General features: G+C 46.1%; 22 protein-coding genes, 5 long non-coding RNA genes and 36 other non-coding genes across 93 annotated transcripts in view; 14 read left to right on the plus strand and 49 right to left on the minus strand.

Annotated features, from left to right (window-relative positions):
- The first annotated feature begins 18,216 nt into the window (after positions 1–18,216).
- On the plus strand, positions 18,217–61,188 carry LOC139059541 (sperm-specific sodium:proton exchanger-like). Its single transcript, XM_070537963.1, has 24 exons — positions 18,217–18,358; positions 18,459–18,588; positions 19,813–20,058; positions 25,899–26,039; positions 26,771–26,866; positions 27,361–27,634; positions 29,446–29,589; positions 31,097–31,268; positions 31,411–31,492; positions 32,274–32,467; positions 33,797–33,880; positions 34,762–34,856; positions 35,460–35,520; positions 35,608–35,883; positions 38,364–38,567; positions 40,011–40,223; positions 43,397–43,534; positions 45,636–45,761; positions 50,832–50,936; positions 51,512–51,691; positions 54,273–54,410; positions 55,098–55,295; positions 60,882–61,013; positions 61,126–61,188. The coding sequence occupies exons 2-24, from the start codon at positions 18,504–18,506 to the stop codon at positions 61,186–61,188; spliced, it is 3,447 nt and encodes a 1,148-aa protein (XP_070394064.1). The 5' UTR covers positions 18,217–18,358; positions 18,459–18,503.
- Positions 61,189–66,605: 5,417 nt separating this feature from the next.
- LOC139059662 (receptor-type tyrosine-protein phosphatase F-like) lies at positions 66,606–159,491 on the minus strand. Its single transcript, XM_070538088.1, has 9 exons — positions 159,372–159,491; positions 155,504–155,864; positions 152,617–152,877; positions 78,565–78,855; positions 77,650–77,916; positions 76,856–77,073; positions 76,178–76,256; positions 71,188–71,448; positions 66,606–67,200 (listed from the first exon to the last, which is right to left on the minus strand). Exons 1-9 carry the CDS (start codon positions 159,420–159,422, stop codon positions 66,806–66,808), a joined length of 2,184 nt encoding a protein of 727 aa, XP_070394189.1. The 5' UTR covers positions 159,423–159,491; the 3' UTR covers positions 66,606–66,805.
- Positions 84,363–84,434, minus strand: TRNAT-UGU (transfer RNA threonine (anticodon UGU)). Its single transcript has one exon. It is a non-coding gene; the product is annotated as a tRNA-Thr (tRNA).
- On the minus strand, positions 84,543–84,614 carry TRNAK-CUU (transfer RNA lysine (anticodon CUU)). Its single transcript has one exon. It is a non-coding gene; the product is annotated as a tRNA-Lys (tRNA).
- On the minus strand, positions 89,665–89,736 carry TRNAT-CGU (transfer RNA threonine (anticodon CGU)). Its single transcript has one exon. It is a non-coding gene; the product is annotated as a tRNA-Thr (tRNA).
- TRNAT-UGU (transfer RNA threonine (anticodon UGU)) lies at positions 89,845–89,916 on the minus strand. The gene has a single exon. It is a non-coding gene; the product is annotated as a tRNA-Thr (tRNA).
- TRNAT-UGU (transfer RNA threonine (anticodon UGU)) lies at positions 90,025–90,096 on the minus strand. The gene has a single exon. It is a non-coding gene; the product is annotated as a tRNA-Thr (tRNA).
- TRNAT-CGU (transfer RNA threonine (anticodon CGU)) lies at positions 90,205–90,276 on the minus strand. The gene has a single exon. It is a non-coding gene; the product is annotated as a tRNA-Thr (tRNA).
- On the minus strand, positions 95,496–95,567 carry TRNAT-UGU (transfer RNA threonine (anticodon UGU)). Its single transcript has one exon. It is a non-coding gene; the product is annotated as a tRNA-Thr (tRNA).
- Positions 95,676–95,747, minus strand: TRNAT-CGU (transfer RNA threonine (anticodon CGU)). Its single transcript has one exon. It is a non-coding gene; the product is annotated as a tRNA-Thr (tRNA).
- Positions 95,856–95,927, minus strand: TRNAT-CGU (transfer RNA threonine (anticodon CGU)). The gene has a single exon. It is a non-coding gene; the product is annotated as a tRNA-Thr (tRNA).
- On the minus strand, positions 101,018–101,085 carry TRNAT-UGU (transfer RNA threonine (anticodon UGU)). Its single transcript has one exon. It is a non-coding gene; the product is annotated as a tRNA-Thr (tRNA).
- TRNAT-UGU (transfer RNA threonine (anticodon UGU)) lies at positions 106,235–106,306 on the minus strand. The gene has a single exon. It is a non-coding gene; the product is annotated as a tRNA-Thr (tRNA).
- TRNAT-UGU (transfer RNA threonine (anticodon UGU)) lies at positions 106,415–106,486 on the minus strand. Its single transcript has one exon. It is a non-coding gene; the product is annotated as a tRNA-Thr (tRNA).
- On the minus strand, positions 111,471–111,542 carry TRNAT-UGU (transfer RNA threonine (anticodon UGU)). Its single transcript has one exon. It is a non-coding gene; the product is annotated as a tRNA-Thr (tRNA).
- Positions 116,659–116,730, minus strand: TRNAT-CGU (transfer RNA threonine (anticodon CGU)). Its single transcript has one exon. It is a non-coding gene; the product is annotated as a tRNA-Thr (tRNA).
- TRNAT-CGU (transfer RNA threonine (anticodon CGU)) lies at positions 122,004–122,075 on the minus strand. The gene has a single exon. It is a non-coding gene; the product is annotated as a tRNA-Thr (tRNA).
- On the minus strand, positions 122,183–122,254 carry TRNAT-UGU (transfer RNA threonine (anticodon UGU)). The gene has a single exon. It is a non-coding gene; the product is annotated as a tRNA-Thr (tRNA).
- On the minus strand, positions 122,363–122,434 carry TRNAT-UGU (transfer RNA threonine (anticodon UGU)). The gene has a single exon. It is a non-coding gene; the product is annotated as a tRNA-Thr (tRNA).
- On the minus strand, positions 122,543–122,614 carry TRNAT-UGU (transfer RNA threonine (anticodon UGU)). The gene has a single exon. It is a non-coding gene; the product is annotated as a tRNA-Thr (tRNA).
- Positions 122,723–122,794, minus strand: TRNAT-UGU (transfer RNA threonine (anticodon UGU)). Its single transcript has one exon. It is a non-coding gene; the product is annotated as a tRNA-Thr (tRNA).
- Positions 130,209–130,280, minus strand: TRNAT-UGU (transfer RNA threonine (anticodon UGU)). The gene has a single exon. It is a non-coding gene; the product is annotated as a tRNA-Thr (tRNA).
- TRNAT-CGU (transfer RNA threonine (anticodon CGU)) lies at positions 130,389–130,460 on the minus strand. Its single transcript has one exon. It is a non-coding gene; the product is annotated as a tRNA-Thr (tRNA).
- On the minus strand, positions 135,909–135,980 carry TRNAT-UGU (transfer RNA threonine (anticodon UGU)). Its single transcript has one exon. It is a non-coding gene; the product is annotated as a tRNA-Thr (tRNA).
- On the minus strand, positions 136,089–136,160 carry TRNAT-CGU (transfer RNA threonine (anticodon CGU)). Its single transcript has one exon. It is a non-coding gene; the product is annotated as a tRNA-Thr (tRNA).
- On the minus strand, positions 136,269–136,340 carry TRNAT-UGU (transfer RNA threonine (anticodon UGU)). The gene has a single exon. It is a non-coding gene; the product is annotated as a tRNA-Thr (tRNA).
- On the minus strand, positions 136,449–136,520 carry TRNAT-CGU (transfer RNA threonine (anticodon CGU)). The gene has a single exon. It is a non-coding gene; the product is annotated as a tRNA-Thr (tRNA).
- On the minus strand, positions 136,629–136,700 carry TRNAT-CGU (transfer RNA threonine (anticodon CGU)). The gene has a single exon. It is a non-coding gene; the product is annotated as a tRNA-Thr (tRNA).
- On the minus strand, positions 141,923–141,994 carry TRNAT-CGU (transfer RNA threonine (anticodon CGU)). The gene has a single exon. It is a non-coding gene; the product is annotated as a tRNA-Thr (tRNA).
- Positions 142,103–142,174, minus strand: TRNAT-CGU (transfer RNA threonine (anticodon CGU)). The gene has a single exon. It is a non-coding gene; the product is annotated as a tRNA-Thr (tRNA).
- TRNAT-CGU (transfer RNA threonine (anticodon CGU)) lies at positions 142,287–142,358 on the minus strand. Its single transcript has one exon. It is a non-coding gene; the product is annotated as a tRNA-Thr (tRNA).
- Positions 148,167–148,238, minus strand: TRNAT-CGU (transfer RNA threonine (anticodon CGU)). The gene has a single exon. It is a non-coding gene; the product is annotated as a tRNA-Thr (tRNA).
- TRNAT-CGU (transfer RNA threonine (anticodon CGU)) lies at positions 150,555–150,626 on the minus strand. The gene has a single exon. It is a non-coding gene; the product is annotated as a tRNA-Thr (tRNA).
- TRNAT-CGU (transfer RNA threonine (anticodon CGU)) lies at positions 150,735–150,806 on the minus strand. Its single transcript has one exon. It is a non-coding gene; the product is annotated as a tRNA-Thr (tRNA).
- TRNAT-CGU (transfer RNA threonine (anticodon CGU)) lies at positions 150,915–150,986 on the minus strand. Its single transcript has one exon. It is a non-coding gene; the product is annotated as a tRNA-Thr (tRNA).
- TRNAT-CGU (transfer RNA threonine (anticodon CGU)) lies at positions 151,092–151,163 on the minus strand. The gene has a single exon. It is a non-coding gene; the product is annotated as a tRNA-Thr (tRNA).
- On the minus strand, positions 151,272–151,343 carry TRNAT-CGU (transfer RNA threonine (anticodon CGU)). Its single transcript has one exon. It is a non-coding gene; the product is annotated as a tRNA-Thr (tRNA).
- Positions 159,492–165,027: 5,536 nt separating the features above from the next.
- Positions 165,028–166,266, plus strand: LOC139059168 (methylmalonyl-CoA epimerase, mitochondrial-like). Its single transcript, XM_070537175.1, has 3 exons — positions 165,028–165,344; positions 165,422–165,602; positions 165,905–166,266. Exons 2-3 carry the CDS (start codon positions 165,426–165,428, stop codon positions 166,217–166,219), a joined length of 492 nt encoding a protein of 163 aa, XP_070393276.1. The 5' UTR covers positions 165,028–165,344; positions 165,422–165,425; the 3' UTR covers positions 166,220–166,266.
- A 2,986-nt stretch (positions 166,267–169,252) lies between these two features.
- Positions 169,253–225,621, minus strand: LOC139059167 (uncharacterized). Its single transcript, XM_070537174.1, has 11 exons — positions 225,463–225,621; positions 224,672–224,818; positions 215,011–216,149; positions 208,403–208,493; positions 189,900–190,121; positions 188,948–189,048; positions 188,286–188,419; positions 186,820–187,654; positions 185,305–185,472; positions 176,106–176,243; positions 169,253–172,153 (listed from the first exon to the last, which is right to left on the minus strand). Exons 1-11 carry the CDS (start codon positions 225,474–225,476, stop codon positions 171,648–171,650), a joined length of 3,495 nt encoding a protein of 1,164 aa, XP_070393275.1. The 5' UTR covers positions 225,477–225,621; the 3' UTR covers positions 169,253–171,647.
- Positions 225,622–229,743: 4,122 nt separating this feature from the next.
- On the minus strand, positions 229,744–258,050 carry Mccc2 (methylcrotonyl-CoA carboxylase subunit 2). Its single transcript, XM_070537192.1, has 17 exons — positions 257,831–258,050; positions 257,603–257,669; positions 257,080–257,164; positions 256,880–256,981; positions 254,124–254,251; positions 251,474–251,586; positions 247,320–247,433; positions 244,592–244,656; positions 242,173–242,272; positions 241,678–241,773; positions 239,900–239,972; positions 239,731–239,807; positions 238,327–238,393; positions 236,420–236,576; positions 235,001–235,115; positions 232,485–232,570; positions 229,744–229,963 (listed from the first exon to the last, which is right to left on the minus strand). The coding sequence occupies exons 1-17, from the start codon at positions 257,960–257,962 to the stop codon at positions 229,846–229,848; spliced, it is 1,695 nt and encodes a 564-aa protein (XP_070393293.1). The 5' UTR covers positions 257,963–258,050; the 3' UTR covers positions 229,744–229,845.
- Positions 258,051–258,208: 158 nt separating this feature from the next.
- On the plus strand, positions 258,209–276,780 carry AspRS (aspartyl-tRNA synthetase). Its single transcript, XM_070537193.1, has 15 exons — positions 258,209–258,368; positions 258,655–258,751; positions 258,938–259,118; positions 261,352–261,454; positions 263,541–263,643; positions 265,018–265,092; positions 266,084–266,264; positions 267,580–267,714; positions 269,252–269,399; positions 270,770–270,838; positions 272,844–272,964; positions 274,182–274,262; positions 275,432–275,543; positions 276,282–276,353; positions 276,636–276,780. The coding sequence occupies exons 1-15, from the start codon at positions 258,337–258,339 to the stop codon at positions 276,725–276,727; spliced, it is 1,602 nt and encodes a 533-aa protein (XP_070393294.1). The 5' UTR covers positions 258,209–258,336; the 3' UTR covers positions 276,728–276,780.
- An 83-nt stretch (positions 276,781–276,863) lies between these two features.
- On the minus strand, positions 276,864–335,532 carry LOC139059172 (protein prune homolog 2-like). 4 transcript variants are annotated; one of them, XM_070537189.1, is made up of 22 exons: positions 335,313–335,532; positions 334,808–334,912; positions 334,523–334,669; positions 333,444–333,571; positions 331,184–331,293; positions 330,546–330,701; positions 327,430–327,524; positions 325,550–325,711; positions 323,818–323,971; positions 310,525–310,612; positions 304,929–305,018; positions 302,744–302,894; positions 299,578–299,659; positions 297,966–299,120; positions 294,213–294,425; positions 292,821–292,976; positions 291,365–291,467; positions 290,173–290,304; positions 286,608–286,694; positions 284,206–284,304; positions 282,987–283,042; positions 276,864–278,983 (listed from the first exon to the last, which is right to left on the minus strand). In XM_070537189.1, exons 1-21 carry the CDS (start codon positions 335,346–335,348, stop codon positions 283,012–283,014), a joined length of 3,480 nt encoding a protein of 1,159 aa, XP_070393290.1. In that variant the 5' UTR covers positions 335,349–335,532; the 3' UTR covers positions 276,864–278,983; positions 282,987–283,011. The 4 variants fall into 4 exon arrangements, with proteins under 4 accessions (XP_070393290.1, XP_070393287.1, XP_070393288.1 ...); XM_070537186.1 differs by lacking the exon at positions 282,987–283,042; XM_070537187.1 differs by lacking the exon at positions 282,987–283,042 and having other exon boundaries at positions 302,744–302,882; positions 335,313–335,530.
- A 650-nt stretch (positions 335,533–336,182) lies between these two features.
- Positions 336,183–340,745, minus strand: SNRPG (small nuclear ribonucleoprotein G). The gene is made up of 4 exons (XM_070537196.1): positions 340,590–340,745; positions 340,379–340,401; positions 336,407–336,531; positions 336,183–336,335 (listed from the first exon to the last, which is right to left on the minus strand). Exons 1-4 carry the CDS (start codon positions 340,619–340,621, stop codon positions 336,282–336,284), a joined length of 234 nt encoding a protein of 77 aa, XP_070393297.1. The 5' UTR covers positions 340,622–340,745; the 3' UTR covers positions 336,183–336,281.
- A 170-nt stretch (positions 340,746–340,915) lies between these two features.
- mr (anaphase promoting complex subunit morula) lies at positions 340,916–359,859 on the plus strand. Of its 2 annotated transcripts, none has more exons than XM_070537190.1 (14): positions 340,916–341,147; positions 341,224–341,409; positions 341,502–341,760; positions 343,924–344,032; positions 344,142–344,274; positions 344,885–344,974; positions 345,061–345,253; positions 346,528–346,645; positions 348,113–348,288; positions 350,508–350,602; positions 351,042–351,236; positions 351,920–352,178; positions 357,281–357,531; positions 359,603–359,859. In XM_070537190.1, the coding sequence occupies exons 1-14, from the start codon at positions 341,082–341,084 to the stop codon at positions 359,816–359,818; spliced, it is 2,346 nt and encodes a 781-aa protein (XP_070393291.1). In that variant the 5' UTR covers positions 340,916–341,081; the 3' UTR covers positions 359,819–359,859. The 2 variants fall into 2 exon arrangements, with proteins under 2 accessions (XP_070393291.1, XP_070393292.1); XM_070537191.1 differs by having other exon boundaries at positions 350,511–350,602.
- A 3,964-nt stretch (positions 359,860–363,823) lies between these two features.
- Positions 363,824–717,147, plus strand: fra (neogenin protein frazzled). Of its 8 annotated transcripts, none has more exons than XM_070537181.1 (27): positions 363,824–363,837; positions 412,657–412,786; positions 678,485–678,653; positions 679,264–679,409; positions 681,206–681,490; positions 682,878–683,031; positions 683,367–683,509; positions 684,615–684,890; positions 685,959–686,175; positions 686,902–687,056; positions 688,135–688,428; positions 689,799–689,848; positions 690,493–690,637; positions 691,411–691,521; positions 692,585–692,779; positions 693,029–693,124; positions 694,006–694,317; positions 697,848–697,955; positions 698,674–698,868; positions 700,953–700,985; positions 702,113–702,248; positions 703,220–703,452; positions 705,892–706,014; positions 707,700–707,840; positions 709,300–709,647; positions 711,961–712,169; positions 713,113–717,147. In XM_070537181.1, the coding sequence occupies exons 2-27, from the start codon at positions 412,693–412,695 to the stop codon at positions 713,209–713,211; spliced, it is 4,467 nt and encodes a 1,488-aa protein (XP_070393282.1). In that variant the 5' UTR covers positions 363,824–363,837; positions 412,657–412,692; the 3' UTR covers positions 713,212–717,147. The 8 variants fall into 8 exon arrangements, with proteins under 8 accessions (XP_070393282.1, XP_070393283.1, XP_070393285.1 ...); XM_070537180.1 differs by lacking the exon at positions 363,824–363,837 and adding an exon at positions 382,159–382,375 and having other exon boundaries at positions 686,016–686,175; XM_070537178.1 differs by lacking the exon at positions 363,824–363,837 and adding an exon at positions 382,160–382,375 and having other exon boundaries at positions 698,674–698,862.
- LOC139059178 (E3 SUMO-protein ligase PIAS1-like) lies at positions 376,122–378,115 on the plus strand. Its single transcript, XM_070537195.1, has one exon. The coding sequence runs from the start codon at positions 376,437–376,439 to the stop codon at positions 377,592–377,594; it is 1,158 nt and encodes a 385-aa protein (XP_070393296.1). The 5' UTR covers positions 376,122–376,436; the 3' UTR covers positions 377,595–378,115.
- Positions 382,805–385,118, plus strand: LOC139059177 (E3 SUMO-protein ligase PIAS1-like). The gene has a single exon (XM_070537194.1). The coding sequence runs from the start codon at positions 383,240–383,242 to the stop codon at positions 384,563–384,565; it is 1,326 nt and encodes a 441-aa protein (XP_070393295.1). The 5' UTR covers positions 382,805–383,239; the 3' UTR covers positions 384,566–385,118.
- On the plus strand, positions 388,121–390,235 carry LOC139059169 (E3 SUMO-protein ligase PIAS3-like). The gene has a single exon (XM_070537176.1). The coding sequence runs from the start codon at positions 388,425–388,427 to the stop codon at positions 389,604–389,606; it is 1,182 nt and encodes a 393-aa protein (XP_070393277.1). The 5' UTR covers positions 388,121–388,424; the 3' UTR covers positions 389,607–390,235.
- On the minus strand, positions 408,167–408,239 carry TRNAK-UUU (transfer RNA lysine (anticodon UUU)). The gene has a single exon. It is a non-coding gene; the product is annotated as a tRNA-Lys (tRNA).
- On the minus strand, positions 491,319–499,465 carry LOC139059663 (uncharacterized). The gene is made up of 3 exons (XR_011514285.1): positions 499,221–499,465; positions 497,587–497,723; positions 491,319–492,535 (listed from the first exon to the last, which is right to left on the minus strand). It is a non-coding gene; the product is annotated as an uncharacterized lncRNA (long non-coding RNA).
- Positions 688,190–707,091, minus strand: LOC139059180 (uncharacterized). The gene is made up of 3 exons (XR_011513975.1): positions 706,800–707,091; positions 689,529–689,609; positions 688,190–688,328 (listed from the first exon to the last, which is right to left on the minus strand). It is a non-coding gene; the product is annotated as an uncharacterized lncRNA (long non-coding RNA).
- Positions 717,148–719,810: 2,663 nt separating the features above from the next.
- Positions 719,811–726,704, plus strand: Mesh1 (Metazoan SpoT homolog-1). 5 transcript variants are annotated; one of them, XM_070537208.1, is made up of 6 exons: positions 719,811–719,991; positions 720,040–720,186; positions 720,272–720,327; positions 721,599–721,949; positions 722,784–722,901; positions 726,197–726,335. In XM_070537208.1, exons 2-5 carry the CDS (start codon positions 720,072–720,074, stop codon positions 722,895–722,897), a joined length of 636 nt encoding a protein of 211 aa, XP_070393309.1. In that variant the 5' UTR covers positions 719,811–719,991; positions 720,040–720,071; the 3' UTR covers positions 722,898–722,901; positions 726,197–726,335. The 5 variants fall into 5 exon arrangements, with proteins under 5 accessions (XP_070393309.1, XP_070393308.1, XP_070393306.1 ...); XM_070537207.1 differs by having other exon boundaries at positions 719,812–719,991; positions 720,059–720,186; positions 726,197–726,334; XM_070537205.1 differs by having other exon boundaries at positions 719,813–719,991; positions 720,064–720,186; positions 726,197–726,333.
- LOC139059184 (phosphoserine aminotransferase) lies at positions 724,888–746,218 on the minus strand. 2 transcript variants are annotated; one of them, XM_070537204.1, is made up of 10 exons: positions 745,466–746,218; positions 745,322–745,382; positions 744,874–744,943; positions 742,241–742,446; positions 737,711–737,788; positions 733,680–733,774; positions 732,265–732,434; positions 731,001–731,129; positions 729,889–730,026; positions 724,888–725,190 (listed from the first exon to the last, which is right to left on the minus strand). In XM_070537204.1, the coding sequence occupies exons 2-10, from the start codon at positions 745,356–745,358 to the stop codon at positions 725,085–725,087; spliced, it is 1,029 nt and encodes a 342-aa protein (XP_070393305.1). In that variant the 5' UTR covers positions 745,359–745,382; positions 745,466–746,218; the 3' UTR covers positions 724,888–725,084. The 2 variants fall into 2 exon arrangements, with proteins under 2 accessions (XP_070393305.1, XP_070393304.1); XM_070537203.1 differs by having other exon boundaries at positions 745,497–746,217.
- A 262-nt stretch (positions 746,219–746,480) lies between these two features.
- On the plus strand, positions 746,481–797,976 carry LOC139059181 (pyruvate kinase PKM-like). 4 transcript variants are annotated; one of them, XM_070537199.1, is made up of 13 exons: positions 746,495–746,641; positions 766,258–766,472; positions 766,602–766,757; positions 772,828–772,919; positions 777,023–777,157; positions 782,128–782,314; positions 784,032–784,174; positions 786,677–786,804; positions 786,896–787,046; positions 789,542–789,861; positions 793,318–793,436; positions 795,725–795,881; positions 797,843–797,976. In XM_070537199.1, the coding sequence occupies exons 3-13, from the start codon at positions 766,622–766,624 to the stop codon at positions 797,895–797,897; spliced, it is 1,623 nt and encodes a 540-aa protein (XP_070393300.1). In that variant the 5' UTR covers positions 746,495–746,641; positions 766,258–766,472; positions 766,602–766,621; the 3' UTR covers positions 797,898–797,976. The 4 variants fall into 4 exon arrangements, with proteins under 4 accessions (XP_070393301.1, XP_070393300.1, XP_070393298.1 ...); XM_070537200.1 differs by lacking the exon at positions 766,258–766,472 and having other exon boundaries at positions 746,481–746,641; XM_070537197.1 differs by lacking the exons at positions 746,495–746,641; positions 766,258–766,472 and adding an exon at positions 746,799–746,976.
- LOC139059182 (fumarylacetoacetase-like) lies at positions 797,944–817,865 on the minus strand. Its single transcript, XM_070537201.1, has 12 exons — positions 817,632–817,865; positions 814,150–814,260; positions 813,959–814,080; positions 813,092–813,141; positions 812,928–813,018; positions 812,727–812,824; positions 811,776–811,928; positions 809,247–809,453; positions 806,790–806,836; positions 801,482–801,583; positions 800,372–800,489; positions 797,944–798,112 (listed from the first exon to the last, which is right to left on the minus strand). Exons 1-12 carry the CDS (start codon positions 817,710–817,712, stop codon positions 798,036–798,038), a joined length of 1,257 nt encoding a protein of 418 aa, XP_070393302.1. The 5' UTR covers positions 817,713–817,865; the 3' UTR covers positions 797,944–798,035.
- Positions 817,866–825,913: 8,048 nt separating this feature from the next.
- Positions 825,914–848,079, minus strand: LOC139059183 (fumarylacetoacetase-like). Its single transcript, XM_070537202.1, has 12 exons — positions 847,939–848,079; positions 844,865–844,975; positions 844,674–844,795; positions 843,825–843,874; positions 843,661–843,751; positions 843,460–843,557; positions 842,490–842,642; positions 840,483–840,689; positions 835,909–835,955; positions 829,478–829,579; positions 828,340–828,457; positions 825,914–826,074 (listed from the first exon to the last, which is right to left on the minus strand). Exons 1-12 carry the CDS (start codon positions 848,017–848,019, stop codon positions 825,998–826,000), a joined length of 1,257 nt encoding a protein of 418 aa, XP_070393303.1. The 5' UTR covers positions 848,020–848,079; the 3' UTR covers positions 825,914–825,997.
- Positions 848,080–872,813: 24,734 nt separating this feature from the next.
- Positions 872,814–877,413, plus strand: LOC135912799 (uncharacterized). Of its 4 annotated transcripts, none has more exons than XR_011514286.1 (4): positions 872,814–873,110; positions 873,573–873,762; positions 875,972–876,156; positions 877,070–877,413. XR_011514286.1 is itself a non-coding variant. In XM_070538089.1 (3 exons), exons 1-3 carry the CDS (start codon positions 872,919–872,921, stop codon positions 877,179–877,181), a joined length of 489 nt encoding a protein of 162 aa, XP_070394190.1. In that variant the 5' UTR covers positions 872,814–872,918; the 3' UTR covers positions 877,182–877,413. The 4 variants fall into 4 exon arrangements, 1 of the variants encoding a protein (XP_070394190.1); XR_011514288.1 differs by having other exon boundaries at positions 873,579–873,762; XR_011514287.1 differs by lacking the exon at positions 875,972–876,156.
- A 23,281-nt stretch (positions 877,414–900,694) lies between these two features.
- LOC135901199 (leucine-rich repeat-containing protein 24-like) lies at positions 900,695–935,833 on the minus strand. The gene is made up of 5 exons (XM_065430883.2): positions 935,492–935,833; positions 919,034–919,288; positions 909,381–909,554; positions 902,941–903,217; positions 900,695–901,383 (listed from the first exon to the last, which is right to left on the minus strand). The coding sequence occupies exons 1-5, from the start codon at positions 935,498–935,500 to the stop codon at positions 901,151–901,153; spliced, it is 948 nt and encodes a 315-aa protein (XP_065286955.1). The 5' UTR covers positions 935,501–935,833; the 3' UTR covers positions 900,695–901,150.
- An 11,230-nt stretch (positions 935,834–947,063) lies between these two features.
- On the plus strand, positions 947,064–951,414 carry LOC135901182 (uncharacterized). The gene is made up of 4 exons (XM_065430870.2): positions 947,064–947,343; positions 947,598–947,777; positions 948,099–948,294; positions 948,603–951,414. Exons 1-4 carry the CDS (start codon positions 947,150–947,152, stop codon positions 949,662–949,664), a joined length of 1,632 nt encoding a protein of 543 aa, XP_065286942.1. The 5' UTR covers positions 947,064–947,149; the 3' UTR covers positions 949,665–951,414.
- Positions 951,415–959,127: 7,713 nt separating this feature from the next.
- LOC135901177 (phosphatidylinositol 4-phosphate 5-kinase type-1 alpha-like) lies at positions 959,128–1,052,162 on the minus strand. 9 transcript variants are annotated; one of them, XR_011513976.1, is made up of 19 exons: positions 1,051,322–1,051,471; positions 1,050,541–1,050,581; positions 1,041,416–1,041,574; positions 1,037,495–1,037,625; positions 1,034,848–1,034,965; positions 1,032,671–1,032,823; positions 1,027,399–1,027,698; positions 1,023,230–1,023,310; positions 1,019,305–1,019,386; positions 1,017,343–1,017,457; positions 1,016,913–1,017,045; positions 1,015,702–1,015,789; positions 1,002,808–1,002,870; positions 994,539–994,661; positions 988,437–988,641; positions 983,414–983,544; positions 982,510–982,598; positions 975,369–975,500; positions 960,847–963,067 (listed from the first exon to the last, which is right to left on the minus strand). XR_011513976.1 is itself a non-coding variant. In XM_070537213.1 (19 exons), exons 1-18 carry the CDS (start codon positions 1,051,464–1,051,466, stop codon positions 975,459–975,461), a joined length of 2,199 nt encoding a protein of 732 aa, XP_070393314.1. In that variant the 5' UTR covers positions 1,051,467–1,051,471; the 3' UTR covers positions 960,847–963,067; positions 975,446–975,458. The 9 variants fall into 9 exon arrangements, 8 of the variants coding, with proteins under 8 accessions (XP_070393315.1, XP_070393314.1, XP_065286931.1 ...); XM_070537213.1 differs by having other exon boundaries at positions 975,446–975,500; XM_070537214.1 differs by lacking the exons at positions 960,847–963,067; positions 975,369–975,500 and adding an exon at positions 959,128–959,499 and having other exon boundaries at positions 1,051,322–1,051,463.
- LOC135901181 (uncharacterized) lies at positions 1,019,370–1,024,548 on the plus strand. Its single transcript, XR_010564032.1, has 3 exons — positions 1,019,370–1,019,409; positions 1,023,001–1,023,044; positions 1,024,489–1,024,548. It is a non-coding gene; the product is annotated as an uncharacterized lncRNA (long non-coding RNA).
- Positions 1,052,163–1,096,439: 44,277 nt separating the features above from the next.
- Positions 1,096,440–1,102,524, plus strand: LOC135901179 (uncharacterized). Its single transcript, XR_010564030.1, has 3 exons — positions 1,096,440–1,096,608; positions 1,096,688–1,096,822; positions 1,102,386–1,102,524. It is a non-coding gene; the product is annotated as an uncharacterized lncRNA (long non-coding RNA).
- Positions 1,102,525–1,102,780: 256 nt separating this feature from the next.
- The window catches only part of LOC135901180 (uncharacterized), a 472,757-nt gene continuing 422,104 nt past the window's right edge, over positions 1,102,781–1,153,433 (minus strand). The window contains exon 4 of the long non-coding RNA XR_010564031.1: positions 1,102,781–1,102,916. This is a non-coding gene — a long non-coding RNA (uncharacterized lncRNA). The remainder of the gene's footprint in view (positions 1,102,917–1,153,433) is intronic.

Consider the following 1,153,433-nt stretch of genomic DNA (forward strand, 5'->3'; position numbering starts at 1 on the left):
TGGGGCAAAATCGATATTTTCATGCCCTTACCGTTTTTTCGATTTTCCGAGAAAATAATTCTTTGCCTCTTCGCATATTTATCGCGTTGATCGAGGTGAGGGCGTGCGCGAGGAGTAATATATGCGAAGATCCGGCGCTTTCGTGAGAAATTATTTTATGGGGCAAAATTGATATTTTCATGGGCTATAGCCTTACCGTTTTTTCGATTTTCCGAGAAAATATTTCTTTGACTCTTCCCATATTTATCGCGTTGATCGAGGTGAGGGCGTGCGCGAGGAGTAATTTATGCGAAGATCGGGCGCTTTCGTGAGAAATTATTTTATGGGGCAAAATCTATATTTTCATGGGCTATAGCCTTACCGTTTTTTCGATTTTCCGCGAAAATAATTCTATGCCTCTTCGCATATTTATCGCGTTGATCGAGGTGAGGGCGTGCGCGAGGAGTAATATATGCGAAGTTCCGGTGCTTTCGTGAGAAATTATTTTATGGGGCAAAATTGATATTTTCATGGGCTATAGCCTTACCATTTTTTCGATTTTCCGAGAAAATATTTCTTTGCCTCTTCGCATATTTATCGCGTTGATCGAGGTGAGGGCGTGCGCGAGGAGTAATATATGCGAAGATCGGGCGCTTTCGTGAGAAATTATTTTATGGGGCAAAATCGATATTTTCATGGGCTATAGCCTTACCGTTTTTTCGATTTTCCGCGAAAATAATTCTATGCCTCTTCGCATATTTATCGCGTTGATCGAGGTGAGGGCGTGCGCGAGGCGTAATATATGCGAAGTTCCGGTGCTTTCGTGAGAAATTATTTTATGGGGCAAAATTGATATTTTCATGGGCAATAACCTTACCATTTTTTCGATTTTCCGAGAAAATATTTCTTTGCCTCTTCGCATATTTATCGCGTTGATCGAGGTGAGGGCGTGCGCGAGGAGTAATATATGCGAAGATCGGGCGCTTTCTTGAGAAATTATGTTATGGGCCAAAATTGATATTTTCGTAGCCTTCCCGTTTTTTCGATTTTCCGAGAAAATAATTCTTTGCCTCTTCGCATATTTATCGCGTTCATCGAGGTGAGGGCGTGCGCGAGGAGCAATATATGCAAAGTTCCGGCGCTTTCGTGAGAAATTATTTTATGGGGCAAAATTGATATTTTCATGGCCTATAGCTTTACCGTTTTTTTCGATTTTCCGAGAAAATAATTCTTTGCCTCTTCGCATATTTATCGCGTTGATCGAGGTGAGGGCGTGCGCGAGGAGTAATATATGCGAAGATCGGGCGCTTTCGTGAGAAATTATTTTATGGGGCAAAATCGATATTTTCATGGGCTATAGCCTTACCGTTTTTTCGATTTTCCGCGAAAATAATTCTTTGCCTCTTCGCATATTTATCGCGTTGATCGAGGTGAGGGCGTGCGTGAGGAGTAATATATGCGAAGTTCCGGCGCTTTCGTGAGAAATTATTTTATGGGGCAAAATTGATATTTTCATGGGCTATAGCCTTCCCGTTTTTTCGATTTTCCGAGAAAATAATTCTTTGCCTCTTCGCATATTTATCGCGTTGATCGAGGTGAGGGCGTGCGCGAGGAGTAATATATGCGAAGATCGGGCGCTTTCGTGAGAAATTCTTTTATGGGGCAAAATTGATATTTTCATGGGCTATAGCCTTATCGTTTTTTCGTCTTTCCGCGAAAATAATTCTTTGCCTCTTCGCATATTTATCGCGTTGATCGAGGTGAGGGCGTGCGCGAGGAGTAATATATGCGAAGATCGGGCGCTTTCGTGAGAAATTATTTTATGGGGCAAAATTTATATTTTCATAGCCTTAGCGTTTTTTCGATTTTCCGAGTAAATAATTCTTTGCCTCTTCGCATATTTATCGCGTTGATCGAGGTGAGGGCGTGCGCGAGGAGTAATATATGCGAAGATCGGGCGCTTTCGTGAGAAATTATTTTATGGGGCAAAATCGATATTTTCATGGGCTATAGCCTTCCCGTTTTTTCGATTTTCCGAGAAAATAATTCTTTACCTCTTCGCATATTTATCGCGTTGATCGAGGTGAGGGCGTGCGCGAGGAGTAATATATGCGAAGTTCCGGTGCTTTCGTGAGAAATTATTTTATGGGGCAAAATTGATATTTTCATGGGCTATAGCCTTACCATTTTTTCGATTTTCCGAGAAAATATTTCTTTGCCTCTTCGCATATTTATCGCGTTGATCGAGGTGAGGGCGTGCGCGAGGAGTAATATATGCGAAGATCGGGCGCTTTCGTGAAAAATTATTTTATGGGGCAAAATCGATATTTTCATGGGCCTTACCATTTTTTCGATTTTCCGAGAAAATATTTTTTGCCTCTTCGCATATTTATCGCGTTGATCGAGGTGAGGGCGTGCGCGAGGAGTAATATATGCGAAGATCGGGCGCTTTCTTGAGAAATTATTTTATGGGGAAAATTGATATTTTCATGGGCTATAGCCTTACCGTTTTTTCGATTATCCGTGAAAATAATTCTTTGCCTCTTCGCATATTTATCGCGTTGATCGAGGTGAGGGCGTGCGTGAGGAGTAATATATGCGAAGATCGGGCGCTTTCGTGAGAAATTATTTTATGGGGCAAAATTGATATTTTCATGGGCTATAGCCTAACGGTTTTTTCGATTTTCCGAGAAAATAATTCTTTGCCTCTTCGCATATTTATCGCGTTGATCGAGGTGAGGGCGTGCGCGAGGAGTAATATATGCGAAGATCGGGCGCTTTCGTGAGAAATTATTTTATGGGGCAAAATCGATATTTTCATGGGCTATAGCCTTACCATTTTTTCGATTTTCCGAGAAAATATTTCTTTGCCTCTTCGCATATTTATCGCGTTGATCGAGGTGAGGGCGTGCGCGAGGAGTAATATATGCGAAGATCGGGCGCTTTCGTAAGAAATTATTTTATGGGGCAAAATCGATATTTTCATGGGCTATAGCCTTACCGTTTTTTCGATTTTGCGCGAAAATAATTCTATGCCTCTTCGCATATTTATCGCGTTGATCGAGGTGAGGGCATGCGCGAGGAGTAATATATGCGAAGTTCCGGTGATTTCGTGAGAAATTATTTTATGGGGCAAAATTGATATTTTCATGGGCTATAGCCTTACCATTTTTTCGATTTTCCGAGAAAATATTTCTTTGCCTCTTCGCATATTTATCGCGTTGATCGAGGTGAGGGCGTGCGCGAGGAGTAATATATGCGAAGATCGGGCGCTTTCGTGAGAAATTATTTTATGGGGCAAAATCGATATTTTCATGCCCTTACCGTTTTTTCGATTTTCCGAGAAAATAATTCTTTGCCTCTTCGCATATTTATCGCGTTGATCGAGGTGAGGGCGTGCGCGAGGAGTAATATATGCGAAGATCCGGCGCTTTCGTGAGAAATTATTTTATGGGGCAAAATTGATATTTTCATGGGCTATAGCCTTACCGTTTTTTCGATTTTCCGAGAAAATATTTCTTTGTCTCTTCCCATATTTATCGCGTTGATCGAGGTGAGGGCGTGCGCGAGGAGTAATTTATGCGAAGATCGGGCGCTTTCGTGAGAAATTATTTTATGGGGCAAAATCGATATTTTCATGGGCTATAGCCTTACCGTTTTTTCGATTTTCCGCGATAATAATTCTATGCCTCTTCGCATATTTATCGCGTTGATCGAGGTGAGGGCGTGCGCGAGGAGTAATATATGCGAAGTTCCGGTGCTTTCGTGAGAAATTATTTTATGGGGCAAAATCGATATTTTCATGGGCTATAGCCTTACCGTTTTTTCGATTTTCCGAGAAAATATTTCTTTCACTCTTCCCATATTTATCGCGTTGATCGAGGTGAGGGCGTGCGCGAGGAGTAATTTATGCGAAGATCGGGCGCTTTCGTGAGAAATTATTTTATGGGGCAAAATCGATATTTTCATGGGCTATAGCCTTACCGTTTTTTCGATTTTGCGCGAAAATAATTCTATGCCTCTTCGCATATTTATCGCGTTGATCGAGGTGAGGGCGTGCGCGAGGAGTAATATATGCGAAGTTCCGGCGCTTTCGTGAGAAATTATTTTATGGGGCAAAATTGATATTTTCATGGGCTATAGCCTAACCGTTTTTTCGATTTTCCGAGAAAATAATTCTTTGCCTCTTCGCATATTTATCGCGTTGATCGAGGTGAGGGCGTGCGCGAGGAGTAATATATGCGAAGATCGGGCGCTTTCGTGAGAAATTATTTTATGGGGCAAAATCGATATTTTCATGGGCTATAGCCTTACCGTTTTTTCGATTTTCCGCGAAAATAATTCTTTGCCTCTTCGCATATTTATCGCGTTGATCGAGGTGAGGGCGTGCGTGAGGAGTAATATATGCGAAGTTCCGGCGCTTTCGTGAGAAATTATTTTATGGGGCAAAATTGATATTTTCATGGGCTATAGCCTTCCCGTTTTTTCGATTTTCCGAGAAAATAATTCTTTGCCTCTTCGCATATTTATCGCGTTGATCGAGGTGAGGGCGTGCGCGAGGAGTAATATATGCGAAGATCGGGCGCTTTCGTGAGAAATTATTTTATGGGGCAAAATTTATATTTTCATAGCCTTAGCGTTTTTTCGATTTTCCGAGTAAATAATTCTTTGCCTCTTCGCATATTTATCGCGTTGATCGAGGTGAGGGCGTGCGCCAGGAGTAATATATGCGAAGATCGGGCGCTTTCGTGAGAAATTATTTTATGGGGCAAAATTGATATTTTCATGGGCTATAGCCTTATCGTTTTTTCGTCTTTCCGCGAAAATAATTCTTTGCCTCTTCGCATATTTATCGCGTTGATCGAGGTGAGGGCGTGCGCGAGGAGTAATATATGCGAAGATCGGGCGCTTTCGTGAGAAATTATTTTATGGGGCAAAATTTATATTTTCATAGCCTTAGCGTTTTTTCGATTTTCCGAGTAAATAATTCTTTGCCTCTTCGCATATTTATCGCGTTGATCGAGGTGAGGGCGTGCGCCAGGAGTAATATATGCGAAGATCGGGCGCTTTCGTGAGAAATTATTTTATGGGGCAAAATCGATATTTTCATGGGCTATAGCCTTCCCGTTTTTTCGATTTTCCGAGAAAATAATTCTTTACCTCTTCGCATATTTATCGCGTTGATCGAGGTGAGGGCGTGCGCGAGGAGTAATATAAGAGAAGATCGGGCGCTTTCGTGAGAAATTATTTTATGGGGCAAAATCGATATTTTCATGGGCTATAGCCTTACCGTTTTTTCGATTTTCCGCGAAAATAATTCTTTGCCTCTTCGCATATTTATCGCGTTGATCGAGGTGAGGGCGTGCGTGAGGAGTAATATATGCGAAGTTCCGGCGCTTTCGTGAGAAATTATTTTATGGGGCAAAATTGATATTTTCATGGGCTATAGCCTTCCCGTTTTTTCGATTTTCCGAGAAAATAATTCTTTGCCTCTTCGCATATTTATCGCGTTGATCGAGGTGAGGGCGTGCGCGAGGAGTAATATATGCGAAGATCGGGCGCTTTCGTGAGAAATTATTTTATGGGGCAAAATTGATATTTTCATGGGCTATAGCCTTATCGTTTTTTCGTCTTTCCGCGAAAATAATTCTTTGCCTCTTCGCATATTTATCGCGTTGATCGAGGTGAGGGCGTGCGCGAGGAGTAATATATGCGAAGATCGGGCGCTTTCGTGAGAAATTATTTTATGGGGCAAAATTTATATTTTCATAGCCTTAGCGTTTTTTCGATTTTCCGAGTAAATAATTCTTTGCCTCTTCGCATATTTATCGCGTTGATCGAGGTGAGGGCGTGCGCCAGGAGTAATATATGCGAAGATCGGGCGCTTTCGTGAGAAATTATTTTATGGGGCAAAATTGATATTTTCATGGGCTATAGCCTTACCATTTTTTTCGATTTTCCGAGAAAATATTTCTTTGCCTCTTCGCATATTTATCGCGTTGATCGAGGTGAGGGCGTGCGCGAGGAGTAATATATGCGAAGATCGGGCGCTTTCGTGAAAAATTATTTTATGGGGCAAAATCGATATTTTCATGGGCCTTACCATTTTTTCGATTTTCCGAGAAAATATTTTTTGCCTCTTCGCATATTTATCGCGTTGATCGAGGTGAGGGCGTGCGCGAGGAGTAATATATGCGAAGATCGGGCGCTTTCTTGAGAAATTATTTTATGGGGAAAATTGATATTTTCATGGGCTATAGCCTTACCGTTTTTTCGATTATCCGTGAAAATAATTCTTTGCCTCTTCGCATATTTATCGCGTTGATCGAGGTGAGGGCGTGCGTGAGGAGTAATATATGCGAAGATCGGGCGCTTTCGTGAGAAATTATTTTATGGGGCAAAATTGATATTTTCATGGGCTATAGCCTAACGGTTTTTTCGATTTTCCGAAAAAATAATTCTTTGCCTCTTCGCATATTTATCGCGTTGATCGAGGTGAGGGCGTGCGCGAGGAGTAATATATGCGAAGATCGGGCGCTTTCGTGAGAAATTATTTTATGGGGCAAAATCGATATTTTCATGGGCTATAGCCTTACCATTTTTTCGATTTTCCGAGAAAATATTTCTTTGCCTCTTCGCATATTTATCGCGTTGATCGAGGTGAGGGCGTGCGCGAGGAGTAATATATGCGAAGATCCGGCACTTTCGTGAGAAATTATTTTATGGGGCAAAATCGATATTTTCATGGGCTATAGCCTTACCATTTTTTCGATTTTCCGAGAAAATATTTCTTTGCCTCTTCGCATATTTATCGCGTTGATCGAGGTGAGGGCGTGCGCGAGGAGTAATATATGCGAAGATCGGGCGCTTTCGTGAGAAATTATTTTATGGGGCAAAATCGATATTTTCATGCCCTTACCGTTTTTTCGATTTTCCGTGAAAATAATTCTTTGCCTCTTCCCATATTTATCGCGTTGATCGAGGTGAGGGCGTGCGCGAGGAGTAATTTATGCGAAGATCGGGCGCTTTCGTGAGAAATTATTTTATGGGGCAAAATTGATATTTTCATGGGCTATAGCCTAACGGTTTTTTCGATTTTCCGAAAAAATAATTCTTTGCCTCTTCGCATATTTATCGCGTTGATCGAGGTGAGGGCGTGCGTGAGGAGTAATATATGCGAAGATCGGGCGCTTTCGTGAGAAATTATTTTATGGGGCAAAATTGATATTTTCATGGGTATAGCCTTACCGTTTTTTCGATTTTCCGAGAAAATAATTCTTTGCCTCTTCGCATATTTATCGCGTTGATCGAGGTGAGGGCGTGCGCGAGGAGTAATATATGCGAAGATCCGGCACTTTCGTGAGAAATTATTTTATGGGGCAAAATTGATATTTTCATGGGTATAGCCTTACCGTTTTTTCGATTTTCCGAGAAAATATTTCTTTGACTCTTCCCATATTTATCGCGTTGATCGAGGTGAGGGCGTGCGCGAGGAGTAATTTATGCGAAGATCGGGCGCTTTCGTGAGAAATTATTTTATGGGGCAAAATCGATATTTTCATGGGCTATAGCCTTACCGTTTTTTCGATTTTCCGCGAAAATAATTCTATGCCTCTTCGCATATTTATCGCGTTGATCGAGGTGAGGGCGTGCGCGAGGAGTAATATATGCGAAGTTCCGGTGCTTTCGTGAGAAATTATTTTATGGGGCAAAATTGATATTTTCATGGGCTATAGCCTTACCATTTTTTCGATTTTCCGAGAAAATATTTCTTTGCCTCTTCGCATATTTATCGCGTTGATCGAGGTGAGGGCGTGCGCGAGGAGTAATATATGCGAAGATCGGGCGCTTTCGTGAGAAATTATTTTATGGGGCAAAATCGATATTTTCATGGGCTATAGCCTTACCGTTTTTTCGATTTTCCGCGAAAATAATTCTATGCCTCTTCGCATATTTATCGCGTTGATCGAGGTGAGGGCGTGCGCGAGGCGTAATATATGCGAAGTTCCGGTGCTTTCGTGAGAAATTATTTTATGGGGCAAAATTGATATTTTCATGGGCTATAGCCTTACCATTTTTTCGATTTTCCGAGAAAATATTTCTTTGCCTCTTCGCATATTTATCGCGTTGATCGAGGTGAGGGCGTGCGCGAGGAGTAATATATGCGAAGATCGGGCGCTTTCTTGAGAAATTATGTTATGGGCCAAAATTGATATTTTCATGGGCTATAGCCTTACCGTTTTTTCGATTATCCGTGAAAATAATTCTTTGCCTCTTCGCATATTTATCGCGTTGATCGAGGTGAGGGCGTGCGTGAGGAGTAATATATGCGAAGATCGGGCGCTTTCGTGAGAAATTATTTTATGGGGCAAAATTGATATTTTCATGGGCTATAGCCTAACCGTTTTTTCGATTTTCCGAGAAAATAATTCTTTGCCTCTTCGCGTATTTATCGCGTTGATCGAGGTGAGGGCGTGCGCGAGGAGTAATATATGCGAAGATCGGGCGCTTTCGTGAGAAATTATTTTATGGGGCAAAATCGATATTTTCATGGGCTATAGCCTTACCATTTTTTCGATTTTCCGAGAAAATATTTCTTTGCCTCTTCGCATATTTATCGCGTTGATCGAGGTGAGGGCGTGCGCGAGGAGTAATATATGCGAAGATCGGGCGCTTTCGTAAGAAATTATTTTATGGGGCAAAATCGATATTTTCATGGGCTATAGCCTTACCATTTTTTCGATTTTCCGAGAAAATATTTCTTTGCCTCTTCGCATATTTATCGCGTTGATCGAGGTGAGGGCGTGCGCGAGGAGTAATATATGCGAAGATCGGGCGCTTTCGTGAGAAATTATTTTATGGGGCAAAATCGATATTTTCATGGGCTATAGCCTTACCATTTTTTCGATTTTCCGAGAAAATATTTCTTTGCCTCTTCGCATATTTATCGCGTTGATCGAGGTGAGGGCGTGCGCGAGGAGTAATATATGCGAAGATCGGGCGCTTTCGTAAGAAATTATTTTATGGGGCAAAATCGATATTTTCATGGGCTATAGCCTTACCGTTTTTTCGATTTTCCGAGAATATATTTCTTTCACTCTTCCCATATTTATCGCGTTGATCGAGGTGAGGGCGTGCGCGAGGAGTAATTTATGCGAAGATCGGGCGCTTTCGTGAGAAATTATTTTATGGGGCAACATCGATATTTTCATGGGCTATAGCCTTACCGTTTTTTCGATTTTGCGCGAAAATAAGTCTATGCCTCTTCGCATATTTATCGCGTTGATCGAGGTGAGGGCATGCGCGAGGAGTAATATATGCGAAGTTCCGGTGATTTCGTGAGAAATTATTTTATGGGGCAAAATTGATATTTTCATGGGCTATAGCCTTACCATTTTTTCGATTTTCCGAGAAAATATTTCTTTGCCTCTTCGCATATTTATCGCGTTGATCGAGGTGAGGGCGTGCGCGAGGAGTAATATATGCGAAGATCGGGCGCTTTCGTGAGAAATTATTTTATGGGCCAAAATTGATATTTTCATGGGCTATAGCCGTACCGTTTTTTCGATTTTCCGAGAAAATAATTCTTTGCCTCTTCCCATATTTATCGCGTTGATCGAGGTGAGGGCGTGCGCGAGGAGTAATTTATGCGAAGATCGGGCGCTTTCGTGAGAAATTATTTTATGGGGCAAAATCGATATTTTCATGCGCTATAGCCTTACCATTTTTTCGATTTTCCGAGAAAATATTTCTTTGCCTCTTCGCATATTTATCGCGTTGATCGAGGTGAGGGCGTGCGCGAGGAGTAATATATGCGAAGATCGGGCGCTTTCGTGAGAAATTATTTTATGGGCCAAAATTGATATTTTCATGGGCTATAGCCTTACCATTTTTTCGATTTTCCGAGAAAATATTTCTTTGCCTCTTCGCATATTTATCGCGTTGATCGATGTGAGGGCGTGCGCGAGGAGTAATATATGCGAAGATCGGGCGCTTTCGTGAGAAATTATTTTATGGGGCAAAATTGATATTTTCATGGGCTATAGCCTTACCATTTTTTCGATTTTCCGAGAAAATATTTCTTTGCCTCTTCGCATATTTATCGCGTTGATCGAGGTGAGGGCGTGCGCGAGGAGTAATATATGCGAAGATCGGGCGCTTTCGTGAGAAATTATTTTATGGGGCAAAATCGATATTTTCATGCCCTTACCGTTTTTTCGATTTTCCGAGAAAATAATTCTTTGCCTCTTCGCATATTTATCGCGTTGATCGAGGTGAGGGCGTGCGCGAGGAGTAATATATGCGAAGATCCGGCGCTTTCGTGAGAAATTATTTTATGGGGCAAAATTGATATTTTCATGGGCTATAGCCTTACCATTTTTTCGATTTTCCGAGAAAATATTTCTTTGCCTCTTCGCATATTTATCGCGTTGATCGATGTGAGGGCGTGCGCGAGGAGTAATATATGCGAAGATCGGGCGCTTTCGTGAGAAATTATTTTATGGGGCAAAATCGATATTTTCATGGGCTATAGCCTTACCGTTTTTTCGATTTTCCGCGAAAATAATTCTATGCCTCTTCGCATATTTATCGCGTTGATCGAGGTGAGGGCGTGCGCGAGGCGTAATATATGCGAAGTTCCGGTGCTTTCGTGAGAAATTATTTTATGGGGCAAAATTGATATTTTCATGGGCTATAGCCTTACCATTTTTTCGATTTTCCGAGAAAATATTTCTTTGCCTCTTCGCATATTTATCGCGTTGATCGAGGTGAGGGCGTGCGCGAGGAGTAATATATGCGAAGATCGGGCGCTTTCTTGAGAAATTATGTTATGGGCCAAAATTGATATTTTCATGGGCTATAGCCTTACCGTTTTTTCGATTATCCGTGAAAATAATTCTTTGCCTCTTCGCATATTTATCGCGTTGATCGAGGTGAGGGCGTGCGTGAGGAGTAATATATGCGAAGATCGGGCGCTTTCGTGAGAAATTATTTTATGGGGCAAAATTGATATTTTCATGGGCTATAGCCTAACCGTTTTTTCGATTTTCCGAGAAAATAATTCTTTGCCTCTTCGCATATTTATCGCGTTGATCGAGGTGAGGGCGTGCGCGAGGAGTAATATATGCGAAGATCGGGCGCTTTCGTGAGAAATTATTTTATGGGGCAAAATCGATATTTTCATGGGCTATAGCCTTACCATTTTTTCGATTTTCCGAGAAAATATTTCTTTGCCTCTTCGCATATTTATCGCGTTGATCGAGGTGAGGGCGTGCGCGAGGAGTAATATATGCGAAGATCGGGCGCTTTCGTAAGAAATTATTTTATGGGGCAAAATCGATATTTTCATGGGCTATAGCCTTACCGTTTTTTCGATTTTCCGAGAAAATATTTCTTTCACTCTTCCCATATTTATCGCGTTGATCGAGGTGAGGGCGTGCGCGAGGAGTAATTTATGCGAAGATCGGGCGCTTTCGTGAGAAATTATTTTATGGGGCAAAATCGATATTTTCATGGGCTATAGCCTTACCGTTTTTTCGATTTTGCGCGAAAATAATTCTATGCCTCTTCGCATATTTATCGCGTTGATCGAGGTGAGGGCGTGCGCGAGGAGTAATATATGCGAAGTTCCGGTGATTTCGTGAGAAATTATTTTATGGGGCAAAATTGATATTTTCATGGGCTATAGCCCTACCATTTTTTCGATTTTCCGAGAAAATATTTCTTTGCCTCTTCGCATATTTATCGCGTTGATCGAGGTGAGGGCGTGCGCGAGGAGTAATATATGCGAAGATCGGGCGCTTTCGTGAGAAATTATTTTATGGGCCAAAATTGATATTTTCATGGGCTATAGCCGTACCGTTTTTTCGATTTTCCGAGAAAATAATTCTTTGCCTCTTCGCATATTTATCGCGTTGATCGAGGTGAGGGCGTGCGCGAGGAGTAATATATGCGAAGATCGGGCGCTTTCGTGAGAAATTATTTTATGGGGCAAAATCGATATTTTCATGCCCTTACCGTTTTTTCGATTTTCCGAGAAAATAATTCTTTGCCTCTTCGCATATTTATCGCGTTGATCGAGGTGAGGGCGTGCGCGAGGAGTAATATATGCGAAGATCCGGCGCTTTCGTGAGAAATTATTTTATGGGGCAAAATTGATATTTTCATGGGCTATATATAGCCTTACCGTTTTTTTCGATTTTCCGAGAAAATATTTCTTTGCCTCTTCGCATATTTATCGCGTTGATCGAGGTGAGGGCGTGCGCGAGGAGTAATATATGCGAAGATCGGGCGCTTTCGTGAGAAATTATTTTATGGGGCAAAATTGATATTTTCATGGGCTATAGCCTTACCATTTTTTCGATTTTCCGAGAAAATATTTCTTTGCCTCTTCGCATATTTATCGCGTTGATCGAGGTGAGGGCGTGCGCGAGGAGTAATATATGAGAAGATCGGGCGCTTTCGTAAGAAATTATTTTATGGGGCAAAATCGATATTTTCATGGGCTATAGCCTTACCGTTTTTTCGATTTTCCGAGAAAATAATTCTTTGCCTCTTCGCATATTTCTCGCGTTGATCGAGGTGAGGGCGTGCGCGAGGAGTAATATATGCGAAGATCGGGCGCTTTCGTGAGAAATTATTTTATGGGGCAAAATCGATATTTTCATGCGCTATAGCCTTACCATTTTTTCGATTTTCCGAGAAAATATTTCTTTGCCTCTTCGCATATTTATCGCGTTGATCGAGGTGAGGGCGTGCGCGAGGAGTAATATATGCGAAGATCGGGCGCTTTCGTAAGAAATTATTTTGTGGGGCAAAATCGATATTTTCATGGGCTATAGCCTTACCGTTTTTTCGATTTTCCGAGAAAATATTTCTTTGACTCTTCCCATATTTATCGCGTTGATCGAGGTGAGGGCGTGCGCGAGGAGTAATTTATGCGAAGATCGGGCGCTTTCGTGAGAAATTATTTTATGGGGCAAAATCGATATTTTCATGGGCTATAGCCTTACCGTTTGTTCGATTTTCCGCGAAAATAATTCTATGCCTCTTCGCATATTTATCGCGTTGATCGAGGTGAGGGCGTGCTCGAGGAGTAATATATGCGAAGTTCCGGTGCTTTCGTGAGAAATTATTTTATGGGGCAAAATTGATATTTTCATGGGCTATAGCCTTACCATTTTTTCGATTTTCCGAGAAAATATTTCTTTGCCTCTTCGCATATTTATCGCGTTGATCGAGGTGAGGGCGTGCGCGAGGAGTAATATATGCGAAGATCGGGCGCTTTCGTGAGAAATTATTTTATGGGGCAAAATCGATATTTTCATGGGCTATAGCCTTACCGTGTTTTCGATTTTCCGCGAAAATAATTCTATGCCTCTTCGCATATTTATCGCGTTGATCGAGGTGAGGGCGTGCGCGAGGCGTAATATATGCGAAGTTCCGGTGCTTTCGTGAGAAATTATTTTATGGGGCAAAATTGATATTTTCATGGGCTATAGCCTTACCATTTTTTCGATTTTCCGAGGAAATATTTCTTTGCCTCTTCGCATATTTATCGCGTTGATCGAGGTGAGGGCGTGCGCGAGGAGTAATATATGCGAAGATCGGGCGCTTTCGTGAGAAATTCTTTTATGGGCCAAAATTGATATTTTCATGGGCTATAGCCGTACCGTTTTTTCGATTTTCCGAGAAAATAATTCTTTGCCTCTTCGCATATTTATCGCGTTGATCGAGGTGAGGGCGTGCGCGAGGAGTAATATATGCGAAGATCGGGCGCTTTCGTGAGAAATTATTTTATGGGGCAAAATCGATATTTTCATGCCCTTACCGTTTTTTCGATTTTCCGAGAAAATAATTCTTTGCCTCTTCGCATATTTATCGCGTTGATCGAGGTGAGGGCGTGCGCGAGGAGTAATATATGCGAAGATCCGGCGCTTTCGTGAGAAATTATTTTATGGGGCAAAATTGATATTTTCATGGGCTATATATAGCCTTACCGTTTTTTCCGATTTTCCGAGAAAATATTTCTTTGGCTCTTCGCATATTTATCGCGTTGATCGAGGTGAGGGCGTGCGCGAGGAGTAATATATGCGAAGATCGGGCGCTTTCGTGAGAAATTATTTTATGGGGCAAAATCGATATTTTCATGGCCTTACCGTTTTTTCGATTTTCCGAGAAAATAATTCTTTGCCTCTTCGCATATTTATCGCGTTGATCGAGGTGAGGGCGTGCGCGAGGATTAATATATGCGAAGATCGGGCGCTTTCGTGAGAAATTATTTTATGGGGCAAAATCGATATTTTCATGGGCTATAGCCTTACCGTTTTTTCGATTTTCCGAGAAAATATTTCTTTGCCTCTTCGCATATTTATCGCGTTGATCGAGGCGAGGGCGTGCGCGAGGAGTAATATATGCGAAGATCGGGCGCTTTCGTGAGAAATTATCTTATGGGGCAAAATCGATATTTTCATGGGCCTTACCGTTTTTTCGATTTTCCGAGAAAATATTTCTTTGCCTCTTCGCATATTTATCTCGTTGATCGAGGTGAGGGCGCGCGCGTGGAGTAATAATAGCGAAGATCGGGCGCTTTCGTGAGAAATTATCTTGTGGGGCAAAATTGATATTTTCATGGGCTATAGGCTTACCGTTTTTTCGATTTTCCGAGAAAATATTTCTTTGCCTCTTCGCATATTTATCGCGTTGATCGAGGCGAGGGCGTGCGCGAGCAGTAATACATGCGAAGATCGGGCGCTTTCGTGAGAAATTATCTTGTGGGGCAAAATCGATATTTTCATGGGCCTTACCATTTTTTCGATTTTCCGAGAAAATATTTCTTTGCCTCTTCGCATATTTATCGCGTTGATCGAGGCGAGGGCGTGCGCGAGGAGTAATATATGCGAAGATCGGGCGCTTTCGTGAGAAATTATCTTATGGGGCAAAATCGATATTTTCATGGGCCTTACCGTTTTTTCGATTTTCCGAGAAAATATTTCTTTGCCTCTTCGCATATTTATCGCGTTGATCGAGGCGAGGGCGCGCGCGAGGAGTAATATATGCGAAGATGGGGCGCTTTCGTGGGAACTCATTTTACGGGGCCAGTCAGTCAAGAACTTTGTTGAGGTCCTGAGGAGGTTTAAGCCCTTGGAGCTTGCTCGCGGGGAGCTCCTTGGGCCGAAACCGTAGGCGATGCCCATGTCGCGACGGGAACGTGGTGACGCTCCGCCAGCTCTTGGGCCCTCTGGACGGCCTTGAGTTGGAGTTTGAGGTCCGGGATTTTGAGGGCTTCTTCCCATTCACGCTCAGTGGAGAGAGGGCCCTCTGGTAACGCGGTACATTGCCAAAGCATGTGCGAGAGTGAGCAATAGAATTCTGGGCAGTCTGGGCAATTTGCCGGGATTTCTGTGTTGTGGTGGCTTAGTGGGCCTCGTGACGGATACGAGTCCGTTTGCAGCATTTGAAACGCGGCCGCCTGCGAGCGTTCGAGTTTGGCGTGCGGGAGCGGGTATATCATTCTGCCTTTTCGATTGTGTGAGGTGATTTCTTGGTAAGTGAGTAGCGGGTCATTAAACTGAATGTCCCGCCCTTTGGAGGCCGTGGGACCGTCGCGGCGGGCAAGTTCTCGCGCGCGGTCGTGCGCCGTTTCATTGAGGTTGGGTTTTTGCGGGTGAATGTCTTTCCCTATGTGAGTGGGGAACCAGGAGAGGCATCGTTTGCACTCTTTTGTGCTCGCTAGTAGTATATGCGCTACCTCTTTCGATACGTTGCCGCTTTCGTAAGCACGAATTACAGCACGCGAATCCGTGAGGACATGGGTAAATGTCGTGTCTGCCATGGCGATGGCTACGGCTATCTGTTCTGCTTTAGCGCTGGTGGTCGATTTAACCGATGCGGATGATCGTACCGTTCCGTTGCCGTTGTGTGGTTCTCCTCCTGTGCTCTTGGGACAAAGGAACGACAACACAACAGTGCAAGCAATCACAAAGGCATTTATTGCACCTTTCATAGACCAATGCCAGCTAGCCGAGTTGCTATCCACAAAACATGCCGATGGGCGCGCGACAACTATAGAAGTCCGACTCACCGCGACCAGATAGCGAGCGAATATGTTCGCCCCATGCTGGATCTCAACGCCTTGTCGTTCGCGTGTACGGTCACGCGAAGGTGATGCGTTCAAAGGCGGCCACGCGAGACGGCCTCGCAGAAGCATGGATTGGCGCACGCGCGGCACGGCACGTCCGCACTGCTTGCTGTCCCGAACCTAAAAGGGAGCGCCTTGTCTTCCCGCACCCAAGTAACCCCGCAGCAGCACGACACTTGCGCCTTCTTTCGCACTACGCTTGTACCACTCCGACCACCGCGGGCGTCAGGCCACGCGGCGAGGCCGCACTGCTGGAACTATGCGGGAAAACAAGATATCAGGGGACGCGCGAGAGTCGCGCATCCCGACACCGTCCACAACTGCTATAGCGAAAGTTGATGTATTGCCGTACTGAGCCGCGTCCAAAAATGCGGTGGCTTCACGATCCGCGTCGGTGCGGTCGAGAATCGCGCGGGCGCGGGCCCGGCGCCTACCGACGTTGTATAGTGGGTGGACGTTTCTGAGAAACGGTGAGACTCTGTAGTTGTCCCTAATTTTACGGGGCAAAATCGATATTTTCTTGGGCTTACCATTTTTTCGATTTTCCGAGAAAATTATTCTTTGCTCTTCGCGTATTTATCGCGTTGATCGACGTCAGGGCATGCTATGATAACTTTGATTACTTTGTACAGCTGTCTACTAATGTGCTGTCGCACTAGGTGCTTCGCCTTTCGGGAAGAACTGCAATTTTTTGTGTCTGCTCTGGCTTATAAAGACTTGTCTCGGTAACAGCTGCCGTTTTGCTATTGCAGAGGCATAACTCACAAGCACAGTTATACCTAACGTTGTTCTTTTTGTGCATAGTCAAACACAAGTTTTACGGACCACGGGGTCTCAAAAAACGTTCAATTTCCGAGCAGCCTGTAACAGTAGTCAGTAAAATCGAACTCCACAATGTTATTCAGATATAGTGGTAGAGGCTTTAAACGCGATAACTAGGCTGCGTTGTCGGGCTGCGTAGATATTCAGCTTTTTCTCAGATTCCGTAAAATTTTGTGGTCGAGTGTACCTTTGACATCACCTCCGAAAGATCGCGTTGCCCCAGCGGAGCACCTATTTTTTCTATTTTGCTTGTTTTTAGTTATCTTTGTGCCGGAGCCTGAATAGAGCTGCAGAAAACCACGAAACTAGAGCCGTCAAAAATCTAGCGTTTATTGTAAATGGATTGAAGATATGTGCGCCGTGATAAAATATAGGTAACGCTGGTAACCGCAAGAGAAAAGGTCACAATAAATACCTTCGAAAAAATAACGCAATACAAAGGTTCTGAAGTTATCCGAAGGTATAACTTATTCTGTTACGGTAACCTATAGGGCTGACTCACACGTCTCCTAACGTTATCCAATGTAGTACGCTACTGTGCTTCAATCCTCCAGTGTGCTTATCCCCATAAATACTTTCCAAGTCATCGTATATTCGTAATCGTTTTCACTTTTCTGGCCCTCAATTACTCATTTTAACAGATAAAGGGTGTAGTGCAATGACATTACAGTCTCCTCTTAGTGCCCAGCCGGCAAGATCAGGCATACATTGCTTATCTCACATGATGTTGCCCAGGAATTCGGGCAAATAGATTGCTCTGCAATATTCGTACACAGGCGCAAAGTCATAACATAGAGGCCCTATGGCATACGGGCGAGGGCAAATCTGTGCCCGCAATAGGTTTCGGCTTCACCCAGGCCGGGGGGCTTTGAAACGACCAGTTAATAATATGCTATTAGTTTCATGGTCGGCATGCACTATGGTTTCAGTGCCTAGTTTGACACCCTGTTGCGTGCGCCGAGATGATCGAATTGCGACAAAGAATCTGGGAAACAGAGAATATACGTAGCACTACACTACAATCAAACGCGTGCATAAAATCGAACCACTACTGCGCCTCGCCACTGAAGGGGCGAAGATTCCATTGTGACGCCGTGCTTTGTAACCAAAGGTAAGCTAACCTCTAGCGCTCGATACAATGGTCACGCGGTCATCACGCCAACGTCGCAAGAAGACTAGTGTGCGCGCGCCTATCCCCCATAGTGGGTGCGAGCCATGACAGAGGTTTATCATCATCATCACAACCATCGTCGTCGTCGTTACCATCACCAAGAGGCTCGCGCTGCGGTCTTTGCCGTCTCGTTCAGATTCGTATAGGTTACGTGTCAGCTCTCCTCCGTTTGGTCCTGCTCAACTGCACGTCTTAGGCTTGCCCCGTCGCTCTGGGTCGGCCCCATATCTCACTCATCGGTATAAGTGCGTATAAATTCTTGGCACATGTTGTTCTCGTACGTTTTCACCTGAATCGCTGCCTTAATCGCTTGTCTTTTTCTTTTTTTGCAATTTTGCTTTCCAGAACCAGCGACGCCACGCCACCCGTTTCCGACACCACTAAGCAGCGATGAACATGACAACAGAGGCCGATAACCGGACAGATGACAACCACAGAATCTACCTGGCCCTCTTCGCCTTCCTCACCATCTCGAGTAAGTCAGCGTACCGAAACCGTACCGGAATAGACAGCAGCTGAAAGAAACGCCTCAGTGAGCAATAAAAGAAAACTGACTCGATTCTGCTCTAAAGTTTTGCAAAAAGCACATCTTAGCTGGTATCCCTTCACACATTACCAGTGTGCCTTGACTCGTTGCCTTTGCCTCTATTCGTAAGTGACACCAATAAAACCGCGATGACGACGGTTGGCTTGAGCGTAATTTCTGTAGCGCCTCTTTATGAGGTAATGCGATTTTATCTACCGAGTGTTGTGCCGCTCGTAAGCTGGGGTAGCGGCTTCCGAGATATAAGGGGGCCACGCTAGGCTAATGGGCATCTCGAAAACTTTGACGTGAAGCCGACATGAAGCCAACGTGACAGGTCTTAAAATTTTTTTCAGAAGATTGGTGAATTGATGTGACATTGTTGTATTGTGCTCGTATCATTACAATAGCCCTACAAATCATATCCTAAAAAGGTACGATTCGATTGACTGTTTTAATTACATCGTAAGTGTTAGAAGTTCTGTGGGCGTCAACTGACATGATTACGGTCATCCTCGAAATTCAAGCGCACGCCAGGACCATCGGTTGTCTGTCGGGCCTTAATTCGGACTTCTGTTCAGACGAACCACTGTTTTCTTTCTTCAATTGTAGGCCACTGACCAAGAGTTTCTTACCAGGAGTTCAGTCGTCCTTCTCATATACTTCCCTGCAGACAACGGAAGAAAATTTTGGCCTTTCTTTTAAGATACGTGCTCCCTTTTCTCAAGTTTTTTGTGCAAGCCGTTATTCGCCTTTTTCGTGAGACAAACTGCACAGCCGAATTCCATTCTCTATAATTGCGGACAGAAGACAAGCATTAGTGTCCGTTGAGCCAACATTATATCAACGATTTTCGCCTACCTTACCACTAATTTTCGCCTACCTTATCACGTGGCCCAAACTTGTACACGGAGGATCAGACGAGGGAAACCCACACCACACATGCCTGTTCCCTGTTCCCTCCGTCTCCTTCTCGAACTCCCGGTTCGGTGTTGTAACTCTCGCGTTACAAATACGCCACGATGTGCGACGCCTCGTGCCAGCATGCGTGTACTTACGAATTGAAGTAAACGTGAGTCGCAGCTAATGTCTTATTATCTTAGGGAAAGAACTAGTTCGAGCGCGAGAAATAATTTACAGCCCGAAAATTCCTTCGGCGGCCGTGTCGCGTTGCAGCGATGTTGAAGACCATCCAGCGACACATCCGCGTCCCGTACACGCTGGTGGTGTTCCTGGTGGCGGCCGGCTGCACCACGCTGTACGCGATGACCAGCAAGACAGACTTCTTCTACGGGTCCATCGGCGTGCAAGCCATAACGGTCTTCATGCCGGCGTTCGCTGTGCGCACAACCCAGGGCATCAACAACTACATCTTTCGCCGCTGCCGAATCGAGATCGTCATCTTCTCCCTGGGAACATTCGGTACGCCACCTGTCTCTATGTCCACCGTGTCTCGGCCTTTTGGCTCAAGTCGAAGTGAATGCTCGGTGTCCGAAAAGTAAGGGGGACGTGCTCTTCGGATTAGGCATGCACTCGGAGGATTACTCTAGCGCCTTTATACCTTCAGCATTGTCGACTGAAACAATACAAAACGCCGGTGCTATTTTACTCTCAAAGTTTAAGTGAGCACATTCTATATACGTGCCGTTCAGCAAAGGCAGCTGAGTTATGTTTGGTTCGACTGTCTCCCTTTTGTTCACGTGGCTCTGCCTAGATAGGACAGACTGAAAAAAACATTATGGGGTTTCACGTGCCAAAACCACTTTCTGATTATGAGGCACGCCGTAGTGGGGGACTCCGGAAATTTCGACTACCTGGGTTTCTTTAACGTGCACCTAAATCTAAGTACACGGGTGCTTTCGGATTTCGCCCCCATCGAAATGCGGCCGCCGTGGCCGGGATTCGATCCCGCCACCTCGTGCTTAGCAGCCCAGCACCATAGCCACTAAGTAACCACGGCGGGTATAGGACAGACTGGACAGTGCGTGAATGTAAGATTAAGGAGCACGAGTCACGTGCGCGGTGGCAATGGTCAGTCACATATTACCTTATGCTGTGGGGAGTGCGGCTGCGCACCTGAGTTCAGCCAGGCTCATCTTGTCGCCAGGCTTTATAGTGGAGTTGAGAATCGGCGCTTGTGTTCGTAAGGTCATTCCGCGTTCGTGTTTTTTTTTTTTTTTTTTGTGGCACCGTTTCAAAGAAATTAACCCTTACCAAGTCGCCCGTTTTACATCCAAACAAAAAGTGTTTTTTGTTTGTGCCGAACAAGTGAGCAAGACAGAATTGTAAAGGAACGAACGACAGAGGGGCCAACCATATTTGAGCCTAGGGCGAAGGTATGGGACGCGTAGAAGAGTCTGTTGCTGGGCCTGTTGGCACATACTTTTATAAACGATGGAACCCAGCCTTTAAAACGCAGATAGCAGGAGAGAAGTAGACATACACTTAGTAAATATCTGCAGTCTTCCTCATCATGTCAAAAATGGTAATATTTTGCTACATAACATGCATAAGTTCCTCCCATCACGACCAAATACAAGCTCGTTGTAACAGAGTCCTATCGGCACACCGGGAAACATAGTGTAAGATAGCCGCATAAGAATTTTGATCACTTGACAAATAAATTATTTACAAAGACTATATTTACTCCCCACGTGTCTATCTTGGCTTACTTATTTGCCTTAGCCTTGACAACATTTTTATAAGTTTTATTTCGGTGGCATTTGTAGTTCTAGCAGGGTAGTTTGCTAAATTTTGCTCCTGCAGAGAGCACTGGAGGGCTTGAACTCGTAATATGTTGCCAGGTATATATACTTTGTCTTATGGGTTTGTCAGGCCTTAGTAGCCTTTTGCTCTTTCTTCCCTGGTTTCTGTCACAGAAACGAAAATAAACTTCGAGTCCGCGGTTGACCGAAACACTTTACGTACACATAACCCACAATGTGTCCTTTGTTTTAGCTCAATATATAAAAGTTGTACAGAAAAAGAAAGATGTATAAACAATGCATTCTATTGGTGCTTACATCTGGGGCAGAAACTTGGAGGCTGTCAAGGAAGCTCGAGGACAAGTTGAGAACTGCAAAAAGCGATGAAACGTAAAATGTCGGGTGTAACGCTGAGACAGGAAGAGAGTGGTGTGGGATCAGAGAGCAAACGGGTATAGCCGATATCCTAATTGGCATTATGAGAAAAAATGGAGCTGGGCAGGTCATGTAGTGCTTAGGATGGATAAGCGGCGGACCATTAGATTTATAGAACGGGTGCCAAGAGAAGGGAAGCGCAGTGCAGGACGGCAGAAAACTAGGTGGGCTGATGAAATGATGTAATTCGCAGGCACAAGTTGGAATCCGCTGGCGCAGGACAAGGTTAATTGGAAATCGCAGGGAGAGGCCTTCGTCTTGCAGTAGACATAAAAGATGCTGATGACGATGATGATGATTGAATGTACCTTGTTTTTAGTTCTCCGTCGACACGGGGAAACCATCTACGAATCGCGTTCACAATTTAAGGAGGAGGAGAAGGAAAAGACTTGATTGAAAATGAGCAGACGAAAGGTTTTTTGGTCATCCACAGGTCCTGGATGGCTTCCTCAGTCCAGGCTGCCATAGTCCCTCTCCAAAAATCTGTTCCCGTCCACCAGTCGGGCCTGGTCCTCAGGACTTGAGCTGATCAGCTGGTTCTTCCACTGCTATACCGCATAAAACTAGAAAGAAAAAATGAGGGTTCAGTAATTATTTGCAAAGTTTTAATTTGGACAGAACACGTAATTTGCGCCACCTATTCCCAACACTTCCGCTTAATTTGAGTCTGGTGTTTTGCACAGTTGTATTAGGACTCTGCAAAACATTGCGCATAAAAGCAGTATAACACTCTGGAATGCTTGAATAAGTTATTTTACACAATGATTCTAATCAACCTACGCAGAATAAATATTTATCTTTCGTCAATCACAAAATGCTTCCTACGTCAACGAAATATAAACAACGTTGCACCGAGGAGGCAAGGGAAACCAACGGCACACCTCGTGTAATTCAGGGAAATTGGAAGTAAACATGTGGGTGACAATTACCTTTGAAACGTATAAATAAACCTACGCACTTAGAACTTCGTTCTAACACTTCACGCATAACACTTCACGCATAAAGTGGCCCTCATTTCTTTAAACACAGAATTTCCTCCCTCTGTGGTCCTTCCAGAGATAGAGTGCATAAGCGCGACTGTACGAGGACGTAGGGAGAAATAGATACCCAGACACAGTGCTTCACTTTCAACTATAGATTTTATTTTCGTACGCATCGATAAATATATACCGTACGAGCGGAAACAAACGTAAGAGCAAAAAAAGAACATTCAGTGGTGAATTTCGATTCACCCCTGAATGTGACCAGTGTTGTGACCAGGTTCTTGATGAACGTCTGAAAAATGACACCGATCTCGTGAAAGTGTTCAGATGCGTTGACGATTTTCTAATCATATTGAATAACGAAAAGACAATTTTTACTCACTGGTTTCAAAAACCGTAACCTCGTTCACTGAAGTGTTGTCCCCTTTGTCGTTGACAGATGAAGTCCCCATAGGCAATTTCATAAGATTTTTAGACTTGGGATTGTACCTTTCTCCACAAATGACCTGCTGGAGCTATCAGCCAGGAGGCAATAAGCCAGTGCTACCATTTCATTCCGCTCATTCAAAATTGTAAAACGCGCAGTAGTAACATCGCGTTTCAATAATTCTCTGACGAAGTCATGTGACCACGAAATGGAAGCCAGTTTCAGAGATCAGGCCAAGCACCTGGCAGATTCTGGTTACCCGATGCGTATGCTCACCTCTGTCGCAGAGGGCTTAAGCAGGAAGTGCAAAAGCGAGTCGAATGGAAACAGTGCCAATGCTATAGAGCAAAGAAATCTGCGGTGGCGCGATACATTCATTCCATTTCACATAATCTCAGAAGAATAGCGGCAAAATCGGGGGTGGACGTGGTTTTCTCTGCACCTGAGCGTCTACAGAAGCTATGCAAACAGGTTAACACAGAGAGTAACAAAAGGAACGAATGTTCTACTCAACATCGCAAACAATTTGTAACAATTTGTAAACGTTGTCTATGCCATTCCACTTTCATACGGAAGAACGTATGTTAGTCAAACCGGCAGATGCATCAATGAGAGATTAAAAGAGCATCGATATAACGTCACTAGAGTAATCTCGGGTCATTTGGGTATTCACTGCCGAGATTGTTCCTGCAAGCCCATGTTTGAAAGTACTTCCATTCTGTATAGGGCTCATAAAGGGTGACGAGAGAGATTGTGGAGGCCTACGAAATCGCACAATTAGAGGAAAAGTGCTAAGCAGGTCTTCGGTATCGCTATCTAAACAGGAGATACGATTCCTCTTTTTATCTTTGTGACCACTGCAGTACATGTCTTCCCCGTGCCTTGCACACGTGTAAGGTTTATCGAAATTTACCACTTAATGTTCCCTTTTTTTTTTTGCTGTTACGTTTGTTTTCGCTCGTACGGTATATATTTATCGATGCGTAAGAAAATAAAATCTACGGTTGAAAGTGAAGAGCTGTGTCTGCGTAATTGTTTCTTCCTACGTCCTCGTACAGTCGCGCTTATACACTCTACCATGTAGTCTAACCAACTAGCCCGCCAACGTGTTCTAACGTTCCAGAGAAGCGAAGAAACTTTGCACGCGTTCCATATAATGCGTTTCAACAGGCCGAAAACGAGTGTTCAGTTCTTTTCATTTTCAATTGACCTACACGCGTACAAATTTTCTTGCACATTACCTTCAACATTTCCCATGTTTCTGCGAAAAAAAAATAATTTTGGTGAGCATTTCTTTTTATTCGCAATATTCTGAAACCGATATGTAATGTTTTTGAGGGATTAATCAAAATTAAATAAATTATGGCGTTTTACGTGCCAGGACCACGATCTGATTGGGAGGCATGGCGTACCGGGGGACACCGGGTTAATTTTGACCACCTGGGTTTCTTTAACGGGCACTCAATGCACGGTACACGGGTGTTTTGGCTTTTTTTCCCCATCAAAATGCGGCCACTGCGGCCGTGATTAGATCTCGCGATCTCTTGCTTAGTAGCTCAACACCATAGCCGCTACGCCACCACGGCGGGATTTTTGATGGTTTTTAGTCACCCTGAAAATGTTCCATAAGGCAAAGCTCAATGAGGAGGCAACTTGTTACATATTAACATGAGTTTGAATTCATAGATCAGAATAAATCTTAGTTTGCAAACAAACTCCGTATTCTCTCTCGTATTGCTCACGACTTCGCACGAAAAATTGCGGCTGAAGTGCATCCGCCCCTACCGTCTTGATAGGTCACACTTCAAAAACTAGCATTTATTTTTTAAGAAAGATGGCTCATATTAGTGCAGACAACAAAAACTGCCCCTGCAGAACGCTAAATATTTGTCGTGGCATTGTATTGAGCAGTGCAAGTAAGTTTATAAATGATACGGCACGTTTTCTTTTGTCCCATTTCCTTTAATTTGCCTGCAATATAATTATATGCCGTGCATGACGTACGGGTAATTTTCGCTGTGTTTTCTGTCTTCTTAGGGTGTTATTCTGAAAACTGTCCAATTCTACCAGATAGTGTGTTCTGATTGGCCCGCGGACCTGCTACGGCCACTCTGATTGGCTCAAAACGCCGACACAGCGGAATTCAGCACTGCTTGTGGAATATTTCAGTGTCCTCGATAATACCACCCTCGGTTGGTTCGACCCTGGAAAGTGCGGTACATAACGCACCTCTCTACTTGTGGTCCGAAAGTCGCAGAGCTACACTGAGCTCTGCGACTTTCTTTATAATAATTCTTAATAATAATTATTAATAATAATTCTCGTTTATTTTCTTTATAATAATTGGCAGCTCCCGTCCGAAGGCATCAATGTGCTCCAGCACGTAGTTAAAAGCAGCACTGCAAGCAATCTTTGACCCACACGCTTTAGTAACATTCCTCTCGCACGCATATTAGGAACATACAAGCACACTCAAACAGCGCCGTAAACGGTTGTAATATATAGACTCTCGGTGGTCACAGTGTCATCAATAACATTGTTTCGTCCCACCCCACGTCGTTTTCCAACGAATTGTCTTTCGTTGATATTCGTAAAAACTTAACTTTTGTCTGTCATGAGCTATTCGAATCGGGACATTCTGAGCAAAGACTTCGCGGAATAAAAAAATAATGGAAATGTGCAGCGAATGCCACAAGACACCACTTTGTGCAGGCATCACGCTGGCCTTGGCCACCTTGTTTGTGATGCACAGGATCGCGGACAGCATGTGGTCATTCCACGAGTGCCTGCTCTTCGGCGTCTACATGTCCTGCATCGAGCGCCAGCCCATGAGTGACGCGCTCTTCGAAGAAGGTATCATGCGTTTCCTCTGTCTGCAAGTGCTTCGAACTGATTGTTCACGCTTGCTTTTATAACCGGTTTAATGGCACAGATATGGCACATTGGTGGTTTGGCTCCCTACGTTGTGTCATGTCACTGTTACGTTGGCATAAAAAGAGACCTGATTTAATTAATTCTGTTGTGTCACCAGTCTTTCGACGCATAAACTTGAGGTGGTACTTAAGGCAAACCAGTATCTATAATCGCTAAATAGACAGGTTCAAAAGGCAAGACATGCCAACTGATGAAAAAGGCGGACTTTACGAGTATAATTCACCCCAGGTTTTCATTCATAAGGTTTTCATTCGAGCTCCCCCGACATAGATTAGCCATTATGGTCTGTCATTGTTCTGCTTTTTTTTCTTTCTTTCTTTTCTTGATACGCATTGGAGCAAACAGGGATTGCCGATATTCTAACTGACATAAAGAGAAAAAGATGAAACTGGGCAGGCTATGTAATGCTCAGCATTGATTGCCGGTAGGCCATTAGACTTACAGAAGAGGTGCCCAGACAAAGGAATCGTAGTCGAGCGCTGCAGAGAACTAGGTGGGGTGATGAAATTAGGAAATTCGCAGGCACAAGTTGGAATCAGTTGGCGCAGGACAGGGTAATTGGAGATCGCAGAGAGAGGTTTTTGTGCTGCAGTGGACATAAAATAAGCTGATGATGATGATGATGTCATTATTGCCTGTAATATTCGCAGGTCGGTACCCTGTAATTACCACAATGGTGCAGTCTGAGGCACTCTTTAACGCTGTCATGACGTGGTGCATCTTCAGCTACTACCGCTTTCACGAAGGTGAGCTGCTTTCTTTTCAATATTGTCCATTTTACGCAACGTTGGCAGGTCATCCTAACTTCGTCGCGTCAATTGCTATTACAGCATACGGCGGGTTCCTTCCAGCCGCATCCGGGAACGTTAGGGAACTTGAGGGATATACATACACTCATTTCAAGATGGTTGACAAAGCCATTTTTTTCTGCTTCTGAGGGGCTCGAATCGAATGACGAAGGGAGGAAGGCAATTACGACCTCAGTGTCTGCCATGACAAATGATGCAGTTAAGGTCGCTCCCTCAGCTTGCTGGAGTTCGACGAAGAAGGCCTCTCATACGAGATTCCCTTGCCCGCCGTTTACAGGGCATGCAGGCTTTACCAAGACTATCAGCAAGGTTCCCTCTGCTTTGAACCATCAAGCGTGGGGGGGGTTCCTTCTCGCGAAACTCTCTGCGGGCAACGTTATGTTAGTGGGCCTCTCAGAGTTCCCGGTAACAACGTCACGCTTGTGCCACAGGTGGCGGCTTCGACCCGATGTTCCCGCTGCAAAACCAGGCCACGGCGATGTTAGTGGGATTCCTGATGGGCACGGCCACCGTCAGCCTGCTCGACGCCACCTCGGAGTTCAGCGGAGACTCGGCCATCATCGTGATCGTGTGCGGCACCTACTTCACCTACTTCTTCCTCGAGAACGTGCGCAGCTCCGGCGTCACCGGCGTCGTCGTTTACGCCATGGCCGTCAACTCGCACCGATTCGTCGCCTGCACCGACCTGAGCCGCGCCCTCGAAGAGTGAGGAACCCGCGCTTTTTTTTTTTTATTATTGAATAGTCATAGCCATATGTTACGGATCACGAACGAGGCATCGCGCTATTCCGTCCGTACATAAAAAAAAACTGCACGTGTCTGCTGCACATTCGTTTTAAACTCCAGGCGTTTCGAGTGTAAGCCGAATGTCCCAACTACTGCAACCAGGGCATTTCCTCTGAAGTGGAGAAATATTAAGGGCATGTAGTGCAGCTCGACGCATGCGCGGCGAGGCTATGAGACGCGCCACTTTCAGCATATTTCACGTGGAACTAATTTAGCGGTGCAGCACTGGAACGCTATGCGCGACAGGGAAAAGGCAGATTTATTTGCGTGCAATCAGATTCCTTGTCTGATAAGAAATAAACTTGCAACACTTCAGCGAAAGAATCAATCATCTCGCGGTCTCGGTATATCATGATATATCGCGCTAGCGCATTCTAGCTGACATAAAAGCATTGCGCAACGCTTGCATATAAGTATTTTTCAGAGGAATTGTTAGTTTCCCTTAACTATCGATTACATATCGTTCTTCTAGACTGCTTTTTTTGTTTTTTGCAGTGCAAGTGTTGGAATATTTGTGCTTGCATTCTATCATTTTACCCAAGTGAGTTCCAATGATATCATATTGGCGATAACTCTCTCTCTCTCTCTCTCTCTCTCTCTCTCTCTCTCTCTCTCTCTCTCTCTGTCTCTCTCTCTCTCTCTCTGTCTCTCTCTCTCTCTCTCTGTCGAATCCACTAACGCACCTCGACCAGACTTCTCTCTGACTTCACCGGGAAAAAAATCCTCTGCGCGTCCATAGCAAAACGGCATCGCTACTCGCGTCGTGAAGATTAGCGTTTTTACCTTTCTTCTGCTTGCTTTCTCTGCCCTTAAGAACGCGGTTACAAACTCCTTAAAGTGGGCGACAGCGTCACCGCCTCGTCTTAAGTATTCACTTCGGTTCAGATGGGGTTGTTTTACTGTTGCTTCAATGATAATCAGCTTGCGGAGTCCCCTTCAAGGCCGGTTGTCTCCGAGTAGTCGATGAGAGTGTTCAATTACGAAATTCTTATGTAGGAATCGTTTAGAGCCATTACTAGAGTCCAGTGTCGGCTACTGCCGAGGGGCGGCGCTGTCGACTATTTAGCTGTTACGGGAATTCATCGCGTTTTTTTTTTCTTTCTTTTCTTTTTTAACCTAGGTAGGACATTAGGGAATCCGCAAGCAAGAGCTTGGTGACGCAACCCACCACCTCATTCCAAAGGGGACGTTCATAACATCTATCCACCCATTCTGTAAAGCCCCTTGATCTTGGAAAGGGCTTTATTTTAGCAGGAGCAAGTAATGTCATGTTGTTTCGACTTTTTGAGTGCGACGGTTGCTATTAAGCGTCTGTCCGACACGCGCTCCTGCAAGCGTCAGGCGGAACCACCGACGACCACAGCGCATCGTAACTAAACCTGCTTGCGTCGGGCTACTGTTAACGAACGACAAATGGGCTGTAGGAGAACCTAAAAAATAAAAGATTTGAATTTGAGTAAAGTACTTCAGGTTATAAACAGTGCACCCTTCCCCACGCGCTGTTCTTTTCTTTTTTTTTTTAGCAATACACATGACACCTTGCGTAGGCCTACTAAAGTTCGCCTATATAATTCAAAAGACACTAGAAGGCATCGGCTCTTCTAATAAGTATGTGTAGCCAAATACCTCAACAAGCAGTACACCTGCCCCCCATGTACTTCACTATGCGGGCGTCAGTGCTACAGTTCTGGCCAACCTGTGATTATGGTTTTCGTCTCTTGGTTTGGCAGGTATTGGCATATACTGTACGATGTCACAGGCACGCTGGCTTCCTGCGTGTCAGCTTCGTACACCGCTGTGCTCCTGATCCAGTACGCATCCACGCTTGACTGGGAAGCCTTATGGACCTGTTACATTGTCAAGACAGCCATGAGGTAATCGCGTTCGCTGTGGATCATTGTTACTTAGTAGTTGCCAATCATTTACACTTACCGCACTTGTCCTCCGGCGCTATGATTCTCTTAACAGTTCAACGCCTAGCAACTGTTTCATGCCCTCGATCCCAATAAAGTCAGGCGTATTAAGTTTCCCTGGAATTATTAAACGCATATGAAACGTAAGTCTTTGGGAGGGCGACTAGGATGGTTAAAGAGGATAAGAACTAGGGCTAGTTAGTTTGACATAAGGAGAAGTTGAACAGCGCGAAATACAGACAAAAAAGACGGCCTACACACACACATACACTGATATGGGAATTTATTTTATCTACTTAATGTGCGCACGTGTACGCATATATACAATACCGCAAGCAAACTGAAGAAAGAAAAAGCCAATACTGACAGAATATTAACTTACCTCTTTTAGGCTGGAACCGAAAACTAAAATTATCTCGCTCTCTTAAAAAACCGTCTATTAAGCTTCGGAGGGAGCAAACTTATGTAGTCATCTTTGTAGTAGCCCTTATGACCTCAATTAGTGAGTTTCTTAGATTACCCTTTCACAGCTCTTATTATCCTGATCCAAGCATCATACCCGTTTGTCACCCGACGGGGTACAGTCATAGCTTCTGCGCCAAAAAAGAAAAAAGATACCGGTAGCCGCAACCCCAGTTAAGTGCGAAGTGATGCGAAGTACTGTTGTTTCGTTAGAAGGAGGACTCTCATTAATCTCGTTAGTTTCCTGAAGCAGAACTTCAGTTTTAGCGTCTGCGCGAATTGGCGGTACGGGCAGCAGGAATGACACAGTGCTTGTTAGAGGTGAAGTGTTTTATTACATTGAAGTGTTAGAGATGATTGTGCGCAGTACGTTCAATTATGGAATAATGAGCAATTTACTTTGAGAATAAATTCAATGTCCATTGGCTCACTGATTCTATTGATTTGTAGCGGTCACATTCGGCAATTCGTTTTCGGTCCAGCACGCCAGCACAAGCCTCTGACGTCCGAGCCACTTAGCGGCGACGAGTGGTCTCGGCGCACTTGCGCTAACGTTCCTTAAATTTGGCTGATGAGAAAAGCTACTTGGGGCGAGACATTATGGCGGGAGGCGCTCATGTAGAACAAAGCGGACACTCTACGCAGCTTCCACGGCGCACTGTATAGAGAGGGACGGAGCGAGCCTCTATTTGTAAATTAGTACTGCCATCCCTTACGAGTGCCTAGGGCTAACGTCAATGTCACCAATTGCCACTTCTTCGAAAAAGCCCGGCCCGCTTTTCCGAGAAGCCGAAAGCGAGTGCGTCGTGCCATATGTGATTGCACACAGTTTCACCGGCACTTCGGGCAATATCTTTGGGATCGACCCCCGTTATTATACTGCACTAACTTTGATATCGGCTCACAAAAACGGTTAGACAGGTGGCAGGAAAGGCCACGCTACACTCAACAAGAACGATTGGCAGTAAAAACGCCAACTCCTGTATATCCTCGGCTTTTCCGACAGGTGCCTGGCGGTGGTGCTGTTGTACCCCGTGATCGGGCACTTCGGCTACCAGGTGACCGTTCGCCAGGCCATGGTGCTCGCCTGGATGAGCGTCAAGGGAACGTTCCTGGGCTCGATCGCCACGGTGCAGCATCTGCGGCGCGAGAACGTCTACACGGAGAGCCTCGCCAAGGTATACGTGTTGCGCAGAGAACGGTCATAGATGGATCCACCCTTCACGTATTTCAAGCGGTATCGACTTCGTAGGGCTTTCTGTTCCTCCAACCTAGTCTACACCGATAGACTGACATTGGTTCTCTTTATTCCTATTGCAGTCTTACCTGTACGCTATTGGTGACATGGCGCTCTCGCAGCTCATCAATGTCACCTTCCTCCCGGTGGTTCTCAGCGCATTGGGTGCGTATGCAAGAAGAAATACCTTCGGCACGGTGCACGTGTGAGTCTGTAAGCTGGTGGCATATCATGAAGTTGCGCGAACATGGGACGTCACCTAACGAGCACAGAACGCAGCGTTGGAGCATTCAACAAAATGGTCGCAAAGGAAGTGAATCACAGTAGCGGACTTCATGGAATACCAGGCGTTGTGAGAACATTTAGGAAACCTGCAAGCATAGGGTGGAAACAGCTAATGCAACGATCTAATGTACAGCGCAAGAACACACGGATGAAAACGAAGACGACCTAACCTAACCCTACCTAACCTCGCCTAAGCTATAACAGCGGCCGTCCTGACGTCTTCGTTTCTGTCCGTGTGTTCTTGAGCTGTACACAGTGCCGTAGCTAGGTCGTCTGGCACCCGGGGCCGATAGCTCTTCTGTCACCCCCCCACCCCTGGTTGTAGTCGAGGAAGGCGAGGATATCGACCATTTTCCGATGTCTGTCTTCAAACATATATGACACCACCCCCCCCCTCTACTGGCCCCGTGCACCCGGGGCCCACGGCCCCCCGCCCCCCATTGCTACGCCACTGGCTGTACATACGACGAAGCTTAACCAACTTGCCCAAATGTCAGTTCTCTGAATCTGATGCAATACACGGAAATTTGAGTTCACTGGGAGAGCGCTTTGTTCTGTTTAATTTGACCTAACCATGAGGATGCTGTTGATCTTTGCGAAGACGATCCTCGGTGTTCGTTCCGAAGAACGCTCGTGGCGGCTTGTGCGTGCTCGCACGCAGGCGTGCTGGAGGTGTCGGACGTCGAGCTGCGCACCATGCGCGACGCGGTGCTGTACCTGAAGGAGGCGACCGACACAGCGCGCACGCTGTACATGAAGGACGACTCGTTCCTGCTGGCCGACTGGCACTGGGTGACGCGCAGCACGCTCGTGCGGAACCCGCTCGAGGCCACGTTCCGCTTCCAGTCTGCCATGGTGAGCCGCAGCCCTCTGTCTGCTCGTCGTCTCGCAGCAGCGACAATGCGCAAAAACTGCTTGGTTAGTCGGTTATACATTTCCAAACCACAACAAGTTGCGTATTACCCCCGATCTATAACCGGAGGTTCGGAGCTAAATTCGACCACCTGGATTTCTTAAGCCTGCAGCCAAGACCTCGTACAAAGTCGCATTTGCGAACCATCCGCATCAGAATGTGATTGCAGCCACCGAGAGCCAAACCCTGGACTTCGTACTTAGCAGCAGGGTGCTAGCCAGTAGGCATCACTAGTCACTTGGCATTCACTAGGGCGCTAGGCGTCTTCGGGTGGTCGTTTCGGAGCTCTACAAAGAGACAATATTCTATACGGTTGGTCGAAAAAGAGCGCTCCGGCGAAATCCGGTTGGTTCTTTCAGATTGCCTAAATCCAACTTGGAGCGCCCCGAAATGCTCCCACCGCCGCCGTCGGAGCAACTGCCAGATCCAGCCGGTTTTTGGTCACGTGAGCGCTACGTTGCTTCTGTCAGCGCGCAGTGTGCAAACTCGCCTCGGTCGTTTAGGCGGGTTCGTAACTGTGCTCTAACTTCGCGCTGTCATGCTTAGTGCGCTTCACGTCGATGATGGCGAAGGGAGAACGTTTGCATTGGTTAGTGGCACACTTTCAGTTATCTTTCGAGGTGAGAGGCAAGCAGCGATAGCAGCTTCATCATAGTGCTGAGAACTTTCTGTACTGGCGTTGGACTGTCTTACACCACCATTTCTTTGCCTGACTCGCGCGCCGTGATGCTATGTGACGCGGCTGCGTCCAATTGTCTGTCACCGGAAGCTCTTCTCTAACCTGGCTTCCTTCCCTCTCATTGCTCCGGAAAGTGCGCCAGGCAATCCGGTTCGTATAGGACCGGATCGACCACCTGAATTTATCATGGACACTGTGACAGGCAGCAGCCACAGATGCCGCGTTTGTACAGTAAGCCTATTGAATCTTCAAGTTGTCAAGTGCGCTCCTCGTTGGCTTCGCTTAGGCCCATCGTCCTTTCTCGAAATTAAATTCTACTTTAAAATTTTGTCATATAATGTAACTGTCCTATTTTAACCTGTCCATTTCAAGAATTGCACCGTGATTCTTCACATTCGAGAAGCTCGACCATTGTCTTTACTGGCACCAACGAAGCACCGAAACTACTGTTGCCACACTCCATTTCTTGGGTATATACGAAACGCAGCATTTGTACGGCTTCGCGGACACGTCGTAACATTGTTTCTTTTGTTTGCATGGCGCTGTGCCAGCGTACAGCAAAGCCGTGGTTAATGAAACATTTATAATGCAGAGCACTGGCTGCGTCGTGCGCCTTCGAAAGGTTCCCAGGCACATCGACACCTTGGTTGTAGAAAACGTCCTCAGGATCGAGCAGGTGAGCGAGCGATTCCCCGCTTTCCAGGTGCGTAGACTACACCGGCGATTACCGTACCCAGTTGATCAGCATGATGAAGCAGCTTCAGTACTGTACATTTTTGTCCGGCTGGCTGCAGAAAGACAAAACAATGTTATTCTCAAGTAACAACTCCCCCCCCCCCCAGCCCACTAGAATGTCACGTATGGATTGCGTAGGAGCTCACCTTGCTCAAGACAATTGCTCCACAGAATCCACACGAGCTTTCAAAGGTGCAGTCGAACGCCTTCATAGCGAAGTGCTTGGAGCCTCCGAAATCGTTTGCTATACAGGTCACTTCGCTGTAAAGGTAGCGCACCACACAGCTCACAATCGAACTGGGACAGAATTGTTCCTCCTTTATACATGTTATTACGTTGTAGAGCACTCAAGTGGTAACCAGCGCTTGCGTTTGTTCTTCATACCGCTAACGTCACGTTTGTGTTTCCGCCCTAAGGTGGCTTGCGCTGCAATCACGCATCTGAACGAACCCAAAACAAACTAACACAAATATCTATTCTAATTCGCTTTAAGAACGCAAACAATTTATTTTGACACTCCAACACTTTATTTCCTGCAATTTCTGCGCACGCACTTGGGCGCAATAATTGTTTCGTCAATAGCGCAAGTTGTTGCCATCACTTCTTGCGCGAAAGCTCCACATCTCTACGGCTGCTTGTAGCTACAGTCGATTACCCACCATCGTAATTGTGCACATTTCTGGGGTTAGTGAGAAATCCGTCCAGTTCGCGCTCTGAGCTTCAATGCCTACATAAAGGTAGCATACTTTACTGCTTCATCAATGATGCGTTGGGGTGACGGTAGATTGCAGTCAACGTTACAATGCTTCCTACTCTCTGCAGGTCAGCTACGCTCGGCAGTACCGCCAGGGGATCATTCAGCGGAGGACTAAGCTGACCTTAATCGCTGCCCTTCAGTACCCATTCGACAAGAAAGTGTAAGTGTCGGATCGGCGAACATGGTTCTTTTGGACGTAGTGCATTTCACTGTTGTAAAGCAAAGCTCGGCTCTGTATGTTGTGCACCGTGGTCAAGGCTTCTAGTTAATGTCAATCCCATTTGTCGCTGCGAGGCGCATGTCTACTATGTTCTTAGGCAAAAGCGCCAGCCTTATCGATTCATTCAATGAATTATTCATGACATACCTGACAGGCCAAAATCATCATTGCATAAGGGAGGAGATACAAATATTTAGTCAGTACAAAACACAAAAATATACAAAACTAGTGAGGAAGCAAGCAGACGAAGAAAGGAATTTTGTGACTAAAGCAGCATCACTGAAAAAAAAAATGGCAATCAAAATAAATGAAGCATAAACAGGTCTGTAACATATTCATGCAAGAATTGTGTCAGATGTTATAAAAACTAGAACCAGGTTAAAAAGCGTCGCATGTATCACCAGAAATAGGAAATATTAAGCAACTGTATTCTATATAGAAGGGGCAGAAGCAACATTTGACGCTGTAAAATGAACGCGATAATACATGGTGTAAATTCTAGTCTTCTATACCATACTGAAACTCTTTCACCTACGGTTCCAGGTACTTGGACATGGACATCATCGGGTCGATTCTGGCGATTCCAAGATGGGTCCTCTGGCTGGTAATCCATTAATCCCTGTATTAGTTCTTCGCCGCGCAACGAAACGGGCAATTTAAGGAGACGGAGCGCCGCCAACGCATCGCGCAGAAAGAGAACGTGGGCACGGCACGCGAGAAGGGGCTCATCCGGGACACGTCCAGCGGCTCCGAGGTCGTGCGACGGCCGTTGCGCGAGCGCGTGGTCGAGCTGTTCGAGCACGCGTACTACGAGGCGGTCATCACCAGCTCGACGCTGGCGGCCGTCTTCGTGCTGTGCGGCCTCGTTCGCATCGTGATGCTGGCACCCCGGAGCAACGCCTTCATCGGCGCCATCACCATCGAGGCCCTGTACCTCACCATGTTCACCGCCGAGGTCACCATCATGGTCAGTCGCGCCGGCTCGGCCAACCAGCTACTCGCGTGTATAATTTACTTATGTTGTTGAAGGAGCGGGGATTAAACAAGGATGTCAGTGTAGGGTGGTGGCCGAAGTTGGATAGCACGAGATGCAATAGAAACGTAAAATGTGAGATGAAAAATTTAATGCATATGAAGTATTGCTCACTGGGATTTTGTTAGACGAGCATCCCGTAATGCGGAGACCTTTTCTTCGTATAAGCACGTTCTCTGTGCAGTAATATTCCACTTGGTAGGCAGCGTTTATTAAGTTTAACTTTCGCATCTCTCTCTTTCTACCCTACCTCTCTCAGGTGTTTCCCGTCCTGGCATTGCATTTTATCCGCAGGGATTAACATAGATTTAATGTTAACACAAGCGACAATTAGGAGGAATGAGAACTCTGGTGGGAAATTCGGTCAAAGCTTCTTTCCAGCAACTGTGCGAAATGGTGGAGACATAAAGCGTTGCGAGCCTAGGTCGCGTTGTTTAGTATTTTTTTTTTCGTAAACGATAATCCTTCCTCGTTTTCGAGCAGAACCTAGATATGAACTTATCAAAAGGCTGTCCGTGTCCAAAGGGGACAGCGTGAGAACGTTTACTTCCAATAAACACGTAAATACACCGTTCTCAACAGCCATATATTTTTGTGAGTACAACAATCTGCCACCAAACTAACAATTTCGAGAATTCAAGTCATAGTTTAACCTCAGAGGTGGGTTCCCTCTTGTATAGGTTTTTCTCGGACACGTCCCACGCCTGAAACACTGTATGGTAAAAGTCCGCTTGCTCGGACGAAATTTACCTATCGCGATCGTTTTAGCTCTAGCCACATGTGGTGATATAGTGTAGAGTCAGTCTCAGCCATCCGTAGTACATAATGTCGGATCATCACATTACCCAATCAACTCGCAACGTAAGCGTATAGAAGAATTCGGTGAATGGTTCCAGCCAGCTTCGAAAGCCACGATCACGGTATTTGCGGGCTCCATAAAATCGCGTCGAAGTTAGGCTATCGCTGTGATCTCGGCCCTCAGGCGACAAGAACTCGACCCGTTTTCGACGTGTTCATGTAACTTAAAGCATGTACCGCTGAGCACGGCCACGTTTCCATGAGTGCTGGCTCTTTTGGTGGCGCAAGTCACAAGCTGCGGATAAGGTCACATATTTCTTTGGTTTCTGTGCGAGTAGAAATGACGGAGCCGTATCCGCAATTTTCTTTTAGCTAAGTTTGTAGCCCGCATATTAATTTTTGTTTACGATACTGCCGCTCTCGGTTGAGAACGTAACAGGAGATTAGAAGCCGGCGTCGTGTGGTCACCAACGTCGCGGTGATCGTCAGGTTATCAGGGCGATCACTAACATGGGTGAAGGGCATCCGAACGAAAGTCAATGAAGAAACATTTTACAGCGAAGTTGTTAGCCTCTAGTTGGTCAGGATTTTTCATGTCCATCAACAACAAAAAATTTAACCCAAAAAAAGTACATATCTCCTTTGTAATCAGGCATACAACACTCAGCGCATGTATTCATTTCAATAAAGAAAAGCACAAAACAAGCATAAAAACCACAATATGGATGATAAGGCACCTGTGAACAATGCTAGGGACGTACCTTCTCCTCGCGTGTTGTGTTTCCCGGTAAAGTTTACGGTTGCATAAACGACTCCGGTGAGAAAGGGGCAACAGCAGCATACGAATCAGGTGACGTCACCAAGTTTCAGATATAAAAGGGAAACCTACCTATCGTTCCGTTCATTGCAACACCACTACGGGTAGACCACGCAAAGAGTCCGAAGAGCAGCGTGAATACGATGAGCGTCGAAGAGTGCAAATTCTTAACGCTCAACAACGGTGTCTTGCTAAGTCTAGGCAGAACAATAAAACATTTCATATCCCGATCGGCGCCATTTGAGTGGTTTTCTAACAATTTCACTGGCCAGCCACTTTCGCAGGGTCAGAGTGACGAGTCAATTTTTTTTTCTTTCATAAATTTTGTGAACACTGGCTTAGTACTTCTGTTAAAATACTGAAATCTAAACAGGGACAATACAACGTAACGAATTTTGTTCGATGATATTCGTTTTCTCGATTCCATTATCCCGAGCGGCGCTCGGTCCACGTGTTATTGCCAGGATCGGCTGGCCATAAACGGTGGATAATAAAAATTAAAGTAAGCGAGGAAAAGAAAGCTTACATTAATAGCGGCCCTGATGCTACAAACGCAATGCCATTCACCTATCCAACTTTAACGCTGACTTGACTTTCGCCAGACGTGCACAGTGTACAGTGTAACATGCCAACGAGATGCGGAAAGGAGGAGACAAGCAACGTGTCCCTCCTGACGAGGCTCACACCCCGGTCATGAACCGTACCAGTGGATTGGCAAGAACAACAGAAATATTGAATCTTCGTACCACAAATCCGCAGCGATCGCTTAAGCATCGCTACGCTTGCGCCGGACGCGCAGATATCGTCGTACGGGCAGCGCATCATGAACATGGACAACTACAACCGGCTGGACCTGGTGCTGGTCGCCGTGTGCATGTTCATCTTCACGCTCCAGTGCGGCCTCTTCCTCGCCAACCAGAACGAGCCGCCTAACAGCGGGCTCATCATCTGCTTCACCATGGCCATCTCGCTGCGCTTCTTCCATGCCATCAAGTACACGGAGGTGAGCACACGAAGCCGGCAGCATATCATTGCAGCGCGCCGTGCACGCCACGTGATCAGCAAAGTTGCGTGCGTAGGATGGAGTGGACGGACGCGAAACACTCACAAATATAGATCACCGGGAGAGGCTTTAGCCCTTCAGTGGACACGAGATAGGACGACCATGACGTATATGATGATGACGCGCGGAGGCCAGCCGGGCTAATCTTGACATGTTGCAGCACTTCAGAGCTACGATTGAACGATTAATTGATTGAACGATTGATTGATTGACTGAACGATTGATTGACTGAACGATTGATTGACTGAACGATTGATTGATTGAACGATTGATTGATTGAACGATTGATTGATTGAACGATTGATTGACTGATTGAACGATTGAGTGACTGATTGAACGATTGAACGATTGAGTGACTGATTGAACGATTGAACGATTGAACGATTGAACGATTGAACGATTGAACGATTGAACGATTGATTGATTGATTGATTGATTGATTGATTGATTGATTGATTGATTGATTGATTGATTGATTGATTGATTGATTGATTGATTGATTGATTGATTGATTGATTGTGCTTAGCGTAGAAAAGCAACGCAGAGGCATGGAGACACCGTCCTTGATGTTCCAAGGGCGCGGGATTAATTTGCTCGGGATGATTTTGCTTAACATGTACTTGAACCTGCATGCGTACAAGTGTTTTACATTTTGCCGTTGTAACAGGGAAGCAAATCCACTGCCTCGTTTTCGACGACAGAATGGCTTAGACACTGTCCCACCGTGACTAGAAATTTATAGCATGACTCGCGGATCCTCAACTTGCCTAAGTTTCAACACTTCTTAGAGTGCTGTAAACACGAGTTTCTACTATAACGCTTTCTACTGTAGCCCGACTTCGTCGTGAGTCTTTCCTGTCGAATTTTTGGGCACAATCTGAACTTCGCAAGAATTGACAAGTTCGGATGACAAAAAGATGTAGGCGGGTCACAGTTCGCAAAGCTGTCCAAGCGCAAGCTTGTCAAGCTTCTACAAAACAATATATCACTAGCATCACAAACGAGCCTATAGCTACAACGTGTAAACGTCCGTTGAATGACTCTTGAGATGATTCTATTAACCAAAGTTGGTTCTAAAACACCGTCAAAACCATTTATTGGCACACGACCCAAGCGCGCGAGTTAACGCATCCCTGCATGCGCAACATCCTAGAATGGTACCATCTTTGGTAGCGTACTTGTACGCCATATATGATGTCTCGCTTTTCAGCATAAGCAATGCACAATGTATTGATCCGTGTATGTAGACCGTTTTAGTTTCTAAAACATGTTTCTTCTCTTACGTTGGGCCGAAGGTCTGTGCCACAACACACCCGCCTCTTACTGCTTGCATAACTTGTCGGCCGAGTTGCAGTTTCTTTCGCTCTCATTTCTTGCGCGCAGCTTTTGTTGGAGCACATGGCCGAAATCGCGCACCGCTACCTCGACGCCAGGATCTACGATGCGTACGAGATCGGCCACGCCATCGTCACCGGCGAAGAAGAAGTGCAGCATAGCGTCTGGAAGTTCGTCAACAACGAGAACATCACGATCGAGATCCGCGAACGCGCAACGCTGAACCGCCTGCTCGTGCTGCGAAGGCTTGTCGAGATTCAGGTGAGATTCAAAGGCGTGGCGCTAACGTCACGCCTTTGAGCATCGCGCTTGGCATTCCAAGGCATCGTGGACTTCAATAACGTAGCGCGAATTTCTACTTCTTGCTAGAAGAGACAGGTTTGCAGGAACAAAGAGGACTGTACAGTTGCTACTTTGCGGCATGTCACGCTCCTCCAGAAAGAAAAAAAGATTTTGTCTAGTTTCTGAACCAAACTAGGTGAGCGCGGAAACTGAGGCCTATCAGTGCTGCAGGAAATATGGAAGTAACAGCAAAGTGGTGTGAAAGTGTGTCACGTGGTTGACGACAGTTCAATTCTGCGCGGCTACCATGGTCGCGGAGTTTCCCGATTGCTTCGAAGGCACTTCGCCTGCAATTCGACAGGCGGTGTTATTTTGTTAACGCCTCTAATCACTCTAAACTGGTAAAGAGAGCGATTGCTTCGTCCGCCATTAGAGCCGCGTTAACAAAATCTTGTTCACACATGACGGAGAACAGCGTTAAAGTAAAGCTAGACAGGCAGCTTTCAGCGGGATTCCCGAGGTTTATCATTTCGTCAGTTTGCGAAAAATTTATGCAAAAAGTAAAAACAATAAGCCGGACCATGAAATGCCAGAAGGGCAAAGAAAAAAAGAATCGAGCGGCAGTTATCCCGTATGCGCACAAAGTTTCTCGTGGGCTAAAAAGAATAGGATGGCGATATGGTGTCGAGATATTCTTATCAGCCCCATGGACGACTGGGCGTATTTGCAGGGAAACGGACTAACGCCTTAGCAGGACATCAAATAAATACAGATGGCCACGCGCGCTAAAACATGAAAAGAAAAACAAATTTGTGAACTGCTCTGCTGGGGACGTCTATCGAATACCCTTGTCGTGCGGCCGCAATTATATTGGGCAAATGGGGCATTACGTGAACCAAAGACTAGGGGAACACAAAAAATGAGCTAGACAAAGGAAGAATTTCTAACCTAGGGTTGCGCTGCAATGGCTGCTGACGTAAGTCTCAGTTTAAAGATGGATGTGTGCTGGATCGCAATCACGAGAAGGGAACGCGAGAAATATCAGAGGACTATTTTATTAAGAAATTTGGAGACGGATGCATCAGTCAGCCATCAGTGGCTTTACGCGATAAGGAGTTCGCGCTTTTGAGCCTATGCCAACACTAATCTTGCTTGGTTTTACTGCTTGCAAACGTTCCGATGTGGCTAGTGTCTCTGACATTGTGTCTGATAACTATATCATTTTGTCTATATATATATATATATATATATATATATATATATATATATATATATATATATATATATATATATATATATATATATATATATATATATATATATATATATATATATATAGTTGGTAATCAGCGCTCGTGTTGTCCTCTTGCAATCCTTCTTCCTTCGTCCGCTTTTATCCTTTTTCCGCACTTCAGTGTGTCGCGCTGCAGAAATATTACACCGTAGTTTAGATCAACCTTACTAAACTCACCGGTTTCGATTTTGTCGTCGGTGGTGGCCTCTGTGTGTCGTTTCTCCTGGGCTATCTTCGTGCCTTCTGGTTCATGTTCTCGAAATTTATTCTTCCAGTGGTAACACACTTCTAATGGGATACAGTTGCAAACTTATTTACGACTTCTTTCACTGTTCCATGGGACAAGGCGGCCAAAGCTGCTACAGTAATCTATACAACTCGTTTCAGAAATGAAGTTGTTCTTTTTATGCGTCAGCATTAGGAGTGCCAAAGTGGGAAAATGTGCGTGTGTAATATAGAGAGAGAGATGAGTGATATATTGTTACTCTACGCACCTGCTACAACCACCTCGTTACGTTTGCATCGTTTTTTTTTTCGTTTGTGCGTCCTCAACCTACAAGTGCCTGTTGAATATCCTGTTGAAGCCTGTTGCAGCAGGCTTCTTGTGTGTGTGTGCGTGTGTGCGTGTGTATTTGCAACTGACGGCGGTCTGGTAGTCACTCAGGACTACCGTCAGTTCCACTGCGCTCGTCGAAGAGGCAGGATGTGTGTCAAGTGAGCTCCTGAACAACGCCTGGCAATGTGGATGGATTACGGACCTCAGATACTTGTGACGCACTCCTAATGAACTTCTTTCGCGTGTACCACCGCTGAATCTTTAAAGTGGTGAAGCCTAAAGCATGTGTTATGATAAGAATAAAGAAATAATAAAAGGAGTCCAAACTCCGATATTACGCAACCATTTCTTGATATCTATTAGTAGCAATACTTTGCACCGCATTTTTAGACGTATATTTACTTGTACTCAGACATGTTAGCTTAAATTATATGAAGAAATCTTGCATAACATTGTCATTATACCTTCACGCCTCTGTTACCCGTAATGCTTGTTAGATATGAAGGCGAAATCAGCAGGCTACCCAAAGCCAGCACGGAGGCTTTTCAAGGTGACGCATGTTGGCAAGGCCTACATACATTCAGCATTTTCTTTTTTCACTTTTCATGCGGCTCCAATGACATTGCGCCGGCACTTTCCGTTGCCCGAACTAACGATGGTTGTCTCAATATAATTGAATGGCTAAATGCTCTGTAGGATGACCACGAGGATCACGTGATGAATCACCACGAAAATCAAACAAAGCGTGAATAAAAGCCTGCCGGGTCGTGCCGTGCCGGCATGCCCGGCTATTCGCTTACATGCACAACTCTGTTAACACTGAACAAACGATGTTACGAATATTGTCCACACAAAAGCCGAGCTTTACGTTCGCATTGTCGCCCGTTGCCCAGTTGCACAATGTCTGCAACGACCCTGTGTGTTTAACAAAAGTTCACAAAATAGTATTAAACGGGACAAGGCGAGACACACAGTACAAACGCCGGGCTACGTAGGCCATAAAGGCACGTGGTAGACGACCGTTTGAGGAAGTAACGTACTGCAGGCGTGCATCTAGCTGGTCAATGCAAGTGGCGTCTGTGTTCCACAGCATTCACTGAGATTTCTGAGTTTGAATTGTTTTGTCCAGGTACACTAAAGTAGCATCCGCATCTTAATAGCTGAGCACCTTCTATACGACAGCCATCGGTGACCGATAACCAACTTTAGTGCCTGCTTGAATTATGCGATTCGTACCAATTCTTCTCAAATACTTGTGTCAATTGCTCACCTTCCGTTCCTGTTGTATATGCTGTATTCCAGTCTCGCTTCCCGGGCATCATGGTGGCCTTTCGCAGTCGCCAGGCGAGCACCACCATCTTGGACGACGTCACCAGGAACGTAGAGGGGCATCAGGCTGAAGGGCTGCTGGACAGTGACTCTGCCTACGAACTGCGCGCGGTTAGCCTATACTACTATTCGAATGGGGCGCATACGGCAAGCATTATCAATTCATGACCGCAGCTTACCACTACACTTGAAAGAAAAAGACCGCGTAGGCTCTATCAAGGACGCAGCCGCAGAGAGTCGTGTGAAACGTCTTGTGCACGCTGCAGACGGTGCGTGGATACTGGGGCACAGAAATGGCGTTATCAAATTCACAACTTACATTTATTCGCACATTAGAAAGCTTTCACATGTCTAACTTATGTTACAGCTCGTAGGCGTCGTGGGGTCTAATTTTAGAATCGTGCTCGCTCCCTATTCGTAATGGATCGGTTTGTTTTGCAGAGGGTGTTTTAGCACTACAGGGTAAAGATATGAACCCCTTACTGGGGGTGCCCGGGAGTGCCCTGCGCCTCTCGAGCCTGCCGCAGTCGTAGACGGTTGGGGCTCCTGCGCCTGCCTCAATCTTTCTCCGATTGCACTTCCTAGGGAGATGGACACGCTACCCGGTGGCCCGACGGGGTTGGGTATTCCTCCGTATTGCAGCCCGAGCCTCTTCACGCCATTTCTGTGCCATACGTGTCGAAAGCAAGGGCGCGATAGGCGATCAAGCGTGAAGTTTCTGCAACAAATCGGCACACTTGTAGGCGGTATAACTCCTCATGAGCGCGGGTTTGAGTTTGATAGGGTATACTTACTATTGCAGAGCGATCCTCTCAAACGCGACCACTCCTGCTACGATCGACAAAAGTATTGGCGAGCCATGTGCCTCTGAACGCTGCGTGCGAGACTAAATTTAATCCCAGTTACGTTATGCACGGCGCAACAGTTGCGCCATCTGCACATGCGTCACGTGCATGATCGAGTAATCGCTTCTTTTCCTCTACGCAACGATACCAAAGCAAGGCGCGTAAGTAGTATCGCTGCAATGATATGTGTGATAATAGGGCTACATATTTTCATTAGATGCGGTTTGAACAAGCGACCCTATGCTGAACCGAAATGAAAGACGTTTCACGTCAAAAAACAGCGCGTACAATAATTGTCTCCTACCTGTACTAACATACGGCGCAGAAACTCGGGGGGTTAACAAAGAAGCTCGGGATGCGAAGCAGTGCGCATCGACCGATTGAACGAATAATGGCGGAACGTTACTCCCTCCCCTCGAAGCCTTGCACGCGACGGAAGGCGGCGCGCTTCCTTCCCGCTTTCCTCCGTTGCGTGCGCGAGATTGAGCCGCGATCACCAACTCACCCTCCCACGCTTTCATTCGCACATACAACACACGGCTCGCGACGACGATGTTATCGCCCTTAGACTTTATACGGGACCTCACGGCGAAGCCGACGCCGACGACAGTACTGCGCCCGGAGTGTCCTTACAGTTTCTATCGCAATGAAACTGAACTCGAAAATGAAACAATTTTTGATAACTCAAAGGGAAGCTCTTTTCGAAGCGAGATCAGGATGCCTTAGTACGCGTACTTATAACGCGAGCTACACCAAGGAAGAAGCATGTGCATGCTGCGGTAAGGCACCATAAGCGAATTGTGCACGTCTCTGTGTATGCGTCAGTTGCGCAATAGTTTAGCGCAGCTCCGCGCTGCAACGCGAGTAGCAATCTATGCGTAATTCACTAGTTAATAAATGTTCACTTATCAGCATATAAACGAATCACCTTAGGACACGTTTTGAAATTTACGAACTGCTGTCGGTGACTTCGCAAGGCACCTAGGGGTCTGAGGCTGACACCAGTTTCTAGATTAGCTCCCACAAACTGCGCGACGAAATACGTTCACCTTCTAGATAAACTGGTTCTTCGCTGTTGGTCATCAAAACATTTTGCCACAGTTTTGACCGTGCTTATCTCGAAACTGGGTTAGTTTCGAAACTTCACTGCAAGTGCACATGCCTCGAGAAATCGCCGGCTTTGATTCAACAATTGCTGGTTCTCCTAATGGGATTTGTTAAGAGACGCATTATTAAATTTTGCAAGCTGCCTAACTATTTACCCTTAGCATGCACCCTTGCGACTAACGTTCCCCTCTTCGAGTACAGGCTGCTCCGGACAGTTAGTTTAGGCAGTCTGCCACACCGTCGAATCCCCATTCTCACAGATGCTGAAGGCACGACGCATGCACGTCATCGCCGGGCCCTGCAGCCTGCCGACCAGCTACAAGCCCATCGCCATGCTGCGCGTGATTCCCTGGATCGACTCGGACAGCGTGCGGCAGTTCCTCGCGGTGCGTGGTGTGGCGCTACGCACTGAGTCTTGCTCGCTCTCACTCGTTTCCGGCAGAGTCGGCCTTTGCAACAAGTCCGAACTCTTCTGGTTTCTGCCCGTATAGGAAACATTTTCTTGCGGGTGGGAGAACGTCTGCTCACGAGGGATTTACTATTTATGATCATAAACTCCACGCTAACACGTTGCCCAACCTGCCCATATTAAAACACGTGCGCCACCCTGTTAACTATTTTGATAAGCTGAAAGCCACATTGTTTGAATCTGGATATCGTTCAAATTACGATAGAGGAGCCCGTGAATCGTTTCTTATCTATTAGTTTGATACTGTCGCGTCTGGTTTCAATGAATGTGCAGTAAAATTGAGTTGCCTGTCTTCATAGCCCGTCACGTCTTCCCTCGTTTTCCTTCTTTTTATAGCAAATAGTAAAACGGGCTGAAGTGTCTCGCTCAAGACTTTCAGCCACACGTGTCATGGCCAGATTGAATAGCATAGGTCCGAGGATGGAGCCCTGGGGCACTCCCCTATATGGACGGAAGCGGCGGATTATTCCGACAAACAAAGCATGCAAACTGAGCTGCAAGCAGCGATCCTGAGCCTTAGCAACACTTTAGATAACCTCGGACTGCAACTCTCGCCAGAAAAGACAGAATTGATCAGCGTAGACGGAAAGAAAGCAACCAATGTAAACAAGCAGATCACTTTACACATCGGCCAAAGCGATATTACGTCGGCCAATGGACAAATTAGGATTCTTGGAGCACAGATTGCTAGCTGCAACAGCCCCCAGCTATGGATTCGCACACTAAAGCAAAAATGGAGACCGCTGTTGCACATGGTTAGACGAATATCGAGCAAGTATGGCGGAGCGCGTCAGAAAGCGTGCCAAACGCTTGCAAAAGCGGTCGCGGTTGGAAGGATTCTTTACGGGGCACCCTTGTACGAATTCTCTGAACGAGACCTCGGCGACATCGAAAAGTTACACAGGGCCACCCTCCGTACGATCACTGGGCTACCAAAGCACACGAGGAACGAGGACCTGCTCAAGCTCGTAGCGATTCCACCCATACGGGACATAATCAGTGAAGCACGAATTCGAATGCGATCCCGGTTGGAAAACACGACCCAAGGAAAACAGATCATGGCATGGGATAAACAAGTCCATGCGAAGCCAGAGCCCGCGGAAGCGACCATAACGCCACCATGGGAAACACCACTGGGCATACGGAGGCAACAACGCCCTATCGCCAGACGAAACGCGGAAGCTAGAAAAATATTTGAAAAGAGATTGGGATTAAGCACGCCGCAGCACACCACTGACATCTACACGGATGCTGCAATCACAAACGACATAGCAAGCATGGCCTGGGTTAGCACATCTGCACCCCAACACAATGGCTATCACACATGTCAGCTTCCTGGGGGTGCAACCTTGCACGCTGAGCTCTTAGCTATATGGGGAGCGGTCAACACCATTCCCATTGACATGGGAGACATTGCAGAGCAGAGTGTGCGAAAAAATTATCGGATCCTTACTGATTCGTACGAAGCAGTGGCCGAATTAACGGGGCCTACGACAGATGATGCGGTGGCCAACGACACCAGAAAAAAGCTAAAGAGAATACAGGACATTGGGACAAATGTTGAAATCCTATGGACACCGGGGCACACCGGCGCGGATGGGGGAAACGCAGCCGCTCACGCAGCTGCCGCGCAAGCGGGTGGGCTTGATTACTCGTACAGCTCCCCACACTCCATTTCCTCGCCAAACCCCGCGGACCAAAATCCATACCTAAAGATATTGGCTGCAGGCTCTCCTAGCAGAGCACTCATGCATTACATTCGTACTAAAATAAAAGCAGACAGTAAACGGAGACTATTAGAAGCTACACCAGTACATGTGTTTGACGACAAGGGCGGGCTTACCCGCACGGAAGAGGTTTTCTTGAATAAGGTTATGGCCAACGCTGCATACACACCACACATACTTGAGAAATGGCACCAACCCAGACAAGCCACGATTGCGAAGACTTACAGCCGATGTACACATTGCCAGGAGTCATGCAGAGCAGACTTGCAACACCTCATTTGGAGCTGTGCAGCTTTTTCACAAGGGAGATCCAACATTCAGCATCTACTACACGGAGACATTAGAACACTAGGAATTGCAATACAAACTAACCGTGAAACACAGAAAGCCATTGCGACATATGGCAGACAAAGTGGCCTGTTTCGAGTAGTGTAGAAGGGGTCGATCAGCCCATGTGAGAGCGGCGGAACTGAACATGCACCTGAGCCTGCATAAAGCGGAAGATCCCAGACTGAGATGAAGAAGTGTTTCAGCCAACAGTCTGGGTACCCATATTCCCTTCCCTCCTAATCCCCATCAGCGGCCTAGAGCCGTCCCCTTCCTTAAAATAAAGGCTTTATTCATTCATTCATTTTATAGCACGTCACTATTTTTCTTTTTCTTTTTTACTATCACGCCAGTATTTTTTCGTTTTCGTTTTTATTTTTATTTCAGAATTTTTCCTTTGCTTGGTAGCATAGCACTTATTTAGCGACGTGTTCTGTTAATACCTGACAATTAATTGCCTTTCGAACTTCACTTCTTGTGCGTATCATCGCTTTGTATCTTCAAATGATGTTTGCAAACGCCATCTGTTTATACATGTATCAGCTATTCTTTACAACGATTGACACCCATTTGGTTCACCCATATTCTTCGTTTTTCATGTAAACATATCTTCATCCTGTTGACATGCAGGTGTAGATGAACTGCACTTATGCCATACATTGTATCCTGATGGAGGCCGGACCCCGGCCGAAACGTCACTAAATCACTTCATACACGCGTCTACGTTACTGTGTATATTTGCCACTAACCAGAAACGCTTTTTCTGGCGTCTATATATATATATATATATATATATATATATATATATATATATATATATATATATATATATATATATATATATATATATATATATATATATATATATATATATATATATATATATATATATATGTATAGAGAGAGAGAGAGAGATAACATTTGAAGTATTCGTGTCAATTTAGGGATAAACAAAAAGTTCTGAAATCCTTTTCCGTGAAGAAAAAAAATGGCAAACGGCAGAGATTACATATTTACAGGAGATATGAGTTACTTTATGGGTGACGTGTAGCGAAAGCTTGACGTTTGTGCATTAATTATGGGTTTCCATAATGATAAGTCAATACGCGTCATGCAACTTTTATGCTTTATGCGAGGAATGCAGTTCCTGTTCCTCTGTCTCCTCCATTAAATATGCGAGGCGCAGTGTTTATAATTCGTCAAATGGGAAGCATGTTGTAAGTGACGAACGATGGATGTTTGATCTGTGTAGATAAATAAGTAACTTTCTACAAAGGTTTGTAGAAAGTTACTTATTGAAGCACTCCAGAGTGTCGAACCACCATTAACCGCAATGTCAAACACCAACTTCAACCTCGATGAAAATAAGGGAAATGTTAGTTTTATTTTTATGCTTTACACACGGTTCGTAATACGTTTCCCCGATGTCCTATGAGAACTGAAAAAGGCACCTTGTTTATATTTGCTCAGAATGAGAGGCAGGTTACGGGTAATGTGCATTCGAAGTTCGAAGTACGGCCTAAGTACAAAATTAGGTATGCGAGCAGAGTAAAGACACCAGTAGTTATGGAGGCATTGCGTAATCAAGGAGTTCAGAAAGCATATGTGAATAACTTAGAAAAAATTTACGGAGATTGCACAGCTACTTTACTCTTGCGCAAGAGAAATAGAAAATCGCCTGTCAAAAAGGGGTTAGGCAAGCAGACGAAATCTCTCCAATGCTATTCACTGCATGCTTAGTCGTATTCAAGAAATTAGACTAAGACGGCTTAGTAGTGAGGATCAACGGTGAATATCTCAGCAACCTTCGGTTTGCAGATGGCATTATCCTCTTCAGCAGCACTAGGAATAAAGTGCAACAAATGACAGAGGACCTTAACAAAGTGTAAGAGTGGGGTTGCAGATTAATATGCAGAAGACAAAGGTAAGGTTCGACAGCCTGATAAAGAAACAAGAATTCATGATCGCCAGTCAGCCTCTAGAGTATGTGCAGGAGTACGTTTATCTAGGTCAGTAACTCAAGGAGACCCTGATCACGAAACGGACATTTAAAGCAGAATAAAAATGGGTTGAATTGCATACAGCAGGCATTACCAAATCCTGATTGGGAGCTTACCACTGTCTTTGAAAAGAAAAGTCTACAACCATTGCATTTTACCAGTGCAAACATATGAGGCAGAAATTTGCAGGTTGACAAAGAAACTCGAGAACAAATTAAGGGCGGCGCAAAGAGCGATGGAACGAAGAATGTATAGGCGTAACGTTAGGAGACAGGAAGACAGCGGTTTAGATCAGTGAGTCAACTGGCACAGTCGATATTCTATATGACATTAGGAGAAGAAAATTAGGTAGAGTGATGTAATTAGGGTATTTGCAGGCACAAGTTATAATCGGCGGTCGCAAGACAGGCGTGATTGGAGGTCACAGGGAGAAGTTTTCGTCCTGCAGTGGGCGTAAAAGCTAGGCTACTGATGATGACGTATGCGAGAAATAGGGAGCGTTATAAGTATGTTTTACGATCAACTCAGAATTTACTTTCTTACCCTGGATAAACTACCAAAGCCGCCAAGATCGTATCCACTGAAAATTGGAGGAATATATTGGCCAATGTTCTGGTGAAGTAAAATGTGTGTTGATAAATTACTGCCTTTATGAAAATGTCTTTACAAGTGTTCGATAGCGTTATGTGCGGGCAACTTCTCAAACGCACCTGTCATAGAGGGACAACATTTTAATGGATGCGATTTGATTACAGGTGACTGAAGTTCTTATTGCAACTGCTCAAAATAAACAGCTTCGCTTGAAATAGGCTTGCAATTCTGCAACGTGTCACAAGTCTAGCATCTTTCTTTGTATATATATTAACAGCGGTCAGTAAACGTTGTTTTATTAAAATCGCCAATTTCTTATACGAGGCCCTGCCCTTCCTGCAGATCCAAATTCGCCCGGTCTCCTACCCGCCCGAAGCGGTCATCGTGGAGCGAGGGGACGATCTTGCTCACTTACTCTGGAATCCTCAAGGTACGCTCGTCGTTGCCGTATACACTGAGGCCCCATTTGCGCCTCAATAGCAACGAGGTTTAAAGAGACGCTTCAGGTAAAAATAACTTCAGCGGCTGTAGTAAACGCCTTTCTAAAATACCAGAGCAGACGCTCTTACGGTGATGGGAGGCCTTTAAGCCAGCACACAGACAATAACAAGACGAGTTGCGACGCTGCCCTGAAGCCGTACCACTCCACCGTGACGCCATCAATTTGATGTCGTCAGCTCGGACCCAGTTAATTTTTTTATCGGAAATGACCAGATAGTGTATTGAAGGAGCCAAAACCTAAAATCAGAGTTCTTCGCCACAACACCCAAGAACGAGAAAATACATTGACATCCGTGACGTGGTGCTGACGTAACGGCGCTGGAATTTCGGCGCAAAATTAGAACAACATTAGATAGATCCGTCCTTTATTTTCCCTTCCAGTAAGCGACTTCTAAGCGCCAAAGTAACAAAAGTTTACCTCTGAAGGAATACTCTGCCCGTCTAGACTAATAAAGTACTTAGTGTCCCTCAAATGCAGCGCGAAGGAGCACTGCTCTTAGGTGCTTCACCCGTGCACGCAGATCGAAGGCGAGTTCAGGAACCCCCGGGACGGCTCGCTCCCGAACTCGGTGTCGCAGCTGTTCTTCTACAACGAGGGCTACTTCCTGGACTACGTGAGCGCGCCCGCCTGTCTCGGTGTGCTGGGGCTGGTCACCGACGAGCCCTCCATCACGCGCGTGGTCGCCGAGACGCAGATCAACGTGAGCAACAACGCGGACGGCGTTTTTTTTTTTTTAAGCTATGACTGCAAGAGCGCAGCCTCGCACTGTAGTTTTGTTCAGTTACCAAGTACATGCGCTCCGGAATGTGTTTGTGCCGTCTACCGGGCTTGGAAGAAAGAGCTTGGTTTAGTTCGCGCGCATGCGGAGGACCGTTAGTCACTGATTTGGCAGAGTGCCAGCCGAATGCCTTCGATTGATTGATTGATTGATTGATTGATTGATTGATTGATTGATTGATTGAGTGAGTGAGTGAGTGAGTGAGTGAGTGAGTGAGTGAGTGAGTGAGTGAGTGAGTGAGTGAGTGAGTGAGTGAGTGAGTGAGTGAGTGAGTGAGTGAGTGAGTGAGTGAGTGAGTGAGTGAGTGAGTGAGTGAGTGAGTGAGTGAGTGAGTGAGTGAGTGAGTGAGTGAGTGAGTGAGTGAGTGAGTGAGTGAGTGAGTGAGTGAGTGAGTGAGTGAGTGAGTGAGTGAGTGAGTGAGTGAGTGAGTGAGTGAGTGAGTGAGTGAGTGAGTGAGTGAGTGAGTGAGTGAGTGAGTGAGTGAGTGAGTGAGTGAGTGAGTGAGTGAGTGAGTGAGTGAGTGAGTGAGTGAGTGAGTGAGTGAGTGAGTGAGTGAGTGAGTGAGTGAGTGAGTGAGTGAGTGAGTGAGTGAGTGAGTGAGTGAGTGAGTGAGTGAGTGAGCGAGTTCAATCACGGTACGCTTAAAGGGCAGAAGGGTCAGGGCAAAGATGGGGGAAAGGGAGAATAGTAAGAAATAGAACTCATACAATAACATTCATGCGCTTGATAATAGTGCTTGCCTGAGCTCGTGTCGTGCGCCATGTTTCCCCTTCCATTCTGTGCATCATTATTCTTTATGGAAACCTTTTCTTGTGACATTGATACATCCTTAGTGCTCAGTACGAATACGTAAACAAAATGCAGCACATGAGTAGTACAAAATAAGAAGCACTCTTTAATGTAACGCGCATTATAAGGTTTAAGAACGCTTACCATATAAACTACTTTATCTCATCATGGCTTCATAGATACGCCGTTAACCTCTACCCATATATTAAACTCCAGAAACAAGCAGTTCGCGTTATTAAATTCGCTCCACAGTTTTCACCTTCATTCCAACTTTTGTTGCTTTTAATATTTTGCCTTTGTCTAGCCTTTATTTCTATAATATAGGCATTATAATGTTTTTAACGTTGACTTCACTTTAGACACTTTCCCACAACATGCGCTCTCTAATCCCAATTCTACTCGCTTCGCTACCCATTGTAACTTGATCTTGCCTAGTGTCCGTACTAATTATGGCAGATCCACTTTGCTTTCTTCTTCAATAATATTTTGGAATAGTTTACACACTCGTATGACATCTGTATCATCCTTGCATATGTTTAAGAAAAACCTGAAATAATTTCGGTTTTTGAACCATAAATAATCTATAACTAATGAACGTTATTCATGCATTTATATATATATTTTTCTTTTCGACCAATATATGCTCTCTTTCGTTTGCTTTGCTTTCTTTTACTGTATAGGTTTACTCGTTTTACTTGAACAAGAGGTCCCGCCAATGGTTATTAAACCTTCAGACCTCCTTCGCTATATGCGCAACTATGCATAATTCCTAATGTACGTAATAAACTTCAATTGAATTGAACTGAATTAAGCAAGCTGTATATAAGGAATAGTAATATCTGCAAGTGGTCTCACAAGTTGAAAGCCAATTCATCACACTAAATAAAGGTGTTTTGCGGCAAACAACAGAAATATATATATATATATATATATATATATATATATATATATATATATATATATATATATATATATATATATATATATATATATATATATATATATATATATATATATATATATATATATATACATGAGCACGTATTCGTAGATATGCAGTTTATAGCACTACCATTGCGAAGCTGACATATACACATTTAGAATATATATATATATATATATATATATATATATATATATATATATATATATATATATATTCTAAATGTGTATATGTCAGCTTCGCAATGGTAGTGCTATAAACTGCATATCTACGAACAATACGTGCTCATGTATAAAAAATAGCACGCAGTTCACGTAGAGGAAATTATTGGCATCTTCCTGAGGCATATAGTCTCTAGTAACAAAGAATAGCAAGTTCTACACAAGCGACATGAACGGTTAACGCTTACTTTATTAACCATCTAATTGAGTATCCCTGTATCAATGGCTGAGGTCGTGACTCCTACTCACGAACTATTGCGTACGAACTGCCATGTGTGTAAATCCAAAGATATTCCTCGTATATACCTGGATGCAATGATCTCCTGAGCCTGCTAATGGGCCTTCTATACCAGAATCTTCCAAATACGTTACATTGAATCTTTAACAGTCATCACCGTGAAGTTCAGGCCTACAGAAGAAAACACCGCGTGTGCATGTCTCAGAACGCCGCGTTCAACAGTCGCAGATGTCGTACTGTTCCGGCATCACGAGGACTGCTTTGCGCTGTCGGAACAGGTGAATGTACTCTTCGTCGCCCTCATTCATGCAGGCGTACGAGGTGCCAAGGGAGCGCGTCATCGAGGCAATAGAGATCTTCACCAGGCCTCCGAGCTTCCTTTATCAGATTTGGTCTTACATCGCCAGGATCATTGCCTTCATGGTACTACAGAAGCAGCCAAAATACCAGGTCAGTGACAAAGTGCGGCTCACATTCGTTGGCAAAAGCAGCTTTTCTAGATGTCATCGAGAGGGCATAGTTAAAACCGCTTTAGTCGCACGATCTGCTGTCTACCACAGCCGCAATAAAAAGTCGCAGAATAAAGCGTACACATAGCGTCTCTGCGGGGGTGTATATATATATACATATATATATATACATATATATATATATATATATATATATATATATATATATATATATATATATATATATATATATATATATATATATATATATATATATATATATATATATATATATATATAAGTGCGCTCAGCCTTCCCCTGCGAGGAGCATATCCAAGACGCAATTACAGAAAACAATGCGCCATCACCGGGGCACTTTTGAAATCGTGCTCTTGACTGCGAAGTCATCAGTATGTCATCAGCAGCAACGAGTCTATAGCATATCTTCGGTATGCTTCAGCATACAATCGTTAATGTTGACACGCTTTCTACAGTGTTGCCGCCGTTGCTGCAGCTTGCGCAAGCAAGAACCGCGAGAGCATTGTTGTTTACGGCAGGACCGGTGACAGTGTAATGGTACGTCTGTAGCGGTGTGCTCAAACGTACAGGAACAAACGAAGTAACAAGCACGTCGCCCGCTCTAGTGATCACTCTTTCGCCTCACCTCTCTCTCTTCCTCCCGACCCAGACGTGGCCCCTGGACAAAATCAGCCGGCGGCTGGAATCCTTCCTTCTGCCCGACCTGGAACGCTGCTCGAAATTCAGCCTGACCGCCGAAATAGAGGACGCCATTCTGATACAGGGCACCGCCTTCGATCCCGAAACGCAAGATAGTTTCGTCGCCCCAATGTACCTGCCATCGCATTCTATGAAGATCACCTTCCCGGTAAACGTCGTTGCACCTACCACGTTCACATTTTTATTGAAAAACGACAATTAGCCGTGATGGTATCACCCAACCTGGAAAGCAGCGGAAGCGATTTCTAGTGCAGTATGAGGACTTCTGGGGCACTGTGACGTAAATCTATTCCAAATGTTTCTATGCCATTTCTGCAATCAGCCCTCCACGATTCGTCAGAAACTATTTCGAGCCACCCCCACTTCACCTGTCTCTCACGCGACGTCACGAAAACCGCGAGAATGCCCCGTCTGGCCGAATAAATGTAAAGTAGTTAGTTCCGATTCTGCCCTTCTTTCGCCATTCCTCCGCTAAACGTTTTGGGGCTGAGTCTACTTCGTCTGTCTGTCACACGACGTCATAAAACCGCGAAAGTTCACCACTTACAAGTGGCGTGTACGCATAAAGATGCATTATTATGCCGAAAAAAAAACTTTCTTTTTTTTTTTGGAATAGCCGAAGACTGCCCCGTTCCGAAAGGAATAGAGGATCGCCGCTCTTCAATAACTCTCGCACTGGCTGCTTGGAGTTGCCGCAGAGAAGGGATTTATTTGCGTATAATAATTTTTTCCATGACAGTACAGCGCTGCCGAGCCCTTTCGACACGTAGGCGACATCTCTCTGCCAACATTCCTTCGCTGAGAACCCATTTTAGGCGGCAAATCTTATCCTTTCTTTGCATTCCGCACCGCGATTTTCGACAAGTTACCGCAAGCTAACTAAGAGGAAGATGTGAAACATAGTTCCAGCGCACATTTGAACAAGGACGAGGCGAGAAAGACAACACAAACGCTGGCGTTTGTGTTGTCTTTCTCGCCTCGTCCTTGTTCAAATGTGCGCTGGCACTATGTTTCACAATGCTAATCATAACCAACTAGCCCAGCTGTCCATACTAAGAGGAAGATGGTCAGTCGCAGACGCCGGCGCCAACCTCCTCATACTGTTATCTACTTTCCCTGCGGTATTTCGGTCCAACCAACATCCTCTCCCCTTCTTGGTGTTCTGCGCCATTTGTCGTTCAATTAGGTAATAAGAAACTATCAAGAAAGGCAATGCTCTTCGCTTTGAAAGCGAATAGTGGCTTCCGATGAAAGAGCAGAGCGTTTGATAGGGCGATTCAAACAACGCTGGTGGTCACTGCCTGATGCTTGTGTCGGTGGTTACCTAAACTTGACGTCAGGAGATTTGAATAAAAATAGATTGGAATAGTTTTGCGTTATAACACCCGTGGTTGTTGTGCGATTGATTGATTCATTCATTCATTTATTCAGTCATTCGTTGATTGATTGATTGATTGATTGATTGATTGATTGATTGATTGATTGATTGATTGATTGATTGATTGATTGATTGATTGATTTTGACATCCCAAAGCAACACAGTGGCTCTGAAAAACGCCGTAAGTGACGGCCTTCAGGTTCACTGTAACGACTTCGGGTTGTATAACACGCATTCAAAACTCGGTGCACGAGCATTATTTTGTTCTTTTTCCGCATTGCGCCCTCTGGAAATTTCGCTTCAAATCGGTTAGCACATCAAAAGCCACAACAATGGTTGAAGTCAGGATTATGAAGTTTAGACAGATTCGTGTAACGTGCGTCATTCTCATGCCAGCCTAACCGCCGTGTCAGGAATCGTATCTCCATGCAGTAACATATCTGGGGCAGCATTCCGATGGTTGTCGCGTAAGGCAGAAAGAAAACGTTATGACCCAGACTAGGTAGCCTTAACCTAAATAATGATGCCTGATTATCGCTGTTGGACCTAACTTACTTTCGACATAAGCTTCAGTGGTGCCTTACGAAATTATGGAGTCCTCGAAGCGCTCTGTAACGGCCATTCAAAGGCACTGGTAGTATGAAGCAGCATAGGCTCTGCCCGTGATATCGATACGGTGCGGTCAATAACAGCGGAACGAAATCAAAGGGAAACACTAGCATTTCGCCGGAAGTGGCTCCGGCCACGCTACTGCGCCATCTCAGCCACCGCGTTACAGTGCCGGAATTACTATCATCTCACGATCTGAGAGCCACGAAATTTCGCGTGCCATGAACCACCTGCGAGCAAAATTAAAGAGCCCGTTCAACGACTGAATAAGCGGCCGCGGCGCCCTTGCTTCACGTATAATGACCCGCCACCTGACCCCCCGCAAGAACGGTTGGGCGGCCGCGTTGCCAGGGGTTCAGGAAACGCTGTCGCGTGCACCCCGCAAGAAAAAAACGAAGCCTAACGGTCTTTTTCCTCAGAGCCACCAATAATACTCGAGCCCAACCGCAACCTGGGAGCCCATTTCCTGGGCGTGTATGCCACCAGTGGATGTCGGACACGCATGTGAGATGTGCCACCGCTTAGGAGAGAAATCGATGCACTTGTTGCCGCTCCTTGCGGCCCGAACAGCATGCAGGAATGGCAGAGAATAACGGTGTCTCGATAATATATTCCAGACAACTTTGCAAGGGTGCTTTGTCAGTGACAAAGGTGCTTACGCACCTCACACACAGTATGTCTAGCATGGATGGATTTGATATGAATGTTTCCATATGGTTTAATGTGCTTAAGAGGAAGCTTTGGCTCGGGCCCAACTCCGACGCGGCCTATTCAAATACATGTAAAACGCAAAAACGTTTTTCTGAAATAACCCCTGGAACGATTTTAATCAAATTTGTTGCACTTGAGAGAGAAAGTTAAATTCTAGTGACTGTTGGAAGCAGAATTTCGATTTAGGTCCTGGATTTTGTTAAAAGAATTTTAAAAAATTATGATGTTCGAAAAACACAGAAGAACAAAGTTTACAAATTCATAACTCTGCATCGCAGTTCTGTAAACGGCATCCATTAGACCATTGAAAACGGGCAAATTTGATTTGTTATTTTATATCTTACGTGAATTTTTTACGTTGTTTACAAAGCTTCTGCAAAAACTGTATTTACATATTACCAAATTTTTTGAGATTCGTGTATAGAATACCAATTTTGTCCGCTTTTGATGTACTATTATTACGCACTTTATTTCTTCATTTTCATTATTTATACTTATTGTGTTGCAATGATTTCTTGTATGTATAATTGTATCATTCGTATATATAAGTATGTATATGCGTGTATTATGTGTATATATGTATATATTTTTTGCACTGTTGTCTGCTGTGCTCGTGGCGCCAGGGGCCTAGTCAGGCGTGTATAGTCTCGCCTTTTGCTCCGGCGCCATGACAATCTTGTATTGTCAAAATTGTAATAAACTTCAAACTTCAAACTTCAATTCACAGAATTGTATTATCGTTTTTCGTTTCTATGTTACATAGTTGTAAACTTGATAGTTCCTTTTTTTTTAATTTGCGATTTTTGCCAATTTTTTATAAAAAATTAAAGACCCAACTCAAAAATTGGAAACCGACAGTCACTAGATTTTAAGTTTTTCTTTTAAAGGCAACAAACCTCGTCCAATTTGGTGCTGTGCTTGCTGAGAAAAACGAATTCTCCTTCTACGTGTATTTAGATAGGAGCACCCGAGCTAAAGCTTCCTCTTAATATAGATATAACGGTTAATTCTAACATGGCTTATATACGGTTCATAGTAATAGTGATACAATGGATATGCGGTTTAATATGGATATTCAATATACATAGTGGCCGAGGACACGGGAAGCTCAGAAAACTCCATTTGGTGGGTCTACCTGCTTCTATTTTATTACAGCCCATTCTGTAGACTTTTTATTTTACTCTGGCATGTCCCTCCACTAGACACTCACCTCTGCTCAAAAAAGTGGTTTAAGAAGACTTGTTGCAGGGGAGGGGAGGGGGGTCAAGTTGGTTTGTGATATGCAGTAAAATTAAAAGAATGCACAAAAGACAGCACAAATGGAACAGCACAAGCGTGCGTACTGTGCAGTCTTGTCCGTGTCATTTTTGCACTTCATATAAAAAAAACTGGATGGCAGGGCCACCCGTCGACTGAAGTGCTCACTGCGCTTTTGACCCTGACACTCCACGGCGATGCTTGGGCGAAAATTTTGTGTCCAGGCGCTCACGGGGCTTGCACGAATGTACCCGACTGAGGACGCCTTTCTTCAGCAACTCCTCCTCCTGATAATTACCCGAGAAGCACTCGTGAACGGCCTCGGAGATCCTACGGCAATAGCGCGCGATATATTATAGCCAATGGTTTTTCAAGCCCAGTGTATCCCTCTGCCGAGTGGCGGCAGTGTCTCGCTCATTCCATATATGGGTATCTTAATATTTAAACGCACAAGAAAGTTATAAAGGACAAGCCTGTTGACATGTACCCACGCCCACTTTCATAGGAAACGCTCATATCACGTTATATCAAGGTTGAGTCAAGGAATAGCTTGGAGTCGAGGCTTTCTTGACAGTACAGAGGTAACACTCCTAATTCTGTCATTTACCGTCCGAAAACTGCGCAATCGGTTACGAGGGAGCCATAGTAAGGGACTCCGCGTTAATTTCGGCCATCTAGGATTCTATAACGGGCACCTACATCTATGTACATGAGCATTTTTTACATTTCGCCCCCAATAGAAGTGCAGTCGCCGTAGCGAGAATTTGAATCCACGATCACTCAGCAAAAACTGTCATCAGCAAAACTCCATAGCCACTGAGCATCCACATTGTGCAAAATGTTGTTCATAATTATCAAATTTTAATCAGTTGGGAGCAAATCCAATCTCTAGATGAAGCTGATGAAAGACGATGTCTTCCTTGGCGAGTCAGGAGTGATGATAGTGCGTGTGAGTCGTATAATTTATTGTTACAGCCGCGCTGAAGTGACAACGGTGCATCGACGTACACTAGAGGATGAATCGCCTTCCAACAGCTCGTTATTTATCATCATCATCATAATCGTCATTGGCCTCACCACCATCACGTCGTTATCGCAATCATCATCATCATTGTCATGTTATCCACATTATCATAATGATCATTATCAAAATGATCGACGTCTAACCTCCCTGTCTTTCCGTGTATTTCTCCTCCTTCTCCTCCACCATCGACATAGTCATCATCAGCACGCCTCTCGCAATATTTATTATCATTATCTATCATTATCGTCATTATAATCAGTAATTATCATCATTATTGTCACATTTTTAGACTGTGGTATGTTCGGGATAGGCCCACAAAAGAGGCTAGAAACAGACATGCCCGATACAGAAAAGTGGCAGTAACTCGCCAAGGCCGATAAGGTCTTCGAAATATTCCTTCATTATTAAAATCTGCTGCGCGGTTATGGACGCGTTGCAAACTGCTGTGGCCACAGGACTTTACTAGTGTATGCGATGCGTGCTTGTATAATTGAGGAATAGCGAACAATCCGCGAATTAACGCACACACCAGGGATTACATTATTGCATTTTTAAAATATTTTATTACCTACAATTCACCACTTGCGCTTCAGTTACTGGTGCTTCAGCCGCTTCAGTGGAGCTAGGCCGGCTGAACTGATTTCGCCAACTTTCGCAATAGGCTTCGCCAGTAGGACACGCCTGTTTACGTACACGCACAAGACGCACAGGCGTTAATTGCGCAACCTAACAAGGAATTCCATTTCCTCCACCAGTTTTACCAAGATCGGCTGCGCCCGGTGATGTTGATAATCGCCAGCAAGGGCTACAAGCTTCCGCCGGAATTCGACTGGCTCCAGACCAAAGCAGACGACGAGAGACAGAACGAATACGAGGAAAACTTCAAGGTTGGCGACGCTATAGTGGTAAGGCGGCGCACGCGCTCTTTCCGGTGGTTCCAACGTGACAGTGCCCCGTTTTCTCCAACTATCACCGTGTCTTTTCCTTTCCTGCTTTCAGGAACGAGGCGACGATCTAATGGAGCAGGTCACGTCGCACCGTCAAAGTATGGATTTATATTGACAGAAGGCGCCAGAACCTGCGAAATGACGACGACTTTGATTAGCTGTAATGTAAAACGTCCTTCGTTGATGAGTGCCGAAGGGCGGCTTTTTGATATTTTGCAACGAGTTAGTGTATATGCGTGGCCGAAGGACAAAAAAATAAGAATACTACGTCTGATAAACGCTGCTCTCGGCCTCCGTTTCTATGAGCGCGCTAATACCGCACAAATGTTGTAAATGTGTTCCCGGGAAGAAGCGTCGTGTGCCGTCCCCAGCAGCGACGTGAATCCAATTGGATGTCGGCCATTAGTACCGCCGAACCAAGGTTCGAACAAATAACGGGAATATTTTCGAGTGTCTATAGGCTCCCGCTTTTATTAATGGACCTCTCACCAGGTGTCGGCATTGCAAACAAGCTCGGCGCGTCGATCGTGCGGTGGCAATCGCGTCTGCGAAGTACGAAACGGCGGCGTGGAGCGAAAACTCAAGCAGAAGGCCGCGCGGCCTTCGTCTCCAGGTAGCCGTGCTTCTAGAGAGAGAGTCGAGGTCACATATGCCGCTACGCAAAATCCACAGGCTGAAACGATAGCCGCTATGGCACGTGACTTTGGTTACTCGTCCAAGGCGTCCTGGTTACTCGTCCAAGGCGGAACGTGGAATGCTGCCGCTGGAAATGCACCGCACTTAAAAGGAAAAAAAATTGGAGGGCGCCTAAGCTTCGTCTTTAAGAGTGGAATGCAATAGCAATCATACCGCAGCTTTCTTTCGGGTGCGCGGAGGCGAGCGCCATCTGGATGATGGTGTCACAAGGAACCAAGCGGGTCGTGCCGCTCTATGAATGGCAGAAACGCTGGAAAAGAGGTTTCTGTTTGAGTTAATTTCCACGTAACAGCATTATGTTTCTTTTCTTGTACACTCAAATCGCAATCCGACGTTATCATGTCTGTACGTTGTGTTTAGTTCGTACTTTAACGATTTTTCTGATCCATTTTACTTTGAGGAATTCAATTATTTCAATAACGCCTCTGCGCCATGCGGAGGGTCTGCGTGTTTGTGGTTCAGAATGATTTTGCGCGAAAGGACGTCCGACGCTGACACCGGATTTATTTTTTTTTTGCGACATCGGTCCCTTAACGCTATCGCGTTAAAACAATATGGGGCAGGTCACGTCGACAGCGCGACTCCGTCCAGGTAGGAAAGAAACTCAGCTTGCAGACGCTAGTCGGTGCACAAGGGGAGAGATTCCTGGCGAAGGGGTAACCGGATAGTTAAATTTCGTGTCTTCTTCAATAATGAACCGATTTTAAATAATTTCGATAATACGCTCCCTACGTACATGATAATTTTCATTGTTACAACTCGTCAGCAGTCGAACTAGGAGATTAAGAGTATTGCAGGAAAAAAAGGAAGTAATTATAGCAAGGCAATGATTACAGGCGTAGCTAATCGTAGAATATAGTGACATAGGTTTTAAAAACAAAAGTTAAGATCGAGATCAAATAAGCAAAAGGCTGCATGACGATAAATGTAAAACCTGAATAAATCAAACGGGCTAGGTGGACGCTTGTTTGCGCTCCGTTTTATAGGGCATGCCAATAGGCATCATCATCACCATGTAAAACCAAAATTTGCAATGGGGCCTCGTGAGGAACCCTTTAAAGGATGCATTCAATTGTTTGTACATAACAGTTTAGCTAACGTGTATGAAAAGTGTTCAACCAAGCTACATACGTAGTAGTATTGTCCATGTGTAAATACAAGAGCATAAAACGCACGCTTCTGAAAATGCTTCGAAACGTAGCGCACTAAAGATGCCGCGCAAACTTCTCAAACATCTAAGCGGGAGTCGCATCCAGGATGTATTAATGTGAAAGCATTATATGCCCCATTACGCGAAAATCGTGCCGCAGAGGCGGCCGCGTGACCTAGCGATAGTACCAAAAATGGCCGACGGCGCAAAGAGTAAAAAAATGTCAAAAGTGCTCAGGCTGACGTCAAATTTGTGAGGGAGGTTGCTGTAAACAAAGGTAAATAATGGTATTGTAAAGAAAATTTGGTTTACTTCAGCCTAGGTGGGAATGGGAATCAAACCCGGGCCTCTGGGATGAAAGGCGAGCATGTGCACGCTTCCCGGACGCTACGCCGGTTCCACGGTTCAGGCATTAAAAAAAATAAGCACTAATGTTTTGGGGTTAGAGAAAGAGAAATACGTTTGATGAGGCGAAAGGAAAAAAATTTGGCCACAAGAGAGAGAGAGAGAGATGCATTTATTTTCAAAGAAAAAATGAGAGGTGGTCCTCATTCACAGTTCTGAAGCAGCATTGGGCAAGAAAAATGGGGCATGAAAAGAGAAAGAAAATTTTCATGACGGGATAGGAAATGGCAGTAAATGAACGTGAATAGCGAGCACTAAAATTCTCAAACCCAGACAACTCCGGCGCAAGAATTTGACGATTCCCTTTAGTATGTCGTCCACAGGAGCCACTAGCCAGTAATGGCGACAGGAGCGTTGACGTGACCTACTCATGGCAAATAAGCCACATCGAACTGAAATATAAGATGAAGGAAGGTCCCTTTTCTGCTTCCTCCACCTTATGTAGACACAACATAACTTGTATCTAAATCTTCCGTCGTCTTCGTTTCCAGCGCTCTGTTGTTCATTTGATATGAATCAATACCAACACGCCTACTTTTCCATCCTCTTCCCTATATCTCATCTACTACTCCATTTCCCGCGACAGAAAGTATGTCGACCGAAATCAAACTCGCCGCAAGCGAACAATTAATTAAATATAGAAAAGGGCTGGCAAAATTCAGCCTGTTCTTGTAATTTTCTAACGTTAGTGGCATGGTGGTCGCTGCCTATGATGGGAAACTGGTTGAAGTGAGTGAGTGAAAGAACTTGATTTCGGTCCATAGAAGACGCAGGGGAGACTCCACGTAGGGACCACCAAGCCGAGCTTGACAGCCCGATCGCGGGAACTCTGGACGGCCAGGGTTCTATCGTCTACACAGATCAATCCGGATTTTCTTGCTTTATTTCTTGTTTCCGTTGGGGCTCACATTAAAACCGATTATTTTTTCTTGTATGCACGAAAGGATTTTCATATCGACGAAGAAATTGGTCTCGTTGCTCTGATATAAATGTTCCTTTCTATCACGCAAATATAACAACCTGATTCCGTGCTAAAGAAGATGAAGACAAGAACGCACTGATTCTTTTAACCTTTCTATTTAATTTTAATCCTTCTATATCATATTTCCGCGATTTAGTTCTTCATCAATATATAATAAAATTCAAATACCGTAAATAGGAATAAAACAAACGAATTCAAGATCTGCGAGATACATTTTACCTCAATCCTGTGTTGTGCTAAAGAAAATGAAGACAAGAACGCACTGATTATTTTAACGCTTCCATTTAATTTTAATCCTTCTCTGTCATATTTCCACGATTTATTTCTTCATCAATAAATTATAAAATTGAAATACCGTAAATACGAATAAAACAAAGGAATGCAATATCTGCGAGATACATTTTACCTCAATCCCCTGTTTTACCTTAGTTACTACTGTTAAGTTTTATTTTATTATTTCTACAAAGTTGGCTGTACGCAGTGCGCATTATTTTATTTCACTTATGATCGGTCCCTTTCGTATATTCAATAATATTTTGTCCTAATACCATTTCGCTTTTAGCCTATCCCCCGCAGTGGTTTTGTGCCATATTATAAGGAATCATCATCAACAGCACCAGTATAGCCACCTCCCGAAATCCAGGTTTTTAAACGTTTTTGCGCTCAAATAAACAAATTTTTGTTAATCATATGTAACAGACTATTGAGCTTTCCGTCTTCTGATGATTTGCGACAGCTGCAGCTCCCATGGAATTCACGCCTTTCGCGACGATGTCACGTGAATTCGTTAAGGTTTCGCTGCAGCGTCAGGGCACCTCTAAGTATTTGCCTTTTTCAATATGGCTTCACAGTTATCAACGTGTTTTTTGTTTTTTGTTTTTTGTAGCTGGCACATTCGGTAATTTGCTGTTTTCCTGTCACCACAGTTTTTATTTATCTGTAGAATGGTCTTGGATCTTTCAATAATGCATTATTTGCTTTTATCAAGTCAAATATACAGAAGTACTGTGCTTCGTAGCTACGCTTGCTTAGGTTATATTAGGTAAGACTAAGGCAGGTTATGTTGGACCAAGTTGACGCATCCGCAAGATTGCGATTCTAGGGGTACGGGGTACCGTCAGTTCCACACTTTTCCTCATCTTCTTTTTTTTTTGTTATTTCAGGAGCATGAATCAAACTCTCTTAAATTTGGTTGAAATTATTTTTCTATTAGGCTTCTAACTTATTCTGTGCGGCGATTCTCCGTAGTGAGCATGCGCCGTATGTGAACAGCGGCCATCAGCGCGCTGCGGGCCTTGTTTCTTCCCTATTACTACATGAGGCTCTATCTAAACCTCAAAATGCGGTACCTCCCGACTCAATGTTCTCAGTGCATGTACTGAGGAAAGTTAAACGCAGCACTTTAAGAACTGACGAGAGTCCCCCCCCCCCCATTCTTCCGTTCTCCTTTTTTTTTAAAATACTTTTCGCACCTTCTCATCTTCAAATGCAAATTTACAGTCGTCCGGGACAATGTTTAAAGTATTATTAATTCAATATGCGACAACAAATTAGGCAAAGAATCCCGCGAAAGCATTACAGTAAAACGTAACTTATTTCATTCTAACAAAAAGCTGCAATTCATTTGCCAGGGCACGTTTTAGATGAGCATCTGGAGGATACATAATTAGGAAAATGTCAAACAATAAACAGGCGATCTCCCTATTCAATAGCGTAAATAAATACAAACTTGACTGCTGCATACCGTTTTATGATGTGCGGTGCCCGCGCATAGTATGCGCATGATATTGTACAATTATCGCTCCTACGAAGATCAGCTATCCATAAGGAAACTAGTAATGATCAAGAGGCTACATGTTCCACGGCAGACGTCAAGACATCTATACTGATCAACCTTTCAGAAGTTCTTCGGATTGGCTTCACATATGTCTTCATGCTTCTCCGCCCCCCTCATCAAAACAAGTGAATTCTTTGAACTCGATGTCACAATAAAGTCGGGGCAGAAACGTGAATAATCCATTTCCCTGCACCGAGCTTCAATCACGTGCGTACTGCAATTTGTTCTTTGTGGAAGAGCACAAATCAGGGAAAAGGCAGCGCACTAATATTTAACTAAGCACATCGATACACCTTCGAACATAATGACCTGTGCAGAACCACAACAGTATCCTCACCATAACCGCATCGGCAATGTTTCACCAGTCACGTTGCATTTTCTTTTCCCTTGTTACTTGGAGATTTTCAGTTACCTTCGCGAAGGAAGCTTTCTCCTAGAATGATGGACGACAGAGACACCATGATAGTCTAAAAAACATGCAGTTCTTACAGAAACACCTCGGGAAAAACAACATCAAACGCACGCGATAAACGGCGGTGCCTCCTCGAGAAACACGAGAGGCATTCTTATTTCCGCAGCCCGCAACACCGCGCCGTGATTCGGGGTCATACCGTCCCACGTACGGCGGTCGCGGTTGCGAACGCGAGCGACGCGAGAACGTTTTACTGAGTAGCGTTCGCAGCCACCGCCATCGAGGACGTCGCGGGCGGTGTCTCTATACGGAGCGTCCACACGGGCGGCGCATCGGCGGCGCCGCACGCAGTCCGAGCACGCACCTCCACCGCGTACGCGGTGGAAGGCGTCAGGTGCCGCAGCGTCATCCGGGTGTCCGCAGTGGTCTCCTCCCGGACGCTGTCGGCAGCGGCGGAAGAGCCCTGTTCGAGCACCGGCGCCCACGACACCAGGTAGCCCTCGCCGCTGCCACTGACGTTGCCGGTGGGAGCAGAGTCAGGGGTGCACGTGGGACCCGGGTTCCACGACACCAGCGCCGAGCCATCGTCCAGGAACGTGAAGGTCGCGTTAGGTGGCGCTGCGGACGGGACCGCCTCCTCTGCGGCTGAGACGGCCACAGCCGAGATGCATCGTATGCGATCACGGTAGTTCTCAGCTTTGAACGTATCACGCGGAGATGCGGGTTGCGAAAGGTTCTTTGGCATGCAACTCATACTTAGTGCGTTAGCTCTCACGCGCACATTCGAAGCAGTCTGGTGTTGATGCTGGGTGCCGTCATCCCGTTGTCGTTACTCGATAGGCTCGACTACGAAACTAGGCGGCTGACGTCACCACAAGTATTATCTGGGCAGAGCTTTCTACATCAGAAGTGTTGAAGCGTTGTGAATTGTCAAGAACAAGTGGTGCTCAGAGCCTTCTGGTGATGTTGAGCGCGGCAACGTCACCAAAGTGTGTCAGTAAACGTGGTAGCAACTGGCCTGGTGCCATGGTTAACACAGTGATTTAAAGACGGTCGTTATTAAACATTCATGTGTATCAACGTGCATTCGTTACGGTATTGGTAATACGTTTTTTTATGTTTAGAGAAATGAGCCACACTATACCGACTACATTGTGTGTGGCAAGAGCTGATGTGACTCAGTGCTCACCAAAATAAGTGAGAAATTAGTTTTCTAACAAGTCTAAGTTTTGTATCATATTGCGACAGGCATGGTTCTTCAAGTGGTTTGACTGGTTGAAATGGCCAGTGAATTCGCAACAAAAACTAACCGGTACTTTCTTGAGCGGGAATTGTCCAAGATTTGCGTAGCATTACGCGTATATGGCTGTCGGCATGCTGCGACTTGTGTTATGCATGGTAAGGATGTGTGATGTGGGGTGTTTTTCTGATGTAATATTAATTATCAATGCGAAAGCATTAAATGGCTCATGACGCTGAACACCTGGCGTTGGTGGTGTGACTAAACGATAGTCCAAAAAGGCTACGAATCCTCGACCTTTGGGTGCAGTCGAACTCTTGACGTTTGGTGTTAATTAAGACGAAATAGGGCAGTCAATGAAGATAAAGTTAATTATGACAATCGAACCCACGATTAAGGCAAAGTTAATTAGGACACAGTTAATTAAGATAACGTTAACTGAGTCACTAGAACCCATGACCGTTGGTGGGAGTCGTACGCACGACCTTTGGTGTTATGGCGAAGTTAATTAGGGTACAGCTAATTAATATAAGGTTTATTAGGGCACTCTAACAGAGGACCTCTGGTGGGAGTCGAACTTGCGACCTTTGATGTTAATTAATGCGAAGTTAATTAGGTACAGTGAATTAAGGTACACTTCATTACCGCACTCGGACCTACGACCTTTGTTGGGAGTAGAGCCCTCGACCTTTGGTGGGAGTCGAGCCCACGAGCCTGCGGTGTGGCATAATGTCTAAGCATCGCGCGGTTCTCGCAGTGCTTTCGAATTCATCCACCTATAGACAACTAAGTGCACCTTTATCTGCATTTCTTTTTATGCGTAAGGTTAACGAGCAGAGAGATGCAGATATTTAGATTGCCAAACATCTCCATTCCGCACCACACTGACCGACTTATAATGGTACGCATAACTTCGACAGTTCCAGTTCAGGGAAGTTCCGCTTAATTTATTACGCGATGCCTGGCGCGGCATACCAATGCGTTAAGGCCATCATAGTTAGTAAAAAGCGGACGTCTGCTCGTGCATGCGTAATTAATGTACGAACGGTGCATCCTCTCATTTTGGCTCCCCTTTAGTCACCGTCCATCCTCACTGGTCGGGTGCTTTGCCTTGGCATCCCATATTGCTTGCTATCGACCTTTTTGTATAGTTTTAGGCATTTCTGTCCTAGGATTAACGCCTCCTTTCTGCCTATAACGTGTGGGGAACGTCCGAAGCAGACGGCTTCGAATTATGTTTTATGCCGGTGTGCCTGTTGTTATCGTGGGCTATGAGTCATTCCTCACTGTACTCAGGATACAGCTATCAACCACGCGCACAATGGGCTTAAACTGCGCATTCTCACCCTGTATTGCGAAAGGCGTTTTCTGGCTTCACAAGACATTTTTCGGCCGACTAACCATATGATACTATACGCATCGAAATAAAGCAGACTTCAGCGACTTCTCTGGCGTTGAAATTGTTTACTGCGAAAGCAGTAAACTCTCACAGCTGATACCACCATCTCCTGGTGAAAAACGTCTTTGCGATTAACGAAACTTCGCCCTTGCCTCCTACAATATTACTTGGTGTTGCCTCCAAAATACATGCACAGAAGCCACCAACCTCAAAGTATGTTTTAGTGATACATAAAATGCAGACTCAACCTTATATGAGTTTTTGATAAGTTTACTTTCGTGGGTGATATATAACCTATTTGTGACCCAAATGACTCACGGGGTTCATTCGCAAAGGTCATGTCTTGCTTATATTTGAAAGTTGCAGTTGTGATGCATCTCGCTAGAAAGTGAAGCTCCGCATCTTACTTCTCCAAGGGCCCAACAAGATATGTTGCGTATGAATGTTTAGTCTGGTACACTGCGCGAAGTGACTACGTCAATTTTCTCAGTAACATATGTTGTCGAGATCTATCACCTCTTTCACGCGCTAATCAGTTCTGTCTTCTCAAGATTACGTTTTACCACGATCCTTGCATATTTAGCGTTATCGTGAACCAGCATTAAAACCAACAGAATTTGTTTTTAAATTCTCGGTGGGTTTAATTTTGTTCACCAAATGTCAAACACACCCCTAATCTCCGAAACCTATTGCAGTCGCAGAAACAAGATCGACTATATATATGTATGTCACGTACTGTGCACTTAACAACCACCAGTCATTCAAGAAGTTCCGTGACACAAACCGTTATTTCTGAATAACAGCGAAACAAGAAATCCCGCTACATATTCACATATTGGCGCCACCGGCGGAAAACCAAACGCCTATTTTCGGGGCTTCTTTTTTTTTCTAACACATTTGGCGCATGAGAACCAGCTTTGCCAATCTGTTCTGTGTTAGTAAATTTGTCTTGCGGAAATTCACAATGCGAAGCAAGTCTCATGAAAGGTGAAATTGGCATTCACGCATGCAAAAGTAACACCAAGCTGCACAGAAAAACAACACAATTTTTTTATTAGTTTTCCACTTGAATAAAAAATCACCCCTATGTGAACCCAAAGCCCAGCGCTCTCTAGGGTGGCCGCCCTACTATTCGAGCTAGCCGGCAGGCTAGTAGGTTGAACACCGGGGTCCAATTAATCGACACCTCGAAGCGCTAGGACACCGAATCTCGCAAATCAGTTCTGCGAATATTATTAAAGCGAAGGAAGTTTTATGAGAGAGAAAATAGGGTTTTGTATTGTTTTTCTGTGCTATCTACAGCTGGGTGACAATTTGCGTATCCTCCGGAGTGTGTCTTTTCCCTACAAGCGCTGGAAATGTTACGAATGTGTAGCTTCCAACTAGCTACTCTCTCAGCACTAGATACGGCACTTTGGGTAAGTCGGACCCTTCCTTTCATTGCTCCCCCCCGCCCCCCAGCCTCATACCAGCGTAATAATCCTGTCGTTCGTTCATTCTGTCCTCAATTGTTTCTTCTTTCCACTCAATATAACGCGTATGATGAATACTTGGGCAATGAACGAATGGCATGAGTGATTTTGTGTACTACCTTTACTTTTGTGCTGTACTTATTTTGACGCACTCAAGTAGTTCATTCAACTCTCCTGAACTAGAGCAACGTGACACGTCTAATAGTGTGCATTATACTGAGCACCTTTCTGACATTTTGTTTTTGTTTTTTTATTCCCTGAGAAAAGTGAATCTTTCTTGTTATGTTGTATTGCACTATTGACGCAATCTTTTTTTTTTGCGTCTCCATGCTCAAGTAATCGTTTTTACAACCCACTTCCTGTATGGGCCAGTACGAAAATTTCCCAGTATTCACAAATAAAATAAAATAAAATAAAATAAAATATATACATAATGTCTACTTTCCAACTAGCCCAGCGTTCAGCTTTAACTTTAGCGTGTACAACCGCATAGACTCGGTGTCGCAAAAGCCAGTCCTCACCGGTATTCCCGGTCCTGAAGCGCTTCCTGAGCACCAGCGCCATGCCCTCGTAGCGGAAGAATCGCAGGTCGTACGCGCGCCACGGTTCGAGTCCCTGCAGCCGGTGTTTGCGCGCACTGCTGTTGAGCAGCACCTCGTGGGGGCACGTGTCCAGCTGCTCGGGCTCGCAGCAGGTGAGCAACACCTCCTCGACCACGTCGTGACGCAGCGTCCACGTCAGCACGGCCCACGTCAGGCCGCTGCTCACGTTGACGTTCATGCCTGCGTCACGGGCGATTCGCTCAACGCGGTTCACACACATCGGCAGCCGCAATCTCTGCTGCGCAATAGGGATTCTCGTCTGGCAGAGACGCCCCGAGAGCGTATTTCCTGCACTCTGCGAATTTCAACTCCACGGGAACGATGACGAACAGGAGGTGAAACCAATAACTTTATTCAAATAACAATAGAGAATTCGGGATGAAATTATAACTTTTGCTGGCCGAGATTCGCAGTTGTGGCGGATATCAGAAATTGCGAGATATTGGGTAAAATGTACCAATAAATATTTTACTTAAATATCGCATGGAACACGTTGAAAATGCGGAATTGAAAAGTAGCGCTAAGTTTCATTAGAACAAGATTTTAAGTGCCTGTCCGACAGCTCACATAGAAATTCACGGGCGTCACGCTTAGTTTCGAGACATATCTACTGTACACCAATATGCCTTGCGACCGATTTCGACGACAACTATCTCGAAAATGATGATAGTATCATATTTACTGCCAAGTTTGCACGCTTTGAGCTTCTGACAGCCTTCAATTACCCAATTTCAGCTGTGTGCCAACTTTAATAATTGAGAAGTTAAATAAGGAAATTTGGTCGATTAACAAGCTTAATTACGGCGCCTTAGGAGCCCATTCGATTGCAATCGAGCCCAATTTTCTCGATCCAGATCCGGACTATTGCAATCCGTGCATTGTGATCAAGCTTCTCGATTGCGATCGTAGGCTTACATCTACATAACTATTTTTGCCGCACATTAAGCAAATTATCGTGTCTGGGCCCACATAGCCCCACCTTGAGCTCTAGAGCTCACCGAATTAGATCCGGACTGTCAGGCTGTCCAGCAGCGATCATTACCGATAACGATAAAAAAGTTCGATCCTGATCAGGCTCGATCGCAATCTAAAGTGCTCGCGTGACACCGGTATTACGTCGAATTCCACATTCGTCCATGAAACATTCAGTATATGCATACTTTAGTGGGTTACTGGAACATCGGATTATTACGATGTTATGTTTATTGGACTATTACGACAAGTCTGTTCTACTGTGAGCATGCCCTTCAGTCATGTTTTCTCAATTTTTAGACGGGATTATTACGTCTCGCTTTCTGCTAGTCGTCCGCATGGTATCGTTCACCATTTCGTTGCAACATTTCCAACCTGCAACACTCCAAACAGGGCACGTCGATCTTATATGACTTTCACAAATGAGTGTCAAGACGTGATATCTGAATTACCGTCGATCGTTTATCTTTATCTCCTACGCCATTTGTCCGCCATAAATGTTACGGAACTTCAACTCGCAGGGCACACAATAAAGTTCTTTCCTCCTCCTCCTCCGAAAGCGCGCGTCGCTTCGCAAGGGGCGCTTTCTTGCACTAATGAAAAGCGCGAGGCGAAGCATGCTTTACAAAAATCTTTAGTAAAGAGCAGAAAGGCTCTACAACGGATCTTTTTTCTAAACTGCTGAGGCAGCTTTGTCACAAAACAGCCTGTGAACTTGCTGGTAGCTAGCGCAGATAATTAACGAAGCCGTTGGATGCACGTTTAAATTTATTGCTGGGTTTTGCCAACTAGAGGGCGGAAGAATTGCGGTATTGCCAAAAAGATGTGAGGTGTTTTTTTGCAATAATGCCAAGTGCGAGGTGAAGCACGCCTTACAAACCCGATTCGTAGAAAAGAGCATGGCAACTCCTGAGAACGGACCCTCTAGATATAAATGGAGGACTTCGCCGTTACAGGTGAGTGCCTCAACTGTACTCTGCAGCCTGTAATCAGAAAAACTGGTGGCAACCGCATCCGCGACAGAATCCATCATAGCGGCGAAGGTGTGGTCGCCTTACTATGTCTCGTAAGATTTTAAAGGGTTCAATGAAGCGTCCAAAAAGAAAAGAGGGAGGGAAGGCACGCACAATATTTATCTGACAAAATGTTTCTCATCGTAGTCGAAAATAACGACGTGAAACAACTACAAATATTTTATTGAGGTTTTTCTGGGTAAACGTGTGTGCGAATTTTCCTCCTGTCCGCGTGCTTTTTTACTCTATGAGCGCGCTAGCTGGCAAGCAGAAAAGAGTGCAAGATTATTATATCCGCTAGAAAACAAAAAATTATTGCTTCGAACGAGCGCTGCCTAACTCTGCCCTCTCGTCCACCTAAGCCGGACCAGCGGATGTTCTTAATGAGCAGGATTCGTTGGCAAGGTGCCCGGGGTCACTTTCTGCGCCGTTCCGTTGGTCCTTCCGTTTTGTTTCCTAGAATACATGTACCACCATCTATGCTTGAACAGGTGAATTTCTGTGAATACACAAACCTCTGTGCGCTTAACGCCAACTACTTGTTGGTGCACGATGCTCCCGATGCGATGTTTTATAAGCCACCGTGAGAGTGATGGTTAATACATATAACTGCCTAAACTTAGTCAATCTCGCTTCGAACAGCTTGGTAACTTTGTAAATGTATCATTTCAAACAAAAGTACTGTTCTATAAATAATTAGGTAAAAACCATTAAAATCGTCCGAAGGCAGGATTCTAACACTAGATTTCTAGTACAGAAGCCATATATTGAAACCATCACTCCACGGACCCTTTTTTTAAATAATTACGCCACGGACGCATGAATCGACAAGCGGTATAGAACACACTTATGAATCCCTCACGCGCAAGTGAGTGCGTTGAGACGTTCGGCGCGTTTCTATTTGGCCTTACTGAGTGCAGTTAGAACGCAGGCGACAGCTTGCGCGGATAGTGAACTAGCAGATAACACGAGCAACCAGAGAAATGCATCTGCAACAACATGGAGAAGCTTCTGAATAGGACGCGTTGGAACAAAGGTGAGTGCTTCGGGAGGCAAACTATGGGAGAAGAATAACACTACAGCCACATTTCTTTCTTTTGCCAAACACAAGATCAGTAGTAAAATTCAATTTGCTGGGTACATCGTCAGAGTGTGGGTGGTGTTATTTGCAGTTGCTTATCTCTTAAAATACGGCAGTCTTGGTTTCAAGGGTACAGTATATAGGCTTAACCAGTAATGATTACAAAGAATGCTACGCACTATATGACGATTCCCGGGTAGGGAGCTTGTACCCTAATTTTTTTCCCCGCTTTCTTCCGCACGCAGCCGTTGCGACAAAGTGCCGCCGGTTTTTACTTCTGGTCACACAAAAAATGAGATACAGCCAAATGCTAACAAACTTTTAACGGGTTTGTGCTTACTTTTTCTTTATTTCTATGCTCCCTGTCTTCCCGCATATTGAGCAGTTACTTTACTTCTCTTCATCACTGGTGACAGCTCGAAAGCCTCAACGAACGCTTTGTCAACGTGCTTCTTGATAGATTTTTCCAAGGACACTTACATGCCGCAATCCTTTTGCCCCTGACATATCCCCACACTTAAAAGCGTATGTGCATTAGTAAGTCGTGGCTCCCAATAACGACACAAATTTTCTGTGCCACCATATGTCTCGTTTCTGAATGCACTTCAAGGTGTGAGCTTCCAAGACGTCTTGTTGTGTCACATGTGTATCCCAACTACACCACTTCGGTTTTGCCTCCGTCACATTCGTTCCCTGACGCGACTTAGCATTCGGAGAGCTGTTTGTATTTTCACGCGCATGTCGCCCTATCTTTCTTGTTCCGGTGAACGTTATCTGATGATTTATCGATTTATCGCTCGGTGCGAAACCCACCGCTGTGTTAGAACGTTCCTTAATGTTGTCTCCTATTCTGTTGCGAAAAGGTCTTGCGAATCAGACTGCTCGCGCGACCCGAATAGAGATGTACATTTTCGAACGTACGAGAGTTTAATTGATTACTCTAGAATGTACTGCGCACACTTTGTTACGAACTTTACCCACGAGTCAGATTTCGGTGACCGACAATCATTGCTCTTTGAATGTTGCCTGTTTCCAAAGGCACACGTTCACCCAACAAATAGTAAAATGGTTAACTCAAGCTTCTGGCAGTGTTTTATTGTTCACCGTCGCTGCAACACAACAGTATTCGAGAACAGTTTGCAATGTCAGGAACAGGCCGAGTGTTGAGTCAACCAAACGACCGCAAGGAGGCGTCTTGTACAATGGCGCATGTTTCTTACAAAATAAAAATTCTGGGAATGCAGTTTCTTGTTTCGACCCAGCTGTACATTGACCACTCGCTTCATTTGTTCAAGAAGCAGCACATATATTTCTTTCTTCTTAAATAAAGCATCGCTCACATAATACGCGTCTCGAACCCTTTCTTTATACGGCAGCACGTACCAAAATCCGCATTTGCAATTTGCAATAAGTCTCTGTTATCGCTGCACATCTCCTTTCACCAAAGAGAGTGCTCGAAAATTTAAAAAATATATATATTTTCTGATTCCCGGACATGCGTATATCGTCAGCACGCGACGGGAAAAAATAATAATAAGCAGTGCAAAGGACGTAGCTGCTCACGGAATAGCTTTTTCGACGTTTATTTATATGCTATAAGAAATGAAGTTGTCTTTCTATTATTTTGTCTTATACATGTCTAAACGTGCGTAGGTTAGCCCAGTTTCGTGAACGATAGCACTTCGGATCCTACGAATTTTCAATGCTACCAAAGTCAGTGTGGTATCATACTTCCTTAGAGTCATTGCGAATCGTCTTCCTTAATGTCATTTACAAAGCATTAGAGAAAATTGTGTTCAAACAAGATTTAAGAGGAAAGGAATATGATGGTGTGCAAACTCACCGGAGGAGTAGGAGATCCCGTAGGCGACAGCCTCCTCTCCGGCCAGGAAACTGCCGGACCACAGGTTGTACGCGGCGACCTGTTTTGTATCACGATGCACTTAAACAAAATGCAGCGCGATATTTACTATGAAGATTGAGCTGAGAAGATGTGAGATGTGACGTTTACGAATGCGCCACATTGCGCTCGTTGCGAAAACGTGAGTGGTGGCGCTGGCAAACACTCCCAGGGTTCTACTAGTACACATAAATACCCAAGAAAGTGGATGGAGAAACAGCGCCGTGGTAGGTTAATTGGTAGAGCATCGCACGCGAAATGCGAAGGTTGTGGTTTCGGTTCCCACCTGCGGCAAGTTCTTTTTTCATTCACTTTAATTTCCATTAATTTATTGTTTCTTTGTTTCATTTGTTAAGCACAAGTAATTTCCCCTGTGTTGTCCTTGGTGTCAGTGTTTGTGGGCTTCTCATCATATGTTTGTCAGACAAATGTGCATACGTATAGAGCCACGTTTCCTTCGGTGTCAGTCCGTTAGTGTCACATGAAAGCGTTGAGACATTTATGCAGCTTCTATAAGTCCCTTTCTCCGACGCGCAGTATGTCCCCTTTAACCTCCTGCAATTTATTGCTTTGACTCGGAGGTGGTTACAATAGTGACGCTCTGCTCGCGTGCATGCGTACCTGCACGGTGTACGTGTTGAGCTCCTCGACGTCGGCGATGACAAGCGAGCGCAGGTCCCTGGAGCCGAGGCGCAGCGACTCGCCGTCGCCGTAGAAGGTGTGCCACTTCACCAGGTACCCGTCCACGGGACCCCGGCCCAGCTCGGGTGGGGACCAGCGCAGCTCCAGAGCCGACGAGTTCAGCGGAGACACCTGCACCTCCAGCGGAGCACTGGGACCTGTGGTGGCCGCACCGGTTAGACACGGTTCCACGCGAGCTACTGCTCGTGACGTTATGAACAAACATCTTTCTGCGCAAACAAGAGATACAAGGAGTCATTCACGCTACTCGATATGCGTCGTTTAGTTGCCTGTGCACTATACGAATAATGGATAGCCACAGAACTCCCCTCTCTCACTCTGTCTACCTTAAGAGAAAGATCACGTCAAAATAAGAGTAGGATGCCGACCAATAAAGCCTAGAGATTGCTTCAAGCCTAAATGTAATCCGTACACTGCCTAATATTGAAACGTTGTGTCCGCAACTCGGTAGAACTTTCTATCCTTTGGCGGCTAAATCCATCGCCGTGTCCGAACGCGCTCTTGAGCTACATCCTCTTTTGAACTACAATGAAATCTACATAGTAAACTAAACTAAACGCCAGGCGTCATTAGAAACCTTTTATTGCGTTACAACTAGAATATCGTGCGCCTGCCATAATAGTTAAATAACGCACATGTGAACAGCCCATTAAGGAGGAAGTACAACATTCCATCGCCATATTTTCCACTCAACGCGATACATGCAAACTTACGTCCGGGCGGCGACCGGTAGACGGTGTAGAAAAGGAGCGCGTCGGACGGGTCGGTCACTTCGACGCTGGCCAGGGTCCACGGCTGACCGTTGGCGATCTCCTTGCGACCGTCATGCACGAAGAACTTCTCGCAGCTGCCGGCCAGTACTCCATCCGCCTGGCAGTGCTTGACCGTGCACACGCCGACCGCGGTACCATCCTGCGCGGTGCTGGTCCAAGACAGCAACACCGCAGTCCACATGGACACCACCAGCTGGAAGATGAGCCCTGCGATTGAGGAAGCCAGAGACGCAAACAAGAGATTGTGCAGAGCAGTGTTATCATATTCATCACTTAATTGCTGCTAAAGAGTCGTTGCGGAGTATTACTGCAGGGCGAAGCAAAACCATCAATACGGGTTGCCATCACATCAAAAGAACGCAAAGTAGTAGTTAACTGTACAGTGCATATAATGCGTAATATGACAGATTTATATAAGAGGTTTCGCGGTAGGAAGCACGTGTGATGGCGTGGTGATTTCGATAAAAGGTTAATGTATTAAATATCGGCTTTTCTTTTTCTGACTCACGTTCCTGAACCACTTGATCTAGCAACACATTCCGCAGTTCTAAAGCAGCAGTAAAAGAAAATTTCTTAAGCTCAGCGCCATGTAATTGGTTAAAGCAAGGACCGCTTACAAGGTGAAGGGAAAAAGTTTGGTGTAATAAAAATTGTATCGCAACGTGCAAGAAAAAGTGTCGAACAGCTTATGAAGCAACATATGGGTTGACAGATTTTCTGACGTAATGAAAGCTCCTGAGTCTGCGCAGTATTTTTCGTGTTTTCTAATATATCTTACTATATTTGTCAACTTTCTTTGGCCAAATACTCAAATTAGGCTTAAGGAGTCGTCGGTCTCGCATCATCGCTCTTTACCCTTGGGAGGCGTGAATACGGTGGCCTCCGCGTGCGGTCCTTCGAGCGGCGTGTCCTCGAGCACGTTCTTGGCGCGCACGCGGAACGTGTAGTTTGTCGAGGGCCGCACGTCGTGCAGGAGCACGTGTCGCGTCTTTGCGGGTGTCTCGAGGGACTCGCACGACGAGGCCGTGCACCAGGACACGTCGTACGCCTGCAGCGGCCCTCGAGGCGCCTCGGGAGCCGTCCAGGAAAGGAGCGCTTTGCCTCCGCCCACTCGGTCCACGTGCAGGAGCATCGGTTCACTGGGCGCTGCGTCGTCAGGATGAGCTGTAAACCGTGGCTTAACCGCAGAGGAGACGCCGAAACAACGCAGCGCTTCTGTTATTCGACGCTAAAACGTTACATTATTAGCGGCACGTATCAGAGAACAGCAGAAAAGAAACTCGAACGACGGTTACAATTGTACAACGCGAATGTTTGAGCTTCAGCTGTGGTGCGGGTTAGACGTTCTTGCTTCCGATCTGAAGCTCGTCGAAAGACTCGGGGGCCTGAAGCTAGGTCCTGCTTCCCCCACGCCAGTTAAATGTAAAGTATGTTTTCTAGCGTTCTCGTTTAAACTACTACGCTCTTCTCCGGTGCACGAGTTCTTACCGGCTTTCTAAGCATAAACTGACTCAGCCGGGCGCTCCAGCAGCGCCCGGAACTCAGCACCTACGATGGCACTCCTGTACGCCATCGCTTTTACCCGAAGCGACGGCAAACGGTCGCACCGCCACTGACTCGCGAAAGGAAAAACGAGGCGTAACTTCAACGGGGCAAAACTTCCACGCTACTGCGGGCGCAATCGGTGTGTTCCGCTACTCGTGATGTGTAGAGTTCCTGCGCGAAGTACGAGGGGCAACAACATCTGGTGGGGTAGCAGAGAACCGAGCTTTGCGTCACGTGACTGAACTGTACTCTCTTTACATACGGCTCGTCTATACCCTGATTCCGTAATGCCTCCATGACTGCTGAGGTTTCGACTGAGTCAAACGCTTTCTCGTAATCAATCAAAGCTATTTATAAGGGTTGGTTATATTCCGCACATTTCTCTATCACCTGATTGATAGTGTAAATATGGTCTATTGTTGAGTAGATATTACGGAATCCTGCCTGGTCCTTTGGTTGACAGAAGTCTAAGGTGTTCCTGATTCTATTTGCGATTACCTTAGTAAATACTCTGTAGGTAACGGACAGCAAGCTCACCGTTCTATAATTCCTCTTGTCATTGGCGTCCCCTTTTTATGGATTACGATTATGTTAACGTTCTTCCAAGATTCCCATACGCTCGAGGTCATGAGGCATTGCGTATATAGGGTGGCCAGTTTTTCCAGAACAATCTGCCGACCATCCTTCAACAAATATGATGTTACCTGGTCCTCCCCAGCTGCCTTACGCCATTGCATGGCTCCCAAGGCTTTCTTTACTTCTTTGGGCATTACTTGTGGGATTTTAAATTCCTCTAGACTATTCTCTCTTCCATTGTCGTCGTGGGTGCTACTGGTACTGTATAAATCTCTATAGAGCTCCTCAGCCACTTGAACTATCCCATCCATATTGGTAATGATATTGCCGGCTTTGTCTCTTAACGCATGCATCTGATTCTTGCCTATTCCTAGGTTCTTCTTCACTGCTTTTAGCCTTCCTCCGTTCCTGAGAGCATGTTTAATTCTATCCATATTATACATCCTTATGTCAGCTGTCTTATGCTTGCTGAGTAACTTGGAAAGTTCTGCCAGTTCTATTCTAGCTGTAGGGTTAGAGGCTTTCATACATTGGCGTTTCTTGATCAGATCTTTTGCCTCCTGCGATAGCTTGCTGGTATCCTGTCTAATGGTGTTACCACCGACTTCTATTGCACGCTCCTTTAAGGTGCCCATAAGATTGTCGTTCATTGCTTCCGCACTAAGCTTCTCTTCCTGAGTTAAAGCCGAATACTTGTTTCGTAGCTTGACCCGGAATTCCTCTATTTTCTCTCTTACCGCTAACTCATTGATCGGCTTCTTATGTTCAAGTTTCTTCCGTTCCCTCCTCAAGTCTAGGCTAATTCGAGTTCTCACCATCCTATGGTCACTGCAGCGCACCTTGCCGAGCACTTCCACATCATGTATGATGCCAGGGTTAGCGCAGAATATAGACTATTTCATTTCTAGTCTCGCCATTCGGGCTCCTCCACGTCCACTTTCGGCTATACCGCTTGTGGAAGAAGGTATTTGAGAAGAAGATAAGAAGATACCTCCTATATGAATACAAATTTCATTCGCTTGCGTATTAACAATAATGTTGGCCGTACAACCAGAATATACCATTTGGATATCTTTCAAGAACAGGCGGCTGACATTGACGTCTTCGAGGACAGAAAACAGAATATGGTGGTTGACGTGGTCAAAGGCCTTTTCCATGTCAAGTTGCAACATGGCTACACGTTTATCAAGTGCATCGCAGCATTCTAATATGCTCCGTGCTATGTGAATATTTGTCGTTACCGTATGTCCTTTAATTCGCATGTTTGATGCTGGCCTACGATAGATTTTACTACATTCTGCAGCCTTCTACCCAGAACCTTCATGAATATCTTATAGTCCGCATTCGTGAGACTTATGGGCCGATACCCTCTGACCGACAATATCTTAACCGCGTCATTACTCTTCGGAACCAGGATGATTCGAGTTCTTCGAAAGGATGGAGACATCATCTGCTTTTGGTAAGTTTCTTAAATCCCATTGTGTAGAGAATGTGCCATGTCACACATGAACGCTTTGTAAAACGCTGCGCCCAGCCCTTCTCGTCCAGGTGATTTGCCGGAGCTTAACTTGTTGATTGAGCTCTCTACTTCCGCTGCACTAATCAGTGCCTCGAGCCCAAGCTTGACTTCATCATCTAAGATAGACATCAGTTCCAAAACCTCCGACGTGAGGCCTTCTTCTACACAAGCCTCGTGACCCAGTATTCTTTCGTAATAATTCAGAAACGCACGTTGAATACTGTTGGAATCATTAGCCATGTCGCCCTTGTACTCTATCTGTTTCATCTCGTTCTTGACTGCATATCACTTTCGTCGCACAGGGACCGTTTTGTCGGCGTCTCGCCCAACCACAACCATTCTTCACGTGCGCATATGACCGCACGTTTATATTTCTCTTTGTCCATCCGTTCTCAACTATTTTTGTTTGTTTTATTTCTTTTGCATACTGGCCCGGCTGCGCAGTTTCCGAACTCAGCAGCTAATTTAAGCGGCTCTTAAATTCTTTTTCGTCTGCCTTGCCCCTTTGGCGTAGCGCACTCGGTCTTTCTATAGCGGTCATTTTTATTTCTGCTTTAAAATGTTCTGTTTCCAACAATGTCCCCCTGATCACCCGTTTGCAAACAGTCCATTTTTTTTTCTTTTACTGTAAGCACAATACGGTCATCCTCAAGAAGCTTTACATTAAATTTCCATAGTTCCCAGTTGAACTTCAACCTTCTGGTCTTCGTTCCTATTGGAAATATTACCCCGCAATGATCGATGAACGCAACGTTTTTAACCAAGTAGTCACTGCACATTGAGACCACGCCTGCAGGCACATCAACTCTGTCAAGTCTTGCATGGCTCGCTTGTTGGAAATGTGTGTACTCCCGACGGGCTCCTTCTGACGACAGACCATTCCCGATGTCTTTCTAATTGTGTTTCAGGACAATTGCATTCAAAAGTAACGAGCTTTAGTCTCGAATGGCCGTGTTATTAAGCCTGTCTTCGGGCATGCGCACACAGTTGAGGTCACCCATAAGGATAATATGTCTAGGAGACTTCAGATAGGGCTGGACCATTTCGAAGAAATCTTTGCGCTCATTTTCCTTATTTGGGGCATACGCACACATTACGCGCCACTGTAAATCAAGATACAAAAAATCACACATCACAAAACGCCCGGTGTTGAAAACTGTAACATATTCTTCAATAACACCTAAAGAATTCGGAATTAAAATGGCGCAACCTCCCGACGTACCAACAGAATGACACATGCATACATTGTAATGGCTTCTAAATGGCTCAACCATGCGGTTCGTCTGAGCTTCACTTTTCACCTTGGTCTCTTGCACTGCCACTACGTCCACTTCGTTCTCAAGCAGGAGGCGACTTAATTGATACTGACGCCGCCTCGCTGCCAGCTTCCTTACATTAAACGTGGCAAATTTAGGTGCTGCTTCTGTTCTGCCTGCCATGTGCGCAACCAATTAAATAGGCCGAACGGCTTCGTGCTCACCTTCAACCTTAATACCCCAAGAAGTGAAGCTCAGCAATTTTCTCTTCTCAAGAGTTCTCGAGCACACCCAAGAGGCTTGCTCGCTTTCTGCAGCAGGCTGGCGCAGCTTCAGCGCGCCGGTCGTCGTAGTCCCGTTGTGTGTCGCCTCTCGTCCCTTGTCAAGCCAGAAGGGAGCCATGGTTGCTACATCGGTGTATTCTTCGCCGGCTTTTTGTCCGGCGGGATGTTGGGCTTCGGGCGAAACGTCGGCCGGCGCTGCCCTCCCGATTTTGGGGGTGGTTCGTCGATACTCGCCGAAGGATGCTGAACCTCTTCGACACGGGCCTTGTCGTGTGTCCTCTTTCCTGAAGCACTACGCATGCTTGGTTGGACGACGTCCATGCCTTCTCCCTCCTCTTGAGGTTCTCCATGCACTGCATCCGTAGCAGTACTTGTGCTTAGTCCCGCTGAATCAATCTTCAGGGCTACAATAGCCTGCTTCGACGCAGTCGTCTCGTCTTCAGTCTGTGTCGCTGCCACGCCCCCCTTGACGGCGTTAGGCACTGCCTGCGGCGTATTCTTTTCTGCTGTTCTCGCTGCCTCCTCGGATTCGTCCGCATCCAAGAGAAGTTCAGAGTCGTCTTCACCTCTCATGTGCCCTGTGACATTTGCGTACGTTTTGACGCACTCCGATTGGACATGGCCGAAACGACGGCACTGACTGCAACGGGAAACTTAGCATTCACGTCGGACGTGTCCTGAGGTATGGCACCTTAGACAAAGCGGTACTCTTCCAGGAACCACAACGAGGGCCTGTTCTCCAGCAATGCGTAGCTGGTGAGGCAGGTCATCAATTGTAACTCCAGGCTTCAGCTTCAAGAACACACAACGCGTTGACGAACCTTTGTCCATGACTCCTTGAACGCACCAGCGTTCTTTGGCGGCTTACGTCACCGTTCCGTAAGGTGCAAAGGCTGTTCGCATCTCTTCGTCTTGCACGTCGTACAAAATCAAGTGGATCTTCATCCTCACGTCCTGGTCATCCGGATCAATGACAATGCACCGTCGTTATTTCACAGTCACTTCACAGGCTGAAAGCAGCTTCTTCATTCCTTCAACACTCTTGAACGCGATAGCCCAGATGTGATTCATTTGGTACGCCCCGAAGGCGACAACCTCGGGGACCAGTGCCAAACGAACCAGTGCGCCGCGAAAATCCTCGATCTTGTAGGGCCTTGCTCTGACGTCGGCGCGCAAAAACAGCGTATTTAAAACAATTCGACCTGTTGGTACCCGAAGCAAAATAACTTCATAATCCTGGTCACTCGAGCCAGCAAACATGTTTCCACGGCCAAGCCGGGCCGCTGATACCGCACCATTGGAGCACATGGTGCACACGTCCGTCAAGCTCGGTGGCCGGAAGTGGAATCCCTCAGCCATAGCGGCCCACGGAAGCGTCGAGCAAGAAGTTGCACCAATGGAGCACTTTCATTGTTTTGGGCGAACATTGTGCATTATCCACTGCACGTGCCTTAAACAGTAAAAGAAATTCAGTGCTGCCAGTGAGGTTTGAACTCACGAGCCCTGGTTTACAAGACCAGTGCTCTACCACTGAGCTATAGCGGCCGACAAAGGCGTCGAGCCAAAAGTTGCACCAATGCAGCACTTTCATTGTTTGGGGCAAAAATTGTACATTATCCACTGCACGTGCCTTAAACAGTAAAATAAATTCAGTGCCGCCCGTGAGGTTTGAACTCACGACTCCTGGTTTAAGAGACCAGTGCTCTACCACTGAGCTATAGCGGCTTTTTTTTTTCGCTGATTGGTACATCACGTGTAAAGAACAACAGAACAAAACGCATTTACAGAAAAAATGACACTGAAAAATGTTTAAAAATGTCAAACACGCTTTGTTTGACGTGGGGATGATTATAATGACATGAGGTCATTCAGAATGGGTAGTCATTCCGGCTGTTCTTCGCCTGCGCAATATACATCCCTGGTGTGAGCTATACTTTCGATAATGTATTCTCTGGCTGGGCGTGCGTTTACATCCGCATGCCTCACCGCCATACGCGTCTTCCAAATTGCTTGCATACTCAACAACATAAACATATCATACGGTATGCCACTTTCACACTGAACCGGCAGAAAACGAATACCGTATGGTGTTATAGGGAGGTCTTTCTTTAAAGTTCGCTGAAGGATCTCCCAGTGAAATACGGCATCCGAACACCCCAAAAAAATGTGATCAATACTTTCCGGCTTACGGCACAAGAGGCAATTAGTACTCCACGGAACAAATAGGCCTTTTTCCTCTAGCCATGGTTTCACGGGCAACGTACCAGTATGTAGCTGAAAAAAAAAAGGTCTTGGCTGATGGCAGTACTACCATTCTTTTGATTCTTTTAAAGACATCTTTTCCGGGCCCGATTGCATACAAGGTGCGATACAAGGGTTCTGGCATCATTACGTCGATAAGATCTTTATACAGCCGTTTTTTCTTAACTTCGCACAAGTACTGCAGAGAAAAACGAACCTTTAATATACTGAACGCCGATACTACTTCGCGCAGATAACCACGTATACCCATTCGCCCCGCACAAGAAGTCGATAAAATGAATTCAGGTAAATAACAGCATAGTCTAACTTGTAACATGGTGCGCAAGAATGGATGACTGATCTCGTAGAAAAGTAAACCTGGACACCATGTGTCTTACAAACAAATGGGCCAATCCCAGCCCACCAGCTCTCACTGATCGAAAAAGATTTGTACGACTCGTGCGTTCCCATTGGGATCCCTAAACAAAAGTGGCAAAGATTCTGTGTATCTTCTGAATGTTTAGCCTATTCATGTACAGCACCTGAAGCACGTACCAAACTTTCGCTGCTAAAAAGATATTGCAGACTGTTGACCGGGCGAATATCGAGAAGTTTTTCCCTCCCCACTTATTTACTTTCTCTCTCAGCATTTCTGTTTCGTCCTTCCAATATTCATCTGGATCTTTATATCCCTCTAGTGGCACCCCGAGATACTTTGTGGGTGCGTCCCCCCATTTCACATTTTCGAAAAAATCTGGCATTGCCTCCCAGGTACCATGCCACAGACCTACACATTTATCCCAGTTTATTGCACTACCAGACCACTTGCAGTACTTGTCGACCACTCTCACAGCTTCGCTAATACTTTCTCTGTTTTCACAGAAAACGGCAATGTCATCAGCATAAGCCAATATTTGACCTCGCCCATCGTAAGCTTAAAACCACGTAATTTGTTATTGTGAATTATGCTCAAACAAAAGTGCTCTAAGTAAATAGCAAACAATAAAGGAGAAATTGGACACCCCTGGCGAACGCTCCTGGCAATATAAATACTTTCAGTGACTTCTTTGTTAATGACAATGTTAGCCTCACAATTTTCGTATGACATTTTCACACCTTATAAGATAACATTCCCGACATTTACATGTTCCAATACTTTAAAAAGTACGTCATGCACTACGCGATCGAAAGCCTTTTCGAGGTCTAATTGTAACATCGCGATTTTCCTGTCCCATGCATCACAGCTTTCCAGGATGCTCCTCGCTGTGTGAATGTTCGTTCGTATTGTTCTGCCCTTTATGCCGCACGTTTGGTGAGGTCCTACGATTAGTTGTATTACAGTCTGCAGTCTTTTGGCTAGCACCTTCATGAACACCTTATAATCTACATTGGTGAGGCTTATAGGACGATAACCACTCACCGATAAAACCTTCACTGGATCATCACTTTTGGGTATCAGTACAATATGCGACCTTCTAAAGGATGGTGGTGCATCTTTTATTTCGTACGCCTCTGCGAAGAGCCGCCAGAGAGCCTTCGAGAGGTCATGCTTAAACGCCTTATAAAAAGCAGCACCAAGTCCATCTGGACCCGGTGTTTTCCCTTCACTTAGATCGTCTATTGCTCTTTCTATTTCGGTTAAGCCAATTGGCATTTCAAGGCCTACTTTGGTTTCGTTATCTAATGTAGGCATTGGTGTCAAAAATTCACCGTGTAAAGAGGCCTCACTTTCACCGCTGCATCCCAGCAATCCTTTGTAGTATTCGACAAACGCTTGTTGGATCATCAATTTGTCCCTTGTAATCTCTTCACCGTACGTTATCTGTGTTATTTCTTTACGTGAAGCGTACCGCTTCTCCTCGCTCAAGGATCGTTTCATCGGTGTTTCGCCGAGCCAGAGGTGTTCTGCGCGTGTGCGTATAACTGCGCCTCTGTATTTTTCTATATCCATTATTTCAAGCTGATTCTTTATTTTTCTTATTTCTTCATCGAAAGTGCCTGGCTGCGCGCTCTCGACTGTCTACAAGAATTCCAGCTGACACTGTAGTTCCCTTTCTTTTATTTTTTCATTCTGGTGTAAAATGGAAGATCTCTCGATAGCGCTAATTTTTACTTCTTCCTTAAACCGCTCCCATGCGTCAACAAATCTCCCCGACTCAAACAAGTGCAATTTTTCTATAAGTACTTTCACATTGTCTACAAAAACTTTATCGTTAAGTAATTTATAATTGAGTTTCCACAACTTCCACGAAAAACCTGACCTACTTTCTTTTACGCCTATTGAAAACAACACGAGACTGTGGTCAGTAAACGCTACCGGCTTAACCTCATAACTCTTGCAAAGTGGTAAAAGCACGTCTGCCACGTACGCTCTGTCTAAACGTGAGTGGCAATCACGTTGGAAATTTGTATAGACAGTGCCACTTCCTTTTTGCAGTACATTTCCAACATCATCTAGTCCACACTCCTGCATAATCGTAGATAAAAACAAAGCACTTTGATCCCGAACTGGCAATCCCTTGCTCCTATCTTCCTTCAGGCATACACAGTTAAAATCACCGAGCAGAATCACTTTTCTTTCACATTTTAAATATGGTTCAACAGTTGCAAAAAACCTGAGACGATCTTTAACGCTATTTGGTGCATATACACAAATGACGCGCCATTTCTGAAACAAGAACAGAAAATCACAAAATGCAATTCGGCCGTCTTCACTAGAATAAACATATTCTTCCACAAGACCTAAAGAACTACGCAAAAAATGGCACAGCCTCCAGAGGTGCCAAGGGAGTGACATACGCAAACGTTGTACAAATAACTAAAAGGTTCGACCATGCGATCCGTTTGCTCCTGACTTTCAACCTTGGTCTCCTGACCAGCTATCAAGTCAAGGTCATACTCACGGAAGAGACGTCTGACCTGACATTGCCTTCGTCTAGACCGTAGTCCACGAACGTTCAATGTGGCAACCCGTAACGCGGTTCTAGATTGCGAAGTCCGCGTGCCAGTAGGAACGGATCGCATGGTTCCTACCTCACACGTGGGCCCGGCGTCGCCGGTGCAAAACCTTGAAGTCGACTTGCGGGTATACACGCACACGGCGTGCACCCGCCACACACGTTACATGATGCTGAAGCCATTCTAGCCATGTCCTTTTCCGTCTATGGTTTTAAGGCCCTCGATTGAAGCAAAACCCTCGTTGCTACGGAGGTGGCTTCCGCGGCGGTGCCCGCTCCGATGTTAGGTATGGGCTTAGTGCTGGGTCGCCTGCCCGTGGCCACCTTCGTCGCCGGCTCACTTCCTGCCCCCTTGCCTAGTCGGCCACCGTCAGGAGCGACCTCTTCAATCGGTCGCTTTGGAGTTGCGACACACTCACGACGTCCATGTCTTCTGGCTGCCTGTTTGACGCGGTGATATCCTTTCCTTCGTCTTGGTTGTTTTCGTCCACTGGAGCATCGTTGACCGCTTTGGTTGGCTCGATAGAATGCCCGACCTCCTCCGCGCGTTCCACACTCTTTTCTTTCTCCGTTGACAATCTAGAAAGGGGCGTGTACACAGTCTCCCCCATTCTGCTGCTGGCTGCTTCCTCTGCGTCAACTTGGTCCATGATGTGCTCCGAGACACAGTCGGCTGTAACAGTACCTGCCACCTTAGCATATGTCTGAGTGCATTCGTTGTCTTCATGACCATAACGCCAGCACTGACCGCATCGCGGTATTCAACAGTCACGTCTAATATGCCCCGTTCGGCGACACCATAGGCACAGTGGCGCTCGGCCTGGCACAACCAGAAGTGCTCTCATGCCACCCACTCGAAGTTGATGTGGTAGGTACTCGATAGTAACTCTGGTTTTCAGTTCCAGTGCTACGGTACGAGTCGAAGTTCCTTTGTCCGTGATACAATGGACGCGCCATCGCTCCTTCGATACTTGTGTCACCTTCCCGTAGGCCGCAAACGCGGTGCGTACATCTTCATCCGGTACATAATGCAAAAGCCAATGTACCTTTAACCAAACGTCTTGCTTATTTGGGTCGATAACGAGGCATCGCCTCTCCTTTATCTTGACGTCACAAACCGCGAGCATCTTCATTCCTTCTGCTGTGCTGAAGGTCACCGCCCATACGTGGCTCATTTGGAAAGCCCCCAAAGCAAGCACCTCGGGCAGCATTCCCAGTCGAACCATCGCGTCGCGGACATCTTCCACACGATAAGGTCTTGCCCTGATATCCCCGTGCAGAAAAACAGTATTTGTAACACACGCACCTTTAGGTAACTGTGGCAGAACGAGTTCATATCCATGGTTTTCTTCGGCAAAAAACCTGTTTCCACGACCCATATGGGCCGCTGTATCCGCTCCATCGGAGCTCATGGCGACACAACCTTTCGCTAGCGCGTCCGGAAGTGGAATCCAGTGAGCTACAGTGGCCCACAGAAGCGTCGAGCCAAAAGTTGCACCAATGCAGCACTTTCATTGTTTGGGCCAAACATTGTACATTATTCACTGCACGTGCCTTAAACAGTAAAAGAAATTCAGTGCCACCAGTGAGGTTTGAACTCACGACCCCTGGTGTACGAGACCAGTGCTCTACCACTGAGCTATAGCGGCCGACGGAATCGTCGAGCCAAAAGTTGCACCAATGCAGCACTTTCATTGTTTGGGGCTAAAAATGTACGTTATCCATGGCATGTGCCTTAAACAGTAAAAGAAATTCAGTGCCGCAAGTGAGGTTTGAACTCACGACCCCTGGTTTACAAGACCAGTGCTCTACCACTGAGCTATAGCGGCCCACGGAAACGTCGAGCCAAAAGTTGCACCAATGCAGCACTTTCATTGTTTGGGGCTAAAAATGTACGTTATCCATGGCATGTGCCTTAAACAGTAAAAGAAATTCAGTGCCGCCAGTGAGGTTTGAACTCACGACCCCTGGTTTACAAGACCAGTGCTCTACCACTGAGCTATAGCGGCCGACGAAAGCGTCGAGCCAAAAGTTGCACCAATGCAGCACTTTCATTGTTTGGGCCAAAAATTGTACATCATCCACTGCACGTGCCTTAAACAGTAAAAGAAATTCAGTGCCGCCAGTGAGGTTTGAACTCACGACCCCTGGTTTACGAGACCAGTGCTCTACCACTGAGCTATAGCGGCTTTTTTTTTCTTTATTGCCTGTTTTATAACAAATACACGATTCACAGCTATTCTCCGCTGCGATTACAAAACAAAGAAGACAGTTCAATGTGTGGGTGTACCTTGTCATTTAATTTTGGTTTAAAAAGGCTGAATGTTTGCAAGCTGTTCAAATGCTCTTAACCACTCAGGTGGTTCGCTGAGCGCTTTAAACGCTTCGCGAATGTACAATACATTTTCAGCAAAATATTCTTTGGCCGGTTTTGCGTCAACATCCTCATTACGCACCGCCATTCGTGTTGTCCACACGCTGTGCATGCAGAGTAACATCACCATATCACATGGCACGCCTTCTGTCTCTTCAAACGGTAAAAAACGGATTCCAAAAGGTGTTAAAGGAAATTCTTTTTTTAGTGTCCTTTGTAGAATGTCCCAAAGGAAGACTGAGTCCCTGCACTCCAGAAAAATATGCTCCATTGTCTCCGGTTTCTGACATATCTGGCAATTCACACTCCAGGGTACAAAGATCCCCTTCTCCTGCAGCCATGGCTTGACAGGAAGCGTGCCAGTGTGTAGCATGAAAAAAAAAGTTTTTGTTGTTGCTCTTACAGGCATTTTCTTAACTCTTTTTAAGACATTCTGCTCACGCCCCAGTGCATATACTGCACGGTATATTGGTACTGGACACATGATATTAACTAAATCTCGGTATAATCGCTTTCTTGCGACTGTGTTCAGGTATTCCAAAGAAAAGTGCACTTTTAGAAAACGGAAAGAGCTTATCACTTCAAACAAAAAACCTCGGACAACCACTTGACGTATGCCATACGACGTCACAGCATATTCTGGCAGTGCGTCACCTAATCGCGTCTGGATAACGCACCGCAAGAAACAATCGCTTTCGTCGCGCAAGAACATGAAGCGCGACACAACTTGTTTCAAAAATAAATGCGACAAACCCAACCCTCCTTTCTGCACAGCGTGAAACAGATTCAGACGACTCGTGCGCTCCCATCCTGATCCCCACACGAACATAGCAAAAACCCTGTGCAACTTTTGTACACACACTCGGGATATACATAAAACTTGCAACATATAAAACACTTTAGCGACAAGAAATAAATTGCAGAAAGCGGCTCTCGTGAATATTGACAGATTCTTGCCTCCCCACTTCGTTGTTTGTGCTTTAGCCCGCTCAGTTTGTTCAGTCCATTGCGTCGTGGTATCGCGATAGTATTCCAAAGAAACACCAAGATAACTGGTTGGCGTATCTGTGAACGGTACTGTTTCTAACACTGCAGGCCGGCTGTCCCATTCACCTTGCCAGAAGCCTAAGCTTTTTGGCCAGCTTATGGCACTCCCCGTTAGACTGCAAAACTTTCTTGCATCCTTGACTGCCTCGCGAATGCTCTCTTGGTCAATGCAAAAAAGTGCGATGTCATCTGCGTAAGCTAGTATTTTTACTTCCCGAGTTAAAAGACGGTAGCCGCGAATGTTTTCGTTTTCTCGTACCTTCAAACAGAAAGGTTCAAGAAAAATCGCAAAGTAAGGGCGACAAAGGGCACCCCTGGCGCACACTGGATAATACTGGTATATTTTCGCTGAGTCTTTTATTGATTATTAGATGAGCGGAACAGTTCTCATAAGCCATGGCTACTCCGTCCTGAATCACTTCGCCTACATTAATGTTTTAGCAGGGCAAGAAGTATGCTATGAGCAACCCTGTCAAAAGCTTTTTCTAGGTCTAACTGAACCATTGCTACACATTCGAGGTTCGCATCACAGCATTCCAATATACTCCTAGCGATGTGAATATTCGACAATATTGTTCTATTCCTGATACCGCATGTTTGGTGTGGGCCTACTATGGATTTAATAACTGACTGCATCCTTTTTCCGAGCACCTTCATGTAGATTTTATAATCCGAATTCGTAAGACTTATGGGCCTGTATCCAGCGACAGATTTCAGCTTTACCGTATCGGTGGTTTTCGGTATAAGCACAACATGACTTTTTCTGAATGATGGCGGCAAGTGCTTAGTTTCATGAGCTTCTGATATTACACAGTGCAGTATCTCGCTTATTTCGGCCTTGAAAGTTTTATAGAAAGCTGCTCCTAGGCCATCTGGTCCAGGCGCCTTTCCTTTACCCAAGTCTTCTATGGCTTCTGTAATTTCTTTCGCGGAGATCGGTCTCTCGAGTCCCTCTTTTATTTCGTCTTGTAATTTTGGCAGAAGTGTTAGAAAGGTGTTCACAAACTCTTCTGTTACGGGTACCTGCCTACCGAGCAACGCTCGGTAGTGTTCAACGAAAGCTTTTTCAATTACTTCTGGGTCTTTTGACATTGTGTTGTTAAAACAAATTTTTTTATTATGTTTTTGGATGCGTAACCCTTTTCGTCACTGAGCGTGCGCTTAGATGGCGCCTCTCCCAGCCACAGCCTCTCGGATCGTGCTCTTATCGCGGCTCCTTGGTAAATTTGAGCGTCCACCCTTTCAAGTTCGCGTTTAATTTCTCTAATCTGTTTCGAAAACAATCCCGGTATTGTGCACTCCACGTTTAGAAAATAATCGAGCATGCTTTGCAGTTCTTTCTCTCTTTGTTTAGCTTTATGACGCATCACACAAGCCCTCTCGATCGCACTCATTTTCACTTCAATTTTAAACTGCTCCCACAGCTCTGCCCAATTTGTTGTAGCCTCTATTTGCATTACGTCAATTTTTCCTTTTACCGTTTTGACAAACCATTCATCACTTAAGATCGTTTCGTTCATTTTCCACAGTTCCCAGTTAAAGTGAGACCCTCTATGTTTCGTGCCCAATGTACGCATTACTAGGCTGTGATCACTGAAGCTCACGTGCTTTACCTCGTAGCTAGTGACCGTTCGCGCAAGGTTTGCTGATACGTACAAACGATCTAGTCGAGCGTGACTCTGCCCTTGGAAATGAGTAAAAACAACACTGTTACCGCTTAATATACTTCCAACGTCTACTAAATCATAGTCTGCCACGATTGCGCAGAGTTGATGCGCACTTGTATCCCGTATTATTTTACTGGGCACCCTATCTTCGGACATGCAAACACAATTGAAGTCACCAAGAAGAACAACATTTCTTTCACACGTCAGGTGTGACTCAACAAAGTTAAAAAAAAAATTTCCTATCACTAATTTTGTTTGGAGCGTACACACAGACAATTCGCCAATCAATATTATTGAAAGAGAAATCACATAGGACCAATCGCCCATCTTGGGCCGACATTACACTCTGCGCAACAATACCTATTGAATTACGCAGAAATAAAAGACAGCCACCGGCCTTACCTACTCCATGACAAACACAAGTGTTGTAACGGGATTTAAAAACCTGAACCATTTTGTCCGTTTGCTCTTCGCTTTCAATTTTAGTTTCTTGAACAGCAAGAATATCTATGTCGTTTTCCAGCATCAGGCGACTTAATTGTGCTTGTCGCCGTCTAGCCGTTAACCCTCGTACGTTAAGCGTGCCAATACGTATTGCTATTCCATGATTATTTGCCATTGAAAGAGAAGAGCAAGCACAAACTACAATACATTTCGGAAATCAAAGACCGCCAAACTTACAAAAACAAAACCCTGCTCCATCATAAGCTCCGTCTCATACGGCGAAGGCATAACGTTACCAAATGCGCTACTCATCATTCACTTAAAGGTTCCGCAGCATCTACTCCTTACTGAGCCTTCTACCGAACAGCACCCCGCTACCGCGGGGGAACTGTCGGCGTTCTCCGCTTATCTGGTGGGACAGTCGGCGTCTGTCGCCCGTCTGGTGGGACGGTCGGCGTCTGCCGACCACCTGGCGGATTGGTCGGCGTCTGGCGCCCCTCAGGTGGATGTTCTCGCGTCGGCCTCCTCTCGAGCGGAACGTTCGGCTTGAGCTTGAGTGTAGACCGCCGGAAAGAGGAAGCCTTCGTGGGTGGCCCTTCGCTGCTGACACCGTCGTCTTGCTCAAGCCTGACATCTTGATCGGGTATTTCGCGAGGTCTCTTTGAGACGGCGCTGGCCTGGTCCATTTTCTCGCCGGATTCTTCGATGAAGGCAGCGCCAGAGTTGCGCTGTCGCAGAACGCCCTCGGCAGCCTCCGCGTCCCCCTCGCTTTCACGCACCGTAGAATTTTCTGCAGACGGTTCCCTTTGCACTTCATTCTTGGCCACTGCCTCCCTACTGCCCTTTCTGGGTTGGCACTTGACGCTTGCCATGACCACTGGCTTCTCTTCCGTGCCTCGTGGGTCTCCGCCCACTCCAGCAGTCTCTTCCGCGTCCGCTTGATCCATCAAGTGCTCGTCTAACGCGTCGCTCCGACCAGACCCGGTCACGTTAGCGTAGCTTCTCACGCACTGGGTCTCGTCGTGGCCGAAACGACGACAGAGTCCACAGCGTGGCACACGGCACTCGCGCCGTATATGGCCGGTGCCGCGGCATCGGAGGCAGAGCGGAGCTCTGCCTGAAACGATCACGAGCGCATGGTCCTCTGATACTCGTAGCTGATGCGGGATGTCTTCCATGTTCATACCAGCCTTCAGCCGTAACGATACCAGACGCGTGTGAGAACCTTTGTCACCGCACCCTGGTACTCGCCACCGCTCCCTGGAAATTTCGGTCACCGTTCCGAACGACGCCAAGGCTGCTCTGACGTCCTCGTCGGGAGTCGTGTGAAGCAGCCAGAACAGCTTCATTCTAATATCCTGGTTGCAAGGGTCAATGGCGACGCAGCGGTGTTCTTTGACACTAAAGGCCTTCGCTGACAGCAGCTTCTTTTTTCCGACTTCGTCCTTGAATGTTATAGCCCAGACATGGTTCATCTGGTAGGCCTCGAGGGCCACCACCTCCGGCAACAGCTTATGACGGTCAAGCGCATCGCGAAAATGTTCGACTCGATAGGGCCTGGCCTTCAAATCACCGTGCAAAAACACGGTATTACACACGGTCATACCTGATGGCAGATGCGGCAAAACAAGCTGGTAATCCTGTGAAAACGTTTCCGTAAGCCTGATACCGCGGCCCGGCTGGGCCGCATGAACCGCCCCTACGGAGCACAACATTTCGTGACCGTCCGCTGTGGTGGCCGGAAATGGAATGACTGAGCTATAGCGGCCGACGGAATCGTCGAGCCAAAAGTTGCACCAATGCAGCACTTTCATTTTTTGGGGCTAAAATTGTACATTATCCATGGCATGTGCTTTGAACAGTAAAAGAAATTCAGTGCCGCCAGTGATGTTTGAACTCACGACCCCTGGTTTACAAGACCAGTGCTCTACCACTGAGCTATAGCGGCCCACAAAAACGTCGAGCCAAAAGTTGCACCAATGCAGCCCTTTCATTGTTTGGGGCAAAAATTGTACATTATCCATGGCACGTGCCTTAAACAGTAAAAGAAATTCAGTGCCGCCAGTGAGGTTTGAACTCACGACCTCTGGGTTACGAGACCAGTGCTCTACCACTGAGCTATAGCGGCCAACGGAATCGTCGAGCCAAAAGTTGCACCAATGCAGCACTTTCTTTGTTTGGGGCAAAAATTGTACATTATCCATGGCACGTTCCTTAAACAGTAAAATAAATTCAGTGCCGCCAGTGAGGTTTGAACTCACGACCCCTGGTTTACGAGACCAGTGCTCTACCACTGAGCTATAGCGGCTTTTTTTTTTATTATTGCCGACTTCGACGTTCTAAATCATGGTTTACAAAGGATAAAACGTGTGAGCCACACTTTGGTCAACACGGTACTAAAATCTTTTCAACATCGCTAATTCATCAAATACAGAGATCCACTGCGGTGGATCAGGCAGCGCTTTGAAACCATCTCTCACACACACGACACTCTCAATGACATTTTCCCGAGCCGGTCGAACAACAATGTCTCCGTTTTGGAATTGCAGTCTAGTTTTCCACATTGCGTGGAGGCTCAGGACCATAATAAGGTCATACGGGACATCCTCGGTGTTATCAATCGGTAAGAAGCGTATTCCATATTGGTCTAGGGGTAAGTGTTTTTTTCAATGTTCTCTGCAGAACATCCCAGTGAAAGATGGCGTCCCAGCAGTCTAGGAATGCATATTCTATTGTTTCCGGTTTTTTGCATAATAAGCAGTCGGTGGTCCAGGGGATGAATATACCCTTTTCATGAAGCCAGGTCTTAACGGGAAGTGTGTTTGTGTGTAATTTGAAGAAGAAAGATTTAGCTGACGGCCGTATTGGCATTTTTTTTCACTCTCTTTAGGACATCTTGTCCTGGGCCTCCACGGTGTGGAAGACGGTACAAAGGTGCAGGGAACATCGTGTCCACGAGATCTCTGTATAGTTTTTTCTTTGTAACGGTTGACAGGTATTGCTGTGAAAAACGTACATTCAACATCCTATATGACCATACCACTTCACGCAGGTAACCAGTCACAGCTCCTGGCATGTTGTGAACAGTCGAGACAATGAATCCTGGAATTTGTCTACACAGCCGTACCTGTATCACCGTTCGGAGAAACGGATCGTTTTGATCCCGTAAAAACACAAAACGTGACAAGACTTGTCGCAGAAACAAATGAGCTAGACCAAGCCCACCTTTCTTGACAGGGAGGAACAAGTTCGTTCGACTCATCCTCTCCCAGATAGACGCCCAAATAAATGTAGCGAAAACTCGGTGATTTTTTTGTACGCTTACCCTCGCAGCACACAACACATTCATAACGTACCATATCTTACATACTAAAAAGAGGTTGCAGACAGTGGCTCTAGAAAACATTGACAATTGCTTTCCTCTCCACCCGTCAGCCTTTTCCTTTGCTTTCGAAGCGTGATCGAGCCAGTACGATTCAGGTTCACGGTAACTTCCGAGAGGCACACCCAAGTACTGCGTTGGTAACGACGACCACTTCAATCGATAAAGGGCCTCCGGCGTGTCTTTCCAACTACCATGCCAGAAGCCGTAACTCTTATCCCAGTTTATCTGGGCTCCAGTTTAATCGCAGAACTTTTCAACGACAGTCGTGGCCTCCTTAATGCTCGCTTTGTTTGTGCAGAAAATCGCGATATCGTCGGCATATGCCAAGATTTTTACGTGTGCTGCCTGCAGCCGATAGCCTGCTATGCGCTCGTTATTTCTGATCGCCAAGCAGAGTGGTTCGAGATAAGCAGCAAATAGAAGGGGCGACAGCGGGCATCCTTGCCGCACAGACGAGCGCACGCGAAAGCTATCGGCGAGCTCCCCATTAACAATAATGCGCGTTGAGCATTCTCTGTACGCCATCATGACGCCTTCCGTTATGACGTTGCCAACATTCGCATGTTCCAGTGTGCAGAACAAAGCCTTGTGCGAGACGAGGTCGAAAGCCTTTGCCAAATCGATCTGCATCATCGCGACGTGGTCGCCAATCGCGTCGCAACACTCAAGCACACTTCGAGCCACGTGTACATTTGTTGTGATACTGCGACCTTTAATGCCACAAGTCTGGTGCGGCCCTACCAATGTTTTAATTACACTTTGCAGTCGTTTGGACAAAGCTTTCGTGAATATTTTATAGTCGATGTTGGCTAGAGTTATCGGGCGATATGACCCTGGCAACAAAAGTTTTTCCTCATCATCACTCTTCGGAATTAGCACGATATATGAGGTTGTGAAAGACAAGGGCAATCTTTTTCGCTCAAACGCTTCACTTATAACTTCGTGAAGAACGCGGGCCAATGCAGACTTGAAGGTTTTATAGAAAGTGGCTCCCAAGCCATCGGGCCCAGGTGCTTTACCGATGAACAACTCATCTATTGCGCACTCTATCTCACTCAGGCTTATTGGTAGTTCCAGACGTGTCCTAACTTCTTCATCGAGCTTTGGTATCAATTAGAGAAATTCTTTTTTCGTAGCTATCTTTAAGGTCTCGCAGGTGACCTAATATTGCTTTAAGGTGATCGGCGATCCCTTGTTTGATGTCATTTTTGTCGCGCGTAACGTGATTGCCTTTAGCTAGCTGGCGGATTTCCTTCCGACATGCGTACCTTTTTTCCTCTGATAAGTCTCGTTTCGTTGGAATTTCTCCCGCCCACAACTTCTCAGACCTTGATCTCACAAGTGCTGCTTTATATTTTTCTGTATCTATCCTTTCTAGTTCAGTTTTCACTTCCTTTAATTCGTCAACATACACACCAGGCTCGAGACTTTCCATGCTGATAAAAAATTGCAGTTGCTGGGGAAGATTTGTTTCTGCTTGTGTCTAATGACACTGCTTCTTTGAATGGCCAACATTTTGACTCTCTGTTTCAATTCTTCCCATTGAATGGCAAAGCTTACTGGCTTGGCTGAAGTCAGGTTTTCTAGTTCCTTCACTACAGCATCGACAAAAACATCGTCATGTAACAACTGCGCATTCATTTTCCAAAGATCCCAGTTAAAGGTGTGTTTGCTTTGTCTTTTCCCGAACGTGGCAGTTACCAAACAGTGATCGCTGTATGCTACAGCTTGCACATCATATTCACAACATAAGGGCACTAATTCGGCTGACACGTGTAATCTATCTAATCGAGCGTGGCTATCACGTTGGAAGTGGGTAAATCGCGGGCGAGTACCGCTGGCGAAAACACTACCCACATCTTCCAGGTCATAATCATGCACCACTGCGTTTAGAAATTGGGCACTCTTATCACGAACGCCTGAACATTTTGCTCGGTCTTCAGTATAGCAAACACAGTTAAAATCTCCCAGCAGTATTACGACCTTGGAACAGTTTACGTGCGCTTCAAGACGCTCAAAAAAAGATCGACGATCCGTTTCAACATTCGGCGCATAGATACAAATAGCACGATAATCCACATCACGAAAAATAAAATCAGCCACTAAGAGACGCCCAGTTTCACACGAAAACACTGATTGCACAGAAATGCCAAAATTATTTCGTTGGAATATAGCGCAGCCGCCTGATCCACCAACAGCGTGACAAACGCATACGTCAAAGTGAGCACGAAAATTGGACACCATTATGTCTGTTACCTCTTGGCTCTCAATTTTCGTTTCTTGGATTCCCACTATATGTAAGTCATTATCCAAGAGGAGACGACTTAGCTGACATTGCCGCCTTCTTGCACTGAGCCCTCTTACATTTAACGTGGCTACACGTAGCGTTCCTTCAATATTAACCGCCATGGCTACACGGTATAATGGTACCCATCACAGTTACACAAGGATGAGTGCTCATAAAGGTGCGCCGGTAACCAAGTCTAATGCCTCTAAAGGAGACGCAACTCGACCTTCCGGAAAGGGCACTCAAGTGCAACTTGGGCCCCCCTTCCTGGCAAGGTTCTAAAAAACTAGCGCTCAGGATGACGGCCATTGCACTCACCAACCCCCCTACCCCGCTCGAACTTGACAGCACGGAATTACGGAGGCGGTTTACCCGCCTGCCGTGGATCTACTGTAATGTTCGGCCGCAGTTTCAAGGTCAACCTCCTTATACCTGGCGCTTTGGGCGGTGGCTCGTCTCCGCCGCTGCCATCCTGTTTCGCCGTCCGGTTAACGGTCTGGTTGTGGGGCCGTTTCCCCGTCGTTTGGCTACTTGGGCCGGTGAGGGTGTCCATGCCTTCAGGTTCGACGAGGCAGGAGGTCACCTCCGTCTCAGGTGGGGTCTTCTCTTCAGCATTCGGCATGGCCGCGGTGCCCTCTGCAGTCGCTTGTTGGTGTCCTGTGGCAATAGCCTGAGCGACTTGTTTCTCCTCCTGTTCAAGACGTACCGCCGGCTTTGCCACGACGTCAGCTGCTTCACCCGGCGCGGACGACGTTTCTTCCATGCCCGCCTCGTCCATGAGTAGGGCAGAGTTGTCCTCGTTGCCCACAGGTCCGGTCACGCTAGCGTACGTGCGCTCGCACTGACTGTCTTCATGACCGAAACGTCGGCAGGCACCACACCGTGGAATACGGCACTCGCAACGAATGTGGCCCGTGCCGCGGCAGCAGAGGCAGAGAGGAGCCCTGCCCGGCACAACCACAAGAGCTAGTTCCCCGGCGACGCTCACCTGATGCGGAAGGTCGTCGAGCTTTACGCCCGGCTTCAACTTCAGCGTAACCAGCCTTGTTGAGTTCTTATCAGCCACGCCATGAACCCACCAGCGCTCGCGGACGACGTCGGTGACCTTTCCCAACGGCGCGAAGGCAAGACGTACGTCCTCGTCAGGAACGCTGGGCAGCAGCCAATGCACTTTCAGGCGTGCGTCCTGGTTGGCGGGGTCGATGATGAGACACCGGCACTTTTTGACCTGCAGTTCTCCAACGCTGACGATCTTTTTCACCGCGTCGCTGTCCTTGAAGGTCACGGCCCATACATGGCTCATACGGTAGGCCCCGAAAGCAGCCACTTCCGGCAGGAGCGATAACTGAGCGAGCGCATCGCGAAAATCTTCCACCCGGTATGGGCGGGCCCTGATATCACAGTGTAGAAAAACCGTATTCAAAACAAAACGCCCTGTTGGCAGACTAGGCAAAACAACTTGATACTTGTTGTCCGAGGCAGAAATCCTGCTACCGCGGCCCGTCTGGGCCGCTGAAGCCACTCCTACGGAGCCCATGCTCTGGTCACATGTATCGTGACTATATACACGTCCGTCACGCTCGGTGGCCGGAAGTGGAATCCACTGAGCTATAGCGGCCCACGGAAGCGTCGAGCCAAAAGTTGCACCAATGGAGCACTTTCATTGTTTGGGGCTAAAATTGTGCATTATCCACTGCACGTGCCTTAAACAGTAAAAGAAATTCAGTGCCGCCAGTGAGGTTTGAACTCACGACCCCTGGTTTACAAGACCAGTGCTCTACCACTGAGCTATTTTTTTTATTTATTACCGGTTTTTCGCAGAACGTGCAGTTTTCACACATTACAGTATCACGATTGCAATACAAAAAAAAGGAAGAAAATAGGCACACCGTACAACAAAGCCGTCTGTCCCTATTGGACAGGCGTTGTCAACTTAAAATTCCTTCATGGCTGTCAGAGGTTCTAGCCTCCACAGCCATTCCGGAACACATTGTTGCATTTTCTGAATTTCTATAAATCTTGACATACACTCTCTGAAATAAACGCGAACGGGCCTAGCATCAGGATCACAATAGTACCCTGCCATACGAGCCCGCCATATACAGTGGAGAGCGTTCAACATAAAATCATGGAACCCCGTCATCATCCTTAATTGACAGATACCTTATCCCTTGGGGGTCCACCGGTAACTCTTTTTTCAGGGTTCGCTTTAAGACGTCCCAGAAAAAAAAGCCCTCCCAACATTCCAAGAAAACGTGATCAATGGTTTCCTGCTTTTTACAGATCAAGCAATGCGTTCCCCATGGTACGGTACAACCTCGCTCTTCCATGAAAGTCTTCACGGAGAGCGTTCCGGTGTGAAGCTTAAAAAAAAAGGTTTTAACCCCTGGTGGCACCTCCATGCGTTTTACCCGTTTAAGTACATCAAGTCCTGGCCCTCCACTGTAAATGGCTCTGTATAACGGCACTGGAAAAACAATGTCACACACATCTTTATACAATCTTTTCCTTTTCACTTCGCAAAGGTAATCCATGGAAAACCGAACAGAAAGAAATCTTACGCTGTCGACCACTTCCTTAAAGTAGCCACGAAGTGATCCGGTAACGCTTGCCGTACTAACAACATGTGCCGGCAAAGCGCCGCTCAACCTGAGCTGGCATACGGTGCGCAGAAAAGGTTGGCGCACATCGCGAAAAAACAAGAATCGGTTTACAAGTTGTCTAACAAAAAGGTGAACCAAACCCACACCCCCGTCCTTCACTCTTCTAAACAAATTTGTTCGGCTGCACCTTTCCCATGTTGACCCCCAGATGAAAACAGCAAACACTCTGTGCAGTCTTTGCACATTTGCTCTCGAACAATACAACGCTTGCATGACATAATATAACTTTGTGACAAAAAACATATTACATACTGTCGCCCTTGCAAAAATAGACAGCTTCGCACCCTTCCATCTGTCCGCCTTTTCTTTCATTTCATCGGCTTGGCTCCTCCAATATTCATCGCTACTATTGTAGCTATTGAGAGGAACACCCAGATACCTCGTCGGCGTTTTGACCCAGGTGAGGTTCGCGAAGTTGTCCGGTGCAGACACCCATTTCCCGTACCACAGGCCTAGGGATTTGCCCCAATTTATTCTACTACCCATGACATCACAGAAATGTTTCACTACCGATACTGTTTCCGTTACACTTTGTTTGTCTGCGCAACACACTGCAATGTTATCTGCGTATGCGAGCAACTTCACCTCTGTCGCTGCTAATCTGAAGCCACGTATTTTTTCATTTCCGTTTATTACTACGCACATTGCTTCTATGTAGATGGCAAATAAAAGCGGACTGAGGGGACAGCCTTGGCGTACTGAACGTATGATGCTAATGGGGGCCCCCAGAGACTTATTGACAATTAATCTTGTTGTGCAATTCTGGTACGCCAAGGCCACGCCCTCACTGATGATGGAACCGACATTGACGTGATCTAAGATGGCTAACAAAATAACGTGAGCGACACAATCGAACGCTTTCTCCAAATCGAGCTGAAGTACTGCAACGCCACCATCGGTGACGTCACAGCACTCCAGCACGCACCGCATCTGATGGATGTTCGAAAAAATGGACCGCCCCTTGATGCCGCAAGTTTGGTGGTCTCCGACAATTTCTTTGATGACGCCATGAAGTCTCACAGCTAAAATCTTCATAAAGATCTTGTAATCAATGTTTGTTAGTGATATAGGTCTATAGGATGACACAAATCTGAGTTTGTCTGTTTGATCACTCTTAGGGATTAGTATTGTGTGCGCTTTTCCAAAAGATGGGGGCAATAATTTCTTCTCGTACGCGTCATTAAATACGTCTGCTAACAATGGGGCCAGTTCTCTTTTGAAAGCCTTATATAACCCCGCACACAGTCCATCAGGCCCAGGCGACTTGCCGGAGTTCAAATCGTCGATTGCCTTTTCAACTTCGTGCTCGGTAATGTTGCCTTCCAATCGTTCTTTAGCGTCATCTCCCAGTCTCGGCATCCGCTGAAGAAAATCGGCCTTGAAACTCTCTACATTCGCTGCCTGAAATGCAAAGAGCGACTGGTAGTACTGCAAGAAGGCGCGTCCTATGCTTTCGTTGTCGTCGACAACAACCCCATTCATTAAAATCTTATCGACATGGTTTCGCCGTCCGTGCGCCTTCTCGAGTCCAAGCGCCCTTTTTGTGGGCGTCTCCCCCGCCGCTAATACATCTGCTCGTGCTCGCACGATGGCACCTTGATAACGTTCTTTATCGAACTGTTCAAGCTTTTCCTTGACGCTTCGCACATCGTCTTTGTACAGACCAGGCTCTCTGCACTCAAGAGTTATCAGCTGCTGAAGTAGTGTTCGCAAACCCTTTTCTTTATATTCCCTCTCAAATTTGAGGCAGCTTGACCTTTCTATGGCTTTCATTTTAACTTCTTGTTTAAAACATTCCCACTTTTCAGCTATTGTTTCAGCTGCATCTTCTCGTATTCCATTAATGGCATCCCGTACTGCCTTTACAAAAGATTCATCATTTAATAACAAGGCATTCATTTTCCACATCTCCCAATTAAACCCATGTTTGCGTTTCCCTATACCGACATTACATATTACGAGACAATGATCTGAGAACGATACGGGCACTACAGAAAAACCGTGGCAGCTTGGAATTGTATCCAGCGAAATGTAGATTCGGTCCAACCGCGCATGGCTACTTCCCTGAAAACGTGTAAAAGTCACGTCACGCCCCCCTTCCAGACACTCAAAAACGTCATCGAGTTCATTTTCACTGATTAGTTTTGACAAGACTTCACTGCTTCTGTCACGCACACCGGCATTATTGGCTCTGTCTCTAGCGCTCATTACACAATTGAAGTCTTCTAACAGCATAACGCGCTTATCGCATAGAACATGCTGCGAAAGGCTCGAAAAGAAACGGGCACGCTCTTCCACTGAATTGGGTGCATATACGCATATGATGCGGAACTGAAATTCGCACAAAACAATATCGCAAAAAACAATCCTTCCAGACTGACAAGAAAAGGTACTTTGAATTTCCAGTCCAGGCAGTTTCTTCACGAAAAGAATGCACCCCCCAGCCGTGCCTACCGCATGGCTTACCACCGCAAAATACCTAGTCGTGAAACGGCGCACCATGCTCCCGGTCTCCTCCTCCCCGTCAACCTTAGTTTCCTGGACGGCTAGTACGTCGACATCGTGGTCAGTGACCAACCGTAGGACCTGACTTTGCCTACGACTAGCCGCCAACCCTCTCACGTTTAAAGTGGCAATATTAAGGGATGGTATCTGAGCCATGTTGAGCTAAAGAGAAAAGTAGGCCCGGAGCATGGTGTTTACCGTTCACGACTAGCCCTCGGCTAGCCGCCTCCGGGACCTCCCGATTTCCCGGCGTTGTTTGTGGCCGGCGCTTTGTCCGCAGGCTTTCGCTCAGGTGGGACATTCGGCTTCGGTTTCAAGCTCGACCGCCTCCCAAGTGGTGTCTTTGTCGGCGGCCCTTCGCTGGTGCTGGTCCCACTGTCGTTGCGGTCCTTAGTCAGGTCATGGGGGCGCTTGACTGGGGCACCAGGAGTCGAAGTCCGGTCGCCGTCAAGGACGGCCCCGTCCTGCTTCATCGCCGTCGTGCCGTTGTCGAACGGGTCTTCACTCCTGCTCCGCGTAGACGGGCCCATAGCGGTCGCGACCTGTGCCGTCCCACTCGGCTTCAGGGTAGGCTCAGCCACCTTGCTCTCTACGGCCGAACTCGTCGTCCCACTGGCTGTCGCTGTAGAGACCGCGTCTAGCGTTCCTTTAGCAGCGTCCTCCGCCTCGGCCACGTCCATGACGTGCTCTGCCGCAACGTCGCAAGTTACTGGGCCTGTTATGGTGGCATAAGATCTTACGCAGTCAGCGTCGACGTGGCCGAAACGTCTGCATAAGGTACAGCGGGGGACTCTGCACTCACGGCGGACGTGTCCCGTGCCGTGGCAGCGCAGGCACTGCATCGGTCGACCGGGTACGACGACCAAGGCCAACTCGCCGCCGACGCGTATCTGATGTGGCAGGTCCTCCACTTTCATGCCGCTTTTCAATTTGAGAATGACGGTCCTGGTGGTTGAGGTCTTCGTTGCCATGCCTTCGACGCGCCATCGCTCCCAGCTCACCTCCTCCACCTTGCCGAAAGCCGCGAATGCCGTCCGAACGTCCTCGTCGGCAACGCCGTACAGCAGCCAATGAAGTCTTAGCTTCACCTGCTGATCCTGCGGGTCAACGATGACGCACCGTCGTCCCTTAACTTGAAGTTCCTTAAGGTCCAGAAGCCTCTTTGTGGCAGTCGCATCGCTGAGGGTTACTGCCCAGACGTGGTTGATCTGGTACGCCCCTATGCATACCACATCAGGCAGCAGGCCCGTCGGCAGAAGGGCGTCTCGGAAATCTTCCACTTTATAAGGTCTGGCGCGAACATCACCGTGCAAAAAGACGGTGTTAATAACCACTTGTCCTTTAGGCAGTTGCGGCAAAATAAAGGCATAATCCTTATCGTCGTTTAGCCTGGATTCACGGCCAGAAGTGGCCGCTGTCGCTGCTCCACTGGAGCCCATGATTCTGCTGACCGCTCAGCTCGGCTGCCGGAAGCAGAATCACTGAGCTATAGCGGCCCACGGAAGCGTCGAGCCAAAAGTTGCACCAATGGAGCACTTTCATTGTTTGGGGTAAAAATTGCGCATTATCTACTGCACGTGCCTTAAACAGCAAAAGAAATTCAGTGCGGTTTGAACTCACGACCCCTGGTTTACAAGACCAGTGCTCTACCACTGAGCTATAGCGGCCGACGAAAGCGCCGAACCAAAAGTTGCACCGATGCAGCACTTTCATTGTTTGGGGCAAAAACCGCACATTATCCACTGCACGTGCCTTAAACAGTAAAAGAAATTCAGTGCCGCCAGTGAGGTTTGAACTCACGACCCCTGGTTTACAAGACCAGTGCTCTACCACTGAGCTATAGCGGCAGACGAAAGCGTCGAACCAAAAGTTGCACCGATGCAGCACTTTCATTGTTTGGGGCAAAAACTGTACATTATCCACTGCACGTGCCTTAAACAGTAAAAGAAATTCAGTGCCGCCAGTGAGGTTTGAACTCACGACCCCTGGTTTACAAGACCAGTGCTCTACCACTGAGCTATAGCGGCCCACAGAAGCGTCGAGCCAAAAGTTGCACCAATGGAGCACTTTCATTGTTTGGGGCAAAAATTGCGCATTATCTACTGCACGTGCCTTAAACAGTAAAAGAAATTCATTCATTCTGCATCCGGCAGCCGAGCTGTTCGGATCGTAGGGTCATGGCCTCTTCCGGGGCAGCGACAGCGGCCACTTTTGGTCGCGGAAACAGGATCTCGGACGACGATAAGGATTATCCGTTTATTTTGCCTCAGCTGCCGAAAGGACGAGTTGCATTTAACACCGTGTTTTTACACGGTGATGTACGCGCCAGACCTTACAAGGTCGAAGATTTTAGAGACGCCCTACTGCCGACGGGACTGCTGGAAGACGTGGTATGCATAGGGGCGTACCAGATAAACCACGTCTGGGCGGTGACCCTGTCTGACGCCACTGCGACGAAGCGCCTTATGGCCCTTAAAGAACTGCAATTGAAGGGAAGACGGTGTGTGATCGTGGACCCGCAAGACCAGCTTCACTGGCTGCTCTATGGCGTTGCAGACGAGGACATACGGACGGCGTTCATGGCTTTCGGCAAGGTGGAGGAGGTAAGCCGGGAAAGGTGGCGCGTCCATGGCCTGGGCGACAAGACGTCGACAACAAGGACTGTGCTTCTAAAGCTGAAAAGCGGCGTGAAAATGGAAGACCTTCCTCATCAGGTCCGCGTCGGCGGAGAGCTGGCCTTGGTGGTCGTCCCTGGTCGATACATGCAGTGCCTGCGCTGCCAAGGCACGGGGCACGTCCGCCGGGAGTGTAAAGTTCCGCGCTGTTCTCGCTGCAGGCGGTTCGGTCATGTTGACGCCGATTGCGTCAAATCCTACGCCGCCGTGACAGGCCCAGCAGTGAACGACGTGGTCGCGGAGCACGTCATGGACGTGGTCGAGACGGAGGACGCCGCTACAGGCATCGGAGACTTGGTACCGACAGCGGCAGTCAGCGAGACGTCGACCGTCGACGCAGAAAGCACAGTTGCTCAAGGTACTGAGAAGCGGAGTGGGAAGGCGCAGGGTGCGACTGCTCTGAGCCCCGCGACGGGAACCATTAGTGAAGACCCGCCCGACAACGGCATGACGACAATGCAGCAGGACGAGGCCGTGAAAGACGGCGACCGGACTGAGACTCTTGGCGGCCTGGTCAAACGCCCCCACGACCAGACCAAGGACCAGGGCGAGGGTGCGACCAGCACCACCGAGGGACCACCGACAAAGACGCCCCAGGGAAGGCGGATGCGCTTCAAACCAAAGCCGAATGTGCCGCCTTAAAGAAAGCCGGTGGTCAAAGTGGCGACGACAAACAATGCCGGGAAGCCGGATGGCCCCGGAGGCGGCTAGCCAAGGGCTGGTCGTGAAGGGTAAGCACCATGCTCCGGGCCTACTTTTCTCGCTAGATGAAGATGGCTGAAATACCGTCTCTTAGTATTGCCACACTAAACGTGCGAGGGTTGGCGGCTAGTCGTAGGCAATGTCAGGTCCTACGGTTGATAACGGACCATGACATAGACGTACTAGCCGTCCAGGAAACCAAGGTTGACGGAGAGGAGGAGACCGGGAGCATGGTGCGACGATTCACGACTAGGTATTTTGTGGTGTTCAGTCATGCGGTAGGCGCTTCCGGGGGGTGCATTCTTTTGGTGAAGAAGCTGCCGGGTTTACATATTCAAAGTGTGTGGTCCTGTCTGGCTGGAAGGATTGTTTTATGTGACTTTACGATCTCTGACTTTGAGTTTCACGTCATAGGCGTTTACGCGCCGAATTCTGTAGACGAGCGTGTCCTCTTTTTTTCGAACCTCTCGCAGTATGTTTGCTGTAATAAGCGCGTTGTGTTACTAGGGGACTTCAATTGTGTGTTGAGTGCTAGAGACCGAGCCAACAATGCCGGCGTGCGTGATAGAAGTAGTGACGTTTTGTCAAAATTAGTTAATGAAAATGAACTTGATGATGTTTTTCAATGTCTGGAAGGGGGGCGTCAAGTGACATTTACGCGTTTTCAAGGCAGTAGTCATGCGCGACTGGATCGCTTGTACATTTCGTTGGACACGATTCCAAGATGCCACGGTTATTGTGCTGTGCCCGTGTCATTTTCGGATCACTGCCTGGTAAAATGTAACAAAGGTATAAGGAAAAGGAAACATGCTTTTAATTGGCATCTATGGAAACTCAATGACTTGTTAATAAATGATGCATCTTTTGTAATGGCAGTACGGGATGCGGTTAATGAAATACGCGAAGATGCAGCTGATACAATAGCAGAAAAGTGGGAATGTTTCAAACAAAAAGTTAAAATGAAAGCCTTAGAAAGGTCAAGCTGCCTCAAATTTGAGAGGGAATCTAAAGAAAAGGGTTTGGAAACACTACTTCAGCAGCTGATAACGCTTGAGTGCAGAGAGCCTGGTCTGTACAAAGACGATGTGCGGAGCGTCAAGGAAAAGCTTGAACAGTTCGACAAAGAACGTTACCAAGGTGCCATCGTGCGAGCAAGAGCAGATGCACTAGCGACAGGGGAGACGCCCACTAAAAGGGCGCTCGGGTTAGAGAAGGTTCACGGACGACAAAATCATGTCGATAACCTTTTAATCAATGGAGCCGTTGTTGACGATAACGAGAGCATAGCCCACGCCTTCTTCCAGTACTACCAGTCGCTCTTTGCATTTCAGGAAGCGAATTTAGAGCGTTTCAAAGCAGACTTTCTGCACCGCATGCCGCGTTTGAGTGATGAAGCTAAGGAGCGATTAGAAAGGAAAATAATGGACAGGGAAGTCGAAAAGGCAATCGACGACTTGAACTTGGGCAAGTCACCGGGACCAGATGGACTCAGTGTTGCGTTATATAAGACATTTAAAAGAGAACTGGCCCCTATATTAGTACAAGTATTTAATGAAGCGTACGTGCAGAAATCGTTGCCACCTTCTTTTGGGAAAGCGCACACCATTCTAATTCCGAAGAACGATAAATTAGATAAACTGAGATTCGTATCATCCTACAGGCCCATATCACTAACAAACATTGATTATAAGATATTTATGAAGATTTTAGCGACCAGACTTCAAAGCGTCATAAAGGAAATCGTCGCAGACCATCAAACTTGTGGAATCAAAGGGCGAACAATTTTTTCTAACATCCATAAGATGCGGTGTGTGCTCGAGTGCTGTGACGTCACCGGTGGCAGCGTTGCAGTGCTTCAGCTTGATCTTGACAAAGCGTTCGATTGTGTCGCTCACGTTATTTTGTTCTCCATATTGGATCATGTTAATGTCGGCACCATCATCACTGAGGGTGTGGCCTTGGCGTACCAGAACTGCACTACAAGGTTAATTGTTAATAAGTCTCTGGGGCCCCCCATTAACATCATGCGGTCAGTGCGCCAAGGCTGTCCCCTCAGTCCTCTGTTATTTGCTATATACATAGAAGCAATGTGTGTGGCCATTACCGCAAATAACAACATACGTGGTTTTAGATTATCAGAATCCGAAGTGAAGCTGCCAGCATATGCTGATGACGTTGCAGTGTGTTGCACTGACGAACCAAATGTGACTGAAACAGTTGCTGTAGTAAAACATTTCTGTGACGTCACGGGCAGCAGAGTCAATTGGGGCAAATCCTTCGGGCTGTGGCACGGGGAGTGGCTTTCGGCACCGGAATACTTCGCCAATGTCAACTGGGTAAAAACTCCGACGAAGTATTTGGGTGTTCCCCTCGACAGGTACAAGAGCAGCGATGAGTACTGGAGGAACCGTACTAATGAAACGAAAGAAAAAGTGGACAGATGGACAAGCACTAACCAGTCTATTTTCTCAAGGGCAACAATTTGTAATATGTTTTTTATAGCGAAGTTATATTATGTTATGCAAGTGCTGCATTGTTCTAGAGCAAATGTGCAAAGGCTGCACAGAGTGTTTGCGGTCTTCATCTGGGGTTCAGCATGGGAGAGATGTAGTCGAACAAATTTGTTCAGAAGGGTGAAGGACGGGGGTGTGGGCTTGGTGCATCTTTTTGTTCGACAACTTGTCAACCGCTTTTTGTTTTTTCGCGATGTACGCGATCCGTTTCTGCGCACCGTATGTCAGATCAGGTTGAGCGACGCATTGCCGACACATGTTGTTAGTACGGCAAGCATGACCGGAAAACTTCGCGGTTAACTTAAGGAAGTGGTCGACAGCGTGCGTTTCCTGTCAGTTCGTTTTTCAAATGATTATCTGTTTGAAGTTAAAAGGAAAAAACTGTATAATGATGTGTGCGACATTGTGTTCCCAGTGCCGTTATACAGAACCATATACAGTGGAGGGCCAGGACAAGACGTCCTTAAACGGGTGAAACGAATGCAGGTGCCACCAGGGGTTAAAACCTTCTTTTTTAAGCTCCACACAGGAACGCTCTCTGTGAAAACGTTCGTGGAAGAACGAGGCTGTCTTGTGCCGTGGGGATCCCACTGCTTGATCTGTCAGAAGCCTGAGACCATTGATCACGTTTTCTTGCATTGCTGGGCGGCTGTTTTCCTTTGGGACGTGTTAAAGCGAACGCTGAAAAAGGAGTTACCGGTGGACCCCCAAGGGATCAGGTATCTGCCAATTAAGGATGAGGACGGAGTACCGTATGATCTTATTATGCTGAATGCCCTCCACTCTATATGGCGAGCTCGCATGGCTGGGTACCATTGCGACGCCGACGCTCGGCCAGCGCGTATATATTTCAGAGAGTCTGTCCTTATTTATTGAAATGCAGAAAATGCAAGAGTGTGTTCCGGATTGGCTGTCGAGGCTCGAAGCTCTGACAGTCATGAAGGAATTTTAATTTGACAACGTCAGTCCTATGCGGATAGACGGCTTTGTAGCGCTTTTTTTGTTTCTTGCCTTCTTCTCCTCTTGCAAAAGGCTTGCATTTGCGTCATGAGTGTGAAATTCATGTGTACGATGTTATGTTGAAAATCAGTCATAAATAAAAAAAAGTAAAAGAAATTCAGTGCCGCCAGTGAGCTTTGAACTCACGACCCCTGGTTTACAAGACCAGTGCTCTACCACTGAGCTATAGCGGCTTTTTTTTTATTTATTTATTGCCTGTTAGCAATACAATACGAAAAAACATGGAATGACTCAATTCACAATTTTGAATTCAAAGGAAAAGCACATTCACAATGAAATGAGGCGATAAAAACATCGGCTGTATTACACATTATACAGCTCGGTTAAAGGTATTTTGTTGTCGTGAGATGGTCAAAGATCCATAGCCATTCTGGGGGCTCGTATAAAGACTTATATGCGTCACGTACATATACAATATTTTCAACAAAATACTCTTTTGCTGGTCGTGAAACTTGGTCTGCATTTCTGACCGCCATTCGCGTCCTCCAGAGACTGTGCATGCACAACAACATTATTAGGTCATACGGCACCATCTCTGTTTGCTCAACAGGCAGAAACCTTATCCCGAAAGGCGTTAATGGGAAATCTTTTTTTAGAGTTCTCTGTAGGATGTCCCATAAGAATATGGAATCCCAGCAATTCAAGAAAATATGCTCTATTGTCTCTGGCTTTTTACAAATGATGCAGTTGACGCTCCCAGGCACAAAGATACCTTTTTCCTGGAGCCAAGGTTTGACTGGTAGTGTGCCGCAGTGTAACATAAAGCAGAAAGTTTTTGTAGAAGCCTTCACAGGGAAACCTTTTACACGCTTCAGCACATTCCGCTCTTGTCCTAAATGATATGCTGAACGATAAATCGGTGTAGGGCACATGACATAAATAAGGTCCTTGTAATTAAAGCTTCTTTCTGGAAACATCTGACAGATAATCTACTGAAAAATGCGCTCTCAGAAAACAGACACTATCCACAACTTCACGCATAAATCCTTTCACAGTTACATTACGAAGCGTGTGTGACGTAACAATAAAATCAGGCAATGCATCACACAATCGCACTTGAATAACAGTGCGCAAGAACGCGTCACTTTGGTCGCGAAAAAATACAAATCTCGACACGACCTGTTTCAAGAACAAATGAGATAAACCTACACCTCCACTCCCCACCGCATGAAATAAGTTTACACGACTCATCCTTTCCCAACCAGATGCCCACAAAAAAACAGCAAATATTCTGTGCAATTTCTGCACAAAAATCTTCGACATACACATCATTTGTAACATATAAAACACTTTCGCTACCAAAAACAAGTTACACACCGTCGCACGGGTGAAAATAGACATACTTCGTCCGCCCCACTTTGATGTCTGCGCTTTCATTTTTTGAGTTGGCTCTGCCCACTGGCTCGTTGCATCTCTATAATATTGAAGCGGAACACCAAGGTAGCTGGATGGCACAGTTGTGAACGTTATGCTTTCATAGCATTCTGGCTTATCTTCCCATTCTCCGTGCCAGAAACCTAAACACTTCTGCCAGTTTACGGCACTGCCAGTAAAGCTACAAAATTCTTTGGCATCTTTTACTGCTTCTTTAATGCTTGTTTTGTCTCCACAAAAAATTGCAATGCCATCTGCGTAAGACAAGATTTTAATTTCATGTGTGAAGAAACGGAAACCTCGTATATTCTGGTTGTTTTGCACTTTAAGACAAAAAGGTTCCACGAACATTGCAAATAATAATGCTGAAATCGGATCTCCCTGTTTCACACCAGTTACAACTGATATTCGATCACTTAATGTCTTATTAATTATTAGATTGGTAGTACAATCAGTGTAAGACATTTTTTACCCCATCTAGGACCACCTTGCCAGTATATTCCAGTAATCTAAAGATCGCCTCGTGCGCTACCCTATCAAAGGCTTTCTCAAGGTCCAGCTGTACCATCGCCACGTGCCCGCATACCATATCACAGCACTCCAGTACACTTCGAGCTGTATGAACATTCGTAAAAGTTGTCCTCCCCTTTATGCCACAAGTTTGGTGTTTACCAACTACCAATGTTATTACACTTTGCAGTCTTTTAGCTAACACATTCATGAATATCCTGTAATCCACATTTGCAAGACTTATCGGCCGATATGCTTCCACTGAAAGAAATATCGAGGGGTCATCTGTTTTAGGTATTAGTACTATATGGCTTGTTTTAAAAGATGGAGGCATTCCACGGCTGTCATACGCTTCAATAATTACATATGGTAGAGTATTTCAGCCAATTCCTGTTTAAAAGCTTTGTACAATGACGCGCCAAGGCAATCAGGCCCAGGCGACTTTCCTACACTTAAATCTTTTATTGCTGTTTCGATTTCATTAACACTAATGGGAGCTTCCAGTGTATTTTTCGCATCGTCGTCCAACCTCAGCATTAGTGGCATAAATTCTGTAAAAAAGCCTTCGTGTACAGGTGTCTTACACCCCAGCAAAGTCGTGTATCTTTCAACAAATGCTTTCTGGATCACATTTTGATCAGTCGTGACTTCATCACGGTAGCAAATTCTTTTGATTTCGTTCTTTGCGCCGTAGCATCTTTCGTCTCCCAGTGCACGCTTGGTTGGGGTTTCCCCCAGCCAGAGCCGTTCAACCCGCGCTCTTATCACGGTCCCTCCATATTTTTCAGCTTCCATGGCTTCCATGTTTCTTTTAACTTCTTTAATCTCTTTTGATAACAGCCCAGGTATTGTGGTTTCAGCATTTAAAAGATAGTCCAGAGTATTTCGCAGTTCTTTTTCTTCGTCTTTAGATTTGTGCCGCAGTGCGCATGCTTTATCAATCGCAGTAATTTTAACATCGATTTTAAATTGTTCCCACAACGCACCAATCCTGTCAGACTTATCAGAGTTAACAGCTTCAATTCCTTCTGTCACTGCCCGCATAAAAGTTTCGTCATGTAGCAACTTTTCATTAAGCTTCCAAAGATTCCAATTATACTGTGAAGTTTTACGTTTCGTGCCTATTTCAAACATGACCAGGCTATGGTCGCTGAAGCTTACATGCTTTACCATGTATTTGAAGCATAATGGCATAAGGCTTGCTGAAATGTATGCGCGATCTAACCTGGCATGACTCGCACCTTGGAAATACGTATACTGCACACAATTACCACGGAGTACATCCCCCACATCAAACATATATTTTTCTTGTGTAATTGTGTTCAATAGATCAGCGCTCAAATCTCTAATAGGTACATTTTTGACTGTGTCCTCAGGCAAGCATACACAGTTAAAATCACCAAGAAGCACAACTTTCCTTTCACAAGACAAAAACGGTTCAACATACTTGAAGAAACCCTTGCGCTCCCTCTCTCTATTCGGGGCGTAGATGCACAAAAGGCGCCACTCAGCTTCATTAAAAAAAAATTGCACAGGACTAGCCAACCATTTTCACTGGTCAGGACTGCTTCCTCTAATATTCCGATACACTTGCGCAAAAAAAGGGCACATCCTCCGGACTTGCCAGCAGCATGACACACACAAGCGTTATATTTTGCTTTAAAGGTCTCGACCATCCGGTCTGTTGCTTCCTGACTCTCAATTTTTGTCTCCTGAATAGCCAAAATATCTATGTCATTATCGAGCATTAGGCGACTAACTTGCACTTGCCGTCGTCTTGCTGTCAATCCCCGTACATTCAACGTTGCAATACGAAGTGCAGAAAGATTTGGGTCCATTGTGTTATTTTTTTTCACAATACCTAATACGCTACGCAAAAACAGGCGAGGGAGACTTACATCACCGGTCAGTGTGCACAGCAGGCGGATTCGTTCGCACAGGTAATTAGCCCAGCTTCTAACTTGAAAACACTAAACTCAACCAAAGTCTCAACATGATTGTCCTCGTACATACAGTTGAACAAGAAGGCAAAAAAGTACCCCCGCTAACGCGGAGGCACTCGCGGCCCTTGCAACCGGTCTGGTGGGACCGTCGGCTTGGGCTTGCAGCTGCTCCTACGAGTGGTCGCTGACTTCAGCGGCGGTGGTCCCACAGCGCTCGTTGGGTCGGAGCAATCCTCGTCGCTAGCCACCTTCTCATGAGGTCTCTTAGCAACGGCTGTTGCAGGTTGACTTCCTTTTTCACTTTTCGGGAGTGCCTCGCTCTCCGAGTCATTCGGTGAAGCCGATGCGCCACCTCCGAGATTTGTTTCCATCTCGGGAGTACTTTCGGGTGTGCTTGGGTGGGCTGGTTGTCGTTTTTCGTCCTCCGTTCTTACTTCTTTGTCCTATTCAGAAGACGCTACAGGCTGGTTCTCTTGCCTGCTCGCCTGATGCCCACTTCCCACAGAAGCTTCTTCGGCGTCGGCCTGGTCCATAAGGTGCTCTTGCTTAACGTCGCTTCCACCTGTTCCGGTTACATTGGCATAGCTGCGTACACACTGGCTCTCCTCATGGCCATAGCGACGGCAGGCACCACAGCGCGGCACCCGGCACTCGCGCCGTATGTGACCAGTGCCATGGCACCGGAGGCAGAGCGGCGGTCTACCAGATACGAATACAAGTGCGTTGTCTTCACCTATGCGCAACTGGAGCGGCAGGTCTTCGACCGTCAAACCGGACTTCAGGCGCAAGGACACCAAACGTGTGTGCGAGCCCTTCTCGTAACAGCCTGAGACACGCCACTTCTCTTTGGAAATTTCAATAACTTTGTCAAAAGGTGCCAAAGCCGTTCGAACTTTGTCGTCGGGGGTGGTGTGCAGGAGCCAGTGAAGCTTCATCCACACATCCTGTTTGCACGGGTCAATATCGACGCACCGGTGCTCCTTGACGCTGAACGCCTCGAGTGAAAGTATCTTTTTCTTTGCGTCTTCATCCTTGAAGGTTATCGCCCACACATGATTCATTTGATAGGCCCCAAGGGCCATCACTTCCGGCATAAGCTGTACTCTGACAAGCGCATCGCGAAAATGTTCTAGGCGATACGGTCTTGCTTTTAAGTCTCCTTCCAAAAACACTGTCTTAGAAACCGTCATACCTGAAGGCAGATGAGGCAAAACAAGCTGGTATTCCTGTGTAGTCGACTCCGTAAACCTGATTCCACGGCCCTGCTGGGCCGCTTCAACCGCCCCAACGAAGCAAGACATTCTGCGACCGTACCGTACGGTAGCCGGAAGTAGAATCCCTTAGCTATAGCGGCCGACGAAAGCGTCGAGCCAAAAGTTGCACCAATGCAGCACTTTCATTGTTTGGGGCAAAAATTGTACATCATCCACTGCACGTGCCTTAAACAGTAAAATAAATTCAGTGCCGCCAGTGAGGTTTGAACTCACGACCCCTGGTTTACGAGACCAGTGCTCTACCACTGAGCTATAGCGGCCGACGAAAGCGTCGGGCCAAAAGTTGCACCAATGCAGCACTATCATTGTTTGGGGCAAAAATTGTACATCATCCACTGCACGTGCCTTAAACAATAAAAGAAATTCAGTGCCGCCAGTGAGGTTTGAACTCATGACCCCTGGTTTACAAGAGCAGTGCTCTAGCAGTGAGCTATAGCGGCTTTTTTTTTCTTTATTACCTTCTTGGTACATGACAATGAAAGACATACAAAACACCAATATCGCTTTACAAGTAAAAGATGCGAGTGGTGCACTGGCCAGCTCACATCAAAGGATTAAAAGCGTTTCAGTTTGGCGAGGTCATCCATTAATGGGAGCCATTCCGGCTGTTCTTTTTTAGCCTTAAACACATCTCTTACATAAGACACATTTTCAATGAAATACTCTCGTACAGGGAGGATAGTTTCATCTGCATGCCTAAACGTCATTCGATTTTTTCATATACTGTGTAAGCTGATACGCATAAAAATGTCTCACAGCACTTCGTCACCGCTATCTACCGATAGAAATATTATGCCGTAAGGTGATATTGGAAGCTGCTTTCTTAAAGTTCGTTGCAAGACGTCCCAGTGAAATACAGCGTCTGTGCAGTGAAGGAACATGTGATCTATAGTCTCCGGTTTTCTACAGATTAGACAGTTTATGGACCATGGGACATATATTCCTTTCTCTTGTAGGCATGGTTGCACGGGCAGTGTGCCAGTGTGCAGCTGAAAGAAGAATGATTTCATTGAGGGCCGCACCGACATCTTTTTCACTCTCTTAAGTACATTCCCTTCAGAGCCAACACAGTATATGGAACGGTACAAAGGTATAGGCAACATAGTATCAATAAGGTCTTTATAAAGTTGTTTCCTTCTAACATCAGCAAGATACTGTGCAGAAAAGCGAACTTTCAAACACTGATAAGCGCGCACAACCTCCCAAAGAAAGCCCCGCACCCGTACGCTTTTCACAGGGCTGGATGATACAACATATTCAGGCAGTGCCTCTTTCAACCAAATTTGCATTACCGTACGCAGGAAAGCATCTTTTTGGTCTCGGAGGAACATAAATCTTGACACAAGTTGCCTAAGAAACAAATGAGCCAAACCTAGGCCACCCTTTCCAACGGACAGAAATAGATTTGTGCGACTTGTCCTCTCCCAACGCGACCCCCAAATGAACACTGCGAAAGCTCGGTGCAATCTCTGGACGCTGGTCCGTGACATACACAGTGCCTGCAGCACATACCATACCTTGGCCACCAAAAAGAGGTTACATACTGTGGCCCGAGCAAAAGTTGAAAGATCGCGGCCACCCCATTTGTGCGTACATTCGCGTGTGCGCTCATTTTCCGCTCCCCAATATTTTGCAGGTTCTTGATATTGGTCTAGTGGCACTCCCAAGTATTTGACAGGTGACGTTGCCCACTGAACGCTCTCAAACATTTCAGGCGCATAATCCCATTTTCCGTGCCACAAACCAAAACACTTTTCCCAGTTTATCACACTTCCGGAGGCTTTGCAAAACCTAGCCGCATCCTTCACCACTTCAGTTGGACTTTCCCTATCTTCGCAAAATATGGCGATATCATCCGCATACGCAAGTACTTTAACTTCAGTGGACAACATCGTGAAGCCACGCACTTTTTCGTTTGACATAATTTTCAGGCAAAAAGGTTCGAGATACAGTGCAAACAACAATGGAGACAATGGGCACCCTTGCCTCACGGAAGAACGAACTGTGATACTTTCACTCAGCTGCTTATTAACAATAAGGTTTGCCGTACAACCAGCATATGCCATCTTGACACCTTCCAAGAGCACTCGGCCGACATTCACGTGTTCGAGGATACAAAACAGAACATGGTGGTTGACGCGGTCAAAGGCCTTTTCCATGTCCAGCTGCAACATGGCTACACGTTTATCAAAAGCATCGCAGCATTCTAATATGCTCCGTGCTACGTGAATATTTGTCGTTATCGTACGTCCTTTAATCCCGCACGTTTGGTGCTGGCCTACGATAGCTTTTATGACATTCTGCAACCTTCTGCCCAGAACCTTCATGAATATTTTATAGTCCACATTCGTGAGACTTATGGGCCGATATCCTCTGACTGACAATCTCTTAACCGGGTCTTCACTCTTCGGTACTAGGACGATGTGACTTCTTCGGAAGGACGGAGCCATCAACTGCTTTTCGTATGTTTTTTGAATTACGCTGTGTAGAATATGCGCCATGTCAGACTTAAACGCTTTGTAAAAAGCTGCGCCCAGCCCGTCGGGACCAGGTGATTTTCCGGAGCTTAACTCGTCGATTGCGCGCTCTACTTCCGCTGCACTAATCGATGCCTCGAGCCCCAGCTTGACTTCATCCTCTAAGATAGGCATCAGTGCCAAGAATTCCGCCGCGAGGCCTTCTTCAACACGTTACTCGTGACCCAGTAGTCCTTCGTAATAATCAACGAACGCACGTTGAATAGTATTAGAGTCCCGAGCCATTTCACCCTTGTACTCTATCGCTTTTATATCGTTCTTTACTGCATATCGTTTTTCGTCGCACAGGGACCGCTTTGTCGGCGTCTCGCCAAACCACAACCGTTCTGCACGTGCGCGTATGACCCCTCCTTTATATTTCTCTTTATCCATCAGTTCTAACTTATTTTTTGTTTCTTTTATTTCTTTTCCGTACTGGCCCGGCTGAGCACTTTCCAACCTCAGCAGCAAATCTAAGCGGCTCTGAAATTCTTTTTCGTCTGCCTTGTTGCTTTGACGCAGCGCACTCACTCTTTCTATAGCGATCATTTTTATTTCTTCTTTAAAATGTTCCCATTTTCCAATAAAATCCCTCTGATCACCTGTTTGCAAACAGTCAATTTTTTCTTTTACTGTAAACACAAAACGTTCATCCTCAAGAAGCCTTATATTAAATTTCCATAGTTCCCAGTTGAACTTCGACCTTTTGGTCTTCGTTCCTATTGTAACCATTACCATGCAATGATCGCTGAACGCAACGTTTTTAATCAAGTAGTCACTGCACATTGGGACCAGGCCAGCAGACGCATAAACCCTGTCAAGTCTTGCTTGACTTGCTTGTTGGAAATGTGTGAACTGCAGACGGGCACCTTCTGACAGAGCACTCCCGACGTCTTCTAAATTGTGCTCCAGGACAATTGCATTCAAAAGTAACGAACTCTGGTTTCGAATGGTCGCGTTAGTAACACTGTCTTCGGGCATGCATACGCAGTTGAAGTCACCCATCAGAATAATGTATCTAGGAGACTTCAGATAGGGCTGAACCGTTTCGAAGAAAGCTTTGCGCTCACTTTCCTTATTTGGGGCATACACACAGATTACGCGCCACTGTAAATCAAGATACGAAAAATCACACATCACAAAACGCCCGGTGTTGAAAACTGTAACAGATTCTTCAATAACACCTAAAGAATTTCGTATTAAAATGGCACACCCTCCTGACGTACCAACAGAATGACTGACGCATATATTGTAACGGCTTCTAAAAGGCTCAACCATGCGGTTCGTCTGAGCTTCACTTTCCACCTTGGTCTCTTGCACTGCCACTACGTCCACATCGTTCTCAAGCAGGAGGCGGCTTAATTGATACTGACGCCGCCTCGCTGCCAGTCCCCTTACATTAAAGGTGGCAAATTTAAGTCCTGCATCTGTTCTGCCTGCCATTTGTGCGACAAATTAAATAGGCCGAACGGCTTCGTGCTCACCTTCAGCCTTAATACACCGAGAAGTGAAGCTCAGCAATTTTCCCTTCTCAAGAGTTCTCGAGCCCACCCAAGAGACGTGCTCGCGTTCTGCAGCAGGCTGGCGCAGCCTCAGCGCGCTGGCCGTCGTAGTCCCGTTGTGATTCGCCTCTCGTCCCTTGTCAAGCCAGAAAGGAGCCATGGTTGCTACGTCTGTGTAGTCCTCGCCGGCTTTTTGTGCGGCGGGATGTTGGGCTTCGGGCGAAACGTTGGCCGGCGCTGCCCTCCCGATTTGGGGGGTGGTTCCTCGATACTCGCAGAAGGATGCTGAATCTCTTCGACACAGGCCTTGTCGTGTGTCCTCTTTGCTGGAGCACTACTTATGCTTGTTTGGACGACGTCCATGCCTTCTCCCTCCTCTTGAGGTTTTCCATGTACTGCTTCCGTAGCAGTACTTGTGCTTAGCTCCGCTGCGTCAATCTTCGGGGCTACGACAGACTGCTTCGACGCAGTGGTCTGGTCTTCAGTCTGTATCGCTGCCACGCCCCCCTTTACGGCGTTAGGCGCTGCCTGGGGCGTATTCTTTTCTGCTGTTCTCGCTGCCTCCTCGGATTCGTCCGCATCCATGAGAAGTTCGGAATCGTCTTCTCCTCTCATGTGCCCTGTGACATTTGCGTACGTTTTGACGCACTGCGTTTGGTCATGGCCGAAGCGACGGCACTGACTGCAACGGGGAACTTTGCATTCCCGTCGGACGTGTCCTGAAGTATGGCACCTTAGGCAAAGCGGGGTTCTTCCAGGAACCACAACGAGGGCCTGCTCTCCAGCAATGCGTAGATGGTGAGGCAGGTCATCAATTGTGACTCCAGGCTTCATCTTCAAAGACACACAACGCGTTGACGAACCTTTGTCCATGACTCCCTGAACGCGCCAGCGTTCCTTGGCGACTTCCGTCACCGTTCCGTAAGGTGCAAAGGCTGTTCGCACATCTTCGTCTTGCACGTTGTACAAAATCCAGTGGATCTTCATCCTCACGTCCTAGTCGTCGGGATCAATGACAATGCACCGTCGTTCTTTAACAGTCACTTCACGGACTGAAAGCAGCTTCTTCATTCCGTCAACACTCTTGAACGTGATAGCCCAGATGTGATTCATCTGGTACGCCCCCAAGGCGACAATCTCGGGGAGCAGTGCCAAAGGAACCAGTGCGTCGCGAAAATCCTCGACCTTGTAAGGCCTTGCTCTGACGTCGGCGTGCAAAAACAGCGTATTTGCAACAATTCGACCTGTTGGTAGCCGCGGCAAAATAACTTCATACTCCTGGTCACTCGAGCCAGCAAACCTGTTTCCACGGCCAAGCTGGGCCGCTGATACCGCTCCGTTGGAGCACATGATGCGCACGTCCGTCACGCTCGGTGGCCGGAAGTGGAATGACTGAGCTATAGCGGCCGACGAAAGCGTCGAGCCGGAAGTTGCACCAATGCAGCACTTTCATTGTTTGGGGCAAAAATTGTACATCATCCACTGCACGTGCCTTAAACAGTAAAATAAATTCAGTGCCGCCAGTGAGGTTTGAACTCACGGCCCCTGGTTTACGAGACCAGTGCTCTACCACTGAGCTATAGCGGCCGACGAAAGCGTCGAGCCAAAAGTTGCACCAATGAAGCACTTTCATTGTTTGGGGCAAAATTGTACATTATCCACTGCACGTGCCATAAACAGTAAAAGAAATTCAGTGCCGCCAGTGAGGTTTGAACTCACGACCCCTGGTTTACAAGACCAGTGCTCTACCACTGAGCTATAGTGGCCGACGAAAGCGTCGAGCCAAAAGTTGCACCAATGCAGCACTTTCATTGTTTCGGGCAAAAATTGTACATCATCCACTGCACGTGCCTTAAACAATAAAAGAAATTCAGTGCCGCCAGTGAGGTTTGAACTCACGACCCCTGGTTTACAAGACCAGTGCTCTACCACTGAGCTATAGCGGCCGACGAAAGCGTCGAGCCAAAAGTTGCACCAATGCAGCAATTTCATTGTTTGGGGCAAAAATTGTACATTATCCACTGCACGTGCCTTAAACAGTAAAAGAAATTCAGTGCCGCCAGTGAGGTTTGAACTCACGACCCCTGGTTTACAAGACCAGTGCTCTACCACTGAGCTATAGCGGCCGACGAAAGCGTCGAGCCGGAAGTTGCACCAATGCAGCACTTTGATTGTTTTCGGCAAAAATTGTACATCATCCACTGCACGTGCCTTAAACAGTAAAATAAATTCAGTGCCGCCAGTGTGGTTTGAACACACGACCCCTGGTTTACAAGACCAGTGCTCTACCACTGAGCTATAGCGGCTGTTTTTTTTATTACCTTTCTCAGGAATGAAACAAAGCGATACAATCACAAATCCACACTACATAGGGTAATTAAAAAGGCTTGCCCGCTTTGGGTAAGCGTGGGTATTTAAAAGCGCTTCAGGTTTACAAGAGCACCTATTACAGGTATCCATGCTGGTGGATCAATCTGTGCTTTATACATCTCACGAATAAACGCAATACTTTCTTTGAAGTACTCTCTGGCTGGCTGTGCATTCATATCTGCATGATACACTGCCATTCTCGTTTTCCAGATGCTGTGAAGACATAAAGCCATAAACACGTCATGCGGCACTCCTTCGTCATTATCGGTTGGGAGGAAGCGGATGCCATATGGGGTAATCGGTAACTCATTTTTTAAAGTACGTTGCAGTATGTCCCATAAGAACGTGGCATCTATGCAATCAAGAAAAATATGGTCGATAGTTTCTGGTTGCTTGCACAATAAGCAGTTTATCGTCCAAGGCACGAAGATACCCTTCTGCTCTAACCATGGTTTAACGGGCAGGGTTCCGGTGTGCAAGTAAAAGAAGAACGTTTTCACCGTGGACCGTCCTGGCATCCGCTTCACCCTTTTCAGTACGTCTTTGCCTGCTCCTGTTGACAACATGGTGCGATACAGTGGTTCTGGCATACATACATCAACAACATCTTTGTACAGTTTCTTTCGTGTGACATTGCTTAGATACTGTAATGAGAACCGTGCTGCGAGGAACTCGTAAGACCAGACGACTTCTCGCAGGAAGCCTCGTACTTTCGGCCCATCAACCCGATCAGACGTAATAAACGCTGGCATAACGTCACACAATCGCATTTGAATCACAGTACGCAGGAAAGCATTGCTTTGCTCTCGCATAAAGAGAAATCTGGACACTACCTGTTTTAGAAACAAATGCGCCAAGCCCAGTCCGCCACTTTTCACTGACCGGAATAAATTTGTGCGGCTTGTACGTTCCCAAGTTGATCCCCATATATACACTGCTAGCACTCTGTGGAGTCTTTGAACGCTTGCTCTAGTCGCACACAGTACTTGCAGAACGTACCAAATCTTGGCTACAAGAAAAAGGTTACACACTGTTGACTTTGCAAATATAGATAAGTCTCTCCCTCCAAATTTGGTCGATTTTTCTTTTATTTGTTCCGCTTCATTTCTCCAATAATCACTAGTGTCTTTGTAGTGATTTAAAGGAACCCCGAGGTATTTCGTTGGCGAAACCGTCCACTGCATGCTTTCAAAGACGTCCGGGGTATCGTCCCAATCCCCATGCCAAAAGCCCAAAGATTTGCTCCAGTTGATAACGCTTCCGGTCACTTTACAAAAACTCTTCGCCACACTGATGGCATTCCTGACACTGTCTTGGTCAGAACAGAAAACTGCAATATCGTCAGCGTACGTAAGTAGCTTAACCTCGCTTGTGCTCAACCTAAAACCTTTTATTGCACTCGATGACATGATTTTCAAACAGAAAGGCTCCAGGTACAGCGCGAACAGTAAAGAAGACAAAGGGCATCCTTGCCTAACAGAGGACTTTATCTGGAAACTGGCAGTTAATGATTTATTAATTTTAATCCTGCTAGAAATGTCTGTGTAACACATTTCTATACCTTCTGATAGGACCTTCCCGACATTGATGTGTTCTAAAATATTGAAAAGGACTTTATGCACAACTCTGTCGAATGCCTTCTCTAAATCCAGTTGTACCATGGCGACCTTCCCGCAGTACGCATCACAGCACTCCAGGACGGTCCTAGCCACGTGTATGTTTGTTACAATGGACCTTCCTTTTATGCCGCAAGTCTGATGCGGCCCCACAAGCCTGGTTATAACACTTTGCAGTCTCCTACCCAAAACTTTAGCGAATATCTTGTAGTCCGTGTTCGTTAAGGTTATCGGTCGATACGCTCGTACAGAGAGCAAGGCAGCTGGATCCTCTGTTTTTGGAAAAAGTACAACATGGCTCTGCCTGAAAGAAGGAGGCAACTTCTTTGTTCTGTATGCCTCCTTTATTACGTTATGCAGGACAACTGCTATCTCCATTTTAAAAGCCTTGTAGAATTCTGAGCCAAACCCATCAGGGCCTGGCGATTTCCCTGTACTCAATTCATCGATTGCTCCCTCAAGTTCTGCAATGCTGATTGGTGCTTCGAGATTCGTTTTAACTTCTGCTTCAAGTTTTGGCATGTGTCTCAAGAAATCGCTTTGAAAACCTTCCGCAATCTGTGGTTCGTGGCCTACTAAATCACGATAATAATCAACAAATGCGCGACGTATCAGTTCCTCGTCTTGCACAACTTCATCTCTGTACATTCTCGCTATTATTTCGTTGCGCGACGCATAGCTTTTTTCATCTGATAGAGCGCGTTTGGTCGGGTTTTCACCCATATACATTTTTTCCGCACGCGCTCGTATAACTGCGCCCCTGTACTTTTCTGTATCAATAATTTCTAGTTTGTTTTTAAATTCTTTTATTTCTCTGGCAAAGTTACCCGGAGCTGTAGCTTCTGCATTTAAATAAAAATCAAGCTGGCTTTGGAGCTCAGTTTCTTCTTTATTTTGCTTCCTCCGCAATGCCCCGGCTCTTTCGATGGCTGAGATTTTTGCGTTTTCCTTAAAATGTTCCCATGCCTCCGCATAACACTCCGGTTCATTTGCTAGTAGGTCTCCAATTTTTCCTTTTGTTTCCTTCATATATACCTCATCATTGAGGAGTTTAACATTGCATTTCCACAGCTGCCAGTTAAATTTCGCCGGTTTCCTCGGACCTAGCGCACACACAACCAAACTATGGTCGCTAAAGAAAACGTTTTTAATGTCATACTTATTGCAGACGGGTGCCAAATCTGCCGAAACATAAATACGATCTAATCTAGCGTGGCTGTCCCCCTGGTAGTGGGTAAACCGAGGCAATGTGCCATTTGACAGGAAGCACCCTACATCTTCTAACAGGCGACCTTCAGTCAGCGCATGTAGTACCGACACACTCGCATCTCGTATCGGTGCATCTCTTGTCCTGTCTTCTACTCTGGTTACGCAATTAAAGTCCCCCATCATTATGATTGCCCTGTCACAATTCAGATAATGTTCAACACTTTCGAAAAACAATCGGCGCTCACTTGATACATTTGGGGCATGTAAACAAACTATTCGGAACTTCTGGCGCACCGGGCCCAGACTCGATCACAAATGCAATGATTCGAAACACGGATTCGGTAGCCCTATAGCGAAAATCACAAAGATATTTAATAGCGAGTGCTGGGCCAAGGGAGACTTGCCCCAAGAGTGGAAATTGGCTAAAATAATCATGATCCCCAAACCAAAAAAGAATCCCTCGATTGATACACTACGGCCGGTGTCGCTCACGTCCTGCCTAGGTAAGCTCTATGAAAGGGTTATCCATAGCAGATTGCAGCGATACCTGGAAGAGCGGAGCTGGTTCCCGGACTCCATGATAGGATTTCGCGCGGGTTTATCTTGCCAGGACGCATTCCTCCTACTTAGAGACGAAATTCTAACTAATATACCGTACGGCGACGAGAGACTAATGCTAGCACTAGACCTTAAAGGAGCCTTCGACAACGTCTCCCACGCCGCAATATTGGAGGAACTCGAACTCGCAGGTTGTGGTGAGCGCACATACAATTACTTAAGAGCATTTCTTTCCAACCGCGAGGCGAGCATCAGTATTGGCCAAATCACTTCGGATTTATTTAAAATGCTTGACAAAGGAACACCTCAAGGAGCTATATTATCTCCTCTTCTCTTCAACACTGCGATGTGTCGCCTCGCGCGCGATCTGGATCGGATACCCGACCTAGGTTACACGCTCTACGCAGACGACATCGCGCTGTGGACGAGCAGAGGTTCACTAGGGGATAAGGAATATACGCTCCAAAGTGCAGTATTAGCGGTGGAGAAATTTTCTAGATGGAGTGGCCTGAAGTGCGCACCCGAAAAATCTGAGGTTATCTGGATACACGCGAAAGGCTACAAATCCAGAGGGTCGATTAACATCGTGGTTGAGGGCCAATCAGTCCGAGAGGCACCCACGATGCGAGTCCTGGGTTTGTGGCTTCAGAGCGACGGGAGAGCACTACAGACACTCAAGACCCTCAAATCCACAGCCAACAACACAGCCCAAATGATGCGTCGCGTGACGTATCGAAAAGCGGGAATGCGAGAAGACGATACCCTAAGGCTCGTACAGGCCTTAGTGGTTAGTCGAATAACTTATGGCTTACCGTACCAAATCCTGAACAGGGAGGAGGAAAAGCAGGCTGACACAATAATCCGAACCGCTTTCAAAGCTGCTCTGGGCCTGCCTAAATGTACTTCAACGGAGCGCATGTTAGCTTTGGGAGTGCACAATACTTTCGACGAACTGAGGCAAGCCACCCTGATGCGACAGAGGGAGCGCCTCAGCTTCACAAAAACTGGTAGGGCAATATTGGCTAGACTCAATATCCCAGCATACCCCATTTATCTCACAGAGCAGGCCGTACCTCTCCCTCCTTCGATGAGATCCAAAATTACAGTAGCCCCAATTCCAAAAAATATGCATCCAGAGTACAACAAAGAAAGGCGCAAAGCACGTGCACAACACATTCAATCAGCCTACTCTAATAACCATAGGTACAACACGTACTACATGGACGCAGCTCTGTATGCAGAGGCGACCGGGCAGCGCTACCAAAGGAGGTACGCCCTGGCAGTCGTGAACGCTGTCAGCCAACAGCAAATTACCGCGTCGGCCACGGCGGGATCCCCAACCTCGGCTGAAATATTAGCAGTGGCGATCGCACTCGCTCACGCGGAGCGTTCGCAAAGGGACTCGGTCGTGGTCACGGACTCCCAGGAGACATGTCGCATGTTTCTCAAGGGGCACGTGACTGCGGCTAGCCTCGCGATAATCCCGAAATCCTTCAACCACCATCATCGCCTACTCTGGTGCCCGGGCCACGCGGGGGTACAGGGGAACGAAAAGGCTAACGCGTTAGCTCGAGGGTTCACTAACCGAGCGACGGCGTCCTCTTCTAACCCCAACCACCCGCACTACCCCTCACAAAATTCCACCAATTTAAATGCCAAAGACATCCTTGCTTATCAGCGTGGAGTCCGAAGAAAATACCCGCCGCCTCACCCACAGCTTAACGGGGAAGAGGCCGCCGATTGGCGTAAAATACAGACCGGGGTGTTCCCCCATTTAAAATTGCTAAACGCCATGTATCCCACTCGTTATAGGGCCAACTGTCCTTGGTGCGGTGGCATACCTACCCTAATGCACATAACCTGGGAGTGCACTAAGCACCCTCATAGGCCAAACACCAGTAGGACAATGGAGCAGTGGGAGGCACAGCTCGCCCGCTCCGACCTGGCAGGACAAAAGTCCTTAATTAGCCAGGTCAGGCAGGCGGCAGAGGCCAGTGGGGCCCTGGACTGAGAGGCTCCGACCACCCCTCCTTCAAATCGTTACAGTTACAATAAAGTTTCTCTCTCTCTCTCTCTCTCTGGGCTTGCAACGTTATGTCACATACAATAAGTCGTCCAGTGTCACACGCGTACACACTATCAACAGATATGCCTGTGGTGTGCTTCAGGAACAGCGCACAACCACCGGCTGTACCTACTGCATGCGCCACGCATACATTGTAGTACGCCCTAAAAGGTTCAACCATGCGGTTTGTTCCTTCCTGACTTTCGATCTTCGTTTCCTGTATGGCAATTACGTCCAATTCATTTTCCATAAAAAGTCGACTCAGCTGGTATTGTTTTCTCCGTGTCGACAGGCCCCGCACGTTAAGAGTGCCTACATAAAGAGGCGTTTGGAGAGTAACAGCCATATTTTTTTTTATAAACACAAACCGCATAGTATCCCTTGCTTATCACAAGACGGCAAAACACTCACATTTTTATAGAAAATCCCAGTCGTTCCAGCCATTTCGATTAGAATTTAGACCTTGCCGTGACGACGTCAACGCACTGTCTTTCCGGTCCCTTCTGCTGATAGTGTCCGGTGGGAAAAAAAGAAGGCTCGACACCTTGTCACGTCGCCGGCGGGGCCGGCGGTTTCCGCTCGGGCCGTGGCTCGAGCGGTATTTTCGGTGCGGGTTTAAATGTAGTCCTTCGATGGGGTGTCGTTTTCACAGGCGGCTCATCCGTTGCGTTCTGGTCGGTCTTGTGCCCTTCCTTGCCATCCTCATGGAGTCGTTTTGGTGCAGGGCTGCTGGTACTTGCCATAATGACGTCCGTAGTCTCAGGGCTTTGCTCGACACTCGCGTCAGGTGCAATGTGTTGGCTCGTTGGAGCGCCCATCGCCAGTGTCTCTACAGCCTCTGTTGCAGCGATGGCTGTGTCTTCCGCAATAATGACTGCAGCCTTTTGCTTCACATGTGACACGTTTGCTGCACCAATAGTTCGCGAGCTGTCTGCCTCGGGGGTAGTTTCGGCCGCGTCTGCCTCGTCCATTAGATGTTCCGTCGACAGTTCATCGCTTGCTTTGACTTCGGCCACGTTTGCGTAGGTACGCACGCAGACGCTTTCATCGTGGCCATATCGCCGACATTTGGCACAACGCGGTACCCGGCAGTCGAGCCTGATATGGCCTGTGGCATGGCACCTCAAGCATAGCGGTGGGCATCACGGCGCAACGAGTAGAGCCATGATTCCTGCAACCCGCAACTGATGGGGTAAATCTTCTAGAGTTACACCAGGCTTGAGCTTTAGACCAACCGTGCGCGTAGACGAGCCTTTGTCAGCTATTCCGTGCACTCGCCAACGCTCCTTGTAGATATCGCTTGTTTTCCCGTACGGTGCTAGAGCAGAGCGCACTTCGTCCGGAACATTATGTAGCACCCAGTAAAGCTTGATGCGCACTTCTTGATTTTCGGGGTCAACCACAAGGCACCGTTTCTCCTTGACCAGAACTTCCCCAATTCCTACCATCTTCTTCGTAGCTTCTGCACTTTTAAAAGTGACGGCCCAAACATGGTTCATCTGGAACGCCCCCAAAGCTATCACTTCAGGAAGCACTCTGAGATGAACCAACGTGTCGCGAAAGTCTTCTACACGGTAAGGCCTGGCTTTCAAATCCCTGTGAAGAAAAACAGTATTCGCTACAGACGCACCTGTTGGCAGCGACGGCAGAATAACTTGATAGTCCAGGGCTTCATCAGCAAAAAACCTGTTTCCGCGGCACGACTGGGCCGCTGATACCGCTCCGGCGGAGCACATTCCACACACGTCCGTTTGCTATCACGGCCAGAAGTAGAATCCACTGAGCTATAGCGGCCGACGAAAGCGTCGAGCCAAAAGTTGCACCAATGCAGCACTTTCATTGTTTGGGGCAAAAATTGTACATTATCCACTACACGTGCCTTAAACAGTAAAAGAAATTCAGTGCCACCAGTGAGGTTTGAACTCACGACCCCTGGTTTACAAGACCAGTGCTCTACCACTGAGCTATAGCGGCCGACGAAAGCGTCGAGCCTGAAGTTGCACCAATGAAGCACTTTCATTCTTTTCGGCAAAAACTGTACATCATCCACTGCACGTGCCTTAAACAGTAAAATAAATTCAGCGCCGCCAGTGAGGTTTGAACTCACGACTCCTGGTTTACGAGACCAGTGCTCTACCACTGAGCTATAGCGGCTTTTTTTTTCTTTATTACCGTTTTCAAGGTACATACAAAATATACACACTTTACTAATGGTAAAAGTGCCACCAGTCTTTGGTGTGCACGTGGCTTCAAAAACGCCCAAGTTTAGCAAGCTCGTTCAATAATCTAATCCATTCCGGTTTTTCATTTTGAGCATCGTATACTTCTTTTATGTAACAGACACTTTCAATAAAATATTCACGAGTACTTCGAGCATGTACATCCGCATGTCTAATGGCCATGCGCGTGCGCCACAGGCTGTGCAACCCTAATAACATAAACATGTAAGGCACTCCTCCTTCGTTTTCCGTTGGGAGGAAACGGATGCCATAGGGTGTTATCGGCAAGTTTTTCTCTATAGTTCGCTGCAGGACATCCCAGTGAAACAAGGCGTCCCAGCAGTCTATGAATATGTGTTCAACTGTTTCTTGCTGATGGCATAGTAAACAGTCTAGAGACCAGGGAATAAAAATACCTCTTTCCTGAAGCCACGGTTTTACTGGTAGTGTATTGGAATGTAGTTGAAAAAAGAAAGACTTTGCCGATGGCCTGACAGGCATACGTTTTACCCTTTTCAGCACATTTCTTTCAGTACCTAAACTGAACATCGATCTGTACAGCGGTACTGGCAGTACTACATCAATTAAATCTTTATACAGACGTTTTTTAGGAACTTGATTGAGGTATTCCATTGAAAAGCGTACCTTCAGAAACCGAAATGCCCATATCACTTCTTTCAGAAATCCGCTCATAGGGCCCCTGTTTACTACACAACTAGATATAATGAATTCAGGAAGAGCCGTACCTAGTCTCAGTTGCATCACAATAATGAGGAATGGGTCTTTTTGGTCTCTAAGAAACGCAAAACGAAACACTATTTGTTTCAAGAACAGATGTGCCAGTCCAAGCCCTCCTGTTTTCACGGATCGAAATAAATTTGTTCGACTGGTTCGCTCCCACTTTGACCCCCATACATACACTGCCAGTACCCTATGCAAACGCTGCACGTGCAATCTAGTCATAGACAATGCTTGCAATATATAGCACACTTTTGCAACGGCAAATAAATTACATACCGTCGCGCGGGCAAACATTGAAAGACTACGGCCACCCCATTTAACTGTATTTCTTGCACTTTCTTTGTTTCGTCTTCCCAGAATCCCGCAGTCGCCTTGTAGTGCTCAAGCGGCACCCCAAGATACTTTGTCATAGCAACGGTCCACTTCACATTCACAAAACTAGGTGGGGTGTTTTCCCATGTTCCATGCCATATTCCTAGGCACTTATCAAAGTTTATGACGCTACCCGTCATTTTACAAAACGATAAAACGTCCGCTACCGCAGTCACGACACTTATCGCTACAGAACAAAGCAATATGATCCGCATATGTTAGCAGTTTTACTTCCGCTGACTGCAAACGAAAACCTGTAATACTGTTGTTATAAATAATTTTTCTGCAGAATGGCTCAAGGTATAACGCAAATAATAAAGGACTTAAAGGGCACCCCTGGCACACACTTGAGCGTACGTGAAAGCTCTCACTTACATCCTTATTTATTATAAGATTAGCGGTACAGTTAGCATAACACATTCTAACTCCATCTAAAAGCACCAAACCAACATTTACATAATCAAGAACTGCGAAAAGGATATTGTGGGATACACGATCAAACGCTTTTTGTAGGTCAAGGTGCAGCATTGCTACATGCTCGCCCCACGCATCGCAACATTCTAGAATGGTTCGTGCAACATGAATATTTGTGTAGATTGATCTACCTTTGATTCCGCATGTCTGATGTGGTCCTACAATTCGTGTTATAACTCGCTGTAACCTCTTTGCCAAGATTTTAGTAAATATTTCATAATCAACGTTAGTCAATGCTATTGGGCGGTAAGACCCTACTGACAGCAATTTCCCTGGGTCTTCCGTTTTGGGAATGAGCACTATATGCGACCGGCCAAAGGACGGGGGTGCACATCTTCGTTTATATGCTTCAACAATTACCTGATGCAAGATTACGCTCACATATTTTTTGAAGGCCTTATAGAAGGCCGCTCCTAACCCATCAGGTCCAGGAGACTTCCCTAGAGCTAAATCGTCAATGGCCTCTTCAACTTCTTTCTGGCTGATCGGTTCTTCCAGGCATTCGCGGTCAACATCATCTAGTTTTGTCATGCTGGTAAGGAACTCTCGTTCGAACTCTTCCGGGACATCGCAACTTCTTCGAAATAGTTCGCTATAGTGCTCTAAAAACGCTCTCTCTATTTTTGCTTGTTCGTCAGTGACTTCATTCTTATAACTTATTTTCCGTATTACGTTTTGCCTAGCGTAAGCCTTTTCATCTGCAAAGGATCGCTTTGTGGGCGTTTCGCCGAGCCATAGCTTTTCAGCTCTTGCTCGGATAACCGCTCCTCTGTACTTATCTTCGTCGATAAGCTCCAGTGGGCTTTTAAGTTCATTGATCTGCTTTGTGAATGTACCAGGCCTGTCGGCTTCCACTCTGTACATAAAATCCAATTCTCATTGTATTTCTTTCTGCCTTTTCCTTTCTTCGTATTTCATTACACTCGCGCTTTTTCTATTGCACAAATCTTTATTTCTTCTTTAAAAAGCTCCCACCGTTCTATCACGTCATCATGTCTCGCCAATAGCTGTTCGAACTTTTCCTTTACGCACTCTACAAATGATTCATTATGCAGCAGCTTGTCATTAAATAGCCACATTTTCCAATTAAAGCGCGAGGCCTCTTTATGCGTCCCAATTGTGACTGACACCAAACAATGGTCGCTGAATGAGACATGTTTAACGGCATAACTATGGCACGCCACTACTAAATGCAATGAAACGTATACCCTGTCCAGTCTCGCGTGGCTCGCACGCTGGTAGTATGTAAAGAGTGGCTGCGTCCCATTAGTTAATATATTTCCTATATCTTCTAGATTATGATCTTGCACCATTGCAATCAAGCGTGAGGCACTCTTATCCCTTAGTGGGACATTTTTTACTCGATCAGCTGCTAAGCAAACACAGTTAAAAGCTTCAAGCATAATTATTTGTCTTTCACATATCACGTACTGCTCCAGCCGTTCAAAATACGCGTCTCGTTCATTTTCGGCGTTCGGCGCATATAGGCAGATTATTCGCCAGCAAGACTCGGACAAAAGAAAATCCACTAAAACAAATCTACCACTTTGGCACACAAGCACGGTCTTAACAACTATTCCTAAATTGTTTCTAATGAAAATGGCACATCCACCTGACGTGCCGAAAGCATGAGAAACACAAACATCGTACCTTGCTCGGAAAGGCAGCACCATGCGGTCAGTTTGTTCCTCGCTATCTATTTTCGTCTTTTGTACAGCTACTACGTCCAAGTCGTTCTCCGAGAAAAGGCGACTTAGCTGATACTGTTTCTTTCTAGCATTTAAGCCTCGAACATTGATAGTCGCAATATTTAGTGCTGTGCTGAGATTTCTCGCATTTAATAAAATTACATATACGCCATGGTGCATACCTCGTGAGCGCAGGCACACCAGAAAACCCGCAGCTTATTTCCAAGAACCAAACCTATTGCCGATGCCAGCAATCCTCGAGCATCGGCTTCGGTTGCACGACAGAAGGCTCCAATCATTGCCCTTATTGGATAGTTGATGTGCGTCGACGTAGTCCCTAAGGAACCGCAGAGCGTCAAAGCTCACGTCTACGTTGACGGTTTCAACACCGCTTTTCTGTCTGGTGGAACTTTGGGCTTGGGCTTCAATGACGCGCGTCGAGTCACCACCGTTTTCGTTGGTGGTTCCACAGACCCAACGACGTCTTGTCTGTCCGCCTCGTCCGTTGTAGCTTCGCGTCCTCGTTTGCCGACTGCGCCTCCGGTGGGTTGTACCGTGACGTCCATGCTTTCCGTGTGTTGGCTCGCTGGATCCTTTGAAGGTTCACCGTATTCTGCGCCCACACTTGTCTTTTCAGGCACTTCCCTCACGTCGGGCTTTTCTACAAGGCTATGGTCTCCTTGCTGTTCATTTTCTTGCGGATACGAGGGCGTGTCTGCTGGTCGCATCTCCTTTTGAGTCACTTGACTCGACGTTCCTGCAGCTTCTTCCGCGTCGGCTTCGTCCATGACGAGCTCTGCTGCGTCAGTTTTTCCAACCGGTCCTGTTACACTTGCTTACAGTGTCGATCACACTTGTCTAGAGTGGCCCGAAGGCTGCTCCGCACTGCGCCTGCGACGCCTAGCGACAAGCCCTGGGTTCGAGATGTGTTGGCCGATAGCGCCACGCGCGTGGACGCTGCGGCATTCGCGGGCGGCCAAGATACAGGCCGCAGCATTCTAGCCGTGTCACGCTCGCAGCTCAGCTGGCAGTGCTGGTCTAGTGATAAAAAGCCGGTGCTCGCGACCAGCAAATCACGCAGGCCTGTATCTTGGCCGCCCGCGAATGCCGCAGCGTCCACGCGCGTGGCGCTATCGGCCAACACATCTCGAACCCGGTGCTTGTCGCTAGGCGTCGCAGGCGCAGTGCGGAGCAGCCGTCGGGCCACTGTAGACAAGTGTGATCGACACTGTACGTCTTTACACACGAACTCTCGTCATGCCCAAAACGATGGCACCGAGCACATCGAGGGACACGGCAGTCGCGTCGTATATGTCCCGCGGTGTGACAGCGCAAACACACTGGTGCTCTTCCTGGTGCAATTAGCAACGCCAGTTCCCCACCAACACGAAGCTGATGTGGGAGGTGGTCAACCTTGAAGCCTGGATCGAGCTGAATGCTCACCGTCTGCGTCGTCGTACTTTTCTCGTGGATGCCATTCACACGCCACTTTTCTTTCACGACATCTGTTACCTTCCCGAACATGGCTAGTGCAGCACGTACATCTTCATCGGGAACATTGAAAAGCAGCCAGTGCAACTTCAGGCGCAGGGCTTGGTTCGCCGGGTCAACTACAACACAGCGGCGACCCTTCACTTTCATTTCACCGATGGTCAGAGCCTTCTTCACGCCTTCCGCGTTCTTGAAGGTGACGGCCCATACGTGACTCATTTGGTACGCCCCCAAGGCTAGCACCTCAGGGAGCAATGCCAGACGGTCCAACGTATCCCTGAAGTCTTCAACTCGATAAGGCCTGGCCCGAATATCGGCATGTAAAAATATGTTATTCAAAACTGTACGACCTGTAGGCAAGATAACCTCGTAATCTTCACATTCAGCAGGCGCCGCATTCCTGTTACCGAGGCTATTCATTGCCGCAAACACCGCCCCATCGGAGCACATGATAACCACGTCCGCTCTCTTCGACAGACGGAAGTGGAATCCGGCTGAGCTATAGCGGCCGACGAAAGCGTTGAGCCAAAAGTTGCACCAATGCAGCACTTTCATTGTTTGGGGCAAAAATTGTACATTATCCACTGCGCGTGCCTTAAATAGTAAAAGAAATTCAGTGCCGCCAGTGAGTTTTGAACTCACGACCCCTGGTTTACAAGACCAGTGCTCTACCCCTGAGCTATAGCGGCCGGCGAAAGCGTCGAGCAAAACGTTGCACCAATGCAGCACTTTCATTGTTTGGGGCAAAAATTCTACATTATCCACTGCACGTGCCTTAAATAGTAAAAGAAATTCAGTGCCACCAGTGAGGTTTGAACTCACGACCCCTGGTTTACGAGACCAGTGCTCTACCACTGAGCTATAGCGGCCGACGAAAGCGTTGAGCCAAAAGTTGCACCAATGCAGCACTTTCATTGTTTGGGGCAAAAATTGTACATTATCCACTGCGCGTGCCTTAAATAGTAAAAGAAATTCAGTGCCGCCAGTGAGTTTTGAACTCACGACCCCTGGTTTACAAGACCAGTGCTCTACCCCTGAGCTATAGCGGCCGGCGAAAGCGTCGAGCAAAACGTTGCACCAATGCAGCACTTTCATTGTTTGGGGCAAAAATTCTACATTATCCACTGCACGTGCCTTAAATAGTAAAAGAAATTCAGTGCCACCAGTGAGGTTTGAACTCACGACCCCTGGTTTACGAGACCAGTGCTCTACCACTGAGCTATAGCGGCCGACGAAAGCGTCGAGCCAAAAGTTGCACCAATGCAGCACTTTCATTGTTTGGGGCAAAAATTGTACATTATCCACTGCACGTGCCTTAAATAGTAAAAGAAATTCAGTGCCGCCAGTGAGGTTTGAACTCACGACCCCTGGTGTACGAGACCAGTGCTCTACCACTGAGCTATAGGGGCTTTTTTTTTCTTTATTGCCTGTTTTATAACAAATACACGATTCACAGCTATTCTCCGCTGCGATTACAAAACAAAAAAGACAGTTCAATGTGCGGGTGTACCTTGTCGTTTAATTTTGGTTTAAGAAGGCTGAATGTTTGCAAGCTGTTCAAATGCTGTTAACCACTCAGCTGGTTCGCTGAGCGCTTTAAACGCTTCGCGAATGTACAATACATTTTCAGCAAAATATTCTTTGGCCGGTTTTGCGTCAACATCCTCATTACGCACCGCCATTCGTGTTTTCCACACGCTGTGCATGCAGAGTAACATCACCATATCACATGGCACGCCTTCTGTCTCTTCAAACGGTAAAAAACGGATTCCAAAAGGTGTTAAAGGAAATTCTTTTTTAGTGTCCTTTGTAGAATGTCCCAAAGGAAGACTGAGTCCCTGCACTCCAGAAAAATATGCTCCATTGTCTCCGGTTTCTGACATATCTGGCAATTCACACTCCAGGGTACAAAGATCCCCTTCTCCTGCAGCCATGGCTTGACAGGAAGCGTGCCAGTGTGTAGCATGAAAAAAAAAGTTTTTGTTGTTGCTCTTACAGGCATTTTCTTAACTCTTTTTAAGACATTCTGCTCACGCCCCAGTGCATATACTGCACGGTATATTGGTACTGGACACATGATATTAACTAAATCTCGGTATAATCGCTTTCTTGCGACTGTGTTCAGGTATTCCAAAGAAAAGTGCACTTTTAGAAAACGGAAAGAGCTTATCACTTCAAACAAAAAACCTCGGACAACCACTTGACGTATGCCATACGACGTCACAACATATTCTGGCAGTGCGTCACCTAATCGCGTCTGGATAACGCAGCGCAAAAAACAATCGCTTTCGTCGCGCAAGAACATGAAGCGCGACACAACTTGTTTCAACAATAAATGCGACAAACCCAACCCTCCTTTCTGCACAGCGTGAAACAGATCCAGACGATTCGTGCGCTCCCATCCTGATCCCCACACGAACATAGCAAAAACCCTGTGCAACTTTTGTACACACACTCGGGATATACATAAAACTTGCAACATATAAAACACTTTAGCGACAAGAAATAAATTACAGACAGTGGCTCTCGTGAATATTGACAGATTCTTGCCTCCCCACTTCATTGTTTGTGCTTTAGCCCGCTCAGTTTGTTCAGTCCATTGCGTCGTGGTATCGCGATAGTATTCCAAAGGAACACCAAGATAACTGGTTGGCGTATCTGTGAACGGTACTGTTTCTAACACTGCAGGCCGGCTGTCCCATTCACCGTGCCAGAAGCCTAAGCTTTTCGGCCAGCTTATGGCACTCCCCGTTAGACTGCAAAACTTTCTTGCATCCTTGACAGCCTCCCGAATGCTCTCTTGGTCAATGCAAAAAAGTGCGATGTCATCTGCGTAAGCTAGTATTTTTACTTCCTGAGTTAAAAGACGGTAGCCGCGAATGTTTTCGTTTTCTCGTACCTTCAAACAGAAAGGTTCAAGAAAAATCGCAAAAAGTAAGGGCGACAAAGGGCACCCCTGGCACACACTGGATAATACTGGTATATTTTCGCTGAGTCTTTTATTGATTATTAGGTGAGCGGAACAGTTCTCATAAGCCATGACTACTCCGTCCTGAATCACTTCGCCTACATTAATGTGTTTTAGCAGGGCAAGAAGTATGCTATGAGTAACCCTGTCAAAAAGCTTTTTCTAGGTCTAACTGAACCATTGCTACACATTCGAGGTTCGCATCACAGCATTCCAATATACTCCTAGCGATGTGAATATTCGACAATATTGTTCTATTCCTGATACCGCATGTTTGGTGTGGGCCTACTATGGATTTAATAACTGACTGCATCCTTTTTCCGAGCACCTTCATGTAGATTTTATAATCCGAATTCGTAAGACTTATGGGCCTGTATCCAGCGACAGATTTCAGCTTTACCGTATCGGTGGTTTTCGGTATAAGCACGACATGACTTTTTCTGAATGATGGCGGCAAGTGCTTAGTTTCATGAGCTTCTGATATTACACAGTGCAGTATCTCGCTTATTTCGGCCTTGAAAGTTTTATAGAAAGCTGCTCCCAGGCCGTCTGGTCCAGGCGCCTTTCCTTTACCCAAGTCTTCTATGGCTTCTGTAATTTCTTTCGCAGAGATCGGTCTCTCGAGTCCCTCTTTTATTCCGTCTTGTAATTTTGGCAGAAGTGTTAGAAAGGTGTTCACAAACTCTTCTGTTACGGGCACCTGCCTACCGAGCAACGCTCGGTAGTGTGCAACGAAAGCTTTTTCAATTACTTCTGGGTCTTTTGACATTGTGTTGTTAAAACAAATTTCTTTTATTATGTTTTTGGATGCGTAACCCTTTTCGTCACTGAGCGCGCGCTTAGTTGGCGCCTCTCCCAGCCACAGCTTCTCGGATCGTGCTCTTATCGCGGCTCCTTGGTAAATTTGAGCGTCCACCCTTTCAAGTTCGCGTTTAATTTCTCTAATCTGTTTCGAAAACAATCCCGGTACTGTGCACTCCGCGTTTAGAAAATAATCGAGCATGCTTTGCAGTTCTTTCTCTCTTTGTTTAGCTTTATGACGCATCACACAAGCCCTCTCGATCGCACTCATTTTCACTTCAATTTTAAACTGCTCCCACAGCTCAGCCCAATTTGTTGTAGCATCTATTTGCATTACGTCAATTTTTCCTTTTACCGTTTTGACAAACCATTCATCACTTAAGATCGTTTCGTTCATTTTCCACAGTTCCCAGTTAAAGTGAGACCCTCTGTTTCGTGCCCAATGTACACATTACTAGGCTGTGATCACTGAAGCTCACGTGCTTTACTGCGTAGCTAGTGACCGTTCGCGCAAGGTTTGCTGATACGTACAAACGATCTATTCGAGCGTGACTCTGCCCTTGGAAATGAGTAAAAACAACACTGTTACCGCTTAATATGCTTCCAACGTCTACTAAATCATAGTCTGCCACGATTGCGCAGAGTTGATGCGCACTTGTATCCCGTATTATTTTACTGGGCACCCTATCTTCGGACATGCAAACACAATTGAAGTCACCAAGAAGAACAACATTTCTTTCACACCTCAGGTGTGACTCAACAAAGTTAAAAAAAATTTCCTATCACTAATTATGTTTGGAGCGTACACACAGACAATTCGCCAATCAATATTATTGAAAGAGAAATCACATAGGACCAATCGCCCATCTTGGGCCGACATTACACTCTGCGCAACAATACCTATTGAATTACGCAAAAATAAAAGACAGCCACCGGCCTTTCCTACTCCATGACAAACACAAGTGTTGTAACGGGATTTAAAAACCTGAACCATTTTGTCCGTTTGCTCTTCGCTTTCAATTTTAGTTTCTTGAACAGCAAGAATATCTATGTCGTTTTCCAGCATCAGGCGACTTAATTGTGCTTGTCGCCGTCTAGCCGTTAACCCTCGTACGTTAAGCGTGCCAATACGTATTGCTATTCCATGATTATTTGCCATTGAAAAAGAAGAGCAAGCACAAACTACAATACATTTCGGAAATCAAAGACCGCCAAACTTACAAAAAACAAAACCCTGCTCCATCATAAGCTCCGTCTCATACGGCGAAGGCATGACGTTACCAAATGCGCTACTCATCATTCACTTAAAGGTTCCGCAGCACCTAGTCCTTACTGAGCCTTCTACCGAACAGCACCCCGCTACCGCGGGGGAACTGTCGGCGTTGTCCGCTTATCTGGTGGGACAGTCGGCGTCTGTCGCCCGTCTGGTGGGACGGTCGGCGTCTGCCGACCACCTGACGGATTGGTCGGCGTCTGGCGCCCCTCAGGTGGATGTTCTCGCGTCGGCCTCCTCTCGAGCGGAACGTTCGGCTTGGGCTTGAGTGTAGACCGCCGGAAAGAGGAAGCCTTCGTGGGTGGCCCTTCGCTGCTGACACCGTCGTCTTGCTCAAGCCTGATATCTTGATCGGGTATTTCGCGAGGTCTCTTTGAAACGGCGCTGGCCTGGTCCATTTTCTCGCCGGATTCTTCGATGAAGGCAGCGCCAGAGTTGCCCTGTCGCAGAACGGCCTCGGCAGCCTCCGCGTCCCCCTCACTTTCACGCACCGTAGAATTTTCTACAGACGGTTCCCTTTGCACTTCATTCTTGGTCACTGCCTCGCTACTGCCCTTTCTGGGTTGGCACTTGACGCTTGCCATGACCACTGGATTCTCTTCCGTGCCTCGTGGGTCTCCGCCCGCTCCAGCAGTCTCTTCCGCGTCCGCTTGATCCATCAAGTGCTCGTCTAACGCGTCGCTCCGACCAGACCCGGTCACGTTAGCGTAGCTTCTCACGCACTGGGTCTCGTCGTGGCCGAAACGACGACAGAGTCCACAGCGTGGCACACGGCACTCGCGCCGTATATGGCCGGTGCCGCGGCATCGGAGGCAGAGCGGAGCTCTGCCTGAAACGATCACGAGCGCATGGTCCTCTGATACTCGTAGCTGATGCGGGATGTCTTCCACGGTCATACCAGCCTTCAGCCGTAACGATACCAGACGCGTGTGAGAACCTTTGTCGCCGCACCCTGGTACTCGCCACCGCTCCCTGGAAATTTCGGTCACCGTTCCGAACGGCGCCAAGGCTGCTCTGACGTCCTCGTCGGGAGTCGTGTGAAGCAGCCAGAACAGCTTCATTCTAATATCCTGGTTGCAAGGGTCAATGGCGACGCAGCGGTGTTCTTTGACACTAAAGGCCTTCGCTGACAGCAGCTTCTTTTTTCCGACTTCGTCCTTGAATGTTATAGCCCAGACATGGTTCATATGGTAGGCCCCGAGGGCCACCACCTCCGGCAACAGCTTATGACGGTCAAGCGCATCGCGAAAATGTTCGACTCGATAGGGCCTGGCCTTCAAATCACCGTGCAAAAACACGGTATTACCCACGGTCATACCTGATGGCAGATGCGGCAAAACAAGCTGGAAATCCTGTGAAGACGTTTCCGTAAGCCTGATACCGCGGCCCGGCTGGGCCGCATGAACCACCCCTACGGAGCACAACATTCCGTGACCGTCCGCTGTGGTGGCCGGAAATGGAATCCACTGAGCTATAGCGGCCGACGAAAGCGTCGAGCCAAAAGTTGCACCAATGCAGCACTTTCATTGTTTGGGGCAAAAATTGTACATCATCCACTGCACGTGCCTTAAACAGTAAAAGAAATTCAGTGCCGCCAGTGAGGTTTGAACTCACGACCCCTGGTTTACGAGACCAGTGCTCTACCACTGAGCTATAGCGGCCGACGAAAGCGTCGAGCCAAAAGTTGCACCAATGCAGCACTTTGATTGTTTGGGGCAAAAATTCTACATTATCCACTGCACGTGCCTTAAATAGTAAAAGAAATTCAGTGCCGCCAGTGAGGTTTGAACTCACGACCCCTGGTTTACGAGACCAGTGCTCTACCACTGAGCTATAGCGGCCGACGAAAGCGTCGAGCCAGAAGTTGCACCAATGCAGCACTTTCATTGTTTGGGGCAAAAATTGTACATCACCCACTGCACGTGCGTGCCTTAAACAGTAAAATAAATTCAGTGCCGCCAGTGAGGTTTGAACTCACGACCCCTGGTTTACGAGACCAGTGCTCTACCACTGAGCTATAGCGGCCGACGAAAGCGCCGAGCCAAAAGTTGCACCAATGCAGCACTTTCATTGTTTGGGGCAAAAATCCTACATTATCCACTGCACGTGCCTTAAACAGTACAAGAAATTCAGTGCCGCCAGTGAGGTTTGAACTCACGACCCCTGGTTTACGAGACCAGTGCTCTACCACTGAGCTATAGCTTTTTTTTTCTTTATTGCCGGATAATCACAGATACAGGACATTGATCATACTAAGGTAAGAACAAAACAAAGTGTTACATAGTCATTACATATACTTCTCGAAATGCCCGTGTCAAAAACGCTTTAGGGTCACCAGTGTATCCAGTACAGGTAACCACTCTGGTGGTTCAGGCTGAGATTTATACACGTCTCTTATTTGTGAAACACTTTCAATAAAATATTGTCTGGCTGGTTTGGCGTCCACATCAGCATTTCGTACGGCCACTCGTGTTTTTCATATGCTGTGTAGGCTCAGCGTCATGATTATGTCATAGGGCACGTCGTTTTCTTTTTCAACTGGGAGAAAGCGGATACCGTAGGGTGATATGGGGAGCTCTTTTTTCAGCGTTCTCTGTAAGAAATCCCAGTGGAATATTGCATCCCTGCAGTCTAAGAAAATGTGTTCGATTGTCTCAGGCTTTGAACAAATGAGACAATTAACTGACCACGGCACGAACAGTCCTCTCTCTTGCAACCACGGTTTAACAGGCAAGGTATTGGTATGGAGCTGAAAGAAGAACTTCTTAACTGAGGAGCGGACTGCCATTCTTTTAACACGTTTCAACACGTCTCCTTCCGAGCCTACACAATACATGGCACGATATATGGGTCCTGGCAACATAATATCAATCAGATCCCTGTATAAACGCGTTTTAGTACATTACTTAGGTACTCCATTGAGAATCTCTTTTAGCATTCGAAAAGACATAACGACCTCACGAATAAAGCCGCGAACATTCCCTTTTTTTGTGACATTTGAATTGAATTGAATTGAATTTTATTCTCCTTGAAACAAATACACAAGGAAGGAGCAGCCACAGAAAGCTACTGAGATTAGTACCTTGACGAGGTGGCTGCCCCTTTACACAGCAGCAGCAGCAGTAGTTATGAAACAATTTTCGTACAAATGACTGCTTTCATACGTATGCACGGACAATGATTGCACAATGGAACATAACAATGGAACATAAGCATTTTGCAAAATACAAAAGAAAACTTCACATTAATGAGCAAAATATACGAAAACAAATAAATGCATCATAGTTCACAGGAACTGATCTCGCATTGTTTTTTTTGACAACTGTGACACATCTACAGATTTGTTGGCAAAATTATTGAGCAGAGCTGGGAGAGTAAAAGCGATCGATTGTTTCGCATAGTTGTTTTGAGGTGTAGGTATGTGCCAAATATTATGGTGACGCGTAGGGTATACGGCAATATTTTCTCTTAATTCTGAAATCTCGCTGTAAAAAGAGTTGTTCTTTTTTGTGGCCGAACAGTATGTCTGGAGTAAACGATAATTATAAAAATCATTTGATACAACATATTCAGGAATTACATCACTCATTCGTAATTGTAATATTGTTCGCAGAAATCCGTTATTTTGGTCGCGCAAAAAAATAAATCTTGACACAACTTGTTTAAGAAATAAATGACAAACTGAGTCCGCCGCTACGGTCTGATCGAAATAAATTAGTTCTGCTGCATCTTTCCCATGTTGAACGCCACACGAACACTGCAAAGACTCTGTGCAACTTCTGCACGTTGGTACGAGACATACAAAGCACTTGAAGAACATACCACACTTTCGCTACCAAAAACACGTTGCAAACTGTAGCACGCGCGAAAACGGAGAAATCCCGCCCACCCCATTTATCTGTTTGCTCCCTAACACGTTTGGTTTCCTCGTTCCAGTATTGCGTGGTATCGTGATAATGTTCTAAGGGCACTCCGAGATATTTGACAGGTGTCACAGTCCATTTCATGTTAGCAAAATAATCTAATGTGTTTTCCCACGGCCCATGCCAGAAGCCTAAACATTTGTTCCAATTTATCATACTTCCCGTGAGCGAGCAAAAAAGTTCTGCTTCTTTAACGATCTCCTTAACGCTTTCCTTATCTCCACAGAAGACTGCTATGTCGTCAGCATAACACAGTATTTTAACTTCACTTGCGAGTAATTTGAAACCATGTATTGTGTCATTATTAAGAATTTTTAAGCAGAAAGGTTCGAGAAAAATTGCGAACAATAATGGTGATAATGGACACCCTTGCCGAATACTACACTGAACTTTGAAACTTTCGCTGACACTTTTGTTTACGATTATGCTAGCTGAACTGTGAGTGTAACACATTTTCACACCAGTCGCAATCACAAACCCAACATTTATATTCCAAAAGACTAAAAAGAATTTGATGTGATACACGATCGAGAGCTTTTTCTAGATCAAGCTGTAACATTGCTACCCGTTCGGAAAAGTCATCGCAGTATTCAAGTACACTTCTGGTAACATGAATGTTAGTAAATATCGAGCGTCCCCTGATCCCATATGTCTGGTGGGGTCCTACCAAAACTGTGATCACGGTTTGCAATCTTTTTGCCAGTACTTTCATATACATTTTGTAATCTACATTGCTTAAGCTTATCGGTCGATAGGACGAGACCGATAGAAGTTTGGCTGTGTCATCAGTCTTGGGTATTAATACAACGTGAGAACAGTTCAAAGATAGGGGCACTGCATTTTCATTATATGCTTCGGTTATTACATGATGCAGGGCTTTTGCCAGATCTACTTTAAAAGCTTTGTAAAAACAACTGCTTAAACCATCCGGGCCTGGAGATTTGCCTACGGATAACTCATCAATTGCGTCTTCAATTTCGCGTACGGTAATATCTGCTTCAAGGCGGGTCTTCACGTCATCATCAAACCTTGGCATTAGGTGAAGGTACTCATTTTCAAAGTCAGTTGCAATATCAATGCTACGACCTAACAGATTTTTAAAGTACTCTACAAAAGCAAGTTCAATTATCTGTTTTTCTTTTGTAATAACGCCCTCGTACTGTATTTCTTTTATTTCATTTTTGACGGCATAACTTTTCTCATCCGCTAGCGAGCGCTTAGTAGGCGTTTCTCCCAACCAGTCTTTCGCCACGAGCGCGAACAATGGCTCCCTTATATCTTTCGACATCTATTGCTTCCAGTTTGTTTTTGACATCTGTAATTTCATTATTTAATGCCCCTGGTTGTGTGCTTTCTGCGTTCAGCAAATAGTCTAATTGACTACGGAGCACATTTTCTTCGTTTCTTTCACTGCGGCGTAGTGCGCATGCCCTCTCGATCGCAATGATCTTAATCTCTTGTTTGAACAGCTCCCATTCAGCGATGAAACTATCCGTTTTAGACAGTAGTCTTTCTATGCATTCTTTTCCTTTGCTCACAAAGTGATCATTTTCCAGAAGCTTATCATTAAACTTCCAAAGTGTCCAACTGAATGACGACCCTTTGTGCTTTGCTCCTAAGGAAACCATAACCAAACTGTGATCACTGAATGAAACATGTTTTACGTTATAATCTTGGCACAGCGGCACTATATTTGCAGATACGTATAATCTGTCCAACCGTTCATGGCTTGTGCGTTGGAAATGAGTGAACTGTGGCGGTTTTCCGCCAGCTGCAATATAACCAATATCTTCTAGGCAGTGACCCTGAACTATTGCGCTTAATTTCATGGCACTATTATCGCGTACCGGTTCGTTCTTTATTCTATCAGCAGAAGCACACACACAGTTAAAATCGCCAAGCATTCGAATCATTCTTTCAGAATTTAAAAAGGATCCAAGGCTTTCAAAAAAAGCTGAGCGCTCGGTTTCTCTGTTAGGCGCGTACAAACATATTGCCCGCCACTTCAAAGTAGAGAAAAGAAAATCACACACAACTAACCGCCCAGTTTTACACACAGTCACGGTCTCTACTACAATTCCCAGGGAGCTGCGTAGCAACAAGGCACACCCTCTGGACGAGCCTACTGCGTGACATACACATACATAGTAGCGTCCAGTAAAAGGTTTTACCATGCGATCTGTTTGATCTTGGCTTTCGACTTTAGTTTCTTGAATTGCTACGATGTCAAGGTCATTTTCCAGTAAAAAGCGGCTTACTTGGTACTGTCGACGCCTTGCAGAAAGGCCCCGCACGTTTAACGTGCCTATGCTAAGCGGTGCGTCAAGTTTTACTGCCATTTATGAGAATAATCAAACAGGTCGCATGGCGCTCACCTTGTTCTGTGCGAGGCTGAAAATTTTGACTGGAGGCTTTTCTATCTTCAGTTGTCACGTGCAAACACACCATGAGTGCCTCAGAAAGAAGGAACAGGGGTACCAGCCCCTTAGCTTGTCCTCGCCCACATTTAGCATGTGTAGCGTCGGAACCAGGAGGCTGACCCGGGCTTCACTGAACCAGGGGGCTACGTGCCCCCCGGAAAATGATGGTCCAGCGGTACGTTGGGCTTTGGCTTGAAGCTCGTGCGGCGTCCTTGGGCCGCTTTAGTGGGTGGCTCGCTGGCAGTGGGCTCGTTTGAGGCCACGTTCGTTGCTGCTGTTTCCTCGCGTGTTCTCTTCCCTGCACCGGTCCTCGAATCCTTCATGTTGACATCTTCGGATTTCTCTAGAGGCATTGACTGACTCTTGATGGGTTTTTTCCCTGAACTGTTGGACGCACTAGTATTCGTCGCGGGAGGAAGCGCAGGTTGTACAACTTGCTCACCGTTATCCTCTTCCTCTTTGTTCACGTTGGGTGAATGCGACGAAGGGGTCGTTTCCTCTTGTTCGGGTTCTCTGCTCTTGCTGGTAGAAACATCCTCAGCTTCCGATTCATCCATTTGTAGCTCTGCGTTGTCGTCCCACACAGATCGACCTGTGACCTTCGCATAAGTCTTCACGCACTATTCCACAGCGTGGCCGAAACGTCTGCACAACGCGCACCGAGGAACACGACATTCGCGTCGTATGTGGCCAGTCCCTTTACACTGTAGGCAGAGTGGAGCTCTTCCAGCCGCCACGACCAATGTCAGGTCACCTGCCACTCGTAGTTGATGTGGGATGTCTTCCTTCGTGTAGCCTGCCTTGAGCTGAAGACTGATAATACGCGTAGTAGAGCCTTTGTCCGATAACCCTTCCGTTCGCCATCGCTCTCTTGCGACTTCGGTGACTTTTCCGTAGGGTGCAGACGCGGTCCGTATGTCTTCGTCGTCCACATAATGAAGGACCCAATGCAGCTTTAGTCGAACATCTTGGTTGTTTGGATCTACGACGAGACAACAGCGCTTCTTCACGATCACTTCAGTTGCAGAAAGCAACCTATTCTTAGCCTCCGTAGTATTCAGCGTGACCGCACTCACATGGTTCATTTGGTATGCCCCTAACGCTTCAACGTCAGGGAGCATTGCCAAAGCACCCAGTGCATCACGAATATCTTCGACACGGTAGGGCCTTCCACGAACATCCGCATGAAAAAATACAGTATGTAAAATAATACGACCGGTTGGTAGAGCAGGTAAAATAATTTCTTAATCCTGGTTGGCACTGGCTGAATTCCGGTTTCCACGGCTAGACATAGCCGCTGACACCGCCCCAGAGGAGCGAAACATTCCTCGACCGTTCACGGCGGTGGCCGGAAGTGGAATCCACCACTGAGCTATAGCGGCCGACGAAAGCGTCGAGCCAAAAGTTGCACCAATGCAGCACTTTCATTGTTTGGGGCAAAATTTGTACATCATCCACTGCACGTGCCTTAAACAGTAAAAGAAATTCAGTGCCGCCAGTGAGGTTTGAACTCACGACCCCTGGTTTACGAGACCAGTGCTCTACCACTGAGCTATAGCGGCCGACGAAAGCGTCGAGCCAAACGTTGCACCAATGTAGCACTTGGCTTGTCTTTCAGTAATAAAAGTACATATGGCTCGTCTTTCAGTAATAAGGCATTCATTTTCCATAGGTCCCAATTAAAGTCTTCTTTCTTCTCCGTGCCTATATGACATTTCACCAAGCAGTGATCTGTAAACGATACTGGTGTCACAGAATAACTATGGAACTTTGGAATCATGCCTTGCGATACGTATATGCGGTCTAACCGCGCATGACTACTACCTTGAAATCGCGTGTACATGACTTCCCGCTCCCCCTCCAGGCACTCACAGACATCGTCCAGTTCATTATCCCTAATTAGCTTTGTCAACACACAACTGCTTTTATCGCGAATACCAGCATTAATGACTCTATCCCGAGCCCTCAAAACACAATTGAAATCCCCCAACAAAACCATGCACTTATCAGTGCTAACATACTGGAAAAGGTTCGCAAAAAATTAGGCGCGCTCTTCCACAGCATTCGGCGCATATATGCACATGACTCTGAATTCAAGGTCACGAAAACAAAAATCACAAAAAACAATCCTTCCGGATTGACATGAGAATACATTTTTAACAACAAGGCCAGGCAACTTCTTAACAAACAGAACACAACCGGCGGACGTCCCTACTGCGTGGCTCACGACCGCATAATATCTAGTCGTGAAACGCCGCACCATGCTCCCGGTCTCGTCCTCTCCGTCAACCTTTGTTTCCTGGACAGCTAGAACGTCTAGGTCGTGGTCAGTGGCCAGCCGTAGGACTTGACTTTGCCTACGCCTAGCCGCCAACCCTCTTACGTTTAGTGTGGCAATAGCGAGTGACGGATTAGAAGCCATGCTGAACGAAAGTGTAAGGTAGGCCCGGAGCATGGTGCTTACCCTTCACGACCAGCCCTCGGCTAGCCGCCTCCGGGACCGCCGGTCTTCCCGGTGGTGTTCGTCTGCTGCACTTTGTCACCAGGCCTTCTCTCGAGCGGAACATTTGGCATAGGCTTGAAGACCGACCGCCTCCCTTGAGGCGCCTTCGCCGGCGGCCCGTCACTAGTGCTGGATGCTGCGTTGTTCTTGTCTCCGGACTCGTCACTGGGGCGCTTGGATGTGGCACCGAGACCACGGGCCGGTCCCCTTCGTCAGCGTACTCGCCCTGTTGCATCGCTGACTCGTCGTCGTCCCGTTCAGCTTCACTAGCTCCTGCCTTCGCAGGATCTTTGTCCTTGTCGACCCTTGCAGGCCCAGTAACCTGCTCAGCGACTTGGACGACCTTGGCGTCAGCGACCTCCGGCACCGTCTTGGTACTTGTCTTCGCTGGGGGCACTTGTTCTCCGGCTCCCTTGGCAGCGTCTTCGGTCTCAACTGCATCCATGACGTGTGCTGCCGCCTCTTCACTCGCGACTGGGCTAGTCGCAGTAGCGTAAGTCTTGACGCAGTAGGCGTCGACGTGCCCGAAGCGTCTGCAACGCGAGCAGCGCGGCACCTTACAGTCCCGCCTGACGTGTCCCGTGCCTTGGCACCGTAGGCATTGCATCGGACGACCGGGTACCACCACCAAGGCCAACTCCCCGGCAACGCGTATCTGGTGAGGAATATCTTCCACTTTCAGTCCGCCCTTGAGCTTGAGAAGAACGGTCCTCGTGGTCGAACGTTTCTCCGCAACGCCTTGAACACGCCACATCTCCCGGCTCACCTCAACCATCTTGCCGAAGGCCTCCAATGCAGTCCGCACATCTTCGTCTTCCACGCCGTGCAGCAGCCAGTGAAGCCGGAGCTTCACCTGCTGGTCCTGAGGGTCGACGATAACACATCGCCGCCCCTTAACCTGTATCTCTTTCAAGGCCAACAGTCGCTTTGTTGCAGCAGCATCACCGAGGGTCACTGCCCAGACATGATTCACTTGGTACGCCCCAAGGCACACAACTTCCGGTAGCAGGCCCGTGGGCGTTAGAGCATCCCTAAATTCCTCGACCTTATACGGCCTCGCTCGTACGTCACCATGTAGAAACACGGTGTTATTAACAATTCGTCCTTTTGGCAGCTGAGGCAAAATAAACTGGTAGTCGGTTTCTTCGTCGTTGCTAAACCTGTTTCCACGGCCAAAAGAGGCCGCTGTCACTGCTCCACTGGAGCCCATGATTCCGCTGACCGCTCAGCTCGGCTGCCGGAAGCAGAATCACTGAGCTATAGCGGCCGACGAAAGCGTCGAGCCAAAAGTTGCACCAATGCAGCACTTTCATTGTTTGGGGCAAAAATTGTACATCATCCACTGCACGTGCCTTAAACAGTAAAAGAAATTCAGTGCCGCCAGTGAGGTTTGAACTCACGACCCCTGGTTTACGAGACCAGCGCTCTACCACTGAGCTATAGCGGCCGACGAAAGCGTCGAGCCAAAAGTTGCACCAATGTAGCACTTTCATTGTTTGGGGCAAAAATAGTACGTTATCCACTGCACGTGCCTTAAACAGTAAAAGAAATTCAGTGCCGCCAGTGAGGTTTGAACTCACGACCCCTGGTTTACGAGACCAGTGCTCTACCACAGAGCTATAGCGGCTGACGAAAGCGTCGAGCCAAAAGTTGCACCAATGTAGCACTTTCATTGTTTGGGGCAAAAATTGTACGCTATCTACTGCACGTGCCTTAAACAGTAAAAGAAATTCAGTGCCGCCAGTGAGGTTTGAACTCACGACCCCTGGTTTACGAGACCAGTGCTCTACCACTGAGCTATAGCGGCCGACGAAAGCGTCGAGCCAAAAGTTGCACCAATGCAGCACTTTCATTGTTTGGGGCAAAAATTCATTATCCACTGCACGTGCCTTAAACAGTAAAAGAAATTCAGTGCCGCCAGTGAGGTTTGAACTCACGACCCCTGGTTTACGAGACCAGTGCTCTACCACTGAGCTATAGTGGCCGACGAAAGCGTCGAGCCAAAAGTTGCACCAATGTAGCACTTTCATTGTTTGGGGCAAAAATTGTACGTTATCTACTGCACGTGCCTTAAACAGTAAAAGAAATTCAGTGCCGCCAGTGAGGTTTGAACTCACGACCCCTGGTTTACGAGACCAGTGCTCTACCACTGAGCTATAGCGGCCGACGAAAGCGTCGAGCCAAAAGTTGCACCAATGCAGCACTTTCATTGTTTGGGGCAAAAATTCTACATTATCCACTGCACGTGCCTTAAACAGTAAAAGAAATTCAGTGCCGCCAGTGAGGTTTAAACTCACGACCCCTGGTTTACGAGACGAGTGCTCTACCACTGAGGTATAATGGTTCTTTTTTTTTCCTTTATGGCCACATTAAACAGCAGAAGCACCGAATAAAAACATTCGGGAAGCGTGTCTCTAAGAATTGGCCTTATTTTGTGAACCCGTTCATATTCGTGCATGTTTAAAACTGCTTCACCGCTAAGTTTGAAAATGATACACAGCTGTAATTCTGCTGATGCTTTCCTTGAAGTATCGTATCAGTATCGGCTTCGCGTCTATCTCAGCGTTCAGAAATGTCATCCTAGATCACCAAATGCTATGGAGGCTCAAAAGCATGATGAGGTCGAATGGAATACCATCGTCTTTTTTAAATAGCAATAATCTTATGCCGAAAGCGTCCACAGGTAGGTAGATCACAGAAGAAAAAAGTTTCACAACAATCCAGAAATACATGATCGAAAGTTTCTGGTTTCCGACGAATCAAACAGTGAGTCCCTCATGGTACAAAAATTATCTTTTTATCCAGATAAGTCTTCACATCTAACGTGTTTGTGTGCAATCTGAAGAAAAAGGTTTAAGCTCCTCCTGGTACATTTATACTTTTAACTCGCTTAAGAACATTTACCCATGGTCCGGTACAAAAGTGTGATCTATACAGAGGGACGGGCGAGACCATATCACATAGATCATTATCGCACGGTAGCCGAAAGTAGAATCTCTGAGCTATGGCGGCCGACGTGAGCGGCGGGCCAGAAGTTGCACCAATGCAGCACTTTCATTATTCGGGGGGGAAATGCTACATTATCCTCTGCGCGTGTTAGAGTACATCATTAAAAAAATTGAGTGCCGCCAGTGAGGTTTGACATCACTACTCCTGGTTTACGAGACGAGCGCTCTATACCACAACGCGTTGGCGAACAGTACCCCCTTTGTCCCTTGTTAGGTAACAAGCTGAAGCTTCGTCATACTTCGTCAATCACAATTTTAGCGCTGCATTGTGCCTTGTAAACATATAAGTGGTCACGGCATGTGCTTAACTGCTTGACTTTGCTTACAACGCTGCACTCGATAAAGAGCCGGGTTGAAAACACTTCGAAGCCGCATTTTGAACCGCGAATATCCGATCATAATATGCAAATTGATTTGGCCGGCGCTCACTGTCCGGCCTGGTCCTGAAGCGAGCCTTGAAGAGCAGCGCCGAGCGCGTCCCGACGGCTACGTCGTAGGTGAGCCAAGCGCCCAGGTGCGTGATGACGACGCCGTCGGTGCCCGAGCTCTTGTTCTGACAGGCGCTCAGGCCGCCAACCCAGCAGCACCACGTGACCTCGTAGTGCTGCGGTTCATCTTCGCCGCGATCCTGAAGCGTCCACAGCACCAGCGCCCTCCTAGGCTCCATAAGGTCCACCGTGAACTTCCATCCTGCCAACACAGAAATTCGAGGTTACACGAAACAAAGTGAATCCGCAGTTTTTTTTTTTTTTTACTCTAATAGCTGTACAACCTTATTCTCTTGTTAAGACCATTTTCTAGCAGAATAATTGATGCAATGCGTGCTTTTGGTCTGGCAATATCACCAAACCAAAGTCGTTACAAAGTTTCTTGTTACCTTTCTACGAGAACAAATTCTGCGATGTAGCGTTTCTCTTTGCTCATGTCCAGGAATTAGGGATACCGATTACGAGCGTCATCTGTCAGTGTCGGATTCTGTGCAGTCCCGTCTGCCAATGGGAAACGAATTTCAGATATGACTACAGAGCAAGGCTTCCTTATACCCCCACATCTGTTCACTTAAATAATATCTATGTCATGCTCTCACTGAGTGCAAAGTTTGGCTTTAGTGAAGTAAGGTTTCTGACTTCAATGGAGACCGTTTTACAGCAAAGCTGTATACTACAGCGAAGCTATATACCTCTACCGTCCAAGCAAATGCTCGTGTCATTGGCGTGGTAAGCAAAAAATACCCCATAGGTGTGCCGACCACGGAGATGGTGTAATGCGGCGCGAGCCGCGGCGGAGGTGAAGCAGGCGTTAAGCTCTCTCCATACGTGGGCCGACCCCGAAGATAGTGCAATGCCGGGCCCACCCCCGGCGGAGGTGAAGCAGGCGTTAAGCACTCCCCCTACGTGTGCCGATCCCGAAGATTGTGCAACGCCGGCTACATATAGTGCAACAGCCGCCTACGTCTGGGTGCTCTGGCGGTCGTTTCGTTAACACGGTAGGTAACACAATTGGCATAGTATGACAAGAGTATATATGACGCATAAATGACCAATCATGACATGAATATCATGGCATGTGTGTCACGTAGGTCATGAAACATCCGCCTATGTCATGGTGTTTTCATGGTAGTTTCGTTAACTTAGTATGCACCAAAATTGGCATAGTATGGGAAGAGTGTATGACGAACATAAGTGATAGGTCATGACATGCGTGTCATGTAGGTCATAAAACGGTCACCTACGTCTTGGTATGTGCCAAAATTGGCATAGTATGACAAGAGTGTAGGCGAACATAAATGATAAGTCATGACATGCGTGTCATGTAAGTCATAAAACAGCCGCCTACGTCTTGGTGGTCTCATGGTCGCTTTGTTAAATTGGTAGGCTCCCCGCACACTGCTTTGCATAACATCGATACCCAGCTGGAGTGGGATCTGCCGGATATATATATATATATATATATATATATATATATATATATATATATATATATATATATATATATATATATATCTGGCATATTCCCTTATATATTTAGGTATATGTATATGCCACGCCTTGCTATATGACGTGCAGCATGTGCGGGTTATATTTGCTAAGCATTCTATCACTAAAGTTGCTCCTACCTTGTCTTAGATTCTTGACAAAATTTTGACGAATATTGAGAATGACAGCCCACAAACAACTGTCATGAAACAAAACAGCGACAGCGCATGCCTTTTGTATTAAATCTTCTGAGATTAGAATATTAAAAGTGTGAAATGAATAACACAAACCTGAAAATGGTGTAGTTTCTTTTTCTTTTTTTTTGCGCTGCTGAGCACTACCTCCGGGATTGGCCCACACAAGAGCCCGCGTTTCTACCAGAAAGCTCGCCTTCGTGCACAGCGTTCGCCACCAACGTTTCCCGGTAAACATTACGGTTGCATTAGCTGCTGTTGCCGGGAAGCGTGAGAAGCAGTCAGGGATCTTTGAATGTTATCGCATTCAGCACTTACATGCGAAGCTTAAGCGTCTTCCAATTTTCTTGACTTCAGTGCACAAGAATGGGCTTTGTTAAATACGGTAAGTGGGGAAAGCGCATTTCTACCACAAGTTTGACGGTGCATATAAATGCGTATAATCGTGAGAATTTGTTCTAAGTGAACATGTGCATTTCCTACTCACCGGCTGTGATAAATAAGTTAAAATTTCAATTTATAAAATCTAGGTAATACACAGTTATGCATTTTTATTTATTGCGCAAGTAATGTCCGCATTTTCAATCAGTCCAGCTCGGGGATTAGAATTGTGCTGTCTGCTACAGAGGCATCCTTTCTTCTTTTTAATTCTTGCAGTCTTATGAAAAAAGAAACATCTGGTATTTATATTTCCCGAGGCCATTGAACAGCTTAATGTCACTGCACTGAAGTATCGGTAAGCATATCAAGAGGGGAACACGTGTACCAATCAATAGACAGGAGATGACTTTTGTAATTGCTAGCAGGGAACGCGCGCACCAGTCAACAGAGCGGCGAATACCTCCGAGAAACTTACGAGAGGAAGGCGACGAAGTTGTCCGCGATTATCTTCTTTTCCCTTCCGTCATCTTTTCTTATACATTCACCTGTCGTTGCATTTTTTTGCTGCGCCAGCCCTCAACAAAACTCTCAATTGGTAGTCGGCAACTGTGCGCTGTCTCGTTATTTCCTGCGTTTAGCGTGCGCCGAAACACTGCTGCCACCAAGGAGGAGGCATCGCGCTGGACATTTCGTCCGCGAAAGTGATGGACCGAAAGTGAAACACGGGGTCGGACGCTGCGCTCACTGTCGAGCTCGCACGCGTACCTTCTCGCTGCGCCGACAGCACCCTGGCGCACTCGGCGTCCCTGCTGTAGCCGCCGCCCGCGCAGCGTCGGCGCGCGCAGAACACGTACTCGGCGGCCGGCTCGAGCTCGGCGGCGCTGATGGCGGCGGGCGAGGCGCCGCTCTCGCGGCAACTCCAGCGCGCGCCGCCGTCGCATCCCTCGAAGTCGGCCGTGAAGCCGGCGCGCGACACGCTGCCGCTGCAGAGGCAGTAGACGGACGCCCGGTGCGCCTTCTTCCACAGCAGCTCGATCTGCGAGTGGCTCACGTTGATCAGGTACGGGCTGATGGTGTTGCCGCACGGCTCCTCGTCGTCGTCGTCGCCGAGCGCGCCGGCGGCGGCCTGCGAATTTCCCAAGTCGCGAAAAAACGCAGGCGAGGGGGCCTCACGACATAGATTGGGCGCCGGTCCCCCCGAAGACAATCGGGGATCGTGTGTAGGGCAGATAACTCTGCAGCCAACTAGCCGTGGAAGCGCAGTGAGATATGGCGTTCTGCTGTTTTGCCTACGGTTAATTATGGTTAATTATGAGTTAATATTGAGGATAGACAGTCAACGACACCAACCATGAATAAGTTTGAAAAGGAAGATTAGGTTCTCTGTCTTGCGTGCCTGCGTACTGTTATGGTCGTCTGGCTAGTCAGTGCCAGCTTGTTTGGAGCATGTCGCTCGACAAAATCATTAAAGAGCCACGCTGTGTCTAGAAGTACATTTCTTAACATCTTGATATCACCAGCGCAAAGCAAGAGCGAATAATAATTAATCAATCACTCAAACAATTAAATGTTTATTATCGTGCCCAGGGTCAGCTACGGAGCCTCCGAACTAGTGCACTTAAACAGTAATAATCAATCAACCAATCAATCAACCAATGATTTATTTACCATGCCCAGCAAAATCATAAGGTCTGAGTGCTGGCGCGTGCATACACTAAAAAAAGAAGAAAGAAATGACAACCATTCCACTTTGCGAAGAAGGAATGGGAATGAAAGCCCACAACAGTCAAAGCTCTCAAACGAAAAGCAAAGTGCTTTTGCTGCCATTCCATCTTCACAGAGTGGAACGGTTGTCATTTGTTTATTCAACATCGCGGGAACGTTCTTCGTCGGCAGTCGTTTCGCGCCGGCGCCTTTTACATTCTCGTTGCTGTTCCCTCCTGCGCTCCTCGTACGCATGTTGTTCGTCGGGTGTACGAACCATATACGTGTCTGCCCCGTCGATAACGCGGCTTCTTTCAGCGTCGATACCTCTCCTGCTTATGTACTGCAATAACCTTGACATCACGCTATTTTTTCACTGCGAGCGTTCTAATGTGCTCCGCATTTTCACATCTGCGCCGCCGCACTGCACCAGTACGGGATCACACACACAAAACAAACAATGAGACCCATTGTGTGCGGGTCTGCTGGAAATCGCTAAGTCCGTTTCTGTTTCCGGACGCAGAAAAAGCTACGGAAAGTTAGTCATATACAGCTTTCGCTGTAACAGAACAAGAACAATAAAAACACAAAAAACTGCGGGGAAATATAAGTAAAAAATCAATGAAAAGAACATTTTGAAGAGAAGAGCGCATACAACAATGCGCAAGCTGAATATCAAAGAAAAAGGAGAAGAAAGTCAGTTGAACAATGTGTGAAACTATGACAGAACAAAGCAAAGCTAGGAAAAGAATGTAACACCCTTATGTAACAGCCCTGATAAAGGGGCCTTTAAGGAAATAAACTGACCTGACCTAACCTGATGCATGCCTCTCAAGCATTGTATAAGAAAGGACAGCTGTATGTCATTTATTTTTACCTCATTAAGGTGTTTGGTGTCGCATACCCCAAAATACTCCTTCAAAAGTTGACACAACTTGATCTGCATCACTCTGTCACAGTGTTGATAAGAAGCTACCTACGCGACCGGTACTGCTACGTTAGCGTAAATGGTCAGTCGTCAGAACTTTATGCGGTTACAAGTGGAGTTCCTCAAGAGTCTGTCCTGGGCCCTCTTCTTTTCTCACTGTGAACGACGTTTCGACAGTCATTCGAAACTCCTTAATTTTTTTATATGCTGAGGACGCGAAACTTTTCAAAGCGGTATAAAATGTTAATGATTGCACCGCTCTTCAGAAGGACATTGCAAATTTTGCGTCATGGTGCGCTTAAAACAAGCTTGTCATAAATGCATCGAAAACGAGAGTTGTAAGCTTTACGCGGAAGACTATTGCCCTATAGCGTTAAAGATTTTGCTCCTGCCAAGAGCTCAGGGGACGAAGGACCTTGTAGTGTACTTCGACAGCTCTTTGATTTTCTCGTATTAACTCCTTGAATAAAATGCTTCTACCACCACCACCCGCTCCACGCTCAACAGATGAGATAGCGTGCACTTCGAACGCTCGGCACAGTATGTCGGGTGACGACAGACGTCAAACAACCTGGGCCACTTGTAACTTTATATAAGAGCGTATGCCTTCCAGTTCTTCAGTACGTTTCCGTGGTTTGGGGCGGCACTTGTAGGTCAAATTGTGAACTTGTCGAAAACGTGCAAAACAAGTTCATATCTACAGTTAAGTATCGATTCTGTCAAAAGCCTTCCGTCTCCATAGAGCTGACACAGACACTCACGTTACCTACTCTCACCTAATAAAATGTATGTTCTTTTTCTTCACAATACATGGAAAAATCTCCTGCTCGCACTTGCTTTCTAATATGCACTTTTACATTCCGCAGAAAAGCACAAGGAAAGAGCGCGCCTTTCAGCCTTCAGATTTTTGTGACCAGAGTGCAGGCGACATATAACGCCCATTCAGAGTGTCTGGATATCTTCATGCCTAATTTTAATATTATCCGGAAAGGTGTTGCAGAAGTATTTCAATAACTGAACAAAAACTCTCATATCTGTTGTGTGTCCCGTCACTCTGTAATCCTTTCTTTTGTTTCTCCACTTTTGCTTTGCATTCTCTTCGTGTACACATCTTATGCTCTGTTACAAATCTGCATTTACGAAATTAATATTCTTTTTTTATGCGCGCGCGCGTGTGTATGTGCGTGTGTGAGCTTGCATTGTTCTTCCTGTGCATTGTTTTGCCGAGTTCGCCAGCACCAAGACCCTCGAGGTTGTTCCTGGGCACTTTAATAAACACCTTCGAATTGATTGATTGATTGATTGATTGATTGATTGATTGATTGATTGATTGATTGATTGATTGATTGATTGATTGATTGATTGATTGATTGATTGATTGATTGATTGATTGATTGATTGATTGAGTAGGCTTTTGGTGGAACAGCAGTCCTTTGCATTCGCGTGTCAGAATGCACACTTTTTCGGCTGTTGCAAGCAGGTGTGGAATGCCAGTGTCGTAGCTTTGCTATAGCGCTCTCGAGCAGGTGTTCACATGCGATTGCATAACTCCGATGCATGTTATGGCGCCGCCCAGATGTTCCTAGCCAGGTGAAAAGACGCACTGGTACAATACAGTTTATAGAAAGGCGTGTATACGAAAGGTGTTTCGGTTACCCCTCCTTCATCGAGCGGTTACCGATTACATGTTTCTCGTTCAAGTAGAGAATAAATCGCGTTGGTTCGTCTATACCTTCTCAGATCGAAACCTCGTCGCAAGTCTTGGCTACATCGCTTGACAAAGTGAGGCAAGCTTACGCTCACACGCACTGCTGTGTGTATCCACTGTAGGTGCATTACGTGTACAGACGAAGGGAGCTCCTGCGACTTTTTGCGGAACACTGGCTTTTACGACATCATTGGCTAGTCGAAAGACGCACGTCTCTTCTTTGTCGAATTATTCCCCCTTTTTCTTATATTTGGCGGCGATTGCGGATAGAAGTAAGTTTTGCAGTCACTCACCCAGAACACGTTACATGCTGACAACGAGATGATCACTGTTGCTATAAACATTTTGTTAGTCTTCTGAGCCTTAGCAACTTTGCTGTGTCTCGACAGTCTAAAGAAACATCTTCTTCTTCGTCACCCATAAGACAGACTGCTACTGTGGTGCTCGAGGTACATTTTATTGCGTTTCGTGGCTCATACCTGCAGTGTGAGGTCAACAATCAAGTGCATGGACAATAAATTACACCTGCAAATTTGCGAGAAAGGATTAATCACGCATAGCATAGATTGAAAGATGCGGAATAATAATAATAATAATAATATATTCACTCAATCAATATATAAATTATTTACCGCGCCCAGGAATAACCCTAAGGCGCGAATGCTGGCGCACGCATACGTCAGAAACCAAAAACCAAACCAAAAAAAAGCTCCAGGGGAATATAAATTAAAAAAAAACACAATGAATAAAAAGGAGAAACTGTGAAAAGAGAGTGCACATACAACTATGCGCGAGGCAAATATAAAAGAAAAAGGAGGAGAAAAGCAGTTGAACAATGCCTGTAACTATCACACAACAAGGACCAATTTTACTTATTTCATTTCAGCTTAATTTCCAAAAAAAATGCTAACAGTTCCTTCAACGCCCGATCCATGGCCGATCCCCCAGAGTGGATTACGCCATTTCACTAGGGAACAAGAACAACAAGGCAAAGCTCGGAAAATAACGATGACAGCGAGTTATGAAAAATATCAAGATCACGAAAATAAGCGTTATAATGATTCAGTATTCTGTGGACGGTTGAGTGTTGGTGATGACAGACAGGAACATGGAAAGGTCTCACCTTTCACCTTGTTGATTACCATCACCTTGTTCACAAAACGCACGCTTGAGAGCACCACGATATTACTGCGTAATCGCTCCGTCACGTGGTTTTTTTTTTTCTTTTTTTCATATTTCGCGGATTTTCTTTGCAAGCCGGAAAAAGAGACTACGTGAGGCGTATCGTAAAGGAAACAACTCGATCGGTGGTTTCTGAAGGTGCTCTACAAATCTGCGTATCATACTTGGGATCCTCAGGCAATAATGAAAAAAGTTGGGTAATTAAACTTAATTAATTAGTTAGTTATGAGGAAACCTAAACATTGTCTGAGTCACTATAAGCAATTGCGAATAGTATGTGTTCGGTTCAAATCGCCTCCGACGCGCCTTTCATTTTTAAATTCTTGCCTCCCTGCCTTTCCTGTCCTTGCTTTCTCTCTCTCCCTCTCTCTTGGCTCAAGTTATGTGGGACACCCTGTATATGCGGCCTTCCTCTTGTTGCCATTTGCAGATCCCAAGGCAAGGATCATGTTTATCTTCTGCTCACTAGGGAAACACATGGCTGGACTGGGACGAAAAAAAAACGCGCCTTTAAAGCTTTGCACTGACGTTGCCAATTCGCTTTAGTGGTGATAGGTTTTGTGGCAAAAAAAAAAAAACACCCATGCACTTTATCCACGCTCAGACAACAGCTATCACAGCTTGTTTCCAATAAACACCAAACGCGACTTGTTACTTTGGTCGGGGCGCGACAGATAAGGCACCAGCTCGATCGCGATGTTTCTCTTTATTTCCTTTATTCCGTTCTGGATAACTCAGATGGAGTCTGTTCGAGGGCGCTGCTTTATGATCCGAGTGGGAGCGCAGTCACGTGGTATTGTCTATATTTCGCTAGGTTTACTTATCAGCCGGGGAAAAAAAATTAGTACACAATTAGTACGTCTCTGAAAATACCACAATTAGATGTCCCTTCGCTCTGCCTTCAAATACCCCATTGACACTTTGATAATTAGGATAGTACGTCTCGAGTTAGATAATTAATTACAATTACCTAATTAAATTTCAGTAACGAAAAAATTACTGGCAGCTACTTCACTGTACTGGAAACAATGTGCACTAGGTTTTCTTCGAGTACCGCATTGCTCCGTTTTTAAATCTTGATGCATAATAGTTAATTGGGACACCCTGTATTGGGACACCCTGTATAATAGGGACACCCTGTATGACCTTTGCATGCAACTATGTTTCCATCCCTAATAAATGTAAATTATTCAAATTTTTTTCATGAGCCGTTAGCGTTGCTTACTGGAAAGAGAAAAAATACTGAGACACAACATTATGACACATGCCATTGATAAAAGACTCTACTGAAGGGGTCACTGAAGTCTATAGGTTTGTTTCTTTTCATGGTCAAAAAAGCACGCAAAGCAATTTGAAGCGTGGTGAACATACAGCAACATATTCATTCTCTAGGCATAGGCTATCTATACCTTTAGAAATAATTTTTCATTGGCTAGCTCCATCTCTTTCAAAAATATAATAGATTTTGTCATGTGCGTTCATTTAGATATTTGTGTATGTGCATGGTATTTACAGTGGAAATTTAAAACAATATTTAGGTGAGAGAATACGGATGAGGCAGTAGCCGCTAGTGATTCTAATGCGCGTGCCCCCCTATTGTCAGGATTTGCAGAAATAAAGCGAAAGTATGATTTAAAAGCCGTGCACGTCCGCGCCAACGGTGATGCAGAAAGCTATTAGCCCCAGTAAAATTTTAAGTGGAAAGGTGGGGGAAGTCAAAAGAAACATCAAATGATGTGGGTGACAAAACTCTGGTAATGGCACTTAAGTGTGTTTGTGTGCGTTGGGGGGGGGGGGGGGGGGGGGCTCAGCGCCCTCACCCGGACAACATTGGAGGGAGCTCGGGCCCCAAAGCCCCCCATTAGTCGGTGCCTATAAGCGCGATCACGTCGGCAGCGAAGTAATGGCAATGACAATAATCCAACAGTGCTAGAACAAAGTCCAGTGTGCGTGTTAGCAAAACGGTGATCATATATGCTTAGAAAATTTTTGTGGACCCGGTCTACAGGGTGTCCCAGCTCATTGTAGCCAAAGATTAAAAAATATGCGAATGCCACGTAGCTGGACAGAACTAAGATAATGTTATTTGACGTCGCTTGGAGATACTCAAATTATTTTGTCATTCCGCCTAATTAGATAATTAATCTTAATTAATCAACTTCTCAGGTGTTATAATTAGAAGAAAAGTGCCAATCAGAAAATTGTAGAGCGACATGAAAAGCTCCCGATGCACCTTTCTGTTGCTCAATACGTACTACAAGAAAAATTTTCAGGCGTGAAAGAAGCCCACAAATGCACGCAAAATCGCCGCGCGACTGGCCGCTCAAGGCCTTGTGAGTGAATAACCTACCCGAATAACTGCCGGTTTGGAAGCAATAGAATTATTTGCCACCTAAAAATTATGTAATTCATGCTTAAGGTCACGGAGCCGACTGTCAATACACATCATCACGCGTTCAACACTATATCAGAATCTTTAGCAATGTTCGAGAGTGACCAACTCAGCGCCTTTGACAGTGTGCGAGCTGCATCCAACTTTCAAGCTCATATGAGTTTGCCATTTTGATCAGCGCAGTCTGAAATCAGTCTGTTTAGAGCACAGGATCGTTCTCACATTAGGAAAAATTACAGCGCGAATACGTTAAACTATCATATTTTCCCCCAAAGTTTAAGTTAAAGCAAATATGGCCTGATATTGTCTAACACTTAACTGACCTCGGCTGATTGGCGGGGGCCCCTGTCTCCTTCTGACGCGTAACCCAGCGCAGCCAATCACAGCTTCAGCAGCAGACGAAATGGACATGTCCACTAGTTGGACACTTACAGAATACCCTCTTGATCTCACCATGACTGTCGATGGTAATGCGTTTAGCATTGAACCAATATAGCAATATATATGCTGCACGGCCACCGTCGAAACGCGTTATGTAAGAGGCGTGTACTGCAGCGGGACTCGCCTTTCACGCTTCCTGAAGAACACTGGGCGCCATCTAGCGGTGCCGCCGCGAAGCCTGGGCAAGGTCTCCGAAATGCACGGCACGCCGGTGCGTGCGAACGCTCAGAAACGCGCCATGCGACAGCTGGGCTCCCCTCTCGCGCTTCTTTCTGGACCCGTTGCGCCATCTAGAGACACTGCCGAGAAGTCTGCGCGTGGAATCCGAGACGAGAAGCGTAGCGCGCCGGTGCGTGCGAAAGTTGAGAATTGTTCCTTCGCTTGCCCTAACACTCAGTGGCATGCATACATAGTGAACCAAGTTGGCGAAAGGTTCACTGAAGAGCGGCACACTGCATTCATGGTGCAGCTCACTGAAGCGTTGGCTAAAAACAGGCAAGCTGGTCATTTCGGCAAATGACTGGAGGCATAAACTCAAGCTGATGAAGGAACTTTAGCGTAGACGTACGTGAGCAGCCTGATCGGTCTGCACGGTCCAGACACTTGTTGGCGCAGCGCTTAACCAGTCAAACGAAGCGCTAATATTGCTCTAACCAAGTGTAAAACATTTTAAACATGTATAAGAACAACGTGTTGATGATTACACTCCTGCGAAAAATACACACCAGCAGCAAAGAAGAATGCACTTCATTGCTGCTACTGTGTATGGTTGAGCTCTGTGCCACCAGGTGGCTGCACTGTGCAGACCATTCACATTTACCCTTCTGCTCATCTCATGGCTCATCCCGGCACAGTCAAGCGGCCAGACCCTGTCCCCTTGCGCTTGGGTTTGCCCTAATACCGGACTTACGAAACGCTATTGCGTTAGTAATATTCCGCTGTAAAGTGACGGCCACAAACGCGCAAATCCTGGCGCCTATCGGATAGCGGCAGTCCGATGCGCAGCAGCCAGTTCGCTCGTATGCTGCCTTGCAGAGGGACACGATGTCGCAGCTTAACATATTGTCAGTCGCTAGGTTCGCAGTCCACAAGGCAACAAAGTCGAATATAGTGCTCGCGAAAAGACTGAGACCGACTCTGACCGCGGAGCTCTCGTCAAAATGGAGTACATGTAACACAAGCAGACGACACTTGCTGTATGCCGGAAGTACTTATAAGTGTACTGAAAAATTGTTCTTGTGCATTCTCTTTATGTTACTTTCTTTTTATAAAAACAAATGAACTAACATTCCAACTATTACAAACATCATTTGTTTACCATAAAGCTGGAAAAATTATCGATCACGCGCCCTGGTCAGCCAATCGGATAGCTCGCCCCACTGACGTCATATGGGTGATTGCCGTCATACGTGCCGTCATATGGGTAGGGGCATAGAGTTTCTCAGTAGTGAGAAACTCTATGGGTAGGGGCGGCTTAAAATTCCGCCGAGCAGCGTGCTGCGATCGGCAGCGATGTGCATTTTTAAAACCTTATAATAAATTACACCCTATACACGGAGCACTTATATGTGTCAATTAATGATCAGAAGGACCTACTCTAATGACTCCGTACGTTTGTAGAAAATCATCAAAATCGTTTCAGGGTCCCTTTAAGCGAGGAGTGTTGGGCTATCACTTATGAACTCGGCAACAGAAGACGACTGTGAAGTTGAGTGAAAAAAGTGGAACTATAAAGCATGCATTGAACGAGAAGCGTTGAGCAGCATGTAAGTGAAAAAGGAGACGCAACGACTAGCATGCGTGCTTGGAATCGCCATAACAAGTAGGATATTTCACATAAGCACTAAGTTACATAAATTTTGTTTAATAATTTATGAAGTTTAGTCATGATTAGCGCGTAGCGAAATATTGCGGTGGACTGTGGCGCGTGGCACCCAATCCAAGCCAAGCCGTTAGCTGGTCGGCAATATATCGGCCAGGCAAGCTTGCGGTTGTGTTAATCCGTTTAATGCTGTAACAAGCGAAAATTATGAAAAAGCAAAAGACGAATAACCTCAGCAAAAAATTTTACAAGGGAGCAGTTTCTGGTCTGATCGGATTTACCGCGCTGACTGGCGCGTATTTCGCTTATTTAACGTTCAGTTTCCTGAAGAACACCAGACTCCAAAGGAGACAGCGGGAGCTGGCCGTGCAGGACCAGCTTCTCGTGGACGGAGCGAAGGAATTAAGCAACTGAAAAGTAGTTCTTCAGGTAAGTCTGCCTACAGCGTGCACTAAGTGTCGCCCATATAATGACGCACGTCTGAAACAAACGAGTTCCTTTCGCAGCACAATGCAGTCGCTGCTTCGCGCGTTTGTCCAAGCTGCGAGCAGGCCTACCGTGCGGTCGCTACAAACGTCGTCGATTACTTGCCAGAAATGGAAAATCCTCAGACTAAACCACGTTGCTGTTGCAACACTCCAACTGGAGAAGCTCGCCAGTTTCTATCGAGACACCCTAGGGCTCAAGGTATGTATGTTGCTTATTACCCCGTGTTCACGTCGCTGATACTAAACCGCATAATCGCGATTGATGAACTTTCGCTTAATTTCTTGCCATGACATATTGCGAATCTGTGTGCGAGCGTGAAACTAGCGCATATTACATGGCCTTCGAGATGAATGACCTTTTTTTTTCTTTTTCGAAGGACTTCTTAAAGGTGGTTGAAACCTCGTAAAGCTGCAGATTGCACCTTTTATTTCTCTATATCTGTAATGGAGAAATGAAAGTTTCTTTGATTGATTGAATTGCCAACTTGACCACTGCCGCAGGTCAGCGAACCGGTACCCCAGAACGAGCACGGCGTCACTACGGTGTTCGTCGACGTCGGCAACACGAAGTTCGAACTCCTGTTGCCCTTGGGTGAGAAGAGCCCCATCGGCAACTTTCTGGAGAAGAACAAGGGGGGTGGTGCCCACCACGTTTGCTTGGAAGTCGACGACATCGAGGCAGCCGTGGCCGACCTGAAGCAGAAGGGCATCCGCACACTGGCCGAAAAGACGCGCATCGGAGCACACGGGAAGCCGGTCATGTTCTTGCACCCAAAGGATTGCGGGGGCGTCCTCGTAGAGCTGGAGCAGGCATAGATACCCTCCTTAGCTGGTTTGCACTTATTAAAGCTTTTCGTCTGAAAGTAGCCTTGCAGATACGATTTGCGATTACAGTATTTTAATAAGTGCCACTCTCGCATGTGCTGCTCTTGAGGTAACTAAATGCTAGTTATGGCTACAAAATGTTGAAAGTGCCTTAACTGTGGCCGACTAGGCGCGTTTGGTGCCGCAGCTACCGTTCACGTATGCAATACGAGTCATATACAACTGTACTATCTTGGTGCTAAGATAGCATGTGCCGTATGTTTTGCATTTTAGCACAAAGATTTGCTGCTGTTGCACAAGCTCGCCCACTGGATGCGCCGAATGCCATTCACGTGTACGCCGAATGCCCAAGAGTGCATCATGACAGAACTGTTTAACGATAAGCAGAGAATACTGTCGGTGTGTATGCAGCAGCTTTACATGCTGCTATGCATAGGGAAAAATCTCGGAAAGAAAAGCCCTAGGAGAGGAGTGGAAGAGGAAAGAAATGTTTAGGGGAAGAACAATTTGATCATTGTGCTGTACAGGGAAAATAACGCAGATGGATACTCTAGGGCCTGTCTTACACGGAAGAATGACAGAAGGTTTACACTACTTTTCATCAACCTTGTGAACTGTAGAATTTTTGTGAGCAGCTTCAGGTAGTAAAGCAACACATTACATCCTTTCTCATGAACACTGCAGTGCAAGTGAATCTGTGCAAGGCTTTGCTTGCATTAGAAGAACAGACCAAATGGGAGGCTTCATACCATAGAGTTTCTCACTACAACACCTAGAGCAACATCTGCCACTCTCTATAGGAGTTTATTAAAGGGTGCCGTGCTGTCATGCAAATGACTGTATACGTGTCGGCGAGGCTTGTGTTGGCTGGTGTTGTAAGAGGCTTCCCCTAAAACATAGATATGACTTAACAAATAACATGTTCTGAAACTAAAACCTTCGTAGAAGGTTTTCATTCACCCATATATTCAGCGACGTTTACTCACAATGCATAACCAAGCGAAGAAAAGCAATAACAGATGACAAATTGTTCCAAAGCAAGCATAAATCTTGTCATCTGTCCTCAAGCTTTAGCAGCCCGCTGATGCTTTATACGTTTCATAAAATTGTACGTGCAATAGCAAGTTCTCATAATTTAACATGTTTTTGTGTAATAACGCTAAAACAGCTTTTTACATGCTGTTTTAATAGAAAATGAATCGTGACAGACTGAATGCCGCTTGCCAGGCGCGTCTTCAAGGTGTCCTGGCTTGAACGATGCCAATCCGAAGTCACAATATACCGGCATTCCCATGCATACCACAGTGTAGCAGTGCCAGATTTCCCTCTGGGTAATATAGTGAGAAACTCTATGCTTAATACATTTGAGCTGGCAGCTGTAGTAGAAGCAATGTCGTTTTCTACTGCCCATCTGTTCCAGCAGTACGATACACTGACGAGAGCTGTGATCATAGGGTGCCATAAGCAGTAAGAAAAGTCCTGTGAATATCCACTGGAAAGGAATCCATGGGGCATTTGTTATCATGGGTGAATAGCAGCAGGTTCTACCAAGCTCATTAATTCATGCTTCTCTGCTGCATTTTATGTAACGGCTGCAACGAGAATGATGCATTCCCTTTATCACACCCGCATTTCGAATTACTTTCAGCCATCTCTTCTAAAGCCTTGATCGAACATCTTTTCGCCCCACCTTCCAATGAAAGATAGCCATTCACCCTCCAGTAGAGACTTTATAGTATCGTAGGATGTTAAGTGAATAGCCAATGAAAAAATAGTGTAGTTGTGAACAGTGTAGAGAGACCAAGACAGGGAGAATATCATCAGACTTCATGTATGCAGCGCTTCGACTGGCGAATTGTGTGTGCAAGCTGGTATTTATCTGACACCTAAGTAGCCTTTCTAAAAACACACCTCATATTGCAGTAGCATAACTGTACACATTCCTGTTTCATCTGTTAACAGGACTGCAAACCGGGCTAGTTGTATGTGGCTCATGGTTGTAAGCTTAACTCTGCACTAAGACAAGACCACTCTTGTCATCCCTTTCTTTAATCTCTTGCATTAGCGCCGAAATTTTTCATCATCATCATCATCAGCCTGGTTACGCCCACTGCAGGGCAAAGGCCTCTCCCATATTTCTCCAACTACCCCGGTCATGTACTAATTGTCGCCATGTTGTCCCTGCAAACTTCTTAATCTCATCCGCCCACCAAACTTTCTACTGCCCCTGCTACGCTTCCCTTCCCTTGGAATCCAGTTCGTAACCCTTAATGACCATCGGTTATCTTACCTCCTCATTACATGTCCTGCCCATGCCCATTTCTTTTTCTTGATTTCAACTAAGATGTCATTAACTCGCGTTGGTTCCCTAACCCAATCTGCTCTCTCTTTATCCATTAACGTTACACCTACCATTCTTCTTTCCATAGCTCGTTGCGTCGTCCTCAATTTAAGTAGAACCCTTTTCGTAAGCCTCCAGGTTTCTGCCCCGTACGCGAGTACTGGTAAGGCACAGCTGTTATACACTTTTCTCTTGGGGGATAGTGGCAACCTGCTGTTCATGATCTGAGAATGCCTGCCAAACGCACCCCAGCCAATTTTTATTCGGATTATTTCAGAAATTTTTTTTTAGTCATGTTATTTTGGTCAGGTGTATGAAAATGACCAGCTAACGGCCGTTTAAACAGAGGTCAGCAGCATGCCACTCTTTCTGGTACTTGCCTGTTTGCACTGTCTCTCTTCTGGTCACACACAATAATCCTGCCTGGGATTAAGCAGTTGCCCAAAAAATTTCGCAATTACAATTTTGTGTGTAGAATAAGATATTCTTTCAAGCTAGCAATCAAGTAGCTGTAATCAAGTTAATGATAGCAAGAATTATGCAGCTGTCCAGTATCTTTGCTCATCCTTTTTTGCAGAACCATTTGCATTCATAAATACCAAAAAATCTATAGCAATGGTACACACAATCAGCAATGTGATATGCACAAGAAGTTTACAGAAATGAGCACAAGGCAACGAGGGTACAACATAAGTTGCAGGAGTATTTATTCCGCAGTTGATGGCTTATGGATACAAATCCAAATTTAGACTCTGAAGCTGCTACCAGCCCACTTGGATTCACCTTACCCCAATGAAGTGAAAGGTTGTTTCAGAAAAATGCTTAAAACTGCTGGCAAGGTGCTCAGAATAACTGCTGGAAGCCAACTCAATTAAAATGTGCTTACCAATGAGCAGAAAAGGAAAAATGAATGCATCAGGTGAGGACATTCAGTCTGCCCGTATGAACGCATTGCACAGGACTGCCAAAAGAAAGAAAAACAATGTATACCCGTTCAAGAACACAATGCGTTTAGGGAGGCACCTTAAAGCAGTGAATTAAAGCAAGTTAGCATACTATTAAGAGCCATTCAATATTCCTTTCCCGGATTGCTTTTTTTTTTTTTTTAACCCGCTTGCACATTGATATGAAGTAACAGTCACACTCAGGGTTACGAGAGTTTGTCTAAACCATTTCGAAACTGTATAGTGGTCAACTAACCCCGAAACCGGCTACTTAAAAGCTACCCCTGAAATGAAGACAGCATGCCCCCTTTCCAGGACTCAGCTACTCGCACAACACCATAACACCCAGTGGCACAGGCCTGCTGTAAAGGCAACAGGGCTCGTGCTTCCCGGCTGTCCACATGCATTCACCACCTCTTCTGTCCTTGGCCAGAGCTTCTAACTCCTGTGTGTGCCGTCATTTAATTCCATTAAGCGCCAGAGCAAATTAACCAATAGCAGTGCCAGGCTAGGCAGTGAGGACGTGCCCGACCTAAATGCATATTGCGAGCAGTTCCGTTCCCTCATGTTGCTTACAGGCTTCAATAGTGCCACGCGTTTCAATGTAATCTTTTTTTTTTATCTTTTATGAAATATATATAAATAACGGAGGTACCACAATGATGTAACGAATATGATAAAAAGAGTGACAGGCAGTGCGTGGCCTTTTACACTCCAGGATGACCTAAACTGATGATACGCCATGTTTCATTCCTAGCAATGTCATGAATCAACAACACATGCCAGAGGCACACTAAAAAACAAAAGCTGTACAAGAACAGTGTTTGTGTTTGTTCGTACCCAGGAACCGAGGAGGGTAAAAAATGGTAATCATTTCTTTCCTGCCACAAGGAAAATGCTTCACACTAACACTACAAAACTCCTGCCAGTATATGAAAGGAAAAAAAAAATACTCTAACTTTTTCTTGTGTAGCAGACAACACCGATAACGCCATTTCTGAAACAGCAAAGTTATCTTATCTCTAAGAATAATCATTACTCATATACACATGTATACATATTTATACATATATATATATAACATACTGGCAACCTTTATGTCCACAAGCCATATGGTCCACATCACAAGGTGAAACAAATTTTAAAAAAGTGTTCAACAATGATCAATTTGCCTGCGCAACGAAAGTCACTGCAGAAAGCAACAAAAAGCTTGCACTTCTGCATTTTAAACATCATTAAATACCTGTACACAGGATGATGCATGCCAAACAAACACCGTGAGGACTGATACCAAAAAATATGTTATCACCACAGCAAGTGTGAAACAATGAGAAAGCAGCATCAGCAGCGGGTACCTATGATACACAAGAGTTATAATACAACCACGCTACCTAACACTTGGAGAGGACAATGAGAAAGAGAGACTCCGTTACAAACAAAAAGCTGTACATGGCCAAGAAGGAATAAACACAAGAAAACAAATGCAGAAGCATGCTCAATCAGAGCACTGCTTCTGTTCGCTAACTAGCAATTTCTTCTCAAAAAGTCTTAGCGAAGTGTCACATCACGAAATAATCTTTTAAAAAAGGAAAAAGTAGAGACCACACATGCACGAGAAATTGAGCACAACAGCACACGGAGGGAGAGGCTGACAGTAGCCATAGCTGCCAGCCTCTGGACGGGACTCCCAGACGACAGCGACATTGCCCCGCTAGGGAGAGCCGCCACGAGAACACGACAAGCACCCCCACCCCCCACCCCACCCTTTGGAACAGGTACGTGTGCGAGACCGCCCGAGGAGAACGCTTCTGCCCCAAACCAACCAGCGACGGCCTCGGCCCTGATCACATCTCGGAGAACCACCACTGTAGGCGGTGGCTCCCAGTGTCCTATGCAGCAGCGACGGCGGCTCTCGACTGCCACTGGATGCAAGTAAAAGAGGGAAAACCCAACTGGCAGGGGCTTTTGTACTGCAGCTTCCACTGGCGCCATAGGGGGATGGCCAGAGAAGGTGGGAAAGAAGAAAACTTGTGTCCCAATCCAGGCTGCTGCACTTGCTGGACCACCGTGGAGGAAAGAACACTTCAAGCAAACCCTCAGGCCCAGGCAAGCGACGGAGAGTCCCAGTTCACCGCTAGGACACAGACTCCTGCGCTAGCACCGAACGTTTGGGCAACACTGCTGCAGCTGCAGACCCCTGGGTGGGCACTTCGGGGGTGGTGGCAGGTGAGGAGGTGGCAAAGTCTGACGATGTCCCCAGGAGCCAGCCACCAGATGACGCTGAAATGGCCGCAGCATCTGCAGTCACAGCAGCAGCAGCCTGTTGCTGGGGTGTGAATGTAGGCTGTTCAAGCAGCGTAAAACCCTGCTCAGCAGAGGAGAGTAGTGCCACAGTTCTCAGTGCTTCGCCACCCATGAGTGCCTGAGTGAGCGAGTTGATGTCGCTTGTGCTCAGTGGCAAATCTGGGAAGGCATCCACAAGGTCGGGCAAGTCGGGAACCTCTCCCTGTGCACCACCTGCTGCCGAAAGCTTGGCCAGGGATTCCCGTGCCATGTGCACATCCTTGGAGACAGCTGCCAGGGCCCTCTCCAACTCCTCCGTTTCCTCCTTGCTCGGCACATACTCGCCATTTTTCGCTTCTGCAATAAGAACACACTCATCTGAGGACTGCGCACACAGTGTTTGATGGCAGTACTAGTACACAGTTGAACCAGAAAGAAGTTGTGCAGATCCAACTCGCACTTTGGAATTTATGTGAAGCAGTTAATGAAATGCTACAAAGTTGCCCATTTAATTCCTGTGTCTTTGGCGCAAAAGGATGTGGTACACGCAATCCCTGACAACGTAACGATAACTTGGGGCACTTGCTGCCAGGTGAGGAGCCACCTTGCCCGACGCATTATTAAGGAACACTTTTGTGGTGGATGTGCTGCGTCGGTAACATGCTGACATTGAAAACGTGTGAACTGTAGCAGGTCTACACAATCGCACATTGAGAACACCATTCTTGACTATGCCTAGGAAGATCTTATGGCCCAGACAAAAATTACTGCCTACAAGGCATAGCCTTATTTTAAGTATACAGTTTCCTTCGTTGCTTCTTTTCTCCACTGGAGGTAACAAATCTATATAGTAACGAAATCATCACAAAATTTTCAGTTTGTTACATGCAAGTTTTCGGTACATTGAATAAACCTGATACACCAAGCTATTTGTAGTGTGCAAGCCTATTCATTATAACAAAGTTTGACTGTACAGCAAATGATAAACTTGCGAATGAATGTCCAGGTTCAACTTGAGACACGTGACAACTAAGGAAGCTGTTGGCGGAGATGATGGGCCACCAGTCTGCACAAGTAAAGAGTTCAAACATTTCTACACCTTTAGCTACAAGTACTATATGACAGGCCTTACGTGCAACTTTTAGGTTCACATTGTGTCTCATGCTCAGTCTCTGGTTTCTTGGAATGCACAAGCCCAGCTCAGCACCTAACATTCACTTGCAGCCGGCACAGTTTCTTACAACAGTTTAAACCATGAGCAAGCTGGCTAGTTTACAGAACTGTTGATAAGACGCTGGCAGTATTCTCTTCCACTTGTACAAATGACAGGCCTTACGTGCAACTTTTAGGTTCACATTGTGTCTCATGCTCAGTCTCTGGTTTCTTGGAATGCACAAGCCCAGCTCAGCACCTAACATTCACTTGCAGCCGGCACAGTTTCTTACAACAGTTTAAACCATGAGCAAGCTGGCTAGTTTACGGAACTGTTGATAAGACGCTGGCAGTATTCTCTTCCACTTGTACAACCTATTGTGGTTATTCGACTACATACATAAACCACGTAGCCCATTAGTTATTAAAGAAAGTTGTAAGTGTACCATTGTGAATGATGCCAAGAAACAAAGTCCATGCCTGTTACAATAGATGCACATACAACGTGCTTTCGGATATAATGTTGAATTCCAATGGCGGAGTCGGAGCAAGTTTTTCTGCTTGTTTCGGAGCAAGTTTGTTCCAATGACAGATTGAGGGCGGGAGTAAGGTGTTCCAATGAGAGTCAGAGGGGATTCAGAGCGGGAGTCACTCCGTGGAGCAGAAAAAAGATGCTCCGCCAAAATCGGCGGAGTGGACCGGAACTCTGCGTGACGTACTTCCTTTACCACGTTTGTCTGCTGGGAGGCGCCACCGGTCACGACTCGCGAGGAAGCAAAAGCTGCTGCACGCTTGGCGAGATATCCATTCCGCACTTCTAAAAAACAACAGGTGAACGGCGCTGAAGAGACAAGTGACCGCTGCGGCGGTGCTGGGAGCAAACAGCGGAAGGAAATGACAACACGCAAGGCATCCTGGGTAACTCGGAGATAGAAGTTCCGCTTTCGCCTTGCTCCGGTGGCGCAGGTTGTCTTCCGCTCGCGGATTCGGAAGCGTTGCTCTACGCTAGAGTCGAGTGCTTGCTCACGGAGTCCGTTGGCTGCTCCGACTCCGCCATTGGAATTCAACATCAGACCATTTATCTCACTTTGTTTCATCTTCCTACATTATCAATCTAACCAATTCTGCATTTTATAGAGCTGGCTATAACGAACGGACCTGGGTATAACGGACATTGGCTGCAACAAACAAATATTTGGGCGAATTTTGCCTAGATGGTGTAACTACAACGTACTGTGCATAAATACTACAACGCACCTTGCTGTGGCAACGCATGTGCGCAACAGTGCTCTGCATGCAACTATTTTTGGCCGTTTGAGGCCTCGCAACAGCTTCCCTTCCCGCAGGCAACATACCGCGCAATGCCCTGCCAACTGAGTTTTTGTGTAGACCACGCAAGTGGACTGCTGTCGGCTGAGTGCTAAGGAAGCGCCAAGGGTGCCGCTAGGCCTAACCGACTTCAAAGTGAAGCTGTAGCATATGACGCTTTAAATATCAACCCCTGACAATTGTAAAATGCCTAGAGAATGCTTCATTTTTCATCACATCAAATCACACAAACAAATATGCTGCTATGATGTGTATGAGGTGTCTTGCATGCAGTGCTGCAATGGCCAGACATGGGCTCCCGAGTTGAGCTGGCCTCCTACCAACGGCCCTCATTCATGCCAGATTAATTGACAGTGGGTGTCGCTTGTAGCGAAAGATAAAATTAAAACCTGTTTGTACAACTGGCCACAGTTTTGTGTGAGGAGCAAACCACAGCCGTTGCTTGTGTTATTGGTGGCGGTGACGCACTAAGGCTGGACAGCTGGCATGACAACGTGGGCCAGCCTGCTCCTTGACATTGTGCTGGCTGCTAATCTTGCCACTGTGCAGGTATACATATGCTCTAGTATGGGGAAGCTGCCATTTGTCAGCAACAGGCATTACAATTGTTGCAAGTACAATTGTTGCATGAACCCATTTATCTACGTTATTTCAATTTCAACGTTTCTTTAGTTTTTCGTTAGCTTACAAGTTAGACTACGGTATGTGCAAAGTTTCACCGTTTAACCCATTAATGACAAGACATATATAAGTGCCCCCCAAAAAGTTTTGTTTTCAATCTAAATATGCAAAACACATCAGGAATAAGCATAATCAACAAAAAGAAAAAATATTTTGCAGAAATTTTTTGCAGAAATAGGGGGAAAACCCCCGACAGAAAACTCGAAAAGGGCTTCACCCCAAGTCACCTAAGGCTTCGTTTTGAATATAATATGACAGCTCTCATTATATGTGAACCATAAGTGTACATTTCATTTGCTTTACATCACATGTATGATACCACTGCAGCTGGATATCTTGCATTGGCCGGACTCCTCTGACCATGCTTTCACAAGACAGTGAGTCACGTGCAAAATGTCTTCCTCGTTCAGTGTTCCTGCTCTAAGACAACAAATGATGCTTGCTGCCTGACATTCAGTGTTGGCCAAAGAAATTTAGCCAGAAACTTCGTACTCAATACTGAAACTCTGCAAGAAAATAATTCTTTTTTCGGTATGTTGCCTGTAGGCAACACTCGTCAAGAGAGCGTTAACAACTGCGACCCAAATTTTTAACAGAACAGTCTTCGGACATAATGGACCTTTTTCACTATATCATCGCAGTGCATTGTAATGAATGTCCACTGTATATGGTCAAGGCAACGTAACATCAATCAAGCTATGCAGTCGTGTAACACAAGAGCACTTCTTTGAATTCTATATAAGCTTACTGCCACAAGATGTATCATCTACACTTCCAGCATTGCAGCAGTACACAGTAACTCTCAAGTGGGTCTGGCTAAATCTTCATGAGCAACTCTGAATGGCTACTGGCAATAAGTGACTATTTGCTTCAAAATGAAACTATACCTAAATCAAGAGTTATTTAAGCGTTTAATAGCACAGTAAAACAACCATGTTACTCTTACAATCCCCATTACCCACAGCTTGGATGTCCCAGCCAAGCCACGCTGACTGGCTAGATGCGTGTGCGAGGAATGCAGAATTTACTCGCTCATGCAAAACTGGCAGGAATGGTAGCGGCAACACAAATACTGTTTCTTAAACAGTGCATAAGGGTTAAAGACCATAAATGAGAGGTAAGGCGTTAGACAGCATACAAAGCATACCTGCAAAGAAGTCGCTGAAAGCATCATCAGAGATTTTGTTCAACACCTCCGTGAAGTCATGCTCCTCAAGAAGCTTCGTTGCCTGGTTGGCCAGTTCCGCTGCATCAAGTGGCAGCTCCAAAGACTTTTCTATTGTGTCTGCAATGGAGTTTCAAACTGTCACACACAGTATAAAGGCAAACACAAAACTTATGCAATGCAAATTTGTAAATGGCAATGAGAAAGTTCACAATAAACCCCCACAAAACTGGTAACGAAGCAATTTGTCAGTAATAATGCAGCCAGACACTATGTTATACGAAAAATGATGACAGTTAAAGTAAATTGCCGGTAACTGCATCACCTCCAATAGGCACCAACGCTGTTGAAACATCTAGCACAATGAAAGCAGCGATACAAGGCAAGTTCAACTTTGAGGCAGTGCCCGGCTACCATCAGTACACTGCGAAGTAGCTCACTCATACCTGCTTTTCAAAGTCAAGAAAACGAATGCCAGCCTACCTTAGTGAGAAATGATGTCAGGTGAAGCAGTGACAGAACTATGCACATGACAATTACTAGCAATTACTTTTGCAGCCTATGTGTCGAAGTGCAGTACGCTATTGCAGGAAGCTTACCGGCAGCAATGTGACATCCACTGTCATTTGAATTTCTAATGCATTTCAATGCATGACACTCGTGCCTAAGAGCGAAACACCAATCAAGCTTTGGAGTCGTGTATAACACAAAGAGTGCTTCATGCAGGAAAATCGGCAAAACCTTCTGCCGAGTTTTTATGTCTCTATAACAGTGTGTGTATCCTATCAACTACATAGCTCCGTTTTGTACAGGCCAACACAACTGGAAGCAGCAGCAAAGCCATACATTGTAAGCATATTATGATGTGACACCTAATGTTTTCCCCACATGACATTTGGCTTTCCCACATAGCACACACGCAGCAGAGCAAACCACAGTAATCCAGTAGCACAAGAGAAGGTGCAAGTGTACCGATGCTATCACCACCTGATGGAGTGGATACTTGGGTGCAAGAGAAAGTAGCTTCCTTCTCATCAGTTTGGGGGACAGTGTCGCGCTCACACTTATGGCATACTCATTGGTGCACTCTACGCAGTTATGGCATACTCATTGGTGCACTCTACGCAGTTCTGCCAATCTCCGAAGACAGTTATTGTCAAACTCGGTTAAAAAAATTCCATAGATTTTCCTAGACGTTTGTAACGTTCCCTTTACCAATATGGTTTCTGTAAGGATAAATTTTTGTTGTGTAAATAAACTGCAACTTTTGTAGGTTAAGTTTATCTCTATGTTTATTTTAAAACATTTGAATAATGAAGTCACTGTACTCAAGCTGAAATGATCTCACACTGCAAGTTGTGCTAACAACACAGCCTCCTGCTTGAAGCCATATTCACAGACAACATTGGCACATTTATAATTTGCACTGCATGCAAAACAAGATTGGACAAGAACAAACTGTCAGTATTGACACAGAAACGTATTTGTATTCTAAAGAAGATGGGCACCAGACCACCCTTGCAGAATGTAGCTGTATCACAACAGTGTGCCATTTCATGACACCAATGCAAAATCAATAAATTTTTGCGGTTGTCATTATGTACTGACGTAGCACTGCCACGCTTGTGTGCTTACACGTCCCTAGCAGCGCAGCACAAAGATGTGTGGCCAAGTTTTTTTTCTTTTCACCATGCCAAAACTGGGCGGTTCCGGGTAGATGTGCATGCATTATCGGCTGTGCAGTGCCACGACCACCTTATTGTGCTCAGCGCTAGCTACATGTGTGCACTTAAGCCAAGGGTTTGCCTGTGCTGCTACATTTAGTGTTGCAGCATATGTTTGTTTCCCCGATTGCAAATATTTCACTAAAGGGGCACATAAATCAACAGCACAGGTAAAGGTACAAACGGCAATAGTGCCACAGTAGCTGTGCTCCACTGACCAGCTCACGACAGCCAAACATGAACTGCTCCTGCAAGCAACTATGGCGTTACAGTGAACATTACTCGTTCAATATCCTTCCACGGTGAGTTGAACCTCGATTCTTTAGCATGTTCAATTCCTTGTATTTCAGCTAGCTGACATTGTATAAAAGGTACAACCAATGGCCTTTCTTTGTCTGCACAACTGTGCAGTGCATCCTTTGTTCCACAGAGCACTTAGACCCCACAGCATACTCACACATGCCTTCAAAACCCTTTCTATAGTTCCAATGAAACCATATAATTTGGCACTTTCTTTGCACTTCTGCAGTCGTATGGAAAACCATGGAAAGGGGGCTTTGCCACCTGGTATTAGCACACATTGGCAACCTTAAGCACACGTCATGTCCGAGAAATCAAGCGAGATCTGGTATGTTGTTCGAAATCTCTGTAGCTGTTAGGTATTTTTTCTAGTATTGGTTCTATAAGCAAAAAAGTTAGTTTCACCCAAAAGTCAAAACAATTATAATTCTAGCAAGGAATTAAGCAACTAATGAAGGTTGTAGCTTTATCTTCACTATAAATTGCATTAAACATTTGCTTACTAATTAAATTAGCAAGCATAGCGGCACATGTGCAATGGCAAACATGAACAGATCTCGCTCGATGACTGCGAACACTCGTTACCACAACACTGGTATAATAAAGAGCACAGGCAGAATGGAGCAAACGCTTTAAGTCCTCTACCCCTCGCATAAACGCGTCTCCAAAATTTAGGTTTACACAACCTCCAGCACTAAATGTGTGGAAGAACAGAGCATTATTTCCAAGATTGGACACCTTACTGCGCCTTACACAGTGATGGCGGAATTACAGGAGAGGAGATGCACACAAAGCTGTATCACATTACTGCACGCTCGCTCACCCTCGCTTTCGCAAGCGGGGAGACAGCGCACATCAAGCCATCATATTTCTCGGCTCACCTACGCATGTTTTCCCTCGCACTCACAGCACATGCCGCACAAGGTGTGACAGGATCTCAACGCACTTGGACTTTACACGAAAAATGACAGTGAGGAGGTCTTGCGTTTAGTACTCATGTTTACGAGACACTGCTCCGCTTCGATGGCTGCTCTCTTCCATGCAGCATGTGATTAGAGAGCTGCATTTGCAAGCAACTGAATGTAAGTAAAGTGTCATATTTATTCAAATATAGTTCAACACTTTCTTTTTCTTTCAGAAATGCTAACCAAAATTAGCTATCGACCTACATTCGTGACCAGAGAATCTCGACCTAAATTCGTGATCAAAACTAGCAAAAGTACCGAGCTAATGGAGTCCCAATGTGAACAGAGCCACCGCCACTGCAGTTGCGAGGGCCAAGGCCACAAACTAAAACGCCCTGCCATGCATGTCAATACCATACCTGCCAATAACACAAATGCCGTATTTACTTTATTCTAATCTGCACCCATACAGTACAGGAATAACTAAATTAACAAGCATGGTGTCACACACAAACAAGCAAACATGAGCACATTTTACTCGATGACCGCGGAAACTCGCTGTCAAAAATCTGGAGTGAGGAAGTACGGCAGTAGCTGCCTCTCACTTCAACACGAACTATAAGCAGCGCCCATGATGTCCATGATGTCCGAACGCCCATGATGCCGCCCGATTTCCGTCCATCTTCGCACGCATGATCACCTTCCTTTTAAATGCAGCATCATGAACTCGGCACTTCGTGCTGATAGAGCAAACGCAGAAAACAGAAAGACAGACGGTAGACTAATGCCCAAAAACACATACTACAGCAATTATTTTATTTCTCAGAGAGCAATTTATATAGGAGTTGACCTATATTCGTGCTCTACGTGTTTCCGAGTAAATATGGTATTTGACCATCTGCACCTGCGGCCGTATCCATTTACGTGTAGACCACTTATAACACAAGTCGCGAGAGTTGCAAAAATCCACGCTATAACCAAAGCATGCTTTTTTTCGGCTTTTGCCCACGCCAGATGGACCACCCAACTTTCAAACACAATTTATTACATATTTCACTCACACACATGCAACACAATCGCAACACAGCACAGAAACCAAGTTCTCCTGACAAGTGTGGCACCAGCGGAAGAACGCCGTTATTTTCGTCTGGAGATTTTTGTCAATAGTTGTTCGAACTATTTCGTCCTCTGCAAGGCTTTAAGCACTGAAGCGCTTTCTCACTCAACTGTTCTTCATGCAGTACATCTTCACTTTGCTGAGGCATTCCGAAGCGTCTTTGCACGGGACATCTGAGTCTGGCGTCAGGTTGACATCATCGTCCAACTCATCTTCGGTTGCAAGCTCCGCGCTACCGCACACCGCTGCGACAGTCGCATCATCCATGCTCACTTCCTCACAGACAGGAAGCTCCAACTCACCGGCACCAACATATTCTTGGAAGGTGTCTGTGGCGGAAACAAACTGCTTTCAACGAGGCCGGACCACACGTCGTCAGTGCCAACCGTCTCATCAGCAACATTGTTGCTCGACTCATCAGCGTCACCATGGCATTGCGAAAGAAGCCTGCTTTGTTGAAGCACTTGCTTATTGCAGTGGATTTTACCTGCCACCACGAAGCGGCAACCATATCAGTCACGCCTCTTAAATTCATTTTAAGAGGCTGCTGCTGCTGCATGCTCAGCAAAACTGTTCCACAGATGTGTTTTTTGTAAAGTGCCTTTACGGTTGCGATGACAACCTGGTCGAGCGGCTGACATTTTGCAGTCGTGTTGGCAGGCAGAAACTTTAACTTGACTGCAGTCAACTTTGCCTTGATGTTGTGGGCTGTACAACTGTCGAGAATGAGCATGACCTGTTGCTTCTGTGCCACCTTGTCTTCATCAAGCTTGCAAAGCCAGCTTGTAAACATGTCTTACATCATCCACGCCTTTTTGTTGGATTTGTATGTCACTGGCAGGCACTCTCGCTTTTTAAAGCAACATGGCCTTGCTGATTTTTCAATGACAAACAGGCGGCGCTTGTCGCTTCCATCCATGCGAGCGCAACACAGTTACGCGCTCTTTTGAGGCCTTATGGCCAGAGCAGGCTTCGCCTCTCAGCGCAAGAGTGCGGTTGGGCAGAAGGTTATAAAATACGCCAGCTTTGTCAGCATTGTATACGTCTGTCTCCGTATATGTGGACAGCATGGTTTCCAAATTTAAGCTGAGCTAGACTGCGATGGACTCATCATTGACATCACCACTTTCACCGCACACCACTTCACAGCTGATGCAGTGGCGATTCTCGGATCACTGGATCCATCCATTAAGTGGGTTGAAGTCGTCGTGGCCTAAAAGCACCAAGAAACTTGGCTTTTTGTTGGAGCATGAGGCCACTCACTGTTATGCTCTGAGCCCTAACTGCACGGAACCATCTGAAGAGCGCTGCGTTCACGTCTTCGTATTTCGACATACGTATTCACTTCCTTGACAGGGAAGACGAATCTTACTGCCGTTGCTGCCACAATTTGTCTTTGTTCTTGTATATGGGTGACACAGTCGTGTCGGAAATGCCATATTTGGCAGCCACCGACGCCTTCTTCAGCCCACTTTCTATGTCCCTTATAACGCATTCCTTCGTCTCCAGCAATAAGGCATGCCTCTTTCTCATGCCTCTTCTCGCTTGAAGACGCCACCGACGCCATGGTGACAAACGCTCGACAACACACGTGCATAGAGGACAGACAACTACGACACGACGAGATCACGACATGCACACACCAAATGCAACAGAGACTGATACAAAAAAAAGGAGGGCGCTGGCGCCACTATCGCTTCTACCCCGCACTCCACACACCCCGATTGGATGCTGCTATAGCGACGAAAACACTCGCCCTCCTTCCTCTAAAGTCTCCCGCCCTTCTCCTCCTTTTTGTTTCGCTTTTCGGTGCTGGTCTCCATGCGTGTGCCCACGCTCTCTCTTCTCCGAATTTGCGCACCCAGCAACTGCGTGGGCCATGCTCAACGTATCCGAGAAAAGGCCATGCTTCGTGCGTCGATTTCATGGTCACGCGCTTAAAGGAACTGCACTATAACCGGTTTCTGCTTCGCACGCCTGCGCAATAAACAATCCACCTATACAATGAGTTCTATGGGAGATATATAGGAGGTCAGAAAAACCCATGTTATAACCGGTCCCGCGCTAATAGCGGTTACGTTGTAAGTGGTCTGCACTGTATTGCTTCGGGATTCCTTCGTGGCGGCAGTGAAATTTCTTTATGTAGTCGAGCCCACTTATAACAATACTAGTTTTAGCAACATATTAGATGTAACAATGAGCAGGCAATGCACCATCAACTTTTTTATGTGTTCTATGGTAAAATAAACCGCTTACTAGAATGCTCCCATCTAACGTTTTAGGTTATAACAATTAAATCTGGTTGCTGGATGTGTGCATCAAATGGAAAAAGAGTGCAAAATCCTCAAGGGAAATAAAAAAATGCAGACCACTCGCCACAGCTGCTTTTTAGAAAAGTGGAGACCCAAGATATTTCAAATTTTTTCTCGAAAAAAAGAATCCCTTTCCATCCCATGCTATTATCGAGCAATGAATACCGTGTGCCATATGAAGATACCTTCAATTATTTAAAGGCCACAAAAACCCTACAGGAACTGTAGCACATTTCATGCTCTTTATTTTTACTTGGCCATTTACACCATTTTACCACATTTGAATAAATAGGCTAGTTCAAAAAACATGTGCTGGGACATTATAGCCTACACGGCTGCTGCGCCATTAAAATCACAAATTGCCACCACCACACCTGCTTTCGTGCCAGCACCCCACATACATGGCATGCCTTCATCGCATTGCCTCAACATAAAAAAAAAGATATTAAAGAATAATGTGAGCCACTTCACCGCACTTGCCTTTTTGCCATATACCCTGCAGGGCACGCCTTCGTCACATAACATCACCGCAGGCCTTGGGCGCCCATCGCCCTTCTACATTATCGTTAACATCGGAAGGATGGCAGACAGAAGGGCGACGAAGTTGTGCCATGCGGGGTGTGCAGCACAAAGGCAGGTGTGAAGCTGTTGGCATTTCTTTTTAAGGCGAAAGCCTTGTATGACCCATGAAATGGAAAATCCGCCAAGCGTCCGGCTTAACATTGGATGCTGTTACGATCAGCCAGAGGGGGCTCTAGCCTTCTAGCCTCTCCTGCCTCACTGCGACGAATCTCTTTGTGAAGCTAACAACGTGTCCCCCTCTGACAGAGTTCCAGCGCCAGCAAGGCGAGACGTTTGGCAAATCGAGTGTTGTTTGTTGGTTCGCTGTTGCCTACAGGGACCAATGGGAGAAAGAAACTCCTGGAAAACGGTGTCCTACAGCATTTCCTCACGGACTCCAGCAACTGCCACGGTCATTCAACAGACATTCTAGCTAAGAGACAGACATTCCTGGGTCATCCCAGGAACCAGTATGTGCCAACTTGAGTCAAGCGTGACAAGCCCTGTCTACAAAACTCCCCTCCTTTCTGTGCGTTGTGGGGATGCGCGACTCTCGCGCCTCCCCTGATGTTTTTCCCGCATAGCGCGTTTCCTGTACTCCCGCTTCACCGCGTGGCCTGCGTGACGCCCGCGCAGTCGATGTGGTTGAAGCGCAGTGCGAGAGATGGCGCGAGTGTTGCGCTGCTAATGCCACCGACAGGCGAGGTTACCTGGGCGCCGAAAGGAAGGCGCTTGCTCTTGGGTTCGAGACAGCAAGCAGCACGGACGTGCCGTGCCGCGCAGGCAGCGACCCTCTTTCCCGGCGGGTCGGCGAACAGCGCGGACATTCCGCGCGCGCGGCGACCGATGCTTCTGCGAGACCGCCTCGCGTGGCCGCCTTCGAACGCGCCACGATTCGCGTGACTATACACGCGAATGACCAGGCGTTGGGATCCAGCATGGGACACATATTCGCTCGCTTCCGGTCGCGGTGAGTCGGACTTCTAGATTTGTCGCGCGCCATCGGCATGTTTTGTGGATAGCAACTCGGCTAGCAGGCATTGATCTAAGAAAGGTGCAATAAATGCCCTTGTGATTGTTTGCACTACTGTGTTGTCGTTCCTTTGTCCCAAGAGTACCGGAGGAGAACCCCACAGCGTTCAGTAAACAAAGGTGTTTGCATTGGGAGAGTGAAGCCACATTGACATCAACATCATTTCGGTGCCGAGCCAGACAGCATTGTGGCTGGAGAGCGGTGGCCTGTGTGGTGGCAACATGCAAGCTAGGACTTGCGTCATGCCGAAGCTCGGACAAACACCTGGTGCTCAGCATAAAAGAAAAATTGGACATTGTTTGTGCTATCAAACGTGGCACAAAGTCGAAGCTGGCACATGAAAGGGATCTACTGTTGACTACAGTGTGTGGCATTTGGAATGCGAAAGATGCTCGGTAGTGCTGCTGGGATCGCGAAAAGACGTCGGCTACGAGGTTCAACTTTCTAGGTTTGAGTTTTTGCCATCGTTGCCTCTGTTATTGCCTAAGTGTCACCTAACAACAGTGATGAGGATGACACGTAAAGCAACGGCATGGCCAATTCACACCTGACAGTGGCAGAAGCTGCGTGTTACGTCAGCCTCATACAGGTACTACACTGTACTGCACATCTAGAAAAAATTCAGCCAAAATGAAATTTCGCTGCTGTTGGCCTTTAATGATACGTTTCTGGGCAGATGTCATCATTTACAGTGTACTGTTTAATTCTGGAGACCAGAATCTAAAAAAATTTGCTCCATTTCAACTTTTCCAAATGCTCCACCTTCCCTTTGAGAAAGTGTCAACACAGTGTGTAACTTTGATGGCGATAAAAGTTGCAGCAATAAAAACTTCATATTACTGAGGGTCAAAGTACATGACACAACTGTAATTGCACACAGATGCCATAGCGCGACTCACCTCTATAATTTTATTGCATTAAAACAAATTATAGAACATTCAGTAAAGCAATGACCGAAGCTAGTTGGTGGACATGCATGGCACAAACGTATGTCCACATTTTGTTCTTTTACGTTTGTTCTATGCCCTTCCGTCAGCGCAATACTAGGCGAAACACAATCATGAAGTTATAGAAAATTCAGCAACTGACACCTGCCCAAGTTAAAGGAAATGCAAAGAAATTATGCATTTTATTAATATACTGCCAAATGTCCAAATACTGGCACAAAAGTCCAAAATTAACAGTGCCCATCAAAAGAACTCTACCAAGCAAGACTGCTCAAAACGCACCTGGTGAGAACTGGTTCTCGAGATCTGTTGCCAGGTCAGGCTCTATTCTCTCCACAAGTTCCTTTGCCACAGTCTCAGTGTTCATGCTGCTGGCAGCCACCACAGGCACATAGCCATAGCTTTCAGCCATTGAGGGGGCAGCACCCAGAGCTCCCACAACTGCAGCAGCTAGAATGAGCAACAAAGGACATAAGCAATTGCCACTTGCTAAAGGCTCAATATATGTCCACTTCAGCCATATTTTACATAGAATGCACTTCAATTAATCAGAAGTGCTTAAGAAAAAATAACAACAATAATAATATAAAAGTCAGCTGTCATTGGAACCTAAGGTGTCTGAATGGGCAGAAACTAATGCATACTACAGATATGCCAATCCTGATGTTCATATTATTCATTCAATAGAAAACACGCTGCACATTAGTTTCAACGTTGTGATCTTATTCCCACTCGCAAGAATTTTAAAAATTGTTTCTGAAACAGGCGACTCCTATTCCTAGAACCCACCCCCCCCCTCCACTAAAGGAGAAAGAACATTCCTGCTCTTAAGCGGATCAATGTACCAAGGCAGCCAGCCCAAGAAATGCAACTTGGAGCCTTATTTTATGTAAAAAAAATTCCATTTCTCTGAATAGAGTTCACCTTAGAATGCTTTCAACATGTGGTCATGCAGAAAATGGAGTACATGTAGGATCGAAATTTGAGGCACAATCAGTGTTGTACCTTGGGATTTGTGGTCTAGAAGTTTCACGAGAGCAAGCAGGTGATTTGTCATCGTGCCAAGCTGTCAAATCAACGACCAGATGTGGTCCGTGGGCGACATAGATTTGGGACCTTATAGGCCCAATGTTCACCACTGACACAAACTTACCGAAAGGGCATACAAGCGAGCACTAAAATGTATAACTAAAATCTGCTACTTGCCAACAAACTACAACTTACGTATTCACTTACGTGACAGTATGGTTTTTCGTCATGGCTACTGCATATAAAGAGTGCCAGTTCAAGTTATGTTTAGCTGCTTCACATAGTATGTGAATGTAGAAGAATTATAAACATGCATATATATGTTTATAATCTTCCTACTGCCAAGTTTCAAGAGAGAGAGAGATTACGCCACAGCTAACCACACCCGCCCACACTCCAGATGTCACACCTGAAACTGTCTTGGCTTTGAGTCCAAAAGTGCTTTTCTGGATGTCGTTGAATTGCGCCATGATATGAACTTCTCCAATAGCAGTATTTCGAGCCAATCTGAGACCGTAGACACTCTCTGGGCCTACCAGTGCTGCAATATGGCAGTATTCAATGATATCCAGAATAGTACAAACACAAGGCTATGGCTGTGTGGTTGCAAAGGAATGTGCACATTTAATTACTTCATTCAAGACTCGCATTTTGGAGCACGCTGGCGCAGCTCGAAGGTTTGGCACAGCACTTCCATCCCTGCACAGTACTGTCTGGTACTAAAATTTGTATAGCACATATAGTGAGAAAAACGAAAGCTGCACTTACCAGGTGCCTCCAATGCCATGGTTGAGGAATGCGGTACAGTCACAGTGGTTTGCGCCACCATGTGTGAGTGATTCACCATGGCTGGCCGTACAACTGTTGGTGCACTGGCTACCAGGTGTGCTGCAGATGATTGGTGTGTCACAGCGGGAAGCATACTTGCTGCCGAAGCAGTCGCCAGATGGCTTGCCGTGGTGGGGGTAGTGGCAGCCACTGTCAGTGGCGGATGGTGGACAGCCATCGCTCGGGTTGTCGCCAAGATGTGAGGAGCCGCCGCTGCTGCCATAGAAAGGTGGGCTGCCGTCACTGTTGACCTTGGCATGGGGTGGCTCGTCAAGATGGGCATTGTGTGGGCGGTAGAACCGGAAGAGGAGGAGGGTAGCGAGTGGTGCAGCATGACTGGAGACTTGGGCTCCGTCTTGATGCGCACAGTGGAGCACCCGGCGGCCACCATCTGCAGTAGGGGTTGCTGGGCACCCACCCCACTGGGCGGTGTTGTCAGTGCAGATGCTTGAGCAGACGGTCCCGTTGGGGTCACCAAACTGCCTAGCAGAGCTGGTGAGGAGTCACTGCCACCAAGGAATGGGGGTGATTGCGAAGAGCATGGAGAGGAGGAAGACGAGGAGGATACAGGTGACTGGATGAGCACTTCGAGTGGCACACATGATGAAAATGACGATGATGATGGAGAGTGTGCCATCGGAGGTGGTGTTGTCATGCCTGGAGCTGCAGCTTTCTTCTTCTTGCCCCTCTTGGGTGGCCGTGTCAGCGCAGGAGGTTTAGATTTCTTGCGGGGCTTTTTGGGTTTGGGCTCAGCCGCCATTTTGTTATAGTTGTCCTGAAATAAAGGGGAAGAGCAGGGGAACCCAAGCACTGTGAGAAAGCTTAAATGGCAAAATTACAGGTGTCTTAAGAAAGAATGAGCACAGAACTATTGGAATACACACAAGGCAACATCATAGAAAGCCACGCAAAGAGCCCAGAAAGAGCGATGTCTATGGCTATGCAAAGTTCGAAGGTGAACAAGAGCTTTGGCTTCCGGGACTGAAATGCAGACGCTCTAAAATTAGCTCATAAGTGGCAAACATATTATTTCAGACCTGCTTTCTGTGAAAGGGAAAGATCTAAAATTACTGTGGTCATTATGACAATTCTAAAGAAGCTTTAAAAATCGGGAATTTTACAATAACATTGTCAAAGTTAGCAGGCATTTGGTTGCCATTATACAATGGTTTTATAGAAAATGAGGCAGCACTGTTGAAAAGTAAAAAAAAAAATCCATCCACAAGTCTACTTATAAACTGTACCACAAATGAAAGAAAAAGAAGAATGGTGAATATGATGCCAGAAGAGAAGGTGCTTTTAGTATCCATCAGCTATGAACAACACGGTGAACAACGTCCCCTGCCGGAGCACAATGACACCGAGTAAAGTGGCAGCTTCCATGAAATGATGAGGTGTACACTCACTCTCTTTTTGGCATGTTCCGGACAGAGGGGCAGCTCGTGGCACATGTCAAACACTGGAACACAGCACTGCGTGTTGTCCGCAAATTTCGCAGTGCAGTGTTCAAACAGGAGCTGGTCCACATTGTACATTATGTCTAATGTAATGATGGTTAAGGAGGTTCTTTTTCTTTCACTTCGCTGTCATGTGTACTACATTACCTTACATGCCTTACATACATTACGATAGTGTCTATAATACTATAGCTTAATGAACTTGTGTAACGGACACGAAGCTACCAGAGGATTAGATTGCAGAAACTTTCAATTCCAATGATGATAGCTTGCCACCATTGTAGCTTCTGTTTCACAGCAATTTTTTCTGGCAAGAAATGCACATCATTAGAATCAAGTAAATATGGTACATTCTGGTGTCAGCGCACCCATTCAGAAGGTGGCTGCCACAGACCTCCTGGTGCTTCAGGCACACTCACATGCGGCTGCAAAAGTATAGCAATGATTATGTCACTGCCCATAGAGCTCCTGTTTGTGCAACATTGTGGCAAACATTCACAGGTTCACATAAAACAAGAATAAAGACCCACATTTGCCTGCCCCACTGTTTATGGGACACACTAGAAAGCAGCAACAGCAACATGTTGGCATTACTTCTGCATCAAGGATACGCTTTGTACAGTGCCTTGTGTAAGGAAGAGCGGGCATGGCGCAGACCACATTTTCATGCTTATAGCAGCAGGTACGCTTTTCAAGAGGCATAGGCTTGGGCCTGAAAAGAAGCAGAAAAGAAAGACAAATCAAACAAATGCTAGCATGATCTTTTGGACATCCTTCATCAAGAGCCTATTTTAGGTAAACTGCAGGATGACAGCCCCTCCCAGCAATCTTGCTGGGCGAGGTTGCTCTATCAGCTGACTCCATCTTATACCTGTGATTTCCCCGATTCCATAACACCACTTAGTTCAACATTTTAAACTGTGCTTCCCTTCCCCCTTAGCACCCACTCTACAACTAATATATCACCTGTTATCTGCTTTAAACCTCGCATTACTCAAATTATTTTGCCCAAATTTATTTCTTCCTGTTAATTCCATCTAGGCTATTGGCTATCCCTTTCTGCTAATACAAACTGCTGTCTTCCTGTCTCTCAAATGGCAACACGAGTCTTAGGAGGAAAAAATAACGAAAATAAAACCAAACTTTGTAAGACTGCCATTTTCGAAACCTGTAACTCATTTTACACTAATCTTAAAATTGCCTCGCTTCATGGATCAACATTCTCACCGAAAACTCAATTTACAATAAAACCTTGTTAAATCGGATTTCACGGGACTGAAAGAAATGTCCAAATTAAATGAATGCATATCATCAAGGTTATCAAGAAAACAAACAAATGCTTCCTACGTGCACGCTTTTATTTACTGAATGAATGAGCAAATACAGCTTCCATTGTGCTCAAAAGCAGTGTGGGGACTGTGAATTCTAGTCATCTCGTGACGTGACGTGATAATTTCGCACCTTACTTTAGTACTGGTAGAATGGAACCATTGTACAGATATCCTCAACTGACATCCTAAAAATATCTCGAGAGAGAGAGAGTTTTAATGCCAACGTGCTCACCTCGTTATGCTGTTCGTGGTGCCATCACTCATGAGGAGCTGGGCAGCCGCATCAGGGCAGAGTTCTGCCGCACGCGCCATGTGCCGCACAAGGGCATCCTGCTTCTCCAAAGCAGGCCGTGCTGCCGCTTGCCGCTTGCACAGAACCTCATAGCGCTTGCGCAGCTCTGCTCGCAGCCGGCTAATGCGAAGTGAGCGCACGCTCCGCACCGTGGAAGCATCGCTGCACATGTGAACACCCACTGTCAATCCTGCCACAACTAAAGGTGACGAAGGGGACACTGCATAGCACTGTCACCTTTTGCATGAAGCCAAATACGCATACCTTTCTTGCTATTTTGCGCCGTGCTCTACACACTTTGTTTTGTTAGCTTAAACCTTTAAACTCCAAATTATATCCGGAAAAACATAGCATAATTCCAAAACTTTCTTTTCATGTAGTCATAACTTTTTCTGTCATTCCAATTTTGAAAATATATTACATGATTGGTTTCTGGTTAGAATGAACCAAAAATAGGAAATTAGAAGCTGCTCTTGAGGGCAGGTTTCCCCATGCTGGCCATAATTCGTCTCGGGCAATGAGAGCAGCGTGTCGGGCTTAACAAGTGTGACCCTTCATTGGTGATACTGGTAAAATCACCCATGACAAGTACAGCTTGGGACAAGGAGTTGGAAGGTTAAGCAAAGCCTTTACCCCACACAAGCTATGCTGACTTTCTCCAGCACATATTGTATGCTAAGCGAAATATCAGGTTTGAAATGCTGAGGTTTGAGGACGCCCTTGAAACAGGCCACCAAGAAGTGAACAAAATGATAGAAACATCGAACCTGAAAATTTCCCCTTTAGACGTGCCTTGAAACACTTCTTTAACATAGTAAGAAAACACCGCCGATCTGTCATAGAGGTTGCTGCGAATATGTGAGCCAAATATTACTGCACTGCATGCAGCAGGGAATTTACAATCTCGTGTCAAACACGGCAAACAATCGCCTGCTCTCACTCCTGCAATGTCATCATGCAGCATCATCCACAAGCAGCTGGACCCACCAACACTATTGGCTGATTATATCATCTTGAGGACATTCTCAGTAATAAATAACTGCTAAATTTAAGTAAATTAAACACATATATGTCTGCGATCTCAAAAAGACAGAAAAATAATTTCATCTTTGTACACCCAATTGGGTGTAGCTGCGCCTGCTGTGCACGGCTTCCTAGATGACAGCAGTGTGCTGCATAGCATTGTCTACTGTGGCCGCCACAGGGTGGCCGCAATGAGCCCTTTTGCCGCCAAGACATCCAAATGTGAAACAGGGCTTTGCCCACTGTGTAGCTTCCAGCGCACTAGTGGAGCCAAAAAGAGAAGGAAAGACACCTATTGGTGCCAAACTCCACTAACTTTTGGCCAATGGGAGACAAAATCCTTTAATAGCAAGAGAATGATTTGTTAAAAAAGTGTTTCAAAGCTCCTTTAAGGAGTTGCATACTTCATCTCAATAAATCCTTGTCTACATTTCTGGCTATTAAGTTAATTTTTCCGTGTGATTCTTTCAGCGTTCTCTCCTTGCTGTGTGTACACCAAGAATGTGGCATGCGTACTTATCCGTTGCTCTAAAAGACTACTGCATTTATACGATTGTAAGTCAACCTATCTTTTTTAATTTGAAAATCTGAAGTGTGTGTGTGTGTGTGGAGGGGTCGACTTACAATCGAAACCAAAACATGGCACCGCCAAAAAAGCAAGACCAACGAGATATCAGGGGAGCTACAACGTAGCAACAATTTTATTTTTGCTCCATGGCCCTACCCGTAGCTCTTCGCTACCCTGCGCATTTGTTCGCCTTTCGGAAGGGCTTTCCGACATTTTTGAAATTTTCACAGTGCACACAACACTCGGGGGGGGGGGGGGGGGGTCGATAGTTGATGGGAGTGCCGCTGTTCCATTCGCGGCAGCACCCTCAGAACAGCGGCACTTGCAGGGAGTATCGATAGTTCATGGAAGAGCAGACACCGCTCACGTGTTTCTCTTTCCCTGTAGCTCTTAGTTTGACACATTCGACTTGACTGCCAGCTACGTGCTACTTCCATGCTTCCTCAGTCGTCATGAGTGCTCCAGGCCCACTAATCATTCGGCACTCGTTCACAGCAGCGTTCAAGACGGCTGCCATCCTTTACGCTGAAGAAACAAATCACTGCGCAACAAGCCGCAAGTTCAATGTTTCTGAATGGGTGGTGCGAGAGTAGCGACTGTAGCGAACCAAATTTTCACCTGTGGCGGCAAGTGAAGAATTTCCCATGGGCCGAAGTCTGGACGCTTTCCGGAGCTGTAGGCTAAGCTTGCAGCGTATGTCGCTGAAATACGTGATCAGTCCCTACCAGTGATGTGCGACATGGTTATGAAACAAGCCCGGATCTTCACCTTTTAAGGATCTGTTTCGCCTTCAGTACGATATGAATGGCTGGCGGTAGAAGATCGCAAACTTACGCCAACCGCCGTCAAAAGAGCCTCCGTGACCGCTGCATGTGGTTGGGTGCATTCAGTGTGGGCTGCTGTTCCACAAGATGTCGTGGTGTGATCGTTTGCCAAATGTGGAATTTCACTGGACGACAACGCACTGTGGGACCGTAGCGGCGATGACGATGGCACAAGTGAAGACGAGTAGTCCAGTGAACCATGACAGCTACCAATAAATTTTCGTTATCGAATGCACCCTCGGGTATGCTTTCTTCTTATTTTTTTTCCTGTCACGAATATGGGATGGCGACATGGGAGGGTCGACTTACAATCATGTAACTATGTTAAGTACATTTGTACAATGCTGTGTTTCTGCTGCATTGTGTGCATTCTGTACTTGCAACCGTGTTGAAAGTGCCAACGCAGGGTTCCACATTCTTGGCAAGCTGTTGAGCTGCTAGACAATTGCATCATTGCTGCTAGACACCAGCATCACATACACTCTACAATGAGGCGAATGAATTATGATTAAAGGTATGGTCTAAGTTCGTAACGCCTAAGGGCAGTCAAATTAACCAGCAGGACTGAATGAACAATGAGTCCAACATCATCATCATGTCTTATTTAGGTCCAATTCAGAATGAAAGCCTCTCGATGAGATCTCAATTTACCAATAGTACAGTAAAAGCTCATTAATTAAAATTTTATGGGGACGCTCGTTTAATTCGAATTAAATGAAATTCAAAGTAACGGAAGTGATAAACAAGGCTCTATTCGATGATGGAAAAAGTGGGAGCCCCTCTGGAAGCATCACCTTTTATTTATGAAAGGAATCTGTGGTCGTTTTCTGCTTCTTCTTCTTTTCTTTTTCTGGAAGTGACCACTGTAAGCTTATTTTCAAGAGCTCAACTTTGTCAGGAAGCAACTTCCTCATCCTCTTCAAAATTAAAGAGCAGCGCAATTCGCAGTCCTTCCATCACTTGCGATAAAGGTCACAATGGTGCTTCCCGTTCCCCATTTGCATCACCTTCCTGCGCGGTCATTGCTGACTACTTGGACGATGAGGTCATCATCTATGATGACACTGCAGACCATAGCGCAGATGTAGACACTTGCACAGTCTGTGAAGTCAATGTCGTTCAACACTTCATGTGCAGATGTTAGATCTGTTAGAACGTGGCTGGAGATCCCATTCATGCCTTCCACTGGCATTCCGTGCATGCTTCTGATCAGGATGTGTAAGTGTGCTGATAACTGCACAAATCGTATCTCCAGCCTTGTGTTCGTGTTTTGTTATCTGGAGCCTGTACCTGAACAGGAATGTGATCGTCTACCTCAGGTCCACTAGTCCCCGGTATTTGCCACACAATGAAGACTTGGCGGCATGCGCACAGTGTAGGTCTGGTCGCCACAACAGAAGCATTCCCAACGCAACCAACAGGGCATTGACACGAGGACGATAAAAAATGGCACAGCTCGTCTCGCCTGCTATACCTTTGCGAGTTGTTAGTTCCCCCGACCAGTCAGACACGCCTCATTGGCCACATGCTCCATGGTTGATGTCTATGCAACTAACCACTTGCAAAAATAAACGTCAGGCCATGGCGGCTCCTTTATTCTTTTTTGGGGGGCATCAGTCCGAGGGAGATCCCGGGGAGCTGTCGCAGGGACACGGATCAATGACGATGGTGAAAAGCATGTCATGCCACCTGTCACTTAGCTGGGAAAGTGACCACCAGTGGCAGCCAGTAGCCAGCCACAAGAGCACACAGCTTGAATTATCCGTGGCAGACCCGATCCACGGGCTAATTAATTTGCTTTATGAGGAGTTCTACGGAGCTCGGCCAGTGTGTTTCAGTTAGCTTTAATTATGCAAAGTTCTGAATTAATGAGCTTTTACTGTATTTCAGCCAACAACATTGTATCACTGCGAATTTCCCAGCCTAATCACCTAATCCACTAGTTCCCTTAAAAAAGAAGCTGAAGCACTTTTCAAAAAAAGTGTGCTGGTAACCACAGAGGCTCAGTGCTGGCCGAATGCACCGGTTGCATACTTCTCCTTTCCAGATATTGGCATGCTGTCAGTCATGACTTGAGAATATCCAGAACGTGCATTTCAGCTAATTCTCATGATATGCCAAGACTCCAGCCAAGACTCACCATACGAGTCTTCTGTGAGCACATGGCTAGATAAACTTAATCATGCACTATTTCAAGATCTAATCATGATCTTTTGTTCTTCTACTAGGCTGTTGTTCATTACATTTAATTTTCACAACTCTAAATTAACAACAGCTGTATTAAGCATTTGTGTCTTTCCAAAGATGTATAAAAGTCACACTACCAGTAGTATTGAAAGAGGCCTGCTTCCCTTTTTGAACATAGGAAATATACACCTGTCGAGACATTAGCCAGTGCTCTCTTGAACAGCTGACCTGAATATTGTTCTCACATGAAACAATGAGAAGCATACTATTTAACTCATACTGCCTGTCCTTTCCTACAGCTAAGCACAGAAAAGTTGCAATTTAGTGCACAAATGAAAAATGAGGTTACGCCCTGGTGATATTTTAGCAGCTTGGACAAGAAAATGCACAACAATTTTTGTTTAAACGAAAAATTATTGTTCTTTTCCGACTTTTATCAATGTATTGTCTGTAAACACAAACATGCAAGCTAGTTTTATGGAATTATATGACAATGCTTACTTGTCATTCTGTTTGGAAACAAAGAACTGAAAATGTACTCTGAAAAGCAGCATATACAACCAATAAAAGCAGGGCAGTGGCACGCAATGCTACATTTGATAACAATAAGATGGTTCATACACGGTGATGCTGCGATACATGGTGATACACTAAGAGTTCCCTTCAAAGCCTGACCTAGCAGGAACACATGCTTGAAAATGTACCAGGACGCTACCTTACACACTCCTTGTCTACTTTTAAAAATTTGGTGGAAGCAGTCACTCTAGCACTCTCACAAATCATGTTAATGCAACCCACTACACTCTTTCACAATGTGGTACTTGAGTGGTAGCTAAAGCTGGCAACAACAGTACTGCGAAAAGCCACAATCATGTATCCCCACTGCACAGTGTGTCGATCTACACTTGCTCAAACTTGTGGGGATCGCACGCGCATCCCGATATCTCCGGAGCGGCCACGCGGTTATCACGCGATAATCACGTGCTCGCTCGCGGAGGGTAGCTGGGAGAGGGCACCTTCGCCGCTCCCGCTGCTCTTCGTGCCTGGCCGCGACGCTGCAGCCAAGGCACCCCGTGCCCTCCTTCCCCTTTCTTGGAACCGGGGAGACCCCTCTCCGCCGCTCGGGAGAAGCGCTATTCCCCCGACGGATCTTTGTCTCACGGTGGAAGAGCTAGCGAAAGGCCGCATCTCAAATCAGCCGCTGAGACCGCCGCACGCCGTCCCCCTGTGGCGCCCGGACCTTGGTGTGCGACTCACCGCCCCAGGGCCCGAGCGCGGATCCACTTTTGGGTGAGCTGAACTCTTATCAGCCTCTTTTGTGGTTCCCACATTGTGCGGTTTGTTTCGCCCCAGACGTGCGGAATGCTCCGCCGCTGAGGTTTTGTGTTGTGTTGTATTTGTGTGTGTTGTGGCTGTTGTTGTCTGTTGGAATCATTGTACACCAAGGTGAATAAACACCTTAGGTCGAGACTCACCCTGTCCCCACTGGCCTGAACCCGCCGTGGTCGCAACTCACTGCGAACCGCGGGTTAGGGGTCACAGCTCTGACTGCTAGGGCTGCTGCGAAAGTGCTAGGGAGCGACTGCCGCTCCGCCGGCGCTGTGCGATCCAGAGAAGGGTCAGGTGCGCACGCGCGAGCCTGAGTAATACCCCTATATTTGGCGCCCAACGTGGGGCCAGAGGTGTGACAGGTTGAGTCTGTTTGTGTGAGTGTCTGCCACTGCACGAACGAACCATGGCAGCATACGGGGCTGATTTACAGCCGTTGTATACGCTGTCGCAGGTTGCTACCAACAGGCAACAATTCGAAGCGGCGGTAACTGCTACCGCTCAGTCATGCCCTGCGGCGAACACTAGCCCTGGGAATTTGATAAGCTTCGAAGAGGGTAGCGCGACACATGAGGCGCTCTCTCCGGCAGGATGTACCCTTGAAGGCGTGAGGCACATTACGCCGAACCCTTCGCCAGTGTTTGCGGAGAGCATGGAGCCACTGCGGCATACTTGCTCGACGCGTTCTGCTCCTGTGCCAGGCATTACTGGCCAGAGCGAGCCTCAACAGGCGCTGTTGCAGGATGCGATGCGCTTGATTGAGAGGTTGACAGGTGCCGTGCAGAACACTCTGCTGACATCTGCCGCCGCTGCTAGACCGAGAGTGAGGGTGGACTTACCCACCTACAGCGGGTATCATGATTCAGTTAGCGTCAACGAATACCTCGATCGCGTGCTGACTTACCAGCGCGCAACTGGGCTGTCCGATGACGAGATGCTGGAACGCGTCGTACCAGTGTCGTTAACTGATCACGCTGCCCGCTGGTTCCGGCTTACTGGCTACCGGTCTAGCACGCTGGCTGAGTTCCGAGCGGGATTACGCGAGGAATTCCTGCCCGCAGATTACGAGCGTCGTCTGCGGCGCGAGTTGGAGCTACGTACTCAGCATCCGGACGAATCCTTGCTCGAGTACGTCAGGGCGATGGACGAACTTTATCGTACCGCTGACCCTACTGCTCCGAACTGCGATAAGGTGGAGAGAGTCACGCGACAAGCTCATCCCACCTTCGCAGCGTACCTAAGAGGCAGCAAGTTCAGGGATTTGGATGAGCTGGCCTCGGAGGCAAAGCGCATACAGGCGGACATACTCGCCTTGCGCTCATACCGACCTCCACCCCCAGCGTCGTGGGCACTTGAGCCGCGATGCGCCTGGAACGGGGACACTTTTCGCACTCGTTCCGGTGGAGGTGGTGCGGTTGCTTTCAGTGACGGACAACTGAGAAACGGTTGGGGCTTATCTGACCGGGCTCTCGATCCGTACACTTATGCCATGCGTGCAGCATGCGCTGCCGATGGCCGAGGTATGCAGAATCGTGGTCGATATGCCGGCTCGATGATGCGAGAGCAGAGCGTGCCTGCAAGGGAGCAGTCGATAGAGAGGAATAACGGTCAAACGGCGCGAGGCACTGGACGCCAAGCCCGTCAAAGGCCAGCTCTCCTCTGTTATCGGTGCAACCAGCCGGGGCACTTCGCCCGGGATTGCAGACAGCCTGCGAACCGAGAGCACGCGCTTTCGGGAAACGAGCGGGGCCGCCGCTGAGCAGTGCTGCATGGCCGGCGGCGGTTACAGCGGTGCGAAGTGAGACACACGAACTCCTTGCCCCGTTGGCTTGTCGTTTTGGATTGCCCAGCGACACGCCAGTGCCGCTCATAGAGGTTACAGTCGCCCGGCGCAGGTTTTTTGCGCTGTTAGACACAGGAGCAAGCGCTTCACTATTTGGCGACGAGGTGTGTGAACATCTCCGTCGGAGCACTATCCGACTGAGAGAGAGTAATGTGACCTTCCGACTGGCCAGCGGCACGGCACACGCGAGCTGTGCTGCTAGGCTTGTGGTGCGGTGGGAGAAACGAGTGAGGCGACAGCGCCTAGCTCACCTTCCCGGCCTGTCGGTTCCTATAATTCTTGGTAGAGATTTCCTCGCCAAGACGGGCATTGTTATTGACGTCTGCAACGGAGGATATAGGGAGCGAGCATGTGGCACCCTGAAACCTTTCGTTTCATTTCAAAAAGCGTCAGAGACAACTTCGTTCGATGATGCTTCGCGCGCAGACCGAACAAACGATTGCCCGAAAAGGTCCCTCAGAACGGTTGCGGCCGGGTCGAAATGCCGTCCGGCCAACCGCGCTGAGAAAAGAGGCGCGGAGGGGAAGTGCTCCCCTCCCGCACAGCCCATAACCCCCGCTGCGGTGGCAGACTGTGCCGCAGTGAGGGGCGAACGATACCACCCGCTGCTGGACGACTCAAGCAGTTTGTCGGGGGAAGAAAAGGCTCGCCTCTCAGCGCTTCTGACTGAATATGATGCCGTATTCACAGAGCGGCCTGGTTGCACTACGCTATACAGGCACAAAATTGAGACTGGCGACGCCTCTCCGTGGAAGTGCAATCCTCGGCCGGTGAGTTTGGCTAAGAGGAAAGCACTAGACAGCGCTCTGGACGAACTGCTCGATACAGGCGTTGTTGAAAGATCGGACAGCCCATGGGGTTTTCCTGTGGTGTTGGTTCCTAAAAAGGATGGGACGCCCCGCCTTTGTGTTGACTATCGCCGCCTGAACGAGGTGACACGCAAGGACGCATATCCGCTTCCTAGCATTCCCTCGATCGTATCCAACGTTGGCGGAGCGAAGTACTTCACTACGCTCGATGCAAGCAGAGGATACTTTCAGGTGGAGGTAGATCCCAGTGACCGAGAGAAGACTGCCTTCACGTGTCACAGGGGACTTTTCCAGTTTACCCGTATGCCATTCGGACTTGTCGGTGCGCCTGCAACTTATCAGCGCCTGATGGACCGTGTCTTGGGTGACGCAAGGTGGCACCACGCTCTTGCTTACCTGGACGATGTTGTGGTATACTCGCGTACCTTTGATGGGCACTTACGCCATCTCAGGGACGTGTTGGAGCGTCTGAGGTCTGCGGGGATAACGCTAAACCCGACCAAGACCCAGATCGCAGCAACCCGAGTAACGCTACTGGGGTTTAAACTGGATAACGGACGCCTTCTACCGTGTGATGATAAGGTTCAGGCATTATTGAACTACCCGTCACCGGAAGACATAGGCGGACTGAGACGCTTTTTGGGGCTGGCGAATTTCTATCGACAGTTCATCCCAAACTGCGCTGCACTGCAAGCCCCCTTGACAATGCTGTTGAGGAAAGGTGAGCAGTGGAGGTGGGGTCCCGAGCAAGAGGAGGCACTGCGCAACCTCGTAAACGCGCTCGTGGAAACCACCGAGTTAAGGCTACCTGATTTGAACAAAGAATTTGTCATTCATACGGACGCCAGCGACCTTGGCCTAGGAGCGGTTTTGCTCCAACAGCACGAAGGTAGCTTGCGCCCGGTAGCTTTTGCCAGCCGCTCTTTGACTCCCGCAGAGAAAAATTACTCCGTGACAGAAAAGGAATGTCTGGCGATCATTTTCGCTCTCAAAAAGTTTGACTACTATATTGATGGAGTCCCATTCATAATTGAGACCGATCATATGGCACTAACTTGGCTTAGGCGCTTAGGAGAGCCGAGCGGCCGGCTCGCGCGATGGGCACTTCTCCTGCAGCGATACGATTTTACCGTGCGCTACAGGAGAGGAAAGAACAACGTTGTGGCGGACGCACTTTCGCGCGCGCCCGTTGACTGTGAGAAGAGTGATATTACTACTCAACTCACCTCGCCCGAAACTGAGCTTGAGAGCGGACTAACCGCTGCGACGATTGAGGTTGTCAGGAGGGGTAATATTAATACCCATCGTGACCCCTCAGTGACTCAGCCTAAGAGCAGAGTAACTGCTACAATGCTCGACGGCGCTGGTCCCGAAGGAAGGGCGGATGAACCCCCTTCTCAGGACGAAAGCGTGAACCACTTGGACTGCGTCAGTTCAGTGGGGAGCGTGTTCGGCAGAAAGGAGCTGTTAGAGGCACAGCGGGAGGATCCGTTTTGTAAGAAAGTGTTTGAGGGGCTCCGGGAGCCCGGCGGCGCGGCCGCGGCGCACATGGACGCAGCTGGTATTGCTGTGGGTGCGCGGCGCTCCGAAACAGCTGGTAATGCTGTGAGCGCGTTGGATTCCTACCTGCTAGACTCTGACGGCGTCCTGCTGAGATACATTCCCGCGGAGAAGGATACACACGAGTCCTTCAAAGCGGTGATTCCACGCACGCTGAGAGGAGCACTTTTACGCTACTTTCACGATACGTGCTTGGCCGGGCATGCAAGTGGCCCTAAGACTTATCTAAAGTTGTGCCGCTTTGCTACCTGGCCTGGAATGAAGCGGGAGGTGATGCGCTACGCCCGCTCTTGTAACGTGTGCCAACGCGTGAAGCCGCGTGGTGGACGCCCACCCGGGCTCATGCAGCCGATCAATAGCCGAACACCGTGGCAAATTGCGGCATGTGACGTCATGGGGCCTTACCCCAGGACACCGAGCGGGAACCGATTCCTTCTCGTAGTCACAGACCATTTCAGCAAGTGGGTGGAACTGTTCCCACTACGGAAGCTGACGGCACGCGTTATCATGGGAAAGCTGATCGAGGTGTTTACACGATTCGGCTATCCTGAGCAGCTGATAACGGACAATGCGTCCTACTTCACTGCCAAACTCTTCGTGGACTCTTGTGCAGCTCTCGGCATTAAGCACAGGAGAACAACCACGTACCATGCCCAGGCGAATCCCACTGAGCGTGTGAACCGCAACATCAAGCACATGCTAGTTGCATTTGCGGGGACGCACAATGAGTGGGACGCTTGTCTTCCTGAAATTGGATTTGCTATCAGGTCGACAGTGAATAGATCGACTGGGTATACACCCGCCACCCTCAACCTTGGGAGGGAGCTGTTGAATCCGGTAGAACTTACTCTACAGGAACGAAGCAGCACGGAACTGGTTGTTTCGTCGGCACGCGCCGATTATGCGACTGGGCTGCGCGCGAAGGTAACAGAGGCTTTACGAAAAGCGCGACGGAACCTGAGCACTGCACGTGCCGAGCAGAAAGCGCAGTATGACCGCTCTCATCGGGAAGTTCAGTACAAAGTGGGCGACCTGGTGTTGAGACGGAATCACGTCCTGAGCGACGCCAGTAAGAAATTCTCAGCTTCTCTGGCGCCGAAATGGACAGGACCGTACCGGGTGCGAGAGACTGTCTCTTCGCTCGTGTACAGGCTGGCGGACTTGAAGCTAAGACCGATCAGCCGACCGGTGCATGTCTGCGATCTCAAACCCTACTATGACAGAGGAAACGAGTGGCCCGAGGAGAATGCTCTCCCGCGCCCGCAGGCAGCGGCATCGGGTGGCACGGCTCGACGTTCGAGCCCGGTGCGGCATTATAACTTGCGATCTCGGCAGAACTAACTCTGTCCGGTTCGCGGAGGCTATTTTATTGTGCACGATATCGGACGGAATGCTCCTCCGATGTCTAGCATGCAGGCTTCCAGAGCGAGCACGCGCTTTCTCTTTGGAAGAAGTGAGAGGGGCTAACAGAATTGTCGCAGCAGCAGACCGCCCGTCGGGAGCCGTGAAACAACCATCAAGCAAAAAGGAAAGACCATCTCCACTGCCGGTGGGGACGAGCAGGCCGCAAGCAGTCAGCAGCGCAGTGCAGGCAACAGGCGGCGAGAAAACATCCTCCTGCGGCTAACAGCGAGGTGAGAGGTGCAGCGGACGACTTCCGGTCCGGAATGGTCGCAGCGGCGCAGAATTCGCCGAACCGCACCGCACAGCTCCGCGACCGAGTTGCAAGCCCCGCAACCAAGCATCCAGCCTCAAGGCCGAGCGTACACTTCTCCCGCAAGGACAGAGTGGACCCCTGCTGCGCAGCGAGGTGCAAGCCATCGTCGGGGCGGGTCGGCGCGCCTTTGCCTATCTTGCGTGCCGACACCCGCGAGGGGGCGAGCTGTGTCGGAGCGAACCGGAAGAAAAGCGTTCGACCATACCAGAGGGCATCGACCTCCGAGAACATCAAAAGAGCTGTCCTGCGCCATCTCGAGGCTGGCTGGTAATCGAGGCAGCCAAGAAACATCCAGGGACCCTTTCGCCACCACGGACCCGGCACGTCCGACTGGGCAGGTGACGCCGCCGAGACGCAAGGTGACCCGGACCCAGCAGCCTTCTTGCCTCCTGCTGCGTCCCGTTACTGCCAAGCTGCTCCGTTGCATCGTTCAACGTTCCGGCCTGGCTCGCGACCACCTACACGGCGACAACGACGGTCTGCAGCTAGAGCTGCTCCCTCACCAACATGGACTCAAACCGTGTTGCTGTCGGAGTAGCATGTCCCTCTCGCAGGAAAGCCTCAGGTGACGGCGGCCTCTTAGCGGCTAAAGGGTTATTTTAAGGAGGGGGGGATGTGGGGATCGCACGCGCATCCCGATATCTCCGGAGCGGCCACGCGGTTATCACGCGATAATCACGTGCTCGCTCGCGGAGGGTAGCTGGGAGAGGGCACCTTCGCCGCTCCCGCTGCTCTTCGTGCCTGGCCGCGACGCTGCAGCCAAGGCACCCCGTGCCCTCCTTCCCCTTTCTTGGAACCGGGGAGACCCCTCTCCGCCGCTCGGGAGAAGCGCTATTCCCCCGACGGATCTTTGTCTCACGGTGGAAGAGCTAGCGAAAGGCCGCATCTCAAATCAGCCGCTGAGACCGCCGCACGCCGTCCCCCTGTGGCGCCCGGACCTTGGTGTGCGACTCACCGCCCCAGGGCCCGAGCGCGGATCCACTTTTGGGTGAGCTGAACTCTTATCAGCCTCTTTTGTGGTTCCCACATTGTGCGGTTTGTTTCGCCCCAGACGTGCGGAATGCTCCGCCGCTGAGGTTTTGTGTTGTGTTGTATTTGTGTGTGTTGTGGCTGTTGTTGTCTGTTGGAATCATTGTACACCAAGGTGAATAAACACCTTAGGTCGAGACTCACCCTGTCCCCACTGGCCTGAACCCGCCGTGGTCGCAACTCACTGCGAACCGCGGGTTAGGGGTCACAGCTCTGACTGCTAGGGCTGCTGCGAAAGTGCTAGGGAGCGACTGCCGCTCCGCCGGCGCTGTGCGATCCAGAGAAGGGTCAGGTGCGCACGCGCGAGCCTGAGTAATACCCCTATAAACTATTAGCCTGGTGATGAGTATATTACCTTCAGCCGCTACGTGTACCAGTGTGTAAGTCAAAACAGCATAACTGCAAACTGCATATGTCGTAGAAACAAGGCCCAACCTTGGAAAAAATTGTGCTGTGAGGTATAACTTCCCGGAACTTCAGAAAAAGCCATGAGGGACACCACAATGGACAAAGGGCTCCAGATTAAGTGTGACTACATGGGTTTCTTCAACACTCATCCAAACAACAGTACACAGGCGTTTTTGCATTACATGGGTTTCTTCAACATGCACCCAAACAGTACACAGGCGTTTGTGCATTCCATTCCGATTGAAACATGGCTACCAGAGCCAGGAACCAAATCTGCAACTTTATACCAGCCACAGGGATGTCATAGCCACTGAGTCACCACCGTGATGAGTGACTTCAAAGTGAAACGTACATTGCACCCTACTAGAACCCTACCCCTCGTTATAATGGAATTGCTTACTCTGAATATTGCTTTATTTGAAATTTGTTCCGGTCTTGACCCAAATGCATGCATTTTTAAGCTGCATCATTCGAAGCACACGAAGAGCTTGACCCGCTTGGACCGAAGTGGCGAGCGGAGGCATCGGCGGCAGCGACCCTTTTGCGCATGCATTGTCAAATAAATACTGCTGATGAATTAGTCTCATGAAGGCACAGAACAGGCCCCAAAAGTATCAAACGCATGACCAATGACCACCTTGTAACGGGTACCAAGCAGGTGCCGAGTGCTCCCAGCTGTTTACTGCGGAGCGAACGGAATCCATCAAATTCCATAAAGCAGGGCACCCGAACAATTAAAGGGGCTGGGACACCAAATCTTGAGGCTATAAAAAGCCTGTTGTAGGCTGCTTCTGTATGCGAGGACACCCACAACGAGGTATTGGACACAGCAAACATTAGAAAATAATTTTAATTCAGCTCCAAAAAGTCATTAAAAGCTGCTCCTCGTGGTTGAGACCTATCGCTAGCGTGGCTGTTATGACATGACAGCGGAGGAATGAAAATATTGACGCCATAGCACACTAGCACAAAAACGTGATGTATGATGAGTAGCGATGAAATGCCAATTACGAAGCCTGCTGAACCGAGCGCCTGAGCGTAGCCTCCACTATGACCGATCTGTAGGCATATAGAAATCATTTCTTAATACAAAGAATGGGTAACGAGTGCGGGCACGGACACAAGAGGAGAGAAGTGGACAACACGAACACCGTATGGCGGCCTGTGAGCGGCACGTGACGTTCGGCGAGTTGTCGTGCCGGTAACGTGAACGGGCCCTTACACGTTGAGTGAAACACTAGCCGGCCGGCTCAGAAAGGGACCAGGATATGCGGCATTCGTGTTGACCACTTCTCTCCTCTTGTGTCGATGTCTGCACGCCTCCCCCCTTCTTTGCATTATGTATCCTTACCAACTAGCTTAGCTTTCTGTCGTTCTAAAAATCCTTTTTCTATGCTACAGGCTTCTAGAACACTGTAACCAAGCTAGCCCTGGCCCCTGGCTAACCAAGACATGCACAGCACTGTAGCGCAGAGCAGTTGATGTAGCATCAGCGAGTCACATAGTTCGGCAGCTCGGAGCAGTCTTTCGTTCGCTTGGCGTTTCTCAATGTGTAAAGGCCCGTTCACATTACTGGTACTGCAACTCGCCGCATTCAGTTTGCTGTTCGCAGGCCACTGTGCGACGGCGATTTTGCTCATGAAAGGCAATATTTCCTTGGCGTAAAGAGGATGGGATTGGGACCCATTTGTGCGCCAGCCGTACGGTGATGCAGCCAATCAGCGATCAAGGAATGGTCACTCCGGCACCGACGGCAGCCTCCCCACCGCTGATCGTTCAGCGGCACCGGTATCGTCGCTAGGCCTTTTCCGGTTCACTTCAAAGCTAAAGCTGACAACAGTTTGGAATGAATCAGCGACTCTCACAAGCTGCAATATTTTCTTACCGTTGTTGTCACTCTTTAATAATCGCGATATGCACTTCGAGTTGCCAGTTGTTTACTTCTGCTGGCAGAGCACACGTATGCTCGAGCAGACGACGCAGCATAGTTCTACGTGACTATTTCTTGTGTCCCACGTGACCAAGCATGTTGCATTTCCTCTCCTATGACGTGACAGCATCACCCAGAGCCAAGAAACCGAAACCGAAATCGCTCAGTATAATAATGCTACTATTAAATCATTAATCGGGTATATATGAATCCCGCAGTGTGTATCGTGCTTCCTGAAGCAGTATGAACGCTTGAATCAAAGAACGGATGAACGAAACCTCCATGTCTCCACCCCTTTAATCTCGGTCGCAATCGTATCACTGGTGGCTCTGTGATAGAATCCACACGAAAATAAAGTTTTCATGACACTTTGTGATGCCAAAAGACCACGGGCAGACTTGCGCCGAAGCATTCCATGGGGTGCACTCAATGAGCAAAGTTTTACCGCTCTAAAGAGCACTTCTGGTGCTGAAACGTGCCAAATGCACAAGTATGTCTCCAATATAAGTCCCATATTTCATGCAAGGAGCTACGTTAGCAAATCGGGAAGACGACTTTGGGGAAGCCGGTCTAGAAATTTACTCACCACAATCGGCCTGCATCACAATAAAACAGCACTCCTAGCTTTGCACATTTTGACAGTGCAAATTGACCAATAACTTGATGAAAACGCAAAAAATCCGAGCATCGCCAGCGGCAAGTCAGGCTGTCAACATGGCCGGCCAACGCAAGCTGGTGTTTCCCCGGCGATTTTCTTGAGCCGGTGATGCTCAATTCACGCCATCCTACTTTAGACAAACGGTCTAAATACATGTAGGGTCACTGAATTTTGTTCCCAGACATTTGTCGATGGCGCGGACGTGACAGTGCGCGAACACTGACACTCTCTAACCATAGAATTAGCACAGTGTCGTCGACAATCGTGCACCGAAAACTCGTTTTGCAAGCTTCACGGCTGCACACCCCTGGAAAAAATTGCCGTGATCATGAAAAGCCCCTACTGCAAAACCATTCAGTTTTCATGATCACGCTGCGTACCCACAGTCAGCGGCTAATCGTTCTTTGAGCACAACAAACACAACCTCAGACTCGAGCCACGGCATTTGCAATGCTTTTCAGCACGATGCTTTCGTTGTCTTCCGTAACCTCCACAACCCCCCTATAAAAGCGGCCACTGCCTTCCTCTCTTCATTCGCTCTCGTCTGCAAGCCGTTTGGATGCCAGTCACTCCTCTCACTCGCCTTCATGTCAATTCCTCACCTCCTCACTGCTAGTTTCGACATCGCTGCTCCATCAAAGCTGCCCTCTTCTGGCCTGCTCTCCCGAACACAATCTTCCACCAACGAGTGCCCTTTCAAGGTTCCTGCTTTTTGGTTTCCACAACTCTGAGTGCCTTTCTTCCGCTACATGTGAAACCAATGCCAAGCCTGCCATTACAAACGCCACCATCGCCAGCGTGCACTGACAAGGAAAGCGAGATGGACTGATGAGATTCTGAAGCTTCTGCCTTTTGCGCCGCCTGCCGCGTTCAGTCACTTTGGCACCGACGGCGCATACGTTTGGATCTGTGTTGCAAGCCATGGGATTATGTGTTATTCTGAGTGCTTCGTTAGGCATGCCTCACATGTGCTTTTGTGGTCTACAGCGATAAATGGCTCCGTCAGTCTTCGGACAAAAGTGTCTGACTTGGAGCAGAAAGTTCTGCTGATAAAAGAAGTGGGAAAAGGTGGCCGGCTTAAAACTAACACCGCGAAAGAATTCAGCGTACCACCGTCTAGTTTATCAACTATATTGAAAAACAAGGAAGCTGTGCCAGATAGCTTTGAAGAGAGCTTCTCGACGAAGAGAAAGAGGAATCAGGATTCGAAATACGCCAAAGTGGAAGGTGCACGTCTACAGTGCCCAAAGAACACCAGGAGTGCAAATCTCCCCATACATGGACCTGCGTGTACTGCAAAATCCAAAGCTCTCGCACTCCAAATGGGTCATAAAGATTTCAAGTGCAGGAATGGCTGGCTTGAGCGGTTAAGAAACGATGTTGCATGACCTTTTCGTGGAAAGAATTTGGACTTTCAAAGGTCATGTACTGCTTTGCGCACGCTGGCTTTTCCTGCGCCGTCATCAGTGACCCTGACAATAGCCAGCCCGACGATGACTGGACTTGCAGCAATCTGTACAAGGCTGTTCATAAAATTACTGGCCGAGAGGTAGAAGGCAACTTCGCATTGGTTGACACTGCTGCTCCCGTGGTCGTTGCAGCAATGGATGCGGAGGTACTAATTGACACTGTTGGTGCCCACGACGAGGCCGAAGAGCCAGCGGACGAAGAGCCACGTGAAGTGCCAACTATGGTGCAGAAGCAAGAATACCTATGCCTGCTGCGAAATAAGGTTGAATGCATGGACAGCAGCTACAGCCTCGTGTAATGCTTAGTCAAATTAGAGCAGGGTTTGCTCACACCCGGTAAGACCTTGAAACAGCCGAAGCTCACTGCCTTTTTTGCACCTGAATAAAGTTTTGCTTCACTGAATACATTGTATTTTGACTTCCTCGCAGTTGTGGCACCATTAAAGCTTGACTGCTTTAGCTTTTCTCGAGCGGTAACTTACATCGAAAACCGCTTACAACGAATTTTTTTGCCGTCCCGCTGACTTCATTATAACGAGGTATCACTGTATTTATCAGGTGCTTTCAAAAACGAGCAGCCCGTCATGTCGGAACGAAACATTAAAATTGAATAGAAAGGATACGTTTTGCAGATTTTCAATGCAGGAACATCATAAGAATGAAAAAGCGAATGTCCTGTTTCCATGGTGCTGCTCACCACAGCTTCTGGCAACTTCTTGGTGCAGCTAGTACATTTCTTACATACTGTTTGTAGATTATTTTCAAATAAAATATTCACGAATGACATTTATGTCAGTCGCTACCATTAATTAGAATACGATATTGTCAGATTTAATGGTACCTTACAATGTGCCAAGCTAAAGTTACCCTTCCCATCTCTGTATGAGGCAGCGTACTTTCCCCTCTCTGTGGTCAATGGGAGAGGGCCAAGGCTACTTACTTCAATGTGTGCTTCACTGAAAAGGGGAAAAACAATAGGAAAGAAGCCAACCAGTGCACTCATGGGACACACCCAAACACTCACAACGGGCAAGTTTCTTAGCCCAAAAAATTATAAGAACAGTCTGCACACAAGCTCTCGCTGCTTACCTGCAATCAAGATCCCAGTTCCATAAAGAAGGTGCTCGTTCACCAGCACCGTCTTCATCCTCACTCGAATCACTATCTGAGCTGCCCAGATCTGCAAAACAGCAGGCATGCATTTCTGCAGTCACTGCCTCACTTGCCCTTCCAATGCATCCCCAGGTGTTCAACCAGACCAAGTCCACACGCAATGCCGGATCTCTCTCTATAAATCTTTCTCGCAAAATTAAAAAGCTCATGCACACCATTTTTCAATGATAGACAGGTTGTTGCACACAATACCAGGGTTGTTGCCCTGATTAGGTGCAGCTATATCGCTTATTTCAGAGTGTCATGGCGTTGGAAGGTGAGAATAAGGGCGTACATTGTTATTTGAAAAGCAAGTCACTATACATCCTCTAAAGGTCACATAATTTATTCTGCCTAGCCAATTCTGATGCAACTTACCTTTGAAAGTGAAATTAGTTGTAGTATCCTCTCACCTGCAGTCACATTCCCTACTGCTATTTCGTATTGAGAACAAGCGCCAGTGCAAATTAACTCTTAATATTGAAGGAAAAATAAGTTCACAGTGTTACTAAAAATCTTAATTTGTGAGTACATAAAGCACACTTTTCTAAAGGCACACTGTTTACTTATTTAAGCAAACCCATAACAAGAAATGGGCAGTTATGAGAGTTATATACAGTAAGAACTCGTTAATTCACAACTCATTGATTCGAAGCAGCAGCCACGGTCCATTCAACAATGTATTGAAAGCAATATGGAATGCATCCTGCTAATTCACACAGAAATCTGCACCGCCACCGGTAGTTTCAATTCCGCGCCATCATGGATGGGAAGAGCACTAGTGCGCTAGAGTATTTTGGCGGCACTGGCATCGCCGCGCGGGCCACAGCTTTGCTCTTTGCAGGCACAGCTTAACCTCTTTCCATTTGTGGCCCTTTGTTTAGGCCCGAGTGGACAGAGATGCGTTTGCACCAGGCCAGGCATGGGCAACGCCTCTGTTGCAGGTCGGTTCTCTCCATCTCTCAAGACTAAGATAAAGATGCAAACGCGAAACTGCATTTTTTTCTTCTTTTTTTAGATCTTGGAGGCTATGCTCTTTCTCTACAAGGTGTTCCGCTGAATAACGGAACCAGGTAATGTCTAAAAAATGGCAGCCGTGACGTGTATCAGCACTTGCAGTGCCAAAAAAGCATAACCTTTGAAATTCATGGCTATTATTCAAAGGAAAGCGTCGCTTCGATATGTGTTTGGGTGCCACCTTTACGTATAGTGGGACTCGGCAGCATGCACCCGGCGCAGCTATGAAAGTACAATGGAGACCAACATTGCAGCAGGTTGTGCTGCATTTCACGAGTGCAATTTAAAGCACAGCTGTTGTTCCTGCAGTGAGCGTCGGCGCCACAAAGCTGCATTTATAGTTGTTTCCGGCACCGGTCGCTGGTGGCAAGTCACGCTACGCCACTTGCACTAGGCAGCGCTAGCCAAAATGCCATCCCTTTTGGACAAGCATGCCGTACCTGAGCACTTCTCTTCGAAGCATGCACAGAACGATCCCCAACCCGCGCGCCACTTAGAACGGCTGCCTGCGATCGTCAACAAAGCGACGTGGGCACCTTTTTTTTCTCCGAGCCATGCATGGTGGGTCGGCGCGATGAACGCGCGGCCATATGTAGCAAGAGCCATCTCAACGTCGGGTGCGTCAGACTGCATTGGCCACGTCCGGTTACGTTGGCTGCACCAGTGCTTCGAACAATAGACGTTATTGTTCTCACCATGACGTAGCGTGTGCGCACGCCCGAGCTACATCGGACTATATATGCGCTTTAACCGAGTGATTTTTTTTTCCAACTTTCGGTATTTTGAATTTTGTATAATTAAAATTTTTGTAGCATCCCTGCACAATTCTAATTAACGAGCTTTTACTGTAACAAGAAATTGGCTGCCAAAATTAATTTGAGGAAGAAACCCACCTGAACATATATACATTGCAACATTTTGAACTAGGCACAATGAAATTTCCAAGGTACGTACAAATTAAGAGCAACATTCCTAGGAAGAATCCAAGTGACTTGATCACAAGAGAAATGTGATAGCAGTTTTGTTACGCCCCTCAAGCCCATACAGCACTTTTGCCTTGGGTCAGCTAGTACTTGACGCCTGGAAACGCACATAGTAAACTGCCACCTCTATTTTGTTGGCATTTGTCAACCATCACAGTGTTGTATATTTAATATTTTTTTTATTGCAACTCCAGGTGCCTTGTCGAAGGAAAGCAGGGCTTTTGACACTTCAGTCACGCACCTTTACTTGCATTGCCCTCGTGAACTAAATTGTAAAGATGCCCTATGTGGCCTGGTGCCTGGTACAGCAGTCGCAAACAATGTTTTCTCTATATCATTCATAAGGAGGCCACTCATGTGACCAAGATTTCAGGTAATATAGGTTTTCCTGACCCTATACAGCAAGATACAATCAAATACTATGAAGCGTTTGCCAACTCTTCTGTGGGCAGAACAATAGTTACAGGCGCACACACACACATGCACATGCAAAAAGAAAAAAAAATTCACTTATGACCTAAGGGGAAAAAAGTTAAATACCGTATTTACATGATTGTAAGTCAACCACTTTTTTTTTTTAATTTGAAAATCTGAAGTGTGTGTGGGGGGGGGGGGTGGGGGGTCAATTTATAATCGAAACCAAAACACGGTGTAGGGGTTGGGGGACGGACTTCGGGATGAAAACCAAACTTGGGAGTATTCATTCTACATTATTTACAAGGAGGTGAGCGTCAATTAACAGTTGTACAGTCACTACGGGCCGGCAGCAACTCGGACGCTGCGGCCCGCGGCAAGAAGTTCGAGAGAGGTGAATCAGGGAATCAGGGAATTGTCCTGGTCTCTCTGGAAGGCTTCTTATAAACCCTTCGAGCACTGTAAGTCACGTCATGTTTGACCAATGGGAGAGTCCGCTCAGATGACGCCACTTTCAGCCAATGGTAGGCGCCCATGCGATGGTGTCATACACGGCGAAGAGAGTCGCCGTCTGGGCCCCTTTGCTTGATCACCTGATCCCCCTGCGGCCTTGCCTCGCAGAGTGGCAATCCACTTCTTCTGAGTTGGAGAAGGAAAGGGGCGCTCATGCTCCATTGTACAAGGGCCCACCTGCTCCCGGTGGCTCGGCTCCTCAGCGTTAGCAATTGTCTTCTTCAAAGGCGATGAAGAGGTACGCTTGGGCCTTCCCGGCACGTCTGGCAGTCACGGCGCATTACCGCCGTCTTGGTTTGGCACCCACTTCACTTCCAACAATGCCGTGCTATCCCCTCGCTTTCTGGAAGAGTCAAGCAGAGAATAGCTACCGCGGCTTACAAACTTGTTGGCTCGTCCGCTCCTCTGGAATGTGCTTTCCTGCTTCTGCATTCCTCAATTAGCTGTGCTGCGTTTCGAAGTGGTTTGGGGAACTCGAAGTAATCACAGGAAACAGCTCCATATCTAAAAACGGTGGCGCCAAAAAAGCGAGACCAACGGGAGCTACAACGTAGTTGCAACTTGTGGGGATCGCATGCGCATCCCGATATCTCCGGAGCGGCCACGCGGTTATCACGCGATAATCACGTGCTCGCTCGCGGAGGGTAGCTGGGAGAGGGCACCTTCGCCGCTCCTGCTGCTCTTCGCGCCTGGCCACGACGCTGCAGCCACGGCACCCCGTTCCCTCCTTTCCCTTTCTTGGAACCAGGGAGACTCCCTCTCCGCCTCTCGGGGAGAAGCGCTATTCCCCCGATGCATCTTCGTCTCTCGGCGGACGAGCTTGCGACTGGCCGCATCTCAAATCAGCCGCTGAGACCGCCGCACGCCGTACCCCTGTTGCGCCCGGCCTTCGTGTGCGACTCACCGCCCCAGGGCCCGAGCGCGGATCCACCCTGGTGAGCTGAACTCTTATCAGCCTCTTTTGTGGTTCCCACATTGTGCGGTCTATTTCACCCCAGACGTGCGGAATGCTCCACCACTGTGGTTTTGTTTTGTGTTGTATTTGTATGTGTTGTGGCTGTTGTCTGTTGGAATATTTGTATTCTAAGGTGAATAAACACCTTAAGTCGAGACTCACCCTGTCCCCCCTGGCCTGAACCCGCCGTGGTCGCAACTCACTGCGAACCGCGGGTTAGGGGTCACAGCTCTGATTGCTAGGGCTGCTGCAAAAGTGCTAGCGAGTGACTGCCGCTCCATTGGCGCTGTGCGATCCAGAGAAGGGTCAGGTGCGCACGCGCGAGCCTGAGTAATACCCCTATAAACTTTATATTTGCTCTATGGCCCTACCCATAGCTTTTCGCTATCCCGCATGTTTGTTCGCTTTTCGGAAGGGTTTTTCAACATTTTTGAGAGTTTTACAGTGCACACAACACACACGGGGGGGTTTCGATAGTTGATGGAAGCACCGCTGTTCCATTCGTGGCGGCACCCTCAGAACAGCGGCGCTTGCGGCAAGTATCAGTAGTTCATGGAAGAGCAGACACCGCTCGCCGGTTCCTTTTTCCCTGTTGTGCTTAGCCTGGCTTAGCTTTCTCTATAGTTTGACGAAAGGCATTGGTTTGACGCGTTTCACTTGACTGCCGGCTATGTGCTACTTCTATGCTTCCTCAGTCATCACGAGTGCTCTAGGCCCACTAATCATTCGGCACTCGTTCACAGCAGAGTTCAAGATGGCTGCCATCCTTTACGCCGAAGAAACAAATCACTGCACAGCGGTTGGCAAGTGCGATGTTTCTGAACAGGTGATGCGAGAATGGCGACTACAGCGAAGCTAAATTTTCACCTGTGATGGCAAGTGAGGAATTTCCCACGTGCTGAAGTCTGGACAATTTCCGGAGCTGTAGGCTAAGCTTGCATTCTACGTCGCTGAAATGCGTCATCGGTCCCTGCCACTGGAGTGCGTCATGGTCATGAAACAAGCCCGGATCTTTGCCTTTTAAGGACCTGCTCTGCCGTGAGTGCAATGAGTGCCTGGCGGCAGAAGACTGCAAAATTACGCCAACCAGACCTGTCAAAAGAGCCTCCCTGACGGCTGCGTGTAGATGGGTGCATTCGACGTGGGCTGCTGTTCCACAATATGTCATGGTGCAGTCGTTTGCCAAATGTGAAATTTCGCTGGACAACAACGCGCTGTGGGACCGTACCAGCGATGACGATGGCAGCCCTAGTGAAGACGAGTAGTCCAGTGAGCATGTCAGCTACTAATAAATTTTCGTTATCGAATGCACCCTCGGGTATGCTCTCCTTTATTTTTTTCTTTGTCACGCGATATGGGGGGACCAACTTACATTCGAGTCAACTTACATCGTGTAAATATGGTACTTGCTCAAAATAATAACCATCAAAACGCAACCAGAAACCTCAACATCTCTTTGGCAAGGCATGAAATAATTTAACAGTAACAATATTTAGAGATGAAATTCCACACCAATCTTCGTAGGCTAAGGAAGTTAGACACGAGATACTACACAGACCTTTTACGCTGCACACTTTTATGCATAAAATGCATAATAAAACATTATGAAACATTGTTGCCTAATGACATCGTTAATTTTGCACAGATGAGTGATGACCTAATATTAAAATGTTAGAAGGTTTTATGCTAGCTCCTTTCAAACGTGCTCATGTACAGGTTCAGTATTCACCATGTTCAACCTCCATTCGTTCCAACTTCAAGCACCATAGCTTTTGTTTTCCTTACTTTATGGTGCCTATTGTGAGGTACTTAAAAGCACTCAAGCACAGTAGTGCTCCAGTCATTTTCAGTGAGCTAAGAGACAATGAGATGCTCATACATAAAAAGGAAGCTGTATATATCTACCTAGTCAATGACATGCCAAGTGTGCGAAGTATTTGAGGACAATAATAACTTCAGCAATAGCATCAATATTTCAGACAAGGTCCAGTACAGTTGTTTCAAATAATTTTGCATTTGTTTTGCTGCTGTTTTTTTAGAAGACAAATAAAACCATCTTCAGCCTCACTTATTGATTGAATTGAATGCTAGGCAGGGGGCCTCAGCAAGCATAACAGGTGCCTTTAGCAAGTTTTCATCATTGTGTCAGTTTTTCTAACATTGACGCAAGCCATACATACCAGTGTACAGGTATAGATATTTGGAACTAGGACACCGTATTGAGGGTGACGCGGTCGCTGAAGTTCGCAACCAGACGTTCCTGGGTGGCACAGGCAATGTGTGCGCAAGCAAATCCATATCTTTGGAGCGACACCTAACTAAATCATGCACAGGAAGCCTAATTTTTTAATTCTGCCACCTGATTTGACAAACTCTTGTCTCACTCAGAAAAATCATTTCACAACATTTAAAAAGGTGGTGATCTCAAAGTCGCTGTGGTCAGCATGCAAGGCGACTAGGAGAATGTACTGCTTCATCTCCAGGGTAAGACTGAAAGTTGATAGTCTGAAATAAATGTACTAGGTAGGTGACAGAAGAATTGGCGAGGACAAAGCATCTAGACACACAGAAGAAGAATGTTAATGTCCACGGCGATTCAAAGCCATGTCCTCAAATAACTCACATGCCCGGTATACTGGGAAGAACAGTGGCACACTTCTCACCTGTGCCTCCTTGGGAGCCCACACCAGGGAGCTGGTGGATGCCACAGCCACTGACACCACCACCACCACTTCCACCAGCAGCAGCAGCAGCTGCAGCTTGTGCCTCCTCAGTCCCAGAATTTCTCTCCGCATTCAAGAAGCGCCGCAGATTGTGCAAAGCCGCAGCCGGAGTGGTGGCCAATGAAGTGGTCGCAGCTGTAGGGGCCACAGCCACAGGCACCACCTTGATGCGCCTGTCCCGCCCGGGCCTCTCTCGTGGCCGCACCAACACACCCGACTTGGCAATTTCGTGCCTGTCATGCCCAAAGGCTGCTCCGGAGAGCAGTGATGATGATGCTGACGATGCAGAGGACGACACCATTACCCGGTGATTGTGATTGTGACTAGAAGGGCTTGACACATGGCCGCCAGTGTCTTGCTGTGCTCGCTTGAGCTTGTCCAGCACTCGGTTTTGCGCTATTTTGGCCTGCAGCCGGTTCATAGTCTTAGAAAGCTTGGCCGTGCCTCCAGAAGGGACACTGGTCCCAGTGCCACCACTGCACACAGCTGCCGTGCCACCACTGCTGGCAGCAACAACCTTTGGCTTGACTTCCGCCAAGCCAAACACGGTGGTTCCCTTGGCAAAGGAGACAGATGACAATGGCTGGGAGACGACGGGCACCCGCTGGAGCTGCTGTGTTTGGTGGACGGGGACCTCCTTGGGCATGAGCTTTGCCTGGGGCTGGATGCTCCTGTGGTTGTGTGACAGCTCATTTCCTTGCCGCCCGAGGCTGCCATTTTCAACTGTCCGCTGCGCTTCCGACACGGTGGGCAAGGGCGTGCCAGTGACAAGTGGGGCAGAGACGGGAATTTTCTGCGGCAATGTGGCAGCCGCTGCCGCCACACACGCAGAGGATGGGGCCTCAGAGAAGTCATAAGGGTCGTGGGGAGCACCCCCGGGTTGGGGCGACTGGTGATTCTCGCGCTTGAGCAGGGCCCGCAGCCGGTCGGCAAAGCGCAGCTTTCCTTCAGAAGGAAGCGACAGGGCGGCCCGACGTTGCCGCCGTTGCTCCTTGCGGCCTCCGACGTGTGACCCGTCCACCAGAGTTGCCGGGCTAGTGTACAGGCGGGCTGGCACGGGGGCTCCTAGTTTCCCATTCCTACAGAGAAGATAATTCACAATTAGGGCTACAAAATGGCACATTTGGCTTGGTGGGACACATGTGTGCAGCAGCACAGCAAATGCAATAAAACCTAATGTAACCTCAAAAATCAAAGACCATAATGCATCTCAGTTCATACACCCATAAACGCTCTACACTACACCAGTACCAAATCTTGAATATAGAGAGACAGAGAAGGAATACTAATAGCAAATCTCAATAGGAAACTTGCCTGATGACACTACTTTGATACAACCAACTTAGCACTACATTATCCACGACACCAGGCCACCATATTACGTTTCATCATAGCTCTCCAGTTACATCACAATTCAGTAACTGAAGCACACACATCTACCACTGTACCGTTAGTAGAACACAGTGCTTCGTAACATTAACACATGAAAATGCACTTCACATGCCAGTGAACTGGAGATATAAAAATTGTTCTCCCTGCAGATTCCCTGGTCTACTGCAAGAAGACAAGTACAGTCATGGCATGTAGAGAGTGAAACTGGCTTGAAACAACACAGCCTCGCAGCCAGTATATCATAAAAGGCCACCACTAATGAAAAATTAATGCATCTGTAACGCAGCAGATGCACCTCTATCTGTGTTGTCCGAGGCACGTTGAGGAAGAAGGTCTGCGCCATGATTGCCGAGAGCTCATGTTCCTGGCTTGCACTACTGGGTATTCTAGCATGCGTCATTTTCGAGAATACATCTCTATTATACATTCATTCATTAATATTTGAATATGGCAAAATTTTAAGCCATTTCACAGATACACACCGTGGCATAAATTTAGTGAAACTTAACAACAAAAGAAAAGATGTGACGCTGACACCGTTGACTGTAGCATGGCCACAACATGACCTATGATGTCCAATGGCATTTTTGTAAGGCCAGCTTGTCCTTGCACTCAGGAAATGTGGTTGCTCACTTTCTGGTGCCAAATGAGACATGTCTTGAGGATTTCTCATTTCCTGGTATATAATTTTTCATTCCAGCCATCATAAGTGGCTTATCATAGAGGCCAGACAAAACACACTGCTTGCTTGCTGTTTCAGAGATTATGCACCAGTTAACAAGTAGAAAACGTACAAGCACACAAATATTTTTCCATTTTCACACTTGTTAAATGCAGCTAAAGACAATGTTCAAGGCTTATGTAAATAAAATGAAAGAACAAAGGTTTTATTCAGTTGAATAACCAACATATACAGCGGAGCTGAATACTTCATCCGAAATGGCAGATCCCTTAGCATGCTTTACTGCAACACAGTGGCGAATCTGTGGGCTTTTGTCCAAGATCATTCACTGCACCAGCATCATTCTTAAAGCAAACAAATCATACTGACAAAAACATCTGCCAAATTTGCTTTGTATGAAAGCGTAAAGCAGCCTGCCACTTGCACAGTGGCCCGCTTAAACAAAAATCATTTATTCCACTTAAATGTCACAAGTAATTTTAGCCTACAGAGATTGCCCTCTGAGTAGTGCAACATTGCGTTAACTTGTTGTGAACTTCACAGAAGCAGGTAAATGTGTCTGTGACAAAGAGCAAAGCGGCCACTGATAAGCAGCTTTCATAAGCACCACAAGTGCCGCTTCCAATACCAAAATGACCAAGGTTAAAGGAAAAATTTGAACTTTTCTAGCACGTGGGATATGATGGCATCAGCACAAAAAAATAATGATGGATACAACAGTTTCTAAATTTTATGCAGTGCAGGGCAATCTTATTGTACTGCACTGCAGTGGTCACACCCATGTTAATAATATGTATGCTCATTTAATGACATCTCTCTCCTTTTTTCCAAATTCTGTGGAGAGGCCAGACACAGCTGCTACTGCAAAAATAAAAATCTGCACTCTCCTTATTTTAAAGATATTTTAAAGGCTGGCATTTTGTTATGACAACAGGAATCCCACAAAGGATAATTCAACCTAGAGCACAATAACACAAGACTGACCAGAGCAGACACACGCAGCACTTAATATAGATCATAGGATGACAGGTGAAAAACCGACCACGGCTTGACACAGCTAAGCTGGGTTTGTTGTCCTTTTCTTTCCCCACGCAAAAAATATGTTATCCAATTAAATAAACAGTGCGCATTGCATACCCGTAAAACCTAAAAATGTGCATGTGGAATGTGGTGTACAAAGCTAAGCTGCAGTTCTTTGAGAATATCTCCATGTTAAGCTTCTGACATGTTCACTCCTTTAGCATCACTGCAGCCCTGTTCCTGTCACGCTAACAAAATATAATTATCAGCTGCAAATTTCCGTCCATACCACCTCATTAAATATGCATAACAGGGCTGCTAAGAATTTTACACCATACGTCAAAGAAGTAAAGGCCAGCCTGCTGGTCTTAATGTCGCAATAATGCTATACAAAGTGGAAAACTTAAGGACTAAGAACCACACACAAACACCAGAAGCACACCTTTTCTCTGTGACATCCTACACATAAAAATAAAGAGGATCACAGGAAGATTGAGTCTTGAAGTGATAAGTGTTCAAACAATGGGATATTGCTGAAAGCAGCATTTTGACAAGTGAATTTGCCTTCGCCTGCACCACGGCAGGAGAGTTAGTTTTTCCGTACACTGCATACTGTTTATGGATTACCGGAGCCGTAGATGGCAGTAGCAATGCTGGTAGTAACATCTTGTGACATTTTGACCAACTACAATGTGCAAATTTTATGCGAAGCATATTACGAGAGCTCAACCCAGCTCCTCAGGCGCGGCGGTGTCGCCTTCAATACCACGTGACACCGTGACGTCACGACAGAGGAGAAACGGGGCTCCAACTCGCGCCGTCGCTCGCGGCGTCGCGGCGGTATATAAGCAGCTGCGCTTGCCTCTGCTAGACACTCACGACTATGCTCACGAGGTGAGTTGCCTCCTGGAGACAGAGCTGCTCGTTGGAATGAGAAGCGAAGGTTGCGGCATGCTACAGAGACTGATTTTCTAGGTGGCTTTGGCTCAACTCTTGCAAGATGGACTGGGTGGGAATCGAACCAGGGTCTCCGGAGTGTGAGACGGAGACGCTACCACTGAGCCACGAGTACGATGCTTCAAAGCGGTACAAAAGCGACTCTAGTGAATGCGGTGTTGCCTTAGAAACGAGCTGTTTCTAAGGCTCAGGCGTGCGTCGCTTGCTCAGGTGCACATTTCGTTGCCGCGCCGAACGCTGCGTTGCTCGACGCTCACCGCGTCCAATGCGGGGCGCGTTGTCGCTGCGCCGTAGCCCATTGTCTTACACCCCTTGGTGGGTCGACGGGAATGCTGTCGCATTCCACTCTTGAAGGCGAAGCAGAGTAATGCATGAGTTGTTTCTTCGTCTAGCCGAACCAAATATAGCCAAGCAACAGCAGTTCACCAGGCTAAACAGTGGTTCAACAACTAAAATAAAGGCTAATATGCTTCGCATCCTGGGCTTAACCTTAGCTAAGCCACAGCCATTTTTTTGTTTGTTGTGTCAGTGTTACCGTGACAAAAATAGAAGTACTGCATGTTAACAATAATGTCACTACCAATGCTTTACACCAGCAGCATAGTAGAATATTTAAGTTGCTGCAGTATTAGTTTTGTGTGCTCTCTGGTTAGACACTGCATTACCAGATATGACCAAACTCAAGCAGGCTAGGTGACCATTTCTCACAGCCCTGTTTCAAAGGGTATCCCAATAAATCATCGTTATCTGCTGTGGACCTGTACAGGAACCCTGTAAAACAACATTACATTTACAGACACGCTAAAGCTCTCTGAAAACAAGCTTACTTGACAAAATGCTGGATCCAGAGACATCCCTTGTTTGACCACTCTTCATCACCCTAATACAGTGGGGTCATAACTACACCTGACCAGCTACCATAACTTTCTGCTATAGCAAAGCTGGCTTTTACTCTTTTTTTTTTTTTGTATGGTGGATGCATATAATCCAATTGGCATTTTGCCTGCTGACTTGAAATACAAATTGAAAGTTTTATCTTATATGTTATGGAGAGAAACAAAATACTAATAATAAGGGCATCAAACTGTTTGCCTACACCTGTAAGCAAAACATTTTGCCTAACAGCATCAAAACATTTAACACAAAGGTACAGTAAAATTCCAAGACGAATTCCAGAAGTTGGCCTTTTCTGCAGTGTTCTGCTGTAGATACTCTTCGCCCTCCCAATGTTTTGCCCGAGATGGTTTACTGAGGGGAAAGCCCACTGGCTTTTTTAGAGGATGTTTTGCTTCATACTGGGTACTACCTTTTGCAAGTGCAAAAATTGGGTGTTTTAGTCACTGTGACCCTCTGCACACATCCCTTGAAACAAGATGCTCCCCATAACAATTAAATTAAAAACTAAATTAAGGGGTTTTACATGCCAAAATCTCAATCTGATTATGAGGCATGCTGGAGTGGGGGACTCCAGAATAATTTGGACCGCCTGGGGTTCCTTAATGTGGACCTAAATTTAAGTAAACGGGCGTTTTTGCCTCTCGTCTTCATCGAAATGCAGCCAAAGTGGCCTGGGTTCGATGCCGCAACCTCTTGTTTGGCAGCCCAACACCATAGCCACAAAGCAACCATGGCGGGTTCCCCACAACAATTAAGCTGTTTCCAATATTGTTTAGTGGGTGTTTCGAGTTTAGAGCATTGATAATTGTAAGCAGCACACAGAAGCCATGTGATTGCCCACTTTAACTGCATATACAAAGGCAACTGTAGGCCTGTGAACAAGAGCGCCTGGTTAGAGTTTAGCCTTACAGGGCAGCCACTTACAAAATTTTGTAAACCATTAATTGCATAACTATCAATGTTACAGTTTCTTAATTAATGTCGATAATTTTTCATGAGAACTTCAGCTCCATGCCCTGACCATTTGTGCCATATTACGCAGAGTTTTGTTTCTCCACGAGCAAACTTTAGTTACCTACCATGTCTGTGCTGGGGGTCCCTGCATTAAAACAAATTTCGTGATGGTGTTTTACAAATCAAAACCACGATTATGAGGCATGCAGTTGTGGAGAACTCTGGATTAATTTTGACCCCTTGGTTTCTCTGATCTAAGTGCGTTAGCACTTTTGCCTTTTACCCTTATGGAAATGTGGCCACTGCAGCCACGATCAAACCTGCAACCTCGAGCTCTTAGTGGCACAATGCCACAGCGATTAAGCTACCGTGGCGGGTGTGGGTCTCTGCATCACGAATGCCTCTCATTCCCTCCCAATCAACGAATCAATACTTGCAGACACCTGGAGCTCCAAAAAGTTCAGGCATTTTCACAAAGGACCATACACACTTGCAAATGCTAATACAGGCATGAAAGATTTGCCAGCAATGTTTGCTACACCTTCACTATATACCCTAGAATGGCAGCCCTCAAAGTGATTTCAGTTCGCAATATTATGTTAACACTTCGTTTCAGTAACTTGTGCAATGAAAGGAAACAAGACAGCTGTTGCCTGACTGTGTTCTAAAGAGACCTCAGCACCGCCCTGTCACACAACGCTACTAGATACTTTTCAGTTGTAAAACTCCGCCTGGGAGCGGCGCGAGAAGGTGACCCTCTGCCGTCTCCTCTCGCGAGGTGGCGCTGCCGCCATGGTTGGCCCGGTTGGCTGCGGAAGCTTCCCAAAGCAGCAGCGCGCCGCCGACTCAATGCCACAATTTTTTTTTTTTGCTGCACTTCGTGGCGCTAAATATTCAAAGAATAGCCTTTTTACATTGTGCACTCTGTAAAAAGCAGCTAATAGGCGAATGAATAGGAGAGGGAGGATTTTCGTTAGTGGAATGTTTTATGTACACATCAAAAAAAGAATAGGAACAGTACAACGCCGGATTGATGAATCTAAGCATTATGCATCGATATTCACAAAAGACGCGCTTTCTTGGTTGCTACAGCTACCTTATGACTGCTTTCTAGTCGAAAGTTTGCATCCCTGAAGTAAAACTGCATCCGCATAACAATGAAGAAATTCAGTACTTCGCACGTGAACGCGAACATATGCGCTGCACAACCAAGAAGAGGGAGGCAGCACCCCTCTAGATAATCTAAAACCTTCCAAAATATCTCTCCGCAAAGGCCTGCCTCATCCAGGGAAGCCGACACACTTTTGTTAGCAGTCTTCATAGAGCCCAGTATCTTTGGCATCGGGTGCTTTAAGGAACCTTGCTTGAGACTTCTGCCCTCAAGTAACTGTCACAGCCAACTGCTGGGGTTTCAAAGCTTATGTCCGTTATGCATAGATCCCATGGGGCACCCTTTGTGACTTTACGAATAACATATCCACACAGATAATAAACAACATTGTCCCCCATGTTCATTGCTCATTGCTATGCTCATTGCAAGCACATTCTGGTGAGCTGCTTCGCTCCAGGCAACTTATCAACGTCGCCTCAATGGCATTGCGAAGACTACTTTTTTTACTTGCAGGCTTCTCTCGTCTGCTTGAATGTGTCATTGATGCTGACGAGCACAGGTCCTGGCACACCGTCCACACTACCACGTAGCGCTGTTTTAACAGGTGTATACAGGTTTAGAAGGCGGAATATCTGCGTGAAGTTGGTTATAGTAGGATGGGACTCATCTCAACCGAAGGAACGCACTAGTCTAATGGATTGCTGAAAGAAACGTGAGAGGGAATTTCCTAGCAAACAGTGCAATCTGAATGTAGTCACAACAAATGTGAACAGTGTGTCTTACCTCCAGTGGATCTTGATGTAACTTGGCTGTCGAAACATAGAGCACACCTGGACGCGGCAGATCATCGACAATGTCTAAAGTCTACATCAGAGTTACTCGCAGTGACTTTGTCGTTTGTTGTGGTGCAAAAACCTTCAGGTTCTTTTGAATTGCATTCTGTTCTGTCAAGTTCAGCAGTTCCAAAAAATCTTTGATGACCTGACATGATTAGTGTAACAATTTTATATCCCTTAGGAAATGGGCACGAAGTTCAAAGGCGGTAGTCTGATAAACTATGTTGACGTAGAATGCTCGCCGACATTTAATACAAAAAAAACAGGAGTGAGAACAGACAAAGTGATAGGAAGAGCGCTGCGCCCTCCCTAGCTATCACTTTGTCTCGTTCTCGTGTTTTTTCTTGTTTCATTGCCGTTTCATTGTTCCATTGCAGGTATGTTTGCTCACAAGGCGTGCAGCATTTTCCTGGCACACAAATAAGAAACACGAGCAAAACGTGGCACGCTTCTGCACGCATCAGCGTCTCTGTCCACCCGCACAAACGTTGTTCGCATCACCCGCCTTCGGGCTGACAGTGTCGCGCGCGCCACCCCGCGGGCGCGACAGAAAGGGGCCAGGTGCCGCGGCGGAGTTTGACAACTGAAAGTAATCTAGTAACGTTGCTGTCACATGTGCAAAAAAAAGAAGCCCACTGATAATACAAACTAGAAATGTGCAGCATATGAACAACAAACGAAGGCGCCCAATACACAAACCGAAACCTGTTACCCCTACAAAAGAGAAACTTGTCACTGTGCAGCCTTTTCGTAATCGACATGTGTGAAACAACGTTATCTGCTGCAGGATGGGACGGTGATTGCAGCCCAAGTCTTCCTGGTCAACAAACATATCTTAAATCTTATCAGGGCAGCACAGACACTGCATATCTTTCAGATATTATGTAAAAGAAAAAAAGAAAAAAAAAGGTGGAAAGCGCAAAATTATAGCGAAATTATATGAAAATTTGTGATTCGCGCTACATAAAAAAAAAACACCACCTTTAGTGTGATACTACGACAGAACAACTCACCTTGATAAACACTGTTTCTGCGGCGCACACATTTTTTTGGGCACACACCCAAATAAAAGTTAACAGTTGCAAGAACATGATGACAGACGTAACACAGAGTAAAGAAACAACCCAGTTGCATGCATTACCTGTTCTCAAACAAGAGTTGGGACTCGGCGCAAGATAAATTACCAAGTACAAAGCACACGCAGAACGATCACGACCAACACACGACATTGCTCACGTTATTTTAACAGTGTCAGCCGCACCAACACTGATGCAAACAAACAAACACGGCCAACAACGTCGTTTTCAAACTTCTATTTGTTGAATTAACAACGCACCGCGGTGTAGGACCGATACCAAAAACAGACGAAACGCTGGTTTCGAATACTCTACTCTTCTTTTAATTATTATTAACGGGAAAACATCTGCACAGTACGAGTGTCGAAACACCACTCTCTAATGAGATGTCTCGGTCCGCTCAAAGGCGGTGCTTCCGTGCGTCACCTACGTCAATGAAGCCTACTACGCTCGCGGAAATTACAGCAACCGCCACGCAAAGGAAAAAAAACACCTCATGGTGACGAAAATGTCAGTCACGCTACAACACAGCCGCATTAAAGAGCGCACAGCAACAACTGTGCACAGCGATCCCAATCGCGCGACTTTCCCCGACACCTGTCAAACGGGCGCAGCACACGGGCGCGCGTCGCACCAGCACAGCAAAACGATCGTAAACATGATTTAATCGACTTACTGCTCTTCTGTGGCGAAGCCGTGACACTTGTTGTTGAGCTTCGTGGCGTTACCGCTGCCGTGGGAGTATCCAAGTGTGTTTTCCTCGAAGATTTGCCGAATGCAGTACGTGTATCCATTCAACTGTCCCTGTTTGTATAATTTCGTACTGCGAACGAAAACGAAGCAACAATCACTGAATCACGCCGGACAGAACACAGCCGCGCATCACGAAGGCTAAATAACCTGAGCAAAAGATGCGGAATACCGCATTAATCACTCGTGATTACACAGAATTGACACCAGTGTTTACATAGACCGACGAAGTGAGTGTTGGACTGCGGACAGAACACGGGATTGTTTTTAATGGTTCTCGCACCAAACACCAGCTATAACGAAAGCGAAAGCCCAGCACACAAGCCTTCGCAACAAAACATGGCAAAACACTAGCGCTGAGAACAAAACGCTACAAAACCAGCCCGATTTACTGAACAGCAGTCGGCCAAATAGGACTAGGCCTAATCATTGCACATTCGCGTCCCTTCGGGAGCAGAATTAGGCTTATGCAAAAAAGTGTTTTATCTCGGTTAAGCGGTACAAGTTCACGCTACCGCTAGAAACAAAAATTTTCTCCAACTTGAGGGCTCAAAGATTCCGAATTTTTTCGTCGTCTCTTTTAAGCGTAAGTGCAAATGATCACTAAAAAGAGTCACATTTGAAGGTCACTTTCTTAGGGCTAGCTTCACAAAGCATAAACATTGTCAAATGTATATCGGTTCGGGGAGCCGTAAAAATGCTGGAAGAAGTATTTACCCATTTTTGTTCATTATCAAGCTTCTCGCTATGACGTACGCTTCCTAATCGGAGCCAATTCTGAGAATATATCCAACATCCGTGTGTAAAATCATGGTATGAAGGGAAACCACAACAAATAATATGGCTGCCGTTGCGCTGATACAAGTTGATTCATCAGCTTCTCTGTCACCACCAAATTAGTAGTCAATGTGATTGTACAAACACCTCGAGTTGTGTTTGCACTAAACTCTCGACTTTACTTAAAATAATATTTTATACATACAATATATTTTATTAGATTTAGCTCGTCATAAAAACCTTTTTTATGGCTTCTTGTGGATTTGTTCGACTAGTGCCTGTACTTGTGCTGCTGTGTATCCATCCCATGTGCAACTGTGTGCGCATTTACTGCTTCGTTGGTTGTGTTTACCGCATTTCATTAATACATTTATTAATAACCCGGCTAAAGTTGAGGTAAGAAGCCCCACATTGATACTTGGAGCTATCTGTTTGTTGATGCGATTGAGTAAATACTGTTGTTTAGACGCGCGGAGGGGTGACATGGACTAGGAACGTCTGCTACGGCGTTGCACTTGAGCGTTCACCTTCACGATATTCTTTCAGTTAAAATGTCGGGAGACAACGTTATGCCCAAGATCGACGTTCAAAAGGAGCTGAGTGGGTCTGCGCAGCTCAACTATATGAAGATTATAGAAAAGGAGAACATGGAACGGGTGCGGAGGTTGAAACGTATTCGCCACAGGAACCTGCTGACGGGATTTCTCCTCGCCGGCGGAGTATGCGGAATATGTATCCTTTGCTTGAGTGTTTATTCAATACGCTCATTGCTTTCAGTTTCAATTGTGCCCATTCCCAACATAAGCGTCAATATACTGCCCTGCAATAAGTACCCAACTACATGGGCCTATGCTGCGTCAGTTCCGCAGCAAAAAACTAAATTGCTACAAGTTGCATCACCGCCGTTAAGGTTACGCTTTCTTCTGGCAGTGGGCAAAAGAGAACAACCACCAACATGGTCGACTGTTTGCGTTATGTTTGTTGGCGTTGATAGGGAATTAGTACATTAGTGAAAATATGCACGCACGCACAAACGCTTGTGTTCGACTCAACCTACGTGCGCACCCTTTTATTTTAGCGCTGATTTCCCTTGAACCGTTATGCAAGACTAGCCAGGCCAACAGTAGGTCCTTCTTACGTTTGTAGGCTTTCAAATTTTTGAGCAACGTTCGTGTTATGCAAGACTAACCAGGTCAACAGTTAGTCCTTACGCTTGTAGGCGTTCAAATTTTCGAGCAACATCCGTGTTTGGTGTCTTTTGTGTGTGTGTGTGTGTGTGTGTGTGTGTGTGTGTGTGTGTGTGTGTGTGTGTGCGAACTTCAGTCAGGCTGTACGTGACGCACCTTGACATATCGTGCAGTTGCATATTCGGTGCTCGCTGTCAAGCAGGAAAGCTTTCTAGACAACTTTGAAGAACCCGCTCCGAAGTAGACAAGATGGTGCCAAGTGTTTATCCATGTACAAAGTTTCCTTGTTTCTTCATGCTTGGGATGTGTGGACCCTGTTAGTTTGATGCTGTAATAAAGTACATTTAGTTCAGACAACTGTAGGCTCAGGCTCGTTGGGCGAAATAGAAAACTACTGAGCACATCAGGGCTCATACCTGCTAAAGTTCTCTTCTGCTAGCGGATTTTGTAGTTGTGACTGCAGTCGTCATTTCATTAGCTCATTGACCATTATTGCAAGTGAAGAGTACCAGTCACTTGGGAAATACTGGGAATGCCCAGCATTCATTCCCAAGGTCAGCTAAATGCACCGACAGCAATTGAAGAAAAATATGGTGCAGGCACTAGGTTTTAGCCACAGGGATGTGTTTGACACTATGAGTTAATTCAAGTATAACCCCCACGCAAGCGATCTTGCACGCGACAGCGACAAGCGACACGGTGTAGGTGGCTGTCGTGTTTGCTCATCGCCTTCAGCCATACCCCATGCGAGCGACAACATTGAGCGACGTCTCTCCGATGTTGCCGGTATGAGGGCAGCAAATTGTCACCAAAAGTGGCGTGATGCATGTTTTATTAATTTAAGTTGATGTGTTTTACTGTAAGGAGCAGCATAAAATATTTCTGAAAGTCTTGCAGCAGGTTCTTATCCTTGCATATATCAAAATAGTCGTTTGCTTGTTCTGTGTGACAACTGGTAGTACTTGACTGATGTATTATTGGGGACAGAACTGCCTAGGACGCGGCTCCAACAGCCAGAGCAGGGGAAAACTGCATTGCTGCGCTATCTAATGATGGTTCACCTGGTTCACGATCAAGAATGAACGCATGCATGTCCTAGCTGGCCAGCAAGCATGTACTGGCTGGCACCTTCACATGAGTTGCTCTTTACCCACGAACCTTGCACGAGATGCCGTTATGATGGCATCGGTTCAAAGCGTCTGCTGCGCGTGCTCCAGCGCTGGTGACAAGGCACCTGACATGGAAAGCAAGTCACGCTCCCAGCTGATGCCCACATAGCGGCATCTCGCGGAAGGTTTCTGAGCGAAGAGCAACTAGCCTCAAGGAGCCAGCAAGCACACACACACAAGCTAGGATGCAAGCTTCATCTCGAACCAGGCGAACCATCACTAAACGGTGCAGCGATGCAGTTTTCTCCTGCTCCGGCCGTTGGAGCCGCGTCCTGGGCAGTTCTGTCCCCAATAGTACATCCAGTTCTGGCTTCGTGCCATTGGCTAGTCGCTCATAGCACTTCCTAGTGACGAGCGGTGAATTCTACATTTCCAGAACTAAGCCATCAAGCGACAAGAATGAGCGTTCTGTTCATGCCACAGAACTTTTTAAATTTTTCTACATCCTTATACAGTCATGCACCTCTAGAACGAATGCCTCTACAACAAAATGACCTGTATTTATTTATTTAAAATACCTTGCAGGCCCATTTAAGGGCATTGGGTAAGGGGGGACACAAAGTGTTTCAACAGGAGTAAACAATATAAATATCAATACAGGCAGTCACAAGATAAGTAAAGCAAAGTTCAAAAAAAAAATTTTGTCTAGGCTAAGCATTAGACAGCGTAAACACAGTAATATACTCATACGCACAAAAAATACAAAAATACAAAAATGCAAGTGTGAAAAACAGGGAAGGAAAGCAGGTCAATAACATCCTTATACAATGTTTCTACAGGAAGCTTTGCAATTCTTCGTGGAAGGCGTCACGATTTGTTAAGCACGCAATGTTATCAAGAAGACTGTTCCATATGGTTATCGCACGTGGCAGTGCTGATGCGTTAAATGACAGTGTATTGCCCAATATGCGCTTGAAACTATGGCTATTGTTAAGGCCACATGACGTGCACGCTGGTACTTCAAGCGGCAACACATTAGGTCGATTACCATGAACGTATCTAAGGAAAAGGTAAAGAAGACTTATCGTGTGACGAGTTTCAAGCGGCTGTAGCGAAATATCTGCTTTAATCTTAGTTGCGCTGCAAGTTCTGTCATAGTTCCTTGTGATGAAGCACGATGCACTGTTTCAAATTGATTCTAACATATCAACTAAATAATTTTGATGTGGTGACCATACTGATGACGCAAATTCTAACTGTGGGCGAACATAAGTCTGATATGCTAATTTACGAACTGTAGCAGGGGATTTACGCAAGTTCCGTCTAAGATAACCCACAGTTTTTGAAGCTCTATCGCAGATAGCTGTTATGTGTGTACTTCAGGAAAGATGAGTTGCAAGTTCAATGCCAAGGTACTTGTAGGACGATGTCAGAGGTACGGCTATTTAGGACGTAAGAAAAGCGAGAGTTTGAATGTTTTCGCAAGAAAGACCTAACTTTACATTGGAATGATTATAATGGAATGATTTTGTCCCGGTTCTATTGTGAGCTGTGCGGTGCGCGACATTTACAATGAAGCAACCTTATAACAAATGATTTCGGAGCCCTCAAGCACTTTGTTATAAAGCTGTTCAACTGTAAATTATTTAATGAACCTTCTATATATATAATATGGCATTCATGTGGTCAGAATTCTCAGTTACACACTGTTTGTTGTTTCCCAGTTCTACCTCTCCCAGTTTTGCATCCATTCTTTCAATTACTATGTTCCATGTTGTGGAGGCTCATCATCAACATGCACTGTTATTGTTCCATAAAGATGAGTACCAACCAGCCTGATTTGCTGCGTTGCCAAGGCCAAGAAGCAGGAAAGTATTGATGCCTTACATAATAGTATTCTGCAAAGTGAAGGAAGCAACACAAACTAAATTTCATCTTACATTTATTTTCACACAGCCCACGCGAACTATATACACATAAAAGCTGTGTTGTGTTCTGGTACGTAGAAAAGAGACAGCACTAACATTTCACATTCTAAACACTCCAAAGTGGGTGGCTGGAATCACAGCATTCAGAGAAGCACTTAGCGAGAGCCCCAGCACTTTTCTTGTGTCCACAGGGTCTATAACACCATCATCCCAGATCCTGCATCATGTGAGAAAAAGCTGTTACACACAGGGCACTGAAGCAAAACTGCCACAAAGAGAAACATTATTTTTGAGCAAACCAGAATGTTACGATTTGTTATTTTGTTTTTTCACTCTGAAATGAAACCAGAAAGAAAAGGTTGTGGTTCAGATTGGCCACCTTCTCTGGAGCTTTTAACCCTTTGAGTGTCAGGCGTTTTCAGAGCTGACACACCCCCAGCGTTTGACATATTTTTTTTCCCTTGGATATCATAAAGCAATAGAAACTATTTTTGGTTGTGCAAAAATGAAAAAATGATGCGGATGATGGCAAATGCATTCTTGGGGTAGTCCTCACATTCCTATCTGACAAAAGATATGTCAAAAGGGTCTTGACGGGACAGAAACATACCGGTAAGTCAGTTGCGCTGAAAGAGTTAATCTATGCATTGCCTGCACTTGTGGTTCCACCACATTGCTTCATTTATAAATTCTGTACGGCTCGCTGTTATTTTAGGAGTGGCAGCACGTTTGGTGCAGTTTGCAACAGGCATGCTAATAATACACTTGTGAGCGCATAAAACGGGCGACTGTTAAATAGTTCTGTCGTGGTAGGAGAGACCCACATAAAATTGCTGATATGAGGAAATGCTTCCTAGCTGAGCAGTTGCTTTTGATTGCACTGGTGGGTAAACTGAAGCAGGTGTGATAGAGATGATGTACAGCTTCTGAGGAGTGCTTCCATAATGTGATTTTTTTCAACTACTTGCAACCTGAAAAACTTTTATGCAGCTTGGGGGCATTGTCATGTTCTTGTAAAAATAAATGTATGCTGCTTCCCTGTAATTATTGTTTTATGTAAAAAAACACAAACCAGTTATAAATTTAATTTCTATGGCTCTGGAGCTGAACCGGAATGAAAAAAACTTTCGCTCTGACACTCTGGTTATGCAGCAGTTGACAAGCAGCAATGTTAAAGTGAACATCTCTCCCTCAGGCACAGCAGAAACAAGTATTCAGAGCTGCAATGTTAAGCAATCAGTTTTAATGGCTCTACAGGCCATGTTAGCACCATTGTCTCACTCAATAAGGCATGGAAATTTGCTAAACTACAAGCACAGCTTCAAGAAGAAAGAAGGTTAAACTGAGGTGCCCGATTTTTCATTAATCATATCATGAGAAGCCAACAAACAAGGAAAACATAGGGAACATTACTTGCACATATTAATTGAAATAAAGAAATGATAAATTATTGGCAATTAAAGTGGATGAAAAAACAACTTGTCGCAGGCGGGGAACGATCCCACGTCTTTTTTACATCCACTTTCATTGCCATTAATTTATCATTTCTTTAATTCAATTAGTCAGTGCAAGTAATGTCTCCTGTTTTCCTTGGTGTCTGTGTTTGTTGGCTTCTCACGATATGATTAATAAAAAATTGGGCCCCTCGGTATGACCCCCTTTCTTCTCGTTCTTACAGAACGAGGGTCTCGAATTTGGCAACATTGATGCCTTCAGGTAGCATGTGCGGGTTTATTGACCAGTTGCCTTCACGCAGAAAAATCACGTACTCGTGACGCCTGCGGCAGAAAGGATATTCCACATCCACCGCCAAGGTTTGTGAGTGGTGGCGCTGGCTAACACTCCCAAAGTTAGTTCTAGTAGCAACACAGAAATACCCAAGAAAGTGGATGGGGAAACTGCGCTGCGGTGACTCAATTCGTTAGAGCTTTGCACGCGTAATGCAAAGACATGGGATCGTTCCCCATCTGCGGCAAGTTATTTTTTCATCCACTTTCATTGCCATTAATTTATCATTTCTTTAATTCAATTAGTAAGTGCAAGTAATGTCCCCAATGTTTTCCTTGGTGTCATTTGTTGGCTTCTCATGATATGAAGCACAGCTTCTACATTTCGTTTATGACAGCACTGCTATTGCCTCCAACACAATGCAGCTGCCATTGTAGCAGATATATATATATATGCATATATACATACATATATATGTCTATCTCCTATGTATATGTATATACGCAGGAGATACCTGACAAGTAAGCTATTACTCGAAAGATCAACCATGGTTTCAAACACATACTGTCAGGTTGGATGGTGTTAATACAGATTGCAGGTGTGTGCAGAAAACTAGAACAAAGGTGTGCACAGGACAAAAGTGCACATTAGTTTCTACAGCCATATATTGTTTGCACCAACAAAACATATGCACAACAGTAGATCATGCATTGCACAATAAATAAGGTGATTTTTCATTTGAAGTCTTTATATTTGCTGCTTGACGTTATCTGTAGTGTGTCTACTCACATTTCCCCCGTTATGCCCAGGAATGAGAACTTTATATAGTCAATGTCCGATTTTTCTGACTCCTAAGGGACCGCAAAAATAGACGGAAAATTGGATGTTGACTGTATACTTATTTGATGAAATTTTCACCTTTGGGATTTTTAAACAGTTTCATCGAAGCCACTACATTGCACGCATGAAAGCACAGCACAATTGAATCATCAACGACATGCGAAACCTACCTGGCACTTGCATAGTATGGGTTCCCTTCAGTTTCATACTTCTGAATTATGGGATCCTTGATGGCTTTCTCCTCTTCTTCCGTCCACTGAAAAGTGATGACAGTGCTATTAGCCTCATTCACTGTAGAAATAGAATATGGACAAACGTTTCACGAAGGTTATGCATACATACAATGAATACATCACTGTAACTTTATGTCTCTCGGATTTAATTTTTTTAAATGCTCCAAGATCAGTTCAGTGATGAGAGCAAAGTCTTGCATGCACCAATAGCACGACTGTGCAATATTTTTCATTAAAGTCAACAAATCATGCATCTTAAAAAGCATAAAGTCTTTTTGACTAGAGTTAAAGGCTAACTGCAACTAAATTTTGGATGGTGTAAAGAGGCTAGTTTCAGATAGTGTAAATATAGAGCAGCCTTTGTGAAAAATTTCACACTTGAAAAGCTAGTGAATGCATCTTGAAAAGCTTGAAAAAATACTTATTTTTGAGAAAGAAAACTTATAAAATGGCACCATTTCCACTCGCCAGAAATAATGCCAAACCCAAAACAATGACAACCAGCACAGCTTTCCAGCCTAACCTCAAAGGTTATATGAGATTATGCTGTGCCCGTGGCGCACCCAAAGTCTCAGAGGCAACGTGCTGCAATTTGCATCACATCCGCAAAACACCAGGTGCATGCTTTGTCTGCTTAGGTAATATTTACAGGCTGCTAATAAGATGTTTAGACAATTACATTTAACCAATAAACAAATATTCATTATTCAATCACATGACATACAATTTACAAAACAATTACGTTGGTGTTCAAAAAGAATGAGTCCAATTTCTATTTGCTTTTTATTCCTGGTGTTCCTCTAAGCGGCAGTTATAGTTATGCAGTTGCAATATCACGTCAGAAATATTCGTTCAAGGTAAACTCAAGCATCGTCTCCCTCAGCTAAACCAAGTTGCCATGTCTTTGAGAAATATTTCTCATTAATTTATTCATTCATAAAAGATGTACACACTACCTGCCAAGTTTTGCTTTTCCTTATGAAAAATATTGTGCTTCAATGCTTGCGCATATTGCACATAATGTGGATGCTTGTTCCCGTTAATCTACAAGCCATGTTATGGAGGAGAACCAGGATCAGAAATACATAATTATTCCATTCTAATTACTTTGGCATTTCATCAGCGGTTTGAGCAGCGCCCCTGCCTATGTTTCTGCCAGGACCAACTTGTTTAAACATTGTTACAATGCTCTGCACAACTCTGAGGAAGATTACAGCTTGGGACTGAAGATGACGACGATGCAGCGACTGGCTCACTGTGTACTTGTCTGTGAATTGTGTACATCCTGTAAATAGATGTCCCATTTTGCTTCTTCCTTCTGCAACATTTCTGATGGAGATGCTGGATACTGCTTGTGCATGACAGAGTTCCCAAGCGGACGTAGCCTGGCCATCAAAAGCATGCCAACCAACAGAGCCAATGCAGGGACAGACATCATGCCAACAGAAGCAACCGCTATCACAACGCCGGCAGCCATCTTGTCCCAGGCCCGCGAACCAGGGATGTTTTCCGGGACCGACAATCTTAACATCAACGACTGGCTCCAAATGTACAAGCACGTCAGCACACATAACAGGCGAGCCAGACCTGTATGCTGGAAAACAATTTTCTACCTGAAAGGCACAGCATAGGTCTGGTTTTAGAACTGCGAGAAAGAATTAACACGCTGAGAGCAATGCAAGCAAAAGCATGTTGGCCATCAGTGGGCCAGGAAAAATGAACATGGATCCTGCCTCCAGACGTCGACTAAATTGTGTGATGTATATCCAGTACGTTCTCACTACTGCCACAGGGTCGACAAACAGACAAGGTGAACCACGTACTGAAGGGCATGGCGAAAATGATGCGTTTAACTTTTCCATCCTTGCCAACATAATTAATGAATGCTGACACTTCGAAGAAGCAAAAGAACCATTGTGCATCGGCCGTTGAAGTCCAGGAGCCTCGGGCGCATCATCCACTGAGAGATCGAAGCCACGTTGTCAGTAGGTTCCTAGACCTATTGTAATGATAGCCTGTCTGATTGATTCTGTCTTTCACGAAGAGTTGGCAAACCTTGAAATTCAGCCCGTCTGTTCCATCAACCAATCCTACGCCTGTGCCTTTACTACAACCCCTACTTTGCTATGCCAGTAGGTCATTTCGGCCTTCTCGCAACCTAGCGATCGGCCAACTTGTTTAAACTGCCAACACATTGGCTACATTTCCTGTCATTTACTGCAGTACCTGGACGTTGTCCCAATATCAATCTGTGTTTCAACCTTACCGTCGCTACTGTTGTTCACCAGGCAGTCACTCAACATCGGAAGATTCTACGGAGCCATACAACTTTACTGAAGAGTCACCTTTTCAGCCCTCAAGCTCATACCCTTCTGCCTCAATGTTGTGCAGAGTATTGCAACGTAATGGTATGCAAATGCTTTAGTACTATATGGTACTAGGCTTGTCCTTACAGGCTTCTTCTCTCTGGCTCTCTGATCCTTGGCAATGGTTGTCAACACACCGGCTGCCTGCTCACCACCCATCACAGAGATACGAGCATTCGGCCACATGTACAGGAATCGCGGCCTGGAACACAAGACACAAAGTTGTGTGTACATATACGGCTAGGAACCATACTTGATATCATACTTTTGCAAAAGCACTAGAGAAAGAAAGATAAATAAATAGTACTTAAAAATGCACCTTTGAAACAGTACCTGAAGAATTTCCCAACTGCATTATTACAAAGTTAATGCACATACTGCTGTGAAATTCACCTGCCAATAAAAATACATACAGTGGACTTCCATTAATTTGACTCTGGTTAATTTGTTTTTTCGGTTTATTCAATGCTGAGCAAAAGTTCCCGCCGGTGCCCATGCATTTCTATGGGCCCAAACTTTCATTACTTCAATCCTAAAATTGGCCGTCGTTGATTAATTCGGATTTGACCAGTGAGCATGCACATGCATGACCCCTATGGTGACTCCAATATTGCCTCCTTTAGTGGTAGCACGTCTCAGCAGACAGTGAATTCATTAAAACACGTGATCTATTGTTGAAAATGCCTATTTTCAGCCTGACCTAGGAAGATTTTCAAGCAATAACATTAGCTCACAATGTCTGATCATGGTATTTACCAGATTCTAACATGTGCCTTTTTTTATTCCAAGAAAATTTGGTTGAATATTGCCTGGGTGGGCCCCATTCGGATATGAAACCGAAACAGCATTCACGATGTTCGTGTGCTTCCCACATAACACGGCTGTTTAGCACCGAGGTTGACTTTAGGAAACCAGTTAACATTGTGCAACACGTATTAGATCGGCACCCACTTTTCTTGCTAAAAAGATAAGGTACATGTTAGATTTATACTTTGTATAGGAGCTTTAATGTCATTTCTATGTTACGTTTTTTACTTTGGGCACACAGAAAGAGGGCGCACTTGATTCAGGGATGTGTTGAAATCAGGCGAATAGTGCCAAGTAAATCAGCAGTGTGTTTTGGTGTTTTTTGGCATCTTGTTTAATTTGACCCACCGGATAATCCGATCAATCTCATTGGTCTCGTCAGAGTCAAACTACCTAATGGAAATTGACTGACTGTACTCAGTGTTAAGACCTAAGATCTCGGGACTTGAAAAATTTCAGGTATAGTATCCCACGCAATGGGATACTGTACCTATCTATCTAGCTAAGTACTATGTACTATCTATCTACCTATCTATAGACAGTACTCTGTACTATCTATCTATCTATGTACTAGCTATGTACCTATCTATCTAGCTAAAGCTATCAGCCAGCTTCACAGTGCTTGTAAAGTTTTTCTATCCACTTGGTAGCTAGGCAAAAATGAGAATTGCTTTTTTCACTGCGGCAAACTGGACTCACGAATAGGAGCGGCCACACATTCCGTAGTTTCCAGCACCATAGGAACCGCCAATGAGCACTGTGAATTTAGGGACCGTTGCACAGGCTACCGCGGTAACCATTTTAGCACCATGCTTGGCGATGCCTCCAGCTTCAGCTTCCCGTCCAACCATGAAGCCTGCAACATGGTAGGTACAACAGCATGCGCAGTACTGAGTGCTAACGTTACGCATAGCAAGGTTATCAGCCATCCTGACTCTGAGACAGCCAGATGCAAATTGCTTATAACGACACTTGGCATGATTATTAAAGCATCACAGGCACTGCAAAATGAAGATTTGTGCCCTGAAACATGGCAGCAATAGCAGGATACTGGCTCATCAACTTTGACATGTGTTGGCAAATCATGGCAGGTGCCAGAATACAGCGAAATTCACTTCTACAGCATCAGTAACTGTCTCGGAAATACAACTGCAAAGCATAGTGTGTCAATGCGTAGGCATCGTAAAATTCTGCAATCCGTTATTTTCGACCGTTGTTGACAATCTTCAGCTTGGGAATGAGAAAGTCGGCATCCGTCTGAAAGTACCACGATGCTATAACTGAGTTTCCTGAAAGAAAACTAATTGAAGAAAAATTTTCACTGTTCCAGAGATGTTCACACTCTCATTTGACCAAAGAACCAATGATGTCTCACTGGAACAAGACACATTCACTGACACCGCATTGCTTTTGCAGCTTATCCTGTCAGTGAACTTTTAGAATTAATTATTTTCTTCTTTTTCACACTGTTTACTCCGGGGTATGCTTGGTCCCCTGAAAGTTCTACAAGGCACCATTGGGTACTAGTCAACAGCACATATCACAAGAACCACTAGTATCAATAGCAGAACAAGTTACTAACCAGTGTAAAAAAAATATAACGACATTTTGGGATCTGTGCAGATCTGTTGTTCGAAAGGAGCCAGTCATCAAAAATCCGCTTTTGTCACATCTGGTTTGTTATATCACCCTCACAAGAACCAGCTTCAGGAAACTTCATAGCTACACGCTCCTCATAAAGAAAAAGTGTAGTACAAATCAGACTCTATTTGATTAATTATGGTTTACTCTATTTGTGAAACCTATGCACAGCAAAAACAATGCTGACAGGAAACGTGCGCAACCACAAGTTTGTTTTGTCATGTCAATTTTCAGTAGTCTAATTGACGTAGTAGTTCTGCGGAAACCCGCAAGGTGGAGAGAAGTAATGAATAAAGGAAAAATGAGACATCCACCCGTTCGTAGCAATTGCTACAAAGGAACCCGTATGGGTTTCCTTTGTAGCAATTGCTACGAACGGATGGATGTCTCATTTTTCCTTTATTCATTACTTCTCTCCACCTTGCGGGTTTCCGCAGAACTACTACGTCAAACTATTGCATTTGCTTCGTGTTGTCGACAAATTCGACTTCGCCCTGCCATCTGCTAGCCGCCTGGTTAGCTCAGATGGTAGAGCGGCTGCCCCGGAAAGGCGGTGGTCCCGGGTTCGAGTCCAGGACCAGGACGAATTTTTCTTCAACTTTGAGGCTTTCTTTCGAGGAACCCGTATGGGTTTCCTTTGTAGCAATTGCTACGAACGGGTGGATGTCTCATTTTTCCTTTATTCAGTAGTCTAATTGGTGCATACTGAAAGTGACGTGCTTAAAAATTGTTGTCAAATAACACAGCACCTAGTCATCATCGGCAAAAGAAAGCATTTAGTCACCACTTTAACAAAGAAAAGTTTAAAATGTGGTTGCAGTATTTTCTGTACAAATTCTAAGATGTGTGGCAGAAACAGACAGAAATGGCCTAATAATGCAAGGTTTCTTGTGTGCAAAAGCTAACAATAAATCTCTCCTTTTCTACTGAGCAGCACCGAACAAACAAAAAAAGCCTTTGCTTACCTGTGATGTTCTGCAGGAAAATCAGGGGGATGTTTCGTTGGCAGCAAAGCTCTATAAAATGGGCAGCCTACAAAGTGAAAATTTTACATAATCACAGTGAGCATATTTCCTTCAGCACCCACTTTGTATAACATCAACATTATACAGTTATTGTCTTTTTTTAGTTCTTTAATTATGGTCTTTACCATGTGATCACGCAAGATGTGATCACCTTTCATGTTTTTATATGAAAGCAAGCTGCACACTTGCCCAGAATTTCAGTTGTGAACCAGATTACATTTATTCAATGTCAGTGTCAATGAATTAAAGAATACAAGAGCCCGCTGCAAATTTTCTGACAGGTGAACAACTTTTCATCAGCAATAAACAAACTCATACATTGAATCTATGAATAAGATTGCTAGCCAAATTTGCTATTGTACCTCATGTGTAATGCTACAGAAATATTTTAACATTACTCCACATGGTGCATCTAATTCAATCGAAACTCTCTCTCTCTCTCTCCATATATATATATATATATATATATATAATTTTTTTAGTTTGTTTTTCTACAGCTAGGCACTATGCTCGATAATGCATCAGGAAAAAGTTAAAAGTACCAATGAAAATGGATGGTGTGGTGCATGGTAGTATGAAGAGAACAGATTAGCAAGCAACAATTCTTGTTTTAGAATCTCACTTACATATATTGGACCTACAATTAAAGCTTATACCTGAGAGTTTTATTAGCCATCAAGCATATACATGCAAAATCTTTTTAACTAAATGTGGCCAGCTCATTCAGCTGACTTTTCTTCTTTATCAGAAAAATTGTTTTAGAAATTGCTTTTTTTCTTGTTCATGTTCTATTGTTGTTGTTGTTTTTTTCAGTCTATGTAATGTAGCTGAACAATAAATGGTTTAGTGTAGCCAACAATATTTCAATGTGTACTTTCTTGCCTTCCATATTTTATACACCAGTTTTCTAACATAAAGCCATACCAACAAGCTCAAATTCATATGTATAGCATTTCAGAAGCTCCATTTTCAGAAAGAAAGCTCACTTGCTACAGATACTTGCACAATATTTTTATCTCTGCTTTCAGTGATAATGTGGTGCTTCAAAGTTTTGGCAAATCACTTATCATGTACCCAACATTGCAAGACAGCGCTAATAACTGGAGGCAAAATGAGTTTAATGTAGTCTTCAAAAACCTTGCACAGGTTGGAACAATCTGAAGATATTATATCTTGTTTTAAAATAAAGTGTTATTGTGCATAAACAATTCCTGTCGGCAAGCATTTGTGTAAATTTTAGGTCCCCTTCAAGCATGATTGCAAACTATTTCAATTACCATTACAGCTTATTAGGAAGAACCAACAAGAATATTAGTTACAATGGCTCAAGCTTTTGTGACTTACTTTTTGGGCTGATTCTGAAAACAGAACCCCGTTGTTTGCAATGATACCAACGGGAAATCCATATAGTCTTCCAAAGCCTACGAAATGAGACCATAAGTTCAGCAAGCAGAAAGGTGAACTCTACAGCAAAAAACTTGCAAAAGAAGAAAATCAGGTTCTACTTAGTCACCTGTAACAAGTGTCTCTCCATACAAAGCTTTGAATTCATCGAATTTGCTTCCGTCAACTATTCTTGCAATAACCTGTGAAATAATGGGTACAAGACAAAGTTGTTGCAAATAAAAAAAAAAATAACAAGGAGTGAGCACAAGAGACCTTTCAAAGCCAGGCAAGACAAAATATCCACGCTACTCTTCTTCTAAGCCTAAACTTGATGGTTCACCAAAAAACAACACGCAGGTTAACTAAGATATGCACACCTACTCTGTAAACATGTGCAGCAATTTTTTCTTGAGGAAAAGGAAGACCCCAAGTGAAACCTCCAGCATTATGGCTCATGAACCTGATGTGATAGTAACGCAATCACATAAAGTAAGCAGTTTACGGGTGGTACTCAAATGAAAACCTCAAGCAACATTTATCATGAAGCTAATGTACACAAAAAACGTAAAGTTGCCTTGTTATTTTGCACCGTCACTCGCATTGAACACAAATGCTCCGGTGCTTTGTTAATGCTTGAGTTTTCTTTTTTTCTTTATCTCCTTCTTCTTTCCTTTTTTTTTTCCTCTCCTCTTCAAGCGGGTGGTCATGGTGTCGGTTTCACAAGACAATTGCTAGCGCGCTTCTCTTTCTATCTTTCTATCTTTGTGTTTTTATATGTTTACATGATTAATGAGAATAATATTGAGCAACATACACACATTATATAGTAATTGGAAAGTGCACGCAAATGGAGACATGGCTGCGGGCAAGATGAAACACTCAAAATGCCAATAAAAGGCCAATGGAGGTCACTGATTGATTCATCCATAAGGTTTAACTCTTTCCCTACCATGGAGAAAATAGGTGTTTTTCGTAGGGTTCCCGAGAGCTTTTCTTTTCTTTTTTCTGAAGGAACTAATGCACTCAATATTTTACTTAATACATAAACGAAAATCAAAATGAATGCACTTTTCACAAATAAAAGTTTTATTAACGAGACACATGTCATAAAAAAGTTATAAATTGCCAGAGTCAAGATTGTAGGATAAAAGTAAACGAAATTGTAAAGATGCGCTTGTACCTACCAAGAAAGAAATCTAATAAAAATTATATATACAAAATGTATTCCTGTTTAATAGGATCTATCTCCAAAAAAAATCGAAATTTTTCATTGAACAGATATTACACTACAAAAATTTAAGTGCAAGCACTACAGTTTGGCGTGCCGGGCTGTGGCACCCTATGTGGCACCCTATGCTCGAAAGCAGCATTTCAAACAGTTGCTAGTGGGCTAACGATGCCCAATGGGCACAGTACGGAAAGTGTTAATGTACCAAAGCAACACTAGAGCTATGTAAAATGACGTAGTGGGGTGCTGCAAATAAATTTTGACCACCTGTGGTTTTTAAATGTGCATCTAAATCTAACTAGTACGCAAGTGATTTTGCATTCTGCCCGCACCAGTACCTGGCTGCCATGGCAGGTACTGGTGCGGGCATTTGCATGCACAGGATGGGTTTCATTGACTTAGGACAGGTGTATCTTTGTCTTGCAGTGGACATAATTAAGCTGATGTTTATTATGATTAACCACTGCTCAGACTCAAACACAGGGCCAGTAACACTAGCCAATGTACCCGTGTCAGCCAAATGGTAAAAAGCTGAGCTTTTTTGAAAGAAAGAACCATAAATGCTGTTTTTTTTTTTTTTTTCGTTACCTGCATCGGAGACAAACAACTTCCAACCGCTTTTACATAAACATGGGGTCATCGCAGCATAGCACAGGAAACACGTGTAGGAATAGTACCTCTCGCACATCATATGGTTTTTTTAGATTGTCGCCCACAATGCCATATATGTCATCCAGATCTAAAGCTGGCTCCTCAACCTCTGCAGTCACCATCTGCAAACAAAGGACAAGGAAAAAAACAGTGATTTACAATGACTCTGCCATGTTTGAACATTCTTTCAGCTAGTGATCGGCTACTATTAATTGGCAAAAAGGTTATCAATCAATCTAGCTTAGCTCGCCGCAGTCATTTCGCCACACGGAGGAAAATGTACATTTCTGGTTTATAGAGCAACGTACAGAGTCAACCAATATGCGGAATGCACTTCATGAACGTCATTGTAATGCAACACTAAAGCAAGGTTCAGTATTCATACACACAGTATTTACTTCAGAAAAATGGTGCCGAAGGAGCAACACGAGGCAACACAAGGTGCTTAACATTCACAAGTTTTCCCAAGGGCCCCACTGTACCTTAATTCTAAGTTATGTATTTTTTCGTAGAACGGTCACCTGAACTGGCTTTCTCCTGTTCAAGTTGCTGACAATCCGCCGTGTTATATGCAGGGCATGAAGCTCATCGTTGGCGTAGTGGTCTGCTACACCTGACAGCCTGAAAGCACATTGTGAAAATTAACAGAAGCAGTACATGGGGAGGAATTAGCGTTCATTTTTTTTCAGAGCCTCAAACATTAAAAAAAGAAAACAAGGTTTACAAAACAATAGCATATACTTTTTTTTTTAAATTGTCTTTTAACTTCTCACATAACTTGGAAGCCAGGGGTCATATTATGTAATGATTCTTTTTGCCTTTCTTCATTGGCTAGCATGACACTTAGCCCTCATTACTTACAATATTGGCCACTCAATGTAAAGAGTGGCATGGCATCATTAGAATCGAAGGAAACAAAATCCTTACATAAATGCCTCGGCAATCTTTCACATTATTTCAACATTAGATTACATAAAGGACCACATGACTGAAGCCACACACAGGCATCAACAACACAAGAAAGTGAGACCATTCAAATAATTTTAATTGAGAAATATTAAGAAAAAAGACACAACAACATAACAGGCAATAGTATAGCCACAGCACTCTGAACTATGCTTTGTTAGAAGAAAAACTGCTTGTTCGAAGGAAAAATCTTTGAGCAAACAGAATACAAACTTCTTAATGTGTAATTACTAGAATGAGAAAGCACTTCACATTGCTCCGAAAAGATGAGATCGCCAACTTCACGCTTGGATATTAGGACAGCTCACCCATCAGGTGATCAAGGCTCACGGGAAAGCCAACCTTTCCGTTTCCCAAAGCGTGCGTCAATGGGCATTCGTGGTAAGACGTGCCGGTTAGCATGGAAGCGAGCAAGCAATGAAGGAAAATAGGGCAGACAGTGCAGAGCTGTATCTAACTAAAATCCTCTTTCCAAGAAGGTTTATCTAGTGACTTTATGTCCTGTGGTCCCAGCACTACCTCAAAGCAAGTATGCATTTCCATATTTGTGCAAGCAAAGCTGCCATGGCACGTGCGTGTGCTTGCTTGCCACAGACAGTGAATTGCAGTCTCGTTCACAGGTTGCTACTTGGGCCTGTTGGTGTGGCATTAGAATGTGCAATGTTGCACGTAAAAGACGCCAACAGAAGTGCTGTGTGTGTATCTTCATTCCTTGCTTCTGTCTGTCTTTTACGCGCAACATTACATGTTATTGCTTGAACACATTATTGGTTATCGTATACTGTACCTTAAGTTCATGTAATCAGTACAGTGGTTCCTAAATAAGCATATTTGTTAACTTTGAATGAACAAAGATAGCAAAGTCACAGTTGGTTCCAAGCACAAGCTTCCTCTTAATGCTAGTAAATATGAATTCTGAGCACTATGTCTTCAGCTTGTGTACATAGCAGCTGCTAGATGTACCTATGAGGGAGCTTTGGATTTTGCACATGCAAAGTAAGAGGACACAATCCGTTGGGCTTACAAAAGAATGCAATGATGTACACAAAAGAACCCCAAAGTTGTACAAAATAATGCAAGCCAGGCATGGCGCTCTTTGGGTCTCTTTGGTCTCTTTGGGTACCCAAACTTTTTTGCATATGTACCCAAACCATTTGCATATGTAAAATTTAAAACTGCCTATTATCTTGACTGTTTTCTACCATTACCTTGCCTGTTTTTCAACTTTAGCAGCACAAACATGAATGCATCTCCTTTGTTGGTATGCAATTAATTTTTCAACTAAGGTTGAGATTCAATAATTCAGCACTGCTTTATTTGACCTGCCTTCTAATTTGACTGCATTCAAAAGTGTGGGAATGGGCTAGTTGGCATTCAGAAGTCCTATAAAGTACTTATGAACTTAAAGTACTATTTTTATTCAAATGTTGCACAATTTGAACTAGTGTTGCTTGTCCCATTGGACTGAACTGAAGTTAGTTTATTGTTGTTGTTTGGCACCTCTGCTGCTCACACAGGGGAGGCCCACACTCCAGCTTTGTCTTAGCATTTTTACCTCTAGGTCCACTTGAACTAGTGACCACAGACAAGATACGGAACCCGGTAGTGGCTTCATGGATGAGATTTCTGAATGTTTATCATCAGAATGTTGAACTTGCTTTCACCATTGTGCATCCCCTCTTTCTATGCCATCTTCATCCCTCATCACAACTTTAATTCCCCGTCCCCCCTCGCCCTGTGCAGAGTAACAGGCAAGAGCGCGATAGCTCAGGCTGCCCTCTCCGTCTTCTTTCAAATATAAATTCTCTTTCTCTCTAGTTTATTGCACAATCTTTTTGAATCAATGTTAGCTACGAATTGGTGAACTATTTTTCAATGGTCATACCCAAAAGTGAGCACTTCAATTTGTGTACAGAAAGCCCATGTTTGTAAAGTACTTTCAGCATCCAAAATTATGAGAACATCTGTAGTCACCGGCAATGGACATCAGCACCACCCAGGTCTTCTGCACTAATCTCTTCCCCAGTTGCGGCTTTCACCTGAAACAAACAAGGTGTCCCTGTAAGATGCTGAAACCAAGCTCAACTGCTAGCGCTACCTAAATGGTGAAAATGTTTTTCTAAAGAGAAAAAATGCACATAAAGGACTTAGCCCAGTATTCAGAAATTCATCTTAACTTGAAACCCATGCTTGTCTTGATCTAGATAACACCTGTCGTGAGCGTGCCCAAGACACTCATTGCATTTCCTTCGGCATGTTCACGACAGGTGTCATTTAGATCAAGTCAAGCATCGGCTTCAAGTTAAGATAGATTTCTAAATATGGGGATTAAAATTGTGGTATCAGGAACAGGACAAGCAATGAAGCTTCTTAGAAAATAATATCCTTCTTTCAGCACAAAATCAGTTGGCAAAGTCATCAACATAAAAGTAGTGGTTGCGCGACAGTTTACCTCGAAATGCATACAGTCAGCTACAGCTACAACACAGCTTCAGAGGCTGATGAAATGTTCTATAAGGAACTTCTACAGCCCCATGCTCCACACCAGCACCAATGTGCTACAGGAGACAGAAAATGCAGCTGACGGCACTTTCCCGCCTAAAGTCGGAAGCATTCAGCAGCTAACAAGAACATGCAGAGCGATGGCTGTGCACGTCCTTTTTACGAACTGCTTTGTGCACATGATAAACTACCACTGTTTAAAGGTTGTGGGAGTTCCTTCGGTCCACTGGGCACAGTCGTTGCTGTGCCTCCAACTTAAGTCTCATTCACCAATGAAAGGCAACCCCTGAATGCATGGGCATTCATTTCTTGGTGTCTATCAACGCTCTGGCCTTCAGACATTCACGTGCTTTGACAGCTTGCATCAGTGCGGCTTGCTGAGTTGCTCTGCGTTTCGCCCTTGCAGTGGTCGCAGGCGCTGACAGTTGTTGACCAGAATCGGTGGTAGAAAGCACTAGGTAGTGTCTGTGAACACATCTCAGCCTGCACCTACGAACCACTGTTCAACGCTGAGTATGCTCGGCGAGTTTAGGTGCAGCGCTGTATTTTATGGCATAGTGTTCTAGGCAATAAATCATTAACTGTCCTGGGCATCGCGTGTTCGTGGAAGAGAGAGAGCACCATACACAGGGAAAAAGCCGACTAGGCCTTTCGGCTCGGTGCTCAAACCTGCAATTAGTCTATTGCTGCACTCTGCCATGTTGTATAGTGAAGCCCCCTTTTGGGGCGATTTACCAATTCCACATAGAGAGCTGTAGAATGAGCCCACAAGTGACACTAAATAGTAAGATTAAGTTAAGCGACATTTGTGAACTAGATTTATGGAAATCAAAATTATTCCAGACTAACCATCACCAAAGTCGAACCAGAAAATATACAAAAGCGAAGAACACACTTGAGGTTATTGCGCTAACATTTCATGGTGTCGCACCATCTGGACAGACTCTGCTCAGGGCTAGTTGATGATTTATTGATAAAGAAGTATTCCCATCACATTCTAAGAGAAACTTAATACTCAATCTGGCGAGTTTTGAGCACTTTTTCTGAACAAGAATGGATCAAAAATTAGATATACTTAAAATCTGCGAGATTATACTGACACACCACCACTGAAGTTCAGGTGCAAAAATTTTAAGAAGGAAAACCTTGCCGTTCAGTTTCACTGCTATTAACCAACGTTTCTTGCCAAATAAATGCAAATGGAGTGTTGAAAAAATGCTTTACCAGACTAAACTAACTTCATACTGTTATTTAGTGTCCCTTTAACATTTTGCATCTTTAGCTGTTGCGAGTTGCTGATGCAGGACGACATCAAGCTATGAGATGCCTCTGTGTGGGCCCTCAATGACCAGGTGAATAGTGGAACCATCCCCCAGGAAGCCATCACAGAAGTAGTAACTTGCAGAAGAGGTGACAAAGAATTTTCAGCCAAAGCAGAACCCCCAAGTACAGATTTGTTTCTAAGCCATCCAGTTCCCACAAATACATAAATACAGAATACAGTAAAACCTTGACATAAAGTATCTGAAAAGAGTGCCAAAAATACAGACGAATCTCACCATAATGAAACCACGTCGAACAGGAAAATACCTTTGTTAGATCTTATATTTATTTAAGCAATACAGGCTTATATCTCAAAGTGGCATCTTAACGTTACTTAATTATCACCAATAAGTTGTTGCATCTTTGTTTGTTATATCGAGGTTCGATTGTATTTTGTTATAGCCATTACGTTGTCATAAATATTATCCGCCCTTACAGCCAACATTGCCCAGTAGCGATTTGACAAGGGCAACACAGTTATCACCAGGTAAGCCAACACTGACGCTATAGCCTGTTATGGACGACGAAAGAAAAATAACTGGTTGGTAAATGTTCATTCCGAACTAAGCATGGTTTGTTACATCAATTTTTAGGAAATTTTGGTTTGTCAAAACAAGATTTTAAATGCACGTGTTTATAGGGAAATTTCACGGAGGGTTATGACTACTTAATCACATCCATTAGTTTGTTATAACCCACTTCCTTATAATAGGATTCAACTGTAATTACAATCACAAAGGCCACACTGATTATAAGCGGCATGCACTCATGCACGTCAAAAGCTTCACTTGTACATTGCCCATTGCCACATGCCTACTCTGTGACAGATGTTGTGTACGAAGCTATGAGAAATATCACTGTAAAACATGAGGTATACCAATGGAGGTCCTGCTAGGAAGATGGTCCCTTGCTTTCGCACAATCACTGCTTCATCTGACATGGCAGGCACATATGCGCCTCCAGCAGTGCAGCTCCCCATCACAACAGCAATCTATGTGGTAGAAGAAAATATATATAGCATATATATACATATATATATAGCAAGCATTCAATACACTCGGCAACCAATGCTGCCAACCAACACGTATTTTCTCCATTAAACAGTGATTAAAGAAGAGCAAAATTCAATGTTCAAAAATAGACAGTGATGTTCCAAAGAAGACAGCGCACATCAGGGGCTCTGGAAGTGTATTTTGAGTGTGGGCAGAGGATTCCAGGCTACAGTGTGTCCCTTCTGCAATGAACCCTTTAATGGTGCTCTTGTCCCCAGTGCTCCTCCTGTTTTGGAGCCTCTGGAGCACATGAACCTTGCGTCATTACCCAGGTTCAGTAAAGGCGGAAGCAAAAAAAAAAGAAGGCATCACAGCCGAAGGTTCTTGTGCCAGGTGTTGCAGAAAATTGCAACATGGCATTTATTTAATTCTGCCTACTGGAGGGATATATTATCTCCAGATAATAGTAGCAACAAACTTTAATTTGGCAGGTCCTCACCTAAACTCTAGCTGGTGTGGGCATTTCTTAGGCACTTCTTTATCGTCTGCGCACGATCATCATCACATCAGGTTCTTTGTCTTCATCGCTTGTGGGGACTAATCTCGAGATTGATCTGTGCCTTGATTATGATCGATCAGCCAGGTTTTCGGGGCATATTAAACGTTGTGTTAACTAGTTAGCTGCTCCGTCACATTGGACTTAAATCTGAAATATAATGTAAAACTGGGACCATTTGATGAAATTTGATAATAAAGTCAATCAAACTCAGATTGAAAGGGCGTCAATACACGCAGAAGCAAAAGCTAGAGATGCAGATGCATTTACAGTAGAACCTTGTTCATACGTGGTGAAAAAAACCATGAGAAAAGACATATTAACCAGGAAAATGTACAATCCGGAGTAACAAAGAATCAACAGATTCAACTATTGTTGACATCTACGTAATGTGAAGCGTCGCGCAGATCGTTGCAGCTCGAGACATGTTTTGTTGTTTTTCTATTGCATAGCGTTTTAAGTGAGCGCCGGGAAACCGAAACAAAATCGAGCTGGTGGGCGATGCCGGATGCCACCGAAGTGAAACGTGATGCCCACATCATACTGCCTGCAGCACGGAACGGCAGTGCGTTAGGATTATCACCTGCCAAAAGCGTACAGTACGCTACCAATGGCACTACGTACCACGCGCTGTAAAACGGATAGGTGAAGATGCTTATCTCAATAGGTTTGGTGGCGATAGGTGTGAATGCAGTGTGTAGTGACCCCGGTGGAGATTTGCTGGTCCACAAATAAGAAATTGTGCGCGCCGTCATTTTCACGTGAAACGGGCAGCTATATACTGTTCTCAATCACGCGCCTCGTGCCTTTTCTTGTCCACATGAGATCTCGCGGCCGGGAAACATATTCATTAGGGAACAGTGGCGAATGTCGGTTATTGCCTATTAAAATCGTGCACCACGCTTCCGACGGCACCACACACTATGAAACAGATAAGCGAAGATGCTTATCACAATAGGATTTGCGGTGATAGGCGTGAATGCCGCGTGCGACAACCTCGGAGAAGATTTGCTGGTACCGAAATGAGAAACTGAGTGTGCACCGGCGTTTTTACGTGAGACTGGCAGGCGAGTATTGCGTTGAAGCAGCTGCGGCAGGCAGCTATGTACTATTCTCGATTGTGCGTGCATCGCGCATTTTTTTATTTACATGGGATCTAGCGACCGGAAAATGTATCATACAATCACAGTTTGGCAACATACGTTCATGAACGTTGGCGCCGAAAATAGTGTTTTCCATGAACATGTGAACCAGTAAACAATGAGCGTAACTCTATTTCGTCATTTTTTGTTCTAGATTACGAATGTTGGCACCAGGAAAACGCACGTAACGGGAATGTATCAATGAGGTTCTACTGTATATGTTAAGCCTCATATTGTGTGTTGCGCTTTTGCCATCACATCATGACATCACCTAGCTATTATAAAATCAAAAATAATGAATGCACAGAGGACTGAATCTAGGATCACATATTCCAAAGGGAAAGGTCAATGTTTGCATTTCATGGCTCGTTAGAAGTGTTCTCACATACCTTTAATATGACGGTTGCGTTTGACATAATAGTTCTGTGGAAATCCACAAGGTGGCGAGAAGTACTTAAGTTAAAATGAGACATCCACCCAATCGTAGCAATTGCTACGATTGAGTGGATGTCTCATTTTCCCTTAATTATTGATGGCTGCATTTGCATTCATGAACTAGCAAGTGCCAGGAGGCACACTACTCAGCATCAGCACAGCCACCAAATTGAGATGCATTAAGGTAATTTTTCTATCATGGTTATATAGGCCCTACCCTTGCTCAATGTGATGCTGATGTGATAAGGCAATCGCCATAATCGGAACAGGCCCTCCGGGTACATGCCAACTCGCTGAGAATGTACGGTAATATTGTAAAATGTAAAGAAAAGATTGAATGTAACCAAAATTGGCCACTCATTATTATGCACAAGTGCAGCACTGTCGCTAGGTTTAGGCAAGCTAGACACAACATAATCATAAAGTCATCACATGTTTACCACAAGATGCATAATGTATGACATGCTGCCACAGCTATCATAGAGCTCTACTGCAGATCGACACAAAACTGCAGAGGTTTCTTGCTGTATTCTCAGTGCTATACCTCTGATATATCAAACTTTCCCTGTGCCTATAACAAAGGAATGTGCAGTACTAATGCTGTTTGTATAGATGACAAAGGAGGCAAGCAACCATTTCATTTGCTCTTCCATCATGCCAGTCTTTTCACGCCGTAGATTTTCTTGGCAACATGGGAACAATCCCTGTGGCACCTAAGAGTGTGGGACCGCCTCCAACACAGTGTTTGACTAAGGTGTTTCCCACATGAAGTAGTCTATGGGTCAAACAAGATGTGTAAGCAAAATTATATTTGCTGTCACTTTCAAGGCTATTGCTAATAGCAATAAGAGCCGGCAAGTTAGTCACTCAGCAACTTACAAATCCCAATACATTTTGCTCTGTCTAGTTTCATAATTTAGATGTGTGAACACAGATTTTAAATAATGGCTATAGTACTAAGACGTAAAGTGCAGGTCACACAGTCTTGAGAGCTGAAAAGACACACTATTTAGGTTATAATGCTGATGACATACTAGCACTCTGCAAGATCCCCACCATTTTCTCCTAGTAACTATGTGACACAACATCATGGGGGGCAGTACTGGTGATACTTGCCATCATCACTTATTTTACAAAGCAACAGGCAAGTATTTGTTTCAGTAATTTACAGATAAAATTTACATGCAATAATTTAACCCCTACTTTGCTTTTGTCTCCTATTGAAAGAAAGTGTGATCAGCTGAGTTTCTGGCAATATGAAAGCACTACCATATTAAATTATGGCTTTGGCAGAATACATCACAGTGGCATAATTCTGCCACATTTGCACGAACAATTTTTTCACAGGACAATAAATTTCTCATCACTTCACTTTTCATCAACAGTAAGCACTGAGAGCAATTGTGCATGACACAACTTACCAAATTTGATATTTATAAAACTGAAAAGTAGCAAGTTGAGCAGCCTGGCAATATTGCACGTCGACAAACAGTGAACAGAACAAAGACAGAATAGGATGAAAGGAAGAAAATGAACAAGGCGAACATTTATTGTCAACAAAACAAAGGGCCACGAAAGATTCCAAAGGCTTCACTTGAGATTTAACTTCAAAACATAGATATCCACAAGCCCTAACCTTGTGGATATCGATGCTTCTCTACTACACATGCTTGTGTGCTATGTCACACTCATGACATAAAAACCAACAATGAATGTATCTCATCACTAAATTATTATTAACAATGTTTTAGTCAGTGTAAGTGTTCCAGGGGGCTGTAGATGCTAGCATATTGGACTTCTGAAGCAAGGAAACATAGCTTTCTTGAAATCGAAGTTTTAGGCTAAGAGTGCAACTTTGTTATGTAAACATTCTAACTGTGTTCCAGCAAAAGCTTTCCGAGCGTACCTGAGGGATACCTTCTGCAGACATGTTGGCCTGGTTGTAGAAGGAGCGACCAAAGTGCATTACGTCTGGGAACACTTCAGCCTGTTTTGGCAGAAAGGCTCCACCAGAGTCGACTGCCCAGAAGCAGGAGAGAAGAACGAAACATCAGCTAGTTTGCAACAGAAGCAAGCCTAAAGCTCATGCTTTTTGCTTGAATCCCCTAAGGTAAAACATACACAGTTAACCTTCAATATAATGAAGTGCTAAAATCAGCAATTTGTTATAAACAAATTTTGTTTTGCTTTGTCTGCCTCTCACTTCAACACAGCTCCAAAATTTAAGATTACGCAACTTCCAGCACTAAACGCACAATGCCACGCCATCTCTATTCACCTAGTCTTTGCAGACACGGCAGATTACCTCTAAAACAGGGCTCATGGGCTGCTTACGTATTCAGCTGCGTTGACAGCCAAGTGCAGCCAGGATCGCACTAGAGAGAAGAGATGTGCTAACCTGCCTCTCCCCATCCTCACTTGACCATGTTACTGCGAGCTCGCTCGTCTCCCCACCTTTACCCTTGCTTGTGCAGGAAGACGACGTCCATCAATCCATCATACTTGTCGGCTCACGGAATTTGACAGGTGCATTCACACACAGCCGTGTGTAATTAAATAATTTTATCATCCGCATCCTTGGAAGTTTTCATTTATTGTCTCGCTACTCCTTCATGGCAAAAACGAAAGTTGTTTACATGGAAATCGTGTGTGAACACACTTTGTTATATTGACCTTCAAAATATATGGTGTTCGATGAACAAGAAGTTACAAAAGTCAAACATTTTGTTATATAGAGAATTTCGTAATGTAGAGATCTAACCATAATATGGTTGAGAAAGACTGTTAGGTTGGCTAACTGTTGGGCTGGTTGGCTTTTCACAACTATAAATGCAAATTAGTGCCACAATATCACATGCACAGGGAAGCAGATGAAAACATGCAAAACATCTACTTACAAGAAAAGAGCCTAGAAAAAGTTTTTTTTTTTAAGGAACCAAAACAATGATGAATACAACAATTATTGGAATCGTTCTAGCAGAACATTTTGCAAATTACAGAGATAAATAAGTTTAATTGTAAAATTGACAAAAACTTTAAAATCAGGATGAGAAATATTTAAAAATTAAATTATGGGGTTTTACGTGCCAAAACCACTTTCTGATTATGAGGCATGCCATAGTGGAGGACTCCAGAAATTTTGACCAGCTGGGGTTCTTTAACATGCACCTAAATCTAAGTACATGGGTGCTTTTGCATTTCGCCCCCATCAAAATGCGGCCGCCGTGGCCGGGATTCGATCCCATGACTCAGCAGCCCAACACCAAAGCCAATGAGCAACCATGGCTGGTTGAGAAATACTGTAGGCAAGCAATATATCTGAGCAAGCATGCGCATGCTTTTAAAGACTACTTTACTGCTGTAATCCTTGATGCACTGAATGCAGCATGGTTCTGCCTGAGATCTAGCAACCTACAAATGTACCACTAAAGAAAAAAAAATGTGGACTATGTATTGGCATCATAGTGGCTTGCCAAACCTCTATTAAAGGGGCCCTGAAACATTTGCTGAATGTAGTAAGAAAACACTGTGTATCTTTTAACGAGGGTCCCTATGAACATGGGAGCCAAATATTATTGCACTGCATGCAGAAAGGAATTTACAATTTTGTGTCAAAATCAGTGAAAAATCGGTTGCTCTCCCCTTTGCAATGTCACTATGCAGCGCCATCGCAAGCAGCAAAGCCCGCAACACCTGTTGGCCAATTTTATGATCGCAAGAACAATCTCAGTAATATGATTATTGCTCATATTAGCTAAATAAATGAAAAATATATATGTGTGCGATCTCAAAAATACAGAAAGGTAATGTCATCTTTGCACTGCCGGTATAAGTAGGACAGTCACGCTTGGTGCCTCTGCTATGTGTGGCCTCTGGGACAAAAGGCGTAGTGTACCTACTGTGGCCACCATAAGCCATTTCGTGTTCGACATTTCGGCAAGACCAGCGGGGCTTTACACCCTTGTGCTCCCTTGCACTCTCCTCTGTGTAGTTTCCAGCAGGCTAGTGGGAATGAACGAAGACAGAAAGCCGCTGATTGGTCCGATAAATACATATAACTTTGCTTGTGCTTGAAGGACTTGAAAAACTTTTGCGGCAGAAGATTCGTGAGGTGACATAATTTAATAGTGCTGTCATTTTTCTATTAGTTAGGCAAATGTTCCAGGGCCCCTTTAAAAAAAACCGTCTAACTTCACTTTCATGTCATCTACACAAAAGTTTAAATCATAAGAGCAAACCAGAGATTAGGTACATTTAAAATACATCCTGCATCAGGTTTACTTTTTATTCCCATTGACTATATCCATAGCTATTTTTAAACATACCACATTACTAACCAGAACGATGGTCCACATTCCATGCTGTTCAGTCTAACTGTAATCATGGGGGTCAAGTTCATGCTTCTATCGTGCATCACAAAAAAGTAAATAGTGAGCTTTAATATATACAATGCCAACAAAGCTGTAGCACTAAAATTCAGCCATAATGGCATTTAAAAGCACAAGCTTTCTTGCTTGTATTATTCTCATATTACCCATCATCAGATGCTAGCTTACCAAGATATATACAAGGGAGGTTGTTTTGCTGAGCAATTTCCTGTGCCCGGAGCTGTTTCTTGACTGTCAGTGGGTAGTAGGTACCACCTTTCACAGTAGCATCGTTGCCAACAATCATGCACTCTGTGCTGTTTTGCAAAAAGAAATAACATTTCCATCACTGAGATGCTAGCTGGTCACTTGCACAGTGGTGCAAATAGCTTGCAATAATTGGATACAGAATGCTTCATGTACAGCACTGTATCAGGTCTGCCTCACCGAACTACCCCACTTGAACTAATATATTAGGTTAATCAAGATTGATGGATGAAACTTCTGGAATTGTAAACACACTGGTCTTAATATGAGCAGAGGCTTAAATGGCAAGTCAGATAGGATGCAAGAATGAAAGATGCCTTCAAATTACTGCATTAGCTTCCTTTGATGTTATAACTTCAGGAAACACCTGCTCAGTATTACTTAACTGTTTACGAATAGCAAGTTATTACACACTGGATTCAAAAGCACACAAAGACACAGCCTAGCAACTTTTGGGAAGTTTCACTGCATAAAAATGGCCCAAATTCAGGAAAGTCGTAAATCTACTGCATCAGCTTGATGGTATTATCAATTCCATAATATGGGAATGAAGCTTGAAAAGGAAAAGCTTGGTCCAAATTTTCTCTATTATAACCAACCCTTTTCTACCAAAGAAATTTAGAGTTTTTAACCATTAATTGACCAGCAAACTAAGCTGATTCTGCCAGGGGCCAGTCCAAAATAGCATCTAGCTGGGGAAGGGGTTTATAAAGCATAAGGAAAATGGGGGAAGGGGAGCAGGGGCTCTGACACTATCCCTCAGGATTAGTCAGTAGACTTGGCATTTGTATTTAGTTTTGTTCTTAGCCATTTTCATGATTCAGCATTTGTCTGTAGTGTAGCCCCTATTAAGAGGCCCTGCAACACATTTTTAACACTAGGGTCACCAGATAACATTTTCGTGAACACCTCAACGAAATGTTACTCCTTCGCACGCAGCTGGGAGCACACAAATTAACTCAACTGAATATCTGCCCTTTTCTTCTGCATTTTGATGCTTCAACAACTTTGTTTTTCTGACTCTTACACAGCTGTAAACATGATGTCCACTAAGTACCTTACTTTAAACATCATGATTAAGCAATGCCTCTGGAAGAAACAAATGCAGAGAAATCTAATTATTAGGAGGTCTTCCTGACAGTTTTCCTGTGGGACCGCCTCCCATAACACTTATATATTAAACGGTTCTTTGCCTTTATGCTATATTAGTAAACTTCAGTTAATATGGCAGTGCTGCCATCTAGCGGTGGGAAATGACTCCAAAACACTAACACCAAGACCCACAAGACCAGGCAGCATGCAACAGAGGAAAGTGTGGCATGATTGTGACGTTAGCCGATGTCAAAGCTTTGCATCATGATGGGCAGGTGCCATCATCATGTTGGTACCTGCATTGTGGGTATCGTCTCTGTTGACAAGGCAGCAGCAATTTCAAGCACTGTTTAAATAGCGAAAAGGAGGGACAGACCATGAAGGCATGGCAGTAGCAGCATTTGATTGCTAATAACTACACTCATACAAGGCTCACTAAAAAGTTATATTGTTGGACGAGATTAGTTAGGAGATGCTCGTTAATGCCAAACATACTGCACACCCTCCGAGAAAGGTCCCGAGCCCCTTTACACGTCACTCCATTTCGAACAAACCAACTTTGTTGCCTGTATAGCTTTCAAAGCTGTTCAATGTGAGCAAGTTTACAAAGTGGATTAGGATAACCCCTTCCATCCTGACATACACATTTTTGTACTCTGGTGACCTTATTCTTGTTGAAGAAGTATTTGTTGCACAAACCTGAACTTCACTTCTGTTTATTGCTTACAGGGTGCCACTCATGACATGCTATGAATAATAATTGCACACTCTTGGGAAAAATATGGCATTATTCTATATGGAAAATAGCACGTCCAGTTAATGGCCTTGTGAAAATACTCTCCCTCTCACTGTATTCTTTCATGCTAGAGCCATATACAGCTGGTAAGCACTGAAAACAAATATTTTTAATGTCAAAAGTGGATTATTTAACAACTACACCCCTGCATGCGTCATGCACATAGTACATGGGCAATATAAAAGGAGACGCTTTTATTTGTCTTTTCTTAAAGCAACCATTACTTGTGAACTTGGCATGTGTAGGTATTATAAGCAACTTGCCTGCATAAGATTTAGCCTTGCAGCACACTTTTGTTATGTCTGGCACAGTTATTGAGCAGCTGCAACGTTTTTAATGCAAATTTCGGTTTCCCATATCTTATACCTCAAGTAGACAATTACAATTTTGCATTAAAGTAACAAACGAATACTCCATCTGATATCTTGAAACGTCCCCAATAACTTCAATAGGACTGTCTTCACTTGGTTAAAAAAAATGCGATTCCAGTTTTGTACAACAGATGGAGAAAGCAAATAACTCTCTAGCAATGTGTATTTTAATTTATTTGTATTGAATAAGTGAATGGCTAGTTCAACGTCTTGCACATAAATTTTCTCTCTTCCTGAATAAAGTATATAAATACATTTTAGCATATGTGTAATTGACATACTTAATGCTGTATTATGAGCAAATAACATGTCAGCTTAATTTAGCAAAGTTGGGTTCAGTACATTGTTTAATGATAATGATACATTTTGCTGCGCATGCAAGAAAATGCACTATCATAAAGCAGAAAGCCAGTGCTTACCCACAGACCCTGCCAATGCCTGTGACAATACCTGCAGCAGGAACATTGTCCTTCCCATAAACGTTGAAAGCTGCAAGCTGAGAAAGCTCCAAAAATGGGCTCCTGTAGTGAACGATGAGACAAGAGAGGACATACTTTAAAGGTTGGTAGCCAGTTTTTGTTCAAACTGTTCAAACTGGCTTCAAATGAAAGCTACTCACCCAGGGTCAAGTAATGTATCTATTCGGTCTCGAACCATAAGTTTTCCTTTTGACGTGTGCCGCTGAACAGATTTTTCATCACCACCTTAAAAAAAAGGGGGGGGGGGGGGCAGGGGGAAGAAATGGCAGCAACAATTAGCACAGATCTATTTTTCTCTAAGGAACCTCTGAACAGCACTATACTTCAGACGAAATTTTTAACAAAATTTGCAGACTTTCTTTACATTTTTGTCGCACGCCGGTATATACCGTTGGCCATAATTGCTTTCATTCAGCGAGTGAGACGTTGCTGACATTTCATATTAAACAAGTGTAAGAAATAGGAAGAAGAGGAGCAAGAATAATAGAGAGAAATACAGGAAACGTTGTGGGTATAAATGCGATAACATACTGAGGAACTTTCTTTTCTTTTTTTCTTTTACGCATACGCCGTCACTTATAATAGTTCAACTTAGATGAGTTAAATATCTTAGTTCAGTATCTGTACGTTCACAAAGCAGACCAGGGAAAAAAGCAGCCATACCTTTCGCAATCTCCTCCACGGTGCCCTTTAATTTGTCAACCAGTGCTTTCATACGTCCATAATTTTCCTTTTAGAAAAAAGTAAGTTTGTATCTTCATTACCAAGCGAATACACACAACAGCGGAAAGAAAAAAAGTCCGTAATAAGAAACACGAGCGACAGTGGCAAGAGTGGTGTGAGATCCGGCGTGACCATACGTCAACACGCGATGTTGGCATGCTCGCTTACTTGAAATTCGGCCGAATTCTTATCTTGAGCGGTCCCGATCGTGCTGACAGCATCAAGGTGGTAGATTCTTCGTTCCATTGGAATGCGCTTTACGTGCGTTAAGACGCACCGGGCGCAGCGGTTTAAATACATATTGATACCGGTAAATTGAACGGATTACTTGAGATCCCTCCGAGCCCCGAAGCGAAAGCAGCCGAGAAAAATTGATGTCGATGCCGGTGCGCCGACACGACGACAAGCGCAACTGTTCTTTTTTTATATGAATTTTTGCGTGATCAGTTTCTGCAATTGCCTGTTTACTTTAAAATATAAGTGGCACGTCACTAGAAGTCACGTATAAATCTACTTAGTTTGATAACGTATTGAGTATATCAAGTTTCCGTTTGCGGCTTTTTTTATTACTGTGGTTTGCTCAGTTTGCTTTTCGTTAACTGGTGCGGCGTGGGCTTTGGGCTGTTGCGGGTTTGTGTAGCGTGTGCTTTGCGTGTCGTGTACGAAGGATAAAAATGACGAAAGGCGAAGAAAATGTACCTCTCGGGTATGTAATTTTCATCGTCTTTCTATTTTGCGGTGAAATAGTAGTAATCTTTCGTGTGATTGCTTAGAGTTTGCGCGTGAACTTACACGCGTGAGCTGTGCTCGCCGGTGCTCTCTCTGTGTTGTAAGAAAAGCGACAATTTTAATTGATTTAACTGAGAATGCGCTCGTTGAGTCACTGTTTTATTATCTCTTGTCCTGCCGTATTTTGTGGTAAGTAACACGACGTATTCTTGACGTCCATTAAACCGGGTTATCGGTGCTGACGAAACATTCTCAACTTTCAGTCCTGATGGCCAGCCGCTATCGAAGAAGGCGCTGAAAAAGCAAGCCAAAGAGCAGGAAAAAGCTGCAAAGAAGTCGGCGAAGCAATCGTCAGAAAACGTGAGTGTGTTGCATCAGACTTAATGCGCGTGATCATCTCAAGAAGTGAAACAACTCGTCATTCAAGTGTTGTTCTTATTGACTTGCTCTGTTATGAGGTCTCTAAAGCATCTGTCTCTAGGTATGAAATTTCGGTGTTATCATTTTGTACTTTTGGTGCATACTGAAACCCTTCCTATACCGCAGGCAAATAAGCAGTCCGGAGACGCGGAAGATGACTACTCGGAGGGTTGTTACGGCAAGCTGCCAATGCTGCAGTCCGCGGAGAAGACGTCACGTCAGTTGTCACGAGTTAAAGACCTTGCGCCTCCTTTGTCTGGCCAGTACGTGTGGGTACGGGGACGGCTTCATACGAGCAGATCTAAAGGTGAGTCTGCAGGAACGCCGTGTACGCACAAACACATGGGAAAACACTTTGCCTTTGAGCACATGCGCATTGTAAAAGTAAAATCTGCAGTTGTGAAACAAATGTTAACACTTGGTAACTTTACATGTTCATAGTGGATGTTGTATGCAGACGCTAGAGCTCTTATTCATAGCGTCTAATACATTACAGCCGTCTTTTTCATTGGGATGATGTCGAGGCCACCAGTCTATCAACACCACATGAATCTTGGTAGAATTCGAAAGTTTTGCATTCGTTTTGCAAGTTTTGCATAGTAGTTGGTACGAGAAGCCTCAAAAGATGGCGCCACCATCCTGCACATGCCCCTTCTGAAACCTTTGCTCCCACCGTGGCATCACGACAGCCTTCCTCCTCTATGAACTCTGAGCAGATGACATATCATACCAAGTTGCGTCTGGCCCTCTCGCTCCTCTCCTGCTGGTCGGCACCGCCCCGTCTCAAAACACTCTACTCACTCTACCTCCATGTAACCACACCCATTCCTGTGTACTCCATTCTTAATAAACCCAGTTAACCTCCGTTAACAAAAGTCCGCAGTGTTCTATCCTCCACCATACGAGACATAACGAAACAGTAGTAGTACAGCATGTGCTGCGAACCCGTGTTTTGCACATCCTGGTGTAACAAATTTTCATGAGTACAGGACAAAGTGAACCTGGTGAACAACAAAAAGTAAGCATGTCCTTACCAAATTTTTCAACGGCTCCCAAGGTTACTTAAATGGGTAATGACGTTGCAGCTGAAAACAAACAGCCTAATGCACATAAACATGGCTGGTGTTCACGAAATTACAACTTTGTATGTGAAGGAAAATGTGTATATTTAAAGCTCCTTACAGATCCGTGAGGAGAAAGTTAGCCCTTTGCTGCTCAAACATTTCGTAAAGAACCATGTATCTGGCACTGTGGTAGATTTGGTGTATTTTTATTGAGCAATATCTTATAGTCAGTATGTAAGAATAGAGAAATACTGCTTCTCTAGACAGCATTTTAGAATTTTGTTCTATTATTTTTATTTAGTCAATTCTATTTATTAAGGGAACAGGGTATTTTTGTTGGTGTATACAACAATAAATGCTTTCATCTCTTACCAGACTCAGTATACTTCATTAGTAAAAAACAATAAAAGGTTATTCCAGGGAAGCATTTTTTTCCCAAACTGAGCGAGCCAGGAGGCTAGCAGGTAGTAGGGTAAGCTTATTTCATACAGCAAGTGCCCGAGAAACACAGCAGTGCCATGTTTAATCCACAAACCAGGATGGACTTCTTTTTTCAGCAGAAAAGCTTTGTTTTTAAAAAATCCATATGGCTTCCATAATAAACTTTCAGCAGGATCACAGAACATGTGGCAAAATGGAAAGACGACACACCACTATCAATTGACTATCACAGACCAACTGGCTCAGACTTAGATGCCGTTTTTTGCTATATGTGTGCGTGTGTGTGTAAAAGTTCTTGACCGCGGACTCAGCTACCTAACTGTGCACTGGTTAGAAAAAATAGCTCTGGTTGACAGCGGCTTGCGAATGTGCCACTGTGGACCAGAAACGCGCAACGCAAAGTAAGGCACATACGTACATTCATCCCAAGCAGCTCCCACGCAAAAAGGGTGCCTCGCAAACTTGGGGGAGCAAACATACACACAACCTTTCTCCTTGAAACGCAATTTTACTCTCTCAGTGACACAGGCCAGCGTACACCAACAGGGTCGTCAAACGCGGGGCTCAAGGCGGAGGGAGATTCCTGTGGTCAGCAAAGGGGATCAAACCTCAGTGTTTTCGAGGCACCTCAGTTTCTGAGAAAAACGGGGCCTGGTGGTGATGGCACCGTGTTCGTTGCTTACACGCACATATATACCGTATATGCGTGTGTGTGTTCGTTATGTTTTCCTTGTAGCCCTTTTGGATGCAGGCTCTCTCTTTCATGAGCTTCCTTCATCTTGTGGGTTTTCACGGCAGTCACTTGATTATTTAGTGAGATTTTTCCCTGCTTTGAACACCGTGTCACAATATGTCAGCACCAATGCTGGTGTTTCCAGTAGTATGTCTTCATTATCACAGCAGTGTGGTAACTGTATGACGAATATGTCATACTGACCGGCTCAGATATTTGTAGTTATGACCATGTAGAACTTTCCATATGGTACTTTGGTGGTCATGTCAAACTGTTTCTGTGCTTTTTGCTGTCTTTGACAGGGAAGCAGTGCTTTTTCGTGCTGCGGCAGCAACAGTACACTGTCCAATGCCTTGTGGCTGTGTCAGAAAAAGTGAGCAAAGCCATGGTCAAGTTCTGTGCTGTGTAAGTAAAGACTAATTGCATTAATTAGTGTAAATTCCTGCATGTACTATGATGGCTTGTTCTGAATATCGGCACAACAGAGTTGTTTCTCATGGTATGTATAGGTGCTAAATTTTTCATGGGATTTGTACATTGTTCTCTTCTCTTTTTTTTTATGCGAAGCATATTACGAGAGCTCAACCCAGCTCCTCAGGCGCGGCGGTGTCGCCTTGAATACCACGTGACACCTTGACGTCACGACAGAGGAGAAGTGGCTTTGGCTCAACTCTTGCAAGATGGGCTGGGTGGGAATCGAACCAGGGTCTCCGGAGTGTGAGACGGAGACGCTACCACTGAGCCACGAGTACGATGCTTCAAAGCGGTACAAAAGCGCCTCTAGTGAATGCGGTGTTGCCTTAGAAACGAGCTGTTGCTAAGGCTCAGGCGTGCGTCGCTTGCTCAGGCGCACATTTCGTTGCCGCGCCGAACGCTGCGTTGCTCGACGCTCACCGCGTCCAATGCGGGGCGTCCAAGGCGAAGCAGAGTAACGCATGAGTTGTTTCTTCGTCTAGCCGAACCAAATATAGCCAAGCAACAGCAGTTCACCAGGCTAAACAGTGGTTCAACAACTAAAATAAAGGCTAGTATGCTTCGCATCCTGGGCTTAACCTTACCTAAGCCACAGCCATTTTTTGTAATATATGGCCAAACTCAAACACTCTTGCAGTCGTGTTCTATTCATGGCAATTGCCCTTTTTTTTTCGTTTCATCATACCATAGTTGTTTATCTTATTATATTTGGGTACACATTTGTTTTTGTTTGTATAGTTATCATTGCTTAGTTTTGTTGTTACTTAGGCCATACAGGGTGTTCCAACTATCGTACATTGAGTTTTAACTCCCTTTCAGGCAGCAACTAATTCTGTTCATTGAAAAGTTAGTATCACCACATTTCTTGCATCTTTAGAATCATGAAAAGTGTACTGCTTCAGAATAAGTCAAGAATTTCCAATACTTCACTGAGTTTTGTCAAGTTTGCAGAATGTGGACTCCATGCAAAAATTGTCTCCAGGAACATCAGATATGAGAATATCTCTTACTTAATGTCTAGCATACTTTAAAAGCACCAATGCAACCATTTGAAACATATGCTGGATGTAAAGCATTGTGAAAAACAATTAAAGAAGTGAACGAACTACATGAAGGCACACTGGTACCGAGAGCAAACACCCAACAGCTTGCGTTCTCGCTGACACTATTTGATGGCACTGCTATTCCGTGCATGCAGGTATGTAGTTGCATGGTATGTTTCATCTTTCCCAGGCTTTCTCTATTTGCCGGAAAAACATGTGATGTGCACCCTACTGAAAATACCTCAATTTGACTTGTCTTACAATTTTCTACAACCGCCAAATTGACAGAACAGCGTTGAAATGTTAAGCAAGTTTTTTAATTAAATAATTGAATGTCAAGGACTATAAAATTACTGGTGATTGCTTAACAAGACATTACACAATATGCATTTAATCTGATTCATATAGAATAATGCATTTCTTTAAAAACTCGCTGCATGGTAGTTGGGACATGCTGTATATGCTAATAAGTTAATAACTGTTCTGACTGCATATTTACCATGTGTTTTTGAATATTGTACCCACTACGTGTCTGTAATATATGTGCCCACCTGCTTTAATCCTATTTGTTATTGGCAGTACCATCTATAAATAAACTAATTATGATTATGCAAGATTTTCACTACTGTCAACTATGCAGTGCTTCTGCTTGTACCGTGTGCCACAGTTCTAGTACTAAAGGCATTGGTTGCATGCAGCCTAAGGATTCCATAAATAACTTGGACAGAAAAAGAATCGAAATCTAAATGTTCTTTGTAGGATACTAACTTTGTTGTGGTTAACTGAGCAGGGCACCATTGAAATCATACAAAAGGAGGATGACGGCAGGATGGTTTACCCTTTATCCGTGCGGTAAAGGGTTTTTCACTTAAATGGTCAACGTGACTACCATATGCATTACTTAGTGCAGCTGTCTGTTCTGTACAGTCCTAAGTTTGCTATATTTCACAGTCATGCTTGCTTTTCCCTCATAGAGTCAACAAAGAGTCAATAGTGGATGTACACGGGCGTGTGCAAACATCTCCGCAGAAAGTTGAAGGCTGCACACAACAGGACGTTGAGCTCCATGTTGAAGAGGTGAGGCTAGGAATTTCAGGTAGCGAGCGATCTTGAACAGTGTGAGAAGCAAACATTAACATTGTATGACACACATCAGGCAAATGTTACATTAATGTGGAAACATTACCTTTTATGTATGAATTGTATGTTACTAGAAGAAAATGTGGTGGTCATGTTTGCTAATGTTACATTCAAGTATTTGAAAATACTAGCTATAGCCTCCTTTCGAATACAGATAGTTAAATGTGTAATATTGGATTTGTATTGGAAACTTTGAATATTTGCTCACCCCTAATATTTCTACAAATTGTGAGCATATGCGCATCTTACATACAAAAAGCGCTGGCACAAATTCATGTAACAAGGGCATAATGTGATGTGGTGTCCCCCACAATTTTATCTGTTTTCTTCATGCCAATTATATACCATGGTATCTAAGACCAACCCGCTCTACAAGAAGCATTTGCAGTATTTAAAGGGACACTTAAGGCAGATACTAAGTCGACTTGAACTGTTTAAATACCACCCAGAAACCTCGCAATGCTGGTTTTGTGGCAAAAAAAATTCAGTTTACAAGAAAATTGCATCTGAAGGGTCTGAATACCGTTTTTGAAATTCAAATCTCTCAACACCCAACCGTGGGAGTGGTGACGTTGCATACACCGTTTGATGCTGTCGGTGAGTAAAACGGCGCCCGACAGACGGTGGTAATGAGTCAAGACAGAGCAACAGAGCGGTGGATTCGCCACTGCAGCTGCTTTTTGGTCAAGTGGCATAGACCGTTCAGGCAACCTGCAACATCACATGGAAGTTGAATTCTCTGCTACTTGCAGTTTGTGCGTGTTTTGCGATCCAGCAATACCAGCGCAGCACTATGCGACAAGGAAACTACTGAAATGCAAAAGCGTGGGCAGTGCAGAGTCGAGCAAAAACAAAACTTTTCGACCACCCGTGTCCTTGTCAAGGGTAATTTCAACGAGTTCTTTTTCTAAAAGCGAAATAGAACTGGACAAGTAGCATTTTATTTCATATTATAATACAATACAAGGATGTTTTTTACGAGTGATTGAGTACTAGGGACAAGAGTGAGTGAGTGATTGAGTACTAGTGACAGGAGTGCTTTCGTTGTCGGGCAAGTGCTTGAAAGCCCTGGAGGAGTCTAATCATGTGCTGCATTTACCTCAATTTATCAAGTATTAAGGCTCTGTTCGCAATAATATTGACGCCTTACAGATTCTCAAACACTAATCTATCACTTCAGCTTGACCTAATATTTGTCTTTAGTGTCCCTTTAACCTATTTTTCTCTTCTGTTCAAATCTTCGAGAAGTGAATATGTTGCATTGCTGCCATGCATTAAATGATGTCCTGTACATTCTTTTTCATGTTTCAGTTTTTTGTTGTCAGTTCTGCTGAGCCACGCCTCCCCCTTCAAGTAGAGGATGCTGCAAGGCCTGATACTGAGGAGGCAAGCAAAAAACATTTTTGTTTTCAGTTTCTCAATGGAGCACAGTCCACGTGTAATAACAATACTGCTTACACCAATGAACATTTGCTACAATATTCTGTTAGATCATATTTTATGATGTACAAAATAGCCCAGATACAATACAAATATTGCCTTGGAGCAGTACAATTCAGGAAAAAGAGTCCTGCCTGCAAAGCTGATGACAATATGAGCTCTCACAAGTTCAGGAAAAGCCTGCGAATATGTAGCCGTATATCAGCATCCCTTTGTACAAAATATGGCTATGAAAATAGTTTTTTCAGGTTTTGTGACTATCATTGCAGAAATTGCATGGTAAAGCTCGGTTCTAAACCCTTAGTCTCGTATATGCAGAGGGCCCTTGTTCCAGAGTGCAGTATTTTCGTGGTCTGCGTCCTTTTAATTTTGACAGAATAAGGAATAAAGGATGGTATTCCCTACTCCATAGGATAGTCCTCATTGTTATTTCTTAGAATAGTTATTCAGTAGTTCCACTATTATGTGTGTAGCTGAACAAGAGCAAAGTCGTAAGCAGTAATGTCTAGCTCGAAAACTTATGCAGACATGATTTTCCTTTGCCAAGTGACAGCCAACAGCATTGCTTTACTTTGTCTGAGACTTTCTACTGCTTTATTGTATTAGATTGTGCTGCAGCATAAATGTAATTGTATTAGGCGTTTAGCAATGCAATATATTTTTCTGTGGGAAAGCACAAAAAATCTGCATACAGACCATTGTGTGCTGAAGTTTGAAAGCAAGGGCTCTTTTGAACTGCTAAACTTAAAAATTTACTTTTTATTATTATTATTATTATTATTATTATTATTATTATTATTATTATTATTATTATTATTATTATTATTATTATTATTATTATTATTATTATTATTATTATTATTATTATTATTTAGGTTTTGCACTCCATAGGCTACATGCACCAGTACACTGTATTGAGCTCTGTCTCACTTTCCAGGACCCAGAAGGCCTAAACATCAGAGTGAATCAGGACACTCGGCTGGACAATCGCGTCCTTGACCTGAGAACCCCAGCAAACCAGGCAATATACAGGCTGCAGGCAGGTGTCTGTGCCCTCTTCAGAGAGTCCCTGATCAGCCGTGGCTTTGTGGAGATACACACGCCTAAGATTATTTCAGGTAGGCTGGATGGTTTCGCTGTCCATCGTGTGGTCCATTGGAGAATGTGAACAAAAAGCTAGCAGTACAGATACTTAAGCGATAAGTGTGCAAAAAGTGCTCTGCCCTTGCATCCACAGCAGATGCTTGCCAGCTGCTGTAACTGTGTCCAAGGACAAAGGCCACCAGTGAAAGAAAGTGTTTGAAGGTGCCAGTTACGGTGACAAAAGGTGCCAAATTATGGGCAATAAGTGCCACAGCCCACTTATGCATCTTCTTCATGAAAAAGGACTGCATGGCAATGCATGTGTTTATATTTAACAATAGCATGCCATATGACAAACCATGCAATAAAAAAAAAGTATAGTTAAATAACATTAACCCTGTTGTTAGAAGGTGTACATATCTGGCAGGAAAGTGCCGGAGCTGAAGGTGGCAGAAAAGCCTAGCATCTCTGTGACTGTGCAAATCCATTCGATCTCCAAACTCAAGCTCTAGTGATATGTCAGACTGCCCAAAGCATCATCTTTACAGAGAATGGGGCTTTCATGACCAAGATGAAGTAAACATATAGCTGGATTTGCGCTGCTGTCACTGCAGAAATATGATGCCACTCCCAGTTTGTCGTATGCCTCGTTTAAGATTGGTGAACAGTAGTCAACCTAACAATAAAAGATAATGTATAGAATATAGCACATCAGTAAGAAAGAAAATGCAGTTTGGCCAATTTTATTGGATTTTTCTGCAAGGCTTGGCGATTTCCCTTGGTCTTCAAATTTTTCTGTGGGCACTGTTAATGGGACTGCAGCACACTATCTGCTATATGTAGGAAATATATTAGTACCCAGTAGGACACAACCTCCGAGATCCTGGCACAGCACTGCAGTCCTACACCACTGCAGGACCTCGGAGGTTATGTTGTTTGCTAGATGCTACATGATTGCTTTGTGGGTACGGATATCCTCTCTGTGTGTAATCTAGGCAAGTCAAAATATTCGGTATTAAAAAAGTAGTTGGAAAATGGTGGCAAGCCATGTTTGCCACGTTAATGTGTAATTGGCATATCTGGCCAGCAACCATTTTGCCTGCGCAGTAACTGCCACACCTCTTGGCAAAACATTTGCCAAGACTAAAGATGCTGCTTTCTGTATGGACTAAATAGTGAACACCACACATGCCATGCCCCCTTTTTTGTGTGTAACACACAAGTACAAGTTAGGCTCCTTCTCTGTCACTGGTAAAAGTTTGAGAGAGCTGCAGTTTTTTTTTTTTCTTTTTTTTGAATAAAGGAAGGGTTATCTGATAAACATCTCATTGGCTCAACTGTTTGTTGCAGCTGCAAGCGAAGGAGGTGCCAACGTCTTTGAGGTCTCCTACTTCAAGGGGAGTGCTTACTTAGCACAGTCGCCACAGCTGTACAAGCAAATGGCAATTGCAGCCGATTTTGATAAAGTCTACACTGTTGGAGCGGGTGAGTTGAAACTGTCGTGACTGAACAATGTCAGTACTAATTGACTAGGGCACCTGCACGAGCTTAGGCTTACAAGCCCAGCATAACCAACTTTTTCACTGTACACTTTTTTTTTTTTCCAGCAGGCAACTGCTGCTGATTTTTTTAATCAGTCTAGATCTTTTCGAACTGCTGCTCACTTGGAAGGTGTGAAATCCTTTGTGTGTTGTTTTCTTTCATTATTTGCTGTTTACGTTATATGGCACAAGTCAGGAGCTGTGACAGCCCTGTAAAATAATACCACAGTCAGGCGGGCAAATTTAGCGACACTTTGAGCTAATAGCACTTTACCTCGCTGAGTGTCACTTTGGCAGCAGGATGCTAGATGACAAAACTAAGTGTCATTTGGGGTTGATGACAATTACAATCTGTGGAGCCATAGGGCTTGATATGAGTCTCAGCATTTTGTGTTTTAGAAGCAGTTCATATTTTATTGCGAAAACAAAAAAAAGCTTTGCATAAACAATAGAAACAACAACGCTATCACTTTTATTTGTTTTGAGCCAATACAAGCAAGGAACATATCCAAAATCCAGTCAGTCAAAATGACCAACTCCAAGGATGATTTGACAGGTACCGAAGGTGAACATTTCAAGCTTGTTTTAGCTTCACTGATGTCTCAAAGATGCTCATAACATTCTAAATCACAACTGACTCTGCAATGAACATTTTTTTTTTTCGTTTATTCTACAAGCACTGCTATCAAGGCTAAACTACACATTTCACCACAGCGAAATTAGTCCATCGAACACACACGCTGACAAGTGCAGTCCGCAGCAAGTGTCGCTCAACCTTTCCATCTTACTGGGGTATGAGCCATAGTGCACTCCAGTAAAGTTATTTTATGTGCTATCCTAAGAAAAGCAAGTTGTACAGGTCAGCCTAAAATGGAAAGAAATGCCTAATTGCTATTCAGGTAAAGATAACTGTAGAAGTGTCCTGTTAGACTTTAACAGACTTGGATGGGCTAGTTGGTTGCTGGCTTGACGGAACATGGTTATAACGGTGCATTTTGAGGGCAGGACCCAGGAAGAATGCACACAGGACAGTGTCCTGTCCTCAAAAGCACCATTATGACCATGTTCCATTAGGTCCTGTTAGACCTCACATGATGTAGTTCTCCTGCTGTAAAAATTTGTCCAGCTTCATTTTCTCATTTACAATGCTGAAGCAAGGGCATTTAATAATTCAAGCCACGTGTTCTTTTATGCTTGGACCTGTTTGTAAATAATCACTTTAGCTACATCCTAATGTGGGACATTATACTGTCCCACTGAGGTCACGTAGAAGCCTAGCATTCTTTTATAATTCCCCAAAATGGCTGGTAAGAATAATTAGTAGTAGCGCAGAAGCCCCATCACAGAGCCCAGAAACACCTTTGGTTTTGTACACAATAGTTCTCTGTAAGCTTTGACGAAGTCTGTACACTTGGGGCATCAAGGTTGTCTTACCGACTTTACTGGTTTTGTTCCGTCTCTTCTCCTATGCCTGATTTCAGTGTTTAGGGCAGAAGACTCGAACACTCACCGCCACCTCTGTGAATTCGTGGGTTTGGATTTGGAAATGGCCTTCAACTATCACTACCACGAAGTGCTGGACGTCATAGGGCAAATGTTTGTCGACATCTTTAAGGGCCTTCGCGATAGGTGTGTGCTCTCATCCCCTGTTGCTGTCACGTAATCTTAAGTCCTGAAGCAGCCCTGTAGACTGGTAAGAACCAGCCATGGATTGGGCTGCAAACAATCTTGCACTGTGTGCTGTTGCACGAGATGGAATGTACAGTACTGTCCATTAATGAAGAAAACGCCTAACTACTATCAATAAAGTCAATATAACAGGGACATTTCTTTTCCTTTTTAATCAGAAAGAAGTGGCTGATGGGATCCATCGAATGTACATTCATGTATAAAAAAGTTTGTCTGTGGGCCCTTATGCCATTTCGCAGCGATAACCAATGACAGAATGAAAACTGTGTGTTCCCTTTAACAGTGAACATTACTGTACACTGGAGCTACAGGTACCTTTCAGATAAAGTATCAATTTCAAAATGCACACACTGCAGCTTGTACTCAGACATCCGTAACACTGAAATCTGTGCCCTACACCCTACATACGTTCATTTTAATGCATTGGTATCTTGCATTTATGTTACGTTATCGAAGTTCACTGCGTGTCACTCACCATAAAAGTGGGGTGCAGGCTGAAGGGACACCTAAAGAGCATCACTAGATCAGTTTCGACTGGTAAAGTATACTTTCAAAATATTTCTTCTTTTTTTTGGGCAGAAAAACAATTATTAATAAAGGAAGTGAAGGCCAAATAACCCTTCTGTGAATTCAGCTAATGGTTGTATAGCTGAAATCCTCGTTGCGATGAAAAGAGAGAGGAGTTGGGCAGGTCATGTGACACATAGACCTGGTAACCATTGGTGAATGAGTTAACACAATCAGTGCCAAAGGGAAGGGAAACGCAGCCAAGGATTTCAAGAGAGCTAAGTGGTGTGTTGACATTGGGAAACTTGCAAGTGTAGGATAGAGCTTGGTGAAAGGCAAGGGTATTTGGAAACCACTGAGAGAGGCCTGCATCCTGTGGTGTACATAAAATAGACTGTTGAAAACAAAACTGTCATTCTAGACACTGATCAATGACATGAGTGGCAATGGGTTTGCAGCCGGCGCTCTGTCCTCATATTGGAGCTGATTTACCAGTTTCATATGAACTATATTGAAAGAAAAAACAATTGCCTTCAATTTAAATAAATATAATAATGTGTCCTTCAATTATTTGACTCCTTGCTTGGCATGCCTAATGCAAGATGTGCTGCTGGTGAGAGTGCCAAAACAGTAGATTGTATGTAGTACCTTAAACTTAGTCATACCAAGGCTCAAGCAGAAAGATGACACTATGCCAAACTTACAGTCAAGTTCTAGCTTTGTAGATGTCTGCTGCTGTTCTGCCATATTCAATGCCAGTAAGTAAGTGCGCACCAAGAAAATTACATGCTTTCTAATACCAGGTTTGCAGACGAGATCGCTGCAGTCAACCGGCAGTTTCCAGCTCCTCCATTCAAGTTTCTGGAGCCTAGGCAAGTCTTTTTACTTTGCTTTGATTTGTAAAAGGAAGGCTCAAGATGCAAATTGCAGTGTTCGTGCTATTTCAGATGTTGCTGTGAATAGTTTCCACAGTACCATGAATACATCACTTTTCTTAAATATAAATACGAGTCTTAAAAACAGGTTGCATTATATTTGAGACCATGTCCCAAATGCAATGTAAGATATCTTTCTTCTCCAATTTTGCATCTCGAAATTTACCAGGCTTTCATTGTCCCCATGTCAGTACAGATGTGCATGCAGTTGAAAAAGAAACAGATATGGGTTTCTGAAGAAGTGAGAGTGTAAAGAAGAGCAAACAAGACGGCAGTGCAAAATTTGGAGGACGATTAAGCTTCACCTTTAGGAGTGGAACGCAATAACATTCAAAGATCCCCGACTGCTTCTCACGCTTCCCGGCAACTGGAGCGTATGTAACCATAATACCGTGCTGTAACCGTAACCGTGCTTTACTGGGAAACGCTGGCCACAAATGCTATGCACGAAGGTGGGCTTTGTGGTAGAAATGCGGCCTCTTGCCACATTGGCACTCGCCTCCGATGCTACAAAGGCGAGCACTGGCTGGAGGTATTGCAAAGAACCGGGCGTGCCGTTCCGTGGCCCCCAAGACACTCGCACACCAGCGTGCGCGCAAATGGCAGACGCCCCGGCTGGTCTGTGAATGGTAGAAATGCTGGAAAAGAGGTTTCTTTGAGTTTTCCCATAACAGAATTATGTTTACTCTTATTGTCAAATTACAATCCGAGAGCCATCATGTCTGTAGGTTGTATGCAAGTCATAGTTTACAATTATTTCAGTAAATTTCTTGCGTCACATGGAGGGCCTGGATATGGGTGGTTCAAAAATGTTTTTGCCGAAACAACGCGGGATGCCAATGTGGGATGCCGCCGCCAATTTTTCTGCCGCACGGGCTCCTTAACGCTATCGCGTTAAAATTTTGAACTGTTCAGTCCGGTACATACCACAGTGCTTGCACGCGTGACCTCATCACCTGCATAAGTGCAGCTGCCCCTGCATGTACGCATTTGGGCCCTTGGCATGAGCACCACAGTCGTGTTGTAATATTTTAGCATCGCATGATGGGTGATGTCGCTAATGCCTGTCCAGCAGGAAGGCCCAATTCCATGGGCAGGTGCTCACAAGAATCTTCCACCAAGCACAGCTCATGTTTAGTGTTTTACTTGAAGCCCACTGCTGCAGTTGCATTATGCATTGTTGGATCACATTACGGTCTTTTTCTTTTTTTTTGTTCCCCCAAGTCATCAAAAGTTTCACCTTGCGTTACATTCCTGGTCACGTGTATTCATCCAGATATTGTGATTCTTGCTACTCTTCGTGGTATATGAAACATTGATTTTCGTAAGTGCCTCACATAACCACTGGTAAATCCAGAGGTGATGGCAACCTTCCCCTGCCCACAACCCTCGACATGCTCACACTTCTTTTGACAAATGATTCGGTCTTTGTATATACGAGTATGTTGCACTGACAAAATTGAGTATGAACTGAGGTGTACCCTCGTGAATGAGCACAGCTGCCCACCTTAAACCACAACGTTTCTCCTTTCAATCAATCAATCAGTCAAATGACACATGTACCCCATATTTTTAATCTATAGATGATTACTCCCCGCTATTTTGATGTAAGCGGCTGTAAATAAAAGTAAATGCTTCTTGCAGCTGAGCGAAACATGTGGCATGACAACGAAAATAAATGTGACACCTGTCACAACAGCTTTGAGTGCAGTATGAGTGCTGTGAAATTAATACCTTCATGTGTCATGTTTGTCATTCTGCTTGTTGCAACCTTGGTACTTAACAGAGCTGATTCTATAGATTTAAAAAAAAGAGACAACTCATTTCATCACACTCATTGGCATTGGGCTTCCTCCTACCACCCTTTTGGGGCTAAGAATCCATTGTGTTACCCAACGTCTTTATTCGAAATGCATTTTCATTCATTTCCCTAACCCTGAAGCCTGCGGCTGGAATTTCCTGAGGCTGTTGCGATGCTTCGTGAAGCTGGAGTTGAAATGGATGATGAAGATGATTTGAGCACTCCAAATGAGAAGCTTCTGGGACGGCTGGTCAAGGCGAAGGTAGGTTCTGCTTAGTGTTGTTTTGTAAGTGTGCATTTCATTATAACTCATCCCTTAAAACAAGCCATAGTAATTTCGTTTCTGCTGCTAAGCTTGAGGCTGTGGTTTCATTTACTGTCTAAGGGGAGCAAGCGTCACAAAACAGGACAGGCCATACGCCAATTCCTGTCCTAGTCATTTTGTTCTGCTTGTCCCCCTTCGGCATGGATGACCAACTAGCTCAAAACAAGATTTTGCTTGTTGAATTATTGGCTACAGTGGTTGCATTTCAATGTAAGTGGAATGCACAAACATTCATGTACTTGCATTTAGGCACACATTTAAAAACTTGGCTGGCCGGGATTAATCCAGAACCACCCCTACTACAACATCTCTTATAAGCCCATATGCTTCTTCGGTACATTGAACCCCACAATTTGTTTAGTTAGTTTCTCAGAAGACTGTGCTTGTGTGTCAAAAGCCTCATTTACAGAGGATGAGTCAGCATTTACAATGCTTTTGTTGATCTGGGAGTGAGCCCTCACCATCTTGAATCCAAGACCAGCATTTAATTCAGTAGAGCCGCAAAGATGGTATGCTTGAGCACTGGGATGATGACACGGCACCTAGTACTATAGTGCTGTGCTGCAATGTGTGTGTAAGTGTTACTGGCTGTTGTTTTGATTGAGCAGCCACTGTTGCTGAAGAAGTTCCCCCATAAATAAAGAAATGCTGAAAATTAGCTCATCTCAGCACGCTACAGCATAGCAAGTGGGGTACACTGATGAACATTGAGGAACTAAGTTACTCGGTGCACGTGATACAGTCACACACAAATGCACTGGAAAACATTGTCATTTGCATTCCTCCCAAACACCATGGCTCAATATACTTCCATTCTTGCCTAGAATGTTGCTGAAATTTGTGTCGACTTGAGGAGAGAATACAAACATGTTTTATATGTTTACACAACCCATACCCAGGCCTGTGCGAATCGAGGTTTTCTCAGGTTCGTAGTGGCATGAGCGACCGTGCTTTGAAACCCACTGTCATTTTTTTGCACGGTGAACTATGCTGGCTCAACAGAGTGCATCATCATAATAACTTTCACATATGCACATTAGAGACCTACTAGAAGTAAATGACCAAGAATTTTGAAATTTGCTTTTGCAAGTTTTGCTGCTTCATTTTTAGCAGTGAAGTATGACATATTTACAAACTGTCTGATGTATTTGCAGTATGACACTGATTTCTACATCCTGGACAAATACCCGCTCAAAGTGAGGCCATTCTACACCATGCCTGACCCTCATGAGCCGGTATGTTCTGTTGCTGCCACACCTGTTGCCTGTACAGCTATTTAAAAATTTTTGTAGACAAGATTTGCTGCATGCAGTGTGGTGAATGTAGTGTACATACATGTTTTGGTGGAAATCCAATCTGAATTTGTATATTGCATGATTGGTAGCAGCATTGGGGAGTGGGCCCAGTTGTATATTTATTTATTTACTTAAATATACCTTACAGGCCCCTAGAGGCATTTTTTAAGGGGGGAGAGTACACTCAAAGATTATACAATAATTAGAATACATATGTGAATACATATGCAAAAAATACAGTGTCAGAAATGCGCTAACATGCAGTAATGTGGTGTTAAAAATTGTAAAAGAGACAAACCGAATGCTTTTGAACGCGAGAGGTCAGTGAACAAGAAATTTTCACAAAGTAAAATATAACCAATAGAATTACAGAGCGAGCGGGACAATATTTGGCAATAATATAACAGTATTTAGGGGGTAGTAGCACAATAATAACAGGAAACTCAAGAAAAAATAACACGTTAGGTTATGTAAAGTTTGAAAAATTCGTTGTTAGAAGATGCCGGAATTTTTCCTGGTCACTTCCATAAGCGATGGTGTTAGGAAGATTGTTCCAAAGGCGAAGGGCTCTTGGAAGAGCAGAGTAGTTAAATGAATTAGTGTTTACATAGATGCGCATGAAATTGAACTGATTGTACAGCCGGTGTGACCTGTAATGAGCAGCTTCAAGAGGCAGGACTGATGGTGCTGTATTATGGACATATTTATGAAATGATAGCAGGGCTATATCACTACGATCATGCAAGGGCTGTAGTGAGAAGTCAAGTTTAATTTGTGTTATGCTTTTGTTATAGTCATAACAACATGAAATAGAGCGCACAGCCCTATTCTGAATAGATATCTAGAATATATTAACATACTACTTCATACAATGTGCTACCCAATAACTTATGCATAGTATTATTAAATTGTGGGCACAGTGGACTTTTTTATTTTTTTATTTACTATGTATTATTAAGGAATCTCTAAGCTGACGCTGTCCTGATCACACCACAAGTTTTCACACGTGGAAGCACTTCCACCTGTTGACTCTTATTATTTAAAATAGTTAGACTTGGTTAGAGTCGTTGCTGGCATGCCTATCCTGACAAGTCTCGCTCTGATTCCAGAAAGTGTCTAACTCCTATGACATGTTCATGCGTGGGGAAGAGATTCTGTCTGGAGCCCAGCGAATTCACGATCCAGATTTCCTAACGGAAAGAGCCAAAGAACATGGAGTCGGTCGGTAGCCTCTTTCGCATGTTCTCTTGTTTTGCATATGTTTGAGTATGTGAGGACTTGCTATGCAGTAGTGGCAAAGCGACATTTAACAGTAGCTGTCAGCCTTGCTGGTTTATCCTCTTCATATGCTGTGTGCACAGTTGTGCACGACAATAGGCTGCATCAAAGCCAATAGCACTGATGAGAATAATGATGCGTTACAAACATCTTGATGAAACTCTTCCGATTGGACATTTGCACTAAGCTGTTTTAATTAATCAGGTTGGAAGGCGCTCAGTAGCAGTTCAGCAGATTCAGTTTCATTGTTTTTCGCTATGGTTTGTGACCACCATATATTTTAAATGGCTGGATAGGTGCTTTCCAAGTATGCTGGACATGAAATAGTTGTTCCCGTAGAAAGTTCTTGCATGGAGTGTCACGTTCTGTAGACTCTACAAATCTACCAGAAGAATTAAAAATTCCTAGTCTGGTCTGAAGGAGAGCACTTTGTATGATTTAGAAGGTGCAAGAAATGTGATTAAACTAAATTTTCAGTGGACAGAAATTGAGCCTGAAGAGGTTACGGCAGGCTATTTAAATAGTCAATAATGTTGCAGTAGTTGCTAAATTCTCACATGTGTTTGGCACTGCATGCTCAGACTCCTCTGCTTCAAGAGGCCCTCATCTCTGTAGTACTCTGTAGTGAATCGGTCATTCTAAGAACGAAGTGCCAACATTTATAATATCCTACTGTTGCAGATATTAGCAAAATCAAGGCCTACATAGACTCCTTTCGGTACGGCGCACCCCCACATGCAGGTGGTGGAATAGGTGAGCAACTATTTGTTCATTGAGCAAATCGTTTTTTTTGCTATTATTGAAGATTAAACTCAACAGTGGTTAGCAAATGATTTCTATCCCTCTAAAAGTTGCGTGAAAAGAATTTTAAATTTGCATTTCATTGTTCTTGGTTGCTTCAGCTGCAGTGTTGGAAGTTATAGTCTACATTTTTGGTAACAGTGCAAGTGCATATCATTAACCTTTAATTGGAGCTGCACCTTCTTCCATCTGCATCACACACTCAAGTATAAGATTCACTGTCATGCTTTGCAGGCCTGGAACGAGTTACAATGCTGTACTTGGGTCTGGACAACATCAGGAAAACATCAATGTTTCCGCGCGACCCTAAGAGGCTGACCCCATGAAAGTGGAAGCGTTGCTCAAAAGGGCTTTGATTAAAGCCCACCTCACAGTTTCATGTCACTTTGTGTGTGTCATGTTTACAGAAGTAACAATCAGAGTTATGTTACACTACAAAAGCAGATTAAAACCACAGTCACGTGCACTCCAACATCTTTTCTTTATTGGGCTGTCTATTGGTTACAGTTTTCTGAGTACAGGAAATGGTCAACAACTAGCCTATAGTTTGATCAGGCCCTCACTGGCTTTTTAAGTACTGAGCTAACAACACTTTAAAAATAACTGAAACGCAGCAATCAACAGTGCATTATTGTACTGTAAGCAGAGCTCTCGCTGTTCATGCCGCCGAGCTCAAATGGGGCATGTGAAAGCCCCAACACTCGAGCATTTCGCAAAAAGGAGTGCGATGGATCTTTTGACTTGTTAACCCGCAGTATGGGCAACCAATGTGCAAGCAGTTTAGCATACAAGAGCCACGAAGATTATCACACAACAGCATCTCGTTTCAAGCCAATTTCGGGCAGTTACAAACTGCTAACTATGCGGGCTGCAGTTATTGACACACAGCACACTAAATTTCACAGGCAGGCTTCTGCACATAGTTGAAACGTAGCCAATATTGTGCTGTCATGCATGCTCAAAGCAATTACAAGAGGGTTTGCATACATGCTACTCGTAGCAAGCTAATAGCAAGCCTCGACTGGCACAAGCTGCGGCAAAGTACTCATGGCTTCCCAGTCATGTGGGGAAACCTACTAGCAGCAGCACTTTGCGTCTAGCTCAATGAGCAATTCCATTTGCTTAATTGAACAAACATTCTTCCTGGATGCTTGGCCACAAGTTTCCAACATTATCGCAGAGTGCTGCCTAAAAGTATTCTGAACACATTGATCATCACATAAACACCAATACTCTTGGATTCTGGTCAATGATAGTACATGCCCTAATGGGTGCTGTTCCAACATGTAAGTGCACATACAAAATATATGTCTGTCTTGACTATTATCATAACTACAGCAAACACAACAGAGTGTAGTGGGCTATGAAGATTGAAACAGGCTATATATGTGCACAATACTTGAGGGCCTATGTTCACTGCCGTGCCCAGCGCAATGGGCTTCAATGCTTATTACATTGCAGCACAATGAAGCCAGGGACATTGACAACACATTGCGCTGGCATGGCTACAATGGCTAAGAGCAAACAAACATGCACATGGAGGCATGTTGGCAAGTCGGTGCTTTGAAATACTGGGTGCAAACGGCTCTAGGTGTAACAGTCAACTACTCTATAGACTCTGCAACTAGAAACAAGCTCTTGTAACAGCAACATTGATTTTCCAAATACAACACCAGCGCCAAGACCTTTCAATTATGATGTACAACAGCCACCGCTCATACAGTAGAAATAGAACTACTATGCAAGTCGACTGACATCACTAATGCTCGCTCCTACCGTCTACGCCACTCTGGCTGATCAGAAGCTTAGTTGGCTAGCTACAAAAGCCACAACAAATTGTCGAAATCTCATAAGGTGCTCTCTGAATGACAAATGTATTTGGTGCTGCACTTCTACAAAATGGATGTACAGGAAACCATGATATGTTTAGGAAGCGCAGCAGAGCAACACTGCTCAAAATCTGTCTGCACCCCTTGTATACCCTATCATTTTTTGACAACCCATTCATCACAAAATTGCGCATGTGACCTTCTCTCACAAAAGTTAGTAACTGCACAATTTTGTGCACTTAAAATAAAAAAGATAAGATCCGATGTCAATGAAGCATTCTTGCAAGCCGGCACATATTTGAAGGTGCAGCTTTCTGCAGAAGTTACGAAAGAAAGGCACGTAAAACAACATCCAAGAAAGACACTTCTTTCCACACACAGAATATAAATACAAGCATTCCCAGGTCTTGACATCACCTGCTCACAACCTACAGCTTCTCTTCAACTAAGATACCATTCTTGGCTCTTTCTCGAACTATATATATGAGCCAATAAACACATTAGCTGTACAAATACGTCAACTGAATGCGAATGCCAAGGGTCTCTACTCTCTGTACATTGCTGAGATGCTAAAAGTCGCAACAACACTCATAAACGACAACAGTTTTGATGAAGCACCTGTATCATCAGTCCAGGTGCTGCGAGTAACAGAGTCGCTAGGAAGCGTCATCCTTGACCTGCCTTGGTCCTGGAAGAACCTTTCTGCTTCCCAGTTTTTTTTTCTTCTCCTTGATCATGTTCTCAAACTCCAACCTGAAACATGTGGGGTCACATTCACTACTAAGCAAAAACAAAATGTAATTGTTTCCAGTCTTCACGTGCAGAAGTTGAGTCATAAAGGAGTACTTTCAAAGTTGCAGAAACTGTACATGTTTAGCATGTGTTAAATGATGAGACTTGGCAAACACTGATAAGATATTTCATTTGACAGGACAGTTAGTGTTGAAATGCTGGACCTGACGTCACTGGCATCATCATGATGTCATGACACAGAAACATTTGCTGGCATTGTATAGCAATAATGTTACACATGATTAACGGTGGTCATTAAAAAAAGATAGTCACGATTGCCTCACATGTGCTCTCTGGCTGCCCTTGCAGCAATGACAGTTACAGAGCAAACCAATGCATCGTGATGTCGCAACACTTCCACCTCCTGTGCACTGAAACTGAAAGTGGGTCGTAGAAATAAGTATTCTATTAGAACAGGTAGAGTGCTTTGGCACCTGCCAGTATTTTTCTAGGATTTGGAAAGTTTTACATTTTCATTTAATGCAAAAGAAATGTCAACTTGTATGTAACTGTCATGTTGATACCCCTTTAAAAAAAGGTCCATCACCAACACACTTTAGCAGTCATTCCTAGGCACTTTATCCACTCTATAGTGGCCTATGTAAACCCGACAAGTCAAATTTCAGTGTAATTTTTTTATTTGAATTTTTTTAAGTCCATGGTATCTTTAAGAATGCACTGTCTAATTGAAGCTATATATCTCTACCTAAGAAATGCCTAAATGTACATTCTACAGTTCCTGAAAACAGCACTTCTTTTACTGTGAGCTTCTAGCAAATGGGGCTGATCCTGTTTGCTTGTTCATCACTTTTGGCCCAGGCAACCGCATAATAATGTCCACGCAGGCATATCTGGGATCAAGCCATTTACACTGCGCCTTTCAAGTGGAGCACTGTAGTCACTCCAGCATGGCTGCCTTGCACGAGCAAGCATATAACATACTTGCACCAGGTGTTGTCAAATGCCGACAGTTTTCTGAAATGCTCATTTTTATCTGCCGTACTACAGCTCTGTTCATGATGTGATGCCTGCAATGTTTCTTGATCCATGTTGCCAGCACAAACTAAAGTAGGACACAAAAAGAAGATACAGATACCACGTACATTTGTGCCAAGTAAAACGGGGCACAAATAGGGATGACAGTGCACTGCATATGCTACCACCCCCGCGTTAGTGGTGCGCATGTCTCGTCTTTGCGTCCTATTTTATTTTGCACTGGTAAAACAAATCAGGAATCCAACAACCACCTATCCCGTCCAACAGCATTATACTTCCAATTGCCCGCAATGTTAGCGCAGATCACTGCAGCACATCGTTCCTTCGGTCCACTGGCATTTGCTTTGCAATGCAGGTGTTGCCCGCAAGCTTCACGAATACATGAAGCAAATTTGCAAAATTGCACACAAGGGTTAAAGGCCACCTCACAGAGGGTGCCGTAACCAGGTGTGTTCTTGCATGTCCTCCTTAAGCGGAAGCTTTATCTCAGGGCCCACTCTGATGTTGCCTAATCAAACATATAAAACATAGAAATGCTTTTGTGAGACAACCCTTAGACAGATTTGAATTAAATTTATTGTACTTGAGAGGGAAAGTTAGGTTTTAATGATTATAGGAAGCAGAATTTTGATTTAGAGTCTGGAATCTTTTACAAAGCACACAGTTTACAAATGCCTAACTGTGCACCAAAAACAGACGCCAGATTTCCGTAAACTACAACCATTAGAGCGTTTAAAGTGGACACATTCGTTATATGAATTTCCAACTTATATAAATTTGAGACAATGTTCAAGAGGGTGTTGCAGACGTCCTACTCGAACATTAGTAGTATATTTTAGAGCGGTGCATAATACATCAATATTGTCTGCTTTAGATGTTTAGTTTATGCAATTGTGATATCGTTTTTTAGTGACAAGTTAGAGTTCTAAAATTGATAGTTTGTATTTTGACATTTCTCACATTTCAACGGGTTTTTTTTTTTCGTTTTTTTAATCGACGGCCCGAATAAAAAAAATCTGCTTCCTACATTCACTAGATTTGAACTCTTTATTGGAAATGTAACAAACCTCATTAACCTCAGTGCAGTGGTCACAGAGAAAAAAAAATTTACACTCCCATGTATTTAGATAGGGGCTCCTGAGCTAAAGCTTCCTCCTTACTATCTATGATGCTGCAGACTCAGCATTCATGTCAATTTATTTATTCAAGCTGTATGCTTCAGAGTTCAGTGGAGCCTATTAGCATAATCCAGGATTTTCCGGTTTCCAGGTGGCACTGAAATTCTTAATAAGCTTTCCATAAGCATCAGGGGGCTTCTCTCAAAACCACGAGCCAGTCTCGCGAATGTATTGAGACATTGGGGGCTTATGATTACACTGACTGAGTTCAGGAAATTATATTCACAAGTAAGTTGTGTTTTTTTTTACTCCAGAGTAAGAGAGATTTGATTTCCACAGATCGAAAGAGATTTACATTTTTCACTCATTGATTTGGATCAACTTAGTCTACAACCAATCCCTCTTGCCTGCTCCATTACTGAAGCACAAATTCAAGCCGTAAGCACATCCAGACTACAGTAGAACTTTGTTCACATGTTTTGCACAAAAAAAATATATATATATTTTAATCGGGAAAACGTACAATCAAAAGTAACTAAAACATTTGGCATACTCGACTGTAGTTGGCACTTATGTAAGGTGAATCGTAATGAACTGTTGGTTTTGCGACTGTGGCAAGCTTTCATTTGCACTTCTCGAATTCGGCCTGGGTCAGCAGCTTCTTCTGGTGAGGCTCTTTAGCAAGAAGTTTTCACATGCTCACTTGGCGCAAATCGTTACGGCATGAGATATTGACTCACGTAAAGCTGGTGAGGCCCTAGCAGCCTGTGACCTGCGCAACTGTTGTTCTATTGCGTAGTAGTGTTTTAAAACTGTGACGGGAAACCAAAACAAAATCGAGCTTGTTGACAACGCCAGAATATGATGATGCCAGAGCGAAACATGACACTCGCTTTGCGCCGCCTGCAGTGCGGAATGGCAGTGGGTTTGCGTTATCGCCTATTAAACGCCTGCAATACGCTTCCAATGGCAATACGCTGCATGCTCTGTGACAGAGATAGGATGAAGATGCTTATCACAATACGATTCGCGGCGACAGGTGTGAATGCGGCCCATGACTGCCCATGAGGAGATTTCCTGGTACCGGAATACAAAGCTAAGTGTGCACCGGCATTTTCACAAGACATGCGTGGGTGAGTACGGCAGAAAAGCTGCTGCTGCTGCAGTGCATGGCTCGTGCCTGCAAGCTGCCCACCGTTTGCGTGGGATCTACATGGATACATGCTTTACATGGAATCTAGTGGCCAGAAAACATATACAATCGCAGTTTGGCGATGTACTGAATGTAAGTGCTGAAAGATTTTGTTTTCAGGGAACATATCAACCGTAAAAGAAAGGACAACTGTATTGGGGCACTTTATTGTGCTCTCGATCGCGAATGCTGGCGTCGGGAGACTGCAAGAATGGGATCATATTGACAAGGTTCTACTTTATGTGCTGGCTGTACACAACAGCCACCACTTGGGTGCGGCACAAAGCATTATGTCATTCTCTGGGAGATTTAAATTTGCAAACTCCTAGCACAACCTGAGTGTCCTTTTGACGATTCAGGTAGCTCCTCCAGAATGACTAGTGAAGTTCACCATGAAAGAGTGCTAAAGCTAGACTGATTATGCGTGCTGATCCTGGTTTTCCAACTAAAGCTGGCGGCAACGTTCACCTCCCTTTAGTAGGGTGTTACATTCAGTAGCCATTTTTTGAACAACCACTATGTTATGCAAGTGAATCAAACTGAAAAGAAAAGCTGGCGACACAAGAGGGACACTGACATAGACCAACAAGATACGTCAAATCATGCACAATGAACACAAAAGCATGTTAGGTTAGGCTAGTAGAAGCAAAAGCATTACCTCCATGAAGAGGAGTGAAGCTCTCCTATCCTTCAAGGACGCGCTCAGCGTCGAATCTTTTGAGTGTTAGGGACAAAAACAATGCAGTTAGTTTCAGCAATAAACAGGAAGCACTGGTCAAGCAAGAGGTATTACTTCGCAAAGGTCACTTCGCATATTTGTCACCTTTATACAAGACCCCTTTGCAATTTGGTTGCTTCGCCTAATGCAAAGCTTGGCTATTGATTGCTGAATGCAAGGGTTAGGCCTCAAGATGAACACAGGCAGCACTACACGAGTCAATAAATGTGCTTTACTGTGTGCAGGCAATGACACACACTGCTAATGACTACAAAGAGTTAGCACAAACAAGTTTTAGCACAATCATAACAAGCACAGAACATCGTTAATTCCGTGCCCACAACATGAACAGAACATTTCAAAGACAAGACTGGAACATTTGTGATGACAAGACATTAACTAGCACTCTGATACAGGGTTGCCACCATATTGGTTTCCAACTAGCATTGTTGGATTTTTGTGGGTAGTGCTGGTCGCAAATTCAACTTCCTGAACCCCTCGGCTGGCTTTCCGGTTTTCAGAAAGGAAGAGATTTAGCACTTATGTCGAAAATACACCTGTCATATAAAAACATTATCAAATAATATACATCTGTTATATAGAAACAAAATTAGGTAACCTAAATTGACCTAATTAAACTTCTGAGATTTTGAGAATAATTCTGTTAAATGCCTAGCAGTGACTCCATAATTTGTAGTGCCATGCCATGCACACGGCACATTTCAGATGTCCTTTCATGTATTTGTTGGTTCCAAGTTTACTGTGCTGTTAAATAAAAATATTTTCATAAAAGTCTGGGTTCCGCTGATACAGCTTACCCCAACTTAATCTTTCTTTTTCTTTTATCCAAATCTTTAGTATCTTCTGATAATGGCTGGTTCAGCATATTGACAGCTGCTTACAACACCTATCTGACACCCTGCCAAGTCTTCTTTCTTTGGGACAAAGGTAGCAACCCTATCTCCATTAGAACAGGCTGAGCTCTGTGTTGCAGAAGCTTTCTACACTAAATGAGCACTACCTATGCATGGGCAAGTTGAGAGACTGGCAAGCTGCGATCAAGTGCGAAGTCTCAATGTGACTACAGTATATGAGGTTGTCATGCAGTTAATACAAATATGGCATGCATGGGCCAGCCAAGTGATGCAATCTCACTTACTGCTTCACTTTGTCTGGTATGCACACGTGGTCAAGTGGCACCACCCAAGACAACTCTTCGAGGCTATATACAAAACGTAGCTTCCTGCTAAACTTTGAGCTGAAAGAAAGTATTCGAAAAATGAGGTGCCACAGTACTCTAGGCAAGTCAGCGTTAGCACTCTAAAACACACTCTTTCTATTTAATGGTACTCAAGTCACACTAATTAATCTCCTATCTGTGCCTTTCTTACTCATTTTGTTATTCCGCTGAATCATGACATGCGCTCCAATCCCTTCCCTGAAAGAATCTTACTAGCGATTATCTTGCAGTCAACCAAAAGCACACCTAAAAAAATATAAACACTGAAGATGGATAGTTTGACTATCACATTCTGGAATTCACTGCCTGATATTGCATCTTGCAACGACTACTCCAAATTTCGCAACGTGCTCACAAGCCATCTTACTAATGCAGAAATGACTTGTGTGGAAAAGACATGGTCACCTCATTACTCTTTTCCTTTCTTTTTAATGCTTTTATGTATTCCTCTATCAATTGTTGCTCAATTCCAATCTGTGATACATTCAGCTATTATGTTCTCTTATCAATGTTACAGCAATTTTTTTTATTTATCTTAATGTATCTGCCTATTTAGTACCTTATGTCGATCAGCCACTAGTACTGCTGTATGCCTCTTATGTACTGCTTTTGTGTGTGTGTGCATGCACGCATGCATAATGTGTCTTTTTTTTTTCTTTCTTTCTTTTAGCAGATAACCAATTTTATTCCTTGAACTGGATTGCTGAAAGAGGCAGACATCATTTGCATGAGAAATCAAAATGCAGGTTTCACAAATTAAGTTTTTGAAGTATTGCTTTACAGCACAGACTAGTATTGATATTTACAATTGAACCAGTGAGATTTCAAGGCATGTCCTTTAGGAACAAATTCTGAGGATGACACTAGTTTTGAGATAGCTGCATTAAACTCGGGCTAAAAATGCACTGATGTTACACTTACTTTTGTAACACGCTACTTTATGCTTTTATACATTGAAGCCCAAGAAATACAGCTCGGACCACCTAAAATGTAACTCCTTATAGTGCAGGACAGGATCTGATCAGGTCTTTCCCATCTCCCATCCTACCCTTCCATAGAACTCAATGTATACATGCATACTGCTTATAGTGTAGCCGCACGAGACAAAATACTGGTTCTAATGCGGCTGTCGGAAAACCTTGTAGAGAAGCGAGTGACGCAGTGGATAGGCTTCTCGACAGGGTGCACCAGCAGCGGAGGGGAGAGTGATGAGGGCAATGCAGAGGGGGAAGATGCACGGTGCGAATGAACAAGCAGCAGAAGGAAAAAAACATGCGCCTGCCTCCACAGCAGTGTGCTGCAAAAGCATGATGCAAGCTGCGCACACGTGGGGATTGCCTAGGTGACAGAGCACCTTGCCACTGCTACTAATGGCCTCCAAGGTCGAACCACACATGCCGCCTCATCTCAGAGGCATGCTCTGCTCCGACCGCTTGTCAGCGGCATGAGCTCCACCCTAAACTCCATGTCAAACATGTTGTCACTCTTCCGACTTCTCAGTTTGTGCGAGTTTGTGTGCGGTGAGTGAATACTTTCCTCTTTCGCATATTGTTATTTTGTCTGCTTCGTGTGAAGACTGAGGCCAGTACTCAAGCGTGTAAAATTTCAACATTCGCAAATTTAAAAGGCTGCAAACAACCCGGTCACAATGTTTCAATTGTTAGACATGCAGGGCTGCTTGGTCTACATGTCATGCACATGCGCGGGCTCTGTAAAACTGTTGCTTTCGCAGTAGGGTGGTACCGCTTATAGTGTGGATACTATTTGCAACTTTGGCAACTTATAAGCGATCTACACTGTAACTGGAATGCCGCATATTTCATTACGCTCTTCCTTTGGGAATGAATGACTGGAAACTGGGGGGGGGGGGGGGGGGTATTCTGTAAGACTCCACCTTGTGGACTGTCCATTTCGGCCGCTGCTGATTGGCTAGGGCTGCTCGTCTCCTCCTCTCTCGTAGAGCAGCATACAACCAGCAGCAGCAGCCGAAATGAACAGTCCACTATGTGGACTCTTACAGAATACTCCCCCTGGTATCATCCTAAGAATTCATTCCAAATAGATATGCCTTGTGAATTCACCAGCAACAGTTTGCACATTGCAATATGTGACTTAGGATAATAAGAACTTAATTACCAAGAAATCTTAATTAGTCAATTACCCAATTCAATTTCTCATGCAAGTAATGTCCACCTCTTCGAATAGTCCGGCTCACATCCAGCCTAAATAAATACCCAGTATTTATAACATGCTTGCAAATAGTATGACACGTGAGCCAGGTCAGTGGAAACAATTGAGAAAAAATGAGTGCCTGGACTGACCTGATGAAAGGCCTGGTCATAATGACAATAGTCTTGAGCCAGAACGTGGGGTGCACTAGATAAAGCCCTTTCAGATTTTTCCGCAACCTGCAAGAAATGAATATTCACAATTCATTGTCAACACAGTGCTTCAGAGTTTTTGACAAGCATGGAATAAAAGGCTTTTTTATTATTTAAATGCACTAAGCTTGATAGAACATCAATGTTGCAGGATTAAGAACTCCCAGAGGAAGCCCCTGGCAGAAAGCAAGTGCTAGCATTGCATTACAAGATGCTGCAGTTTGTCTCAACTACATAATACACCCTATCACTAGAAATGGACAAAATGCAAACAATAGAACATTGTAGCATAGATACTTTAAAAAAAAAATGTGCATTTCATGACATAAGGTAATGCGCAAGATGAGAACAAAATAAGAGCGGAAGCCAATGTTTCGGCAAGTGGACTTGTCTTTTTCAAGGCGATTTGTGCTTTCCTCAGCACAGTATATATAGGTAGGGTTCTTCTACTTGAAACCCTACCTATATATACTGTGCCAAGGAAAGCATATGTCACCTTGAAAAAGCCAAGTCCACTTGTCAAAACATTGGTTCCTGCTTTTACCTTGTTCTCGTTTTGCTCATTGTCTTTAATTTCCATCTCCCGCCTTCCCTGTGTTTTCCCCATGACAAAGTATGCATTTCCACCACAGACTGGCATAGCATAACATGAATTTTGTTGTCTTGTAAAAGTTGTCTTGTAAACCACTGAAAGTACAAGAATTTACCTTGTAGCAGCAGCCTACAAGGCAATCTCTTAGCAAACATTCTCCAGCAAAAAACATGTACAAGCTTTGGATATGTTTCGTAAGTGTGAGCACTGTCTCTTATGTTAAAGCTTCTGTTGACTTTGGTAGTTCATCAGTGCTATAGTATACGCTACAGAGGACTGGAGTTTGTATTTCATGATTCAGCTACAAAGATAATTCATGCAGGATTATAAGGGAGAAAGTAGTTTAGATGCCATTCACAATGGTCAAGACCAGAGTTGAGGAGTGGCAACTCCAGAATTGCAATGTTTCTGGAATCATTCCACATTTTAAAGTACCGGGAATGGCGATTCTGGAATGGAGCCGGAATGGAATGGGCACATAGTCACGGAGCGTTAAATGTTCATCTTGTGTGCGACCACAAAATCGGTAAAACAAGACTTGCCCAACTTATTACGTTTCTATAATTTTACTCAATGCAGCTTTTTCAGTATTTACCTATTGGTGACTACCACTGCTGCTGTAATTATAAACAACATGGTATCCTATACATTCTACATTTCTGGCGATTCTGAAACTTTCCTACATTACAATGATGAAATTCACTTAAAGACAACAACTTTTAGTTAGAGTTAACTCTTTAGTTTTAGGAAACATTTAGTTAAGGAGTTGTCAAGAATTATTCGATTTAGCAAGAGCATGCTTCAACTATGACAAAGGAATGCAACGCTAAAAATGTCCATGTCCACAGTGATTTGGAAAGGGTGCTGCATTTTTTTGCATACTGTGGAGTAACTAGAAAGGGTCATTACAGGCGGTCAGATAGGTGTGCTAGAAAATCGTGTCTGTTTAATGCCACTAAATGTGAAACAAGAAAAGGCAGCAGACTTCAATTCTTTTGGCTGTGAACTCATTTAGTGCGAAAGCACCTTTCTCCATAAATACCGCCATTTTTGTTTTGCTTGCCTGCTTTTTCCTGAAACAATAGCACACGCCCACCACAGGGGATACGGTGCAGGATTATTTTCTACTTTTCTTTACTCAAATGAGTACAATTTGAGAGATTACAGGCTACATTGCCCTGAAGAGATAAGAGGCCACAAAGCGTGTTTGTTCTTATGTGAAAAAATAATATGTAACATTATCTATTACATTAAGTGTCCACAAAAAATTAGTTTGTTGCTAGGCGCTCAAGCGCAGTAGACTTCCGTTAATTGATCTCCAGTTAATTCGATTTTTCAGTTAATTCAATCCCGACTGAACATCCCAACTGGCACCCATGCATTTCTATGGGCACAACCTTGGTGTTATTTTGATTGTAAAATTGGTCTTCGCCAGATATTTCGAACTTGACCAGTGAGCACGCACTCGCCTGACACCTATGGTGAAAAAAGCAACCCTTTTAATGACAGCGTCTGTCTTGGTGAAGCTTAGGGACAGTGAATGCGTTGAACACATGGTGGGATCGTCTATCGAAAACACCTATTTTCGGCCAGAATTTTCAAGCAATAACTGTAGCCCACAATGTCTGATTACAATATTTACCCAATTCTGACCTGAGCCCTCCTACCCCCCCCCTTCTTTTTGCAGGAAAGTTGGGCAAGAAAATGGCTGCGCAGTGCAATGAACGAAACCAAAACTGCCTTTGCAGCACTATATTGTATATATGTAAATAGTTCTCCTTTACTCAATCCTCTTTCCCTATCCTTTTGCTCCCCCCAACCCCTGTCTACTCCTCCACTGCTGACTACAGTTCAGGTGTCAGCAGACTGCACTAGACAGTTACTGCAGTCAATAGCAATTTTACTTCCCTTTCAAAGCGACAGCTTTACTGGCCGCAAACTTGCGATTTCGCCATGGCCGTGCTCCGAGGAGCACGGCCATGGCGCGTTCCTCATCATTGCGTCACAATGCAGTCATTGGTCATTGCGGTCACACCGCGTTCCTCATCATTGCGTTCGCCTCCGCTCGCTTCGCCAGCCGCGTCGCATGCCCGATAACATATCGGAGGATTGAAAAGGGTGAGCTCACGTGCACCGCAACCAAATATGGACGGCGACAATTCTGATAAACAGGAAGAGGCCTGGAATTGACATCAGAACGAGATGAAGAGGAAACGTATCGCCCAGGAAACAGATGAACAGCACGCCGAACGACTGGCTAAATGCCGCAACATAGCTAGACAACCAGACTAACCTGGACTTGCAATCAAGATTAACCAAGGCTAACGATGCTGTGCCTTAGCTTTCGCTACGTATATCCTGGCATAGCCGAGCTAAGCCAATGCCAATTTTTCTTTTCATTTATCTATATTTATCCTGTTTGACTTGGGGCGTGTTCGTATAGGGTAAATACTGCCAAATGAATCGGTGGTGTGTTTGGTGTTTTTCAACATTTTGTTTAATTTGACCTGCCAGATAATTCAACCAATTTTGTCATTTCTGCGAGGGTTGAATTAACAGAAGTCGACTGTAGTAAACAATTGCATATAAAGCGTTCCATTTACTGGAGTTGTAGAAATGGAATGAACCAGCTCAGCCATTCCAGGAGTGGGAATGGTCCAACAATCGCCATTCTGAGTTCAAACGAGTGGAATTATGAGGATCTCCACTCTCTTCAATGGAGTGAGAATGAAAGAGAGGGCTCCACTCTGCAACTCTGGTCAGCAAATTCCTTTGACTTTACAGTCAGACCAGTGTAATTAAAGCATCTCTGCACTCATTCACTTTCTATGTTCCATCTATGTCCACAGTGTTCGAGTAAATTACAAATTTAAACTGAAAGTAGCAAACAAAGAAGAGAAAGCAGGTGCTTGCCTTCTGTCAATCATCTGGTAGCAGCGCTTAAGCCACCCAAAGCTGGGCATCTTGCTGCGCTCAGTGGCCCCATGAAGGTAAATCAAGACGTAGCTCTCAACCACCAGTTGGTCTAACGTTGACAAAACATATCTAGAACAGAGTGGTCACAACCAGTGATCTAACAATGCCATTCAGGACTAATGACATGCAGGCACACTGACACAAGGAAAAATTTACAGGTTTGGCAAAAGACAGGGCAGCTCAGTTTCACTCTAGAAAATACTGCATCACCTCAACCACAACAGCTTGCATACTATAGCACTGTCTGTCTTCTTCTTGGTATTTTCAATAGAGCTTGGTAATTTCAAGGATAAAGCTGCAACATGAGTATTGTGTGCAAATTTAATAGCAACTAACAAAGACAGCCCAAAATATAATGTGTCATTCCAACCACTCCTAGTGTGTTTTTTTAGTGATATACAACAAAAGCACTTCGAATAACTAAATTCTATAGCTGCAACAGCTTATGTTTATAAAACATATCAGCTCGCATAACTTGAATGCACCGTCTTCATGCTCATGTTTCGCATCCGTTAGTTGAAAGGGAAAGCCTGCCATCCAACTGAACTAGAACACAAAGTCACAATTGAATCCCATAAGAGTTTCTCAGAAAGAAAGCATCGCAGTTTAAAGAATTCGCACTGCTCCAGAGTTTCAACTAGGGATGAACACCTTTCCAGGGCACTCACTCTTATCATCTGAGCTAACCAGGAGGCTAGCAGATCGCAGAGTGAGGCCGGATTAATCAACAACTTGAAGCACAGAAACACTGAATGTGGCAAATAAGTTCTGCCGGAAGCTTGAAAGGTGAAGGAATGTTCGTGAACAGCAAAGACAATTTTTCGTAGCTTCGTGCTAGCTTCAATCTTTACTTTTCATGAAATTGCCTCCACCTTGTATATTTCCACACAACCAATTTGTCATATCCAATGGTTTTATTTCAGAAGCGGAGTGCTAAGAAGGAATATTGGGCAAGCAACTAATTCTCATATTACAATTGCATTTGTACTCAAGAGAAATAAAGAAAACAACATCGAATTAGCAGTCCTTATTTCAGTGGATGTTCCAGATCTCTTAGAAACCATGACCGCATGCAGTAATAGTGAAAAGTTGTCCATGACTGATCAAGAAAACCTTGATGAGCACTTACAAAAACAGATTATCCATGACATAGTCATAGTCTCTTCGGCACCGATCAGGCAGGTGGCATGCGCTGAACACAATGATGGCTTGACGATCCTCTGCAAAGTAGCCTGACAAAAACAATGAAACACAATGCTTGTACTATAAGTGGGCAGTGGATGAGACACAACTGCGTAACATACATCAGCAAGTTCAACGGGCGCTGCCATGTTGGAGACTGGATTGTGGCACGCACCTACTATAGCAGGCAAAAGAAGTTTAATGCAACAGCTGCATGAGATTTCAACACACAGCTGGCGTAGCGCAAAAGGTGAATGTATATGGTGCAACAATTATATAGGGGTGTATAGAGTTACAAGCCCACCTTTATTTTTGCACTTTTGTCTAACGCTCACTTCAGGCCTCCAATTCAGCAAATGGGGCAGTTGTCTTTATTGAAAAAGTAGGTGAAATCCGTCAGCCATAAGAAAAACTTCACAGACGATTACGATACTCCCTAATGCGACATTTGAGCACAGGTCTATACGTGTTTCCATTTCCCGATACATTGGCTGGCATGGACAATCTGTCTCATGCAGCACATTGCAAACAGAGCGAAGTGTGGTGCAACTGCATCACTAATTGGGAGATCGCGAGATACAGCACGTTGGTGACGCGTGGGCGCGATTCACAGCATCCACTGCAAACAGACCTCCACTAATACAGTGCTTTGTTTTCATATACAGTATCATTCAACATGCTCGCCACATGCCATTGGTGAACAAACAATGCATGCTATTCTGATACCATCTCATAGCCATTGTCACCGCAGAGCTGCACTGCACTTCTCACACTTTCGCCATACCCTGCTCTTTCACTTTCAACCTCATGCTTTCACCGCAGCCTCCTCCTCTGCTTTCCTTCTCACGCTCTCCTTGCTTTTTCATTCCCCACTACGCTCCACATTCGCTCTTTCATCGTTCGCTCTGCTTGTTTGCTCAGTTATGCCGATGCCGAGGCATGCCAATGCTCAACGCAGGAATGGGCGCTGATGAGCTTCGCGCTAAAAAGTACTTTCCCTACAACCAATGCATGCACAGAAAGCCACAAACAATGCCTGTACACATGGTACATGACCGGCACTGTGAAGCCTCTAATTTAAAGCTTAGCTAGTGAACTATGGGGAAATCTTACTTTTTCAGGGCTTCTACATTATGAAAAGCCCTGCAGTCAGGTGTACAGCCCTTGTGACATGAGTCTGCAATTCATAAAAGGTGCTGTCCAGGGTAAAAAGATGATTATGAACAGAACGCCTAGCCATCTTAGCATCTGCTGCTATGCAGAAAGTGGTTTGCTCACTTTCAGGAAGAAATTGTTTCTGCGCTCCAGAAGCACACAGCTGGCTCTAATGTTAATTGTGGCAGCGACGCACACCACATCTAAAGCATTGGTGCTGCAGTGCTTCACACAAGATGCATCCATACCTCCATGCGACAGCACCTTCTTGTAGGGCTCGATCACCCTCATGTCAATCTTGCGCTCAACACCCCCCACGTTGCAAGTCTTCCAGCTTCTCTCTTCTGCGTACTCTTCTCGAGCAGACATCTCAGGAATTGAGTCACTCAGGGTTGAGTCATCTCCTATTCAGGGCAGAAACCGTCAGTGTATGAAACACTGGATGCATCAAAGGATGCTCAACAAAACAAAGCAACACCATGAGAATAGACAGAAGCCAACCTATGGAAATAGTAGAAGCTTTCAAAATAGAACAATGTAAGAAGGAGTGTCATCAACCCTTTGGTACGTCTCGCAATAACGAATCAGATATTTTTGCATAGCACTGTAATGGGTGACAAGAAAACTTGCCATTTCGTTACAAAATAAAAAAGCCCATCCTCAAATAAAGCATCTAGTTGCCAGTTAAAGCCCCATGTACACGTATGTCCCCTCTTCTGTTTCTATGCACTGCAAGTTCATAATTGAAAGAAAAAAAACAATGCTACAGAAATCCTGAGAATTGTTTTCTTATTCTATATTTTTAATTCTAATATATTCTAATTGATTTCCAATTTTCATACTCAGCAGCCCCACAGCAGGCTTCTTTGCACACTCATCCATAATGTGGGTAAGTAAGCTTTCAAGGTGGCCTGACGAGAACAGTTCTTTATATGATCAATTTTTATTTTTGTTTGGTTTCAATTGTTCCTTATCGCTTATAAACCTACCAATAATCTACATTTACACTACTGTAAGGATTAAATGTCAACTTTGCAAATTACGCGTTTTTGTGCAGATACCAAGGCATTATACTTTTCGCATGACCGACAGATTATAGCAAGGCATTATACTTTTCACATGACCGACAGATTTTGTCGGTGTACTCTCGAAAGAATGCTGCGTATGCATTAATATCTTCACTCCGTGGAACAAGTTTTGACCATAAACAAAAGGAAATATATTTTGTTTTTTCTTACCAGTTCTTCTACACACATTCTGAACTGCACACACACAGACACACACACACGCAAAAAACTGATTTGCATTCTGATCTGGCTGATCTACATGCATACTGATCTCTAAGCTTTGACTGCAGTACTTACAGCCTCCTTTAATAAATTTACCTTCACTCTGACCTATTTGCGGGGTCCAACGTTCTAGAGCAATACTGGGAGTACAAGAGACGTCATGGGGGGGGGGGGGGGCAGCGAGTGGAGGCAGCAAATTTTTTCCGACTACTTAAGATTTTTTCATCTGCACTTGAATCGAAGCACAAGGGCAATTGCGGATTGCCCATTGAATGCGGCAGTCATGGTTGGGAGCCGAACCTGTGACCTCGTTGCTAAGCTAGCGTACACTAACACACTAACTGCACTCACTTTCAAGTACAGAGTCACCCAGTTCATCAGGAGTCTCGATATCTGGCGTTGCCAGGTCGTCCGCAGGTGAGAAGACATCTCCATCGCTCTTGTTGCTCATTGATGAAAGGCTTTTCTGATCATCGTCAAGACCAATCTGGGCACGAAGAATGTCTGGGTTCACTTTAATCTTGCGCCTGCTCCTGTTAGCACCACTCAGGCTTGAGGGTCTCTCTGAAAGAAGGAACAGTGTACCCCTTGTGAAATGTTGCACCAGTGCAGTGAAGGTGGACTGTCAGATACAGTAAGACAGGAAAGGCAAAGGCCAAGAAATTAAAAGCAGGCAAAACAGTGACTGCTAGCAAGTCCGTACAATAACTGACTTTTTTTTTTCTAAAATTTTTAAACTGATGTCCTGTGCTTAGATGATTTTTTTGTTGCTGTTCTGTTTCTTTCTCTTTTAATTTCACAGCAAGATCACATTTTCTTGGTTTACATCATTCAATGAAAGGCTCAGCATCTCAGCTTGCCTGATTTCTCCAGACAAGAAATGAAAAACCACCATAGTAAGCATACTTCACCAATGAAGGAGTGAGCTGCTGCAGATATATGGACTAGTTTCACCAGCTTTCAGAACTTAAGTGTCAGAACAAACCGAGTAAACGACAACCAAGCATTTTATTGAATGGTGCAAACAAACAAATGCAATCGTGCTGAAAGAAAATATCTGAGCGGGAACAAAGCATGGTCAACACAAAATCTTATTTCAAGTCATTAGAATAAGATGCAGGTCACTGTAGAGCTAATATCAGAAACACTATTTCACTGATCACCCACTGTTGCAGCTTGAATTGTCTTTATGAGAAGACATCCATGATTAATTTATTATCTACACTAAAAGACATAATTATAGACGGTAAAAGAAAGAAAGTGGCCTTTATACCTGCGACTGCCTTGCAGTAATGTTGGCACCTGAACTACCTCGCAGTCAAGAGGAAAATCAAAGGAAGTGTTATAAAGAGAGTGTTATAAAAAGGGACATGAATTCAAAGAGAAACTTGCGGGGTGTCTACCAAGTTGACATTTTCAAATTCCCCGAGTTTTTCAGGTTTTCCTTGAGTGGCTTTGCAAAATTTCCTGAGTCACACAGAACTTTGTTTTTATGTCAAGGTGGGTTGACACCATGTTGCCCTATGGTGTCACTTTCTAGTAATCATGTTAAAAAATAAAAAATGGCTTAATCCAGTTTGAGTAATAAGGAGCATAGTTTATCTTATTCAAAAAGAAAAAAGAAGGGAAGGGTTCATAAAATACACAGCAAAAAAAAAAAAAAATACATTCAAAAAAGGTAAAACCGATTGTCAAGCATTCCCAAATACGAATAAAAAGGAGATACATCATCATTATCATCATCAGCCTGTTTTATGTCCACTGCAGGATGAAGGCCTCTCCCTGCAATCTCCAATTACCCCTGTTCTGCACCAACCGATTCCAACTAGCGCCCATGAATTTCCTAATTTCATCGCTCCACCGAGTCTTCCGTCATCCTTGATTGCATTTCCCTTCTCTTGGTAGCCATTCTGTAATCCTAATGGTCTAACGGTTATCTAACTGGCGCATTACATGACCTGCCCAGCTCCATTTCTTTCTCTCGATGACAATTAGAATATAGTCTATACTCGTTTACTCTCTGATCCAAACTGCTCTCTTTCTGTCTCTTAACGTTATGCCTAGCAATCTTCGTTCCATTGCTCTTTGCGCGATCCTTAACTTGTTCTCAAGCTTCTTTGTCAGTCTCCAAGTCTCTGCTCCATATTATTCTGCCTCATATATACATATAGAAGCAAATATTTTCGAACATGAGTTATTTCTATCAACTGATAGCAAGCTCATTGGTGTGAGACCCGAACTTTGTCACAAGTGGGATTCTCTCTAACAGCTGGTAACCACAACTGTCCTGCCATACTCCCAGCCCGCGCACAACACCTCAGTGTTGCATTTCACTGCTTTAAACAGTTTATTTTGCTTTGTATTTGGGACACCTGCATCTCGGCATCAGCCAACACTTTGTTTTTTGAGCTCAAGCTCCTTCAAAGAAACGGCAGCACACTTCCTTTCCCGTTCATTCCTCAATGTGCTGGTCCTTTCTGTTCTCGTCCTCTTTCCACCGCGCATTCGCCCCGCAGACCATTTGAAGCATGCTCATCAGTTGCACAGTCAACGTCCGATTTTTCGGCCTCCCTAGGGGCTGCGAAAAAGTCCGAAAAATCAGGCTGTCAGAAAAAATGAATTCATGTCTTTTATTGCCTTAAAGGGCTAAACGCCGCAGGCACATCAGAAAAAGCTCTGAAGGCCTGCCAGTACAATTATTAGGCATATCGGTGCTCGCACTGTGACAGGACATGGCAGGTGCACGCGTGGAATAGTGAAGGGATACATACTGTTTACCGCAACAATTGCCTCTTCCCACGCTTGTTATGCTTCACCGCAATACTTTTGCGTATGCTTCACCGCTTAGCATTACTGTATTGAGGCGAAGCTGAGTCTCGGAAACCGGCATTATGCAACGCGCCGGGCTTTCCGAGCTTCGAAGCCAATCGAGAGGACCATAAAGGTGAATTCGGAGCCATTGCTGACAGCGGCAAATTCTTTCAATGAAAAACACGCCACAGAACGGCAAGAAGCTTAATAGTGAACGTAGAAGCAGCAAGGCCAAGCGTCGCTGCAGTGGTGGCTACGGCTGCCAGCGGATTTGCATGCGAGAGCGCCGGTCCCAGGCGGTAAGGTAATCAAACTGACAGTGGTGGTGGTTTTGATTAATTCCATTTAGGACCTGCGGTTACGGCAAAAAAGTCCGGAAAATCGGACGGCAAAAGATTCTTGCACAAAATTTCAGACGTTCTTATATATAGGCTCTATGGGGTATGTGCTGGTGCCGCGAAGCCGTCCGAATTATCGGGCGTCCGGAAAGTCGGTCGTTGACTGTACACTGGCAAATCCTCAAGCCGATGACACGGCGTCAAAGACGATTCGTTACGATTCCTCTCTGTTACTTAAGCGAGCAACGACTTTTGTTCCCTTTCAATAAAATTACAGCTAATTTTCCCTGATAGAAGCACAAATTCAGAGTTTTCCCTGAGTATTCCCAGACTATTAAACATGCCTAAGAATTCCCGGTTTTCCCGGCTGGTAGACACCCTGGCAAGGACCTGCCTACACGACCAGAGGCATGTATGTACGCAGAAGCTGGTTCCTAACCTGTAGACCGATGGCAACACTGTCATTTATAATTTCATCATTTTCGCACTTACCACAGCTTTCACTTCGTGCAAATGATCTTTTCACACATATGAGAAGAATAATGTGCCAGTATAAGCCAGGCTTGTTGTTTGCCTTTACTGTGTGCAAAAGGGCATTCTTTGCGTGACGTCAACTAGTGCAAAGGTTGCTTTTCAACACGTTACACAAGAGCATAGCATTTAGTTACCCAGATACTGCAAACTAAATCCAACACACATAGAGCGAGAAATTAACTCGAGGGTATGCAAAAGCAAAAGCCTTGACAAAGGTATATCCATAGGAACCATGCACAACACCACAAGGCTGCAGATAAGCGGTAGTCGAACACCAGCCCTAGTTACAAGACGACCAGAAACTGCAAACTGGACTGTTGCACACAAACTAGTGCAGGCGGAGAAAAAGTAAAAGTGTTAGTAGCTGCGCAGCAAAGAAAGCGTGTTAGTGATGGCCGATGTAAAGCGGTGTCCCACAAACCTGCAGGGGTACTGGAGTCATTTTCCTGTAGCCTTTCTTCCGAAACAAGCTCGGGTGGAGCATCAGCAGCAGCAGCAGCGGAAACACTGCTGTTCAAGGGTCGTTCTGCAAGGGCCATTACAGGCAGTTCTGGATCTGAACGGGCAGTGTTCATCTTAACCTCTTGCTCCGGTTGGGAGAGGTCGGCTGGCAGCGATGACAAACTACGAGATGAGTCAGCCATAAATCTGCTTGCAATTCCAGTACCAGGAAGCATATGCAGTTTCTTTAGGACTGACTCCTCGACATCTATTCTTTTCAAAGAGTGAAAGGTCTCAGTCTCCAGAACGCCATGGCCGTCACCATCGCCGCAGTGAGGTGCACTCTTCTTTTCAAGGCTTGCCGTCTTGTTCCCATTGCTGCAAAGGCTAGAGCTAATGTCGTCCTCCTCATAAGCAACCACTACGATGTCACTTGAGTCATCTGTGAATGGCTCCAAGTTGGGTACAATCACTTTCTTCTCCCGACTTTGATGACTGTTGCTATTCTTCAGGCTCTGGCTCCCTCCTGCCAATTCTACGACAGCCTCTAGGATGTTGTCGTCAATAAAGCTGGAGTACGAGACATAGTTGTTGACAATTTCATCGACTTCCTTCGGGGTTAACAGGTCCTGAAGCCGCCCGGTCAGAACATAGCCATCCTTAATTTTCGTCTCGTCGAAGCACCTTCTAATCTTCACAACAAGTTCTTCATCTGGTAGTTCTCCAGAGGCCTTCTCTTCAAAAAGAAAAGAGTTGCCATTGTCCAAGGAAGGAGGCAAGTTGTGCAGATTAATGCGAGCCACATCATCAGAATACAGTTCAATTGCAGGGTCTAACGAAGTCTTGCTCGCATTGGGTGTCGAGTGTTTGACTTGAGCATAGGAGTCATCATTCTGTGAGGAAAAACCAAAGCTGGGCAGTGATGTCGGTTCAGCCTCTTCATTCTCAGACTCAAACTCGGGGCTGGAGGATGAAATTGTGAGTGGAGCTGACAAAGATGATTTTTCCAAATTGGGAACAGCCAGTCTGCCGCTTAGGAGACTGTCCTCGTAGTATTCTTCCAGCTCCGAAGCCAGGCTCAAAGGCTGGCTCAACTGAAGGTTGCTGACTTGAGCCAGTAATGGGGAAGACGAAGCTGTATCATCACAAAACAATGAACAGCATTACTCTCAGTGCTGGTACAAAAATAAATGCTTTGTGTTGTCATAACCTTCATCACTCAAAACACAATTCTGTCAATCATTATTAAAATAATATTTCATATCTCATGGGAATACAAGCAAAGACACATGTCATAGGTAAACAAATAATGCTCAAACATGTTAAACCCAGATGCTCCAATTAAGTACTGACACTCTGCATATTGCTTTTTTTTTACTTTTTCTTTTTAACATTTAACTCTCTAAAGATATGTAACATCATAAGATAAGCTGTTGAAATGACCCAAATTGTGAGATGTGAAGGCAAATGTCATTTCCACAAAACATGTTGGGAAATTCTAGACCCAATGGATAGAGAGGCATGTGACAGCAGCTATGACAACTTGGTATGAGCGTCAACAGCAAAATATGAAATAAAGAAATGGGCAGTACCTCTTCGAGTTTCAGAAACTGACATGTGGTCTCCCCGAGACAAAACTTCATCATCTGTTTCATCTTCACCACAGGTTGAACCCTACAATGCAAGAAAGACATTTCATTAGCAACAGTACAGCAAAATAATAGATGATGCCAGGTTTTCGCTATGAAAACGTATATCTTGCAAAGCAAATGTAAAAAATTTGTAGCTGAAAAATTCATACTGGCAACACGATCTTGTGACTATCTAGTTGATCAGAATTATACGTCATTTTTATTGCAAGATATGAAAGATTGAAGATTTTTATTGCATCAATATTTTCAGCTGCCAAGTATGTACCATGAATGAATTTATCTATTTCTTTTACCCTCAGGGGCTTTCGGCACTAGAGAGGGGAGTGAATTACAAAAGAAAGTGTGAGATTATTTGCTAATTATACAAAGTTGGCTGAGGGTCTGCATGCTTATCTTTAGCCCCATTATGATGTTATGCCACGTGGCAAACCAAGCGAAAAAAAAAAGAACAGAGAGAAAATAAGTAGCATAAAAACAACTAACATTACTTCACGCTAATGCTTTCTATTATACAATATTAGCTGATGCTTTCATAAAGTTCTCGTTATTATTAATAGATACCATCTACACGAAAGTTATAATTACATCAATAATTACTGATTAGCAGGATAAACATCCTAATTAATGCTGTGGTCTATGGAGGACACTACAGCAGAGGGCTATGGTTTAATTTTGGTCAGTCTGGAAATTAATACGTACTTAAATTCAAGTACGCAAGCATCGTGGCACACCACCCTCAACAAACTATGGCTGCCGCAGCAGAGGTCGGTCATTATGACCTCAGTGTTCTATATCGAAAGCTTTAAATGCCACTCTACAACCAATGAAGCGCGTAATGCTACACGTCAGATGCAAGGATGATTATTCAAATGAGGACATATTAAGTTGCGACCACAACAACTGCTCACCAGCATCCTTGTCTCCGGCTTTCAATTCTGCCTAGGTCAACGTGGAGAGCACAGCTTCAAAACAAATTGTCAGAACTGCATTAGCAGACACCCTTTTGCCCACTTTACAGACAAACATCAAATTCATATTACTACAATGGTCTTCACAAACTGCCCTGTTCGCACACAAGGTGGCCCAGGTATCCTGCTGCAGACCATACTTTGAGACTCATGTGGAATTTTACAGTGGAGCTGTTAGAAGCTTGCTGACTTTCTCTTGACGTTCACAGCTAGCTGGGGGAGGGAGAGCTGAGAGAGAGTGAAAGCAGAGTATAAGATAGCATCGCGCAGCGTAGCGATGCAGCGAGAGTGGGTGGAACCTAGCGGGGAGAGGAGGAGCGGTGCCCACGTGGGCGAGAATCATGGCCTGATACATGCCCTCTCCTGTGACACACAAGGCGGGGGATCAGGCAAGGGAGGAGGGGCCTTCCGTTCTTCTCCGGCAGCCGCTAGGGTGCCTCGATGTCCTCCTCACCCACTGCTCCATACAGAGTGGAGACAACCGCGGCGTCTACTATGGCATTGGCCACGCAAATCGCGGACGCTGTAGTATACGCCTTTGGCGGACGCTGTAGGGACACGTTGCCGGTGCTTGTGTGTCTTGTGTGCGGTTTGGCACTACTTTACTGGCTTTCCCCCGGCTCCACTGGTGTCTAGTGTTTGCGATAGCACAGCTACGCATAAATGTTTGACTAAGTGTGCCACAAAATTTTTATTACGCATGTTAAACCAGATAACTCTTGAGGCTAAGCTTCCAAAACGAACTGAATGCTTTCTGAAATGTCACCAATTCATTTCCACTATGCACAACATCGAGACAAAGTTCTGCATATTCTAAGGTACCACAGAGGTCAGACTTCGACCCTATTCTCTACGTAATCTATATTGGTGATGTGCCGTATCTTGCACATATGATTTAACTATTGCTCACTCTGACCTTAACACTTTTATCTTTAGCATTTCAAAGCACAGCTAATGAAATAAAACAATGCAGAATTATGTTTCCACCATCCAACACTTCAGCTTATCAGCTGTTTTTATTACAACGATCTGTAATTGCTGATTGTCTTCACAATGTATGCTGCCATCAACATCACATTATCAAAATTAACCTTCAGTACAGAGTGACGTTAGTGTAAAACTCAGGCCATGCAAACCTGTCTCACTTATTTCAAATGGTCCAAAGCAGATCTCCCAGCTTCTTCGTTAGCTTGGATGGTAGACAGCAGTGAAAAGGTAGTGTTCCAAAGTACAATCGACAAACCAGGATGAATTTTCTCTAACTGCGACATTTATTTTTCAAATATACCAAAATCAGCACTTCTGTAGGTGCCACTATATCTTATGCTATAAAATAGGTACCACTAAGCATAAATAGGCACCACACAAGTATACTATTATAAAATAAATCCCACCAGATCCAGGTGTACAGCGATTTTGTCTTCAAGGAAGCGCCTTCTGTCTAGCAGAATTTTTTTTCGACAACGTATTTGAATAGCCTCTTTGCAAGTCAACCCCCCTCCAAAAGAAGAAAAAGAATTGTGACCGTTTGGCTTCCGTTATTATATTCATGCAGAAAAATAGCACACCTCACCTTATTTTATGAGATTTATTACCATAACCCTTGTCTTAAGCAAGAGTTGCTTTTCAATCCTTCATTCATATCTCGTTAACCTTTGTTATAAGGTGTTTCTTCCTCATTGTCATAGTAACCACCACTTTCATTCTTCATTCCTCAAACTTGTAATGGTTGGAACCACTTGCCCACCTCCACTGTATCTGTGGTGACAAGTGACCATGTAGACCAGTACAATTTCGGGCTCTCACGGGAGAGGAAAAACCGACACTCAATCTCTCAGCGTAGCACTTTTTTAATCCCTTCCGGAACGCTAGCCCATGCCGGAGCGTGCTGGAGCGTGCCAGCCGCTCGTGCCTCGTGTGGACACAAGTGTCTACGTAATTCTCATGCGACGCCAATGCCGCTGCCGCTACATATCTATTACGGATCCCAGTAATTTAAAAAATGTACTTGAAGAACATGTTACCTGACATCTGTAAATGCTTATTCTTTAATTTTCCCACTCTCTTCTGTAACGCCCTATGGGCCTTGAAGGTATTCAAATAAATAAATAAATAAATAAGGTGGGGAGTGTGCTCACAGTTTTCCTCTGTGCAGACCTCAGGTGTGGGCTGTCAGGAAAGTCCACCGTCTGGGCTCGGTAGAGGAAGGCAGCTTGACTAGGTGCATCAGCATCGACTGCTGAATCGAAGCTTTCGTCATTCACCTTTTCTGTGCCTCTGCAAGAAACCCTGCTGATTGTCAGCTACTAAACCAAGACTGCTAAACCATGCAAGTGACAGTGCATTGCAACATGTGGGAAATTCAAGTGGAAAACCAACACTCTTAGTCCTTAACCCATTTTGACTATCACCTTTTCCATAACATTTATTTTCAGCCCAACTTGGTACTGACCCAATTAAAGCATGTTCTACACTTACAGATGCACCAAATGAAAACACCAGATCCTGTTAAATCTAGTACATAAGCTTTTGCAACATCATCTTCTACAGGTTGTTCAGAATTAAGCTTTATGGTTTTCCTAAAGTTAGGCACTGGGAGGCACGCGAAGACCACCTTTGCAAATAAGTTATGTGGCCAGGGGGACACAAAGTGAGATGATAATTATTGCTGTAAGCAGCCCAATTAACTAAAATTGAATAATTAATTTTTATTGACTGCAGTAAGTGTGTATGTTGGTGTGGAAAAGTTAGAGGCAGTCTTGTTTCTACACAGTTTCACTTGGAAGAATTCTTCTAGTGCGTTTCGTGCTCCGAGATATCAGACTCCAAATTTTAATTGTTGTTTGCATGGTTATGCATGCAAGAGAGTGAGGATTGGCGCAAAGCGCCTCCCTGATGTAACACCGCTGTTACATGCAGCGTTTAGTCTGGCAACAGGGCGGGGGCATTGGCAAATATGATAACTGTCCCCCTTCCCCTCTCGGCTGGCAAAATATTATATTCAAGAACCTGGAACCACTGTTGTAACAGGCAACCACGCAGCCTGTAATGATTGTGGCAGCTGCCATGCCGAGATAATGGCGTGAGCCGAGAAGCCGGAGGGACATGCGCATGCATAATGGTGACTAAGGACCATGCATAATGGCATGGTCTTTGCCTGGGCTACGCAAATAACGTGACTGCTGATTTCCAAGTACTGCAAGTTTTATTGAAATCAAGAGCGATAACTGCACGGCACACCACACTGTCATATCTTGATTTTGCCAGCCGAGAGGGAAAGAGGCACAGTTATCATCTTTGCCTATGCCTCCGCCCCGTTGTCAGACTAAACACCGCATGCAACAGCAGTGTCACATCAGGGAGGAGCTTTGCGCCAATCCTCACTCTCTTGCATGCGTAGCCATGCAAACAACAATTAAAATTTGGAGTCTGGTATCTCGGAGCACAGATGAGCTAGAAGAATTCTTCCAAGTAAAACTGTGTAGAAACATGACTGCCTCTAACTTTCTTGCACCAACATACGCACTTACTGCAGTCAATAAAAATTAATGAGTCAATTTTAGTTAATTGGGCTGCTGACAGCGATAATTATCCCCTCACCTCGTGTCCCCCTGGCCGCATAACCTATCTGCACAGGTGGTCCTCATGTGCCTCCCAATGCCTAATTTTAAGAAAACCATAAAACTTAATTTTGAACACCCAGTATATTATAGTTCAATGAAAAGCTTGCTATTTGAAATATTACATACCAAACTTCTTTCCTTATTAAGAGAATATTGCACTGTAACTGGCATCCAGACTACTGCCAATTTTGATGTAAAATATTGCATGATATTTTTGCATAATAATGTATTACTGTTGTAATTGTTTCCAGATTAGGAATTTATGCATTAAATTAACTAACCTCAACCATGTGCTTCCGTAATCTGTAACATCACGGTGAGCAGGTACATACAAGAATTATGAAGAGATGTCATAGCCTAAATATAGGACTTGAAGCTCCCATAAGCCAACTTTGTGAATACCAATTTCATATAGAACTGAATGTCGCATCAAAGGACTGCACCTTCAGCAAACAGCAAGCAATCTTTGCAAGCAGTCACCAATGAGTGAAAGTAATATGGTCTAACATTAGGCTCAATGTATTAGTAGCAAAGATTCCAATTACTGGGCAAAACAACAATCACTACAGTGCATTGAACAAGCAGTAATACTTCCCACTTCGGTTGTAGCGATGATGGCAGAAATACAAAGAGATAGCATGTAAGGAAACACTGGCATAGCAAACTGACAAGAGATAACATACAGGAATGACATTATTACCCATCTTTTGCAGTTTCAGACATGCTATTTGAAGAATCCGAAGGTGAGAAAGGGGGGTCCCGCAAGGCTGTGTCCTCAGGACTGCTTGCACTGAAATGGCATTAAGGAACACCAAATGAACAAGTCCACTACAATTGACTGGTGCCCTGTACAAATGAGAGAGCACTAGGGCCAGTGCAGTTATTTGCTCTCTGAGACACGAATGGCGATTCCCAGATATAACCACCATACCCTAACTTTTTCTCTGAGATCCACCATAGTTTTTCCTCCTCGCCATCAATTGGCACTACAGTAAAATGTCAATCGTACAAATTTCTGAGGATCTTGGAAAATATCTAAAAGTTGTATGACCCATAAACAAATCCCAATCGGAGCACCAAAGTGAAGCTAAGAGATTAATGATTACGGTGCTGACTTTCAATTGAAGAAGTCAGATGTTCTTAGACCCATTTGGAATGCATAAAACTTGGCACTCCTTTCTTCACCTATGTTTTCGCTATCTTTTGTCCACTCTCACATTACTTGTGGCATAATATGTCGGGGAAACATATAATACTCATATTGCGTCTCTCCAGACAGTTCAGAACCGAGCCATTGGAATAATTACTTACAGCCCACGCTTTTCTAATGCCACTTCCCTACTACACGAGAATAACATCCTCACCATTTCTGGACTTACTAAATACAACCTAGGTATTTTTTTCTACAGATTTGCAAATAATGAGCTACCATCGATCCCATTTTCACCATCTAACCAAATGATTCATAGTACCACCAGATTTGCGTTGAATAACAATTTTCTTCTACCAAGAATCCGCACTAACTATGGTACACAGACTGTAGAATTCACTTCCATATCAATTTGAAACACTCTTCCTCTCATAATGAAAAACGCAAGGTCTTTATTACAATTTAAAAGAGAACTAAAAATGCATTTTTTATTTCCAGATTAACGACAAGGATTACTGTAGTTGGTCGTTGTTCCCCCTTTTTTTGTTGTTGTTGTAAATAAACTGGCGATATTTTGTTCCCGCACAATTTTTCCTGCTACCATGAGATATGCTAAACCATGTTATTATTTGTAATCAATTCTGTATTTTGTTCTGTAACCGTTCTTTTCTTATTGCTTGTATACTTCCTTACTATATGCTACTGTTGCTTTGAGATGTTAACTATAATAACTGTTTTTGTACAGGAGGTCCCGATACAGTCTTTGACTATGGGACCTCCTTATGTATAATAAGTACTTGTAATGTGACCCAACTTCTAATAAATATAAATAATAAAATTCTGATTCTGATTCACTGCATGTCGCAGGATGTTGAAGGCTTTTATCATCTTGGCTGCTGATGGTTTCTTGTCTTCGTGCATATCTGTACTTTCACTGTCACAGGGATGGAAGCGGCCAAGGTAGTTTTGGAGCAGCTCTAGGAGCAGCAAATTTGGCACATTGGAGCAGGTTTGGAGCAGGAATTGTTTGTTTTGGAGCAGAAGATAACATGTTTTGTAGTATGCTAGGTAAGGCTCGACATGAGTGAAATACAGACAAATCAAGAAAAGGTGTTATTTATTTGACTTTGCAGAACACTATTAGGTCATGGAGAATCAGTTTTGCAGAAACCCACAAGGTGGAGGAATTAATGAAGGGAAAATGGCCCAATCGTAGCAATTGCTGCAAAGGAAACCCATACAAAGAAAAACCTTGCAGTTGAAGGAAAATTTTGTCCTGGTCTGGGACTCGAACCCAGGACCAATGCCTTTCCGGGACAGCCGCTCTACCATCTGAGCTAATCAGGTGGCTAGCATATGGCAGGGCGAAGTCAAATTTATCGACAACTCGAAGCAAAGGCAAGAGTTTGACATAATTTTTCTGCGGAAACCCGCAAGGTGGACGGAAGTAATTAATGAAGGGAAAATGAGGCATCCACCCAATCGTAGCAATCGCTACGAAGGAAACCCATTTGAGGAACCTGTTTGGGGTTTCCTTTGTAGCAGGTGGTGGTCCTGGTTTCGAGTCCCAGACCAGGATGAATTTTTCTTCAACTGCGAGGCTTTTCTTTCGAGGAACCCATATGGGTTTCCTTTGTAGCAATTGCAACGATTGGGTGGATGTCTAATTTTCCTTTTACTAATTACTGCCCTCCACCTTGCGGGTTTCCACAGAACTATTAAGTCAAGGTGGAAGAAAGTTCACTAAAGGAAAAAAAATTTCATACACCCGACAAAGGAAACCCCTTTGCATCCCTCTGAAATCACTATTAGGTTACATACCGGACGTGCAAACTAAACGTGGCCAAGAAAAGAAAAACCAAGATACGTACATAAACAGCACCCATAGCATGTTAATAGGCTTTTGTTAATGCTAGTCAAGAATTTTTTTTTTTTTCGCTGTGCATAAGCAACTAATATTTCAGCTTAATTAGCTAACATTAATTACCTCGCTTATTAGATAAGGGTATTGGATATAGCAAATTCTAGGTCGCTTTAAATTCAGTTGCCGCTCATGCTTCAACATCCTGCACAATTTTTTCATTGACATGTCGTTGGCAAGGTAAGTTTATAAAGTTAGCTAATTAGATGCATTCATGCACAATGAACCAGAAATACTGACTGAGACAACCATGACCAACACCCATTAAGATACAGTTACCGCCTTTCGAGTAATGCCATCAGTTATTTTTAAAATTCTTTGTGGCATTCAGTCGGCTAGCAGAGTACCACAGAATAAATGCAAAGTTACATTCTTGGTCATAGCATGCTTGCCAGTATTCCACATAACTTGGCAGGAAGAAAGAAAAAAGAACCGACATTTATGAAAAAAAATAAAGGGAAAAAAGTCTTCAGTGGCTTTGCGATCAGCGTCGCTGACCAATATATTGCACAAGCTCAATTATTAGGGCTGCCCTATAAAGTCAATGTAAAATGGCAACCAATATTTTGAACACTAAACAATGGTTTCCTAGAATTTTCAGACTCAACCTGCACAAGACGTGTCATGTACATCTTTGTCGCAAATGCAATTTCCGTCATTCACATATTCTCTGACCCCTTTACAACAGCCATTCGGGTGCCATGGCAGACTATAACCAAAACTTTACGTACTCGATCTGCATTTTGCGGCTGCAAAAGTCTGATTTTGTATGATGTGGTTGTGCAGAATATAGAGTACCCAGAGTGCAAATATGAGTGATGATTATGGCTGCCATTGCAGATTTACCAATAGGGCATACAAGCAAGCCTTAAAATGTATAACAACACACCATACAACTTATTCATTCAGCTGAGAATGCAGCTTTCTTTCCCAACTGTGCCATAAAAAGAGTGCCAGTTCAAATGATCTTTAGCTAGTTCGCAGAGTATGCAAACACATCACACTTATATAAAACATTTGCACCGCATTGTACAGCAAAATTGTTTTCGTTTTCCTTCGGCTAAGTTACAATGTGCCACCAAACACAGCCTCACTCCAAAGACGTTGACGTTGAAACAGATTGCTTTAGATTGGCCTCTAGGACTAAACGCTCGCCGACACATGGCTGTGCGATTGCCATTGAACATCAACATCCCACAAAATTTAAGAGACTTCATTTGAAGTTAGTATTTTGGCGCAAGTTGCCACAGCTCGGTGGTTTGGCACACAATGATGCAATTGGCGCAGCATTTCCATCCCTGTTGTCATTATCAGGTTCCCACCCCAGAAATTCTTATCGGCAGTAACAGGGGGAGTATTTGAATCATCGCAAAATGGATTGCATTGTACGTAACATGTTCTAGTCAAAACTTCCTTCACAATTCATATCGCTTCAAAATTCTGAACAAATGCGATCTTGTCAAGATCCAAATGTATTCCTGGGCCTCACTGCACTCTTTAGTCTAGACAGAAGTAATTCTAAACTTCTTCCCTGACAGCTGCACTGTGAACATTATTTGATATTTCGACAACAGCCTGAAACCTTCAAGCATTTTAATGATGTGGAAAATGCTGAAAAAAAATAAAGAATGATTATCAAAAGAAGTGTGGGCACGAAAAAGTTACACAAAAGCTTCCTCCTCCAAGAAGCATAAATTAAGTGAATCTTATTGTTTATTCAATAGCATTTCTTTAGTTCCCCCTTTCTTTTCTGTGACACTCAGCCTCCTAAATGAAAGAGCTAAGTGAATTCCTGCCGCCCCTCATACTGTAAACAGTCCTAGATAGTTCTCGGAGATCAACTGTTTGTGACGTGTTGACAGCTCGTGCTGCATCAACATCAAGCACAACACAGCACAAAGTTCCAGCATATGTTCCACAATGCATTTATTCGATTACTTGTCACGCACATAAGTGATGTGGCACCAGGCCATGCTTACTTCTTTGCAGTATGCACACCTGCACTGGAATAAAAAATGAAATTCACTCTACATCTACATTTGAAAACCTCGCTGAAGCATATGTCCCATACACAATTTATCGATAACTATCATAATGCACCAACAAGATCATCATCGAGCTGCCACTGCCTGCTGTCAGCAACAAGTAAAACAAAATGGGAGCTACAAGACCAACTGACAATAAAAGCTAGTCAAAAATACTAGCAGCTATGTGCACTGCTTGAGGCCAACAGACTCCAACACCAGCTGTGCTGCAATGCACTTCTAGCAGTGTCCACTTACTGACCTCTCCCTTCCTTTGACTACTATATGGAAGGTGCTACTGCCCGATATTGAAATAATCACTGCACTTCAATAAAGGTCCTGGGTGATCCACAAGATGCAATTTTGCAGCATCTATCGAAAGTCGCATTAGCGAAGGGGTGCATCTCAGACAACTATAGAAGATAGATTTTCAGGGGTTGCCAAGAAGCGACACTGAAGCTAAAAGACTACTTCAATCAATCAGGCAGCAGTGTCCACACACCCTACTCGATGCAGAAGAAATGTTCCGAGTGGACTCGTGGTGAATCTGTATGTTTGTGAACAATAGAGTCAACCCTAAACACCATAGCTAGGCACTAATGCAACCATGACACAATGTATGCTTCCATCAGCAATATGATTGGAAACACCTCAAATTTGCGTTGAAGAGGCCACAGGCTTGGCAACTAGGCTCAATGTCAAGCTACTTTGTACATATTTATACGTCGGCTTCAAATAAATGTCACAAGTAGTATATACACTGCTTGAAAACAAATTCAGTGTTATTTCTGACTCTTCACAGGTACATATTTACATTTAGCAGTGCCAATGTGTCATGCAATTCCTAGTAATGTCTGAATGCGAAACCACGCATTGCCATGTAACACCAACTCAAAAACCACATAATGTACAGTGCTCACAGAACGAAATGCGACAGGGAGCGTTTAGTGGAACCCTGCATATGTGCAAAGTACACAAGAGTGCCATGTCATGTCGCTAGGATGCTGGTCACCAAAGGTGACATGGACTCCGATCTAAGTGTATGCACCAAAATTACACCGATGTGACACGAACTACAGTCGGTGAAAACAAAAGTATGAGCATTAGTTAGCTCTAAATTGAAGAGTTTAATTCTGTGAGCACTGTACATCGTTGATGTAGCCAACACATTGTGAAGCAGCAGTTGTATCACTTCACTTACGTTGTTGGTGCACAAGGTTGATTGTTTACGCTGAGAGATCCATTTGTCTGGGGGCAATGCTCATTCATCTTGGGCATGATGTTATCATCTGTGTAAAGGCAATAAGATAACAAGGATGTAATGTAGTAGCCAATTTTAAAAAATGGCTTGCTGATTTGAGAACAGAGCAGATTTGCACTTTGCGCTCCATACTGGCACATTGTCCCTGCTATAATGTTGCTGAAAGCATGGTCCTGTGATTGTAATGGTAACCCAAGTAATTGTTCTTGAAGTTGCCACGTTTTCTTGTGCCCACATGAAAGAAACACACTAAATGTGTTCTGCTGCCCAATGGGAACATAAAGGGACAAAAACGAATGAAAACAAAACGAGTCACAATGTACAACTTCACTGCCATATTTATTTGCGCAGCATCGAATTTTAAATTTAGCCATACTTGCTAAATAAAAAGCAGCTTCAATATTAAATCAGTATGAACAACAGGACATTAGGTAATACAGTGAATGCAAGAAAGTTATGGCTTGAAAAGTGAAAATCGGCAGCAAAAAAAGCTAGAACAGAAGTAGGCGAAATTATTATTTTTACAGCTTATTTTTTACTTGATGGTGATCTTCTCTAAGTCAAAAGTGAAGTCTATGGCTGCAATACAGTTAACCATCATTACTTCCTTAGTTAGGCCCTCACATTACAATAGCCAGTAATTATGCTGAAATTGAAAGAGATATTCCAACCAGTTATATTGCTCTGAAAGGAAACTAAAGAAACACTACATGTTTAGACTCACAAAGCACTGTTTTAAAGCTCTGTTTTCATTAATTTCTTGGTAAAAGGTTGATTACTTGAAGAAAAAAAGTAAAGTGAAAGTTCCATTTCTTGAATTCCGTACTTAAACTCCAGTAGTGGTATGTCAATGCGATGTCGTAGATTTCAAGGTATCTTCAATTTGGGTGAATGTGGTAGTTCTCAAATTTTGGCCAGTTTAGTATTTATCACCTTTAGAACGTGATGTAGTCCATCTTGGGCAATATAAAACTGAGTAGACCTAAGCGTGTGCCATCAAAATTCACGACGTCATGGCAGGCTGGCCCACGGGAACATCAAGGTGGCATCGCCACCAATCTTTCATTTTTGCATCTTTTCTGGCTACCCATGCCATCTCTGATGGTAAAAGTGTTCTTGGTATTGTAGAGATATTGATTACTAATACAGCTCAACCTTGTTTACTCTTTCGTGTCCCTTTTGAGGTTAACTTGCTGACATACATTTACATCAGGTTGCAGCATGCTTTGGGATGAGAACATACTTTTTTATATTATTTACATAATTTTAAAAAATAAGTTTTTTTGAAAAGTTGAAAGGTGTTGCCGATGGAAATGACGCAACCACCATGTAAGAAAGCCAGGAAAGCATATATGTTGACAGGGCAAAAGAGAAGCAGAAAGCATTGCATCTCTACTACACTGTGCTATGGGCATCTTGGAAATCAACATTCCCTGCGGGACGAATTGTCACTAGGTGGACTGGATGGAAGTAGAGTTATTCACAGCCCCGATTGTGCTTTAACAGTGCTCCAAAATCAATAAGCTGAAAGCTGTACGATCAGGCAGAGGAACCAGCACCTTACTCCTGAAGAGAGTTCTCTGTTAGACAGGCAAGCATTTTCTTGCAACCTATACTCTTGACCATTCCATCAACATTGAGGAGGTGGTGATGACACCATTAGCATAACACTGATGCCCCACATTTGACAGAATGCTCTAATCCCAAGCTTGTGATGTCTTCAAACACTTTGATTTGCAGTGGCCTGATATAATTTTTTTTTAATGCATGCAAAAAAAAGATCAGCTGAAATGGTTCCATAATTTGGCATAAGATGTGCAACACATGCACTAAAATCAATTGCGGCAACAGTTCAAATGATAAGACAAATCGTTAACAATAGTTATTTGTTGTTGGCAGCAACAGGCGCTTCGAACTCTCAAGTGCTTTAGGATAGGAAACTGAGTGAGTTGGTATGCATTCACAATGTAGTTTGTGCAGCGCTCAGACAAGTGGACAAAGGACGAAGAAGGTGCACACAGGACATGCGCTGACTCTCATCTGATTTTTATTTTGGAAAACATGAAGAAAGAAAGCAACCTGTATATATCATGTGAAGAACCCTCCGATGCGTTGCTGTCTTCTGGGCACGCTATCAAATTTGAAGTGCGTAAGCGGCACCTATCTTACATTGCTGCACGCGCTGATCAAATTTTGCATTAACGAGAGGCTGAGTGAGCACAAACGATCGCTGGCCGATACCAAGCCATCTCACCTAGCAGTTCACTGGCAAGAATACGGTTGTACACCACATTTCAGCGACACCGTGGTCTTATCGAGGTACCGAGCATAGTCTGCACGAGAAGTAATTGAAGCCTTTCACATTAGAAGAAAAAGAGAAGGCTCTGTCAGTTGATCATCAATTCGGCTATTGGTCAAAGAATTTGAATATTTGATCAGCACGTGTGGCAGCGTAAGATATGTGCCGCTGACATACTTCACCTTTGATAATGTGCCCGGAAGACAGCAACACACCGGAATGGGGGAGGGGGGGTCTTCACACGTTATAAGATATACGGATTGATTTCCTTCTTCGTGTTTCCCAAAATAAAAAGTCAGTTCAGAATCGGCCCATGTCCTGCATGCGCCTTCCTCTCCCTTCGTCCAATTTTGAGCGCTGCACAAACTACATCATGATCTTAAGTGCTGCAAGACAAGAAATATTACCTTTGGTAGCCACCAATGATAGAGTGTAAAAAAAAATGGAGATGAAAAATATTAGTTCTTCACATGGCCGGTGAAAGGAGGTACTGGTGCCACTGTTTGGTCCCAGGCCTATTTATTCAAACGCTGCACTTCTGCTTGGTTATGTGTCAACACCTTGACAACCATTTGAAACATGCAAGGACCTGACATCGCCCATTGCCAACAGTTATGTGCACACACTACGCTCCAAGTCGTTTTTTATGCATCTAATTGATTGTGAGGCACTAATTGTTGCCACTTTGCTTTGACCAACATGTTCTTTGCACACTCTACCATGACGGATCTCCACGGACTCTTGGCGCTCTTTGGTCATATTTGGCCCTTGCGCCACAAAACACTATACTCATACTCATACTCCACCGACTCTGAGCAGCTACACATTCTGGGTGTGTTGCTCTGCACGTCCCACTGGCCTTACCGTGACATGACATGACATAACAGCTTGCTACAGCATGCCTGCATTTTCCCTCCCATCCCTTCCTGCTCCAGATATAGCACTCATCGGACCACCCCTATGGGTATGCTAAAGGAGTTACTCTGGGAGGTAAAGGCCAGAGGGTGGGCCAGATATCAAAACCAGTTCACTGATTTGCACTGCAGACAAGAAGCTTTTCCACTTGTGCTGATGTCTCTGCAGTCACATTTTATAATATCTGTCACATGTACCCGTTAGTTATCAAAATGCAATCACACAAGCTGACTGTCATGTTGTACATACTAACAGATAAATGATGTCTATGGAAAAGTTGAGCCGTCATTGTCAAAACCAACACTCGTTTGTTTCCTCCTCCTCCTCCGCCTCATCAACATCATCATCATCAGCCTGGTTACGCCGACTGCAGGGCAAAGGCCTCTCGCATATTTCCCCAACAACCCCGGTCATGTACTAATTGTGGCTATGCCGTCTCTGCAAACTTCTTAATCTCATCCGCCCACTTTCTGCCGCCCCCTGCTACGCTTCCCTTCCCTTGGAATCCAATCCGTGACCCTTAATGACCATCGGTTATCCTCCCTCCTCATTACATGTCCTGCCCATGCCCCATTTCTCTTTCTTGATTTCAACTAAGATGTCATTAACTCGCGTTTGTTCCCTCACCCAATCTGCTCTTTTCTTATCCTTTAACGTTACACCTATCATTCTTCTTTCCATAGCTCGTTGTGTCGTCCTTAATTTGAGTAGAACCCTTTTCGTAAGCCTCCAGGTTTCTGCCCCATAGGTGAGTACTGGTAAGACACAGCAATTATACACTTTTCTCTTGAGGGATAATGGCAACCTGCTGTTCATGATCTGAGAATGCCTGCCAAACGCACCCCAACCCATTCTTATTCTTCTGATTATTTCCGTCTCATGATCTGGATCCACGGTCACTATCTGCCCTAAGTAGATGTATTTCTTTTACCACTTCCAGTACTTCGTTACCTATCGTAAACTGCTGTTCTCTTCCGAGACTGTTAAAAATTACTTTAGTTTTCTGCAAATTAATTTTTAGACCAACCCTTCTGCTTTGACTCTTTAGGTCGGTGAGCATGCATTGCAACTGGTCTCCTGAGTTACTAAGCAAGGCAATATCATCAGCGAATCACAAGTTACCAAGGTCATCATCATCATCATCATCATCAGCCTGGTTACGCCCACTGCAGGGCATAGGCCTCTCCCATACTTCTCCTACTACCCCGGTCATGTACTAATTGTGGCCATGCCGTCCCCGCAAACGTCTTAATCTCATCCGTCCACCTAACTTTCTACCGCCCCCTGCTACGCTTCCCTTCCCTTGGAATCCAGTCCGTAACCCTTAATGACCATCGGTTATCTTCCCTCCTCATTACATGTCCTGCCCATGCCCATTTCTTTTTCTTGATTTCCACTAAGATGTCATTAACTCGCGTTTGTTCCCTCACCCAATCTGCTCTTTTCTTATCCCTTAACGTTACACCTATCATTCTTCTTTCCATAGCTCGTTGTGTCGTCCTTAATTTGAGTAGAACCCTTTTCGTAAGCCTCCAGGTTTCTGCCCCATAGGTGAGTACTGGTAAGACACAGCAATTATACACTTTTCTCTTGAGGGATAATGGCAACCTGCTGTTCATGATCTGATAATGCCTACCAAACGCACCCCAGCCTATTCTTATCCTTCTGATTATTTCTGTCTCATGATCCGGATCCGCCGTCACTACCTGCCCTAAGTAGATGTATTCCCTTACCACTTCCAGTGCCTCGCTACCTATTGTGAATTGCTGTTCTCTTCCAAGACTGTTAAACATTACTTTAGTTTTCTGCAGGTTAATTTTTAGACCCACTCTTCTGCTTTGCCTCTCCAGGTCAGTGAGCATGCATTGCAATTGGTCTCCTGAGTTACTAAGCAAGGCAATATCATCAGCGAATCGCAAGTTACTAAGGTATTCTCCATTAACTTTTATCCCTAATTCTTCCCAATCGAGGTTTCTGAATACCTCCTGTAAACAGGCTGTGAATAGCATTGGAGAGATCGTATCTCCCTGCCTGACGCCTTTCTTTATTGGGATTTTGTTGCTTTCTTTATGGAGGACTACGGTGGCTATGGAGCCGCTATAGATATCTTTCAGTATTTTTACATACGGCTCGTCTACACCGATTCCGTAATGCCTCCATGACTGCTGAGGTTTCGACAGTATCAAATGCTTTCTCATAATCAATGAAAGCTGTATATAAGGGTTGGTTATATTCCGCACATTTCTCTATCACCTGATTGATGATAGTATTATCCATTAACTCTTATCTCTTGTTTACAATTGACTAAAACATTTTTTACCATCAGACAATTTTTTAACTCACCCTCAAGTATACATGCAGCACAGTAATTATCATAATTACTTGATCCTATAAAACTTGTTGCTGCACTAGCTGGTTGATAACACTTAGGAAAAAGACACTCCACAAAAAAGATGAACACGAGAAGATAGTGACATGGACTCTCAAGCTTCCCGTGCTCGCCTGTTTCGTGGAGTATCTTGTTGCAAAGTTTTACGCTATCCTAACACGTACTTTTCTTTTTCTTAAAAAAATGTACTCAGAAACAATGCACGCTCTAGATTCGAGTATGATGCCAAAACTGCAATAGTGACAGGCTATTGCCATTGGCAATAAAATTTCTATAATTTACATATTGCTGCTGCTGTAGGAGCTGTGGTAGCTTTGTGCCCGCTCCTTAAGCAATGTGTTCAAGAAATGCAATACCTCAAATGCCAAAGACAGATCTGAAGATTGGATGCTATGGATTGTTGACAGTGATAAGCAGGCCTCCGACAGCAACAATGAGGCTTGCCTGGTCCATTGTAGCATGGATGCAATAAATGTTCTTTTTTTTACTAAGTAAGAACAGATCACCATCGCACCTTCGGATACGCGAAATTATCAGTTTTCATAATTCACACAGCATTACAATCAAGGGATACATTAGAACAGAGTAACTATAGACGTGAGCAAATATTCCAAGTTTCAACTACAAATAAAATATTATGCAAAAACTATTCATATTCATATTTGGAAATTAACTATTTGGCATTCTTGAATATTGATATCTGCTGAACAAACTACTGCACATTATTAGAAGTGAAACAACAGAAGTTTTTGAAGCAACGCAGAAACAAAATGATTAATGCCAACTTTGGTATAGGTGTTGCAGAGAAAGTCTGTGCGATAACCTGCGATATTCACTTGTAGTCATTTAGTATCTTTGTGAGCTTAATCATGTAGCAGTTTTATCTTTTATGCTACAACCTTTTTCTTCTATTTTTTTTTTTTTGAGGGGCTCTTTACCATGTACACGGCACACAAGCCCTTGACCTGATTTTTTTTTCTTTTTTCAGAACTTCTGATCTTTCTTGCGGCAATTATCTATTTAGCATTTCTGAAAACTAGTCTACAGCAGCCATTCAGGCTTGGAAAACTTGTTTGAAAAGAAACGATGAAGATGTTGAGAGGCTATTCGTGTTGTGTTTTTAACATTTAGTGATCTTATGTTTAAGACTGGTCTGAATTGTCCCTGATAGTTACCTGTCTTTTCTTCAATAGTCAGTACAAGTGTGGTCCCTAATTAAACCAAAAAAAGGTATTACTGCTGTAAATATATTTTTCTGCATACAAATAACAATATTCAAGTGCCAAGAAAATCCTAGTTATAACCAATAATTGTTATAACAAGATTGCATGCGAAAAGCAGAGGGCAGAAACATCTAAACATTGTAATCAAACAAAAATAAATACAGCTAAACCCACTTATAGCATTATTGGTTTTAACAATACTCAGATGTAGCAATGAGCAGTTGATGCACTGTTAACTTTTGCTGTGTGTTCTACGGTAAAATAAATCACTTAGTACAATGTTCTAATGCCACATTATTGGCTATAACAATTCAGTCTGGCTACTGAGTGGCTGTGCCAAAGATAAAAGGAATTTGTGATCCAGGCAAAGCAGAAAGAAATTCAGTGGCGATTTAGTGGTAAATTCAAGAGAAATGCCATTAGCATTACGTCGCATCTTGTTTAGTTCCTGGATCCACGATTGAAACCGTGTTCACCAAATTACAAAGTATTTTAGGGGGCTCACTCAACACACGTCCTGCCTCTCCAAGAAGTGAAATAGAACTGCATGTGTGTGTGCGTACACATGTACACACATGCACACACATACCTATAACATGTGACCAGCTTCCCAACTTCACACACATACACTTTTTTCTACTTTGGCACTACTAATGCTAAGACATTAAAGAAATGCGAGCCACCGTACTCGCTTGCACACCGCACACCTCTTAACACCCGCCCTTGTGCTGCACGAAATGCATGGCATGCCTTCGTCGCAACTCCCTGTGCATATCTCCAGCCTCTGCAAGCCCCTCTTCCATCTTTTCACCCCTCCGATACACGAGTCAACTGCGCCGATGTCGCAGGAGTGAAAGGGACACTGGAGAGAAGCCAAATCAGCAACCAAATGTGCTGCTTGCGCTTTTTCCATTTTATATTACAGTTCACATTACTTACTTCATGTGTTGATGAAAAGTAGCACTTAAACATATACTATTAGTATGCACTGAAGCAAGCAAATGAGGCTGTACAAAGCAAATAAAAACATGACATGCAAGAGGTTCACTTATGCTTTATTTTGCATGATATGTGTACTTCAATGCTTTGGTATGGTTTTCTGAAACATAAGGAACACAATGCTCATTCCAGTAGTGTTGTTTCTGCGTTTTATCAATGCCTCACAGAGCTAGCATTACTATACGAAAGTGCTATCTATGGCTGCAATATATTTCTCAGTCATTTTGTTTTTGAAACTGCACCAGGTTTTCATTTCATTATCCTATCCATGCTGTGCAAACTACAGCATGATGCTTACGCCTTAGCTCTACCACAGATAATTAGAACTTCCCCTGTGCCTGTTATCAGTCTTGCAGTGAGCAGAAGTGTGTAAAAAGGTACACATTTTGTAGATGATAAAACATGATATGGTTATGCTCAATGGAGCAAACTTTCCTCTAAACCTAAAGCTAGTCCCTGCATAATGTAATGTTTGTGAATAGCATCGCAGAAGCATAGGGTGGCTGATAACTACTGCAGGCAAAACGTTCAAGGTTGTTTGTCTGCCTCGTCGAACAATACATAATGAACTGAATGGACGACGTGATGGGAGCCAAATGGTGAAGAGCCTTGATAGTAATGGTCTCGGTGATAGTGGAGATGGCACTGTGGAACAGAGCAAGAAATTTGTTTTTCCTTGTTTGACACTGGAAAACACAGGGGGCTGACTGTCATATGCTTGAGAACAGCAAGTGGTGCATTTGTTAGAACAAGAAAAAAAAAATCAACTAGCGATGCAATGAAGTACACCTCACACATTCAGTGCCGCTGGTTTCTTATCAGCATGTTGCATTTATTGACTCAAGGCACTGTCATGAGCCATGGATGACACACAGGTAGGCAGGAGAAACACTACAGACATCAGAAACGGGAACTCTCGATTGGGCAAATTTGTGCCCATTAAGCAAGGAGATAACACAGCTGCGTGTGATACTGAAACTATAGCCGGCTTAGCTAGGTGGAATGATGCAGCTTAAGGCCTGCCCCTTTCTATAGGACATCACTGCACACTGTAAACAGACTGGCAGTGGCTACGATGATTTAAGAACAGACTACATGCTTCATGCGCATTCTAATAAGAAAATGTGTTTCTATGGTGCAGAAATCATGCAAAAAGAAACATACTGTGAATGTTCCTCATGCAGCAGGTACAAACATGACAGCATGCCAAATGCAAAAAACGAAGTGAAGCACATCATAAAGAATGAATGCATGTGAAATATACATCTACCACACAGCCACAGCTTCTTGCGTTGTTGGTGTAGAGCATTTCCCTGTTCATAACACTATGAAGCAAGTTAGGTGATCTATTTAGCTTATGGGAATCATATGGATCTACAGCAGACTTCTTAACTAAGAGATGTTGCAGTGTATCCAAGCAAATGAGCTTGTTGCAGTTGCCATCACCAAAAAAATAAAGCTACCCCCAGTTTCACCTTATTGACTGGTGGAATTAATTGCGTACCTGCACAAATGCAAATGTGCACTTAGCTACACAACCTAACCACACCTTTTGAAAGATGTTGGGATGCTACATCATAAAGCATCAGAGCAAAGCCCCATCACCACGGCATAGAAGAAATTATTTGTCACTAGATAGTTGTCAATACTGGCAACTTATGCTGCTGACAAGAAAGCCTGCCTGATGATAAGATAAGCTGGACACGACCATCCCGTCCCAGGATCCGATCACTTCATGCTGGGCAATGGTGGCCACCTGCGCCACAACACACCCAAGTTCATGCAAGTCCACATGACAGCAGCCTAATGCGCTTCCACAGTTCTATGTGTTTTTTTTTTTTCCAAGCCGTAAAACAAAATATACAGAAAAAACTTAGCGGCAATGTTGTGGTAACTTGGAAAGAAATTAGTTAACATTCAGCAGAACTGATAGTTGGGCGAGTTGGTACGGATTCATAGTAAACTATTTTTGCGCGCACAATTGACAAGGACACAGTGAAGGGGGACACACGAGCGCCTCTTTGAGGTCCCAGATCCGTGATTTAAACAACATTCACCATGTTGCAAATTCTTGTTCAGGAGCTCACTCGACTCGCGTTTTGCCTCTTCGCGTTTTGCCTCTGACACTGGTCTGGAGCAAGCCACCTTCAGTAATAGCATTATATATATACATATATAGGGAGCCCCAAGCTGTTCAACAAAAAAGAAGAAAACACAGCACAAAATAAAATTTTGAGACCTAGTCATTGGTCGTCAGACCTATGACAACTGAACACTAGGGCTTACAATTGTATCTGGCATCATGTTCCTTGTTTTCTATCTACTTTTTCATTGAACAGCTTGGCTAAGGTTAGCTGGGACACACAACATATTTATATACACACACACATACATGCACGCATGCACACTCTTCTAAGCTCTCCCATCCCTTCTCTACCTCTACCACATGACTGGCTTCCCACACTTCACACGCATATGCTATATTCCACTTTGATACTCCTAACGCTAACATGTTAAAACAAATACTTTCACTTCAAGTGTAGAGTACGATTACAACACTAGTGCCTGCAGAATTCCCACAATAAGCTCTTTAACATCCAGTCGCTCTTGACATCGCATCTACAAAACACATTCTCTCTCTAAATCTTACCTGTCTGCACTATATTTTCTTTTCTTAGCAATAGATTATGGATAGAGACCTGCACGATTTTTGTATGCAGTTTCAAAGCGTCGCGAGCTTGAGAGTTTGCCACTGCCATCATCATTCTCCCTCAGGATTATTTCCAACGCATTTTGCTCAACTGAGGTGCAATGCGCACTGATATTCACCGATGTGCATGCATGGCATCGGGGCACCAAACGCAATTGCTTCTCCAATGGAAATTTTTTCTGCAAGTTGGGGGTGCCGCCCTTACATGTTTGCGACCCTTGCATGAGCGCATATGGTAGATGCACCAGATAATTACATTCACTCATTTATGTGATAGGCATCCTTCGGGAACTGTTTTTCGAAATGCAGAGACAGAAGGCACAGGCGCAGTGAGCTTTTGCGAGCTAAGGTTGTGTTGAATTCCTAGGTTGTCACCAAACGCAGCACATCTGGTTGGGTGTTTGCAAATTTAACATGCCATTTATTAAAACAAACAGCACACAGCAATGGGGCAGAAGATGCAAAGGCCTAACAGCACCAGCTAGCACACCAGTGTGCACAGTATAAAGGTGTTTCACACAGCATCACTTGTATAAGACACGGAAGTGACATTCAAACTATTTGTCCATTTAACACTCCTTCTGAAGTCAGTCTTTATATGTTTGGAAAACCATGGCCTTTTGCCTCTTCCGCTTTGTATCCTGTACTGCAACTCCTTAACCTTCAGCTTTTTGGCACATGTGTTGCATTCAAACTTTCTGACTTCTCTTGTTTATCCTCAGCGTTAAAGTACAACTGCCTCATCCACCATAGTATGCCCCACAATGGGTGCCATGAAAGCCACTGCAGTTCTCAATGCTTACATTTCGTCAATTTTGTGGCAGCGCAGTTGGTCAGAGCATCAGATCTTCAGGGAAAGGTATCAGGTTCAAAACTGACTGCGGTGCTTCCTTTCCTTAAAACTTTTGCAGACGTACGAGTGGCAGTCAAATAGTTCCCAGAAAGGTGGCTCAGCATGCTAATGTTACTACCTATGGGAACGCTTACCTAATCACGTTCGAAGTAGGACCTTTGCACGCACACACACTATTGCTCCTGCCGTTGTTGGAAGCAGCAGTAGAAGGAATCTGTCGGAGCTTAGCCGTTGCATTCGCTCTGAAGTCCTCCGTGGTTGCAAAACATATCCCCTTGAGGCTAATTTTCAGAGTAGGGTCCACCAAAGTCACTTGGAGCGAGATCCGGAGAGTACGATGGTTGAGAGATGACCGGAATGTTATTCTCGGCAAGAAATTGCTGCACAAGTGATGCATGGCTTGGCACATTATCATGATGCAGACACCACTTGCCTTGCCACTTGCCTTGGCACTTGTCTCGTCGTGTCCTTCAAACCGCATCGAGCACCCTCTGCAAAACTTGCACGTAGAAATGGCCAGTAGCAGATTGTCCAGGCAGTATGAACTCATGGTGCACTAAACCGTCAATGTCAAAGAATGAAATGAGCGTCACTTTGACTTTGGATCTGATGATACATGATCTTTTTTGGTGTGGGAGATGCTGGTGTGTGCCACTCCGATGACTGCTGTTTCGTCACTGGGTCGTAGGCTAACACCCAAGACTCATCATTATTGACGATCTGTTGGAGAAAGGTCAGGTCCTGCATCCTTGCTTCAAACAGCTCACCAGCGATTGTCATGCGACATTCCATCTAATACATGTTCAGCTGCCTCAGAAAAAACATTGCACCAATGCATCTCATCTTCAAATCATTGTGTAAAATGGCATAAATTGATCCGCATGAGGTACCCACTTCTTGCTTTAACTCCTCAATTATCATTCTTCAATCACAGCAAACCAATTGTTCCACTTTGGCAATCATTAAGTCGTTTCGGGATGTCAACGGTCTCCGGCTGTGCTCGTCGTCCTCTAACGTCTCCTGGACTTTCTTAAACCGTGCAAACCAGTCATAAACTTCATTTTCTTTTTTAGTGCATTATCAACGTACACTTGGTTCAGGGCCAATAGCGTCCCTAAAGTTGATTTTCCCAATTTGCGTATGAACTTTATGTTCGCACGCTGTTCAAACTGCAACATTGCACCGACCGGGCATGTCACACATTGCAGTGACATGGCTGCGCACTGAACCTGTCCAGACCTGCTCTGCCCACACACAAACATACCCAGCCCCCTACCCAAGCATGTGCAAGCTATCTCGTCGCTCATTCAGTGTCGGCAAAGCAATTCCGGGAACTTTTTGACTGCTCCTCGTATTTTATTCTAGCCACTGCAACATAATGATTACCACAATGGCCATAATTTTGTAGCAACGGCTTTTTTGATGGTACTCTTTTTTGCGCTTCGCGAATGGCCAGAGCGATGCTCCGTCCCCATTATCAATGAGATCAGCTGGCCATGGCAAGAGTGGCACAGAATAAGACGGAAGGCATCGCTACAGAATTGTGGCCCAGGGAGCTACCATGGTGATGGCAACATCATGAAGCGGAGCCACAAATGCAGGTGAAGTGCCCAACAGCAGCTATCATTGCAAAACCTTTGCCTCAGGAAAACAACACATAGAATTAAGGCAGAATAAGTCAGGAACAGCCCAACTTCATCCCAGTTTCTGTAGATGTCATTGAAACAAGAGGGACATACATCAACTCAGCCACTCTACATGTTACACATGCAACTTAGGAGCCTTCCCTTATGAATTAAGGTTTTCCACACGTCCTGGAACAAGAAGTGCTGAGCTGCGACTCACCGAGAGTGCTTAGGAACTTTTTGACAACTGGAAGGATGACTTTTCTGGAGGCTTGAGTGTTGCCTTGGACAAATGTGATGAGGTGGTCTGTAGACATGTGTGAAACCTGGAGATCCAGTGAAGGGTCTCCCACTGCCAAAAGCGTTGACGTCAGCTGTGGCATGCAAGAAACAAGTATGAAATTAACTTGAACAAGCACCCTTCACACAAAATGCAGCTGAGGTCAGTGGAACAAGGAACAGTGAAGTATGAATGAATAATGAAGTATGGAATCAGCTATGAGCATAAGAATAAATTGGGCACACCACAAAACACAGCTTATTTTCATTAATATAACCACACATTCACTCTAAACCGCGGTCGTCTACCCACACTCCCCTACAGAAAGGATGACATAGCATCAAGAAGAAAAAGTATGCAATCTTATAAACACTCCTCCTGTTATAAAGCCTCCTCTTGTAGGGTTTTGCCACTGAAACCAAAGTTGTGGCCAAATCTCAAATATTGCAGTGTCATAACCCAGTTTAACTGAGTAAAATAACCATCTGTTATGGCATACGAACAGCAACAGCAGCAGTAGGAGCAGCTCAAAAAACTGCTTGGAGAACTATATACACCGAGTAAGAGCACAGGTGAGCAACAAATTAAAGGAATGTGATGATAGCAGCAACTTTCTTTTTCTCGATCATTCATAATGACTATGCACTATGTAATATGCAGGTTTTCTATAAGCAAGCTTTAACTGTTGCTCTCACTTTGTGATATGTGCAGTCAAATGTCCCTAAAGCGAAATGACATGTATACGAGGAATTGCACATGTCCCAGCCTACCTAATTCCTATCTTTCATATGTATTGTGAATGCCTCTACAGCAAAGGCCATTAAAACAAATTTGCCTGTGCGATGAAGGAATTCAAAAGTCCATGATGGCTATTTGTTGCATTACAAAGAATGTGTGCATGTAACAGCACCACTACTGACCCGCAGTGCTCATGGGAGCAACAGTCATGGCCACATTAAAGCCCAAACATATTCACAAGTGGTAATAACAACCTCCTAGCAAAAAAAAAAAAGTCGAAAAAGGTGGGAGGAGGGGGTAGGGGCTGATCTAAATCCACTTTTAGTACTGCCAAATTTTCAGCATTTGCCATCCACTTTATGTTTAAAAAGAGACTGTGAGTATACTTCATTAGTTGCTTCAAGTCTCAAAGCATCATTCAGCTCTCATGAAAGCCACAGTCATAATAGCAGCTACCTATTTTACATGATGAGACATAATGAGGAGCCCATTATGGCATCTTTTTAAAGTGCTGTGGACATATGAGTAATATACTGGCGTTTATGATGCAAGGCAAATGAACTGTAATATTAAATAAAGGCCGTGAAATGACCCTTTAGCAATTGAATAATAGAACAATTAAATAAGCTTACACCAAATATAGAAAACAATTCAGTTAATTCTCACCTTCTTTCTTTGTATTCATGACAAAGCAAAAACTAATAGTACAATGTGACAAGCTTGGACGTAAGTTTCGTGTGAAGCATTAACAGCTGTAGATGCGAGTCCTTGATAATTAAAAAACAGACAAATGGCAAATGAGCACTACACATGCAAGGCATGTCTTGTAAGAAGACCGACAGTCAAAATGCATGCTCGTATGCACGGACCTTCAGTAAAGAGCAATGTCTGCTACAAAATGTTACTCGGGTGACCAAGACGAGAGGCAGGTTACCTGCTGCTTGAGCATAATGTCTGAAGAGAAGACTGCCAGCTGCCTCTGAACCGAATTGCTTTTCTCTTCTACAGCTATGGTGAGGATGATGAGGGCACTGTAGCCATGCGTCTTGCAGAACTTGCCCAGTTCAGCCTCCATTGTGTTCTCCTGGCAGATGCTCTGGAGGGAGAGAGGTGAAAGGAAAGGATAAACAAGAAGGTTAACCGGAGGATATCTACAGTTGGCTATGCTGTACTAAGGAAGGGGAGAAGGGGTGAAAAGATCAAAGCAAAAGAAAAGGGGGGGGGGGGGAGACAAGAAGGAACTATCTAAAGCTAGAGAGAGAGAATAAACATTTATTTGGCAAAACAAGTAGGAAATTTTCCTAGATGAGTGGGGCCCTCAGTCCAGGGCTCCATTACCATGCGCAAGTTAGCGAGCCCGCTGGATCAGCCGTTGCTGTTCCTGCCAGCTTGTGCTGAGCAGCACAGACTCCCAAGAGGAAAGGTTAGTGCGTGCGTGCATGTGTGTGCACGTGCGTGCATGCACAAAGTCTACCAAATCACCACACTATCACACACAGTGTCAGTGTCACATACAGAGACATACAAGATCACAAGCTGTAGGAACAAGGGAATCAGATGATACAAAATTAAGATATGTGCCTCTGCTGCTCATAAATGGAAAAATGTGTGTGAAAGAGAGCGAGAGATGGTACCACAGAAGGTATGCTATTTTATAAATAAAGGTGTTTGGGCCATGCCAAGGCAAGTATGTTCAAAACGAAAAAATATATGCTCACAGGCTAGTGTAGGAGGTAAGCACAAAGTACATTCGACACTGCAACACACTGGCATCTTGACAAAATAGATTTCTTGATAGTGAAAAACAAGCACTACAAACCAGCACAGTTCAACGTACTACATAGTCTTACCTGTCTCCCTCACAGAAATTTACAACACACCTAATAGTACACAAAAGGTGCACACATAAAAAACCATAAAGAACACAAGAAACTCATCAAATCAAATCAAAACAAATTAAACAAATCAAACAAATCAAATCAAAACAAATGAAACAAGTGGACAGCACACATTGTCTGTCTGTTGCCAAATCAGCATTGTAATAACATCTCTCAACTTACCCAGACTAGGGATCAGATTGTCTGTGAACCCCCATCAATCCTTTACATCAACAGTTTTCATTAGGCTTAATGCCTTATACTTAAGCTGTTAGCTCACAGCAACAAGTCCTCATACATCAATTTATTGGTTACAGTGAAGTGAATGCAAAGCTTGACTTGTCACTTTTTATTTAGGTGGGTGAGCTACAGCTACCAAGAAACAACAAAGAATGCAAGATCAGATTTGTGAGTCAGAGCAAACAATTTTTGGTTTGCTTGATATTCAGATGCAGTGTTCTGAATATTTGAACTGCTGAGCATTAAATAGTGCAGCATTGTGTGTTTTTGCACCATATCTAACTAATCTGACCTATGCAAGGTCTCTAATATAAATGCCCTGCACAGTGATCCAGGGGCTGTGACCATCTGCTTGGCTTGGGGTGGTTTCGTTCACGCGGCATCACTGATAATGATGACTCACTGTACCAGGCCGCACAAAGAAACCTAAAAAAGACAACCTCTACACACATACAAGGCTATGCTTCCATGCTATTTTGTTATAATATGGTTCAGCTGTTAAGAGAATGGTTCCAGCATTAGCCGTCAGGGCAAAGATAACATGGCACACATTCATTGGCAGCTAAGCACAGGAGCTACTGCGGCTTAGGTAGACAGCAAATGAGTGAATTTGCTACAAGCTGTAAATTGAGACTATGCTTTCCCCACATGGCTTATAACAAGGCTTCACTAGTTTCACAATATGCACATCACATACCTTTAATTCTCCAGGTACCGACGATATCGCTATGCGCTTTGCCGATGAGCAGACAGCCTTGAGGTCCTTGCGAAGGAGCTCATCCAAACACAAGCCTGCAAACATTTTAAGCCACGCACTTTGTAACATTGAGGCTTTCACAGAGTAGCTAAGCACAGTGGCAAATGCCCTAAGTGACTATGCAAGATTAATTTAGGACATTGCTTGGCATATTTCGAAACATGCTTCACTGTATTTTGCAGTTCCAACAGTTTCGGGTGCAACGAAATTTTTCTGTGTTGTTTATTTCACAGAAAAACCAAAAAATATGTGTATATTATTACAGCACATTGAAATGCACCATTCCAAAAAGCTGGAATGCTTTTCTTTCAAACTGACATTGGCGTCAATGACTGTCTTGTGCTGTCATACTGTCTTGTGTTGTGCTTGAAATGGATGTCAAATTAATTTGAAAAAGAACATGTCCCCAGACATTTGGCCACCTGAAGCCTCCATTCGATATACTAGCATCTGCTATCAATTCTCTCACTCACAGTTCTGCACCACTGTCAGGCAACAATATAGCCTAGCAACATCAACTTTTTGTGAAACGCTCTCTAGCAGCTTCTCTCAATTGTGCCTCCCTAGAAGCCACAAAGGTCACATGACAACAGTCCAGCACTTCCCCTCACTATTCTCTCTCTCACCCATGGCTTTGCATCAATATTTTATTTTCACTCCACTTTCTTAAGCCACGACCAGGCCATCAGTATATCACTAAATGGTTTTCACCAGTAGCAACTGTAGCAAGATAGTATATATAGAGGGGCATGGAGGTCAAGCAGAGGTAGCTCTAGCTGGTTCACAAAATGCCCATACAATCCAGAATTTGCACACATGCAAGGACTTATACAGTCAAACCTCGATATAATGAAGCCGTACTTGCAGCGAAAAACATTAACTTACAAGTTTGGTTAGGTTGAGGTTTGAAAATTTCAGCATTAGAAGTTATTTCAAAGGTTCTCAGAACACTTCCAGTGGATAGTATCCTGTCAGTAAGCGCTATAACAAATTATCGAAAGAAGGTTTGGCCATAATTGTGCAATTATGAGTGCGTGTGTTACAGATTGCACCGAGAGCAATGCATTGGCATGACTCACAACATCTAAGATTTGAATGTGACTCGTCTTGTGGTGCCAGAAACCTTGGGATGTCATGGTCGACCGCGCTTAGCGCCCCCAGCCATTATCAGGTGGTGCATACAAATTATTTAAAAAAGGTGTAAAAAGCATACGGAGATTCGTTCTCCCCAAGAAAAATAAGGTTGCAGTTTTGCCGGAAAGGCGAAGCATTGATAGCGATAGTGAAAAGCAGTGAAGAGACTACACAAAGTACAGCTTGTAGTTTTACTGGCCATACAAACGGCACTAAACATTCGCTTACTTTAATTAAATTTACAAGCGTTGTTTCATGTGCACACAGGCAAACATGAACACATCTCACTCGATGACATGAAGCTGTCGCAATGCTGTCATGATAGGTAAGCAACAGGAAGCAAACGCTTCGTGCTGCCTCTTACTTCACCACATCTCAGAAACTTGAGATTGCATGGCCTCTAATACTAGGCGCACAGAAACACAGTGTGCATCAAGGCACCAGCCATCTCAGCTTGCCCACAATCTTTGCACCGGCCGCAAATTATCTCCAAGATCCAGTGCGTGGCCTACATAAGCGACAGCGACTAGCGGCCATGGCCAGAGTAGAGGAGGAGCCACACACTCACCTGCCCCCTCCCACTTATGATGCCCTAGCACACACTTCACTCCAAACTGCCCCATGGCATCTGCAAATTCTTTACCGACACAACAGATGGCGCAGTGCTGTTTCCTGCGATCCGCACTCCTATGTGTGCATGCTTTCAAGAGCCCAATTGTACCATCTGCACGACGGCGTTTTTGCCACTCAAGCTTTTCACATGAACGTGCAAATAATTACTTGTGCCTCGGCTCACATTTTCACAGTATTTTTGCTACAGTGACTAACTATAGAGGCGCCAAGTACTACATGCTTGAAATGGCTGATAACTTCGTTAAATTGAAACAGTGTCATAAAATTGCTTTGTTAAATGTTAAGTTGCAAAAAACAAGAACATGGTTTTCAATAAAACTAAGATTGGCAAATGAAAACAGTTCATCACATAGCAATTTCATTACATCAAAGTTTGACTCTATAATACAACCTATCAGTCCATCATAGCACATAAAAAGAGAGCATACGATAAGGGGGACGCAAGAATTGGAGCCCCCTAGCGTTTGAGGCCCCAACACTTGCATCTTCCTAATCTAAAACTCTAACGTCTATCATACAGGCTTCGTAGACCTCTGAAGCGACACAGGTGTAGCCTTCTGCACCGACTACCTTTGAGAGTACTGACCCAGAACATTTTTTTCAGACAGTGTGTTAATCTGTCAAACATCTAGCGCAGCCCTTGCCTCTCGAAAAAGCAACCTTGTGCAAAACTTCATGACACGTCTAAATTCCATAAAAGAAGATAGTCAAGCTTGTGCTCAAAGTACTGTCAACATGTAGAGGTGAGTGCATTAGTGAGAATGGAAATGTGGCACCCGACTGCACCACCGCACTCCATTTCCACTCGTAGTAGAAGGCCTTCCTTTTTTTAAACACCTCAAGACTAAGCTAAGCTTGAAGGACACAACAGCACAAAAGCTAAAACAGGATAGTTCATTTAATTCATTGTTTCAAACTGACACAAGTTAAGAATGCAAACTACTACGCTAATTTTGTCTGCAGGAAGAAATTCACGGAAATGCAAAGCACACTGCAGAGAAGCTACACAAAAAGTCAAGCTTTGCATTGTAGTGAAGCCACTACTAAACACCAAGAATTCAAGATTTCTTCAGCATCAAGCAATGTTAGGAACTCGCTTTTGTACCTTGCGCTACTGTTGCATAACCGCTGCACGTGGTAATCGAACCTGCAACCAAACGTTCAGCAGGGCAACGTCCCCACCTCTGAGCAGCCATGGTAAGTTGACGTACAAATCCGGTTGTCTTGATAGTGTGCAGAGATACCCACTGGCAGAAAAGAGTAAGGGCCACATATACCCAGCAACTCACCATCAACATTTGACCTTGCCCTGCACAGCGGCTTGAAGACTTCCTCTTTGCTCAGCTCGGGAAGCAACGCCTGCAATTTGGACACCATTTCCAAGTCCTTGGCTGTTGTTTTCCGTGCAGACTCTGAGAGGCACACTGTGTCCAGAAGGATTGTGCCTAAAAAACAACCCAAGCCCCTTTAATGCAAAGCCACATAGACAGCCTTCGGTACTAGGTAAATGTGCAACCACTGAGCAGATGGCATAGTTTTAGTATTATTTAGGCATTCCTGCTCAGGTGAAAATGTCTCGCAAGTTAAATGTTTTAACATGCAATTCACGACTTGAACAGTAAGGTATTTGTGTCTTTTCTCGTTTCTGATTGTCTTATATGGTATTTTATATTCTGCAGAAAGCAGCACTGGCATGTACTATCAAGCTCAATATGAGTATTTTTCTTGTAAATGGGGTGCTACCAGCAATTAAAATGGCATTTAGTTCCACAATTTTCTTTGTCAACATTGACATACTGTCTCGGAGCTTCTTAGGCAATGAGATCCCATTTTGCAACTCACATTGAGAGCGATGGCACATCTTAAAGCAAAAACGTACAAAAGGCAACACTGCTGCTAAAGTGGCCAAGTACAGCGTAATGCTTACCATAAAGCAAGAGAGCAACTTGAGGGCTGAGGAGATCTGGCTTAGAGTGCAAAACTTTCTCAGCTACCAGAGTGCAGCATGATCCGACCATTTCAACAGTCTTGTCGCACCTGTGAGTCAATGTGGATGAATATACAAATTTTCGAATTTAACAAACAGAAACAGAAATACATGGCACACACCCTTCTGTAGTGCTAAACAAGTAAGCATGGTCACATTCACTGGGGCAGTATACACTTCCTTCAAAAAGGTTTGAAGGACCTCTCTGACATCTTCAGTCTTTCACTGGTCCCTTTAGGTTATCATCTGTTTTCTTCAACACATGCTAGACAATCTTGTTTTCCAATAGCGGCAGAAAAGGTGGTGCTCCTCAGATCAAACGATTAAGCATCAGCATGAATTCCAATGCCGCAACAAACACCTAGAATTTTGAACACCAAGTACAGAATAAGATGAATAAAAAGCCAGCAGAAACACATGAGAGACCGGATAGAGAAGACGACAGGACCAGCTGGGCAATCCCATACCTCTGCTGTGGCCACACATTGCTGTTCGCATGGCTGAGTGCATACGTAGTTTGCGCAAGCATCATGTGGCCTGCTGGCAGGTATATTTCGTTATTCAAGATTCCAGCTAGTCCCATCATCTTCATCGGATTTCTTGCGTGTTTCTACTGGACAGAATCTTTAAAACCTCATGTGGCAGATATCACAATTCTAGTCCTCAAGCTAGATTACTCAAAGAGGTGTACATTATTTGCATGATAAGTTGAAATGCATAACCAACGAAATAACAAAATTCCACTAATTGAGTTTGAACTAATTACTTTTTAGCACATGTTGCAATTTAAAAATTGTAGCCACCAAGTTCGCAAGGCACATCCACTTGGGTTGAATTCTCAGGATGGCACCAGTCTTCAAGATATTCATTCATTTCAGTTATTTTTGCATTTCAATGTGTAAAACAGTATTCTGTAGAAAAAGTAAGTGGAACAGCGCATTTTTACTGCAAGTTTGACAGCAAATATCTCAAAAGCAGTGACATCATCAGAATTCATTCCAAATAAATATGACTTGTAATGTTACTGGCTACAACTCATAAATTGCTATATATGCCATAAAGGACTGAGCTAACACTAATTTGTAACATTTATTAATTAGTCAATTATGTATTACAATTTATGCTGCAAGTAATGTCTGCATCTTCAAGCAATCCAGTTTAATTATTAGAATTGTGCTATATACCACAGGCAATTTTTAAAATGCTTGTATAGTCAAAAAAAAAAAGAGCACATGGCATAATCAGAAACACTCAAACATCAGACACACCAGAATTGCCTGGTCATAAACAGTGCGTGATAAATGAATAGAATTAAGTCAAAGGAACTGTATTGTTATACTGGCCAATGTGACCTGCAATGTCCATTTGTATGCTGTAAATGGCAACTAACACAGTGAAGAGCTCGTTAGTACATGGGCCTTGATTTCTATACCACATGTTAAATGTCATTGATAAACACTTCTGCATAATTAACACATCCATCTTGGAAACTATGCTGTGTGATAGGAAAGGTGAAAGCAATGTTTAGATCAAATGATGTAACTATAAACACAGTGATAATTTTGCCCTACCCTTTAAAGCTGTCACACTTATTCTATCATTAGAATTAAGCACAAATTACTAATGCCAACAAAGTCTGGCTCTCAGCTACAGATAAATAATATACTTTTTAACGTGCTAAGCAGTCTTACGTAACAAAAGCTTTCAGGTGTGTTCACACCTATATTCTTCCAAAGCACCATTTTAATTCATTTCCCAGGAAAGGTCAATTATTAATCAAGAAAATGAAGGCTAAACTTCCCTATCTTTAATTGCACACAGAAACCTCAGTGCTCATATGTTGATGTATCATGGATTTTGAAGTATTTTCTCACAATTGGGCCACTCTGGCAAATGAGAAGTTGCTGAAACATTCTAGGTTGAGCCTTTGGTTCTTTTAAATTCCAAATGTGATCCTTAATTATAGACAGGCCCACACAGACACTGTAAAAATCAATGACATCAAGGGGTGCTGATGTGGGAACTCCAGGAAGACATCATTACCTGTCTTTCACTCTAGCATCTTTACTGGCTTAAGAATCCTTCTCTGAGGCAAAGAGTGGCAATTTTTCCACTGCAGAAGCGTAGTTTAGTAATACAGTTCATATTTCACCTTAGTGACTGACCTTTCAAAGAAATGAGTAAAATGACAGATACAAACCTGTGAGATGTTTCCAATCTGTGGTGGTCAATGACCTCCTGGACTGCGGCCTGCAAGTCGGCATCTTCTTTGGGCAAAAGATTGTGATCCACTAGGGTCAGTGACAACTTTGACTGAGAGTGAAGTTTCTGTGAACAAAAAAGAAAGGAAAGGGGGATAGCATAAGACTACATTAAATAATACTCTTTCCCCAGCAAGTCTTCATTCAACAGATTTTTCACAAACTGTGTTTGCTTGAACACTTCACAAGTGTAGCTTTTCAGAAATTATTAAGATGCAGTGCAAAGGACCACCTCCTCTTTTGCTAGGCTGTGAAAGTACAAGATGGAATTCCAAGCAAAATAGATACTTCAAGGTATTCATGCTGAAGATTGAGTGCAGGGCATTTATGTAGCGCTGTCACTGTGTTTTAATTGTTAGCTGGAGCAGATGTTTAGAAGGGCACGTATGAGTAGAAAAGAAGTTTATTGCTTCTCAGAATAAAAATCTTTACTTCATACTGAAATTTCTTCGTATCAAAAGTAAACTATATAATTTATAAGGAGTGCTAAAAAATGATTAAAGAAAAGAAAAGTGCAAGAAACATACTGCACAATTGAAAACGGATTATGTGCTCGTTGCATATCCATCACAAGGAATGCAAGATCGTGGACTTATATATCTAATCTAAAGAATTATCGTCTTTTCACCGTTATTCTTTCCCATTTCTTTCTTTTTTTTTGGGGGGGGGGGGGGGTCATTTTCCTCTGCTTCTTTACTGCCATTTCTACCCCTAAACTATGTTCCTGCGTGGAACTCAACTTATACTAACCAACACATTTAAAGCCACTATCACTTTCACTTGAGTTCGCTTTCTCGATTCAATGCGTGGGACCTGTATACCTGTTGAACTACATTTAACTAGCTAGGAGCCGCAAAGCACCACTGAAAAGATTTAGCTCAGTTGTTTGCGACACTTGGCAGAAAGCCAGCCACGCGGAATGCGCGCAGATATCATTTTATGGCGTGAATATGGCACAACGGGAACAGGCGAACGCGAACGACATCCGCCTCACAGTGGGCGTGACGACCGGCATTACCTTTAAGTCGATTTCGTCCCGGCAGACCAGGGTGTCGAGAGAAATGTCCACTTGTTCGAAGAAATACGTGATCTCCGTCCGTAGCGTGACGTCCTTCCTTGCAATGTTAAGCACGGGTACGACGAGTAACGTCGCGACCGGCTGAAGCTGAAAGTAAAACAGGTTTCGTTATGCAGTACACGATATGCGCTACGCTAAACACACCGGAAGAACCACGCGCCGCACACGGCGGGCCGTGTTCTAATCGAGTCATTTGCAGAGTATTTAAAAGAAAACACTTCTTACTTCATGTAGCAGGTACGCAGTGACGATAGCAGACACGGCGGAATCCAAATCGCAGGCTTCGTTTCCGAGGACGACATGCACTTTAGTGAAAGTGTCGAGCTTTTCCTGGAAAGATTACGAAAGTGAATGTTAGTTCGTGACCCATGAAACACGCATAGACGTTTCGCCGCTAGAGCTTGGCGCAATACTAAAATTTAGCCCGACTAGCGACAGCAGGTTTTTAATGCAAAAACAGCGAAGAGGCCGTGGGTAGAACATGCCTGCCGATCAAACTGGGGCATTGCACGAGAAGCGGACAGCCGGAGAACGAACTGCGCACATTGAATTGACAAAATATTGGCCCAGTCCGCGCTCAGCTACACACGTCAAACAGAATATTTGGGCCAACATGCCTAGAGAGCGGGACAAATAATACGTGGACGGCATGAAGTTAAATGTGCAAATCAGCCGCGAAACGTAAATACAGCTGATCAAGGAAACGCCACATGCAATCAGGCTAACTTACCAAGTTACGCTTGCTCTCCAAGAGATACCGATCCATACTGTGGGTCGTAAATGTCAAACTGTATCTAACCAAAGGGGAAAAAAAGCAAAAGAGAGCCTTAACATGAGCCTAACATCCGCATCATCATTGCGAAAAGGTGAAGAGTCAACTCGCGGCCATTTCCGAATGGAGCAATGCAGCGCGAAACAACGGCCGCGCTAAATACAACCGCTAGTTGTAACGCTGCGCCGCAGCCCGTTGGTAACATAACCACGAACTGATATTCATAATTTAAGCCAAACAGGCATAAAATGTTAGTTTTCTAAATCGTGATGAACTTTGCGCTCATTAAGTAATGAAGTTTTTTAAAGGTGCAGAAGGTTGGGAACTATTTCTTTACGCCACAGCACAGGGTATCGGTAGTCGCTTTGAATAGAAGCGCGGCAACCAGCTGCACCGTTGAAGCGCGGGCTGGGCCGCTGCCGAAGAGCTCAAATTTGACGCAAAAGTCCGCTGTTTCTAAGACGCACCTTTCAATTCTCAGGAATAAAAAAGTCGGTCATGATCCATATAAATCGTGGTCAGTCGGGCAACGTTTTCTAGTAACACGGTTCTGGTCTACCATACGTTACACGCATTATCATGTTCTAGTGCACTCGTACAACGGCTTCTTTTTTAAAACCATTTTAGTGATTACCTTTGAAAGATAGCTTAACAATTAACAAAGGAATCGCATGCCACGTTCCAAGTACGACATTTGTTATGTCCACGTTTTTACAGACCATACATTATCACTTATGCCTTCGCACTACTGCTTTAACGTTTAACTGCTTCAGGCCACCTTATTATAGGCTGTGTGCAGACCGAATGGAAAGGAAGGTCACACAAATGTCAGTTTTACGGCACGTTTATTGACAAGGTAATGCAACAATGTGAATGACAAGAATACAATGGGAATGCATGGCTGCAAGAAGTCCCAGGTCCATGGTGTCAGCCTATTCTGTCTTGACTTTCAAGGAGGACGATGCTGTTTCCCCTGACAACCTGCAAAAATTGCACAATGCAGGCCACTTGTTAGAATCAAAGCCAAAACTCTGTGCAATAGGAATACTTACCACCATACCAATGTTGTGCTTCTCTCCTCCCTTTGTTTCCTCAACAGTCTCATCGAGGACGAGGTTCATGAATGGATCAAAACCACGCAGGATTCCGGTGACGACACGGCTGCCATTGAGCCTCACTAGAGGTGAAAAATGAACAATGTCTTTGACACCAAATTCATTTACTTGATAAAAATACTATGCTAGTTCACGAATTTATTATAGACAATTTCTGAAGAACATAATGTCTGTCTGTTCTTTAAAACACAACAAACAGCAGCAGAATGGGACTAAGACAGGACAAACAGATGACAGGGGCACTGACTTCGTAAATGAGTAACCCCACCAATCCCACATGGCCAGGATCCCCCCCTTAGGAATGCAAGCATTTCTTCACGTGGGTGCTTTTTACTTCTTCGAAGATTTTTTGCCTATATCTTTCACCAACACACAATAAACTTTAGGTGGAGGTCAGCACCTACGTCGTCCGCTTGTCTTGCTCTCGTTCTTCGACAGTTTACCATATCATGTCGTCATATCAACAAGTCTGGTTAACAACCATTCTGAAAACATTAGTTTAGCAAAGTAAAAGGCCAGAGGGACTTCCACACCTAGTCGTAGGCTGCAATGGCACAAAGCAAAATAAAGGAAAAATCATTTAATCAAAGGGCTCAAAGTCCTAAATGATCAATCTGGTTATAAGAGCCAGCCGAATAAATTTTACCGCGCTGGAGTTCTCCCACGTGCACTCACAAAATTGAACAAGAGTATTTTTGCATTCTGCCAGACTCGAATGTGGCTGCTGCAGCTTACATCAGCAAAGAGTTGCGACCTAATTGTATTAAACACTGACACAGCACAGCTCTTAAAGGTATCAAGACTCTAATAAATATAAAGATAAAAATTCTGGTAGAACCTATTTCATGATGAATGTAGACGCTAATATGATTAGCATTGAAGAAATGCAGTGACACACCATATTGCCAACGCCGAAACATGTCATGCATGAGGCATATATGCCACCGAGCTCCTCTCGCGCACTTTCCACTAGACATGCTAGGCAAGGTCTGAATGTGGCGTGTACGAATGCAGACAAGATTGTCCAAATATATACGACACAGGTTTAATTCCATCCAGCACTGGATAAATTTCAAAGGACTTTTTTGTCACTGAACAGCAGCACATGCCCAGTCATCCACATTGGTTCAAATCCATTCCCTCAGCACAGCAGCCCAACGCTCTACCCACTAGACCATGGACCACCATGGACTACCCAGTGACAAAAGTTATCAGGAAACCGGTTAGAGACACCGATACATAGATAGCTACCTGAACATGCATGAAGCATTCTAAGAATGGTAATCGCACTAACAGAAAACAACTGAAGTTTGGAACCTGTAGTTCCATTGTAGGTGAGAAATAGAGGTCTTGAGGCCAATTTGAACTGTGGCTTACACATCCCAAATGCATGTTTTATTCATAGTTACCACATGGCTCATGTACAAATCATAACAGTTTTCACTTGTCGACACACATACTACCCTTTACGGAATACTGTGTTACAGGAGGAAAATGTGAGCAACCAGGTTGGTGACGTAGACTTTCACCAGAGAAGACACAGAGCTATTATTGCAGTAACTTACTTGGCTGCTCAGCTAAAGCATAGGCAGCCACGTGATCTCGACGTTCAATTCCTATCCTCCACTGATGAGAACACCCATGCGCACAAGCAAATTTCTAATGCATTATAACTTGTTGGACAAAGCGTCACGAGCTGTCGCTACCAGTGTTGTTACTACTAATGTTCCTCCAATCTCCAGCTACTGCTTCGGACCATGTATGCTGAACGCTACAGGGCATTTCATCAATGCTGACGTGAACTTCAACGCTGCCAAGGCAGACTGCTCCAACTACTGAGACCTAGGACATTGCAATCTTACCTGCACTCCAGAGTACTCCTACTCAAATGACGACCCTGTTCGACCTACAAGCATGCTTTGTGGAATTCCACCGCCACCTTTTTTCCAGGCGCCGGGTCCGCCCCCCCAATACCATGGGCAAAGTGGCGTCGCATTTTCCAAGTCTATGTGGAACTGGCCGGAGACGCTACTTTTGATTTCAAAAAGAGGATTCTTCCATCCGCCCTGGGGGTTGAAGGCCTGCATACATATTTCGAGCTTAAAAAGGCCCAGATGCAGGCGTGGAAGAGTAAAAATTAATCGATCGTGGAGTCCGCAGACGTGTACAAGGAGATGCTAAAGATGCTGGAGCAACACTTCGTAATGATATTCAGTGAGTCATCAGCAAGGAAGGAGGAGCAGAGTGGTCAGAACTTGGGGCAATTTACAACCATGCAGGTGAATTCAATTGGATACCGCTGCCAAGTAGAACAAGATAACGGTCGATGGCACGAGCGGCATCCCTGGCTGGAACCCGGTAGGAGCCAATATAGTAGGAGCCAATGTAGCAAGTGCCCGGCCCAACCATCAATCACCTGCTACAGCTGCAGGTTCAGGTATCACCTCGCAAGTTCCCCAACCTGTCCAGCTCGAGATGCAGTTTGTTTTAACTGTGGAAAATGGCGGCACAGAATCCATGTGCCGCTCCACTGCACTGGCATCAAGAAACAACATCGTCGGAACGCAAGACACCAATGCTCGAGAGACGCCTACAGTCCTCAGCGTCTCGTGTACAGGGGCCCCTACGAGTGCCGAGCATCCTGAGGAAAGGCATTCGGGTGCCCACGACCACGCCTAGTCCTCCAACCTATGACCACGCCTAGCCTTGCTCCTATGAGGCCTACTCCTATGCCTACATCCATGAAACATACTGTTTTGATGCCTACTTCTCCGAAGAATACTTCTATCTATACGCCTCCATTACTTGCTTCGAGGCACATTCCCCAACCATGCTCTCTCGAGAGGGGAGAAGAGGCGACGCAGTTCACTTCGCTGCTGGACTTGCCGGGCAACAGGTCAACCGTGCCAGATGTGGCTTCTGTGGACTTGCTCTGTGCCGGACGTCTATGGATGCCATGCGGTTGCATACGATGCAGCCTTCTGAGACAACGGGCTCATGCGCTCATATCCCATGCTACCGCCAATGGACACCGGTCCACAGTGTCCACATTATTACGTGAATCACAGGACGCTGCTACTACTTGTTCACCACTTCGAGCGTCAGCTAGAACTCAACGAACCGGTGGGGCCTGGGGTTTTCGACTTGTGAATGCGTGAACACTTGCAGTTTGTGCAGAGGACTTGGATGGATGGGCAAAAAGATGCCGGAAGGCTTGGAATCTGTTTGGACACCACGTTACTTGATCATACTGTGTACTTTGTTTGTGTGTGGTGTGTACTTTTTTTGTAGTGTATACATGGTTGCCGTGTTGTGTGCAGCTACCATTTACACTTATGTTATGTTCTTTTCAAGAGGGGGATAATGTGATGTCGTCCATATATCCACCGACAGGGACGCCCCAAGCGGCAGTGAACAAGCTCTGTTGGCGTCACCTGGTGGCATGCCTATTTATACAGGTGCCACCATGATTAAACGGTAGATGGTACAAGTTCTTCAACTGTTCATTTGTCTTTCCTTCCACGCTGTCGGCCGACAGCCTGCGGCGCGATCCCCCTTTTTCTACGGCGGCACCTCCGCCGCCGCCCGGGCCACCGTCGAGGACATAACGCTTTAATATAGAATAAAGCTGCGCAGTAAGAATTACTCAACCCAAACACATCATCATCATCTTAAAAAACGTGGAAAATTAGTAATTAAAAAACCCCATTCGATTTTGAAATCAATAATGCAATTTGTTCTCACCGACTGGAGCCTTGTAGCAAACAACGTTAATTTATGCATTAATGCAAGGCAACAAATGAGGTTACGGTGGGGCAAACCATTCGCACAGTGGGATGTCACAAGACGTATGCCTGTGTCGTGACAGAACGCACGCTTTACAAGACACGACGAAGTTAATGAACTTACATGACAGCTTCTTGTCCATGTACCTGAAATGAAAAAGAAAGTTAGCATAAAAAATCTAATCAAAACTCACGCATAAACTAGAGAATATATGAATAGCCTAGGTCAAATTAGCAGAACAATAAGCGCGTATCGCTGAACGCGATCTGTTGCTGCGGCGTTCCACGGACACATTTAGCTGCCGGTGCAGTTATAAATGACAGATGTAACTTACTTCTTCAGCTCTGGAGGATGCGCCTTGCTCATTTTGGTTTACTGTGTCTGGAATGACTACACGAAAACGTTTGCAGCCGGCGAACCACGCAGCTTTTTAATCACGTTGACAACGCAAGGCGAGCGTTGACCCACGGTGACTAGCATAAAACCACGGTGTCGCCGTGTTTATCCGACTATAATTTATCTAATTCATCTTGATTAATTTTTATCCACAATTTACGAAGGCTTTCTAATTTTGAAGTACACTTCACTTATATCATAAAATTTTTATCTGTCAACTTTTTTCTCTGACTTGACTTTGATATCTACATGTAAGCCTTATTCAGCCAATCCGAATCTTCATGCGATGTGTCGCATTGTTTTGGGTTTTCGTTTTTCGGTTGTTTGGCGGCTGGTACGGTTTTCTCTGCGGTTGCGGATGATGTCCATACCTGGCGACGTCGATCGTTAAGGTTATGTAAACGCATTGTTTTCGGACAAAACTGACGCAATGGACACTCAAGAAATCACAAAAGATGTTTGGTCAATCGTTGAGCAGCACATAATGTTTCATGAGGTATGTTTGGCATTGCCTAGGGAATTAGCGTCCTTGTCGCTCGTACTCGGTACTAATTAAAATGAAATTATTACAGGCCGGTGAATCCATAAACCGAGAGAAGTTTGATGCTATTGTCAACTTGCTGCAACAAAAACAACTAGCTTCTGTCCTGACACCTTGGTTCTTATACGAGTACGAGAAGCAACTACGACGAGACGTCATCCCGAGGTTCTGGTCCAGCTTCAAATCCGCGGCCAAGTCGAACCTAAAGGACACCAGAGTCAGTGTACACTCTACATTGTATGCAGCACTCAAGTTTCGCTGGTAATTCTATCTCTGTTCTGACATGGATACGACTGCTCATTCTTCTAGGTCGCTTTTAGAAGAGCCGTCACCGAATTGCATACAACGATAGAAAAGTGCCAGTCAAGTGCCCGGTTCATCGCCTCCACGCAAGTGAGGCAAGGCGGCAGTGACGCGACAGAAGCCAACATAGTTCCTCGAAACTCTATCTTAGACTTGGTGTACGACAGCCTGCAAGCAGCGTTGAAGATGTCCGTGCCATCCGAATTCAACCAAGTCTTGCTGAAGTTTTACTCCGCTGCATTCCGGGCATTTCATCGTGTAGCAGGTAAGGGTTGTACAAACGTAGCATTGTTCTGTCTTGTGTTAATTTTCGTTGGGCTTGTAAAGGTGAAGTTCCTGTACAATGGTGCAGTTGCCTCACTAGCGATTTTGTTAGATCACCAAGTGATCCAAATTCCCTAAAGGTTTCATGCCACGAAGAGATTGATGGTCCAGTATTGCTTATATGCTCATCTTTGTATTTCAATGAGTACCTTATTTTGAATAGGCTAGCGATCAAAAGAAGGCAGTGAGTAGCCAGTAGGTGCAAGAAAGTCTATGCCATGGTCTCTTACCCTGCCTTTGCTTTCCAGAATGTTCTAAACGGGTTTGTCGAAACTGGCTTAGTGTGCATCTTCTTTGAACATTTCCCATGTAAAGTTGGTAGAGATTTGTGAATATATACTCGAAATTTTAAATATAAATCAAATAGTCTTTCCTACTTTATAAGAGAATTCATTGTTTGGAATTGCGAAATATTAATTTCTTTTTGAATATGAAAGATAACACTTATCAAAGTCTTTGCACAGAAGTACCGATGCAATGGAGACAGTTTCGAATGAGTGTGCTGCAGGGAGCCGTAGTTGTTGAGCAGAGGCTCCACTCTCTGGGAGTGAACGCACAGTATAGATAACTACTGCTCAATAACTTTAAGTCATTCTATGAAAATGCCTCTCTTATAGATGGCCGATAGATCGCTTATTTCGACTTAAACAAAGCAATTTATTATTTAGCCAGTCTCGGCATGCCTGCGTTCCATAATATGGTTAAAATAATATGCAGCAATATAGTTACACTTATCTCCATCAACGAACACAATACTTTGTGGGGATCTAGTGATGTGCTACGATGTCAGAGCTGTCATTGCCTCAGTGAACCAGATGTCTAGTTGTGAACATTGTTACATGCTCATAATAAATAATGTAAATAAATCTTTTTTACCTAGCTGACCCTACATAGACTTGTATTTCACCTTGTTTCGAAATTAGAAAATGCTCGATTTAGTTAGAAAACTTAACTATTTGCGCACTGCTAGAAGCAATATTGCACTTGGTAATGGTTGTCACTGCCACATGTCATTTAACTGCACACAAAGTAATCCTGTAAAGTTTTGCACATTTAGATGTATAAAGCTTCTGTTCATGGCTGATTCATGGTTCAAAGCACAATTCATCGCTGATGCCTGTCTAGACCGCTTTTTGACAGAGCACGTACAACATTTGCACATATTAAAGCAAAACTCTGACAAACTCCAGCTCACTTTTTTGTTTACAGATAAGACCTAAAAACATTTGGGAGTACTTCTTAACCCCTTAACGGGTAACTGCAGCATTTCGTTAACCATATTAGGGTATTGTCATTTTAAAATGGGCAATCCTGTCGCGAGTAGAGTGGTTCAATTTGCTAAGAAATTTAGCAATAATCTTAAATAACCAATAAGCGAGATACCAAAACCGAAACTGGTAGCTGCTTTGTGTGACGTCACAATCAGTTGGTGACGTCAGACCCTACACTACCATAAAGTAAACACGTAGAATGCATGTTAAACACGGAATAAACAAGGCGCTAACACCAAGGCAGCGAAGCTGATGATGTCTCCTGATGACACAGGGACCTTTTACAGATGTTTCCATCTAGACAGCCGCAATTTCAGCGACTATTTCAACAGTGGGAGTGTAGTATCTGGCATCGCAAACACGGAGTGGCCAGTAGAAAGTCACAAGTCGGGAACACGCGGCCAATCTTCAAAATTAATTTTCAGGAAAACTAAATGACTTTCAGCCATATTGTTTGGTACAGGTAATCGGAGTTTAAAAGAGAATGTATATTCAAAATTTTAATAAAATCAGTGGACATAGAAACATCGCCGGAGTTGCCCTTAAGGCCTTTTTATTCTTTAATTTACCGTAATGGCTTTTCTTTTTTCACATGATATACTAATATACAGAAACGTGTCTTACAATAGTGTGGAAAATAAATTCAATAAAAGGATGATGATAGAATGTTCACCGCCATCTACATTATGAAGTGGGCTTGTTGCAAGCCAAGAAGTGGCAATCACTCATGAATAGCTAAGGTCATCAAGATTCCACAAGGGGCTAAAATAAAAATTGATCATAGCTACCACACTTTTACAAATAAAACATTTGAATACCACTTTTCTTCACAGGGGAAGATGATGGAAATGATCAATTTGAATGCACCGGATGCGAGCTGGACACTGAAAACTGTGAATGCTCACTGCTTCTTGATGACTTTGAGAACATTAACAGGAAATTGTGAGTAAATTCATAAATGCAGGCTCCTAAAGCCTCACACATTGGTGCTTAGCATTGGGCTATGCTATTGCGTTAAGCTCCCGCCTGCATATCTCTGTTTTCGTTCTAGGCATGATCTTCGCTTGCTAGATGCTGTCGTTCGAGATGCTGTTTCGACGGTTGCATACAAGTACATTGAAAAGCACATACAAAGCACCTGCAGGGGGAACTTCGAGAGCCGATTCTTGGATAACCTGGAGAAGGTACTGAAGGCATTCACAAATAGAGTGCGTTTTCGCGTTCCATTAAAATGATTCAGGCATGTGCTGTTATTGTGGTATTGCTTTCCTACTTCTACGGGCATTTTCATAAGTCACACGTGCTTTCATGATGATCAGCATGCATGAAAACTAATAAAAGATCATAAAAACATACGGCAGCTGCTGTCTAACAGCTGAGCATTTATTGCAAAGGCACTGACGACAAGAGATGGACACACATCTATATTTGCATTAAACAGTAAAGCAATGGTAGCAGTAAAGAAGAGAGAGAGAGAGTCATAATTGAAAGCACCCAAACCCTAAAAAGCCATGATCCACAAGATCAACTGTTATACAAAAGTGTTATTCCTTCGCCAGTGCAACCAATGGCTGACTCGCACATGTCTTCATATTTTGCATTTGATATGCTTGTGCCAGTTCCTGGGTGCACTGTTGCTTTTTGTTCTCTAAGAACTGCTCAGTTGCCTACCTGTATCAATGAAAATTCTGCAATAGGCAGTTTTCCTGTTGTATGTTTTTGAGCTTCATGGATTTTTTTTTCTTTAGCATGCAGATTTTTTTTGCCATTGCAATGTATAATTTTTTGCTTTAGTGGCTCACCACAACCGTCATGGAGTGGTTCCGATTGCTTTACAAATACGAAACTGGGCCAGAGACAGATGCAGCGCTTAGGTCTTTAGAGGTATGCTCCCCTTTCTCTTTCATGCTTTGTGCAGCGACATATTTTGCTGTACGAGTGATGCAGTCTAACCAACCTTTTTCGTACAGGACCACTTGCGGTATTTCCTGTATGACACTTATGTCATGGCACGTGTAGACCAGCTCTTCAATATTATCATAGAGTTTCCTGAATCACAAGCTGCCCTGGAAGACCTCAAGGACTGCCTTGAAAGAACAAACCTAAAGTCGAAGGTCATTCACTCTTTAAAGAGCTCCATGGAAAAGCGACTCTTGCATCCAGGTATGTCTTTGTGCAAAGCAGCTCTTGTGGCTGCTTTCAAATCTTAAGTGCTGTAAGTGCATATATAGAATAGTAAATCGAGCTGTGAATCTCTGCCTTGGCTTTCCATAAGGACATCACAGCCGTAGTTAGGCAAGAGTACTGATTGTTAATTCTGGAACGATTTTATATACCATATACATTCATATGCATATGTACATATGAATGGTCTGGAACTGTGGTGGAGAAAATTGTGGTTCCCAATGGTAAAAAAAGCAGCCAAGTGTAAATCCTTGTTTCATATTCACCTGCAGCGTGAACTATGAAGCACCCATTCACGTATGAACAAATAGTTACATATTTATGTCTTTCACCTTAAAGTGGCATGTTTTTCACCGATGCATGGTAGAAGCTGGTGTCTAGCACATTCAGAGCGCAGGTTCTAACCAGATTTCGGCGGGCTTGCTAGAAGGTTTGTTCATTCAGTGCACATGAACTTTTAGGACTCAGCAGCATGAAACCCAGTTATAAGGATGGCATGCCTTTTAAGTATAAGATAGGAACTAATTCCTTGTGGACCAACAGATTTAGTAGGATATTTGTGATATCAGTAGGTGTGCATATGACTGCATAATATTTATGCACATGTTGGATTTACTTCTGAATAGATATACATGTGGAGGATATTCTATTATTTGGCGAGAGTACTTGAAGCTGCTAGGTTGTGTGCAAACGGCTGGTAGAGCAGTGAGCATTGTTGCTTTACATGAGCATATGTTCATTTATACCAATTCTCTTCTCCATGCTCAAAAACAAATGTTGGAAACATAACAGTGAGGATGATTTCATTATCTTCGCTTTGAGGTGATCTTGCATCATGCATTGCAGTTCTGTATGTGTAGTCTTTTCTCCAGCATTTAGGGACAAAATTTATGATTTCATACCAGTCTTACAAACATAAAAAAAGATGTTCTTATAAAGACATCTTGAGTAAGCGAGATGCCACCATTCCTCTGGTTAGCTTAGTAGACACTATGCTGCTGCCAACAACACACATTGCAGCACAGTTTGCTCTGTATGAAAGATTGAATGACACTCCTTCTTGTGCTGTATAAACCTCCTACGAAAGATCAACCTGCCTTCCATTCTAAACATCCAGAAACATATAATTTATTCATGTTGTAATACCATGGAATTTTTTCATTTATTTGAACACAACTGCCTTGCTGTGCATGGTGTACTTGGTGCATAATGTCCAGCACATTCATCTTGACAGTCTCAAAACATGTTTTCAGGAGTGGAAACAACTCAAATATTGACTGCATATATATCAGCAATCAAGGCATTGCGGGTTCTTGACCCAACAGGATACATTTTGCAACTTGTCTGTGAGCCCGTGTGCAAATACTTGAGGTGAGGTGCCCTGCCTAGACCTCTTTTCTTAATTGCTGTTTGCATCTTCCTACAATAAGAACTGAGCTTATTGGCCTGGATATCTTTTATAAAGTGGCAGAACTAGTACTGTTAGTTCTGGTACACCCTGAATTACAAAAATGAATTATAGCCTTGTGGTTAAATGTATGAAAGGTGTTGCAAGTAGTACACATTTTCTTAGAAAAAAATTGTACTATTCTTGCAAAGAGCATTTCTTTAAAAAAAATGTTAAAAAAAATGTTTCTATTAAGTAACCTTTGTAGGGTGCCTTGTTCACAATGTGAAATATTGCAACGTGACTTTGTAGTTTAGTGCTAAAAGAAAGAAAAACTGGCTGTCTTTTCTCTTCTGTGGATTACTCCTAAACAACATTCTCTGTAACCTCTAATGTTTGTCCCTCTTAATTATCAGTTACACCAAACTGTACTTAAATAGACTTCCGGTGTGACACTCACTAAGAAGTAGGTAACCTTTCTCTTATTGGTTCCCTTCCTCTTTTTTTTTTTCTTTCTTGTGCTTGTTGTAGTGCACAAGAGATTCAAGACCTCTCATTTTCTGATTATTTAGGATTGTGATGTCTAAAGGAATACTAGCATAAAAATTGCCCTTGTCTTTTTTGGGGGGAGGGGGGCAGGGAGAGGAGGGGAATAAGTAAAACTCCCTTTAAACCACAGAAAAAAACTGGCAAGTGTCAGAACATTCTAAATGAATTATTATAATAGCACTTGTTTTTACAAACCAGTTTTGGTACCCACGAAGTGGATGCATCATGAGTGACATCGCAGTACAGTGGCCCACTTTGTTCTTGCAATTGCTGCAGCTGCCTTGCACAAGTGCAGCTAGAAGGAATGCCTGTGGGAGTCTCTCTCTCTCTCTCTCTCTCTCTCTCTCTCTCTCTCTCTCTCTCTCTCTCTCTCTCTCTCTCTCTCTCTCTCTCGTCATCCTTCTTCTTATTCTTTCTTTTCTCTCTCTCTTTTTTTTTAAGCACCGACGAGCATATCTAACCGTATCATACACAAGAGCAGAAAATTGTTGTCCGTCTCATGACGTCACAATGTAATGTGAACAATGCCAAGTCAACTGTTTCAAGACGTACCTTTGTATCGAAATAAAATATCTTACTGGTGCTTCCCAACCATTGTACTTGCTAGGTGAAACCTTTTAACATGCAAGGACTGTGTGGTAGAGTCTACTACTACTTGAAAAATGTGTGTCATTACTTCTTTAAGTTATATGATTCAAAATGTAACAGTGTGACCTCTTGAATGAGGACAACACCAAAGAATGCAGACAAGGTCGAGCACTGATTCACAGCACCTGTCCTTGTCTGTGTTTTTTGGTTTTGTCGTTGTTCAAGAAGTCGCACTGTTACACTTTGAGTCATGCAAAACGAACTAGTAGTCCAATGGTCTTGCTTATAAGACAACCACTTTTCCTTCTGGGCAGGACACGCGAAGACACGGTGAGGTCTATAGTCTCGAACTTGACAGATGACAGCTGTGCAGAACTTGAAGGGGAGCTTGTCAAGTTCACACCGATTGCTGTTGAAGACAGCTTCATGAGCGATGATGATGACGAAGACTGGCAGAACTGGCGGCCAGCTCCACTTGGCAATGAGCAGGGTATGGATTATTTCAATGTTTTCGGCTTTAAAAAGAACATAGGTTACACACAGAACATCTAAGCACATATTAAAATGAAGTGGCTGCTCTATATATGTGGAGAGTATACAGCATACATATAGGATAGTAGTACACGACAACAATATAAATGTAGGTTTAGTTTGACAGGGTAGAAAGGAACCTCGTTAAGTTGAAGTATGTGAGTGATTTCTACTTTAGGTCGCTGTTCAATATAAACACCGTAGTAATGTTGGCGCTTAATGCAGGCTAACATTGTGCACACGTGTACTGCTTCCCAGATTTTTAATAGTATCTTGCAAGCATCAACCGTACTGCATGTCAGGGCCTTATAACAGAGTGAATTGGCAAGATTGGTGATAGTATGCACGTGCACACAAAACATACTCCAGTGCAAACGTCTTTAGCCATGCTCTTCACTTCAAGAGGACACTCGCCCTGCCATAGTTATCTGTGCAGCCTTGTTTACAAAAGATCAGTGTGAAACGGGAAATGTATGCAAGATGCATCATCCACAATGTGTTTTTCAATTTTTTTTATTACTGGAATCGTGTGTGCCTTCACATTAATATGGAAAAAAATATAGCAAAGGGATTTTATCAGCACATATGCAATATTGTTTGGTGAAAGATGGAGTCTTACGGATAACAAAAGCAGGGTGTATGTGCTCCCGAAGTGAACAGCACCACAGACGGTACTCACACTGGTGTGTGCGTTGTGACTTGCACATACTGTTGTCACTCTTGCCACTTCTCGCCATTATAAGGTGCTCACATTCTGTGAGGTCTCTAGTGAATTGTAAACACTCTCATGGTGCTCTCACTACTTATGCACTTGCATGCTTCTCACCGTTATATAAGGTGCGGACATTCTGTGTGGTCAATGCTCGTGCGAAAAAGCCAGAAGCTGTACAGAGCTTTATATATATACAGGTCCCAAAATGCACACCTATGCACCGAGTTGCTGGATATAATATAGCCACTTGTTTTCTAAAAGCAAATATTACTGAACATTGTCATCTGAACAAGCTGAGATAAAACGTTAATGCAAAGCCTTTTAGTCCTCATAAGTAGTGAGGGCACTACAAGAGTTTTCACAATTCACTAGAGAAACTTAGATGCACTGTGGTAAAAGTCTATGCACTTGAGATTTCAGGATTCACTTCCTAGCGTTACTGTATGTGATGATCTCAGTAAACTCTTAAGAAATGCCCTCTGGAACAGGGCTGTACAATTTATTTCCTTCACTGCATGATGTGTGTTAAATATCAGTAATGTTCTTGCTAAGAAGAGTGGCTCTTGGAAGGTTAATCGCATCCATCAAATGTATTTAGTATTCTTTCATATCAATCAGATGTTACCGGTAAAACTTCTTCTTGGGCGAGTTGTTTTATGTGCATTGTTATATGTATCAATGTTAGGTATAAATGTTACCAGTGTGAGATATGCAACTCCAAGCATTCGTGTTGCTATATTTACACACTCTGTGTGTGCGTGTGTGTGCGTGCGCGCGTGCATGCGTGCGCGTGTGCATCCGTGCATCCGTGTTTCTGCAGTAGAAGCTTGAATTAAGCAATATCATTCTCCATGGCGTGATTTGCAATGCAAAGCACCAAAGTGTGGAAAGAAAACAACTAAGGGACATTGAAAGAAGGACAAACACAGGCACTGCAATCATGCCATGAAATCAGGCCAACTGACCCAAATCGCTATTCTTACCCAATATCTTTGTGCAGACAAGGTTGTAGCCGTGTAGTATAAAAGTGTGCATAAAATTTTTTAATGTACCTTGTCATAGTGTCAGCCTACCGTGCACGTATACAGGTAGTGCTGGAACATAGCCTTACATCTTCATTTAATTATATCCTACTGTTCCTGAATGTCAAGCTGCGCCCTGTCCCTGTGCACATACCAGGAACAGAGGCACATTGCTCATGTGATCAGTTGCAGAGTCTATATTGTTCAGGTGCACATATTGTTCATGGCATGGACTCACGAAGAGGTGCTTTAACTAATGCCACAAGCCTGTGGTAAACTAGGTGGAGGTTGAACAATCTTTTTGAACGCTTTCTCCAGCTGCTCTATTATTTGCACTTTCTCACTCTAGCTACCAAACTTGGAAACTTTTTTTTCTATCTCCTTTTGTTGCTACCTGCGAGACACATAAGAATTGCCCTTTGTACTCTTCTGCTGTTTTCACAGCAGTGCAGGTGTCAAAAGGTGCACGCACCTCCGATATAGTCAGTATGTTGGTGAACATCTACGGAAGCAAGAAGCTGTTTGCATCGGAATATCAGGTCAGTTTGCTGAATTTGTACACTGCAAAGAAACAATATTATGTAACAAGTGGCGTGCTTAGAGATTAAATGCACAAGTATTTGTCAAACTTTCTCATCCTCAATTTTTTTTAACTTTAGGTGTCGATACACTGCCTAATTTTCCCTGATTGTTAGAAATTCTGACATTCTGTTCTCCCCTTTCCTAGTTTCAGATGTTTTCATAGTCAATTTGACGTTCACGTGAGACACAGGCAAGAAACGAACAAGCTGGTTTCTTGATTAGTTAACAAAAAATAAATCCACGCAGTAATTCTTACCTTGCCATTTGAATGAATCAAGATGGCGCGTCGTAAAAACTGCATAGCATTGCAAATCGAAATCTGGACATTTTCAGGTTTTGCTCCATATGTAGTTATCTTTCTTCCTTTTTCTTTTGTCGTCTTGTTTTGTTCCACAGGTGCTGCTAGCCAACCGCCTGCTGTCCGGCACCTGCGCCGACACGGAGCGTGAGGTGCGTTACCTGGAGTGCCTCAAGCTACGCTTTGGCGAGGCCCAGCTGCATGCCTGTGAAGTGATGCTGAGGGACTTGGCCGACTCTCGCCGCCTCAACGCCCACCTAGCTTCTGGTGATATCCCCGACTATACCGAAGGGGTGTGTACTTGGTCTGCCTTGATAGGTGGCTGCCAACAGCCACAGTGGCTTGTGCTTAGTCGCTCTGTACTGTTAGCATCGTTTCATTTCGGTTGCTTGCCTTTTATGGTGTTCATGGATTTAGCTACACAGATCAAACATCTTACAGGATGTTTGATCCTTTTAAGTACTTGCATATGATGGAGGTAAACGTCTTGAGTGCACATCAAATTGTCAAACACACTGTGCACTAGGCTAGTCTTGATCTGGAATTGGCTAACTTTCTTGTTGCTTCACTTTTAATATTGCCTAGGAAATGTGCCCCAGAATACCTTGTGCAGTGTGATAACTAGCAGACAAACCAAAACACATTAGTAAGAAAATAAGTGGGCATGCTCAAGAGAATGCTACTGTCGCAGGCTATTGATAGGGTTTCTTCAGTTTCTTTGGCAGGCACCTGAGTCCAAATGCACATATGCATTTGAGGAGTGCCATTGATGCTAGTTTCAGTGACTGTCTTTCATTGTCTGTAGTAACCAGCCATTGGTTATAAATGCGATTGTCATAAAGCAGCATGACTTTGCTTTGAGATTTTTACTGTCACCTAGGTCATGTCAGTGCAGCAACATTTCACCACACTTTACACACATTTCGTTATTTGACAACTGTGCAGATCTAATGCATCTTCCCTGTCCCTGCTACAGGAGGTCGACGTGTCCGCCATCGTGGTCTCAGCCCAATTCTGGCCAACTTTCAAGGATGAGAAGCTGGTGCTGCCACCACCTGTGCAGGCATCACTTGACCGCTACACTCGTGCCTTTGAGACAATCAAGGGCAACCGTACCTTGCAGTGGCGCCCAAACCTGGGTCAGGTCGTCCTCGAAATCGACACTGGCACTCGCACCCTGCAGCTCACTGTGTCGCCCATGCATGCCACACTCATCTACCACTTCCAGGAGAAGCGTGAGAATTGCTTTCAAATCTTTAGCCCCTCAAAGCATCTTTGCATTGTCCAAACATGCAACAATAATGAAATTAGTATCTGGGATTTCTGGGGTGGGCTGCAGGCCTTGCGGTCTCAGAAATCTTCTCTTCATCATTCTGCTACATAAAATGCATTGCAGACACTTGCACGTGATTGTCCTATGTGCATCAGTCAGCACCTTGGAACAATCATCAGTGACATTTCGGGCCACTGATTCAGAACTTCACAAATTTACTTCCAACAATTTGTTGGGAGTCTCTCAGACATTTCAACTGATGGCTTGAAACAGCTTGAGGGCAAACTGCATGGAAGTGCCTGAAGCCACGTTCATGACAGCAAAGCAGTCAGTGGATAGGAATGAAAATAGGGATTGACACCTGTACTTTCTTTTATTATGTCTTTTATTATCTTTTATTATGTAGTTTGCATTTTAAGTACTGCAAAGTGGGACACCCTGTATAGCCAGGGTGTCCCGATATAAAAAGCATGTTGCGCAAGGACAGATGGTGGCACATCAGAAGCATATCGCTAACAATGTATGTGTAGACCCACCACTGCATCTGCATTTGGAGTGCGGCGCGTTCCCGCAGTACCACCCAACAACGCCTCCAGAGAGCGCTAGCAAATATATCGGCCTACCTAAATCCAAGGGGTCTGAAATTGTCCCCCGACAAAAGCGTTGCCATGGCTTTCACGCGGAGGCGTATGGAAAAATACCCACTAGTGTTGGGTGGTCGCGCCCTTCCATACGTCAAGACGCAAAGGTTTCTCGGAGTGACGATCGATAGGAACCTCACATGGTCGCCCCAAGTGAAAAAACTGAGTGAGAAGATTTCCTCGGCGTCGCACGTATTCCGATTTTTAGCCGGATCACAGTGGGGCAGCAACTGTCGATCAATGGTGCTCCTCCATAAGGCCTACGTCGACGGAACACTACGATATTACCTCCCGATCCTGCACAAAGTGTCTCCCACAAGCAAGAGAAAACTCGAGGCAGCACGAAACAACTGCCTTCGCGTATGTCTTGGCCTTCCGAAGGGGTCGTCCCGCTCAGGGACTGTAGCAGAAGCCGGATGCCTGCCTCTGGAAGTGCTATGTTCGCAGGAGACACTTCGGATACACCTCCGCCACATCATTCATACGAAGAATCACTTTTTAAAGGATATTTCCAGAACCCGTGCTACATCCAGCTTTGGGCAGGCCGTCGGAAGCATATCTATTTCGATTCCTGCTCAGGCCTCACGAATTATGCCGCGAAACATTCCACCATGGACACTGTCCCCACTGGAAATCGTACCGTACATACCTGGAATCAGTTCGAAAAAGAAAATGCCGCAAGCAGCGACTTATCAGATAGCTTTAGAATATATGCACAAAGAATACGCAGCCGCAACGCACATTTTCACAGATGGCTCTACAACTCCACATCGTTCATCATGCGGACTTTTTGTTCCCTCTACAGGACAACGATTCTCGTTTCGTCTTGAGCGAGCGACATCATCTACTTCAGCGGAGCTCTATGGCATTAAGGAGGCCCTTGTGTATATACTTCGACAGCAGCCGACAAAGACATGGGTGATATTCACAGACTCAAAAGCAGCCCTACAAAGTATATGGAACAGGCACAAGCGTTGCAATAATCAACCAGCAGCATTTGACATTGCTTATCTTCACCACAGGGCTAAGATTGCTGGGCATTGCATAAAGTTCCAGTGGATACCTGGCCATGCCGGCATTTCGGGAAATGAAAGAGCGGACGAAGCTGCCAGAAATGGACTCCAATACCGCAAATTCAGAAGAACATATTTTACAAAAGCCGACGCTTCAACCATGGCAAAAAAATATGCCTATCAAGAAAAAGACCGCATCTTGAATCTGCCGCTTCACCAAGACAACTTCCTACGTTACATTGACCCAGAAATGAGACCGAAAATTCCACGACCACTTCCTCGACACTTAGAGACATTGTACCATCGTCTTCGACTGAACGTGGCATACACGAACAATTATCTGTACCGCATAGGACTTACCACTAGCCCATACTGTCATAACTGTCGCAACTTAGAGACAATTGAGCACGTATTACTAGAATGCCCCGCATACCACGACGAGAGACAATTTTTTGAGCACCAAATGGACATGATTTGCCCCGAACCGTTAACGTTACCGACCATCTTAGGTCCAATGCCCGGCCCTTCGAAACAGCGACGGGTTTTGGATTTATTGTTCAAATACCTGACAGAAATTGGTCAAATAGGAAAGCTTTAAGAATTGCATCCTTCCTATACAAAAGCCTAAATTTACCCGCCATGTCACCTGTAAAATTAGTATCAGGTCCAATCGGACATTTCATATTTATTTTTATCCTTTTTTTTCTCCCACTCTTATCTGAAATCTTTTAATCCCATTCCCCATCCCTATACAGAGTAGCATGCCAGCGGTTATATACGCGCCGGCAAAATTCTCTGTTTTTCTAATAAAGAGCCCTCTCTCTCTCTCTCCCACCACTGATATTGAATCCTGTGGCAAGAACATAAAGAAGCCTTTTGGCAAATTATTGTCACCAGTGCTGTCCTCCTCCTCTTGTCATGTTTGTGGTACAGATTGAGCATTATCAATTTACATGCAATTGGTTTTGCTGCTCATAGGTTTTCTACAATGCAGCTATGTTTGTACTAAGGTTTCTTTCCTTCTTTTCCTTTTCTTAATAACAAAAGATATGAAGATTGAACTAACTGGTAGTAGCAATGCTTGTACTGATGCATCTGTGATGTTTCACTCCCTCCCACCTCAGCATGTTTGACAGCTTTTCACTGCCCCTCAAAGAGCAAGCAGCTATAGGCACTGCTGTCCTATATACTGTTTGCTTCCAAGTAAGCATGTACCGTATTTTTGCACATGTAACCCGCACTAAATATGTTTTAAATTTAACAGAAATGTTGGGGCATGCAAATTCTGCGAGGAGGTGTGGCTTCACGGCAGTGCGCGCCATGCTACCGTGAAGCCACACCTCAAGGCAAGGCTTTTTGCCATTCAAAGTCGTTGATCTCCTAGGGAACCCCACCGTCTCCGTCTTCCTGTGTATTGCAGCTCCCTTCTCCCCTGTTATGATCGGCCTCTCAAGTGTGGGAAACATTCCAGCGTACTTTTCCATGTTAAGATTATTTCCCTCATCCCCGAAAAGGCTGTTATGCTTGGCCTGGACTTCGACCTCTCGAGTGTAGGAAACATTCCAGCATGCTTTCCTATGTTGAGATAATTGCTCTCTATTCCAAAAAGGTGTCACCCCTCTACGCCCTGAGCAGACACGAAGGGGAGGACCCAAAGAAGACACAAAGGGGAAGAGGTGGTTGACTTCACAACCTGACAAGGGCAACTTGTGGAAGTGTCAATGCCTAAGTTTCCCGTTGAGACATCGACTAACACAAGACCACGAGGGATCATTCAAGGCCGCCCTGGCCCCCCTGTTTGGCAGAACTGCTCGAGACTCGGATAAAGTCACAACCATGTGCCAATGAAGTGAATACATTCTTGTCTTTTTTTTTTTTTTTCATTGTCACGATGCCCGCCTTCGTAGCTGTCTCTTGATTCTTGCGGTGAAGGCCCATCTCACCCGGTCTACATTGTATGACCCCTCCTCCACAGTTGCCCATTCACCTCCTCTTTACCAGTTGCCATATTTTGTTTAGTAGCTAGCGAATAGTGCACGGCGGCACCAGCAAACTGGAACTTGGATCACAATTATGTGCGCACAACAACCATTTTTTAAGCTGGGCTCACACAACGGACATGATCGCGGACAAATCAGTCACGTGACGTGTGATGTAAATCGGACCACTTCGCACCTCGCATTCACAAGACGAAAGGTGAAAGCGCGGACGGACTAGCCTTTGCATGGGTGATGGAAATGGAGCAAACGTGATGGAGCTGACAATTTTAATGGTGACTTGGCTCCTCACTGTATCACAAAGCACTTTGCATGGACAAAGGGAATGCCGTGGGAACAGGTGACGTATGGTCATGTGATATGCAATCTGCAAGCTGAAATCACAATTTGCTCACCCGTGTGAATACATCTTTACAGTGCAGCAGAAGCTGAAGATTATCAGTATCACCGTAGAGTGAGGAAACAGCCATTGGCCAAAGATACAACACGGATGAGTCATGCATATGCGAATGTTGACTGTTTTTGCAAGGATTTGAGCAGTGTTGTGTATGGCTATTTCTGTGGGTTCTACACACATATGTTTTTCTTTCTTTCTTTCTTTCTTTCTTTCTTTCTTTCTTTCTTTCTTTCTTTCTTTCTTTCTTTCTTTCTTTCTTTCTGTGATGTTGTAATTGGGGATTTGGGTTATATGTGGAGAAATACGGTAATACTACGTTCTGTTGCCAAATGCAAGTGTCTTCTTTGAAGATTTGTCATGTATGACATGTTTATTTGAAACAAATTTATCACTTTTCCGGTCTCTTTTTCTTTTTGCACTCTCTTTTGGTATGCTTGACTCGTCAGTTTCGAGTGCAGTAATGTTCCCTCATGACATGCTTGATATCCTATTGCTCAGTACTGGGCACTCAGAACACATTCGTTTGGTTCACTTAGAGCACTGGTTTAACTCAGAGTGGTCAGAAGTGCTTTTACCTTCATCCTGGGAGTGTGAGCGACATCAGCTGGAGTTTGACGTAATAGTTCTGTGGAAACCCGCAAGGTGGAGAGAAGTAATTAATTAATTGGATAGATGTCTCATTTTCCCTTTGTTAATCAGCTGGAGTCCCGGTCACATGTCTGCTGCAGCTTTCATCATTGGCACAGCACCTGCTGCAGACCACAACGAGCACTGTAGGGCCATGCAAATGCCATGGTTGTCTACCATGTTTGTTTAGAACAGAAGGAGCACTGACATGTTCCCAATTCCGGCCTCTTAGTGGCTGAATGTTTAGCTTGAGCATGCTTTCTTTTGTGCAGGCTCTGTGTTGTTGGAGTCAGAGTCGGGGTGCGGCAGGACTTGTTAAACATACAATTAGATAGCGTTGCTTTCCTGCGGCAGCTCCATCCTTGTGAAATGCATTGCTTGGCTTGCAGCACGGTGGACGTTGGACGAGCTGAGCGCTGTGACTCAGGCATCATCAACACTCGTGCGCCGCAAACTGGCCCTGTGGCAGGGGCAGGGAATCCTGTGGGAGGAGTCGCCTGGCATGTTCACTCTGGGAAGCCATGGAGGCTCGACGGGGAGTGGCAGCATCCCACCCCAGCCGTTGGAGTTGGATGAGGATGAAGAGGAGACTCCTTCAGCCATGGCATCCACTCAAGACCAGAAGGAGAGCGACCTCCAGGTAGGGTCACTCCTTCACTGCATGATAATACCAATGGTATGGGAAAAGCAGTGCAGACATAGTGTGGTAATGTGTCGTAGTTGCCCCTGCCTGAAAAAAAAAAAAAGCTGCAAACAAAACTTGTTTTTCCTCTTCTTCTTCTTCTTTCTTTCCCCCCCTTTTTTAATGCGCGCTTGGCGAGGGACATGAGCCCATGCTTGCAAAAGTTGTTCATAAATACTGTCCATGATTAGCTGTCGCCACAGTGATCATTTTGTTATCACACCTGTCATGTTTGTGAGTGGCAGACGCCTGGACACTGGCCAATAGAGAAATTCTGTTTCATAAGAGACATTTTGTGAACAGGTACTCCTGAATACAGTATGAGGAACCCAAATTACTCCAAATTCTGAGCATGTACTATGAAAAGTTGTTTAATTTCATTTCTTTCAGTCATTTTAGCAGCATCTGTGAGTTCCTAGCGAGACGGCAAGCCTTCTGGGTCTTAACCAATTATGTGCTTACACTGATAGTTATGTGATAGTTGTGTGAATTATGCCTTAATTAAGGCATAATTCACAGAATCACACACATATACAATAACTTAGTAATTTTGCAGGCCCACGTTGCTGCAGGCTCTGAAAAATTGTTCATGTTTTAAAGGCATTGCAGAAATTTGATTTTATGCTGTGGTAGGCTACGTGTGCAAAGCATCTTTTATTTTATTTTTTTTATTTTCACATGAAAAAAATGTTTGTATAATTTTGCTAAACCGGCTCATACTGATATTCACGTAGGGCTCAATATAAAAATCAGTTCAGTTCAGACCAGTTAGACGCTTTGTGGTGGCTGGCTTGGCAAGCCTTTATGAATTTCTTTTTTTCATTTGTATGCATTTAAAAAAAGTTTGCTTGTTGATAACATTATTTTGTTTTCAACCTGTCAAAAATAATGTTGGATTAGTCCTTAAAAGGCCCCTTACCAGGTTTGGCCATTTTTAACAGACAAGTGCAGTGTATACAATGCAGGCTCACGATCATGTCTGCAAAGTATTACACGGCTGAGCACTGTGAAAGCAGCTGAAATTTCAAACCGAACACCTTGGGCGCTTCTTGAGGGATCCCCGCACTCAGCCGGAGAGTCGAGGTCAGACGCACAATTGTGCCTATGCAGTTTGCTTTGCTGAAACGTCACTCACCTTTACACGTGACTTTGAGAATCATTCAAGGCTATAGCGGTTGGGTTGTTTGATCTGTTACTTCACTATACGACTAAAGTTTAGAGAAATAATAAATCCTACAAACTGAATGTCTGCGAGTCTTTGTCCTACTCTGTGCTGTAGCAAAGACATAGTTCTGTTTTCTCTGCTGGTTCCCATGACGTGCGGTTGCACATGCATAGAATGAAATCATCTCCAAATGCGCGCTCACTGAGGGATCCACTTTAGTGTAGTGCTGACGCAGCCAGGCGTCAACGCAGGTATTCTCATTCACAGTGCACAAAATCGTGCACAGGGCGAAACAAGCCAAGTGCAACTGCTCGTGCGCAAGACCATCACAGAAGTGTGCCGTGCAGCAAGAACACAGTAGCAAAAAAAGAAGAACGAGAAGAAGACGGCAAGGCCCATGACATATACATGACTTGATCCTCCGGCTCCGATGTAGGTGAATACAGGGAAGGAATTTTGCTTGCAGAGGCTAGACTGGGCAAGCAGAGAGTGTGTATATCTTGCAGTGAAGCTCGCCTCCTGAAATGAAGGGTTTGCAACACTTCAAATATTTGTATGTCTGCTTTTGATGCACCAGTTAGAAAAATCATTGCGGTATAATTGCTGAGGGACCCTTTAAAAGTGCTTTGGCAAGGCCTTGAAAGTTGTTCCCTCATTTCCTGTTGAAAACCTTGCTTCTTGTGCTCAAGTGGGAGTTCAACAGAATATCATCTGATTAGGTAAAATCATTGTTACTAATGAAGAAGGTCACTGACCATTGCAAAAAAAAATTGTCTTGAGATTCATATGGATCCTATGTTACGATCCATGCTGTTGGGTTCTGCGTCACGAGAGACCATTAATTCACTATTTATGTTTCTACAGATCTACTGGTCCTACATAGTAGGCATGCTGACAAACCTGGAAGCACTGACGTTGGAACGCATTCACACAATGCTCAAGATGTTTGCCATGCAGACTCCCTCAACAGCGGAGCTGACTGCACAAGAGCTGCGACATTTTCTTGATGGCCAAGTCTCCAAACAGAAGCTGCTCTATTCCGGTGGGCACTATAGGCTGCCAAAATCGGACAGCCAATAAAAAATAAAGTACGAAATAAAGTGTCTAGTTCTCTGTTGTTATTCGTTATGTCAATAGGGCATATTGTTGTGTTCCCATCTTGACTTTTAGAGATAAAGCTTTTCACACCGGTAGCCTCAGTTATTATTGAAGGCTGTCTGCCTTGAATTTATTGGTTGCGATCAAAGCACGAAACATAAACAAGTATAGGCACTGTGCACGTTCAAGATGGCACAGTGAACAGTGCCACCAGAGATGCAAATTTAGTCTGTCACACGTGAAGCAGGTGACATTCCAACAATGAGATGCTGGATGCATAGTTCATGAGTACCATCTGCCATGGTCTTAAAAACTTTACATTTTCTAAGGGATTGATTTTTAGACTCTGATAATGCTGCAATGTTGCATACTTATAAAATTAAGGTTAGCGAAAGAAACATGGAAAACAGTGTCCGTGGGAGATTCAAAGTGTAGTCTAGGGTGCAAAGTACGGTGAACAAAATTTTCATGTCTCAGAATTGTGGCATCCTTTTCTAGCACCTCCAGTGATGGCAACATGTGACTGTCTTGCTGCTTTCAGCAGGTCTTGCAGGCTTGCCACCATTTTTGTCATTTTATTATTATTTTGGCTGTGATTCTTGACATATGATGCTTTATGCTATCTTTTAATGATTTTTAACTTATGATTGTATTGCGCTCAGTGTTACATTGACGAAACTAATGGACGAACATAAGGAACAAAACATGGACGTACATGATGTACGTCCACGTTTTGTTCCTTACGTTCATCCATTAGTTCCGTCGCTGTAACACTAAGCGCAATACAATCGTGAACGTCCACCTACTAGCCCCATTCATTGCTTTACTAAATTTTATTTTATGTTGTTATCAGCCATTGCACCGAGTGGCCAACTTCTGTTATAATAGTGGCACTGCTTGGTGGCAATGCTAATCATGAAAACTTAAATGAATGGAAAGCCGAATCACTGATTCGAGTCCCTGGAGCACATTTATCATGTCATGGAATGCATGGGCATGGGCGCCTATGTATACTGGATGGGGAGGCAACACGCACTGTCCAGAATTCCATTCGGTGCGACCAACCCCCATCAGGGAAGTTGCGAACTCGAACACCGAAAGTCATGGATAATTGTTTCTATCTGGCAAAGATGCATCATTACATTTTGTGAGGCCTCAAATGCTATTGGTGACAAAGGACAAAACACCATATTGCAAACACAAAAAAGGCATTTCTTCCTTTTATAGAAGAATGCATGGAGGAAGGAAAAAGTTAGGAGAGAGCATTACCCACCCTTTGCCAGACCAGACCCTTTGCTCAGTGGTGGCCCAACACGTGCGTTGAGATCACGGAGCAAGAATCAAGATTTGCCGAGACGTTTGGTTCCCACTAGCTGTGCCAGTAGTTTTTATTCGGTGCACGCCTTGTTCTGTGTATACCGTGGTTCTGCCGGCAAAGTGGGAACACTAAAACCAAAAGCGCACTTTGATGTGCTATCACGGGTTGGGCCGACGGGTTTCGCTTCAATCGCATTGTGCAATGCTCCTTCCTCCGGGCAAGAATGCCAGCCGGCTGATTTATGTAATGTACAGGGAAGTAGTTCTTTAAAGAAACACTAAAGAATCAAGGAAGTTCAACTCGCCAGGCGAGGATAGCGAGCGAATGTTCGCCCATAGCTTCTGCTGTGCTCCAAAGCCAAAAAGGAAGCGTTTCCTTAAAGCGTCCCGCTAAGAAAATCGACGAGAGCACCGGTGTCCCGCAACCAAACAAAAGAAAGCAAGGTAATTGTTGCACCCGTGCTTCCACGCCGTCAGGTGGCGCTTGCACTTGAACGCTGGCGCCATCTCTCGTAATAGCTGCGTAACCATAGAATAAGGAACTAACTTGCGTAACTACGACACTATTGGCGGCGAGGAGTTACGGAGTCGCCATCTATCGGAAGCGCCTCGCTGGCGTAGTACGAGGGATCACGCGGCGCGCTCCTCATAGGTTTTGCTGTCAGCGCTCACTGAAAACGCCACACGCGAGCTCTCCCGGATATTTCTGTAAGTACTTTCGAAACGAGAGAAGTTTTTTACTGTCTAAATAATAATCTTGGGCAAACTGAAAGCACAGAATCATTTACAGACGCTATCTCTTTACCGAATACGTACAGTGAACGCCACTGCGCGCGGTCGCCGAGATGTCTCCCGAACCGGCATCTTGCGTGAAAGGTAGTTAAACGCTGAGAGCAAACTATGTGAAATATGCTGTTATAGTTTTTGTATAACTAAATGGAGCGTAATAGAATGAAGCCTCAATGCAGCGATCGCACAGATTCGCAGCGACCGACTGCGCGTCTGCATATGCTTGTCCGCGCACTGTTTCGCTTTCGCAGCGTGCGCGTTTTCGCATCGTGTCATGAGCTTTAAGCCGCAGAATATGAGCATTTGAGAGTATACAAACAACCATTGTTGCGTGGGCGCTATCAGAGCTGTTAAAAAATAATTTCATTGTAAGGACTTCGACGCCTACGGGGAGTGTGATGTGCCGTCGCGACGATTCAATCTTTTTTTTTTTCTAAATTCTTGGACGTTTCAATATTATTTCCCAAGTTGCGTCGCACTGTATGCTTATCGGTATTCTCAGTGTGCGAATTCCAATTCCCGCTGCTTCTTTTTTGTAATCCAGTGTATTAATTCATAACACAAACATGACCATATGCTATGCTTTCTTTTTAATGTGCTTCTTACCGCTCCCTTTCCACTCCAGTAAACTTGCCAGTATCTATAGCATCGACAAGTTCATAGACCAAACCGTCATGACATCAGTCGGGCAGCGGACTCGGGCGAGCGTCTCAGTGCGCGTTTTCCGATGTTAGATTCGGGACCGTTTCCTGAGCCTACTTCGAGTTCACCAGACCACATCGAATCGCACCACATCTAATTAAGGAGCGCAGAAGCACGGATAGCACATTCCTGAGGCGCGGCACGTGCAAACAAGTTGGCGGCCCCCACTTCATTCGTGTGCCGCAGGTGCAGCTATTCACTGCTTGACTCTTTTCGAAAGTGAAGCGAGAGCCTGGCACTGTTGCGGGTAAAGTGGGTCCCGAAGCAAGACGCTGTAATGCACCGTGAAAACCTGGCAGCGTCGCCCCCATCCGCCTATTGTGACGGCGCATTGCAAGTCAGCAAGGCAAGACCGCCGGGAGAAGTAAGCCCTCGGACAATTGGGGACCAAGCAGCGACCCTCTCCGCCGGGTGGGACACCATCGCACGGGCGCCTACCATTGGCCGAAAATGACGACACCCGAGCGGGCTCTCCCATTGGCCGAACGTGACGTGTCTTCGAGACACCGAAGGGCTTAAAAGACGGAGACCGGGAGCAGCAGTAGAGCATTCCTAGAGCATTCCTTGATTCATCTCTTTCGAGCTTCTTGCCACGGGCCGCAGCGTCCGAGTTGCTGCCGGCCCGTAATGACTTTAAGACTGTTGATTGACTCTCACTGTACATAATGTAAATAAACCTCCCAAGTTTTTCATCCCGACGTCCTCCTCAACTCCTATACCGAACATCGCAGACCCGGCGCCGTAGCAGGAATATTCCTTGCGCATGTGCTTGCTGCATACCCGAGTTGTAGCCGATGACTGTTTGTCGGTTTTATGTTTCGCGAGCCAAGCTTGACGCAGCTTCTTGTCCTGCCGCTACGTGTGAATAAGGCTGACACCGGGCTCCGATGCCTACGTCCGGCACTGCGGCACCGAGCAGTAGCCTACCATGTTGCGCGCCTTCAAAAGCAACCACTACCTATTGTAGTGCTTTCAAGCGTTGTAGAGGAAACACTCGAAGCGGGAAAATCTCGCCACTAAATGAGGACCGCAGCGTACGAGGGAATTTCAACTCTCGTTTTCAGCTCGCTTCGGCGCTCCCGAAGCAGCCGACGTGGCCGCTATGTCCACGTGATCCGTAATAGCACGCCACCATAGACGTCACGCCGACGGTGGCGCCAGCTTTTCCAGTGGTGGAGCTCGAGGCCAATACCGTACGTATCGGGCATGTGTCAATCGGGGAAGACGAGCATGAGTCGAGCGTCCCGTAAATTTTTACAGCTGTATCTTAGTTATGTCCTCTGAATATATTGCTACGAACCAGTATTTACGATACGAAGAAGCCAGTGGTGTGAAAACGTTGACGATTAGAGGCTATGTGCGGACTGTTGCCTTCTGGCCAATTGTGCAGCGTATTCATTTTTTAAAAATATACTTGTATATAGCTTCTAGTCTGCATCATGGCACGTAACATATTTGGTGGAGGTGCTGAACACATCCACAGCTTCTTTATACATCGGACGTTCTCGTCCGCTGAGCTACAGTGGCAGTGGCCATGGCATTATAGTTTCGATTTCGCCGCACGCTTCTTGTAATGTTCTCTGTAAGCTCACCCAGTATAGCCGATTGCGTGGATTATTTCAGTAGGATTTGCCTTCTTCTTTTCGGCATTAACTTGAAGTAATGTTATTGCATTTTGGTATGCATGCGTATTCTTCACGCAGGCCTCTAATTTAGTCTTTATGGAGAAATGGACAACTTATCTCACTATAAACCCGGTAGAGTAGTTGCGCCGCGAAAAGCAAACAGCCGCACATGATCGAAAGCATTACCATTAACCTGCAGTCATAGAGCAGTGATCGTAAATGGCGCTTTAGGCGCGCATACGCAGGCAAAAGTTGTCATCTTTTTTCGTTTTTGGATAGGCACATTATTCACACGGGTCATACAAGTGTTTACGATTTAAGAAAGTTCTCGATTTAGCAGAATAATGACTCCGTTAAATCAAGGTTTACCCTTATATCTCCGTGCTAACGCTGAACCTACGATAGCGGAACTCTCGGCATTCGTTCGGTGGCAAAGAGTGTTCCTAGCATATGTGTCTTGGTAAAAGCAACCTACCTGCTATTTGATAACGTCAATCGTATGGTAGCTTAATATTCTAGTTTAGGTCCCTCACAAGCAGCATGCTCTTTCAACGTGATTTTCATTGTGAATTTCAATCAGAACACGTACAGCCATGTGGCTCATATGTGAATGTTATACATGTGACGCTGAATGAATTATCACCTGATCGGTGTTATGAAACCAACAAATGCGATCAGCTGCCATTTAGCTTCCGTAGAATGTAGTACGGCTAAATTCGAAAATTACCGAAAGCATGCGTGCAAATGGAGGTAAGAATCTCATGTGCAGTGCAGGTCAACGCGAACTTCGAAATCGAAACAGGAACTGGCATACCGAAACCGAAAGCCATGTTTAGTTTTGAATAAGGACGCTAGCGGCGCGACATGTACGGCCTCTTTTTCCTATTGGTCCGCAAGAGCGAAGGCGTCCCCAACTCGGTTGCCATAACAGCGCTGTAAAAATTCAACATGGACCCACCATATTCGGCCGGAGAGAGTGCTCGGGAGAGTTGTTTGGGTCTGTGGTGTACGGCTTGTCAAACGCACGCCTCGCCTAGCGACGATGTGATGCCGCCGAAGAGGATCGCCGTCGTCTGACAGTGCGCGGCAGCAAGGTTCGCTTCGCAGACTCCGTGGCTTCGAGGAGAGCTGGGCATCTCCTATGAGTGTTTTCTCGGATCTGATCCTGTGCGGGGCATAACGCGATGGCTGGGCAGCATCGGAAGCAACGTGGTTTACGATGGTTCGCGCTCGCCGTGTCCTACGTGCTCATCGGCGTCTTCAGCACCGTCAAAGGTCAGTTCTTGGAGGTTGCAAAAAATGCCCCCCTCCACTGTCGTCTGCTTTTTAAACGAGCACGTGAAAAAACTGTCGTGGACAGTGTAAACAAACGGGTGCGGGACTTCGCTTCGATAGGCGAGCGGCACTCTACTGCTCGTCCGTGCTCTTAAAATAGGCTTAGTTACCGTCATCTGTCGGCTGATTTCATTGCGGTTAGCATCTCCACGCCCATAATTCTCGATCCATCAGCATACGTACAGTTGTTTACGTTAAAGAGACCACTTTGTGTACCGCCGTTAGAGGGATAGCGGTATCTGTACCGCTTCTCCTCGACTGACTCATCCGGAGGAGCATCCTTTCAGTCCGGAGGAGAGAATGAGGAAACGTGCGTTGTTACGCGCCGGTGGTCGCGTACGTTGCTTTGCGCACCTCAGCGTTGCGTTAGCGCTTTAATTACGCAATAAAATGATACGTTACTCGATTATTTTGGTCAGTGTGCGCTGTCTCTTGTTTCATTGTTTGAATGGGAGCGGCTCTCACTGCCGCTAGATCGATCCCGCGGCAGTACGTGCTTGCCGAATGCTTGACAGGTGAAGCTGTAAACTGTACCGTGCTTCTGTAGCGTTAGCTACACCACACTACAAGACGATTATGCGCAATCTAAGACACTCTATTTGAAAAGAGTTTCTTATTTTCGCCTTACATGTACGCATTTACATTTACGTTCCCGTAAAAACAAGGTGCGCGCGCTTATTCGTTGTGTTTGCGGAGAACACCGTTCATAGTTCATGTGCCGTGCTTGTCATGTCAATCGCTCGGACGCGCTGTGCCGAACAGAATTATAGCTGTCACTAAACAGCAGATTTTAGGCGCGGACACCGGTGCGGTGAACAGGTAAACAGGTAATTCTATCACATTTCGCGCTCATTCTCATATAATAGTTGGTTTGAAAATCGAACGACTGACTCCATGATTCATCTGACTGCGTTGTCTTCGCAATATGTGCCTAAACCACTACGCATTAATGTTCGAACGCGCAGAAACATAAAAAAATAAGAAAACAGTGACTGAAGTCAAGTTTACTCCTTACGGATCAAAGTAGAAAAGAAATAGATGACAAAAAAAATGAAACAAATTAATGAACCTGCATGCCGTGTAGTTTCGGCTTGTTTCTTTCTTTGCCAAAGTTTCAGTTCATTGTGCGAGTACGTCATTTGAACAAAAATATAAAAGGCAATAATGATTGATCGGTTAGGGTCTTGCGTCCCAAAAACAACACTGGGGCTCCGAGGCACACCGTAGTGGAATATTATTTTGCCCACCTGAGGTTCTTCACGGCGTGCCTAAATGTCGGCACACGAGCTTCTTTGCATTCCGCCCCCTTCGAAATGCCGCCTCCGCGCCTGGGAGTCGAACCAACGACCTCAGCAGTGGAACGTCCAAGCCACTGAGCGAACGCTGTGGCCGTGGAGAAATAACAACATGCATCAGCATAACATCACGCATAAAAAAAAAATCCACTGTCATTAAATTTCCATTGTTATTTCTTTTCTTTTTTTCTCTCATTGAACTCAATTGACATAGAATGTTTTTTCTTTGTTGCTTCTCGGAAGTGTTACAGCTCTCGCTTGCCTGCGCGTCCACATAGGTCCAGGCAGCCTTTTCGCGGAAGCAGGAAAAAAGAAAAGGAAACGGAAAAAAGGAAGGGATATCTCTCCTTGCTTCCGAAGGACTTCACAGGTCCCCCTATCTATTACTGCCAGCGCGACTTCCGAGGGCCGTACATGTGCCCTTCATCTCGACGTCTCTGTCTACCCGCTTTTCTTTTTCCTTTTCTTCTTCTTACTCCCGTACCGGGTTTCTTTCTTTTACTTTCCCCTTCGTCGCTCGCGGTGCATTTACCTCGTGATCGATCATCCCGAGGCGGCGGTTCGCGACAGCGCTCGGACGCCGAGGCTAGGAATGGCAGGGGGGAACCCGGGGCCCGCGCGTCTGTGTACAGCGCTGAAGCCAGCGCCTGCTGTATACTACATACATGGCTGTCGCGCAGTTCGGGAGTCAGCCGGCGGAACCAGACGCTTGCGATAAGCGTCCGGGAGCACAATGGAAGCCCACTGCGCGCCACACGGGCCCGTTGCCTCCTCGTCGTTATTTTCTCCCTGTCCGATGTTGCTTTGCCGCGCAAGGGCGTGCTCGCGCGATCGCCAGTATATCCAGCGTCGTTAATTAGCCTCCTCTCAATCTCTCGGTCGCGTATCTATAGCAGCAGCGCCCGCTTATGTCAGCGCGGACTCGCCTCGTGGTTGACCTTGTTTCTGGATCAGTTTATCGAGAGAAAGAGAGAGGATTTGCTTGAAGGAAGTCGGAGAGATTGGCCTGAACTGCTATTCTGCACAGGATGGAGGGGTAGCGGGACCGTATAGGTGTGACGAGGGCTATGATGATGGTATGAACTGGAGAGCATGGCGTGCACGATGGGGGCAAAAAGTTGAGCATATAGTGCTCATTATCCAATGAATCCAGAGATGCCATTCAGAAAAGTCATCCAAGGAGCCGCGCGGTTCGAGATCTTGGCTGGGGTCACTGATTCAAATGAAACTTCATACAAGGGCGTCAAAGAGAGACTGGAGTGTGAGCTTCTGGTTATCAAATGAAGGAAAAGACGAAGCTATGGAGGGACACTAAAGATACATGTTGAGTTAAACTTTATTAGTATATTACGGGCCTCTGCAGTAGACCTCTCTTAACGCGATAGGAGGCTTGGTAGGCAAGAAAAGACGCAATAACGTAAGACCGGTGGCGACATTGCTTTGAAGTTCTCGCGTCGGCTCGTCGTGACGTCATTGATTTTGTCAGTGGCTACTCGGGTATAGTTGATAGTCTAACGGTAAATAAAGAGCACGTTCAGTTCTAAAGGAGTCAGTATTCTTTGAAATCCGTGACAATGACGTACGGCGCTGATGTTTCGGCGAGAATTTTCAAGAACGAACGATCTTTCGCTTTTGTTTTGTCCACTAATAATCAACCGTTTGCCCCTAATTTGGCTATAGAAAAATAATTTTGAATAAATATTTCACCAGTCTTGCAATATCGGATGGATTAAATTTGCCGTGAGCGGAGGCATCGTATGCCAGCGGACAACGTAAAAGCGAAGACTGGTTGCGACGATATACTTACGATATCTGACACTATTGTAGCTCTCCACGACTTCAGCGGCAGCGTCTGGTAGAGATCGTATGCATTGATTATTCAAAAGCTACATTTCATTCGAAAATGAACGAAAACTGATGCTGGCAGCTTTCGTGGACTTTCCATGCATAAGAAGGACCGAATACCTCGAAAATATATCGGGGAGTTTGGCGACATCATGCTGGCGACGTCGGTGTCACGGCCTAAGTGCGCAATTGAGTAATTTCGCTCCGATGCAAACAGCAGCCTGCTGGCATAAGCGATGCCGCAGTTCGCTCCATGCTGACGGTGGGCCAAGACAGCGCCTCTCCCGTAACCACTCGAATCAGCGCGGACTTCGGTACGAGCTGATGAGTACAGAAGTGGGCCGAAATGGGAAGTGTCGTGAGGAGTGTGTTTAACTTGGAGAAAGCCGCGGCTTGTGCAGGACCCCATGGGAAAAGGGGCGTCTTGTAACCGGTGAAAATATACCAGCAGAGCCCCGCAAAGCTGCGAACGTCTTTGGCAGGCTTGGGCACTGGGAAGTCTTTCACAGCTCAAATTTTTTCTGAGTCAAGTTGTACGCCGGCAGCGTCCACAATAGGGTCAAGGATGGTATAATTCGGCGACGGCCAAAACGGCACTGCGATGAATTCTACTGAAGTGCGGCGCGGCGGAACACGCCCAAGTACCGCTGAGAGGCGTTTGTCATACGCCGGTAAACCGCCTTTCTACCTTGAGCAAGAAGGGGACGGGTGGGGCACATTGCAAACGTTTTTATTGAAGTCAAAATAAATAAAGAAACATAGCGTTCGGGTTAGGTTCATGGTATACAGCAGTTCTGACTTGAATGGGCTCCTCTTCCGTTGTGGTTGTGTCAGATGTGGGCTTCGAGCCCTGCTACATTTAACATAATTCAGCACAGATTTTCAACGCTTTCTTTTTTCCTATACTCCGCCGGCCCCTCCAAGTCGACCACTGGTCTAGCGAGGTTGGTGTCAGGCAACGTGAAACCTCGTTGCGTTCTGTGGCAGTTTTAGGGCAGTCCCTGAGCAACGAATGCCGATAAAGCTCCGTATGTGGCATGTCCACAAGTCTGGCCAAGTTTTTGGCATTTGAGTTCATTGCCCGCTTTGACCGAAGCAGCTTGTTCTATAGGCGAGGCCTGTGCACCCGCCTTCGTCAAAGAACGCACATTTTCGAGGTTTCTGTCACTTCGGTCGTTGATTACCGGCACATGGACTTCACAGCCATGCCACGTTGCTACCTTGGCGCAGGGATCATGCGTCGTTACAGACAAAAAATTTCCCAGTTGACGCAAATGCATATACAAATCACAGCATTACGAGAAGTATGGGGTGTGTCGCTCAAGCGAATATAGGGGCACTAATACGTGTTGTACACAAAGTAGTACATGTATATCCTATGTTTGATCTTCTCGTTGAGTGCGGGAATTGGCCGACGTTGAGGGGGATTTAAAGAAATGAAGGTTTATTAACATATGTACAGAATTAGAAACAGATAAAATAGCAGTGAAAGTTCATCGACGGCCGGCAGCAAATCGTACGCTGCAGCCAGTGGCAAGAAGAGCGCCTCCCTTTCCTATGGTTATATGGCTGGAAATGACGTTGCCCCGACGGACTGAAGGGGTTATAAGCAGATGATGATGATGATGGAAGCGTTTTATCGACAGGAAAAGGGGAGGGGAGTTAGGAGAAGGGTGGTCGGAATTATGGAATAAGAATCCGACCACACTTCTCCTAACTCCCCTCCCCTTTTCCTGCCAATTTCATCATCATCATCATCATCATCATCATCATCATCATCACCACCACCACCTGCTTATAAGCCGTTCAATCTGTCAGGGTCTAGCCAATCGTAGGGTCCGTGCAAAAGGCGTCATGTTCGGCCTATGGGGACATTCCCTGTGCTGTATACATATATATTCTACGATCATCCATCCGACGTTGCCTCCTCGCCTGGTCGGCTTTGAACGACCTTCCAGTGCTGTAAAGGAGCTTTCCTCGGGACTAAGGTCAACTACCTCGAACCGTGCCGGCCTCCAGGTACACTTTCGGAAAGCGTCACACGGGTGGTGGGGGTGGGCGGGGACAAAAGCTCCACGCGCGACACACGAGGGCGGGACAGCCAGCCTAGCCTGTCTGGCGGGCTCGGTAGCATGGTCGTCGCGCATTGGAATGCGACGGCGAGTGGTTGCGCTTGGAGAACATGACCGACGCTAATAAATGGTCCGTATCTAACAAGGTACAGGCACCGAAAATAATGGCAGTTTTAAACTCGACTCGGGCTTCGGTGAGCCACGAGTGCTGTATACAGGAGTCGCGCCTAAAGCTACATTGCCGGCCGTGCACGATGTGCGCCCCTTTAGACTCTGCGTACGGCAGCAGTACTCCCAGGAAGACTTACCAGACATTGCACGACTACTGCGCCCCAATCGCGCTTGTATTAGCATTCCCGTGCGGCTTCGTATACTGGCAACGGAACCTGGCATCCGTCACTCTCGGGATGCCCGACTTGTCGCCGCTGTATAAATAAGCAGGCTCTTCCTCGGCGTATGTATGTATATTCAGAGGCTCCCAGAAAGAAATAGGAGAAGGAGGGGGGCGTACACGCATTCGCCAAGCCCGAGCAGGCTACACTGATACTATATGTAAGTTCACGCTCGTGCACGCATGCGGTGCCCCGTACTTGTACGTAACGATGTGTAGGCGGAGGGCCGGATACGACCTGCTCGGCGCGTCCCCTCGACCCGCGACCGCCTCTGCTCGCGGCCCGAGTGCATTACGCTCCGCGACGTGTTCCAGCCGTTCCGATGAAAGCGGAGAGCGTCATTAAACGCGCGGAAATGAAGGAGCGCGAGACCGTGGGAATGAATGTCTGGCCTGCGTCACCCGTGGTTCTGGCGTTTCCTGCGCGCCCGGGATCGAGGCCGACGTCCTGAAAAACCGCCCTGCGGTCCCGACTGCAGTGCCGAAGGAAGTGTTCCTCTGCCAGCTACAGCTACTTTCGAAGGTTCAAGGTTAGGTGGGTGACGCGGTCAAAAAGGAAAAAAATAATAATAATACAAGTGAAAATCCGGAGCAGAAGACTGGCGCGAGCGAAATTGCTGCGCGACAAACGTGTACGCCTGAACTGCCTGATGTAAGAGCTTTCGTACGCATCTCCCAAGCGAGAAGCACGAGCGGCTGTGAAGCGGGGTCTTTTCGAAGAGCAATATCCGGGCGTCTGCGTGAGGACATTAAAAAAAAAAAAATGTACTGCAGTGGGTGTCGTGTTCTTAAAGCAGCGAAGTCCTTCGGATTACTATACGAGAAAACTTTAGCTCCGGGGCCAACTACAATTTTTGTCGTTGCACCCGTGATTGGAGCAGGTCAGCGCACCTGTGCGGGAGTCGTATATCGAGAGATTGATCATGATGGGTATACTCATGATGTAATGCGTTTAGAGTTACAGGATGCCTATATCAAGGAAACGAAAAAAAAATTATGGGGTTTTACGTGACAAAACCACTTCCTGATTGTGAGGCACGCCGTGGCCGGGATTCGATCCCGCGACCTCGAGCTCAGCAGCCTAATACCATAGCCACTGAGCAACCGCGGCGGGTGAAACGAAAACACTGTCGACCGCGATGAGTAGATTACGAGACCTTCATGCGTTTAAACACTTTCAGAAATAATAAGAACGTGTCGTGTTATATAGAATTGCGTTTCAACAAACCGTCTAACTGAAAGCAACAGGTAGCCATAAGGAGCGCAAAATATTGTCGTGCTGAAACTTGTAAATATCAAATACATTTTCATTTATCTTCATCTCTACCCGTAACAATACAATATATAACGTCTTGGATAAGGCGGGCTATATAGGTGCGCGCGGCACAGCGCTATAGTATGAGATTGCTCGACAGATTTTCGTCCTTTAACGTACGGAGGGATTCGGTTCGTGATATAGCAATGACGACGACGACTGCCCCCGCGGATAAGGAAGTTCAGTGGCGGGGGCAAGTGACCGCTCCCCTCTCGACTCTGCCTCCACGTCGCCGCCACGCTCTTTCGACGCCTCTGGGCGCAACGCACTCTTCGGGCACCCCGGACCTCGCGCGCAGGATTCCCGCGCACGCCGCACGTGTCCTTACTCGCTCGTCTCTCACTCTTCGTCTCCCACAGCAGGAACTCTCGGAAGTGTAGCCAGTGCCTCCTCTAGGCGCTGGTGTAGCCTATCCTCGCCTTCGCCCAGCACGTAGCATATACTGCGCCCGCGCCCATGATTTATGTCGAACGGCTGCCGCGGCGAGCCCCGAGCACATCAGTCTGGCGGGGCGCGAATCAGCATGCAAAGCCGAAGCACCGCAGGCCGTCGTCGGCGGCTCCACCCGCGCGCAAGCAAGCGAGCTCGCGACGTCCGAACGCTGCAGCCGAGAGCTGCGCGGCGCGCTACGAACAGCACGCGCTCCGGATTCCGGTTTTCTTTCAACGCGGCCGCGCGCGCGCATACCGCACGCGGCGCTTCGTTTTCGACGTTGTTGCGCGGCCGCCGTGACCCGCTCGGCGCGATTAGTATGCGGTACGCACGGGTCGAGACTTCGCCGTGCGTTAGTGCAGATAAAAGCAGGGGGTGGGCAAGGCCGGGACAGCCCGTGTAGTGCGCCTAATAGCCGTCTCTCGTGTAGCAGCAGCAGCGGCGGCAAGTAAACGCGATCCATTTCGGGCCCGTTTTGCCGGCTCGTATGGCTTTCCAAAGTGGCCACGAGGACGAGGTACCGAGATTGAAGAAAAGAAAAAGAAGCGACGCTGTTGTGTGTATGCTCTGGAGATCAACGATGCGGTGAACCCTAATTCCTGCGTGTCGCCGAAGAGGATAGCAAGCCTGTTTCTTTTCGCAACTCTATACCCCGGCGATACCGCACGCAGTTCCTAGTGTATAGGTTTGTTCCCGTAGGTTCGCGTAAGTGGGTAGAAGAGGCGCGTGGCCGAATTTTGGTTGATAGCCGGTCCCTATCGCAGCCGGCTCTCTCGGGCTCTCTTTTAGCTGTGTCTCTGGAAGGAGAAATACGCGAGTTGCAATGGACGGTGGAGAAACGCGGACGGTTTACAAGCGCAATAAAATTTGGAGTCGTTTTCTTTCCCGGAGGTCTATATCTTTCAAGGATACGAAAAGATATATCCACTCGAATACCTACACTCGTTTTCCTTTTTTTTAACCATGTGAACATATGTCGCGGCAGGCGGATACCAGTGAGAGAATTTGTGCCGGCTGACTGTTACTGAACTGTTTAAGGTCTATAGGTGCTTTGATTCACTCAGTAATCACGACACTTCGCGCGATTAAGTAAGTGCTGTCGGGTCCATGTTTTCTGTCGGTGGTACACTGTCGTACAGCAGTTCAGTTACCTCATGATGTCGTGGGTCTGAATCGAAACGGTGCTTGCGCAAGTAACATTGGATCACCTTCGAAATAAGGTTCTTCACAAGCTTAAAAGAGGGGGCACCAGCGAAACACAAGAGGACGCGTACACAAGGAAAAGGCGTTAGATCCGGACGGGCGCTGGTATACCCCCTTTTCTGTGTGCCAACCTTCCAGTGTACCGCACACACGTGACCAGAAAGTCGTGGCAGAACGCGCTTCCAAGCCACGCTGCTTTCCAGCGGCGGTCGTCTGCAGTCCGGAAGACACAGCTGTTTGCTTTTCGGCCGTTTACACGAACCCGACGCGATCGCGGTTCGAGTCAGAAGTCAAGGTGACTCATCCGACCCGACCGTGTTTTTCATGAATCTTGCCAAGCAGGTTGGACGACTCAAAACCACCAGTTGCAGGCGCGTGGACCTAAAAAAAAATGGCTGCGGCTCAGCTAAGGTTAAGCCCAGGATGCGAAGCATACTAGCCTTTATTTTAGTTGTTGAACCACTGTTTAGCCTGGTGAACTGCTGTTGCTTGGCTATATTTGGTTCGGCTAGACGAAGAAACAACTCATGCAGGCGAGCGCACGAGCTGAGACCCGGCTATGTAGCTACGCGGCCGCAAGCGAGCGCACGAGTTGAGCCTCCGCTTTTGCAGCTGTTATGACGTCATATGGTAGCTACGCCAGCTACGCGGCCGCGCGCGGCGCAGCAAGGAACAGCGTGGTTGTGCGGCTAGTATGCTTCGCATAAAATCGTCTCGACGCTCTACTCGGAGCCACCTGCTAGCTTTTTTACCTGAACCCGACGACCGGCTTTCGGCCCGACGACTCGACTCGACTTCATCGCGTTCGTGTAAACGTATAGGCATACTGTGTGCGCAGACCCCGCATATACGCTCGTACCGTCTCGTTTGCGGGTCCCTTCCCGTGAGCACGCGAAGTACTCGTCCTGCATTGGCGCTGTCCCGCCAACGGGGGAAGCGCTGTATCGTGGCTGTATGGTGCCGAAAGCGAAGTCTTCCTTTGATCTCCGTTCGATTATTTCTTTCCATCCTTCTTTCTTTCCTGCGATAGTGGAAAGCGAAGTGGCTGTCACGCTGTCTGAAGAACCTTGAAGAGGCTGCGCACGAGGACAGGTTAGAAAGTAGCAGACGAAGAAGATATGGTCAAGAATGCGCTTCGCTCGCGCTCTCTGTCTTGCTGCGTGTTTCGCGGCGGGACGTACTTCTCGCTGACGAGAGAGAGAGAGAGAGAGAGTATAAACATTGCATTTCGCGTGTTCGAGCCTTAGCACCAAAGGGCCGCCTGCATTCGTGCGAGTTGATCGCTGTCGTCTTGGCACGATGGCGCGTACCAACTGCGGCCAAAATGAAGAGACGTGTCAGCAGACTGACGTGAAAAGGAACATAATTAACAATAATAAAAAAAGGAGCTAAGCTTTATAAAGGAATGAGGTCTGGAGAAGCTTACTCCACAGGCCTGGCTCTTCTTGCTCGAGGCAACGCGTAACGACACAAGAGTTTGTATTTCTTCGAGTCCGCTCGTTACAGCGTTCCGGCGCAGATTCGGTGGAGAGCGCAATGGTCGTGTTTGCAGGAGGGGGCAATCTACGAGCAATTCTAATTGAAAAAAATTCCCCACGGCAGTCACTCCAGTGATGAATTAATGTGAGTGCTACTGTCTAACCTCGCCACTCCAGCCGTGGCCTTAGGCGACGGGGCGCTTTCCAAGAAGGCAGGAAGAAGCGAGCCATCGCCACTATTGTTCGAACCATTCATGGGAAGGCTGTCGTCGACTCGCACGTTTGATCTTTGGCGTAAATGGTCTTATAGAGATATGTTCCTGGAGCTCTTGCCTGATCGAAGCTATATGTATGAGCTAGTTGAAGATGAGCCGTATGATTGGTGAAGTTTACTTACGTCGCAATGGTGGAGGCAAGGGCGGGCCATAGGCACAATAAACAAATGTGCCACTTGATATGCGTGCAATTGCCGATCGCACGTCGTGATGCGCGAGCGCCACGGGCTCTGGGAATCAAAAATGCGCCTTCTGAAGAACTATGAACATGTGCTATGAAGAACATGACGTTAGTGGCACCTGGTGGCAGTCCATGCAGGCTCACGGATTCTGACGTAACGGGTGCGCGGGTGAGCAAAAATACTGCTTGCTCGCACCGCTCCGATCGTTGGGAAAGATAGCGCGTCATTCACACTATAACGCCGGAAAACGGTGTAAGACAGGCACGATCTGTCAAACGAAACGATCTATCGAACGAAAGCTTAGTCCACTGCGCGGTTGATTCGTCACGAAGACGACGACACCGATGGTGCGGCCTAAGCCGCCCGGCCGACGTTTGTCGATGAGTCCCGGAGGCACGCCCAAGACGCCCGGTAAGCGGTCGTGCTCGATGCACCCGCGTGTGCGTTTCAAGCGGCTCCCCTTCTACGAAGTCCTGGCGAAACTTATGCTACCAACGCGCCTCGCGACCAGCGGAAGCACAGACTGGCCGAAAGTGAGTCTTCATTTTCAGTTCAGATCGGAGGACTTGACGGACATTCGCTCGTCGGTGACATATAAAACGGCCTCGATTCCGGAGTTCGAAGTTCAAGTGCACCTTCGGTTCTGTTTGCTGAACACGAGACACGAGCAGGACGACAGCTACCCTTCCGATCTGGCCGTACAGGTCAACGGTCGGCCCGTTTCAGTGCCAGCGCCGATTCCCTCCAAGGTCTCCGACGGGTCGACCGAATGGATACGTCTGCCCATCGACATCGTCACCTCCTGCTTTCTGTCTTCTTCTGTGAGAAACCAGGTTTCTGTGACCTGGCGGCCCGTACGCGACCGCGAGTTCGTCGCTGGTGTGTTCCTGGTCAGGAAGCTGTCGGTAGCGACGGTTCTTAGCGGGCTGCAGCAGGGAAGCAGGCAGAGGGCATCCCTCACGAGAGCGATGATCAAGAAAAAGATGCAGCGCCGGGCGAATTGCGACGACGTCGCGGTGACGCGCTTTCGTGTTCCGCTCACGTGCCCGCTGAGCCGTGCGCGAATGAGCGTCCCGTGCCGCGGTCGTGCGTGCAAGCACCTGGAGTGCTTCGACGCCTCCAATTACCTGCAGATCAACGAGAGGAGGCCCGCGTGGACGTGCCCGCTGTGCGGTAAGCAGGCAGCATTCTCGAAGCTGGTCGTCGACCAGCTGTTCGTTCGCATCGTTGCGGAGGCGCCCGGCGACTGCGACAGCGTCGTTTTCCGCAAGGACGGCTCCTGGGCTCCGTCGGCGTCCCGGAAGGAGGTTTGTGACATCGACGATGACGCCGCCACTTCCGCGACACCGTCCTCGTCGAGTGGTCGGAGTTCAACATCACCTTCGCGGTCCTCGCCTACCGAGCATTGCAAGCGGCCCAAGATGGAGGTTGTTGACTTGACCGAGCTCAGCAGCAGTGACGGGGAGGAGGAGGTGAGCCGTGCTCCGTGCCGTCCTCTCTAGCGGCGCGCCTGTATATGTATATATGGCACCAGAACACTTGCCCTGGACCTATATAGCGATACGTTCCCGGTACCGCTGCATTCCGCCTCCTCCCTTGCATCACCTGTGGCGAGGTGACGTCACCGCAGGGATTTATTTATCAAGTTTAAGGAACGGCGATGGCCACACCGGGATAGGCGCTTCCCAGTGCCACATTCCAAGTGCGCGAAGTCGTATCACGAATGGAAGCATCGGTACACCTCAGTTTCCCAGTATCCCCGATCATGTGGATGCAGCGCGTTGATTCGCTTTTATGGCACCGTTTAAACGACTTGCACAGACCTTGGCGCGCCCTGTTAACGTGCGCGATTGAGTGCAGCCGCGTTTTCAGTGCTGCGTTGAAAGTGCCCATCGGTATAATGATCCGTTGTCGTGGCGAGCATTTATATAAATGGGGCTTTCCGGATTTTATTGCTCTCGTACGTGTTGTAACGTCAAGAGCAGACAAGTAGAATAAATCGAGCTGTTCGCTTGTGAATGGATTCTAGTGTTTTGTTATGGTTTACTTGAAAAGGGCCAGTATAGCGGAGGGCACATGCGTACTTAAGTTCGGGACGTAGAATGGTTTTACAGACACAATTTCGCAGAAAGGGCGGACAAAAGATTACGACGTAGCCAAGTGCACGGCCAGCAGACTTTGTGCGCTTGGTACGAAGTGACCAATTAAGATCATGATAGATGTCTACACAAAGTATATAAGAATCTGCATGAGTTGTACTGCTGTTAATGCTGTGTGTTGGGGGAATTCAGATACGATGGTGGTGGAAATTAATTAGATTTTACTTACATTCGGCATCACAAACTTGATTTCGCACCATTCTATATTAAGAGAGTAGAAGTTTCGGCATCGGATGCTTCCAGAGTGTTGTTAATAATGTAACATAACTTTTCTACAGCCGCTTCCTGTTTGTTTCGTCACGACACAGAATGTGGGAGCAGCGCACTGCGTCGTTTTGACACTCATTCCGGCTCGCTCGATCAGTTGCCTCGTTTACTGCTACGCATTGTGAGAGCCGATGTAGCAGCATAACGGACGGACGGGCGAGCGATCCGGAGCGATTGTCAAAACGCCTCTACGTCCAGCTCCAACGTGACCACATAGTGTGTTGTGACGTCACGAGAAAGTATCCTCCTGGGAAACTAAACCCGAAACTGGCTGTAGAAAAGCGATTAAATTATTCACGGCGCCCTGAGGCTTGTGGCTCTCTTTGCCAGGGTTTATGGCAGTTCAGACTAAAGCTTTAGGACTTGCATCTAACGCAAAAAAAAAAGTGCAACACCAGTCGAATAGTCGAAAATTTCATTTAGGGCCAAGTGCGTTTCGTTCCGTTGTAGAAGGGGTTCAGAAGCGGCCGATCCATTTTTTTGTGTGTGTGTGTGTGTGTGTGTGTGTGTGGCAGCTTACATGCTGCGGGGCGATACTTTCCGGCGTTCAAAGCCCGCGAAGTATGAAGTAAAACCGCGTGACTGCGCTCGCGCGCTATCGTATTGCAGCGCTCTCAACCTTGCTTCGAGCCTATCGCTTATCCGGGAGGACGGCGTGAGATGCTGACGCACTGTGAAGCCGATTCCACGGTCCCCGCGCACGGTCCTTTTGCACGAAGCGAGGTTGAGAGCTCTGCAATACGAAAGCGCATGAGCGCAGTCACGTGGTTTTAGTTCATATTTCGCGGTCTTCCTTTAAACCCTGAAAAAAAAAAAATCGCCAGGCAGCATGTATACGTTGCCACAAAAAATTGGATCGGTCGTTTCTCAATCCCATCTACAACGCAACGAAACTCGCATGGCCTTAAGGTGAACATTAAAAATTTTCCATAATTCATCTTAGTTAACGAATTAACTGGAATGTAAAATACTCTGAGGAGCGCCACATGACGGCAAACCACATGCCGTTGGTTTCATTCAGCTACGGTTAAACACTGTTTTTGTTGAAATTCTTGGTTCGTTACGTTAAGTGAAACACCCTGTATATATGTGGGCATAGTAGCGAAACTCCCATAGAAGCCCATAATCCTGCAATGTCGGCTTGTTGAGGCACGGCAGCGCCATCTACATCTTCTGGGGCCAACTTCTCGGAGGGCAAAAATCAACGCCTTCCGTTCGAGGCTTGTTGTGCGAAGTCGCCTATACTGCGCCAGCTCGCATCACATCGCATTACACATCATACACAGAGCGCACAACAGTACAAATGAAGTGTAATTGAGCACATTCGCCGCAACATTGCGTCACAATGCAACACGAGTGCGTTTACTGACCCATCTGTATGTATATATAGCCCTCGTTCTATAATGACAAGCAATACACCGGTGACCATTGAAAGTTTCGCATGGATGCAGAACAGTGGGTTCTCCCAGATTTTCAACTAAATACGACAGGCATGTGTGTCCTTTATACCAACCCATATCTGTTATTTAAGTGTCAAAATAAAATCAACGCTACACTGAAATAACTCTCGAAAACTACACCATTTCCATTAACGCAGCATGTGTGCCACCTGTTGTTTTTCTAGTAAACACAGCGCCTGTATTTGTCACGTCTTTCTATGTCGTCTTTTCGTGCGCCATGTAAGCCTCATCATGTCATACCAACGCGTCCAAAGCGCTGCCTTACTATAGTCTGTATACTTAGCTAAAACAATATGTAGTGAAAAGGCAGTGAAAAATAAAGCTTCGGATCAAATCTTATAAGGCTAATATGCTATGTATTGCCATTACTTTTATGGCTGCGCACAGGGGAGTGTCGATGACATTAGAGCGTTAAGTACCTGACACGTACGGTCAAGAACGCAGTAGCAAAACTGCGAATCACGATACGAGCTGCTTATATTGGGCGAGCCTGTGCCCACAAGAGCGAGTGACACTAGTGACACTCCAAGCACAACGATAGCGGCGTGCGCAATCGGCGATCGTCGAAATCTGATCCGCGGGTCAAGCGCGTCGGCTTTTGCACATGACTCGTCGAAGGTTCCAGCAGGTTCCAGCGCCAATTGCCGGCGCCCGAGTGTTTTCCCGAAAACACTAGACAATTCGTGTAGCGCGTACGATCAGATTACACAAGGTTCGGTGACAACAGACAAGGGATAGAACCATCGATAACGTTCGAGAAATTTCCGATACATGCAGGCGAGTCCTGCGCTGAGCGCGCGTTGACGTTTAACATTTATTAGCGGGTGAAAAATGGCCACCCGAGAAAGACAAAATAAGCACGCGTACAGAGATGCGGTGGGCTTCCCTGCGGAAGCGATGCGAAAGAAGCGTCCCCTCTGCTCAAGCCTGACTCCGAGGGAGAACGGTGGCGTAACGCAGGATTTGCCCGACCACGCCGATGCACCAGAGGGGTGTTCTGTAAGAGTCCACCTAGTAGACTGTCCATTTCGGCCGCTGCTGATTGGATGCAGCTCTACGAGCGAGGAGGAGACGAGCGGCCCCAACCAATCAGCAGCGGCCGAAATGGACAGTCCACTAGGTGGACTCCTATAGTATACCTCCAGAGTGTTGCAGTACCGCCACAATGTCCGGGGTCGCCGGGCAGCGGATTACGACAGTCAAGCCTGTGCTCGCCCTCATTGAGAGCAACCCTTCCCTCTGCAAGAACGACTGGATGGGTTTCAAAAACCTGCGGCTCAAGCAGGTTTTTGGAACCGCTCTGGAACCGCTTTGCCATTCACTCCCAGAAGCATTAATTTTCTCCATGCTGGAACCTCACTGGTGACAACCTACGATATGTGTAGTACATCATCAAGAGACGGCAGTACTACGATGAGTTGAAGGACAAACAAGGTGTAAGAATATTGTGCTCATAATATTCCTACACCGCGACTACAAGACTGCGCGGACAAAAACGGAGAGCTCAATACACCGATCGGTGGAAGTTCTTCGACTGCCTAAGCTTCCTGCGAGTTGACGTGATCGGAGCCCTTCCGGACTATTGCCATTAGTCCACCACTTGGAGAAAGAGCCACTGATCGGGCTGTATGAAGATAGGGACGATATGCTGTATGGCGACGGCGCCGGGAGCGTCTGACAGCGTCTCAGCGCCTCCTGGACAACCGATGACTGCGTGGAATACAACAGCTCGAGTCTCCTTCGGCTCCGTCGCCCGCGAAGAAGGTTTGCCTTTCCCCGGCTTTGACAATATAATCGCTGGTTACTTGCGTCGCCTCAAGTTCCACTGCCACATCATGAGCTGCACGAATGACTCCTTCAAGTGCTGCACGCGTTCCGGCGAAATGCGGTCACCCGAGAAGGATAAAAAATTACTCGTGTCAATACGGTAATGCCGCCCGCCGCGACATATCTCAGCCGATATGATCTCAGCACGCATTGTCAAGAGCAAACTGTAGTTTCGTATCGTGTTTATTTGTGGATGGAAGCAAAAAGCGTATGACCTCACATTTTCGCATTCTAATGACAATGTCTGCATAATTTTTCACATGTTTTCATTAGTGACGTAATAGATGTATAATTTTCATCAACAGGCGTTTTGCCTCGCCAGATGTAGTCGCGTTTCAATCGCATGACTGCGTAATTGATGATGTCGCTGCCCATTGGTTTGGAACCACATTTCAACCTCGCCTTCGCGACCAATGTTATTTGACCTTGAAAACGGCGCCGTGAACTGACACTCATCCGCGACGTTGTAGCGAAGTGACGCAGCTGTTGGAGATCAGACGCATCAGCTCACCATGGGAGACGAAGATGAAGGGTGATGAGCTCCGGGCAGGGGCAAGTGCAGATCCGCAGGTACGACGACGAGAAGTAGCATTCCAATAACTAGGTTTATTAACTTGGCGTTCACTTTAAATTTACACTGCACAAATATTTACATACAAAACGATGTCATACCCGTCGTCGACGGCCTGCCTGACCGGCCTGGTCTCCCTTGGTGAAGTGCGCCGTGTGCTGCTGTCTCCTTGCTCTCTTAAAACTACTCTAACCATTCCTTAAATGACTTTTTGCGGCATTGAAGGGAACCGCGGACCGGCGGAAGGCGCAGGCTCCTCCCACCAAGGGGTTATTTCGACCGATCAGGCAGGCTGACAGCATCCAATAAGAGCCAGAGTTTAAAGAGGCCAAAAGTGGTCGCGTAAACGCTCCGCATACAAAATCAATTCGCCCATAACGAATAAGTTTTTGACGCCCAATACAGCTGAGCGTGGGAAGAGGGCGCGACACGTCTCAGGTGCAGCGTCGGCCGGGCGGGAGCACATGCCAGACGCGCCGTCGCTGTTATTTCTGTACAAAGGCTTCCCCCGCGTCGAGGGACGCACAACATTCGCGGAAAGAATGAAAAGGGGCCCGCGGTAAGCTCCTTTCGCGACGACGTCACGGGCGCGATATTCAGCGAACGAAAGACCACGCGTGCGCACCACTCCGATCGGCTACAGAAAGCGCGTCTGTCACGGCGAAGCAGTCGAAACCGGCGAACTGCGCTGGAGCCAAGCGACGAACACTAACCGATTATTGTCTGGCCACCAGGGCGCCGCCGCGTTCGCCCAATCCAACTGCGAGCGCGGCCGCGATCCGGAGCTAAAGACGACGACGTTGCGGCCGTGTAGCCGCCTGCGTGTCACCGACGCCGAGCATCTCGAACGGCGACCGTTCACGATGAGTCCCAGACGCTCGGAGAAGAGGCGCAGCAAGCGGGCGTACTCGCGCGGACATGCGGTGTACCCGGGCGAGCAGTTCAAGAGGCTGCCGTTCTACGATATCCTGGCCGTACTCCTTCAGCCAACGCGCCTCAAGACCGACGGTCGCGGCAGCACGCACAACACGAGTCTGCCGTTCCAGTTCCTGCCGCATCACGTGAATGACATCTTAAAGTCGCTGACGCGGAACACGGCATCAATGTGGACAGAATTCGGGGCAGAAGTGCACCTTCGGTTCTGTTTGTTCGATAAGTACGAACAGCAGGACGACAGCTACCCTTACGATCTGAAACTGGAGGTCAACAATCAGCCGCTTGCCCTTCCAGAGTCGATTCCCGCCCATTCCTCTGGCGGGGTGAGCGGACGAATACGCCTGCCGATCAACATCCTCCATTCCTGTTTTCTGGATGCTTCGGTGAAAAACAAGGTTTCGGTGTCCTGGCGGCCCGAACTAGACCGTGAGTACGTCGCCGGTTTGTTCCTCGTCCGGAAGAAGTCGGTAGCGACGATTCTGCACGAGCTGCGGCAGAGAAGGATGCAGAGTGCAACCCTGACGAAAGCGTTGGTCAAGAAGAAGGTGCAGCGCCAGGCAAGCTGCGACGATGTCGCGGTAACCAGTCTTCACATTTCACTCACGTGCCCCCTGAGCAAGAAGCGAATGAGCGTTCCATGCCGCGCAGAGGAATGCAAGCACCTGCAGTGCTTCGACGCGCCCAGCTACCTGCAGCTCAACGAGACACGGCCCACGTGGACGTGTCCCGTGTGTGGCAAGCGGGCCCCCTTCTCGTCGCTGGTCGTCGACCAGCTGTTCGTTGGCATCGTTGCGGAGGCGCCCGGCAACTGCGACAGCGTCGTCTTCCGCGAGGACGGCTCCTGGGCTCCGTCGGCGTCGCAGGAGGAGCTTTCTGACCGCGGCAGTGGCGCCTCCGCAACGCCGTCCGCGTCGACTGCTCGGCGTTCAAAACGGCATTCGGCGTCCCTGTCTAGCGACCAGGTTGGGCGGGCCGGCAAGCGGCGTAAAGGGAAGTTTGTTGACCTTACCGTGGATGTTATCGACCTCACCGAGCACAGCAACAGTGAGGAGGCGGACGGTGGCTGTGCTGGCGTGTGCCTTCGCCCAGAACGTGCAAGCGCTGGACATGGCCCTGATGAGACGATCAGTACTAGTCCACCCACTCCGCCCCCACCTCGCATCATCCCTGATGACGTTTATTCAGCGCCGGACTTTGGGGAAACCACAAACGGTGCCGGCATCAAATTTGATCTGCGCAGAATCATATTGTGAAGGGCGTAGTATATATGTTGATCGGCGGCCTTCTGCTCTGGTGATATGGGCGCTACGCGTTACTTTGGCGTTGTTTCCAGGTGCTGCACCAACATTGGCGCGCCTCTTGAGATGCATTGGCTCATATAATTGTCTCTGTATTTAAAGTGCCCATGGATGTTGACCCGTTTTCGTGTGCAGGATATCTTTTTTTATTATTATTGTTAATGTGAATGGTGCATCCCGTGTGCCGTATATAGTAGTTCCAAGCGCGGTTCCATTCTTTGTATCATTTTTTTCCCCCATAGTTTCGTCGGCTGAGGATAGTCGTCTTTCGCGTCGATAAAATCGAATTCTGATAGCAAAATGAATCCGGCTTATTTATCAGTTCGTTCTAGCATCGAAGCACATCGAGAAGAGTGTGCCAAGTGCTACGTCTCCACCACCCTCTCCCCTCGAGTTTGGCTTAAAGTGGGGCAACTGACCGTTTATGTAACAGCTTGGCTGCGTGTGCCGGCGTACATGCCTTTGTAATCGTCCGTTGCCGAAAGATAAATCATCATTTTGCTGCCTCTTCTGCGTCATTGGTGTCGAACTGCCTTCTGGAAATACTAACGAGCCAGATTCCGACTGCCAGTCGCGGCTTATTTCAAAGCTGATTGGCAGGCAGCACTGGCGTGTTAACGTAATCACGCTTTATCTTTGGTCACGAGTGCGCACTGACGTCTACAGTGTCCGCACATTACGCAAAAGTCACGTATTTTATCCTACTAATGCTTAAACATTCTTTGGCGAGCTCCCATGCAGTCCTGTCACGCGAAAAGTGTAATGCCTTGTATCTGCACACAAAAAAGAGCGTAATCTGCAAAATTAAGACATCTAATCGTTAGATAGTGTAAATGTATATGATTGGTAGCTTTTAAGCGGTAAGGAACAAATTAAAGAAAAAAATCGGAAAGAGTACTCGGAGGTACACAGGACTTCTTAGAAAATGTAATTGGGAAGCTTTATAGTAGGGGTGGGCCAACTGAAATGTGGGAGCGGGTCAACTTGTAATTTGCGGTTGGGCCAACCCAAAATTTGACTGGGGGGGGGAGGGGGGAGGGGTCAACTTGAAATTTGGACATGGACAAAATGTGGGGGTGGGCCAACTTGAGATTTTGAGGTGGCCCAATGTCCCATTGAACGCTGCTGAGCGTCCTTTCGAGTTCCGAAGACTTCGCGGCCAAGCGAGCGCGTTGAGAGCTGGGCGCGTTTTCATTGGGCGCCTCTGCCGCGCAGTCAGAGCACAGGTGAGAGCTTTGCGTGGACAAGGAAGGCGCGCATAACATGCACAGGCTTGCGACAGCGGGGGTGACATGGCATCGCAGCGATCCACTGTCACCGCACGCGCTGCTGCGGCATCTGGTGTCAATCAAGCGTCCTTCCTTTCTTTAGATCACTATCATCATCTTTCGACCGCTCTGCTACGTCGAGGCGCGTTCGTGCCTGGCGTTGCGGCTGAATTGGTGTACGATTGCATTGAAGGGGCCGGATGCGGCCAGAAAACCTGCCGATTCTCTACTAGATCCGGCTTCTATTTGGACCCAATATATTAAACTTATTTTTAATTGCTAGGTGGGGGAGTACTTGAGGCCTGCTTCACCTCCGCCGCTGGTCAGCCCGGTATTACAATATATCTCCGGGATAAGCCCGCGATTTTTGCGCAGGCACAACAAAAATGCACGGAAGCTTAGCCATAAGCAGCGTCGCTGCAGTAAAGCAAAGTCCAGCCGAGCCAAACAACGCTTACGCATTAGTACACGATTCTTGGAATTTCTGTAGCTTTTTCAAATGTTTCCATCAATGACGTATACAGTCTGCCCAAATCTTTAACTGGTGTGCGGGAGCGGCGACTTTTCCGGGCGTCAGCGCCGTATGACGCGGCGAGGCTGGAAACAGCCTAGTAGACGATGGGCCCAGCTGAGCGCGCTTTGTCCGCATGCGCTTAGCCTCAGACTGTTTCCAGCCTCGCCCCGTCAAACGGCGCTGACGCACGGAAAAGTCGCCGCTCCCGCACACCAGTTAAAGATTTGGGCGACTGTACGTATAACGGATGCGTAACAGCGTAGGTACCGTTCTGCTACGATAGGAGCTATGCTGTTATACTTTGACAAGCGTTCAAACGGTTAGTTGCAGATTATATTGTGTGACTATACTTGGTTCGGTGGATGAGGTTTCCACCCATCAATAAGATAGTTTTGGTTAGTAATAACAGCACACCTTACAGTGTGAATTAAGCTTGTCGAGCAAAGCGACCGTTTACGAACTACGCGAGCGTCCTAAGCAGTGGTAGGTGCTGGATTACAGATATATATCTTCTACAGATATCTTCTATATAACGCATGGTCCAAGCAGATGGCATAATCGCTTACAGATCTATAAACATTGTGCGGCGTGACTATGCGAGGTCGTATATAGCCCGTTTTCTTCTTTTTTGAGAAAGGATGATAATCGATTTTTTTATTCGGTTGTGTTCGTTATGTTCTCTACGACGCACTCACACGTATCACGGAAATTTTGTCCTCAAAAATAGCCATCGTATTCTTTTTATGTGAGCACTCTCATATATTATGGCGTTACAGAGCAAAAAGGCAATACCGAAGCACATAGCTATATATATCATGCTGGTTCACCAACCGCAATGATCGCTGTGTTGAGCAGTGCCATCGGCCTCGAGCAGGAGGCTATGGGCAACCAGCGCTGAAGCTTCGCGTGCCGACAGCAGCGCCGTAACACACAGCCTAGCGAGCGGTAGACACAGTTTCCAGTAGCACACGCAGTGATTTCGTGTCAGCAAATTCACCGACTGTCTTGAGTCGCACTTTTCAAGGCTCCTCAAATGGCAGGGAACCGACGTGCTAGGACGTAGCAGCGCATGCGCTCTACGGAGCGCGCATGGCCATGGACAGAACTTGGCTGGCCGCATCGGACTAGGCAGACATTGATACAGGCGCACGTTTCTTATCGCTAAATATGCCGTGCCATCTTCGTAGCCTCCCTATCGGACGGTTTCAGCATATTTTAGTAACGCATGAAAAATGTCGTAGCGCCTCCTGGCCAGCGCTGGTTCCCCATAGCGTAGAGATGTGGTGATTTCAAGCCTACTAGACTTGAAATGCGTGAGAACGATGCCGGTATATCACAAATATTTGATAGTGCCTGCCGCTCAGATGTTTCGTGGTTGCCTTAGGTTGGCCGTGCACGAGTGTGCGTTCTGATGTTTTATTACCCGCGCCAAGCGATCAGATAGTTAGCAAATTTACCATTTCATGCTGGTAATGCTGAGACACCGGTTCTCTTCGTTGAACTAAAACTGATATACGTAAAATAGTTCGCAACACATACAGACACCGCGGCTGATAATGCGCGTCACATGTTTGCGCCCCGAAAGATATATATATATATTTCCGCTTGCTGTAGTTACCGATGCACCGAAAGGCTTCCCTGACGACCTTATATGAACGGATATTGCGTAAATTTCACGAAGTACCGTCCAAAGCGTGTCGAAATCGTTCTGCAGCACGCGACAGCAATACTTTCAAGCAACCTGGCTTGTGCCTGATCGCACAAGCCAGAGAGGAGGAAAGGCTCGCCGCGGGCCGTTTCCTCCTCGCCCGATGAAAAGGTCTGTAGAAGGCGCGTCATTCACAGCGAGGCAGGGAAACCGGCGAACTGCGCTAGAGCCGCGCGACAAGAACAAACCGACTGTCTGGCCACCAGAGCGCCGCGTTAGCCCAATCCAACTGCGGCCGCGGTCCGGCGCAAGAGAGGGGCGACATTGCGGCCTTGTAGCCGCCCACGTGTCAACGGCCCCAAGGATCACCGGCGACCACTCGCGATGAATCCCAGGGGCTTGGCCAAGAAGACGCGCCGCAAGCGGCCGCTGGATCCGTATTTGTACTTCAAGAGGCAGCCGTTCTACGAAGTCCTGGGCGCACTCTTCCCGCCAAGGTGCCTCAAGAACGGTTGGCGCGCCAAAACGCAGAGGCATCTGCACTTCCGGTTCCTGCCGCAGCATGTGACTGCTATTATGAGGTCCTTGACGTGTAAACCGGCATCAAGGGCAGAATTCGGGGTACAAGTGCACCTTCGGTTCCGTTTGTTCCACAAGCACGAACAGGACGACAACTACCCTTACGATTTGAGCGTGGCGGTCAACGACCAGCCGTTTCCAGTGCCAGCGTCGATTCCCGTCTTTTCCTCCGGCTGGCTGACCGGACGAATATGCCTGCCGATCAACATCCTTCCTGCCTGCTCTCTGGATCCATCGGTAGAAAACAAGGTTTCGGTGTCCTGGTGGTCCGAACACGGCCCTCAGTACGTCGCCGGTGTGTTCCTCGTCCGGAAGAAGCCGGTAGCGACGATTCTTGACGAGCTGCGGCAGAGAAGCACGCAGAGTGCAACCCTGACGAGAGCGTTGGTCGAGAACATGGTGCAGCGCGAGTCAAACTGCGACGACGTCACGGTAACGAGCGTGGACGTTTCACTCACGTGCCCGCTGAGTCAGAAGCGAATGGAAATTCCGTGTCGCGCAAGAGAATGCACGCACCTGCAGTGCTTCGACGCGACCAGCTACCTGGAGGCAAACGAGACACGGCCCACGTGGACGTGTCCCGTGTGTGGCAAGTGGGCCGACCTCTCGTCGTTGGTCGTCGACGAGCTGTTCGTCAGCATCGTTGCGGAGGCGCCCGGTGACTGCGACACCGTTGCTTTCCGCCATGACGGGTCCTGGACGCCGTGGGCGGCGCAGGAGGAGCTCTCTGACCGCGGCGATAGCGCCAGCACTTCCGCCAACGAGCAGCATACGGTTATTGACCTTACCGTGGAGTTTATTGACCTCACTGAGGACAGCGACGGTGACCAGGCGGAGGGTGGCTATGCTGGCGTGCATGCAAGCTCTGGGTATGGTCCTGGTGAGGCGCTCAGTACTAGTCTACCCCCTTTGCCCCCACCCCCTTTGCCCCCTCTGCCCCCACCTCCTCTGCCCCCATTTCGTATCATCGGTGATGACGTTTATTGAGCGCCGGATTTCGGGGAAGCCGCGAACGGTGCCGGCACCAAATTTGATCTGTGCAGAATCATATTGCGAAGGGCGTAGCATATGTGTTCCTCGGTGGCCTTCTGCTCTGGAGATGTGGGCACTACGCGTCACTCAGACTCGCTCCTTTGGCGCTGTTTCGAGGTGCTGCACCAACATTGGCGCGCCTCTTGAGATGCATTGGCTCTTGTCTCTGTATTTAAAGTGCCCATGGATGTTGACCCGTTTTCATGTGCGGAATCTTTTTTAATTAATATTAATGTCAATGGTGCATCCCGTGTGCCGTACATAGTTCCGAGTGCTGTTCCATTCTTTGTATCATTTTTCCCCTCATAGTTTCGACGGCTGTGGATAGTCGTCTTTCGCGTCGGTAAAATCGAATTATGATAGCAAATCAAATCCGGATTATTTATCAGCTTGTTCTAGTATCGCGCGCAGCGAGAAATATGCGAAGTGCTGCATCTCTACCCCCCTCTCCCCTCGACTTTGGCTTGAAATGGGGCAACTGACTTTTTTATTTAACAGACTGGCTATATACGCGTGCCGGCGTTCGCACTTTTGTATCGTCCGTTGCCGAAAGATAAATCATCATTTTGCTGCCTCTTCTGCCTCTTTGGTGTCGAATTTCCTCCTGGAAATACTAGCGAGCCACCTTCCACTTGCCACTGACGCGCAGGCGGATTCATGGTTGACCCATGTTGACCTTTGGTCGCGGATGCGCATTGGAAACCATGGTGTCCGCACATGACACGAAGCGCTCTCGGTCACGTATTCGATTCTATTTGTGTAGCGCGTAAGAGTGTACCGTGTGTTTGCCGATTGTTCGCGCTATCTATAGATACTGGCAAATCAGTCCTGCGGAATCCTTCAAGATGGAGGGAGTATATCGTGAAAGGGAAAATTCCTATCCACATGTAATGTGGTGCACGTGGTAGAGCGACAGCCGTGTTGCTGCAGGGTTCGAACCCCGGACCGGGACAAATTTTTCCTCGACTGCGAAGCTTCCTTTCTGAATGAGAGGCTCAGGGGTTGCCTTTGTAGCTGCGTGCCTCATTCGGGTGGATGACAGTTTTAGAGCGCAGCTCTGAGGCGCTCGTTAGCGTTGGCGTAACCGCAAACACGCTCGTGCCACACTGCTCGCGCCTTCGTCGTCGTCGTCTGCTACCACAATTGGCTCCGATGCCGCTCCATCGTGCCAACGTTCCCATACTGCCCCTCCAATTCTGCGAAGGCGGTGACGGCACTGGTTACTGCCAGCCGGTGCGGCGATTTCGGTCTCAAATTGTTTACCCCAACATATCGCGATATCAAAACACGTATCGAGCTACATGCGCTCAAATTTCGCATTACCTAGTATCGTAATCGTCGGACACTTTTTTTCCCCCGCTTTCCTACGATGCGGCATGTCGTGAGCCGGTTTCGCTCTGGTTAGCGATCCATTAACGAGAATAGATTAGTCGAAATTTTTGAAATGTGCCAGTTTTTGCAACTCGAGTTTACGCGTTACAGATTTCGCACTTTTTCTCCATAGAAGCAGTGTGTTATCGTATGATGTAATAACCATATGGTGGCGTCCATTTTTCTGGGTTGCGGGAGGAATGCGAAAAACGCTCGTGTGCCGCGCATCGTGTGCACGTTAAAGAACCCCAGGCGTTCAAAATTAATTCAAATTTTTCCGCGGCAGTGCGCCCCGTTAGTGCGCTATCGTCGGCGTCGCGCGGCGCATCGCATCTTGCGACGTTGAAACACCGGTTTACCAAAATTGATCGTATCGTCCGATATACGGCGCCTCTATCTCTGCTATGTTATACAGAGCCCCTTGATCGGCAGCCCTCCTGGCTGGTCGGCGCAGAACGTGATATAAGTCGTATATACCGAGAATTACTGTGGCAGTTACCGCCAGTAACCGTATGTATAATGGCCACGCAAACCGTGGCAACATGGCAGCGCCTACCACCCATTTTGATCCGAATCCGCCCTTGTTACTGGCTCTCCGCCCTGTCAGCAAGAAACAATCCGTATCGCAAAGCAGCGGCTCTGTGGCCCTTAATTGCGGCGTTACATATGGGTGCACGTCTCGAAGGCGAATTGTCTCCCTCTTTCACAAAGAGCACACAGCACTATACCGTTTTGTGCGCACCAAAATTAGCGCAGCACATGTAGTGATTCCTTACGCTAGATGGTATGGGGAACCAGCGCTGGCCAGGAGGCGCTACGACATTTTTCATGCGTTACTAAAATATGCTGAAACCGTCCGATAGGGAGGCTACGAAGATGGCACGACATATTTAGCGATAAGAAACGTGCGCCTGTATCAATGTTTGTCTAGCCCGATGCGGCCAGCCAAGTTCTGTCCATGGCCATGCGCGCTGCGTAGAGCGCATGCGCTGCTACGTCCTAGCACGTCGGTTCCCTGCCATTTGAGGAGCCGTGAAAAGTGTGACTCAAGACAATCGGTGAATTTGCTGACACGAAATCACTGCGTGTGCTACTGGAAACTGTGTCTACCGCTCGCTAGGCTGTGTGTTACGGCGCTGCTGTCGGCACGCGAAGCTTCAGCGCTGGTTGCCCATTCCGTTTTGTCAGTCACCATTCACGACCTTATAGGATCTTGCAGTGATAACGTGTCGGCCAAGCGCCACGCGGCCCGCTGACGAAACGCGAAAAAAGGAAAGAATTGCGATCGTTTAATATTAACCCAGCCTAGATAGCGTGCTTGTCCGGCAAAGCTTGAAGTTCTAGCTGAGTGTCGCGATGATTGTACGCGACAAACTGCCACCGGACTGAAGAGACATCGCGGACGTTGAACACGTGGTGTCGCGGCTGACTTTTCTTGCTGTCGTCTGGCGGCTTTTGTAGACCCTTGTTACTCGGACGGTCTCAACCGTGGTTGAACTGGTTAAACAGCGCGGTTATTCTCTGAGACGGTCATTCCTCTTCACAGATAACAGCTGCGATGAGTATAGGGCACGTATAGCTTATTTTGAGTTCCGCTTCAATTCCAACACAGCGCTAAAAATGTCGCCCCCGCGTCCAAAATTAATGCTGTATGCATTGTGACACGCAATGAGAACTGCATGCCTACACAACTCGTCAGCCGTTTTACTGTAAGCGGATTGCGTCTCTGAGCAGAATGAAGTAGCACGCGCATAATTTTCTGACCGGCGCAGGTTTCCTTTGTAGAGTCGCGCACACAGTTCGTCGGGCACGCAGGCTGTAGCGCCTCGCGCATAATTGATGCAGTCAGTTGCTGGTTGCGCTTGCCCTCGTTGTCAAGCGTTAGCCGAACTTGTGTCTTCTTTTTTTTGTTTTTCTTTGTGCGGTTTCATGCCGGCAGGTAGGTGATCGTTCAATCTTGCCGTCATATCGGCGTATATAGCATTCGGAATATTCGAGCATAGAGCGACCAAATGATCTTCTCAAATGATTATCATGGCCTCCGTATCCGCATTGTGTCTCTTTACAGATGCTTTTGGGAGACCAGCAATAATAATAATAATATTTGGGGTTTTACGTGCCAAAACCACTTTCTGATTATGAGGCACGCCGTAGTGGAGGACTCCGGAAATTTTGACCACCTGGGGTTCTTTAACGTGCGCCTAAATCTAAGCACACGGGTGTTTTCGCATTTCGCCCCCATCGAAATGCGGCCGCCGTGGCCGGGATTCGATCCCGCGACCTCGTGCTCAGCAGCCCAACACCATAGCCACTGAGCAACCACGGCGGGTGGGAGACCAGCAAGGAGCTTCCTACACTGCAATTTGTTACCGTACCGTCCGTTTCTTATTTGCGAAACGACTGTTGCTCCGAACCGACGTTGCCAAGCTCGGTTTTGCCGTCAGCCGTGGTCAGCAGCCTATAACCGCCGCTTCGATCGCCTGCTGCGTAATTGCGCTAACCGCGTTTTGCGACAACCGCGGTTAGGGCCACCCGCAATAACACGAGGAGCTAGAAGGAACCACGCACGTTTCTCCGTGAAACAGGAAGTGCGTCGTCCACTGCCCGCCGCCAATCTATCCCTAATTATCTTCATAAGTTGGTCACGTGCCAATTAGCTGTCGAGTGCGCGCGTACGCTTTTGGCTCTCGCTCTATATAATACCCCAGTCAGACCAGCAAATTTAGTGCCACTTCGGGCGAGTGCACTTCGCCTCGCTGTGTGCCACTTCGGGATTGTCGTGCTATAGACTTCGAAACAAACTGTCATCGGGGATTGATGATAGTGTCTATATCTATGAAGCCATAGGGTGAAGTGCACTCTCTTGAAGTGTCACTAAATTTGCCCATATGTTTTTGGTGATCGCGATCGGTATCCACTGCGCCGCACAGCACAGCGCTGCCGACATGGGAGGGTGCAGCGGGGGAGTCGGCGCCCGGGCTCCGCCGGGACAGCCTGGCGACCGGCACTGTCACCGCTGCCGTGTGTGTGCGACGTTTCGCGCGCAGCCGTGGTGATGTAGGAGTGGGTGGCGGCCGCCGCATGCCGGGCCGCTGGGCGGAGGGCCCGGAATCGAGCGGCCAGCCGGCTGCCAGAGATTGATGAAAATAGACAAGAGGGAAGACCGCGAAGATGCGAGACAGCCTGAGCCACGGGGAGAATCAAGAAGATGAAAGAAAAAAATAAAAGGAAATCCTTTCGGCCGCCGCCGCTGCTGCTTCGCCGAGGTTCGGGACCAGACGGAAAGAGGGGAGGCCGGCGGCCCTCTGGATACACGAGTCCGGCTGGTTGAAAAGTGGCGCTCAGCGCCGTCTCCTGTTACCCAGGGGGCGGGAGGCGGTGGGAAGGCGGCCGCGGGTTGCTGGAAAGATGGCGGCCCAGGGACGAACGCGCAGTTTCTACCCCCGAGTGGTGGTGTTGCATTTCTCCGTGCGGATGGCTGGCAGCGTCTATCACCTGGTCTCTCTCTCTCTCTGCTCGTTTCCCCGTCGCGTTCGTTATCTTCTCCACTCTCTCCTGTGCATGACCGGCTTGTCTTCCCCGTGCAACAACACTGTCGGCTCCAAACGAGCTGTGGAGTTCCTTCGGAGCTTCGCCGCAGACGACTCGAGCCCCGAGGAAAAGGAGCTGCACTGCTGTTGAAGCACTGGACGTGGCCTGCCCCGCGTTCCTTCGAAGAACCACTCCGCAGCGGCCGACTTCTCAAAGAGAAACTGCGCCCGGAGGCGCTTCTCTTGCTTTGCGGACGGGAGGAGGAGGAGGAGGAGGAGGAGGAGGTGCTTTTCTTTCTGCGTGGCCGGGGTGCACTGCGCTTGCTCGAGTTTACTGCCCTCAGGGGGACGTGGGCTACTGGTCACGACGGGCATGGCGGACGGCTGAACAGACCGAGGAAGCCAGGCCCCGGGTTCATTTGTTCTGTACAAAGCTCCCTTTTTCGGCGCGGTCCGTTCTTCTTTTTTGTTTTTTCGGTCGCGTGCGAATGTTCCCGCGCTGTTTATGACGTGCTTATTCAGGATGGTTAGCTGCTGCCCAATGCGGGGCGTTCGTAATTATATCGTCGCGCGAGCGAAATTGACCGAAGCTATATATTCTCGGGCGTTACCGAAAAACCGTTATCGCTGGCCAGAATTGCCCAGAGAGTTCTTAGTTACGGAGAGTGTCATCGCGGCCGAGACCTATTTCAGCAACCCCGTGGAAACCGAGCTCGCATTGGCCCTCATTCCGCACGAGAAAAAACACAGGGGCGGCTACAGCTTGTTCCGCCTGTAGTATAATGCAGCGCCAAGAAACGATGACTTCAGCGGGCCACTGGAACCTGGGAGAAGGGATGGCCTCTTTTTCGTTTTGGATGGCTAATCTGTCTTCGAGGCCTGTTCTTTCTTCCTTTTTGTTCTAACCTTTGTTTATTGTCCGTTCTGCGTTTTCGGTTTGTCATGGTATGTCGTTTTTTTCTTCTCGCTTTGGTTCGTTGTTCGTCTCGGGCTCGTTTTCTCCGGCGTGTCTGTATACAAGAACAGGGGAGGATCCCGCCTCCATGGGGGCGAGGGAAGCAGGCAGGGTGGTGGGGGGGGGGGGTGGAGGAGTCCTTAGCTCCTTGCGGTCGGCCGCGAGGCCCGATCCATTCGTCAACGTCGCGTTCAGCGTCGCCGCGGTTCCACTCCGAGACGAGTTCGCTCCCCGCGGGTTTGCCCTCGGTCGCGTGCGTTTTTCCCCGAGCTGCCCGCTAGCTGAAGCGCCGGGCACGCAGAACCGCAGGATTGACTCCGAAGCGCCAATTCAGCGTGCGAGTTCTCGTCCCGAGGGTCGCCCTCCATGTGCGTGCGCCTTCTTCTGCCGCCTCGGCAGCTGCGGTCGTCCTCGCCAATTCCCTTCCGGGCCGCGCTGGAGTTACTGCGCTGAATTGTTTCGCGCGATTTGTTCAGTAGTCCAGAACCTTTCTCCACTGCGCACGATTCGCTGCTTACTTCGGCACTGAAAGTCGCTTTAGTGCGCGTAATTCTTCCTTAGGTTAATGCGTCTTCGCTATAGGACCATGCGCTGGTGGCTGTCGTATACCGGTGACGTAGTTCATGGCGTGGGAAAATTAGATCGCTGAGCTATATTTGTGTAAAGAGAAAACACGTGGTTACCTCTCTCTCTCTCCCTCCCCCCCCCTCTCTACCTATCTATCTATCTATCTATCTATCTATCTATCTATCTATCTATCTATCTATCTATCTATCTATCTATCTATCTATCTATCTATCTATCTATCTATCTATCTATCTATCTATCTATCTATCTATCTATCTATCTATCTATCTATCTATCTATCTATCTATCTATCTATCTATCTATCTATCTATCTATCTATCTATCTATCTATCTATCTATCTATCTATCTATCTATCTATCTATCTATCTATCTATCTATCTATCTATCTATCTATCTATCTATCTATCTATCTATCTATCTATCTATCTATCTCTCTCTCTCTCTCTCTCTCTCTCTCTCTCTCTCTCTCTCTCTCGCCACGCTAGTTTAACGCTAGCAGAGATCAGTGCAAAAGGGCAGGCAGTACCTACCGTAAGATGCAAAGCACATCTTTGTGTTAGCGTTCGTCTAGCTTCGCACTGTTCGTACGTCGTCGAGGTGCCCTTGCTCCTTTCTATTTGGCATCTCTGCTGCCGTCGCGGCAGTCCATCCTCTCCGTTTTATTTCTTGCTTTGGGCCATACCAGTTTTCGCGAGATTTTCGTCTACTGAGACCGTATAATGTCGGTGTGCCTTTGTCTCCTATGCGCCTGCCCTCTCGGCTTCCTCCACCTCTGGTTTCTAGACTCTGTATACGGGAAGCTTAATTTAGACGCCGCATTTGTTACGCCTTGTCAACGCGTATTTGATCATAGTCGACGACGCGTATACAGACACTTCTCGCAATCCGGCAGCGCGTTCTCCTGGACGCTTGACAGCAGCAGCAGCAGCAGCAGTGGTGTGGTGGTGGTGGTTCGGTCATTGTCGTGTTCAATGTGCAGGTGGCTGTAGCGAGGTAGAAGCATATACGTCGGCGTTCGCCTCTTCTAGATATCACTGAAGGCACCTGTAGTGCTATAGTAACAAAGGATTCTTTCAATACAATGCTGTTTTGACAGAAAGAAAGAGCTTATTGCATTGCTTGGATCTCTGATTAATTATTTTTTACCCCCTCTTGGTTATTTGGATGCTTACTAAAGGAAAGGGTGACAGAAAAGAAAGGGCGCAGCACTGTCGTCGTGTTTCGTCACTCCTCTCAGGGAACACTCGATATTCAAGAAATCCCGCACCGCGGAGTCTGCTTCGCGCTTCTGGATGTGGCTACTTCTATCCCGTCTTTGGGCGCGTTTATCATCATCATTTGAGCAGGTCAGCTCTGAACAGCTCGTGGCAGCCATGGCGTCGATCTCGCTTGTTTACGCAGATCTACGCAAATATTCGCTCGTAGGTGGCATGGCCGAGAGAAGGGCTAGAACACAGTCCCGAACATCTCATCGGCCCGATCCTGCCCGCTCTGATTCCCCCTCGGAAACGTTTCAATGCGGGCGGACTGTCTCGACGTCCATGCCCCGCTTCTCCATTGTGCCCGCGTCAAAGCCCTCGAGCCCATTTCTATGTTACGCAAAATAGCTCGGCTGCGGACTGCAGGGAGACCCTTTCAGGACGGCGCGGCGGTGACGCCTTTATCGCGACAGCGGCTGGCGCTCCCCCGTCGCCGCCGCTGTTGGGGGGGCTGCTCCACTTATCGGCGCTCCGCAGCGGCGTCCAGCAATCAGAGGCGCTCCAACAAACGTGGATGCGCGTTGCGCGTTCTGTGGGGTTCGAAAATTGCGGGGTCGGGAAGGAGAAGTCAAAGCCTCGGCCAAGAGGAGGGAGCCCGGCATCGCTGCATTGCGAACCAGAACTAAGTAAAGGACAGAGCCGAGGCGCACGCGGCAACGTGAGGCCTCGCGTCTCTCCCCCGTTCTGCAAAGGCCTGTGAAGCCATTTTCGCTCAATCGCAGAACCGCCCACGAGTTTCGCCCGCCCGCCCGCCCGGCTGTTCGCCCCGTTCTCTGCGGTGCCCGGCGCGATCTTTTCTCCTGTGACCGCGGAAAGAAAGCTGCCAACGACGGCTGACGCGTGTGGTAGTGGCGGGACTACTAGGGTTTGGGGCGACCATTGTGTTGTGCGCACCACCACCCCCTGTCCTCCCCCCTCTTTTATGCTATCCTGTCCTGAGTAATAATTCTGTGCAGCAGAGTTGGCGTTCACTTGAGCACAGGTTTTCGCTTCACACTACGCAACTGCCCTTGCGAACGCTTGAGCATAAATTGACCAGAGTTATACGCACCCCGCTGAGGTATGTTACAGCACGTCGAGGGGAAGCGTCACTACTGCAACGATAGGCTCTGTTTATACACCAGCATGGCTCTTTAAGAGGGGTCCTGCCGATTCTCCGCTCTGCATCCTATACTTTCAACGAGACAGGAGTCATTGCACACTTCCTGTGATCATCCACAAGCTGGCGTGATGAAAGGGACGCTCTACTTGACAACCCGTAGAAGAAATGCCTTCTACATGCGTGCCTGGAGCACCTTATGTTTACAGGAGGATTCGTTATAATAGGCTTGTAGCCCACAAGGAAGATTCACGTCTTCTTGCATTCCTAAGAGACACTGGTTTGTTGGACGTTTTGATCACCCTACCGTGAATTTTGTATAGCGCATGTGTGTAGTTTGCCGCTGAGGCCGGTTTGTGTCTCGGGACATGAGGATATATAGAAAGCCACAGTGTTATATTACTAACACTTGCGAGGTATGTGCATGTCCAGTTAGAGCTGGTGCAGCGAACGCATTCCCGCTTGCGCGCTTGTCGACACACTATACTCGAGGTCCCAGGAACGGAAGCATATCTCGTGGACGTACGCTATTCAGAAGTGTCAAAGCCCGACACGAACAAAAATGGCAACATCTTTACACTATACAACGCCAGACAGAGAAACCATCATCATCCCACTCTTGAGAGGAGGAGGATAGTGACGTTCTGCCTCTGTGTGAAATTTATGATCGATTTCAGCGCGGAAAGGGAAGAAAAAGAAAAGTGGGGCGTCCAGTTCGTACTACGCATAAATCAGCGAACGCACCGCCACCAGATGACTTTCAGTTGTCTGGCCGTGACAAGGAGCGGCGGGCGCATGCACTGCTTCGCGCAGGTTTTCGTGTAGTTTGCTCAGAGTGACCTCTTGGCTCGACTGCCATGCCAGTCCGTTCCTGCGCACTGCCCAGAACTGTTGCGACGCTTAGTGCGGGACGGCGTGCACTAGTTTCGAGATGATTGCCGAGTGCTTGCGAGGGGATGGTGGTCGGCTGTCGGGCGAGCATCCCGCCCGCTTTTTACTCTACACATAGCCCACTTCCCTACGATGATAGACGTGCCCGCGGAGTTTTGGTCGCCCCTTTAACGTAACTCCTCCTCCCCCCCCCCCCTTCGCCACCTCTCCTGAGGCACACCCCTCGTTTACTTTCCCGTCATTTTCGTGGCCTGCTCGTTGACTGCTGAAGTGTGGTTAGGTGTTCGGTAACTACTTGTGCGTGACGTCGGTGAGCAGCAAATGGGTATACGTGCGCGGCCGAACAGTGATGAGTCTGAAAGGAAAATTAGTTGCCCTTTGCTTCGTCGTTTTCCCGTGTGCACTTCGGATTGGTTGTTCGCGCGGAAGAGGTCGGGACGCGGGGAGAGTGAGCGAAGGGCGAGGATGAGTTTGATTCACGCAGGAAGGCTCCCTGCACTTAACTGAAGGGAGGAAGGAGAACGTAACGTCAGATATGTGCAACCTCTGTCAAAAACATGCGGCCCACTCGGCACGCGTGAGAGCCAACTCCGAATCGTGTAGTGCGTATCAGAAGGCACGAAGGCGATAGACTTGCTGCCACCGAGGCGCAGATATCCATCAAAGGTGGTACTAGCTCGGCATACCAATCAGACAATATACAGTCTCCCAAAAGCGACGCGCGCTTGATACAAAAGAAGAAAAGAAAGAAATGATAAACAAATTCCACTGGAGTTGTCTAAGTATATGCGTAAGCATTGTACCACTTTCTCCTCTCGACGCAGCCCGGTGCGATTATCAATGTTACCGAACTTGATATGACCAGTATAAACCCTTGTCAACTCTTATCGGTTGTTATCAACCTCATTGCATACTATCCGACCGACCCTTATCAACCCTCATAGGTCGTTATCAACCTTATCACAATCGATCCGATCCTTATCAACCTTAACAGAATTGTTCTCACCATTATAAACTCTTATCGCTATTACACCACCTTATCCATCCGCGTCGAACCATTATCAACCGTGATGAGAGCCGTATAACACCTCATCACTCCTTATGATCTTTATGAACTGATTGACTGCTTATCTGTCTTATGTCATGCGCGCTTATCTGCTCATGAGCCCTCAGAGATCAGTGGCATTTCGGTCGGTGAAGGAACGCCCCAACGGAAGGCGCATCCCGCGGCCACCGAAACGCATCGGGGATGTGGCGTGTTTAGCATTAAATTTTGGCCAAACCGGAATTTTCCTGATGTCTACAAGGCTCTAAGTCGCTTTGCATGTGATACTAAAGATGTATTTTATTCCATCATCATGAAATCTTTCAACAAAGCCTTCATAGAAACTATTCTCCTTTGACATTTGTTTTGTACCGCTGGTACAACATATTCAGACATATTCACCTCCTGCAAGCGTGGTTGTTTAGCCGGGTGGCAATAAAGAAAAAAAAAGGTCTCCAATCCCCGCTGTGAGTGTGGCTGGACAGCGAAGCTGTAAACGACAACTAGAATGATTACCCATTGCGACGTAGGTTGAAATCATTCATGCGGTGACATTCACATGCACTTTACCTAATTATTCGCTCAAGACGTTTCGACGGCCTCCAACTTGGCTTGCGCCGCTACTTCGTGCGCCTACAAACGGTGGACCAGAGAGAAGAGAAATTGGCCTCACCTCGTATGCAGACTACACTTGAGGGGTCCTCACTATACGCGGTCTTCCCATAGTTCTGCCACAACACAAATCATTTGCTAGGCGGGTTCATCTTTTACATACGAAAGTGTAGTTACGTCATTCCCTGCTTCGTATGCTGCAGTCAAGCTGCCGTCGCCGCGGCAGCTTGTGCAACGGTAATATATACCGGGAAACGTATGGTACCAGGGAGTCCAACAGTCATCTTTACCGGGGAGCCCTACGTGCTTAGCATTGCATATGCATGCAGGAGCGCCTTATCATCAATTATGTGGTTCGGATGCTTGTTTTGAGCTCGTTCTTTATTGAAACGTATGCCGTTCTGTATGTTGTACGGGTGATTCCAAAGAAATTATGCACTGTTCGCTTCACTTTGCCGAGTGCTTATAGCCTTTGCCTTGCGGGGGTATGCATGAGCCATAGATGATTATAGTTTTCTGTCGACGTTACGCCGAGGAGAACTCTCATGATCCTAGCCACAGACAGCTTCGGTGTAAAATAAAGGTGCTTAGCCCAGTGGGTGAGACACTCGGCTTCTGAGCGTGGGGTTGTATAGGTTCGAAACTCACCACCGGTAATGTTCTTCCTTTCGCATTATATATATATCAACAGCGCGGCAGTCACTTAGGATGAGTCATCGAGTTCTGATCCTGTGCGTATATATACTTGAGCAAAACGTCCAGTCGCCGCCAGTTCCGTGGTTTGATTCTGCGGCATGCCGCACATGCGAAAAAGTAATAATAATAATATTAAACCTGCGATGTTTCAGCCGTATAGGTTGAAAGAACGCCACCGATTGAAATCTCGGCAAATGAGACGAGCGTTCCGAGTGAGTTTGCAGAGGCGACGCGTCCCCGTCGCGGCGGGCTGATTCCCGCGCGTTCCTCTGCACTGCGTGCAAGCCGCGCGCGCTTAGCTTGCGCCCCTTTTTTTCCTAATTAAGCGGCGGCGTCTCCTTTGGCTCCTCTCCAGATTCGCGTGTGCGGTGCCGCTTGTCGCGCGCACAGCGGGCCACCACCGGATGTGCGAGCGACGGAGGCGCGTCTTCCGCGCGGGGCACCGCGGAGGCGTCCAAGCGCGTGGACCTCTTCTTCCACTCCCGCCCGCTCGGTCGTCGTATCCGTGGTCGCATCTTGCTCTCCTCGTTGGAAGTTGCCGCCGCGTGCTCGGCTCGGCGCAGGCGGCGGTGTTCTACGGGCGCGTACCAAGACAGCGCGAGCGCCCTTTGCGTTTAGAGTATACACCACAGTGTTGCCGACGCTGCGCAGTTATTTAGACGGCTTTGACGTATTACGCGCATATTACAACGTCTATGTCCTTGACCTAATAGAAGTGAAGCAACTGGTATTATAATGGCAGTTCTAGCCTTTTTTACAACCCACTCGACTACACGCGTGAGTTTGGAGTTGCCGCAACGTTGGAGCTGTGCGTATACGCAGTTCCTTCTCTTCGGCATCACTACTTATCTCTACTTTCCGTTTGCAGTGTAGAGTATAGCTGGTCAGAGCAAGCTATAACTTAGACCGACCGACGTCTCTGTCTTTCTCGAAATAAATTTCTCTCTCTCTCTCTGGATATTTGCGTTCATAGTGAAGGCGCAGTATACAGTGTCAGCAGGTTGTGAAGCCGTGTTTTTGCCTCGTAAAAACTCACTTGCTATGAATAAAGTTTTTCTGTCTGTCTGTCTGTCGTATGACAGCTTCTGCGTACGCAGTACCTGCTGCGCCGGCTACCGCCAAAGCAATATCTACGAACTCCAGCTCCGCGTAAACTTCCTTTGTGCCTATCTAGGCACTCAGTCTACCTTTGACGCGTGGACTTTTCACAACTAAATGTCGAAACGTTCTTTTCTGGGCGGGGAGAAGAATCGGCAGGGTGGACGACACTTTCAAAAGACACGCCGCGAACGCCCTCCGAAAGTGCCTGTGAGAACGGTTAAACATGCTACGAATAGGCGAAAAGCACCTTCCGCCATAACAGATCAGACCACACGGTCTATTTGCCGTATTTGCCGGCGGGCGCGCGCATTAGCGTTAGGTCACTCATGACTATGGATGAAATGACATTAGCTCTCGTGTCGAATTATTGTGCAGCGTACTGTAGATGCATGCACTCATGCATGTCGTGTCATCCAAACCTTCAAGCGTACACAATATGCGCTGCACATGTTTAATGAGGGGCGCTGTAAAGTAGGCTAGATCGAACGCATGTGGTTCCTTTTATTTTTTTCAGCGCTGAGTTACCGCTCTGATAAACAATGTGGCCTGGCTATGTTCACTTCAAACGAGCTTTTCATCATAGCTTAGGTGTTTTAAGGTGACGCTTCGCGCGGAGGTATAATGCATTTTTGATGATGTCCTCTCGCAATCACCAAACCCGCGAGCCGTATTCCTACTCTCTTATTTACCAGCAACCCTGGATGCGCCCATATTTGAAGGCAGGGGCTAACTGTATAGCGGCTATAGAGCGACAAATGCCCACTGCTTCATGGGGAAGACCTTTGGACAGCGCCACGTTTTCTCTTGATTTCGGAAATTTAATAACATATGCGCTTTTTGCGTAGTTTCGGATTAGCTTTTCTGGAGTGTTATTATCATTCCCTATTCTTTCGCCAGTCATGAGCGTGGAGTTTTCTTCCTTTCTTCTCAGCCTGTACGTATGTTTTATTTTAAATTTTTTAACGAAATGACGTAAAATTCCGCAAGTGCGCTTCTCTGCACGTTTTGTATGAGACAGTCAATCAAGATGGCGAACCTCGCGCCTCAGGCCAGAGAAGAAAATCACAGCTGATCGCGTAGACAGGTTCGCACCGTTTTAGACGCACTCCCTTCGTCGATTCTGACACTGGGTACGCAGCGCTACCGAAGGATAGAGCGTAAAGTCAAGCAACTCCACTGGGCCGATCGAGGTGTATGGGGAAGCCTGCTTGCAGAACTTCGCTTGCGGTGTTGGTGCTTTCTAGCATTTAGTCTTCTTTTGTTAGAGCTATCTTTCCGTTTCTGCGAACGACTTTTTCAAGAAACTAAGCCAACGCACTACCCATTGTAAGCGTTCTCGGGCGACAACTCTCTTGATCTCTTGATCGGCACGTGCTGCCTAATGACGGTATAGTGGTTCTCTCCTGATTTGTCAGTGTAGCGGTTGCTGGTGCGTGGAAGTGCCTGTTCTCTGAAACCACCCCAGCACCGAGAGCAAGAACAGTGCCGCATACGGCAATGTGGCAGAGCTATAGCCACGAGGGTTTCAGCCCGATAAATCTAGCGACAGGCGTTCTATGCACGTAACGACGAGCCGCAAGTGCTCGCGACACAGTCAATTGTTCACCGACCGCACGTTCTCTGTAACAAGCATGACTGCGCATTTTGGAAAACTGTAGGGCGTGCGACTAGTTCGGTGCATCCTTAAATTCACAAGACCAGCCCACCGCAGCCGTCGCTTTGTCGCCACGAGCAGTCAAATTTTAGAAACTGCACTGTTGGCTGGGAGAAGATGGAAAGGTGGGGGGGCGGGGGGGGGGGGGGTCTCTGTCACACGATGCCACGCGCTTACCGCGCGCCGGTCGCGCGGCCGTAAAAACGTCGCCGGCGATGTTCTCCCTATAGGCTCGTGACCCGCGTGTCGTGTACATGCGCGGTTTATAGTGTACGTAATCACGCAAACGCTAGCGTTCCTAGACGCGACGTCAGTTCGTGCGGCCGAGCACAAGGGGCGGGCGCTGTGTCTCCGATCATGCGTTGCGCCGCACGCAGGTTGCGAGCGTGGCTGTCTGTCACGACCTGCCTGCCACCCCCCTCAATTTTTTTTTTTTTTGTAAAGGCCCCCGCAGTTGCATGCTCAGCTCGCGTTTTGTGTGCGCGAGCGCTCGCTCGCACAACAACGGCTCTGTGCGCAAACTGAAACTTACACAGAGTCGCACAAAGTGCGACTCCTGTGCCCGCGGTCGTGCGGCGAAGCCGACTTCCGCTTCCTCGGGTTCGCTCTCGGCGGCGGTGCCATCGAACCTGCTCCGTGAAGGGACTGGCGCGTTGTTTGTGCGGCGCTGTGCGCGATCGCGGAAGGCCCGGATGAGGAGCGAGCCGTTGTCGTCGCGGCTTTTTTTTTTTTCGTCGACGTCGTCGTTCACAGTCAGTCGCACGCGCCACGTGCGCGCGTGTGTTTGTGCGCGTGTGTTTGTGCGCGCGCATGATCAGGGAGATTTCGCTCGCGTTACGTGTGTGCTCACGCGCCGCCGGCATCCCGGTGCGTGCGGTGAGGCGGAAAATACACGAGCTCCGTTGAACGGAGACGCGCGTGAGTGTGTGTGTGTGTGTGTGTGTGTGTGTGTGTGTGTGTGTGTGTGTGTGTGTGTGTGTGTGTGTCAGCATCGTCTGAGGCGTTCTACCTTAATTTTTTTCTTTCCGCACCCACCTTGTTTGCTCGCGGTGGCTCCTTTCGGGCGCCGCCGGAAGTCATCTGTCTTTTCTTGGCTTTTTTTTCTGATCCGTTTCTCGCAACATTGCCTTTGGATCTGTGTGAGTGTGTTTGCTCGTATTCGTGGCGGTGTGTGTGCGTGTACACCCCTTTCGGGCAGCGCCATATTTGGACGCGAAGCAGGCAGTCAATCGAGGGTGAAGGAGGCGCGAGTGCTCGGCGTCGTCGCCTCTTCTTCCACTGGCCGCCTTATTTAGAGACCAGTCTCAGCGTGTGACAGCGACAGGAATCGCTCTTAAGCGGGGCAACGTCGGTGCCGACGGTCCTGCCCCCTTTTGCGACCCGAGTTATGCGACACCCGCCAGTGTTGACGCTTTCTGTAGGGACTGCCTCGTGTTGGGTTTAGAGCAACACTGTTAGACCCCCTTTCTCTGATTCTTTTTTTTATTATCTTCTAATTTGCTTTTACGTTCTTTTTGTTTTCCTTTGGAGAAAATATGCAAAGAAAGCTTGCCAGTAGGGAAACAACATTTGTATTAGAAAAACACTGCAGAGAAAGAGAGAGAGAGAGAGAGAGAGAGAGAGAGAGAGAGAGAGAGAGAGATCAGAAGATAGAACAAGGTACGCCTTGTTGTCTTTTTCCATGTTCCGTTTTGTTGTTTTTTTTTATGGGGTTTTACGTGCCAAAACCACTTTCTAAATATGAGGCACGCCGTAGTGGAGGACTCCGGAAATTTCGACCACCTGGGGTTCTTTAACGTGCACCTAAATCTAAGCACACGGGTGTTTTCGCATTTTAACCCCATCGAAATGCGGCTGCCGTGGCCGGGATTCGATCCCGCGACCCAACAGCCCAGCAACCCAGCAACCCAGCAGCCCAACACCATAACTACTGAGCAACCACGGCGGGTCATGTTACGTTAATTGCGCTGTTTTATCCATCGTGAACCCTAGTAGTCCTAGCTCAAATTTTACCCGCGTGGCGGCTTTGTGGATATGGTGTTGCGCTGCTAAGCACAAGGTTGCGGGTTCGCTATCCGACCGCGGCTGCCGCATTTCGATGGAGGTGAAATCCAAGAACGCTCGTGTACCGTGCATTGGGTGCACGTTAAAGCAATCCAGGTGGTCAAAAATTAATGCGGGTCCCGCCTCCCCTACAACGGCGTGCTACATAATCAGATCGTGGTTCTGGCGCGTAATGACCCCAGAATCTATTTATTTAAATTATATTTTATTGCTGAACACGCTTGCACTGGCAAATAAAGATTGAAATATACCGGGTGTTTTCAGCGAACACTTTCAAAACTTTTTTTAAAGAGCTGTCTGTGGCTGGTAGCACAAGTATAGTTCATGAGCTGGCTTACTCGAAGAAGCGGACATTACTTGCGCAAAAGATTGAAATGAATAAACCGACTAATTAGCAAAACACTAATTTAGTTTTTTAACTAGTTGCCTTACAGCACATATTGTTATTTACAAGTTCTAGCCGGGGCGTTCGCAAGGTGATAAATCCACTCGGAACGAATACTCAGGATGACACCGGTTTAGAGATGTTTGATTCCCGACCTTCGGGGATAATTGAAATGTCGTTCCAGTTACTTTTGTGCTTGAATGCGTAAACGTCGTTTTGTTAAGTAAGTGGAACGACAGTGCATTTTTACCGCAAGTTTGACGGCGCATAGTCCGTAAACGGTGTCACCCACACAATTCTTTTCAAGTGGATATGCTTTGCAGTCTTACCCGCTAGAATTTGTAAATTGATATATCTGCCATAAGGTAATTAGTTCAAACTTAATTAGGGAGTCTTTGTTAATTACTCAATTCTGCATTTGATTTATTTGTGCAAGTAATGTCTTCATTTTGGAGTAGACTAGCTCATGGGCTAAAATTGTGCTACCTGTCACAGGCAACTAAAAAAAAAAAAAGGAATGTGCTCGCCGAAATACCCTGTGTATACGCTTTAAAAACAGATTACACCGTTTTGGGGCCCTATTTTCGTCCCAGCACAGTAATATTCATCTCGCTTGCGTTTCCTTTTTCTTGAAAACTCTTCGCCCGCTGTATCCTTCCTGTCAAGAATGCTGTGTCATGCCGGGTGCGCAGCGTTAAAAGAAAGGAAGTGCACCCAATATAGATGCACGGTTATCGTTGTCTGACGGTCCAGATACGCACCAAAGGGTGTGTACTTGTTCTTAGAGTGTACGCTTTGCCAAGGATTATCCCTTCCGTGTTCTAAGAAACAAGCCCCAAGGTGTACAGCGAGTAATGGGGTGAGGGCATTATATTAATAATGGTGCGGCTTAGCACTGTACATCTTCTTGATACAAACAAACATTATCCGCGAGTAAAGTGGGACATTCGCACGTAGTCAGAATGCCGTCTGGTTCTTTTGTTGTCTGTCGTGTATTAGCGTATGCTACTTACTTGTGAGCGTTCACAACGTGTAACTATGTATTGCCGCAAACATGAAACTGCAGCAGGACATGCAGGAGACGGACCGTACTCGAGACGAGCGTTTAATGTTTCAGTCGCTGTGAAGTTAAAGTGAACAAAAAAATAATAATACACGGCTGAACAATAGCATTAACTGGCATTGAAATTGTACTCCGCTTCGTCATTGAAATAGTCATTAGGCGAATTTAAAAGAATAAAAAGAAAGGAACAAAAAGCATGCTCGCCCGAGCAGGGGCTCGAACCCTGGACCGTTAGGTTAAAAGCCTAACGCTCTACCGACTGAGCTACCCGGGCAGCCGTTCGTGCTGCTCCTTGAAGCACGACTGATGCAAGTGGCCTCACCGCGATGGCATTTGCGCTCTGCCGTTCCGTCACACCGCGAGCGCCCGCAGCTGTTGTTCAGGGCCGACGCGCATGCCTCCCCGTTTTGTATCTTCATCGCGCTTCACGCATGTTGTGCCATGCTATCTCGGCTGCGATATTGTATGCTGCTGTTCGTGCTTGCTCCTATAGCTTCTTTCCTTCGCGTTGAACGGGGATTCCCGCGAGCCTTATCAGCATTCGCCGGTGGCCTCTTGATATATACTTGCACCCCCTCGTTCGACGAGTGTTCTGCGAGCAAGACATTCGTGTTGTCTGGCGGGGTGGCGGCGAATTCTCTGCCGACGTCGTGTCGCCCTTTAAAACGTTGATTTGCTCGTTGCACGGCCAACCTTGACTGTCTGCCCATAGTAGATCGCTACGAATGAGGGGCGAGTGGCGCTGACATTGAAGATCAGCAGACTGTCTTTCTGTCCCACGAAGCGCAAGGTAAACATACCTGGTAGCGAAGCTTCCATAGGAGCCCATACGTTCAAAACATGGTGGTTCATCGGCGTATCTGTATGGGTTCATCTGTATGTGGAGGGAACACTTCCGGTGAAAAAAAAAAATAATGTGACGCCGCATCCGTTAAAAACAGAAGTGACGTCATTTTATTTTCGAAGGCGCGAAATTTGTTTTGTTGGCCTGCCTTTAAAGCTATATATTCAAATGCCCCATACCATTCGACTTGATGGGCGTTTTGAGCTTTCAGCGAGGAAAGCGATGCAGGAAAAAGCCAGCCGTACGGTTGTCGAAATCGCACCCCTGCACAGAACATACTTTCTTTGGAGGCCGACGAAAGTGTTGGGTGTAGAGTGCTGATCCTATCGTCGGATGCCAAGCCCGTTGTTGCGTACTCCAGGTTAGCGTATCGTACTGCTGCCGAGTTGTAGCGACGCCTGACAACCGAAGCTCGACCGGCGTTACTATTGGGTAGCGTGGCGTTGTCAGCGGGCTGCAGGCATCCGGTAGACCATGGCGACCAAGCAAGGACGAGATGAATTCTAGTGCGAAACTTTCATGGTTTATTCAAAGGTTGGTGAAAGATGAAGAGAAGAGAATGAAGTGTCAAAAAGGTACATTTCGGAGCCCCTTAAATAGACTATCTACAATCGTGGGAGGGATCTTGCTTCCGTCGACGTCACGTGACAGACACAGAGTCTAATTCGCGGAAAGAGGGCCCCGCATCCGGTTATACCAAGCCCCCGGTTATAACACGTCTCCGGTTATACCAAGCCTCCGGGAATTGTAGGCGCTTGTCCTTCTCTTTTGCGCGTTGCTGGTTCGTGGAAGTTCTCCTGTAGAGTTTGACAGCTCGAGGAAAGGGTCCCTCTAAAGTCGCACACACACACAAAACAGGCCTGTAAACAATGCGGGGCTTCCGCCAGACCGCCAGACACTCGAGATGACCATGGTGAATTAGGAAGTCGCACTTCGTTTCGACGAGGCATGGTGGACGAGGCATGGTGGGCGAAAATACTTTTTGCATAGAGTGCCAGATGCCAACCGTAACACTGTCGGCCAGCGCAGTCGCATGAAAACAGCTACACAATTATCTGGCGGTCGTAACTCACTACTTTTGACTGAACAGGTTAAGAAGCGATGAAGCTACCTGCGTCAACAAATTCAGACAAACTTCGACAAGCAAAAAATCACAACGTGTGAGAGGGGCGTATTTAAACAGGTGAACTTTACGAGCGCGCCTTTCTACACATTTCAAGAGGCATTGCATTGCGAGTGACAGCGGCGTCAACGCCCCGTGTAACGATTGGCGCTGAAAAGAAATGTATTTATGAATAATAATAAAGTTACATAAACTTGTGCTTTCTTAACTCGTCACGAATACATAAAATTGACGCGGAATTTTATTTTAGTTTAATGAATCTAACTGTGTCTCGCTTGAATTAAAAAACGCTTTTTTTTCCTTCCCAATGCTTGTTGAAACATTGTCCTCCAAACATTGTCGCGCTTCAATCGCTGCTCCGATAACCACCCTTGCTGATGTCGGTAACAGTTTGTACTGAACCGCTTTTCGCCCGAAGCTTCGCGACCTCTTTGGATCGAATTTGCGAAGCGTGTTTCGGATACTTGGGGTCTCGCTGTGAAAACGCGCGATCGCGAGGAAACGGATCACTTTATAGGGAAACGAAATGAGCGCTACAAAGACGCGGACTAAGATGAGAACATGGACGACGGACAGGCGCTATTCTTTTCTTTTCAAGTATGTTAAACCAACTCGCCCACATCAAGTTTCTGCTGCACTTTCTAGGGCCACGCTCACCGGTACGTGTGCGCGACACTGCTGACAATCGCTTCGTTTTGTTGACGAAGGGGGCCCTTACAGCGTACCGTTACGTCTAAGTTCGCTCATTGAAACTTACAGTTAAGTAACCAGGCGTAAGAGAAGTTCAGCTTCGCTTCTTCCCGTTCGCATTTCACTTGGAAGAAAGCTCGGTCGTGGACGCTGCAACTGGTGCTTTGTTTGTGCCGCGTGTTGAGTTCTGAAGCTTTCTAGTATTACAAACGTCGCTCGGTACAGCGGGCCAGGGTTCACATATACTGTAGGACTCGGATTCTTGTGCGAGCTTCTTTTAATGAGACGACTGTGAGCCACGGTGGCGATCGAAACCCAGATGAGCGCGTGGTATGAAAAGACAGCCTTTCTCGAGCGTGATACACATCGGGCTTATAAGCCGAGAGCGCTCGTCGCCGTTGAAGTATGTATACACGTTTAGTTATGCCTTCACGGTGGGGGCTGTACGCGCGCGCCTCGCGACTTCCTCCGTGGCGCTCTATCGCAGTTGTGCACGGCACACGGGCGCACTATACAAGGCGCTCGCGAGACGGAAGGTGTATACACGTGCACGTATATACGCGCGCCTGTACTTACAGCGCTTGCATACGCGCTGAACCAGTTTTCGGCCTATTGCAGGCGCGCGCTCGAGACAACGGCGAGCTCCGCCTCCGATACGATCACCACCGCTGACTGACTGCGTGTGAGCCTCTTGTGTGTGCGGCGCGCACTGTTCCCGTCGCATACGACGCGGCGCATCGGGGGCTTCGTGGGCTGTGTGCATGTGCCTCATATACATGGGCAGCTATAGCGGCGGTCTCGGTTGCGAAGCGTGGCGTTTTAGATGCGCGTCTCGCGTCGTAGATGCGCCGCTGTTCCCAGCGGATGAGGAGGGGGGCACGCCCACCAAGAAAGAGCATTGTGCGAGGCAGTGGCGCGAGCCCCGGCGAAAGAGTGCGAGCAACGTGTATACCAGTCGTATTCATGACTGCCCCGCCCCCCGTTGATAACGGCGCGCGTCGATGACTATATGTGATAGAGCGGCGTATATACGCGATGAATCGCTGTCGTATAGAGAGGTTGCAGCCGCTCCGTCTTGTGAAGCCGTGCCTACGCCGCACTGGGTTGCGCATTCCAGCGTGTGTTTCGATATCGAGAATCGTGCGAGCGTACGTCCGTTTGCTTATGTGGACCACGCAGCGAGCGAAGGAGCGAAAGAAAAATGATCGTCGTAATGCTAAGAGACAGGTAGACAGTGGTGTTGATTATATAGATTTATTAAAACGGGGGTGGCCGATAATATGTGCTTGATACCAAGAGGAAGCAATGAAGCTGGGCATGCCATGTAATGTGTGGTGCAGATAAGACGTGGTCCGTTTGAGTTCCCGAATGGGTGCCAGCACCAGGGAAATCGCAGTCGTGGGTGGCAGAGAACGAAGTCGTGTGGCGGAATGGTAGAAATTTGCAGCCGTAGGCCATATGGAGTCGGGTGACTCAGTACAAGGGTAAATTTGGTATTGCGGGAAGTTGTCTTCTTCGTCCTGCAGTAAGCGTAAAAAAATCAGCTAATGATTCTGATGATGATGATTATGATGATGATGATGCCCTTTTGATTTCGGCAGAATAAGCTCCTTGAAGGGAATGAATCGCTTTGCGCGACTATAAAGCACCTTTAATAAACGCAGAGTGAATGCCCCTCGATTGCTTCAGTCATGCGAAATGACAGACAATGAAGCCACATGAGAGATACGAAAAGTTAGTTGTTATGTTTATAGGAAAGTATAAATGATGAGGTTAAGGTCAATAAAAACGGTCGCTAGCATAACTTGCCGCAGGTGAGGACCGAACAATCTCCGCACGCGGAGATGGGGCGGAAGGCTTTTCTTGCGTTGCTCTGCATTGCACTGCTATTTTGCTGAATGCTTTGTTTTGCCAATCCATGGCCGAAGATTGTGGCTAAATAAATAAATAAATAAATAAATAAATACTAGTGTATACTTGAGGTGCTACTTGATCGTCTCTCTGAAACGAACGTTTCTTTTCTTTTCTTTGCAGGTAAGCGGCGTCCGCCTATGCTTCTGGAAGTGTGTTATGTACTACGCGCATCGCCGCTTTCCGCGACAGAGGAGAGCGGCCTGCCGAATGCAAAGAAGCGCCTCGATACACGGCTGCCGTCAACCTTTCGGTATGTGCGCAACCTTCATGCGGGAAAAAAAAGAAACAAGATATTTTCAGCGCGTATGGGCGAATTCTCTGTTATACTGCTCGTAAAGGACTTACAGATTCCGCGAGAAAATACGTAAGTCCTGTGGAAATTCGGAAAGTGGAAGGTTCCTCACCTCGTCGAGGAAACTCGTATGCCGATATGGATATGCCGATGTTCAATAACACCGTATGGGGATCCTCTATAACAACCCACATGTTTTCATATAGGATGTGTGACACCCTATTGTAAAAAAAACAAGGTAAAATAAAAAGAAAAGCATATGCACTGTAATTCACATATACAATATATGAACATATGAAAATCTCATTTAAAGAAACAACTACTTTGTATCTCCATGCGGGCTTTGTTCACGTATACGGGCTTGACATGCGCCTCATGTAATATACACGAACATACAGATTTTTGTACGGATCTCCCCATGTGTTTGTAGGCGCTTATTGGATGTGGGAAATAGTGGTTTTCTTTTTCGATGGGGCAGTCATGAGTGTTCCTCCTTCAGAGGAGTCCGTATAGATTTCCTTTGTAGCACCATGGTATGCTTTCGGGTGGATGACTTGTGTTCCATTTCATGAGACCGATGACTCGCGTTTGACCTGAACACGTTACGAGCTGTAAGTAGAGCAGGGCAGAGGGCAGGCGTTTTTTGCCATCGACATACATGATTGCAAAATGCCGTTCATTTGCTTTCCTCTGTGTAACTCCGTTTCCCGCGTCAAGCAGTTCTTTGTGGTGGGGATAAAATGCGGCAAAGTTTTGAAAGGACGTTATTCGTTGATTCATAATCCATTTCTTTATTTAAGAAACTTTTTAAAAACTTACAACAAATTGTCTCAGGTGGCATGGTAAAAGAAAGGGTAGTAGCTCACCACGCCACCCTCAGAAGGACGCAGCATCAGAGGGACGCAGTAGCAGACACAGTTAAAACAACCATTATTCTGCGAGAGGTATTGGCAAACAGTGAGCAGTGACAAGATATAAGTGCATCTCGAAGAAACGCTAGAAAAGCAGCAAAAACAAAACGTGCGGATAAGTGATTCAAGTTACTCTACTACAGTATGGTTTCTTAGGCTTCACATAGTACACTGCAAGAAAAAGTGCTGATAATACCCCATAAATATAAGGATCAAATCAAAAAGGACAAAAAAAATCTGAGATGAAACAATAGCAAATTTTAGTTATAAGTTAACTGAGAACGTAAAGATAACTCTTTCGTAACTTTATTTTTATATTGCTTTATTCATGTATTGAATTTCCAGTCTCTGAGAAAGAATAACGTTGATTTGTTCAATGATATAGCAATCTGAGAAATACGTAACTATCTCAATTCAGTAATTGTTTTCTCGAGCGGGAGGTGGTAATTAAACTTCCCCTCAACGAGTATCTAGTACTCTCGACTACGTGAAATCACAAGAACCTGCACCGTAAGCGCTGGAAAGCCTCCTGCTTATACGTTGTCTCACGGGTGGACTCGGGCGAGGATGGCCCTTACGTCTGGGCACTTTGGTCAGAGCAAATGCTCCGGTGGTGGGAAGACGCATCACCAGATGCATTTGCTTAATTCACCCTATAGCCTTGCAGTTCTGGAGATAGCCTGATAGTTCAGGCAGGAAGTCTCAGGTAATGTGGATTCGCGAGGAGAGTGGAGCTTCCAACGTTTATCTACGGCTCTGTAAATCGTCTGTCTCTGCTCACTTGCGATTCTCCATTTCTTGTGGCAATGGATAAGGTCGAGAACGTACGCACGAATGTCTTCATAAAGGTATGAGACTATATCCTTAGCAATGAGTCTAGAGAGAGAGAGAGAGAGACCGAAGAAGAAGAAGAGCTGGAGTGACTGTAAAAAATAATCAAGAAAGGGAGAGAATAAACTTTTATGTAAAACAAAATCACGAATATTGCAGGCACCGTTGATGGTGAAACGCGCCTTAATGGATCGTCGAGTTGCGTAAAGGGCACCGATTTCCACAGGAAGCTGGTTTAGACATTCCCTTCCTTACGTTTCGTTCCGTTCCTTGCGAAATCGTGTTGGTGTACGAACCGACTCGCCCGAACCGACCCACCACTTTGAACAGCACGGAGAAGACGTATTAGCCTCCTAGGCCCAACCCCAAGGCTGGTACACACTGTCACTCCCTGTTGCACCGCTCATTCCTTTTCCTGCAGCATCAGCGTCTGCCGGCCTTTCTCGCGCATGCATGACGCAACAGCGTCTCGAGAAACGCACCAGAACCGGCGAAAAAGAAACCCCCGAGTACAAGCTCCTCCTCCCCGTTCTCTTTCTTCTCGTCCAAAGACTTGTTAAGAGTCCCCGCTGGGTGGCTCAGACCCATCGCGAAATCGTCGTCGTCGTCGTCCTTGTACACATAGTATCCTTCCAGCCACCGCAGAGTCCGAGTTCTTTTTTTCTTTTTTCTTTCTCGCTCGAGGGACACGTCTTCTTTCTCCTACTTATGTAAACAGGCCCTGAGCATTCGAGATTCGCTGCCAGGACTTCGGCTCAAAGGAGTCAAGATAGGAAGCGCCCGAGGGGGCTGGCCTTCTTTTACGCATTTATTCCTTTTACTGCCCGTCTTCTTTTTTCTTTTTTTCTCTTACTTAAATCTCTTCTGTTTCTGCTGGTCCGACCCTCTGCTTTTGGCGGGTCCATACGTTGTTCGTATGGGGCGCAGTATAGTGAGTGCTCTCTCTCTTTTTTTTTTCCTTCGTCTTATACTATCACTCTTACTGCCTCACCCTTTTATTGGTTTATATGAAAGTTTCTATTGGTTCGGTTGTTTTCTATAGAAGTAGTATGTATGTGGCACACGTTTAAAAGGTAAGTTTCTTATTGCTGAAAGAAAGAAAAAAAGGTTTGAGAGACTTGCGGATTCAATTGTGTGTAACCCATAATATATATATATATATATATATATATATATATATATATATATATATATATATATATATATATATCGCGGAACCCTTCTCTTCGTGTCGTCCAGTTGACGGCACCCTTATCACTCCCATGCAACGACGCGTCCTCCAGGCGCTTGAATCTAGCTTTCTTGGTTTGTTTAAGTTAACTCGGGTCCTTGCAAAACGGACCCGGTTCTTCCGTTGACGTCCGTCGCCCTCGGGCTCCCGTGTTTCCATCCCCTTAGCTATCTCCTCTGAACGCTTATTTTTTTTTTCGTCGCTGTATAGTGCACTTAAGACAGTCTCCATTCTAGCCGAACAGATAAGAGGTGGTTTCACGCTCGAGCTGACTTGGTTGTCCTTTTTTTATTTTCCTACTTCGCCCGCCGTCTTGCATCATAACTTCCTTACACCAATGGTAGAGGAGAACTGTAGCAAGCCTCAAAGGGGAACCTGAATAAATCTTTGTCGAGCTTGCAACACCCAAGAGGGCCTGCTTACACTGCTCTTGTCTCTCGCTGCCGCGGTGAGATGGAAGTCTTAACTGAAGTCTAGAAGGCAAAAAAAAAAGGAAGAAGAAAAGAAAATCCTGAGATGGCGCAGGGATGGCGACAGAGAGCAGTGCGTAGTGCGGGATAGAAACATGGCGCTTCTCTGCGTTCCCGGTTCAGTCGTCCGTTCGGCGGCCTCTCATTTCGGCGCTCGACTGGCTCGTGAATATGGCACCGGGTGGAAGCTCCAGTGCTGCCCCCTTTACTGCTTTCTGCTCGTGTCTTAACAATACCGTGCAACACTGTGAAGGCTACCGATGAACACGCGACTGTTCGCGATGCTGTGGGGCGTTTTGTCGAGCCCGAAAATGGCCGGGTGACGCGGCGTCCGCCTGCGATCGTCTGGTGCCTGACGGAGTAGGACACGATGCACTACTGAAAAAGGCTGGCTGCACGAATGTCGCGCTTTGCTGACGCAGGCTGCTCAGACTGCTTGGAGTTGGAAAGCTGCTTCTCCCCCCACCTCAAAGAAAGAATGGGGGGAGGTAGGGAAGGTAGGGATGGTTAATAATTGCACCGAGAACCAGGAACACATGCAGAGCAGCAATGATAAGAGCATATATACAGTAAAGTATCTTAAGGTCTCTTTTATTGTAATCCCTTGTGTCTTATTGCCCTGCGAATGTTTTCGCGTGCCTCAACTTGGCCATGGCTTCTTGTGTGGCGGTGAATGAACCAGTGCGAAGTAAGCCACCTCTTCACGTTTCTTTGTCGCATCTATCCTGCCTTTTAAAGTGTGCACCGACTAGCCAGGTGCTCCATGCATTTTATTTCTTTCATGATATACGCTGAAGTTTGCTTTCTTGATGTGGTTATTGATGGCGCAGATCGATCCCTCTGTCCGCTTTGAGATAGTTCAGCAGTGACCGAATCCACATTTGCCCGTGAAGCCATTTCATTGCAGTGGTCTGTAGCGACTATCACGAGGTACTGCTATGAGCTCGGGCTCGTAAATTTACTCCTCTATCAGCTGACGCTAAATGTACATTACGCAACGCTGCACGCTTTTAACTGAGCTAGAACGTGTAAATGTAAGGCCGGAAGGGCTTCTCCATTAGGTTCTCTGGAACAGAGCTGCGCCCACATACTACATATGGGCTGCAGCTTCTCGGAGAAAGCACAAGAGAAGCAAGAAGCGAGGTTCTTCTTTCACTCTAGAAAACGTCTTGCAACTTGTGCCCCTTCGGCTCGTGGACAGTTAGCGCTGGTAGCCCGTCCCTTAATTCGCCGTTTCTTTGTTTTTGTTTTTTTCCGCAATGCACGAGCGCATGCAGTGAACAAGGCGGGAGGAGCACGTGATAACTCTCGCATTCTGGACAGCGCGGTCCGCGCCATCCCTTTAGTTAAGAGGAGCGCACAGAAAAATGCTCTCGCGACTTCTGCTGCGGGGATTCTGCCGAGCGTGTGATGCGGGAGCCAAAGGGATCCCGCTCCCTAGAAGGATGGGACAGAGGGAGGAAGGGGAAAGCCGAGGAGGAGTCGCGTAAGGGGTGTGCCGCAACGTTGCCTCTTGCAGATCGACGGCGGGTTTCACAAAAGTCGCGAGCCTGCAGTATTCGCAACTTTCACGTACGGTGGCGCCCTCGTGCGGCGACGGCTGGAAACAATCGAAAGATTATACCCGCCGCTGGCTGCCGCCCGTTCGGGTAGCGTATTGTTGTTGTGTACGCATTTCCTTCACTTTTGCTTGATGTTTTAACGCGTTCAAAGCTGCTGTGATATCCTGAAGGACACTTAATATGCTCAGAATGAGCAAACATAGAAGTAACCGCATTTGCTGCATGCCGCAATGGGTGCCGAGCGGTAGTTATGCGGTAGGTGATGTGAGCATTCACTCATTCCACGGGCTGCGTCCATGATGAAGAAATTTCTTATGAAACTGCGGATTGGCAAAGCTGTCACAGAAGCGATGAAGGTTTGCAGTGCGCACTTCATGCCGGAGGACTTTTTTGGAATACGACAGATGAGTGACGATACCGAGCACTTGAAATCGCGAATACACGCACCTCCATAAAGACGCAGGGATAGCTCTATATTACGTGCAGGGAAAGAAATAATGTGCCATCTTAACTCAAATGTGTTGTAGGATGATTGATGCTTGCGTTCTTGCAACTCATGCCTTTGTGGCTACGTTGGAGCGCAAACATTCTCCGTGAAGCCTTGTACCTGCTTCAAAATTTCTTGTTCTCGTTCATGCATTCGTGCTCTGCAACGCCCGCTTGACTTTCCATCATGTTGGAAGAGAGAGATGAGTTTCTCATTTGTGCATCGAAGCAAAGTGACGCAGGCGTATACAGGAACCTGGAATTCGTACCTCGTCTGCCACTTCGATGCACGGCTGAAACGTGTGCAGAGGTGCGCATGACTGCGCTCGTAAGGTAACAAATCCTAGTCCAACAAACGTTAAACTACTGTGCAGTGTTCGCGTAGCGAACCGTCAACTGATCTGCGTGCATATTATTTTATAAAGATAACTGGAAGAATGAAGCGAGCATTGCCGCGGACCGGTAAATATTGGCTATGTATCGCTCAAGACGCGGTAGAACTCACGCAGGCTGTAAAACTACCGCAAGACTGTAGCTTGCACAGCACGCATAAAGCGCAATAACCAAATTACAAGGGTGAACAGTTATCGTATTAGCTCGCAAAAGCGGTCAGATATGGCTTTTCGTTTACTTCTCGTGTTCAGCATTCAGCTATGTGAACACAGGCAAGGATAACTAGACAAGAAATTTTCGCACACAAAACGCTGCTTTTCACGCCGTCGACCTAAAGGACTTCAGTCGCGCGACACCGGGAAGGTTTTCTTTTTTCTGGGCACGGCGGCTTATTCAAGCGGTCTACGTAACTACTTGCAGAGAGCACCACACCGTATAAAAGTTCATGGTACCCGTTCACAGAGGTCAAATTAATAGAATAGCAAATAGAAAGCACGCTCACTTCTCTTAATAACAGCGTCGCGGCAAAACTGAAACCACAGCTCATGTGGTTTGCTTCGGAGCCGCGAAGTTTGTTTGCAAAGGCCTTCAACAGTTACGGACGTCGACGTGCACGCTTTTATGCCGCAACACACAAGATGAACAGTGTTTAGAACTTCCTCGCCTTCAAGCAGGCTTCGAATCCTGCGTTCTGCTCGCCCAATATGAGCCATTACGCAGGCTGACGACAGCGGGCGTGTAAATTGAAGAGACATTTCAACATGACGACGCGAAACAACATGTCACTGAGCAAGACGACCGCAGCAGAGCACCGACTGCTGTAGTTCTTAATCTCTCGGACAGCCATGTTGGATTTAAGGTGGCGCCCCCTATAGGCCGTGAAAGTTGCGAATAGCGTGTTTCACTGCCTGACGCGCGTTTAGAGGGTATACCGCCGCGCGTATATACGCGGTGTGAATAGTATTACCAACGCGTCGCGGGTGGCGGCAAATGGCTGGAGAGAAAAAGACCGCGAAGCCGCGGTTGCAAGACGGTGTCCGGATTGGGGGCTCAATCCCTTCGTCCGTGGTCCTTTGCCAAGATTGGAGTACGGCATAAATTCGAAGGTAGCTGGCCCATGCCGTCGTCCAACTTATTTACGCTGAGATCGTTGATGAAGTGAAGAACTGCTTCTCATCGAGAACGAGGAAAAAGGGGTTTATTTACAGAAATTAACTCAGTCTAACATGACTGCTTGAGAAAAAGAGTATTAGTCCAACAGGACTGCATGAGAGAAGTGACTCAGTCTAACATGACTGCTCAAGAGAAGTGTCCAACATTCGCACAACCACAGTTTTTATACACTCGATCCGCCGGTCCTACGACGCGGCGGCTGTTCGTTTACACATCACCAACTCGCAGCTGCTCTGAAGACCAGTTTACAGACACAAAGGCACACACATTCCGTACACGGAGGCAACCGCACGGGGTGCCGTTCCGGGAAACTGTCGTTGTCGATCGCGCGTCGCTCATTGTTCCGAGCCACTCCGAACCGTGAGAAGCACAAAAATAAGTCTTCCCGCGGTAGCTTCTCCAGGCGTGTCAAATCAGCCCCGCGTTGAGGAACTCTGGAATCATTGTCCACACACCGAATTCGTCCCGTCACAATGTCGAAGGGGCTGGAGGAAGGCGGCGGATTCCAGCGCAACGGTCGCTTCCTTGAACGCCTCGCAGCTGCAGCGACGGAGACGGGGAGGTGCGCGTCTTGCACCCCTTGTCGTAATCGGGTGGCAAGGTGGCAATCTTGTTGCGCAACTCGCCGTTCTTGACAGCGCCTCCATGGCCCGAAAAGTCTCGACTGTCTAGCGCTGAGAACCGCTAGGCAGGAAGAGAACGGCTGCTGGTCCGGGGGGGGGGGGATTGATGTCTTGGCTCGCAGCGACCACCTGTGCATTGATGTCACCGCCCCAAAACATCCAACAAGGACAGGCAACTGCAAAATGAACCCCACAACACGGCTCTGCGCCGAGATGACGTGCATTGGCTCTCACTTTAAACTCGCTAGGCTTCAAAAAAACAACAACAACATAAGTGCAGAAGCAAACAAAAAATGCTGCATTTCGCTATGCCAATTTCTGAAGCAAATTACTGCTGACACATTCAGCAATCAAGGAGGGAATCCTGCCAAAAGAGAGGGGATCTTCTTCACTTAATAAAATTAACACTAGTAACCCTAAAATTTAGGCGGGACCCCCAAACGCAGAATTCAAATTAGCCTGCTCAAACCATCCGCATTGCTATGCAACTTTCCCTTCTTATATCTAACGGAGAAGTTGTACTCTTGGAGAGTGAGGCTCCATCGGAGCAAGCGGCCGTTTTTGTGTGACATTTGATTGAGCCACGTCAGAGGACAGTGGTCGGTCTCGAAGATGAACTTCGCTCCGTACAAGTAACACGACAACTTCTGGGCGGCCCAAACCAAACAAGCGCATTCCTTCTCTGAAGCGCTGTAGGCTTCCTCTCTTACATTTAGTTTACGGCTGGCGTAGAGGATAGGATGCTCCTCGTTATCGTCGCCGACCTGACTAAGTACCACGCCCATACCTCTGTCGCTTGCGTCGCATTGAACTATGAATTCCTTTGTGTAGTCTGGCGCGCGAAGCACAGGGCGAGAAACCAATAGCGTTTTCAAACTTTGGAAAGCGTTCTCTTTGTCCTTATCCCAGAGTACGTTACTCGGTGCTCCCTTTCGGAGGGCGTCTGTTAATGGACTTGCCAATTGCGAGTAATTCGGAATGTACCGTTGATAGTACCCCACAAGTCCCAAAAATGAACGAACGTCCGTTTTCGTGCGCGGCTGAGAAAAATCTCCAATCGTAGCTATTTTCAGCTCAGCCGGCCGTCTCATGCCCTGACCAACAACATGGCCCAGATAAGTAACCTGCGAACAACCAAACCTACACTTTTCCGCTTTCATCGTTAAGCCGGCTTCCCTCAACCGTGAGAACACCTGTTTGAGGTGCGATACGTGTTGTTCCCAGCTGTCCGAAAAAATGGCCACATCATCAAGATAAGGTAAGGCGAACTCCTGCAAGTCCTTTAGGACAATATCCATTAACTTAGAGAAGCTAAACGGCGCGTTCTTCAGCCCGAAGCTGAGTGCGAGAGGGCGAAAAGTGCCTACAGGCGAGATGAATGCGGCATAGCGGCTGGCACTTTCTGAAAGGGGAACTTGCCAGTACCCCCGCACGAGATCTATAGTTGAAATGTATTTAGCAGCGCTAACTCTTTCAATTCGTTCCTCAATGTTGGGTATCGGGTACAGCTGATCCCTAGTGATCGCATTTAACTTCCTGTAGTCAACACACGGACGAGGGTCCTTGTTAGGGGTTTCTACGAGTATTAGCGGTGACGTGTAGTCACTCTCAGCGGGCTCAATAACTCCCAACTCTAGCATGCGCTGTATCTCTGCCTCCATAATCTCTCTCTGTCTTGGAGACACCCTGTAAGGTTTTGATCTTACTGGTTCGGCAGAGGTCAGCTCAATTTCATGCGTTATCAGTTCGGTTCTACCCGGCCGATCGCTAAATCTGTCGAGATATTCCCCTAACACCCCTTTTAGCTCATCTAGCTGCTCGGGTCTTAGAGCATGCGAGCTTACCGAGTGTTCTACTACTTCTTCTAGGCCGATTTCAGAGTTGGAGGTTGCCCTATCCTCCTTAAACTTGGTACCGATGCCATCCGGCTCTTTGACAGTATAGTTAACGACTCCGCTCCGCTCTACATACGGCTTCATCAAATTACAGTGATATATCCTCACTTCCTTCCTGCGACCGGGCATTCTCAAAGCATAGTTAGTTTCTGAAAGTTTGTGCAACACTTTAACGGGCCCGTCCCAGTGAACTTCAAGCTTGTTCTTTCTTGAAGGTTTGAGGATCATTACCTGGTCTCCGGCGTTAAACGTACGAAGCCTCGCATTCCTGTCGTAATAGAATTTGGCGTTCTTTTGAGCTAGTGCCATGTTCTTTCCGACTAGTTCTTGGGTTGCGCTTAGCCGTTCCAGTAAATTTAGCACGTATTCAACCACGGTTGGACTCTCCCCTCTTTCCTCCCACATCTCTCTTAACATTCTCAGTGGAGAACGGAGTGTCCTCCCATACACTAGTTCTGCTGGTGAGAACCCTGTCGCTTCATGTGGAACCGTTCGCAAAGCAAACAAAGTTGCCGGCAGACAGTTCTCCCAGTCCTCCTTGTGCTCGTAACAGAGCGCACGCAAAACTCGCTTAAGCACCGAATGCCACCTCTCTACACTGTTTGACTGAGGGTGATAGACAGAACTGTGTATTAACTTTACCCCGCACTTTTGCAAGAATGTGGAAGTCAGTGCGCTCGTGAATACTGACCCTTGATCTGCCTGAATTTCGGCTGGAAACCCAACTCGTGCAAACACTGTCAAAAGCGCGTCTACTACTTCAGTGGAGCTGAGCTCTTTCAAAGGGATTGCTTCTGGAAACTTGGTAGCCGGACACAGCATGGTAAACAAGTACCTGTAGCCTGATTTTGTTTTTGGAAGAGGCCCTACCGTGTCTATTACAAGCCGTCTGAAAGGCTCTGTTATTAAGGGCACTACCTTCAGTGGAGCTTTCCAAGTCTCTCCTGGTTTACCAGAACGCTGGCAGGCGTCGCATGATCTTACAAAGTTTTCTACATCTTTGAAACAGCCAGGCCAGTAGTATTCCATAAGCAATCTTTCCTTTGATTTGTTTATGCCTAGGTGGCCGGACCACCCATTTCCATTACAAAGACTCAAAAGGTCCTCCCTATACTTAGTAGGTATGACTAACTGATCTAAAATCTTACCCTTTCGATCTCTGTAATGCCGATACAACAATCCTCCTCTCTCATGTATCGTTACGTTGCGCCTAGCAATGCCTTCTTTAGCTGTGTCACGTAATTTAGCTAAGCTCTCATCATTCTTTTGCTCAGCTGCCAGTGACTCTCTATCCACGCGTAAGAGTTGATCAAAGTTCTTTGAGGCCGGTGATAACAACGACCCTGTCTCGCTTGTGAGCGCGTCTGCTTGCTCTTCCTGCAGGCTAGAACTCTGACACTCTAGTGCTACGCTCTCATTGAGCTGGTCAACTGGCAGGCTCTCCTCAACTGTTCTTTTGTCCCTCGGGCCTAGCTCGGATTCGGGTACTGAAGTTATTCCCTTTTTTGCTTCCGCTGGAGGAGCTTGAGCATTTTCAGCCGAAAGCGCCGCGATCTTACGAGCTTGGCCTCGGGTCAATGCCTGTACTATGCCCTCTCCCAGTTTGAGCCCTCTGTCACGCAGTAACTGATTCGAGCGATTCGAAAAGATGTAGGGATACTGCAGTGACAAAAATTTGGAAACTGCAGCCTCAGTCTCTAGCTCCCCGAATGGTCCACTGATTTTGACTTTGGCCATGGGCAGACACACGCTGTTTTCTTCTACAACCTGTTTTATCCATGCTACTTCTCCGGTGAAGTGCTCTACCATCACGTAAGACGGATGGACAATGTCTAGTGTGGCGGCACTGTCTCTTGTAAAGAACGGCGGGTTGCACAACAAGATTGTCACCTTGCCACCCGATTACGACAAGGGGTGCAAGACGCGCACCTCCCGCTCTCCGCCGCTGCAGCTGCGAGGCGTTCAAAGAAGCGACCTTTGCGCTGGAATCCGCCGCCTTCCTCCAGCCCGCTTCGGCATTGTGACGGGACGAGTTTGGTGTGGGGACAATGATTCCAGAGTTCCTCAACGCGGAGCTGATCCGACACGCCTGAAGAAGCTACCGCGGGAACGTCTTATTTTTGCGCTCTCACGGTTCCGCATGTTGCAAAACAACGAGCGTCCCTCGAGCGGCGTCGATTTTCCGGAACGGCACCACCTTCAACGCCGTCGCTTGGGCTTCGGAATGTGTGTGCCTTTGTGTCTGTAAACTGGTCTTCAGAGCAGCTGCGAGTTGGTGGTGTGTAAACGAACAGCCGCAGCGTCGTAGGACCAGCGGATCGAGTGTATAAAAACTGTGGTTGTGCGATTGTTGGACACACTTCTCTTGAGCAGTCATGTTGGACTGGTTCACTTCTCTTGAGCAGTCATGTTAGACTGGTTCACTTCTCTCATGCAGTCCTGTTGGACTAATACTATTTTTCTCAAACAGTCATGTTAGACTGAGTTAATTTTCTGTAAATAAACCCCTTTTTCCTCGTTCTCGATGAGAAGCAGTTCTTCACTTCATCAACGATCTCAGCGTAAATAAGTTGGACGACGGCATGGGCCAGCTACCTTCGAATTCATGCCGTACTCCAATCTTGGCAAAGGACCACGGACGAAGGGATTGAGCCCCCAATCCTGACAACTGGCTGACAGCGGTGAGATGGACTTTGCGACATGGTGCTGTATCTGTGGTGAGTGCTTGGTTTTTGCTTTGACTCTCTAGGCTTCATTTTGTGGTTGTTCTGTTTAGAACAGTAGGGAAGCTAGATTGTTGTGTGTTAGCTAGGTTGTGTTTTCCTAGCTAGATTTAGAGAGCAGAATCAAGGCAGTAAAGCAGCAGTCATGGAGTTAAGGACACTGCTGAGAGACGAGTTGTTGATTGTTGGTGAGGAACTGGGCCTAGATGTACGCAAGGAAATGCTCAAATCGGAATTATTGGAGCTAATTTCCAATCAGGCCAGTGAGCAAGATATTGAAATGGGATTGGAACTTCTCAAAAAGAGAGAGAAACGGGAAAAAGAAAGAGAAGAACGAGACAGAGAAAAACGAGAGAGAGAGGAACGCGATAAAGATCGCGAGATAACAAAAATGCAACTTGAACTTGAAAACAGACGTTTGGAGTTGTCTCAAGGAAGTGAAGGAGCTCTGGGTCGATCAAGTGAGGCAGAATCGTACCGCATGGACAGGCTATTAAAGCCATATGAGGTCGGGACCGACATAGGCTTGTTCCTATGCAATTTTGAAAGGACTTGCGAAAAGATGAACTTCGGCCCGAGTACATGGCCACAGCGGTTGCTGTCTATGTTGCCGTGTGAGGCGGCGGAAGTAATCGCCAGATTGAGTGTGCAGGATGCATATGATTATGCGAAAGTTAAGGCTAGTCTCCTGAAGAAATACCGCCTTTCAGCCGAAGCTTTTCGGCAAAGGTTTAGGAGCACAGGCAAGAAAGATAGCGAGGGCTATCCGGAGTTTGCGTATAGCTTAAAGGCCAACCTAGTCGAGTGGCTTAAAAGCGCGGAAGCGTACGACAGCAGAGACATGATCATTGAATGCATGTGTCTAGAGCAGTTTTACAAAACCATTCCCCAAGCTGTGAAACTGTGGGTGCAAGATAGAGGTAATGTAAACACTGTGGAAAGGGCGGCTGAATTAGCCGAAGAGTACGCAACCCGTAGAAAGTTGAACGCCGAGGAGGGAAACTGGGACGGTCGAAATGGACCGCGGAAGCCATTTCCGTTCAAAAAGGGTGCGCAAGCTAGACGATCCGAGCCTGTAGACATGGCGGAAAAGCCCGCAGAAAAGAGCGAGGAGAAACTTAACGGAGAAACCGCACAAAAAGAACAGAAAAGAAAATTCAAATCTGTTAGACCAATTCGCTGTTACAAATGCCACAAACTGGGACATATAGCTGTAAACTGCGAGAAGCCAAGCGTAGTTTTTTCCTACGTGGAGGAAAAGGATGAGAATATGGAACTTTTAAGTCCATATCTCCACGACCTGCAAGTTAATGGAAAACCATGCCGAGTGCTAAGAGACAGTGCCGCCACGCTGGACATTGTCCATCCGTCTTACGTGATGGTAGAGGACTTCACCGGAGAAGTAGCATGGATAAAACAGGTTGTAGAAGAACACAGTGTGTGTCTGCCCATGGCCAAAGTCAAAATCAGTGGACCATTCGGGGAGCTAGAGACTGAGGCTGCAGTTTCCAAATTTTTGTCACTGCAGTATCCCTACATCTTTTCGAATCGTTCGAATCAGTTACTGCGTGACAGAGGGCTCAAACTGGGAGAGGGCATAGTACAGGCATTGACCAGAGGCCAAGCTCGTAAGATCGCGGCGCTTTCGGCTGAAAATGCTCAAGCTCCTCCAGCTGAAGCAGAAAAGGGGATAGCTTCAATACCCGAATCCGAGCTAGGCCCGACGGACAAAAGAACAGTTGAGGAGAGCCTGCCAGTTGACCAGCTCAATGAGAGCGTAGCACTAGAGTGTCAGAGTTCTAGCCTGCAGGAAGAGCATGCAGACGCGCTCCCAAGCGAGACAGGGTCGTTATTATCACCGGCCTCAAAGAACTTTGATCAACTCTTACGCGTGGATAGAGAGTCACTGGCAGCTGAGCAAAAGAATGATGAGAGCTTAGCTAAATTACGGGACACAGCTAAAGAAGGCATTGCTAGGCGCAACGTAACGATACATGAGAAAGGAGGATTGTTGTATCGGCATTACAGAGATCGAAAGGGTAGGATTTTAGATCAGTTAGTCATACCTACTAAGTATAGGGAGGACCTTTTGAGTCTTTGTCATGGAAATGGGTGGTCCGGCCACCTAGGCATAAACAAATCAAAGGAAAGATTGCTTATGGAATACTACTGGCCTGGCTGTTTCAAAGATGTAGAAAACTTTGTAAGATCATGCGACGCCTGCCAGCGTTCTGGTAAACCAGGAGAGACTTGGAAAGCTCCACTGAAGGTAGTGCCCTTAATAACAGAGCCTTTCAGACGGCTTGTAATAGACACGGTAGGGCCTCTTCCAAAAACAAAATCAGGCTACAGGTACTTGTTTACCATGCTGTGTCCGGCTACCAAGTTTCCAGAAGCAATCCCTTTGAAAGAGCTCAGCTCCACTGAAGTAGTAGACGCGCTTTTGACAGTGTTTGCACGAGTTGGGTTTCCAGCCGAAATTCAGGCAGATCAAGGGTCAGTATTCACGAGCGCACTGACTTCCACATTCTTGCAAAAGTGCGGGGTAAAGTTAATACACAGTTCTGTCTATCACCCTCAGTCAAACAGTGTAGAGAGGTGGCATTCGGTGCTTAAGCGAGTTTTGCGTGCGCTCTGTTACGAGCACAAGGAGGACTGGGAGAACTGTCTGCCGGCAACTTTGTTTGCTTTGCGAACGGTTCCACATGAAGCGACAGGGTTCTCACCAGCAGAACTAGTGTATGGGAGGACACTCCGTTCTCCACTGAGAATGTTAAGAGAGATGTGGGAGGAAAGAGGGGAGAGTCCAACCGTGGTTGAATACGTGCTAAATTTACTGGAACGGCTAAGCGCAACCCAAGAACTAGTCGGAAAGAACATGGCACTAGCTCAAAAGAACGCCAAATTCTATTACGACAGGAATGCGAGGCTTCGTACGTTTAACGCCGGAGACCAGGTAATGATCCTCAAACCTTCAAGAAAGAACAAGCTTGAAGTTCACTGGGACGGGCCCGTTAAAGTGTTGCACAAACTTTCAGAAACTAACTATGCTTTGAGAATGCCCGGTCGCAGGAAGGAAGTGAGGATATATCACTGTAATTTGATGAAGCCGTATGTAGAGCGGAGCGGAGTCGTTAACTATACTGTCAAAGAGCCGGATGGCATTGGTACCAAGTTTAAGGAGGATAGGGCAACCTCCAACTCTGAAATCGGCCTAGAAGAAGTAGTAGAACACTCGGTAAGCTCGCATGCTCTAAGACCCGAGCAGCTAGATGAGCTAAAAGGGGTGTTAGGGGAATATCTCGACAGATTCAGCGATCGGCCGGGTAGAACCGAACTGATAACGCATGAAATTGAGCTGACCTCTGCCGAACCAGTAAGATCAAAACCTTACAGGGTGTCTCCAAGACAGAGAGAGATTATGGAGGCAGAGATACAGCGCATGCTAGAGTTGGGAGTTATTGAGCCCGCTGAGAGTGACTACACGTCACCGCTAATACTCGTAGAAACCCCTAACAAGGACCCTCGTCCGTGTGTTGACTACAGGAAGTTAAATGCGATCACTAGGGATCAGCTGTACCCGATACCCAACATTGAGGAACGAATTGAAAGAGTTAGCGCTGCTAAATACATTTCAACTATAGATCTCGTGCGGGGGTACTGGCAAGTTCCCCTTTCCGAAAGTGCCAGCCGCTATGCCGCATTCATCTCGCCTGTAGGCACTTTTCGCCCTCTCGCACTCAGCTTCGGGCTGAAGAACGCGCCGTTTAGCTTCTCTAAGTTAATGGATATTGTCCTAAAGGACTTGCAGGAGTTCGCCTTACCTTATCTTGATGATGTGGCCATTTTTTCGGACAGCTGGGAACAACACGTATCGCACCTCAAACAGGTGTTCTCACGGTTGAGGGAAGCCGGCTTAACGATGAAAGCGGAAAAGTGTAGGTTTGGTTGTTCGCAGGTTACTTATCTGGGCCATGTTGTTGGTCAGGGCATGAGACGGCCGGCTGAGCTGAAAATAGCTACGATTGGAGATTTTTCTCAGCCGCGCACGAAAACGGACGTTCGTTCATTTTTGGGACTTGTGGGGTACTATCAACGGTACATTCCGAATTACTCACAATTGGCAAGTCCATTAACAGACGCCCTCCGAAAGGGAGCACCGAGTAACGTACACTGGGATAAGGACAAAGAGAACGCTTTTCAAAGTTTGAAAACGCTATTGGTTTCTCGCCCTGTGCTTCGCGCGCCAGACTACACAAAGGAATTCATAGTTCAATGCGACGCAAGCGACAGAGGTATGGGCGTGGTACTTAGTCAAGTCGGCGACGATAACGAGGAGCATCCTATCCTCTACGCCAGCCGTAAACTAAATGTAAGAGAGGAAGCCTACAGCGCTTCAGAGAAGGAATGCGCTTGTTTGGTTTGGGCCGCCCAGAAGTTGTCGTGTTACTTGTACGGAGCGAAGTTCATCTTCGAGACCGACCACTGTCCTCTGACGTGGCTCAATCAAATGTCACACAAAAACGGCCGCTTGCTCCGATGGAGCCTCACTCTCCAAGAGTACAACTTCTCCGTTAGATATAAGAAGGGAAAGTTGCATAGCAATGCGGATGGTTTGAGCAGGCTAATTTGAATTCTGCGTTTGAGGGTCCCGCCTAAATTTTAGGGTTACTAGTGTTAAATTTATTAAGCGAAGAAGATCCCCTCTCATTTAGCAGGATTCCCTCCATGATTGCTGAATTTGTCAGCAGGAATTTGCTTCAGAAATTGGCATAGTGAAATGCAGCATTTTTTTTGTTTCTGCACTTATGTTGTTGTTGTTTTTTTTGAAGCCTAGCGAGTCTAAAGTGAGAGCCAATGCACGTCATCTCGGCGCAGAGCCGTGTTGTGGGGTTCATTTTGCAGTTGCCTGTCCTTGTTGGATGTTTTGGGGCGGTGACATCAATGCACAAGTGGTCGCTGCGAGCCAAGACATCAATCCCCCCCTGACCAGCAGCCGTTCTCTTCCTGCCTAGCGGTTGTCAGCGCTAGACAGTCGAGACTTTTGGGGCCATGGAGGCGCTGTAAAGAACGGCGGGTTGCACAACAAGATTGTCACCTTGCCACCCGATTACGACAAGGGGTGCAAGACGCGCACCTCCCGCTCTCCGCCGCTGCAGCTGCGAGGCGTTCAAAGAAGCGACCTTTGCGCTGGAATCCGCCGCCTTCCTCCAGCCCGCTTCGGCATTGTGACGGGACGAGTTTGGTGTGGGGACAATGATTCCAGAGTTCCTCAACGCGGAGCTGATCCGACACGCCTGAAGAAGCTACCGCGGGAACGTCTTATTTTTGCGCTCTCACGGTTCCGCATGTTGCAAAACAACGAGCGTCCCTCGAGCGGCGTCGATTTTCCGGAACGGCACCACCTTCAACGCCGTCGCTTGGGCTTCGGAATGTGTGTGCCTTTGTGTCTGTAAACTGGTCTTCAGAGCAGCTGCGAGTTGGTGGTGTGTAAACGAACAGCCGCAGCGTCGTAGGACCAGCGGATCGAGTGTATAAAAACTGTGGTTGTGCGATTGTTGGACACACTTCTCTTGAGCAGTCATGTTGGACTGGTTCACTTCTCTTGAGCAGTCATGTTAGACTGGTTCACTTCTCTCATGCAGTCCTGTTGGACTAATACTATTTTTCTCAAACAGTCATGTTAGACTGAGTTAATTTTCTGTAAATAAACCCCTTTTTCCTCGTTCTCGATGAGAAGCAGTTCTTCACTTCATCAACGATCTCAGCGTAAATAAGTTGGACGACGGCATGGGCCAGCTACCTTCGAATTCATGCCGTACTCCAATCTTGGCAAAGGACCACGGACGAAGGGATTGAGCCCCCAATCCTGACACTCTTAGCACTCGGCATGGTTTTCCATTAACTTGCAGGTCGTGGAGATATGGACTTAAAAGTTCCATATTCTCATCTTTTTCCTCCACGTAGTGTTAGATATGGAGCTGGTTCCTGAGGCTACTTCGAGTTCCCCAAACCGCTTCGAGTGGCAGCACAGCTAATTGAGGAATGCGGAAGCAGGAAAGCGCATTCCAGAGAAGCGGCCGAGCAAACAAGTTTAAGGCAACAAGTTCGTGCGTCGCCGGGATTAGAAGGGGGCCTGGGACAATGGAGCGCAATCGACCCCCTTCGTCTTTGAAGAAGGCATTTGCCACCACTGCGGAGCCGAGTCACCGGGAGCAGGTGGGCATCCGACAATGAAGCAGGTGCACGGGCGCCCCCCCACTCCTTCTCCAGCCTACAAGTGGATTGCCAGTCTGCGAGGCAAGACAGCAGAGAGCCCCGCCAGGTGTGACACCACGACACGGGCGCCTACCATTGGCTGCAAGTGGCGTCATCGGAGTGGACTCTCCCATTGGTCAAACATGACGTGACTTGCAGTGCTCGAAGGGCTTATAAGAAGCCTTCCAGAGAGACCTGAGATTCTGGGACAGGCCCTGATTCCCTGATTCACCTCTCTCGAACTTCTTGCCACGGGCCGCAGCGTCCGAGTTGCTGCCGGCCCGTAATGACAGTACGTCTGATACTTGACGCTCGCGTCCCCTGTATATAATGTAGAATAAATCACCCCCAAGTTGTGGTTTTCATCCCGAAGTCCCGTCCCCCAACCCCTACATCTGGTTGGCAGCGGTAGGATCGCCTCCGAATACATCAGCTGGTGGCAGCGCTACGAATCAACCTTCGTCGAGAGAGATCGTAAAGAACCGGGAAGAGCGAAGAAGAGAGAGCCTTCGTCGAAAGAGGTCCGAAGAGACTGGGAGTATCGAAGAAGGAGCGAGCCTTCGACCCAGGGAGTCCGGAAGGAACCGGCAACAGCGGACGAACGAACCGGATGGCAGGGTGCTGCAACCGTAAGTGAGCGCGTGGTTTTTTTCCTTATGATTCGCCAGACTCAAAGGTTGTGTGTTCAATTTTGATAGTTCTGGGAATCGGGAGTTTGTTGCATTGTGTGTTTGCACAAATTAATTAAGGAAAACAGTTTTAACCACCTGTCGGGGCAGCTGCCATGGATCTTAGAAGGTTGACGAGGTTAGACTTGTTGTTGGTGTGCGACGATTTGGGAGTTGAGGCGGACGAACGGATGGAAACGCCAGCTATCAGAAAGGCGATTAATGATAGTGGCAATGATGATGAAAGCATTAAGCTTGCTTGGGAGGTGATACAGGAGCCACGGGAGCGTGTGCGTCGTGTACGTTTGCGAGAGCGTCGTGAGCTTAGGAGTGAGCGTCAGCGTGAAGAACGCGAGAATGAACGGAAGCAGGAGCTTCAAGAACTTGCTCTTAGGTGTGAGCTTCACGACCGTGAGAATCAACGTAAGCTTGAGCGTGAGCAAAAGTATGAGAGAGAGAAGGCAGCACTGATCAAAGAGATACAGTATTGTGATCAGTTATTGGCACAGAGACAACGGCTGTCTGAGAATTCTGTAGGAAGTACAGAGCGAAAGAATGTGGAAGTGTTTAGCAGATTTTCGCCAAAAGCCGAGGAAAAGATTAGTGCCTGTGATATTGGCTGCCGATTGATAAGTGAAGGGAAAAAGCTAGCTGCTAACGATGCCTTAGTGGCAACAGAGGCCGTTAAAGGCCGCAAGGAGAGCGACGAGGTGCTGTGCCAACAGATGACTGTAGAGACAGCTAGGCCAGCTGCGAACAAATTGGCACAGTTACCGCGTGTGTGCGTCGCTGGTAAGGTTAGCGAGGTTGCTAGCGAGGAAAAGGGTACTGTTGACGCGACAGACGCGAGCACCCATGTAGAGCCAGATGTGCGTGCAGAAGTGAAGTGCGAGCTGAGCGGTGCAGTTGAGGGTAATTCTCAGGATGGCGAGCTCCGTAGTCCACGAGAGAACAACTGCATTGTCCAGGGATCGGTGCGGCTCTCCGCCAGTCTAGATAGCCTAGAGAGGGATGGTTCAGTTAATAATCATTCGGACTGTGCGCGTGAGACAGCGATCGATACCGACGGGCTGTGTGCCGATGCACAGCGTGAGCTGGACAATGTAGTAGAGGGCAGTTCGCAAGAGTGCGAGTTGTCTTACTCGAGTAAAGCCTGCTGCATTGTGCCAGAGTCGGTTGAGCTGTCCGCCAGTCGAGGCAGAGAGAATGTTGATTTAAATGAAAATCAATTAGACTGTGCGGGTAAGAGACCGATCCGGGCCGACGAGATGTGTACCGGCCAGCACGAGGCACGAGAAGGCGACATGAAAGTGAGTGCGAAGAGAAAGCGCCGTAAAAAGAAGCGCGTTAAAGACCGAAAGTCGGTAATTAATGTAGCGCCGCCAAAGATGGCGAGAAACCCAAAAGGGCAGGGCGCGAGGAAGAAGATGCGGTCGTCTAGGACGATGTTGACGCATCCAAAATGGTCGAGCCACCGGTCAAAGGGGGACCGCGAAGAATGTTCTGCGCGGACGCGGACAAAGGGCACGGGGCAGTTAAACGCCTCGTCGTTCCGTAGTTCTTTTCATAGCTCAGCGTGCAGTTCGAAGAAACGCAAGGTGGCAGGACGAGACCAGGTGGGGAGAAGCGACGCGGTCAATCGGGTTTGTGTTGAAAGCGGGGCGCGAGGACGCAAATTGGCAGTAGACCGTGACGTCTTGGGGGAGCTGATAGTTAGTCAGCCCTTTTGTTGTCTCTCGGCAGCCAGAGTAGCTTTCAGACCACGTCCACCCCGGGTTAGACTCAAAGTATGAGTCAGACGTAAGCGTTTGCAAAGGGAGGCCAAGAGCCCTTCCGTAGAAGTAAAACGTGTTAGTTTGTTTTATTTTTGGGCATCGGAAAGTTTTCGCGATTTGAGACTAGGATTTCTTTCAAGGTGTAAGGTTTGAGCTTTGTTTGTGTTTTCGTTTGAGAAGCTCGAGATTTGAAAGATGCGTTTTATGTAAACATGTAGTCTCGCGAGATGCTCATTAATAAGTAGATAGGCTTTTTTTTTTGTGAGTGTGAGTAACCTGAGGGTCAAGGTTACTGTTAAGAGGCCTATCGTAACGCGCGTGTGTTTTATTTTACCTTCTTTCTTTTTAAGTGTTGAATTTTGTAAGGTTAAGCGCGTAGGTTTTCAGTGAGTGCATGATTTGCACTGAGAAGCGTTCTTAGTTCCATTAGCGCGTGTCCTGTGTGGACGGAAGGGAGCAGATTTAGGACTGGGTCGCTCTGGCAGCCGTATTCTGACTTCTCTTATAAGTACGCGTGGAACGAGTTATTAGAAGACGCATCATTTTAAGAGTTCTGCGGAGTGTGTAAGTCCCGCAAGTTTTATTGTCCGTTTATGTCACGTGTCCTGTAGGACTTTCAGGACAAAAACGTGAGTAAGCGTAAGTGAAGAGTTTGCCTACAACGCAAGTACGCGTTCTGTTTAATGACCACAAGGCTAGTGCGCTTGTGATTACGTACTTGTGAGGTTGACCAGATTGTTCAGTGGTACCATTACGTGCGATAAGTACGCCACTGCAATAGATTGGAAACATGCTGTTCGTGTAGTTAGGCCACTTATGTTATGTTCGGCTGTTTTCATTTGTTGTTTGCATCGTCGACGACCCTTTTGTTTTGCAACAACAATAGTACTCTGGTCTTGTCGGCAATCGAGGAGAAATGGATAGCTGTTTGGAAGGGTGGTTGGAACTGTTGTCAAAATTGGGGAACTAAAAGATCAGGGTTGATTTTGACTCAGTAATAGTCTGGCGAGTCAGGGGTGAAGAGCCTGCGCTTACGCGTGGTGCAGCGCTGTGCTGTTTTGTTTGTTTGACGTTTGTTCTCCAGGGCCTAGGATCCCGAAGTTCGTCAAACGAGGCTCGACCCCAGTATCCTGCAGCTTCTTTCAGCGTTCCTCCTGGCCAGCGAATTGAGTTCACCGGCCATTCAGAACAACCGGGGCGAGGACGAGCTGTTAGATATGGAGCTGATTCCTGAGGCTACTTCGAGTTCCCCAAACCGCTTCGAGTGGCAGCACAGCTAATTGAGGAATGCGGAAGCAGGAAAGCGCATTCCAGAGAAGCGGCCGAGCAAACAAGTTTAAGGCAACAAGTTCGTGCGTCGCCGGGATTAGAAGGGGGCCTGGGACAATGGAGCGCAATCGACCCCCTTCGTCTTTGAAGAAGGCATTTGCCACCACTGCGGAGCCGAGTCACCGGGAGCAGGTGGGCATCCGACAATGAAGCAGGTGCACGGGCGCCCCCCCACTCCTTCTCCAGCCTACAAGTGGATTGCCAGTCTGCGAGGCAAGACAGCAGAGAGCCCCGCCAGGTGTGACACCACGACACGGGCGCCTACCATTGGCTGCAAGTGGCGTCATCGGAGTGGACTCTCCCATTGGTCAAACATGACGTGACTTGCAGTGCTCGAAGGGCTTATAAGAAGCCTTCCAGAGAGACCTGAGATTCTGGGACAGGCCCTGATTCCCTGATTCACCTCTCTCGAACTTCTTGCCACGGGCCGCAGCGTCCGAGTTGCTGCCGGCCCGTAATGACAGTACGTCTGATACTTGACGCTCGCGTCCCCTGTATATAATGTAGAATAAATCACCCCCAAGTTGTGGTTTTCATCCCGAAGTCCCGTCCCCCAACCCCTACAGTAGGAAAAAACTACGCTAGACTTCTCGCAGTTTACAGCTATATGTCCCAGTTTGTGGCATTTGTAACAGCGAATTGGTCTAACAGATTCGAATTTTCTTTTCTGTTCTTTTTGTGCGGTTTCTCCGTTAAGTTTCTCCTCGCTCTTTTCTGCGGGCTTTTCCGCCATGTCTACAGGCTCGGATCGTCTAGTTTGCGCACCCTTTTTGAACGGAAATGGTTTCCGCGGTCCATTTCGACCGTCCCAGTTTCCCTCCTCGGCGTTCAATTTTCTACGGGTTGCGTACTCTTCGGCTAATTCAGCCGCCCTTTCCACAGTGTTTACATTACCTCTGTCTTGCACCCACAGTTTCACAGCTTGGGGGATGGTTTTGTAAAACTGCTCTAGACACATGCATTCAATGATCATGTCTCTGCTGTCGTACGCTTCCGCGCTTTTAAGCCACTCGACTAGGTTGGCCTTTAAGCTATATGCAAACTCCGGATAGCCCTCGCTATCTTTCTTGCCTGTGCTCCTAAACCTTTGCCGAAAAGCTTCGGCTGAAAGGCGGTATTTCTTCAGGAGACTAGCCTTAACTTTCGCATAATCATATGCATCCTGCACACTTAGTCCGGCGATTACTTCCGCCGCCTCACACGGCAACATAGACAGCAACCGCTGTGGCCATGTACTCGGGCCGAAGTTCATCTTCTCGCAAGTCCTTTTAAAATTGCTTAGGAACAAGCCTATGTCGGTCCCGACCTCAAATGGCTTTAATAGCCTGTCCATGCGGTACGATTCTGCCTCACTTGATCGACCCAGAGCGCCTTCACTTCCTTGAGGCAACTCCAAACGTTTGCTTTCAAGTTCAAGTTGCATTTTCCTTAACTGAAACTCGCGATCTTTATCGCGTTCCTCTCTCTCTCTATCCCGTTCCTCTCTCTCTCGTTTTTCTCTGTCCCTTTCTTCTCTTTCTCGGTCCCGTTTTTCTCTTTCTCTTTCCCGTTTCTCTCTCTTTTTGAGAAGTTCCAATCCCATTTCAATATCTTGCTCACTGGCCTGATTGGAAATTAGCTCCAATAATTCCGATTTGAGCATTTCCTTGCGTACATCTAGGCCCAGTTCCTCACCAACAATCAACAACTCGTCTCTCAGCAATGTCCTTAACTCCATGACTGCTGCTTTACTGCCTTGATTCTGCTCTCTAAATCTAGCTAGGAAAACACAACCTAGCTAACACACAACAATCTAGCTTCCCTACTGTTCTAAACAGAACAACCACAAAATGAAGCCTAGAGAGTCAAAGCAAAAACCAAGCACTCACCGCAGATACAGCACCATGTCGCAAAGTCCATCTCACCGCTGTCAGCCAGTTGTCCGGATTGGGGGCTCAATCCCTTCGTCCGTGGTCCTTTGCCAAGATTGGAGTACGGCATGAATTCGAAGGTAGCTGGCCCATGCCGTCGTCCAACTTATTTACGCTGAGATCGTTGATGAAGTGAAGAACTGCTTCTCATCGAGAACGAGGAAAAAGGGGTTTATTTACAGAAATTAACTCAGTCTAATATGACTGCTTGAGAAAAAGAGTATTAGTCCAACAGGACTGCATGAGAGAAGTGACTCAGTCTAACATGACTGCTCAAGAGAAGTGTCCAACATTCGCACAACCACAGTTTTTATACACTCGATCCGCCGGTCCTACGACGCGGCGGCTGTTCGTTTACACATCACCAACTCGCAGCTGCTCTGAAGACCAGTTTACAGACACAAAGGCACACACATTCCGTACACGGAGGCAACCGCACGGGGTGCCGTTCCGGGAAACTGTCGTTGTCGATCGCGCGTCGCTCATTGTTCCGAGCCACTCCGAACCGTGAGAAGCACAAAAATAAGTCTTCCCGCGGTAGCTTCTCCAGGCGTGTCAAATCAGCCCCGCGTTGAGGAAAACTCTGGAATCATTGTCCACACACCGAATTCGTCCCGTCACAATGTCGAAGGGGCTGGAGGAAGGCGGCGGATTCCAGCGCAACGGTCGCTTCCTTGAACGCCTCGCAGCTGCAGCGACGGAGACGGGGAGGTGCGCGTCTTGCACCCCTTGTCGTAATCGGGTGGCAAGGTGGCAATCTTGTTGCGCAACTCGCCGTTCTTGACAACGGGAATACAAAAGCGAGAGGTGGGGAATAAAAGCGAGAAAGTGACGAAGTTGGTGGGGGAGAATGTGGGAAGTTGCGGCAGTGAAGGGATAGCGGGCCCGTGGCGCGAATCTTGCGTATATAGTATCGTGTGCTTGAAAGTTTTGTTCACGTTTTTATTTGTTTGTTTCTTGCCTTTTACTTATTCGCCCGCTCGCCTCTTCGCGGCTCTACAACCTCGGAGAGAATTGCGCGAACGATGCTTTCGGAAGTGTGGGAAACCGGGAAACTTCTTTCAGGTGGCGACCGGGGAGTGTGCCGGCACGTTCGGGAGCGAAGCTTCGCGCTGATTTGAAAACGTCGTTATACTACGCGTTTCGGAAGCGCTGCCGCGCGCGCTTTGCATGCCCTTCGAGAGTTCTGCAGCACTTTCGTATGGGCACACTTCAGCGTATAGCCAAAGTGGGTTGCTACACAACGCGTCGAGTCCTTGCGGCGCTCTTTGTTCGAAGCGGGCGGAATTTATTGCGTCATCCGCCGTTCAGGAAACTTCAGTAACGACGATTTCTCCGTGCACTTTGCGTGTGCAGCTTGCCGTTGCGTACGTTTAGGGAATCGTAAATGAGGGAAGTGATTTCGTTATGACAGTGGAAACCGGCCTATGTATAGGCTAAAGTCATACGCACATGGGCTGCGCGTGAGGATACGTTAGGAAATGTAATTGTCTTTGTTTATTTCACTTTTTCTTACGTGTGAGGTGTGAGAAATCGCGTGCTCATGTCGTCGTTATAACCCGCGCGTTTGTTCCGCGGTACATTCATGTTCCATCCGTTGTGCAGGCTCAATCGGCGCTTGTCTTTAGCGCTATGAGGGCGCCCTCTGGGGTCCGGTGACGCCTTTTAGTGACTTCTATACGGGCTTATTTACAAGGCTGGAGACAGCGTTCCAGCTTGGGACGAGCGACACGCTGCCCGCGTGGCTGCGCACACTCCGTAAGAGGCCTTTTTACGAGTGGTCATGCAGCGGTCCGTGTAAACGCCGGAGCTGCTTTGTCCGTAGCGCGCCCTTCTCGTGCTCCATGGACGAGTGTGTCTGGGACTGTATACGCGGGTGCAGGCACGAAGAAAGCTAACAATTTCAAGCTCGTGACTTGCAATATTTTGCCGAAGGTTTACCGTGCAGATGACATGAATTGCCATTAAATACATGTGCGAGCTGTGCGAGCAGTGCAATACTGATGATACATTCTACTGGCCGCTGCAGATTGCTCTGACAGTGCTATACGGAAGCAGTAAAGGGCATGCAACTAGCTTTAGAGCTCTATATAAGCACCGGTCTAGCAGCAAATATCGTGTCCTGTTATCGCCATTGGAGCACGATTATGCCTGCAGAGTAGAGTCCAGTTTATGTCTCACGCATCCTTTGCAGTGCTACCAAAGTGCTCTCAGGTGACCGCTCGAATATGACATAGACAGTCGGGATGCCTGCACTGGCCCGTCGGTATGGTACTGACGGCCGAAGAAAGTCTTAGGAGTTGGAAGAGTGGCGTAAGAAGGGAGCGCGCGTTGCGTTGGCGTGACTGGCGATCGTTCGTAAAGGACGCGGTCCGGGTGACGAGGTCGAGAAGACGCGCGGCAGACCCCCTCCACCGAGGAGCGTCGGCCAACCGAAAATCATGATCGAGGCATAGTCGAGGCGAGATGCGCTGCGAGTTTGTTGTTTCGGGCGCACAGGGACAGGGCGTGCGAGCGCCACTCCCGCAGCCCCCCGCGAAAGCGGCAGCATGCGCCTCAAGAAGCACCGGCTTCGGCGGCGGTCGTATACAGCGGCGCGCGCGCCGAAGCAATTGAATTTGGCCGCCGGGGAGGTGGGGTGGGGAAGAACGCCGGCTAGAAATCAGCGAAGGACGTCTCTAAATTAAATTTCCTCTCTCTCTCTTCGTGAAAGAAGAAAGAAGGAAAAAAAGCGGTGCTCCGCAGACCGCCGGCACGCACGCGTCCGCATTCCTTCTTTTTCACTCCTATATTATGCTATCTCCCGCGCTGGTGCGCGGGGTCTGCGCGGAAGCGTGAAAAAGGAAGAGCGTATTTTCTTTTTGCCGTACTTTTTTTTTTTAGAAATGTTTTTCCTCGTTTCCTTGGTTCTCTCTGAATCTCGACGAGAGAACGGGGGCGCGGCGGGATTTTTCTTAGAGCGTTACTTACATCGCGGGCCCTTTCTCCCACGTGTCTCTCTGATACAGCCCCGACGCACTGTTCCCTTCTCGCGCGTTCCTGCGCAGCGGCGGAAACACTGCCGTCGCTGAAAGCCCTCTTCTCTCTTCGTAACTTCGTCTTCGCCGCACGGCTCAGGCTGTATCGCGCGCGCTGGGACAAATCGGTGGGGGGGGGGGGGGGGGGGGGGGGGCAGGAGTGAGTACCCCCACGTATGGTTGCGCCGCTTTTTCTTGCGAGATACCCTTTTGCGCGGCGCCCCGTCAACTGCAAACGCACTTTGCCGGCCTGAGAGGAGACGTACGTAGGAGGTCTCTGGCTGGCAACTTTCGCTGTAGAGCACAGGGTTATCTTTTCTGTTGTTGTTGCGACCTGCAGCTGGAGCCGAGCGGGCCCGGTTGTATTGATCACGCTTCCCAGTGTCGCACGTAGAAGCACATGAAGACGGAACTGATAAGAACCAGGGCCTGTATTCAAAGAGTTATTCTAGATTCTTTTTGTTGTTGTTGTTGTTCCCATAAGAGCGGATATGTCAGCTAATCGTGATGTTGGACGTATCACTGTAGCGAAGGCACTTATGCCAAATTGCACTTATGAAGGAAACTTTTTCTGAGTGGTCGGTCGCCTGCGATAGTGTTACGTCACTGGACGGTCTTTGTTCACAAATTGAACTAGCGTAAGTGCCTTTTTGTTATCATGGGACCTGGGGCTGAATTGGCAAAGCTTTTTGTTCGTAAGCGTTGTCTGCCATCGGCCACCCGGCTTACTGGGGTGACGGTGGACATTAATGCAGATATTTAATTGCAGTTTGCGAGATGATATCTATAGTTAATTGCTCAGATCCGGCGATAGACAGAACGTAGTTCTGTTCACTGAAGTTCGGGCTTTGCAGAGAAGTGGGTCCTGAGGGGAAAAGGAAAGGTTGACGCTGACTTCCGCAGCCCTTGCGGGAGCACAGCTCAACGAAACCGTATAGAGGAAAGAGGGCAGTAGAGTGTGGAGGAAGGGAACGCTGGCATCGTGGAAGAGCGTCGGCACGCGTCGCGGATTGAGCCGTTTCATCCGCGCTGCATTTGGGGCAGTCCGAGCGACGGCGAAATCCGGAAGTGGTGTGTTAATTAAATTCCCCTCGTCTGGAGAGCCGCCAACCTCATTCTGCGCGCAAATGAATTGCACCGGCAAGAAGGATCACTGCCCCGACAGTCGAGTGTCCCCCCCCCCCCCCCCCCTTCGGCCCTTCTAGTTCGGTCCCCATATCGCCTTTTCCCTTTCAGAGCTCGCAGTCATCGCTGCCGCTTTGAAGATGGCTCCGAGGGGAATTATATGGAGAGCCGAAACGAGAAGAGGATTCCCTGCTGTGCGCTGGCGTTCAGCACCGTCCAACGGGCCGTGTGCGAGCGGGCGTGCCGTGAAGCGATAGGACAGTGCGAGCGCATGGACTGAGGTCTCCCCCTCATTGTTTTTTTATTGCTGCGTTGTCGTTGAGTCAGTCCGCTCGCTGCGGTGACGATGGGAATCGGAACAGACACACCGCTGCCTCCTAGATACGCGTGTATCATACACGTTATACGGGAGGTTGGCGCTGTTCGAACGCTCCTCAACATGCACGGGAGAGCCCAGTTCAGCACACTCCCGCCTCGGTGGCTTGGCGGCTGTATACGCACGTTCTGCTGCTGCCTCTGCTCGAGGTCGAGAGTTCGACTTCCGGCCACGCGGTGGTTGTGTCGAAACGCCGTGACGCCTGCGTGACGACGTGTCGTGGACGCTGCGGTGACGCAGATGCTCGAATGTATAATCCGGAGCTCTCTGCTACAGAGTATCTCATGAGGATCGGAATAGTCTTAAAATAGCAATGACAATTAATCAATCAATTGCTAATCAATTAGTTGACTGACTAATTGATTAATCACTTGCTCAGTCAATCAATAAGGCGGTGTTCGAGAGGCCGAAGGGCGAAACTTTTGCTGCAGGGCTTGGCCCGCCACGACGTTTCGCTGTTTTAATTTAATTTTTTTTTTTTGTGAGGGAAAAGAAAGTGTCTCGCCAACTCTATCGAAATACTGTACTTATAGTGCATTGCGAGAATAAGTACCGCATGTTGTCACTTCGCTCATAAACTGTGGAACAGCAGTGTCCTGTAGATCTCGCCGCATACTTCCGACCGTAAACCCCCCCTCCACCCTACCCCCCCCCCGCCCCCAAAAGAAAGCCTTACGATATATAACTATTCGTAAGAGCAGATGCCACCTAATGTGCGTATTATTAGCGAAATAAGGCGCGGCAGGCGAATGGCCGACAGCACTTACGAGGGGTAAAGTTCGTGAATTCGGGCCGCAATGTGGCACCATGCATGCAATGTACGAACGAGCTGCGAGCCTTGGCCCATCTGAAACTCGCCGCGGGGCGCTCAGTTCTCGCCGAACGTGTTTTAACGACGATCTCTTCAAACGCCCGCGCGACCGACCGAGTTTACGGCCGACCGATGTCGCCAAGCGCTCGCTCGCCTTTGTGCTGGCGAGGCGAGCGCGCATCTTGGATTGGAGACCCGGGCATGCATCCTCTGTCCGTGTCGCTTCTCGAGTGCTGACCATTATTGGACGCGTCGCTTTGCAAAAGAGGCTCGCCGCTGGCTGGTGGCGGCAGAAAGCGCAGAACGGTCCTCGAAAGGCCATTCCGGCAAGGAAACCACTCCACGATGCTTGTTTTCGATACGTTTTCGATACGTTTTCGTCTGAAAAGGCGTGCATAGCGAAAAAAAAAAGAAAGGAAAATAGCAAATGCGACCGGACGCTTTTCCTCTACGGCGTTTCCGGAAGGCGAATCTTTCTCGAACCATAACCGAACGGACGGCACCGCTTAGGCGAAAAAGCTCGCCGTATACACGCCGGCGAAGAAGCGAAATCCCGCGCTATAGCGCAGCGCGCGTAACGGGTCAGCGGCGACGCGTCTAACAGTGCGTCGCGGGGGGATAAAAGCTAAAACGGGAACGTTTTTACGCCAAACGACGTCGTTTTTACAGCCGCCGGCCTGCACGCTTATGTAGGGACTGCGACGTCAGCCCCCTCCCCCCCCCCCGCTCTCTTTGGCACTCTCCCTTCCTCCCAATCCCCTCCCACTCTCTTCCTTGTGCAGTTTCACAACCAACGCAGGGTGGCTATTGGTCGCTGCTGTGGACACACACACACACGTACGCACAAGCGCTCGATCGGCTTGCCGCGCTCTTTGCGCTCCGACCAGCGGCATCTGCGCGCATATATAGACGGCCCGCCGAAGAGCGCAGGGCGTTGCGTTTGCTCTGCGCAGGGTTGCACGCCTCCCGAAGAACGTATATGTGTACAAGTAACATCGGCGACGGCCTGCCGCTGCTGCTGCGGCGGCACTCTGCCGTTTTTTATCGCCCGTATATACGACGCCGACGAACAGCGTGCGCGACCCTCGCGGTGCTTTGCCACGCCCGCTGTGCGCGCCGTGTTCTCGAAGGCCGTAATGTGAAAACGGGAGGCGAACGATGAAAACAAAGGGAAGTAAAAACGACAGCGGTGAAACAGTTGTAACAGGAGAGATGCTTCCGCGGAGTGGCCGGCGTAGAGTGTGTGTGTGTGTGTGTTTTGCGTACCCAACGGCAGTGACACCCGCTGTCTGCGACCCGGAGAAGGGAGAGCTTTCTTTCACATCACGCGCGGAGCCGAGAGTTCCGTTTCCGTTTAAGGTTTTATCTGGTTTTTGGCACCGTGGTTCTAAAGTGTCCCTTCCTTGGTCCTATAACGTCGCGTTCCCTTCCTTTATGTACTGCACGCTTTCTCTTTTCCAGTATTCCGTGCCGGTTGATTTATAAATGAGCCACTCGTATATATACATATATATAACGGCCGACGGAATGCTTCCTTCCATAAAGTGCGCGCGCCTTGGGCTGCTCGGAGATTGCACGAGCCGGCTTCTCCGATCTCTCAAAAAGTGTCTCGACTGGATCGAGGCCCGGTTTATAGAGAAGGTAATGCGTTTTTACGGTCGTTTCACATGTGTACGGAGCGCCGTAAAAGACGCGCCAGTGCCCGTTTGAGATGGAAGAGATGGGACGCTTCACGGGGCAAGTTTGGATGGGGGGGGGGGTCCGAGAGTATGTATATGGTGCAACATGCACTGCACGAGCTGCTGGAAAAGTGCGCGAAATTTCCTGGGTGTCCCAGTGTGGAGAAAGTGTGCCGGCACTAAACGAGTTTCCCCCTTGTCAAGTGTACGCCGAAAAGCTTTATAACACGTTACGCTCGGAAGTGCCATCAACGAAAATGGTGCTTCCTAAAGTATATAAAGCGGTTCAGATAGCTGCAAAATTTAACACCTCTGTCACTCTATCTTTGTTGAAGTACATAAGATGGAAGATTTCTGCCACTCTTTCTTGCTGAAAGTTACGTTGCACATGTTTAGCAAAGGATGGGGCTTCCCAAGTGGTCTGTGCTTGCAAGCATCCGGTCTTCTTTGCGCCTATGACGAAAGTTGCGCAGCTGCGGAAGCGACTGAGCACGAGCTGGACTTCTCGCATCTATCGTGACGTCACTATGAATACGCGCTTTGTACTCTGCTCCTTTGGTCTCCCAACGGCAGTTATAGCGCTGGTTCCTGCTTCCCTGTATAACACGACTTTCGCTAGCGAACTCCTCCTTTGTAGAACGACTCTCGTCGTACTTTTTGTTCCTAGAGTTTGGCAATTAGTACATCTCTTTGGCGTTGCGTTATCATTTTTCCGAGTGTTTCCGGCTTCAAGTTGCGCACAGACACCGCCACCTTCCGTTCCGTTCGGCCTGGAACCTAAGACCTGCGCGTACAATCTTTTAGTTTCTCCTTCCGTACGATGTGAATAAGCGCGCTGTTGCGGTCTCTGTCGCACGTGCGTGTTTGTGTCCCCTTGTCGAGCGAGCGCGCGCTCGGATGAGTCTTCTCCGTGGGCCGCGCACAGCTGTCGGGAGACAGTCCCGCTGCAGTCTGTCGGGGAGATCGACGGCGCGTGACCGCGGCGCGGGGAGGGAGCGCACCAACAGGCGCACGAAAGTTTAGCACCGTGGTGTCTAGAAGAGAAAGAGCCCTGCTGTGTGTGTGTGTGTGTGTGTGTGTGTGTGTGTGTGTGTGTGTGCGTGCGTGTGTGTGTGTGTGTGTGTGTGTGTGTGTGTGTGTGTGTGTGTGATGGAGCCCGAATCGGGGCCGACCTTCGAGAGATGGAGGACGCCAAGTTCAAGAGCGCGCGAACACTGTGCCCCACCTCTCTTCTTTCTACGCCCGCACCCTTTCCATTCTCTCCCGCTTTACGCGTGTACTAAAGGGCGTCTAATTTTAAGAAGAGCGCAGGCCATGGATGCAGCAGCGGCGTCGCATTCGGCGTCTTCCTGCCTTCCGCGACGCCCTCGCTCCTAATGCGAAAGGAATGGCACCGCTCTGCGCGTCCCACGCGCACACACCCGTCGTGGTGCGTGCGTGCGTACGTGTGTGTGTGTTGGTGGCGTTCTTGCGGCGTCGCTTTTGAAGCGGCCGCGCTGCGGGCCTTGGCGCGCGTCGCGAGCTCATTTCTGCCACGCTGGGCGATCTTCCCGCCGATGCCGCTGCTTTCTCGGGAAGGCGATGTGCCCGTAACGGTCGTCGACGTTCTGTGGCGCGCGCGATTGCGATCGAAGTTTCGGGGCGGCCGTATACACATTCGGGCGTGTCTTGCCCTTCGCGCGTTAGGTGCGTGCGTGCGTGTGCGTGTGTGTGTGTGTCTTCTTGGAACGCGACTATGAGACGCCTGTCTCTCCTTATCTTCTGTCACATTGTCTGCCTTCCCCCCCCCCCGACCCTTACCGCATCTTCCTGTCTCAGGCTTCTTTTCCCTCTTCTGGCCCCCTCCGGGAGATTGACCTGACGGGAGAGGCAGATGGTTTCTACAAAAGTTGCAGCAGGCCTCCCCTGTCTTCTCAGATTGGGTTTTCGCAGCGGCGGCAGGCGAGATAGCAGAGACCTGCACGGAGCATTGTTGCGCCCCCTGTTCAAGCGATCCCATGTTATTTCTCAGTCTGGTTCGTTCGTATGTTTTTCTCCCTTGTCTCAGGGTGTCTGACAGAGCGTCGTCTGTCGTTGGATCTTTTTTTTTCTTTTTGCGAGACCTTTGTTTGTTGGAGACACAGGCGACATCCCGTTCGTTTATTGTTTTTGGCTGAGGGGAACAATTAAAGATTTCGAGGTCGTTGTCCCGCATGTGGGCTTTTATTGCCTACTTCCATAAATAAATTTTCACTTGGAGACTCTTTCGGCGATTCTCTTTGGCTGTGCCATTTAATCAAGGTTGAAACGTTGCCCTAAAGTTCGTAAACGTTTGACGTATGTCACACGCACTTTGGCTTCAAGCTGCGCAGTTGCGCATGTGAAATAGCGCTTTGTTCAGAGTGACGCTTTCTGTTCACTGCTTTCCTGTTCATTGCTCAGAGCGACGCTTTTGTTACTATGACAACAGAAAGAAATGGCACAGCTCAGACGCTGGGTCCCTTTGTGCCTTCTGTTTCAGTTGGAGCGACAACTTTATTCAACACGAATCAACGACGTTCGTCGAAGGCGGTTCTGAATAGAAATGAAGCGCACGTGCCTGTCCCGTCTCGACACATCCACGTTGGAGCTACCTTTCAAAAGGAAATGAATTACGATTAGCAGCCGCACGTCCTCCGTAGCTCCGATATTGAATTCGACTGGAACTGCGCGAGCGAAAACAACTTCTACGAAGTCACGTGTATAGTCCCGAAAAGAAAACACACACACACACACACACACACACACACACACACACACACACACACACACACACACACACACACACACACACACACACACACACACACACACACACACACACAGATTGTTTAGGTGTCATTACTGGGCTGGCAGATCACGCAAGCCTCTGTAGCTTCCACTAGGGAATAATTCATGCTCATTATGTCAGTTATTTGTTTGCGCGTGTCTGTGCGCGTGTCGCGCACTGCGTTATAATCAATAGATAGCGTTGCACGTGTATTGTACGACCCATTTTCTCCTTTTGTTTTTCCGTATTCCCTCATTTGTGTATCATATTCTCCACATCGCAATCTCATATGCCTCTCGAGCTCTTCTATAGCGGTTATTGTCCTTTATATTTATACCATGATCTATAGCTCGCACTGCACAGGTGCCTAGTTTACTGTTCTTGGCTTTATGCTCGCTTAACTGTGCTTCAGGCGTTTATTATTATATTATTTCACTTAGTTACTGCAATATTGAAACGATGCCGTCACGACGTCGATACGATCAATTTCGTTCGTTTACTGTAATTTCAAAAGAAGTCACAGTGTTTCCCAAATTCGAAGCACCGATTGCGATAGCAAATTAGTAGATAGCTATACGAAGTAACTGTAGTACTTTTATCCGCCGTATAAACGTGTAAACGTTCACTTACTAACTAAATTAACAAAGAAATAATGTGTAAACACAATTGAACGAGGACGTACAAAGATACAGACACACAGAGACAGCGCTGTCTCAGTGTGTGTGTTCCTACGTCCTCGTTCAGTCGCGCTTACACATTCTATCATAGATTCAAACGAACTGCCCCGCCAACATGTTAATTAACTAAATTAGCAAGCACGGTGTCACGCGCGCACAGGTAAACATGAACACATCTCGCTCAGTGAGCGCTGAAACTCGCTGTCAAAACGCTCGAGTGAGGAATCGCGGCAGCAGCAGCAATCGAAGTGACCTTCGTGCGTCTCTCGCTTCAACGCGAACGAAACGTCGAAAGCACGTCGTATACAAAGCTACCGGCACTACGCGCGCTCTGCAAACATCGCAAATCGCTTTGGAGATTAGGCCCGCGAGGGCGCGCACTTTGGTCACGTCGCAGATCGCTTTCGAGATACGTCACCCGCACGGCCGCGCCGTAAGCAGCAGCCGCCGGTGAACGCCCCCCTCCCTCGCCTCACTCCCGTGCCTCGCGCGCGACAGGAGATGGCGCGCTTCGCGCCTTCCTCGCACGCGAGATTGAGATTGAGCCACATTCGCCGGCTCATTCTCGTACGCTTTCACTCGTATATATATATATATATATATATATATATATATATATATATATATATATATATATATATATATATATATATGCGGCGCGCGGCGACGACTTTATCGCCCTTGGACTTTATGCGGAACCTCACGGCGACGGCGACGGCAGAAATGAGCCTGGAGTGTCCACACGTATAATTGCTATTGCAATAAAAATAAAATTACAAACAAGCCTGTGATTCCGGGTGAGTGGTGTTTCTTAATTTCGCTCACATACACGAGAGAGCGTCACCCGATTTCCTCACTTTTATGCAGTATGGTAAAGTAATGCGATCGCTTATCAGCGTTCCCGCAGCGCTATACTGTTGTTCTACGTGGTTACTGCTGTGGTCAGTCGACCCCGCTCTTCACTTGCGTTCTTTCTCAGTGGCTGTGTTGTGCACAGCTGGTCGCCTTCGGTGTGAGCGCTGAGTAATACGCAGGCATCCCCCCCCCCCCCCCCCGTGTCGGCCGTGCATGCATTCCTCGAGCGTTGTTCTGGCAAAAAGCGCATCGCGAAGAGCCGTCCGCGTGGAAGACAAAGGTGCTCCACTGTTCACTGCGAAGGGGACTGAGCATCCCGCAGCCTAATGCTAATTTACGCTCACGCGCGCGGCGGGGCTGCACGCTTCACCGTTGGACGGGGATTTTCGCTGTTGTATAGAAGGCCCGTTTAGGAAAGAACGCGCGCTGCACCCCGTGCACGACGAAGCGCTCCAATCTCGTGTTCTCCGGAAATGGCGGAGCCAGTTTTGGGCGTCGGCAATCTGCGTGCGGGCGAACGCATTCCAATGTTCGTAACCTTGAACTGTCTGGCGAAGCTGCATTGCGGCTGTATTAATCCGAAAGCTATGTAGCATAAGGCAGGACCTGTATACGCTCGTTTGAGTTTTGTGCATGCTGCTCTCCGCTGGTGCGCCATGTGGAATATGCACTCTATGCACGCAATGGCGCCTCTCGCGCGCCTTTTCGTTGATGTCATGTATATAGTTTGTCGCCATAAAGAATACTCAGTATAGAGTTGTAGCACTACAGTGTATGCGCGAATCTATGTGAGCGAAATCGGTGTGAGCAGAACCGATGTGAGCAAACTACAGCGAAATCTCTAGCCATAGATGAGGGTTCGCTTCGCGAGCCGTGACGAGCTGGTTGTGATGATGACGACGAAGACGAAGACGACGACGACGACGACGACAACGACGACGATGATGATGATGATGATGATGATGATGATGATGATGATGATGATGATGTTCCCTGGTTGAATGAGGTAGTTCCGCCGCATGAGCATACGTCGTCCCCTTTCAGTTGCTCGGGACGCGCCGTTTTGCTTCTGCTCCTAAAACAGCGCCTCTCAAAGGAATGCGCGGCAGCCTTATATAACGAAGAGCATATTTTTATTACGCGCGCGGAACTCTGTTCGGGGCGGAATATGACGTTCGGCTGGCGCTCGCAGCCAGTGGGAAAGATAGCGAGGACATGCCGGGGGTTATAGAAGACGCCCGTGCCTTGTTTGTCTTGGCGCGCGGCTCTCGCCTTTCCTCCGGAGGCGCTTCCCCGGCGTCTCGGCGCCGCCCGCGCGGTTCTGGCACGCGCAGCAGCGAGGGTCCGCCCATTAGTCACGCTTTTAATCTCTCCTAATCTAGCGTTGTGCCCCTGCGGCGGCGGAAAGCGAGTTCCGATGTCCGAGAGGGGGCAAAACAAAAAAAGGAATGATGACTCCGCCGCCGCCGCGGTTTGTCTCGTCCTGTGATGTGCAGCCCTGTATCCTGCACGAACACTTGATATCTCTGCTTGGATTTGGCCGTTTTTCGTGCATAGCAAAGATTCCGAAGATACAGAGGTTCATGAGGCGCTACGCGTATAGCAATTCAGCAAAGCATGCAGACTTGCTGCACTGACACACGAAACGGGGGTTCCGCGAAGAGGAGTGCGTCTGTCATATTTGCCAACGTGCACGTGTAATGGCCTCGTGTTCGGCGGCACAAAGAACTCTGCACGTGGTCTGCATGGCAGGCGCATTGTGTTGATTATGTAACGGCGTTTGCATTCGATGAACAGGCTGGCTGGTCTATTTCATCATATATCGCTTCTGCGACTGACGTTATAGAAGGAACGTGAACACGGGAGCCATCTTGCTGCTTATTTATATTGCGGAATCATACCTCGAAGGTCGAACGAATCCTATATCTTCGGAATTCTTGTTGGTTATAGAGATGTGGTGAATGGCACAAGGCCATTGTAAACATTTCCCGCCAACGTGAATGTTTCTTGAACTTCCTCGCCCTTCATCGTTGCACACGCCATTCACGTTATGGTATATACACACAGTGCAGTTTTTTACGGGCAGCAATGTATAGCGTCTTATTAACTTTTTTTTTTCGCCTGCTTCCTGTAAACATGTTTTCTACGGGAAATACGTCAGCACGCCTTGATGCAACTGCGTTGAAGAAATATTGCAAGGCACTCAAGCGCAGCGATAGGCCTCACAGGTGATTCGCTGCAGGACCCAACTGAATTTATAGCGTTTCGTTTTACAAGGCAACGGCGCCGTCGGCCTGCAAGAGAGAGCGACAAGTCTTCGAGAGGGTGTGGCTAACGCACGTGTTCTACACCGCGACTGCGGGATGTGCTGGATCCACTACATAGCCGTTTTCAGACATCCGCTCGGGGGCGTGTGCGAGCTGGTAAACCGGCTTACTATACTACACACTCACATGTGCACATAACACAGCCCCGTGCACTGCTTTGCACCGTTGAGAGGCGCTGCTGCCGAGAGCAGCCGATGCGGAGGCGTGCGAAACATCGGCGGCCACTGTCCCGCCGCGTGTGTGCGTGGCTCGGCCATCGATCACCCAGCTGCGGCGCTGGGCGTTTTCGGGTGAGCCACGCAAGCCCGCCGATAGACGCGCATACGCCCAGTTTTTATCGGGCCCGCTGTGGCTCTCAGCGGGGCAACGGGCAGTGCAATCTTTTTTCCGCAAGTGTATGCGGAGAAGCCACAGTCTCGGCGATCAGCCTTTCTTTCCTTTGCCAAGCGGATTTACCCCAGTCCGGACGCCAACGTTGAGATTGAGGTGAAGGAGAGACACGTACTTATGAACGCTTAATTGTGTGTGTGTGTGCGTGTCCGTGCAAATTGTTAACTTCTCCCCTGCTCATCATTCAGTTACCTTTTCCCCCTTCTCTGTGTAGTGCGCAGGGAAGCCAACCGCGCTTTGCCTGGTTAACCGACCAGCTTTTCCATTATCCTTTCTGTCTCCCTCTCCGAACCTTCCTTTTCGGTGTCGGTGTTGAGAGTCGGCTTTCTCGAGGAGCGTATGTCGTCGTCGGGGACCGGGGTTGTTGGAGAAGTATGGGAGGGGCCTTTGCCCTGCAGTGGGCGTAACCAGGATGATGATGATGATGATGATGATGATGATGATGATATGACGTCGGAATCACACGTATGCTATACAAGCCCGTGATCTGCTGTCTTATCAGCTGCGTACGAAAGCTCTGCAGAGAGGAGGTGGAAGCAACCTTAATTTAACCCTGCAGATCTAGACCGTTGAACTTCGCTTGTGCTGACTTTGCAGAGATCCCTAGAGGCAAGCCATTTGTGGGTGCGACCTGACGCAGTCACGACTTAAACACTTTTACACCGAGAGGCTTCGTTTCTTTCAAAATAGTGCGCTTCGTATACGTGATCCGTACGATGGCATCCGTACGGGTTCTTTATCATTATTAGTGCGCAGCTGATGCTTTTGCCTAAGTGTGATTTCTCGCTACTTATAGGCTGAGCAAGGCCTTACAGATAAGTATGGAAATCCGTGATAATTACGTGTACGCAATTACTAGTTGATTTGCAAGTTCAGCGTTTACCTTCCTTGTCGCGCTATCTGTCTTATTCTAGAGACAAATCTGTTCTTCCCGGCGCTCCTTTCTTTCTTTCTTTCTTTTGTTGGGCTTCTTTCGCGCACCGGTCTTATATCTAAGCCTAACTCTCCCTGCGAATACTCTTCAGTTGCTGTTAGCGTGTTTAGCTGAAAGAATCCGAAACTTGGTTTGTCACTCCAGTTGCCGGCTCTTATAGCTTCTTTTTCTTGAGTGCGGCAGCCTTTATCTTTCTTCCTTTGATCCTCGTCAGCTGTTTCTTTTTTCCGCATTGTGGCCAGAGCGTTGATGGAACACGACAAAGTAAGCAGTTTGTCAAGAGCTTATACTATACACCGTCGTTAGTCTGTCAGAAAAAGGAGGCAGGGGGAGCTGCGCGCGCGTGTGTGCCGCTATTCTATCGGCTCTTTCTGGCTGCAGCGCTTAATTAGTGTTCCTTATGGCCGAGTTCCAGTCAAGAAACGTCGGGCTGGGTTACACTGTATATAGCGAAACAACAGCCAACGGAGAAGGGTATATAGCGCGAGAGATTAAAACGAAAAGTGGTATATAGTCCATATAAACCGCGCGCTCTCTCAGACGGCTACATTCCTGCGCCTTCGTGCGCTATCGTGCGTAAATCTCTCGCGAGAAGCGTTGCTGACGCCTTTCGTTAAGCTCCGTCTCCTAGCACGCTCTGTGTATACGCTGTGTACGACGCAACCTGACGGCTTGAGGCCAGGAAGAGCTGTTATAAACTGTCGGTATATGACCGCAAAAGTTAACGGCTGCAGCTGTAGGCGGGTCCGAGTCTCTCGTATTCGCGAATGCGAATGCAAACGAAAAAAATAGAAAAGCTATACAACGAAGCTAGATTGCCAGGCGGTGCCAGTCGCCCAGAGCGATATGTTATTTATCTTCAGCCCGTGCGCTGTTCGTCGAGGTGGCCATAAATTAGCGCATGTCGTTGTTGCGGTGGGCCAGGTTGTGCGCTGGCCGCTGCGAGACGTCGACGGGCCATCTAGCAGCAATATGACGTCCCCAGTGAGGCCACGCGTAGTGTGTACTTCAAGGTCCCGTACACTCGCCCCACCCCATAGAGGCGCACCAGCCATCCCATGGCCCGCTAAATAAAGCGGCCGTAAACGAAGTTACGACGGAGACTATCTGGCCTGCAACCGGAGTGATCCCGGCGGTATGTGGCTGTTATACGGCTTCCCCGCCCTCTCGAAAAGGGCGCCGGCGGCTCTGCGACGGTCGTCTCGCTCCCGTGCGCCCCCCCCTCCCCCCTCCAGTTTCGTGATGACAAATAGAGGCACCGAGAGACGTGGAGAAAGCTGTTGTCACCGCAGCTGCCCGGTGGCTCGGCCGCACCATGCTTTTCTTCGAGCTCGCGTGGACGCTTCCAACATGTCACGACGACGGACGTATGGCAGCGTTGGTGGAACGCTATGCGGCCGCTGCCAGAGTCCTGGCTGGCTGAGCCTCCGTTCGGGGAGACCTGTTTCAGTAAAATACCCGACTGATGATTCGCCCGTGCATTGTGACAAAGTGTGTAACGACGAACAAATTGTTTATTCGGCCGTATTCTTCGAGCATAGGGTTTAAGAACTTCTGGGCCATTAGCTGAATATGCTGTATAGCAAGCGAGCTGGTACAGTGACAAGCGCGGAACATTGCGGTCACATGGAATATGTGTGCGTGAGTCGTAATGTATGCGTATATTTGTCAGTGGGGCCTTTTTTTTAAACTAGGTTTGTTACGCCTGGATGGCCTGTACTTCTCCGCAGAAACGTCTCCGTTCGCAGAGTATCTCCTTAGTAGCAGTACATGAAAACCTCATCGTGCTGACTGACCATGCAATCATCCGCGGCGTACATTTCGGTAACCGTATCTTCAGCATCATGCTGGGGACCAAGGCTGTTTTATCCCCATAAAGCTGTGTACGCTTTCGAGGTCCCTTTGAGGTGACAAATTCGGTCGAGTGTGCTACAGTCGGTCTCTGTCTCGCCATATTCCGTGCCTCCCCACGGCAGGAAGGCGGGGCGCCGTTTGATCACGTTTCATGCGACTTCCATTGCAACGGCGCATCCGCCGCCAGTCCCGCGACGCCGAAAGCTCCGTGCCGCATCGATTGCGTGGGAACGGCTGCGTGCGGCGGCCGCGACGAGTTTGTGTATACGCCTGCGCGTATATACACGCGGCGTAACGGTACACGGCACGCTGATGCATCCGCGAGGAGGAGGTGAACGTAAACGTTTATCTTAAAGCGTGCCTGTCATTCGCCGTCTCTCGTCTGCAGCCCGCTGGGAGCCGTGTGTGGGGCCCCGTTTTGTTTGAGGTGCGCCGCATCCGCGATAACGATATACTGGAGCTCGAAAAGGCCTCTGTCGCCAGAAAGGCACGCGACGTGCCATGCTTTCTTCTTGCCTTTCACTCTCTCTCTTTCTCTCTCTCTCTCTCTCTGTTTCTTCGAGTGAGGAAGGGCTTGAAGAATCGGGAAAGATGACAAGCTTATACGGTGTCTTTCATCATGAAGAATAAGCTTGTCTGGTGCATGTTATAATTGGAGAATTCTCGGTGGGTGTCCCTCTTTCAAAATGGGTGTTTAGGGCTCGGCAGGCGTTGGTTGGCGATATTTATGCTTTGCGTCCCCGTGTATCAAAAGCTTTAAAGTTCATTTCCGTGCGCGAAAGCTGCCACTTCAGATGTGTGCACGTATAATCGTTAATTTGTGCGCGCCACAACTGGAAATTTTGAACGTATACATGCAAATAGATGCAATCTACCGCATACATCAGACCATGGACTTGTACGAGGGCAGTTCTTACATTTGTAGCCTCTTAGGCGTAGTTAGTATCGCTGAAAGCTTGCTGCAATCTTCTGTAGTCTCTTAATTGGTTGCCCTCGCGATGCGACTAAGCCTTTGACGTACAGACTGTACATTCTTATTCGACAATGTCAGAGCGTAGTGCTTTGTGCCTGTTATACGCGTGTAAGAGTCAGTGATGTTGCCGTGATGCTACCATTTGCAGTTGCTGCTGATGCTCGATGCTTTGTTGGCAGTTTTGCACATATGGTTCAACAATGAAGGAAGAAGGCTGCCCGCGTTCACGCCGGAGCGCAGCTGTTCACTTCTCTGTTTCAGGAGTCGTATTATTATTATTATTATTATTATTATTATTATTATTATTATTATTTGTTTTGAAAACATGCATACTATAGATGGGAAAGGGAAAGAGAGGAGCAGGCTGGAAACTGCCAACGGACGGCGCACAACGTCTGCCTACTCTTCAGAAAGGAGGAAAAAGAAACATAGAAATGGAAGATAGAAGTAGGAGAGTAAAGAGGAAAGAAAGAGCAAGATGAAATATTTCAAAGAATAAAGCAGAACACACACAGTGCAGGTCAAACACAGTAGGGCCGTTGACGGCAGCTCACGTTACTAAAGAATGTTAAAATAGAAGTTGTAGTGTCTGAAGTCTTGTCATTTCAAAACAAAGATAAGCTTGCCGAAAAAAAAACGAGAAAGCGTGCTTGCCTCCCCAACTAAATTTTCCATGCAGAGTAACACGTAGGCGTTACGTTACGCCAGGAAACGTCTCTGCCTTTTTTTGAAGAGTCTTCTCTGATCTTTCTCCGTTATGCGTTAAGCTGTCTGCAACAACAACGCTCACCCTTCCACCGTGCGTTTTGACTACCTGATCTGCTCTTTGTCTTCTTTCTTTTTTTTTTTTTTCACAGGATATAGACCGTTTCATCGGGCGAGGAGGATAGGGCGCGCGGAGGGCCTTTCCTCCTCTCTGGCTTGGGCGATCCGGCGCGGCGCTGCTTGAAAGTATTGCTGTCGCGTGCTGCGGAACGGTTTCGAGTTGTTTTAGATGGTACTTTGTGAAATTTACGCCATGTCCGTTCATATAAGGTCGTCAGGGAAGCCTTTCGGTGCATCGGTAACTACAGTAGGCGGAAATATCTCTTGGGGGCGCAAAAATGTGACGCGTTTTATCAGCCGCGGTGTACGCACATTATCAGTCGCGGTGTGTGTATGTGTTGTGAATTATTTTGCTTATATCGGTTTTAATTCAACAAAGGAAAGTGGTGTCTCTGTATTAGCAGCATGAAATGGTAAATCATGAACCGTTTACCACGTAGGATACGCACGTCATACTAAACAGAGCGCACGACCGCGAAAACAAACGACAGAACCGACCGCCGAGCGTATACCTGTCATGCAAAAGACCGCTTTCACCCAAGCCAGTATGGCGCTGCTCATAGGCGGCGCCACTGAGCTCACAATATGGCGGCGCCTACGAAAAAACGGTCTATAGTCGCCGATGTTGTTTTCCTTTCCTCTCCGTCGGCGTCCGCGGTGTGTCTAGCATTCCTTTAGTAGAAGGAATTAATCATCGCCGTTCTTCGGTCCTCTTCAGTTCCTGTGCGAGTGCGCCCAAACAGCATGTTTCACCCGAGCTCAAATGCTCCCGCAAGAGGCACAGCGAAATCGACTTCGCTTCCCAACCGTACGCAGCTTGCGGCCCCTCTGCGTCTTGCGTGTGCTTTGCCTCCGGGCACGCGTGTCGTGCAGGCGTGCACGCTCCGCTTCCGCCGACCGAGCGCGCGCGTGACGCCTGCTGCCGCACGCTTCGGCACGCACGAACGCAAGCGCGCGCACGACAGGACAAAACGGGTGGCGTTTGTCTCTGACGCTGAACAGGCAGGCAGGCAACGTCGCCGATGCCTCCCGCCACTTTCTTTGAACCCAGCGGGCGCGACAGAGCCGTATAGATTCGGCGTCGCACGCCCCGCCGGTTCCTTTCTTCTTGTTCGCAGCTCCGTCGACTTTCTTTCTTTTTCGACTCGCTGCACGAGCGCTCCGGCGGCGAGCACAGCGGACTTCGTTGTCGTCGATGTCCCTGTCGCCGCCGTGCCGTTCCTGTCGGGGCGCCGCTGGCGGGGCGAAGAGAAACACCGACGATCCGGTCCGGCGCCCCGATTCTGGTCGTGACAAGCTGCGCTCCCTTCCGCGCCGCTGTCGCTTCGCGTGCTGCGCGCTCGGCGTCTCCGGCTGACAGGAGATCGCGCCCGTGTTGACGGAGCATAATAAAGACCAAAGCGAACGGCAATGAAGGAGCGCGAACCCACTCGAAGGTGTCGCGTGCGCGATTTCCTGGAAAGAAAACACCGCGGGGTGAATGACGCGCGCTGTTTCCGAAGGCGCGAAGGAGATTTGCGAGTGCGGCGGCGCCGCCGACGCCGCGCTCTTGTGGCTTCTTTCGGTGTTCTTTGTCGCCGCCTTGGGATGTGTTCGCGGGAAGTGAGGAATGCGGTGCGCACGCCACGCTTGCGCGCTCCCTACCCTATACATGTGTTCGATCGTGTTTCGAGCACAGTGTGGCCTTCCGCACCATGCGAGACGGTGTTCCCAGGTATGTAAGCTTAATGTAGCGCGAGGTGGCATCTACGCATACCTTGAGTGCTGTTTTCACTGATGCTTATCTATTGATATGGCCTACAGGATAGGCGTTATCTTCGCTAACCTCGCTCGCGCGCTAGTTTTGCGCTTCGGAACGCATTGGGAATGCTGCGCGACTAGCACTATACCGATGATTGAGTGTGCTCTATTGTGAGAGACGACGCCAGGGGGGCGTAGAAAGCTAATAACCCTGAATGTATAGTATAGCTTGTCTTGAGTCCACTGCGGATGCTGAGCCGTGCTTCATGTGCAGGGGACGTATATTCAAGTACTGCACTCTCAGTTGTATATACATTACACCGCATTCCCGTGTTAGTGAAAGAGCGAAATACCCCGTTCGAAAAAGAAGACACGTTCAGTGCAATCCATAGATTTGTAAGAGCCGGCAGAAAGACATTCAGCGACTTAGTTCGCGGCGCTGCCATAGGAAAAAACGAGACTGGCGCTAATGAAGAAAGTTCCGCACGAGCGCTTTCACCAGAAAGAAACGCGAAGGGTGCCTGCTTTAGAAAACCTTTCGAACGAAATTCGCCTGGAGGGGCCACGTGTGAGCGCTCAAAAAAACAGCTGCTGTCACTCGTTTGAATGATGATGGACGACGTGGCGATCAAGGAGCGTGATAAAGCGGGCGCCCGAGGAAGAACGCGACGGCGCGCTGCCGCAAAAAAAAGATTACGCGGTACAGATTAGCGCGGTTGACGGTGGGCGAAGCGATGTAAAAAGAGTTGTGCACTGTAAGAGCGTGTACAGCCGCTAGACTGGAAACACGAAGAGGCGGTTATGTCTGCCAGGTCTTTTTGATTCCTGTCGGCAAAAGAGAACAAGATATGAATACGTACGCTTCGACGAAACCGACCGATCGAAACCTACCATTTCGCTTTAACGTTCACATGACTATTGATTAAGCGAATATCAAGCGATAGCGCGTGGCTTTCGAAATCTGCCTCAGAGGGGTCAGCCATTCGTACATGTAATGCCGTTGCCAAGTCTAACAGAATACCCAAAGCAGCAAGAAGGCTTTTGTCGATGGAGAAGTCGATCCCTGAGTTATGCGATCCCTGAGTTATGCTGTAAGTTCGGTGGAATTTTGTTGGTGACTACGGTGGTCCGTTGAAGGTGAAGGGATTGGTGCCTAGCGAAAAGAAGACAGTGAGAAGATGCGAAAGCTTCATGTGCAGCTAACGCAATGGCATTGTCGGAGGTAGACGGTTAACATAGAGAATTAAAAAAAAATAATAGTAATGGCGGAACGGCATTAACTGCGACAGCAAGGTTTAGCGCTGCTGCAAACCTGCTCGGATGGTGTCCTAACTACACATGGGCGCGACGTGTTGACATGACGCAGCACGCAAGATATACCTCATGCTGGGTAGAAGGAACAGCGACGACTTGGCAGCTACCAGGCGTCTCACAAGGCTGGTGTGATAAGGAGCACACAGCCAGTGGTGTTGGAGGCGTCGTGCTTTGATGGTTGCGCCAGATGTGACCAACGGGAATTTGGCGGCGACTTAGTCAGCGCCCAGCGAAATATTGGATGACGTTAGCTTGGCGTTAGCTTGACGCTGCTAGCTGTCAGGGCCACTCAGACCATTGCATTCGCACAGCAGCTCACCAGCGACGCTGTGGGCTTATAGTGTGCCGGCGCACGACGCCCATGCCAACAGCGGAAGGCAGAACGCCGCCCTTTAGCTGGCTCCGCCACAGAGCTACTTGAGCGGAGCGCGGACGGAGAGTTCACTTATCTTCGTCGTTATTGCAGCCAAATGAACTGTGTGTCTCCGGAAACCCCCTAAACCACAGCCTCTCCCCCCCCCCCCCCCCACAGAAATAGAAAAAGAAAACGAAACTACTACGTAGGCAGGCGGAAGGCTAGCATTCAGGACTATCAAATCAAAAGATTGCGTTAATCGTGCGAGCTATAGGTACAGCAGCACGCATGGGAACATCTTGAAGTGCGCAAGCAGGTCCTCTTGTTTTTAAGCGACAGGACGCGTTCGTCCAAAAGCACAGGCCGTTCGCTGAGTAAATCGGGTTGTGTTAACGTACGTGTAATACCTAGGTATGTCTCGGCTAGCGCATCCAGAAGACTTGACCGATTGAGGGAAGAACAGGGCCATCAACTGCTGAAATACATCATTAACAGGGGAGAAGAGGGACATCGACTCTGCCGACAGGCACGGTATTTATAACATTAGGTAGGTATAAGGTTAAATAGGGAATAACTGGAGAGGTTAGAAAAAGTATGCCCCCCTGATGCTATATTACACTGTTATAGCGTACATAGAAAGCCTGGATCCGGTTGCGAGCCGCCGTTCTTTCACCCACGAGGACGGATGCCGACACGTCCTGCTGCCGTCCGTAATGATGCGGGCGGGGGCGGCTGATTACTGACAAAAAGCTTTGCGTGTTTGCCTCTTCTATTTTCCTGTCTACCTCTTTGTTCATGTCCATATTTACGGATATACGCGTGTGTGTGTGTGTTTATTTCGCACGTCTGCGATGGGCTCGACCATCTCCGAGAGGAGCCGCATTCGACTCTTTGATCGAAAGAACGGACGTCGGTCTGTCCAAAACAGCTTCTCTTCTTGCCTATCCGAAATCCTTCGGGCGCTGAGGGGTGCGCACCCGTTTGGTGCTGGGCTGTTCCGTCTCGTGCCTTTCAGCCGCGGCCTGGCAGCAGAGCCCAGCCGGCCCTCGCCGCATGCTCCTCGCTCACTCACAGCGCGGCGGCCCATCTCGGCACGCACGCAATATATGACGGGGCGTTAGGGCATTGCGCCCGGAGGCTGCCGCAACGGCGGCGTCGTGTTTGTCTTTGGCGCAGGGACAGACAGGGACGGGCCGTTTGCTTAGCTGCTGACCCCCCCTTTCCTCTCTCCCGTGTTCAGCGCCCCCTCAGGCGCTGGTGCGCGAATCCCGGCCCCTCCGGGGTCTCTGTCCGTGCAGAGCGGCAGCTGTGCGCCCTCCAAAATATCCTCTTCCGTTGGACGGCCGCGGAGAACTGCTCCGGCGCCTCTGCGACCCCCCCTCCCCCCACCCCCCGTTTCCCATACGCGCGCGCATACACCGCGCATCGTCGTCGGTCGGCGCGCTCGCGTTGCGCTCACCGCCGCTCTCTCCGTGGTGTACGGTAACCGCGCAGCGCGCGTCTCGGCTGGGTGCTCGCGGTGCCTCTTGCCGCTCGTGTTCCCCTCTCGTTCCTTTACCCCCTTGACGGGCCGGGTTCGTTGCCCATAGTTGACGTCGCGGGTTAGGGCAGTGTATATGAAATTAACCGAACGCTGTTGCTGGGCTAGCTAGCTTCGGCGAGTTCGAGAGGAGGAGCGAGGTTATCGGAAGAGGAAAACCGCGGCAATCTTTCTCACACGGGGGTGGACACTTCAACTGTGTTATCGGGTGAGTGGTATAGGAAAAAAGAAAGAAAAGGAGACTAGACCGACACGGGAATGATGACCGCGCGGCGAAAGAGTTTCACCAACTTTGTAGGGATTTCTCGCGTTCTTTTGATAGTTTCCTAGTGGAAGCGCTTGTGTTCTCTCGTACTTCTCCACTCTCTACGCTTAGAAGTCGTTTAGCCTAGCCGGTCACATCCGTGAACGACTTCAGGGAATTAAGCCGAAAGGACGGAGGCCACGAAGTTGGAGCAGGCCATTATGGCAGCGTGGGGCATGCAGGACATTACGGCAGTGAGGTACTAGTTAACTCCTCGGTTTCATCGCGAGCCTTTCGCCCATGGAACGACGTTATTGGGACGACAGCCTTTGATGTTGGCTATGAACAAATTTCGCGTATACTAATGATGCACTTTCTTGAATAATAATATACTGCGTTTTGCTGTCTGTGTATAATTACTTCCTTTGTAGCGGTTGTTGGTTTCCAAGACACGGAGCCATGGCCCTGCTTTCAGTGTTATTTTGTCGTTTAATAATAATGGTTCATATTAATTGAATTCTGGCGTTTTAGGTGGGCGGATGAGATTATGAAGTTTGCAGGGACGACATGGCCACAATTAGTACATGACCGGGGTAGTTGGAGAAGTATGGGAGAGGCCTTTGCCCTGCAGTGGGCGTAACCAGGCTGATGATGATGATGATGTTTTACGTGCCAGAACCGCTATTTGATTATGAGACACGCCCTAGTGGTGGACTCTGGATTGATTTTGACCACCAGGGGATCTTTAATGTGCTCCCAATGCGCGGTACACGGTAATTGTTAATTCTTTTTTTTTATCTTAGCTTGTGAAGGTTTGCGGTACACTTCATGTTTTCGTATTTCCTTTTCTATTATGGTCCGTCATACAGTTGTTTCTTGCACAAAATACAATGCTTGCTCTGTTATAGCGTTGCTTTGCAACGTTCGGTTATTCAAATTGCTAGCCTCTGAGAGTTATATACTGTACATCACGTTTGTACGCGTTTGCATTATTGTTAGTGTCAGCGTTCAATAACAATATTCGTGGACCTTAAAAGGCATGTGTTCTTACTGTAGAACGCCTCCCCACTTTCTCTTTAATTTCTCTTTTTTTTCCCTCGTGCAGTGGCTCTCGGGGCACGTAAGATATGTGGATCTTTAAAGAAAAATAAGAAATGACTACTGGCTGATTTTTGCACAGGTTACCTACGTAGCATTTTCCTTTGCCTGTTCGAACACTTATTGTTTGCGTGTTTATATATATATATATATATATAAAATATTCTCGTTATTTTCGGTGCGCGAATACATGCGCGTACACTCGTGACCGAATAACGCATGGGAGCGAGATGCGTTGTTTTGACAGCGCAAACGAGAAGAAACGTGATCGACGCGTCGGCATCATTAGCGCCACCGTGGCGTTTGCGTGAACTTCGTCGTGTCCTCGGCTGAAAATGAGCGCCCTTCGCCGCCCGCCGCATATGACGCGTCACGTGTCCTGGGACTCCGCGATAATGATTGATGATAGCGGTGACTCCACCCGCCTCCGGCGAATTTTAACGCTTCCCGAACGCGTCGCCGGCCCGTTTCGGCGACAGCGAACATCTCGTATACATGTGAGTCGTCGCAGACAGGCCTTTATGCGACCGCGTATATGAGGTGCCTAACCCTCGCTTTGCAACGCTCGTGGAGGCCATGTTTTACACATTTACGTACGCTGTTTTGGTGGGTAGTCTTTGGGCGCTTAGTGCACGAAGCGGGCGACGAAAAGGAGCCACTGATGCAATGTTTCACGAGGGTTTACGCAACCAACAAGATTTCCGTTTGTGGAAGTTGCTTTGGATTTGTTAGGTTTATATTAGGAAATGAAGCTTTTTTTCGGCACTATAGCCGTGTGCATTCGGGGGGCACTGGGGCCCCGGCCTTCCTATGATGCGTGTTTCGAACTGGCTCCTGGACGCTTGAGGTTCGCTTCGGGTGGACGTGTGGGCAGCCTGAACATTGTCTGCCGATCATCACACGAATACTTCAAATGGAAATAAAAATAAATGGATTTCGTCACCTCTTACGGGCACGGCTACTCCTTTGCACGTAATAGCAAAAAAAAAAGAGAGAGAGAGAGAGAGAGAGAGAGAGGAGGGGAGGCACTTTATTTGCCCCCTCAGGGAGTACGGGTGATCGGGGTGAAGCGCAGCTCCCCCTTTCCCCGTCTACCTCCCCCCTAGACGTCGGCCGGAATTAGTTGGCTTCCGGTGGCGGCCTGGGCTTGACCGATGACTTGTTTTTGGGCTTGTTCTTCCTGGCTACGGAGGGAGGATTCCCATGACTCTTTGTTTCCATGTGGACCGTTTAGAGCTGGGCAAGCCCAGAGCATGTGATTTAGGGTCGCTATGCCTTCACAATTTTTGCATTTGGAAGAGTGCACCTCAGGATGCCATTTGTGTAGGATATACGGGTTTGGGAAGGTACCTGTCTGCAGTTTTCGCCAGATTACTTCTTCCTTCTTTGTGAGAGACATATGGGGGGGGGGGAGGTCTCCTGCTCATTCTATAGTGTTCTAGAATTTCTCTGTATGTGGTTAGGTCTCGCTTTTTGAACAGGGAATAGTCTGCCTGCGCTGGGACCCGGTGTGTGAGTCCTCGGGCGACCTCGTTGGAGATCTCGCTCCCTGTGAGTCCACTATGGGCGGGCGCCCATCCTCCAAAATCAAGGAGTAGTGTACACCGATGCGGCAGAGTACCTAAAAGGGCACTACGCTGCAGCAGTAGTGATCGACAAAGGCGAGCTAATCTCGAGCTGTAGCGTGAGACACTCTTCACCAGAGGAGGCAGAGATGGCGGCGATTGCCCTGGCAATCACAAACCCATCAACCAGAATAATTATCACCGATTCTAAAACTGCAATCAAAGCTTATGACACCGGCAAGATGTCCAAAGAGGCCGGCGAAATTCTGCAGGTAGGCAAGGAGAACGTACCCAACGATCTCGTTAGAAGAAATAAAAAAAAAATAACTGTTTTATAGCACAGTGTAAAAGTCACTGGTTCGGAAAATCTAGAACGTAGTTATATAAGAGAGTAAGTGAAGTCTACATGTCCTGTACGCACTGAAACATGCGTAGACAAAAGGCGAGGACAAGTTAGTACGCACACCGTAAGTAATTCCTACATATACGCGTGTACTGAGTGTCGAACGCGTGCACGTATTCTCTTTGGACCGGCGCCGTATATCGGTCATCGTATTGCGACATCGGTCATGGTATACGACGTCGTGCATCATTGGTTGACTTGAGGGCACACACTTTCTCCACATCGCACTTGGATGTATTTGACTGCTCTGAAGTTGCCTTGTGCCGAGCGGTTGAAAGCACTAGAAAGAGAGAGAGAGAGAGAGAGAGAGAGAGAGCAAGGAATAAACTTTATATACATATTCAGGGGGCATGGGCAGGACACGTAATGAGGAGGGAAGATAACCGATGGTCATTAAGAGTTACGGAATGGATTCCAAGGGAAGGGAAGCGTAGCATGAGGGCGGCAGAAAGTTAGGTGGGTGGATGAGATTAAGAAGTTTGCAGGGACAACATGGCCACAATTAGTACATGACCGGGGTAGTTGGAGAAGTATGGGAGATGCCTTTGCCCTGCAGTGAGCGTAACCAGGCTGATGATGATGACATATTCAGGGACGCAAGCGCAGAGCGGAATGATGAAAGAAACATGCAGTTACTTTGTGAGTTCACAGTTTTGATGCCGCGGCACGTAGAAAAAGAAGACGAATACCCGTGCAACGATTGCGTGAGAGCCCGCGTTGCTGGCTGACACTGCAGTGCGCTCGAGTTGTTGCTGAGAATAAATCCCTCTATATTTGGTGGAGGTGCAGGCTTTAGATCCCAACACCTGTCGCACTTCCGTGCGCTTTCCACGAATAGTCCTGAGACAGTGCTGCTCTGTTTTGGGAGAAACGAAACAGGCCAATGGGTGAAACTTTGCGGCAACTCTTCAGGGATTAGGCAGTGGCTAACGTTAGTGGCGTTAATCCTTTGGCCCGACCAAACCCCTCTCAAAGTTTCTGTATACTTTCTTGAATCACCCCTTCTTCATGTTGCCACGGCGTCGCGAACCCAAGGCCAGAATTCAGAAAATACTCCTTGCTCTAGAATTGTTCGTTAGAGAAAATTTCAGCCAATCCCAAAGCTGTACGTATTACGAGAAAAGGGGACCCGCCAATGGCAAAAAATACTTACGAACGGAAAGCTTTGTGAATTCGGCCCAGTTCTATAGCCTAGCCCATTGCCCTGCCTAAAGCTTAGCGTAACAACAGTAACATGTCTTACTTTTCAGTGTATTTGCACTTTTTTTTTCATTCGTCAGTGCTTCCGAGTTTGTTTTTTGAGATACTATCTCAAGGGTTACGAAAATGTACACCGCGTCCTCAGAATTGAGCAGGTTCGTTCGAGCCTTGAACTGCACTTAAGGTGCGCGATAATTAATAGCGGGGGTTGTGAAGCGTTATTATTCAGCACGTGGCGCCACTGGCTATATGGGTCACGAAAGATGCGCGAGTATTTATTAATTGGCGCTTGTGTATTATCTTCCGATGAACAATGAGTGGCCTCTCTCGTCTAGGACGACATAGTGCATGCGCAAGTATAGACAGCGTTTTCTCCCTCACTTGTTGACATATTGCTAAGAGGACTCCCGGAAAATTAGGTTTTGTTTTAAGTATTATTCTTATTTTCTTTTATTTGTGCACACGTGTGTCTTTCGGTACTGTTTTTTTCTGAACGCGTGGAATGAGAACTCGGCAAAAAAATAACGGAACTGCCACGCGAGCCTCATTATTGCTCTGTGTCGGCGACACTGTAGCACTGCTTCTCTGTAAACTTGAAACACTATAAGCTAAATTAATAAGGGCGTAAATCAGTCTATAATTCACACCCTTGCACTAATGAAAGAGAAAGTCAGAAGACAGGGAGGTTAACCAGAATAACGTCCGGTTGGCTACCCTACACCGGGGGAATGGGAAAGGGGAGAACAAAGATGACATGGAGAGAGAGGAAGGAAGGAAAGAAGGAAATTAGCGGTGAGTTCGCTGACGCGTGTGGGCTAATAGTAATTGCGCGAACGGTCACAGACGTTCACACAAGCCCGCCGTCCTCAAGAAGCACAAAAGCGCCTTCACCGCTTTATGTGCCGACGAGCGATGGGGGCTGTTCCAGCAGCACCTGCACAGAAAGCTGGCACTAAAAAAAGAAAAAAAAAGAAGGGGTGTAAGGGTGTGAGTTATATATTTATTTACACCCTTATTCACTTTTAACGGCGTAAATTATGTTACGGTGTACACGCGAACACGTCCGGTTCGAGGGCCCGCGCTCTGTTGCACTTCGCTCGCGGAGCCCTTTCGCCGCACGAGAGACAAGAGCGCGCAACGTGTCTATACGTGGGCGTTTCGAGTCGCGAGCCGCGCTTTCGCCATATGCAACCCGGTTGTGACGAGGCATTGCCACAGTTCGCCCTCCTGGCAGCTCTTACGCGGTCGTGCTCGCGTTAAGTGCCGTCAAGCCGCGTGTCAGCGCCAACTCGCGTCAATGGCGTACGTATACACGAGATCTGCTCGCCGCATACAAGGGCCCACCACTTGCCTATATACGTCGTCGTCGCGGGGTTATTTGCCCCGTTGCCTATTATGGGAGTCACGTGATATTCGCGAGACGAGGACCCCAAAAAAGAACGCGTGGTATTTTTTTTTTTATACGCCTGCTATCTCGAATGCTCGACGCCTACCTGTACATCAAGGGTGCGTAAGGTATACAGATGTCACGAGGTCCTTCGCGCTGCCGGATGACGTTTTGTTGCTGCGACAGGTGAGGTGCAAAGGGCGGTGCACCGTGAAGTAGTGAATGGGTGACCGATGGCCGACGAGAGTAAATATGCGAATGCCGAGAGAAACCGTGGCATGGGCCAGAAGTCGAGCCTTCGCGTGAGACGATGTAGGCGCCCGCTTTTGAGGATGTGCCTCGTGAGCTCGACGTCGCAGGATGAGATTCTTTCGTCCGCGCTGGCTTCCAGCTCATCTATCTGCTTTTCATTTTTTTTTTCATTCAAGGGCATCCAACTGTTACTGCTGGCAAATGGTTACGTTACGACACTCTTAAGTGTTAGGCCTCTGAAGATATGTGACAACGGTTATTGATAGAGGCTTTTAACAGAAACGACACAGACAGGAAGTATACGAATGAGCGGATTCGTGAGCAAGAATGACAAGGGCATAACATAGATGAAACGAAAAAAAAAGAACGCTTATATTGGCGCCAGAAAAGCAAATTAAATGCAAAAGTGCGAGACAAAAATGCTTGAAAGCACATGACAGCAGCATACATGTATGTATGATACAGTATGGTAATCCCACAGAAATGCTTCGGAATGGTTATCTGGGGTCCGAAGATTTGGTGACTTGAAGAGACCGTAAAGGGAAAAAAAAATTATTTCTGTGTACTAGTAAATTATCGTTCTATATGTATAATAAAAATACAGCCACTCCTACCGGGACAAGATGTTTGTTAGCTAAAAATAAATAAAAATAGAAAGACGCGGCAACGGAAGACGTACGTGTGGTGACGCCGCCTTGAAGTTTCCGCGCCCAACCTCCGTGACGTCATAGATTTTGACGACGTCTGCTATTGCCTATAGTTAATCTTTATCGGTAAAGCCGAAGTACATTATGCACAAAAGAGCCAAAGACTGAGCTTTGCAAGTTTTGAGTAAGAACGTTTACTGAGCCAGAACAAACCAAACACGAGAAAAAAACACTCTGAAATCCGTGACGTCACACTGATTCACCTTCGCTGGGGTTCCCGCATAAAATTCGCAGTAGTGAAATTTGACCTGTATTATCTATTCTAGTAGTCAGTCCATTACCGCGAAATTAGCGAAAAAGATTAATTTAAAAACTACTTTATCAATCTAAACTGATTTAGCGTTTACTTTAATGTCCCTTTAACATTCTGCGATTAATTAAAGTCGCCGAATTAGGGGTTACGAAGTTTTATTTCGTAAAGACACTCATAAACCTGAACCAGAGACTGTTCGCGAGGTTGTGCGTGCGCTGCCTTGCACCTTAATACTATACTGCTACATTATTAAGCAGGGCTGAACTGGTAAAGTTGGTTAAGCGTCGTGGAGTTACTAACCCAACCCTGTCTGCGCTGAGTGCGCGCGTGATTCTCCCGTGGCAGAGGTGAAGGGGAGGGGGGCGGTGCTTGACCTCGTGACGAGGGACGAGCGTCTCCAGACGGCGCGCGCGCACGCTAGACTGACGCTCGGCGGCAGAGTCGTGCGGCGTGTCCACTCGAGACGGGAATATGAAAAGCAGCCGTCAAAAGAGCGCGTTCCGTTCGTTTCTTCTTTCTTTCCATACTGTCTTTCTCCTTTTTTTTTTTTTTGAGTGCCTCTTGCGTTTCCTGCTTATCTCCATTGCTGCAGCCGGGGTGCCTAAGCGGAGAAAGAGTTGGGGGGCTTCGCGATGTGTGCTGCTGGTGCTGCTGCTCCGAGTGTGTTGTATCTTCGAGTTCTCGAAATGCAGCCGTTTTGCATGTCACTTCGTTAAGTTGATGTCGGCTGTCGTTAAGGGGACCGCGAACTGCCGTCCTGGAACGAAATATCCCGCTTTTATCGCCTGACCGCCAGCTTTAGCGAGCGCGTTACCTCGTAAGGGCAATTCTCGCTCCTCCTCCTCCTTCTTTCTTTCTTTATTTCTTTCTTTATTTCTTTCTTTCTTGAGGCAGAGCAGGTCTGGAACTGCAAGACTTCTTGCTCCGCGAAGAATTTTCCATAAGAGAACGTACAAGAGACGCGCAAGACGCGTATTATTTTCTTGCATGAGCCGCATGCATATCAGTCTAAGAAACACGCGAATTGCTGGCAGGTTGTTCCGCGGTAGTGTAACGTGTCAGCGTTGTGTTCGCATCTGATGTTCTTCTTACAATAGTTTTGCCATGTTCTTTTTCGTTGAACGTAGATGTTATGAGTGCGCAATATGCTAACAACGGGGTGCCCAACTGATAGATTTAGAACTTAGAACAAATTTAGAATTTGTTCTTAGCGTACACCTGCAGGCTATTGCGTACACGCAACAGAGTCGCCATACAACGTAATTTCCATCGCTTTGCCGCGACCTCGGCTTTATTTTTCTTTTTTTCGTTGTTACCAGGCTTAGTATTTCTTCATTTTTTTTTTGTTCTTGGATTAATCACGTTATAGGAAATCACGATTACTGTACATGACCGTCATTGAAAGCACCTCCTCGGCGTTCAAAAGTGCACGTAGCAGGTTAAATTTGAAATGGAGGGTTGCGGAATAGTCTTCTAACAATTTTCCATCTTGGGTAGCCATAATGTCAGCCGACATTATGTTACGAGTTAGTCATATATAAGCAGCCATATTACTTTGCAAAATAGTCGGTGACAGCCTAACTATTATTATTATTATTATTATTATTATTATTATTATTTTGTGTGTGTGTGTGAGAGAGAGAGAGAGAGAGAGAGAGAGAGAGAGAGAGAGAGAGAGAGAGAGAGAGAGAGATACATGACTGCCATGATGCCGGATACGAAAGACGACCACCTGGCTTCGCCTCTAGCTCAGTGATATACGTGTAAGGATTCATTTTGCTCGATTCCCTTTCTTTTCTATCGCGCATCTTCGAGGGCAGCCGATGCCTGTGATGGCGTGGGCGGAGCACCGCTCGTACCAGCCATAGAGTTTCATACACTGATTCTAGGGAACTCTATGGTACCAACGGCAAATCGCGAAAAGGAGTAGCATCGACGTAGAATTGTTGCACTATCCCGGCCGAGAGTGTAATGGCAAATGCACCACGGCCCAACTCAGTGAGAATTTGTATACGTGCGCCATCCAAATTCCAATTCACGTTCGCTCGATTCTGTGACGTCGCAGCAGAGACTAGCTCCTTCTCAACACGGCCGTCCGTCGGGAACTATATCTTTTGGAGTGCGAATGTGCAGAGAGCAGATGCAATGCGGTTCGGTGGGCGGAGCACGTAGTGAGCTTTTATTAGCATTATTTGTTTTGAACACACATATACAATTAGCAGGAAAGGGAAAGCGGGGAGCAGGCTGGCAACTGCCACCGGAAGGGGCACAACGCCTGGCTACTCTTCAGAAGGGAGGTGACAGCAACACGGAAATGAAAGATAGGAAAGAGGAAAGGAAGCGCAACAGGACAAATCTAAAGTACTTACCCAGTATCATGCACGAAACGTTTCACGTATGAGTGGGTGGCCGTGTACGCGCGTATATTCATTACGAGCGCTGTAGGCTGCTCCAGACGCGAGTTGGCAACGGGTGGCTCGTCGACTGCAACCAGTAGCGTCTCAGCGTGCCCTCTGAGCTCTGCCACCTTCCCGTCGCTTGAAAGGCGCGGGCGTTGCGATGAAAAATGCTCGCGTAGAATGCGCGCAGCTGCGCGCGTGTGCGTCGTGGAACTAAACGCGAGATTAATAGCCGCGTATTCGCTCGTAATCGCCGCGTCCTATCATGGCGACGAGCCGTGGGAACAAGAAAACGAATGTTTAGGAGTGAATTTATTAGACTTGGCGTATCCGCGAAACGATGACAGACGCCTGTGACGTCGGTATACCTCTCTTTCTTTTCTTTTTTTTTTGTTTCCGCTCCTAGCTAATTTATTCTGTCATATATCTTCCGTCGTAGCCTTTGTTCTTGTTTCGCTTCTAGCTAATTTATACTGTCATCCATCTCTCGCGCCGACTTTTCGTTCCGCTGGGTAGCTCATTAATCGCCGTCAGATCTGTCTGCTCGTACACTGCAATATGGCGTCTTTGCACGTACTCATGAAGTGGAGACAAGATCGCACTTGCGGCCGGAGAGAAGTGAGCATGCAGTTTGTAGGGCATTTACATGCAGCAGAGCTTGCGTTCAAGATAAACGTGAGCGGGCACGTGGCGATGATCGCCGCAATCTACAAAAGCGGACGACGCCGAAGCTTAAGCCCCGTAATACTGCTTACACTAGCGGCTTATACTATGCCGTCTGAAACGAGAAACAGAGGTTTTCGCCACACATGGCTGTTCACCCATGCGTAGCTCCGCCGGCTCAGACTTGAAACCTCGCCTCTGTGCTACATCTTAAGAGAGAGAGAGAGACAAAGAAAGGGGGAGGGTGTAGCAGGATCGCGCTCTGGCGACAATAAATGCGCAGTAATGATGTTGTTCCATCTGCATATAGTGTACTCAGCAGATTATGTATATAAAGCACTTCGCAATCGCCATAGCATGCAGCGGGCCCCTACCGCGTGTTGCTTTCGGCATACTCCTTCCTGCGTTTGTGAGCGAATGAAAAAAAAAAAAATGCCTTCTGGCAGATGGGACTGAGCGGGGAATACTCGCCCTTAGACAGCGTCGTTTTTTTGTTTGTTTGTTTGTTTGTTTAACGTACCATTCGAGTCCGAATGCGCTACAGAAAGGAGCGGATAATAATATACACGAAATGGGCAGTAAACACAAGAAAATATCACAAGGCATCTTCCAATACGATCTCGAATTTTTAGTTTCAGTGATGGTGGTAATTAAGATGGGAAGTTCTATTTGACGCTGGCTCTTGGCACTAAAGTGTCAGGATAAGTGCGACAAGTTTACAGACATACTTTGTGGCGGTGCGTGGTGACTTCGAGATTATGTGTGGTAGGCGGAAAAAGATTGTCATTTAAAGCAGGATGGTAATGATAAATCTTAAGAAATAGAGTGAGACTGGAAGATTTGCGGGGTAGTAGGAGTTCAGGTATAGATGTAAGGTTATTTTCGTAGGCGGGACACTAAACTGATAATAGTTTGATAGGACCAAAAGAGCGGTTCGATTCTGAACGCTTTCAAGGTCTCGGAAGAAGATGGTCTGACAAGGGTCCCGAATTTCGCATACGTACTCTAGTTTAGGATGGACGAGAGTTTTGTACAGAGTTGTCACGAGCAAAGATGCTGAAAAGTTGCGATGTAGCTAGCCGACCATGCGGTTGGCGTTACAATCACGTATTCAATGTGCAAATCCCGCGCGAACACCGCAAAGGTCTTCCGCTAAGTCGGGCGTCCATGCACCTGGACTACCTCACGGCAGAAGGAGATGGCCGCCGGCACGCGTAGTTATATCGGGTGGCCTTTCTCGTAAGGGTGGACCGAGCAGTCTAAGGCCGCGTAGTTTTGGCGATATAGGGAGAACCGGCACATTCAGCGTGACAGGAAAGGCCCGTGTTAAGTAGCACTAGCTGAATAGATGCGTCTCCCGAGCTCGTTGCTCGCGGTGTGTATGCCACGGGCGCTTCTGTAGCTTCCGTGTTCGACCAAGGTTTGTGCGTGTATACATATTCACGCATCTCGTACATGGGCTTGCCCAAAGTACACAGTGCAAGTGCGGGTTCGCTCCGGTCCGATTAGATGACGAAGGCCGTGCAGGTGCTACGTCACTGTGAACTGCGCGGGCCGGCTTTCTATAGAGACGGAGTGCGGAGCGAGCGAGATACATCTTTCTACGCGCGCGGAGACGAGGAGGAGACCCGCCTGCGGTGTGCGTGTGTGCATTTCTCTATAAAGAGCGCGGAGAAAACACGTACGGCCCGGGTTGAGGGACGAGCTCATCTTCGTCGCCTCGCGCATCCCCGTGAGGCGCGCTTTGCCTCCGCTCTGCGGCGATTCATCACCCGGTGCGGGACGATTCTTCAACGTCGGCCCCCGTTAAGGTTCCCGCCGCGCCCCCTTCCCCCCCCCCTTTTTTTTTTCCGCGCCGCGACTTGGACCGTGTGTTGCGTGGACCCCACGTCGATGATGAAGCCACCGTGCGACGCGCGCGTTTTCGCGCGCACATGTGGCGCACCGCGTGTGTGTGTGTTCGCGATGTCGTCCACGTCAGCGCATGCGCAGCTGGCCTTCTTCACTTGCGGGCACGCGCACTGCTGCTGTCCTCCGGTTTTTTCTCTTGCCCGTTCGCTGGGTCGAGGCTCTCTGTATACTTCCGAGTCGACAGGCGTTCGAGGGTGTGTCGCGACCTTCGAAAACGTTGGCGCCTGTTCTGCGTGGGAGCCCTGTCAGCTGTCTCCAGCGCGGTAAATTGAAATTTTCTGTCCTTTCTTCAAGCTTCACCTATCAGGGCAACCTACCAACAATAATAAATAAAAAAAGAGAGAGAGCAAGAACAGTTTTTGCGTCTACTCCATGTACGAGACAGTATATATACACAGTTATACAGTGGAGTGACTGACGGCCGCCGGACGGCTGATGCCTTCTCTTGGTTGGCAGTGAGTGCTTTTAACCAGAAAGAAAACAAGCAAAGAGTGTTGCCTAGCCACATGTCTTCCCACGCCTAATGGAACACGTTCTTGTTGACACAACCAGTGTCCCGTTGCCTGCATGCGTACGATGGATCACAGTCTCGCATCATTTCATAAGCAAGGAGAAGAGGCCCTCTGCGTTTAGCGGAGTGTTTTCAAACTGCAACTTTCACTTTCCGTATAGCACTGCTGTCATGCAATAATGTTGTATCGTGTGTCGTCAACACTGAGAAAATGCCCCCTTTCTTGCTGAATGCCCTTAAGACCACTGCATACGTAAGTCGCGTCACTGGACGATATGCGCTGCGTATACCGGCGACGTAGCGGTGCTGTGACGTACGTTTGACATCAGGCACAACTTGCCAAGCATAAACAGTTTTTGCGAGCTAATGTAATATGCTTATCGTTAACTTACTGACGCTGCCATCTCTTCCACCAATCATCTCCAAATTCTTGGTCTTTCTTTCCATCACGTCAGTCACGAATTTATTCCTGCCACTATAGCATTTAACTGCGCTTGCTCGCACAAGCTCGTGTGGAAAACACAGTACACGATTGGTTTTATTCGTCGCATATGGCGTGACGCGCACTGCCACCCTTCTTGACCCCTTGCCCATACCGTGCATCCCGTGGAAGAGGCTGGCAGGAGCAAGCACACTGTATTATTAAGCAGCCGTTCGTTCCCAGCACTATATAGAGCGGGGCTCACCAGACAACCGAGATCGACGTCGCTTCTTTCCGGCTGACGTCTCAGCGAAACTGACTCATCCCACCCGGATCTGATCTGAGGTCATCCGCAGTGATCGAACTGGCGGGCAGGGAACGACCTCGCGATGCGCCAGTGCGCTCTTCGGCGTGCGTTCCTTGCCAGTCCGTGCAGTAGCTTGGCTGCGCACGCGATGGAAGGCGTGCTTCGCGCGCTCAGCCGGGGCTCCGATGCGGCCCCCTCGCTCCTGCCCAGGATTCCCTGGCCGGCTGCCACTCTGCTCCGGCGATGCGCGTCCCACTGGGGCGTGCTAATAGCCTGCCGCCGCGCGCGAGGTCGGATGCAGCGCCCGTCCGACAGCGGCGATCAAGGTGTGTGGGCGGCTGGCGTTCGGGGTGTAAAGCCCTGTGCGTGCGCGTGGAGATGGGCATAGCAGTGCTGCGGCCCGAGGTGCGATGTGGCGCAGCAGCAGCAGCTTGTCGGCTGCCTGCATCCGCCTCCTGCGTCGGCAGCAACGCCTCTGACTTGGACAGAGACAAATGCGCCCAGGGCCTATGGCGGGCGCGGGCGTGCTTTCCGTGGATGCGCCTTGGTGCTGCGCCGCTGCCTCCGCTGCTAATGCCTTCGATCGACTGCCGACGCCCGCCGCGTGTTGGGCTCGATGTTGGCCGTTGTTGCTTCGCCGGGAAGGCGCCGATGAGGAAGCCCCAGCCCGCCTTCACCCCTTTGTTTTGTCCTCGTTACTTTCTTCTCTCGGCCACCGTGCGCCAACCCTTGTTTGGCGGTAGCGTTGCAGGGAGGGTCGCCCCGAAAAGAAAAAAATGACGACGCCCCGTTGCTTGCTACATCCTTGCGCGAGGTTTTATCGGCGTGTATGGTGTGTGCTTGCTCTTCTTCATCGTATAGTCTGCGCGTTGCAAGGAAGGGCGCCGATGCCCGTCCGCTCGCTTTCAAGTATGCGCGATAGAGTCGTATAAACGTCGACACGGGATCAGCATCGGTCGCTTCCAGAAGCGCGTGGGGGTGCGAAATACGTTGCGCGCGAGAGGAAGTGGCGTACGTAGTGTTTGGAAGTGCTTTTGCGACCGCGATTCGGCGGTGAAGCATCCCGTGAAAGAGCTTCGACTTCTGGGCATGACATGTTAGTGTTACGGCCATGCACGCAGGTGTCTGTCATACGTTGACTCGAGGCCCCGTCGGACGGACGGCGTGCTGTTGCACTCTTGTCCCTGGACGTGCAACCGCTGTCCGCAACTGCCTAAGTTCAGCTGATCGCGCTTGACAGCCAATCGTTACAAGGCGAGAATCAATCGCTACAAAAGTGTCCCGTCGAAGCATCGTACATACATGTAGCTTACAAAATGAGCAAATCTTGAGCTGAAAGGTTCTGCCGTACGTACATGCGCGGAGACGTTAAATAGTAAGCAAAATTTGATAGATATTGGATAAAAATGGCGGGAAGCTTGAACTTTATCCCTTTGACCGTGGTATAAAGGTTATAAACAGTGATCAGGTGCCTCAGAAAGGCTGGCCAACGTTTCGAAAGGAGGACCTGTCTTCGTCAAAGGCCTGTATATTTTCGCTGTCGAATCTCCCGGGGGCAGCTAATGCCTCTGACTCTACCACCTAAGCTAACCAGTAGAATTTCTATTCTTGGTAATAACACATATACATTGACGCTGCTGTACGTGGGTGTTCCGAAACATGTTTGCTCGCTGTTCAAGATCGGCCATTCCCACCGCTCCAGGTCTCGCTTAAGCCCCGCTTCCAACCCTTCTCCTTCGTAATGAAGTGATTCATGAGGATGTTGACTTTACGCATCTGTTATGGTACTCGCGGACACGGCGGTCGATAGAGAGTCGCGTTCGCTTTGTGCCATCGCTGATACATGCGCGGAATAAGACTTCTGCAACTGCATCCTTGTCAGCCCATAGCGACCCCGCGTATAGCGTATATGGCATTCCAGCCTCGCCGCACACGGCCCTGCAGTGCACCGCGACGGCGCGCTCTATACACGTTACTGCCTCGCATTTTTCAATGCGCGGAGTGACACGTCAGCCAGAGAGCACACACGGGGAGTCGCCGTGTCCTGTGTACACACACGCGCGCGCAGGGGAGTCGCCAGCGGCCTCGAGTGCCGAAGTAAGGGCGCCCCCCAACAGGTGCATACACCTCCCCTCTGTAGCGAGCGAGCTCGTACGTCTTGGTGCGGCACACCGCGCGTCGGCAGAATGTATATATCGCGCACCCGATATGCGCCGGTACAAGGGCGGGGGCCGTCGCATCGACGCCGCCGCCATAGATCACCTCGCGCTGGAGAACGAAGGTGCCTCTCTTTCTCGCGGGAGTTCCCGGGCCACTGGCGCCAGGCATGGCGCGCTTCCCGCGTGCCCGCTCAATGCTTTGCCCCATCCTCGTTGTTCGGAAGCGATGACCCTCGTTGCATCATCCGTGACGTGTTATACGATATGTTTCTGTTTGGAAAAGGGACGTTAGCAGACCGCGTTGAAACATGCCAGGTACTGGAGCCCATATGTGCTATACAGCGGCACGTCATTGTAGGTTTGACACGTCCGCGTAACTGGCTGTCACTTCAGCAGCGCATATTTTGGCGAACATCGATACGTCGCAGCATGATCTGCGAGTGAGATTTTGCTGATGCCATGTTGTGTGTCTGTTATACGTATACGAGTAACCAAACTGCTCAGGCAACGATGCGTGTCTCTCGCCATAAATCGGGAGCTGTTGGTTGGGTTAATTGGTTGGCCGTTGTTATTATATGGAGACAGCGCACTTGTTGGGACATGCACGAACATCTATATCGCGCGTACAGGTGCGCTGAACTGCGACTCCCGCCGTAGTGTTGTTATTTACGCGTGCCTCCTGTTGTGTGCGATATTATCGATATCAATCAATCGTCCGCGGAGCGTTTACTGTTCACGCACACCCTGTGAGTACTTGAAAGCAGCGAAGGTTCAGAAGTTGGAAACCCGACAGACCGCAATGCGAGCGCTGGAGTCTTGCCATAGCGCAAGCGTTGTGCGCTCGTATGTATACTGCAGCGAGATAGCTTGTTTTCGCGAGTTCCCATTCGTCACCACGTATGGGGGCGCCACTTCGAGAAATTTGGACAGCCCGTGTAGTGAACGCACAGCCGAGACCGGCGCTGCGTGAATAATTTGCCTTGATACGGAAAAGTTGACTGGTTGCTTCGTGAATGCGGTCTCGATTCGTCACTTTCAGTAAGTGCGTCTACTTTACACTGTTACCGCAGCCGTCCTATATGTTTTAGTTGAATTCACAAGCATTTCCTTTTCTTCCGTGTGCTGCATGTGACGGGTCCACAGCCAAGGTGAACCGTAATGCAGCACAGCCGCGGGACCAGTTGGATTGTGGAGTACTATAGTACTCCACAGTCTAGAAACACAGAAACAGAATATATTCTGTTTTTTTTTTAATTTCTGACTAAACACATATTTACGATGACCATCGGCGCCCCGGCTCATTCTTATGTCCAACAGCGCATGTCATGCCTACTTCTTTCGTATCTGTTCTTTTGTCTCCGTTACGTCGTGTTGCAGGTATAGCTTCCAATCAGCCCCGGATTGCCTACATATATGCAACTGCGCACTAAGGATGCGTAAGAGCACCTTCCCTTCCCTCCTTTCTTTTTTTTAAGTCTCTCTCTTGTTGAGCAACTCTAACATCCGCAGCTGTCTGTCAGCATGCTTTGTTATTTGTAATCACCGTACCTAAACGAACGTCGAAAGCTACATGTCAGCATTTCGTTATATGCCGTTCGGAATGCAGCCTCTTTGGCACGCGCGAAATGAACGCCTGCGCGGTCTCTAGTCACTGCTTCACCGGAGTCGGAACCATTCCTTTAACGAGTGACGACGGAGGGAGGCCGCGATGACTCCGAAGTGCAACTGTATCCACCGGTCGGCGTGTCCCGTCTCCTTCCGGCGCGCACCAGGCGGCCACTCACTCTTCTGCGAACGGCGACGTCGCTTCGCCGCCCGCGCAGTTCGCGCATGAAGAGATCGGTCGCCCAGATCGGGGCCTCCGATAAGGGCGCCCCATCTGCCAACCTGTTCCTCGGGGTCGCGAGGAGGCGGCGGCGGCAGGGGGGGCGGAGACGCGCGGCCCAGGACGCTAATTTCGCCGGGCCGCCCGCGGACCGACCAGGGGGCGACGCGCTGCCTAAACAAACGGTTCGGCGTTCCCCTTTCTTCACCGCGCGCGTCGCGAGTTCGGTGCAACGAACGCGAATGCAGTCGCGTCGCTCTGCGCCGTCTCGCCGACTCTGTGCAGTGTAGCTAAACCTGCGGGTCTTTGTGTCAGCCAATCAGCAACGAGAGCATGCTGAGTATTAAAGAAGGAAGGACTCGCCCATTGTGTGCTACTAATCCTTCGGATAACGTGGCGTGGAGGGCGATCAAATGGAGACTATGGGGGATGTTTTTGAGTGGCTCTATTTCTCTGGAGTGGCTCTATTTCTCTGGCATGAAATTGGTGACATAGAAAGACCTGGGAAAGGTATGCTTGGAAGCCGGCCGCGTGCTTGCTTCGCACCGTTAACGTCTGCCATCTTTCATAAGGTTCCTGGTTATGGGACGACGGCACCACGAAAAAAGCGAACAGCGCGTACTTTGCCTGGTTCTCGTTTCACTCCGCTTTTTGCCTTGGTTCCTCGGTGAATCTACTTTAACTGGCCTACTTACCAACCTAACTTTTCTTCCCCCCTAAAGGAGCAAGGCTAACGGAGTTTGATGGCCACCAAGAGAAAGCTTGCTCTTACGGGAACGGTTATAGTGGCTAAATCGTTGTTTCGGATACCAAGAATGATATGTCTAGAGACTTCGGCAGCGCTGTCTGCTATTCCTTGCTTTTCGTCCTTTCTGTCTCTCTTTTTTGTGCGGGTTGCGCGGTTTCTTCAGCAGGCGTAAGGCATGTTGGCTCGTTCCCAAGCATCTTGGCTTCCGGAAAGCCGAAAGCGTTTGGCAGCATCCGGGGCTAAGCTCTGCTGGCTCGTTTGCTTCGCTTTCGAGGAATTTCCTGCCGACGGCGCCGGTCTGTCAGCGGGTCCCTTAAAGGAGTCGCGGAAAAGAACGGTTTCTTTCAGGCAACCACAGGGAGGGCTGCTGCCTTTGCGCGCCCGCTCACCCGTCCAAAAACAGTGCATCGGTGAGAGTTCGAGTTCCGCCGTGATTAAAGTTTGTGTAAGCATTTCTGCGTGGTTGATGTAATCCAAGCTATATAGAACAGCGGGCATTTTTACGGCGCGACGTTTCCGTCGGGTTGAGACCAAAGTAAAGATAGACGACAACGTTTGGCCGCTGAAGTTTGGATGAAAGCCATCTCTAAATGCGCGAAACCCGTAATCAGGTGACACAGAATAGAGAAAAAAAAAAGCTGTGGAAACCCGTCTATGCGTCTGTAATTGTAGAAACATGCGACAGCGTGAAGGAGTTGCGAATCCCTTATAACAGTTATCGTAGTGCACGTTATTTGAAGAGCTCGTGTTTCGCAGTGGATGCAGGACCTTGAATACTGCCGTCATGTAGTGCCAGTCACTGTTTACAGGTGTATACTTACGTTCGCGATGGATAGTAGTGTTACTACTCTGGTCGTACGTAGGGGACAGATGCATGGGAAGTGCTGGGAAATGGCGATACGGTCGATGTATGCGGGCGTCCGCCGCTACCTCCCAACCATGCACTCTTCGAAGCTACACGTTGCGTGTCCCGCACCGGAACGGAGTTATTACGACGGAACGAAATGAAAAGCTTGATTGCGAAGCGCGTTACATGGACTCCGTTTCCAATCCGTGTCTCGCATCTGAAACGTATGGCGAAGAACCGTAGCTAGTCTGGGGAATTGTGTTTGTTTCGTCTTGTTTGTTTCGTTCGCGCTTAAAGTAAAGCCGTAAAACATGTCGGCCATGACGTATTTCTGGCTCCAACAATCGTTCCCTGCTCCTGCAGCTGGTAAAGGCAAAAAAGCCTTCGTGATCGGCTTCTGTTACACTGCAGAGGAAATTGTCCATGGGGCGTGCATTTGGACACCACCTGTTAACGTGTAACCGTCACTCGCAATTTGGGGCTTCATTGGGAAACAACGGAAGGGCCCGCTGCTGCGGATCAGTGCTGATACGGAATTCTGCGGCTGCGAATGAACTCGATTTCCGGCAGCTGGCCGTGCGCGCTTTAATAGAGCCGGAATGGTCAACCCCTGTGTGAATTGTACGTCTATATGGGCATGAGTCAAAGAATTACAGGTGATCGGAATGAAGCCGAAACTGCCCACAATGGGAAACGGCGCTTTGCTGAGCCCGTTGGTGCGTCATGTTATTATACATGAGGAATCCGTGTCAGAAAGCCCAATACAGTGACGAAGGCGACGGGACAAGCAACGGTGGTCATGTCGTTTTGTACTGTCGCGTTCATTTCTGACTTGGTCTTTCTTTTGCTAATTTCTTCTTCAGCTCCGCTGCGGCTTCGCTACAGAAACCTCACCGTAGCATTGAGAATGTGAAATAATAATAATAATAATAATAATAATAATAATAATAATAATAATAATAATAATAATAATAATAATAATAGCAGTAGTATTGATATAGTTGTGCGCAGTGAATCCTCTGCCTGCTCTTCTTCATGTGTTGTTTTCTCCTCCTTTTACAGGTAAGGACACCAGTGGTTGCCAAAGGCTTCTCTTCACTCTCCGCTGCTATACTAGACGGCCGTGGTGCAACTTTCACTGGTATATTGTCCAGTTTCGAAGTACTTTTATATATTCGTGCTCTGGTCGTGCGTAAAAGAAAAAAAAATACCCTCTTTTTTTGTGCTTGTAATTGGAGAGCGCCAATTTCCCCAATTAAGAGGGTTGCTTTTGAGCGACAGCCGTCATCCGATATTTACCGAAAACTGAGACTAGTGAAGGTATCATCTAAAATACCTCCCCAAATGTGACTGTCTTTATTTATTCGCGACCGTTTAGTAATGGTGTTAACAATGCAAAACGTAGACGGGACACGAAACGAGAAGACGACACCACAGCGCTTGTGGTGTCTTCTCGTTTCGTGTCCAACTACGTTTTGCGCTGTTAACACCAGGACGGAAAACCAACAAGCCCAAGCTGCTATTCTAGCGTTGAGTAACATAACAATAACGAAACGAACCAACGTTATCCTATAACTGCGGCCTCCCAGTGGCTGCACTGACGGCTACGTAGCGCTAGAAGTGTAAACTACAGGGGTGTGAGGCAGGAAAGTTCACCCTTTACGTACCGGTCGGTGTTTTCCAAAGGTTAGCTCTCTATACGGCATCAAATGCACAAGAAACTGTTATGTCCGCGGGTCATGGACGTACGCGTAACTCGCGGTACTCCGAAAGACGTCGACAACCGAGAACAGTTAAAAGCTTTTTTTATTATTATTCTTGTGTCGAGCACCGTCGGAAGGCGGAAGCCAAACTGAGCGCCGAGTGAAGTACCCTTGTTGTTCTTGTGCCCCGCAGGAAAGAAGGTCACCCGCTCTGGAGCTCGTTCCCCGAAACGGGTCTGCAGCTATGTCGCGTTGGGGTTGTGACGGGTCAGACGGTCGCATCAGGGATGAGAAGGGCCCGAGCGGAGCAGGACGCAACAGAAACCAATATTGTATCTATTCACTTAAAGATACTGTCGATGCCATCGGTGATTATAAAAGGAAGGAAGGAATACATAACGTGTCGATGTGTACGAATGTGATTATACAAAATAGATGGAAAATAAGCATAGGTAAACATTATCATAAGCAGAAACAGCAGAAGATAATACATGGTATTAAAACTAAAACTAAGATTAAACAAAATGGTAATAGACCTTAGGGCTAAAATTAGGTGCCTCTAGTGCAAGTTAGGGTTATGTATACAATGTCTTGCACAGGAAAAATAATAACGCAGGTAGGTCATAATTGTAAGGCATGTAATTCTTTCTCGACTAATGATCAAAATATAGGTGATGTTTGGCTGTGGATAATAGAAGAATCCAGCTTGTTCCATTCACCTGTCATTAAGGTAAAAAAGGAATGCTTATGAGTTTCAGTATATGCGAGTTCCTTTATTGTTAAAGAATGTTTATGGCGGGTAGGTCGTGTCTGTGTTGTAGATAAATATTTGGGACTGTATATCCTTAAAATTTGTTGTATACTAGTTGGTACACGATCTTCAGTCGCGCAAGCTTGGTTCGGTTTTGTGAAGTGAGAAAGCCGGCTTGTTTCAGCAATTCTGTGGGCGAGTCTGTTATTCTATATTTGTTGTAAATACATCTTAGTGTATTTCCTTGAACAGCTTCTAGTTTATTAATGAATTGTTTGGTGAAGGGAAAACCAAACAACATTGGCATATTCAAAGACAGATCTGACAAGTGTGTTATATGCTAGTAGCTTAGAGGCGTCAGGTAGGGGCCTATGTCTGAAACGTCTGCTTAAAAGGAGCAAATTGTTCCGTGCGGTTGAGGCAACGTAGTTAACATATGACCATCCCATCTAAAGTCATGTGAAGCCACGGAGTGTGGGGAGTTGATATCGCTTAATGTTATTATCACGGAATCGGCAGTGTAGTTGCGCTGCACTGTCCTGAAATCCCAAGCAAAAGACTCTCGGTGGAACATGGTCATAAGGGCGCGTCTGAAGACGGGAGAAAAGAATGCACGGAGGACAATCGTTGACATTCGTTCTGTGTCCGGTCCTCACACGCGTTGTTTTGTGTGGTGCATGATATCGTGCTGCCAACGTTGTAAGCGTCGTATGAGACCAGCAGCGACTGTGACAAAAAAAAAAAAAAGAGACTTATCACTGTTTCGATAGCAACATGTTAGATTATTACACGAAGTATGAGACTTGTAGCTGCAGCGGCAGTATGAAGTAAACGTAAGCTTGTTAATTAAAAACACGAGCTATTGTGCCGGGGGTCCTCTGTTTGAATCAGTCATCGGTCAATTTCACTTATGTTTATTATTTAAAGCCAACGTCTTTCTTAGCGACTTTACCACCACTTTTCCGTACCGGATGGGCTTCAAACCTCTTTCCTGGACCGTTCCCAGGGGTAGTGCACAGCCGAGCTAATAAAATTGCATCATATTTAGGCGAGCTGTGTTATCGTTTCGCACTTTTAATATTTGTCTGAGAAGAGCTAAAATAAAAGGCATGCGCTGTGAGTGTCTTGTTTTATGATATTTTTTTGTGGGCTGCCAGTCTCAAAATTCTGAGGAACAATTTTGTCAAGAATGTAAAACCTGTTATGATCAACTTTAGTGATAGAATCGTGTGGCAATATAACCCGCATATACCACATGTCATACCGCATGGCATGTCATATAGGATAGACTTAAATATACAGGGAACCTCACGGCGACGCCTACAGAGACGACGACGGTAGACATTTGTTCGGAAAGACCGTATTAATGATATCGAAATGCAAAAAAATATAGAGAAAGAAGGTACGCGTTACAACAGCACAGTCGTCATTAGGCGCGCAATTGCTGCTGTAAAAGAGAGGCAGCGAATTTCACTTGAAGAAGGCTTTGCCGCAAGAGGCGGAGAGATCTCGCGAGGGCAGTTCTCGAGCAGCAGAATGCGCCCCCCCCCCCTCCCCTTTCGCTCAGTGCACAGTGTTAGCCGTCTGGAATTCACAATTACTCGCTCTCAACGAAGTGTGGTGCGCGGACCCGCTGATAGGTGTCCTCGGAGGCTGTCAGCTGCGCGTACATAAAACGAGATCGCGCGCGATGTGGCTTCTGTGCTCGCCTGTGACGAGGCGCCGGGTGGGCCAGGCCATACGAGTTTCATAAAAGCTCCACGGGCCAGACCGACGATCTGAGATGCCATAGCCTCCGCACCGCTTGTGGTCGCCGCCGCATCTCTTCTCGGGTGTCCTCGCCGGCGACTCGCGGGCATGAAAAATGCGATGCCCCTGCTGCCCGAAGAGGGGAAGGAGAGAAAGGGAGCGACGAGGCTCAGCTCGCGCTCACTTTTATCGGCTGTCCGGCGCTTGACGAAAGACAGCCTTCGCCGCAACCACGGCTCGAAGGGGGGGGGGGGGTTGCCAGACGCAACCGAGCCGGAAGAATTTCGCCCCCCCCCCCTTTCTCCCCCAGTCCTCTTGCTTAGCCGACTGGAAGGTGACGGCACATATAACAGGGGCCGGTTCTCACGCGCCCAGCGAGAAAAGATCTATGACCGCCTGCTGAAAGAGGAGGAGGGAAGCTCCACTCCGCCTTTCCCTCCTCCGCCGACTGGCGCTGCAGATAGGCGAAGCGAGCTGGCGCTCGGTGCGCCTGCCTGCCGTGCCGGCTGCACGTGCCAGAGCGCGTCACGCACGGCCGACCGCTGCGGTCGGCGACCAGCGAGGGTGTATGTATATTATACATGACGGCAGTTCATGAAGGCCCGCCGTCTATTTAAGTGTCTACAGTTAACCGCCACGATCAGGGTGCGTCGGGGCTGATGAGCTTCATTACGTTCGACGAGGCTTTTCGAAAGTTTGCCCCGCTTCGATTTTCGCTCGGCGTGCGAAAAAATTAGACCCGTGGTTGCTGGACATTTTTATTTTGCGCGAACCGAGCTTTCGCATCGTGCGCATTGTGCGTTACCATGGTGCACATGTCGCTGATGCGTGCGACTGGATTTGATGCTAGCGGCACCTTGGGAAGGACAGGTTCCCCCAAATTAGGTTCAAGTTTGGTTACGAAAGTTTGCCGTTTGTGCTCAATCGGGCTCTCGTGTAACTATTCTGCTACATTTATTGGTTACCGAGTCCCATGTATTGGTTAATGTCGCAAAATTCGCAAGTATACCTTCAGAATAATAGTATGATTAGCATAGTGGCTCGAATAATAACAATAACTGGCAATGTGCTACTGCATTGCGTCGTGTTACATTCGAACAGCTGAAGCCAACGATGAATCTTTTCCATGGATGTCATGCGCTAGGCCAGTAATTGATTGATTGAAAACTTTATTATTCCACCGAGCTTGGGTACCCGCATCTTAACCTACACGTAAGTAGGGGTGGAGGACGAAGCAGTCTTCACGCGTTGAGGACGGTGAGTCCTCACGGCCTCAACGGCCAGGCGGATTGCTCGACGCTGGTCATCTTCAGCCTCGCTCTGGAGCAAGGCCTCCCAGGCTTCTCTACTGTCAGTGTTTTCCTTGGCCCCTTGGGAGCCAGCACACTCCCATATTATATGGTCTAGCGTACCTTTTTGCTTACAAATTTTGCAGAGGGCGTCTTATAGTCCCTCGTCTGTGTTAAGTAGATCCAATGTGGGGATGTATAATTGTTTCCCTGGAGGCGCCGCCAAATGAGAGCGTTCTCCAGAGAGAGAAACCGATGCGGAGGTGGATTCTTCTTTCGGCTTTGTAATGATATGCAAGTTCCCTGTACGTAATGATGCTATCTTTGATCCCTGGAACTGGCTGCTCTAGAGTTGCCCGGTGGTAGAGTGCTCGGGCGAGCTCGTGAGCGGCTTCGTTGCAAGGGACTTCTTCATGGGCCGTAACCCAAATAAAAGTTATGTCCCTCCTGGGAGGGTTTTTGAGTAGAATTTGGAGGACCTCTTCCGATATTCTCCCTTTGTTAAAATTTCGGATAGCTAATTTGTTATCGCATAATATTACTCCCGCGTTTGTACCCGCACAAGCGAGCGCTACTGCAACCTCCTCGGCTGTACAGGCGTCCCAACGTTACTAGACTAGCTTCTGTCTAGTAACGTTGAGGCGTCCCTCGTGCACGTGGAACACGCTATATTAACGCACCCGTCGACATTAACCACCGTCGATACTGCAAGCGGCGTCCACGTACGCTACGTTATGCGCCGGTGTGTCTTTAAGTTTATTTACTAGAGCCTTAGCCCTGTAAGCTCTCCTCTCTTTGTTGTAGATAGGATGCATATCTTTAGGTAGGGGGGTGATTCGGAAGCGTTTACGCACGTCCAACGGAATGTCTTTCTTTTCTTTTAACAGTTTAGTCATGTTGTCAACAGAAGCAATCGGAAAAAAAAAAAAAGACGACTGGTTCAAAGAAGCACTACGCAACGAAATGCCCCTTGAAGAAGTAAATGCTATTTTGTGGCACAGCATCCGTCCTGGCTATGTTGGCGCCATTGAATATTTCATTTACTTCTTCAAGGGGCATTTCGTTGCGTAGTGCTTCTTTGAACCAGTCGTCTTTGTTTCCCGATCGCTTCTGTTGGCAACATGACTAAACTGTTAAAAGAAAAGTAATAAATAAGTAAAAAAAAAACGAGACGATGCTAACTGCGCAGTTCTTTCGCTTGAACTGTAGCGACAGGTAGAAAAAAATTTGATAAATGACACAAAGAACTTGACAAAGTAGCCGCCGTTCTTTTTCGTGAGGCGATCGCATTATTGTTTGAGAGATGGGAAGGATGATCCCCCTTGACTCGGAAAAAAAAAAGTGCTAGAAGAACGATTCAGCAGAATATAAAAACTGATAGCCCCTGTGATAAAAAAAAGAGGAAAATTGAGAAAGCGAACAGCGGGTGTCTTCGCAAACTTAAGAGGTCACCGTAAGTATGAAACCTTGATGTGGCCTCTGCGATGTCAGGCACGACTGAACGTCAGTTCAAAAGCTTCGCCGACCGCGCTCTTCCGAGTGTCATCGTTCTTTTTGTTTGCCGAGTGGGACAGCCGTCCATTTGAGGGAATGAAAAACAAACAGAGGTAAAATAAACGAAACTACGCGTCGTGTGCAAATGCCAAAGCAGACCGATACCGCCTGCAGCGAAGGTCACTGAGTCCACTGAAACTCTCGCTGAACGATGAGGGGTTGCCGGCGCCCGAGGTATCGTCTCACGAAGGTGGAAGGGCGCCTCCTGGACAGCTGGGGGCTCCCGAGGGTTGCGCGCGTCTGGAAAGGACCTGTACGCTCTAGCATGGTATCTGTGCTACGTTTGCGGCCGTTTGCACTCATATTGTCGGATATAGTGCTTTGACGAACCGAGTGAAGCGCATTATAAGAAAAAACGTACACCGTCGCAATTCTAGCTGCGTAGCCGGTCACGCGGGTAGTCAAAAAAAGAACATCCGCAGAATAATTGTCCTTTCCATAAACCAGCCAATAAAAAGGAGCACATATTTGTGTGCGCGTGACGTCACAGTAATTCTGCCGCGCTTACGTAAATGTACGACGTAAATTTGCGTAAAACCAATCTTATTAACGTCGCATTCTCCAGTAATGTGATTATACCGAGACACTTCTCATGTGATAGGTATGTTGACAGAGTAACTTGATTTTACAAAGAGCCACGTATGCTTGTGCCGAAAATCTTGGGCGTTCACGTCCTTCAGGATCCCCTTCACGTTCAGGATCCCCAAATTGACGATGTTGAACGTGGGTTTATCTTTCACGTATTATTGGATTTCACTGTGCTGTGCAAATGCCTGAGGGTCATTTGTACATGTCTGACAACCTTCAGGCTTCCCTGACATTTCACCGCCCCTCCGGCCATGTTTTCGACGCACCCCGTTCGTCACACCACCGCGCTTTGCTTCTGGACGCTACGCCATCATAATCAGGCGTTCATTTAGTTTTAATTTTACAAGAAAATAGTATTTATCACATGCTATCCTTTGAGTGCACTTTGTGGAAGTGGGCTTCTCCCCGTAAACGCTATGATAGTGGAAAAGCCAGAGTTAAAGGCGCCTGTAGTTTACGTACAGACTCGTCCAAAACCTCCTCGACGTTCGTCTCGTCGCCGGAGGTCGCAGCTTGGAGCATTTGGCATCAGCGCACTTCCTGAAAGCTCACCATCTTTAAGAGCGTCTCTTTTCAAACCTGTGCTCGCTGGCTGCGACCAGCAAAGTAAACTTGGACAGCCGCTTCACTGGTGCGCTCGCATGTGGTTTGAAACGTTGTCAATCTTTATTAATGCGAAAGCATTATATGTCCTACGAGGCAGAAGATCCGGCGTGATCAAGTGATAGTACCAAAAATAATCATCATCAGTGACGTCATCAGCGTCTTGTATGGCGTCAGTAATAATACATGAGATAGTAAATGGTATAACAACGTTAATTATTATAAAGTGAGAACAAGTTAGAATAAGGTCACTTAAGGTGGAGTAAAGGGAATTAAGGTGATGTAAAGTGAATGAAGGTGAATTAAATTGGACTAAGGTCGATTAATGTTGGTACAAGTTAAAACAAGGTGGATTAAGGTTGATACAAATTAGAGCAAGGTGGACTAAAGTGCACTGAAGTGCAATTAATTGGATTAAGGTGGATTACCGTTTGCACAAATTAGAGCAACGTGGATTAAGAGACACAAACAATTAATTGTTGAATGAATACTGTGTGATAACATTAGGTGCAATATGAGAATATGCCAGCAAATAAATAAATCAGCTTTTTCGAACGCGCAGGGCAGTCAGTTGAATCAATAAATAAAAATAAAGTTCATAGGAACAAAACGGCACGTTCTCGCAGTTTCTGCGATTAGGCTTAATGCTCCTGTTGCAGTATGTGCAAGACGTTACCAGTTTAGTGCATTCGAATGTTTTGGTGCGCAGATAACATTTCTGATTCGGGCTATGAAGTTTCTCTACCCGCAGCGCGCTCTTGTGTGCAATTTCTCTAGGGAGCTCACGCGTTTTATTTCTGCCTAAGAATTTAAGAGTTACACTAACAAGAATTAAGTGCGCGTGGCTCAGAACAGTGTGTCTCATTTTATTTCGTTTTCGTAGCACAACGTTTCCAATTGGCGAATGGGGCTCTCGCTTTGCTGGTATAGACTCCTTCCCGCAGTACTTAGCCGTTTGCGGTTGTCGGTTCTCGTTTTTGTTGTGTCCTCTTACAGTGCCTCCTTTTGTATAGCGAGTGGCACATAGCTGTTGCATGAACGGCGTTCTTCACGCTTTCGCTTTCCCTATTGTAAATATCTCATTTCTCGCTGAATACGCTATTCTACACCGCGGGGTCGTCCACCCTCTGATTTGGTCTGTCTGGTTTCTTCCTCTGGCGCCGGTCGTGTATCTAAAGCCATGAACGCGCAGTATGCGTCATATTGCATAGGTAAAAACAAGTCGGGTGATTGGTAAAATTGTGCTTATTCCAGTGCGTACCGCGGTGGCACTGTTGTAATTCCTCTTTTTAAAAATTTTTTTTGTCGCTTGTGTCGATGGCGTTCAAAGACTCCTGTGCGGCACTTACTGGACAGGCACCGCCCCGAGTCTCATAATTCTGTCATTATTATAATCACCATAGAGATAGTTGTCAAGCTTTTCGGTGTCTGCTGCAGAAGAAAAGCCTCTCTGGGCGACCTCCGCTTTTGTCTGTCTTGCGTCATTTAACCCCACCCCCCGCCTGCATTTTCCAATTTGCAAGTTTCCTAACTTCATCACATTGCCTGTGTAATCCTGCGCCGTATGCTGCAGCAGTTTTGCTCCCACCGTACACATCTCGTCACTTTATTACACCGCTGGTGATCCGCTCTATACGTATTGCGCTATCTGTCCCATGCACCCTGCTTCGTTTTTAACTCTGCTGGAATTTAATCTGCCCGCACCAGGTCAATAATCCATGCTGTCGTCGTTTCGTTTACCGTTCCGGCGATTCGTTTCGCGGTCCTAGGATTATTCTAAAGCTTATTTTTTATCCTAGGCGTTTCGGCCCATAGGTTTTAAGTGTAGAAAGAACCCGAGGCAGTGCATATTTTACTCCTTAGATTATTGGTAAGCTCTGTTGTTTCAATTAGTTTTAAATTGAATTGGGAGCACAACGAAACGCAAATGTGGGTGAAAAACGTCTTCCTAGCCTTTCCCGCTTCACCTTGAAGCATTTATGACTCCAAGAGCCTACTAATTTGAAACGGTGATCTCACCAGTGGCGTAGCAACAGGGGGGGCCGTGGGCCCCGGGTGCGAGGGGCCAGAGGGGGGGGGGGTATCCTATACGTCTGAAGACACCCCTCTTTCCGCCGGCTACACCCGGGGAGGGGGTGACAAATGACCTATGGGCCCCGGGTGCCAGACGACCTAGCTACGCCACTGGATCTCACCTCTGCAAAGCAAAACTAGCCCTGCATTGTGTATAAGAAGTGCAAACCTCAGCTCCATTGGCGTAGCCAGGAATATTTTTGGGGGGAGAGGACACCCACTTACCGTGTATGGGAGGGGGGAGGTACACTCTAAAAATTTTAACACCCTTAAGGGTGTAAATGACTTGTCCCATGGGTGACACCCTTTTTGGGTGTATTGCTACACCCCAAGCAACGGGATGCAAATTAACACCCCTCAAAAGAAGGGGTGTTAATATGACGTCACCTCGCCTACGGGTGTAAAACAAACACCCTTTCTATATGGGGTGTAACACAGACACACCCCTTTCAATATGGGTGTAGCATGGACAACACCCTTCCAAAAGGGTGTTATCCCTGCAAGTATTTTAGCGTTCACTACAGCCATGTAGTTAATGTGCAGACTAGCTGTTGTGAACGCTGCCTAGCCTTAGCTATGGTACTACCTTGTTCAGTATGAGCCAGAATCTGTGAGGCGTCCTCATATTGCGCTTCTGGTCCGTCATGTGGTAGCATAACGTGCAACCCTTTCAGGCAAACAATTTAAGGTTTCGCCATTGCAGCAAGGCACACAGGCCATGCTTTTCGTAATCTTCCTCTGCAGTGATAGTATACTGCCGGCAGGATGCAGAGCGCAATAACAATGCGCGCTGCACTAAGGACACAGGATCTCCCGCACCTTGGCGCACCAGTACTTATAACCCCGTGGAAACAGCACACAGCCAAAAGCATGGTTACATGCATTTCAGAAATAATTAAAAACCTCCACTTTTCTTGGTCAAAAATTTTCGCAACACCAGCTTGACCAGGAGGGAAAGCGAACACAGCTCGTTGTTGTAGCTCATATTGAATGCAATAAAGCGCAAGCAATGCATGGATTGGCGACGGTAACAAGTGCAGTACTAGAGAAGCATACGTTTGCCTGTCAAGAAGTTTTTTGCCGTTTTAAGCACACATGTTATACCTCTATTCATCGAAGTTGTCATTTATCTCCACGGGATGCTTCTACTAGTACTTTCACACATGACTTAAAGGTAGCACTGAAAGCCAAAGAACAAAGTGCTTGAACGCCGAATAATGTTTCAGCATTTACGAACAAAACAGCATGTATAGCTGTGCATGCTGCTCAATATATAAGCATGCACTATTTCCTGAAATATATGTATGCTCCATTTACTGCCAGTGACCTGCTTATACCCAATAATTTAGTTTATTTTTCACCATGTGCTTGCATAGAATATTCCACAGGCATTGTAAGTTAAGCTACCAGAATAACAATCAGCTAGTCTAAGGTTATGTAATTGAACAAAATCATTGTATAATTTGTGACGAAATGGCAGAAGTATTTATTTCATTAAAGAGAAATGGTTACATAATAATGTTTGCACATTTTAAGTGTAAGAAGGAAAATAAGGAGTAAAACCATACCAATACAAAGACATAAGCACCGAATAATGGCACAGGCTTGCTCAATTAAATTTTAAGCAGAACAGTTTTTTTAATTAACCTGATTACGAACTATTACATGTTTTCATTCGAAAAGCACTGCATCCTATTATAAAGCACAAGAATAACCGGTCACATAAGTAAGAACAAGTCTGAGTCTGTCTTTAACACAAGGATAGAAAGTTGGGCGAGTTGGTACAGTAACATGATCTTGGATTGTAGCGCGAAGTGACACGGACACAGACTAGAAGCAGAGAGGATGAGCGCTAACTCTCAACTAAATGTTTATTGAAACGAAGAACATATATATAGGTGACTGCAAAAAACCGCAGCACATCTAAATGAATATTCAATACATAGTAGTAACATGACGACGACAAACAAAAGCCATCAGCCATCAACTGCGTGGCAAATCTGAGTGCAAGCTATTCTCTTATCAAGTATACCTGTAGGCATTGCGACCAATGTGCTCCCAAGATGTATGAGGCATTAGTCATTGCAGAGTTGTAAGGACATGACAATCCTAGGTTGATTGTGTTCGTGAGGCTTTTTCCTTACTTTCCATCTTTTGAAACGTGTATACTTTACTCATGAAAACAAACATGCTACAACTGGCGTGTGATAATCTTTGCGTCTTATTTCCTAGCAGCTCACTGAAACGAGCCATGATGACAAATTCAAATGCCGTTACCTTATTAGACATTCAAATTTCTTAAACACAAACAAAACCAGATAGGCATTAGAGTGAGCATCACTTAAATACATTACACTGGTTTAAAGTTATTGCACCACTTTGTGCCAGGTAAAAATGTTAGAAACATCACAAATGTTAAGATTCTACGGCCAACCATGAAAACTAAATAAAAAAATCATTAAGCTTCCTAAACGGGTACAGGAGCTTTACAACTGGCCGTCTTGGTGATGGACACGCAGATAGATGAGCAGCCATTCCACTGAGACGAGAATGTTGAGGGCTTCGCATGGAAGTCTGGGAGACACTGCAGAGTAGTTCTTGGTCCAGATGAAGGAGGTTGCTTGCATACACATCTGGGCCGCGATGCTGAATGCATGGTGTTACCGGAACCTTTTCCCCCTGCATTGTAGTAAAAAAGCATGGTTACGTTTATACGATATTTAATATGCAAAAAAAACGAAGTGAGGCATGCAGACAGGACACTAGAGTAGAGAAGTGAACATGAACACGAAAAACATGAAAAATTTCGTTAAATTCTTTTATTAGATAAAATTTTTATACTATGTGTCATTCATTATGAGGGTTCATAACTGCAACATATTTAATATATAAGCAGGTAGAATTATCAGCTTGGTCAGTTTGCACAAGCTCGTTTGAGGCAAGAAATGGAGTTTCACAAACACAACCTAAACATTCTTGATTGAAAAAGGAACACCTCAGATGACATGCACTCCTGTGAGTGGGAATTGCACAGTTCAAGAAAAACAAATTAAAACTCACAGACCGAAAGCGAAATAATTGATAGGTTTTAGTAGCACAAGGGCATCTTTGGCCAATGAGCGCCAAGTCTATACTGCAAAAGATAAACTTAGTGCACCTTTACAAAGCAAATATATAAAGATGACTAATGCCTCTCTGCACTGCAGTTGCTTTGCTCTAGCGTGAAGTCATTTTAATGCATGCACACGTACATACACACGCTACACCCAAGTGTAACAGCTGCAGAATTAAAATTAGGCAGCAACAAAGTCGCAAACTTTAACCATTGATCCCAAGCTGTACTAGTGAGTGGAGGTAGTACCAATATCGCCAATGACGAGTCGCACTCTTTCTGCCCGATGATATGCTGCTCTTATTGTCAAAGATGAGTTACAGTCGGCATTGAGGGAAAGCTGCCCTCAAGGGCAGCTCTTATTTTTGTGTTATTTCTAACCAGAGACCAATGAAGTAATATATTTTTAGAATGAGAATGACACCGAAAAATTGAGTACGTAAAAAATTTGGTACATTCTTCCGGAATTAACTTGGGGGTTAACGGCTAAAGAGGCAATCCAGAAACTAGAACAAGTTTTGACGTGTTTGCTACCAGTCAATGCTAGAAAATATGTTGGCATTCTGTAGTTTTGTCCAACAATGCAAAAGGGATTCTTAATAACTGAGGAAATAAATGGAAAAGTATCATGAAGTATATTTCGTGAATGTAATGTAGAATCAACCAACTTCTGTTACTATATAATCTCCACTTGATTAACCTGCACTTTCTGAACTAGTTCAGGAGGTGCTGCATTTCACTACTCATTCCACCAGTTCAACGTGGCAGCAACTGCATGTTGTGATTTGTTTTACTTAGTGCAGGCTTTGTACAGGGCGAGTTCACAGCATTCCCTACACTTGGCCAAAAGGTAGTGCATGTTTACGCAGCAGGTGTGGTGCCGCTTCTACACGAGTGAGGTGGAGAAATAAGAGTTTGATACAATAATTACTAGAGGGAACTCTGACGTTAGTGTCCACAGGAGATCAAACAAGAACGGCTGTACCAGCATGGAAATTATGGGAAGTACATGGATTTGCCTAAAATTCGTCTGTTTGGCTTCAAACGGCTTTGTGACTTTGTAAACTAGTCATTTTCAACAATAAACTGTGTAATAAATAAATAAACATTAAAATCGTCCGACGACAGGATTCAAACACAGGAACTCTAGAACAGAAGTCTGATATTGAAACCATTAAGTCACGGAGGCATGTAACGACAAGCGAGTGCAACGCCATGATAAATTTATAGCGGGCATACCAGTGCCTAGAGACGCTTGGCGCCTTTCGATTTGGCCACGTGGACAAGCTCAATCGTTGCAATTAATAGCAATTGTGCGTGTTGGCGCCGTCTTCTGCACTTCGAAGAGTACAGACTGCGCTGAAATTTACGACAATAAGATTTATATAGCGTATAATATACGAAGCCAAATGAACGTCTGAATTCACAAGCACGGATATCAGACAAATTCATGTGCTTCCCATCATTCCCATGGTGGTACGACTCCAGCACCAGAGTTCCCTCTAGTAATTACTGTAAGAAACTATGGCAGAAACAGGAGTAATAAACTAAGTTTTGCTGTCCTATAAATCTTACTGCTCATTAATTCCAAGTTTTAGTGCAGTCACATGTCTAGTAGGCAATTGTGGTATTTTTCATAAACATTGCAAAGCCAACTGTGATGAATGTTCACTATGGTAAATTGTTTATGATCGAGTAGCATAGACTACCGAAGAAGTCTCTGGAAGGCAAGTTAAGTAATTTTCTTATTAGCAGCCTTTACACAGCATTCGAGCATATGACACATGCACCTCAGATATGCAGATAATATTTCCTTGACTCAGCAAGAAGCGATGCTTCATGTTCCACGAGGCTACTTCTATCAAAGCAGTATTGGAGCTCTCTAAAAACAATGCCAATGCAGATGATCCAAATATTTTTCAGGGGCAACAGTTATGCCTGAAATCATGCTAGATTAGTTTTTTTAAACACATGCTCAGACCATGTTAGAAGTGCTTCATAAAATCCTCCTATTTATTATACTAGTCATATATCGGTACACAAACGCTACTAATTAGGTCCCATGCTATATCATCACCTTACCAAAAACTTCACTTAGTAATACACATGCTGTGATAAGATTTGAGACCACATTGAGATACTGAACAAGGTGAATTCATTATTTTTAAAATGAAGCTCCTGTTCTTCCAAACGAGAAGAAAGGATACTGAGGGTCAAAATTTTTCTGAATCACAGCTGGAAGATGCCAGGGAAGGCACGTGGAAACTTATTTGTAATTTTCTATTTAAATGTAGAAATGATAAAGGGAAATGAAAATGGTAAAAAAAACAACCAGGCATGGGGGGAGAACGAACCTACAGCCTTTGCATTAGGCATGCGATGCATTAACCACTGTGCCACCGAGGCAGCATTCAACCGTCCACAATGGCCCCTCAGATTATCGACGCTCGAACACGGCCGTAGTACCACAGTGGTTAGTATATCACATGCGTAATGTGAAGGTTATGGGTCCGTTCCCCACCCACAGGTGGATATCTTTTAATTCACTTTCACTTACCTAGAATTTATCATTTCTATACTTCACATAAAAAAACTTAAAACATGTTCCTGTATGCTTTCCTTGGCCTCATTATCTGCTGGCTTCTTCCAGTTCTGTTACTTCCAACACTTATAAATATTCTAATATGGTAAGTAAACAGTTTTGCATGATGCTGGAATGCATTATAAAACATTATTGCAGGGCCGTGTTATGTAGAATGCCTTACATTGCCCAGGCAAGGTGTATTAATGTCAATCTGAAAAAAAAACCTACTCTAAGCTGAAATGCTGAGTACTGCTGTGTGCAAGAGGGTTTAACGAAAACAACGTGTTCAGAAATAAAGCCACCAAACAACGAGGAAATATGAAAACTAGATGAAAATTTGTGCAGTTGCATGTTAAAAATTTAGCACAGCGACATATGAAGATATAATGAAGGAAGCGCGAAGATGGTTTATTTTGGACACACGAGGCAACATACTTGAAAGATGCAAATGAGCTTACACGTGGAGAAATATTGTTTATGTATCAGCAGAACTACGAACAGGCCTAGAGCACACTGATACAAGGTGTCGAGCATGTAAATCTTATCATGCCCTTAAGTCAAAGAAACATGGCTGTTTCTGATGATTCGCTAGACATGGCTGGCTCACACAACTTAGCCACTTCTATATATGCCTTGTAATTACCAGGTTGTCTGTATGACATGTGCAAGCTTTAAATATGTACAAGTGCCACGTAGCTGGACAGCACCAAGGTAATGTCGTTTGCCATGGTTTTGAGGAAGTGAAACCAATTCTTGCATTTTTTCTAATTAGGTAATTAGTTATTAAAAATTATTTAACTGCTCAAATATTTTATTCAAAGCAAAAGTGTCAGTGCGAAAATTGTAGAGCATCCTGAAAAATTCCCAATCCAGCTTTCTACTGCTCAGTAGGTGCAACAATTTTTTTTTTCAAGCTTGAAAGAAGCCAGTGAACACATGCAAGAAGTGCCGTGCAACTAACCGCTCCTGCACCTGAACACCATTTGGCTCCTCCTTTCGTGCTTCAAAAAAACTTTTTGAAAAGAATATTTTAGAAATTGATTAATTATTATTGACTATGTTTTAGGCAAAATGCATGAAATAGTGTGACTGCCACTTCCATTTTCGGCGACATGAATTGACTCCATCCAAATCCAGCTATACATGGTGCGTGTTTTGAGCTGGTTCTGTAATTTAGGCTAGTTTTGACTAATTGAAGCTTCGCACCCTAATAATGGAGCCAGCCTAAAAAGAAATGGTACATAAACGGTCGCTGTCAGTACTCCATACTCCTCTAACTTAGTGCAAAGTGCTTGTGAGCCAAGAAGTTGGTACTTCTAAGTGGTATTTCTCATTTTCACCTGGTGTTATAGCCCACTTACTATGATGCCATGCTGCTCAGTCATGCTGGTCCCAGCTTCAATCTAGGCCATGGCAGCTGCCCTCCAATGAGGGTAAAATGCAATAACGCTTATGCACTTAGATTCAGGTGTATATTAAAGAGGCCAGGTTCCCAAAACTTTAGGTTTCGTAATGTAAAAGCCCATAATTTAATTTTAAAATTTAAAGGTGCTTTATTAGGAGCAGGGGCATCATTTTGAGCTTTTACTGCACTGCCATGGCACCAAGAAGCTCCAAGTAAATAAAAACAATTTCTTAGACAATGTACATATCTTGCAAACATTTACAAACACTTCTCTGCATCCACTTCTGTTGCTGTTATATTTAGATCCGTATGCCACAAGGCGGATTATGATGTTAGAACATGTTTCAAACTTTTTTTTTACCGCTTTAAAGTTGGTTATTTTACATCTCACTGTGTGTCGAACGCACATTTCAGTGCATCAATTTCTTCAGAAAGCGCAATCCTCTTTATTTATTTGTGCATGTAAAAAGGCTTCAGAAGAACTGCTTTCTGAAGGTCTGTATAACAAGCAAAAAACAATTCTATATAGGCTGTACAGAGAGAAAGGATTGGTTTGTAAATATGTTATTTAATTCTTAAAAAAAGAGGCAGCTGTCAGTATTCTGTTCCAAAGTAAAGATTGCCCCTACCTGGCTCTGCTTCATTTTCCGATGTTGATGGTCCATTCGGGGGCACTCAACTGATAGGCTGCACTTTGGCGATGTCGGGTGTGCTGTCACCAGGCCCAAGGTCGATCGACATCCTCACCAAAAGTCGAGTCCAAACGCTATAAAAGAAATATCTCATCATTTTGCTATCAGTTTTGTCATCTTGCGTGTTTCACACACGGCCGTCAGTGAAATATTTCGTCACTTTGATACTGAAAGAAATTCAAGCATTTTCTGGCAGCCAAGCTGATGATGATGATGCGTGGTGTTTTATGGCGCAAGGGCCAGGTTTGGCCAAAGAGCGTCCATGACAAGTGGTAATGTTGACGATGTATTATGGAAGATGTGACTTGGCTGTGAACTGGCCTAAAAATTGTCGCTGTAAAGTGCGTAAAATCTACGTGCTATAAAATTATGGTGATGACAAATGACGAATACTATGAACATTAAAATCCATCGTGGAAGAATGATGCAAAATATAAAATATATAGGATGGTAAAATTACTTGGAGCACTGCTGCCTCGCCGGAGCCCTTGAAACACAAGGGCCTAGAGGCATGTGCTATACGAAAGAGCTATCACAGCGGCATCCTCTGAAGAGAGGGCGGCAGCCAAGCTGAATACGCAGTAAATGGAGAACATTAAAGAGCAAACGCAGTTGTCACATTAGATTGATCAAGTACAGCAGAAATGGAAAATAAATCAGTGATACTGTGTCTGTTGGCGTTGAATGCAAGAAACGTAAAAACAGAAACTTGCAGCCACGCCACTTTGAATTTCCCGCGTTTGCTACACCTCACAAGTTTGGCATCGTTCGGTACTCGGGGATAGTAACCGCTTAAAATCAAGACGAACGAGCGTCGGCATAAATTAACAGGATAATTAACCGGGCAATATTGGCGCATAAAACTCACGTAGCGAAGCTACTGTCAATTACCCGATGACGCATCTGCGGGCGGTGCGGTTCGGGCGAATAATTCGAAAAGGAATGAGAGTTTCACTTGTTTCACGCCTACTAAGCTAAGACAGAATTTGAGTTTCTTACCAAACTATACTGGATATTTACGCTCCGAATAAAACGCTGAAAATTTTGTTACGTCACATTGCATACGTATGAGTGAGGAAATTGCTTTTATTGTGTTCTGCCCACAAGGCATGTAGCAGCAACCACTCTCATGCAACAAAAGCATGAAAGTGGTACTCATATGACACCGAAAACATACACAGCGCCAACGTTACGCCCCTTGGAGTTGGAACTAAGCACGATCAAGCCAGTTAGTTTTCTAGCTTTCATAACGCCATGAACACGACCAAACATCGAGCGAAAATACTCTCTGCTCTCGAAAATTAATACCGCTTCCATTTATATACCTATCGCTGCCGCAAGCAAAAGTCAGTGGGCTAGCTGTCCACAAGCCGCAGATTAGACTGACAGCAACATATCACGGTAACGTAAAACAATTTCCACGCTGACTCAGCAGCCGCGGTGTGCTCTGCCAAAGTTCTCGTTTGCCGCTCGAAATTCACACCATCATAACGGGCACTGCATCTTTCACATGAAATATTGCACGCTTTGCTCGGGAGCTCAATAGGAGGGCGAAAAGCATTTGCACGTACCTGAAATCCGCATGCCGGAAACCCGTCGACGCTTCCGAGAACGGGGCGCACAGCCATACACCCATACGGCGGCTTGACTTGGACGTGAGGCACTTCTATCAAACATTTCACATGCGACATGTTTCACACCGACTGCGCGAGCACCAGGAAATGACGCAGGCCGCATTGCGACGCCGAGCAGACGTGCAGCCACCGATGAGCTGTGTGCGCGGATTGCAGAGAACAAAACCATACAAAACGTTAGGCGCGAGAAGATGGCGGCTGTCGTTGCGGAGAAGACGCGGACGAAGCAATGAGGCGCGAGTGAATGTTGCCAACTGTTGCTTCCGCGTTATGCCGGCGGTGGTGGCTTTAGTGGCGTGTGTTGCGGTTGTCTAATTTTTTTTATTTCTTTTCCCCAATCAGTATAGCTAAGATCAGTTCTTTGTTTGAATTTTTAGCTGTGTCGTTTGGCATTATCTTTGTCTTTTTATGCTATTAAGCGGCCAATTATGGCCTCTCAGGTTCGCGCGCGCCAGCTTCGCCCGCAAATCTCGGAGGCCACTCGTTAGACAAGACAACTCGTTAGCAAATGCCGTTATTGTCGTTGTTAACTTTCATCATCTTTTCTTCAACTGAGATAGAAAGGTAGTGTCCCTTTTCCCGGGGTTGGGAGGGGGGCGATCAAGACGGCATCGCTCAGCGGGGGGCGGGGGAGTAGATTGGTGATGGTTCTTATCGCGAAATTCCCGAACCCTGCGATATTTTTTTTATAACGGAAGCATTTCTATACTTCCCCAACAAGAAAAACCATCCGCCCGTCAGTCCGTACCGCACGATATCTTTCAAAATAGAACCCGCAGCAGCGAGTGAATTCACCTTCGTGCTAGCTCTCGCTTCAACGCGACCGAAGCGGCGAGAACACTGCGCTCACGAAGCTTTCAGCTTTTGCCGCACTATGCGCTTTTCGCAGATCACTTTCAAGATAGGTGTACGCGCGTCTGTTTTCAAAGCGAAGTAAACGGTGAGAACACAGCGCGTGAAGTTTTCAGCAGTGGGCACACTCTGTCCACAATGCAGTTCGCTTTCAAGATACGGTTCGCACGGCCGTGCCACAAGCAGCCGCCGCCGGAGAACGGTTGATAATGGTTCGTCGCGGACGAGGAGGGCTAAAGAGCGATAACGGCTCAAAACGAACGGAACGTCACAAGCGCGCCTGGCCCCGCCACCTGCAGTACTTCGCTTGCGCTGCCGGCCAGAGCAGCTCGTGTCGCCGCAGCGCCGTCGCTTATACTTGTCGGATCAAGTCTCAAAACATTGATAACGACATGGACTGCGTGTAGATGAGGAAGAGTCACAATGCTTACGCACACTTAGACAAATCCGAGAGGAGTTCCTGTGTGATTTTTTTTACCGGAAATGTACAGTCAGCGGTAGGACCAAGAGTTGACAATGCCTGTAAGAGGGGTGCCAAGCTTTTTTTTTTGGTGAGAGTCTTGCCCAGCTCCCAAAGATCTGCTCAAGCTAAGACTTCCTGATGGCTGTATGTGTTTTTTTTATTGTTGCATGCCCTCGAACCACCACAAATCCTGCAGTGTAATGGGATTAGAGCAGTATTCACGTCCAAAGGGAAATGCAGCCGGTAATTGGGCTGCCTAAGGTTTGCTGCCCGGCGGCAGCTGCCCTCCCGTCCCCCGTTTCCGTTGACAAGTTAGGGAGGGGGGGGGGGTCTAGAGCAATCTTACACCCCCCTGCCCACAGTGGCGTAACCAGAAAATTTTTTCGCGTGAGGGGGAGGGGGGGTCCCAATTGACCGTGGAGGGCAAAGGAGCGGGGCCATTGCCATAGCAGCGAAAATTTTACTGTTAGTGAGCGTTACAAGTGCCCGGTGTGCCCCACTTGGCTACGCCGCTACTAGCCTCCCCCCCCTCCGCAATAGACGCAAATCGAGCTATCAGAACGTGCATGACCAGCATGCATGACATAATATGAAATGTCGAAAAAAATGAAATGGATGTCGTCACATCATCATCATCATCATCATCATCAGCTTATCTTGACGTCCATCGCAGGACGAAAGCTTCTCCAGTGATCTCCAATACCCCTGTCTTGTGCTAACTGGTTCCACGTGTCTTCAAGTTTCCCGATTCCATCACGTCCACATTATTCTCTGCGGTCCTCGGCTGTGCTTCCCTTCCCTTAGCACCCATTCTGCAACTCCAATAGACCAGCTGTTCTCTCCCTTACGCATTGCAATGTCTGCCCAGCACGACTTCTTCCTCTTAATGTCAACCAGAATATCAGCTATCCCCGTTTGCTCTCTAATACACATCGCTGTCTTCTAGTCTATTATCACCATGCCTAATAATTTTCATTCCATCGCTCGTTGCGCGGTCCTCAACGTCTTCCCAAGCTTCTTTGGTAACTTCCAAGTTTCGGCCCCATACGTTAGTAACGGTAGAAAGCAATGGTTAGCAGTAAGCTCCCTGGTCATGATTTAGTAAAGCCTGCCGTAAGCTCTCCAGCTAATGTTTTATTTTTGTTAAATTCCTTGATCAGAGGCCCCTGCGAGTAATTACCCTCAATAAACGTATTTCTGCGCAGGTTCTAGAGGCTGACTGCCGGCCATGACATTCGTTCTCTCGCCAGGCTGCGGAACATTACTTTTCTCTTCTGCATACTAACTCTCAATCAGACTTACACTTTCTTCGACAAGTTCCTCAAACGTTTATTGCAAACAGGCTGCAGCGTTGCTGAGTATGCCAATGTCATATACAAACCGTAAGTTGGTGAGCTATTTACCGTTAGCCTTCACTCCTAACCATTCCCAGTCTAACTGGTTGCACACCTTTAAGTATTCAGTGATAGCATTGTAAATATTTTGCCATTGATCATATGAAGCCTTTTGCAGATATCTGGCTATGCAAAGTCTGCGCGTTAGTGTCATCCGTTCGATATCAACATTCGTGGGAAACTTCATTTTTGACCACTGTTCGGAGCCAGTGCGCTGCTGCCTAAGTGCCCCGATCTAATCATTCCAGCTACCTTATTCAAGCGCAGGTAGCGCGCGTTTCATGTATAGCCAATATCAACGCCTTAACTGGCAATGTTCATTTATCATATACTGTAAGCTTGTTCACTTACGCCCTTATAATTAGGGTGTAAATTAGAAAGACTGGGGTGTTCCAAGGGTGTTTTCTTCTTGAACGCCCTTTTCCGTTAAAAAAGGGTGTTTCAAGGGTGTTTACAAGGGTGAAAAGATGAATACACCCGCTTTACGCCCATAAGGGTGTGAAAATTTTTAGAGTGTAGAACTGGGCAGGCGGCATCCTGATAGACAGAAATTTCGCGGGGGGGGGGGGGGTTGAGGGGAGCATGTGGGAGGAGCACGTGCTCAGCTTGCACCCCCTCCCCCCCCCCCCCCCCCCCCCCTACTCCGGCCATGTCCTGGTCAGCTCGGCAGGCCGCAGACGGAACTCCATGAAGGGCGTGGTGCTGAGACCCAGTAGTCACATATAGCCACGTCCGCGCCTGACTTAATTCGACTGGTAGTCATTCGGGATTTCGGTCACGGTGACTGGAGTGAAGAGAATTGATCGGATCGGCACGGGGGTGTGAGATAGCGGGCTCGATAAAGAAAGCTGCGCCGAGCGGACTGCTTGCGTTCACACGCTTCGCGGCGCGTCTTCTCGCTCTCGCTGCTGACCAGCCGCGAGGATAAATCGCCCGCCAGCTGCCTCGCGGGGTGCGACGCCGACGACGAGAGTGCTGGCACGATGGACGACGAGGTCCCCGCGGCAAGAGAAACTGCCGTCGCCGCGCGCCCAAAGTATCGAGATCCCGACGTATATGGGAGACGTAAATTGAAGCGCGCGCGCGCTACGCGTCCACGCGAAGCCACCAGCGGATAGGATTCCGCAAGCGCTGGACGAAACGAAAGCGCGCAGCTACTAGCACACGCGTATACCATTTGGCCTCTTCGTCGTCCGCATAATATGCGAGCGTGCCCGTATCTTCTCGACAGGGCATCCCAAGTCCGAAACACATAAACCGCACTGTCGCCCCCTTCCAGCAGCGCTTTATAAACTCGGGGAACGTCGGTGGTATGGAAGCGAACGAGGGAGCAGAGGGGCGAACGGGGGGGGGGGGGGGGCGAAATTTGAGAGCTAGCGGTGGGCGCTTTTAAGATAAGTCGGGCCCGTTTTTATCTGCCGAAGTGTCGTCGTCGTCTCCGCGCTATTGCCGGGGGGCGTCGAGCTCAGGGAGGCCGCGCTGCTGCGGTGGCATAAAAGAGAGGGCATCGGATGCGTGTACCCAAGCGCGAGAGTGTACGCATATATGGCCAGCGCAAGAAAAGAAGAGGAAGGAAGCGGCAAACAACAACAGACAGCGGCTGCATATGAGCGCATATACTATACAGTACACGCGCACCACTGGGCACATTGGACTGGCGGGATGGACCGGCCCGGGAATAAATAAATAAGGGAAGGCGCGGGCGTCGCGAGTTGCCTTGCGCCTGCGCGCTCCCGAGTACGAGTGCCATTCAGCGTGCCGCCATCCTGGGGCACCGCTGGCGATCGCGGCGTCCGATAAGACAAAACGAAGGAGCCCGGTGCGCTCGGCGGAGTGAGCGGAGAGCCCTATATTGTGCGTGCGTGTGTGTGTGTTTGCGGGGGACGACGATGACGTTCGAGAGGAGTACTGGAGGGGGACGTCGAGCGGAGAAGCTAGCCTGCTTTCGCAGAGAAGGCGCGAGATGCTCTGCTGCTGCCACGGCCTCTTCTCGACTCTGCGTGCAGATAAGAGGGGAAAGCCGACGGCCGCGGTGCTGTCGGCGGCGTGCATCCGAACTTCTCTATATAAGTGGCCACTCGCTCGACCCCCTTCCCGCAGATGCGGCCCTGCCGTGCCCTTTTCTCTTCTTGTGGCCAGGACGGTCGGGCGCCGGCGCTTTTGCTTGTCGAGCGGCTCGGTGCTCGGTGAACGCACAATTCACATGCATGCATGCGTTTTCGGACTCGTTTGAACGTCGGATTGCAAACGCATTCGTATACGGGCGCGATGCTGCGGTGCAGTCTGCATGGTCAGTGCACCGCCGACGGGAGTGCATCTCATACTTGCAATGGTTCCGGGCGTTCGTATGCCGGTTTATGTTTCCCGAATGCTAATTTTGAAACATATTCGTTCTCGGCTGCGCGCACAAGTGCGCTTTGGCGCGTTGTTGACAAATGTCGGCGAACAGATTCAGAATCAGAAGCACCCTGGTCATGCAACGCACCAACTTCAAGACAGCGCACGGTTCTGCTCCAGGTTGGTCTATATTATTTCGCGACGTCGACTCTTGGTCTGGACACGCCTGGGCCTGTTTATTTTGAGGGGTGAGTGGGCCGATACCGGATACAGTGCAGTCGCTCGAGGTTCGAGCGGGCTGGTGCACTGTACAGAGTTTCAGTTCACGCGTGACGGTCTTGCCGTCGGCTGTTGTATAAGTGTAACTGGCTTTCGCGTGTACGTAAGAAGCAACGAAAGCTGTGCGCCTGACAACGAGCGCGAGAAGATTGCCCGCGTGTACATATTGCTGCATATCGTGCCCCAAGATGCCGAGTGGAGGCATCACGCGGGACTCATTTTGTCACGCCGCGCGGGCGTGCGAGCCTATATTCCGACAGATCTCACTCGCCCCACCGACAAGCGCACAGTGCTCAATCGTCCTCCCGCAGACAAATCGTTTTTCCATGGAGCACCGCCGATTGCTTTCCCCTTCGTTCCAAATTAACCGCGAGGTATATATCGCCGGAATCGTTCCCGACGTGGCGCGGTTGTTTGCGCCGGTGCCGTTTCTCGTTGATTGTAGAAATGAAAAGAAAGAAATAAAGAAAATAAAAGGAAACGAGATGAAGGAAGGAAGGAATGGAAATGACCCTGCATGAGGGAACGCGCATTTGGAAACGCCGCAGGGTGCGTCAGTTGTCATCAGTGCGATGTCTTCGGATCTCCTCTCTCCTTTCGCCGTACGCAAACACGCACATCTACTCAACAATTTGCCGAGTACGTGGGTCTGACGGGTCTCGGAAGTGCCACTGCTTGTTTAAGGAGATGTTGCAGACGGTTACGACGAGGCTCCCATTGGGACCGATATTTCTTCGACAGGTGAATTATTTCAGGAGCTTCCCTCGCTGCAATCATATGTGTCGTCCTCTCGTCCGACTTCTTTTTTTGATCAGCTTCAAGAGTTTCCGATCAAAGCAGTGATGGGAGGCGCACACACAAAAAAATAATAAAGAAAGAAAGAAAGAAAGAAAGAAAGAAAGAAAGAAAGAAAGAAAGAAAGAAAGAAAGAAAGAAAGAAAGAAAGGAGAGCAGGACACGTCACTAGAGAGCGCCAACAAGGAAGTTTGTAATGACGTGTGAAACAATGAAGATGACTACGAAGAAAAAACAAAAACAAAGGGTCGTGGTGACGGAGGGCCTCGTGTTGAGAACCGACCCTTCCGATTCCTGGCCCATCCCCCGCAGTGGGTACGTGCCACTTGTCTCGTGAGCCACCGTGTATATATATATGTGTATATATATGGCGGCAGTTCCCGGCAGCCTGGGGATATTCTGATTGCGAAATTCTGGCGTCCCAGCTCGTACATATGCGTATGCATAGCCTTCAGCCGAGAAATGAGCCATCAACGAGTTCGCTCGCACCCGTCAGCGGCATCATGCGCTCGCCTAAAGAGAACCAGGAACCCTTTCTTCCGCGAGCCGTGCAGGCCGCGGGCCAGATTACGCAGTCCGAAAGCGGAGCCGTGCTTTCTTTAGAAGCGCCCTGGTCCCTCGCCTCCTTTCCTTTCTTTCTCGATTCTCTCTTTGCGGCGGTCTTCCCTTGGCGCTGCTGTTTGTGTTGTGGCGCGCACCAGTAAATGCCCCTTTTGTGCGGCGCGCAGCCCGGGGGGAGGGGGGTGAGGAGCGCCTGCTTCGTTACACGCACGGCGCCTCTGACTGACTGACGCCGAAAGGACTGGCCGTCAGCGGGGAGGCGTCACTTGTCGAGATGAATGCGAGATATGGTCCAGAAATGGCGTGAAGGAGAGCCGGCCGTGTAAGAGACTGGGCACGCGCACGGCCACATAACGCGCAGCCTTTTGAAAGTCGTTCATTTCTTACGTGATGTGTAGTAATAATAATAATAATAGCGACAACCCTCGGCGTCGACCTTACGCTCCAAAGCTGCAGTGCACGGCGCCTTTCAAAATATTTAGATTACTTGGGAAGCTTCGGCTCGCCAAGACTGCTGCTTTATTGCTTGGCGCGGTCATGTTTTATAGGGTTAGAATCTTGTTCGGGTTGCGATAAATTTAGGCAGGCAGCGTCAGTGTAATCAGAGTACAAAAAGCTTTAGTTTTAGATCTGGATTACAAGCGTTCGTTTGTGGCGTACTCGGGATTCCTCTTTACGGCCTTGTGCGTCAGTCTTCCTGTTTGGCCTAGACGGCCGCGTTGCCAGACTTCTTGAACTGGTACCCTCACCACCACTTTAGGCGGGGGAGGCGCGCGATAACACATCATGAGCCGTTATCACCGTAGATCTCGTTTTCTAACGGCTCCCTCTCAACCCTTCGACTCATACAGCAGACCTATTGTATAGCGGTGGGAATTCCGTGCTTATCGTTAAGACGCCTCTTGCACCAAGCCACCGCCTGTTTCCATGGGCGTTTATCGGGTTTTCGCGAAGCTCAGGCGCGCCCGCGATGCGGGTCGCAGTAAGATTAGCGCAAATTAGCCCGAAATTTCGCAATCACTGAGAACAACTTTTGTTCAAAGGGATTCACTGATCCTGTGCAGACACGCGCTGCAGCAAGAGAACAATGGTCACAATAAACCTATAAAGTCAGACAGAGTCAAGTTTCGCAACTAATTTAGATTCCAGTTCCTCGTCGCGAATGGGTCAGGCTTCACCAGTGCGAGACATTCACGTTGGGGCTGATTAAAAATGGCTTGATCCGAGGAGCCAGACAATGTGCCCCCTTCCTTCTTTGGTATTGCAATAGTCATTTGGCGAATCAAAAGAACTGCGTGCGTGGAGTAGAAGGATCTTTGTTACTAATGCGAGCATTCATTTTCTCTAGTGTGCACAGTATCAGTGAGGCTCGGTGTGTCTCAACGCCGCAACGGAGCGAAACCGCGCATCGAAAGTGTAGGTTGAAGCTGGCCCGGAAAAAGAGAGATAAAAAAGGGAGGGGGGAAAGGGCACGTGCTTCAGTTTGCGCAACTGCGCGGCGGCTGTATTGTATGTCTGCGCGCGCGTGGTTGTAGAGGGAGGAAGGGCGTGGGGCAGGTGAGTGTATACTTTCAGCGAGTGATTTATCACGCGGCTAATTGTGTTTCCACTCATCTTCACCAGACACCGTAGCGTATACGATCGTCGTTGCTTGCGGGTCTTCTTTAGAGCGGAGCAAAGCGATGGGGATTGATGGGGAAACGGAGCGGCTGTCGGGGGTAGAGAAAGGGGGGAGGGAGGGGGGCAGCAAGTTTTTGAGAACTCCTTTTTTTTTTCCCCCGTCGTCAGCGCGCCGGTGGGTTCCTGCTGCGGCCGTCCGGTCCGCCCCTTCGCGGTCCGTCCTCGTGCACCGTCCGGCGGCCGCGGCGATCATCTTGCGGTCACCCGCTGGCGTCGTTCGCCGAGCGCGCATTATAATTTATAATGAAGAGCGCGCGGACAATGCACCGGAGCGCGCATATCTTGGCTCGTCCAGCGCCGCAGCCTCTCCTCCGGTCGGGAAGAGAAGTTCCCGCGGCGTACACACACCCGGCGGTGGTATTAGTTGCGTGCAGCGAGCGCGGTGCAGCTTCGATCCGCGCGCTGCTGCGCCTGCGGCAGGGATGGAGTGCGCCGGTGTGTCCCAACGCCTGACGTCGTCGAGGCGACCCGCGAGATAGGGAAGAGCGTTTGGCCGCCGCCAGGGCTCTCGGGCGCGATATGTAATCACGTGTTTAGTGGGAGCTGCAGTTCCTTCGTTGATTCGGTGGGACTGCTCGTCAGCTGGTGTACAGCTATCTGACTCTGGGACGATTCAATTACAGGGCGTACCGTCAAGCCCGGCTGGACGGCCCTTCGTATGACAGGTCGGTAGCCGAGCTGCTTTATTGTCTGAATCTTTATTGCCTGGATTGTAATCCTGACAGCTTTCGTTGTCAATGAATGCCATCGAGATTAAAAAGAAACCGAGTGAAATCACATCTTATGTAGTTCCGAAACACGTCGAATAATAATAATAATAATAATAATAATAATAATAATAATAATAATAATAATAATAATAATAATAATAATAATAATAATAATTTTTTCCGGCGAGACTCAACATGCCGCCTCCCATGCAATCTATAACTCCAACCTACGACTCAGGGAGCTTCTACTGTTCCACAACGGGAGGTTCTCACTAGTCCAGGGTTTCCGTCTACTCGCTTTCTCTCTAGTATTGCCCCAGCACCCATGACCAATGAGAAATTCAATATTCCCCACTCGATACATGAGCACTTTCATATCCCTCCTCTACCTAAGAATATGCACCCTGTTCATCACGAGCATAGAAGGCAACAACGAGCTAAAGCCCTGCAGAAAAAGTTATTTAACTACAAAGACGTGCTCTATGTCGATGCCGCAGAGTATCCATGTGGACATAAATTTGCCATATCAGTCGTTGACTCCACTGGCAGTATTGCGACGGGAGCATCCATTATAGCCTCTTCCTCGGAGGAGGCAGAGGAGGCGGCGGTGGCACTCGCTGCAACAATACCCAATTACTCTGTCATAGTAAGTGACTCCAAAACTGCCATACACAACTTTGGAGCGGGTAGGGTTTGCAGGACAGCCCTGGCCATTCTATCTCACAATCCGCCAGCCCAACTTCTGAGTTTAATCTGGACACCTGCTCACGCAGGCCTAATCGGCAATGAAGCGGCCCACCTAAGTGCTCGAGCTTTCACGAACCGAGCACAGGCAGGGGACGGTTCAGACGCCAATAATCTCCCTCTAGCATTAACTTCCAAAGACAGATTACTTACGTACCACGACATTTGCGGGCATTACCGCCTAGGTCGCCTAACCCTCCCTCCTTTAATGATTCGGTCGTCACGCATACACGAGGTACTATGGCGTAAACTACAGACTCGCACTTTTCTATCTCCTGCCTTACGTCACAAAATTCACCCGGGAATATACCCTACTTCAGCCTGCAAGTTTTGTCCTGCTAGCAGAGCGGACCTTGACCACATTATGTGGCAGTGCAAGAACCACTCCCCTCCCCCTAACCTTTGTAGAGTTTTAAGTAGTAGGGAGCTGTGGGAGGCTGCCATGCGCAGCTACAACCCCGAACTTCAGGAAGCTATCCTGAGGTGGGCTGAGGTGGTAGAGGAGGCCTACCGCGAGTAGGATAACCTCCCTCGCCTTCTTCCCGCACTTCCTTTCCCTTTAAGATGGGATAAATAAAGTTGTCTCTCTCTCTCTCTCTCTAGTCTTGCGAGGTGTCGTTTACTTCGAAAGCTTCCTGACAATAGGGAGACAACATGACCTCACGAAGCAGCTTGCGCGCACCTTGGCCCACTTCCTCGTTCCTCAGTGCTGCACGGAAGATGCTTTCGCACGGACGCAGTATAATGACGCTGCACGCGTCCCGTGGCGGCGGCGTCCAGGCACATACCGTGACGCACGCTAAGGCCTGGCGTCCGTCCGTCCGTTGAGCTGGGTGCAAACACCCCGTACGCACTCATACTTGGGAGTGCGCGGTGGGTGTGGGCAGGAGCGCGCGCGTGTGTGTGTCCGCGCGCGCGCGGAGCATTTAGGGGCCATAAAGGTTGGGCATCACGGCCAGCTGACGCCTCGGGCGAGCTTAATGGAGCGTCCCCCTCCGCGCCGGCTGCGCTGTCCGCTCGCGCACGCGCTGGACGCGGCCGCGTGCAGTCGGCATTGGAGGCGTCGCTGCGTTATTTATCGCCCGGGCCAGGAAGAGGCGCTTATCGCGCGCGTTACTCCCCCGCGCGCGCGCTTTGGGCGAAAGCGAGAGCCAAGGGGTCGACTGATCGCTGTAACCTTTGCGAAAGAGTTTTCGCGCCCAGAAAAGCCGCCATTCGAGCCTGCGATGCCGAAGAGGACGTGCTTTCCGAACAAGGAAAGTTTTCTCTCTCTCTCTCTCTACACACACTCGCACACACACACACACACACACACACAAACACACACGCACGCACGCACAGACTCACCCACACACACACACACACTCACTCACACTCACTCACTCACTCACTCACTCACTCACTCACTCACTCACTCACTCACTCACTCACTCACTCACTCACTCACTCACTCACTCACTCACTCACTCACTCGCTCCGCTCACTCACTCACTCACTCACTCACTCACTCGCTCGCTCGCTCACTCACTCACTCACTCACTCACTCACTCACTCACTCACTCACTCACTCACTCACTCACTCACTCACTCACTCACTCACTCACTCACTCTCTCTCTCTCTCTCACACACACACACACACACACACACACACACACTCGTTTTGTTAGAAGAAACAAGGAAAAGCTTTTTAACTTGTGTTTGTTGGTTTGTTTCTGACGTGCGCGTAAGGTCCGGCTACGGCGCTGGGAACGCATTGCGCAATGTGGTACACTGTGTAAGGACACAAAACGCAAGAAAAAAAATGTTTCTTTGACCAGTGTGGAAGCACGATCTTCGAAATTGGGCTGCGCGCGCCGCCCGATTTTGGAGGCAGTGGTGGATGCGCCAGACTATGTATATAGCAGATCTTGCACATGGTGGCACTGGCAGCTTTGTTTACCCGTATGCACTGTATTTCCATTGTAGTTTCAGCCGGGACTTATAGCGGCAGTGCCAGCAAATCGTCAGCGCCACATTGACGAGTTCCAAGTATGACACGACAGCTCCACATTGGCGCATTACCGTTGCACATTTACTGACCTTCGTACCAATTCAGTCAATGTACGCATAGCTGCGCGTAAACGGGAAAAGTCTTCGAAGAGGGGCGGGCAGTATACATCAAGTTTTCCGAGCCGTTAAGTTTGTCCCCTAGGCAACAATGCACATGGTTGTCTGAATAAAGATGGAAAGTATGCGTTGCGCGCCCCCGCAAGAGCAGAAGAGCAACGAAGCACAAAGGAATAAACCACGAAAGACGGCTGGGCTGCCCTCAGGACCGCATAATCACCTACGGACGTATGCTGTATACGTTCGTATACAGCGTGTATAGAACGGCGTAATCGTTGTGTCTGTTTCCTCTGTCGTCCTGCGCGCCCTCTTGCCCTACACCTCAATTTATAATCGTTTAGGCGACACAAACGTAACAGTAACATGTATTTGATATTGATGAGGCATCGTTTTTTTTTTTCGTGTGGTCTTGCAGAACTCTTTATTTCCAGCTTAATGTGACTGTCTGCGGAGTGCCTATGAACACTAGAACGCTTTTCTTTTCTGCAGTCTATAAAGGCTATGAAGAATGCGATCCACATTAATTTATTGTGATTTATTTATTATTATTATTATTATTATTTATTTTGAATGGCAAGTGGCTGGTCCCAGGCTTGGCTGTGAACGTGCTTCGTTCGTTTAGCTAACAATTTAATGTTCAGGAGAAGCCAGCGACATATTCTGTTTCTTGCAACATTTGCAATCAATCAATCAATCAATCAATCAATCAATAAATCAATCAATCAATCAATCAATCAATCAATGTTAACCTGTTTTGTCGAATCGCCGGGTCACCTCGGCTCGCTCGGTGTCTACGCAATAGCACCGATCCTCGTAATCTTATCACGCACCTTGCTGTATATATCGAATTCCACGTTCGCACCAAGGCGGCTCCAATTGGCTCAAGCGCTTGTTTCCAGTTCGTAAAAGCGACTGGCACAAGCCGTCACTACCCGCAGCCCTTAGATTTCGCCAATCTGCGTTTCTACCTTCAAGCGAAGGGAGATAAACGGCTCGCAGTTACGACGAAGAGGATGGAAGACTGGGCGAGTTGGCATGTGTCCATGGAAAATAAGCAACAGGGTAAAGAAAACTAAGAAAAAGAAAGGAGACGTGGACACACAACACATGCGCTGACTTTCAACTAGAAAATTCATTGTCTGCCGAAGACTTCCCCCGCTGCTCCCAGCTGTTATGCAGTGCCAATGCCGCCTATGGTAGCACTTATTAGGCCTGCGCGGCGAAGCGGACTGCCGCGGGATTGCTATCTCGCCCATATAAGAGCGCCATATCGTGGCGAGCATTCAATTTTTTTTTTCATTTATTCATTCCCGATCCCAGTACTGCGAATTGTTCGGCGTTATCGGTTTAGCGTTTTCGTGTGCCGCCACTTTGGGTTACCGCTGTGGTTAGCCAGTTCCCCTTTGAGAGGGCGGTAACGAACCTTGTCCTCCTGCATGCGCTGCGTCGTTCGGGTTATATCGCAACACTATACACTGTACACGTCGCAGTATTTGCGCTGCAGTCAGCCGTGTGCGCTCTCAAGACTCACTCCGTCCTGAGATATATCTAATATAGCACTTTCTCCAACACATAGCGGGGCTGCGTTATCCTTCCCCCTCACTACAAAAGGCGAGCGTTTCCTTCTTTTCCTTGGCTCTGCGGATGGAAACAGCGCATCGCGAATTCTCTACCGTGCCGGCGGTAAACGAGAAAATCAGTTTTCTTTATGCCCGCCATTTCTCTCTCTCGTTTCTTCCTTTTTCTTTCTTTTTACTTCAAGTCAGTGCCATCAAGGGAGCAAGCAAGCTGGAGTGCGATTTCTCGCGCGCTTTCAATTTCCGCGGCCGCTCTTCGGGACCGCGCGTACAGTACGCACGGGCGCCCGCCAAATCGATAGCGCTCGCTGGGACAAAAAAGCAGCACGTGCCGCCCCCTCTGCACCGGGAGTTGCGTTGTGCAGTTGCATCGATCACACTCGCAGCACTTGATGCTGACCTGGAGGGCACCGGGGGGCATTGTGTAGCTGTACCAGGTAGGACCGTTATACTGACGTCGCGGCTTTCTACAACGAATTCAACGAATTCACGAGGAAAGGTGGAGGGAGCGGACGAGCTTTTAAAGGGGGGATCAGTAAGGACGAATGATAAGTTTAGCTGTATTATAGAAATTACGATTCTGAAACAGCAAAACGACCGTTCTTACCTCGAGAAGAGGCTTGACAAACTGTAAAGGACTCGCAAGCGATAGATGGGTGGCGACACCACCGTGCAGTTTCCACAATCACTTTCCGTGCCGTCATGGATCTTGTTGACGTATGCTGGGCCCTACCTAATCGTTTCACAGTGAAAAAGAAAAAAGAACTTAGTTGCATTCTAATGGAATCTTGGACTGAACCTGGCAGTTTTCGAGAACTGCGCCAGGACAGCCCCCAAGTACTAGAAGCTATACTTCGAAATCCGTTATCACACACACTCAACGAAGAACCGCTAACATCTATATCACTATAAAACAGCCATAAAACGAAACGAACACAGAAAACAGCGCTGCACGGTGTGTTGTGTACGGCTGCATTGTGTTTATGTACTGCTCTTACATTTCCTTTTTTTCTCTCAGTAATGTTCTTTTATTCGCGCATGATGACGCTATGTTGGTGACGCAGAGAAAAAACTGACACTAGCGAAGGTCTCGGCGAGTTCGCGACTCGCTAACCCCTCCCGCTCTCCTCTCCTTCCGAGTTCAAATCTCATCCCGGCGAACTCGCTTGTGCCCTGCCCTTCGCGCTTACCGCGGCAAGCGGTCTTTGCTGCAGCGTCCCAGTGTTGAGAGGAAAAGTCCGCCGCGCGGCGCTTCGTGCCCTCCGGTTAGAAACGTGACTCGTCAAAGCGGATTTCACTCGCCGGTGACGCACCGGCGCTGTTCTCCGCGTCGGGCTGCGAGCCTTGCCGGCTTATTTCTCGCTCGCCTATGGGCGTGCGCAAAATGCGCTGAGAGGCTTTTGTCCCCCAGATGCTTTTTGTTCCGGCGGGTGCTTTTGCGTCCTCTGGGCTTGGCGATCTTGTGTCGGCCTCAGGCTGCGGATTTCGAAGCGTGTGGAGAATATGTGACCAAGGCGCTCAAGGCTTTTCTCTCTCCCCCTTGTGTTGTTCCCGAATTCGCTTGTGTACATAATGTGTGTGCGTATCTATCTATCTATCTATCTATCTATCTATCTATCTATCTATCTATCTATCTATCTATCTATCTATCTATCTATCTATCTATCTATCTATCTATCTATCTATCTATCTATCTATCTATCTATCTATCTATCTATCTATCTATCTATCTATCTATCTATCTATCTATCTATCTATCTATCTATCTATCTATCTATCTATCTATCTATGCGTGCGTGCGTGCGTGCGTGCGTGCGTGCGTGCGTGTCTTGTGTGTGTGTGTCCAAGAGAGAGAGAGAGAGAGAAAGGCAAAGGGAAGACAGGGAGGTTAACCAGAGATTATCTCCGGTTGGCTACCCTGTACTGGGGGACGTGTGTCCAAAGTGCCTCACTATGGCGTGCTTCATAATGATACAGTGGCGTTCGCACGTGAAACCCCAGAATTTAACTTGAATTTTTAATGCGAAAGCATTATATGTCCCATGAGGCAGAAAAGCCGGTGCTGTCCGCAACGAGTGGCAGGAAAAATCATCAGCGTGGATTAAGGTGGAATAATGTTTATACAAATTAGAGCAAGGTGCATTAAGGTGGATTAAAGTGGATTAAGGTAAAATTTTAACTTATGGTGATAACTTAAGAGAAACCATCATGCTTTCGCTTTCAAATCACGTAAGGCTACTCAAGTGACTGATTTTTTTTCTCTCTCACGCATACTTGACTTGCCAGGTTAGTGTTCATGAAAAATCGACTGTTGAATGAAGTGCACCGTGCGAAATTCAGTATTTACCGTGATCAAAGCGTCAAGCATAGTTTAAACGCCGTGAGTGAGAACAGCACAGAGATATGGCGCTAGAAAAGTATACTTTATCTTGCACCGCTATCCTGTTCGAAAACGACAAGCGGAGCGGAAGATACATGCGCCTGGAAGAAGAAAAGAGAAATGAGAAGAGAATGTTCAGGGAATAATGCATTCCCCGGAGAAGGGTGGAAGCCCAGTAAATGCACTTCCACTATAGAGCCACACGTCAAGTACCGCGTGTGCACCCGGGGGATCGCAGAATTCTTGTGCTTCTGCGGTATGTACACACACTAATGGACTGGCCGTGTTCCCATTGCGTCACGTGAAGCTGCTTCAAGTAATACTTATTCACTTTGTCGTTTCTGTGCGGTGAAGCCGCAGTGGGGCAACATTAGTTTGCATTCGCGCCTTGTGCAATGCGCCGGCATGTTACCAGAGCCATTTTCGAGAGGAGTCGTCATCCTGGGCAGAGCAGTGATTCCATCTATTTCTAGTCAACGCTGTTCACTGCATCGCATTGGGGGAACGCATTCGTCTGACTGTCTCACAATTCTGTTGGTCCATTGCTTTCACTTGACCGGCATTCGAATGTGGTGGCAGGTTTTTCTATTTAGTTTTAACACCTCGTAAGAATTTGAGCTGTCACGTTATGTCGGGCAGCGACTTCCCCGGCAAGAAGGTGAATGCGACTGTGCAATAAGTACGATACGTTCCTTTATAGCCGTTTTCTGGCTGTTCAGCTGCCTTTTTTAAAAAAATAAATTGGGTGAATATCACGCTATATTCTCCTGTTTTCCGTCGTCTTGAAGGGTCCATGAGTAATGTCTGAGTCATCACTAACTGTTGCGGCCACGCTATGGGAGTTTGGAACAAGATAACGAAGTATCAACGTCTCCTAAGCATGTATTGCCGAATTATCATTTAATTGATTTATGGACGGCATGTTTGATTGATATGTTTTTGTCCTCGCCCAGTGCGAAAAATCTCTGCAGAAGCTGAAGGAGGGAATTGCGCTTGCGCATTGTATCATACTATACCGTACATGTGCATGCTGTATTAGTATGTATAGTTATCGAACGGTATAGTTGTTTGTCGTGTGAAAGCCCGTGCACGTTAAAGGGCAACTCCTGCGATTTTTCGACGTCCACTGTCCTCAATAAAATTTTCAATATTCGTTCTCTTTTGCACTCCGATTATCTGTGCCAAACGATATGGCTGCAAATGATTTAGTTTTCCTGAAAATGAATTTTAAAGATTGGTTGCGCGTTCCCGACTTATGCCCACAAACGTATGACTTTTTACTGAACTACCCTGTGTTTGTGACGTCATAGACTACACCGCCTCTTCGCTCAGAAATGCCGAAGTTGACTCCTTTTTCTACGAGATGAGGGCCGACGATCACCGTTCTGACAGACGTGATAACCGGTAACTGATAACTGATAGCCGCAGCACAATGCGTTGAGCTTGTGCACGTCAGCTACCTCGCGCGGCGGCGGCGGCGGCGGATCAACAGCAAATGGCGATACTTCAGTGCTCATATCGTAACTGAAATCGCTGCTTTCAAGTTCGAAAGAGCTGGAAAAGCTGCCCGTGTCATCAGAAGACATGGTCAGCTTCGCATTTTTGGCGTTAGTACCCACGTGTACCACGAGTTTCGCACGCGTTCTGCGTGTTTACGTTACAGTAGTACAGGATCTGGCGTTATCTACTCATCGTGGCGTCACACGAAGCAGCTACCAGTTTCGGTTTCAGTGCCTCGTTTAGTGTTTACCTAAAATTATTGATGCGTTTCTAAGCAAATTGAATCATCCTACCAGTGACAGGACTGTCCATGCCATTTGAAAATGAGAATATCCTAACATGGTTTAAAAAATTCGTAGTTTCGCCCCAAAGGCGAAACACAGATTGTGATAGCAAATCAGTGGATAGCTGTACGAAGTAAGGATAGTAGAGAAACTTGTAAACATTCGCTTACTAGCTAAATTAACAGTGATAGAATGTATAAGTGTGACTGCATGAGGACGTTGGTAGAAAGAGTCACACAGAGACAGCGCTGTCTTTGTGTGTCTGCTTCTTTCTACGTCCTTGTTCAGTCGCGCTTACACATTCTATCATTGATTCAAACCAACTAGCCCGTCAACGTGTTCTAACTAAATTAACTAGCACGGTGTCACACGCGCACAGGTAAACATGAACATATCTCGCTCGATGACAACAGAAGCTGTCTGTCAAAACGCTGGAGTTAGGAATCGCAGCAGTAGGAGCGATCGAAGTGACTTTCGTGCATATCTCGCTTCAACACGAACGAAACGTCGAAAGCACGTCATATACAAAGCTACCGGCACTACGCGTACTCTGCAGGCATCGCAAATCGCTTTGAAGATTAGGCGCGCGCGGGCGCGCACGTTGGCTACGTCGCAGATCGCTTTCAAGACACATGAGCGCCGGCAACGCGTCCCTACGGTGTCCGCCAAAGGCGTCTGCCACGGTGTCCGTGATTCGCATGGCCAACGCCGTAGTAGACGCCGCGGTTGTCTCCGCTCTGTACGGAGCGGCGGGCAAGGAGTACAAAGAGGCACCCTAGCAGCTGCCGGAGAAGAAGGCCCCTCCTTCCTCGCCTGACCGCCTGACCCCTCCGCCTCGCGCGCGACAGGAGAGGGCAGCACGCATCCAGGCCGCGTTCCTCGCTCGCGCACGCGAAATTGAACTGCGTTCGCTGGCTCACCCTCACACGCTTTCACTCGCACGTACTGCATACGGCGCGCGGCGATGGTTTTATCGCCCTTGGACTTTATGCAGAATCCCACGGCGACGGCGACGGCAGAAATGCACCTGGAGTGTCCATATAATTGCGCTACTACAATAAAAACGTCGCAGTTGCATTTTAAGTAGTAAACGGGAGCTGTTCCCGTTTGGCAAGATGACTGCACACAAGTTGCTCTCTAGGCATATGAAATACGGTGTTGACTAGTACGTGTTTAGGAGTGACCGAACAGGAATTGTCGCTGGAGCCAGCGTTACGTCAGGGGACACACTTTGCTTCAGTCCCTGGCGAATACAAGTCGCCTTGCCGAAACGTCTGCTTTAGCGACATATTCCTTGTCCGACCAGTGTTGTTCACTTCACGCCTCCATCTTCCTGTGAACTTGTCTCTTGTTTAGTGTTCAGCAGGGGAGGTTTGGCAAGCTCCACAAATGATAAACGTGTTTCAGCGACCACTGAGCGTGCACCCGCGACTTCTACATGAGTCTGGCAGTGCTGTGTGTAGGCTCTTCTTGGTGGTCCTGTGGAGACGCCTCTGTAAGAACGATCGAGAATACGCTGGACCTGCACAGCTTTCCAAGCATTCGCTCAACTATCTCGGTCCCGCCTTACCCTCTTTACGGGCTTCCTCTTCTTTTTCATCAATTCCGGTTTTTAGTCTTTCCTCTTCTCCTCTTGGAAAGTGGTTTTAACGCGAGCAGACTTGTACGAGAGGAAGATGTTCTAGACACCACAGTGCGCTGACTTTAACTGTTTATTTTGTCTCTGTATCTTTATGCCAGAACGCTTTCCGAGTACGTTTACCAACTTGCGCAACAAGCAGCTGTACTGTATATACGGTTCTTCTCTTCCATTTGTCCCTGCAGCTCTTAGAGTACAGCTGCTGACTTCGCCGTACAGCGAGAGGCTACCGCCGCGCGCAGCGATCCCTTCGTTCGCGAAGGCAGGGTGCAGCTTCTTTCGATCGATGCGGGCGCGAGTTCTCGAAAAGCGCGCGCTGGTTCACATCGGGCTCATGGCGTGGGGCGTCGGACCCGCGGCGCCTCGCCAGGAGTGCGACGCCTTGCCGCCCGCGGCGACGTCCAGTCCTCAGAGTCCCGCTCTCGTCGGGCTTTTCGACTCCGGACGTTGAGTTCTTAACGAAACATCGCTGGGCGCACCAAAAAGAAAGAAGTAACATGGTTTTACATGGGCTCCTCTGGTTGGTTTCTCGAGAGTAACACTGACCAAAATAACGTAACTAGTCGAAAACTCACGTTGCTTATCAAGCAACTGATCAGCATGGCAAACCTACCAATATATTGCAGCTTAATTTCCGAGGTAATACAGCGAGTCTGGTTTGTTGTGTGTGCCATTATATACGTCGTTGCCTTTATCAGGAGTGGTAGCAGTCATCGGCTGTTTATTTTACATAAAATGAAGGAAATAAGGGAAATAGTTGCTGATTGCAGTGTAAATGCCTAGCTGCATCTGCTGGCACCCGAATGGCGGTCAGCAGTGGAGGTGGGATTCAAAGGAGGGGGAGGGTGCAGAAAGGAGTATAGGGTATAGAAGGAAGAATATGAGTTTCGGAACAAAGCTTTCCAGGTCCCAGAGCAACCTATCTATCCCCCGTATCTATGCCGTAAACACTAGACGTCCTACCCGGAGTTATTTTCCAAGCATGAACACTGCGTTAGAGGAGGCTACGGGGGTGAGAATAAAAGCTCATTGAGCATCACAGACGACTTAGAACACCGCTCAGGCGGTAGTGATGAGTTCAGAGGCGCTCGGTTGTGTTCAAGTAGGTAAGTTGACTCGCATATTCTCCAACAGACTTGGAGGCCGCCATCAGGAGCTTCAAGACTCGGGCGCAGAGGGACACTCTGTCCGCACAACCGTCGCACGTGGATGCAAGCTTTTGAACGAAATGTGTCGTCACTTTGCCGGATTGGGCCAAAATTTTTAGTACTCCCTATACGCTCCTCACAGCGAGGTCAGTCTTGTGCTGCAGTGTCACGTGCGGGTGTAGCCCTAACGTTCGTGCCTGAAGTTGACAGGACCGGGAAGGAAAAGGGGGCCCGTTCCTTTCACGTCGTGGTGGCGCAACTCGTATATCGCGCGCTGCACGGAACTATATAACCGTGACCAAGCCGATGCCGCGTGCGGAATCTCTCGCGCGTCGCGTTCTTGCCGGGTCCCGCCCGACATGGCCCGGGCACGTTTTCTGAAGTTGAGCCGCACTGATTCCTCCCCCGTATCCTACCACGCATCGTTATTTATTTTACTTCCTAAAAAAAAAATCGGCTACGTCGTCAAGATGCGGGTGCGTCTTCGTGCCACTCATCTCCGCGATGCAAGCATGCCCGTGATGCTTGGCGGCGGTGGCGCTCTTCAGGCGACGGGTTTCGCGGGGAAGCCTTCTAATCAGGGGCGCGCGCCGGTGATGTCCCGTTTTTCCCTTCGCCCTCGCAGTTATCTTGAGTGCGTCTTAATGGTCCCGAGCGCCGCGCGCGACGAGGCCTCGGCGCTGCCGGCGCCTTTCTGCCCGCGGCATTTTTGGCGAACATCAGTGCGCGCGTGCACAAACAAGCGCGTGCCACGTCTTCTCTCTTCTCTCTTTTTTTTTCACTAAGGATTCAAAATTCTCGCTCTGATTATCCAGCCGCCCGTGTAGGCACTGTTAGCAGCTTCGTATATACTTGGCTTCACTGCGCGGTCTCGTTTGCTCGGGAAAACATCGCGGAACTTGTTACATCTGTGACTATACTCATGTTCAACGGTGGGCGGAGACGCTTATATGGCGAGCAGGCGCGTGAAGCTGGGCGACAAAGCTGCACGACGAAAGGTGACTTAGCAGGTGAATTTTAGGCGTCACTAATGAATGGGCTCAACTAGCGAAAGTTGGAACTGAACTGTGGGGGATTTATTGTCCCGAAAGTGCACAGCTGCACAGCGGGTTATTAGAGACGTCGTAGTTTAAGGAGCCCGGGTTAAATTTGACCACCTGGGATTATTTGTACCGTACGCGTAAGGCTAGGTGCACGAGTGGCTTTTTTTTTTCATTTTGTCACCGCTGAAATGAGACCGCCGCGGCAATGAATCGAACCCGTGACCTAGTGCTAGCTCTGCAAGGAGGACGCCACAGCCACTGCGCCACCACGGCGTGGGTGTCTGGGAAAACGTTCTGTAACTTGTTACATCTGCGACTGCACGTGTTCAATAACGCACAAATGCTTCCACACACGCACACACACACAAAAAAAGGCTACCACTAGAGAGATCTCTGGCGCTGCGATCGTAGCACTACCATGGGGAATGGGTGGTCATAGTTCGTGGATTCGTCTGATATTCGAGCTTGTGGCTTGCAAACTTCCTTGCGACGTTATATTTCCGCATTTTTGAGCACTCGTATTTTTTCTTTTCTAAACACAGCTATAGGCGATTGGTCTATGCTCACTGGCTTACTCATTTAGAATACTTGCGCTTACAACGCAATATATTGTCGAAAATAATGAATTTCGCAATGTCACAAAGCCGTCACATGAAGCCAAAAGGACGAAGCTTAAGCGGAATCACGAGTATATGCGTGCCCGCCATTTCCCATGCCGGCTGAACTGCCGTTCTTGCAGTTTGCGGTTACCGGTTTGCGGCTCTGTTCTCTACCGAATAACGAAAACGCTACCTAAATGTACTCGCTGCAGAGAATATAGCGCTTTAAGGGTATCATTTATTTAATAAAATGAATAGTTTTCTAGAAGCGTTCGCCTATTCGCTTACATGGACAATAATTGTCCGCATTATCTACGCAATCTTCTTTTTATGCGAAGCATATTACGAGAGCTCAACCCAGCTCCTCAGGCGCGGCGGTGTCGCCTTGAAACCACGTGACACCGTGACGTCACGACAGAGGAGAAGTGGCTTTGGCTCAACTCTTGCAAGACGGGCTGGGTGGGAATCGAACCAGGGTCTCCGGAGTGTGGGACGGAGACGCTACCACTGAGCCACGAGTACGATGCTTCAAAGCGGTACAAAAGCGCCTCTAGTGAATGCGGTGTTGCCTTAGAAACGAGCTGTTTCTAAGGCGTGCGTCTCTTGCTCAGGCGCACATTTCGTTGCCGCGCCGAACGCTGCTTTGCTCGACGCTCACCGCGTCCAATGCGGGGCGCGTAGTCGCTGCCCTGTAGCCCATTGTCTTACACCCCTTGGCGGGTCGACGGGAACGCTGTCGCGTTCCACTCTTGAAGGCGAAGCAGTAATGCATGAGTTGTTTCTTCGTCTAGCCGAACCAAATATAGCCAAGCAACAGCAGTTCACCAGAATAAACAGTGGTTCAACAACTAAAATAAAGGCTATAGTATGCTTCGCATCCTGGGCTTAACCTTACCTAAGCCACAGCCATTTTTTTTTTATTTCGTCTTTGTTTCTTTTCTTCTTTTTTTTTGTGGAGGGTGGGGGGTAGAGGGGACTGTGGTTCAACGATCAGACTTCATTAGCGCAAGCTGCCACGTGCTCTGAACGCCAAAGCACGACTAAAAGTGAGTTAGCGGCTAATTTTAGGCTCGCCATAGAGGGACGTCAACCAGTGAGAGTAACCTTGACGAGACCGTGAACCGCGATGCGCAACTCCGAAATTACAGCATAGTCAAAATTCATGCCTATTCATCGGTTTTGTTGAGCGCAGGTGAGTTCTTGCGTTAATTTCTGGAGCTCGTTAAGTGTGAGCAGATATATAATTAAACCCTGACTTAACGAGGTCGGCGGACGCTGATATAGCTACTTCATTAAATCACCCCCCCCCCCTCCCGATTTGACGAGACAGACTTAAAGGCACAAATGGGAAAAAATTTTTATGAAGCAAATATATTTTGTGTTCTCTTTCTCGCTCTTCCTTTCTTTTTCCTCGGCGCATTTCAGGAGCAGTTAGCGTGTGCTTATGCTATATACCGAAATTTCCCAATATGTATTTAGCTGGCATTAACCAGCGCCTCGTGTAGTCCGCTTTCCTTCTGATACGTTCTCATTTTTCTATAGCTTTATTCAGTCGTTTTTGGCATACGCGCATCGGTAGGCGTAGCGCAACTGACGTCATTCGTAGATTGACCGATCGACAACTCTCGCCCTTCTGAAGTCGCGTATGGCGCTGACGGCGGGTCCACGAGTCGGCAAAAATTTGGAAAGGCGCCACAATGAAAGCGCGGGAGAGTTTGCTTCTTTTTGTCCTTCTCCCCTTCAACTCTATCTGTTTCTCTCCTTTTCTTATTTCCTTCTTTTTATTTATTTATTTATAATGTTCATTTGAAATGTGTTTAATATGACAATGGGGGTCTAAGGGGCAAAGTGTTCATACTTGTGGACATCTTACTTGTGTACTTTTTACCATTTTCTCGGTTTCACAACGCATTCGTACGGTATCTGTAATCACTCTTGCGTTTTCAGTGTTCTTCGTCGCGATATCCGCGTGTTATCGGTCTCTGTGCTCGCTGCGCCTCAAAGCTCATACATTGAACGTCTATCTTCAGAGTCTCGACTTTGTGCTAGTGTACGGTATTATTATGTAGTGGGCTGCACCAAGGGGTTGGGGGGTGGCAGGGGGGTGTGGGAGGGGGAGGGGAGGTTGCACTTCTGTCTTCGTCGCCAAACTCCCGATGGGTGGAACGAGTGTACTCGTGCGAGCATGGCCCCACCGTGGGTGTTATTAGATTTAAGCGATCGATGCTCTGGCATCCATGTCTGGGATGCCGTTTGCCGGCCTCGGCTGTGAGTGATGAGTGACAGCTTACCAGAATGAAAAAGTGAGACAGTGAGGTAGAGGGGAAAAAGAAAAAAAGGAAGAAACACGGGCTCGCAGCGCGTTATTTGCGCGGTCATCTGCGGGACGCGATGAGTGGCGCACACATCAATCAGCTTGATTCGGTTGTGCTTTGAAAGAGGGTATACGCTCCAGTGGATGAGTGGATGGACTGCTCAGTTTTGGAAGAGGACGTCTGTATACGAGCAGCTTGGACTCAGCGGTGCGTGACATCTCTCGGTTTTTGCAGTCGAAGTAACGGAGACGTATATATATATATATATATATATATATATATATATATATATATATATATATATATATATATATATATATATATATATATATATATATATATATATATATATATATATATATATATATATATATATATATGCTGCTGTAGGGCGCGCTTTATTGTTGTCCTTCGAAACAAAGTTGAAGAGCGTGCGGCGCAAAGAAACGTTTTGACTGGGTGATAGCTAGCGGGTCGAATTCGCAAAGATTTCCTATCGTAAGTGGATTTTGCCACTGGTCGGTTGCCTTCCCTAACAATAATCAAGATCGGTTGGAATTTTCTCTTACGAAGAGTTCCTGCGTAAGAGCTTCTTTAGTGAGTGCGGGGCCTTGTATACGGCGAGAATCTTCCACACGTAGTATTCCGTACTGTCAGTGGGTAGATATATCGGACGCTGTTCTCAATTTCCGGCTTGTCACAATTTGATGTCATTGGATGCGTGCCATAGATAACAAATTACATGCTTGTCTGAGGTTATATATAGGTATTGAAGTATAAGGTATGAGGCCGGACAAAAAGGTGTTACATCTTGTTAAACAGCACAAAACGAGGCGAAGGACGTTGTAGGTATGGTACAGGTAAAGCTGGAAGGACTTACTGCTGGGCTATAGTTTGCCTTGCATAATTATACGCGTGCACTAAAGTTAAAAAAAATATATGAATACAACATAATAACGGCCTTTTGGTAAAGCATGGCTATTACGTAAGTTCGTGGCTGTCAGAAATTTCGGGTTGGAGTTCGCGAACGTTTTCGTTGAGTTGTTCGTAAAAATTATGTTTGTAATTTGTCGGCGTCCTTTATTAATGTGTGTTCCGTACCGGAAATTTTGTATTTCTTCGCTGTACGATAGCAACTTGCATGCACGAGCAATACTGCGTCATGCTGTCGTAAATAGCCGACGCCTGCTCTTTGAAAGCGTTTTGAGTGTAGGAATCGCTTGCGAATGCCTCATATCATGAGAAGCCAAGAGACACTGACACCAAGGACAACATAGGGGAAATCGCTTGTGCATAATAAATGAAATAAAGAAACGATAAATTAATTGAAGTGAAAGTGGATGAAAAAAACAACTTGCCGCAAGTGGGGAACGATCCCACAACCTTCGCATGCGAAGGTTGTGGGATTTTTTCTGTCAGTGTTTGTTGGTTTCTCATGATATGACTAATAAAAATCGGGCCCCTCGGTAAAACCCTTTCTTCTCGTTTATTGAGAATGCGTAAGTCACCCCAAGGCATGCACGGCTGAAGAGCTGGTGGGCTGAAGAGCTGGTGGGCTAAACGAAATACCTTGTCGAATGACACTGACGATTTGACGTGCTTGCATTTGTGAGCGTATTTTATGCAAGCACGTCATGTACGTCATTCTTTACTAAAAGCATCGTTCGCAGTTATTAACAGAATACGGTGCAGCTAAAAGTTCCCGTTGCCGTAATTTTCTGACGTATGCAAGCGTTCCTCATTCTCCGTCGTTCGAATGCCCCGTCACTGATGACGGCGGTAAGCTTGGTGATGAGACCACCGTGATGGCCTCTCGTGGACGGCACTGACATGAAATAGGTCTTGTATATGTATACGGGTCCAGATGTTTTTACCGTGAACAGTTTTGTGAGAGGTTTACGTCTCGGTTATGGTTAAGCTCGATTTATACCTTGCGCAACTAAAGATCTGCGCAAAGGAGCGGCAGACAGGAGACGAAGACGGACAACCGCGAATGCATCAGGCAAGGCACAGCATAGAAAGAAAGAAAGAAAGAAAGAAAGAAAGAAAGAAAGAAAGAAAGAAAGAAAGAAAGAAAGGAAGAAAGAAAGAAAGAAAGAAAGAAAGAAAGAAAGAAAGAAAGAGAAAACTAACGTAAGTGAGTGAAGTATTTAAAGTACACTGTAAAGGCCAGCAGTCACATTAATGGTCATGTTTTTATCACCTTTCTTAAGCCATCGGTGTCATTCCGACAAGGCGTTTGTTTCTGTCGCCGTGAACGACGGAAGAGACCCACGAATATCGCATGAAAAAAAAAAAGATGAAAGGAAAGCTTGCTCGTGCTAATAACGCTATTCTATTGGCTACCAAATACCAAGTACGTCGGGGTGTTCTATAGAACTTACACAATGACGTCATTTTGACGGTCAAATGCCTTTGGAAATAGAGCTGTCAAGATATTTCCCGTCGTTTACTCTAATTTCTTTTTTTTTTACAGTGCAATTAAGTATAGCCTTTCTCAAGCACAGCTAGGTCACAAAGCGCATTATAGTTTTCGCATCTTGCTTTACAGCGAACGAAACACAACTGTTCACAAAGCGACGTGCAGGAGCACATCAACACTTGCGTCGCCGCACTGGGTCTCGGAGACAACAGCGATAACACGACGTATATAGCGGCGAAGGCAGCGCAAACCAAGAGGAGAAACGGAATAAAGGAACAAAGGGGAAGGGGGGGGGGGGGGCGGCGAACGTGTGAGAAATATAACGTCGGAATGATTAATTCAGCCGCGGTTCGCGCGCTGCCGGCGATATATGTGCGCGACTGGCTGCAGAGAGCAGTCTCGGGAGTGCACGCAAACACATACACACACCCCCGCGCGCGCTGGGCTCGCCGCGCGATGTCGGAGCCCTTTTGTGGCTGGCGGCCACGGTCTCGGGGACCGCGGTGGGCCGTGCTGTGTACCACCGCGGGCCCTCTCTCTCTCCCTCCCTCCCCCTCTCTCTCTGTAGGGTTTTCTTCCCCGTTCCCAGCATTTTGTGAATAACGAGCGGCCTGGGCAGCGCGCATTCATAGCAGCGGCGAGCCGAGAGAGTTAACTGCGCCTCTCTTCGGCTTCGCGTCGTCTTCGCGCATCATCGCGAGAACCCCGGAGAGATGGGCACGCCGAGACGGTGCGCGACGCGACCACTCAGTCCCTCCGTACCATTGAATTGCGAGTTGATGGAATCGCTTGGGCAGTTTTATTTGTGAATTCGCAGTTCTTCTTCTTCTTCTTCTTCTTCTTCTTCTTCTTCTTCTTCTTATTATTATTATTATTATTATTATTATTATTATTATTATTATTATTATTATTATTATTATTATTATTATTATTATTATTATATCCGCGCTTGGTAGTTGACCTGCGCTGAGTGACAGGCACGAATGACTATTCTTCCCCTTGAAGGTGTGCGCGGTAGTTTCTTTCGAATTCGCCACTCCGACGCTGAACGAAACGGGGCTGTTACCGATAGCGATTGCTGCTCGAAATGTCTGCTGTGGAGCTCGCCGGAGGCCGGTGATTGTCTTCGGATAACGTGCTACGTACCGCCCCGCTGTTGGCCGCATGCGGGTCGCATGTTATGACGTCGACGGCAGCGTAACTTGCGGCTCTTCAAGGTGTCGTTGACTATGCGATTTAGCAGCCGCATAATCGATGGGCAATATTTTGTGGTTCCAAGGCCGCGCGACAAACGCTACAGTTTGGCTTGCGTCATGGCACTCACGAGCAGATTGTATATGAAATTAGACTTTCGAGAGAGAGAGAGACAACTTCATGTAGTCGCCTGCAGTACGACACCATGACTAAATGGCGCCGTGACGCGGGCCCTCACGTCTTCTCAGCGGGTGGTCTCTACTCAACTCCAACGCGTGTTACTCCCGCGGTCGGTCGCCCTGAGGGGCAACGTTCCGTCGGTTTCGCTCGGCCTTTGTCTTTCGAGAAATCTTTCGAGAATTGGCCATGGTATTGTACTTAAGTGGCTGACGAGCCACTGCGGAATTGCCGGCAAAGAGGGCAGATGAAATTGCAGGCTCGGCTCCATCTTTTTTACCTTATATAGTGCTTACCAATACCGTTGTGGAGAACTGACGCAGCGCAGCAATTTTACTCAAGAGTGCTGTTTTTGGGGCGAGTTGGAATTCCATATACAGGTATGGGTTGGGCTTTGTAAACAAGGACACAGGAAGGCATGCGGATACACAAACGGAAACGCTCCCGTTTGTGTATCCGTGTGCCTTACTTTGTCCGCGTTTATAAATTGCAGCCCATACCAATTTTGCTCACTTGCGTGTAGCAATACACTCCCGCATTGGAATTCGCCCGCATTTACCAACTCCACAGATTATATTCAGTTGACCTTGGCATGCTACTTCAACTGCCACCCGAATCGTCTTGTCGTGAATCAACTTTAGGGTGCCGCCTATGGTTGGGCGTTGCATTAACGAACGCTTATTCATTCCTCATCAGAATGGCCAGCTACTAGGCGCGTTTGTATTTAGCGTTGCGACGCGGGCTTGCTGGTATGGCATCTTGGAGTACTATTGTAGCGGATACAAGTGAGGACGCAAAAAGGCACACGAAATACACATACGCGGCGCTTGTATTTTGGGTCGTCCGACTGCTGCAGAATGTAATGGCTCGAGTATTTTCTTTCCCCTAGTGTGCTGTTTGTGGACTAGCACTTCGGCTGACAGCGGAGACAAGCGGTTGCCTGCAAAGTGACGTCTTCTTTCTGCAAGCTTTTCAACCAGAAGGCTTCAAGTTATGAGGTACGCCAAATGACTCGAACCCGCCATTCACTTTGACGGTCTCAGCGCGAGAACAGTGTGTCTGTGCAGTGCGCACAAGAGAGTCCCGCCAAAAAAAGAAAATCACCACATCGCCTCTACACGGCTCGGCGGAAGGAACACGATTACTTCGTCGCCGAACTTCGCGAGGAGTGATGAGAGGGCGGCCGGTCGCGCGCCCCAAAGAACGCGCGGTGGCTCGCAGATGGAATCGACCTGTACACACACTGCATTCTCCGCAATGTATACTCTCCTCTCTGTGCTACAACAGCGAGACGCACGGCAGTGGTCTCGGGGAAGATTTACGCCCCGGACCAGTCAGAGCCAGCCTCGCTGGCGGGTGATTTCCGTGACCATTTGTCGGGCATAGCATGCTGCCCCCCCCCCCCCCCCCCCCCCCCGCCGCTGCTCCCGAGGAACGGAGGAGGTCGCGGCGCTGTCACGGTCGGTCGACGCTCCCCCCGATGCCGCCGTCATCATCGCCTTTCGCGGCGGCTGCTGCTGCTGCACCGCTTTCTGCGTGCCACCCCTGCGGCGAAGGTCGTTAAACGCGCAGCGATGGCGGGAGGCGGCGAGGAAGTGTTACGAACTGTTCCTATAAACGCGGCCGCCGACGCATCGGCTCTTTCAGCGCCTTGGGCGCCCTTCCCATTGTGTTGCCCCGTTGTTTTCGTCTTCTTTTCTGGTCGATGCTCGCCGGACACTCGCAGTGCAAAGGCCCAGCACCCTCCCATCCTTTGTGTCTTGTTTTTTTTTCTGTTTCCCCTTCTATCTCTAGCCTGGTTTGCGACGAGGCGATAATGACAGAACGGCAACCGGGCGTCCGTTTTCTTCATTTTCCTCCAATCTCTTTCTGTTTCCCCATTCTTTCAAAACACTTTCACTTTCGATCGCTCCTTATCTGTCAATCTCGTTCGAGCTTCTCGGCGCTTTTAATTCGATTTAGTACTTTCATTTTGGTCGGCACGCGTCTTCCTTCCTTTTGTGTCCTCGGGCACCCCCGTTCGGTCGCGGTTCCGTTAGCGTCATTCGAGCGGCGCGGTATTAATGTGACCCCCCTCCCCCTTTCCCCTTTTCGGTCTTTCTTTCCCCGGTATGCCGCCCTCGCCCACTTTCTCTCGTTTCCCGCGCGTCGGTGTGCCTTTCGAACCTCCGGATTCATAAATTCATAAGCCCATTTCTCTCGATCTGTAATTCCCCCCTTATCCTTTCGTCTGTGCCTTTCGTCCTCGTTTCCCCGGCAATGCGCCCGCGCAATACTTCGGCACTTCCATTTGAACTCTTCCGCCCCGCCTCCCTTTGAAGGCGCCGGCGCAGAATGGCAGCACATAAAAGGGGCTGCCCAGGATTAATCGTCCGCGCGACGCGCCGCTTTCGCCGCCACCAAGGAGACTTGGGCCATTTCCTCCTTCTTTCGTTAGCATTCCTTCTCCCCAACTCCTTTTTTTCTCGCTTTTGTTAACCCCCTCCCCCCATTCCTTCCCTTTTCTGCCTTCTTTGTTCCTTCTGCGGGCGCGGTGTCCGCCTTTGTGCCGCAGCGCTCTCTATTTCTGCTCTTCACACTCTTACTTATCTAATGCACCCCCCTCTTTTTTTTTACACGTTTTCTTCATTTGAGGCTTCGTTGGTGTTGCGGTCGCTGTGTCTCGACCGCCGTGCGTGCTTTCTTGGAGGCCAGCGGTGTTTTGCCGTCAACACCTCTGATCGCCCGTGGCCTTTCCGTTATTTACGGTCATCCGAGGAAACGATCTTGCCCCGCCAGCGTCCTAATCTGGCGCATCGCCTTTCCGGTTTTTCGAGAAAGCCTGTTTGTTTTTTCCCTCTCGCTCTCTCCTTATCTGTTCTTTTTTTTCTGCATTGTCTTCAGCGCCCGCGATACTCTTCCCTTCGTAAAATAACAATAACAATAGTAATAATCGAGGAGCCACTGCTCTGCCCTTTCACTTATCTTTCTGCAACCGTTTGGAGCGTGCCAACAAGAATGTAGGCACGGGAGCGCTGCAGCCTTCCGGTGGCGTTATGGCGGCGCTCTGTATAAACCCCATCGCACTGTGCATTACCTCGGCGTGCCTTTACACACCCTGTAACGCAGACTTGGCACGACTGGTGCGTCATCGTACACTGGGAGAAAAAAGACAAACTATATTGTAGTTATGTTGCAGCGCCTCACTCGCTCTTTCCTATATAGGCCGATATTTCAACCACGCCTTCGCAAGTCCCCCGTGTGGGCCGGGGCGTGTTAAGCGCTACAAACGCTAGCATAACCGACCATGAAGGCCCTCGAAATTACGGCGGGAGATAAGCTAATTCGACCGGCCTCAGACACTAAAGCTAATCAATGTAGTCTCACAACGATTTGCGCTCGCTACGCGTAATACGCCGGACTAAATCAATTAATCACCATGATAGCGCTGTAAGCATGTACGCCCAGAAATTGGGTCGGCTAGCCATTTTTTTCCCCCTTTTTTTTGCGTGAACCCTGCAGTTCTACAACATTTGGCTCGACCGGCGTGTACCCTGCAAAGACGCGCTGATGATGAAACTCTTAAGAGACATCCCTCGAGCTCGTTTCACGTGCTTTGAAAGAAGAGCAACAGCTTGTGAATGGGTAACGTGAATCGACTTGAATGATTGAGTGCTGGCTACATATAAGTACGCTCGTCAGAATGGTCGAGGTGTAATTCTCCGACTGCTCGCGAAATACGCTCGCGTTCATTGTCTCGCGAACGAATCTTTCATTCTCACCGCTACGTATACACCCCTGATATGAACAGCGCCGCGCATTTTGAAGATGAGCGCAGAGGCGCCGCTGTATACCCCGCATAATCGGTTGTCATCGTTTCGTTCAGAAGACAAATCGATATTGGCATGCTTAGCTGCGTTGCTTCGATATACCTTCAAGTTTCACAAGTAAGTATCCTACGCAACGTGGATTTTCCCGGACTGCCGATAACGTTACCGCACTCTCGAGATTGATGTAGCAGCTGCCACGCGTCCCACATTTCCCTTTGTTCCACGAAAGGCTTTGTAAACACGGAAGCGCGCTCCGCAAACGTCGCTCCTCTGCAAGCGAAATGCGCGGACAAGTACGGCACATCATTCTGCGGGCGCCCGCTAGATCAAGGGCGGCCGCCTCGAGGCAGCGCCGCAGAGCGGAGACGAAGGGAAGCCGATCAACGACTGGCACTGCACGCTGTGCTGGTCGCTACAAGCGAGTCGACGCACGGATGCGCGAAGGTAAAACAAACGGTGTGCGGAGAGCATGTGCGCAGCTGCGTTTCCGACGTCCGGGGATAAAAGCGACAGGATGCCGGCTGCCCCGAGAAGAGAGACGCGTTCTTCCTCAAATGGCCCGGCTTTGGGAATAGCCGCGGGCGCCTCCGTACGGGATGAGAGGAGAGACTGTTTGTGCGTGTGTGTGTGCCCGAGAGAGAGAGAGAATATGTGTTGGTTGCCCGCAACGCTGTGAGCTCTCTCTCTCTCTCTCTCTCTCTCTCTCCATAACTGATTTCGGCCTTTCGAGCCGTCAGTTCCGGGCACACTGTGTAGGACCCGGTGCACGGAAGAGAAAATCTCATCGTAGCGTCAGTAGCAACAGCGCGCAAGGGTGTGTGTTCGATGGAGAAAGAGAAGAAAAAAAAAACGGAGAGGGAGGGAGGGAGGGGGATTCGGTTTGCTGTCACTTCGCTGCATACACACACACTAGCCGTGCCCAGAGCTATACTGCCGTCGTGTGCGAAGTCGGAAGCTGGCTTTCTTCGTTGGAGCGTTTCACCCTTTCCGCACATTTCGTTCTTTTTTCTTGACACGTGACTTCTTCTTCATTCCGGGAAGAAATCGCTTCGAGCTAAGAAGCGAAGACTCGGATTTCTTCTCGACGACTGCGATTAAATCACGAAGTGGAGGACGTGCCGGGGAAGAGAAAAACGCGCGCCGTCCGATCCGTCATCTTATTTTCTCTCCGCCTTGTTTTCTTTATCTTTCTTCTTTATTTTGTTCTCGTGCCGAATTCCTTCGCTTCGATCCGGTATCTGGCGCGAAAAACACGAAGCTTGCGGATTTCTCTTTTATTTTTCCTGAGGAAGAGCTTGAATCAGAATTTAGCGGACCCTTATGCTCGTTTGGGATGCGTCGCCGGACTGAAAGAAAGGGCTTATACACTGTGATAAGTGTGCCATTTATTACGACCTTGTAAAGCTTTTTTTTTCTTTCTATACACAACGCGATGGTCATTTCCATTGCAGCATATATCAGCCCTTATCGACAGCCCATTTCGTGAAATGGCGCACTGCTGGCTGAGGGTACGTGCCGAAAGATACATTGTATGTACCGGCCAACATCTCCTGGTAGAAAATGGTGCTGCCAGTTGGATATCCTCTTTTTCTACCTTCATTCTTGTGGCTTCCTTTCTTTAGAGACGCGTTTTGCCTAATGCCTGAAGAATGAGGTAGCTGCGTTGGTGTAGTCGAGAGCTCTTCCTCTTTATTTCTCTCTCTCTAATCGCCACTGTACTTCGTCTTGCTGGAATGGTGCGGCTTTCGGAAGGTTGTACCGACCATTAGCGAATCAGAGGCCACGTTCTCGGGAATTACGTCATTTCGCCTTCTGTTATTGGCTTCAGTGGGCGTCATGGCATCCTTTCTGATTGGCTCAGACAAGCACATGTTACGTAATTTGGCAGCCATTCCACGGCGTCGAAAGCAACGCCCCTTTTCGAATCCTATGGATAGTTCTTAACTAGTTGCTTTGTTGTGTATACCTCTGTCCTCTCTGCTAGGCTCTCCACCCAAATCAATCAATCAATCAATCAATCAATCAATCAATCAATCAATCAATCAATCAATCAATCAATCAATCAATCAATCAATCAATCAATCAATCAATCAATCAATCAATCAAGCGCGAGATTGCCTTTGGAAGCTCCTGATGCCGCAACGTATGTTGTAGACGAGTAAACACCTATTGGAGGAGGTTATTTTAAATAATTTTGGAGTGTCTTCGGCCTTGTGAAAGTGCATCTCAAATATTACCTTATTGATAACGTGAGTGAATTGACCTTTATTGCTACTGACTCCTCTCAAATACGAGGACTGCGTGCGACCCGCGGAAATTCGCCCTCCGTTTGTAGCGCGCCTTGAATGCTCCTTGGCCCGCATTCACAAAGATTTTCATTCTTAAGTGCGATTTGCCATTGACTGGCTGGATTGCCAAGGATTGGCTTGAATTCGCTCTCACGAACAATTCTAGGGTAAGAGCTTTTTGTGAACGGGGGACATTTATCTTTTCGCATGCCTTTACACATGTGCCTTTGGTGACGTTTGCATTCCTTGCGAACAGGCCACAACGGCAACTTCCAGTGCTTTTAAAATGATTTCGGCCGGCAGGGAGCTGTGCAGCGCGATGACTGAGGTGGGCTTGTGACACTTGTTTTAAATCGCAGGACCCGAATTCGCAAGGCTTTTCGCTCGTAAGTGATTTTTGCTTCTTGTGAATACGAGCCCAGAACTTTACGAGACAGAACGTTACTTACTTCCTAAATAATGAACAGGAATTCCGGCTTTCCACGGGGATTTTTACGTACGAATTTCTAAGAGTTTCTAAGATCTTACTATATACGCGTATAGCTGTCTGCTTGTGACAAAGGTTCGCGTCGCCCCACAACCCGTAGCTCGGCGAGCTACGCCTCTCCCATTGTAGCGCGCCGTTGTGTCTGCGTGTGGGCGAGCGCTCGAAATAGAAAGCGAGTGGCGACCTCTACCTCCTGTCTGTAACCCTGACCCAGGGCGCACGCTGCACATCTGATTGCCCTCCACAGAGGCATTGTTTGGAACAATTTGTTGTACACAAGCGGTTCCTTGTCTTCCGCAACTATCCCTGCCGAACGAATTTCGAAGGGCGTACCGCAAATACCTGTGCTCACATTGGACCATGGGTTGGGGGACCCCAGCTATGTGACTAATGAGTTAATGGGACTTTCCACCGGGCGAACAGGATCGCTCAGAACTTCTCTAAATGGGCTCTCGCGAAGGGCCGGGACCTTTCCCTGTGGCATCGCAGAGCCCGCCCGGCAACGCGAGCTCTCCGAAGCGAGAATATCTTGAGGCGAGTTCATAGTTGGTTAACTGGAAAACGGCGTCAGTGTGGGGGGCCAGTAGAATCGCGTTTTCTTTTTTTTTCTTTGCATATTTATCGGCGATGAATGCCGGTCAGCCAGGGTCCGCGTTTAGCGTGCGCTGGCCGATCCATAAAAAGTGAAGCAAACTGCACCACTGAACGCGTCGCTAGTACAACCACGAAACGCTCGATTACAAGCACCGCAATTGCAAGTGCGTCGGCTCCAATGTCGCTCAGATGAGGAGTTCATGCTTGTCGGAGGACGATGTTCGCTATCTCATCGTTGAATTTGGTACCGTATAAATAAATAAAGAAAAAAATAAGGGAAAGGAGAGTAGTAACGATGACGAAAACGGGGGACGAAGCGAGCCGCCTATACGCTTGTGCATTGAGAGGTCTATGAACGTGCACACAGTCTGCAGTAATACTGACAACTTCTTTTGCAAAACGCAACTGCTTGTCTCGTATGTGATTCCGCATTCACAGTTCTTTTACTCCACGGCCGAAAGCGTTCACTCAGCTTGAGTCCATGCACAGTGAACGTACTGCTGTATTATTTAGTACGCGAGTGGCTTTAGAGAATGGAGTTATATCTCGAGCAAGCAGTTACTCTTTAAAGGGCAGCTGCGGCGTTTTTTTAAACGATGTTAAGGTATTCTCATATTCAAATGGCATTGACAGTTCTGTCACTGGTAGGGTGGTTCTGTTTGCCTAGAAACTCATCAGCAATTTCAAATAACCACCAAACGAGGTACCGAAATTAGTAGTTTCTTCGTGTGACGTCACGATGAGTCAATGACGTCAGATTTTACACCACCGTGACGTAAACGCTCAGTTCATGTGTTGCTAACGCCAAAGAAAGCGCATTTGACGATGTCTTCTGACGACTCGGGGAGCTTTTCCTCTTGTTTCGAAATGGGAAGCACGACTTCAGCGACGGTATATGAGCGCTGAGGGATCGCCGTTTTCTTTTGACCCGCCGCCGCTGCGCGAGGTGGTTCACGGTCTCAAGCTCAACGCATTGTGCTGCGGCAAGAGGAAGAGAGGCACCGGTCATCACGTCTGTCAAAACGATGATCGTCGGCCGTCGTCTCGCGGAAAAAGGAGCCAGCTTCGTCGCTCCTGGGCGAAGTGGCGGTGTAGCCTTTGACGTCACGAAAAGTAGGGTAGTCAGTAAAAAAAAAAAAGTCATACGTTCGTGGGCACGAGTCGGGTACGTGCTACCAATCTTTAAGATTGATATTCCAGAAAAAAAAATAATAAATGACTTGCGGCCATATCCTTTGGCACAGATAATCAGAGTGCAAAAGGGAATGTATATATGTTTAAAATTTTATGAAGGTCAGTGGACATCGATAAACCGTTTGAGTTACCCTTCAAGTGGGTTTCCGCGCACGCTTTGTTCCACTTGGGGAGGAGTCGTTTCCCTTAACACTTCGGTCCTGCTTGGACATGTGGGTTCGCATTCACAAAAAGCTATCATGCTATAATTGTTCGTAAGAGCTAATTCAAGCAATCGTAATGCTAAACGTATTATTAGCGAAGGTGGCCGACCAATGATAAAGAGCACCACGAACGAGAGGCTTTGTGAATTCGGCCCCTAGTTGCCGGGCAGTAGGCGGGAATAGTTATCAGGATTGAATTAGGTGCGTCTATAAAAAAAGAAAAAATGCTGCTCATTTTTTGTCATCATGCAGTAGCCTAGTGGACAAAAATAGGGTGATGATGGTGTTGAAAGAAATTAGCAGCATTTTTTGCTTCCAGTTACATCCAGTTAAGGGGTGCGCGGTATTAACTAATTCATTCATTCATTCATTCATTCATTCATTCATTCATTCATTCATTCATTCATTCATTCATTCATTCATTCATTCATTCATTCATTGTGTTGTAGGCCATGTAAATGTATGGTTACATGGATGGGATAAACGCTCTATACAGAAGTGGCTCGACAACCAGTCTCGTGCGGGTTGAGCGAGTTTTCGATGATTTTCATTTCGTTGAAAGACAAAGAGAATAGAAAGTCAGCAAAGGTCCTTCTCGCGAAAGTCTTCCTCTTTGTTCCCGGTATTTCCCAAGTTAAACGGGAGCATGTTTACGCTGAGCCGCGTATTTCGCGACCGCCAACTGCCAGAAACGAATCTGTTCCTCGAAGTAGCCGGATACCGCTACACGGTCGTTTCCCCGCGCTCAGCACCGTGCCGTATAGAGAAAAGCACAGCTTGTGTATCGGACGTTTTCTCTTCCCGCTCCGTGCGATATCGATTCGGGGCTTTTGTCTTTGAACAAAAACAACGTCGGCAACAAAGAAAAACGCTCTCGGTGAAGTAAGTACAGAGAGAAAGGAAGGCGAACCGTAGGAGGGGGAAGTTTCGTATCTGCCTAACCGTTCCAGAGGTGCCCGTTCCATACGGACTGACGTATATACGATTGGAGCTGGACGTATTTCGGTGGCCCCGTTCGCTGCTTCTTCTGTCTCTTTCTCTGCGCCATTCCGACAGTTTCCGATTTCTCGGTGGAGTCAGACGAAACGAGGCTTCTTTCCTTCGGAGGGCATTTTTTTTCTTCTCCTTTTTTCGCTGTCGGTCTTGCGTGCTGGTTTGTGTGTGTTACACTTCCGCCGAACTCGTTTCTCGAACGCAATGACAGGCAACATGAAGGGCTGCAGTGATTGAATTCGATGGATCCGATAAGCAGCCTGCGCCAACGACTTGCGCGACGGGTTTCTGCTGTGTGTTGCTGAAGCTCTGTACATTCTTCGGCGCGTGCCCGATATCCTTTCTAGCTGTCTGCTATATATAGGGAGTTGGAGCGCACGTATCCCCTTGGCGCGCCTACGTTCCTTGATCCCGTGTTTCCCTTTCGTTCGGCCTAATCTCTCCGCCAGCGCCTCGTGACTCGGCTGCAGAATTCGCGAGAACTGATTTTGTCCCGGCACTATAGGTATCTGGAAGGATCGAGCGCGTAGGAGGCACAAGAAAATGTACGCTGTTCTATAATGCCGACACAGTGAGGAAACGCTGTATCGCTGCAACATGCAGCACAAGTGCCGGAGTGTACGTACGAATAGGATGGTTGCTTAAGCTAGTTGGTAATTCATGATCAAAAATAACGTACAGTGCGAAAGACAAGGACTGCGCTGTGTATGTCGTCTTCACAGTCCTCGTATTTCGCGCTGTACGTTATTTTTTATACGTACGACAGACCGACTCGTTTCTTCCACTATGTAAGCGGTGCGCAAGTATTATTCAAGTTTACTTTTGCGAGTGCCGTCTCAGTCGAAGTCATCCTACAGCAAGGTAGCCATGTGTTCAAGGGGAACGTTTCAGGCTATATAGCCGTTGGCCTAAGGGCAAGGCAAGACTACTTTGAAAACTCCTATTGCATATATCCGCTGTTTTAGATTTCTTTATTTCTACTTTGCTACAGTTTCTGTTTAATGTTATCTTTACCGAAAACTAAAAGCAGACTAACGATCTTACGAAAATCGGAAAAGGACTCACAATCGAATTAATACGTGGAAGTCAGTGCCGTTAATCCGTGCGCTCTGTATTCAGCTCAAAGAAGTCATAAACTAACTGTATGATGACGTCGCAGGCGAAATCGCACCGGTCTTTCGCTACTCCGAAAAATCCTGTTCTGTCCACTATAGCGAAACGGAGAACACTTGGGTCGGTGGTCGCGACCGTGATCGGCACGGAGTACGTGCTAGCTCCTCTGCTCTTACAGAGCGTATGGCGAAGTCGCCGCAGCAAAGCCCTGGCCAGCAGGCTCCAGCCACAGTTGGTCTGTTCCTCTTTTTCTATTCGCGGTGCTTCTGCGGCTGCCTTACGTAGTGCGGCTAGTCGCGCACTAGACATAGTGCGCGTAGTTCTCGAGGTGCACTGGCAGTGACCGCTTACAGACGGCCTACGCATCCTCCCGCATCCGTGCAGTGCTCCATCTCTGCCTCTTTCCATTCCCATTCCCTTTAGCCCCGGTGTAGGGCAGCAAACCGGACCCCCGTTTCGTTAACCTCCATGCCTTTCCTATATCATTGATCTCTCTCTCTCTCTTTCTCTCTCTCTCTCTCACTAAAGCAGCACCCCCAAGCATCAGCACTGTGCGCATCACATTGCGATCGCTGTTTTATTCGCGTCATCTTTCGTACCGTTCTTCTTTAGCTTTTCGTTTTTCCCCACATCTGTTCATCCCTTTATCTCATTCTACCATTACAGGAATGCGAAACTTCTTTCGTTTTTTTTTTCCTCTATCCTCGAACTGACTGTATGATGCTGCGCATTACACTGCCAGTCGTCTTCTCCGCCGTCGCCAGCGCGCACTGCAATCTCCTCAGCACCGCGTCGGGGGCGTTCCTCGCGTCTCGCGTCGCGCCAGATTAAGCGGCCTGTTAATCATGCTCGCCCTATCGATTCCCATTTCGCGTTCCTCGTCGTGCTTCCGCGCGCGCCCCTCGCCCCCCGGGGCGACGGCTCGGAGGCGCACGCGTGGTCCTCGTCGGATGCGGCGGCGGTCGCTCCTTTGCTTATCGCCGTCCTCTACTTTACGGCTCGTCAGCCTCATGGGATGGGCGGAGTCCTACGGAGAAGCCAGCCAGGCAGGCAGGCGAGCGGGACACTCCGGCGGGCGTCTGGCTTCGGAGCTTGCGACACTGCGCGCATTCCGCCGCCCTTTATCACGTTCCTCCGGGGGCACGCGCCCGGTTCGACGCTCATTATCGACAGACGATGCCCTCCTCCCCCCCTCCTCCTCCTCTTCTCCTCCTTCCCACCTCATTCCTTTATCCTTCCCACTCACTTGCCGGTCAAAGGGTCTCTTCAGTTCTGCGCAGCACGTTCTGCGCAGGCGGTCGTTCTTCGCACGCTTTTAAAACTTTCAGCGCCACTGACATACCGGCACGTTCCCGCGTTTATGTCCCGCCGCGTTCCTTTTGACATTCTTTTATGCCAAACAGGAACGGGTGAGGACCACACCAAGAGAGCATTTGCTATTTTCCGTATCATCTTGTATTCCACTTATGTGCAACCAAAAAATGAACCGTTGTGTTCGTTTTATAATATCCGAGGGGAAAAATACACAAAGCTGGCACTTGGGGTTCGTCATCTCCGAAAAAACCCGACTTTGAGAGGGTTAATAACAAAGTACAATGTTAGGCTGGGGGGCATATTGGGGCATATATGTATGTATCGCAAGAGGTAAGCGGAATTAAGAAAAGAAACGAAAAGAAGACAAACTTTTTGTTCGTCTCTTCTTCTTTTTCGGATTACCTTATGCTCCACAACCACTGACGGCACTGTTACTGTATATAGTTTCTCAAAAGGTAACAACTGGCTATGCTCTCGATTATTCTGCCTAATTGAGCACATGCAACGATTGCGCAGGTGTTTTGTCGATCCTCGCTATTTTTCCGTGCTTTAGTTCTTCGTGGAAAAGCAGTGCAATGAGCTTGTAACGTTGCCGTATCATCTTCCCTTCGGAAAGTTTTGTTGTTTGTCTGCAACGTTCACAATAGCAGCTATACAGTGATGATTAACTGCCTTGTTATGTCCTCTAGACAGTGTCCTTATCAATTTATTATTACTTTTTTCATATCTTACGCGAAAGCGACGCAACAAAATAATAGTTCCCGGCTTCCGTTTTCACATTGAAAAAAGTCTAAATCAGTCCTGAGACGGCGCACCATATAAAATGAAAATTTTTTTTGTCTGTTTCGTTAGGAATTACAAAAACGGCCACTTGATCGTCCGTAGAAAAATTATCCGTCGAAAACAAACATTTTGATTCTGACGACAGCGAGCGATAGCTTTATATAAATTGCGCAGTTCTAGCGAGGAAACTTCGTTTTCGGAGTTCAAAAGGAATTTCGCGGGGCAGGCGGCGAGCAAATCTGTCAGTTTGTCTTCATTACCGTGTACGTATTCGTAGTGCGCGTGGTAAGACGAGTTTTACTTTCTTCATTACATGCGGTATTCTAAAAGAAAAAACGACCCTGGTGCCTGTCATGTGTCTTCATCTTATCTTCGTTTTTTTTTTTTGTGCATATCATGCGACGGAGAGCACCTCGTTGCATGAACTATACGTAAGCAGGGAAACTTATTAATTGGCCTCAGTTTACTTCCCTTTGGGTTGACCGCTTTGTCTTCGTTACTGCGTGTCATTAATATGCGTTTCAACTCGCGTACGGCGTGCAAGCAGGGGCACACTCGTCTCTTTCAGCGGTATGGTGACAGTACTTGTACATATATTAACTTGCGGATTAGTGCGATGACGACCACAAACCGAAGTAGTCTCTTTGCCATCTAAGGTGGTTACGTATGCGTGCTATGTTCATGGATGCACATAACATTGTGAACTAAAGAGGGGGAAATATTTAAGTACCACCAACAGACGAAGAGAAACTTCCAGCCCTTGCATTGCTCGCTGTTCTTTCAATGTGGTCGCTGAGTCTCTGCAATAATTCCTAAAGGCATGCAATTTACGAGCAAGTCACGTAGTTGCAACTTGTGTGTGTATGTGTGTGTATTTAAGTGTACGTGCGTTTGAGCTGTCGGTTCCATTTACTGAAGACGTGCCACCCGCATCTCGGCCGGAATAGATCTATTTGCAGAGCAGTACACGTGCACTTCGCGCATTCCTACATCAGCACAGGACTTGGACTCGCGGCCGTGAATGGCTCATCTGACAGCTGCACCTGTCCAGTGGTCTACTCCCATTTGCCGTCCTGTTTCGTGCCATTTGTACCAAGGTGAACCTGTTCCAACTACAGGCCAACAACAAGTGCTACTAGTCTGACAGTCTATTTATTCACGCTCTCAGTTCATGTCGCCAATATACTCGCCTATCTATTCATCACCCCTTCACGTACCTCACCCTGGCGCACAATAGTAGCACGCTAAAGCAATCAATTTCAGCCTCTCAGGCCGGCTTTTCTGACATTTCAAAATCAAGCACCTCTCTCTCTCTCTCTCTCTCTCTCTGGAGTCAATTGCCAGCCACAGTAAGTTTTACTCTTATGTATTTGTTTAGAACGTGAAAGGGTAGCTACATTTGTGCCATTTCGGTGCAGGACGGTGGCGCGTCGAGAGGCCTCGAGCCGACTGAGTTGCGTGATATGGTCGATTAGTTTATTACAACTACTCTCTGCGATATATGTATATAGCTTGAGAGGGCTGCGCGTGTCAACAGTGGTGGTGCCGCGGTGTTTGACCGGTTGTTGGGACGAGGAGAGGGAATTAATCCTTTGTGTGGAAGCATTCATTTAGAGCATATTCAACGGAACGCTGAAAAATTTGAATGCAGGCTGTATTTTTTTTTTTTGGAAAGACAAAGGTGGAAGCGCACGGGCAGAAAAAAAAATACACACGTGCAACGAAGAAAAATCGCCTCTGTGCATTTTATATTTATTCGTAAAACGACACCGTCGGCCAAGCTGTTAGGCAATATGTTTTGCCGCGTGCTACAAAGCTTAACTGGCTAGTTAACGCCACAGGTCTTGTCCCCTTGCCGTCCCGTGACAATCGCCGGAATACCATAACCCCTCCCCTCACCCCCCCCCCCCCCCCCCAATATAAAAAGCTGCGGACTTTTTTCTCTCTCTAGAAAACGTAACCGGAGCCCCATCGCTAGACCGCGGTCGCGCGCGCCCTGCTGGTACAACGCTGCCGTCGCAGCGCGACAAAGCGCGCTTTCGCGCGGCAAGAAGAGCAGATGCCTCATTAAGCGTGTCTCCCGTAACGAGAACCCGTGACGCCCAGGCGCATGCTGAATTCGCATGGTTTGACGGGGTCGAGCGTGTGAACGCGCTGGAAGCGAACTCTTGTTTCGACGCGCGGTCGGAATTCCGAGCGTCAGCTATATAGCGTTATATAGTTGTCGGCGGTGCGGTGCCCTCCGTAATCCCCAAATCGCACGCGTGGCACAGAACGCGCACGCCGCAGTCTCCGCGTGCACTGACTGGCTCGAAAGGACCCGTTCGTTCAATCGCGTTTTTCTTCGTCCCTCTCTCCGAAGCCGAAGCCGATTCCGAAGCACACAGCGCGAGTGGCCACTTATTTGCGGATTACGTGACGGCATGCCTCGTGTCTTTTTCTTTTCGCTTGTTATACTTATTGCAATTTCGTGGGGCACAAGGCCGTTTTCGAAAACCGCTTGGCTCACCTCAAACGAGGTGAGCGCGAGCGCCGTTCATTAGTAGGTATAATACGTGCGCACGCAGGGGACATGCAAAGTATGCGTCAGACTGTACCGCCAACGGTACGCTAATCCTGTACGCATCTGGGCCTGCCGAGAGTCGACTAGCAGACTCGACTCTGCAGCGCTAGAGCCCACCTACGCGTACATAGCGTATATACACTGTAAACGGAAATAACTCCGACGTGGGAGTATAACGGTTGTCCTCTAGCGACCCCCCGGTTCGGAGTTTATTATGCTCCGTATGATCGGAGTAGAATTTTTACTCCGTGCGAGCGGAATTTTCGCGTGGAATTATGGGAGGTATTTTTTCTATCTTTTCTTTCTTTTTTGCTTTGCAATGGACGGAGTTTTTTTTAGGTGCAATGGGAGTATAAAAAGAGGCAACGCGTCAGTTTGCGCGAACATCTTTATATACAGAGGCTGCTGGTCAAATTTCGAAATATGCACACGAGACCGCGTCAAATTCGACGAAACAAGTCAATGAAAGCACATAAATCCTGACATACATAAACATTTCAGAAACGCCCAATGCAGAAATTTGAAAGACACCACACGTACACGCGATACTCAGGAAGCAACGGTGCCAGTATATATAGCCACGATATTGTGTGCCTCGAAACCGCCTAGGGAGCAGCTGTGCTGTTTTCAGAATTACGACTCACATGCTCGTTATTACGAGATCTGCCTCTCTGAAACTAACAGAATACCTTAATCAACACAAAACTTTTAATTCAGAATAGTGAGAGAAAAAAGTTAATGGCGTAAATTTTCACAATTAGCATGCCATTCTGAGTGCTAGAGCGACTTCGCACACTGCCGGCGTTCGCGGCCAAAAAGTAGTGCGTTAGTTACAGTAAGCAAGAAAAATGTAAGTGCGTCTGCTTCATGGCAAAATTAAATTTTTGCGATATAGTGGTAGCGTAGCAACAAATTATTACGTGTGAGCATGACCCGCAGCAGCCGACGTAACACCGAAAAATGCGCAGTCATACATATTATACACCGCACTACTTGCTCCGCGTCCAAGCAATATCTCTCGGTTGTGAAAAGGAGCTACATAGCTGATCTGTCGAGTGAATGCTTAAACTCGGAGCGAGCAGGCATGCGTCTAAATCAGTGTCTCGGATAGAGCGTAATGTTAATGCAATATCGGAAGCAATGACGTGACCAAAACCTATATGCGCGATAACAATTCGATGCACATCGCTCAATAAGAAGCTTTATTTACAGTACGCATACTTATGTCCTACCGTTTTTCTTCGGGTGAAAATATCCGTTCGCAGATACATAAAAACAGTTGCTTGCACTCCGATCTTTCTCACTGGCAACACAGCACCGCAACGAACTTGGGGTACGCCATACATGTGCGACCAGCACGGACGTCGTCGCTCGAACAGTGGCTGCAGTTGCCATTGCTACGCGGTCCTTTCAAACATTACACCAAACGTTGTCAGCATGTACCCAAAAGGACATAAAAGTCGCATTTCACGTACTGAACAACACAAGCCAGGGTCACGCAGCACGAAAACACAGTCAGAACCTGAGCCGACATCACGAGCCAGTGAGCAGCTTCGAGGTATACCTAAGCCTTTTTCCGCACTTGAAAACGTTGCTCTTGCATTCATCGTTGTCAGCAAAGTGATCAGGGCAAACGTACTTGAAGCTGAGAAACAGCGAGCTTCAGGCATGCCTATAACACTTTCTGGAAGGAAATACGGGAAACAAATTGACGAAACGCTGTCACGGAACGACACTTCACAAATGTAAACAAACCGTCAGCCATGAGCACTGCCGACTCCGCCGAATGCGCCCGGTCGCTGGCGAGGCGCACAGCCTCATGGGAAGCGCCACGTGACCAAGCTCTTTCGGCGGAGGGGAGTTTTTAAAACTCCCTGCCGGAGTTTCACGGGAGAACAAGATTTTTAAGCGGAGTAAAATCGCGTCATGTCGCCCTAATACTCCCGCAGCCAGCCAGCGGAGTGAAACGAGGGAATGGCGCTGTTTTGCTCCCATACATCGGAGTAAATACTTGAGGAGGGGAGGTTTTAGGGTACATCACCTGTTAAAAACTCCCAGGTGGGTTTATTTTCGTTTACAGTGTAGTACACATAGAAATACACGTCCCGAATCCTTATATATACCTGGAGGCACTGGATCGCCGCACGGGGCCGACGCCCGACATTGTGCAACGGCCGTCCCTCGATCCCGCGGCGATGTCGCTATACGTTCCCGCGGAACCGAGCTGGAAGTTAATTATTGACCCGGCGTCTAATTATTTCCCCGCGGCCCGCGATCGCGCGAGCCAATCAACGAGTGATCCCGCGCTGCTCGCTGCAGGTGCGACGAGGCACTTGCGCGCCCCGTGCAGCTGATGGCTTCGAAGACTACAGGGGTTAACGCTCGCGCGAGCTTGGCGGTGTTTTTATGCAGCGCTCTATATAGCTGCTTACGTGGCCGACAGCCGCAGTGGAGCAGTGACCGAAGCATAGTATCCTCTCGTATACGCGGCCAACGTCGCATCTCGTATGGGACCCGCCGCGTGGTGTCGATCGTATTAGCTTCGGCGTTGCGCTGGTATACGACCGTGGTTGCGGGATCGAATCCCAACCGTGGCAGCCGCATTTCGATGGGGCCGAAATGGAAAAAAAAAAGAGAAGAACACCAGTGTACCGTGCATTGCGTGCACGGTAAAGAACCCGAGGTGGTCAAAAATTAGCCCGGATTACGCGGATCTAGTGCCTCATAATCATATATCGGGGTTTTGGTGCCGCAATATCCTAATGCCCCAGGATTTATTTTATTTAATCTCTTGTAGCGTTTCAGTTCCTCTCTGTTCCCGACAGCCGCTCCTGAAGTGTGCGGGGCGCCGAGCGCACAATAATGCGTTAGGGGGCGGCATAGGTTTAATTATGCGAGTGTGGTTCTGAAAATGTGGCAATTTTTATAGGTTCAGCTAAAGAAAATATGGTTTGTTTCTTCTGTGTATTCTGTATGGACTATAGAATACTATACGAAATTTTTTATAGATTTTCCATACAGCCTCCTAAGAAAGACAAGCGACTTACGCTATAGCAGGCCGGAAACAGCCTCACAAAAAAGGAGAATTAAGGGAGAGAAAAAAGAAAACGCCGAATTAGGTGAGCTTGCGGTGCGCAGGTGCTGATGTGGCTCCCTGTATAACTTTGCTAAATTATATTCCGGTGGCGTTGCCGTTCGGAACACGCGCTGCTTCGGTTCAGGGCTCGTTACTTGTATGCTCTACTGATTAGTAGCCGTTATCCCGAGCTATCCTGGGAAGTAAGGCAGCTGGCAAAACAGCGTCCCAGTACATGCACTCGGACCAGACGTCGACAGGCATTCGTATATCGCCGATGTCCTTCGGGTGGGCTCGCCTGGACAGCGCGGACGTCTGCTCGCTGGTCGATAAGGGAGCATGACGAGCGTGACGAAGGGAGTTACGAATAAAGACCAACAAAAAGAAAGAAAGAAAGAAATAAAGAAAGAAAGAAAGAAAGAAAGAAAGAAAGAAAGAAAGAAAGAAAGAAAGAAAGAAAGAAAGAAAGAAAGAAAGAACAGGAACGACGTGAGGAAGCGAGATAGAAGTGCCGGGATAGCAACGAGAGACGCGGGCCGGTGTTCTTGACGTGGAGAGACAGAGACCGTCGTGTGCCCCGAGACACGATCGAATTGCAGTGGTCCCGGCAGCAGCGTCAACAGCAGCAGCTGAGAAGAGGTTATGCGCGTGCATAGGGGCATGCTCGTTTCCCTGCGATTGCGAGATGTTGGGTCCGGTGTGGCCTGGCCGTGCTTCTTGCTATATGCGGCTGCCACTGGACTCCTAACGAGCCTCTTCCTTGTCTCGTGATAACGAGCTCGCGCGGATCTCCGCGACAAGTGACGGTCGCGCGCTGGCTCGGTGCGGGCGCAGATGTTTCGTCTCCGAACGGGATGGAGAAAAACAAAAAGGAAAGAAAATCGAGGCCGGCGACCGATGGCGGTGCCTGTTAGGCGCTGTCCCGTGTCTCCATGTGCAGCTGCTGATCGCAATTTCGCTCGAGCGGTCGTGGTCTGGTGGACCTCACCGTTGTTCTCGCTGTTGACGCGAGGGCGTTGCGTGATATGCGGGGCAATTAAAACGTAGCGAGTGACAAATGGACCGTCGGGCTTTCTCGCTGACGTCCCGCCGCAATATTCCCGCCCGTATGGAAATATTTTATGGGATCGAATGCCTGCCCTTATTATGTATATAGCCTCATGCACAAATTAGGCGCCCTTTTTTGGTTTCTTTTTTTTTCACTTCGGCAAACACGCACACACATGCACTCACGTACGCATGCGTGCTCTTATCAAAGCAGTGTGGAAGGGAACACACGAATTGTCATATCAAGAGAGCGTCGTGGCTGTACACACACGTCCTGCGGCGCATACAGTATTCAATGAGACTAAATTTTCGGCGGGAAGGCTACTTGCTACATTTTTTAATTTTTGAACGGTTGCCCTCATTTTGCATGGCGCAAGAAGCAATTATCAGGCGTTATCTTGTTGTTTTCTTTTCACTCTTTTCTTTCTTCCTTTAAACCCCTTTGCTCTGTGTAGGGTAGCAAACCGGATGAGCGTCCAGTTGACCTCCCCTACTGCTTCTCACGAGTGTACATACATACATACATACATACATACTGTTTGAACCGCACCGATGGCACCGGCTGTTGGAATCTCAGCGCGGCCACCAGCTGTTGGAACCTCAGTGCTGACGCCCGTTATTGCAACTGGGTCGCAAGCCCCAAGGGTAGCGTTGGCCTGGCGGCCTGGGGCACACTGGAAGCATCCGAAGGTCCCAGCAAAGCATGAGGCGACTGCTAACAGAACAACTTGTTTATTCTAGCATCGCAAAGAGCGGGCGGTCAGGTCGACCGAAGTAGAGAGACGGGAGAGCACGTTACTCAACAGAAGAAATCGGAGCCTCTCTCCTGGCGTCCGGGGGCAGCTGCTCTTATACTCTTGGGGTCGCGGGCAAGAAGGAAGGTCACGAGATGACACCACGTGACAGCGGCGACGGACGGACTGAGAGACATGTTGGAACAAGGAGGTGACGCATCAGACGGGCCGGCGCCGGTCAGACCTCCTCGCTTCACACTGGGGGAGCTCCTCTCCCCGGCTGCCGCGCTTTGACAAGCGTGGGCACACACACACACACGCACACACAAAGACACGTGGCACTGAACATGCCGGGACGCGCTCGCCGGGGATGCGTCGCGGCCGCTCCGAACGGGCCAAAATGTCCGCCGCTTTGAACGAAGCCCCGGCGTCCGTTGAATCCGCGCCGGCTACAGCGCGCGTCATAGGCGAAACGTAACAGACCGCCCCGCCGGGGGAAGGAGATCCCGATGGTCAGGGGACTGCATCCGCTGTCCGGAGGGATGTCGCTCGATGATGCTCATTACCGAAGTCGGTCGTCCCTCGGCGTTTCTTGAGCGCAGCGCACCGAGAAGGCCTCGTTCTCACGTTCAGGTTCACAGAGGACACTGCAAAGTGACTTCGGGAGAGTTCTCATTTTTCTCTCGTTCCCAGCAAGCGTTAGAACTACGCCGAAACTTAGCCGCTCAGTCAGCAAGCACGGCACAACCCTCACTAAGCCATGCCAGGCTCTTTCCCCTTTTATACTACTGCCTAGCTCCTTACAGTAGTCTATAGCAGCACTCAGAACGCGTCCACAAATCGGAAAATTGCACTAGAAAGCACATCATCACTTTGAAACACTACACAAAAGCAATATGTTAAAAATCCTGCCTCAGGAAGAAAAACATCAATAACAAACAATTTTGAGGCTGATTCCCACGTTAGGGGCTTCGACTTAAGCCATCGGCGTTACCGTTGAGACTCCCCTTTTTGTAACGCACCTTAAAGGAATATTGTTGCAAAGCGAGGCTCCAGCGCAGGAGGCGGCCATTTTTGGGAGAGATGGTCTGCAGCCATTGGAGAGGGCAGTGATCCGTCTCAATGATAAACCTCGAGCCGGCTAGGTAGCATGACAATTTCTGAACGGCCCACACGAGACACGCACACTCTTTCTCGGTGGCGCTGTACGCCTGCTCACGACTGGTCAGCTTACGACTAGCATACAGGACGGGGTGTTCTACTTCTCCATTTTCCCGTTGGCACAGTACAACGCCCATGCCTCGCTCACTAGCATCGCACTGAACAACGAACCCTTTGGTGTAGTCGGGCGATCGTAGCACGGGCTGGCTTGTTAGGGCGCTCTTTAGGGCGCTAAAAGCTCTTTCCTTTGTCTCGTCCCAGACGACTGTTTGCGGCTCTGTCTTTCTTAGAGCATCCGTCAGGGGAGCCGCGATATCAGAGTACCTGGGGATGTACCTCTGATAGTAGCCGGCGACACCTAAGAACGACCGAATATCGGTCTTCGTGCGCGGTTGCGGGAAGTCTCGCACAGCGGCCACCTTTATTTCAGAGGGGCGGCGACGACCTCGACCAATCACGTGACCGAGGTAGACAACTTCGGCCTGTGCTAACTGGCACTTGGGAGCCTTGACTGTCAAGCCCGCTTCGCGCAGGCGGGTTAGCACTGCCCGCAAGTGTGCCAAATGCTCAGACCAGGATGCGGAGAATATCGCTACGTCGTCTAAATACGGTAAAGCGAATTCTTGCTGTCCCCGCAACACTTTATCCATGAGGCTTGAAAAACAGTATGGCGCATTCTTCAAACCAAAACTCAACACTTTAGGGCGGAATGTTCCCATTGGTGAAATGAACGCCGCATACCTACTAGCCTCTTCTGTAAGTGGAACCTGCCAATAACCCCTGACAAGATCTAGGGTGGAAATAAACTGAGCGCTACTAACTTTCTCAAGGCGCTCCTCGATGTTAGGGATCGGATAAATTTGATCCTTAGTTATGGAATTTAGCCTGCGGTAGTCGACACAAGGACGAGGTTCCTTGCCCGGTACCTCAACTAAAATCAAAGGGGAGGTATAATCACTCTCACCCGCCTCAATAACACCGAGCTGTAGCATCTTCTTTACCTCAGCCTCCATAATATCGTGCTGGCGGGGTGACACCCGGTACGCCTTGGATCGTACTGGCTCTGGGGAGGTGAGTTCTATATCATGGGTAAGGACAGAAGTCCTACCAGGCCTCTCAGAGAACTGACCTTGAAACTCTTGTAAGAGCTGGTGTAGTTCGGTTTTCTGCTCAGGCGACAGCGGTGCTTTACTGATTAAGTCACTAATGACTTGATCGGTGTCTTCCCTGTTCGTCACTGAGCCTAGTCCCGGAAGCTCGACCGGAAGCTCTTCGGGAGCGTTTACCATCATACACACTACTGCTTCCCGTTGCTTATAGGGTTTGAGCAGATTACAGTGGTAAACTTGCTGTGCTTTCCGTTTTCCTGGCAGACTCACCACGTAGTTGACGTCCGACAGTTTTTGAACAATCCGTGCTGGGCCCTCCCACTGCACGTCGAGCTTGTTCTTTAGCGATGTGCGCAATATCATGACCTCATCGCCCACCTCAAAACGACGGGCCCTGGCTGTCCGATCATAATAAACTTTGGCCCTCTGCTGGGCCTTTGCCATTGCTTCACCTGACAACTCCTGTGCCCTTCTTAAGCGTTCGAGGAGCTTAAGCACGTACTCCACCACGACTGGGTCGTCGCCCCTGCCTTCCCACGATTCTCGAAGCATGCGAAGCGGAGACCGAAGCGAGCGACCGTACACCAGCTCAGCTGGCGAAAACCCCGTAGACGCATGCGGCGCGGTCCGTAATGCAAACATCGCCCCAGGCAGACACAGCTCCCAGTCAGTTTGATGTTCAAAACACAATGCTCTCAACACGCGCTTCATGACGGAGTGGAGCTTCTCAACGGAATTCGACTGGGGGTGGTGCACTGAGCTGTGTAACAGCTTTACACCGCACCTTTCGAGAAAGGCTGTCGTCAAAGCGCTGGTAAACACTGTGCCCTGATCTGATTGGATTTCCGCAGGAAAACCAACTCGCGCAAATATGGACAGTAGTGCATTGACTATCTCAACTGAGCTGAGTTCTTTAAGCGGCACTGCTTCAGGGAACTTTGTCGCTGGGCAGATCACAGTCAAAATGTGTCTGTACCCCGTGGCTGTTACCGGCAGAGGTCCCACTGTATCAATAACGAGCCGTCTAAAAGGCTCCGTAATGATAGGTACCAACTTCAACGGCGCCCTCGATTTGTCCCCTGGTTTGCCCACACGCTGACAGGTGTCGCATGTCTTCACAAAGTGGTCTGCGTCCCGAAAACACCCTGGCCAATAGTACTCTTGCAAGAGACGGTCCTTAGTTTTCTTAACTCCTAGGTGTCCGGACCACGAACCCCCATGCGACAAGCGCAACAGATCCTGACGATAGCACTGAGGCACAATCAGCTGATCGAACTCCACTCCCCTGCGGTCTAGATACTTCCGGTACAGGACCCCACCTCTTTCCACAAAGCGAGCATTTTTCTTGGCGATACCTTCCTTGACAATGCAGCGTATGTTTTCTAGGCTGCCATCCTTCTTTTGCTCGGCTATCAAAGCCGACCGGCTGACTTTTAGCAACCTATTAAGTCCGTCTGACGTAGGCGCGATGAGCAAATCTGCAGATATCTCTTCTAACTTTCCCGCATCGGGAATTTCTTCTCCGGTATCTGGTGCCTTTAACGCTACAGACTCAATTTTGTTCAGTTCGGGCGTGCTCTGAATATCAGCTTGCTGCGCCTCTGACCCTTTCTCATCGTTCGACAACGTCGGCCCCGCAACTACCGCCTTTGCAGCGAGCTCCCGAACCTTCGATCTGGTTAAGGCCTGAACGCTAGCCTCACCAAACAAAAGCCCCTTCTCGCGCAGGAGGTGATCGGACCTGTTCGAAAATAGGTAAGGGTACTGGGGGGGCAGCATAGATGACACTGCCGCCTCCGTCTCAAGTGCTCCGAAAGGACCTTCAATAAGCACTTTTGCTACGGGCAGACACACGCTGTGAGCTTCCACGGCTTGCTTGATCCATGCGCACTCGCCCGTGAACATATCGGGTTCTACGTAAGAGGGGTGAACTACATCCATCGTAGCTGCGGAATCGCGAAGCACTCGGCACTCTTTCCCGTTCACGAGGAGGTCTCGCATGTAAGGCTCGAGAAGCTTCATGTTCTCGTCAGTGCTGCATAGTGACAAAAATACGACTTTTGTTTTTGTTTCCGGACACTGCGCCGAAAAGTGACCCGGCTTCTGGCACGTATAACACACGCGCGCTTGCCTCGTCTCGAACCGCTTTCTGCGTTCGGCTTCGGTTGCCGCCGTCTCCTTACGTTCGGTCGGACTGCTTTCACTCGCATCCGCACTACGTGTGTCCCCCTTTGCTCTCATGGGTGTGAACTTCGACCTCTCAAACTTGGAGCCAAATTCACCCTTTTGACCGTCCTTAGCTCCGCGAGCCCGACGCGTCACAAACTCCTCGGCTAGCTCAGCGGCTCTAGCCACCGTACTAACGTCTGGCCTATCCAAGACCCAGTAGCGTACGTTCTCAGGTAACCGACTATAAAACTGTTCTAGCCCGAAACACTGCAGAACTTTCTCGTGGTCACCAAACGCTTTCTCTTCTTTGAGCCACTCCTGCATGTTTGACATTAGCCTGTAGGCAAACTCTGTATATGACTCACTTTTGCCTTTCTCATTTTCTCGAAACTTCCGACGGAACGCCTCCGCGGACAGCCTGTACTTTTTTAGCAGACTCGATTTCACTTTGTCAAAATCCTCTGCCTCCTCTCTATCCAAGCGAGCGACTACGTCGGCCGCCTCGCCGGGTAACAAAGTGAGCAAGCGCTGTGGCCACGTTTCCCGAGAGAACCCCTGCTTCTCGCACGTTCGCTCAAAGTTAACCAGGAACAAACCAATGTCCTCTCCAAGCTTAAACGGCCGCATCAGGTCAGTCATTTTAAACAATACTCGTTCTCCTGCACCGTGTGCCTGACTTCCATTACGAGCGCGTTCCATCTCTAACTCGAGACGCTTCATTTCCAAAGCGTGTTGACGGTCACGCTCTTCTTTTTTCTCTTGTTGCTCTCGCTCTTTTTCTTTCTCTTGTTGCTCTCGCTCTTTCTCTTGTTGGTCTCGCTCTTTCTGTTCTTTAAGTTCGCGCTCCTGTCTTTTTGCCCTTTCCTCAATGGTCTCAAGGCATTCCGACAGCTCGTCATCCTCTGCTCCTAACTCAAGAATAGCCCTTAGCAGTTCTGGTTTTCTGAGTTTGTCTGAGACATCCAAACCCAACTCTCTTGCAAGCTCCAACAATTTCGGTTTGCGCAACGACTTCAAATCCATGGCTGCTCTGAATGCTGCTTTCTCTACTGCCTACTATTGTCTTGCCGCAACTAACCCGGCAGCAACGACAACCCCAATTACCAGCTCTGTTTCTGACACTAACAAAAGCCTGGCAAAACTCAGAAGAAGAAAGTCCCGCACTCACCAAACCTCGCAGCCAAGAATTCAGCGCAGTCGTTCCGCTGCAGGCAACCAGTCATCACACAGGGCTCGTTGCACTGCTCCCGGATGGTCGTTGTGCTGCTCAGCATACAGGCAACCGCATATCTTCGCTGCTGGCCTCCGTTGTCGCGATCCCACCGCTGCCACCAGATGTTTGAACCGCACCGATGGCACCGGCTGTTGGAATCTCAGCGCGGCCACCAGCTGTTGGAACCTCAGTGCTGACGCCCGTTATTGCAACTGGGTCGCAAGCCCCAAGGGTAGCGTTGGCCTGGCGGCCTGGGGCACACTGGAAGCATCCGAAGGTCCCAGCAAAGCATGAGGCGACTGCTAACAGAACAACTTGTTTATTCTAGCATCGCAAAGAGCGGGCGGTCAGGTCGACCGAAGTAGAGAGACGGGAGAGCACGTTACTCAACAGAAGAAATCGGAGCCTCTCTCCTGGCGTCCGGGGGCAGCTGCTCTTATACTCTTGGGGTCGCGGGCAAGAAGGAAGGTCACGAGATGACACCACGTGACAGCGGCGACGGACGGACTGAGAGACATGTTGGAACAAGGAGGTGACGCATCAGACGGGCCGGCGCCGGTCAGACCTCCTCGCTTCACACTGGGGGAGCTCCTCTCCCCGGCTGCCGCGCTTTGACAAGCGTGGGCACACACACACACACGCACACACAAAGACACGTGGCACTGAACATGCCGGGACGCGCTCGCCGGGGATGCGTCGCGGCCGCTCCGAACGGGCCAAAATGTCCGCCGCTTTGAACGAAGCCCCGGCGTCCGTTGAATCCGCGCCGGCTACAGCGCGCGTCATAGGCGAAACGTAACAATACATACATACATACATACATACATACATACATACATACATACATACATACATACATACATACATACATACATACATACATACATACATACATACATACATACATACATACATACATACATATGCAGACGTGCGCGTACTTACCTGCATACTTATCTTACGTGCATATCCGGATGGGGAGAGGAAGATATATCAAAGCGCCTCTCAGGAGAGCCTCTAAAACTTTATGCTGGACTACGTGCGCTGGTGTGTGGCGCTAAAACCTGTCAGTTTATTTTTCTTTCTTCTTTTTTTCATTTGAGTAAATTCATAAAGGCTACTCTCTCGTCAACCTGCCCATGAGGTCGCGTACCCTGCTGGGCGGCGTTCCTTAAAAGCCGAGCCTCCTTCTTGAAGTGCTCAGGTGTATACGGATAGCGTGAGCCGATCCCATCGTGATCGGGGCCCTTTCGCCACCGCCAGCTGCGGCAGTGGCTGTGGATCGATAGCAGTTCCGGCTGCTGCCAATTTGGGTCACCGAACACCCGCTGCCGAGAGCCTTCGAAGCTTGCGCTCGCGTAAATGTAAATGAAGAAAAAAAGAAAATAAAGTGCCGACGCGCGCACTTCCTGCCCTCTTGGATATATACGACAGGTCGCACACGTACGCAGACAAAGGCGACGCAGGTATTCGCGTCGAGGAGATCTGCTGACTGCCCACTGTGTTGTTTCTGCTCTCCAACTGCACGGTGATTTAACTGTGACCTCGCTCGCGAAAAAAACTGCTTGGACGGTCTGTAGTAAGTCTGTAGATGGTCGACCATGAAGCACGTGGATGGTCCGTGTATAGACAGCCTGATCGATACTTTTGCATAAGCTATAATGTTTATAGATTTTCATCAGTCAGACCGTTTAGAAGTTTGGGACGATAAGAAGCCAATGGAAATGGATTCATTGACGGCTCAGATCTGTTTTTAGAGAAATTGTACACTTTCGGCGCACAAATAGATAAGCATTTAAGAGGGCACGACGGCCTGCTCTCAACACATGTACGATCTACAAACTGCTTATGTTAAATTTGGTAAGGACTGTGTGTTATGAGCTGCGCGCTGAATGGTACGTTCCTATTGCAAGTCGCGATTGAAGCGCTCAGACTGATATGCCGTATTCACTGTTTCCTATCCGGTGTGCGCTAGTTAGTCGAAGACTGAACAATGTGAAAGTAAGCGATCGCATACCACATGTAGAAATCAGAAAGAGAGAAAAGGAGTCAAATTTTATATATATATATATATATATATATATATATATATATATATATATATATATATATATATATATATATATATATATATATATATATATATATATATGTACTTCCTGTCAAGAAAATGGCTTGCTGATACACTTGGCGTTCCGAGCGTGCCCCATAGTAGCCAGCGTAATAAGCCAGAATTCAGTTGCGGCCTGTTTGCTTCGCAAGCCGAGAAGGGCCCCGTAGGTAAATGACGAATGGCAGGCGACGGTTAGGCGGTTAGGTGGTGGTCAGGCTTAGTTTGGGGAACGCGCGCTAGTGTTCCCCAAGCTAAGATGGCCACAAATTTACCCCCAACAATGGTTCGACGCCATTGGTGTTCGTTGAACTCCCCGCGCGGCCGCTTGTTAACCCTCCGGCCGTATATGCGTCTGAGAGATCACATATACCGTGTATATATATATACTTCCGTAGTTCAACGTTGGGGGTGAGTGACCTGGTGACGTTGAAAGCTTTATTCAGAAAGTAAACTTTGAGTTTCCTTCTTTTGTTTCCTCTCGTGTGTCTTTATAAAGATGATGTGCGACCCGATTTGAAAGGATCAGAATTTATGGACCAGTGTCTGCCTCTTTTTCTTTATTTTTTTGGCCCCTCTTCCAACTTCGGGCACTGGGTCTTCAGAAGGGAAACAAAGGTGGCGCCTCACTCGCCATCAGCGATACGTGGTTGTCCATAAAACAGCGTCGCGGTTTCCTCGCTTTGCGACGACAAACGAGATTGATTTACCGGTAGTAAAAACCTTCCCGGGAAAGATTTACGCTAGCCGCAACCGACGCCAACCCTTTTACTTTTCTACACGTTATGTGACGGTATGGGAACTTCAGCAGATTTGGCGTTGGATAATAAATTCCGCTGCCGGAAAAGAAAAGAAAGGGTCTCTTCTTCACTTAAGACTGGCGGGAAATGCCGGCTTTAATGAAAACTGGATGTCTAAGTATAATGTTGTGACGGTTAGGAGCATAGAGTGGTATTCAGTGAGTTAACGACCGGCTTAACAACTCCTCTGCTATAATTTGTTTCACATGTGAGTAGAACAGGAATAGTGAAATTGGACTGTTCTTTCTTTCGGCGGGACCATTAAGAATCGTATAAGCCGGGAAAGCGTATTAGCCGGCAATGTCTCTGAACGGGAAACCGAGTGCACCAGCTCCCTAGTCTTTATATCTAGGTTAACGTTCTTTTACCGAGATAGTTAAGAGACGTGAGAGGGAATTATGTCTAGTACATGTAAGGGGGCGGTAGTTCAATAGAGGTGGCATTACCGGGACAATGCAGCCGCTCGTAATAGCTCGGAAATTGCCAGACCGAGAAACCTGTTACCCGTGTTCTATACTAACAGAGCACTCAGAGGCCGTCTTTATACCTAGTTACAGCACCAGCGAGTCTGTGTTACGACGGCTTCGAACACTGTTTCGGGAAATTGCTAGCGAGGCGCAGATATCGCACTTTGTGACCTGCGCAGGAGAGCCTGTTAATTAGCTTCGGATGACCGATTCAAAGTCACGCGATCTCTTTAAATATATAGCGTTTGTTCACGGCTACCTTAACCTTATTGGGGTCGAAAGCAAATAATATATAGAAACGAAAGAGAGAAAAGCAACGCATCAGGTCTGTTCACACTCTTGTACATGTCTGAGAGGTGGTCAGAATCACCAACCTGGAGCTCATTACACCATGATATTGCGGTGTCTCAGTTCATCACCACCGTGGTGTAACGTGGTGACACTTGTGAACCAAATCGTCCGGCACTGCCTCCGGAAGTATTGCCCGCACAAAAACGATTTTACAGCGCTGAGGGCATGTTTTATCCTTTACGGAGGTAACCTCAGCAATGTCGTTATATATACAGCGTGCCGCAAATTAAAATATCTAAAGATATTGTGTCTACACTGCTTGCAAAAATTTTGTGACGCCGTTATATTGGCGGCCATTCCTCATAAGCAGGGGTCGTTATTGACTCGTCAGATGTCACAACTATTTTGCATCGTCTCCCTACCCTCTAATCCTAGGTTTGGTCACGAGTTTGGATGATACAACGTATCCACACAGCAACTCGTTTAATACTTAATTTTAAAATCGTGTGCTTTCTGTTGTGCGAGTCATTACTTTTCCTTCTTTTTTGATTTAATCTTAGGGCGAACTATGCACATCTGAAATCTCAGTTTAAATCTAGCCTTGATTACCGCAACAATGAATCCCGTGATGTAATTCCACGAGAGAAACCTCCTTCCTTGGTTCTTAATGCGCAGGCAGGCTTTGTCCCTGACGTGCCTTTTTTTGTGCGTCGTTCTGTTGCATCGCGCGTTCGCCAGAAATCTTTCGGCAGCACGCGGGTCTGCGATTCAGCAGCTGCAGTGCTAATATTTAAATTCTTACTCGACCGTGTACGGGAAAGTGCTTAATTACTCGAAAGCCGCTCGCATGGTCCACGTTAGCGCGGCTTAGATGGAGCGGCCTTCTTTTAAAAATTCTTCTTTTGCCTCCCTGATTTGAATATTTAAACGAACTAACCGCTTTAAAAGAATTACGGATGCAAATCCTCCCGCACGTCTGGCGAGCTTATATATGTTTCTCGGGTGAGATTATGCTGCGGCATTCGCAAGATACACGATGAGATATATGGTGTAACAGTTGTGTGTGTGTGAGGGGGGGGGGTGGAGGTGCGTGCGTGCGTGCGTTTACTTAAACCATCTTGTGAAGTGTTGTGTTTAACGGCAAAGATGATGCAGCCGGATGAATGGTTAGCTTTTACCGCTTTGGTCTTGCAGCACATTTTGACAAGTCTACATTCGCTACTTATACAGAGTGTCCCAGCTAACTTTAGCCAGAGTTTAAAAATGTGCGAATACCACGTAGCTGGGCAGAACCAAGGTAATGTTGTTTGCCGCCGCTTGGAGATACTCAGATTATTTTATTTTAATTCCGCCAAATTAGATAATTAGCCTTAATTATTTAAACAACTATTCAAATATTATAATCAGATGAAAAGCGTCAATGAGAAAATTGCAGAGCGACGTGAAAAACTCCCGATACAACTTTCTCAATGCGTGCTACATAAAAGTGTTTTACCGAGCGTGAAATAAGCCCGCGAATACGCGCTAAATGCATAGAACGGCCAGTCGCGCGACAATTTTCTGTCACTTTTAATTTGATAATAGTATTTGAATAGTTGATTAACTAATTTAGACTAATTATCTAATTAAACGGAATGAAAATAATATAATCTGAGTATCTCCAAGCGACGGCAAACAACATTACCTTGATTCTGTCCAGCTACGCGGCCATTCGCATGTTTTTAAACTCTGGCTAAAGTTAGCTGGGACACAGTATTTGGCGCTGAGCCGCGTTCTGCACGACAGTGCGGGAATTCCAAAGTAACAACTCGATCGTGAAGGTGTTGTTGTCCAGGTGTGATTGGGCGCACGTTTCGAGTTCTTAGGTATCGCACTCCGCCGAGCCCGCGTATGCATACGGCGGTTTGTTGTTTATTTGTTGTTCACGCGTCGCGTTCTTCGGCTGCGCCTCTCTTTCAAGCCACACGGATATCTCGCGCGGGGAGTCAGTCCCCCTTGACGAACGACCCTTTCGAGCGAGTTTTTTTTTTTTTTTTTTTTTCTCTCACTGCAGCGCGCAGTTGGCTTGGCTTGGCACTTGGCTGCGCTGTGCGGCGAAGCTCCTCTGCGGCCACGCCGCTCTGCCCTTTGGTGACAGCGATGAGAACGGAGTGACTGCGCACGCCGGCGCAGATACCCCGTGGCGCGATGCCCTCGCCTGCACTGCCGTCGCGGTGTGTCCTCTTATTCAACCACTCCGCTGCAGCGCGCGTTCGTGCTAGCGCTAACGATGACGGATGGCGCGAATTTGCGGCTGCGCAGTCGCCCCCCCCCCCCCCCCCTTCTGTTTTAACCGGGCAGCGAGAGGCGAGAGCGCTGCGATGTGATGTAGCGCGCAATCGTTTGTCAGCCGCAACGACCACAACTGCGAGTAATGCGGCATCGGGGTATATGGGCGGCGACCTTTTCCTCTCCATCCATGGCCGCGCACGGGCCTGTTCTCAGTCTTGCTTGCTTTTTTTTTACTTTGTCCCGTTGTAGATTAGGTAGGGGAGACCGTCAGCGCGGCTATGCTAACGGCCCGGAAGAAATTGACCCATCAAGAGTGCAGATTCGTTGATATCATCGCGGATGGAGACTGATTTTCGTTTTGTATACGCATTGGCGCGGCCTCCCGTGGCGACATCTTGCACCGGATGCAGATAGACGCCGTCGACGTGTGAGTTAGGGCTATAGTTTGTGATGCACAGCTATCAGCATACGTAAAGTGTGGAGAATGACATAAACAGCGCGAAAGGGCAAGCGTGATCGCGTATAGCCTTGTGGTTATATATATAGCGCTCAGGCTTGATTTCGCGCGCGGTGCTTGTCTTATATTATCTGTGCTGAAAGGGGTAATTACCGTCGTTTGGCGTTTGCGGATTGTTTGACGGCTTAACTCTGCTTAATGTCTTCCACAGCGGCGCAGATTTCACGTGTATATGCTCGCGCGCAAGTCTTTTCAATGCGCGGCTTTTCGTCCTGTTAATTCTACATCATTTGCAGCACTTGGACTGTCGGCGAACTAATTGCACGTCCGCGATTGCCGTGAGTTACGATACTATTGTAGGTAGATTGCAAGATGATCATCTTGAACGGCCGGGCCTTGTTCACATTACGGAAGAGAAATGTATATATACATATAGTACAGCGATTTCGGTGCACTCCACTTTTTTTTTTTTTCGTTTCCATGCAATTGTGCGTTCCTGTTCGCGAAAAAGTGTTCCTTTTTAAAATTATTTTGATGCCGCTGCTAATCACTTTTGATGCACCATCAAGCGCACCAGCGTATAGGCACAAGCCTCGTACAGAGGCTTCATCGCAATTTGGGAGCGCGCGAGCTTATTTCACGCCTGGATCAACGCGGCTCTGCAACACCGCGCGCCGATCACGCGAGAAGCTCACGCCACGGCTCGGCTGTGAAATAACGCCGCTGCATGCATCGTGCATCGTTCGTAAAAAAAGACGCAAGAAGTGATAGAATGCTAGCTGCCCTCTAATCGCTAGATACTCGTGAGTTGCGACTCTCTACCTTTCTCCCTCCTCCTATCTCCTTCACTCCCACATCCTCCCCACTGCTGGCGCTGAGCCGTGCTCCCGCAAGGGCTGCAGAAGATAGTGCCCTCCTTTCCTCCTTTCCCTACAAGAACCACTTCTCAAAGGGCTGATGAGGTATTGGGAAGCGATTTGTATATTTATCCGTCGAAGGGCGAAAAGCAGTCGTTTACGCGGTCTGTCGCTCCCGTCTCATTAATCACGACATCCATCGGCGTGTTCTCGTCGCAGCAGAGCTGCGGGCGGTTAAGGGGGAAATAGAATTTCTTGGCGGCCGTCGTATAACGTGGCGTGCATTGCGTGAGCGCCGCCTTCTTCGTGCGTTTCGTAAGCGGTTCTCTTCGGCTTACGTCTTTAGTAATCGCGTCGTCTCGCGGTCATAAACGCCTCTCGCTGTTTACGAGGCTGGGTTGCAGTCCTCGCCCTGGGTGCGCGGTGGACCTTCAAATGAATTGAGAAAATACGAGAGGAGGACGCCTAGGGTTGCAAGGTCAGCTTCCAGGGTAGTGGCGGTCCGGACCGTATTTATAGTAGATTCCCAGTTTACGGTTTCACTCGTAAATTCCTCGGCGCCTCGGCGTCCGAGCCGCGAACGCGTAGCTCGTGTCGGCCTCGCTTTGTATATTCCGTATTTATAGTAGATTCCCAGTTTACGGTTTCACTCGTAAATTCCTCGGCGCCTCGGCGTCCGAGCCGCGAACGCGTAGCTCGTGTCGGCCTCGCTTTGTATATTCCACGCGTAAAGTGAACATCCCCAGGGGATCTCCAAAAGCGATTCCCCTCCTCCTCCTCCTCCTCCTCCTCCTCCTTTTCCTGCTCGAGATGAAGGCGGCGTCGTGGACGCTGTCGTACATAACTCAGTGCCGACAGGCGTGCCGTATTGCCTCTCGCACATCGACCATCCAAACGCACCGCATTCCATCCACTGCGCCCCACCATCTTCGCGTCTCCGAGATCCCTGTCCTTCGCTGCACTGATATCGCGCCTGTCGGCTTTGTTTCCCGCCACGCCTTCTTTTCTACTTCCTTACGGAGACATGATTTGGGGCGTTCCCAGCTGCTGTGGTGACGTGACGATCGCCATATTGCCGCTGTCGTTTCTCGAGTTTTGTTACGTCTTTTCTAGTCCAGCGGCCTATGTGATCGCTTGTGACTGCGGGTGACGAAATGAACACCTTCTGCTCGTTCGCGTATTACCTCTCTCTTCTCGCCTTTTACTCGGGTTTTCGTTCCCCTTTTCTCCTTCCACGGTGTAGGGTAGTCAACCGTGCTCTGTCGCGGTTTACGCCCCTTACTTCCCCTGGTTGCCCCTGGTTCTCCTGGTCGTCGCTCTCTCATCGACAGAAACAGCTTTCGTTGACAGGTTGTTAGCGCTTGTCACTGCGCTTATTTAAATTGTGTAATGAATGAGAGAGAGAGAGAGATCAAGGAAAGGGAAATGTATTAACTAGACGGACGTCCGGTTGGCTACCATGCACCGGGGGAAAGGGGATGGTGGATTGGAAGAAAGAAGACGGCAAAAGGAAAGAGAGTTCACGCGCACAATATACTATAGACTCAGGGTGTCCATAAGCGTTTTCTCGAGTCTGTCGATTATAGGAAAGTCATCAGAGCGAGCGTAGCTTTCTTGTTTGTTTATGCATGTGAAACCGTGTACCTGGGATATTTGCCTCTGTAATGGGTCGACCGTGCAATTGAATAAATGTCAGTATGCACTGACGCAGATGACGTGACCGCTTGCAAAGTGGCCGTTTTGACGTGTACGCGGTCATATGCTTCCCCAATTTGCTTAGCTGCAGAATAATCACAAGAGAAAGACAGAATCTACAGGACGGCTGGGAGGTTACCAGTTCTGGTTGGCTACTCCACAGGGGGGTAGAAGGTAAGCATAGCATTCTCACATTCTGTCACCTAATCCCGTGGACCTCCGGAAGTGGAGCTGGGCAGATAAAACGTTCTGCGCGGAATTCCTTCGGGAGCCTTCGCTGGCAGAAGGTGAACAAGGCGCGTATGGACTTGGAAGGCGCACGTTAGGGAAGTGTACGCGCTTCATTAATCTACATATCTACTAATCTTTCCAGTGTATTTCTCCCTCAGAATCTGAGATAACGGACATATTATTACAAATATATCAACGTCGTCACCAACTACACGACCAATTAAAGCTTTTTTGACATAGTAGAATACCTTGGGGACACACGCATGTATAACGCGTACAAACATGCAAGTGTAAGGTGTACTTTGTCAGTGAACGCAAGAACTAAAGCGTAAAGTTTATTAACAAAGAGTGTATATACCTATAGGAGGGAGGGTGGGAGTGGAGAGGGGCATACACTGACGGACCTTTGCCGCCATGCTCAAAAGTACCGTGTGGAAGAACTCGAGATGTGCAGACGTGACTGCGGACGTAAATTCTGGCCTATAGGAGTCGATCTCGCAGCCTTGCTCCTTCCAGAGGAGCTCGTCCTCTAAAACGAAAGACTGCAGCCTTGGCTCGGCCGCAGTGATTGCCGCCTCATAAGACTGCGCTGAAATTTTGCTTCACTCTCTCGGGGGAAGAGGCGCTTCGATAAAGTCGGGTCATTCATCACTTCATTGCCTTCTATATATAGTGCTCAGAAAACTTATAATCGAGGAGCTTAACCGTTCTTATATTCGTTCTGCTTGAATATACTAAGCACTGCCATCAGAGTATATTTAATACGTTCTCCCGTTCTCTTACCGCTCTTGCGTCCATCTTTTTTCTTTTTCATTCTGCGGTATTAACCATGCAGAGGGGAAATTACGGCGGCGACGTAAAGCACAGCTGCGTGTACAGGCACCAAATCCCGCGCGGTATAAAGCCCTCATCCCGGAAGGACTTCTCTCGATAGCCCCTCAAGATCCACGCTTAGCTAAACGCGTTTCTCTGAACGGGCCGGCCGGGCTTAACGTTCTCTTCTTCAAGAGCGATTTTTGCTTTCCTGGCCGGCGTTCTGAGCTCGGGGGCTTATCAGTTTCTCCTTGATGGACACGTCTTTCTCTCGGAGTGTAATACGACGCTTATTATTATTGCTATCAGCGTATACGTTGCCGCTGAGCCGTGCTGCTTAAATGCAGAAGCAACGCGCGCTGGTCTCGTTTCAACTCGTTCCCACGCTCGCAGGCTCGTCGGCTTGGGCAGGATTAAGCGTGCTCCGCGCGATTACAGCAGCGTGGCACCGATGCTGCCTCTGTACTTAAAAAAATAAGAAAAAAAAAGAAAACGGTATCCTCTCCAGCTGCGTTTTTTTTTTTATGCTCGCTTTTCTTCTGCCCGCTATTCGGCCATCAAGCGCGCATATGCGAAAGCGAACGAGTGCCGTTTTGCCGAAAGGAAAATAAAAAGTCCCATTGCTGAATCACTGCAATCGTGCAATGCTTCCTTTTGACACCGCTTGCGTATTGTGCCGCGTTCGAGTACGATCAGCTGGACCTCGCGCTGCGTGCCAATCGTGCACTGGTATTACCCGGACCGCCGACACTGCACTATATCGATATGTCGTCCGTCTCGCCTCCCTCCTGTCTCTAGCCATTAGTGACGCTCTATACACTGGGTTGGCGTATTCTCGCCGATACCGAGCACGACCAACGCTACCTGGTGGACTAGGTCTAGAAGTGCCTGGAAAAGTTCGAAGGTGGAGGGCTACCTTCCAGATTAAAGGCTTTCTAACCAATCGGCCCCTCTTGTTAATTAATAACGTTTTCATTCAGTCAGTCATTGCCACATCATCTTCTTCGCTGTTGCCACATGGGAATTTGACGAGCAGGTCAAAAACCGGCGGTTGTCCCGTGCATTGCGCTCGTTGGTGCGATGTTGATGGCGACACCTCGCGATCTGGGCTGGCACTCTTCTTCCGGTAGGGTGAGCCCTTGGCTAGGCATCTTGCCCACATTAGTCGGTGGTCAGTCAGCCACTTTTCAGTACGTGGGACCTCCTAGCTTGTGTCTTCAGGTTGGAGCGATAGATTGATGTGCATGTTTATACCTGGGCAATCCCAGGTGTGTTCGTTACTGCGTTGAGGTACCCTCACTCCCCCCCCCCCCCCCCCCCCCCCGCCACGCGTCGTGTGTGCGTTTGGGGAAACCATCTTTTCCGGTTGTGTATAGTGGAGTACGTTTTGTGTAGGCGAACAGTATGTCTATAGGCTTGGCGCTAATACACGTTATAGCATCGAGGGTCATGTCGCCGAAGGACAATATATCAGACGAGCTCGTAAAGGTGCCGTAAAGCAGGAGAGCGCCCCCATTTCATATCGAAGGGATGGCGTAATGCTCGGGCTCATCACTTAACGGGTTTCGTCACTGCCTCGACGCGCAATACGAGGCATGATGCGGCGGCGCGCAAGCGCGCGTCAGCGCTCCAAGTGCGCGCGATAGCGCCTCACTTCTCGGCGTTCGAGGCAAGCCCCGTACGTCGGCGCGCGCGCACACGAAATGGTCGCCTCTCCATCTCCCATTACCTCGGGCCCGAATTGATTGCTTATTAAAACGCCGCGCTGTAAGGGCGCGGTTCCGACCGCCTCGGCCCTGACGGCGCAGCGTCGGCAGACCGGTAATTAAATAGAATGGCGCGGCCTCCCCGAAAAAAAAAAATGTCATAAAAGACAAGCCAGCGCGCTTCTCGCACCAGCGCCGGGCTCCACGCTGACGCTTTTATTGCTTCGGCGTCATAGACGCGTGTGCGCCCGCGAGGACCTCTCACGGCGCCTAATTGTCGCCGCGGCCCAGAGTACGCTCGGCGTGTGTGGGAGAGGGTCACCTTCTCGCAGGCACTGCGCGATTTACACCCACGAGAAGCTAGGTGTACGCGTCTCTGCTCGCGCATCGACGAGGTATGTGCGGAGGGGGTTGGGTTGTCGCAACGCTGTTCAAGCTTTTGACGCGCCGATATTTTAGCCTTTGCCGCGCGTCAGCGCACGTCTTCTCTGCCGAGCGGACCGATACAACGAGAGAAGCCGACGAGATTTACGAGCATTATTAACGGTGCCAGTGCAGCGTATAACCGGTCTCACCGCATATCACTTTGCCTGCTCGCGTTTCTCCCTTGTTTTTTTTCCTCCGGCGCCATCGTTTCACCTCCATGTCATCGGCGCGTCATCTGGGGCTTGGAAGGTGGAAGAGCCACCTGACAATGAACACCGTGCCAGGGTTCATTACTCGGTGCTTGTTCCTTTCACTGCGCGTCTCCGCACGCGCTGATATGCGAGACTTGCGGGTTCTTGCGGTTTCTTTGATTGTTTGTTGTAGACACACTTTTTCTGCGACAGCGGTTAAGGGATTGAAAGTGGACTTGCTTTGTCTGTCCCCCTACATGTTCAGATATACTGCGGCGTTCCTTGTTATGTTGTCGTTGTCATCCTTTTGAAGTCGTCGTTCTGCTGTCGTAGTCTTTATCGTCGCTGCACACAGTTCGGATTGTTTTCACAGGGTTGCAAGTGGGATCTACAAAACCCTTATTCGAGCTAGTTGGTAATCCATAACTTGTAAAATTTTAGGGCCGAATTCTAAGAGAACACTGAAACACGCAACAGGCATAAGTGCTAAGTTTGCGCTAACGTTTAATGCCAGGCACTTTGAATAAATAAAGCTACAGATGAACACAGACAAAAAAAAAAGAAAGCTAATCACATTGTAGAGCTATAGAACGTGTGCATTAGCAACAAATATTGAGCTGTTACCAGCTGCAATAGCTAGTCCTTGTGTCTGTCGTTTTGTTTATTTCAGTGTTGTCCTAGAATTCTGTGCTAAATATTTTGAAGTTATTCTACAAATGTGGAGTCTTTGGGGGTATAGTCGGTGGCAATGGGGGAGGGGGGGGGGGGGAGTGCGTATACATAGCTGCTTTCGTAGAGTAAATGAGTTTGTAGCCGCAGGAATCGTTAATCGTGCTAATTTACTTTATTTATTATAGGCTCTCCTCCACTAACCCTCCTCTGAACCAGCTCATTTGTCGTCTTTTGCATACGTACAAAGGCAGCGCGCGATATACGTGAACCTACTCGCTGTGTCTGTTATGCGCGCATTCGAACTATATTACCTCGTACGATGCATAAATTTGTGCATCAGCTAGAGAATTTCAGCGATCTTCGATGTGTATTTTACATCATTCATGCTACGGGCGTATCACTGATGCCAGGTTGCCCAGTCTAACGTGTCGTTTTTTTTTCCCGCATGCCCATCACGGTGGCTCAGTTGATGGTGTACAAAGGGACCCACTGAGGTCGTATGCTTGAATCCTGGTGTTGGCGGCCGCATTCAGCGAGGCGCGCAATGCGTAAATGCTCGAGCATTTACGCAAAAATCCGAGCACACGATCCTGTGCTCGGACTTTTTCGGGCATATGAAGGATTCCAAAGGGGGGTTAACACTTGCAGACCCGGAAGTCTCCACTTCACGGCGTCCCTTATTCAGCTGTGTAGCTTTCTTACTCTTGCGTGAAACCGCATCAATTATTGTTACACCGCGCGCGCGCGAGAGAGAGAGAGAGAGAGAGAGAGAGAGAGAGAGAGAGACCACAGTTTCTCGCACTTTCAAAGGTTCGCACGGAGACTACACATGGTCGCCAAGCCCTGTCGACTTGAGGTAGTGCAACAAAGCTTTCGTGGCTTTCTGTGCCATCGACGCGTACGGCCATGGTCCAAGGATTGCGCATACTTAGAACCCCCTCGCCTTTCCACATTTATACAAAATGCTATATACTATAAGCGGCGTCCATTGCCGAGAGTATACACTTACGCGGGTAATATTTGCCCATTTCTCGCCCCCTTTCTATAGTATACCGTTCAGCTTTGCTCAGCCTGACGGGGCCAATAAATTGCAGAATTGGTCCGAAATGCCTGAGGGCATATTTTCCAGCGGAACGGAAGTCCCACGAGGGGTACGGCGGGGCTCTGCAGATATGGGGATCGAGGCTCTTTGCTTAGAGGGTTGCATGAGTAGGGGATAGAAACAAGAGAGAGAGAGAGACTAAAATTGTGTTTGAGAACGAACTCGTAGTCAGTTATATATATGATCTACGGCTACTTTATGTCTGTGAGCGCGTATAGCGAGCCCTTGAAGCGTTTACGCCGTGGGCACACCGGTGAGTCGAGAGAGTGCACCGATGGCCCCGGGGCGAGGCTTGCGGGCTGCACGAATGCACTCGGATCGAAGCTCGTCCGTTGTTGCAAGGCCCCTTGCCGTCTCGAGCGGCGAGTAAATTGCTTCCTCGGGGGTCGGCCGACGCCCGTGCGCGGTTCATCGGCGATTCATTGCCGTATATATGGCAGCCCGCACGATGCATCGTGCGAGTGCGCGAGTGATCGCCGAAGCGTGTTTGTGGAGAGCAAACAACCCGAGTCCAGTTGAGGGAGCCATTGCAGGGGAATTTGTGGAGGACAGCTCATTTATAAAGGAGATGATACTGTATACTATCCTCGCTTTTATGTTAGCGCTCCTAGCCGCGCATTGCATTGCGAAGTGACTAATTAGTGTGAGAATTAATAATCGAAAGAGCATTTATGTGCATGCACAGGACGCATTCTGATGACGAAGCCTGTGCGTGCGCAGTAGATACTCCTATGGGCAACACCTTTTGAAAAAGAAGTGCAGCTGATAATGTTATGGGGAATGACGGTTGTATTGTGCCTGCAGCCCTAAGGATATATAGGGCCGCTATTCATAGCGAATACATGCGATGTCAAATATAGTTAAACCTTGTGGATAAGTCGAAGCATACTATTAAATTCTTCTTTCATTTCATTCGGTGTTATCGTTTTCTTTCTTTTCTTTTCGGATGCCTACATGGCAGCTTTTATATTTCTTTCTTTCCTTGTTCTTTTTATTTCTTTGCCAAAGCTTCCTGTATTGCCTGAAAAAATATCTTCACGAATTTATATATTTTACTCGTTTCCATGTCGTGTTGACCATTAAGCGTTGAATTGTCATCCTTGTGTTTGGTAAGACGCAATATCCACTTCCTCAGCACGTATTCTGTGAGCACACGATATATGGCTCATTTGAAGGCTCATATAGAACGGCGATTTAGGTCGCAGTTCGCGCGCGAAGAAACAGCAGCGACCACCACAATTAGGCGCTAATTAGAGTCGGTATCGCTTACTACGTCGTTATCTATCGCTTACTACGTCGGTATCGCTTAATACGTACGTACGTACGTATGTGAAAGCCATGAACCCTATCGCCGCTCCCGCATGCGCAGTATGCATATGGTTCCGGCCTCGGCTGTATACCGCCAGTTATTCTCAGACTCGAATGGGCGGCGCCAATGCAGCTGCTTGCGCTGCGGATTCCTCGAGCCTTTTCATCTTTCACTGCCCTGTATTTATATATAGAAATCCCACGGTGGGAATTGAGGCGTTCCGCGCGCCGTTCCTTTCTCTCAGCGTTATACAGCCAGCGTGTCGGACGCAAAGTTATAGAGCTTCTTCAAGGCTATACACACACACACACACACCCGCGCGCACGTCCCACGCAGCGCTTTGCTTCAGCGCCGAGTGAAAGTAGCCATCGCCGTTGATTCCCCGAGAGGATCGGTGGGAATGCCGCGCGCGAGCCCTATATATATAAATCCGAATGCGTACTTACACATAGCCTCGCCTCTGTTTACCTGGCCCGGCGGCACCTCTCTTGCCCCCGAGGATTTCACAGCTATAGGCGTTCGAAGTTATTGTCGCCACGCGCGTGTGCGCGTGTGCGCGTGTGTGTGTGTTTGTATTTGTAGCATTCTTTGCCTGTTCGACCCGAGGCCTGAGCCGACCGGATAAAACGTTCGGCGAAGTTCGTTTAAGCGCTGTTCGCGCGCGCCGCTTCTTTTAACTTTCGTCCTCGAGGACTGGAGCGCGAACGAAACTGGATTCGCTCTGAAATAGGCGGTTCGCTCGTCGCTTGTGGAGTCTGCCGCCGTACGTTACGCGCCGGCCGTAGGGGTTATTCGGGCCGGCGTGTGTTTTCGAAGCGCGGGTCGGCGTTGCGGTCGCTGGTTATGTAGGCCGCCGCCCCTGCTGTGTCGGTGAGGTCCCCCGCAGTCTGAGTGCGCAGCTTCTTCGATGTTTGTGTTTCAGCAGCATAGCACATTGCGCTGCTTGTACAACTAAGTTACACTGCATCGATCACGCTGTACGAAGATCGAAAGGGAAAGGCGAGTTTGACTCGTTCTCCTGCGGCTTCTTTACCAGAAAGTACGCTCTTGTACAGAGAGAGAGAGAGAGAGAGAGAGAGAGAGAGAGAGAGAGAGAGAGAGAGAGCTCTGTTAAGAATCCTGGAGAGGTAAGCGTGGCGCCACGCCTAGCTTGCTATTCCAGATGGAAATGATTAGAAATGACGCGTGCGGCGCACGTCACATTAGGCCCGCAACGTACTCGAAACACACCACAACATGCAAAGTACTAACCAATTAAAGTATTTCCTTGAAACCGGCATCCCTCAGAAAGGCTAGAAATGCTTTCAACGCTCTAATCCATGAGCCGTGTATGCACATGTCTTAGCTCAAATCATTACAGTAATTGACGTTGCTTCAGCAGGGACATTAGAGCTCTCTCTCCTCATATGAACAGGCTGCAAGAGCAGATGGAGCGGGCTATATGGTGCGTGCACATGTTCCCGTGCGTTGCACTCAAGAAGAGAAAGTATATTTGTATCGGTGACAGTTGGACGAATAAAGTATATGGACACGACCGATCGCACCTGTCAAGGCTGCAGAGCATGTGGAAACACAGTTTTCTCTTGTTGCTTTTCCTGTTACGCGGCTGTTTTCTTATAGCAGCCTTCAGCGCGGGCCCTGTGTCAGAGCGTTATGTGATATTAAAGGAATTGGCGGAGAGTAGACGCATCGCATTACATCGCCGCATTAAGGCACTATTACTGTCGCTTTCCTTGCAGGATCATGTAGCTTCGTCCCGCATCGAACTGTATATACTGATGATTGATCGGTTTTAACGTGCCGAAACGACACTGGGGCTACGATAGACACCGAAGTGTAGAGCGCTAACTTTGACCACGTGCTGTGTCTTTACGTGCGTCCAAAGTACGGTGCAATTTAGAGAGTTCTTGCGTTCCGCGCCCATTCGAATGTGGCCATCGCGTCCATGACTCGAGTGCGCGATCTGGTGTTCAACAGCAGGACACCAAAGCCGCCGAGCAACCGTGGCGGGCATAATTAACCTCCGACTATGTTTACTTGTTTCTCACCTATTTGTCTTTTATTTTATTCGCTTGGGTCTTCCGCGCGGCATAACGTCAAGAACTTAATTAAATATAAGCGCAGTATTCCCGTTTCGTGCAGATAGTGCAGGTCCGTGAGCCATCGTTCGTAAGCCTTCGTGTTGGTCACTTTTCAACTTCACATCCCAACCTAGAGCACGTCCAAAGTAGGTGGCCGGTATCGGCTGCAGACGCAGGAGTGGAGCACTTCGGACACTTGACATCTGGTCTTCACGTTGTTGACTCGTGGCCGAAAAGCTCTGGAAGCGAACCCAGAGGAAGCAGCGTGCGAAAGTGCGGGACACCTGACTCGCGGACGCTGCCGCGAACATTCCGCGCAGCGCCTGCGCTGCAGGTGCACGACGATTTACTTTCGCGCCGAGGAGAGGGGGCCCACCGGGGCGGGCCGAGCTCGAGGGCGAAAATTAGGCCGGCTCCCCGCGGTGTCCGAGACGTGGAATCGGAGCCGCGCTCCACCCAGCCGGCTTGGTCGTCCCCACCGGCCGCGCGGCGGCCTCTTCGCGAAGCTTCTCGCCCACGCTTCGTCGTCCGTTTGGATCAGCGGCAGGTAGCGCGGACAGCCCCCAGTGAGGTGTGCAACCCTCCCCTAGACAGGACACGCTGAGGGGCACGCAACGGTGATGCGCGACCCGCACTCCCGCTGCGCGTCGGCACATTCAGGGGGGCGCGCCTGCGGCCCGCCGCGGGACTCGGACGGCGTCGAGTTCCCAGGACGTCCCACCTCCCACGGCGACGGGACGTGGTCGGCTCGTCCGTAAGGTGTTTATGTATGAGATTAAAACGTGCGCTTGGCGTGCGACTGTATGCGTGCGCGAACGTTCGTATGCGGGTGTTACGCGCGCCAAGTTGACGCTCCTCCGCATTCCTCCTTGTCTTTTTTTTTTTCCGTTTCGCGACGTCGTGCATGGAATGCATGTGGTAACTGCGCACATCTAGAGGTCAGTTGAAGCAGTATGCATGCTCGAGGAGTAGGCGTAGTTAGGCCCGGAAGCGTAGAGGCAATCCAAATGCTTTGTAAAGCACTGCCAGCAAACGATCGACACAGTGAAGATATATAGCACAGGCAGCACACTAATAATTACTGCGGAAGAGCAGAGAGAAAATTAAATTAAAAAAATAAATAAACATGTTTACTACAGAAAACTTATGTTTGACAGAAGTTACACGATCGTTTATTTAGAATAATGCACTTTTTCTTTTCTTTTTTTTCTGCTTGCGCTAAAAGGCGCAGTTTTTCCTGATGTTAACGAAATCAAACCATGCATTTTGTAATAAATACTGCGAGCGAAATTATTTTCGTTTGTTTCATTGCTATCCTCAATTTAAAAGCTGTGTGACGCTTTACACCCGCGCAACTATAGACAGACAGATCTCACGTGAGCAAGCCAATTTTCTTACTTTTCTGAAAAAGAAGTACAACTGCTTGCCGGGCCAATCAGGGCCACTCTGATCATTTCTATGACAGAGCATATATATATATATATATATATATATATATATATATATATATATATATATATATATATATATATATATATATATATATATATATATATATATATATATATATATATGTGTGTGTGTGTGTGTGTGTGTGTGTGTGTGCGCGCGTGTGTGTGTGTGTGTGTGTGTGTGTGTGTGTGTGTGTGTGTGTGTGTGTGTGTGTGTGTGTGTGTGTGTGTGTGTGTTGTCGTCATTGTTAGCTTTGGCAACCGCGGCCACATTGATTGGAGAACCACGTGCGGCGAAGCGGCAGCTGCGCACCACTTGTCTTGGCCGTTCGATATACAGCAGGATTTTCCTTCTCGCCCTCACCATCACACGCGCCTCGGGCAGGCACGTACGCGCATTCATTGAGCAGTACTTGGTACACACATCTGTATCTCCAGAGTTCTATAACTGCAGTAATTTAAACGTGAAGTTACGAACGATCGGAAGGCCATGGAGCCCGTGAGCTGGTTATGCAGTCTTGTTGAGCTGCTTCCCACGGCTGTCGCGCAAGGTTTCTTCCGTGAAAAGCGGGCCGAAGAGAGTTCGTCCCACGTAAGAGGGGCATGCATACAACCCGCAGTCGCCCTCCGCCGTCTCTCGCTAAGTCGTGTAGTAAATTTGTTTGCATTCTGATAGCCCCCCCCCCCCCCCCCACTTTCCCCGACATCATTTCCGAATCGCAGGAACCGCGCGTAAGCTGACTGCATACGCCTCAAGGTCGCCTTCGCAGAAGCCTCGAAGGCGGACACCGCGTTGCGCGCGCGGAGGAAGGGCGTGATGGCGTGATTTGCGAGCGGCGCTTCCCTTTCGAACGCTGGCCGACAAGCGATGCTCCAGGCACGCCGGGGGGACGGGCGCATGTTTCTCGCGGCCCACATCGGGACGATTTGTGTGCACTCACGGCGGTTCTAGGCGCAGAGACACTTATCCACTCGCAGAGTCTGGCGCCTCTTTTCGCAGTGGCGTTCTCGAAGCGCGCGTCGTTCGGACGCCGCGCACGCAGAGACGGGTACTACAGTGTGGCAGTGGGAAACGATTCGTGCTAGCCCGCAGTGAATCGGCGTCGTGATCCCTCCCCCCCCCCCCCTCTCCTCTCTATGTGCCTAATGGTCTTCCGGCCTCTCTGAAGCTCCAAACGCTTCGTTGCGTCTCTGCGCCGTGCGCGCCGGACGAGGGTCATTCGTTACACCGGTCCGCCTCGCTGGACAACCGCTGATTACGGGAGCGCCTCGGAGGTGCAAAGTGGGGCCGCCAAGCCGTGCTTCGGCTCCCGGGCCAGCCCGGCGGCGCGAGCCCCACCGTGTCTTTTACTACTGTTTCTTTCTTTGATACGATAGGCCGCAGTCGCATTCTTCTTATTTTTTTTTTTCGCCGCCCCTCCGCACCGACTTTCATTTGTCGTCCGGCGGCATGCGGGTGGTTTCGTGCCATTCGCACTGAACCGCTTGGCCTGTGCCCTCTTGCTCCCGAACGCCGTACATATTATCCCAGCAGGCCACTACTGTGTGCTTTCTGCGCACTCGGGGAGACTTGGAAGGCTGTGCTTGGTTCGCTGCTCGTTCGTTATGTATGTGTATATTCTTTTCTGCTTCTGATTTGAGGAACGCACCAAACCTACATTCATCGTGGATGACAGCTGCTGTTTGGTTCAAGTTCTCGTTTTAATTCGCGCGCCGAAACAGGTCTGTCGACAGTTCGTTTGTTTTCTTCTTGCGTTATAAATTGTCGGGCCGCTTCCCGCCAATATAGGTGGCACGGGCAAAGTTCTCAGGTGTACTGCTGGATACACTGCTTCCTCGATATATTAGGCCTCGCGCATTCGGTGAGAAAACTGCTCGCAGTGTTGAAAACATACGTCAAAAGCCGACAACCTATACAATGTTTCATTCTGAGCTGTAAAAAAAAAGAATAAAAGAGGCATTGTTATTGAGATGCGAACCTCGTTACAACGAAACTATATATATATAATAAAATAATCGATGTAACGAAGTAAGGGAAGTTCCCCTTGAAATTTTCATAGAGATTGGCATTGTAGTACATACAATAATGGATATAACGAAGTAATCCTGCCTCCCCCTTCAACTTTGTTGTAACGAGGCTTTACTGTATTGCTGTATTCAGTAAGTTTTCTGTTTAGATGCAATTCAATGCTGAGCATGATTTTTTTGCGAGGTGCACTGCATGAGACCAAGCAACGAACGCAAAAAAGGAAAAGACAGACGGAGCGCTTTGTGTGCCTCAGCTATACATGTATTCGTCTCACGAGCTGTGACTCTTATGCACAGCGCACTTTGGTCACACGTGGCACTTGCGCCGCAAAACGCCCCATCGTCATCATGGCTCATCGGTCGTTCGCTCGTTAAAAGAGATAACTGCATAAAGCCTCTCCAGCGTAAGAGTTGAACGCCTTGAAAATAATTACTGCTTTCTCGCAACGGCCACTACGTCCTGCAATAGCGTATGTACTGTAGAACGAACTACTTGCATGCAGGTGTACTTTCTATCATACATACCTCAAGCTATACCGACACCCACCGCGGCATATGCTGGTTCGCGCCTCTCTTGTGAGGGCGAATCCTTTCTTCTTTTTCTTTCTTTTTTTTAAAGCCAATACATCGTCTTTTCGCTAAATGAACGCGAATCTTGCTGGGTTCGTGTTGATCTTCTGCGAATTTCTTTTGAGTTTCATTGTTGTTGAAACGGACTTTGTATAGGCTTGTGACCTACTTGTCCCGTAGTGCTCATAGTGAGACGACATAAACATTCCACGCTTTTAATCGCCGCGTGCAGCTATAGTGCTTTGCTACCGCGTGACTGCGTTTTCGTTGACGTCGTATCTCACAAGGCGTATCCGCACGGCATGGCAGTGGTATATATGCTCTGCCTGTTCGCTTTAATGCGAAATCTGTACTCGCGTCGGCGCGTGAACAAGGACAGTCCGCGAGCTCGTTAGCCTGGAGAGTTTGGCCGCCGTGGACGTGCGTAAGATATTGCAGCCGCGATTTCCGCGTAGTCGCACCCGTACGCTCGCACCTTACGTTGCGAAAGGACGGGCATATCTGCCTAACAAGGCAGGTACCGGAGTCTGGTTAGGGTATAACGATTCTTCCGAGCCTTCGCACCTTTATTTTCATTCCGTCGTGGCGCAGTCCTGATTGCCTCGCGTCTCGCTCTTTATCGCGGGCAGCGGCCAATATAGACGCGGGACACAATTACGGGAATAAATTATTAGTTACGCAGAGAGAGAGAGAGAGAGAGAGAGAGAGAATGCTCGCATTACCTCGCCCCAAGTGCTGCGGGCAATGCATGTCGGTCACCGTAATGGCGAAAATGTCCCTATGCAAGTATTACACGTGCCCGCCGGCCGGACTTTCGGCCGCCCTAACCTAGCGCGCTGTGAGGTCCGCGGCCGCCGGACCTGATTAGGCGGCATTGGACGGGGCCGTTCGAACTATTAGGCCGCGGAATGCGCTCCGCGTTCGACTCCGCGGCGATCTTCAAGCCGCGGTATAAAGCAAGGAGCGTGCGATGGGCGCAGCCGTGGGTGCCCATTGCAGCTCCTAATGGAACTCGGCTTCTCGCGCATATGCCCGCCGGGCGCATTCCCTGCATCACGCGCGCGCGTGCTCCCATTACTGCGCCGGGCCATATCGCCGGTGCCGATCGCAGCCTTTCGGCGAGGACCGAGTAGTAGTGTACTGCACGCGGGCACGGCTTCTCCCTGCACGCCGCGCGTATATTGCGTTCGGGCCGCCGTCGCCGCGTGCCTATAATATACCGCCCGCATCGCGAGCGTGTCGATAAGTGCACGTGTAATGGCCGCGTGGGGGCAGCGCGCGCAGCCGATGATTTCGCCATCCGTCTTCCGTGCACATCTTCGCGCCGCCGGGGTGTCGTCACCTGAACGTGACCACTCGGTGAGAGCTGCCCTGGCTGCCCGCTTGGGCGCATTGCATTATACGCTTTTGCGGCGTGGGAATCGTAGGGGTCTGTCTCTGCTCTCCGGACGCCGGCGCGCTCCGTCTCGCCGCTTCCGCGCATTCTGCCTGCCAAGTGTATGCGCGCTTACATTTGCGCGCTTCGATCGGCCCGTTTTTACAGCGAAGCTGTATGCTTCTACCGTCCAAGGAAATTTTCATGTCGTTGTTAGCAAAGAACTCCCCACACGTGGGCCGATCCCGGAGACAGTGCAATGCCGGGCCGACCCCTGGCGGAGGCGCATGCAGTTCGCCATTATGGGCCCACATACACAGCTTTGCTGGTCATCCTTCTTCGAAAAGTGGAAGGGCGCTGGTATATTTTGTATGCCTATACAGTAAACCAATCTAGCATGCGCACTTCACACAATTAAATGTAAAATTTATCCTTTCCGCGAGGCAGTTGCCCTAGCTAACGGCCGCGTAGTGACTCAGCCTGTATAGCTATAGCACTTCGCCTTCATGTGAACCGTGACCGCTGCCGCCATCAGTTGGCCAAATGCGCAATGCAGAGAAGCGTACCTGCGAATTAAGAGAAATATTCATTAGAAAAGCTTAGTAACTTGCCTTTTTTACCAGCCCGTATGCCTCTAGTACTATTGCCGTCAAATGAAACGCGAACAGTGGAGCGCGTGGCCGAAGCATAACAGAAGGTATCACCAGGTGTCAGTCATCACCATTTGCAAGCGCGTAGTTTGATCACACTGTGCGATACTGCTCACCTTATATACTGCGACATTTGCGCCTCTGTTCTGGTTCTCTTTAATTTGAAAGCGAGAAAAGCGGAAAAAAACGAGAACAACAGCTGAAATATCGTTATATGGGGTGAGTATTATCGCACAGTGCGACTGGATGTGGTATATCGGCGTCAAATGAAACACGCCAAGAGCGCTGCTGCTCGTGGTACAGTTTGCGCCGTCTAACAGTCATTGTTAGAGATAGATTCACTCATCCAGTTTGCCTGGGAGGTGCGACGATGCTCGCCCTATATGGCGACATTTTCGCTTCTGTTTTCTTTGATTCTTTTTTCTCGCTGCCAAATAAAAGGGAACCAAAAGAGAGAGAAAAACGTCGCAGTATAGCATTATCACCGCGCAGTGCGGTTAAATCGGATGTGGGCGGCTGTCAGTGGCGACGACTGGCCGACGGCGCGCACTACTCCTTCAGTTATACTTCGGCCACGCCTTCTGCTTTTGCGTTTCATTTGGCATCGACAGTCTGAAAGATCTAAACTAAAAGCAAATCCAGACTAAAAGCAAACACAGTGAACTAACACAAACATGGAGTGCAACAGCAGGCCGGTTCGGCGTTACGATCGCCTTGTTTTTATTAGTGCACGCACTACCTTCCTTGTGTGGCTCTTGCTCTTCTGTTCATAACTGCAGGGTAGTTTCATCCTGTTCTCGTGCAGTGTCAAAAAAAAAAAAAAAAACGCTGCTGGCATCGGGGTGCAAGAACACTGTTGGGCTCCACGCACATGTTCCGGTTATGCTTCGTCATTTGTGTTCTTTTAATAATAACGGCCGGTCTTTCATGCTGATTGTCTGCCCTGAAAGAAATAGGTGAAAGAAAAGTAAACGTATACATTGAAGAACGCGTGGGTGTCGCTGATTGGTCTTTGGTTACCCTACCTCCCCAGCAGACGCGTATAAGCTTTCTGGTGTGTTTTGTGCGTGAGCGCGTAGGCGCTGTCGAGGCCCGTTAGCTTCAGGCGACGTAGTGTGCTCGGGCTCGTTTATTGTGGTTCATGGTCTTTTATTTAATTATTTCAAAAAATACCCCTAAATGCCCTCAAAGAGGGCACTGCATAGGGGTTTGGGCTAATAGAATACTTGAGTATTACAATTAGAAAACATATTATAGTGAAATCGTAATACAAGTGTAAACAGTGTGGATTAATCGATCATAATAAAATACAAGTTTACGAAGAAGAGCATATGCTACAAACCCGCCGCGGTGGTTTAGCGGCTATGGTGTTGCGCGGCTAAGCACGAGGTCGCGTGATCAAATCCCGGCCGCATTTCGATGGGGGCGAAATGCAAGAACGCCCATGTTTCGCGCATAGGGAGCACGTTACAGATCCCCTGGTGGTCAAAATTATTACGTAGTCTCCCCCACTACGGCGTGCCTCATAATCAAATCGTGGTTTTGGCACGTAAAACCCCAGAATTCGAAATCATACTGCAAGCGTAACACAAGATACGTTAAAAGAAATGATGCAATACATGTGCACTGAATTCAAGTTACGATACGTTGAAAATTAGTACAGAGCATATATATTGTTAAGGATCACAAAACGTAGTAACCAAAAGAATATCCTTTTCTTCTTTTAGCCACATCGCAGTGCCCCAGCAGGGAGTGGTATACGCTGCCAGAACGCCGGCCGTGATTTTGATAATCACCATCAGAGCACAGTGCTAAGAAAAAAGGAAAAAAACGTGGGAGAGGTGGTGTTTAATTCGATGAACGTGTTTTTTTGTTTTTTTTTCGTGAGAAGTATGGCCGTTCGCCCTTCACCTATATATTCCCTGCCACGATTCTCTACCTATTCTTTATTTGCTTTGTCGAACCTCTCTAGCGTGCGAACTGCTTTGTGAATTCGAACCCAGGGCCGGTGTAACGTAAAAATTCCTTTCGGTCGATTTTATTCCTTTCCTATCATCCACCGTTCACGGCTGCCGAATCCTGGTGACTACGTAAGCGGGGCACCGCTCGAATCGCTGTTCAAACGCGAAAAGGAATGGTATTGGAATAGAATCGTTGCCCAACTTTCAAGCAGGCTGAAAACAAACCTAACCGCCATAAAAAGTTATGGCCGTTACGCGGTCATATTGTGCACAATTTCTTTTGTGTGCACAATGTGCTGTTGCAGTATCGCACATGAAGCCTTTTAAGTAAACGAAGAAAAAAAAAATAAAACTAATGTCACCTTTCGCTCCGTCGACGTCATTTCACCCTGTCCGGCACACGACGTAATTTAATTCTCTCGATCGGTCAAGCCGGTGACGCAGAATAAATGCCGGCGGTTTACGTGACATGAACCCGCAGGGCGGCAACCCTCAATCGCGACGTGCTTGCGTCTGTGGTCGGCTGTGACCCGGCAAACGCCGTGTCGCAAACACGGGCTGGTGCGCTTGCCGTCTCGATCCTCGCCACTGCCAAGGAAGGGGGTGGGGAGACGCGTGGGCGCAGTGGCACGTGGAGTGTGCACTCGATGGATCGCCTTTGCGGATCGTTGGCGTTGCGGAACCTCGCCCGAGCGGGTCGCACGCTTGCCGGGCCTTTCGTCAGCTTCATTGCCAGTGCGGTGGCGTCTGCCGGCGGGGTTGACTGTATATTCCCCTCACACTGCCTGCACCTATATCCGACGCATGTTGTGTGGCATGCTCTCGCTCCATCGTGGCTACTTTGTGCGCTTGTGTACTGGTTTTCACTCGTCGGACAATCTTCTGTCGTGGTAACGGAGGCGGCAGCATGGTTTGTTGTGTACACTGCGTACAAGGTGATCCGTTCACAGTTGACAGCTTGGACGGCGGCGTGAGTGATGGGTTATGGCCGGCCCAACGCCTCGCCTATTTAATTGCAGGCAGCATCGCGCAGCGCAGGGAGCAAAAGAAAACCTTAAATAATTTCGTACAAAAAACGGGATAACGCAGGAGAAATCGCTTATTGTGTACGACAATGTGCTATTAGCAATTGGTTTGCCTTTACTGACGAACATGTGATACATTGGCGCACTTTTACTGTTCTGGATGGCAAAGCTCATCGATGGATGAAGTGTTCGCATATGAGTGTCCTCAGCTGGATACAGAGCTGCGTGGACGTAAATCTTTCTTTTCTATGTTTCTGAACGATCACGGTGGGGCTTCGCATTGGTCAGCACCTGGCGGCGAGTGCACCCGATACTTGACGGATATATCCTCCTTACTTCCACCTTACTCTATCCTGCTTACTTCACAGATTACCAAAGTGTCTGTGCCGTACGACCTAACGGCGAAAATACGACGAAAATTTCACGACAAATTCTCTGTGGAGCTCCCTACGGACTTCTGCGTCTCACTGAGACAATTTTAAAACATGCTTTCGCTGTTGCAAAATTCACACGGTAGGATATCGTGCATCCTACGTTGCCCTCCGAGAAGCCTCTTCGCCAAAGCGTGCTTCCCCACAATAACAGTCTTCTGACGGAGAAGCTTGCTTTACAAGTACAAGGGATGATTTGTGTGCATACTCGCGATGTGTGTGTGTGTTGTGGTAAATGAAGGTCGTAAGAATGGCATGTGGCACTTGTACAACATAGTTTACAGCTTAGCATTGTGTTGGATGTTTATACTCACTTCCCTTGGTGCTTAAATCTAGATGGTAATTTGTTTACAAGGAAAGAAGAAAACACTATTCGCCGACCAATTATTATTTGCTGAGTAGTACTCGGACGCTTTATTGAATCTCGCTCTACATTTCTTACTGTGTGGATACAATGAAGTCTCGCCTTAACGCACGACAAGGCATTAAGCTTCACTCTAAGCCACTTAGACCTGCACGAATTGAACAAGATCGAAGAACCCCCGTTACCCCAAAGCGACTCGTCACCCGTTTATATCGTTCCTGCAGTGTGTCATCCCATTATTAGATTTGTACCCTTTGTTCGTGCATCCTTCCGCCGCTTTCTTTGCCACGTTTTGCTGTGTAGATAGAAAGACGTCGAAAAGTAGGTCGCGTAATTCGGGGGGAAAAAAACCGTTTCCTTTCCCGTGGCTGTAACCTCCTCTTGCGTAGCGTCGATGGCGCCTGGGGGACCTCAAGATTGGTTTCGATTGAGAATCGACGCAGACCCTTCCTCACTTTCCCCTCTCTCTTACCACTGCCATGCCATGCGAGCTTGCTCTCGTAGAGAACGTTTTCTTAGATCTCCAGGCTAATTTCTGTCCAATTTCTACAATCAGTCCGGACGGCAAGCGGTCATTGCACGGACTTCCCTCAGTGTCTTTGCTGTGAGGCCTTGTTCTTTTCTCTCCAGCCATCTGGCCCGCGGCCTCGGCGTTGACTTCATTGTCACGCCCGGTGATCAATCTGGGCGAAGCCTCTGGCGGCCAGTCCCAAATAGGGTGCGATGTTCGTCAAGAGTAACGAAGACTCTCTTTAACTCTCTTTTTCCGTCACTCTTTCATCCTCCTTCCGTAGTCTTCCACATTTGGGCAAGTTCTCATTTCTCCGTGTGCGCGCGCAAGCCTCTCTCTCTCTCTCTCTCTCTCTCTCTCTCTCTCTCTCTCTCTCTGTATGTGTGTGTTCGTGTTTCGCAGTGCACGTGACCGCGTTGCTGCCTCTCTTAGTCTTGAGAGTGTGTGCCTCTTTTGCTTCTTCTGTCAGCACCTGCCTCCTCTTTTCACTTCGAAGTTCGCTTTTCCGGCACCTTTCCCGGCGCGAGCCGTCCCCAAGGCCCTTAATAAGTACCGACCGGTGCCTCCCCTTGCTTTATTTAATGTCATACTTATGTTTATTTCAGTGCATACCATTGTACGGGCGACGATTTCCTGAAGGGCCGAGATTCTTTCTTCACTTGGCGTTGCCGGTATATACTTTCTCCGGTGTGAAAAGAACAAGGGGAACTTTTCTCTCTCGGGCCTCGAGGCGCATCGCTTCGTCCCCGGCAGCGGCGCCGGTTTCCCTCCCCGAGGGGCTGGCCTAATTGGCTCTCAGTGTCTCCCGGTCTTCCTTTGTTCCTCCTCGCAGAACAACTGTGAAGTGATGTGTGCGCACGTGCGTCTGTACATGCGGGCGCACGTTCTTTCTCTCTCTCTCTCTCTCTCTTCGCTGGGCTCCCGCGCCTCTGAGCCGAAAGCAAGGGAATTTCCTCCTCAGTGCAGCCGCCTCTTTCTTTTCATTAAGCGCGGCGCACAGGCGACAGAAAGACGGATTCAGCTATAGGTGCAGCAGCGGTCGCTGGGAATTTCCGAGAGAAACGCGGAGGGAGCCGCGGGCACATTTTGCTCTCCTGCCTTATAGGGTCGTGATGGTTCCTAATTCAAGCAGCCGAATGAGCACTTCTCTCGGGAGCGACCGAGCAAAATTGAAAAAAAGAAAGAAAGGCAAAGAGCGATGGGGCTGAAGAGATTTCTCGAAACAGAAATCCCTCTTCTTCGTGCGTCTCCCGCGCTCTGGCACCTTTCTGACGCTTTTGGCGTGATCTCGCGCGTCGAGCTCGTCGTTCCAGTCGGGTGCGAGAGAGCCTCCGCTTCGGCGCCTGCGTTCTCTCTCGGAGGTTATGCTTGCGGGAGGTGTGGAAGGGGGACGCGGTGTTTAGCGCCGCGGAGCGCCGCATTTATATATACCGTCCCGTTTCCTGTCCGGGACTGACAGGAGTCTAAACCCCGCGCGTAGTCGCCCTCTCTCGAGTGTTGTTTACTCCTGGATTCCTCTCTCTCTCTCTCTCTCTTGCTACCTCCTCTTTCCCGGCTGAACCATATACCTATAGAGAGTCTGTGGTCGCCTCTTGTATATGGAGCATTTGCGCCGGGTTTGCCGGTTCGTTGATCCCCGCCGTGGCTTGGCGTGCTGCCGCAGGGCGACGCGCTTGATAAGCCTCGACTGATGCAGCGGGCGAGTTCGCTCCCTGAGAGATGGGAAGAAATCGCAAACGAGCGCCACCTCCACACGTCTGACAGCGGCGGCGGCGGCGGCGGCGGAAGTGCGAGGCGTCTGTGTGGCGTCGTGTGTTCGCAAAACAGTGCGGGCCTCTTTCGAGAGAGCAGACGAGGCTTTGGACGCGGGGAGGTTGTTGAGGGAAATCGGTTTGTTTTGGCTGGAAAAACCTTATTTTTGGACTCGCGCGTCTAGTCTGCGGAACGCGAAAGTGTACCCCTGCAGGGTTCCGGCCCCCGATTCGGTGTCTGTCTGTTTTGGGCCCTGGTTTTTCCCGCGTGCGGATGGGTCCGGACAGCTGCAGAAGGACGCAAGCGCCGATGTGCGCATGCTGTTTGCGTAGGACTGGATGTTGTCACGAATACCTTCTTTACTTTATTTTTTTCAAAGAAGGCACGAAAGTGAAGATAACGAGACGTTCGCGAAGCATGTGGGTCTCTTTTGTATATATAAATGTCTCGTCACTGAAAGAAAAGCAAACACATCACGCGTCGTCTGCGCGGAAACGACGACGTCTGTTTCTTTGGTGACCGATACGGGCACCTGTCGCGGACAATCATTAGAGCGTATTGGAGGTGGAGAGCACAGGATCCTTGCCTTTGCTAAACGAAGGTTATAGCGTGCCCAAGAAATACAGTAGACGACACCTATTGCGCCCCGTTCAGCGGGCTACTATACGCAGCTCCCGACGGCGTGTTCTAACTTTGAGCCTCCTGGTTTGAAAACTCGTTACCAGGGAGTTATATAAATAAGGTAACGGAAGCTGCTTGCGTATGCAAGTGGAACGCGAACCGCTTACACCTCGTAATTTAAACGTCTCTAATTAAGGACACTTCCTTGTCTTTGCTGACTTATTCAACGGCTGGGCGAATGTATTTTCACTGCAAGCAAATGTAGCATTTTCCTGTGCACAGACAGCACGGTATACAACACTTTATTCACACTTCATAGCCAACATGCCGATTGCCATTAGAGTAAGGCCGCCTCTCGTCTCATGTACCTTCTGTTTTAAACTATGAAGCTTGTTTCTTTTTTCAGTGTCGTTGTACGCAAGCACGGTGAACGTGTTGGTTCTTCACGCCCTTTGAAAATGTTTTCTCTTGTTTTTGTTCTTTTGCAGGTAAGCGCTGGCTACCGTAGGAGCTTCACTCATGCTTCACTGCCACTACGCGTCCCCGTGATGGAACATAGACTGGTACTGTGTCATTACAGCGAATTTCAAGTGGGTCCTCTTCACCAGTTGTAAAGCAACTGCTTTGTTTGTCAATAGGGAATGTCTACATAACTTTCTGAAAGTAGACGTTGGCCTCAAGCGTGCAACTATGTTGTAATTTCTTTTCCCTGGCTATAGGACTAGCAGCTTCATTGTCGATATTTTCTCGGGAATATTAATATGTAGTAATTATTATTTATGGATAATATCGGTCCGACTCAGGACCCAAATCGCAGTGGTAGGATTTATACAAAACATACAAATGACTCACTATTGATATGGCAACACTAGTGATAATAGGCTGTAATAATACGCCATGTCCCCACCGCACTCGCGGAATTTGCATACTTGACGCACAACAAGCATATTATTCATTTAAGAAAACGAGTGTGAACACACTGGCAGCAAACTTCAATGCAGCTATCCTGAAGTTGAAATCTTTTCCAGCATGCGAAAGTCTTTCAACGAAAGTCGCTTCGATACATATGCGGCCCCAGCGGACAATTTCACTTCCCTCGCAGCTTCTGGACCAGCCTTTATGGATATATTGTTGCGCCAGCGTAGCTACGAACACGCAGAAGACTATTTACAAGGTATATTTACTAAACTAGTTGCAACGCTTACCACTCAAGCTGATAGCTTGCGCGAGAGTCCTTTGATGATCGTCTTCGTCGGCGAGACTGTGTTCTGGCCTTTTCAATTGACGCACATATAAATATCGCTGCTTCGGGGTATATCAAAGGCATGAAAGAAGTGATACAGCGCCTACCGGGATTATCGCCTTCTTACCTGCCGACGTTGCAGTTCGCTCTACATAGTGACGTCACCGCGTGTTTGCCAGCAAGAAGGGGTGCACAGGATTTCTTTACGGATTATGTGAGTGGTGCTAGCTATATACGTTGACCTCTGCGAGCTCCAGCTCCGTGTTTTAAGCAGCCGCAATGGATAGCGTGCGCGAGGTGTTCGTCAGGTGTCCACCGGCGTTCGCGGCTGTTTGCCGACAGACCGGAAACGGGCGGACAGCAAAGCTTCCGCGTCAACAGCCCGACGAGCTCGTAATGAAGCCCGCCAAACACGCGAGCACCGTCGCGTGTGCCTGTACACAGATAGCCCCGGATCGCTTTGTGGTGTGACCCTGTTGCGGCCGCCGCTAATGCGGCGAAGGCACGTTCGCGTACAATTTACGCGGGTCGATCCCGCGCTTATCGCCGTCTCTGGCTGTCGCCGCGCGAGATGCGTCGCGCTCGCGTGAGCGACCCTGCGCGTGTCGGGGAGAGGAAGTCGTGTGCCGTCGCGCGCTGCCGTTATCGTGCTCCGCGGCGTTGTCCGCGTGCGTGCACGTTCCGTGCGCGTGATTATGTCCAGCGCGTGCCGAGGGAACTGTTCCTGCGTGTTCTTTTTTTTTTCTTTGGCATCGTCGCGCACGAGCTTGGAAACGAGTGTCCGCGATGGTGTACGCGTATTATACCTGTTGACGCGTTGTTGGCGTCATTTTCTTTTTTTAACGTGTATTCGGCTCGTTGCATCGCTACACCCGAAAGCTACCGCGTTTACGCGTCTGTAAGCCGGTGTCGTTTCGCGACGTTACGCGTTGAAAAGAGCTGTTCATTTTGTAGAAGTTGCTCTATAGCAGGACTTTCTTCAGTTCTGTACTTGGTTCGCTGTAATCTGTGGGAATGTAAGGTGGGCTCTGATACGGGCCTATACGTGATGCCTACTTGCCCTGACACGTGCGGCCTCCCGATCCTGTGCGCAATTTACATTTTTTCCATACGTCTCCTTTCCACAATATTTCACTGTGTATCATTTACGTCTCCTTATGGCAGGGTAGTCTGGCAGACTACTCTTTGGTTAATCTCCCTGTTTTTATCTCTATGCAGAAGTTACGAACGTAACTGACTATTAATCACGTTGGCAGCAAAATTGCTTTCATCCAGGCTACCTTGCCACCTCACGAGTACTTTCGTAAAGCTTTTAAAGCAGCATCATCGGCACATTTGTTTTCGTATTGCTTAAGACGTATTCTGGCGTGACAAGTTTCGCTTGTCAGAGGCGTCGCGACAATGACAGTCTACGTACCTTCACTTCGTCCGTACTGAGCTTGCGCCAAAAAAAAATGACAAGAGAAAGAACTAGAGAAAATACATCAGGAGGCGCGCGATGTCTGCGGGAGGAGCGCAACTCTGAACACAGGCGAAGTCGATAGGGAATCGAATAACCTTTGCCGCAAAGGACATTCGCTCCGAAACGGTTGCGGCCGCGGTTTCGGCAAAGAAGGACACAAACAGCGCAGATCTATAGACTGCCAAAGAGGAAAGATGTTTCGTGCGGTTTTTTTAGAACTGGTGCGCAAATGCGTTTTTCACGTCCCCGCGCGCCCGCCGGCGGGGGCGGCGGGTGAGCAGTGTAAGCTCCGCAGCTGGTCTCTTTTTCGGCCCGACATCCGACCCGCATCGATTGGCGGCCAGGCTGACGCTGGGGGGCACCGATTCATAATGAAGTGTGCGCCGCGCCGAGAGACCGATTCGTTTCGTTCGCCGTCTCTCTTTCTGTCGCTTTGTCCGCGGGAGCAGGCTGTGGTCCGCGCTGTGTGTGCGTGTATGCGTGTGTGTAAGAGCCAGCTCGCGTGTCTTCGTTGTGTGTGTGTGTGTGCGCGTGTGTGTTATTCGGTTGTCGCGTGGGCCGCGGCGCGTCGTGTCGAACTGGGCCATGCCGCCGGCACTTCTCCATGTCCGGCGCGTGGTTACATCGATTCATTGACTCGCGCGGTGGGGCTGTCAAGATCGGTTCCCGCGCCGCTGCTACGCAAATAGCACGCGACGAAAGACGGATGTGTATGCAGGAGAGAAAGGGTGGATGACTATCTATTCGAAGTATACATGGAAGTTATGCGGGTGCAGCGTGTATACGTAAGCGGCCGCCGTATAATGTCTGCTGGTGCGCAGATTAGTGTAAAAAACTCGGGGCACTCTGTGTACCATATGTCATTAACTCCTGAATTGTATTGATTTGTTGGTGGCCATATTTAGCTCATGTTTTACTAGAAGAGCGCCAGACACCAGCGTCACCATGCACGTGGTATACGTCTGGTATAATGTGAACGTTCCTTTCGTCCGATTCCATTCCTTTGTCATCATCCACGGTTCAGCACCGGTCGACCTCAATCATAACGCAGGCGGTGAGAAACTCTCACCACTGACAACGCGTGAGAATGAATGGCATTGCAATATAATCGTTACAATTATTCCGGCCCTGGCGAAGCGCATTCCGTGGGTGACCGACTCTCGATCGATAGTCTCTTTGACCAGAGTATATATACTTCTGCTGCTGACCCGCAGCACGAGTTCTCCTGTGAAATGAACGGCGCTTATTCGTTTATTTTGTTTCGCTCCGTTATTGACCGAACACGCAACGTTTCGAATTATTCAAGTAGAGAGCCAGCGACATGGGTCACTTGTGGTGCGCTGACGAGCGATGGGCTAACTCGGACATGCGCTTCCGTTATTGCTATAATCCTCGTGACGTTTGTAATGTACGTCGTGTGGTGAATAATGTATAGTTTCAGCAGGGGTTAGTAATAATGCGAACGCGTGGCCAACTTAGCACATCGCGCGATAGGCACGAACTCTCGTGCTCTTTGCGTTCTCTGTTTTGTTGAAATCGAACAATGCAGGAAAGCAATGAGCTAAAATAATTCCACCTTATTAAGTCTGGTTAATGTTTGTCCCATAAGCGCAAGGCCATTTCGCTCTCCTAATTGCACCCAATCGCACTTTCCTATATGGTTTTAGAAGTAGCGGCCGCAAGCGATTTGCGTTTGCTAAGAAACTTAGCATACCCCAAATGTAGCCTTGGTGTCATCCAAAACTTTCACGGCGTTCCCGTCAGTTAACTTTGCGTGCTCGGTTTCTAAACTCCGCACCATTTAAACTTCCGGATCGCTAAGTTTCCGTGGTCATTTCTGCTAAATAGAGTACGGGTGTATAACCAAACGAGTATATATATAGCTACAAAATTTTCGACCTCGGGAACGGAACTGGCCTCGTCTCTCGTTTATTGCGTTAACGTGACGCTCAGTGTAGAACGTATCAATGCCTGGCCTCCGCACCTACACATACATACCGATCGTAACGTGCGCCCGCCAGCTGCCCTGCAATTACGGCACATCCGAACGCCGTTCATCATGGTAACGAAATCCAGTGTCAAGAGGTATAGCGAAGGCGCGTGAACGGGGCAGGCTCGCGCGGTCTCGGTACCCTGGTCACGTTGGCTCCATTAGTGCGCCTCGGAACCGCGCCGCTCTGGCACTGCGCGGGCGATAGCGCAAATCTCTACGGCAGCCCTGTACGTACGCTTGGGGCCTTGCTCAGGGCTTATCCACCTATAGTGAGCAGACGGCGTTCCGTGTCGATCTGCCGAGTTTCCCACAGTGCCCGAGATGATGCGCGCTCGAGAGGGTCGTGACAGGCATCTATGCCGCGGAAGTGTATCGGCGGCGCTATATGTGCGGCAGCTGGCTGCAGGCAGGAAGAGTGACTATACTGTGGCTTGCCTGCTGTATATAGGAATGTGCGACCTGCTTTTGTGATCGTGCGAAAGGCGCCATCAAATTGGGCGAGAAGCGGCGCGCCGCGCTAGCTGTTCGTGGGATCGTCCGCGTGAGAACGAATCGCGGGCAGCCCGCGGCCAACGTTTCGCGGTTGACGTTCCCATGATTGAAAGATGTCTAATTCCTAAAGCGCCTATTAGGTATCTATAAAATCTTTTTTTAATTTTTATTATTTCATCGCGTGCAAGATTAGTGGTTAACGGTACAGTCCTTTCTCACATTTAATGCGCGGTCCTATAACCAGTCAGGCACTAACCCGACTGTTAAGCGCGGCCGCTAACTAAGCTTTCATTTTTGTTTCGGGAGACCGGTTCGATCGGCCGACCTGGCTCCGTTCCGAGTGGAACGACATCCGCCTGCCCGGTGGCGAATGCGCACCTGGTTCGTGCTTTTTTTTTTTTTCCTGCGCTGGGAACGGCGTGTCTGTGTGCAGCTTATTCCGAGGGTCCATTTTACGAGGTGGCGCTGGCTGACTGTGGTGGTCGATTGCGACGCCGGCGCGTTATTATGCGCCTGGCGTGCGCTCCCGCAACTTTCGCGTATACCGCGCGTACCCGCTGTCGAATGTATAAATACCGGCTCGAAACCAGGCGCGCACGTCCCAGAGTGACTTCGGCTCTTTACGGTCATCGGACTCGCACAGTTCGGCATGCTTCCGCGCGGGGGCCCCCTCTGGCTAAGTCGTATTCGCTTTGGGATAAGCTCGGACCTCGCATTCGGAACCAGCTCGTTCCTCATCGCAGGGGGCAAGCGCGGTTCATTGCCGACCGGTTGCCGATTCCGCATCAGCGTATGCGCGTGTCATTTTGTTCGTATTCCTTTGCCTTCCCGTGTGCAGGGGGCTTCTCTGGCCAGAGGGCGAAGGGAAGGCTTGGTGGCGGTCGTTGAACGACCCCCGTATGATTCAGGAGCCTGCGTGGCGCCAGCCGCACCGCTGCGCGCGTCGTGACTGCCCCCCGGCTAAACACGTTCGTGTACGGCGGGGTCGGGTAATAGGCGGTGGGGTGGGGGGGGGGGGGGGGGTCTCGGCATATGGCGGGCCGCCGCACGTGGTCGCGCATGCATGCGTGAGCACGGCCTCGGCACGCGCACTCCATATATATATATATATATATATATATATATATATATATATATATATATATATATATATATATATATATATATATATATATATACCCGCGGGCACGATGCAAATGCGCCGTCTGGCCGTCTGTGCCGACTTCCCTGCGTGGTGTGCGCTACAGGGTCGCATAATTACGTGGAAATTGGATAAAATAAACCGTCGCATATGCGCTTGCGAGATCTCGTTCAAGATCATCTGACAAAGGTGTTCAGTTTCTTTTTTAAAGTAGACTTTTTTTTTTCCTTGCCGACGCAAGTTGTGCGCATCGCCGTATGTTGTGTAGCATTTATTTGCCCGCTTCACCAAAGCTTCGGATAACGTAGTTCCCAGCGTGCGCGTTGTATCGGCATAATGTTTACTACAATATTTCTCGGGCCCACGTTGATGATGATGACAAAATGTGTTTATTAAGGGATGGCGCGAAGGCCTATAATGGGGAATAGGAAGAGGAAGGGGGAGGTGTATTCAGAGCCGTCCTAGAAGCTGCGCGTCCTTGGCGAAATCCAAGAGCGAGTCCAGAATGGCCCTGTCGGAATCCTGCGCAGTTCTTCCACCAGAAGTGCGCTCAATCTGTGAATTGTTCTGGAGGTCTCTGCAGTGAGCCGTTTCGTCGCGTTTCCACCCGTGTACATATTATTATGTGCAACTACAGTCGATACGCGCTAGGTAGCGCGCATGCTTGCGGTCATATATGTAGCGCATTTCAGTTAATTGATTTGCGAGACGCTGCGAAAAAAAACTGCGTTACTAGACGACAGTCACACGAGAACAGGAAGTGCACTAGAACTGAAGCATGCACACGCAATGGCCTGCACAATGTTGCTTCGTGCATGTATTTCACGGAATAGCGTGGCACTGTTTCAGAATGCGTCCTTTTCCACTCTACTCACGCGCTCACTTCTATGGTATATGTCTTCGGTCTGCACCGTCGGCGTATGTGCCATCTACGTGAGTAATCCAAATTATAACAGATTAACGTGAAGACGGACCCCCGAAATGGTCAACAGTCACGTTGTCGAACAAGGTACGTCTGTGGAGCTAACGCTTCGACAACCGGCGGACCGATTCGTCTTCGTCAAGGGCGCGGGCGCATGTTACACACAAAATGCGCTAACGAGGCTCTGGTGAAAAGCTTTCCTTGTCGAAGCGTTGGCTCCAGAGACATATCTTGTTCGGCTACTGTGGATCGTCAGTGTCGTTTAGCGTATCGTGCCTTTTTTTTTTTCATAGAGTACATGAATGGAGAGGAAAGCGAGCTTTTCTTTTTCTTATCTTCTTTTTTCTTGCTTAGAACGTGTACAACACGACGCACTGGACACCAACAGCCGTTGCACAACGGCCGTTAGTAACGGTCTCTGCAAAATGGCCACATGAACGTCGTTAAAACCGTGTACTCTCGCCAAGATGATGACCGGCAAGCTACAAAAGACACATAACTTAGGGAGAAAAAAAAATACCGTCAGAAAGTATTTACCTCTAAATTCTTTCTGATATATGCTCAGTTAATTGGCTCCGAGTACCTTCCCAAGGCCCCTTAATTCGAATTGCCCGGTGACGTGATGGTTCATTTCTCTTTCCTGGATTATACATATATATACGCTGTTGCGCGGGGCGACGTCACTGACCGACAATCTGGCAGCGCGTGTTCTCAACGTTCGGCCCCGTCCGTTTCCGTCCGGATCGGCCACAACGCGTTCTCGTTCAGGTCTGCGCCCCGCCGCGTCGCTTTCATCCCGTTCCCGACAGCTGGTTGGCAAGGCCTTGTGTGTGCGTGCAGCCGCACACGTGAGCGAGCCCCACCTCAATCGTATCTCCCTCTGTACTGCGCCTCTCGTTTATTGCCGTCTCACGTGAGTTGAATTTCACGTGTAACCTACCGCGCGCGCATTTAACGCGAGTATATTGCCCCGCAGCCCCTTCCGACCTGTCCGTCTCGCCGTTTCCCGAATTTGTTTCGTTGTATACACGTCTGCGTTCACTACATCACGTGCTTCGGATGCGTATTTGGAATATCCAGAAGGTACAACGCATGGCAACCGCAGCACCACGCTATTGGCTTACGAGCCTGCGGGACGCCGTGATGTCACTCCTAGCAACGGCGCCAAGCGATAACTCTCGTTCCCGGTGCTCTCCGTACAAAAATCCCTCACGTGACCTGATAATAGGTGCCTAGGGACAGGATTGTTTACGGTTTTTGAGAAGGCATGATGGTGGCGCCGAGCGACGCCGTGGCGTGTTCGTTCTCGGCATGTTCGTTCTCCGGCTCGCGCGGACCGTGCGTTGTTCGACGTTGCTTATGTGATCGTGCTTGCGTTGCTTGTGTGTTGGTGGTAGGTTCTGTGTTACTTGGCGGAAAGCCGCGAGTAGTGGTGGTGCGGCAGTGCGACTTTCGCCTCGGTGAGCTCTGGCAGTACAGAATCTGCGTTGTGACCCGTGCTTCTAGCGCCTCGGCAGCGAAGTTCTGCGAACCGCGATGTGGCGTCGCCGTGTCCGACTTTGCTTAACGGACATTGAGGGATGTGCTTCTCGCTACAAGTCATGTAAATGCGACTGCGTCGATCGCCCATGCACTGTTCAGCGCTGATTGTGTACACAATTAAGTGTGCTGTGCTTGAAACGAGTGGTGCAGCCGTGCAGCGGGGGGTGGTGGAGGAGCAGAGTGGCTTAGGGGTCTCCATTTGCACGTTCACAGATATGTGCTCCCGTTTTGGTCTCATTAGCGGCTGTCGCGGGATTGTGGTGTGCTCCTTGCCTAGTATGAAGTTTACGATGCTAACACACAGCATGTTCGCGTTTTTCCGTGCTATGTGTCATTTGCATGATGACCGAGTTGAAAACAAGGCATATGTCTGTGTTGTTTGCATTTGTGTGTTGTAAATTACTTCCTGTTGTGGAAGTTCCTATTGTGGAAACATAAACGTAAACATATAAACATATTTCTGTGTGTCTGAAATTTTGAATTTCCCATAATAGCCTTTACGACTGATAAGCGGGCTACACAGCCTGTGTGAATCAGCTACCTTTTGTTGCGACCCTCTTCCATGTGGTAGACTGATGCATGGTGCGCGTTTATTTCTGTACTGTTGTAAAAACCATTTGTTTATTCACCCATGGAGTACAAATGTACTGCTTCTTCGCCGCAGTACATTTTAGTTGCGCGCTGAAGGATACTAAAAGTGGGAGGGGACCGCTATCACCCAGCATAGTATGTCCACTCAGGCGACCTGAGAGGCGGCGGTTGCGCGAGTGTATAATTAAAGAACTCTTTTTATGTCCAGTGACAGTGGCCCCTTTCCCCTTTAGTATGCTTCACCGCAGTACATAGGAGTATTGCGAAAAAGGTAATCTTAAAAAGCTCAATTATGCAACGTTTCTTTCGTAGCTTGCTACACCGCAATACAGGGGTGTAGCATCGTGCAGTAAAGCATAATAAGAGTGGAAAGGGCACATAGGTTTACTCATTATTTTCAATTGTGATATAATTTGCAAGTGCATCTGTGCTCTTGGTAAGCTTTATTGACAATTCTTTGTACATTACAAATTCATATTGCCAGGAAGCTTACTAAGGCACATTCGCCATATTGTAATGCATTATTCACCTTCAATGCAGGAGCACAATGCGGATTCATGCCTATGCTTCTGGCTGGACTGCACGTGCTCTTTGAGAACTGATTCGTTGTTCATAAGTGCACTGGTACTTACTCTAAACTGGAGGGCTGAAGTTGATACGGAAGCACAATCTTTATTAAGAGGACAAGATGTCGCCAAGGTGGTTGTAGCACAGTTTTTTTTTTCTTCGAGGTACCTTTTCTACTAGAAGCTTCCATTGCAGTGTTTCGAGCCTCTTTGAGCCAGCACATAGTCTATATAAACATCGGACACCGATTGGGAACATCACCTATGCTCTCTGCAGTAAGCTGCGCACAGGATAAGTTCATGCCTATCTATAGAAAAAAATGTAGCATGACCAGACTAAAAGGGGGTGGGCTGCAGCAATACTAAGTGTTAAATGTTGTCTTATCCTTTCTGTTGAGTTTTCTGTTTTGTGCTTTTTATTATGGATCCTCCACAATAACCATTAGAGTGCCGAACGTGAGCTTGTTGGTCTCAGATCTCATGGTTGTTACTAACAAAACAGTGTGATAAACAAACAAGGGCTTGGAGGCATCCTGTCACCTTGCTTATCTCATGGTGTTGCTTCATGAGCACCGTAGGCCTCCAGACCAACTAGGAAGGGAAATTTGTTGCAATCACTTCAGAACTGTATTGCAACCAAACGAACAGTGCTCTCAATGACAACATTTGGACAGTAGAGTGCTTGCACCCAGCAAAGTCTAAGAAGGAAGCATTCAGGATGTGCAAGTGGGCCTTTTGAAGCTGGCATCATTGTTGAAGGGGCTTTGCCTGCTACCCTCTTTATGGATACACAAAGATGATTTCCTCTTTGAGAGGGATTGTTTCAGATGTCGTTACATGGCAACAATGCTGGGTGTATAGTAGCAGAGAAGCTTGTCTTTGCCCACTGTCAATAATATGTTCCTTTTCCAGTTCCTGTGGAAGTGCCTACTTTTTGTACACAAAGTGCTCTCCATGCATGCATGCATTTTTAGCTTGTAAAGATGTCTATTACCCTTTGCCTCAAGCTGGTCCTTGTTGATGTCACCCAAGAAGGCATTGTGGAGTATGGCGATGCGCACTTACAAATCAGTGTTGATGCCAGTGAAACCAGATTAATGGAGCTGCCATTTATTTCTGTCCACTCCATCTTCATCCAGTTACAATGAGCAGTTCTTTGTCCAAACAGAAGGCATATGTAGTTGGTCATGCATAGCCTACGCACTAAGACTTGTTGGCGTGCCTGAGAACCTTAGCAGTGTCTATATGCAAAAACATTCTGATGTGTTGATGACTTCCTTCTCTTTATCACCCTTTGCCTGATGAAGCCAGCAACTTGGTCACCCGCCGTGGTTGCTCAGTGGCATGGTGTTGGGCTGCTGAGCACGAGGTCACGGGATCGAATCCCAGCCACGGTGGCCGCATTTCGATGGGGGCGAAATGCGAAAACACCCGTGTACTTAGATTTAGGTGCACGTTAAAGAACCCCAGGTGGTGAAAATTTCCGGAGTCCTCCATTACGGCGTGCCTCATAATCAGAAAGTGGTTTTGGCACGTAAAACCCCATAATTCAGCAACTTGGTCAATTAGATGTACAACAGGCTTCCCATTAGTTTTCTCAGCGTCTCCTTTACCAGGGTGCTGCTCATAGATATCTGTTTTCTTGACCTTGCACTGCACTTAAACCATGGCCACACCTGCTGAACCTATAGTATGCGATCAGAAAAGTGCTATACATCACGTTGCTCCAAACTCATGACATGCGCTACAAGGCCTTGTGGAACACCCTCATTAATTTCCGCCCTCATCATACTGTATGAAGTTTCACATGACAAGTGCGACAATTAACATCTGCTGGTTTTTCAGTGCTATTCCTGTCCAGCTTGCTGAGAGCTGTCCCGAGTGTTTCAAAAGCAAGACTGCTGTCGGACAAGAAGTGCATAAAGCAAGGGTAGCAATAACCATATATGTCACACAAAATGAAGGTCACTGAGTGTACAGGCGATTTAATTCTTATCCAACAAGCTTGGTTCTCCCTTTGCAAGTGAGTAAACCCAACTTGCCCCAAAGACATGGCCTGTGACAAACTATGTGCCAGATGCTGTGTCCCCTGCAAAGCCGAAGATGTGTACAACATCCTGACACCCGTAGTGGCTTCTACACTGGGCAAACAGGCTACTACAAGAATGACCGCCTCTAATAATATGCTAATAACATGAAAACGTGCAGAGATTTGGCTATTCATTGGGTCCAACTGCAGGTGCAAGCCACTCTTCCACCAGATTTGTGTTGTTCACAGGAATTGGAGCTATACAAATGCAGACAAAAACAGTGATGTTTGAAAGTAGTTGTGTTCAACTATATTCTGCACAAACAGTGCTACTTACAGCGCCGGTACCTTGTAGCTACATTTCATGGCTGTCCCGCCATTCAAAGGCACTATTCTTGAATTATTAACTTCTATTTATACTTATGGTGGCCACATATTGCAAGTACATATCTACATTTGTGCAATATGGTTAAATGATGTCAACTATGATAGCCATTCCTAATCTGAGATGCAACAAAAGAACTAATATAGACAACAAATTGCAATTCAAGAAGACAACCCGTGCACAGGATAAGTGATAGACTTCCTTTTATTGAACAAAAGTCACATGTGTCACACGTCACCAGCAGTGGGTAGCAAACTTGCAAGCTTGGGTGACAGAGGCAAAACTTAGCAAAATGCTACACTCATACTCAAATGTATAATGGCCTATGACACAATAAACTACATTATATTGTACTGAATGAAAGGGCAAGACTCCATCCAAGAACACATTACGGCACAACATAATTGACATGGTGTAAAAGATGTTAACACGCCTTCCCCATAAAAAAAGAAACACTGAAAACATGCCTTAAAGGGCAATGTGCAGTGTCTGAAAGCAAGGAAAAACAACCCAAAAAAGGTTTCGCTAAGTCTTTCAATGATGAAAATTGTCAAACTGTCTTGTCACTTCTTAATGGATCTGCATTGTGTACTAGGGTGTTCTGATAAGGCAGTTTCAGCAAGTGTATTGGAAAGCAGTGTTCCCAGTCTGTGCCCAATATTTCGAATTTAAAGAGGGTCAGGCTGCCTTTCAAAGATGCACATTTTAATTTATAAAACAGAAAAAGGCAAGCAAAATTGCTGTGCTTTAGAAATTCACTTAAAGCAGTGCTAGTAAATTAAAGTATTAGTTTTCACTTGTACAGCTTTCCACCTCTAACATTGTTTATCCCAGTTGTAAAAAGATGGGAATTTCTTTTTGAACAGAACTTTTTAAACTATATTTAACAGGCACATCATAAAAGTGGCATTTCGCATCTGCAACAACTTCAATGTACTTGAAATTCAGCATATTGGGACATGGAGGAAGCCATAAAAATGCTATAACGGCCCGAGAGAGTTCTCTGCAATTAGGTGAAGAAATTGGCACATACCTGCAACATTTATTGATATCTAGGGTGAACTTTAACATCCAATGCAATATAGGCTCTTTCGGGACTGTTTATAACGTTTTGTGCCAGCGCACATACGTTAAAACACTATTCAGTGCTTGCACGCCGTGTCGATGTATGCCGAATTGCATTAACAGGACGTGAGCAGCACAGTAATCGCAAGGGCGTTTTGTTTCCTCTTGAGGGCATCGCGCTGCGTATCATTAGTAGTAGTGGTGGAATACGACTCCATCTCACAGGTTCCGATCTTGTCAGCATGGTTTTCGCCCAGCGATCCTCGCAGCGTAAACTGTCGCACCGGCGTAGATCCCGATTCCGATCAATCGGTTGTCGGCATGGGTTTCGCCCAGCGATCCTCGCAGCGTAAATTGTCGCACCAGCGTAGATCGCGATTCCTATCAATCGGCAGGGCGGAGACGGCGCTTCGATGGATGGGACGGAAAGTCGCGTCACCCTCGGCTCGCGACCGCGCCAGCACACAGTTACGCCAGTTTCACGTAGCCGCGTCTGCGTGCCAGCCACGACAAAACGTTGGCCACGGCGTTGGCCACGACACGCAACAAGCTACGCGAAACCGCTGGTGATGAGAGTACGTTGTTAGGCATGACGCCACGGCGCGTCCCCGCAGGCGGCAGCCAATAGCGTGGCGCTGCGGTTGCCATGCGTTGTCCCTTCTGGATTTTCCAAATACGCGCTTCGGATGCGTCGTGCCCTCGAATTTCTTCTGCCGGCGTCGCATTTTGTTTATACAGTCCCTCGTGCTGTTCTTTGCCTGCACGTTGTCAGGATTGGGGGCTCAATCCCATCGTCCGTGGTCCTTTGCCAAGATTGGAGTACGGCATGAATTCGGAGGTAGCTGGCCCATGCCGTCGTCCAACTTATTTACGCTGAGATCGTTGATGAAGTGAAGAACTGCTTCTCATCGAGAACGAGGAAAAGGGTTTATTTACAGAAATTAACTCAGTCTAACATGACTGCTTGAGAAAAAGAGTATCAGTCCAACATGACTGCATGAGAGAAGTGACTCAGTCTAACATGACTGCTCAAGAGAAGTGTCTCAGTCTAACATGACTGCTCAAGAGAAGTGTGTTCAGCATTCGCACAACCACAGTTTTTATACACTCGATCCGCCGGTCCTACGACGCGGCGACTGTTCGTTTACTCATCACCAACGCGCCGCTGCTCTGCAGAACAGTTTACGTACACAAAGGCAACCGCGCTCTGATGCCCGACGACGGCGTTGGCGGGTGCCGTTCCGGGAACTATCGTTGCCGCTCGAGGGTCGCTCGTTGTTCCGTGCCACTCCGAACCGTGAGAAGCACAAAAATACGTCGTTCCCGCGGCAGCTTGTCCATGCGTGTCAAATCAGCTCCGCGTTGGGGAACTCCGGAATCATTGTTCACGCACCGAACTAGTTCCGTCACAATGTCGAAGGGGCTGGAGGAAGGCGGCGGATTCCAACGCAAAGGCCGCTTCTTTGAACGCCTCCCAGCTGCAGCGACGGAGAGGGAGGGGTGCGCGTCTTGCACCCCTTGTCGTAATCGGGTGGCAAGGTGGCAATCTTGCTTAGCGGTTCGCCATTCTTAACAGCGCCTCCATGGCCCGAAAAATCTCGACTGTCTAGCGCTGACAACCGCTAGGCAGGAAGAGAACGGCTGCTGGTCAGGGGGGGATTGATGTCTTGGCTCGCAGCGACCACTTGTGCATTGATGTCATCGCCCCAAAACATCCAACAAGGACAGGCAACTGCAAAATGAACCCCACAACACGGCTCTGCGCCGAGATGGCGTGCATTGGCCATCACTTTAGACTCGCTAGGCTTCAAAAAAAAACAACAACAACATAAGTGCAGAAGCAAACAAAAAATGCTGCATTTCGCTATGCCAATTTCTGAAGCAAATTCCTGCTGACACATTCAGCAATCATGGAGGGAATCCTGCCAAATGAGAGGGGATCTTCTTCGCTTAATAAAATTAACACTAGTAACCCTAAAATTTAGGCGGGACCCCCAAACGCAGAATTCAAATTAGCCTGCTCAAACCATCCGCATTGCTATGCAACTTTCCCTTCTTATATCTAACGGAGAAGTTGTACTCTTGGAGAGTGAGGCTCCATCGGAGCAAGCGGCCGTTTTTGTGTGACATTTGATTGAGCCACGTCAGAGGACAGTGGTCGGTCTCGAAGATGAACTTCGCTCCGTACAAGTAACACGACAACTTCTGGGCGGCCCAAACCAAACAAGCGCATTCCTTCTCTGAAGCGCTGTAGGCTTCCTCTCTTACATTTAGTTTACGGCTGGCGTAGAGGATAGGATGCTCCTCGTTATCGTCGCCGACCTGACTAAGTACCACGCCCATACCTCTGTCGCTTGCGTCGCATTGAACTATGAATTCCTTTGCGTAGTCTGGCGCGCGAAGCACAGGGCGAGAAACCAATAGCGTTTTCAAACTTTGGAAAGCGTTCTCTTTGTCCTTATCCCAGTGTACGTTACTCGGTGCTCCCTTTCGGTGGGCGTCTGTTAGTGGACTTGCCAATTGCGAGTAATTCGGAATGTGCCGTTGATAGCACCCCACAAGTCCCAAAGATGAACGAAGGTCCGTTTTCGGGCGCGGCTGAGAAAATTCTCCAATCGTAGCTATTTTCAGCTCAGCCGGCCGTCTCATGTCCTGACCGACAACATGGCCCAGATAAGTAACCTGCGAACAACCAAACCTACACTTTTCCGCTTTCATCGTTAAGTCGACTTTAAACGTACGAAGCCTCGCATTCTTGTCGTAATAGAATTTGGCGTTCCTTTGAGCTATTTCCATGTTCTTTCCGACTAGTTCTCGGGTTGCGCTTAGCCGTTCCAGTAAATTTAGCACGTATTCAACCACGGTTGGACTCTCCCCTCTTTCCTCCCACATCTCTCTTAACATTCTCAGTGGAGACCGGAGTGTCCTCCCATACACTAGTTCTGCTGGTGAGAACCCTGTCGCCTCATGTGGAACCGTTCGCAAAGCAAACAAAGTTGCCGGCAGACAGTTCTCCCAGTCCTCCTTGTGCTCGTAACAGAGCGCACGCAAAACTCGCTTAAGCACCGAATGCCACCTCTCTACACTGTTTGACTGAGGGTGATAGACAGAACTGTGTATTAACTTTACCCCGCACTTTTGCAAGAATGTGGAAGTCAGTGCGCTCGTGAATACTGACCCTTGATCTGCCTGAATTTCGGCTGGAAACCCAACTCGTGCAAACACTGTCAAAAGCGCGTCTACTACTTCAGTGGAGCTGAGCTCTTTCAAAGGGATTGCTTCTGGAAACTTGGTAGCCGGACACAGCATGGTAAACAAGTACCTGTAGCCTGATTTTGTTTTTGGAAGAGGCCCTACCGTGTCTATTACAAGCCGTCTGAAAGGCTCTGTTATTAAGGGCACTACCTTCAGTGGAGCTTTCCAAGTCTCTCCTGGTTTACCAGAACGCTGGCAGGCGTCGCATGATCTTACAAAGTTTTCTACATCTTTGAAACAGCCAGGCCAGTAGTATTCCATAAGCAATCTTTCCTTTGATTTGTTTATCCCTAGGTGGCCGGACCACCCATTTCCATGACAAAGACTCAAAAGGTCCTCCCTATACTTAGTAGGTATGACTAACTGATCTAAAATCTTACCCTTTCGATCTCTGTAATGCCGATACAACAATCCTCCTCTCTCATGTATCGTTACGTTGCGCCTAGCAATGCCTTCTTTAGCTGTGTCACGTAATTTAGCTAAGCTCTCATCATTCTTTTGCTCAGCTGCCAGTGACTCTCTATCCACGCGTAAGGGTTGATCAAAGTTCTTTGAGGCCGGTGATAATAACGACCCTGTCTCGCTTGTGAGCGCGTCTGCTTGCTCTTCCTGTAGGCTAGAACTCTGACACTCTAGTGCTACGCTCTCATTGAGCTGGTCAACTGGCAGGCTCTCCTCAACTGTTCTTTTGTCCCTCGGGCCTAGCTCGGATTCGGGTATTGAAGCTATCCCCTTTTCTGCTTCAGCTGGAGGAGCTTGAGCATTTTCAGCCGAAAGCGCCGCGATCTTACGAGCTTGGCCTCTGGTCAATGCCTGTACTATGCCCTCTCCCAGTTTGAGCCCTCTGTCACGCAGTAACTGATTCGAACGATTCGAAAAGATGTAGGGATACTGCAGTGACAAAAATTTGGAAACTGCAGCCTCAGTCTCTAGCTCCCCGAATGGTCCACTGATTTTGACTTTGGCCATGGGCAGACACACGCTGTGTTCTTCTACAACCTGTTTTATCCATGCTACTTCTCCGGTGAAGTCATCTACCATCACGTAAGACGGATGGACAATGTCCAGCGTGGCGGCACTGTCTCTTAGCACTCGGCATGGTTTTCCATTAACTTGCAGGTCGTGGAGATATGGACTTAAAAGTTCCGTATTCTCATCCTTTTCCTCCACGTAGGAAAAAACTACGCTAGACTTCTCGCAGTTTACAGCTATATGTCCCAGTTTGTGGCATTTGTAACAGCGAATTGGTCTAACAGATTCGAATTTTCTTTTCTGTTCTTTTTGTGCGGTTTCTCCGTTAAGTTTCTCCTCGCTCTTTTCTGCGGGCTTTTCCGCCATGTCTACAGGCTCGGATCGTCTAGTTTGCGCACCCTTTTTGAACGGAAATGGTTTCCGCGGTCCATTTCGACCGTCCCAGTTTCCCTCCTCGGCGTTCAATTTTCTACGGGTTGCGTACTCTTCGGCTAATTCAGCCGGCCTTTCCACAGTGTTTACATTACCTCTGTCTTGCACCCACAGTTTCACAGCTTGGGGGATGGTTTTGTAAAACTGCTCTAGACACATGCATTCAATGATCATGTCTCTGCTATCGTACGCTTCCGCTCTTTTAAGCCACTCGACTAGGTTGGCCTTTAAGCTATACGCAAACTCCGGATAGCCCTCGCTATCTTTCTTGCCTGTGCTCCTAAACCTTTGCCGAAAAGCTTCGGCTGAAAGGCGGTATTTCTTCAGGAGACTAGCCTTAACTTTCGCATAATCATATGCATCCTGCACACTCAATCTGGCGATTACTTCCGCCGCCTCACACGGCAACATAGACAGCAACCGCTGTGGCCATGTACTCGGGCCGAAGTTCATCTTTTCGCAAGTCCTTTCAAAATTGCATAGGAACAAGCCTATGTCGGTCCCGACCTCAAATGGCTTTAATAGCCTGTCCATGCGGTACGATTCTGCCTCACTTGATCGACCCAGAGCGCCTTCACTTCCTTGAGACAACTCCAAACGTCTGTTTTCAAGTTCAAGTTGCATTTTTCTTAACTCGCGATCTTTATCGCGTTCTTCTCTCTCTCTATCCCGTTCCTCTCTCTCTCGTTTTTCTCTGTCCCGTGCTTCTCTTTCTCTTTCCCGTTTCTCTCTCTTTTTGAGAAGTTCCAATCCTATTTCAATATCTTGCTCACTGGCCTGATTGGAAATTAGCTCCAATAATTCCGATTTGAGCATTTCCTTGCGTACATCTAGGCCCAGTTCCTCACCAACAATCAACAACTCGTCTCTCAGCAGTGTCCTTAACTCCATGACTGCTGCTTTACTGCCTTGATTCTGCTCTCTAAGTCTAGCTGGGAAAACACAACCTAGCTAACACACAACAATCTAGCTTCCCTACTGTTCTAAACAGAACAACCACAAAATGAAGCCTAGAGAGTCAAAGCAAAAACCAAGCACTCACCGCAGATACAGCGCCATGTCGCAAAGTCCATCTCACCGCTGTCAGCCAGTTGTCAGGATTGGGGGCTCAATCCCATCGTCCGTGGTCCTTTGCCAAGATTGGAGTACGGCATGAATTCGGAGGTAGCTGGCCCATGCCGTTGTCCAACTTATTTACGCTGAGATCGTTGATGAAGTGAAGAACTGCTTCTCATCGAGAACGAGGAAAAGGGTTTATTTACAGAAATTAACTCAGTCTAACATGACTGCTTGAGAAAAAGAGTAACAGTCCAACATGACTGCATGAGAGAAGTGACTCAGTCTAACATGACTGCTCAAGAGAAGTGTCTCAGTCTAACATGACTGCTCAAGAGAAGTGTGTTCAGCATTCGCACAACCACAGTTTTTATACACCCGATCCGCCGGTCCTACGACGCGGCGACTGTTCGTTTACTCATCACCAACGCGCCGCTGCTCTGCAGAACAGTTTACGTACACAAAGGCAACCGCGCTCTGATACCCGACGACGGCGTTGGCGGGTGCCGTTCCGGGAACTATCGTTGCCGCTCGAGGGTCGCTCGTTGTTCCGTGCCACTCCGAACCGTGAGAAGCACAAAAATACGTCGTTCCCGCGGCAGCTTGTCCATGCGTGTCAAATCAGCTCCGCGTTGGGGAACTCCGGAATCATTGTTCACGCACCGAATTAGTTCCGTCACAATGTCGAAGGGGCTGGAGGAAGGCGGCGGATTCCAACGCAAAGGCCGCTTCTTTGAACGCCTCCCAGCTGCAGCGACGGAGAGGGAGACGTGCGCGTCTTGCACCCCTTGTCGTAATCGGGTGGCAAGGTGGCAATCTTGCTTAGCGGTTCGCCATTCTTAACAACGTGTGCAATGCACACCATGCACGTGCTCGTTTGCATCAGTGTTTCTTTTTTTTTTTTTTTCATCTTGCGCGCGGGATACGAGCGAGCACGTACACAGGCACGTACACATACTCAAGCACAACAGGCAAATAAAAATTAAAAAAGAAAAACGGGATCAGCTCAGTCGCCCATCCCCCTCCACCCACCCCGCGATGTCGGGCGCTGCTACACACGTCAGTGAGCGTCGTGTTCGTCTCGCGTGCGCTGCGGCAGATGATGATTCAGAGTGGGAGCGCCCGCCGTGGGCCTCTGCCGCGGCCTGTCAGTAAATGAGCGGGGCGGTGCGCGCGTCCATCGCCGGAGCCGGGATTGGGGAGAAAGCGATCGCCGGCCGCCGCGCGCGCCTGGGCGGTTAGCTATAAGCTATATAACTGCCCGCGCTGGAGACGTCATTACGCGCGCGCGCGCCCCCGACGACAGCCGCTATACACGGGCGCACCACTTCGGGGGGAGTTTCATGCAGCGAGTCTCCGTGGAAACAAGCGCGTATACATTTGGGAACAGGACTGCACACGCCGACGTACGAAAATTACCCTCTATTACGCGGCTGCAACGAGATTGCGCCGCGATCCTGCTATACTTCATATCCGAGAATGAGTGCTCGAAGTTATCAAAAAAGCTTCACTCGCTGCGCAGGGGTCGCAGCACTCCGGTACGAGTCTGTCTACCGTTGGCAGTTGCCGTCTCGCGGTTTGCCTGTACCGGCGTTGTCGGCGCATGCGCTACGGGAGCAGGGTTTCGTACATGTTGTCCGATCTTTCTTTTATATCAGCTGCTGTGAGTAACTTCTACTACAACCACTGTTTGTAGCACGCGAATGGCGCGCTCCCAAGGAATAGAACACCTGTGATGTGTCTATAGAGTGAATGCGTCAGCGCTATCAGGCCAGAGTCCATCCGATGTCACAGCTGTCTCTGCCATGTGTCAGCTCAAGTAAGCGCTCCAATATCACTACAAACGTAGCTAGCTGTGTATGTCGGTTTGCGCCGCGCAGTCGATCGACAACACATATAGCGTAACAAGCATATATATGTATTTGATACTGGCGGCCTGGGTCGTTCGTGCTGTTGAAGGAAGTGCCACAAATTGGTGCCCGCTTGCCAAAAGGTTGCGCCGTGATGCGTGCAAGTTTTCCTTGAGCTCAGTGCTTATTCTTACATCGCCGAGTTGCGAAATGTTATTACTCCTGATTTTAGAGGCAAAGTGTTTAAGACCTGCTGTGCGCGTCGGTTACCGTACTGTGGTTTCAGTCGCGCCATGCCGTTTTGGGGTTGATACTTATATGATGGAGACCGGTAAGCTCTCGTGACGTGTTGGGGAGAAAGCCTCGTCGCGTATATTGTGTCGGCCTGTGTCAGTCCATCCGATTGTTGCAGTATACAGACCGGTGGGCGTGACAGCGTTACAGCCGCAGTACAATTAGGTCGCGGATGGCACAATAACAAAATCTACGAGGCGGTATATGAATGTACCCAAACGGCTGCGCAACGTTCGTCGAGATGAAAATATAGTAAAATATTTGTTGGCGACGGTTGGCGCCTTAGAGCGAGCCAACAAGCACAGGCGCTACTCATCTTCATCACAGACGTGTACAAAAATTTGCTTCAAAGCTCGATTCAAATCAGGGATGGATAAGCATCCTCTTTTCAAAAGTTAGCGCTGCGACTTAGTTCATACTGATCTTACTGCAACTAGCGTAGGGCTCCATTGTGACTCGGTTCTTCCCTAACATTCCCTCCGTGTTAGCTGCCAAAGTTTCGTCATCAAGAAAGGCGGCCAGTGTCGAGACCCCCGGCAATAAATTAGCCCCGCTTAGCTTTCTGCATTCCAGTGCACAGAACTGTGGGACGAACCCAACTCTGCGGCCGCAGGCTGTCATTGCGAGAGAGAGAGAGCGAGATTGGGCGGAGAGGAGGAAATGAAACGGGACATCGTTTTCTCTCCGTTCTGCGGTACCGGCGCGCGTGTTTGTGCTGCTTATTAAAAAGTTATTTGGTCTGCCGTCATGGTGAGCGGTTCATCGCCCAGATTAGCGCTGGGGGCGACCTCCCCCCCCCCCCTCCCCCCCGCCCCGTACAGTGAAGCCGCTGGTATCGAGACCAGCGTTCGTGTTTGATTGAGCGTTCCGCCTCGCGTCTCGGCGAAATTGAGAGAGGAAGGGATTCGCGCCGGCTCCTCTGTTCACAGCGCGGCATCTTCGTGGTCGCGAGCCTATCTCTCTCTGTGTATACATACTTACACGCACGTGTCCTCACCCGGCGCGACATATACCCCGGGGCAGATTACTCATCGCGTCTCGGTAATTGATGCCCCGAGAACGACCATTTCCGGCGTCGTTTCTTTCGAAATGAAACCTCGATCCGGACTTCCTTTTGTGTCGAGTCTCGCCGATGAAGCGCGCCGTGTCTTTTCCGTAAGATCTACATTTCGTGCTTCCGTTTCTGTGATGCTCTAGTAATAGCTTGGAAGTGCTATAAGAAGACAAAAGCAAAAAACAAAAGCGAAAAACGCACCCGCCCGCGTGTGTGTTCCTGCGGGAAGATAGGGAGGAGGTATAGTGTCGATTGAATTGTTTTGCGATGAGCGCACAAATGCCAAGCGGGGCAAGGGCATAATAATTCTTGAAAGAAGGTTATCTCTAATTTTATCAATGACTAGGGCTTTTGATCTCCTCTGATATCTTCTTTTTTTTTTTCTCTCTCGAGAACGTGAGGGGGAGGCTTAGCTGTAAATTCCGCGCTGTATCTCCGCTGCGCGTTTCGCACGTCAGCTGCAGCAGGCATGCAGATAACGTCGATGTGTTTGCTTCGCACACGACGAAAAAAAAATGTGCTGCCGTAAGAAAACGCGTTTCTTGATGAAAACCTTTTCCTGCAATTCGGAACATACTTCTCGCTTGTCAATCTCTCTACTGGCCAACGCGATTTCCGGCGTTAGCCAGGTTGTCCTGCAGCTAACGTACGGGCCCCTGCATTAGAGAAGTTTTGCGTTTTTCAATACGACATCTGATCGTAATCGAAGAGTCTGCTTCCAAAAGTTACAGACACGTTTAAGACACGCAGGTGTGTGTGTACACGGTCGGCGACATCTCCAAATGTGGTCCGGGTTAGTTTTGGACAGACTGGCAGCGGTGGGCATTTTGCCAGGACGACCAATTTGAAGACAACCACAAGGATCTTCGCCCCTTAAAACGTTGGAAGTCTTTCGCTCGATGAGATCGCAAACTTAGTTCTTAGAAGTCGTATACATGTTTGCAGTTGACAAATCGCGGCCATGCAGGATGTGTATGTATTCTTTCCTTTCTGCGCCTTGCTCGTCTTGTCCGCTGCTCTCATTCACTCAGAGCCAAAGCGGGCGTTATACGGGATGACCATTTTTAAGTTTCACGGAATTCTTTAAAAATCGTCTGCGGCAGATAGCATAATTATTGTCCTAATAATTATCCGGAGAGGCGGACATTACTAGCACGAGAAATCGAAACAAATTTACAACTAATTAACACAAAAACACTTATAATTTTCTTAATTAATTTTTTTACTGCCCATATTGCATATTAAGAATTGTTGCGCCTGTGAGTTTGCAAGACGTATCCACTTGAAATGAATTTCCAGGAGGACACTAGTTTCGCGATGTTATTTTGCAAAGTTTGAGACGAAGTACATGGGTGCTCCAGTTACTTTTGCGCTTGAATGCATAAAAAAGCATTTCGTTAAAAACGTAAGGGGGCCAACAGAGCATTCTTGTGGAGAGTTTGATGACGCATATCACGAAACTGATGTCATTCTGGAAATTCATTCTAAGTGGATGCGTCTTGTAAACTCCCCTGCACAACAATTCGTAAAGTGCAATATGTGCGTTAAAGTAATTCGTCATGAAGTTAATTATTGAATTCTTGTTGATTAGTTTAATACGTGTTTAGATTTCTGTGCTTGAGTTGGATTAATCCAGCTCAAGGACTATAATTACGTCATCTGTCACTGGCACGTTGTTATTAAAATTGCGTGACACTCAAAAATGATGACCCCGTATGACGCAGGGGCACCGCAGAAGTCGACATTCTCTCCTGCCTGCATACATTATTTCGGGACGCGGCAGGGTAGCGTGGCGGCTGCTAAATCCTCGACGCGACCTCGGCGACAAAGAGCTTGTCGACGGGAGAACGTGACCGGCCGTTCGCACCATTTTCGGTTCTGTCGCAGGCGCGGTCAGCCGATGGCTGCAACGTATACACTAACGAAGAAAAAGAAAATACAAATAATAATAACAATAAATAAAGAACGGAGAAGGTGGCGTACGCCATGGCGTATACATAGGTATGCCGTGTAAGCGCGCGCGGAAACGTGGCAAAGCGGAAGACGTGTATACACAGTGACAAAAAACGTCGAAGCAGTGATGGCGACCGGCGTGTACATACACGGAGAGCGCGCGAGGAGGATTCGAGAGAGGCCTCGCCAGTTTGCTAAATTGCCGCGCCGACAAGAAACGACCGCCCAACAGAGACGCGCGCGCGTGTGTTTTGCGCGCTCTGCATAGCGCGTCGGGTTAATCGAGGGCCGCCGCCCCCTTGCCAGGCGAGCCCCCCCGTCCCCGTCCAGCGTCGTCGTTAGCTGCGGGCGCGGTGCCGCTTCGTGCCGCTAACGGGGCTGCTGCGTGCGTGTGTTCGTATGTGTGTGCGTGTGTGTGTGCGTGTGTGTGTATACATTCCTACGGTTTTCTTCTCGTTTTTTTTTTGTGCTTAACCGCGTTTAATGCAGCGGTGAAGGCGGGCCCCCCACCGCTCACGACCGCCGCCGCTGCAACTGATAGCGTCGTCGGGCGGCGTGTATTTGAGGGGCGCGACACGACAGGAATCGCGGCCGTGCCAGCCCGAGTTGACGGAGAAAGCGAAAGCTGGAATGGTTGTACGAGGAGTAAGGCTGTGGGGTGGGGAGCGGGAAGTATGGGGAGAGGGGGGGGGACTTGATTGGGGAGGACGCGAGGAGACTGCGTCGCCCGGCGTCACGTCGCTGCGTTAATGATGCCGGCGGGCAACCGGCCCGCCGGCGACGTCGTCGGGCGTGGAGCCCTTTCGCCTCGATTTCTTTTGTCGGCGGAGGCGGCCGGGAGCGAGGGGGAGGAAGGAATTCCTCGGGGCGAGGGGCAGCTTTGGCAGGTCTCTCTTGCGGAAGAACGTTGACGAGCGGGAATCCGTGATCTGAACTGCTTTGGTTGCTACACTGTGAACGCTGCTTGTATACGTAAGCCCGTGTGTATACTCTTATTCCCTGCAACGAGCGCTGGAATATATCGATAACGGGACGTTGGAAGGTAAGGAAAGAGGCTTTGGGACATACTTGTCAGGACCGCAGGGCGCATAACAAGCGCATTATGCGCAATTGCCGTGACGAGAAAAATCCAACTTACGGCTTTCTTTTGTCTCAAACGGCTGGCGTCGTGGTACGAAAGCCTCCGCGTGAAGAAGCCGTTGGACACGCGTAATCTACGGCAAATTGGAACGGCGATTTCGGCAAACGGTAGAGAGTCCACGGGCTCATACGCGTCTATACGTTCTGTCGCGGAAGCTTCAGAAACAACGCCGCAGATCCGACGATAACGGCCTCGAGCTCGAAGACGGTTGCCGTTTCAAGGAAATAAGCGTACCGCTTTTGTTTTCATCTTGCATCCGCGAGGTTGGGCACCGTTTCTCCCTTCCCTACGTATTTCTTTTCTTTTTGTGTGTGCGTGTATGTTTGCGTTTTTTTTTTTTCTTAAAGCCGGGTCGCTCGAAGTTGCCAAGTCCACTGCATGCTTCTCCTGCCGATCGATAGTCTTGGAACAGTAGCGCCTAAACCGGGGCAGTCTGGGAGAAATAAAGTGAAGAAAGCTATTTAGCCCGAGGCGCCTTTCTTCGAGCCCTCCCACCATTGTCTTCTACGCGGAGGTGGATAGGGAAGCATTGGCACGGTAAATCGGATTACGCTGTTTCTCCTTCATACGGCACTGCCATAGATAAGGCGCTGCAGCTCCGCGCTCGGTGCTTCGGCGATATGTACTATAATAGCCGGGTGGCTCGAACAGAAATAAAGAAGCAGCGTACCATATACTTTTCCAGTATCCTTCGCGTAAAGTCCTAAAATGGCTGACTTTGTCCTATAGGTTACGTGCCGCCTGCGTGCATGTATACGTATAGGACCTCCGGAGGCGCGTCGACAGCTTTCAAGCCAAACACGTTTTACTCTTCGAAGACTCTCTTGATTCAACGAACTCGATGCGGCCAGCTTGCGTCGAGTGGCCTCGGGGAGCACGCACGTGCACTGCATGCCTGCGCTAAGAAGCAGCGTTTGCGCGCTGTCTTCGCTGACCGCACGAGTGCGGGATAAAGCAGCTCGGATCGCACGCTGTACAGCGTCTTGGCCGATGCCCCTCCAGACGCACAGCGTGCGGCGAGTGCCCTCCTGGAAGGCGTGTATTCTTGCTTCTCCCGGTTGTTCTTGCTGGTCTTTGCTTGCTTGCCCGCTGATTTTCGCTGGTGTTGCAGTTTCTCCCGACAAGTGCGTTGAACTTTGTACACAGAGTGATCGACCTGTTGTAGCTCGAGGGGATTGCGTCTGCAGGAAGAAAGAACTAGAGGAATCGCTGGGAATGCGCTTGACGATCTCGTTGCATTTGCTTTTCCGCGTGTCCGTCTGCAGGCATCGAGAAGGGAACCCCATCGTGCAACCTTGCCGTAAACTTGCGTTCGTGTGTCTCCTAGATGCATTTACGGAGACGAAGAGTTAGAAGGGGACCTGAAGAGAGAATATAGGCTGAGCCGTATTGGTAGATTAACTTTCTACAATACGGATAAAGGTCGCTCTTACACTGACAGGAGGTCTAATGAGCCAAAAAAGAGACTCGCTATAACGAAAGATGGAATTGGCGACACGCAAGAAGAGTGGTGGCGGCAAATGCTACACAGCGAATCACTCTCTGACCAATTACGGGCAGTCCAGAAGGCCCGCGATGTGGCTGAAGGGCTCGGCCTGACAGTCCCAACGTGGGAGCGGCCCGCGTCAACCTATGGTTGACCTTCAGGACCACATAAAGCTCTTCATTCCATACCATACCATACCAGCCTTACGTGACTTCGTGCATTTCGACGGCGCCTGCTCGAGCAAAGGTAACCTTTTTTTCTAGCAATTTGTTAGAGCTGGATTGTTCTAGAGAAGTCCAGACACTGCACTTGGCAAGTTCCGCGCATCTTCATTGAGCCCGAAGGGCTCAAATTCGAAAAAAAAAATACTTTGAAGTTCGTGACGTCACACTGACATATCGACGCTCTGGCTTCGGTGCGAAAATTAAAGGAATGGAAGATTGACCTTCGTTTACTCATCTAGAAATCTACCGGTAAATTAGCGAGAAAAGGGCTTAATACCTTATAGTGTAAGCTAATTTAACGTTTCTCTTTAGGGTCCCCGTAAGTACATTGCGCTTAATTGTTTAGCGTCAAACTCGACAAAAGATCTATCAAACGTCCAATGTAGCCACCATCGCGCGAGTAAATAACACACCGCATTGCGTATATATGAAGGGCAACATGCTCGTTACAGTTCATCAGTACCAGGGCTCAAGAAGTGTTTTTGACAATTTTTTTCTAGTATAATACACGACTTGGCGACACATCCCACTTCAGATTGTTGGCCGTTACTCCGGCGCAGTCGTACGCCTGTGTCGTGTTGAGATGCAGGCAATCGCAATGATGGATATACTTCATCATCGCAAAATAAACAACGTTAGCCTACGCTATGTATTGCTCGCAGAAAGCGCTGAATCTAAGAGAAAAAGTACCGCGATTTTTTTTTCGAGGAACATCGGTATATATCCGACGAACTTGCCGAAGATTGGCGGTGTCCGTCGTCTACGAAGCACGCTTTTTCTTTCCCCCCACAGGTTTTGTACTTGGAATCGGAGATTTGAGTGAAAGGACCATTTTCTTTGTGTGTGTGTGTGTGTGTGTGTGTGTGTGTGTGTGTGTGTGTGTGTGTGTGTGTGTGTGTGTGTGTGTGTGTGTGTGTGTGTGTGTGTGTGTGTGTGTGTGTGTGTGTGTGTCCTTAGCCATGTCGATTGAACTATTCATCAGTTTTAAGTGTCAGGTCAGGGCCCTGAGAGAGACGGGGTCTGTGAAAGCAGAAAGCTTGGAATTAATTCTCGCCACATGGGACAATTCAGTGGCCTTCCGTATTCAAGTGCAGGAACGTCTCTGCATGTCTTTCCTACATGCGAATGCCGCGGCCAGGATTCGAACCTACGACATCGTCCTCAGCACGCAGCAACAGCAGGAAGCCGCACCGACCGCGGTTAGCACACTTGTCGTGTGCTCCCGTGCCGGCGGTACGTTAACTTGCGAGAGTTTGGCTGCAGATATTAACAGCGCACTCACTAGCTCATTTATTTGCTTAGAACGGTAACAATTAGGTAATAAGGAAATAATTAAATGACACCGCCAACCACAGGATAGCTTCCATAGTTTTCACTATACCCTCGGTCATCGGTAAATTGTATTTCGAGCAAAGACACAGTTTGAAATAAAGAACGCACTCCTTTGTTGCATGTGCGTGTAGCCGCCTCTACGCATGCACACAGAGAGAGGGGATCGCGCGTCATAAATCATCGGAAGAGCCGCTCCGAGAGAACACAGCCTCGCAGGCGGAAACGGAACGCCGGGGACGACGATTCACTGGGGACCCTGTGTATACGATAGCGGTGGCGCTTTTTCACTTTGCGCACGCGCGCGTTTTTCGCCGACGCATAATTATTTCGCGAAATATTTATGCGCTCTAGCCGGCCCGTCATTTTTCACGCCCGACTTAAGAATGCATGTGACCCCTCCGCTTGTCGCGCGCGCGGCTGTACGGGGAAGCGAGAGCGAGGCTTGCGTTCCGCCGGGGTATCGCGAGCTGCGTTGGCTTCGCAACGTTACTGCAGCTCGGAGGGAACAAAGGAAACGGTATAGGCGAGAACGTTCGCGTGCGACGTACACGACGAACGCGGCGTTGTGAGGTGGGAGAGTTGGTGTATTAGCAGCCACGGAAAGCGAGAGAGAAAAATTACAGAAGAGCTGGGGCGCTATAAGGTAAGGCTATTAGGATCTGTTTCTATTACATTTCTACCACTATAGTCATCAACGATTGGGCAAAGTTTTCGGGCCACGGCCACTTCGCATGTCTGTCACGCGAGGTCACGAAAGCTGCGAGCGCTCGCCCCTCCCCCCCCCCCCCCCTCCCCCGTGTGACGTGACGTGACACACATATTATGCATTATTAGGCCGCACAACAACAACACGAAAAAATATCACATTTCCTACGCCTCTTTCCCTATATGAGCTCTGAACTATTGGTCAAAATATTTCGCCTGCGCCCACTTCGCCTATCGGCATGCGATGCAAAAATTAAAAAAAAATAAAAGAAACCGCGAGGACTCATCACGACAGCGTTACTTGTACGCGCTAAAGATGCATTAAAATGCTGAAGGAAACTGAATTTTTTTTTTTCGGCATAGCCGGAGACTGCCCCGTTACCAAAAGAACAAATGATGGCTACCTACCAATCGTTCTGGCACTAGCTTCTCGGAGCTGCCTGTGAGAATGTGTTTCTCTGCGTATCCTAACAATTTTGGGGTGGCAGTATAACGTAGCCGAGCTTTATCGGTACGAATAGCACATTGCTCTGGCAACCATCCCTCACTGAAAATCCGTCTTAGGCGGTATCTTTAATCTTCCGTTGCACGCCGCCGCAATTTTCGACCAGCCTCCGCAAGCCAAGCAAGGAGAAGCGGACCAATCGCGGACGCCGGCGCCGCGCTGCTCATCGAGTTGTCTGCTTTCGCTGCGCCAGTTCGGACCCATCGAAACCCTCTCCACTTGCGCCGGCTCCTCGCCTCTTGTCAGCCAATCAGATAAGAACAAATAAAACCTGTCAAGCAGCAGTGCTATTTCCTTTAAAAGCAAACAAAAGCGACCTCCTGTAAACTAGGATATCGTTTGATTGTGCGGTTCAGAGAACGCTGCGGGTCATCGCCCGATGATTGCGTCGGCGATTACGTAAATTTTACTTCAGGAGTCTTGAATAAAGTCAGGGCGGAATAGTCTTAAGTTTTACGGCCCCTGAGTAGGCCAACCATACACACGTCTGGTTTACTGCATACGGTTTGCACTAGTGGAATGAGATAAAGGGATTGAAAGACCAGAAACCAAATTGAAGAGACGAAGTCAACTAATTGGTTGACGAATTCCGCTCGCGCCTGGTGACGGATGGGATCGGCTGTTACCTATCGATTACAGTGGAAGCTATATGTGCCTGCGGCCTTGCTTTTGCGTTATGTAACGTCAATTAAGAGTGAACAAAGCTCATATTAAAAGGGTCAAGAGAGAGGAAAGCTTTGTTAGCATTAAAGACCCAAGTCCAGGTCAGCAGGTAGGGGGGAGAAGGAAGCGTAGTGGTCTATTTCACATCCATATACCCACGAACTGAATGTCATCCCGAAAGGGCCCGCACGGGGTAGGGTGAGGAGTCCGCCAAGCAGTTCTCAAGGGTCGCGGATCTGTGAAGGTGCACGGGTTACTAAACTCGATCATTGACTTTGTTCTTTGCTACCACTAAATCAGTGTCAGTGGAAGGCAACGACCCAGACGGTTATTTTGCCACTGCGGGTTACAATATATAATCCGCGTGACGTTCGGGACTCAGCTATTTGGTTTGTGGATAGCGTGGGGAACAGTGCAGGTCACGATGTGGACTCGATTGGTAACGGGATGTCCACTAGGTGGACTCTTACAGAATACCTCCCCTGATGTATTCTTCATCCACTCAGCTAACAATACGTGGGCTCTTTCTTTCTTTCTTTCTTTCTTTCTTTCTTTCTTTCTTTCTTTCTTTCTTTCTTTCTTTCTTTCTTTCTTTCTCTGAGAACGTTCAACTGTAGCAATTATTGCACTTCATTGTGCTTGCTTCAGTGCGGCGAAACCGCGTTCCTCTCGACGGCGCTATTGTAAACATGTGAGTCTCCGCATACAGGGTCGCCCTGCTTCAAGGTGGTCCCGGAGATCCGCTCTGGCCTGCTATTAAGCCGAATTTCACTTCGCATGCCTTTCTTTCTTCGTTTATTACTTTCTTTTTTTTGATGAAGAAGAAGATGGCGCTCTGCGACTAGCTGACCTCAGAGCTCTCAACCTTTCGTTTCGAGGTCCCTGAACTTGGCTTAGCCGCTTGCATACTCCTTGTCAAGAAGATCGTTTGATTATTTGCCTATTATTTCTTTTGAAATCGCTTCGCAGAGTACGCGTTGGCATGCGCGCGTTCCTGCGGCCGCCGACGATCGGAACCGCTCGTGTCAGTTTCGCCGTGTAAACAAGCAGGCGACAAAGTAAAGAGTAGGGGAGCTCGAAGGGGCCCTCGGGCTCCAGCGCAAGGACTAATAAAACATCGAGGAGAGAGTGAAGACGGTGCCCCTGGCTCCATTACATCCTCTAGCTCTCTCAACTGGAGGGTCCAATACATCCCGTCCCTTCCGTATACGTTTTCTTTTTTTCCCTGCTGTCCCTTCGAGCAGTGAGCGCGGACAGCGGAAAGAGGCGTCTTGGGGCACCGTGGGCGCTATCTATATATAACCTTGCAGTGCACTTGTTGTTATCGCCCGCAGTGCCAGCGCCGCAGGCCTTTTCGCGCACTTAGGTAGCGTGGCACTGGCGCAATAGATAGCCACCTCCCCCCTTTTTTTCTCGGTGGTGCCATGGGTATACAAGATCGGAGCTGCACTGCAAACAACGGGGCCATGTGTCACGTCACCTCGGCAGTTCCCCTTCCCCTTTTGCGCCGTCCGCCGGCAGGGATATTGCGAACGATGCTGTCGGCCCGGTTTCTATTGCGCCACCGTAGTTCTAGGAGGTTCGCGCCTCTGATGGCAGCACATTCTTCACGGTGGCAGCGGCCGCGGGTGGCTCGGCGCCTCTGTACGTGGTCCTTGCAACATGACCCCCCTACGCGACACGCACGTAGACAGTTTCATTTCAGCGGCCTTATTCTTTTGCCACTTCTTCTCTGCACCTATATACTTACACTGTATCGGTGCGCAGTAGCTGCTTGAAGTCTTCGCAGCTACTGCGCACCGGGGATTGCCGCGCCAGCAAGGCCCGCGTGACCGTGAATGTCTCTTAACCCTCTGAATACGACCCGGCGTTGCGATTCGTGACGTAACCGCAGCTTGCTTTGCCGTGCAGAAATAGCTAGAGATCGCGCGCCTCGCACCCACCACGGTGGCTTAGCGGCTATGACGTTCTGTTGTTGAGCGCAGTGTCGCGGGGTCGATACCCGGCATTGGCGGCCGGCCACATTGCATAACGCTTATGTATTTTGGTCGAGGTGCACGTTAAGGAATTCCCGGGCCCGTATTCACAAAAATTGTGACAGAACCTATCTCTCGATGAGTGTCGACGGTAGTGCGATTAGCAACGAAGTAGCGACTCGTGGTATTGCCGCCACTAAGACGCATCACGTATGAGGCGTGTATGCAACCGGGGGCCGCCGTGAAGTCCGCGAGGGGAGATTGTGAGAATATGCATTGAGATAAGTTTGTCTGAATACATATGGCGCGGGTACGATGCCGCCCAAGCACCGGAAAAAAAATTATGTTGTTTTTGCCATTAAATAGCGGCACATAGTAAGTGGCAAATATATTTACCGAAACGGGTGTCAAAGAGCTTCTTCGAAGAGTGACAGATATCCAATGGCCCATACCCAGCGACCTAAGTTGGCATCAGATGTGGTCATTGGATATAGGCGCTTATCAAGAGACGGGGAACATTTTATTAAATGTCCTTGCTGGAGTCCGGAGGAGGTGGGGGGGGGGGGGTTGACTGGCGTAGGCCGGGAGACTAGCCCCACCGGAGTTCCTCTTCCTCAGGCGGCGGCCAGACCTCGAGACTTGGCGACGTCGTCGGGCAACCGGACGGCCCGTAGTTGGTTCTCCGGGCATGCGCATACCCGGTGACACGTACACCGTGACTTTACTTGGCGACAAAGAGGTTCATTCAAGAGCGGCACATACCCAGTGGCACGTACCCAGTAGCTCAAGTTGGCGCGAAAATGGCTAATTGACGAGTGGCACATATCCAACGTCACATAGCCAGTGACCCAAAATGGTCTGGCGGTTGGTTTCGAACCTGGTTCCTTGAGCACGACAGGCCGATGCTTACAGATTCAAACGCACTTTCCAGTGACCTATAAGTTGTCGCTAAAACGGTTAGATAGATAGGTTAGATAGATAGATAGATAGATAGATAGATAGATAGATAGATAGATAGATAGATAGATAGATAGATAGATAGATAGATAGATAGATAGATAGATAGATAGATAGATAGATAGATAGATAGATAGATAGATAGATAGATAGATAGATAGATAGATAGATAGATAGATAGATAGATAGATAGATAGATAGATAGATAGATAGATAGATAGATAGATAGATAGATAGATAGATAGATAGATAGATAGATGGATGGATGGATGGATGGATGGATGGATGGATGGATGGATGGATGGATGGATGGATGGATGGATAGATAGATAGATAGATAGATAGATAGATGGATAGATGGATAGATGGATAGATAGATAGTCTACCCCTAGTGGGTGGACCAAAATCAATGCGGAGCACTCCCTCCACTATACTGCGTCCCTCATAGCCAAAATATTGCTCGTTAAGACGAAGGATAATCATCAGTCATCGCACGCCTCGCAAATATCTGCGTGTTCTTGAAGTTTCCGTCTGTTATTTCTGCGGCGGCGAAAACATATTCTGTAGGATTGTCTCCTTTATAGAGCTAGTCATTCTTTCGTACTCCGATTGGCCGAAAGCACCCCTCTCAAAGGGCACATACTTATACGCATATACAACGCTGCGACGCGCAGCGCATACTCCAGTTACCCCTTTGACGGTATCCGACTGACTTTCAGGGGCCGCGGTTTATTTAGGCTTCGTCTATACGATTGCGCTTACTCCCGTTAACAGCATCGACGCTGCTTCAGGCAGCCGTGTGTGCGCCTCGCCGCGGGCCCTGCAGCAATCACATTACTTCGCCAGACACGAACGGGAGCTCCATTAAGGACGCCGAGCCGAATACAGCGCCCACGCCCACCTTTTCCGGCGATCCTTCTGCGGATGCTGTATACCCACGGGTATGTATAGGCAACGTTGGCAATAGTATCTGCGCTTACCCAGAGAGAAACGTTCGAAGCCCGTCCAAGACGGTTGTGTAAAGTACTGCGGCCAGAGGGAGAACGAACCGGTTTCATCGAGCGTGGAAGTCTGTTTTCTATCCGATTACGATGGCGTGTGCGAAGATGATCGGACCGCTCTCGGGCGCCCGTCGGCCGTGTTACAGCGCTGTGAATCATCCGTTCGCACGCTCTTCAGTATATATATGCACGACTACTCCATTTCCGCTACCTCTGAGCTGGGCACCAATAAATGACGTTCTAGTGATGTAAAATGGCGGAATAATTTAAACATTTCTGGGAGAAACCCTTGTCCTGTAGTGGATTAAACGCGAGTTCGCTACAACCATTGTGTTGTGGTGATACTGGAATACAGAACCCCGAAGTTGATGTCTGAGAAGTTTTAATGTTGCGGAAACGCGGTGCTAATTGAAGTTTATGGCAGAAAAAGAAGGTTTAATTAGATGAAAAAATTCACCGAAAATTACGATACTTCGTAATGCGAAATTTGAGCGCAGCTCTATACGTGTTTTCATTTCGCGATATATTGACTGGCGCAAACAGTTTGTCCCGTGCGGCACATTGGAAACGGAGCATAGTGTGGCGATACTGCCTCGCTAATCGAGAGATCGCGAGAGGCAGCGCGTGGGTGACGCTTGGGCACGATTCACAGCAGCCGTCGCAGGCAGACCTCCGCTCATGCAGCGCTTTGTATACATACGTGGTATTGGTGGATGCGCTCGCGGCATGCCTCTCCTAGCGATCGTCGCCGCAGAGCCCGTCTTGCGCGGCACTACGCTTTTTTTTTTTTTTGGCTCACGTCTTCGCCATACCCTCCTCCTGCACTTTCCGCCTCATGGTTCCGCAGCACCCTGCCCCTCCGCTTTCATCCTCGCGCTCTCTTCGCTATCGCCGTCTTTTATCCCCCGCTACGCCCCGCGTTCCCTCTTTCATCCTTCGCTGTGCTCGTTCGCTCGGTTACGCCGAGGGACGCCGACGCTAAACGCAGGAACTGGCGCGTAAGAGCTATGCTCTAAAACGGTGAAGTTGTCCGGAGGAGCGTACCTCTGACCTGCCATGCTTCATAGCAATCAATGACAAACATGGCAACATGAAATCCTGGCCGATTATCCAGGCGGGCTCTTCGCTGCAGGAAGAGCTCCGGCGGGTGCACACGTCGCTGCTCGCGCACCAGCCTTCGCTTGCGCTCGGTCGCAGTCTCTGCACGCGCCTCCTTCCGTGGACGAGAAGTTGTGGCGGCCGGAGCGCCCGCACAATGCGGGATAATGATGGTGCCCGTACATAGGCGCGCTCGCGAGGTCCTCCCTCCATTCGTCGGCTGCGGACCTCGTTCGGAACGGTGCCGCTTCGAGCCGAAGAAGCGGAAGAAAACGAGAGATAAGGGCGAGGAAAGGCATGTATGGGGCGCGCGGGATGATGGAGGCCCAGACAGCCCCGCGGAAACGCGCGTCGTCTCGTGAGTGTGCTCGCCTGCGCTGCCTGTGCGGTCAGATGCAATCTCTTAAGGGATCGATTGGTCCGCACGCCTTCCATCGGGACGCGTGGCGTACGAACGATGCTCGCGGGAGGGAAATTCGATCGTTTGTCTCGCAAATTGCGTTTCCGGCGCGCCTTGTACGCGGCATAAGCACCGCGGTGAAACCGGCCCCGCGGGAGTTGATTTTATGCAGGAGCCGGGCGGGGCGGCTGTGCCGTACATATAAGGAATACCGAGCGCCGAACAAGTTAGCCGTTTCGCGTACAGCTCGGAGCCGGGCCGCCGGCTAACAACACCCATGTCAGCCAGTCCGAGGAAGCAGACGGGAACTCTGTTCATTGTTCTCAATCTTTTTCTTGCCTCTGCTTCTCGCTCGCAGTCATTTGCGGGCCCTGGCTCGGGCTGCGAGGTGCCAGTGGCACGCGTTACGCGTGCGCGCGCGCTCGCATGTACTGGAGGATTGTCTCGCGGGAGATGCGACTTCGGAGTGCAAGAGGGCAATACCTTGAGTGCTCCTCTGCATCGACCGTCCCAATTTCCCTAATACTTCTTCCAGTGCGCTTCGTTTGCCCATTGGTGCATTGGGTACATTCGCATTTCTTGATTTCCCTGCGAAAATGGACATAACGTGCGCGAACCATTCACATTCGTGCCGTGCAGTATCTGTGCCGTATAGGGATGATGCAGAATGATGAACGCACCTTCATTTTGAGATTGCAAGCGGGCCCGGTTGGTGTATTAGATGGTGTATTTGTTCCCTTATTCAACCTCACCATCATTTTTCTTTTTTTATTATTTGTGACACTCTAAGAACGCTGCGTGAGCATTCCTTCGCTGCTTCTCCTTTCGATGTGCGTAATATCCATTTTTGTCTTATTGGTCTGTGAAGACGCTCTGGACGTTTCAGCTATGAAACATCCTGACGGGATGGGGTGTACATCAGCGTGTCATAAGATGGACTAAGTGAAATGACTGTCTCAATACATTTACGCAAGAAAGCCAGTTCATATGGCTAACCCTTTACGTTTTCGTTCGACCAGTCTATACGTGGACGATGCTGGCAGGAAAAAGATGGGCTATTTTTTATAAAACAGGTATTGCCTAATGTTTCAACCAGCGCGGGACAATAATAGGTTGGTCGCTTTGACAAGCACTGTTTCGTTAAGCACCTGTCCCGCCTTTCCCTTCATCTTATGCATAAAGTTCCTAGACAAACATGTTTTTGCTTATGCTGTCTCTTCCGCGCCCTCTACCCGCATGAACGCAATACGTGCTGCAGGCACCTCACGCCTCTTGAACACAACCACCATCACCCGCAGCAGCAGCTGTCAGGCGCCGCTCCAAGATGTATGGGCCAATCCCCGAAGTGAATGCTAAACCCGGTCGATCCGCTGTGATCTTCATGTCCTAATTAAGACGCTTAGTACCGTATTATGGTGCTGTTGATGTGAATTCTTTAGTAACGCTTTAGAATGCGTTCCGACAGTGTATACCGTTTCCTTTTGTTTAATTGTGTATATATTTTGTGCTAACAGAACTTCTCACTTTGCACTGCATTTATTTTCCGGTACCTGTAGCCTCACACCCCGATCATCCCGCGAACGTCGACAACATTGGCCTCTGTCAATAAAATCGTCGGCGATTTCCTGTCGCTCGGCTCGCATCCTCTTCGTATGCGGGCCAACCGTTCGGCGCGCATATATCGCCGTCGTCATCATCGCCGCAACCACTGTCATTATTTCGTGCATGCAGCGAGAACTCCTTGTAGAGAAGACGAGGAGACCTCAGTTCGATTGGAAAGCACGAGCAGCTGGGCGTAAGAACCTCGGGGCACGAAAAAAAAGTCCGACAGGCTTCCTCGCAGCACACTGCATATGAACATAAACGCACGCACAGACACGATTTTCGTGTCCTGCCCGTCTGCATCGCAGCTGGCCGGGTCGCGAAAGGGTTGGGATGCGGTGAGAGCACGGTGGGGGAGGAGGTTGGAGCAGAGGAGGAGGAGAGGTGTTTGCGGATGCTCCGCACGCGTGCGGAGCGTGTGTCTTTGTGTGTGTGTGTGTGTGTGTAGTGTAATACATGCCCGCGTATATAAACATGCAGCGCCGCTGGTCGTGCGGCCAACAGCGGCATCGTTAGGTGCATGTGCGTGCCGTGGCGACCTTGCCGCCCCCGAGGGGTCCTGTGCGTGATGTTCAGCGCTCGTGTGTGCTCAAGGAGAATGGAGAAAGGGAAAGAGCGTGTGGTAGTAGTACTTTCGTTGGTTTGGGGGGGGGGGGGGGGGGGGGGTCCGCTGCGAGCTGAGCACGGCCGCCGCGACTAATGGATTACGCGCTAATGACGGCGCGGTTTCTTTCCTGCGCTGCGCCCTCGGGTCCAAAGATTGAGGGCGGTTTGGGTACGCCGCGACGGTGACTTTCGCGCCTTCCCCGCAAAGTTTGTGTGTCTGGGTGGTGCGGGTGTACACGCCTCGCTGAACCCCAGTTCGGCGTCGTTTGCTCAGCCGCGCGCGACTCGCAGATGGTTGGCGTTTCTTGCGCTTCGAGTCTTTTTGCGCCTCATTTTGTTGTCCTTGCTGTAGAATTAGTTTTATAGACGTTTTTTTTTTCTGAACTTAGCCTTGACATTCTGTTAGTGGCGGCTTGCGCAAGGGGATCAAGTTTTGACTTTTTGTCACCTATGAGAAGTATCGGAATGAAACTGAAAGGCCGAGAAACATATAGAAGAGTCTCGGTGCCGATATCTTGATTATATATATATATATATATATATATATATATATATATATATATATATATATATATATATATATATATATATATATAGGAGGTTTATTCAAAGTTCAGCTCGCAGGACCCGATGTAACATATATATACAGGAAAGAGACGACGAACCTTTTGGAAGTCAGATGTGCTCAGATGTGCTTACTTAACGTTTTCGGCTGGTAAAACGTTAAGTAAACACGTCTTACTTCCAAAAACTTCGTCGTCTCTTTCCTGCACACACACACACACACACACACACACACACACACACACACACACACACATATATATATATATATATATATATATATATATATATATATATATATATATATATATATATATATATATAGTTGCGCATCAGAAGAGCTTTCGCTGATCCCACTTACGTTTGTGTCATCGTGCAAGAGGCGAACTTTTTTGTTTCCTGACACGGATGTTTTTATATGCGCTTCTGTTATCAGTCGATCATTGCTGCTAGCTACGCTATTTCAAGCTGATTCTTACATCTCTCCGGGGCTTCGCTTGACTTGATTCAGTGATAAAATCAAAGCGCGCGTTTGTTCGCATTATGAAGCCATCGATTCAGAGACACCTGAAAGTTGCTGCTGTCCGCGCAAGGTGTAACAGACCGCGTTTCAGCTTTCAGCTGATCATGAACGGCGAACAGTTTTCGTCTGTCTTGATGGCATTTTCTTCTTTTTTTTTTCGCCCACTGCTTGGTTTATGCACGGTACAGCGACGCGAACCCGGACGCGTTCTGTGCATGATGCGTATAAAGCTCGCGCATACATTTGCGCATGAAAGAAGGACTTCTGCGCGACGCCAATATGTCCAAGTAAAGGTCGCGCACAGATCGTCGCTTGTGCAGAAAAAGGTGCTGTATATATCAATACTTCTTCCCGCTGTCACTTTGAGTTGGGCTGCTCTTGCAGGAATCTTTCTCCGCGGGGTGTCCGCGAAATTTCGAGGCAACAAAGCAAATAGAAGCCGCGACGAGTAAAACAGTAAACGCCAAAACGAAACGGGTTGAAAGCTTCGTTACACCTGAGCAAATAACGACACCGCATGCATGCGCGCCACGTCTACATGCATAATATGTTATTCTTTATTTACCCTACATATGTTTTCGTCGCGCTTCTCCAAACCGCGGTCACTTTGTTCTTGCATTCTGCATTTGCTTGTGTCGCGTTGCTTTTACAGTTGTGCCTTCATTTTCCGTTTTTTCATCCCAGCCATCGTCGTAAAGTGTCCACAAAATGCCGTCACGCCAACCTTGTGTTTTTTGTATGCTGACATATGGTGTAGCACACGTGTATACGTAGGCGCTTTTCTGCACTGAAGTCGTTGTCATCATCATCATCGTCATCATCATCATATACACCACCACCACCACCACCATCATCATCATCATCACATCATCATCTGCCGTGCGACCGTTCGCTAAAAGTGATTGCCACTTGCCTCTCAGCCGCTTTTGTAGCCGTGAGGAGAAACTTCTGTTTACTACAATAGCCAGGGCGATATCATAATAGTCTGCATATCGTTCTAGCTGAAAACATTTTGGCTGATGGAGCGACGCTTCATTCCTCTCCTTTTGCGGTTCCTCTCCTTACTGCGTGCTATTTTCCGCAAAAGTCTATACTTCATTCGTTTGTGTTCTTATTGTTGAAGCCGCCGTTTTGTTTTCTCGCGAGACCACTGCTTTCAGATACAGCGCGCGTACACCGTGTGGTACAATGTGTGGCCCTTGTTCCCTCACTGCTATCTCACTTCACCGTCCTTCCATTGTGCGTCTACGAGCGCTTCCTGTCGCAGGACAAAGGCACGTCATAAATGTGCAGCAGTGACAGCGCGCACTGGCCCTCGCACGGTGCCGCTTATCTCCCCCAACGATCGCAGGAAGTCGTGTCTCGCGGCGATCCCGCAAGACGTGGGGCGCAGCGTTGGGCCCGAAAGCGAGATGTTTTTTAAAAAATTTGGATTGGCGGGTGAGGACGGTGGGGAAGGGGCAAGTTGTGGTGGCGGGTGATGGAAAGGGAGAAGGGAGTGGGAAGGGAGGGGGAAGGGTGTATGATGCCGTGAGGGGCGTGGGAACTGGGTGTTCCCTTCAGCTGGTTCAGCTGGGCCCTTCTCCCGCCGGCGCGAGCTTCGACCGGTCCGTGGTGCGACCCTGGGTTCCGCGTCCGACTTTTACAAATATGCGACGAGCACGGGGCGCGAGCCGGAAGCGGCTATCCGCGATCTGGAGGCGCGATAAGGAACTCCGCGGCGCGTCGGGTCAGACGGAAGCAACGTCACCGCGGTTAGAATGAATGGCGCTGATTGTAAAGGCCACCGTGTTTCCTCCCAGCAGTTCCCTTCACGCATGCTCTGCGGTTAGCTTTTTTTCTTCTTTTGCGGGTCGATGGGTAACGCCGATAAGCGAGAATTTGTGGAGCGGCGAATGGGATCTGTACTACTGCGCCATCACGTGCGCTGCACGCGCCATCACGGATGTGGGAATGCCACGTACAGCAGAGCGCGCAGTTGCTTATTGTTCAAGCAGCGTTGTAATTTCTTAGAAAAAAAAAAATCGGTGCAGACAAACCGCAGTGTTTGTTGCAGATACGGAGGCAGACTCCCGCATAGGGCCTGAGTAAGGTGTAATCTGCAGGGGGGTGGGGAAGAAGCAATGAAGAAAATATCGTCGTGAGACGTAATGCAATCGAGAAATCTGTGTCTGCAACAGGGGCGACCTAAATACGGATTGTGATCGCTTTACAATGACCCCCGAATGCGACTTCCAGACTTCCAGATTTTAAGGCTTGCCGTGCTTGGCCATATAGTGGAGAACGCTTTAGCTTGGCATATCCTCTTCAGTCGCCAAACTTCATGGCAAAATTAGCTGTATGTGCTAAACTAAATAATCTATCAGGCGTTGTTCTCACTTGTTCTTTTTTGTTCATTTCTGGAAAAGAAAAACGCTTTTTTTTTTTCGGATCGTTGCCTTCGTTGTGTTCAACGTTTAATAAACGATTCTGTACGTGTTTAAGGAAAACAAGAAAGCTACAGTGAGGTCTTATTGAATAGTATCCCTTTGGCTGTATTTGGCTAATTTTTGGATGACTCCCTGTGGCCGGGGCAAACCGTTCCGACTTGCGCAACACCTGATAAGACGAGTATGGAGCTATAACATTAAACTCATCCTCTGCAATAAGCCGAAGGCGAACACTCCCGGTAATTCTATGCAGTGCTAAGAAGCATGAAGTGTTGAGCAAGAACTTCGAGATTCTTTACATGCGTATCGCAACCAGCTGTGTGGAATGGGCCTGAGCGGAGTTCGTAGATTTTTCGGATAAGTGCAAATAATATTAAATTTCACGCGCGAACGCTTTTCGAATATTATCACGTTTATCCCAGCCGCTCATCCATGTAACTATGGGAACCTACGGCGCTTTTAATGTCGCTATCTCCACTCTCTTGTCCCATTTTTGTCTTGCTTCTGTGCCGACCATGTCAGCAGTGCAGAGTCAGATTCGCCGTGCACCGCCTACGAATTCCTGAGCCTTCGTCGACCGAAACAACCGTTTGATCGCAACACTACATTGCCCCCATTTGGGACGAGCTTTTCTCGAGCTACCAAATCTTTGCCGTTTCGGAAAGGAAGCGCCAACGTATCGCCGCAGTAAGATGGCGCCGAATGCGCTCGACACTCCATTAAAGACCGGAGGGAAAGCCCTATTGCGAACTGGCTCTCTACCGCCCAGCTTCGCCAACATTACGAAGGTCCGCGGGGTCGTCGCGTTGTTGCCCAATTCCTCTCCGCGGACGCTAACGGGCCGTCCGGCGCGAGCGTTCGAAACGGCGCCGCCATCACATCGAGCGGATCAGGGCGCGGGCGTGCGTGGCGCTCTGGATGGCGGGCGATAAATTATACGAGCAGACTGCAGACGCGGGTGAAAATACAGGGCACAAGAGCGAGCGTCCTTGACCCTCATCTCCCCCACAGTGTGCACCACCTGCACTGCCCCCTCCCTAACGCCCCCCCCCCCCCCTCCTCCTCTCTAACCTCTCCTCTGACACCGATCCGAGGATTGCGTGTCGTGCCTCCTCTTAGATTGCTGCAGGTGGCCCGTCGCCTCCCTCCCCGGAATATTTATTTCGTCTGCCGCTCCGGTGTGGATACGGCAGCAGTGGCGGCGGTTTGGCCGCACGAAGGCGCTGCGATTCCGAGTCATGCCTTCTCCTCTGCGCCAGCCCCCCTCTGTCTCATTTTGTCTGAAGGAAGCCGGCGGAGAAGCTGTGTTCGCGCAATCAAAATGCTTGTCTTTGTACCTTTTCAGTATGTTTCCTGTTTTTTTCTTTCTCACTCCCCCCCCCCCCCCCGCACACACACTTTTTATTCCATTTTCTTCCTGAGATTCACGCCTGATAGATTCAGTGAAGAACGAAAAGGTACAGGGGTGAAAATAGCGACGGCAACAAAAAAAATGTGCCCTGCCTTTGACTCCTGCTCTCGGTGCTGTCATTAGCAGAGCTGTAGCATTTCTTACGTTCGCTTCCCCTTTTGCTGCAGAGCGCTGCCAATACGTCGCCCTCAACTCACTTTCTCTCTTTTTCTTTTTTTCCCCGGCTTCTTTGATTGTTCTCCTAAAACTGTCGGGACCGTCACCGCCGCGAAACGTTCGCGTCTCGTTATTATTATTTTTTTTTTCGAGTGCAAGTGTGCGCTTGCCGCTTCCAGCGGTATTTGCGCAGTGCTCAGCAGTAATTTCCCACTCGAGCTGGCACCCGTTGAGCGGAAGAAAATTACAGGTTCTGCCACCGGCACACAACCCTTGTCGCCGCACTGCTCGCCCGCTTGCTCGGACCTGTCGCTGTGCGGGCGCGGTGGAGGCACTATTTCTCCTTATTCTTTGCCTTGAGATATAAGTGCGTCTGCCGTCGGCCCCACTACCTCCTTGAGCGCACTGTACGTTCGTTCGGTGCCCCGGCAGTCTTCTTCAATAGACGCTTATAGTTTCTCCCGCAAAACTGTCGTGGGGCGAGTTTGAAGGGTGGACAAAAAAAAAAAAAGATCAAGTTCAGCGAACAGTGAAATCGTGGGTCGAAATTTCTCGACAGTGCTCGCGAAAGAGAATTGCCGCTCCTTTTGACGTGTAACTTTTCTTTCTTTCTTTTTTTTTTCATATCGGTGCCTGCAAAACGAAAACGAAGATTAATAAATCTATGTTGTCTTTCGACCTTATACAACGAGTGACAGGAGGTGAAAGTTGGGAGTTTCGAAAAGGCCGCGCCGGGCTTGTCCTTTCGCCCTATCGCAAACATCGTAGATTGGATTTCGAGAAGTCATTTCCGTCGGGCGCTTCTTATTCGGTCATAATGACTTACGGACATTCTTATTCCGCACGTTCGATTCTATCGGTCGCACAAGCGCATGTCCCGTGCTTCACTTTCGTAGCATGCTTTTCAAAGTGCTACGGGCAACGTTGTTCCTTGTCGGCGCCGTTATCCGGGTGCATGAATAATGGCTGTCCGTGTTAAAGTTGTCTAAGTAATACAATGGGGGAAAGAAAGATCCGTGTTGGAAAAAGTTAGGCGTGCAGACGCGGATGCAAGAGGACGAAGAACGGAACAACACGAAGGAGAGGTTCTGCCGACCGCACACTGTAACTGTAGCTCTGCGCTGACGCCTGTGCTATGCTCGGTTGAAGGGGTATAAAGGTTAGAGAGGCTAATGGATTTTGAAAAAAAAAACGTGCATGGCCGTAAAGTTAAAGGAATAGAGTGCAGTAGAAAATAGTCTCGGTATTTTACAAACAGTGGGCGCGCGGGGTGGGGGAAGTACGAGTCTACAGGATTGCGCGTTGCCGTGTTCCGTGTTTAGTCACCCGTTATTATTTCCGCGTCTTCTTTTTGGCTCTCTTTATTTGCGAAAATGCGTGCATTCTTATATCGGCAATCGCTAGTACCCGTGCGTGACTCCAAGCGTTCGAGCCACTCCGTCAGGGTCTCTAGAGACACCTGTTTTCTGGGACCTACAACGCTTAAGAAGTTGAGGCTTCGATGATTGCGAGACAGATGCAAACATCTATATAGGTTCTCGCGGCGAAAGACCCGTCCGTGATTTAATGATAGATACAATATGGAGGCGCCCTGCATTAAGCAGCCCGTAGCATCTCGTCCGGTAGTGTGATGCGTTGTCCTTACGTGTGGAGGGGAGCTGGCACTGGTGTTAGACAACATCTTTTTTTTTATGTTGCTAATCAGGCCTCATCTCTAATGAAAAGAGAAAAAAATGAACAAATGGTAAGCGGAATGCAGTTTCTTCCCCCTGTCTCTCTGTTTCAACGTGAGAAATCCTGAATAATCGAACGCCGACGCCGCTTACAATTACGTCTGTACGTGAATTCAGTCTCCTCGAAAGCTGGCTTCACACGAACCGACGCACGCACACACACGTGTGACGAAGCGCACTTGCTGTGAACGGGACATTCGATTTCGCGCCTCTCCAAGCTTAGCGCCGGTCACGCGTCCAGCGTTATGCATCATCCCATGGGCAGATGGGCCTGCTTTGCCTCCTGTCCGCATGGGCGTTGCCGGAGGCGGCGATTTGTCGTGGGCGGCGGGGGGGACGGTTGGGTGCGAGATGAGCGATCGCTCGGACATTGCGCGTCGGAGAACCACGCCCGGTGCGCGAGCAGCTACAGCTTCACGCACGCGGTCCGAGCGGGGACGGATTCGCCGCGTTCCTTTTTCTTTCTATTTCCCCCCGTCCGTTCCCGCTGAAAAGAGGACGTGGAAAGTACATAAGGAAATGAATGCAATATACTGGCCGGATTATTGCTGCGATAATTACCCACAGCTCGACACCCGTATATACTAGCGCTGGCTCGCACGCGTTCGTCCACTTCCTTTTATTTCGCTGTTTTTTCGCTGCCAAGGGAACAAAAACGAAGTGATGAATCCACGAATTAGCTAAATATTATCTTGCTGCGAGTTCAGGCGCAACTTACGCAGAGTATGTCTAGGATCAAACACTCTCTGCTTGAACGTCCGACTGTTTTGCGCTGTATTTCGTTCGGTTCGGGCTCGGTTCGCTAAGCATTAGATAACTAATTGGAAGTTCAGCCCTTATGAATCACTGTTTATGTAGTTCCTTGCTCGAAAAATATTTTCCTACTGCCTTAAACGGAAAGCCAGCACTGCTGCTTTCCGGCAGAGCTCGTGAGCAGGCAAGTCGTATTAACTCGAGTTGAAACGCAGAAATATGCCCTGTAGGGGTTGAGGGACGGGACGTCGGGATGAAAACCAAACTTGGGAGGATTTATTCTACATTATGTACAGGGAGGTAAGCGACAAGTAACATTCGTACTGTCATTACGGGCCGGCAGCAACTCGGACGCTGCGGCCCGCGGCAAGAAGTTCGAGAGAGGTGAATCAGGGAATCAGGGCATGTCCCAGAATCCTCAGGTCTCTCTGGAAGGCTTCTTATACACCCTTCGTGCACTGTAAGTCACGTCATGTTTGACCAATGGGAGAGTCCACTCCGATGACGCCACTTTCAGCCAATGGTAGGCGCCCGTGTCGTGGTGTCACACCTGGCGGCTTGCTGCGGTCTTGCCTCGCAGACTGGCAATGCACTTCGAACGAGGAGAAGGGGAGGGCTGCACCTGCTTCATTGTCGGATGCCCACCTGCTAATCCCGGCGGCGCACGAACTTGTTGGCACGTAAACTTGTTGCCTTAAACTTGTTTGCTCGGCCGCTTCTCTGGAATGCGCTTCCTGCTTCTGCATTCCTCAATTAGCTGTGCTGCCATCCGATGTGGTCTGGGGAACTCGAAGTAATCGCAGGAAACAGCTCCATATCTAACAGCCCTGTGGTTCAGCGAATACTTTTGAACAATTATAAAATGCTAAGTGGAAGATGGTTAGCAGTTGGGTCAGCTTTTATCAGCAGCAGGGCTATAGCTTCAATTCTGCATTTACAATTGCCCACGCAAGTTGTTAATTTAAATAGTATAGCGTCCCTAAGTAGCCTGAAATATTAGTCGGAAATGGCTTCAGGAAGGCAGATATCATCCGCCATTTTATTCTACCCTTAAACCTGTCTTTCCTCTTACTTTTTTTCTAGCCCGCTTGTTTTCCAAGTTTTGCTTCCAAATCGCAACCTGTTTTAAAGAGTTGGTTATGGATCTACGATAAATTAGCTAACAAATTGGCGCTTAACATACCCATTCTTAAGCCCGCCACTAGGAATGACGTGTTTATAAAAAAAAAGATAATTCGTGCAATCTCAGTCACTCAACGTTTTATAATCACTTAATGTCTTCGCTGAAACACACGGTGTGCGCTCGTAATTTGTTAACAGAAGAATGATCTTGCCCGCGCTTTCAGTTTAGTGGCGTACGAAGCATAACTGTGAATTTATAGCGCTTCGCACTCGTTCAGTTTCATTGCTGCCAAATGTCTCAGGAACGCCTCTTTTCCAAAGTGTAACTGAGTTTCGCGTATGTCGTTAATGCGCGCGTCTCTCCGATGTAACGTGTGTGCCCATTTCCGCTGCCTTGTTTTATCGCGCAGGGCTTTGAGCGGCTATATGCGCGCGGAGAACCAGGCAGTTGAATGGGCCAGGAATTAATCGTCCCGGCTGCGTATATACTGGCTCGGCGTTCCAGCGTAGGGTATTAACGCTGTTCCTTTATTGCTCTACGGTTTTCATATTTTCAGAGCTTGTATTATGCGATCACATGTATGCGCTTACAATTTATTCGCGGACTCACGCGCTGGAACGACTTCCTCATTAGCGTCTGTTTGCCAGAACCAACAAACACCAACAACAAATCTTCGTGGTGTTCGCAACGGTTCCAGACAGGCGACTGGCAATTCCGGAGGTTGTTCCGTGCGGCTGCTTTTCTCATTCGCAGCGCGCTGCGTTTGGCAAATGCGCGCCCAGTAACAACAGCTGTCAAAGAAAGAAAGAAAGAAAGAAAGAAAGAAAGAAAGAAAGAAAGAAAGAAAGAAAGAAAGAAAGCCCGCTCCTTTTCTTTTTACATCCTCGTTTTCTTAGCTTTCTTTCCGTTTTCTTACTTTTTCTACGCACATCCAGTCGTACACGTCCTTTCCGAACACTCTCAGGACCCTTTTCGTCCGTAGCCAACAGGAGAAACGCGGAGGCTCCTGCACGGCGGGCTCTTCCACTGCCTGTCTTCCGAGTACGGTTGGAAGGAGAGGGAGAACACGCATTCCTGAGCCACGACGGCCTCTCTGGCGCGTAGCCCCTGCGCTAACTTCCGGCGTGTAGGCGCCTCGCGAAGTTGTTTCGCTCGGTTCCTCCCACATCCTTTGTACTCCTGCCGTCACGGGTGCACCCCCGCTAAGCGCCAGTGCATTGCGGGCAGCGCACTTTTCTCTTTCGCTGCCGCTACGCCCGTTCCGCCGCTTTATAACTTGGAGTTTCGTTTATTCTTTAAACGTTACAGCGTGTAAAAAGGCACGCGCAGGGAAAAAAAAAAACCTTGCGTGTCTTGTGTTATACTTGGGGTGGGTAGCGAGGTAGCGTAGCTTATTGGTGAACTTGCAGTGTGCGTGCCGAGAAAGAGGGAAAGAAACGAGAGGGGAAAGCAGCGCGGTCCATGAAATTAGCCTGTCGTACTCTACAAGTTTGGCGATTAATATTCACTTCCCAACTACACGCTCGCTTTCACATTTTCTTTCTTTCTTTCTTTCTTTCTTTCTTTCTTTCTTTCTTTCTTTCTTTCTTTCTTTCTTTCTTTCTTTCTTTCTTTCTTTCTTTCTTTCTTTCTTTCTTTCTTTCTTTCTTTCTTTCTTTCTTTTCGTGTCTCATTCTCTCGCTGCAGGAACGCCTCGCCTCTTCTTGCAGACTGCACACTATACTAGAGCGGCGTTTTTCATTTGCAGGTGTGATCAAGTTACTTGTGTCGGTCTTTCTTTGTGCTAAGGTGTACTTGAAGCAGTCAAGCGAGCGCAACGTCTTCCTTCGCGGGGGATGCCTTCAAATTCTGCTGCTTCCGAGAAATTTTGTAAAGCAAATTGGTTCTTATGAATATTATTGATGTGGAAGTAATTCGCGAGGAGAACCGAGAGAAATGGGGAGGCTCGGTTTAGTGAAATAACGACCGAAGAAGTCAACGCTCGCTGAAGCCGTGGAAGGCACGGCTGTTCTTGAAGCTTTTTGTTTTTTGAAAGAGCTTTGACTTTGGTGTTTCATTTAAAAGAAAATGAAGAAATTTCCAGCTTTTTTTCTCGTCATTATGATCCAGATATTAACCAGACATTGTCTAGGTTTAATAGAGGTGTAATGTGTGCCATTGTTTATTCCTAACTGTGGAGTCGAAGACTAGCGGCGCGTCACTGTGACCGGCCTCTCCAGCTTTATTTTTTTCTCTCCCCCCCCCCCCCCCCATTAAGGTTACTGTCACATACTGTTGCGTTTTTAACAATCTCGACTGGGAGTCTATGAGTGTCTGTGCGAATCGCAACAAATACACAATTGAAATGTTCTGTTTTGTGCGCGACGTAGCATGTACTATAGGGATAATAGGTTGGCTGGCAATGTTTTCACCAGTCGCTAATTGGCGCCGCTGCGTTGCCTGCCCGCCGCCATCTCGTTCATTTTACGCCGCGGGACGACTACGCTGTAACAACGGCCGAAAGCTGCTTCGGAGTATCGTTCACCTGAATCGATTAGCCTTATGGAACACATCTTGGCATAGATTGTAGCGGGGCCATTTCGCAGCGGGAAATGAACGCGCTGACGCTGTGTGGCGCCGCGCTGAAAAATACGCGAGAAAAGACGGTCCACGTGGTTGCCACTTTGTTGTTGTTTCAAACGTTGACTGAGCAAAAACAGAAAAAAGAGGGGGGGGGGGATGAACCAGAGGCCTCTTGCCAAATGCATCGGGCCTCTTTGCCGCTTTGTTTTCGCCTACTGACAAACCTAAATGCCCTTCGCTGCAGTATGTCGTCGCGCTTAGCTTATACGTCACCTCCTTGTCTCATAATCAAATCGTGGTTTTGGCACGTAATACCCCAGAATTCAATTCAATGAAACACTTCACCTGAAAGCGAAAGTATCGGCAAAATGTAAGAGCAGGATGAGGATGAGTATTGTGGCTGTAGATGGATCGGCGTGACTTGCAAATCCTGCCAGCGACTGCTCACCGGAACACCGCCTTTCAGGAACGATTAAGGAAATTGAAAAGATGTAGGTATGTCGTTCGTTCATCTCGTCGTCACTCAGAGGACCAGTGTAACTTGGGTGAACAAGACGAAACGCGCAGCGAGGCGGGACAAGACACAAGCCTGCAACCTGTTGTCAGGATTGGGGGCTCAATCCCTTCGTCCGTGGTCCTTTGCCAAGATTGGAGTACGGCATGAATTCGAAGGTAGCTGGCCCATGCCGTCGTCCAACTTATTTACGCTGAGATCGTTGATGAAGTGAAGAACTGCTTCTCATCGAGAACGAGGAAAAAGGGATTTATTTACAGAAATTAACTCAGTCTAACATGACTGTTTGAGAAAAAGAGTATTAGTCCAACAGGACTGCATGAGAGAAGTGACTCAGTCTAACATGACTGCTCAAGAGAAGTGTGTCCAACATTCGCACAACCACAGTTTTTATACACTCGATCCGCCGGTCCTACGACGCGGCGGCTGTTCGTTTACACATCACCAACTCGCAGCTGCTCTGAAGACCAGTCTACCGACACAAAGGCACACACATTCCGTACACAGAGGCAACCGCACGGGGTGCCGTTCCGGGAAACTGTCGTTGTCGATCGCGCGTCGCTCATTGTTTTGCGTCCGTGAGAAGCGCAAAAATACGTCGTTCCCGCGGTAGCTTCTCCAGGCGTGTCAGATCAGCTCCGCGTGGAATCATTGTCCACACATCGAACTCGTCCCGTCACAATGTCGAAGGGGCTGGAGGGAGGCGGCGGATTCCAGCGCAAAGGTCGCTTCTTTGAACGCCTCGCAGCTGCAGCGACGGAGAGGGGGAGGTGCGCGTCTTGCACCCCTTGTCGTAAACGGGTGGCAAGGTGGCAATCTTGTTGCGCAACTCGCCGTTCTTGACAGCGCCTCCATGGCCCAAAAAGTCTCGACTGTCTAGCGCTGCCAACCGCTAGGCAGGAAGAGAACGGCTGCTGGTCAGGGGGGGGATTGATGTCTTGGCTCGCAGCGACCACCTGTGCATTGATGTCACCGCCCCAAAACATCCAACAAGGACAGGCAACTGCAAAATGAACCCCACAACACGGCTCTGCGCCGAGATGACGTGCATTGGCTCTCACTTTAAACTCGCTAGGCTTCAAAGAAAACAACAACATAAGTGCAGAAGCAAACAAAAGATGCTGCATTTCGCTATGCCAATTTCTGAAGCAAATTCCTGCTGACAAATTCAGCAATCATGGAGGGAATCCTGCTAAATGAGAGGGGATCTTCTTCGCTTAATAAAATTAACACTAGTAACCCTAAAATTTAGGCGGGACCCCCAAACGCAGAATTCAAATTAGCCTGCTCAAACCATCCGCATTGCTATGCAACTTTCCCTTCTTATATCTAACGGAGAAGTTGTACTCTTGGAGAGTGAGGCTCCATCGGAGCAAGCGGCCGTTTTTGTGTGACATTTGATTGAGCCACGTCAGAGGACAGTGGTCGGTCTCGAAGATGAACTTCGCTCCGTACAAGTAACACGACAACTTCTGGGCGGCCCAAACCAAACAAGCGCATTCCTTCTCTGAAGCGCTGTAGGCCTCCTCTCTTACATTTAGTTTACGGCTGGCGTAGAGGATAGGATGCTCCTCGTTATCGTCGCCGACTTGACTAAGTACCACGCCCATACCTCTGTCGCTTGCGTCGCATTGAACTATGAATTCCTTTGTGTAGTCTGGCGCGCGAAGCACAGGGCGAGAAACCAATAGCGTCTTCAAACTTTGGAAAGCGTTCTCTTTGTCCTTATCCCAGTGTACGTTACTCGGTGCTCCCTTTCGGAGGGCGTCTGTTAATGGACTTGCCAATTGCGAGTAATTCGGAATGTACCGTTGATAATACCCCACAAGTCCCAAAATTGAACGAACGTCCGTTTTCGTGCGCGGCTGAGAAAAATCTCCAATCGTCGCTATTTTCAGCTCAGCCGGCCGTCTCATGTCCTGACCGACGACATGGCCCAGATAAGTAACCTGCGAACAACCAAACCTACACTTTTTCGCTTTCATCGTTAAGTCGACTTTAAACGTACGAAGCCTCGCATTCTTGTCGTAATAGAATTTGGCGTTCCTTTGAGCTATTTCCGTGTTCTTTTTGACTAGTTCTCGGGTTGCGCTTAGCCGTTCCAGTAAATTTAGCACGTATTCAACCACGGTTGGACTCTCCCCTCTTTCCTCCCACATCTCTCTTAACATTCTCAGTGGAGAACGGAGTGTCCTCCCATACACTAGTTCTGCTGGAGAGAACCCTGTCGCTTCATGTGGAACCGTTCGCAAAGCAAACAAAGTTGCCGGCAGACAGTTCTCCCAGTCCTCCTTGTGCTCGTAACAGAGCGCACGCAAAACTCGCTTAAGCACCGAATGCCACCTCTCTACACTGTTTGACTGAGGGTGATAGACAGAACTGTGTATTAACTTTACCCCGCACTTTTGCAAGAATGTGGAAGTCAGTGCGCTCGTGAATACTGACCCTTGATCTGCCTGAATTTCGGCTGGAAACCCAACTCGTGCAAACACTGTCAAAAGCGCGTCTACTACTTCAGTGGAGCTGAGCTCTTTCAAAGGGATTGCTTCTGGAAACTTGGTAGCCGGACACAGCATGGTAAACAAGTACCTGTAGCCTGATTTTGTTTTTGGAAGAGGCCCTACCGTGTCTATTACAAGCCGTCTGAAAGGCTCTGTTATTAAGGGCACTACCTTCAGTGGAGCTTTCCAAGTCTCTCCTGGTTTACCAGAACGCTGGCAGGCGTCGCATGATCTTACAAAGTTTTCTACATCTTTGAAACAGCCAGGCCAGTAGTATTCCATAAGCAATCTTTCCTTTGATTTGTTTATGCCTAGGTGGCCGGACCACCCATTTCCATGACAAAGACTCAAAAGGTCCTCCCTATACTTAGTAGGTATGACTAACTGATCTAAAATCTTACCCTTTCGATCTCTGTAATGCCGATACAACAATCCTCCTCTCTCATGTATCGTTACGTTGCGCCTAGCAATGCCTTCTTTAGCTGTGTCACGTAATTTAGCTAAGCTCTCATCATTCTTTTGCTCGGCTGCCAGTGACTCTCTATCCACGCGTAAGAGTTGATCAAAGTTCTTTGAGGCCGGTGATAACAACGACCCTGTCTCGCTTGTGAGCGCGTCTGCTTGCTCTTCCTGCAGGCTAGAACTCTGACACTCTAGTGCTACGCTCTCATTGAGCTGGTCAACTGGCAGGCTCTCCTCAACTGTTCTTTTGTCCCTCGGGCCTAGCTCGGATTCGGGTATTGAAGCTATCCCCTTTTCTGCTTCAGCTGGAGGAGCTTGAGCATTTTCAGCCGAAAGCGCCGCGATCTTACGAGCTTGGCCTCGGGTCAATGCCTGTACTATGCCCTCTCCCAGTTTGAGCCCTCTGTCACGCAGTAACTGATTCGAACGATTCGAAAAGATGTAGGGATACTGCAGTGACAAAAATTTGGAAACTGCAGCCTCAGTCTCTAGCTCCCCGAATGGTCCACTGATTTTGACTTTGGCCATGGGCAGACACACGCTGTGTTCTTCTACAACCTGTTTTATCCATGCTACTTCTCCGGTGAAGTCATCTACCATCACGTAGGACGGATGGACAATGTCCAGCGTGGCGGCACTGTCTCTTAGCACTCGGCATGGTTTTCCATTAACTTGCAGGTCGTGGAGATATGGACTTAAAAGTTCCATATTCTCATCCTTTTCCTCCACGTAGGAAAAAACTACGCTAGGCTTCTCGCAGTTTACAGCTATATGTCCCAGTTTGTGGCATTTGTAACAGCGAATTGGTCTAACAGATTCGAATTTTCTTTTCTGTTCTTTTTGTGTGGTTTCTCCGTTAAGTTTCTCCTCGCTCTTTTCTGCGGGCTTTTCCGCCATGTCTACAGGCTCGGATCGTCTAGTTTGCGCACCCTTTTTGAACGGAAATGGTTTCCGCGGTCCATTTCGACCGTCCCAGTTTCCCTCCTCGGCGTTCAATTTTCTACGGGTTGCGTACTCTTCGGCTAATTCAGCCGCCCTTTCCACAGTGTTTACATTACCTCTGTCTTGCACCCACAGTTTCACAGCTTGGGGGATGGTTTTGTAAAACTGCTCTAGACACATGCATTCAATGATCATGTCTCTGCTGTCGTACGCTTCCGCGCTTTTAAGCCACTCGACTAGGTTGGCCTTTAAGCTATACGCAAACTCCGGATAGCCCTCGCTATCTTTCTTGCCTGTGCTCCTAAACCTTTGCCGAAAAGCTTCGGCTGAAAGGCGATATTTCTTCAGGAGACTAGCCTTAACTTTCGCATAATCATATGCATCCTGCACACTTAGTCTGGCGATTACTTCCGCCGCCTCACACGGCAACATAGACAGCAACCGCTGTGGCCATGTACTCGGGCCGAAGTTCATCTTCTCGCAAGTCCTTTCAAAATTGCATAGGAACAAGCCTATGTCGGTCCCGACCTCAAATGGCTTTAATAGCCTGTCCATGCGGTATGATTCTGCCTCACTTGATCGACCCAGAGCGCCTTCACTTCCTTGAGGCAACTCCAAACGTTTGCTTTCAAGTTCAAGTTGCATTTTCCTTAACTGAAACTCGCGGTTTTCTCTGTCCCGTTCTTCTCTTTCTTTTTCCCGTTTCTCTCTCTTTTTGAGAAGTTCCAATCCCATTTCAATATCTTGCTCACTGGCCTGATTGGAAATTAGCTCCAATAATTCCGATTTGAGCATTTCCTTGCGTACATCTAGGCCCAGTTCCTCACCAACAATCAACAACTCGTCTCTCAGCAGTGTCCTTAACTCCATGACTGCTGCTTTACTGCCTTGATTCTGCTCTCTAAATCTAGCTAGGAAAACACAACCTAGCTAACACACAACAATCTAGCTTCCCTACTGTTCTAAACAGAACAACCACAAAATGAAGCCTAGAGAGTCAAAGCAAAAACCAAGCACTCACCGCAGATACAGCACCATGTCGCAAAGTCCATCTCACCGCTGTCAGCCAGTTGTCAGGATTGGGGGCTCAATCCCTTCGTCCGTGGTCCTTTGCCAAGATTGGAGTACGGCATGAATTCGAAGGTAGCTGGCCCATGCCGTCGTCCAACTTATTTACGCTGAGATCGTTGATGAAGTGAAGAACTGCTTCTCATCGAGAACGAGGAAAAAGGGGTTTATTTACAGAAATTAACTCAGTCTAACATGACTGTTTGAGAAAAAGAGTATTAGTCCAACAGGACTGCATGAGAGAAGTGACTCAGTCTAACATGACTGCTCAAGAGAAGTGTGTCCAACATTCGCACAACCACAGTTTTTATACACTCGATCCGCCGGTCCTACGACGCGGCGGCTGTTCGTTTACACATCACCAACTCGCAGCTGCTCTGAAGACCAGTCTACCGACACAAAGGCACACACATTCCGTACACAGAGGCAACCGCACGGGGTGCCGTTCCGGGAAACTGTCGTTGTCGATCGCGCGTCGCTCATTGTTTTGCGTCCGTGAGAAGCGCAAAAATACGTCGTTCCCGCGGTAGCTTCTCCAGGCGTGTCAGATCAGCTCCGCGTGGAATCATTGTCCACACATCGAACTCGTCCCGTCACAATGTCGAAGGGGCTGGAGGGAGGCGGCGGATTCCAGCGCAAAGGTCGCTTCTTTGAACGCCTCGCAGCTGCAGCGACGGAGAGGGGGAGGTGCGCGTCTTGCACCCCTTGTCGTAAACGGGTGGCAAGGTGGCAATCTTGTTGCGCAACTCGCCGTTCTTGACACTGTGAGCCACCCCGCGCGCGCGATGCCGTGATACCGTCAGAATATTGCCCTCGGCTCATTCCTGCGAGGCTTCTAGCTAGCTCATTAATTTTTGCTCACCCTCTCTGTCGCCCATTAAAAGAGCACACACATCCCTCCGCTGTATAGCACACTGCACTATATAGCCAGTGGGTCATATCGACGAAATTGAGAGGCGCGCGCGCTAAACAAGAACGTTTTGCGAACTGTTCTGCGTGAGCCGCATTGAGTGGATGCTCCCGGCAGTGCCCTATATATGTGTACTCGTACGAGAAGCTTGCGATATTCGCTCCACGGAAAGTTATCACGCATGCCTCCTTGTCCCGAGTCATTTAACGACTTCTCGCGACCCGAGTACATAGTTGCTGACCGCGAGGCGCCCTATCCCGCGCACCATACGCGGTCGCTTTGCCTAAGCGGCCAGTGCAATGCAGGGCATGCCGACGTTCTCATCCACACGTTGCCTGCCGCCGCTTGTTGCCATTTGAATCACGTGCACAGGTACGCTGTGGCTGCGCCAGTGCTACGTTAATATACCGCATGGCGGCACACGATGATTTACAGTCCGCGTGGATATTGAGATTTTCGTCCGAAGGACCCGACCGCGTACCGGTGCACAAAAGACTTCCGAGCAACGCGGCAGCGCGCGCTCTAGTTCCACGGCCTCGCCGCGCATGCGGTAACGTGCACTTCGCCACTGCGTGGTGCCTTTCTGCGCCACTTGGAAGCGAACGCCGCGGAGGTGCGTTGGTTTGTTGTTTCATTCCGCGGCGTTGAACACGGTGTTCACACGGCGCACGCATATGCTAATGGCTCGCTTCCCGCCGGCCGGAACGATAAGGCGCGCCATTGTGTGGCGTGAAATATTGAGCCCGCCACGAGCCAGGCACCGCCGCTCGCGCCGTTATTATTATTCATAGGTTTCATCCTTGTTTTCTTTTTCTTTCCTGCTTGGTGACCGCGTCCGGTCCCTTGGTGCGACTTTTGTGAGCGCCACGTACGCGCGTTGGTATGCGCTGAAAGTGTAAGAAGAAAACGCTATGTTTTGCGGCCGGTCGACGCTCTTCGCGTGGTTTCCTTTGCAGCATCTTGTATATATAATGTCGAAACAAGTGTCCGCAGCGATGGTTTCGCCGCCGTGCCTGCATCATTGTACGGCCTGGCTGTGTTACCGCTTGCATATCTAAGCGCTGTCCCGAGTGCCGCTGGCAGCGGAAGTCTCACTTTAATGGGGTGCGAAGTGCGAGGTTATCCGACTATGTAAACAATTACGTTTCACGCAAGCATGTATTTTAACACCGCGCCGTCTGAAGACTTTATCCACTCGTATACTACGGTGTTACAACTTTGAATTCACGCGCCCATGACATCGCAGTTACATGTGAGCTCGCAACGCATTCATGGGCTGCTTAATTTCGCAGAGGGACGCCCCTCTGAGTGTGGCCGCTGTGGCACCGCCCCTCAATCTATACCTTGTTTTTTTTTTCTTGTCTTTTTCGTTTGTTTGTGCAGGAAGAACAAATGGTGAAGAATGTCCTTGGTCTTTGTGTGTGACGTTTCCAATAGGCGATATCATTTCCGTCGCATCGAAATTGCTTCGGAATTGGGCATTGCCTTCAGAGCCCCACCATTTGCTATAGGTTTCTTCGCAAAAGCTGCTTCATTTCAAATCCTTTCGTTTATAACACTTGCGAGTACTCATATTTCTTTCTTTCTTTCTTTCTTTCTTTCTTTCTTTCTTTCTTTCTTTCTTTCTTTCTTTCTTTCTTTCTTTCTTTCTTTCTTTCTTTTAAATTTGGTCGCCGCTTCCAACCTGACTGTTATCAAGTTGATTTCGCCTTGTACGTTGCTTACTCGACGAGTGCGAGATTCCAAGCCCGCCGGTATACGCGCAGGCGTTCCTAGAGCACTCTGACGACTTCGCCGCCAGTCTTCCCACGCGGAGGCCGGGTTCTCGTCTAAAACTAAGGTTGTTGTTCGTTGCTCGGGCTAGCTGGTACGTTATAACTGTCTTAAACGGCGCGACACACGACAGCGCTCTCCCGTGTTTGCTTCTCGCCCTGTCCCTTGTGCGCTGTTTTCAGACTGTTAAGGCTCGTTTATAGTCCGACGTTATCGGCGCGCGGGCGAGCGTCGTTCGCGGTCAGTCACGCTACGTCGGTTGCGCTGCGCCAGCCGAGATGCCATCCCCTCTATTGGCGGCGAGGAGTTACGGAGTCGCCATCTATCGGAAGCGCCTCGCTGGCGTAGTATGAGGGATCACGTGGCGCGCTCCTCATAGGTTTTGCTGTCAGCGCTCACTGAAAACATCACGCGCGAGCTCTCCCGGACATTTCTGTAAGTATTTTCGAAACGAGAGAAGTTTCTTACTGTCTAAATAATAATCTTGGGCAAACGGAAAGCAAACAATCGTTTACAGACGCTATCTCTTTACCGAATACGTACAGTGAACGCCACTGCGCGCGGTCGCTGCGATGGAGTCTCCCGAACCGGCTTCTTGCGTGAAAGGTAGGCAAACGCTGAGAGCAAACTATGTGAAATATGTTCTTATAGTATTTGTATAACTAAATTGAGTGTAATAGAACGAAGCCTCAATGCAGCGATCGCGCAGATTCGCAGCGACCGAGTGCGCGTCTGCATGCTTGTCCGCGCACTGTTTCGCTTTCTCCGCGCGCGCGTTTTCGCACCGTGCCATGAGCTTTAGGCCGCAGAATATGAGCATTTGACAGTATACAAGCAACCATTGTTGCGTGGGCGCTATCAGAGCTGTTCAAAAATAATTTCATTGTAGAGACTTCGACGCCTACGGGGACTGTGATGTGCCGTCGCGACGATTCAATCTTTTTTTTCTTCTAAATTCTTTGACCTTTCAATACTATTTCTCAAGTTGCGTCGCACTGTATGTTTATCGGTGCTCTCAGCGTGCAATTTCGTTCTGCTCCTTTTTTGTAATCCAGTGCATTAATTCATAACACAAACATGACTATAAGCCATGCTTTTTTTTAAATGCGCTTCTTACCGCTGCCTTTCCACTCCACTGAACTTGCCAGTATCTATAGCATCGACAAGTTCATACACCAAACCGTCATAACATTAGTCGGGCAGCGAACTCGGGCGAGCGTCTCAGTGCGCGTTTTCAGAACATCGCAGACCGGGCGCCGTAGCAGAAATCTTCCTCGCGTCTGTGCTTGCTGCATACCCGAGTTGTAGCCGATGACTGTTTGCTGGTTTTATGTTTCGCGAGCCAAGCTTCACGCAGCTTCTTGTCCTGCGGCTACGTGTGAATAAGGCTGACACCGGCCTCCGTTACGTGCGTCCGGCCCTGCGGCACCGAGCAGTAGCCTACCATGTTGCGCGCCTTCAAAGGCAGACACTACCTATTGTAGTGCTTTCAAGCGTTGTAAAGGAGACACTCGAAGCGGGAAAATTTCGCCACTAAATGTGGACCGCAGCGTTCGAGGGAATTTAAACTCGTTTTCAGCTCCCTTCGGCGCGCCCGAAGCAGCCGACGCGGCCGCTATGTCCACGTGATCCCTCCTAGCACGTCACGCCGACGGTGGCGCCAGCTTTTCCAGTGGTGGAGCTCGAGGCCAATAGTTCAACGCGCGCGCCGTAGGCTGCTATCTCCGGAGCATGCGCAGAAGGTTCATCAAGGCGCGCGCCGTCCGCAAAAGCCGTCTGCGGAGTTGTGTTGGCGCCTTTTTCTTCGCACGCAATGCATTGTGGGTCGACGCAGTCGGCGGCGCCGGCGTTCGAATGGAGCAGGAGCCAAATCTGCGCCGGGCCCGTCGGGGCGCGCTGGCAGCCGCCGGTTACGTCGGCGCTGCAGTGCGTCGGACTATAGACGAGCGCACGCCAAGTTTCGCCCGAGACGCCAGCGCTCGTTTCTCCCCTGGCGGCACGGTTTCCAATCCCCCGGGGGTTTGCTTCCGCCGGTTCCCTTCGCTCGCGCTGAGCCAGAGGAGGCCAGGCTGAGCGCGCGCTGCACGCGAGAAGGCTTTCTCGCGCGCGCTGCACGCGAGAAGGTATAGGTTTCCGTCGCCGCTTCCCTTCGCGGTCGCGCCCGCGTTCAGTTCGCGCTGCGCGCGAAACGTCTCTTGTTTGCGACGGCGCCTCTTCTGATGACCGGAAATTATTATTGTGTTGTTAACTGTCACGACAGCAATGTAAACATGAAAAGGTTGATGCCACCAGTGAAATTATAGACAAGAACGGCACCGAGAGCGGCGCTGCTGCGCCGGCTTTGAGAGCGCCGCATGCGGAGCAAAATTCTATTAGCGGTGGTACCCCTCTCCCATCTCTCGTTCGCGCCGCCTTGATTGCCTCCTGCACTGCGCGTGTTTGGGCACGTTTCGCACCGCGCGCGGTGTGTGCGCGTGGACATTTCCTTCGAAGGGCGGTGTACAGTCTCTCTCACATTTAGGGGAAAACTCGAAGCGCAGCAGCTCGCGCAGATGCTCGAGGGGCGGGATCTTGAACGGCGTCGTCTGCTACGGCGGCGCACGCTGGCCGCATTGTCGAGAAACGTTCTACTGTCAGGTGCAGGGCGCTGATCACATCGTTACTGCGTGAAAGGAGCCGGTATTCTTTGCTAAGCGTTGCGCGACGTCCACTGATAAGCCTCGAATGTAAGTTAATCGCTGCATGGCAGGCATAGACGACGTACTGATTCCACACATTCTTGACGGCCCGTTTCTGGAAGGCGACTATATATATTCTAACGCGATAGGACGCCGATCCACACTGCTCGTGCTGTGCAAGAACTGCTAGAAGAGCGCGCAGTCACTCTCTTGGAGCGGCCGCCTCAATCCCCGGGCGCCAACATCATTTAAAAATGTCTGGGGCTCGTTGAAAGTATCGCTGGCGCAACATCCCCTCTATCAGTCGCCCGAGGATAGGCTTCGATCCACCGTCGTCAGCGACTGAGACGTGCAGCGAATGAACACATCCCTGATCAAGTCATTCTACACTTCACTGCTTTCCAGGATGAGCGCTGTCATCGCTGCCGCTGGGGACATGACGAGATACTAACTGAAGTTCCGAGCGTGACGTGTCCAATTCCCCACCGGCGGGCAGGGTCTGTCTGGTGTAGCGAATGATTATCGAGAAAAATCACTTCCAGCTCATTGTCTGAACCTAAAACGTTCATTTAATCGTGTCCGTTTGTTTCACCGTGTTCGACTCCCATTGTTGAGTGCTTTGTTTTCCTTTCGAGTCAAACAAAGACTGAGCACGTTGCGCGCACATCTTGGTGCGTTTTGTCGCTGCTCATTACGGTAGCACACACAGTGAAAAAATATACGTGCACACGCTCAGTACTCCGGCCCTTCGAAAGAACAAATGAACCATGTTGTCAAAAGAAGTTTGTGGAACTCCATTAGTGCCAATGAAGGATCAGAGTGTGGCGACGCACAACGTTTAGTAAAGAATATCAGCTCAGTTCCCGCAGTACCGATGAAATCGGTGCACTGCCCCTGACAGTACCACGCTTCCCGAAAATGCGGCCAGCGCGCGCCGCCGTAGGAGACGACGCAGATCACGACACCGCCCCTCAAGCGTGTGCGCCTGCTCGAGCTGCTGCCGCCGCACGACTCCATTGCTTGCCGCATCGCGACGCAATACATTCCGAGTTTTCCCCCTAGTGTGAAACAAACTGCACACGCTATATTTGCCTTTAAGAAGATCGGTACGCTTGACGATTATTTTTATATGGCTGCAATGCGGCGAAAGGGCAGCGTCTGCTTAACCATGTAAGGGACGCTGAGCAGGTAATTGGAAACGACATCGTATGTGCCGCCGGAAAAATCGTCAGCACATACGATGCGGCACATACATAGGGCACCTACGAGCTAAAGTCATTTTTGCAGTTTCTCACATTATGTTTGCTACAAATCCGTGTTGTCTCTGATGGCGACAACGGACTTCTATCGACACTGTGCGGAAATAAACAAGATATATCGCTGCATAGCACAAGTACGACATGCGCACACAACTTTAACTAGTACGTCCCCTACAATATGGAATAGAGGCAGCAATGTAGACAGCTTGGTCATTTTTTAACAGTACTCAAGAGACGGAAGTTGAAAGTATTATTAATCATTCCTGCTTCAGCAATGCCGGCGCGACCAAGACGCGGGTGTGTATTGTCCAGTAACCCGATCGATCGGTGCGGTGGTGAAGCGGGAATGAACTCCGGTCATGTTCAATGCATTATGCACATATTCAATTTCTCGGCACGCGTGAACTTCGGCCACTGCTAGCGCATACAACAGACGTGGTTTCCATTCTTAGACAGCGCACACACAAACGAAACACGAGAAAGAAGACAGGACAAGCACTCGTTGAACTTAAAGTTTTTGTATGAATAAAAGGATTATGTACCGAGTAATTATTAATTTATCGTTATGTACCGAGTAATTATTATCGTTCAGCAAAGAACATGACTAGCCTTTGTTCTTGCGAGGTTCATTCCAACAACAACAACAGCAGCAGCAGCAGCAACTGGAGCACCTCCATTCTGTGCATACTTCCCGACTAATAAGCCAGGTGCTGCAGAGACGTGGGCTGGTATTGCTGCCTTTCGGCAAATAAATTGCTCCTCCACCAAGAAATAAATAAAGAGAGAAGAAACCTCGCGAGCAATATTGAGTGCATTATTGAACGATGCGAACCAAAATATGCAATCTTGTTGTGAATTTTGAGTGAGAACAAAGAATCAGTAGACTTTTTTTTATCGTAAGTAAGAAGATACAAGCTCTCTTTGGTACCTGGAGCGAGGAAGCTTGTAAAATGAATGGTTGCTGTCACTTGCGGATGGGGCAAAGATTGGCCACCGAATGGCTGAGTCGTCGGCTATCACAAAATAAAGCTAACTTGCTGGTATTAAAAATGGTACGAAACTCGGCTTCTTCTGTGCTGACTGTAACCTAAACGCGCAGCGCACTAGCTTCACTTCACTAGCTTCACTCATTTGTGAAATAGGATTTTTTTTTTTTATCTACCTTCTCTGGCACGTCGACTTAAAATTTCTCGGCCGAGCTATTGCCGTAGTTTTCTGTCTTGTGTCCCTACCTACGCGATCAACGGAGTCTTCTCTATGTTGTTCTGTTTGTACCACGTTCATAAGCGTTTCTATCCTTTTTTTTTTTTCACGCGGCCCTGAAAACATATCTGAAGCGCTTTCTCACATCCCGGGAACAGGTTCGAAGGGATGATGGAGAGCCTGTGTAAAATAAAAAGCAGTAGAAGAAAGAATGAGCACGCGTTTGTTGCGTATCAATATGGTTTGGTCATTTTTCACGGGAGCTCTGAACACTATCCGAAACTTAGCTGGAATGAATGAAACAGTGCCTTGGTCTATCTTCAGACCTTGCTTTCAGCATTGGAACAGCTCACATACTTTCCTATTCTTTCGATTTCGTTTTAATCCCGTGTGAACATAATCTTTTTTTCTCTGTTCTTTTCATCTGATGGAATTTTGATGTACCACTAAATTCTTTTGTGCGTGGCTATTTTCTCGCAACTGACGCAATCAGGTTTACCGAACATTCATGATTCATGAGTAAACTTCGCCACAAACGTTAGGAGCCCATCTTTGTGGCCCACCTTAGGCACACGTTTGAGCATATAAAGTAACCACTCACCATAACGAAATCGCTTTATTCGAACTATCGCTTTATTCGAAGTTCTGCATAATCCTGGTTGCAGGATAGGCATTTTAGACATGATTATTCGACATGCAAGGGCGTCGCACTCCACTTAGTACCCGCTGTGGTTGCTTAGTGGCTATTGTGTTGGGCTGTTAAGCATGGAGGTCGTGGGATCAAATCCCGGCCAAGGCGGCCGTATTTCGATGGGGGCGAAATGCGAAAATGCCCCTGTACTTAGATGTAGGTGTACGTTAAAGAAACCAAGGTGGTCAAAATTATTCCGCAGTGTCCCACAACGGCGTGCCTCCTAATCAGATCGTGGTTTTGGCACGCAAAACCCCATAAACTAATTTAACTCCACTTATTACGAATCGCGAAGCTAGAAATTCGCATGGGATCGCTCGGTATGTAGCATACACTGTAACCTTTTTGCCCATTCCTTAATACAAACATGGATAAACAAATGGTGCTGTGAAGGCCACTCTGCCACTTGGTGGCCAGTCCTTGAAACTTACCATATCAGGTAATGAAAAGTTGGAGGACGCTGAAGCATCCCCTTTTAGAGTGGAACTCGATAGTATCCAACGATCCCTGACTGCTTCTCACGCTTCCCGGCAACTGAAGCTTGTGTAACCGTAATGTTTTTCTGAAAACGCTCACGGCAAACGCGATGCACGAAGGCGAGCTTTCTCGTTCTTTTTTTGTTCCCCCTCCCCCACGGCGAGCGCCGCAGCTGCAGCGGATGCGCGTAGGCGAGCGCCATCTGGATGGTGTCGCATGAACCGAGTGGGGTGCGTCGCTCCTATTAAGACAGACCTGAAACGGGCGCTGGAAAAGGGGCTTGCGTTTGAGTTGTTGCGCAACAGAATTATGGCTTCTTGTACATTCAAATTACAATCCGACGCTATCATGTCTGTAGGTTGTGCGCAACTCGTACTTTGCGAATTTTCTGGCCTTTTTTACTTGGAGAAATTCAGTTAGTTCAGTAGCGCCCATGCGCCACGCGGAGTGCCTGCGTGGATCGGGAGGTGTGGTTTGGTATAATCATCTCACACGGACATCGCCGCCGGCGCCGACGCCGGATTTTCTGCGACACGGGGCCCTTAACGATGTCGCGTTAATAGTGACAGACAAGTCAGATGCTGACGAGCGTCAGAAGAATTTGTGGTATTGTTCGTGTCCCTGATATTGAGTGCGACTCTGTTTCAGTGCACGATTTAAAAGCATCCGCGCGGTTGTTGTGCTTGTACCGCATCACTGTGACTGTTTGAGAGCCTCTCCGCTTCTATAGAAATACCGTTTACAACGATTTTTCCCTTTTAGAGTTTACCGTACTAGGAGAGTCTGCAGGACATTGTCTCGTGCCCGTCATTGTATTCCCTTTGCATGGGTGCCTGCTGGCATTGCCGAAGAGCACGAGTCCAATGACATGGAATATTTAATTTCCGAGAACTCGTTTATTCTCCTTTTCTGTAAGATGCCTCTCGGACCAGCGGTTCCATTTTCTCGCAGGTGCGGAACGGCACAGCTATAGGCCGCACCCCTATGGCGGTTTCGTTTGAGTCGAGCTGGCATAAATAACAGATACAGGGTGACCGGCTGCCCTTATTTATTTAGGCTAATGCCCCGTATACGCGTACCTTCCGCCGCTCCTGCCGGCTCGCGCTGGCTCCGCTCTTTTCTTGGCCCGCTTCGTCTTATAGCTCGTAAGCGGAACGAAGATTTAATGTCCCGCCCCGGGTCGCTGTAGATATAGCAGGCGCCGAGTCAACAACGCGAGGAGGAACGCACGACCCCGCGGCACGAGGAAAGCGCGAGGGAGCGCCGAGTTTGTATAATACATGTTCTTATTAAGGAGCGGCGGCCGAGATTAGGACACCGTTGTTCACGAATGCTGTACCTACGTAGCGCGCTCGAAGTGCGCCTTTTACATTGTCTTCAACGCGCGCCTGCGTCTTGTCAGCTCGCTTGCCGTCCTGCAGGAGCTCCACTGGAAGTTAGAGGAAGTGTTTCTTTAGAACCCGTATAATCGCGTGTTTGGGAGTTTGCCGTGAGCATACCTGCCAACTCTCACGAATTATCTGTAAATGTTGCGAAGAATTTTGGTTCGGTTTGCGATTTTACGAAAGTTGCGTCAGTTTCACTAAAAATAATGTCTCTTTGCGTATTTTTTGCTCGTTGGTCTCAAACTGCCGTTGATAGGCTTCCGATAGTTAAAGAACGCCGGTTGAGTATTCGCTTTGAGCAAGCTTATACAGACAAGTTCGTAAAGCATGCTGGCGAAATCGGCAACAACAAAGTCAGCGAAAAAGTCGTCGCGATCTGAAAACAGTCTCTTGCTCGTCAGACTTTGCTGTTCCAAGTTTTCTGCTACTTGTTTAATGCGTCTAAAGACAAACCATGGTTGGTAAAGTGCGCGTATGTATCCCACAAAAGCTATGTGCCGACGGAAAAGCCCTTTTTTTTTTAAGGGATGCTATTCCTTCTTCTTTTCTGGATGGGCGCCGTGTCCGCGAGATCTTTACGAATTTGAAACAGCCGTATGCATGCATGCTGATGTACGCGGTTTCTTTAATGTTAATCACGCTTGTGCCGACTACACACTCAGTCGAGCAGTCGTTTTGCAGACGGGCCGTTGGACGTTTAGCGCGCGTACGTACGTGTGAAACGGGATTACATTATAAGCAAACTGAACTGCCGGAAATCATATTTACGAGAGCACGCGCGCCAACTTACCAACGTTCAACGCCAGGAATTGATGCGTTGCAGACCGGACGGGAGATTCGGAACACCCCGCTGACTTCATCAACCACACCTTTTTATCGCCGGCTGTCCCATATCCGCAAGGTTACTCTTGCGTCAGTGCGTTTCCTTATCAGCCGTTGTTCGGGTGCCTGCCACTCATGATCGCGATAGGAGAGATATCGACCGTCACCACGATGGCCAGTCGAGCAGGGCACTTACATAACAGAAGCTTACGTACACAGCCCCGCATCCTCAGCTATACCTTAATGATACTGCGTGCAACAGTTGTGACTGCCGCATGCTGTTTGACCTGCTATATGCAGCGATCACATTCGGTGGCATCTCAAAAGCATAAATGGCCTATATGGCTACTACGTGGACACACGTAGCGGGAAAGTGTAAACAACATTGATGGCTAACAACGCTGGCATTCCTAAAGAGAAACGGGGGGAGCGGGGAGGGCTCCTAAAAGCCTCCACTTTTGCGTAACATCTTGGGTCTCTTTAACGAATGCACATCTGCTATCTGGTGTCTTCATCCTTGTTCACCGGTTCCCGCTCTAGCGACTGAATCCAGATGAAGGGAGCGAACGAGAGGGCGGGCGGTAATCGCGTAAGCACGGCAGCTCTCGCGCTTCCGCCCATGTCGCTGCGAACGGTGCGCGGAAACGTGCGCAAGCACTGCAGCCCTGTGCCGCCGCCTGCTCCGTCGGGGCAGGCCAGATCGCTTTCACGGCGCGCTCCGGGAATTCATTTACATGCTGAGTAGGCGACGTCGCGCGTGGGTCTCGTGGCGGCGGGCTCAAAGGGAGCCGGCGCGCCGTCACTCCCCCTCTTACGCTCCTCCCCTCCCCCTCTTCCTGCCTATAAAGGAAGCCGCCGACTTGCGCGCAGGCCCGTTTCCCTTTCTCGCGAGAGTTGCGTGCAGGTCTATTCAACGATGAGTAGCGACAGGCGTGCGTCTCTGTCAGAGTGCTTGAGAGGGAGGTGCTGCTTTTCTGGCCACTAATGAGTAGTCTGCGTGAAGAATCAGTGCAACCTGGGTGCTCGATGTTAACCACACAGAGAACCCCAACAGTCACAGGCAAGCATACGGGCTTTGGGATTCTCGCCGGCATCGGGTTGCCCTTTACTCCAGTTTACTCCGTCTTCATTAATTTGGTTTAACGCAAGTAGGAGTAAAACTACATCATCACCAGTTTGTTGCATTTTAAGGTAACGTACCTACTTGAGGTGGGCTGGCTGGTTGCTTTAATGTATAGAAACCTCAGCTAAGTTTGGAAGTGTGTTTAATGGCGCCACCGTACTGTGCTGCGCAGTGGTGCGGAAGAACACGTGCCTTGACTCGTAATGAGGGCCTTATAATGAAGCCGTGAGATCTCGTGTGAGATAACGGCGCACGTCTGTGCGGAGCGGGCGCGCCTGCGTCGTAGATGATGCGCTGGCCTGACGTATCTCGCGTTGGAAAGATTGCGCAAGAACGTTCCTTCGCACTCTTACGTGCACACTGTATACTACGGCCCACAGACGTGATCCGGCGAGGGCCGAGCTATTCGGCGCTGCACAGAACTTTGGCGCGTGGACGGATATTTATAGGAGTGTTTGTACCGCGCCGCGTTCTCGCTCTCATCCTGAAGTACGCTTCATCTCTCTCTCTCTCTCTCTCTCTCTCTCTCTCTGCTTATACAAGCGAGCACGGAACCCTTACGAGGTATTAATGCCAGTTAAGGGGGGCGTGCGCGGGTCGTTGGAGCAGCGCATTTCACTGAATATAGTCGAGTGCGCGGACTGTTGGAGCCGCCTGCAAAATAGATCAACGTGCCCGTGCCCTTCCTGTTCCAATACGTTTGCTCGATCCGGATTCAGGGTTAAGCACACGTCATTGCAACCACCGGTGCTAGTCCCTGGCGAGCCCCTCGCTTATGTTCTTCCGTGTATACCGTTGGCGCCTTCGTACTGCGAGTTTTCTCACGGTCTCATCGCATATTCACCGGCGCGCTTTCTGTTCGTTGTGTCTGTATACTTCGTTTTGCGGTCTCCTTGTATCGGTTTCGATCCCGTGCGCGTTTATTTGGTTTGGATTGTTTTTTGCATGCCCCGTTTCGGTTGGTATTATGGGCACCTGGTGTTTTGAAAACACTGAGCATGCGCTTATACGGTGCTGAAGGTAGACATGTAGAACTCGCCGGCAGCTGTGACCGAGCATGAGTAATTACGCACAGACTGTTCTCAGAACACTGTACCACCGTTCTCCGGCAGCTGGCTCACCTGCGCTGCGGAGTTTGTCGTCGAGTCCAACCCACGCCCTTCCCTGCGCACGCTACTAAGCGGATTTAACGCCATTCATTTTTTTTCTTTTTTTTTCTTTCTTGAACGCCGATATTGTAATATACCTGTAACCAGTTCATACGTGTACGCGTCGGTGCAGACGCGTATCCACTTATCGTAGCGCGGAAACCGCGCTGCTACACCCGCACGAAGCGCTGTTAGATATGGAGCTGTTTCCTGCGATTACTTCGAGTTCCCCAAACCACTTCGAAACGCAGCACAGCTAATTGAGGAATGCAGAAGCAGGAAAGCACATTCCAGAGGAGCACCAGACAAGTGCAAACAAGTTCACGAGCCAACAAGTTTGTAAGCCGCCGGTAGCTATTCTCTGCTTGACTCTTCCAGAAAGCGAGGGGATAGCACGGCATTGTCGGAAGTAAAGTGAGTGCAAACCAAGACGGCGGTAATGCGCCGTGACAGCCAGACGTGCCGGGAAGGCCCAAGCGTACCTCTTCATCGCCTTTGAAGAAGACAATTGCTACCGCTGAGGGGCCGCAGCACCGGGATCAAGTGATCAAGGGAGGAGGACCAGGCGCCGACTCTCTTCGCCGGGTATGACACCATCGCACGGGCGCCTACCATTGGCAGAAAGTGGCGTCATCGGAGCGGACTCTCCTATTGGTCAAAGATGACGTGACTTACAGTGCTCGAAGGGTTTATAAGAAGCCTTCCAGAGAGACCAGGACATTCCCTGAGTCCCTGATTCCCTGATTCCCCGATTCACCTCTCTCGAACTTCTTGCCGCGGGCCGCAGCGTCCGAGTTGCTGCCGGCCCGTAATGACTGTACAACTGTTACTTGTCTCTCACCTCCTTGTAAATAATGTAGAATAAATACTCCCAAGTTTGGTTTTCATCCCGGAGTCCGTCCCCCAACCCCTACAGCGCATCACTGGAACGAGAACATTTCCTTTTCTTTGATATGTGTCGTACTCGTCCACGAAAAAAAGATATCTCGGCTCGTTGGGTAAATTCTTCGTGGAACGGGACAGACGCCAGCCGAGGTCAAGGAATGTATTCATACCTTGACGTTAACGCGGCTACCGTGTGGAGACCGGAACGTCAAGTTCTTGACAACTTTTCAAACGTTGGGTTGGCGTCTCGCCCGTTTTCATCATATGTACTCGCCTGCAAAACGTACTTGCAAACACGCACGCCGTCGTTCCACTTATTTCTTTAACAGAGTGCCGTTTTATGCGTTGAAGCACGATAATTACTGGAACGCCGATGTATTTCGTTGCACAATTTGAGAATGGATGTATCGAAACTGGTGTCATCCTTGGAATTCGTTCTAAGTCGATATGACTTGCAGACTAACCGGCTGTATAGCTCCTAAGTTGCACCATGCGCCGGAAGTCTAAGGTAAACGCCTAATTAGCCAAATCCCGATAATTGTTTAGTTTGTATTTCAATTCATTGTGCTAGCACGAAAATAACTGGAAAACCAATTGCAGTTTAGGATTTGTAGCCGAACTTTGACGAATGCCGTGCCTCAGCCGAAACGTTAGCAACATGCATTTTTTCGTATGTGTGCTCCTTTGTAAAGTACGTGCGTACCGGACCTACAGAACATTCTGTTTGAAATTAGTGTGTGTGTGTGTGTGTGTGTGTGTGTGTGTGTGTGTGTGTGTGTGTGTGTGTGTGTGTGTGTGTGTGCGTGTGTGCGTGCGTGTGTGTGCGTGCGTGTGTGTGTTTGTGTGTGTGTGTGTGTGTGTGTGTGTGTGTGTGTGTGTGTGTGTGTGTGTGTGTGTGTGTGTGTGTGTGTGTGTGTGACATGTGTGCGCGTGCGTGCGTGCATTCCCTCTGTCATTAATTCGAGCCACTTAACGATTACGGACGACGTGCTGTTACTCGAGGCCATGTTCTCCTGACGCTGCCTGTCGCTTTGTGGGCACGTCGTTCTCGAACGAGCCTTCACTTTTACACTCACGCGAAGGCGGCCACCTTCGGGGAAAAGGTCGTTGCGGGCGTCTACATATATGCAGGTTAATGGCTGCGGCGTCGCTGCGGCTGGCGCAGTTTCTCCGCCGCTCGCCTTGCCGGGTCGCCGCTCGCCGGTTCGCCGCTCGCCGGTTCGACCCCGATTGCGACGTAGACGGCACGCATAACGGCTGCGCGTTGTGGAGCCTGCTGCTATAGCTGTGTACCGAGAATAGCCTCGCGCATGTGTTTGCTCCCCAAACGCGCGGGCGGCGTCCGATCCACGGCCTTTCGTTGCGACCCTCCGTTGCCAGTGTGCACCCCCCCCCCTCCCCCCTCCTCTTTTCCCGCTGTCCATATCGGCGCAATTTAGTCCCGAAATGGCAACGAAAAGAGTGCCGCTTTTAGGCTTGGGAGGAGCAATTGAGCGCATTCCACGTTCGGGGTGTTCCGGGTCAACTTCATTAGAGCGCTCAATAAGCGCGCCTGGATCGTCGCAGAGGCAGGCTGATCTTCTTCTTCTTCTTCTTCTTATTATTATTATTATTATTATTATTATTATTATTATTATTATTATTATTATTATTATTATTATTATTATTCAAGTTAGAAAGCCTGCGGTCTTTCTAGACGGCAGGCGATTTCAACATGAGCTTTCTTTTCAAGCGCGTCCTTTTGTCTGCGTTTGTCTAACCATCTGCAGAGCAGCTGTGAATTTCGTTAATTAGAACACTATAGTGCGACTCTAAACCAGCCTAAACTGGTATAATTGTTTTTACAATACTATTTTCTTTCAATTTGTGAGAAAAGGTCATTCCTGGCGAAAATTCAAACGGAACCTCATGGCAATGTCGATGACGACAGCGCAAATTCGCCTTGAGTGTCCATATGATGTCTATGGCAAAATAAGAATAATAAATAAAAGAAACCTTCGCATATTTATGCCACCCTGAGTGACTAATACTTGAAAGACAGCGAAGCTGCTTAATCGAGCTTGTAAATCCTTCAGAAGTGCTATAGGCGTCTGTTTTGCCACTACCTAAGGCTTCGGAACTACCTTAGGCTTTCTAAACGCTTCGCTGTATCCGCCGTTATTCCGTCGCCATACCCGATCCTTTTAAAATGCTTCACTATATCAGAGTTTAGTACTTCTGTATGTATACAGTCTACCTTATATCCGACGCATGTCCCTCCATGCTGCGCTGGCTCTACCGACGCCGGCGTCTGGTTGCGTTTTCCGACGGCCTTGTAGGGCTGCGTTGCTGGCTAGGGATAAGATGCTGGCTAGGGATACGATGCTGGCTAGGGCTACGTTGCTGGCTAGGGGTATACGTTGCTGGCTGTAGGTGGTGATTCGTCACCCGCACGCCTTCCGCTTCGCGGGGCTCCCACGCAGGATGCGTTGCTGTTTAGAATGAATTTATTCAGACAAGTGGCGGTGCCTCCACTGCGATTCGCTGTGACGGCACAATACTACTATAGGGCGATAACATGCAAGAAACTGCTTCGTTCTCCCTTTAATTTTTTCCGCTCCCACTTCTCCCCAGTGTAGGGTAGCGAACCGGGTGCAACCTTATTAACCTTCTCGCTTTTCCTTTTCATCATTCTCTCTCTCTGACTGCATCAGAGGGGAAGTTTATTGCATCTCGTATCGTGTTTACAGCCTATATACATATGCTTGATTATTTCAGACGTTTCATGAACGTTATATATATACAGACATTCTTCGATTCATATGTGAGGCCGACAACGCAGTCAGCTTTCATCGCCGCAGCTGTACGAAGTCCTACCTGGCCTATCCAGCGTGGAGACGGCAAAACGCGACATGAGAAACAAAAAATACGAATTATTGGCTAAAATTGAACCGCGCGTAGAAGTTGTTGTCTACTCGAACGATATATGTACGCAAGGTAACTATGTAGCTTTTATATTACAATAGTTGGTAATTACGACGCTTTTCAAAGCAAATTCGGGGCTGCGACGCAGGTTGCGTCTCATGACTGTCCTTTGATTGACACCGATCCACGTCACCCTCACCGACAGCTTTCACCACCGCACGAGAACCGTTGAGGAGCTGCCTTTAACAGCTTCGATGTAAGCCGTGTAAGTAGCCATATTTAAGGGACTCTGAATTGGCCCTAATACGAAATCAGTCGTGTGAGGCACCCCATAGCGCTATGGTTCAACATTCTGCGACAACTCCTTAGTGCTGAAGGCAGGGGCCGTGAGGCCGTGCTTGGTTGGTATAAGGAGTGCTCACACACACGCTCTCGGCTCTTGAGCGTGTGTGTGTGTGAAGGCTCCCTATAGGGTATAGTATTCGGAGCTTAAGACGTGCACTTTCTCGAAATATATATGTGCTAGCACTTGCGGTGCGTTGAGTGCATTCTGCGAAAGCCCGAGCAAGACTTTGAACCCGCTGACCGCGAATAGAGGGCGAGGAGGCGTCGAAGAACTGCCGGAAACGCAGGTGTTGGCGACAGTGCTGTTGTGCAAGAGCGTGAGAAATGCCCGCCGCTGCCGGTTTTCGTCACCTTCATAAATCAAATATGGGGGGAGGGGGAGGGCAAGGGAGGAGAAATGAGAAATAACTTCGGTATACGCGAGGCTGCTTCTGCTCCTGGCGGGCCTTCTTCTATCGCCTCCCCTTGTTTTCTCACTCCTTTCCCTTTTTTTATTTCTTCGTTATTTATTTCGGTAGCATTTTGTCCGCACGAGGAGGAGCTCCACGCCACGGTGGCTATCTGTACGCTCGTTCGGAAATAAATGGCGCGTGGCGCGATGGAGACGTGCGGCACAAGGGCGAGCGTATACGGGAGAAAGAACGAAAAATTAAGACGTCTCGAAGAAAGGAGGTGGTAAACGTCGAAAGTATGGAAAAGGGAGAGCGACGTGGGGAAAGAGAGAGCTGAGAAGAGAAGCAGCAGACACGCGGTATTCGCGAGACATGCTGGGAAGCCTCCCTCTCAGCAGAGATGCCGGGAAGCCTCCCTCTCAGGTCGACGGACTGGAGAAGAGAGCTGCGTCAGGGGGGATTGTGGCGCTTCCAGTGTTGCGCCGCCTCGGCTTTTCCCAGTCGTTATGTGACAAGACGGGAGACTTGCGGCGGCAGCCAGCTTTTGAACCCTGCGAACGTGGATATCCCAGGGACGAGGCTCGCGGTTGTCGTATACGACGCGGCTGCGAGTATCCCGACTCTTGGCCGAACGCTCACGTGACAAATGGAGACACGTCAGTTCCAGCTGGTCGCAAACTACACGCGCGACAGCCGAGGGGCAGTAGTCGTTGCCAGGACTGGAATCGACACAACTTAGTTCAGAAAAACAGTGGAGACACGGGAAATAAGAACTTGTGGTTTTTAATACCTTCGGGTGAAATACAAAAAAAAATATAATAATATCAGGCTAAAACAAAATGTTCGTGAATGACCGCCACTTTAACTTTTTTAAATACCATAGATCGTATATGGGTAGGTAACGTTTGTATGTTTATGACACACGTCTGATTTTTTTTTCATGTGTTTGTGCAGTTTTACGTAGAGGGTGTAGGTTCGTCAGCCGCCTCATATGCAAGGATGTCAGCTTATGCATGTATTTTTCGAACTTTCTTGTGTTTACGCAACTGTGTGTCTCTTGGTATTCTTTTGCTTTTTTACAGCGAAGCTGCTAACTTCTAGATGGCCGGGGTATTTTATTCTTTTTAGAGGGTCGGGATATTTATGTAACGTCGTTTGGTTTGTACCAGCTTCGCTGTACATCCATTTTCACAGTGTGGAACGAAGGCGGATCTTTTTTTCTGTGGCTATTTTTACTTTTGTGCAGAACTTCGCAGATGTTTGTCACACTTGGCTGCCTCGATGTTTTCGTGCTTTCAGTTTTCCTTGGCCTGAGAACAGGAGTAGCCGGCGCCGTTAAAGGCGCCAACCTCACCTTCAATTAGATATCAATAAAAATATATAAAGAGAAGCAGCTACAGGAAAGGCCTCACAGCCATTGTGTCCCACAAGGTTTCATGCGCGAGCCCCTTTCTTTGACCGCCCGCCCTGCTGTTTACGTCTTCAAAAACATTGTTGGAGCTCTATTGTGAGAACAGGTGTTGCAGTAGCGGCAAACGAAGATATAGAGCAGCGTACACGGTTACCGTTATCGTGACTGCTTGACGGTGCGTATGCAGTGCCGATTGTCTGTGCGGGCAGATAGTACCGGTCCGGTTGGCGAGGGTAACGTTAGCCGTGACTAAACTGTGCTCAAACTTTCTTATAGATGAAAACAAGGACAACATCTGGTCCACGCGGTGACAGCTGGCTATGTCGACGGCAGCATTATTTTGTATAGAGACGGTGCTGCGACAGGTACGAGGCCAACTGGAAATCGGAAATGAAACTGTTCTTTCAACTACGCGCTGTTTTTTGCTGTGCATTCGCGAATTGGCTACAGCAAGTGGGTCTAATGAATGAGTCAGCGAGCCAGTGAACTGTAAAATACGCTTATCTCGACGCACTCGGAGCGACGTTATGTTCCCATCGCGTCTCTTTCGGGCAGCCGTCAGTGAAAGCAAAGTGCGCGGGAACTGGGGAAAAAAAATGCATTACGTGTCCGTCATCGGGGACCCATCGGCTTGCGCGTAATCCAATTCTCGCGGCTCGAAATCGCGATGCCGGGCTTACGCCGTAAGTCAAAAACGTTGAAAGGAGAGAACGGGAGCGATAGCGCTAACTCTATGCTGTGTAATAAAGCGAGCGGTAAAAATGAGCTATCGGTAAGAGGGAAACGAAATAAAACAAATTGCCATTGAAAGGCGGGACGCTAGTATTTACCATCTCTCTATACGCAAGAAAAAGAAATGAGCGTGCACTAATGCTACGCCACTTCCTCTATGTCATTTTTTTTTTAAATTTTCTCGCTCGGGAGTACGAAAGTCGGCAGCCTGCGTATCGGCAACGAATGCGCGCATGATTAGCCACTATCATAAAAAATTTCGCAAGTTTACTCTTCCACCGTTTTCATCCTCCATCTTTCTGTTTGCAACCATTTTAATGACAGAGAATGAGAAGAAAAAAGTGCAGGTAATAGAGCGTGATGACACCTGACACCCGCTGCTAACGAAAACTGGTGACATATGTCACGTTTGTTCACGGAATATTATATTAGAGGCCCTACACCGTGTATCCCAGGAAACCTGACATGTTGCTTTCTATCCGTGTTGCGTATGGGCGTATATTAAGTGAATCAGCATGCCTTGAATTAACATAAACCCGCCGTGGTTGCTTAGTGGCTATGGTGTTGGGCTGCTGAGCACGAGGTCGCGGGATCGAATCGCGGCCACGGCGGCCGCATTTTGATGGGGGCGAAATGCGAAAACGCCCCTGTACTTAGATTTAGGTGCACGTTAACGAATCCCAGGTGGTCCAAATTTCCGGAGTGCCCCACTACGGCGTGCCTCATAATCAGAAAGTGGTTTTGTCTCGTAAAACCCCATTTTTTATTTTAATTTACATATATAACTTGCGCACATTCTTTCAACTAAGATTTCGTTTGTTTTAGTGACCAAAATACACACGCACACATACACACACATATAGGGAACAAAGGTTAAGGAAAAGTTAACAAAGACATCGTTGGAGGTTGTCATTCGTTCTGCGTATGTCCGGCTTTTTTACTGTTTATTTTATCATTTCTTTAAACCCTTCTTTTGTGTGATTTTCCTTCATAAAATTCACTTGATTGAGCGCCGCGTTGTCGTGTATTCTTCATTTTGTCCCTGCTTGTCTGCGCTGTCTCACACGTTAAAATGACTCCATTACCACGTTGCTGATGAGCTTTAGCGAGGTGGTCAAACCGGGTGTCCGGTTAGGCCAAGAACCTCGGTGTGCATGGTCGAAACTGTAATCCGGAGCGCTGCACACTATACGGCCTCCCCTCATTGCTCACTCATAGCTTCGTTACATTAAAGCCGGCAGTTTAATTTTATGAGTTCGACGCAGCCTGGTACAGTGGTGGTGGCGGACACGTGATGCTGCGCGAAACCGATATAATGTTATGAATAATCCTGGTGGCGCGCGACTCCCTGCGCGGCAAAAGTGACAGATGTAAAGCAGCACAAAGATGACGTATAACTGCTGAAGCATTCGCGTCGACTGCAGATAAGCAAATATTCTAGTCGCTGAATGCAGTAAAAAAAAAATCCACTTCCCGGGCTTGTTTCAACGCAGCCTCGCTAGGTGACGCCTCTCAGTGCATGCTGCTTTTCCCCGCGGCTATACGTCTCGGTGGCGCGGTATAACACGGTGACGGCGCTACGTGGCCGTCAGTCTCCGGCTTCCCGCGGGGAAGGCAGCAAAGTGTCTAGGAAAGCTGGATCGAGACAACTATGGCCGATGTGCAGGGATTCTGCGTGAGTTGCTCCCCTGCGTGTCGTACAGAACGCGCTCGGCGGCGCGGTCGATTTGTGGGCTGCCGTCATATCACGACTAAATCAGAGGTGATGAAAATGAAGTCTATTCCAAGACGGGTGGTAGCGTTAAGGGTGGCGTGGGTGTGGGGAGGGGACTTGGCGATGTCTGTCAAGCCTTTCTTTTTTTTTTTTGGCTTTTCGGCGTGCGTCGCCCGAAGTCGAAAAACCGAAACGACTCGCTTATAGAGGCAACCGGCGTAGAAATGCGCTGTAACATGTTATTGGCTGTACACTGGCTGAGCAAAAAAATAAAGAAAGAAAGAATAAAGCGCGTCTTCAAAATGCGTGACTTGAATTCAGCATCGCTGTCGAAGATAAGGAGTGTTGCATATTACTGTGCTTTCTTCTTCTTTTTTTTTTGCCGACGAAGATAGAGGGTGGGGGGTAGAAAAAAAAAAACGAAGGTGAAAGATGAGTTCGTCCTGATACGGCGAAGAAGGGGATGGAGCACGGCGAATGCATTGTGAATGAGCACAAAACTAGAGCACTAAGCGCTGAACGAAAAAAAAAGTAACCAAAAATTTAGGAGAAAGGGGAGCGTGTAGCGATTGAATAGATTTTGAACAATAGGGAATAAGGCATCGAGATTGCGAATGCGCCCTCGGAATTGCTGGCAGGCGAAGCGAATGCACGGCTGGACTGTCGGCTTCCCGGTGAATGCAAAGGGGGGGGGGGGGGGGGGGGTTACAACAAAGCAAACAGTAGACTGGCGGTACAGAAAAGAAAGAAAAAGAAAACTGGTTTCGCAAAATGTGCAATCTTCAATACTGCCATTCTACGTCGGTAGAGCGAGAAGAAATAGTTGAATTTTCAGCGTCGCAGTTCGCGGAACGTAAACAGTGGCTCTCTGCTTACCAGGTTGTCCCGTGGAGAATGTGAAATGGTGTCAGTTAATTACGTTTTTTTTTGTCATTGTTAGTAGACTCTGGCGAGGAAAAGGCACTTCCGTGCATTCTGGTAGCGCGAGAGACTGGACAGGGTAGACACACCACTTTCCTACGTTGTTTGTAGTCCTGTCAGTTCCGTTGGCCGAAGTTAATTTGTACCTCGATCTAGCTGAGAAAGGAGGAATTGGTGTCTGCGTTCTTTGCGAAGCGTGGAATCGTTGTCGACCCGAGTGAATCCATGGCCTACGCGTCTGTTCAACGATGTCTCCGTATGCGAGTATTCGTGCCCGGGAAGAAAAAGAAAAAAAAAAAAAAGACGCGCAGTGTGACCTCACGCGGGCGTCAAATTTTTCAGCCGCGACCGCGTGAGCCAACCGGAAATATACTCCCACAAACAATGTGAAGAGCTCCCTTCAAAGTTAGAGCCCACTCTTTAAGTTTTGGAGAATGGCTGCGCCGCTAGACTTTCCTGATGTACGGCGAAGCCAACTTGCACGAAGACGCCGGCGCGCGTTTTTGAACACGCGCGTGTAGCAGCATGACTCGCTGTCTGGTGTTTGCAGCGCCGCATCATTACAAATGCAGAGGGTTCTCTCTCGTGGCTCGCTTCGCAGCCTTCCTGCCGGTGGCTTCCTTCGGTTAGTCGGCTCTGTGGCCTGCCGTCGTTCGTTTAGTTTTCGCCTCCGTCTTGGTTTCGCCCGCTCGGAACGACGCGCCATTGCGCTAACGAGCGCCAAGCCCTCGAGTCTCTCGCTTCTCTTTTCTTTGCAGCGAGCATCCGCCACTTGCCGTGAGGGCGCGTCGCGCTGGAGCGTTCTCCCGGCGCTCTCATTCGTCAGCGTAACTGTATACAGCTGCACGCGAAGACTTTGGAGCATGCAGCTAGCCCGGCAGCTCAGTGACCCGCCTTCTTGCGTACACACACCCGAAACGGTCGTTCCGCGCTCCTCTCTGGCTTTTACTGCGCGTTCCGGGGAGAAAAAAAAACAAGAGAACAAGCCGACACCAATTACTCGCTCGGTAATTAGTTCGACCACGCTAACGAGGACTTAGTTTTTCCCCAAATTTACGAGCCCCGTTGAAGAGAAACTAAGGCGCGCTGAATGCGTTTGGAAATGATACACCGAGATTGCCACACGTTGCTGACGGCTCAGCGTTTCTTTCGAAGGACGGAGAAATAAAAGGTATACGAGAGTGGAAACAATTTTGCCGTGCGCTTTTCCCCCGCGACCAGCAGTTTCTGCGTTTATCGCCGTATACGTTATTTTAATGCGTGCCTAGGCTTCTTCTAAACGAAGTTCGGGGGCTGCAGAGTACCTTCACTGCCGATTCCGCCGCTTCCACGTGCGCAACGCGAGGATTACGCAGAGTGTTTTCCGAGCCGGACAACTGAGCTTTTTTTCCGAGACTCCTGGGCCACACCATCATCGCCCTGGAAGATACGCGAGCAATGTCTCGCCTAGTGCACGTAGATTATGTGAACCCTTGCTTCTTCACTATCATCATCGTCACAATTACCATCATCATCATCTATCTCGTTTGTGGCCTAACCGACAACTTTGGTCCACTTGCTACGTCTTATATGCTGGGTGCACAGGTGAAAGGCGTGAATTACAGCCCCTGAATGAAGAGCTCGCTTACTTCAGTCGCGTTCGTTCTTTCTTTCGCTTTTTCACTCAGACTCTCTCTTTTTCGTGGCTTTAATTGTTATCGTGATACAGTAGTAACCTATTCTTCTTCTCTCGTGTGGTAAGCTCGCCTGATTGCTTCCGAAGCACGTATAGCTTGTGTCCGCGTTTATTTATCGGGCCAAGAAATGATCAGTACCTAGACGTTGCCGTATGGAGATAATTTTCGCATTTCGCTTTTATAGCACGACTCGGCGTTTTTTTCATTCCACATAATAGAATGAGAATAGCATTATATATAGCCCTTCATTTTAGCCTCCTGTAAGGGCTGTTTCAACCCTTCCTTTCTCTGTCTTTCTTTTTTTTCCGGGTCTGTTGTGCTATACGGTAGTCCAGGTCGAGGCATTCCTTACGTGTCTTTCTATCTCTTTCTCTATTTTAATCCTCAACTTTCTCTCTCTCACTTTTTCGCTTGCCCATTCTGTCAGACGCATCTCCAGCTGTGTACATGCATTAAGGCCCTGCGTTTTGTTTATGCATGCGTTGCCGCGTAAATTGAGCGCGACAAAGTATCTCCCGCGAAGAAACAAGGTCAGATTTCATCAGAGCTTATTGTTGCCGCATGCATAAGCCCTCTTAAAAATTTAGAGTACGCTGTGCGAGACGGTATAAAGATCCGCGGCGGCTGTTTAAATTCGTTAAGGCGGTAATCAAGATTGATGCTGCCCTCGTTGTCCCGGAGTTGGGGGCGAAATCAATTAGCCAGCATTGCTTCACCGTTTGTAATGAGCCACTGCTGCTTAACGAAGCGATGGAACTCTCGTTTACGGCCCTTCTTTATGTTCTTCCTTTCCGCAAAGACACTTTAAATTAGTTTAGCTCCGATCGCGTAATGCGTTGCCATGTGTTGCTCTTTGTGTGGGCTCGTTGTCTCTGGGCTCCGAGCTATAGAAATGAACTTTGCTGGCGCTCTGATGCGCTCGTCGAGACCACCGATAAAACACATGTGAGCCCTATATGCATGAATATATTTTATTCAAAACGGGATGGCTCTGGCCTATACTGGGGTGCTGGAAGATGGATAGTGGATGGAAAAGAACGGCGGGCGCGATGCCATCGCCGCCGCCGAAGACGGGATCGACGCTCCGATCGCGTCAACGCTCCAGCAGCAATGAATTGTTAGCAAAGCAACTAACGCCATCGGATCGTGACGTAAATTTGCGAAGATTTTGTAACTTATTTTTTTCCCCGTGCATTGTATTGCATATTCCCAAGATCGCTGAGCTTTACTTCGATGCTAAATTGCAAGAATTTTCATTCGCACTTCCAATGTCCTCTAATAAGTTCCCTTTAATAAACTCCTAGCAAACGCTGTTGAAGGCTGCTAAACACCGTCCCCGCAACAATTGGTGGCAGCCTTAACAGCTACAAGTCAAACGAAATAAGGACACTGGAAGTGTTTGCGTTATTGACGGTGAAATTGTTCCGCGAGGGGAAACTTGCTTTGCATCATTCCCAAGAGAATGCGTTTTTTTTTTATTTAAGCGAAGCTTTCTGTGCTTCTCCCGATTTTCCCGGCGCCGCTGTGATGGCCTTGTCGCGCGTGCCGCTGTGTTTCTTGCAACACCACGAGATGGCGCTCGCCTCCGCGCATCCCTAAATCCCCTCCGCATCCCGGCCGGCCCCGCCGCAGGATGGGATGCGTAGTTTGTGCACATGCGCGTGCTGTGCCTGCTTTCCTATGCGACGTAAATGCAGGTGCTGGGCTGTGGAGGTCGCGTGCTGGGCTGTGATAGTGTGAACATTACAATCGTCCGTAGCCTGAAGAGAGCGCTTGGAGCTGGCGTCTCAACAGCATGCTGTTCACGTATGCAGAAGGAGCACGTGAACACGCGCCAGAAAAATGGCTCCACAGCGTGCACTCAGCGTCGAGGACACACCCAGGCCCAAAAGAAGCATCGCGCTGAACAGGAGCTTCTTTGCTACGCAGCGAAATGTGGTGCAGAACGCGAATGTATGTGTACAATGTATACATACAGTTTTGTATTAATTAGTTCAATTGCGTACAGCCGCATGATTCAATCAAGGTTTAACGCATCTGCTACGATGAGATGTGCCATGTGAGGCAGTGATAATGCTCAACCCTCTCAGAGATTAGGAACGATGACGCACAACGACGCCTCAAGTAAACACGACTTCCTTTGTGTTTTGTGTACTACGCCAACAAACAGCAGTGGTGCACGCAAGGTAACGTATAACATCAACTCACCACTCTCGTATTGGACTAAACGCAGAAGAAATTACACGTTCTCCGCCAACATCAACGCTAATTATCGTCAATCAAAGCAAACAGCACACAAAGCTTCGCCCACATCAATTCCCACTGTGCGTGGGACCCGCATATTTTTTTCTGTACTGCTTCATGGGTGTTTGAATTGCTCTCTTTATTTCTTTAATAGGAAATAACTACGTGGCATCCTATCGTGAAGGATGTTATGTTGGAATAAAGAAAACATATTTCTGTTACAAACTGTGCATTGACCCTAGACGCCGTGCAGTAAACCAGTATAACAACATAAACAAATCTCCTCCGGTGCAAATCCATTCTCAAGTCACTAACTTTCTCTGTGCACGAATCCTCGAGGACACGGAGGAAGGGAATATTGGAAGAGGATAACCGCGTTTGTTTTCTCAAGCGATGGTGGACACATCAGCCACGGTGTGCAGGAAAGGAGGTAGGAAAGAGGGAGAGTAGAGACATGAGAGAATTGGAGGAAGAGTAAAGTTCCAACTAATGGCCAGCACTCCGTCCGAGTCGATGTCCACAGAGTCCCCAGACACACGATATCTCAGCCAGAGAAGAGAGTAGCTAGAAAGAAGACTCTATTTGCAAGCATTTAAATAAAAATAAAGAAAAAAATAGATGCCGCGTGGGCTGGGAGCATGCTGCAGGCGAACACGGCAAGACGCATGGCCTTATCCACTCAGTTGCGGCGCGCCGTTTCCTGACCTCAGTCACTTTCACACCTCCATATGGGCGCTTGTCTTTAAATGTGTGTGTGTGTGTGTGTGTGTGTGTGTGTGTGTGTGTGTGTGTGTGTGTGTGTGTGTGCGCGCGCGTGCGTGCGTGCGTGCGTGCGTGCGTGCGTGCGTGCGTGCGTGCGCGCGCGCGCGCCCATTGCTCTCTGCAATTCTCGCGGACATCTCGCTGCCTCTCGCGTTCTCGGAGGCAAGAAAAAAAGAAAAACAACAAAAAACATAACTGCGGTGACAAGCCGAGTCGTGCGCTTTCCCCCTTATGACTGTTTTCCCACGTGACCACGCGGCCAAGTGGCGACGTGGTGTTGGCCTGGCCCGCGGGACTTTCGCGTGTGTCGTACTGCGCAGGAAATGAGCAATTCCCTGCTGCCGCGCGAGATTAACACCGTATATACGGGGAGGCCGCCGCCTGCACTCTCGGCCTCTCCCGTGAACTTTCTTCTGCGTGCCGTTGCAGTCACGCGCCCAGCGGCTATGGGATTCGGTGCAGCGGTGACTGAACGCATGCCAGGCAGAAGAAGGGTGTACCGCGTATCCGATCGTAGCGTTTCCCAGTCGCCCAAGCGAGTACACGCTGCATTTTATCGTTGCTACCAGCTTGGGAGACCATATATATATATATATATATATATATATATATATATATATATATATATATATATATATATATATATATATATATATATATATATATATGTATATATATATATAGCTTTGTTTACACGAAGTGGATGCGAACGGGTCCAGTCACAAGTCGAGCTGAGCCCGACTCGACAGCGTTTAGACGCATTTTGACAAGCGTGTTGAGCGACTCAACCCATGTTCTTGAAGGCGGGTCGACTGAACTCGACTCAACGCTCGCGTTTGTGCCGACTCGTGAGCGTTTACGTGAACCCGGCGACCTAAGCCTTAATTACATGAACTTCCGTCGTGGTCCCGTTAGCGTAGCTTCTGAAGGTGTGAGTGATACCTTGCTAGAGGACTCTGGTGAGAGAGAGAGAGAGAACATTTATTTGTAATGAGATGGGGTGACTTCCTCGTAGGGTGGAGCCCTCAGTTCAGGGCCCCATTGGCTCTGACGAAATATTGCTTGCATAATCGTTTGCTCTGACTGGTTGCGCCAGCAATTTGGACTGTACTGCACCGATCTATGTGAGCAGGGTGTGTGCGCTGAGGCACAAGGTAGCGACATAAAGGTAACGATAATATCAAACGAAGACGGAAGAGCAGTGCCATAAGCTATAGGAGTGTGTGCGGAATGGCACGCGACATCACGGGAGACACAATGTAACACTCGTTTGTCTCTCGGTCGTGCCTTTTTCTTTTCTCAGGGAGTCTGTTTGATCCCGTCCGCGCACAGATTGGAGCTGCGCGGCGGAAGGAAACATTATCGCCATCCGCCCTTACGAGACACTGGGCGGCTTCTTTCCGCTTCCGATTACCGCCCGGCCGATGGGCCGGAGCCTTGTTGTCGTGGTACGTGTGCCTATGGAGGAGAACGGAATGGGGAAAGAAAATGCTCACGCAATCATCGTTCCACTTTCTTCGTCGTCGCTTTCTTTCTTTATATATATACATGGGAGCATGCATTTGGTGAAATAAATGAATCTAGAGAATCGAAGCCTGCGACAAACACCAGACATATAATGTCAGCAGCTTTGCTTTCTTTTTTTTTTCTGTTCCCTTGTGTTTCCATCTGCCATATCGTTAGCCTCTAGGAGCGGTCCACAAAGGCTCCGAAAGTCTTGTGGCCACAGCTGAAATATGGTTCTTGGATGTCTCGTCTCTTATATCATCTTGTATGATGCGCGCCGTGGCGCGGCATCCGTGGTTCGCGTTCTGTGTGCCGCCTCCGTTCAACAGTCGTCAACTTTGTTGAGCTAGACTATACGCACGCGGCGACGTGGAAACCGCGCTCGCGCAACGAGAACGTCATCCATCATTCCCGTAACCACCGAGTGCACACGTCGACGTCCCGCGACGTCATCTCCTTCCGACCCAGCTCTATAGATGACGGCCGTAACGATGGCCGGGGTCGCGCCCTCTTTCGAACGGCGAGGACATTTCCACGTAAGCGCAGATGACCCCTCATCGTCCGTCGTGTCGGAGCTTCACTCCCGAATGTATACCGTGTCCTATTCACACTCGACCCGTACGCGGCGCGTTCGCACTCCGTTTGCATTGGTAAGACTCACAATCGATTCGGGAGACAAAAAAAAGAAAGACATGAGTATAAAAAAATAACAAAAAATGACGGTCGACCTGTGGGGGGGCCGTCGAGCACCGCATGCGCTGATGCGGTTCCTAGCTGAACGGCTTCGTGAGGAGCGCTGTCCGTCTGCGCAAACACTTCTTCCTTCCAACCCCCTCCACTGTGTTTGGTCTCATTAACGCGCCCCGCTTCCATCGCTGCGGAGAACGCTGCGTCGTTCCCATAGCTAAAAATGCATGCAGCGCCGGCAAGCTTGCAGACGAGACACGCACGACAAACGTTGTCTCGTGTATGTGTTTGCTATTCAAATCCATGCACGCGGAGGTTTGCCCGACGCGAGGTGCCACAGCGATCTCGGTTGCGCCCTCGCTATACGCGAAGACTCGTAAATTGAAAAAAAAAAAAATAATAATACGCAGTGTAGTGGGCCGACTGTGTTTGACCTACCTATGAATTTAATCAGCGACTCGAAACTGTATGCAGCGAACTCGCATTTATTTCCCTTTATCGCACAACTATTTCGATATTCGGTCGTCGCCCGTTTGGGTTGGCGAAGACAGATTTTATTCCGCCACGTGATACGAATAAGCTCGGAAAAGAGAGACTCGGGAGGTGTTGTATAATGGCACTTGAGAGACGCGCCTTTTCGAAAGAAATGAAACGAAGTGCATTGCACTATAGTGGATACTCGTAAATTCAAATTTGTGGGGTACCTTCTTCGAAAGTCGTTCATTTATGCGCAAAATTTGATTTCCATATATGATGCCGCCCATATACATATAATCCAATCTTTGTCCCGCGACACTGAATCCGAAATTATGTCGCAAAAGGCGGCACCGCCGCATGCGTGTGTGCGGCTTGGCCACGGCGCACGGACTAGACGCCTACAATCTATTTTTCATGCGCGACAATTTCAATTCTCGGCTTGTGTGATTACAGTTATTCCCTAAGTATAGGTATACTTCGTGAAGCGCTTACTTCCAGCTCACCGCCATATGTGCTGTCTGCTCGCGTACAGAATTTATTCCCTTGCCAACGCTTTATGGTGACTGACATTCAAACCATTTTCCTTCTGCACTGTGTCTGCTATCAATCCACTTATCTCTTGAGGTTACCCCATACTTTCGCATCTTCTGTCTCGTGAAGATACAACAGCGCAATCGCATTTCCTCGAGTACTTGAGTAAGTTGTGGCTCCATGCGAATGAAGTTGGTTGTTAATTAATAAGCATCACTCTCACGAGCATGGTGCACATTGCTGGTATATCATATAGTCCGCGGTTACTTGCAATTGTGACTTTTTTTTCACCCTCTCTCCTCTGCATCTCTCCATCATAATTAGAATAGGGGCAGATGGCACCCACTGTCACGGAAATTGGCGTGCGCTGCGCAACTCTTCAGAACTGCATCGGACAAGCGCGCATATTGAGCGAGATGTCATTCAACGGCCGGGCTGTTCTCGCGCAAACATTGCGCCCCCCGGAGCAAAATCCTTAATCCCATTCTGCCGGTAAGATTCATGCTTTCCTCCCCCTACCTTCTTTTTTTTTATGTAAATAACAGCGAGGGCGATCTATAAGACTGCGGCTTGACTCGATGTTTGCTGGCGCTTCGCTTTCGTTTGCCCTGCGATGAAAAGGAGGCCGGGGCTCGTGTATCTGCTCGGCGTTGCCCTGCACGAAACTCTAGGCCGCGTCGTCTACCTGCTCACCGCGTGTTTGCGCTCAGACCCGCGTTGAAACGGCGGGACCCTCCGCGTCGAAGCGTGCGTGGCCCGTCCTCTCCGTCTTTGGAGAAGACTCGGAAGAGCTGTGGCGCGTCAGAGAGCGTCGTTGAGGATCGCCGAACAGGCATGTGGACAGTTACGTGCAGTGCATAATGGACCCGAAGCCATGACAAGGTCTGACATTTGGCCTTATTGGTTCTGTGGCGTTTGTAACTAAGAGAGAGGTTACAATTGGGGTGCCTAAGCGTCGGGGGAGGCAAACCGCCGGGCGTGCAATATACCGCAAAGGGTCAGCTTTAATTTGTCCCCCCCAGTGCTTGAGGTACCGTAATCTTAAACTCCCTATTATGTGGAACACACGGGGCACTGTCTGATTGAAAGATTAAGGAAGGGAATACTACAGTAGTGTCAAGAAACGCCGTGATGGCTGGCTGGAGCGCTAGATTAATTGTAGCACATGTGGATGTGAACCGTTCTTTTGAAAGATCGTTTGTTGCAGAGACACAATGATGAATTGACAACGTTAATTATTCGGTCAGCTATGATCTCAAGGTTAGGTTCTGAGTGCGTAGGCGCCCCGTCCTTCCCCCGGTCAGCAAAGGAATCGCCATCTATATATGCGTCCCTGTGCGCCTAGCGTGTATGTTTTCTAGAGTGAACGCATGTTTCAGTCCGGAGCTATCTCCCCGTACGATAGTTATGGTGGGAACCGTGCGCCGTTCAATATATTGTTATGAGCCACCTTCCCTGCTTACGAAGAAGTTGTTTTATGGCAGACGAGAAACAGGACTAGCTGTGTCCCCTCGGACCATCATCTCTGTTGTTGTGGCGCCACTCGCTGTCGCTGTGTAAATATTGTCTGCAAAGCCTTCTTGACATCTCCCGGTAACATCTTCGATGAAGGTGCCGGGTACGGATCGTCCTCTTTCTCGTCTGCTATACAACGACTTTTTATTCATCCACAGCAACCTTTTCTTCAATAAACCACTTATTTGAAGTAAACTATCGTTCTGCCTCCTCCCCGTCCGACCTTTCTGTATTTTTTTGTTTCGCCATAAAATTATGACGATCTCAAACCTGGCTTTTTTAATCAGCCGCGGGTCTTTATAGCTATCCGAGCATCTGCATTCAAGACACGCGTATTTCGTTTCGTACATATACGCTGATAACTTGAGGTTGTTTGCTTAAATTGAGCGACATAATAATGAGTTAGCAGGTTTTTGCAACGTCACGCCCCGCAGTGATCTCATGCTGGTATATTGCGTGCGTGATACTACGCGCTACGACTTTATTTCCTTCGTGTGGCTTCCGTTCTTAGTAAAAAAAAAAGCCCCACGCCATTTTTATTTCAGCTATCGTGGAACTTCATGTTTAAGTGATCCTTTTCGTTCTCCTCTCCTACTATCACTAAAGCGCCTTTCATTTCGCAAGTGTCATTCTGTAATTCGAGCTTAAGAATGGCGCAAGTAATAACACGGACAAGAAAGACGAGACAGGCGCTAAATTTGACGCCTTTTCTGTCTTTCTTGCTCGTGTTGTTTTGTGCGCCAGTCTTAAGCTCGAATCATGTACCGACTAGCCCAGCAGCATGATTTAGTCATTTTATATCCCCAGACTTTCTGCTTTCCCTCCCCCTTTTCATTTCTGCGTTCATTTATCCAAACAACCTTCCTGTTTGATTATATATTTTTCTTTTGACTTTTCTCTAGCTCCTTGTTATGTTTGTATTTTACCAGGCGGGATTTGCTCACCTCAAAATAGAAGCTGTCTACGCTACAGCTTGCCACACATGTTGGGGCAGGCACGTGACAGTGTAACGGTGCCTGCCCGCCTCCATATGTTACGAGGGGGCGCTAGCTAGTGCACACCACCCCTTTCCTTTCTTCCCGAGCACACTTTCTTTTCTTTTTTTCTATTTAAACCCTCGCGCAACTATAGTTTCCACGCCAGCATGCGTCGAAACACGCAAGGCACCTCGGTGACTGGGTCGGAATTGAATTCGCTCACGGATAGAGGAGTTCCTGCTGCGTGTCTGTCGCTGCATACAACTACGAGCTACGGGAGAGCACCGCAGTGCTGCAGGGCCAATCCGGGGCGGCAGCTGGAAAGCCGCTGCTCGTGCCCCCCGTTCCCCTCTGCTCGCAGAGTCTGCCGAGAAAGCCAAACGTTGTGCGGCGCATCCGAAATGCTCAGCTTAGGGGGTCCCATCTTTCCTTGCTGTTCCACGCCCCGCCTGCATTCTCAACGCCAGAGCTAGTTTGCCGACGGGGAGTTTCTTTGTTCTTCTTCTTGCGAAGCAGGTGCGTCGTTGTTCAGCGACGCCCGCGCGGCTGCGGCAGTGTTTGTCTTCTTCGAGCCCCACGACTCACGTGCATCGAGAAAGCCGCGCTCTGGCCCCGGGAGAAATTAAAAGAGGAGGGAAAACCGCGGCAGGAGGACCACCGTGGACTGCGTGATTCTGTGCACCATACGGTGTAGGATCAGGCCGTCCGGCCACACCGCGCAACATCGTCGTGTACATCCTCTCGTCCCTGCCAAGGAGAAATATAACGCTCCTTTCCAGCCTTCCCCTCGTCCCTCATCTGTCTCTCTCTCTCTCTCTCTCTGCTTGGGACTCTTCTTTCCTGGAAACACTCGCGCGACAGATCACTGCTATACGGGGAACGGGAAGAGCTCGTAAAGAGGAAGCGGCTTCGGTTTCGCTCTGTGGCCGTCCGCGTCTTCGCTGTTGTCTCTTCCTGCCTCTCGTTCGCTTCGGCGCTGTCTCGCTGCTCAGGAGCCGTCGCCACCTCATTGTTGTTTGTGTACGCTTGTTTACTCGCGGCGTCTTGCGGCCGCGCCGCTGCCGACTCGCCGCAACCGAATGCTGGGACTTCCTTGCGTGCGTGGCACCAGTCGTAAGGGGGAGGGGACTCCACTGTCGCCCGCGCGCTGCCGGAGAAATATAAGCGCCGAGAGAAAAGGGCTGCTGCCGTTGTTGCTACTACTGCTACCAGTACCACCGCGCTTCCCTTTATTAGGAGCCCCTATATCATACACTCGGAGGAGACTCCGCCGCCCGCGGCTGGCTGTGTGCGCACTTCCCCTCGCTCGCAAGGAAGGGGCGACCCGGCTTCGGATGCCTCCCCGCCGTGTCCGGGATCGAGCTCTCATTGCATCCCGCCGTTCTTGGTCCGTCCGTCCCCCTCGACGAGCGCTGGGTCCCCGTTCCTCCAAGTGTGATTGAAGGTTAGCCATCCGCGGGGATTAGGCGGGCGATGCCGCGTCCTTTTGTTCGCCGCCGCTGTCGGTCACTGATGTGTGTGTCCGTGTTATTGCTCTCTCTCGCGTCCCCTAAACAGTCATCGAGCGGTGGTGGACAGTGGCGTTGACGAGGAGATGTCCCGCTGAGACGACAAAGAAGACAACGCGTGTAAACGGATGTCTCTCCGATCCGTCACCGAAGGTCGCGGCCTATTATCTTCGCGGTCTTTATACGTACCGGGAGGCCCCGTGCCATAGAGTGAAGCGTGCCGCCGCCGGGTTCGTCTGTAAGGCGCCTTCTCCCGCAATGGCCGTGAAACGATTCATTCGCCGTGCATTGTAGTGTGCTCTTCCGGGGGCCGTCCTCTTTTGTGGTGCAGTTATCGACTTCTTGGGTGGCCGTGCCAGTGGTTGTGCACTTGTTGTACTTTGCTGCGGACTGGGTCCATTGTGAAGGCCCGTCGAGTCGTGCTCGAAATTTTATTGGCGCCAGCGGGCGGCTTTTGACGAAGCCAACCGGTGCCCCACGGGCTCACAGCGTGCGCTCGAGTGCGGCTGTTATCCTGTTTCGACTCGCCTGTTGTGTGCGGGGCTGGAGACCGATTTAGCCGCTGGTCCCTGCGTGTACGTGATCTCTTTCGACAATTGAAACCATTAGCAGGAAGCATTTCATTCGTCTAGGAGTAGAGTTAAGCTATATTAGCCGCATTCTTTGTAACGCCGTAGATATGTTCGAGTTGACTGTCGGGTTTCAACATATGAAAGCTGAACTCTGAATTATGACGGGCTCCGTTGTGGAGGACTTCGGATTAAATTCGACCACCTGGGGTTCCTTGATGCGTATGATTACACGATGACTTTTGTTTTCTATTTTTATATTCCTATCCTTTTCGAAATTTTCGGTACCGTTGGAATACGGGCGCGCAGAGGCCAGGATTCAAGCCCGTGATCTCACGCATGCGTTTCTGTCAGCAAAAGGCCCCTCCAAGTATGTCGAGTGCGATAGATGCAGGCATAAAATTTTCATTGGCATTCTCAGTTCGCCTTGTATTTTCGGCACTGCCTCATCCTTTCCCAATAAACCTGTATCCGGTCAGTGCCATATACCGCCACGGTACTGGATATGTCAGGTTGCCAGATTCAGTTAGGCATCTGTCATATACGGACTCGCAAACAAATGTGTGTCCAGAAGTCATAAGTAACAATTTATTCGAATGGCTGTTAGAATTTGAATTTACCTACTCCTACCACGCGTAATATACCCAGTGCTAAATGAAATTGTTATCACGCAAAACTGCACAGGTCGAACTCGCTGTTCGTTCGTCAGAATTGTCGTTCAGTCACGTTTAATCAGCGGTCGATCGTGCGAATTGCTCCTGCGGTTTACGAACGAATTCGTGTCTATTGGCTCACGGTTACACTTCTTTGTTAACTAGGCGTGTCTCCTGCTCATCTGTAGATGGGAAGAAAGCCGGAAAAAAACATGGCCTGTTGAGAACCGTTTTGCCGGGAAATCAAATCTTAGCCGGTATTCAAAACTGGATGGAACTGGAGGACCATATTCCCATTGCCTGTTACTCCATGAGTACTACATGAGTACACAGGACACTTGAGCACGGCATACACAGGCGCGCACATGTGGCAGTTAGCTAGAGTGGTCCAGTCGAATAACTCAGGAAGAGACTAAAAGGTGTCCACATATAACCGTGCTTAGGTCATCACATTCGCGAACCAAATATAACACAGCTAGCCCACCAATCGTGCTTCCAGTAAACAGAGGAGGCGGACAGGCAATAAGTTGCAATAGGTTGTTACTACCTATACCGCCCTACCGTGGTGCATACATCATGCCACTATTTCCCACGATCAAAAGAAAACCACTTGGCGTGGTCGTCCTGTGACAGCGGAATAAACTGAGTTTTCTCTACAGGAAACCATGTTTCCTCTACAAAATGGTTCTTTAGACTTGGAAAATATTGCTGGTTCCTCCAAAATTCCTCAATTATATGGGGCACGATGAAGTTTGTATCCTTACGTACGAGGTAGTTAAAGGACATGGAGAAACTGCGACTTGGATCGTTGTGCGGGGGTGCCATGAGTGAGGTCTTTTTTAACGCCACACGCATGGAGCAAGAATGGGCACACAAAGAATGACGAATGAGTTACGTGGCTTACAGAAGACTGTAATGTGTGAACCGCAGCGATGAGGCTCGCAATACATACAGAATTTATAGATAATACCTTTAGCGCCAAGAACACTGTTTAGAAATTCATACACCTGCCTATTTCCCCATTGTAAACTTTACTATTCTTCAATGAGAAGTTTAACGCTCTTATGTCCTTGCGTGTTTCGCTTGCTGCCCAAGGCCTGTGTGATCACACGATGGCATGGAAAAAATGAAGGGAGGGAAGAGCTATGGCACATCACTCGCGAAAGAAGTATACAGGAACGAGCATATAGGTTGCGAAATAGCGTGCCTTAAATTCCCAGAGTTGCTCTGAAATAACATTCCCCTGTAAGCCGATCTCCCCGCTTCCGCGTGGCGTCGCGTGTGTATGTCGGAACGTGTCACCATGTTTCCACTCGAGGGAAGCGAAGTTCGCGCGGTGTAAGCCGTAACTGCTGTGGCGTGCCACAGTTGTGACGTATACAGTCACGAAGAAAAGTTTGAAATCCGTGGGTGATGCGAAAAAAAAAAAAATATCTCAGGCCCACAGCGTCCTGAACTAAGAACGCCGCCCACCTCGGACGACTCCACCGTCAGCTCATTTTTACAAATAAAGTTTATTCCTGCTCCGCAGCTCCTGCAGCCTGAAATCAAGTGGGGTAACACACCGTGTTCGACCAGTACAATGCACGTCTCAATTCCACGCTGCATGACCGCTACAATATGTTTAGACGTTCCTGCTGATACTGTAGTCTCCAAAATTTTGCTCGCTACGATAGGCTGAAAATACAACATCCCTTTACTAAGCGCACATAGCAGCTTTCCAGTAAGACAGCAGTACACGCGCTCGTGCTAGTGTAGCTTGTCCGGCGATATTTGGGCAAGGCGTGGCGTATAAGCGCGTGCTCTTCCGTATCGGCGCATCCTGCAAGAAATGGTAGCGAGACGAGCGCTGTCTCACGTTACCCCAGTGTTCCGAGAAACGACAACAGGCCTCGGGAGGCGGTGACAACGACAACAGGATTGATTTGTTGACCCCACCGCGCGCGAGTCGAATTTCGCGTCCTTCGCTGGTCGATGAACTCCGCGCGCGCATCCTTCGTGGTCTCGTACCGCCGCCGCGGAAAAATGTCTCGATGGGGAAGGCCTTGGCGATGCCCGGACGTACGTCTTCGTACCCCGTTGCGTTTTCTTTTCGGCATCGGGTCGAGAGCGGGCCCGTCTCCGTCGTCCTTAAAGAAGACGCATGGCTCTGACCCGAATCCGCGCTTGCCGGCACGCTTGCCTGCCACGTACGCCACGGCGGGGCCATTGCGCTTGTCGATGGCGCTGTTTCAAACGCTCGATCGAACGAGTACACTGCGTATTGATCCCGCAGGAGGTGTGCTGTGTCCGTAGCCGGGCCGAGCGGTTCTCATGTGAAGAAACGCTTCTCCGGAGAGCACGAAAGAACGCTTGCTGTTGATACCCGCGCCGTGCTGCATGTTCTGTGGCGTTGAGTAAGCTGGCATTTAATGCGAATTCAGTACCTACTGAGCGTTGCGGCACAAATTTTCATTCTACAGGTCAATATCTCTTTCTTTCAACGTGGCACAGTTTCAAAGCAAAAAAACATGTGCGCAAGCTTCGTCGAAACTGGCTTCTCCACAATAACAGTAAGTGTGTGGAGAGGCCCACTTTAAGTTTTCGTCGTCGTGTTGCATATTAGTAACTGTGTAGGCTCTCTCTCTCTCTCTCTCGTGTGTGTGTGTGTGTGTGTGTGTGTGTGTGTGTGTGTGTGTGTGTTATTTCTAGTTGCTGTGCGCTCATAGTCAATAGCGAGGTTTCATCATATTGGTACCGAATAGATTATTTGAGGTGATGAGGTGCGACAGATACGAAATAAAAAATTTCGTTGTTGTCGTCGTTGAGAATTTTAATGAGAGAGGGGAAGGTAAGAATAGGGTCGCACGGAGATTGAGTCGCAGGCTTTCCAATGGCCAAGCACATGGTATAATGTATCGCTATGTTCACAGAGCGTAGGTTGCCTTCACTACTTGCGAGGACACCGTGAACACTTTTCATTGCCCTTTCACGTGCCGGTGGGATTTAATCACCACCCGCTCGGCCGCTGCGCGCATCACAGCGCTCGCCGTGAACGACGCCGTCGAGGCCAGCGCGTTCGTGCGGCGCGCACATCATGCGCACGACGCGCGCGCCTTTACGGGGCCACGCCCACCTCATCAAGGCGCGCCGCCGCCTTGCCCGCACGCCGCGCGCAGTGCACCCAGGCGCATCTAGCGCCTCACCTGGTTCGGCTCCACGCCGGCTAAACTTCACGCCAATCTCGCGATCTCACTCTCGCGAGCTACCGAGATTGAAAGTAAAACGTCATCGCAGACGTTGTATCGCGTACGTGGCCGTCGGCAGCGTGCCGAGAGACGGCTAGGAGGAGGACTCGCGCACCGAAGGCAGGATATTCGCTCACGGCGGTCTTGACGCATCGTGCTGCGCGGCGCAACGCAGCCGGATGTACGCGTCACGTGGCGTATACGATGTAGCATCTGCGCTAAGCGCTGGTCACGTGAGAGTGTGCACTGCCGCGCGAAAGGCGTCAAAGCCCGCGTGAGGGGCGCTAGCCAGGGCTTGTCTTGGACACACCTGCTCCGTGCCGCCGATTGGTGCGTGGATGCCGTCTGCGCAGCGCGTGTTTTTCGAAGCAGTGCACGCGCTGGCGCGCTTTGCCCTACTTGCACGGGGGGCGCGCTTGTACCGTGCACCATCCGTTAGTCACGGCCTTGTCCGATTTCCTCGCCTTGCTGGCAAGCGGGCGTGCAGTGCAATCGCCGCTGCGCCCATTACACCACTGGCGCATCGGTGCGTGTGGGGCTCTCTCCGCAGCGTATCGCGCACGTTCATGAAACACACGCGCTCACACTGTCGCGTCGCAGGGCGTCAATTTAATATGCAGACGGCCCCACGCCGCCGAACCCGACGGGCCGCCTCTTTCGTGTCTGCACTTGCGAAGATGGTTATAATAACCACTACTTCAGCTCTTTCATTGAATATTTCTTATGCAGTGTAGAAAAGAAAAAGAAAGGAGGTGATAGCGCGAACAATAAATATTTGACACACATGAACTCGTTGTCTGCTACAATGAATCTTCATTACTACTACTACTACTACTACTACTACTACTACTACTACTACTACTACTACTACTACTACTACTACTACTACTACTCTGGGGTTCTGTCAATTGGAATTGATGCTGTGACTGTGTATGTCACACACACGTTACATTTTCCTGACTGTAGTCTGCACACTATACAAGTATGAAATTTAAATTCCATGGGGTGTTTAAACTTTAAGTTTCCTTATCATGTGGGAGCAGTGGTGTGAAGTAGTAGCCTGTGGTACAACGAAATTGTGTTGTTGCTTGCAGGTGTGGGAGTAAGCTTTGCTGAATTTCGATTCCTGGAGGAGCCCTCGGACACCGTCGTCTCCAAGGATGGCCCTGCGCTGCTCAACTGTTCCGCGGCGGGTGACCCAAGGCCCTCAGTTTCCTGGAAACGTGAGGGCACGCTGCTACACCTCATCAACGACCCTAGGAGGTGTGTTCTTGTAAAAATGCTTGTGTTCTTTCTGAAAAGCAGTGTTGATTTTCTCTGCCATTGAGAAAAAATATAATGCATGAGCACAAATGCCTGAATGAAGCTAATTCACAGGAAGTAAGTGTAGAGAATGATAAAATATTTTAAAAGTAATAATAAAGGGGCTAGACTGTAAGTAGAGTAAGTACAAGATTGCAAATGTTCACTTCCTTCAGATTACTGAGTTGTCACATGTCGCCAACCTTTGTTTCATTTGCCACTCCCAGAGATGTATACACAAGAATGAGCTAATCGTGTTGTGTTAAAAGTAAATTTTATTTTGTTACAAATTGAATCACTGAAGTGTTGCAACCAAAAGAACTTCACCAATGGTCGCTATTGTATGCGACATACATGGTAGAAAAAAAGTAAATAAATAAAGAGAATCCCAGAAAGGAGGGGGGAACAAATCCAGTCGAGATAAAAAGAATGGAAAGTGCAGAAAGGAACTCATTTAATTGACAAGAAATGCGCATACACTTATCAAAACACTTTAGTAAGCTGTCCTGAACTTCATGTTCTCCCACACACTCACATAGCCTTGCAACCTTCGTCTCTCTTGTTGTTGCAGGTCCATTTTGTCCAATGGCTCCCTGCACTTTAGGAGTGTTCACCACACGAGAGCTGAACGACCTGATGAAGGAGTCTACCAGTGTGTCGCTACCATAGCTGATGTTGGCACCATGCTCAGCAGGTCAGCCAAGCTCCAAGTGGCTGGTAAGTCTACTCATCTTTGAGCATTCAGTTTTCGAACTCCTATGCAGCAGAAACAAACATCCTTGGCATGCAAATTTTCTCAGGATCAGTTCCTATGACTTAAGTAATGTATATGTGTGCGCTGGCACAGGAGTTAGCAACCTGCCTTGCAATTCTATCCCTTGTCATATATGTACTGATGCAGTGTGATTGACACCTGTAACCTTTTATTTTTTTATTTAAAAGAAATTTTGAACATGCAGCATATGTTGTCTCTCAACATTTTCCCTCAACATGAGAAGAAATGCCCAACACTTGGTGTTTTTTTTTAATTTATACTTTAGCAGTGACAGCTCACATGAGTGAAGTCAGACATTGTAGCATTGCCCAGAGCCTCATGGTAACTTACAGTCTTGAAATTCTGCATGTTACATGGCCTTTGCATCAATTCTGAAAATAACTCTCCATTTATGTACCACCACTATTGAAACTACTGAAGCAATGACGCTTACAAAAAATTAGGTACAAGGCAACAGGATTATCGGTATTTGCTACACCCTAGTCGTGCTGTTATTGCATTAGCCCCAGCTTGCTTCCTCTGTCAGCTCTGAGCTCCACTGTCTTGCAGATGTTGCTGCAGTGCTGTGGAGAATCATGTAGAAAGCAGCAGGAAGCACCTGCTTTCTGCTAGTTGCCTCAAGCATTAAGTAGTAGCAGGCGAGATAGGATAGGATCCACATTACCAACAGATTCTCATTTAAATATATTGAGCTGGCTATAGGATAGGATCCACATGACCAATGGGTTCTCATTTAAAAATATTGAGCCGCCATTCTTTGCTTGGTTGAAAAGTGTGTGCCTGGCTATCATCTGCTAGTAAGTGAACAGACTTATTGCCTCTGTTGTGGTAAAAATTGGTCATCCATTTCACACTTCATGAAACTTCCTCTTCCTTTGTTGCACTCTGTTGGTAACACTCATCCTGAGAGATGCCCACTATCAGTCTTACTTCAGCTATGCCTGTCCTTGTTGTAGAACACAGTTAAAAAAACAGAAGCTTAGGCAAGTATGTATTTGTTCATTGTGAAAAAATAGCATGCTGCCAACAAGCTTTTCCTCTGTCTCAGTGCATCATGGTGCATTCTAATGTGGCAGCTTTCTTAGGTACTTCTTTGGGTTTTCGTGGTTGGTGTGTCACGATCTAAGGTGGCAGTGGGTAATGAGAGCGAGGAGAAGGAGAGTAAAGAGTGAAGAAGGAAGCACATGTACAGAGGAGGATGGCAAAGGGAGGCATGTGGTTCATTGGCACAGGCAATGATGTCACACACATATGAAGAGGAGAGAGGTTAAGAGGGTGAGCACTAGGCTGCAGCCTGTCCACATGGGTAATGTAGCATGAAAAATGCAGCAGGGTAACTGGAATGTTATTGCTGACTGTGATGGTCATCTTCAGTGGCATCTGCCAGAATATATATATATTCTTTAATTTCATTTGCTTCGTCACTTAGAAACTTTTCTGTGTGCCGTGTGACATAAATTTCTTGTCAATGTTCCCAAGCCATTTTGCACGTGAGAGGAAATGGCAGCAGGACGCAAGGTTAGAGTTGTATTTGCAGTGCTTGCATGCTTTAGAGAGAATGCATTAGTCCTGACAATTCAAAGCTTTAGAGTGCCAGGGTTGTCGCAAGAACTTCACCAAATGGCTCAACAGCAGCTTTGACATTACATGCCGTGGCCTGAGAAATTGTCACAAAGAGGGTATATGTAGCCTATTCAAAACATCTTTCACATTCACTCACTCTGCACATCTGTTGCAGCTTTGCCACGGTTTGATGAGCAGCCACGAGACCTCCGGCTGTTTCCAGGCCAGACAGCATACTTTCCATGTTCAGCCTTCGCCCTGCCCCCAGCAGATGTGATCTGGTTGAAGGACCAGCAGGCACTACAGCTGGACCCTGCACGCATGCTGGTGCTGCCGAGCGGTGCTCTGGAGCTTGATGCTGTGCAGACAACCGATGAAGGAGCGTACCAGTGCAGTGCCCACAACGCTGACCGCAACCGTGTCTCCTCTGCTGGAAACCTCTTTGTCAGCCTCTCCTATGGTATAACTACAGATACTGTTGATCCTATCCCTTATTCTAAAGCTGTCTTTTCCGCGAGACAGCTTGGCAGGCTAAAGGTAGCGCCATCGGTTATTCAATCAGTGTACATGAATACAGTTTGTGTGTTTTATGAGATAGAAGATGGTGCAATCCCTCTGATGAAACCACATGCCTAAGCCAAGTGCTAACATGCCCAGTTTGCATTTGATTCAGTTGAATGAAAATTGGTTTTGCCAGTAGCTGGGAATGTGAAATGAGGCAAAGTTCCACTCACACATTTGGAGACTAGTATCTATTGTAAGTTGGCTGCTCAGCAAAGCTCATCTCAAACTAGAAGATGTTCTCGTCAGATGCCACTCTCACATCTATATTGAAGAAGAATAGGTGAAATTTATCATGGCACATACATAAACCTGTATACCGATGACCACTGCATTAATGTGTACACTCCTTGTCACTGCTGGTTCTGCTGATGGCTGATATCTAGGGCATGTCACCAGACAGCTGAATGAGTTTTTGTTTTGCAGCATAGCTTCTCTATAAAAAAGAATATTCACAGCAGTGATGCTGTGACCATGCCTTTTTTCTGCATACATAGAAAATAACAAACAAAGCAACCACTGATCTTTCGCTGGAACTTTCTTCTTGCACAAAAAGAGCAGCAAAGCAATTATTTTCAAGACCTTTTGGTCTCAATCAAGCTTTGCTGAGCAGTTGACTTACAAAACTTTGTGAAATATTTTGTTCATTATGGGGTGTGACATACAGTGTTCAAGACCAGCTTCTTTCAGTGGCCACACTTCTTCCTAAATATGTGTAAAAGAGAGATGGTAGAGAAATAAGAAGGCATAGATCTGTGCAAAACAATCTTATTCTCATGCTGGAAAATTCGCTTGTTCTTTGTCAGAAGGACGGTATCCTACAATCGATGCGACTGCCTGATGGGCTTGCACAGCACAAACCAAATGTATGGCCTCTGTCAATAGCATACAATGTGCTTGTGTGGATGACTGTCAACTCGAAGCTGTGTAGTCTCCTCTTAAGCCTTCAGTGTTGCAACACTCATGGGTGTGAAAAGCCTTGTCTTTAGTCTCAACAGCTTTCGGGTGTGTTAGGAGACCAATGGATGGCTTAATGTGGGCTCTGAACATATGCAGATTGGGAAGCACATTTTATAAAGGCTCTATGGGTATATTCAGTCGTAACATGTAGCCCCTGGCTTAAGCTGTCACACAAACTTCTTAATTAAATACGATCAAACAAACTATCAAACAGAGATAGCACTGTAAGGCTGCGCTACTCTTGGCACTGTGCTATGGATTTTAGCTTGCTCACACCAGTGCAACAGTTGAAGTTGACTTGGCATTTGCTCTTTGTTCATGCACAGACGATGCAAACAAGATATCAGCACCGACCTTTGTGGCGGCACCAAAGAGCACTGTTGCTGTGAAGGGGTCAAACGTCACCCTTGACTGTGCAGCTAATGGAAACCCACGACCAAATCTGACCTGGTTGAAAGATGGTGTCACCATTGACATGTCGTAAGGACTTCTTTGTCTCTCTCTGCCCCTGCTATCTTATATTTCTGGCCAACTTACTTTGAAACACAGCCAGCAGTATGTACTATATGGCAGCACTTATGTCAATATTATGTTCTATATGTTGTGCAATCCAAGAACTTGAATGGGGTGAGACAAAGTTCTTTAACTTCAAAGTGGTGGCCAAGCTTCTTTCTTTTCCTAAGCTGCTACTTTAGCTGTCATATTTGTGCTTATCATATAGTTTTCTACTGGAGTTGTTGATGTTAAGTGCATAACTTTCTATGGATTGGAGTGGCTATCTTGATTTTGACAGTGTTGGTTCTCTTGAATTGCAGACTCCTGGACAGTAGGTTCAGAAAAGTAGGCGTGGGAAGCTTACAGATTGAGAGCATCCAGGAAGCCGATGAAGGCACATACATGTGCCGGGCTGAAAACCACGAGGATTCAGTTGACGCTAGTGCCGCCGTGGAAGTACAAGGTACAGTGCATTTCCTTTCAGTATTTTTTTTCCTGCACTACTGTTACAAATTGCACTGCTAATGCTTAAAGAAACCCTCCTGTTCTTTTTTAATGTGGGTATCATTATACTTGATAGCAATTCTTAAGCTAACAGTTATATGTACAAGTTTCAAAAGGGCTTCTTCCAGCTTGGTTTTAAAGGCACTGTCCCTTCTTATGTAGCCAGTACAAAGATAAAACGCATCCCACCATGTTCACTGCAAAGGTGTGCGTGAAGCTATATGAGAATCTGCCTGGTCACTAGTGTTGGCCTTTTCTAATACTTTTCATAGTCTAGCTACTGTGAGGGCATCCATATTTTGCAAACAGGTCAGCATTGGCAACTGCAGCAGCACCATACTTTATGGCTAGTGCCTCCATGGTGACATGGCTGCTACACATTTTTGGAACAGAGTGTAGACAGTGTAGTCATCATCTGTCCCTAATTGGGTATCTCCGCCGTGTTGTCTCAGTGGCTATGGCAGCCTGCTGCTAAGCATGAGGTCGCGGGTTCGATTCTTGGCAGCTGCAAGCACATTCGGTAGTGGCAGGATTCAAAGACCCCCATGCACCATATGTTTTGAGTGCATGTTAAACCGCTCCAGGTGGTCAAAAATGAATCCACAGAAGTTCACCTGTGCATTCCTTATAGCCCACTGGGCAGCTTTGAAATATTTTATGCCCCAATTCAATTTTTCTTATATCGGAATTGTCAACAGTATTAATGAATACCATTTGGTTTATTCTGTCTTTTTCTCTTGACCTGCAGCAATACATTGCCAATACTATACAGTTGCAGCATAGTCTGTTTAAATACTGCAAATAGATGAGCCCAGGCAATGATTATATATAGTGAGGCCCATTTTATCAGACAGGCATGTCATCAGTACTCTTTGTTGGATACCTTTAGGTGCTGCTAGCTCTACCATTGCCGAAAGTTTCCTCTGTGAGACGGTCCCATGTTTTTATAAACAATTACTGAGGGGGCAGTTTTGGGCTTGACTTTATGGGTGCCGGGCAGTTTGGGCGTTTGTATGGCTGTTACGTAAAAACCACACGAATTTGTGTCATATGCAATCTTTCAGTTCCTCCGAGGTTCACCAAAAAGCCGAAGAATAAAGTCGCCTATGGAAAAGAGGACATTGAGTTCGAATGTGAGGTGTACGGAAAGCCAGATCCAGTGGTGCAATGGTACCACAATGGTGAGGCAATCATTCAGAGCGAGTACTTCCAAATTGTCAATGGCAACAGCCTGAGAATATTGGGATTGGTTGATGCTGACAAAGGCATCTACCAGTGCTTTGGCTCCAACCCTGCTGGCAACATACAGACTGCTGTCCAACTAATTGTTTTGGACCCTGGTGAGTTCTCAAGCACATTTTATGCACGAAATACTTGGTATTCACCATTGCCAGATATAGTGATGTGAAATGTCACTGAATATATAATCTGGGCACCAGAGATCTGGCTGTAGATCTCTTAAAAATACTGAAGACAACATTTGAGGGCCTTGTCTCTCTCTGTTGGAATATAGAAAAAAAAGGCTGTAATGATGACTGTGCTGAAAACTCCACAAAATAATTCTACACAAAATTTTTGTTACGTAAATTCTGATGCCTGCAGTGATGCAGAACCTTTGTGAAGCAGTGTATATCTCAAAGGCCATGTATATTTTAATGTAAAGGACATGAATGTGCTCTAAACAGTGGCGTGAAAATGAGCTTTCTTTTTTGAATCGAATCCAGAATTCCTGATTTAATCATCAATCCCCTGCCCAATTTTATTGGCATAGAACATTTTATAATAGACCCAGTTTACCTTAACAGTAAGTAAGTACACATAACTGAGCTAGCATACAAAGAAATAATTTCTGCACTCAAGTGTACTAGAACAGTATATTGACAGAACACACTGGCTTACTTTGTTGGCATTTTTAGAATAGAAGCTTTCTATCTTCTTGTCAAGCTGAATTTTGACAAAAATGCATGAAATGCTATTGTGCTTTCTTCAAAAAGAAAAGCTGTCTTGCTGGTAGCTGCCATTGTGCCTTTAGAAATGAGCTCACAATGTTTGTTTTGTTTTTGTCCCCACCTTTGCTACATTCTCTGCTGAACCTTTTCTCTGCTGACTAAAACCTTTCACTTTCTTGTTACCTCAAACCTGTCTGCTCTCTTATGCTTGCTCTATTGCTGCTCTCTTATGCTTACTGCAAAAAAAAAATGTCTTTCTATATTTCGCTTTCTATTTTCTGCTCTTTATCTATGATATGGAATTTGACATCAATCAAAACTAAATACTTTAAATCTTCAAATTCCCAATCTGTCATCACTCACATCGTGTTTGTTGCTTCAACTCCATTACTGCATATGCATGAAAAAAAAATGCATCAACATTTCTTCTTGGCCTTCTGCTTACGCTTGCTAACTCAGAATCTTCTCGCCCTGCTACACATGCCACTTTCACTACCCCCTTGCTGGAAACCTCAGGCAATCTGCAGAGGAGCAATGACGTCCCATCTGCACCACGGGAAGTGACGGCACGCCTTGTGTCGACGCGCTTTGCGACACTCTCGTGGAGCGTCCCCGAAAGAGTGGAAGGGCACATCCTGGCATACTCGGTTTACTACAGAGAGGAAGGCTCCACACGGTTAGTGTCAACTGTGATTGACAGCTAGAGCCGTATATTTGCACAGTGTGCCACAGACTTGCTAAGGTCATTGTCATCACCGCAGTGTACCAGCTCCAATATGCAGGATTTGTGATCAGTGAGTTTTGTCCATGGCAACATTAAAGCTTGCCCTCACTGTTGGCAGGTGCTTCCAAATACCAAGTTGATTCTCCCATTGCTGGAGAGTGCCATTAAGGGGAGCAATGGCTTTCGCCAGTTGTGTGAAATACTACGCATTTTCCTCAACATATAATCTTGCAACAATACGTGGTAACCTCTGTGGCACTCACTTTGAGCACCCATGTTTTGGCCTGGGTGTCTTATGAACTTGCTCTTACACTTCTAGACAGCATCTTGGAATAAGACAAGCTTCCCAGACACTCGGACCCGAGCTAAGCTCTGTGCACAACTTTTTTCCACAGCTTGTCCATCATTGACGCAAATTGCTCAGAAATGCTCTTTGTAGTGTACAGTTACTAGTTAGTGATTTAAGTCTTGTCTTTAAGTAAAAGTTAATAATTGAAGTATGTACTGTTGCTGTATACTGGAGTTTTATTTCAATTGTTTTGCTTAGCAAACAGTGCCACACCATTATCACTACATATTGGCACTGTGATTTTTGTGAAGCCAAACGTTGCATTGAACCACAAATGATTCATGGGCTTAATACATCTAGAGCACCTACTCATTTGTGCCATTTTTCAGGGAACGTGTCTTGAACACCACAAGGCAGAGTCTAGAGGAGATCATCATTCAGGGATTGCAACCATCCACCAAGTATTATTTCCACGTGGTTGCCTACAATGAACATGGACCAGGCGAGAGCTCGCCAGAGCTAGAGGTGGAAACAAACCCTGAAGGTAAGCTACAGGCAAACTAGATTCCGATAGAGGCAACAGGGGCTTTCGTAGAAGGGATCAAACATACTTAATGTTTGTGCTGTATGTGATGTTTTCGGGGCCTGTCGAGACACCAGTTCCCACTGAGTCTTGAAAGCCTGTAGTGTTTGATGACTTATCAGTTAGGTATCCCCACAAATAGTAAAAAGAGCCTTTTTTTTTTGGCATAGTGTTTTTTATTTGTGTTAATGCTCAAGAAATGTAACTTGTCATCTTTCTTTTAGTGCACAAAAACGGAGCAAAACATGTCTAACTCATTGCAACAGCTCGCTGAAATATGGGTAACATTGAGTGGGTCAGCCTGGCAACCATTGTTGCCCCAGGAAAAGTTTGTTTGGAGCACTGAAAAGGTGTGTCCTTGCTCCCAGAAACAATCATTTCTAAAGTTTTTTTTTTGTTTCTGAAACATTACACTCGCTTAGAGGTGAAAAGATGTTCTGCATGCTCAACACAACATCACACTGCAGTGCAGAAAATTCATGCTTTTAAACCACTGCCATAGCTTCTATTTAGGAAGAAAACCATTTCATGAACTGAAAATTAAGCACAGCCATTAATGTTGTGGCAAAGACAACTTGCAGATTATGTTTTCCCGTTTATATTTTGTAAATGCAATCGACAGATCAAAACAGAAGGCCGCCTGCCATGGTGCCTTCTTGGCTAGGGTGTTCTGCTGCTGAGGATAAGGTCGTGGGTTCAATTCCTGTCCGCCATGGTATGGTTACTTTCTGACAGGGGCAGATGATTGAAATCAATCTAGAGCTCCCCACCAAATCTCTTATAGCCCACACATGGCTTCAAGATGTTAAATTTTATTAATCAATCAGTTAAAACAGGCTAGCAAGCTGATGAACGAGCACAAATAATTCAATTATATTTTCGATTAGCGATCAGTCATCTAAAGTACACTGCTTGAGAAGATAGTACTCACAAATTGTACCATAACACTGTGCAACATTTAAATTCCGGTCAATGTGCATAAAGTGTGAGAGACATGTTTAAAAGCGGTTTATGCTTCTGTTTTCCTGTTGCGTTTCAGTGAGCATTCCTGGGCCACCGCGCAGCTTGAAAGCCATTCCAGTCTCGCCCACGGCTATACGTGTCTACTGGGAAGCACCAGAGAGCCGTAAGGAAGTTGTTCAGCACTACCAGCTCTCTTATCAGGAGACCGGTACCACGGAGGACGAGGAGAAGCGGGTCACCACCACGGACACATGGTACCACCTGAGGAACCTGAAGAAGTACACAGAATACAACATTTGGATCACGGCAGTTAACCAGAATGGCTCGGGCATCAGCTCTGAGGAGACACTTGCACGAACCTTTTCAGATGGTGAGTTTAGGCGACTGTGGTGAAACTAATAAGGCTGAACCTAGACTTACTACTACATGCCTTTTTTTTTTTTCATGGCAATCTTGCACAGGTGTGTACCTGTATATCTACAAACTAAGCGAGTGGCATTCATTTAGGCCAAATGTTTATGGCTTGAGTTACTTTCTATGATTGAATTAAGTTACGTATATATATATATATATATAGGGAATATAGGGAAGTTATTTTGTTTCAAGATCTAAAAAGAAAGTCATCTATGGCATATAGCTGGATATTTCCCTTTGTAGCTGGGTTTCATGGACCCACAGGCAAGACATTTCAAACTGGCTGTAATTAATTTTGAACAAATTGGCAATTATTTACTAAATTGTCCCGTCTTAAGCAAGGTGGTGAAAATTTAAATATAAATGGCCAACTCTCCAAAGTTTGCATGCTGCTAGGCATAATTTTTAGTTCATGAGGCTCTTCTTGCATATGCAGCACTTCGTGTATCCCATTTGCTTGTGAGTGACCCTATTTGATCACATATTTCAAGTTTAAATAGTGTAATGCTGGCATGTAGTGCTGTGTCATAGAATGCCAGAGCTGATAGTGACTTATTAGCCAGATCAGCTAAAAGGAAGTAAGAACAACCACAGTTAGCAGATGTGTCAGTCAGATGAAGGTAACTGGCTTTGTGCTTTGGACATGTGCTTTTGATGGCAGCTTTAGGAACAGCTACTTTGGAGCACTAGTAATTATCAGCATCTTTCAGACTGTTTGTCTAGGAGGAGGATTAACTTCGACTCTGCCATAGAAACATATGTATTGAATTCAGCAGTTAAAACCTAATTAGTGAAATTTCTATGTGTTCATCCTGTTGTTGAAGTTGGCCTTTTATTTTATTTACTTGCCTGTGAAACCTATTTTGTGTACTTGTATGTAAAGTATAGTTGCAAATGCCTAATCAAGCTGTATGCCATAGGCTTATTTTTTTTTACAAATGTGCTCAGTGAAAAAAAAAAGATAATGTGTTGGTTATGTAACAAACAGTTGCTTATCAACAATTGCTACAATAAATGTGCAATAATGAAAGCCGCACCGGTGTCTGATTTACTAACCGTAACTATAAGAAAAAGTTTATGTGAATTAAGTGAAGTTTCTGCCCTGTTCACAGTGAAGTATGGTCGGTGTTCTTCTTCCTGCAAAAAAAGAAAAAAAAGGAATTGTTATTCATATTGAAGTCAACAGTGCTGAAAAGCCAACTTTAATGGACACAATGTGGTTGAAATATCAAAATATTTCCTTATGTCCAAGAAGCTGGTTTTTGTAGAAAATATATCTGCTTAGCAATCATGCTAAGCCTTTTGCAACACACTTCTGTTTTTCAGCACCATCTGACATACCACAAAATGTAACACTTGAAGCTGCCAGCTCCACCGTGAGTAGTTTTTAATCTTATTGAAGCTTTTGACTGTTCTGTGGTATACAGCTTTCAGCTACCTTTGACGGAAAATGCAGTGTGAGCTTGATGGAACCAGCACTATAGGCCCTCATTGACACCTGCACCATACAGAACAAATTACATAACCATGCTATGCATTGTTGCTTAGAGACAGCAGTGTTTAAACTAAAAGCATTTAACAACTTATGTGACAGCCTTTTTATTGCAAAGATCATCATTAGAGCTCAGTGTATGCCACAATTATTTGTATGGGCTGTGCCCATAGCCTTCTGTGGCTCCAGTGTAAACTGGCTATAATGACAAAGACTGCCAATTGTAAAGAGTAATCGGCAAGCTATAGCAATGCAACATACAACTAAAGCAAGTTTAACAGTGTGACGCATTTATGCGCTGCATGCCTTGTTCGAAGTGAAACGTTTAAGGGTAGAGAGCCCTTCCCCCTCTTCGGAGAAGTCATTCAAGAGCTTAAGTTCTTTGAGAAATTCTTGGATCTTGAAGAAAGAGCTTAGCTTTAATATGAAAAAAAGAAAAAAGATTGACTCATAACAGGTTGCTAAGTGTGCTTTCTTAACTGCATACATTGTAAGTGCCTGCATTGTCATTCTGTCTTCTTGTCACAGAGCATTATAATTAGGTGGGAACCTCCACCAAAGGAGTCCCAGAATGGCATTATAACAGGCTACAAGATAAGATACAAGCTGAAAGGCAGCCGAAGGGGAGACACCATTACCACTGATGGAAACAGGAGGCTGTACGCCCTGTCTGGTGAGTCTGCACATCTTTCTGTACGACTGGTTTTCCCATATGTGGTCCATGGATCCCCAATGGCCCTCTAGAAGGTACAAAGAAGGTGCGCGGAGATCTCTACAAAGTTGCACATTGTTATAGCTCATGTTCCAGTTAAAACTTCCAGCGCTCCACACTGCTGACAAATGTTAAGTGGAACATCATTGCATTTCACCACAGATTCTGAGGACATATTTCTTGAAACTGGTGCTAAGCACAGAATTTCTGTTGAATGGACATTAGTACTTCATTACTTCTGAACTTCAATCCCACAATTGAGACATCTTCCAAAGAGATTAATTACAAAGTGAATTATAGTGAAAATTTTCTCTTAGTTTCTGTCTATTCAAGAAATCCAGTTAATGTGACAGCATTGTGATATCTACCACAGGAGATATTTAATAACTTTGTTTTCATTATTTATTTATTTTGTGCTGTAAAATAAGGAGCAGTGGGGCTGAGGCTATGGGAGAGGGAACGATGACGAGAGAGAAAAACCTTGTTTCGGTGCTCGATCGGCTGTAGTGCATCTCGCTGCTCTATCGCTCTAGTCGCAAACGCTTAGTGCCCAAAGTGCTTTGCGACATTTGGTGGGAGGTGCTGGACCTTTTGCAAGTGATATGTGATATGGTGGAACAGTTCATTTTTAAGTTTGACCCAGGCTATGCCTCAGTAGAAAGCTTAACTGCTACAGTCCGACTTTTATTGTTTCTTTTATTTTATTTCCCTGGCTATTCTTTCCTCCTTCTCAGGACTGGAAAAAGGCGCCCAGTACAGTGTGAAAATTGCTGCCCTATCTGTGAATGGTACAGGACCAGCTACGGATTGGATGACAGCGGAGACATATCAAAATGATCTTGATGGTAAGTCTTGCAAGCAGTAAGGGGCCACCTAGTGCTGTGGCCGAAATGCACTCTAAAATCCGATTCCAGTGGCCTTATTGCCATGCTACGCCACCTCAAGCTAAAAGAATGTCTAGTGGTCAAAAGATCAAGATGGACACTCTCAAGTTAAGACAAGGTTTACAAAGCTCTGTTGTTACCATTGGCAGGACCAGGTTTAATGTTTTACTGAATTGAATGTACGACAAAATACTTGAAATTTGTTCAAATAAGGTGCAGTTGTACTGAATTGATAGGAAGACTGATGGAATGGTCCATCTCTTGGATCATTAATAATCTCTTTTGAGGAATGTAAAGGGAAATTGAAGTGCATAGCTATGTTGTATACATAACTGCATTGCTTGCAGAAACATGGAAGCACCTCTATCAAAATGACGGCTCTGTTCTCGCGGCAGAGTATCATTTGTTACAATTGACGATAATGATTAGCACATCAAGTAGACTTTCTATGCCTTCCCTTGTGTGGACTACGATATACTATCAAGGTTTGTCTAGTTCATGCATGATCCCAGCTCCTCATAAGCCCAGTGACCTATGCAGCCGATAGTTTTTTTCAGCTATGCCAGTACAGTGCCCAGCATGAAACTATAGTTTAGGCAAATGAGTTCATGCTTTTTCTTTTTCTTTCTTACTAGTATTTTGTATTTTATTTTAGTGGAGAACACATTAATCTCAATCTACTATAAATTATTTATTATAACCATTTTGTGCCAGTGAACAATCTTGATTGATCTGGGCTATCAGTGACTAAACCCAGGTTGTCTGATGTAATGAATTTCAAATTGCAGTTGAGCCAGGGAAGCAAATAGTTACATTGCTGCAGTTCTGTGAAACCCGGAAATTAGATGTAGGCAGTCATTTAAGTTAGCCTGAAGGCTACCTATGATGCCCTCTGCTAATTAATAAAGCAAGCCATAAATGAAATTTTCTTGCTTGTGCAAGTTAACATGCCAAACATAGTGAGAAGGCGGAAGTTTGTAAGCACACTGACCCAGCCTACTGCTGCTTAATGTTTTTCTTGCAGAGTCCCGAGTACCCGATCAGCCAAGTGGACTGCGAGCGAAGCCAACATCGACAAGCATCTTTGTTAGTTGGGCACCTCCTCGAAATCAGGATATCATGATCCGTGGCTACACCATTGGCTGGGGCATAGGCCTGCCCGATGTCTATACCAAGGTGCTCAATGGGAAGCAACGCTACTACACCATCGAAAACTTGCGTGAGTTCCATTTTTTTTTTCGTTAGCTCATTGAGAAGACGTTGCATTTCAGTCTGCAGCATTTGCACCATCGAGCTAGAGCAGCACAATGTGGTTGCTTTGCATTTGTTGTTTTTTTGGTGCATTTGTGTACTTAACTCCACCATTGTTAATTAAGATCAGGTTTTGAAGTGCAATGCTATCTCACAATAAGAAATGCTCTCGGAATTTGAATAAATGCACCTAACTCTTATTCTTCCATGTTTTCAGAACCTTCCAATGAATATGTGATCAGCGTAAGAGCATTCAACCAGATTGGTGATGGCCAGCCTATATATGAAACTGTCAAGACACTCATTGAATCAAGTAAGTAGTATAGTAGTATAGCATGAAATTTTTATATTCTTTTTTTTCTACACATCTCTTGTTATTTTATTATCTTTTGCCTTGTATGTTTGTCTAAATAGCTGAGTGCTTTGCTGTTCTCATGCATTAGTTGATGCCAGTTCAGCATGAACACTAAGTGCCTACACCTCTCATTAAAAGTATGTGGCACACTTTACGTCTTGACTCGTAGCAGCTTGGTGGGCCTCATGTCGCACCCTAAGCACACTGAAGCTTTCAGCGGTGAAGATGAGGGTCATTCTTACTTTCCTGTGATTTGGGTGCACTTGGATGCTATGGGTGGCTCACTACATCGGTTTTTGATGAAGATGTGCCGTCTAGGTTCAAACCATATGGCCCCGCAGGATCTGATAGAAAAAGAACTTAAAATTCTTGCAGCTTTGATACACAGCCTGATATTCAGATTTTATGCCAACAATGCACTACATTATGTAGTTTTACTGGCTGCAGTCACAAACTGCTGGGAAATTCAATGTTTTCTCAGATCCTGCGAGAAGTTTTGGTGCCAACTGCACATGCATAATGTGTTCATTTCTGGCTCTTAGCTCAATTGTGTGCATACAATTTTAACCTTACTCCGAAAGAAAATGTTGCTGGCTTCATTGTTAATGAGGCAGGAAAACAGTGGCAAAGAAAGAATTGCAGCACTCACTTACTCGCTTACGATGGTTTTTTTCATATTGTGAGTATTCTTTCTAAAGTTTTGTTCTTTCGATCGATTGATGTAGCAAAGACCTTAGCATTTATTCCATTTCGTTACTGCCCTGGCACAAGGCATGAGTTCTTTTGTTTGCTTTATGTTATATAATCTCTTGATGCCATCTTTCTGTGTTCCTTTCCAGCGCCAGAGCCTCTGGTTCCAATGTTGCCACCTGTAGGCTTAAAGGCTATTGTGCTTTCGCCTAACACGGTTGTGCTGTTCTGGAGTGACAGCACACTTGCCAGCAGCCAGGTGATCACGGACAACCGATTTTACACTGTGCGCTACAAGGGCCATGGACAGCCCAAGTACCGCTACTTCAACTCCACAAACCTCAACTGCATGATCGACGACCTGCGGCCGAACACACTTTATGAATTCGCTGTAAAGGTCGTCAAGGGTCGCCGGGAAAGTGCCTATAGTATGGACGTCCTCAATACTACGCAGGAAGCAGGTAAGCCTAAATAATCCTGTAATACCGTAGCAAGCCGCGTATACAACGAACACGCATATAGTACGAGGTTAAATTTTTGTGACGCGAGATGGAAAAGAAAGGTTTTATCCGCATATAATACGAGTTAGGAAAACTCGAGGAAAACAGTTGTTTAAATTTCACTTTGCACTTCAATCACTGTCTTCCTCAGCTGCGCTTTCTTCGAATAGTTCTTTGTCAGACATATCTTCCCAGAGGTACTCATCCTCTGTGCCATCGAGTGCGTTCGAGATGCTGCACTTCTTGAATGCGTGACACACAATGTACTCTAATATGCTCGCCCATGCGTCCACAATCCACTTGCACAGCGCGGCTGGCGAAGCCTGCTTGAGCCGCCCGATTGGCATCACTGCAGGCTCACCTGAGCACACCCAATCTGCGTAACATCGCTTGACCGCGTCCTTGAATGGCTTGTTCATGTAAACATCTAAAGGCTGGAGCTGACACGTCATCCCACCCAGGATAACGATGAGTTCAGTGCCGGATTCACGCAACAGTCTCTTCATTGAGTCAGCCAAATGGCAACGAAATGCATCCAGCACGAGGATGGATGGGAATGACAACAGTGCGCCGGGCCGCCTACACCAGACGGACTTTATCCACTTGAGCACAAAATTCTTGTTCATCCAGCCTTTCTCACGGCATCTCATGACCGCATGTTTTGGCAGCTCCTCACCTTTAGGCACTGTCCTGCACTTGAAGATGACATACAGCGGAAGCTTGCGTCTGTATGCTGCGCACGACAACATGACAATAACTCGCGTTTTCTTGTTGCCAGTGGACCGGATATAAACTTGTTTAGAGCCCTTTTCGTGCACGGTGAGGGGTGATGGCATGTCCAGATAAACCGGCGTTTGGTCAGCATTGCCGATTTGCCCTAGCTGAGAGTTCTTGGACTTGCGCAACAAAATAATGTGGGGCTGGAAAGCCACAAGCAGCTCTTCTAATGATTTGGGCAACTTTTGCAAAATCAAAGTTCAGTGGCGTAAAAAAAAAAAATGGCTGTGGCTTAGGTAAGGTTAAGCCCAGGATGCGAAGCATACTAGCCTTTATTTTAGTTGTTGAACCACTGTTTAGCCTGGTGAACTGCTGTTGCTTGGCTATATTTGGTTCGGCTAGACGAAGAAACAACTCATGCATTACTTCTTCGCCTTCAAGAGTGGAACGCGACAGCGTTCCCGTCGACCCGCCAAGGGGTGTAAGACAATGGGCTACAGGGCAGCGACTACGCGCCCCGCATTGGACGCGGTGAGCGTCGAGCAAAGCAGCGTTCGGCGCGGCAACGAAATGTGCGCCTGAGCAAGAGACGCACGCCTTAGAAACAGCGCGTTTCTAAGGCAACACCGCATTCACTAGAGGCGCTTTTGTACCGCTTTGAAGCGTTGTACTCGTGGCTCAGTGGTAGCGTCTCCGTCCCACACTCCGGAGACCCTGGTTCGATTCCCACCCAGCCCGTCTTGCAAGAGTTGAGCCAAAGCCACTTCTCCTCTGTCGTGACGTCACGGTGTCACGTGATTTCATGGTCACCGCCGCGCCTGAGGAGCTGGGTTGAGCCCTCGTAATATGCTTCGCATAAAAACTACTAGCACGGCACATGTAGCGATAAATCCAGTCCTTGCTCGCTTTGACGACGGAACTCAGTAGCCTTTTTTCTCTTTCAAGCTCCTTAGCTTTTGCCTGCATAAGCTCCATGCTCACAGCTAAATGCACGGCTCGCTGTTGGCATACGAACTCTGTCAGGGCAATTTAAATTTCCGGGAATGTCTCACTCTTCGGGCCGCGAAAACTTCTTCACGTTCCTCTGCATGCAAAAAGGGTTCCTTCTGTCGACGCCATCCTTGAATGCTTCTCTCGTTGACGCCAAGCTGTCTTCTGGCCGCACTGTTGTCGATGTCCTCTGTGGCTAAAGTAACCTCTCTTTTGAAAGCGGCCGAGTACTGTTTTCGTGGTCTGGACGTATTGGTCTTTCAATGTGGAATAAAAAAGATGCACTTTACGAAGCGTGGTTTGTACGTGTGCTGCCAAGGTGTGCACTCAATAATAAAGAAATGATGCTGCAGTCACCCAGCAATAACGCAACCAAGCCATATCCACGCAGCAATAAGGAAGCAATAATGAAGTTAAGCCATAGCCACACAGCAATAATGAATCAAAAAGTTCCAACCTGAATTTCTGACTGAAATTTTTGTTCAGATCCGCATATAATATGAGGCGAAAATTTGGGACGCTAAAGATAGGAAAAAGAATGTTGTATTATACGCGGGTTTTTACGGTATGTACTGGTGTAGTTTTTTATCAGTAAACAAGTACTTTTGCAGGTAGCCAAAACTCATCATATATAGAACACGAATGTAATGAAATATTGAAAATAACACAGTTATATCTAAAGTTTGGTTGTCCATGCTTTATTTCAATGAGTATTCTGCTGCTGTAATGAAACTGAATATGCAAGATCCGGGACAATGTCGGTCACAGTAAAGCAAATGTCTTTTTTCTGGCTGCTCAAAATGTGTGTTCTGGTAGCAAAACGCCTAACACTCACCAAATACATCTTAAAATGGTACATTCTGGATGCCTGTGCAACTTTTGGCCAAAGTGAGATACAGGACCACCATGGAATTTGCTACATACTGCTAATCAAAGCAACACTATGTTTCGACATTTTGTCTGCCTCTTCTTTCGACCCAACTAGTGGGATAACTTGATTAATTCTGTCATTTCTGTCAAGGTCGAATTAATGGAAGTTGACTGTATGCATACTGCTTCGTCACTTAAGCTATGAGTGGCATGTCACTCGTTGGTGCCACACCTAGGTCAGCAGCTGCATGTTGTAGTGATGATTGTTGGGGTACATAGCAGTCTGGATATGAAACACAAGAATATTTTACTTCCATTCTTACTACTATATGAATGTTCTCTCGTGACCCATTTTTCATCGCATTCTTATGCCCCTAGGAAGCCAAAATTTGGATTGACTGATATACTAATTTGACTCGTTTTAAGTACCTGGTCTGAAAATGCATTGAAAGCAGCCACCCAGTAAAAATATTTAGACGTGCATGATTTCACTGGAACTTGTAATTATCTGTACTTAATTTCAGCAGTTACGCGCAGCACAGCGAAAACTGTGGGTCGTGTCAGCCAGCCAGCAAGGAGAACCAGAAGAAAGACTCCATTGTTTGCCTCTGATTGGCGTTGCACATTGCCAACTCTGCGGAAGTTTCATGAGATGATTTAATGGCACACAGTGGGCAAGCCCTCCTTTCTTCCCTGGAATGAGCAGCTGACTCTTGTTGCTGATTGGCTGACACGAGTCCTAGCCTTTGCAGCACTATGCAGAGTTGGTGAGACGTTGAGATAAGTTTGAGTTGTCAGAAGTCTTACTGCATTTCAGCCTACTGGTGCAACCACGCTTTTTTGCATGGTGGGGCAAGAGCATCAAAGTAGCTATGCCAGCCGCATACAGAGCAGCGTTGTGTTGCTATTTTCAGCACCTTCAAGTCCACCCCGAGACCTCACTGTCGTTCCAAGCGAGGACTCCGCAACAACCGTAAACCTTCATTGGCAGCCTCCAAAGCAGCAGAATGGCATGGTTACAGGTACGAGCATGTTATCCAGCAACTGCTGTTACTGATGACATTGTGTCACTTGTATGACTAGTACTGTATGTACGACAGCATGTGCTCTCTGTTGTGACAGCAAAACATAAATGCTAAAATCAGTCTTCACTTGGTCGCATCTCTCTCTAAGGACGAAATAGTGGTGATGTTTTGTCATCATTATTGAGATCAGCCATCTGTTCTGATGCTGCTAGGCTTAACAACAAAACACCACTGTTGCTGCGAAAGCGCTTTCACGGCATTTTTCATTGGTCATCTGTTCACCATGGGGAATGCTCTACTAGAGAGGGCATGTGTGTAGTGTGGCTGCAGCCATTTTGCATGCATGTACATAAACAACCAAAATACTATACTAGAACTGTCTAGTGCATAAAATGAAAAACCATAAGATGGAGCAGACTTCCTAGACTTGACAGTCCTTATAGATTGTTGATCTTTAAAATTCCAATTGCGTTCTTGGCAACCCTGGCTACATTCTGAGGGAGACAGTATGCAAAAATGGTCGTGCATTTCGATTAAGGCACATGGTAGAGAATTTAAGCTGGTCTTAATTGATCTGGAGCCCCTTACTATGGTGCCCCTCATTGCTCGTTGTGCAGATTTGGTATGCTAAACCCCTTGACATTTTTCTTTCTTCTTTTTTTTTACTTTCGGCACTTACACAGGGCCTTTTGTATTCTGTTTCTTTCCTGGGCAGGTTACTTTATCCTGTACACAGCTGACAACACACAGAAAGACAGAGACTGGGTCGTGGAAGCTGTAGTTGGAGACCGCATGACTGCTGTCATCAAAGGCCTCACCACAGACACCACCTATCACTTCAAGATCCAGGCCCGCAACAACAAGGGATACGGGCCACTCTCATCTGAGGTGGTCTACCACACAGGCAAGAGTATGTTGCACTACCCTCTCCATGGGTGCTGCTCCTGCGAGACTTGTTTTCCGCTATCACGCAATGCCTGTAGCAACGCGCTTTGTTTCTTTGCATGGCCGGAAGTGCTCAACATTGAGTTGCGAATTGTGCCATGAAATGTGCCCTTTTATTTGACTCTTTTATTGTGAAGACACGTGACAATAGTTGCACTATCTTTGATGGTCATAACCTTTGCCATTGCAGTTAAAGTCAGCCGCAGTGGTCATGAGCAGTCATAAAGCCAACTTCTTTTTATTACCACATAATGTAAAACTTTGTAGGTTGTATAAAACACATGGAAGGAAACGATTGTGCTTTTTGTGCCAGTTACAAACCTGTTTGTTATATGGCCGATATATGTGGTCATTAACAGTCACAAAACTATTTTTCTTTATTTGTCTCCTCGTATCCTGACATTAAAAATGCTGATGTTGTATGCTTAAGATACACATTTTGCTTACTTGAATTACCAAACCTGAAATTTTAGTGGAGACATTTGTCTGTTTAGAGAAGCCAGCTAACTTGCAACAAGTGTTACCTTGTCACCATTTGCCTTTGCTTAGAATTAATTGGCAGCAGCACAACCTTGTGTCTCTGAAAACAACAAAGTGATTGTGCCCAATTCACCAATTAACATTTTTGTCATTAAGCATGAGGCTTGTCTTTTTTATATCTGGCATCACATTCTTCAAGAAACAAGTATGTTAGTGTGATATTATTGTAGCCTTCTTTATACTTGTGCCTGTAAGATAGGACGGCAAATAATTCTTACCGAATGGGCATTTTTATTTTTATTTTATATTTTCTGTAACTGGGCATGAAAGTCGCGCAACACATCTTTGCTAGGAAGAAATAATTTGGACTTTGCAAATGTTGCATTGAAGAGGATGAAAAGTCATCATAATGGCTGCATTTAATTGCAAGTACAAAATATTATAAAGTAGCATCTTCTGCTCAAACAGCTGAAGTGTAAGTCTGGCAAATGCATGGTTGAAGCCCCAAATCTCTTGCACCATTTACATTTGGAGCATTAGTTTCAGAACTTTCATTTGCCTGCACAGCTGCAGCCAACATGCATTTCTCGTTGACATGTTTAGTGTGTGTTTTCTTTTAAGTGGCTCCACTGGATATTTGTCAGGTTATGGAACTAAATGTTGCACTCAAAGGAACTAATTTAAGGCTATACCTCATTTTTTTTGCGTATATTCGTTATGAGTAGACTCAGATCATTATTGTGTGGTATTGACAAAACGAATAACATGTCTTAGCTGCGTAAAGCGATACATTTTGTTCAACTCAATCTAGCATTTCTTTTTCATTGTAACTCACATCAAGGTAGCATACATGTCGATATTCTGTCAGCGACCCATTGGTATGCCAATGTCTATTAAGTTTTCGACTCTGCCTCCTCATTTTTTAGTCTGGTTGCTGTGATAATGTTCCCTCATTTCTCCTAAATTTCATGAAAGCTATAAAAGAGCTGCAAGAGGTCTATGGTGGAACCTATGGTTCAAACACAGTACCTTTCTTTACTAATTATTCAAAATAAAATATTTCTTTCGTAAATTAGTTTTTTCTCATGTTAGAGTTGATCACATATGGCAAGAGCTACCTGAAAGTGTTAAGTTCAAATGGCCAGCATGTTATAGTTTCTCATCACAAAATGTGATGCTTTTGACTGCTTATGACTAAGTTAATATACATTTTATGTTGCTTAAAATGAAGACTTGTTATGTAAACTAAGCAGTGTGCGATATGAGCTAGAGAACCAAAGCTAAGCATTTTGTACATGTCTAAGTTGCATATCTGTCACTAATAATTTTCGAATAAAATCTCAAGTGTACTGCACTTTAGAATAAAAATATGTTTCTTCTCCATTCCACATAACCTGAAGTAAAGCATGTTTTTCTCAGTGCCTTCTGCTTTGTTTTCTTTGGTTTCTTGTTCTTTGGCATGCTAAGAGTATGCATGGGTGTCAGCGTGCGTGTGTTTGTTTGTGCTGCTTTTTTGTTGCTATGTTTGTTTTAATTTTATGGATTGTTTGTTCTGTTGGCAATATTTAGGTTTAGAGCTTGCTTCTGGACCAACCATCAATGGTAAGTGAATGTCCAAAATGCATGGCATGAATGTTGGCTGAGACATGTTTGTTACTTTGTTTTTGCTTTTATTTACTTTAAAAAAATGATTTCATCTGAATCACAGACATGCTACCATATGTACATTGTGCATGTCAAGCTGTGGTATCGTGGCATGCACATGTGTAGGTGCATACTGTATATACATAGTGATGTGACTTTAAGCACCCAATCGTCCTTATGACCTGTCTTTTGGCAACTTTACATTGGGAAATGTAATTTTCGATGAATCGAAAATATATTTGAGTATACACTTAAAGTAACATCAAAATTAGAATTGAGCCAAAATTGATACAAAAAGTTGATTAGTATTAAAATGGAATCAAGCAGTCTTCAACAAATATATTTCAACCGTGCTCATGAAAATAAAGCACCTAACTTTACTCCTCGTAGCCAGATATATGTAGGGCAGTCAGAGTGACTAGCTTTTAGTGTGCATGGAGAAATAGAAAAGAAGAAAGCATCTGACAGTTCACTACCATGGGTGCGACCGTGGTCTATCTCTCATCACTTATCTCTTGGTCAGTGTTATTGCCAGATCTATCCTATTGCCTATTCTTTCAAGAACAAGGTGTGCAATGAATTGCCAATGATAACAAAAGCCTCCTTGATTGAAGCAGCTGAAAGCAATCCAGCCACTATTCATTATTTGGCTTCAGTACAAAATCTAAGTCACCAATTTCGATGACAAGCATGCGGATGCTGAATGGCATGGGCAAAAAGCTGCAGAAAGATTGACATAAGCTTATAACCTGGCTGCAACAATTGTTGAAGAAATGGTTTGCATGCTCTTTCCAGTGCTACTAATAATGGAACACTGGAATTGGCTAAAATGTAGCGTTAATATATCTGCAGCTGTTAGCAGACCCTCAGCTGCAAGCCGCCTGAAGAAATTTGTGGTTAGAAAAAGAAGAGGTGCTTAAGTTTGCATGGATATGGTAGTTTATTAGTAGCAAAGCTTGTAAAGCTTTGCTATTTGTAGTTATTGTTACCACAAAAATCTTATAGATGCTACTAGGCTTGGTGCATTGTTAATTTGTCCAAAATAGTGAAGATGACTTTAGTGTTCACTTTATGTCTTCATGTAGGTGGTGGGATCTCGAACAACGTTCTCTACATTGCAATAGCATCAGGCTTCACAGTCATCCTACTTATCCTTATTGTAATCTGCTACATGATGTGCCGACGACGGCAGGGCTACATCGGTCCAGTGAATAGTAAGACGTAAGTACCTTTATGCTTTAAACTAAACTTTCTTTGTACATCTGTGCCTTATGGTATGAGGCAAAGACAGTAGAGACGATAGCTAACACTGATAGCTACTTATATGTGAACAAAGTTGACAGTGAAATATTTAAATTTTATAAGCTTAGGATAGAAATTCTTGTTGAAGAGGTACCAGAAAAAAAATAATCTAGATTCTTGATGGAATTGTTGGTCATACAGTAACTAAATATAGAAACACTATGGTCTAAACGGAAAAAAAAGCATTGGTTAACAGTGCTGTTATTTACACAATGTCTATATTAGCTAACTCTGGTATGCCCAACTTGCAATAATTTGACATTCGTTATTTTGATGATGCTCACAGATTTCAAGAGGCTCCCATGTGTTTTCCATTCACTATCAAATGAAAAACTGAATAATTTATGCCACTTTTTATCCACCATATTAGTCTCGAATTAACAAATACCGACTGCAAAGCTAATTACCAGCACATAGTCTGGATGATCTATGCTTCAGTGATCTGCTGGCTTTACTGAATATGCAGCCTGTTCAGCAGTCCTTGCTGCATGATGCAGTAACTGTCTAACTGTGCTGAAGCTTTGCTCATCTTAAGTGACCTAAGTAAAAACAAGACGATGAGCAAAACATGAACAAGGTGAATGCAGGACCTTGTTCACGTTTTGCTCATCGTCTTGAATTTCCATTTCGTGCATTCCCCGTGTTTTCCCTAAGTAAAAACAAGATGCACTGGCCTTACCCCTTGCTCACCTCTTTTGTGGTTTAGTCAGATATGTAAAATTGCTCAATTTTACCTCATTTTACAAACTGCAGTGAATAAATGAAAATGGAAGCTGTTAGATTGATTGATATGGACTACACTATGCAGTTTTGTGTGCCTATTATAATGTAGGTCAGTGTACGCACTTCTCATGGTGCCCCATCTTTCTCCTAATTGGACATGCGCACAGGTATGCGAGTGCAAAGGGTGTAGCCGCCAAGGGGGGCAAGGGAGCGACCAAGGACCTGAAGCCACCCGACCTGTGGATCCACCATGATCAGATGGAACTCAAGGCCATGGACAAGAGCAGCAACCCAGAGGCAGCCATGACAGCCACCCCCATCTCGCGCAACTCCCAGGAGATCTCCGAGGAGCACATTGGTACACTTGACAAGAAGAAGAATTCTGGTGGTGGCTACATGGGTGTGTCCCTCTCCCTTCACTATACTGCTTGGTCACGTAGCCCTTCTGAAAGACCATTTGAGCTTCAGAGAGTTTGTTAGGTCAGCTGGGTGTAGTGTGAGAGTGACTGCTATTATTGCATCCAGGAGAAGGAGGAAAGAAATAGAGGAGGCAGGAATGTTGACAGGAAAAGCATGTGGTTGGCTACCCTATGCTGGGGAAGGCAAATAGAAAGGTAGGATATATATAGAGAGAGATAAATAGAGAGGGGGAGGGTTGGAAAGACCGGAGGTACAAGATTGCCTTGCTATTGAATGGCAATTACATTTGTTGGAATTTCCTTAATCCTGTGTACACAGACTGTTCAGCAACAGTGAGCAATTAAGCGTTCAGGACGGGAAGCTGCAAGCCTTGTCACCTAATTGCACTTTTGCAGCAGTTTACCGTGAGCAGAGTTGGACATTGCAGCTTATACCAAAAGCCATGCACTCCGCTGTTCGCATTTCATTCCACCATGACAGCAACATGTGCTGTCCAATCCGTTTGCTAGCATTTAGCTGCTAGCACATTACTTACGGACAACAAGAAAGTTTACACAGAACAATGGTAATGTGCAAAACATATACAAATAATATTGTCGTGGCTCAACACTGCCACATATCTTAACTGCCTATCTAGATAACGCAGGCAAGAATGTACCTTCTGGCATGATTGACAGATAGAAATGTGAAAGTAGTGACAGCTTAATAGAACAAATGGGCACTCAGACAGCTGCGACTTTGTCGTTTACACTGTTTGTTACCACTTAATAGCACTGGCTCTTTCAAGTGTGTATGTTGTGCATGCGTGAGCTGTTCTGCATGGTCTATTTAATAGTTATCTGTTTGGCATGCCTCTTATGTGCATGTGCACATGGTCATGTATAAACCTGTACTTTCTAAACCTATACTTGCTACTTTTGAAGACCCAAGCATGGAAGTGCCCTTTTTCTGATATGCAGTGCTTTGTTGCTGCTAGATAAAAACTGCATAAGTGACTGTAGTCCATAACTCAAATATTTGCATATTTGTCAAGCACAAAGCTAGTGAACGACAAGTGACCTGCACATAGCCACATGTTCATTGCTTACTGACATGCAGAAAAAAAAAAAATGCTAACATACCTGGAGTGTAGCAGTAGCTGGTTTTCATGCACGAACTTGTTTGACACAATGACAGTTGTCACCAAGATATAGGCTTGTTAAAAGTTATGGTATGAGCTGAGGAATGCAACAATGTTGGACTTCATGCTTTGTACTGTGTGGAAGCTTGGAGCAATGAAGCCTGAAACTATATCACAGATGTTTAGGACAGATCTTGCTTCAGATAACTCACGTAGTCATTTTGAGGTCTCCTGGATTGTATCTGCACTTTCTGCACTAGTTCATAACAGTGCCATGCATAAGTTCACATGATGTTCCATGAGTTTACTTCGTGCACTCATGCTGTGCATTCATGTCATGTGTTCAACACCCACAACAGTGCCGATGAATTTATAAACAACTAGTTCCTGCATGGCATGAAATTGCGTACTGCAGTTTGGTAGGCGCTTCACATTCAAATCCAGAACACAGGTGTTGCACTCTCTGAGCTAGTGCAGAAAATGCTGCCAAATAAGGAGACTTATTATTTCTACGCATGTATGCATTAACACTTCATACGTTTCAGTTGTGAACCTCCTTTTTTTGGGCACAATAAAACAAACGCTTAAGTTGTGTTGCTATATGCGCAGTCAAAATGAATGGACTTTCTATGTGGCCATCTTGAATGCCTTTTTGTTGATGACACGATTGCTTTTTGCCAAATGATAAGCTTAATGTAATGTGGCTATGCTTGTCTCATACTTCTGTGAGTTCTTTAATTTAGCTCATCTGCTGAGATTATATTTCGTTGTAAGCTAAGCGTGATAAATAAGGGTGATTCTAAAGGTGATAACTATAAGGTTGACATTTATAATTCCTGGTACAGTGAGCTTTCATATGTTTACTTGCAAGCCTACAATGCCGTAGAAATAAGGTGCTGGCAAAGGATTTTCTTGGTAACATTGGCTGAAACATGATATCTGAGAAATATCAAGGTGCCTCTGCTGCCCTTGATAAACATGCCACAATCTTTGCTCTAGTTCCAAAAGCAAGTACCATAGTTTCGGCACAGGACATGATTCACACAGGTTCTTGCACTAGGCTGAATTGCAAAGATATGTATGCATGACATACTGCCTCGAGAGCGTGCATTTGTGTTGAGACACTGTTTCTCAGTGCACCCACTATGTTTTCATTTTCTCTCTCTCTCTCATTCCGTTCTGTTCAGTTTGTTCACTGTTTGCTTCACCTTCATCTCTCACGTGATGAACGTTGATGCATGGTCGTTGTCCGTGCCCCTTTTTGGTTTCTTCCCCTATTGTTTTCCCACTCCTGCACAGACCAGTTAAGCAGTGACGATAGTGGCAAAACTGATAAGCCACTGTTGCCAAGATCATCACGCACTAAGCCCATGATGTTACCACTTGACTCTCGGAAGTCGCTGCCTGATTCTAGTAAAGCATGTGAGTATCAACCCTGACCCACCTACGTTTTGTGTGCACCAAGCCCTCCCCCCCTCCCCCCCCCTTTTTTCTTGAACAAGTCCCCGAATGAATTCACACTGTGTTGGAAGTTTCCTGTGTCCTAATGAAAAAAGAAGCAAATTTCTGTAACAGTTTAATTTCATGCAAAACTTGTACCCACCTTGTGCAGAAGCAAGTAAAATTCAACCTGTGATTATTAGTGGCACCTCTGTATTCTTGGGAATTCTAGATCTGTAGTTTGGATATAACTCAAAAGATGAAAGCGACTTGAATCTGCCAAACATCACTCGATTAATTTAATATTTGATTCTCTAGAGCACACCTCAGTGCAGCTAGCAAAAAAAAAACAAGAAAATGGATAATAGCCTACCTGACTAGGTAGCATTCTTGTGCTTATATCTTAAGCTTTTCATTCATCACATAAAGTTCTTGTATTCTTTTAGCATAAAGTGTCGTATGTCTGACCCAAAAATTTTGTGACAGGGGCTCTACAGACAGAATGCGATGCTTAAGAGTGAAGTCATAAAAAGTGTTTTCTTTTTGAAAATGTGAGGCCAGTAATTCTAGATGTTGCAGATCAGTCTCTCTGCTTTAGACAGCATTTCTAGAAAGTCGGTGCCCATTTTGAATTTATTATTAGTTTATAATTCGTGCACCTATTTGAACAAAACCAGCCCCATAACAGATGAGAGGAACAAAGAATCTTTCTGCTATGGAGACAATAGCAGAGAATGAGTGACAGTGATACCATTTCCAGTACATACCACTCCTGATGTTCTGCTATGGGCTTTATGTATAGATGTGCTTAGTTGGCCTCCTAGATGAACTTTCACAGTACAAATTCGGCAGTGTATGACTTGCTTGCTCTTTTGGTGATGGACGATGAAGTAATTGGCTTTATCAAACCAAGCGGTACACCTAGGATCAACTAGAAGCACAAATGTAAGGGGTTCCAATGAGTATTCCCCTGCAGTTTTTGCCGTGCTTTTAGGTGGCAGACATATTTGACTGGGGCTGCAGGAACTGGTGGAATGAACCAGTAGCATAGTGCTCAGCTTGTTTATTGCACATGGTTGCCACCTGTGTTCTCCCATCATGGCCTTGTAGTCAGATGCGCTGTCACCAGCCCTGTCACCAACCCACGATCTCTACATGGGTCATGCCGACAAGTGGCAGCTGAGGTTGAGATCAAGTGCGCTTGCTCTAAATGTGCTTTCGAAAATAAAAGAATCTGGTATATATTGACAGTTGCCATACCTACGCATTTTTTCAAACTCATGAACAAGGGTTGGGCCTTTGTATAACATTAAGACATCTAAAAGCATCCATCTTTGCTGTGCAAAATAAATAAATAAATATAAATGCTTGTACACATTTTTGTGAGTTATTAGAAATTTGAAATGGGCACTGCCTTTTTTTGGACACCCTTTGTATGTATGCAAATTTGTTAAACCGAATTTTGAAGATGGATTCAACCTAAATTGACAGTTCAGTTTGAAGTTGAATTGAATATAACATTAAAATTGAAATTGAACTTGAATTTTTCACCCCTGGTTTCCAGTGAAGAGAAAACTTTTTTTTTTTTTTAATACTGTGCCTCTTTGAACATTGTAGCTTGCCCCCATTTTACTGAAATGCACATATTTGTCATGGACATATTGCAGCCATGGGACCAGCTGCTGTTTCCAATGGCAGCATGAACGCCGGTTTAGAAGGCAGCTCCATTAACATGGGCCGTCCCATCTACCCAAGGACACAGTACAACATACCCCGAGCTCATGTGACCATCGATGCAATGCATCCAGGTATGCTTCAGTACTTGGCACCTCCAGGCACCAAAACAAACTGTAATTCAACCCAAAGTATGAAGCACACTGATGCCATCAGCTAGAGCATTACAGTCAAGCTTGATTATAGCAAACATGGATACAATGTATTATGCTAGCTCTGTATTGAACACACTGATGACAACAGGTAAATCATTACAGTCAAACCTCATTATAGCGAAAATGGGGACAATGTATTACGCTCTGTATTGAACATGCAAGACTTCATGTAAAATAAATCTCTTGAGATGAAATGGACATTCAAGGTATTGAAATCCAGGCACCGACAGCCTCTGCCAGGGTGTGAGTTCCTACAAAAGCTTTCCCCCTTCTTTTCTTTTTTCTTTTCCATTATGCGGCTGAGCATGTTTTGACAGCATGTTCGGACATAACCGGGTAAGGTGCAATACAACACATAACCCAATAGATAACTGAATCGCATTTGGTTGCTGCATTACATGAATACGTGCTGCTGAGACATTCAGGTTGCCATCAGGCATTTCAGAAGCATTTTTGCACAGCTGTATTCTACATGTGTATAATGAACTTATCATAAAATGTTCATTACATTTGTATTTGGATATATTAATCTATTTGTTATATGAGACAATTTTTAACACATAGACGTGTTTGTTATAATTGGGCCTGGCTTCACTATGCACAGCATGACTTGCAGGGTTTTGCACAGCACAATTTTCACAGCGCATTTAACTGGCATGTGAACAATCTGTGCATCACTGTCTTGTCTCAAGTCAACCTTTATGTGTATATTTATAGGATCATGGCTATTGCCACTTCGACATTTGTACCTTGCACAATCCTGTTTAACTTCAGTTCTTTCGCACCTACGTTTTTTGTCCTGTCGTTTTCGTTTAATTTCTTTCTGATCAGTGTTGGTTTATGAGTGCCTTAATGGTCTATCCTAGTGCACTCAACAACTGGAACTTTGTGGCAACAAGCACCTTCCTGCTTGTCACCGTTTTGTTTGAGTTGTGCTTCGGTTCAATGAGCCCAATTTTGACCAATTTCGTTTAAGTATAGTTTCGTTTTTTAAGTAACAAAATATAAATTAAAAGCATGGCAAACAGTAAACACACATGGCAGTGTTTTTCTTTTGATACAGTCTTTCTTTTGTGGCGTTCGATGGCTTTGGTTGCTGAGGTCAGTGGTGCTGGTGTGGAGAGGAGGGTGCAGATGATGAGGAGGAAGGGTGGGAAGAGAGGTACTAATGCTTGATCTTAGTTGGCATAATCATCATCATCATCAAGCCACCACTGTTTATTAGAGACGGGACAAGCATGGGTTGTGGCTTGATCTACCAGCACTTCTGCTGCACTGTATCAGCCATAGCAATGGAGTGAACACGAAATCTTGAGTTACACTGATTTTCACAGTGCAAGAGACCTGAATGTTATCTCTCTCTCTCTCTTTTGAGCAGGTCATGAAGGTCCAAGTCCCCAGAAGGCAGGCCTCATGGGCTGCGGGAACCCCACCTACGAGCCTGTCTTGAACCCAGGCATGAGCCACGCTAGTAGCTCGGTCATGGGGACGGGCCAGATGCCGGCCTACAGCAATGCCTTGGTGGGGCCAGGGGGTGGGCCTCTGCTCTCGCTAAGCTCAGCTCCTCCCCTCGGCCCACCCCCCTCGGGGCCGCCTCCCTCTGCAGTCGCCGAGACGACGGGAACACTGACCAAGCGGGTGCATGCGGGGAATCCCCTCAAGAGCTTCAGCGTGCCTGCACCGCCCCCTCAAAGTGCGCCATCTACACCCCAGCCAAAGCATATGGGTGAGCTGCAGTGAATTAAAGCTATCATGAGCTGAGAGGTAATTTTACTGACTGAGCAGATTAGCAAAGTTATATTAAGAGCACAGCCAAAGTGACCCGAGTAGTGTGCCTGAAGCTGTGAGCCATTAGGAAGCAGTTACGTGCATTTGGTCGTGAATTTCGCACCACCTGTTATAGTTGCTGTGCTGTGCTAAGAACCACTGTTGGCACTCAAAACAGCATCTTTACACAATAAACAAATGACACTTGGAGGCTGTCACAAAATAGTAGGCATGATAATTTGTATTAAACCCAGCACACAGACGCATTCATTATTAAATACACTATTATTAATTTCATTACTAATTGTACTCATATTGAGGACCATTTTTGAGAGGCCACTGTAGATTTTACAAAAGGTGATGGGAGGCCCAAAATCTGCACTACATATCCAGTGGTAGGAATGCAGCTCTAATTGCGCCAATCTGCTGCTACGTTCTGTTTTGTCTGCTACATCCATGCTACAAATGAGAGAAATTGCTCCAAAGCTGCTCCAAGACGAGCCATGCTGCACGATCTCAGAGAGCGTGGTGAAGAGGAGTTGTGGAGAATGTCAGGTGGCAGTCGCCACCACCTTATGCGAAGGAGAGTGCCTTCACATCTCCTGCAATTCATAACGCTAAATGAGCTAAAGGGAACCCCAAGGGTCACTGAGCTGATTCAATCGAGTACGTGCTCGCACATGTTTGCGGTTTGTCATTGGGAAAATCTGTGCACCATATTCAAGGGTTGCACATAGCTTTAGGATGAAGTTCTGTTGGGCCTAGCTGTGTGCGCTCAGCCCATGTCGCATCGTTGGCGCGTCCTGTATTTGTACTTCGCATTGGTGGGAGAGGTGTTCCTTAACGGACTGTGCGCAGTCAGCATGCTGAGACTTACCCCCTTTCATGTTATTAGTAGCTCCTTTGCTGGGTCGCATTTATGTCTGTATGCTCGTAATGCAGCCTATCTTTAGCTCAGCCATTTTACTAGCTAGACTACTTCAGGCCCAAATTAAGATTTCTCGAATGGCCATCCAGCATACCACACGACTGTTGCCTTAAGTTTTTTGTACCGTTGTATGGCTTGCTTTGCTGCTGGGGATGCTCGGCTTTTTATGATTCTAGCGTGCACACCAACTCAGTGTGTCTGCGGTATGGTCGTACTTTGTTCGTTAAAACGTTGTGTACGTAGTTTATCTTTCAAGAGAATACGTGCAGTGATGTGTGCTGGTACTCTGGAACCATTTTTGACGTGCATGAGTAATGTCCGGCCGATAATCATTCAGGATCATAATTGTTGACTTCTACAAAATCTGCTCCAAAATCTGCTCTTGGCCATTCTCACCACTGCACAAGACTCATGCTTTGTGCATATACATTTTTTTTGTATAATGTTTGCATAGTGCTGTTGTATAATGTAAATGATTTCTGTATGTATTTGTATCGGCTGTTCTGAGGTTTTGCTACACTAGCTGCCTCGCCAATGGATCAAGCACCATGTGCTTAGGTTGGCCAGAAGATTGTAATTGTATAAATGTGCTAATAGGAAATTTGACATTTTTTCTCGCACCCCTTATGAAAAGTAAGTGGTACAACTAGCATGTGACCAAAGCTTTCCTAGCTTTGTAGCTGGGGTCCCATTTCTTTCTTATCACTTTGGAGCTCTGAGGTGTAAAAACAGAGAGTTCTTGTTCTCCTGAGCTTTGGACTACTCGGAATACAACAGCAGGCCTGCTACAAGGATGGCAATTTTGTTTTCGTCAAATATGGAGTGGGCTGTGTACTTTGGATGAAAGCTTCACGTACGGGTCGGCCAGCAAAATTTACTTACCATGCTGCAGAGCCAATGTGTGTTTGCTAAAGTCTGTAAAGATTGCAAGGTATGGGCACCCTGATGGAATAAGGCATGAAGTGGGCCAGTCAGACCACCAATGTCAGCATGGCCACCCTTGCTGGCATCTCTTCCACCAATGTGGTCCATGTGATGGCTTTGACATTCACATACTCTCTATTGCAACCATCAGTGGTTCCTAGACAAGATGAGAGAGGGGTTATAGTTCAGAGACCCACTGCTTAAGAAACTGCGGTTCATTGGCGTCCTCCATGGTTTTCCAACACATGACAAGTTGTGAAATAGCTCCAAGTCTCCTTTGCTACCTATAGAGTGAGAAAATGCTGTTAATTGCTTAGCCTTGACATCGCACATTATGCCACCAGCAGCATGCCACACAATTTTTTGCTACGCTTTTCCGCACTTTAATCCGTAGCCTTTTTACACTTTTCACTGGTGCAGTAGTGCGGCTGCAGCAAGTAACTGGCAGCCCGCACAAGAAAGCCTCTGTAGCCACGTCCACATCATCGGGGGGGCCTTCGAGCAAGCAGAGCCCTGGACGACAGTCGGCACTCAAGTCCCGCGTGGTGGCCTCACCACGTAGCATCAACAGGGATGCATCGTCTTCCACCTCCGCTGCTCACACACCCAAGAAGGAGGAAGACTTGGCTGTATGTCTGACATTTCTTTTGTGCTGCTGTGAAGGGAGTTATTATACATGACTGTTTATTTTACCATAGCCACTCAAAATATGTAGTTTGGCTGCCCAGTAAATAGCAGAGGGCTGATAGGTACGTGCAAGAAGCCTTTAGACAAGTTACAAAACATGCAAGCAATAGCCATAAAGAAGAAAAGTGTTCATTCATGGAATGGTCTTCCTGCACGGATATGGCAGCTTCTTTCAACAGTGGCCTTGCAAAAATATGTGGGTAATGCAAATTACGTAGTACCATAAATGTCATAATTGTTAGAAATAGCATGCTATTTTCATGATAGTGGCAAAATAGTTTGACAGGCTTAGGTGAACCGATTATAGTTGGCAATATCAACATGCAGTGATAAACAATAGCATAGCAGTGATGCAATAATGGTAGAGAGATTGATTCTTTACATGAGATAGGAGGAGTGCTCCGTTATTTGGTTTTGCACGAAAGAAGGTGCCAAGCCTACCAAAATTTTTGCTACAATGAAGGCGTGGTTATGAATACCTGTCACAGCTACAATTTCATGGTGCAATAGAAAATCCTACAATGGTGTTACTTCTGTAGTTTTGTAAACATTAAATTTCATCCTTCAGATGAACTCTTTAGCTTTGTACCTGCTAGTAAGCATGCCTGAGAATTGAGCTATTTTGTAGTGAAGCTGTTATTGTGACTTGAATTGCTCGAAAAACAAACATAAATGCATACATGTAAGAGTAAACATAATTTGCGCAAGCACAGACGGTTAATGCAAATGCACACCTATCTGAAGTACCAAACATTACAGTAGGCTGAAAACTGAAAGTATTGCCTGTCTCTCCTCAGTTTTCTTAACCTGTTGTGCAGTATTGGTACACTGGGAAACACTCATGACTCTGATGACTGACAAACTCTTGTTCTTATTCTTTTCCAGTCACCCTTCAACAATGAAGAACTCACTCAAGAAATGGCAAACCTTGAGGGCCTGATGAAAGACCTCAACGCAATAACAGCATCAGAGTTTGAGTGCTAATTAAGCCACTGTCTATGGTCAAGTGACTCCTAGTGGTGTGTACATCAAGGACTTAAAAACAGTGTACTTTACGAGCAGACTGTGTTCAGCCACCAAGCTTCCCGGGGAAGGCAGCAGCATCATCATCTGTGGCATAGAAGACGGGAGTCCACAGTGTGCCATACAAAGGAGCATCCGAAAACTCACCATCAGCCATCTCGCACGGGCTGTCCTGGAACACTGCCCCTTCATCACTCATTTTATGTTTTCTCGTTTTTTTTGTTTTTTCTTTAATGGTTGGCACAGATGACTGGAACTTCAGGACTTGTCACCGACCTGCTCCATTGCTCGGGCCGAGTTTGCACAACACTGTACATAGTACTGTCGAGTACTACACATTTTTATATGGCTGCAGTGCACCACTTTGATGGCACTGCTGTGTGCCTGCAGACTTATGCGTGCACCGACTCACCTTGACTGAAAGCGTCATGTTCCCGGAACTGTTTGAGTCTCACTCTGCCCAGTGTTCAAGCACCAATCAGTCAAATGCTGGTTGCCTAGGGGTAGTACTCCACTTTTCTTTCTTGCACTCAATATATACATACATATATATATAATTTCTTTGTGCCAAAGGCCAGCCACTAGCCTTTAAAGGGGTACAGACATCAAGATTCCAGCTCTCATCTCTTCTTCTTGTGAGAATAGAAGCCCTACTACTATTCATTGTGATGAATGTCAGATTCTGAAACATCTGAGAACCTTTCATCTTTAATCTTGTCGTATCAAATGCGTTAAGCCTCTTGAAGGCAAGCACTTGTATGATGTTTCATTTAAGCATAATGGCTTGCATGGTGTCACCACGAGCCTGAAAGTGTTACTTTAGTTCACATAGATTCACGATATCAGTGAACTAACAAATTTGCCAGTTTATTTCCCACTGCTCTTATAGCGTGCAAATCTGTGCATACTGTGTGGATTGCAACAGGAGATCGTGCATGTCACACAGCCTTTTTGCAGCTCTCATGAGAGGTTCGAAAATGGCAGAAAAGAAAATTGCATTGTGCAAAAAAATAAGAAGTTATTCAATAATTGCACAATTGTACATCATTGCTATTCATAGCGAGTGACCCCGTGAATGCCATTTCGGGACACTATTTCATGAGGAAGAAAAGATTTTATTGAATATTTCAAAGAGAAGAAAAGTTCAGTCATAATTTTGGTGTCTCTACTCCCGTAGGCAAAACTTGTGCCCAAGCGTGTTTGTGTGCTTCTTGTTTTTTTATATATATATATTATTACATAGCAGTATTTGTTCTCAGAGCAGAAGAAAATGCAAGTTCATACATCTCATTTACATAGCAGGGTATACTTGTGTTGTTTTGTTACTGGTGGTACATTATGTTCTGCTTGACCGTTGTAGAAAATTTTGCTGTTGATGTGGGTACTTCTTACACCTCTACAAGCTACGCAAGTGCTATAATATGGTCATGAATGCCTGCATATGCTATATCAGATAGGAAGGCAGACAGCTGCTTAGAATTGTGGGAGGTAGGCACAATAATGTAATGCTATACCACCTTTTGTTGAAAGGTATTTAAAAACATTGTGTCTTGTAAATATAGTTTTCATGATATTTGAGTTGACAATACATGCAAATGCAGCTTGCTCTTGCTACTACAGCGCACAGCTTCTTCAACACTTCGGATGCAGGCAGCCATTGTAAGCAATTTCAAAAACCAGTCAGGTTAAAATTTTTGTTTGTTTGTTTGTCATAGCATTTCACATGCTTACTTACATGTTCTTGAGTATGTTTATTCTTTGACACTGCTTGGTTTTATAGATATTATTAACATGCCCACATACAGTTAACACAGTCAGTGCCACTTCCACAAAACAGTGAGCAAGAACATGATTAGCACTATTGTCACACACTTTACCGCCGCGTTTGCTTTCACATCCGGAAAGCCCTGCGCTTAGCTGTGGCATTGCACAATTGTATACCAGAAAGTGTAAGGTTAATCTGGTGATGAGAGCTCCATCCCCAAATGTGTGATGATTCAGCCATTGTGCGTGCACAAATTAATATCACTGAAACATAAAGCCTACTGATACACGTTAGAATTACTGGCAATATGCATGCAGACTAGCTTTGTGTTTTAAACAAGTAAGGGAACACTAATTTTTAACAAGTGTGTTTTCTCACAAACAATTTTTTCCTGTTTCAATGTCACTGGTTCGGGTACAGCTTCTATTCAAAGCTGTTTCAACCACAAGCAAAGCCATAAGTGTGTGTTTTTTTTCGTGCAGGAGCTAGTACCACAAACTGCTGCAATAAACACACATTCTTTCTGTTACAGCGCAGTGCACATTATACATCAGAGTTTCGAAAAGCTGATTTGGGCAAGATAGTTGTTACAGATATTGAAGCAGTATGTGATGCAGATGACACTGTCACATAGAAGGGCCTCATGCTGGCTACCACCTTTTATGCTTTCACATCCTGTACCATTCTTCTTCTTCTTTTTTTTAAAGCTCAGTAAGAGAATTTTGTACTGGTCGATCTGCAGCAAGTTCTTTATATCCCAGAGATGAGGACATGCATATGCTTGCTTATTTAGCTGAGGATCACATGTCTCATTAGTATATCTGAAGAAGTTTAATTTGTTTATCACAAAACTGTCAGACCTTACATATAATTCACCCAAAAAATCAATGTTTTTCACTCGAGCAAAGATCGCTCCAAATTTACCAGTAGGATTAACTGTGAGGTCCTTGTGTTTAGCATGCAACATTGGCTGAGATTCTATGCATTTGAATTGCAAAGTGACTAGATTAAAAACTAGTGCTGTACTTTTATGCATATATATTACTGGCATCGAGAGCTCAAAATGCTCAAATACGATATGGGTGCATGGGCCGTTCACAAACTTTTGCATTGATGTGCTACTTCATGGCAGTGGGCAGTGTGGGATGCATTGCTGTGAAGCTGCAACATGCTTCAGCAGAGAGTACCAGTTGGAACTGTAATGACTGAGCATACAAAATTGCTTACATAGCTTTGTTTTGCATTGATAAATGAAGAGAAAGTGTGGAAGTACTATATGTATGGACATCTTTTATTCCCTTTTGTCAGGCCTTCCATCGGTGGTGAGAATTCTGTATGGGCCAGGGGATAGGTTATAAGGCATAGATATGCAGTATATTACAGTAAGGAAAATAAGGTGTGAGTGTGTGCTGATTAAGCAGTTAAGCCATTCTGTGCAGCCAATTTGCCTTTTTTATTTTTGTTTTTCAACATAATAATCAAACAGGCCCAATAGTTTGACTCTTTATGCAAAAGGTTCTTTTTTACTGATGTCCTAAATTTTTTTTTATATTTGTACTACATCTGTATGATGCATGTATGTGTGGAAGTTGCTACTATTCATACTAGTTCAGTTTTAAATCTCTTGTAGGGATTACTGCAAAAGTGGGGTCGTGTTTGTGTGTGGTGTACAGAATTTAAAATAATGAATGAATTGTTGCGACTGTCCTGTTTTTCACTACTATCAAAGAGTCAGTATAAGTCACAATTTGTTAAATTGTCATGCCTTTTATACCTGCATGCTAATCATGCTTCTTTGATTCCTCTCCTAGTATGCAGCACACTTCAGTATGTTGATGATGATCACAAGTTTGTAAACATGCAGCTCAAAGCCAGGAAGTTGTTAATAATGTAAGGATGGTTTGCCACTTAATTCCCGGTCACACTTTTTTGCTTTTGTATATATGTAAGCATTACATGTATGATTTATAGATCTGCTTTAGTCTGTTTGCTGTGCCATTTATAGATAGTGAATGCAATGAGGTGCTTACTGTTTTTTTTAACACTTTACAATGTTTGTGATTTCTGTAAACAAATATTTCTTTATGTACAATTTGTCGAGATATATGAAATATATCACATACTGTCCTGCAGATTCACCCATGTTGGTCATGCAACCTTGCCTACTCGCGATCCCCATCATAAAAGGGCTCTTAAGAAAAAATAATCAAACTATGCTTACAGAACAGTCTAGCTTTGCTTCATCATTTTAAAAGTGTAGTTATTTAGCACTTTAGCAGTCTTAATTCAATAGATATATCAGTATACAACTTACAGAGAAATGCAGAATTTGAAAAGAAAAAAAAGGAATTACGCTAATTCAAAATTGAAGGAACATTAAGGCTCAACATGATAACACTTAAAGGCTTTTTCCGTGAAGTTCACGTAAAGAATTTGAATGCACGGCATAAATCAGTTAGTAAACAGTAAACAAAATTTGTGATACATAGGAGAATTCGTGTTGCCGGCACTTTGGCAAATACAAAAAAAAAGAAACTCAGATTAAAACTTTAGGATCTAACAGTAAGCCATCCTTTTCCAGCAAACAAATGCTGCAAGCTCTTCAAAGGTTTAATGCACTGCTACCACAGCCTAGATCGCTGTTTGTTGACTTCCTGCAGCTAAAGTTCTTTCATGCATTATTACTTTCGCTACATAGCAAATTCGGTCACTTTCTTTTCCAGTTGATATTTTGAAAGGTGTGAGAAGCAGCACAAGAATCGTCGACACAGACTAGAAAGACCCGACATGAGGGCTCGCTAACAACAACCATTACTACAAACACCAACTGTCACTAATAACTGTTTCCCAAACCTACTGTGATGAACCAATCGGACCAAACTCACCCTTTAAATTCAACCAGACATTCTTCTCTATTCGACAATCATGAAACATGCCTAATAATAAAAGAAATGGACAAGGAATGCGTGCAATGCTGTCAGTATTTTTTTGCTCTTCTATTGTAAAAGTCAAAAGTCAAGTATACTCGAGGAAGAATATGGTGGACAGCAGTGCTGAGAAGGTTGATATAGTTGTCATGGCTTTTTAAAGAAAACTTATCTAGGTAGCGCTGGCATATAGACAGGATTAGATGGACAGTCATACTGACTCATTTTACTCCTTGTCTTATACACACACACAAACACATGCACACACATTTATTTTATTAGCAATACTGCTTGTGCTGAGCATCTGTCATTTGGGATACAGGATATTCCATACATTTCAGTAAGTCCATTCAATGTTGTTACGTTACAAATCTTGGCAGGTATGGCCACAAACAATTTCGTTATCACAAGAGCACAAGGCTTTGTGCTTTGCATTGAGGCAAGCTTTGTGCCCATAACATCTAACCAAGCTCATCAGTATGTGAAGGCTCGACCTTCAGAAATAAAGCCAGGTAAGTGGGTTTTATGATGGCTTTTCACTTTTCCTGGCAGTACTTGCTGTTAATATAAAGAACTAAAGATTAGACTTTGTAACCACATTGATTTGAGTTGTAATCATAGGGTACATACAGGAACATCTCTAGCTGACAACATAGTTATTACAGCTTAGCGATAATTCTTAGCAATAAACAAAAACTGAAACCTGAGAACACAATTCATGATGATGACCTCACAAAATGATACTTTGTTTACAGGCAGTTATATATGCACTATAAATAGTTGGTGTCTGTATTTTATGCGCCCAATAATGCAAACATTTCAATATATTTATATTACATATTTTATTACTGTTTACCATACATATAGCTACTGAAATGTGCTTGGCTGCTCACTTCCTTTATTTAATAATACCTGTGCAGTAATAATCTTTCAATTCTTTTACCAACTGAAGCATTAAGAGACAATTTAAGAAATTTCTTTTTTTTTTCACCAGCGTTCAGTCTAACTAAAAACATGTTCGGCTTTGTAAACCCCGCATCATAGCTTAAAAACACGCAAGGCTTTATCTGCAATGAAAGAACTGCTTATGGGCCTTATTCAAAATTTTTATACTGAAGATAAGAGACCAAGTACGAGTTTGTGCGTACTACAGCGAATTTGTGATCTCTGTTTGATAATTGTATACCGAATTGAAAAGTGATAATGCAACGGGCCTTAGCTGTCTGTGAAACCTTCAGTTAACAGCTGTGCGCGCGATTTACTGGTGAAAATGAAATTGCGCTAGATCATTGGCAAATTTTGCACCATTAAATCCCTTCAGATACTCATGCGTTCTGTGAAGGCTTTCCGGAAGCTACCGACGTGCAAGATCACTGCGATACACGTCCACCATATGGCCCATATGTGGTGCACTCGCAACTAGCTGTCCAGTGACCAGTGGCGTAGCTAGGTTGGCTAGGTCGCCTGACACCCCCCCCCCCCCCCCCCGGTTGTAGTCAAGGAAGGCGAGGATATCGACAATTTCCGGGTGTCTTCAGACGCATATGACACCCCCCCACTGGCCCCTTGCACCCGCCCTCTTTCGCATGCTACGCCACTGCCAGTAACCCCAGGCCATAGCACGCTCGAATTGCCTTCTCAAACGATCGACGCTCGGTAGAGAGCCTTCAAGATCGGAGTAGCAGCCAGTCGAAGCAGCAGCGTGTAGTAACAGCACAGAAAGCAATCTAAATAAAAAAACCACTCGCAACAAACCGCCCCAAATACGCGGCGTTTTTGTGGTTTCTATGGCAACATAACGGACGCTTTTTTGGTATGTCGTTTTTGGTCGTGCGACGCCAGCGACATCCGGAAGTACCGGAAGCCGGAAGTGCGACCGACGACGGAGCGGCGCGCCGCGCGAGCGACGCAAACGTTTGTGAGCGAGCGTGCGGTCTGCAACTCTGCAAGGCGACAGCGTAATTCTGTATCGTTGGTGTGAAATTTGAAGACACAAGTGTACTCTGGTGGAAATGATGTGTAGACGTCAGGCTGCGGTATCTTGAAAAGGTAAGCATTGTGTGAAAGTCGTACTGACTCGAGAGTACGTGCGTTCAGCGTTGTGCATCGCTGCCAGCGCAGGAGAAGCGATGGAGGAACAGGTAGCAAAGGCTCTGATTGAAACAGTTAACTTTGCTGCTGTAAAGCACAGGAAACAGCGCAGGAAAGACGAAGATGCAACACCTTACATCAACCATCCAATCGGTGAGTTGTTGCACTGTGTAGTTTATTTCATATTCGTACAAGTTTAGGTAAAGTGGTTTCCCCCTACCCCTTGCTTTCCGTGCAGGTGTTGCCAGAATCCTTACTCACGAAGCAAACATCTACGATATCCCAACGTTGCAGGTACGTGAGCAGACGGTCATTCGTGAATTAACGGTTCTCGCTTGTTGGTCAGCTTTCTAGGTGAAAGAATTGTCCTTCCAGTTGAGTGTAAGCAAACAGCATGTCTCTCTGCGTTTCTGGTGGTTGCACTCAGGCTATTACTGCTATTGCAGCTGTTACCTTTAATGGATCTCGTGACTGCTTTGTGTATTAAGCTTTAAAGTAGGTGGCCTTTTGTCTAAACAATAGGCATTCATGTGGCGTGACGTAGCAACTGGATTGCACTTGCAGTGCCTTCATCAGGGGCTTTTAATTGCACTATTGCTCTTTCCACATTGTCATAGAAGCGCGCGCTACACATTTATATAAATTTGCCTTGTATGTGTACTAGTTGCATTAAAGAAGTGGCGCTTGCTTTATTTCCTTCCATATTTTTTTGTAATTCCACCTCTATGGCAGGCATAGCGATTCCGGCACCTATGCCGGATTGCTTGAAGAGCCAGACATTACTTGCGCGCCTAAGTTTATAATAATGAAAAAAAATTGTCGCTATTGAATTACTCACATAAGAGCACACTTATATATGCACAAGTCGGTCAATCCCCAGCTCCAGTTCCAAGATATCCATTTTCAAATTGTGTTCCAGTTGCATTCATGTTCCATACAATGTCTTATACACTTCGGAATTTTGGGGGTGAATATCTTGAGGCTGGTATTAGCTAAAGAATGGTGCTTTTATATGTGAATGTGCCTTATCAGCTTCAGTGCTGTATTTGCAACAAGTGCCAGGAAGTAGTCAATTAAAAAGCTAATTGGCAAACTTTTATTAACGAATTAGTCACATATCTTTTGTGCAGGCACTGTCCACATAATCAAGTAATCCATCTGAAGTGGCACAATTGTGTGACTTGCAATGGGTTTAAAAAGTGAATCTAATTGCATTTAGTTTGATGCCACCGTAAAGATTTGTTCCCATGGTTTGCTTATTTTATGCTTAAAATCTGAATCACTGATTTGTGCATTTCAAACTGAAGAGTCCTTCAACAATCACATATCCGACCCTGAGGCTACAGTTCTGTGTACCTATAAAAACTTTAGTTTCACTTTTGTTCTTTGCTATAGTGAGTGCTTTTCATTTTTAATAATACAAATAACTGTGCCCAACTGTTGAAGGTTATTGCAACTATGACAGCTGATTAAGTGTATCAGCAACAATTCATTAATGCTTGAATCTTCAATATAGTACACATTGTGAAATCCTTGCATATTTCTTTGCCCGCCCGCCTTACCAGGCTGCAATTTTACACGACACAGTTGAAGACACAGATACTACGTTTGAGGAGATTGAGCGAAACTTTGGCAGCAAGGTGCGCTCCATCGTAGAAGAAGTGACAGACGACAAGAGCCTGCCAAAGCAAGTGCGGAAGCAGCTGCAGATCGAGCATGCATCAGGTTGCAGTCGGGAGGCAAAACTTGTGAAGCTGGCCGACAAACTGTACAACCTGCGGGACCTCCAGCGGTGCACACCAGTAGGCTGGAGCCGCAGCCGAGTGCAGGAATATTTCGGGTGGGCAGAGAAAGTAGTGCATGGACTCCGTGGGACCAACAAACCAATGGAGGATGCTTTGGATGAAGTGCTGAAGGCAAAGGGCGCATTTTGAATTCCTTTTTGGTCACCTTCTATGTCTTTCTGTTAAGAATGAAAACTTCTGGTACATCATATGAATGCAGCTAGCTGGGTTTTTGTGGTGATGCAAAAGGAATGAGAATATTAATTTCAGAGAAAAGACATTGCTTTTTTCTTTCTTGCAGGAAGCATAACAATAACTGTCATAATAATCTTTATAGCCTGTTCTTCTACTTATCTTTTTCCCGTTGTCAGAATAAGTGCCGTTATATTTCTACATAGCACCAAGTTGCCCTTTGCATCCTCTGGTATTCAGCACTGCCTCGCTGTTTTCTTTTTATGGTATCTAGGTGCCGCTTTCAATCTGGGTCTTTGGGCAGCAATAAAAAAAGAAGAAAAAAATTTCTGTGAGCAGATTTTTATCCATGTAAAAGGAAGCACTATGGTCTACCACTCCTCAGTAACAACTATTACAGTGTATTAATCAGACGTTTGTATACCTTGGGATACTTTTTCTGAAAGTGCAATGCAGGGTATTGAACAATTGCCTACTGTATAACTGCAGTAAAAAATTATTTAGTAAAGTAACAGAGGCATAAAAATCTGCTCCTTTCTTGCTAATTAACAGGGTAGTGCTTGGCACTTACTAATTATGCAGGTTTACCATTGCATGCCGAGTGCGGTTGGAGTAAACGACTGTGTGCCTGCAGCTTCCATTGTTCAGTACTGATGTTTGAGTGGAGCATGTGCTTGCATTCTCTCAGTAAAGGCTTTTTTTTCTTTGATAGTGACTTGTGCAGCTTTTATTTTTGCATCAGCTAATGCTTCCTGCATATCTTGCGCCATCCAGAAATCTAACAAGACACACTACCATGATTTCTCAAGTACAGCCATTGTAGTAAATTGGGTCAAGCTTCACTGCCATGCCTGGGTACACATAGGATTACTTCACTGGCCCTGTTGACCAGGTGGGGGACGCTAAACTGTGCCACACAGTGCAGTTTCACACATTTCTTTCTGGTGCCTCCAGCTGCTGCCAAATGTTTTAGTCTTCCCCACTGCTTGGGAATGTACCTAGGTGCACACAACTTTTATTTCATAGACAATTATAAGGTATCACGATGCTGTAATCACCCTGAGGGTATGCTAAATAAATAAATAGTGACAGCTTGTGCATACATCATAAACATTACCATTTGTATACAGTCCATTAGTTTTAATGAGTTTGAATAGGCTTAGGCCCATTTGAAAGCTTTAAAAATGGTTATAGCATTATTAACAATGTATGGGTTAGCTTCGACTTCTGTTAAATTTGTTTAGCAGTTCTTATGGATCTAGTGGTGTTGACCTATCCCTTATGTCATAGTCCATAATTCACTTTTGAGGTGGCTGTCATTTTAAATAGCAGTACTGAAGCTTCCCGATGGTTGTGAAATGAAAGGGTGTGTCCAGCTTCAAGCTGGTTACTTGAGATCTGTGTAGGGAAGATGTCAGGAGATGCAAGTGAGTCTAGTGTTCTCACTGCTTTGAGGCAGTTATTTAACGTGACAGTTTGAACTTGTTGAGTCAGCATTTAATGAACTATAAGACTGCTTTATACAGTGTAGCAGATAAGCTAGGAAGCCAAAGTAACATCTGTTAGCTTGCCAAATAAATTGGAGAAGCCAAATTAAAAGCTGAATTGTTACAATATTAGTTTCATGATGCATATTGCTGAACTTGCTTATAGTGTCAAATAAGAACCATCTTTCAAGTTCTCTTAACCATTCTGGCCCACAAGTAGCATAAATTTCATTTGTGTCTCATTTATCTGTAAATTTCGCATTGAAGTGGTCCACGTAAAAATTTGAAACGCGTGCTTCGTAGGAGGACACCTAGCAAGATGTTCTAGAATGTTTAATTGGAGTAATTTTTGTTTTAGGTGAGAAATATTTTTTGAAGAGGTTTGGTCTCTACTCCATGAAGCACCATTGACTAGCAATGCACCTTCACTGCAATACACCGCTTAATGTAGCGGGAAACCTTTCATGCTCGTGGCATTTTTCTCAGCAGAGCGTTGCAGGAGTTTCTGAGACTGCCATGCCTCAAAGATAGAATTTTTGGCTGATGCGTATGGCATAGAATGACCTAAATATGAATTTCAGTTAAAGGACACCATGCATACCTTGGCTAATTTCCAAATGTCACATTATACCCTTCGCAAGTTTTGGACCTTCTTTCCCACTGTGTAAATGCCCAAAAGAAGGGTGCCAAGGAGCAGAAGAAATGATGATTACTCTGCAACTGGTCCTTTGTGCATTCTTTCACATCATATAGTATTACATGAAAGCCAGGACAACACATGAGATGCAGAGCAACATCATTTTAACCATGCATTGTCAACAGCATTTAAAAAAAAATTGCGCAATGCAGGAAAGCCAGCCGACACCTTTCATAACGGTCTAATCTTGCATTAGGCAGCAAACAAGCATGGATTTTTCTTTTGCTGCAGCTGTTGGTGGCCTGAGAGACTAATTCATGGTAGGATCACGAGGGCTGGCTTTTGCTTCCAAAGGTCTTCAAGGGCTCTTTCAATGATGATTAGGCCAACACAAAGTTGCTACTGATTGGTTTAATGCACTCTGGGTGGCTGCATTAGTAGTAGATGCGGCATAGTGGCTTAAAGTTCGGCAGCCAAAGGAGGCATTGCTGAAGTTAGCATATGAGCCATTTGAGTAAACACCTTCAACACGCTGCAGTTAATGGTATACAGGTGCATCACAGAAAAAAGTTCTTCACACTGTCTACAGTTTGAAAAACAAAAGGTTCAAAATGGAGTAAATCACTATGGAGGAACATTTATTCATTTACTTAAGGCACCATTGTGTCACAATGTACTGAAAAACTGTGTCATGGGAAAGGTATCTTGTTCTTATTCCCTGTTAGGCTAAAAAGAGTCAAAGTCACTATGGAAGAAAAGTTCCAAGGCACTGTTTAATAAGTTGCTTGTCTGTATAAACCATAAAATGCATGCGGTAACAATCCACACTGTGTGTACTTGTATTCTTAGGGCCCACAGCACTAGTCGCTGTGGCTACCCTAAAGCAGCCTGGGTCTGGGCAATGTGACTCCGCTGTCCTGCGACTTCCATGGAATGGTCGTAATGCTGAGGCTATTTACGGTGCTCCTTTTCGAATTCTCTAGCAAATTCCAAGAATGGTGCGAGTGCTTCCACGCTCATGGCATTAAAAACTGATGCACGAATGCCGCCAACTGATCTGGAATGAAAAATGGATGCAACAGACTCAGAAACATTGCGAAGTATAATGCACACAGATCAGGTGCATAAAACACGGACCCAAATGGCCGAGTTAACTGTCTCAAACTATCCTCTGCACCCAAAAAGACAAGATTCACTGCTGCACAGAACAAATACAACATCTGCAATTTGACGAATATAACTTTGTAATGAATGCTGAGGGTGACTGTTAGTTGTACAAACATAACTGGAGCAGGCTGACGAATGCTGGCACACTGTCCAAGTCTCCCATACATTTTTGCAATGGCTGCCCAGTTGCTCTGAAATGCGTGAGAGTCGATGGGCTACTGCAGTAGCATTACCTTCCCAGACATTCCGTCTGCGTCATCGCTGGAGCAAGGACAAGTTTTACCATGCAGTGAGCCATTGCCTCCTGCTTTTTTTGTAGAATGCCTGGCCTGTTGCTCTGCCATGCAGGTGCCAGTGTTTTGCTGCGGTGGTGCCATATTACCGAACGTTTTGTACACCTGTTGATAGAGCATGCGCTGCTGTTTCCTCTTTGCTTTGCATGACATGCTATGAAAAAGAGGTGATGCCACCCTAATTGTGCCCTATAAACCGCGACTTACTATTGGGAAAGAAAGTGGTGCCCTCTAAGTAACCTCTGCTTTTAACATCACTGGTGCAGGCATTGAAGAAATGCAGATGGCTGTGGTTGAACTTACTCTTTCTCATCCACATACAAATGGCAGGCAGTAAAAGAATGCTGCAGTAATCCCAACCGCATTCTATAAGCTGTGACCAACATCTGAGGAAGCAAAGCACCTTCCATCAGTTGTGAGCTCCTGGTTTTAGAGCAACTTAGTGGGCATTGTAAAAATGGAGAAAGCTACGACCGAGTTTTCGGGCCAAATTTGAGTGCACCCTGGGTGCAAACAGGCATGCGCCTGGACAATGCAAGGTGCAGAGCTTGGCTTTGCTTCCCGTGTACAGCCTCACTGTGGCCTTTTCTCCTGCAATTTCAGGTGCTTCCTGCAGCCTTCAACATCAAAAGGCATAGCCGCTCAACGGTGCTGGTGAACACAATTAGGACATTTTTTAAGTTCTTCAAGCATTAGCACATGGGGCAGATACAACAAAGAAGCTAGCGTACACAAATAAAAAGAATTTATGCATATCCAACATACATGTTGGAATATATGTGAAGCGGTTATACGTAATTAAATCCTATACAACTAATGGCAGTGCATACAAGTGTGTTTACTTTCATCCTGTGCAGCGTGCAACCTTGAGCAATGTTTATGTACTACGCTGATCACAAGCAATGCCAAAATGAAAACAGCAAATCGGGCAGATGCACAGTGTGATATGACTGTGCATTGATGTCAAGTGTGCACAGTGAAGTATGATACATGTCTTGCTACGTTTAAGGAATCTGTATTTGTGTCACAGTGGCACATACCCTTGGCACATACTGAATCGATAAACCAATGGAAATCAAGTGAGTCAAAGAATCCATTGAATATAATGAGTCATTCCATTAAGAGGTCAGTGTGCTCAAGAGACGCCTGTTACATTATTTTTTCAAGTTTTATGCAGAAATTAATTTTTTTCTTAAGCAGAACAGGTGTGTTTACTGCACTATTGTCAGTCAGTGTACAAGAGTTATATAAGCCCGTTCACTGGTTATAGCCTTCAGCGCACATATAACCTTCACATATATTTATCAAACGCATCCTCCAAGATACTGACCCAGACAGCAGCCACATCAAACCCAAGAAAGTAGGCAAAGAAATCTTTGCTTTAAAACAAATCTCTAAACCCAGTGTGCATAATGCGTACAAGGCAGTTATACAAGCAATACATGACATAACTGCACTGCAATCACCAAATAAGCTTAGTTTGGAAACCTGAACGGAAGAACCATTGCAGCACCATCATCTGCTATGGCCTTCCTAACAAAATAGTGCAGGAAAGAAAAGGGGGTAAGGGTGGGGGGTGGGGTGAGCAGCAGACTTCAGCTCTCAACTAGTTTCAACAGTAGCTTTCTCCCACAGTTAAGAATGCCTATATTCGATTGCCTGCTTTTTCCTAAAAAAAAATCCGAGGACACCTAAGCACTTCTCATGAGCTGTGAATGTGAAAGCATTACTGTCCACTTGAACACTGCTGAGCGGTCGTCGAGTTATGGACTCCTTGCGGGCAAGTGAGTGCATTGAAATGCGGGCGAGAGCTTACGCATACAAGGAACATGTGGTCAACACAGGCTTCCGAGAAGAAGGGTGATTTGGCGTTGTGGTGATGCCCCCTCGCACGGCGCACTATTGTGGCAGCAGGTGTTTCCTTTCCCCGCTCTGCTTTGTTGAGGCATGCTCGTGTCGTGGTGTTGCAGCCAACAGGAATTTAGATGCCGTTTCACTGCCACAGATGCCTGACATTGGATTTTTTTGCTCAATGAGCCATTTGATGCTTTTGCATCAGTAATTGCATTCACCCAGTACAGGGAACTGGACAACAACCCGATGTAGCAGGTGAAATATTGCTAGACAGGCCAGATATGCACAGGAGGAGAACTAGTATCTTTCAAATTAGGTGAGCTTCTTCCAGGAACTGCCAACAAGGGAAATGCTGCTTTTATAAATCCACATTTTCTACAAGTTTACGTATGATTGGTGTTGGCAAAGCTGCTATACTAGCATGGTGATAATTGCCACACTAATCCGAGCCCATCATTTGTAGCTCATCTCCAATGCAGATGTGCAAGTTGTAATCAAAGCAACACTATGTCGTGTATGACATCTTGGGCAACTTCCCTGAACATATATAGAAAAACTGTGATGATTCCTTGAGCAAATTGGTACCTTTACCGTCAACGTCCAATTTTTGGGACTCTCTAGGGACCGTAAAAACGTCTGAAGAAATGAGTACATGCAGAAAATGTACAATTTTATAGGCATTCCTCAGATGGAGAGAGTCAATGACAGAGTAGCAGACCACTGCAACTCTGCCAATGCATCATTGAGATGGCTCCGAAAAAAAGCCGGGGCTATCTTCCAACTGGGGTCTTCAAGAACGCTGTCTTTTACTGCCCTGGTGGTTTGAGAAATTTGTTGATTTGCTTCTGTACTGCGCTCCGCTTGCGCGCGATAATGCTTGCTTGCATTTGGCTAGGGTCACTATTGTACACTGATGGCAATGTCATCGGTGCTCGTGGCAAATGAAAGCTAGTCAGCAGCACAGGCGCTGGCTCTTCAGTTTTGGAGTTGTCCAACTCCTTGACCTTGACGATCACTTGATGGACAATTTTATCGTCTGTGAATTCTGCACAGACGTTGAGCTCATTGTAAGTGAAATATTTAAATGTTATCTCAGTGGAAATCACAACACTGGCGGCACGCAGGTCGATCACAAAGTCCATGGAAGGGGAGTGTCGGGCACCTTGCCATTATCATCCGACGGGATCGCTGTCTCGGTATCCAGTGTGAAGCCCGCATGGCAAAACAGTTGTGAAGTGTGTCTTGTCACTGCTTTCCGCAAGTCCGAAAGCATGTCAAGAGAAGACTGAGATCGACATTGTAACTTTTGCCGCTTCCAAGATCTTCACCTTACTTTTGAGGAAATTTGGAATCGTCTGCTTGAAGATGCCGAACTTGCTCACATAGGCTTGAGACTGGCTGCTCTCAATTTGCTTGATGATGGCAGCTTTCTTCTTTGTCGTCGACCTAGGGTAGTGCTTTCTGTGTCTGCTGATGGCTTCAAAGTCATCCGCAAAGATGATGGGTAGTCAGTGCTACAGCTGAAAGTGGCGAATCCTTTCAATGAAAAACACAGCATCGAACAGCAGGAAGCTCGGTAGTGAACGTTGAAGAAGCTAGGCCTAGCATTGCAGAGCGCATGACAGCACAAAAGACCACGCAACCAATCAGCACGTGGCCAAACACAAATGGCCATGGCGGCTATGGCTGCCAGTGGGGTCGGCGTGTGGGTGTGCTGGTTTGAGGCTACGAGATAACCAAATGGTGGTGGCGGATGGCTTCAATTAACGCCAATCCAGACCTGTGGTCATGGCAAAACGTCAGATAAGCCAGGTAGCGAAAGGTATCTGCGTCCAAAATTTCAGATGTCCTTGTACACTGGCTCTAGTATGGAGTACGTGGTGATGCTGCGAAGACGTTCAAACTATTAGGAATATCCAAAAATTTTATTGCTGACTGTATTTTGGAATTTTTTGCTGTGGTCCTAAATATGGGTAGCCAGACAGATGCATTAAAATGCAAGAATTCGGAGGATTTTAAAAGCTCTCTCTCTCTCTTTTTTTTTTTCCGAGGATACTCAAGCTACTTAAACATTAACACTTAGCAAAAAAATAAATGAAGAGTACTGTGCATACAAGATCAGAGTGGAAAATAATCGGTAGATGGCTGCAAGCCACACATTATTGCTTAATGCACAATAAGTCACAGTTCATCTACCTCTGCGAAATGCCAACATCATACCAAAGTACCTAAAATCAATTTTACAACTACTGCCATGTAACCTGTCATTCGAGTAGAAAAACAAGGACTTGCAGCTGACAAGTGTGCAGTGTCTGCATAGTAGCAGACCTTGAAGTGCCCATATGGAGCGCAAATACCCAACGAGCTCCTGCACTTACGTTGAGGAACACTAGATGCAGGCGTGAAAAGGCACGCACAAAAATGCCCTAGCACAACCTTACCTGTGTCCCTTCAGTTGAATCATGTTTCTCTTGGCGGCTTCTTTGAGGAAAAGTTTTTCAAGCTCATCGTCGCCTTGTGCTCCCCCGATACGAAATGGAATGTTAACACGGCTTCGATGTGCACGGTCCACGTTGCACCTGTAGAATGAACGGGAACAAGCACTGTCAAGCACCTCTTGGATTCGGCCCAAGGCAATACTTTAGTTGCTGCAAGACAGGCAGCCTGTAACGAAGTCTTGTGAAGTACTTGTGCCATAATCACACACTAAACAGGACAGAGGTTAACAGGAAGATGGAGACAATGTAATCGACAGTGGTTGAGCAAGGAATGTCTCGGGTGCTAGCTTGAGACATCTTTTGTTCAATCAATGTTAATTACAACAGATTGACTACGGATATGAGCATCTGTACAAAGTCATAACTGCTGTGGGCTGCCGTGATGGTAAAATGTCAAGTCTGGCACTGTTTGCCTGGCTGTGCTTGCATTACGAAGACTCGCACAATGCTTCCAAAATTATTTCGTCTTCTGTAACACGCAAACCTGCCCAGTGCTTTAAGGCCTTTAGTATGATCGCCTTCACAGAAGCATGAGACACCACATGGATGTACTATGCATCATGACATGGTTGTAGTACGTATACCGCACTGTGTCATCCTACCCAATGTGTTATTGCTGTAGAGGTGTGTATGAGAGAAATGTGTGCATGCATTCATGTTCTTTCAGGAATTTAAGTTTGCTTGGTAATGGTGCTCGGCAAAAGACCGCGAGACAGGTCAGAACCAGCTGAGATAGTGTAGCCTATTTGCAGTAACAACTGAAGCTGCATTTGAACCAACATGCACATGTGATAAAGTAGTGCTTTGTAGCAAAAGTCAGAAGTGCAGCATGTGAAAGGAATTTTACTAGTGAATACACGAATGTAGCAAAAATTTGCATCACCATGAACTGCTCATGAGTGCGTCAATGACAAGTGCCATTTCTTTCCTGGTGGCATTGCAAAGCATTAAAACACAGCCTTGTACATGCACCTGCATTTTTTGTTGTGGCCCTAAGGTAGCAAGAAGATATCATGGAAGAGAAAGTAAAGATTTCCTTGAAATACAAGACTTACACATAAAAGCCATTAGACTGGTCAAAAAGTTCGTAAATGAGCCTGGACTTCTCTGCTGACCGCTTTGCCATGCCTTCTAAGCCGCCATTCTGCTTGATCCACTTGAGGACCAGGCCCAGGATGTAGATGCTGCTCATCAATCAAAAGCAACTTATGTCATGCTCACACTCCTACACTCACTCATATAATTACAGAACACATTGTTAAAAATTACAGTTTCACCTGTAATGCGAAGCAGTGACTTATGCTTGCTTGTTCTGAAAAATTTATTAGGTACTCCCTGTTGGTCCATGGCACTACAGACAGTCACCAGATGGCAAAAGAAGCTCTGCACACAAAATTCAATCTAATAGCTGATATTGATATGCTATGCTAATAAACTGTAAATTATTCGCCATGTGATTGAAGCACAAAGGTGCAATAGGAATGCTAAAAGTTTAATATTTGTTTGTGCATCTATAGATGCAGCTCTTTCAATACACTTGCCAAACTGCTAACCTGCATTCCAAACCAGAAGCTTGCTCCAGGAGTACTTTTTATGAGAAAAAACACCACCAAGTACTGATGCTGGATCAAGGATCTAAATTAATGCACACTAATGACACATTGTCTGGTTCCTACTGTGTTTCAACTCTGTTTGCAGTGATGCAAAGCCTTGAGACTTCAGCCACAGTAAACCTGCTCAAGCCAAATGTTCAGATGCTCACAGAGCAATAAGTGGGATCACTTGACTGGAGTTCTGTTGGATCTAGGTTGCACACCCAACTCAAAGTTGAGAGTGCCTCCGATCACTCTGAGCTACAGCATGGCACTCTGAATGAAACAGCTGAATGTAAAGCTTGCTGCCAGAGCACTCTAAGGCAATCAGTCGAATGTATCATTCCTAGTGTGTGCAAGTAAATAAACAAATGAAACACATGCAGAGAATGTGAGCAGTTCTTTAGAGCAATAACATGTAAAATCCTAGAGTTTAATTTAGTACTAACATAACATGAATATGCCATTTTGCATTGCCATGTATTCGTTTGCCAATGATTCAAATTATGTCAACCTTACAAATAGTAGCAAAAGAGAAAATAAAGAACATAGTTATAGTTAGTGTATAGAAATGTGGTCACCATAATTATATGAGATGCGATATTACTGTCTTTCATTTAACCTACAAGCTCCACAAAACGCTTAAAACTTGTAAAAGAATGTCTCAGTGCGCTGCTCGATTTGAGCTATTCTGTTATTACGTGTAGAGCAAAGCGCTTTTACTCACGCATATGTGGGAGGTGTGTTGTATAACGACTTGTTCTCAGCATTGATCTTGTAACTGAGCACACTCGGGCAGTGGGCCGATGGTGGGGTGATCAGGTCTTCTCGGATAATGACAACTGTGACGCCAGCCATGCCAAGGTTCTTTTGGGCGCCAGCAAAGATGATACCAAACTAGAAGACAAACAATTCAGACATTCAGTCAAAACTGAAGCAAACGTACAAAGTAGGCCCAGTTCAATGAAATGTAGTCCTAGTAAATGCACCGTCACACCCATAATTTTCGCAAGCTCAAGGACATGGGTTACACTTATTTTTGTTCTGTTCCAGTTTGCTTCGGTGCACTTCAGGAACAGAGGTGGCAAATGTATATTAACCGCTTCAGAACCAAAGAATTTACTGCCACATGTGTATTAAAACAAGGTAGCGGAATGTCCATGCACTTGCCTCAATGCCATTGTATCGGTAGTATTACATGTAAAAAGACACTAAATCAGTTCAGCCTGATAATGCATTCTTTGAAAACTATTGTTGTTAATTTCTCTATAATAGGTTGATTACTACAAGGGAAATTAAACGTCAAAGTTTCCTCTATAGAATTCTGTGCCAAAACCCCAATGCCAGTATGTTAGTGTGACGTCACAAACTTCAAAGCATTTTTTTAAATATTTGGGCCTCATTGGCTAAGTAAAGGTTTACAAAACTTGCCGCCATATTCACTGTTTGGCTCCTTCAAAACACAATGCAGTCAATCTACTGACAAAGAATTAACTAAGCCCTAGCAGTCAATATCTATGATGCCACGGTGTACTAGCGTGGGAAATTCAAGGCGGCGTTGCCACTTGTGTTTCCTTTCTGCACCTCTTCTGGCTTGCAAAGCTTCCTCTCACAGTAAGAGTTGCGTTGTTGATATTGTAGCAGAGTAGTTTACTAATATAGAAGAAATATTTTTTTTTTCATTTAATGATGCAAGCTACTCGAAAAAGCCATTTCATTGTACATTTATTCTTCCACATAAATAATTAACAGTCATTACTTATGAGCGACGAGAAACACAGATTACTTGAGTTTGCTTGTTTGTTCAGAAATTTGCAGCATTATGCATTTACCAGTTCATCGGCTAAGCCATTTTACTGGAGACATTTCACACAGCCTTCTATTTGCCCTCTCTACTCCATTCTAGCAAGATCTATGATCACTTTTAAGTTAAATAATTCCAAGATGGCACATGCTAGAATCATATGCCCTCTCTCCCTGTATTGAAGCTAAAGAAGCGTCTCTCTGCTAATTTCAGCATTACATTCATGACAGCTGGCAATGCAAATAAGTCAACCGAACATACCAGCTGCAGGGTTAACAAGCTGAAATCTTAGAAATTCATTCTAGGCAGGCATCGCATGATGTTAAAGCCATACACACCTTCGACACATCAACAGGTTTTGTTAAGATGTTGGAAGACATGTCGCACACCAAGGGCACAGATCCACTCTCGGGGACGAAGTTGAACTCGACGCCTGTTGATGTATGGAGAGAAAAAAAAAGAAGTATGTCAGTAATTCGCAAAGCACTTTTATTTCTTTTTCCTCCTATGGGACCGACAGCTGACAGAAATGCCGGAATAACTTATGGCACAGACTAAGAAGAAAAATCTTTTAACTGTGACCACACCAGAATTTGCATGCTGAGAAACTGACAGAAAACAATGTAAGCTCAATACATGTCTCTGGCACCCAATGCACCAGCTCCTTTTTCACTGGTCAACCATATCCTCATCAGACTTGAAGACAGCTTAGGGACATAATTGCTTTTCCTGTTGGTTATTACTGGCTGGGATATATTCCAAATGTAAAAAATAATTTTTTTTCTTTTGGTGTCACGGTTAGACAATGAAGACAGCATCTCCATGTACGTGGCTAAAGTAACAATACTGTCATGTCTCATAACATAAAACTGAAGGCGTAACATTGTGCAGTAGGTTGTCATGTTGATTACTGCATCCTGGATTTTCACGAAAGCTGACAGCAAGAATATGATTAAACCACTTTTGTACAGTTCTGCATGTATCCAATATCCGAAATGAATATTTTCCATAATTGACATAGAGTTCATTTTTAAAAGGACTGACAGCTATGTGCTCACTGCCACTTCCGAGTATGCTTTTGTTGTGTTTTCAGCACACCTGCTCCCTTCACTCCAGAAGCAACTTGTGCAAAATGGAACAGTGTGTACTTGCTGTAATATTTTGGAGAGGCCACCTAAACACACAAAGCTTGTAAGTTAAATTTCTGACTGCAGGTAGAGTATTGTATTTATTCAAATACAAGGCACTGAAGTCATCCCCTGCCTTGTATGCAGAGCTGATATATTCAGTTAGTTTTAATACGGCAGCGGCAGTGCCATGTTTCCGGTGACGCAGATTTTAAACGGCATACCAACTAATTTTGGGAGATGAAGCACTACCTTATTTTTGCACATATAATATGCACCGAGAATTAGAAAAATTCTACAGTAAAAACTCGATGCGAATTTTGCCGTATAGCGTGGCTTCACAGCATTGCAGCATGCACTGCCAGAAAGCCACATCTCAAGAGGAAGTTCTCACTTATCCCTTTTCGTTACCCCCTTGGGAACCCCACCCTCTCACCACCTCAGCATGTTCAAGCTCCCTTCACCCCCCCATTTCATGGTCACCATTTTGCGTTTTGGGCGTGGAAGTATTCAGTATCTTCAGGTGATCTCCACCGAATCTGAATAATCTATAGGCTACTGTATATGTACTGCCTTATATTAGTGTGTACACTTAACCCTTTAAAGGGGCACTGAACCACTTTTTATCGAAGTGGAGGAAGGCATTTAAAGTGAAAATAGGCTATTTCAGAAATACTTTGCTGCAAAAAGTACTTCAATGCGTTCAGCAGAAGCTGAGTTATTGGCTATCAAACGCAGCCTCCACTGTGCCAAGACTTTCGTCTTTGGTGCCTACGACGCGCTAAACATAAGCCAAACGCAGCTGTCCTCAGCGAGCTGCAGTGGGCTTAGCCAGTGAACTCGCGGCGGCCGTCGTATCTACGCCATGTAGCCAACCACAGCTTAATGTCAGGTATCGGCCAATAGCAGCCTTCTAAGGGTATGACAAAATAGTGTGTTAGAAGAGAGTGACGACAGGGCCTTCTGTTGAAAAGAGAGAGTTTTAGAGAAAGGTGACTCTGCAATACGCTTGCGAGCTCCACGCGCCGCGTACGACAGCAAAACTTGGCCAAGATGTTCACAGCAACATATGCTACCTGCGGACTCACCAAGCCCGAGGGGTGGTTCAGGGCCCCTTTAAGAACAATATATATATATGCCTAGAAAAAAATGTTTATTTTCTATCTAAATGTGCAAAACACACCAAGAATAAGCATAATAAATAAAAAGAAAATACATCTTGGAGAAATTTTTTTCAGCAATAGGGGGAAAAAAAACCCAGGCAGGAAACTGCAAGTGCGCTTCACCCCAAGCCACCTAAGGCTTCATTTGGAATTTGTACAGGCAGCTCTCACCATATGGGAACCATAGGTGTACATTTCATTTGCTTTACGTCACGTGTCTGACAACACTGCAGCCGGAGATCTGACATTGTTCTGTCTCCTCGGACAGCGCTTTCAAAATGAAGCGAGTCGTATGCCAAACTTTTTTTTCATCCCGTGTTTCTTCTCCAAACTAACAAATGATGCTTGCTGCCTGCAACTCAGTGTTGGCAAAAGACATTTAGCCAGAAGCTTCATACTCAATATTGAAACTTGGCAAGAAAATTTTTTTTTTGGTATGTTGCCTGTAGGCCACACTTGTCATTAAATGGTTAAGATCTTTCTCTAGGGTCCCCCAACTGCACCATTGCCTCATAATAAGATAAATATGGTAAATGTTTCAGTGCTCTGTCTTGCTGCTTGGTGAACCTGCATGGTGAAGCCACGGTGCACCAGTGTGGCAGGCCTGGAGGAAAGAATAAGATTTATATCCTCCACAGTGGCATTTTGACACAGAGATTCTTGAACGATGGATGAATTCTCAAGAAGAAGAAAACTGTGCTGGAGAACCAGGTTCTATACTATAAACTGCCTGCTGAACCAACCTGGCCTTTACAGAGGGTAGGAAGAATAGTGTGGCCATAGCCAGTGTGGCAACTCCATCTGTCTGGACTATTGTCTGTTTAGACAAAGGAATTTATTAAATGTTCTTAAATACTAAAACTGGAAAATGCAACAACGAAGGACCAGATCCTATATAGCATGAAATGTACACTGAACCAATATCTGCAAGAAACCCTGCAAAGCGGGGGAGCAGTCAAGAGAGAAAAAATATACTAAAATAAAAATAACCCTGGCAGTCAAAACCTCAATGTAAAGGAGTCTCACGAGAATAGGGTCACTTTTTTCCTTTGTCAGCACAAACTCCTCCATTCTTCAGCATAAGCCACAGGCTTTGCAGGCATCGGTAGTTCTTATAAACATGTTCTCTTGCCAGTGTGCAGTGCTTGTTTGGCACAGCAGCTGCCTTGTCACCAAGGGGATGCAGATTCAACAACCAACACAACTAGTGCACGAGGATTTTGAGTTTCACTTACTTCCTGATAAGAGGCTGAAGATAAGGGTTCGATTTTTGGTTTGACCACTACATCAATGCACCTTACCACCACACAAGCAGTCATAGCTTGGTTCTTGATAAGGCAGTGACACTGTGAAATTGGCAAGGCTGTACAAGATTGCTGAAATTCAGCGAGAACAATTACGAAGTTTGAATTGTAGGGAGGCGGTTGGTTCCCTTCATGTCTTATGACAGTTATACGGATGGCAATATTTCCTTTTGTTAAAAGATTATAATCTTCTACCCTGTGGAAAGAAAGAGAGCAAGCAAGGAGAAGAAAGATGAAGAGGTCAAACAGATGAGGATTCAGTTTGCACAGATGGACTGTGAGAGCTCTAGCAAACTACATTTAATGCTACTTTAGAACAATTTCTTGCTTAATACCTTCCTTCAGTTTAGTTGGTTAGTTCACTTGATGTTTCTAGAATCCTTACCGCAGTCACTGTTTGGATCTGTGTGCACATAGTGCAGGTTATACAGAATCGTCAAATGCACAAACAGCTCTTAATTTCACCAGCTACAGAAGAAACAAGAATGTTCTAGAACTGCAGGCATAACTACAACACAGCCAGGAGATTAGTACTTACAAAGTAACTAGACAGAGACTGACACAGCTGCTGACAAGAAAGATCAGCCATCTTCATGTGTCATTTTCACTGTTAATGTGCTTAAGCTGCATTAAATGCCCCATATATGTGCATTCCACAATACATCTTTGTGCAGCCAGGCTCACAGTGCAAAAAAAAAAAAAGTGTCTATGAAGTTTGAAAGAAAGAATAGGTTCTCCTTTTCCATTTGGTACACAGTGTAAGATGCACACCCACCATGAATGGTCTCGTTGTCACAGTAGTAGAGGTAGGCTGCATCTGGGCTGCATTTCCACTCACTCTGTGGTGGAATGCCTGCACAAAGCAAGAAATCACGTCTCACGTCTCAACACACGTGCATGTCCCCTGCACAAAGACAACAAAAGGGAGGAGCAGGTGTGTAATTAAAAACTTAAAGATTTTTCTACAGCAAGCTGGCTGTCATCCCTTCAGTTCACATTAAGTGAGTTCCAGCACACAGTTGATGACTGCCAGCTGAAATATAAATGTAATGTCATGCAGTTGCATAGCCAGGAATTTTTTTCTGGGGAAGGAACACACTTGAATGAGGAAGGGGGCAGGCTGTTGTTGTCACATGTCATTTTATGCCAGGCAACCCTGGTACACAAATTTCACATATCCGGTATCATGACCTCCATGACATGACCTCCTCCTCCAGAATTACACTGGTCAACCTAAGCCAAACTTTTATAGCTCCATGGCTGAGAGGAAGTGTATGTGTAATTCTGAAATACAAGTAGATTATCAAAAGAAGACAAAGGTTTCACGGGACTCCAGCCTTAGGCTTTTCGTGTGCACACACTGTTTATCAGTGCTAAGCCATCTTTCACAGCTTCACTTCACTTCACTTTTATTTCCTTAAAGACCCCTCAGTGGGGGTATTACATAAGGGGTGGGGTTTATAAATGTGCATTTTAATTGGTGGCCACATGAGTTCAATGAAGAATATTAGTATTAAGCTTATCAGCAAACATCGTTGAACAGGTGATTTCGGTTATGTGACGGGGCAGGCTGTTCCAGTCGCTTGATGATCGGCAAAAGAAGGATGCAGAGAAGGTTGTAGTTCGGCTGCGTGGACGGGTTACTTGCAAGGAATGCCCTGTACGCAGGGAGTGGCGAGGGGGTGGGGCCAGCACATATGGTGCATGATGGAGCGAACTGTAATAGAACTTGTGAAAGAGGATTAACGAATCAATGCGACGCCGGGATGATAGCGTGTTTAAGTCGGACTGTGCTTTAAGTAGTGATACGCTAGTGTTATAAGAATACGAAGAATGAATGAATCTTGCTACACGATTCTGAACTCGTTCAAGTGCATTGATAAGGTAAGTTTGATGTGGTGACCAGATGGGGGATGCGTATTCAATTTTCGGACGTACGAGCGTCTTGAATGCTAGCAGTTTGACGTGTTGCGGTGCATGACGCAGATGGCGTTTTAGGAATCCTAGTGTTTGGTTAGCGGATGCAGTAATGCGCGTTACATGAGCAGACCAGTCTAAGTCGTATGAAAGGGTGATGCCGAGGTATTTAAATGTGTCCACTTTTTCTAAGGTAGTATTAGTAATATTATACGGTGAGTATAAGAGCTGATGGCGGCGAGTGAAGCACATTACTTTACATTTATCGGCGTTAAGGGTCATTAACCAGTCGTTGCACCAGCCTTGCACTTTGTTAAGATCATTTTGTAAAATGTTGTGGTCAGAGTCATTAATAATTGTGCGGTACATGACGCAATCGTCAGCGAACATACGGATTTGAGAGGAAACATTAAGGGGAAGGTCGTTAATATAAATAAGAAAAAGTAGGGGGCCTAGAACACTACCTTGTGGGACGCCAGAAGTTACAGGGAGGGGTGCGGAGGTGTGATTGTTGACATGCACTGACTGTGATCGGTTAGTGAGAAATTCAATAACCCAATTTAAGACGTCAGGGTGCAGGTTCAGCTGGGAGAGCTTGAGTATCAGGCGTTGGTGAGGTAACTTATCAAATGCTTTAGCATAATCCAGAAAAATGGCATCGATTTGGGTGTTAGCATCAAGATTAACGTGTAAGTCATGGACGAACATAGCAAGTTGCGTTTCGCACGAGAGACCTTTACGAAAACCATGTTGGGATGGGTGAAAGTAGGTGTTAGTGTCAAGGAAGTGCATAATTTGGGTGAAAATGACGTGCTCCATTATCTTGCAGGGTACGCTGGTTAGGGAAATCGGTCTGTAGTTAAGAGGCGAGTTTTTATTACCTGATTTGTAGATTGGAACGACCTGCCCTTCCTTCCAGGTGACGGGGATGCTACAGGAGGATAAAGACTGTGAGAAGATTATTCTAAAGTACGATGCGCAGATGAGTTTAGTATTTTTTAACAGTTTAGAGTTGATGCCATCCGCCCCGGACGACGATGAGAGTTTTAGCTTTTCAATTATTGCCGTTATGCCATGTTCAGTGAATTCGATGGGTGACATAACAGATTGCACAGCTGACGGTGGTATAGGTAACAGAGCATCAGGTTCAGTGGTGAATACTGCTGAAAACGCGCGGTTAAATGCATCGGCACACTCTTCTTCGGGGAATACTATATCGTTATGGTCGGCGATAGTGATAGCATTTGGTGGCTTGGGGTTTAGTAGTTGCCAGAATTTCTGGGGGTTAGTGTTTAGTACACGAGGCAACGTGTCATGGAAAAAGGAGTGTTTTTCGCGGCGTATAGCCGAGAGATAAACTTTCTCTGCCTCGTAATATTTGTCCCAGGCCACAGCACAATTGGTTTGCTTTGCCGACCGAAAAAATCGTTTCTTCCTGTTTTCTAGAGTTGATAATTTTTTTGTGAACCAAGGTTTATTGCTGTTAGTCGGTACTGAAACAACTGGAATGTGGTTATTAGCAAGGTCGGTGATTTTTTGTTCGAAGATCAACCAATTTGCTTGAAGTGTGCGGTTGTGGAATTCATCACTGAATGTGGGGTAGAAGGACATTAGTTCGTTGTTAATGGCTTCGTAGTTGCCTTTATCGTATAGGCGTATTATTTTATTCCACGATTCTCGTTTTGGAAAGCTTAAGTTAAAGACAGTGTGGATTACTGTATGGTCGCTAATTGCCGGGAGATAGGATATCGAAGGTAGGCTAGACGGATTGTTAGTTAATATAAGATCTAAAATGTTGGCCGAGTCATTCACCACGCGTGTTGGTTCTAACACTAGCTGGGTCAGGTTGAAATTAAAGCAGACTTCGAGGAAATCATTTCGGTTGTACTATGTGACGAAGGTGGATAGTTATCCCAATTGATATTAGGGAAATTAAAGTCTCCGAAGAGCAAAATCTGAGCGTTAGTGTGTTTTTTCATTAGTACATCTAGGACGCGGTTGAGCTTGTCAGTGAAGCTAGTGTCTGCTCGCGGGGGGCGGTAGCAAACGCCAAGTAAAATAGTTTGCGGGGTTGCACGAAAGAGTAGCCATAATATTTCAAGGTCACTTGGGTTGTGAACAACGGAGCAGGGTATCGTATTACTAACGGCGATGAGCACCCCGCCGCCTCTAGAGTGCTGGCAATCGTTACGGAAGACATGGAAACTGGGTAGGTCATCCATGACCTCCGCGTCAGATACGTCAGTGGTTAGCCAGGTTTCGGTAAGTATCAACAAGTTACATCCAGATGATAAGACCAGATTAGATACAACGTCACGTTTGGAAAGGAAGCTACGTATGTTAGAATATATTGCTGAAATAGTACTGTTAGGGCGGGTTGTCGTTATTGAACGGTGTGTTGGATGACGGTGATGCAGCGATTGCTATTGGATTTCTTTTACACATTTTGTAGTTTCGTCGTACATGTACTTAGCAGATCCTATAAACAGAGTTTTGTAGCGTAATGTTCTAAGCTGAATTCTAAGCATCTCATTCTGAATCGGCCTGTTGAATGCGCCATCTTGCACTCCATTAGCCAAGAATGTGTTCCGAGTCATGTTGCAAAAACAACTTTACCATTAGACCCTGTAAAGTCAGTGATGAGGTGCACAAGAAAAATATAATTAGGCATAAATGACCTGACAAAGAGGTTACCTTCCACCTTTCTGAAGAAGCGTAATGAGGACAGCGCTCAAGACAAGGGCATGGAAATAAAGACACACATGGCACTGGCTTCCAACAATGTTTATTGGTGATGCAGAGACCACATGTATAGATGTATGTGCTAATGAAAAGGAAACAATCAAAAGTGTCTTATCAACCAAGAGGAAAGAAATACCACTTTGAAGCTAAAGGTTAAAAATTCGCAAGGCACATGCAAAAACTTTAGAATTGATTCAGATATGTTATCTCACCTGATAACAGGAAACTAATACACACGCACTGTCAAGCTTCTTAATGTAGTCGGCTTCTACAATTTCATGTTTCTCATCTTGCATTGCCATTATTTGAGATTACGTACCTGAATCAGTTCTGAAGTTTTTTCATGTACCTTGTGCATTGTTAACACGTGGCTTTTGAAGTGATATTCCCTTCCTCATGGGTCATGAAATGCTTTTGACTGTCTCCTTTTCTTTCTGTGCACACCTCTATATATAATTTTTGCATCACCAATAAACATTGTTGGAATTCAGCGCTGCATGTCTTTCTTTCTGTGTCCCCATCTTCTGTGCTGTTTTCGTTTTGCCATGAGTAACCAACTGGCCCAAGCTTCCACACTTGTTTCTAAAGGCAGTAAAAACAATTCATAAATTAAAATGAACTTCAATGACATTTCTATTGTACTCACTAACGTGTTTGTCAACCTTTGGAAGGACTTTGTTGACCTGGATATGAGCTTCAGCCTCCTTGGCTGCTTTGGCTGACCAAGTGCCTGTGATGACATAGTCAGCCTTTTGCTCTTTGCCTCCTGGACACAGGTTGAGTGGGATGGCACTGAACTGGCCAGTGCCTCCACCTTGCATGAAGATTACTTTGTAGTTTGAAGGAATGCCCCTGCATAGAGCATGAGCATGTTTCAGATAGATACTTACATTCATACATGTCTTTATTTCTGCAGCTCAATATCCAGGCACATGTCACCTAAAGTGTTCAATGATAAACTGCAGAAGCACTGAAGGTTGGGTAAGTTGGTACTGGAACATTTCTTGAAAAGCATGAAAGAATGGCATGGACAGGAAGGTGGCACAGGGCAGTGCCAACTATCAATTTTGCATTTTTTGAAAGAAAACAATATAAAGCAGGTAAAATTTTTTTTCGTAGACAGTGCTGTCTTCTGCAACTTTTGTGCTTGTCCTGTTCTTTCACACTGTTCTAGAGACTCTCAAGAGTACCCAAGGATGTGGCTACAGTAGTGATACCATGTAGCTGACATTCTTCTGTTGCAATAAACCACCATGTCTCCCTTTAAGGATGCCAATGGCTACTTCAAAATGACAAATTTGAGGGCAAAGGCCACTGCTGGATCTTTTTCATAAAAATGAGGTGGAATGGGCAAACATTCAAAGTTTTGAATATGATTAGTTAGTAATATTCAATTTATATCCGAAAAGTAACTATTTGGTATATTCAAATATCCAAAATTGACCAAATACTTCTAAACCATTAGAACTGTCCATTAAAGTTTGGCTGGTGTTTTCCGTAAACTAAACAAAGTGTTGTAAATGATCAGAAGTGAAACAATAAAAGTTTTTGAAGCAATACAGAAACAAAAAGGAGCAATGCAAGAGCACTGACTTTTGGACAAGTTGGTTATGCATAGCAGATGATGGTCAAGGACACTCAAACAAGGGCAGAGTATGTGCGCGCCTGACCGTGATGTGGAAATGCAAGCTCTCTTAACAGTTTGTGGTGGAAGCCTACATGGCAACCTATGATTTTGGTTGTAGACAGTCACTGAGTCTTTATGTGCTCAAGTCTTGTAGCCATTTGATCTTTTACGCTACAACCAGTGATGTTTTTCTTGCAGTGTGCCCATTTTCATGTCCCTACGACACACGTCCGCCCTCAACATGTCCCCCCCCCCCCCCCACCTTCTCATCTCTTTGCGACAACTGTATATACGTGATGTTTTTAAAAGACTAGTCATACAGTAGTCATTTAATCTTATAAGGCATGTTTGAAACCATTTGTTGAGAGGCTATTCGTGCAGTCTTTTAGTAACAATTAATGATCTCATCTTTGCAACCGACCCTTGGTTCCTGATAGACTTGTCTTTTTTTGCAGTAATCAGTATAGACATAGTACCTTATTATATTGAAATAAGTTTTGCCACTGTAAATATATTTGTCTGCATTTGACTATTCAATTCGATATTCAATACTTACTATTCATATTCAGAAATGTTGATATTCCCCTGCCCATCTCTAAATAAAATCCAATAAAGATGCTGTACACTAAAAGGCTTTCAACATTTCAACAGCTTAAGTGTACAGCGTCTTCATGGAACTACCACCACATTTCATAAATCTTTCCTGTCCATTACAATAAAGCATTGGAACAAAGTGCCACAATGAATAGTTAATGAGCACAATGGCTTCAAATTTAAGCAGTTACTGACAGTTTATTTTCAAACCTATCACCTTGCTCACACCTGTGTCACGTCTTACTTTTTTTTTCTACCTTTAACATCCATACCACTTTTGTTATCATGAATACTCTCTATTTGTTTTTGCCTCCCCCCTCCTCCTCGTATGTAATGCCCCAGAAGGGACCTTTAAGGGTTAGTAAATGATGATGATGACAAGTTGAGGTAACAGTGGATTGTAATGTGCTTGTCAATTTTGATCTAGACCAGCTTCAGCAATGCAAGCAGTTTGGCGAGTTGACGTGGACACAAATTGAGTGCCAGTTTCATGCTTTGTTGCTAGTTTTATAGCAAAAGCTACATCGTCATGCCAAATGGCCAGTGTTTGTGAGGAACAGCAAATTGCTACTGCTATCTTTTTGATTTTGATCACACTGAGGAGCTTCCTCAAATAGAGAAAAGTCAGCTAAACACACAAATGTGCAGTGTGCTGAAAATATGGCATGCAACAGCATCACGAAAAGGCGATCAGAACAAGCTTGTCTTAAGAGAAACCTAAGTTAAATGGTAACAAGTAATCAAGTGACTGTCTTAGTAATGTGAAACCAGATGAAGAAATAAGCCAAGCAGCAGTAGTGGAAACCGGTGTTTAACAGCAAAGACCTTGGAAATGTCTTTTGCTGTGTCCATGCTTTCCTGTACAAGGTTTGATGCAGCGAACGGCTAGGAGCACTAGAACGTCCATGGCGAAGCAGACAGTGTAGGCAATGCACTTTTATCACTGATAATGATGAGGTGCGTCACATGAAGATAACTGTAAAGAGGAAGTTTCCTAGAGATAGTCTAGCAGTCACCTGTCTAATTGTAAAAGATAAAAAGAGTCCAGAAGGTCTTACATCAGATCTCTTAGGTCGGCTTCGGCAGTCTCCACAATTTCTGCAAACTCAGCTGACCGGTGACTCAGTTCTGTAAAATGATGCCACCTCCATAACCACGATGCTCACATAAATTTCAACATTAAACTCATGACAACTGCAAAAATATATTGAAGCAATACGGTTTAGCTTGTCAATTAAGCTAAGAGAATATCGTCTAATATTTCGTGGAATGCTGAAGTCAATCTGAAATATTCAAATGGCGGAAATTAATTGTTCTAAGGACAATAATATAAAACGTAAAGAAATGCTACAGCAACGGAGCTGAAAACAGTACAGAAATTGTCATGTTTGCAAGTACCACGTGTACACAGACAACATTTTTTGTTCACTGAAAGCACATGATGCATTTAATTACAATGAAAACAAACCATGCACGTTTAAGTAAATAATACAATCTTCAACTGACCCATAACGCTGGCTCCACATCCTTTATAATTCAGCATCTCTTTCTGCGCCACTTGAAGTACCTGTCAAAGAGATTGACGGGCTTTTAAAGCCAACAGCAAACTCGCATGCGCCGTCATCAGTAGTGACGAAGCTTGCTGCATACACAGATATGCAGGGCTGTTAAAGGTCCTCACTTCCAGCGGTACGGCTGAAGGTCCTGCCGAAAAGTTGAGCTTGCGGTCTGCCATCTTCTGGTGCGATCGCAGGGAGATCAACGTATCCACGTCGCGTGCGCTCTGTTCTACGGTCCGTTGGTGCCGGTATGCCGGATGGCGGCGAACTCCGTGCTGACTCGCGATGTGTGTGTCGACGCTCGTGCGACGCGCCACTACCGCAAGAAAGATCCGAGATAACGGCGTCGCGATTTGTACTACGCACGACAGACTGGATGAGCCCGGCCCAGTCGAGATGGGCAATCAACGACCAAGCACGCAGTTCCCGGTTAGGAGAGGGAGGGGCATTCGGCAAGGGGGCGTGCGGAGAGAGCAACAGGTCTCTCCGTCCGACGCGTCAGCTATCGCCTCGCCGGACTCCGGGACACGCGGCAATGAGTAACCTCGAGCTGGCGCGTGGTCCACGTGTGGAGGAAGCAACTGCGGCAGAAATGCGGCACATGGCGCTGAATAAAAGCGCTGTGCAATGCAGAACGGACGACGAGACACGCTGAAAATATATGCACGTGTTCAGAGCTGGAGCTCTCCACCGAGACGTAGAGGGGAAAAAAGTGTCAACGGAAGAAAGAATTTGCCACGCGGAAAGTCGCAGAGAAAATTTTAAAATCCTTGTTAAACAAAATCACGCGAAAACAAGCGGAGAATTCCGGACGACAGACGCAGCAAGTGGGCAAATCCAGACTCCGGGTGCCGCCATATTTAAAAGGCGCGGCGCACGCCCAAGCAACACGCAATCAATAATTAATACAAATGCTCTTTTTTAGCACTAAAACTGGCATTTTATTTATTATGGAAATATTAAATGACAGCATTGTGTTAACTCACAAATCAAACCAATACAAGTTGAAGAAACATTGTGTTAGTACTGTTGAGCCATCTGTGATCAAGAAAGAGAAGCATTTGTTGAAAAAAATGAGCAAGTAAAGCACATGATCGCCGCTATCGTCGCTGCTGAGCTGCTACCCTTTTGTCGACGGCTGCTGCTTTTCGTTGCGGAAGCATCTGCTTGCAGCAAGGTCACCTCCCAGACTGCTGCGCCGGCATCAACGTTTGAGACAAGACCTGATAAGCGGCATTTGACCATCGTCCGATAACACTTCCCTGATGTGAGTGTGCTCTGACTTTTCTTTTATTTGACGCGGCCAGAAGCCGTGAGCGCTGGCTGAGGAAACTGCTCGGTTTATTTCACGCGCTGAAGAAAAGAAAAAGAGAAAACTCTGTCATTCGAAAGAGGGGTAGTTCTCACCGAGTTAAATTTTCGCACCTACGATGTCTTAAATGCTGAAATATATTGGTCTCCTTACCGCTCTTGTTACAAGGCCCGATTACCAGCACCGCCTCGTCTCCTTCAAGTGTTTGACAAGGTCGCCATTCAACGTCTGGCATTACCATCGGGAATTCCGTGCCGGTACATCCGAGGGTACCCGCCTTGTTCTAAAACGTGTGTTCTAAACATCGCGACAGAGTTGCGCTTTTACTAAACTGCCTCTGGATCCGTCACGTAGTTAAGATCGATCATATTCTCTCGAACATGCTAATGGACCTGCTCACAGCTCTGCGGCGTTTCATAACGACGCTGTCTGCTTGGCGACATTTTATTTACATAGGTCGTTTTATTGGGGCGCTTATAACGGAGTATGACCCAGATATTGCCGTTAAACCTAAAAAAAAAAGTCTAATCTAATCGATATTCCCGTGATGAAACATTGCCGCATTCAATTTCACAGCTCAATGAATGGACGAATGCGGGCGCGTAGTTGCAGGATTTATTTTAAGCCGGTGCCTGAGAGCATTTTCATACATTTGCAGTATATAAACTAAGTGAACCTCGGCAACGGTCATCTTCCGGCGCTCATAATCGTTCTGAGGGACGATGTTATGGTGTGTATGAATCCCGTGTATGTATAATGTGTGCGGCTGACACAATTTCTCGGATCGTTACATTTTGTGCCCGGGCATTTGAAAAACGGCGCGGTATTCATTCAACGGTCTCTAATTGTAGTAGTACTATGATAACTGCGTGCAATTAAGTTCGGACTCCTGACAGGCAAAACCGGCAGAATTTCTTACTCTCATAAAGGTGTTCTTTCAAGACATCCGCATTCAAGATCAACAATTGGGGGCTTTTGTCATGAATCCCGCGCGCTTCCTTCCCTGTGTGCAACAGCACTCAGCACTGTAGTTCTGCTAACATTGCGGAACAATTAGATCTGTACGTTGACGTTAGGCATAAAACGCTAACAAGATTGAGGGAGAGCGGCAAGCAGGCATCATCCCTGCCAGTGGTCACGCCCACTTGCCTGTGCTACCGTTTCTTGCGCAATTGCGCGCGCCTGAATTACTTTGCAACGCATTTACGGGGTGCATCTTGCGACAGGTTCCTGTTTTTCTCGCCGGCATTGCTATTTCGAAATCGGCCATTATTGAGACGAGGACTTCGAATTCTTCGTCGACGTTACAGTACAGTTTTCTTTTCTCTTACGGCATGCATTTTGGTAATTGAATAGTTGAAGCTTAACTTATAGCTGCCTGTACTAATGAATGTTTGATACTTATTTCTCTAGGTATACTCATTTTTTTTTTATGGCATGCGTCTGCTTTACCATTCTGCGTGTTAAGTTTGAATAGAAACAGACTACCGTTTGGGCTTAGGTGTAGGAGGGGGACCACGTGTCTGATCTCACAAAATTGGGCAATTTTTTTCTTGAAGATTTTCTTTAAATACAAGCCGCTGTTTCCGACTAAAACACTTCAACATCATTCGAAGCTCCAGCGTAAGCTTCCAAGGTCATTTCGATTGAATTCACTCCCAGCGACAGTATTTTGGGCCATCGCGCGTACCGTGGCCCTTCAGCGGTAGCCTCGTTGTCAGCCAGTTCCTTGCACTAGCCTTTGTCTGTTCGTTTTGATCCAGAGGTTCGCTGCCCCTTGCGTAGTGCTGCTCTGCCAGGGCGAGGTGCCAGCAGGAAAACATAGAAGTGTAGGAAGCGCAGGGACTTGGCGACGGTGGCCTTGGCTGCGTTTTTGTGTGTTCAGGCCTGCAGCGGCCACGAATTTGGAATTCGCCAGCGGGGGCTTCTCGGCCGAGAGCGTTTGTTTTGGCGCTTCCCCCACCGCCGTCTGACAGGCTCACTTTATATAACAAACCAAAAACAGAGATAGCTTCAGGCCTATCGCTTAGGACGCCTGTGGAGCGAGTTCACGGCACGTTGCCCTCGCTGTTTTTTACACCGTAACTGGTGCTAATTTCTAGCAGCTAAATACGCTGTTATCGGTGCTCTTTGTACGCTACTGCACACCCCAAGGTGTCAATTACTGGAGTTTTACACCCCCGTAAATTTGACGGCTTCTCATTTTCTTTTAATGGTTTACGGGAAGCTGCGAGGTGCTGAGTAGCTTCTGTGACTAGTCGCTTTTTTTTTTTTTTTTTTTTTACTGGACGTTTGAGCTGGCGTGGTAGGTCTGCTTGCGTGGGCTACGCCATTCTGGTTATTCTTTTTCTTTATTGTCGGGTGCCGCGAAATACCGCATATAATACGACCAAGGGACACTTATTTCTTCCTTTGACAGCAAAAAAAGAAAAAAAAAACGGAGTACCCCTAAAAAGTTTGCCGTTGAATAAATACCGATAGGTAAATTTCACTGCCGAGATCCGTTACAAAACGTGTCATGCGCTGGATTTTAAGGCCACGTAAAGGACACTGGGCGTGAAGTGATGGAAGCTGTCGAGTATAACGCATTCCTTTGTGGCATTTTCTAGCGCGCCGCTGCTGAAAGCCCGAAGCGTCGTCGCGGACTGCTCAAAGCGGTCGATGAGATACCGGCGTCTTGCGCATGCGGGATATGCACTCCTTCGCACGTGCTACTTGGCACAGTGCCACAGTATAGGCGCAAGAGTGCACAGTTATCTACAGCGCCGCATTTCGGGTGCCATATCTGGAAAGATAAGCTGCACACACTCAAGGAAGAGAACGGTGTGGATCAGAGAGCAAACGTGGATAGCCGATATTCTAATTGACATTCAGGGAAAGAAATAGAGCTGTTCAGGTCATGGTAATGCGTAGGTTAGATAACCGGTGGACCATTAGGGTTACAGAATGGGTGCCAAGAGATGGGAATTAGCGCAGTCGAGGACGGCAGAAAACTAGGTGGGGTGATGAAATTAAGAAATTCGCAGGCACTAGCTGGAATCGGGTTGGCGCAGGAGAAGGGTAATCGGAGATCACAGGGAGAGGCCTTCGTCCTGCAGTGGACATAAAATAGGGTGATGACGATGACTCAAGATGACGAAAAGTAGTAGGAATATTGCGCCATTTCCTGGGAAAAGTCGCAGGAATATTGACGTCGCCATTTGTAGCTATATATGGCACTCTAGCCGGTTTAACGAAAAATGCTAGTATTAAACTGGCCTATTAACGTTATCAGCAGATAAAACGTAAATAATTTACGGTGGCTGCGAAACTGAATCCTGCATGGAGGCACGGTTAAAGGTACTGCATTAGCGTAATAGTTTTAATCGTTGACAGGCTAAACATTCATGCAATGAACCGCTGTCCAACTAAAAATATGTATAAACGCGCTAGCCAACTAAGTTCGCCGATTTTCTTAGGTCACGGTGAAGGTGAACTACCTTTAAGACGTCGGCGTCTCTTGGGAACCGCGTTTTGGCAGAAGCTTCCGAATAATTATCACCGAAAAGGGTGGAATTCTTGCATTCAGTTCGTGGCTCAGTTTGGCCGGTGTAGCGTTCTAGCGATATTTTGTGGCACTGTGTTTAAGCAATGTTTTGCTGTACGTGCGTGCAATGCGCAGGACCTGTTATCGCAATAATATATGCTGACGTTCAGTCACAGTATATAAACAGCTTTGCGATATTTATCGATAATAGCAGCAGACAGCTATACCACTGTTCAAACCCTTATACGATAGGCGTAATACCCGCTGCGGCGGTTTACTGACTACCCTGCAAAGGTTTGTAGAAATTGCATAGCTTTTCAAAATAACCGACTGCAGAAATTACACAGGAATTCTTTAGAATGTCATAAAAAAATTCTTGCGAGGTACCATCATTAGTGTAGTCATTGCATTCTACCGGTGCTAACATATGGGGCAGAAACTTTGACGTCAACGAAAAGCTCGAGAAAAAGTTCCAAGAGGAATGGAACTAAAAATGTTATGCGTAACGCTTAGAGACAGGAAGACAGTGGTGTGGAATAGCGAGCAAACGGGAATAGCCGGTGTTCTAGTTGACTCTTCATTATGAAGTATGCAGCGCACACACACCAAACAACAAGAGCAATATGATATGCAGTAAACACCAAATAGGCCAAACTGAAGTTATTCTGAAAGGTAACACACAATTTAGCGCTACACCTCTTTAGCGTTTGTCTCTTGCACTCGGCAGACACACTTGACTGCGTGCGTGTGGGTGTGAATGTGAAAGCATTATAGCAGTAGCGTAGCCAGAAATTTGTTTTGGGGGATGGGGGGTCAATCAGCAACTTCATTTAGAAACAAGCATTTACAATCAAGGTTCCGCCGACAACTACCACTCCTTGCCCTCTTATACATATTGTGGGGTTCTCACCCGTGCTCTTGGGACAAAGGAACAACACAACAGTGCAAACAGTCACAAGGGCATTTATTGTACCTTTTATAGACTAATGCCTGCTAGCAGAGTTGCTATCCACAAAACATGCCGGTGGGCGCGCGACAAATCACGGAAGTCGGACTGACCGCATAGCGAGCGAATATGTTCGCCCCATGCTGGACACCAACGCCTGGTCGTTCGTGCGTACGGTCGCGCGAGCGGTGGCGCGTTCGAACGATCGTGTTCGTCCATTCCGGGATAGGCCTCGCGAGACGGTCTCGCAGAAGCATGGATCGGCGCACGCGCAGAACGTCCGCGCCGCTTGACGAACCCGAGCCAAAGAGGAGGAGCCGTCTCCTTTTTGCGCCCAAGTAACCCCGCCGTTAGGTGGCTTTAGCAGAGCCACACTCGCGCCATCCCTCGTACTACCCGACAAGCATACCGACCGCTGCCGTAAAGCCACGCGGCGAAGCCGGATTAAAGGAGACGGGAGCTATGCGGGAAAACACATCAGGGGACGCATGTGAGTCGCGCATCTCCACAATACACACACACACTACGCAGGCACTCCTAGCACTCCCTGGACAATAATGCTTCAACAACGAGGATGCACGTTCTGCAGCCATTTCGCATAAAATTATGCTGTCATCCTTGTGCTATTAAAAAATATTAAAACAATTTCGTTTACGGATTGATGCATTTGTATAATGTATATATGACGATGACCTAGCTGGTACATGACTTGGCAAAATGAACAGCGCTAAAAACGGGGTCAAACAAAAACAAGACAGCGCACAATCGTGTCTTCTTGTTTTCAGGCCAGACTTGATGCCGCCCAGGTAACAGCGGAGATAACCGTCATTTTTCAGTCAGGCCTCCTAGTGAGTGGTACGGCCGCGGCTATGTACAAGAGAGGGCATCATCATCATCAGCCTACTTCATGTCCACTGCAAGACGAAGGCCTCTCCCTGCGATCTCCAATTACCCCTGTCTTGCGCCAACCGATTCCAACTAGCACCCACAAATTTCCTAATTTCGTCGCACCACCTAGTCTTCTGCCGTCCTCTACTGCGCTTCCCTTCTCTTGTTACCCATTCGGTCACCCTAATGGTCCAACAGTTATCTAGTCTGCGCATTACATGACCTGCCCAGCGCAATTTTTTTCTCTTTATGTCTATTAGAATATCGCCTACACCTGTTTGCTCTCTGATCCAAACCGCTTTCTTTCTGTCTCCTAAACGTATGCCTAGCATTCTTCGTTCCATCGCTCTTTGCGCGGTCCTTAACTTGTTCTCAAGCTTCTTTGTCAGTTTCCAAGTCTCTTCTCCATATGTCAGCACCGGTAAAATGCACTGATTGTATACTTTCCCTTTCAATGATAACGGTAAGCTCCCAGTCAGGAGCTCACGATGTCTGCCGTATGCGATCCAACCCATTTTTATTCTGTGAATTAATCCTTCTCATGATCAGGGTTCCCCGTGATTACTTGACCTAGGTAAACGTACTCCTTCAGACTCTAGAGGCTGAGGGTGGGCACTATTTTGCAATTTTTCTCACTCAATTGTGCTTTCGCAATTGCATATGGGCATGCTATATTATTCTAGATTGAAAAACAAATAAACGAAGCTTTGCTCTAAATCTATAAATATAAAAAGCGAAACTTCTTTTTTTCTTCGAAATATTGCCCGTGTTGGGGTGGTTCAGAGCGTGTATATACATGGAAGGAGCGTGGCAGAGAGGAAAGACGCAAGAAACTCGTTCTGACCTTTGCACCACGTCAGTGGGCACAATGCCCTCAGGAGCTCCCTGGGCGTCGATCGCAACATTACTCTTGACAGCTGTAATTTTCCGTGACCTCCCGCGAAATCACTGCAGAAATTGCAGCACTTAGCTTTCCAGTACACTGTACGTTCTACTATGCAGCCCCTCCCCCCCCCCCCCCCAAAAAAAAAAAAAGCAGCGATGCTGTGTAGCGTCGAATGGGCACCGTTGGACGAAAATCGCAGACTTGCCGCCGTAAAAACGCTCCATGTATCCCGGCTTTGGCGAACTGCACCTCCGCCGCGAGTCGGCCGGCACTGCACTATCTTCGGTTTTTTTTTTAACACGCAGACGCGATAATGGGGAAAGTAGCCCTTAACAGCTTCGCTGTGAAAGAGCACACGCGCAGTACAGGGAATGATAAAAAATTATTGGCATAGAAGTATTCACCCTTTTCGCGGCGATCACGTGGTGGCACCTCCATTGCTTACCTCAACTGCCTCCGTTGCCTCCGCGTTTGCAATGGGTGTGTATGACGCCGGTGCGGCTTAGCAAACCTCTGTTTCTGGAGACATAGTAGAAAGTGACTGGGCGGACGACATGAAGCTTTGGCCACAGCATCAGAGAACTTGCAAAAGCGATTTGGAAGCTATGCCCAAACGGCGCGAGCAACGTATATAGTGCTTGTTTTAAAAGCGAGGCTAAATATGTATTCTAAGCTATCAAAACATTCCGCTCATGAGTCGGAATTGTGTGTTTTGTTCTTCGTTCTCTATTTGGCAAATATTTTGAAGCAGCGGTTTGTCACATTTCTGACTCAGTAAATTTCCTTGATGCGCGGTCACTATCTGATTGATTATTTCTGCCTAATCGCTCGCGGGTGTGCTCAGTTCCGATAGATTTGTTGCTGCGCGCAAGGCTTGAAACGTAGCCGTTTGGGACATTGTAATACCTTGTAGCGAAAGCTGTATTATCGCTATAGTAACTCGCTTACTATTGTGGACGGTCACGAAACATTCAGCTTCGACCAATCGTGCGCTATCGGTGCAGTCCGTCATTTATTGTGCATATATATTTCAAGTGTGCGCCCATTCACTTATTGACACGTTGGCGATAGAGTGGACGTAACATTCCGTGTCAGTTGGGGTGGACGTTTGTAGATATTGTGCGCGAAACATAGAAGCGGCGCTACTCCCTTTGTCCTTGTTTAACGAGTGGTACTCATTCTTGCCGACGTTCCGGGGCTGAAGCACAATGCTGGCGGATGAGCAAATTTCTGTATCCTCGAAGAAAGCCGTACATCTCGAAGTGCCGGTAACATGTACGGACAGTTGCAGCAACGGTCCGCGAACTTGGCTACACAGATTCATTCCATTCCTTAATATGCCAGTCACTGTCCTTGCAGCCAACTGTTGCACGTGTCTTCGATACATAAGAGTCAATCCGGCATGATTGCTGCACAGTAGCGAAAGCACTGTTGCATTTTCGACAGCTGATCACACAAAAGCAAGGTGGGAGCGGTCGTATTCGTGCGCTGTCGCTAAGGCGACATGCTGCATCCGCCTAAAGCGCCATCTCGCATGCCAGCGGTTATATACGCGCCGGCAAAATTCTGTTTTTCTAATAAAGAGCCCTCTCTCTCTCTCGTTTCTCTAGAACAAACTGCTCCGCGAATGAGGCAGCAAACACCCAGAGGTACACCTGGTATTGTATTTTTAATATCAGAGCTGAGGGTTATTGTGTCGGCAATCTGTCTATTAACAGAGACATGTACTCTTGACGCGCATCTGTAGACACTTTCGTTGTGGTATCACCGTATCGTGCACATGCTCTTTGTTTCCTGTGTACCGTATCTATATTTAGCGGCTTATATGCGCGGTTGAGTAAACAGCAGGAGTTCTCGCTTGTTTTTCGTACCCTTCTCTGTTTGAATTCTGGGGTTTTCCGTGCCAAAAGCACGATTTGATTGAGGCACGCCGTAGCGGGGGACCCTGCGGATTAATTGTTGACCCCCTGGGGATCTTTAACGTTCCACCAGTACACGGGACACGGACGTTTTCTTTTTTCTCTTTTTTTCATTTCGCTCCCATCGAAATGCGGTCGCCGCGGCAGGGATTTGATTCCGCGACCTCGTGCCTAACGGCGCAACACAGCTAAGCCACCGCGTGTTGTGATTGTTTATTTCGCGCTATATATTGTCACGTGGTAGTGACGGTGAAGAAAGAAGCAATAACACAGTAGCAATACTGTGAACGAGAAAACTAACTTTTATTGGGCGAACCTGTGCCCACAAAAACAGGCTACACTTACAGCACAACGATAGCGGCGAACACGGTCGGCGATCGTCGGAAAAACTGATCAGCGGGTCAAGCGCGTCGGCTTTTATAGATCAGTCGTCGAATGTTCCAGATTACCTGATGGGACCCGCGTGTCTTCCACAAAGTTCTACACCATTCATGTCACGCGATGAAATCTGATAACACAAGGTTCGGCGACAACAGACACGCGGATAGAAGCATCGATAACTTTCCAGAAACTTCGGATACATGCAAGCGCGTCCCGCGCTGCGCGATAAGATTTGTTAGGCGGTGAAACCTGGTCGCCCGATAAATATAAATACACGTGTCAATACCCCCCTCTGAAAAAGCATCGTCCCGATGCTACAAAGAGAGCGAAACACAAAGGGACACTTATTAAACATAAGTAACAAAACAACGAAAAGAAATAAAGTCCAAAGGTCAGTTACGCGAAGTCCCAAAGTTCGTCAACGCTGGTGGTACGGCTTGAGCCGCACAACGTGGACAATTTCAGGTCGTGAGCGGCGCCGCTGTGACAGCGAAATGCCGTCTGGCACGACCTCGTAGTCCAGTGCACCAATACGTCGGATGATCTTGTACGGTCCAAAATAGCGACGCAAAAGCTTCTCGCTCAGTCCTCGTCGGCGTATAGGGGTCCATACCCAAACACGGTCGCCGGGCTGGTACTCGACGAAGCGTCGTCGGAGATTGTAGTGTCGGCTGTCGGTCCTCTGCTGGTTCTTGATTCGCAGGCGGGCGAGCTGTCGGGCTTCTTCGGCGCGCTGGAGATAGGTAGCGACGTCAAGATTCTCTTCGTCCGTTACGTGCGGCAGCATGGCGTCGAGCGTCGTCGTCGGGTTCCTGCCGTAAACCAACTTGAACGGCGTGATCTGTGTTGTTTCTTGCACCGCCGTGTTATAAGCGAATGTTACGTACGGCAGGACGGCATCCCAGGTCTTGTGTTCGACGTCGACGTACATCGCTAGCATGTCGGCGAGGGTCTTATTCAGACGCTCCGTAAGACCATTCGTCTGCGGGTGGTAAGCCGTTGTCCTCCTGTGCCTTGTCTGACTGTATTTCAGAATGGCTTGGGTGAGCTCCGCTGTAAAGGCCGTTCCTCGGTCGGTGATGAGGACTTCTGGGGCGCCATGTCGCAGCAGGATGTTTTCGATAAAGAATTTCGCCACTTCGGCTGCGCTACCTTTCGGCAGTGCTTTTGTTTCAGCGAAGCGGGTGAGGTAGTCCGTCGCCACGACGATCCACTTATTTCCGGTTATTGACGTCGGAAAGGGTCCCAGCAAGTCCATCCCGATCTGCTGGAATGGTCGGCAAGGAGGCTCGATTGGCTGTAGTAATCCGGCTGGCCTTGTCGGCGGTGTCTTGCGTCGCTGACAGTCTCGGCATGTTCTGACATAACGGGCGACGTCGGCGGTCAGGCGCGGCCAATAATACTTTTCTTGTATCCTTGATAGTGTCCGGGAAAATCCGAGGTGTCCAGCGGTCGGATCGTCATGTAGGGCATGCAATACTTCTGGACGAAGTCCTGACGGGACAACAAGAAGGTAATTGGCGCGGACTGGCGAGAAGTTCTTCTTCACGAGTAGACTGTCTTGAAGCGTGAAGGAAGATAATCCGCGCTTAAATGCCCTGGGGACAACGTCGGTGTGCCCTTCCAAATAATCGACGAGGCCTTTAAGTTCCGGGTCCGCTCGTTGTTGTTCGGCGAAGTCTTCCGCGCTTATTATTCCAAGGAAGGCGTCGTCATCCTCGTCATCTTGCGGCGGCGGGTCAATGGGGGCACGGGATAGGCAATCGGCGTCTGAGTGTTTTCGTCCGGACTTGTATGTTACGGTGATGTCGTATTCTTGTAGTCTGAGGCTCCACCGTGCCAGCCGTCCTGAGGGATCCTTTAAATTCGCTAGCCAACACAAGGCGTGATGGTCGCTGACGACTTTGAATGGCCTGCCATATAGGTAAGGACGAAATTTCGCTGTAGCCCAAACGATGGCGAGGCATTCCTTTTCGGTTGTAGAATAATTGCCTTCCGCTTTTGACAACGACCGGCTAGCGTAAGCTATCACGTGTTCATGTCCATCTTTTCTCTGGACCAGGACGGCGCCGAGGCCTAGGCTACTGGCGTCAGTGTGGATTTCGGTATCGGCGTGTTCGTCGAAGTGCGCAAGTACGGGCGGCGACTGCATGCGTCGTTTGAGTTCTTGAAATGCCTCGGCCTGCGGCGTTTCCCACTTGAACTCGACGTCGCATTTAGTTAGCTGCGTCAGCGGTTCAGCGATGCGTGAAAAGTCCTTGACAAAGCGCCTATAGTAGGCACACATGCCAAGGAATCTGCGCACTGCCTTCTTGTCGATTGGCTGCGGGAACTTTGCGATGGCAGCTGTCTTCTGCGGGTCGGGGCGTACTCCAGATTTGCTGATGACATGGCCTAGGAATAGAAGCTCATCGTAAGCGAAGTGACACTTTTCTGGCTTCAGGGTGAGCCCTGATGACTTGATGGCCTCTAATACTGTCGCAAGCCGCTTAAGGTGATCGTCGAAATTTCCGGCGAAGACGACGACGTCATCCAAGTAAACAAGACAGGTCTGCCACTTCAATCCTGCTAAAACCGTGTCCATCACGCGCTGGAACGTTGCAGGCGCCGAGCACAGTCCAAACGGCATAACCTTGAATTCATAGAGGCCGTCTGGCGTGATGAAGGCGGTCTTTTCGCGATCCCTTTCGTCGACTTCTATTTGCCAGTAGCCAGACTTGAGGTCCATCGATGAGAAGTATTTAGCATTGCAGAGCCGATCTAATGCGTCGTCTATCCGTGGGAGGGGGTATACGTCTTTCTTCGTGATTTTGTTCAGTCGACGATAATCGACGCAGAAACGTAGGGTTCCGTCCTTTTTCTTCACTAAAACAACTGGAGACGCCCACGGGCTTTTCGACGGCTGGATGATGTCGTCGCGCAGCATTTCATCGACTTGTTGTCTTATAGCTTCGCGTTCTCGCGTCGAAACTCGGTAAGGGCTCTGGCGTAGTGGTCGAGCGCTCTCTTCGGTGATTATGCGATGCTTTGCGACTGGTGTTTGTCGAATCCTTGATGACGTCGAAAAGCAGTCTTTGTATCGTCGAAGCAGACTTCTGAGCTGTTGCTGCTTAATCACGGGGAGACTTGGATTTATGTTGAAGTCTGGCTCGGGAACTACGGTCGTCGGGGTAGATGCAACAGAATCCGAGAGGACGAAGGCATCGCTGGTTTCCTGTATTTCCTCGATGAATGCGATCGTCGTGCCCTTGTTGATGTGCTTGAACTCCTGGCTGAAGTTTGTCAGCAACACTCTCGTGTTTCCTCCGTGCAGTCGAGCGATCCCTCTTGCGACGCAAATTTCACGGTCGAGTAGTAGACGTTGGTCGCCTTCGATGACGCCTTCTACGTCAGCGGGTGTTTCGGTGCCGACCGAAATAACGATGCTGGAGCGAGGCGGGATGCTCACTTGATCTTCGAGCACACTCAAGGCGTGGTGGCTACAAGGGCGCTCCGATGGTATCGCTTGATCTTCCGACAGCGTTATTGACTGCGACTTCAGGTCGATGATGGCGCCGTGTTGGTTCAGGAAGTCCATGCCGAGAATGACGTCTCGTGAACACTGTTGCAGGATAACGAAGGTGGCAGGGTAAGTCCGGTCATGAATGGTAATTCTTGCCGTGCAGATTCCAGTCGGCGTAATGAGGTGCCCTCCAGCGGTCCGAATTTGGGGGCCCTCCCATGCAGTCTTAACCTTCTTCAACTGGGCGGCGATGCGTCCACTCATTACGGAGTAATCGGCCCCTGTGTCGACTAAGGCAGTGACTGCGTGGCCGTCGAGAAGCACGTCAAGGTCGGTGGTTCTTTGTCTGGCGTTGCAGTTAGGTCGTGGCGTCGGATCACGGCTGCGTCGTGTTGAACTGAAGCTGGAACGTCGCTTCGTCAAGTCGTCTTTCGTCGGTGTAGTCTTGGCTTCCTGACTTCGTCGGGACGGCGGCGTGTCGTCATTAGGTCGTCGAGACGGTTTCTTCGTCGTCTTCGTCGGCGGCGGAGGATCTTCGTCAATTCGACGAACAGCAACCGCACCTCCATCGGTTGCTGCTTTTAGTTTTCCGGATATGGGCTCGCAGAGCGGCCCCGGGCTGGGCCGGTGTATGGTCGGTGCTGCGGCGACAGGTAGCGGCCTGGTGACGGCGAACGGGACGGTCGTCGAGGGCTCCACTGAGTAGCGGCGAGGTAATCGGCGATGTCACGAGGGCGTTCACCTTCCCTCGGGCGCTGTGCGTTCACGGCGAAGCCTCGCAATCCCAGGTCGCGGTATGGGCATCGGCGGTACACGTGCCCGGCTTCGCCGCAGTGGTAGCAGAGCGGGCGGTGGTCGGGGGCGCGCCAAATGTCCGTCTTCCTCGCGTAGGTGCGCTGGGCGACGGGTGGGCGCGCTGGCGGCGGCGGCGGTGGACGACGGAATTGCGGCGTTACAGGGACCTGGCGTTGTCGCGGAGGGGGAGCTTGACGGCGTGCGATGGCGGCGTAAGTCATCGCTTCTGGCTGGGGCTGCGGTAATTGTGGTTGCACCTCAGGAACTCCTAGCGATCGGTGCACCTCTTCTTTCACGACGTCGGCGATCGAGGCCACTTGAGGCTGCGACGATGGCAAGACCTTGCGCAGTTCTTCGCGCACGATGGCCCTGATGGTCTCGCATAAATCGTCCGTGGCCAGTGAATGAATTCCGGAGTAGCTTGTTGGCTTGGTGCGTCGGTCAAATTGCCGGTTCCGCAATTCCAGTGTCTTCTCGATGCTCGTCGCCTCACGAAGAAACTCGTCGACGGTCTTCGGTGGACTTCTTACCATACCGGCGAAAAGTTCCTCCTTTACGCCACGCATCAGTAGACGTACTTTCTTCTCCTCGGACATTTCTGGGTCGGCGTGGCGGAACAGACGGCTCATTTCCTCAGTGAAAATCGCGATCGTCTCATTCGGCAGCTGCGCTCTTGTCTCCAGTAGAGCTTGGGCTCGTTCTTTTCGCACGACGCTTTGAAATGTTTTCAGGAAGCCGCTTCGGAAGAGGTCCCACGTCGTCAAGGTGGCTTCTCGATTCTCGAACCACGTCTTGGCGGCGTCCTCCAATGCGAAATAGACATGTCGTAGCTTGTCGTCGCTTGCCCAGTTGTTAAACGTAGCGACCCTCTCATACGTTTCCAGCCAGGTTTCCGGGTCCTCAAATGTGGAACCGCGGAACGTCGGTGGTTCCCTGGGCTGCTGCAGGACGATGGGGGACGCTGGGGCTGCCATTGCGGTTGCCTTGGCCACAATCTTCTTGGTCTTCTCAGGTAGAAGTCCGTGCTCCGGGGGCAGCTGTTGAAGACGGCGGCTTGCTCGGTGGTCCGGGATTACGTTGGTGTTCTGTTCGCGGTCTGGGCTGGGATCACGGCTTGTCGGGGGCGTCCTGTACATGGACGAAAAACACCTCCACCAGATGTCACGTGGTAGTGACGGTGAAGAAAGAAGCAATAACACAGTAGCAATACTGTGAACGAGAAAACTAACTTTTATTGGGCGAACCTGTGCCCACAAAAACAGGCTACACTTACAGCACAACGATAGCGGCGAACACGGTCGGCGATCGTCGGAAAAACTGATCAGCGGGTCAAGCGCGTCGGCTTTTATAGATCAGTCGTCGAATGTTCCAGATTACCTGATGGGACCCGCGTGTCTTCCACAAAGTTCTACACCATTCATGTCACGCGATGAAATCTGATAACACAAGGTTCGGCGACAACAGACACGCGGATAGAAGCATCGATAACTTTCCAGAAACTTCGGATACATGCAAGCGCGTCCCGCGCTGCGCGATAAGATTTGTTAGGCGGTGAAACCTGGTCGCCCGATAAATATAAATACACGTGTCAATATACTTTACGTTACAAGGAAGGGTTACACGTCTCGCATTTGTCGTGGATATGCTGCTTCCGAACAATTTGTATAGCATATAGTAGCAGCAGTACAGTGATATGGGCGCATCATCATCATCAGCCTGGTTACGCCCACTGCAGGGCAAAGGCCTCTCCCATACTTCTCCAACTACCCCGGTCATGTACTAATTGTGGCCATGTTGTCCCTGCAAACTTCTTAATCTCATCCGCCCACCTAACTTTCTGCCGCCCTCTGCTACGCTTCCTTTCCCTTGGGATCCATTCTGTAACTCTTGATGACCATCGGTTATCATCCCTCCTCATTACGTGTCCTGCGCATGCCCATTTCTTTTTCTTGATTTCAACTAAGATATCATTAACTCGCGTTTGTTCCCTCACCCAATCTGCTCTTTTCTTATCCCTTAACGTTACACCTATCATTCTTCTTTCCATAGCTCGTTGCGTCGTCCTCAATTTAAGTAGAACCCTTTTCGTAAGCCTCCACGTTTCCGCCCCGTACTTGAGTACTGGTGAGACACAGCTGTTATAAATGTTTCTCTTGAGGGATAATGGTAACCTGCTGTTCATGATCTGAGAATGCCTGCCAAACGCACCCCAGCCCATTCTTATTCTTCTGATTATTTCTCTCTCGTGATCCGGATCCGCAGTCACTACCTGTCCTAAGTAGATATATTCCCTTACCACTTCCAGTGCCTCACTACCTATCGTAAACTGCTGTTCACTTCCGAGACTGTTAAACATTACTTTAGTTTTCTGCAGATAAATTTTTAGACCCACCCTCCGGCTTTGCCTCTCCAGGTCAGTGAGCATGCATTGCAGTCGGTCCCCTGAGTTACTAAGCAAGGCAATATCATCAGCGAATCGCAAGTTACTAAGGTATTCTCCATTAACTCTTATCCCCAATTCTTCCCAATCCAGGTCTCGGAATACCTCCTGTAAACACGCTGTGAATAGCATTGGTCAGATCGTATCTCCCTGTCTGACGCCTTTCTTCATCGTTGACGCATCACATTGCTGCAGCGGGGGTAATGCCTCTTGCATCAGACCGAGAGGTTGAATAATCCACTCGCGGATGCAGTCGCGAATGCCGTCCCCTTCGTGTGCACTTCAAGGCTGGCGAATCGCGGTCGAGGCCCCCCGTGGCTGGGCAATTGTCGCGATTGCGGAAATTGCTGACGATACAGGCGCTCGCACGCATCCTCGAACGCGAGCATGCGCTGAAAGCGCCAAGTTGCTGTCCGTGCGGGCGCGGCAACCGTGGCTCTTCGCCAAACGCGACTGTTCGTATAACACGCCCACTACGGTTTGTGAAATAAATAGCCGTATTTTGGTGTGAAAAACTTGTAGTCTATACCCGCCGTGGTTGCTTATAGTGGCTTTGGCGTTGCGCTGCTGAGCACGAGGTCGCGCGATCGAATCCCGGTCGCGGCGGCCGCATTTCGATGGGGGCGAAATCCAAGAACGCCGCCCGTGTACCGCATGCATTGGGCGCACGTTAAGGAATTGGGTGCACGTTAAAGAAAAACAGCCGCTGCTGATAAAAAGGTTCGCGGGCTCGATCCCCGGCCGCAGCGATTCCGATGACTGCTTGCTTTTGATGAACCCTGCATGCTTCTGGTGCTCCCTCCGCTATGGCGTCATTCATGCTCAAGCCGTGGTTTCCGACGTTAAAAAACAACTGACATTCAGCGAGCGATGTTATCAGAATTTACGCTTTTCCAAATTGTGCTTTTCGATCTGCGTCATAAAAGAGGGTGAATCGAACGGGCTTTTCGTTAGTCCCTATCGCGCTGATGTGCACCTTGCCGCCGACCGTTTGGTTTGCAGGAATGTGTGGCATTCTTATCTCCGCTTCCTTATCCCGAGAATAGCATCGGACTCTGCGACGTTGCTCTGTGCACTCGACAAATATATTCTGTATACGCTGCAGTATCTAGATACACCACTTCCTCCGTGTCGGTGCGTACGTGATTCGATCGGAGCGTGCGCCGGCGCCTCCGCGGCCATAAAGAGTGGCTCGACGGAAACGCTCACATTTGAGCCATGCTCACCATCCGTAGGAGCCGCTGTGAAGGTATACACAGGTCTTTATTTGCGTGTCCGTGCTCTTGCTTCACCGTGTTGCTTGCTAATCACTATACTGTGCCGGATAGTAAACGTAACTGTTATGGTTGTCAACGTTACACGTGTGCGTAAAAAAATGACTTTTTCCGTAATCCCCCTTTTTCCCACGTGACGTCAAATGTGACACGAAAACAGTGCGTCTACAAATATATATATATAGATTGGCAGCCGTCTTCGGGTTTTCGCACGCATCTCAGAAGCTCACTTTAGGTTGTCAGTTTTTTTTTTTTTAATAGACGTTATCGTGCGATGGAAGTAATCCATCATGAACCATTTAAGCCGATAGGGATAACTTTAGTAATGTGCCGGCAAACGACGGTTTAACGCGTCGTGACGCTGGCCAAGCGTCCGACCCGGGGTTATGCCCTACTCTGCACTACCCCAGTTGGGCCCGTTTGTAGTGGGTCATGAGGCTTGTGCTTTTCGAGCGCACCCCGGGCCTGCTGGACGGCCCATATTTGCGAGTCCTTGTCTGCAGACTGCAGTGGTTTATCCCTGTTAAAAGAAAAGACGATCTGGCCGTTCACCGAATGTTACCAGACAAGCGAATTCGTCAACAGCAGAAACACTTTGCGACCAAATTTGCATTTTGTTACGAACGCGGAGCTCGCAAACACACAGACACCAATTTTATATCTCTTTAACAACGTTAATATGACGCACACTATAGACAGCAGCAGCTGGCAGATGACGAGTGGTAAAAGTTGCTGCTAATTTAGTGGGCACCGTAACAGCTCCACGGTACACTCGTATTTATTATCCATATTACATGCGAGGGCACTGATCGCAACTGCAAACGTCTGTGTTTTGCACAGATACGCGGCCATCTGCGGAATCTATATGTGCACGCTTGTTTGCACTAGTGAGCAACATATAATTGTTAATTCAGCATCCCGATTAAAGAAAAACAAATATGGCAGAACTATGTCTGCGACGACGTCATTACATGCTGTTACTATATATGTCAAACACCCTTGTACGCCTTTTCAGGCGTAACCTGCGAAATGTGGAGAACTTTATGCGGCCCTGAAAGCCTTGAAGGGTGCACTACCGGCGTTATCTGTACATAAAAACCGCCCAAAATAAGGACGCGTCGAAGGCGTTTTGTACATTTTACCATTAAAGGTATAAAGCGTGTGGAAATTCTTCTGCAATACTCTGCCAACCGTAAACTCTTAAAAAAGCTTGCGCATCTTGGGGCGAATCTTGTCCTACACACTTTTAAAATAGTTGCGCCCTTTAGGGTGTGTATTTGCCTCACAATAATCATGTTTTGCCTGCATTTCCTTTCTTTAATGCTGTGAGCCCGGTACTTCCAGTTCACGGACAGCATGCGCGTCGTGACATATATAGTATTCTCGACCGGAAAGTAGCGAGCTCAGCGTTTTCAAGAAAGGAAACGCTCACTCTAAAGAAAGTTCACACCCTGTGGGGTGTAGATCTGCCACACAAGGATAATAATCTGCCTTGCTTGCGTTTCCTCTCTTGAAAACGCCGCGCCCGCTACTTTCCTGTCCGCAATGCTATCTCATGTTGATAACGCGCATGCCGTTCGTTACTGGGAAGTACCGGGCTCGCAGCGTTAAAGAAAGAAAAGGTGGACGAGACAGATGACGTTTATAGATGTGTGGCAAGATACGACTCAAAGGGTGTAAACTTAGAGTGCAAGCAAGGCAGATGACAATTATCGTTGTGGGGCAAATATACACCCCAAATGGTGCAACTGTTTCAAGAGTGTACCGTAGTGCGACTTGCACAGCTCTGTGCGGTTTTCATGACGACGTTCTCGGACGCCAATGCGTGTGCTGCCTTACGCAGCCATTTGTGAGTCGCATACGATATTGGATACGGCCGATCGTCCCGCACACAGCGAAAATTTCTAGCCGAATCCCTAAAGGATAAAAAAAAAAAAATGCGGGGGGGGGGAGGAATGTGCTATGCATTGTGGTTTCAGCTACCGACAGACCTGAACGACTCGCGGAGCACGTCAGCCCATCGAAACAGCGTACTCGGGCATGCATGAAGAACAGAAAGGCTTCCGTTCGGGTAACACCGGTGTAGTGTAAGGCTGAAGCGTCGCCACTATACCCTCTTCCTGTTTTGACTTGTTCGAAGGCTTCACTGAAGCCCAGCGCTTTGAGCGCGGAAAGCAGCCGTTGCGGTTCAGCATTGAAGCGAGCTGGCCAGAACGTTCGGTCTTTACGGCGTCGCACTTAAAAAAAAAAAAAAAGCTATGCTATGTTTTTCTGTAGTTCCTGTATATTTATCAAAATAAAGTTGTTCCCGTGTCACTATGGTACTTCATTGCCAATGGACGAAGCTGCAGCCACGTAATTTCCCAGTGATTTCGCTGCAGCGTGCATTTGTAACGTTGATTAGCGCGCTGACTGTTACGCGAGTGACGGAATTCGTGACACACACCGTGAAGGGCGCTTGCTCGGATATTGAAGCAGACGGCCGTGGTGTAAGGTTGCATGCATATCAGAACTCCAAAGTGGAGATAGAATTAGGATATTGGCCAGCGCGGTTACATGACTCTGCTTCAGATCGCACGCTAAATAGCCAAGGTGACCGCGTAGACGCTAGAGTGAAATTGAAAAGGAAAAATGTAATTCAAACCGTCGGTCCGTTCCTCGGTCGACTAACTTTCGGGGATCGTTTTGGCGGCAATCAATGCCCAACTCGCACTGCTCGCAACTCGCACTGGTCGTCTGTTTTTCCGTCGACATCTGCTGGGCTTTCACATTGGATTCCCCGACTCGGCTTGCCCTCCGACGTCACGTCGACTGCCTCCCGGCGAGTTTCACATGCGCGCCGCAAGTGTGTGACCCCTCACCCACGTGCTGCGCGCTCGTGGCGGGCACGCTATTTTTTGTTTTTTAATTTTCCCCCGCCGAGCTTCGGGCGCGTTGACCGCAGATCGCGCATTCCGGGCAGTGCGCGGCCCCCACGCGCCCGTCACGCGCTCACCGTGCTCTGCGTGCCCTAGCCCCGCGCAGGTTCTCGGCGGCCGCTGCTGCTTTATCTCTTGGCATCCGGTGAAACATCGGGGCGTGGTGGACCCTCTCGTCTCAATAGCCCGCCTATCGCGCACCGCGCCTCTCAGCGGTTTCGGCGAGCCGCGCACGCTTGCTTCGTGCCTGGCCCGTGTCGTCATCTCGGCCTTTTGAATCGCCGATCGTCGCAGCTCCCTTTGGGCACGCTGTGAGTAGTGCGAGCGATCTGTCGGGCTGGGCGTCGGTTTGCCCGCCTTCGCTTTCGCGAGCGCGGCGTAGGCAGGCCGTCCCGCGATCTGCTGTGCTGATTTCGAACTCGACTGCCCGTTTTTTCCAGATCGCGTGGAAGAACCGACCATGGCGCAAGTGGAGCCCCCGAAGCCGCACCAGGTGTACGCCGTTCACGCCAACACGCTGCTCGAGCATCTCAGCACCCTGGACGTGAACCAGCCGACGGCGTTCGTCCGACTGACCGGAATCATCTGCACCATCGGTGAGCGCGCGTATTTGAATTTCTCGACCGCCGAGCTGGCCGAGCTTCAGTTGCCGCTGCTTCGAAGCGATGTTAGGCCACGCCCACGCGTTATTGCAGGGAAACCTTGTTTAGTTTACTGGTATACAGTTTTCGATTTCTGACGTTCTATTGAACGGAGCACAGTTGAAGAAGAAAAAAAAATGTAGAGGTGAAGTTGTGGTCGGCGCTCGAATTCCGCTAAGGCTGCAGTGTTCGCGATTTGGGCGGTCTCCAGCCACTTGCATGTTCCTGTATATGTCTCTTCACCTACCGGCATTTCTGTAATGCGAGAGAGTTCGCAACCTGACGCTTTCAAAGACTAAGGTCTCTACGCTGCATTTTCAGTGATGAGTTTGAGCCAAGCTGCTCTGCTGGAATGCATTTTGGAACGGAAGATGCTTTCAGGGGTTGCATTGATGCACGCTTGCCAGGTTGCTGCAACGACATCAATGGGAACTTTTCTGTGTCCGCCTCTTCCTCACCATAACCTCTTGTGACATTAGTTGAAAACTGTTTCATTGCATTTCTTGTATCTTCAGGATCATGAAAAACTTAAATGGCAAAGCAGATTAAGAATTTTCATTCTTCAGCAAGTTTTGTCAAGTTTACAGAATATAGACGCTAGCAAGGACTCTACAAGGACATCAGATATTCGAATGTCAACTTCTTTAGGTCTAGCATGCTTGGAAAGCACCTATCCAGCTACTTCAAAAATATACGGGATCCATAACATTGCTACATAATGTACTGACAGCGGTGACATCGTAATTGTACCCGAAATGCTCCATGTGGTTTGGCTGACAGTAATTTGTCCATATCCTTGCAGGTCCCTTTGTACAGTCTTGCACAATTGCTTTGCATCCTTTTCAAGATTAACTTGGAAGCGATTGCATAAAATATTTGTCCCTGATATGAAGTCAGGTGCTTGTAGAACTCTATGGAGGTGGTTTAATAATGTTCTTGCCCTGTCATTGAGAAAATTCACAGCAATTTGATAAAGACTCCTATGTCGTAAGAATGCTAAAAGCACCCATAAAGAGCATTTTGAATACTGTGAAGTAATAAAAAAAATTCATTCGTCATCAGCATGCTAACCAACTAGGTACTGTTACATCTTAATCTGTGTTTTGGCAAAAACAAAAGTGGTTTTACTATAACAAATTTTAGGAAGGCAGTTAACGTTGTCCATGTAGTCAGCCCAAAAAGTTTATGGGACACAGGTTAAGTAGCTTATGGGACACAGGTTCAGTAGCTTTGAGTGTAGGTCACAAGTGCTACTACATGCTAAGATTGATTTCGGAGCTATGTCTCCAGACTTCGCAGTTCTTTTTTTTTTCAAAAATTTCATGCGCATACCATAAGCTTTTGTGGCCAACTCTGCATGGAGATGTTACTTTCAGCACCAACTATGGCACATAAACAAAAAAATAGGTTCTTCACGTTCGACATACCAGTGAAATCTCAAAACGCAGTTGGTTCCTTGAGCTTTCTGTGGGTTTCGGAAAGATATGCAACATGGCTATAAAACATTGTTATAGTGAGGTGAAGAGGATGCATATTGGTGTTGGGCAACATAAAATAAAGATGGCATTAAATCTCTGAATGTTTATGGCACAACTTGATGATCCCATTGAGGAAGCTTCATGTCAAAGCCCATCTCAGATTTCCCTATTCAAATACATGTTAAACACACAGATGCTTTTAAGAAAATCGCTTGACTGATTTGAATGAGATTTGTTGCATTTGAGGGAAAAAGCTGAATTCTTGTTACTCCAGGAAGCAGAATTTTTTGATACCGAACATTTAATGAAAACTTCCTAAAATGGAGAGCTACAATATGAAAATAGAAGCACTCATTTTCATCAAAAGCTAGTGACACGTTTTGCATGGTTGTAACTCTGCACCAAGAACATATATATTTAAATTGCATCCGTTAGACCATCTAAAGCCGATTTGGTATGTGAATTTACAGTTTACGTCCAATTGTTAAAATGTTTACGAGGGTTTTGCAGAAGTTCTACTTCCACATTACATAGTATATTTCAGTGTGGTTTATAATGAACCAATTTTGTCTGTTTTAGATGTATTAGGTGCAGGTTATAAATTGTGGTGTTATTTTTCATTGCCAAGTAGAGTTGTAAACGTTTGATTGTTAATTTTTTTTAAAATTTTCCAATCTTGGAGAACTTTCCTAAAAAAATTTATGGTTTAAATAAATTTTAATAAAGTCTGGTTCCTACAGTCGCTAGATTTTAACTTTCTTTTCAGTGCAACAAACATCATCAAAATCTGTGCAGTAATTGCCGAGAAAAACAATCAGTTCCCATGTATTTCTATAGTAGCTCCCGAGCTAAAGTTTCCTCTTAAGATTAGTTTCCTTTTATTTTGGTGCTCACCAATACGGTAGTTATGGAGATGTACATTGAGCGATAGTCATGAATTTTGTCTCACAACAGCGTTCTTACATGCAGAAAATGCACCATGTCGGATTTTCATGGCTTCCATCATATGAACTGGAAAATTTCTATGCTGAAAGAAGCTATAGTGTGCACACAGTCTTACACATGAGTGCTACCTTATACTTGGTTCTCAAGCATGAATGCAGATGCCTGTGCATTCTCAGGCGTTACGGCATAGTTGCACGTCATATAGTCCTTGAAAGAAACCTGTAGATGGAACTTATATGTTCCATTACAACATTGCATGGGTGTAAAAAGCAGAACAAAATGATATGCAATGAAATCGTTAGCACTAACAAAAAATAACTCGTGAAGAGAGCAGACAATGTATGTGTGGTAGCTTCTTAGTGATAAAAAATTATGCAGACCCAAACACATGTGAATCGAAGCTTTTGTGAAGCCATTAGTAAAATTCTATATTTGCCCATTTCATTCCTCTGTCTTTGGCATAGAGGAGACTGGCGCGGGCATGTGCTCTCATGTTCTTGTGCTACATGATGTGACAAACCTTGTGTCGTAATGTGGCAAATAGGATTGTTTCTCCCTTTCCTCATGCTTTAGATGTACCAGCTGCTTCTTGGCCGCTCCACCATTGTGGGTCATAGTATGGAAATCATGAGCTCAAAGATCTAGTAGGCATTGGCAAAATGTGTACCTCCTGCTTATTGTCTGATCCCTCGCTGGGAGCATATTCCATCCACCTGCCTCTTGGCCAATCCTCTGTTATGGGTATTTGTCATTGTATGGAAATTATGATCATGATTAACATGCAGATGCATTTCTTGGCCGATATTCCATTGTAGGTACATGCCATAGTACAGAAATCATAATCATCATGCAGTGGTCATCTTAAACCTAGTTGGTATTGGCATTATATGTACTTTCTGCTTCTTGGTTGACGATATGTGCCATTGCATAGAAATCATCATCATAATCAACACGCGGACAGGTTTCTGGGCCTTTTCCTCATTCAGGGTATGTGCCACAATATGGGAATCATAATCAACACATGGTGATCGTCACAGTGAGCTTGTTCATGTTGGCATGGTTGTGGCCTATTAGTTAGAGCACTGAGTTGCTGCTTTGGGGGGCCGAAGTTCGAATATAAGTTATATAAGTGTTTAAGTAAATTTGAGTCGACTCTGCAAGAACTCAACCAGCAACCGACCAAACCAGGTGAAACCATGGGATGGTAGGCAAAGAAAGCTTTGCTTTAAAAGGAAGGGATGGTCAAAAAGTATTGTGTGTGGTTACCTACACACACACACAAATGAAAAACAGTGTGGGTTGCAAATAAACTTACTTAGGTGGGTGTGATGGTATAGTTTATGAAAAAGGGCAAGGTGAGGGATCTTTCATAAAGCTGCTAATGATGAAAGGGCAAAGTTAGTTTTCATGGCTGTGTGACAAAGAAGATCGGCAGGCTGAAAAGCCCTGTTGCCATCGCGTGGCTTGTACCCAGTTCGTTCGCTGCCTGCGCCCTACCTGCTGTTGCCACGTTGGTCGCTGCTTCCCTACGACCCGAATAAATACCCTTTACAGCTGTTACACTTGCTCCTGGATTATGGCTGGAAAGAATAAAGCTGTGTTTTAACTTGGCACTGGCTCGGTGTCAAGTGCTCAAATTTTGCTTAAAGAGACCGGCAGCAATCTTTATTGACGCTGTTGTATTTAGTTCAATGGAAAGCATACCGGTCAGTGTCCAATCCTGCAGTGGTAACACAAAGCATTGTAGAACATTTTTTTATCTGACTTTTTCGGTTTGCAGTCACGATTGTGTTTGAAGTCATCTGCTGAAAACATGCTGGAAATATTGTTAGGCGAGTGTGAAAGCAATTATACGCTAGCAGTAGTGGGAAGTAGACAAGTGTGACCCTAGCTGCAAAAAAATCAATGCATTTAAAGCTAAGTTTTCTTTGCTTCTTCCTTTGACATTTTCACTGCTGTGGCTGCTGTTGCTGCTGTCACTGTCTTGCATGCCACAGGGGGGAGGTCGTTCAGAGTGTGCATATACCCGGCAGGAGTGTGGCAGAAAAAAAGGCAATGCGAGAAGCTCGTTTGGACCTTTCCATCACATTGCCACAATGCCCTCTGCAGCTCTGTAGACGTCACAGCATATGCCCTCTTGACTGCTGTAATTATCTCTGACCCCTGCGAAAGCATTGCAGAAACTGCAGCACCTACCTTTGTACTAACGTGCAACAGCCCAAAGGGGGGATAAATAGAATGGTACGGAGGAGATAGGGATAGCAGGCAGAAAATGGGGTAGAACAGATGCAGTTGCGAAACGAGTGAAGTGCTACTCTTCACTCGCAGCTCGCATACATGGGGGGAGGGCGGGAGCGGGAAAAGCGGCATAAAAAGCCAAGAAAGCCAAGCTAACTTCTGGACACGACAGCAGTTGAGGAAAAATTGAATAAATTTAATTTGAAGGTTCAGTATGGTATGCTTCTGTCGCGATGCGATGTGCCTTGTGAAGCAATGACAATGCTAACTTGCTTGGAGGTTATGAACAGTGGCACATAAAAGCGCCTCAAGCAAACGCTTCTCGCCATCTGTTCTGTCTACTGCGTAGACAAACGGCAATGGTGCATACTAGGTAACATTTAACATCAACTCGCCAATAATTGTCAATCAAAGCAAACAGCACAGAAAGCTTTGCTTACATAGATTCCCACAGTTTGTTGGATCTGCACGATTTCTTTGTTCATTTAGCTGATCTTCATGTGAGGGCATTTTGTATCTTGAAGGGAAACCACAGAAGTCAATGTACTCATTCGCAAACTCGCACACGTACAAAAGCACTCATGTGTGCCATCATGCAATGAGGGGTTCCACAGCTCTTCACGGTTCTGCAGTTTCACTCATTGCCGTGAAGGCTGCGTCATTTGTTAGCGTGAACTTTTTAGATGCACAGAATAAAGCTCGGACATCTTTATATTACAAAGGCTGCAATCTTATGCAATACATATGGTGCACTTAAAAGCAACCAACTTGCATACAGTAATCTGCAGCTGTGTGGTCAGCATCTGGCTCTTGTACCAAGGCTTTACTGGAAATTGGCACAACATAGTTTTTCATGACTTTCTGTGCCAATTTCAAATGCAATGAAATCAAAATTTATTTTCCATTTGCACAAAAATAAAATGAAAGTGGTTGAGTGAAAAGCCACGACAAATGGCTGCAGAAGTTCTCTACAACCTCCTACAACAACTTTGGCAATGGCACAGGGCAAGAAAACATGAAATTCGTACACAGAAGCAAGATCATAAAGCATATATACAACAGATAGAAGCAACAAATACTAGAAATTGCAGAAGTTAATTACAACCAGAAAAGATATATGTAAACCAGAATTTGTGATCTCTGTTGTCCACAAGGAAAAAAAGAACCCTATTTAAAGCGCGAACAACTTGGTCGATTATATCACTATAAATTATGACTTTTTCATTTTCATCAAAATTTCATGACTTGTTCTGGACAGTTTTTGGTCCACCCTCAGCTGAACATAGCTTATTAGAACTCGGGGCATTTTGTCAATCGCATCAGTGAGATTGTGGTGGCATTCCAACATCAGTCATTCTGTGCAGGTCCTGCATCAAGAGATGTGAAGATGTTGCTGAACATGATGAAGGCTGGCATGAACGTTGCCAGGTTGAACTTCTCACATGGTACTCATGAGGTACGAATGGCTTCTTTTTTTTTTGAAAAACTACAGAAATGCCATGTGTGCTATGCCTCCAGCCCATCATTGCTATTTTGCACATACTACTATAATGTTGTGATCAGTGCATGCAGCTTCTGATGTTGGACGACGAAGGGGTGACCATATGTTAGTGTCAACCTTTCTTTATTGGCTACTGTAGGTTGAGCCATGCAGTTGCGCGCTAGTTAAATCTTTTCAGTAATCATAATCAAAAAGGAATGAGCCACCTATTCATCAGCACTGTTGTCAATACAATTTCGTGCAGTAAAAGGGCATACTGCCATGCACACATGGTTTTGTTACTTGGTGACTATTCCTGATTGGGGCATTACTGCTGTCAAGTTACAGATTGGTGCAAGGTAAGCCTACTGTATCTAAAGATGTTCAATGTTATTGCTAATTGTGTAACAAAAGTCTTGTCTAATGAGATTTCGCATATGATGCAAGTAACGTATCCCATTTTTTTAATGTGTGCAAGCACCGGCTGTTAGTACTCTGGAATTTATGGTGACACATGTATAAATGCAGGACAGACTTGAGCCATGAATTCAGATTCGAACGACTGATGATCGTCGTTGTTTGAGTATTGGTTTCTTTTCTGCTTACATGTTTGCTTAATACGGCTACATTTTTTATTTGCACTTTTGGATAGTGCTTTGTTCTTCTCTGGCACTTGAACGGGACAGTATTTAATCTTTCGTTACCTCACCTATAGAAATTGATCAATTTCATCAGCGGCTTTAATATGTCCAATTTGTCCTGCAGCGAAAACTGCTTTCACTTCTTTATCACTAGCTGCATTAATCGTTGGATCTCGCGCGAACATCGCCAAACCTTTATCGTGAAGTACTTGAAGTTTGTGGTGAAGCAGTTGGCACTCGACATTGTGATGATTGCTACTACAATCGCAGTTTCTGTTTAACGGAACAGGGTAGGCAAATTTTCCGAAAAAAATCGATTTTTTGTTTTTGTGTAATTTAAAATCTCTATTCTCTCCTTAACATGGCCCAGTGTTTCATTTGCCCGTACGCGAAATATTTACCTCAAAATCAACATTTTTCGAAACCTAGGCAGCATCCAGCCACGCCCCCTTTGACACATGCTCGGGATCCTTGCCTCTCCTAAACTGAAAAAAAAAAATTTTTTTCACCGCCTATTTTTTGTCACGTTTAGCGGAATGGCTGTCACTCATCTACCAACAGTGAAAACCTAGCTAGCATATTTCACTTAGCCAAACGAATCCTAAGACGCAGCTGGATTACTCGCAACGCGGGGCGTTTTGCTCGTGCTTTTGCGTGTTTTCGCGGATAATCGAATTTATTTAAACTTTGGTGCTGGTTATTTAGCGTTAATGCAATGACGAAGCCAAAGAAGTACTTTGAAAAACCTCTCTTCCACGGAAACCGGCATAAGTCGACCTCCAATGACGCCAATTCTCCGCAACACAATCCAGGAGGGGGCGCTGCGGCCACCACGTGAGCGTCTGCATCGAAGCTTTCGCGCTCGGTGGAACGCTCGAAGCAGAACGCCGGTGTTTCAGCAGCTCTGAAAGCCTGAGCTTCTCCAGAAATGTCTCCATGGAAAAACTCAGAACGCGAATGAGGCGTTCAACAAGGTTGTATGGGAGCGGGCTCCGAAGAATGTCTTTCTTGGCCTCAAGACGCTGAAAATAGTGACAATGGATACTGTGCTAAATTTTAATGACCGTAGCATTGCTCGAGGCGACATTTTGAGGTCATTCGGAGTTTCTCCAGGACGGTTCACAGTCCAGTGGTTGCGCGAAGTTGACCGGCGGCGACTGTACTTTGCAGAGAGGGCTACACGACTGGTAACTAAGGAGGCCCGGAAAACAAGGCAGCTAGCACAGAAAAGAAGTGTTGACGATGGAGGGGACTACCAGGCTGGTGGCTATTGAAAAAATGCCCCAGAATTTGTTTCTATAGTCCTACATTGCAATAAAGCTTTTTCTTCCACTTCAAAGCCAATTATCTCAGAACACCAAATTTTGCTGCATTTGACCCTTTTTTTCAGAAACTACAAGCGCTAGGGCGATAACATTTCCCAGATATTGAGCAAACATTACAGAAAGTCTACTGAACTAGGATTTTAAATATTCTTGTAGGTGATTTTTGTTTACAGGCTATTTACTGCAGATTTTGGCTCTAAAATTAGGTGGGTCCTGTAAAAAAATGAAAACAAAAAAATCTAATCTCTAAAAAGAAATAATCCTAGTTCAGTAACACTACCTAGCATTGCTGATTACAATGCCACCAAGATTAATGTTCTAACCCCAGCAGATCACGAGAAAAAGGGTCACGAACACAGCCTAAAATGCATGGCTAGAATAGGACCTACCCTGTCCCCTTAATGTGAGAGTTGCGGCGCTGTTACATTTAGCAGAATTCGGAATACTGATGATGGGAAAATAAACTATGTGCGTTATTCTGAAGTATGTGCTGTATTGAAATTCGTAGGTCTGAAATATTTTTACATTGAAATATAGGCAGTCTGGTGGGGATCTTTAAAATATTCGTAAATTTGAGAAATTAATGTGGGGTTCGTAGTAACGAGATTTGACTGTAGCAACATCATGCACCATCTGAAATGACAACCGAACTTAAGCTTTTTGTCAGATTTGACAATTTCTTGCACATTGTGGCATCTGGAAAAATAAAGCTTCGACTGGAGATATTGTTGAGACTAGGCTCCAATGCTCCTCACAATTCAATAAAAAGATGCAAAATTTGTGCTTTGATTGACTCTGCATGATAATGTTTAAATGACAGCAGCAGTGGAGACACAGAAGCTTCTTTCTCAGATTTACTATTGTCCGATCCAGTGTGTACGCTGTTTCAACTATGTATAAAATGATGTAGATGCTCATGAGTGCACATTATTTTTATAATGGTTTTTATAATTGACTAAATATCAAGTGCAACTTCATTTTCCCCACAGCGGGTTGCTTTAATTTGTGAGCACTTCAACAGCATACATACAAATTATTACGAGCGATCATTTCCGTCGTGTGGGGATTTTCACTCGCAACAGCGCACAGTCAATTCCAGGGTGACTTTGGTCGAACTTTGACTAGTTGTGTATTATTTCTTAAACATTGAGTACCACCTGAGAAAGTGCTGAGAAAGTGCATTTATTTAGTACTGTACACCAGTACTATGCAGCACTCCACATTATTGTACAGCACTCTACAGGAACTGAATAGAGCACATGGATGATCCAGCACAAGTAGAACACAAACTAGACCCCCTTACTTGCCCAGAAAGGCTTATGGAATGCGATAATCATGTATGAGGAGGCTTCGCATGCTCTCTGTCCTGAGAAACATTGCTTCTCAAGCCTAAAGAATGTAGTAAAAAACAAAGCAGGTGCCTGCTGCAACGAGTAAAAACTCAAGTGTACAGTAGGAACTTGCCCATTTTCACATTTGCGACGCTACTGTTTTCCTGCTTAGCATGGGAATCGCTATGGTTAGTACTGACCCCAACAAATTTTCATAGTAATTTCTTTTGCATGATCTGACTTGAAAAAGTTGGGAATTAAAAACCAGGTGCACATTTTGTGTATTTCATTTTTGTTTACTTTCACTACTTACACTAGTAATAGCAAATGAGCATATTCATTCATTTTCCTTGAAGTGGCATTTTGAAGTTTCGTCAAAGCAATTATTACTGTCATATGTGCATTCAAAACACGAGTGACCGGGCTATAATTTTATGTATTGGAAAATATGTTGCGACTACTATGTCTTGAAATAAAATGTTCAAACATAAAAGCACCCAAAATTGGAGCATTCCTAATGGTAACAAAACAGCTAATAGTGCTACTCCTGCATTTGTAGGTTTATTGATATCTTTGAGGAGGCATTAATTCATTGGGTTTCTTACTAAATTGCATGGGGTAGTTGCACTTTGAAAGTGTAATTATGCCTCTGCAGTCGTGGCCATTTTTTGTCAATGAGCTTGAACATGCACAAAGCTAACCTGTGATGCCCACGATTTTAGACTCGTTTAGTGCCCATTGAATTCGTTGTGTTGCAAAATTTCTTTTCCTTTTGTCACCAGTACCACGAGGGCTCCATCAAGAATATTCGTGAAGCAGAGCGTTTGCTGAATGAAGAAATCAAGCCGGATTCCCGCCACACTGCAATTGCCCTGGACACCAAGGGCCCAGAGATTCGCACGGGCCTTCTGCTCGGCGTAAGCTGCACCTCCTACTTTCTCATGACCCCAGGTTACAGCTTTATGACTCATGGTAAAATATAAAATAAGAAATATAAATAAATATAAATAAATAAAGATATATAAATATAAATAAATCTAAGATAGTCGCAAATAATGGAACGGAGGCTGCACTTTGCAACAGTCCATTTCATTTTCCGTTTTTCCCTTTCGTTGTTGGATCAGTGCTGACATGCGACCAATTTTACCACTGCACAAACAACAAAAAGAAAAGTTGGGCGAAATGGAATGGGTATTCTAATGTACTGATGCATTTCATGCAGCCTCAAGACCTGCATTGTGCAACAATCCATTTTTCAATTTTTTTCCCCTGACCTGCAGGGGTAGCCTGTGGCAATGGTGCTCCACTGCTGAGCTCGAGATCGTGGGTTGTAGTTAATCCAGAGCCTTCCATTACGATGTACCATATAGCTCGCTGTGCACTTTTAGGATGTTAAAAATCCACAATTTTGTAGCGAAGCTGTATATAGCTACCCTCTGGCGGTGGTCGATGTCTGTCTACTCGTTGCGTCAACATGAAAAAATTTGTCTCCACTTTCTCGCAAATGCTCTATAGTTCTCAATCTAATGTAGGCATCTTGGCAAAACATCATACTGAAATTGGCCATTAAGATTACTCTATCATTAAGCCAAGTTTGAATAACTTGTCGCAGTTCACAGTGAAGTTGTAAACGTTACAGAATTTTCCCGTCTGCTGTCAATACATAGCAGTCTACGGAGGGAGTATGGTTAGAGAAAACAGCTGTAACTCTCGTTTAATCTAAACTATCCCGAAACAAATTGTGACAATTAGGCATTAAGATGACTCTAACGTTACGTCGAGTTTCATTAATTGCGTAGTTCACAGTAAAGTTGTAAATATTTTTGAATTCCCGTCTGCCATCTGGTGGTACTTGCACACGTCACTACTTCATAAAAGAATAAGAAAAATCGATCCACAGTTGTTTCCATTTGTTGTCTGTGTCCCAAAACACCAACAACATAGATGTGGAGATTCAAGTAAAATGCCACAGCTTTGCTGCTCGTCCTTCTTCACAGAGTGGAAGGGCATATAAATTTTTAATTTGCAAAGTTATTAATGCTTCTGAGCTGCAGCAGCAGAAAGATATGTGGATAGCGTTCACTGTCCAGTGTCAGCCCATTAAATGCAAACACAGCAGTCAAAATGGTCCTCTTCAATTTGTCGTGCTAGACAGCCCAGGGACTGGCTAAGCTGCGCATGTTAACACTGACTGACTGAAAGCAGCATCTTGGGCAGTCCTGGACAGTACGAGTGACAAATAGAAGTACCCCGTACATATAGTAGCTGCGGAGAAGAAAAAAGAAGTTGCCATTGTTGGATTTGGGTTGTCTCTGGCTCTGGCTTTGCACAGAGGGTCACGCTCTAGCCTGTGTGTCTCGGAACTGGTTGCTGGCCTGTGCTACCGGGACTTTGCACGGAGACTAAGCTGGCCCACACCGTCGTCTGAACTTTCTAGACGAGAGTTGCTTCCTTGCTGATGAGTATGATGTTGGGAGGTCGGAGGAATAGAACAAGGTTTATCCACATGGGAGAGAGAGAGAGAGCGTAAACTTTAATTTCAAATCAGCAAGAGAGCAAACTTATTTACAAAGACACGCTCGTACTAGCAGAAAGAGAGTGTAGTACATATCAACATGGTAGCCTGCAGCTACATCGTTCTTGTAGCATAAGCTATGTACATGATTCTCGGGGAGCGCACGCCTCACTCACAGTATGTCTTCCAAAACCCTCCATCTTCCCTAGGACTCTCACTAGTGAAAGAGGTCATCACATCATCAACCAATAGGAATGGTCAAACTGTTCGCAGTGTCCCGCCCACAATGTCGTGCCACCCCGCTGAACTCTGCCTCTGATGTTGCAACTTCACTCTTGCATATGACGCAATGACGAAGATAATCGGAATGCAGTAGTCGACATCACTCTCGTGGTCAGTCAAGCCACGCCCTGATGGTTGTTACTCCTTTCACGGAATGGAGCAGTTGCAGACACCTCCAATGGATGTTTACTTCGCAGGTTGACCCGGTGTTGTATAGGCATGACAGCTGGAATGCTGGTCATGTCGGCAGTGCCATGAGCCTTGCGTTTAGTCTTCGGCTAGTACGCCAAACGTAACACAGTTAACTTGAATGCAGCAAATGCTTAGAGGAACCCAACCCTGTGTCTGCGCAACGCAGACTTGAAATTTCCATCCTGGTTTTCGGACCGAATACCATTTTGACACGATTATAGTGCATCCTTGAATCTAATGCGCACCCATTTCCACTGGCTTTTCCCAGTTTTTTTTTTTTTTGTTGCATACAATGTGAAGTTCAGCATTGTTTAATTATTGTATATGTTGCCATTCTTGTTCTTCATGTTTTTGAAATGGCTGTTTATGTATGAATTCTTGAAGATGTATGCACTGCTCTTTTTCTATTGATTTGCTTTGTTCTTGTACCAATTATTTTTGCATCTTGCATTCCCTTTCGCTCTCTTTGCCTTGTAGCAGCTATCTGGGCTAGTGTCAAGCTGTTTATGTGGCTTTTAGCTTGGGTAGCCAGCCGGAACTACCTGGTAAAGTGAATTGAATTGAAATAGGTGCACCTGAATGCAAGATGCATTTGTATGCAACATGCTTCTACTTAAATATATAGCATGCCCCCATGTTTGCAATTGGAGAAAAAGGCATTCGTAATTTAACTTCACAGCAAGGAATATTTTTCAAAAAATGAGCCTCAATAATGAAAGCGCCATGTCGTCACCACCATTTGTGCTTCATTGACCATAGATGCCAAGCACACAAGGCAGTATTCCCGAGCGAGCACTTTTAGAGATCCTGCTATCGCATTTGCGAGATTTTATGTGACTGTATTGGTCTTGTCAAAATATGCGGCCGAAAGCGTTCCTGGAACTCTGAGCAGACAGCGAGCTTGGTACAGCACCAGAAACGCCGGTCATATATGCTGGTGCATCTGTTGCGGAGTCGCGTGAAATCTTGAAAAAAGTGATTGCATCAAAAGTTATAGTGGTTGAGCTCAAAACGAACCCACAACAATTTAAGAAAACTTGCTCTGCCACCGTCTTGTGATGGTGACGACACTGCGTCTGACAGCTCTGACGGCAGGCTGCTGCAAACACCGCGAGCACTGTTTTGGTTTCATATCCAATTTGGACCTAGTTTCTTTGAAAAAAGGTGCGCATTAGATTCGTGTAAATACGGTACCAGTGGCCGTATTCTGGATGAGTTTTGTGGATATCCATTTCACTAAATACTCATTGGCTAAATTGGCAGCCAGAATGCCCGTTGCTTCATTGAGGCATCGTACAGAAGAGTGATTGAGAGTGTGGCTCCAGGACACATTTTCTCTGGCCTAGTCAAGTTCTGTCGTTTGTCTAAAATTTTCCCCAGCTAGCAGTCAGGTGAATGTCAGTTTTTTGTTACATAGTGGTTAGTGTATTGGGTGCAAATAGAAAGGTTTGTAGTATACATTAGACGTGTCACTTGTGGAGAGGTGAGATGCCTTCTTAATTCACATGGCACATTAACATATAACATATATGTGGCCTATAAAGTAAACTACCGTTAGTTTGACTCTGGTTAATTCAATCTTTCAGTTAATCCCGATTCCAACCAAAGATCCTGGCCAACACTCATGCATTTTTATGGGACCAAACTTTTGTTATTTTGTCCTAAAACTGGCCTTCGCCGATGAATTTGAACTTTGCTGGTTACCATACATGCGGCCTGACCCCGATGGTGGACCACACTGGTGACTGCAACAGTGACAGCATCCGTCTTTCTTTCTTTCCTTCCTTTTTTTTTCTTTCAAATTTAATGCATACTGCAAACCATTTCTATGGTCCAAGCAAGAGGGGCCCCTTAGTCATACAACAGATAAGAACAAAAGACAACCAAACATTCAAAAGAAATGCAGAAAGTGAATAAGCATACACTTTGACAGCATATTTAACAGCTGCAAAAGTGACACTCCAGTTCGTGCAAAAAAATCATTAGCATCAGATACTTGCAGGTAATTCACTCCACTCTGATAGTTTTAGACAGTGCCCAGGGTACAGGGAACATGTTGAACACATCATCTATCGTTGAAAAAAAAAAAAAAAAACTATTTTCAGTCTGCTCTGGGAAGATTTTCAAGCAGCAACCATAGCTCACAATGTCCGATTACGGTATTTATACGATTCTAATGCGCACCTTTCTTTTCCTTCAAGAAAATGGGAGCGTAAGTTGCCTGTCCGGTGCAATCGCATATTAAACCAAAACTGCCTTCTCAGCATTCGTGCTCTTTGCTACTTGACATAGTTGTAGTGCGGCAAAGCTAACTATAGGAAACTGGCTGCCATTGTGCAAACATATTTTTCTTGCTAAAAAATAGGGTGCATGCTAAATTTCTTTCTTTAGGAGCTTTAATGGAATTTCTGCACAAGTTTTCTGCTTTGAACATGCAGAATGGGGGCGAACTTTTGATTCTGGAGCATGCTGGACTCTGGCAAACACTGCTGAATGAATTGGTGTGGACGTTTTTAGGCACCTTGTTTAATTCGACCCGCCGGATAATTCGACGAATTGTGTCGGTTCTGTCAGGTTCGAATTAATGGAAGTCGACTGTATTATGCCTGGCTGCTTAAATATGCTTGAAGCCAGTCCATAAGTGCATTCAATATATCCTAAATAAAATGTATTTAGTAGTTGCACCTTGAAAGTGTAATTATGCTTTGCTTGTGACGTGCGAGTAAGAAATTTTGCATTTATTTTGCTGTTCTGCTCAACTTCGTTTTATAATAGTTTAAAAGCTAAAGCTATATATTTTCAGCATTGGAAGACAGTTACAATTCCTAAAGTCTATTTCTGTTGCAACATAATTCAAGTAATTGATATTGATAGTGGCCTGTCCTTGGTACATTGCAGGGTCCAACTGCAGAAATTGAACTGAAAAAGGGTGCAACCATCACACTCACTACGGACTCTTCTTTTTATGAGAAGTGTGATGAGAACACACTCTATGTGGACTATGAAAACATCGCTAAGGTACTGAGCGAGGGAAGTACGATCTACATTGATGATGGCCTCATCTCTCTCACTGTCAAGGAGATTGGTAAGTGGAATTTGGTCATTGCTTGCCATTGAGGTTTTAATCAACCATTCGCATACATACTGATACCTGCCAACTTTTCTGGTTTTACCGTAATATAAGCTTGGTTTAGAATGTGTTTACGATTGTCATGTTGGTACGGCTAATTTTACAATTGTTTATTTGCATATAATTCAAGACAGAACTGATTTAAAAAAATACAAGTACAGTCGCTGTCCGAATTTTCACAATGACTTTTCCGACCCATAAAATTACACGAACACACCTGCAGCAGTGACACCAACCTATAGAACCAATATACAAACAGCTACTAAAGCTATGTGAATTTTGTGTGTGGTGCAGATTATCCTTGCTGTGACTGTAGAGCAGTGTCTGTTCAGTGTTCCTGCAGTACAAGGTCGACTAAAGTTTTATAGACAATGAACATGTCATGTAATCAAACAATTTTGTACATGTTATTTCATCAAATTTCATTTTTGTGGTTTCAGCTGTAGTATTTTTTGTATTCTTGGTTAGCCGGTCTGCATACTGCTGATGCAGTGTATGTCTGCTAGATTTGTGTGTATGATAAGATATGGGCCCAGGATCCTTCATCAGTCAGGTGCTTTGTGCGGACAATGTTGACTATACTCCACAGACGCGATAATTTACTCACTCAACAGACAACAGAGCAATGATAATCGTCTGTACCTCCTAACGTGCCTCAGCACACGTCGACCGTCCTACTTGCTGTTGTCATCATCATTGCCATGGCGGTTGTCGTCGTGAGTGCTCCGCAAGGCAGTTGGGAAGTCCAGCACCTCTCGAGGTGGCTTGTATCGACCGTGACGTGGAAACAGTAGAAGCGTACAGCAGGTCGGTAGAGCAAGCTGCTGCAGTACAAGTCAATGGCTTTCCAGCCACTGTTGCCGCAGACAGCAGGCACATCAGATCACCTGGTCCGCAGGCATGTGCCTCCTTGGTCCCAGGCCGCAAACATTACTGGCCATGAGGCCTTCAAATCAAATGCAATGCCAGGCTGCTACGACAGCAGGCCGCCGGTTGCTGGGTGAGCAGCAAACGCAGAGCGGGACATTGGCCTCATTAGGTCCGTGTGGCCGCAGGACACTTGGTCGAAGGCGGCTGCGACTCGAACCGCCGTTTGGCGAGCTGCCGTCCATGTCGTTTCATGCTCCGTTATTTCGAGCCGCATCAATCTCTCGCTTTCGTGGCCACGCGTTTCTTTTTCATTTTCACGCCCACACAATCCACATCATCACACTGAGGATCCGCTTTATTTTCTCATGCCCTGCTTGTATTCCTGTATTTCTGTGGCTTTGCACATGCATATATGGTCAAATTGAGTGGACAGATGCAACAACTGATGAGTATTGCCGTCAGCTCCAGGCGTGCCATGGTCAAGCACACCCAATCTTCTGTGATGTGTTTGCTGGGTTTCATGTTCTGACCATTATTTTCACTGAACCCTCTATCTATTTCTTGACCTTGTCTATGTGTAAGTTGACCAGAAAAGCCTTTGCACATTGGAGCGAAGCAGGCCATTTTTCTAATGTCAACATTTGTGCAAGCATCTGCGTTACTTGGAAAATTTAGAAACAAGTTCATAGATTTAGATGTGCTGTAGTTATTGCTGTTGCCATTGGTCAGCAGCTGGAAGTGTCACTTACTGCTTATGCACAAACAGTTACAAAAAGAAAAAGAATGCTTATGCTTCTTTTAGATGGTGACAAGCTGGTCTGCAACATTGAGAATGGAGGAACCCTCGGAAGCAAGAAAGGGGTGAACTTGCCTGGAGCCTTGGTTGATCTTCCTGCGGTGTCAGAGAAGGACAAGGCCGACCTGGAGTTCGGTGTGGAACAAGGGGTAAGGCTTTGTTCGAGCATTGAGAGACTGGCACAGATTGAGGTGTTCAAATGTTTCAAGCCCTCTACCATTTTAAAAGAGCACTAAAGGTGAACATAGGATATGTCCAGAAACCTCTGATAAAGTTATGTGAAAAGGCGACTTAATTGGGCCTGTAGGGAGTTGCACAATACCGTATTTACTCGCATAATAAATGCACCTCCTACCTATTCAATCAAAAAGTGTAGTCTTTTCTTTGCGTAATAGTTGCATCCCGAACTTGCTGCCTTGTAAGTAGATGCACAGTAACGATTCGGCTTGTGATACGGTGTCCGATGTTCCGGAGTGACAGCCAGAGTAGCTCCAGAGCTACTGCACGGCAAATGTCTCGGATCAGAGGCCTGGTGTGCGACAAAAGTAGGAGATGCACGGTTTGATTCGGTGTCCAATACAGCGCCCAATGCACCGGAACCGCAGCCAGATTCGAGGCATTTTACCATGCTGTCTTGCCGGACCGGTCACCCGGCAGAGACTGACGGGCTGGATTAGAGGCATTCTGCCAAGCTATTGCACCGGATCAAACAACTGACCTGTGCAGGTGTCCAATCTGCTACTACAGCCCGGCAAGACATCTAGAATGCAGCTGCTGTTCCGGAGCATCCGATACCATATTGGATGCCAAACTGTACTATTTGTCTCCTACTTTTTATATATAGGTGGCCAAATTGCTCAAAATTCTATCTCGCATAATAAGTGCAGCCCCCAACTTCGCACAACCTTTTTGGGAATAAAGTGCTTTCATTATGCAAATAAATATGGTACTTCTGCAATTTTAATTTTCGTGAATTAGGCGAATTGTGTAGGTATCCTAAGCTGTATTGGCAAACTAGGAGGTGGGTGTGGAGTTCTCTTAGCTTTTGAGCGCAGCTTGAAATACTGTACAAAGCATGCAAAGACTCCAGTTTCTGTTCAAGGTGTGAGGCTAGGACAGCTAGTTTAGAGTCAAGCTGATAGAAGGCAGTAGAATATGAGGGGGTCAGTGTATGTTCCCCAACCCGATAACCATTGCTTCAAGAGCCTAAAGAACAGAAAAGAAGGGATCAGGTGCTTGCTCTAAGCAGTCGAAGTGCACTTCCAGTACGATACTTGTTTTCACATGCACGAAGCCATGGCTTTTACATGCAGTCGCCAAATTTGCATAAATGACTTTGCCCTGGTCTTAGAGAGCCTGGAAACCAGGACAAGGATACATATTTGGTATTTCAGATTTTAAAAAAGTTAAATCAAATTATTTTCATTCACACTTCTTGAGGTGCATCTTTCAATTTCCACATAATTTCTCAAAAGCTTGCTGCGCAGTTATTTCTTCTTTGCTTTCAAAACACTGTTAAGCTACAGTTTTGTGTCACAGCCGATGATGAGACTAGTGTGTCTTGAAATAAAGTGCTTAATCATAAAAGCACTGGAAATTAGCACAGTTCCAGTGTTAAGGCAAGAATTAAGCATGAAACACCTCTTGGTGCCATTGTGCATACCAAAGGGGGAATATACAATCCTGAGAAAGTCATTGTGAACACAATAAGGATGCAAATAAAAGGCAATAAAATGCATATATGTGCGCCATGCAGTAAAAGGCTTTCTTCCCAGCTCTTGCTCGCGCTCAGAACCACATGTATGTTTATGCAGACAGAAAAGGCAGTTGAAAACTTAATAGGCACATGCAGTGAAGTTGAAAGATACGTGAACAAAACAACTCGTGCACTAATCTTTATGGCAGTTTCCCTTTTCTGTCATTAGGACTGGTATAGATACCGCCCATGTCTCAGTGGCCTAGCCTATTATGGCATACAGGAAACTGGCTGTTTCCTGCATAGCCACGACGACATGGAACAGGCACTTTTATGTGCACACGTATGGAAGAAGTAACACAGTCCAAGATGCCAGTGCTGGAAGTAAAGGAGGATTTATTGCTTATGCCTAGGTCAAGCTATATCTGTTTATTTTGACTCTTCCAAGCAAACTCAACTGACTTGAGTGGAACAGCTTCAGAACCACTGTTAATTAATAGCACACAGTGCTTCCCTCAGACATAACTGCTGAGTGGAGAAAGGTGCATAATTGGAAGCTTAAGTTTTTTTGCAAGTGCTTTCTCGCTTGAATGTTTGTGTGTTCAAAGTGGTATGGTGTAAGCGCTTAAAACTTCATGTATGTAATGTTTAAGCATGGCTAAGTGCTTACGCATGGTAGGTGTCCATGACTACTGCCTGTTAGATCTGGTAATGCGTAGATACCCCTGATGAGCTGTAGGTCTAAGCATGCAACTTCCCTGAAGCTGAATGCATTGTATGCTTGGAAAGTCTGCAACATAACTTGAATGTCTTATGAGTTATAAAAGTGCAGCTAAAGCAGTGTGTGCTTTCATCACGTCTCTCTCATGCTGTAATAACATTGCATGAATATTACTTTGCCCAGCTTTTAGTCCTTTGTTTTGCTGAGCATTAAACAAAAAATTAAATTTTTCAGGTGGACATGATTTTCGCTTCGTTCATCAGAAATGCTAATGGTGTAAAGGAAATCAGAAAAGTCCTTGGTGAAAAAGGAAAGGACATCAAGATCATGTGCAAGATTGAGAATGACGAAGGTGTTCGCAAGTGAGTCAAAAGTATTAAACTTTTGGAATGCAACAGTGCATACAAACGCGCACGGCTCATTAAACCTCGTTCTGGACATCTTGTCATGCAGGATTGATGAAATCATTGATGCAACTGATGGCATTATGGTGGCCCGGGGCGACCTCGGAATAGAAATCCCAGCTGAGAAGGTGTTTCTGGCTCAAAAAATGATGATTGCCAAGTGCCAGATGATTGGCAAGCCAGTCATTTGTGCTACTCAGGTACGTCCCTCCTTCCAGGTTTCTTTTTTGGCCATGCGGTTTGCCATACGGCATATTATGGTTAAATAAGTGCGGGCAGTCCTTATTTGTGAAGAAGCCGCATAAGTGGCCTGTGGAACTTATCATTCATACCGTAAAAACTGGACTATAGGTCGGACCGGAATATAGGTCGATCCCCCAACTAACGAATTCTCAAAATGAAAAAAAAAAATGGCAAAAGTACCGAAAGACATGACACCCTTACAGTGACACAAATGCGACTCAGGGGGTTGCACAATGGTGACAGTATTTATTTAAATGCTGCTCGCATGTGCACCTGGCCAAGTTTTTAGCGGTATCGCGCGACCATCGACCCGCGTGTTTGTCAGCACCTTATTAACGGCGCTGAGCAGCGAAACAAACGAGATACGCGCATGTGTACACATGCCCTTACTTTCGCTATTTCGCAGCTCCGTGCCGTGATGACAAGGTGCTGACAAACATGCGCGTCGATGGCCGCGCGATACTGTTAAAAATTGGCAGGGTGTACAGTACACAGAAGGGCACGAAGTGCACAAGCGCTACTCCGAATCAGAGCAACGCCTTTGATCAGAGTCGGATGGCGAGTGCTTCTCGCTGCCCAGTCCACAGGCGCGTGCGATCTCAACCGCTTTCAAACGGATGCATTCGGCAGTCACAGGCAGCGATCTTACACACAGCTCTCGGACGGACTCCGCAACCTTGCCTTCCAGTTCTGCAGTCCGCTGCGATCCGGCACGAAATGACGTTTTCTTTTGGTTGCTGCAAGTTGTAATACGTTCGTTTGCCTCCGCCACTACCGAATGCTCTTTTCGGATACTTCAAGCTGGCTCTGTGCCGCCAGGTTGCCGTGGGCTTCCGCGTACACAATCGCCTTTTTCTTGAAGACGACGGTGAATTGACGTCGGCTTCCGCTCATTTTGAAACAAAATGAAAATGCAGCCTTCAATTAATATAACTTTGCGACAATGGAAACGCAAAATGCTGGTGCCACAACGTTGCCACGCCGCCATAGACGCCGCGCTGCTGCTGATGGCGATGGCGGCTGTTTACTCATCCGCCCATTGTTGCAAGACTTCCATAGTTTTTCTGCCAATGTCCGGTATATAAGTCGAGGGTAGACTTTTCGCGATGGTTTTTTGAAAAAAAGTTCGACCTATATTCCAATTATTACGGTGATTAACTGTTCATAGTCTGTGGGCCGGTCTGTCGGTATCCCGGCATTTCTCTCTCCTGGCCCTTGTCTCTGGACAGAGCCACAGCAGATGTTGAGCATCCGCTGCAGACACAAGTGCAGAACACTTTGGGCACTTCACAGGGTATTAAGTCATAGAGACCGCCCCTGCTACAGATGGAGTAAGGGCAGCTCCAGCTTGAAGTCTGAGGACTTCCTCCACTTGAGTTAGTGTCAGGAAGGGAGCAGACACATGAGGCAATTAGAGCTCATGTGTCTGCTGCCAAGAAACAAGTCTTCTTAACAAACTGTAGCTTTATTTCCTGGTTTTCCTTATCTATTTTGTTGCTGCAGAATATAAATTTTTTGCAGATTACTGTAACATTTATCTTGAAATACAGGTAGTCGCAGCTCTGCGAAAGGCCATAAGCAGCAGTGGCCTTCACTGTCGGGAAGTATGTCTTGTTACTGACATCCACAGTGAAGTCCAGGACCATCGTCGAGAATCTCTTCATTTAGACTAGCACTTCCAAAGTTAGTGAGTTAGTACTGACACAATTTATTCCTAGAACCCCAGCATTTCTTGTGGGACACTCTCAGCAAAGTACGCAACACATTCATTTTTGTGCTGCAAGTTTACATGGTCATCGGCTGAGATGTGTTCGTTTGCTTGTGCGTGCATGACACCGTGCTTGTTAATTTAATTAATATGCCTATGTTTACAAGTTTATACGGCCGATAAATCTACTATCGTTAATTCGTATAGCTGTCTGAAAATTTGCTATTGCAATCAATGTGTCGCCTTTTGGGTGAAACTTACTTTTTTTTTTATTTACTCACACCACTCCTTCAGCTTCTTTGCACCATATATATGATTAGTATTATGTGCATGCTTCAGCTACAGATATGAAATTGCTTTGGTGGGCCACCTATACATGGACAGAACTCTCGACTGGTGCTAATGTGGTTGCAAGAGAAAGACACTGGGTATGTCAGTGATTTGTGTATCAGTAGCCCAAATTTTAGTCAAAAGCTTACATGTCAACTGTGATGCCCCACAAGTATTCATTCAGGTGATTACTTAGTTCAACTGAAACTAGAACTTCCATATATATTTTTTGTTTCTTTATCACAATCCACATAAATCGGGGCACACACAAGTTTTTCTGGAGTTAAAAAATCTAGTGTGCTACGATACAAATTGCAGGGTTAAGGCCCTACATCTTCATTGCTCAGTACTGCTATCGAGTTGGCTGCAAGGTTGCACAGTGACGTGTGCTTTGTTGGGGGGCCTCTCCTGCAGATGTTGGAGAGCATGACTTACAAGCCGCGCCCGACACGTGCTGAAGCATCCGACGTGGCCAATGCAGTTCTTGATGGAGCCGACTGTGTGATGCTGTCCGGCGAGACGGCCAAAGGGGATTACCCACTGGAAACGGTGTCGATGATGGACAAGATCTGCGTTGAGGCAGAGTCCGCATTCTACCAGAAGGATGTCTTCATCCATCTGTCGCACATCGCACCCTGCCCCACGGATGGCACACACACCATTGCGATTGCTGCTGTCAGTGCGTCCATCAAGTGCCTTGCTGCTGCAATCATTGTCATCACTACCACTGGCAGGTGGGTGACAGCCCCTTCCCACACAGTCTGGCATCGGGCTGTGTTAGCAGCGATTGCGAGGAGCAAGGTCTGCAAGGAGGAGCATAAGCTGAGCTAGTTCGTACGGGTACATGTTGAAAATATACAATGTGGCTAGCAGACGAAGGTGAAGAAAAATTCACATTGACACAACTGCTGATGTGTCAAGACCGTGCTGCTAGCTCTTCATATCACACCTTTAAAGACAGCTTTAAAGAGAAACTAAAGAGGAACAATTGGTTTAAGTTAAAATATGTCAAGTCTATTTTTGTTAATATTAAGATAAGTTATAAACTTAAATTGAGGGCGACGCAACGAGCTATGGAAAGAAGAATGATGGGTGTAACGTTAAGGGATAAGAAAAGAGCAGATTGGGTGAGGGAACAAACGCGAGTTAATGACATCTTAGTTGAAATCAAGAAAAAGAAATGGGCATGGGCAGGACATGTAATGAGGAGAGAAGATAACCGATGGTCATTAAGGGTTATGGACTACATTCCAAGGGAGGGGAAGTGTAGCAGGGGGCGACAGAAAGTTAGGTGGGCGGATGAGATTAAGAAGTTTGCAGGGAAAACATGGCCACAATTAGTACATGACCGGGGTAGTTGGAGAAGTATGGGAGAGGCCTTTGCCCTGCAGTGGGCGTAACCAGGCTGATGATGATGATGAAGTTATAAAAAATTGAACATACGGAAAAATTTTTTCCTTTACGTGAAATTTCCTCCAACTTGTGGACTTCTGCAGAACTGATTTGCTAGAAGAGTGAAATTTAAATTCTTTGAATATTGCGCCGGAACTCCAGCATTAATACGTTGGTGTGACATTGCAGATCTCAAGGTATTTTTTTTATATTTGGGCTGTTGCGGCTCAGTGAAAGTTCTTTACTTGCCAAGCTCAGTCTTGGGCACTTTCAGAATATAATCTATAGTTCATCTTTACCAGTACCAATATAAGAAAAACTAGGCCCGAATAGATGCCATCAAAATTCGTGACATCAGCTTGGTGCATAAACTCCAAGGCGGCGTTGCCATCTATTTTTCATTTGTGCAATTTTCCCGAATTACCAAGCCTGTTCTCACATTAATGGTGGCTTTTTTCACATTGTAGATAATTTTAAACAAGCTCAAATTTTAATCTTAGTGTCCCTTTAAAGTAATAAATACCATCTTGGAAGTTTTCAGGACTTTCCGGCAACCATTGTAGGGGTGTGTTACCGTGACTCGCAGGAAACATAAAAGAATTCCGCATGGTTACACAAAGGTATGCATGGAAATTTGGATGTGCACTGCAGAATCTACTGAAAAAAACCTCAGGAGGTTCGCTCCTTCTCCTTGCGATAACTGCATTGGACAGCAATGTATGGAAGTAGACTTGGCTTACAAGGTACTATTAAGAACAAAAATAACATAAGGCCCATCAGCAGAGCTTGCTCTGTGAATTGTGCATAGGTGTTGAGTTGTGCTTGCTTTTACAGTGTCAGCTGTGGAAAGTACATGTGCAGTGTTGCCATGTCTGTTCTTGGTGTGTGTGCAGGGGCAATATGCAGAGAATGCACCCAGGGAAGCCAGAAAATTCAGCGAGGCTGGTTAAAAAACAAAATTCCAATGTCTATAGCTAACAGAGTCGCTAGGAACCTTTCATTGCACTTGGACATCCCCATGGACAGGCACTGATTGGTTGAGGCAATAAAAAAAATGGTGTTATTGGCATGATCTAATAAACGAGTTTAACAGCTGTCTGTTCCTGTGATGTCGTGTAGCTAAGTGAAGGGTAGCGGGTAATGTGTAAAGCTACAGTGAGCTGAAAAAGACATTGTATGTTTTTAGGGCTTTTTAAAAGTATATTGCGTTCAGTTCATGTACCATTGTCATATCGTTATTACCATATGTCGGGAACTCTGGCCAGATATGGCCCTTGCACCAACAAAATCCATTTATCGTAGGTATTGTAGGTTTAGGCAAGTGCAGTTCCCTGTCAGCTATTTGCGATATTATCGAATGACTAAAAAGATTATCTTAGCATGCTTGGGAAACGTATAAAAACCCTTAAAGAGGAGTATGAAAATAAGCTGGATTGTATGTATGGAACATGAATTGTTGCTAGAACTGTTCTAGAACATAGAACTGCTGCTGTCTGGCTTGGGGCCAGACAGCAGCAGGGTGGTGAAGCTTTATTGAAATACCCACACCAACTCTTCAACACGTCACCTACAGTTGAACAAACTTAAGCAATATTCTAGTTCAGAAAAAATTCCATTGTGATAACTGGGTTGCACAAACAAGGCAGAGGGGCAAACATTGAAGCATTTTAATAAGACAAAGAAGTAGCCTGGAACCAATTTATAGCATTACTGGTTTTGACAATACTGTAATGTGAACTGTTGTGTGTGTGTGTTACGGAAAAATAAACTGCTTAGTACAATGTTCCCATGCCATGTTACTGGCTATATCACTTCGGCTACTGGGTGTCTGTGTCGAAAATAAAAGGAATGTGAAATCCAAGAAAAAAAACAAAGCAAGCTGCATTGCCATGCCCTTTTTTGTGACGTGCCCCCCTCGCAGCACGCCTTCATAACTAACCCCCTTTCCTGTCTTTCCTTCATGCCTCCTGCCTTCGTGAGAGGGTGGAAGGGAGAGAGGCATGTACAGCCAGTCATGCGATGCAACGAGGATGTGCCATGACGGGCGTGCGGCACGAAGGCAGGTGTAACAAGCCACTTGCATGACCCCCCTCCCCCATCCCACACACAGACCTTCCTTTCGGCAGACATGCTTAGTTGCCAGATAGAATTGTTATAACAGATAAAGCAGCATGGGAGCATCATAGTACATGGTTTATTTTACCATAGAACACATACAAATGTTGATGGTTCATTGGCTGCTCATTGTTATATTTGATATATTGTTAAAACGGACATTATAAGTGGGTTCGACAATACATTGAGAGCACGTAGGCAGGGTTGGGAAAATATTTTATGAAATACGGAATGATTACATTGCATTAAAACTGAGGGAAAAAAATTTAACTTTCAAATGCTGGAATTCCTGTATAATAATGACCCCCTAGTTTGCATTAATACTGTGCAAGCCTTTACCAGCACAGTTAGCTTTGTGCTTTAGGTATGATATTCAAAGAGTTGGCCATCCGTTTTCACTGGTGATAACCAGTCTGCTTCCACCAAACGCAGAGCTCTGAAGGAATGCTCTACCAGTCAAAGCTTAATAGCGCTTCTCATTCAGTAGTCCTTTAATTGAAGTAAGTCCAGAAAGTGGACAGCAAAAAAAAAAAAAAAAGGCACCATCCTTGTTTGTCTGATATCTTTTGTCTTGACATCACCTCATTGTATGACTACCACTGGTCACGTTGTTGGTTCTTCACTGGGCATGGTTGGTGGAATCTGGACAGTGCTCGATATGATTGTGTGTGTGTGATGTGCAGGACTGCACATCTGATAGCAAAGTACCGACCTCGGTGCCCCATCCTGGCAATCTCTAGAGTGGAGCAGACCATACGTCAGGCCCATCTGTACAGGGGTATTCTGCCATTGCTTTACACGGGTGAGTGCAATTGCAGTGTATGTGCTTGCATACGGATGTGCGGACTGGTGCATTGTGCGTGGCTCTGTAGTAGCATGTGAAAAACACTCGTTGCAACCATGTCACTGTTTATTCGGCTGTTCTGATGTATCGTGCGTGAACCGCCATAATAATATGTAAAGAATTATGGGAAAAGTTCACGTAAGCTCTGAGCATTGTCTATTACAATGTGGCTGTGTTTCATGGTAAATATTGCTGCTCAGGGTGTCGGTGCCATAAACACCACATAATTTTGTTATCTTTCTCGACATATTGCCAGTCACTAGATTAATTTTGTTTATTTCTTTCAGTTTTTTCATCTAAGCATGGAAGAGGTTGCTAAGGATGATTATGTAAACCCTAAGTTGGTTGAAAGGTTTCAGTGTAATGAAATAACCAAATTTGAGGGGAAAATTTGCTTTGTTGCACTTGATATCACTAGTGCGTAATAATTTCCAGAACTTGCTGTTCAGTGTGATGATGTCGTCTCGTAATTTTGGGACAGTTCATTTGGCATTTGTTCAGCACTTGTATGGCATGCATTGCAGTGAGGTGTAATGTGTACAGCATTGTCTGCACCTGTCCAAGTGAACTTGAGCTGTGTACACTCTGTAGCAAACTTTCTGCTTAGTAATTGCTTGAATGCCTCTCAGTTGATTCTGAACACGTTGCGTAACTGGCTGCTGAAGTGCAGAAGTGACTGTCAGGCTCTCTAGCTCACCGAGCTTAAACAGTGGTCAAGATCAAACTACTGCATACATGCTGTGCGGAATGTTTGACTGCGTAATCGGTTTCAGCCAGACTGTCGCATGAACAGTTCATTTGGTGCTAGGCCAACCAAGAGCCACATGCTATTCAGTACTCTAAGCAAGTGGATAGACAATGTAGCCACTATATTTGAGATGTCATAAGCATGTCTGAGGACAGGGGTAATTAGAGATGGCTGGGAGAGACTTTCATCCTTTCGGAGGACATAAATATAGGCTGATGATGATGATGAAACACGTCTGAAACATGAAGATCACGGTAATTCGGATTTCACGAGACCAAAAAAAATGTCCAAATTAACCAAATCTTGAAATATCGAAGATCATAAGAAACCTACAAGCAAATGCTTGCTGTGTCAACATGCTTTTACTTACTCAATGAATCGGCAAATCCTGTTTCTCTTTTGCCTTTATCTGAGACCCGCTTTTCACTATTGTGCACTCATCCAGATTTTTTTTTTTTCCACCAGTGAGCTGGTTGCCAACATGTCTCTCCATCGCGATGTAGCCATTGCTGGTCATCCTTGACAGCTTTGCATTGACTGACTGAGTCAAAATGAAACTACTGCTTGCCGTAACCACCGTGGCCACTATCGACGTGATCATGGATGGCGACTTCGCTGCTCTCAAAGCACATGGCCGACAAACGCACAGTCAAAATGAAACTGCGGTCACTTTTAACACGATCATGTATGGAAACTACAGTTTTTAAGGCATGCGGCTGATGCACGCACAGAGCCAAAACGAAACTGTTTGCCACAACCAGTGCACACAGTCAAAACGAAACTATAACCGTTTGCTGTGACAACTGCAAACAAAACTGCGGTCGATACCGACTCGATCATAGAGAGCTACTATGCAGTTCTGAAGGCAAGCGGCTGATGCATGCACCTAGTCAGAATGTAACTAATTTTTTCTGCAAACACCGTGGGCGAAGTCGTGGTGACCAGCAATGCAATCATACATAGATGCAGTTATGAAGGCACACAGCCGACAACCACAGAGTCAGAATGACTGTTTGCCGCAAATGCCGTGGATGAAACCGTGGTGGATATCAACACGATCATGGATGGCGACTACTTGGTTATGAAGCCACAAATATGAATAAAGTGTTCCGGCGTTGCTGTCAGTCATGTATGATTTCCCTGATCACTAGGGTGATGCGGACTTCGCCGCTTTGTTTGCATTGCACATTAACAGCACTCCGAGTTTGCCTAGGGTTGTCCCAATTAACCAATGCGAGGCCAAATGTGCCTGAATTAACATATTTCTTGAATTAATGAGGTTTCACTGCAGCTGTCTACTTCTCTGTGTTGGAGTATGCAGTAGTGCCAGGGCAAAATTAAAGTATTCGTGTGAAGTGCAAAGAAGCTTGCCCCCACAACATTTCTGGACAAGTTACTGACCTGCTCTTTAAAAGTCTTACAGGGAAAACCTAGGAAGCAGTATTTTCATTCAATCTGCATTCAAGTGTACCAAATGCCACAACTTTTTTCGGCGCAGGTGAACGCAGCGCCGACTGGCCGAGTGATGTTGACGCCCGCATTGAGTACGCCCTCGAGATAGGCAAGATGCGTGGTTTCCTGCGCAAGGATGATGCTGTGATCGTTGTGACCGGTTGGCGCAAGGGCGCTGGAGCCACCAACACCCTGCGTGTTGTGTACGTTGTCTAAGGCAGCCCCCACCACCAGCCAGTGCAATGCGCATTCCGTGTGCGATATCGCGGAGTCTCTTGCAGTTGCCTGACGGGAGGTGTGAAGCTGCTGGCGGGTGTGTTTTGCTCGTCCTGCACAGGAATGACGGGGAGAGGGCTCTTTGCGATTGGCCTGGCATGGATTGCGTGTTCCCGTAGTCTTTCACTCAGGCTTAGTACTTTGACCTGGCGTTCTCTGTTGTTGAAGCTCGTTGAAATCCCTCGTCCCCCCTCCATTATCTGTTCACATCCTTCGTTTAGTGTGTACTTTATATTACCTTCTGTTGTTTCTGACCCAGTTGCATGGACTTTTCATGCAGATGTGCGAGAGGAAGTGTTGACATTAGTGGCTAAAGAAAACGTCCCAGTAAAAGAAAGGTTTTAAAACAAGGTCTCGAAAGAAACTGAACTCCTCTAGTCTGCAACATGTTAGCTGCCAACTTGCGCTTTTGTGAAGAATGGCAGCTGCTGCTGCAGCAATTCTACCAAAGAAACATACAAGCGGCTTACAAATTTTTAGCAATTGCAATGGTGACTGTGCAGCACTGCTGCCGTGCAGTACCCTCTAGTGATAGATGTGAGGTGCGCAATCCATGTCGAAGCCATTTGCGAAAGGCTCCCTTCTCCATCATCCCTGTGCACGATTAACGGCAGTGGTGCCACACACGGCCCGAGGGCAATTGCAGGATCGCACTCGGTTTTGCCACACTCCGAGACATGGCCACCAGCACTAAGGCACATCTAGAGCGTGGGTGCTTGCTGTTAAGGATTTTCAGAGTTGCACAGTATTCTTTTGCCTGCCACTGGTTACAAGAATGTTCAGCAGCAAGTGAAGTGTAGAAGCACAACTGAACGAGGACGTAGACAGAAACAGATACACAGACCAATTAGGCCGCCAATGTGTTTGGACCAAGTGAAATGGGCAGGAAATGAGATAGGATATGAGTGTTTCACTGCGAGCTGCATAGAGTGGTGTCAGAACTGTTGAAGTCAGTTAGGAAAAGTCGGGATTTAAGTGACTTTCAGTAAGCAGGGTGATGTGAATTGATCATTGATGTTTGGCTGGGCGCAAGAGATTTAAACAATATATGATGCACTGAAGATGGATGTGATCAATAGTACACTGCACACAGAATCTTGTGGCACCAATTAATAAACTTATCGAGGTGGCTGTGTATAGTGAACAAAGCCATAGATGCAGCTTGGCTGATCTCATGTATTTGTATGTTTGTCAGATATTGAGGCATGGGAAAAAGATACAGAAAAATGGGGATAGGTTGTTTGTAAATGTGCGTTACAATTTTCTTCCTGTGAGTGACGGGCTGTTGGTCACAGCCATCTGCCACGTAATCCTGCAACAGGATATACGAGTGCTGGAGGCATGTTGCGGGGTGAGGCAGTTACTGAACAATTGGACTGGGTAATCAGAATGAATTACCACCTCTGTGAGAAATTGCTATCTTCGACGTAATCAAGTCTCATGTTGATAACTGCAGCTGCTGGCAACTGGTTTGAAAGTGTGCTGTGATCCCTGTGTTGTGAAAATGTATACGCTATGTAGGGAGGTGTCAGTGTGATCAGCTAATTAAAAGAATCTCTTTTGCCTTCCATTTGCTGTTTCTTTTTAATGCTGGTGTTTTTACATCGCAGCTTTGTACAACTTTCTGTAGTACATCTGTGATAATTCACTGGCAGCTGCTTTGCATCATATCTAGTCTATCCAAATCTGCAAGCTTTAAGAGTGATGCACTTGTGTTGTTGATGTGCTTTTCTATTACTGTTATGTCACATCAGTGCTGTTGCCCCTGTAACATTAATGTTTCTTTTACTGCCTAATAAAAATCTTTGCTTTCATCACTGTAGTTATAATTGTAAGCTTCACATGTTAAATGCACAATGGCATTAATGTGCATTTTCTCGAATTACAGGTATGTCCCTGAAAACAAACTTTACGAAGGTGTTGAGGGAGAAAATGTGGGGTGATCCAGATCCAGCTTGGCCTGCTTCCAGACCTGCATGCTCGACAAAATTTCAAATAAATGCAAAAGTATTTATTCCCACATTCCCTGCTTGGCATGCTTGCTTGCGTACTGGACCTCCGATTTCCATATTCTTGCATTCTCAAAGGGGATGTGCTGGCAGTACGACACCTCTGCACTCTCCAAATCCAACGCGGTGACCTTGGCCTTGGCAATAACCTGCATGCAAAAATGGCTGTTTTGCATGCTGTGTGAATGGAACAGAAATTAATACTGTGCAGCGAGGAATTGTTGAAGCACAGGAGAAGCCTCTAGCATGCGCTCACTTCTACTACAAAGAGCTTGAAACGGGGGCCGTATTCTTGACTGATCACTTTACACGACTGAGTAGCACTGGTTGCACCCAGTGGCTTGGCCAATAGGATTCCAAATGCGGTCAATCCAGAATACCGCCTTGGCAAGTTGCTAAACTGGAAGTGACTACTCTCCTTTCGTGTGCTTGACATGAAAACATCGCTGCATTATTCTTACTCGCTAGTAACTTTTCAAATGCACTAATCTCGATGTCTGCTATTTTCTCAAAGATGGATGAACAATCAGTCGTTGCAAGGTGTGTCTACTATCATGCCCTGTGTAACCTGCAATAGCTTATTTCTGCAACTTATTTCTGCAATAGCTTAATCTGCCACTGCAACTAAGGTGCAGTTGCAGACCATTTGAGCATCCCACGGAAGTTGTTCTCTGTTACTTGCAGTTTGTGCAAGTATTGCAAGCTGGCAAAACCAGCACAGCACTACATGATAACAATACTACTGAGTGGGTGGTACGGAGTAGAGCAACAACGAAACCTTTCGACCACCCACGTCATTGTCGGGGGTAACTCCAATGAGTTCTTTTTTCTCAATATGAACTAGAACTGGACAAGTAGCATTTTATTTTGTCTTTAATACAATACAAGGATGTTTTTTGCAACGAGTGGTTGAGTACTAGTGACGGAATTTAACTGAAGTGCTTTTGTTATTTCAAGTCCCGAGGGATTCTCTGATTGTGTCATGCATTTGCCTCAATTTATTGATTATTAAGGCTCTGTTCGCAATGATATTCACGAGCACTAACCTATCACTTTAGCTTGACTTAATATCTGCCTTTAGTGTCCCTTTAAACTGCGTCAATAAATATACTTTGTTGATGTCAGCTGTCAGCCAACAGCAGCTGTCTATTGAAATTGGGGTTTTACGTGCCATAACCATGATCTGATTATGAGGCATTCCATAGTCGGGGGCTCCGAATTAATTTTGACCACCTGGGTACCACCCACTGTGTGGTACATGGGTGTTGTTGCATTTTGCACCCATTGAAATGCCCCTGTTGAAATGCATTGTGCTGCAACTTTGGGTTTTGACCACCTGGGTACCACCCACTGCATGGTACATGGGCGTCGTTGCATTTTGCACCCATTGAAATGTCCCTATTGAAATGCATTGTGCTGCAACCTTGTGCTTGGCAGCGCAATGCCACTAAGCAACCCTGGCGGGTAGCAGCTGTCTATGAGAAACTTGCATATGACAACATATGCAAGCCGCTGGCAGCTTTGAAGTGGGCGACGGAAATACCTCATTTGAAAAAAAAAAAAGAGTGCGAGAAATATGTGACTTTGCACTCTGCTTGCGAGCTCCATGCGCTGTACACGACTGCAAGATTTGGCTGAGATGTTCACACCAGTGTATGCTATCCACAAACTGCATTTTTTTTTTCATCAAGACCGATGTGTAGTTCAGGACCCCTTTAAAAGTGCCCCTGATATTGTTCATTCAATATGCAGGACTTTACTACATGTTTGCTCATCAAATACTAGAAGCATACCTACCAAATTTTAAGATTTTATTCTAAAATGACAAATTTTTAGTGCATGTTTACAATTGTCGTAGTGACACGAATATTGTAGAATTTCTCATTTACGTATAGTTTAGGGCAAGAACAACTTCAAAAGAAAGACAAATGCATTGGCTGAGTGATTCTTTATGGCCCAATTTTTCTGACACATTGATTTTATGGGCGTATAACATGCAGCAGTGACATCATTTGATATAACCAATGCTTATTGCAACTGAATCTTCGACAGCTGGTATATGAATATTCCATTAAAAATTTAGTAAACATCTCTGCGTGTCTGAGGCAGAGATCATCTTTGTTGCGACTAATGTAGAGCAAAGTGCCTATTTCCAGCATGCTTATTAGTTAACAGTAAACATGCTGAATAAACAAATGATCTTTAGTACTTTTAAATTAATTTTAGTTTGTTTTCCATTGTAGTGTTTTTTGAATTCTAAGTTTGGCAGGTCTGTGGAAGTCTCACAGTTGAGTGATGCAATTGTGAACTTCCACATAAACATGTTGTACTTAGCTCTGCTGCTCTCTCAACTGACTGTTAGAAAACGTACATGACACAGAGTGAATGTATTGGTTTGTTATGCTTACCGCTCAGGATAACTTCATCGTCATCCTTCAAAAATGTCCTTGTTTCTCCATTGTTCAGGGGAATGGGCTTCGTTCCCTTCCAGCACAGCTCGAGCATCGAGCCGTAAGAATCCTCAGTCTGAAATTGGAGCAGCAGCAAAGCATGCAACTCATACTGCTTAAGAGCACTTACAGGGCCGTCACTTCATTTCGTGTGCGGTATCTAGCCGACGGTGAGGAACAAGTATAAAATTGGCACGTGTGCACATATTTTCATTAATTCAGCAGTGCGCCCAGAAACAACAATGCCCAAAAATTCGACCACAAACATGCGGTGAAGGAGTCCCAAAAGATTCACCTCAAATAGTAATTGACACTGCAGTAGCACTCACATACTCCAGATCATTCCTTTTTCTTTCATTTCTCACTCACATACAACGAAAGTTTGACAAGTCTAGTGGGGGTAACGTGTACAATAATGCTATATTTTGTGTTCTGTGATGCTTCAAGCACCTTATGGAAGCAGCATTCCCGAGATTGCAGCCACTTGCTCAAACAGTAGTAAATTTCGGGAGCATTTGAACTGCTTGTGAAGGCTGAAGAGGGAGGAGCAACAAAGTAATGGAACGGCTGCTTGCTCACCACTGAAATGCATGCTTTTATTTCGAATACCACTACCAAGTGTAATGGTTGACGTGCTAATGTAAGTAACTCGGGCATATTGTAGGACTGGCTGGTACACAGATAGGAAATTTAATGCGAGTGCATAAACAAGAAAATAGGGGTCAGTAGACATTCATGCCTCATTGGCAGTCGGCAACTCCATTTACAAGCAAACATTGCACAACTTGCAATCCAGGCATCAATGAAGGCACAGTATCCTCACTCTCTGCACCATTGCCACACCAAAAGCAAAAGTGGTGTACAATAAGGTTATAACTTACAAATGCAGTGTAAGTTCATTCTCTTTACCATTGTTGTCACTTGTGCAGATTTCTTTCTATGCCACCAATCTTGCTATTACACCAGGAGGTGTAATGCTCCGAGCATGTCCAATACAAAGTTCTCTATGCACAGCTGACATTTGTGCTTTGTGTAGGCTGCAAAAGTGAAGGACAACTGCATATTTACCAGTCCACTGATGGTTCCAGAGCCCAGCAAGTCTCCAGGTTTCAGGTTGCAACCACTTACGGTGTGGTGAGCCAGTTGCTGTTTCATAGTCCAGTACATGTGCTGCAATGATAGAATTCTTAGTTACTTGTTTATCACAACAGCAACATGCATTATGGTACTATCTTATGCCTAAATAAGTCTGTGCTTATATCAGTTATGCATAAAGAGTCCTGCAATGCAGAATGACAGAATGCTCCATAGTTTAATGTACCCAAGTAAGTATAAGAATATGAGAGCCACAGTAGTCAAGAGCTCCAAATAAATTTTGACCACCTGGGGTTCTTTAATGTGCGACTAAAGCATGGTGCGAGAAGGTTATTGTATTCTGCCCCCATAAGAAGGTGGCTGCTGTGGCTGAGAATTTAATCTGTAGCCTCGTGCTTAGCAGCACAACAGCAAGTTGTGCCATTGTGGCATGTGCAATGCAGAATGAGGATGTCATGTCTGTTTATTGCGTGGTATGAAACTTGATGTCTCAACTCCTTAGGATATTTAACACTTTAATTTACTTAAGAAATCCATATTTTGCTCCAACCAATTCAGTATATGGTGGCGACTGCTGGCAGCCCTTGTAGATTAGATATGTTGCTGACAGTAATTCATTAAGCATTCTGTTGGTCATTTCATCTTCCTGCTTAGCAGAATAAAAAAGGAACAGCCCAAATTCTAAAATATATCCATATTTCCCATTTAGAAACAAAGAATAAGAAAGAACATTGCAATGTCATAACTATTACAGTTAAACCTTGATCTAATGAAGTCGGTAAAATCGGCAATTTCCTTCATTATACTGAAATTTCTTTGTATTAAAATTTGACCTTTTATACAAACAAGTACAGTCGCCAATCGATTTTTCTAACACAGAAAGCGGCCGCAGAATTTTTTAAATTATCAGGCAATCGAAAAAAGCAAATTTGATGGAGAACTCGATTCATTTTGGCAAATTTGGGAGCCAGTGTAAAATGATACGGTTTCATGCCACGTACATCGACAATATCTTCTTGGCGCTACAAATTAAGCGAAGCCAGCCACGCTTTCACGTGCACTCCACCGCCGCAGCTGATAGCGTTGCCCGTCCCGGGAAAGGCGCCGGCAGCGGGTAGCGAATGCTTCGTCTGCCTCTCGCTCCAACGGGCCACCGAAACTCGAGGGTACACAACCACCAATACTGAATGCGCGGGAAGACAGCTGACATGATGCCACGCTGTCTCTTCACGCCCAGTCTTTATACATACGGCAAATAAAGCACTGTACGCGGCTGCGTATGCACTTAGCTGTGCTTAACCATCTGCTTCTGCAAAATTTTCCATTTATTGTCTCGGTGGTAGTGAAATTTCATTTTTTTGAAATTGCATACAAACACTTCGTTATATTGAGGTTCTAAATAGATGGTGTTCTATGGACAGAAGGTTATGAAAAGTTAAGTACTTCGTTACATCGAGTTTTAACCTATAAGCGGCAGTGCCTGCCACTTTACTTCAAATGTGTGCCTGAAGGCCTGCTAATTTTGCTTCTGCCAAACTCTTGCTTGGTTCTTTGTTTTTTTTGCAGCATCGGCTTTTAAAAGCACTGCCAGTGGAAGCTTGTGCTGTCCTCTCCTGTCGATCTTCACAAGTTTGTTGTTGCGTGCGACATGTGTACGTGGTAGCATAGAGTGCTAAAAGCTCATCCGTTCTAATAGGCCAGGAGCCTGTGGGCAATTGTCAATCAATTGCCACAGGTAGATAACAAGACATTAATGCAAAACGTTGCAGGAACAAAATAGGCTTTGCATAGGCACTTAAGGAAGGCACAGCAGAGTGTGTGGTAAAATCCAAACGGTTGTAATTATCTATCAAGTTGTAATGAAGCTTGGTACGGCAGCCAGGCACCGCAGCCACTCGTATGAAGCTGTCCTAAAGTTTGTAACGATATTCATGTAAACTTCAGCAGACTTGAACAATCTCGGAAGACTATCATCAGCTAAAGAGAGCATCTGGAAATCCCTGCAGGCCTCTTAGGGTTTCGCTCTTACCCGTCGCTGTTCTTAATATAATTAGCGAAAAGAATAAGGGGAACCTAGGAGCTAGATTTCAGTATCAAACATTGTTCTCCAAGTCAAACCAGTTCCTCTTGTCTCACCATTTTCGTGGGTCAATGCACTGACAACTACTGTCATTTGCAGTCAAGGATGGGAAGTGGCAGACACGTCAGTTGGTGGCCACTGATGGGACCACGAGGATTGAGTGTGAGCATAGCCGATGCGTGGCCTTGAATCTTGAATAGCCCCATGAAATTATTGAATTATGGGGTTTTACTGCCAAAACCACTTTCTAATTATGAGGCACGCCATAGTGGAGGACTCTGGAAATTTCGACCTCCTGGGGTTCTTCAATGTGCACCTAAATATAAGTACACAGGTGTTTTCTCATTTTTGCCCCATCGAAATGCGGCCGCCGTGGCTGGGATTTGATCTCGTGACTTCATGCTCAGCAGCCTAACACCATAGCCACTGAGAAACCATGGCAAGTAGCCCCATGAAATGAGTGTCAAGTTTCGCTCTTGCAGAATCTTGTTCCGGTGTTGTGTGCTATTTCCCATGAGCTTAGATGTGGTAGTGAAGAACATGGCAAGGAAAACGTTTGTTCGCTCGCTGAACGTCTTTGACAGTCGACAATAGGAAAAGGGCTCCATGAATTTGACATACGAAAGCGTCTCACGCTGTAATGATTTGCACAAGGCTTCGCATGACATAGATGTCAACTACAGTTGAGTCTGCCAAATTTTTGCTAGTTACAGCTATATGAAGTTAACAGACAATGAAGCCAGAGAAAGCATAGAGGAAGTTAACTGGTATGTTTAAGTGAAATGCAAAAATGATAAAGAAAATCAAAGTGAAAAAAAAAGAAGGAAAAGAAAACTTGCTGTAAGCAAGAGCCAAACCTGCATCTTCCGCATTAAACTTGCAGTGCTTTACCATTAAGCTACCGCGGTGGCCATCCTCCTGTTAGCTGTCTTGGATATCACCCTATGTGTACAAAGTTGGGTCTGGGAGCATTGGCCCGTGCCACTCATGGACATGGCAGTAGATGTGGAGCACCCTTTTCAGCAAAGGTGCCACATAGTAAATGAACCCTCATATGCTACCTCGTGGCATCAAGGCTGCCATGTCGAGGCCCTCATTCTGCAATGAACGAGAAGAAAATGGGGATTGTAAAGGCTCGATTTTTAGTTAGGGAGAACCGCATGAAGGGAACAGCCAATGAAGCCAGGCAAACTCCATGTTTGCATATATATGCTAAAGATCCTTTCATCTTTACATAATTTTTTTCTGCTTTTGAACTACACAAACCACCTCTTCTTTATTTCAATCTGTTTTTTATCTGGCTGTAAAACTTTGAATGGCTTCTGACACACTCCGTTGGTTGAAATGCCACCTACGCTTCTGACTTGTGAGCTCGCATTTTTCCAATACATGTTGCAATATACATATAGGTTCTTGGACAGACTTAAAAAAGAAAGCATAAAAAAAAATTTGGTGGATCCCATGCGTTGTGGAAATCAATGTAAGTGAAGCTTTCTGTGCTGTTTATGTTGAGTTCTTCAGCATTTAGTGCAATACGAGAGTGGCGAGTTGATGTTAAACGTTACTTAGCATGCACCACTTATGTTTGTTTGTCTACGTAGTACACAGAACACACTGTGAGATATGTTTGCATAAGGCGTTGTTGTGCGTCATTGTTCATAGTCTGTTCATAGGTTAGCGCTGTCATTGCCACGCATGGCACATCTCATACTGGCAGGAGTGTTAAACATTTTAAAAAATGGGGCTCTATGTGCCAAACCCTCAATCTGATTACGAGGCACAGGGTAGTGGGGCACTCCAGATTAATTTTGAACCCCTGGAATTCTTTAACAGGCACTTAAATCAAAGTACACGAGCGAATTTGCATTTTGTCCCAGTCCAAACACAGCCGCTGCAGTCGGGACCAAACCTGTGACCTCGAGCGAAGCCAAAGCCACAAGGCTTCCACGGCGAGTACAGAAGTGTTCATTTGATGGGTGGCTGCTTCTGTAGTGACCTCTAGACACTGCAATGCTTTAATGCAGTTTTGCATCTGTACAACCTGCGGCAGTTGTCCACATGACAAATCCACACTTTTTTTTCACAAATAGCAGAAACATAAAGCATGCCATACCTTGAATTTAAATTATCCAATTTGTGTGCAACTGCTGCCATGTTTTGTGGTAGATTCCTTGATTTCTCGTTGCCTCCACCCTCTCTTGCACTCTCCCCATGTATGCAAACCGCCACATATGCCCCTTTCCTTTTCCCGAATGCTAAGAATCTTATCCCCCCTTCCCCTTACGAGCGAAGAGTGGCAAGGCTGTTAGTAACTCGTTTTGTGACTGCGTCAGTTCTACCCATTCACTGCCTCCTCTTGCTACCTCCTCTCGACCATTCTACCTCCCATCTGTACCATTGCATGTTAGTACAGAGATAAGCGCTGCAGCTCCTGCAGTGCTTTTGCGGGTGGCTCACAGATAAAAACAACAGTTTAGAGGGTACTGTTGCAACACCCACGGAACTCCGACGGCATTGTGGCAATGCGATGGAAAGGTCCGAACAAGTCCCTCCCTATCGCCTTTCCTCTCTGCCGCACTCCTGCCAGGTACATACACGCTCTGAACCACCTCATAAAATATCGCTATAAGATGGCAAGTTGGACTAGTTGGTTTCATGTTTGAGATCCGATTGAAGCCATGCGCCGTCCTGTCTGCCTCTCCATTTGTGTCCCCGTCTTATGTGCACTTCAATGAAATCTCAAACATGAGGAGCACCCCCCAAAGCAGTGTGCCAGACAGCAGCAGCAGCAGTGGAAAAATCAAAGGAAGAGGCAAATGCTTTAAAATAATGCGCATGCAAAAGCTTTACAAGCAAAATGAAGCATTTTTACACCAAGCAGGACATTACATGACTTGTAGAACTATTCCGCATCCAGTCTTGATGGACATTGGGCACTGTTATTGTTAAGCCTATCTTAAACAACCTGAGCTATTATGCTGTTGTAGGTGCTTCAGTACATGAAATGATTGCCACCGAGTTCATTACATGGTAAGTAACTCACTTTGTTTGACAGGGTTTGTTTTTCATTGGCATGAAGGAGCTTGCCAAGTTCAGAAGATATTAAGAAGCGATTGAGAAGCCATTCAGTGACCATCAAGACTGCAACACAGGCATTAATTGTGCAATACCACCTTGGATAATCAAGTTGAAGTGACTTACCTTGAAGTTGGACTTGCACAGAGTAGTTACTGCTGCAGCATCTTTTGCTGTTGAGAAAAAAAAAATGGTATTTAAAAAGTCAGTTGTCGGATTTTGTACATATTCCAAGCATTTTTATATATTCATGCCCTACTACTCTCTCCTCACATCACTCCTTCTCTAATTTTCTGTATGCAGAATAAAAAGCTAGAGGAGTTTTCCTGCTTTACTTCAAGCTGACCTCGAAGTCTTTCCTTAAATAAATATCCTTTTTCTTTTTCTCAGTGTGCCTGGGCAAGTTTAAGAACATATAGCAGTGAACAAGAGCCGTATTGTGTCTGGCTATCATAACATCACTGAGCCCAGCCCTTCAGCAAAATGAGGCTGTGGTTACGTCGTACAAATGTTTGTGACAACAGCAGTTAGCTCAAAACTGGGTTTGCTGCCTTTCTGTTGATCCATTTCATTACGGTACAATATTATCATCACGCTACCGTCATCATCGTGTTGTCATGGTGGTGTTACCATGACAAGTCCACACCCTCGCTTTATGCCGAAGGAAAACTAAACTTCACCCAACTCGCCACTGGGGATTAGACTCTTGCCGCTGCAGCAAGGTACAGTTGGGAGCCAGAGGCACTTACCACTGAGTAGTGGCACAGCCAGAAATTTTTTTTTTTTTTTGGTGTGGGTAGGGATGGACATGCACTTGCACCGGGAAGGATGAGGGGGTGCGGGGAATGTGTCCGGTGTGCCAACACCAGGCTACCCCACTGCCACTGAGCCATTGTGCAACTTGCATGCTTTGCAGCTTGTGTGGCGTTTGTTGTGCACACATTATAAATCTGTAGAGTGGTGGCACTCACATATTCACTACAGATGCAACAACAAATGAAATGCTCATGCAACATAGGTGGTGTACTATGCAGCAGTTCACAGTGCAGCTTTCAGTGCAGTAGTCACTCAGAGTGTTCAGCTCATCTGTGTTTGGCTCTTCACTGCTCATGTCTGATGTCAACTAGTGAACTGTCATCATGCCAGCACAGTTATCATCATTATCGTTCCAGTGACATGTTGGTGTCATCATGGTGTCATTGCATGCATTTGGTGGAGTTAACACAATAGTGGAGAAGTTTCAGTAGTGGAAGTAAATGCTGTCACAGTAAGTGAGCTCAGAGCTGGAGAAATCGGTGAAGCTTAGTTTTCCCCCATTTAAGCATGAAATCCTTTTAGCTCCTGTTGTTGGCGCTGCATTACATATATGCTAGTTACTTCTCAAACAAGTTACACAAAATATTGCTTCCGCATTCTTCCAAACGTTTGTTCACAATATTACTCAAGCTGGAACTTTCATTACACTGAAGTTTTATTTATCATTTCCAATAGCGACGTCCAAAAGGCAGATACAGGGCACTGAACACTTGATTTTCATCTTTTAGTGCCAAGACAGAGTTGCCTGTGATCTTTTCAACGCCAGCGGTCCGTGAGGTTCGCGGCACTTTCAGCGTACCAGACGTGCACTACACCCAAACATGCACTACACCCATTTTAAGATCGTGGCTAGTATCATCTCCAACCAATCTCCTTTGCCAGTAGCCATTTCATGCTTACATCTACTCTCAATTACGGGAGAACAGCATTTTTCGTAAATATGATAAACTGCGTGCCAATGGTATGCAGGTTCATACTGAAAATTGTTGATATCCTCGCTTTTGTAAATGCCAGTTTTTTGTTTGCTCAATAGACCAACCTCGCAGCTAAATGCGCTATGCTACTAGTGCCTGCAAAGGAGGTCAGTAGCAGTTGTCCTCGGCAAATGTCTAGTATGGCTCAAAGCGTATAGATTTACATTGTCGGACGTTTCCTTCACATGATCTGATTCTCCACATGATCCTTGATCATACTGACTTAACTGGTACTTTCATTAAGCAGGGGGGTGAGGATAAGGAGATGAGAATGTTGCACTGGAGGGCAAGGTTGGGAAGTTGTATGTTAACCAATCTGCCACCCTGCACCCCTGACAAAGGAACGAGACACTAGAATGCAATTCATTGGCATAATCCAAAAAGCAGCTGACCTTAGCATCCAACTTGTGGTTGCCTAACTAGAGCAAAAAATTGAGGATTAACCCAGCATCATGATGCTGGCAGGAGAGATGTTCGAGCACTTTTAGCCTGGTGAATGGTGAAATCAGTTTATTGCATAATGATCAGCACTGACAGGCTACTGTGCAAAGTCATGGTGATGATGCTGGTCAGTTTACTAGACACTAATGACACGACAGCCTACAAAGATATTGCATGCTATTTTTTTCTCTTCTCAGCCATTCAAGAAAGTACCTTACAGGTGGTTAGACATGGTCCAGGCACAGTGCTTGTGAACAATCTTTGTCCGGTGTTGACGACGAGGCTGCCTTGCTGGTTCTTTTAACCCAACTTCAGACAGAACAGTTCACAGGTAAAAAAAACGTCCACTCACGTTTAATGTCCACCTGAAGATTGATGTCAAAGTTGTAGTCATCTGAATGAGTCAAGTAGGGCATCGGAGCTGGGTCTTGCGACACATTGGCGCAGCGGAATGGCTCAAGAGCTTCCATGGTAACGACCCAAGGACTGATGGTTGTGCCCAGGTTCTTGGCCGTGAATGGGCCCAGTGGCACATATTCCCACTTTTGCAAGTCACGTGCTGCACACAGTGAATTAAAAGCAGAATGTGTGAATCTAACTTACACGTGCCACAAGATTTCTGGATGTAAGCACAAGTACCATGCTTATTGGAAAAGCGTGCGATACGGCTGATTGTTAAACCATAACACATCTGTATCTGCAGGATAGAATGGACATATGTTGGAAGAGGACTGGCCGGCTGCTAATGTGCAGTCCCAACCTTGTTGAGGTAGTGGCATCAGACTTACAAGATCCAGTTATTACTAGAAGTCATGCATACAATATTTTTTCTTTCACCCTGTACAGAACAGCTGGTTGAAGGATTCTAGCTCAGATAGCTCTTCTCTTCCCTTTCCTGTAAGTGAGCCCCATTCCGTCTCCTTCCCTCTCAAATTGTACTGCAGGGATAAGGGGGGGAAGTCCTCACATAAGATTTCATAATATGTACTTATCTATATGAAACCGAGCATAATTTACAGATACAGGTTATGCTTAACCAATCTAAGAACTTGAATGTCCACTTGGAAATGTGACTGTACAAGTTCCCTTGTTGAAGTATGGCTACTACGACAGAAGTATGCTGAAGTTGAAGTATGGCTGCAGCTTTAGGAATGTCACACCTCAAAAATTTTCTTAGCAACATAAACTGTGTGACTAGCACTGGGTATATAAGCATTTATAGGCAAAATCATTCCTGGGACAGCACTGAAACAGCATGCTCAGTACCGTGTCAAGAATGCTGTCAGTTGCAGACGGCAATGTGTCTGGCACTAGTCGCGAAAATCTAGCAAAAGTGAAAGTATCCTTGAGAGTGATCGTGTGAGAATATGAACCCAAGTGGAATGCTTTTAACTTTCCTGTAACTTAGTTACCACAAACAGTGGCGTGGTGCAACTAGGAGGTTAAATTAACAATGTTGCATCTTTTTATGCTAATACCAGTGGCGTAATTCACAATGTTATATATTTTACTCAAGTATGGTATTCCATGCATGTGTCTTTAACCAGGATTGAAACTGAATTGGCTTTTTTTTTCTCCACATAGCCTTGTTCACTGTAAAGGGGCTTAACAAGCTTCTAGTGAATCAACTGTTTCTGAAAGTGTGTCAAGAGCTTCTGCAGCTTGCCCACCTTTTACCTTAACGCTAGTGAAATTTCCAGTAGCAAAATTAGTACCATATAAGGTTATTGACAACTTATACCCTATTAGTTTAAAAGTTCTTATACGGAGAACTGGCAACCAATCCCCAGTTCAATAATATATTCAGATATTCAATGGGACCCACTGACCCCAATAGGTCTGTCAAATGTATGGCACTAAACTTGTGAATATACTCAATATGCACAAACATGCACACATTGGCAATTCACTTCAATATATTGCTTCGCTATGTGCAATCTCATGCACGCTAATATCTATTCACATATAAGCAAAAATTTGTATTACCAAGTAGTGTCAGTTGAAGACAAATATGTAACGTTTTACGGCAAATTTTTAGCTTCATGGAAAATATAAATGCTGCTCTCTGCTGATCATACCAAACTACAAAAATCTGTTATTTGCGGACTTAAATTATAACTATTCTATTATTATTAACTGTTTTGTTTCACAGGCACTACGCAAACAGTGACTTTTATTGGACACCTACTGGGGCCAACTGGCATTTAGTTCGAATTCCAATACAAATTACAACACAAATATGCATGACCTTAGTCTTTTACTACAATTTACGAGGCCGGAAGGCTTTATCTGTGCAGTCCTAATTGACAATGGGCCTAAGACATATTTTTATTAATCTATCGGCAAGCACCATCACATTGTATAGGCACCAATACAAAAATGAAAACTAAGACATCTTTGAGCGGAAACAGTGCGAACAATTGAGACGCACATTATGAGTGCCGACTATCAGCTGGTGGTTCATCAGATTAACAAAAATATGTACAATAAGAAAGTGGGAAGCAAGGAAGATACTCAGCATCACAAAAACATCTGTAGAGCTGCAAGTTTATCAGGTACAAAATTAGGCAAGAGCTTCTGTTGGACAGCAACTAACACAAGCTGCATGTATCACACAGGCAAACTGAAGGCTCTTACAAACAAAAAGCAAAACAGCATATCATTTAATAAAACCACCAGTTGACACTCAACGAGTGTTTTGCATGTCTCCGCCCTCATTTCTCGTGCTGTTTCCACAGCAAGGTGCAATACCAGCAAGCCTAGTGTTGCACTCTTTTGCAACTAATAAAAAATTATGCTAGAATATAAACTCCTATCAGACTAATACACGTACATATTTGCATTTTCGCTGGGTAAGAAATTTACACTTAATAAATCTTACCGCTCCAGTCATTCATGAGCACCATTCCGAAGATGTGTTCGTGAGCTTGCTGCACTGGGACTGGATCACCCAGCTTATTAGCTGGACCAACGAAGAATGCCATCTCCAACTCAAAGTCCATCAACCGGCACGGTCCAAACACAGGAGGCTTGGCTATGTAAAAAAGAAAGGAAACGAATGTGTGAAACGCTACAAATTCCATACAACCCATACAACACAATCCATTCCATACAATCCTTGAAGCATGCATTTGGAAGACATTGAAAGGGCGAGTGCTGCCTATAGAGCACACTGTAGAGAAATTATGGGAAGGACTGTAGTGGTGCTGCTTCTGTATGCACTGCTGTCTAAAGGACGGAACATATGCCATGGGTGAATTTCTTCTTAGCTCTATAGGCATGATTTGTAGCATTTCTTAAACAGTTTTTAAATAGTCACAAGGAGGTGTGGGGGGCCATGCTGCACATCAGCTGGTGAATGTTGACATTGTTGTCACCTTATGCCCTACTTGAAACGGGAAGACGAATCGCTGTCTTGCATCAATATCCTTTTAGACACAACATTCTGAATTACTTTTGTTACCATCATATGCACTTGACTGCAGTTAGAATGCTAGTTAAGGGCAGTGCCATTAAACATGCGTGATTCAGTAAATCTAATACCAACATTCATGTGGGGAATGGAAGCATGTGGTATAATAGGTAATGTTAAGGCAGTATTTTTAGCCACTGATAGAACACAACATCAAACTTGAACTCGCAGCCTCCAATTTGTCATGTTCCTCCTGAACATGCCTATCTTAAGTGGAAAAGAGGCCAGCTGCTGATACGAAAAACTTCCTGTATTTTACAAGGCTGCGGGCACTAACGGGCATTGACGAATGGCTGATAGAACTGTATCGAGATACGACACATTTAACGTAAGCTCTGCATGATCACATGTGTTGCTTACTGTCATCAGGCTTAGTCTGTCCATTGGGACGACGAATTGGAGTTCCTGAGACGACAACCGAAGAGGCTCGACCATGGTACCCAACAGGCAAGTACTTCCTGCAAAACAGTCAGCCTTAATTCAGTGCCATGCATGTGTTATACTGCCATGACCTAAAGACAGGCTTTCGTGGGCTCTTAGTATTCAAGTGTTCTTTCTTACCAGTTTGGCAACAGAGGATTGTCTTTGCCACGGAACATTATGCCAACATTTGTGGCATGCTGCTTCGATGAATAAAAGTCTGTGTAGTCACCTGGTGAACAAAATGTACAAACAATAATGAGGGTACAGTTTGCCTTAAGCATCCAACATGCCATGCACCTTACCAATTTGTGCCGGTAAGTGCATTGTTGCTTGTGACATTGGGACCAGTGCCCTTGGGAAAAATAGAATTATTAACTGCAGTTCAGTTTGCATTTTTTTTTTGCAACTTGAAATGTGGGTCATAACTCATCGCAACATGGACAGGCAGAGAGACAGAGCAGTTTAACTCTGAAGGTAATGAAAATATACTTTTTTCATTATTGTGAGTTCACTAACAAAGGGAGTGGCAAAATCACCTTATTTGCTACCGTCCCTCTTGTGCAATACGAAATGAGAATGCAGAAGGCTTCTAAGCAAAGAAGATGAGCAGGATCTTTTTTCTGCAAACAGTATCTAGGTAAATGCTTTTATGCTTTTATGCAATAGGTGGAGCAATAGGTACAGTGAGGGAAAAACAAATAAAAATTGGAAGAAGGGGAAGCTGTGTTATTTTTAATAAAGACAAGGCATTTGAGCTGTTTTTTCCATACCATTACCTACAGCAAATTTTTCTCTTTCTATTTCAGTTTGCTAACTGTCATAGATTTAGGTTTTTCATGAGCTTGGTTCTACCTAAGTCGAGTGCACATAAACTGGTTGGGTGCTTTTTCGAAACCTCAGGTGAACATGTTGGCATCTTTGTTCAATCTTATTTTCTCAGTCAAGGCAATTCTTCTGCCTTTACTTTTGAGACAGTTGTGTGCTGTATGTCGTGTAGAGGCAGTTGCCAACCTGTCACTGACCCCTTCGTTTTTGTGCTGCAAATAATAGCAATAATAAAACAACAATAGAAGGAGAAGAAATTTTGATTTAGGAAGCCAATGCGTGCTAGTGAGGCAATCAGTTCTGCGTAGTTAACCATCCATTTTTCTACAAACAGTAATACTTACTTGGCTTTTAGAGCAATGTCATCTTTCAAAACTGGCTCATTCTTGGATAGCAACTTCTGGATCACTTGTCGGGCTTCCACCCAAGCTGGTCTGCCCAAAGCCATGAACTCATTTAGGGTTTTCTATGGAAAAGCACAGTAAAATTAACCTTTGCTTTAGAGCAATGTATCTTTACAAGCATTGTTACATACCTGTTCAAATACATGCTGCGATTGTTTCAAGTGGGGCCCAGTGAAGAAGTGCTTCACCACGGTCAAATCAAGGATGTAATCTCCGATAGCTACGCCAGGACGAGGTGTGTTCTGTAAGATATTAATTGGTAGGTTGCAACATCCTAAAGCAACTCACATTTGCCATAGTTAGGAGACCCGGTACAGTTTTAATTACCTAGAGTTTAAGTGCAGCCAAGGCATAATATACATAGAGGCTTTTCCATTTTGCTTCCGTTTAATGCAGTCACTGTGCCTGGGAACAGAACCTGGGACCCTGTGCTCAGTAGCTGAATGATGCGAGGTACACAAACTTGTTCATTTTAAATAGCTGATATTGCGTGTTCTAAGAAGTGACACAAGCAAGCAAATTGCACAGTAACGATAATTTTGTTGATCAGCAACCAGCTATGTAAGAAATAACAATGCTCTATTTGAAGTGGCATACAAAGCATACCAAAGAACCTTCACTAAAAGAACTGGGCCTATCTGTGTGGTGACATATTTCTAACTATTGAAGCCAATGCCGATGTAAGAGAGGATGTGCACACAACACCTATTTGCTTTCTATGCTCCCAGGTATAGGAAGGAGCAGTTTTTCTTACCTGGCAGCCTCTTTTTTTTTTTCTTTTTCAGGAGCACAGGCTACCATAGTTTTCCTGTATTACTTGGGCAACAGAGCTTGATTGATGGCCCCCTGTTGAACTGGCCTCCAGGTGCAGTATGCCTTTTCTTGAATTTTCAGTGGCTGCTTTACTTTTTCAGTATCAGTGTGGCAGCAGTTGTGACCGCAAGACCTCACAAGGATATTTCAGTCCAGAATCTGACAAAAAACCCAGCCTGAACGCTGCTGAATGAGCTGGTTAACTTGGCAGTGCGAAAGGCTGGATCCCTTTACCCCTTTCCTATTTGTCTGCCCTAGGCCTCTAGCTAGCTTTGTGCATATAATATGCGTGCACACTGGCACCATTGGCGTGCCTACAAGCTCCAGAGGTTTCAGCAGCAATTCTGCTTGCACAGCACTTGCTAGTAGCACAATCGCAGCAGAGCCTTTAGGGCTGCCACATAGTTTTTTTTCTGATGGTGCCAGGTGTCAGTTTGTCCACGACTTCAGCACATCACTTGCCAGTTTTCTGGTTCTCCCTAAATTAGAACATTATATAAGCTGCATTGCAGGCCCTTTGCTGGGCATTCATACATAGCAGATAACTGAATACATTCCTAATTTCTAGCTGATTGATTCCCACTTAAGCATTTCACTGTAGTGCTATCGAAAGTTGCAAAACAGAACCATCGGTCCCCCTATCTTTGATACAGGTGCAGTGATTTCTTAAAGGTTATAAAATAAAACAAGCAGCTCCTTAAAGCAGCTAACTCATAAGCCAGATATATTATGTTCAATAGTGACAACTAGATTAAGAGCAATAAATATTTCTGTGCATATTAGCAATGCATATTATCATGCATTTTGCAGTCATCCAGACTGCAGTGCTTGGTTGATTGTTATATAACATGTCTTATGAATAATTTGCATTTACAATAACAGTATAATGACTTTAAAAAAGTACTGAATTTCATATAAAGGCTTTCAACAAATCTCAATCATGCAAAGTCTTATTTTGCATATTGTCATATTGTATTTCTGCATAATGTACTTTTCACAAACACATACCCTCCCATTCTTCTCTTGGTGTCAGCTTCTCCTTATTTTTTTTTTTTCTTAGAAAAGGTGCCAACTCTAACAGCCATTGAAGGCAGATTTACAGCCTTTGCATGTATTGGTGAATGTGCAATATTATTGAAATTTGAACCCTGAAAGATGATATGAGTGAATCAGGAATATATACAATGCAGTTAATTGTGTTTACTTTGTATAGTATCTCCCTTTGCCTTCACAGCACAGTGTTATCATGCTCCTCTTTTTACACAGAGCCCACAGGAAATATCTTCATTTGCAGTATATTGAAGTTCAAGAGTAGCAACATCTGTCTGAGCAGAACATGCGATACACGGCCATCACATAACTGCAGGAATGCTTTTTCTTTTTTAGTGAGTCACAAGCCTGCCTGGAAGCAGTAATGTTTGCCCAACGGCCCCAAGCTTCAATTTAATAGAGCAGTTGTCTGCACATGGTGGTAGCAGCTAAAACACACACATATAGTGTCACTCTAAACGGGGTTATATTTCTTAAGTTTTCCAGAATTTTTGAAAATCACCTGTGGCATATAGCATAATTTTTTTATTTCAGCAGGAATGTTTGAAGAGGCAGACATTAATAACATGAGAAGCCGAAGCACATATTCAACTAATTAACAAGAGTTCACTAATTTACTTGTCAAATAATTGCTCTACAACACATATTGCAACTTACAAATGGTAGTTGGCGAGTTTTCAAGATGTATCCACTTGAATCTCCAGGATGACACCAATTTTAGATATTTCCTAAGTGTTGCACGATAAACGTGGCCGTTCCAGTTAGTTTTCGTGCTTCAATGCATAAAAGAGCATTTGGTTAAAAAAGTCAGTGGAACAACAGGGTATTTTTACGGTAAGTTTGATGGTGCACATTTCCAAACTGATGTCATTCTGGAAATTGCTTCCAAGTGAATAAGTCTTTTAAAATCATTGGCTACATTTCGTAAATTGCAATATATGCGATAAAGTAATGAAGAAGTTTATTAGTGAATTTTTTTAATTTGTTGAATATACGTGTTTCGATTTCTCGTGCGAGCAGTGTCCGCCTCCCTGAATAATCCAGCTCAAGGACTTTAATTGTTGTCTGCAACAGGCGATATTTAATGCAACCGGAAAACTTCAAAAATGGTCACTCCGTATGTAAGTAAACCACATTTGAAGGCCAAGTGATGTAACTACTGAAGTTATAGGCGTGCTTCATGTCGTGTGCTGTGATGTCCATATGTGGTTTTACGCACGCTGCGCTTTTGCATGGATCACCTACCATTTACTTTATCAGACGGTCACTGCAGCTGGACTTCATCTGACGGCAAAGTTTAAATAACGCGCCTCTCGTTCACGTGACAGAGCCACCGGGTGAAACGACAGCGCATGCGCAACTTGCGTGCTTGCAGTATCTCGAAGCGATGCTGCTGTAAATCTTCGTTAATATCTTTTTTATATGTTCGCTTAGCGTACGCAAAATTCCACCTGACCTCTCGCGCTCACAGACAGCGGGCGCCGTAATCGCGTGTTTCGTTCGCGGCACGCCCAACTCGGCTCAACTCTCCGCACAACGTCCTGCGCAACGCCCGTGAAGTAAAAACTGCAGATCTGGAAACATGTTTGGAAACTACCACAGCATACCCGTGAGCATGCTGACCGCGAAAAGCCGTCGGGTGCTGGCGCAGGAGCAGCCATGCGGTTTCAAGTGTGGCGGCGATGCTGTCGCCGGTCGGAATATCGCGCTTTGCCAATGAATATGCGTTCTTGGGACAACGTATACATACGTTTGTCGGCGTAGAGAAGATCCCGTACGGCAGGTTGGCGTACGAAAAGTCGCAGTTTTCAGGCACAGGCACAAAAGACATGTTTAAGCGTTTGAACGAAGCAGTCGGTTAAGCCGCCACAAGCAGAGTCGTTTGCTAGAGGCAAGTGGCGTGCGTCCGGAGCAAATATGCGAGGGGAGGGCGAGGGGGCTCGTTTCAGCTGCTGTCTGCTCTTCCTCTCCTTATCGCATGTTTCACCCGAGGCGCTAGAACTGGTCTCGGGCATCAAGTAACTACCGTCAAGGCCACGTCGTCGTCGCGTTCACTCTCTCTGCAGGACATCTTTTGACCCAACAGCGATTAGTCCGCGACGTGGACTTTTCGGGCTGCCTATCGCCATGTGCTGCTTACTTTGCTTACAAATCGTAGCCGAAGATGTTTTTGAACGCTTATTCTAATTTAGTAGCTTAAACGATTGGAACGATAGCTGGCGTTGAAATATCTTGCGTGAAAGCGCTAGGTTTAACGGCTAGACAGGAACAAAAAGAGACGAGCACGAGTGGAACTCGATTGAATTCAAAGACCCCCGACTGCTTCTCACGCTTATTCCGGGCGACTGCATCTTATGTAACCGTAATGTTTACTGGGAAACGCTGGCGGTGAAATCTATGCACGAAGGCGAGCTTTCTGGTAGAAACGCGGCCTCTTGCATGGGCCGATCTTCCGTTATTGTTTCGCACTTTTGATATTTCAATCTGAGAATATTTAACATGAAAGGCATGCGCTGTAGGTGTTTTGTTTCATGACATTTGTTTGTGGGCTACCATTCTCAAAATTCCGAGGAATAACGTTGTAAAGAACGTAATTAGGACGTCTTAATTACGTTCTTATAGTTGCTTGTACAAGCAACTTTAGTGCCGTGTAACATATGCGTGGTGCGGAATGATTTCGCGAGAAGACACGGGGCCTTCAACGCTATCGAGTTAACAATTCGCGTTGCTAGGGACACGTCCGAGATTTCGGTGAAAATAAACCTCCAGGCAGGGAGATTCGCATATCTGAACATTTCTTTCCATTGCTTTTTATGTAGTAAATATAAGTGCTGATATAGAGCACGCGCGGGTGATGGAAATGCTACTATCTATATTTATGGAAATTAGGATGGCCAATGGAAACTGACCCTGTGCAACCTTTAACAGCCGAACTCTGTTGAGTGAAGCTAGCTTAGCAGGACTCTTTGAGGAATTATCAGACGTTGTTTGGGATATTATCGGCCTTTGTGAGATTAGAAGAACCGTTGAGGCTCATACAGTGCTGACTAACGGCCGTGTCCTCTGCTATAGAGGTCTCCCAGATAAGAACCAATACGAGGTAGGATTCATAATCCATAAGGGCATAGTGGGCAACATTGACGAATTCTACAGCATTAATGAGAGGGTAGCAGCAGTCGTAATCAAACCTAATAAGATGTATAGATTAAAGGTAGTACAAGCCTATGCTCATACATCTAGTCAAGATGAGGATGAAGTAGATCAGTTTTATGAAGATGTTGAATTATCGATTAGAAAAGTGCAAACTCGGTATACAGTAGTAATGGGTGACTTCAATGCAGAAATGGGGAAAAGGCAGGTGGGTGAACAGGCAGTTGGCAACTCTCAGTGGCTATGGTGTTGGGCTGCTGAACACGAGGTCGCGGGATCGAATCCCAGCCGCGGCGGCCGCATTTCGATGGAGGCGAAATGAGAAAACACCCGTGTACGTAGATTTAGGTGCACGTTAAAGAACCCCAGGTGGCCGAAATTTCCGGAGTCCTCCATTACGGCGTGCCTCATAATCTGAAAGTGGTTTTGGCACGTAAAACCCCATAATTCTTTTTTAGACAATTGGCAACTACGGCGTCGATTCTAGAAACGCTAGAGGAGAGATGCTGGTAGACTTCGTAGAAGGGAATGAACTGAGAATAATGAATACCTTTTTCAGGAAACGCAGCAACAGAAAGTGAACCCGGAAAAGCCTTAAATGGTAAAACAAGAAATGAAATTGATGTCATACTTTCTGCCGATCCTAGCATAGTACAAAATGTAGAAATTAATAAAGGCAAAATCAGAAGTCCGCCCGTTCGTAGCAATTGCAACAAAGGAAACCCTAGGGGTTCCTAGAAAGCAAAGCCTCGCAGTTGAAGAAAAATTCGTCCCGCTCCGGGGCTCGAACCCGGGACTACCGCCTTTCCGAGGCAGCCGCTCTACCATCTGAGCTAACCAGGCAGCTAGCAGATGGTAGGGCGAAGTCGAATTTGTCAACAACTCGACGCAAAGGCAAGAGTTTGACGGAAACCCGCAAGGTGAAGAGAAGCAATTAATGTAGAATGTAATGGCTGTAATGGAGTGATGTAGAATGTAATGGATGTAGAAGTGATAAGTAGTGTAAAGTGCACTGATCATATATGGTAGTGAGGGCTAAGATTTCACCTCAGTTTGAACAGAGAAAGAGTAAAATTGTTTAAGAAGAAACAGGCCAACTTAGAGGCAGTAAGGGTACAAGCAGTCAAATTTAGGCTGGTACTTGCAAACAAATGTGTAGCCTTAGAACAGAGAGATGATGATTATGATATAGAGGTAATGAATGAAACCATAACAGGTAATGAATGAAACCGTGACGAGGCTGGCTTCAGAGGCAGCAATTGAAGTGAGAGGCAAGTCACCAAGGCAACCTGTAGGCAAGCTCTCCCAAGTAAGAAAGGACCTAATAAAGAAACGACAAAGAATGATAGTGTCCAACTCAAGAGATAAGATAAAATTCGCGGAACTGTCAAAACCGATCTACAAGGCGACAATAAGTGATATTCGAAATTATAATGTGAGAAAGACTGAAGAAGCCGTAAAAAATGGACGGAGCATGAAATCAGTGAGAAGTAAACTTGGCATAGGACAAACCAAGATGTATGCACTGAAAGATAAGTATGGCAATATCATGAGCAATCTCGAAGATATAGTAAAAGCAGCGGAAAAATTCTATGCTGTCCTGTACAGTACCCAGATAAGCCACGATACCTCCATTCGAAGCAGTAATGAACAGATTGCAGAGACTCCTTCTATCACTAGCGATGAGGTTAGAAGGGCCTTGCAAGACATGAAACGGGGAAAAAGGCAGGGGATGATGGAATAACAGTCGATTTAATCAAAGATTGGGGAGACATAATGCTTGAAAAACTGGCGGCTCTCTATACGAAATATCTATCGACTTCAAGGGTCCCACAGAACTGGAAGAACGCAAATATTATAGTAATCCACAAAAATGGTGACGTTAAAGAACTAAAAAATTTATAGGCCCATTAGCTTACTCCCAGTATTATATAAAATATTTACCAAAGTAATCTCCAATAGAATAAGGGCAACACTGGACTTTATTCAACCAAGGGAACAGGCTGACTTCGGGAAAGGATACTCTACTATGGATCACATCCATGTCATTAATCAGGTTATCGAGAATCCGCAGAGTACAATAAGCCTCTCTATATGGCTTTCGGAGATTACGAAAAAGCATTTTATTCAGTGGAGATATCAGCAGTCATAAAGGCATTGCATGATCAACGAGTGCAGACCGCTTACGTAAATACCCTGGAAAATATCTACAGAGATTCCACAGCCACTTTTATTCTACACAAGAAAAGTAGGAAGATACCTATAAAGAAAGGGGTCAGACAAGGAGACACATCCTCTCCAATGCTATTGACTGCGTGCTTGGAAGAAGTATTCAAGCAATTAAACTTCGAAGGTTTAGGAGTAAGGATCGACGGCGAATACCTCAGCAACCGTTGGTTTGCCGATGACATTGTTCTATTCAGCAACACTGTGGACGAGTTACAACAAATGATTGAGGACCTTAACAGGCAGAGTGTAAGAGTGGGGTCAAAGATTAATATAAAGAAGACAAAGATAATGATGAATATCCGGGCAAGGGAACAAGTGTTCAAGACCGCAAGTCAGCCTCTAGAGTCTGTGAAGGAGAACGTTTACCTAGGACAACTATTCACAGGGAACCCTGACCATGAGAAGGAAATTCACAGAAGAATAAAAATGGGTTGGGTCGTATACGGCAGACATCGTGAGCTCGTGACTGGAAGCATACCCTTATCATTGAAAAGGAAGGTATACAATTTTACCGGGGCTGACATATGGGGCAGAGACTTCGAGACTGACAAAGAAGCTTGAGAACAAGTTAAGGACTGCGCAAGGAGCGATGGAACAAAGAATGCTAGGCATAACTTTGAGAGGCAGAAAGGGAGCGGTTTGGATCAGAGAGCAAACGGGCATAGACGAGATATTCTAATAGACATTAAGAGAAATAAATGGCGCTGGGCAGGTAATGTTTTGCGCAGATTACATAACCGTTGGACCATTAGGGGGACAGAATGGGTACGATGAGAAGGGGGAAGCGCAGTAAAGGACGGCAGAAGACTAGGTGGTGCGACGAAATGAGGAAATTTGCGGGTGCTAGTTGGAATCGGTTGGCGCAGGACATGGGTAATTGGAGATTGCAGGGAGGAGGGGCCTTGGCCCTGCACTGGCCATAAAATAGGCTGGTGATGATGATGATATTATTAGCAGAAATAATGCTCTTTTATGTCTACGAGCTATTAGAAAAAAAAACACATATATTTCTGCTTATGCAGAAAGGATATGAGGTACAAAACAATACCTTAAATATTATGCGAATGATGGAATGTGCGCTTGTATAATAAGGAAGCAAAGTAATTTGTAATAATTTCGGAAGAGATTCATTTACTGACAAGGTTCGAAGCAAATTTTAATGAAAGAAATAGAATGTGTGGTTTGAACTTCAGGATTAAAGCAATGATAAGTCAGCAAAGCAGCCGAGTGTTCAAATATGTGAATTTTGATTTTGCCTGCTTGTATGCTACCATGATGTCATTATTCACTAATTCTTGCGTGCAACATACGGAGCCTCACTGATCGAACAGAGAACTCTTCACAGAGCGGAGTAGTACTAGCATGCAATTCGTACGATGAAAGTCGTTATTGCACAGTTTTATAATCGGGAAAAAAATCGTTTTGTCGAAGGAAACCCAGCACTCACTGATACTTCTGCGAACTATATCTAGCAGAAGTGAACGTATACCAGATGCCCCACATAGGGGAATACCCTTCTTGTGCTTTTCCAGTTTGTTCTCGTCTGTATCAGGCTATTTGCTCCTGTTTATGGCGAAACGTGCCAATAATACTTGGGTCAAGGCTCTCTCCTGCCTCCGTGGTCCGAATTTACAGATTGCCGGGCGAAAAGGTTCCGGTACTGCCTCTCCCCACCCCGCTTAAAAAAAGTTAGCGCTGCCTTCCGACCACCAAAATATAATGCAGAAATTTAAGACAAAAAACATCGTAGGTTGATTGTCAAGTCAATCGATAGCGTGCTGACAGACCTGATATGCTGCCGGAGACAATCATTAGTTCGCTCTATTGGAATATGCTATAAGGCTGGGTGCTGTGACATCGCACGGCCTTGGGGATGGGCCTGCGTCACAATCCACATTAAGTGCGGGCACATGTCGGGCATAGGCAGCAGGATTGGCCGACAAAATTACCATATTTAATTACATTGTCTTCGGGATTGGCTCAACTTTCACTGCACTGCCTCCGGGATAGGCTAGTGTTACAAACCACATTAAAACACTGTCGAGGGCACACATCGTGCATTCGTATCATGATATCGGCCCACAATGACACTGTATTTAGCTACTTAATTGTCTCTGTGATCGGCCCAAGTTTGACAGCGCTGCCTCCTATAGATATATGCCAGCGCCATAATCCAGACTAAAACCTTAGTGAAGCAACATGTGCACTGGTATCAAGATCGGCCCACAAAGCCACCCTATGTGATTGCGATATCCCTGTGTTCGGCCCAACTTTCGCTGAACGGCCTCCTGGATAGGCCAGCGTTGCAAACCACATTAAAACACTTAATTATTCCGGAGTTCCCCACTACGACGTGCCTCATAATCAGATCGTGGTTTTGGCACGTAAAATACCAGAATTCATTCATTAAAACACCTGCGAGGGCACACGTCGTGCACTTGTCGCAAGATCGACCCAACTTTGCACTGCCTCCGGGTTCGCCCAGTCTACTCGGACAGACAGACGTCCAAGAAAAATTGGGAGAATAGCCAAAGAAAGTGTCGCTTAAAATATCAGAGGACAGCTAAGCACTTCTCTTGGGTTGTGAACGTGAAACTGTTAATGTCCTATTGAACGCCGCTGAGCGGCCCTTCGAGTTTTGCGCTGCGAGTAATGCACCATAGCAGTACATGCTACCTGAACCAGCAAGCAGCCGCAGGCTGCGGGGCAAACGCAGCATGGCAGCGACGTCCTGCGCGGCGAGAGACCGAGGAAGGGCGTCACACGAATGCCTTGCCGACGACAACCCGTCTCGCGCGGCGTCGCGTCGCCGTATCCGCTCCGTGGAGGCGCGCTGGTGACGTGGCGTCGCGGCAATGCCCTCTCTCCTCACGCAACGCATAGCGCGCTAGCGCTGCAGCAGGTGTTCTGATTCGCCCGTTCTGCTCTGTCGAGGCGCGCTGATGACGTCGCAGCCAATGAGAATTTAGGTGCCGTTTCGGTAGTATAGATGCCGCCGGCTTTTTCGCTCAATGGGCCATTTGATGTTCTCGCATTAAAAAATATGCTCCACGGCGCATATTTCCAGAGGCTGTCCAACGCGCTCTGCGTTGGACACCGCCAAAGAAACATACAAGCGGCTTACAAATTTTTAGCAATTGCATTGGTGACTGTGCAGCACTGCTGCCGTGCAGTACCCTCTAGTGATAGATGTGAGGTGCGCAATCCATGTCAAAGCCATTTGCGAAGGGCTCCCTTCTCCATCATCTCTGTGCACGATTAACGGCAGTGGTGCCACACACGGCCCGAGGGCAATTGCAGGATCGCACTCGGTTTTGCCACACTCCGAGACATGGCCACCAGCACTAAGGCACATCTAGAGCATGGGTACTTGCTGCTAAGGATTTTCAGAGTTGCACAGTGTTCTTTTGCCTGCCACTGGTTACAAGAATGTTCAGCAGCAAGTGAAGTTTAGAAGCACAACTGAACGAGGACGTAGAAAGAAACAGATACACAGACCAACTAGCCCGCCAATGTGTTTTGACGAAGTGAAATGGGCAGGAAATGAGATAGGATATGAGTGTTTCACTGCGAGCTGCATAGAGTGGTGTCACAACTGTTGAAGTCAGTTAGGAAAAGTCGGGATTTAAGTGACTTTCAGAAAGCAGGGTGATGTGAATTGATCATTGATGTTTGGCTGGGCGCAAGAGATTTAAACAATATATGATGCACTGAAGATGGATGTGATTAATCGTACATTGCACACATAATCTTGTGGCACCAATTAATAAACTTAACGAGGTGGCTCTCTATAGTGAACAAAGCCATAGATGCAGCTTGGCTGATCTCATGTATTTGTATGTTTGTCAGATATTGAGGCATGAAAAAAAGATACAGAAAAATGGGGATAGGTTGTTTGTAAATGTGCGTTACAATTTTCCTCCTGTGAGTGACGGGCTGTTGGTCACAGCCATCTGCCACGTAATCCTGCAACAGGATATACGAGTGCTGGAGGCATGTTGCGAGGTGAGGCACTTACTGAACTGGGTAATCGGAATGAATCACCACCTCTGTGAGAAATTCCTATCTTCGACGTAATAAAGTCTCATGTTCATAACCGCAGCTGCTGGCAACTGGTTTGAAAGTGTGTTGTAATCCCTGTGTTGTGAAAATGTATACGCTATGTAGGGAGGTGTCAGTGTGATCAGCTAATTAAAAGAATCTCTTTTGCCTTCCATTTGCCGTTTCTTTTTAATGCTGGTGTTTTTACATCGCAGCTTTGTACAACTTTCTGTAGTACATCTGTGATAATTCACTGGCAGCTGCTTTGCATCATATTTAGTATATCCAAATCTGCAAGCTTTAAGAGTGATGCACTTGTGTTGTTGCTGTGCTTTTCTATTACTGTTATGTCACATCAGTGCTGTTGCCCCTGCAACATTAATGTTTCTTGTATTGCCTAATAAAAATCTTTGCTTTCATCACGGTAGCTATAATTAAATTGTAAGCTTCACATGTTAAATGCACAATGGCATTAATGTGCATTTTCTCAAATTACAGGTATGTCCCTGAAAACAGACTTTACGAGGGTATTGAGGGAGAAAATGTGGGGTGATCCAGATCCAGCTCGGCCTGTTTCCAGACCTGCATGCTCGACAAAATCTCAAACTCAAATAAATGCAAAAGTATTTATTCCCACATTTCCTGCTTGGCATGCTTGCTTGCTTACTGAACCCCGATTTCCATATTCTTGCATTCTCAAAGGGGATGCGCTGGCAGTACGACACCTCTGCACTCTCCAAATCCAACGCGGTGACCTTGGCCTTGGCAATAACCTGCATGCAAAAATGGTTGTTTTGCATGCTGTGTGAATGGAACAGGAATTAATACTGTGCAGCGAGGAATTGTTGAAGCACAGGAGAAGCATTTAGCATGCGCTCGCTTCTACTACAAAGAGCTTGAAACGCGGGCCGTATTCTTGACTGATGACTTTACACGACCGAGTAGCACTGGTTGCTCCCAGTGGCTTGGCCAATAGGATTCCAAATGCGGTCAATCCAGAATACAGCCTTGGCCAGTTGCAAAACTGGAAGAAAGTGACTACTCTCCTTTCGTGTGCTTGACATGAAAACATCGCTGCATTACTCTTACTCACTAGTAACTTTTCAAATGCACTAATCTCGATGTCTACTATTTTCTCAAAGATGGATGAACAATCAGTCGTTGCAAGGTGTGTCCACTATCATGCCCTGTGTAACCTGCAATAGCTTATTTCTGCAACTTATTTCTGCAATAGCTTAATCTGACTGCAACTAAGGTGCAGTTGCAGACCATTTGAGCATCCCGCGACATCCCACGGAAGTTATTCTCTGTTACTTGCAGTTTGTGCAAGTTTTGCAAGCTGGCAAAACCAGCACAGCACTACATGATAACACTACTGAGTGGGTGGCGCGGAGTAGAGCAACAACGAAACCTTTCGACCACCCAAGTCATTGTCGGGGGTAATTCCAATGAGTTCTTTTTTCTCAAAATGAACTAGAACTGGACAAGTAGCACTTTATTTTGTCTTTAATACAATACAAGGATGTTTTTTGCAACGAGTGGTTGAGTACTAGTGACGGAATTTAACTGAAGTGCTTTCGTCATTTCAAGTCCCAAGGGATTCTCTAATTGTGTCATGCATTTCCCTCAATTTATTGATTATTAAGGCTCTGTTCACAATGATATTCACGAGCACTAACCTATCAGTTTAGCTTGACTTAATATCTGCCTTTAGTGTCCCTTTAAACTGCGTCAATAAATATACTTTGTTGATGTCGGCTGTCAGCCAACAGCAGCTGTCTATTGAAATTGGGGTTTTACGTGCCATAACCATGATCTGATTATGAGGCACTCCATAGTGGGGGGCTCCAAATTTTGACCACCTGGGTACCACCCACAGCATGGTACACAGGCGTCGTTGCATTTTGCACCCATTTAAATGCGCCTATTGAAATGCATTGTGCTGCAACTTGGGTTTTGACCACTTGGGTATCACCCACTGAATGGTACATGGGCGTCATTGCATTTTGCACCCATTGAAATGCCCCTATTTAAATGCATTGTGCTGCAACCTTGTGCTTGGCAGCGCAATGCCAATGCCGCTAAGCAACCCTGGTGGGTAGCAGCTGTCTATGAGAAACTTGCATATGACAACATATGCAAGCCGCTGGCAGCTTTGAAGTGGGCAACGGAAATACCTCATTTGAAAAAAAAGAGTGCGAGAAATATGTGACTTTGCACTCTGCTTGCGAGCTGCATGCGCTGTACACGACTGCAAAATTTGGCTGAGATGTTCACACCAGTGTATGCTATCCACAAACTGCATTTTTTTTTCATCAAGACCGAGGTGTAGTTCAGGACCGCTTTAAAAGTGCCCCTGATATCGTTGATTCAACATGCAGGATTTTACTACATGTTTTCTCATCAAATACTAGAAGCATACTTACCAAATTTTACAATTTTATTGTAAAATGACAAACTTTTAGTGCGTGTTTACAATTGTCGTAGGGACACGAATATTTTACAATTTCTCATTTACGTATAGTTTAGGGCAAGAACAACTTCAAAAGAAAGACAAATGCATTGGCTGAGTGATTCTTTATGGCCCAATTTTTCTGACGCATTGATTTTATGGGCGTATAACGTGCAGCAGTGACATCATTTGATATAACCAATGCTTATTGCAACCGAATCTTCGACAGCTGGTATATGAATATTCCATTAAAAATTTAGTAAACATCTCTGCTTGTCTGAGGCAGTGATCATTTATGTTGCGACTAATGTAGAGCAAAGTGCCTATTTACAGCATGCTTATTAGTTAACAGTAAACATGCTGAATAAACAAATGATCTTTAGTACTTTTAAATTAATTAAGTTTTTGTTTTCCATTGTAGTGTTCTTTGAATGCTAAGTTTGGCAGGTCTGTGGAAGTCTCACAGTTAAGTGATGCAATTGTGAACTTTCACATAGACATGTTGTACTTAGCTCTGCTGCTCTCTCAAATGACTGTTAGAAAACGTACATGACACAGAGTGAATGTATTGGTTTCTTATGCTTACCGCTCAGGATAACTTCATCGTGATCTTTCAAAAATGTCCTTGTTTCTCCATTGTTGAGGGGAATAGACTTCGTTCCGTTCCAGCACAGCTCGAGCATCGAGCCGTAAGAGTCCTCAGTCTGAAATTGGAGCAGCAGCAAAGCATGCAACTCATACTGCTTAAGAGCATTTATAGGGCCGTCACTTCATTTCGTTTGCTGCATCTAGCCAACGGTGAGAAACAAGTATAAAATTGGCGCATGTGCACATCTTTTCAGCAAAGCGCCCAGAAACAACAGTGCCCAAAAATTCGACCGCAAACATGCGGTGAAGGAGTCTCAAAAGATTCACCTTAAATAGTAATTGATACTGCAGTAGCACTCACATACTCCAGATCATTCCTTTTTCTTTCATTTCTCACTGGCTGCACTTTTGGTTTTAAATACCAAACAGCCTACATACACCGAACGTTTGACAAGTCTAGTGGGGGTAACGTGTACTATAATTCTGCATTTTGTGTTCTGTACTGCTTCAAGCACCTTATGCAAGCAGCATTCCCGAGATTGCAGCCACTTGCGCAAATAGTTGTAAATTTCAGGAGCAATTGAACTGCTTGTGAAGGCTGGAGGGGGAGGAGCAACAAAGAAGTAATAGAACAGATGCTTGCCCACCACTGAAATGCATGCTTCCATTTCGAATACCACTGCCAAGTGTAATGGTTGACGTGCTAATGTAAGTAACTCGGGCATATTGTAGGACTGGCTGGTACACAGACAGGAAATTTAATGCGAGTGCATAAACATGAAAATAGAGGTCAGTAGACTTTCATGCCTCATTGGCAGTCGGCAACTCCATTTACAAGCAAACATTGCACAACTTACAATCCAGGCATCAATGAACGCACAGTATCCTCACACTCTGCACCATTACCACACCGAAAGCAAAAGCGGTGTACAATAAGCTTGTAATTTACAAATACAGTGTAAGTTTATTCTCGTTACGATTGTTGTCACTTGTGCAGATTTTTTTCCACGCCACCAATCTTGCTATGACACCAGGAGGTTTAATGCTCCGAGCGTGTCCAATACAAGGTTTTCTATGCACAGCCGACATTTGTGCTTTGTGTAGGCTGCAAAAGTGAAGGACAACCGCATATTTACCGGTCCACTGATGGTTCCAGAGCCCAGCAAGTCTCCAGGTTTCAGGTTGCAACCACTTACGGTGTGGTGAGCCAGTTGCTGTTTCATAGTCCAGTACATGTGCTGCAATAATAGAATTCTTAGTTACTTGTTTATCACAACAGCAACATGCATTACGGTACTATCTTATGCCTAAATGAGTCTGTGCTGATATCAGTTATGTATAAAGAGTCCTGCAATGCAGAATGACAGAATGCGGCATAGTTTAATGTACCCAAGTAAGTATAAGAATATGAGAGCCACCGTAGTCAAGAGCTCCAAGTAAATTTTGACCACCTGGGGTTCTTTAATGTGCAACTAAAGCATGGTGTAAGAAGGTTATTGTATTCTGCCCCCATAAGAAGGTGGCTGCTGTGGCTGAGAATTTAATCCGTGGCCTCGTGCTTAGCAGCACAGCAGCAAGTTGTGCCACCGTGGCATGTGCAATGCAGAATGAGGATGTGATGTCTGTTTATTGCGTGGTATGAAACTTGATGTCTCAACTCCTAAGGATATTGAACACTTTAATTTGCTTAAGAAATCCATATTTTGCTCCAACCAATTCAGTATATGGTGGTGACTGCTGGCAGCCCTTGTAGGTTAGATATGTTGTTGACAGTAATTCATTAAGCATTCTGTTTGTCATTTCATTTTCCTGTTTAACAGATTAAAAAAGCAACAGCCCAAGTTCTAAAATATATCCATATTTCCCATTTAGAAACAAAGAATAAGAAAGAACATTGCAATGTCATAACTATTACAGTTAAACCTTGATCTAATGAAGTCGGTAAAATCGGCAATTTCCTTCGTTATACTGAAATTTCGTTGTATTAAAATTTGACCTTTTATGCAAACAAGTACAGTCGCCGATCGATTTTTCTTACACAGAAAGGGGCCGCAGAATTTTCTAAATTATCAGGCAGTCGAAAAAAGCAAATTTGATGGAGAACTCAATTCATTTTGGCAAATTTGGGAGCCAGCGTAAAATGATACGATTTCATGCCACGTACGTCGACAATACCTTCTCGGCGCTACAAATTAAGCGAAGCCAGCCACGCTTTCATGTGCACTCCACCTCCGCAGCTGATAGCGTTGCCCGTCCCGGGAAAGGTGTCGGTAGCGGGGAGCGAATGCTCCGTCTGCCTCTCGCTCCAACAGGCCACCGAAACTCAAGGGTACGCAACCACCAATAATGGATGCGCGGAAAACAGCTGACATGATGCCACGCTGTCTCTTCATGCCCAATTTTTGTACATACGGCAAATGAAGCACCGTGCGCTGCTGCTTATGCACTTAGCTGTACTTAACCATCTGCTTCCGCGAAAGTTTCCATTTATTGTCGCGGTGGTAATGAAGTTTCATTTTATTGAAATTGCATACAAACACTTCGTTATATTGAGGTTCTAAATACCCGGTGTTCTATGGACAGAAGATTATGAAAAGTTAAATACTTCGTCACTTCGAAGGTTAACTTATAAGCCATGGTGCCTGCTGCTTTACTTCAAATATGTGCCTCAAGGCCCACTAATTTTGCTTCTGCCAGGCTCTCGCTTGGTTCTTTGTTTTTTTACAGCATCGGCTTTTAAACGCACTGCCAGTGGAAGCTTGTGCTGTCCTCTCCCGTTTATCTTCACAAGTTTGGTGTTGCGTGCCACATGTTTACGTGTTAGCATCGAGCGCTAAAAGCTCATCCGTGCTAATAAGCCAGGAGCCTGTGGGCAATTGTGAATCAATTGCCACAGGCAGATAACAAGACATCAATGCGAAACTTTACAGGAACAAAATAGGCTTTGCATAGGCACTGAAGGGAGGCACAGCAGAGTGTATGGTAAAATCCAAATGGCTGTAATTATCTATCAAGTTGCAATGAAGCTTGGCACGGTAGCCAGGCGCCGCAGGCACTCATATGAAGCTGCCCTATAGTTTCTAACGATATTCATGTAAACTTCAGCGGACTTGAACAACCTCGGAAGACTATCATCAGCTAAACAGAGCATCTGGAAATCCTTGCAGGCCTCTTGGGGTTTCGCTCTCACCCGTCGCTGTTCTTAATATATTTAGCGAAAAGAATAAGGGGAACCTAGGAGCTCAATTTCAGTATCAAGCATTGTTCTCCAAGTCAAGCCAGTTCCTCTTGTCTCACCATTTTCGTGGGTCAATGTGCAGAAAACTACTGCCATTTGAAGTCAAGGATGGGAAGTAGCAGACACGTCAGTTCGTGGTCACTGACGGGACCACGAGGATTGAGTCTCAGCAGTGCTGACGCGTGGCCTTGAATCTTGAATGACCCCACGAAATTATTAAATTATGGGGTTTTACTGCAAAAACCACTTTCTGATTATGAGGCACGCCGTAGTGGAGGACTCCGGAAATTTCGACCTCCTGGGGTTTTGTAACGTGCACCTAAATCTAAGTACACAGGTGTTTTCGCATTTCTGCCTTATCGAAATACGGCCGCCGTGGCCGGGATTCGATCCCGCGACATCATGCTCAGCAGCCTAACACCATAGCGACTGAGCAACCACGGCGGGTAGCCCCATGAAATGAGTGTAAAGTTTCGCTCTTGCGCAATCTTATTTCGGTGTTGTGTGCTATTTCTCATGAGCTTAGATGTGTCTGAAAGTTTCGGTGTGATAGTGGAGAACTCGGCATGGAAAACCTTTGTGCGCTCGCTGAACGTCTTGAAACAGTAGACAATAGGAAAAGGGCTCCATGACATTGACATACGAGGGTGTCTCACACTGCAATGATTTGCACAAGGCTTCGCAGGACCTAGATGTCAAGAACAGTTGAATCTGCCAAACCTTTTTTATGCGAAGCATATTACTAGAGCTCAGCCCAGCTCCTCAGGCGCGGTGGTGTCGCCTTCAATGCCACGTGACACCGTGACGTCACGACAGAGGAGAAACGGGGCTCCAACTCGCGCCGTCGCTCGCGGCGTCGCCTTCAAGGCTGACCACGTGACACCGTGACGTCACGACAGAGGAGAAACGGGGCTCCAACTCGCGCTGTCACTCGCGGCGTCGCGGCGGTATATAAGCAGCTGCGCTTGCCTCTGCTAGACACTCGCGAGGTGAGATGCCTCCTGGAGACAGAGCTGCTCGTTGGAATGAGAAGCGAAGGTTGCGGCGTGCTACAGAGACTGTTTCTAGGTGGCTTTGCTACGGCGCAGCGACTATGCGCCCCGCATCGGACGCGGTGAGCGTCGAGCAACGCAGCGTTCGGCGCGACAACGAAATGTGCGCCTGAGCAAGCGCCGCACGCCTGAGCCGACGCCGACGACACCGGCTTTTCTGGCTTTTCTGCGACACGAGCTCCTTAACGCTGTCGCGTTAAAATAAAGGCTAGTATGCTTCGCATCCTGTGCTTAACCTTAGCTAAGCCACAGCCATTTTTTTTTCAGTTACAGCTATATGAAGTTAACAGACAGTGAAGCCAGAGAAAGCATAAAGGAAGTTAACTGGTATGTTTAAGTGAAATGCAGACATGATAAAGAAAATAAAAGTGAAAAAACAAGAAAATAAAACTTGCTATAAGTAAGAGCCAAACCTGCATCTTCCGCATTAAACTTGCAGTGCTTTAGCATTAAGCTACCGTGGCGGCCATCCTCCAGTCAACTGTCTTAGATATCACCCTACGTGTACAAAGTTAGGCCTGGAAGCGTTAGCCAGTGCAACAGATGTGGAGCACCCTTTCCAACAAAGGCGCCACATAGTATATGAACCCTCATATGCTACCTCGTGGCATCAAGGCTGCCATGTCGAGGCCCTCATTATGCAATGAGTGAGAAGAAAACAGGGATTGTAAAGGCTCGATTTTTTAGTTAAGGAGCACCACATGAAGGGAACAGCCAATGAAGCCAGGTAAACTCAATGTTTGCATAGACATGCTAAAGATCCTTTCCTCTTTACATAATCTTTTTCTGCCTTTGGACTACACAAACCATCTCTTTTCTTATTTCAATCTGTTTTTCATCTGGCTGTAAAACTTTGATAGGCTTCTGACACACTCCATTGGTAGAAATGCCACCTATGATTCTGGCTTGTGAGTTCACCTCCTTCCAATACATGTTGCAATATACATATAGGTTCTTGGACAGACTTAAAAAAGAAAGCAGAAAAAAAATTTGGTGGATGCCATGCGTTGTGGAAATCGATGTAAGTGAAGCTTTCAGTGCTGTTTATGTTGAGTTCTTCAGCATTTAGTGCAATACGAGAGTGGCGAGTTGATGTTGAGTTGACGTAGTACACAGAACACACCGAGATGTTTGCTTGAGGCGTTGTTGTGCACCATTGTTCATAGTCTGAGAGAAGATTAGCATTGTCATTGCCAGACATGGCACATCTCATACTGGCAGAATATTAAACGTAAGAAAATGGGGTTTTATGTGCCAAACCCTCAATCTGATTACGAGGCACAGGGTAGTGGGGCACTCCAGATTAATTTTGAACCCCTGGAATTCATTAACAGGCACTTAAATCAAAGTACACGAGCGATTTTGCATTTTGTCCCAGTCCAAATACAGCCGCTGCAGTCGGGACCAAACCTGTGACCTCGAGCGAAGCCAAAGCCACAAGGCTACCATGGCGAGTACAGAAGTGTTCATTTGATGGGTGGCTGTTCCCGTAGTGACATCTAGACACTGCAATGCTTTAATGCAGTTTTGCATCTGCACAACGTGCGTCTGTTGTCCACATGGCAAATTTGTATTTTTTTTTTCAGAAATTGCAGAAACGTAAAGCATACCGTACCTTGAATTTAAATTATCTAATTTGTCTGCAACTGCTGCCGTGTTTTGTTGTGGCGCTTCCTTGCTATCTTGTCGCCTTTTCCCTCTCTTGTACTTCCCCCATGTATGCAGACCATCGTATGCAAATCTCCCCACGTATGCAAACCGCCACATACTTCACAACACATATGCCCCTTTCCTTTCCCCCAACGCTAAAACCTCCTCCCCCCTCTCCTCTTTACGAACGAAACGTGGCAAGGCTGTTAGTCACTTGTTTCGCGACTGCGTCAGTTCTACCCATTCACTGCTTCCTCTTGCTACATCCTCTCAACCATTCTGCCTCCCATGAAATCAAATCTAGTTTATTTTTCCATAAAGATGCATTCCATAAAGGAATTCTTTCCAGATGCATTCCATAAAGGAATGCAAAAGAGAATATAAAGCATATAACAATGTGAATGAGTGTAATTCGAAATAGTTATACAAAATATACACAATATAAATACAAGGTTTCCTACAGTTGCATAAGAAAAAATGTGCGTAAAGCTTTTTTATTTACACATTCTATTGCAATCTCGTTCTCATGCAGATAATTCAGAAGAACAGGGAGAGCGTGTCGAAGCATCTACGTACCATAATATGTACGAGAGCATTGCACGCTCCAAATATCTGTATGACGTGTAAGGTAAATGCGTGTCTTCAATGTTAAATGAGCAATAGAATCTAGCATCTTCTCAGGGGTGATAATATTTTGTTTGTATTTTATTGCCAATGTATATGTGTAAAGACTGGGAATGCAGATAAGATTAAAGCGCTTGAAAAGGGGTTTGTATGGGGGTGGAAAGGCTCACCAGCTGTGTCTAAGTGCTTTCTTTTGAAGCACAGTACCACTGCACGTTAGTACAGAGGTAAGCGCTGCAGCTCCCGCAATGCTTTTGCGGGTGGCTCACGGATAATTACAGCAGCCTAGAGGGTGTTGTTGGAACACCCACGGAGCTCTGACGGCATTGTGGCAATGTAATGGAAAGGTCCAAACGGGTTCCTGCCATCGCCTTTCCTCTCTGCCGCGCTCCTGCCAGGTACATACATGCTCTGAAGCACCCCCCAAAATATCGCAATAAGATGGCAAGTTTGGCTAGTTGTTTGACGTTCATGTTTGAGATTTGATTGAAGCCAAATGCTGTCCGACCTATTTGTGTCCCCATATTACGTGTAGTTCAATCAAATCTCAAACATGAGCACCCCCCAAAGCGGCGTGCCAGACATCAGCAGCAGCAGTGGAAAAATCAAAGGAAGAAGCAAATGCTATAAAACAATGCGCACGCAATAGCCTTACAAGCCAGATGAAGCATTTTTACACCAGGCAAGACATTACATGGCTTATACGACTATTCTGCATCCACTCGTGATGGGCATTGAGCGCTGTCATTGTTGAACCTATTTTAACTAGCCTGAGCTTTTATGCTGTTGTAGGTGCTTCAGTACATAAAATGATTGCCACTGAGTTCATTACAGCGTAAGCAACTCATTTTGTTTGACAGTGTTTGTTTTTCATTGGCATGAAGGAGCTTGCCAAGTTCAGAAGACATTAAGCAAAGGAGAAGCCATTCAGTGACCATTAGGACTGCAACGCAGGCATTAATTTTGCAAGACTACCATGATTAACCAAGTTGAAGTGACTTACCTTGTAGTTGGACTTGCACAGAGTAGTTACTGCTGCAGTATCTTTTGCTGTTGAGAAAAAAATGGTATTTAAAGAGTCAGTTGTCGCCTTTTGTACACATTCCAAGCATATCTATATATTTATGCCCTGCTACCCTCTCTCATCACTCGTCTTTTTTTCCTCTCATTTTCTTCGTGCAGAATAAAAAGCTAGAGGAGTTTTACTGCTTTAGTTTGAGCTGACCTCAAAGTCCTTCCTTAAATAAATATCCTTTTTCTTTCTCTCAGTGTGCCTGGGCAAGCTTATAGTAGTCAACAAGAGCCCTATTGTGTCTGGTTACCATAACATCACAGAGCCCAGCGCTTCAGCAAAACGAGACTGTGGTTATGTCGTACAAATGTTTATGACAACAGCAGTTAGCTCAAAACTGGGTTTGCTGCCTTTCTGTTGATCCATTTCATTATGCCACAACAGTGTCATCATGCTACTGTCGTCATCGTGTTGTCATGATGTTGTTACCATGACAAGTCCACACCCTCGCTTTATGCTGAAGGAAAACAAAGCTTCACCCAACTCGCCACTGGGCCCATTAGACTCTTGCCACTGCAGCAAGGTACATTTGGGAGTCAGAGGCACTTACCACTGAATAGTGGCGTAGCCAGAAATTTTTTTCGGGTGTGTGTGTGTGGGGGGGGGGTCATGCAATTGCACCGGGGAGGATGAGGGGGTGTGGGGCACATGTCTGGTGTGCCAACCCCAGGCTACACCACTGCCACTGAGTTTCGTGCAAATACAACTTGGTACTTTTGTGCAACTTGGTACAACTTGCATGCTTGGCAGTTTGTGTGGCATTTGTTGTGCACACATTATAAATTCGTAGAGTGGTGGCATTCACATATTCACTTCGGATGCAACAACAAATGAAATGCTCATGCAACACAGATGGTGTACTATGCAGCAGTTCACAGTGCAGCTTTCAGTGCAGCAGTCATTCTGAGTGTTCAGCTCACTGTGTTTGACTCTTCACTGCTGATGTCTGATGTCAACCAGTGAACTGTCATTATGCCAGCAGTTATTACCGTTTCGGTGACACGTTGGTGTCATTATGGTGTCATTGCATGCAGTTGGTGGAGTTAACACAAGAGTGGAAAAGTTTCAGTAATGGAGAGAGAGAGAGAGAGAAACTTTATTGTGATTCTAAAGATTTGAAGGAGGGGTGGTCGGAGCCTCTCAGTCCAGGGCCCCACTGGCCTCTGCCGCCTGCCTGACCTGGCTAATTAAGGACTTTTGTCCTGCCAGATCGGAGCGGGCGAGCTGTGCCTCCCACTGCTCCATTGTCCTACTGGTGTTTGGCCTATGAGGGTGCTTAGTGCACTCCCAGGTTATGTGCATTAGGGTAGGTATGCCACCGCACCAAGGACAGTTGGCCCTATAACGAGTGGGATACATGGCGTTTAGCAATTTTAAATGGGGGAACACCCCGGTCTGTATTTTACGCCAATCGGCGGCCTCTTCCCCGTTAAGTTGTGGGTGAGGCGGCGGGTATTTTCTTCGGACTCCACGCTGATGAGCAAGGATGTCTTTGGCATTTAAATTGGTGGAATTTTGTGATGGGTAGTGCGGGTGGTTGGGGTTAGAAGAGGACGCCGTCGCTCGGTTAGTGAACCCTCGAGCTAACGCGTTAGCCTTTTCGTTCCCCTGTACCCCCGCGTGGCCCGGGCACCAGAGTAGGCGATGATGGTGGTTGAAGGATTTCGGGATTATCGCGAGGCTAGCCGTAGTCACGTGCCCCTTGAGAAACATGCGACATGTCTCCTGGGAGTCCGTGACCACGACCGAGTCCCTTTGCGAACGCTCCGCGTGAGCGAGTGCGATCGCCACTGCTAATATTTCAGCCGAGGCTGGGGATCCCGCCGTGGCCGACGCGGTAATTTGCTGTTGGCTGACAGCGTTCACGACTGCCAGGGCGTACCTCCTTTGGTAGCGCTGTCCGGTCGTGTCTGCATACAGAGCTGCGTCCGTGTAGTACGTGTTGTACCTATGGTTGTTAGAGTAGGCTGATTGAATGTGTTGTGCACGCGCTTTGCGCCTTTCTTTGTTGTACTCTGGATGCATATTCTTTGGAATTGGGGCTACTGTAATTTTGGATCTCATCGAAGGAGGGAAAGGTACGGCCTGCTCTGTGAGATAAATGGGGTATGCTGGGATATCGAGTCTAGCCAATATTGCCCTACCAGTTTTTGTGAAGCTGAGGCGCTCCCTCTGTCGCATCAGGGTGGCTTGCCTCAGTTCGTCGAAAGTATTGTGCACTCCCAAAGCTAACATGCGCTCCGTTGAAGTAGATTTAGGCAGGCCCAGAGCAGCTTTGAAAGCGGTTCGGATTATTGTGTCAGTCTGCTTTTCCTCCTCCCTGTTCAGGATTTGGTACGGTAAGCCATAGGTTATTCGACTGACCACTAAGGCCTGTACGAGCCTTAGGGTATCGTCTTCTCGCATTCCCGCTTTTCGATACGTCACGCGACGTATCATTTGGGCTATGTTGTTGGCTGTGGATTTGAGGGTCTTGAGTGTCTGTAGTGCTCTCCCGTCGCTCTGAAGCCACAAACCCAGGACTCGCATCGTGGGTACCTCTCGGACTGATTGGCCCTCAACCACGATGTTAATCGATCCTCTGGATTTGTAGCCTTTCGCGTGTATCCGGATAACCTCAGATTTTTCGGGTGCGCACTTCAGGCCACTCCATCTAGAAAATTTCTCCACCGCTAATACTGCACTTTGGAGCGTATATTCCTTATCCCCTAGTGAACCTCTGCACGTCCACAGCGCGATGTCGTCTGCGTAGAGCGTGTAACCTAGGTCGGGTATCCGATCCAGATCGCGCGCGAGTCTACACATCGCAATGTTGAAGAGAAGAGGAGATAATATAGCTCCTTGAGGTGTTCCTTTGTCAGGCATTTTAAATAAATCCGAAGTGATTTGGCCAATACTGATGCTCGCCTCGCGGTTGGAAAGAAACGCTCTTAAGTAATTGTATGTGCGCTCACCACAACCCGCGAGTTCGAGTTCTTCCAATATTGCGGCGTGAGAGACGTTGTCAAATGCTCCTTTAAGGTCTAGTGCTAGGACTAGTCTCTCAGTAATGGAAGTAACTGCTGTCACTTTAAGCAAGCTCAGAGCTGGAGAAATCAGTGAAGCTTTGTTTTCCCCCGATTTAAGCATGAAATCCTTTTAGCTCCCATTTTCGGTGACCTTCAAGTGACCTTGAGCCAAAAGCCAGAGCCATTATCTGGGCACTCAAATGAAAACATCCGGGCAAGTTGTGAGAACAAAACGAGACCATCCGGGCAACCAGTCAAGACTGCATTACATATGCTAGTTACTTCTCAAACAAGTTACAAAAAATAATGCTTTCGAGTTCTTCCAAATGTTTGTTCACAATATTACTCAAGCTGGAACTTTCATTACGCGGAAGTGTTATTTGTCATTTCCAATAGTGACGCCCAAAGGTAGATACAGGGCGTCATACACTTGATTTTCATCTTTTGGCGCTGAGACAGAGTTCCCTGTGTTCTTTTCAACGCCAGCAGTCCGTGAGGTCCGCGGAACTTTCGGCATGCCGAAAGTGCACTACAGCCGGACGTGCACTACACCCATTTTAAGATTGTGGCTAGTATCATCTACAACCAACCTGCTTTGCCGGTAGCCACTTCATGATTACATTTACTCTCAATTTCGGGAGAGCAGTATTTTTCGTAAATATGATAAAGTGTGTGTCAATGGTATGCAGGCTCATATTGAAAATTGTTGATATCCTCGCTTTTGTAAAGTTAATGAACAACATTATGATGCCAATTTTTTGTTTGCTCAATACACCAACCTCACAGCTAAATGTGCTATGCCACTAGTGCCCGCAAAGGAGGTCAGTAGCAGTTGTCCTCGGCAAATGTCTAGTATGGCTCGAAGCTCATAGATTTACAGTGTCTGTTTGACGTTTCCTTCCCATGATCTTATTCACCACATGATCCTTGATCATACTGACTTAACTGGTACTTTGATTAAGCAGGGGGGTGAGGATGAGGAGATGAGAATGTTGCATTGGAGGGCATGGTTGAGGAGTTGTATGTTAACCAAAATCCCACCCCGTACCCCTTACAAAGCAACGAGAGACTAGAATTTAATTCACTGGCATAATCCAAAAAGCAGCTGACCTTAGCATCCAACTTGTGGTTGCCTAACTAGAGCAAAAAATTGAGGATTAATCCAGCATCATGATGCTGACAGGAGAGATGTGCGAGCACTCTTGGCCTGGTGTAATCATTTTATTGTATAATAATCAGCACTGACAGCCTACTGTGCAAAGTCATGGCGATGATGCTAGTCAGTTTACTAGCCACTAATCACACTACAGTCTACAAAGATATTGCATGCTATTTTTCTCTTATCTCAGCCACTCAAGAAACAGGTAAAGACATGATCCAGGCACAGTGCTCGTGAACAATGTTTGCTCAGTGTTGACGACGAGGCTGCCTTGCTGCTTCTTTTAACCCAACTTCAGACAGAGCAATTCACAGGTAAAAAAAAAAACGTCCACTCACGTTTAATGTCCACCTGAAGATTGATGTCAAAGTTGTAGTCATCTGAATGAGTCAGGTAGGGCACCGGAGCTGGGTCCTGTGACACATTGGCGCAGCGGAATGGCTCAAGAGCTTCCATAGTAACGACCCAAGGACTGATGGTTGTGCCCAGGTTCTTGGCCGTGAATGGGCCCAGTGGCACATATTCCCACTTTTGCAAGTCACGTGCTGCACACCGTGAATTAAAACAGAATGTGTGAATCTAACTTGCACGTACCACAATATTTCTGGACGTAAGCACAAATAGCATGCTTATTGTAAAAGCATGCGATAGGGCTGATTGTTAAACCATAACACATCTGTTTGTGCAGGATAGAATGCACACATGTTGGAAGAGGACTGACCGGCTGCTAATGTGCAGTCCCAACCTTGTTGAGGTACTGTCATCAGACTTACAAGATCCCGTTATTACTAGAAGTCGTGCATACAATATTTTTTTCTTTCACCCTGTACAGAACAGCTGGCTGAAGGATTATAGCTCAGATAGCTCTTCTCTTCCTTTTCCTGTAATTAAGCATTCCCTCTCCTTCCCTCTCAAATTGTACTGTAGGGATGGGGTGGAGGAGGTCCTCACATACGATTTCACAATATGTACTCATCTATATGAAACCGATAATAATATATAGACAGGCTATGCTTAACCAATCTAAGAACTTGAATGTGCACTTTGAAATGTGACTGTACAAGTTCCCTTGTTGAAATATGGCTACTACCACAGAAGTGTGCTGAAGTTGAAGTATGGCTGCAGTTTTAGGAATGCCACATCTCAAAAATTTTCTTAGCAACATAAACTGTGCGACTAGCACTGCGTATGTAAGCATTTATAGGCAAAAACATTCCTGGGACAGCACTGAAACGGCATGCTCAGTACCGTGTCAAGAATGGTGTCAGTTGCAGACGGCAATGTGTCTGGCACTAGTCGCGAAAGTCAAGAAAAAGTGAAAGTATCCTTGAGAGTGATCATGCAAGAATATGAACCCAAGTGAAACGTTTTTAACTTTCCCGTAACTTAGTTACCACAAACAGTGACGTGGTGCAACTAGGAGGTTAAATGAGCAATGTTGCTTCTTTTTATGCTAATACCAGTGGCGTAATTCAGTGTTATATATTTTACTCAGGTATGGTATTCCATGCATGTGTCTTTAACCAGGATTGAAACTGAATTGGCTTTTTTTTCTCCACATAGCCTTGTTCACTGTAAAGGGGCTTAACAAGCTTCTAGTGAATCAACTGTTCCTGAAGGTGTGTCAAGAGCCTCTGCAGCTTGCCCACCTTTTACCTTAACGCTAGTGAAATTTCCAGTAGCAAAACTAGTACCATATAAGGTTATTGACAACTTATACCGTATTAGTTTAAAAGTTCTTATACGGAGAACTGGCAACCAATCCCCAGTTCAATAATATCTTCAGATATTCAATGGGACCCAGTGACCCCAATAGGTCTGTCAAATGTACGGCACTAAACTTGTGAATATACTCAATATGCACAAACATGCACACATTGGCAATTCACTTCACTATATTGCTTTACTATGTGCTATCTCATACACGCTAATATCTACTCACGTAGGAGCAAAAATTTGTATTACCAAGTACTGTCAGTTGAAGACAAATATGTAAAGTTCTACGGCAAATTTTTAGCTTCATGGAAACTATAAATGCTGCTCTCTGCTGATCATACCAAACTACAAAAATCTGTTATTTGCGCACTTAAATTATAACTATTCTATTATTATTAACTGTTTTATTTCACAGGCACTACTCAAACAGTGACTCAAACAAGTGTTTTGCATGTCTCCGCCCTCATTTCTCGTGCTGTTTCCACAGCAAGGTGCAATACCAGCAAGCCCAGCGTTGCACTCTTTTGCAACTAATAAAAATTATGTTAGAATATAAACTCCTATCAGACTAATACACGTACATATTTGCATTTTCGCTGGGTAAGAAATTTACACTTAATAAATCTTACCGCTCCAGTCATTCATGAGCACCATTCCGAAGATGTGTTCGTGAGCCTGCTGCACTGGGACTGGATCACCCAGCTTATTAGCTGGACCAACGAAGAATGCCATCTCCAACTCAAAGTCCATCAACCGGCATGGTCCAAACACAGGAGGCTTGGCTATTTAAAAAAGAAAGGAAACGAATGTGTGAAATGCTACAAATTCCATACAACCCATACAACACAATCCATTCCATACAATTCCACGAATTCCATACAATCCTTGAAGCATGCATTTGGAAGGCATTGAAAGGGCGAGTGCTGCCTATAGAGCCCACTGTAGAGAAATTATGGGAAGGAGTGTAGTGGTGCTGCGTCTGTACATACTGCTGTCTAAAGGACAGTACATATGCCATGGGTGAATTTCTTCTTAGCTTTATAGGCATGATTTGTAGTATTTCTTAAACAGTCTTTAAATAGTCACAATGAGGTGTGGGGGGCCATGCTGCACATCAGCTGGTGAATGTTGACATTGTTGTCACCTTATGCCCTACTTGAAACAGGAAGACAAATCGCTGTCTTGCATCAATATCCCTTTAGATCCAACATTCTGAATTACTTTTGCTAATATCATATGCACTTGACTGCAGTTAGAATGCTAGTTATGGGCAGTGCCATGAAACATGCGTGATTCAGTAAATCTAATCCCAACATTTATGGGGGGAATGGAAGCATGTGGTATAATAGGTAATGTTAAGGCATAATTTTTAGCCACTGATAGAACACAAAGTCGAACTTGAACTCGCAGCCTCGAATTTGTCATGTTCCTCCTGAACATGGTTATCTTAATTGGAAAAGAGGCCAGCTGCTGATACGAAAAGCTTCCTGTATTTTACAAGGCTGCGGGCACTAAGGGGCATTGGTGAATGGCTGATAGAACTGTATCGAGATACGACACATTTCACGCAAGCTCTACATAATCGCATATGATGCTTACTGTCATCAGGCTTCGTCTGTCCATTGGGACGACGAATTGGAGTTCCTGAGACGACAACTGAAGAGGTTCGACCATGGTACCCAACAGGCAAGTACTTCCTGCAATATAGTCAGCGTTAATTTAGTGCCATGCATGTGTTATACTGCCATGACTTAAAGACGGGCTTTCGTGGGCTCTTAGTATTCAAGTGTTCTTTCTTACCAGTTTGGAAACAGGGGATTGTCTTTGCGAAAGAACATTATGCCAGCATTTGTTGCGTGCTGCTTCGATGAATAAAAGTCTGTGTAGTCACCTGATGAACAAAATGTACAAACAATAAATAGAATACAGTTTGCCCTAAGCATCCAACATGCCATGCACCTTACCAATTTGAGCCGGTAAGTGCATTGTTGCTTGTGACATTAGGACCAGTGCCCTTGGGAAAAATAGAATTATTAACTGCAGTTCAGTTTGCATTTTTTTAGCAACTTGAAATGTGGGTCATAACTCATTGCAACATGGACAGGCAGAGAGGCAGAGCACTTTAACTAGCTTCTTTTCATTATTGTGAGTTCACTAGCAAAGAGAGCAGCAAAATCACGTTGTTTGCTACCGTTACTCTTGTGCAATACGAAATGAGAATGCAGAAGCCTTCTAAGCAAAGAAGATGAGCAGGATCTTTTTTCTGCAAACAGTATCTAGGTAAATGCTGACATGCTTTTATGCAATAGGTGGAGAATTAGGTACAGTGAGGGAAAAACAAATAAAAATTGGAAGAAGGGGAAGCTGTGGTATTTTTAATAAAGACAAGGCATTTGAGCTGTTTTTACCATCTCATTACCTGCAGCAAATTTTTCTCTTTCTATTTCAGTTTGCTAACTGTCATAGATTCAGGTTTTTCATGAGCTTCGTTCTACCTAAGTCGAGCGCATATAAACTGGTTGAGTGCTTTTCTGAAACCTCAGGTGAACATGTTGGCATCTTTGTTCAATCTTATTTTCTTATTCAAGGCAATTCTTCTGCCTTTACTTTTGAGACAGTTGTGTGCTGTATGTCGTGTAGAGGCAGTTGCCAACCTGTCACTGACCCCTTCGTTTTTTGTGCTGCAAATAATAGCAATAATAAAACAACAATAGAAGGAGAAGAAATTTTGATTTAGGAAGCCAATGCGTGCTAGTGAGGCAATCAGTTCTGCGTAGTTAACCATCCATTTTTCTACAAACAGTAATACTTACTTGGCTTTTAGAGCAATGTCATCTTTCAAAACTGGCTCATTCTTGGATAGCAACTTCTGGATCACCTGTCGGGCTTCTACCCAAGCTGGTCTGCCCAAAGCCATGAACTCATTTAGGGTTTTCTATGGAAAAGCACAGTAAAATTAACCTTTGCCTTAGAGCAATGTATCTTTACAAGCATTGTTACATACCTGTTCAAACACATGCTGTGATTGTTTCAATTGGGGCCCAGTGAAGAATTGCTTCACCACGGTCAAATCAAGGATGTAATCTCCGATAGCTACGCCAGGACGAGGTGTTTTCTGCAAGATATTAATTGGTAGGCTGCAACATACTAAATCAACTCACATTCGCTATAGTTGGGAGATCCGGTACAGTTTTAATTAACTAGAGTTTTTTTAAAGTGCAGCCAAAGCAGAACACACGAATGATTTTGCTTCCATTTATTGCAGTCACCGTGCCTGGGAACAGAACCTGGGATCCTGTGTTCAGTATCTGAATGATGCAAGGTACACAAACTTCTTCATTTTAGATAGCTGATATTGTGCGCTCTAAGAAGTGACACAAGCGAGGAAACTGCGCAGTAATCATAATTTTGTTGATCAGCGATCAGCTATGTAAGAAATAATAATGCTCTATTTGAAATGGAATTGAATGGTATGTAAGCATATGTGTTTCATAGATCCTCGAAGTAGCATGAAGATGGATACAAGTTATAGCTTGGAACCTTGCATGCATGTGCTCCAAGCACCTCATCAACAATCATAAAATGACAGATTTCAACTACGCATATCTAGAATAAATGCGGAATCTTGTTCAAATTGCTGGTTGTCTTGTTTGTGACATGTAATCTATTGACAGCGAATCAGACAAAGTGCATCGCTTAAATAAAACATTTGTGCCCCTGACTTCCAACATGTTATACAAATGACGCTAAACTCCTCTTGCCTAGAGTATAATAAATAAATAAAGAAAAAAAACCAAATCAAGCTCTTGGATTCTAGTGGAGTTCAGTTTTATAGTGGCTCAATTTTAAACATACCACTCGAGAGCTTTATACAGCATTGAACAAAGTGATACATTATTACTGCTGCCTTCTGTGAAAACACACCAAAAGTGACGGTGTGTTACATGCATCACCACTCACATCCCTCCAAGTGTTTCACAGCCTATTCACAACACTTCCCATTCTGCCGTGCTGTTCAGCTGTTTGGTGTTTCCAATCTTCAGCCAGCCAGTATAGTCTCACTAGCATGACGTGCTGCCCTGCGCACATACTTTTCATACAAAGCACACCAAAGAACCTTCGATAGAAGAACTGGGCCTATCGGTGTGGTGACATATTTCTTACCATTGAAGCCAATGCAGATGTAAGAGAGAATGGGCATACGATACCTATTTCCTTTCTGTGCTCCCCACGTATAGGAAGGAGCAGTTTTCCTTACCTGGCAGCCTCTTTTTTTTTTATTCAAGAGCACAGGCTGCCATAGTTTTCCTGTATTACTTGGGCAACAGAGCTTAATTGATGGCCCCCTGTTAAACTGGTCTCCAGGTGCAGCATGCCTCCTCTTGAATTTTCAGCAGCTGCCTTATTACTTTTCCAGTATCAGTGTGGCAGCAGTTGCGCCCGCATGACCTCACAAGGATATTTCAGTCCAGAATCTGACAAAAAGCCCAGCCTGAACTCTGCTGAATGAGCTGGTTAACTTGGCAGTGCGAAAGGCTGGATCCCCTTACCCCTTTCCTATTTGTCTGCCCTAGGCCTCTAGCTAACTCTGTGCATATAATATGCGTGCACACTGGCACCATTGGCGTGCCTACAAGCTCCGGAGGTTTCAGAAGTAATTCCCTTTGCACAGCACTTGCTAGTAGCACAATCACAGCAGAGCCTTTAGGGCTGCCACATAGTCGGTTTTTTTCCTGATGGTGCCAGGTGTCAGTTTGTCCACGGCTTCGGCACATCACTTGCCAGTTTTCTGGTTCTCCCTAAATAAGCACATATTATAAGGTGCATTGCAAGCCCTCTGCTGGGCATTCCTACATAGCAGACAACTGAATACATTCTTAATTCCCGGCCGATTGATTCCCACTTAAAACATTTCACCGTAGTGCTATCCAAAGTTACAAGGCGGAACCATCGACACCCCTATCTTCGATACAGGTGCAGTGATTTCATAAAGGTTATAAAATAAAACAAGCAGCTCCTTAAAGCAGCTAAATCATAAGCCAGATATATTATGCTATATATATATATATATATATATATATATATATATATATATATATATATATATATATATATATATATATATATATATATATATATATATATATATATATATATATATATATATAGTCATATAATGGGAAGCCAACAAACACTGACACCAAGTACAACACAGGGGAAATTGCATGTGCTTAATAAATGAAATAAAGTAATGATAAATTAAAGGAAATTAAAGTGGATGAAAAAACAACTTGCCGCAGGTGGGAACCGAACCCACAACCTTCGCATGTCGCGTGCGATGCTCTACCAATTGAGCTACCGCGGCGGCGTTTCCCCCATTCACTTTCTTGTGTATTTATGTGTACTAGTAGAACCCTGGGAGTGTTAGCCAGCGCCCCCACTCACAGACCTTGGCGGCGGACGGGGAACGTCTTTTTTCACCTATATATAATATAAGGTTTTCAATATAAGGTTTGTAATATAAGGTTTTCACCTATATATATATATATATATATATATATATATATATATATATATATATATATATATATATATATATATATATATATATATATATATATATATATATATATATATATATATATATATAAGGTTTCACCTATATATATATATATATATATATATATATATATATATATATATATATATATATATATATATATATATATATATATATATTGTATTATGATATATTGGTTATATGTTCGCAAAATTCCACCTGACCTCTCGTGCTCACAGACAGTGGGCGCCGTAATCGCGTGTTTCGTTCGCGGCACGCCCAACTCGGCTCAACTCTCCGCACAACGTCCTGCGCAACGCCCGTGAAGTAAAAACTGCAAATCTGGAAACATGTTTGGAAACTACCACAGCATACCCGTGAGCATGCTGACCGCGAAAAGCCGTCGGGTGCTGGCGCGGGAGCAGCCATGCGACTTCAAGTGTGACGGCGATGCCGTCGCCGGTCGGAATATCGCGCTTTGCCAATGAATGTGCGTTCTTGGGACAACGTATACATACGTTTGTCGGCGTAGAGAAGATCCCGTACGGCAGGTTGGCGTACGAAAAGTCGCAGTTTTCAGGCACAGGCACAAAAGCCATGTTTAAGCGTTTGAACGAAGCAGTCGGTTCAACCTCCACAAGCTGAGTCGACGAGTCGTTTGCTAGAGGCAAGTGGCGTGCGTCCGGAGCAAATATGCGAGAGGAGGGCGAGGGGGCTGGTTTCACCTAAAACCCCTTAAACTTCGTAAAGTAGTGCCACTCTCCTCCTCCGCCTTCACTCCTCCTCGTTTCTCCTCTCTTTCACGCTCCCTCCTCGACCATGGCGCCGCCTACGATGCTCGAGCGCAGCAGACGACCTTTCGCAGAGTGAATGCACGCATAGCAAGGCAGTGCTCTTTAGGCGCTCACGTTGGCTTTCCAGCTGCGCGTAACTTCATGTACAGCATAGAATTTCTAGTCGGATGCTTATACAAATTCGGTAACGGCGGCTTTTGCTTCATTTTTTGATAACTATTTCTTAAAAAAGTATCTGAAGGAGTGTTAACGCTGTGCGTTGACGACTGCGAATGTATCGCGTTCCCTACAATTAGGTACGCAACATTTGTCAAGGGTGTGTAGCAAGATCTTGTTGCGACTGATTGTAAATAACGCGTTTACCATCGAATGACAACCTCTTGGCTTCCAGCAAGCCTTCAGCCTAAAGAATCCGTGCCGCCCTTACGACGTGAATTCGCGGGGCGTATCAGCTATGACGTACAAAGGCTGACGGAGATCACTGCTCTGGAGGTTCGAAAGTGTGTTACAAGCTACAGTGCCGCCAACGTGCGTGCTTGCCAATCTAAGCGCGCGCAAAGCCTCAGAGGTGGGCGCTGGTGCTATTATGTTTCTCGTGTCTCAACGGCGACAGAAATACCGCGGCCGATCATCGAGTCGTGACTGTGCGTACACAAGAAAATAAAATGAGTTTTTAGCATTCGTGCGCGAAGCGGGAGCGCGATAACAATGCTTGACTCAATCTCAAAAAAGACCACTGTGGCCTTCAGTAATTTTTTCAGGTTAATGACTTGTCACGAATAACACTTCATCATGCGTTGGTTCGTCCGTTTACTAAGTGACGTACTTGTCGCGAACCGAGTTGCACTGAGGTGCATGCATTGAGGACGGTTGCACTCCCTTCGAAGTAACATTTGCGAGACATGACTTTATTAGTGAAGTCATGATCACGCAAAGAATCCCCCCGCCATGACGCGGCCGAAATCGCGGCAAGTGAAATGATGTTTTATCCATAGACTGTAAACGAAAATAAACCCACCTGGGAGTTTTTAAGAGGTGATGTGCCCTAAAACCTCCCCTCTCAAATATTTACTCCGATGTATGGGAGCAAAACAGCGCCATCCCCTCGTTTCACTCCGCTGGCTAGCTGCGGGAGTATTAAGGTGACATGACGCGATTTTACTCCGCTTAAAAATCTTGTTCTCCCGTGAAACTCCGACAGGGAGTTTTAAAAACTGCCCACCGCCGATACAGGTTGGTCACGTGGCGCTTCCCATGAGGCTGTGCGCCTCGCCTGCGACCGGGCGCGTTCGGCGGAGCGGGCAGTGCTCATGGCTGACGGTTTGTTTACGTCTGTGAAGTGTCGTTCCGTGACAGCGTTTCGTCAATTTGTTTCCCGTATTTCCTTCCAGAAAGTGTTATAGGCATGCCTGAAGCTCACTGTATCTTAGCATCAAGTACATTAGCTGTGATCGCTTTGCTGACAACGATGATTGCAAGAACCACGTTTTCAAGTGCGGAAAAAGGCTTTGGTATACCTCGAAGCTGCTCACTGGCTCGTGATGTGGGCTCACGTTCTGGCTGTGTTTTCGTGCTGCGTCACCCTGTCTTGTGTTCTTCAGTACGTGAAATGCGACTTCTATGTCCTTTTGAGTACATGCTGACAACGTCCAGTGTACTGTTTGAAAGGACCGCGTAGCAATGGCAACAGTAGCCACTGTTCGAGCGACGACATCCGTGCTAGTCGCGCATGAATGGCGTAACCTAAGTTCGTCGCGGTGCTGTGTTGCCAGTGAGAAAGACCGGAGCGCAAGGAACTGTTTTTATGTATCTGTGAACGGATATCCTCGCCCGAAGAAAGACGGTAGGACATAAGTATGCGTACTGAAAATAAAGCTTCTTATTGAGCGATGTGAATCGAATTATTATCGCGCATATATGTTTTTTCACGTCATTGCTTCCTATATTGCATTAACATTACGCTCTATCCGAGACACTGGTTTAGACGCATGCCTGCTGGCTCCGAGTTTAGGGATTCACTCGACAGATCAGCGATGTAGCTCCTTTACGCAACCGAGACAGATTGCTCGGACGCAGAGCAAGTAGTGCGGTGTATAAAATGTATGACTGTGCATTTCTCGGTGTTATGGCGGCTGCTGCGGGTCATGCTCAAACGTAATAATTTCTTGCTACGCTACCACTATATCGCAAAAATTTAATTTTGCTATGCAACACATGCACTTACATTTTTCTTGCTTACTGAACTAGCGCACTACTTTTTGGCCGCGAACGCCGGCAGTGTGCGAAGTCGCTTCAGCACTCACAGAATGGCATCATAATTCTGAAAAATTACGCCATTAACTTTTTTCTCTCACTATTTTGAATTAACAGTTTTGTGTTGCTTACGGTATTCTGTTAATTTCAGAGAGAGAGATCTCGTATGAACGTGCATGTGAGTCGTAATTCTGAAAACAGCACAGCTGCTCCCTAGGCGATTTCGAGGCACACAATATCGTGGCTATATATACTGGCACCGTTGCTTCTTGAGTATCGCGTGTACGTGTTTTGTACGTGTACGGTTTTGGCTACACTGTTTAATGAGGCTTATGACAAGGACATGCTTCCCCCTTCATTTTTAACATCCCATACAATTTTAATACCAAAAAGCGAAGATGAAGCTAAACTGCGACAGGTTACCGCTTACCGACCCATATCCCTGACTAATGTAGACTACAAGATCTTCATGAAAATTCTGGCTAAAAGACTCCAAGCCGTGATGCAAGAATTAGTGGGACCACATCAGACCTGTGGTATCAAAGGTCGCACCATATATACCAACATACACAAAGCCCGGTCCGTGCTCGAGTGTTGCGATGCTTTGCATCAAAGCATCGCAATGCTCCAGCTCGATTTAGAGAAAGCCTTCGACAGGGTGCCGCATGACCTCTTGTTCTCTGTTTTAGAGCACGTTAACGTTGGATCAGTCATCCGCCAAGGCGTAGCCATGGCGTACAGAGGATGCACAACGCGGTTGTTAGTAAATAAGGGGGTGGGAGCGCGCATCCAAGTGCAACGCTCTGTGCGTCAGGGTTGCCCCCTGTCACCGCTGCTTTTTTGTTTGTATATTGAACCTTTTTGTTTGAGTGTTATTGAAAGCAACAGCGTTCATGGTTTTCGTTTGCATGCGGCGGAGGTCCGCATTCTCGCGTATGCTGATGACATTGCCGTATTCTGTGCTGACTACGAAAGCGTTCGTGTTGTGGTTCAAATTGTGAAAGACTTTTGTTCTGTGAGCGGGAGTGCTGTGAACTGGGCCAAGTGTTTGGGGTTCTGGCACGGCGACTGGCCCTTAACCCCAACGAATTTCGCAAATATGACTTGGACAGCAACCCCAGTAAAATATTTAGGAGTGCCGCTGGAGAATTATCGCGACAGTGAGCCATATTGGAAAGGCCAAGTTGCTGAAATGCGTGAGAAGGCCGACAGGCTCAAAGGCTTCAGCTGGTCTATTTTCGCGCGTGCCACAATTTGTAACCTTTTTTTTGTAACCAAGCTGTGGTATGTCTTGCAAGCAATTCATTGTTCACGCGTCAATGTGCAGAAGCTGCACCGTGTATTTGCTGTTTTTGTGTGGGGAAGCACTTGGGAGCGGACACGACGCACCAATCTGTTTCACCGCGTCCGCTCTGGAGGACTAGGTTTGGCCCATCTATATCTGCGCCAGTTGGTTAACCGATTTATGTTTTTTCGTGACACAAATGACCCCTTTTTGCGAACTGTGTGTCAGGTTAGGTTGGGCAGGGTTTTGCCAAATTTGGTTGTTAGTTCAGAGAGTATGCAAGGGAGCATTTTTGGCTTCCTTAAAGAGGTGTACATGGCATGTCGCGTCTTGCAAGTGCGATTTTCGTTTGAATATTTGTCAGTGGTGTCGCGAAAGAAACTTTATAAGGACCTGTGTGAGGTCTTTCTTCCGGCACCGTTGTACAGGTCGATGTACTGTGCAGGTCCATGGCAGTCAGTTCTAAAACGTGTGAAAAGAATGACTGTACCAGGCGGAGTTAAAAGTTTCTTCTTTAAGCTGCATACGAACACTCTTGAAGTCAAGACGTATTTGGAAGCGAAGGGTTTCTTTGTGCCTTGGGGAAATCATTGTTTCATATGCCGGAAGCCGGAAACTATCGAACATGTTTTCTTAGATTGTTGGGGAGCCCTTTTCTTTTGGGACATTCTCCAACGCACGATTAAAAAAGACTTACCGGTTGATGCTTTCGGAATTAGATTTCTGTCCGTTGAGAGTGAAGACGGGATTCCTTTTGACATGATTATGATATTGGGCCTGCACAGTATTTGGCGATCCAGGATGGCGGTCAGCCACGCAGACATTGATGCCAGGCCCATAAGACAGTATTTTTGTGAATCTGTTAGCAGAGCTATTGAAGGCTACAAGATACAAGACCCAGTGCCTGAGTGGCTTCCAAGAATGGAAGCTTTGCTACACATGCGTGAATTTTAATCTCATCACGTAACCCCAAGTGAGGGTGACGTTTTTTTTTAACATGCGTGTTGTGTTCTTCGCGCGGACTGATTTGTAAACTGACGTGTTGAAGTCGGCAATAAAGAAAAAAAAAGTGTACGTGTGACGTCTTTCAAATTTCTGCATTGGGCGTTTCTGCAATGTTTATGTATGTCATGATATATGTGCTTTCATTGACTTGTTCCGTCGAATTCGACGCGGTCTCGTGTGCATATTTCGAAATTTGACCAGCAGCCTCTGCATGTAAACATGTTCGCGCAAACTCACGCGATGACTCTTTTTATACTCCCGCTGCACCTCGAAAAAACTCCGTCAATAGCAAAGCAAAAAATAAAGAAAAGACAGAAAAAAAAAACTCCCATAATTCCACGCGAAAATTCCGCTCGTACGGAGTAAAAATTCTACTCCGATCATACGGAGCAAAAAAAACTCCGAACCAGGGGGTCGCTATAGGACAAGCAGTATACTCCCACCTCGGAGTTATTTCCGTTTACAGTGTAGGTTAAAATGATATGAAACGGCATTCGAGTTGCAAGTGAACAGTTTATTTTCACATAGATGCATTACAGATTTGCCTTTGCAGTCACAAGTCCGTGTGCACCATTTATTGTCTCATTGCGTAAATAAACGCACCAGCCCAAGAGTCCTACAGCAAACGCGTCTCAAATAGGCATAGTGACTGTAGAAACTAATAGTGGCATAGACGAGCAAGCGAACGACTATATGAGCGCGCGAACTAAACGAGCGAGCTAACGACTAAACGAGCGTGTGAACGAACGAGCAAACGACTAAGCACGAACGAAGACTAAACCAGCCAGGGAACGGGCTGGCGACAGTACGTTTTCTTTGCGAGTGCTCCACCACCGCATCTTAAGCTTCGCACACTTTAAAGCTCACGCGAATTAGCACATACGTCTCAATTACCTATGATACGGTCGCTCGACGACAAACGCACCGCGTAACATGGTTTCGGGAGAGCACGCACGCTTTTCATCGGTGCCTCTGTATCGCAAATCCACCGGGCGACCGCCAACGAGGAACACGAACAAATGTGGCAAACAAAGCTAGTCTATCTGAAGAAGGCTAGTAAGTAACCACAAAAGGCAGAGAGTTGCTCTCCTGAGGCGCTTTCATGATTGAGACTGAAATTTTATCAAAAGGACTGCACTGAATCTTAAAAATTTTGTAACACGTCATCGCACGCAACCTCGCGTGCCCGCGAATTCAAGCCGGTTGGCGTTCAAAACGATTAAGCGCACCAAATATGACTAACACGACCACGTAGTGCGCATATAAGCAAAGCAGACGTTGCGTAAAAATCATGTTAAAGCGTGCGTACAAATGACAACATGCACAGTGAACTGTGAAATATTTACTACGCCCGCAGCACAAAACGCAAGCCTGGCACATATATATACAATACTCTGAGAGAGCCACAACTTACATCACATAGTCGCGCGGAGGAAGTTCGTCGGAAGTTCTCCCTCCCGATTCGGTAAGCCATGTCTTTCTCCTTAACCCGTCGCGCTTACCGGATGGTATCACGAACAGATTCTTGCCTTTACTAAAACTATATTGGCATCCAAATGCGCAGCAGGTCATGGTAACAGAAAATGACGTGAAGCGACGCCGCCCTTGCCACAAAACATCCTTCAAGGCGTTCGCAAGATCAAAACAACACGGAATAGAAACGGAAGGAATGCCGCCAACAAGCGCCGCTTCTCGAGCAAAGATGGCACCGAAGCGTGACTGTAAACAAACGAAGCCGGCGCAAGGAGCCACGTGATGCCATTAGGCCAATAGCGATGCGGCTTCGGCCAAAGTGCTGGAGGAGGAGGCGGCATTCTTCAAAGCGTGGCACTACTTTACGAAGTTTAAGGGGCTTTAGTTTCAGCTGCTGTCTGCTCTTCCTCTCCTTATCGCATGTTTGACCCGAGGCGCTAGAACTGGTCTCGGGCATCAAGTAACTACAGTCAACGCCACGTCGTCGTCGCGTTCACTCTCTCTGCAGGACATCTTTTGACCCAACAGCGATTAGTCCGCGACGTGGACTTTTCGGGCTGCCTATCGCCATGTGCTGCTTACTTTGCTTACAAATCGTAGCCGAAGATGTTTTTGAACGCTTATTCTAATTTAGTAGCTTAAACGATTGGAACGATAGCTGGCGTTGAAATATCTTGCGTGAAAGTGTGAGGTTTAACGGCTAGACAGGAACAAAAAGAGACGAGCACGAGTGGAACTCGATTGCATTCAAAGACCCCTGACTGCTTCTCACGCTTATTCCGGGCAACTGCATCTTATGTAACCGTAATGTTTCCTGGGAAACGCTGGCGGCGAAATCTATGCACGAAGGCGAGCTTTCTGGTAGAAACGCGGCCTCTTGCATGGGCCGATCTTCCGTTACTGTTTCGCACTTTTGATATTTCAGTCTGAGGATATTTAACATGAAAGGCATGCGCTGTAGGTGTTTTGCTTCATGACATTTGTTTGTGGGCTACCATTCTCAAAATTCCGAGGAATAACTTTGTAAAGAACGTAATTAAGACGTCTTAATTACGTTGTCTAGTTGCTTGTACAAGCAACTTTAGTGCCGTGTAAAATATGCGTGGTGCGGAATGATTTCGCGAAAGGACACGGGGCCCGCAATGCTATCGAGTTAATAACCTAACAATTCGCATTGCTATGGACACGTCCGAGATTTCGGTGAAAATAAACCTCCAGGCAGGGAGCTTTGCGTATCTGAACATTTCTTCCATTGCTTTTTATGTAACAAATATAAGCGCTGATATAGAGCACGCGCAGGTAATGGAAATACTACTATCTATAGTAATGGCAATTACGATGGCCAATGGAAGCTGACACTGTGGAACCTTTAACAGCCGAACCCTGTTGAGTGAAGCTAGCTTAGCAGGACTCTTTGAGAAATTATCAGACGTTGTTTGGGATATTATCGGCCTTAGTGAGATTAGAAGAACCGGTGAGGCTCATACAGTGCTGACTAACGGCCGTGTCCTCTGCTATAGAGGTCTTCCAGATAAGAACCAATACGGGGTAGGATTCATAATCCATAAGGACATAGCGGGCAAAATTGATGAATTCTACAGCATTAATGAGAGGGTAGCAGCAGTCGTAATCAAACTTAATGAGATGTATAGTATAAAACTAAAACCAGGAAAGACTCCCCTTAGTCTTGACTCCTACCGACCCGTCAGCCTCACAAGCTGTTTTTCCAAACTAATGGAGAAGATGATAGACTGTCGACTGCAGTGGTGGTGTGAACACACAAATATGTTTTCCAATTACATGACCGGTTTTCGACAAAATCGGTGTACAATGGATTCAGTATTAGACATTGCCACATGCGTCGAACATGAACGAAGTTGCGGAAATGTGACAGTAGCAGTATTTTTAGACATTCAAAGAGCATTCGACACTGTAAGTCACATACACATCCTTGCTGGTATGTTAGAGCTTGGCCTACACGGTCGAGCACTACGATTGGTATCAAATTTCTTGAAAGACAGAAAAATATTTATGGAAACAATCGAAGGCGCGAGTAATTATCACAGCATCACACAGGGCGTTCCGCAGGGCAGTGTTCTCAGTCCGTTTTTATTCAACTGCGTCATGGCAGCCTTGCCACTAAAGCTCCCGTCTGGTCTACAGTATTCGCTGTACGCAGATGACATCTGCATATGGGCCTCTGGATCTCATATACAAGACATTCAAACAACGCTGCAAGAGGGACTTGACATTATCGACACCTTTTTAAAAGAAAGAGGCATGAGTCTTTCATACGCAAAGACAGCCGTACTTCCTTTTACTAGACGACAGCTGAATAATTTCCAACTTAGGCTTAATGGAAAAACTTTGATGTGCGTGAAAGAGCATAAATTTCTTGGAATTATTCTTGACCGCCAGCTAACATGGGCTTCACACATCCGCGCAATTGAAAAGCAGACCAATGCAGTAATAAACGTACTTCGGCGACTCGCAGGTACAACGTGGGGGGGATCAGTCTCTTCGCTACTACAAGTTCATAACGCACTCATAAAACAAAAAATTGCTTACTCGGCTCCTATTCTCCATGGTTTATCGCAATCTTCTGAGGAACGCCTTCAACGTTTACTGGCAAGAGGGCTGCGAGTGTGTCTTGGGGTTCCGCAGGCTACCTCGAGTTCTTTAGTAATTGCTGAAGCTCGTCACCCACCATTTCCAGTCATACGAACGGTTGAAACATGCCGACATATTTATCGCATCTTAAGCCATCACGAGAATCATCCATTAAACCTCGCGCTTACCGAAAGAAACAAAAGCAAAATTCACGATGTTATTCGAGAACATAAAGCATTATTACCAAGGTTTGAAATATGCAAAGTGGATGTTTGTTACCCTCCCTGGATATTAACATGTCCTAAAATAGAATTATCGGTTGACGGGATTATATCTAAGAGAGACATGTTCATAGTAGCCGCCCAGCAACTGGCACTCTTCCAAATTTACTCCTTATATCCCCAGTACATACACGTTTATACAGATGGTTCGTGTCATAAGAATTCCTCGACTTCAGCATTCGTCATTCCACATTTAGCGCTAGAGCAAACATTTAAATTATCCCGAGAGACATCTTCCACCGTGGCAGAACTGTTTGCAATCCTGTGTGCTTTGCGGTTCATAGCATCAAAAGAACATTCGCAAAAATGGGTTATCTTTAGCGATTCGCAAGCCGCTCTCACATTACTACAGAGCAATAAGAAAAATTCTTTGAACACTTTGCTATTGTATGAGACACTCAAAGAACTTACAAAAGCAAGCGCACTGAACCACGTAATTGCATTCCAGTGGATACCTGGGCACTGCAATATTCCTGGAAATACTGCAGCGGACGCAGCTGCGAATCGGGCGCACAATAACGTGTAGACAACCAATCTTCCTCTATTGCGTAGTGAAGTCCGTCTGCTCCTGAGACAGATTTCTTGTCGCCTCAGCAAAACTACCTGGTTTGATCAGCAAACTAAAAACTCTGAGTTATACTTCATAGACCCATGTATAAACTTAACAATGCCGGGAAATCTAGGAGACAACAGAAAATTTGAAACATTGGTACACCGCCTGCGTCTTGGTACTGCATTCACTAAACACTTCCTGTACATGATAAAACGTGTCTCTAGTCCACAGTGTTCTTGTGGCCATACAGACGAAGATGTGCATCATCTTCTCCTCGAGTGCACTAAATACAATCCACAAAGAAGGGTACTGCAAGCAAATTTGTTGATATTAGACAGAAGACCTTTCACTCTAAAAAAAATACTTGGCCCATGGCCAACTGCGGGCCTTCAAAAAAGAGCGCTTCTTGCTCTGAAAAAGTTTTTAGAGGAGACCAACATTTTGGGAAAATATTAGGCATCAGATGATCCGAATGCGCTAAATGAGTAACATAAACGTTGTTCGTGATTCATAATTGGTTTATGAGGCGATCGCAACTTTTATGCAATATGTATAATTCTGTTCTGTACTTGCAGTGCATTACATGTGTTGAGTGTTCTGACTGTTCTAAATATCTGACTTTATATATACGTACGTGGACTGGACTTATGCAAAGAACTTTGCGACTCATATACTGTTGGACTGTATATTTTTTATTCATCCAGTGTTCTACTGAGTGTTCTACTGAGAGCCATCTTTCGTGTCGCTATTCACCCTTTTTACGCAAACTTGTTTTCCTTTGCCAAGTGACAAGGAGTAGCCGGTGCCACCATAAAGGCGCCAACCTCTCCTAAAATTTCATCTCAATAAAAAAAAAAGGTAGTACAAGCCTATGCTCAAACATCCAGTCAAGATGATGATGAAGTAGATCAGTTTTATGAAGATGTTGAATTATCGATGAGAAAAGTGCAAACTCGGTATACAGTAGTAATGGGTGTCTTCAATGCAGAAATGAGGAAAAAGCAGGTGGGTGAACAGGCAATTGGCAACACTCAGTGGCTATGGTGTTGGGCTGCTGAACACGAGGTCGCGGGATCGTATTCAAGCCGCGGCGGCCGCATTTCGATGGAGGCGAAATGAGAAAACACCCGTGTCTTAGATTTAGGTGCACATTAAAGAACCCCAGCTGGCCGAAATTTCCGGAGTCCTCCACTACGGTGTGCCTCATAATCTAAATGTGGTTTTGGCACGTAAAACCCCATAATTCTTTTTTAGACAATTGACAACTACGGCGTCGATTGTAGAAACGCTAGAGGAGAGACGCTGGTAGACTTCGTAGAAGGGAGCAAGCTGAGAATAATGAACGCCTTTTTCAGGAAACGTAGCAACAGAAAGTGAACCTGGAAAAGCCTTAATGGTGAAACAAGAAATGAAATTGATGTCATACTTTCTGCCGATCCTAGCATAGTGCAGGATGTACAAATTAATAAAGGCAAAATCAGACATCCACCCGTTCGTAGCAATTGCTGCAAAGAAAACCCTACGGGTTCCTAGAAAGAAAAGCCTCGCAGTTGAAGAAAAATTCGTCCCGCTCCGGGGCTCGAACCTGGGACTACCGCCTTTCCGGGGCAGCCGCTATACCATCTGCGCTAACCAGGCGGCTAGCAGATGGCAGGGCGAAGTCGAATTTGTCAACAACTCGACGCAAAGGCAAGAGTTTGACGCAAACCCGCAAGGTGGAGAGAAGCAATTAATGTAGAATGTAATGGATGTAATGTAGTAATGGAGGGATGTAGAATGTAATGGATGCAGAAGTGATAAGTAGGGTAAAGTGCACTGATCATATATGGTAGTGAGGGCTAAGATTTCACCTCAGTTTGAACAGAGAAAGAGTAAAATTGTTTAAGAAGAAACAGGCCAACTTAGAGGCAGTAAGGGTACAAGCAGACAAATTTAGGCTGGTACTTGCAAACAAATGTGCAGCCTTAGAACAGAGAGATGATGATTATGATATAGAGGTAATGAATGAAACCGTAACGAGGCTGGCTTCAGAGGCAGCAATTGAAGTGAGAGGCAAGTCACCAAGGCAGCCTGTAGGCAAGCTCTCCCACGTAAGGAAGGACCTAATGAAGAAACGACAAAGAATGAAAGTGTCCAACTCAAGAGATAGGATAGAATTCGCGGAACTGTCAAAACTGATCAACAAGGCGACAATAAGTGATATTCGAAATTATAATGTGAGAAAGACTGAAGAAGCCGTAAAAGATGGACGGAGCATGAAATCAGTGAGAAACAAACTTGGCATAGGACAAACCAAGATGTATGCACTGAAAGATAAGCATAGCAATATCATGAGCAATCTCGAAGATACAGTAAAAGCAGTGGAAAAATTCTATGCTGTCCTGTACAGTACCCAGAGGAGCCACGATACCTCCATTCGAAGCAGTAATGAACAGATTGCAGAGACTCCTTCTATCACTAGCGATGAGGTTAGAAGGGCCTTGCAAGACATGAAACGGGGAAAAAAGGCAGGTGATGATGGAATAACAGTCTACATAATCAAAGATTGGGGAGACATATCTATCGACTATCTATCGACTTTAAGGGTCCCAGAGAACTGGAAGAATGCAAATATAATACTAATCCACAAAAATGGTGATGGTAAAGAAGTAAAAAAATTATAGGCCCATTAGCTTACTCCCAGTATTATATAAAATATTTGTCAAAGTAATCTCCAATAGAATAAGAGCAACACTGGACTTTATTCAACCAAGGGAACAGGCTGACTTCAGGAAGGGATACTCTACAATGGATCACATCCACGTCATTAATCAGGTTATCGATAAATCCGCAGAGTACAATAAACCTCTCTATATGGCTTTCGGAGATTACAAAAAAGCATTTAATTCAGTAGGGATATCAGCAGTCATAAAGGCATTGCGTGATCAACGAGTGCAGACCGCTTACGTAAATACCCTGGAAAACATCTACAGAGATTCCACCGCCACCTTTATTCTACATAAAAGTAGGAAGATACCTATAAAGAAAGTGGTCAGACAAGGAGACACATCCTCTCCAATGCTATTGACTGCGTGCTTGGAAGAAGCATTCAAGCAATTAAACTCGGAAGGTTTGGGAGTAAGTATCGACGGCGAATACCTCAGCGGCCCTTGGTTAGCCGATGACATTGTTCTATTCAGCAACGCTGTGGACGAGTAAGAACAAATGATTCAGGACCTTAACAGGCAGAGTGTAAGAGTGGGGTCGAAGATTAATTAACAGAAGAGAAAGATAATGATGAATAACCGGGCAAGGGAACAAGAGTTCAAGATTGCAAGTCAGCCTCTAGAGTCTATGAAGGAGCAGGTTTACCTAGGTCAACTATTCACAGGGAACCCTGACCATGAGAAGGAAATTCACAGAATAAAAATGGGTTGGGTCACATACAGCAGACATCGTGAGCTCCTGACTGGAAGCTTACCCTTATCATTGAAAAGGAAAGTATACAATCAGTGCATTTTACCGGTGCTGACATATAAGGCAGAGACTTCGAGACTGACAAAAAGCTTGAGAATAAGTTAGGGACTGCGTAAAGAGCGATGGAACGAATAATGCTAGGCATAACTTTGAGAGACAGAAAGAGAGCGGTTTTGATCAGAGAGCAAACGGCCATAGACGATATTCTAATAGACATTAAGAAAAATAAACGGCGCTGGGCAGGTAATGCAATGCGCATATTAGATAACCGTTGGACCTTTAGGGTGACAAAATGGGTACCAAGAGAAGCGGGGAAGCGCAGCAGAGGACGGAAGAAGACTAGGTGGTGCGACGAAATGAGGAAATCAGCGCAGGACAGGGGTAATTGGAGATTGCAGGGAGGGGCCTTCGTCCTGCACTGGACATAAAATAGGCTGCTCATGATGATGATATTAACAGCAGAAATAATTCTCTTTTATGTCTACGAGCTCACAGGAAAAAAAAACATATATTTCTGCTTATGCAGAAAGGATATGAGGTACAAAACAATTCTTTAAATATTATACGAATGATGGAATGTGGATTTGTATAATAAGGAAACAAAGAATAAACATAAAAAACAAATATAATAAGGAAGCCTCACTGATCGAACAGAGGACTGTTCACAGAGCGGAGTAGTGCTAGCGTGCAATTCGTACTATGAAACACGTTATTGCACAGTTTTACAATCGAAAAAAAAAAGCGTTTTATCGAAGGAAACCCAGCACTCACTGATACCTCTGCGAACTATATCTAGCAGAAGTGAACGTATACCAGATGCCCCACATAATGGAATACCCTTCTTGTGCTTTTCCAGTTTGTTCTCGTCTGTATCAGGCTATTTGGTCCTGTTTATGGCGAAATGCGCCAATAATATTTGGGTCAAAGCTTTCTCCTGCCTCTGTGGTCCGAATTCACAGATTGCCAGGCGAAAAGGTTCCGGTACTGCCTCTCCCCACCCCGCTTTAAAAAAGTTAGTGCTGCCTTTCGACCCCCAAAATATAATGCAGAAATTTAAGACAAAAAACATCGGAGGGCGATTGTCAAGTCAATCGATAGCGTTTTGACGGACCTGATATGCTTCCGGAGACAATTATTAGTTAGCTCTATTGGAATATGCTATAAAGCTGGCTGCTGTGACATTGCACGGCCTTCGGGATAGGCGTGCGTCACAAACCACATTAAAACCACTGCGCAGGCAGACGTCGGGCATAGGTAGCAGGATCGGCCGACAAAGATACCATATTTAATTACATTGTCTTCGGGATTGGCTCAACTGCCTCCGGGATAGGCCAGTGTTGCAAACGCGTGTCACTGTCGATGGCACACATCGTGCATTGGTATCATGATATCGGCCCGCAATGTCACTGTATTTAGTTACTTGTCTCTGTGATCGGCCCAAGTTTGACAGCGCTGCCTTGAATAGGACAGCGCCGCAAACCACATTAAAACCCTGGTGGAGGAACGTGTGCACTGGTATCTAGATCGGCCCACAAAGCCACCCTATGTGATTGCGATGTCCCTGTGTTCGGCCCAACTTTGATACGGCCTCTTGGATAGGCTAGCGTTGCAAACGACATTAAAAGAATTAGTTAATCCGGAGTCCACCACTTCGACGTGCCTCATAACCAAATTGGGGTTTTGGCACGCAAAATCTTAGAATTAATTCATTAAAACACTTGCGAGAGCGCACGCCGTGCACTGGTCGACCCAACTTTGCGCTGCCTCCGGGTCCGCCCAGTCTACTCGGACAGACCGACGTCTGAGGAAAGTTGGGGGAATAGCCAAAGAAAGTGTCGCCTAATAAAATCCGAGGACACCTAAGCACTTCTTTTGGGTGGTGAATGCGAAAGCGTTAATGTCCCATTGAACGCCGCTGAGCGGCCTTTCGAGTTTTGCGGTGCGAGTAATGCACCATGGCAGTACACGCTACCTGAACCAGCAAGCAGCAGCAGGCTGCGGGGCAAACGCAGCATGGCACCGACGTCCTGCTCGGCGAGAGATCGAGGAAACGCGTCACACGAATGCCTTGCCGACGACAACCCGTCTCGACCCGCGGCGTCGCGTCGCCGCATCCGCTCCGTGGAGGCGTGCTGGTGACGTGGCGTCGCGGCAATGCCCTCTCTCCTCACGCAACACATAGCGTGCTAGCGCTGCAGCAGGTGTTCTGATTGGCCCGTTCTGCACTGTCGAGGCGCGCTCGTGACGTGGCGTCGCAGCCAATGGGAATTTAGGTGCCGTTTCGGTACTATAGATGCCGCCGGCTTTTTCGCTCAATGGGCCATTTGATGTTCTCGCATTAAAAAAAAATGCTGCATGGCGCATATTACCAGAGGCTGTCCAATGCGCTCTGCGTTCTAATCAACAATTGTCGAGTTTTTCGTCATGAGGAGTTAAAGTGTGATCACCGTGCAAGGAATGAATGTCACGTGAAACAACCCTGCAAATAAGCTACATGAATCTATTCAGTGGTTTTTTGCATTCCTCTATTATGTGGCAGAGCTTCACAAATCAAGACCAGCGAGCTAAAACCAACATCTCTGAGAGCCATACGGGCCGCACTTTTGTGAGAAACGTAGCATGCTTTGCTTACAGAAAGACATTATATCTTTGGTGCCATCGCACTCGTTTCTGTCTTCAGGTCCTTGGTATGTCTGTCATAGAAAACAGAACGCGACTTTTCTTCAGTCATAAAACAACGCCTGCTAAACATGTAGATGCTGACAAATACAGACAACAGTTTGACGCGATAATTAGCCAAGTTTCCGTGTTTGTCCTTATCGAGGTTCTTTATAAAATCGAAGGAAGGGCTGCTCCAGGTGCATCCCTTTCAGCTGAGGCAAACACTGCAGGTCGATAAACTATAGCTGCGCTATGGAACCGCAGTCTTCGGCGTCATTGAGGAATGGTCGCGAAATCGACGGCAGATCTATTACTCATCATGGAGTGTCTTGAGACGCTGTTAGAACTGTGCTGGAAGGCTGTCAACAATGCTCTGAAGATGTGGTGTTGCGCTGGCTCCATCTACACCCGCGAGAGTGCTTATCTTCAGATAACAATGCGTAATCTACACTGCCATTGAAGAAAAATATTTGCAGTTTCGCCCGAATGGCGAAGCATTGAAAGCAGTTCTCAATTGGTTTAGCGTTGCCCTGAAGGCATCTAAGAACGCTGACATCACGAGGAGCTTCGCTAACGGAGTTGCAGGCGGTGCACTTCGGTGGTGCACGTGGCAAGACCGAAGGAAAACCTGCGGCCTTTGTCGGGCGCCCAAGGAAAGGATTAGATAGATCGATCTCGACGTTTTGCTGTCAGTTCCATTCAAACCGGCGCATGCAGCACGGCGTGCACGGTATGCACACAGCTGCTCAGCAGGAACACTAATGTATATGTTCACGAGGCTCGTGCCAGCAGCAGGAGCCCGAACCATGCATGCACCAGAGCCATCACCAGAGCCACCAACGCAGTTGACGTACGTCTACTCCGTTGCTTTTGCACCCAAGCACAGTGCGCATCTCTGGATGCACGCCTTATAGCTCGCCACACGCAGTTCGCGCATGTTCGTCAATACTGCGCACCCTTAAAAGTGAACAAAGGTGCAAAACTGTCTATCACTCTCAGCCTTAAATTCAAAAAGGGTGTAAGAGTGTGGGTTATAGGCTGTTTTGCACCCTTGTTCACATTTAAGGGTGTAAATAAAAATGTAAGGGTGTGATTTATAGATCGATTGACACCCTTGTTCATCTTTAAGGGTGTAAATGATTTAACACTGTGCGATGCCGTACATGCAGGCAAATATCTGTGAATGTTGAGAATTAAGGCTGGAATACCAAGCTAAAGTACCTATTCGGAAGTCTACATTCTGCCGAAACGTATACAGCGGATAAATTAACGCGTGTTCAATTCAATATATTGACGCTGGGTCAACAATGCGGTGTTGGCGTTGGTACTAGACGGTGGCGTTCGGTGGCAGTGCATCTTTATTATCTGTTCCTCACATTCCTATATCTTTTTGGTTTAATGTGCTTAGCGCCGGGCGCACTGTTTATTGAGTGTGTCGTGCTTGGCGCCAAAATTGTCCCTTTTTTGTCATTTTATATTTATGTCCATGCGCTGATTCCAGCATCAGCACACCATATGGGAAACTTAATTCGGCCGCGCTCCGCTAAATATCCAACCGCGGGCCACAAGTGACCCAGCGTTCTTACGTATGTGCATTGTTATTGCGTTATGTATACAGCACGCACTAAGATGGACACTGAATTGGAACGAAGACGCTAATGGTAATAAGAAGCAATGAGAATAATAATAATATTTGGGGTTTTACGTGCCAAAACCACTTTCTGATTATGAGGCACGCCGTAGTGGAGGACTCCGGAAATTTTGACCACCTGGGGTTCTTTAACGTGCACCTAAATCTAAGCACACGGGTGTTTTCGAATTTCGCCCCCATCGAAATGCGGCCGCCGTGGCCGGGATTCGATCCCGCGACCTCGTGCTCAGCAGCCCAACACCATAGCCACTGAGTAACCACGGCGGGTAAAGCAATGAGAAAAGAATAACAATGAACAATAATAACAATAACAATAACAATAACAAAATAACAGTAATCAAGTCTGACAGAAGAATAGCAATGAACGCACACCAACTAACCCAATTCATCGCTCTGTTAAACGTATATATGTTGTACCGGTCACCTGTGGTGCTACAGGTGCCTATGGTCCAAACCGGTGGTTCTTTGATGTGCGCTTAGGGGAACATTTTACAGAACTTTATTTGCCTCCCCTACACACGTTGCATAGGATGAATTAGCCTTGATATTAATCATAAAAAAATCCTGGATGGCCGTGTCTGGCCAATCGCTGGTTGCGATGACCTGCGTTTGAGGGTGCGCGTCGCGACAATTAACTCCATGATCTCAAAATATCTTTTATTTTCTTCCGAGTGACATCGATATTTCTTCGAGCACTGGCGGTTTTTCTTCTGTACAGTTTAATGCAAGCTTTCGGAAGGACCACGACAGTATTTCTGCTTGATTCGCTTGAGTCATCAGTTCTACGCTGTTTGCTGCCGTGAAACTTGGCTATCACCCAGTGTGACGGTGACATGCAGATTCCTTCGCTCTTCCATTGTCATCGTACCGATGATCCTCATGGTGCTTCGGCCATCTTTGTTCTGAACAATATTCTCTGTGAAAGGCGTAATGATTTAGATTTGAATGTCGCGAAATGCGAATCGGTCTTGTTAGCTCTTGACTCCTCAGCCTTTTGTCAGAATTAACGAAGTGCTACCCTTGCCGGTCTTCTAATCCTCCCGACTTGTGTAACGCCGTTACTCACGTACATGGCAAACTTACAAAAGTTTTGTTCATAGGCGATGCCATATTTAATTTACTTGATGCCTCCAGCTACACTACACCTCGAATATATGGCCTTTACTTATAGCTGTGGTTTTATATCTCTATTATTCGTACCAACCCGTTGTACTGATCATGGATCGTAGTCATTAACTGATAACATCAGCTTGAATTTCGATGGCACCCCTTACACAGGTGTAATAGAAACCGATGTCACGAATAGTTTTAGGGGCCTTGAATAAGGCTGACAACCCTGTGCTGCAGTCGGACTGGCTTTTGGCTGGCATCGCAGGGCGTAAACAGGGGTAGATTCAATATTATCCTGTCGCCATGCCCCATTGCGTCCTTGTATGTTTTGTGCCATTTCAATATTCTTTCACTGCAATTCGACATGCCGACCTGCAGATGCGTGCCATTATACGTTCAAGCAGCGTGTACATTTCCGGCTGTAAGGCATGCGTACCTGCGCAAAATAGTCGACAGTCAGTCAGTATGCTTACAACAATGCGTATACAGCGCACACATGGATATGGTTGCCCGTTTTCCGCTCCCACGAGCTGCACAGCTGCGGCACCGTCTTAATGAGCTGCGTCACTCGCCGGCGACGGCAATCATATTTTTTGAGCCAAAGATGAGATGGCAGGCAGCGATGGCCGTGACAAGTTGATCCAAGCGTATGGCCCTGTCTTCTAGCGTTAGCGAGGCCGTGCTAGATGACCGCGCGGGATTGCTATACACCTGTTCACACAACATGCCGCGCTTCTTCGTTTCCTCCGCAATAAATATAACTTGCATCAAAAAAAAACAGTCGACCGCTCAACGAAAACTTGAAAGTGCGCTATAAAATGTACTCTAACACATTAGCCTTGTCTTTAACAAAAGAAAAACGAAATTGCTATGAACACGAACTTCAACTCAATGAAAATGGCATGAAAAGAAGCTGGCGGCTCCTCCGCAAATTATTACATTCTTCCAAGTCACGCAGCAATGGGATGTCCGTTCGTCTTCACACCATCGTCACTACACATAGTGATGTGTAGTCAGTGCTTTTAACGACCACTTTTCTTACAGATTCACCGTCTTTCTCCTTCCTGTTTTACAGCTCCATTTTCACGTAGTTCCCGATCGTGTTTTCTTATTTTCATTGCTTGTACCTTCGAGGTTTTGTCAGTTATTTCAAGATTAAAAGCTAGTGGACTTGGATTAGACATCGTTCATTCCAAATACACTAAACCAGTAATCTCCTTTCTTGCCCGCGTCCTAAGTCGCATTTTGCCCGCGGCTTCAAAGCTGGTGTCCTTCCCCCCAAATTTAAAGTGACCTGTTTTTAAGAAAGGCTACCCACTGAATACCGCAAGCTATAGGCCCATATCTGTTCTCCCACTCCTTAGTAAATTCTTAGAAAGATTAATCGAACTAAGGCAATCTAACTGCTTCAGTAAGTTTAATATACTCTCTTCGTGTCGATTTGGGTTTAGAGCAGATCTTTCTACCGGTACAGCGACTCGATGCCATAATTGACGGACACGGTGCTAGCGGCTCGACCGTCAGATACTGGTCGGGACAGTATTGTGTATACACATGATCAAACTCCTCGGCAAGGCAGCAGTCAGCACATCTATAGTGACTCAAGCTTATTAGACAGCTTCGGTCACTGCATGGGTATGTGAAAGGTGTTAGATACGGGCGTACAGACAACCATAAAGAAAATTAGGTGAACTTCCGAAACAATGCTAATCGCATTAGAAGGAACAGCCGGGACAGTGGGTCGAACAGGGTCGAACAGGAATCCGAATTCCTGTTCGATTCCGACTGGGTCGAACAGGAATTCGGGACATTTACTCAAAAGTCGGGACTGTTCCAGTCAATGCGGGTAGAAAACCGGACGTCCGTCTGGTTAACATCCCTGTCTTTACTTGTCTCTCTCACTCTCGCTTTATAATCAAACTGTTGTTTGATGTCTTCCCTCAGAAACTTTCGAAGATTAGCAATTCCTCTGTCAGGTATACTTGGACTCCGGACTCACCAAACTTTACAAGATTGTGTTAATGAAAATTAAGGATTTCGGATATGTTCTAAATTACATCAGGCCGATTTCTTTAATATCAAATCTCGCTAAATTAGTTGAAGGAATTTTTTGTGATAGTCTATCAAAGTTTACTGCTGCAAAATATATATTCTCGATCTGAGTTTCCGCCAAAAATGCTCGCTTTGGAGTGTCAACGTATACTTGGAAAGCAGAATTAAAATGTCTATAGCCAGTCAGGGGAAGTATCAGCCTTAGCCGCCTTGGATATTACAAAGGCATCTGATAGTGTAGATCATACATTACTATTTTCTAGAATGGCGTACTGCTGTGTCCCTGATTGTCTTGTTGCATAAGCTCAGGAGTTCCTTAAGCGTAGGGAATTCTTTTGTTTACACCCGCCGTGGTTGCTCAGTGGCTATGGTGTTGGGCTGCTGAGCACGAGGTCGCGGGATCGAATCCCGGCCGCGGCAGCCGCGTTTAGATGGGGGCGAAATGCGAAAACACCCGTGTACTTAGCTTTAGGTGCACGTTAAAGAACCGCAGGTGGTCGAACTTTCCGGAGTCCTCCACTATACGGCGTGCCTCATAATCAGAAAGTGGTTTTGTCACGTAAAACCCCATAATTTAATGATTTTGTTTACATAGCGGTGTCACTTGTAGCAGGTACTTGCATACAGGAAGTATTCCACATGAGTCCGCTTCATCAACACTGTGGCTCTATATTTTATTGTTTTCGATAGCTGTCCGCAATGACACTACGGCGTATGTGTACGCTGTACACGTGTATACGTGTACGTTTTCGATTGTTGAATTGCGCAAAATATATACGACGTTCAATGCGCCGACTTCGCCTATGAGCTCGGCGATCAAATAGAGCGCTAAATACACTGCCTTCACGTGGATCGACTGAAGCCGTGGCCCAGTGGGTAGGAGAGAGGTTCGCACAGACGGCTGTGCTTGCTGTGCAAGAACAAAAACGAACAAATAAAAACGCCACCCAAATTTTGAAAAAGAAAAAGGGTCTGGCGGTCTCATGCCGTCAACCTCCTATCATGCACGGGTGTCCTTCCAAGCCTCAGAAACTCCCGCAGTGGCCGATCACGTGGCCGGATGCGCGCTTGAAATTATAAATATATATATTAATGGTAGCCGGTGGCAGCGCGCCTCTGCATGTCTCCCTTAGCAGCAATGAATGCTCGACTACTTCAACAAAGCTGTGGTGCTATACAAAAGGCAGCCAGAAACCTTCGAAAAAGCGCTGGTTCTGCGCATACATCGCGCCCCGTGCCAGCGGCCTTGCTGACGCTGATCTACGTGATGAATAAACGGAAACGTGCAGGTTGGCTATCCACTGAAATAAAAAGCTAAGCCTTATTTCCAACGTCGGCGCAGCCGAATCCAACCACTTCTCTGAAAAGCGCTGGTTCAGCGCGTATATACATCACTCCCGCTGCTAATTAATGCACGTGATGACCCCAATTTATGCGATGAATGATTTGACACGTGCAGATTGGCTTTCCACGAAAAAGAAAAAAAAAGCGTAAGCATATATAACGCGTTAGTATAAATATTTTGGCGCAGCCAGATCCGATCACTTCTCTGAAAAGCGCTGGTTCAGCGCATGTATCGCTCCCGCTGCTAATACACGTGCTTAGGCCAGTTTGCGCATTGAATGAACGCATATGCGCATATTGGCTTCTCATGAAGAAAGGAAATATCCGAGGACTTCTGAGAACTTTTTCTGAGTTGTGAATGCGAAAGCATTACTGCAAAATTGAACGACGCTGAGCGGTCCTTCGAGTTTTGCGCTGCGAATAATGTTTTCGAGTTTTGCTGTGGAGTACGTTACCGATCTTTGCGATTAAATTGGTGCGGGTTTATTGTTTTGTACAGTTTCTACGTTAGCGTATTGGCTGTAGACCGTAATCGTTTGGACGACGTTGCTCAGAAATCAAGGATGCCACGTGCCACCGACGACGTCCTGCACGACGAGAGACCGGGGAAGCAGCAGCTGCCACAACGGGACATCGACGCCACGCGCCGCTGCCTCGCGACGCCGCACCTGTTCCGTCGAGGTGCGCTGGTGCATGCAGCGGCGTCGGGGCGATGCCTTCTCCCCTCACGCAACTACTGGCGCGCGAGCGTTGCAGCAGGTGCTCCGTTTCGCCCACTCTGCTTCGTCGAGGCCCGCGCCAGCAAGCAAGAGCCAGCGTCACGAGCGCTCCTCCCGTGGTCGTGACGGGGCGGTGCAGCCAATGGGAATCTAGGTGCCATTTCGCTGCTACAGACGCCGCCGGCCTTTTCGCTCAACGGGCCATTTGACGCTCTCGCATCATAAAAGAAAAAAGAGCAGCACATTTCGATGTCGCCGCAGCCAGATCCAATCACTTCTCTGCGCTGCATGGTTCAGCTCAAATATCGCTAGCGCTGCTAAATGCACGTACTTACGCCAATTTAGGCGACGAGCAAACGGATACGCGCAGCTTAGCTTCCCAGGAAAAAAATTGCCGTTACAATGTCGGCGCCGCCAGATCCATTACTCTCCTTTGGTAGTGCTGTAGTGTTGCCGCCTATTTACGCGATGAATGAATGAATTGCGCAAATTGAATTCTGCAGGGCTTAGTCTCTTTTCAGGGGAGGCGGGAAGGGGGGGGGGGCTAATAGGGCGGCGACTAGTATTAACGAAAAATCCGGCGTCGGCATTCGCAGAAATGATTTTCGAACCACCCAAACCCAGGCCCTCCATGTGGCGCAAGAAGGCTAGTGAATTGCACTTCTCAAGCTAAAATACGTAGGAAAATCGTAAAGTACGATTTACACACAACCTACAGATATGATAGCTCTCGGATTGTAATTTGAATATACGAGAAAGCATAATTATGTTACGCGAAACTTCAAAGAAACCGCTTTTCCAGCGTTTCTACCATACATAAGCCGGCAACGGCACCAGCCATTTGCGCGTAACGACACCCGAGGGTCTTGGGGGCCACGGAGCGGCGCGCCCTGTTCCTTGCAATATCTCCAGATGGCGCTCGCCTCCGCCGCATTTGGGGCCCACATAAGAGTCCGCGTATTTACCAGAAAGCCCCCCTTCGTACATAGCGTTCGCGGCCAGCGTTTCCCGGTAAACATTACGGTTACATACGATCCAGTTACATACGCTACCTGCACTTACTAAGAAGGTGGTGCTTTTTGGGACAAGTAACGTGTTAGTATTTAGTTGGGGAATTGACGATTTCTTCTTTAAGAGCGTACTCGATAACCGCGGAAACTTGTTCGGCGCATACATTCCTCTCCTTTGCTAATGCAAGTGTTGTAGCCTATTTACGTCATGACCAAAGGGATCCCGGAAATTGGCTTGCACAGGGAACAAAGGTAAGCTCAGGAAAACGTCGGTGCAGCCAGGTCCACTCACTCCTCTCCAAAGTGCTGGTTCGACGCATAAATTACTCTCCTTTGCTAATGCAAATGTGTAGCCTATATTTACGCCATGAATAAACGGATTGCGTAAATTGGCTTTTTCAGGGAGTAAAGGTGAGCACAGTAAAAAATCGGAGCAGACAGGTCCAGTCATTTCTCTCGAAAGCGCTGGTTCGGCGCATAGATTACTCTCCCTTGCTAATACATGTATTGTAGCCTATTTACGCCACGAATAAACGGATTGCGAAAATTTGCATTTTTCAGGAAAAAAAAACATCACAGTGCCCTTCAACTCTGTGAAAAACGCTTGCTGTTCACAGCTTCCCCCACCAGGGAAGCTGTGTAATATGGATCCCTTAATAGCGAACTGCACCTCCGCCGAGGGTCGGCCCGTCATTGCACTATCTTCGAGGTCGGCCCATATGGGGAGTGCTTAACGCCTGCTTCCCCTTCGCCGCGGGTCGGCTCGGCGCTGCACTATCTTTGGGATCGGCCCACGTATGGGGAGTGCTTAACGCCTGCTTTACCTCCACCGCTGGTCGGCCCGGCGTTGCACTACTTTCGGGATCGGCCCACGTATGGGGAGTGCTTAACGCCTGCTTCACCTAGCTCCGCCGTGGGTCGGGCCAGTATTGCATTATCGCCGGGATCGGGCCATGTATGCAAGTTTTTTTTTTTTGCTTACCACAACGACACGCAAATTTCCTTGGACGGTAGAGGTACACAGCTTCGCTGTAAAAAGTAAGCCTTTTTTTTGTGTAATCATCGCCGCATGAGCGATAGCGGTGGCGCGAATATCGCGACAGTTGGCTGTATAAACTACGTCATTCAGCCAACGAGCCGCATTCCACTACGAGTAAACATGGAATAAACCGCGTTCGGCTATCCGTGCATTTTCCCCTTCGCCTGATGTTCCCCGACGAAACACGACATTGGTGACGAGGATGGAATGCTGGCCAGGTCTGCAGCAAGCCGACGTGGCAACAGAAGGACCGCCAGCGGCGGGTGCAGTGATGCAAGTCGTTAGTCGCCTGGGACACATCGAGCCTTTTGACGAGTATACGAGCGACTGGCTGTCGTACAAGGAACGCTTGACGCCGTTTCTACTGGTCAACCGTATCCCCAAGGGCGGCAAAGTACACGCTTTTTTGAGTCTCATAGGCCTAAAGACGTATAGTCTCCTCAAGACGTTGACCGCACCGGATTTGCCGATAGCTAAATGTTTCGAGGTTTCATTGAAACTTCTTGGGGACCACTTGTCACCGAAGCCGCCGGTAATCAGCGGACGCTCAAATTTTCGCAGAAGGATGCAACTCGAGACTGAATCGATTTCGGAATATTTTGCGTAGTTGCAGAAAATGGTGCAGACATGTGAATTTGAATCCTCCCTCGATCAGTCTTTGCGGGACCGTTCAAGCATCTGTTTGCATGAAGGAAATTGTTTCGCCTGGTCTGGATCCGATAAAAATTTCGATGCACGTACAAGATGTGGCCTTAGAAATGAAGCTGCATACGGATGCTATACTGTTTCCGTCATGTCTTTGCATGAGTTTTGTCAGTTGTTTTCCACAATCAAGGTCATGTCAATGACGCTCAAGTTGCAGATGTTTGAGGAAGGGATCGCCCAGCTGTCGGAGTTGCTCACGTTGCCGTACAGTACGGACAGCAGAGCGTCCAGCTGCCTCTTCACATCACCAGAGAAAAGGGACGCACTCTGCTAGGCCGGCAATGGTTGCAAACCATTCGACTAGACTGGAGCCGTGTCTACGAACTCAACGCCACTACCAGGTTAGATGGTTCTGCATGTTCCTGACTGCGTCCCCTTCTAGACAGGTACCAGAGCTTGTTTAAGGACGAAATGGTAACAAATGCAGAAGAAAGAGCGAAGTTGTCAGTTGTAGCGTGCCGAAATTCATGAAGGCAAGAAGTGTGCCCTTTCCGTGGCAACCTGCAGTCGAAGCTGAGCTTAAGAAGTTAGAATGCATGAGAGTCATTTCACCAGTCGTGACAAGTGACTATATTTGCCACACCGGTTGTACCAGTAGTAAAGAAGGATGGTGGCATAAGGCTATACGGCGATTACAAGACCATCCTGAATCCTTGTATTGAAGCTGACCGGTATTCATTTCCGAGAGCCGACAAGTTCATAGCGCTCGCAGGGGGCCAAGAATTTTCTAAGATTGACCTCGTCGAGCCTGTCAGCAGGTGGTAACGTCGGAGTCGTCAAGAACATACCTGACACTAAACACTCATAAAGGACTTTTCCGTAAACAGGCTGCCGTTAGGGGTTTCTTTGGCACCTTCCATTTTTCAAAGAATTATGGACACAATGTTGAAAGCGCTGAAAGGCGTCAGCTGCTATTTGTATGACATTCTCATCACTGGCAGGACGTCGGACGAGCATTTTGCAAACCTCGAAGCGGTCCTAAAGCGCTTGTCTGAGCGCGGGGTTCGAGTAAAGAAATAAACGTGTTCGTTTTTCCCAAAATAGCTGCGGCATCTGGGTCATGCTATCAGCGCAGCAGGTGTCAGCACAGCGCCAGAGAAGATACAAGCGCTGAAGAAAGCTTCCGCAACCACATGCAAGGAGCAGTTCCAGTCATTTCCGAGCATCGTGAATTACTATACTTTAAAAATTGCACCCTCTGGAGTGTGTGTTTGCCACACAATAATAATCGTCATCTGTGTTGCTTGTTTCCTTTCTTGAAAACGCTGCGCTCGCTGCTTTCCTGTCGAGAATGCTCTATCAAGCTTATAACGGGCATGCCGTTCGTGACTTGGAAGTACCGGGCGAGAAACGAAATGCGGGCAAGACAGAGGACGATTATCGTTCTGTGGCAAATATACACCCCAAAGGGTGCAATTGTTTTTAGAGTAATACGAAAAGTTTGTTCCTCGATTGCCTACTCTGGCGAGTCCTCTTTACAAACTGCTGCGTCGCAACCAGCCATGGCTCTGGGATGAATCGTGTCAAGTGGCGTTCGAGGAAATCAAGAATGCGTTGACGTCATCCTCGATCCTGGCACATTACGAGCCCGGTAAACCTTTGCAAGTGGCATGTGACGCTTCCCAGTACGGCCTGGATGCAGTACTGTCTCATGTCGCTGAAGATGGAAGTTCTCGCCCTGTGGCTTATGCGTCGCACCCATTAACTGACTCTGAAGAAAATTACAGTCAGCTAGAAAAAGGAAGCGCTTGCCATTATTTTTGCTATCAAGAGGTTTCATTTCTACATCTGTGGAAGATGTTTCACGTTGATAACGGATCAGAAGCCATTACAAACAATCCTGGGGTAAAAAGCATGCTTGCAGCGATGGGCTGTCACGTTGTCCGCTTACAAGTACTCGCTCGTGTACGAAAAGTCAAGTGACAACGCAGACGCAGTTCTTTTTTCAAGGTTTCCTCTCCAGGGTCATAAAAAATACCAAGGCGAAGAATCATTTTATGCGTTGTGCCTGGAATCGATGCTGGTGTCTGCCAAAGAGATTGCGCGCGCCACAACACGTGATCCGGTGCCAAGTTCTCCAGCTTAAAAGCATACGCTGGTCATTGCACTTGCGAGATGCGAGCATAAAACAATTTTTCGACAGAGGCTTGCATATCAGCGCGCATCAAGACTTCCTCATGTATGGCATGAGGGTTGTTATCCCGTCCCCCTTCGAGAGTCCGTGCTCGACGAACTGCACCTATAGGTCATCCCGGAATCGTACGGAGCAGCTACGTTTGGTGCTCGTCAATTGAAGAAAATTTGGAAACAAAGGTGCGAAGTTGGCAAGAGTGCCAGGAACACCGAAATGGTCCTTGTAAGGCACCTCTGCATCCGTCGGCATGGCCGACCGCACCGTAGAGGCGAATTCCCCTGTACTTCGCGGTTCCTTTCCGAGGAAACATGTTCTTAGAGAAAGGTAGATGGCCACTCGAAGCGGCCGCAAGTGTTCGTTATGCGAAGCACAACGTCAGAACTTACTGTCGCTTGCTTGCGTGAATTTTTCTGCAGATTCGGGATACCGGAGACGGTGGTGTCCGACAATGGACCACAATTGGTGTCCGAAGAGTTCAAGGCATTCATGCGGGACGTTGGACCCAGACATGTCGTGAGCGTCCCTTATCACCCAAGCACAAATGTTCTGGCAGGACGTTTTGTGTAAACTTTGAAGTCTGCTCTGCGCAAGTCACCTCCCGGTGAGTCTGTCGAAGAAACTCATCACAACCTTATATTGCCGTATCGAAATGCACCCCATTCTACGACGGGAGAAGCCCAAGCTACCTTTTCATGGGTAGAAGATTGCGCACTAGGCTGGATTCATTCAAGCCTACAGTGGAGGGGAAGGTCATGCACAATAAATGAAATGCGAAAACACCCGTGTATTTAGATTTAGGTGCACGTTAAAGAGCCCCAGGTGGTCCAAATTTTCCGGCTCCCCACTATGGCATGCCTCATAAACAGATCGCGGTTTTGGTACGCAAAACCCCATAATTTAGACACCATTGCAACTTGGGCAAGTTTGGTGTGACAATCTTTTTTCAACAGCGCAAAGGACGAAAGACGACACGAGTGCTCATATACAGCGCTGAGTATGCGCACTCGTCTCATCCTTGTCCTTCGCGCTGTTGAAAAAAAAATGCCACAACAACTTGTCCATGCTTCAACAGTGTCTGCCTTCATTTCTAGTACAATGGGCCCTTTTCCGTGTTTCAATGTCAACCCTTGCGGCTTAGTTTCGACGATCGCAGTCGAGGTTCGCCGCGCCTGGAAGCTTTGCTTCTGTCTTAGGGTGAAAGTTTTGCCACCGAAGATTTTAGTGTTCTTCGGAGGAAGCCGTCCATCGACGAACCACGTCATTAGTGTTTGCAAGATCTTGCGGTCGGAGTGGTGCAGGCAAGCCAGCCTGTACAGACAATGGCTCTTCCTGAGAGCTCACAGCCGCTCATCTTCAGCGCACGGTCAGCGCTTTGTATGTGGACTCGTCGCGTCTTAATCCTTAGCGCTGTTTTAATTTAATTTAATGCACAATCAGTTCAGTCAAACGCAGCAGCGGAAGAGTAAGGGAAATTGTTATTGTGTTAATGGCAGTGTTCTTGTTCGCAATTACAGAGGCTCGCCGAAGTGGGTTCGGGAAACCGTTCTGAAGGAGGCTGGACCAAAATCACGGTGGCCACATCCCGAGGCAAATTCGTCTGTCATCGGCACCTGTACCAGCTGCTAGCTAACGCAGGCCCAATGGTGACGCCGAGCTCATCCGACCCAGACTACAAGGTTTCCCCTTAAAACGAGACGGATGACCAGCCAGCGTCAAAGGAGCCGGTGACCGTGGAGTCTTCTGAGGTCCCTCCGGCGCGCATTCCTCCATCCGAGACGTCGGCCCCGGAAAGGCGCTACCCGTGAAGACAACGACGTCCACCCGAGCCATACGAAGCTCGTTTTTAACTATTGTATAAGGATACAATTTCACCCTCTAAATAAAAAGAGGAGGAGTATTGTGTAATGATCGCCTTGATAGCGGTGTAGAGCTGGCTGTATAAAACTGCGCCATTCGGCCAACGAGCCGCATTCTACAACGAGCAGTCGTCGAATAAAGCACGTTCGGCAATCCACGCATTTCTCCGTTCGCCTGCTGTTCCCCAACGAAACGTGACTCGTATAGCCCAGTAAGATGTAGGAGCTACCAGGTCTACTCATTTCTCTCGATAGTGCTGGATCGGCGAATACATAACCCTCAATTCCTAATGCAAGTTCTTTCGCAAGAGGGAAATCTTCGTACATACCACTACCCACGCACGCGCAGACGCCACTTTCAGTGATAAATAAACATCTAGGCACAGATTCTTTTCTCGAAAACAATCAAGAAACGGTTATAGCGCATGAAAATATCGTCTCAGCCGCGAAAATTATGATGTCTCGAAAGTGCTGGATCTTCGTGTATGTCACTCCCCACGCACGCGCTGATGCTCTTTTATGCGATAAATAAACACCTAGGCACACAATTATTTTCTCGAAAAAATGAAAAGAACGGTAAGCCTATGGCCCATGACACTGTTGATTTTGCCCCGTAAAATAATTTCTCAAGTAAGCGCCGGATCTTTGCATATATTACTCCCCACGCACGCCCCGACGTCGATTAACGCGATAAATACACGAAGAGACAAAGAATAATTTTCTCAGAAAATAAAAAAAAAACGGTAAGCCTATAGCCCAGGAAAATATCGAATTTGCCCGTAAAATAAATTCTCACGAAAGCACCGGATCTTCGCATATATTATTCCCCGAGCACGCCCTGACGTCGATCAACGCGGTAAATACACGAAGAGGCAAAGAATAATTCTCTCGGAAAATCGAAAAAAAACGTAAGCCCATGAAAATATCGATTTTCCCCCATAAAATAATTTCTCACGAAAGCGCCGGATCATCGCATATATAACTCCCCGCGCATGCCCTGACGTCGATTAACGCGATAAATACACGAAGAGGCAAAGAATAATTTTCTCGGAAAATCGAAAAAACTGTAAGCCTATAGTCTATGAAAATATCGATTTCGCCCCGTAAAATAAATTCGCACGAAAGCACCGGATCATCTCATATATAACTCCCCACGCATGCCCTGCCATCGATTAACGCGATATATGAAAATATCGCCCATGAAAATATCGATTTTTTCCCCATAAAATTATTTCTCACGAAAGCGCCGGATCATCGCATATATAACTCCCCGCGCATGCCCTGACGTCGATCAACGCGATAAATACACGAAGAGGCAAAGAATAATTTTCTCGGAAAATCGAAAAAACGATAAGCCTATAGCCCATGATAATATCGATTTTGCCCGTAAAATAAATTCGCACGAAAGCACCGGATCATCGCATATATAACTCCCCACGCATGCCCTGCCATCGATTAACGCGACATATACACGAAGAGGCGAAGAATAATTTTCTCGGAAAATCGAAAAAACGGTAAGTCTATAGCCCATGAAAATATCGATTTCGCCCCGTAAAATAAATTCTCACGTAAGCGCCGGAACTTCGCATATACAACTCCCTGCGCATGCCCTGACGTCAATCAACGCGATAAATACACGAAGAGGCAAAGAATAATTTTCTCGGAAAATCGAAAAAACGGTAAGCCCATGAAAATATCGATTTTTCCCCATAAAATAATTTCTCACGAAAGCGCCGGATCATCGCATATATAACTCCCCGCGCATGCCCTGACGTCGATTAACGCGATATATGCACGAAGATGCGAAGAATAATTTTCTCGGAAAATCGAAAAAACGGTAAGCCTATAGCCCATGAAAATATCGATTTTGCCCGTAAAATAAATTCTCACGAAAGCACCGGATCTTCGAATATATTATTCCCCGAGCACGCCCTGACGTAGATCAACGCGATAAATACATAAAGAGGCGAAGAATAATTTTCTCGGAAAATCGAAAAAACGGGAAGCCCATGAAAATATTGATTTTGCCCGTAAAATAAATTCCCACGCAAGCGCCGGAACTTCGCATATACAACTCCCTGCGCATGCCCTGACGTCAATCAACGCGATAAATACACGAAGAGGCAAAGAATCATTTTCTCGGAAAATCGAAAAAACGGTAAGCCTAGAGCCCATGAAAATATCGATTTTTCCCCATAAAATAATTTCTCACGAAAGCGCCGGATCATCGCATATATAACTCCCCGCGCATGCCCTGACGTCGATTAACGCGATATATGCACGAAGATGCGAAGAATAATTTTCTCGGAAAATCGAAAAAACGGTAAGGGTATAGTCCATGAAAATATCGATTTTGCCCGTAAAATAAATTCTCACGAAAGCACCGGATCTTCGCATATATTATTCCTCGAGCACGCCCTGACGTCGATCAACGCGATAAATACACGAAGAGGCAAAGAATAATTTTCTCGGAAAATCGAAAAAACGGTAACCCTATAGCCCATGAAAATATCGATTTTCCCCGTAAAATAATTTCTCACGAAAGCGCCGGATCATCGCATATATTATTCCCCGAGCACGCCCTGACGTCGATCAACGCGATAAATACACGAAGAGGCAAAGAATAATTTTCTCGGAAAATCGAAAAAACGGTAAGCCTATAGGCCATGAAAATATCGATTTTACCCGTAAAATAAATTCTCACGAAAGCACCGGATCTTCGCATATATTATTCCTCGAGCACGCCCTGACGTCGATCAACGCGATAAATACACGAAGAGGCAAAGAATAATTTTCTCGGAAAATCGAAAAAACGGTAAGCCTATAGCCCATGAAAATATCGATTTTCCCCGTAAAATAATTTCTCACGAAAGCGCCGGATCATCGCATATATTATTCCCCGAGCACGCCCTGACGTCGATCAAAGCGATAAATACACGAAGAGGCAAAGAATAATTTTCTCGGAAAATCGAAAAAACGGTAAGCCTATACCCCATGAAAATATCGATTTCGCCCCGTAAAATAAATTCTCACGAAAGCACCGGATCTTCGCATATATTATTCCTCGAGCACGCCCTGACGTCGATCAACGCGATAAATACACGAAGAGACAAAGAATAATTTTCTCGGAAAATCGAAAAAACGGTAAGCCTATAGCCCATGAAAATATCGATTTTCCTCGTAAAATAATGTCTCACGAAAGCGCCGGATCATCGCATATATTATTCCCCGAGCACGCCCTGACGTCGATCAACGCGATAAATACACGAAGAGGCAAAGAATACTTTTCTCGGAAAATCGAAAAAACGGTAAGCCTATAGCCCATGAAAATATCGATTTTCCCCGTAAAATAAATTCTCACGAAAGCACCGGATCTTCGCATATATTATTCCCCGAGCACGCCCTGACGTCGATCAACGCGATAAATACACGAAGAGACAAAGAATAATTTTCTCGGAAAATCGAAAAAACGGTAAGCCTATAGCCCATGAAAATATCGATTTCGCCCCGTAAAATAAATTCGCACGAAAGCACAGGATCATCGCATATATAACTCCCCACGCATGCCCTGCCATCGATTAACGCGATATATGCACGAAGAGGCGAAGAATAATCTTCTCGGAAAATCTAAAAAACGGTAAGCCTATAGCCCATGAAAATATCGATTTTTCCCCATAAAATAATTTCTCACGAAAGCGCCGGATCATCGCATATATAACTCCCCGCGCATGCCCTGACGTCGATTAACGAGATATGCACGAAGATGCGAAGAATAATTTTCTCGGAAAATTGAAAAAACGGTAAGTGTATAGTCCATGAAAATATCGATTTCGCCCCGTAAAATAAATTCTCACGAAAGCACCGGATCTTCGCATATATAACTCGCCACGCATGCCCTGCCATCGATTAACGCGATATATACACGAAGAGGCGAAGAATAATTTTCTCGGAAAATCGAAAAAACGGTTAGCCTATAGCCCATGAAAATATCGATTTCGCCCCGTAAAATAAATTCCCACGCAAGCGCCGGAACTTCGCATATATAACTCCCTGTGCATGCCCTGACGTCAATCAACGCGATAAATACACGATGAGGCAAAGAATAATTTTCCCGGAAAATCGAAAAAACGGTAAGCCTATAGCCCATGAAAATATCGATTTCGCCCCATAAAATAATTTCTCACGAAAGCGCCGGAACATGGCATATATAACTCCCCGCGCATGCCCTGACGTCGATTAACGCGATAAATACACGAAGAGGCAAAGAATAATTTTCTCGGAAAATCGAAAATATCGATTTCGAAAATATCGATTTCGCCCCGTAAAATAAATTCTCACGTAAGCGCCCGAACTTCGCATATACAACTCCATGCGCATGCCCTGACGTCAATCAACGCGATAAATACACGAAGAGACAAAGAATAATTTTCTCGGAAAATCGAAAAAACGGTAAGCCTATAGCCCATGAAAATATCGATTGTTCCCCATAAAATAATTTCTCACGAAAGCGCCGGATCATCGCATATATAACTCCCCGCGCATGCCCTGACGTCGATTAACGCGATAAATACACGAAGAGGCAAAGAATAATTTTCTCGGAAAATCGAAAAAACGATAAGCCTATAGCCCATGAAAATATCGATTTGCCCCGTAAAATAAATTCTCACGTAAGCGCCGGAACTTCGCATATATAACTCCCCACGCACGTCCTGACGTCGATGAAGGCGATAAATACACGAAGAGGCAAAGAATAATTTTCTCGGAAAATCGAAAAAACGGTAAGCCTATACACCATGAAAATATCGATTTTGCCCATAAAATAAATTCTCACGAAAGCACCGGATCTTCGCATATATAACTCCCCACGCATGCCCTGCCATCGATTAACGCGATATATACACGAAGAGGCGAAGAATAATTTTCTCGGAAAATCGAAAAAACGGTAAGCCTATAGCCCATGAAAATATCGATTTCGCCCCGTAAAATAAATTCCCACGCAAGCGCCGGAACTTCGCATATATAACTCCCTGCGCATGCCCTGACGTCAATCAACGCTATAAATACACGATGAGGCAAAGAATAATTTTCTCGGAAAATCGAAAAAATGGTAAGCCTATAGCCCATGAAAATATCGATTTTGCCGCGTAAAATAATTTCTCACGAAAGCGTAGGATCTTCGCATATATTATTCCCCGAGCACGCCCTGACGTCGATCAACGCGATAAATACACGAAGAGAAAGAATAATTTTCTCGGAAAATCGAAAAAACGGTAAGCCTATATAGCCCATGAAAATATCGATTTTTCCCCATAAAATAATTTCTCACGAAAGGGCCGGATCACCGCATATATAACTCCCCGCGCATGCCCTGACGTCGATTAACGCGATATATGCACGAAGATGCGAAGAATAATTTTCTCGGAAAATCGAAAAAACGGTAAGGGTATAGTCCATGAAAATATCGATTTTGCCCGTAAAATAAATTCTCACGAAAGCACCGGATCTTCGAATATATTATTCCCCGAGCACGCCCTGACGTAGATCAACGCGATAAATACATAAAGAGGCGAAGAATAATTTTCTCGGAAAATCGAAAAAACGGTAAGCCTATAGCCCATGAAAATATCGATTTTGCCCGTAAAATAAATTCTCACGAAAGCACCGGACCTTCGCATATATTATTCCCCGAGCACGCCCTGACGTCGATCAACGCGATAAATACACGAAGAGGCAAAGAATAATTCTCTCGGAAAATCGAAAAAAACGGTAAGCCCATGAAAATATCGATTTTTCCCCATAAAATAATTTCTCACGAAAGCGCCGGATCATCGCATATATAACTCCCCGTGCATGCCCTGACGTCGATTAACGCGATATATGCACGAAGATGCGAAGAATAATTTTCTCGGAAAATCGAAAAAACGGTAAGGGTATAGTCCATGAAAATATCGATTTCGCCCCGTAAAATAAATTCGCACGAAAGCGCCGGATCATCGCATATATAACTCCCCGCGCATGCCCTGACGTCGATTAACGCGATATATGCACGTAGATGCGAAGAATAATTTTCTCGGAAAATCGAAAAAACGGTAAGAGTATAGTCCATGAAAATATCGATTTCGCCCCGTAAAATAAATTCGCACGAAAGCGCCGGATCATCGCATATATAACTCCCCGCGCATGCCCTGACGTCGATTAACGCGATATATGAAAATATCGCCCATGAAGATATCGATTTTCTCCCCATAAAATTATTTCTCACGAAAGCGCCGGATCATCGCATATATAACTCCCCGCGCATGCCCTAACGTCGATGAACGCGATAAATACACGAAGAGGCAAAGAATAATTTTCTCGGAAAATCGAAAAAACGGTAAGTCTATAGCCCATGAAAATATCGATTTCGCCCCGTAAAATAAATTCTCACGTAAGCGCCGGAACTTCGCATATACAACTCCCTGCGCATGCCCTGCCATCGATTAACGCGATATATGCACGAAGAGGCGAAGAATAATCTTCTCGGAAAATCGAAAAAACGGTAAGCCTATAGCCCATGAAAATATCGATTTTTCCCCATAAAATAATTTCTCACGAAAGCGCCGGATCATCGCATATATAACTCCCCGCGCATGCCCTGACGTCGATTAACGCGATATATGCACGAAGATGCGAAGAATAATTTTCTCGGAAAATTGAAAAAACGGTAAGGGTATAGTCCATGAAAATATCGATTTTGCCCGTAAAATAAATTCTCACGAAAGCACCGGATCTTCGAATATATTATTCCCCGAGCACGCCCTGACGTAGATCAACGCGATAAATACATAAAGAGGCGAAGAATAATTTTCTCGGAAAATCGAAAAAACGGTAAGCCTATAGCCCATGAAAATATTGATTTTGCCCGTAAAATAAATTCCCACGCTAGCGCCGGAACTTCGCATATACAACTCCCTGCGCATGCCCTGACGTCAATCAACGCGATAAATACACGAAGAGGCAAAGAATAATTTTCTCGGAAAATCGAAAAAACGGTAAGCCTATAGCCCATGAAAATATCGATTTTTCCCCATAAAATAATTTCTCACGAAAGCGCCGGATCATCGCATATATAACTCCCCGCGCATGCCCTGACGTCGATTAACGCGATATATGCACGAAGATGCGAAGAATAATTTTCTCGGAAAATCGAAAAAACGGTAAGGGTATAGTCCATGAAAATATCGATTTTGCCCGTAAAATAAATTCTCACGAAAGCACCGGATCTTCGAATATATTCTTCCCCGAGCACGCCCTGACGTAGATCAACGCGATAAATACATAAAGAGGCGAAGAATAATTTTCTCGGAAAATCGAAAAAACGGTAAGCCTATAGCCCATGAAAATATTGATTTTGCCCGTAAAATAAATCCTCACGAAAGCACTGGATCTTCGCATATATTATTCCTCGAGCACGCCCTGACGTCGATCAACGCGATAAATACACGAAGAGACAAAGAATAATTTTCTCGGAAAATCGAAAAAACGGTAAGCCTATAGCCCATGAAAATATCGATTTTCCTCGTAAAATAATGTCTCACGAAAGCGCCGGATCATCGCATATATTATTCCCCGAGCACGCCCTGACGTCGATCAACGCGATAAATACACGAAGAGGCAAAGAATACTTTTCTCGGAAAATCGAAAAAACGGTAAGCCTATAGCCCATGAAAATATCGATTTTCCCCGTAAAATAAATTCTCACGAAAGCACCGGATCTTCGCATATATTATTCCCCGAGCACGCCCTGACGTCGATCAACGCGATAAATACACGAAGAGGCAAAGAATAATTTTCTCGGAAAATCGAAAAAACGGTAAGCCTATAGCCCATGAAAATATCGATTTCGCCCCGTAAAATAAATTCGCACGAAAGCACAGGATCATCGCATATATAACTCCCCACGCATGCCCTGCCATCGATTAACGCGATATATGCACGAAGAGGCGAAGAATAATCTTCTCGGAAAATCGAAAAAACGGTAAGCCTATAGCCCATGAAAATATCGATTTTTCCCCATAAAATAATTTCTCACGAAAGCGCCGGATCATCGCATATATAACTCCCCGCGCATGCCCTGACGTCGATTAACGCGATATATGCACGAAGATGCGAAGAATAATTTTCTCGGAAAATTGAAAAAACGGTAAGTGTATAGTCCATGAAAATATCGATTTCGCCCCGTAAAATAAATTCTCACGAAAGCACCGGATCTTCGCATATATTATTCCCCGAGCACGCCCTCGCGTCGATCAACGCGATAAATACACGAAGAGACAAAGAATAATTCTCTCGGAAAATCGAAAAAAACGGTAAGCCCATGAAAATATCGATTTTTCCCCATAAAATAATTTCTCACGAAAGCGCCGGATCATCGCATATATAACTCCCCGCGCATGCCCTGACGTCGATTAACGCGATAAATACACAAAGAGGCAAAGAATAATTTTCTCGGAAAATCGAAAAAACTGTAAGCCTATAGTCCATGAAAATATCGATTTCGCCCCGTAAAATAAATTCGCACGAAAGCACAGGATCATCGCATATATAACTCCCCACGCATGCCCTGCCATCGATTAACGCGATATATGCACGAAGAGGCGAAGAATAATTTTCTCGGAAAATCGAAAAAACGGTAAGCCTATAGCCCATGAAAATATCGATTTTTCCCCATAAAATAATTACTCACGAAAGCACCGGATCATCGCATATATAACTCCCCGCGCATGCCCTGACGTCGATTAACGCGATAAATACACGAAGAGGCAAAGAATAATTTTCTCGGAAAATCGAAAAAACGGTAAGCCTATAGCCCATGAAAATATCGATTTTGCCCGTAAAATAAATTCGCACGAAAGCACCGGATCATCGCATATATAACTCCCCACGCATGCCCTGCCATCGATTAACGCGACATATACACGAAGAGGCGAAGAATAATTTTCTCGGAAAATCGAAAAAAACGGTAAGTCAGTAGCCCATGAAAATATCGATTTCGCCCCGTAAAATAAATTCTCACGTAAGCGCCGGAACTTCGCATATACAACTCCCTGCGCATGCCCTGACGTCGATTAACGCGATATATGCACGAAGATGCGAAGAATAATTTTCTCGGAAAATCGAAAAAACGGTAAGGGTATAGTCCATGAAAATATCGATTTCGCCCCGTAAAATAAATTCGCACGAAAGCGCCGGATCATCGCATATATAACTCCCCGCGCATGCCCTGACGTCGATTAAAGCGATATATGCACGAAGGGGCGAAGAATAAATTTCTCAGAAAATCGAAAAAACGGTAAGTCTATAGTCCATGAATATATCGATTTCGCCCCGTAAAATAAATCCTCACGTAAGCGCCGGAACTTAGCATATATAACTCCCTGCGCATGCCCTGACGTCAATCAACGCGATAAATACACGAAGAGGCAAAGAATAATTTTCTCGGAAAATCGAAAATATCGATTTGCCCCGTAAAATAATTTCTCACGTAAGCGCCGGAACTTCGCATATATAACTCCCCACGCACGTCCTGACGTCGATGAAGGCGATAAATACACGAAGAGGCAAAGAATAATTTTCTCGGAAAATCGAAAAAACGGTAAGCCTATGGCCCATGAAAATATCGATTTTGCCCGTAAAATAAATTCTCACGAAAGCACCGGATCCTCGAATATATTATTCCCCGAGCACGCCCTGACGTCGATCAACGCGATAAATACATAAAGCGGCGAAGAATAATTTTCTCGGAAAATCGAAAAAACGGTAAGCCTATAGCCCATGAAAATATCGATTTCGCCCCATAAAATAATTTCTCACGAAAGCGCCGGAACTTCGCATATATAATTCCCCGCGCATGCCCTGACGTCGATTAAAGCGATATATGCACGAAGAGGCGAAGAATAAATTTCTCAGAAAATCGAAAAAACGGTAAGTCTATAGCCCATGAAAATATCGATTTCGCCCCGTAAAATAAATCCTCACGTAAGCGCCGGAACTTCGCATATATAACTCCCCGCGCATGCCCTGACGTCGATGAAGGCAATATATACACGAAGAGGCGAAGAATAATTTTCTCGGAAAATCGAAGAAACGGTAAGCCTATAGCCCATGAAAATATCGATTTTGCCCGTAAAATAAATTCTCACGAAAGCACCGGATCTTCGCATATATTATTCCCCGAGCACGCCCTGACGTCGATCAACGCGATAAATACACGAAGAGGCAAAGAATAATTCTCTCGGAAAATCGAAAAAAACGGTAAGCCCATGAAAATATCGATTTTTCCCCATAAAATAATTTCTCACGAAAGCGCCGGATCATCGCATATATAACTCCCCGCGCATGCCCTGACGTCGATTAACGCGATAAATACACGAAGAGGCGAAGAATAATTTTCTCGGAAAATCGAAAAAACGGTAAGCCTATAGCCCATGAAAATATCGATTTTTCCCCATAAAATAAATTCCCACGCAAGCGCCGGAACTTCGCATATATACCTCCCCGCGCATGCCCTGACGTCGATTAACGCGATATATGCACGAAGATGCGAAGAATAATTTTCTCGGAAAATCGAAAAAACGGTAAGCCTATAGCCCATGAAAATATCGATTTCGCCCCGTAAAATAAATCCTCACGTAAGCGCCGGAACTTCGCATATATAACTCCCTGCGCATGCCCTGACGTCGATTAACGCGATATATGCACGAAGAGGCAAAGAATAATTTTCTCGGAAAATCGAAAAAACGGTAAGCCTATAGCCCATGAAAATATCGATTTTTCCCCATAAAATAAATTCCCACGCAAGCGCCGGAACTTCGCATATATAACTCCCTGTGCATGCCCTGACGTCGATCAACACGATAAATACACGAAGAGGCAAAGAATAATTCTCTCGGAAAATCGAAAAAACGGTAAGCCTATAGCCCATGAAAATATCGATTTTTCCCCATAAAATAATTTCTCACGAAAGCGCCGGATCATCGCATATATAACTCCCCGCGCATGCCCTGACGTCGATTAACGCGATAAATACACAAAGAGACAAAGAATAATTTTCTCGGAAAATCGAAAAAACTGTAAGCCTATAGTCCATGAAAATATCGATTTCGCCCCGTAAAATAAATTCGCACGAAAGCACCGGATCATCGCATATATAACTCCCCACGCATGCCCTGCCATCGATTAACGCGATATATGCACGAAGAGGCGAAGAATTATTTTCTCGGAAAATCGAAAAAACGGTAAGGGTATAGTCCATGAAAATATCGATTTTGCCCGTAAAATAAATTCTCACGAAAGCACAGGATCTTCGAATATATTATTCCCCGAGCACGCCCTGACGTAGATCAACGCGATAAATACATAAAGAGGCGAAGAATAATTTTCTCGGAAAATCGAAAAAACGGTAAGCCTATAGCCCATGAAAATATTGATTTTGCCCGTAAAATAAATTCTCACGAAAGCACCGGATCTTCGCATATATTATTCCTCGAGCACGCCCTGACGTCGATCAACGCGATAAATACACGAAGAGGCAAAGAATATATTTCTCGGAAAATCGAAAAAACGGTAAGCCTATAGCCCATGAAAATATCGATTTTCCCCGTAAAATAATTTCTCACGAAAGCGCCGGATCATGCATATATTATTCCCCGAACACGCCCTGACGTCGATCAACGCGATAAATACACGAAGAGGCAAAGAATAATTTTCTCGGAAAATCGAAAAAACGGTAAGCCTATAGCCCATGAAAATATCGATTTTCCCCGTAAAATAAATTCTCACGAAAGCACCGGATCTTCGCATATATTATTCCCCGAGCACGCCCTGACGTCGATCAACGCGATAAATACACGAAGAGGCAAAGAATAATTCTCTCGGAAAATCGAAAAAACGGTAAGCAATAGCCCATGAAAATATCGATTTTTCCCCATAAAATAATTTCTCACGAAAGCGCCGGATCATCGCATATATAACTCCCCGCGCATGCCCTGACGTCGATTAACGCGATAAATACACAAAGAGGCAAAGAATAATTTTCTCGGACAATCGAAAAAACTGTAAGCCTATAGTCCATGAAAATATCGATTTCGCCCCGTAAAATAAATTCGCACGAAAGCACCGGATCATCGCATATATAACTCCCCACGCATGCCCTGCCATCGATTAACGCGATATATGCACGAAGAGGCGAAGAATAATTTTCTCGGAAAATCGAAAAAACGGTAAGCCTATAGCCCATGAAAATATCGATTTTTCCCCATAAAATAATTACTCACGAAAGCACCGGATCATCGCATATATAACTCCCCGCGCATGCCCTGACGTCGATTAACGCGATAAATACACGAAGAGGCAAAGAATAATTTTCTCGGAAAATCGAAAAAACGGTAAGCCTATAGCCCATGAAAATATCGATTTGCCCCGTAAAATAATTTCTCACGTAAGCGCCGGAACTTCGCATATATAACTCCCCACGCACGTCCTAACGTCGATGAAGGCGATAAATACACGAAGAGGCAAAGAATAATTTTCTCGGAAAATCGAAAAAACGGTAAGCCCGATATTTTCATGCGCTATAGCCCATGAAAATATCGATTTTGCCCGTAAAATAAATTCTCACGAAAGCACCGGATCTTCGCATATATAACTCCCCACGCATGCCCTGCCATCGATTAACGCGATATATACACGAAGAGGCGAAGAATAATTTTCTCGGAAAATCGAAAAAACGGTAAGCCTATAGCCCATGAAAATATCGATTTCGCCCCGTAAAATAAATTCCCACGCAAGCGCCGGAACATCGCATATATAACTCCTTGCGCATGCCCTGACGTCAATCAACGCTATAAATACACGATGAGGCAAAGAATAATTTTCTCGGAAAATCGAAAAAATGGTAAGCCTATAGCCCATGAAAATATCGATTTTGCCGCGTAAAATAATTTCTCACGAAAGCGTAGGATCTTCGCATATATTATTCCCCGAGCACGCCCTGACGTCGATCAACGCGATAAATACACGAAGAGGCAAAGAATAATTTTCTCGGAAAATCGAAAAAACGGTAAGCCTATAGCCCATGAAAATATCGATTTTTTTCCCATAAAAGAATTTCTCACGAAAGCGCCGGATCATCACATATATAACTCCCCGCGCATGCCCTGACGTCGATGAAGGCAATATATACAGGAAGAGGCGAAGAATAATTTTCTCGGAAAATCGAAGAAACGGTAAGCCTATAACCCATGAAAATATCGATTTTGCCCGTAAAATAAATTCTCACGAAAGCACCGGATCTTCGTATATATTATTCCCCGAGCTCGCCCTGACGTCGATCAACGCGATAAATACACGAAGAGGCAAAGAATAATTTTCTCGGAAAATCGAAAAAACGGTAAGCCTATAGCCCATGAAAATATCGATTTTTTTCCCATAAAAGAATTTCTCACGAAAGCGCCGGATCATCACATATATAACTCCCCGCGCATGCCCTGACGTCGATGAAGGCAATATATACACGAAGAGGCGAAGAATAATTTTCTCGGAAAATCGAAGAAACGGTAAGCCTATAGCCCATGAAAATATCGATTTTGCCGCGTAAAATAATTTCTCACGAAAGCGTAGGATCTTCGCATATATTATTCCCCGAGCACGCCCTGACGTCGATCAACGCGATAAATACACGAAGAGACAAAGAATAATTCTCTCGGAAAATCGAAAAAAACGGTAAGCCCATGAAAATATCGATTTTTCCCCATAAAATAATTTCTCACGAAAGCGCCGGATCATCGCATATGTAACTCCCCGCGCATGCCCTGATGTCGATTAACGCGATAAATACACGAAGAGGCGAAGAATAATTTTCTCGGAAAATCGAAAAAACGGTAAGCCTATAGCCCATGAAAATATCGATTTCGCCCCGTAAAATAATTTCTCACGAAAGCGCCGCATCATCGCATATATAACTCCCCGCGCATGCCCTGACGTCGATTAACACGATATATGCACGAAGATGCGAAGAATAATTTTCTCAGAAAATCGAAAAAACGGTAAGGGTATAGTCCATGAAAATATCGATTTCGCCCCGTAAAATAAATTCGCACGAAAGCGCCGGATCTTCGCATATATTATTCCCCGAGCACGCCCTGACGTCGATCAACGCGATAAATACACGAAGAGGCAAAGAATAATTTTCTCGGAAAATCGAAAAAGCGGTAAGCCTATAGCCCATGAAAATATCGATTTCGCCCCATAAAATAATTTCTCACGAAAGCGCCGTAACTTCGCATATATAACTCCCCGCGCATGCCCTGACGTCGATTAAAGCGATATATGCACGAACAGGCGAAGAATAAATTTCTCAGAAAATCGAAAAAACGGTAAGCCTATAGCCCATGAAAATATCGATTTTGCCCGTAAAATAATTTCTCACGTAAGCGCCGGATCATCGCATATACAACTCCCTGCGCATGCCCTGACGTCGATGAAGGCGATATATACACGAAGAGGCGAAGAATAATTTTCTCGGAAAATCGAAAAAACGGTAAGCCTATAGCCCATGAAAATATCGATTTGCCCCGTAAAATAATTTCTCACGTAAGCGCCGGATCATCGCATATACAACTCCCTGCGCATGCCCTGACGTCGATGAAGGCGATATATACACGAAGAGGCGAAGAATAATTTTCTCGGAAAGCCCATGAAAATATCGATTTTGCCCGTAAAATAAATTCTCACGAAAGCACCGGATCTTCGCATATATTATTCCTCGAGCACGCCCTGACGTCGATCAACGCGATAAATACACGAAGAGGCAAAGAATAATTTTCTCGGAAAATCGAAAAAACTGTTAGCCTATAGCCCATGAAAATATTGATTTTGCCCGTAAAATAAATTCTCACGAAAGCACCGGATCTTCGCATATATTATTCCTCGAGCACGCCCTGACGTCGATCAACGCGATAAATACACGAAGAGGCAAAGAATAATTTTCTCGGAAAATCGAAAAAACGGCAAGCCTATAGCCCATGAAAATATTGATTTTGCCCGTAAAATAAATTCTCACGAAAGCACCGGATCTTCGCATATATTATTCCCCGAGCACGCCCTGACGTCGATCAACGCGATAAATACACGAAGAGGCAAAGAATAATTCTCTCGGTAAATCGAAAAAAACGGTAAGCCCATGAAAATATCGATTTTTCCCCATAAAATAATTTCTCACGAAAGCGCCGGATCATCGCATATGCAACTCCCCGCGCATGCCCTGACGTCGATTAACGCGATAAATACACGAAGAGGCGAAGAATAATTTTCTCGGAAAATCGAAAAAACGGTAAGCCTATATAGCCCATGAAAATATCGATTTCGCCCCGTAAAATAATTTCTCACGAAAGCGCCGGATCATCGCATATATAACTCCCCGCGCATGCCCTGACGTCGATTAACACGATATATGCACGAAGATGCGAAGAATAATTTTCTCAGAAAATCGAAAAAACGGTAAGGGTATAGTCCATGAAAATATCGATTTCGCCCCGTAAAATAAATTCGCACGAAAGCTCCGGATCTTCGCATATATTATTCCCCGAGCACGCCCTGACGTCGATCAACGCGATAAATACACGAAGAGACAAAGAATAATTTTCTCGGAAAATCGAAAAAACGGTAAGCCTATAGCCCATGAAAATATCGATTTCGCCCCATAAAATAATTTCTCACGAAAGCGCCGGAACTTCGCATATATAACTCCCCGCGCATGCCCTGACGTCGATTAAAGCGATATATGCACGAACAGGCGAAGAATAAATTTCTCAGAAAATGGAAAAAACGGTAAGCCTATAGCCCATGAAAATATCGATTTTGCCCGTAAAATAATTTCTCACGTAAGCGCCGGATCATCGCATATACAACTCCCTGCGCATGCCCTGACGTCGATGAAGGCGATATATACACGAAGAGGCGAAGAATAATTTTCTCGGAAAATCGAAAAAACGATAAGCCTATAGCCCATGAAAATATCGATTTGCCCCGTAAAATAATTTCTCACGTAAGCGCCGGATCATCGCATATACAACTCCCTGCGCATGCCCTGACGTCGATGAAGGCGATATATACACGAAGAGGCGAAGAATAATTTTCTCGGAAAGCCCATGAAAATATCGATTTTGCCCGTAAAATAAATTCTCACGAAAGCACCGGATCTTCGCATATATTATTCCTCGAGCACGCCCTGACGTCGATCAACGCGATAAATACACGAAGAGGCAAAGAATAATTTTCTCGGAAAATCGAAAAAACTGTTAGCCTATAGCCCATGAAAATATTGATTTTGCCCGTAAAATAAATTCTCACGAAAGCACCGGATCTTCGCATATATTATTCCTCGAGCACGCCCTGACGTCGATCAACGCGATAAATACACGAAGAGGCAAAGAATAATTTTCTCGGAAAATCGAAAAAACGGCAAGCCTATAGCCCATGAAAATATTGATTTTGCCCGTAAAATAAATTCTCACGAAAGCACCGGATCTTCGCATATATTATTCCCCGAGCACGCCCTGACGTCGATCAACGCGATAAATACACGAAGAGGCGAAGAATAATTTTCTCGGAAAATAAAAAAAAACGGCAAGCCTATAGCCCATGAAAATATTGATTTTGCCCGTAAAATAAATTCTCACGAAAGCACCGGATCTTCGCATATATTATTCCTCGAGCACGCCCTGACGTCGATCAACGCGATAAATACACGAAGAGGCAAAGAATAATTTTCTCGGAAAATCGAAAAAAATGGTAAGCCTATAGCCCATGAAAATATCGATTTTGCCCGTAAAATAAATTCTCACGAAAGCACCGGATCTTCGCATATATAACTCGCCACGCATGCCCTGCCATCGATTAACGCGATATATACACGAAGAGGCGAAGAATAATTTTCTCGGAAAATCGAAAAAACTGTTAGCCTATAGCCCATGAAAATATCGATTTCGCCCCGTAAAATAAATTCCCACGCAAACGCCGGAACTTCGCATATATAACTCCCTGTGCATGCCCTGACGTCAATCAACGCGATAAATACACGAAGAGGCAAAGAATAATTTTCTCGGAAAATCGAAAAAACGGTAAGCCTATAGCCCATGAAAATATCGATTTCGCCCCATAAAATAATTTCTCACGAAAGCGCCGGAACATGGCATATATATGCCCTGACGTCGATTAACGCGATAAATACACGAAGAGGCAAAGAATAATTTTCTCCGAAAATCGAAAATATCGATTTCGAAAATATCGATTTCGCCCCGTAAAATAAATTCTCACGTAAGCGCCGGAACTTCGCATATACAACTCCATGCGCATGCCCTGACGTCAATCAACGCGATAAATACACGAAGAGGCAAAGAATAATTTTCTCGGAAAATCGAAAAAACGGTAAGCCTATAGCCCATGAAAATATCGATTGTTCCCCATAAAATAATTTCTCACGAAAGCGCCGGATCATCGCATATATAACTCCCCGCGCATGCCCTGACGTCGATTAACGCGATATATGCACGAAGATGCGAAGAATAATTTTCTCGGAAAATCGAAAAAACGGTAAGCCTATAGCCCATGAAAATATCGATTTTGCCCGTAAAATAAATTCTCACGAAAACGCCGGATCATCGCATATTTAACTCCCCGCACATGCCCTGACGTCGATTAACGCGATATATGCACGAAGAGGCGAAGAATAATTTTCTCGGAAAATCGAAAAAACGGTAAGCCTATAGCCCATGAAAATATCGATTTTGCCCGTAAAATAAATTCTCACGAAAGCACCGGATCCTCGAATATATTATTCCCCGAGCACGCCCTGACGTCGATCAACGCGATAAATACATAAAGCGGCGAAGAATAATTTTCTCGGAAAATCGAAAAAACGGTAAGCCTATAGCCCATGAAAATATCGATTTCGCCCCATAAAATAATTTCTCACGAAAGCGCCGGAACTTCGCATATATAATTCCCCGCGCATGCCCTGACGTCGATTAAAGCGATATATGCACGAAGAGGCGAAGAATAAATTTCTCAGAAAATCGAAAAAACGGTAAGTCTATAGCCCATGAAAATATCGATTTCGCCCCGTAAAATAAATCCTCACGTAAGCGCCGGAACTTCGCATATATAACTCCCTGCGCATGCCCTGACGTCGATTAACGCGATATATGCACGAAGAGGCGAAGAATAATTTTCTCGGAAAATCGAAAAAACGGTAAGCCTATAGCCCATGAAAATATCGATTTTGCCCGTAAAATAAATTCTCACGAAAGCACCGGATCTTCGCATATATTATTCCCCGAGCACGCCCTGACGTCGATCAACGCGATAAATACACGAAGAGTCAAAGAATAATTTTCTCGGAAAATCGAAAAAACGGTAAGCCTATAGCCCATGAAAATATCGATTTTGCCCGTAAAATAAATTCTCACGAAAGTACCGGATCTTCGCATATATAACTCCCCACGCATGCCCTGCCATCGATTAACGCGATATATACACGAAGAGGCGAAGAATGATTTTCTCGGAGAATCGAAAAACGGTTAGCCTATAGCCCATGAAAATATCGATTTCGCCCCGTAAAATAAATTCCCACGCAAGCGCCGGAACTTCGCATATATAACTCCCTGTGCATGCCCTGACGTCAATCAACGCGATAAATACACGAAGAGGCAAAGAATAATTTTCTCGGAAAATCGAAAAAACGGTAAGCCTATAGCCCATGAAAATATCGATTTCGCCCCGTAAAATAATTTCCCACACAAGCACCGGAAATTCGCATATATAACTCCCTGCGCATGCCCTGACGTCAATCAACGCGATAAATACACGAAGAGGCAAAGAATAATTTTCTCGGAAAATCGAAAATATCGATTTCGCCCTGTAAAATAAATTCTCACGTAAGCGCCGGAACTTCGCATATATAACTCCCTGCGCATGCCCTGACGTCAATCAACGCGATAAATACACGAAGAGGCAAAGAATAATTTTCTCGGAAAATCGAAAAAACGGTAAGCCTATAGCCCATGAAAATATCGATTTCGCCCCGTAAAATAAATTCCCACGCAAGCACCGGAACTTCGCATATATAACTCCCTGCGCATGCCCTGACGTCAATCAACGCGATAAATACACGAAGAGGCAAAGAATAATTTTCTCGGAAAATCGAAAAAACGGTAAGCCTATAGCCCATAAAAATATCGATTTTTCCCCATAAAATAATTTCACACGAAAGCGCCGGAACTTCGCATATATAACTCCCCGCGCATGCCCTGACGTCGATTAACGCGATATATGCACGAAGAGGCGAAGAATAATTTTCTCGGAAAATCGAAAAAAACGGTAAGTCTATAGCCCATGAAAATATCGAATTCGCCCCGTAAAATAAATTCTCACGTAAGCGCCGGAACTTCGCATATATAACTCCCTGCGCATGCCCTGACGTCAATCAACGCGATAAATACACGAAGAGGCAAAGAATAATTTTCTCGGAAAATCCAAAAAACGGTAAGCCTATAGCCCATGAAAATATCGATTTCGCCTCATAAAATAATTTCTCACGAAAGCACCGGATCTTCGAATATATTATTCCCCGAGCAAGCCCTGACGTCGATCAACGCGATAAATACACGAAGAGGCAAAGAATAATTTTCTCGGAAAATCGAAAAAACGGTAAGCCTGCCCATGAAAATATCGATTTCGCCCCATAAAATAATTTCTCACGAAAGCGCCGGAACTTCGCATATATAACTCCCCGCGCATGCCCTGACGTCGATTAAAGCGATATATGCACGAAGAGGCGAAGAATAAATTTCTCAGAAAATCGAAAAAAACGGTAAGTCTATATATTGCCCATGAAAATATCGATTTTGCCCGTAAAATAAATTCTCACGAAAGCACCGGATCTTCGAATATATTATTCCCCGAGCACGCCCTGACGTCGATCAACGCGATAAATACACGAAGAGGCAAAGAATAATTATCTCGGAAAATGGAAAAAAACGGTAAGCCCATGAAAATATCGATTCGGCCCCGTAAAATAAATTCTCACGAAAGCGTAGGATCATCGCATATATTATTCCCCGAGCACGCCCTAACGTCGATCAACGCGATAAATACACGAAGAGGCGAAGAATAAAAGCCCATGAAAATATCGTCTGAGCCGAGTAAATTAAGTTGTCTCGAACGTGCTGGATCTTCGTGTATATCACTCCCCACGCACGCGGTGATGTTCTTTTACGCGATAGATATACACCTAGGCACAGAATAATTTTCTGGAAAAAATGAAAGAACGGTAAGCCCATATATAGCCCATGAAAATATCGTCTCAGCCGAGTAAATTCGGTTGTCTCGAAAGTGCTGGATCTTCGCGTATATCACACCCACGCACGAGCTGATGCTCTTTTATGCAATAAATATACACCTAGGCGCAGATTAATTTTCTCGAAAAAATGAAAGGACGGTAAGCTTATAGCCCTTGAAATATTGTCTCAGCCGAGTAAATTAGGTTTTCTCGAACGTGCTGGATCTTCGTGTATATCACTCCCCACGCACGATCTGATTCTCTTTTATGCAATAAATATACACCTATAGGCGCAGGTTAATTTTCTCGAAAAAATGAAAGAACGGTAAGCTCAGCCCATGAAAATATCGCCTCAGCCGAGTAAATTAGGTTGTCTCGAAACTGCTTGATCTTCGTGTATATCGCTCCCCACGCACGCGCTGATGCTTTCTTGAGCGACGAATGTATAAACCTAGGCTCAGAATAAATTTCTCGAAAAAATGAAAAAACGGTAAGCTCGGCCCATGAAAATATCGTCTAGGCCGAGTAAACTATGTTGTCTGGAATGTGTTGGTTCTTCGTATATGTCACTCGCCACGGATGCACTGATGCTCTTTTACGCGATAAATAAACGCCTCGGCAAATATTCTTCTTCGTTCGCAATTTCGTTCACATCCAAGGCAGTTGTCTCGTCTCGTTTCTGCGACATGGTTCCATGACCAGGATTGCGGCTACTCCTTTTTCCGAGTGGCCACGGAATATAAGGCAAAGGACCGCAGGATGAAAGACAAAGGACCGCAGGATGACGGTCTTCTTAGGGTTCTGTATCTTAGCGCCGTTTTTTTTTTCTCTTCAGAATGTCGATGCTCAACCAAATAGCTCAGTTTCGCACTGCTGTATGTAGCAGCTTTCACGAGTTGCATCTCACTGTCCGCCCATATCATTATCGAAGTGACGGCAACGTTCACGAATGTTCCTTCGATGCAAGCGCTTTTAGCGAACTTGCGATAACACGATAAGAGCAGTAACAGTGATAGGTCGGTGAATGCAGTCGCTCTCCAGAGGGCGGATGTTTGGACACGATAGCACGCGAGGACAAGTTCTTCGGTTCGATTCCCGCCCGCGCCGGGAGAATTTCGATAGGAATCAGATGCAAGAATGTTCATGCACTGTGCTTCAGACAAAAACAGAAAAAAAAAAGAAAAAAGGAAAGCATTTAGCCAAACTTAATCTGCCGTCTAAGTCAGCGTCATGTCGTCGTCATGGCGACGTCATGGTGCAACGGTTGCAGCGGCTATCGTCGTGGCCACGCCATATTTGTCGTTGCGCCATTGTTCTGGCTGTGATCGGACCAGCCACTGATTTTTTAAGCGGCTACAGTTTTTAAATGAAGGATTTGGCCTCACTAGTTGGCTGTTTAGACCTAAAAAATGAGGGACCGCTGTTATGCTACCCAGCTGCCATCGGCGGGAAGTTGGCAAAGGCGAGTGAACTTGCCGGTTTCCGCCAGCATAGCGTCGCGCTGCTGCAACAGGCGTCGCTTGTTTCCGCTGTCACGTGTTAGCCGATTGCTTTGTCAGCCCACCTGTTATTGTAGGGCCAGTGTACACGCTCGCACGCGTGTGATACTGACACCGCAATAGTATACCACAGAGCCGTCATAGCGAAATGGAGTTTTTTTTGTCTGTTCTTATTTTATTCAATGTCGTAATGGGCTACAATTTTATAATGACTTCTCCCCTGGGCTGTTTCTCTCATTGCCCCCCACACTTAGTTAAAACAAGAGATAGGCTCACAGGAAACTTGAGGTTTCAAACCATTAACTGTGGTAGAACGAGGAATGTCGCTGACGTCAACGTTTCGACGAGGGAACTTGTCTTCGTCTGGGTAGGAAATTGGCTTCAGCGTCATTCCTTGTGATACCACAGTTATTTCTTCCACAATTATGAAACTTGAATTCCTTGCAAGCGCTTGAATTTTCTTTAATTTATCTTTCGGCTCAAGTTTTCATCTCGAAATTCTCTGCACGCTGAGTACTGTCAGTCGGCATATGTCTCGGGGAAGGGGGGGGGGAGAGAAGGGAGGGGAGGACCCCTCTCTCTGAAGCCGCCGGTATACGCAGTTTTGCTCAGCTGAAACCGACGATGCTTGATCGGACTGATAAATTGGGGTATAAAGACTGTACCTCGGATCAAACCAATCTAAGGGCAAGACAAACCTATAGAGAGCGCTAGACACGTTTGGCTACTGGTATGATGAGGATAGGTGAGACCAAAGTTCTCTTTGCTCTGAAACCTCATGCGTGTGATGTCCATTCGATTAACTTGCACTTCTTAAGCTATGTCGAGGGCCGCTGCACTCCGATTGAGCCTTGCCATTCGTTTCACATGTGCAAGCTCTCTGCACCTCCTGGTTCAAGAGAACGATATGTAGTGCAAGTCTTAAATTGGTGCTGTGGGGCTCGGCCTGCGTGAGCACATAGCTGTCATTGAATTGGCCTGGGGCACCAATTCCCTATTTTGCTAGAATGTATAGAAGGTAGATAATTGAAAGAAAGAGACGCGCATGGGGACCAACCCTCAGGAAAGACAAGTAGAACGCGGATATACACAAACTCAAGGCCAGAGAACTCGTTCACAGCCCGAATATGTAGACCTGCATTGCTCAATAAACCAAGAAGGGCACAGATGGTTCGCTCAGCTTATATAAAGTGAGACTAAGGGTCGATGAAGATAGCCCCAGTCAATGTCTCATTGCCATTACTATATGCATATGAGTAGCGGCTATTGGCAACGTCACGCAGACGAGAATAATTAAAGAATGGCGTTTGAATAGAGGAAAGCTGAGAAAGCAAGCACAGAAACTGCGGTTTGGCGAGGACACCTATAGCATCGGGGAAATGCTTCGCATGGCTGATAAAACGGTAGTCATTTCTTTAGAACGTTATATTAGCATCTTCTTTATCTTTCTTATTTAATTGTACAAGAAAAACTGGCACCAGTAGAGTTTTATCTTGGCGCCTGCACCACAAAGTCTACACTATCGCGTGAACTCGTAATGGCTTGTGCCCGCACTTCGACGACAACGTTCCGTTCCCTTCGTCTCGCTGGATTCGTCGACGCTTCTCCACTCACGTCCAAATTGCACTCGGAGCACAAACAATGACAGTAGAGCAGGACGCGACACGGCCCTTCCGTCGTGATAGGTGACGTCTAAAACGTGACGACCACCGCGCATTTCCGGCTGCGCAATCACTTCCGGTGCATCCAGCCAGCAAAGGCACAGCCTGCGAGATCTGTTTTAATTCCTCAGAGGCGACCGTCACTGGCGCGTGGATTTGGGCACCGCCTGTAGTCACGAATCCCGGACACACTGTCTTGCTCTCAGCTGGCGGAGACTGCAAAGTGGCCGGCGGCGAGCGCTGCAGCCATGGCGACCAAGATGGCCGCTCCGGCAGGTGGCGCGGCGGCCCCGTCGCAGAATTGCTTGGTGGTGAGCGTGGTCACGTCCTTGCTAAGCAGGGACGGCGGCTCGCCGCATTTGACGCCGCTGATGTTCGCCCGCCGGATCCAGGACAGGAACTCGCCCTTGCCCAAGTCGCAGTCGCACTGCATCTCTGCGCATAAATATATACATCGCACGTGACTCGAACCATCGCATCAGTTTCTCTTTCCTGTCGAATGTTTTCGTTAAGTGTCCTTTGCGCCTTTTAACGTGCATGTGTTATTGCCTGGCTTCAGCAAATATATGGGCCATAAGCACACGTCACGATAACGCTTCGACGGCGTAAGAAAAATATTTCGAAGGATCTGGCGCGAACGTGTAACATTTGGTGTGTGAAGCAACGGAACCTTCGTAAATCATTTACAAATCCAAGAGCACAGCAATTTAGTCTTTAGCTCTAACTATGCTATATATATATATATATATATATATATATATATATATATATATATATATATATATATATATATATATATATATATATATATGTATATAGTGACATTGCGGCGTTGATCAATATTGCTGTTGTATAACAAATTAGTGCAAACAGTGATCCAGCTCCAATAAGTGGTGTATGTTTTGAAAGTACCGAACGATTCACCTGGGCAGGAACACATGATGTAACAGAAATGCGTCGCGAGGATTAAGCACCTGTTTAATTGATTAATTTGCTGTCCAATCGTTGTCCATCTGTCACACTCGTCCTTGAATTCTCCCAAAGCATCGTTTTGCTCCTCTCATCCCATATCGAGGCATACTCCTCGGGCCTGCGCTCTTCTCTATCACGTGGTATAATTTATTAATTTTTTCCAACGCACACGGAGGCACCTCGGTGCACTCCTGGTGGCAGCTCCGTGCGTTGCTTCTACTCCCCTGCAGCTTTTATGGGCATGGTTTAAGCTTAAGAGGAAGCTTTAGCTCGGGCGCTCCTATCTAAATACATGTAAAAGGAGAATTCGTTTTTCTGGGCAACCAGTGCACAAAATTTGGCGAGGTTTGTTGCATTTAAAAGAAAAACTTAAAATATAGTGACTGCTGGTTTCGAATTTTTGATTAAGGTCGTCAGTTTTTTTATGAAATTGGCAAAAGTCGAAAATTTTCAGAAAACGAAACTATCAACTTTACAACCCTGTAACTCAGCAATGAAAATGATATCACAATTCTATGAATTGCACCTAATAGTAGATCTAAAGCGGACAAAATTGATGTTACATGTGAATCTCAAAAAATTTAGTAATATGAAAATACAGCTTTTGCAGACCTCGTGTACACAACGTAACGAATTCGCCTAAACTATAAATTGACATATCTGATTTGTCCTCTTTGAATGATCTAACGGATGCCGTTTACAGAACCGCGATATCTGTTCTTGATGCAGAGTTATTAATTTGTAAACTTCGTGCTCCTATTTCTTTTCAAGCTTTCAAATTTTTGAAAATCTTTTCTTTTAGAAATTCAGGCCCTAAATCGAAGTTCTGCTTCCAGCAGTCACTAGAATTTAACTTTCTCTCTCAAATGCAACAAATTTCATTAAAATCGGTTCTGGGGTTATCTCAGAAATTTTTTTTTTTTGCGTTTTACATGCGCTTGAATAGGCCGCGTCGGAGTTGGGCCCGAGCAAAAGCTTCCCCTCAATGTGCGCGCAGAAGGCAAAGTCGGCTGTACGCACTGTTCATGACCAGACGGCGTAGGTGCTTGAGGTTGGACTGGAGCACGAGCGCCTCCTGGTCGGTGACCACCTCGATGCGGTTCTCGAAGAGGTCCAGCTCGCGCAGGTAGGGCAACTTGCTCACGGCGCCCGGCACCTGAGTCAGGTGGTTGTGGCGCAGCCAAAGCCGGCTCAGGTTGAGCTTGACGAAAGCGTTTTCGCGCACCGACACAAGGTGTGCGCTGTTCACGGCCAGCTCGTCCAGCAGGGGCAGCGAGTCGAACATGTTCGCCTCCAGCTGCGCAGAAGACGTCCAGACGGCTCGCAAATACACGCCACGAGCAGTGCGTCTTTCTGCACACCGGGCAACGTTTGAGAGATTATGAATGCACTGGCGTTGAGCACGAGCCAGCTTTAGCATAAAATTTTCTACAGAAATTACTAGATTAAATTCTGGCGCTAGTGTTTACGGGAGATCCCAGTATGGTGGTCCAGCCAGTATGGAAATGATGGAATGACGGTTGGTAAATGGATCTACTTCAACTTCGTCCTTACGGCTTCGAACAGCTTTGTGACTTTGCATGAGGTCGTTTTCATTAATCAGAGAGCAAACGGTGATAGCCGATATTCCAGTTGACATAAGAGAGAAAAAAATGGATGTGGACAGACCACGTAATGCGTAGGGCAGATAGCCAGCGTATCAGAATTGCAGAATTAGTGCCAACAGAAGAGAAGCGCAGTCGAGCACGGCAGAAAATTAGGTGGGGAGATGAAATTCGGAAATTTGCTGTCGCAGGTTGGAATCGGGTAGCGCGAGACAGGAGTAATTGGAGATCGCTGAGAGATGCCTTCGTCCTGCAGTGGACATAAAAAAATAGGCTGCTGCTGCTATTGATGATGATGATGATGATGATGTCGTTGTTGTTGTTAATGATGATGAGATCGTTTTGAACAACATATCGTGTTCCTTAGAGTGTACTTTACAATGTGTATGCACTATGTTCTACCTATATAAATCACTGTTCCGATCCACGTTCTAAGTTGTGCATCTCTAGATATTCGGTGTTAAAACGAGCCCCATAAGAAACACAAAAGCAGGTTTCCCTAAAATGCTACAGTTTCGCCCGAAAGGGGAAGCATCGATTGTGATAGCAAATTAGTGGACAGCTATACGATATAAGGATAGTAGTTTTAGCGGCCGTGTAAACTTGTAAACATATAAATACTAAGTAAATCAACAAGCATATCACACGCGCCCACGAAAACATGCACACATCTCACTCGATGGCCGCGGAAACTCGCTGTCGAAACGCTGGAGTGAGGAAGCACGACGCTTTCACTCGCACAAATTATACGAATCGGTTACGATTTTATCGCTCTTGGACTTCGTACGGAACCTCGCGGCAACGTCTACGGCGACGGCAGAAATGCACCTGAAGTGTCCATATAATTGCTATCGCAATAAAATTATGTTTCCACCGCGGCGCGAAGTTTATAGCGGCAGCAATTATATGAACTCTCCAGGCGCATTTCTGCCGTCGCCGTCGGCGTTGCCGCTAGGTTCCGTATAAAGTCTAAGTGCGATGAAATCGTCGCCGCGCGCTGTGTGCTGCATGTGAAATTGAAAGCGTGCGAGGGTGAGCCGGCGATCACGTCTAAATTTCGCGCACGCAAGCGAGGAAAGCAGGGAGGAAGCGCTCCGTCTTCCGTCGCGCGCAAGGATCCGACGAGACGGTATAGGGAGTGGGCGCGCGTCCTACACCGGGCGACCCGGGCGGCCGCGCCCGCCCGCCTGGGCCGCTTACCTTGAAAGCCATCTGCGACAGGGACCGAGTCCGCCGCGCGCTTTGTTTTCGCGGCTTAGTTCGCGTTGGTGCGAGACGTAGTGCGAAGGTCAATTCTGTCACTGCTGCCGCCACGCTTCTTCACTCAAGCGTTTTGACAGCGAGTCACCGCGGTCATCGATTCAGATGTGTTCATGCTTCCTTATGCACGCGTGACACCATGCTTGTTATTTAGTTAGTATGCCTATGTTTACAAGTTTATACGGCCGATAAAACTACTGTCCTTACGTCGTATAGCTAGCTGTCCACTAATTTGCTATCGCAATCGATGGTTCGCCTTTCGGGCGAAACTACAACTTCTGGGGAAACGTGTTTTAACGCGATAGCGTTAAGGAGCTCGTGTCGCAGAAAAGCCGGTGTCGTCGGCGTCGGTGTCGTCGTCGGTGTTTGCGGCGTTGACCGTGAGCGATAAATCACGGCAGGCGCTTCATAAATAAAAAGCAACTTCCAAGATTGGCCCGGTGGGAATCGAACAAGGGTCTCCGGAGTGTGAGACGGAGACGCTACCACTCAGCCACGAGTTCGATGCTTCCAAGCGGTGCAAACGCGCCTCTAGTGAATGCGGTGTTGCCTTCGAAACGAGCCGTGGAAAGTTATACTGCGGTGTATATCGGTAATTATGAACATGTAACGTACAGAAGTCACAATTACGAAGTGCGTTTCCGCTGCATTTCTTCTGCGCTTTCCGCACACGCAGAGCCATCTTGCGGCAAACACAGAAGACCCCCTCCTCTCAATGTACGGCGCTGCCCCGACAGGAGGCGCGCCGCGCGCGCATTGGGACCGCTGCCAGGCGCGTCGCGGGACTCCCTCTCCCCTGACGACGCTTCGCCGTGCTCCCGGTCCTTTCTTTAGATTACTATCTATCTCTCTGCCCGTGCCGATCGCGACGTTTGGCTGGCGTAGATCGTTTCCCCTCCGAGACACCGAGTTCTTTGGTTCGTTCCGTTCGCTCAGGCGCTCGTTTCGTTGCCGCGCCGAACGCTGCGTTGCTCGACGCTCACCGCGTGATAGGTGGGCGCTAAGTCCGATGCGGGGCGCATCGTAAGTGATCGCTGTGCCGTAGCGCATTGTCTTATACCCCTTGGCGGGTCGACGGGAACGCTGTCGCGTCCCACTCTTGAAGGCGAAGCTTAAGCGTCCTCCAATTTTTCTTTTGGATGTTTGCAAAATAAAATTTTATTTCTCGCACCCGTCTCGTCGTGATGTCGCAGCGAAAAGAGGGAGGGGGGGGTCATTCTAGATTTTTTCTCCTTAGGAGGGCCTTTCTATCACCGAATATGTGAAAATACGCAACCTTGAACATGCGAGTCGGTAAATTGAGTGATTTATGTAGAACATAGGGGGGTGCATACGCATTTTATATATAAGTTCATTGTCCTTTAAGTGACGCATTTTCGACACGATGGTAACCCTGAATGCGTCCATATTTTTCTGTTTACAAGAGGCAATCCGGGTTTCACCTGCTAGAATTACTGGCTAAATGTTACGGACGAGAAGCTGAAAGTGCGACAGTCATTCAAAGTATAGCAACGCACCTGCCACCGTTTTCGCAGCGCGGTAAACCAGAGTTTCAAAAAATCAGCTTTGCCGTAGATTACAGTCATAATAATCGTTGCATTGCGTGGAAAGCTCTCTCTCTCTCTCCATATATATATATATATATATAGTCATATAATAAGAAGCCAACAAACACTGACATCAAGGACAACATAGGGGACATTACTTGTGCTTAATAAATGTAATAACGAAACGATAAATTAATGGGAACTAAAGTGGATGAAAAAAAATGGCTGTGGCTTAGCTAAGGTTAAGCCCAGGATGCGAAGCATACTAGCCTTTATTTTAACGCGACAGCGTTAAGGAGCTCGTGTCGCAGAAAAGCCGGTGTCGTCGGCGTCGGCTCAGGCGTGCAGCGCTTGCTCAGGCGCACATTTCGTTGTCGCGCCGAACGCTGCGTTGCTCGACGCTCACCGCGTCCGATGCGGGGGGCGACGCCGCGAGCGACGGCGCGAGTTAGAGCATCGTTTCTCCTCTGTCGTGACGTCACGGTGTCACGTGGTATTGAAGGCGACACCGCCGCGCCTGAGGAGCTGGGTTGAGCTCTCGTAATATGCTTCGCATAAAAACAACTTGCCGCAGGCGGGAACCGAACCCACAACCTTCGCATTTCGCTTGCGATGCTCTACCAATTCAGCTACCGCGGTGCCGTTTCCCCATTGACTTTCTTGGTTATTTACGTGTCCAGTAGAACCCTGGGAGTGTTAGCCAGCGCAACCACTCACAGACCTTGGCGGTGGACGTGGAGCGTCCTTTTTGCTGCAGGCGTCACGAGAACGTGATCTTTTTGGGTGAAGGCAACTGGTCAATAAACCCACACACGCTACCTGAAGGCATCAATGTTACCGGATTCGACACCCTCGTTACGTAATAAACGAGAAGAAAGGGAGTTAACCGAGGGGCCCGATTTTTATTAGGCGAAATGCGAAGGTTGTGGGTTCGGATCCCACCTGCGGCAAGTTGTTTTTTCATCCACTTTAGTTTCCATTAATTTATTGTTTCTTTATTTCATTTATTAAGCACAAGTAATTTCCCCTATGTTGTTCTTGGTGTCAGTGTTTGTTGGCTTCTTATGATATGACTAATAAAAATCGGGCCCCTCGGTTAACTCCCTTTCTTCTCGTTTATTACATAACGAGGGTCTCGAATCCGGCAACATTGATGCCTTCAGGTAGCATGTTTGGGTTTATTGACCAGTTGCCTTCACCCAAAAAGATCACGTTCTCGTGACGCCTGCAGCAAAAAGGACGCTCCACGTCCACCGCCAAGGTCTGTGAGTGGTGGCGCTGGCTAACACTACCAGGGTTCTACTAGAACACGTAAATGCCCAAGAAAGTCGATGGGGAAACGGCGCCGCGGTAGCTGAATTGGTAGAGCATCGCACGCGAAATGCGAAGGTTGTGGGTTCGGTTCCCGCCTGCGGCAAGTTGTTTTTTCATCCACTTTAGTTCCCATTAATTTATCGTCTCTTTATTACATTTATTAAGCACAAGTAATTTCCCCTATGTTGTCCTTGATGTCAGTATTTGTTGGCTTCTTATGATATATATATATATATATATATATATATATATATATATATATATATATATATATATGGTATTGCGACGACATCAACATATGCTGAAGGGACTAGGATGGCCACGAGAGAATCGGGGGAACGCTGGGTTGTGTCGACAAACACGCGGAGTTGAGACCCACGTTCTCAAATTCCTGTCGGACAACGGCCTGTATCATTACAACTGTGGTTGCTGGTGGATCGGGAGGCATCGCAGAGAAGGATGGAGAAGAGACGGCCTCGAGCTCGCGACGAGCGATACGGGTTACGTTGGCACATGTGGTTGCGGTTTTCACGCGCCTTAGATATTTAACAACACCAGGACGGCGCCTTTGCCGCCGGAGGTAGTGTTACGACACCATCGACAGATGCTCAAGAGACGAGCCGAATTGAGAAATACGACCAAGTGACTGAGCTCTCGGCGTGAGCGAGTGTTTTTATCTTGCGCTCTGGCTGCAGGGGAAATACAGCGTAAATTGAATACTTTCTCTGTGTTTTTCCACACGTGAAAACAGGACTAAAGTCCGGCTGCGGAGGCCACACTTAGATGGGGGCGAAATGCAAAAACGCCCCTGTCCCGTGCATTAAGGGCTCGTTAAAGATAAAGATTGGCGGAACGAACAGCCCAGATAGCGCTCAGCTTTTTCCTGTAGCATACTTGCCATTCGCTCGTAATGGCGTTATTGTCAACTGCCTCGTCGTCAAACTCACAGCACATGCGCGAGCAGAGCCGACAGATGACGACAACGGTCGAGGTTAAGTGGGGCGCTTGCTCTAAACGCGTGTGCGAGAACAAAATTTCTTGGTCTACAGGCACGAAGCACTATTTTAATTTGTGAACAAGTAAAATAAACTCATGTTATAGGAGGGTGAATCAGCAAGTCTTTGCCCCTATTTTTTTAAAGCCAAATTACGGCTGTAAATGCGAAGTCGGCATACGCCATCCCCAGCCGTGAACCTTTCTTGGAACGACCCGGCCTTATTTGCCGGTAGCTCCTTGGCACGGCGCTGTTAGTTGTTGCAATGGGACAAATGTCTGCACCGGTGTGGGGACTACGTGGAAAAATAGTGCAAGGTATGTAGAATATTAGGCCGTATTTGTAATTACCTGTATGCACCTTATTTTGGCCAAAGAAAGAAAACAGGGGCAAAAGCTTTCTGATCCGCCCTCGCAAAATGAGTTCGGTACAGAACCCATTTATTTCTTGGGAGGACTGAAAGCCGTCGGACACATGTCGGTGACCGCAACAACACTGCTGCCCGCAAGCCATAGAGCTATAGGCAGACCAGTCCACCGATTAGTCATTGGATACGCGTTCGCCACAGTGATCGGCGTTTTCATCTCCCACGGTATCGCTCCTGTTGGCTGCCGCTCAGCCTCCTTCCTTTGCCTGCGGATGGCACGAGATGAAAGCATCGCGGCAGTTTCGCGGTCACAATGAATAAGCTCTACAACAGCGACAACAACTATGGCGCGGATCGGAGTGGTCTGTGTGTACCTGCTGGATGGTCTCGTTCTCGAGCTGCAGGCTACGCAGCTTCGCCATGGGCCGTATGATGTCGCCCACATAGACCTGGCCAATACGTGTGTTGTCGAGCGTGAGCCGCTCCACATGCTCGTTGATGAACTGCGGGAACGCCTTCTTCAACTCCTCCAGGTCAGAGTCCCGGATCTGCACCGAGAGACACATAGACTTTATCGCACAGGTGGCTCATTTTTCGAGTCGTCGTCGCCGGTAACAAATCGGGTGCTTCTATGAGGTTGTGAGATTTCCAAAACGTACTGCATGGGGTGTAGGTGTTATGTTGGAGTGGTCTAGCTCACCAACGACAAGGGAAAGGGAGAGGGGGCGAACAAAGGGTGTAGGAAATTCCGCCTAATTAGATATTTGGCCCTAATTAATTAATCAACTTCTCAAGTATAATAATAAAATGAAAAGTTACAGTGAGAAAATACTGGCCGCTCGAGGCAGTTTGCATGTATTCGCGGGCTTATTTCACGCTCGGAAATACACTTTTAGGTAGCACGTATTGAGCAACAGAAAGCTGTATCGGCAGTTTATCATGTCGCTCTACAATATTCTCATTGAGACTTTTCGTCTAATTATAATATTTGAGAAGTTGATTAACTAATTAGGACTACTTCTGTAATTATGTAGAGTTAAAAATTAACCTGAGTATATCCAAGCGACGGCAAACAACATCGCCTTTGTTCTGTTCAGCTACGTGGCATTCACATATTTTTAAAGTTTGACTAAAGTTACGTGGGACACCCTGTATGCGATACGGATCTCCGGACTAAGGAGCCCTCATATCGGCAAGTCTAAGCGCCGATATGAGGGCTCTGAAGGCTCCTTGCTCCAAACATCTTAGAGATGGCAATACAGTGCACGGCAAGAAATCGCCAAAAGATGCAAAACTTCCACAAATTTTGAAAACAAGAAAAAAGAAACAAGATCTTTCGGAAATTTTGGATAGACTGGAAAAGTATGCTAACTTTTCTTAGCATACCAAAGTAGAAATAACAGCACACGCGGATTCATGCAAAGAAATGTTTCCTTTTTTAAACTTATAGGGAGACTTTGACATTTTATAACAAATGAAGCCCTTTTTTTATTCTCTAGCAGATTCTTGGTAGCTTTAGGAATTATTACCTACCAACCATGAATGCTGCGCTTTTTTGCTCTGTTATGGAAGGGATCGAAGTCTGCCCATTTCTGGAAGTTTCTTTTTTTTTTTTTCGAATCACCGATGCCATGTGGCAAATTACATGCTACGGATTCGCCATGACGGACACCATACAGGTTAGACGTATGGGCGCTTTTAGACGTGCGGAACGGTGGTAAAGGAGCAACCATAATTTAGACTCCCTTCCTGCGACTCACTTGACACCAGTCAACAATAGTAAGCTGTCTTCAAAATCGTTTTATTCATTCTGTGAGAAAAGGTGAGGTAAAAAACTGAGATAAGGCCCAAACATTTTTATGGGTGTTTGTGTGTCCGTGCGCGCGCGTGTGATTTCTTTTTCGAAACTTCAGAACCATCACGTAAGTTCGACGTCAAGAATTTCAATTTTCGTTCTCGTATTTCAGCCCTTTTGCAACCAGTTAAGTAAGCAAAACCTGTTAGGTGGAGACTTATTCAATAATGCAATACAATAATGCAGTTTATTCAATAGTGCAGTGTAGGCTGTACTTCTTAGTTAACGAAAAGCAGTTAACCATATATCCATTTAAATGCTGTAGAAATCTACGACGCCTTGACGAGCCAGTGCGGGGAACTTCATGGCAGCAGTGCAACTCTGTTTTCGTTTTTACGCGTTTTACACCTTTCCTCTAAGGGGTAAGGGGGTTTCTTTTCCGTTTGCAGAGTGTAATGTACTCATGCTGCTTTACACTTTTCTTTAGTGTACGATTAAGAGTTAAAATTGTCCGCCTGACATAAACTCTACATGAATTTATTTGGCGCAAGAAACACCTCGTTCTTGCTGTAGAAGTGCACCAGTTCTAGTTGTGCAACTAGACAGCTTGCCACCTTGGAATGAAACAGCTTAAAAGCTTGCATAGAAATTGCAAGTCAAAGAAAAGAAATTCCGAGGATGCTTTCTTTGTCAGAACGAGTAGAACGAAGTAGATAGCCTAGTCAGACTATTCGCTTAGAGAGATGATGAAAAACTTTATTTATCCCTCTTTAAAGGGAAGGGGGCAATGGAATAGAGGGTAGGGGGAGGAACTACTTGAAGTAGGCCTCCTTTATCCTCTCAGCCCACTCCAGGATGGCCTCCTGAAGATCGGGCCTGGAACTGCGCAAGGCTGCCTCCCACTGCTCCTCATTAGATATTAATTGCTTGAGGAAAGGGGGAAGGGGGTGCTTAGGGCACCCCCACATGATATGGTTTAAGTCTGCTTTGGGAGAGACACAGAAATTACAAGAGGGAGAAAGATGAATGGCGGGATGAATGCGGTGGAGGAGGTAAGGGGACGGAAAGGTGCGAGTATATTGGCGGATTATAATTTCTCAAAATGCAAATCGTTTTTCCTGGGCCGACATCGCTCTCGATCCTGTGCGCCTGCACCCTGGAGGAGGAGCGCGAGCGACTCAATCTGCAGCCAAAACGGGAGCGCTGAAGGGGTAGGCCCCTCACGAAGCCCCCCCCCCCCCCCCTCTTGCCAAGGGGTTTCCTCGGGACGTGCAAGTGCTGATGCACAAAGCCAGGACAGGCACAGCCCTCAACCAAGACGTCCTGGCTAAGTGGCTCGCGCTGGTCGCTTCAAGGAAGGGGTGCGTTCATCAGAGTATAGGCAACGCCTGGACAGCGAGTAAGAGAAAGAGACAGAGCCGAATGCGATGTCGTCGCCAGTGACGTGAATTACGTGCGACATAGGTGCCCGTCCGACAGTCAGGCGCCTATTGTGGGACGGTCCCAATCTGGCTATAGTAATAAAAAAAAAAGAAACGAAAGGGACGCGGCATTACCTCACTGGAGGCATGGACCCCGCCACCCCCTCAAGCCGACGCCCGGCGAAATATCGACTCTTTATGGGAGTTGGTGCGCGAGGCCGGCTTGACCAGCAGGTTATGAGGGTGTTGTTCCTTTTAGATTTCTTTGTTTACTTTGTTTATTTTATGATCCCCACCAGTGACCCTCGCCACGCACAGGGCAGTGAACCATCCATTTCACTATATAGTCAATTCTCTCTCTAATCTGAAACAACGAACTTTTACTTTCCAATTAACCTAGCATTTACATTATAGCAGAGCAAATAGATCAAGCTTCGAGCTGGCTGGCTCGCTCTTCTTTAAGAGGTGCACGGCAGGCGCACTGCGTTTTCGTGCGTGGAGTTTCGCGGTGTAGGGGTTGAAGGACGGACTCGGGATGAAAGCCCAAAACTTGGGAGGGATTTATTCTACATATTATACAGGGAGGTGAGCGTCAATTACCAGACGTACTGACATTACGGGCCGGCAGCAACTCGGACGCTGCGGCCCGCGGCAAGAAGTTCGAGAGAGGTGAAACAGGGAATCAGGGCATATCCCAGAATTCTCAGGTCTCTCTGGAAGGCTTCTTATAAGCCCTTCGAGCACTGCAAGTCACGTCATGTTTGACCAATGGGAGAGTCCACTCCGATGACGCCACTTTCAGCCAATGGTAGGCGCCCGTGTCGTGGTGTCACACCTGGCGGCTTGCTGCGGTCTTGCCTCGCAGACTGGCAATGCACCTCGAACAATGAGAAGGGGAGGGCTGCACCTGCTTCATTGTCGGATGCCCACCTGCTAATCCCGGCGGCGCACGAACTTGTTGGCACGTAAACTTGTTGCCTTAAACTTGTTTGCTCGGCCGCTTCTCTGGAATGCGCTTTGCTGCTTCAGCTGCAATCCGATATGGTCCGATGCTGCAATCCGATGTGGTCTGGGGAACTCGAAGTAATCGCAGGAACCAGCTCCATATCTAACAGCTCGTCCTCGCCCCGGTTGTTCTGAATGGCCGGTGAAATCAATTCGCTGGCCATGAGGAACGCTGATAGAAGCTGCAGGGTACTGGGGTCGAGCCACGTTTGACAACCCTCGGGATCCTGGGCCCTGGAGAACAAACGTCAAACAAACAAAACAGCACAGCGCTGCACCACGCGTAAGCGCAGGCTCTTCACCCCTGACTCGCCAGACTATTACTGAGTCAAAATCAACCCTGATCTTTTATTTCCCCAATTTCGACAAAACAGTTCCAACCACCCTTCCAAACCGCTATCCATTTCTCCCCGAATGCCGACAAGACCAGAGTACTATTGTTGTTGCAAAACAAAAGGGTCGTTGACGATGCAAACAACAAATGAAAACAGCCGAACATAACTTAAGTGGCCTAACCACACGAACAGCATGTTTCCGATCTATCGCAGTGGCGTACATATCGCACGTAATGGTGCCACTGAACAATCTGGTCAACCTCACAAGTACGTAATCACAAGCGCACTAACCTTGTGGTCACTAAACAGAACGCGTACTTGCATTGTAGGCAAACTTTTCACTTACGCTTACTCACGTTTTTTTTTCTGAAGGTCCTACAGGACACGTGACGTAAACGAACAATTAAACTTGCGGGACTTACACACTCCGCAGAACTCTTAAAATGATGCGTCTTCTAATAATTCGTTCCACGCACGCTCACTAAAGAAGTCAGAATACGGCTGCCCTCCACACACACTAGCAACCCAGTCATAAAGTCTGCTTCCTTCCGTCCACACAGGACACGCGCTATTGGAACTAAGAACGCTTCTCCGTGCAAATCATGCACTCACTGAAAATCTACGCGCTTAACCTTACAAAATTCAAAAACACTTAAAAAGAAAGAAGGTTAAATAACACACGTGCTTTACCATAGGCCTTTCGACGATAACCTTGACCTTCAGGTTACTCACACACACAAAAAAAAAGCCTATCCACTTATTAATGAGCATCTCGCGAGACTACATGTTTACCTAAAACGCATCTTTCAAATCTCGAGCTTCTCGAACGAAAACATAAACAAAGCTCAAACCTTACACATTGAAAGAAATCCAAGTCTCAATTCGCGAAAACTTTCCGATGCTCAAAAATAAAACAAAATAACACGTTTTACTTCTACGGAAGCTCTCGGCCTCCCTTTCAAAACGCTTACGTCTGACTCATACTTTGAGTCGAACCCGGGGTGGTCGAAGTTTACAAGCTACTCTGGCAACGGAGGAACAACAAAAGGGCTGATTCACTATCAGCTCCCCCAAGACGTTACGGTCTCCTGCCAATTTGCGTCCTCCCGCCCCGCTTTCAACACAAACCCGATTGACCGCGTCGCTTCTCTCCACCTGGTCTCGTCCTGCTACCTTGCGTTTCTTCGAACTGCACGCTGAGCTATGAGAAGAACTACGGAACGACGAGGAGCTTAACTGCCTCGTGCCCTTTGTCCGCGTCCGCGCAGAACATTCTTCGCGGTCCCCCTTTGACCGGTGGCTCGACCATTTTGGATGCGTCAACATCGTCCTAGACGACCGCACCTTCTTCCTCGCGCCCTGCCCTTTTGGGTTTCTCGCCATCTTTGGCGGCGCTACATTAGTTACCGTCTTTCGGTTTTTACCGCGCTTCTTTTTAAGGCGCTTTCTCTTTGCACTCTCCTTCATGTCGCCTTCTCGTGCCTCGTGCTGGCCGGTACACGTTTCGTCGGCCCGGATCGGCCTCTTACCCGCACAGTCTGAGTGATTTACATTTAAATCTCCTCTCACTTTGCCTCGACTGGCGGACAGCTCAACCGACTCTGGCACAATGCAGCAGGCTTTACTCGAGTAAGACAACTCGCACTCTTGCGAACTGCCCTCTGCTACATTGCCCAGCTCACGCTGTGCATCGGCACACAGCCCGTCGGTATCGATCGCTGTCTCACGCGCACAGTCCGAATGATTAACAACTGAATCATCCCTATCTAGGCCATCTAGACTGGCGGAGAGCCGCACCGATCCCTGAACAATGCAGTTGTATTCTCTTGAGCTACGCAGCTCGCAATCCTGAGAATTACCCTCAACTGCACCGCTCAGCTCGCACTTCACTTCTGCACGCAGATCTGGCTCTACATGGGTGCTCGCTTCTGTCTGGTCAGCCGTACCCTTTTCTTCGCTAGCAACCTCGCTAACCTTACCAGCGACGCACACACGCGGTAACTGTGCCAATTTGTTCGCAGCTGGCCTAGCTGTCTCCACAGTCATCTGTTGGCACAGCACCTCGTCGCTCTCCTTGCGGCCTTCAACGGCCTCTGTTGCCACTAAGGCATCGTTAGCAGCTAGCCTCTTCCCTTTTCTTATGAATCTGCAGCCAATCTCACAGGCACTACTCTTTTGGTCGGCTTCTGGCGAAAATCTGCTCGATGCTGCCTCATTCTTTCGCTCTGTACTTCCTACAGAATTCTCAGACAGCCGTTGTCTCTGTGCCAATATCTGATCACAATGCTCTATCTCTTTGATCAGTGCTGCCTTCTCTCTCGCATACTTTTCCTCTCGCTCACGTTCGCGTTCATTCTCACGTCCGTGACGCTGACACCTAAGAGTAAGTTCTTGAAGCTCCTGCTTCCGTTCATTCTCGCGTTCTTCACGCTTAAGCTCACTCCTAAGTTCACGACGCGCTCGCAAACGTACACGACGCTCTCGCTCCCGTGGCTCCTGTATCACTTCCCAAGCAAGCTCAATGCTTTTGTGATCATTGCCACTATCATTAATCGCCTTTATGATAGCTGGCGTTTCCATCCGTTCGTCCGCCTCAACTCCCAAATCGTCGCACACCAACAACAAGTCTAACCTCATCAACCTTCTAAGATCCATGGCAGCTGCCCCGACAGGTGGTTAAAACTGTTTTCCTTAATTAATTTGTGCAAACACACAATGCAACAAATTCCCGATTCCCAGAACTATCAAAATTGAACACACAACCTTTGAGTCTGGCGAATCATAAGGAAAAAAACCACGCGCTCACCTACGGTTGCAGCACTCTGCCATCCGGTTCATCCGTCCGCTGTTCCCGGTTCCTTCCGGACTCCCTGGGTCGAAGGCTCGCTCCTTCTTCGATACTCCCAGTCTCTTCGGACCTCTTTCGACGAAGGCTCTCTCTTCTTCGCTCTTCCCGGTTCTTTACGATCTCTCTCGACGAAGGTTGATTCGTAGCGCTGCCACCAGCTGATGTATTCGGAGGCGATCCTACCGCTGCCAACCAGATGTAGGGGTTTGGAGTACTGGACGTCGGGATGGAAAACTCAAAACTTGGGAGGAATTTATTCTACATTCTATACAGGGACGAGAGCGTCAATTAACAGTCGTACAGTCATTACGGGCCGGCAGCAACTCGGACGCTGCGGCCCGCGGCAAGAAGTTCGAGAGAGGTGAAACAGGGAATCAGGGCATATCCCAGAATTCTCAGGTCTCTCTGGAAGGCTTCTTATAAGCCCTTCGAGCACTGCAAGTCACGTCATGTTTGACCAATGGGAGAGTCCACTCCGATGACGCCACTTTCAGCCAATGGTAGGCGCCCGTGTCGTGGTGTCACACCTGGCGGCTTGCTGCGGTCTTGCCTCGCAGACTGGCAATGCACCTCGAACAATGAGAAGGGGAGGGCTGCACCTGCTTCATTGTCGGATGCCCACCTGCTAATCCCGGCGGCGCACGAACTTGTTGGCACGTAAACTTGTTGCCTTAAACTTGTTTGCTCGGCCGCTTCTCTGGAATGCGCTTTGCTGCTTCAGCTGCAATCCGATATGGTCCGATGCTGCAATCCGATGTGGTCTGGGGAACTCGAAGTAATCGCAGGAACCAGCTCCATATCTAACAGCGGGTGCAGCGCATTCAACCTTGCTTCGAGCCTATCGCTTATCAGGGACGACGGCGCTTTCTTTTCCGGGTGCCGCCGTCAAAGATGCTGACGCACCGTGGAGCCGACGCCTAGGGCCGCGGTCGCTCATCTCGCCACGGTCCGCGCGCCCTGTTCTTTCGCTCGAAGCACGGTTGAGGGCGCTGTGATACCATAGCGCATGAGCGCAGTCACATGGTTATATTTCATATTTATCGGGCTTTATTTAAACGCCGAAGAAGATCCCCACGTGGCATGTACGCCGCCACAAAAAATTGGATCGGTCGTTTCTGAATACCCTCTACAATGTTACGAAACGCATTTGGCCCTAAAGTTAATATTTAAAAAAATGCATAATTTATCTTTGTTAATTAACAAATTAAGCGGAATATAAAAAAGATACTCTGAGGAGCGCCGCATGAAGGCAGCCATATGTCGTTGGTTTCATTCGGCTTCGGTGAACCCCTTTTTAGAGATCGTTGGTTCAAGTTACGTGGAACTCCCTGTATAACAAAAGAACGAAATGACGAAATGAGTTACGGCTGTCCAGCAAGGAGCTTAGCATAAAGGGACACTAAAATTGGAACATTGAATAGAGACTTATTAGTAAATTACGCTTCTGCAATTGTAAAAGGGCCACTCTTAACGTGAGAGGAAGAAGCATGGCAAGCGACAAAAGCACGAAAGGCACCAGCGACGCTAGGCTAAGGTTCCGAACCTGCCCGCCATGACGTCCTAGAATTGGACTCTGTCCACTCGAGTTAATTTAGTGAACTGTTTATCGGGAAATGAGTACTACATTGCATTCTAAAGGAAACGGATACTGAACCTAGAACATTTCGAGAAATTTTCAGGCGCCAAAACTGCACAAATAGGAGAAAATGCATTGAAATCCGAGACTCCACATTGACGTACGGCCACTAAGATTTAGGTTCGAAACTAAAAAAAAGAATATTTTAAAGAAAGAGGGAAGTTTGGAAAGTACTAATGCACCTCTTTCCGGCAACTGTGCGCTAAGAGCCACCGCGGCAGCGAGAAGCCAGCGAGAAGCCAGCGAGAAGACGACGTTCCCGCCGCAGCTAGAGGCTGCAACGAGGAGCTATGACCAAGAGACACAACTCAAGGCCGTCCAGCAGGTCTCGGCAGCTCTAGAGGGGCAGCTACCACGCGAAACCGAGGAGAAGGAGGGCAGCACCCCCAGGAAGCGGGCGGCGGCCCTCTCGGATCCGCGGAAGTAGCGAGGAACCAATACCTCGAGGAGTACAATGCACGAGACTGACGTAGTGGCCGCGTCGCGGTAAAAGCTTGTCCTCCCTGCGTGGAGGGAGCCTAACCGACTCTGCAGGCATTTTCACTAAAGTTGTTCTCTCTCTCTCTCTCTCTCTTTTTCCGGCAAAATAAGAAAGACACTGGGGTTTTGAAAGAACACTTTACCAGTTTAATGTGTTAATTTTTGGTATCCACCTCTAAGTAAAATTAAACAAATTAAGTAAGGTGACTGCTTAGGTTTTGTTTCAATGGCTGTGTGTAACGGTGCGAAACTGGATGAACGCGACAAATAACGACGAGCACTGACTTCCAATTGGCGTTGTTTACTGGCTGCGCGGTGGCACGGCACGTACGAACCCAACTTGGGTTCGTAAGCGAGCCTCGAACAGTTCCATTTTCTTTTCTTTTTCTTTTTTGGTAGCTGGGCGTCAGAGAGGCCAGTGAGAGATTTTTTCCACGAAGCAGTAGCGAAAACAGTGAGGGGGAGGGTGAGGGGGGGGGGGCGTTCGAATGCACCAACGTGTCCTACCTGAATCTCGTACAGGGGTATCTTGGCCTCGGCCACCCTCTCCAGGTCGCTGAGCAGCGGGCTGGCGTGGATGTTGGCCCACCGCAGCGTGAGCCTCCCGTTGTACTCGTCGCACTGGCACTCCTCGGACAGCATGGTCAGCTCGTTGCAAAGCGTCGACGCCACGGGCTCCGGGCAGCAGCAGCACAACACCAACAGCAGCCAGGCGCCGGCGGACGCCGCCCACAGGCGCCACGAACTTGGTTGCTGCTGCAGCTTTGTTTTTTTCGAAGGAAGACCCACCCATTTCTGAATGACGAAGTTCCGAATGTACGCGTGTTTCGGCAGTAACTACAAGGTGTTTCAGCGAATACTTTCACAAATCTTTTAAAGGTTGCCTGTGGCAGATATATCACAATTCTAGTTCATTGGCTGGTCTAGCGCTACTCGAAGCGGCGGACAATACTTGCACAGAAAATTTAGATACAAAATTGACTAAATAATAAAAATACACTGATTAAGTTTTTAACTAATTACAATATGGCCCATGTTGCAATCTACAAATTATAGCCGTGGAGTTCGCAAGGCGGATCCACTTGGAACGAATTTTCAAGATGACAACAGTCTCGAGATCTAAATTCCCTAACTTTGCGGAGAAATGCATTGGCGTTCCAGTTAATTTGTTAAAAAAACGTCGTTTGATGCACTGAAGCACACAAGTAACTGGAACGCGGTATCTTGCTAAACCACGCAACATTGCCGCGCGACTGGCCGCTCGAGGCAGTTCTCGCGGATTTCTTTTATGCTTAGAAAACACTTTTATGTAGCATGTATTGAGCAACGGAAAGCTGTATCGGGAGTTTGTCATGTTGTTCTGCAATTTTCTTATTGATACCTTTAGTCTAATTATTATATTGGAGAAGTTGATTAATTGATTAGGACCAATTATGTAATTAGGCGGAATGCAAAAAAAAAATGATCTGAGTATCTCCAAGCGACGACAAACAAGATTATCTTGGTTCTGTCCAGCTATACATTTGCATATTTTTAATGTTTGGCTCAAGTTGCTTGGGACACCCGATATGTAGGTAGCGCAAGAAAGGGGTAATTGAAGATCTGCAGTGGACATAAAAAATAGGCTGCTGCTGCAGCTGATGATGATGCTGGTAGCTGTGACGTTAGTGTCTGATAATAGGGTGTTATTAAATTTAATTCTTGAGAAAACATGCTTACAGGCTGTGCCAATTTCACACACACCCAATTTCCTATATAAATGATGTATTAGAATCACATGCTCACATGGGATACAAGGTTATATGTGTTGCAAGCTGTGCTGCGAATGTTTGTTGTTAATAAATATGTCAAACGGTCACACTTTGAAACTCTGCAAAAAAAAAATCGCTTTAATCCTATGTTTGCCAGTGGCAACTAGTGTTGCCATCAGCATAGCATACGTCTGTTGGGACCGTATGGCAGTCCTTGTATGGGCTCGTGGAATTGTGGCTTCTGACCGCAAGACATACTAGGACACTTCGACGCTTTATAATAGAAAGACTGCATTCACTGTGCTTTCCTACGCGCTGAAAGGAAATGCGTTCAAGCTGACATCCTTGTGGAAAACAAAGGATTAAAGCCCCAGACGGCCGCATTAACTTCAACTGTCATTCATTCGTGCCAAAGACGTCATCAGAATGGAATCGCCTTCTTGCCTCCATCGCCACCAACCCGAATCAATCTGCGTTCGAATTCTACCTCTGCAACCACGTGCTAGTAATGTACACCACTTCTCTTTCAAACACCCAAGCAGCATCAAGAATATGTTAACAAAATGAATGAATAAATAAATAAATAAATAAATAAATAAATAAATAAATAAATAAATAAATATTAGGACGTGTGAAGGCTGCTAGCTAAGCATTGAGACGTAGGTATACGTGCATGCATATGTATAAGCAGGTGGCAGCAAGGCGGCATGTGCCCTGTCTAAATACTAGTCCTGCTTTGTTTCTCGGGCAAAATGCAAGGTGGCACCCAAACAAACCAGCATGAGGGCAAATCATGTGCTCGATGCAGTGGAAAAGAAGCAAACCCACAGGCTCAATCACGGTGATACAATGTCCCAGTATATCTTCTAGTGCTTGTAAGTGGTAACCGTAACTGTCTCAACTGGCAGCGACGCTCAAATCTACCTGAACGAGGAGAAGGAGAACGATGTCATGGCCATCGATTACCATGGTGATGAATACGTATGACGTTGTGTTTCTTCGAGGCACTCGGTGTGTCACATCTCATTAGAGCAGCTTAAGTGGGCTTCTCCGGTCGAAAAGCGATAATGTGGAGAAGCCAGCTTTGACGAGCGCTCTTGGTCGCACCCGTGAAGGTCTTCAAAAGCGCATCGAATTTTGCGATTACGAGCTCTCGCTCGTAAAATTATGCGCCAGTCCATAACCATTATCGGAAATTACACGACTAGACTATATAACGAAGAACAGTGGAAGTAAATGAAAACGTCTTGTTTTTTTTCATTGTGCGCCTGTGCTGTGTGCTGAATGAAGCATTTGAAGTAATCAAGAATTGACACTCCCACTAGGGCAGTAGCAGAGCGTGCTGCGCGGATTTGCCCACAGCGGTATATCCGTGAAGAAGCACCGTTCGTCTATGCGCTAGACAAGAAAGAGTGAGGTAATAGTCGATCAGAGCCATTAGTGATGCAGCAGCTGAAACAGCTATAGATTAAAAAATAAAGTAAAGGAAAATCAGACATGAAACCCCTCCGCTCACACGGAAGTATAGTTTGGGTGTATAGCAGACAATTGTCCATAAAGTCTGCATGCAGACTTTGTTGCACGATTTGCGGACAGCTTATGGACAGTCCATGTGCTTTACATAGGGAGTCTGGAGCTTGTATGTTCATCTAGAATAATAGTAAGTGCATAGAGCGTCTAACACGGTTCATATATTTGAGCTCTGATGCAACTGTTGTCATAACAACATCTAACGCTGTCTAAGCAAACAGGAAAAAAAATATTATACGAAGGCAAGTTTGCCCACAGAATGTCTAGAAACTCTACATTATCTCCATACATCTATTAGGCATGAAATGATTGAGTTTTCGCCTCGACATGCACTGAATCATAGTAGCGAATCCACAGAGTAGCGAAAGTCAACCTGAATTTAATTAGAATCCAAACCAAATTCAGCTACTCCAGCGTTCGCCATACGGTGAACAAAAACGAGGCTTTGCTCAACGGCATCACCGGGCCTCGAAATTAGGTGGCTCTAGAATACCTGTAGGTGCAGCAGTGAGTTGGCCGAGCTAAACAAAGTTTTTCTTTCCTTCTGATTATTTTTGTTGCACGAATTGTCGCTCGAAAGATTTACGCGCTTGGCAGTTTCACCGATTGCGGTTTACACGCGATTTCATCTCTTACCGGCGGATGTCCAACATACACTCACCAGCTGAATGCACGCAGTGTCAGCGAACTTCTCAACGAGCCAAGTGACGGGGAGAACGGATGTGTATAACCTTGTTGCAGCCCGTGCAGAGAGGTCGTCTACCGAAAATAAATAAAAATCTGGGAGTCGAAAACAGAGAGCAAGTGCGGCATGCCTGCAACGTCGACACTAAGGTCAACAACAGCGCAGCATCGTGGTTGGGCGCCTGCATCTGTTCACACGCCCGATAGTTTCCAGTAATGCCCCGATTCGAAAATCCCATCTTCGAAAGACTACACAGCCTCGAGAATAATAAAAAAAAGAATTGGCCAGAACTTATCCATACGATGACTATCCAAGTACGCAAACAGTCGAAACGTGTCGTGCATGAGGCGTCTACTGCAACCGAGCTCCTCTCTGGACACGCTGCGCCATCAAGAAGCACCGTCGCAAGGGACTCTGCATGCCCTCCAAAATCGCGTGGTGTATTTGTGGCGCAGCGTGCAAAGTCGTCATGCTGCTTTGATTGAGAAACCCGTGTGACGCGGGTCCGATTCCGCCAAGCACCAGAGAGATTTTAAACAATTTTAGACTGCGCTATTTTCGGAATCGCCCCCCGAAAATGATTAGCTAGGTTGGACAGCCGGAAAGAATGATGATGAATTTGGAGTACCGGGGCGGCAAGGGCTAAGTATTGCAAGGTCCAAAGAGCGCCAGGCTAATGATAATGAGTGGGCAATGGAGCAATGAATTATGGGACGTAGATGAGACGCGGTTTTAAAGTGTCCTAAAACACTCGCAGTATGGTTTGTAAAATGTTTATGAAATTAAATTGTGACAAATACTAGTGAGGTATACTAGGAACATGACAGATACATTGCAGAAGGAATAACATATGAGACTGAATATGACATAATGACCAAATCACGGGTATGAGACTAAATGTATGAGATAATATATGGTACTAAAATGTATCAGTGACAATAGTTTGCAAGAAGCACTGCTGCCTTAACATGGCCCTTGAACACAAGGATGTGTAGGCACGTGCTTTACAAAACGATACGATCATAGCAGCACCCTCTGGTGAAAGGATGCGCTTTGAATTTCTTGGCCTGATAACATGTAAGGCAACAATATTTAAAGAACGTAAAGCTACTTTGGTGTCAAAAAACGGTTCTGCACCAAGAAACGTTGCCGCATGGAGATCTATGCTGCCGGTGTGCCAAAGGAAAGTGTTCCTTTCTCTCAGCTTCTGCTTTTCGACACTCCAGCAGAACGTGCAAAATGCTGAGCGTTTCACCACATCGGCCGCAGATTGGGGGTTCACCACCAGTCAGCAAATAATTGTGTGTGCCGTGCATGTTGCTTATTCGGAGACGACAAATAAGGACATCACTTCGTCGTGACTCTGTTGTTGATGGCCAATATCCCAACTATGGTTTTAGTACGTGGAACGTATTACGGGTTCAGGTATCTGACAAAAGTTGCCAATAGTTCCTGAATTTTTCCCTAATGAAAGGCTTCAAATCTACGGCAAGAGCAGCTACGGAAGAGTCAGGTAATTTTGTTGCTATGAATGTGGCGATTTCATCTGCAAGCACATTACCATCGACGCCTCTGTGACCGGGCACCCAGATTATAATGACATGCTGTTTAGCCATACATGTCATGCACAGTACAGAACAAAGCTAATTGAGCAGATAATTTTTACGTTATACGTCTGACAATGCCAAGAATGCCATTATCAAGAAAGGGATCAGGTAAACGTTCGGAAAGCTACAAGAGTTCCAGCTTGACATCCGTTGATTACGGGTCTATGACCCCAAATGACGGAACTTTATCCAGTAATTATTCAGAATTTGCAGGCTTGGCCTCCATCCAGTACAATATCAACAGAAGCTGAGCACGAGGTAGATGGTTCGATGCCCAGCCGCGGTGGCTGTATTATGACGGGGGCAGAATGTAAAATGTTCGTGTACTAAGATTCCGCATGCACCTTTGGAGAATCCTGAGTAGACGAAACGAATCTGCTGCTTTTTCTGTGGCAAGCGCTAAAGCCGCTGACGCTGTCTAAAAAATGAAAACCCTGGTGCTACTGTCGCTCATTTCGTTTCATCTCTAACCAGCCATACTACTGGCCGTCGTAGTCATGCAGTGTGACACAAAATGACTGTTTAGCTAATGTTGCAGTATGGTGCAGCAACGCATAAAGATCATAATGCGCCACAGTCAGCTAGATTAAATGGAATGAACACTATTTTTTTTCTATCCAGCGATGTCCAGGGAGACTATGTATTTGCAGGCACACAATGCTTTGGTAATTGGTTAATCATTCATGGACGCCAGATCAGCCAATAATTTATGAAATATTGAATACTGAAGTACTAATCCCTAATTTTCCACATTCAATATTATTCTGTCTTGGTAGAGACTCGGGGTCACAAAGTTTTAATTCGACTGTGTTTTCATTACACCTATACATAACTGTGGATACAGCAGACACGATACATTGACGTGTCACTTTCGTGTGACAATTAATGGAAACGCAAGAACTTAAAGGCTCGTACGTTTTCTCGACCTGACTACAATGGACTTCTCAACGAGTTGGCTAACGAGCTGTAGCCAAGCCAACGCGCACTGACCACACCATCTTCATGCCATCTTACTTCTCACTCATGTGGCGCTGGAAACACGTGGAATAATGTCGTAACGCAACTGCAAATTTATATACTGAATGGCTTGCAAAAGAGTTTTTCTTTACATAAACAAAAATAATATTAAATGCTGAATATCGTTCCCATCTACGACCTCCAACTCCCGCCCCACTTTGGCGTCCGACGAATCTGGTCACATCCCTTTAGGGGCCCAATTTGATGATGGTGCGAACGCGCCCGCGAACAAAGGCGTTAAGGCTCAAGACCGTAATTTTCACCCTTTTAAGAAATAAGCTTAAGTCTCACACCAGCAAACGATTTGCGGGCGTAAGCTGAACATGTGACATTTTATGGAGTACAGTCTACTTGAATTAGGCAACGCTGTACGCCTTAAGGGGCGTGTTGATTTGAACTCCTGTAAGTTATAACTACCGTTGCCTGTTCCTTTTTATTTTGTATTTGTATTCATTACTGCATATGTTGAGTTTTGCAAAAAGCGATGCCATCTGTAAAGGTTTGCCTTTACTACGACATTCTGCAAGGTAATAGAGGTAAAGAAAGTTTACGAGAAGATTGTGGACGGCGTACTTGCAAAAGTGGTAAACGTTTATATTCGGGTAATGAATTTGTTCTACTTCAAACGGAATAAAATTTTGTTTCAACCGTAACGCGAAAGAGTGACGTGATAGCTGGCTACGTATAATGCGCATGAAGCTTTAGACTGTTTCTTGTGGCGTTCGTTGCAGTGAATTTGCGGGTGCGACAAAGCAATCTCCATTCGAGAAGTAAAACAAGTGCGAGTCGCATTCGTTTGTGGTAGTTGTGCCTCTCGTCTGTGAAATGGAAGGACTCGGATTTTCTTCCTCCTCTTACCTGCCCGAATTTAGCCACTGGTTTCTCCTAAAACAACCCTTTGCCGCTTCCAGCAACCCATTCCAATCCATTCCAACAAATTTCAGCAACCAGTTACTGCTGAATTAATTCGGCTTTTCTGCTATTTATATTTGTTATCCACCATTAATATGCCTCGATCACGTTATCCTTTAAGAAAACAAGATGACGTCAGCGCCGTTGAGTAAACTTTACAAGAAGGACACTTATCAATACGAAACAGACACGCTTAATCATTGTCTTTGCATGTATACGAAGGAAATTTAGTTTAAGACCGCCGCCGCAACTGGGAAGGCGGCGTGTTAAAATACAAAGAACGCTCGGACGCCAGCCCTATATTCAGCACACCAGTGCACAGATGTCGAGCGGGCGTTAGCCAGTCATAGCAGCTGCTGGCTCGATCGCGCTCTCCAGTATGAGTATTCTCCACCGCTGCAGCATCGGCTCACTAGCTCGTTTCTCTTTTTCTGTTTTCCGAAAAAATCATTTGTGCCCCGAATTCAACACCACGAAAGAAGAAAAAGAGGAAGCGTAGAGCGGCTAAGAGATATGATCCTGTATTGCCATTCCATGGTTCTTAAGTTCAAATCCATGCGGCACAATGGGAGTGTTCCTTTCTTTCTTTTTTTTTAAATTTTCTTGCAGATAATTTTGAAATTCCAACGACGAGCGGTGGCGGACGCCAGCGGGCGTTTTTGCGCCCACTTGCGTACGCCGCCGCTCGTCGTTCAATAGCTGTTCGAGTGAGCCCGAGCAGCAATTGCTATAAGGACAATTGTGGAGATAAAATTGACGATGATTGACAATGTAACCGAAGAGAGAGAGAGAGAGAACGAACGAACGAACGAACGAACGAACGAACGAACGAACGAACGAACGAACGAACGAACGAACGAACGAACGAACGAACGAACGAACGAACGAACGAACGAACGAACGAACGAACGAACGAACGAACGAGCGAGCGAGCGAACGAACGAACGGACGGACGGACGGACGGTCGGACGGACGGACGCACGAACGAACGAACGAACGAACGAACGAACGAACGAACGAACGAACGAACGAACGAACGAACGAACGAACGAACGAACGAATGAACGAACGAGCGAGCGAACGAACGGACGGACGGACGGACGAACGAACGAACGAACGAACGAACGAACGAACGAACGAACGAACGAACGAACGAACGAACGAACGAACGAACGAACGAACGAACGAACGAACGAACGTCTTTCTTGCTGAGCACTCCACTACCGCGCACATAAAGCTTCAGACATATAAAGACTCACGCACAATAGCGCGTGCATATCAAGTTGTGAAGCCGGCGCTCTCCAGAACTCGGTTAACTGCGCGAATGCAAGCAGGCTTTGCACGGGCTCCTTATCGCAAGTACGACTAACGACCCTCGACCACCGACCGCTGACCGCTGACCAACCACGAAAACGGAAAAAGAGGTTAAGAAACCTATTGGCTGTAATAATAAAAAAAAACTGAGAGAACGAACGACGTTCAGTGTGTGCTTTCGAGTGGCGCGATTTGGTGAAGTTTATGTCGCTTTCAGACCTCTCGCTTGCCTCATGGCTCGCTTCATTATTTCTGAGCAGCATTGGCTTCCCTGCAGCTCGTAACGAATGGTGTCAATATGAAATACCCCGAGCAAGAGTGTAAGTGTACACGGGTGGCCACGGCCGTACTTTATGTCGACTGCATTTGTCGATCCGCACAGGAAAAAAAGAGCAAGAAAAGAGCGAAAAACAAAGTTATTTTCCCTGCTTCGGGTAATAGAAATGCCGTTAATCAGGGAGCGGAGGAGAATGACATCAGTTTTAGAGACAAATATAGGTGCCACAGTGGTTTAATTACGCTATTTTCTTTCTTTCACGTATTGAGTAAGTTCCGACGGCCAGGAGCATTTTCGTAACAAGCTCCCCATAAAGCACGTGGGCGAAAGTTCCACAGGTGCTGTTCTCATGAAACTGAGATAGAGATGTCGCACCATGTGTTCTCCAGTCTCATCCACGCTACGATGCGCGCGCAGTCACGCTCGATCGCGCGCCAGTCACCTGCTGCCAGGTGCCCCGGCGACACTTGACTGCGCACGCGCCGAATGCATCACGCTGCCGTTGGTACGAGTGACGCAGGGGAGACCACTTCCACGGCTGGTCGACATCGCTTGTCTATACATGCATATTCCTAGGGGTGCGCAACGCAACCCGGTGGAAGGACAGAAGGAATTGGGCGATGCGAGCGGAGACTAACAATGCTTTATTTTTTTCTAAACAAGTGATTAAATATACAGAGAATGGGATCACGTCACGAAGTGACGCGTCCAAGTGATGAAAGGGTGTCAGCCTATCACGCCATTCAAAAACTTCGTTTCTTTATCATGCATAGAGATAGAAGTCTGGCTGACGCATGCACCTGAGTTGACAGATTAGAACGATTAGAACGCTCACTATGAAAAATAGCGTGACGTCGAGGTTATCGCAGTACATAAGCAGGAGAGGTATCGGCGCTAAAGACAGCTGCGCTATCGATGAGGCGGACACGTATAGTTCGTACACCTGAAGAACAACATGCGTACGAGGAGCGCCGGAAGGAACAGCGACAAGAATGTAAACGGAGCTGGCGCGAAACGACCACCGACGAAGAACGTTCCCGCGATGCTGAACGAAAACGACAACGGCGAGCCCGGGCAACCATGCCACTCTGTGAAGATGGAATGGCAGCGAAAACACTTTGCTTTTCGTTTGAGAGCTTTGACTGTGGTCAGCGTTCGCTGCCATTACATCTTCGCAGAGTGGAATGGTTATCATTTTTTCGGTCCAAGGGATAGATTAGATTATGGGGTTTTACGTGCCAAAACCACTTTCTGATTATGAGGCACGCCGTAGTGGAGGACTCCGGAAATTTCGACCACTTGGGGTTCTTTAACGTGCACCTAAATCTAAGTACACGGGTGTTTTCGCATTTCGCCCCCATCGAAATGCGGCCGCCGTGGCCGGGATTCGATCCCGCGACCTCGTGCTCAGCAGCCTAACACCATAGCCACTGAGCAACCGCGGCGGGTGGTCCAAGGGAGACTTACCCTAACGCAAAATTTTTCTTATATATGTTGTACCCGTGCAGCATAAGTCCTGTGCTGTAAATAAATTCAAGGAGTGCTTTTAACTGCGATATATATGTTGTGCACTCAGCGAGCACTGCGGCGTGGCACAGTAACGGAGGCCGGCATGCGGAAGAAGACGGGAGCGTTCCGGTTGTAAGCCTGGACAAGTCCACATTATAAAGGAGTATACTGACGTGATATCTTAGACTTGCCATTCCTTTTTTTTCGCTAAGTTTATTTCGTTTCGTTTATACAAAACCAATTCGGTTCAAGCTTGCCTTAGGAGACATGGCTACAAGCTGAGAAAATACCTGACTAGGCTGTGCCCCCCTGCCAGCAATGCAGCTATGGGTTATAGTGCAGCAGCAGCAAAAGAAAAAGAAAAAAGGAAACGCCATTATATGACAAGCACATAATTATACTATATACAGGTTACAAAAAAATCAGAACGGACGCGTGAATTCACTAAAAATATTCATAATGATATCTTCAATTAACCAATATTTATGGCTCTCAGTCACCAGCGGCTGCGGAGCACCTGACCAAGGCGGCGGTCAGACTTGCAACGCAGCAGAGGACGCTAAGAATCTCTGGGGTCCGGACAGGCCGCCAATGGAAACTTACCCTGTCAACCTTTAACAGCCGAACTCTGTCGAGTGAGGCTAGCTTAGCAGGACTCTTTGAGAAATTATCAGACGTTGTTTGGGATATTACCAGTCTTAGTGAGATTAGAAGAACCGGTGAGGCTTATACAGAGCTGACTAACGGCCATGTCCTCTGCTAAAGTCTCCCAGATAAGAAGCAATATGGGGTAGGATTCATAATCCATAAGGACATAGCGGGCAACATTGACGAATTCTACAGCATCAACGAGAGGGTAGCAGTAGTCGTAATTAAACTCAATAAGAGGTATAGATTAAAGGTGCTACAAATCTACGCTCCAACGTCCAGTCACGAAGATGAGGAAGTAGATCAGTTTTACGAAGATGTAGAATTAGCGATGTGAAAAGTGCAAACGTGGTATACAGTAGTAATGGGCGACTTCAATGAAAAAGTGGGGGAAAAGCAGGCGGGTGAACAGGCAATTGGCAACTACGGTGTCGATTCTAGAAACGCTAGAGGAGCTTTGCTGGTAGAATTCGCAAAAAAAGAATAAGCTGAGAATAATGAACACCTTTTTCAGGAGACGTAGCAACAGAAAATAGACCTAGAAAAGCCCCAATGGCGAAACAAGAAATGAAATTGATTTCATACTTTCTGCCGATCCCAGCATAGTGCAGGATGTAGAAGTGTAGAAGAGTAGAAGAGAGGGTAAAGTGCAGTGATCATAGGTTAGTGAGGGTCAGGATTCACCTCAATGTGAACAGAGAAAGAGTAGAATTGGTCAAGAAAAAACAGGTCAACTTAGAGGCAGTAAGGGTAAAAGCAGACAAATTTGGCTGGTACTTGCAAACAAATATGCAGCCTTAGAACAGAGAGATGATGATGATGACATAGAGATAATGAATGAAACCGTAACAAGCCGGCTTCAGAGGCAGCAAGTGAACTGGGAGGCAAGGCACCAAGGCAACCAGTAGGCAAGCTCTCTCAAGTAACAAAGTTCCTAATAAAGAAACGACAAAGAATGAAAGTGTCCAACTCAAGAGATAAGATAGAATTCGCGGAACTGTCAAAACTGAGCAACAAAGCGAAAATAAGCCATATTAGAAATTATAACGTGAGAAAGACTGAAGAAGCCGTAAGAAATGGACGCAGGCTGAAATCAGTGAGAAGGAATCTTGGCATAAGACAAACCAAGATGTATGCACTGAAGGATAAGCAGGGTAATATCATCAGCAATCTCGAAGGTATAATGAAAGCAGCGGAAGAATTCTATACTGACCTGTACAGTAGCCACAGGACTCAGGAGTACTCTATTCGAAACAATAATGAACAGGATACAGAAACTCCTCCTATAACTAGAGATGAAGTCAGAAGGGCCTTGCTAGGCATGAAACAGGGAAAAGCGGCAGGAGAGGATGGAATAACAGTCGACTTAATCAAAGATGGAGAAGACATAATGCTAGGAAAACTGGCGGCTCTCTATACGAAGTGTCTATCGACTGCAACGGTCCCAGAAAACTGGAAGAAGGCAAACATTATACTAATGCACAAAAAGGGCGACGTTAAGGAACTTTTCGTTTCATCTAGGAGAGACCACGCTAACAAAATTAGAGCTTATCAGTGGCGTACCAATGTGTTTAAGTATTCATTTTTTCCTAAGACGATTAACGATTGGAATAAGCTCCCTAATGAAGTGATGGCAGCTTCTAGTTTTGAAAATGCTATTGAGAGCCATATTCTTTGATTGTTCTGTTATTCATCTCTGCACATACGTTACTTTTTTTCTGTTTTGTTAGTTACTTTGTCACTCACTTTGTTTTGCACTTTGTTAGTTTCTATTCCGCTTTTGCGAATTTCAGTGCTTAAACTATGTTGTATTTACTGATGTATTCTTTTGATGTTGCTGAATATGTTTCCATTGTGACCACCTGTATTTTAACCCCCCTACGATAATGCCGTACTGGCGATGTAGGTACACCGATTGAATGAATGAATGAATAAATAAATAAATAAATAAATAAACTGAAAAATTACAGGCTCGTTAGCTTACTCCCAGTATTATATAAAGTATTTAACAAAAGAATCTCCAATAATATAATACAATAAACCTCTCTATATGGCTTTCACAGATTACGAAAAAGCATTGGATTCAGTAGAGATACAAGCAGTCATTAGAGGCATTGTGTAATCAAGGAGTACAGACCGCTTACGTAAATACCCTGGAAAATATCTAAAGAGATTCCACAGCCACCTTAATTCTACACAAGAAAAGTAGGAAGATACCTATGAAGAAACGGGTCAGACAATTAAGGAGACACAATCTCTCCAATGCTATTCACTGCGTGCTTGGAAGAAGTATTCAAGCTATTAAACTGGGAAGGTTTAGGAGTAAGGACTGACGGCGAATACCTCAGCAACCTTCGGTTTGCCGATGACATTGTTCTATTCAGCAACACTGCAGACGAGTTACAACAAATGATTGAGGACCTTAACAGGGAGAGTGTAAGAGTGGGGCTGAAGATTATTATGCAGAAGACAAAGATAATGACAAATAACCGGGCAAAGGAACAAGGGTTCAAGATCGTAAGTCAGCCTCTAGAGTCTGTGAAGGAGTACGTTTACCTAGGGCAACTAATCACAGGGAATCCTGACCATGAGAAGGAAATTCACAGAAGAATAAAAATGGATTGGATCGCATACGGCAGACATCGTGAGCTCCTGACTGGGAGCTTACCCTTATCACTGAAAAGAAAAGTGCACAATCAGTGCATTTTACCGGTGCTGACATATGGCGCAGAGATTTGGAGACTGACAAAGAAACTTGAGAACAAGTTAAGGACCGTCCAAAGAGCGATGGAATGAAGAATGCTAGGCATAACTTTAAGAGACAGATAGAGTGTGGTTTGGATCAGAGAGCAAACGGGTACACACAATATTCTGATAGACATTCAGAGAAAAAAATGGCGCTGGGCAGGTCAGGTAATGCGTAGAGTAGGTAACCGTTGGACCATTAGGGTGACAGAATGGGTACCAAGAGAAGGGAAGCGCAGCAGAAGACGGCAGAAGACTAGGTGTTGCGACGAAGTGAGGAAATTTGCGGGTGCTAGTTGGAATCGGTTGGCGCAGGACAAGGGTAATTGGAGATCGCAGAGAGATACCTTCGTCCTGCAGTGGACCGAAATAGGCTTATGATGATGATGATGACTTAGTAAGTTCATATGAGAGAAGTGTCAATACAAAGCAAATGGGCGTGGCTAGCAGACGCAAACAGTGTGTGCGCTACGGTGTACGTCAACTTGTATTATAGAATGCACTGATCATTGTGGGTATCACGTGCTTCCTTTGGTTTTTTGCAAGATCTTTAGGGCCCTATTACACACTGATACATGTACCACGTTTGGAATATTTAAATACTGTGAGAAGTTTCGTATTCTTCGGCTAGGAGTATTATTATTTTCTAACTGCTTTTGATGAAGTTCCCCTTTCCAGTAATTGTATATGGTCGGGTATTGATTTTTCTGGTATTTGTAAAGTTATATGTTAGTCTCCGCAGTTTGGGTGCGTGTTCGAGGTTCATATATTAATTTGCTTCGTAGCTTACTGTAAAGGGTTTGCTTACCACAGTAATTATGTAGCATAACTATGCAATTATGTAACTTTTATGTAGCACGTATTGAGCAACAAAAAGCTGTATCAGGAGTTTTTCACACTGCTCTACAATTTTCTCATTGACATTTTTCATCGAACTATAATATTGAGGAAGTTGATTACGACTAATTATGTAACTAGGCTGAATGCAAAATATATTCTGAATATCTCCACGCGACAGAAAACAGCATTACCTTGGTTCTGTCCAGCTATGCGGCATTTGCATATTTCTAAATCTTGGCGCGTGATAGTTGGGACACCCTGTGTAAACCCGCATAATAGATCACGCGACAGAGGAATGAATGAATGAATTACTACAGAAGAACTTCAGTTTGGCCTAGTAGGTGTTTACTGCATATCATATTGACCGCAAATAAAGACGGGAACAGCGGAAGAGAACACAAAAATGACGCGGGCGGTCCGTGTCGTTTTTGTGTTCTCTTCCACTGTCCCCGTCTTTATTTGCGATCTATATGACATAAATCAAGTACTAGCAGAGTAACGTATTACGCAAACAATTAAGCAAAAACGTATTGTCTAACATCGGGACCAGGATGTAGTGACGTCAGAGATTTAAAAGAAAAGAAAGAGTAGTTTCAGCGGGAAGAGCGTTGGTGCGGTTCTTTCGCCTTGGTATATGCATGTAGAGATAGCGTATCATGAGATCGATAAGGAAAAAAAAAAAGAGAGGAAACGAGAAAGATACCTCCGCTACGGAAATGGAAAAACCTGCCGTCTCAAAAGATGGTTCGAGTATAGCACACACTGAGGTATCGTGGCACTTGTTCGCGCCCTCAACCTTACATGCTGGCGGCGTTCTGCGCGTTGTCCCATGTTCACATCGGAAACCATCGGAAGACGTCGACACTCAAACCTTTTCTGTTTCTTCGGCAAGTCGCAAAATGTGGCAAACGTATACGCACGTGAATTAAACATTCGTGACAACGACTGAATTCTTAATTACGCATATCTGGCCTTCGCATGCATCCTAATACAGTATACTTAACAATAACATTTATCATCACCATCTGAGAAGATTACGAAGTGCGTATTCAAGGTTGCGCTGACGGTTGCAAGTGGCTGCGTCGGAACTTCCCCGGCAGGAGTCAAGATCGACAAGAGCCAACAGAACATTAAAAGATAAGCTATCGGCGGTGAGGCTAGATATACTTGTCTCGCACCTCGCGAGGTCAGTCAGATGCATTGAAGGCCACGACGACGATCGCATTTTGTCGATAGGCGCGCGTATAGCCATACATATCTGTGTAGCGCGGAAGCGATACCTGCGTAAAATGTGTACGCGGTTGGCACACATACAGTTCTCGAGTTCTACAGTTTCGCACATTCGTAACGCAGTTCGGGACTTATTGCGATCGCAAATGAAGCTAAGGATGTACTTGCTAGGAAAATAGAAAGACAGCATCGAGACGTCAAAGAAAAAGAAAGAGAAAAGTTTGCCTCTTCTCACTTTACAAACGTACTGCGGTGGACATCCGATTGACTGCTCAACCGGGTCGTATAAAAAGCGAGTACCGTTTCCGCAAGTGTGGAAAAGTACGAACAAACCGCACTTGACACAGGAAATCGAGGCGTTGCTATTCTGAGTGCGGCCAGTGGAATAAGAAGTGGGAAATGGTTGGTGGTGAGTGGATTGGGTTGATGGACAGGGAAATGACAGGAAAGCGACCATCGGCTTAATATCCCCCTCACCCGGCCTGGCCCATGCACCAAATAACTCCGATATCGCTAGGATTGTACGATGTATTGCGTCGGAGTGGGCTTGTGCCGGCCAGAATATTCACGGCTGACCCCACCTCCTACAGAAACTGAGCGCGTATAGGAAGATTGCAGACTGTATTAGCGCTCGATCCGTAAGTCCAGCGTGACGCTCAGTGCTCATGTCAGAAGGAGTTGGCACACTCTTCTCGGACGTCTTGACATATCGCTTCGACAAAGAGGCCCAAACTTGAGATAGCGTCGCTTGGCAGCCCACTGGAACCAACTAGCCCGCCAACGTGTTTTAACCGCTGCAACGAATACACGCCCACTCAAAACGCGTAGAGCAGCCAGGCAACGGTCGGCCATGGAATGACCGGAGGCACTGACAGAGGAATGAGCATTGACTGGACTCACCTTTTCCATAGCGGGGTGTGTCGGTGGGGCTGTGCGGACTGGAGTCGGCTGTGTACGGTTATTGTTTGTCGCCTGTCTATGAGCTGCACGGCGATATCGATAAGCGTTGCGCTTTATTCCTGCAGAAGCACGGCGGGAACGTCGTTCAATCAGTCGAGGACCCGCCTATCTTGCACGGCAGCTGCCGCCCCTTATCTGGGGCCGTTCTTGTATTCATTGCTTACAGATTTGGGGGACGCGCACGGCCGAACACAATCGAAACGCAAGCCCGGCAAGATCGGCAGCTCTTCCCCGGCAGGGAGCGCGGGTGCGACTACACGGCAAACGCTTAGCGGAAACCGAACGAAGGAATCTCCATGGCAGCGTCGTTCGAAATCTCCAGCTCGTAAGGGCTGCCAACTTTATGAATGCCCTTAGATCGTAAATTGAAGATAAGCCCGCTAGAGCGCTTATGCAACGAGTACCCCTCGCCCACTGCAACCGCAGGTGAAAGATTTGGACGCTCCAAGACGTGACTGTCTTGTCTGCAAGTGAAACCTTCGATTTGGAGAAAAAAAAAAGGGGGGGACGCTGAAGCAATTGTAGAAGTTCCTCACTACCTGATTTCCTCGAAAACGGTTATATCGTGAGGGAAACCTTTGCAATCGTTGCGGCAACACGGCCGCCATTCGTATAGCCGTTCGAAAGAGACCAACTGGCAGGACAACTTCCAAGGATACATAGCGAATCGGTGGCATGCACCACGGAAAAGTGTTACAAACGCCACCGCACCCTCCCGTAAGCTACAACGCTATAAATGATCGGAAGCAGCGAATCTAAAAGATAGACCACGCGTACGCTGCATTCTGGAAAACCGTTACGACGAAGTCGAAGCGTAAAATTTTAAAGCTTGGATCTTGAGCATTTGAGGGTCCGCTTAAATTTAGCATAGTTTGCATGGTGGCTCGTAGATTAAAACACACGAGCATAATACCACCTGATGGCGTCTTACGTATCAGTTGAAGATATATACACCTGGGCAGGGGCGTACGTAGCTAGGGAGCGGGGTCACAACACGAACTTGCGGCTTCTGAAGGGACCCGTTGGGAAATCTCGCATGTAGCGGCAATTTCAATGACTACAGGCTTGAAAGTCAGTATGCAGATCTTGAAACACTAAACGAGGCGGTGAACGAATGCAAACTTTGTAAACCCCGAGTTTCTTTCACCGCACATTTTGAGCTGTAATGATTTTCTTTTTCTCTCTCGCTGAACGCGAACAGAACTTCAAAGTATATTGCATGTACTGTCAGAGTCTCCTCTATATCTGCCCTGCAACGGGGAAACGACGGCAAACATTCTGAGAAGACGAAGATAGCGTAAAGAAACAATACTCCTAGCAGGGCAAGGTAATTGTGTCTTCTTATCACATTTACTTCAATTCCCAGTTGCACTGATGTCTGGGCAACTACTCCAGGTGTTCTTTAGAGAAGCCTTTCGCGGTGTCATGGTTTGCTACGTGCAGAACGAGGCACATTGCCCACAGGAAGCATGTGGCCTGTTTTTGCATCCAGCGGACCCTTCACCGCGGATTCTTTGACCTACAGGATAATTATAGAATTAACAGCATAGAGATGTCAAAAGAAAAAAAAATGGCATTGCCTCTTCCCAATTTACAAACGTTCTGCGGGCAACATCCGATTGACTGCCCAACTTAACCGGGTTGTAAAAAGCGCGCACTGTTTCAGCAAGTGTGGAAAGCCGCGAACAAGCCGCACTTGACATAGGAAATCGAGGCGTTACTATTCTGAGTGCGGCCAGTGGAGTAAGAAGTAGAAAATTGTGGATGGTGCAACTGCAATCACTTTGAATGGACAGGGCAATGATAGGAAAGCGACAATCGACTTATCTCGATCTTTGTTTTGCTACTTGGGACACTTCCCCTGCCGTGAAACGGCCGTCATACTCGCCCATCTGTCAACTGTTTTCATACTTGTTTCGTGCATGTTTTTATCCGACACTGCTGTCGCATGTGATTCCAACCTAGAGGCCCATAATCACAGCGCCATTTAATGAAAAAGACATTGCGCCGGGCATCGATACCGACTCTGTATACGATGCGAAATGCACAGAACTTCAAGGGTATATGGAAGCGTAGTTGTGGGCTGCAAATGATTAAAAGGAGTGGGCAATAAGGTTACAGTGAACATGAAAACCTCTTACTTCCCGTTGATGAAGACAGTTGCTGTGTTATCCCAAAAATGAAAAATTTGCATTTATATATTCACACAGAACATTGTGCAAAATTACACGAGATGTCGTTCCATACTCATTAAAACCGTATACGTACCACGTGACCTTCCATCAACGTGCTCGCCTCAGTTGCCGTCAAATATACCCGTGCACTTCAAAAAATTTATTTCTTAAATTACGCAAAGGGGCGCATTTCGCCGGAATCACAACGTATCCTGGCAAACTTCCGCCGTCAGCGGGTTGTCCATATCATCTGGGTGCCTGCGCACTCCTCCCTCGACGGCAATGAGGCGGCCGACCCCGTGGCTCGAGGACTCACAAGCCGAGCCACTGGGGCGCCGGGGCTGGGACTGACAGGGGACCGGATGGTTGGCTACAGGGAAATAACTAACCATTACAGATTGGGGAGGGTGCGTCTTGCTCCCGCACACCCATCACCTAAAAGCAGCAGGCGGTGGCATGGCGCCTCCTTCAAACAAATACGTTTCCAAATCCGGTGACTTATAATCATTATTACCCAGACCAATATTCGGCCAATTGTAAATTTTGTCAAGAAATGCGGACCTGGATCACATTATCTGGGCCTGCCCTCGGGCGCCCCGACAGGGCCAAAAAATAAGGATCGGAAGCAGTGGGAGACCGTGTTGCTCAGCTCGGCCCGCGAAGACCAACTTTTGGCCGTCCAGCAGACCCAGGATGCCGCTAGAGCTCAAGCGCTTCTGGCCGCCATCTAGGCGGGGTTGGCAAACCAATCTGCCGGCTACATAAATAAAAGCTATTTCTCTCTCTCTCCTGCCAATAGGAGTTTCGCGCTTTCAAATGTTTTATTGCGATAGCAATTATCGGGACACTCCAGGCGAATTCTCGCCGTCATCGTCGCCTCAATGGTCCGTATAAAGTCCAAGTACGATAAGATCCCATCGGACTTCGCGCGCCGTATGCTGTAGGAGCGAGGAAAATCGTGCGGCGGTGAGCCGAGAAGGAACGAATGAATGAATTCTGAGGTTTTATGAGCCAAAACCAAGATTCGATCATGAGACACGCCGTAGTGGAGGACTCCGGAATAATTTTGACCACCAAGGGTTCTTAACGTGCCCTCTATGAACTGGACACGGACGTTTTTGCATTTCGCCCCCGTCGAAAAGGGGCCGCTGCGGCCGGGATTTGATACCGCGACCTCTTCTTTAACAGCGCAACACCATAGCCGTTAAGCCACTGCGGCGGGTTGCCGAGAGGTACGACGGCTTGACGCCCGTCCCCTGCGCCCAACGTTGAGAGAAGGAGATTCTTGCAGATGGGAAGGAAAGGTTGGGGTTAAGTGCAGCGCAGTAACTGTCTCTCAGCAGAGGACACCTCAACCGCGCTGCACAGGGGGTAGGGAATGAAAGTAGAGGGAGAGAAAGTGCACCAGAAACAGCAGCACGCCGCGGAAATGCGATGGAGCTAAAGGCGGTCGGTCTCATGTGAACAAGCGTGCGCTTGGGGGAGGGGCGCCAGGTGAGCGGCGTCTTCTCCTCTAGCCCGGCCGTGGCTGCGCTTGCTGTCCGCGCGGTTGACGCGACCGGGGCGCCCTATCTTGGAAGTAATCTGCGCCGGGTGCAAAGCTGGAGAGCGGGGTTTGCTGGTGGCTTTATGCGCGCCGTCTTCCCGCGCACCTAATGTTGGAAGTCACGTGATCTTACTTCTCGGAGGCGCGTTGCAGCGAGAGGCAGCAAGAAGCCTTCCGCTCCCATCTGCCTGCTCCCTTGATCACGCCAGCGTTGTGAACGCGTGTTCGCGGTCATCGAACGAGATCTGTTTTACTTGTGCCTGCGTAACACCAAGCTTGTTATTTTAATTACAGTACGCGAATGTTTACTGCAATTTATACGACCGATAAAGCTACGAGCCATACTTCGTGCAGCTGCCTAATACTTTGCTATCGCTACAATGCTTCGCTTTTCGGGCGAAACAGCGACATATTGTTTTCTTTCGTGAAGTTTATACGGATATTTTCTGTTGAAAAGTGGCGCTGCCGGCTTAACTATACGGACAACTTGGTTCACACTTTTGAACGACTGTTAAAAATCACAAAGACTAAGACAAGGAACATAAAGAGGCAGGGCGACCAGCCTTGAAATTAAAGAAAAAAGTAGTTCAATTTGCGTCAGATTTCTATATAGCTACAAGGGGATATTTTCTTCGTCGTGAAACGAAACTTCAGAAAGATCCACACGGGTACGCATATATTATAACCTTCGTTATATCAGCCAGTCATAACGCCAGTTAGAGTTGAGGTCTTTCTTGAAGGGACTTTTTTACCAGCCTGAATCGATAATGAGAGTTCGTTGGACGCGCCAGTCGACGACATAGCATTGGTGGAGGCATGCTCGCTTCTAATTTGACTGACTGCAAGTCTGTTTTGTGCTGTCTACTTGTGCGAGCATCACCTATGTGCTTCCGTGCTTTTGTGCAGTAGCTGTACCGGCGTGTCGAGAAGACGGCGCGGGTTCTCACATTGTCCGCTGCAAAAACGCGCGCGCGAACCGTGGCAACACCGCCCAGTGCATTTTGCTATTGAAGAGTGAAAGGTACAGCGTGCAGGAATCTCCACGCACGCAAAGTGCGTTGCGCACAGGTGCTTCACGCAGTTAGTAGCACACATCTAACAGTTCGCTCTTCTGCAGCTGAGTGCATCCATAAGACAAATGAGCGACTACACGGGGACCAGTTTTCTGTACCAGTCGGCTAGAAGTCAAAATCAATTAACGCTGCCGACGACCAGTCGCATCGCTGGTCGTCGCCGTTGATGGATTATTAGAGTGATCTTTACAAGCTCTTCCACGGCTTTGCAACAGAAAAGAAGCGGCATATAGTTCCCCCTCCTTTAAGAAATGGCGAAGTGGATACCGCAGTCATGCACGGATGTCTGGCGGAGGATCGAACTGTACCAAACCATGCCACGAACGTTCGGCGAAACAAAGTAGTACGTTCAGACCATTGCATACGAAATTTCGTTCATCGTACACTAGGGCGGCTGCAAGTCATGGGAAATAACCGATGGCTCGTGAACGCTACGTCAATGTGCGACAAAGAGAAGCCAATGAGCACAAATATAAGAACTTCATAAACATGCAACGTCCTTCATGTTCTTTGGTGCACTTGGCGCGTTTTAATGTGATCAACTTTCTTAGGATACTTCGCACACTTTTCAGTATTTATGCATCTGCATATATGTCTGTCTATAATCATTTTCCCACCAACTTGGGTCACTATAGGTAGTATAGCAGTGCACGGGCCTGCGCTGGCGCGAAAGCGCGCGAGCCTGGGCTCAGCCCGGCCGAAGCGTTATTCAACGGGCCGAAGCTGAGCCTGGGCTTGAAGCCGCGGGCCCGGGCTGGACTTGGGCTTGAAGGTACAGGCCCAGGGCGGACTCAGGCCCACTCATTAAACCGCCTTCGAGTCGGACCTTTGAGCACACGGGAACGTTGTGTATTGCATGGTCCAAGGCATTCTGTGCCAAGCTGAAGCGACACGTGAAAAGAGCTGGCTCTTAGTATACTTTAACAAAGAAAAAAAAACACAACAAAAACAATTACAAATGAAGTTCTCATATTTTTCCACAAAAACAAACATTGTTTCCGCGTAATTAAGGAAAAATAAATTATACAAAAGACCTCTCTTCAAACCATTTCCCTGTTATCGCTTTTGCGATTGCACGATTACCAATCTCGATACTATTATATTATCTGACCGCTAACGCAAGAGGTGTATCCTGCTACGTGTGCATTTATTTTACGCTGTATGCTCGTGAATTCGTGTATTCGCATGCTCAATGACCTCATACAACCGAATCGTACGAACAAGGTAAATGCATGCGCACCAGTGGAACACTAACCGCTCAGGCAATGGGCCAGATTACTGATGTTCCCATGGGAGAAACAAATATTTCAGTCTTTTATTGCTTATACACTGTAGTTGATTACACCCCGAGAAGGTGAGGCTGATCCATACGGTGAATAAAATCTGCAAGTAGCTATAGCGAGCTCAATTTTAGTGCAGCCGGGTACGTACTACAAGAGAGGAAGACCTGCTGCTTTTGCGCAAGAACATGTAGATTTTTGCCTTCCGCTGGCCTTCGCACAAGCCTATTGTCGTGGCATCGTTTTCGGGTGCAGTAATTTTAAAGCGAAGCTTGTATTGGCTCACATATTTTGGTGGTTTGTGGTTGTTGTGGTGTTGTGGCTTCGCTTCCGTTCAGTTAATTCTCGGTAAACGGATAGGACGGCCACGCGTTGTGCGTTCCCCCGAGGAATTGGCAGCCTTCGACGAGTGGCGGCGAGAACACACCCGTGAAAGTGATCGCTGTCGACGCACCGATCAAGCCCAGGCAATCCGACAGCAACGAGAAGAGAACACACGCGGACCCTAGCTAAGCTAGTAATAAACGCCTGAGCCCGGGCTGGGCTGGGCTAGGTCACGTACGCCCGGGCTTGGTATCACGAGCCCAGGCTTTGCTCCGGGCTTCGTAAGCGTGCCCGGGTCAGGCCCGGGTCGAAAAATCAGGTCCGTGCAGTGCTCTGGGTAGTCCAAGGTCTAATGTGTAGAGCATCGGGCACATGCGCTGAGGGAACCGGATTCGGAACCAACCGATGGACTAGGTCTCCGAGTATGTGACATGGAGTATGTGCCAGGGGCGCAGTCAGGAAAGAGCAGGTGATACGCAGGGCCCATGCCTCCCCCGTCCGTTCTCTTGGAAATTGCTGTGTACCAGAATTCTGCCTGCCCCACACCTCTGTCCCCGGTCAAGTGCATGACTCCCTCCTCACCCCTTCGAGGAGGAGTAGGCAAACTTTATTTTCGTCAAATCTTAAATTTTGTGAATTACTCGGTTACTTCTTCTTCCAGGCGGCGTGAGGTGGTCGTCAGCCTTTGACTTTCGACGATCTCCAAAGCCCATATGTTGATGATCCACAGCTGGACTGCAGGATCCGTGCTGGACACCGCTAAATCCGAGCCCGAAGTGTTTTAAGTTGAAGTTCCACCCTAGGCTTTAGCCCAGAGGAGTTGCTCAATATATGTCAGGTTTGCCTTGTGGGTGTCGCAGTCCTTGCGTTTAGGTGAGAAGCAGCCCGGATATATATATATATATATATATATATATATATATATATATATATATATATATATATATATATATTGTGAGACGAGGTTTAGGCAGCCAGTCTCTTCTTTATTCTCCCGAGACAGAGCCCCACCACCAGGCCCCAAAACGGTGATGATGAGTATGTACAGGTGAGAATATGAAGCGTATGAATAATGCTCACACTAATTGCCCCGCACGCGCAAGCGGCCAGCCAGGCCGCGACTTAGCCAGGAGGGGAACGCCGAACGAATCGTTTTAGGCGCGAAACGTGAACGATCTCCGAACCACGACAACGATGGTCGGAAGAAACGTCTACGGGAGTAACGCGATAGTTCACGGGGGATGTTTGTTCGTTAATAATATAGGGTCCAAGAAAGCGGGATTCAAACTTCTCGCACAAACCGGGTGCACGAATGGGCGTCCAAAGAAGCACTTCTTCTCCGGGACGAAAGGAGACGTCGCGACGAGAGATGTCGTAACGTTGCTTGCGATCTTGCTGGCTGACTTCTGTGTTGAAACGAGCACGTTGACGGCATTCCTCAAGTCTCGAAACGAACTGTTCGGGCGTACTGTCTGAGGTGTTAGTTGGAGCATTGAAGAAAGCGGCGTCGATGGTGAATGTCGGTGAACGGCCGAAAACTAGGTAGAAAGGTGAGTATCCCGTAGTTCGTTGGATAGCGGTGTTGTGAGCAAAAGTCACGAAAGGTAAAAGTTTGTCCCAATTATCGTGGTTTGGCCCGATATACATCGATATCATGTCTATCAGTGTGCGATGAAATCGCTCGGTTAAGCCATTTGTTTGCGGGTGATATGCGGATGTCGTCTTATGAAGTGTGCCACAAGCTCCGAGTACTTCTGCGAGCATTGCTGACATGAAAGTCTTGCCGCGGTCGCTTAACAGTACACGAGGGGCACTATGGCGCAGCACAATGGCATCTAGAAAGAAGGTGGCGATGTCGGAGGCTGAACTAGAGCGTAGAGGAGCGGTCTCTGCGTAACGTGTGAGCTGGTCAACAGCTGTCACGACCCATCGATGACCCGCTGGCGTTATGGGCAGAGGGCCGACTAGGTCTATCCCAACGGTGGCAAACGGTGTCTCGGGACATGGGATGGGCTGTAAAAGCCCAGCAGGAGGCGAAGTCGGTCGTTTCCGCCGTTGGCACTGAACGCAAGAAGCGACGTACTTGGCCACAAAGGTAGACATGCCTGGCCAAAAGAAACGGCTCCTAACGCGGTGGTATGTTTTGTGGAATCCCAAATGGCCAGCAGATGGGTCGTCGTGCAAGGCTTCAAGCACTTGTGTGCGCATCGAGCGTGGAAGAATAGGTACCCAGCTGTGTCCGTCGGAGTTGTATATGTAGCGGTACAGCACATCGTTGTCAAGCTTAAATAGTCGCAGTTGTCGACGTAATCTGGCATTTGGTGCAGATGTAGTTCCGCACAGGCGTTGGATGATGCTGTCGCAGTAGGGGTCAGAACGTTGACACGAGGCGAGGTGAGTGAGGTGATTGGAAGATAACGTGTCAGTAACCATGAGAGGTAATAACGGGAGTGACGACTTAGTCTCATCATCAATTGGCGAGCAATGGAGAGGTGTACTCGAAGCTAATAATGGCAGCGGGCAGCGAGAGAGAGCGTCGGCATCTTGATGCTTTTTCCCAGACTTGTAGACAACGTCAAAGTCGTACTCTTGTAATCGTATCACCCAGCGACCAAGTCGTCCGGACAAATTTTTGATTGACGACAACCAGCATAAGGCGTGGTGGTCGGTTATGACCGTGAAATGGCGTCCGTAAAGATATGGTCGAAATTTTTGGACCGCCCAAACTACTGCGAGACATTCCTGTTCTGTGATCGAGTAATTCGTTTCGGCAGGTGTTAGTGCGCGACTGGCATAGGCAACAACTCTCTCTCGTGAGGTGGTATCACGCTGTAAAAGTACAGCACCGATCCCATGGCCACTAGCGTCGGTGTGCAAGCAAGTCGGTGCGTTGTCATCGAAGTGACAGAGGACAGGGTCGCTGGTTAATGCCTGCTTGAGGGCTTGGAAAGAAAGTTCGCATTCATCTGTCCAAGGGAAAGCAGAGCCCGACGTGAGCAACTTGTGTAGCGGCGACGCCATGGCTGCAAAATGACTGATGAAGCGGCGGAAGTAGGATGCCAGGCCTAAGAAACTTCGTAATTGCTTTTGATTTTCAGGGCGAGGGAAGCGATGCACGGCAGCAACCTTTTCGGGATCCGGTCGAATGCCATCTTTGCTGATAAGATGGCCCAATACTTTGATGTGCTTTCTGGCAAAATGGCATTTCGTTGTGTTGAGTTGGAGTCCAGCGTTGGAAATGCAAGTGAAAACTTCGTCCAAGCGCTCAAGGTGCTGACTAAAAGTTGTAGAAAAGATAACGATGTCATCTAAATAGCACAGACAGGTCTTCCACTTAAGGCTACGTAAAACTGTGTCGATCATGCGTTCAAATGTTGCAGGGGCATTACATAAACCGAATGGCATGACGTTAAACTCCGTCTGGCGTTGCAAAGGCTGTCTTGTCCTTGTCCGCTTCGTGCATGGGGATTTGCCAGCATCCGGATCGGAGGTCTAGACTAGAGAAATATTCTGCACCCTGGAGGGAGTCAATGGCATCGTCAATGCTTGGCATCGGATATACGTCTTTGCGCGTGATCTTATTAAGGGCTCGATAATCGACGCAGAATCGTACGGAGCCGTCTTTCTTGCGAACCAGCACGACAGGAGACGACCAAGAACTGGAGGATGGCCGAATGATGTCTCTTTTGAGCATGTCATCAACGTTATCCGCAATGATTTTCCGTTCTGCGGAAGACACGCGATACGGGCGGCGGCGTACAACCGAACTGCCTTCGGTTTCGATGCGATGTACTGCGACGGAAGTGCACCCCAGAAGCTTGGAGTGGACGTCAAATAAGGCTCTGTGTTTGTGCAGGAGTGCCAGAAGGTCTTCTTTCTGCGCAGTGGTCAAATCGGGATTTATCGCGGCCGTTAAAGCAGCGGCAGCAGTGTGATAATCAGTTGTGGTAGACAAAGGTGGTGATTCGGTGTGAAGCGGTACCAGTGAAAGAGGTTCGGTGTCAGTAAAGCATGTCACAGTAGAGCCCTGGGAGAGCACAACTGGCGAAGAAGTAGGGTTATGAACAGCGACTGAGGCTCTACCGTCCTGAAACCGTACTAGGCTAGGAGTAAGGCTAAGCCTACCAGAAATGCAGTAACCACTCGGTGCAAGGAACACATCACCATTAATAATAGTGTCGGAAGTCAGCGTCAGAATATGCTCAGTGCCCGCGGGAATGAAACAGTCGGTAGACGTGACAAAACGCAGGCTGTGATCATTGACAGAGGACGAAGATTCAGTGTCTGTCATATGAATAGTTCGCTGACGGCAAGAGATTAAAGCTGAGGCGGAGGACAGGAAGTCCCATCCCAAAATCATCGCGTAAGTGCACGAAGACAGCACGACGAACTGAATGTGGTGGAGGATGCCATCAATGAAAACGCGCGCAGTGCAAACACTGGAGGGCTGAACAAGAACTGCATTAGCACAACGAAGGGGAGGGCCATTATACGGTGTCTTCACTTTTCGCAATCGAGAACACAAGTCAGCACTAATAACGGAAAGCGATGCACCTGTGTCAACCAAGGCTTCGATTCGGACACCTTCAACAAACACCAAAAGTACATTTGACGGGCGCTCCGGAGGCATTTCACGTTGTCCAAAAGATGCAGCTTCCCCTCCTGAAGCTGCACCATTTAGTTTTCCGGGCGATGATCGGAGGACGAAGTAGCCGGTAGTAGAGGGGAAGAAGAGCGCCGCAGCGGTGATGGAGAGCGACGACGCGGGAAACGCGATGAACTGGCAGTGTTGAAGTCCTGTGGAGATGGGGAACGTGGTGGATAATAAACGTAGTCAGTACGCCGACGTCGTGGTACAGGGCCAGAAAACTGATCCCTTTCAAAGCCGTCATAGCCACGTCTTTCATCTTGCTGACGGCGTCGGCAAAACCTGGAAATGTGGCCACGGATGCCGCAGTAGTAACAAACCGGTCGAGGTGGGCTCCATGTGTTATAAGACGGAACAGGCAGTGGTCTTGCAGTGAGAGGATTCAGGGACATGTGCGGTGCAGGTGCGTGTTGTGGTGGCTGCTGGGGGGGTGGCGCTATAGGCCTCGTGCACTGCAGCTTCAAGCCGCGCACGTAGCGCCCTCTGTCGCGGGTAACGGCGATTATAGGTTGGGGGTGAATGCGAAGTGGACGCGTTGACAACGTAGGGGAGCATGGCGCCTCGTCGCGTGGTTGTGAAAACCGGGTCCAGGAAAGACAATTCGCCGTATTGCTGCGTTTATGGCTGTCACAACAGCTACAGGAACACTGCTGGAAAATTGCCGCCGATCAAATTCTACCGTTTTCCTTGGAAATCGTATGAGACTGAAAGAAGACAGAGGTGGATCGCAGCTGTCCGCCGAGCAAGGTAAACATGTCTTACTATCGATTGATGCCAGTTTAATGTTGCACATTGGGCTTCTTGGCATATCATGATGGAGGCAAAGTAGTTGCGCATCAAAAACAGAACAAAAGAACACAGACAACACACACCAAAGCGCCAAATGTGTGTGTCGTCTGTGTTCTTTTGACCTGTTTCTGATGGGCTGCGCCTTTTGCCTTTATAATGCCAGTCTGTGCGCCTTATGTATTCAGACACGTTATCTTCTTGCTTTCTAACAGCTCAGAGGGAGAGCTGTGGCAACCGAAAAGGAATGAAACGCGAATATGCAGTGCTCACTTCGTGGGAAACGAGAGAAGCAACATCGCTCAGCACCCAGCGTACATTCCAACAATATTTCCACCTTGCTACAAAAAGAGTGATGCCGCCTTGCCCCAGACAAAACTGGGAAGATTTGAAAGGTAAGTAGAGAATAGTTTCGTGCCGACTTTTACTAGTGTAGCATGATTATCGGAAGTTCGGAATCATTGTTTGGAAAACTACGTGAGCGTTCGGCCGGCGCGCGGGCGCCCGCAACACGTGAAAATAATCGGCATGATAAAGGTGAAGTCGCAGCGCCGACGACCAATCATGGGCAGTACTACGTAAGGGAAGTCTTCTGAGTACAAGTTTTGAAACACTTGGTGGAACCTTGAAAGTGAAACTTCGTAGTTTTGCCCCGATGGTGCATTCGGGCACCTTCTTACGCAGTAACACTCATGCTTTCTGTCTCGTTCTTCTAGGATTCAGCGACGGAGCGCGCTGCGACCAGTCATTGCTCCAACGTGTCAAACTGCCGTCTCCTTGAATTCAGAGGACGACACAGCGGCACTGGAAGAACGCAACGAAATGTCAGACTTGGAAGCCACCGTTTGCTTCAGTCCTGACTCCGCACAGGGCACATCCGCGTCGGAAGAATGCAACAAGTTTGCGTCCGTGGTAAGACTCTCGTTTTTTTACACAGTACACAGTCGGTTTGTGTTCCAAGCAGGCGCATCTTGAAATCTTATGGGCTAACATTAACTGTTGTGCTGATTACATTCTGTTGCTATTTTCTGTTCTACAAAATATATTTTTCTGTACCTAACTAGCTGATACTTATACAGATAGGTTCAAAGATTTTTGTCCATGACTTGTATACTGTTCCAGACAACATACAATGCCTATATTTTGGTCTGTTTGATCATTTTCATGGCAACACAACAATAAGGTGTGACAATAATATATGTTAATATTGAATTTTTCAGATGACTCAGACAGAGAACAGTTCATTCCAGGGGCCATGTAGCTTGTTTCTTTCTGTGGTGTCACAGTGTGATGCATCGACACAAGTGTCTCATATTGAAACTAGAGACAGCAGCGTGCAAGCAGAACCTGCAGTGAGGTCAACCGCCACTGGGCCAGAAGAGCGAAGCTGCGTTTTCCTTGGATACAGCTCTCTTTGCGAAAGGAAAGATGCATTCACAGAACTATGTGGAGTCAGTGCAAATGTGTTTGCCATGCTAATGTCTTTATTTTCATCTGTAGTCGTGAGGTCTGTTGATGTCCCTATCCCTCAAAAGATGGTGATCTTCCTAATGAAGATGAAACTTGGCATTTCATTTGCAAGTATAGCTGTACTTTTTGGCCTGCATCGTACAACTGTTAGCCGCATCTTTTTTTTCGTTTTGAGGAATCTTCTTTACTCAATGCAACACTTCATTCCTGAACCGCCGCAAGCTGCTGTCAAGGCAACTATGCCAGCATGCTTTAAGGTACACTACCCTAACTGTCGTTTTATTATAGACTGCACTGAAGTGAGAACGGAAGAGCCACCTACTGCAGAACAGCGTCGAGCTCTTTTTTCACACTACAAGGGATGCTACACATTGAAGTTTTTAATTGGAATCTTGCCCAATGGTGCAGTGACCTTTGTATCAAAGGCTTATGGAGGTCGAGGTTCAGACACGCACATAACTCTAGAATCAGGCTTTCTCAATCGAATTGAGCCAGGTGATGTTGTGTTAGCCGACAAAGGTTTTCCAGGCATAAAAGCACCAGCGGAAGGAAACAAGGGCATTGTTGTCTTGCCCCCTTTCTCTAAAGGAAATATGCAATTTACATATGATGAGCTCCAGCAAACTTACCACATTGCTCAGGTACGCATCCATGTTGAAAGAGCTATCCAGCGAATAAAATTGTTTAATATTCTTAATTTTCGAGTATCTAATGATCTCATTCCTTATATGAGTGATATCATGCGAATGTGTTGCATCCTGGTGAATCTGCAACCGCCAATTATAAACACACAAAAGCTTGAGCAATCTTAAGACAAATGCCGTAGAACATGGTGCTATTCATTCCGAATTAGGAAATGAACCTTCTCACCCTGTCAGCCTATATTATATGTTAATGTACATGCTACAATAAATTAAGAAATTTCACGAAGATTTACTCCTTCAAATTGAAACTGGCGTGAAAAGGTTCGCCTTCACTGTTGTATTATATGCATTTGCAGGCAATTCAGGACAGCATTAGTCGTTTTACCAGCATTTATCATGTAGGGAACCATTGCATGTGACCTCAGGTGTGTATTGCAAGGAGTACCTAATTGTGAGAGCTAGGCCCATCATTCTTCTTGTGTACAGATTTTATAGGAACTGTGTTGAGTTTGAGGATTTTCACCTTGGTATTAACAATGGAACAAGCTGTAGCCTTGGGCAGAAATGCAAAAGACCTCTGTATGTGAATTTAATGCACATTATAAGACCCAGGCAGCGAAAATTAATGCAGAGCCCTCTACCATGGTGTCTCATAGCTCAAACAGAGCTTCAGTAACCATGCTTTAGAGTTGAAAAGTTAAAAAAAGCAGCTGCAACATGTTCATCTATGTTGTGTGTAAAATAACAAAATTTGACTTAACAGAGTGCACATGGCGCTGTGTACAGTACTTTTAATGAGGTTCCTTTTGATATAATTTCGCTAAAGTGGAACTCAGTGAATGCAAGCTGCATCATTTGCACTCTGCTGTAATAACACCAAGCTTGTTTCACATTTATTGTCTTTGCACTCACGCTTGCAGACAAAGCATAAGAATATGTAATGGAAAAGGAAAAAAAGTCAACTATATAAGCAACAGGTTTGTGGCTTGTAGGCAACACTAGGCAGATCACTAGCAAACTACCAATGGCCTTGTGTGGAACTCGTACAGATATTTCTTAGTGAAATATTTAGCGCGCACAATTGGAAAGGGCACAGTGAAATGGGGACCCACGAGCGCTTACTCACAACTGTATTATTTTCGGAAAGACACAGAACATAAATACCCCAGCTGTCAGCACTGAGCATGTGCAACAAGAGTCGTCAGTATAAACAGAAACAGATTAAAAAGGTTCAACCTGTATTTAAAAAAGCAAATTCTTTGTCAGTGATTGCAACTGATGTTTGGCTTACGCATTTTTCAGCACACATTTGGATATGAAATGCTTCTTTCATGTGTTTGTTTTTATCCGAAAACAAAATGTCGGTGTCGAAAAATACCAGATCATAATGACATAGATTACAGTGGTTTGACAAGTGCGAATAGTTTTCTTTACTGAGAGAATGCTCATGTTCTTTTAGACGGGTGTTTATGCACTGACCGGTTTGTCCTATGTACACGTTGCCACAGGTTAACGGAAGCCGGTACACAACACCTATTCTGCATTTTGTGAATATTTGGTCTTCTGTATGACTGCAGCTGCATTTTTTACCCTGTTGTCAAACATTTGAAATAGCTTGGCACAGTTTTCTCATCAGATCGGAAACAGGGGTGTAGATTGCATTTTGTCTGCATTACCTGCTGGATACCACTGTGGCTGGATATCTTAATAAAGAATAATAATGAAGTGTATGTTAATAAAAAATCAAACCTCCTTACGGCAGCCTGGCCCTTGGTGATTTCGGCAATCTCTAATATTTGATCAATGTTTTTTTGACGAATTGTTTGTAGAAATCTTTTCCAGGGATAGACATCTTTGAGACCATGTTTTGACTTTTCAGAATAAAAGGAGAGGTCGAAGTGACCCTTAGCGCACTGTGTATGCTGCCCTCCGTATCCAGTTTTTTTTTTAGCAACTCTCGGTCGAAGCTGTCGTCTGCTAGATGTGCCGTCGACGGCACCTGGATCATGTCCCTGCGCTCCTCAAGCTCCTTAATGGCACAATTTACACCTGCAAACTGCGAGAAAAGAGCTGCAGGGTTCACCATCTGCAGAATTGGTTTTCGCGAAGGTCGACTTGCAAAATTGATTGCGTCAATCAGCGGCAAAGTCGCATCACACACACAAAAAAAATAAAAAAACGAACTTCCCGTACGGGAAAAGACTTCCTTGATTGATTTTTTGACATCGACGTTGGGACGCGATGATGGTTTCTTCCATGCGCATGGAACATCCGTGCAGATGTATATTCGTATTCATTTACGAATATCGCCATGGCCGCGGCGTGCTTGCACCAGCCTCCACAGCCAGCTTTGCATGTACAGCTTGTGTGCAAAATATTTCTGCAATTTTCTGACAACTAAAAAAGAAAAAAAAATGAAGCGGTTAGCGATATTGAGGCACTTATTTATTTATTTATTTTTTTGAAGAAAGGATCGGTTCACCTCAAGACGCACATCGTAGTCCACGCTTTTCATCTGGGCGACACATTTGCCGACGATGTCCGACGGGCCTCTTGCGTTCACCGATTCTTCTCTTACTGCGTAAACGTGCCTGCTATAGTACAACCTCGCACCCATGCGTAAGCAGCTCTTCTTGAAGTAGCCATCGATATTTTCTATCTTTAGAAAGCCGCAAAACAACACACGCCGATCACTCGTCAACGCCATCTCCACCCATAGCGCAGTGCGCGGCGCGGCCGTAAACAGCAGTGCCCCCAACCTGAAATCTCCGAGGCGCTATAGAGGCAACCTGAGCGTACGTTGGCGTATGGATAGGGTGCGGGCTCGTGATTTGCGGGCAGGTCACTGCAGCTAGCTCTTCCCTCACGATATGGCGTAGGCCGCCACCAGGAGGCGTCAGATGGACCTCAGGAGGGTTGGACGAAGCTTGGGCGTGCAGTTCCTCACGGATGATGGAGCGAATCAAAGCACGTAGCTCGCTGTCGTTGGACGCCTTGAAATCAGATGTGTCAGGGTGCAAGCGGAGCATATGAAGGTCATCGAGACGCTGACACGTACTGATGATGTCGGCGACGGTAGTGGGATTCAGCACTACAAGAGCATTGAATGCCGCAGTCCCAATACCCTTGAGCAGGTGGCGTACACGGTCACTCTCTGCCATCGAGGTGTTCACGCGGCGGCAGAGGGCGAGGACGTCCTCTATGTACGAAGTGTAGGACTCGCCTGAGTGCTGTACACGCTCAGCAAGCTTCTTCTTAGCGATATCGGAGCGGACAGACGAGTTCGCGAAAATCTGGCGTAGCTGGTGTTTAAAGATGCTCCAGTTGACCAAATCGAGCTCATGATTGTAAAACCATGTTTTCGCAACTCCGGTTAGGTAGAAGGCGACGTGAGCAAGTTTTGCTGATTCGTTCCAGTGGTTGAAGTCACTCACGCGCTCGTATAGCTCCAACCATGTCTTCAACGTCGTCACCTGGAAGCCCAGCAAATACCGGTGGATCCTTCTGAGGGGTGGTGACTGTCCAAGAAGGGGTTCCCGCAGGAGTCGGCAAGGTGGATGTCGAGGTACTGGTCTGCTGGTCTTGCGACATGGTCGAGTGCAGGAGGTAGAGGCGGCGACCCGAGCGGAGCTCCAGGGATGTAGCGTAGGTGAAGCTGGAGAGAGACCGGGAGCGAGAGGGCGAAGGGACCAGACAGCACACTCCACCACTTGTGAGACGAGGTTTAGGCAGCCAGTCTCTTCTTTATTCTCCCGAGACAGAGCCCCACCACCAGGCCCCAAAACGGTGATGATGAGTATGTACAGGTGAGAATATGAAGCGTATGAATAATGCTCACAATATATATATATATATATATATATATATATATATATATATATATATATATATATATATTTGTGAGTACTTGCAAGGGTTAGCAAATGAGCCAGTCTGCAACTGTCTCCAGGTAACGTGTTGCAGTTTATCCAGCGATTTATGTGGAGGGGGTATTTTTGTTTACCTTCATGGTAGTGCATAGCAATTTCGTGGAACGTCACAATGCGATCCCTCGCTGAACGCAAGTCGAGGCCTTGCACCGCCTGGCTGACGAAACCTCGGTCATAATTGTGGGCAGCTTCATTTCCTGGGTGCGAGGATTGTGCGGGGACCCAGATGATTTGAATCTGGCGATCAGGTGGTGGATATCTGTTTAGAATATGCGGGGCCGGTTTATAGATTTTGCCACTGGCAAAGTTTGTACCTGCGGCTTTAGAATCGCTCAAAATGATTTTCGCAGTGGTGCCACTTATAGCCAAACCTTTTCTGCTTCCTCTGCATGCACGCAACTGTGACTGCAGAGTGGGCCTGGCCTTGATTGTTAACTATGCCTATAGAGAAGGCATCTCGACTTGGGTATTCTACAACGTCGACTTGGACTGTACTCTTCAGGCCCGAGTAGCGTTTATGTAGTGCTTTCGCTCATGCTTTCCTGCCGTCCCTGTGATGTTCAGGATGCATGTTTTTTGGTATTGGGTCATCCTTAAATTTATGTGGTATATTAGTGGAAATTTACCTATGGAGGTTTGTGTGGATCCGTAACAGATCCTCGGATCCTCAAGTACGTCTGCAGCTGGACTAGTTTTTTTGTGCCTCAGCCAGCTCCTCTGGGGTATTGTGGATTCCCAGTTCTAGGAGCTTCTTATTAGCCGTGTATCTGGGGAGGTAAAAGGTTGATTTGTATGATTGTTTAATTAGACAGTCGATTCCTTTCTTATCAGCAGGGTAGGGGTACAGGTAAGGAAGGGAATATATTATCCGGCTCAGGACGAAGGCTTGGACAAGTTGTCTGAGATCCACTTCCTTCATGCCTTTATTTTTGCTACTCGCTTAATTAGTCTGTTCGTTATGCTAACGCACCCTATGATTTTGTTCAGGGTGACTGCGTTCTTTCAATAGATGAAGCGCCAATAGTGACAGCACACTGGAAGGAATATAGACAGGACAAGGCGCTTTGTCCTGTCTGTATTTCTTCCTGTGTGCCATCATTACTGGCGCTTCATCTATTGAAAGCTATGCACCAACTAGCCCCACAACATTTTTTAGTGACTGTATTCTTTCCATTTTTTGTACATGCGTCCCCAGGGTTCTAAGGGTTTGCACTTGTACGTATGTGCCATCTACCATCACTTTGATGTCCAGGTGAGGCGTTTTTGCTTGTGGTTAAGCCCTTATAATTCGAAGTTCTGACTTCGGGGGGAGCATGAGAGACCTATTTGATTCACATGATATGACATTTGGTCTGCTCCTGCTTGTAGTATTTCCTCTATCTCACTATCGCTTCTGGTGTTAGCCCAGAGGGTGATGTCATCCACGTATAATGGATGTCTTAAACCAGGGATTGTGCAAAGTGCGATAACTAGTCGTATAAGACAGATGTTAAACAGGAAAGGGGAATGTACTGATCCCTGTGGGGCTCCTTTGCTGCCAAGTTGCAATGTGGAAGATGCGACGGAACCTAGCTGGAGTTCAGCAGTCCTGTCGGTGAGGAAGGCTTTCGTATAGTTGTAAGTTTTGTGCCGACACTGAGTTCCTCCAAAGCAAGCACGATTGCTTCATGCTTAATGTTGTCAAAGGCTTTTGTCAGATCTAAGGCTAGGACAGCTCTAGTTCTTTTCCTGTGCACAGCGTGTAAAACCTCTCATGAGGGTCTTAGCATAATGTCTTCCGTTAGATTTGCTCTAAAGCCTATCACAGTGTGCAGGAAGTAATTCCTGTCATCCATGTGGCCCTGCAGCCTGCTTAGAATTACGTGCTCTAGCACTTTGCCTAAGCAGGAGGTGAGAGATATGGGCCTCAGGTTCTGAAAGTCAAGCTTCTTTCCCGGTTTTGGGATTAAGACGATCTTTGCGTGCTTCCAGGATGAGAGGAGTTCCCCCCTTTTCCAACATTCATTAAATTATTTAGTAATGGCTTTGATCCAGGCATTGTCTAAGTTTCTTAGTGATTTATTTGTAACCCCATCCGAGCCTGGAGCCGAGGAGGTCCCGAGTGTTTAAAGCGCAGCTCGCACTTCCGACTCTTGGATCTCCTCGCTTGGATCTCCTCGTCCAGTTTGTGGTTTCGGGGTTCCCGATCGTAGCTCGGCAGAGACTTTGTTTGATGTGTCTACGTATCTCTGTCCGACTTTCTTAACGAGTTCTCTATCTGTGAGTTCTTGGTTCTGTACTAGACTAATGTTTTTACTGCGCATCATTTTGCTGTTCTGCGGATCTAGCAGGCGTCCGAAAAGGTGCCAAGTATCCTTGAGGCCAAGTTTGCCACTCATTTGGTCGCAGACTTGGCCCCATTGTTGCCTGGCAAGCTGTTGTGCATAATCTTCTACCTCTTTGGATAGCTTTGCAATATTAATGCGCAATGGCCGATTGGGTTTCTGCGTTTGCCACCTTCTCTGAAGACTATTGTATGCCTCCCACATATGTAGCAGCCAATTGTCCATAGATTGTGGTGTCTCTGATGATGGGATTGGTTTGGTTAGTTTTAACAACATTGATGAGATCTTTGACTCATTCCTCTAGGTTGCTTCTCCGATTCTCTGTGCTTTGATCACGAGTTGTCTGAATTTGTCCCCTTTTGTAATTTGGACTGGTTTCCTGCCTCTTCCTCCGAGGTTTTTGGCAGTTACAGTAGTTGCCACTATGTAGTGGTCACTACCAAGATTAGTGATGGTTTTCTGCTATGTCACTTGTCCTATATACTTTGTGAGTGTTGGTTCCGGAGATGTGTTAACCTGTGTGCTCCTGACAAACTAGTAGGGGTGATTTGTCTGTGTAGCGTAAGGCGTGCATCCTGGATGTAATTCTAGAGGTATACAGAGCCTTTCTTATTGGCTCTATACACCCAGGCCATGTTTTGTGCATTACTGTCTTGCACTACGACTAGTGGATTCTGTTGAGAAATTTTGTGTGTCCTATATATTGCTTTGATAATGGTAGGGTGTCCTCCCTTTGGTTTGCGGTATACATTAAGTTTGAATGTGACGGGTATACTTACAATTTGTGGAATTGCTTCTACTAGGAGACAGTCCAAGTCGGACCTTTCTCGGTCATGTTTTATGGCCACTGGATTTCTCTGGACTAACGTGGCAATTTGGCACTCCTTTGAAATGTTGTTTTCGCAAGTTTTATATTTTCGCAGTTTAACATTACCAAGTCTTTCCTGCAAGGCAATAATGTCGGGGGCTTTCTTTAAGGTTTTGTATGTGGAACTGCAGGTTACTTCGCTTTTTTCTTAAGCTTCTACAGTTCCATCGCCGAATTGTTAGGTCATTATGCAGTCCCGCCATATTGAAGTATATGGGGGGGTTTCTGGACGCTGCCTAGCTCCTGAAGTCGTTGCACCCTGCTCAAAGGTGGATGTAAAGTTTCTTGTTTGCTTTGTCTGGCCTCAAGTGCTTCGATTATGCTGCCAATTTGTGCGGCGAATTGTGAAGAATTTTGCTCCAGCATGAATTTAAGTTCATCCATGGGGTCTTTTTCAGTCGGTAGGGGGTCGCATTTTTGCGGGGGGTTGCGTTGTGGGGAGGATGATCGCGAAGAGGCTGCATTTGCAGTGGGTGTTTAACTACTGTTTTGATGGGGTAGTGTTGAATTATAGAGCTATTAGTTAGCTCTCTCCCTGTTCTCAGTTTGTCAATTTCTTCCTGTAATCGAGCGACTACAGAGATTAGGTGTGCATTTTGTCTTTCTAGGTGTTGTATTCGTTCTTCATCTGCTTTGGGCCAGGAGGTAGGCGGACACATGCTCACCTGTTTCGACCGGTCTTTGGAGATGCTTCTGGCCAAGGGCGGGAAGGACCTTGACCTGCTTCGACTTCTCGGTCCAGGCCCGCGTGTGGCTGAACTGGACCGGCTTCTTGAGACATGTCCATCATTCTTATTGGGTGGTGCAGGTGGGGTAGCAGGTTTCTTTTGTCTTTTGTAGTGAGCCTTGCATCTTTTAGTTCCAGTGACATGATCTCCCTTGCAGACGATGCATTTCGGTGCGTAATCTGGTTTTTCTTTCTTCGTATGACTTTGTCCGCATCGGTAGCAGAGCGCTTGCTCCTCCCGTGGGCTTCTCCCGCTCGTTGTCCTGGTTTCTGGCAGTTGAAACACTCTTCAAGCTTCAGCTTGAAGGTGTAGCATCTCAAGACACCACCGAAGATCGATGCTCTCCGGCATTCTTGCGGTGTTGATGAAGATGATCAGGATAGATTTAGCCTGACCCAATCTCCTAGCTCCAGCGATTTCTAAGTCCTTGCCTTTGTTACGCTGTTGTAGGTTCCACAACATTTTGTTGTTGCTGTAGCCTGAGTCTATAACAGATAGCCCGTACAGACTTGTCAGGGGGTGCAATGTAGGCATTCAATTCGGTGTTTTCATCCTAGAGTCCCCCGAAAAAAAAAAAAGAACTGGCTGCGCCACTGGTATGTGCCGCTCTTCAGTGAATTTCTTTCACGCTAACTTGTGTTGCTGTGCATCAGCCGCTCTTCAAAGACCACAAAGAAAACTTTACAATTTATCTGCTGCCAGGGGGAATGGAACTCGCACCATAAATATTCAATTAATTTAGTGGAATAAATATTGTTACACACACCACATGCGGAATTCAAGGCGGCGCCGCTAGATGGCACAGCGTGTCCAGAGGGAATATACCTGGGGAAGGCATCAATCAGTCAGAAGTCGAGATAATCAAGAAACGTTTAGAGCATTGGTGGCAAAAAAGCAAGCAAGAGATTGATATGACCAGATCCGTTAAAGGCATAGGTAGCGGCACAAGGTAAATAGAGAAGTTCTGAGGCATAGTACGAAGATTAAGGACACGTATACAAAAATTCTAGAATAAAAAACGTGTATAGCATACCTGATCAACTCAAGCAGACTAGGTGATGATTTGTCACCGCCCTGTTTAATATAGGTTGCCAATAAATCACCATAATCATTGAATAAGGTCACTGGAAGATGGTTGAAGTTCCAGCAACTTATATAGGGAAGAGCGAGAGAAGCCTCGCTGTATACACGTCTTATTATGTAACGCGTTTCGGCAGTGGCAATACGGTGTTCGCTATATTCCTCTTACAGGCGTATAACCGGGAGAACTAGGGGTGCACCTCAAGGGGAGGCAGGGGCGGTGTCACAGGAAGTTGGCTTGCTGAGGCTAGCTGCCCTGCATCATAACTCAGCCTCTTTCCTTCCTCCGTGCATACTACGATCTTTTGTTACTTTTGATCTTTTGTTCTACTTTTGTTAAAGAAATAAAGGATACCCTTATTAACAATAATTTAATTTCTATCTTGCAGGATGTAACTGTGGCTGTTGAAACCAGCGTTGATGTGGTTTAATGTGCAGCTAGAAAGCAGACTATGGTTTTGGTTATGCGTTTCAAAAGGTTTTGGTGATGACAATAGCTAAACGTGCACCGTTCTTAAAGAAAAACATTTATACAAGCTACTTGAAATGCAGCAAAACAGCACTGCTGACCTTGAGATGCGGTGACGATGGTGAACCAATGGCAACAGCCAGGCATGTCTGCTCTCTCTACTGGAGTTCCCATAGACATACTGATGACATTTATTGTTGCACAACTCAATGAGAAGCACAACAGACAGAAAATGATGGCGATGCATACACTCGGTGTCCTTGCTTTATTTAACTATGTACAAAATGAAAGCCGCTGCGGAAGCGTATGGTAAACACAACTCGCTGTGATGCAAGGCAAGAAAGAATGGCATGGGGGCCAAGATTTGAAGAGTAAGAGCAGGTTGCCCGCAGTGCCGCATGGTATGTGGAGGGGGAAGGAGGAGTGAATCCCTCAAGAGTTATTTTCTTTACGGGACACGAAGAAGAAGTCGTTAGTATGTACAACTATACTCTTGACGCCTGTGACCTTGGAGCGCTTGAAAAGCCAGGGAGGAGGAGGAAGCTGGGGAGGAGGCTGGTCATTGCAAAGTGGGTTGCAGTTTCTGTGGAAGACTAGAGACGTGTCTGAAAACAGAGAAAATGTTACACCTGCATGAGCTTTGCCCGCACTGCATGCACACGTATTATTGTTCGGTCCAATTAATTAATCCCAAACTACCCAAATCACCAATAATAAAAAAAGAACGGGCAATAATGAAAAACATGGAACAGGCCACAACAGGAAAAACATGCATCCTGTGTGTGAAGTGCTCAGGCAAAAAATTATCCTGTTGTCACACTGAACCTCCTGTCAAGCATACTGGGGGCCGCATGACAGTTGCCTCGGTAACACCAAGAAGAAGGAATAAAACATGCATTACCTCGTGTTGCGATGTGTACCTCAGCCCGATGGTGCTGGGATACTTTAAAGAAACAGAAGAAATGACCTAACCTACTAATGCAGTTTGGTTTAAAATGCAGGAAAGGTGAAATGGTAGACAACAATTGACGATCTGTAGCACGACTGAATGCAGTTTTTGTTCATGCATCAAATTTCAGCTCATTTGGTGATTATTCCCTGGTACAAAATACAAAAGTTTATTGATTCGCCCAAACTTGCATGGAATGTAGCTGTCTAAAAATAAAACAGAACTGTTTGGGATCAAATCAGCATAGATTCGTAATCCACTCCAAATAAAATGGAAGGTTAGGAAAACCCAAAGCCAGCTTCATCATGCAAGTGGCGGGGGGGAAAAAGCAGCTGTTAATGCAGCTGCATTCTGTAAATAAGTGGCTGGTAGTAGATGCAGCATTCAGACAGGAAAAACTGAAAACTGTCAACCAAAGGCACCGAGACACACTACTGCTCTCTACGTGACTCACCCAATCTAGACCTGGAGATTGCAGTTATGAGGGGGAGAAAAAAGCACAGGTTTGCGAGTCAGCCATCGTGACGAACTCGGTGGGCATCTAATACAAGTACAGCAGCAGCATGATCATTTACTTTCTCCACTGCTTTGCAGGAAAAGCAGAAAAGTCTCTGCTATTGCGCATGTTCACCGGACATTTAACGAAATCATGCATGACAAATTGCATGGTTATCATGAATTCGTTTGAAATAAAGCTGATTTAAAGTGTCACTCAACCAGCACACATGCTGTGCCAATGCACTTCCATTGTTTACAGCTAACTTGCCAAATTCTGCATAGTAAACAATACAGCACATGAAAATTTGCCTGACAGCTTAATGCAAGCACGATTTGGCTAGAAACGAGAGTAGGAAAGAAATGGAAATACACATTTAATATATGCCTCTGTTCTTAAAGAGAGAGAGACAGAAATGGTAACAACCAAAGGCAACACTTGTGAGTGACACGTGTAGGGAAGATTCGTGCACAGTTAACTTAACATCAACTATGCATGCCACAAAAGTGAAAAAAAAGAAGACACCTTTTATTTTACAACGGGAAGATTGCAATTGCAACATTACTATTTCATGCACTTTTCAAAGGCTCCTGCAACTTGCACGGCACATTGCACTGATTAAAAGACTAAAAATGGGTAGACACACTAGCACCTTTGTTCCACTTAGTTTGCAAACAACAGCCTCAAGGGTACGTATGTTACACATCACGTGGGGGAGACAACGGCTGAGAAGGCTTGAAGTGCACATTTGTGAAACTAAACATCTCCGCTAAGGTAAAGCTGAGCTGGCACTTTTCTGTGACACACACGGAGAGGATGCCTCGGCCTCTATCACTATACACACAAACTGCACAATAAGTAGAGGCGGACAACATTCATGGCACAGTGAAGTGATAGCCTACACGGTGACAGCAGTCTCTGTACACGGATCACATGGTGCAAACAACTGGGGACGACACTAGGTAGTATAATACATGCTCTCCCCCCCCCCCCCCCTCCCCATGCCTATAGACAACAGCAGTATTGTGTTGCAATGCTGAAGGCATTTTCAAGACGACAACAATAACATAAAGCCAACAGTTCATACAAATCATCAATCTGTGGCTACTGATGCTTCTCTACTACATTCACTTTTGCTCCTTCACCGTTGCTTCAAAACTGCCCACCACTGTTCATGTTGTGTCTTACTACTTTCAACTATAAGAATGTTGTGATTAAAGGGAAAGTTAGTTATACAGCAGAAGTGCTTTCATAGTGAAAATTTTTGTTCAAATCAAATACACGCAAATATTAAAAATATGGGCCTGTAATGCCAAATCAACTTGTATATATTTTCACACTTCTGAAAGTAAAAAAAGAGAGTTAGTTAAGAAATATAGAGAAGGGATAGTCAATCTTATTTCTTTTAACATAGTCAATGCTATTGAAAGTGTGTTCAACTAAGCAGCTTGCAAGTGAGCAAATAGTGAAAGTCTTGTCACGGGAAAATGATGTGGCCAGTGAACCATATTCATGGACCTTTTTCGACAGCAGGCAGGCTTATATGATCATAGTGATAACCCCATACATTCAGCCATAGTCCAATATTCTAAGAAATAAAATTTCTCATTCTCAAACTGAACACTCCGATACAAAACAAAACTATTCCGAATGGTATTAGAAATTTAGAACATTCTTACACCCCTAATAGAATGCTACAGCAAGCACAACTGTGCAAAACAAAAAGAATGCACAGCTTCTTGGTATCTAGTGTAGCCCACAACAGAGGCCAGCTAGCTGCACAAGACAACTCGTGACAAAACCCCACAGTGCAAAAAAGACAGACTTCAGAAGGAAGCAAACAGGACTATAGCTTTGTTGTCCTGTCACCTTCTTTCTTGACTTTATGTCTCTTTTGCAGAGCACAGTTTCATCACGCTAACTTAACAAACCATCCTAAGCCCGTCTTTCCTTACACGACAACTCTGCAAATCATCTAAGGTGGACTGAAGCAGCAGTGCTACACAGAATGACTGGCCACGAACATAAAGACAAAGGACAGCGAATCACATGAGGTGAACTTCCAGTGTGGCAGACAAAAAACACTCAATTATAAGCATATGCAATTAAAAAAACAACAAAAACGTTTAAACAGGTCAATCACTGAAGGAAATAGAGACCACACATGTATCGTATACATTGTCAGACAAACTATACAGCAAAACAACCTCGTTGTCAAGGGCCAAGAGAGTACAGTCAGCGGTGGCACAAGCTTTTCATTCATATTTTTTCATCACGTGACCATGAGTAGAGCTTCAGGCAGGCTGCCGATGCATGGCTGATTGTGATGTGACACACGCTGTTAGTTGATCAAGATGCTGTGGCGATTAGTGGTTTGTTCGTAGAGACTTCGGCGGAATCAACAGAGACAAGCAGACAAAAAGCTAATAATAATAAAAAAACAAAATAAAGGGGGCAAATGAATGTAACAGTAAGCACTGATGCATCGAAAAAGTATCCAGCATCGTCAGGTTGGGTAGGGAGGGCGCACGAGGTCGGGGGCGTAAACGACACGAAACACGCACACACATGCAGGCCGATGGTGGTTCCTCTTGATGCCACCAACACTACAGCACACAGAGAACAGTCGTTCACAAGGCGGGCCTTTTTTGTTTGTTTTTCTCTTCGCTCAATCCTCGTTAATGGGATTAAGGAGGTCGTGGCGTACAGAGGCAGTGCTGGCCACTGGCTGCAACGAGAGAAAATGGCCGGTGAGAGATGCGACGCCCCGACTTCCGCCGTTCCGGTGGCCATGCAACATGCTGGACATGAACAAGCCGGTAAGGTGGAGCTAGGATCCCTCTGTCACTACAAACAGGCAGGCAGACTTTCAAGGGCAGAAAGGGCCTTACATGCCCAATTTTCAATGGCCCGTGGCATTCGATTTGGCGCAGGCACAATGCAGGCAAAGTGGAAACACTGCCGTGGCCAAGTACATCCGCCGACCCATTAGGGGAGTCATCAATGATGACTCTCCTAATGATGATTTGTCATCCATTAGGGGAATCATAAGGAGGCTCATAAAATGGGAGTCATAAAAGAGGTCCCACCAACCAGAAATGGGAGACACCACTGCTGCTTCTTGCAGTTCATGAATTTGCACTGCTCCAACCAATATAGCAAGCTTGATTGAGTGAACTAAAAGTAATCGTTTTTTTTTTCTCTTCAAATTGTGCCTGCCGTGCGGTGCTTTAATAGGCACTGAAAAATGAATTCCAGAAGGACAACCTCCAAATGGCATCTGCTGAAGATGTACTGCCCTCACTGTCCGGGAGAACAATAAATCTTCACAGCAGCAGGTGCTCTGCAATTTGATTCAGGACTGCCTTTGTATCACACCCAAATGTAGTACAGCAAGGTCCAAAGCTACCACTTTATTGCTCGTTTAGTCTTGTTTCTCTGCATCATTCAAGCAGGCAAAAGGGCAGGCATATTATCCAGGACAACATATTCATGCATACATCAAAACACAATGCTTATGATTCGAACACGAGCTGAAACATGCAGGCAATTATAGCATTCTCACAGCTTACTTATATTCAATTGATAAATTTCCATGCACTGTAATATAAACAGCAGTCCACGACAAATTTCTCAAAACATGCACATGCTTTAGTACCAATTGCACAGTATGATAAGGAATGAGGCATTGAAATGTACAGTAAAAAAGCAGGAACACAAAAGTCTATTAAAAGCACATTGTTAAATATATCTTAATGATGATCAACCATAGTGACAAATGATATATAAAAAAAAGTCAAGAAGCATATTTCACGCCTTTAACACAATTTAACCTGCAAGAAATTAAGCACAGTAAAACGAGAAACAAAAGAAATGATGCACAACAAAAATGCTCTAAATATGTCTCACTTTCTTCATCTCTCATCCTTACTGTGCTCTAAGTTTCTTACGAGAATGAAATATTACGATCTAGCCCACGTTTCCATTCTATTGCAATACCGTTTAAACAGCTCACCTCCTGAATATATTGCTACTGTTTATAAACTCTGGGAACTTGTATTAACAGCTTAATATTTTTCATGTACAACCTGCAGAAAAAAATAATGTTCTGACAACTAAAGAATGGCTTGTTAACTCTATAATGTCCAGGCCATGCCAATGCCACAAGAAAAGTTCCCTACTTGCTCTCCAATGGCTGTGCAAGAATAAAGAAAAATAAATGCATTAGCAAAACAAAGAAATTACGTACTGTTAAAAATTTTTGCCATATCAATATGCCTTACTGTAAGACATACCTGGTACCATAAAAGTTATAAACAGGGATAAGGTTCCTCAGAATGGCTTGCCAACATTTCAATTGGACGACCTATCTTCGTCAAAGGCAAAGATAGGTAAAGATTTGCCTTTGACGAAGACAGGTCCTCCATTCAAAATGTTGGCCAGCCTTTCTGAGGCACCTTATCCTTGTTTACAACCTTTATACTATGCGTGCTGGTACATCTGTCAGCCCCTCTTTTTGATGCCCCATCTATGTCTGTCTCTCTTTCTTGTCCAATCTTTTGCGCAGATTCCATTCTAAACCCCATGTACCAACTATCCCAACAGCAAGATTTCTTATATTGCCCAATGGGCAGTTCCTGCAATTCTGCATATGTGGGCATATCACTGACAGAATGCTGAAAATGATGGCAAGAGTTGCTACTGTGCTGTGCCATGCGCTTCTTGGTCTCTTCACACCATTCCTGCAGTGACCTTCTTAATAACAGCTGGGAAAGGGGTCATAACTGATAACATGGGTGTTTCTTGACCGACACAGCAATAAATAGAGACTGAAAGAAACGGGAAATAGTTTATATATAAGGCTTGACACGGTGGACATTACAGAATTAAAGCATCCCACATAGGTAAGCGTGAAAAAAAGAAAAGAAAGAAAAAGGTATTACAAAATATATACACAGTTAGACGGACGATAACACAGCCAGCCAAGAAGGCGGGAAGACAGACAAGGACCAAACAATCTTACAATTACCTCAATGTGCTAGAAACTACCTTTTCAATGTTGAGACACTACCTGGAATATGTCTTTAAGCCACGTGAACCCCTATACAGACAGCCCAATATATATTCTCATAGAGTGCACAGGCTTTGGATGTTTTGACAGCATGGAAGCTCCTGATCAACAAAATCATCGTTCAGTGTGTTCTAATAAGAGCAATCGGCGATTATTTTGGGCTATTCATTGAAAGTGCTAGGGCTAAGGGCAAGTTCAAACTATGCTCCTAAATTCTGTGCTTCTTCACTGGTGCTGCCCATTTCGTGCGACCACCTGCACAAGTTAACGATTGCTGTGCACTTCTTTCAAGCTACAATAGAAAGTGCCCTCAGCTATAGTGACCACAGCATACAATCTTGCCAACGATGTCAGTGATTCTCAGCAAAGTGAGCTGATCATTTTATTAGCTGCACCCTCGCGCACTGTTGTAGACAGATCGGAGGTTTAACTATGGCACTCGGTACAACTTGCGACATGGAAGCGCACAGTCAAACACATTCTGAGCTTAGACGGCAGCACTGGCTAGCTTTCCAACTTCACATAACTGATAATTTAGAGAAAAATTACGTAACAAGGTCAAGAAATTAGGTAAATGGCCATGTCAAGATGGCCCTTTCAACATTTCAAGTTCACTGTGGAACCACTGTTTGCAACAGGCTTATTAATTACATGTAGTAAAATAATGCACTAGGCGAGTTTGAACCTATATTTATAATGTACAGCGTGAAAAAGGATGTGAAGAAGCATTTTTCAAAAAAATCCGCTCCCGTAAGATGTTTATCAGTGCACCTGTGAGATTGCAGAAGCTTTTCATATTCGAAAGCATGCACCATTGTGTGTAAGCCGGCCATACACCAGCCAAACAAAAGATGCACTTGCTTGTCTTGATTATGCATAACTATACCTGTTCTCATGCGCCTTTTTACAGTAAAATCTCGGCGAACAGAAATGGCTTAAAACGGAATTGCCACCTAAACAGAACAACAGCCTATTGGTTGGCTTGGTGTGCATTTAGGCAATAGAAAGAAATAAATAAAAGGTCGGTTATACAGAATTACATTTTTTTCCAACTCCAGGTAAGCGGAACTAAATATATTACTGAAAATGAAGCTGAGCAGCCAATCTTAATGGCATCGCAAACGGCATCATTTCATGCCTTTCTTTTTTTTGTTTTCTCAATAGTTTTCTATGTTATCACCTATGTGGCTTTTTCTGGTCCCATGGTTAGTGTGGCTCTACTGTGATTGTGGCTTGATGTGGTTTCTTTGTGTTGGCAATGTCGGTGAGCTGTGATTTTGCGTAGTACCGTATTTACTCTCATAATGATCACACTTTTTTGTAAAAAAAAAGAAAATTGACGCAAATTCAGGGGTGCGTCATTACACAGGTTAAATTTCCCGCGAGAAGAAAAAAATTTTTTTTTTCATTTTGTGTTTACAGCGGGATGACAACAGGTCAACAAATAGGCGGCTGCCGCTGTGTGTAGTGCGGGACACCAAAAAACAAAAAAATTGCGGCCGGCCGAGCAAGCCAAACGCACCGAATGCTATTTATTTTTCTTCTTACGTGCATTGAAACAGTTTCTTCCGTATCAGTAATGAATAATATCGTTAATATCGGCAAGTCTGCGGCAATAACGCAGCCAAGTCCACTTTGAGGGGACAGAAATAGATGGGTGTGCTTAGCTGCCAGTGACATAGAAACACATGGCCGGCATGCTGCAGAAACTGCGGCATCTGTCTTCACTACTATCCTAATACGGCACATTTCCGCTAAGGGTGGGCAAATATCTTAGGTGTGTTACAAGCGTTGGCGTATGAATACGGTACACTTCTAACGTATCAATGTAAATATGGTTACTATTGTTGCCGCTCGCGACTTGTTGCGTGCCCACGAACGCAGATAAGAAGAATCGAAAGGCGCCTTTTTTGTTGTTGTAGACCGCAACCATTACAGAGCCTACACATAATAAAAGCATGTTTGGTTGTACCCCTTTTTGTCATGGAAGTGGGGAAAGTGATGAAAGTAATGAAATGGGGCATCTACTCAAGAATGTATGGTGCGTGCAGACCGCTTGGTTTTTCCTGAAGAGTCGTTCGCGTAGCATTTGACAGATGATAAGCGCGATCATTATTAGCTAGACTTGACACGCGACATATCGCTGCGGCAAGTTTGGGGTGCGATCATTATGCAAGTAAATACGGTATTTCTGATGGTAGCACAGAAATGGCTGCACAATGTACTCATGCTGGAGACGAAGATCGAAGTTATTAATGACTTCAAGAGTGGTTGCTTCACTAATACGTCATTATTTTTTCTACAAGACTCTTTCTTTTTGTAATAATGTCTTGTGCAGCGGCTACGAGCAAGTAACAATTTTTAGAGGAGAAGCTTTCTCATCACATCTGCTAAAAAAATTACAGCCAATAATGAACCTCGATTTAACAAAATTTGCCACGTAATGAAGTACTTTAATTTACCAATCTTAGTTGCATTGAAATCCTATCTGCCTTCTTCCTCGTATGCATCTGTGCGCGGGTCACATGCCGTATTGATCTTGGACGTAATCTCTCTGCGGCAAGCCAAAGTGTATGGTGCCTTCATGTGCATTTTGTTGTTCTCCCGCGTCAAGTGTTGGCGGTTGCACAATCTCAAGTTTCCGAGACACAGCACGAAGCATTCATCGCGTTGTGACTGCGAGCTTGTGGTCATTAAGTGAGATCTGTTAATGTTTTCCTGAATGCGTGCGACACCGATAAAACTACGAACCTGACTTCGTGTACCTCTTAGTCTCCTTGCTATCATCATCAATGCTCAACCTTTCTGGCGAAACTCACTTTTTCGTTTCTTCTTTTTTTTTTCTCATGACCAATATTTATATCTTTTTACATTTTTGTTTTCAATTTGTGGGCGCCGGCTGTGGGCACTAAGCATGGTCAGCCATGGTATCCAAGATTTACGACACCACATGATGCAACACACGTAAATCTTAGACGCTGTGAGCCACGTTGGTGCATTGCTCTCGGTGCAATCTGCACTGCACGAGCAGGCACTCATAACCGCGCTATTATAACCCAACCTGCTTGCGATTTGTTTATAAATGCTTACTAAGAAGATATTATCAACCCCAAATTCTCTGGGAATTCGTGAAGTTATTTTTAATGCTGGAACTTTAAAACCTTGAATTTAAAAAATTTTCAATTTAACGAAGTTTTTCGCTGCAAGTACAAGTTCATTATATCGAGGTTTGACTGTATCTACTATTGACAGTAAAGTACCTACCCCTTTCAAAAGAGCATCTGGTGTGCCCTTGAGCTCAATCTCTTGATAAATGCAACTTGCGATAAGCAGAACTTATCTACCTTGTCCCTTGAGATTACATTTAACAAGAGTTAATTGTACTTTTAATTCTCATTTTGGTTGTTTTAATTTGTTTCACAATGTATATTGCTTGAAAAAAATATTTTTCAGTAAACTTTCAATTGCAAAACAGCATTCATGTTGCCGCTCCTGCTTTTCCTTGCCTGTGTTTCCCTTTTCATTTACTAGATAATGAATCCTTGCATGTACTTCATAAACAAACTCAAGAATGCCTTGCAAATTTTGCTCAGCTCTTTAATCCATTTGTTCCTATCCGCATTGCCCTTTGGCTTGATCAGAGCATGTCAGAGAAGTGTGTTAATCGCTGTGTGTTGCATGTGTAATGAAAGAGCGAAATTTTCTACCATTACCTACATGTAATTGGCTGTGCTGAGCAATAGTGCAATTCATGGTTAAAGAATGCTCTTGTGCACCTTGCATGCTGCAGGTCATAGGGAGTGTCACAGTACAATCCTCCAGAGTGCAGACAACTATACTTGCATTAAAGCAGCTGCAGAATAGAGTGCCATCAGTGCTTTTGTGAACCATCTGTGCTCTAAGATGTTATGTTGGTAAATAATGTTATTTATACCCTTTTTTATTTTTCATCACAAGATAATTTTTTAAGACTGAGCTGCTAGCAAGTGTGGAAGCTGTGTGGTTATTCCGGACCGTCCTAAGGCAAATGAGCATTTCAGTGATGAGGTGCTAATTGCTTTTCTAGTTCATTACTATTCAAAATACCTCTAATTGGTTATACAGTACAGAATGGCCATTCTATCATAATAACTTTAGCATACACAGAGATGCAAAATTTTTGAAAATACATGGCACCATAAGCTCATCAGATGCCTAACACAGAAACTTTCATGGAGATACAAACTATATGTGCAGGTTTAATAACAAAGTTTACTGTATATGTTACATGGCCATTAAGTCTACTCAATAGCAACGACTGCATACTTCTTCAACACCGCCACAAGAAAAGCCATTCCCTTGCTCCATTCTTCTAAAAAAAAGTTGAATCTCACCCTTTGTGTTTTTCCTCAAAACAAATCTTGCTAATCAACCTCCTGGCACTACATAGCTTACACAAGTGTCAAAGTAGACAAGCCGGACAAATAGTTTATAGATATTACAACAATCAGAAAGAACAGACTGTACATCAAAGGAACACTTGCAGAAAGAATAGTAAATGCAGAACCAAGGTGAACCCAGTAGAATCAACGAAGTGACAAACAAAGTTGACAAAAGACAGACATTGATACAGGAGGTTAATACAAAGGAAAACAAGAAACAAAAACAAAGGACAGCAGCAGTTCAGTGAGCTGTGGTTGTGAGCTGTGGTTGCATCTCTACATTGATCTTAAGGTCAGGACACTGTGGCAATGAATGATGGCCGGATACCATAACTGCACAATAACCCGAGATATTGTTGAACAGGCACCTTGTGTAACACAGGAAACCATGCTCCAAATGTAATGCAAGATTTTTACAGTGAATTGGCCGGTGTTTCTATAGTATTGCCCAACTTGCAGCATTGAAAAGTAAAACAGCCAAGCATTAGTTCTATGACATGGTCATTGCTGCATTCAGTGCTGGTTAAGTAAACTTTCTCTTGTTTTGCCCACACTGCCACTTGCACCTCACTTTCTTTACTGAAAGTAAAGAAATGTAGTACAGCAGCCATCAGTGTGCCATGGTCCAAAAGGTGCAAACAAGCAGTAAAAAGAGCTGATGTTCACTGCCTATGATGTGCTGTTCCTGAATGTTGCACAGACTTCTCTGAATTTTTTTTCCCTTTATCCTTCAGTATGTCAAGCTCATCAACCACACAACGAAGCTGTGCTAAAAAGGTAGCCTCTATCTTGATTGACTGCACTATTAGGGTTTAACCTCCCAAAGCAACACAGGAACTATAAGAGACACTGTAGTGGCAGTCTCCGGATTAACATTCCACCACTTATCGATGGACATCTAATGCGCGATACCAGCACATTTTCACATTCTGTCCACACCAAAATGGGGCTGTGTTGATTGGGAATCAAACCTGCAAGCTTGTGTTCAGTAGTGAACTTGTTATAACCTTTGAGTCATCACAATGGGACTGTCTATGCTGTAAGTATTGCACACATGCAAGGTGCACTTGTATGCAAAGCCGGAGCAGAGAATAACAGGAAGGATACGATAGCACACTGCAGTCCTAAGGCCCAGTTGTGCAGTTCACAACTAGGATACACACCCAGTCTCTACAGAGCCTAATGTACTGGCTGATCACTTAAGCTGTAGTGGCTCTTCAAGGGTTCCTGAACCACCCCTTGGGCTTGGTGAAAAAACACAGTCTGCGGGTAGCATAGGCTGCCATGAACATTCCAGCCAAGTTTTGCTTCTGGATGTGGTGCTTGGAGCTCACAAGGGGATTGTGAAGTAACTTTTCTCTCAAACGCTCTCTTTTACACAGAAGCCTGCTTCCTTACTCTCTTAACCCTTTGAGGGTCAATGACGTAAATATACGGCGCCATGAACAAGCCCAAAATGGTTGGTGCCGTATATTTACGGCGCCGTTTATACGTTTAAAAAGCACGCCTATTTCCTAACTTTTTCTTTCCTGGCATGCGCTGCCACTATGTGGGAATACAGGGAATTTTTTTTCTTGCACCTCCCTCTCTCGGTTTTCGTTGCATGGTTTGTTTTAGAGCTAGTTTGCTACGGCGTGTCTATATACTACCGCTCGCGTGTTGGTGCGCAGCCGGGCAGGCAGCGGTTTGGGTTTTGTTCCAAGGGCGGTTTCGGCTTCTTGCACTCACAAAACTGATGGCTATCTCGTTACTAATCGCTCAAAAGGCGACTGCCTGTTTCTCGCTTGTTTAGTGCTCACAGTGGTGTGCATAGGAAGGATGCCGCTGTGCATGCATTTCCTTTTCTTTCTTTCTTTTTTGGATACGTGCAAAAACTAATTGCCTCTGGTTGGCGATAGGATGAAGATTAGCAGAAGTCTGTCACACGTTTTGCTTTTTTGACGGGCACACAAGCACAGTTTTCTTGAGTGCGCTCACCTATGCAGTTCGATTACACTATGGACGTAAATATTAGAGTAAGAGCAGGAACATCTGAGAGTTGCGAAATATTCTCACGTGCGCATTTTCTAAGCCTTGAACTATGTGTATAACAATGCATCAAAATTTTGATTCTTATAAGTTTATTTTCTTTTTTTATTGTTGTTATTCATGAATGAACAGTACATGTATACCAACACAATATATTTTTTCTCACTTTACGGTCACCTTAGAAAAATTACGGTAATATTTTTTCGAAATAGGTCCTTCAGAAGAATTGGAATCTGTAATAAAAAAAAATCTACCCAGTGCGGTTGCATATGGCAAAAGAATAGATCCTCAAAGGGTTAAGGAAGCAGGCTTACGCTTTATTTCGTGATAAAGTGGACTCCCATATGCGACTGCTATTGGTATCTGCGGTCAGCTACATAGCGTAGATACCGTGGCTCCCGCGGGATGCTACCACGAGTCTACTGGCTAAACGCGCTGCGGCTCACTGACGATAACCGTGCTTAGCTTATGTTAAGTATGTTTTAGGGGCCAAAATTGGAAGTAGTGCCATCTACATTAACATCCAAAATGAAATTTGAATTGCGCGCTCTGGTGACAATTAGAAGGGGGAGAGTTCTGGGCATGCCACACTGTGCTATAGCCTTCGCAGTGCAAGGCATTGAAAAAAGAATGGGAGCACAGCGGAGGCCGTGTTTGATTGCCGACAACCCTGCTTCTGCGGAACGCATTAAAGTACTTTGTGTGGAAAAATATTTCTGAAATACCCTGTTTTCATTTCAAATGCTTTTCTTCACTTTGATAAAAAGTGATTCAGGGCCCGTTTCACGTGCCTAGCAGTTAGTGCATAAAACAATCACTTTTTGTCACATAAAGGTCAACTGCACCACAAACGACTTATGGTGTGCCCGACATAGGCGACGTCATGCCGCAAAGGACCTTCCGCCTTTTCAGAAAACGCACAGACCGGTCGACGAGTGATTACGACTTTAATGTGGGTGTGGCAATGCCTAAATGAATAAGCATAGAAAATGCATGAAGGCATGGTGGCAGCCTCAGCAAAGGACATAACCATCAATGAATGGGCAGCATGACTTATGCTGCCAACTGCATCATGATAAGCCTCTTCAACTAACTGCTTGGCAGCACATGTGGTGTAGTGTGTAGCACAGCTGTGAGTGTACTGCACACTTTTAATAGACAATAACCCAAACGAGCTGCCATTCTATGCTGCCTCTTTGTGCAGGAGTGCTTCAAGTGCGTGACACTTGCAGAAAAGAGCGCAGCTCGCCATCCCTGCATTGACTCAACGTGCCGCATCCGTGCATTTGTTCAGGAGCGGCATGGTCAAGGAGAAACCACACTGCCGAGATTCCACGAAATGCAAATGTGGGTCTGCTGCCAAACATGCATGCATACGGCGCTGCAAATGTCTCGAAAAGTGACGGCAATGCACTGCGCACAAATCGCTCAGGATGATTGGTACTATGCGGTATCTGGTACCGCATCTCACTGAAACATCGCCAGTTTTCGCTCAGTAGCAGATTGCTGTACAAATGCAGACACATGCACCAGGAAAAGGTGAATGAGTTGTCCATTCTGCCACCATGTCTGCCACGCTGTGTTGCCTGTTAAAGCTTTCGAAATGCTTCTTGGTATCGCCACTGTGGTATATCGCCTTTGTGCTGTCACGTGGTTGTGCGAGAGAGTCAGAATTTTTCCTGAGCTTTGGAAAAGAAGAAATAAAAAATACCTAGTAGCGCATACTTTAGGCAACATTTACTGTGGCATTGCATAGGCAACCAATGTTTGGTTTTGCAAACACAGTTCCCCCAGCACAGAAGCCCAATGCTCAAACCGTTAGGTCATGGACGCATGCCAATAAAGACAGAATAAAGCACCATTACGAATTTCCCTTGCACAAGCCACTGCTTTAAATAACTTGGAACACTAGCCGCGTCACATAGGAACAATTTTGCTTATAAAAAGTGAGCACCTGCATCCGCTAGCTGATGCTGACGAGACAAGTTACAGAACGTGTTTTGCAGCCAAAATTCACTGCATGTCTCTCACTGCACTGCGGTTCTGTAGCACGTTTCTACAAGGTTGAGCACATCGTGACTTGTGATTCGTGTTTTAATGCTAAACAAATGTTCTGTTTTCTCTGAAAAGTCCACCATGATGGCTGAGAGATGCGTTCGTCGCTGAAATCTGCAGTCTGTAGGCGTAGTGTGCCATCTTACCTTGCAGGCTCATGAAAGCTTCACTTTTATAGATTCCCAGGGTGTGTAGGATCTGAATAATTTCTTGCTTTCTGGTTGATGAAAAGCACTCTGCCTTCCCAAGCCCTTTTCCCCAATCCCACAGTATGTTCATGCAACAATGGTATCTGCACACTTCATTTATCTTTTGCAAAGGTTAGGCAAGCTGAAGACAATTTAGCCACCACAGCTCACTGCAATGCAAGGACACAAACAATATACACATGTAGGAACAACACAGAAGTGGGAGGGTATCCCTGCACTACAAGGCAACAAACATACACAGAAGTATGCAAAAACCAAGATGCTGCAAACTTTGTTTTCAACATGTAAATAGGAGAAGGAAGTAGACATTTGAAAAAAAAAGAAGAAAAGAAAACAGCACACAGAAACAAGGTGACATATAACGAAAAGCAAGTTAAGGTGAAAAGAAAAAAGCAGAAGAAAGAAACAATTTTCTAACAGGTTCTAAATGTGCATAGATGACTTCAGCTAAGCATTCTGTGTCAAGCATAATGCAAGGATTTCTGCTGGTTAAAGGCAGTGCTATGGCGTGCAGTTTGCGATATTCTATAAAATACAATGAGTGACAATAAATTTTATATAAGAGGTTAACTTAGTTTATGCTAGCATGCTTTGTGTCAAAGTGCAGAAAAAAAGTTTACTGAAGGATTACCACTTGTATGTCTTGCTCATTAAGCAATAAGTGAAACTGTTATGTAAAGGGGGTAAACACCGTATAATATAGTAATAGCAGTAGTAGTAATAAAAGGAAACTGTTGTAGGAAGCCTAATATGACCATATTGCTAAAGTTACCTCAGCCATGAGAACCAAGGAAAGTTTTATATATGTATTCCTACATATTTTGTACCAAGCATGGCACCTGGTGCCAGGGCGCTCATTCTTTATCATGTGATAACTGCACATTTATTATGGCTTTAATGTTACCACAGGTATCTGTTTTAACTGGTAGCTGCATAGAGCATGCTTTGTCCAGGATTACTACACAGTATTGTGTGGCAGAATTCGTTGAAAATATTGAAGCTTTTAAATAAGTAAACCTGCAGTGTCAGGTCTGATGATTTTTTCAGCTCCATTTATAATTGTGCTGTCTAGAAAGCAGCTGTTTGAGCTGCAAAATCTGAAATATCACGCATTAATGGCATCAGAAAACTGTTTTCGGTCTGTAAATGAAGCTACAATAAACGTTTAAGTGCAGGCGAAAAAAAAAGGAACACCAAGCTTGTGGTGTGTGCGCGGAGTGAAGAAGTAAAGCCTGCACTACCAACCGAAGTGGCCGCACGGCCAACGTGTGCAAAGGCAGCGAAAGCCTGGCAATGCTCAAGGTTTTTGCTTTTGTACTGGCCTGAGTGCATCAGTCACACTGACGTTTCCATGACAACGAGTGGTCCACCCTGTGGCTAAAGCAAGTGAAGGAGACAATAGAGACAATCAACCGTGGCGTCCACCGGAAACAGTGTCTAGTCAACACAAGCTATACAATTGGCATTGCTTGAGGCAAGTTGCTTGAACAAAAGCTTTGATGCAGGAAATATCCGCGTTGCTTTTATAGGGATGCAGTTATACAGATGTGGTCCACAATTTTTAATACACAACATAGTAGTGCCAACAATGACTGCAGCTCTGCCGAGAAATGCCATTAGGCAAATGCTGCTTTTCCAACTGCTTCATGCATGTACGATTGAGAAGGGCCAAAACATCCGAACACAAGCACAGTGAATGCAGTGCGACTTTGTGCCAAAAGTGACGTGAGGGTAATTGGATGTGGTGGTGATCATGTACCTAGTATCACCCACCAACCACAGCCCTGCAAAGTATTCTCCAACCACAAAGTGCCACTTAAAGCCGAGGAGTACACCTAGTGTGACTTTAAATCCGCACCAAGCTATTGTTTTGAGCCCACCAAATCAGTCCTTCTCTTCAATTCTATTTGATGCAATGTTTACGGTGTTACAGGCAGGAAGAACCTTGGGTAGAGGTCCTTCACGGTCACTCTTCCGGAAGTGCATGGCATTCCCACTCACCTCCTCTCCCTTCGCAGTGGTTTAATTCATATTGCATTGAATGTGAATATGTGTTGAGTGAGACAAAATAGATAGATTGATTCAGCAGTGTGGGGAGATGACTCAACAAACTCACTTTTTGCCAGCATGGTCGTGGCATGGCCAACGGTCACTACACAAGTTTGCGGTTTGTGTCTTGGATCACCACCTCCCGATTTTGAGATGTCACTTTCAGCATGAACCCATTGCTGCGTTAGTGGGCACCATTAAGTGCTCACATTACCAACAATTCAATTATAAACTACGCTCGTTACAACGGACCCGCATACAACAGACTTTCGGATATAATGGACCATATTTCAGCCTTAATTTGTTCTACCTATTTTATTAATGCAACGAAGTTTGCTTTTAACGGACCGCGCTACAACAGACTACTGGCTACAGCGGATGAAATTAGCGGAAATTTTTTTTCAAAATCGGGCATATAAAACATACTTTTGCCGTGTCGACATGGGCTGACAACTGACTAGACTAGCGAGGGTTGGCTGATGATCGCGGTTCCATGTCGAGCATGCCAGGGAGGAAGGTGGGGTGGAAACACGCCACCTTTGAGGCGAGAGAGAGAGGGTTCTACTCCAGCGGTTGCTGCTTACGGCGTGGCAGCCATATCTTGAAAGCGATCTGCAATGTGGAGGAAGTGCTCGCCCACACGGGCCCCGTATCTTGAAAGTGATCTGTGATGTGGACGAAGTGTGCCCAGTGTCGGTAGCTTTGTATGTGCTGTGCTTTTGACGTTTAGTTCGCGTTCAAGTGAGAGACAGCACGAAGGTCATTTCGCTCGCTGCTGCTGTTGCGCTTATCTTGCTTAATTTGCTATCGCAGCCGCTGCTTTGCCTTTCAAGTGAAACTGCGACTTTATTATTATTTTTTTTTACTCTTCGCAATAGAGTTATTAGACATCGCGACGAAAGTTTCAGAAGTGAGGCGTTTCGGATATTAAGGACTTTGGATAAAACAGACGCCTTTTGTCGGATTGTCAGGGTCCGTGGTAACGAAAGTCGAATGTATTTCTTGCAGGCCCGATGTGTATGCGACCTTATCTGACTCTGGGCTGTGAAGTGAGCAGTATTAATGTATACTGCCTGTGTTGCATTGCATTAATTCAGAATTGTAGTGTCTCTTCATAAGGGAACAGTACAAAGTGCTTATATGCTTCAGCCCATTGTAGGGATGCGAGTGTTAACGATGTGAGGCGTGGGGTGCATCCTAAAAGTTGAGCTCATATGAAGGCTGTAAGGTTTCACCGTAAAGGTGAGTTACTACTGCCCCAAGCAAACTCAGTATTATGCAAATCCAAGTAGTGTCAAACGAGAAAATGTAAACTAAGCAGCATTTTCTTAGCTACACTAGGATACACACATTGTTAGGGGTACCTACAACTGCAACTTACTTCAAGCAACTTGCCTTGTGAAAATACTAGTTACATCACAGAGCACATGCAGTTAAAAAGTTGAGGCAGTGCTAATGACAGAGGTGGAACAGACTGCTCAGAGAGACATGACTATATTGGAAGAAGGCCGCAGTGGCTAAACTACATTTCATGTCACGTGCATTTTAGCTTGTATGTTTAGTCAAGCTTTAGATAAAAAGAAATTGAGCACACACAACAGACATTCAAGCAGGAAAAAAGAAAGATGAAAGGAGACATCTGTGTGGTTTAAACTCTGGATCTGAGTGGTTCCAGAATGGATCCATGCTCTGGATCTGAGTGTAGCGTTTGCAGCTTTTTAAAAAGATACTAAAAAAATTTTGAAGAGGACCTTGACACATATATCAAAAGCAATTCAATAGTATCGAAGTACACCTAGCTGCAATGAAAATTTTGAATGGGGAAATTTGCTGCTGACTGAAATACTAATGCCAACCATTTTCATGAATGAAACAAAAATGACAGTGTCCTTATTGCCCGACTTGCAACAGTGGATAGTAAAACGGCCAAGCATTACAATATTACATGGTTGCCGAGCAGCAGGTAGTACTTAAGCACCACTTTTCCTATACTGTATATATATCTCTTGAAAGCTGCATAGCATCAATTTTGAAACACGAAAGCACGGCAGAAAGCCTACAATAGCCAGGGGTCAGACATCAACAAACAAAAGCCTTATATAGCAAAGGGAAAATGAGACATTCACCCAAACATAGCAAATTGCTACAAAGGAAACCCATATGGGTTCCTTGAAAGAAAAAGCCTTGCAGCTGAAGAAGAATTCGTTTTGGTCTGGGACTCAAACCCGGGCCTACCGCCTTTCCATGGCAGGGCGAAGTCGAATTTGTCAACAACTCGAAGCAAAGGCAAGACTGACGTAACAGTTCTGCGGAAACCCGCAAGGTGGAGAGAACTAATTGATAAAGAGAAAATCAGACATCCACCCGTTCGTAGCAATAGCTACAAAGGAAGCCCATATGGGACCCTCAAAAGAAAAGCCTCGCAGTTGAAGAAAAATTTCTACTGGTCCTGGACTTGAACCTGGGACCACCGCCTTTCTGGGGCAGCTGTTCCACGATCTGAGCTAACCAGACAGCAGCAGATGGCAGGGTGAATTAATTATTATATTATTAATTACTTCTCTCCAACTTCCGGATTTCCACAGAACTATAACGTCAAAAGCCTTATATATTTCATTCTCAAGTGTCCTTGCAGATGTTCTTTTCGTACATGCCATACTAGTACAGTATAACAAGTTACAGACAGGACACAGTTTTGCAGAATGGCTATCACCTTCTAGTTAAACAAAGAAATGAGTGCAAGAGATACAGTCATGAGTGTTTCTGCAACGGTTTTGAGATTTAGTCCGCTGGTTAAGAATAGAATTTTGTCCATAGCATAAGAACAGCTAATGATTAAAACTAAAGCCAGAGACAATGTTAATGCTGGCTTCTGGCGCCAACCATAAGCAAGGTAAAATGCTTGTCTGACATAAATTACACAATAATAAGCCCTTCTGCTAGGGAAAGGAATATGAACGGGCAATGATACACATTAATCAGCTTTGTGAAAGCTTGACAGCGCTGTGGACATGACATAGCTGAAGTAAGCAACAGCTAAGTAGCAAACGGTGGCGGTACAGAAAAATCGAAAGGCAAAAGTAAGTAGCCTCCATCTTGTACTCACATGCCACTGTTCAAGATAGAAGTGAAAACACTTCTTAGTCCTGTTGACATGGTGAAAATTTAAACCCTCCATATTATGCATTGCAAGCTTGCCACATTTTCATGGAGAATATGCAAAAGACACCTACAGCGAAACCTCGTTAAACCGTAGTCGGCCGGAGCTCGGAAAAAGTACGTACTAAACGGTAGTACTGTTTAAGCGAAATAGCATGAGATCGCCCACTTATCTGTCGAAAACGGAACTCAGAGAGAGTGCGATGAAAGGGGAAAAACATGCAGTATTTATTCACTTCGCGGGACGTAAATGTTATTTTCGTTTGATATCGCGGCGGCCTAGCACGACGACAGCGGCCTCAAACTTACTGAAGCTGCGTGCCAGCTTCTCAGCCAGCCCCCCTCCTCTCGGCAAACACTCGTACGGCAGATTCCTCGTTGGCGTTACGTATTCTCCGTGCACGCGCGCAGTAGTGCTGCATAAGTCCCGGGGCGCCTTTTTCATTGCCAGGTGCCGGAGTTCGGAAAACTTTTCGTTTGGAATAGTTACGTTATCGCGCCCCTGTTCTCCTTGCGACGATCGCATTCATGAGGCTGACGTAACGCGCAGCTTCTGCCACTGTCGGGCCTGAATAGCCCGTGCTGTCGCTTTCCGTGTCGTCCTCATCACTGTCGCTAGTTGACACTTCGGAAACAACAGCGGCAACGATGGTGAAAAGTCGAACCTCGTAGCCGACATCTCTTCGCGGTCGCAGCAGCGCTGCCGAGCAACTTGGCATTCCAAATGCCACACACTATAGTCAACAGCAGATCCATATCGCGGGCCAGCGCCGACTTCTTCGTGTCACGTTCGGTAGCACGGACGATGTCTAATTTTTCTTCTATGCTGAGCACCCGGCGTCTTTTTTTATCCTAGCTTCGGCATGACCCGAGTCCTCGCTTGCACGACGCCACAACGCTCTCCGGCACGGCGTCCATGCGGCGTCGAAATGATGTTGATGTTGATGCGGCTTCACGTGAAAACGCACAGGGCGCTTGGAGGCCGTTGTACCGATCTCTGAGGCTTGTTGTTCTGCCGGGCCGCCCGATGGAGACGACGCACCGCCGTGTTCGCGCGACGAAAAGTGGAAACACTACGTTTTAACCGATGCGTACGCAATAAGCTGGTACGGTTTATGCGGATACAAAATACATTATGTTCAATGGCCGCTGAGTCGGGGAATTGACTTTACTACTTTTAAACCGAAACTACTGTTTAAGCGGGTACGGTTTAACGAGGTTTTACTGTATTATGACCCAAAATCAGCAGTTGAGTGCACTTAAGAAACAGACCTGACAATAACGCCCCTCAGGGTGCAAGAACTTTTTAAGAACTTTCTAACTTTCATTACAATGTTATTGAAAAAAGAAGAAGCCTTCACAGAGGCAGGGCTGGCACTATGTAGAAAATAGATTTTTGCTATTTCGCTGTGAGTCATGCCAGCAGGCATGGTGAGCAATAAATGAAACATGACTCGTTTCAGCATGCAGCCTCTAGCAGATTCTGTGAAACGTGGTGGCTTCCCAGAAACCTTTTAGCTCAAGGACAGTCCAAAGGATGCATTTGCTACTCACAATTTTTGACCTGACCCTGTTTCACTATTCCATGACACAGAACGCACAGGGGACCAATGCGCATGCATTGTAGTGTTCCATTTGTTGTTGCCTTTACACATTAACAGCTTGCAAATAAGATGCCGTACTGCACCTATAAACAGACTGCACAAGGCTAGAATGTACATTCAAGCTTGAGATGAAAAGCGTAAAACTTTTAAAACTCTATGGCAGCAGAACATATAGCTTCCGAAACTGGCTTTGCCAGCGGCGTGAGCCCAGTTTGGCCATTGCATCATGTGAAACATTATGTGACCAAGTTTTGCTACCACCTAATGCAGTGAAATATGCACAGTTGCAAATGTACCAAGCTTTCTTACTCCAGACCGACGCTTGCACAACAACAAAAGGCATAGAAAAAATATCGCGCAGCAGACACAAGGCACAATGCTCAACCCCGTTCTTCATGCTGCAATACTGATGTTGCAAGGCAAATCCCCACTACACACAGCGAGCTGAAATGCACAAAGTCGACACTCATCGGTTGAAACTGGAAAACTTCACAATGTACCGTCAAGGCAGGTCACATAGATGACTTCACTTCATGCCAAACGTTCACGTCTGTTGCATTTTAAAACTTGTAGCTATTTTTGTCAACACTGAAAATCGCAAAGCTAATGTAAACTTTCCCTTCTCCACTGATTTACAAGTTAGCATAGCTTTAGTATTCCAAGATTATCTTACGTGCAGACTCACTCATTCACATTATGAGTGCAGTGTTAAGATATTTCTTTTTTCCTTCCCTAAAAGGCTCCAGAAATGCTATGGGTAAATAATCAGAATTCTTCATTCTGATCCCAGTGGTCTAGGGCATGAAAAAGTTAGTAATATGAGAGTGAGTACAAAATTCCCACACTTCAATTGTCTTCAGACTTGTGCTTGCCACATACTTTCTTATATGTGCTTCATAGTTTGAGGCCATCAACAGCGTGGTTTTGAAAATGCTACATCAGTTAAACTTCAACTGCAGCTAGAAAAATGAAGGTTGCCACACAAGATTTGCACGAAAGAAGAGCACAAAATGAGGAATCTGTTTTTCTGGTCTGACTCAAGTTACCAGTGCTGGGGCTTATTAAAAACTTTGTGCGCAGTGTGCAGAAATTGTTTTGTCGCAAGCAACTGCATTCGAATTCATATGCAATTTCAAACAAGTCTGCACAAGTGTCAGCGGTTATGACGGAGCTGGATAAACAACCACGACAGGCAAAAATGTTGAATGTGCATGCAACCTTTTGGATTCTGCTAGATAACAGGTAGACAAAGAAGTATGCCGAAAAGCAGAATATGAACATAAAAAAATCATCTATTTCTGTTTTGTGAAATGTTGCTAAAGTAATTTCTACTATAAGAGTGCGTATAATTCTTTTGACTCCCTAATATATTTCATTCCCGATAAACATTAAGGGGACCTAGTTTTCGGGCTTTGAGATTACACTGCATTCACAAAAGCTGAGCAGTCCATCATCTCGGATGCAAAAACAGTGCTCATTTTTCAAAGAGCCATACAGCATGACACAGCAAGATGCAGCCACTTCCTGCAGCAGTGATACGTGAAAAAAAGCACCAACTAATAATAGTTACTCACCGTTTCATTGTCGTGTAGCCCTTGTGAGTCACCGAGCGAAGGCTGTGACCCCTTATTCATCCAGTTCTTAAGGGGTGTCGTTGGGCAAGCTGCGAGATAAAAATAAATTTATTTCACTAGCCCCGGCCCAGAAGAGTTTATCAAGGTGGTTTATCAAGGTGTTCAATGTGATGAAGGATGCAATCACAGCCTGTGCATTCGGAAACACACTATCGCCTCTAAAAAAAGAAAAAAAAAAGAAGTCTACCAGCTCAATTATGGTCACAACTACAAATAAAAGGTCACCTCAATTTTCTTTTTTACAGTGAAGCTGCATAGGGGAGTTCCACAATAGTTTTCGTGCAGTGGTGTGCGCAACAGCATCCAATATTAGCCAGAGAACAGCCAGCAACAAACCCTGCTTTAAAGCCCCCAAGGTAGCCGTATCACCATGGCGTTGGTAGAGCCAGCACAGCATACAGAAACGTATTGGATATAGCGGAGAGTATAGGCATACTAAATTTGTATACAATAGAGTCTTTCTAAAAACTCGAGTATAACCTGAATTTCACCAGGTACAGTGGAGTGTTTGCAGTCTCGGGTAGATTTCGGGCGCTGGCAAACCAGACCCCCAGATTTCTGAAGGGTGTGAGAATTCTCTAATACAGCTTCGCTGCTTTCAATGTACGAGTTGCTTAAATCTGTGTACATATCTGTGCACATACACGAAGTATTTGTTTTGTTTGTTATTTGGGGAATATTATTCTCATAACCTGTACAGTCAAATATAACACACCATTTTACAGCCTCTCCGAACAGCAGTCTACAGCTACTCATACAGTAGTCAACAACTGTTGTGAAACAGTTGTCAAGCTCACGGGTGGTGAGCTTGACAATGGGCGTGAAGAATGGCTCGGGTACCCACCAATGTCTCCGCTGGAACTGGACTCCGTAAACGAAGGCGTTCCTTCCGTGTGTGTCGGGGTAGAGCCTTCAACACTGTGGGGGGGAGTCCACGTCAGGTTGCGCACGGCAGATGGCCCCAGGGAACTCACGCTGCCACACCACACAACACCAGGTGTTACATGCAGCTGGCACCCTACGCTCTGTTTCATAATTAGCAGGCAACGGTGCAAAGGCTATGCAAATAGCACGGTCATACAAGTCTTACTTTGCGCATATTATAGTGCAGTTGTTCTTGACCAGCTACTTTTTCAATAGAGCAACTACTTAATACACAAATACAACTTGTGGATATAAGGCTACATAAAATAACATGTTATTTCTGAATCTCTGTAATTCCAGTAAGCGACATACAGTCAAACCTCTATAATTCGAACTCAAAGGGGCCCGAGAATTTCTTAGAATTGAAGGAATCTCATTGAATGGAGGACTTGCATGCAGCGCTATGTTACGCGGCGTATTGTACACTGAACTAAAATGAGTGATGAGTTCTGGAAGTCACGGGGAAGGCAGGAGATGGAAATTCAAGACGACGTGAAAGACGAGAACAAGGTAAAAACAGAAGCCAACGTTTTGACAAGTGGACTTGTCTTTTTCAGGGCGATATATTTTGCATGGCAGCGCCATGCACGCTGCCGTAATGAAGCCAGGCATCTAAGCACAATTTTCTCTGCTGTTAAGCCTCACTTCAAGGCAAAATTTCCACATAACCTGAACCCCCACTTTACTGTTAAATTTAAACGTTTTTGGAGCGGGTTATACATGCCAAAATACGGTACTTGCAATGGTAGATGAGAGTAGCAGCCGTCATGCGGTCATGCTGTCAAGTTGGAAGTCCCATCATGTGATTTAGTGTGCTGCTGAGAGGACAGCTGGCGGTACGGTATGTTTGAATGAACTGCTGCAACTTACTATGCATTCAAATCACCGGGCGTTTTTGCACGTTGAAATACACATAATTTTGACAGGACCACTGCATCAGTTCAATTTAACCCGAAGTTGAAATTAATAAGATTATACTGCACTATGTTTTGGCCGTGAGTGCAAGTGGCATGCTACGGCAGCTGGTCGTAGAATTGTGTCACTCCACTCGTTCGATAGTAAATAGGCTCAGATCTGCATTGCCTTCCATGTAATATATACATCATATATGACATTAAGTATATAACATTAAGATGCAACATGAAGTATGACCCTTAATGTTACAATTTGCATGATGCAATTTGCATGATGCTAATGGCATGATGCATACCTGCATCTCCCTTTCATATGTGACGCACAATTTTTTGGTATGCGAATGCCTGCTGAGAAAAGCCTTTGTAGTGTTGCTTGCTATGTACGAAGCACAGTTATCGTTTCCTACTTTGCTAGCATGACAAATTATGGGGCACTTTCAGTGACATTACATGGGTGGAACTGGAAAAGCATGGTCTGGAGAAGTTTTGAGAGCCAGTAAGACAGTTTGTCAAAGCAAGTTGGGAGCAGTTAAAGCACTGTTTTGGAGTGTGCCGTGGTGAAAGGCCAATTAATGTTTTTGAGCATGCAGAGATACCCCGTTACATTTATAATGTTAGTGCGTTAGCAAGGTCATACTGCATTGAACTTGTGCACGGCAGTGCATTTTTATAAGTAGAACAATTTGCAGAACTATACCCGTACAAGTTTGTTCTTTCCCTCTGTCCTTTCACCGAACTGATCTGCCGTCACTTCTCCTTCATGAGACTTACAATGGAATTTAGGCCATACATTATAACAACAGATCAGACCACTTGCAAGCACTATGTGAGCAATATGTGTTCACGATTTACATACAAAGCAAATTATTTCATCTCACAGTGCTTTACTTGTGATGGGATGCTATCTGTGTTCAGCATAAACATTAAAACACATATCTTAACTGAGTGTAACATTGACTTACCACTCAGCCTGCTTGCAAGCCTTGAATTCAGTGATTGGTAGGACAAATTACATATGCAAAACTTTTATATAACCTACAGTTAGAATATTCTAAGCCAAATTAGTGTTTAGACGCAGGTGAACCTGGCTACAGCAAACCGGAGGCATTGAAGAATGATTGGAAAAAATGTATACGACAAGACCAGCAGAACACAATGGCTTTGGTTCAAGTGTACTTGTTTCACTCCAAGTAATTGCCTTCCAGGCAGCTGTGCTGCTATTATTGCTGGGGTTGGCCACTCTGCAAATTACTGGTTGCAGACTTCAATATTGGTGCATCATGGCACAACTATACTTATGCCATAATTCACATGCCGTCAAGCAGGATGATACTGGAAATTTTGCACACCACACGAGTAGCACAACAGTTCCACATCTGTATTATCAGCACAGAACAGCTTTATTAAAGCGAAGCTATTCATGTCTCACTGATTCGTCCATGAGTGCCAAAAATGCACTGCAGGAAAGCCAACTTGCATCGAGTGGCCGGCCGGTCAGTGCCTGATATTGGCACAAACCGACGAGCTTAGCAAGAATAGCGCATGTGCACAAAGTTCAGTGGAAGCGCAAGTTGTGTATGCTAGGCGTGACACTACCCCTGTCGCGACTAACTGAGCTTCCCTGCTTATCGGAGACAAGTGCACGTGAACATGGGCTCGTCTTAGGCTGAGGAAAAAAAAAATCAAAGCCCCTTCCTTAAAGAAAGATGATTGAACACCATACTACCCAGACGAACTGTATATATCTGCATTGCATTACGCGCATCATGTCATGCATTCCCGGCCGTCACCATGGGTAGGCCACGGGTGCAGCTCATAGCAGAAGAAGAGGCTGCCGTACACGAACGTAAGCGCTTGCGCGATCGTGCCCACAAGGCCAATCCCCTGTATTGGCAATGGCCTGTAGAAGCCATGTGGGAGACGTTTGTGCAGTCAAGATGCTTACTGGTCTTGTGATCGTCAGCGTGTACATGAGACCGAACACGTCTCGTTGTGATGCGGAAACGTTCTTGGCAGAAATGAAGACTTTAAAGCCACATAGTGCTCCGATCCTCGTGTGAGTGAGTAACATCGATGTTGCAAAAGAGCATGGCAAATGGATCGAGAGTTTCAAGCTATACTGTTACTCACTGAAACTGAAGAAACTAACCATGTACAAAGACCCACAACGCAACACCATTCATGCATTGATCTCACGTTTGGAAGCAGGCTGTGTCATGTTGCGATGGCAGAGCCTCTGACTGTCTACCACAGCGATCACAAGGCAATACTGTGCAAGTGTAGAGTTGTCTGTGAAGGTGTGAGTGTGTACGTGTAATCAACGGCTACATGATCTAAAATAAGGGCTATGCAACTTAACAAAATGGGTCCCATTTAACTTCAACATTCACAAAATACAATTCTAAACAAGCAATCAAATCACATATGCATAGCATCAGGTTGCTCAGCATTTTTTGGGTTCGTTGTGGGGTTGACAGCTTTGGACTTTGACTTTGATAAAGTTTGCATTGGGGAAAAGCTTTACATTCAACCATCTTTTTTTTTTTGAGGAAAGGGGCTCCGATTTTTTTACAAGTGATTTTGACAATTATGACTGTGCTTTCTCAGATTCTGGTAATATAGAATGTGGAAGAACATCACATGGTGAAAGATTGATGCACTTATTTCAGCAGCTTCAACTGGACTAGAGTACCGAATTATAAATAACTAACAAACTCGTTTCTTTAAAGTCTGCTGCTGGGCAAGTTGGTTATAGTTCACTTTATATATTAATACACTGAAAACTCAAGACATTTAGAAGAGATGCCTGCCCTGTTCTAGGTGTAGTCTATGTATTGAGCTATTTCGTGTGAAGTAAACTTGTTTCAGCTATGCCAGCTGCATTTCAATGAGTGAGAAAGCTAGAATCCTCTAGATACAGCAGAAAATATCCTAAGATGACAACTACTGCAAGCCAGAGGCTATGCTTGTCTAGTCCGACTGATATACGTCAAACAAACTTGATTAACTTTGCAAGGAGCGATCTCATTCTTCTTAGTGACTCTACCTATCAAACTAGAATACCAACTTCACAATCTTCTATAGTCTGTTCCGTACAAAGCAGGCAGTAATGTGGAGGCAATGCAAAAAATATGGTGTAGTGTATCACTTCGTGTACTTTGTAATGCAGTTAGTTTTGACCTGTGACACGCTTTGTAGAATAACTACTTCACATATTACAACTACAAGTTGTGGAAGTAATGTTATGCTAAAATATGTTTTATATGCGCATTTTTGTAGGGCGACAGACTATGACTTGGTCACAATCACAAGCAGTGAGCTGGGGCTGCTGGTAGATGGAATGTGTCACTTCATTTGTTTTGCGGTAAATTAGTTCAGATATGCGATGCCTTCTATGCAATAATTACATCATATTTTGCGACTTAAAAACATGAGACTTGCACAACTTAAAAGCATGAGACAATGTTATATTGGATTACATGATGCATATCTAATATTTCTTTCATATATGACATACTATTTTTGGCCACAATTACCAGTAGCAAGAGAAGTCTCTCTAACCTTTATAGTGTTGTTTTCTATATATGAAAGATAGGACTGTATTTACTCGATTCTAGTGTGCACTTTCTTTCCGAAAAAGGTAACACAAAAAATTAGATGTGCATTAGAGTCAAGTACGAAACCAAAACTGCAACAGTGACAAGCTATCATCATAGGCATTAAAAAAACTTCTGCCATCCAATCCGCACGGTGCTGCAAGTGGTGTTATTCTCATAGAGGAAAGAAAGAAGACCAGGAGGGAGCGTGATGCAACAATTTCAAAGCTTAGTCACTATTCTAGACACTGTCAAAATCCGCCAGGTTGTCAAATTCGCCATATTGTCATTTCTGATTGGCTCAGAGGACGGCTATGCCTTCCCTGATCGGCTCGAAATTGCGGGCTCATCACAAATGAGGGCACGTTACAATCGAGTGAACATGGCATAGGGGCACCACAAGGCTAAGCCTCAAGGGGAGGAGACCAAGTACCTGACTGTTTCCGAGGCTCGAATGGTGACAACAGTGGCAGGCGAACGTAGCACAACCGACTTTGACACATGTTCGGAGTTGGATTTGCTCCGCTCTGTGCCAGCGGGGTGCGAAGAAAAGCTCAGTGCTTCTTTCATCATGGCTGCCGTGTCTCCATCGCTGAACTTGAACACAGAGTTCTTCTCAGACGCTGGCAAGTCCGAGCCTGCCAAGAATGAATGGGAGTGGGAAGGAAATGGGGGCAAGGCAAGATTCCACATTACCGCAGTCTTCAGCAACATTTTTAACACAACTTTTCGAGTGGCGCAACAGTGGCAGAATAGAACAATACATTATCACACGCACGTAATTCATAAGCTTGTATGTATTGCTACAGGCATTGTGAGATAGCAAGTGGAGTGATTAAGCAAGCTGTTCCTTGTCACCCGAGTTCTTCCTTTAGTGCTGTGGTCCTTCTCTGTAGCATTGTGTATGCAACGCACCTTCAGCCTATGCTGCACAAGGAAGACCAATTTGATGATAACAGCGGAGCGCCCATTTGAGTGCTTGCACATTGTAGTGACCTTTTTAGGAGCAGCATTTCTGCTCGTGTGAGGTTAAACTCAGTATGACTTGCGACAGTGGTGTACTTTGTGAAGCCAACGCAACTAGATGTTTTTACACAAATTTTGAGTGCCTTCATAAAGATCACAGACACAATGCCACATTCATGCTTCTGAATGCGGTGCATGCTGGCTGAGAAATTAAAGGTGAAAAATTTGGTGGATCAAACATTTCGTTGCAATGAGTGTTAAACAATGCCTCCTTTGATTCTTGGGCAAATGTTAAAGCAGATGTTATGCAAACATAATGTTAATGACAGAAATGTTTGTGCAAACTGACACAAATCAAATGTAAATTTATGCATATGTAATGCTAATGATACAATTGCAAAGCAATGCTTATTCAAATGCAATGTGATCATGCCAATGTAACAATGAAGCAAATGTTGTTATGCCTAGTGTAACGTGCCTAGTTACAGATATTCAGTGGCCAAAGTTGTTTTCTACTTGGCAAGAACGCTCCAGAAAGAGGGAGGATGAGGCAAAGAAAGCTTCATTTTAAGAAGGCCTTCTTGTATACACACTGTTATGTGCCTTTGAGATCTAAGAACAGCATTCCCATTCTGGTTTTGGCACTAGCAATAGCCTCCACCTGATGCACCATATTTTATACCCAACTCTTCTGTGAAACACTTGGATGCACTTATACAAAAGAAGAAATGACTTCTGAGATGTGTGAGAGTTAAGAGGTCAGTAGAAAACAATATGGAATCAGAGTTATTCTGCTTTGATCAGATGTGTTTGCTACAATTGAGTCAATTAGTTTAACAATGAAAGGGGAGCAATGGACAGTGTATTTTTTGCAGTGTAGAAAACAGCTTTATTTAAGACTTGCAAGGTAATCTTACAAATAAAACAGAGGTTACATTGAGAACTGTCCAGATAAACATAACATTCAAACAACAAAAGTCATAATCTCCTACTTCAATTTCATTCATAACGTGGTAAAAAAAAGAATTACTCATACTGTGAGTAAATACTTACTTCAAAATGGACATTTGATAGTTAGGTTCAGATAAAACTTGCTAGACCACACTGTTTGAGATATGAGGCATAACGATCATGACATGTCTGAAATAAATGCGTTGTGACTCTTGCAATTGTACCTATACATGTAAGGACACTTCTGCATGAGGGCAAGAAACCTACATGGCTCAAATGCTTAGTGCTAACAAGTCTTCGTGCCATCAACAATCACAGGACGCTGCAGCGTGAAACGACAGGTGAACTATACACAAAAGAAAAGCACGAGGTTTCAATAACCGAAAATTCAGACTGCTCAAATATTTTTACACATATGTCAAACTTCATAAATGCACATTGAAATTATGATATGACAGGCAATGACGCAAGCGAATAAGAATGATTGCTCTTCAGAAGCTCAGGTGATTGCCAGTGCCACAGATCAACACATTACTTGGCATCGTTCACAATTGAAACTGACCATGATCTACACTGTAAATGATATGGATCTGCTGACAACATAATGCAGTGCAAATGGCCCTGTCCTTTCTTCTTGTCTTACGGCAACTTGTGCCAAACAAGACAGCGTGTATTACAGGCTGCTCTGGAGGCAACTGACGGCACACTGTTAGACAAGCTCTGTCTAGAAGCTGACATATTACTTTGTACATCTCATCACAAGTGGCCACCTACAAATGAGAATCACATTTGCCGCATGTAAATAGATGGCATACCCATGTAAACAGTGTGGCACGTAATTGACAATGCAGTAAAACCTCGTTAGTTCGATGCATGTAGGAAGAGGAAAAAAGATAAATTAAGCAGATATCTGAATTGTACAAAAAAGAAAGCTTTGGAGAAAAAAGGCTCGAAACTTCGTATATCTGCTAAATGGTTATGTTAAGCAGTTGGTATTGTGAGGATGCTTGGTTTGGTAGCCTACAGCACCCAGAATTATGTTCCTGATGTGGACAGCACACATCCTTTCTTGGAAAGGCCACCAGTGCACTTGGCCAAGCTGAACGTTGCGTGCTGTGCACAGCACGAGGAGCGCACTTTGGTATTTACATTATTCTTACCGATATTGGTCATACAATGGTCATTATTCTGGCCACTGTTTCAGTGTGGCCCACTGTATGACTTAAGTATCTCCTTTCACAGCACCGGAAGCTTTCATTGAGAAACACTGAGACACTCCTTGAACATTACACTTTGAAGCGGCAGCCTAAATTTTTCCCCGTCAGCTCAGATCAGCTCTTGTTGAAAACTGACAGCCCCTACAGATTTTCCCATTCTTAGCTGTTAGGATTTAAAAACATGCATGTAAGTCAGGATTTTTTCTCTGCTCATCTAGCCCTAGCGGTGCCCTATTAGTGGAGCCACCCTCACTATTACCATGATATTAAAAGATACAGCCAGGGTATGCTGCTCTGACGCTTGAACTGAAACCTGGCGCAGACAGACATCAGTATTGATCAGGTGTCAAATTAAATCAAGTTAAGTATGCATGAGGAATGACGAGATTGCATAAATTATACGAGCTATCCGTACTATTGAATAACTCAATATCGAACTATGGAGGTTTTACCGTATGTCCCGAAGACAAAATTAGGCACACCGCTGTACTTTCAGTTGGCACCTACTGAAAACATTCTTTTGTTGATGCAGTGCCCACTACTAATAATAACATGCCTTCATTATAGCTAGAATATTTAACAGCCTTAAGTAGCAACAAGTTACAAAAGGAAAATGCTACAATGCTTCATAGGCATTTACAAATGCACAAAAATTTCACAACACTAGAAAGACAATTGCTACATATGCGTGCCAACATACAGCCGCCAAGCACAGACGATGAGGATGCGTAAACAACACGCACAGGGATTGAACATTTAAATGGCATAGTGTTTTAACCCTTTCGCTGTCACCGACGTACGGGTACGTCATCGCGCTTCCCCCCCTACATGTCACTGACGTACCGGTACGTTCTCTATCGCGCGTTCAAAATTTCGCGCCTGAGCGCAAAGCTGGCGCTCCTGGATTGGCCACGCTATCTGTTGACTCCTTCTACAAGTTCGTATATTCGCCCCGACCTGTCCAAGTCCATGTATTGAAGAGTACAGTGCGACTGCCACTCCCCACTTTCTCTTTGCTGAGTGGCGCGGTGGCTCCGCGTTCGCTGGATCATGCGTAGCGCGCGTGTGGTTATGGGTTCAAGGGTTGTTCTGCCTTCTCCGCTGGTTTGAAGGTTTTTATTTTTATTCTGTTGGTGTGTCTGCTACGGCGCGTCAAGTTCAGGCGCACGTGCCGTTGCCTCTCCGAAAAGAGTGACTCGATTGCTGCTTTCGCTCTCTCGCCGCACCCTCGCTTCCGACTTGCAGCAGTAAACATAAAGCCCTTCGAACTTTGTTTAGCCCTTTTCCATCTCCCTCTGTCTTGTTCACGCAACGTCCCATTTCTCTTGTGCGGGCGACTGAAAGGGCATCCTCCTCCCTGCGCGCTGTTACTTTCGGATGGCTGAGCGCGCGGGACCTTCGTCTGCTCATTGGAGCGGTGGCTCAATTCCGATTCAGAATACGAGCCGAGCTCGGATTCGAACTCGGACAGAGTCGCGTGCCAGGAAGAGGGTTCTGCATCATCAGATGCGGATGTTGAACGGATTTTATAGTCAGGCTGATGATGATGATGATGATGTTTACTAACAACAGCTGCAGAACACTGAAATGTGCATATTGCATTGACTATGTTATTTGTATACCAATTATAATCAAAAATAAATTGCTATGTTCATTCCCTGTTATGCTCGTTCCCTAAAACCAACCCGACACTGGGGGTACGTCACGGCCAGAAAGGTCCGACAGCGAAAGGGTTAAGACAAAGTGGCCTTGCAAATAATATAGTAAACTCCTTACAACCATTCTAAATTACAATTCTAAGACTGCAGCCTCAGTAAAGACAACAAAAGTAGTCATAAGTATTAACACTGAAGGTAGCTGTCACTATGTATTAGATACAAGACGAATTTCAAGTAAGGACTTTTCTGCCACCTGGTCTGATAACTTTTACACGGGGGTGTCAATGCTATCTGCTAAATGTATCCCTTTGAGCTTGCAACCCACTGTTCAACAGTGCACAATTAGTTGTACCTACCCAATAAGTGCTGGCGTTACTGCATTTTTACACATAGGATATGAACAGATATGAACATCTAAAAGAAAGATATAAATAGACAAGAGCTTATTGTCAGAGCTAAAAAACAGATACGCACACAAATACTCACAATATACGGTAATGACCACATAGTGTTACAAAGAAATACTGCCGATACTGTGAAAATTATATGAACATCAACATGAAGTTTTTGTTGGTCTGCCTCTTGGCAGATAGATATAGCGCTAAAGTCAGAGTCTTAAATCAGGCAACATACACTGCTATACAATATACAAATAAAAGCTATGCTTGGCTACTGCACAAGGAGAGTGGCTTACACACCGCAATGTTTGCATAAAAATATGCCACGACATTTCCATTCCATTAGCAAGTTGATCCATCTATTAACAGCATTTGCTGCTAACTGTGCCAACAACAGGCAACAACAGGCACACACATGCATGTCGCCACAGGAGGTAAGAAGAAAAGTTAAAAATTGAGTCCATAGGAGGAGTATCATGAGGTGCAGTTTTCCCCCTGCGAGCAACAAGTGGGGGCCCGAGCTCTTGTTCAAACTGCAGACACGGCAGTAGGGACGGCGGCAGCAACGGCAACAGCAATGGTCCTTGTGGTGGCTTGGCGCTGCCCGCTGTGGCTTGTTGGGGCCCGCACTGCTACGGCTGCTGCTGCTGCCTCCATTCATCAAGCATGGTCGGGCTGCTTCTCTTGCGAGCTTCACGCGTGCCACAATTGATGCACAACCATGAAGGGCCAGAACGCTTCCCGACCACACAAGAGCACGCAACAATGCACTTGAACATATAGTCGTGCCAATACAGTACATGGGGCACCTTTGGAAATAAAGACAGAACACTGACGGAGTTGGTATTCTAAAAAATGTTTGGCACCTGTGAACAAATGAAAATGTCTGTTCTTAAAGAACTCTAACTTGGGGAGTGCTCCGTTTTTATTTGCCAAGATTTTGCCCAATGAGACAGGGTTCCATCAGACCTTCAATATCAAGGAGTGCCTTTGCCTTTGCCAAAGCAACAAACTTGGGCTACAAGCAGTGTTCCTGAACTTGTGCTCTCTTTACAAAAAAGCAAATGTGTGGTATTTGTAGTTTCTGGGTCAGTCGCAGTTGTAGGTAAATTAAATGCTGCAATGCTGCAGTTCTGTTCAGGGTCCAACAGCTGCTGCCCACTTCACTAAGGCTTTATGAAAGCTTGGCACCATGGTTCACAGCATAGTAATGACAAACAAAACAACCACAAAAGAATTATGCATTACTGTGTGTTAGCTTCAATTAGCGTTACAACAAACAGAGTTGCTTCTTGATCACACTGCAAAGGCTGTCATCTACAAAACTCTGGCTATTGATAGATACCTTGATCTCTGCTTGGTGATGTGTCTGCTTCCGTTTCTTCCTTGATGACATCCTGTTCGTTGGCTGAAACCTGACGTGTTCTCCCAGGAGCTCCTTTCCTCTTTGAAGGAGAGTGCTTCAGTGCTGTGTGAAGAATGTGAGAGAAGAATGCGGGTATCATAAGTGAGAACACATGAATAAATAGAAGGCCTTTGCTAGTAAAAAGGAGAAGAAGCATGTAAAGAAAGAAAGAAAGGATAAAGGAAAAGCTGGCTAATTGAAGAATAGAGGTCCCAAGGGGAACCAATAGGAAGAGAAGCAGCGCAAACTTTCGTGCAGGCTTCTACACACTAGCAATGATTTTCCACAAACTTCGGATAAACCTCTGCCCCAGAGAAAGGGCCAAAAAACTAGAAAACGGAGCTCACAAGACGTGGTGGCTACGCAACTTCTTGGTCCACCAGCATGTAAAAACAAAATAAGTCTTTTGAGACAAAACTCATCTACACACACTTGAAAAGTTAGCTTCAAGCATAACTGCACAATCAATTATAGAAGACCACAGTGATCTACACAGCTGTCAACAACAGGTTTCCCAAGTCCCCATGCTCAGTACAACAGATCTCCTGCATGCAATACAACGCAGATGACACTAGAAAAGAAAAGGGGCGTGTATCGAACATAGTTTGCGCACTTTGTTGTTGAGACTAGGTGAAATCAAAACTCAGACTTCCTACAACAGCCTGCTTTAAAAAGCAAAATTAGGTTAAACACTGAAATCCGCTTATGCCTGCCATCATTACAGTATTTGCCACAGTTCAGTGCTACCCATCTGTTTATCACTTTGTTTCAATGATAGCTAGCTTTTTGTCTGCTTCAACCAGCATTAAAGAGGCCCTACGGTGCAAATTATGCTTGGTTTAGTTCAGCATTTGTTTACTGTAGGACCTAATGTTCTTCAGCGGCAGTGAAAGCACCAAGATCAGGGCATTTAATATATTACCAGAGACAAGCTTATGTGCTGACAGCAACATCCCACACCAACGATTTTAGCAGCAGACGTGAGGTAGAAGGCATGTGAAACGTACGTCTTATGTCCTTCATTCCGATTGGTTGCGCATTAAGATCATACTACACAAGTCCACACAGTGCATATAGTCAAAACTTCATAAACAAAAGCATGTTTTACGCTTTTCATAGTTACAAAGAGGCCTCAGGTCTATGCACTATTTATAAATAAAAAGGTTAAACTGACACCACAGGTGCATGGCCCAATGGCTTACACAAAGCATGCCCTTCACCTCATGTGGTGTTGGGCTCGTTGGTAACTTAGGCTCTTCCAAAAATGTGCCATTATGTGGGACGATACACAGCACCTTGCTTCTTTGCCGGATCTTACGGATCAATTCTGTCAGATGAAAGATGCTCAAAGAGAGTTTTAGTCTGGCCTCAACCTTGGAGACACAGATGTGTAGAGCAGCACTGGCCATGCCATCTTGTGACACATTGACCACAGCTCACAGAACTATAACTGTAAAGAATGTGTTCTACCCATTTGCTGGTGCAAAGGCATTGGCAACAGCAATCATTATCATACATTAGATTTATTTCCTTTTCCCCCCTTTCTGTGAACAATGATGGAACACTACAGTTTGTTGAGTGTTGTGGTGAAGGCATCACAAGAAGTCACTAGCGGCACTGTGCTAACTTGCACGATGGACATGGCTATTGTCACTATAGCAATGTCATCAGCCAAAAAGTATGGATGTGGGTTGTGATAGAACAACCATAGCGAGACGACGGCTTCAGCTATCTTAACATAAGGCATGATTTGATTGGAAGTAGCACCGAGTCCTCACTAGGTGAGCGAAATCCGAAAGGGTATGTGTCCTTCCCTTTCCTTTCATTTTTTTTTTTTAGTCCGAGTCAATCTTTTAAAATTCATTTTGTGTTCACCTCAGGACCATACAAGGAACTCGTTAGGACACAACATGCTGATAAAATAACATCGCAGGGTCCCTTTTGAGACATGTGATAAGACAACATCTTCAGTTACTACTAGAAAATATAAAAATCTTCTAGCAGCAACTAGCAGTAACAAGTCCTAGCAATTTTCTAGCAGTAACAAGTCGACCGAAGGGGCACTCCGGTCGACTTGTTAAATAAGGAGACGGCTTTTTTGGATGGTTAAGATTTGGATGAGGTGGCGCCACTGTGCATGGGTTAAATAGATGGGTGTTTCCTTAAAATTAAGTTGTTGAAGTTTGCGCGTTGTGGTGTCGTCTCCCTTCTTTCCTTGTCCGCTGGCGTTAAATATGCTTTCCAAGTCGTAAAATAAGGTTCCCAATAATTTTTACAATGGAAAGCATGTTTATTGGCATTCAATAATACCTGTTTGGAAAGCTTAGACTCTCCCCTATTTTTCAACATAACCGCCGTTGAGATCAATGCATTTTTGCATGCGGTGTACCATCTTCTTTATACCTGAATTGTGGAACTCTCCCGCTGCGCCGTAAAGGTAGCTGAAACCTCTTCTTTCAGCTCCTCTCTGGTTCTGAAATGCATCACACCCAGGTGTTTCTTCAATTCAGGGAAGAGATGGTAGGCCATTGGGGCTATGTCTGGGCTGTAGGGCGGTTGTGTGACAGTATCCCATCCCAATTCGTTGATGAGATCGTTTGTTACATGGGCAATGTGTGGATGAGCGCTGTCCTCATGGAAACACACTCCTTTTGTGAGCATGCCTCTCCTGTTTTGAATTGAGTGGTGAAGGCTCTGCAAAATCTCAAAGTAGCGGTCCACATTGGTTGTTGTACTGACAGGCATGACTTCGCACAACAATAAACCCTTCCTGTCCCCAAAGACGCTTGCCATCACTTTGCCAGCAGACAGTGTTTGTTTGAACTTCCCCGACTTCGGTGACTCTGGATGTTTCCATTGACAGGATTGTTGTTTCGTTTCCAGTGTCGTGTAGTAGACCCAGGTCTCGTCCCCAGTGACAACAGAGTCTGAGAATTCCTCGTCGTCGGTTTCGTAGGCCTGAAGAAATTCGCAGGCTGCTTCAACATGTTGCCGTTTGTGGTCTTCCATAAGCATTCTTGGGACCCACCTTGCACAAACCTTGGCATACTCTAAATGGTCTGTCAAAATTTTGTCAATGCAGGTCTTGCTGACATAAGGGATCACCTCGCAGAGCTACTGAACCATCACCCTTCGATCTTTCAGCATTGTTTCTTCCACTTATACAATTGTTTCATCCGAAACCGATGGCAGTTTATAACGCTGTTCATCATGGACGTCTGTACGTCCGTCTTTGAATTCTCTGCATCAATTGCACAAGTGTTGCACGCTCATACACTTTTCTCTGTAGACTTCACATAGTTGGGAACGAATGTCTACTGGAGCAGTGTTCTTTGCATTAAAAAAAATGGCTGTGGCTTAGGTAAGGTTAAGCCCAGGATGCGAAACATACTAGCCTTTATTTTAGTTGTTGAACCACTGTTAGCCTGGTGGACTGCTGTTGCTTGGCTATATTTGGTTCGGCTAGATGAAGAACAACTCATGCGTTACTCTGCTTCGCCTTCAAGAGTGGAACGCGACAGCGTTCCTGTCGACCCGCCAAGGTGTGTAAGAAAATGGGCTACAGCGCAGCGACTACGTGCCCCGCATTGGACGCGGTGAGCGTCGAGCAACGCAGCGTTCGGCGCGGCAACGAAATGTGCGCCTGAGCAAGCGACGCACGCCTGAGCCTTAGAAACAGCTCGTTTCTAAGGCAACACCGCATTCACTAGAGGCGCTTTTGTACCGCTTTGAAGCATCGTACTGGTGGCTCAGTGGTAGCGTCTCCGTCTCACACTCCGGAAACCCTGGTTCGATTCCCACCCAGACCCTCTTGCAAGAGTTGAGCCAAAGCCACCTAGAAACAAGCGCAGCAGCTTATATACCACCGCGACGCCGCGAGTTGGAGCCCCGTTTCTCCTCTGTCGTGACGTCACGGTGTCACGTGGTATGGCATGGGGTCAAAGGTCATTGAAGGCGACACCGCCGAGCCTGAGGAGCTGGGTTGAGCTCTCATAATATGCTTCGCATAAAAATGAAGAACGAGTCATAAAGTGTAATTCGTACCTGGTGGGAGAAGCGAGTGGGAGCTCCATCTCTAACGGCTGCCAAGCCAAGACTGAGCATCGCAGACAGATCTCTGGGGCTGGGACTGGGAGAGGGGGAACCAAGCTACACGCCAGTGTCGCTGGATCCCGCGTTCTTCGCAAATGCAGCTTCTTGGGAACCTTATTTTACAGACAACCCTCGTATCAGGGGCCTCAACACACCTTCGTCAGTATGTTTGCCAGGAAGCAAGTGCCACTTACAGCATGTCAGCAATTGGTAAAAGGCATGAACTAAAATCGTTTAAGCACTCTTTTCTAGTACAGTAACACCTCATTAAACTGTGCCTGCTTTAACAGTAGTTTCGTTTTAAAAGCAGTAAAGTCAAATCCCCGACTCAGCAGCCATTGAAGATAATGTGTTTTGTATTCACATAAACCGTACCAGCTTATTGCGTACGTATCAGTTAACACATAGTGTTTCCACTTTTCGTTGCGCAAACACGGCGGTGTGTCGTCTCCATTGGGCGGCCCGGCAGAACAACAGGCCTCAGAGATCGGAACAACTGCCTCCAAGCACCCTGTGCATTCGTGCGTGAAGCCACATCAACATCATTACGGTGGCGCGCCTGAGAGCGTTGTGGCGTCGCACAAGCGAGGACTCACATCATGCTGAAGCTCAGATAAAAAAGACGCCGGATGCTCAGCATAGAAGAAATCGTGTTATCGAACGTTACATGAAGAAGTCGGTGCTGGCACGTGACAGGGACCTGCTGTTGACTACGGTGTGTAGTATTTGGAATGCAAAGAAGTTGCTTGGCAGCCTTGCTGTGACCACGAAGAGATGTCGGCTACGAGGTTAAACTTTTCGCCACCGTTGCCTCTGTTGTTGCCAAAGTGTCGGCTAGCAATAGTGATGAGGACGACACGGAAAGCGACAGCATGGGCGATTCAGGCCGGACAGTGGCAAAGGCTGCGCGTTATGTCAGCCTCATGAATGCAATCGTCGCGACGAGAACAGCGCCCTGCAATGTAAAAGGCGCCCTGCAACTTCTGCAGCGCTACCGCGTGTGCATGGAGAATACGTAACGCCAACGAGGGAATCTGCCATGCGAGTGTTTGCCGAGAAGAGGGGGGACTGGTTGAAAAGCTGCCTCGCAGCTCCAGTAAATTTGAGGCCGCTGTCGTCACTGCTAGGATGCCGTGGCATCAAACAAAAACAATACTTTTGTCGCGCATAAGTGAATAAATACTGCATGTTCTTTCCCCTTTCATCGCACTCTCTCCGAGTTCCGTTTTCGACAGGTAAGTGGTCGATCTCATGCTATTTTGGTTAAACAGTACTACCGTTTATTATGCACTTTTTCTGAGCTCTGGCCAACTACGGTTTAACGAGGTTTCACTGTACAAAATAAAGATGGCAAGTCACATGAAGTGCTGACAATGAGAATAAATGACATGGAGGAGTAACAATGCAGTGCTTCCAAGTGAGAAGTATCCCCTTCTGACAACAGTAGAAACAGAGGTAAAAAACTGGTGCCCCAACCACGCCATGTCAGATATTCAAGCCGATGTGCTGCCAGTGGTGCTGCATGCCAACAGCTGCTTGCTTCCTATCACTTGACCCGCTACACTACATCATTCTACGTGGTGATCTCGCTTTTGTGTGATCTTGCCTCATCAAGGAACAAAAATAGTTTAGCGTTGTTTTGCTAGATGCCTTTGACTTTCAGCCCTTTTAAGCCTAATGTGTTAACTGCAATGGGGTTCCCATGTTTAACTACAGTATACTGCAGTTTTGGTTCGTCTTTTTCATTTCTCTTCTTTTTGGAACCTCTTTTCACTTGAAAGCGGCAAATTTGGTAAAATAATCGGCATTAACAAGAGACTGTTGCATTTATAGCTTGAGTTCATTGCATTGTTACAGGATAGTGTTGCAATAACACGACACTGCATATCTAAAGAGACCCTGAACCACTCCTCGAACTAGGTGAAGAAACCCATTCTGCAGATAGCATGCGCAACTGTCAACATCACAGCCAAATTTTTGCACTTGTGCGCGGTGCGTGGGGCTCACAAGTGAAGTGCGTTGTTACCTTTTCACGAAGACCCCCTTTTCAACAAAACCCTTCTCCTCACACTTTTCGAGGCTGCTATATTCCGTCATATAGCATATTCCCATACACGGCTGCTATTGGCCAATAGCTGACATCTATCAAGAAACGTCAGTCGACTATCGTATGATCACTCGGCTGTGCTCACCCATGTAGGAAAATTTGGCCAGGCTGCTTATCGGGGTGTTGTAGCTGTCGCTAATTTAGATTAGCCTGGAACACACAATTAGCCTCAAACTATGTGAAACTTAAGCCCAGACAACACATACGCTATACCTTCTATACCTTGAGATGAATGTGGTGGTTAGTATCTACAAGAGGCGCGCATCAGTGTGCACTTGCTCCTGGCCACTCCTGACTAGATGTGCTTCGAAATGACTTTCGCATTGAATGCCCCAAAGTGCGCAATCTGGATTCACCTGTGATCTTTGATAACTTTCAACAAACTGTACATCAGATAGCAAATAATACCTGTTTCTCATGTTTTTTCCACAGCAATTTCACTTCTCTCTGATCCCTTATTTATAAAAACCATAGGAGTGACGGCATGGTGTTGTTTAAGTGCCTTTCTGCTGCGGTATAGTTTATGTGTCATCTTACATGCAGCAAAGTCGTATCTACTGTGAAAAGCACAACCCAAAAGGACAGGCATGAGCCTCGGAGATCTTTGGCATAAAGCAACGTGCTGCATTGGGGGTTTCAGAGGTAATGTCACACGCTCGCTACCTCAATTTGCATGACACCTTACAAGCTGTGGGATGAACTTCATGTTAAAATGTTCATATTGCATGTGGCAGAGCCACGGTTGAAGCTTGGCCGAGGAGGGATCTCTTACTGTGTGTGACTGATATGTGGATAGTGTTGTCCTCATGCTAAAGGAAAGTAATGCAGCATAAAAAGATAATTCTCTGAAAAAGGCAGCATGATTTGACATTTGTTTATGAATGTCAGCTGCACTACTGGACCATGGAAATCAATCCCTGCTCTTTTTCCAATGCCTTTTGAGTAACTAAATGCCAAGACCCCTGTTTATGATTTTTAGTCAGCACCAGTTTCTTACATATACGATTAGTTTAGTGTGCAAAAGGTAACTGCAATGCCCCAGAAATATAAAATTAATGGCTTCATAAAAACAATACATAGCACTGAGGCTCTTGAAGTTGAAAATGGTTCTAGTCAATGACAAAGAATGAGCACTTTTCTGGTATGTAATACTACACCTTTGGATACGCAGCATGCAAAGATCAAGTGCCACATTCTTTAACTACTGTTGAATACTTACAGAAGTAATAGCCTTCAATAGGAGCCCTCAATATTCAATTGCTGTAAGGTTGCGCATCCACTGCTATTATGTAAATGAGGTACTACCAGAACAGAAAACAGAAACCAGTCTGCCACTGTCAACTTACTGCACATTTAACAAGTCACTAAATTTTAAACAGCTGCCCTATGACATGCAGCCACTCCACTCCACACAAAAGCCAATGTGGCAGTGGTTCACTGAAGCCCTCTTTTCAGCAACTAAATACACCAAACATCGACCAACAGGGCAATGGTTAAGTCCTGCCATTATTTTGGCAACAAACTAGCCAAGCACACGGAAAAAAAAAAAGAAAATAGAGTAAAGGAGCCTGTTATCATAGATAGGAAACTACACAGACACAAAGCAAAGCTATTAATGAAAGCTCAAAGCAGAAAGCATTGCAAGCACTGCTAACACCAAGCAGTTCTATGCAGGCAAGTGATGGCTACTGCGAAAGCAATTGGCCCCGAAAACATAACTACACGTGCCCTTGCACACAAGGCTCAAGGCAGGATACAAAGCTCACATCCCGAGACGAGAGAGAGAAATCTAGTAGGCCTGACAAAAGCGATCGGCGTTGACAAGAGAGAGCAAGAGCGAAGTGCAAATTGCTAGTGCTAGAACAAGACCTTGCTCGGCTGTGCTTGGCAAGGTGGTACTAACTAATCAGTTCCTCACACAGGCAAAGCCCCAGCAGCAAGCAAAGGCGTAAGCATAAGAAAAGGGAACAGGGAAAAGGGGTGTAAGTAAAAAAATCTGGTGAAGCCTACCTAAGACACTAGACACCAGGGCTCTAAATTTGCGATGAGGGCCCTTGATTTCAGGGAGATCCACTAGTTTCGAGGATTTCGGGGAAAAGAAACAGGAGGCAATGTGGAGGAGGAGGAGGAAGAGGAAAAAGCCAAGTGGGAGAACGAGTGTGAGGCGGATGCAAGATGAGAGAGAGAGAGACAGAGAGAGGGGAAAGAAAAAAAAAAGAGGATTTCAATTTAAGATGGTCGCAAAGCAGTGACAGTGACAACAACGAGTATACAAACACTGTGACCACAGGCCACCACATTGATGACACAGCATTGCACGTAAGGACAACTAAAAAAGCACACACTTCTTGCAGCAGGCCTATCCACCTGCTGCTATCTGAGGCTAAATGGTGCAACTGTAAGCAAGGACTGATGGCACAGGCTTACAAAGCTTTCGTGCAAGTTAGCTTAGACTTCATGAGAAAGACAGTGGTAATTTGCGTATTTCTCAAAACAGTTAATTTCACACAGCCCATGCCAACTTGCATTCTGTGTGCACTGCTCGCAGCAAATTTCCTGTCTTCCTTAGCTGAATTGTGCTGCATGTATCATTCAATCTCTGAGTGCACTCAAATGGCTAGTCAGTTAACATATTAGCTGTTTTCCTGCAAGTGCACAACAAAGGACATGAAACTAAATTTTTCTGTCTAGCATTAAGCATGTGAGTAGGTGGGACAATTTTAATAGCTGCACTCGCAATTGATGACACGAACTAAAATTTTGGCAGCTACCAAGTATCATTGACTGTGAAGAACAAAGAAGCTTTGCTGTACCATTTGCTTCAACTTTTCAATTATGTTATTTTCACTGGAGGGCTTCTTTGTCAGCTTACCATAGCAATGGATCAGTCAGCTTATGTGACAAAGGTACACACAGAAGCTAGACACCCAAGGTTTAAAAAAAAAAGAAAGGGTACATGTATCTGTGCAAGTAGGAATAGATGCAATAACTTTAACACTTGTTGTGGATTTTTTATGAAGAAGACACAACAGGTGCAAGTTACATGATTCTTATTAGCACCTTTGCACTTATTAGCATATACAAATTATGGAAGTGTTTACAAAACGGTGTGATATTCACAAAGACTGAACAACCAATTCAATATCCTTCTACTTGACCAGCCTTCAAATTAAATAGCTGCTATACAAAATTTCCAATATTAATTTTCTTCTTTTTGTAGTTTTCCAATGATTTAGGTGTATTTGCATGGAGGTCATCCAACAAGCCACTCTGTAACAAACAGGTGTTATTTCACTGTCGAATAGTAAATCGGAGGACTAGAAATATAAACTTATCCAGCATGACTCACCATATTCAGAAGCTGTTGGAAAATCATAAAAAAAAAGACTTAATTGTATTTGACTTATTATTGATCAGATTCCTAAGATAGCTATTCGCATACGCCTGGTTCTCAACAACAGAACAAACTAGTTTTCAAATTAAAGTTATACAGCAAGTATGCTACCATGGCAAATTATATTTATGTCAATGTTTTGTATATAACAAGACAAAACAACTGCTCGTCCAGAAGGTGATTCTCACCAGAACTTTCCAAGCGCACATGCCAGCTTGTGTAGTATAGGCAAATCTTGCCACAACATTAGCCGAGTTTCATAAATTATTTGTGTGTGTTAGCTGCACAGATACATGTATGCATTCACTTTGTATGTAGGTTCTGCGAGGTTGCAGGGATACATTTATTATGACATTCATGAAGGAGACACTTCAGTAACAAAAAAAAAAGAACAATGCATCAAAATAAGATTGCTGCACCAGTGCTCCCTCATTATGCAGGAAATGGGCAAAGTGTCATTAACGCCAGCAGAGTAGTATATGACGAATCTACTGACACCTAAACTCTGATGGGTTTAAATAATTAAATCCCAAAGATGTAAGGCACTAAATTCCAGCACATATGCAAGTTGAACCGTTATTTAGGACATCACAATTTTACTAAATACTTCCTGTTCAAATGTTACTTTAGTGTGCTTTAAGGTGAAAACTCTATGACCACTGTAACAATGGCAACTTTAACCTCAAATGAGTAAAGACTAAGTTTTATAAAATGTATCCTTTGTGTTTTTCCAAAACATGCTTATGAGTGGTGTTTTAATGTAATGGTGGCAGCATAGCTGTTTATAATATGATTACTGGAGGGAAGCTTGTAGCTCCAATCGTTCATTCACTGAAGGAGTTGTGGTTAGTACATAGACTTTTTCTATGATTCGACATGGATTCACTGAGAAAGCACATTTACACTTTATTTATTGTTATTTGCTCCTCAACTGTGTTCGGGAACAGTCAAGTAATGCTGTAAATACAATGTTACTTCCTTCCATTGAATAATTTCTAGTGAATCAATAAACCAAGAGAGTTCAGAGCATGTGTGCAGTCAAATTTAGACATAGTTTGTTAAAAACATGCATCATGCATACAGTCGAACCCACTTACAACAATATTTAAGTGCCCTGAAAATTCCATTGTTATAACCGATATTTGTTATAACCAGGTAGCACAGAAAAAAAGCGGGAAGGCTGAGCTGTTCTGAGAAAACTACAATGGCGGGGAGGCCAGTGCCCCTCTTTAACACCTTCCTCCATCAGGCTGCTGATCGTGTTGACTCGTCTAACTGTTTAGCTCTGCTCCCTGCATGCTCCGATCGCTTGTAATAAGCTACGGCTGTCGGTGTACAAGAATAGCACTACTGTAACAACTGCAAAGATGGGTCACAGTGGGCAAGCGACATGCGAGCTCCACTGAGGCATCGTTTTGGTAGCCCCAAAAGGGACCTTTTAAACAATGCGAGAAGGTTGCCACGGCAGCCTCTCAGCTCGAGAAATCCAGAAGAAATGCTGGGGTGAGAGCACCACAAGCATCTAACCACATGCTTTTTACTGGCTTGCACGAGAAAACCCTATGTCTGTCAGCCTTGCTTGCTTTTTCGACATACTTCTCCAAGGCACCCAGGTGCTACACATGGTGCAGCGGAAGGTTCTCTGTAACTGAAGTCCCGGAGGGACTCAATCGTCAGCAGAGCCTTCTGCGAGGACAACATTGAGGCAGCCTGCCCTACCACGTCATTGCTGCTGCCGACGTTGTCACTGTCACTGCCGCTATCCGATGCAAGCATGTCCACAATGATCGCCTCATCAGTTAGAAGTTCTGACATTTATAATGTGTTGTCAGCATGTAGAAATTATTTGAGTACTGAAGCAACCTCATCAACTGCAGACAAAAGTTCAGACATCACTTCGTCGGTGGGAGCTTTGCAGGCTTCGTATAAGTCACTGCTGCCTTGGACAAAGCACGCTTTCCTAAAGCAGTTCTGCACTGTAGAAGCGCTTACTTTGGGCCATGCACCAAAGAGAAAAAAGATAAACTGCACAGCCATTAATAGAATGATCTTCCAGTTTGGTTGCTCCCTGCTTGTCTGCATGCCTATGTCAATCAACAAGACTAACTTCAGGATATGGAAACGATAGATGACCTTAAAATTGGCGATCATGCTGGCGTCCATGGGCTGCAAGCCTACCGTCGTATTTGGCGGCAGGAAGAAAACTTCCACGGTTGAGAGCTTAGGCATGGAGCGGTGGGCACTACAATTACCTAGGATTAGTGCCACCTTCCTCTTAGATCACTTGATACGCTGATCGAACTCCAAGAGCCACTCAAGAAAAAGTTCTCCCGTCAATCATGCCTTGCAGCTGTGACAATAGTGTACTGGTATTCTGGCAGCACCGTGGTAGTAGGGGGGATAACTTATCGCTCCTGCCAATGTTTACGCACAAAAACACAGCAAGGAACAGCTTGATGTCTTTGCTGCCCTTAAATGCGTCTTCTTTGAATGCATGCACTTTGGACGGCAGCATCTGGAAGGACAGTCCTGTTTTGTCGCTATTACAAATATGGGTGTCAATGTAGCTGTCGAGGACGCGGGGGAGTCTTCTCTGCCCACTTATGCTTCGCCTCCACCTCATGGAAAGCTCCCTCGCTGGTGATGGCTTTTTAAACGATGCTGTGCCTCTCTTTGGATTGCTATACCCAGCCGCCATCTGGCTAGAAGTCCGGAGTGTTGGTGAGTAGGGAAAACTGCTTTGCCTTTGTGGCCAGAATTGGCCCGCTAATGGGCAAGTTCATGGTATGGTCACCGAGAAACCACTCGTAAAGGGCCTCTTCCACCTCCTCATAGGCACTTTGTCGAGCATGTTTATGCCCATTGTCTACCAGGCAGTTTTCTTCGTCAAACTTTTCCTTGCGACAGTCCGTGCTTCTTCACCAAGTCATATACTTTTTACCGTCTTTGCAGTCCTTCATGAAACTGCACTTCATTTCCAAATCTATAGCAGAGCGCTACCTTTTCACCAGCAACTTTGTGCATTGCCGATGATCAGTGAGCAAATCAGCCATTTTCTGTTTCGGCAGCGAGTCCAATGAGGTAGAGAAACCAAGTGGCCAGGAACGACTTCGATGCCACCAACTAAGACGATGGAGCGTTTAATCTGCGCAGAATGAGGGGCCAGCAAGCAATCTGGGAGCAGTGCTGCCAGCGCAGTTGGTGCAGTCAATTCATGTTCGGAGGGGTGGAAGGGTGACGGGAAAGAAGCTCGTGAGGCTGGTGACGCAGAGAAGGCTGGAAAACAGGTTCTATTGTACGAGCACCCAGTGGCTGTTAGGGTGGCGGGTGAGGGTGCAGCAGCTCAAATTTCTTTTTCTTTTCTTTTCAAGGATTTTGCATTACATTAACTTTCAGCACAGACACCCTGCAGCCAGACTTCATTGTTATAACCGATAGTGTGGCATGGGGGCATTGTAGTAAGCGGGTTATTTCACTGTAGAAAACAAATAAAAGTTGATGGTGCCGCAGCTTCTCACTGTTATAACCGATACGTATTGTTAAAACCAGTATTGTCATAAGTGGGTTTGACTGTAGTACCTTTTACAGTCTAAACAATTACTCTTGTTTCCAATGCTCTGTAGACTACTTAATGCCAGAAATCAGAGGTTAAATGAAGTTTATTAATATCCATGTACTGCCAACCATTCCCATGCTAAATGAAAGGCCATACTGGTCATGTATGTCAGCCACTTATGTCGCAGTTCCATCTAGTATTTTTGGCATAAAATTCTACCGGTACTCAACTTTCTTTTGCTCACAAAAATAAATTCCCCTGTGATGCTGAGTCAACAGCGCTTAACTTTAATGGTATTGTAAGCCTCACTGCCTGATGGGGGCAACCACACACTTTTTTATGGGCAGCTGATGTACCATTAAACGAGGGCAGCGCATTACTCTTGCCCTGGTTCCTGCATAGCTGCACTTGGGCATGCTCAAGTGGTGGCCATGATGGCAAATGCCTGGAAAGGAAGGAGCTGCTAGAAATTCTAGAACCATTTAACATTAAGAGAAACACAATGACAAGTATCAAAAACTTTTAATGGAACCTGACAGTGCCCTCTGGAAAATTCAAATCCTAAGTTCAACTAGGGTGTGCTAGGCAGTTTCTCAATCTCAGAGTTCAACATGCTGAAGCTGATTCTCTTCAGTAGAGGCCCTTGAAATTCCTTACGCAATGTTTTTTTGGGGGGAAAAGAAAAAGGAACAAACCAAACTTGTATCCACTAAGAATTTTTCATTGCATCTCTGACTCAGCATGGTTGCCCAAGTAAGTGGGTTTCAGCAGCAAATCATGGTTTTGTGAAATAATAAAAATAATGACTGCAGATAGTTATCAGGGTAACAGAACTTTAACCAATGAAAGTGTAAAACTACAGAATGTGCTTTTCAACACCTTATATGAAAAAGTAAGCAGGAAAGAAGAACAAAAATGTGGAGAAGAATTTAGATACATAGAACAGCAAAAGATGCGGTTAATCAAACAAAGGGCATACTCATTGCAGCTACGTTTTATTTTTTAATAGGTAACACATTTAATGTGCCTAGAAGAGGGAGACTGGAACTTAAATCAGAATCATAAGTGCTTGTCTTTGCTAAAAGCTTCAGCAAACAGAAGAAAAGTCGTTGGTGCCCATTAGGGCAGTTACATTGTCAAAAGCCTAAAGAAAAAAAATAAGTACACTGTTACACGGGTTAAAAAAAATGCCAATAGTTTTTAGGCATTCACCAAGTCACCACCATGGCCACCGCATGCGAGTGCATGGTGCAGTTAAGCACAGAGTGCAACAAGATTGGCATTTTCCCACACCACTCAGAAGGGGGGCAGCACAGACCATACATCCACAGTGGGCACGATGGGGAAAAGAGACATTTTGGGAGGACAAATACGTGGCGGGACAAAAAAAAAGGGGGGGGGGGAACAAAAAAAGGTGGTAGTGTGGCTGGCTAGTAGGTAACGCACAACATCTGCATCTTTGCTTCTGGCCCACTCTTGTTGCGTGCGGTCACAATTACGCTTGGTTGCATCGGAGAGAACACACTACAAGAATGGCAGTTCCAGCAGTTGATACCAGTGGTACACGTCCCTTAAGAAATAGTGAATATGTTAATGAGCAACAAGTTTGATTTCAACATGCAAGAATGTGGAGTGGATGAAGCCGGTTTGATTAAAAAATGATGACAATTCTTAATGCTTAGGACTTGTGAGAATGAGGAAGCTTGCAATGTTAGACCAAGCAGCACTCTCAGTTGTGTGTAGTAGCAAGTATGTTAGTTAAAAGAAAGCAAAGAGTTACACAGAGTAACAGCAGAGTCTAAACACAATGCAGTTAGAATGATGTACATAATCTGCCACTACCACAGCATAAACTGCTTTTATAGTGCTCTTATTTGGAGTTTAGAGCTAGCAAGTTTCTAAGTGAAAACTGTAAACAAAGTGACACTCTAATGTGCAATTTTCTTTGCAATGCTTTCTTTCAATGCTTGTTTCAGCCTACAATAACGCTACAAATGCTGTAGACCTAAATGTGAAAAGTGCGTAAAAACCACATGACCTGATCTAACTATTAATATCAACAGCCCACTCCCAACGAGTTTCCAGTATTCCAACAGGCCTCATCAGGCAGTGCAGTTATCTTTACGACATATTATCTGACAGATAAAAATGGTTTTAACATCTCAAATCTTTACTGTGTCCTATAAGTGATTACAGTTTTGCCAGTTTGGGTGAGCTTAAAGCATGCCACAGTTCTTAGGGTAAGCCAGGTCACGCATAAACCTTAACCAGAATGCAAGTTTCATAACAGTTCACAATGTTATAACTTTTCATTGCCATTGTGTGTGCCTCAGCCGTCTCGTTACCTGCAACCTATTCGTCAAGAGGACTTCACTCTTGAAGCCCACCAGAGCCCAATTTATGTGTGCAGGAGTGTAAACAAAGAAAAAAAAAATCAGTTTATCAGCAAGAAAGATGTCAGTGCCTGATTTGCGACAACCTGAAAGCCTAATATCGTTAATTTACAACTAAGTTGTTGGGTCATTGAGCATAGTGGTCAAAGGAAACATTAGACCATTGCCTTAGCTACAAAAAAAAAAAAAAGAGAGGTTTCTGTAAAGGTTGTAAAGGTTTCCCTTAGATCACATGTCCATAGGCCCTGCCACATATCTAGCCTCACAAAGCAACCTTCGCAAATTGGCTTGGACACTTGCCGACTGCCTTCTTCAAAAGACAAAAGTGACAGGGCACTAAAGCAGCGATAAGTAATAGTAGTGCAGGTTTCAGCCTAATGCTGCAGTTACTGTAAAGTTTGGGTCAATGTTTCCATATTGGAGTAAAAGTGATACAAAACAGGCAATAATAGAAGACTCCTAGTAAACTGGACACAAAAGCAACCTTACTGGAAGTAACATACATGCCCATATTGTAAGCAATGCAACTATAGTGATCTAGAAGGCTACACTAAGTATACACCATGCCCACATATTAAGGCCAGAAAGAAAAGAAAGAGACAACTGATGTACTCCAGTGCCTTCGTTAGCAGCAAAAGCCGTCTCTGCCCTGAGCTGCAGATCAGGTTATAGCAACAAAGTACTAGTTATAGTGAGAAGCAATAGACTAATAATAATTAACTACAATAAGAAGTCATTGCAAAAGTCAACAGGGCAATAGCCATCATAGCTAATGATGGCAGCAAAGGTCTGTTTTAGTGGCCCTTAATTTTTTTTTTCTATTTTTTTGTTATGCCTGTTTCTTGCCTAGGTTCATGTTATTGATTTACTACTGCTTTTTTTCTTTTTTATTCTCTTCACCGGTGCTTTTTCTGGTTGCAAGTGCTGCTGTTCTTGTTTTTCCTGATGCTTTGTTTCTTCCTGTTGCTCTTTTTTGGGTGAATTATGCCTTTCTTCTGATTCACTTTTCCAGTGCCTGTGTATTTTTTCTATGTTACTCTGTCACTCCTGCAATAGCTTCTGTAGCTGCAGTTTGCAAACATACTGCAAACATTTTATGGAAACATACAACGCATGTAAGCATATATGCAAAATTATACCGAGTGACTTTTTGGTTATAGCAAATGCATGGCTTGAGATTAATTGCCACGGACAAACTCGAACCATCTTTGGAAAGTGGCAATATATGCTTGTTGCAAAGGGCATCCCATTGCAGTTGAATAAGTAAACGTCAAGTTTTGCTAAATGCAAAGCAAATACTTAGGTTTTCCACTGAAGCCTTTTCTTTTGGCAAAAGACTGCACCGATGCAGATGGCAAAAAAATTATGCAAACCCAAATCCCTGAGGCGCAGAAAGAATGGAGGAGTAAAGAGGTGTAATAAGTTGTCAGATAAATTGGGCTTGTACACGTCACTGTGGGTAACTAACTGCCCAGTTCCAAAACAGCCAATCTAGCCATTACGATAGTACTACTGTGAAAGATGAACTGAATGTCAGCCCTCTTGCCGAAATGTTAGCCAACTGTTGTCAAATGCTCTACATCAAATGAGATGACATTATGACATGCCTGATCTCCAACACTTGTTGACAAGTAGTATTTTCAGAAATGATGCACCGCTGACATTTCTGACAGCACTGTGGCAGTTCTGCAGTTCATAACAACAACTGATCAAGAAGGCATCAAAAGGGCACTGAAAATGGTAGCGGCCTCCGGGAAGTCAATTTCATGCCTATATAGCAAAACAAGCTGTGGGTTTAGGAAGCCTTATGTAAAGATGGCACTAGTACTTATGAGAGCCAGTACACAAACTATTAACAGTTTGTTTAACCCCATTTCACTGTAAGCATCCTGAACAGTGGCACAACCATCTTTTATTTCAAAACAATCGTATATTTGTCTGTACTGGCATAAAATGGCCCAACAGCCTTCTTAGTGGATATTGGATGCTCCATCAATTTAGAACTACATTACTTTTTTTTTAACGTCATCTTTGTGGACCTCTGAGACCTCCTGATAGTTATACAGTAAAACCTCGTTAGACCGTAGTTGGCCAGAGCTCAGAAAAAGTACGTACTAAACTGCAGTAGTGCTTAACCGAAATTGTGTGAGATCACCCACTTATCTGTCAAAAACAGAACTACGAGAGAGTGCGATGAAAGGGTAGAAAACATGCAGCATTTATTCAATTCACGCAACAAAAGTCTGTTATTTTCGTTTGATGCCATGGCGGGCTAGCAGTGACGATGGCAGCCTCAAACTCACTTCGGTTAATTCCAATGGTAGATCCACATCAAGTTTTTCTGCTCTGTATGGAGCAATCCTATTCCAATGGCAGAATGAGAGTGTGAGTTGTGTGTTTCAATGGCAGATTGGGACCAGCCACCATTTCCGGATTGCTCTGTGGAGCAAAAATATTAGCTCTGCTGAAATTGGCAGATTTGACCGGAAGTCTACTTGACGTTTTTCTCCACCCGCCTCTGCTTTCCTGTCATGGTCACCTGTTTCCAGACGCGGGCAGCTATGGACAACATGGAAAACATGGACGCTATGTCACGCCGTGCGTTTTTGTTCCTGCTCCTGGATAATGACAGCTTCGACTCAGACACTATCAGTTCCCAAGTCCAGTGATGATTCTTCCTACACAGAAGAAAAACGCACGGAATGCAGGATGATCCAGATGATGGGAGTGATGGTGATGAGGCCTACCCCATTCACCTCTAGTCTAGCTCCCTCCCACTTGATTTCCCTGTAATAAGTGACCCTGCAGGAGCGCACACATTCCATTCAGAGATTTGACGAGAGCTATCTCAGTTGGAACGACGCACACCTTTCGTGATCTGGCTGAGTGCTCGCAATCTGCCATTGGAATTCAAGATTAAACTACGAGCCAGCTTGTCCTGCAGCGCCCCCTTTTCTCGGCAAACACCCACGTGAGGCTGACGTAACACACAGCATCTGCCACTGTCGGGCCTGAATCGCCCGTGCTTTCACTTTCCGTGTCGTCTTCATTCCTGTCGTTAGGCGACACTTCGGCAGAGGCAACGATGGTGAAAAGTCGAACCTCGAAAAGTTGAACCTCGTAGCCAATGTATTTTCGCGGTCGCAGCAGCACTACCAAGGAACTTCTTCACATTCCAAATGCCACACACTGTAGTGAATGGTGGATCCCTCTTGCATACCAGCGCCAACTTGTTCATGCCACGATAGGTAGCACAAACAATATCCAATTTTTCCTCTATTCTGAGCACCAGGTTTTTGTCATAGCTTGCACGACGCCACAACATGGCCCACAATGCTCTCCGACTGGCACGGTGCCGAAATGATGTTCATGTGGCTTCACCTTTCCAAGCGCCCTCTGCGTGTGCGCTTGGAGGCCGTTCCGATCTCCGAGGCTCGTTGTTCTGCCGAGCCGACATACTGCCATGATTTCGCGACACAAAGTGGAAATACTACGTGTTAACCGATACGTACACAATAAGCTGGTGATTTGACATGGCTATTTTTAACACAAAACTACTGTTTAAGCGGGTACAGTTTAACGAGGTTTTACTGTAATTGCATTATCAGATGAGCTTTGAATGGTTTCACTGAACATCCTTCTCAAGCATTTCAAGCAGGTGTGCTGACAGCAGCAGAGGAGAATCTTAACTTAGTTTGAAAATGTTTTCAAAAAAACAGTAGACATAACTTAATAGTTATGAACTGCATACATTTATAAGCTACTTTGTCCTCAAACTTTGTGACCGTTATGGTAAAACAAGTGCCAGTGCTTGTTGTCCTCAAAGAGTGCACCATACCACTAATAGCGCCCGTAATGTACGAGCCAAGTTCTGAAAGAACACTCAACTTTAACGGACATCTCACACAAGGACTGTTGTGCGGCTGTGTACAGAACACCTGCCCCTGAATGTTAGCTCCTTGAACTAAATCCTTGGGATGTGATATCCACACGAAAGAAGGCACTGGAGGACCTTTAAGCATATGCAATGTTGCCTCTTCCAATGCCTTTACTCCAAACAGCAAGCGATGCTGTGAACCTGCTTTGACGCATAAACTGCCTTTCAGTTCACCTCACCTAACTAGAAACAGGAGCAGGTTCCATAAGGAAAACAACAGGGGCAAGGGTCAGCAAGTGCAGAGAAGAGGACAAAGAGTGCAATGCGTGATGCGTCTGCAAGGAGCAAAATGCGTGAGAGAGTGGCAAAGTGCAGATAACGGCACGCCAATCAGATTCCCTTCCGGACCCTACTCCGAGAAGCTAGAATGTTGCCGAGATTCCATTCTGCAGTGCAAAGCTTCACACTAATTACATCGTGAAATATGCCAGATGGGAGGCAGTTGACAGCACAAAGACCCACCTATAACACATGGCAGAGTTGTCAGCATTTATAATACCACTTGCTGCGCAACCCTAACAAAGCGTGTAGAATATCAAGACAAGCTTGTTGGCCATTCAAGGCTGTTTTCTTTATGGTGCAGACGGCACGCAAGCAAGGAAAGTTTGCTGTATTTTTACTTTCTTGTCAAGCAGCCTGTGTTGTTCAAAATGAGTTATGATGAATGAAAAGTATGAAAACAGATGGCTCAAGAAAGGAGGCATTAGCATTTTCTCTGTCACAGCGTGGGCTAAAAAATGACATGTTGTAACATGCAGCATCTGCAAATGATGCAGCAAAACACCTATTAAAAATTGAAACAACCACGCACTAAGTTCAGCAGCAGTAGACTGTTCATGCAGCTGATTTTTTTTTTCTTTAAGTAGCAATGCCTTTTGACCCTTACGTTAGCCCGTGCAAGTACTATATGACTGTAATTTTCCTTGTTGAAAGCTGGAAGCACAGTAAACTTGGGTAAGTCAAATTGTCAGGTAAACAGACATACTTTCAATTATTCGAAGTAAAATAAAGTATGACTTAAAAACATATACGATCAGAACAGCAACCTGTAGACATACACATTAGTACTACTTAGTTGCATTTCAGGCAACCAGGATGATGATGATGTGTTGCAGTGACACTCACTGGCGTAACAAGTAATTTGAATATGAAAAACAGGCCTGTCTTAACTATTCCTGCTTTGTGTACACAGGGCTGAGTTCCTCTGCTCTGTGAGGTAAAAAAAAAAGCATGTTTAATTACACACATTTACCCAACTTGTTTACATTCAGGCTACCTCGAAAATGTGTTAAAAACAGGTAAGTCGGCTAAAAAAAAAAATACAAAAAACTTTGTTTGAAGGACAAGAACTCAGACGTATCTAATTTTGAATTACGGTGAGTCCAGCTACCTAAAGGGATACTTTGATTGAACATGCAAGGCAAACCATGACAGGAACTGCTTCTGCCACCTTTACAAAGCTCTGCACTGCAGAAAGGAATGATCAGCTGTGCGCAATGCTAGTCGTAGCAGGATAGGCAGTGACAGTGCAACAGAGAAGACCTTCAGTAGTGAAGGAGAGATGAGAGTGCGGAGGAGAGATTGACGATGACTGCATGACCTCTGGGGTGATGCCGCTACTCACGAGAGGGAATCTTCTTGAAGACCCTTTTGGCCATGAAGTCCTGAAACCGTTGCGCATAGAAGCTGGGCCTGTGCACTGAAACAGAGTCCTGCGCAGGCAAAGAAAGAATGACGAAGCAAATTGGCAGGTGTGGCATTTGAAGGCACAGCTGGTTCATGGGGCAACAATGCCACTCTGAAGGTTTTCTGTTTATGAGTACATTTTAATTAAATTTACAACAGGTATGGATTTTAACATGCTTTTTTCCCCAGTTTGATTAGGGTTTTATTTGGGAACAGAAACGTGTAGTAGCTCCAGGACTAAAAGCAAACCAAAATGCCTGACAAGGTCCTGCACCTCTGCGATAATCAGCATGGAGTAATAACACAGAAGAGAACAGATTACATTATATTTACAGACATGACAACCAATAACATCCTCATAGATAACACCCACAAAGCAATACTCCAAACAATATGTTCACATGAATGCTTATATGCATGCTGGTAAGAAGCTCGAATCTCTTTTTAAAACACGTACACTTAATTTTGCACAAAGAGATAAAGCATACACAAGCGTTCCAGTGCCACAGCATGTTCTAGTTCAAGGAGCCATAAACTGCTGATAGGAGCAACATACCCCATTTTTTAAACTTCAGGATGTTGGTTTTGATTAAACTTGACAATGCCTAAGGGTATGACTTTACTGGACTAAAATAGTACACAGACAGCGAAATCACAATAATTTGAAAGCTCTTGAATTGACAGATACTAATGTGGAACTGCTTGATTGGCCCCAGCAAAGTCGCATTATTGGAATGGGAAAAAACTCGCACGAATTCTAAACTCCAAAGCTACACAACAGATACATAGACTGAAGTTTCTCACTTCCATGAACTGTCTTCCGGAAAAGCCAGAGCAGAAGGCCAAGGTTCAATGCATTGCTAGCAGCCGCAACATTGATTACTGTAAAAGAGTGTTTTAGCTTTGCATGCTACTACAGTAAACAAGTTGCTAAATCAAATGTAGTAGCACACCGGCATCGTATGCCGCACTTCAGTGGAAAAGTAAATTATAATGAGGCACTGAAGAATTGGGCTTTCGATAGAGTTCCACATGGCAATGCATGATGAATGCTAGATGCTGTAGTGCCATCTGGTGGCTAGAAATAAAGACATAGTGGGGCTTTAATTATTGCCAGTTCTGCCACCTTTGCAAGGCAATGGTTCTCACCCCGTCATGAAACATGGACTTCCAGGTGTGCTCAAGCTTTTTCTTGAGCCGGTAGCTTTGCAAAATGTCGATGACTCCAATGAACAAGAGAAGTCGCTCTCCTTTGGAGTTCCTCGCTGGGATGCCACCGGTTCTGTAAGCAGGTAAGAAGAAGGTGAGCAAGTAACCAGACAACATGTAAAGCAAACATACATGTTAGGGTAGCCCTGACGAGTTATAACAGTCACAGGCTAAAATTTCAGTGAAACTAGCTTTGAATGAAATAGCCTTGCAGCAAGAATAACTGAATAACAAAAACAGCAACTATGGGAAAAGCTTACTCTTGGGAAAAAAAGGCAATCAACAAGTTATTAAGCCCTTGGTGATGCAGGGCTCCCATGTTGGTGAAGTGCCTTGCACAGAGCACAAATTAAATGCAAAGTGAACTTACGGAACATCCTCGTCATGATCAATGGGCTCTACATCAGCTTGGATTGATTCCATGGCGGTGGAGAAGTTCGCCAGCCGTTGCCGGTTTACGGACTTACTCCGCGTCAGCCCAGATCCTGCAATCACAGTTATGTGGAGAAATTTTGTCAACGATATGTTGTTTGTACAGTATATGCTAGAACTTGCTTCTCAGGACACTTATGACTTTCTCTGCTGCCAGCCAACTTACTCGCCCTCTTTCCACATGGGTGCACTCACACACACATTGAGCAAGAGAACCAAACCTGTGAAGCCCTAACATGAAAGACACACTAAATGCAAACATTCAGTTAAGCTACACAACTGGAATACCATGTAGGTCAGCCTCACCACAAGCCAAAGCTTGGTGTGCCAAAGAAAAGGAGAAAACGAAAGACACTTTCCTCGTGAAATGTGTTTTTTAGAGAGCCTGCTTTGAGCTAGATAATATTGTATGAATTAAGAAATGTTACGTCATGTTATAAGCTATGCTTTGTATCAATTTGAGAGCTTTCAGTGAATTTGTCTGCGCAAAACGACCCTACTGTACTAATATACTGAGAAATCCTCAACTGCACCATGACATCACGGACTCTGGATTGCACCACAAAATTTGAAAGAGTTCTGCCTTAATTTTTTCTGCTAATACAGTCGATCCTGAATATATCGAACTCAAAGGGGATCGCAGAATAGTTTGATATGTCGAGCATTCGAAATAAAAATATGTCTACCCGAAGCTTATCTGAGATCACCACATGTCTTGGACAGTTTCCCAAGACCGTGAAAAGGCTTCCTCAAGGCCGCTTTGAATGCACAAAAACTGACCTATTTTTTTTTCACTAATGTTGCAAATCACTCTGCACTGCGGAATGGTCTTCACAATGCTAACCCTAATACCTTGTGTCACCTGGACTCCACTGAAAGTTTGGGCCGAATTCATTTTCGCAGCTCACAGAATCCTAAAATGGCGTTTCTGGATAGCCTTTGTCTACAAGAAGACAAACCCAGTAGCGAGCACTTCAGTTTGGCATCCCATGCTCAGAGCTACTGAGACTGAAGGTCGGACGTCATCTACGCTTCCTCTTGGAATGCATATTAGACCAGGCAGCCTTTTGCATTCTTGAAGCATAATGGCGATCTGGTCTTAACGATAACAAACAACTGCAGTTATAATGAGCCATCCATATGCACAGTAAGCAAGACTCACTAGTGCCCTGCTAATTTTTCCTCCATGGCAGGTACTGCCCATAGGATTATCTCTTGTTTGACAGCACCTGCAAAACAGTGCAGTTTCAAGTTCACCAGGAATAAATGTGTTCGATGATGCGAGAAGTGATTATCTGCTAGGAGAAGCACACTTGCAGGGGCATGGTGCAGCGCAGCGTTCAATATATCGCCTGTGGCAGTGAATCGGAGTTCGATGTACTGTAGTACATTGTTACACTCTTGCATGGGAATTTTAAAGGGATTTTACAACTGTTCGATATAGACAATAATTCAACATATCCGAGTTTGACGTATTCGAGATCGACTGTCTTTACATTTTTTTCCCTGAAGAACGGAAATAAATTTTGTACTAAATATTCCAACTGCCTTTAGTACTGGTCTTTTTTGTGTGATTTTCTTGATGCAGAGTAATAAAGTACAAATCATGCATTTCGCCATAATTCCACGTGGACTATTTCTCTAATTCCACTTTCAAGTGCAACAGTGTTGATGAAGTAGTAGAAGGAGCTATATAGTTACCAATGCAAATGTGATGCCAAGCTAGCCTACAAAAAGCTATGAACTTTCAGTGTGCATAATTTAGTTTAAACATGAAATTCAGTCACACACAGCAAGTAAGTTTACCCAAGAGGTGGGTAAATCATGATACTTTGAACTAAGTCTATGTCCTTTTTCATCTGCCTTAAGAAAATCTGGAAGCACCTGGAAATGGCCTCACCTGTTGGTTTAAAGCTGGAGTCTTCTTCTGAGCCAGCTGAATTGAGTTTCACTTCATCCTTTGCACCCTGAGACTGCTGCTCCTACATGCAAGACGCTCATCAAGGTAATGCACAATCATTTTGAACCTACAACTACAGTTGAACACATATGTATGAAGTGCAAAGCCCCTTAATATGGCACAAAGTGCAGCATTGCACCCTATTATTGTCATTTGTGAAGAGTGATTCCGTGAGGTTTGCTCACAGACTGCTAAATACTAAAACCTGTCACAATTTGCAACTAAAAATGCACAACCCCTTCGAACCCACGCCTATCATGGAATGTGAACGGATGAAGCATTGAAACCAATGGACATTGCACAAAGAGCAGCATTGCACACTAATATATTACTTTGCAAAAGAGCGAGTCTGTCAGGTCTCCATAGAAAATGCAAACTACTAGATACAACCTGTCACAATATACATTAACATTTTGCATTTTAGTGCTTGCTTACAAGATTTTGCACTATGACCACACTACCATACAAGCATGTTCACCTGATTTACGTCAACTGCGATCCTCCCCATACTAATAAACATCAGGACTAACTATAATTTTCATTTTCGTGCGTTGCTGCAAAATGTAAAAATATTTTGCCACATAACATCACGTCATTATCATTCCATTTCTGCTAAGAGCAAATTATACATCACATATTTTTTTAAAAATAATGCCTGCAATCAATAGAAAATTGCTTGCACCATGTTGGATACTTCGCTTTAGTTTAGTTGATCTAAATATTGTTGTGCAGTTTCTCAAAAGTCTTGTGTGTTAACACAGACCCCTGTAGCAACCCATGAAATAGTTCAGGGGTCATATGTGTATAAAACTATACCATAATGTATCGATACCAAAATAAAGAGAACTTGTTTGTTTTAAGCGAATAAAAAAAAGCTGCATCTTGTTGTGACCAGGGAGCCTTACGTATATTACGGACCCTTTAGCAGCACAAAGAAAGCCAGTACAGCAGACTTTCATTAATTCGACTATGGATAATTCAATGTTCCGGTTAATTTGATCTAGATCGAAAATCCTGGCCGGTGCCCGTGCATTTGTATGGGCCTAAACTTTCGTTATTTCAACTCTAAAGTTGGTCTTCACCAGATAATTCGAGCTTTACCAGTTGGCATGCATGTATGTCACTCTTATGGTGACCCCAATAGCGACCCCTTTAGTGGGAGCATCTGTCCCGGCAGAGCTTAAGGGACAGTGAATGCGTTGAAGAAACGGCAAATCTCCCGTCAGAAATGACTATTTTCGGCCTGCCCTAGGAAGATCTTCAAGCAATAATGGTAGCTCACAATGTTCGATTACAGCATTTATCAGATTCTAAGGTGCAGCTCTTTTTTTCTTCCCACAAAACTGAGCGAAAAAGCATGTTCGCTGTGTTTGTATGGTTTGCCACACAAAATGGTTCTATGATGGCGAAGCCAACTTCAGAGAAATAGCCCCCACTGTGCAACACATATTAGACCCTTGCCCACTTTTCTTGCTAAAAGATCAGCTCCGCGTTAATTTTTACTTTGTTTAGGATGTTTAATTTTATCTCTATGTTAGTTTTCTGCTTTGGACACACAGAAAGTCGGCACACGTTTGATTCGGGAGCTTGTTGGAATGTGGTGAAATACTGCAAAATTACTCAAGAGTACGTTTTGATGTTTTTCTGCATCTTGCTTAATTCGACCCACTGGATAATTCGATCAGTTTTGCTGGCCCCGTCAGGGTTGAATTAACGGAAGTGAACTGTAGTACAAGTGATAATGGCAGTTATAAGGAACATGCCGCACGGCCCTACAGTGTAATGGCCTCACAGAGCGCTATAGGCCCCTGATTACAACATGCCTCTGTACCTTCATTAGAAAAACAAAGCCGGAAGTTAATACAAAGAATGAAGTGTTAGCATTTAAGGGCTAATTTTTCATGTTTGACATGATCTGCCTTAATAACGTTGTTAGAACACAAAAATACATCTACAAATATTGTGGGAAATTGAATTCAATAAGAGTGATCATGATCGAATGTGTACCACCATCTACATTGTGGGAAGGGCTTGTCATAAGCCAAAAAGTGATAATCACTCCTAATAATAACACATAAACCACATACACCCGACGACATACAGAGCATGTGCTATGAAGACAATGCTATTTCCTTATGTATGTAATGAAATTACATTTGCTTGCAGGCATTACAAAACTCTCTATTGATCATTGAAGAGCAAGAGGCTATGTGACAATAGCAATCACATGCGCACACGTTTGTGACATTCAAACATGCTGGAGGACCTACTGGATGATCTTACTGGACAAAGCATACAATGGATTTGAAAAGACATTTTAGTTTGTAAGTCGGCTGAAAAGAAACAGCAGGTGTGCATTATGGCCAAACCCAAGGCTCCTTGCTGTCACTTCCAGTCACTCTAACATTGCATTTAAATTCGGACAGATTCGTGTGAATTTCGTTGTTGCGAAATGAGACAGCACAGTCAGGGAATGCACTGCACAATAAAACATTGTTGCCTAAGCTGCATAGGACTACTTTAGTGAACCTGCTTGAGAGGCTATAGAACCGTGCTGCTGACACTCAAAGTGTGCCCCGTGAGCTGCCGATACCTTTGAGGGATACAATAACTTCTGCGAGATTTGGTGTAGCCGAGCACAGGATGCATCAGCACCAATGAACAACAGCCTTCAGGATGAAGATTGGCCCTATTGGGCCGTATTTTCATTTGATTGCTTTCATCCATACAATCACTACAGTGGAGATTTCGTGTAACTTTGCACCGAATGCATTGGCGAGTACGAGTGACAGCGTTGATGTGATCACTTTAGTGAGATTTCGCATAACTCACCAGATGCGTCAGCGTCTGCGGGCAAATGTGTAGAGACGATCACCTTTGCAAGATTTCAAATGTGCCAGCCTCTACGAGCAACAGCATTCTTCCAGTACCTGTTGTCACTTGCAGATGCAGACGTGTCCTGTGCCAAGTTACGTGAAATGTGGCGAAAGTGGTTGTATCCGTGAAAGCGAACGACCGAGAATACTACCCAGTCACACAAACCTATGTTTGGTGATGCCTGCTGGGTGGATCTCAACTATGAATGGAGGCATGGCAGCCCACATCAGTGGGACACAGATTTCTTGGTTTTTGATAAACTGCTAAACACTGTTTGTTCCCACAGATTATGCAGTGCACATTGTATGCAAAAGAATGTCATCATATGTCAGTAGAGGTTGACAGCGATGCAACTGTGTCATTTCGAACAGGTGATCAGAAAACATGACGGCGGCCATGATGTACTTGCAGCACTAGTCATCGCTTCCTGCGCTGCGCTGTTTGTGTAAACAATAATGGTGGCAGCCTTCTATGCATGCTGTGATGGTATTTTATGCAATTTAAGTGGAAAGTAAATGCACTTGAACACTTTTTGTACTCTGTTAGCATCACAAGGATTCTGTCAAATTTCATTGATGCGGGCGGGATTGCAGTTTAGTGACGTTTTGTTGTCAAATGATATGAACTGCATTGAATTCTATGGGTGTTTACCAGTGATAGGAAAATATTTTGTTGTGGCAAGAGTTTCGTTGTCCTGGGTTTTTGTTATCACTGAGTTCAACTGTACATATTTTCTTTACTCATTTGGCTCACTTTCAGGTTATGAATTCTGGAAGAAGAAAAAATTTCACAAGCTCCCAGGGGTAAGTATCCTAATTTTGCAACGGCCAAAAGGCGCACGGGCTGGAACAGTGGTCGAGAAATAAGGAATAAGGTTGCTATTTACGTAAGTCGCTCCATTTGTTTGCACAATCCATCCAATGCTGCACAAGTAAAACATCACCTCCACATTTGGGAACTCAGTTCTAGGAACACGGAAAGAACTCACTGTTCGTTCCCTTGCCGCCTGGTCGATGTTGTGAATGCCTACGAGGAGGCTGTAGTCCATTATTTTGAAGCTCTCCAAAACCTGCGCAATTGATCAAGAACAAGTAACATGCTTGACATAATCTTGAGTTTAAGGGTGCCACGAGACTAACTCATTATTTCACATGATACTATGCATATTTTAACCAGCCAGTTCACTTCCTTTGTCATGGAAAACATCAGTCACAGAGGTTAATAAGTGAAACCCCATAAAGGTAAGAAACATTATTCAGCTACTTATCTAGTGGGAAATTAACTGTTAGTGACCATAGCACCGCAACTATAAGATCGATAAAGGACGAGTGAGATCAATGTTAAAAGAAAGGATGAACCAACGTATATTTGAAGATTAAATTTTCGGCCGATGTATAATTGATAAACAAAAAAAAATTGATCAGAAGCACCAGAGTATGTATTAAAGGAAGGCAGGGGGAAAAAAAAAAAAGAAGGCTGCATGCAAAGTGGGCACCCGAACGCCTTTGAGTACTGCTTACCTGCTCGTAATACAGACTGGCTACTTCTGTGACAGGCTTTGTCACAGGCTTAATGGATTAACATAGCATCAATTCTGCTGAAAGAATGCAGCCTTCAATATGTGCAAGCACCAAAACTATTGAGAGCTTGCAAAACACAGCTACCAATTGAGGGGATGCTCAATTTTCATGAGTCCTCCCCATACTTGCCACTTTGCCTGCTTGATAACAGCACGACAGCACGAAACTGGATGGTCACAATTATGGCAACTGCGATTGTAGGCAGCTTGCATTCTGATATTGGTGCCACCACATAATCCGGGTAGTGCGAGTGTGTGTGGACCTACACTGCATATGGCTTGTGTCCAAGCAGACCTTGGGGCATGGTTGGATATGTACTCTTATTAACAGTTATGAATACAAAAGTCAATTTTATAGCATAGTCTGTACGAGGAACTCCTGGTTTTTGTTTGCAAGGTGCCATTTTATTTACAAGGGTAACACATGCTATTTATGGGAGCACCAACTTGCGTTGCTGTTATGCTTTGCCAGCTCTGTGCAACGTACGAATGGCCACAGGGGTGGCCAAGAGTAACCAGCAGTAACTAGAGCCACTTCACTACCATTCCAGTCAAACTGTCTACAACAAACACGGCTGGAAGTTGAACATTTTTTTTTTCAACAAAAGTAGTGAAAGCTGATATCTTGGTGTAACACCTTCAAGAATGCTGCTTTTTTCTTCTCCAAGGAAACAAGAGATTTGGAATGGGCCAATGAAAGCTTCTCTCAAGAATATACAGAAAACTGACCTGTTCACTCAAGAGACAGAACAGTTCTTCTGAATCAAAGCAAAAAGACTATGTCTTTACACTGTGTGTTACTACATGTGCTGACTCAACACAGGGTCAGTAGATTATGACAATGCCAAGTCTTTTGCCTCTAATACTCATTTAAAACATTAGCACAATATTAGTTGTGACCTTTCTCCAGAAGCTTCATATAAAGTCCTCTGGTATAAACAACCACAACGGTTGTTTGACAACACTGCTGACTACCTGGGAATGAACTAGTCCATTGAACTTCACAATGTCACTTTCATATCGGGACTTTTGGTTTCGCTTGTTCATCTCGCAAGGGCCAGCCAGCCTCAATATGGTGATTTCTATGGCGGAAGAGCTCGAAAGCTAGGTTAGAGAGTTCAACTCTTATGCAATAGTGTACATGGCCCACCGCACTTGCTGGATTTGACACTGAACTGTTCACACTACATTTTCCTGCAGTGACAATGGCATACCTGCCAAACCTGTCAACATTAAAATTTGTAAAAATCTTGCGAACTTGACAAAAGGAGTAAGGGAGGAATACACTTGAACCTCACTATAATGAAATGGGACGTAACGGAATAATGGATATAACGAAGTAACTGAAATTCCCCTTCAAATCCCCATAGAGATCCATGTATTTAAAACCTTCTTTTAACGAAGTGAAATTGTCCTGCCAATGGATATAATGAACTAGATTCGTCTCCGAAATAAAAAAAAATACCCAACCATTGTGCGTTGAACACATCGCTTAATACGGTGTTCGACGCTCATTCACTGCGGCTGTTGAAAACTCCTGTGTCCCCGCATCAAATACGTTGTCGAGCAACACTGGTCTCTCTCACCGGCACGTGTAGCTACGCACAAGCAACAGCTCACTATCGCGCTTCTCCACTGACCTCTCTCTTGCGCGTGCCTGGCTATGCGAGCCGCACCATGCCGCATGGCTGTGCAAAAGATAGGTACACTCGCTTCTACTGCGCAGCGTAGCTGGGCGTCACCTCCAAGATCTCCCTGGTGTGATCTCAGAGGGCACACAGAATCCTGCGCGCCATGCTGTGTGGCTAAGTGCAGCAGTGCAAAGGATTAGTGCATTTACTTCCCTCTATCTCTAGTGTGCACCGCACAGGCAAATGCAGCTGGACATTGCCTCCAAGATCACCCCGGCACAATTTAGGGGTCACGCCAAAGCCGCGCATTCACTTCTCTCTGCAGTGCACAATGCGGGCTGGCAGCTGGGTGGAGACTCCTAGATCGCATTGCCACCAGTGCAGTCTCAGAGGTTATGAGCCAGCCAAGCCAAGTTTGCTTGCCTCCTTGATCACACAGTGGAGCGCTCTGTTGTGTGCCAACCGCTGCTCGACCGCGACGAACCAAGTGGAGAGCGGACACGAAAGACTATCACAATGGTACAGAAGGCACCTGTCTAAAGGCTGTCACATCAGGTGCCAAGAAGTCGCGTGTTGCGCACGGAGATTCTTTTGTTGGTTTATTCAAATTTATCGCATGCGTGGCTTTGTCGCAGTTCCGCGGGCTCCAATGACATCTTCCTATTTCCATGTTTACAAGTGCACACACCATTGGGCATAAATTGCAGTAATGACAATAATGGATATATGTACTGAAGCAATGGATATAACATAATTTCGGCTCCCCTTTCAACTTCGTTATAACGAGGTTCGAGTGTATTACGCATTCTTGCCCTGAGCATGCACGTTTTGTGCAATATATACATACTTTATTAATGATTGTTTACCTTTAAACAAATCACGCAAGCAGCAGCAGCAAGCTTACAACAGTGTACTGACAAGCAACACGTTTCAAGATCACAATGACAACTTTGCTGCTGCTGATTTTGCCTGCATATGTGAACATATATGAATAGACTTGCTTGAAGCAAGTGTACTCTGGTTTATATGGTGCCTTGCACTGGTATAAGAGGGCGGTGCAGGCACCACCACAATTTCTTTTTTGCATGCATTTTCTGCAATCATGCACTGCCCTACCCTTATGAGCTTTAAGGAACACACTTTTGCTTAACAGAATTCACTTTTCAGAGAAACTTGATGCAACAGTAGCAAAATTGTACAACAAGTCCAAATTCGTAAACTTCACAAAAAAATTCAGGAGAGTTGGAAGGTATGCAATTGAATTATGCACTGTCTGAATGACTGGTTGCCAGGGCCAAGATTATGAGCAACTTTTCCATCACTGAGTGCTAGTGAGAGGGGTGCACCATGTTCAGCAAGATAGGGAAGTCTCAATGTGCTATTTGCCTGAGCCGTTCCTTCATCAGGTAGACTTTGTGCCTATTAAAGGCCAAGTGCAACCAAAGCTCACTCTGGCTATTTGGTTATAGGCGAGTTGTACATAATTCGAAGCAATTGTTCAAAGCTGCTTGACTGGTTCTAGTTGTCAAAATTTTTTGCACCTTTTAAACAGCAGCCTAGCGGATGACGCGAACACCTTGTGGTTAGCGGAAATTATGGAGATTTCAATGAACAGCCTCTGGGATATTCAATGAGCAACAGGTGCTGGTCGATCACGAAGGTAAGGCCCAGGCGCCATAGTATTTCTCAATTTTCTGGGTTCTGTGTCATTTCTGGAGAGCGGTAATTGTGGCAGTCCTCTTTTTTAATTTCGCTATCGAAACCAATTTCTGCTAGGCTGTTATGATGCATTTCTTCATACTTCAAGAGTAATATTTTGCATAAGGGCTGCTCTAAGCTACACTGTCTAAAACTGAACTCTTTACAAGGCCCAGAACTTCACTGCAGCTGGCTCGTTAAACAGCCATTAAAACAAACACGTCTACATAACGAATAGCACAGCCATACCCGACAGTCCCTCTGGATAGTCTTGATAAGAGCGTTATATGTGTCAGCCTCTAGCAGGATGCCGTCGGGATGGTGCTCGAGAAAGTCGAGGTCCTTGAAGGTCGGAGAGCGCTTGCTGCGCTCGTGCTTGTTCGCTTTGCGCTTGTAGGTGGAGCCCTTGAGGTCGTACTTCTGGTGCATGGGCACCACCGAGGGTAGCAAGTTGTTCATCAGCACAACACGCACGTTCTTGCCCCCGCACTGGTAGCAGTAGAGGCCATAGAACTTGGGAAGCAGTGTTCGTGGGTTCTGGTTCAAGTTCTGGAAAGCGCACACAAGAGGAGCATTTTTTTCCCCCTCAGTCTTTCTAAAAAACCACATCACATGAACTCTTGACACAGCATGAGCCTGATAAGACAAGAACAAGGAACCTCTGAACTTCAACAATGAGGCTTTATCTTGCGATTCGTGCAGCAGTAGTGGAAAAAAACAAAAGCAGAGGCAACAGAAAAGGAAGCAAACAGGACAAGTGCCGACGCCCTTTCTGTTCTCTTTTTTCGGTGAGCACTGTACAAATCAGAAGCTGAATCCAATTTGCTCAGATTTACTGCGATAGCAATCATATGGACCTTCTAAGCGAATTTTCGCTGCTGGCGTTGCCACTGGGCTATGCTCACACATATTTAGGTATATGTACGCTATATGTTTATCCATGTCGTATATGCAGGCTATATTGCTTCACTATTCAATCACTAAAGTTGCTCATGCCAGGTCTTAAGTTCTTAGCTAAATTATTCCTTAGAATATTGAGAATCGCTGCCCACAATTAAATGCCATGAAACATGAAATCCACAGGACATACCTTTTATCTTAAATATTCTCGAGTATTAAATATCAAAAGTGCACAACAATATCGTTTCTCGAACCTGAAAGTGATGTAATTTTAGTATGCAGCTCTTTATGGGCAGAGTAGTGGTGCCTATGTGATGTCATTACAGGCCCTGCATGGTGTTTTAAAAACTTTTAAGGGCTCCAGAAGTTTTGGCGCACCCACATGTGCCGTTGCCGCATTAGTCGGACCCAAGTATAGGTGAAACACAATCCGAGAAGTGAAAGGAGAACACTAAACCTTGCTATTGCAGTCAGCGCTTTTTCATCCGGACAATGTAAGCTTTGCTTTAGCAAAGTTGTTTGAAAAGGAGCAGTGTAACATACACTCTACTGTGAATGATCAACAGTGGTTGAACAAGCGAAGCCTGGAGCCAACCTTTCGACAATGGAAATTTTATTCATCAGGCGAACAAGGAATGCCTCCAGAGTCAATGGTTCCACAAGTGGACCTTGTGTTCTTCACAGCATGAAGACAGATCCGCTTCTTGAAACGCTGGCTCCAGGCTGAGGCTTTACTAGTTCGACCACTTTCGATTACTTCCAAGTGTCTATGTTTCTGTGTACCTCTGTCTTGTTTGCACCGTGAAGCCAGCTTGCAAGATTATACTGGTGTGCTAATTGTTTACAATGGTGCAAGTGCCTCAAGCCACACTGGAGAACTTTTGGTGATGCCAAAAGTGCCCGAATGCACATTTAAAAAAATTTGGGGGGGAATTATTGGTTGGATACTACACAAGTAGGTAGCTTCATATCTACAGAGAGCCCATCAGTACACTTAGCCCTTTGAGGGCCGAATTGTTTTGAAAAAAACTTTCCCAGGTGGTGAAATTACTTTATTGCGGATCTTGAATGTACAAAATGTATAAAGTCGGGAATAAATAGTAAAAAATAATTAGGAACAGTATTTTGGTGTCGGCATCACTGAGAACTGCCAAATGTTCAATAGTATTTCCGAGCGTGGTACTGCTTGAAACACGGGTCTACGCACAGCGGCTTATCGCAATCTGCACACCTAAAATGCGTGTCTATTCTCTTGGAGCGAGGAGTTGTGTTGGCGCACACGACATCTCTGCATGCGGCTGCCTTGTGCAGAGGTCTGAGGCACCCTCTCGCGTAAGCGCGTTGCAGCAGATAGCGAGAATACCTCGTGAGTGGTGGTGATAAACAAGCTAAGAGCAGCGACAATCAAGATAGAAATCAACTTCCACCGCCCTGCAGGAGAGTGCCGACCACGGCGGTGCCGACAAAGAAAAAAACGTTTCGCACGCCTTCGTTGCGATGACGCGGCGAACCCGAAACCGCCAAAGGGGCGTTGCCGCAGTCTGAGCGACGCGCTGAAGCTAGCAATCAGTTTTATTTATCTCTCCAAAAGGTAGCACCAATTTCAAACGCATCTTGTAAGTGCTAAGTGTTGTGAATGAGCATGCGCTGCTGACACGTGTTTGTTTGGTTAGATTCACTGGCCATGCCTCTTGTGAATCGGCAGTGGCTGCGGCTGACGTTGCAAGATAAGGACTATAAAAGCTACACAAACCTTTAATAAAGCGTTCATTCTTTGCCAACTGCTTCTCAAGTTACTTCACTAAGAGGTGGCAGCACCTCCCGGTGAGCACGCATGGTTATTATGGCGTGAAATTTCAAACGGAGGGTCGGAATCGTACCCGTTTGGCTAAGACCTCGCGGGACAGAAAACCGCTGCCGTTTATGTATGGCAAAAACCTTCAAAGGGTTAAAGGTGACCTGAAACCCTTCTAATCTAAACAGAGAATGGCCTCACTATGAAAGTACATCATTCCACAAATCTCATGGCGCAAACATTGCTCCGGTCTTTAAGTGGAGCTATCTCATGCTTCAATGTATTCATGCAAGACACCCTTGTAATAAAATGCTGTTCTTGCTGCAACCACGAAGAAAAAACGCATGTGAAACAACACGCAATCTCACCACTGCGCTGTCACTCATAGTGCCGTACCTTGTTTTATTTAAATTACCAACTATCTTGTATTTGACAGACAATTGAAAATGTAAAAGGTACTTATGTATACGTTCAAGTGGCGAAGCAGTCGCAATAACAAGCTGCTTTTACTTCACTGTACAGAAATACACACATTTTTATAACCACTGCAACAATTGAAGATAGTTGAGAACCGCAACAGCAGTGCCAACAGAATAGGATGTATGCAACCTGAACACCAACAAAAAATGGCTGTGCCTTAGCTAAGGTTAAGCCCAGGATGCGAAGCATACTAGCCTTTATTTTAGTTGTTGAACCACTGTTTAGCCTGGTGAACTGCTGTTGCTTGGCTATATTTGGTTCGGCTAGACGAAGAAACAACTCATGCGTTACTCTGATTCGCCTTCAAGAGTGGAATGCGACAGCGTTCCCGTCGACCCGCCAAGGGGTGTAAGACAATGGGCTACGGCGCAGTGACTACGCGCCCCGCATTGGAGGCGGTGAGCGTCGAGCAACGCAGCGTTCAGCGCGGCAACGAAATGTGCGCCTGAGCAAGCGACGCACGCCTGAGCCTTAGAAACAGCTCGTTTCTGAGGCAACACCGCATTCACTAGAGGCGCTTTTGTACCGCTTTGAAGCATCGTACTCGTGGCTCAGTGGTAGCGTCTCCGTCTCACACTCCGGAGACCCTGGTTCGATTCCCACCCAGCCCATCTTGCAAGAGCTGAGCCAAAGCCACCTAGAAAATCAGTCTCTGTAGCACGCCTCAACCTTCGCTTCTCATTCCAACGAGCAGCTCTGTCTCCAGGAGGCATCTCACCTCGTGAGTGTCTAGCAGAGGCAAGAGCAGCTGCTTATATACCGCCGCGACGGCGCGAGTTGGAGCCCCGTTTCTCCTCTGTCGTGACGTCACGGTGTCACGTGGTATTGAAGGTAACACCGCCGCGCCTGAGGAGCTGGGTTGAGCTTTCGAGCGACGGCGGGAGTTAGAGCCCCGTTTCTCCTCTGTCGTGACGTCACGGTGTCACGTGGTATTGAAGGCGACACCGCCGTGCTTGAGGAGCTGGGTAGAGCTCTAGTAATATGCTTCGCATAAAAGCACCATGCATATACTGGGACTAAAACTGTGTTTTTCGCTCCTTTCATGTATAGTAGGAATGTTCTGTGCATTCCTTGCAGAAATATACCATTAAAGGGCAACCTATCATCAGTTCATTGTAGTCAGCGCAGTTCATTACCAAACAATTGGCCCAAATCGCTCACAGCGAAGTGCCGCCATGCACATTTCAATGCATGCTGCCGACTGCCCATCTACACTAATGCGTTGACGGTGCTGCTACCTGCAGCCTGATCTCACGGCCAATATGTGTTTTCATTTTACGATATATTGGATGGTGTGGACAATCTGTCTCATGTGGCACATTGCAAGCAGTGTGAGGTGTCGCTCGACTGCCCCGTCAATTGCGACATCGCGAGAGGCAGCACATGGGTGAAGTGCGGACGTGATTCACAGCAGCCACCGCAGACAGACCTCCACTCATGCAGCACTTTGTTCCCATATACGGTATAGGTGGCGTTATTGGTGGATAGACGATGCCCGGTACTCTGGCGCCATCTCATAGCCATCGTCATCACAGCGCCCGTCTTGTGCGGCACTACGCTTTTCTTCCTCTGCTTTCCGCCACACGGTTCTGCTACATCCTCCCCCTCTCCTTTCGTCCTCGCGCTTTCTTTGGTATAACAGCCCTTCATCGCCTGCTGCACTCCGCATTTCCACTTTAATTCTTTGCTATGCGGTTCGCTCGGTTACAAGGGATCTGGACGCAGGTGCTTGCCGCAGGAACGTCCATCTAAGAGCTACACTCTAAACCGAGAAAGCCAATTTGGTGCGCTCTCGTGCTCCACTCAATCTCCTCTGCAGCGAAGCTAGAGCAGCATTCTGCCTCCCACTGCTGGCATGAGCAATGTACGCACAAATGCTAGCGTCTCAGCTGGGTAGGTGTGTGCATGACAGAATGTGGTGAATACATTTCAAGCTACAAGGGCGGACATCTTTTTTTCTTCGGTTTCATCTCATGCACCATTCAGATGTGACACCTGCGACTCCAGTGGCGGTGCTTCTCATTACGTCAGCATTGTGAGATGCCTAATAGCTGCCAAAGCATAGCTTCTGCTGCGCCACGGCAGTTGCCTTGCGGGCTGTGTTGCCGCCAGCATGGCACCCCAGCGCATTCACAGAACATTCGCCTAGGAGCTTCAGCACAACACTAAATCTTGCTATTGCATTTAATGCATGGACGAAACCGCCCACTTTTCTTGCGACACACATCAGTTTAATTCTTTTACAGACAGGATAGTAACTGTATAATCAACACAGCGCTCTTGCCTCTTTGCAATGCCTAGACATGGAGAGTATAAAATTTTGAGGTTCAGTTTCAACGCACTCACCATGTAGTAACCTGGAAGCAGGTTCTGCAAAAACTCGGCTTCCTTGTGCTGGACTGTTTTCACGATGAACTCATCGTCATTGGTGAGGTAAAATACACTCCCGCTGGCACCAGGGTTTGTTAGCTCCCTCATGGGTTCGTGGCACAAAGACATCTGAAATCAGCCACAAAACGAAGGGTTGCAATTCATATTAATGTACAGTAGTACCTCAATAAATATAAACTATGGCTGAAAATGCTTTATTTCAATGAGTATTACTGCTATAAGGAAAAAAAAATGCAATATCAGATATGAAATTATCGATTACTGTACATTAAAGTCAATATCTGTTAGCTTGGCAGATCAAGGCATCTATTCAGGTAGCGAAAATATCAACTGCGCAGCAAGAGCGACTTGAGAGGAAAAATTCTGGAAGCTCATGGTGCGACGAACATCAAGCAAGCCATGCGTCAATCTCATGTGATCGTAATGACAGCATGGTTGCATGTTAATGAAGATATTTTGAAGCATTGTTCATGTGCCACACATAGGTATGACGGCCACCCCTGGGCAATCAAGATCAACAGGAGACCTTCTGCTGGCTCACTTGTGGCATCACGCGCACATTTCGAACGCATATACTCAATCATAAATTGCATTTTTCTGGTGATCACGTATCCACACATCTACTTATCTGGATATCATAAAGATATTTTCCTGTCAGATGAGAGCTCGTAATAATGACATCTTATTGTATATATTGCAGGAAACGTAGCAGGCAATCAGGTGAAATGTTTATTTAGTAACAGTATTTTAGAATGTTAGCAGAAAGTGAAATGCAACATGAGTGTGCAGAAAGCAAGTTTGGCAATTTTGGCGGCACTTCTAATGTCAAAGTGTGGAAGTGCTTATATCAGTGATTCATCTTTGACAATTTCTTTAGCCTCCACAGCCATATAACCCATTCTAAAATAGGGTATCATGCAATTTCTTTCTCAAAATAACTAAGTCAAAATGACCGTGGAAGAGCCGGAGCACAGCTCCTAACAGAGCACAATTTGAACAAACATGGCCCCCTGCAGCAACAGTAATGATTAAATAGTTGAATCCGTAATGATTAAATAGCTGCACAAATGAAGTGCCGCATGCCACACACCATTAAGTCACAGCAACAGCTTTCTAAATATGTAACTTTCAAAATATGTACAGTCGAACCCACTGATAACGATACCAGTTTTAACAGTGTATCGGTTAGAACAATGAAAAGGTGCAGCACCATCAACTTTTGCATGTTTTCTATGGGGAAATAACCCGCTTACTACAATGTCCCCATGCTGCATTGTAGGTTATAACGATGAAGTCTGGCTGCCGGGTGTCTGTGCCGAAAGGTAATGGAATGCAAAATCCTTGAAAAGAAAAAAGAAAAAGTCAAATGCCAGCCACTGTACGATCGCCCGCCACTTTATCCTTACTTTCCGTATAGCTCTCTACTAATTTGCTTTCTTAATCGATGCTTCGCCTTTCAGGCAAAACTGCCACTTTTTTATTTATCGAAGCTTTAGTGCATTGGGAGTAAATCACCCAGGAAGCAGTTAAACGAGTCAACACAATAAAAAACTGGACGGAGGAAGGTGGTGAAGAAACTGGCTTCCCCACCATTATAGCTTTCTCGGAACAACTACATCATCCCCCATTTTGATATTTTAAAAATGCAATCTGGTTATAACAATTATCGGTTATAACAATGAAATTTCGGTGGCACTTGAATATAGTGTAAGTGGGTTCGACTGTATTTACAACAGTTCTTGGTTTTCCTGCACCTTGGGGACACTGAACCTGCATTTGGTAGTAGCGATATCTTCAACAGTGTTGACTAACCTTCACTTTTAAAGTACTGAAACATACAGTCAAAGGTTCATAAAGTGCACAACTGTGGAAGTTACAAGAAATAATGGGTGCCATGACCTTCACGTCCGGCCTTAAGTGCCCTGTGTCCAGCACAAAAATATACTTTAGAAATGACAGGATGAAAATTATAGTGCAACCTGTACACGTGCAGCATGTACTATACTGTACAATTTGGACTTTGCATTATCGCAGCTATAATTTCTTTTTCTCAGCTTGTGTATTTCCAAGGCCTCAGATGCCTAGGGCTGGAGCCAATGTGCGCGAGAGACTGAAGTGGAGAGACTACTTACCAAAAAATCTTCAGTTTTAATGCTAAACAGGTCTCTAAAGTATCGAAAGGCGACTGGAGCGTACGCCTTGAATTTGAAGTCGCTATAGTGATGTGCTGGCGTGAGATTGCTGCCCTCCCTAGAAAATGACCAAAGAATAAAGGGACGATGAAAACAATGTCTTAAAAACATTTGCATTGGTACAAACTACAGTCAAACCTCGATATATCGAACACGGATATATCGAATTATTGCGTATATCGAACACTTTCTATATCACGTGGAAAATCGCATGCATTTTTAATTTTTTATTTCGAACGGGGCCGGATGTAAAATGGATATATCGAACTCAGCCGCCCCAGACCAAGTGCGCTCTGTTGACAGGAGGCGAGCTTTCCCGCAACACTCTCGAAGATAGCGGCGGCGCGATGGGCGTTCCAGACTGCTGCGTACGACAGCTCCCACATCGGTTGCGCCGAGGGCACCATTTGAACGTAGCGGCGTACACACGCGGCGGCTTGGAGCCAGCCACGGCCGGTCTCGAGGGGAGCGGGCGCTTCGCCTTTATTCTATGGCTTCGCGCGCTTCTCTAAGCGCGCGCTCCCCGGCCGTAAGCCAGCCCGGCCGCCTCAATCACGCGCGCCCGCGCCCCCGCCGTGCGCGCGTGATCGAGGCGGCCGTGGAGCCAGCTGGAGCGCTTTGTCGGTGCTGAGCCACACAGCATGTGCATTGAGGACTTCGTTGGCGGTGACCACAGCACCGGAACAGTGGCGGAGTCAACAGACGTGGAGATCGCGGCAGAAGTGACTGCTGAGCGGCCAAACGAAGACGCTGCCGAGGCTGATCCAGCAAGCGCTGATGTTGCCCCGCTCCCGACTGCAATTGAGGCTGTAGCTGCTTTGGCCGTTGTACGCCGCTACTGCGGCGCAATAGAAGGCACTGGATCGTCTCTTGTGGCCCGTTTGGACTATGTTGAGGACGCCGTGGTCAATCACGCGGTTGCCAATATGAAGCAGGCTACGCTGCTTCAGTACTTTCAGCGAACGAAATAAATACTTTGTTTGAAGCTTCATGCGAGTATCTATTGCGCCACGATTGGTGCATTGATTGATTTGTGCTAGTTTTTGACGCGTTTTCTACGTGATTTTATATATCGAATTCTGGCTATATCGAACTATTTTGCGATCACCGCGCTGTTCGATATATCGAGGTTCGACTGTAAATGCAGTTTGAATGCAACCATGATACATCTGTCTGAAAAGATATCACACTTTTTTCTATAGAATGGAATGAACTCAAACACTTCTGGTCTGGTGTTCGCTGGAATTCTGTATGGTAAGATGCCACTTTTAGGAATGTGACATTGTAGTCGCTGAACCTGCGAAAGTGAAATTGCAGTAGCTGATGCTTTACTTACTTACAATTTCTACTTCTTAGTAGCAGTTAGTTGTAATGAATAAGAATAAATGATGTGCCAATGCACAGGCCCAATAATTCCTTAATTACTGAATTTTTATGCATTTCTGGTGTCTGAAGCTTTTAAATGTAATGTAGCTGAGAGTACTGTAACAAAATATGGGTACAAGAATCCTATAGGGAATGCTAGTTACTGCTATCCATGTGCAGATTTTCACATTAGGCGGTGAATTCCACTCGTCAACTTGCAGCATGCTACCGTTGTTCTGCCATTCAGCCATCCTCATCTGATTGATCAGATGAAGGATCAGGATTTCCTCATAGTTAAATCTATGTGCAACTTCAGATCCTGCACCACTTCTAATGCAGCAATGACACATTCAAACTGCCATCATGAAGTAAAGATGCATTCTCATCAGTGGTGCACACAAACGTGTTACAAACTCGCTACTTGGATTTTCAATAACAAAGAAGCAAGAAGTATGCAATGAAGCATGTTCAGTTAAAGGTACACTAAAGAAGAACGCTAAGCCAGTTTAGACTGATAAAGTACACTTTTAAAATTCTATACTAGTTAATTTCACAGTACGAGGTTGATTACTAGAAGAGAAAATAAAGGCCAAGCTTGAATGTTTCGAAACTTGAGCCAGAATGTTAGCACCGATGTATCAGTAAAATGTCATGAATTTCAAAGTATTTTCAACACATTTTGGGCAGTTGTGGCACGGTAAATGTTTTCAAAACTTGCCAAGTTCAGCATGTGGCTCTTTTAGAATACAATGAAGTCTATGTTTACTGATAAAAAATTATCTGAGGCTGAGCAGACCCTGTTATATTTCACGACGTCACGGAGAGCTGGTATGGAAACTTCAAGGTGGCATCACCACTTGTATTTTGTTTTTGTGTCTTATCTAGCTTATGAAGTGGCTTCTTTTGATATTGTAGAACCATAATTTCCTACTACAACTCAACATATTTTTCTATTAACTGTCTGTTTAAAGGTACTCCACTCCAAGAGCAGTCATAACAGCTAAGAAATGAGCTGGCCAATTCACAAGCCATTGTATTAGTGGTAAACAGTCACCCAGTTTTAGACAAAATTCTACGCACAAATTGCACCCAAACCACAGAAAATTTAGAACGTCAAATTGTTTATGAAGTTGTGACTGGTGAAATCAAGGTAGTTCAGAGAATGGGGAACCTAGACAATAATATGAAGCATGGAGGAACAAAAAAGAAAAAAAAAACTTACCCAGGAAAGAAGATTGACTCTACCATGGCAAAGTCCTGCATCAATAAATCGCGCTCTGGTTTCGATGCCAAACTGCCAACGGCATAGCCTATGCCTAGTTGAATTGAACCTATAATTTGCGATGTTTGAATCTGCAGAAGAACGGGAGAGAAAAACACACACGCAGAGGTCACAGATTTTGTCAACATTACATTGTTATCTAGAACTATTTAATATGGAGAGAATAATATATAAAGAACCTTAATTTATACTCCTGTTCTGAACATAATGATGTTTTGAACAATACGAGAACAAGAGAAAGAAAGATGCAAACATTGAATGGTAACTAACGACTCTATGCCAGCAACATCAACATTAACCAACAAAAAACACAATGTTTACTATTAAGGAGCCAAGTATAAAAGCTGAACAGCACAAAAAGCCAGTGCCATAGCCAAAGTATTTCTGTCTTGCATCAAGAATGAAAATATAGTGTACTTTCATTAGACCAACAATCCAACAATCCTGAAAAAAGAAAGCCTAAAATCCTATATTAAAGCAAGGACAGCCACAATAACACACATGCACATACACAAGTGCTTACTTTTGTAAAAGCTTAAGAGGTACAAAGCGCTTGTGTTACCTAAAACATCCATTATCAATGACACATTTGAGCTGAATTACCTTAGCATCAGTTAAGTCAATCATGAGGGGTATTCTGTGTGTTCACCTAGTGGACATGACTATCTCATCTGCTGCTGAGGTTCTGATTGGCTGGGCTGAGGTATGCATGAGGAGACAGGTGCCCCCTGCCTATGAGCACTTCAGCAGCAGACAAAATAGACATGTCCACTAGATGGACACTTACAGACTACCTCCCATATTAAAAAAAATCTGAAAGGCACACCCATTTAAGTTACCTCATTAAATTTGAACACTGGAAGCAGTTATATAACTCCCCGTTTGAGCTCTTCAGTGAATTAACTGCACACTGGATATGAAATTATCATGTTGGAAAAATTGAGTGCTTACCAATAAACCCTCTGGGCATTCAAATGAATGCGCTACCACATTTTTACAATGCCACATGACAATATTGACTAAGTGTGGAAGCACTGCTAACATTGATGAATCGACTACGAAAGTGGAGCAGAGCAGCTTTGAGGAATCAGCTTTGAGGAGAACCAGTACCAAAAGAAATTGTGGAGATCGAAGAGGTAAAGATGAAAAAAAAAAGAAGGGAAGTCACCAACGATGATATGTGCTGAGGAAGAACACCATGCCCAATATGGAACACAAGTGGTACGTACGACCCTCAAGGTACATGTATTCGGTATGTTAGGATCTTTAGGAACTGATACTATCTGTTTGCAATGATGCCATAAATATAGACAAGGACCTTGGAGAAAGAAAGAAAGAAAGAAAGAAAGAAAGAAAGTCGCATGCTGGAGTGCAGCTGGGCAGTGTTGTCGTGACATACGCCTTTATTGATCATGAGCAAAGTATGAACCGCTGTACTAAGCATTAAAAATAGCAACACCGAGCCTCTCTGCTGCTACGTATATTGCCAATGGGGCATTTTTGAATAGTGACACATGGCACACAACTCTTAATTCCAGACAACCTTGTTTTTGTTAATTTTTACTCTAAAACGTTCAGCATGAAAACTCTATTAGGGCCTTAAAGAGTGGAAATCAAGGCTTCCCTATATATTAGCACCGTCATCAAATACTGCACCTGCATAAATGTGTGACAAGCAATCAATGTCCACAAATACCACAGAATTTTTTTGTGGAAGTCTGAACAGACAAAATCTGTTCGTGATAAAACTGCACAAGAACACTGGAAACAATACTAATTTTGATTATTTAAATGGGATAATTCGACTGCCATTTTCATTCAAGAGTGTTCATAAGTTCCAAAATACATTTCGCCTTGTGAAACACTTCTCTTAAAATTAAAGCTTTCAATTAATTTATATATCCACTATCCTGCCTACGTCGTTGGTAACACTGAATAATGGCTATTGGCTGTAGCATGCTATACAAAAAACATACGCAGCAAAGAAAACTGCAAAAGAACTGCAAAAAATGTAGGTGATTCTTGCCAAATGCAGTGGACATCACTTTATGATCTTACAACTACAACATTGCAAATTTGAGTGACACGACAGCAGAAAAATAAATACCGAACTCTTAAGAGACTTAATACACTTGTAAAACATTAACATAGTGACAACTATCATGTCACTATACTTCTGAATTTTGGCAGGCATAGCAAAACAAGTGCTATGTTTTCAGTAGTACACAGGCACATCAATAACCACGCTGGTATACTCACTGCTTATGTGGGTCTTTCCTTCATGACAGGCATTATTCATATTTATCCTTAGAAATTCTTCAAGCCCAGCAAGTCTCGAATTATGCTCTTTCCTTTACTCCGAATATTGGAATAATACTAACCCCGTAAAGCAGCCGAAATCAAGTCAACAAACTTCTTGGGCAGCAAGCCTGGCTGTAACAAAGGTTCTGTAGAAACATGCTAGAGATTGCGATGTGTAATCTTGCAGAAGCAACGCAAAACATGTGTGAAAGGGAAATAAGGTCCAGCACATTTTAAAACAAGATGCCATATTACTGCGCTCTGACAAAACAAGCTCCTGCGTTGTAAGCTACCCTTTCACAACATTTACCAGGAAAGAACTTCAGGCAAAGTCATAAAGGTCGAGACTAAAAAAAAAAAAAAGAAGCAAGTGGCCTCAAGCTAACTGTTTTGTGACCTATTCAAAGCAGCAACAGCAGGTGACCTTTAGCAGTAGTTCGCTATACAAAGGATTAAACCAACAGCTCCTTGTGAAAGCTGCTCTCTTAAGGAAGAAGAGTGAAGACAGGTTGACACCCACTCAGCAATTCTTCAAGCATAAGAAACAAACACACGTGCACACACAGTGATCTTCCTTACGTACTCAACTTCCAATTGCTTTTTAGCCCAGTGCATTTAAATTGGTTTGCTTCACGCACAAGTGCTGCAGCCCCCTGTTTCTTAGAGGTACTACTGCAGGCTACCATAATAAAGCAATCGTTTGAATTAGAGGTACATGAATAGTTATTTTTGAAGCCAAATCGAATATGAATTGGATGATGCCAGAAGCGAACTGAATCAAACATTGAATACCCTTCAAATAGTTTGCGAATAATGAATAGCCCTTATCACAATTAATATATAAAACAAACTTCACATCCCAGTATTCTTAAAGTTAGCCAGTTTCTGTCATTACACAGTATGTTATAAAGTGTTGCTTATTAAAAGCACAAATGGAGCATTAGGAGCTAAGAAGTAGTTTCTTCGTATGCACGGCGCTCCTCAGAGAATTCTAAAGATTGCTGTACAGCTAGTAAAGTATGGTTACCTAACTGATGTCACCTGCTCCACAACGCAAGTTTTTGTGTTTTATGTCTATACTATACCCGCGGGGATGAAAATTTACCATTGCTCCAATTTTATGTTCATGTGGGAGCAGTTAACGTTTTGAGATATTCAGAAAGTACTCGAAGAATATTTGCACTTACACATAGAAACTATTTGATTTGAAGACCGAATTGAGTAGGACACTATTTGATTCATTGTTCGAAAGTTTCGTGCATTTGCAAGTCCCTAATTTGAACTAGAGTGTCAGTGGGTTTCATCATTTGCTGTTACTATTCTATGTATGCTGCTCAAATGCCAGGAATGCTGGCTGTGACTCCATTTTTGTGCCACATGAACACAGTATTGCCATCGTTTACAACGAGACGATGCACTTTCAAGTATTCAAGGACTGCAGTACCCATCAAGTGTATGAGTACAAGGGCCCCGTAAGCAACTTTGTAGCGAAATGCCTGTGCTGAAGCTTGCTTCAGCTCTGAAAAGCAACAGCTAATGTCAAAAGAGAGGAGCACGTGCCTTTTTGTAAGTGATCTGGCCCTCCTCGTCGACCCGCCGATGGCCAATTTTCTTCTCCTTGTCCAGCTTGCTTTTGTAGGCTGAACTGCCAGGCGTTTGGGGCTGCACAGTCGTGGGCGTCTTGTTGTCCGGCTGCTGGTATTGCTGTGCTGCGGTAACCTGCATAAGAGGAGGTGGTCTAAACACAAGCACTGAAATTCCAGCACAGATTGTGACACCAGGTGACACCAATTCGTCACCATGCGCACTACATGTGGAAGCCGGGACTGGGTTTTTCTTGGAAAGTGCAGGGTCCTCGTATGGACTGATATCTTAAAGAACTGCGAGTGCTACGAGTGGTTCTTAGGCCCTGCTCCCTCTCTCCCTTTCTTCAATGTAGCAACCTTACTCAAAGGGACTGGACAGGTGCTTTCCAAATATGCTAGGTATGAAGCAAGTTAAGTAGTTATATCCGACATTCCAATAGGGAATTCTCACAAGGAGTTGTAAACTTGACAAAGCTCGCTAAAAAAAAAAAGAATGCATTTGTTCTACAGCTGTAGACATTTAATGATTCTGAAATGCAAGAAATGTGGCAAAACTAAATTTCCAGCGGACTGAATTAATTGGCGTCTGAACGTGATATAGTTATAACCACTTCCTAATACAACTTTGCACATAATTATATATTTCCTGTGATTAATCAGGAGGACAAGGTCACACTAGTATGGAGCCAGTTGCTAAGCAACAGTGCAGCACCAAAGTTACGCTGGGTAGGGTTAGGTGAACACCTGAGCCTGGATCATGCCCAATGCTGAATTAAGTAGGGTGCACCTATTTCTTCTTTTATCACTACACCACAGTTTCAATGTATCTTGATTTTATACAAAGCTACTTAAACTACAGCATTGTGCCTTGAGGAAATACATACTGGTGTAATTTATGTTTAAGAGATGTACAAAATCAAGTGTTTCCTATTATTTTTAGATTATTGCAATTTCGATACTCTGATTTATTGTAACAATATCTTTATCTATTTCATAATAATAGTATAAATGCACAAGTAAATAACAAACCAACTCCTGAGCTCATTGATTACTTCTAATATTTTGCTAAATACAAGTTTCAGCAGGTTTGCAGCTAACAAGAATTTTTACTTTTTATGACTTTACTAATTATGGCAAATATATTTAAGCCTTCACAATAATCAAGTTGTTAAATAACTTATATACATTTAAATATTAAACAATATTCCTTTGTTAAGATCATTCAGGAACTGTATAAAAGCTTACTTATTAAATGCATAATTTCATTCTTCTATGGTTCTGTGCACAAACAATTTTTTATTTAAATGTTTCTTTGTGTATGTTCATATTCCTTGCATTGTTGTCCCAGCAAACCCGGTGACAATGGGATTCTCATAGACATGCACAATTTTTCTATTCTTAAGACATAATAAAAATTTATTGATTAATTGAAGCCAGTGAACACGAAAGTGCATTGACATGTTTGACTGTATCCTGACTTGTTTGCATATTAAGTGATAATGACATCTATATACAACCGCGCAACATGCATACAATAGATTTAAGAAAATATATCTACCATGAAAAATGTGGTTAAGCCGAAGCTTTCAGCTTGTATGCTCCATAGTGCAACACACGTGTGATTCTGAGCTCTCTACATGCACCTACAGGATTACTCTGAACAGTTTCTTGCATCAAAGAAAGAAAAAAAGAAAAACAAATTCTAGCAAATGTTTGCAGTACCTTCTTTTAGGCCCAGAAATATTTTACAAATGTAGGCAGAATGAAAACTTTAAACAAATGACAGCATCAAGTTTAGGAACTCAGTAAAAAAGAAAAAAAAAGAAACAGTTCCTTATGACACTTTCGCAAACTGCTGTACTGTAAATTGAGCATTCAAAGTGGGCAAAGCTAAATAAAGTGCCAACTCCAGTAAATACTGCTATTTTGTCAATAAGACTTTTACAAAACTTGGTTACGCAAATAATTTCATGTGAACTGCAAGATAACACTGGCACTGAATTGGCATAAAATGACTACTAAGCTTTAATTGCTCTGATATTACATTAAGAGATACAACTGTATCTAGCCTTTTAACTGGCAAGATACGAAAGACTTGGAGTAGAATTTTTGATTCCTTTATTTGTTCTTGATAATGCAAAAGTGCATACCAAACGAACTATGAAAACGTTTCTCTGAAAACTAAGCAAGATGCAGGAGGTCAACAATATTGCTAAGCTGCCATTAAAGGTAAATATGTGGTCCAAAACTACTGTTTGGTACTTTCTGATGCCAGCTGTGCACCGTTTATTTAGTTGTAATATTAACGAAAAAAACAAAGTTGTTTGAACTTTTCCAATGCAGAAACAGACCTCACTGTGAACATTTTAACATTTTATACCAGAAGCACCTGTGTGCCATAGGTAACAGTGGCCTTCCTGCTAGATACCATTTGGAGAGGAAATGAACGATTACTTTACTGGTGCAGCAGACAATCTGCCACAACCTATTTTACGCACTCCACTTAAGAATCCTGAGGTATTTTCACGTAGAAAACTTTTCTTTCTTTTATGTTCTGTGTTTCATCATATAGAGGTAGCCTTTCTCCTTTGTCATACTGCAAGCCTTGGCGTCAGTTACGAAGATCAATACGAAACTTTAGTTCTCCAGTGTCATCGAAGTGTAAATTTACTTAGCCTACACAAGTTATTATTAATTGATTGCGTAGATCAGACAACAATGCCAGCCAAAGGACGTCTGTGATGCCTGCTGACTGCTTTTTACATTTTAAGATCTACATTTTGATCAGCTGCTTTATTGCCACTTGAAGCTCTAAGTGGCTTGGAAAGTGTGGAATTTTCCTGCCAATGCCCTCTCGATATGCTACAAAATAATATTTTGTTCCCAACCAGGTAGGGTGAACATAAGTTGCGTAACTAGAAGCTAACAAACCAAATTCTCATGGGAATGTGTATGTCCGCTGCTTGTGACAATTTCTTAATTTGCCCAAAATATTAATAGAAATGGACGCTTGACACTCTATATACAACCTCTAAATGTAATATTAACTAAATAACTCCATTTAAGAATTTCTAAAGGCCGCAAAATGCAGTACTTCTAGTCCACAGCACGAAAAGCATGTCTCAAGCCTCAAGTGGCAGCTTAACCATTTTATGGATTGTCATCGTGCACCCCTTACAGGATATCTAATAGCAAAAACAGTTAGACGTCTATATGCTTTCTTGAGATGTGTTGCTATGCAGATAAAAATGACAAGCTTGCTTATTCAAAGGAAACAGTTTTTATAGTGTCGAGAATATGACCCCCACACACCATAGGTGGAGACTGACAAAGCCTAGAGTTTTGTCATCAAAAGATTTGCTAGTGCTCACAGTCAACGTTTTTGCTCAGATCACTGTTGTACATGTAACTAAATAGACACAAATTTAAAGGCACAGACTAATATTTGGAACTGTATTGTTTCTACCGACGTTGTCATCACATCAACAATATTGTTCAGCTGCCCATTAAAGGATTAATACAAATTTGACCCACAAATTTCTTGTGACAGTTCCTTTCTGTTTCTAATATGCCCATGCATGTCATTACAAAATAAGTTTCATTATGTCATCGTTATTTATTTTCCTAAACTTGCTATTCAGTGGCCAAACAAGTGTTAAGGTGATATTAAAAGAAGCAGAGGTTTCATCTCTATTCAAATGTTTCAGAAATATGACAATGCTGTGATTTATATGCAGAAATATTTCATTCAGGTGTATCCCCATAGTACCTGTCAAGCTGAAGCTCCGTGATGCCATGTCTAAAATGCAGGGGAAGGGGGCTATTCCACGAGCATTAAGTGCTTGTCTATTTTAGTGTACACTGAATGGATAGAGCTTGAGAGCTGCCGGTGACGAATGAAGCCTGCCCTACTGGCTTCGAGCTCTATCTAATCAGCGTGCTTAAATGGAAAGTCAATTTAGTGGAAACTTACACAATAACCCTGCGCCCCCCCCCCCCCCCCGAGCTATCATTTGTCTGTGTCAGCTTTATGATGATGAATACTTTCAAGTAAGCACAAATAGACTGCCAAGGTCAGTACTGGACTACAAACCAAAAACCTACCAATGTAAAAGGAATGTGCAGAAACTCAGTTTTGAACAAAGATTCCTGCAACTAAAATACTAACTGCTTGTATCAAACTGCCATTATCAGGCTTCTTAATCCCTGCTAGTGTGTTTCGGACAAAAATGTATGAATAGATAACAAATTGGCCCACAATCAGTCTCAGTCAGTTTCTGTTAGCTAGCGCAGAATCCTAGCCTATACCAGAGAAAGTACAGCATAACGCCTCTATAACAAAGTACTTGGGGCTTCCAAAATCATTCGTTATACAAGTCACTTCATTATAAAGGTTGCCAGCACACTGCACAGCTTATAACAGAACTGAGAGAGAATTATTCCTTTGTTATATACGTCATTTCGTTGAGGTGCTTGTCGTAGAGGCGTTCAACTGTAAAACTATACTGATTGCTGGAATTGCAGCGTGCACTAAAGATGAAGGACACAGACAGAGCAAACAAATGAGCTTACGATGAATCAACAAAAACTCGCCCAGCTTTCAGTTCTAAAGCAAAGTGAAACAGTACGTCTGTAAACTGTTCATAGAATGCCTGAATTGCACTTCTGCATTCACTGCAAAATAATACTGATGCCAATGACAAGGACATTTACCAGCTGCCTAGGAGAACCACCACTGTCAGGATGAAGTCATACCTCAGAGATCTCCCAATACTACAACACTGCGTCAACTAGACCGACCATGTAACCACACCATCTAATCATCTGCTGCTTACAACTGCATTTCCCTTCCCTCGGTGCTCCTCCTATAACTGTAACAGACCATGAGTTATGCTACCCAGCTTCCCTTAGCCCTCAACTAGACTATAATCTATGAGTGCTGCAAGACTACTGCGTTGCCCAATGTTCACTTATCAACTTCCTTTCCAGTGCTTCATGCATGGAACTAAAGCTGGAAACATACATTTGTAGTTACTAATTGCATCTGTCACTGTTTCATGCAGTGACTGAGGCCCTTATTCGACAGTTCTTCCTTTGATAGAAAAGAAAACAAGGGTCAACGTAAGCACTGCTCCATTGGGACATAATGTATTTAAATGTCACAGAACACTGCCCGTGCCTTTTCGCTTAAGGTTCATGATGTCAGACTACATAAAAAAAGAAGAAAGAGCTTGAAGAATATGTATAAGCTAGTGCTATAGCAACTGAAATTTCTCCAAGAAAGGAGGAAATTGCCCTCAAGGTTGAGACAGCTGCCGTCTGCTTTAAGAGTGCCTTATCTGGAACTGTAAAAATATGTTATACGGTGCAGAAAATTTATAGTTATTTAGCTACCTTCCATATTCTGCACAAGTGGAATAGAAAGTGCATTTGCAACAGTGACCTGCCTTAACTAGTGTTAAAAATGTAACAAAAAAAACCATGAGAGCAGAAAAACTGGAAATAACTTTGCTACAGTAAAAAAGAAGCCATAACAGAAACATGCATGAAATGACACCACCACCTGTGCACAACTGACAGAGCTGTCAGGGAAAGAATGTGCATCTAAATTCCTGGATGAAGTTAGAAAGGTCGAAATGAAGCAAGCTATCAGACAACTTGATTTCACCACAGTAAAAACACAGCCACACACAATTATTTGATGGAGGTAGGAACCTGCTATAACGCATGACAACAGACAATTCAAAAGAACCCTCCGAGGACTCTCTCTTTATGGTACACACCACGAAGCCCATATAAAGAATAGTGAACATTGAACACCAAGCCTGTCTACTCAAACCTCTCTGACTTGGCAAGAATCAACTGGCTTTGCGAATTAATTTATTGCCTAGGCCCTGAGGTCATGTGTAAATTCATTTTGGCATTTTGTGTTTTTCTTTTATTCTAAATGGGACCCAGGCAGTTGTAGGGTGCTTGCAATGCACTCACATGCCTTACATGAAACTACATCAGACAATGTACAGGCACTGTGCTGTCAAACATGCGTAATACAAAGTATGGAGTCCAAAAGCTGCATAGAGGGCCACATGAGATAGCATCTGGACTAATTTTGACCCCTGGTGTACTTCATCGTGCACCTCAATAAATGTATACAAATGTTTTCACTTTCTACACCCATCGGACTGTGGTCATCATGGCTGGGAAGTATACAATATTGTGTGCAGCAGCAGAAATGCCATAGCCTCTGAGCTACTGCATCAGGTGTAGATGCATTGTTTAAAATTATGGTAGCTGCAGCAAATTCACTTCCTTGGAGGCCAGTCTGAAGCAGTGACATGGCTTGCCACACTTGGTAATTGGTGCTCTGTACCTCTAACAAAAAGTTATAAAGTGACAGAATTGTGTCTCCAAGTCTGTTATAGAGGTGTCCCATTTCCTCAACTGGAATACAGAATGCCCTTTAAATCAAATTCTTCTTTGAAGAACATTAGAATTGAATATTTCTACATGTAATGTATTTCAGAGGCTGCCTCGCATGCCAGTCTTTGATGCTGCAACGTGGCTCACCACGCTTGCTTACTGGCACTCTGAATACTTCAAATAAAAGAGTTTTAAGTGATAGAATTTTGTCTCCCAAGTCTGTTCAAGAGGTGCCCCATTTCCTCAATTGCAATACAGAATGCGCTTTCAATTAAATTGTCCCTTGAGTTGTATCTGAGTTGAATATTTGTGCACGGCATGCACTTCAGAAACTGCCTTTGATGCTGCAACATGGCTTGCGCCACCTACTTATTGGTTCTCTGTAGTGCAGACAAAAAAAAAAAGACAACGTGGCAGAATCTTGTCTCCAGGTCCGGTCTAGAGGTGTCCTGTTTCCTCAAATGCAATACAGAATGTCCTTTCAATTATATTCTTCCTCAAATAGCATCCAAGTTGAATATTTGTGAATGTCGTGCATTTCAGAAGCCATCTTTCTATCAAACTTCCGAAATCGATTTTAAGCTGAATATTTTCACCTTTAAAATATGTTCGTGTAAACTGTATTGTTGCGTTAATGTGCTCTTGCATGTAGTATGTGCAATCAGCTGACTAACCTCACAGTTATGTCCCTTGTGTACACTTCTTTTTGTATGCAGCAATGCGCACAACAGTTACAAATCTCTTGTACATTAGTGAAGGTATGAACGCGAAATGACTCAAAGCCCTCAGTAATCTTAGTAGCCTTTAGCTCTAGCCTAATTTTGTTGTGGAAAGAAAAGTGCTCATTATAAGTTCTGTAAAAGATGAAACATGAATGGTTTGGTCCGTTTTTATCTCATTACTCAAGACTGTCCACTCCTTTGGTTTGTTCCAACGAAGTACTACGCACATGCATGGGGTGGAGAATGTGCTACAAAGTAGTGCTATGCAGATACTATTTGGAACCTTATTTTGTGGATGTCGACAAAATGATTTGCACACAGAAAACCTGTTTGCATATGAAACTTGTTTCTAAACATCCTCACGATGTGGTGGTAGCAGACACATATCAGTATCTGCTATTCTGGGTTAAAATTCTACATCAGAAATAAATAATTTCTTCCCCCTTTCTTTCAGAGCAGCAACAGTGCTTTAAGGAGTACTGATATACAATGACATTGTGAGTTGATGGACCTTATACATGCTACTACACAAGTGAGTCAGAATTTTACACATATTAGCTGTATTAGTTCCGTAACAATGTGTGCAGTCTCTGTCATTTCTGTTCAGAATGATAGAATGCTGTGCTAAATGAAGAATAATATATTTGAGGGCAAATTTAATGTTTCCGCGACAGTGATAGAGCTTGAGGAATGCCATACAAATCAGCAAACGACGTGTACTCGAGTACCACATCTTGAATTTAGAGACTGCAGTGACATTACACCTTATTTTCCTTACAGTGCCACACTGTAGACAGCAGTGGTGGAAACCGTACATATCTATCAATACACAAGTGCACCTTAAGCATAGAAAAGGGCATGATTTACATTATGATTTGTTAGGCACGCTTGAAGAAGAGGACATAAGTCCACTTTATTGTTGAATACTGGTTGCAAGTGACAGTTACAGGCTGCCAAGTGAGTAAGGGCTGTTGCTGTGCTAAATGCATTGCTTTGAAGACTAGCAACACTGCACCAATGTTGGATAATGTGCAGCAGTTAAAGATGATGGCAGTGCCACACATTAACACACAATTTATTCTGAGTGAAGAATGTATTTATGAGGCTATGAATTGTAAATAATATGCAAAATATAATTTGAAGACGACGACATGATGTGTATGAGTATAATTAACACATAAAAACATTATGTGTTTTCCTTCTGCGTGCACAGTTTTCAACGATTAAAATGATACCTGGGGCACATGGCTTGCAGTGCTTTTTGTGCCACTGCTTAGCACTGGGGACATCAAGCTAAATAATTGTGGTACACGATGAAGGTGAGAGCCTACTGCACTTGGTCTACTATCATTCACCCAGAGCTCTCTGGTGATGCAAAAAGCACAGGCTCTCATGCTGTTAGAGTACCGTGTTTCAATTGCTGAGCACTATAACTGGTTCTTCATTAAGTGTTGCCAGTGCAGCTTCTCGCTACACTGCAGAGCATTATCAGTCAATTTCAAGCAACAAAGTCTGGTTTAGCCATAATTATACTGGATGCTACTAATAAAAATGGATGTCTTTCAATTCATAGAGTAGCTTTAAAATGTATCCTGTGGCAGCAAACGTTTCTCCTGAAGTAAATGTCAAGGTCTCTATGCTAATATGGATGACTCAACCAAAGAACGGCGTTGACGAGCATCATTATTGTACTAGGTGCTGCTCAGAGCATTGAAGAATGAAATACTATGCATGCTGGCAAGAAGTCGACTTTAACATTACTAATTGTGCTATATGCATACGGTTTGGGAAATCTCATTTTTATAGGCCATTCTGTGGAAAAAAAAGCAAGCAGCATAATAATAATAATAAAAAAAGATTTCAGAGGCCACAGGTACAGTAAACTTCGAAAGCTACACTGCCACTGAAAGGAGAGGCACCACAAGTATGGGTATGCCTACAACTCCGGTATACTCACATCAATTGGAGGTGGCTTGGGCTTGGGTGCCCGCTCTGTGACTGCAATGAGAGAAAAGTAACAGCATAAGTGAAGGAAGGATATGGAATGAAGTACTTTAACTGGTGAAGTCACAACTTCGACAGCAGGCAAGTTGCAGCTCTTTCTTAAGTGGCTTATCTGTTCATTACCCAACATTGCATGCAAGGGGTGCCTTGAAACATACCTGGCGTCACCATCCTCCAAAATATATTATAACTGTGAGATAATGGCTGAAACGACAACAAGCGTAAGCTAAAGCAATCCTTTTACGTTATGAACGTCTGTTTCAATGCGGAATAAATGTACGCGACGCTGTGTACTATTGGCATAGCAGAACGATTTGGTTTCACGGAGCCCTCGAAATCGCACAGCTTGAGAATTCTGTGCTCTGATAAATATGTCTCGGCTGCAAGAATTGGATATCGCAACAATTGTGTCCTCCAGCATCCTCAAATGCACCAGTTATCGGCAAAGTCTATCGCAAATGCGACACTGTCGGCCCAGCCTCTTTAGTGTCAAAGCACTTGGCCTACGGAATGCGGCTGCACTGCGAAGCGCATGAAGGAAGGATAAAGTTCCACAGGTGCATTGATTCCCAGAAAGACGAAGTCCAATCACGTGCATTATTTATTTCCAGCCTGCTCTCCGAAACGTGGCTTGATCAGCAGAGGGAGAGGGTTTCAAAAACAAGAAGCAATTATTTACGCACTCGAAGCGAAGTATTTTGACACGTCCGTGCCTAGCAATCGCATAGGCTTACGGGACTTTTGGTGCTTAAGCGATCTGTCCCGTGTTTCGCCAACAGAAACCGCGCTCCCCGGCATTACGAATAGGGAGGTGTCAGCAACAAGGGAAGTTGCATCTGATCGGCAGGTCAGACGATAGGATCCCCGCCGTGCTTGCATCAGAGCCGCGACCGTGCCCGTGACTTCGAATGCCCTATTTAACCAGTCGCGGAATGCGGCTCTGCAGGAAGCTTCGAAACCCGCGTCTGGTGAGCGGCTACAACCTGCGGCCTACTAAAGCACTGGGTGTCATAGGCGTAAGGGGAGGGGGGTCACGAATGATTCAAGCCGGCGAGTTACGAGCGCCAACAGCAATCAGTCCCATGCAGAGGCCGCAGGGACAGCTCTCCAATAGGAGGAAGGCGTTTCCGGATTCTCGACAGGCGTCCGGGCGCCAGCGAGACGCGATCGTGAGCGATGGGCGTGACAGCACAGGGACACGTACCGGTGATCTCCCGTTCTTCCAGCGCGTTCGTGCTATACACAACCACCGAATCGGTGTCCGGCGCAGCAGCCGGAGGCAGAGGAGTCTCGGAGGCCATCTTGATTTTTCTGTCAATTCCAGCCGCGGCCGGGAGATATCGCTCGCCGGGGATGAATCACTTCAGGATCCGCATTGTGCGTCCGCGCTGCACGACAGCACGCCGTCGCACGAGTCACATCCGACGCAATCACACACGGCTCAGGTGTTATCGGGCATCTGGCTGGCGTTTCTCGTCGCACATAAACAAGCAGAACAGTACATGCACACACACACACACTTAATAGGCCTAACTGCCGAGCTTTCTGCGGTTGTTCGATGCGACGGTGCTGCCATCTCTGAACCGCACTCGCCGTCCGGAGGCGCCACCGGTACCGAGCGCTCGAATGCGCGTATTGCGCGTATCGGCGGTCGCGCTTTGCGCTTTACAAGAGTACATACACTGCTTCACTATCTCTGTGCGCATTCTGTTCTGGCGCTACAAATTAACGCGCTTCCCTACCTCGCCGGAATTTCTCCATTGAAAGCGTTCGTCGCCTCCAGACACACGTGAGCCACTTATTTCGATCGCACTGACGCGTCAAACAGTCGAGCACGGAGGGTACCGACATGCTTTGCAAAATGCTTTTCGCGCTGCGGCGCGTTTTTTAAGCTGCGTGCTTGGCGTTCATTGACCTGAACGCCTCAACTTGATGTTTTCTCGCCGTCGCACTTAGCAGTTATGTAGTCCTTGTGGTGGAAAGACCGTCAACGTGAAATGCTTAGCGAGTCAACATTGAATTTTTTTTTTCCAGCAAGTGATTGTCTGCATCAGTTAAATTCCACTAGTCCATTCTTTTTCTGAAGAATTTCTGGCTGCTAATTACTATACGCTATCCGACAGCAGACACTACGGGGACATTATACTTTGTTCGGTCTCACTGAAGCAATAAAATGTTTATACACTGTGATATGTAGCTTTACTTGTCTCTTCACAACGGCGTATTGTGCAGCGACACTTGCATATTCCGCTTGCAAGTCCGCAGATGACACAAAACGTCTCATCGACGTCCCTGAAAGATCCATACGACCCACACTTAAATGAAAACGTCCAGTAGACCTCGCAGCTACGTCATGGCTAGTCGGCAAGGTCCGCAAAACGTGTCATGGTGGACATGGACTGGAATGTGCAATCAGCGTGCGAAATATTTTCTATGAACTTATACCAGAACACGGCCTGTCAGGCTGCTGTGTGTCTGCTTCCCAGACGGGCGTTCTTTATAAATTTACATAAAATTTTGGTTCTGCTACTAGTGACGTCCCAGGACATCGCACCCGGACTTTTTCCGGCCGTCACATATGAATATAGTCGACCTCCCATAGGTTCGGTCTTTTAGTTTCCTAGAAACAGAAACATGTTTTCTGACATGTTCAAATTATAACACAAAGCTATAACGTCTCTATCTCATGTATACACCGTACGTTGTGTATTTTCTGATAGCATTGAAATTGAAAACTGCATTTAGTTACATATCCCACCTTTGCCATGCGGAAGTTCTTGAAGGGAAGGAAGGAAGGAAAAACTTTAATGCTCTATTTACAGCTTTCAGCGGCTAACAGATGTCTTCATGTTTTACTGAAGTCTCCGTCGTCTTGAGTGGTCGGCGCCCCTATTCCAGAGCACCGCTGAGCCTGGTCACTTTGAGAGCGTGTTGCACCTATCCTTTTTGGACTGTGAGCACCCCGCTGGTGAGAAAGGTCCTCCCACTGCTCCGCATTGTTTTTTTTTGTTGTTGTTGTGTAAAGAGTTATTTCTGCACTCCCATGTGATGTGATATAGTGTTGGGATGGCCCCACACCATGGGCATGTGTCCCTGCATTTACTGGGAAACATTTTATGTAGGACCTTGAACAAGGGAACTTCCCAGTGCACTTCCATTCTTCTATGCGGAAGCAATGTACTGTTCTTAGCACGCGGCTGACATTTCATGCTGGGCGTTGTACATGTTATACATGTGACAATTAGTTTATGTTTAACTATACTTTTCTGTGGGTCTATGTTATATGTTAGTGAGTGAGGACCCGGACACTACTTTGAGAACTTGCCGTGTATACAATCCTCCTTTTCTTGTATACGTTATCGTCCTGGTGGAATTGTGCCGTGATTGTGACTCAGTGTCCGTATCGTCTCTTGTTTAAATAAACTTTTTCTAAACACATGTACAGGGAGTCCCAACTGTCATGCACCAAGATTTTAAAAATATGCAAACGCCACGTAGCTGGACAGAACCAAGGTAATGTTGTTTGCCGTCGCGTGGAGATACTCAGATTACTTTTTGCACTCCGCCTAATTGCATAATTAGTCTTAATTAATGAATCATATTCTCAAATGTTATAATTAGATGAAAGATGTCAGAAAATTGTAGAGCAACATGGAAAAACTCCCGATACAGCTTTCTGTTGCCCAATACGTGCTGCGTAAGAGTGATTTTCCGAGCGCGAAAGAAGCCCGCGAAGAAACGCAAAATTGCCGCGCGATCGTGGCCGCTCGAGGAACTTGGCGTCTGCAGCGACGTCTGTAGGACCTGCAGTCGGCTGCTTTTTATTTATTTTTTATTTCCATGGCATACTGTCCGTTTCAGCGGGATATCCGCTGGACGTCGTAATGTCCTGAGTCAGATGACCTGCGAAAGTTCCTAGACTATACGTGGCTCACCGGTACTCCGTCGCTGGCGGGATTGTACCATTGGAATACCGCCGATGTCGGCGATTAATGCAGGAAAGCCAGCTAGGATATCGTGGTATTATTAACCACTTCTTCCCTGCATTTCGAGTTCCTTAGCATGGTCATACTTTTAAACTGCAGAATTGTTATTAATCATGTAATTAGCATAAATGAAGAAGCGCTAAAAGGGAAGAGGCGGTGGGCGCGCGTTATCCTAAAAGATTGACTTGGTCATGTTTAACGTTTCCGTAAGCATCCGCACACTAAAAATCACGCACAGAAGTTATACAGGGCATATGTCACTGGAAGATTTGAGAGTTAGGAAATGGCGATAACATTTGGCGTATAATCACTGTTTATTCTTGTTCTCATCCCCGTCATAATATTACAGTATAAGAAAACCGGCTTATGTGACTGTTGCCGGCTTGCAGCGGCAATGAGAGTGTCTTGCATTCAGAAGCTACAAAACACAGTTTAAGCAGTAATACTGTTTAAAGAAACTGTTTAATGTTTTATTACAAGAAACAGTAATACTGTTTTCTTGTCTCACGATAAGCATATGCAAAAAAAGAAAAATAGAAGGGAAGTGTTGTCAGGAAATTGTCAGGCGTTCTGTGTGACTTTCTCACATAATGTTTTTTGTTCTTTCCTTAACTTTGGGTATACGGAGTTTGAAGAATGGTAAAATATAACAGGTGAGACAAAATAACGAGAGAAAAAAATCTACCGCACACTGGTACTGTCCGTGACCTAAGCTTTGTAGCAGTCAGCATTGCACCGCATTAGTGCACAATGGTTTGGCTCCTATTATCGTGGCCCACCGACTTTCCTAAGCGAAAAATAGCAGACTGGGACGGATCCCAATTGGCTGAGGCGTATACTGCGATTCTGAGTGAACCAGTACTTTGTAAAGAGTTAATTTTGGAGAGGATGTGGCGCAGCTAAAATTACGATGCAAGTATTCAAGCATGCGGTCATGCATTATTAGTTACATAGTCAAAATATCCATGCCAAGAGCGGTTATTTGTTATGTGAAGACCGAGATGCTCGCAGAAGGTGACTGACGACACAGGAGCATCATTAATAAAGTAGTATGCATGCATGGTAGTGAGGGGCGTAGCCGGGGAAGGGGGGGGGGGAGAAGTGGCTTATGGGGCTTTAGCCCACCTTCCGAAACTTTTTCGTGCTGTCATATGCCGCCGACCAGAACAACCCCCGGCGCCGGAAATCATGCTGCATTTTGTCTAGAATGTCCTTTTAAATGCTCGAAAAGACATTTCAGCGCGAACACGGCGAAATCGGGCTGGATTTCACGGCAACGCCCATGCACCGGGTGTCACATATCGTAAAGCAAGGAGCCGCAGTCGAGCACAGCTTAAAGAGCGTTTTGATGGTGAGCGGGCTCATCGCGGCATCTCGCGGTGGCCGCGGAATCTACGGATCGCATGGATTTCAATTCTGAAACTTTATGGGTATAAAGTTCTCATAAACTTTCGATACGAAACGTGCACTGACATTTCCAAAGTCGTGCTTTAGATTTTCAATTCTGGAACATTGCGGGTTTAAAATGTTGTCATAACCGTTTGACGCCTAATGTGCACTGACTTTTCTAAAGTCGTACATCGGACCATACAACGAGACAAGCCAAATCAACACACTATCACACAAGTTGACAAAGTACGCAGCAAGGTCCGATGAGCCGAAGCGTTGTGGTGGTTCATTTGTGGCGTCATCTCACAGAAAAGAGTGCCGTGATGTGTGACTCAGTCTTCGTATCGTCTCTTGTTTAAACAGACTTTTTCTAAACACATGTACAGGGTGCCCCAACATCGATATCACCTCGATAGAGGAATGGAGCCAACAACTAAAACAGATACGAGAACTCTACACACAGGAAATAGAACAGAACAAACACCGGAGGTGGACTGGCGGCTACTCGGGCTATGGGAGGCAATATGCGGGCTCACAAAACGCTGGAAAAGACAAAAGCTAAACAGGAAACTCACGAAGAAGATAGCAGAGATCACAAAGAAGGCAGAAGAGTACGCAACACAACTGGCCAGGCAAGGGTGGCAGCAGTTCTGCAGCTCACTGAACGGCACGCTCAGCACAGCCAAGACGTGGTGCATACTAAAAGCCCTCATGAACCCAACCAAAACGAAAACAGAAAGCGGCAAAGCAATCCAGAAACTGGTCCACCAGCACGAAGGCTCCGACGAGGAACTATTGGAGGCAGTGCGTGTAAAATGTTACGGCAAAGACAATCCCAAAGGCTACGACGGGGAGTATCCGGGGACAGAGAACCCCCACATGGACAGACCGATTACAAGAGAGGAAGTTTACGCGGCAATTAGAGCGACAACCAAAAACACAGCCGCGGGCGCCGACAAGATCAGAAACTCCCTAATACGCAACCTCAGCGACGAGGCGATAGATCAGCCCACAGCATACCTCAACACACTGTGGGCAGAGGGCATGATACCGAAGGAATGGAAGCACGCTGTCGTGGTGATGATACCTAAACCCGGCAAAGAGCTTCAGATTGAAAACCTGAGGCCCATCTCCCTCACCTCGTGCCTCGGTAAACTCTACGAAAGGATAGTCACCAGAAGAATCCAACACCACCTGGAGGACAAGGAGCGATACCCGCACAGCATGTTTGGCTTCCGGGTGAACCTGTCAACACAGGACTTCCTGCTACAGATAAAAGAAGAAATCATAAACACGTCACCCAGAGCAGGCGAAAACGTTATCATGGCGCTAGATATCAACTTCGACAACGTTAGCCACGAAGCCATCATGGAAGGACTGAACAACGCCAACTGCGGCAAGAGAATCCACGACTACGTGAGGGCCTTTCTGGCCAAACGCACGGCAACGGTGTGATTGGGGGATCTGCGAAGTGACGTCTTTACCACCCCACGCAAAGGCACGCCGCAGGGCTCCGTGATCTCACCAATACTCTTCAACATCGCAATGATCGGATTGGCTCGAAGACTCAGCAAGATTGATGGCATCCAGCATGCAATATATGCTGACGACATCACGGTCTGGGTCAATCGAGGCTCCCTGGGACAGAAGCAAGAAAGATTGCAGGAAGCGGCCGAGTGCGCGGAAGAATACATCAGAGAAAGGGGCCTGGCGTGCTCCACCGAATAATCAGAAATCCTGAGAGTGGGAAGAAACCCCACCAAGGAAGGAAGAACTAATAGTAAAACTAGAGGGACAAAACATACCTGAAGGAGCATGATACGCGTCCTAGGCATGTGGATTCAAGGAAGCAAGAAATGCAGCCACACAATCAGCTTACTAAAAAAAATCGACAGAACAAGTAAGCCGAATGATAACGAGGGTGTCTCAAAGAAGAAGAGGAATGAGAGAAGAAGACACAATCAAGCTGGTCAGAAGCCTAGTGGTCAGCAAAGTCACGTACTCGCTCCCGTGCTACAACATGACCAAGCACGAAAAAGAACAGACGGAAAGCTACTAAGGAAAGCGTATAAGACGGCGCTACATCTGCCTAGAAACACGCCCAACGATAAACTGTTACAGATGGGCCTAAGCAACACCTTCGAAGAACTCGCGGAAGCGCATGCTCGTTGCACAGATCGCCAGGCTCCAGCAGACTGCCACTGGCCGCAAGCTCCTAAAAAGAATAGGGCATAACACAGACGGAATAGAGGTTCGGGCTGCTAGCATCCCAGACAACGTTCGCCAGACACTGGAGGTTAGCCCCCTACCGAGGAACATGGACCCGAATCTCCACGCCGCCAGAAGGCAGGCACGAGCAGATTTCGTGCAACGAAACCTAGCCGCACTAGAAAACACAGTATACACAGACGCGGCCGTATACCCATGGAACCGCAACACTAGAATGTTTAGAGTCGCGGCAGCAGTGGTAAACCACACGGGAGAACCAATTAGCTTCGCGACCTTGAGAAACTGCACGGTAACGGAGGGGGAGGAAGTCGCCGTAGCTCTAGCGGCGGCTGAAGGTTACCGCAGGAACAAATCTCTGATAATTCTAACGGACTCCAAAGAAACATGCAGGAACTACACACAAGGCAGAGTTTGTAAGGAAGCACTGAGAATCCTCCTCAAAACAGAGCCTCCTAACAAAAAGATAAAACATAGGATCTTCTGGATACCGGCACACACCGGGATAGAGGGCAACTCAAGGGTGGACCGCCTAGTTCGCGAACTCACGCACCGAGCAGGGCAGTCGGAAACCCTAGAGGCCCCCTTAACGGTGGAGCTGACGTATGCAGAAATACTTAGCCACTACAGAGGAAGGAGACTTAAATACCCCCCACCCCACACATCGCTCACACAACATGAGGCAGTAAGCTGGCGAAGACTGCAAGCAGGTACGTTCTTCAACCTGCACACATTACACAACATGTTCCCTACCCAGTACAGGGATACATGTCCGTGGTGCGGAACAACCCCCACGTTATACCACATCACGTGGGAATGCAAGCGTAATTTCGCATTCCACAAAGTAAATAACCCAAGTGCGGAACAATGGGAGGGTCTGCTCACCAGCAGCGAGCTCGCAGCCCAACGGGCAATTGTGCAGCACGCCTGCGAGGCAGCAAGACTCAGCGGTGCCCTGGAATAGGGGCTACGACCTTGTGAAGCGGCCAGGACTCAAAACATGAAGACACCGGCCCACCGCCAATCTCTCTGAGATATAGAGAAATAAAGTTTTTCCATAATCAACATTCTTTTTCACCTGCGCCAAGGCATTCAGGTCGAGACACCAAAACCAGCAAAGGTAACTACGTTCCTATTTATTTGGTATTTTGACTTTTATACGCGAGGACACATTGAGCCTCTTCAATATTTTTTTCTTTTTTCTCGCTACCCGCGGACTGCCGGAACCAGCCAGAGCGCATGCGTTTTTCTCGTGTTGCACCGACCACCACGCGGCGCACTTCGATGCACGTCCGTTTTTTTTTTTTTCTGGCCAAGTGGATTTTCGCCTGGCAGAGTTTTGGACGTTCTGGCTAGCAGACGAGAAAAAGAAAATGCATTGTCACTCGCCGCCATCACTGCGGGGACTCGACGGACTGCAACGCGTTCGCTTGAGCGCAACCTCTCCGGAAAATTTTGTCTCGACGGTGTAAGATACCGAGCAGTATGCGTATGGTTCTGTGTACACCAAGCGTCTCACGTTTTCTTCAACATTCTTTCGGTAGCCACATCAGGTGCCCAAAGTAGGCATACCCTCGTGGCCAACATGCTTGCGTTTTTTTCATTTCCGTGCCTCCGTCCCACGAAAGAAGAAAAGACATTGTTGCGGCGCTGCAAATTCTAGCATGGTGAAAGGTCGATTTTGCTACTTCTCCTTTTGCGGAAACTATAATGGGCCACGGGACGCCTTAGCTGCCGGATACTCTTATTATATTATTGCGATAGAAGTTATATAGACACTCGTCCAGGCGCATTCTTGCCGTCGCCGTCACCCTCATGTTCCGTATAAAATACAAGGGCCATAACATCGTGACCGCGCGCCGCATGCTGTATGTGCGAGTGAAAGAGTATGGGGGGGTGGCATGGGCGAGCCGACGATGGTAGCTCAGTCTTGTGTGCACAAGGGAGAAAAGCGAGGAGAAAGCGCGCCGCCTCCAGTCGCGCGCGATACATCAGGGGGAGTGGAGGGAGGGGAGCTGCGATCTGTGAATTTGTGGTTGCGCAACATATTTGTTTCCCTGGTTTGACCCATTATATACAGCGACTTTTTCTTAAATTAGTAGATTTATTAAAGACTTATATTTAGATATCTTGTTGCGAAGTTTTGTGTATACGTGCAGTGAACTTTGTTTCCAGTGACACTTTCTTGCCCTTTATGAAGCTGTATCTTCGCATTTGTATATTCCTTTCTATCTTCGCATTTCTAATGCACGAGGGTGAGTCAAATGAAAGTGATCCAACCCACCCCGCGCACGAATGGTTCGGTTCATTATGTTCGAAGCATGCGCATAGCACAGAGGCATCTCTCATTTACAAAAGTGACACGCAGGTGTGAGGATAAAGGCTCTTTAATGCTCTCATAGAGTGGGTTGAACATGATTGCGTGGCATAATAGACACTCCAAAAATAGAACAGCGTGCTGTCGTGAGGTTTTTGACAGCTGAAGATGTTTCCCAAAAAGAATTTAGTCGCCGTATGGCTGCCGTGTACGTTGAACATTGAATTTCATTGGCCACTATGAATCGTTGGAGGAAATGGTTCAAAGAAGGACGTGAAAGTTGCAAAGACGATCCAAGACCGGGCCAAAGCCACCGTGCAATCGTACCCAACACAATTGCAAAGGCTGATTAGACAACAACGGATGATAAGCATCGATGAATTAGCAGGGCGTGTGAATATCAGTCACGGTTCGGGTCACACCATAATTCATAAACATCTCGGTTATCAGCTCTTGTTTGCGCAATGAATGCCCAAGATTTTAAACCTCCACCAGAAGACGGAGAGGTTCGGCGCTGCCTTGACTCATCTAATCTGGTATCACAATGAGGGTGACGACTTTTTGTCTGCGATTGTGACCGGGGACGAATCATGGTGCCTCTAATACGAACCTGAAACACGACGACAAAGCTTACGGTGGAAACATTTGAACTCACCACCCGCAAGGAAAGGAAAGGCAATTATTTCTGCCGGAAAGGTGTTGTTGATTTTTTTTTTATCGTCAGGGGCCATTATTGATCGAATTGGTTAAACCGGGAGAGACTATCAATCGCTTCCGATATCAGAGAGCTTTAGTTTAGGGGACGCAAGCGACTTGCACACGCGAGAACTAAGGGGGGGGGGGGGTGGTACTGCCCATGTGCAGACGCAGACGCAGGCGCCTGCGCCTGCGCAGTGCCGTCGCCCCTAGTTGCGTGCGCAAGCCGCTTGCGTCCCCTAAACTAAAACTCTCTATGTGAAACGTCGGATCGGCTGCGTGTCGCAATCAAAAACAAACGACGTGGAAAATTGAGGAATGGGGTCATCTTGCTCCACGACAATGCCCGTCCCCACGTCGATGATGTGCTTTATACAAAACTGGGAAAGTTCAAGCGGGAAACGCTGCAACATCCACCATATCGCTTAGACCTGTCGCTCTGCAACTTTCACATTTTGGAGCATTTGAAAAAAAAAAGAATCAGCTCAGGGGAATCAGATTCGTGTCGGACGATGACGTGAAAAAATCAGTTACAGACTTTTTGAAACAGCGACCCAAGGAGTTTTGTCAGACGAGAATCACGCGACTCGTTAGTCAGTGAGACAAATGTCTAAATGCTCATGGAGACTACTTTTTATTTATTTATTTATTTATTTATTCAAAAGAACCTTACAGGCCCTATGGAAGGGCATAAAGTAAGGGGGGCACATTAAACAGTAAAAGGTATAAAAAGTACAAATTTCCAATAGGAACAGTGCTATCAAAAGATTAACATGTTACACAATATTGAAGGCAATAGGAATACAAAGCAATATATGAAGGCACACGAACACTTGTTACTGTTAATAGAGCAAAGGAATACCGTTTATGAAAATGATATACAACATGGCAAAAAATGCACGATAACTTACACTAGATTGGTCTCTCGTGAACGGTATTAGATGGGAAAAGCATGAGTAACTGAGAGCGGAACGTGTCGAGATTAGATATGGAGGCTATATTATCAGGGAGGCCATTCCAGAGACGGATGGCACGTGGTAGTGCCGATGAATTAAATGCATTTGTTTTACCGTATATGCGCATGAAACTGAACTGATTATGTAATCTGCGTGAAAAAGAGTGGGGTATTTGTAGTTGCAACCGGGTTCGTTTATTAGTGTAAATATATTTGTGGAATAAGCACAGAAGAGCGATGTTGCGGCGGATATCTAATGGCGGCAACAGTAGGTCTAGTTTAATTTTTGTAATGCTCGAGTTTATACTGTAGTTACGCGATATGAACCGGGCTGCTCTGTTTTGTATCATTTCCGTCATATTTATTAGGTAATTTTGATGAGGGGACCAAATTGGGGAGGCGAATTCTAACCGTGGCAAAATGAATGTTTGGAAAGCGAGTTTTCGAATGTTTGGCGGGGCATTTCGCAAATTGCGTCGTAGATAGCCCAGAGAACGTGATGCTTTGGCGCATGTAGAAGTGATGTGTGGGGTTCATGAAAGATTCTCTGTAAGAACAACACCAAGGTACTTATATGATGAAGTGTGAGAAAGCATAGTGTTATTAAGATGATACGAATATTTAGAATTTACACATTTTCGGCTGGAGCACATCACCTCGGACTTTGTAAAGTTTAGTGTCATGAGCCATTTGTTACACCAGTTAGCGATAAGGTTAAGATCTGCTTGAAGTTTCAAGTGATCGTCAGTCGTGTGAATAGGGCGGTAGATTATACAGTCATCGGCAAAAAGGCGCATGCAGGAAGTAATCTGGGTGGGTAAGCCGTTAATGTAGATTAAGAAGAGTAAGGGGCCGAGGACGCTGCCTTGTGGCACACCAGAGCTAACAGAAGAAGGCGGGGAAGAGAAATTGTTAACAACAGTAAACTGTTCTCGAAAAGAAAGAAAATTACGAATCCAGGATAATGTTAAAGAATCAAGTCGTAAGGCAGATAATTTAGAAATTAGGCGACAGTGGGGCACTCGGTCAAAAGCTTTAGAAAAGTCAAGAAAGATACAGTCAGTTTGAAGGTTGCAGTCCATGTTAAAGTGCAAGTCAGTCGTTAGTTCGAACAATTGCGCGTCACAAGAAAATCGCTTCCTAAAACCATGCTGATTAGAAAAAAAGAAATTGTGAGCTTCTAGGTGGCTGTACACGTGGGAAGTGATTATGTGCTCGAGCATTTTACAACATATGCAGGTTAAAGATATGGGCCGATAGTTGTCAGGTGTATGAACATCTCCAGATTTGTGAATTGGTATTATTTTTCCTATTAACCAATCGGTGGGTAACTAATGAAGTAGCCCGTTTGTCATATATTCGCATTGGCCTACTTTCATTTGACTCACCTTCATAGATTTTGCAGAACTCCTGTTTTTTGTATGCGCTCTCTGTTGCTACTATAATTTTGGTGCAATTACTCAATACACGACCGGTGACAGCTGCTCCTGCGCAATACATTGTAACAAAGGATAGCGTCATTGAGATTTTCCCCTGGTTGTTGCATATGTACAAAAATGTAAACAAGGTTCTTGAATGACAGAGGTAGAGAAATGCAAATGAAAGAAAGGCAGGGAGGTTAACAAAGTGTCTTTATAATATTTGTCCTCAACTTGCTCATTTCGTGGCTTTACATTTTTCATATCAGCGGCATGCACTGCTTTGCTGGTTTTAAACTGATATAGTTCTGAAGTTCGTGTGATACTTGCTTTACTTATTAAATAAACAGAAAACATGTAAGCATTTATACCAGTTATTTCGAGCATAATTTTCGAGGCATGCTAATATGTTATTTTATGAATAAATACATATTTTATTTGTCTTGACAGTGCGTAGCGTTCAAGAATTCGTTTGCAGCTTCTTTGGCAATGGCGATGCAATTATTATTAATGTAGCTGATACCTCGGCAAATTTGATAAGGAGGAGGCCGAGCTGCAATGTGAGCCCCCCCCCCCCCACCTCCCCCCGAACGAAATTTCTGGCTACGCCACTGATGGTGGTGTTAGAACAACGATATATATGCATAGCCTTACATTTACTTTAGTTAAGTGGCATGCACAAATTAGAACGGTAAGTTACGCGGTTAAAGTCATCCTGGAGTTCTTGGAATCAGAAGGACTAGTAATTTTACTATAGAGCATACAATCGCCCACGAAGGACTTAATTGATGAAGAAAGAACACAGTTGGGAAGATCATAAATGTACCCTAAGAAGGAGACCTAGAACACAGCCTTGCTGCAACCCAGGCAACACGTTATAGAAAGTCCAGAATTACAGCTGTTCGGGCTTAGAAACTGAGTCAGATTAAAGATAAAAAAAAATATTCAGTGAAGCATTTTTGCATCTAGGTTTTGTTCAGTCAGCTTAAGCACAGGTAAATCGTAAGACCCATAGTCGAAGGCGATGGGAAATCGAAAAATACACTGTCGATGTAGGCACCCAGATCATAATGGGCACAAAGCTCTTTAGTGAATGATAAGAGCTATGTCAAAACATGACATGAAACATGAAAAGAACTTGCGAAAACCATGTTAACAAAGGCTACAAATGGAGTTAGACTGTGAAAACTCTGCCATGTGCGAATATGTGATGCGCTCGAGAATTTTATGCAGAATGCCTGTTAATGATCGAGTAGGTCTATATAGTTGCTGGGTAAGAGTGTATTACGTGACTTATGTATTGAAATAACCTTTCCCATGCACTGCATAAACTTAAGAAAACAATAAAAGTACTAAAAACAATAAAAGGAAGAAAACTGGAAGATTAAAGGTTGCAGTGTTACCTGTTCTGACGAAAGCCTGGTGACCTGCATAAAAATAATGAAAAAAAAACGAGAGAAATGAAAAAGCCTTTGCGAAATCTATTACAAGGTTTCGGCAGTCCTTTCTTTCTTTCTTTCTTTCTTTCTTTCTTTCTTTCTTTCTTTCTTTCTTTCTTTCTTTCTTTCTTTCTTTCTTTCTTTCTTTCTTTCTTTCTTTCTTTCTTTCTTTCTTTCTTTCAGACGCCAGTGCATTAAAAACATGGCAATATTTACATTAATACAAAATATTCACTATGCGTTTCCCGCCTGTGAGGCACCCTTTTTTGTTTTGTTTTAATGTGCGAGCATTCTTTGGTGAGCACCCCAGCAAGATGTGTCTGTCACACGAAAAGCATAATGCCCTATATCTGTACATGTGCAATTTGCGGAGTTAAGACATTTAATCGTTATAACGGTGTAAATGTAGATGTTTGGTAGCTTTGTAAGCTATAAATAACAAATGAAAAAAAAAGAAAAAAAATGGGTGAGAGAATATTTATATGATCAGATTTATGCGTACCCATAGGGATCGATACATAGGACCCCATAGAAAGTGCATGGGGAAGCCAATTGTAGGGGTGGGAAAACTTGAACTTTAGGGTGGGTCAACCGAAATTTGGGGGTGGGTCAACTTGAAAATTGGATGTGGCCAACTTCTTTCATTTGCTTTTTTGTTACGACCTTGACGCGGCGACAGCGACTTAACCAGTCATTTTTTCTTTCAGGAATCTAATGTGGCTCATGCAGGCCTGCCGCCCTGCGGTCCATGCATGGTTCGAGTCCCGATCAGAAGTTTTTTTTTAAACACTACCAGTCATTTACTATTGCACTTATAACGATTACATGTGTTAACCTCACCAATTATGCATTTATGTTGCAAATATAAGGCGTCATGGGACGGATAAATTTTGCTGGGGCACTCGCCAAGGAATGCTTCCGCATCAAAAGACTGATTCCATTGAGCATGGCCTCCAAGAACTGGTGGAGTGCGCAATCTTGGAGGCCATTGTTGAACAGTTCCTGGCAGTTTTCCCGTGACACGAGTATAGCTCGACGGTATGCCTTAATTTTGGCGCCCCGGAAGCCGACTTCGCCACTGTTATATCGTTTATGCAGTGAAAGCCAGCTCTACATCGATGGCTCCTCATTACTGGAATAATGTTTGGTGTTTTCTGCGTTTAGAAAGAACCACGGAAATATCTGAGAATAGAAAAAGAAGGTGCAAAAATTTCTGTGATAAATGCCATAAAATATCATAAACTGCGCCACTATTATTTCGTGCTCTCACAGCCATGGTCATGTGAGTCAATTTGCAGCCATCCAAAAGAAATGTGTACGCTTTATCTCTCGTCGATATGACTGATAATTTTCGCCTTCTTCCGCTCTTTCTCGCCACGTTTCCTGCAACCCCTTTTAGTTTTTGAAGGGTGTGGCAAGAAGCAGAGACGGCCTAACTGAGGGAGAGACCATGAGCCTGGGCCACGCATTCGTAATTAGCCGCATCACACATGCCTTTCTATATCAAGCTTTAGCGAATCAGGGATAATACAGGCGAACACGATAATCAGAAAAGCCTTCAAAGCCGCCCTTGGTCTTGCCGAATGCGCTAGCACAGAGAGATTCGAGAGACTGGGTCTGCGCAATACTTTTGACGAGTACGCAGTCGCGACGTTTTATGCATAGAAAGTACGATTTTGTACTTCAAGTCAGGGCAGGGAAGTATTGGCCAGGTTAGGCTTTACACTGGGACCCCAGTACTGCGAAAAGGAAACGGCACAGATAGACCGCAATGTTCGATCGCCCATCGCGGGGGCCCAGTTCCCAAAAATATGCACCCCAAGTACTATCCCGAACAATGCAGAGCAAGGGTAAAGATTCTTCACAAACGTTTAGGCATGGGACCGGGAGTGTATTATACGGATGTCAGTCGAACCAGCTCAGACACCTTCACCATAGTTTCTACGTGACAGAACAACATAACAACGGTATCCTTCAAAACCACCTCGGCGTGCGTGGCAGAGGCTGCAGCCATCGCCTTGGCCATTCAGGACGCCGAGCGCCAAACCAATTCGGTTGTCACATTATCCGACTCACAAGCGGCTTGCCACTTGTTTCTAAATGGAACGGCACCCCAATCAATGATAAAAATTTTAGGCAATCAACTAGAAGGGCACCACCCTATCATATGGTGTCCGGCACACGAGGTACTGGTAGGAAACACGAGGGCAGACCGTATTGCTCGAGGATTAAACGTCCCAGCAACGGCATGGCCCAGCGACGACACTTCCACCGAATTCTCGTGACAGCAAAGGCAGGAGCGGAGACGTTTCGGCCATCCTCACTCCAACTTAAACAGCCACCAGGAGAGGGACTGGTGTCGTATTCAGGTGAATACATACCCAGCCTGCACCACCTACACATAACACAGCCCACGAAGCTCACTGACGAGTGCCCCTGTTGCACAGACGCAGCCACACTAAAACACATTGCATGGGAGTGCCCCAATAGGTCTTCGCACATATACAGTCCTATATTACACGAAAATTCACTAATGAGGAATAGGGAGTGGGAGGCATGACTTGTGGACGAGGGCCGGGAGAGCCAATTGACTCTTCTGGGCCAAGCCCAGTGAGCCGCTCGTGCCAGTGAAGCTCAGGAATAGGGACCCCAACAACCGTGCCTCATTTTATTTATTTAAAAAATATGGGGTTTTTACGTGCCAAAACCACTTTCTGATTATGAGGCGCGCCGTAGTGGAGGACTCCGGAAATTTCGACCACCTGGGGTTCTTTAACGTGCACCCAAATCTAAGTACACGGGTGTTTTCGCATTTCGCCCCCATCGAAATGCGGCCGCCGTGGCCGGGATTCGATCCCGCGACCTTGTGCTCAGCAACCTAACACCATAGCCACTGAGCAACCACGGCGGGTAATTTATTTATTTTCATTAACGTTTTTTACTCACTCACTCTTCTGCTCTTTCTTCTTTAAACTTGACTTCTTTATCGACGCGTCGCGTTATGGAAGGTTTAAAGTTCCGTCACTGCATCATTAACGGATCGTGTCGCCTGTCAGTGCCGGAATTAGTTGCCTGGCTATATTCCTTCTCTTGCTATATAAAGGTTATTTGCAGAACTGTGGATTACATAGTTGCATGTTTCCGTTTTGCTTCTTTTACAGTATATTCTGACTCTCGTCTGCTTAGCATCAGTTATTAGGAGCACTTTTTTGTCATGACACCTTCTTTTGTACCCTGTGCCCAACCTGTAATAGCCCCAAAGCTAAAATAAAGCTAGACCTCCCCCCCCACCCCTAAAATAGCCCACCCCTAAAATAGCCCCCACCCCCTAAAGTAAAGCTGCAGTATGAACTATTGCATAAATAAATAAATAAATAAATAAATAAATAAATAAATAAATAAATAAATAAATAAATAAATAAATAAATAAATAGGCTCCGTGGCCAAAGTACGACCGGTCGGCTTTCTCTTTCTTTCTCTCCTCTCCCTCTCAGTGATGCAAATGATCACGCACGCAAACGCACCTTTTGTAACGTCGTTGTAAATGCCATCTAATTGTATGTTCTTTCGTCTTTTTCTTAATTTTTGTTTGCAGCTTACTGGAAAATTCATGCCTGTTTTGGTTTGAAGCCTCGGATAATTGCCGTCGATGGCCACTGTACAGGCGAGCAGAGAAGCGGACGAAGAGGAAGGACGGTGGTGACAGTCTTAAAATTTTTTTCGCATATTTAATTCAAAACGTGTTCACACGACCATGTCATATAACATTCACTCAGTGCCTTGGATGCTGTCACGTGGGAACGTGCCCCATGAACTTCGAAGTATAGGCACCGGGCTGTCACGTCTCTTTATTGTAACGTCAACTCCTTCCCCTCATTCTCATGGAAATTGCTTTTACAGAATTTCACAAGAACACAAATAAAACTTTATTGAAGAAAGTTCCCGGCCCAGACCTATAGTGATTGGGCGCAAGACTGATGAGGCAGTGGATATGTCAAGCATTGTAAGTTGCTTACCCCCTCTCCCCCTCCTCAATCCTCTTACTTTTGTAATGCCCTACTGGCGCGTTTAAAGCAAAAAATAAAATGATGACGATGGTTATGTGAGCGTTGTCGCGGAGAGGCAACGGCGTGATATCGTCTGCCAGTCTGTCAAGTTGTGGACCTCGGTTTCCACGAGCCTACCATCGAGGGTTACGAGGTTCCCGGTCGGGTAAGTCAACGTCCGAGGTCTGGGTACACGGTGCTCAGTGGATCTGGACCTTTGAATAGGACTTCGGATTGAGGGCAACTTCTGCAATAATAGTCAAAAAGGAACGCCACGTAGAACGCAGAAAATCGTCAAAACCTCCTCGCGCCCATGGTACCCGATTAATAAGGTACCTTGCCATGATTTTGCCTCAAAATGAACTCGGAAGCAATTAAGTGGAACATTCATGCCGGATAAAAATGCAGATGCACGCGGGATTGTTTTGTCGACTAAACTGGCCCTCGCCTAAGGTTCAAAAGGAAACAAAACATGTATTGACGTTTAGAGACCGTTACGGGTCCCTCGTTCACAATGGACCCGTAGCGGTCTCTAAACGTCATTACATGTTTTGTTTCCTTTTGAACGTTAGGCGAGTGCCAGTTATTTGACAATGTGTCGCCCTCGCCTGACGAGTTTTCGTCGACCTTTGGACTACGCGGAATTGTATGGCCGTCATTGCCGTTATATTTTGTGAAATTTGACGTCAGCTTGACTTGGACCTTTGTTACGGCACATACGATACCTGTCAAATGCGATACCGCGAGTTGGTATGAAAAATTGAAATGCTGCACCTGGCAAGCCACGCGTTCCTCCGAAAAAACATGTGCCATATTCTCTCACATTCTGTGTAGATAAGATAGTGCAGTGTACGGCACTCGCCCGCCTCACATGGTGCTGTGGATCACGCGGGAACGAAAGGAAGCCTATTGCAAAGTCACCTACGCACAGTCGTATGATAGTGCAATGTTCGGAACCTTAAATCAAGCTCTTCGGCATGCAGTGTGTTTAGTTATGCAAATAAAAGGTTGCCAACGTATCATCTTCTCTGCAGTGAAGGTTTAAATGGCAGCGCGACTCACAAGTACGTAGACAATATTTTCAAAAGTGTTCTCTCTTAGAACAACCATGTTGACAATATATAGTACCGAAAGCTAAGTTGGTATAATTTACCTACGGAAGTTATTACAGCGTTGATATCTGCCTTTGGTTTCTATTTCGTCAAGGTGAACGTTGCTGCTGTGTGCCAGTGTTCCAGATACTACATGTGTTTCAGGTGAGGCATGTTTACTTGCTGCAGAAAACTCCGGTTACCTGTGTAAGTTATTGATGATATGTCACGTTTGACCAACGCTAAATGACCTACAGGGTGGGAACGCACCCACCCTCGCCAATTTTCGCAAATACGCGAGAAGTAGTGTACATCAGCGTTGCCAAGACTGTTTGTAATTCTTAGGCTCTCTTTTGTAATTCTCTCTATCTCGCTGTCTCTCTTTCGTTTTTACGGAGTTGTAACTGCTAAACATTCTGCGATGAAGAAATGAAGATGTTTGGTGTTTGGAGCCGCGGAGACTTTCATACGAGCGACGTTGTAAACTGAATTTTCCCCCGACGTTTAACATCTCCTTTAGTGGCCCTTTTCGGCAAATAAATAAACAGACGCGGATTAACGAAAACGGGAGGGAGGGGTGACACTTTACGAACACACCGTGGTCTAGGACACAACGAAGTGCCCCAGCCATCACGTGCAGCACTGTCATTCATTCCATAGAGTGTCATACAATAATTGTTGGAAGTTGTGCGGGTCATTCTAATCAGTGCAGAATAAAAAACTATCGTGAAGGAGAAAACTCCTAACCGCAACCGACACAGAAGAACCTAAGAGGAGCCACAGTGCAAAGAAGGCAAGAGGACGCGGCCTTCGATTGCATAGATCGCGCAGGAAGCAACTGGTCGATGTCGCCGTTGATGATTGCAGCCAGAAAAAGAACCGCGAGCACCCGTTCTCCATCGAGAACGGCTCCGCGGCGCGACGTGACCCGGCTGCAAGAGCGGCGACGTCGCGCGGAGTGCATTGTGCACCGCACGTACGACGCGCAGCAATTTTCGCTCTCACGCTTTCGTGGCCACGCGGGGGCGAACATTGGTCACATGTCGCTCTTTCATCTTTCCCGAGTCGACAGCTCGTGCGTGCACTGCGTGTATCGCCGAGTCGACGCGTGGGATATATATATATATCCCACGCGTCGGATATATATATCCCACGAGAAGAAAGGGGGTTAACCGAGGGACCCGATATATAACCGAGGGACTGGCCCTCTCTTACCCTTTGGTATATATATATATATATATATATATATATATATATATATATATATATATATATATATATATATGTATATATACTAAAGAGTAAGAGAGGGCCACTTTTCCACATCCCTTCTCGTGGAAACTATAGCACTTTGAAGAACTGTGTGACACTGATCGGCCTTCAGAATCGGCTCACAAAGCGTAAAACCTGCACACTTTCTTTTTTTTTTTGGAGTGCAGTTTTTAGGCGCCTGTTCATGCAGCGAGCGTCGGCGTCGGCGGCGTAACCGAGTGAACGAGCACAGTGAAAGATGGGAGAGAACGCGGTGAGCAGCGAGGGATGAAAGAAGCGGGGAGAGCGAAGAAGCACAAGGAGGAAAGCAGAGAGGAGGGTGCAGCGGAACCACGACGCGGAAAGCGGAAGAGGCATGGCGAAAGCGTGAGAAGTATATATATAGTATGGTGACGTATAATACTATATAATAATGAAATAAATAATAAATAATGAAATAATATAATGAATGTATAATATAGTATGGCGACGATGGCTACGACATGGCACTGGAGTAGCGCCCGTCGCCTGGGTGGTTCGTCGTCGGCGGCTGCTGCTGTTGAGTCGCGCCCACGCGTCATCCACGCGCTGGCTCTTGCAATCTCCAGATTAGAGGCAACCGCACCACACTTCGCCCCGTTCGCAACCTGCCGCACGGGACATTGTCCGGGCCAGCGAGTATATCGGAAAATGAGAACACGTATTAAGTTGCGCACAAATTTCGCTTAGGGAGTATCGTAATTATCGGCGAACTTTTTTTTTTCAAACGAAACGGCTGCTGCTGTATGCACAAGAATGCCGGGGAGAGGGGTCTTCGCATTGGACTCTTTCTCGGTGCACCAAGAGCAATTGAAGGCGCATCTAGCAACGGATGATCGGTCTTTCACAGCGTTTTTGAAATTTGTACCAAAGCAGTGTGCAGCAGCGTGTTTTGTCTACGTTAACTGTTATATCCTACTGAGAGCAAATAAACATCATATTCCACATTGCATTTAATTCTTCTCAGAATGATCTCGCAAGGGATTACATAATATATTCATCACGGATGTGAAGTCATATGCCTATGGAACTGCATGAATTGGTTTAACCCTATTATTCCCGTCAGCTTTCGTGAAAATTGACACTAAATTGGTGTAAATTGTTTCGTCATCATAGGCGGCGAAAAGCACTCGTTAAGCGCCTTTAGAATAGCCCTAGTTGACATGAAGATACGGGGTATACTATAGATCAAATATGACAAACTAATTGGCGATGTTCAGTCAGTCTTCGTGTTTCGGCAAAGAAAAGTGGGTTTCGCCATATAGTACGTGTGCAGACGTTGATGTAGTCCTCGTGAATGGAGTTGCCGCTTTTAGCATCTGACCATTGTGGTCACATATAAAAAAATGGTTTCTTATGTTCGTAACGTATCAACAAGTGAGCAAGAAGATCCAACTTGACAAATGATTTTGTTCCTGGAGAATTTACGAATTTCTTGTTAAAACAGTACTCACGTTAAGCTTTACAGTTATATAGAATGTAAAGAATACCAAAGGGGTCACTAAACTTGGAAAAAAGAAGATGGGGTTGGCGGTCATAGTGCACTGGTGACAGTGACACGTTTAAATTGTTTCCGTTTATGTGCCATTTTATCAGAAGAGAAATTATGATGCACAATACACGACGGCAACACTAAGGCTTTTTGTGAAAATTGTGTTCCGATAGAAAGCTATATTTGCGCAGCCACAGCGATTATTTAAGCCGACCTACGCTAAATTTAAATCAAGGTTTCCTCACCCCGGCCTTCCTAAGGCGGAATTAAAATAGACAGTGGCGCCTTTTTTCTCTCTTGGTAGTTTTGTAAGAAACTGTGATGTCACCAGGTTCACGTAAACCATCTCGCACAGCGTTACGTGTTAAAGCACACTGTGCAACGCGATTGATTCACAATAATTTACGCAACATTGTATCAATCAATCAATCAATCAATCAATCAATCAATCAATCAATCAATCAATCAATCAATCAATCAATCAATCAATCAATCAATCAATCAATCAATCAATCAATCAATCAATCAATCAATCAATCAATCAATCAATCAATCAATCAATCAATCAATCAATCAATCAATAAGGTCAATATTTATCAAACGGATTAAAAACTTTTCTTGTGCCGCGTCCTGCTTCCATTGTATCGGCACACGAATCCAACGGTGGGCGCAAAGTGCAAGGAAACAACGTAGTCGACTTCCTCGAAAAATCTGAAGCAGGCAGCATGAAAGGAATAGTCCTCATACCAACTACGGCACTCGCGAACAAAGAAGGGAAGGGGAACCAGGATTGCTCCTCCGGGCTGTCGTCAAAAAATCAAGAGGGAGAAAGAAAGCAACAACCCTTCTGCGCTGTTCCCTTTTCTGACTTTAGGCGTCTGCTGATTGCGCAAAAAAAAGAAAGAAAAGGAAAGTCGAAGAAAAAACCGTCGGATGAGGCTCCGATGCTTTTTTTTTTATTCCATCCACTTTTATTTTTTATAATATTTCTTTTTATTGGGAAGAAAGGAGGTGATACACGGCTGTTGCGACTTCCGGACGAGCCCGACTTCCCAGTTGCCGCTGGCGCAGCAGGCGCTTACGCCCGCAATCACCCCAGTCTTTTCATTTGTTTTTTTTTCATTTTTCATATCTTTTGGGCATTCATCATTTGATTCGTTTTGATGAGAGACATTGAGGAAGTTGACGAAAACTTGACCGCGGAGCTTTTCTGGGCACTGTCAGACTCAGTCATGTTGTCCAATCCAGCCATGTCGGCGTTTTGAGCCAAAAAGAGACGGCATAGCCGCTCTGTGAGCCAGTCAAAGCGGACCAGACGGCGAATTCGACAATATGACTGAATATGACAGTGTCCAGAATTGCACCCCTGAACAGCACCGCGTGTAGATTTCAGAATTAACCATTTGATTGACGCTATGAGTGGATATCCATGTAAATATAATAAACGACAATCTCTGAAGAGATAAGATCTAGTTATTTTCACAATTTAGGCACAGTTTTCTGGGCTTCCTTTTAAGAATACGAACGTGGCACTGCAGCTGCTTATGTGAGAGTTGGGCCCGGTCAGGCACCTAACGTCGTTTTAATTTAAGCGTCAGTACACTCCTGAAGACTTACTCGTAATCGGAAACACTCAGTCTGACCTATAACAGGGCTGAAAAAACAAACAAACAAACAAACAAACAAACAAACAAACAAACAAACAAACAAACAAACAAACAAACAAAAACAAACAAAAACAAACAAACCAACAAACAAAACAGTGCCAACGTGAGCTGGTTGACACACGTTGCAGCTAAATACAGTATCCCCGCATATGTAAAATGAAAGGAATGGACAAGAGCGCAATGTCTCCATTATTCTCTCGAGGCATCGCTAAATAAGTGCAGAGTACTAAGGCATAATTGGAAGCAGTGTGCACGCGAAATACGTAAGTTTCTTTTTTGTTTCGACACGAAAGTCCTACATGAGTGAGCGAGCCCTTTCGTGTCCCGCTACTTTTCAATGAAATGGCGTTTCTATCACGTGTGCGATATACCCCTGTGTCATTGCCCTTCTTTTTAATTTATTGCATTTTACATGCTTGCCTCCAAATCTCTCCTTCGCCTTTGTATATTGCGCTGTGCGCAAAAAAATTTGGTTGACAGTCAGCGTTTCGTCCATTCATTCCTTTTGTCCTGTCCCATGCGCTGTCACTTCATTTAGCTAATAAAAGTTTTCCGCGACTCATGCAAGGCCACCGCGCCCTTCTACGTATCCGGGTAAATGGCGCCGAAGCAATCAGGTCGGTTCAATTTCCAGGCCTTTTGTCTGACGAACGCTTAGAACACTAGGGGTGGGGGGGGGGGAGCCATACGCTTTCACAAAGTGTAGATAGCCACAGTGTGACGAAAGCACATAAACTAAGCTGCCAAACAAACACAAATGCTGCGCATAAAAATTTGCTGCCTCTGTGGTTGAAGAGATCTACTTCTTGAGAGACCCGATTTGGGAGCTCGGCCTTAGAATACTCTGAAGTCTGCGGACATTTGTCTTGAAGACTTCCTCGTCGTCGCATTTATACCAATTGAAAGAATGGGCAGTGCTTGAAAGAATGGGCAATCGTCCGCTAACAGGACAGAAAGTTCTACAGGCCAGTAGACCCAAAGGAAGCCAGTGCAGAAGGATACATCTGAGCTGCTCAAATTTCTTGTCTTTTGTCGTGAATAATATCATTTTAAGATGGCGCTACGTGCTACCGCTGGATATGGTGTATGCGGTTTAATTGGTTTGGTCCTCTTTCTTTCTCTCATTTCATGCTGTCTTCCTCTTTTCATCCCCTTTCCTCCGTGCATAAGGTAGCCATACATAGCTATTTCTGGTTAAGCTCTCTGCCTTTCTATACATCCACTCTCTCTCTCTCTCTCCCTCTTTCCTCTGAATACAGAACATCCGATAATCAGGCTCCATTATGTCCGGCGCCCAGGGGAGGTCGTTTTGGGTATCACTTGCAATCGCATTTCACTTCAAGGGTGCTGTAGAACTGATTGTACCGATTTACTCAGGATTTACGTCACTCAGGGCGACCTCTCCACCTTTCTGCCATTAAATATTCTCTCTCTCTGCTGAGGATTACATTGGCAGAGCGGCGAGAAGAAACGGTTTCCTCATAATAGACCGCAATAAGCGCGCCGCCTTTGACGAGAAATCGAGGGCGAGATAGTCGGAGCGACGCCTTGACGGCCACTGCGAGGCTATCGACCGCCTATAGCCGCAGATTCGAGGGACCGCCGTGGGCAACCGCCAGTTTCGGCGACCGATTTCATTGAGGAGCCCCATTTTAAATTCCTTTGTGCGCAGCACCGCTCGAGCCGACCGCGTTTAAGCTCCACGCCCCGCTCCCACCTCGATCCTCTACCTCGCTGTAGCTTCGAGATGTAATCAATGCCACCCCCGTCGCAACTGTTGAAGTGAAATTCTTCGCCATTTTAGACGGACACTCAGAGGTTTATTTGCCTCAATTCACGGCAACGGCTCTCGGAACCCTTTATCAGCCCACTGAACACACTTTCGCATCGTCCTGAAGAAAAAGAAAAGAAAGAAAGAGAGGCTTTAGTCAGAAACTTTGTCATATAGAGTATTTCATCATATGGAAAGTGGAATGCTGTAGAGGCCTCCCCGTAATACAAGTGTTTGTTCTCTTTTCCTAAAAAAGAAAAGAAAGATGTTGAAAGAAATGTCCGTTGTCTCTTTAATCTTCAGTGCATTGTTGTTTGCCTTCATAATTGCTTTATTTCGCTGCTCACAACTTTAAAGGCGTTTTGCATGTTCCATTTTAGTTACTGTTGCTAACGTCGAGTGATGTTTAAGGACGACATGGAATAAATACATCTTGTTCATAACGAACTGCTTGCATGCGTTGCTCTTATTGCTGCGCCGTTTGCAGTTAGAACCGACCAACTTAATCTGACCACTGTTTACGTTGCCCTATTTGCTTCGGACAACTTCTTTGAGGCACCACTTCGAGATTGTTTGTACGTTGATAATGTAGAAAAACAAATGTCATGTGCGACAATTTTACAACTCACAGAAACGAAACAAACGAAAAAAATTCGATGCACTTTGTGAACCGTGCATCTATTGAATCAAGCTATCGGTGTACTGCGCTTTATAAAAGAGGGTCGACATACCCTCGTACTGAACATCATTCAGAAAGTATCTACCAATTTAACGTCAGGGTAAATGAGTGCATTGTAAGAAAATGGAATGATTAAGCTTGGTAGTATTTACAGAATTTGTGCGCTAATCAATGTATGGGCCAAGGAAATTATTGCACAAATTTGAGCCTGAGCATGCGCCACAAGTAAAATTATGACAAACTTAAATTACAAAACTCTCACCGTAAGGAAAAAAAGCATGGTACTTTGTGGCAAGTGTTCAAACCTGTAATACCCGAACACAGTTCCACATCAAGAAAAATTAGTACTTGCATGCCTTTATGTTTGGTCACGGAGAGTGCATTTGTACCAAAAATAATGAAATATTATTCGAGCTATCACCTGATTAGTACAGTGATTAAATAATTACTGCTTGATTTGCTGAGATATCCACAACTGAGAACTCGCTCCAGCGTGTAAAAAAATATCATTTTCATCATAAGGGCGAAGCAATGAATGCGATAGAAACATTTACGATATTACGTGCAGCGTAAGTCTTGCAGCTGTAGCGGCAGTACGAATTGAAGTAAACGTAAGCTAACTAAGCAAAAAAGAAACATAAAAAAACGAATAGTTGGTTTAGAGGTGCTCTGTTATAATCCAGCCATCAGACAACTTGGTTTATGTTTATTAATTAAAGCCAACGTATTTTTTAACGACTTGACCACCACTATTCCGTACCGGGTATGTTTCAAACCTCTTTCCTGGGCCGATCCCGTAGGTAGTGCAGAGCCGCGCCAATAAAATTACACCATTTTCAGGTATGAGCTCTGCTATTGTTTCGCACTTTTAATATTGAAGTCTGAGAATATTTAAAATAAAATGCATGCGCTGTAGGGGTTTTGTTTCACGACATTTGTTCGTGGACTGCTATTCTCGAAATTATGAGGAACGATTTTTTCAACAATGCAAGACCTGGTACGAGCGATTTGAATGATAGAATGGCGTGGCAGTACGACTCGCATATACCGCATGTCATGCAGCATGGCTTGGTACACATCATACCACTATACCTAAATATATATCTCCTCTGGTCTCTCCACCGCTGATTTAGCAAATCGTACCAACATTACTCTAGGTTTAATACAACCACGCTCCACACAAAACCACCTAAAACAAGATGTCAATAAAACTAAAACAGTAATCTTTCACCCACGTCACAAAGAGATTCACCTGTACCCTCTATTCTTCAACGGCCGGTCAGTTGAATACGTTCAGTCCTTCAGAACTCTTGGCGTCTATATTTCTGCAACTATGTCATGGGATGCACACGTTGACATCTTGGTTACCAAGCTTTAACACACTATTGGTTTCTTGCAGTGGAATTGTGCAACGTTCCCAGTATCTGTTAACCTACTACTATACGATAAAACTCATTATTCTCTTCTATTCCTAATTATGGTGCTCTTGTTTGGATCCCAACTACGCATGTTAATAATACGAAGCCATTGTTATTACAAAGGTAATAATTAGATTACTTTGCAAAATGCATTATTTGTCTCACAGAGACGACTTATTTGCTGAATTACATGGAGTTAAAGTTCCTTCGGTTTATGAATTTAGGCTTTCTCGTTGCTATATGACATGTGTAAAGAGACAAAGTCATGTCTGTCTAAAAAAAAGAAATACAACACAGTCACCTAGGACACTCGTAATCCGGAACTGTGTCATGTAACATGCTCCCGCACACACAATGCAAAACAAAGTATTCTATACCGGTTACTTTCGCTGTTAAATAACTTGCAACAGCCAAATGGCGTGCACCTTGCAAACATATCACTGCAAAAAGTTCACGACATGATCTTGAAACAAATCTCTTATCTTTCCTTGGTTCTTACCGAACTTTGGAGTTTTTTTTTTCTTTCACCCTCCTCACTGTTCAATTGTTTTATGTGTTAACATGAAACAGCTCAACATGTTCATGATTGTTGCGTTATCAATTTCTGCAGAATTTATTTCATTCCGATAACATTGCTAGTTAGACGTAAAGCTTGCCTCTCAGTTCTGTGGTACAAATATTTCATCAGTCTTTGCAATATCTTCCCTATGCATTCTGCTTGTTCTGCGAACTGCCCGTTTCTGTCATTTGGAGGGAGCAGCCACTTCGTCAAGCTACTCGCAGTAGCAGCTTTTTGTGACTGCTCCTTTCTTTCACAGAAAGATAAATAAAGCGCTTGCGCAAACAAAGGGCAGGGACGTAATCAACGCGAGATTATGACTCGCCCTTACTGGGAGTTCCTCGTTCAAGGGGAACAATTGCAAGTCCCTATCCCAATCACGAAAGAAGCTCCACGGGTTACCCAGTCTTTTCAGACAGGGATAAAGACACGCTGCTTCCTTCAGCGTAGCGCGCGTGCGGCCCCGGACATCTAAGGGCATCACAGACCTGTTATTGCTCTGTTTCGTGCGGCTAGGAGCCGCTTGTCCCTCTAAGAAGGTTGTAAGGTGCTGGGAACCCCGCACCTATTTAATAGGCTAGAGTCTCGTTCGTTATCGGAATTAACCAGACAAATTGCTCCACCAACTAAGAACGGCCATGCACCACCATCCACCGAATCAAGAAAGAGCTCTCGATCTGTCAATCCTCCCATTGAATTGAATTGAATATGGAAACTCACGGCGATAGCGACGGCGACGGCAAAAATTCGCTTGGAGTGTCCATGTAATTGCAATGGCAACAAAACGATACAATAGCCTATGCTTTGTTTTCTTTATTCCAGGGACTCCTAGCTAAATAATGGGAGCGGAACAATAATTCTTCTGGAACAAACACTGCACGAAATTTGGAGACGTTTGTGGCATATAAAATAAAATAATAAAATATAGTAACTGAGTGACTGTAGGAATCAGATATCTTATCTTGGTTTTCCATCTTTTTAATGATTTTTTGTTGTAATTGCAAAACTCCAAATACTGAGACAATCACGTTTAAACATTTTTAACTCAGCATAAAAAGAAAATGAGACTGCAGTTCTGTAAACTGAGCCTAATAATAGTAGATCTAAAGCGGATATATTTTATACATTATGCACCCTTCTCAATTATACCATTCATTTGTGAGTACAAGTTTTGCAAGATCTTCGTAAACATTGTAACAAATTCACGCAAACTGTAAATCTATGTTTATCCAATTTGTCCGCTTCAGATGCTCTAATCGATGCAGTTAAAGAAACTGCGATATGTGTTTTTGGTACAGAGTTAAGAACTTTTAAACTTAGTGCTTCTATACTTTTTCACACTTACCGATTGCAGTCAATACTTTAAGACATTTCCAGGCACTAAACCGAAAATCCGCTTCTACATGGACAAGAGTTTAACTTTCTCTCTCAAATGCAACGAATAGAATTCAAATCGGTCAAGCGGTTTTCCCAAAAAGGTATTTCTGCGTTTTACATGTATTTGAATAGGCAGCATCGGAGTTGGCCTCGAGCTAAAGCTTCCTTTTAAATCAGAACTGTGAGGCGTCGTCAAACTGAGCGTGGTGCATACGGTATATATGTTGGCAGTTACAGAGTTAAGGATCGATTCCTTTCGTAACGGTGTTGGGGGCCGAAGCACCAAAAGACGGCAAGAACCTGCTTCATCGCTTAGCCAAGTGGGCAGCAACCGTGTCTCATGGTAAAATAAAGGGAGGGGGAGGAGAAAGAGAACTGGCATTCCAGCGAGGAAGAAACGGTGCATTGATAAAGTAAGCGTTTCCACGGGAACTTATTGAGCGTGTTTCAACGAGGCAAAGTAAAACGAGATGAACAAAACATAAATGAGAGGAGAGGGGAGGAGAAAACTTGAAAGGTAGCAGAGGTGATGGCTCTCCATCGGTGCTATAGCCTTGAAGTTTTCCCGGTTCGCGGTTAGTTAAGAGCCCTCGTTATCAGGAACCCGCAGGAACGGCACTTCTGGTTGCGTTCGCCTGTTTTGCTGATGCGTGTTACGCACGCCAATTAAGAAAACAGTGGCGTTTAATGAAGTGCAGCGCGGGAAGACAAGGACACCGGCAGTAAAGCGGGCATATTTTAGTGTGTTTTCACTGGATTGACAAAAAATGGCTGTGGCTTAGGTAAGGTTAAGCCCAGGATGCGAAGCATACTAGCCTTTATTTTAGTTGTTGAACCACTGTTTAGCCTGGTGAACTGCTGTTGCTTGGCTATATTTGGTTCGGCTAGACGAAGAAACAACTCATGCATTACTTCTTCGCCTTCAAGAGTGGAACGCGACAGCGTTCCCGTCGACCCGCCAAGGGGTGTAAGACAATGGGCTACAGGGCAGCGACTACGCGTCCCGCATTGGACGCGGTGAGCGTCGAGCAAAGCAGCGTTCGGCGCGGCAACGAAATGTGCGCCTGAGCAAGAGACGCACGCCTTAGAAACAGCGCGTTTCTAAGGCAACACCGCATTCACTAGAGGCGCTTTTGTACCGCTTTGAAGCGTTGTACTCGTGGCTCAGTTTTTTTTTTTTTTTTTTTTGGTAGCGTCTCCGTCCCACACTCCGGAGACCCTGGTTCGATTCCCACCCAGCCCGTCTTGCAAGAGTTGAGCCAAAGCCACTTCTCCTCTGTCGTGACGTCACGGTGTCACGTGATTTCATGGTCACCGCCGCGCCTGAGGAGCTGGGTTGAGCCCTCGTAATATGCTTCGCATAAAAAAAAAAAAGGAAGGCAGAACTTGCGACAGCCGAGACAGAAAACAGCCTTCAAACTTGTCGGACGCGATCTGGAGGGCCCTTGACTGTGTTCAATGTCAGATCTCCATCTCCCATGTGGTGTGTGCAGGAGCCTCAAATACGCCTACACATACCATACATTATAAAGAAGGCACATATGTCGTCAACAGACTTAAATCAGCTTACTCTATCGCTTTTACACGATGTGTATGCGGGCCGCGTTCACATTTACGCGGGCGATTCCACCACGTCTACCAATTGAACGACCGCTATCGTTGTTCTGGACCGTCTGATCACAGCCAAATTTCGAACGTCGGATGTGACGGTGTTTACAGGATCACAAATTGCAGTTCTTCATGCTGCTATTGAATATATTGGAAAAAAAATCACTGTGTAAATGGGCAACGTTGTGTTCATCTTCATGTTTTGTGACACTATGCAAATGAACAGTGATCTGTGATTCTAAAGCAGCCCTTCAAAGCCTGCAGGTGGCACTGCGTCATGATAACTGTGAAAAGATGATTTCGACCATAATAGAAATGTACGATCGCGGTGTTGGAAAAAGACACATTATATTATTTTCCAGTGCCTATATGGTCACTGCGGTATTTTCGGCAACCACATTGCTGATGAATCTGATAGATCAGCCCGCGATAACACCCAGACAACAATCCTACCACTATCAAAAACGGATACCGTCAGGGAACTTCAACAAAATACCACGCTGGCACTTTGGAAGACGCCGGAGTGTCGCAAACGCCGTTATACTTGATCCATCACTCCAGCTGCGATTGCCACCACACCTCTACCGGTGTGACACTGCACTACTCTGCCGGCTACGATTGGGTGTAACTTTCACAAGATCACACTCCTTCCTCATTGGAATGGCTGACTCTCATATATGAGACCAGTGTAACTGTGAGGAGACCATTAAGCACATACTATGCCACTGCACCCTCTTGGACGTTTCATGTCCTCCTCTTCAGAGCGCACTCAGCCAACTGAACGGTCGATCCCCTACAGATACAAATATTCTGGGTGATTTCTGGCCCCGTCCATTATCAACCAAGAAAGCCTACGAGTGTTCTCACGACTTTTATAAAGTCAAATGAATCTGAAAAGTCGCTTGTAGCCACCCTACGCTGACTACGGCAAGAGTCCACTATCTGTCTCTTCCCCTTCTCCTTTCTATCTTTAATCCATCATCTCGTCTCCCCCATGCTGGGGTAGCAAACCGGACGTCCGTCTCGTTAACCTCCCTGCCTTTCCTTGTTTCTCTCTATCTCTTAGTATAGTTCAGTGCTCTTTAAACCAAATAACGCCTTTATCAGAGAGCTGGGTTTTGCGCTTGATATTAATTAGCATCCTTGTTGAAAAAGTAGTTCCAAAGAGTCACCAACGTGCGACTCTGAGAGAATGGTGTCGAAAAGCTATCTTAACGAAAGCGAACTCGTGAGTTCATCTTGCAAACAGTGTCGCTGTAACATAACGAACGACAACGAGCAGACTGACTACGTCACGTATAGGACGTCCCAGCTAAAGCTAACCAAGCCGGTAAACGAATAAAAAGAAATTTAAATACAGTGCGAAATACGACCTGTGGTGTCCAGTCGTCAGACTTGTGACAAGCGAACACCGTAGGCTTTATAATTGTATCTTGCAATCTTCTTTTTTCCTCCGTTGAACAGCTTAGCTAACGTTGGCTGGGAAACACGGTATACATACATTGTTTTAAGCCAGTTTTAACCCTACACACTCGTTAGTTTTCTCGCAGCGCTTACAGCCTCGAAATGAGTCCTGGCAAGATGTTACTGAAGCTGACATAATTTCTCACAACGCGCCTAATCTAACCTAACGGTTGTAACTTAGCACACGCATCGCACTTATTCAGTTAGATTTCTTACTTCAAGTACTCTTCCAGGCGGTATTATTTGTCACCCTGTATAGAGGTCAATGGAACCAGAAATGTTTTTTCCCATGCCATCTCGCTTCGCGTTTCGTGAACTGGTTGGCACGCTTTCCTGGCAAATCATTTGGGGATCATTTTAGAAGGCACCAGTTTTATTACCTAAACGAAGCTTGATGCAGATAATACATTGAAAGAAACTATTGACTAAAAAAAAAAAAAGCACGACATGGACAATGACTACTGCGTCGCGTACGGAATAAGAGCTTGTCGAACAAGACGCGGGTAATCGCTAAGGTTCGTGTTGTTATCGAAAGCTGGAGACACAATAAAGAAGTTTATCATTTGCTTCTTGAAGTTATTTGCCTTTCAAGTACTGAAATAGTAATTTTTATTCTTCATTTTCAGTTCGAAGCCGAGTACGGACAGGTAGACTGATAGGGCCCAAGCGAAAGCTTCCGAAAGCGTCCCAGCCGCTCCTGGTTAAGCTTCTGGCACGCCATCAACAGCAGCAGCAGGAAAAAGTTTTTCCGCTAATCTCGACGGCACTAACCCAAGTGGCTGGCGCTAATGACTGTCCCGTGTGTCTGCGCTTCTTATCGGCCCAGCTTTGGCTCGGCTCGACCTGCCAAGTCGAGTGCTTTCCCTGCCTCTGAATCAGTCCGCCTCGAAACCGGTCTCGCAGAAGCAGCAACAGCGCTCGGCGCTAATTGGGCAAGTCGACGCCTCTAACTTTACGCTGCCCTCCCGGGTACGTTCGTGTTTCACCGCGCACCGCGGCATAGACAAAGCGGCGGACCAGCGGTACCCAGCACCGTAAAAAGGGTTCGCGCGCCCAACTAGGAAGTGTGTTCGCGACGTCGTGTTTGTGTCGCCCACCCGCTCGGATCGTTAATTAACGCACGTTGATGGACCGCTCGGGCGATGCGTACACTTTGTCGCGTTGGTGAATGACGCGCTCGGAATCGGTGCCGTCTATAGCAGAATGTTGTAGGTGGGTTTGTATTTAGGCGCGACTTGTGCCTTAAACAATCAGCTACTGGAACTTCACTTCACCTACTCGATCTTCACTTTTAGAAGAACGCGTTACTGGGTTAGTTGGTTTAAGAGGTTTAACAAGCGCGCGAGCACCTTAGACAAGGCTAAATAGGGCGGACACATGACGGGTGATACAACTCGCTACTAAGGTTTATAGAGAGCAGACAGCATATATACTGCGAAGCAACTTCCTTGCTTCTTTATATTTGTGATGTCTGCTCTGAATAAACTTTAGTGGCGAATTATAGCCCCTGTCGTGTGTCTGCTCACTTTTGCCTTTTATAAAGTGTGCACCGTTAAGCCTGCAAGTACCTCTTCACTGTTACAAAGCGTAAACATTTCAAATGGAGTTGCGGAACAACAACAACATCAACAACAACAACAACAACAACAACAACAACAACAACAACAACAACAACAACAACAACAACAACAACAACAAACTCCGGAAAGCGACTTCTTTTTATTTATGTCTGAATAATAGACGTTTTGTAATTCCGCTGAAGTTCGTTATCCACTGCAATTTCTTTCAGTGAAAATAAGTTGCACTGAAAGTTATGCTATGAATTGGCACTTTGAAAACGATTTGAAGGCTAAGCAGCCTGTTCTAAAAGCTCGCTAGAACCCTCATAACGGGCCTCCCTTTAAACTGCGTACCTATAGCTTCCGCTAACCAAATCTACGACATCACGGCGATATAGTTCGTGATCTTCAAGGAGGCGTGGCCACCTGCCTTTCGCTTCTGCACCTTTCTGACTTGCCGGGTCTCCAATTACGGCACAGAGTGACCGTTTCGGTTTTGAGAGAGCGCTATTTACCAATGCGGGTGAACTTACTACTCCTATTTAGTGTCCCTTCAAGTTATCTCAAGGACAACGCTGTGACCAATATTAGGACGTTCTTTTTTCACCTTTTATGCGCTATCGCAATTATTAGACGAGAAATGAATCAATAGGAGGTCAAGGCACGCGTAGAAGGGAATATATATATATATATATATATATATATATATATATATATATATATATATATATATATATATATATATATATATATATATATATATATATATATAAACTCGCAGCGCAGTGGGAGTTGCAGAAGGAGGTATATAAGGGGCGTGACGTACTCCGTAAGCAACTCATGGGAACTCTCACGGAGGCCTTCTAACATGATCGCATTCACTTGAATGAAAGCGAACAAACTAGTTATGCTTGTAAGAAGACAGCACAAAGCGTTAAACAACGCCAACGCTCCACTTCGGCGGGCCCAATTTGTTCAGGGCCGGTAGAAGTCCCCTAAGTTACTCAAACATTGTAGTGAGTATACGTAAAGTTTTGTTCTCTCGTCTTTCTCCTTTTCTTCCCTTTACCCCTTTCCCCAGCACAGGGCAGCCAAATAAATAAATAGCCGGTATTTGCGCTGGCTAACCTCGCTGTCTTTCCTTTCCTTTTTGTCTCTCTCTATAGCGAAGGGCATTTGGTTTTCACTTTAAGTTAGTCATCGATAATTTTCGAGCTGATATCTTGTGTGCACTATTTTAATCATGTTAGACCTTTTATCGAAAGTGTACACACGCTGCCGCCCAAGCATTTCTCACCCGGGGTCCCTCCTCCTCCCTCCCCGAAGAGTCGGACTTCCCAGTGCCATTGATAACTCATGCAGACGCATTACAGCACTTGCGCTTATCGCGACGAAAATACACGGGCCCGACGAAGGGCCCGGGTATTACAAACCATGTCATTTAATAACCGAGTCAAGCTACATGGTATTGAGCCACAATCCTTTTCGGCCGAGTGTAAATTCTGCAGGCAGAAAGCAGATTTGTACCATATAGTATGGGCCTGCCAGGCTAATAGTGCCTTAGAAGCTATAAAACAGCCAACGTGGGAAGGATGGGAGGCAGCCCTGTCCAGCTCAACTCTCAAGGACCAGCGAGCCCTCGTGGAAAGAGCTAGGGCGGCGGCCTTAGCCAACGGAATTCCGGAATAAGAATTCGACCATCCTTCTCCTAACTCCCCTCCTGTTTTCCTTCAAGTAAAACATTTTCATCATCATCATCAAACCAGATAGCTGCGGTGAGACGACTAACAATTTACGGGCCCAAATTCCTACTTCCTGGCGCAATATAGTAGGGAACACCCAAATTGTTTTCAAGAAGCCGCAGTGATTAAGCACCCGCGTCCCACGCGATGATATTTAATGAAACAAACACCCTTATGGGGAAAGCTTCTTCTATTGCATTGACCTGTCAGATTCGAATCCACACGTCACGATTACAGCATTTTCTCGATTCTAACGCGCTCCCCCCCCCCCCCCGGAAATATTAATTAATATATAACAAGCGCATTGGAATCAAGTAATAAACCTAAGGATCGGTGGTGTCCAAATCCAACCCCCGGTGCCGAATCTCACCTTCTAAGCCCGGACACCCTGATTTGCCTTCCTGCGGCTGCGGAAGTTTGTCATCATAGGACACCGCCCACAGCTGGTGTTCAAATCACACTACCGGCAACGTTGGAGTAAAAAAAAAACAAAAATTTTTTCTTTACAACGATCAAGGGTATTGCATCTTTTTTGAAGCATGGAAATCGGGATGCGCGTTGCAAGCGCTGCATTTTCCTTTCCTGGCCACGAAGAATTAATCCGGCGCGCCTTATATACAACCGAGGGTGCGTTGAAATCGAGCAAACACGGCAATCACTGTTTGCAAACAAATTTCGCGTTCTCTCTCTCGCGCTGCTCGCGACTTGTATGCAAATGCTTTGGAACCAAGCAGCACTGTTGAGCGATCACGCAAAACACGTGTGATCTCGAGCAGTTGTGTCGGGCTCGACATATATGAAGTACTAAAATATAAAGTTTACCACCGCCACCAAGTACACCAAGTACGAATTCTTTTTTTTTTTTACTAATAAGCAGAAGCCCGTGGGGATAAAGCGGGCTCTTCTTGCAGAAGCAAGGGAAAAAACGATAGCCCACAACCTTCACCCGCCGCTCAGCACCCTGTTGACGATGGTTTCGCGGGTGACCCCGTACCCCTCCTCCCAGGAACTGCTTTTGGAATCGATGAAGAGCGCACCGTTCGAAGCGTGAGATGATCGACAATGGGGTCATGCGTGTGGACACTTCGCGCCGCTCTCGATATCGTCGGCTGGCGGCAAGGCGAGACCATAAAAAAGGAGATTCGTAACAGCACGGAAAAGGAAAGAAAATTAGCGTGAAGAATGATAGAATCGGTAACGGGAAAGTCTGGAGCACCCCGGAGAGGAGGGCGTGATTGAAGGTTCGCCGATATCCGACTCGACCGGCCGGTTTTCAAACACCAGCGCGCCGAAGAAATAACCCTGTGCAGGTTTCAGCTGCGCTTAGGTTTCTCTGTGGGCCACGTATACGATTTTGTTCGTTTTAGAGTTCATTTTACATGTGTTTTGCCGGGGAAAAGGGAAAGGGAGAAGGAGGCTTACTTCAAACGGGAATTAGGCGGATCGAAAGTTCCAGTTTTCGGTACAACTGGTCGGGCATTGATGTAATGTAAAGAGAAAATTGCGGAGAAGAGTTCTTGTGAAGAGGAATCGCTCTTGGAGAAACGTGCACAGAGTGTGGATAGGGGCTCCTGGAGCACGTAAATAGCCATCGAGAGGAGAAAAAAAATTAAGCGGAAAATACAGGATGACTATTATACCGCGGTCACCCGCCGTGTTTGCTCAGTGGCTATGGTGTTGGGCTGCTGAGCACGAGGTCGCGCGATCGAATCCCGGCCACGGCGGCCGCATTTCGATGGGGGCGAAATGCGAAAACACCCGTGTACTTAGATTTAGGTGCGCGTTTAAGAACCCCAAGTGGTCAAAATTTCCGGAGTCCTCCACTACGGCGTGCCTCATAATCAGAAAGTGGTTTTGGCACGTAAAACCCCATAATTAAATTTTTTATTATACCGTGGTCATCCGCGGTATTGGTCAGAAACGGGGAAACAAATATGCCTGCCAGAATTTTGCGACCTTGCAAATGTGCAAGCCATGTTCCAGCGAAGCATCTCAGTCTGAGATAGTGACCTGTGAAATGGTTTGAATGGCTGCGACATTTTGAGGCTGTGCGAATTAGATTCTTGCTCGTGGTGGCTCTGTTACGAAGAGGGTGGATTGCTGAACCACTCGTGCATATTGATTTGGGTACGCGACAAAGAACTGCTGAAACCATGAAAACCAATACGAGGCCCAAGCGCATCTCATGCGCCGTACGTGTGTCGCTTTGGAATGTTAAACCCACGATAGATTTCAAGAATATTATTATGAGGTAAAGTAGGGCCGAGCACAGACGCGAAGCGTTTTTCTTGCAAATTCTTGTTCCCGGTTTGTTTGTTTGTTTGTTTGCCCTCTGTAACTGGCTCCTGTCCACTATGGGGGATTGACCAAGATGGGGGTGGAATTAGAAGGCGATTAGTGATTCTGTGAGAACAAGTGAGAAATAAGATATAATTGGGAAATAATCTATATAATAGAAAATAAAAATTGTATAAATGTAAATTTAACTAAGAAATCTTTTTGAAACCACAATAAACTCTTCAACCGCTGAGCCGCACCCTTGTGACATTGCCCAAGAGAGGAGGCTCCGAGAGAAAGAAATTCAGGAATTGCAAAATTCACGAAAATTTTTCTGAATGCCGGTTCTAAAATGCTTTTCCTTGCATGTGTTAATCACCTACAGAATAAGAAAAAAAATGGTCAATTGTGTCATATTCACCACAAAACGGACACAGCAGGTAGGAAGCTAGAACAACCCTGTGTTGATAAAATATTAAGGAAGGAATTCGACACTGTAAGCGAGAGAAAGTTACTTCAGTTTTGCCAGTTCGAAAGAAATTTCTGCGCCAAGCGAATATGAGGTATCAATACTGTGCAAATTTAGTTATAACTGGGTTTAAAAAGTCAATCATGATAGCATCTGACCTGAATCTGGCTGTGGTAATGTAAGTTGATCCTGTAAGTACCTAGAGAATTGGGCCACTGGGTGCCGCTTTCGCCAGACTATCTGCCATTTCATTCATGAATAATCGCTTATGCCCTGATACCCAGGCAAGTCTTATTCATTTTAATTGGGCAGGCACAAGAGAAAGGAACGTATGCAGGATGGAGATTCACTGTTGTCAGTGAGTGATGAACATAATGATAACGAATACGTTACTACGACTACTGATGAAGGTGGTGGACCTAGCTTTTTAAGGGATAATACGCCAGTCAAAAATAATGGCATGTAATTAGGAATTATGAGGGAGAAAGAACAGTCCAGAGCAGGGGAGAAAATGCCAATAACCGACTTTTCTACACATTTCGATGCATCTGTAGGAATGATAGTGTCTATAGCTGCACTCATTAAATGATCCTGTAACATCCTATTTAAAATCCTGTAGATGTTCAGCATCACGTGGATAGATATCATAAAAAGAAAGTTATCTCTAGTGATTCTCGCGTACCGCCAATAATTCATATATCACTAACGCTTACATTCAAGGTTTCAACCAGGTTCTGTACGAAGACTACCTGTGGTATATGAATTATCGGCCAAGGAAAAAAAAACCATGCCAGCTTGGAAATAAATATGGTTTTCAAACTTCTGATTGGTGCTTCGAACATATTTAAGAATGTCGTAACTGTTAGAAAACGAAATCTGCACAAGAGAGATGGAAATCGCACTTCCCGGTGCAGCACGCTATTAGCGGCAAATTTTGGTTCGGAATCTTTAAATCTCTAAACCAGCGTTTACATACGTATATACATAATATAGACATAGAATAGAACTGAGTAAAATGTGCAACAATATAGGCGACGTAACAACTCCTCGAGGAACACCGCGTGCCTGCTTTTATGTGCTAGACGTGGAGCCTCGCAAAGAAAAGCAAAATTCGCTTCCGTTTAAAAATTCACCTATCCATGCCACAAGATAATTTGGGAATTCCAGATTTCTTAGTGTGTCTAGTAAAATTTTATGTTCTACACTACCGTAAGCTTTCGGAGTATCTAGAGTAACAAGAGCAGCTGCCTGCCTTTGGCGCCGTACTAATTTTATTCGGCTTCCTACATCCCCATGGGCATGCCACATTGAATATGCCCTGGGGCGGCATGCCCGAACATTTAATAACGAAAATAATAACGAATCTAAGAACGCGTTTTCCTAGACAACGTCTAGTCCGCACTGGAACGCGTTTTAAGATCGTTATTATTTTCGTTAATGAATGTTTGTGGAAGCCGCCCCTGGTCTGAATCTAATTTGGCATAGGCTAAGCAAGTTTTTTTGCTTTAAAATATTTCACAAGATGAGCATTCAACATACCAATTTTCAATTTTACCATATTTGAGGTTTGGGCTATTGACAAAATTATCAATTTTGTATCCATCACCCTTATTTTTGAGAATTGGAATTATTTTAGCAATTTTCCAAGTATATGTAATCCACGGAAATATCACAGAGGGATTCACAACAACTAAAAGCTCATCAGGCGACTCCCTAAATAATATTTTTAACATGTTAGAGGGCACACCGTTGGAACCGGGAGCTGAATCAGGTAGTCGTTCCACAACGTTAGCCAATTTTTTCCTAGAAATCTCTATAAAGTCGTTCGACAGCATTCGTATAATGGAGCGATTTGTTATAAGAGAAGAGAATAAAGGTTCTAATTCCTTCTGAATTTCTACTAATTGGTCCGTTATTTCCTCAGAAGTTAAAACGAAAGCGTCAACATTACGTGGTCGCGGCACCGCATTTCAACTACGAAGGAAATGGAATCATTTTCGTTTAATAACGAATTTGGACAAAAAATTAAAATGTTTTGCAGTCACATTCCTCTTTTGACTCTGGCAAGTGTCCGCTTAAATACACCTCCATAAAATTTATAATCACTCCAATATTTGGAACATTCATCAACTAGTAGCTTTTTCCATGCGGCTTTTCTTTTGCTGTGAGCTCGAGTGCATTCAACCGCTGCTTTTTTCGCACTACACTCATCAGACAGACACGCGAGAACAGTTCGTAAGTGCTTTTTGAACGTATTCTAATTAATAGGGAACTTTTTTTCCTGTTCACCTTTTGAGATTATAGAGCGTGGGACTTCAAAAAATATCAAGAAGTGGTCACTTCTAGTAGCACTATTAAGAGTCGACCAAGACGGTACATAGAAAGTTGAGCTGCAGAATGTAAGGTCTACAGTAGAGTGTGGTCGACGGCGCACGAAAGTAACCAAGTCGGAATTTACACACGAAACGTTGTTAGTATCCAACGACCAATTCCATAATCTGGGGCCTCAAGAATCAGTCCTAAAGCCCCATGATACATGGTGCAAATTGACATCTCCAACAACTATTATGTCGCCTGGACAAACCGTCAACGTGTTATGAGGGTGATGATGATGATGATGAATGTGTTTTGTGGCGCAAGGGCCAAATGTGGCCAAAGAGCGCCAGGCCCGTGCTAATGAGTTCGCAGTGGAGCTATGGATAACGAAGGGTAGATGTTACGGGGTTGTAAAGGGCCCTAAAACCAGCCGCTCTAAAGTGCATAAAACCTATACGAGATAAAATTATGCCAATGGTTAATCTGCTGTACAATGAACAGGAAAGATACATTGTGATATAATGATGATATAGTGAAATATCTCATAGATAAACTTTTGCAATAAGCACTACGGCCTTAACAGAGCCCTTGAGATGCAAGGGCCTGAAGGTATGTGCTGTACAAGACTACCATCACAGCGGCATCCTCTAGAAGGAGGATATGCTATATATTTATGGGGCTAAAATCTTGCAAGTTAACATCGTTCAAGAAACCCAGAACTGCTTTGTTGTCAAAGAACGGTTCTGCACCAATAAACATTGTAGGATGAAGAGGGGTGTGCTGGCGATATACAAGAGGAAAATGTCTCTTTCTCTCAGGTTCGGCTTCTCGGCACTCCAGGAGTACGTGGAGAACGGTCAGCCTCTCACCACATCTACCACAGGTTGGAGGCTCATTTCCAGTCAGTAAAAAATTGTGGGTGTCCTATCCTGAGTCAACAGAATAGGACATCTGGGGTGCGATCTTGTACGCGTTCCAAAATAGAACGGAGGCGGTCCGTTCCACCGAGCCGCACACGCTTGGTCAGTTTGAACGGTGTCGAACGCCATGACGTCAATTGTGAAGTGATATCTGCTGTCAATCATTCCGTGTTGTCTGCTATCGGACGAACGCAATGGAACGGACCGCCAATTTCGCGACGGAAAGAACGGACCGCCTCCGTTCGAGTTTGGAACGCGTACAAGATCGCACCCCAGTTCTTCGTGTTTTCATTTTCGGGGGCCAGCAACCTAACTTTGGCTTAATCAAGTAAAGCTTATTCTTGGTTCCAATTTCCCACAAGCGTTGCCAGTGGCTTCGCAGTTTCTTTCGTAAGAAAGGCTTCAGATCTGTGACAGGGACAGCTGCCGTAGGAATAATAGCTTGCGATGGCCATTTGCTCAGCTAGTACGTAACCCTCGATGTCTCTATGGCCAGGTACCCAGCATATAATGACATGCTGGTTAGATATATACGCTCTACAGAGAATGGAATAGAGCTCAATAAGTACCGGGTTTTGTTGTTTATAGAGTGACTTCAAGGTTTTTACGACGAATAAGGAGTCTGTAAATATAATTGTTTTTTGAAGATTTGATTTTCTTATATGCTTCACAGTCAACAATAGTGCATGGGCGTCAGCCGTATATATACTTGTTTCAGGGTGCAGTACACCGGATTCTTAGAAGGATGGACGAATGGCTGCGTAAGACACCCCGGAATGTGACTTCGAAGCGTCTGTGTAAAACTCTGTGCACGAGTACTTGTACTGGAGTTCTAAGAAATGCATTTTAATATGTGTCTCTTGCGCATGTTTAGTGATATCTACAAAGGATGTGTCACACTCTATCAGCTGCCACTGCCATGGCGGTAAGTTTCGCTGGAGCCACAAGACAATGTTCAATCACCGGAACACGCATTTCCTCACTAAGGTTCCTTGCACGCAAAGAGAACGGCCTTCTCGCTGCAGGTCGGTTATTGGAAGAGTATGGCAGTGGTCATATCGTGTATGCATGAATAAAAGGGATGTTCGCGGTTTGAATTTATTTTAAGGAAATAAATAAAACTGCTATATGATCTCTGAGGATGGAGTGACCATACATTTGTTTCTGCATAAAGGCTTTGTGTGGGGCTTGTCCTGAAGGCTCCGGTCGCGAGGCGGATTCCTGAATGATGGATAGGATCCAACGTCTTAAATCACTTGGTGTAGCGGACTGATATACTATAGCGCCGTAGTCAAGACGTGAGCCGACAAGACACCTACACAAGTTCAAAAGACATTTCCTGTCACTGTCCTATGTTGTACTTGATAGAAGTTTCAATAAGTTCATTGTTTTAAGGCACTCAGCCTTCGAGTATTTATTATGCGGGATGAATGGGAGTTTCGAGTCCAATATGATGCCGAGAAACTTGTGCTCAACACTTACAGGTAATTTGCAACCAGAGAGCTCAGTAGCAGGGCATGGCACTGTTCCTTTCCTGTTCGGGAAAAGAACGCATGTACTTTTCTGTCGGCTCAACCTGAAACCGTTTCCTTCACCCCATTTCACCACTTCATTTAAGGTATGCTGGACGTGGGGCGTTCGCAGACATCAAAGTTGCATGATTTAAATCCAATCTGCACATCATCCACATATACAGAGTATGACAGTGTTCGTGGGATAGCCATGCGTAAAGAATTCATTTTCACAATAATGAGAGTGCCGCTTAGCACACCACCTTGCGGAACACCCATTTCCTGGGTGAAAGATCTCGAGAAGGCACGGCCCACACTTACACGAAATGTGTGGTGAGAAAGGTAACTATCGATGGTACTCAACATACAGCCGCGGATACCCATAGCGGAAACGTCTCGGATAATACCAAAGCGCCATGTGGTGTCATATGCTTTCTCTAAATCAAGAAATACGGAGGGAGAAAACTGTTTGTGTATGAAGGCATCCCTTATATTTGCCTCAATGTGGACAATTGGTAGTCTACGATCGACCTGTCTTCTATGAAACCACACTGGTAAGGATCTAGTAGTCGTTGTTCTGAAGGAGATAGATTAGGCGTCGGTTTATGATCTTTTCAAGGAGCTTGCAGATACAGTTTGTCAAAGCGATAGGTCTGTAACTACTAAGTATAAGGACGGGTCCTTACCTTGTTTGAGTATAGGTATTATTATAGCTTCTTTCCAAGAAGATGGGACATACCCAGTGGCCCACAAGACATTAAAAAGTGAGCGAAGTGTTTTTTGTGCTTCAGGGTGGAGGTACTTGATCATTTCATATATGATACGGTCACCACCTTATGCTGAGCTGTTGCAACAAGCAAGAGAAGATTTAAACTCAGCTAAACTGAACGGGCGATTGTACTCTTCATTTTGGGGACATTTCCGATGAAGGGGCTGCCGCTCTGCGCGTTCTTTGAACCTCAGGAATGATTGTGTGTAATGAGATTCACTGGAGATACATTCAAAGTGCTATGAGGGCGCACGCATCTTTTACACCACGAGGAAAGTATGCATCAGCAGTGCTAACGGGCTTGCATCCAGGTAGGTTTATTTGTATTTCTAGAATTTTGCAGTCGGGCGCTGCAAATTGTAGCAAAATTTTTGCCTTATGATCAATTTTAATTGAAACGAATATTCTTAAACCGCCACCTCTAGTAGGACGGTGTAGGCAAAATTATCTATAATATTTAAAATTTAAGTTTTCTGCTGTTTATAACCTTGTTTCTTGTAAGATGATGGCGTCAGAATGAAGCTGAGCAGTAAAGCAGGTTAAGTCTACTGAAGCTGAAAAGATACAACAGCAGTTCCACTGAAACACCCTCAACAAACCTTTCTCGAATAATGTGCTTCAGTCGAAACGGCCTTCTTTAGAGTACTTTCCTTTAACTTGAAGTTCCCGGACTCTGCGTAACTTTCTTCTCATTCCTCGTGCCCCCAGCTAATTGCCTGAGCATGCTAAGCCGATAGACAGCGGTCGTGTCGCTGGACGCGCGCGACTGCTTGCAATTAGCACAACAATTAACAATTGCGAGCTTAAAGAGCTACTTTAAATGACCAATTTCTACGGATTGAGTGTCTCTCGCATATAGCGAGAACCCCAGTAGCGCTAAAAAGGATAGGGACACGCATAGAAACGACAAGACACTGCTATGTGTCCGGCTCTTTTTGGCGCTATACTGGGTGCCCCTCGTAACCCGAGTCACACATTAAAAATATGCAAATGCCACGGAGCTGTACCGAACCAAGATAATGTTGTTTGCAGTCTCTTGGAGGTACTCAGGTTATTTTTTTGCAGTCCACCTAAATAACTAATGAGTCTAAATAAATCAGCTTCTTAATAATTATAATTAGATGAAAAGTGTCAATGAGAGAATTGTAGAGCAACACGAAGAACTCCCGATACAGCTTTCTGTTGCTGAATATGTGCTAAATAAAAGTGTTTTTCCAAGTGTGAAAGAAGCCCGCGAATACACGCAAAGTGCTTCGAGCGGCCAGTCATGTAGTGATTTTACGTCTATTCATGGGCTTCTATATAGGATACTACATCTGTGTTTAAATACTCGCCATAGACAGCAAAGTAGATAGCCAAGCGGATAGCGGCCATCTTAAGTCGCCTTCCAGTTCTGCCGAAGACGACAAAGAAGACAGCTTTGCAAAGACTGCACCGAAGTCAAAAGCGATGCAAGCTACCTTGCTGTCCAAGCAAGATGACGGCTGAGCAGGAATCTTGCAAACTCGACGGAAAGGTCGTTTGCATGAAAAAAAAAAAAAACCCTGTCATGCTTTCCTGTGCGGCTAATGTAAGTAAGCTACATTGTTTTTGTGATAGGTTCTCACGAGCAAACAGTTAAAATGCAGAGATAATGTGTGCTTTTTTAGTTTTTGTTTTATTATAGACCGTTTCAGGCACTTTCCATTACTTGGGCTAGAAGCTCTCTCCTTAATCAGCCTACGAAGACTACCTCCGATGCTGACCAGTATTGGAACACCCTCTATGTCTCAGAAGAACTGGAGGTGAGTTGAGTTGGTACTTATTCATATGCAGATTACGTAATAAACATGCACATTGACTAGAAGGGAACGTATGGACGGCGCAGTTGAAGGGGCCCTCGTGTCCTTCATTTACTGTCATTTCAATGTTAAAAAAACAAATAAAAAAAACCCCATCGTACTGCATATACGCGCCAGCCCTTTGCTGTCAGCTACCCTTGTTCGAGTGTAGTTTCATCATCAGCCTATTTTTATGTCAACAGTTGGGCCTGCAAATTTTTGAATTTAAACACATCTCGTGATTATCTGCCGTCATCGACTGTGCTTTTCTACCATTGGCACGCACTGTGTAACTCTAATAGACCACACGTTATCTGTCTTACACATTACATAAGGCCTGCCCAGTTCTATTTTCCCCTCCTGATGTCAACTAGAATATCGGCTACCCCCGTCTCATCTGATCTACACCGCTGCCTTCCTGCTTCTTAACTTTACGCCTAAAAATTTTCGTTCCATCGCTCGTAGTTTGATTTTTAACTTTTTCTTAATCTTCTGTGTTTACCTCCAAGTTCCTGCCACATATGCTAGTACCGCTAGAATGAAATAACTGGGCACTTTTCTTTTCAAGGAGAGCGGTAAGCTGCCTGTCATGATCTGGTAATGCTAACGAAAAATCCTACATAATTGTACCGTAACCCTATTTTTTCATATATGATTTATCTAAGAACAAGCAGGGATAGTATGGTAAATGTCATATAGGATTTACTGCCGTATGCGCTGCAACATACTTTTATTCTTCTGCCAATTTACTCCTCATGATCTGGGTCCCCTGTGAGTAATGGACCCATAGACAAACGTATTCCTGCACGGATTCTAGACAGAAGCTGATTACCAATAATGAATTCTTGTTGTCTTGCCCGTCTATTGAACATAGCCCGCGCAGTTTAAAGGGTTAGTAATGAAAAATTTTAAGCCGAGTTAGATTGTTATCATATTCGTCTAGAAGTATATCATCAATTTTTGTGTGTCAAGACATTGTTACGTAGAAATTCGTCATCTACGCTGCCGTTGCTGCTCCTCTATTTGAATCACCCGCGCCAAAACAGACGTGATTGCCACGTGACGTCCCTCCCTGCCGCTCTCTACGAATAAGCCAGTGCTGACGTTACGTGATAGGTATCACTGTCCCGAACGAGTGGTGCTACTCCTACTTTTCCTTTTCGTCATTTTCTCTCTTAGAAATTAAAGTTCTGTTCTCGCTACGAATGATGAATTCGTTATTAGAGAAGTCTAATCTTTCGATCTAGTTAAGCCTGATACTTTTCTCGAATGCCCCTTTAATGGGAAGTGACAATTCCACGCTCACCTAGCGTCGGCCATTCCTATCGTTCCTCCGGTCGAATTTGCAGCTGTTCAAAGGGCAAGAAAAAAGAGAGAGAGAGAGAGAGAGATAGAGAGAGAGAGAGAGAGAGCGTCGGGGAGGGATTGAGGCAGAACGGGAGCGCCGAGAATCCAGGAAGCGTGCAGGTTCAAGCGAGTTGGGGTCCTCACAGGCGATGTGGCCGAGTCAGCAACACAAAGCGCGCTGCACTAATGCACTTTACGTACGCACCTCTGCCAGAGTCCGTTTGTTTTATTTCTTTTGTTTGCGTATAACTCCCCTCAACTTGTCCTTTAGCCTCTTTATACGGGCGGGCTAGCAAAACACGCCTCTTTGTTTTCTTCCGTACATCAAAACAAAAAAGTATGCATACAGTATATATATATAAGCGAGAATTCAAGGCAGGCTAGAGAATTCTCTGCGGAAGAGAGGGGCGCTGGAACTTCCGTCTCCGCACCCTCTCCCATTTTGTTTTTCTTTGCGCGCTTCGCTATTCGCCTGGCTTACTCAGCGTTTATTGACACCCGGTGAAAGCGGGCGAACCGGAGCTGCCCTCGAGGCTGCTTTTAAAGCAGTTCTCCGCGTACGGGGCTGCTTTGCGGCGGGTCAGAGCGGCAGGTCGTAGTAGCTTCGATCCGGTTATCAGTAACTTTCTGCGGTTCATGCCTGTCTGCTGGTCACGCAAGAAACGTCGCGTCAGCGTTCCGAAGTTAAAGTCGGTCGGACCGGTGAAGTACGATAAGTGGCCCGCGCCCGTTTGAAGTCGATCTGGTCACGGACTGTAAGCCACAAATGAGGAACTAAAGGAATCGCAAGAAAATTGGATTTTTTTTTCCGCGCGCAATCATGAGCTGGGCCATAAACGGCTATATTTTTCGTTTTTTCCCCCCGCTTTAACCGTAATCAATTAATATGCTCTCTGTACTAATCTGTTCTGTTATGCATGGGTTGCTGTGGAGAGATGAGGTAGAGAGGACCTCGGTTATTCCATTTCGCTACAAATAAATAAATAAATAAATAAATAATTTCAGTCGTGATTTAGAGGTAAAAGTGAGAGAACTGCGTTAGCATTAAGTCACAATATATATATATATATATATATATATATATATATATATATATATATATATATATATATATATATATATATATATATATATATATACCGCTCGACCGGCTTCCCACAAATAATAACAATAATAAACTCTTATTATTTCTAGCAAACTTACTACATTCATCAGGCCTGTCAAAGCCACATTGGGCTTGACTGGCAGAGCGTGACAGGCAGCATATCAACTGTTACAATATCAATAGTGCAAAAAAAAGAAAAGAAAGGAAATACCAAAAGAGAATAAATCTTTATGCATCCACCGATACGCACATTATGCGCATATATAACACATGTACGTATATGCACACGTACATGTTTTAGCAGCATACGTGGCGCGTACAGTTATCACCATGACGCACGATTTGTTTGCATGGCACAATAAAAATGAGTACATGATTATAAACAACAAAACCAGTAAAAAAAACAGAAATGCTGCACTGAAACCTTCGCAGAAACAAACTCTCTCATCACATTTTTAACCAAAGCCACTGTATAGGCGTCGTACAGAAGGAGGTAAGTGAGGTCTGTCTTTATGTTTATAACCGCTCAAATACGGACGTCTTAGTGCTTCCTTGAGCTTATGTTTTGATGTGGACTGCAGCGTGTTACAAGGTAAATAATTAAAGAACGCCGGAACATAGTATTCACTCATTCTCTAGCGGCATTTTTTTGGCACAACGAGGTATTAACGCCATTTCGGTCTATATAAGGCAATGGGCAGTTACGTAAGGTACTCCCTAACGATTGTCCCAGAAATGTCTCAGGGCTATTGTATGCATTAAAACCGAAGAAAAATCTAGCATTGATAATACTATTTGTGTTGCCTTCAAGACACTAGTTATGAACTATAACTTTTAAAAGGGAGCGCGTTAGTGAGTTAATTCTTTTTTTTTGCCAACGAAGAGCGCAATGACCGTAGGCAGTTTTTCTGTATTGGACTACACTGTAGCGTAACACATGCGCTGTGGGTTTCTTGACTTATATCGGCATGAGGTGACGGATTTTATAGAGTAAGCACATCACTGAGCGAATCCTCTGACAGACATACGAAACATGCGAATGCCGTGAAAGATCGCTGTCAAAACGCAAACCGACATTTATTTTACGGATGATGTGTAATCGATAAGATTGCAAGAACATGGATTACAATGCGAATTACGTGATATTATTTCCCTAGTGAGGTGTACTCTCTTTAAAGGGCTTCAAAATCAGACAAGTTGCGTTTTTAAAACGTTAATGTCGATTAAATTTGTTGCGAACCAGCCCATTGCCTACGTGGCTGCTTCTTGTGAATGAGAAGCTGCATCAGAATATTGATTTGCACGAGAAACTAACACTGTATCACCTGCATATTGAAATATTTTAATGGGGACTGCGTTAGACAGATAATAATGTAAATGTTAAATAGAGGGGGCTTAATACTTAACCTTGTGAACACCGGTTTTGATTGGCGAAACGCTGCTGTGAAAGTTTTAAACTGAGACGTACTGAAACCGGTCCCGGAGAAAATTATCGAGAAGTGACAGAAACAAACCACGGAGTCCCATCATCGAAAGCTTCGTTAACAATACGTAATGGCAGACACTGTGGAATGCCTTGCTTTCATCAAGAAACAATGCGCACGCTACCCTGTTACTTTCGAAACAGAAATTTGGGAAATCTAAAAAATCATCTAAATTTCCTGATTGCCTTTGCCTTTTATAAAGCCGTACTGCTGCGGTGACAACATGCTGCTCTTGTAAAGGGGGCTATTCATAGTGAGCAGCATATGTTTCTCTAAAATTTGTGTTATGCAACGTAAAACTGATATAGGGCGATAGTTTGCAACTTTGCCTCGAGATCCTTTCTTATAGAGTGCTATAATGATTGCCATTTTCAGTCTGGCTGGAATAACGTCACATGAGAAGATGTGATTAATTATTGCTATCAAAACGGCCTTGATGTAGCTATAGTTTCTTCGAAGCTCAGTGACGGAGGTGCCATCGATACCTGCGGACTTGTTGAGTTGAGTTTGCTGCTGACTTGTTGAGTTGAAAAAGAATTGTTTTTAGGTCACAATCAGTCAGAAGCGGTAGATAAGCCGATTGTATGTTACTTGTTTTTAGTGTACATGAATCCAGATGTGGCCTGGAAAGACATATTCTAGAAAAGAAACCATTAAAATGATTTGCTATACTCTGGCCATCAGATGAAGAGCAGGAAAGAAAGTAGTTATCGTTACGTAGTTTTACGTAGGGAACAGGTTTTACGGCTATCAAACCGGACATTCCTAAACTTGTTGCGAAAGTGATTACGTTTAGCGAGAAGAATAGCTGCGTTAACTTTGTTTCTGCAAAGTTTAAATTTTAAACGAAGTGTGTTGCAGTTAGGGGCTCGGCGACACATACTCCAAAGCATATCTTTTTCTTTTATAGCAGTAAGGATTTCTGCTGGCATCCAACCATCATTAGCGCTGCGCTGTTTAACTGTTATAATTCGAATAGATTCTCTCCTATAAAGTAACTGAAAAGAGCCGCAAATTTTTCATAGATTTCAGACGGGGGCACAGTTGAAAGAAAACTGTGCGTACCCGCTATGGTTGCTCAGTGGCTATGGTGTTAGGCTATTGAACACGAAGTCGCGGGATCCCCCCGCGATTTCGCCTGTTGTACTTTGTGTTAGTGTTTGTTGGCTTCTCATGATATGACTAATAAAAATCGGGCCCCTTGGTTAACCCCTTTCTTCCCATTTTATATATACCGCTTGACCGGCTTCCCAGACATATACTTTTTTATCCTTTGACATTCCTAACGCTGACATATTGATAAATAAATAACATGAAAATGAAAAAAGGTAACACCACAATGGTGAGCTCGCTTGACTTCTGTTCATGCCACTACCGGAATTATATTTACCCTTCGTAGCACTCATCCATTGGTTAAAGAGTCATCCGATGGATGGTTATGTCAACACAGCTCAGTTTAAGTTCTGTCTACAGTACAGAGAATAAGTGCATCACTTCATATACAACTGTACAGGATTACTTACCTCAAACCCTGATTTTTCTTTGCGTTCACTAAAAAGTCTGTTAAGAGTATGTTCGACTTTTGCTGTAGGTGACTTGATGGCCATGGTTCAAGTGAATTTTTGGGTTGTAAAGGAACGCCTCCCAAATCGTCCTAGTTTGCTCGCCTTGGTCCAGGCTTCGGCTGGAAGATGGGATATACAAATACTTTTCTGTACAGTATGCTTTACGAGTGTGATGCCCGAAACACCGACAACCTTCCTATTCACGACCGGCACCCCACACCGAAGCAGTGGGAGACCCAGCTCACCAACCTCAACCCTGATGACTAACGTCAGCTGGTGCACAGGGCTAGGCATGGGTCCAGGTCACGCGGCTTCCTAGACTGAGTAGTCCACCCTCAAGGAAGGCGACTACACAACTTCGTCTGCTCTCAATAAAGTTCACTGATCATCATCATCTGCACAGGATACGTCACTCCACTTCTCCCGAGTGCTGCTTTGGCCACGAGATCGAAGACGTCTGCTACGAGATCGAAGACGTCTGCCAGGAGATCGAAGACGTCTGCCACGAGATCGAAGACATCTGCCACGATCTTGCCTCATCTTTCCACGATCAGTGCCTAAAATGCGCCGCAGAAAGGAGAACGTTAGCTACGCACTCGGTTATCCAGTGATCGGAAAGTTCTACGGAAGGTGAGAAAACACAAAAACAAACATATAGTATAACTGCAGCGTAAAAATATGCGGAGCGCAAGCAGAACAGAGAAAACAGGTTTGGTCCATTAACTTATGATGACGAGTTAACTCGCCATGGCATTGGCTGAGCTGCCTCGTCAGTTTGGCGCATAAATAACAATGCACAATGTATTTTGCTAAGATAAGTAAAAGTGCTACAAGCATTCGTGGTACGATATGTTTTTAGAAAACAAAATGTCAAAATAAATGCTAGGTTAAAAAATTCGCACTTTTTATAAGTTTTTCGAAATGCCTCGTGGCATTAGGAGGTTAGTTTAGGTTTTCTCTCTTTTCTTACTATTTTGCTCAATCTCTGTTGAAATAGTTATATATAATCCGCCTATATCAACTCGTGCAACTTTTCTTCTCACAAAAATGAACATGAGACGACCACAATTCATTTGCAATAGTAAAAATTTACTGCGACTTTATTCATGTGATTTCCTAGTGTTTATTTTATTAGCCTCGAGCTTTAATTAAATTACTTCATGGCCTAGGCACGGAGGAGAAACCGTGCCCCTCTGGCTGCGCGTGACAGTATATGTCATGTAATGATATCTGATTTCTGATATCTGCACATGTGCACTACGTAAGTTATGGTTCCTTAAAAGAAAGCTGAAATTCGCACCCTCGCAAACAAAGCTTTTAGCTTATAATACGTGTGTTCGTTCTAAGCTTGAGTATGCTTCTATCATTTGGGATCCCTATTTAAAGAAAGATATCATGCAACTTGAACGTATTAACAGAAAGGCTGTTAGGTTTATATTTGGCAAATATCGTAGACTTGATTCCCCATCCAACCTAATGCAATTAAACTGTATTTCTACGCTAGAAGCCCGCAGAAAATTTAGTCGCCTTGCATTTCTTTATAATTGTATGTTTGGTAACATAAAAATATATCTGCCTGACAGTATAAAACCCTTAACAACACGAAGTTCTTAAGAACTTCATGTGTGACCACATCGACGGGTGCAGAACTCGCGGCGCTCCGTGCTGCACTTGATTTCATTAAGCAGAAGCCACCGCAACAATGGACAGTCTTTAGTGACTCCAAGGCAGCCCTTCAGCGCATACGAAGCCCAATGCGCCACGGACCCAATGAACAACTGGCCTCAGAAATTCGGCACATATATCACCAAAGCTATGAGAAGGGACACAACATAATCTTTCAGTGGCTTCCAGGACATTGTAACATCAGCGGGAATGACCACGCCGACGAAGCCGCCCGATCTGCACATGAAAGTGGTCGACGAGTCGTCATTCCGCTTTCGCGCACAGACGCTGCGGCTGAGCTGCGATTGATGTCCCGTGAGTGTACTTTGCCCCTGTGGGACTCGAATGTTTTCACAATGTGTCGGTTGCGTTCGTTGTCTCCGGACATACGGATGCCCCTCCCGCCTGGATTACCCCGACGTGAACAGACTATGCTCTACCGTCTGTGGCTAGGCGTTGCCTTTACAAACGCCTATGCTTTCCTCATAGGAATGGCCAACAGCCCCACGTGCGACACATGTAACATCGACGAGACGCTCGCACACATTATCTGTGTCTGCCCGCGATACAGTGCTGAGAGACAAGTGATGTGCAGAGTGCTGGACCAGTTGGACAATCGTCCACTTTCAGAACTAAAAGCGTTAGGCCAATGCTCCGAAAGAACATCCGCGTTGAAGGCCTTACTCGCGCTAGTAAGGTTCTTGCGGTCCACGGGGCTTCACGACAGACTCTAAGAATGCCGTCCCCTACCGCTCTGTAGTGTACGCACTTTGTTCGTGCTTGTCTCCTTTTCTTTCCATCTCCCCCTTCTACTCTGTTTCTCTTTTTATCCCTCTTAACCCTTCCCCCTGCGCAGGGTAGCCAACCGGAACTACCTCTGGTTAACCTCCCTGCCTTTCTCTGCATTATTTTCTCTCTCTCTCTCTCTTAACAACACGACGCACACGTCATGGCCATGAATTTGCACTAACCCCTATCTTTGCCCGATCAAAAGCTTTCAAATTCAGTTATTTTCCAAGAACTGTGGAAGAATGGAATTCTTTGCCTTCTGATATTTTGGTTCCAATAATTTTCTCGCTGAGTTGGAGTGTTACCTTCTCTCTTAAGCTTTATTTCTTTCTTGCTTGCTTTTTTGTTGTCTGTTGCTTCGCACATTCATGTTGGATGTAACCCACACCTGCTTGTGCCACCACATTGGCCTGCAGTATTTAGAAATAAATAAATAAAATAAAATAATGCATCAGCATATATAACCACTAGGTGTTTCCACTAAGATGTGCTGGTGACCGGCACTGTTCTCTGAGAAATATGTAATGAAACAAGTGGTACCCTCTTATTCCTCGCTGCAACAAATATGCGCCTTCCAGCGCATAATTTCTTCATAAATACAAACAATTCTTTGCCTTCCTTTCGCCGGCACCGGTTTCGATATGTGTGCACCGTCAAACTTGCTGTAAAAATGCACTGTTGTGGCGCTTACCTTAAAAAAATGCTGTTTAATACATGGAAGCACAAAAATACGTGAAACGCCGATGCACTTTGCTGGGAACTTTGAAAATTTGTATCTTTAATTTTGAAAATTGAAATAAAATTTGAAAATTGTAACCGGCGTACTCACTGTAATTCCTTCCAAGTGGGCCCGGCCCGCCTTGCAAACTCACCAGCTACAATTCGTAAATTGAGATTTGTGCCGTAAGTTAACTAAAAAGATGGGTAGTGTACCTATGTTAATTATTCGATGACTCATTTTGATTTCTCGTAGAAGAAATGGCCGTCTGCTCGAGCAACTTAGGTCAAGAGATGAAACTGCACTATTTGCCACATGCCATTAAAAAAAAATCGGAGCAGGTAAAGACGAAGCACCCTGTATAATTCGCGTTCAAACAAAACGAGAGTGTATATTTTCCTCGCGTTGAGAGACGCGAGTTTAAAGCTTATGAAGGAAACTTAAAGAACGTTATTATTATTTGTTTATGTTGCAGTGGTTCACATTGCTATTTAGATATGCAGATGAAATCTGCAGATTAGCCAGAGCAAGGATGGAGGCTTTTCAAGATAGCGTATGTTAGCAGTGTCAAAGCTTTCGGCTCCATTGGCAGTGTTGCCACGTGATGCTGCTACCAGGAAATGCTTATATTTCAGGATTTGTGTGAAATTACAATGCTCCAGTGTCAGCCGCGCGTCTACTCTCAGCACCAGGCGCTGCAGGAGACGGGAGAGGATGGCTGCACCTGAGGTGCGTGTTCGCTTGTAGCGGTGTTTTCTAACGCGATAGCCGTAGGGCCTCACGTCGCAGAAAATGCGGTGTCGGCGTGGACGTCGCCGCCGGCGTCCACGGCCCGAGAAAATCATTGCGAACCACGCTAATTCTACACGGCACTAAAGTTGCTCTTCTATCACTAAAGTTGCACGTACCTTGTCTTACGTTCTTTGCAAAGCTATTCCTCGGTATTTTGAGAATGGCAGCCCTCAAACAAATGCCACAAAATACCGACAGCGCATGCCTTTATATTAAGTCTTCTCAGACTGAAATATCAAAAGTGCGAAGCAATAGCGGCAGATTAACGCACGCAAGAGGCCGCGCTTCTGCCAGAAAGCTCGCCTTTGTGCATAGATTTCACCGAAACTGTTTCTCGGTGGGCCTTACGGTTACGTATAAGCTGCGGTTGCCCGGAAGCGTGACAAGCAGTCAGGGGTCTTTGAATGCTATCGGCGCTCCACATTTAAAGGCGGAGCTTAAGCTTCCTCCAATTTTTTTAGTTCTTTTCTTACCGCACCTGCTGAGCTGTTGGTTTGATGCATATCCTGAGAAGCGGGAGGTGCAAACGTTATTCGTTCGGCGGCACTGCAGGTGCCGTCGTTGGCCGTACCAACCACCAGTGAAAGAGGAAGCTGCTCATCGGAGAGCCCGGAGATGTACACTGAAACACGATGAAGCTTGTGCTTTCGCGTGATGTGTATTGGCCGCACGAGTTTTCCGCGGCGCTTGAAGAACGCCATTCGGCAGTGGCTTTTTACAGAGAAGGGCCTTCGCACCCGGCGTGTCTGGTAGGCTCGGCATTCGTGGTGCTGCCCTGAACTAAGCGTTAGTATGCCTACTGCTTTCCTAAGGGGGGGAGGGAACGTGGTCGGGCATGGTCTTGCCACCTCAGAATCCGATGTTCTACCTTATCGTCTCCAAACCTCTACTACGCGGGTCTCCCGATCTTAGTGACCCCCCCTATGCGGATTTACTACCGAAGCCTCTCAGCACGACGCCTTTGCCACGGTACGACACCTACGCAGCTACCCGTGTGAGCGCACAGAACAATAACAAAACCGCCATTGTTGCCCGAAAGGCGAGGCCACTACAGCAAAGAAATAAAAAAAAGAACAGAAAAACAAAGAAGAACCTACTACGTCATTTCCTCCACACTTTTCTCCTAGCGCGCGGAGGGGGTAGGGCCTCTCTTCAGTTTCCTTCCTCCATGTTCGCAATCGTAAAAGTAGAAAGCAAAAATGGCCGCCCGCTATCAATGGTTTGAGACGCCGCTTTCGAGACACTTCCGCGCCGCTCACGGACACATTGCGCTATCAGACGGGAGTGAGGAGAACTGTATTTTTGTTTTCTAAGCAGTTCGTTTTTTTTTTCACGCCAGGTGGTAATTTTTGAACGCGCTCCGAAGTTTCGAGATCGTCAAAACCAAAATGGCCACTTCGAAAGATCGCATATTTAGTGATTCCCCTGCGTCAGCGTCTGATTTTATCGATGGATCGAGCAGCAGCGAGTATCAGGACGCTGTCCGTTCGTCGGGCTTCGACTCTTAGAGCGACGACGACGGAAACCAGCCAAGAACATCGGCGGCCGCAGCTCGGCACGCCCGACTGTTGCGCTTGCAGTTAAATTTTTGTAGGGGAATTCCTGTTCAATGAAAAATGAATAAAGGTGAGCGGTAAGCGATCGCGCTCGCGTCGATTTCGTAACTGGCGCAGCAATTGTTCTGTCGCCGAACACGTGTAACAAGACAGCACTGAACTTGACGGTTTTCGTGTACTGTGTTCTTCATGCACGCAAATCAACCCCATTCGTGTACTTGTGACCACGAAAACCGAAATCAGCATATGACTGGCGTGCCCAAAAGCAGGTCTGCGCACGTGTCAATGCCTCACCTGGTTTAAAATTTTGTTCGCACTACGTTAAAGAACTTGAATTTTTATAATTATACGTTGCTGCCACTCAGCTACACGAGAACCATGTTAAGTTCTTAACAGAGCTGGTGCCCCCTTCAGCGCTGTACTGCAGCATGCATTGATACGCTAATTATTTTGTGCTTCCAACTGACTGCCATGGGAAGAAGAAAGAAAAAGTATGAAACGCCTGTAACTGGCAGCATACGTTATTTAGAATTTAATGCTTTTATCTCGTGCACACTGCACTGACACACAAACTAATTATGTTGCTCAGTGTGTGGATTGTTAGTGTGAACACAGCCTAGACAGACTATGTGCTCATACTGCGTGCCTAACTTTGACGCAAACGCGAAGGCGCTAGAGCTTTTCTGTGAGTGCACTCAGTGTGTAAAAACGGGGAAAAAGACTTCATTGTGCTGATCTCGATCTTGCCATACCACGATTGAGATGACAGAGCAAGGTAAAAATGCCGCACAATATGCAGCGTTAGCGCGCGGCACAAACATGTTACTCGCTTCTGAAAAAAAAAAAACAAAGTACATCGTTCTGGATGTCGTCTAGACCCCTCAGCCCCCCCCCCCCCCCTCCCCACCTCCCAGAAAAAAATAAAATGCGTAAAAAATGTCTACGCAAAACACGCCGAAAGAAGTTTGACGCGAAGTTTGACGCGAAGCTGAACGCTGAGTTTACCGATGGCTATAGACTAACGGCGCGACCAAGTCATGGGGACGTAGACGGTCGTTATCCCTTTCCATGTATTGTGCATCAAAGTCTTTGTTTCAGTGTTGACACAGCAGTATGCGGACATTGACAAGCACATTAAATAAGCGTTTGAGAGCATATTTTCTTGCAAAAATAACTGTAGAAAACTCTGTCACTATAGTGCCTATACTGGAAGTATGGCCGCTCAGCCAGCTTGGGTACGATGGTCAGCACATGAATCTGCCTAAACTTGGTCCTTCTGGCTTAAACGGCTTTGTGACTTGGCCAAGTGGTCCTTTTCAGCAAATTGTTAAAAGCGCGAAAATCCGCAATGACTATGCACGCGCGCAAGGAATATTTATTGCCTTGCCGCGTTCAAAGGAACTATGACAATTGTCAAGTTCAGACAAAGCCGGCAATATCGTTACTAATATGGATGAGATAGTTCAAGTGGCTGAGGAGTTCTATAGAGATTTATACAGTACCAGTGGCACTCACGACGATAGTGGAAGAGAGAATAGCCTAGAGTAATTCGAAATCCCACGGGTAATGCCAGAAGAAGTAAAGAAAGCCTTAGGAGCTATGCAAAAGGGGAAGGCAGCTGGGAAGGATCAGGTAACAGCAGATTTGTTGAAGGATGGTGGGCAGATTGTTCTAGAGAAACTGGCCACCCTGTATACGCAATGCCTCATAACCTCGAGCGTACCGGAATCTTGGAAAAACGCTAACATAATCCTAATCCATAAGAAAGGGGACACCAAAGACTTGAAAAATCATAGACTGATCAGCTTACCGTCCGTTGCGTACAAAGTATTTACTAAGGTAATCGCAAATAGAATCAGGAACACCTTAGACTTCTGTCAACCAAAGGACCAGGCAGGATTCCGTAAAGGCTACTCAACAATAGACCATATTCACACTATCAATGAAGTGGTGATAACCAACCCTTATATATAGCGTTCATTGATTACGAGAAAGCGTTTGATTCAGTCGAAACCTCAGCAGTCATGGAGGCATTACAGAATCAGGGTGTAGATGAGCCATATGTAAAAATACTGGAAGATATTTATAGCGGCTCCACAGCCACCGTAGTCCTCCACAAAGAAAGAAACAAAATCCCAATAAAGAAAGGCGTCAGACAGGGAGATATGATCTCTCCAATGCTATTCACAGCATGTTTACAGGAGGTATTCAGAGACCTGGAGTGGGAAGAATTGGGGATAAAAGTTGATGGAGAATACCTTAGCAACTTGCGATTGGCTGATGATATTGCCTTGCTTATATAACTCAGGAGACCAATTGCAATGCATGCTCACTGACCTGGAGAGGCAAAGCAGAAGGGTGGGTCTGAAAATTAATCTGCAGAAAACTAAAGTAATGTTTGACAGTCTCGGAAGAGAACAGCAGTTTACGATAGGTAGCGAGGCACTGGAAGTGGTAAGGGAATACATCTACTTAGGGCAGGTAGCGACCACGGATCCGGATCATGAGACTGAAATAACCAGAAGAATAAGAATGGGCTGGGGTGCGTTTGGCAGGCATTCTCAAATCATGAACAGCAGGTTGCCACTATCCCTCAAAAGGAAAGTGTATAACAGCTGTGTGTTACCAGTACTCACATATGGGGCAGAAACCTGGAGGCTTACGAAAAGGGTTCTGCTGAAATTGAGGACGACGCAACGAGCTATGGAAAGAAGAATGATGGGTGTAACGTTAAGGGATAAGAAAAGAGCAGATTGGGTGAGGCAACAAACGCGGGTAAATGACATCTTAGTTGAAATCAAGAAAAAGAAATGGGCATGGGCCGGACATGTAATGAGGAGGGAAGATAACCGATGGTCATTAAGGGTTACGGTCTGGATTCCAAGGGAAGGGAAGCGTAGCAGGGGGCGGCAGAAAGTTAGGTGGGCGGATGACATTAAGACGTTTGCAGGGACAACATGGCCACAATTAGTACATAACCGGGGTAGTTGGAGAAGTATGGGAGAGGCCTTTGCCCTGCAGTGGGCTTAGCTAGGCTGATGATGATGATGAAAGGTTAAAGAATTCAACGAATAACGGCCAAAGAACGTCTGGAGCCAGAAATATGAAATTTAGCCACAGCCATCTACAGTGCACGTGAACCCTGAACCCCACTTCTCTGCAGTGGTCAAGTGGCGGATTTGGTCATTATCTGCCACGAAACAGAGTAGAGGCCGACGCCGCAGTAAAGTTAATGTTGCTATATGGTAAGCTTAACAGATACACAGCTGTTGTTCTTTTAAAATAATTTCATGTTGACGTATATTTGAGGCCGTGCAATAAAATCCCATTTAATAGCCAGCATTTGTGTTGGGTGTGTCTCAGTCATTGTTTCTCCCGCTGTTATTCATTACAATATGCGGATGTGTACCAACTGTCCCACTGCCACACCACCCTCTTGTACTTTTTTACCGCTGACCCCACCGCCGTCTCCCCCCTCCTCCGCTGCCCTTATTGCGGCGCTGTCGTAGCATCGATAACGTGACCACTCCTATATGGCCCCGCAACGCAGCAGCCTATCGACGAAAAACTGCTCTTTTTCGAGGCATCCAGACGCGGTCCGTGGTCGCCCGTGACACATACCCAAGAAGCACGCTAAAGAATAAAAGAAACAAAGTTAGTAAAGGTGTAAGAACAAACAAACAAACAAACAAACAAACAAACAAACAAACAAAAGAGACTTACATGGCGGCCCCGTCCATGCGGAGGGAAACCGGTCTCGGAACGATAACCGACGGCATCAAATATGCAACGTGCAGTGAACACACGTGTCGGCTGCTGTCATCGCCGACGTCTGAGAACGTGGGATCGGGAAATGCGATAGTTATTTTTACGTTTGTACGTTTCTGCTTTTGTACACCCCGGTTTCTTGCACGTGGCGAGAGTGACGATATTTTTGTGCGTCCGCTCTTTTTCAGCTTCCGTTGAAACCCTTTCTACGCTTTCTCAGTCCCCTATAACATGGTTTATTTTTTTTTTATAAGTAGACGGAAATGCAATATTTAGTTCAGGCTCTACTCGAGCCACTCAAGCGTCACTAGTAGCAACGAAGCGTGCGGAGGCGTGTTCATGTAACAACTTCGAACTGTCATGGCATCGCTGAGTTGCTTGAGATAGCAAGAGGTAGGGCGTACACCGCTGGAACATGTATCCTTTACATGTGACATCCGACCAAGGTCTTTCAGAAGTTGCGTTTCGAACTGCATCAAAAACGATGCAAGAATTAAAACGCGTTAACAAGTGCGCGTTTTAAATCGAAGCTTCCTTAACCCCTTCCTGCCCTTTCGAGATACAATCTAATCGCTAACGACTGAGCAGATACACAATGACGTCAAAACGTCGCGCTTCGGCAATTCATGGAAATGGTTCCTTTAATGTACCCGACAGTTGGATTGGAGCCCGGTTCTCTGAACACCGAAGCCCGATGCTCTAACCATTAGGTTAGGTTAGGTTCGGTAAAAAGGTGAAATAAAACGTTAGGTTAAAAGGGCAGAATAAAACGCCCTTACGAATTACCCTCGCGCAATGTGAGCGCACGAAACTTCTAGCTGACGATTTAAGATAGAAGTTAAATATAAAGATGAAGATAAAATTCGCTGCGCGTCTGTAATCGCTCTCTGGCACGTTTGTAGAAAGTTGAGCACCTTGTGTCTTTCGACGATTCAACAAGCTTTAGTGCTGAATAAACTCCGCGCGATCCACCATGGTGGCTGCTGGACACGTCCGTCAGTGAAATCTGCGGCGTGTTTCTTGCCTTAATGTACCATTTTATATTGCTGGCTCATGAAACTTTCGCGTACACCGATTCCAACAGTGCGCGGGATCTGCGTAATTTTCTCTATAGAAATGTCCCATCTTCGACGCCACTCGACAATATTGGTATCCACTAGTAGAAAACATTTAGCAGCACAGTCTAAGGCATTAGCTTGCATTCGGAGACGTTTGATTAAAAGATATGAACGAAGCTTAAAGATATTTATTGCTGGAATTTTGTATTACGTTTCCATTAAATGCTAATTATATATCGTGCCGAAATCTAGAGGCCAACGAGAACAAGCACCGAGGTTTTTTCAGGATAGTACATATTAGAAGTTCCCAAGTAAACTAGACTACATTGACAGTGCAGGATCTCGCAATTGTATTTAGAAGTACATCTTTAAGCGCACGCTAGGCTTGAACCAAATATGCCTCATTGCGTTTCCTTCGGCGATTTGCGTCATTCAGCTGACGCCTGTCGAAGTCAAGTATTTGCTTGAACTTACGACGCATTTCTGAATACAGGGGTCAGTGCTTTTTCATATGGCGCAATCCATTGGCATAACAGGAACGGAGCAGTAGCGCAGTGAAAGTGCGACTACTTGTTTCCCCACTAAAACGTTCCATTGGCTTCGAGAACAAATGCGAGGGCGAACGCGTATCATGTGACCGGATTGTTTACCTTCCCGCGGTCATTATAAAACAAACTTCGCTTCCCAGCCGCCATTGCTGCCGCACAATGAACGAAAACGACGGAAACACAACCATCATCAAAGAAAATGAGCCAGTTTGGGCGTAACATGACTTCCTTCGCACTCCGCTTTTCGCGTGGGAGCAGCTCGAACTGCCCTCGCCAGACTGCCCCTGTTCTGCCATTGGATCACAGTGCACTGGCTCCTGTTCGCCAATTGGAACACAACTCTTGGGAGAGCACTTCGGGGACGCTTTGGAGTGCTCTTGTTCGCCCCATGGAATGTTCCATTAGTTTTCATGCTCTGATGCGACATTGCGAATGGAATACGACCGGTGAAACTTGAAACACATAAGCCCCCGCCTAACATGCTCATGAGTGCTGGGTAGCGAGCAATTTTTGAGTATAAGGGCATTAACCGAGTCTGTCTTTAGTGAAGGGCTGAAGGAACTTTGGGCGCTGCTTGCAGGACGCTTCGATGCTTTAAATGTGCCGTCCACGGCCATGAAATGGAGTCGGGCTGCGAGTCTTGGAGGTGTTGTAGAAGTGAGCATACAACCGTGCACCTGCGTATGGCCACGTTCTTATACAGCAGCTCTTCCTTCACCAAACCACACTTTGCAGCCTACACCGCGCTCACACAGCTCGTTTATCGTGCTTCGAAAATTTCGTCCTTCTACCTTTCACCTCTGTCAAGCGAAGCCACTAGTGGTTCAGCCGCTGATACAGTTTCACCTGTTAATCAAAACGTGTCTTCCGAGACAGCAGGTTCTGCAGATGAGCCTTCTTTCTTCGGAGCATCGAGCTCGCGTTCCTCGAAATCGCAGTTTCTTGCGGATCAAGAAGTATGCAAGGATGAAACTCCTTGATTAGAAGAAGCACACCTTTCACCTAATAGCTCACTCTATTCGGCCTCATTACCAAAGCTTTAGATCCCCTCACCTGAGCAGCATTCAGAGAACATTCAACTGAACCTGTTCGCTACGTCAGAGAAAGTACCCGCGCCACTGATCTACTCACTGCATCACTTGGCAGAGCTGACGGCCTAAACACGCCGTCTGCATCTCGCATAACGAGACAGAAAGAAAGTGAACCTTACACAATAGTAGCCAACATGATGCGACCACTGTTGTCGTCTGATGGGGGGTCAACATCGTCCACTACAGAACAGCGTAAATAAGGAGTCTACATGAAAGTCGCCTTATGCCTACGAACACCAGGGTGCCGTCACCAAAAAAAAGTCCAGTGACACGCCTGACATAAGAGTTTCGCTCCGATTAGGAGCCTCCTTAGCGATGGCGAAATTATCGGGGCTCAGCTGCCTCTGGCTCGCGATCCAACCAACCGCTTGAATGGCCTCATCGGAGTGTGGCTGGGCCTTAATGCAGCTGTACCATGTAGGCTGTGCTCAATACGACGTTCGTATGTGTTCTTGTATGATGAGCTGTGGTGTGCTATCGTGGTGTGTGAGCGAAATACTATTTAAAATCCGGTGCGTCCTCGAGCTATTACGCCATGGTTCTTCCTGTACCTACGCTAGCACAAGTACGTTTGCAGCATATACTGTCTTGAAGCCTGTTTTCAATTTTCTGCCGTGCTTTCTTCCAACCTGTGTTACGATAGAATGCTTTGCATCGTGCTTCCGACGTGTCACATCTTGTCCCTGTGGAATGGTTAAATTACCCAGGCTAGGCATCATGGTGGTATTTCTCTTTATAACGCAAAATGCTCGAGGCTTCCTGAGGCAGGATAATCAACGCTAAATACTGAACCCGGCCCAGTCGACTTTGGTGTTGGACTAAAGGCTGTGCGCTGCCACTCTTTTACGTGTATTTAAGTTAGTTTTACACGCAAATTCATCACAAGCAAGCGATTTCAACGCGCAAAAATTATCAGCCCTGGTTCTTTTTGGCGGCAGCGAGAGCAGCTCACCAGTATTAGACGACGCGATACGTATGTCGAGATTCGGTAGACATATTGATCACATCTTCGCCAGAGCAATTCTGAACATGGAAGCCGTTAAGCATGCGCCTTACTTTACGGTTTACGCAGCGACATAGCGCGTAATCACGCAAGTAACCCAAACAATGGACGCCGTAGTATTCGTTAAGTAAATAGAACTCCTCTCTGCACGGTACTTGCCATGTGTCGCCCCGTTTCAATGCACCATTCTTCTACAGTAAGGAAGCTTCGCTTACATAGACAGACATCAGGCATGTGCCCTGCCTGAATCGCACTTTATTTGTAATTCCTCGTCCGATCATCATGCGGAATATGCCGCTTTCGTGTTATTGTTTGTGTACGACACTTACAGCGCCTCGAGAAGGTGTCATCGCGTTCGTATACATATTGTTACACGCCATTCCCGCATTCTGAAAAAGGTGCTCAGCAGGACGGCGAAGAGGACGATCGAAAGAACTTTTTCGTGTATTGTGGTTATTCTGGCATCTTGGCTGTGAGTTCTCGTCTATATCTCGTAAATATAATTTTGCCTACTCTTTATCTACGTCACATTTCTGGTGGAGGTGCTGGGTAAGAACTCGTTACGACGGAGCTCCGCAGTGGCCGTCGCTTGGATTTTTACACAATGGCAGAAGAGGCGGCCTCTTCCACAGAGGCGGCAACGTCAATGGTTCTCCTTGTGCAGCAAAGAGATCCGGGCACGTTTTCCGGAACAGACGACGTCGATATTGACGACTGGTTGGCCCTATACGAGCATGATGTAAGCAAGAACAACCGATGAGGCGATACGGTCATGGAACAGCAAAGGTCTGGTTCGGGAATCATGAAGCTGAAATTGGAAGTTGGGATTCTTGCAAGCAAAAGATGCGTGATCTGTTTATAAAGGCTGTCGGTCGTACGGCCGCGGCGAATAAGCCGCTGGCGTCACGTGCCCAAACATCTACGGAGTACTGTCTTTCTTATATACAGGGTGTGATGGCCCTTTGTAGCAAGGCGGAATATGACATGACGGAGTCAAAGCGAGATACGCTTTAAAAGAGATAGCAGATGATGCATTCAATCTGCTCATCTACAAGGATTGCAACATGGTCGACTCCATCATACGTGAGTGCAAGCGTTTTGAGAACGCAAAAGCCGACGCATCGCTCACCAGTTCATGCGACTGCCTAACATGGCAGCAACATCACTGTGCGAAGACATACCTGCTCCACAGGTACCTTTCACCGCGGAGCATGTCACCAAGATTATCCGACGGGAAAATGAGGCCATGTCACCTGCTTCCACATGCACTTGAGCCGTTGAGTCTACGTCTCCGTTGATGCCATTTGTCCAAGCCATCGCTCGTCAGGAGCTGTCCAGTGTTGGCTTGGACTCTGTGGGTGCCGTTGTTTCTTTACTTCCAACTGACCGACTCCAAGTCTCCTAGGCTCAAGTCCCGAGGCCCCCGCTACGTCGTCGCAATCCGGCCGAATGGAGGAGTGCCGATGACCGGTTTATTTGCATTAGGTGCCATCGTATAGTTGACGTCGCACGCTATTGCAACAGCCGTTGGCACTGGCCTCCTCATGCACTCTGTGCTCATAATTGTCGCCTTGAGAGCAGCCCTGACCGTTTTGAATCTCACTTGGCACAATCGCAATCACCAGCAATTGCACTCGCACCATATCATATCGATGCTCACAATGTCCGCGTGGACACCACTCCCATTCGCCGCTCTCTCGTTGTCCGTCATCTTCCTCGCCCCGATTCCGCCGCCCGTCGTCGCCGATTGCACGTCTGCCTTCGGAAAACTATAGACGATGCAGCGCCCGGAGGCGAGGCTGCATTAACGACCTGTCCGAAAAATCCTCTGACCACACTGCCGGCTAGACGTAACCTAATAGACGTTGAGGTTGGCGGTGTACGCGTCGCTGCTCTCGTTCACACGGGCGCACAGATATCTGTGATGTGTTCAGAGCTTCGTCATAATTTGAAGAAGGTTCTCACACGACCCACGTTGTCAACCATCCGTGTCGCCGAGGGTGAAATGATTCCTGTTCTTGGGACGCGCTCAGTACGCATCCGTGTCGCCGACCGCTCCATGACTGAACTACTTGCTGTGCTCAAGCAATACTCCCATGAGATCATCCTCGGCATGGACTTTCTATCAGCCCATTCCGCCCTGTTTGATTGTGGAAGTGGTGTGCTCCAGCTCAACCTGCCGCTTCTCTCTGACGCTCCGCCCACATGTCGACCATGTTTGTGCTCCATCGATCAAGTTCGACTGCCACCTCAAGCTGCTATGTACGTGAACGTGACTTCCTTACCTTCCATTTCCGATGGTGATTACTTGTTGACTCCAATATCCGATGTTTTAGTGGCTCGACCTATCACCGTTCCCCACACCCTCGTTACCGTCACTAATAACACAGTGCCACTATCCATCTTGAACTTTAGCTGGTGCACGCAAATTATTCCGGTAGGAATGGCGCGGGCTAACGTTTTTTCTGTCGATGAGCATGCCATTTCTGCAGTCGCTGCAGACGATTCTTCGTCTTCCGCTACGGCCACCTCCTCGTCCAGTTCAAACGATGTCAGTTTTGACAAAATGATAGCGCCTGACCTCGTCCCAGCACACGCTGCCGATCTCAGGCACCTGTTGATGTCCCATTGCGACATCTTTGACTTTGATGACCACCCGCTGGGCCAGACATCCGTCGTAACTCATTGGATTCATACTGGAAACGCCAGCCCCATCCGACCACCTCCCTATCACGTGTCTCATGCTGTGCGTCAAGTGATTCAGCACGAGGTCGACAAGATGCTCACCAAAAACATCACTGAACCTTCCTTTAGCACATGGGCATCACCTGTCGTTCTAGTAAAGAAGAAGGATGGAAGCTGGCGCTTCTGCGTCGACTACTGGCACTCGAACAAATTCACACATAAGGAAGTTTACCCATTGCCTCGAATTGGTGACGCCCTCGACTGTCTTCACGGGTCTACCTACTCCTCAGCCATCGACCTCCGCTCAGGATATTGGCAGATTTCTTTCGAGGGCCTGGACCACGAAAAGACCGCATTTGTTACACCCGAAGGTCTTTTTCAATTTAAGGTTACGCCTTTTAGGCTGTGTAATGCCCCCGCTATGTTTGAAAGAATGATGGACTCTCTGCTTCGTGGCTACAAGTGGTCGACATGCTTCTGTTATCTAGATGATGTGATGTTTTTTCACCAACACATGAGAGCCACCTGATTCGCCTATCGGCAGTGCTTGGCGTTTTCCGACGTGCTGGCCTTCAGTTGAACTCTTCGAAGTGCAGCTTCGGCCGTCGTGAAATTACTCTCCTAGGCCACCATGTGAGTTCTCGCGGCGTCCAACCTTATCCCGACAAAATTCGTGTCGTTAAAGAGTTCCCTGTACCGCGTTCGGCCAAAGACGCCTGGAGCTTTGTTGGCTTGTGTTCTTACATTCCACGTTTTGTCAAGAACTTCGCCAGCATTGCCCCTCCGCTAACACAGCTTCTGAAGAAGAAAAGCGAATTTCAATGGGGTTCTCAACAAGCCGATGCATTCCAATCGCTCACCAGATTGCTTGCTACTCCTGCCATCTTAACGCATTTTGACCCCACAGCGCCTACACAGGTACGAACGGACGCCAGCGGACACGGCATCGACGCTATTCTCGTGCAGCAGCAACAAGGCCAAGACCGCGTCATCGCCTACGCCAGTGGCCTCCAATCCCCTTCAGAACGCCAGTTATCCATCACTGAACGGAAATGCCCACTCGTAGGAAATGTATGCTTGTAGAGAAGCCGCCTCTCGAGCATACACCGTATGGAGTTCTGAACTGCAAATGTGTGCGCTGACATAGTGAATTTTGATGCTTCCCTTGGGGAAAAAAGAACGGTAAAAGTGATTCAAACGCATGCGCTACAAGACTGATGAGTGTCACGTCGGAATAGAGCCTCCAGAACATCGAGTTCGTCTCTAGTGAAGTGCAGACTCTCTCAGAGCCTCTTCGCTTTTCGTAGAGAGCTAAGTTTCGAAAATTGCTTTTGCAGGCTCCTCGTTTCATCAACCTTGACATTCGTGGCACGCGCCACCTATGCGTTTCAGCTGCTACGCGACTCGGTTCGGATAGAACGCACGAGCCCCATACGTATACGGTTGTCTTAGGCTTTCTCCGCTCTTGCATTTTGCAGTTCACTTCTATAGCAGCGCCCTTTTTGAATGAATGGGCTTTTTTGCTGCGTGGAAACCCTGCTACTTTTAGCCGGGTGCAATTCAGGGTATTTCGGCATGTACGCAACAGCCGGAAAAGCCCTGGCATTGCGTTACGTCTGGTCAAGGCTCAAAAAAGTGGACCGGAAGTGCACCGACATTTTCTGTGCTCGATAGCGACGTTCGATCCTCCTCATAGTCGATTTGAATCGGGCTTCATGAGCGTAAATCCAATTATAAAGCATTCGGCATGGTGGCGCATTGTACACAATGTTTTAAGTAGGGTTGAGAAGGAGGTTGTGGGTTTGATTCCCGCCCACAGCAGATCCATTCCTGCGGGAGTGGTAGAAAAGCGCTCATGCACCGATATGTAGGTGCACGTTGATAATTTCCGAGTTGTTAGAGCTAATCTTTCACCCTTCATTATAGCGTTTTTATTACCTTCTGAGTTGCATCATTTTGTTACAATCAATCAATCAATCAATCAATCAATCAATCAATCAATCAATCAATCAATCAATCAATCAATCAATCAATCAATCAATCAATCAATCAATCTTCATGTATGGGTGCGTTTAGAATGAGGTTAAGTACGCTTAAACATGACTGGCATATCACTCGATCTTCAATGAGTTCGATCAGCTTTTACTATAAATACACGGGCAAATAATAAAATGCCCGCGTGAGTACGTTATTTCGTAAGAAAAACTTCTGTACCAGCGCACTTCGTGAGTAACACTGCAAATGTCACGGGCTATTCTAGAACTCAACCGTTGCGACACGTTAATGAGAAATTAATATATTTATCTCGCTTGTGCTCTCCGCACCATGAGTCCTTGTTCCGCAAGAGAGCGAAAAAATGAATCGATCGGTCACTCTTTTACAGTGCTTGAAGTTTGAAGTTCATTCTGGCAAAATGCATAAACAAAGGTGAGTATGACATTCTACAGAAGGAGAACCTCCTATAACACGTTACATGAAATGTAAAACTACTAAACAGCAAAAAGAAGAGTAATAAAAAACAGTTACAATAAAATATGAGCAGTAACACAATTATTAATAAAATTATTAAGCAAGTACAATCCTTTCAGTGATTAAACAATTCTAGTCAATAAACCAATAATCATTATTCAGCAAAAGAAAAACGATAAAGGACAGGTTATTTTGTTAATGAAATTTTGTTATTGGTTACGAATAAAACCGCTAAGCAAACGCTTAAATGATGACACTGAAACAGCAGTTTAATATTGCAAGAAAAAGAATTCCACAATTTAATTAAAACAACACAAACTTTTTGGGTACCGTAGTTAGTGTGTGCTTTCGTTAGCAAAAAATTGTTGTTTAGAGAAAAACGCGTGTTATTTTTATTGGTAAGTCCTTGCGCGAAAGCGAATTTTAGAAGGTGGTGGTCTTTAATTCCTCGATATGCAAATATGTAAACGTTTAATTTCACAAGATTAGTCATGCAGAATGTCTTAAGATCGCGGTACAGTTCTGTAACATGTGATCGGCGATTACTCTTAGTAATAATACGGATGGCTTCATTTATGACATGTTTGACCGCACGAAGTTATGCAATAGTTTGCATGGCTATGAATGAATGTGTAGTATAGAGTAACCAGAGTATGGTAAATCAAGATAACACCTAGGTTTCAGTAGAATTCTAATCCGTATGAAGTTTTTCTTAGTAGTTGATGGATATGCAAGTTAAATTTTAAACACGAGTCAAGCTCGATACCGAGGAATGAATAGTGGTTGGAGGGATAAATAGCATGCAAATCAATAAAAAATGGGATTACTGATTGGTGGGATGAGCCGTTACCCGGAGATAAAACAGTGGTGTCATCGGCATATAAGTTGCATTCTGTTGAAGTTAGATATTTAGGTAGATAATTAATATATAATAGAAATAAAAGCGGACCAACAATTGAGCCTTGTGGAACCCCGATGTTAGTTATGCTTTTGTTAGAAGAAATATCAGAAATGTATATTATTTGCTGACGATTAGATGAGTAACCTTGAAAGAGGTTTATATGGGTTCCTTCAATGCCATAAGAAGCAATTTAGAGGATTAATTAGCATGAATAATTGTATCAAAAGCCTTAGTGAAGTCTAAAAAAAATACAGAAACAACGTAGTTACTTTTCTCAAATTCGATTTTACACTTATCAGTGAAACAAATAAGAGCAAGGTTAGTTGATGAGGCTTATGAGTGAGCTATGAGCCTCATCATGTCATACCAACACGCCCAAACGCTGCGTTACTAAGGTTTCTTGAATACCCGCGACGGAATCCAAATTGCTTAGGGTGAAATAATTTTTTCTATGTAGTTTGACAGACGAATGTGGGTTAGTTTTTCAATAACTTTACTAAAAAATTAGAAGAACGGAAATTGGCTTGTAACTGGAAATTGGTGATTTATCACCCTTTTTATTTAACGGTATTACTATACCTATTTTTTAACGCGCTGGGAAATATACCGGTTAGAAAAATTAGACTAATTATGAAGGCGAGCACATTCGCAATGACATCAGCAACCAATTTTATGGGATTAGAATGAAATTATCTACACCAGCACTAGAGAATTTCAGGTTATTTATTATACTCTTTACTTCTTCAGGAGTTGTGGGGGAGAAGAAAAAAAATGAATGACCAAGTTTGTCTGGGGGAACAGATGGAAGAGGAATGATGGAGGAGAAGTATTCATCGAATGCATTAGCGATGTCTATTGGGGTAGAGATAATGGATCATCCGTGAGTAATATTAGTTTCAATAGGATTTGTAAGTTTATTGAGAGAATAATTGATGAAACGCCACTGTTTTTTTATGTCGAACCAGAACGAGGAATATCATTTGGATGATAGCGTTTCTTCGCATTCCTATCAGTGTATTGAAGGTGTTACAATATTGTTTGTAGCGATCTTGTAAGCGCCGATTAAGTGTTTGTGTTTTAACTTTTTTTATTTGAGTCTTCTTTTTTACGTTAGCTTTTAAGTAATCCTGATGTAACGAGGAATTCTTTGGAGAGGAATAACATTTATGACACCGATAGGTTGCACTTGGTTTTCCGGGACCCAGTTTTTATGCCCAGACCTAACTGTAGAATACTACACGACTTTTTGTATTGTCTTTTACAGTACTAAGGAAATGTATACGAGATTCCAGTGGAAGCAATTATACCCGACTCTGTACGGCACGTCTGCGGATAGGAATTAGCAACAGAGCTCGCGTAAACACAACATGCAGCGACACCTGCAGGGGTGGGTGAACATATAGGGTACAGACTGAACAACATTTTTCAGAGAAGGAGGTCAGAACAGGTCAACGATCAGACAGAGGCGAAGGAAGCCCCCCCCCCCCCCCCCCCCCCCTTCATTTCGCAAACAAGAAAATAGCAAGACACGCGATTTTTAGGCGCATAGGTGCTGCTTCCGAAGAGCAGTTTGGGGAACGCGTCTCCGCTTTCATCTGCCGGGAACGTTCTCGCAGCACGGATGCTCGCGTGTCGTCAGAGAAGACGCATTTTTGTCACCGCCGCCGGCTGGGCCGTGTCAATCGATGGCACGTTATGGTGAAGGCATTCCGTTGCGTCCATCGGGAACAAATGGCGGATGACGGAAAAGGGTCGGCGCTTCCAAGGACTGCGGGCCACCAAGGCAAGGGGGGTGTAGTGACGTGCCCAGGCGCGACACTATAGCCGGCGTCAGATGGATCGAGAGATGGGGATGATGGAAGGCGACAGGCGAAAGTGGGGGAGGAGGGGCTTAGCGGAACGGGTTCCGAAGCAACAAGGGAAAAAGGAACAATGAAGCGCGCTGAACGGGAAGCAGAAGAAGAGGGAGAGAACGAAAAAAAGTGGAGAACGATGTGCTAACGCGAGGAACTAACCTGCGAAAGGCGAAAAACAAAACGAAAGAAGAAACAAGAAAAGGAAATGGCTAGACGGAAGCATGAGTGGTCCGTCTCGCCACCGGTGGCGCCAAAAGGGGAGCCCGCGCCAGCCGCGGCTATCGACCGCGCACCACCGCGGAAAGGAACCGCCGGGACGCTCTCCTAACTGGGGCTCACGATGGTAACCACGGCGCCAGGTTAGTGAGAGCATTTTTGAGCTTCTGTGCTGCGTTACAATGAGTCCGCGAACGCCGGCTGGAAACACCGCCCCACCGAGAAGAACGGGCTCGTAGACGCAGCTTTGAACACTTGAGCTATTTCCGTCGGTTCTATTTCCACGCTGAGATGACGAAAAAACTATTTCTGGTGCTAGCTGCAGCCTTTGATAACAGGCTTGATATGCTTGCCTGGTTTATCGCCTGCCATGCTACTCCAGGTGCTGGGTGATAATTACAGTATACACAGCGAGCACGCAAACAGCGCCGACGCCCACATACACACACGCACATGCGATAAAGCTATTCACAAAATTTTGTTGCCCCGGGCCTGTAGCTCTTAGAAACCCCAGCAGTACTTTTGTGGTGCGCAACGCGGGGTTCCTCCGCTCTACACTGAAGCTCGAGTTGGGCTTCAGTGTAGTGTAGTGTAGTGTAGTGTAGTGTAGTGTAGTGTAGTGTAGTGTAGTGTAGTGTAATGTAGTGTAGTGTAGTGTAGTGTAGTGTAGTTGTAGTGCAGGGCGGCCTTCAGAGATTCTAGAGAGCTTTAGAACTGGGTACCCAAGCCACACACACCCAAGTGTTTGAGGACGCAAACTCCACTGTGGGCCTTCCGCGCACTTTTGTCCTTGCTTTGCTTTATTTTGTACGCCCGGCGGTTTTCGTCACCCAACGCTTACATTACAGAGGAAGATTTCTTTGTTATGCAGTGTACTTAAATAGGGTGTTCAAGATAATTATGCATACATGCAATAAATGCTTAGAAGGCCGGAAAGGGCGAACTGGTGGGGCTTTTCATAACAAGAAGGCAGGATGCGTGCTGATGCATATGGTTATCTAACTCTCTCTTATTGCTGCCATTCTGTGTTTTTTTTTTTCAATTTGCGAAAGAGCTCTTCGTCATTACATTTAGGAACGCACATACATGAACTGCGTGACCATAAAGCGAAGTCACTTGCTTGTTCCTTATAAGAGTGTGTTCGCATTGTGAAAGCTCTGTGAGAGGCGTAGCGTTCGTGCGTGCGTGCGTGCGTGCGTGCGTGTGTGTGTGGGTGTGTGTGCGAGCTCTCTGTTATAGTTTGTCAAAAGACGGAATTGCACTCAGATTTCACGCACCGACAAAGTCTGCCTTTACTGGCTTCACCACACTCTTCCGAGAAACAAGGCGCTGGTGGTATTACACATACGACTCTGATCTTCCCCGTACTCTCTACTGTTTTCTGTAGCTTCTTCATGTAATCAGAGGTAAATAAACGAGGAATGTAGAAAATGACCATCTAACAAGTGAACGTCCAGCAAGTGACCGAGGTCTCTTAGATGTATTGTCGGGGGCACATACTATAACCTGATCTACCCTCCGTCAACACAGAGAAATAGAACGGGCGTTTTTTCTTCTTTTTTTTGTTGACGTAGTAGGAAGATAATGCTAGCGAGCCGATATATTTGCTGGCTTTTGCTTGTGCGAAGAGACAAAGCAGTGCGCCCTGGCACAAATATGCGTTACAGCAGTTCTCGCTCATGCGTGGAATCTGTGAATGACATTAAGTGCGTTGATCGGCACGGCAGGCCGCGGTAAGCTTGGCGCAGGGGAATAAACAAACATAAACGAAATTGCACTCTACGCATATACGCAGCCGCATGCATCCCTCTAATAAGCATGCTTGATTGCTGGAACAGAAAAGAACGGGCTCCGAAAAGCCACACCTCGGTGCCATTTTTTTCGTTGTCAAAGGAGAAGATACGACCAAGCCAAAATACGGTATACGTTCTTGCTTCCTGAAATGGTAACTGGCTTTTGTTCCCAAGCTCCGCCTTTATGTCCTCTTATATTTCTGGATACCTTCATTTGGATTTTGCATGAAGAGAGAACAACTAGTTAGACGCGTATCTTTTCTTTTTACTGTTCTCCAGAAAAGGCTACGAGTTATTGAGGATAAACGCAGCTGGGAAACAGAAAATCGCTACCCGCGCATTTACATTAATCGTGTAGCTTCTGGTCGACTTGGCAACGTCTCCTTAACCATCTTGATATTACCTAATTTTATTTTTGCATGAGCGTTCGCGCATAACAGTCATTTTTTTAGGTTTTGGTGGCTCTGCCACGACCAGCTATGATCGCTGGGCACACAACAACAAACACCACAGAACGCTGCCTGGTTTCATACGCAACACTGGGCTCAAGGCATACATACAATTCACACCCTACGTTATGCCTTAAAGCTAATGTAGTATTGGTCGCAACAAAAGAAGAAGAAGAAGAAGAAGAAGAAGAAGAAGAAGAAGAAGAAGAAGAAGAAGAAGAAGAAGAAGAAGAAGAAGAAGAAGAAGAAGAAGAAGAAGAAGAAGAAGAAGAAGAAATAATAAGGTTGCACTCGATCGATTTGTGCCTGCGAAGCGTGTTGTAAAATTTGCGTTTTCTGTTAGTAAAGCAGCGCTCATTTTAATCCTATCGGTGCAGTGATCGTCTGCCGCCTGATCTTGCGATTTGGTTAGGTGCGATGCATATTAGCTTTCTTGGTTTTTACCGGTGTCGCCGAAAGTCGATCGTGCGCGCAAAAGCAATGCTACACGAACACACTATCCTCGACAGCAAGTGAAACAAAAGTGTCCTAAAGGTTTGTCCGGGTTAAGCGTTAGTATGGCTGAGATGGATTTTTGTAGACTTGGTCACGAGCTTCACTGAGAATGTGCGCTGTGCTTTCATCTTTAACTATACTTTTTTTTCAATTAGCTGAAATATACTAACAATAGGAAGGTGTATTTACTTGTCGTTCTGTTTGTACACTTGACTTGTGATACTTCTTTTTAAAACTTAATTGTTATATATCTAGAATATCTTAAATTTATTAGGGAATTCCCAAAACACAAATGGAAATTGTTAAAGCATAAGGGTCAGTAAATATGTGTAATGCTCTAACAGTAACGTCCACATTTGGCTGCATATTCTGGGCATTTTAGACAGCATGTTTTGTTGCATGCTCCGGAACGACCAATCTGTGGAATCTTTAGGCTAAATTAAGCCAGGAGTTGTTCTTTGCCAAAGTGAAAATACATAAACGAATATACAGTTTCACTACTACATACGCAGTTTCTTTTTAGACCATACAACATCTCTTTCTTTAAAAATCGGCTGCGGTGGACAGCGTAACTGTAGTCCTTGAGCGGGACTACTCAAAGCGGCGAGCATTACTCTCACAAGCAGTCGAAATACATTATTAACTGATTGACAAAATTCGCAACGCAACTTTTAAATTAATTACTTCACGGCACACATTGCAGTTCACGAATTGTAGCCGGTTAGTTTGCATGTGCCATAAAGTAATTCGTTTAAATGATATTTAGTTCATTTTTTCTACGTAGTTGATTGTGCATTATGATTTATCAAGAAAGTAATGGCCGCCTCTTTGAACAGTCGAGTGCAATGACTAGAATTATGCTAGCTGCCACAGGCGATTTTTAAAAATCTGGTATCATAAAGAAACCCGAACAAAAAAAATAACTCCTGGTATAATTTCAATGAACTCGACTTTGTTATTCACGGGAACCACATAAAGTCAGGTCTTCTTATGACATTTCGACGTTTTTGAACAGAATCAATCAATCAATCAATCAATCAATCAATCAATCAATCAATCAATCAATCAATCAATCAATCAATCAATCAATCAATCAATCAATCAATCAATCAATCAATCAATCAATCAATCAATCAATCAATCAATCAATCAATCAATCAATCAATCAGTGAGTCAATCAATCAATCAATCAATCAATCAATCAATCAATCAATCAATCAATCAATCAATCAATCAATCAATCAATCAATCATAAGCTTCCGTTAAGGATTGCCCAGTGAATACGAGACGTTTTGTAGATGTCTGTGGTTCGAGGTGGTTACAAGACGTCTTATTCTCCCCATCTAGGAGACGTTTGGCGAAAAAGGAGCAGAATAACTGTTGTTAATTGAATGCTCAATTTACCAATTGAGTAAAAGCTCAATTTAACAGCTGAATAAAAAAAATTAGATTCAGTTCTCATTGTACGCAGTGCTACCCATCTTCAGCGCAAATGCCAAATTCTGAGGCGGCAAAGCATGGGGACCGGTTGCACATCGGCTCTACAGCTGCGTTTCAGGCACAAGGTACTCGGCATCTATGCGACATGTCACTGTTCTAGATACAAAACGCATGCTGTAGGAGGCACCTATCGCATCTTGCGGAATCTCAGGAATAGCGTCATAGAGATCCTGCCCCTGCCGCTTCATTCTGTACAGCCTTGACCAGTGGTATCAACTCCAAGCGGCCGCTGGACGAGGCATAGGTGGTCCTGGCTGTTTTTCGTACAGGAGCACCTCAGCACAGCACATATGCCGAACCCAAAGGGTATTTTTAGGTTTGGGCCTTCTCGCGCAATTAAAAGTAAATTTCGGAAATAGCGCGGATGACCCAGACGCCCCAAACCTGCTTTGCATTGTCTCAACGTCGCCGCGTACATATAAATAAATAAATAAATAAATAAATAAATAAATAAATAAATAAATAAATAAATAAATAAATAAATAAATAAATAAATAAATAAATAAATAAATAAATAAATAAATAAATAAATAAACGCGTCATCGCCTCCTCACTGAAAATAATAAACACTCAGGTATACATTTCGTCCTGTAGAATATTGCGGATTGTGCTAAGACAGCCATGAAGCCGGAACAAGAAAACTTTTAGGGCGAACGGTTGAGGTGGTTAACCTTATGCCGGTTAATTACTGACTAGTCAGTGTATGAATGACAAACTATGTCAGTGACTGAATGACAAACTATGCCTGATTCGACTAACTCCTGGACAAATATTGACCCAGCCTGCTTGAGCTAATGAGGTAATATATACATGCTTATCAGCCTAGCATTCTGCCTATCTCTCCTTAATGTTCTCTTTCCTTAAAACTTCTCTGTCTACGCTATACAGTTACCCATGTCTGTAACGCATCCGTTCCTATCAACCGATCCTCTTCTATTTTTCTCCAACACTTTAAACGTCTCTTGCGTATCTTAACTGCTGACTGGTAAATGCTTCCGTCCGCTTTGAATTTCGGCGCTTCTGGAAGGAGGACGTTGCCTACAGGTCTCACTGGCTGAATACTTTCGCATTCCATTACGACGTGCTGAGTCGGTTCCGGAATTTTACTGCAGCAGACACATGCTTCATCCGGTTGCTAATATTCACTCCGGTATGTTTTTGTCGTTAGCCAACCTACTCGTTCCTCAAATAGCAAGGCACTGCCATTTGTGTTATCGTACAGGTTTTCCTTTCCGATTTCTTGCTTGCCATGACTCTGAATCTCCTTGGTATTTTTTGTTTCCATCCTTTGCATCTAATTTACTGCCTCTGTTTCCCTCACTTACTTTTTGATGACTTCTTGTTATCTATTCATACTTTCAATTACCTCGTACTTGGTTGCCAACTTTCTTGCCTTTCTCTTCCATTCCCTGTCCACGCTTTTTAGGTACAGATATTTGTGCACTTTAACCACCCATTATTTTCATCCATGTTCCCAAGCTTCGTTCAAATCTAATTTTGCTCAGTGCTTCTTCGACTTCAAGCGAGGCCGAAACCACATCATACTGCACTGCCTCATTTGTGGTTCTACCATGGGTCCCCAAAGCCAGTCGGCACACCGACCTTTCGTTAATCTCCAACCCCGACGAGATGTCCGATTTGCGAATGGTGACACTGGCACCATTACTGTTTTCCGAATTCCCCGTATCACCTCGTAGCTTCTAAGTGCTGTATGTTTCGTTATTGCTGCATTCCTCTTCCCCTTCATATCTAGATTGTGTTGGTGGGTGCTTGAGTAAGTCTTTCCTTTGTTTATGTGTACATCAAGCTATTTATATTGCCTGACTATGGCTACACGAGCGGCTACTGAACTATACATCTTCGAAACTCTCTGTATATTCCTTGCGTTGTCCACTAGTAGCACCATGTCGTCCGCATACATCAGCCCGGAGACCTTCTTGTACACCTTTTACCGATTACGGTTGCAAGATAAATCGAAACTGAGTTCACATTTTTTCAGTCGTCTTTCTATGCCCTTAACACAAAGTGTTAACAACAACGTAGACAGAGGGAATCCCTACTTCAGTCATCGGCGAATTTCCACTAGTTCTTTGCATTTCGAGTTTTCTCATATAATTTATACTCGGTTGTCCCTACATATCTCCCCCAGCAGCTCCACGAAATAACCATCTATGACCTCGCGCAATTCGTGCATCTATGACCTCGTGCATCTATACCCATAGCAATTCCCCGAATATGTTGTCGGAAGCTCCCCTAATATCTAGAAATGCTGTCTATAAAACTTCATACTGAGCTACTGAAATCTCTATGCACTGAGTTGTTTACAAAAAGTTTATTTCATCTTTTTATTACATTTCGAGTCACAATGACGGCACAATACCACCAGGACGATAACACATACAAAGTTCTGAGAGTTGCATACACGTAACAAAAAAAAAGAAAAAAAAACGCACAAAAGATATTCTCTAAGCGTTTGCCTGGTCTGAAACCATTGTGTAGTTCCTACAATATAGGTCTTTGATTTCCAACCACTTCGATAACCCCAATTTTATGGCTTGCATAGGTATTCTATAAATCACCGACGCGAGTGCAACTGGTCTTTACAATCTCGTCTTGTACGTATCACCCTTGCCTTTGTAGATTAGGTTACTCACGCTTGCCCACTACCCAATCGCGATTTTTAATGCGTTAGTAATGCGCTTAACGGATACACCACGCACTTTCCCGGGGCTACATATCTATGTTTGTTTTTATCTATGTTTGCATATATGTTTGCATGTAACCGTTTTTCCGCCTACCTGGGTCACTGGGGGGTCAGTGGTCGAATGGATAGCGCAGTGGTAACAGGGTTCGAAGCCAACCTTTGGACCAACTTGGGTTACTGAGTATGTGGCAATGTGCACATGCGTACCCCTCCTCAACGAGCCCTTATCACGCCGGCACGGGTCCGTGCAGACGCGGGACTAGGTAGGTGCCACTGTGAGAAGAAACCTCATGACGCCGACTTGGAGTACTGGGTATGTGCCATTCGGCCTGTGCTGGGGCCGTATAACGTAAAACTATTCCAATATGTTTTTATTCCAATCTTCTGACGTCAGATTTGCGTAACCACCGACGCAAGCATCGGGCAGTCACGCGCAGGGTTGTCTGAACAAACCATGCAAATGCCTCCCTCGTTCATAGGCAGTCACTTTTGATTGCTTGAAGAACGAATACCGTTGCCTTTACGTTGCAGGAAATGACTCACTACCATAGCAGGAAAAATATTCCGAAAAAAAAAAGCATGCACTGTATCAGATATTAGGTATCCTTTCGCTGCACTATATATATATATATATATATATATATATATATATATATATATATATATATATATATATATATATATATATATATATATATATATATATATATATATATATATATATATATATATATATATAGCTTAACCTAACTGAACCTTGAAAGAGACAATTCCACTTGTCGAAACGTTGGCTCCTGCTTTTACCTTGTTCTCCTCTTGTATATAAATTTGGACATTTATACCGTGCACAGGCTCCGGCCCCATGTTCACAAAGATGGTTTGGTAAAACTGAACAGCTCTGCTGCTGCACTCAATATTTCCGCAGAATCTGAAGAAAATCATTTGAAAAGCTTCATGCGTGACCACATTGATGAGTGCGAAGCTTACGGTACTCAGTGTTGAACTTGATTTCATTAACCAGGAACCACAGCAAACAATGAGCAGTGTTTAGTGATTCCAAGGCAGCCCTTCAGTGCATACAAAGCCCAATGCTCCACGCACCCAACGAACAAATGGCCTCAGAAATTCCACCGGTCTATCATCGCAGCCATGACAACGGACACAACATAATCTTTCAGCGGCTTTCAAGACATTGCAACATCAGTGGGAATGACCATGCCAACGAAGTCGCCCGATCTGCACATAAAAGTGATTAATGCGTTTACATTCCTCTTTCTCTAAACGACGCTGCTGCTAGGCTGCGATTCATGTGCCATGAATATACTTTGCACTTACGGGACTCGAACGTCTTCATCATGTGTGGTTTGCGTTCGTTGTCCCCGGATACAGAGATGCATCTACCGCCCCAGTTACCACGACGTGAACAGACCATGCTGTACCGTTTGTGGCTAGGCGTAGCATTTACAAACTCCTAGGCCTTCCTTATTGGAATGGCCAAGAGCCCCACGTGCGACACATCCAGATGTATTGAGAAGCTCGCACACATTATCTGTGGCTGCCCACGCTATAGAGCCGAGAGGCAAGTGATGTGCAAAGTGCTGGACAAAATGGACAATCCTCCACTATCAGAGCTGGAAGCTCTAGGCCAATGCTCTCAAAGAACCTGCGCGCAGAAGGCCTTATTCGCGCTTCTAAGATTCCTGCGGTCTATGGGCCTTCACGATAGACTTTAAGAACGCCGCCCCCTACCGTAGTGTACGTGGTTTGTTTGTGCTCGTCTCTCCTTCTGTCTTTCACATCCCCTCTCTTCCTCTTCTTATCTTCCTTCCCTCGTGCAGGGTAGCCAACCGAAACTCTGGTTTGTCATTCAGTGACTGAATGACAAAATATGCCTGATTCGACTAACTCCTGGACAAATATTGACCCAGCCTGCTTGAGCTAATGAGGTAATATATACATGCTTATCAGCCTAGCATTCTGCCTATCTCTCCTTAATGTTCTCTTTCCTTAAAACTTCTCTGTCTACGCTATACAGTTACCCATGTCTGTAACGCATCCGTTCCTATCAACCGATCCTCTTCTATTTTTCTCCAACACTTTAAACGTCTCTTGCTTATCTTAACTGCTGACTGGTAAATGCTTCCGTCCGCTTTGAATTTCGGCGCTTCTGGAAGGAGGACGTTGCCTACAGGTCTCACTGGCTGAATACTTTCGCATTCCATTACGACGTGCTGAGTCGGTTCCGGAATTTTACTGCAGCAGACACATGCTTCATCCGGTTGCTAATATTCACTCCGGTATGTTTTTGTCGTTAGCCAACCTACTCGTTCCTCAAATAGCAAGGCACTGCCATTTGTGTTATCGTACAGGTTTTCCTTTCCGATTTCTTGCTTGCCATGACTCTGAATCTCCTTGGTATTTTTTGTTTCCATCCTTTGCATCTAATTTACTGCCTCTGTTTCCCTCACTTACTTTTTGATGACTTCTTGTTATCTATTCATACTTTCAATTACCTCGTACTTGGTTGCCAACTTTCTTGCCTTTCTCTTCCATTCCCTGTCCACGCTTTTTAGGTACAGATATTTGTGCACTTTAACCACCCATTATTTTCATCCATGTTCCCAAGCTTCGTTCAAATCTAATTTTGCTCAGTGCTTCTTCGACTTCAAGCGAGGCCGAAACCACATCATACTGCACTGCCTCATTTGTGGTTCTACCATGGGTCCCCAAAGCCAGTCGGCACACCGACCTTTCGTTAATCTCCAACCCCGACGAGATGTCCGATTTGCGAATGGTGACACTGGCACCATTACTGTTTTTCGAATTCCCCGTATCACCTCGTAGCTTCTAAGTGCTGTATGTTTCGTTATTGCTGCATTCCTCTTCCCCTTCATATCTAGATTGTGTTGGTGGGTGCTTGAGTAAGTCTTTCCTTTGTTTATGTGTACATCAAGCTATTTATATTGCCTGACTATGGCTACACGAGCGGCTACTGAACTATACATCTTCGAAACTCTCTGTATATTCCTTGCGTTGTCCACTAGTAGCACCATGTCGTCCGCATACATCAGCCCGGAGACCTTCTTGTACACCTTTTACCGATTACGGTTGCAAGATAAATCGAAACTGAGTTCACATTTTTTCAGTCGTCTTTCTATGCCCTTAACACAAAGTGTTAACAACAACGTAGACAGAGGGAATCCCTACTTCAGTCATCGGCGAATTTCCACTAGTTCTTTGCATTTCGAGTTTTCTCATATAATTTATACTCGGTTGTCCCTACATATCTCCCCCAGCAGCTCCACGAAATAACCATCTATGACCTCGCGCAATTCGTGCATCTATGACCTCGTGCATCTATACCCATAGCAATTCCCCGAATATGTTGTCGGAAGCTCCCCTAATATCTAGAAATGCTGTCTATAAAACTTCACACTGAGCTACTGAAATCTCTATGCACTGAGTTGTTTACAAAAAGTTTATTTCGTCTTTTTATTACATTTCGAGTCACAATGACGGCACAATACCACCAGGACGATAACACATACAAAGTTCTGAGAGTTGCATACACGTAACAAAAAAAAAGAAAAAAAAAACGCACAAAAGATATTCTCTAAGCGTTTGCCTGGTCTGAAACCATTGTGTAGTTCCTACAATATAGGTCTTTGATTTCCAACCACTTCGATAACCCCAATTTTATGGCTTGCATAGGTATTCTATAAATCACCGACGCGAGTGCAACTGGTCTTTACAATCTCGTCTTGTACGTATCACCCTTGCCTTTGTAGATTAGGTTACTCACGCTTGCCCACTACCCAATCGCGATTTTTAATGCGTTAGTAATGCGCTTAACGGATACACCACGCACTTTCCCGGGGCTACATATCTATGTTTGTTTTTATCTATGTTTGCATATATGTTTGCATGTAACCGTTTTTCCGCCTACCTGGGTCACTGGGGGGTCAGTGGTCGAATGGATAGCGCAGTGGTAACAGGGTTCGAAGCCAACCTTTGGACCAACTTGGGTTACTGAGTATGTGGCAATGTGCCCATGCGTACCCCTCCTCAACGAGCCCTTATCACGCCGGCACGGGTCCGTGCAGACGCGGGACTAGGCAGGTGCCACTGTGAGAAGAAACCTCATGACGCCGACTTGGAGTACTGGGTATGTGCCATTCGGCCTGTGCTGGGGCCGTATAACGTAAAACTATTCCAATATGTTTTTATTCCAATCTTCTGACGTCAGATTTGCGTAACCACCGACGCAAGCATCGGGCAGTCACGCGCAGGGTTGTCTGAACAAACCATGCAAATGCCTCCCTCGTTCATAGGCAGTCACTTTTGATTGCTTGAAGAACGAATACCGTTGCCTTTACGTTGCAGGAAATGACTCACTACCATAGCAGGAAAAATATTCCGAAAAAAAAAGCATGCACTGTATCAGATATTAGGTATCCTTTCGCTGCACTATATATATATATATATATATATATATATATATATATATATATATATATATAGCTTAACCTAACTGAACCTTGAAAGAGACAATTCCACTTGTCGAAACGTTGGCTCCTGCTTTTACCTTGTTCTCCTTTTGTATATAAATTTGGACATTTATACCGTGCACAGGCTCCGGCCCCATGTTCACAAAGATGGTTTGGTAAAACTGAACAGCTCTGCTGCTGCACTCAATATTTCCGCAGAATCTGAAGAAAATCATTTGAAAAGCTTCATGCGTGACCACATTGATGAGTGCGAAGCTTACGGTACTCAGTGTTGAACTTGATTTCATTAACCAGGAACCACAGCAAACAATGAGCAGTGTTTAGTGATTCCAAGGCAGCCCTTCAGTGCATACAAAGCCCAATGCTCCACGCACCCAACGAACAAATGGCCTCAGAAATTCCACCGGTCTATCATCGCAGCCATGACAACGGACACAACATAATCTTTCAGCGGCTTTCAAGACATTGCAACATCAGTGGGAATGACCATGCCAACGAAGTCGCCCGATCTGCACATAAAAGTGATTAATGCGTTTACATTCCTCTTTCTCTAAACGACGCTGCTGCTAGGCTGCGATTCATGTGCCATGAATATACTTTGCACTTACGGGACTCGAACGTCTTCATCATGTGTGGTTTGCGTTCGTTGTCCCCGGATACAGAGATGCATCTACCGCCCCAGTTACCACGACGTGAACAGACCATGCTGTACCGTTTGTGGCTAGGCGTAGCATTTACAAACTCCTAGGCCTTCCTTATTGGAATGGCCAAGAGCCCCACGTGCGACACATCCAGATGTATTGAGAAGCTCGCACACATTATCTGTGGCTGCCCACGCTATAGAGCCGAGAGGCAAGTGATGTGCAAAGTGCTGGACAAAATGGACAATCCTCCACTATCAGAGCTGGAAGCTCTAGGCCAATGCTCTCAAAGAACCTGCGCGCAGAAGGCCTTATTCGCGCTTCTAAGATTCCTGCGGTCTATGGGCCTTCACGATAGACTTTAAGAACGCCGCCCCCTACCGTAGTGTACGTGGTTTGTTTGTGCTCGTCTCTCCTTCTGTCTTTCACATCCCCTCTCTTCCTCTTCTTATCTTCCTTCCCTCGTGCAGGGTAGCCAACCGAAACTCTGGTTAACGCCTCTGCCTTTCTACGCATCCTTCTTTTTTCTCTCTCTTCCTGTTAACTACTATAAGATTCTGTTTATCGCACAGATCCAGTGCTGGCAGTGCGCACAGGCGGCAACGTAGCGGCGCACGGTGCGGTACAGGTTTGGCCAGTAGAGGCGGCGACGTACGCGGTCGTAAGTACGAGAAACGCCGAGGTTGCACGCAGTGGGTGCGTCGTGCAACTGCTCAAGAACTGATGTCCGGAGATGCCATCGTACAACGAATAACAATTCTGGTCCTCCAGGGCGTAAGCTACGACGGTAAATAACGTCGTCACAGAGTACCAACTTGCGCAGCGTGGGCTCCTCATGTCAGGAATTGACACGATCGACGAGAACACGCGTAAGCAGTCATCACTGCGTTGTTCAGTGCGAATGTCATGCAGATCAGAAATGGCAAGGCGCAGGCGTCGGTGACATGCACATCATGTCATATTCAGGACGGTCGACAGGATGACGGAAGAGACAGTCGGTGTCCTTGTGCAAGCGTCCTGACTTGAATAAAACAACAAATGAATATTCTTGAAGCCGTAGCACCGATAGACCCAATAGTCCAGTGAGGGTCTTTAAGTGACGAGAGCTAGCACAAGGCATGCCAGAAATTTTTTAAGGACAGTAAAGACAGATGTGCTAATTCAGTATGTTTACGTGACATTACACTGCATGTCATCGAATATTGCAGGCCTCCGGTTAAGGTCAGTTAATGCCATGTAAAGTGCTTAGAGCACCGCGTCCGCCGTTTGCCGAACTGATTGAGATTTCGCTATGACAAGGGCTACAATATTCGCTCTCGCTGCCCAATAAATATCAACGGAAGGTTGTGACACTTGAAGTAAGAAACAGTAGGGCGGCGGCCATGCTGACAGAAGGACGACCGGATTCTGTCGGTTCGAATCCCGCAGATTTCACGTGCACGAGTATTGTTCGCTGTTGGAAGTCGAAGAGCGGAAACAAGGCAAAAAGAGCGGTTCGCATGCAAGAATGCATTACAAGCGCGCCAGCCACGGCATTATCGTGGGCAGAAATTACGTAGTGCCTAAAGAAGTAAAGCAGTAAGCTACGAATAGAGGAAAGGAACAGTGGAAAGGAATAGAGGAATAGGAACAGAGGATGCGCTTGCCTGGTCTGTTTGTAGTCGTTCAAGAAAGTATTCTTCGTTTTCTAAACGTATAGAAGTCAAAAGCGGACACGCAAAGTTCGCGTAAGTGTCGACGTAGGGATTGAGAGCGTTCTATGCTCACGACAGGGGGGAAGATCTCGCTGAAAATTTTTCCCGTGAGCGACGAGCAGGGTACCACTTTACCTAGCGTTGAAAGGCCTTACAGGAAAGAGCATGGAATGACTTCTCGTCGACGAGACACGAATTTCTGGCAGTTTTATTCGGAACGTTTCACCGCTGTTTATATAACACCATACGATGCACCGGCAGCTGGCAAACAGAGTTACAGCCGGTAAGGCCTCCAAATTCATCTCTGAAGTAGTTGAAATGTTTACCTTCGGAGCCCAGAACTGGAGCTAGTCCAGTAGATCGATCGCCAGGAAAGGCCACATGGTGTCAGGATTGGGGGCTCAATCCCTTCGTCCGTGGTCCTTTGCCAAGATTGGAGTACGGCATGAATTCGAAGGTAGCTGGCCCATGCCGTCGTCCAACTTATTTACGCTGAGATCGTTGATGAAGTGAAGAACTGCTTCTCATCGAGAACGAGGGAAAAGGGGTTTATTTACAGAAATTAACTCAGTCTAACATGACTGCTTGAGAAAAAGAGTATTAGTCCAACAGGACTGCATGAGAGAAGTGAACCAGTCTAACATGACTGCTCAGGAGAAGTGCGTCCAACAATCGCACAACCACAGTTTTTATACACTCGATCCGCCCGTCCACGACGCGGCGGCTGTTCGTTTACACATCACCAACTCGCAGCTGCTCTGAAGACCAGTTTACAGACACAAAGGCACACACATTCCGAAGCCCAAGCGACGGTGTTGAAGGTGGTGCCGTTCCGGAAAATCGACGTTGTCGATCGCGCGTCGCTCATTGTTCCGAGCCACTCCAAACCTTGAGAAGCACAAAAATAAGTCTTCCCGCGGTAGCTTCTCCAGGCGTGTCAAATCAGCCCCGCGTTGAGGAACTCTGGAATCATTGTCCACACACCGAATTCGTCCCGTCACCATGTCGAAGGGGCTGGAGGAAGGCGGCGGGTTCCAGCGCAAAGGTCGCTTCTTTGAACGCCTCGCAGCTGCAGCACGGAGAGGTGCAGGTGCGCGTCTTGCACCCCTTGTCGTAATCAGGTGGCAAGGTGGCAGTCTTGTTGTGCAACCCGCCGTTCTTTACAGCGCCTCCATGGCCCCAAAAGTCTCGACTGTCTAGCGCTGACAACCGCTAGGCAGGAAGAGAATGGCTGCTGGTCAGGGGGGGATTGATGTCTTGGCTCGCAGCGACCACCTGTGCATTGATGTCACCGCCCCAAAACATCCAACAAGGACAGGCAACTGCAAAATGAACCCCACAACACGGCTCTGCGCCGAGATGACGTGCATTGGCTCTCACTTTAGACTCGCTAGGCTTCAAAAAAAACAACAACAACATAAGTGCAGAAACAAAAAAAATGCTGCATTTCACTATGCCAATTTCTGAAGCAAATTCCTGCTGACAAATTCAGCAATCATGGAGGGAATCCTGCTAAATGAGAGGGGATCTTCTTTGCTTAATAAAATTAACACTAGTAACCCTAAAATTTAGGCGGGACCCCCAAACGCAGAATTCAAATTAGCCTGCTCAAACCATCCGCATTGCTATGCAACTTTCCCTTCTTATATCTAACGGAGAAGTTGTACTCTTGGAGAGTGAGGCTCCATCGGAGCAAGCGGCCGTTTTTGTGTGACATTTGATTGAGCCACGTCAGAGGACAGTGGTCGGTCTCGAAGATGAACTTCGCTCCGTACAAGTAACACGACAACTTCTGGGCGGCCCAAACCAAACAAGCGCATTCCTTCTCTGAAGCGCTGTAGGCTTCCTCTCTTACATTTAGTTTACGGCTGGCGTAGAGGATAGGATGCTCCTCGTTATCGTCGCCGACTTGACTAAGTACCACGCCCATACCTCTGTCGCTTGCGTCGCATTGAACTATGAATTCCTTTGTGTAGTCTGGCGCGCGAAGCACAGGGCGAGAAACCAATAGCGTTTTCAAACTTTGAAAAGCGTTCTCTTTGTCCTTATCCCAGTGTACGTTACTCGGTGCTCCCTTTCGGAGGGCGTCTGTTAATGGACTTGCCAATTGTGAGTAATTCGGAATGTACCGTTGATAGTACCCCACAAGTCCCAAAAATGAACGAACGTCCGTTTTCGTGCGCGGCTGAGAAAAATCTCCAATCGTAGCTATTTTCAGCTCAGCCGGCCGTCTCATGCCCTGACCAACAACATGGCCCAGATAAGTAACCTGCGAACATCCAAACCTACACTTTTCCGCTTTCATCGTTAAGCCGGCTTCCCTCAACCGTGAGAACACCTGTTTGAGGTGCGATACGTGTTGTTCCCAGCTGTCCGAAAAAATGGCTACATCATCAAGATAAGGTAAGGCGAACTCCTGCAAGTCTTTTAGGACAATATCCATTAACTTAGAGAATCTAAACGGCGCGTTCTTCACCCCGAAGCTGAGTGCGAGAGGGCGAAAAGTGCCTACAGGCGAGATGAATGCGGCATAGCGGCTGGCACTTTCTGAAAGGGGAACTTGCCAGTACCCCCGCACGAGATCTATAGTTGAAATGTATTTAGCAGCGCTAACTCTTTCAATTCGTTCCTCAATGTTGGGTATCGGGTACAGCTGATCCCTAGTGATCGCATTTAACTTCCTGTAGTCAACACACGGACGAGGGTCCTTGTTAGGGGTTTCTACGAGTATTAGCGGTGACGTGTAGTCACTCTCAGCGGGCTCAATAACTCCCAACTCTAGCATGCGCTGTATCTCTGCCTCCATAATCTCTCTCTGTCTTGGAGACACCCTGTAAGGTTTTGATCTTACTGGTTCGGTAGAGGTCAGCTCAATTTCATGCGTTATCAGTTCGGTTCTACCCGGCCGATCGCTGAATCTGTCGAGATATTCCCCTAACACCCCTTTTAGCTCATCTAGCTGCTCGGGACTTAGAGCATGAGAGCTTACCGAGTGTTCCACTACTTCTTCTAGGCCGATTTCAGAGTTGGAGGTTGCCCTATCCTCCTTAAACTTGGTACCAATGCCATCCGGCTCTTTGACAGTATAGTTAACGACTCCGCTCCGCTCTACATACGGCTTCATCAAATTACAGTGATATATCCTCACTTCCTTCCTGCGACCGGGCATTCTCAAAGCATAGTTAGTTTCTGAAAGTTTGTGCAACACTTTAACGGGCCCGTCCCAGTGAACTTCAAGCTTGTTCTTTCTTGAAGGTTTGAGGATCATTACCTGGTCTCCGGCGTTAAACGTACGAAGCCTCGCATTCCTGTCGTAATAGAATTTGGCGTTCTTTTGAGCTAGCGCCATGTTCTTTCCGACTAGTTCTTGGGTTGCGCTTAGCCGTTCCAGTAAATTTAGCACGTATTCAACCACGGTTGGACTCTCCCCTCTTTCCTCCCACATCTCTCTTAACATTCTCAGTGGAGACCGGAGTGTCCTCCCATACACTAGTTCTGCTGGTGAGAACCCTGTTGCCTCATGTGGAACCGTTCGCAAAGCAAACAAAGTTGCCGGCAGACAGTTCTCCCAGTCCTCCTTGTGCTCGTAACAGAGCGCACGCAAAACTCGCTTAAGCACCGAATGCCACCTCTCTACACTGTTTGACTGAGGGTGATAGACAGAACGGTGTATTAACTTTACCCCGCACTTTTGCAAGAATGTGGAAGTCAGTGCGCTCGTGAATACTGACCCTTGATCTGCCTGAATTTCGGCTGGAAACCCAACTCGTGCAAACACTGTCAAAAGCGCGTCTACTACTTCGGTGGAGCTGAGCTCTTTCAAAGGGATTGCTTCTGGAAACTTGGTAGCCGGACACAGCATGGTAAACAAGTACCTGTAGCCTGATTTTGTTTTTGGAAGAGGCCCTACCGTGTCTATTACAAGCCGTCTGAAAGGCTCTGTTATTAAGGGCACTACCTTCAGTGGAGCTTTCCAAGTCTCTCCTGGTTTACCAGAACGCTGGCAGGCGTCGCATGATCTTACAAAGTTTTCTACATCTTTGAAACAGCCAGGCCAGTAGTATTCCATAAGCAATCTTTCCTTTGATTTGTTTATGCCTAGGTGGCCGGACCACCCATTTCCATGACAAAGACTCAAAAGGTCCTCCCTATACTTAGTAGGTATGACTAACTGATCTAAAATCCTACCCTTTCGATCTCTGTAATGCCGATACAACAATCCTCCTTTCTCATGTATCGTTACGTTGCGCCTAGCAATGCCTTCTTTAGCTGTGTCACGTAATTTAGCTAAGCTCTCATCATTCTTTTGCTCAGCTGCCAGTGACTCTCTATCCACGCGTAAGAGTTGATCAAAGTTCTTTGAGGCCGGTGATAATAACGACCCTGTCTCGCTTGGGAGCGCGTCTGCATGGTCTTCCTGCAGGCTAGAACTCTGACACTCTAGTGCTACGCTCTCATTGAGCTGGTCAACTGGCAGGCTCTCCTCAACTGTTCTTTTGTCCCTCGGGCCTAGCTCGGATTCGGGTATTGAAGCTATCCCCTTTTCTGCTTCAGCTGGAGGAGCTTGAGCATTTTCAGCCGAAAGCGCCGCGATCTTACGAGCTTGGCCTCGGGTCAATGCCTGTACTATGCCCTCTCCCAGTTTGAGCCCTCTGTCACGCAGTAACTGATTCGAACGATTCGAAAAGATGTAGGGATACTGCAGTGACAAAAATTTGGAAACTGCAGCCTCAGTCTCTAGCTCCCCGAATGGTCCACTGATTTTGACTTTGGCCATGGGCAGACACACGCTGTGTTCTTCTACAACCTGTTTTATCCATGCTACTTCTCCGGTGAAGTCCTCTACCATCACGTAAGACGGATGGACAATGTCCAGCGTGGCGGCACTGTCTCTTAGCACTCGGCATGGTTTTCCATTAACTTGCAGGTTGTGGAGATACGGACTTAAAAGTTCCATATTCTCATCTTTTTCCTCCACGTAGGAAAAAACTACGCTAGGCTTCTCGCAGTTTACAGCTATATGTCCCAGTTTGTGGCATTTGTAACAGCGAATTGGTCTAACAGATTCGAATTTTCTTTTCTGTTCTTTTTGTGCGGTTTCTCCGTTAAGTTTCTCCTCGCTCTTTTCTGCGGGCTTTTCCGCCAGGTCTACAGGCTCTGATCGTCTAGTTTGCGCACCCTTTTTGAACGGAAATGGTTTCCGCGGTCCATTTCGACCGTCCCAGTTTCCCTCCTCGGCGTTCAATTTTCTACGGGTTGCGTACTCTTCGGCTAATTCAGCCGCCCTTTCCACAGTGTTTACATTACCTCTGTCTTGCACCCACAGTTTCACAGCTTGGGGGATGGTTTTGTAAAACTGCTCTAGACACATGCATTCAATGATCATGTCTCTGCTGTCGTACGCTTCCGCGCTTTTAAGCCACTCGACTAGGTTGGCCTTTAAGCTATACGCAAACTCCGGATAGCCCTCGCTATCTTTCTTGCCTGTGCTCCTAAACCTTTGCCGAAAAGCTTCGGCTGAAAGGCGGTATTTCTTCAGGAGACTAGCCTTAACTTTCGCATAATCATATGCATCCTGCACACTTAGTCTGGCGATTACTTCCGCCGCCTCACACGGCAACATAGACAGCAACCGCTGTGGCCATGTACTCGGGCCGAAGTTCATCTTCTCGCAAGTCCTTTCAAAATTGCTTAGGAACAAGCCTATGTCGGTCCCGACCTCAAATGGCTTTAATAGCCTGTCCATGCGGTATGATTCTGCCTCACTTGATCGACCCCGAGCGCCTTCACTTCCTTGAGGCAACTCCAAACGTTTGCTTTCAAGTTCAAGTTGCATTTTCCTTAACTGAAACTCGCGGTTTTCTCTGTCCCGTTCTTCTCTTTCTTTTTCCCGTTTCTCTCTCTTTTTGAGAAGTTCCAATCCCATTTCAATATCTTGCTCACTGGCCTGATTGGAAATTAGCTCCAATAATTCCGATTTGAGCATTTCCTTGCGTACATCTAGGCCCAGTTCCTCACCAACAATCAACAACTCGTCTCTCAGCAGTGTCCTTAACTCCATGACTGCTGCTTTACTGCCTTGATTCTGCTCTCTAAATCTAGCTAGGAAAACACAACCTAGCTAACACACAACAATCTAGCTTCCCTACTGTTCTAAACAGAACAACCACAAAATGAAGCCTAGAGAGTCAAAGCAAAAACCAAGCACTCACCGCAGATACAGCACCATGTCGCAAAGTCCATCCCACCGCTGCCACCAGTTGTCAGGATTGGGGGCTCAATCCCTTCGTCCGTGGTCCTTTGCCAAGATTGGAGTACGGCATGAATTCGAAGGTAGCTGGCCCATGCCGTCGTCCAACTTATTTACGCTGAGATCGTTGATGAAGTGAAGAACTGCTTCTCATCGAGAACGAGGGAAAAGGGGTTTATTTACAGAAATTAACTCAGTCTAACATGACTGCTTGAGAAAAAGAGTATTAGTCCAACAGGACTGCATGAGAGAAGTGAACCAGTCTAACATGACTGCTCAGGAGAAGTGCGTCCAACAATCGCACAACCACAGTTTTTATACACTCGATCCGCCCGTCCACGACGCGGCGGCTGTTCGTTTACACATCACCAACTCGCAGCTGCTCTGAAGACCAGTTTACAGACACAAAGGCACACACATTCCGAAGCCCAAGCGACGGTGTTGAAGGTGGTGCCGTTCCGGAAAATCGACGTTGTCGATCGCGCGTCGCTCATTGTTCCGAGCCACTCCAAACCTTGAGAAGCACAAAAATAAGTCTTCCCGCGGTAGCTTCTCCAGGCGTGTCAAATCAGCCCCGCGTTGAGGAACTCTGGAATCATTGTCCACACACCGAATTCGTCCCGTCACCATGTCGAAGGGGCTGGAGGAAGGCGGCGGGTTCCAGCGCAAAGGTCGCTTCTTTGAACGCCTCGCAGCTGCAGCACGGAGAGGTGCAGGTGCGCGTCTTGCACCCCTTGTCGTAATCAGGTGGCAAGGTGGCAGTCTTGTTGTGCAACCCGCCGTTCTTTACAATGGTAAGCCGAAACGCAAACAGGCGAACGCTGACAAAAATACATCCCTCAGCACTTTATGCGCAACTTAAAAACATTTGAGGCACCTGGACGAAGCTGATCTTAGCGCTCGGGTGGCCCCGGTCACTGCAAACGACCCAGTACGTCGCATTTATTTATTTTTACTTTTGCGCTTTTTGTCCATAGTTGGCCCTTGCGCCACAGGAATTCACATACAATCGTCGTATTTCTTTCTGTTTTGAAATAGCTAGTACATGTGATCGTTTGTGATTAACCCTTAGTTCGAACGAACATGTCAGAAGCATGTATTGCTGCAAGAAAAAAAAAAGAATTTTCGTATTCTAATGTCAGTTAGTAGGAGCATGGCTTCTATGCTTGATGCATAAAACGTCTTTCATTTCGGTCAGCATAAGGGGTCGCTTGTTAAAAAGGCGTGTAACGTTACTTGCATCCTTGAGAGAGGCTTGTGTATCCCTGCAGCACGTTTATCGATTCGAGCGGGAGTGGTCGCGTTTGAAAGCGCTCACTCTGGTACAGAAGTTATAATCCGTCAAAGTCAAACCTGCACTCACAAGTGCGCAACTTGTTGCAAACATTCGACGGTTGCTCGGCTATACGGTGCCCCGGCGTTCGACACGTAGGGTCCAGAAACGGCGTCAAGAAAGTAGGGCAGCAAGACAGAGGGATGCCAATTCGCGCCCGCACTTTGGACTACGCCGGTTGCACTGCGAAGAGGCAGCGAGCGCAATTTAAAGATAAAACCGCAGGACCCACACTAGCTGTATCATATGTTAAGCATTTAGGCTTTATAACGTGTCAATAAGCGTCACTTGCGTATTTGTCAGCGTCATGTTTGTACTCTAGTACCCATACACCAGTAGTCACAAGACGCTTAACGTTTAAGACTGCGGCTGCGTCCCCGATGCAGACTACACCACGTTATTAAGTAGGAAATGCATTTAGCTCCTGTTGACAATCTTCAAGTGTCCTTGAGCCAAAAGCCAGGGCCGTTATCCAGGCACCCAAAGGAGAACGTTTGGGCAAGTTGCGAGAACAAGACAAGATCATTCGTGCAACCAGTCAAAACCGAAGGAAATATGTCTCTGGCCCCCAACCTTTTGTACAGGACCGCATTACGTTCGCTAGTTACTGCCCAAACAAGTGACAAAACATATTGCTTGTGAGTTCTTCTTAATGTTTGTTCATAATATCACTCCAGCTGTAACTTTAGTACGCTGAAGTTTTATTTGTCATTTACAACAGCGACGCTGAAAAGGCAGATACAGGGCACCATACGCTTGATTGTCATCTTTTGGCGCTGGGACAGGGTTGTGTGTTCAACGCCAGCTGTCTGCGAGTTACGCGACACGGGTTTTGCGCCGGCTCGAGAGATGGCGCCACGCTGCGTTACCAAGACGGCAGCGTCCGGCGTTCCGCGGATGGCTGCTTGGCCGTGACGACACTTGCAATTAGGTACCGTTCAAAACAGGTTCGTGTGCTGTGGTGTGGTAGGATGTGCCATTGCGAACATGCACTCTACCCATTTTTGAACTGTGGCTAGTGCCATTTCCAACCAACCTGCTTTGCCGGTAGTCATTTTATGCTTGCATCTACTCTCAATTTTTTTATTGTTCTTTTCTCTTTTTTCGCGAGATATGCACCTTTATTACGTTCGCACCACGTTTTGAATAAAACCATTTGTTGAAGTAATCTGTAGTACTAAGAATTGAGGCCGATTTTCTAACATTCTCATGTCTTCTCATTTTCACGCGCTGCTTATACTTTTTTATGCTTGTTTGCTATGGAAGTAGCTTCAGCAAAGTCGGCGATTAAAGTTTTAAGAAAAAACTTCCCCGCAGCGTCCAATATATTTTGATACCAGAACCTCTTCAGGCATCTTCACGCCAGTTTTACGAATGAGAATTGACAGCATATGTTTGTCACTGACTGATCTCGGGGCCGTGCAGATGTTGCGGGGAGCGATGGAGTCGGGAGACGCAGGCGAGCGCAGCAAACAGATTTTACTAAGAGCAAACTCAAAATAAAACACACTCAAAACTCAACTGACAAAGATAAACTCCACAATTGAGTAGCCTAAATACAGTGAAACCTCGTTATAACGAACAGTTAAAAAGTCGGAAATTAGTTCGCTATATCCATAATTCGTAATATAAAATTTAGTAAAAAATACATGCAAGAGGAGCAAAATTCAATCAGAGAAGGCACAGCAACTCGGACGATGCTTACTTGGGTCACGTTCATTTATTTACGCACAAAGAACTGCGTTATCGCGGCCTGCTTCTTGGTGTTAATCGCATTCCGTATCACGCCCTGTTCCACAGTTTGCAAACACTCAGCAAGGGCAAACCCACTGCCCTCAATAGCACTGCTGTGGGGGCGCAGTAAATCCAACGCAGCAAGTGCTTCTTGTGAAGTCCGAATGTTCTCATCGTCTACAGGGTCAGCCTGAGCTTCGTCTGCGGGATGTTCAGAGACTTACGCAGTGATTTCGGCGTCCGTCAGTACAGCCGTGGTCGCTGAGATGTCGTCGCCACCTACGAAGTCTTCTACAGTCATTGTTGCGGGCATGTCAGCAACAAAACGTGAAAAATCGTTCCAGGCCTCAACACTAAAACGCAAAAGCAACATTCCATCACGCCGCTGCCGCCGCTGCTGAAGCGGCGCTGTCAGCGGTTGTGAGATGCGGACGATTTCTTTGGCTGTGAACTCTCGATGACGACGTGGCATCTCTGGTGCTGTCAGCGCCTGCGAGGTAGTCCTGAACGTTTGCTGCGCCGCACAACGCACTTGTAGTGCAACGAAGCCTGCCGCCTGCTATTAAATTGAGGTAGGGCTTGGCGTCGCGAAGTTCGTTATATCCGTTTTATGCCAAACCGCGTTCGCTATAGGAAGTTAAAAATACATGTGTTTGACAAAAATATTTCGGAAGAGTTCGATATATTCAATAATTCGTTATATGCGTGTTCGTTATATCGAGGTTTGACTGTATGTCCTTATTCTCCCCTACGTTCATCCATAGCGCGTTCCGCGCGAAAGTCCGGCAACCCTGGCCTATGGCCGCACTCTTACAAAAGGAACGCTCTTACAAAGTTCAGTCGTCGTGCGTATCTCCCAGTCCGATGTGCGTCGGCTCTTGATCCCAGTCGGTGCTCCAGCCGACTCCGCAAGTTTTGCTTCCTTTGTATCGGCCGGCCAGCTCCTCCATCTCGGATACCGGCGTCCCGAACTACGTCGGTGACGTGTCACTCAGGCCTGCCTGGCTAGGCCTAGCACCGCGCTCCGCCACTACCTCTCCGTGTGCCGACGAGAAGCCCCGGGGTCTATCGTCCGTGCTGGTCTGCCGAAGAAGGGGGGATCCAATTCCTGGAGTGCCCGGCACTGTCGTGGGAGGCTGCAGCAGGTCCAGGGAGCCTCGCTCGAACGTCGCCGATGTCGACGGCTACACCCTGGGTCGCTAGCGTCACGGGCCTGTCCGAACCTCCATGGGTCCCGTCGCCAGTACGAAGCTGGTGCTCCAACCTTCTTGGCCCAGAGCTACGTCGATAGTCCCCCTTGGCGCCGCTTCTCCTCCGATCACACCTCGGGTCACGTGCCTCGAGGGCTCGTGCCGTTCGGACCGGTCGGCGCACATCGTCCTCTTCTTTTCTTTTTTGTGCCCCATGCCTCTTACATATGACAATGTTCTTTGGAGAAAATGCTATATTTTCCCTTATGAAATGCATATTAGTCTACGGCAGAATGGTTATATGCATCGACATCTCTTGACAAGGGAAATAAATCCAGACCGGGAAGACTCACACCAACCTACAAGACGCATGTCAACATTGTCACCAGTTGCATTTCAGTCTTCCCAGTGCCATTGGGCAGTTCTACCGATGAGCCAATACTATCTCGCGAATTTTTTTAGTGAGTGAACGAGAAAACTTGCTTACAACACAACTAAGTTTCCATGTTGACCTTCAGATTTCAATGTTGGAAGGTATAAAAACCACGTGGTTTTATCTTTGCCTGATTAAGTGTTTGACATTTAATTAAATGCCGAAACCATCGAGAACTTCTGTTGTGAAAAATTTCCCCATAAAGCGAAACGATCGGGCACCTTCTTCGCGAGTGCCTTCGTTTAAATCCCCAATGAGCAACGCTATTAGCCACACTACAACAGCGGGACAAGCCACCCGTCACTGAAAGTAAAAGTATCAAACACTGGCCCACACGAACGTCAGCGCGAGCCCTTGTGAAGGCGCTGATGCGTTATGTGAGATATACTGGACTGTGTGACAAGTTGAGACTGTGCACTGTGTGACGCTGAATGTATTAGTGGGACGTCGACACTTGTGCGTGTGACTATGTGCCGCCTTTGCAGATTGTCTGACATTGTTCACAAAGACATTCTTACTTTACTTTTTTTCTTTCATCTTTAGCACCCCCCCCCCCCCCTTTCATGGTCCAGCGTTAACTACCAGAGATTACTCTGGTTAACTTCCCGACCATTCCCAATTGCGATTATCTCTCTCCGTCGCTATCTCTCTCTCTATCTTGACATCGAAAGACTTCAATAATCGGAAATGAACGACGAACTTTTTTTGTTGTTTCTTGTAGTGTCCGTCTATCCCTCTATAAACTTCCTAGCTTAGATACCCTCACCTTTCTTTGTTCTCAGTCAAACACTCGTGAAGATATTATGAGTAGATAGATAACATCCTGTTTTATTTAAAGCACATTAACTTTCAATGAGGACATCAACTTCTACGTTCAATGAGTACTCGAAATTCCGTTAAATTTCACCCACTTTCTGCCGCCCAATTTGTGGATTTTCGTGCGTCAAGTCAGTCATTTGTCAGCTATATCGCTAGTCCTTCCGGCTAGCCCTCTCATGTATGAGCGAGTACCGAACTACGCAACGGCTCTGGTAGATTGCGTAAATAATTGTCCACCTTTTACCACTTTCGCTCCCGCATTATATTACCGAAATTCTCGACAAATTGGCTAAGTAGCTTATCTGCTTGTAGAAGTATTCACTTGGTGACACGTTTATTAACTCTGCAGCATGCTCTGGAAAATTGAACTACGCCATTTCGCTTTGGAGCAAACGTAGCCCCCGGACATTGGGCTGCTCCCGGGGGAAATTTTGTTCATGCGGAATAACGCCGTTTTCGCAAGCTCATCAACTCCACACTTGTTCCGACGTGTAGATTTTTTTATTACCACACGAGAAAGCAAGTATTGTGAAAACAGTTTCTCCGTTTCGTAGAAGGCACCCGCCAATAAGCTCTTACCCGCTCGGCGGCTGATCTAATTAGGAATGCGAGCCAAGCCAATTAGACTCGTAAGGCAGGCGAAACGTACAGTTCGATGCGACGAGCCGGGCGATGCGACGGGGCAGAATCCGTGGACTTCTCTCGCCAGAAGGTGCTACACGACTGCTAAAGTATCGCCAAATGAAATCGGCCTGTATCCCAGTCGACGTCGAGGTAGCAGAGAGGGCCGCAATTTTTAACGACACTGCCTACGACGGGACGTGCGCACCCCGATTCAACTGTTTAAACCAACTGCGACGTGGCAGAGTTCCTGATTAGATTCCCATAGAAAATTATTCACAAGTTGCCGCTTTGTCACCGTAGTCCCAGCCGCAGTGGAGCAAGCTCGAGCTCTGCCTAATTTTGTACTTGAAACCTGCAGCACCACGGTGCTACAGTATGGCTCAACGCCTAAATTCCTTCGGTTGCATAGCTGTATCTGATGTACATTTATGGGCTGGTACGAACAGTGTTTTGTAAAACGTTGCTGTGTGATTCGACGACCATCGCGTTGCACCTTATGCGATGTATTGAGTAACCTGCAATTTGGCAACGTGCACTTAGCCTTGGGAATCTTAGAGAATTTTCTATATTCTGTGAATTTTCTTTAGTTTGTGTAGCCTTTCTCGTTTCATAGACTTCCCAACGATGCGTAGTTGCAGCTAATAACATTGCGTTCGATGTGTTAAATGTCAAATATGTCTACGCGGAAATAAATCGTTTGTGGTGTCTGTCGCTCCAATAATAATTTCTCCACAAATTAAATTCCATCCTTAAATTCTCCGTCACCGCTGGACAACATATCGACTTCGTCAGAACGCCACATTCGCCAATAGCTACCTGTGCCACCTTGGACTGACCAAGGTAGCTTCCTCCTGGGGCTTGAGTGCCGTACAGGCAAAGCACGCTTTAAAGGCACACACACGCGCGCGCGTGCACACACACACACACACACACACACACACGCACGCACGCACGCACGCACGCACGCACGCACGCACGCACGCACGCACGCACGCACGCACACACACACACACACACACACACACACACACACACACACACACACACACAAAAGAAATTTGAAGAACAGTACAGAGGTCCTGCATTCCCATTGTCCCTTTCCCCAGCACAGGGAAGCCAGCCGGTATTTACACCGGATAACCTCCCTGTCTTTCCTTCCCTTTTCTCTCTCTCTCTCTCTCTCGGAATGACCAACTCCGTAATGTGATAACTGTGGTGCATTAGGTAAATGTGTAACACACTTCGGTGGAATGAGCCCAGGTAACAAAGACGAGAGATCTTGTTATTTCAGCAGAGTGGGCTCTGTTTCCCAAGATCCCCTAGATCTAGGGAAGATAGCAGGTCCAATTCCTTCGCCTTCAAAGCAACTGCAAGCTTTAAATTTTGTGTTCACATGTCTTGTAGAGACTGGCTTATTTCACAAGCTATAGCCTGTTTGTATCAGCACCATAACATCTTCGTCACCCGTACACACCATGAAAATACATTTTCTTGTTTTTTATTTCTTTCCTCGTTCACCCTCCTCTTATAAGCATTTTTATGACCCCGATCTCACTCCCCATGCAGAATAGCATGTGGGCGCCTACATATACGCCGGCCGAGCTATCTGCATTTCAATGAATACTTATTTTGTCTCTATCTGTGGAGTGGGGGAGAAGCAATGTAAATCTGAGTAGAGAAGAACAAATACGACAATGAACGTGGCGCATAGTTGCTACGTATTTGATGACTGACAAACTTTCCTAGCCATACGCACTTTTCGGTGTCCACTGCGATAGCTCTTGCCATTAAAACGCACATGCCTATACATATATATAACAAAATGATGTATGGGTGGTAGCTTCCTCCTGAGGCTTAAATGCCTTACAGAAAAAGCACGCTTTAAAGGCCCCCTCAAAAAAAAAAGTTTGAACAAGAGTACAGAGGTCCTGTATTTACTGCTTAGCGTCGATTGCTGCGCACGGACCATCACGTTCGGATGCGTAGGCAGTAGCGCGTAACAGATAGAAGAGTGAACTTTGGTCACTGGCAATTGCGCGCCACAATTTCCTGTCCCGAGCCGTGCAGCCACGTCAAATAATGCGGAGTGGGCGAATGGGGAGCAACGTCATGCGACGGCTTTTGCTGTTCTGACTTCTTCCGACGGCCCAACATCGCTCCGCAAACTCTGCGAGCGGCGAGTCAATGCAAAGGGAGTTTGGGCCTTCACTTTGCTCAATGGCTGTATGCAGCCAACGGAAGGTACTCAATGAACGACAGCGTAATTACCATTCGCGTCTGAGAGCGTGCACACAGTCGAAGAGCAATCAATCTCCTCATTTTGTTGTCGAGGAGAGAAACGCGGTGGTTAGAGAAAGCGAGCAGCCTGATTCTCCATTATCTATTTTGGTGCGCGAAAGCAGAGGCAGAATTTACGTCGCAAAGCTCTGTCCCACGCTGAGCAATTTTTTAAAACATCTGGCACTCGAAATGGTTTACACGCTCTCTGAGATAAGTTAAGGCTAAGCTATGACCGAAACTTGCCTAGTGAAAATTGTGTACAACTCATTTCTTCTATCAGTGTTTGAAATCGTCTTTGCAAGCGATGAGACGTGTTTTTTCATGAGGTAATTATGCAATAATTACCCAGTCATTATTCAGCATTTATCCAGTCATTCCTCAGGTAAATATTAACCAAGTTATAAGGAGTAGCGAATACCAGAAAGTGCTGACAATGACTTCCTTATTTATTTTATCTCTAAAGAAAGCGTTATTCTTCCTAAAAACGCAATACTTTATCATTCTGACGTAACATTCCAATTTTCACCCTTCAAACGGCATAATTAATGACAATGATCTGCGCTTCTTAAACTTAGTAACATGCTTTATTTACTATTGAAGATAACCTTGAAATTGTATTGGTATGCAGTTAGAAGTTATTTCAGTTTGCAAGGCCGAATATTGTTTTATTGTTATTTCAGCAGTAGAATTCATGTACTAAACATAATCTATTGAGAACCCCTTTGAATTGAAATTAAAATTTAAATTTAAAAGTCCATGGAACGGTGTACTGAGTATAGAGAAACGTTCCTACACAAAATAGCTGGAAAGTATGAAGTTATACGCTTATTCATAGATATTCCAGACTGTACTACGTGATGCCAGTATACACGGTGTCACATTCCAGTTTAATTATTTGGAGACATTAGGTTTCTACACGTCTCCGAACTTCTGTTTCTCTACATGTTCCCAAAGTTTCTAATCTTTTACATGAACGCGTAATTTATGTTTTGGCCCGTATGTGTTAGAAATAAACGTTTTCTTTGCTGGCTACTTTCTAACATCACGAGGAAGTCACGCAATTATGTTTCATGACACGAATTGCTTGTTCTTCCTGAGATAACGAACAGGGACCTTGCATTAAACAGGAATAAACTGGCGGCTTCTCTTTAATTCGCGAGTATCATTATGATTATGCGTAAAATAGGTGTGTGCTAAATAGGACGACGTATTGTCGCCCCAGCCTGTACAACATAAAACGAGCGCTTTAGCAAACTACTAAATGCCTCAAACACAATAGCCATACAGTGACGCTCAATCGTCACCTGCTTCCTTTTTCGCATCGTCGCGCTTACTCTAAGTGTAAGTAAACAGTAAGGCAAGCTAACTCATTGCTCGTCACATGAGATCCACTAATTCTTTGGCCATGTTATGTCATTTGCGGCCATCTTCCAAAATGATGATGTTAGTTCTAGTGAAGTTCTAATATTGAACTGACTTCAATGCAGTTCATCATTACAATTATAAATAACA

This window comes from Dermacentor albipictus, chromosome 4 (genome assembly GCF_038994185.2).
Source record: "Dermacentor albipictus isolate Rhodes 1998 colony chromosome 4, USDA_Dalb.pri_finalv2, whole genome shotgun sequence".
NCBI classification, from domain to species: domain Eukaryota; kingdom Metazoa; phylum Arthropoda; class Arachnida; order Ixodida; family Ixodidae; genus Dermacentor; species Dermacentor albipictus.

Excerpts from the sequence above, each read along its gene's own strand:
- LOC139059662 (XM_070538088.1), bottom strand. The coding sequence starts at position 159,422 with ATGTTTATAGCAACAGTGATCATCTCGTTGTCAGCATGTAACGTGTTC. Across the intron at positions 77,917-78,564 it reads CGTATTCACGCCTCCCAAGG|GGCTCATCTTCCAGCTGGTG; the intron begins GTAAAGAGCGAT and ends CCTCAATCGCAG. Across the intron at positions 71,449-76,177 it reads CGGGATCTCCTACTCCTCCG|GCATGAACGTCAACGTGAGC; the intron begins GTGAGTTTGCAC and ends CCCGTGACGCAG.
- LOC135901182 (XM_065430870.2), top strand. The coding sequence starts at position 947,150 with ATGGCGCCTCGTCGCGTGGTTGTGAAAACCGGGTCCAGGAAAGACAAT. Across the intron at positions 947,344-947,597 it reads GCAGCTGTCCGCCGAGCAAG|CTCAGAGGGAGAGCTGTGGC; the intron begins GTAAACATGTCT and ends GCTTTCTAACAG. Across the intron at positions 947,778-948,098 it reads AAACTGGGAAGATTTGAAAG|GATTCAGCGACGGAGCGCGC; the intron begins GTAAGTAGAGAA and ends TCGTTCTTCTAG.
- LOC139059168 (XM_070537175.1), top strand. The coding sequence starts at position 165,426 with ATGCAGTCGCTGCTTCGCGCGTTTGTCCAAGCTGCGAGCAGGCCTACC. Across the intron at positions 165,603-165,904 it reads GAGACACCCTAGGGCTCAAG|GTCAGCGAACCGGTACCCCA; the intron begins GTATGTATGTTG and ends CCACTGCCGCAG.
- LOC139059182 (XM_070537201.1), bottom strand. The coding sequence starts at position 817,712 with ATGTCTTTTGTGCCTGTGCCTGAAAACTGCGACTTTTCGTACGCCAAC. Across the intron at positions 811,929-812,726 it reads ACAGACTAAGCCTGATGACA|CCAAGCCTCCTGTGTTTGGA; the intron begins GTAAGCAACACA and ends TTTTTTACATAG. Across the intron at positions 801,584-806,789 it reads TGTGCAAGTCCAACTTCAAG|CACATGTACTGGACTATGAA; the intron begins GTAAGTCACTTC and ends CTATCATTGCAG.
- LOC139059177 (XM_070537194.1), top strand. The coding sequence starts at position 383,240 with ATGAGTCCCAGACGCTCGGAGAAGAGGCGCAGCAAGCGGGCGTACTCG.
- LOC139059172 (XM_070537186.1), bottom strand. The coding sequence starts at position 335,348 with ATGGATCGGTATCTCTTGGAGAGCAAGCGTAACTTG. Across the intron at positions 330,702-331,183 it reads AGTTGCTCTCTTGCTTTATG|GCACAATCCTTCTGGACACA; the intron begins GTAAGCATTACG and ends GTTGTTTTTTAG. Across the intron at positions 327,525-330,545 it reads GGCAAGGTCAAATGTTGATG|GCTTGTGTTTGGATGAGCTC; the intron begins GTGAGTTGCTGG and ends AAATGTTTGCAG.
- mr (XM_070537190.1), top strand. The coding sequence starts at position 341,082 with ATGGACACTCAAGAAATCACAAAAGATGTTTGGTCAATCGTTGAGCAG. Across the intron at positions 344,033-344,141 it reads GAGAACATTAACAGGAAATT|GCATGATCTTCGCTTGCTAG; the intron begins GTGAGTAAATTC and ends TTTTCGTTCTAG. Across the intron at positions 350,603-351,041 it reads TGTTTGCATCGGAATATCAG|GTGCTGCTAGCCAACCGCCT; the intron begins GTCAGTTTGCTG and ends TTTGTTCCACAG.
- AspRS (XM_070537193.1), top strand. The coding sequence starts at position 258,337 with ATGACGAAAGGCGAAGAAAATGTACCTCTCGG. Across the intron at positions 261,455-263,540 it reads ATGGTCAAGTTCTGTGCTGT|AGTCAACAAAGAGTCAATAG; the intron begins GTAAGTAAAGAC and ends TTTCCCTCATAG. Across the intron at positions 270,839-272,843 it reads TTCAAGTTTCTGGAGCCTAG|CCTGCGGCTGGAATTTCCTG; the intron begins GCAAGTCTTTTT and ends CTAACCCTGAAG.
- Mccc2 (XM_070537192.1), bottom strand. The coding sequence starts at position 257,962 with ATGTATTTAAACCGCTGCGCCCGGTGCGTCTTAACGCACGTAAAGCGC. Across the intron at positions 256,982-257,079 it reads GATACATTACTTGACCCTGG|GAGCCCATTTTTGGAGCTTT; the intron begins GTGAGTAGCTTT and ends CGTTCACTACAG. Across the intron at positions 232,571-235,000 it reads GAGCCAGAGAGAAGAAGCCT|TGGACGGAAGAAGAGGAGAA; the intron begins GTAAGGACAAGC and ends ATCACTTTTCAG.
- LOC139059184 (XM_070537203.1), bottom strand. The coding sequence starts at position 745,550 with ATGGCAGACCGCAAGCTCAACTTTTCGGCAGGACCTTCAGCCGTACCG. Across the intron at positions 742,447-744,873 it reads GCCGACCTAAGAGATCTGAT|GGGCATTCCTTCAAACTACA; the intron begins GTAAGACCTTCT and ends TGCTCTATGCAG. Across the intron at positions 732,435-733,679 it reads AACCTGTTGATGTGTCGAAG|TTTGGTATCATCTTTGCTGG; the intron begins GTGTGTATGGCT and ends TTTGTCTTCTAG.
- Mesh1 (XM_070537208.1), top strand. The coding sequence starts at position 720,072 with ATGGAGGAACAGGTAGCAAAGGCTCTGATTGAAACAGTTAACTTTGCT. Across the intron at positions 720,328-721,598 it reads ACGATATCCCAACGTTGCAG|GCTGCAATTTTACACGACAC; the intron begins GTACGTGAGCAG and ends CCGCCTTACCAG. Across the intron at positions 721,950-722,783 it reads CTTTGGATGAAGTGCTGAAG|AAATCTAACAAGACACACTA; the intron begins GCAAAGGGCGCA and ends TGCGCCATCCAG.
- LOC135901177 (XM_070537211.1), bottom strand. The coding sequence starts at position 1,051,466 with ATGCAAGCACGGCGGGGATCCTATCGTCTGACCTGCCGATCAGATGCA. Across the intron at positions 1,050,582-1,051,321 it reads GCTTAAGCACCAAAAGTCCC|TCACAGAGCGGGCACCCAAG; the intron begins GTAAGCCTATGC and ends CTCTCATTGCAG. Across the intron at positions 1,027,699-1,032,670 it reads TGCTTCCAGGTTACTACATG|AACTTGAACCAGAACCCACG; the intron begins GTGAGTGCGTTG and ends TGCGCTTTCCAG.
- LOC139059178 (XM_070537195.1), top strand. The coding sequence starts at position 376,437 with ATGGTGCGGCCTAAGCCGCCCGGCCGACGTTTGTCGATGAGTCCCGGA.
- LOC135912799 (XM_070538089.1), top strand. The coding sequence starts at position 872,919 with ATGGAATGCTGGCCAGGTCTGCAGCAAGCCGACGTGGCAACAGAAGGA. Across the intron at positions 873,111-875,971 it reads GTATCCCCAAGGGCGGCAAA|ATTCGGGATACCGGAGACGG; the intron begins GTACACGCTTTT and ends ATTTTTCTGCAG. Across the intron at positions 876,157-877,069 it reads TCTGCGCAAGTCACCTCCCG|AGGCTCGCCGAAGTGGGTTC; the intron begins GTGAGTCTGTCG and ends TCGCAATTACAG.
- LOC139059167 (XM_070537174.1), bottom strand. Across the intron at positions 187,655-188,285 it reads CGGAACATGCCAAAAAGAGA|GACAACTATAACAAAATGGC; the intron begins GTGAGTGTACAC and ends CCTTTATTTCAG. Across the intron at positions 172,154-176,105 it reads TTTCAGCGACTTCTTTGCAG|AAGCGAAAAATGGCGAGTAT; the intron begins GTATGCTTTGTA and ends TTCTTATTGCAG.
- LOC139059541 (XM_070537963.1), top strand. The coding sequence starts at position 18,504 with ATGAACATGACAACAGAGGCCGATAACCGGACAGATGACAACCACAGA. Across the intron at positions 31,269-31,410 it reads ACACGGAGAGCCTCGCCAAG|TCTTACCTGTACGCTATTGG; the intron begins GTATACGTGTTG and ends TTCCTATTGCAG. Across the intron at positions 38,568-40,010 it reads ATGCCATCAAGTACACGGAG|CTTTTGTTGGAGCACATGGC; the intron begins GTGAGCACACGA and ends TCTTGCGCGCAG.
- LOC139059183 (XM_070537202.1), bottom strand. The coding sequence starts at position 848,019 with ATGGCTTTTGTGCCTGTGCCTGAAAACTGCGACTTTTCGTACGCCAAC. Across the intron at positions 843,752-843,824 it reads GCACTTACCGGCTCAAATTG|GTGACTACACAGACTTTTAT; the intron begins GTAAGGTGCATG and ends TTTGTTCATCAG. Across the intron at positions 840,690-842,489 it reads GCTCATGAATGACTGGAGCG|CACGTGACTTGCAAAAGTGG; the intron begins GTAAGATTTATT and ends CACGGTGTGCAG.
- LOC135901199 (XM_065430883.2), bottom strand. Across the intron at positions 903,218-909,380 it reads AGAACGAGACCATCCAGCAG|CTGGAGGCGAACATGTTCGA; the intron begins GTACACACAGAC and ends TCTTCTGCGCAG. Across the intron at positions 901,384-902,940 it reads ACGCCGTCTGGTCATGAACA|AGATGCAGTGCGACTGCGAC; the intron begins GTGCGTACAGCC and ends ATTTATGCGCAG.
- LOC139059181 (XM_070537197.1), top strand. The coding sequence starts at position 746,814 with ATGCTGAAATATATTGGTCTCCTTACCGCTCTTGTTACAAGGCCCGAT. Across the intron at positions 793,437-795,724 it reads TCTGCCATTGCTTTACACGG|GTGAACGCAGCGCCGACTGG; the intron begins GTGAGTGCAATT and ends TTTTCGGCGCAG. Across the intron at positions 795,882-797,842 it reads ACCAACACCCTGCGTGTTGT|GTATGTCCCTGAAAACAAAC; the intron begins GTACGTTGTCTA and ends CTCGAATTACAG.
- SNRPG (XM_070537196.1), bottom strand. The coding sequence starts at position 340,621 with ATGAGCAAGGCGCATCCTCCAGAGCTGAAGAA. Across the intron at positions 340,402-340,589 it reads CATCCTCCAGAGCTGAAGAA|GTACATGGACAAGAAGCTGT; the intron begins GTAAGTTACATC and ends TTTTCATTTCAG. Across the intron at positions 336,336-336,406 it reads AGCACAACATTGGTATGGTG|GTTGTCAGGGGAAACAGCAT; the intron begins GTAAGTATTCCT and ends CAATTTTTGCAG.
- LOC139059169 (XM_070537176.1), top strand. The coding sequence starts at position 388,425 with ATGAATCCCAGGGGCTTGGCCAAGAAGACGCGCCGCAAGCGGCCGCTG.
- fra (XM_070537177.1), top strand. The coding sequence starts at position 382,331 with ATGAAGGGTGATGAGCTCCGGGCAGGGGCAAGTGCAGATCCGCAG. Across the intron at positions 694,318-697,847 it reads CAATACTACGCAGGAAGCAG|CACCTTCAAGTCCACCCCGA; the intron begins GTAAGCCTAAAT and ends TGCTATTTTCAG. Across the intron at positions 697,956-698,673 it reads GCAGAATGGCATGGTTACAG|GTTACTTTATCCTGTACACA; the intron begins GTACGAGCATGT and ends TTTCCTGGGCAG.